Here is a 1024496-nt window from a genome sequence, read left to right as displayed (position 1 = left end):
CGGTCTCTCGCACAACTCCCTCAGCCAGCCACGGCGCCCGCTGAGCCCCGCCTGGAGCCGGGCGAACCCGCGGGAGGCGACGGCTGCCAGGGCAGAGCGCGGGAGGCTGGACGGACTCGCCGCGGCATCCAGCCGGCGGGGAAGGGCTGCCGCCGAAGGGGAAAGCCGCCTTGGCGGGCAGCGTGCGGGTGAGAGCGAGGGCAAGGCAGCCCGGCGAGCCCAGCCCAGCCCGTCCTCCGAGGCACCCGCGGGAGGCTGCCCGCCGGCCTGCCCCCCCCCTGCCCCGCGGACCCCTCTGCGAAGCCCCTCTGAGGGGCCGGCGGCCTCCCGCTCCCGAGCAGCCCCTCTGTGGGGCTTTCCCCCTCCCATCAGCCCCGCCGCGGAGCCGGGCCCCACCGCACCCCCCTCAGCCCCGCCGCGGGGCCGGCCCCGCTCCCCGCCATCCCTTACATAAGAGACTTCCCGCCCAGGCGGGCGCTCCCCACAGGTGCGTCTCCAAAAGCGCGGGAGCGCCTCCTCGTCCCCTCCCCGCCGCCCGCCCCGCGCGCGCCGCGCTGAGGGGGGTAACGGCCAGCGCGCGCCGGCCTGGGCGCCCGGCCAGGGCGCGCGAGACGAAGCGGGGGGCGCCGGGCGGCCTCAACCCCGCCCGGCCCCGCCGCGGGCTCCAGGCCGAGGTGGGCGCCGCGGGGGAGTCGGGGGCAGCCCCGGGGGAGGGCCGGCAGGGCGCCGCTCTCCCGCTAAGGAGAGCGCTCCTTCTCCCGGCGACCGCTGTCCTCGCAGGCTGGCGCTCGCCGCGGATTCACTCACCTGCGAGGCAAAGGCAGGTCCCGGCGGAGCGGCGTCCATGGGGCCGTGCCTCCGCTCAACGCGGGCGGGAGCGGGCGCTGCCCTCGCCCCGGCGCGCCGGGCACAGGTACAGCCTTACTTGTACTGCATGCTTCAGAGCGGGGCGGCGTCGGTGGCTGCTGAGGATGAGCTGCCCCTGCACATCCTTTATTTAAAAATCGTTGTAGTGTCAGTCAGGCTGGCTCCAGAGGACACAGTGAGGCTGTTTGCGAGACACAGAATTAAAATAACTTCCCCCAAACAGAGAACTGACTCTGGGAAAGACTTTTTAGCGATTCACACCCCATCCCCGTTATTTAACTCTCTCATCTCCGTCTTTTGGTTTGGCAGTAACCTGCGCAAGTAGCGATAATATTATCCTGAATACTATGCTGCCACCAAATGTAGGAAATAAGCCCATTATGGCGTGATTTAACAGTGTGGGCTGGTGCTTAAAGCAGCTTCCCTTTTCCTCGGGGTAAAGGGATCGTCTGTGATCGCCTCGCTGGGCCTCGCGGGCTACTGTTGTCTCTGGGGAAGGGGGGTGCTGTGCTGGGGCTCTGCAGTGCCACGCTACCGTGCCTCTCCCACCGGCTCTTGCGAGGGGGCTGGATTGCTGCCGCACTTCAGGAACTTCAGCCAACTCCGTGTGGAGTTGTTAAGCGGTAAATAAACAGAAAGGTGAGGCAGAGGACAAAGCAGACGTTTGGAATCGGAGAGGGCTGTAGTTAGCTAATTGTGATCCTTTGCCTTCTCTTAAAAATAGACTCTAAGTACAGTGATGATTCCACTGAACAGTTTGACAGTAAGCCTTGCATCTTTGTCCAGGAGGGAGGTTAGAAAGTCCCATTATTTCTCAGCAGAGAAAAACAATCAGTCCCAGCCAAATCCAGCCTTTTTGTTTTTTAATATTTAATTCTTAAAACCTCCACCTCATCAACATCCCCTTTCAAGTCTCCTCTGAAATCATATCATTCCTCCCTTGTGTCTACTTCTCTCTGCTATTATTTATTATTTAACACTTTGTGATGCAGTTTGTGCTGAAAATACTGCACAAAATGAATTCATTCCATACTTATTATTGCATCTAGAGACAGTTAAGGTCCAGTCCTGTCAGGTGCTTAAGATTATGCAAGTTTCCCCGTTGATCTGACTGCTGAAAAGCTGCTTAAATATTCTGCATGATTAGTGCTATACATGTGCAAAAATAATAACATCAAGAATTATTTATTTTATGGGCTATTAATCCTGACTAACTATGGTACAAGTTTCTTGTTTCACTGAGTTCCTGGGGTTTTCCTTAAGAATTTCCCTATAGCAAAAAAGCCCAAAGGATTTAGGCTAGAATCTAACATTTGCGGGATTCGGGTCCATGCGATCAGAATCTGACCCTAAGCGGCATGTGCTTGGGGAAAACAGGAAGATGATTAAAGGTCCTTGAAAAAAATGTTCCCTATGGCACCATAAGACTTTGGATCAGACCCATAGAACCCAGACCCCATAAATCATGTTACCCTAATTAATCATAAGTTACTCCAGTTGTTATGCTCTCTGTGCCTGATAGTCGCATTAGCAGTGATGTTATTTTAGCTGTATCATGTCTTAGAATTCTAATAATGAACTAAAGGTGTTCTAGACTAGGGCATGAACCATTTTTACTAGACCCGTGGCAGTGTGTTTTAATGGGTTCATAGCATGTATTTGTAAGAACATCTGCATGATCAAAATATAAATCCATCAAATATAATAATGGAAACAAGAAATCTAGTTGAAAGAAATGGGTATTGCACACAGTACTGAGGCACATCTTGGGTCATTATGTGATTTTATAAAGCTTTTCTCAATGAAGTCAGTCAATAAACTTTTAATTTATTTCAGTTATCTTTATCAAGTTGAGAAATGAAAGATTTCCCAGTTCCGCACCATCGCCTTCCACTTTCAAACCTTCTCTTTTTGACATTGCTTTAAGGTAAGTAATAATTACCTACTTTTCTACAGTTTTATCCCATAAGGAATGCATTTTGCCTCTGAAACAACTGAGAGATGAATGTTTCAACTACAACCTACAGAGTTGTCTTTATTCAAGCGCATATCTATTTACTTCAGTGAAATACTTAATTTTAGGCACAGACCTTATACAAAATTAAGTATTCCTATTATATTTTCCTCTAATTTCTTTCACTTGTTTTCACCGAGACTTTCACGTGTGGATCAATGGCAATGCTTGTTCAACTTTAAGCTAGAAAATAGACGCATCTTTTTTTCCTGGTAAATTCTGTAGCAATGTATAGCTATGTCTCAGTGGAAGTTACATAAATGCATACAGGCTCATACTCTATACATGTATGTGTGCATTATACATGTTCGATTCTGTGTCTAATTGTATATACTCTTAGAACTGATTCTTGCAGAGATTTTTATGTAAATAAGAGAGTTTGAAAAGGGTAAAATTAGGAAAGTTAATGAGTTAACCTGAATGTTGAGGTGGTAATAAATCTGAAGAATATAGAACAATTAGAACATATAGAGCAATTGCAATTATCACATTCCAAATTCCTTATTTAATTTTTGTTAATAATAACAATGTTGATGCAACCTCTGAGTATTTCCCAGGGACTGATTACCTGCTAGAGAGAACAGTCCTATGCTGAGCACTGAGTCAATGGAGTTTTCTAGCCAATCATTAATTCCCGAGAAATGCCATATATCTCAATCATTATTATTAACAGACATTCCAGAGCTGTGAAAATCTGTCAAAAAAGCAGCTAGACAGGCCTGATCTCAGGTAGTATTGATGTGAAAGGTATTTTGTGATAAGAAGTGTCATGTGGAAACTGAAATGAAGCAGTCAATGTCTATTTCCTTGATAGTTATTTCACACTATAATGGGATGTTTGGATGTGTAGATACAAAATGTATTGCAGTTGAAAAACAAAAGGGGCGATGATTCTACTATAGCAGGCCAACTGGCACCATGTTTGCAATCACTAGTCTTTAAAAGTACAGTTAAATGTTAGAAGATGTCTGCTGTAGAGCAATAAGGTAGCTTGAGACGAGAAAGAAAGACCTTAGCAGATATATGAGTTGAAGAAGCAAAATGCGTTTAACAAGGAGGCTACAAGTAACATGAGACTTATAGATACCGAAAACAGTTTCATGATTTCCAAATATTGTAAACAGCCCTGAATGACACAACACAGACATTTCTTTTGAACACCTCTACGTTCTTGAATCAGCATACATCAGACAGCCCTGTTTGCTTCTACTAAGTTTTGTCATTCCTCTCTGAAGAGTGTGCTTTCCCATTGGCTTGCTGGATGGTTAAAACACCACTGTTTCTAGGCCTTTCTTTTAGTTACACAGCTAACACCTCATAAGTCTTTGTTCTTTTAGCCAATAATTGCAATCATTAGTTATCATATCAGTGCAGCAATGTGTGAAATCCCAGCCTGCAGTGTGTTGACACTAAATACTTCTCCTTTTATAATTATTGACCACACATCTTTTCAACTAACCTTTCTCTTTTCATTAAAAAAGATACACATACAGGGCTTGTTCTTACAATTTCATGAATTCATAGCAACTTTAACTAGAACATCTTACAAAAATTTAGTTATTGTCATCAAATCTGAAAAAAATACACTTTGCACATAACAAAGGGATCACCATCAAGAGATCTTAATGAGCCAGGAGATGCTTTATGAATGAAAAAGCATGAGAGACTTGTTTTCATGGCTCACTGAGGAGGAAGTAATTTATTGCAATTCTACAACGTAGAAATTACCTTTATCACCTAATATTTTTCTCTTCGGTCTTCTTGTAAAACCAAAACTGTAGTAATTGCACGGGTTGGGGTTGAGGCAGGAAGTAACAACACTCACATCTGGAGTGGACTTAATAAAATCCTGTGAATTCTTGTAGCTTCAGTTTAATTCAAAGGAAATACCGAAAAATTCACAAAAATTTAGAAAGTAAATGGAGTACTTGCAAATATACAAGAGGAAACACATGTATACTGCAAACGTCTTCCGTATACAGCAGTGGGAAAACAGTGCCAAAATGTCTAAAGCACCTTTCAGCAGTATAGCTGAAAAATGAGTTGTGCCCTCAGGTTTGCCTGTTGCACAGCTATTGCTCTGATTCTGAACAAGGAAAACTGCCAGTCAGTTTCTCTATTTGGCAAAACTGATGTTACTTTTGAATTGTAACAGTATTGCAAGTACCTGTGAACAAGGTATGTTTCTGCTTGTTATAAATTAGACTGCCATGGAATTTAGATCTGGAATGATTGGCCAGGTGTCTGAGGATTACCACAGCTGACAAAGAAGGATTTGCAGATCGTTCCAAAGTCGTGCCAACAAAATCTTTATGTCTTGTTAACAAAAAAGAAAAGAAAGGCTACAGAGGATCAAAAAAATTGGATCTGCTTTTGTATCCTTCCAGATGAAAACCCAACCACCTTTGTTCTCATGAGTTCCAACTTTTCAAGGCAGAGAGGAAGCCTTTCTAAACACCTAAAATAGCATTAAAAATTTTCAAGGTTAAAGTCATGTATAAATAGGCTGTATACTGTGCCTGAGCATAGCGAAGCTGTGCTTAGACATAGAAGAGGACACATAGCAGTGAAAATTCTCTAATCCTCTGCTGTCTGACTCTGATGTATGTTAGAACAACAGAGGAGCTGATCTAACCAATACCTCTTCTAAAAACTCTTCAGTAACTGAGATTAAGAGGTAGACAAGTTTTAGTCTAGAATGCACATTCTCCTTCCATAAATGGAATCCAGAACAGGAAGAAGTCAAATTTGTGTCAGTTAATAGTCTGTAAGCTTTAGCACTATTAACCCTCAAGGGCTATAAAAGTGAGCTGTAAACCTTAGAAGTGAAGAACTTGCTTTTCACAGAGATATAAAGTTGCTGTATTGCTTAACTAACAAAAGATGTTAGCCACCATATATTTTGCATGTCTTCCAAAATGTACTGTCAGGCAACCAAAATCAAAAGTTCTTACCGAACATTAGACCTTTTTAGTGTTCTTCCCTGATAATAAGCTTTAATGATGTCTCTCCATATCATTGTCACAACATGCCCATCCCAGGCTTGATGTATTTTGTATCTTACATATAGTAATAATATATAAATGTAGGAACTTTCAGATTTACAAAGAAAATTTCTCTGACAGTTTCATTTTTAAAGTATGCTAACTGTTAAAGGATGCTTAGGCTTTTAAAATGGTAAGTCACAAGACAGATGAAATAAGAGGTACAGAGAAAGTAATAATGGTCCTGTGATACTGTTCATCTCTCACAGATACTCTTTTGATTACATGACACTGCAGTTTTCATGTGGCTATCAGATTCACTTACGTGATTACCATGCCTGGCCAAGAGTGTCAGATGTGGTTGCCAAAGGCTAAATATCCGCAGGCCAACTCAGTATGTACTAAATTCAACAACTGTCTTTCCACTGATTTAAAATGGAAACTGCACTGGGTGATTTTATTCAAGAGATGATGGAAAATCACAGCTTACATTGAAATCACCAGACGTCTGAGTGGTCAGTACTTCTGAAAACAGGGTCACATATTTGAAAGCCCAATAATGAATTCAGAGACTAAATTTAGGCATATATGTTGAAAAACTGTTGATGTACATAAATACATATACAGGTTCCAGACCACACTTTTAGGCAGATGGTAACAACTGTCCCTTCTTGACTCCACTTGACAGCCAATGTAAGGAGCAGTAGTGAATCTGGCTCCAAAGGGATTTGCTTCTCTGTCCTCTAGCATGATAGCCAGCGAGAAGAAATAATCTATCAACCAGCTATACTGACAGATGGGTCAAAAAAACATGAAGGTCTCAAGGTGGAAAAGTAAATGGTATTTCTTATGTTTTCTTTCTAGAGAGCATTCTGATAATGTTAACAGGGTTCATCATTGATATTCCTCAGTACAGTGTGACTCTGTTATACCTACATATATGGAATATCTATTTAAAACATCTGTCTAGGTATTCTGTTACACTTATCTTGAATGAAAGGCATCAATCCAGTCTCCTTGCTCTTTGCATCATGTCAATAGTAAACTGAAAAGTAAATGCTTAAAGTAAATAATGTGTAGCAGAATATTTTTTATAATAATTCTGTCTTTTTTCTTGTGATTTTGTAACATATATTTGCCAAGAGTTTTTTTATTATTGTGAAAGTGCAGTGATCCTACAGTTGGATAAATAATAGGACAAATGAAAGGATTTTGACTGTAATGTGAAAGGCACATTAGGGAGTCCTGAGAAGTGGTGCAAAGAGATGCTGACAGCAGATTCTAGTGGTGTCTTTCTGTTGTAGTGTTTACTTAAATCAGCAGATCATCTCTAACCTGCTAAACATAATCTAATGTTAATAACGTATTTAGGATACCTGCTCCCTAACACATATATAGGATATTTTTGCAAAGTACAATAAGGTTAAACACATTTTTGACACAAAACACTGGCACCTGAGAATACAGTTTTCAGGATAGATTATTTGATCTGTTAATTTATATAGGCAAGTAACATTGAAGTAAAATGAAAGAAGCTGCAAAAGGAATAATATAGAAATAATATATATATATAGAGAGAGAGAGAGAGAGGGCCAGTTGTAACTGAATACTGCGTAAAAGGACAACTCACAATTTTCTTGGGTGTGTGTGAGAATTAGTCTGTCATTCACTCCCACACACCTGACAGAAAGCTGGCCTCTTTAAAGTGAATTTTGTGATTTATATACACCTTGATGTCTTAAATATGATTTTCCAGTTTAACAAATTCTCCCTGTGAATATAGTGATTGTTCTTCTTTAAAAAGAAAAAATAAAAAAATTAAAAAGGAAATTGCATGTAATTTCTATGCAAACTAGAACAGTTGAAGTGAGCCTTGATCATATGATGAAGAAAGAGATAATTTAGATGGCTGAACAATAGGATCCCTTTCCTACATAAACAATGAAAGTATTTCAACACATAAAATGACCATAAGTGAAAAAGAGCAGATATCTCATAATACCCAATTATCTCACTTGTTTCTGTCATAATGTTTAGCTCAAGTTAAAAAAAAACATTTGCACAGCAAGATCAGAAATAGATCCTCCATGCAAAGCCTGAATCTGGGTCCAGTTTTCAGTCTTTTCATCTCATTGCAAAGGTTTTTTTTAGTATTAGGTGTGTTGGTTATCATTAATTACTTATTGACAGCTGTATGCAAAGGACAAAGTCGTGACTCATTAGTGTTAACAGGAATATTACAATTAAATTCAATGGAGTGAAGATTTCACTCTAAGAATGAAGATTTAATAAGTTTATTCTCATTGAGATGTTCTTTATAGGACATAAAATTCCATTTGTTTCAATGGGGTCATTTTATAATGCTAATGTTATTCATAATGAAAGCAAAACCAAGATCTAACATTACAGGATAAAGAAAAAAACATACAGAAAAGTTAAAAACAAAAATAACAAAGATAGGGGCCACATTCTGATGCCTGTTTTATGAGAGAATGTAGAAATATTTAAGGAAATAATATTTTGGCATACAGTGCATCTTTAAGGTCCAGTGCAGATAGCTATATATTGCTCAAAATATATTCAAACAGAACTCTGGTCTCTATGTCCATCAGTACATTGAAGCCCAAGGGAGGCACGGTCTGCTGGCAGAGTGATAAGGACAGCTCTCTAGCACACATGCTGATGGGAGCTGCCCGCACCACTAGAGGAGCCAATAAAAAATCAGCTGCGTATTCAACAATCCTTGTTTCTACCTTCCTGCCTTCTTCCATCCTAAGCAACTTTTCTGTGCCCTGACAGTGTGAGTGGATGAAGGCTACTTCTCGCTGACTTCGTGACCTTTCACTTGCATTCCACTGGGACAACAGAAGAGTCATCTCTGTACCATGAACAGATAAAATTTTCTTGGCAGTTGGCATACAGCTGTGGAGTTCATTCCCTGATGGTATTGGAACAATTACAAATCTCAGCTCTTTAAGAATAAAAGGTAAAATCCCTTATTTTCACCTACCTGCTCCACAATAATAATGATAATAACAAAGCCATCCCTCCTAGGACATGAGGAGAAACTAGAGATCTTTCTCTTAGAGCTTGTAAAGGTGTTCTGATACCATGGTGATGAACAGAGTATAATTGCCAAGATAGATGATGGATCCAGCTGGCACTTCTCCCTCCTCCCCCACACATCATGGTGCTCACCACAACAAGTTTATGATTTTGTCCTAAAAATCTGTTGAGACTTGTTGGTCTTTACGAATGTATTTGCAGAAATCGCAAATGCTCTCTTCACTTCGATTTAGTCTAGACTGTATGAGAGAGAGGTGCACGATTTTTTCAGAAATTCACCCATATGGTATATTATTCTCTTGATAAAAAAACTCTTCTCAAACCTTAGCTGATAAATAAGTAAATGTGAGTTCTCCTTCTTGGCAAAAAAATATTTTATATACCTATCTGTCTGCTCAGTCATCTTAAGCAAGTTTTACCCAGAATAGTATTACTATATTTGTTCAGGTGAGATTTATTGTTCAGAAGCTCGAACAGAAAGTCCTCTAAGTTAACTTCTACCTTGCACTTCTTCTATTTACACAGGATGTATACAAGCATGAGGTTTTTTGTTTGTTTGTTTTTATCTAGAAGATGAGATAAATACTTGCTAGTCTAGGCTATGTAAGAACCCAGAAATATTGCAATTCTCATTTCTTCAAGAAAAAAGTGTGATACCTGGATGCTTTCAAAACAATTATATTCAAAGCTGAATGAAGTAGTAAGTACTAGGAGACTATTAGATGAAATTCTAATGGATGTAAATGGGACCAGGGCTCCTTTCAGCCAGGGTGAATTTCGCTCTTTATTTGCTTGAGTTGCAGAAATCTGATTAACCAAAGTTTATCCAGAAGTAAATTAGTGCTAAAGTGTGAAAATCAGAGCTTTGAGACCACTAGCATAGCCTTATGCTAGCTTTTTTCATCTAAAGAGTCCAATTAAGCAAACTTGGCAGAAACCTTAAAAGCAAGTATTCTCTGCTGGTTGTTAGTAAAAAATTGACCACTATTTTTATTAAGACAAAGGGTGCTTGTTTTCCCAGTGAGGAGCTGAAGGGGGAAAATAGAATGCAACACCAGAACTACACAGATTTCTTCTGGCTTTGGAAGCCAAGAGGAAAGACTGGAAATTCTAGTACCAGTCTGTTTATGGTATCATTATTTCTGGCTGACAGCAAGGTAACAGATGCTTCTTCAGGTCAGGGCTTCCCAGCCTGTTCCTAGACAAGCTTCCCATCCTTATTTACGGTAGATGGACGTCAAGCATTGTAGCATATCAAGTGCATGAACAGATCATGTACAGATCTCTCAATGCCTTAAAACGCACCGTGGGAGGATCTCTACTACAGTGTAGCAATACTGGCTTACAAAACCTGCACTGGGAAAGAAATTTAGCCTTATACAAACAGTCAGTTCAGTCCCAAAAAAATTCTCAAAAGAAGGCTTCGGGGCAGACAAAAGTTATGCACAGTCTTTATGCTGATCCTCTGCACAGATTCCTCCTTCTTGCTAGATGAATGAAAACAGGCTGACTTGCATAACTTGTTTATATGGCTATATATTTTATATTTAACAATATTTACCCTTTGACTATAGCTTGCCTGAAAATATGTAAATCAACCTGGTTTCCAGTTAAGTTTGACATTCTCTTGAGCCAAATTAGCCTTGAAAATTTCTAGAGAGGCAAACAGAATAGTTGCTTTCCCATCAGCCTGTTCCAGCAAGGAATGTGATGATCTCCATCTAGGTATGCTTGGAAGGATAATAATGAATGCTATTTTGCCGAAAGTTTAGTACTGGCAAATTCTTAAGAATTCAGAATTCTTTAATACTTTTTGCAGAAATAATCAAACAATATGGTGGCAGATGAGACTAGGTTAGAATTACAGAATCACAGAATTATCTAGGTTGGAAAAGACCTTGAAGATCATCTAGTCCAACTATTAACCTAACATTGACAGTTCTCAACTACACCATATCCCTAAGCATTATGTCCTACTCTTAATCCTACTCTTAAACACCTCCAGGGATGGGGACTCCACCACTTCCCTGGGCAGCCCATTCCAACGCCCAACAACCCGTTCTGGAAAAAAATGCTTCCTAATAGCCAGTCTAAACCTTCCCTGGCACAACTTGAGGCCATTCCCTCTTGTCCTATCGCTTGTTACTTGGTTAAAGAGACTCATCCCCAGCTCTCTGCAACCTCCTTTCAGGTAGTTGTAGAGGGCCATGAGGTCTCCCCTCAGCCTCCTCTTCTCCAGACTAAACAACCCACTCCTCGTAAGATCTGACCTCCAGACCCTTCACCAGCTTCCCTGCCCTTCTCTGGACACGCTCGAGTCATTCAATGTCCTTTTTGTAGTGAGGGGCCCAAAACTGAACACAGTAATCGAGGTGCAGCCTCACCAGAGCTGAGTACAGGGGTAAGATCCCTTCCCTGTCCCTGCTGGCCACACTATTTCTGATGCAAGCCAGGATACCATTGGCCTTCTTGGCCACCTGGGCACACTGCTGGCTCATGTTCAGCCGGCTGTCAATCAACACCCCCAGGTCCCTCTCTGACTGGCAGCTCTCCAGCCACTCCTCCCCAAGCCTGTAGCGCTGCTGGGGGTTGTTGTGGCCCAAGTGCAGCACCCGGCATTTGGCCTTATTGAAACTCCTACAGTTGGCCTCAGCCCATCGCTCCAGCCTGTCCAGGTCTCTCTGCAGAGCCTCCCTACCCTCGAGCACATCAACACTCCCACCCAACTTGGTGTCGTCTGCAAACTTACTGAGGGTGCACTCGATCCCCTCGTCCTGATCATCAATGAAGAAGTTAAACAGAAGTGGCCCCAAAACCGAGCCCTGGGGACACCACTCGTGACCGGCCACCGACTGGATTTAACTCCATTCACCACCACTCTTTGGGCCTGGCTATCCAGCCAGTTTTTTACTCAGTGAAGCGTGTGCCCATCCAAGCCTCGAGTAGCCAGTTTCACCAGGAGAATGCTGTGGGAAACAGTGTCAAAGGCCTTACTAAAGTCAACTGATGATGGTAAAAAGGTCCTGTCATTTTGGAATCAGCAATAAAATACATTTTTCATATACAGAAGTGTATTTTGTAGTGAAGTACTGCTTGTTTATACAGTATTACATGACATTTTGTATGTCAAATAGGCATAGTACATCCAGATCTTCACCCAGTGAATCAGATTCATCAATCACACTTTTTGTATATTATATACATATTTTGTATATATTTATATTGTATATTCATAGATATGCTTTTTCCCCAAAGTCAGTTACTCTGTTCTAAATACCTCACTTTAAACTGTTTTTCCACAATGCCAGTCTTTTGGAGAAGAAGCTCAAATGCAGCCTCAGATACATAAGCATTCTCTGTAGGACACAGAGAGAGTTAGATGCCTCAGAAGGATGAACCTAAAAGTCTGCATACTGAGTGCAAAATATGACAACCAACAATGAAGTGCTGATTGCAGAGGTCTGTCTCACCCAGTGCTCTTCTATGGAGGTTAAATGTCTAGCAGAAGATAGCAAGCAGGTGTCTCTCCTAATCAATTCAAGAATCTGGACTCTGAATCCTACTTTCATTTTCTCAGCGTAAGAACTTGTCCCTGGTTTCTTTCTGTTGTTTTTGTTTTGTTTGCTTAACAGAAACCATCAATAAGAGATGAAGAAGCTACTCCAGATTAATATGAGGAAGGACAAAAAAAGAAAGAAGAGGTTCTTTGGTGAAGCAGAATATCATCTTGCTTACAGTTGTGGAAAGCCTAAATGTGAATCATTTGGACTTCACTCTTCAAAACTGAAGTGGTAGGACAAGTATGAGTACTACACCAACACTAGATATACTCCACTGGCTCTCCAATCAGTGATTATTTGTTCACATTTAAGGTCTTTCTTCAGGGTTTTCACTGAGTACAATATAATTCCTATGGCATCTGTAACTCAAAAGGTCACTGTATTCTCTGAAAACATTTTGAATTATGGAATGCATCATGAAATGGGAGTAAAAAGACATCCCTTGAAAGTCTAAGCATAATCACCAAAGACCAAAGCCATATAATGCATTTATAAGCAGTTAAATGTGATTTACCTTTTCCCTGAAAAGATTTCTTCCATTCATGCCAAGATACTAACATAAAAAAGATTTACAAGGAAGAGACGCATGCATAACCACCTATCTTATTGTGAATTCACATGTGCTACAGGTTTAATTAAAAGACATAAGTAAATTTATATTTTCTTGATATTAAAGTTAATTGGTAAATACCAACACCAAATGGCAATCTTGCCGTCTCTGCAAGAGCCTTGGCTAGGTTGTTAATATGCAAACACCACCAGCCTACACTCTGCTAGGAATGATAAGCTCATATTTTTCTTATCTGATTTCTTTCCATTCAGGAGCCCAAATACATAGGAATGTATCACGGTTTTGATTTATGCATGTAACTCCAAATGACAGCATATACAGTGGGCATGCCATAGCTTCAGTTATTAGGAAAGTTTTCAGCTTCCACTTATTTTAGCTTTTATTTCCTCCTAGACACTTATTATATTCTTCCTAGCATGCTGAGCTCTTCTAATGTTTAGAAATATTGTAGAACTGCAAAAAAGGCACAGTCAATTAATTCCTTCATTTGAATAATTAAACATTTTAAATACTCCCTCCATACCTTATGTTCAGCTATAGATATATTATTAATAGTAGCTTGTACTGTGTACTGCAAGAGAATGTTAGGCACGTAATTCCTAGAACCTGGGGAGGAGAACATTTCCTGGCACTATGAATTTACCTACCCAATGACAAAGTTATCTCGTTTTAATTCAAACGTGTTTCATACTGTAATAATTACACTGTATGAATGTTGTGCTTTTTTAATGAAAAATTCAGCACAGTTAATTATTCAAAAAATTTTTATGGTTGATGAATCCATCCCACTGTGTTCAACAAAAATGTTAATCGTGCTTCACTATTTTTAGGATGCTCCTGTGTTATCATTCATTCCAGTAGCTTAGTCTATAAAGTAAGACCATCACATAAGTTCAAGACCATATGTTTGTAGACAGACTGTTGTCAAATAGGTGTCGTCAACATGCCATGGTGAAACATGGTTCATTACATCTCTGCATCCCTATAGAAAAAAGGCCTTCAGTCTCTCTCCTTCTTTGGATCAGCATTATGTAATTTTCCCCCTCAGAGCCACTCTTGAACAATAGCATTCAATGACTCCACCATGCTTGTTGAACAAGCCTGACTAGGCTTCACAGAAGTAGGGTCTTAGTTTCATCTGATTTCAAAGCTAGAGTGTCTGAAGCAAAAATGAATGGAGCAGTTCGTTTTGCAAGGTCACTGGGCAAATTTGCCACAGAATAAATTTGCTAAGCATTGAATGTAGCACTCTTCTCATTCTTAGCCTACTGTTGTACAGAACATGTAGCTTCTACACATTCTCTACTGTATATGCCTGCAACCAACTGGCAAAAAAAAGTTAATGGTTCTATGTCATCTGGAGAAGAGGCATTTTAGTTAATTTCTTTATTTTTCCTGCTGTACAGGGGACGTATTGTTACTGTGATCATCCTTCAGCAAATGTAGGAATGCTTCGGTAAGACCAAGCAATATTTCCAAGAATAAAATTTTAGTTTCCCATTGTTTTAAAAACAGAAGAAATTCAAAGAGTGGGAAAGCCACATTTATATTATCAATGAAAGTCTGCTTTTTTATATTTGGACATTGGACTCTGTTACAGTTGTAACAGATTGGAAAAAAACTGGAGGGTTAAAAAGTTTAAAAAACACCACTGTGGGAATACACAAAGTGTTTGCTGTCATTGACTTAGTTGTTATGAATAAGTTCAACTGGAAGAAATGTGAAAAAACTCATTGCAAACAGTGAAGGAGGAGAGTAGGTGAAGGGCTAGTACAAAACAGGTGGATTACTTTTGCCTTGTAGGGCATGTAGTCTTGTCCTCATCTATTATTAATTTTGAAAGTAGAAGCTTTGTAGTGCATGTTATGTCTTCACTCATAAATCAGCCTCCATGTGTCTCTACCTGTGTCCAGATCTTATCCTTATCTCTTTTTACCCAAGGCCTGTAAAACACCTACAGATCTTTAGACTAGGAACCTGAGAGAAGTGGAAAATGTAATTTACTGCTGAGATAATACTGTTGAAAAAATTGATCCTTCTGGTTATCTAATACTATCATTAATGAAAAAGGAAAGGTCCTTAACATTCTGAGAAACAAAAGTGCTAGACACAGCTGAAAGAGAGTCCACACAGAAACATAAAAAAATCAAGTACTATTTAATTTTCAAATCATATTTCCTACAAATTAAACTAAGAGGTTTGTAATAGCAATAATTACCTATTCAGCATCCTTCATCAGTCTCTGAACTCATTTTCTTCAGTCATTACTTGAGTGAAAAAAAAACTTAAATGGGTCATTTATGCTTAAATTAATCTGTGGTTTTCCCGGAGTACCTTCTTTGTTCATCTCCAGCTTTAATTACTGAAAAACATTTTGTTTTATAGAAATCCGTGGCAAAATAGATGCATCCTTCATAGTCATACTGTTTCAGGAAGTTCACTGACTGCTGTATTAGTGACATCACAGATGGTAAAGTCAATTTTAAGATCTATTTCACATGCAAAACCTGGCACACAACATGAGTGAATAGTAATGTGTAGAAGAGTTCTATGAAGGTTTTAGGGGTCATAAATTCTTCTCTAAGGCAGCAGAGATTCTCTCAACTCCTGATGCAATGTACTGGAGAGGCAGTATTTTGAGGGGGGAGTAGTGGTAGTCTGGGACCCGTGAAGGTCAATCAACAAGACAGTTTAGTTGCCTGATTGATGTATAACTACAGTTTCGACTTACACAGAGGACAGTTCTGTGGTGTCAAACCTCACTCTGTAGCAGAAGCTACAACTTTTCAAAGTGGTATGACAATTGCTCCTCTTTCACTGTTCTTTTGCAAGCACTAAAACTATTTTTTTTTCTCAGTGTAATCTGATGTTGTTTTTTCTCTATGTCCAGTTTGTTATATCCTGTCAGAATGGTGATGTACATGTGCTTCTCAAAAATATATTTGGTTAAACAAGTGAGCTGCTAAAATTTAGGCGACCAAAAAATATTTCCCATTTTATGAAAGAGGATGAATTCTCTTTATACAACAAAGGAAGAAAAAGGAAGTATCATTTTTTCAAAAAGCCCAAATTGTTTGCATGTCACCTGTAATGTAAAAATGAGTTTTTCCAGTCTGAAAACATAATTTTCTGCTTTGAGAAAGGAAACAAAGGGATTTTCCCAGTATGTTTGCAATGCATTTTGAGTTAACCAATGTAACAGTAAAACAAGAATGTCCTTGTTATATGCCTAGTTGAAAAAACATCTAAGTGCTCTGATTGTTTATTGAATTTTAATACTTGAAGGATTGCTGCTGCTTTGATTTTTTTGGCAGAAATAGCAACTGTGGTTAATGATCATCTGGGTTTTTATTTTTTTCTAATAAAATGTCATTTATCAGCAAAGAAGGAGAAAGGAATCTGAGAGTCATGCATACAGATGCATAAACTAAATACTGCTTCTTCTGCCAGATTGCTGCTTTTGCTTGTACATTAATGGAAAATCTGTTCATTTAAAAATAAGAAAAGTCCAACAAGTCCAAATTTTACATCTAGATGTGAATTAAAAGCTCTTAAATCTAGATTTTCTTCTTAGACCAACACTATTTACCTGAAGCCTGCAGTACTCTAAAAACACACACATATATATATATATGTGTGTGTGTGTGTATACATATGTACGGAATCTGTTTATATGCCTAATTCCCTTCCATTTGTAACTGGATAGGTCTTGATGAGTGGCAGGAATCATAAACTTGAGATAGTAGGTATATGCTGTCCAATTCTGACTGGAATAATTCTGGAGAACATTTAAGTCAGAAACTTCTTAGATAATTCAGGATGAGGTGGCAGTCAATCACAAATTTTCTGCGTAATTTTGGAAGAGGGTACTTCAATTAAAGCCTTGATTTTTTTCATCTAGCTCTAGCCCTGCTGGACTCCTATACATTTTTTCTGTGTCTAGCAGTTTCAATACAAACTCATGACCCAAACATCCATGGCTTTTCAGGAGTAGACATCTAATGTGTCAAAAATATGCACCAGATCAAGTAACTGCTTCTAGTCTAGCTCTCTCATTCACTGGAGTCATTACTGGTCATGACTTTTCAGTTTGCTGGCAGCCCAGGTCTCAATTACTCAATGAAAGGTGCAACTACTCATTGTACCTGAAAATGAAATCTCAGGATAGGGAAATCCAAAATCGGAGGCACCCTGAATAAAGTAGAACTCTTGAATATTTGACAGCACACAAAATGAATGAGACATCTTAGAAAAACGACCACTAGATCCAGATAGAACCTGTATCTGTGTCAGAAATGGGAATTCAGTGTGCAAAACAAATTGAGTTAAATAGTGTGTTTAACTCATTACATCAACTTTTATATCTCTCATAGTTACAGTGATTCAAGGAATATATTACAGGTTTCTTGAACAAATGGAGCCTGCCCACACTAAATGAGTCAGATAAAAATCAATTACATTGTGGATTCTTAACTGTGGAAATAATCAATGTCATCATTGTTACTTTCCTAGCAACAAAATATTGGTCCCGGTCAACCAATGTTTTTAAGTTGGCTTGTGCAAAACATTTTTAATATTTTTTATATTGTTTTGTGGGCCCTTTGAAAATGAAAAGCCATTTGGTATCAAGGCCAAATATTAACAGGACCTTTTTTTTTTAACATTGATAAACACTCTTTAGTATAGTAATTAATTTATGTTCATATAGAATGTCAAAGGAGCAGACCTTAAGTTTTATCATTCTCTGTAACATTTTAGGCTCAGATTGCTCAATTTATTTATACTGGCATAGTCATCCTGAAGTCTTTTACTCTCAGCAGTGGAACGGGAGATAGAGACAGAGTGGGCTAGTATGAGATACTACTGTAAGTTTTCAAAACTTACTAATTTTTTATCATTAGCTGTTCTGGGGAGAATAGGAGGGGTATCACGTGCCAAACCTTCCAAAATGTTACATCTGCTAGGAATGCTGTTACAGGATTTATGGGGGCTAGAAGAAGAGATTAATAGAAAACAGACTTCATACATCATATGCATTATTTATTTTCAGAGTGTGTAAAGCCATATTGTCTCTAAACAAATACAATGATGTGATCCTTTTTATATCATCAGGTTTTATTAATTCCCATTATTTTCTCTAACTTATCCCTCAAGGACTCATTTTGTATCAGCATGCACTGAAAACAGATGTTGATAATCCTGTGCATGTTGTTTACACCTCCAACCTTCATTGGATTCCCTGAATTCCAGATGGCAGATAGTCATTCTATTCTACACATAAGATTGAAATGGTTTAGTGTCAAATCTGCATATCTGTCTATGCTTTGTAATTTTAATTCCAATGCCTAGACCAACCCTGTTCTGTCCTTTTCACCTTTTGTATTTTTCCATTTTTGCAATTTGCTGTCTTCTTGTCATTTGCTGAGAACAGAGAAAGGATTCCCTCCTTCAACCACTGCTTTGACTATTTTGCTGTTTATATGAATTGCTCATCAAACAGTAAATTTTAGAATTATTTGCTTGTTTTATTTTATTTTATCTCTCAAAGTGCATACAATCATACTTTAAATTGCAGTAAGAAATAGAGTATCTGCCACTGGATTTTTCAGAAGTTCCAAATTGTTAAGTACTGTAAGGATTGGCAGCATGATCTAATGCATACTAGAAAAAGTCTTACAAGATTTGGACTCCTCAGATCTGCACTATTCTAATCAGTCATTACTAAGCTAAACCTTATATAAGCATTTCCTTTTCAATGCCTCCATTTCTCAGTTTTTATCTATGTTCTTTTCAATATACTGCATGCTGTTCCAGAATGGTATATTCTCCTCTGTATGGTCACACTAATTTTTTTAAATTAGTAAAATTATGCTCAATTTATACTCTATAAATAAGATCAGACACGTGGCACTGTAAATTATTTATTCAGTGTCATTATATTCATGACACTTTGTATAACAAATCAAGTCCTATGACAAAATTCTGTTGCTTTATCTAGGCCTCATCTGGAATAAGTCCATGAAAATCTATAATTAAACTAACATAGATCAGTAGTAACTTTAAACGATTTAGTCATAGTAAAATGAGTTTAGCTGTATAGCATTTGGTCCATGATCTTGGCTTCAAAAATGCATACTTCAAATTTGGCAGAGTAAAGGAAGCAGGAGAGAGCAGAAATCCCCCTCCTGCACACACACTCCCCATCCTCAGTTCTCACGTTTATATGCAAATGTTCCTTTATTTCTGCAGATGAAAACACTTCTGCACTCAGGCTGCAAAATCACAAGAAAATGTGTTTAAATTACAATATGGAAATTTCTTGTGGCATCCTCATTACAGTAGACAATACTCAAACTGATGTAATATCAGAGGATTCCATTTGAAGAGGAGGCAACATAGGCACACTGCATACTCACCATATGCATCACCTAGAAAGGGCTGAGCATCCTGAGGCTCATCTGTGACCTCTCCTGCAAAGAGATCAAATACAGTACTGACAACAGAATTTTGTAGAAGAGATCCCCTTATACATGACTAGAAAAAAGAGCTGTGAAATCCCAGAGATTTAGATAAATCTAGAAGATCTCAGAATCCACATCTCTGACAGGTCTGATTCAGTCTTTCAGACATGCATAACTTAAGAAAAAATGGTTGCCTTTAGCAACACACCCAGGTTTAGACAAAGGTAATTCAGTGTGCTGATCACAAGCTCATGTCCTTGTGCTACAAAACTACAGTCTTGCCAAAACAGGAATATTCTCTTTACATTTTTTGGCCTGATCTTGATGGTATTTCATTGCAAAATTCATCCTGTGTTTAGCTGAAGTCATGAAGCAGTCATATATTCTCATATATGACCCATCAGCCCTATTAAGTAGATGAGAAGAAAATGGAAAAGAAACAGAAAAGGTCAAAAATCTCTTTGGCTTATTCAGCCAATTGCTCTTATATTAGCATGAGCAGTTCCAGCATTAGACCATGATCACCTGTTCCTATGATGGTGTTAGGATATTTAGATGGGCTGTACCTTGGAGTCAAAAATGCACTTTAGTATTTACTTGCTTAATGTACCAAATGCTGCCTCATAAAGAGGGGAATTGACAAAAACTACTTAATAAAAAAGACTTTCTTTAGCGCTTGCCATCTAATCAAGCAGTTTACAAGCAGGAATGAAACTGTTTTCATTTGTGGATAATAATACCCCCATTTTACAGATAGAAAAATAATCCAGCCATAGAAATGTGTTTTAGTTGATAATGGGAACCTTATCTAGTGCTTCGCTACAGATCTCACAAGGTGAATAAAGAAGCACTTAGAACTCTGCACGTCACACAGTGCAGAATAACGGGGTCCTGGCTGTTCAGGATATCGTAACCGTATTATCCTTCCTGTATTGCTAGGTCAAAAAGGGACTCCAGCCCAGAAAAGATTAAGAAAACATTGCCTTGCAAGGGTTACCCATATATTTCAGTTACTACATGACCGTGTAGCCTGCTGCTGAGAAGAATGGAAGCCGTGTTGGCCGTGGTAGCTGCCCACCATGCTACCTGTAGCCATGGCAAGGCAGGGCCAGGCCAGAGGCGCCTGGCCAGGGTCAGTGAGAGCGGGTGGTGGGGGCAGAAAGACACTGTGCCTCTGCTTTTTTCATGTAACTTTTTTTCTTTTTCAAAGAGCAGTTGGTGGTGATGCCTAACTTTGCGAGTGCAATTAACACCAAGAGGAAATGTGACCTAGAGAACATGCCTTCAGAGGTACAGAGGAAGACTGCCAATACTTTTAGATGACTTCAGTTGACGTCAGTTCGCAGGTTAGGAAAAATTCTGAAAATTAAAGAAACCTATTACTTTATTATTATTATTCATTTAAAAGCCAGCGCATCTCCGGGGCGGTTTTCACTCCCAGAGGTTGCGCTCTCTCCGGCCAGTCCGCCCTCGGCCGCCATGTCGCCGGGCCGCCCCCCGCCGCAGCCCGCAGGCCCCCGCCGCCTCCCGAACATGGCGGCGCCGGGGAGCCAAGGCGCAGGGCCCCCCTGTCCCGGGGCCGCGCCCCCGCCCCTCTCCCCGGGGAGCCTCTCCCTCCGTGGCTGTCCGACCACACTCCCTGCCAACCGCCTTCCTCACACCGACCACCCTGCGCCTTCTCCCGCCTGCGCCCAGGCACCGCCCCCGGCGGAGGCGGTGCCGCCCCCCCTGCCGGCCCGGGGCCAGGCGGCGGCTCTCGGCAGCGGCCGCACGGCGGGCGGGAGCTATGGCGGCGGCGGTGGAGGACGCGTTTCTGAGAGCCCGGGGCAGGACTCTGACCGCCTTCCGCCAAGGTACGCGCCGCGGGGCCCGCGCCGACGCGGGAGCACCGAGCGGAACCTCGGCATAGGGTTGCGGGTTCCGGAGGGTTGTCTTCCCCGCCGCGCAGCCGGGCGGGTGGTGCGGGAGGGGCGTGCGGAGGGGAGGCCCGGGGCTTTCCCCGGCGGCAGCGGGAGGAGCGCTTACAGCCGGGGAGGGGAGGCGTAGGGCAGGCGCTCGGAGGGACTGGGACAGGGCCCTGGGCCGTGATAGGGAGCCCTCTGCCCGGGGGGGCAGGCGGCGCTCGGCGTGCTGCTGCCGGGTGACGGGGGCTCGGCTGAACGCGGGGCTGGGGCAGCCCGGTGCTCCCGCTGCTGTGCCGGGAGCCTCCAGAGTTTGTTACCACGTCAGCTGGGGAGCAGAGGCGCGTTGAAGAGTTTGACCCCGCGGTCCTGCCCGCAGCGCGGGTGGCTCGGGCTCCTGTGAAGACGGCCAGCAGTGTCCAGCATCAGATTCGTTTTAAAATTCTTGTCAGTGCTGCTGAATCTGATCGCCGTAGCGTGCCAGTTCGTGCCAGCACTATGCTATCATGTGTTTGTACCTATAGGGGTGGTGACCTAACAGGTTTATGTTACTTAAATGAAAGGCAGGCGTACCATAACGGATGCAACTAGATAAGATCCCAGTTTCTTCAAGGTACTTCAGCCTCTCTCAGGCTGGAGGTCAGCAGCTACTTGCTCCCCTGGCGCCTCCAGGCTGGGCAGACAGCACTGTTAACCCCCGCGGCTGGCAGTGCCTGAGTGTAAGTCCGCTGCCCGGGAGTCGCGGTTCCGGGTCAGTAAGGCCAAAGATGGCAGCCAGCTGCTGACTGCTGGGGCTTGGCTTGTGGCTCGAGCAGCAGAGGAGTATGTTGAACATCTGTGTATACCTCACCTGTTGGTAAAATTTCCACAAGGATGGAGGTTCTGCAGTGTGCCTAGGTTTTTCAGATGCATAACTAGCTCTGTGTTAAGAAATCTTTTCCTGTTGCCACACATGGAAGGTATTTAATTTCCTTGTATTTGTTTATAAATTACAAATTGTATTGGTTTGGTGAGATGGCAAGGCTATTCAATCCCAACAATTTTGTGGTATTTTCTTGGGTTTCATTGGAAATATTTGGCTTTGCTTGTTGCCAAATAAAGAAAAATCACCAACTCTGAGCATGTGAAGTACATGTATACAGTCATTCTGGCAACCTATTAATTGCAGATGGTGCGGTTGGTTTGGAACAGAATGCCTAGCATTTGTTGAGGGGACAGATGGCAGACAAGCCATCTAGTTATATCAACTGTATAGTGAAATTGTAACAAAAGGAGTGTTCAATGGCAGTGTAAAAATTTCTGAACAAAAGCTTTAAATACTTCTTGAAAATTGCCTTAAAAAAAAATGTGATTTTGGTATCTGTTTTCAAGGTGTGTTTCCTTCTCCTGAAGTGTCCTTGTTTGGTATTCTTTAAATATTAATTAAGACTTTTCTTACCAACTGGTTGTTTTAAATCTTATTCAGGACTTTTTAGGCTACCATCTTTGGGTACAATGTTTCTTTGTCAATAATTTACTTAGCTCTTTCTTAAGAGGCTAAAGTTCAACACAACCTTTTAATAACTAAATGTTTGGAAAAAACCAGAACCAAGGGCTGATAAAACTGAGGCAAGCTTTCTTGGAGTTTAAGATAAAAATCAATTATCTGTGTTTTGTTGTTTTCCTCAGTCTTTAGGTTTCACTGCTCCTGTTAAACAGGTAACTACACAAAATGTTTACTACCACTGCTATGGCTTGGAACACTTGTTTCCTTTTAAAATTTGAGTGTCTCCATTGGGAGCTTAATTTCATTTTTTTCTTACTGCCCTTTCTGCAACATCACTCTTCCACACCCAATCCCCTATTAGTAATTTGTTCAGTCTGCTTTCACATAATGTGGAGGTTATACCTGTAACCTGCTCTGATCTACTCCGGATATGTGACATGTGTGAATCAGAAGCTCGTAGGGATCTAAATTATCCATGTAATCAACGGAACATAGTAGCAAACAGTGCATAAATACCCTATTTATTGACAAGAGACCTCTGTATGCATTTGCTTTTCTTTTTTTAATAAATTCTCTGTCTTTTCTACCCATGTGAAATTATGCTTCAAATGTCTACTACTTTTATTAGTATTGTAGTGAAGAAACAGGACCATGTGTTTGGGTAGATTCTGTCTTCACCACTTCTCCCAAAAAGTCATATTTTGGTTTGGTTTGTTGTGTTTTGTTTTTTTTCTTTTGTCCCAAGTATACCAGTAGCATGCTGTGCAAAGAATTTCTGTGAAAGTAGGTAAAGCACTTTTTTTTTCAAGTAACTAAACAAGTGATAGTACCATCAGCTTGACTGGCTGACAAGTGTTTCTGTTTTGAACCTGTCTTTTGCTAGTTTTAGCTGATGGTTCCAAAACCTTTATCTGGAAGAGGCAGATAAACCAGCATTGCATACTCATGTTCTCAGTTCCACATGTCATGCCTCCTTCACTGATCTTTTGCAAATGCTTTTTAAGTTGCTTCTCGTATTTTTTATTTTGCTCTGTTCTCTAACCCTTTCCTATGACTGCTTTTTTTGCCATTACTGAATGTTGAAGTGACTTTTCTTTGTAGCACTTGCTAGAACTGTCGTGTTTTATATGAAGTTGGTAGTGTTTTTCCCATGTGCACTATCCTGCACATTCCTGCATTGAAGTTCACCTGCTTTCCTGAACAGTCATTGCATAATAAAGTGTCTCCCCAGTTCTTCACAACCAGGCCTTATTCTCATACTGTCAAGTGGCTTAGTTTTAGCAGATTTTACTTCCTCGCTATTCAGTTCCTGTTACAGGTTGTTTTGGATTTGTTGAACAGTATAGGTCCCAATACAGATTCAGGTGGGATCTGTGTATCTTGTCCACTTCTTTTTTTCTTACCAGTTTTTTTATGCATGTGAGGTGTGTTAGGTTTGTGTGTAATAGGGTTTTAGTAGCAGGAGAGGGGATTATAGCAGTGGCTTCTGTGAGAAGCTTCTAGAAGCTTCCCTGGTTCCAAGTCAGACTCACCTCTGACCAGGGCCGAGCCAATCAGCAAGGGTGTCTGCTCCTCTGCAATAACGTATTAAAGAGGGAAAGAACCTGAGGGGGAGCAGTGAGGAAATGAGAGAAACACCTCTGCAGACATCCAGGTCAGTGAAGAAGGAGAAGAGGAAGGCGTGCCTGAGCAGACACCCCCCTGCAGCCCATGGAGGTCACTGGTGGAGCAGATGCCCACCTGCAGCCCATGGAGGATGCCACGCTGGAGCAGGTGGCTGCGCCTGAAGAAGGCCGGGACTCTGAGGGAAGCCCACACTGGAGCAGACTGTTGCTGGGAGGATTGCAGCCCATGGCAGGGACACATGCTGGAGCAGTTCATGAAAAGCTGCAGCCTGTGGGAATGATTCATGTCAGAGAAGTTCATGGAGGACTGTCTCCCATGGGAGCTAACCCATGCTGGAGCAGAGGAAGAGTGTGAGGAGTCCTCCCCCTGAGGAGGAAGGAGCAGCAGGAACAACAAGTGATGAACTGACCGCAACTCCTGTTCCCTGCCCCTTGCACTGCTGGGGTGGAGAGGAAGTAGATAAATCGGGAACAAAGTTGAGCCTGGGAAGAAGGGAGGGGTGGGGGGGAAGGTGTTTTTAAGATGTGGTTGTATTTCTCACTATTGTACTCTGATCTGATTGGTAAGTTAGTGGTGGTGCTGGTGTTCAAATTAAACTGATGGTTTTTTTTCTCAAGTCGAGTCTGTCTTTTGCCCATGGCCCTAATTGATGAGCAAGACCCTCCCTGTCCTTGTCTCCACCCACAAACCTTTTGTTATATTTTCTCCTCCCCATCCCCCCAGGGTGAGGAGTGAGTGAGTGGCTGCATGGTGTTTAGTTGCTGGCTGGGCCTAAACCACGACACAAAGACTGTCATATTTCAAGGCAGCTTGGCTTCCAAGAGCCTTTGGTGAGTAATGGTCAGGTACCTCTTGGAGGTGGTATCAAATGGATTTCCCTTGTCCATGTAAAAGCTGTCAGTTACTCTTTCTGAAGAATCAGTAAGTGCAGTGGTTACTGTCTTTGTTACGGTTTCCATTAACTTGCCTGTTCAGATGCCAGTTTTGCAGCCAGTAGTTACCACATTGCCCAGGAAACCCTTTTAAATGTAGGTGTGATACTGGCCATCTTCCTGCTCCTCTGGTGCAAAGGCAGTTTCAAGCAAGAGGTAATTCCCTGGGGGTTAGCTGTGTTTTACTTTTGAGTTCTTCTGTGGATGCCACCTAATCTGAGTGGTTTATTATTGTTTATGTCTGTTTGTTGAATTATCTACTGGTATTTGGATTTGAGACAGATCTGATGCACTGTTTGTAAGGGAAGAATTCTGGCATTAGATCTTCACAAGTTCCTTTACAATAAAGATGGATACAAAAATTTACATTGTTTTTCGGCTTTGCCTTTACCTTTGGGTGCACCTTGCGTGTCTGGAACATGTGTTAGCCTTAGTGAGTGTTTGGCAGGCCACCTGCTCCTAATTCTTCCAGAAAGGGCTATATTAGTTTTCAGATTTATGCTATTTCCAGTTCTTCACTTTTTTTAGCTTGACTTCTTGGACTTTTGTATCTAATTTTCCAGTGTATAAAATCTTTCTTGTTTTCTTTATTTGGATTTTTTAGCTTTTTGAAAGATGCTGTCCCACTCTTACTAGCATCCTTAGGGATGCTGTTTATGTTGTTTAGTCATTCTGGATGCCTTTTGGTCTGTCTTAAGTTCTTAGTAAATGCTGTGCATATGGTCTGAGCCTCTGGGATAGTGTCCTTGAATAGTTTCCATGCCGCCTGCAAGGATTTTTTCACTTTTTAAAAACATCGTAATTACATATATAATTCGTCTTCCTTTGAAATTAAATACAACCACAGTTGATTTTTTTTTCCTTGCTTTCACATGAGTGTTGGATCTTGGCACATTGTGATTACTGTTGTAGAGCTCTTCAACAGTAATATTTTTGAGCACTGATCAGAACTGCTTTCCAGCTAGCATATTCCATCCCCAATACTGTCTCCAACTCTTGTATGAATTAGGCAAATTTTTATGTGGGTTTTGAGCAACTTTTCTGTGACTTCACCTTGTCATTATGCAAGCCACCCCCCTTCACACCTACAGTCTTTGGCTGTAAAGTTTCTGTAATGAGTTTACATATTAAATTTAGGGGTGGGCATAAAGGCATGACTAGAGTTTAGGATTCTGTAGCCCTTAGTACAAATAAACTGTATCTGAGGGGGCATTTCCTACCTTGATAGTTATCTAAGAAGTTTAAAAGTATATCTTTTAAAAATAGTAGCACTGCTTAATTTACTTGAGAAACTGTATTCTTTAGTGTTTCTACTGTAGTTTAGGCTCACTGTACATAATTTCTACAATAATTACTCTTTTAAAGGGTTTTATTTTGTCTCTGAAAAATGTATTTTGATACCTGTTTTGAAGGGGTTTTTTCCCTGATGCATGAAACTGCACCTTCCATCATAGGCTACCATGGTCATTCAGCAGAACCCTCAATAGTCATATCTTTGGTAGTCTTTGAGGTACACATGGAAAATACAGCTGAAAGGAATGCATATTTAATTATGTTGAAATCTTTTCTATTTGGACATACAAACAATAACAATGGTGGGTTTGAAGTCATAATTATTGATAATGTTTTAATATTATACAAGGAATTATTAAGGATTTCGTGCAAGTCCTTTACTGGTTTTTAAGCTATTCCAAGACTGAGAGGAATGAAAACAAATTCCTTTAAAGGTAAACTGCAAAACAATTGCAAGGAAAAAGTTTTTGCCTTTTGTGTTGTATAAATACTGCCTTCACTTAAAAGATTCCATTTTCCTTCCTGCCTATAGCTTCTTTAGAAAACCAAGGTTGTGCTTCTTGTCCAATTTTACCTAGAAAGAGTCACAGGCATACTTTGTAGGCAGGCACAGCTCTGGACAGGGAACCATGTACTTATTTCTGCTATTTTGCAGTCTTTCAGAGAAGTGAAATTGATTCCCCTGGAAAACCCAACATAAGAATGAGGGCATTTTTTGTATTTATTACTGTCCATGGTATACTGAGCAAGCACTAGGCGTGTGTCCATGTCCAAATGTCCTGTGATACAATAGTGTCTATAGAGAGACTGGATAGGAGTAACTTCATAACTAGTTTGTTTTCGTGAAATGCTGTAGAGTGTAGAGGAAGAAGAAAACCAATGTAATTTTAAAAAAACCCCACCAGGGAAAGTACTACATGGCTGTCAGAGGCCAGCTTGCAGTGGTTTATATGAGCAATCTCTATATGTGTGTGATCCTTGGAGGAGGGGGAAAGAAAGGGGAGGAGAAATTAGGAAAAGCAAAAGGGGAAGAAATAAAGGCATACAAGATACTAGTTATTGTCCTCTAGAAATGGTAAGGTTTGGCTTACATCCCACCTAGGTCCTTGAAGTGTCTTTTTGTGCGTGATCACAATACATGGCTGAGGTTTTCTCTTGTGAATTGCAGCTGACTACTTTGGCCCTTAAAAATTAATCCTTAGATAAAATTAGAAGCTGGCACCATTTTTCAGCCTATGCTGCTAAAAATACATTGCATTGATCCTCTCTCCATACTTTGGCATGCATGGAAGCAGAAAAAGAGTGGGAAGCTATTGAAACTGAGGCATAACAACATGTTCTGAAGTTGGACTTCTTCCGTGGTGATCAGCTGTGCAGCTCTTAAGGAGGCCTGGGAACAAAACAGATTTGGAATAGGAGTTTTGAGTGGCTCAATGTGTAAGAGCAGCTCCACAGACATTATTTGTCCTTCAGAAATGGAAACTGGATATGCATCAGTTATCTGAGAAATCTGCTGACTTTTGTCTGGCATTTGCATTTTCTTACTGCTGTGGTAAATTCACAAAGTTGCAAACAGCCTCTGTGCTCATAGGGATGAAGAGCCAATGTGCAGGAGTTCTCAGCTCCACTCAATTTTGCAATGCAAGGGAGAAGGCAGGAAAAAAATGTGTATTAATTGAATCCTAATCATCTATTGCTTTACCTAGCATGCACTTTGTCTAATACAACTACATAGCTCATCTAAAGGCTTGAAAATTGAAACTCTTACCAAGAAGGATGCCTTTGTCATTCCCATAAAAGTTGTTGCTTGCTACATTTGAAAGGAAGATGGCAACCGTACATGCTATTTAATTGAAATCTTATGGAGCAACATCTAGGACCTGGATCATGACTAGATGATCACTGCAAAAACAGCTGTTCCCCCTCCTACCACTTGTGCCCAATGCTGTTTGTTACTAACCCTCTGCCAGACTTTGGCATTCCCCTAGCATAGCAACAGAATGATTTTTCTGAGCACTCTTGTGATTCAGTGCAAAGTCAAAAAAAAAAAAGGTTCAAACAATTTTTTGTGGTGCCTGACATACTGCTTAAGCAGATAAGGTTTATTTGCACAGCCTATAGTACTTATTCTGTTTGAGGGTGCTAACATGCAGCTGGTGAGGGAGAGAAGTAAGGTACAGAAGTTTTGTTAATAATTATCTGAACACAGGCCATTGATAAATCATTTAATTGTTAGGCAAAAGACTCTGGATCCATCTATGGTAGTGGAAGATGCTTTTACATTCTGTTTCTCGTTGCTACTCTCTTACCATATTAGTCTGTTGATAGAGCACTGGTGCAGGCGTGCTCCTGGATTTTTAAGCAAAATTAGCCAAATTGCAATAGTTGCAACACTTTAAAGTTTAGCTGGACTGATGTTATGTCTTGCATAAGGAAAAACTCGCATGAACGCCTCTGCAGACAAATCAGTGAGGGCAATTTCCTGGATGAGCTGAATTCAGAACAGGCTTAAGAGTTGGTGCAGGTGCAAGTTTGCACCAGTGGTGGTGTAGTAACACAACTCTCTTCGTGATAGTCAGCTTTTATTTATAGTACTTCATAGTAATTAAAACACATTCCTGATAAACAGAAACTTAAGTCATAAGTTTAAACTGAGTGTCCGTATATTATTTTGTTCCTATATATTTGTTTTGTGGGGAACAAAATCAGTACGTCCTAAACTAAATCAGTAAGTACCACTTGATAAATAATAAGCTAATGGAATTTGGTTTAAGTACTAGGTTTATTTGTTTTTAAATAAGGTTTCTAGTTGGAGTGATCAAATAACAAGACAAAAGTAGAAAATATTTATTCAACCTTACTGTTATTTTTTGTAACTATTTGATATTATCAAATACCACAAAATAGCTGTTTACTGAATTATTTGACTACGACCAGTTAAACTAACATTTTTAAGTAAATGTTATTTACGTAGCCCTGATTCCTGGATCTTTTCTGTTGTCCCTGCTTCATTTTTTTAATTTTATCTTTGTCTTTCCTACAGGAGAATATAGCATATACCTCTGCATCATTTTCAGTTCCATTCTCTTTTCACCTCCTATCTCTTTCCTTTTCTCCCCACTCTTCTTCACTTCCACCCCTGCATCTTCTGTTTCTCCTTTCTTCTGCCACTTCTTGATTCTGTATGTGTACTGAACTTCTCTTTTCAAATTCATCTTATCAGTGTCTGTCTCTCTGCCTCACATGACCATCACTCACCCACTCAAACCAGAGCATCTGTGCAGAGTCTTAGAAACATTCAGGTACTTAAAACCTAGTGAGCTACTCTATTGGCATGAATATAAAGCAGGAAAAAAAAAAAAATCCATGAAGCATATATTAGAATAGCCCCTGGTCTGGCTTTGCAACCTGTTTTGCATCAGCTCTGCATGCTCCCTGACAGTGCACTGTCTGCTTGCCAGACTTGTTGCTGTTCAAGAATTATATATGAAGCTTCTTACCTGGGACTTGGTCCAGTTTTCCTGCCTGTGCCAGCCAGCCTGCCTGACAGCTATCTGGTCTGCTTCAGGTGCTCCAGCTGCCTTTGGCCACCAGATACCATCCCTGGGGCTCTGGAAAGGGAAACAGTAGGTCCATAACTGAAACACAATCTTTTAAAATAAAGACTAGCTGTCTTTTCTAAGTAGTTCCTGTAAAAATAAATAGATAAATGTCTCGATATTTTACACAACAAGTCGATTTTTCTCAGCATTAATACTGTCTACCAAGTTTCTGGAAAAGGGACAGGTGTTAAAAACCCTGCCATGTTGTTCAAAGATTTGAGCTTTTTTTCCCATTTAATGAGTTTGAGAATTCTGCCACTCCTCCAAAACAAGTTCCTGTTTCAGACTTTCCCTCTTCTCAGTTTTATTTTGTCTAGGTCATAAAGGATTTCTGATGTAAGCTTCCTTAACTGATTTTTCTCCTATAGCTTTCCACTTATAAAAACAATAAGTTGATTTATCTGCAGAAACAATGCCTTTGATGCAGCATGTAAGCTGTTTTTTATGGCAGTCGTATTTTGCCATGCAAGACATAAAAGAAAAACCTAAATTACTTTTGTCATTCAGATGGTTCCATAAGGCTTCTATTGCAAACTCATGGATAGATAGATCATTTCACTTCTCTGAATTAAGTTATGTAATTGGAAAAGTTAATCTCATTTCAGAATTAAAAGCTAATGAATGGCTAAAAGTTTCTAGCTATAAAATATGTGATTACTATTTAGAGCAAGGCAATGCTGATATGAATTAACATGTTAACAGATTATAAATGATTTTGTTTAGAAATTAAATGTTACTTTAACTAAAATGTAGAAGCTTACATTTGGCAAAACGATCTGATACCATAGCAACAGATGACAATTACAAGCAGCTTCTGGGAGTTGCCCACATTCCTTTTCCCTCACCCCAGCCTATCCATATCCATGGTGCAAGAGATGAATTCTGACCTCTGTTTTCTAACCACCTGTAAAAGAAACATACCCCTTTTCTTGCAAAGTAAGAAGCTCCAGTTCTAGATCACTTGAAAGAAAACAAAAAGTAAATCCATGCAGTAGACATGCTACTTGCTTATGTACTGTTATTGGAAGATTAGTTTTGCCTCAAGCAGTATTTCAGATCAGACTGACATAGTATGGGACTATATTTATGGATTATATTTTAATTTGAAATCATTTGCTATGTCATTTTTTTTAGATTCAACTACAGATTGATGTAGACAGTGAGTTTTTAACAGTTTAAATGCTGTTTAAAAAAAACCCCCAATAACACTAAATGTATTAAGCCAAATGCAGCTGTCAAAACTGAAATATTCAGGTTGCAAATGAATGTACTTAGCTGGAGAAACCACAGTGTACTTTTGTTTGTACTTTAATTCCAACCTGAGACATAAGTCTAGGAAACAGGACACCCAGTTTTGTTTTAATGTGTAGCCAACTGTTGCTTTATTTGCCGGATGTTGAGATATTTTTTTCTTAATGTGCTTATAGTCTTAACATATCACGCTTTTTTTGGTGGTACTTGTTATTATAGTATCAGAGAAACAAGTATATAAGAAAGTTGTAGCAGTGCAGATTCTGTTGTACCCTCAGTCTGCACTGACTCTAGCAATCAAAATTTGTTTCTGAGTTCTCACCTCATTATCATAGGTCTTGGGAACTATTGTGACAGTTCTAAATTAGGATTTTCATTGTTGCTGCTACTTCTGTTTTCATTGTTGCTGCAGCTGATGTTGCTGGATTTTGTGTTTGCTGACCTTGGTCCTGTTGAGTGGTTTCAGTTCTAACTCTAAAGAATGTGCTGCATCCAACTTATTTCTAAAACTATAAGAACAAAAAGCATTTAACTCCTTAATAATTTAAGGACAAGTCTACTGGAACCATAAAATGTGAAATGTGCATGTTTTAACTTGTTAATTAAAGAAGCAGTAATGGGAGTCTTAAAAGAATCAACTGAAATCTAATGTTATACTCTTGTGCTATGTTGTAGTCTTGTAATTTCCAGCATTATTTGCTGAATTCTTCACATACTTTTCCTATAATCAGTCTGTAATTACCATGTGGTATAATTAGATTAATATACTTTAATCTATTGCAGCTACCCATCAGAGGAAAATTTTGTACTTCTGCCTTTATATTTGTCCTATATGAATGACTACAGAATTCTGTACTTCCATTAAAGCAGCCTCAACTTACTTAGGTGAAGAGCAATCAATTTAATGATGCATGGAAACTTTTATTCTCTTCATAAGTTTCTCTAATGCTTAACTTTTATTGGGTTTTTTTCCTCTTTTTTTCTTCTTAGTTGATGAGTACCAATGGAAAGGGCCCTTCTACTTCATCCAAGGAGCTGATCCTCAGTTTGGACTGATGAAAGCTTGGGCAGTTGGAGACACTAACAATGGAGATGATGAATGGGGAGAAGAAATCAAATTAGCAGAGCAAGCAGTGCAGGCCATTAACAAACTAAACCCTAAACCCAAGTTCTTTGTGTTGTGCGGAGACCTTATCCATGGAATGCCAGGTAAGGCAATTAAAAGTGTAGAATGGGGATTGTAACTCCATTTTCTTTATAAAGATTTCAGATTGGCAACAAGGCTAATTTAATTTCCTTGACTTCATGTTATTCTTTGACAGGATTGGGTATACTACTGGTTTGGTGTTTGCAAAAAAAGTAGATGATTCTTGAGACATTATTCCGATTTCTTCATTTGACTTCCTGTATCATTCATTTTAGCGGTGTACTTTTGTTGGTTAGCTGCTTTGTTTTCAGTGGGCCTGAGGAAATTTTCTTTGAAATAAAGGTCCTAAGAACACACTTGAAAATTCTCTCTTCTAAACAAATTGCTTTGAGAAGACAAGTAGGGACTCTAGCCATTGGGGAAGAACAATGCCAAGAAAAGAACAAAAAACAGCAATGGCTTTTTGAGTACCTAAAGTGGGCAAAGCTCAGAGAATTTTGTGGCTTTCTAACACTTAATAAATTCAACTCCTTCAATATTTAAATTCTTAAAATGCTAAAAGTCAGCAAATTCAAGTTTTAGCATTCTGTCCTGTTGCTGTGGGACTCGGAGATCAGTATGTTTCTGTGTACAGTCAGAGGAAGAACAACAGACCATCTAGATAAGTGGGTTACCCAAGTTTGACAGTTATAACTTTAGAACAGACTGGTAATATTTTCTATTTTAAGAAGATAAATAATCTTCTTGGAAGTGAAAGAAAAAGTGATGTTACCAGTTGACAAGTGGTCTGAAAAGCAGATCTAAGCACAGTGTCTTACATTTCTTAGCCTTGATAAGAAGCAGAGCTGCAGACAGCCTTAGCTATGTAGCTGACAGCACAACAATCCAAGTGAGCTTGCAAAGTCCTGTGTGTGCTTTATGCTGCGCTCTACTTTGCATTCCACTAGCACCTGAGGTGGTGCTTCCCAGCGCATTTTTGCACAGCAAGGTTTTGAGCGTGTTGGAGACCTTTCACTAATTCCTTCAGTGTCCCGCAAAGTGAATTTTAAAAACTTAACTGTCAAATTGATAAGTCAAATTGATTGACATTATTTATAGGCTACAGACTTTCTTTTGACCAGAACACTATTTTAGTGATAGAGTGGGAAAGTGTAAAAACTAACAGATTTAAGCTTGATCGAATCTGCTGTGTTAACACCTCAGTATTGGTCATAATGTAAAGTCTGCCATTATGCAGTTCCTTTATTTGTTTATGTTCTTCCATTAATTTTGGAAGTACAGGTTTAACCCAGAATCATAAAATAATCTCTTCCTAAGAATCATATGGCCTTCCTATAGCAGAGTTTTAATTTGTATAAATGTTCCAAGTATGTTATTTTCAGTATTCCTTGTAAGAGAAAGAAAATTCAGGATAAATAATAGATGTTCTACATCCTGTTGAGAAGGATCTTTCACTCACAAATTTAAATAATCCAGGAAGCTAAGTTAATTTCATTTTACCTGGATGTTTCTCAAAGGCTTATAAAACAACGCAAAGTTCTGAGTACTTTTGTCTATTTTGACTTAAACGACATTATTCTAAGGCTTTTCTGTTGATAGGGTGTACGTGTAAACTACAGAGTGCCAGCAGTCTTCTGACTTCCACTGGGTACTGAATGGCTGGTTCCAATAAATAAGTCTTGCATGTGGCAGTTTTTATGTTTTTTTCTATTAATGGATATCTGTAGTCATTATTGTCCATTTTACCAATGTTTGTCTCAGACTTTGTAATATTTTAAATACAAACCTGTCAGGGTTTTGTGAAATGTTACCATATATTCATTTTGCTAACAAACATGTAAAAGAAACTGTGAATGGATTGTACTGCTGAGATCACTTACATTGTGTAATGCATGTGCTGTGTGTTGTATAAATATTTGAAGCTGCCTAGTGCAATTTCCAAGAAATTGCAAGAAGGAGCAGTTCATTACTTGCTGATCTTAAGGGTCTTTTCTAGCCTAAATGATTCTATGATTACCTCACTTGAGCCACTATATTTTAATTAATCTAATAACTTCTTGTTGATTGAAATTAAGTTAATACTTTGCTGCCTGTGTTATCATGTAGTTATATAAAGTAGTTAAGGAAATGTACTACTGAAAGGATTTTAAAATATTCAACTGGTGCCTTTGTATTCATACAAATGGCTTGCTATGCTGTGAGTTGGTAAACATATAAGTTCAATTTTACAGTCAGCCATTTGTCTTCATGTCTAAACTGATGAGGGAGAGAAAAGTGAATCGCTTTACGGTGCAGATACCTGTGGATTAACACTGACTAGTTGCCTAGAAGGGCGGGGAGATGTGTGATACAGCAAGCGAGACAGAAATGCAGAGTCAGAAAAGCACTTCATAGAAGATAAATCTAAATCTGTACGTTTTAAAATATTTTGAAATACTTTAGTTTAAACTGTGTGAATGTGTATTTTGGAAGTGAAATAACAGGTTTTTCAAAAGATTTTTCCCTACCTTTTCCTCACACTTCCCTAGCTTCTGGAATAGAAACTCCTTCAAAACACAAAAAGAGTTAAAGAAAACTTGTCTTACTTTAAAATATCTTTTCTTTAACTCACATCCTGTTTTAAAAATGTCTTATCAAGATACTTGCTGACAATTTCTTTGGATTGGCTTGTTAATAGTTGTTACCATATGAGGCATTAAGAAGCCAAGATTTTGGCCTTATAAGAACTTATTTGCTCTGTATTCTTTTATCAAAATAAATATCCTCTGATGTTAGAAGTGAAAACTTTCCACATTCCTTGCAGTGAAAGTTTTTGGAAAACTTGGTAGTACTGCAGTCACACTCTCACATTTTCTGCCACACGCCATGCTAAACTCTAGGGATTGAGGTGACTTCCTTCTCATGGAGGAATGAATTCTTTTATTTCTTCTCTTACACTAGTGTTTGAACCACTAGTGTATTTCTGTACCAGTTAAAAAGCAGGAGCCATTGTATTCAACTGTCATATGGCACAGGTCTCACTCCACTAATTACAGTATAATACTGTGCTTGAGATTTCATACTTTTTTACATAATCCATTTAAACAGTTCTAACTTAAAGTGAAGACACAATGAGATAAAAAGCTGTCAGCAACTGAATAAACTCTTAAAAAATTTTTAAGAGTTCCATTTCAAGATTTTATGAGTAATAGTGAAATTTGCCAGCACTTACATTATTTGTTACAACAAAAATTTGAAATTTTTAGTCTTTCAGCAATACTATGTTAATGAAAAAGAGAGCAAACGGAGAATCTAAGAATTTTTATAGCAAATAGATTTTCAGATAATTTGAACATATAAATGTTTGCAGAATTGAAGACCAGTAGTAATACTTCTTTTTCTGGAGTAATTTAAGTATTTTTCACTATTCTAGTGAAGGATGTTTTAGACCTATGTAACACATGTCTGCATTAGAATAGTACCGCAATCATTTCTCCACTGAGGAGTCTCTCCAAGAGTGATTACTGTGTCAATTCCCTTATGTTAGTTCAATAAAATGAAGGATTAAAAAATTCATTTTTTCATTGAGCAAAAATCAGAAATGGCATGAGACAAGACACTGATTTAAGTTTAACAATTGTGAATTTGGCTTGTACATGTATCTTATTTAATGTCTCAAATTGCCTTTTAAATTACTTGTGTATATCACATATTAAAACTGAAAACATCAGCATTAATGAAAGTGTATCACAGTTACTCTTGCAGCATGGTTATTGAAGAAAGCAATGATCAACTGAAGTTCAGCTATATTTTACGATCCATTGGCCAATATCTATCAACTTCTTTGGGGATTATACTGCTTTTTAATCGATGCCTGACAATAAAAAGGGGGGAAAAAACCCTGGCTATTTCTCTCTTCTCTTAATATGTTTTGTCATGGAGTTCTAAGTGTAAAGTTTATGATGACTGTTTTAAAGCATGTACTGTAGCTGTTCAGCTAAAGCAGTGTTTGAAGCCTTTTGCAAAGGAACTCCAAGAAATCTCAGAATTCCAGCAGCTAGAAGTGATGAACAGAATCCTGATCAGCTGGGAAGCAATCAGGCACAGCACTTGGAATCCATTACAGATGTCATTAGAGCAACGAAGTAATCAGTGCCAGTATCTTGGTATTTAGCTGCTGATTAAAAGTAGTTTGTACTCTGAATATTATTTTCAGAAGTTTTTCTTGATTACATAATCAAGAATAGGATATCTATTCCTGGTAACGCTAATATTGTGGTACGTAATCAAGAATTTTAAGCAATACTTTATAGTGCAACTGTGTTACTGAAAATAATTTCTATAAACTCGATACTCACACCTAGATACACCATGATAATGAAAGACTTACTTCTGAAGACGTTTGTGTGCATTAAGTTGTTGTACCATAACTTAGTATGGCAAAAATGGTAATCTGCAAAATGGAAAATATTGTTGATTGGATAATATGTTTGCTTCACTGCATTTCTCTAAAACTCTGGAAGTTTATTTCTAAAAATGTTTTTTCCTCCTATCAAGTTGGAACCTTCTGTTTTGTTTTATGACAACTTTCCACATTGTTCCATTAACCAATACCCTTTGAGCGCAACAGTCCAGCCAGTTTTTCACTCATGTAGTTCTCCACTCATCTAGACTGCAGCATCCTAACTCCATAACCTTTCAATGATTATAGAGAGGTGCCTCACAGTAACATCAGCCAGCTCTTTCCGTACTCTTGGATGCATCCCGTCAGGTCCCATGGACTTGATTATGTTGAAATTTTTTGGGAAATACTTGGCTGAACCCTGTTACACTACTAATACTTCCTCTGCTCCTTTAACTCTGAGAGAACATTTCAGTGAAGACAGGCAAAAGAAGCACTGAGTACCTGTCACTTGTCACTGCCTCAGTCAGCAGTGGGCCTGTATTTTGTTTATTATTTTATTGCTAAAGTAGTAGTAGTAGAAGCTTTTGCTGCCTATTGTGCCCCTTGCTGGTTTCGGCCCTCAGTGAGCTTTGTTTTTTCCCAACACGAGCCCTGCATGCCCAGATACTTTTTCAATATTCTTCTTTTCAAGTCCATCTTTGCTTCCTTTTCCCTTTTACATCCTTTTTCCATCAGTATTCAGGCATGCGTTCCTCACTTAGCCAAGTCATTCTCCTGATAGTCTACTACTTCCCCCATCCCAGAATCAGGAAGGACCATTCTTGTGTTAGGAGGACCTTGTCTTTGAAGACATGTCAACTCTCTCAAACTCTTTTGCCTTTCAGAGCTGCTTCCCATGGGATCCTATATACCAGTTTCTTGAATAAGCCAGTCTGCTGTCGTGGGGCCCCAGATTTGCTATCTGTCTTCCATATTCCTCTCAGGATCTTGAACTCCACTTTGGAGGCTGCTACAGCTGAGACCGCCACAGATTAACACATCCCCTAGCACTTCTGTTTGTGAGCAGCGGGACTAGGAGCGGGCCCTGGTTGGCCCATCTATGTCGAGAGGTTGTCCCAGACTCCCTCGTGGATTGTTGTCAGCAGATGTCAGAGAGGTTATCCTCCAGGTCTGTGATCTGGAGACTTCTTCAAGTTGCTTACAGAAGATTTAATCTAGTTCTTTGCCCCTGGTGGGTGGTCTGTAGCAAAACCCCACTCTTAGTGGCTGACCCATCCTCTCATCCTGATTTAGAAGCTCAACAAACCTGGTGTCTGTTCCATAGAATAGCTCCCTCCATACATTGAGCGACAACTCCCCGGCTTCCTTCTTGCCTGTCTTTCCAGTTTTAGTTTAACATGAAGTATTGTGCCTCCTTCACCCCATACCTCGAGTGTAGCTTGGTGTCCAGGAAACAGGTTCTTTATTTCAACACCTTTTGTTACAACAGCGGAGAATTCAGCTGTGTGCAGCCAAGGTCACCCTCCTAAAGCCATGGAGAAACACTGACTTGTAAAGCTGAAAATCTAGCAGCTATTTTTATGTGGCTGAATTCCTTTGGAGGAAATTGTTTAAACTGCAGTTTTTTTAATGATACTACTGCTGTCAGTAACTTGATAGACATCAGTTCTAGCCAGCAAAGTCCTGTGTGTGATATAGCTTTAGACCAGGTGTTTAATTATCTTTCATTAATTGCTCTGCTTACATGGGTGAAAGAGTGAGACAGCAAGACTCCTGCAAACTTTACTTAGCTCTGACTATAATAAAACGTAGCTGTTTAGAGACTAAATGAAACGAGACTTGTCTAATAATGTGTATAATCAAAAAAACTGATAGAACTTGATTAAGCTTGATCTGTTAGCAGTGTGATAATGGATCAGTGAGCAAGTAATGTTTATGCCTGCAGTTTTAGATTCATTTGTGTGTATATGTTAATTAGAAGAAATCAAAATCACTAGAATTGAGTATTATGGCACTTGAAGTACACTGTGAATACTTGTACTAATTCCTTTAGTTAGGTGAAGGCATAATCTCTAACTTACTGCCCAGGTCATTCAGTGTTATATAATCTGACATCAGCCTTTTCAGTCAATTAAATTCAAGTAGTGATATTCTTTTTTTTCCTTCTACCTTTGTTTTATATTATTAAACTGTTTAAGTAATGGCTTTCAAACTGTTATTTATAAGACACTTCTGAAACATTTAATTCTGGTGAAGGAACCTTTAGCTCTGCTAAGGCGAGTGGAAACAGCACCTGACAGGTCAGAGCTGTGAGTGGTGTGCTCTACTTCAGAATTCCTTTGTTTTGGTGAGAGGTGAGGAGGAGGAAGATGCCCACATCACTTGCATCTGCTAGTTCAAAGGTCTTTTCTTTGTAGGATCCACCTTTTTTTTTTTTTTCATTATATCCATTTGTAAAGAGCAAACCAATCTAGAAAGGTGTGTACGTGTTGGCAGGAGACTAAGCCATTGTATTTGAAATAAACTGAATTCCAATACAAGAATTCTGTTGTCTGCTCTTCTGACATGCTTAGTGAATTAATTATGATGGTACTTCTTACTTTCTAATTAATCTGTCTATACTTTAATTTCTCTTATTAGCTTCAGAAGCAATTGTCCATCTTGCTTTCTAGTTTGATCACAAGATAAGCAGTTATGCATATTCATGCTTTCTTACTCATTCCCCAGGTCTGGTGTTGTGGGGCTTTTTTTGCATAGATTTTTGTTCATTTAATAACTGATAAAATTATTTAAGTGGTCTTACTCATTTCAGACACTCAGTGATTTTTTTTTAAAAAAACCTTACCTTTCTTAGCTCTCTTGAATTACTTGTGCTGCATTCTTCCTCCTCTAGGAGGGAGGGAGGGAGGGAAGCTGCAAGGAGCCATTTTCCTGTTTGCTGGAGTTAGAGCTGTTTTGTGCCATTTTGGACCTCAGCAGTGGCCCTGAAATTGGTACACCTGGTTCCAGGGGTTTGTTGCACAGAAAAGAACAAACTTTATTTCATGCATTATATCTAAATGATATACACTGTTCTTACAGTGGCTTTTTTTTCTGTCCCAGAATATTGGGAATACTTGCAGCCTTTCCAAGATACTCAGTATTATTTCAAGTGGTTGCACTGCTATAGTAAAGGGGTCTGTGAGGAGGGACAGTAGCTTTGTAGAAAGTATATGATTGCAATATGAATTTTGTATCCAGACTAAAGCCAAAGTTTCATTGACTTTGTGTATTCTATTATTAAAAATGTCTCCTTAACATGAGACAGGTTTGCCATATACGTTTAATAGTTGTCTGTGGTAGAATGAGCATTGTCCTTGTATTCATGTGCCAGCATATATATTTTCACATGTGTTCTTCCATTCACATACATGCAGAAATACATTTCAACATACATAGTCTTACATTTTTAATATAACTTCAGGGACTCAACAGGAGGGAACAACTGTCTGCTGATCTTGATGGAGAAAGCAAATTGTAATGTGCACCAATCTTCTGCAGAGAGATGGTACCTATATGTACAGGTTTCTATAGTGTGTTCCATAGGTGAATTACAGCCAGTTACAGGTCTAAATTGGCCAGTATCAGTTTAAACCCATGGCAAACCCCTCATCCTTTGAGAATGCCATTTCATACTTTCCTGTTGCTCAAGACCTTCCAAATCTATAAAGAGGATGTTAATTATCCTGGGAAATTATAGATTGGTCACATATAGGTGTAAATGCCATTGTTGCCCAGGCACACAGTCAGAAGAGTGTTGCCATTGCTACCTACAGGCCACCTGCTGCACGCTAGTGTGCTTTGGGCTGACTGAAGTGCCACAGTTCTGGCCTATTGGGCTTGTTGTCGGCTCATTACAGGAACTTGCTGTGTGAACTGGAGCTTGATGCTGTTGTTACTGTGGTCAGTTTAAACATGGGGTGACAGGAAAGGCCTTGATAATGGAGAGACATGCTGAAAAGAGAGGCCCCCAAACTATAAGCAGTACGTTGATGGTCTGTTACTGGTCATGGAGGCAGTGCAGCCTTGAGAGCTGGAAAAAGACTGCTTTAAGCCTAACAGGGGAAAAAAGCGGCCTAGTAGCATGGGAAGGCACCTGCTGCAGCTGGGGAAAGCAGTGCCCTTAACACCATATTGTGTGTAGCAGTGAAAAGGTACAGTCTACCTAGAAAGTCTGGTATTCTGTAAAAAGACAAGATCGTAAATTTGAGAGGGAATTGTCACTGTCACAGATTCACTGTGAGATTGCTGGAGAGGCAAGTGCACTGCCTGCTTCAGCATCCCTCCCTATTTCTCCCTCCCTTTGCCTGCTCTGCCTCTCTGCTTCAAGCATCCTGGGTCCCTGCCTGCCCAGCTGGGTTGTGTGACTGTCCTGCTCTCTGCCTGCTGCTTCCAGGGGCCCTGACTCTTCTGGGACCTTCTCACCTGCCAGCCAACTCCCCATGACTGATTACAGTACTCTCTGTGTGTGCATGCATCTCTGGTGCTTGGTTTTTTCTCCACAGATTCTGCACATTTTGCTAACGCTAACTCCTCCATAAAGCCTCAATAAAGCATATCAACTCAATTCTACTAATTACAATTTTGGGCAACACTATGTGCTTTATGTGAAAAGCAAAACTGCTGGCTATGTGTCTTCTCAAAATTATGTACCCTATCCTGTCTTCCATGCAAACAGTGTTTTTTTCATGTAATAATACAGGCGATGATGTGCGCCAAGATTTTTAAAAGCAGGTGCCAAATTTTGGGATTCTGAGTTCATATTTAGGCAGCAATTAAGGGACATGATTTTCAAATCAGCACTTCTCCGTTTGACTTCTGCTTGACAATTTGATGATCAGGATACAAGACAAGCTGGGCATGCTGGCTTTTATACAATCAGTAGCTCTTATAAGCTCTGACACGTACGCTGTAGAGAGTGAAGTTATTTACATTCAGAATAGACAGCTTCATAGCTGAGGAACATCAGAGCTGATGGTTCTGGTGTCCAGACAGCGGTATGGCTTCATTTCTGTTTATAATCTACTGTAACATTTGAAGGCATCCTCTGCTGAGAGAATTACTAACTGGATTATCTTGAGCCTCTTTCCTGTGCCCAAATTTGATGTGCAACTGCCACGGTCCAGAATATTTCTGTCTCTTGTTTCTGTTAAATACCCAGTGCATTAATATGACTCCCTCCAAAAGTGTAGTATTTATAGATACTAAATCTTAAAAGCATAGGCTGCAGCATATAATTACAAACACCTGCTTTACAGTGTAACTCTAAGAAAACTCTTTGAACTTGTTCAGCTTTCTAAATCAAGGGGAAAGCATGTACCATAGCAAATGTTCCTAGACAAAGGGTTACTGTTTAAAACCTATTGGGAATGTTCTAAATTCTCTTACTTAAAAAACGGTCTTGGCCTTGACCAGGAAAGGTCAGTGAATACTTGGTTTCAGTAAGAGCTGAAGTTGGTACCTCCCAGGAAGTTCTACATGTCTTTTGGTTTTGGATCCACTAAAATGGATCATTGAGATAATACTGAGTTTCACAACTCTTACTATATTTGATAAAGTCCACAGTCATTTGCATGTGTATGTTCTTCTTTCTTAGGAAATATTTCACACGTTTAATGTACAAACTTGTAAACTTGCAATTGTTTTGCAGTCAATTCAGCCTGATGTCCTTTCTAGGAGGCAGTCTGCTCTACTTGTACTTTATTACATCAGATATGAACTAGCTTGTTCATAGCTTCATAACTGAGTTGTTGGGAGATTTGGAGATTTGCTGCTGGTGGGTTTTGCACACAAGATGTGATATGAATGTAATGCTAAAATCTGCATGCAAATGCACAAGCTGCCATTTATACATTTGTGAACTGAATAAATTACAGAGAAATGTCAGGTCCCGTTCAAGTTCTTAATGTTATATACAGTGAATTAGTAAGACATTCTCCAAAGGAAAAAAATGCCTGATAATGCTTAATGTCTTTCTCCAAAAGTGATTTTACCACAGTAAATCTGGCTGTGAACTGCTTTTATTATTGCTTTTAAACTACTGTTAAATAACCCATTTTGCTAAAACAAAGGAACATTAATTTTAAAAAAACTTGCCAGATGAAATTAAGCTGCTCTGCTAGTTCTTAAGGGAAGCATGTATGTAAGGAGATATTTTGTAAAGTTTAAACTAAAACCATAATAGTTCTAGATGAGAAAGGGAATTTTTAAAAGAAGGCAAGAGCATGAATGCTGATGGTTGATTTGTCTGTATAACAAGCATATAAGCAGGTTAAAAAATGGTGTCTTAAAATATGGTTCCAGATTTAAAAATTACTGTAAGCATGTCACCTTTACTGTATTTGCTCTTTTTTTGCCATTTGAACTGGCTGCTTGTTTATTAACAAAAGCAAGTCTGTGTAGTTTAACTCCTGTCAGCCTGGCACAGCTGGGGAGGAGGCAACTGTATTCTACTGTCACATGCAGTTTCAGCAAAATTGTCAGCTACATCCCAATTCCTGAACCTTTGTCAGTGGAGATTTATAATAGAGCAGGATGTAGAAAAGGCATAGATTGAATTCTTAGTGCGAGTTAGAAACAGTGGCTTTGAAATGTTGAACTACTGTTTCAGTCTCTAAGTAAAAATTTTATTTGTTGAATGCAAGGTAATTTTTTTAAATAAATGTCACTGACTGCTCAGTGGGGCTTTTTTTGTACTATCACCTGAAATAATATGAGCAGTATTTAAGTTTGACCTAATTTCCTGACAATAAGGTAGCTTAATCTAAATACACTCACCGCATCAGTTTCTTTTGCTGGTGCAACCTGTCAAAAACTTTGATACACTCGGTAGGATGGAGCCCAAACTAAAAGCATTCTTGGCTATTTTCTTCTCCAAACTCTTATGTTAATGTTAATAATGTCTAAGAATTTGGATAAGTAGCATGTTATTTGTCAAACATCTAATAATACCTGTTTCAAGAAATGTCACTATGGTTGCATAAATAAACATTTTATAGTAATTATCTGATTCTAGTAAAACCTAATGGAGCATTCAAAGCCTCCAAACTGCTTAGGGTGAAATTTAATTTGCTTCTAGTCAGCCCAAGAGTAGGGAGGCATGAGAGATGCTCCATCCATGTTCCACAGTACGTTGCAGTCTTGTATTGCAAAGAAACCATTAGGCCATCAGAAGCAAATATTTAATCTTCAGCAGGTATATACTTTGTATTTTAGCCCATATGCTCTAATCCAGTTTACACCTGAACTAAGGAATCCTGTTGACAGTAACTCTATATATATGAAAATCTTCGAGATGTAATTATACAATTGTTTCAAATCATATACTTTTATGATACTAGTATCAGGACAAATACTAGTACTGAAAATCTAGTACAAATCCTAGATTTTATATATGTATGAAAATAAATATATGTGGAAGCATAGTTAGATTTTTCTCCATGTTTTAGTAAAAACTTAAATCTCTCAAAGTCCAGTTATTTCTTTTCTTGCTTCTTTCTCAGCCCAGAAAGTTTTAGTTTAGCTTATCATATTCTCAGCTTTAGCAGTTCAGCTCCTATCTATGAACATTTGAAAATGTATACATGGAGCGGACATCCACAGTGAGTTATGTGTTTGGCACGTTGTACAGTAAGTGTATCTCTGTGTTAGAATCTTTGTTGCCTCCTTTGTTTTCTTGGAATTGGATTTTCTATTTCTAAAGAGTAACATGCAGAAAGTCAGTACTTTGCATTATGCAGGTATGGCCAGATGAGGTGATTAGAACTGTCTTTCTAGTTTAAAAGTATTTGCTTTTTAAAAGGCATATGTCCAGGCGTTTCCATCCCTCTGAATTGTAAAGGATTTTCTTCTTTGGAAGTCAGTGGCAGAAGATCTAGCCCACGTAACTTTGACTCAGTTAATCAAGCTGAACCAAGTCTTCCAAACTGGCAACTGTTAGACAGTCGGTGGAGGGTAACATGGTTTTAATGGGTAGGAATTGGGCTAGAGCATCCAGTTCCTGTTTGTATTGTAAGCTCTTCTCTGAGCACCCCGTAGGCAACATGAGTGTGGAACAAAGACGCAAACTGGCAAAAGATTATTTGGGTTAAGAAGGCATATTCTAAGGAGGAAGTGATTTGTCTGAACCATTGACTCTGACTGATATTAACTGCCTTTTCATTCTGCACTTGTTCTGATAGCAAAGATGTCTTTCTAAGGATAGACAATGCCTTAGACATCAGGAAAAGTACATGTCTTTTTAAGTAGTTGTACCCACTTATTGAAAGTGTTTCTCAGTTTAACAGGCCAATTTCGTCGGACTTAAGGGACTAGTGTTTCAAAGAGTTATTAGTTGTGCTGTAACTACTTAATATGAACATATAAATATGATGAAGGCCTCAAAAAGCTGTAAAACTAACAGGTAATCATTTGAAGGAAGTGTGAAAGAATAAAATCTTGCTGTGTCTCTTAAAAACAAAGTTATTGGAAACAAGACTTTCATACCTTTGACCTGTTTTTATTAACTTTGTTGTTGTAACTCCTGTAACACTGTGGTATTTTTTTCTGCTTGTGATGATTTCATCAGAAGAACAGACCCAAAGGCAGTGAAGGCCTCTGCTTGTTGTGACAGCTCTGCGTAGCTAGGAGATGAGTAAGGATAAGAAGAGCAGAGTTGTGCTTGAGTGAAGCATAATACTTATTTTCACAGCAGAAGGTAGAACAGTAAATGCCACGAATTAGGTTGTTAAGTGGGCACCTGTGTGGCACTCAAGAGAAATGTCAGCATTTGCAGTCATTATATTTAATGTCGTGCTCTGAAACTCTAGGAGCAGTTGATCCCCTCATAGGCTTCCTCGTTCACTTTTGCGGTTTTGTCATTGCTTTACTATTATAATTGTTAATTATTAGCTAAAACTGGAGTTAAATTTTCTTCTTGTTTCAATGCTCAAAGTTATAAAATAAATTTAATTTGTGTTTTCATGCAAGGAAATTCTTTATTGTGATCACTTTTTGTGTCTCAGAACAGATTAATACTTGTTTCTAATGTACTGAAAAAATCATTCTCTTACAGCTGTAGACAAATGAGTATTTCAGTACTTGCTTTTCAGTGGAACTAATGAGATGAAGTTCCTTATAAGTTAGACTGAGTAATCAGTTTGTCCAGTAGTGAATATAGTCATATTTACATTGTTTTTAATTGTGTAATAATATTTTTTTGCGCATCGTAAATTTTTTTCAGGCTATTTGCATATTAGAAATATATATGTCTAAATAAGTGAGAGGAGACATTTTAGTTATTACGGCACAGACTAAGCCAGAAAAAACTATTTCAGACATATGGGGTTTATTAAAATTGATCAGCTTATTCTTGCATGTAATAATTTGGAATGACGCAGCGTATTGCACGACTTCATTGTGGCACATGCCAGAGGGGAAATTTTAAAACAAGAAACAATGAAGAGTACAGACTAACAAGAGAACCAGTAAGACTGAACTGGGTGGCCTGATAGATCTTTCCTTTCTATTCCAGTGCCCTGTCTATTATCACATTTTTGTAGCATCCTGGGAAAAATGAATGTGAAGTTGAGAGCAAGGTGTCTTTTTCTAACTGCTCATAAACAATGAGAGAATCATTGCTTTTATGGGATGGTAACTTGTAAACAAATAAGAAGAGGGGAAGAGTTCAGCCATGACTGTAAAGAGGAGTTGCCCGTATTGATGATATGGGGAAGGTTAAGAAAGAAGGCAGCACAGCAACGAGTGGTGTCAGAGCTTTGGGGTGGGAAAGCTCTGTCTGCATCAGTGCTCTGAAGGGATGCTGGGTTGCATTTGCAAAGATCAGAAAAAAACGTGTATCAGTATTTGAGATGTGACAAGATTAAAGCTCAGTTAAACTTTTATTTATGGCAGCGCATAAAAATTAGATGCGGTAAGATCTAATTGCAGAAGGAGCCTGTAAGATACTGTCTGATCTTGATGATACCATTGGATTTGGGCCTGTGCTGTCTTCCAACTGACAGGCGCAGCAATGGGGCTGTCGCTGGGTAGTGGGTCAGCTGAATGCTGAGAGGGATGATGTAGGAGCTGAGATGTAGCCCTGTTAAGCCGCAGCCAACAGCCAGGTATCCAAAATGACAGCAGAGATGAGAGGCGATCCTATTCTGAACAGGATGAGACTGCTTTCCCACAGAGGGAGAGAGGTAGCAGTTAAATTTGTTTCAGTGGAGGTACTTACAAAAGGAGCATGCTGTGAATATAGCCTTGGGCTCCCCTCTTCTCTTCTCTAGAAAGTTAGGGAATACTAATAGGGATGGTCCTCTAAATGGCATGCAAAAGGAGTAGAGCAACTGCAGACAGTCATGAAAACAAAACAAAAAAAGGGACCAACATCTCAAGAACATGAAAATGGCCAAAATAATTAGACTCTTTGATTAAAGCAACTGTGATGCACTGTAAGGCCCAGGAAAACAGAGAAATCTGTCTTTTGTTTGTTTATAACAATCATGTGATTGCTTCCAACAAGAATTACTTGTCTTTTGATGCCAGAGTAATTCTTCTGATATCATAATAATTACAGAAGGAATGGGCCCAATGTTTTTATAAATTCCGTTTTCATTGCTGGCGTTTTGCTTTTATCGGATTTAGTTACTATTTCTATTTGATATTTTGTATAGAATTGTAATCTACAATTTAGATCTTACCTGTTCTCTGATAATCAGTCTCTTTGATTAAATGTTAGGCAGATTGCAGTTGTCATATCAGGTCTTTTCAAGAGTGTTTCTCTCATAGAAGCTCATAGTTAAAGAATTTTCTTTTTAACTGTCTTTTTCACATTGAAAATTTGCGCTTTCCTTTAAAAATTACATGTTTGAAACTCCTCTAAGTTTGGAACACTTTTAAGATACATCGAAATACTGAGACCAAGTAATTCAGGAAATTATTTTTTACATTTTTACACGTTGTTAAATTGGCTGAAGACATTTTGCGTAGCTTCATCCTAGGAATGCCAGTGCTGCTCCTCAGCCTAAACCAAGCGAAGGTGTTACAGAGACTGCCGTATCTTAGTGCAAAGCATCAGTGGGGATGTAAATATGTACTATGGCCCAGATAGAGTCCCCCTTGCCAAACTTTTAAAGCCAGATGTTAGTTCCACATTTTTTTTTACGTCTATAGCCTTTTCTGTAGCAAACCATGACACAGTACTGTGTCAAGATTTGCAGGAGGTAAACAAGAGGTACTGTCCTGGCTCCTGAGAAAACCCACCCCCGAAAGGAGGCTTAGAAACAGCAGCTACATCAGTATCATGGGTCGAGCTGCTGGAGTTCTGCCCTGTGCCTGAGTCATCTTGTGCCAGCCTGATCCCTGAAAGTGACTTCTCAGAAGATCTCTGTGAATTTATGACCAATAGCTTTGATTGTTAAAAGAAGCTGGATTACCTCACTAGGACTTCCATCTCTTGGAAAATTACATGACTTTGAGATTCAGGCCAATACCCCCGCCATTCCCACCACACCCATGTCCCCTCGCAGGGGCTGGCAAGCTTCTCCTGCCTTGGGGGGGAGTACTTGGAGTTGTTCTCCTAACACTGGCACAGAAACGCCTGGGGGTACCACCTAATAATACCTTTATAACCTCCCCCCTTCCCTCTCCTAATCCATATCATTAGAAAAAATGGGTGCTATTGTTAACTGATTGCTAATTTTTCATTTGGAATACTTTTGGGGAAAAAGTTACAATGTTGATGGAGGTTACTGTAAGTGAAGAGTTGCCTCTGATGCAAAAATTGCAATCAACATGCATTGCAGAGATGTGGTTTGGGGGTAAACAGCGCTTCCAGTTGTTTTTATAGCTGGTGTATTAAAAAACCCAAACCCAACTTTGTAAAGAGGTGCTCTATTCTGTGGAATATCAAACTAAACTGTAACTGTGGATTAGTAGCTAAAGGATTATTTTTTTGGCAGAATAATCTGTGATTTTTACTTCTGCTGACTGAAGCCAACTTCAGCAAAAATGCTTTAAAAGTACTTTATTTCGTGAAATCTGCTCTTTTGGTGAGTGAAGGCAGGTTGTCTTGACTCTTAAGTAATGCAGGAAAGAATATTGCAAGTGTTTAGGCAAATAGTGATATAACATACAACAGAAAGATGTACTGCAATAGAGATGTTGACATTGCACCTTTATGCTCCTGTTCAGATCGCTCAGCTTTCACAAATGGCAGACTGGGAAGCTGCGGAAGATTGTAGGGACCTACACTAGCAACAGTTCTCACTTCCTTTTTTTTCATAAAAGCCAAACTGCCCTTTATGGGCTATTAATTTGTGAAGTAATGTATCTCAGGGCAAGACTGTATTTACAGAACCTAACATACAGACAGAATATCGTAGCCTGGGATTTAAAAATGTCACTGCGCATGATGCCAGGATAAACAGAACAGAAATTAATTTCAGTTACATGTACCCCGATGCTTCCCAAATTATTTTTTTACATTGCCTCTTGGCATTACATTCTTTTCCTACTCACCTACAACAAACCTCTATCTAAGCTAAAGAAATACATGCCATCAAATAAAAATAATTGGAATAATTAAATATTGTAGTTAGCTCTCTGCCTGGTAGAGATTAAAGGGGTTATTTTTTATGCTATGGCAGTGACCACTGTAGTTTTCTAGTGGCTTCCTTCTTTAGTACTTTATCTCCTCTTCTCTATCTTTATCTATTAATTACCTCTGTTGTAAATTTAGAAGGAGGTGCCTTCAGGGGGGCACCGAATAGTGGTGTGACTCCCTTTAGCACAAATAGTGCATGCTACTGTACCACAACTCACTGTTACTGTGTGCGTCCTAGCCCTTCATCTCCAGCGCTACACCCAAAGAGTACAGAGACATTACTCTGCCATTTCCCACCTTTATCTCCATGGGTTTTTCTTTTTTTGAAGTTTTTTTGACCTTCTACCAAGAAAAGGTCAAGCCAAGATACAACTGTCCTAAAATAATCTTTACTTAGTATGTTTTCCTAGACTCTTTGGGCAGAGACCTTGTTTTCCATTTTGAGCAATCTGTTTTCTGCAATAAAACACTGAATATGTCTCTCTGTTGCTATAGAAATAATATTGCATTAAATTGGGGAACCAGTGCCCTGCTGTCGACAAATCTAATCTAAGTGTTAGTCTCTAGAGCTTGAATTTCACCACAGGGAAGAGGTATACATAATTCTACAAATTATTTCTGTAACTTATGCATAAATGTCTTTATACTCTGAAATTGTTAGCTAAATTTCCCAAAGTGATAGCATGGAGATTAACATGGTGTAATGTGTTTACATATATCTTAACAGAGTCTTTTCCCCACTCCCCTCCCCTGTACATTTTAATATTTACAGCTTGAAATTTCCAACTCTTTGCATAGGAAGGTGGGGAGTGGCAGAAAAAGCAGCTTTCTCAGCCAGGTTCCCTAGCCCATGAACAACAAAGTGTGCCAGATTTATTTAAATTTGGGGGGTTATTTTTTAAAATCCAGCTCCTCCAAATAACATGAGATGTCATTTGCCCTGGGTGGTTTTTTTTAGAATTAATGAGGATATTTTCCATAACTGGAAGGACAGCCTAAACTGACCGTGGTCCTGGTACATTAATATACTGCACAAACTGATCTGCTGACCACTACTTTCTAGACTACGCTGGCTGTCGTATGCCCAGTATTTCTCAAGTTACTCGAAGACTTTGCTACAATCATTTTCTACCCTGTACACAAGAGAGTTGTAGATTTTGAATTTAGACACCACATATCAAACCTCACATATGTCTTTACATTTAGACATAATTTAGACATAATATGTTTTTTCCCAGTATTTTTCTAAAGTTGTGGAATTCTAGTAACAGCAGTAAGGTGGTACTTAAGCCTGTATCTATAGGGTATGGAAAATAAATTGAAATCTTCACTAATAATAGTTACTAAGGGTCAGTGTTTGTCAACATATTGATCATAAGTATTTTGAAGAAACATGGAGGAAAAAATTCTCTCATAGTTACATTACAGGAGCCCATCTAGTATATTTCTATGTATAATATAGATGTGTAGTTACAAAAATAGAACAGAATTTAAAAATACATGATGATTGATTTGCCTAGACATGTATGCAAATGTATGTTATAAATCTGATTTCAGAGTTGTTGTAAAAATCCTGTTACAACTTCTTGGTTAAAAAAACGCAGTTATTTGTGAAATGGGCCTGTGTTAGATATGCATTGCAGGACAAAATACAATTTATAAATGTTCAATTTAATTCATGAATAATAAACATATCAGTGGCCTCTGATTAAAGATTACTCTTCAGTGAACTTAAAACCTCTGTCATCATTAGAATAAAATAACTTTTTTTAAAAAAATCCTTTCTAAATTTTTTCAAGTGATTGTAAATTAATCTAGCAGTTAGATAAATCTCCCTAGACAAGGACAAATTTCTGACAACCAAAAAAGTAACTGTCTGGGAATGCATATTAATATAGAAACAGAGATGCAGGAAAAACTAGCAAAGTACACAATTGCCTTTCTTTGAAATTAATGCCATGCTCCTTATTAAAACAGACTTATCATATAAACAAGTCACCACAAGACACTAATTATTTTTGTGCTGTTAAAGTAGTTCTTGTAATGAAAAAAACACCAACCTTAGTTCCTTTGCACAGCCATAAAATATAAATCAGAACTTGACCCTGTTTTTACCCTTGTGTAAAGCTCTTACACCATCCAAGGTTGCTGCATTTTTTTTGCCACATCATCAGCCTATAGATGAAAAGAATTAGACTACTAAAGCTTTTGGTGCAAAACACTAACCATTATATCACCTACTGCTATGCTGTTTGTTCCTGTCCAGAGCCTTGCTTAAGGTAAGCCATTGAAAATGGCTGAGTACTTGATAAGGAAGGGAAAGGGTTGAGTGGATATACAATATTAAAGTGAAGATATGTTCTAGATCCTTGCATATGATGATCACATCTAATATAGAATATTTTCTTACTATGCATAGTTCAATAAACAAAAGCTAACAATGAGGGTAGGAAAATAGCATAAACACTAAGATGTGTTTGTTTTTTTCTATAGGAAGTCAATGGAGGAAGGACCAAGAGCAGGATTTAAAGAATGTTCTGAAGAACACCGACCAGGACATACCATTGGTATTCGTCAGTGGAAATCATGATATTGGCAATACACCAACAAAAGAAACAATAGATAATTACTGCAAGAACTGGGGAGATGACTACTTCAGCTTTTGGGTTGGAGGAGTTTTCTTTCTTGTGCTGAATTCTCAGTTATACTTTGATTCTTCCAAATGCCCTGAGTTAAAGCAAGCCCAGGATGTGTGGCTCAATGAGCAACTGGCTGTCGCTCAAAAACATAAATGCAAGCATATAATAGTATTTCAGCACATCCCTCTGTTTCTGAAAAAACCCGATGAAGCCCATGATTATTTCAACTTGGAAAAATCAGTTCGTCAAGAGATAATGGAAAAGTTTCATAAAGCAGGTATTTTTTCAAATTTTCCTATTTTTGAATTTTTGTTTCAAATTGTTAATGGATATGCTGTCAGGCAAAATACATTTAACTTAAATGGTACTGTTTTCAAGGAATTTTAGATACTGCTTGTAAGCCTCATTGTTCCCTGTAGGTCAAAATTATCAACTGAATCTAATCGTACCAAACAAAATTTAACTTTGAGTGAAAAGTAAAAAACTATAAGTGAAAAACTCTTTAAAATAAATAGCAAGGATTCCATTTTTCAAGTACTGATAGATGTAAGACAACCTGAGTTTTTCCTGCCTAAGGAGTGGGAGATCAGGTATTGCCATAGGAGAAAAATACAGGATTTATGTTTTACATAAAACATGGAAACAGAATTCAGAATTACCTTGGAGGTTGTTTTCTCCCACACTGAGCCAATTTTAAACCAAGAGTGTAATGCACTCCAGATTTATTCAGTGTTAAAAAGAGTCTTGCTCTGCTAAGATCAATCCTTTGCATATCCATTACTAATAGGGGCCATTTCTGGGATGAAGGGCAGGTGCAACATGCGCTAAACTAATATATTGTACCAAATCCATTAGCTTCGTCTGATAACACTTGAATTCCATGGAGACAGACAGTACGCAGCTACTCCTCCATGCTGTTCCCATTGTTTCCGCTTAATTGCCTTCATGTTCCTGGAGTGTGCTAGTCCCTCCGAATTTCCTGCCAGCCTGCCATCACTGCATTGGAGCATCATTTTCTCTATATCTATGAGAGAGCATGTTATTCAGATTACTGAACAATGCAAATTGTTTATGATATTGTTCCCAATTTTCCATATAATTGTTAAGCCTGGATTCATCCAAAACCAGCCTAATTTCCAAGCTCTGAATCTCCTACTGTTTCCAATCAGTGGGGCCAAAATTCACAGCTATCTGAGGGCTCTCCAGGGGACTGACACATTTGCAGATTCAAGATTTACAAGTGGGGTTTTTTCCCATAAGAAGCCACACTGAGAATACCTCATAATATCTTTTTTAATTTTTGTGCTAGTGTTAATATAGTGGGAAGTACCACTTTCGGAAAGTTGGGCAGCTAAATGACTGCTTACGTACCATTGACTCAGAACACATCCTGATTCATTGGAGAGCTTGTTAGGAGAAGGCCATTGTCATACAGGTGTACCCCAGTAAATAAGCGTTAATGTGGAAACCAAAGCAGTTCTGTTCTAGAGTTTTCTGTCATCCAGAATTTGGCAGCACTTAGTACTGGGAATGCAATTAATCACAAGGTAAAAGAAATGCAGAATGCTATCATTGTAGCATTTATCACTGTTATCATGTTTCTTAGAGGGATGTTTCAGACTGATTCTCCTAATGTGTATCCAGAGGCTTAACCAAAAGTTGAGTAGGCTTCAAATGATGGGGGAAGAGAGAATGGGAAGACAGTGAGACAAGACAACTCTAGGGAAGAAATTCCCAAACTCCTTTCTGTGCCAACATCCCATTTGTACCTTCCCTCCATCATTTCCGATTGTGTCCCTTGTTCTCATCCCTAAAAATCCTCCCAAAATTATGTGGTGTTTGATTCCTTCATGAATATGTTAAAACATTGATCTTTTCCTTGCTGTTTTATAAAATAAGTAAATGAGTCAATAGGTAATATTCGCGATCAAATAATCAAACATTTTGCTAATTAAATGAACACAGAGAGCAAGCAGCTCAGTGTAACTCAGGACTGCTGAGAAAAATTAGCTGAATCAAAAGTTGGCTCAGAGTTTCCTTAGTAACGGGTGCATTCTGTTTCCATTTTATTATTCAATTGAAGAACAGTCTTTGTAAGACCACAAAATGTTATCAGTGGATTGTAAACAGGCAGTTATCGTGGTAGGATAGATGAACAGATACGCAATGACACCACCTATTTTCTGACTCTCTGCTTTGCCAAAGAATAATCGATTTCAGCATGTCATTAGACATGAAATTGGTTTTCCCCCAGTTAACTTCATACATTCTTGGAGGATTAAAACACAGAATATTGCTAATGAATTCCCAATCCATTTTGCTGCTTTTCTTTTTTAAATGACTTGCAGTTTAAGAAGGCTAACCCCTTATAGCGCTTAATTTAGAAATCTGATATAACTATTTATTTGGGAAAAAGTCTGCCTTTTTAATGAGTCCACTAGGCTGCTGCTATTCTTCTTCCCCCGACCTGTCACCAGTCCTTCCTTCTGCTCTCTCGCTGGTTCAGTATTTTCCAACCACTCCAAAGGTTTGTTCTGTAATTATGAAAAATTTCAGTATAATGTGCATGTTTTAGGGGTTGCTATGTTTGGCAATGTGTTGTTATCAGATGGGCATCATATTTCAGTTGTTGATAACCCAGGATCAGACCTGGAACTATCCCAGGTTTCATGTTTATACTTTTTCTAGAAGTGTCAAACACAGAGCCATAACTGACCTGGTTAGAGACAGGAAAGGAAGGACAATCTAGTAATTCAGGTCTTGCTATGAACAAAGAAATTCATGTGGGTTTGTGTAGGAAATAACCAGATACTTAAAGTATGGTGATAAGGCATAGGTGCTTTAAAGTGAGGTATGCAACTTTAGAAAATTATTATTTTAAATTCAGAATCCAGACTTTCTGTAGTTATTCTCTTCTAATCACTTACGTATTACATAATGTTTTTGGTTTAAGTATCCACTCATTACAAGCAGAGCTAAAAGACTAGCCGTCTTGTACATCTGGTACAAAATACTGAATTACATTTCTCACATTAGAAGTGTCCTTAACAGTTGGGCTAATTAAAGATAAAATCATGTCCTTATGATAAATATTTATAAATTGAAAATCTGGCACTTGTAAATATGTATTACTACTATGCAAAGTTAAACCATACTTGTAAGCTGCATGAAAGAAATCCTCCTAGCCCATTTTTTCTTTAGATGCACTATAACAAGTATTGTCCTTGAAAAGTGATTTCAGTGACAGTGAAAATCAACTCAGTTGAGAACATAGTTTATCATTTAAATGAAAATACATTTCTGAAAGCATATTTGTATAACTTCTGAAAGTTTAGCCTCAGTTGTCAAAGCTCTGTCTCCTCTACATGCAAAAGTTAAGTACAGAAAAAACCTGTGTGCAAGAACTGTGAATGAGCTGACCTGACGTTCTCATCTGAGAGATCTTCTGGAGTCACTCTGCTCTGCTGTGTGAAATGCATATGCAGCTTTTAAGAATTTTATAGTGCTGATATAAATAGGTTTGCTTATAGCTTTGTAGGGAAAATAAAGAATTATCATAGTGGCCTAGCCAAAAATCTGGTCTGCATGTCTTGTGTCTTTGATAAACATAAGTAATAAATTACTTTTTAAATTAAGCAGTTTATATAATAGAAGACATACTTTTTTCTTACATATCTCTTTCCAGTATAATTTTCTTAGGATGTTAAAAATTTTTTTCTATGACCTGAAAAGCATGAGTATTTTTGTTGAGCTATAATCTTTTAAAGACTTTTTGTCCTGAGAACCATCACTGACACACTAAAATTACTTACGTTCCTTAATACAAAATAGTAATAAATGTTTCTTGATGGCCTGAATGAACTAAAACATTTAAGCAAATGTCTGAACTTGTTTAAGGGCTCTGTTGAATAAAACCTACATTAATAGTTGGCTTTTCACCAACAAAGTTGAGAAAAGACTTTCTGGTTCAGAAGTGAGTTGAAGAGTATAGGTGGTCTGTCTAGGTGAGAGATTTTGCATCCAAGAGAGAATCACTAGATGATATATATAAAATATAGAAGGAAATTCCCTGCAGTCTCCATCTTTTTTTAATTAAAAAGTTTTAAGTTCATCTAAATGTCTTCAAAGCAATTTTTCAGATGTGGTTAAAAATACTTAGTTTGTACATATGAGGGAAAATAACAACCTAACTTTATTAAATGGCATATTTTTTCATGGTATTTCTGATTGTAGGTGCTATAACTTCTAAACCTTTACTCATTAAAAGTGTGCGATACCTACATTGCAATACTCCTATTAGAAATGTTATGACAGGAGAGTAGTATTAAAGGAAGAAGAAGCTTTCTGAACATCCACAGCTGAGATATATTTGAGCTCAAAATTAAAGCATGGAGTGCTGAAAGCTGTTGTTTCTAAAATTTACCAGACAACATATGCTGTGTTTCATTATTTTCTTTGTTGTGTAATCAAAGTTGACAAGGGAGTAATATTTTCTTCTTCCTGCCATTGAGACCTTGATTTTGGCAAAGCCCATACACTGAGTGAGTAATCTCAGTGCTTGCTTATGTATCACTTTGTCAGTATTTAAGATAATTTAGATTTAAATACTCTCAACTTCAGTGATTTAGATCAGCCTCGTTCAACCTTGAAATTATGCACTCAAGATACAGGTGGAGTGACCCAGTTTGATATCTTCTACATCATTGTGTAAGAACAACGTTTTTTAAGACCGTTGCCCAGGTATGATAATGTAATCTAGCATATAGATACACACAGACATTTTTTTCAGAAAATCAGTAGCAAGTACAGAATACATTTAGATAAATTTTTGAAATCTGTTTCATCCACTGGGCTATAGTTTTGGTTGATAAAAACTTCTTTTTGATCCTTAGAGCACACAGCAAACCAGGATTGTTTGGGGTTTTGTCAGGTCTCTGAGAAAGCTTCACTCTCAAATGAAAAAAAGTAGCAAAACCAGGAAATAAATTCCACTGAAAGGTCACAAGAGGCATTCACAAAAATTAACTTGAAGCAGAGAGTGACCTTCTATAGACAGCACCTCTAAAGGCTTATTTGGACCAGCACTCTAATGAGGTGATCTGGAATCACCCTTTGGCTGTGCCTGTTGTTTCTCCTCTGATTATATAGGAAAAACAAGTGAGACAAAGATCCTTGTCTATATAGCTCTATTCCATGTTGTCCTATATAAAAATACTTTTGATGTAGATATACGTGGCAAAGCAATATCTTGTCTCCCACTTACACAGACCCACTGACCGCCAGCTGCATTGAATTCTGGATTCTTTAGTCTATAAAGTAAATTAAGAAAGAGTTTTCCTGCAAATACAACAGTACATGGGATGTTTTTATTACGATGCTTATAGTGCTATGTGCTGTAAATTCTAATTACTCAGTTGTGTTTTATTCACACAGCTCCTCTCATGAAGAACGTAGGATAACACAGAGCTTCTAAAGGTCTACACAAAATAATTCTATAATGTTGTTATGTAAGGTTGACTGAAGAGGTTATGAAATGGAGGGTGTTGATCCCCGACACTTACCAGTGGGACTGCTTCCTTCTACTGGAGCTCTGCTGGTGGGAAATGATTGGGGTTTTTTTGGAGAACAAGGTCTGAAAACTGCGTGAGCACTGAACGGTTCCGTTAAGTGGTGTGACTGATGCTTTCACATCTTTGCTGCTGTAACACCTGCTTGGCAGATGGGGTGATGTGAGCACTCTCAAATTGCAATGAGCTAAAATCAATTCTATTCCACACGAGAGATTTTGTTTACAAAGACTACTAAATATTATCATTCGCTTTGTAACACTGGAGTCCTGAAAAAATGATGCACACCACCTGCCTAGGGGAGAAAAAAAGTACGGAAAAAATATCTGTGGTTAATGTGTGCTCTTGTAGGGAAGCTGAAAGAACTTCATTTTGGAGTACAAAGTTGTCCTGAGAAACAGGTATTACTGTTGAACTGACCACGTTGTTCAGCACTTCAGAAAGCAGCTGTACGCTGCAAGTGAAAGGAAGAAAGAAAAGCCAGTTTATGTGTGATACTCCAGGGGAAGTACTCAAGATCAATTTATCTACGTGACTTAAATGGTTGTATTTGCCAGAAACATTGCCTTTTAAAAACTATGTATCTACACATACATGTGTGTGGGTGTACACAGACACACACGTCTCTGATAGTAGCATCTTCCCGTGCCTGGATAGTACTTGTTTTCCTGCCTATGAAAATGCTGAAAGGAACTAGAGTATTGATAACACTCAGGTTTTTCACTCAGTACAATTTCCTTTCTTTACAGAACTGCTTCTCCACCTGTTTGCTTCCATTTTGGCTCTACTGCTGCTCCTCTCTAGCTCCTGCAGTTTTAAGTGACAAATACATATAGGATCAGCTTTTGCTAGTATATCCTCTTTCTTCGGTCCTTGATTGAGCAAGAGGTTTGGCCAGTGAAGCAGTGATTTTTAGATAAGCATAATTCTATTTTAAACCTCATTTTATCATTGAACTTGAACAGCCCTATCTCTAACAATTTTTCTTTCAGGGCTTACTGTATCATATTACTGTCATCAATTTAGTGCAATTTAGTGATTCTTTTGTAGATTTGTTCAGTTGATTTTTGAAAACTCTCAGCTTTCACAGTGGTCTGAGGAAGTTTCATGTTTCACAGCTATGTGAAATGCCTCCTTTTGTTTGCTTTGAACTTCATCTGTAGTCTGTATTGAGAGCCATAAATCTGTAAATGAAATGCAGTGAACATTGATTCATGTCTGCAGTTACTGTAAAAAATAGTTCCTTAATCAGCATTTAAAGGGTTATAATCTGGACCATGTGATAAATTTCATTGCTCAGTCAGAACCACTTTTTTTCCCAAAATTCTCTACAGAGTGCATGGGAGGAGAAGGTCTGTGCTGTACCCATTACATATTTATTATGTCATTCATATTGCACTAATTTAGCCTTCTAGTTCTTATAGTCTCATTTGCTTTTGCTGAGAAAAGCATTTATTTAATTGAAGGCTCAGTCTAAATAAAGCATGCTACTGATTGCTTATGCTGATTATTCCAGGCATTCTCTTCCTAATTTGGAAAATCTGCTTGCTTTTCTTTGGTTTATTTTTATACTGGTAATTTTCTTCCTATGTTTTTATACTGTCCGTAGTGCTGGGTTGAGCAGTTTGATTTCCAACTGAGGCTAGGCCAGTCACATTTTGGACACAGCAAACCTGCCTCAAAATGATTTTTGTACATTAGTAACTAGAGTTCGAAGACAGCTTCTTCTGAATTCAGGGTGTTTTGGAAACAAGCCATGGAAGTGAGTGTAATTATAGAAACTGGAGTCAGACGCACCTGGAATTTAAACTAGTTTAAGTCTGAATTCCAGCCCAGTATCATCTGACTGTGTGAGAAAAATTTGTTTTCTAGGTGTATGTTTCTTTATTAAATTATTTTTAATATTTCAGGATAAATGTGGGTGCATTATTTTCCATCCTGTTTTAACCTATTTGGATTTCTGTAATCACTGCAACTAGATTTTCTTTGAGGATTAAACTAGGAAACATCAAATTTTTCAAAAAGTTAGGAAAATGCATGTATTTCACAAAATCTTACTGTTGCATTGTTATGGACCTGTTCTGCTTAATAAAGCAAAAAGACAACTTGGCTAGTATTTCACATTTAAAATAGAGACATTTTATAATGACTTAACTACTCCTTAAACAAAAAGGCTGGTCAAAACACTGATTAAAAAAGATATGGTTGTCTCTTGGTCCACATAGAGAAGGCAGGCCATAGTCCCCTTTCTTTCCTGCCCCAGATGGAGTTGAAAACATGCCCAGTCTTCCATGTCCATGCATTTTTTTACGCTACAGAATACAGCAGTAGAGTACCAAGTAAGGTAGAAGGATCTGGGAATTATGGGACTGCAACTGCACAATAAGCTAAGACTGGGATGTAATCACTCTCAGGGGAATTACCCATGAGACACAGCTAAATGCCTTTGTTCTTTTACAGTGCAATTATGTCAAAATTATGCTGACCCTTTTCCCTCGTGCCACAGAACTGTTGTTTAGAAGGGTTTCTCTGAGTGATAAACTATAACTTGTGGGAAGAAGATGCTGTGCTTTTAAAATTCTGTAAAATAACCTTAGCTTCTCCTGCTAACAGACAAACTGCCTTCTGCATGATATTCACTATGTAGTTTCTTTTCATGTAATGAACTATTTTCTCATCTGATTCTTGTCAGAAATAAAATCAACAGAATGCTAACAACATGGGTAGCTAAAGGTTTCTTTCGGATTTTTTTCAGTGTCAGCAGGCCGGAAAGAGTTGGTGAATATTTCATATAGGACTCAGTTTCTTTCACAACATCACTTTGCTTTGGGTTGTTTGGGAAATCAGAAGTGCTATAAGATGGTCATCATTACAAAGAATAATCTCTTTTAAAATCAGAGCTACTGCAGTCTTCGAGGATGTGATGCTTGTATACGCCCAGTTCTCCTGAGCCTGGCTGTCCCTTTCTGTACCAATCTTTTCCATGAAGCATCCAAGGCAAATCTCAGAAAGCCACTGTGTAGCCATACAGTCTGAAGTGACATAATGCAGTGTGTGAATTGGCATAAAACCAAAGTATTTTTTGACTCATTTCATGGTCAAGCTAATGAAGAGTCTAAGGCTTATCAACATATATAAGTATTACATCTCTTCAGATGACTCTTGAACAATCCATGTTTTGGTTGGTTATGTCATTAATCATTTACCCTAATTAGGCTGCTTTGGGCTCATAGAATTTGTACCAAAATAGGTATTTCATTCTTGACTAGGAATGTGTTATTCTACAAGGAAAAGGACTTATGATCAGATGTTTGGAAACAGTAAATCTTCTTGTCTTTCAGATTCAGCTTTGTCAGCACTTTTTGTGCTTGATCAGAAAATTATAAAGGACATCAGTTTACTAAAATCAGAATCAATTCCTGTATTTAAACCTTTTTTTATAAAGACATTGGGTTTTTTTCCAGATTGATTGATTCTGAAAACTCATGTGTGGTGTGCAGGCATGAAGCTCGTTGGTTTTAGGTGTTTTCATGATCCAAGTACAGTTTTAGAACAGACAGAGCAAGACCTGGTGTCCAACACTGGATGGCGCCCATCCTGAGTGCCTGGCTTCCAGTCCTGTTCTGATCAAAAATTAATTTGGCCGTTCAGGCCTTTTTTCCATAGCTGATACTCCGTAACTGTTGTATTGTTATGCAGTCTGTCATCAGATGATGATGATCACAGTGACAGTGCCTGTGGTTTGTTTTGCTTTTTTTTTTATAGTAACTATCTGCACAGTTTTTTACTTTATTTTGATTTTAAGCCTTTTTTTCTTTTAATGAATAATCCATTAGAATAGTGGCTTGCAGTAATGGATCCTGCTTTTTTTGGTTAATGGATACTGTGAAACCTCCAGTCACATTTATATTCAAATCACTATGTATTTCATAAAAAATGAAATAATGAATGCTTGAGAAGGTGTGATCCCTTGGATGTTTATTTACAGAGTAGTTTTTTAGTATTTCATACACCTTTTATATCAAAGCTTTTCCCAACTGCTATTTCAGAAGCCACAGATTAAAAACAAATCGCTGCTCTACCTTTTTTTTTCCCCATAGTGGGGAGGGACTGTACCTTTTTGTGTATAGCTGGATGCATTTAACTGACCTGAGGATACCTTGAAGCTGGCTGTAAAAGTGAGGCCTGCCAGGACACTGTTCTTTCCTCACAGAGATTAGGAAAAAAAAAAAAAGAGCTGGGGAGGGCTTGCTAGCAACCTGACAGTATTACTTCAGAAAAGCATCTGAAATGAATAAATTAAATTTGAGTGCATACATCTCTAAGATTCTTTTTATGTTTAAGATCAAAAGCAAGAGCAAAGTAAATTGCTTGCTTGTCATCTTAGTATTATTGCATTGACTGGTTCAGATTTCCTTCTTAAGAAAACTGAGTGGAATACAGTTGAGTGAACAAAAAAGTGCTATTGAAGAAAAAAAACATCAGTTAGACTTCTATTAATAAGCAGCAGTGACCAGCTTGTTTCTTTGTTCAAGATGTAACATTGTGACACAACAATAACAAGAATTAATACTAGCACTGGAAATAAAGAGTTCCTGAAAACTGAAGACTGGGCAAAATTTTCACTGGGAGGTATCTAAAGCAGATACTAAGTTCTAGCAGAGGCTGATGCTGAGCAGCCTGATCCACAAGGGCATTTCAGCACTGAACATCCGTCTACTGCAATTAGGATCTGAATGACATACATATGCTAAAAGAGGGAATTTGGATGAACAGAACCCATAAACACCAGCTTGTTTAGGCAGAATCTGCCTCCCATAGCCAACAGGAGATAAGAGATTTTAAATCACATCCCCTCTGGTCTCAGGTGTCATATTTGCACTGCTTACAGATCACTCTTACTTCAGTTCCATACCAAAATACCTTCTTGCATGTAGGCAGTTAGCAGATGCTAAACATAGTTGTGGTGAAGTTGCAGTATTTGCCCAAGAAAAAAAGCTGCATGATTTGTGGGCAGAACTTTTTACCTGGTGTCTATGTGCTGTCTAGGATGGGTTTCTCAAAATCTTCCCTTGAATTCTCAGACAAGGGACGATTTTTGTTTTTCTTACATCATAACCAAAGTTGCTTTATTACTTTTGTATCTGTCATTCTATTTACACTGAAACTGTTTGGTTTACATGTATGGTGACACAAAGTCTTGGTTTCTGTTCCTCTTTTAATTCCAAAGCTTAAATTCTTTGGCTGGTAGGAAGATGCTACCTTTGGAACACAGATGCTTCCAGTAAAAAGACAGCACTCTATTTCCCTTCCCTTACTAAGTGTCACATGGTTTTACACCTCACTATGGTTTTATAATTGTTACTTTTTCATAGACTAAAGTAGTTTTGCTTACCTGCAGAAAAAGTGGAAAATATTGAAAAGAACTTGTTACTGTTGTAGCACTGTCACTTATTGGAAGCTGGTAAGGATATTTTACACATCTAGCTGGTACAGTAATCAAGCAGGCCAAATGTTAGGTTCCTAAATGTTCAATCCCTGATCTTCATTTAGCTGCTGCTTAAGTCTGCAGGGAAAGCCCAAGATACAGTCAGGTCCATGCTAGATGCCTAAGAGTGGAATCTAGAATGTTGCTGGAGACCACTGGTTATTTCTTAAGCGCTTGAAGGACAGGAAAGTGCTACATATGTGGATCCATTACATGCAGCTCTAAGCTGAAAGCAAATTGGTAACCTTAAGCTCAGTGTATCTTCTATCCTCCCCACAAATGCCTTAACTCAGAGGCTGCAGTAAGCAGCCTTGTCTACTTAAGAATCCTCTCCTAGCCCATCAGGGCTTGCTTTTTTAAGAACAGTACCACAAGGCAAGATGGGTCCTACCTTAACAAGTAGGATGTCATACATAAAGGTCCCACAATGTTCAGTTTTGCTCTCTGTATTAGGAAGCAAGAAAATGCCCAGCAACACCATAAGCAGCTCTGGATGGGCATGTTCTGTCTGTTACTGCAGAAAGGTTGGGGGGTGGAGGAGGCAAGTGCAGCCTCATGGTTTGGATAGGTGTGCATATGAGAAAGAAATAAACACTTAGTTCTGCTGCTTGAATTGCTTATGTTATGTTAGACAGTCACTGTAGTAAGCTGCAACATGGTAAGAGCTGAGAAATGACTGCTCGCTCTCAAACTGACTGTAGCATCAGTTGTAAAACATCTTTGTATTATGATTTTAAGGACCCAAATAAAATCTAGAAATTACAGAATCTCAGCAAAGAGCCCATTATGTCACAGGGCTTTTATATTCCACCATTGCCTTCTGAGGTATTCTGACTGGGTTTCTCCCAAGATTTTAAAAAAAACAAAAAAAAACCCAAAAAAACCACCAAACTCTTTTGCTAGGCTCCTGCAGCTGAGTCAGAGCAAGCTCTCAAAGTTGTTATGCTGACTTACAAGTGTAACTCATACATCAGATAGGTGAGCAGGTTACACTGAGCAAAGAGAATTAGTACTGATAAACTAAAATAGGATAGCAGACAAGTTCTAGCTGACAATGTCTATATACCACTATTCAGTGTAAAGGTAACTTCATTCTCGTGAGTCATTTGCTATTTGAGAAGGGTTTGGATTTTGAAACATGAAAGCCCATGTAGCTTTTACCAGGCACATAGCAGAATAATTTATATTTTGCTTTCCAAGCTGCTTAATTTTTAACTATACTTTGAGCATAGTTTATGTATTTTATATCAGCCTTCAAATCACTCACTGTCACAAAAGCAAAGGATTGATGTAGCCAACTGTCTTAAGACAGGTTCACCTACTTCCCTTTCCATTTAATCATTGTGAAAGCGGTCTAAATCTACTGCAGGAGAAAGGGCAGAAAGTTTTTCTGACCAGAGAAATAAGGATTTTCTTGTGAAGTTATAGTGTGTTCTTAATCACAGCTCTCTGCCTTTAAATTGCCTCTACTCTTCTGGAATTTCTGCTGTCTGAAGGCAGTTGTTACTAGTTTTGGGTTTGGAGGGTTTTTTTAAAGTCATTTAAGGTTACAGTATCTCACAAATTACCCATTCTCTGGCCTACCACTTGTACAGGACTAAGTACATGTTACATTTTGTGTTAAGCATGGAATGGCAGATTGCTGGAATATATGAACAATAACAAATGAAGTTTGGTGTTTTCATCACAGTGTCTATCCCTGTGTATCTTTACAGGCTTGCTCATTATTCTGTAATGATAAAAACAATGGTTGGAAAGTTAATTATCAGTGCTGCATATTTAAGGATAGCTTTTAGCCTGGAGTGGTGAGCAAGACCCTCTCTGTGTGCAGAAGAAAGGAGTGCCACCAGGGAGCGCCTGACACAGCCCACATGTGCTAAGCTTCACTCTTCTCTGCTGTCCTCCTCAGGCATAGGCACATGTTTAGAACTTTGCCTGTTAGTTTATTTTTCAATATAAACACAAATTATGTTCAGCAAGGTACAGCATCTACAGAACAGTGCCAGCAAAGTATTTTTCTATTATAGCACGGCAGTTTTTTAGCCAACATAGCAAACTAATAGGAAAGATTCAGTTTCATAAAGTAGCCAGTTATTTTGATAACCTTCTGGCTATCTAGTCAGAGTTGGAGGGAATATTTAGTATGTTTTTTGAGTCACTCAGTATTAACTTAATATTTTTTCAGATGCTTTATGTAGAACCATCGAAGTGTCATTATAATTAAGGAGCACACAATCTATTGTATTTCAACAGAGAAATTCCACCTAAATCCTTTAGGTGTGTTTGAAAATTTTTGAATTGTCATTAATAGCACTGTAAATCAACACCAGATCTAAACACTTTCTGTAACAAAATATAAAATTAATTTACATGTTTTGCACTTGGTGATAAACAACAAAATTCCCAGTATTTTCAGCCATCTGGTCCAGTAATTTTCCTGTTTCACAACAGCATAAAATAGTGTTAGATGCAGCTTCAGGAAGCTGTAATAGTCTGAAATCTAAGGATCTTAGCCTGAGCGTGCCAAAAATTAATCCCAACACCTGTTTTTAAAATTAGCTATTTATGGTAACTCCACATTTTTTCATACAAAATATGCACCATCTTAAATTAGCAAGAAAGCTGATGAATAATTTTTTGCCAAACTATGAATGACTATGATGCTCAGCTGTATCTATCAACAGTGCATAGAATGGCTAAGTGGTGAAGGATGCTGGCATAACCTGGAAATGAACTGCTTGTCTATGATAGCCCGTTCTCTCCTAGAAAGATGCTACGTTTACAAACTTTGACAGGAAAATGACTTTTTCTTTACTTTTTTTGACACATGAGACTAAACAAGGTTTCATTATTCTGTAGTAATAAAAACATATGATTAAAATTTATAAAACATCAAATGGGGAGGGGAAAATAATCTATTTGGTAGCGTGAATATGACCTGTAAAGAAAGGCCATTCAGAGTAGTGAATACAGCTTCTACCAATTCATTTGTCTATGTTTGCAAAGCAGAAGAAACAAAAAGTGGAAATTACTGGTTTGGAGGTGAGGATGACACAATTTCATTTAATTTGAAATTGTTTCAAAATTTCTGCAAAAATCCCATAGGTACTGAGGAGCATAGCAGGAAAGTAGACCTGGCATATAGGTCATCTTTAGAAGTTGGTCAAAGTCAGAGAGCATTTGCAACTTAATTTTTTTTTTTTTTTAAATTATTGTATTCTTAGAGAAGGACAAGAATGGTTGGACTTCTTTAAACATTCATTCGGCTAATCAGTTAGACAATGACTCAGCCAGGGATTCCAAAGTACATTATAAAGCCTTAAACATGAAGTATGGTTGTCCTCTTTACCTGTTGCTGCTTGTCATTTAGCTTTTCTTCTAACCAAGCTTGGATGATACTTGCATGCGACCTACACAGGAATTTTCAATATAGCAGATTGTTGTCTCCTGCAACAGATCAAATGTATTTCTTTCTTTTCCAGTTTATAATGAAGTGATTTTTTTTACCCCAATACAGTCCAAAATATAAATAGTCTATTTAAAAAAATAAACAGAAGAGCCTTAAGTTATTAAAACTACAGAGGAAATCACAATAAACCTGCCTTGTTTGTACTCCATACTAGGTAAATGTTAGTTCATGTCATTACCAAGCCTGACTCCTCTTGCAGGTTGTCAACCTTTCCTTTTATTGCTGCTCTCGTCTTTTGTCCCCTCTTATTACAACTCACAACCTCTTCTGCGTATTAGGTTTCTTTGGTGTACCTGGCTCTATTCTATCTGTGATAACCCTCCGATGTCTTTGAGAAGAGATTACAAATTATCTTCTCATTTATGTTTTTTATTGCCTTTTTTTCTTTTAAGGTCACTGGCCTTGGGTAAACAGGTTTAAGCTCTCCTTAGTGAATTTTCTGCATGTTAATTGACAAATACAGCTCCACAGTCCTTGGCTTTCAACTCATGTTTCAGTAGTGTCATTCTTTAGGCAGTTATCTGTGCCTGAGAATTTTTTCTAATTTCCTGTAGAAATGCTTCCTCCAGAGCATTCCTTCTTTATAGCCAAAGGAGTAGCAAGATGACAAGCACAGCTTGCAGTGACCATAAAGGTGTCAGAGTCCAGTAACCCGAAGCAGAGCTGGTGAGGCAGAATAAAGTTTTTACTAATTATTTATTACTATTAGAATTATTTATTGCTGTTTACTATTTATTTGTTTAAAATGCAAGTTCAGGTAAATGGTTTCCTTTTAATTTTATGCTTTATGAACCACTAAAGAATGAAGGTAAACACGACACCTGTAGCAGTACTTGCTATAGAACTTTCTCTACAACCCCAGCAGCTGTGTAAGCCTCAGCATACAACCTCAGCAGTATCTTCTATTGTAAATACATTTTATACATAAACGGCACCTGCTAACTAAATACATACTCTCTTTTTTCTTTTTTTTTTTAACAGGTATTAAAGCTGTATTTTCTGGACATTACCATAGGAATGCTGGGGGATCCTACAGAGGACTGGAAATGGTGGTTTCATCAGCAATAGGATGTCAGCTGGGAGAAGATACACATGGGCTTCGAGTGGTTGTAGTCACAGATGAAAAGATTGTTCATAGATACTACAGTTTAAATGAACTGAGCAGCCAAGGCATAGAGAAAGAGCTGCTAGATATGCTTGCTAAGCAAAATTAGGCTATGTCAAATTATGTAATTTTTTTTTCCATGTTAGACAAATAGAAGGAGTTTCAGAAAGTTTCCCCAAGCTGAAGATAAGAGATTTCTGATTGTGTACCATGCCCCAGAACATCTCTCAATTTGTTACCATCCTAAATAACAGGAAAGCTGTTGACGTGTTTCTCCTTTTGAAAATGAGACCTGTGAGGAATATGGAAGAATAGCAGAACCAATATGATAACGTATCATTGAAAAGAACTGTTCTGACAATTTTTACTTTACTCCTAGATAAGACTTTCTTATTAGAGAGAAGGCGTACCAAAGAGTGAGAGTTGTAGCTTCTAGATAACCCTTTAACTTAAGTCTATTTTAGTTTTATATTTGAGAGGGTATTTTGAAATCAATAAATTTAGTCATTTCTGTTACACTCCAGACAATATAAATACAGAAGACAATTTTTTACTCTATAAAAACAAATCTCAAAAACTCTGAAGTCAACAGACTCCCACTGACTTTTAGCAACCTTTGGATCAGATCTTGCTACCTAGAGGTCATGTTTTCACCCATTTCCTATACTTTATTTTCTTAGCTCTTCTGAGCCAGCAGCAATGGGAGAGAAAACACATTCTTTTTTGCAGTCACAGCTCGAGTTTCTGTTCTATTCTAGTTCTATTTAATGAAAAGTCTATAAATGAAGCTAGTATAAATGCCAGTGACAGAAACTAGGCATGGAACAACTATTTTCCTTTTGAAAGTTAACTACCATTCAATTAGCATATATTCTTTCTATAGCTTCAGAAGTTGGAATAATTGCATGGGGCAAATATTCTGTACAGAATACTGTTAGAAGAAGTCAGTTCGTTGATTCCTAGACAAGGGGAGAGCTTTGATTTCCAAATGCAATTTAAGAGTGCCTTACTGTAATATTACACAATATTGAATGTTGAAAACACTAAAAAGTGTATTTTCTTCACTGCAATAAGTCTTTAAAATTAAATAATATAAAAAGAAGCTTGTGCTAAAATCCATCTCTTTTTTTAGCGAGTATATCTGATTTGTTTACTGTTAAATAGAAGAAAAGTCTTCATGTACTTAACATGTACCTGTTTTTATTTTTTAAGTACTTTGTTGAACACATTATAATCCATGCCACAGGTTATCTAGAAATAGAGATAGCGCAGCTTTAGCACCTGAAGAGGGAAGAACACAATACTGGCTGAAAAAGTAATTCATTCTATCAGTTTTTATGTATACTCACATAGAACATTGTTCCCTAGAGGATATTACAGATATTTAAATATGGTGAGAGAGATGAAATGATGCTGTGCTGAAGCGTCAGTTTCATTACATTTTAGTCACAACAGTTTATCTAGGAGGCTCCTTCAAGCTTGATTTGTGAGACTTGTGAGATTCTAAAATTACCTCTGTAGCATTTCCTTGCACCAGAGAAACAGCCGTACCTGCAGATGGACAAGACAAAATTTGGACTACTGTCCCATGACAATAACCTAAGCATAGATAATGTTTGATTAAGGAGGGAAGAAAATTATTTTGCCTTTATTCCCTGCCTGGTTTCGCTTAGTTGAAAGTTTTCACAGTCTCATTTTCATCTGGGAAATGAGAACTAAAATCTAAGGCTAGATTACTTCAAAATAGGTAGGTACCTAAATACCCAAATGGTAGTTTCATTGGAAGTTAAACACTCATTTGTTCAGACACTGGTTTTAAAAATCTGTGTACTTAGATATCTTTTAAGCCACTGACTGCTTTTAAAATTTGTTCTTACATAGCTGGGAGCTATTTAGTAATCACAGCTAATTAACAATTTCAAGAATGAGATGCTATTTGTTTTGCAGAGGGAAGAATAGTCTCTCTATGACTTAAATCTTAAATCAGCCTTAAATCATAAGGCTGAAGAAGTTTAGTGGAGGGACCTGAAATAATCTGAGCATGGAATAGTCTCTCTGCTCCAGTGCAGTATTGTAAAGCTGAATGGAGGAAAAGTTTAAACAGTTTTTTAATATGCCTGTTTATTAAAGGATATAATTTTAACTAAATATATGAAGCTTGGGAGATCAAAGCATAACTTCAGAAGAAAGTCTTTCCACAAATATGAAAATGCTAATAGTAGTGGTATATAGTGTTCTAAAATTTTATTTTCAGAGTTACAGTGTACTAATATGCAAAATAAATGTTTATATAAGCATAATGTTAATTCTTATTTTTAAATGCACTTTTTTAAAGTGTCATTTCACTGTAAGAAATTCTATGGCATTTTGTCATGAAAATATCACTTATGTACAAAGCTGAAGTTCAATTAAAAAAATAAATGTTTCTTTATATCCCAAATTATTCCTTTATTTACTGATTTCTAAGAATATCTTGTTATGTTCATGTGTAAAAATGTTACCAGATTTGTCTTCAGTTTGGAGTTTTATAAGGTAGTAAAGTTGGGCTGCAGATTTTTATTAAATGCCTTCTTGTCCGTATACAATTTTGGGAGCTAACAATGGCCTTGTGTAGCTACATGTTATGTAGGCTTTTGCCTGTATTTCCATCCCACCTGTTCTGAGGACAGGTAATCACTAAGTGTGTACTTACGATTATTGTCTACTAAACTAGATGGTAAAGTAGAAAAACCCAGATATATTCTTAAAGACTTGATGACAAATGTGATTAACTTCACAGGATGAAGAAAAATATTCTCTTTTATATTTGAAACATGGAAAACATTTGGTTTGGTTCTCACCTTGCAAGTTTTCAAAAGGAAGAAAATTAAAATGTCAAAGCTGAGCAAGTTGCATGCATAGCTATTACTTTGTAGCCTGGATGACATTCTGATGAACATGACATTGGCTGAAATGAGCAAATGGCCGCTGTAGTACTTTGACCTTTTTGAGCCCATGCCTTAATTCAGTGAATTAAGAATTCCCTGCACTAGCCTGAAAGAGGAAGGGGTATCCAGCATTTCATTACTTGTTCATTTTGCCACTGCCTTAGTTTGACAAGCATAGTCTAACTTAGCGCACAAACTTTTTGGCATCCTAAAATCTAAGATAGTGGGAAAATAAATAAAATCTATTTCCCTTGCAATCTACATTGTTTCAAAACATTTCTTATTTTGACTGACAACTTAAAGCTTCCACCCAATTTCTCATTCATATGAAGTGGATGCAGTCATGTGTAACTCAGATGAAAACACGTCGTCATTTATATAATACAATCATGGGAAGGATTTTTAACCATAGTGTGTTGCTGGACATTACTGTATGAAGCAAAGAGTTAAAAAACAAAATAGGAATGTGCTTTTTTACCAGCATAAATGAGAAATTTCAGTTGATCACTTTTCTTAGCATAATTAGCTAATTTAGAATTAATACTGATGCCTTAACTAATTTGAAATGACAGAGGTCCTTGTGGTCCTCATCTTGTTTATGTAAAGAAAAATAATTCATATTATCTTAAATAATGAAACAATCCACCTATGGATACACTAATTATTATGCAAAAAAACATCTTTTCATGTTGAGGATGTTATTTTTGTATCTCCAAGCAGGGCTAATTGTAACTCCCTGTCAGCATATGACTGACTTTAAAGCAAGATGTCACTAAAAGTTCAAACTGCTGATTAAATAGAGAGCAAGTGAGCCCTCATGCATTTCTGTGGACTCAAGGGGTTGGGCAGAGAGGAAAAAAAAAAAAAAAAATGAAGTGACCACAATTCATTTTGGTTTCCTGTGGGCAGCTAAAAGGCCGAGATAATCCCTGATGACTGTTATTAAATGTGGAAAATTCATATTAGAACACCAGAGCAACCTGTGAAAGTAACCAAATACTACATAATTAAGTGTAAACTGAGGTGGAGACCTATGAGCAGGAGGCAAATTACTGAAAAAAATGTCTTTGAGCTCAGTCTTAGTTCACCAGTTTCAGTCCAAGCAACAAATTTAAGAACACACTTCTTCCAAATCTTTACAAAAAAGGTCATTAAGCCTTGAATGCACTCCATGTACCGCTTGCCTTTAGTTCATTTGGGTCCAGCATCTAATCTTTAAAGTCTTAATAGAGGCAATATTTTGATGGGACTACAGTATTCAACCTCTGGAGATTACAGACAGAAAATGAACACTTGATAGTTTGTTAAAACTTAATCACATTTTATATTGGGAATGGGCAGTGGCAGAAGTAAAGTCTCTTCCACCACCCTTATTTGCAGACCAGACGGCCTGTGTTCACTCTGCTTCAATGATGCTTTCTTACCTCAGTGCAGCAACTTGTTTTCTAGTGTCTGGTTTTTCCACACATTATCCTCAAGTAGCTAAATAATTAGAGACACATCTAACATAAGCAAATATACAAAGCATTAAAAACTAAACATTTCACTGCTTAAAGCGCACAGTTCTTCTCCCTGTGTATGTCATTGTACAAGCCATTCCAGGCTAACACGTCATTGTCTCAGCTAATGTTAATGCTGTGAATAAGCTGCTTTTCTTAATGCTCCCATTAAGCCTTCTTTGCAACTACTATTTGAACACAGCAATACACTTTAAAGCAAGGGAAACATTTACGCATACATTAGTTATCAGCTTGCCTGCCAAGCAAACCCTAACATTGCCTATTACTTCGTGATAAACAGTCACCATGTAGAAATGCCAGTTTGCATTAGAAAATTCTAAAGAGGGAATTTCTGCTTCACTAATATTCTACAGCTGCTAGGATCTTCTTTGTCTTTTGACTCTGCGCTGACATATGAAATGTCACGTCACTGGCAGGTATGGAAATGCAAAGCCAGGTGGTTTATGCTGCCAGCATGTCAGTCTCAGTTGCCATGAACCACTATGAAAATAACATCCAGCAGAAGGGCAAATTTCTCAGGTTCAGGCAAATATGAGACATACTAAAAAGAGAGCTAATACAAGAAACCTTTTTAATGGCCAGGCATATAAGGCCCAAGATGCGAATCTGTTGCTACAGCTCCTTTCACCTGGAAGGCAAGCAGCCATGTGGTGGCTTCCACATCCACCACATTTAAGTGTATTTCAATGGCAGCTTGAAAGGACAATGGATGCTGTCAGCACCACACAACTGACAGCAGATTACAAAAAGGAGGTCTTAAACAATGAAAGATTTGTAGGGCTTTTTTAGAAAAGTTTCTTAGATTATCTGTTTTAGCAATCAAAAATATTTCCTTTTATTACGGAGCAAGGGCTCATGAGTAGTTTGCACCCATTCTAATCCCATTCTCCCCAACAGAAAGGGGTTTTATTAATTGCTTGTTACACAGTCATCTGAAGATTAGCAATTCAAAGCTGATAAATGCAGGCACTGTGCTCTTGGACACATTTTCATTGGAAGATGCTCTGTAAAAAATTGGAAAAATAAAACGTACAATAGAGAAAAAGCATTAGACCAGAATATTAAATTAGCCTCCAGCCTAAATGAAATCCAGCTCTGATGCAGCAGATACAGAAGGGGGAAAAAAAAATCCCAAAACACAGAACTAAGGCAACAGAGACAAACCAAAAGCTTTTCAAGCAATATGACAAACATACCCAGCACTTCTCTTAAGAAGAAAACAAACAAAATAACAACCCACAACTCAGAGAGCCATTACTTTTTTTTAATTGACATTTTCATTTGTGTCTCTAGAAGTAATTTTCTCCATTAGCACTTTGTCAAATGCAAGTAGTTTAGTACATTTCTACTAATAAACAGCTTTTTTTTTTTTTTCCTCTAAGAGACCCATTAAAGCCTCATCCTATTTAAAATTATAGTGCTGTTATGTCACTTTTGGGTAGCCAGCAATTGAAACATCCATCTTCTAAATATATCCCTATCTTTCTTGAACATTGTTTAGAAAGGTATACTGTTAAAAAAACACAAGGTGGCCTTTTAAATGCATTGGTAATGGCATTATCGATGCATAATCAAATTTTTCTCACCCATTTCCATGTAAAAAAGGCACAGAAATACAGGGAGGTATCTCATACTGCTCTAATGAACTGGGCTCAGCAGTCCTACATATGGCAACCTGCCTGTCTGGAAATTTTCCAAGTAATGTGTCAACAGCACAACAGCTAGGAAATCAACAACTTGTATTTGGATACATGTGAGACAACAATAATATTGCCACAGAAGAATATGGTTCTTCCAGCACGCCACAAGCACTGAAGCCAGGAGGGTGCTAATGGGGCACAGAGTGCAAAGACAATGAATCTTCTGTCTTTTTTTTACAAAGCCTGAGCTGAACTTAGTCTTACCCTTCTATTAATTCCAAGTCTTGGGCTGTCATAACCAATGAGGAGGAGATGGAGTCACCTCACTTTGCTTCAACTGTGTACAAGCTGATGTTCCAGTCTGGTCAGCTAGAGTCCTTGCTATGTATGGAGATATGTAACTCCAGCAGGTAAGTCATCCTATCCCGCAAATGATGCATAAGCTAGGTGGACTGAATTGCCCCTGAAGATGCCTCTACTGACTACTGTGATAATCTAGGTGATTCACTTAGACAAGATTCCTAACGTTTACTTAAGGTTAGGCTAACCCTGGAGGAGGCAATGTCTACCTCCATCCATACCTAGCTCCTGCTCTGCAAAGGTGGAACGCCAAGGTGTGGCCTCAAACCACTGGGCATTGGAAGAGCTCGTACCTGACTTTTCTGAATCACCAAAATCTTTTTTTTTTTGCAAGGCTACCTAATATGAATATAGGGACTATCCATGCTCTGGGTGTCCAGGACAACCATTTAATAAAGAAAACAAAACAGTTGCATGCCTATGTTACAGCTGCTTATGATTTGTGAAGGTTTGTGGGACAGGTTTTTTTGTATCTGTAATTCATACTTATGTAACTATAAACTTCTACTTGAGTTCAACCTTAGACATTTTATGTGACTCTAACATTAACATCTTCCTCTGATCATTGCTCCCAATACTAACCATAGCTTGTATTAGCATTCCCAGGACCTGCCACTCTTCAGGAAACACCTACTTCTGCTAAGGCAACAAAATAAGCTCATCCTAAAAGAAGAATCAATATACCAGAAAAAGTAAAATAAACAAAAATAAGACAAAACTTAGGCCTACTACAAGTTATGATCTTTTTCTAAACACTGTGGCTGTTCAAGTTGTTTAGATGATTTGTGGTAGGAAAAAAAAAAATTATGGGAATCTTAAACTGTTCAAAGTAAGGGTCATGTGTGTTTGCATCCAACATCCCTGGGCTATCCTGCATCTATCAAAGGCAAAAGAATGCTCCAAACTTGAGCTGCTAGATCAGCTATGCTCATGCCAAAGAGGCTGAAGTGTCCTTTGGAAGCAGACCTTCTACTGTTTACAGACATTCACCTCAGAAGTTGCCTAATAAAAAACAAGCTCAGATATGTCTTTTACTTTAAAAATATTGGTTAACATTCTGACCCATATTTTTTCATGTTTAATATTTTCATTTCTCATTTTGAAACAAAACCTATATAGCAACACAAAGCCATTCAGTGCTGCACTGTAATGACAGAAAAGGACAATTAAAGCTGAAAAGCAGTCACAGATCTGGTTCTACACAAGATGATAATCTAATAAGCATTCAGACACTTACTATTGAGCCTGGTATCTTTTATATCTTTGGAGTCTAAACAATGTCAGCACTTCTACTTCATTTGGGATGTCTTTGGGATGAAAGCACTTCCTCCCTCCCATACACAAATGTGCCTTTTCCCAGATCATCAGCTGTGTAGAGAATTTGCAGCAACAGCTCTATTTGCAAGAAGTGTGCAATAGGAGTAGTGCACACTCTCGCGTTTGCACACATTTGTAAGGGAGAGGATCTATCCTTCATGAAAAATATTATTTTTATGAGTACACGGCCTCAACACAGAAATGAGTAGAGTTTCAATCACTTTTTCAAGAAAATGAGAAAAAAGAGAGAGAAAGAACAGAGAACGCTGTTACTGTGACCCAATTTGAGATCTGAAATAGACCAATTATTGTTTAGAGAACAGCATTCCTTTTCACTGTGTAGCCGTTTAACCCTGTGTAACCGTTTTAAATGCATATCTAAAATTCAATTGATTTAAAACGTAAATGCTGCCAGTCTTCCCAATCAAAGGACTTTTCTTATTCCCTTCATTTGGTACACTGCCACAACAGGATAACTGAGAAAAAATATTTTGTAAAGTATATTTCTGAGCCCTGTTTTTAAACGAATTTTGTCTGCTATGGGTGAATACAGCAGGTAGTGTTTTATATGTGGGTCATTCAAAATTATTTCTAAATTTTACAGCCTGCACTTTTTATATAAATTAGTTTGCATTAAAATCAGACTTCAAGACCAACTAATGATTTGATAAAAACAGGGAAATGTGTATACATATCAAAGGGATGAGTCTAAACAGATCAAGAGAGTGATGGGACTATGTTAAAATTCACCTCACAATAACTTTTTTTAGTGAAAGGACTTTTACAAATTTATTTGTTTCACTGCTTTTCTTATCTGTGCATTAGGCCATATTGAAGTTTCCTAATTTTGTCTAGAAAAGCAGCTCATAGTGTTAGATTATTTCTAAGCCTTCTGTTATCAATGCAGGTATCTAATGCCTCTACTTATCCTCCTAAGAAATAATGCAATCCTAATTTCTGTCTCATTAAAGATGTATTATACCACTAATCAGCTAAAGGTATTTTGCTTGAAGCTTCTGAACTTTATTTTTAAGTCTTCAACATTTTAATTGCTTTGCTTTGCCCTTGGGTTCCTAGAAATTAAATATAAACACAAAACTTCCTGTGGAAGTAAAATATAACCCATGAAATTTCCGTACTCTTAGACAACATTATAGCAATGCAAATGTAAGCATTTACATTTATTGCCTATTATTTCCACTCGATTCCCTCTTCCTCACTCCTCTCCTCTTTCTTTAAAGCAGCAAAGTAAATAATTCTTCCCCTTGTTGACTTCAACTATTAGTTGCAACTGCTACACTTCAGGACATTTACCTACTTCCTAGCTTTTGAGCATGCTTCTACTTCCCTCTGTCCTCCTACAATACAATACTCTCTGGGAAGAAAATCCAGTTGCACAGGCCATAAGGGCAACAGAGATGCCCTGGTTAGGGCAATCTGCCTAATCAAGGTCTCAGGACCTTGAAACAGGTATCATACCATAGATGTGATCTAATTCATTGCAAAAAAGGGCATTAAATTATTCAAGGTCATTTTTATCTTTCTTACACATATTCATCAGTAAAAAGTCTTGCTGTTATTTTATGTTTTGCAAATGTAGGAAGGGTATTTGTTATAGAACACAATTATGTAACCCTTCTACTGAGATATTCGAAGACATAGTATCCCCAAATGAACTTCCCGCTATTCAGAAGTTTCAGCTGTAAGGAACATTGCCACTGCAGACTCCAGGATCTGTAATCCAGGAGCATTATTTCAATTTTTCCCACAATGTTAGAAGGCAAAAGCCACTTAACTTTGGGACGGTGACTGCAGTCAAGGTCTTAGAAATCTCATGGTTACAGGAAGACACGCTGATTAGCATTCCCAGTTTTAATTAAATCTGGTGTAGATACTGCCCTTGGGGACTGAAACATAGTGAAGATATTGTTCTGAAACTAGGACGTAGCCTGACAGAGCCTTAGCAGAAAAACTGTGGTTGGCTGTAAACCAGACAACATAGTCAGGACAGACTCAGAGATCTGACAGAGGTTCAGACTCCAGCTCTACAACCAAATCTGAGTTAACCACGGCTGCAGTGTGGTGGACAGAGGTTGACCTCATTTTTTTAAGTAAAGTTACTAGCCAATATTAGAATCAGTTGGCTCCTTTAGCTGGAGCAATTGATTGTTCAATCCAAGTATTTCTTTGCTATAAAATTGTCTATTTACAATGGAAAGATCCCCATTTCTCCTGGGGAGATAATCCTTTCCATTACTACTGATGACTTTTTTCATTCTCCACTGGCTCTCTTCACTTTCTGCCTCAAAGATTAACAAAAATAGAGTTTCAAGCACACATTCAGTGCAAACCTTCATCTACCAGGTACAGTGTAAATTCTAACTGATCTTCCCACACAGCTCACTGGTGGCTTCTTACCATTTCAACTACTACTACACAAAGGATATTTAATTATTCCTCCCATTAACTCTGAATGAATGACATCTTAAGTAAAGTCTGTTAATGAGACAGAGATCAAAATGATGCTTGATGGCAGAACTCAAAATTTTTCAGCATAATATTAAAAATGACATGTCATAGTTCACTAGCAGTAGTAGTGTTAGTACATATTTATGATGTACTTCTAACACACTGCAGACTAACTAGTGAATATTACTGCTTATTAGAAAATAATAAACATATTTAAGGGGAATGATTTGGCAAATATGATCCATTTTTGATTTATTGTATTTTAAGAGAAATAAATCTCTTCTTACCCTGAAACCTAGAGAAGATATCTAGGAGAATATCGTGCTGAGGAAAAACACAGTTCTAGAAGTGTCACTGAGTACATAAACCCTTCATAATTAATACTTAATTAATGATAAGGTTTATTTCTTACCTTCTGAAATTACAGCCTTATGGGCTGAGAGAAAAGTTTGTAATTTTCTTTTAAAGTTCTTTATATACATTTAACAAGCAGAAGATGAATTGCTGCAATTTACTTTGATCTCATGTACCTGTGTCTGGGGTGTCACAATACATTGTTTTATAGCTTTCTTCTCAGATGTTTGTCTCTTTTTCCTCTTTATATCAATGCTAATGGCAAGCTGCAGAAATATTCCACTGCAAGTTTCTACATTAGTACAAGGAATGTATTTGCAGAAATTACTCTAAACATTTAAGCAAAATATTTCTAAATGTTATTAACAAAAAAAAAAAAAATCCAAAACTTGAGGCTTTTTTTTAATTATTATTTTGACTGCATGAATGAATGCCAATTATATGTTTATTGTTCTGGACTGACCAGTCAGCTCATCTGTGGCTTTAAACATGTGCTGTCTTCTCTGTAGGAAAATACTGGGGTAGCCTGATACATTACAAGGCCATAGGAAAGAGTTCACCTAAACAAATCATAACCACTCATTTTCTTAAAAAAAATGCACATCAGTGTTTGCCAGGTGAGGAGGAAAAAAGGCTTCATTGTGAAGTCTCTCAGTTAGCAAGAACAGTCAAGCTAAAAGAAAAAAAATAACATTTGAAATCTGCATTCTTTAACACAATAAATACAGAGCGCATCCATCAGTCCCTTTTATTTCTCAGCTGGGAAACTCAGGCAAGCTTTTCTTCAACGTTTATGCTCATCGTTGACTCATTACTTCAATGCTACCAGAAAACTAAATTATGTCCAGCATTTTCACTGCAGAAACTTAACAGGGCCTCCAACAGTGCGTAGGATTTCTTACAGTATGAGACGCTGAAGCATTACAGGGGGAACAGGATAAGCTGAATTTCCAGAAGGTTCTCGTGAATTCAGATACTGATGGTGTCAGCTTAGATTGAATAAAATTATTTTAAATTAACAGAAATAGTCAGGGGAATTGTCCAGCCAGCTCTCCACGTTCAGAAGCTTAATAAAGAGGAAAGAAGAAGCAAGGATAGACTGGTAAATTTTTTTTTCACAGACTGAACTTCCCTTGACTGAACTCTCCCTGAAAACTGGTACCGTGACAACAAGTAATGTAATACTGAGTATTCAAGTGCATTGCACCTTTTTATCACCTCAGCCCTGAGTAGCTAATATTTCAGTGATGAGTACTGAAGACGACATGTGACTAATGCATTTTAATGCACTTAGAAGTCTTGACAAAAATAACCATTTATCAAAGAAAGCTTTTTAGTAAAAAAGCCTCATGAGTGTGAAGTCTTACAGCCTTTGCAAAGTAGAACCAACTTTCACTCAAATTAAGACTCTAAAAGCCTTCAGAAACATTATTCAGAAACATTTTGATGTGCTGGAATTGTTAGCCACTTTCTAAGTGACATCAAAGGAGGAGGAAATTAAAATTTTAGTAATCCTCTGAAATATCCTAATTTGATTACTTGACCTGGTATCAAACTGTTCGGAAGGGTTGTATTCAGAAATGTCAGCCTCTCATCATCTCTGCTCCTGGACATTAAATTTTACTAAACACAGTGTAAAAGTAGCAAAGGTACTGGGAAAATGTAATACCTAATATTTAGCACCAACCAAAACATGTGGAAGTGATTTTATTTCCTTACCCTACTTGTAAATTAGGACATTACTGCTCTGAACTAAGGCAAATCAAATGCTGTGTGAACATTTTATTGAATACATTTCATAATATGCTTTGAACAAATTGCTGAATAAGTTATTTGCAGTGTCTTGCATACAAAGTAATACTACTTCACTTCAGAATGAGGGTAATACATTCTTTAAATAATCATATTGTGAATTTTGCAGTGTCAATTAATTCATTCAAGCATTTTCACCTAGAATTGGTCAAAAACCATGACTGCTTCCTTTACCCCATAGTTATGTCACTAGGTATCACTCTTAGCCACAATTTTCCAAGATACTTTGGCTGACAAGCAGCTAAGGTGCTTGCATTTCTTAACAGCAGGAGCCATTCAAGCAGAAAAAATGTTGTAGTTCTAAGCTGAAAGTAGTTTGTCCAGGGCTGGGAAATTGGTTCCTCAGTCTTTGTATACTTCTTCTGAAGTTTTCACCTACAGTACTATTTAGTGATAGTTGGAAAAATAAGGACTGGCCACCTCAAAACCAAGAACTAGAATAAGACAGCAAGGCTATCTTACGTGAGCTACAGAACAGTGATAAAAGGATAACTTTATCCTTTATAAAGGAGATACACATACGCTTTTATATCCTTTCCTATATATCCTTTCTATCCTTCCTATATATCCTTTATAAAGGATATCAATATCCTTTTTATATATTTATATATATATTTCTGGTTAGTGAATGGCTGAACTTTTTCTAAAAGCTCTTGTGCTTACTCTAAAGGAATTAGTGCATGAGGAAACTAGTCAACATTTTGAATCCTCTAAAGTTCTGGTATGTTTTTTGCTAAAGGTCACTGAAAACAGAATCTTCTTAAGGTTAGATACAAAGGCCTATATTTGAAATTTATATTTGATTACAAAAGGTCTCTGAATGCTGAACAATTTCTGAAGTTTCTAATTAGCTGTCAATGATCTTATAACATGTCATATCAGTAAATGCATAATTGGAACTCCCCCTCATCTTTACACATAAATTACACTGTGTGTTAACAAAGAGAAACTCCCAGTGAGGTATGCTTCAGATTGTAGAATTGCACTCATCATAATCTTTGGACTTCACTCTCAACAGCATGTTTTCCACTTTCTGCTGGTTGATACTGTTTAAGGGAAACTGAGACCAAGAAAGAAAAATACTGCTTCGAGATACCAACTACACTACAGATCACCATACCTTCTTCTGCTTAAGATAGACCAGATGATCAGTTTGGTTCACAGGCTTACAATCCTTCTTCTGAAAGACGAAGAAGACCCTACCCTTCAAGAGTGCTCCACAGCTGAAGTCGGTTGCTAAAGCACATTGATCATCTGGTTGGATTGTTAAGTGTGAGACTGATCACTGTTCCTCTTTATCACTGCCACACAACACAGAGAACTCTCTGTCCTAAGTGCTCCACAGACCACCTCTGTCCTTAGGTATTTTGAAATACCCAAGATGTATTTTAAAAGAAAATACATTCTTTTGAAAATGTATGCACATGAAGGAAGAAAGCATGAGGAAAAGCCCCTTTCATACTTATGTTCAACACGTGCATTTTTTTAAACATACCAGTGCCTGCTTTTAAGACAAAGAGAGCCTCTTCAACATTGCCATCTCGCACAACATACACCAGAAAGATCTTTGCAGAAGGGCCCAGCTGAAAGCCTCCACAGTAGTATTGATTAAACCTGTCAATGAGCTACAAATTGTAAAAAATCTTTATGAAGCTCTTTTCAACATTTGTCTCAAGAAAAGCAGATCTGATAACTCACCTCCAGCAGATAGTAATTTTCCGTAAACATTTCCTTTTCTTTCCATTCCAGGTGGTATAATACAACTAAAGAAATCTGGATGATTGAGTGAGTTGCAGAACAAAAGCATTTGTTCAAAAGACTGAAACTCACAGATTTTAAGCAAAAGGCACAGATTTTAAAAGCAACAGGAAACATTAACATTTCTCTCTTGCAGAGTATATCCCAATCATACAGAGGAATTGTACAAGCTTTGTTCCTATATAAGAAATCCGATTTTTCACCACAATTGTGGATGTAAGAGTTTGTACCCTGACACATTTATTTTTCTGCCAATAACCAACGTACTCCCAGGCTCCTCACAATTCCATCCAGCTGAAGGCTGAAGAGAGAAAATAAGGCAACATCTCTGGAGGATAGTGTGTATATATGGTTTCAGAAAGGACAACAGAACAATTTGGCTGGTCCAGAACATTTGCACAAAACTTTTCAAGTTCTGTGTCTGTTGGAGTATTTATCATACAAACATTACACCCTCACTTTTAGTCCTCTACATCAGTTACCTAGTGAAAGATTTTGGGAGGACCAGTGGTATAAGATGGTTTTCTATCTTAGGAAAAATGAAATTTGCCAAGTATTTTTACAACAATTTTTTTAATTCCCATGGCAAATGATTTTTTTCATTCTGTTCCAGTAAATAACTGACCAGGTTTTCAAAATCAGCTGAGCACCAACTATCCCTACTAGTTTCTGTGATTCCATTGCATTTAAATGCTGCAGTCAAAGCAGGACTCTTTGGGAAAAAGTCTCAGCAAACAATGACAATTTTATGCAACATGAAAAACTGAACTACATATCCTAACACAGCCGCCAGCCTCAGCCACACTTGAAAAGCTACTGCAGGATCAGTGCACCACTGTAAATACCAGGATTGCTGCACAGTGTCAGAATAATGCCTTTTAAGCTGGTCAATAACTACAATAACCACATTGTGCTATGGAGCAAAGGAACAGGAACGAAGTGATTAACTGCAGGATATATTCTCTGCTGATTACAGTCCTACAATATAGTATCTACAATTCTTTAAGATTGTTTATTTTTACATTGCAAGGAGAGAGAAGAAAATGGATCTGCGTATGAAAGGTGACACTTCTGAAAGCACATGCTGGCATAGAGACTTAAATGATTAAAAAATATTTACACATTTCTGCTTTCAGATGACCATCTTCAAACATTGTGGTTTTCATTTGAACAGAGACTGACCTGCAGTATCACTGAGTTCACTGAGAATTACAGGGCAAGAACTCAGGAAAAAGTAATTTTGGCAACCATCCATTAGGATGAACCTTATCACTGCCCTCCAAATAGCTTTCTCCTTTGCATATACAATAGCTGTCAGGATATAGTGCTATCAGAACTGAATATGGAAAAAGGAAGAAGCCTAAGGGATGCAATAGGACAACTAAATTACAAAATTCCTGGGAATTTTTACAACTTTGGATTCTGGAAAAATTAGGCTAGAATAATATTGCAAGGCCCTGTTTTGATATTATCTCACTGTTTTGAACTATTCTTAATTGTAAATAATGACAATTTCTCTTGGCTTCTTGGACAATAAAATCAAACTGGGTTACTTTGTCATAATGATTATGTGAAACATAGATTAAGGCAGACAAATTAACTTGTTAGATTTGTTAAATTTGTTAGATTCTACCTGCATATGCTAGATCATCATCCAACTAATTATGTTTCTACAATGTTCCTCACTGACTGTGAAACCTCTTTCATGGCAATCAATGAACACTTTTTTCTTTTGTAAATAGAAGCAAAATGCATGTTATTTTTAGAGTCAACTCAAGTTTTCACACCAACAATGGTTGCAAATACAGTAAGCAAGAGCATTATGCTATATGTTAAACTTTCTATGCAACACATTAAATCCTGGTATCCTGTAGAGACATAACTACATTAGAGCTCTAAGCACACGTAATACTTCTATTTATTGACATGTTGGAGAAAAACAAGTAACCTTAGCTCATTGACATAATTTGATATTCATATACCAACTAGAGAACTATGTCACATGGTTATACTGTCCTTCACATTGCTATTCATTAAAACATTCATATGCATACAAGTCTCAAGTAAGTAAAGAGTTTGCCAGTCATGTCATTTTTCTGAATTTCATTGAAAATAAACAACAAAAAAAATCCTAAGACTTTCAGGCTCCAAGATGCACACTCCTGTCCAAGATAAACAATGACAAAACTTTGATTCCAGACTCACATACTCTGTGACAAATCCTTCAGTAAGCAAGGGGTTGTAAGGGACATCAACTACCAAGGGAATTTTATCAAAGCCCATCAGCAGGTTGAGCAGAAGTGTCCAGGATTGTGTCTTTCCATGTTCTAGGAGTAAGGGATAATGAAGCAGATGAATGTCAATAATATGCTTTGTTAAACAGATACTAGACTGGGAAGACCCTGAAAAGGCTAAATTAACAAAGGAATGAAAGCCAGAACAACCTATGACAATTATGGGGAACTATATCAAGGAGCATGACCTATGTGTGTACTCCTTGGACCTCCATGAACTGTTCTGATACGTTAATGAGTTCTGATACATTAATGTGCAAGTACAGAAGTATTCTGGAGGCTACAGAACATTCCCTAATTTTCCTACAATATTCCTACTTGTGCATATTGTTGTCTGCAAAGGTATCAGAAACATGATTTCATTTTGTTTCATACATGCAGACATACTTTGTTGATACATCAAGCACCAAAACACAGAAAAATTTCTTTTGAAAAGGACCTCTGGAGGTCATCTGTCCAAACCCTGCTCAAAGCATGTACTTAAGCTGAAATAAGCACTTAACCTCTTCTTCCCTTGACACCTAGCATATTTATGAAAAATAAAATCTTATTTTGGCACCCTCTGATCACAGTTCCACCCACTGTTCCATTTTTATTAAAGAAAATACAATGATATTAAAAGGCTCACCGAACTGGTTTCCCACTCTGGGTAGCCATGTTGTTTTGCAGCCATTTGCTTATTGGTCTTCAAGTTGGCAAACTGGAGCAAAAAGTCACACAAACAACAGAATTCCCAACATCTACAACAACCTGAAATTTTACTCTGAAAATTCCATTCCACTTGAAAACAGAGCTTTAAGGCCTTTGTAACAAATGGGGACAAGGTTATTTTGTAAGAATCTACTTGTTAAGCAAGTTATTTTTATTCATATCATTAAAACCTGTCTTTCTTATTTGTTCAAAGAGAATGTCAGTCTGATCTACCGATCATAGCTTTTGTATATGCATGCTTTTCAACTTTTAGAATGCATGAATCCATGCATTAAAAAAAGAGATGTGTTTTTGTATTTCATCTCCTAGAAGCCTAATATTGTAGACATACAATATTTTGTCTGCCAAACCTTTTTGTCAAGATGAAGTGTTTTGAAAAAGCCATTTATATCTATTAAGTCACTACAGCTAGAACCAGATTCCACTGAGTGTATACCTTAAGCAAACCTTAAGAAATTTTGACTTGCTTTCTTTAATAAATTTGTCAAAAACAAAACATACATGTGCAAAAAGAGAAATTTAAAAGCTCTGGGTTTTTTTCTTATTTGTTTGCTTGTTTCACATAAAATACAAAGTCACCGAGACGTAAGCCACAGAAAAATGGAATTATTCTACAGTGTGTCTGCCCACAAGTAGGGTACTACTAAAACTCTCTAATATCAACCCAAATTTACAGCTGAGATTCCAAGACCTTACTCCTTGACACACTCTTCCCAAGGTAATTTTCATTCCTGGAAGTGCAAAACAAAACAAACAAGATTTTCTGGAAAATTATTGAATACTATAATCTAGATGAAACAATGTTAGCACAGGTAAATTACCAACATGTAGGTTATAAAAGGACTTATTAGTCCTTGACTTTATTAGTCATAGTGAATGCTGCATATTTCACATGAAAAAAGGTAGAATAAATACCTTACTCCAAGTTAAAAAATTTCTGGTAAACAACAGGAAAAAGTCCTGAATTTTATTAGAACATCACATATTTCACAATTTCATCATTTTAGGGTTTTTTTTTTCCAGTTATAAGTAAGAACTTATTTTGGAGAATTTAGGTAGTGATATTCAGTACTAACCAACAACTTAGTTATGTGGCGAGTGCACACACATACAGACACTTGAAGGCTCTTGTAAATAATGGCATTGTTTTCAAGAGCTTCAGACTACAAGATGATCCTGAAGATGAATATGAAGATCACATAAGGTATGTATGTATGCTTTGGAGCTACTAGTGCTACTAAATACCAATAACTATCAGCTACAGCATTAGGCAATGACTTAACTGATCCATTCTTATAAGACAATGGTGGTTAAGCAAGCTCTGAAAAAAGATGTCTATTGGACTGTGATATGAATGTTACGATAATAATAATACAGTGGTGTTTCTCTCAAAACAGGAGGCTTGAAAAGGGTTGCCTTTACTTTTTCCATACCACATGGGTAACAGAAAATCTGGTGTGTAGCAGTGCGGACAGGGAGATGTCATATTAGTGCTGGCTTTTGAAAATTACTTCACTACAAATGGGTGACCAAAGCATCCATGTCCTTTGGTAGGCCTCTCCCAGCAACATAAATATCAATACTGGGAGTTCTTGAAATCTGTAGCAAATCTATCATTGCAGTTCTTACTCCATTTGCCACATGTAAATTTCAACTCACATCTGAAAAAATCTCAGTTATGACATATTTATTACTTTTTCCTCTTCTCTCTGTTCTGGATTTCACTAGATTTCTTTTTAAGTCAATGCCCTTGCCATGGGCAATGGAAGTCCAGTGTCATCAGAAAATTATTACAAGCCAAGGACTTCTGCTTGTTTAAATTCTCTTATCAGTTTCTTAAGACGACAAGCTGCAGGGGACAACTGTCAGGATTAGGTTTATTAATTTACAGTACACCAGATTCTGATGACCATATGATGTTGATATTAAATCCGATTTAATATCAGTATCATATGGTCATCAGAATCTGGTGTACTGTAAATCATGTGTGCTATCAGTGTGCATTATCATGCTTTCTGGACATAGAAAGTACTTTTTTAAAAGAATATATCGAATTGATGTTGACTTTATTTTACACTCCTGGATAATTATCTTTCAACAACAGAAATAATTAACAACAGCTGGAATACATATGCTTCACAGGTTTGCAAGGTCATCTTAGCAAATAATAGATTGGAAGAAGGATAGTCTATACACATTTTATGGACCATTCGTTGAATATTTCTGTATTTCATCCATGTATGACTTTGGATACTGTTTTCTAATACAAAGAACACTTGAGTAGAAATGGAGGCAAAAAACATAATTTGTGTCAAGGCAGGAACTATCAAATCTGGAGGGCATTCTTTGAGGATGCTTCCCTGGAAGAAGCCATTTGAAAATGCAGCATTTGGGAAGGCATCAAACCAGCAATTGTCACAGCAATAAGATTCGACATAAGGCAGCAGCCAGAAAACATCCCTTGTTAGTTATAACATTAGTTTATTCACAGTCCTGCTCTTCATTGGCATAATATAATAAATATGCAAATTTAGTAGTTGTTAATGACAGCAGTTATTTCCCACTTTTGCTTTAAAACCCAATGGGAAAGAGTTACTGCTATATATGTATCTGTTGTTTAGCAGGCACATAAGACCCACCAGAAGATTACAAATATTCTGATTTTCCTGAACTTCTTCATCTGGTTATGAACTTGTTTCTCATCAATGAGTACCAGATCAGTGTCATGGGATTCTTAACATAAGCACAGCAACAGCAGTAAAAATCAGGATCTACTTCTCTTCTGCTGGACTCCCCCAGGAACTATATCTGATGACTCAGACACTTTACTACTTGTTTATAGTGTTTGTACGCACAGAGCTGTGGGAAATGATAAAAGCTGGTACCTGGGGGTAAAGGAAGAAGAAAATAGAAAGATGACTGATCAAAGCAAATGTTTCTGCCTGCCTGATTATAAAAGGAACAGACACCAAAAAAAAAAGTTCTAGGTCACTTGCAGCAACACTTACCAAGAGTCACTGGCTCAATGTTCGTCATACGGTAAAGCAGTTTGCCCAAAGAATAGGCACTAGACTGTATCACCTTTCACACATATGCTCCTAGGTCAAATCCTGTTCACCCCATCTGCAGCATCAAATTAACAGAGTCAGATGGTCCCTTTCCACCTCAAAGAAGAAAAATGTCGATGTGAAGTCTGCAGGTAATGCAAAGATCAGAATGGAATGGTTCTCTCCCTAGCCTCACACTGAGGAAGAGCTCGCTTAGCTGTTATAGGCATATCCCGCTACATGTCAAAGATGCTTTCCAGAAAAATGCAACAGTTATAGATTCAATGAACAGTGAAGTTATTTTCTACATAAGAATTCATGTAGCAGAGGGGGACTGCATTCAGATGCTTAAGAAAAACACAAGGACAGTGCAGTGCAGCATAAGATTCTCCCATTCAACTCCTAATACAACTGCCATGAGAAACAAGATCTCAGTGGCACAAATGGAAAACAAAGACTACAGGGTTGCTACTGCATAGTCACCCAACAAGATCCCCTGTGCATTTTTACTGTTATTGGTGTTATGATCAACATCAGAACTCCCAAGGAATGGACAGAGAAATGACGAACAGTAAAGTGTTATTGTCTCTCTTCCGCACTGCAGGGTTTCATTATTCCCCAGGTGGTGGATCTACACAACGAAATTAAATTAGCATACTCACCAGTAAGCATTTACTGAAGTTGCATTAAAAAAATGTATCTTGCAGGAGTATTTTCCCAGTAACTTCACCACAAAAGTGTTACAAGATGCAAAGTCTAGAAGGTCTATCACAGGCAGTAAGCAGTTTGGAAAGTCTAAGACACGAAAAACAACCCTCATAGGATAACCAGACCTACTCAGATTTCTGTACAGCTAACAAGCCCTGGGGAAAAAGCCTGTCAAAAAATAATTCTTGTAAGAATTTTTTTTAACTAAAGGGAAATTCCTTGAGGGAGACTCCTAATTTTTGTTACTTCATCTTAAAAGAAATTTGAAAGAGAACGTGAAGTTTCTTGAGGATGAGATTCTTTTTTTAAAACCAGGAAAACCCAAGTAAGACTTGTATAAACTTGCAAAGCATTTAAAGAATATGGAAATAATGTTAAGAAGACATCAAGAGTCTCCTTGACCCTACACTGTTCTGAGAACAGGAACTGCAAGACCTTGTAGTATTAAACTATCAACATTTTGTGAAATGGATGAAAACATTTTACAGTATAACTGCTACACAGATGAATAAGCAAATCAGATTTACTAACTTAGTAGATACAGTACAAAGCAAGACAGTCCATTTTTGTCGTAAGCTTCCCTTATGACAAAAGGAAGGCTTATTTCTTTTCATCCCTAGTATGCAGTCTCCAAAAACACCACTCAGCTGACTACAACATTGAATTAATATCTACAGTGATAAATAGCTGTTTCAATAAAATGTTTTATAGCAAACCATAAATCCATTTTCCCTTTTTCTTAAATGTCTTAATACTGATTATGACATAGATGCAGTATCTGCATTCCTTTTGGGGCTGTATACTTACTGTTTATATGCAAATATGAAATAAAAGATTAGAGGAGTCACAAAGCTTACTCTTAATTTGAATCCAGCATGTGCCATAAAAAAGCAAGGCAGTTAGAAAGGCAAAGGAATATGAGGTAATAGAGATTTATATTCTACAATACATTCAAACAGACAAGGGGAAGTTTAAATGTACATTTGGGAAATCTGGATATTTGATTTTCTTCCCTTTTTCCTTCCACTTCCCCAGAAGCCAGAGTTTGCATCACATATTCTCACTTTACAATTCTTGTTTGCCACTTCCAGTTTAATATTTAGCTTGCTATTTACTGTTGAAAAACAAGCAAACAGAGCTAATGGCAAGCTTGCTACCCTGTATAATTCACAGTTTAGAAAACCTAATATTTGGAAGTGTGTACACAGGTTAAAAAAAAAAAAAAAAAAAAAAAGAACTCTATAAAGACCTGAACTTCTTTTATAAGAAATAATATGTGAGTATTTCTGTTCTGCAGCTTTATGATCAAATAATCTATCTAAACAAGGTGTTCATTACCAACAGTGTCAGAATTAAATCAGTATTAGCTATTCCAGAACTGCTTGGAAAATATTCCTAGTGTAAGAAAAGACCAAAGTGACAAAGCACTGCAGAAACAGTACATTAAAGCTCTACAGGACCGCAAAGAGGAAGGAGAATGAAATCTCCACTACAACTAACTGCAGCAAGAATGAAAAGTCTAAGAAATGTGGTGTCCAAAGGCTAACAACAGACATATTTGTGAAATCCCACTCACACTGACTCCAAACACATAGAAGATAAACCCTACAAGAAGATGAAAGTCTAGAGACTTCTTCAATAAGAATCACCTCAGTAACTGTAAAAGCTAAAGAATCTAGAAAAACCACCAAATTTAATTACAATTCCTGGTCTCCATGGTCTACTTATACCTTTTTTCTGATAGTAACAGACAAGGGACAGTAGGTCTGCTTCTGTTTATGCCCTATCTTTTTAAAATTCAGGCTAGGTAACTGCTGAGTTTGTGTGTGGCAGGGTTTTGGTAGCAGGGGAGAGGGCTACAGGGGTGGCTCCTGTGAGAAGCTTCTAGGAGATTCCCTGGCTCCAAGTCAGACCTGCCTCTGGCCAAGGCCAAGCCAATCAGCGAGGGTGGCTGCGTCTCTGTGATAACATATTTAAGAAGGGGAACCTGAGAGGAGGAGGAGTTGTGAGGGAAATACCTGTGCAAACACTGACATCAGTTGAAGAAAGGAGGAGGAGAGGAAGGTGTTCCTGAGCAGACACCCCCCTGCAGCCCATGGAGGTCACTGGTGGAGCAGATGCCCACCTGCAGCCCATGGAGGATGCCACGCTGGAGCAGGTGGCTGTGCCTGAAGAAGGCCGGGACTCTGAGGGAAGCCCACACTGGAGCAGACTGTTGCTGGGAGGATTGCAGCCCATGGCAGGGACACATGCTGGAGCAGTTCATGAAAAGCTGCAGCCTGTGGGAATGATTCATGTCAGAGAAGTTCATGGAGGACCGTCTCTTGTGAGAAGGACCCCACACTGGAGCAGGGAAAGAGTGTGAGGAGTCCTCCCCCTAAGGTGGAAGGAGCAGCAGAAACAAGTAGCGATGAACTGACCTCAACCCTCATCCCCTGCCCCCTGCACTGCTGGGGTGGAGAGGAAGTAGAGAAATCGGGAGCAAAGCTGAGCCTGGGAAGAAGGGAGGGGTGGGGGGGAAGGTGTTTTTAAGATGGGGTTGTATTTTTTCACTGTCCTACTCTGTTTGATTGGTGAATTAGTGGTGGTGGTGTCTTTCTTCACCAGTCAAGTCTGTCTTTTGCCTGTGACCATAATTGGTGAGTCATCTCTCCCTGTCCTTGTCTCAATCACCAAACCTTTTATTTTTTTCTCCCCATCCCTGAGGGGGAAGGAGTACGTGAACGTTGTGTGGTTCTCAGTCGCCCTCTGTGCTTAAACCAATTTGAAAAGTGACTCTGAAGGTATGAAATCATGCAAACGTGGGGTCTGGGCAATGATCCTGAATAGTGCTGTTGACTGAACAACTGGAGAAACATCCATCAAGAGGCTATGATGACTGCCCTGAATGTTTCACAGCACTGTTCTCCTTCCTTCCCACTGCAGCCAAAAGCTCAAGCTGGGTCCTCTCATGAGGAAAAGAAAATGGCGTTTAATTTTCAAACACTAAAGAAACCTCCCCAAGCTCCCACAGAAACTGAAAAGTGGATTTTCTATGTATAGAAAGTGTGGAAATAAGAGGTGGAGCTGTGTCTTCTACAGAGGAGTCATCCCAGTGTCTCTAATTTAGCAGTACAGAAGGAAAACCAGAGGGGAAAATTACCCTTTCCATGATCTTTATAGGAAGGGCACAACCTTTATCTTCACACAGGAGAATGAGGAAGAAAACAAGCATACAGTCCTGAGTTACTGTGAATCAGGACACAGCACTTCAAAGGTAGCAGAGATATACCCAATAATTGCCCATGATAAATATGCACAGAACCCAATCACGAATGCTTGAAGCCCTGAACTTTCCTATAGCTAACCTTCAAGAAACATGCATTCATCTACCTTTACATCCTCTACTTTCATCAAGCTCATTCATTACCCGAGAGTTTGGCAAAGATTCCTGGTTCTGCTAAAGAAAGCTGTACACATGCACACTCAACAAGCTAGCTCAGAGACTGTTTTTTCCAAACCCTCACAGCTCTGTGAAAGTCAGGAATGCAAACACCTACACTTCACAAGAGGCGTAGCTATAATGATCCAAAACACTCGCAACCAATGTGTACAAATACATCCCATCAATACTCAATGAGAAAATATGGCCTGTGACTGTCTCTGCTCCCTGAATCATAATGGATGAATTATCCTCCCACATCTAAAAGCAAAAGAGACTAATATTGTACTCACTGTATCTTTTTTAAATGCAATATTTAGTTTTATGTGAGGGTTATCTCCCTATCTGACTTCTCTGCACCCTCACCACACTTTTTTCTTAACTAAAGCAGCCATAGTTATCTTGCTGATTTGCAGTATGCCACTCACTAATTAGCACAGGAATGGGGGATTCTTGTTTGTTTGTTTGCTTTGGTGAGGTGTTTTTTTAAAATCACTGCTATTAACAGACACCAGGAACCTGAACCATGCGAGATCCTCTTGTTCCACAGCTATTATGCTGCATATCACCAGAAAATGACAAGCTATGAAAGATGTTCTAGGCCATTTTCCTGCAGACACTGGAGAGTTCTGTTCTCTGACATGTTTTGAGAACTAATTAAGTAACTCTTCATAGTCCAAACAGAGATTGTTTTTCATTCACTTCACATTCAGAGGAATTCTGTATTCCTTTTTTCAAAGGCAGAAGCTGTCCAAAACCCTTCACAATGAAAGAAGGTCAGGGTCAGACTTCTCCCAGTGTTTCTCCTATAGAAATTTACAGACCAAATATACATTTACCTGTTTCTGATGCATATTTCGCTTGCCCCAATAAAGAAACAGGTGTACAAAATTCACAACGGGGAAAAATTGCTTCCAAGGCTGTGTAAAAAATTATGTGCTTACGTAGTTATATAATTTCCTATTACCAGATAGCACTTTCCTTGCGTATGACTGGGAAGCTAGACACCTGTAGTCGTTTCCACTTATAACTTCCAACAAGTGACAGTGTCATCAGTCCACTGAGTCACAGACACTGTAAATAAAGCAGCCTTCACATGATAGGTTGTCATTCCTTTAAGAAATTCTGCTTTGTCAACATCTTCCACAATACATTACAATATGTGATGCACACCTTGAATAAAAATACACTATCACAGTTTAGGAATAACAATATGCTCTGTTTTTGAGATCTTAATGACAACAGGGTTTAGTGGTTAGAGTGAAGGATTAGGAAATGGTATTCATAAATTCTTTTCCTTGCCCTGCCAATGACTTTCTCTTTATCCATATAAAGACCATACTCTTACTGCAGTCCTATCTGTCATTCCAGGAAAGTCATTCACGTCTGTCTTTCTCTATTCTATCAAAAGTTGAGGACAATTGTATTTACCAGCTTGACAGGGTGCTATACAATTAACTGAAACCACATATGATAGGTAGTCTGCAAGCAGATAGATGTAATTGGCTTAAGAATTATGAAGGGCTGTTACGTAAACTTGTATTAAAAATTATAACCGAATTGAATCCTGTCCCATACCACAAATCAAGTACTTTCTGAGGCCTGGAAACTTCAGATATATGGTTGCAAACTTCATTTAAGATTAATTTGGCAGGTGAGTGCTGCTGAAGTAAAGTACCAAGGGACAAACAAATACACTCAAAGACAAAAGATCATCCCGTCTATAACATGGGCTGGATAGAAAGAAAAAGGACGAAGGATTCTAGCTTAATTTTGAAGAGCTAAGAGGTTTAGATGGTTTCCAAGCTTTTTGAGGGTTTCCATCAATAGCACAAATACATATTTAGAAATGAGAAGTGACTATAAGTTTCAAATGAAGTTAATTCAACTATTTTGCTATGGACTTTTGTAAGAGGAAGTGAACCCTTTGCAAATGAGCTAATGACATGAACAGTGAAAGCCCAGGACTCACTACAACTTAGGTACAAAGGGTAACTTTGTTGATCTCCCTGAGGTGGTGAAAACGGCAGGCTTCCTCCAGAACCTTTTGCCTCACTGATTCTTGCATTAAAAGTCACAGGATTTTTCTTTTATGAGTAACTATACTACTTCCCTCAGTGACAAGTGTTACAAATTGAGTAAATACTAGCAAAAAAAAATCATTTACATTTTGACACCTCCTCCTCTATTAATTCACGAGTTCCTTCCTCATTTAATTTGCAAAGAACAAAAGAAGCAAGGCAACCATAAGGGAAATACCATAAAGAGTTGAGCAGTGAAGAGCCTTGTGGCATTTCCCATTGAATAGACAGGCATTAAACATCTGGTGCATTCTGCCAAAGCCAAACAGTTGTCCACCCTGGCCAGCAGCAGCATGCTGGGGACAGGACATGCCATGCACCGATCAGCATCAGTTCACTGCTTCCCAAAATGTGTTTTTGCATGTATAGCTCTATATCCCATGGTGGGGTGACCCTAGGGCAACTCAAGAGTCAGGGCTAAAAGTTCTTTTTTTAAAAAAAAAAAAATTCATACTAATGTCTTCCAGGGCAGAAGAGGTCAGGGGAAGGGCAGCACCAGCAGCAGGCACGGGCGAAGGCACCACTGAGGCACTCGGAGCAGGCCTGAGCCCTCAGTGCTGCCCACAGATGGTTCTAGAAACCACCCGGCTGGCACCCCTCGGGCACAGCTGGGCATAGCTGGCTGACACTGGGTGTTGGAAACACCTGTTTGTGAGAGAAATCCAGGCACCCCCGGCACAACACCAGGCCACTTGTGAGAGAAACCTGAGCACCACTGAGATGACACCAGGTCAGTTGGGAAGGAAATGCAGGTACCCCACACACACCCCCACAACATCTGTGAGGTGCTGTGAGGAGGCAGCCTTGGAATTTGCTTTAAGCCTCTTTTCTGGAGGTACTTACACAGAAGACACCACAGTCTGCAGCCTCTTTGGAGGCTGCCTGCTCCCCACGGCTCAGTTTGTAGTGGCACCTCCAGCCCTGACACCATTTGCGGTTAAAGTGGCCGTGCAGTGTGGGGCTGGGCAGGGGGACAGTTGGGTGTGGAAAATGCTGTCAGTCACTGTTAACTGCTGCAGGGTGGAGCAGGTATTCAACCAGGGAAAAAAAAGTCACTCAAGTTTTAATTTAGAGAAGGTTGCCAGAGAAAGGTACCCTGCGGGAAGAAAGTATGGGAAGACTTTAGATTGATGAATAAGGAAAAGTTTCCACAGAAACCCTGATCGGCAGCCAGCGGTGGTGGCTGGGAGCTGAGGTGACCTTTCAGAGGAGAAAATTTCTCTGCTGCGAAGAAGGTGGCAGATGCTTTGTGCAGAGAGAAAAGCTTGTAGACAAAGACTGAAACTTTTATTTCAGCTGGAAAAGAGAGTGGGTGAAGGGCACATGAGCCTCCTTCAGACACCTGAGGGAGGGCTCAGCTGCCTGCAGGGATCAGGGCTGGAAGAAGCTCACCCATCTGCATGCTCCTGACTTCACACAAGCCAAATACCACCTGTGTCTGGGCAGAAATGCCTCAGAGCTCATCTGAAATGACTGCTAACAGGGACTCTGAAAATACCATCCCTGTGTTTTCTAAACATCCACAAGACTGATAGATCTACACTGCTGTTGCTGTATTCAAATTTCAGCCCTGCTTAGTGCCTGTTTCCATGAGGCTGGGATGGTCGACAGGTATCCAAGAGGAGATGAAATTCAGGAAGATGACAGAAAACGCGTCAGGGAAACTGGCATTACTGATCACCCCTTATCATAATGGCCTTTCCTCCTGTGCCATGGAGATAACACACACGCCTGCTGTTCAGAAAGAAGATCACTCACTGTGCAATATCACATAGGTAACTGTTTCTTGACTACAGTCAAAAGACTCTTTTCAGGTACCAATAGCTCTGATCCAAAATACCTGTCAAAGAACATGGCATCAAAAATGTTGCAATCAATAACACTTTCAATTTAACTTTCTATAATACTGTCCTGCTGCAAATTGGAAGGGAAAAAACAAATAAACAAACACTTTTGTCTTGTTTGACCAGGCAATTTACAAAGTTCACCCTTTAATGCTGACTCCTGGATACTGCAGATATTGAGGATGGTAAGATAATTTGCAGATTCAATTTTTGTTCATGAACTTTCAATTTGCCTTTCACAAGTAAAACCAATAATTGACTGGAACAAAACCCAAGGGCATCTGATATAAAAGGATATGATGTGTCACAGTTGTCTGACAGTCCAGATTGATCTGCAGAAAGCTAAGATGTGCATGAAATTAAAAACCAAGCAAATATATACATTTTAATCATGTTTTGCTGGTACCTTATCCCACCAACCTGTTTCAACGGGGAAAGTACAATACCATGTGCTGGCTCTCAATATTGCCTTATAAGTGCCATGCACAGATTTAACACCTACAATAAATATGTCAGTGTCAGACTCTCATCAGTGTTTATTTACCTGTGGAGTGAAGATGGTTTGAGAAAAATCACCCGCTCATAAAAATGCAAAATTTGTATGCAAGGTGTGGTGATTAGCTCAGGCTATCTACAATGCTTCAGGTTTTTTTGCTTGTTGAATCACACCTGTCTGTCTAAATTATGCAACATTTCAAAAACTTTATGTTATTTGGGAATTCTCAGAAGAGATTCTAATTCTCAGAATTTGCCTCTTGCAAAGTTGCACTGTCTGCGTGAACCTTGACTGCTTGTTAACAGCAGTATTCATAGACTGTTTTTTCTGTTGTTGTTTCCTAGACAACCACTCCAGGTTCCCCCCAGAGCTCTTGCTTTTGTGTTCCCTGATTAAGATGTACATGCTGCCTTTGGCTGATCTTATTTGTGGGAATAGTACTAATTTTCATAGGTGCGATATTGATTAACTTTTTATTTTCTCAAACAATATTAATTTCATTATTTTATAAAGGATGATAGGATTACATGAATTTTAACTTTGCTAAATTATAGCTTAAGCTCCCTAATGTGGAAGTTATTCTAGTTTTTTTGCTCAAGGCAATTTTTGGTTTACGCAGACTGATTGAATTCTACAGTTCAGTTTTTCTCAATTTTTATGCATACCAGCCATAATTATAACATGCTCCTCTTGTTCTGAGCACTCCTAGAGCTCTCTTTTGAGTCACTCAACTATGGCATTTTCTAAGTTTGTAACTCAAGTTGTAATTCAAATATAAATGGCAGGGATGTGGCTCCTCCACTGTGGCTACTACTGCTACTTCCAGTTCCTTGCAGAAGTTTTCCTGACAGTACAAAGGCCATCAAATCTACCATCCTGTCTTGCCTTGCCTTGCTCTTTGGGTAAAAGATTTCACTGTACTCAGTATAAAATCAAATTGGGGGTGAGGGAAGGAGGGGTAGAATTGTACTAACATGTGGGTCTAGGTGAACCTGGCTCATTAGATCTCTTACTGCCTGGAAACATCCATTACTTCCCTAGCCAGATAATCCTATACTGAAATAACTCAAAAATTCGAAAGAGGAACCATGCCTGGAAAAAACACAAAAGTGTTATCTTAAAGTTCAGGTTGAGTTTAAGTGCCTTCTCTCATAGGAACAAAACTTAAGAATGTCCTTAATGGGCTACAAAATCAGGACCCCAAGGGGAGATAAGATCTGGCCAGCAAGTGTAGTATCTCCATATCTTTGCCTACCAAAATTACATTCCTTTGTCTCTCCGAGCACTTACTATATTAAAATATTAATATACACATCATGCTGTTTTACTAAAATTAATTATAGATTGAGTCTTTATTGGTGTGAAGCTAGAATTCTTAATATGATTACCAAATCTTGCATATTGGATAATATGTATCTGATTTGTATTTCATAATGCATTAAAAACTAAAGACTTTAAGCCATATTTTTTCTAATATGTATCTATTTTGTATTTTTACAATATGGACTTTGATTTTTGTGAGATGTTTGAATCTTACAGAATTTACGCAACTGTTGAATGCATCTATTTCACTTTCTGAAAACTTGTCTCAAAATTAAGTAGGTGTTACAGAGGCTCTCAAAATAAACAACCAACCACCAAAATTTAAAGATCTATTATCCACACAATTAACTAGCCCTCCACAATCATTCAACTACAGGTTCAAATACCCATGAGAGGAGAACAGAACAATGTCCTAGGGTTTAATGACAATCCCAAATGCAGAACAAAGCACAACTTCCTAGGGTTTGATGACAATCCAAAACGCTTTATCACTCACCTAACAACGAGGACTCTCAACCTCGAGGAAATTCTCAGGGCAGCATCCCGATCCAAGTAACCTCAAGGTGTTTCCTTGGATGGTGTCCCAACCCAAGGAGAGAGTCCTAGACCACAGCATACTGCTCCAGGGGGAGGACTAGCTCAAAACAGCTCCTGCAAGGGACTCCATTTATACCCAGCCCAATCTGATCTGTGGTCAATAGCAGCTCCCATTGGCCAAAGGCCCCAACTACCGTGAAGCCCTGAGAATAGGGACAATCAATAGCTGCTACACTTCAGCAGCCAAGAAGCCCTATTTTCACTGGGTGGGTGCACCTGCCACAGTAGGCCATTTTGCTTAATATGAAAAGCAAAAAATACTGTTTCATGAAGATGAAAATGCAAGAATCTCAAGCAGAAGCCATTATATGTGCTTTTCACCATCACCATAACAAATAAATAATGGAGCTCATTTTTATAAATCTCCATCAACAACTAGTACTGTATTAATTTTATTTATAAGGTGACCTGTGGAATACAAAAAATGGATGAAAGGTTCTGATTTTATTTTTATATAGTTCTTCATGGGGAAAGGCATCCATTTCTTATGCTGAAGTAAAGTCCATTTTGCTTCATGCAGTTTATGAATGCTTTCAAGTATAACTCACTATCTTGAATAACATCTGAATTCACCACCTGAATAAGGGTTTTTTGGAGGGGTTTAATGTATCTTAAATTACAAAGATTAAGAATAGTGGGAGACAATGAAGTCCCACAGTTTTACTGCTTGAATGTAATTCTGGAGCATAAGCCTTTTTGTAAATATTGAACTAAATACATAACAGGTTTTCTGCTTTAATATTTTTTTACAATATCCTTTACTGATGCTTTGTTTTCTCACATGGGTTTTTTTGGAGGGGCATTATACAGAAGTCAGCTTTATATGTTTCAGAATTGCTTCTGATGCCTTTCTTTCACACTAAAAAGCCTCTGTAGTAGGTTACACCACAAATGGGAATCTCATACTATGTTCTTTAGGTACATATGTAAATTGCTTTCATTTATTTATGCCAGTGGCCTCTACTCTCAAATTGTCTGACTGCTGATTAATCAACTTTTCTCCCTGAATTACTCTTTTCATGCCATTCATGTCTGCTGCCATGCAGTACATGGTGTATGTTCCCAGTGAGGTGTGCTTAACCTCAGAACATGAATAGGTTCCTAAATCTCCTTGGAAATACCTTCTGCCAACTGCGCACTGGAGGAGAAATATGTTTGCACAGATTTCACAGTGAAAGTCTCAGTGCCTTTTTTTTCAGGCACAACTTTAGTACAGAATAGTGAAAGATGTTTGTTTTTATTTCCATCCTTCTACTAATCGACTACTAGGAGATTTCTGATCTGCAGATGAGGGAACATCACCTGAGCAACAACTGTGGCTCTCCACGGACTCCCCACTTGCCCTTTTCAATTAAATGTTCCTGGAATGTTCAAGCTTACTCTCAATTGTCTTTCAATTTTCATTAGGTCAAAACTAGGTTTTTCTCTCCATTCATAAAAATTTGCTGTTTCCTTGAGAATAGAAGGAAAACTGGCATATATGTTCATAATGAACATACTCTTCAGGAAGTGGGTTTGAAAGACCTTCTTTTATTTACTTTAGGCTATATGTCATCTGTTCCGTGACTTACGCATCCAATGTCCTTTCCCTCTTCCCTCCAGAACAATGTCTCCCCAACTGCCTATGCCCAGTTGTAGTCTGTAGCAGAATCTCTCCCACTCACTGTCCATGTGTAAGCACATTTTTGCTTTCTTGCACTAGCACAAAATGATAGTGCCATGCAAACACTTGTCTGATACCAGCCTTCCTTTCAAAGGATACAATAACAACCTTTTCTGTTTCCTTCCAGAACAGGTATTCTTGAGATGACTTGCCAGCTGCTAGACAGCCAGTATGCACTGCTTCTCAGCCAGTGAGCAGGCCAGTCAAATTGTTTCCCAAGCTGTGTAATGCAAGTCTGAAACAAAGGAAAATATGAATAAGGTAAGCACAAACCAGACACCAGAGAGAGAAAAGCATCAGACAATACCCAGTTCTAAAATGATCCATTGGCATCTATGTTTGCCAGATGCAGAGAAACAAGTCTAAAATACACATGGAAATATGAAAATAAATTTTGACTCTGGGAAAGTTTTTGACACCAGAATAAAGGTAATCAATTGCATGGCTTTTTTTTTTTTTTTTTCCCCTTGTTTCTTTAATTGAAAGTCCATGTAAAGCTCTAACCTACACACAAAAGGAAGCTAACAAATATGAGACAAAGAGAACTCAGAGAGCAAGAGTCACAGCAGCCAGTCACCTTGGGCTATGCCTTAGACAAAGCTACTCTGTTTTTTTTTTTTTCCTGTGAGGTAGCCTATGGAGAGGAGCTGTAGGCTCAGTCCATGGACAGTGTTTCCTGTGTACCTGTCATCAGAATGTGGCACATATGGAGAAACCATGTACTGGGAATCCTTTTCAGTGTCTCTCAATATATGGTACAGTTAATCTATGGTGGCATTGATCTTAAAATACTATGTACTCCATTACAGCCTCAGCTAACCCACCTTTAATGGGAAAATGATCACTGTTTATCCCTTTTTATAGCTAATAGAACATAATAACTTGAACTGTTCAAAGGATTACCATTTGTTATAATGTCAAACTCAACATGATTTACTTTACTAAAATCTAACAAAAGATGTACAGTCACAAAGAAGCATTTTTTTTCTCTGTTCTCTAGTGCATTGGCAAAACTTTGTAATTTACTAAAACTGAATCCTCCGGTGCAATACAAGGAACTCCATAAATGCTAAAGCACCATTATTATTATTATTATCATCAATGTAAATCAAAAGGTGCAATTCTGAACGAGTAACAGAAGCCAAAATTTCTCAGTAGATAATGTTATTACCAGTTAAGATCTTAATGGTCATATTAATGATGTTGCAAGAGATGCTTTTCTACAATGTGAAGTCCTCTGGTCAAGGAAGATCTTTGTATTTAAGCAAATGTTTCTCATATAGATGATGCTTTGTGAGTAATATGTAATGATAGAGGCAAAGGAGAGAGAGTTATTCCAACAATCCCTAGAAGTTAAAGAGCCCTAAATTTTTAAAACAAACTGTGCTGTAATCTAATATACACAGGAGAGAGACTTTTTTAAAAACACAAGTAGGTATGAAAAATTTCTTTAAAAAGAAAGACTTGCCTCCCACCATCCATTTCCATCATAGATATTTAAAGGAAACAGTTCTATCACCCCCAAAGATTTTAGCAAAGGCAGGTAAGGCACATGAGAGATATTATACATACAAACACATAGCCTCAAGGAACTCCTAACTCACTTCTTCAGGAGGAACAGAAGAATGAAGGAGTCTATAGAATACATGCCTTCTATTTCTACAGGAGGGAACTGATGGCAGATTTGATTCAGAGGGAAAATGCTGGAAGCAGAAGAGCTGTGACAGGATGTCCCTGAGCTATACTGTTTTAGGGATCAAATTCAGATCTCTTGCCTGGTACGGCACTGGACCATGTAGGGACACTTGATTATAATACTGAGTGCCCCTGTAACCTGGCACAATTCAGAAGCTAACTCCCCCAATACAAAAAGAATCAATAACATTTATTTTCTTTCATCTAGAACATGTGATTTTTAAACTCTCTATTTTTACATGTATGATTTTGTATTAGTGGTAAGGATGGATCTTTTGTCACACAAATTGTTTCAGTTTCCCATTTTCAATGTTGTTTCAGATATTCAGTTCTTTGATATGGATATAGAAGATACGTCTATATGTGAGGGAACCTTCTTCTTGTCAGTTGAATATTATGACAATGGGTCAATACTGGATTTAGATGTAATTTGGTACGTGCATTTGTACTTTTCCATTCTTTTCTAGTTTATACTTTGCTTAAAATAAACAACATTAATGTTCACTGAGGAATATTTCTATGTATCTGCACTAAGGAGGCATCTAAATCTTATGGAAGTAAAAGGAAAGCCTCACAGACTTCACAGCATCCCTGACCTTTCCCTCACATCTGCTCTCCTCTTCCTACGCATGCATGTACACAGAGTCAAAAGATTTACAAAGCAGGAAAACAAATGGAGTCATACGAGTCGTTCATACCAGGTCACATCCCTGCTTTGACAAGGTACAACTTAACCTCAGACTGAACTTGATTTTCATAGACCATAGGGAACAGTTATGTAACAATGAACAGTTGAAACACAAATAGACAAAGATTTTACAAATCAAAGCAAAGGTAAATTATTAACTGTTATTTTAAAAAATTACGTTTCACACTAGCTTATCTCGAACTAAATACTATAAAACTACAACATTAGCATTACCACTTATGCATTAGTTCTTGAGGATATAACTTATTTGGTATTTTATTGATGATCCTTATACTCTAAATAATTTAAAAAGAATGAGTCTCAAGGAAAAGCTTCAGTCTTAAGAATATATCTCTGTAGTATGGCTTTATACCGCTTTAGAACTGTATCTGTATGTGGTCAACCCTTGCACAGCCAGACATTTCTCATGTTTGACACTTCTCTGTGGGACACTGTTGCTATTTCTTTTTCTGAATTTTGCAATTAAGGATTTTTCAAACTGTCCCTGATGATAGCTATTGTCAAAGGTACTGCGTAGTTTTTTACCTCTGAGAGAAAAACTTCTGCATGACGATTGTAGGATCCTATACATTGAAGACAACCTACAAAACTAAAAATGTTAGATATGCTCCCTCCTCCTCCTCTTTCACCCTCCTCTTCCCTTATTCAAATATTTAAAATTCTCTCACATTCCAGTGCAGTTACATCTAAATGGAACATTACATTCCTGTTCAGCAATATGTGCAATAAAATGGTAATTCATAATGCAAAATCCAATCCCAACTTAATGTGGTGGTAATAGAAAACTGCTTTTATCCCCTTCATTATATAGACATGCTATATACCTTTACAGTGTTACATGTGATGCAATTTTGCAGTTATAGATGAATACAAATTCAGTAATCAGAAAGGAGGAAGACTATTACAGTCTATGCGATACCGAAGACACCTTGGTTATTCATGAGCTTTTTATAAAACTCCTCCCTGTAGGAGAAATCCAATGGCAGGAGGAATCTGATGTGAAATTCAGAGCCAATAAAGAACACAGAGAAGTTGAATAATCATTCTTCTCTGTAAGTGCTGGACATTAAGCAGCTTGCAGACTTTTTCCCCTATAATTTGACTCTCTTACTCATCTTATTCTATTTCAGTAAATCAAGAGATGACTCATAGAAAATCAAAATCCAGGCACAACAGAGATACCATATAACGAGTCATTTGTTTTATACTGGGAATGTTGGCAAACTTACGTGTATACGTGCTGACTGCTCTCCTTAGTACTCAGTTAAGCTTTTGACTGCTGGATAATCTCTTTTTACCTTAATCAACTGCACTGTGACATTAGATTTTAAACCAGGCTGTTTTTCTTACGGTAATACTGCTGTGCAGTTGATTCAAGAACAGTTGTTAAGGCTAAAATTGTAATTAAAGATACATGCCTACTGCCCAATTTATTTGTGCTTCTTAAGAACTATTTATTACTTGTTTAAGGAATGTTTTCAGATAGATTAAATTAAAAACACCATTTCTGCTATGCCAGAAATGTTCAAAGAAATTAACAATTGCATTTCAGTTCTGAATCTAGTATTTTGAGTTTCAGTATTGGATTTAAGCCTAAACTGGGAGAAAGCATTAAATAAAAAAATAAAAGTTGAGAGAGCTCAGCTATCACCTGACTGACATCTCCTAACCTCCATAAAGTGACCACATGGCTGAAATTGGTTTGGATTTCTTTTGCTGTTGTTTGTCTGGTCCTGCTCATAGGTAACAGCGACATTTGTGAGCAGGATGTATATTAAACAAGAATCCAGAGACACAGTGCAATATATTGTATGGCAAAAGGCAAGACTAGTCTTGCTTCTGCTATCCAGCATGATATACATTAGTAAGATATAATATTAGCACTTATATGAGCTTCATAGCATACAGTAAGTGAAAATTTCTCCACATTGCATTGGCCTCAAACCTGGCTGACCAGTTTACATAAATGCTAAAGCTACCCTCTCTCGCTGTGTGTCATGACATACAAAAGAAGTCTTTGTGAAAGACAGCAGATGGGGTAATCTTTTGTTTTAAGCTGAATGTTTCACGTTCTCTCTCTCAGTCCTCTCATATCTTACGTCAAATACATTTTCAAAGTGCAATCCTGAACCTCTTATAGCCCAAGAACTTCAGATTAAAGACTAAAGGACTGGTCTCCTTGAATGTTATAAGTAACTGCTAGAAGTATATCCAAAGTTCAAAAACAATCCCTCTGGACCCTGTTGCATGAATTAGTTCTGTTTTGTCCTATACTTTTCTATTCTGTTCTGCTAAGCAAGTTCTTATATTGGCCTTATCAATGTACTATCTCAGTACATTTCTGAATTGTGTTCTATACTTGTCCTGTTCCCTCAAAAGAAATTATCTGTGATGTAGCATCTTGTTTGGGGATTTGTTTTATCTTAGAAAGAAGTGTTTGTACTCTGAGGTTCTACACTCAGATCAGAAACCATACAGATTTGTGATTCCACAGTCTTGGACTGGACTCCAAGAATTATGAGTCTCTGTTCTCCCCAGAATTACAGGAGGGAAAGCTTAGGATCATAACCTTTGCTTTCAAGCTTGTGCCCCAAGCACTGATCTGATGCCCAACTTTTAGAATTTACTTCAACATTGCAGGTAACTTGTTCTCATCCCCCTCATCTTATTTTTATAAGATCAGGAATAAATCCCTTATATCTGTCATCAAAACACCCAGTGGTGTTTTGTCCACCCTATGGTAGACACAAATATAGCCAACTTCATACGTTATCAAATACTTTTATATGGGTAGCAACTCCTTTCTTTTGAAACTGTTATAAAAACAACTTGAGCCTGAATGCAGGCTGAAGATTTCACAAAAAGTCCTTCTGCGAGCACCTCAGAGTAGCAGTAAGAGACCTGCCTCCAACCTCCTGATCATACTATTACATGTATCAACACTTCCAACACCACTACCTTCTCTCGTGGTGTTGCCTGCCCATTATACACAGACTGAAAGTGGGTCAAGGACACATTGAGTAATTTTACAAGTCCAATCAATGTTTGAGACAAATAGACAGAGTACTACTACATAAGGAAGTCATTTGACACAGCAAGTTAGTCAATATATAAACAAATAAATAAAGCACCTAAGTGTGTAGCAGAATTTCATGCTTTAGCACAAACAGGCCATGAGCAGAGGGTGAGTTTCTAATTAAGAGAGAATTGCTATGGTAACCAAAGGTGGTCACACATAATTGGGTGTGAAACCACATGAGGCTTCATGACAGAGGTGTCTGCATATATTATCCAGCACATTTTCTGTTTCTTAAATAGAATTACATTGTCAGGTCAGACAATGTTTTCCATATTTTATGTGCCTCCTTTTTGAGCAACCAAAAATGCATCTCTGTGGGCTTCAGTGACAATTTCAGCTCTTCAGCACCCTTCTTACAGCCAAGGCAGCAGAAGTCTAGATGTGACCTTCTCATGAGCTAACAAGCAACAAGAGAGAATGTTTACAATGTATTTATATGAAACTCAGGAAGGGGTCTCTGTTCTTTAAATGATATCGGAACAGTCTATATGCAGAAAAACCTGAAGTGAGGATTCTCAGCCCTAACTTACTCTCAATCACGGATCAAAAACAGTGAGAGGTGTTTGACTACATGTTTCCTAATCCAATTGAATCGGACAGAGAAGCAAGATAATTCCCTGTGTTGGTGAAGGAGAGTAATCAGAGTCAAAGGTAACACTGCTCCTCGAAATGGGACTGTGCACACTGTCTAGCTCCTTGATATCATAGACTTGATACTATAACGTCTTAGTTAAAGTCACTGTTTTAAGTTGGTATTGTGTTATCACACTTAGTGGGAGAGAGAAAAGTGATAAACTTTGAGACTGAATTATTCTGTGCAACCAAGACCAGTCCAGTAGGAGCAGAACGGATGCTTAAAAGTCACACTACATCAGCACAGCGACACCTGCAGCAGCAACCAATTGTGATTAAACAAATTTACTTAAATTTATGAAAATTGTTTACCAACTGAAGCACCTCCTACTAGAGAACTTTGAGCATTATCTTAACTAACTAGATTATGCATTATCTATGTAATGAATCATATATTATCTGTGTAATGAATCCTAATGAAGATTAAAGGAAAATCTCATTACTTCAAATTGTTGTTCTGGAACAAGATTTCTAAGATTTCTATTTAAACCCTTACTTGAACATGTGGATATGAATGAAAGGTCAGATCTTTGACTTACAAATCCCCATTTCTCTGTACCCACTGCACTTAAAGGGCACAGAGCTACTTCAATGCATCCAATATTCTTCTAGTCTGGAGGAATCTTGTGATGCTCTCAAAACAGGATGGATTCAGAAATGGGGAGGATAAATGGCTCAGCACCTGCAGACTTCCATTAATACTGCAACTGCCAGAAGCTTTGAGACTCAACTCTGTTAAGAACTTCTTCAGGATCTTAAATTGCCCTCTTTCAATTTACCTTATATTGGTAGTGGTTCTCAAGGTGCATTGTATTTGACAGTTTCTCTGTATCCAAGGAAACAATTAACAAGTTCTGACTTAACATTTTTTTGCATTCCTACTGTCTACAAAACAAGAACATATCTGTTCTGCATCTTTAAATGGGGTAGTGGACTATCATTAGTCTCTCTGCGTATCTGAAAAAGCTGCTCATCTACTCTGAAAGTGTAATCTGTATACACAGTAGGGCATTAAGGCAGTCAGGAAAAGCATATCTTAAAAAATAGTCAAAGGGAAGTCAAAACTTTCAGTCAGCACTGTACTGCCAATCTAGCTGTGTTCTGCTGTTTCTGCACGTCCAGATTTCCCATTAATTACATCTCAGCAGGAGTTCTGCATAAAGCGATGTGGTCAAAGAAATTTTCAGTCACTAAGGGAAAGCAGGATATCATAGTCTACCTCTGTCACGCAGGGAGGAGAATCTTGCCCATGCTGATTAAGTACAGCAGTTGACAACAGATGTTATTTGTTAATTATTGACACATCCAAAGGGTCCTATGGCCTGACAGAATCTGTTACAGATACATTATCTACTTTGCTGTATCTCATCATGGAACATATGGTAGCAGTTTGATGTAGTACAATTTTTAAGGGTTTTTTTGATGCATTCCTACATTGAATTCCTCACTCCTGTTGCTTCTTGATGTGTCAGAATGTGTGCTTTCTTTTGTTTTCTTTTTTTTCCAGTATCCAATTACCCTCTATTTTCTGATACAGTAGAACTACTCAGAGGTACTGATGTATCTTGTTTGCCAATTCACACATTTTTTTTCATCCTTAAAAAATATCAACCAGATGGTTTCCAAAAATGCCAATTATATCTAATATATTGTTTGAAATCAAAGCATCACTGCAAAATGCCTCTCATGTTATTAACTGCTTGAAGCTATACGTATCACTTTGGATGCACAAAGAACTGTGTGTTCCATCACTGTATTAAACAAAAGCCTACTGAGAATTTAAGCTGCTTCAAGATAAATCTGAGTGAAGAGCTAAATTGTATGCTGCAAAGTATTAATGTATATCTAAAGATCTGATCTGAAAAGCAGATCCTTGAAACTGTTCAGCAGCTTAAATAGCACAGCATAAAGGACACACTGATTTTTTTTATTTAGTCTTACGGTTAAGAAATAGACTTGCTTGTGTGCATCAATGGAGACAAGATACATATTTCTGATTACAAATGTCTGAGGTGTTATCTGCTTTGACTTGTAGCTGGAAAGATACTTAACTATATTAAATGATACTTCATTTCCTACTTCTCTATAAGCCTACATTCCCACTTTGGAAGGCACCTGGGGATCTCCACTGCTGAAAATTAATTTTCTTATAACATAAAATTGGGAACATTAATAATCATAATTTAGTTTCCTACTAGAAACTGAGATGTAGAAACTGTCACTGAACTTGACACATGTGAAAACGACTTAATTCATGGATGAATTAGCACTGGAAAAAAATAGGGAACCAAGTGAGGAAAAATGAAAAAAAAATTAAAATTAGGTATTTAAAAATTAGTATTAACCTGATTAACTCTTTTTTGCTGTATTAGCTTGACCTGTAAATATTTTTCATAGAGTGAAGCTATGTAATATGAATGTGAAATCTATTTTACAGTAACAAAAATTCCCAAAGAAAGGCCTTGTATTTGACAGCTCTGGCAGATGCCAGTTGGAATTGTTATAGAGGCTTATGTCATGCAAAGTTGATGACTTAAAACTCAGACACTGAATAAAACAAACCCTTGATGTACCTCAGTGGTTTGTGAACAACATGTAACACCACCAGGAATAAAATTAATTATGAAAATATTCTTCATACGAAAATGAACTAGTTAAAGTCAGAGCTGAAGCACTGTGTAAGGATGAATTTGTCAGACAGACAAATTCTAAAAAACTGGGGGAGAGCAGGTCTTTGTGATCCAACAGAGACTCCAAAAATACCACAAGCTCAACACAAGAAGGTGTAAAAGAGCAAAAGTCCAAGTGCAAAAAAAAAGAGTATATAAAGCTTCACATACAATGAACAAGGACAAACCGCTGCACGCCTGGCATTTGGAACAAAACGCAAAAAGTGCAGAGGCTTACCCTGTTCTGTAAGAAGCACTGTGTAGACAGAGCCAGGGCAGAGCACAACCGTTTGCTCAGAAGAAAGCTCTATAAGAAGGACATCTAATGGTGCAATTAATGAATGGCCTAAATGAATAAAACAATTATAAGCTGCATATGAGTAGGGATATAAGATCATTTTAAAAATAAAACCATACTTATGTAGCAATGACAAATGCAGTGTATTGGATGAGATATGCACTTGCTGAGCAACTTTAAAATACTGGGAAATTGTAAAATGTTGAAAATGTTATGGTTATTGTTGAATTGGAAGTAAAAAAGTTATCATTATGGTACTTAGAAACCACACATAACAAAAGCCTGCTGTTACAATTCAGATCAAAAGAATGGCAAGAAAAATCCAGAAAATAAGCATGACAAATACACACACAGCATAGTTTGTGCAATAATTTTCTAAAACAGAATCAAGCATTACTGACAATATATTACAATATCAGTTATCTATTTTTTAATTTGGGGAATACAGTAAGTTCACTTACAATACTTAAAAGCTCATTCAGAAAGACTGAAGTGCAGTAGCAAAAATCTTTTTTTAAACATTATCTTAAAAATATCTTTGCTCTTTCTTCTGACACATCATTTGTACAAAGCTTTCTCCTTATTTCCCTAAATGCTGGGGGGGGGGTGGAAACAGTAAATCCTGCACAGGTCTTTCCCTGAAAAGAGAAATGCTCTAAACTCTGTAGGCCCATATAGAAATGACAAGCCAATACAACTACCCAAACACAACCTGAATCTTCAAAGAATCACAGAATTATCTAGGTTGGAAAAGACCTTGAAGATCATCCAGTCCAACCATTAACCTCACACTGACTGTTCTCAACTACACCATATCCCTCAGCACTATGTCGACCCTACTCTTAAACACCTCCAGGGATGGGGACTCCACCACTTCCCTGGGCAGCCCATTCCAACGCCCAACAACCCGTTCTGGAAAAAAATGCTTCCTAATATCCAGTCTAAACCTTCCCTGGTGCAAGTTGAGGCCATTCCCTCTTGTCCTATCACTTGTTACTTGGTTAAAGAGACTCATCCCCAGCTCTCTGCAACCTCCTTTCAGGTAGTTGTAGAGGGCGATGAGGTCTCCCCTCAGCCTCCTCTTCTCCAGACTAAACAACCCCAGTTCCCTCACCCGCTCCTCATACGACATGAGCTCCAGACCCTTCACAAGCTTCGTTGCCCTTCTCTGGACACGCTCGAGTCATTCAATGTCCTTTTTGTAGTGAGGGGCCCAAAAACTGAACACAGTAATCGAGGTGCGGCCTCACCAGTGCCGAGTACAGGAGTAAGATCCCTTCCCTGTCCCTGCTGGCCACACTATTTCTGATGCAGGCCAGGATACCATTGGCCTTCTTGGCCACCTGGGCACACTGCTGGCTCATGTTCAGCCGGCTGTCAATCAACACCCCCAGGTCCCTCTCTGACTGGCAGCTCTCCAGCCACTCCTCCCCAAGCCTGTAGCACTGCTGGGGGTTGTTGTGGCCCAAGTGCAGCACCCGGCATTTGGCCTTATTGAAACTCCTACAGTTGGCCTCAGCCCATCACTCCAGCCTGTCCAGGTCTCTCTGCAGAGCCTCCCTACCCTCAAGCACATCAACACTCCCACCCAACTTGGTGTCGTCTGCAAACTTACTGAGGGTGCACTCGATCCCCTCGTCTAGATCATCAATGAAGAAGTTAAACAGGAGTGGCCCCAAAACCGAGCCCTGGGGGACACCACTCGTGACTGGCTGCCAACTGGATTTAAACTCCATTCACCACCACTCTTTGGGCCCGGCCATTCAGCCAGCTTTTACCCAGTGAAGCGTGTGCCCATCCAAGCCACGAGCAGACAGTTTCACCAGGAGAATGCTGTGGGAAACGGATTCACAGAAAAAACAGTTGTTCCTTTAAATGATCTTGTTCTTCCTGGGATTTTGAAAGTGGTAATTAAGCAGCATAATCTCAGCATCTGGACAAGGCAGTGGAATATGGTTAAATTCAGCCAGCTGCTGGTTTTGACACATGCAAAGGTTATTGCATAAACCCTCCTCTTTCCAGCCTTCTCTGGCCCAGGATTTTGAATCTAGTTGTCTTTCCCTTAATGATCATTTACTCTTCCCACAGCAGTTCAAAGGCTCAGACGTGCCGGTAGACCAGGAAATAAACCTCAAGTGGCCAACAAACACCTATTCCATACAAATACTTGTTCTGCGGTGTTGAAACTGTACATCTGGTACAGTGAGATCTTTGATTTCATAAAGTCTGAAGACAAGCCCCCATCAATAACCTGGGGCTGTTTGTGGTCTAGTACCTCAAGCAGACAGAAATAGAAAAAAACTATGTCTTGAAACTACTAATTAAAACTTTGTAAGCATAATTTTGCTTAAGATCTTAAATAATTCAGATATGAAAAGCTTATACTCTGTAACTATTAGTATCAGTACTGGAATTATTCAAAAAAGTCTCATCCACATTTGCTTAGAAACAACAACACCCTATGGATTGCCAAGACAAATTAAAAAAAAAGTTCTATCATCTAACTCCTATAGATACCTAACCTACCACAGGTTTTATAAGCTGTGGATATCTAAACATCACTATGAATTTTACAGTAAGAGTCTTTCTTCTTACAGAAGAGCTGTTCAACTAATTAGATCTCTGTATAGTGGTGGTGGCTTGAAAATTTTTAATTGAATTAATCAGCAGACTATTCTGTGAGTACGAGGAATCTACTAACACTATTAAGTTACAGCTTTATCTGTTTGGTGGAAATTGATTAAACGTATACCACACTTCCAATTTAAAACTTTCCTTTTCAATGAAGCATCCAAATCTAGCAGCTTGTTTTCACATGATACGGAAGCATCCAGTTATGAACTGGATATGAAAGTGTCAGTCTGAATATCCGAATGTGTCATATCTCAACAAAAGGAAATCAAACATACATATGTGGACTCTGAATGTAAGAAAGCCAAACACCACCAAATAATATAAGCATGTTAAATCAATCCTTGCAAAAAGCCTCACTTACTATTCAAGGGATTTTTTTTTAGTGTCTTTTCCTGTAAGATTCTTGCAGTATGGAAGCTTGCAGCATGGGATGTGGCTCATTGTCCACAGGCAGAAACAATGGAGAAGAGGCACCCTTGCTCTGCTCCAACAATGAACAGAAGGTAAGGAAAACACTATCCTCATAACTTTTTGCTAGTGAACACAGGGGTCATAAAAGTAACCACTCTTCAAGGGGTTATCGGCTTGTATGTATATTGCAGACCTTCAGACAGACTTTAAAACAGCTTTGGAATTCTTGCTTTCTAAAAAAGGCAATAAAATCAGAGGCAGAGTGAAATTTCCAGAGCAAATCAGCATCACAGACATGAAAACAGTACAGATTTCAGCCTCCTGATCTGTACGGAAACACCAGTTATACTGAAATGATACGTATGCTATTTAATTCCCAGTAGATCCCATGTAACTTCAGTATAGATTTTTCTGTAATAGCAACATGCAAGACAAAAGCTTGCATGGCATTGTTTTCCTTTTGTGTGCATGATTTATCTAATATATGATTATAAACAGAAATGTTCAAGATTTCTTTCAATAAATACAATGAAATAATAAGACTTTAGCAAATTAAAGTCTGATACCTACATACATCATTCTAGAAACACACTAAAAAAAGTTAACATAAATCACAGAAGCAGTTACAAAACAGCTGAAAAGAACAGATAAGGTGTAAGCATGCTCTATTTCAAACAAGAAAAGATGTTATTTTTTTATTTTCTTCTTGGTAAAGTAGCATATTTCAACCAGATTACAACAAAATTACCACAGGATATTTAAAAAAAAATACAAGAAAGTGTTTAGAAAATTATATATATGTACACATTTGCTTAAAAATTCTATAATGTAAACATTAGCATAACAAGTTAAAATAATATTACAAACAGTTTATTAATACTTATGTGAATACTGTACATATATACGCTTCAGAATTAATACTATCTTTCCTACTGTTTAACAGGAACAACCACAAAAAATTCCCCCCCCAATCAAAAGGGAAATCCAGCTACTTCAATTGCCAACAGGTTTGGTCCCACATACAAGATACTTAGTTATTTTTCTCAGTGCTAAGTAAGAAAGCAAGCACAGCCTTTCAGAATTAGATTTTCAACCACATTTACATTTCCATGATTTTTAGCATCTTAAATGATTAATACTCCACTCAAACAACTATCACAGTTTAACTTATGTCATGGCATGGACATAATTTCTGAAATCTTGTTAAAAAAAATGATTCCCCCTACATGGAAGTGCAATACATTTGTTTCAATGAAAAAAAATTTTTTTTTTTAAGTCCAGGTATTTGCGGCAATTTGTAAATCTGGAAAATTCATTCCTCTCTAAATATTTCCGTGCTTTTTGCTAGTATAAATTCATGCTGTTATTAACCAAAACCTAAGTCATTATTATTAATTAGAAGTATGCTCTGATTATTTTTTATAAGAAATTTTATAAATAATCTAAGTTAGCTATAACTGGACCATAAAAGCACAGTTAGTGCAGAATAAGAAGTAAATGAAATGTACAGTGTCAGACCACTGTGTAGAACAAGTGTTTTATCTTCCATTCAATGTATGCAATACAAAGCAGGTTAACTAATATTTTTAAACATACTCCATATCTCATATATATAATTTCATATATTAAAGTGATTCTTTCAATACATAATGCTAAGAAACTACTGAAATGACTAAATAATCATCAAATTAATACTCCATGTGATGCAGTATGCTGACTGAAATATCCTAACCTATAGAAATTGAAGGAGAGAAATTCTTTACTTTCTTGAGTTGTTTAACCACTTTTCCAGAAGTGACTCAAGCTCCAACACAGAAGTATTACTATCATTTCCAAGGAGAAAATTGTGTTCTCATGTTAAACATGTTTATTTTCCTATACACTAGAGTTCCAACCAGAAGAGAACAGTGCTGTTATCAAGATTTGCAAGGACATATAAGAGCAGGATTTGGTGAAAAAGTCTTTTTCATTCTTTTAAACAGCTGTTCCACAGGTTTCTCATAGTAATTTCAAGCAGGTAACTGTATTTCTATCCACACGTATATATTATATGTCCTCAGAAATACAAGATATTAGATGAAAAATGTTTTGGGGTGAGGGGTTTGAACCTTTGAAATGGCATGAAACTTATAGCAGAGCTGAGATCCCTATGTGCTTTGAAGCAAAAAGAATGACATCCATATCTGAAAGTATTAATAACTGATTCTGTTAACAAAATATCATATTCTTAAATCATTAATATGTCCTGACAGACAGTATCATTAGTTCACTTGGGGTTCACTGAGTCTCATTTATTATTAGCTTGCTGCTCTGGGTCAGTCAACCCCATTTGTTAGTAGGTTCTTATTAATTTGACAGCTACCATGCAGATATTGTTCTATACAATAAAACATTACTTTGAAACAAAAAAATTTTGAGCCAGTGATCTCTAATACCATTATGCCCTTTCTCTAAATACTTGTACTAATCCAATCATGATGGTTTATGACTTGCAGTAGATTCTGTAAGACTGTATAATTTGATTACAACTATCACATCAACAATATATTCCATAAAAAATGACTGGCTTTGAAATTATTAATCTTCCTAAGAGTATGTGACTTAATGGACATATCAATTTAAGCCTTTGTAACTGTGTCAATATCCTGCCTCATATAAAACTTGGAAATTTATTATTATTATTGAGAAACTTGATTTAACGCAAAAGCCAGGTCAATACAATGCATTCTCTATAATGAATGACAGAATCTCTAAATAAATGAGATTCTGAAAAACATAGTCATTATGTAATGAATACTGATAGACAATCACATCTGCAAAAGATGTAAGAGTCTTGCCTGCCCTGTGTTTCTTAGGAAATTGTTCATTTTGCATGTGATTGGCGAACAGCATTAAAATAAAAGTAGTACCACTTATTTTTACAATTTATTTTGAATAGTCACTAAAGGTTTCAGATGAGCAGCCCTAGAGACCTAATGTGGCTAAAGATAAAACAGGAATGAAATGGAAACGATATTACAAATTCCTCTATGCTGCCTCATACCAGGGACAACTGGTGTGACTCCTGAGTCCTCTATTCTGTGATTACAGTGCTGTTCAAAGGAGCCAAGAAGAACTGGTTGAACCCATCAACTCATTGTGCTCTGGCCACTAACCACATATAAGGGTTTAACAGCTATCAGTCAGTACCAAAGGAAAATAGATTTGTACAAAATGTGTAACTACATGCATGGAATTAGGTGACACAGGATAAACTGATAACTTCATTCAATTGACAGAATCATTGCTATGCTTACAGGTATTTTACAAGAATAATATAACAATTTGGGATTCTTAATACTAGCTGGTCAACCTTCTTCAACAGTCTTTGCTGATTCTGGTAAATAAAAGAAGTGAGATTTGTGACAGATACGTACAATTCTCTCAAAGACAGGGCATTTTAGAATGTCTTGAGGTGCTAAAAATTTGGGCATTCATATCACTAGGTATCTACTTGCAGTCATGCAAGCACCTCACTGATCTTCAAAATAACCAGGTGTATAAAGTGGGAAAGCTATCTTGTGAAGAAAGGCTTTCATTTAACTATTTTCTGAGATTTTTAGAGAAATTACAGATAAGATTTTAAATGGATTAGTAATGCACCCATTATGGTATCTTGTATCACAAAGTGAACATTGTTTGCAGACTGTAATCTTAGGAGCTGATACACAATTCAGCTAAAGTTAACAAAGAACAATTTGTACACAGTAAATAAATTTAGTATTTTTATATGATCTACATACATACATTAAAAATTACAAGAATCAAGATAATCAGGAATTAAATAATTTTAAGAGTCAAATGCAGATATGAAAAAATTCCTTCTAAACAACTAAAACCAATAATTTAAATTTAGTCTGTGCTAAATGAGATTTCTTACCATTTGCAACTTTCTGAATAAGGAGTACTTTAATTTGTGAATTATTTCCTGAAAAAGAATACAGCTTCATGTGACAGATACATCAAAAAGGTTTCCACAGAGTGTTTTCTTTCAGATTTACTTGCAATTCAGTGTTAATAGATGTGTGTCGTATTTCTGAAAAATGGATGTAGAATTGTTTCAAAGTCATTATAGCTACTTTTCTTTGCAACAAAGACAAACTAAACTATCAGCAGTGTATCAGACTGAAGAGTTTGGAGAAGCATTAACTGACAAGCTACTCACTTTCCTTTCTTCTTATGTCCTGATGTAGTTCACACAAAACACCAACAGTAATTCATCTTCTAATAAAAACAAATCAAGCTAGCTCCCAGGCTGGCCTTTTGGATTTTCTATTTGTCTATTTATTTTGTAAATGAGATCTCTTACTGACTGAAAAATATTGTTTCATTTCTCAGACATGATTTTATTTTGTGGTATTTCATCTACTGAAATTTCTGACCTGAAGAGCGAATTTCACTCCTCTTTGCCATTCTTTGCTATTCAGTGCAATCTATAAACTACACATTTCAGTGGTAGCAATCCAGCACTTGGGACTTACACTCCCGCACCAGCCCACAGATGCTACTCACTGCATGTAAAGAACCCCTACTCACTCAAGAAGTGCCACTGAAAATGACTGGACCACTTACCTGACTAAACAATACACGATGGTCACAGGTTTGCAGAACAGAAGCTCCAGTTTGCTAAAACTTTAGTAAAGCACTGAGGTAAAAGATCTGTTATTAATCATCAGCTTGTTTTTTCTGCAGAGTAATATTAGATTTCAATATCTACTGATGTGAAAATTTAAGATAATTAATGGATAATAGAATGACAAGATACATCAATTTAAGTAATATTATCCAAAAAAACTTCCGAGAAGAAAGATGTTCTTACACAAAGAAAAATCACAATACAATTGATAGAAAATTTGAATGTACACTGCTTAAACTTAATGAAGAGAAGATAGCTAACTTATAATTAACTGCCTACGGCAGTGCAACTAATGGATACTGAACTGGATTCCAGTTAATCCATGTCAGGACTTCCATCACTTGTAATAATTCTTGTCAATTTTTTTAGTCACTCTTACAGTAGTACCATTACAAATTACTTTTCAATAAGAGGTGATGGGTAACAGGCACTTTCATTACAGGCAATTTTTAAGTATCACCATGTGAAGGGTTTTACAAAATCAGAGTAAGAATTCCACACTGTCCCAGTAATGATGGACCATTCTGTAACATCAGCAACAAATTAATAACAAAATATAACCCAAGACTTGAAAACGCTGTTTTGTACCATGCTAATTTTGTGTATCCTAGTGGTGGTTTGTAGAAATCAATAATATTGCACCCAGTCTTACAGCAAGACTGAAATCTCACTAAAAAAACCCATTACATTCTCTGATTTTAAAGAATTACTTCCCACAAATGAAAGCTATTGAGATATCTAACTAGAAATGTACAAAAGCTATTTTGCACCTGTAATTTTTTTCCCTTGTCATCTACTTTGTCAAGTTTTTTAAAAACCTTTGTGTGTCAGAGGCTTACAATAAAAAAAAAAGTCTATTTACAAAAGGTAATAAATTAGTGAGGTTCTTTTAAGCACATCCTTCTGACATATTAAGTAGTGATAATCATAACTGTTCTTCTAAGGAAAAAAAATTGTCTTGACACGATACCCATGTGTCTCTGGAACAGAAAAATGCACATGTAGAAAGGGAGACAACACAATACAAACAAGGAATTCATAGTAACAGAAAAACTTCAGAAGAACAAAGGAGAGTATGTGCAATGCAGCTTACAAAACAAAGAAAATGCCTATCAGTTTGCTGAGCCCCCATGAAGAGCCCTCGTATTCTTCTGAGAAAGTGATTACTGCCTTCCAAAGTAGTTAATCAGGATATGACCCTTAGTAATGAATGTCTCTTTTCAGGATTTAAGTTGATGCAGCTGTAGTCTCTTCAGGAGCTTAAATTATAAATACAGGCTAGGAAGGAATCACAGAACAACTTAAAGTACGTGGTGCCAGTATTCACAATTATGAAAAAGGGTCAAAGATCACCACTCTGAGGTTCCAGGCTTCGTGGCTCTCTTTGATGGCTGCGAGATAGTTTGGGGAAGCGTGTAGTCACTCTTGAGCGATTGCTTTTGCTTATTGGTTCTCCAGAAGGTGGAATATCACTAGGAAGACAAGAAATAAAGACAGAAGTAGCTAGTTTATGTTATATGTAAATTACTCTGTCATTATTCCAAACATGAAAAAAGCAGATGTTATGAGAGCCTGGCACATGACTGCAAAATACAGCACACATCTTCAACTACACAGAACTGCATTCTTTCTACTGGTATCTCAAGTGTGAATTACAAAATGGGCTCTTTCAAAAATGAGAATTAGTAGAACTTTCAATACTTTATGGAAGATTGCAAATTACAGGATAAAAGCTTATCTCTATGAGTTGCAGTTCAGAAATGGTGGGAAAAGCATTTTGAAGTGATAAAAGTACAAGCAAAATAGACAAGAGCTTGGATGATGCTCTACTTAACAATCCTCTAATTATGGATGGATGTATCATTACATGATGAAGTACATTAGTAATACATCCCTGTTGGGAATTCTTCAGTCTCTTCGGACCCACAACAGACTACAGTCTTACATGAACGAGCCTTTTGGAAAAGACTCTGAGAAGAAGTACATTAAGTTCAAAAACAAGCAGTAACAGAAAATTCCAGCTTACCTAGGTGATATTCAGAGGCTATAGACTCCTCGGAAAACTACAGTATAAAGGGATAGCATTGTACTTTCGCCATTCTTTTAGAGGACTCCACATGGTTTTTATTATACTGCTTACATACAGATCAATAAATAGAACTAAATTTTGCAACTCAGCTAGGCAATAAAATTACACAGCGTACAAAGCCAAGTTTATTTTTATAAATTCAAAAAAACAACCTTATAATCCCTATGTTCAGAGTGCGTTAACAAGTCCATAAGGGAGGAATTGCTTGTCTGCAGTTCTTGCCAGATTAAACAAATACAGATATATTTTAAAACAATGACTGAATTTACTTTATGTAATTCCCTTTGTCCTGCAGAGTGACCTTCCTCACAGGTCAGACAGCCCTACAAAAGCCACAGGTATATTCATGCTCCACTTGAGCATTTTGAGCACCCACACAGGAGAGATCTTAGCAAAGCAAAAGCCTTTAACAAGTCCTGGGACTGAGTGGAAAATTCACTTGCAGGAAACAGAGCACTTCTGCAAGATAAGGCAGCTGTATCACTGGTAACCATTAGCTTTATAACTACAATACACACATTGGCTGTTACTCACTAAAATAATAATAGAAAAACAGTATAGGCAAAATCTGTCCAATTCAGATGCTAAACATTAACATAAAATTGTGTTGTTTAAAGGCAGTGTACTTTACTTGTCTACTCCTGAGCAGAACAGTCTAAAATAACCTCAGTTACAATAATAAAGAATTTTTCTAAATTAAGATTCATCGCACTCCTATTATAGTATTTAGTCTTCCTAGATAACTACGAAGTCCTTCACAAGAAAAAATTGCATTAAATACCTGTGGTATACATCCTCCTCTTCTTTAATAACACAACTAACAAGTTAGACATTCAATTCCTTATTTTTCTTGTCACTAAAATAAAAACCCCTAAAAATTAATTTAGCATATGTTATTAATTCTTGGTAGCCAAGGAGACTTGGACTTCCAACCCTGGTCCTACGATTTCTTATTTTGAAACTCAGCGATGTTATCTAAGTTGCTGTAGAGAGTTTTGATCATGTGAATCCAATTTGAGCTGTGCTCATTAGCATGGATTTCTTTTAGTAACGTGAATATTATTACTCATTATTTTTATACTATTTATGAAATTGCAGCGATGCAGTGTTAATACTCTAATGCTTGTAAAATAGATCATGGGACACTGGCTTCAGAGGGTTGTGATTTCCTGTTAAAATATGTATTTTTCAGAACACGTAAACATAAAAGCATTTAAATATCAAATATACAATGGAATAAAATTAAATTTTCACCTCATTGGGCCTTTCTCAATCTAAAGTAAGTTAAATTTACCAGCATGATGGCCACTGCTGATAGCACTTTAGCTTTATCAGGCAGACAGACAGCTACTTTACAGATACACAGTAGTTTACATTGCAGATGAAAGCACAGTGTTATGTGCAATTACTGTAATTTGACGACTGTTTTATTGAAAGTACATTTTAATACACAAGCTCCTCCTGCTGGCATGTCTGCAAAATGACATTAGCGTCAGCCCAATGGGAAGTCACTTCTCCCTTCTGGAGGAAAAACGACATCGAAAGAAAAAAGTGTAAAAGGTGCAAAATGAATTCCCCTAAAATGAAGAAATATGAATTAATAGCAGCCTGTCCTGATAGGCATGGCTGAAGTAATAAGATCATCTTAGGATAATTACATGAACACCGATGTCTGTGAATGAAGGACAAAGATTGCAAGTAATTCAGCTAATTTAGATGATGCTACTCCAGAACAAGATATATCCAGTAACCAAATTAGAGATAATTTGTCTTAAATGTCTTAGCTAATATTTATAATAAAAAATTCTAAGACAAATCATTATGTTATGTAGGTTTACAGAAACCAATTTATATCTGAGGAATTCAATCTCCATGCATCTAGCATGAAAAGGAAACTGGAGCTGAAATTGAATTGATCAGCTTCCATGGAAACAGATGTTGTACGGGTAAAAAAGTTTAGAGTATTAAAAAAAAAGTCATACATTTAAAAGTATATATCTTAAGCCCCTTTCCATCCTCTGCCAAAACCTGATGAGAAAAATTGCCCTCTCACTTGTCTGTTTCAGCTCTAGCTTTTTACTCTACAATTAAAATGATGACTTTCAAATAACACCCAGAAAGTTTAACCACTAAATTTGGGGAAAAATGACCAACCATCCCCAAAATGCATGGTAATCAAGTAGGAGGAAAAGATTAATCTCCCATTTCTTCTATCTCCTGTTACTAGATTTAATACCTTAGTTCTGTCCTTGAGGTCAAATGATACTAATAGGGTCTCTGACACTAAACAAGACACCTTTTTAAACCTATTGACAGTTCAACAGGTCAGATATTCCATGAACTCTTGAGCAGAGGTATGAAGACCTTAAAATGATCCTGTCGGTATTTCTGGCAAATGCACATGTAGATGAAATTGAGACACTTCTTCTGAATCTATTTTTGCCAATCTGTGTTTGGGATTGAGGAGGAAGGAATAAGCATACCTACATGCAATGTTTGCAAATCCTCTCATTTGTCTCATTCAGCAAAAACAGGCTCCAGGTTAGTTTTTTGGGGTTGAGTTAGGGTTCACCTATAGTTGATAGTTTTACTTAGATTAAAATGCAAATTTAAAATATGTAAATCTAAACCAGGTAGTAGCTATTCTAAAGTAACTCTTTCAGAACAGTTACCCCAACTCCCTTTGGTAAGCACTTACTCTTTAAGTCTACATCTGTCTGAGTTATACCTGTTAAGTTTTAATATAACATTCTCCCTTTCATTCTATTACCTTCTTAGGCACTGAAGTCTTAATGGGGTTTAATTTTCTAGGCTGACTCTGGCAGGCAGTTAGATGCTTGCCAGGCATTACCCTGTTCAGCAGTGGAATGTCCAAGTACTAAAGGCTCAAGTTCTTGTCTACATTCTCACCTTGTCTCATTCTGAAGAAAACAGCAACCCGCTGAGGCAATCAATTCCTTCTTTCCACCAGGTCATTGTTTAGCTTTTAAGCATTCCTGACTGATTTGCCCAGCGTTTGTTTGGATACCAATTCAGTTTCATTGATTTTGTCTTCGTGTCAAGTTCTGCCTGAGGTGCATCTATAGAAAATAGCTTAAAATAACCGGTCTTTTTAATCAGCCTCTAGTTTATTCATACCTTTCATTTATCACTCTCTGTGTATCGAAATGTAATCCATGTCTTGATTTTTTTTTTTTTTTTTTACATGCTTAGCCTATGGAACTGCAGTATTCTCTTAGATCATGTTGTGAAAATTTACATGAAGAAATTAATTTCCCATCTCATTGTCTACTCTTCAGGATAAATTAGAGAGAGAAGTTTCTTACAAAAATACTGTAACATGTCTGCAATTGGAAATACTTTTGTACAAGCCAGAGATCAGAGAAAAGAAGTAATAAGCACATCTTGGAAGTGTAGCAAAGCTCAGGATCAGGTATTTCATATATATTTCTCACATGTAAATGCATCTCTGGAGACATTAATGATTCTAGCTTTGCTTGAGTTGTATTAAAAATACCTCATAAAGAAAGACATTAGCTGGCAGATAAATTTGGTGACTCTTTTTCACCAGTTTCTTGTGTTATTAATATTTTTGCTTGTCATGATAATAATCTGATTTCTGGTTATAACCCCAACATTTAATGTGGTAAATTGGGTTCAGGCAGGCAGTCTCCTCGAAAAGGTAGTATTAAACAATGCCTATACTATATTAAGAGATCCTTATTAGACAAATGAGAACTAATTCTGACTTGCCATTACAACATACCTCAGCACCTTCTTCTGCCAATTAAAATCAGCTAAAATGCCTGTTTAGTGGCATTATTAACTAAGACTCTGACTTCATCAAATAATTTTATATACTCAAGTAACTCTTGCTTTGCAGTGATCTGGGTGAAATCCTTGTTTACAGTTGCCAAAATGTAAAAATAATTGCAGCCACATTCCTGCCATCACTCCAAATTTTGTAGAAATGAAATATAATTATTAATGAGAAAATGTGATCTCCATCTATTAATACAAATGACTGAGTTGGGATGTTTAAATAGTCAGCTATTAACAGAAGAGATAGAAAGATACAGGTAAAATAATCCCTCTACAGTACACTTCAACACTGAAACTCCTGAAGACACTATTGGAGCAAAGTTATCAGGTTAAAAACTGAATAATCATTTCCTATCAAGACTGGATCTGAATTGATCAAGAAATGAAAAGCATTAATTCTGATAGTCTATCCAACTGATTAATATACAGCTCCTTCTACTTCCACATACATATTTCTACAGCAGTACACAGTATTCATATTGGCCTATCCAATCTCTTCTGGCTGTGAAATAATTACAAACACATAGTCGCACTTCCATTTGTTATAATTTGAATGATGCTAACTTGAAAGTTCTCGTGCTACAAATCAGTTTCCATACCAGCATGAAGAAATTTTATTCATAAACATCATCTGCATTGATATTTGAATTTTTCTGTAAACGATGACACTGTATGTAAATCTGATCAGATTTTTTCTTTTCTTCCACTAAATTTACTTTGAAGTTGCCATAACAAGATGGTTACTGTACAGTAAAGGTTTAGTATCCATTAGTTATATCCTATAAAATGAATAATATCTATGATTAATTTTGGATTAAATACACTGTCTTGCATTCAGGAAATGCTCAGAACCCTGTAAAAATGACCTTTCATTAGTTTACACCTGAGCAATACTTATACCTAGAATTTTGTTCCTTGGCTTTCTAATGCATAATGACATCCACATTTGGGAGCGGTTACTTTCAATTTTTTGTGGTGTCTCAGCTAAAATAACACAATGCATAAATTCAGTACTCACTAACTAACTAACCAGAAAGCCAGAAACCACTGAACACACACATAAGAGAAGAGTTCACCATAATACATTCTGTATTTATAATTGATATAGTTTTCTGTGTATTTCAATGACTAGTAGAAAGGCAGTAAGTTTGGCTATTCCATCCATTTCTATTTAGAAATCGCCAACATTCTACTCAGTTGGGGGTTAGCTGAATTTGTGCAAACAGTACAGTCTACCACTTCTCAGTGATAGGTAATTTAATGAACAAATGGTTCAGAGGCAGAACATGTTCCAAGGTTATTTATATAATAACAAAATGTAGGATTTGCTTTCAGAAGAACGCTGTTCAGTGAATACCTGGATTTATTTTTTCCTGCTAGTACTGTAATTGTCATCTTTAAGGAAAGCAGAGACAGATCTAGGATACATTTTTATTGAAAATCCTGAGGTAACTAAAAACAGAAGATGTGCATCAGGATTCACAATACATCATATATGTAAAAATAAAAGGAGTAAAACTCTTGTTTGACAAGTAGCAATTTCAACGTGCTGAGACAGTCATGCATTACAGTGACTAGCCAGGCACTTCCTTCCCTATATTCACAAGCTGTTTGCATGCAAAAACGACATGGAATGGAGACAACTTTAATTACACGAGTGTATGAGAAGCCAGTAAAAGGCTTGTGAGCTACCCACCTCTAGTTTACACAGAACAAAAAAAATACAAAAAGTCAAGCACCTTTCATTCCAAGTGGTGGGGAGAAAAAAAAAAAAAAAAGATAAATATTTACCATCTTCTCTAATTTGCCTAATTTTGCCAGTATCACAGAGAAGAAAAAATCTGAGAGCTTAAAACATTTCTTCCTACCTGTTCATCCCTATCATTTACCTGATACTGAGCTCACTAATGTACTTAATCAGACTAATTTCAGTTAAAAACTTGGTGCATATTCCTGCCTTCACCATGTCTGACTTTTAACCTTCAACACTGCATAATTCAGCTTCATGGGTAACACAGCACAGTTACTAGTCTCCTGTTCTGGACATCTACCACCCACGTTTGCATTTGCTCAGGGAGCAAATAGCTGTTGGGGTTTTAGTTGTGAGCTGGGGGTAATGGCTCTGGTGTAACTAGTCAGCTGCTGTTTCCCTGTTGAGAGGCTTTGTCCCCTCCATGCTCCTTGACTACTCTTTGCTCCAAATTCAGCCAGGCAAAAATATATGCCCACAAGCACTAGCACTTACACTTTTCAACATAGTTTCAATAGTCTCCTTGAGGATTATGTAACTTGGTTGTCTTTGCTTTGAGGTTTGCAAGTGAACTGCCCATCATAAAAAACAACCCGCACAAACAATTACTATTATTATTTTCTTAAGAACAAAACCCTTCTTTTAAAATCACTATAAAGGCAAATGAAATGATAAAGAAAAGTTGTGATCAAAACATGTTGTTTTGATCTTCCAAGCAAGTGCTTGAGTTTTAATTGCTCCATCAAGTTAAGAGGTATCAGCTGCTTCTCTCAAGTCTCTTCATTTCTCACGAAGATTACAGCATGATATTAACATATGCAATAAGGCAGAAGAGAGCTGACATGACCGTTCTCAGGGACAGATTCAGATTTGAATGGATGTCATGTTAACAGTAATAGCTACAAATGTGAAAAATGAACTTTAAAACCGCTCCTAGAATCCTACAGAATCATAAGTCTTTTCTGGAAATGTTAGCAATAATAAAAGTAAAGAACAGTGCTTTATAGCAATCACTGTTTCCAGTTTTTATTTTTTAAATACTAAGTACACGCTACTGCACTCCAACCATAAACTTGATACTAATAGGCATCCATGACCTAAAAGCTCAAAAATATAGGTCTTAATCTCAACCTCTGGGAGCTTTTAGATTGTTCTTAATTTTAGCTTATATTTTTTTAGCTTTCCTAAGCAAAAAAAAAAAAAAAATTCACACTGAGTTGGTTAGCACATAGAAAACAGTGCACCTGCACCTGGAAACAATCACAGAGAGAGAGAGTTTAGACTTGGCATAGTGGAATTAAACCTTGTACTCTCTAAATAAACAAAAGTAATCAAGATGGGAAAATATGTAAATAAAGTACTGAATTGTGTACTGTCAACAAAATAACAAGGGAAATGCTGACTTTGTTCTTGGTAATGAAGACAAGAACTAATGTTTACATTTAATCCAACACAGAAAGGGAAGCTAATCAAAGAAGGTATGATGTTACCCGGTAAATGACTAAGGGAGCCAGCTTGGGATGCAACATTCTTGATGGATTAGACAGAAACTAAATAAGCATCAGACTGGCCAGCAAAAAGATGACCACAGTAATCAGCAACCAAAATCATATCTTCTGTTTAGTTAGATTTCAATTATTTTCTCTGTAAGAAAGAAAAAGGCAATGATAAATGTAGGCTCATGCTTTTTTTAATTACGACTCCAAATTAGGATAACAGGAAGCAAAATTTGCTAGCAACTCCAGTGGGAGTTAAATGCAGAAGTACAAGCTCCTGAAATTTGGGGTCAGTTCTCCAGGTATCATCAGATTCAGAATCTTTAAAAAGTGTATCATACTGGTTCTCTCTAATTCAGATGCAAGTTTACCAATGAGTTCAAAATAAAAATAAATATGATTTACAGTAAACTTGCTCCTTGCCAGAATATTAAAGAAAAATCAATTTAGGACAATGGTGATCAGCTGTGACTCTCATATTACTGGCAGCCATTTAAGTGTAACTCCAGCACTGGAGTCGTACGCCTGGCAACTGGGCAGTAGCAGCTTGGGAGCTGCTGAATGTTCTTAGTTCTCAGCTACATAGAGAAGCTTGTAAATGGCTGCTGCTACCCGAGGTATCTGCTTTTATAGCCCAGATGAGTTTTATCCCATAAGGAAGTTACGGGACCACAGAAAAGGCAGTTTCATCTCTTACCTATGAATTTCTCAGGAAGTTCCTCCTCTGCTTGGCTCTTTAAGGTTTGTGGCTTTCGGCCACATGAAGATTTTGGTGTTAGGAAGACTAGCCAACCTTGATATAGGACATTTTATGGCTCTGAATAAATTTTGAACTAAATGGTAACTGAAAAAGCTGCTGAGGTATCACATCCCCTGGTTTAGAAATAGATCAATGAAGTATGCAGAGGACAGTATTACACATCAATGTATATAGTACCAGAAGGCAATAAGGTAATGCAGAATTTTATCTCGGTTAGGTTAGTTCTGCTTTGCAAGCAGCAGCAGAAAAGTCTTAGAAGACACCATATACAGCATGTGCCTACAGTTCCTCCTTGCAATATTACTGTACAGGCCTGTAAAGGACTATGCTGATGCAATGTGAAGACTATTTATGCCCCACATAGGTGCACAGGTGATATACATCAACTTGACTGCAGTAACAACAGCTCTACAGTTCGACATGAAGCATTTTTAATCATATATGTACAGCTGCCCTGTGCTTAGAAAAAGCTGGGCACTGGATTTTGTTGGAGTCTTCAGGACTTAGATGCATTTGACTCAGCTGTAGCACTAACAGTCAAAATGTGATAAAATATTCAGTCTGCCTGACAATGCAAACCAGCCCCATTTTATTTCCTTTTGGTCAGCCCCTAGCTATTCTCAATGGTTAGTGCTTTGATATTTATCTCTTTTAATATGTAGGAGTCTTCTACTAAAAGTTTTTTTTAAAGGAGCCAGACATTCAGAGTTGTTCAGTGTATTTATGATTTACCCAGAAACTGTATTAAGACTAATAAATTAAATCTCTTACAAAGAATTAATTTATGAGTTCTTAAAGGTTAGAATAAAATTTCAGAAACAAGATTTCAGAGCTAAAATAGACATGGAATAGTAAGAAATGGGCTCTTTGGCTCATTTGGCAGTTGCAAAATTAAGCAATTTTATGCAAGCTGTTTACAAGGCACAGATTTCTAACACTTTCTACAGTGAACAGTAATCCCTGCAGACCCATGTATTAGTGGTTCTCCTTCTTACTACATACCATGCGTTGTACTAAACTCTTAATATTAAGTGCAATTGTGCTACACTTTTAAAATCTTAATCTAAAAATAAACCTTCATACTGCTGTTGGTATAATCAAACTGGGAGACTGTGCAATCAATATGTGAAGATTTGAAGGAAAATGACTCTGATCTGCTCAAATCCTTCCTGTAATTTCTGTCTAAAATTGGGTTATTTTAGCAAGAGTAAACTGAAGAAGCCTGTTTCACTATAAAGCAGATCTGCATGACGAAATCTGCAGCCATTCCGATTGCATCATCATAGGCAAGAACAGCCTAGTGTTATACTTAGACCAGTGTTGTAAATATGCAAAGTACTCCAGTTATGTTGTCCCTGGGTTAGGGCCATACTGAAACAGTAAGTGGAACAAGCGTGAAGAGGATATCTGTGCAATCTCTGCATGCTGCAGATGAACCAGAACCCTGTGATGAAGCTACCTCTATTATTTCTACAAAGACCTCAAGTTCAGGTCATACTGCACTTCTGAACTGACATTTGGCCTAATTTGTATCTACAGAGAATGTATTTGGAGACCTCTGAAGCAGTCTAAAGAATATTCCTAAAAACCTAGCAACAATCACTTTCTTTACTCATTTGTTAATGATGTGAGGAGATATGGCAGGGAAGTATGCATGCGTACCATTAATTTTTGTTATTAATAGATGAGTGCCTATAATTATACCAAGTTATTCAAGAATCCTTCAGCTAACTGTTCATGGATTCTGCTATCACCACAGAAGTGCCAAACATATTAAAAATACACCACAAAAATAGCATCTGAAATACAACAGAATTGAATGGACTATGTTTATAGCTGGCAGATTAGCAAAACCAAGGAACAAAGCTTCTCTAGGATGTTTTGAATTTCAGTGATGGCCTGTAGCTAATTCATGCTGTTTTCACATGAGAAACTGATGGCTGCTGAAATATTTTTCAATACAAGTTCAAATGAGGAAACGAAATAACCCACCTCCTTTTGAAAAACTGTGCAGTTAGGCATAAACAAACTTGTTATGGTCTGGATTAAAGCCAAGTACATGCACAAGTACAGAGATACCTCCCTTAATGAAGATTATTTGCTTCATGTATTTGAATGGATGCATCCATTTATCCATTACTGTCAGTGTTGCACAGAAAGGAGTATGAATAAGCACTGGAAGACTGCAATATAAGATCTATAAACAGATTTTTCTAAACCACATTTTCATGAGTATTTCTTACCGTTTCATATGCTAAGAGAAAGGAATAAAGCTTCTATATCCATCTCTCAGCAAAGCCTCTTTCCCTCCTCAAAATCTTTTCCACTGTGGAAAAGTAATTAAACTTAATCTTTGGTTTTGTTCCCAGTGAAAGAAGCATTACAGAATAGTTTTTCTTGCAATACTCCAAATCTAACAATTACATGAAGAGAAAAATTTTAAAGTCATGTTGTTTCATTAGCAAATTCATTTTTTTAAAAACCTGCCATTCTAGCAATTATGTAAAATTTACATATGGGAGTATATTTACACACACATGTTCTGATTTAAAGAACAGTGTATTTTCAACACTTATTCCCTTTTTTTTTCACTCCCTAAGAGATTCCTCAAGGGCAATTGTACTGAGACACTGACATTTCAGGAGATCTGCAGCAAACATCATAAACTCATGTTTGAGAGCTTAGCTTGCGATATTTCTGACAATGGATTACATAAATACACTACGCCAAAACTGTTTGCAAATGCCATCCTATGCCAAAAATGTTTGGAAATGTCACAGAGAACCACCCGATATGAAAAGGGCCCTTTCCTTAATCTGTAGCGATTACTTCTGCACAAAGGCCTGACCTATGGGCTACAGAACACAGAGTGCTTGACTGATGCTTGCTGTGCCCCACTGTGACTCTCATCAGTAGGAACAAAAGCATGCAGTGACTTACAGGAATCGTTCGTTGTTTTTCCGCATCAGATATCCTGAAAAAATACCATTTTCAATTTCACGGAGTATCAAAAGGACAATTTGGTGATAAGATAATGGGTGTTTGGGAACTAGAGAGAGAACACAGGTCTGTTGCCCTGACTAAAGAAGATACAGCTAACCTGTTAGGTCATGTTACTCAGTCCCTGGTTCCTAAACAGTAAATCCACTAAATCACGCTCTCACTGGAGAGTGCTGCCTTTGTATAACAAATACATACATACTGGTCTGTGATTTCTTCCATTCTTCCACATTTTCGAAAGTCTTGGAATAAAAGTGATTTTTTAGATGGCCTGAGTTGTTGGCAAATACCTTAATCAAGCCTCCCTTTTAATAGAATTCAAGCTGAAAAGGGCAAGTCCAAGACTCTCTTGAACATACACTCTGAATTAAAGCCACTGTTGTTTGTACCTGGAGTTATATGTCAGTTTCAAGACTCTATATAATATTTTTCTAAGTAGAGATTTGAACTTCTCATGGATCCCCAGACTGAGTTTTTTCCAGATCATAAAACTACACTAGTCTGGCCTGGGTGACAAGTGATATATTTGGCCATGCAGACTGGTTAAATAAAGTCAGAAGCCCTTAAATTCCTTTCAACACATCAAAGAAAGTGAGGAGTAGAAATAACCTCACCCTTTGTTAGAATAGTATGGCTTCAAAAACCTCTTAAAGTGCCACAATTGCATGGTGTAAAACTTCCAAATATATTATGAATACAATATAAATATATTGTAAGTAAGAGATTATTTGGTTTGGTTTTTTTCAGTTCCACTAATCAGTTTCCATTCATTCTGTGAACACATATTCAAATAAATACTTCCCTCTTTGGTTGTACATTTCAAATTCTAATAATAAAAAAAAATTTAAAAAAAAAATCACTGAAATTGATTTGGGCTATGACAACTTGTCAATAAAGAAAATACACAATCCCATCTACTCGAAGCCCTCATGCTACACTACCTACCTGAAATCTGCTTTCAGCTGTATGGAGAACGTAACTGAAAATTTCTCCTCCTGGAAATGTCACAGGCTTTTCCAGTAATCTGCCATTCCAGAAAAGAGATCAGATTTTGGAGCATTTGAGCTATCACTGTACACGGTGGAATAATACATCATCAAAAGGGGTCTCCTCTAAGGCACTGTTTTGAAGATCATGAATGGTAACTAAGGGTTATGGATCCCAGAGCTCTCATATCCATCTGCACTTGCACACAGATTGCTCTGACTGACCAGATGGCTTCTTACAAAACAACATGTTCATATGAATAGTTTCCAAAACACTTTCTGGTGGTACACTTATTTTCTGTACGAGACCTGCAGATGGTTCCCTTCCCCTACCTATAAGTTCTCCAAAATATATCTCCTGAACTAACTGTTATGCAATCTTCAGCTACATATGCTGGTATTTGACTGTGAATATCTAAATCTGGCAATTTTCTTAAAATAATCTCCATAAAGAGAAACTTAACAAGCAAATATAGATCAGCTAGTTTAAGTGCAGCTGTAGAATAAATATTACAGTGTTTTGCAGGATTTAGTAGGCCAAAAAGTAAGCTTTGAAAGCCACAATTTCATTAGAGAGAATTCATGTAGATTTGGGCAAGGGTGGTCTTGTTTAACTTGTATTCTTTGACAATATGCCATGGCATGACAAAAAGCCATGGCAAACAAGAGTAATTAAGTGGGTATCAATGCCTTAGGTTTGTCATTGTCATGAAGTCTGATATCAGATTCTACTAACCAGGAGGTAATGTAACAGTGGCCAGGAAACTGGCTCAAGAAGGGTAAATTTTGTGAAAAGAATATTATTCAGATATATCAGAGATATCTGTGGGGTGTACAAGTGAAGCAGCAAGATACCTGAAACAATCCTGAACAATCATGCAATGAATTGTTCTTATCATCCACATTCACGATTATGTATTCATTTAGTAACTGTCACTATAGAGACAATTTAGTGTCTTCCCACCTGCTGAATAGTTTAAAAAGTTATACTGAAAAAAAAAATTATCTTCATATCAAATAAAAATATTAACTTTGATTTTTTTTGGCCAGTTTGGTGCCCTTTGATGACTTGGATGCTACATAAAAATATGTATGAGGATGTGACATACTATTCTGTATGTTTGTGAACCTTTTATATAGAAAATTCTGTGCCCTTTTAAAATATTATATTAATATTTAGAACTTTGATTGAAAAGGGACAGAAAGATACAGAATGAGAGCTGCCATGTGTTGGAAGGCAGACACCATCATATAGTAGGGACAGCAAAAATACTTAGGCATCTGCACTTGCTTACAGTCCCAATGCTTTAGCACATTCTGAACTATTGATTGAGTTGCGAACTCCTCTGTGCTCTTCTCCTCTGGAAAAGTCAGCTCCAGCAGAATAATGGGGCAAATTGTTATGGACAGAGAGGATAACTAGGAAGTAGTGTCCGGACATGTATAGTCTCATTAACTAGAAAATTTAGGAAAATACATAGAAAATAAAACCCTTTTTCATTAAATTAAGTATATTATTGGAGTAATATTTTTCAAAGAATCCTACTCAAGTAATCATGCCAGAAACTGTTTTACATTGTAAAAATATATAACTAGACAATTGCAAACAAGAGTATTGGACTTAGCTTCCTTTACAGATCATGTATACTTGTTAATGAACACCAAAAAAATCCAAAACTTTGATAATTACTGTTATTTGAAAGGAAGGAAGAAAGGAAATGCCCTGTAAGATTTCTTAGCTATTCAAGTAGAAATACGTTCTACATGCTGACAAGAATAGCTTTTATCAATGCTCTAGAGATGTCAATCTCTTTCAAATGTAAAAATTTCAAATGTCATTATTGTACAACTATTAGTAATCAGATGCACACTAGGAGCTTAATGGAAAGCAGTCTTATGTACATTGTTTTGTATTTTACTATTTTCATGGTTATACTTTGCAACTTTTGATTATCATTTTGTATGAGAACTAAAACATGCATTTGTTTTATCCAAGATTTAAGTATAACACTATGGCATTCCATCTAGAGACAAACACAACACAAATAGCATATTAACCCACAGCAGAGCCTGCTGAACTGAGAATACACCTATGTCAAGCTCTCAGTGAGGCTGAATTTAACAAAGAGAGACTGGTAAATGGAGTTGACAGGCAGACTTTGAGGCTCTGGGCAAGCCTGGCTGAGCTATGCAACCTGCATAAACTGAGCAGCACACACAACTAAAAGACTAACAGAATGCCACAATGAATCAGAGATACAAATATGGTCAGAAACAACCATAATATTGCATGTGGAAGAGTTGCTGGTTCGCTTACCTAGGCAAGTGTTTCAGTTTCCTATATTTTTTCATACCTTAGGCTTAGAGAATGAGCACTGTAGCCCGATACAGATGATATCACAAATGTCTGTTTTAAATAGTACTACAATTGCCATCTAGATTTAATTTTGTGAGGCTGCACATATGCCCCACACATGCATATTTCGTAATTTTATATATCCACTTACTGTATATTGATACCAATAAACAGAGACAACAGTTTTAGAACTGTACAAGGAAAATGTTTCTTACTGAGGAAATATGGATATGGATTCTAAGGTTTCAGGATGAGTAGTGGTTATATACTGCTGCATGGGAAAAAAAAAAAATCAATGTATAAATTACCTTAGAATCTATTGAACGCTTACATGAGCAAAAATTGATTTAAAACCATGCAGACGATGAAGTTAAAGAGGACAGAAAACATTTTCCAAGCTTCTAGTACTAAACAAACAAAAAAAAAGTGGAATTTTACATCTAGACATCTTGAATTACGCTGAAAGATTCCTCAGAAGCCTAAAATACGCATGGAAGCATTTTCCAAACCTTCATTTTTAGTTAAATACAAAGTATCATCTTCACTGGAGGCAGATAAATATTAAATAAAAAGAACTTCAAATAGTCTGAATAAAACTCAGTTCAACAGCTTAGCTTTTAGTTGCCCGTTATTGGTGATACTATAATCTCATTAACTCTGAGCTCAGCTTGTATATTCAGGATACATTTAAAACCACTGGAAGAGTTAAAACTAGAGGTATGAAAGTTAAATGTGAGTTAAGCCATGTTAGCTGCAATGGCCGAACATCTTTTGGCCTGGGTTTAACAAGGCCAATATTCTGAAAAAACAAGGATCATCCTTATAAAATTATCAACTTAAAAACCTGTCATTCCTTAGTTAAAAGGAAGTTAAAATATTTGCTCGGTGAAGCAAAAAGGAACTTTCCGAAAATATATTCAGGATATGAGAAGGAGAGAATGGGACCTTATAGATCTGAGGATTAAAGGAAGAAAGACAAAGTTTTATCCCAGTACCCAGAGAAAGGTATACTGAATGACCACCAAGATGGTCAGACTTACAAAGTAATCTCTTCTTGGCAGTCATTTCCTTTGCTCTATACATGGGGTAACAAGTGAATACAGAGTATTAATTGCACCAGACCTTCTCATACCAAGATCCTACATGGAGCTGAATTCTTTACACCCAATAAGAATCTTTTTAAATACCAGAATCACCTACGTATATATTTTTTCAAGGTTTATTTTCAAAAGGAAAGACAAAATACCTTCTACACAGTGTTTAAGTAAAAATTCTATGCCTATGGTGAACCTCCTCTTTTGTTGCTATTTCAGCTACCATTGCCATTTCAATAAATGAAAGCAAATCCCAATCGCTTCTAATGAAATGGCTTCCTTTCTGTGTGCACAAAATCCAGTAAAGAAAATAAAGTCCATATGAGTGAGGGTTTTCATGTTTCCCTCTTTTCATTCTTCCCCTCCATCTTTCCTTTTTCACCTCATTTTCACATACATTCTCTTTTATTCAGTCCAAACTGTCTTATTCAGTCTCCTCTGTTTACAGCACTCCTCTACACTTCATCATTTATTCCTTACTCCTCACTTTCTCCAGTTTTTCTTTACTAAATCACATCAGCAGCCACAACACAGTTTATTACCCAGTACTTTCCTAGATATTGTTTGCTTCTCTTCTCTTTATGCCTAATTGTTCTCTCAACAAACTCCTGTGCTGAGCTGATTCTATGCACCTGAGTCAAATCTCTGTTGCCCAGAAGTCAAGTCATTCTCACAGCTCCCCATCTAAACCAATTCTCTCCTGCCTTTACAACCTATGCATCGTTATCTCTTTCAAATCAATTCACCTACTTCACATTTCACTTTGCCTTCATTTCACATTTTCTTTATTACAATGTAGACCACAACTCCCTGTCAACTCTCTCAGATTTTCAGCAACCCAGACCTCCAAGTGCAATACTGGACTGCCCGAGTTTGTGAGGAAATCCTACTGAGACTTTGACACATTTTTATTCTACTGTTCCACCCTGCAAAATATATTTTTTGAAAACTACCAGTTTTAAGGCATTTTTTGTACGCTCCCCAGGCTGAAAACCTCACTTGAAATCTCTTACTGGACAAGTCACTTCAGTTTAAAGAATGACTCTGGTGAACAATTGCCTACTGTTGCAATCTGGACTGGTTTTATGCCCTGTTGTTAAATTAATTTGAATGAGAACCTAGATGCTGTGCACCCTAACATATTGTGATAATGACACCTTCTTGGGCTAAATTCTGTTCCTATATGTCATTGATTAAATATATTAACCAGTGCTGATAGACAGGAAAAAGAGGGTAAAGTGAGCATATTGGTACAAACCCACAATGCTTACAAGAAACATATATTAATTCTTTATTTGAATGGCAGGTAAAGCTATCATATGGCTAGCCTGACAAGAACAACTTTATTCTTTTATTCACTTCGGAAAAATCATGCCACATTATGAAAGAAAAGGTTTCAAGACAGCTGTCAACGTTGCTGAAAGCAAAGAAAAGGTAAACCAATTGTTTGATACCTTATTCTATACTAAATGCTTTTGTGCTATCAAGAATGAGGACAGTACTTTGAAGTACTACACACAATTATATTAGCATTTCATAGTTAGGATGCAAAAAATTTGTTCCAGATTCATAACTGGCATAAGGATCTTTAAAGAATATTGGATCTCTTGTTTATGAATTAGGTATGGACAAAACAGTAGTTTATGATTTGGCTAAGCAAATCCACCTTGTCAAATACTTGCTAGTTAGGGGAATATGCAGTAAGTATGCTGACAGGAATGATGTGGTTTTGGTGATGGGCAATAGAAAATGAGTTGATTCACACTTAGACCCTAAGCTATAGAACTCTGGAGAGGGTTTTAGACAGTCTCTCAGTGCAATGGCTGGATGTCTAAAAACTTACTAGTTACCTCTTTCTACTAAAATAACAAGCGATCTCCACATTTATTTTAAATATCTGTCTTGCTCTATAAATTGACTTCATATCTGTATAGGATATATTTGGAAATGGATGGTACTTATATCTTATATTTTAAAATTTATAGTCTTAAACAGCATTATTCTCAGTTACCGGGGTAATATTTGCTGTAAAAATCTCAGCAGAGAAAATGGACAGCTAATTGAGTTTTTCACAACTGGACTTCAAAGGCGTGGGGCTCCTTTGTCACTGCTGTCACTAGAACTGAGAAAAAAAAACAACCTGACCTTCAAGGAAGGACTAAACTTTCCAACCACAGGAAGCAGAAAGAAACCTCTTTCCGAAAAAAAGATACAAGCCACAGAAGGAAGAATTTTCAAACACAGGGAAGGTGGTAGAGAGTCTTATGAGTCATAGTCACTTGCAGAAGTGAGACACAAACACCTCCTTTCCTATTCCACATTTTTCCTATCTGTGACTACTCATTGCTGGATATCAAGAACTGGTGCTCAAATGCATCAGTCTTTCAATTAACTTGTTTTTATTCAAGATAATTTACAATCTCAGATGTTTTGATTTAATACTGAAGCGTATTAAAAGATTTGACTTTATTGGTGTAAATTAACCTGTACTTTTGAGTACTCAGCATTACAATTTATTGTTAGATTACTATCTCATTGACAGAAATGTGAATTTAAAATAAAAGCTGAGAACTGTAAGAGAGAAAAACAGGGATGGCAGAGATTAAAATTATATTATTGCAAGTCTCTTTTCTGATTTAATTTTATGTTGTTTGCAAAGTAAAGAAGAGATTTCAAGTGTATTCTCCCTACTTTGCCCAGCCTCAAAATTGAAACTTTCTTTACTGGCTCTAGAGCCTATTCTTTGCTACCAATTTCAGTACAGAAACGCCTGAATACATAAAGAGTTCACTTTTTAACAAGGGAGTGCATGTGACTTGCTTGTTACCAAGGAAACGGGATCACTGCTGTAATGACACAGAACTTTAACTGGCTGTGTGTTCTTTTATGAGAAAAATCTTAATCTCTTCTTGCACTGCTGCAGGCATGTTAGGGACATAAACTGCACAGTTTAGAAAACCTGCCTCTTGCTAAAGACTTGCTGAGTTTATTGGCAAGCAGTAAAAGAGCAAGACGAAAAGGAAGAAGTAAATGCAATGAGAGCGACAACTCTTCTCTCAGAATGATCCTTCATTACTAAGCCTGTTGTTAACTGGGAGGGAAAATGACAGAAGTGATCAATACGATTCCTGGGGCCCAATCAAAAAAACATTCAAAAGCATCTTGATCCAACCAATTCCTTAGTTAAACTGACCCACATCCCATGTCGACCCAAATTGCCTAGACTAGGAAAAATGGTTATGCAAAATAATTGCCATGCACAAACTGGGAACCAGATGTAATCAAGAGTAATAAAAGGGACTCGAAGTGACATTTAAACTAATTCTGCATGTTATAAAAGGTGTTAAATGAAAAAATATTAGGTAAATTGATGCCATCATATTTTCATGGTAGGCAACTTGGCATTTTCACTCTTTCTTAGAGCCATTTTTATTATTTGAAAAAGACAGATGGAAATAGACCCATCAGAAAATGCACAGCACAGTTAAAAGCTCATTTTGTACAGCACTGAAGTTTGCTGTAACGTTGAACATGGCTTTGTTCAACATAATCTCCATTTGTTTCAGAGCTTTATAAATTGTGTGTTTATAAAGGAAACCAATATATACCAGTTAGCTACCAACAGCAACATATAAAGTGCTTTTTGACTGTTAATATCAATCTACTTGCTTTAAATTTTTGCCCCGTTCTTTTAAACCATGCAATGGAGAACATTTATTGTACATTTCTACACATGTGAAAGAAATACCATACCGTACCCTCTCCCTCATTTGTTTCAACAATTTCATACACAAGATATCAGTACTGCCTGTTTTAACATTCTTATTTTCTCAGGCAGCATTAAACAAGAGTTTATTCTGAGACAACTGTAAAAGATCACAAGTCCTCAAATGCTTCCAAAGGTGGCTGGAGAGTATTCAATTCTAGTACAGTATACACTAAATTATTCTTCTCATAAGCACTGTAAAGGTCACTTTGAATAAAAAGAAGCATGACAAAAATCTGCTTGATGGAAATATGCTCATAAATAGATATTTGTGAGGCCTGTTCGACAATTCATAGCAATTAACATTGCAGTGCAAGTCTCACTGTCTCTATTGAGATGGTAATCAGTGTAAGATTCATGTTATTTAAAAGCAAAGTTTAATTTTTTTTGTTAAGGGCAAGACTCAATAACGAAGCAATAAATACAACACACAAAACCCTGCAGTATTATGGAGTTGCTGTATGACATACCAGTTTTATTTAGCATCACACCAAGGCAAACAAATGACAAACACCTTTTCTCTGAGATGTCTTAGTTCTGGAACAATACCACACTGAGGTGTTTCATTAGGGTGAGTTTAGAAGGATGTTGTTCTGTAACACTTTCATTATTACCCGTAGTCTACAGGAGGAAGTGTTTTCAATTTTCGATTCAATTCAATATACTGAATATTGAAACACTTCTGGCTCAGTACTGCCTTAAAAGTGAAAGACTGAGAAAATCCAAGTGAGAGCAAGAAAGTGCAAGCAAGAGCAAGAACACAGGTGGGCAGGAGTCCCACACATGCACATAAACGGATTCTTTCACCTGAATAAAACCTATTTACACTAAAGCACTGCTGGTAAATTTCTCTTAATAAGACCAACTGCTGGAAAAAGAAATACAAGCTATAGAAATGCATCTGAGGGGAATAAGGAACTAAGAAAACTGAACAGAGTTTCTTGTCCTTTTTAAGAAAAGATTAACTACAAAAATAGTTTTAAAAATATCAAAACATATATTCTACCATCCAAGTTTTTACTTTGCTTAAATTTGGAACTGAAATGTAAAGGATTACAACATTTGTATGTAAAGCAAATCTTGTTGATTTTTTTATGCCTCCTGTAAATTGTTAGGAACTATGCATAATATTCGTCCTGATTAAAAACTGTCATTTAAGCTCTAGCAGGTAGTTACTTGACTACTAACTTCTGTAAAACTACTAACAGCAGAACCAAGTTGAAGTCAGCAGGTATCTCAAGTGCTGACGGGTATTTGGAATATATCTCCATCTACAGCAACTATCTGAAGACTGAGAATGCTGCTAATAGTATTATCATGATAACTATCCTGAAATTAGGACATTGTAGATGGAAATCACTTTGGCTGAATCGTATATATTAACTCAGAATGGTTATCAAAAGAAAATCACACATCAGAAAAACATTGATGGGGAAGATGTCAATTCTGTTAAACATGAAAGAATTAGAGAATGCCACACTGTAGGCAGGGCAGAGGAGAGGGGCAAACACAGGGAACATGAACACAAATTTCTACATATCATTGCTCTGATCACAAATCAGACTAAGGAGCTTTTCTCTCTACAATACTTTTAATAGCATCACTGTACTATAAACTGCTCCTTGGGATCAAAGGAGAGAAGAGCAAATAAAGTTTCTTGCTAGTACGGATACATTAGTCTTCCTAGCATAGGTGGCATCTTCCAGAATTATTTCAAGGGAGTGTTTTCCATACACACACTCTTAACTGACATATCTGTGCTGGAAATATCCTCAAAGATAAACTAAGATTTGGTCAATTATGTACTCAAGTTAAAACAGAGCTTCCTTAACTCTACTGCAATGTCTTTCACACACAATAGAATAAAACTATGCTACAGTTTGCATTATGGAGGCAACCATCTTTCACAGATAACTGTCTTTTCCTAGCTCAATTTATGGATTTTAGCATTTATTCAGACCATTTAAGATGGCTATCCCCACTGGTAATAAACTAAGAAATCATTTTGCAAACCTTAGGTCTGAACAAAATAGGAGGATGAAGGACAGATTTTTACCACATGGAAAGAAGTAGCAGAGTTGCAACAAATGCTATCTGACAGACTTGACACACTTTTCCAATGACTATTCAAGATTTTAGTGTCCTATACTTTAAAGCCAGGATCAAATTTTTTTAATTATTTCACAAATAACCTGTCAAATCCCAGACAGATCACTTATAAAATCAAAAACTACAACAGTAACATCATCTTCGTTTGGATATAACTAGCTTTATAAAGTCAAATGCTTCTAGTAAGCCTCAAGTACCAGTATTTCTCCATATTTCCTTACTATATTCAACCCATCTTCCTTTTAACATTAAGCATTCTGCATGTCTCTCTTCCTGCTTATTCTTGCTCTCTTTATCACTGTTTCTACTCCTCCTGATATATTTTTTCCTTCCTCATTTTCCTCTAACATTCATAACCCCTCTCAACTACTCAGAGCAGGAAAAAAAAAATAATACATTTGTAGAAGGCCATGTAATACATGTCTCCAATGTTGATATGTGCCAAAACACAAAATAAAAGACAATGTAACATCATAATACAATTATTGCACAAGGAAAGGAGATTTAAGTATGAATTCTCGTATACTTTGACGAAACAATTTTTGCCCTACTTCTTCACATTTCAGTTAGATCAAAACAGGCATGATGCTTTTTTTAAGTTTGATGTCAAGCCTCACAGGTTATGAGAGACTAAAAACAAAACTGTCAGTTGCAAAGTGAGGAATGTTAGAAACCAAGAATAACAGTGAGACAACTACATGTTTGTTAAGAACAATCCACTCCGAATATTTTAATTGTATCATTCCACAGAAGAATAGTACATTTCTGCAACGGAATTTCCTGCATTATGTGAACATGCTAATCAAATTTTAGATATCTAAGATATTTTTACTTCAACAATCATCAGTGCTTGGCAACAAAGTTCTATTGAAAGATAAATATTGTGTAACATCTCCACATAGTTTTATAAGTAGATCAATCAATTAACATAGCAATAAATTAGTTTCATTAGCATGTTTCAGGCATTAGGAGGTGCTTTACTAATTAAAAGTCACATATTTAAGCAAACGTTTTTCCCAGTTTGTTCATGTAAATTATATTCCTCTTTATCAGACTGCTTACTTACTGTTACAGAATGTAACTGAGATCTGTTAAAGAGGTACAATGACAAGTTAATAACACAAGCTGCCACATCAAAGGATGCAATCAGGTAAAAATCTGGCCACAACACTTTAGGATGCATTAGCTGAATACTGTCATTTATTCTATTAGAAGGCACAGATATATACACTAATAGCTTTAAGAAGTGTCATGCCATCACAAACTATTAACCTATTCAAAATCGCATTTAAAGCTTCCTTGCTTCACATCAATATTGTTTTGCAGTGTTTCAGGGATTGCTTGTTTGCTTTTAATCTTATTGTTTATCTTGTAAGACGCTAACAGCAGAATACCAGCACCACATACACTGCAAACTGAATGGACAGGACAATTTCCCAAAACACATATGTAACTAAAGGCCACATATCCTACACACGTAACTGATACAATGTCTAACTAACTAAATATATAACCATACCCTAACTACATGGATGTCAAAGGAATCATCTCAATGAGTATTTAGCGCTCACATATAAATAGTCATATCAATACCTGAAAATATTCCAAGCTAACTTTTTCTGCAGAATAAAATTACAAAGCAAAAACATTCACTGCTGGGTTGATATATGTATGTGTGTAGGCTTTTGTTTATTTATGTTATATATAGATACTATGGAATTCAAATAAGAGGAAGGATTCCCATTCATTCAATGCATAAATTCTGTATTAACTATAATTTCTGATATTTTGTTTACATGTTAGAGAAGCATACTTTAGCATTATTTTGCTTTTTCATAGAATCATCTTTTGTAGCTTCTCATCCAGAAAGACTAGTGAAATACTACTACTATACAGTACTATCAGTCCAGCTAAGCAAGTCCTAAAGGGAGGAAATAATTAGAGTATTTTAGAAACCTCTCTGTAGCTATAAAACTGATTTCTTATAAAATGAGTCAAAAAGCATTAGAACATGACATGAGAAGAGTAAGATTACAAAAACATTTTTTACCTTATTTGATATTTAAAATCCTGCAGAGAAATTCACAAATTAAAATTCCTTTAAATTTTTATTAGTTCATGAAAGCCTCATCTCAATACTGTCACTGGCCAAGAGCATACTAAAAGCACTGTTTTAAAAAAGTTTTTCTCCTCTATCTTTATACATAAATATATTAGTGCCTAGATATTCAAAGATCTTTCTTAAAATAATACTGCAAAAACGTTTCTATGAAGAGGTTTTAGTTCATTCTTTATACTAAAACAGGGCTATACAAGCCCATTATCTGCTGTAAACTACCCCTTGTTAAAAGATGAAGCTCTTAAATGAAATACAACTGATAGACTAGTTTGTAGTTAAGTTCAGGTCTGAGCAAATGTTTTTATTCCTCTAAAATATTTTGAAAGTAACTTTGAAAGGGTCTATTTTCAATTTCTTTAAAATGAACTCAGAGATACAACATCAACAGGAACCTCATAGTAATTTTCTTAGAAGATCTATTTCATTCATGCTTGAAAGCAACATTTTAATACTAGCAATGGTACAGAAGTTAATGTTCTTTTTACCTCTCATACCTTTAATATACACATTTAAATGTTCTCAATGACACTGACAGTTGCAAATGAAATAGAGATGATAAGAAAAACACCAAAATCCAAACCAAACCAAACTTCTTCGACCCACTAAGAACAAACATCTATTCTTCCACATGATTTTAACTTTGTGATCTGCAAGACCAAAAGCAGATACTTGGCTTTACATACTGTTTAGTGCTAAATAAATCTTAGAGTAATATTTCCAAGGTGACATTTCTGAGTGGCTGTTTGGTTGGTACTGAAATTTGCCTGCCAGTTGGTTCCTGTATCTCTCTACCATGTTTCTCATAACTTTACCTTCCAGGAGGGAGGAAGCATTTATAAAATGAGAAAGAAAGATAGAAACAGCGAAATTTTTGCTACAATTTAGCTTGGTGACTCAAAGACAACTGACACAAAATGCCTAAGAACACAAGTTTTGCTATCAAGTATGTTGCCAGTAATGTTATCCAGTGAAATGAAGACAACATATTTTTTGAACGTTACAATCCTCTAATCATCACAGAGAACCAATGACTCCTCTGGTGTTCAAACACATCCCGCAGACAACAGTTTCTCAGAATCTGTTCTAGCCTCTTTTCTGACGATTTACCAAACAGATTCTCTGCTTTCTTTAAAGCATATGTTTGAGTAGCTACCACAAGAGAATAAATGTCCAGCTCTGCAGCTCAGCAGAACATATAATTGTTATCTAGAAACTGTTGAAAGATGTAGCTGTGGCCTAGAAAACAAGATTTAAAAAATACTCAGCACAGTAATCTGTGAAAATATTCACAAAAATCTTTTTATACCATTGTTGCATATATCTTAATCCAAACATTTGCATTGCCAAAGCAGAAGAGTCAATAAGGTGGCAGTATTCTTATTTGAACAGCATTGCACAACTACAAAGTAGAGCACATGTTGTAGTGGTTTCACACTGTTTAGGCTTTTTTTTCGTTCACATATAACATCTGCTTGACCAGCTGTATATTTAGCTAACACTTCTTTGTGCGGGGTTTATGTAAAACACAACTCAAGTTAAAACTGCAGGTTGAGATTTTGGGGAATCATAGATTTATAGGCTATTAGAGGTTGGAAGGCACCTCTGGAGACTGCCTAGCCAATCCCCCTGCACAAGGCTGCCCAGGACTGTGTCCTGTCAAGTCTTTAGTATCTCCAAGGACAGAGTGTCAACAACCTCTGGGGAACCTGTGAGAGTGTTCCAGCACCCTTACAGTAAAAAAAGAAAATAGCTTCTAAAATAATGAGGACATTTGATACAGAAATCACAGAGATAGAAAAATGGAACATCACAATATTTTAGTGTTTCTTTTCACAACTTTCTACAGCTTTTAGCTTTTTACATACTTGAAATCACATAACCTATTATGATGATTTATGTTGAAAGCCTCAATTATATGGTCCAAAGAATTGTGATGCTTGTTGACAAAGATTCCTCCTGTTATTATATATGTATTTACAAAGAGCTAGTGTGAGTGATATTTTTTGGATAGATTGATAAAAATGTGATTAAAACACAAGTGTACCTGTTATAACAAGTTTTATTTATCTATAATGTACCAATCATGAGTGTAAATACATGTTAATTGAAGCAAGTATTGACAGACAGGCCTTCATGAGCTAGTAGATGTAGCAATCTAATTCAGCAGTGCTAATTCTTGATTTAGGTTTTGTTCTGCATGGACTGGAAAATTTAACTTGTGATGTCAGTTTTATTATTACAAAGAATTTGTTATTCAGCATGTAAACAGACAAATTAGAAGAGCCAGAATCTCTTTTTTACATTAAGACATGAAAGTGGACTATATAGGAAACTATTTGACCAAACCTGTGACTGACCTAATGCAGCATTAAAACTGAGAAATATACAAACTGAGATTACAAATGATAGAGACTCACAACAGAAAGAATACATTAGTGACAGTTCACAGCATAAGGAATGAAAACAAATTACATTTCCATGATTAACCACTAGCATTTGATACGATAATGAAGAGAAATGCTAGCAAACTGCTTCACGTTATTTTACTGCAAACTGTTAATTGTATCTGAGTCTCAAAATACAATTCATTTCTTTCTTTATAACAGTGGCAGGCTACTTCATACAGATCAAAAAATGTTTTGCCTCATCAGATCTATGCCTGATTGGATGAAATCACTGCACCTGGAAGGGAGAAATCCCCAAAGGAACAACCTCACTATAAAAATTTTAGGCAATATTCCTTCCAGCATTTAATAATCAGTGGATTCAGTCTTAGAGACATTAATCTTATTTTCTGTTCAACATAATCATATTCTAGGACCTAAATCAGATCTTAAAAGTGACTAATTAAAACTGACCCTGTAATTTCTATCTATAGGATGCCTAGTCAGACATAACCTTCATGGGATTTTTCATTTGCACACTGAAGTGTGGTCATTTAATTTTGCAGTGAGAAGAAACTCTTTAAGAACAGGTAATTGGGTTTTTTATTATTATTATTTTATATTTCGTTGCTTCCTAATACAGATCTAATGCCCTAGAGACTTTTTATGCATATTAAGACTATAATTTTTTCTCCTAGACTCAGGTATCACTACTCTCTACAGCACAGTCCTATGACTAATATCTCAATGTTTTCTAACTGCTAACTCTTTCGTTAATAAAGATGTAATCAGCAACTATACATACATTTGTGCTATGAAGCACAAGTATATCAGAATTATTATATGTATTTACAGTGTTTTATATTAAAATATTCTATTAAAATATTACTAAACCAAAACATTATTAAACATAACAGAACAGAAGAACTGCATGTATGGTATAAAGGTTAGAACTGAAAAATGTAATAAACACTTCACAGAATCCAGTCTGTTCAAGATCTTCGGTTGATGAAGCTCAAAATCCATTAAGGAAGGACAATACTAGAGAATTTGGCAATACGAAATGGAACTGAAACGAATTTTCTTTGAGATGCTTTTTCTTACCAACAGTGCCAGGTCATGACTCTCAGAAAATAAAGGACATTGAGAATTCAAATGATAGCCTAACAATGATGACACTTTCTAAAATGTGCTCTTTCTGTCATTGTTTGAAAGATCTTTATATTAAGTTAATATTGCTGCTCTAGCTGCAGAGGAAAAGTCTGGTATCTCAGTAGAAAAATGCATTAAAATCCCACTTTCTCTGCTGTAGATGAGGTCTACAGTTATTTTGCTCAACAGCTAAGCTTTTCCAGAATCCCATTAATATTCCCATGGAGAACTATCTACTCTAGCTAAGAGAGAATGCTGATACACCTACTATTTAAGAAAAAGCTCCAAGGAAACAATTCATGGATACATATATGAACAGAACCTTTTTGACATAAAGTCCAGATATCAAAGAATATTCTTGAATCTGCTATAGTCCTTTGTTTCATGCAATGTGCCGGGAATTATGAAAATGCCAAATGCAAAAAAATAAACCCTCTGAAAAGAAACGTAGTCTTTTTTCAACCTATTATATAGCTATGCTCAAAAAAGGTTAGCATCAATGCAATGCAGCATATTGGTGTTTACAAATTGTTGACAAATAGTTCTGGCAAATTTCCTTGAGCAAATCTCCTTGAACAAATTTCTTTCCTTAGAGATAATTGCTTTATACTGTATCACTATGTTTCACATACTAAATTGTACCCATACTGAGAAAACAGATTACTTAAATATGCTGCCTTCTCAATAAAACTTTGCTCTTTCTATGAAATTAATTGTATTGATCTCATTCAGCTCATTACATTTATTAGAAGAAATAGGGTTGGTTTTTTGCTTGGTTTGGTTTGGTTTTCTTTACAGCAGAATAAGGTAACGGTGTTTACTCTGACTTGGACATTGTTGGTAGGACCAATTATGTGGGGTTGTGATTTTGAATCTTTTCCTGTGCAGGTCCCAATACCTGGCACGATTTTTAATAAATAAAAACATGAGCTCTGAATTCTATAACACACTTATAAAAGAGATTAACTATCAGAACGCAAGTTAATTGTTTAGGGATGATGATTAAGAGGAAATTTGTTTTCCCTTACTGTTTTTAACATAAATGGCTAAGAGATTATAAATAAACTATTCTTGAAATTTCATTTCTCAAAGTAGAATAAAGATACTGTAATAAAATATTTCTGTAACAACAGTGTTTTAAGATGAAAACACCTGAAAAGTAGTATCATTGCTTTTACATCAGTATTATATTATCTCATTGTTATAATCTCACAGTATGGTCACTGTTGAATTAATGACAGATTTTTTAAAAATATGTGAAATTCTAATAATTGAAATTAAATAAGAATCCTAAAACAAACCAATTTTGGTTAAAGCATGTAAATAATGCACCACAGCTTAAGTAATGAACTGCTACTATGGATGTTTTCCATTGATTAAGGCCAAAGCCTCAAATTAATATTTCTAACTAGAATATCCACAGTATTTCCTAATCTAATAACTTCTGTTTGAAACTGTTGTCCACTTTTGTCATATTTTAATATTAGCTGTGTTGCTATCCTTATGATCGCTTGTACTGTTGGGGTAATGGTAATTACTACAGCATCTCAATGTACACCTGAAACCATAATCATCATTTATTAAAATATTTTATACCCCACAAAACTTGAAACTGAATTTCTTTCATAAGCAAACTGGTCAAGGAGAAAAAACTAGCTAGCCTCAACTTACGGATGTTATTCTGCATTACTGCCTGTCTGTGTGGAACTCAGGATAATCAATTGTAACAAACCAATGAAAAGATGGGACCTTAAATAGCACTCTGTTTGGAATTTATTTTCCTGATCTACATTTAAAGCAGCGAGTTATAAAATGAAGTTGACAAGAAATTATCAGTTCACTACTTCACACAGCTATACTTAACCATCTTAAAATAAAATATAATTGGACAGGAAGAGCAAAAATTATTTGAGTTGAAAATTCAATTGCAAATGTATTTTTTACTTGCCCCCCTCTCCTTTAAAAAACAAAATGAAATACAACATGAAGGACAACATCTTTAAAATCACTTAACAAAGAGGCATGTACGGGCCTCTCAACTGAAGTACCTGAAACCACTTCAATCTTTACGGCCCTTAGTCAAATTCTACATAATAGGTTCTTAGGGAGAAGTCTCTTGAGATGTTTGTCCCTACAAATATCATTTTGCCATTTATAACATCATCATCGAGATGCCTCATTAAATTGATTTCTGCTTCTTCAAATCCAGGAAAAATTGAAAAAATATGAATGCAACAAAATACATCTTGGCATTCTTCCATGTATCTATTACATTTTCTAATAAATATAGCTTTCTTTAAATAAAGTTTCAACTTGAAAATTTGAAACTCTGCACAAGACCGAGAAAATAGTACAGCTAAGTATTTATGCTTCTATTAATTTTAAATTGGTCTTGATTGATTCACAGGCATGGATGCACAATCCCTGTGCAGAGGCTTCTGGACAGCAAATTTAATATGATGGCTTACTATAAATGTGTGTTCACTCTATACATAATTTGTACAGGTGCAGTACTGAAAAAACAGTATATGGAAAAATTATTAGTGAAAGAAAGAAGTTAACACCACTTTCAAAACCAAATTTTCATTATTTCTTAAATAGTTCTAAATATCATTTACAAATACTGTAAAGAACAATGTTTACAGCAAAATGGAAAAATTTTAACAGATTATATTCCTTGATCATTGTATATCAAAGGGTTTGAGATTCTTAACAGATGACTGTCTTAAACTATTTCTGGACATATTCAATGTTAACATTAATGAAACCAGAACATGCATCAGCAGATTGCAGAATTCAGCTAGAAAGAGTTCAATAGCTTGACTTTTTAAATTTGGTTAGTAAGGACCCTAATAATGCTCCACCTTCAACCCCCAAAATAAATTTATAAAACAAAAATACAAACCCCATGCAAACAAAAGTAAAACAAAACTGAAAAAGACCAAATTTTAAAAATACCTCATGTTTGAAGAGTACATATGGATGCAGATCTTGAGGTCAACTTAGATATTTTTGAAAGCTTTACACAGTGATTTTTTTGTTCAACGTCACCATTTAAATAACAAAAAAATTACTATATACGTCATATATTCCTTTAAATACAACAAAAGCACTTATAATTTGAACAGGAACCTTCCATTTAAAAAAACCCCACTGTTTTAAAGATTTTGGAGATGCTGTCATTATATTTTAAATTAAATTGTAATGAAAAAAGCTTAATAGTTTCTTGACTACTTGACAGATACTTACACAAAAAAGGGCATCAGCTGAATAAGAGTCTCTTTTTTGGGACTGGCTGTGAATTCTGGCACAGTTTGAATAATTTTGTTCATTACGTTCCTTAGGTAATTTTGTAGCTGCTTGCGTCGCTCTTCTACAAACTTTGCATCCTAAAAATACAAAGGAAAAAATATAAATGGCACAAAGAATATGTTTTTCAATTCTATAATGTAACTAAGCAGTCCTAATGAGCATAAAATTTGATCTTTTGATGATCTATGTTCATTATGTCTATAGAAATATGTTGGCAATATGTAAAAAACCCTTGGCTCTGTCCTTCTTAGCGATAAAGGAAAATAATGCAACCTAATAAAAACCTGTTTCACAAAAACATCTACTGCCAATTCTCTCCTTGGCAGAATGTCTCCTCCATGGAACAGAATTCTTTTCCTAATACTAGGTCTCCATAAAATGCTACAATCCTAGAAAGGTAATGCATAACAGCGGCACAGAGGCAGTGGCATAACAATTTATGTGATTCGTCTTGAGATCTAGAATTACCAGTCTTCGCAGGAGGAAATACCAACTTACTCCCACAATTTCATCACAATTCATACTTTTCAGATGTTTGGTACACAAACTCCAGAATGGATTAATATTTCTCCAGCTTTTTCATTATGTTAATAAATTATTATTTTGTGACGGAGTTTTCATATAGTAGATTGCTTTTTAGAAGATTTTATCACAACTCTCAAAAATATTTTACTGAAGTTCATATAGTATTTTAGATCTCGGGATTTTATACTACATTGGCCCCAATAAATAAAATAATTCTAAAAACTCCACATTCTGCTGAGGGACTTACAAATTAGAAGTCTAACAACCAGCATAATGTCATGCATCCTGTAATTTACATCTAGCATAAACTTTTTCCTGTGAGGGATTGCAATTACAGTGAAGTATAATATAAAATCTACACTTTTCACACTAACATAAGACTATAATACGTTTACAATGAAATCAGGTGCTGGCTGGTTTGTGCTACAGCCAGTATGCTATATCTCAGAAATGCAGGCATTCTGATGACCTGGTTTAAATCTCAGAGCATGTTCTCTAGGCATGAAGCCAAAACTATTATTAGACAATTACAGTTCTCAAGGGAAGACTATTATCTATAAGATGTGTCTATCCAACCTCTATTATTTATCTGTGTAAGAAAAGTCATTGAAACAAATTCTTGTTTCTCACCAAAAAAAATGACAACCCACCAACAAAACACCATAAATACATTTGACAACACTGAATAAATTCATTGTATTAAAAAGGTTCAAGCCATATTGCCATGCATGGGATGCAAATGTGAAGATTATTCCTTCATTAGGTAAAACAGACTAACTCATCACCAAAGCAGGGATGCTCCTTTGAATTCAGGACTGCTACAGAGTTCTTAGAACCTTTACTGACATTTTATTCTGTTCTTATCTCTCATTAGGAGAAGTTACCAGGAACAGCAATACTCTTAAGAGACATAAGAAAATGAGAAAAGATTCTGAATGACATTTCTCTAAGAAGTAATTTAAATTTATAGAATTAAAAAAAAAACCAAACCACAACCTATGTTAAGTAAGGTACATTTGCAAATATTGGCAAATAATCCTATATACTAAAAATAGCCTCATTTTTTATAATTTAAGGAAGTATTTTCTGCTCTTGTCTTTTATTTGCCTGTAATTACTTAACATGTAATTGTGATTACTGTAACATTTATAACTGCTGAAGACATTCATACTTACAGGCTTTAAAAACTTAGGCAGTGCTTGTGTTAAGTTCACAAAATTTCAAAATATATACAGATTCATCTTTTCTGTTTTCTAGGTATGAACTTACACAGATGTCCAACCCTGTTTTACATTTCAGTTTTATATTAATACATGTAATAATCAAGATCAGTGTGAAAATAAAAAAACCCTATGTACTATATGGTTTGCTATTTCTTTTTTATCAGTCACATTCTTTTTCAGCAACATATGCACACTACACACAAATTGCATAGCAAGTGATTCTAGTGCTAATTGATTTACTGATAAATGAAGAAATGAAGTCTTAAAACTCTTGGAAACTGATACTTTATTAAAAAACAAAGCTGCATTGTTGACCATGCAATCCACTCTGCAGTCACTCACCCAGTACTCCACAACTGAGTACAGTTACTACTCAAACAGAACAGAGCAACAGCTTGCTCCATGCCCCGCTGCACTGATGAAGTCTGGACAAATGTGTGGAACAGAAGTCTACACAAGCTGTTGGGAAACGTTAAAGCACAAATTTTAATACGTGGCGACACATAATATTATAATTGAATGGAATGCTAATAATACATAAAAGTGTGGTGCAATACTAATTAACTAACAAATTTTATTTTTCCTCTTTTCACTAAGATTTTTGTTCCTACTGGATTCTTTGCCTAGCTCAAGGACCAGCCTTCTCTTCCCATCTTTTCACTCAAAGGATTTAAATTAACACTAGTAGGGATACTAATTTGCTATCACCAGCTATGTGAGGCAGAAGACCAGAAAGCAGCACATAGGTCAGAGAAGAAGAAAAAGACCGTGGAACAGCTTTGGTTCTGAAAGCTTTAACTACATGAGTGGTGGTGATGTTTGGCATGTGAAACCAATTATGGAGTAACCCTCTGCCCAGTCTTACTTGACTGCGTGTAACAGAGGAAGGAGGAGCACTGCTTTGCTCTACAAGCCTGTTCTCAGCACAGATACGGCCTCAGCTTAGAACCATTCCAAAGAACTGGCCTCACCCTGACTATGCTTCCTTGATTCTACTTTCATCACTTCTATCAATTATGTTTTCAAGCCTCCAAGAAAATCTCCATTTTTCAAGTACCACGTTCATTAGTGCTTTTTCAGCTCTTAAGTTTTTTTGGTCACAAATCCTGAACAACAGTATTTTCAGTGAAATCACTTCAATTATATTCAAATTTGGTCTTAAGCAGAAGCTGCATTCTTTCAGTAAACCTTCTGTACTGCACATGTATTTAAATAAATACATCTTTCACTGGCAGGACCACTTTGTTATAAACACAAGAGCAAAATGCTGAATACAGGTACTTTCTATCCCTTCTGTTATTGTAAAGAATCTCATTAACTAGAGATAATAATGTCACAAAGAAGTTTTCTAATTAAGACTGTGAGAACATGCTTAGGGAATGCATTTTTGCTGTTTACAGCTGATTGAATTAGTGCTTATAATATAGCTATTTTTCTGCCATTTATCCAAACGCAATACAGAAATTCTCAGAAATTACACTCAGCCTGAAAACAGCTAAAAATGTTCTTCTAGCCTGATATAAATTTGATCTCTAAAACAAACACTGAGCTATCTACCATGAAATTCTGTACCATGTACTAAGACCCACTGTCGTTACCAGAAGTAACATAAACCAAGGGCAAAATGATTCAGCTATAGGTCTAAACTTTATCATTAAATGTGCATTTTGCAACAGCAGGTTGGCTACTCAGACGAGTTATTTTAGCACGCCGTTGTTACTGCCAAGTTGTTGCAGTAATAAAGACTTTTTGTCACAAAAGAGTAAATAGAATAATTGGTAATAGAAAAACATAATTGGTTCAAAGTCTGGCCAATTTTTTCCATCTCAAATTATAAAAAGGTAACTGTTACCCTCTCTTCATTGGACCCAATTATCTACAACTGAAATCTAGTTAGTATTTTATAGTCTAACTCCTAAACGATATTTTTATTTACAAGCAAAAAATAAAGGGAACAATTTGGATTTGGTACCAGTGAAAAAACCCCATACTTTTAGTACATATCTTTGGTGATTGTAAGAGATTGTATCTGACAATACAAATTTACACTTGCATATCTACTCACACAGGAATGTACTTTGGGGACAAAGTAATTTTGTTAAAGTTACAACTACATGTACTTTTGCAAAAGAACTTCCATTTTCATCATATTAAAGGTTAGATTATATAATTTCATTTTTAGGAAAACAAATACATGCATGGAAAGATAAAGTAACAGTACTAAATAAACGCACACTTTCAAGATCTCACTGAAGAGAAATCCTGCTAACATAGCTGAAAAAGGAGACCTGCTCTCAAAAATAGGGATGGGGATTATAATAAAGATCAAAGGTGGTTTTTGAAATTCAGGTAAGAAAAATGTATAGAAGAAATGGAACTCGTAAGATGAATAAATAGTAAGTCTTGTCTCTAAGAAGGAAAAAGAACTTGTGTCTTGAATCATCAAGCCAGTCATTTGACCAGTTGGGATCCAAATCACAATGAAGATCTTTTCTTTGCCTCATTAACGCCTCTTTTAATTTGCAAGAATGCTTTATGAATTTTACCTGCCTTTATTACATATGTTGCTTTTTTAAAACAACAGCACTAGCTGGAGCTCTGGACAAAAACCAGTAAGTTATCTCAAATCTGGCTATAGAAATAAATTTTGAGTAATTTTTTTCCCGAAGAACATACCAAAAATGGCACTAAACCCAGCATTATACATATTTGGTTCCTATACCTTCAAGAGCTGTAACTGTTTATAGGACAGAAATTATACGTAATTTGAAATTATTACAGAAAAAACAGACTATATTAAGGTTTCCTCTATTTTTATAGAACATACCAGATCCTTCTAAAACCAATTTGGGAGAACATGTTTTTAAGCATTTTCCTGAGTCAGGCCCTATATTCTGTTTCTACAAATCTTTCCATGAAATTGTTTGAACAATTGGCTACAATCCTACTAACTTTAAAACCAAAAGGCAAGACTAACTGGCCCTTTCAGTTCTTCTAACTGGGTCCAGTGGTAGATTAAATGATCCCAACAAACTTGAAGAAATTTAACTCTTGACTATTACTGGTAAAACATCTCCTACTGTATTCATGACAAGCCCAATCCCTGATCCCATAGCACTACAGGGGGCAAAAGAGTATTCAGAGAAGGCAGGAGCTCTACTTTTAAGATTTGAGATTTCTTTGCAATTCAAAAGATACTCTTTGGGGCCATATATCCTCAGTGTGAGAGATTATTTATGGACAGCTACTATTGCTTTTTGTAATGATGCTGAAATTACCTTACTGCACTTGAAAAGCGGCTCCGATCTGACCAAAGAGAAAGCCTCATGTATTCAGCACCACCTGATTAACAACCCGTGAAAGCGTTCTGCGCATAGAAAAGGAATTAGCACGTGCAGGGATACCTTGCCTATAAACATAATCCATTGCTCTTCTTAATTGATTAAGAATCTCTTTTTCCCTGTTAAAAGGAAGGGTACTATATAGAGAGGGACTCAGTTACATAAAAAATATGGACAGGTTCTGATATACATCTGTAGGGCAACTTGGCCACATTTACTACCAATTTATGCAGAGTAAACTTATACTGTACAGAAATTGTTAATTGAGACCTAACATACCAGCATTCACTTTCAATTTGTAGGCATATTTTCTGAAAAAAAAAAAAAGCTACTAATGTTTCTGTACATACTACTGTCAAAGTTATTTCCTAGCCCACAGTTCAAGAGCATATACTTTTGATTAAGAGTACACAAAATTTCAGTTAACAAGCAAAACTGCTTCAGATTGCAGAAGCATCAAAACACATCTGGGAAAATATTTTTAATCTGAAATTAATGTCTCCCAAAATATTTTATGAAATTCCTTTTGGCTAAGAATTTGCCAAGTTTCTGCCCAAACAAAATGCTAATATCAAAGTACAAATCTCTAAAAATAAGAATACATAAGGAAATCTTACAGACTCTCAACAGATATTAGAAGATGATGTTAAGCTGTAAAACTAAAAAGCAGAGTCTGACATACCATATTTTATGTTACGCTGTTTTACAGTTTTTCATTACAACCCAAGATCATTCCAACTTGCAGTTCAAATTGTTTCACACAATTGCTGGTCTTTCATATACACTGTTAGTATGTAACAGATGGCAAAATACTGATATTCTTCATTATTAATGGTACAGCTCGCTTAAGATGTTTCAAATATTTTCCATGAGCTGTTGGAAATGGTATGATTGCCATGGTTACCTGCCATGATTTAGGGACACATAAAATACTTTTATATTCTGGGTTTGGCGCTGTTTCAATCAACATAAAATTCACTGACTCTGACGTTCTAGCCATTATTTATCATTTAACTAACCTCCTATTGTTAGTGCTGGGGGAAAAAACAAAACAAAACCAAACAACAGAAAAGCTCAGGGCTCAATCCAACTCAATTAAAATAAAAGGAAACACGGCTTTAGGACTTTAATGATACCACACAATGGATCCCATCCCAAGCGAAGCTGACAAGAGTACTATTCAAAGATGAACCTGCAAATGCAGAAATAAACTCAGGTTATTCTAGTTTAGCCTAATATTTTTCACCATCCTGGTCAACTGCTCTTCGCAAAATTATCATACCAGTTTTTGTCTATTTACAAGAAATCAAAATCGTTGATCTCAAAAATGAAGCTGGAAATCAGAAGCTGAAATGGGAGCTAATTAAGCATTCAATCACTGAGTCACTCTCACTGTTTTGTGAGTAAAAAATAGTTAGATAGCAAGTATTAATTTTTACAGGCTAATTGACACCTTTGCAAAGGTCACAATAAAACACGACTTGAATACACCTGTCCTTCAATAACTACTGCATCATGAAACAGTTTTACAGAGGTACAGTTTTCCAATACTAAATATACCAAATACTACCATATTATACAAAAAAAAAAAATCTCAAAATTATTGAAACTAGATAAACTTAAAATTTCCATCCTATTTGTATTGCCAGTTTCTGTATGGCAGAATCAGGCTAGCATTATACAACAAAACAAGGGTATACAATACATCAAATTGCTATTTTTCTGATCCCACTGTGAGATTTTTTTACATTTACTGTTCAGTGGAACAAACAGGAATTTAAAAGGCTCAGATATGAAGAAGAAATCAAGGAACTGTCAGTTTTGAAAAGAAATGTATCTTTCATTAAATAGAGATTTATTACGTAATTGTAATTATTACTCTGTGTTTCTCTACTAAAATAGTTGATGCATTTCCATCTCCAACTATAGATTCATTTCAATGATACCAGAAAGTAATGCTTTCAGATAAAGTAATCTGAAAAAGACACTGTTGCAAACCCATCCAGCAGCAGTCATGCTAAGGGTGAGCTACAGTCCTGTCAATACCCTCAGTCTAGTAAAAAATTATGTTGACAATTGCAACATTTTCATTAGCATTTCTGATTTTTTGAGACTTGAGGCATCTCCTGCAGTACTATGCAGAGCTGCTCAGCACACCCTGACTGTTCAGCAAGGAAATGGTTGCTCGGCAGCTGTGCCAGCCTTCTCAGGTCATCAGAGGAGCTGCAAGCTCAGTCTATGCCTCACAAATATGGTTTTTACTCAAATGTTAATTTTTGAAAAAAGTCCAACTTCTATTTTGAGTAAGAGGGTAGTTCATATATCACAGCATTATAGCTACTAAGGTTTATAGTCATACTAAGGTTGTCCATGCTTTCTTAGAATAAAATGTTGCTGTATAGCATCCTCTAAGCAAGTCCAGAGCACAAGCTTGTTAACAGATACATAAAAGTGTGCGGTCCCCAGTCCCTATCAAAACAACAGACAATCCCATTTTGATAAATTCTTCCCCTGTGTAATAAATCTCAGTCAAACTAAGTCTTATAACTCTCTAAATCAGCTCAGGCATTTACAGCATCCTGGAACCAAGTATGTTTCTTAAGACATTTTCAAGCTATCAATATTGTCCATCCAAAAGGCTAAACTTTCTCAAAACTCTCTCTGAGAAAAGTGTTAAAAATTAATAAATTTATCAACAGAAAAAAGAAATTGATAATAAAACCAAAACTGATCTCTTTTTAGTGTTGTGTTTAATGTCACTGTTAAAAAAACTCAATTGGTAACGTTATGCTAACAAAATCCAGTGTCATCTAAATACTTTGTTATTTAAAGAGGTAAATGCCAGCCATGTGTCAATTTGTCAACTGGTAAGGAATCAACTGTTCATTAAAAAGCATCAGTAGAAAACTGCAGCCTATAGCAAGACCCCTAGAGCTCATCTTTTGCTCAGCTATTGAACAGGGAAATTCTATTTCTGTTTTCTCCTCACACCAAGTATAATCGGTCCACTCTATATTTTTATTCAGGAGATTCTGGAAACTACAACAGTTCATGAAATTGAGATCCATTTTTTCACTAGTCTATATTATGGTAATAACTATCAACAATATTAGTTAAAATATGTCTCAGTTCAGTGCTTCCCCCTATACTGAAGTTCTCTTTCTTAATTTTTTTCTTTTATCAGGTTTGAAAATGCCCTGAAGAACAAGACAGATTATAAATTTAAAACAACAAAAAACAACCCCAAAACCCTTTAGAAACGTGGTACCTACGATCTTACAGTGATACCTTCCCTTAAAAATAAAATAATAATAAATAAATAAAATAAAAACCACAGCAAAGAGCCAAACACACAAACAGGTTAACGAAAAACTATAATTTCTCTTCTACTCTCTCAGCAAATGAAAAAAATCGCTTTCAAAATTCCCCAAAGTTCAGTAACAACTATTTCTCTACCACATTTCAGTAAATATTTTCCCTTTCCAGTAAAAACCCTCAAGTAAAACCTATGCCACATCTCTCTTGTTGGGTGGTTCCAAGAAGTCATGAGCGGGGACACTAGGAGAATAAGGATGGGTGCAGACTGCCATAGAGCTGCTGAAAGACGATGGCTACAGGGAGCCACGCAACGGCCCAGATACCGCTCCCTTGGCTAACCTCTCCCCTCATAGATCTGGCTAGGATTATAGCAGTCTTGCTTAGTCTGCTGATAACCAGCAACATCTAAGACATCTAAAGGAAATCTGCAAGAAGGCTGCTAGCTTCTAGCTACTGTCTACACCTGTGGGCTAACAGTATCCAAACATATTTATTTGAAATGTTTTAACTCTAGAAGTAAAAGTGTGATTTGGAAAAAAAAAAAAACACAAACAAAAAAACAACCCAAACCCACCAAAATCAGAAAAATTCATTAATACAGCAGTTTACATTCCAACTGCTAAAACAGTAGCAGGATACAAGGTGGTCCTTGAACTTCACTCCCACTCAAAAGTCTAGATGCTTCTTTAATAGAAATTTTATTTATATAAACTCTGATAGGATGGTTCTGTTTTCTAAAATTCAAACTGAATGAATGAGGAATATTGATATCAAGTGCCTGTTATTTATAGTGCCTTCATGTGAAGATATTTTACATGGTACAATGGAGAAAGAACAGATTTTTCATGCAGGAAGTGTCTCCAGCATTTCACACGATCTGAGGTATTCAATATTTAGTTTTCTCCACTTTTTAAAAAACTAACACTGAATACGCTTAGTACTATCAATCACCCAAAAAGGTGTACAGCAAGTAAGATTAGAATTTGCCAATATTTATAAAACAATACATTGGGGGGGGAGGTGGTGGGGGAGGGTGTAAAATCAAGCATATTGATGGAGTGGGGGAGGGTGTAAAATCAAGCATATTGATACGTACAGAAAGACAGAAAAATGTGGGTAAAATTTCAAATTCAGAGGAAGGAGGTTTTAGTTTTATTTCTGTAATCAGGTGTCCCTGCTAAGATGTCTCTGAAGGGAAATGTATTAATCCAAGTAACTTGGTAATTCAGCATCACTAACACAGTAAGAAATAAATTTAGGAAATTATTTTTATATTTTCATTTTATACCAGGAGGCTACTAGAATACCTAAATGACGCATGAGTTGTTATAAAACTGAAATATTTTTATCTAGCAGTTGTCCAAGCAGCATGTAAATTACATTACTTTCTTTTTTTTCCACCATAATATCATGATGTAAAGCAACACCATCTGAACTGTTTCTATGGGCTCTATCTTCAATAATTTTTTAGAATAAATTGCTTCTCTTAACTATAGGATTACAAGACAGCAAAAATAAAAACAACTTGACAGGCAAAATTTTGTTTTGTAGACCCCAAATAGTCTGTGTTCCTTCTTCCTAAACTTCAACAGCAATTAACAGCAATTTTTTGTGACTTGAAAAGAAAAATACTCAATTCACTCTTTTCATGAAATGTTACACTTGAGCACCAAATGAACACATTAATTCAGTGAGACATTCTGAAAGAGATGGAGAAGTATGAGTTGGCAAACTGTTTACCTTTTAAATTAAATCACTGAAAATGAAATAGACTACTCTGCACTGTGCTAGCTTTAACCTTCATGCTGAGTTTCAGGTAACCCAGACATTTCCTACCACAGAACTTGAAGATGAAGTGTTTGCTATAAAGTATTTGTCACATAAAAGCCAACCATTTCCTACTGACTTATTTCTCTTCTCTTAGATAGTGATATGACAAAAAAATGGAAAATGAAGAACTGAATGCTCTTTTCTAAGTGCTGTATACATAAAACATCAATTGCAGTCTTTTCCGGTAGAAAAACCAGAGGGTTTGGATTCAAAATCTGAAATACTCTGTAGTCCCCCTTAGTGTGCGGGTGACAGTGTCAGAAAAGAGGTGTGCTGTGACTAGAAATCTTAATAATTATGCCAAGTGTGAAATTATTTTTATTTCTACCTGTGTGGTACTTCAATTAAGTTACCTATTTGAAAACTAGATTGTATTAATTTAATCTCAATGGCTATTTAAAGCTCACACTTCTTTGAGAATTGAACTTTCCAATTATGAGTAACATCATGACTTTAGAGGACATAGTTTCTTTTATGGCTTTAGAATGCCATAAAAACAGTGTTATAGAATTAACACATATGGCTATACATATAAGATTAATTTGAGCCCCCTTCCTGATTTGAACACAATACAAACAGATCCCTTCCTTTTATTTTTAACCATAGTACAGCACAAGCATGTCTGCCAAATTTATATTAGCTACAGTTTTTCCTAAAACTCACAAGGCAAAATAGTATATGAAAATAACTCAATAAACAAGTCAAGTCCACTAAGAGGGTTGAAAATTAAAAACTACTCACTTTGAAAATTAAGCATAATATAGCGGCTATATTTAAGGAGCTATATTACATCACCCAAAAATCAAATTAAGCAAGCATTAATGAAAGCAATCTTTAACTTCAAATTTTTAATATATAACTTAAGGATTTATATTTGCAAAGCTTTTCTCCTTTAATAAATGTGTTCCAATTCTGAAACATCTGAGAGTCATAATTTTCTACTAATTCTACTTGAAGACATTGGATATCAAAGCTTAGTACTAAGAAATATTACTTAGCCCACTGCCCCAAAGGCATTAGCTAGAAGTTTTGCTTTCTTCTCTGCTTTCTAAGTCACAGCTCCCTATGACAGTATGACTTTGACAAACTAATCTGATGAAGGACAGTTTCTATGAGCTACTAAACCCCATAAAGTACAAAAGCACATATATCTGCACTTCTGATTTCAATGCAAGGCAAACACGTACTTATATTTTAGGATGTCTTGAAGTGCTTTTCTGAATCAGGACACAAAAACACCCAACCCTAAAACGAAATTACTTCCTTCCCTATGATTCTTTCGGAATCATCCTCTTTCAAGCACTCCATATTTCTTCTGTTATTGTCTATATACAAGTTAAACAGGAATTGTTACACTTAGGTATTTTAAAATACATATTTCAAACACTGCCAGTACATTAACTACTACAATCACATTTGCTATCATGGCAATAAAATGTACATTGAACATACACATGCACCTTGTGAATTAATTCCTTTAAACCATGAACATGATTTTCTATGTCAGTCTAGAATTACTAGTACTGCTTTTAGTAACGTGATGGTACGGGGTATTTATTGGAATAGTAGTGAATCTGGAAGAAGTATGAACACAGGCCCTTCTCCAGATCTGAAAGATGCAGGAAGTTTCATTCCTTTTTTCTCTCAGTCCTGAATGCTCATCTGTGAGTCAACAGTATCTCACAGTTTCACTGGATCACAATAGCAAAATACATACTGCGTCAATGTATATATGCAAATTATGTAATGTATTATGTATTGTAGTGAGCATAGGACAATAAACACTGAATTTTGAACTCATATTCTGTGTTGTAAATGTGACAGATTATGGTAAACACACAGGTCTTTTCTTCAGGAGGCAGAAATAGCTCTATTGAACATGTCAATAACCTTGAAAGAAAATTATGTAGTATCATGCCCTCTGAAAAACACCAGCAAAACAAGTGGGTTTTTTTTTTCCCCCAAACAGCTATCTCCTCAAATCATTCATCTCTCTCCTCAGCCCAAACCAGTAGCAGCTACCCTCCCTCCTTCCCACAGAAAAATACATCCACAAGTTAATAAGAAATCTCAAACACCAGAACTGTATCTTAGATACTTGCACACATACAAGAACTTCATGCCACAGAAACAGTAGAAAACAAGTGAAAAAGAAGAAGCAGAGGATCCAGTACTGGAATCTTCATGGAAATGCATTGGTCTGACGACCTCTGTCCCTAACCCAGAAATGTTCCCCTCAGGGAAACTTCAAGGCCAGCTTACCACTCAACCATGAACTCTGATACATAATACAGGACAGCACTGCTTTCTTGACCTATGCATGATGAAAAGCCTTGCAGCCTTTTCCCTTGCTTCTTTCTGCCAAACTTGAGGGGGGGGCTTCCTTAAAAAAACCTTATTCCTCTCATGCTCCTCCTCCTCTTATCCCTTTCCAGGAGAAGTTCAGTACCTCCATTATTTGGTCTAAAAAGCAGCTTTAAAAGGGTACTTGTCTCTGAATATATACAGAGTGATTGTCTAAGTCCTGCTGCCCCAAAATGGCAGATCAACTTTTTACAGTAAGGAAATCCCTAACAGGGGTTACACATCAATTGCATAATGTGAAACCCTTAAAAGCAAAAATAGGAAAATTCAAACTCTAATTTGCATGGCTTCAAATCACTTCACATATATACATAGACACACACAGAGCACCATACAACACTTTACTTTATAAACTCTTAAAAAACAATAAATATTATAAGCATAATACACAAGCTATATTCTGTTTCTTTTATTCGCAATAAAATCTTTTCCTTCTATGTATTTTAATCCTAAAATAGTTATCCTGCAGACTGTCTTAAACTCTTCACTATCTTCAGCAACAGGCAAACAGACCAGACATGGATTAAAAAGCAGCTATGCTAGCAGGAAAAAAAAAAAAAAAAAAGAAGCCATCTGCACTGCTAGTGCAAAGGCAGGATTTTCACTGACATAAATGGGAAAAAGATAAAGTCCCTAGTGAATAGAACTTGCAGAATTACAAGATATATTCCAGAAGCCAACTTCATATATAACCTAAATGCTGTCTTTGGTGTTGTCATATGCATACACATATGTATATATGTACATACAGATAGATACCTTTTAAGATACATACACATAACATTTACAAACTTTTAAAATATTTACATACACAAAATAATCTACAATTTAGTTTAGTCACTGATAGATGAGAGGGACATTTACTTTCTTGAACTAACATTTGGGCATGAAACAAGCTATGACAGGAGAAGCAACTCACAGATTTCAGTTGCATGGGATACAAATGATGAATGATGTTGCTCTCAACATTTTCTTCTAGACAGAAAACTCATTTTAGATTTCTGTATTGTTCCTCCTATGCAGTTGAGGAGTCATGGCAAAGTCACTCTCTTCTAATCTCAGAAAAGTGCTGTGTATTCTTTCCATATGGGGTATCCAATGTTTTAAAGGAAAGCAAAGGGTATCATGGAGTCAAGTCAGCACTCAGTGGAAAGCTACCTTATATTCAATCTCTAGACACTTAGACAATCACTGAGTTCAAGTCTTCAGTGGAAGTAAAGAACCATTTCTATTTTGATATGTCCTCTATTGGGACAATGCCCTTGCAAGAGCATACTTAATTAGATGTCCTCTGTAACTCAGTTACTAAACCCCACTCTAAATGTTATAATCTGCCCAATGCAGAAGTAGCAACTGCCATTTTAAAGACACTGCAATACTCAAAAAATTAGAATAATAGGTCCAGTAAATACTCACATATTATTACTTAACCATTAGTCTGAGTTACTTAACCATTTCAAGAAGTGAGACATGAACACAGCACCAACAAAAGCTAAATATAAGGGCTCATCTTAAATGAAAAAAATTAAGCTATATTTCTATGCAAAAGCATACAGGGATCCCTTTGCAAACAAGTATTATGATCGTATGAACCTAGAGTGGGCTGGCTCACAGAAGCAAACCAGTCCTTTTGACATTAGGAACCTTGGCTCACAGAAGCAAACTAGTCCTTTTGACATTAGGAACCTGACAGGAAGGCAGTAGTTACAAAGACTTAAACTGTGATAATGAAAGTATGAATTCAAAAGATCCAAAGTACCTGAAGGCTAGCTAAAAGGCAAAAATCTATTTCATGCAAGAAAACCATAGTTTGAAATTACAAGTCTAGATACGCATCTACATATAAAGTACTTAGCAAACCACAAACCGGGCTGATACATGGGGAGCATGTTTTAAAATTACAAAATCAAACAGCTCAAGTGTTAAAAATACAGTTCACATTTTTAAGTTTTAAATAAAATTATCTGCAGTTTAAAAAAGAAGTACAAAATATATAATGAGTATATGACATTTATACATGCAAAAAAAAAAAGAGAATGAATAAATTTCCTGTCTTCACTCAAACAAAACACAGATAAACTGAAGGAAGAACACTAATTCTTGCAAGGACCACTTATAAAGACTTTGACAACTATTTGCTACGAGCACTGAAAGATCATTAGTAGAAAATATACATCATGGGGATAGTATATATGAAACTTAATACATGGAGTCTTGCAAGCATTATTGTTGTATTTTCCTTCAGTAATTAAATTATCTGTTCTGACTTGATTCAAAGCAACATTTACAAAACAAATTATCCTTTTCATCGCTTTATATTAGTTCTAACTTACTATATTCAAATGTTTAAATTGATACACTGAAAATAAGGTTACCAACCTGAAAGGCAAATACAGACCCTTCTTTGTAATTTAAAAAAGCTTACTTGGCCAAAGCAGCATTCTTTCCTCTTCTTTGTTCATTTTCTACTAATTGGCTTTCTGTATATTAAATTTATGTTTCCTCAAGCTTTAAAGCGAGTTTCTAGTCCTACATACACAATTTGTTGAAAGATCATGAACGTGAACTGTTAAGATAAATTGTCCCAACTGAAGGAAAATAAGTGAAAGGCAAAAATACATTAAAAATATAATAATTAGAATTAATATAGATATTAGATTCTTAATCTATTGTTTTACAATTGTCAAGTATTTTCAGATTCACTACTACTTAATGACAATATATATGCAATAATAAATATTTGATTTCCTCACTTTTTAAAATCCTCATTCAGCTGAAATTCTGCTTTCATTTTGCATTTTCCCCTGTGTCAAATTCTACAACTTTGTATTTGAACCTGATCTCCCTGATTTCTATTGCAGTAAGCAGGAAAATTATGCACAAAAATTGATAGTTCTCATTAGTGTTTTTTTCTACATTACTCTCCTCTAGTCAACTTCCCTCCTCAGAGCTCCAATATTTTGCATAGCAAACCAGTGGATGGTATTTTGTGACTCTGCAGTAGTGGTTCTAGGTCATTCTGTAGAACATGGTGTCCTCTTGTGGTCTTGGAGGTTCCCTCAATCTGAGAGATATAACTGAACACCAAATTTAGTGCTGATATCAAGGGCGGTATCAATTACAGTAAAACCCTCTTTCAACGCCACTAACATTTGGAATAAGCATATCACCTTCACTAGCCTCACAGTATTGAAGATATGCAATGAATAACATCATTCAGGTACAGTCCTGAAAGGATATAAAAGCACATAACACCATTTTCCAAAGGCTGTAAAACAGACATTTTTAGCCATTTGAACATGGAGGACTATGTTTTACCAACATGTTATTTGGGCATCTGATAACACTGAGGATTTGTTAAGGATATGAAAACCATAGATTGACGTAAACTGCATAGAGACACTTTTCTTAGCAGAATTTAGCTGCTGAAAATGCTCTTTAGGTGCTGATTTATGATTGTACTGATTAATCTAGAAATGGGAAGACAGCTGCAATTCTATTAAAAACAGTATAACTAGTATCAGAGAGAAAAAAATTCTGTTGAAATCTAACAGCATATCTAAAAGGGAACATGCTTTGGTAGTCATTAAAGTTAAAAAAGCAGTACTGAAAAAAGCAGTATTGATAATATCTCTTCTAATGCTTATTACCAAACATTTGCATGTGTAACATCCTGCACAAATCCCTTATCCTAAACTGGAGTTCTACTGAATTCCAAGACAGACATTTCCACATGAATTAATTAATTTTACACTGAATTTTTAAACCTTTCATTACTTTAACTTGCTCTGTCATGGAAAGGACAGCCATCTCAAGGCCATTAACCCATCTCAGTCAGTCACATAGTGCAATGTGTTCCAAGAGGCTCCTATTTCTGCTGGATCTATAGGGTAATTGTTCCTGAAGCATGATCCACCATACTGCACAAAACCATGCACTATTCCTAAATGCAATACACACTATGACATGGTACAGAAAATAGCACCACTTGAAGGAACAAAAATTTGCCTACACTCTCTGCTGTGGAAATAAGCTCTTGTGTGATAAACAGAGGTAAGCTCTTGCAAAGCTGATGTGAAAGCACCACTTTGCAACTTGCAAGATATTTACAGCAGGTAGCCAGAAGTATAATCACTCAACAACCCAATTATACAACTGGTTTATGTCTCGTCATAGGAGTCTTTCAGGAGTGTAATGGATGGCACCCATTTCTCACTGTAAAGAAAAGATACTTCCCTGAGATCTGATATGACAAAAAGTGATTGTGGGTTTAGGCATGATTAAGGTAGAATTTTGGCCCAAAGCTAAAGCACTGAAAGAATAAGTGAGACAAATTTTCTAATGAGTTGCTCTACTGATAATTTTGTATGCATCAATTGTGCAACTGAAGTTGTAATTCAATTAGTATTTAAAGCAATAAAGGATGAAAGACTATCAAAAAAAAGCTTAAAAAGAAGGCTTTTGTAATTTATCAAAGTGGCTGATACATCACTTCAAAAAAGGAGAATTGGTTGTGTAACAAAGAAGAAACTACATTGTTTCTATTCCAAAACTATCCAGTGAAAACAAAATGAAAAATGCACAAACTTCTAATATACGAAAAAAAGCAGAAAAGCTCTCACAAGTACTTTCATTTACTTGGTTAGCAGGCAATGAACAACTAACTACATTAAGTCTGGACTTTATGCCAAGCAAACAGACCTACAGATTTTATTGATAAACTCCATGTATATTTATATCACCACCACTTATTCCAGATTATGTGCGTTACTAATTTCATACACCAATCACTATGATTGGTTGTTCTTCAATATTTGCTACAAGAGCTCAGTGATACTAAGGCAAAAAAAAAAAAAAAAAATCCCATATAAAAGCTAACAAATTTGATTAACATTAGGAATGTGCTTTTTTAAGTGCCCAGTGGTTTAGTATAGACATTTTTAGTCATAAAAATGATTTAACTCTCAAATATTTTACTTGTGATAGTTAAATAAATTTTTCAGATCATTCCTACACTGGAAGGAAAAATAAATCTGATTACTTCTCAATCCTTACTGGATTTGTGATGTATATTCCAATGTGTATTTAAACTCTTGAACATTTTAAAGTTTTGGTAATTAAGGATTAAACTACATGATACTACATATTTACTACTTACATACTACAATATTTACTGTATTTATTGCAAAATCCCTATATAATAGGAAAACGCAGAAATTCCCATTTTAAAATGGCAGAGCTAAGAGACAAAGACACAGATTATGGGAATTAAGTACCCAAATGCCATTAAAAAGCTGGTTCAAGAATTTACAACAGTTGGTGAACAGCACAGGAAATTTAAGGAATTTAGACTGATACTTTTTAAAATGTACAGAACTATTTAATGAATTACTGACTAGTGTTAATTGCTGGCATTTATCAAAAAGAATGGAGTAGAGATTACAGTTTACACATACAGCTGTTCAGTACATTTTTTGAGATTTTGTGCATTTGTCTATTGTGTATGTCATTAATATTTCATTTAATAAAAACAGTTTTCAGTGAGTGGAAAAATAAATGCATTAACTACATTATCAATGAATCTGCAACTGACCAGAGCAAAGTTTGTACAAAAATAGCAGGTACTGTCTAGCAGGTGTAAAAAATATTTATGATAGCCACCTATTTTTTTGTGCGTATGGATGGGAAAGGTTTTTTTCCCAACTCTTACTGATACTATCAGTTCTTTTAAGTACCTTGTTTCCAATGGCCTTTTTTGGTGGAAAGTTAAAAGTCCTCACTTGCTGGTATTTATTCTGTAATTTATGATGCAAGCTTCTGAACTCCGCGTATCTTCGATAAACATTCCATTCATCATCCTTTATCCTAATATAAACCTGCAAAATACAGACACAGAAAGAAATAATTTAAAGATAAACCATTGAACTAATATAACCCCTTTACTCTTTAAAGCTTCACAGCTTAACACCTTCACATTCATGATGCAATGGTACCAGAAGTTCCAGGATCACTTATCCACAGATATATCTCTGCCTGCACGTTTGCTATTTCTGTTGTACAGGTCATTAATCTTATTCTCTCCCTTCTTCCCTCTCCTTCTCTTTTTATTATACTAATCAAGACAAACATAGCTTGCACATTTTAACATGACTCTGGGGCAACCGTAGTAGCATTTTTTGTTACCATGGTTTCCAGTATATTCTACTAGCCAGTGACCAAAGGAAGAAGTAATTTAATACCACTATAAAATTGACTTCTATGTACTCAACACAGTTTTTCAACTTTGTAAATTAGTTTTGTAGCATCAGAATTGCAAAACATATTTTTATCCAAAGTATGAAACCTAATTTACTTTCTAAAAAAAGTTACATTGAAAACTAAACTAGAAATTTTATTGTTTGGAAAATAAACACAGCTCATTCTTTCTGCTTGTATAGGACATTAAGTATAATTTAACACAGCTGTAGTTTTTATGATTCTGTTTGTTTGTCACTCAATTATTTCATGAGCATATTACCAATTACATGCTAAATATTCACATTCTCTAGGAAAATTTCATGCAGAAGTAAAATACGCTTACAGAAAGCTTGAGATTTCATTCATTACTAGGGAATAGCCTTTCCCCTACAGAAATGAACCCACAGTTTAAAAGAATGCTGAAATAACACAAGTCAGAAACTATAAACCAAGCATCAGATCTCAAGATCCAGAGTGATCTTTTCCTTAGCTTCTTCTGTAGAATCTGTAGCTCATTCATTCTCATGTGTGTTAATATCAGCATTTTGCACCACAAATTAAGCCGGAACACTAGAGATGACACTGCACTGCCTTGGTTCTCTAACAAAAACCAGTAATTTAGTAAGTTGTAAGGCAAGTATACATTCCCAAGATTCATGTTTTAGCTTCCCTACAGGGGGCAGGGATGACAAAAATTATTTTTAACCAAGTTATTTAATATGGAAATACTCATTTAACTAGTCAGTTATCTTTGCACTTGTGATTTGGTGAATCATGCAGTTGAATATTACCTGTTAAGCTATAACCCATAGTTAAATAATTAAGGAATCCAGTACACTGTAACTAAAATTTTTACAGACTGCAAAAGCATAGATTAATTTCTTAGATAAAACCGTTAAAGAATTTCTTCCTGTTCTTCTGTGTACATAGATATTGATTTCTTTTAGACAGTAAGAAATGAAAATGCAACATTTGGAGCCCTTTGCCATGTTGAATTTATTGACAATCATATAATAGAGTATGAAAGGCATATTAAAGTTCATTATGTAGTACACATTTAAAGCTTTATTATCTCAACAGGGAGTACTATTCACAAGCCAAGGTATTTCAAGACACTTAATGCAAATACAGTTGGGAAATCAAAGAAACTAAATCCTAAATATAAAACTGCTTGGATAAACATATTCTAGTCTAGTCATATAAGGCATATAGTTATCTTCATTTAAATCAAGTATAGATCATACAACTTAAGCACAGGAACAACAGGGAACAATTATCTTTGTAGACAAAATTTTTAAATAATACCAAATCAAGCAACTTGAGATACACGTTTTGAAATGTCTTAAAAGTAATTAGGACTATTCCCATCATCTTCAATGCATCCACAATTTCATTTGCGATCTTTTAACAGAAAATCAATGAAATCTGTAGCTGACAAATACACTTTTGTGTACGTTTGTCCCAAATGATCATGCTGCACCCTAGAGTGACACTACTTTCTACTACTGAAAATACTGTAATATATGACATATAATTACAGAACAGTATTTTAAGACCATATTATAGAAAGTTGAAAGGACTACTCTTAGGCTTATTCTCTGATCAATTTAAAAATCAATTCCAAATGGTTACATTTCCTTTCAAATGCCCACGTTTTCCTGAAATCATCCACTTCCTAACCTAATTAAGTAATTTTCAGGGTAAGGAAAATGTACAAACCAAATCAGAATCACCACTAGAATGCTTATTTGACTGTAGATAAAAGATTTTACTTTAATATTCTCTTTCATATAAAATAGTTAATTAAGTAGCTTTTTCTTATAATTTAGGAGCACTTTCCAATCGGGTCTCCTGTGTAAAGATTGATTAGTAACCATTTTGTAGCTGTGATCTACAGCAGCTGAAAGAAAACTTTCAGTTAATAAGTATATATCATGAATTAGCCTGTTATCTTCTCATCACAAACATGTTTGAAGTCAAAGATTTGAAGAGAAATAGCAAAACCAGTAATAATTTAATATTTTGTTTTTCAGCCAACTACCCAATAACTTAATATTACTGAAATTCCAAAAAACTTCTGAGAACAAATTTGAAAGCACTAGTTTAACGAACATATACTGAAATACATAAACCCTACTCCCATGGTACTGGCTTTTGAGTCAAAAGTTTCTTTAATAAGTTAAGGAATCTTTAAGCAGTTCTGAATCAATAATGCTGTTAACAAATCCTGGTGACAGACTAGTAACTATTGACACAGTTCTTCACTACTTATGTATAAAAGCCTGAGGAGAAGAAAGGACAAAGGCCAAAAATCTAATTTGCTCCAGTTCCAGTGTGTTTTCACAGATCAAATGCCTATAATCAACACTCATTCTTCAGGTCTGCAGAAGTCTAAAGTAGGTGCTCTCCTTTTTGGATGCAAAATATAGATTGGTATATTCAGGATTCACTTTTTGGTTCTCTCTCAAGCACCACAGGTAGAAAGAGACACTGAATGGGATATTAGAGAATCTTCTGTTGCAATGACATTCGTGGTTATAGAAATATCAGATTAAGCATCAGGAAGGAACTTCCCTATACCAAGTTACTCCTGAACCTTCCCTACAAATATAGCTCACGTTTCCTGGTAGGATGATCTGAATACATAATGAAAAATGAATTCTAGCCAGAGAACTCTGCGGATGGGAGCCATACAAATACAAACGTGCTGAAGTTAAAGTCCCTGTGAGTCCATGTCCCATTCCAGAAGCAAGAAAAATGTCAGAAGGGGAGAGAATGATGCTAATGGAAGGTAAGCAGTGAAACTCTACTAAAGCACATATAAAATTCAATGGCACGAGATGTAAGAGAACTCAGAACATTTCAGCAGCAGAACACTTCAAAGGAGATAATGAATACTGAGAAAGTTTGTAAAGAATCTGTCCTATGCTGGACAAGGTTGTAGTTTTTCTTACAAGCATGAAAAAAAAAAAAATTATGGGCAGTATAGGGAATGCAAAAGAGACTGATCTACACTAAGGAAGCTACTGTGACATTTGCCACCTAACTAAGCATTTGGGGGGTGTGGGGTGGGGAGAAAAAGAGAGGGGTGATAGAGAAACTATTATTTCTGCATTACTGTATCACTGTATTTCTAACTTCCTTTCCCTCACTAATAAAAAAGGGTTTTCTGGAGATCCTATTCTTTGTTACATATGCCTTTCAAATCAATGCTCAAGCATGTGACAACAAAAATAAAAATTAGCAACTGGCTTGGTAGAGACAACCCAATCAGCATGAATACAAAAACATAATGTTCAAATTGGCACCATTACTTTTTAAATGCTAACTCAGCTAAGTTTGACTGGTAAAAGTTTTCTTTACACTTGCTTTTAAATAACACTTTAAATCATTTTGGAGTACCATTGGTCCACAGTTCTACCTTTACACTTCAGTATTCAGTACAGCAAGAAAAAGAAAAGTAGACATTAACTAGCAGAATGCTTTAATTTTTGCTAGTTTCATTCTTGGTAAAGGAGCTATAAAATGTTTCTCTAAGATGAGAATACTTGCTTCTGATACAGGAATATCTGCTTAGATAGAACAGATTAAGATAAAAAAGGATGAGAAGATTAATAATCAAACCTGCTCATGCTAACAGAACATATATATCTTAAGAAGCATATTGCTGCCACTCAGTAGGATAAGCCAATGAATGAATGACAGTTCTTAAATGGATTTTATGCGTCTTCTAAGATGGGCAATTTGAACATTATGGGGGGATGGGAGAAGAGACTGTACAGGGAGGGAGACGTTATGTGCTTGACTTTGCCTCTTTTTTTCCCCCAGACAGGACAAAGTATGCTTGGAACAAATAAAAAATTACATAGAACAGACTGCTCCTCCAACCACCTGTTCTAACACCTTGTGGGCTTAGAAAAGCCAACAAAAACCATGCAAGGAGATGATATGGGTAAGTTCAAACTGCAAGCATTTCAACTTTTCCCGTTCTTATAGGCAGAATCTACCAACAAAATCTTGCATCTCTTTTACCCCTTGCTTTTGAAATAGTCAATTTAAATAATTATATATTGTACTATATAATCATAAAACAATCATAATTTCATGCCAGGTTCAAACTGCAACACTTGTAATAACTCCAAATCATCTTCTAAACTACTAACATTATCTTCTAAAATACTTTAATCCTACTGTGATCCACGTTATCTTTTATCAGTGTTAACAGTAAGGATATTTTTTATTTTATCCCTACAAAAAGTAATCTATTAAACAGCATAAAAAGACATTCTCTTCTGCTACAACTACAGAGAGGGAACAGCAAGCACAAAACAGGGACTTCTAAAAGTCCAGTTCAGAAATACTGATGGAGAGCTGGAAGTAGTAAGAGAAGACACGATTTCATCTGCATTAAATGTTCTCCTCAACGACCTAACCCAGTTTATCACTGTCACTGCCTTCATTATAAATTTCCCATACAAAAAAAACAAAACCAAAACCTGTTTAAGAATGTCTCTTAAATTTCTTTATGATAAAAAGGGGAGAAGAAACTAAAAAGAAACCATTTCAATGCTCTGAACTATAAAGCAAAAGTTGTTAACATCAATAAAATTTATCTACTGATTCTCTATGTTTATTGAGTTTGGTGTTATAGATATTACAGAAGCCTGGAACATTCATTGCAACAACTCCCAAATAGTTATTAACTTACCATTTGCTTAAATGGATCTTATAACCCACCATATTTCCATAAAACAAAACTGCTAGTACTTTTGTAGAGTATTGCTAATGTAATCTAAGAAAAATGACTGAGTAGTCTTTCTGTGGAAAGAAGAAAATGCATTCATTTTAACCAGAGGAGCAGACATATTCTCTGATGAGCTTCTGTAACTACTACTTGTTCCGTTTCTCAAGTAGTGGTTTATGATGATAATAAAGTTTTTTAAATTCTTAAAACTAACTCAACTTTAGTGTACATCTTAATTATTCAGTAACACTAAATTTAAAATATTTCGATCAAAATTTACAATTTAAGAAATCATTCCTTTTGTCAAAATTATCTCTGCACTCAAAACATACAGAAGAAGTAAAAGGTATGAATCCAAAGGGGAAGTATACAGCAAAAAAGGAAGAAACAGTTACATTTCTTGACTTACTTAAGGACAATGGGATTCTGTTTAGAATATAAATTCAACCTGAATTCTCCAAAGGTACCTTTGAAGTGTGAGAAATGAATACAATTGCAAGTTATATTTTGACACAGCTGCAGGACTGCATTTATGGTTAAGTTCCCTCTTTGAAAATGATCCAATTTAAGAAGTTCTGCATAATAAAAAACAAATGGAACAATAAAACTTTTCAGCTGTGATATGAGCAGCTTTTTGTGTGCCTTTCTACATACAGAGACATAACGGGAATTAAAGTGATCAAGCTTTTATCTCAGTAAGACCATTTTATCTACTTGTACAAAGACTACAAATACTATTTTTTGTTATATTAAATCTTCAACCTTTTGATATTTGCTTCATAAAAATGAACAATACAGTGTCAAATATACAAGAGAATGCACATCAAAGCATGAAGCTTAAAATCAGCCAATATTGTTTTACTAAACAGAAAATGTCATGCATTTTAGGCCTATCCACTTGATTACATACATGCACTGTTTACTGTGTTTCTGTAGTCACAGTTGTTTCTATTCACCAAAACAGCACTAAAGTGACTGGACACTAAAGAACAAAACCAGCACGCCTACATTTTTGCTGGATGGAATCAATATCTTTTTCATTTTTAATACAAATCAAATCAGCGCAGCTGATTTTACTCAATAACATAATTAGCTCCTTTTGACAGTGAAATATTACTTATAATATCCAAAAATAATTAACACCATTTCACAAACATGCACTTTAAACTCATACAGTCATTGCAATGCATGACAACCACTGCAGGAAGTTTCTGCAGAAGAAAATATAGGTAAAATGACAAAACTGTCGGCTTTTTCTCCAAATTAGAATATGTGGGGTGCTCTGGCCAGAGAAAGGAGGATATCTCACCACTCAGTTTGTAAGTAAGATAACTATTTTTTATCTTGGATATTTATTGGATGTAAATTCTTTTCTTCTTTCTGTAGTAGATAAAAAATAATTTGAAAATTGAAATTCTACTTTTATTTTCCTTGTACTTTTTGCATCCAGATTAGCATTTCTATAAGCAAATCAATATATTAAGTTGTATTATGGTTTCCTTTAGACAAATAGAGAGTTACAGAAGTCTCCAAGGACTGATCTCATCTTTGTATACTCCCTCCATCCCAGTTATCTAAAAATGTTTCTATTTTACCTACTCTTATGCTCCTCTGACACATCCTCAGGTCCCATTACAGAGAAAGTGGGATCATACAATAATAGAATCATGGAACGGTTTGGGTTGGAAGGGACCTTAAAGATCACCTAGTTCCAACCCCTCTGCCATGGGCAGGGACACCTTCCACTAGCCCAGGTTGCTCAAAGCCCCGTCCAACCTGGCCTTGAACACTGCCAGGGAGGGGGCAGCCACAGCTTCTCTGGGCAACCTGTGCCAGTGTCTCACCACCCTCACAGGGAAGAATTTCTTCCTCATATCTAAACTAAATCTACCCTCTTTCAGTTTAAACCCATTACCTCTGGTCCTATCCCTACACTCCCTGATCAAGAGTCCCCCCCCAGCTTTCCTTTAAGTAGCCCCCTTTAAGTCCTGGGAGGCTGCTCTAAGGTCTCCCCAGAGCCTTCTCTTCTCCAGGCTGAACACCCCCAGCTCTCTCAGCCTGTCCTCACAGGGGAGGTGCTCCAGTCCCCTGATCATCTTTGTGGCCTCCTCTGAACCCACTGGAGCAGGTCCATGTCTGTCTTATGCTAAAAAAATTTGCATAAATAGAATTGTCTGTCAAGGTGACATAAATACAAACCATTTGATTTCAAATTCTGTGGCTGATGCAGGGCCTATGCATTTTACCTCACCCGGAAATTCCTCTTTCAGTTTTCTGGTATAAGATCCTGCCCCATAACCTTGGTTATCAACAGCAAAGTTTTCACTGAAACCAAGTCATGTCACTTTGTCATCAATTTCTTTTTGACCTTTTAGGTCAACCTCTAGCACAACCTTTTTGGCTTATGCACCCTCAAACCATCTCAGAATGCCATGAGCCATATGCTTCTCTCAAATCCTCCCAATCATTCTAGGCCATTTTCTTCTCTAGTTGCCCTGAGCTGCTCTGAGATGGAATATGATTAAAAGACTATTTCTTTCTCCTTTTTGCCTGCTTAGTCCTGCAGCTACTAAAGTAATCCAATTCCTCATATATCAGGGAAGTGAAATTCAACTTATTTTTGCAATTTTTTGCCTACTTTCAACTATTTTAACTGTCAATCCATTGACTTCCATCTTTGATGAAATACTAAGGCTATGCTGGCTCATGTATAAATTAAAAGGGCAGCAGTCATATCTGGCAGATTCCAGACTGTGCTTTCACTGTTTCATCTCTCGCCCAAAGAATTCGGTGGGCATTCTCTCCCTCGAAAACTCTGGAGTATTAGATACTGTTCTCCTCCATCTCTTTTATGTTGTTTCTGTGAAAATTCTTCCCTCTGTTTAAGCAGGAGCATTGAGGTCCTGTGAATAGCCCTTTTATAGGAAACTATACCGCGCTTCCTTCAGAGAGGAAGTAGAGAGGTAAAATAGAACATTTTTTAAAGTAATATAAAAAAAATACTGTGAGAAAATACATCAGTTAATATTAAACAATAAGACTGAGGAGAGCCAAAGGAATAAAAAAGTTGTAAGGAAAGCATTCTTATTGATGATAATCTTAGAAAAGTCCTATTCATATGCAAATAGCAATAGTTGTATCTGATTAGCATGTTTATCTTTAATCTTATTTGGTATAATCTAAAATGTTTACTGCTCTCCAAACAAGGCAGATCTGCAAGTAGACATTTAAATATTGATATCACTTTAAGAATCACAAAGTCTCGGTTTCATTATCTTAAGTGTCAGCCATTAGTAATTATAGCAACAAAAGGCATGACTAATAGCATTTGCTGTACACTTCACAGGAAAGTAGAATCCTTATGTATGTAGAGAATAACAAGATACTCTACAGTTGAGAAATACGATAAAGTAATATTATTGCAATAATTATCTTGCTTCACAGGCACTAAAGAAACTGCAACTATCACCATCTAGAGGTAAAATGTAAATGCAAAAGATTTTTTTTTATTCTGATCTGGATTCTGTCTTTATCTATGTGAATACACTAGACAAGATGTTATTTTCTAATGATAGGCTGTCTGAGCAGCATCTGCCTCACAAAAAAGATGGGCATCAAACCGCACAGATCACAAACAGCAGTGATCAGAAAGCAACTAGTTAACTAGAGAAGACAGGATGTTTATAAGAGAAGACATTTGTCACCATGACCCTGATTTTACAGAGCTGCCTAGTATTTAAATTGTTTGTTTCTTAACTGTTACTTTGTACAAAAAATGTTAGTTTCTTCATATGTGGCTAGGTCCTTTAATGCTTATAACTAATCAGTTTACCACTTACTAATAGCCATCACAAACCTTGTAAGAGAATAAACCTCTGAAGCTTCTTTTGGACTCAAAGTGGATAACTGTAATTGTTCTAATGTTCTCACCAGAGGATATTGTTACAACAATATAGACTGAGCCCCTGCAGAGCCCAGATAATTTCATCCAGTAAGGTCTAAATAATCCTTGTGATTTGTTGATTCATAATAAAGCCATTAACTGGTCATCTAATTTAATCTTTCTACTCAGGTGCAAAATTTATTATACTAGTAATCTGTTAGCACTAACGAATGGCAAGACAGTAGTTAAGATATAAACCTGAAGCAAAACAAAGCTGAGCAAGTATAAAGACAGGGGATGTGCTTCTGAAAACATCAGAACGAGCTTGCCATGCATAGAAGATAAACAATAGTGGAAGGAAAGACATTTCATAATCATACCTATTATTTCCACTTTAGGACTAAATTAGTCATTCTTAGCATAGCATTACAAGCAACTCATGTTTAATCCTACACCATGATCTCCAAGTTTCTTCCACTGTACTGTTACTGCAAGGCATATTGATTTCAACACTTCAGAAAATTCTTTGGTGAATTATGAAATTATTTTATTTGGCACACTTAAATACGAACAAAGAGGTATAGTGATATTTATGCAGAAAAGCTGCCTATTTTCCAAAATATTGCTATCCAGGGGTTTCCTAAGGGAGTGTGTGTGTGTGTGTGTGTGTAAATCACATCTTTGTGTTTGGATTGATTTTTCTTCAATTTAATTAGCTCAATTATTTTCTGAAGTCGCAAACTTTCAGTATTCACAAGCTCTGTGGCAAGATGTCTTGCACCCCAATTATATGTTGTAGAGAAAACCACTGTCACATACTTGTTCTGAAACTGCAAGATAGTATTTTCAATGGATGCTCCAATTTGCATTCTGAAAGAGTTAAAAATCTCTCCATGTCTTTCATGATTTGAAAGATTGCTATTATATTCCCCTCCAGTTGTCTTTTTTGCAGGCTGAGAATTTCTAATATGCTCCTCAAATGAAAAAGCTTCATTTTTCACCTGTATCCATTCTAATTCTGATATATTTCTTTGGAGAGGACTAGAACTGCACAGAGATAAGCCAGACATTATATACAGCATAACAGAGTTTTCGGTTTTTCTATCCCTTTCCTAATGATTTTTAACAGCTTGGTTTTTAGACCTCCCTAAACCCTTTTAAAAATTGTGTCAGATTAGCTACTTTAAAATCTTCTGGTACCCAAGCCAGAAGCTATTTATCAGTCAGTTTTCAGCTATTTCACCCTTGAACTGATAGGTTCATACTCTTCCAAACTATTCGAGGTGCTCTGCAATTCTTTCCGCCCTCTTTTGGCCATTTCCAAGGCACATGATACATACACAATAGTGTATTTTCTGCTAGAAAATATGCATTTATGAGCAAAAAGGGACAGAAGAGGCACAGCAATTCTAAAGTGCATCAACAATAAATGTGACATAGCAAGTCTCCACTGGCACACTGTCTTCCTCTCGCCATCAAGTGAAGTGATCCCGAGATACACAATTTCAAATCAGCAAAGGTTAATGAGGTGGCTCATAACAGGAGGGGAGGAGAGAACAATCTCTTTAGCTTCCTAGTAATAGAAAATGCAGGAGAAATCTAGCCATGTTAGAAATATATTTACATGAACTGCATTTGGAAAAGCAACAGTCAAGGTCCATGCCCTTCTGTAACATCTTAATTTTGCAGCAACATCTTACCTTAACAGTATTATGCATAGAATCTAATTTTTGGGCAGGCTAAGCATCTTAAGGCTAATTTCCAATTAGCTTTAGGTACAGTCATAAGTATTTAGCATATCTAAAAATAGTGCTTACCCAAACCCAAAGTTTCAAACTCTGCCTGCTCCAACTGGCACACTAGCTTTCTCCAAAGTTTGCTTGACATCTTTTTCTCAGAATTAACCAGCACAACCAAGAGCCAGTTTTTACATCTCAAGTTATGGTTACTCAAGTACTTGCAGAGAAAACTGAACTCCAAAAGATGTTAGTAATGATCTCAATATCAACATTCTGCACTATTCCTACTTTCCTTTACACTGGTATACTACAAGCAATTTCTCATATAGCTGATACAAAGAGTTATACATGCATTTTAATTTTCTGCCATTGGAGAAAAAAAATAATAAAACAGCAAAAATAATGTTTATTATGAATAAGAGGACTCTCAGAAATGAGCTCAATCATTTATCCTAATTGTCACTCCCAATCCTTGTCTGTTCATTGCATACTGGTAGCCTGGTAAATATCCTCTTCCACAATTTCAACATTGAATCAAATTCCCTGTAATCAGGAGCACATGTTTTGGCAGAGATTTAACAAGATAAATGCACAGTGCTGTTATTGAGGCTATTTTGAAGTTTTATAAATTAATGCTTTCCTGGTAGCTATAAAATGCAGAACATATATTCAGCAAGCACATGACTACATATTTGTTCAGAGATGTGGCAATCGCTTCAAGTGTTTCATCATAGTGTATATCATTTAGGAAAATTTCTTCACACGCACAGTGACAGAAAAAGTTATTTGCCAGACAGATACTCTTCCCAGTCATACTCCTGTTACTGATATCAAAAACTGGTAGGAATGCTATTAATGTATTCTTCCATAAGGAAAGATCTCAGCAGGTACCAAGATCAAAGTTTAATAAGAATTCTAGAAGTTTTAGATCACTTCTACAGGTAAGTCTTGCTTGCTTTTTTTCTAAATATTAAAAGACAAAGTTGAGAAAATACACAACTGTTCGCCAGAAGAATGCTATGATATTCTGTGCTATTCTGTAACTAAAAACAAACTAGTCTGACTACAAACAGTCTGTGTCTATTTTAGATGGACACTTTTAACTTTCCACATTACATGTCCCATAAATCGCTAGTGTGAACAGATAATGAACAGAGCATATTCAGAAGAACTTGTACATTTTTCAAACACATATATCAATAAACAGAATTTTTCACACTATGGATGCCCAACATTAGGGGTATACATTGCAGACAAAGAACTTAATAAAATTCTGAAAGATGTCATTTTGTAAATCTAGAATTTTCAGTCTTTTAGAATCTTGCAGCGATATTTTGCTTTCTTTTTTCCTTTTCTCAAGAGGCTTAGCTTTCAATCACAAGTTCTTTGTTTTTTCATTGATGATGAGTAATGGATGAAATCTATTAAAACCCACTCTGTACCAGCATAACCTATTTTCTAAAATGCCATGCCAATGATAAATAGAAATAAGGTGCAAAAGCACAATAAAACACCCCTAAATTTTGTTCAAGTCACTGTAGTTAGACCCTTAACCATAGCAAACTGAGAGCAACCTCTAACCCTCTACTCACCTCACCAGATTTTGGATAAAGCCCAGAATCACTTATAAATTGGGAAGCTTAGTTTATCTAAGTATTTTTCCTATTGAAAAAGGTTTGCAGAACATCTATAGCACATATGATTTCTGCATATTTTCCAGGCTTTCATGATGCCCGTTGTATAGTCATGTACAGTCAAACTGCATAAAAAGTATTGAAATCTTTAGTAACTAAGCTTGATATCAAGTTACAAGTAAAATAAAAAAAATTAAATTCTTCAAAGAATTAATATTTTTAATCCAGTTCTAAAATACCTTAATGAAAAGCGCTTGATTACTTAAAAAAAAAAAAAAGACAGATTTGGCATATTAGATAGCAACCTTATAAATAGTTTCTGGTTCACGTCTTAGTAGTAACAACACTAAACTCAAAATGCAAAAGCAAGTTTAATAATAAAAAAGGATTCTTTCTTCCCATTCAACTAAAGAGAATGCAACTGAAAAAGCAAATAATATAAGTATTGAAAAAACTGAACTATTTGCAATACATGTAAATTCTCCATGACCCTTTTTCAAACAGATATATGCTTATGTGCTTTTCTTTCACTTCCTCTTATGTTTTTTTCTGGCCATTTAACCACTCAGGACCTCCAAACTGGCAGCTTTTTTTTTAAACAAAACAGCCTCCCTATGCAGTAATAATACTACCACTGAACTTAAGAACCTTTAATAATATACAAAGACAGTTTTCCTCCCATTCCTTCATCTATTACAGCATCTCCTCTTAAAGAGCTGCCTGTAGCTAAACTCTCTGCTCATCTACAAGCAGATGAAACAATTTTGTTTCTACTTCTTACTAACCATCCAAATGAGGAGGAAAACCTGTGTGAGCAACAGACCATTAGTAAACACACCTGAGACAGTCATAGTTTATTTCTTATTCACAACTTATACAGAAAAGATTTTACAGTGCTTTTCTTTGCAGTAAGTCTCCCACTGCAACAATTCATGCCCATGATTTGATTAATTGGAAATTATGTTAACTTTTCACATAAATGTAAAAGAAACAGGGAACTTTGTTCATTGCATCCACATAAGCTTTCCTGAGTGTCAGGAAAAGATAAGATCAGCTATTGTGTCATATTCCCCCTCTCCTGTCTTTCACATAACAGCAGATATCAGTAACATTAAAAAGACACAAAATGAATGCTGTGCAGACAGTACTGTTACATGTCATTTCTCACCATCATTAACAAGTGTGCCAAGCCTAACCAGTCAGAAATGCATTTAAAATTAAAGAGATATTCACTGGGTGCTTTCATTTCAATCTGTACTGCAGATATACTCCAAAAAAAAGAAAAAAAAAAGTCAGAGAATGTAGAAACTCAAGTGTCATATTCTTGCAAACACAAAAGACCTTATCATTCAGATACCAAATATTTTTCTGGAATTGTCTTATTTTATAGTTATCCACAAATCAAAATTTCTATGCAACTTCAGGAAAAAAAAAAAAAACACCAAAGAAAATTCTGGGGTACATCACATTCCAGCCTTTGCTTCATCAACAGTCTAGTTGTAAAAATGCTTGTGGAAAGATTGAACTTTTAAAACTCAAAGCTTTTTTAATAGTACATGATAGGTACCCCTTAATATTACTCTTTGCTGCTCATCTACACAGGCAGCAACATTAATTCCAAAGACAACTACTACCAGATCAAGGGTGACTAAACAGCACTGGGGACAAGGATAAGTGCCTGGGGGCCCAGCTGGTCTTCTAGATCTTGCCAGTGAAGGAAAAGGCTTGCATAGGAGCAGGTGGATCCTGTGGATCAATACCTGGTTGCACAGCAGGTGCCACTGACAGATTTGCCTTTTATGATCACGGGACTGTCTCTAAGAATCAAGGGCTACTGGGAGAGATGAAATCCACCTGACAGAGTGGGAGAAGATCATCTTTGCCAACAGGCTGACCAACCTTGTGAGGAAATGGTGGATGGGGTGGGAAGCAAATGGTGCATGGTGATAGGAAGAGAAACCTAAGAAATAACAAAGCAGGATGAAGAGAATAAAACAGAGCAACCTAGGAAATAAACAGGAGAAACCAGAGCTCCTCTAGCGGTCATACAACTGCAACATCATTAAAATAACAGACGTGTGGTGGGATATTGATGCTTCTAAGAATTCCTGTGTTAGCCAACTTGTGTCTGGGTTTGAGAATGTGTAGCCAATGACAGCAGAGCGGAGGAATATGTGAGAGCCAGAAAGACAAAAATAATCACACTTGTCAACAACTTGAGTTTCCAAAAACACTTGTACACCTGAAATTTATTATTTAATGCTTTTGAACAAATTACTAACTGTTCAGTATCGTTAGCTTTTCTTTCCATTATGTAAAGTCTTATTTTTCATTGTCTTTTACTGGCCAAAAGGTGGGTGTTTTCCTGTATTTTTCAACTATCTGTCAACACTTCATAAAAGATTCAAAATTCTACAAAGATCATTCAGAGTGAGTGGAATGTTAAAAAGCTTCAGAATTCTTGCTCAGAGCTAAGTACATGTGGCTGAAACAAAAGTGGAAAAATTTTGCAGCTGCTAATAATCCACAAGTAAAGAAATACAAACAGCCTGGAACAGCATATTAAAGAGCGTTTAAAGTTTTCCATGCCATTCTATCCATGGAGGGTACAATTGTTCTGAAATCAAGAATCTAGGAATCAAGCAACAGTATGGGATTTCAATGCTTCCAACTACAAGGCAGGCTAGAGCGTAAACCCCTAAATTCAGACCCAGCTGAAGCAGAACACACTATGAATACGTCCGGTGACGCATAGTGAAGGTTTGCTGCACCATTCAAAATGTTTTTGAGTGAGCTACAGAACACCACATCTCTCGGTCTGTCAAGCAACATTCCTGGTCATTGATATCCCCAAAATTGAAATAGAATATGTACATGTATATTGAAGAAGGCATTACTGATTAATACTGAATTGTTCTATCCCCTGGCCAATGCAGTTATCTTATTAGCATGTTTTTAAAATACTAAACTATTAAAAGTCAACCCTCAAAATATGCTATTTGGATAATCAACACAATCTTATGGATTAATATATATGAAGTTACTGCTGCTGTTCATTAATTGATCTCTAATTAAATTATACCGATATCTTCAAATTATTAAAATGTGCCATTTCAGCCAGAAACTTTTACACAGAATGTGTGTTAAGATGTATCCCTTACCTGATAAACATGGAATGCATTAGCAGCTTTTCCACGCAGAAAGACTGAGGGAATCCAAACATTAATAAGAGCACGATTTGATCTGAGGAGGAGAGAGTAAAACTTAAAATAGGGAATCATATTTATGTATAAGAGTTGCAAAGCAACTGCCTCCAGTGATTTAGATAATGATCAAAGTGATCAACAAAGCAACTTAACATCTCAAATGGAGTTTCAGAAAAATTGTAGTTCTGCCTGAACCTTTTATACCTGCTGTATCTAAAAGTGTTCCCTAAAATTAACATAACTGAGAAAGGGCACTGAAACAACTCCCTTTGCAGATTTTTGGGTTTTAGTTTTTTTTACACCATGCATTAGACAATATTTCATTATACACATGAAACAAAAACTATTCATTTCAACAAACTCAACATTTTGGTCCACAAAACTCAGCAAAAACCTGAGTTCTTTAAATAACAGAAGAGCACTGCACAATTATGGAGAAGCCATTTTCATCCACTCTTTGTAATTCATCTCCAAATTTCTATGATTCAAAGACATCAGCTACATTTTCACCCCCTCATCCACAAAAAAGCTAGATTCATTAGTCTGACTAATAAAGGCAAAACTCCAAATCACAACACTGTAGAATGATCTGGGATGACCAGCTGGGTTGTTTGTCGGGTTTTTTGTAGTACTATTTGTATGCATTGATTAGGAGTTATTCTGTAAAAATGAGAAAGTCCATCACATTAGGAATAGCATCTAGCATCTATGAAACCCAAAGCAATAGAAAACAGTAACTTTTTGGTGCTTTGTTAGAATACCAAGACCTAGTACACTGAAAGAGCACTCCAAGAGAATCTTCATAAATCTAAACTCCTTGCATTCAACATTATTAAAAACTACACCAGGGCATGGACTGTGAGCTCTCCGTACTTTTTAACAATGGAACACCACAGCTGAGAATTCAGGTACAGGAAATAATATACAAAAAGCAGATTACTGAATCTGTTTTCTTATTCTTCTTTCCCACAAAGACAGTATGAAGAGAAAAATATGTGTCTTATGAAACTTACATTTCAAAATCTGACAAACTCTGATCTTCAGATGTTTGACTCAAATCTCCAGGGACCTATATTTACAAAACAGAAATAGTTCCCACACAATGGTTATTATGCTTTCTATTAAGAAAGCATAATATTATAAGGAAATTGCAATTCACCATTGAATTTTTTAAATGCCATTTAAGAACTACTACTGAGAAACAATAAAAATAAACTATTGTGCAACAGGATTATGAACATACCACCCTTGCAAGTTCTTCATGTTAGAATTTGCTATACTTTTGTAAAGAAACAAACTGGGGCTTGTTAAAGCATGTAATTTTGAAGGGTATAGAAAACCCAGAAAAAAGCATCACTATTAGGCCTTTATAAGCAAAGTATGCTAAAACAAAGTACATTGTGTGTATAAATAATTTATTGGAAGAGATGAAGCATATAAAACCTAGTGATCACTTTCTTTTACAACCAACATTCCGTTAAGAGAAAGACACATGATCATTTTATTTTAGCTGTGTTCTTACAAAATATTATATAGCTACAAAAGTTCATAAAGATGGCAATGATGGACTAATACCTGCAGAATCAAAAGAAGTAGCAGTTGTGAGAATACAAGATTGGAAGTGTTTACAACTGAAAGAGCAATAGCTTTTTACCTTACTTTAAAGCTAGTTAAACATAAAAGGATATAATCTCTCCTTTAAATACTGTAAAACGTAAAGCATAACCCAGAACAGTTGGTGTGTTTTGATGAAGAAAAACAGCTAAAAGTTGTGAACTTCCAGAGACAGCTTCTACGTTAGAGCTACGTTGAACCAATATTTAACTATAATGTATGTTGCATGCATATTACTGTTTTTCAGAATATTTGCTGCCTAAGATACTTAAATATATATTATTGCTTATTGTAAAAGAATATATATTTATTGCAAAGCAATATAAAATTTCAAAGGGGACTAAAGAAAATCCAGTTCCCAGATGTTTTGACAGACTAGCTCAAGACCCCCCAGCGCACAAGACAAAACTGAATTTTGCCTTCCCAAGAGTAAAGCAAAAACTAAGTCGTTCCTGCCAGAGAAGAGGAAAAGAGCAGAAGAATTGTGCAGAGCCAAGACAGCTCCAGGGCATATATACAGGACATATATACACAATCCTGAACACTCTGCTGCCCTTTTTGGGAGGAAAGAGGTGGGAAGGGGCAGTATGACCTCTCTCTCAAATACCACCATCAGCTTTCGTCTGTTCACAGTCCAGTCCACCCTCCAGTGGCAGCACACAGCCTGGCTTTCCAGGGCTCTCATGTCAGAGAAAGATGTTCTTCTATCTTGCCTACAACCTGCACTCTCTCTTTGATCATTTATAAATTACAGCCATTAAAATTGATTATCAGCATTAAAAGGAAAAGAGAAGACAGTGAAGAATCATGGAAGCTATTTTTATTATAAACTGCAAATTATATACTATTTTAATAATGAAATGTTAAGAATGTGGCTGATATTTTCAAACAAGTTAAAGGGGGATCAAATATTCATATCCCACAATTTCTGGCAGTTACACACTTTACCAACTTTGAAAGTTCCAATTAAAGTCTACTAAGTAACAGGCAGACTATCAGCACAGTTTTGTTTACTAATACAGAATTAAAATGTATCCACTTCTTAGAATAATGCAAAAGTCTTTAGGACTGTATTTAATTCACAGCATCATTTTGGACAATAGCAACTAATAACAACTAGCATTTAGCTAGCCCTTAAAGTACAGTACCACTTCTACTCCTTAAAAATTATAGAAATTAGTTTTCTCCCACTATCTGGCACATTAAAATATACTATCAATATGTAACTACTGGATTAGGCTATGGAGATACATGGTTAAAAACAAAACCTCTGAACAGTGACATACAGCCCAAAATCTCTGAGTAAGTACAGCCATAATACACACGTGATTTATCATTCATTATTTCTTAACACAATAATGTGATTGTTTCCATCTAAAAGGCTGAAAATTATAGATGAAAACCTGCTTCACTAATGCACACAGAACTGTCAAGAGCCACTTTACATAAATATTATGATAAAATAGGCATGAATGCTTCTGGTGCAAACAAAAAAGTAAGGAGCAATACTGCATAATCATAAACAAAAATTATCAAAATATGCCTCCCTCAGAAGATGGACAACTATTAGGAACATCCTTGACTCCTGTTTCCTCCCTGTTCATTTTCAAATTTCAACCCAATATTTTCTTTTAACACAAAAAGCCAAAGCAAAGCAATAGTTGGTAGAAAACAATTTTATTGTCTGAATATATCTATTTTACATTCAGTTCTGCTAAAGAGACTCAAGCACTATCAAAAATATCAAGTAAAGTGTTCTTGACAGATGTGTTATTAGCTGTTATTTCTTATGAGCTAATATATATTTTATTTCATCACAAGTAGTGGTTTTGAGCTTATTCCAGAATGGTATTCTATATTGTAATAAACAAACACTTACCGGCCCTCTCAAATCAATTAGTTCTTGTCTCATCTGGGACACAAGAGCTTCTTTAGCCATCAGAGCACGGTGCAACCTCTCATTGAATTCTATCAGTTCCCCATGCATTTCAGCTACCTAAAAAACAAAGCCAAGAGATAACTGTGATCTCAACTAGAAAAAAAACCACTATCTAACTTCTTGCATACATATCAACTTTTATTTATATTTTTTATTTTACCATACTCTCCAAGTAGTGCATCTCATTTCTAATGCATTAGTTTGAACTGACCATTAAGAACAGACACTGTTACAATAATTTTGACTCATGCCTTGAAATGTAGGTTTTGATATTGAATTCAACAGGAGAAAATACAACTCTATGTCTAATTTTATTCCTATCAGAGAAGATCCTATGGCAACTGACCTATTAACTTATGTTCTCAGTTTAATTCTTTGGTGAACACAGCACTCAACAGTTACAAACTAATCACACTATTTTGAACTGGGAATAATGCAAAATGCACAAACTGCATTAAAATTTGTCAACAATGCATGAGTAATACATTCTGCACTCTTATTTGGAGTTTTAATAGGATTGGAGCTCGAAATCCACTCATCCCAGGCAATTCTGAGAAGGGCCAAAGGAGTATAAATACCACAGTTACACTGTGACACAAGCTGTGCACAGGTAAATAGTGTGGCCTCAAGCATGGCCGTTTCAGACACCAAGTCTAGCTATGTCTGTGCTCTCCATTTTTGAGTCAAAGTGTCAAGAAAGCACCAACTGATGCAGGATGTTTATGAAAGTGAACAGGGCCGGATGAATGACAAGGATGAAAAGGATACCGATTTACAGAGCAAACTATGTTTGTTGGTTCCCTGACAAGAGAAGCGAGAAACAATAAAACTCAAATCAAGGTTAAAGATGATATTGAGCTCTTGAATTTCTCTTACACAGAAGTGTAAACCTACAGCTTAAAGGAGAAGAACTCCCAAGAGGACAAGAATTCCCAAATAGCAAAGGTCCAAATAGTAGCAGTAACATGTTACCATCAAGAGAATGTGATGGGGAAACTAGCAGAAACAGGGAGCAAGGCTAAAAGAAACTTAAAATCTCTGTTCAGCAAGATTTTTAGGTACTCCAATCAGAACCATTATACTATAAAATTGAATGTAAGTTTCAATTATGATGGATGATCCATCAGTATATAATATACCTGGCAAGGGAGTTGTCTTGAACTGATAATGCCATTTGCAGCCTTACAGCAAAGAAATTTGAGCCAAAAAAGGATTGTAGAATTATTTTCAAGGGAAAAGAAAGACTCTTCAGAAAACCCCACTGTTAGGAGTTTCCAAGTAACTCCCCCCTATATGACTCCTGTATTAACAAAAGGAATACTGACAAGGGCCACTATCAGAGGCGGAGCGCCAGATGAGCAGTCCCAGGGTAGAGCAAGAAAAGCTACAATTTTAACAGTAGTTAGATGAAAACAGAAGCAGTGAGCAGTTGGCCCCTCTAGTGGGCGTAGCGGGCTACCACAACAATACCGTTAAACATGTTTTTCAGGTTACAGCAGCTCTCATATAGCCATCCAAAGCTAAGAGAATAGTAGAGGCAATGGGGTAACACTATGAAAGCAGAGCTGAGTAAGATGAACATCAATCCACTACCTTCAACAATAGCACAGGGACTTGGACTGCTGCCAAATCTCTCAAGTGTTCATAGTTTCCCTTCTGGAGGCAGTTCACTACTATCTAAGAATTTCATGCTCTCCTTTTCTTGAATTACCACTCTGCCTTCTCCCTCCTTCCCAGGGAAGTTCCTCAAGATAAAGCAGTTTAATTCAACTTCGTTAATTTAGTGCTTGCTTTTAATTTAGTGCTTTGTTCCAGACAACGTGTATCCTTCACATATTCAAAGCAAACAGAAAAAACAGCTTCCATTTGACAAGCCAGGAGCTAACATCCCTGATTAAAAATTAAAAATAAAAATAATTATACCTGAGTTGAACTTCAAGTATTCTCTTCCAATTTATTTTTAAATTAGGAGTCCTTCAAATCCAGTAATTCATCAGTGTGGCACATACGCAAAAAGCACTAAACTAAGCCCAGATAATTCTGAATTTACAAACTATCTGAAATACTCAGCAAATTAAGAGCTAAAAACCAGTAACAGCAATTGAACTAACAACAAACTTTCCTTGTAATGGGACTATCAGGATGTACAAAAACTAAAGATTTCAGAGAGTGATTATTTAAACCCAAACAGGCATTTTTATTTGTTTGCCTAATTATGTAAGCAGTTTTAGATTAATATTGATCCTTTACTTACACATCACAATACAAAAAGCCTGCAACACATCTGAATTACCATTTAGTTTCACTCCTCACTTTCTGAAGTGCAAAGGTTTAACATACTATCAATATAGTTTCAACAATCAAAAGCTTTTTTATTATTTTTATAGTGTACTAAAGCAGCTTTAATTTACTGGTTTTGTTTCTGTTCTTGTCAAGCATTTCTGTTGCACTTAATCCTGTTAGAAAAACTAATTTCCCAGCCTCATAATTAGACTCTTTTCGGACTCCTCCTGATAAAAATCAGGATGTTAGGATTTCCATGTTATCAATTAATGACACTACGTATTCATATCTCAATTGTTCATTCAACATCAGCTTTGATAAAGAAAGATTCTTTGACTTCAAACACTTGTTAGTAATTAGTAAGCTCATTTTGCAAAAACAAATATATCTAAATCCATATGAACTTCTGCACTACGATTAACGTAGTATGTGCCACTTAGCAAGCAGTTTTGCTTCATAAATTACCAACATTTATGAACTGAAATTGCCAACTTTACTAGATAAAGTAATAATATTCCCATCTACACTGTGTGCAGGACTGTCAATCAGATGAGGAAAGCCATCTGAATGAAAATACCTCGAAAATAATTTTTAAGCCAAACCAGGTTCTCAAACCAGTTTGCACCATGGACATAGAAACCACTGTTCCATTGCAACTGTGGGGTAGGTGTCCTGTGATACAGAAGCAGGATTCACACAACAGATTGGCTGCTTAAATTGATACTGCCACCAAAGACGCAACATAAACCACAGCATGTGTTTAACCTGAAGAACTCTGTTCATGCTTTCTCCAAGTGTGTGATTTGATATAACAAAAGATACTACCTCTTCCTGAAATCTTGCTTTGATAGCTTACCTGTAACAGTTAAAATACAGTGAGTAAGATAAGAAACAGCCATAGTTCACTGTAAATGCCACACCATTTTTTCCTTGTACAACTTGCAGAATAAACAGCTTAGCACTTACCACAGTTATTTACCATTAAGTGGTAAATATTTCTGAGCAGTGACTCAGAAATAAATTTGTTTGTAAAGCAAATTAAAAAATCTGACCGGTGCGCACATTAAATGGCTCACTGATTAAGTGCATGGTGATACATGGGCACACCATTCTTGCCTCAGAAAAGAAAACTGTTCATCTTACTCAGCCAGGACTAGTCTGTCAGTGACAGAGATGCAATACACATCATTCAGAGAACTATATATTATATTTCAAGAACTGTGCAAAAAATAGTTCTTGCCAGTTCACTTCTAGTACTATTGTACTTAGTAACTTAAAACTGTGCATTGGACACACTTAGAAGTGAACAGCTTATTCAAATTTATTTTTTTTTTTATTTGGACATAAAAATCTTACTGAAAAAATAAATATACACATATATAAAAGCATATTTCACAATTCTTATTAGATAAGACAAATTCTTTTAAGAAGCGCAAAAAGGATTTACCCTTGTGCCAAAGCACACTGAACAGATGAAATTACATCTCGCTGTATTTCAGTAATAGTGTAACTGACAAAAGCTACAGAAAGCCTTGTGATTCCACAGAAAAGTGCTGACCAATTTACTAATTTGTGTTTTTTTAATATATTGACTTCAAACACAACTAACATTTAAAAACAAGGCTCCATGCCATGCTAAGACCTTTAAATTAGAAACTAAAATAACGATTTCCAAAAGTGTCACTGTCCACTAATGCACTAGTCTCATCTGCCTCCTGAATGAAATCTCATGCAGAATGCAAGTATGCTAATAAAGGAGCTGTCAGTAAATAAGATGACTGACAGAACAGATACAAACAGAAGAGATCAAACTTGCACTGTTTATTCAAAGCTAACAAGAGCCAAAGATTTTTTGTTTGTTTCACAAAAGGCTATATTTCAATTCTCTCCTTTGAACAAATGTTAAATCTAAGCAAACAAGTGCTATTATTTAATAATTGTACTTGTAGGCATTTTAATATCTAGGAGAAAAAAAAAAAAATTCCATGTCTTTACAGAATCCTGTCAAAGAACACAAAACTTACCTTCATTGATTTCCAATAAAATGGGTCATGTAGTTCAATGAAATGGTGCTCAGAGAAGTTTTCAACTAAGTTATTTAATATTTCAGGGTCTATTTCTTAAAGAAAGGTTTCTTTTCATTCTTGTCTTAGAATGTCATTAATAGGTAAGAGCACATACTGTTAATACAGTGAAAGGTTCTAGGTTTCCCAATAGTTTGTAGAGTCACTTAGGGATCAAAATTAATAAAAGAACAAATCAAAATTTTTAGAAGAAAAGCACAAGAAAAAAAATTGACAAGCAGTCAACCAATTCTTCATAGCCAGAGTTGGGGTTTTTTTAAGCAGGTAACTAAGTTGCTCTGTGGCTGTCGCAGCCTTTCCACATAATCATCTCATGTTAAAGAATAAGTGGCACTTTCTGCAGACATTACCAAAATTGCTATATCATCAAAATTCCCCACTTCAGGATCTCAATTCAGTACACAGTAAAGAAATTCATTACAATATATTGTTACCTGTTATGCTAAACAGAGACAGTTCTACAAAGATGCTGAGACTTTTTGGCAAAGCTTTCAGTGTTTTAAGGTACCTTCCCTGACAAGATAGCTTACTATGTGAGAAGGGATTTTGTAACAAAAGACCCAAACACAACTCATGTACTGCATCATGAACTAAGCCATATCTCACATTTGAAAATACTCCAATATTTAGAAACTTTAACTATCTGATAGCATACTACTGAAAAATTCTTAGTAAAAGATAAATCTGACCAAAATTACATTACAATATATATCCAGATTTTTTAAGACTGAAAGGCTCTTTTGAACTTCCATTTACTAACAATGACAGCAGCACAAAGAACCTTAAAGAACATCACACAGCTATATATACACAGCTACTATAATACTTCCTTACTCCATTAACCAAACAAAAACAACAACAACAAATAATCAAAAGGTCAAATATTTAACAGTGTTTAAAAAAAGCCACCTACCCAACTACAGTGATACCTGCCATAATTTGTTCTTTTCCTGTAATTCCTGGCTCAAAAAAACCCTCAATACTGCTTAAAGCCATTTGAGCACTTTGAAATGAAACTGAGATTAAAGTTAAAAATCTAGAAGACAGTTTGAGGTAAAATAATCAGTAGGATGCTTTTGAGGCCTCAGGATGCAACTGGCCAACGAATTACTTGTTCAACAAGAAAGAATAGAAGGCATGAAAATTCAAAGTGAAACTCTCCAGAATGGTGAAAGCTTGGCTTAATATCCAAAATTACATTTCATAGATATTTCAAATGTTTGAAACAATTCAACTTTTCAGAAGAGCTGCATGATTTGGCAGGAATTTAAAAAACACAACTTACCCTTTTTGACAGATGTCAGATCTCATGAATATCTAATATTCAGAAATAAACTCTCTAATCTACTGACTGTACTTATTTGAACAAAGTGATTCACATCTTGAGTTCACGTGATTGGCATATGCAACTTCCACGTCCAAAAGTCTCCCAGCCTCACATGCCAAATGCTCAGAGATCAATTTGTCAGGCATAAAAATACAATAGTACAGCTACCGCGTAAAAAGCGAAGTCTGTGAGCTTTAGAAAAAGGTACAAGAGTATTTTCAAATTCTTTAAAAGGCAAACTGCATATTTCTATGAAGCTTTACTTTAAAAACTGAGCAATACCTAGTTAACTTATGTAGAAAAATTCTGACTCCTAGAAATGTTTCTTGTACAGGCTTCTACAAGGAAAGCCTTAGAGAGTTGGAGAGGATATATTTTTTTTAACTGTTTGGTTTGTCTCCAACATTCCTGTAAGAATGAGCGTTTCTGCAGAACAATAAGGGTTTAACATATTGCAATACAAGTTTCAGTACATCAAAAGTGTGTTATTCCAGCAGAGGAGCTCCTCATTCCCTAGTCTGACAGGAGTAGTTTATACCAGGAAACTGAAAATTCTATGTCATTTACTGAGTCTTTAACAGAGTACTCTCATAATACAGTTTAGTACAGCACGAGCATAACCTACAACTTAACTTTGATGAAAAGCTAAAATTACTCTAAAATAAAGTACAAAATTATCAAAGGCTGAAACTGCAAAGAAAGTTTAAGTCATGTTCTCTCTAATTAGATATATTTACTAGTTCATTACTGATCTACAGCCACAAAAAGAAAGAATAGACCAATTGGAAAGAGTGTCTTACAGATAACAGTCTGACCACAGGTCTTCTGAAGATGTACAAACACCACAATTATTTTAGCTTTTTTGTTTGTTTTGCTTCATTTTAAAACCTTAGCAATATCAGGTCTGACATGTCAGCAAGTCTTTAGTAATTGTTTAATTTGAGTTTAGCTGCAATGCAAACTATGAAGAGTTTGTCTATCCCTCAGTGTGTAACAGGAAAACTTCTGGTGATATTACTCTGACAAATCTTACATAAGCAGGACAAAATGAATGAAACATATTTCTACCTTACGTACAGCAAACTTACACTAACAATGCATAGCAATGGCCCAAAACATATCTTATGATTATTTTAAACACACTTTATTATCCATGGCTTGAGAGTTGTATAAATTGACCTACTTTCTCTTCTAAAACAAAATAGCATTCTAGCCCCAAAGCATATGACATTGGAAAACATATGGGAATTGCTAGAGGTACCCAAAGACCTAGCAATATCCCAACAAGCTTTCGAATGGGGAGTTTAAAAGAAATTGTGGTAACTAATTAGATGTTGCACTACTATTTCTAAGGAAATACACCATTAAAAACAATTATGCAGAATTGTTACCAAAATTTCCTAACACTCTTTTAAGCATAACAACCAGTAAAAAGTTTCTTAAGTTTCTTTACTGCTTCAGAATTTTTATTTACAACTTCTCTTTACCCACTTGGTTAAATCAACCAATCTACAGATCATAATTAAAGAACTTTGATAAATACAAATTTTTTACAAACATGGTAAGAAACTGAAAATTTCTTCAATATATTGTTATGAACAAAATAATTTCCAGTGAAAAAACAGGAAAAAAATTCTAATTACTCAGCAGAACCATTATTTTTATTCCCTTGACAGCTAGTAATTTCTCTGTGGGGAGACTTCAATATCCTGATCGGCTACCAAAAAATTCAAGGCAATATTTGCCTTCAGTTGAAACAGTCTACTAGGCACAAGGTAACAGTTACTAAAACTGCTTAAGTCTGAACATTTTTCAGACCCAATTCTAGCTGAATGGAACTGCCAGAACAGCATTCAAGAGTGGTTTCTATCCTAGTCCTCAATGTGAAATACAATGCAGGCTAACCTTTGAAAATAAGACTTCACATCTTTCATTTGTGGAGAGAAAACGGAGTAATGACTTTTGGTAAATACCTCTGGATTGTTACAGGGGTTACATCCTATTTTGAATATGTGAAGATATTGTTATAGACTAGTGAGACCCAGATACAGACCTCCTCTTCTGGATGTGATTTGCAACAAGGTTTTCCAGTGATTACACCTACTGTTGTGCCATCAGTGCTACTGCTAACACTGTCTTTGACAAACTCAGAAGTGTTAGCAACAAATTCCTGAACATGCAGAACAAACTTAGTAGAACTAAGAAGGACGCTTTTAAAGCTGAAAGAGATTTTACCTGTGTTCTTAATTAAGATATTCTTTTGATAGGTATAGAACAGAGGAAAGGAGTCAGAAGAACCCAACCAAAGGTATGCATTAGGGAGAAAATTAGTTTCACATGGTCCTATGAGAAAAGGATAACCAAGTATGAATGTTTCAGAAGAACTGTATTAATCTCTTCGATGCATGACCTGCATTTTTAGTCATCTTCATGTTAATCAGTTAATATGAGTATCCAATTTCAGAGTATTTTGGGCAAGAGAAAGACAGAGAATTGTTTTACTTTTTATAAAAATGTTCATTTAATATTTAATAGGAGATATGGGTATTAGATACTAAATTTCATTACTTCTGTCTGGAAAATCATTTGTATTTAAATTTAGGATGAAAACCTAATCTTTCTTTTTTTCCTTTAATGAATTTTACATTAGTCTTAAAAGTGAATCTTGCTTTAAGAACTTTATCTAACATGGTCGTATCAACAGAACTAGTAGCTTCCACCATCCATTTCCATGCTGCAGTATTCAATAAGCTATACGGTAAAGCAATACAAAAAGGAAACACAGTTTAGCAATCAGAAAACAGTATGAAAACACAGAAGAAGCTACAGATTTCAGTATGTCCTCATTTTAAAGCTAAACTGACAAAACAGCAATGCCTGTAACTATGTACTGTAATTTATACAATACCTGAAACCTATTGTCTGTGATGGTTTCAACTTCACCACCATCAGTTATAACCTTAAGGACCTTGTTTATTTATTAAAACCTTCATCTTAATATCAAAGTATAAATGTGTACCCTTGTTAGGAAACATATTTTTAATTATCTGAATTGCTTTAAATATGCTTTGAAGTTGAATGAACAAATTTGTATTTTAACCACAGAAGCCTGAAAATTAAATCTTTCCTTTTTTTCTTTTTAAGGCAAAAATCAGACTTTTCTTTACACTAATGGAGAAAAAAATAACAACTGGACAAGGAAACTATTTGCAGCTTCAAATGTTATGTTACAATTATGATTCCATAAAATTTGTACAGTACAAACTTTACCTCAATCAATTTTCTTTCATAAGAGCTGGCTAGTTCCTCATTGTTTTCGACTTGCTTTTGCTCTGGAATAGTAAGTTCACCATCAGTGGTCCAAATGTTTGGCAGAACTAAAACAAAGCGATATCTCAAATTAAAAAGTTACATTACATAAACATCTAAGACAACCTGTTTAGAAGTAATAGCTCTAAAAGAGTTATTAGAAGTATCAAAATAGGATGTAATATTAAACAGTATTACAAGTACTAAAATACAAATGCTGCAGGGAGCTTTCTTGTGAGCAATATTAGACAAGTACTCTCAACACAAAAAAATGCAAACTAAAAGCATTTGGCTGTTCTGTGACTACAGCTATCTAATATATGTAGGTAGTAACTGCAAATCCTACCTAAAGCCTTTGAAAAGTAAGCCTATGCTCCTCTTTAAAGTCCTTTTTCTACTTCACTTCCAGAATATAATTTCATATTACTTGCACAGTCTACTTACATATCATAGAAATTACAGAAAATAGGGCTGAGAATGGACATTCCATACTTCATCTAGTATTTCATGTTATTGTGTAAAGCAGAATCAGCTGCAGTTATTTCATTCCTGACAGTTAATTCTCTAATTTATGCCTCGAAACCTCAAATAATGGAGATTTCATGCTTCCCTGCACAATCTATTTAAATTTAAGTACTCTTCTAAGAAAGGTTTTCTTGATAGCTAATCAAACTTCCTTCACCTGCCATTTAAGCCCATTGCTTTTTTTCTTATCCACAGTGAATGAAAACTACAGTTTATTCTATTTCTGTTCCTAGCTACCATATATGTATTTCATGATCACTTTAAGGCCTATTCTAAGTCTTCTCTTCTCCAAATCACAAAAAGTCAAATTCAACTTTTTCTCATAGATCATGAATTTCTAAAAAAACAAGTTAGCACATATAAAGTAAACAAGCACTAATAAAAAAGGTTTAACAAATGCTTTCACCATTTTTCAAAATCCAGACTATATATACAACCACCATAAGGTACATAGAAGACACCATAATTCATCTGACTAAATAGTCCTAAGTGTGGAAACTGTTTTTGCTTTGAGGAAGAATATATACATTCAGAAGTTTATTATTATTTTAAGTTAATTCTGAATGTTATTTTAAGAGCAATTTCTTGTAAATCTTGCTTGAAGTTCCTCAGCCAGAAACTTCTAAGATCAGCCTTTTCATATACATAATATTACTGTATCTAAGCAGGTCTGAAAAATGGTACACATCCAATTCCTGCCGATGGCTGAGAAATCAGGATGCTCATTTATTAAATATTTAAATACCAATATCAAGCTGCTCAGTCTATGGCAGTGATCATTCATTTTGAAAGCTGGTACAATATTCTGAACTTGTCTGCATTCTGACTCTTGGGCAATTTATTTATAATCACATTTGCTGAGTGTTTTTTTGTTTTTTTAAGTCACCACAAGGCAAAGTATTATGCTGAGTTTCATTTATTATTTTAGGAAACTATTTAAAAGCCATACTCAATACCATCTGATCTGATTATTGTAGCAAACATGTAGATTCTTCCCTATTTATAGTCATAAAAGTAACAGCAGAAGCTCAATTTATTTTGACTCTTTCAAAACAGTGTCACAGAAAGTCTAAACACAGTGTTCTAAAATCTACAATACATTTAAGACTTTTGTTTTGATACCATTTGGAAGAAGATTAATCATTGTTGAAATTACTCATTATGATAACATAGGGCAGCAGTGAAATTAGTTGTATGCAACAGTTTATGCCTCTGATGAAGACAATTTCCTAGCATTACAGCAAAAGATGACAGCTGGGAGTTTTTCAAGTTTAAGCAAATAAGAACCCTATGCCACTATCTACGTGTACGGCCAGCTGAAAGCCAAGAACATTAACCTATGAGTGTGTAAATTAATATATAAGAAAGCAACAAGAATTTTAACTTAAAATGACAAAAGCCGAGAAAACAGTAGTTTCTTCATCCTATTTTCTTCACATAATTGTCACAACCTCAGAACACAGTAATAGGTCTTTTAAACATACTCTGTAATCCTTCTGAGCATGTGAGCTAATTAAGAACAAAATGACTTAAGACAAGTTGTTATAATCACTTTAAGTTATACCACAATTGGAATTCAATAATTTGCCTGAAGTTACCCAAAGATCTATGTACTGAAAAGTACAAATAGCTCTTTCTAATAATGCAAATATTCTTAATTATGAAAGCTCACACCTGAAAAATATGAATGCCTACGATGAGATAATGCAAGTTATTTATATAAACCATGGGTGCAATAGTTTCTATAAATCTGGTAAAAGAAAACTTTTTCTCATTTCACTCTTCTTTTTTCAAGTGTACCTAAACATATTAGTTCTCAGACATTATTTTCATGTTTAAGTACTTTTTTTGAGTCAGAGGCCCAGTACTACTAAAAATTCCACTTAAAAATCTCAATGGCAGCTAAGGAAAAAATAATTTGGTTTTATAAAACTATAATGCATGAAGTTAGAATATAAGAAAAAATATTACAAATAGTGCATATAGCTGAAATTTATTCTGGTCACTAATGATAAATATTACGAAAAATTACTGTGGATTGATAAAATATCCTTTGAGCATAAAGCATACACGTATTCATTTTTAGAAATGTTGGTACTGTTCCATCCCCCTTTTTCATCTATAAAATCTGACCGTCCTACTCAGTTTCTATTCTTATCACTCATTAATTTGCATAATTTTAACATGGCAGAATATAGCTAGCCTAGGAATATTTTTTTTTCTTTTCCTATAATTGCACTCATCATGGAAACTGTCAGTATCCTAATGAAGGATAATTTCTGCTATTATAAGAAGCTTAAGAGATGGTTTTCGTGAATAATTCTTAATATGAATCACTACACTCCAGCAAAGTCGGAAGTAAAAACATGTGTTCTCACTAACAAAATTGCTTTTCAGGATGAATGAAGTTTTTAAACTCCAGATAAGTTTACTTAACTAGCCTTGAAGAGGAGAATTAATGTAGTATCCATTCATACACCCACTTATATGACCACAACATTGACAATTAAAAAAAAAAAAGACGGATGGTTCTCATTTCTGAAAAGCCACCTCTGTTTCCCAAAACACCTTCTGTAGTCAGTGGAAATACAGGTCCCACCAGGTGATGATTCAGAATCAAGACTCCAGTTCACCCTGTCACGGACAGTTCTAGCTCCACTGACCACTGAAGAAAACCAGGTAATACTGCTGATAATTTAACTTGTTATCTTTCAGATATAAAATCTGCTCATTAGAGTCAGAGCAATTTAGCAAAGAAAGTGAAATGTCTGGTCTTAAAACAGAGTCTATTTCAAACAGTCTGAAAATACTGATTTCCAAAACAACAGTAACAGTATAATCTAGAGATACTAAATTTTCTCTCCTCAAAATAATTATTCTTATGTTCCAATATCACATTAATTCACAGGTTATTTTTTAAAATCACATTTTCATCTGATAGCTTTTTCTTATTGAAAGAAAGATCACCTCATCTAACAGAAAACGTTCTGTAAAAATAAATACAAAAATCTACATCGGTATTTTTCTCAAAAGGAAAAGATATAAAATACGTTATTTTCACTATTGGGAGATACTACCCTACCATAGTTTGAAGAGATGAATAGGGCTTATTATTATCTCTTGCTAATCCCACTTTCATGTAAATTATTTCATTTGTTTTGGCAAAGACTCAGCAAGGAAAGCAAAGACTTCTTGATGGTTTCTACTTAGCAGTAATTTGATGGTATGCCATCAGATAATATTCTGTTTGTTTGATATCAATCTGCATTAAAAAACTGTTCACACAGCAGCAAATAGCCCAGTCAGAGATGCGTCAGGGACAGTTCTCATAGAAACAGAACTGTCATCTTTTCAGATGCTGATATTTTCCAACAGGGGGAGGGCTGATGTCATACTGGGTAGCATGTGGAAGTATGAACCATGTTCCCAGCCACAGTAGGACTGTTTTGTGTGGCTGAAGTTTTGGTTATGGACCAAAACTTGCACAGGATTGGGTGGCTAGTTATCTACAGAGATCAGGATCAGTCAGGAAAAAAAAAAATGCAGATTCTTGTAAACCAGAGGCATGCTTGTTCACTGGTTATTCTTTCATTGTCAGGTTTTTTTATACAATTCCAGGAGTCACTTCCATCACTTTGTTACTATACCTACGCCTCCAATAAACTCTGCCTCAATGGTAGCATACAGCAAAACAAACCCTGTGCACAGAATTTTCCCCCCCCCCTTCATTTTATCCTTACCTTCCACTGTTTGACCTTCTCTTCTGAGCATCTGGACAGCTCCCACATACTTCTTAAGTTGCACTTTCAGCACCTCATTTTCTCTGTTGATAAAAAGAACAGAATAAATAAATATTATTGTTTTCTCAACATAGAGAAAACCCCCTTTCAATGGAAAAAAACATACTCTCTGTAATAATAAGCTTTGACTGAGTTGTGTGACCAAGATGAAAAGAAAGTTACCTGCACATTAAATAATACATCAACAGCAGAGTACCAGGAAACCTAGTTTTCCAGGGCCACATAAACACATCAGTGAAACAGATTATCTCATAATCAAAAACTTTTCATTAATTAATTTAGATTTTCTTTACTATGATACATTAACAGCAGAAAAATGATACAGACTATCGAAATCAACAATCAATTAAAAAAATAAGGATGGGATACTAGCACCTTAGTTTATATTTGGGGGGAAATAAAAAGGATTTTAACCGATTGAATTTTAACCAAAGGTGACAAATCGCATGTCTGAAAATTCCATTATCTAAGCCCATTCAGTTAACCAAGTATGACAGAAGTGTTTATATAAAAAAACCCATAACTAAAACATGTTGAAAGAGAGGGAATTCAGACAACTTCTACTCTTCTTCAAGGGTAGGAAGGGTACTCTTCTTCAGGGTAGAAATACATAGGTGCTACAGCTGCAGCAGAGAACATAACACACAAGAAACCCACAACTGGTTAGAGAAGAGAGAACATGGGCAGGTCAAAATCATGCCAGAGGAGCGGTACAAGCTCTAGAAATGGAGAAACCCCAGATATGTAACAGATTACAGGAAGCTGTAAAGAGATTATACACAAAAAGGTAGGCATTTTATTTATGGGAATTTATTTAAGAACAAGAAGTATTCAGAAACACATGCAAATATGTTTGATGGTCCTTATCATACTATATATATATTCATGCACACTCACACAAAATATATATATTTTATATATACACATACACAAAAATAAACTGCTGATGTGAGCAATGCCATATTTATATTTTAAAAATCTAGATTGGTACTATATTCATATTTCAATGGATCCCAAATCAGTTTTCTGAACTATGTAACCTCAATTTTATTCAGTTCTTTAGTAGGAGGTTGCTAGAGATGAAACTATTGATTAACCAACCATCAAATTTTAACAAAGTCCTTGATGATTTTATGCATTTTATGATATTTTTCATTTCTTAGACAACAAAGAACAAGTCCGTTTTTCCACCAGCAATGGATGCTGATATTCAGATTAAGGAAAAAAAAAATCAGAAATACAGTTTAATTCTATATACTACATTAAAACAAGTCTAAATAATTCATTCATGAAAAAATATTTATATGACAGCTAGACAAGGTTTCTCACCAGAAGTGTAAATATGTCTGCACGGAAATAACTGTATACAATTACAATATATTGAGTTTTAAGGATTCTCATGGAATAATCATACACCATCTTATTTTTACATTTGAGAATAGACTCAGTACCTTCTGTCTGTACTGAAACAGCATAAAAAAAAAAATCTATTTTTTTACTACTGTGCCTATCAACTTAAAATTGATACAGTTCAGATGAACTTTAGAAAGACTTTAATTCAGTTAAGGTTTTTGATACAAGACTGAAATTCAAAGCAGGATACTATCACCCAGTCACAATTTTCTAATATGCCTCCTTATTATCTTATTAATTCTTATTCCTTGACATCTTTCTCATTACTACTATTCAGCTAGATTCCAAAGAGGGCGCATCCTGATATACATGAATTTATATCGGTCCTTCTATTGCAGCATGCTTAAAAAAAATAAATTGGCAAGCACTCACTGGAAAGTCTTTAATGACTTCAAGAGGTATTATATCCGATATTCATAGCAAGTATGTTGTAGGAGGAGAAACTCCTGTATAGGAGTTAAGGGTCAGATTTGCAGGAGTTCTTGTCCAGCTGAACCAACAGTACTACGTATTGTTACGGATGTTAAATATTTCTATGTGAAGGAGCTTTACTTCTGCAACTTTTCCAAACTTTACCATCTAACTTGGAGCTAAACTGTTAGCCTGTTATGAAACTAGTGATAAAAACAATGCTTTCAGCATCTTTTGAAGTACTCCAAACAATTCCACATTCTGTGCTGAAGAATAAGTAACAAGACTGTAAGTACAAGTTGAAGGGGATAGAGAAAAAAGAAGAAAAAAATCGGGCTGAAATACATGGGAAAACAGAAACAGAGAACTATGCCACTAAAAGCACACCCACCTCCAAAATCTCGATTATAATAAATTTTCCTGTCTGATCACTTCTACCATGTTAGTAAGTAGCTGAAAGACAGAGTGATAATATGCCATTTTACCCTGTATCAGCTCAACGATAGAGGATGGCAATCTAGTACTCCTACAAATTACTCTTTTTGCTCAAATGGCACAGGTCTAGAGTGTGCTGTTGATTAAGCTTTATACCATAGGTGATTACTCATGCAGAACAATGATATAAGACATACTTTTCTTTGGTTGATTGATTATAAAACTAGAAAACTGCACATTAAGCACTATATGGAAAAAAATATTAAGGTTTGAAATCCAATCACAAAAAAATGGATTTAAAGCATCCTATGAAACCAGAATTTAACTCCTCCTCAGGTCTCTTTATAATTTGTTATTATTTGGGTACACATAAAAAGCAGATTAGCAGAACATCTTTGAAGCTTTACATCTTCAAGACAAAGAAAAAAAACATATGCATTTCCCCACATTTTTTTCCTTAAGACAAACACAAAGTTAGTTTCTGACAGAGCAGATTTATCTCCAAAATCTCTCCAAAAGTATGACTAAAGAAATACAAACACATTAAATACAGCAACTTATAAATGCCACATCTATAACAGCAGATTAAATTGTATTCCATCTGAAGTTTTTTCAAGCACCTGTAGGAGTTTCTCCATAGTTCTTTGACTATTCTCCAAAGAAAACCAAATAAAGATATTTCCAGGTTCCAATAAATGTTATTTATAAGCTAATGCAGTAAGAATGAACCTTTTTTAGCAGAGTATACATTATTCTATAGCAATTTTATCCAGTGAAATTACTGATGATGCAATTAAACTCTGTAGTTAGCTTTTTGCTTTAGTACTTTTCCCAAAGATAAATCCAAATATTACAAAATTATATGTATCTACTCTCAGCCATTAATCTTTGCTTAAAACCAGAGGAAAAATACAATACTAATTATGGTAATGAATCAGTACATAATAACAACTGCAAGCAAAGAGAAGAATGTAAGTATCAGAACCTTAAATGGTGATACATGAATAACTTTTATCAATTTTCTATAATGGAAGATACCACCTCATAAAATCCCTAAAATGATAAGTATTTCTATTGTGAGACATGCTTGAAAATTCACCTGAACCACTGTATGTATTCACAAGTTATATGAAAAATCTTAAGGATCCTACTAAACTCCTGTACTGAAAGCAAGTCAGAAAAAGGAAAAACATTCAGTAAAGTTCTTTCAAGAGTATGCATACAGTCAGGGTTTGTTTATACAGCAATACTTGACTGGCATTAGTGTAAGGTATCCTTTTCACCAAAGCTATGAAGTAAAACATTAATAATAAAGGATTTACTTTTCAAGGGCAATATTTAGTGACATTGATCATACTAATACAGAAAGAAAATATTGTGTTACTGAAAAGAAATTTTCTTTAATATTCATGAATGGTACAAGCCTCAGAACACCTTAGCAACAACAAACTTATTTATTATCTTTTTGGGAAAATTATCTGGAATGACAAGGAATGATCAATTTTATAATAAATGTAAGTTGTCAAATACCTTCAATTCCTTGCCTAATTTTGAAGGAAAAATAATTACACTTCCTCTCAATTTGTTATTTATTTAAAAATTAGCATTTAAAGAAATCCTGCCTAAGAAAAAAACAAAACTGCTGTAAGAATGATAATTTTTTTTTTAGCAGCATAAAACAAGTTCACATTTTGGGAAACGTATACCTAACTTCTATGTATATAACAAATGAAAAGGTAGCATGCAATATTACTGATAAAGGCATATCCTCACCAAAAACTTAATTCATGCCAGGAAAAGTAGCAACTGTTCCCTAAGGACTCTCATAACGAGAGGATGAATGTAACAGGATAACAAGCAGCATGTTCTCACATCAAAGGGAGGATAGCATGGAAGAGAGATGCTATTCATATGGAACACAGCAGTGGATCAACCCTCCCTGCTGAGACTTCTGCTGTATTCTTGGAGAACCACCAACACCCCGCAGGTGAAATCTCCCCCACCTTCCTTGTGCTATAGCATCCCTTTTAAAAACTATCATTATAGCAGGACAAGGGGAGTTGAAGGAGCTTGGTTATTTTCCAGTAATGTCCACAAAGTTTCTGTGACAGATAGTTATGCTTACTGAAGCATGTAAACATACACCAAGCACAGTTAAGGTTTACTATACAAGTCAAATTAGATACATCTTACATTCATCAAAAGATTTCTGGCTGTTAATACAAATACCAGTAAGAAAGTGTTTTATAAAAGCTGACTTCCAAAAACTTTATTAAAAGGTTAAAGAATAATATACCTTTAAGTTGTGATTTATGTTGCAGAGGAAGAGGCCTTATAGGACTTATTTTCCTACACCTTAACACAAAAAAAAAAAGGAAAAAAAAACCCAAACCCACACAACTCCTTTTTGAAAAAGATACAAAAATTCCTCTAGGGCTTTTGTAAAATGAACATGGTAAGAAAAGAATTTGAAAGAGTAGTTTCTCATGTATCTCAACTATAATGGCCTAAAGAATACTGTAATTAAGTTACTGGCACAAACTTCAGATACTAACAAGTGTTTTCTGTGGAGCTTATGCCTAAAACGAGTCTTATTTCTAAATTCAGGCTTATCAAAAAAAAAATCCAACAGATGTCTATGTCTTGATAAAAATTTAGTGGTTTAGAAAACACTATAAAGGTACCAAATCTCCAAATACTAAAAAAAAAAAAAAGCATGAATCTTGAGAATTAATTGATATAAAGAACGTACTGCAAGAATATGGAGAATCTATACACAGAAATTGGGTTAGATGACTTCCAGAGATGCCTTCCGACCTGAATTATCCTATTATCTTACTATTAGGAGGTGCAAGATCACCATTAATTGTAATCATATATATCCTAAATGAAGTAAGAAAAATTAGAACTATTACTCATAGAAGTGGAAGTTGAACTATCTCTGAAAAATACCGTAATGAGGAATAATGTGATAAACCTAACTGCTTGTCATGAAAGACAAACACCATATGCATGATAAACTCAAAACTATTCTCATGATAGCTTCACAACATAGACTGTGTTCAAATCTAAATTATGAAAGGGGGGCTCTATCTTAGCACTGATATCACATCCAGATGGCTTTGTGGATAATAAATATGAAGAAGTTGTTTATCCTATGAAATAACATAACTCACTTTTTATAAAATATTTTTGGAACTTGTGACATGTCACCAACTAACTAAGCTGGAAAAAAAAAATCATTGAATATGGGAATATTCAAATTAGTTTTCACAAGCAGGGACAAGAGATATTTTCTCCTCTCTCTAAGAAGCTGCTTAAGGTAAGTGATGCAATCGTTTCAAGATGCATAGCACATCATTTCACCCATCATAGAAGTGCTATGGCTCTGAATGAAGTGTTAGAAAACAGATTAATATAAAATGCCAAATCCGAAAGCAATGTGGTTTAAATAACACAGACACTGGATAAAAGGAGGCAGATTAGGTTACAGAACGTACAGTAAACAGAAGATACATAAAAATGTAAAATATAGTCAAAATTCTCATCCCCTATTTCCCTACATAGCACATTATCGTTTTTTTCTAGCTGCTTTTCTTGCTACAAAGCTTGTCCTTTGTAAAATGCTTTCCTCCAACATTTCTGAATATAGTCTAAGAATATGCAATCTGAGATTATCCAATTTCACAGTCAACTCCAATAAATTTCTTTGCCTAACAATAGGATGTAATAGCATGCCATGCAGAAAAAAAGAATCTCAATTAAAAAACTTTTGCATTGCCAAGAAGCCACTGGCACAATATGTCCATGCCATCTGAGAAATGCTCGTTGACGAAGGGAAAAAAAAAAAAAAGAAAAAAAGAAAAACAACAAAAAACAGCTTACAAAATTATACTAGAAAGTCTATTCAGTGTATTCTAACAGAAGGCTAGGAAATAGGTTGAATGCTGAGACTGCTCCTTTTGAAACAATATCATAACTGTTATCAAAGTATTATCTGTTATCAAAATATTCAAATACTTCACATGGAAGAGTGAAATTACCACTGCTTGAAACTAAAATGACTTAAGAATTTTTCCATTTTTCAAAGAGAACTTCAGAAATTGAGGAAAATTTCTCTATGTAAGCTAGCATTTTGTCTAGGAGATCAGAGACTCTGGAGAGTCTAGACCAGCTGAATAAATCAATTTTGCAGATATCCAGAAGTAATCATTTCAACACTGACTGATATGTCACTGAAATTTGTGTCCTCAAAGCCTTCAGGAAGATATTTACGTCAAATTCTTCAGAAGAGCTTTGGGGACATACATAAATATCAGTTCTCATAATCTGAAGCATATTTGTTCATTAAATTACAACACTCAGATTGGTACTGAATAATTTTCTTTGCCTTAAGATGTTCAGAATATTACAGTTGAGGAAATTTTTCTAGTCTAGTCATGTGATCAATTGTTTTCAAGGTAAACAGTGAGATTTCACTATTAAAAAATATCTGAAACTTTTTTTGAGTGAGTTTCCTCTCACTCACCTAGTATTATGCAGCACTTACAAAGCTTTTCCAAAACTTTTGTTATTTCAAACTCTTCAAATTATTCAGCTTGCCCAAATTCCTGGCTTAAAACATTATTAATTTAAAAATCTTTTTACTTTTATTATTGCAGCAGCATCACCTACAGTGTACAAAGTGAACCAACAAAAGAATTTAGAAGAAAAACCTATATTCCAAAATAACTGTATGCAAATTTCTTATGTGCTAGAAAATGAGTTGCAATGAATCATTAAAAAAATGCATCCAAAGTCCAAAATAACCTGCGATACAAGAATTTGTTGTACCTAAGCAGCTCTCAACACTGGTTTTGTCATGTGACAAGGTAAACTGACTTTCAGAAGAACAATCAACAAAATATACCCAGTCTCCACAGCAATAAGAGAAATTAAACAAACTTATTTAAAAATAACAAGTCGGGCAAGTGAGCATCTCTTTAGATCTTGTTATAAAAGCTCCTTATCTATTCTTTAAAAAGGTATGTGCATGACAAATATCTGATTCACCCATATGTCACTGCAAATTCTAAAACTGTGGGGGAAGTGAGTCAAAGAAATATGAATATACAATTCCTATAACCTGAAACATGAATATTAAATGATGAAGTATTTGCATTGTCTCAATTGCCCTACATCACATGAATGTCAAACCCACTTATGCATATCTCTCCCTCCCTCAAAGTGAGTAGTTTGTTTTGATGTGTCATCAAAAGCAGAATTAGTAACTTAATACTTTTTTTTTTAAGAAAGCTTTCTATTTATCACTTTAAGATACTAGTTTTGCTATGCAATAAGAAGCTTATAGGAATCTCAGCTGTGGTACTTCATGACTGACACTAAGCACTCTGCCTGCACATGCAGAAAACAAACACTCCTCTCTGTGATAAGGCACAGATTACTAATCTTATTTAACATTTGGGATAGGTTTGTTGTTTGCTATACATGTGAATCATCCCCAAGATCTTAGGCATCATAGGTTACTCTAGAGATTATTTAGAATTGTAAGAAGAAAATAATCACACTATTACAGCAGCATTTACCTTCAAAAGCCTTTCTTAAGCTAAATTACATTTAGACAAGGGTTAAAATTCTTTTCCTTCACAATACCTGTGGCACAAAGTCAATCTGGAGGCACGTTACTACTGGGGCCAATATTGTTTAACACCTTCATTAACGACCTGGATGCTGGGACAGAATGCACCCTCAGCAAGTTCACTGACACTACAAAACTGGGGAGCAGTTGATAAACCAGATGATTGTGCTGCCATTCAGAGGGACCTGGACAGGCTGGACTCAGACAAATCCCTTTAAGTTCCACAAGGAGAAATGCAAAGTCCTGCATCCGGGGAGGAATAGCCCTAGGCACCCATATATGCTGTGGGCTGAAAAACAGCTCTGCGGAGGAAGAACTGGGAGTCCTGGTGGAAAACAGGCTGACCACAAGCCAGCAATGCACCCTTTGCAGCAAGAAAGCCAACAGCATCTTACACCACATTAGGAAGAGCATTGCCAATGCATCACTGCCAACAACACTGCCCAGAGGGGCTGGGAAGCCTCCCATCTATGGAGATAGTCAAAACCTGACTGGAAACAGTCCTGAAAAACCTGTTTCAGCTGACCTTCCTAGAGCTAGGGGGAAGCAGTTGTACCACTTCAGAAATTGCTACTGTTGATATTGTTTGGCAACAACTGTTGCTTATGATACAGTTGTTGATAAAGTGGTCAGCCATGAAAACCTGACAACAGGACAAAACATCAGCCCAAGGAAAAGAAATTAATGCTTAAATAATCAGATGGAAGGAAGACAGATCGGATGAAAATGTCACTGAAGAGGATGGATAATCCATTCTTTACTGCTTACACATGTGAGGGTACATACAGAAGGGTATCTGTGTCAGCAGCAGCTGACACTGACATATTCTATATTACTGAAAGCAATAAATATAGACACAAATATTCCTACTCAATTTAACTGACACTAGGACCACTCAGCACAACTTTTACTGACTGAAGTAAGAACTTGCTGGGAGGAGAGGGGTCCCCATACTAATCTCAGTATGGAACTAAATCAGACATCTACCAGAGGAATACTGTGGAGTAATATTAAAATGAAATAGTCTCCAAAACAAGCTCTCACTGGCTCCAGGTATGAGAGCTAGAACAATCTATCTTGTGTATTTTTGGAAAAAAAAAAAAACCAAAAAACACCTTATATTTTACACATCCACTATTAGAATGAGCATTTCATTATTCTAGGACAGGAACATCAGTCAGTTCACCATAAACATTGACACACTTGATACAGTGTTTCTGTTCCCTCCTTGCCCTCTATATCAGATATGAGGTTTGGAAACTACTGTTTGCAGACAGTGCTAGGTACTTCAACATCATTAAGAATATCATATAGCCAACAGAAAGAAAAAAACAAAGACCTCAATATTGTGATTTGTTCCAGATTGGGCAGACAGCTATACCAATAATCTCCCAAATATCAAGTAAAACAAAAATTAATTAAAAAAAAAAAAGGGAGGGGGGGGTTGAGGAGGGTCTTCTTACATTTACCTGTCACATACATGTATTCCTTTGTATCCAGTCTCATTATCTAACTGTCGCTACTTTCATGGCTTATATTTCTTAATATTAGTCTAATTACTTTTTAAAATTAAATTTGCTTTTGTCATAAGTTCAGCTCACTGATATCCTTTCCTCTGGAGCTATAACAGTGGTTTTACTAATATTTTAAACTCTCACTTACTGTTTAACACTTAACAAAACAAAAACCACAAACCCACTGAATTTGTCAGAAAATCTTCCAAAGTTTTTTTTCAGCTTAAATTCAGCTAAAGGCCATGGGATTTTTCATCCTAAATCACTTATGTTCTTCTGAAAACTAAACTACTTGAAAATTACTTTTTCTTCTTTGAAGAATTTTTCATTCCCTTGTCCCACTGCTGTTACCTTTTATGACAATTTCAGTGCTTCTTACCGTGCCAAGGCTTGGACTTTTGTGGCATGTCGTTCTTCCTGTTCTGCTACTTTCCTTCTCCAGTTGTCCATTTCCTGCCTTAGCGCTGCTGAATGCTCCATCTCTCCATCAAGCAGATTTCTCAGAGATCTGGAAGAAGGCAGCAGGCTCTGTTAGAACACTGCCAACACTACCTAGTAATTAAAGAATACTCTACAAATCACAGAGTAGGTTGCCTGAATGATACCATTAATGTCATCCTAAAATTTTATTATTTAATGTAATAAATTCACCTGAATTGATTATACAACGATATGAAAAGCTACAAGGAAAAAGGACCCAATCAAAACAGTTGGGCTTACTATTAATTTGTATTACAAACTCATCAACATGTCCAAAGCACAACTGTTATGGTATCTACCACACCTCCATGCAGAAAGAATTTGTTATAGAAAACATCTTATAATCTGGTGTCAGTGCTTCAGTGCAAGTCCATACATCTCAGGAATAATCTATAAGCAATATATTTACTAACAAGAGCAGGAGACAGTTAGGGGTCTTGTCTCTACTGAGAGCACTGCCGTAGACCTCTGTGTAAAACCTTTGATAGCAAGGGTCAGCATGATGCATAATGGTAAACCCCAAAACATCCTGGTCCTTCTGCCAAAAAATGCAAAGCTAAATGCGGCAATAACTTGCAATTATGGGAGCAGGGAGGATAAGAGGCAGGAAAATGGGACCAGTTAGTAGTCAAAACATGAAAAAACCCACTCACACCAAATTAAAATATCTGTAGAAAAATGTAAATTAACAAAATAGCCCTACTACAGCATAATAAACAGTATGCCTTGAATATATTTGTATTTTCATTCATCTAATGATGTGTTCCAATAGACTAAATAAATACAATGTAGGTTTGTCAGCATTTTAAATAAGCAACTTATCATTTTTACATTTACATCATCATTTTGCCCCAAGTGAACATGAAGACACTCACAAATGACAGCCACTTTCAGCGCAACATTGTTAGCCATCCTACATCATTTCTGCACTGGAAGTGGAAAAAAGGAAATTTTCTGAATATTTGTACAATGACAAACTTTTAGTCATTTGGAAAGCTGTTTTAAGAGACCTTAAGAATCATTTGGTTATAAGTTTTGGTTTTGAAAAAACTACAGCTGGCAAAAGCTCCCAAGATACAAAGAGTTATATGTGATTCAAATTCAAATGAAAAATTTGACCTGCAACATTACTCTTTAGTATCAACAGCTGAATATTGAAGCGTTGAGCTTACCTTTCACAGAAAAATAATATATAGATCAAAAAGAGTACACAAAGGTTATGCATAACTTTATACAAAGGACAGTTTGTATTAGAGAACAGATTTTTTTAAATTATAGTGCCTCTTGACTAGAAAAAGAAAACTACCTATTCTGTTCTTCCAGTTCATCCTTTCTATTCATCATGGCCACAATAGCTTGACGAAGTTCATCTAAAGAGAAGGGACAAAAAAAGATTAATTTGTGTGTGTATTTTTGCTTATTTCAAATCTAAAAGTCATGTACATAGTGGCACTAATTCAGCATCATACTTAAGATGATGCCAACATCATTTGCTATTCAGCAAAGCACAAAAAATGCTCTTAATCTCATCACTAATTTAAGCAATCTTTCAAAAATGGTATTATTTAACACAGTATCAGAACTATTGAACAAATCAGATTAGTCTGCATCTGGTTTTAATACAACTGTTTACAAGTTTGCCTGTGGCTGCAGCTGTTTTGTTTTAATCGCATAAGTATGGGACTACACCTTTTCACTACATGCATATTAATGAGATACACTGTTACTTGTTTAACTTCTTCAAATTGCTTGTTTTCCTTGCTAGAAATTCTGACACAGGAAATATAACTATTACACTGAGGCCAGAGCAGAGATAGTGTCATTGCTTCTTCATGGCATTTCTTCTCAAGCTCAGTCTTAAAGACTAGCTTAAAGACGATGGGATTTCTGAATCTTGCAATCTCCTATGAAAACCTTTTTATTTCCTACAAATACCTTAAAAATACTTTCTGTAATTACATTGAGAATAAAAATTACTTTTAAAAAATTATGACAAATGTAGAATTTTTATAGACTTCTTTAGGATTAGGTTTAACAGTGATACCAGAGTAGCTGAATACCATACAGAAAAGCATCAGCTCAAAGCACTGCCTCACCTGGAGTCCTTCTGCTATTATAAAGGTCTTACCATATAACTGTACAGCTGTACTATTACTATTTACTATAACTTTACAGAAAAATATTAGGACTTAATCACCTAATCTAAAACAGATTCTGACTTCCAGATCTTGCATGAATACATGAAATACAACAGATCTTCAAAGATTTGAATGGCTTCTAACAAACATCAGGATGGATACATGTCCTAAACCAGATTATTGTTTTTCAATTTCATTAACAATTTCACATATGTTAATCAATAATTTCATGAGAGCTTCTGCAGGGACACAATTATGTTAAAACATCCCTCCCAACAATTAACTGAAATGCACCTTCATTTATACATAATAAATCAGCCAATTCTGTTCCTCAAATATTCAAAGCAGATGTCAGCAAATTCCTCGTGCTTTTACTGAAAACATGCTGTCAGAACTGGTATTACTTAATTTCTCCAAGTAAGCGAAGCCATTGGACAACTTTTTTCCCCTTTACATTCAGTTCACTAATTTACCTGATTCTTTCTTAATATTTTCTATAGTTACAGAAATTTTGGCCAGTTCACAAAAAACTTAACATTCTCCTGTGGACCAGATTAAGTCTGCCAAACTAGTAGTGGCCAAAATGTGAAATTTTTTACTATGTCAATCAAATGTATCAGTCACTGCAGACACCACACTTCCAGTCTGGCACTGGCAATCTGCTGGATTCGGCAGGGTTCTCCTATCACTTGAAATCAGCCAATCCAATTTCTTCATGCTAGATTTTTTCCAAAAAATTTCTGCTTCTTTGCCCATGCAGAAAGTAGACGATTACTTTCCTACCCATTCCACATTACAGCTTGAGAACTAACTGACATTAGCAAGAAACATTTCAGTAGGTCATTAGAGGCATCTTGCATTCCATTAATTCAGCACAGAAAGAATAATTATTTTTCTACAGTAACTTAGCATCTTTATATGAGTTCTCTATACAGCTATTAAAAAAAAAAAAAATCCAAATCTTGTAGAAAAGCCAAAAGTGAAATTTGTGGGTATTAAATACTAACACACATTAAAAAAGACTTCTACTTTCTCCCTTGATAATATTACTCACATTCAAAACCAAAGCTGTGATTACATGGCTACTTTAATCAGTCTTCCTAAGGCTGTGCTTTCAGCAAAAACGACGTTCCAGCTTACCTTACCCATCGTTGCTACCACCTCCCTTGTTCTGGCACTGGTATTTCTACACACACAGTGTCCTACCTCAAAATTGCTTTCAATTTTTTTTTCTGCTGGGCTACTTTTCAGACAAGCACTTGCTAAGTGATCTTACTGTTGAGTTTAATACTGTTACTGGCACAAGGCACACAGCAGAATGCGGTCAGGGCGGAACAGAACACCTTTTTAGTCAATAAGGATGAGGAATAAAAGGTGGAATACCATTTTTGGCAAGAATAAAGTTCATATTGCATTGAAGTGACCAGGTAACCACTGCAATTTACATAGCAATTGTAGAAAAACTTAGAATGGAAAGATTATATATGACAAAATTTGCTGTCCTCCATTATTTTCATTACTATTTTTCAAAATATGGTTTGTTGGTGGGGTTTTTGGCAGTGGAAAATTGGTGGGTTGTAACTCTTGAAAAAAATAATATATAGTGTCGTGAAAATGGACCACAATCCATCAGCCTATCTGTGAAATAAAAAAATTGTTCTACAGATGAGAAAAAAAGAATAATGCAGGAAGTGTTCAAGCCTTGGACAAGTGCACAACACAAGTAAAAAACATCCATAGTAAGCTTTCAGTACAGTAACACTCCAACAAAATAAAGATCTTCAAGTATAAAGTTGAATTCAGAATCCTCCTCAAGAAAGCATCGAGCCAATGGCATTTTAAATATTTCAAGAGTGCCATTAAAATATGATAATGCGCAATCTGAGTTAGTTGCTATTATTTCTCTGGCTCTGAATAAAGCCATTGCTACTCAGACAAGTTATTGTAGTGCTGGCTCTACACATGCTGGGGTGACTACTCTAATTGCCTGTATGCATACTCAGTCTGTTTAAATATGTACTGATTTATTAACATTTAAACAGTTGAAGCTATTCTAAGTTGTCTTCATTTTTCCAATTTTACCAGCCTATTCAAATTGTAACCTTAACTGGACTAATAACTTAATCTTCTTTCTCTTATTCCACCCAGAATCTTCTGCATGAGTTAAGAGTTGAAATTCCATCTTCTCTCACTCCCCTCTCCAACACACACATAAGTAAGCAGAGCATGAAAGCAACATTCTGTTAAAGACCATGGTTTGCATAAAAGAAGAAAAAAGCCTTTTGCAATAGAAGATGTTAAAATGCTTTTTATTTCCATTTGCCTCATTTTTTCTGAGAGTTATGGAATTGACAATACTGTGGAGACACAGCAAAGCAGAAACTCCAAATTTCATTATTACTTATAGGACAAAAATCAATGCTTAATTTAGGACCATGAAAGCAAACACACTTCATACTCCGTACTTCTTGCTAATTTAGTTCAACTACAGATAGCAGTGGAGATGTGGAAGAAAGCATCAACACAAACAACTAATGTGCGCTAAGAGCCCAGGGCTCCAAGAAGGCTTATACAGCCTGTGCTTACCCTAACAGCAGTATTGCTTCATTGCTATACCTATGTTATTTCTTCTTGAAGTGATGAGTATTAAGGAGGCACATTTTCTATCAATTACTCAGAACAAACACAAGAACTATATAGCTTATAATTAACACTTCTTTATATATACTGTGGATGGAGAGATTAAAGGAGTCAAACATTACAAAATTACACTAGTGTAATTCAATAAATAAAAAGTTACCAAGAAAAAAAAATCAGAAACTTTAATTTCATGATCTTCTGATGCAAGTAACTGAATAGAACTAAAAGGACACTGTCCTATTTAATTCAGGCATAACATTCAAAACTTTCAAAAATCATGATTTCTTACTCTCACATACGCTTCTTGAAAAATTTTAGCAGCATGTCAGAACAGTCAGCTGAATGCAAACAAAGTAAATCCAGTATCATACAGTGCGGCAGGTCCACTTCAAATCTGCCAGAACATCCACAGTTCATAAGCTTTTGTTCATAAGTTTTTGTGTTAGGTTTTCCTCTGAGATCAGTGTATAATCATAACCTAATTTTTTCAGCAGATTTATGTCTCATTTATTGTGTGGGTTAGAAAAAGGAATAAATAAAGTTTAAAAAATCGGGGTTGTAGCAGCAACCATAAATTTGGCATTTTCTGACTTCTGGACTTTGCAACCTCAATCTTTCTCCCCCTCTTTTTTTTTTTTTTTAAAATAAAACAGTGGGAGTATGGCCAAGTATACGCAGTTCAGAAAACTGTTTGATGCTAGAGTTCATGACCTACTTCTGAACTGCTTTGTGCTTGATATATCATTTACATTCTGGAAAATAACATTAATGGAAAGATATACACTACTGTTATTAAGGATCAGCATTCAACACCAACATATCTAAAATTCAAGTGATAATCAGAGTTTCATAAAGACAGATATAATAACAAGTGAAATCTTTCCAATTATGTAACCTTAAGAGATATTTTTGCAACAAGTTCTTAAAAAAAACATTCCCATGTGTAAACCAGTAATTCCAAACCAGGTCTTTATCAGTAAAAAAAAAATAACATAAAAATCCAGGAATGTGCTAATTACATTTTTCATATTAAATCTCACTTTTTAAAGTGTTTTTTTGGTCTTTTGAAAAACCAACAAAAATTATCTTTTGTTGTTTAAATTAATCTGTAGTGCCTAATTACTAATAAAACAAATATTTGCTCTAAAACGTTTTTTAATTCACTTGCATACTACACGCAAAATCTAGCTTCTATAAAGCTTTCATAAGGTCACATTCAGAGCATGAAATATATAGAAATGTGCCATGCTTTAAGAAACACCTGTCAATGTCCCATCAACCTCCAGAAAAGTCATAAGTTTCATATGCTGTTTAGCCAAGGATTGGATAAGTATGATTTGCAATCACCTGTTATGAAGAATAAGCTGTAAGTGAAATCATCTCTCAGTGTACACAAGGTCATGCAGCACTCCTCTGCAATCCTGCAGATAGAATATCAGGGTGGGCTGGGAGCAGTCTACAGGAATTATTTTTTTATTTTCCTGAGTGCAAATTTACACAGATATTTTCAGAGACAAATAAAACTTCCAGCAGACTAGTTACATCTTAAATCAGAAGTCTGACCTTTAAAGACATGCTCCCTAAGCTGACTGCAAGAACATTGGCTATTAAGGCTTTATATAGTGCTCCAAAATCTTGTAAATATTATTCTGTCATGTCCCTATTAATAGGGCAAATTTTAGTAGGAAACAATTAGACAATAAAGTGTTGGCCTTCTACTGTATAGAAGGGTCCTGACCAAAAAAATATTCCGTAAGATGAACTGCAGCTTCTCCTCAGTGACGAAATTTATACACCCTCTTTCCACAGCTGTGCTTTCAGAGAAGTCACAAGAATTTAGTACCTGTCAGTGACCAGTGGCAACCAAGTTACAGAACAGGTCAGAAGCTATTTAGAGGACAGAGGAAGTACAAAAGCACACACCTTATTTACTCACACAGCCAGGATAAAAATATAATATGTAGGTTTGGTTATTCGGTAAAGTTCTTCAGTGATCATGAAAAACTGGTGGCTTTCTCAAGAATATATGAAAAAATATGGAATAATGTACAATGCTACAACCTTTGTGGTTAAGCCCAGCTTTAAAAACTGAAGAAAATTATAGTGGAGAAACTATACGTTCCCAACTATTTACTAAAAATAGCACTATAATCAAAGAACCTTGTAAAGAAGGACACAAGTAGCATCTTTCTAAAATGAAAATTTTGGAACTTCCTTTTTTTCCACCACAAAAACAAAATGGGGAGACTTGTGCTGGTAGGACATATTTTTTCCGGTGTAAAATAATGCTGAAAATATAATCTTCCAATGACAATAATTGGAGCAAACTTGTTTGTGTTTCAAATACGCCAAGATAAACACAATCTTTTAAAAACTGGAAAATGAATAATGGAATAGGCACATAAATATAAAACTTCTGACAAACTTAACTCTTATAAAATTGGTTATAAGACATAACGATATGTAAAGAAGGGCAAGTTTTCAAACGATGTCTAACATACACAGTGAAACCCTATGGATTAGGATTTCTCTTGAGCAGTATTAGTATTCTTTTGAGACATATCTACTGCTAAGTTAACCTATACCTTACAAATGCATGGGACAAATTCAGGAAAATCATTTAAAATGGCAGAAATTTTAAATTGTAGCTTTTCATAACACAATTTTCTAGCCTGCATATCAAAAGAACCAAGAAACTGTTAGTACTATACTATTAAATTGGAAGGAAGCAGGAAAAGAATAGATTTGAAAAAAAAATTCATTTCAGGCTTTGTCTTCAGAAATAAGAAGCACAAAAATCCAGTCACTGGAGATCTTACAGCTTTTCTCACTGCACTATTGCATTCCATTTTTCTTGTCTGATGTGTCAGAATTAGTTGCTATGCAACCAAGCTATGAGCCTCACCATTTAATAATTCTGCTGCTAATTGCAATAGAGAAAAAGAGCTTCAGTGTCTGGCTTTGTCGTAGCACTGAATTCCTCCTGTGCAGACGATCTACAACCAATAACAATGAACTCGAAAAAAGCATTTTTATTTAATGTATCTGGGATCAGCTATTATAAAGGTATTAACTTATATGTATAGTCAGCTGAATTTATATTATAATGATAATTACATTATTTACTAAGTGTTCTTTTGGCTTTATAGATTGTTTTGACATGCTTCCACCCTTCCTTCCACCAAAACCTTCTCTGAAATGGGAAATTAATGATAGTGTGTATGCCTCTGTTGATCCTGTGGTTCATTTCATTTACAAATTGCTAAGTATCAAGAATTGAAAATCTCAAGATTTACTTTCTATTGTAGAGCTGTCTTAACTACACATACCAACTAACTGAGCAACTGAAGGAGACCAATTGCGGCCCCTGCTGGTACCTAATACACCTATGAAAGAAATTTAATAGAGTGCAATAAAATCGGTTTCCCATTAAAATTCTATTACTGAAAAATAAAATAAAAATGTAAGAACAAAAGGATATCATACTAATAACATGAGCAGAAAATATCCAGTGACCAAAGTACTACAGTAACTATCAACAGTAACTCCATCTACACCTTCAATTATGTCACTTAAAAAGTCTCAAACTAGTTTCCAACTTCATAGAGTACTTTGTAAAATGGGATTTTTCAGCTTTGTAAAGTTCAGCCAGCAGACCCATGCCAGAGCCTGAAATAGTACCCAGCAAAAATGCGTGCTCTACCTCCTTTAACATATGTTGAACACAGATATCATTTGAACATGACATTAGAATATCTTAAGGGTTCATCCATTTTGATAATTTCCTAAATCGATTTCAGAAAGAAATCTTGGCTGCATCACTTTTAACTTCCCAAATTTCGTAATTTGGAATTTTTACATACTTAAATTTATAAAAAGAAACAGACAAACACACACCCCAGAGCCATATACACCTGTTCAGTTACAAAACTTTTTGTACGGTGAGGAAAATAAATCCATACTGGCTTACACGTTTAGACCACTAGTCAGTTTAAGAACTAGGTCTTTGTTCTACAAGTTTATGCGAAGAAAAAAAGATTAAAGATAGGGTAAACAAACTGCCTGTACTTCTACTAATCTATTTCTACAGCAAAGGCTATTTTATCTTGTCCAGCTCAACTCTTAACACTGCTGTAAATATGACTGTCCTCCACCTTAATCTTAACTAAAGTTTTTGCTTATGAAAGCCCATATTTATGTTTGGAGCAGACTTCCATATCAAAACCACAGACTGAGTATACATAGAAAGAGTTCCAGGTTTGTTTGGGTTTTTTCCCTACTAGGCATTAATGAAAGCAGACAAAATAAGTAAGATCACATCAGAACCAACCATTAGTGTTATCAGAGCTTGCAGAGATTTAAAGATGTTAATCAGATTAAATCATTATCGTTCATTTAACTACTCAAGCCACATCTTGGGTAAAAGATGACATCAGATTCTCTGTGGAAAGAGAAGCTAATGTCATACCAGTTGCAATGAACTATAACCTGGGATCTGCAAATTCAAAAATCATTTTAGAGCAGTCATTTCTAACATGGCCAGCGTATCAGAAATGAAGTGCTGTATGCCTCTATAAACAGATCTTACTGAAATAAAAATAGAAATGAAGAGTTATAGGACTATAAATGTTAATTCCATCAATCTAGATACATCAAGGAAGTACTTACTAATTGTCATGGATTCTGGCACAGTGGCTGAAGGCAACATAGTGCTTAACGTATTCACTTGAGCTGGAGGATTGACTTCCACTCTAGTCATAAAAGTACAATATCATCAACAAATGAAAACAAAATCCTGAATTTAAAACTTAAGAAAAAAGCATTCCAGAAACTAGCATTGTCATATTTCACCCATATTCAGTCACCTTATATTTAATTAGCCTTTAAAGTTCCTGTTGTGAGTCTGATTTAAGAATACACACAAGAAGATCCAAATCAACAGGCCATGGAGAATACGGTAAAAAATAACATAAAAACAAGCATAAAACCTGTTTTCAACAGCAGGAGGCTAAGTTTGCCTGTTACTCGACATGACTATGTGACTTCAAGATAATTAGGATAAGTTCAATCTATGCAATAAAGGAAGTGTAGGCTTTTGCATTTGTCTTTCCAAATATGTGCAGAAGTACCCCGATGAACAGTTTATTTTCCCAGTACTGAGTAGCTATGCATTAGGTAACAATAAGTTGGCAGCTACAGGGTGAAGATTTTTTTTCTTTTAAGGAAAACATATTTGACACATCACCTGTAAGGAAGATCAGATCTTCTTGGAACCAGTTCCACAGCACGAACATGTTCATGCCCCTCTCCATTCTCCAAGTTATCTAAAGTAGAATGCATAAGCATTAGATTTCTTCAGTTAACAGTACTTAAAAAGTAAAATAAAATAAAAACCAGAAGGAAAGTAGTTACATTTTTTTTAACTAGAAATACTGATCTTTACTAAAGCTTTTAAACACTTCGAATTCTTTCTCCAAGGTTGGCTTCTACACATTCACCCTGAATGCCAGCAGAACCCTTAGAAACACAGCCATCGGTTTAGAAAAACTACTGCACAGTTCCTAAATTATAATTTAGATGTACTTTTACATTGATATCAATACTGCAAAGCTATGAAGAAACTTCTTACTGAAGTTATTTTTGCAAGCCCCAGGATTTCAACCACCATATGGCATCTGATACTCATTACAAATCTGTTTGTGACTTGCAGGAAAAGAATTTGTGGTTAGTCCCCAGTACGAGAAACCTTGCAAAGACACCAGTCCTTTATGCATTCCCAACAGAGAACCATGGCTTTTCTCTGGCTCCTTATGCCTATCCAAACATCAGGAATCACACAGATATTTTTTTTAAAAGCATGGATAATATGCATCTGTCCACAGATCTACAACTGTCAGGATCAAAACATACACATCACTGGGCCTGCCATTAAGGTAGTTCAGGTGGAAATAAACGAAAATCACATTTTATTGATCTTTTCTGCATTTCACTATGTAAGGGTTACAAAGTTATCATAGAACAACCCTAAAATCACGAGTTAAAGTATCATGGAGTTGAAAAGCAGGAATTCTAGAAAAAAAGTTAATGGGAATTAGAGTTATGACAGAATGACCATGGAGGAGAAAGTTCATTTTTTAAAGTGTAGAGTTTACTGAAGCTCAGTTCCTAAAATGCATACTCCATATTTGTTCCAAGCAACTGAATTTTGACTCGGGCTTTCTCATCTCTAGATACATGGAGATATGATATGCTCTGACACATCCCTAAAGCACTGCAACAGACTAAAACTGAAAACACTGATATTAACATACAACACTATAGATTATGCCGTAATCCACGTCAAATATATATATGTCTTGTTATTGATCTGCATTAAGACCTATAAACGAAAATATTGGGTTAAACTATATACTTTAAAAGAGCTCATTAAGCATGTTTTAGCAAAAATGTTGTCATAATAATACTGAGCTTGCCAGTTACTGGGCTGAACTGCCCTCAGAAAAAGCTAACCCACGTTCCCTCTGATATCATTCATCTAACATAAGTGCAACTTCCGAAGTCAAGCAAACAACCGCCTAAGGCAGCTTTTGATCTCAACAATTTGTCATTATGGCTGGGGAGAGGGTGAGCATACCCATGTATATCACTCTCCCTAACTGATTGACATTTGGGTTGCATGTTGGGCCTTTTAATGAAGACTGCCTGCACACTCTGGCAGTTCAGGACTGTTCAGAAGGGCCCAGTGACAGGCTGGAAATTTGAAATCAGGAAATCAGAGAGCAGAATCTGCACTGCTGTTTCCTATAACTGATGAAGGTTCCTTTCACTAGCCCCACACTGTATCATTCTGGCTTGCATGTTGGACCATAGGGTCTACCACAAAAACAAAGAGGGGCAGGAGAAGAACTTAAAATATCTGTAAACTGTGCCAGAAGGGATCTGAATGGGTCTGTTGATCATCTCTAGCGGTCTGAGCATTGTCTTCAATGTCTAAGATGAAGCAAGATGAAACAAGGGTCTTTAGTATCTCCTTAATAAAAGTAAGCCCATGTTACATTTTTTGTTGCTCTCTCTGGTCATCTGTCTCCAGTACCAAGTCTTGGCTTGGTCTCCGGACTTTTGATTTCAGCTACAATCCCCTGGCTCTAGCTCCAGAGGCCTTGTTGATGTTTGACTGGTTACTATCTCCCACAGCTCAACTGCGAGATCCCATTCCACACACCCCCTCATAAACAGGAACATTTACTTGTACTCTAGATTTCAATCTCTTGCAGTCAGCAAACACTTATAAATCTATGGACTTTTTCTAACAGTTTCTGTATAAAATTTAAGAGAACACCATGCCACAAACTACATAATGTTTTCTAAATCCATTTCTTCATAAATTGAAAAATGAGATAGCACAAGAAAAAAAAATGAAAATGCGCTTTCTAATTTTTTTTGAACCACTGGCATTTCTTAAGAGGTACGTGCCTTAAAATACACCAGAGGGCAGTACAGCATTATTTTACAATTCACATTATTTTTATCACCAAACTTACAGAACTGAGTTACACTTTTTCACAGGTCTTCAATTAACGGTCCACTTAAACTCTTGGCACATATAACGTATATGCAAAAAATATGAACTATGTTATAATTAAAGCATTATTTGAATGCCACTGAGAAGTTTTTAAGTGGTCACTGAAATGAGAATACATACCCAAAGTTTTTATAAAAGCAATGTTTCATTAACAGCTAGCAAAATATTAACTCAGGGAGGGGGAAGTTTTTTTGTTTGTTTTTGGTACCAATACATTACCATGGCCTGCAGTGACAGGACAAGGGGCAACAGTTTTAAACAGAAAGAGGTTAGATTGGATATAAGGAATAAATTTTTTTTATGATGAGGGTGGTCAGGCACTGGAATAGATTGCCCAGAGACGTTGTGGATGGGATGCCCCTCCCTGGAAGGTCAGGCTGGTCGGGGCTTTGAGCAACCTGATCCAGTGAAAGATGTCCCAGCCCATGGCAGAGGGGGTGGACTAGATGATCTTTGAAGGTCCCTCCCAACCCAAACCATTCTATGATTCCCATAACCTTTTCCAAAGAAGTATTTCCTAGCCAATCATTCCTCATCCTGTATATAAACAGACAACAGCTTCTATTGAACTGCATCCAATATTTGATACTTTCTCCAATCTGTCAAGATTAATTTGAATTCCAATTCTCAAACACAGTTGCAGCTTCTTCCAGCTTAGTGATATCTAGAGAACAAATAAGGATACTTTCTATTCAACCATCCTAAACATTAATACCATACAAAACCACAGCTTAATCCCAACAAAACTCTGGTTTATTTTGACACTGATAAATCCTCCTCAACTAAATATCTACTCGGATGGAGAATTCTGATTCAGATCTAGAATAAATTTTAATTGAACCTCCCATCCCAGTTATGCAGTATCTCCGATGTCCTTACAATCCCATTATTTCTTGACATGGTCTCATGTTAGAAATTCTGTTATAAAGTTTGCTGGAATTCAGCAGATTAAAATACCTACCTGTTTGGGAGTAAGAGCCAACAGCACTGACTGGAAATAGAACATCGGAGTCATCATTCAGGACCTGTAGAGGAGTCCAACTGCATATCTGAGAATTGCATGTGCCTATTTCATGAGGCCTAGATTTAAAACAAACAAAACAACCTATTCATAACAGTCAATATGCATGCTCACAATGCTTGTATTTCTTTCAGAGATATCACTGCCAGAGATATCACTGCCAGAAAAAACTTTTATTTCAATGTGCCTGCCAATTTCTTGGTTCAGACATACATAAATTCATTAAAGATGAGACCATTCCAAAGCAGATGACACAAGCAGTACTTCCCTGTTTTTCTCCAAAAGGATTTCTGCATCAGAAATGAAGAGGGCATATTAATATCTAAAATTAGTCTTTTTCTCTCAGTTTTGTCTTAACTATCTAAACTGACAGTAACAGGCTTACTCTTTAAAATATGAGGTTTTACTATGAAGCCAAAAGAGAGTTGCTATCATACTAAGGAAACTTCAAATAGGCCAAAATTATAGCCTGGCTATATCATGCAACAACTTCAACAACTGAGAATCTGAAGGAGAACAATTCTGATATCTCAAAATTTTAGGTTTCAGTGGAACTCAGAAGCAAAATACCATCACCACAGTGGTCCAAATGATTTAAAAAAATGGGAGGGACGACACACCTATAGTTCAGTTAGTTACATAAATTTGCCAGTACCCACCAAGGAAGGTGGCAGGGGGGGAAGCATGGAAAATTGACCACTGATTCCTGTAACATCACTTACTTTTCAGAAGCTTCAGTTTCACCTTCTGTGCATTTATTTTCTAATGTTTTTCCATATAGCTCATCCTCATCTGCATCTTCATCATCAATGCTTTTCACATCTAGTTTCTGGTATTCATACTCTCCGTTCATGAATACTGAATTGCTCTTCCACGAATTGTTACTTTCACTGCCGTTCAAATTTTTTCCAAGAGTGCTTTCAGATGAGGGTAATACAAAAACTGAAGATCTGTCTACACTCTCCTCTGAACTTTCTCCTGTAATTAGTGTCTTTGTGGCATCTCCTAAATTTTGATCATCTTCCTCTTCATCAAATGAGATAATATTTGTTACTCTCTTCTTCTTTTTTCGATCTTTTTTATATTTCAAATCTAGTAGCAACATAAAGGTTTACATAGTTTAGAAAAGAGAATCAATGTAATACACTTGTTTTTCTCTTAAAAGAGTTCATGTACTAAATGAGTTCAGTAAAGAAACACACACTTAGATCTACATGGCATTTCATTATCTTTCCATACACATGAGCTTTAAATCTTTAACTACCATCTTTATTTTACATGCCTTACATAATTCAGATTTTAGAAGATATAATGGAGGTGCATTCATAACAGTATTCAACTGGAACTGGAAAAAAAAAGTTCAACAAACTTATACAATGAAATTTGGCATAAAAAGTTAGCCTGCCCATCACTTTCTTCCATGGAATATGGTTAGTGTAGTGTATATTGCACAGTATGTCTGCACAACAGAGAAAACATGAAACACTTCTGGGGAGAAAAAATTAAAAAGAACAAACTCACAACACAAACAAAATACACAACTTGCAATCAAATGAAACTAGGTTTGTCTATATTCTGGAAACTGAGCAGTCAGTTTTCAGAAAAAGAAATTCAACTTGTTCCCTCCCTCAGCTAATTAGCTCTTGGTCTAGAAATACACTGAAATCCTCTCTCATTACATCACATCTTTGCTGTGACAGCGCTTATTTTTAAATTATTACCTATTCACAATGATTCCAATATGCACATGAAGCTAAACGATCTTGCAAAGTTGAAGCACTTTAAGAAATATCAGAAATTTACTCACCAAGACAACTCACACTGGGACTAAACTGTTTTGCTTAATTCAAGTCCAGCTGTTATATATCCACAAAACACATTAACATACTTTTAAGAGTAAGAGGATGTTAAAACCCATTCTGGATGCAAATACAATTCCAGCAAAGAACATAGACTTTAATGAAAACATCTGACTTGCTCTAACATTCAACATATAATGGCATTTGAACAAACCCAATTTTTTTTAAGTGACATTTTATTGTAAGTTGTACCTTACTGTACTGTATACACATGTACTGTACACATAATATGCATTATGTTGTAGAGTTATGTGCAGCATATGGTCAATTATTCTGTTATTTCATCTTGCAAGCCAATTCTGTACTAACAAAGTTATCCCAAGTCAAGTATCGCCTACTATTTTAATCTCATTTAAAGTGCTAAACAACAAAAGCTTTACCACAAGCTTGTTTTGAAAACTATGTTTTGAGACAAAGTCTATTTTAAATGCCAATAAAAAAAAGACTTTATCTCAACTTCTATTCCAGATTGCATTCACATGTGGGTTTTTTTCCTTTTTGTCACAACCAAAACAATTTAAAGCCTAAACTCAAACCTTCTTTCTTAATTGAAAAACACATATATCTATCCCAGAGTCTTCCTGCAGTTTTGTACCTTTACAAAGCAAAACATTCTTTCAGCTCAACTTCTGGAAATAACAATGATAAAATATTCCTTTGCTATTTTTGGAACGGAAAATGTATAATGAATATCACATTTTGCTTGATTATTTTCAGGTTAGAAGAGATTAAAACTTTGGGTCTTTGTTAGTAATGAACATCCTACAAACTGTTTGCAACACTAACACATTTAAAGGTAAAAAGAGTGTATGAGTTAATTTTTATTTATGGTAATTACCTCTTCACATAGGAATTCAGACTGTAAACATGGGTGCTGCTTGAAGAACATTACAAAGATTTTTATCTGATCTATATAACAACAGATATATGGCAGTGTGTTTCTGACTGATAAAAGTGCCAAAAGAAAACATACTAAAAGTGAAAAATCATTACATCAGAAACTGCAAGGCATAATCTTATGAATAAGAAATTGAAATTCAGGTTCAAGCAAAGCACTAAGATAGTTTAGCTTCCCTCTCACAGTGATACAAGAAAGCTAAAATACTCATTTATCATCCAGTATTCACACCAGTATTTTAAAAATTTTCATAATTTTTATTTCACACTCAACTAGTTTGTATGTGGTGAACTTATTTTTAAGGGGTTTGTTCCATCATAGTGCATTAAATTTAATTGAAAAATTATTTAAACACACATGAATATTTCATAAGTTTCTGAATGACACTAACATTGCAAAAATGCTTACCTGAATTTACATTCTTTGAGAGAACAGGAAGTGGGTCAGTATCTTGATCAGGTTTTATTAGAATCGAGACACCAGATGATGCAGTTATCTCTCTAAGAAGGCTGCTAACACCCTGAGTGGATTCTTTCAATAATGAGGTTACATTTTGCGTTGATTCCTTTAACAAATCAGACACAGTGGGTGTGCATTTGCTCTGTCCGTTTAAATCCTTATTATCAATGTTGATTGCAAAGAGAATGGAGTTCAGACCTTCAGATGAAAGAAAGGGGAAAAAAAGACCAAAAACCCACGATATACTTCATACAAGAGTTACGAAGATACAACCTAAGGATTAACAAAGCTATGACATGTAAAACATTTTTCCCAAAAAATTTCCCACAGTTCTCCATGCATGAATTCTTATCCTTTCATGTACCATTCATTCTTTTTTAAATGATATTCAAGCTGATGCAATCAGTTCTGAATTTATCTTGATGGCTGTTCAGCTGCACATTAAATAAGCAGTAAGTACTGTGAACTCATTTATTTATAACCTTTTATTTAAAACCATTTCACTGCAACTTTAATATTTGTCGGTTCCTATATTTTATTTAACAAAAACTCCTGGGAACCCTATCTTGCGGAATGAAGCATGTGACCATATATCTGAGAAAAGGGGTGTAAAAGGTTATAATACATCACTTCTGTGGTCAGACTCTAGAAAAGTAAGTTATCTGTTGCCATTCCTTACTCTTACTCCCTCTTCATGTATCTACCTATAATTTGGGTCTTACTATAAAAGTCTATCATTGCTCTTCTCTAGTCAGGAATAACCCATTTTGTTTTCTCTAAATTGCGCTAGTTTTTAAAAAATGTTAGCCTTGTCTGATGGTTCGAAAATTTATGTGAAAGACTTTTGAACTGTAGGAAGGCCACATTCACTGTTTTAATAGTTCATCAATTCAGAGCATAAATTGGCATAATAGCTTGACTACTCACCCTGAATGTTCATCTGACACACATTCTCCACATAAGCAAAGACTCTGTTAGAGAAACTCCTCGCAACCAGAAATTGATATAACATCCCAAAACAAAATAGTTTTCCAAGAACGGTAGCATTTAAGAGAAAGTCTTACCAGCTGCCATCGTAGGGATCATACTAGAACGTTCTTCATCCATCAAAAAAGACCAGTCTTCATAGAAGACACTATAATTTGAAAGGGAAAAAAGAATACAGTCTTAAATTAACATATATTCCACTTCTAAAAGACATGAAAACTCTGAAAAGTAAGTATGCATACACCAATGGATCAAATCATATGTCACAGTAACTCCCTGAAGACTTGAAATATATAGAACTGCCTGAACAGTTATCAAATAATTGCTAAATAGTATTTTGTCTTCAGTTTAGCTCTGCATTTTTTAATGGGAAAAAGCCACTCAGGGCAAGGAGGTTCATACTACATTAGCAGTCACAACATTTCTCTACACCTATTGCTATAGTGCAAATTTAAGCTTTTGAATAGCTATAGTTGCCCATAATTACTAAGCCATTTTATAAAAGATTAGAATGCATGAATACAAACAAAAAGATCCACTTCATCTTGAGCAACCTGGTCTAGTGGAAGGTGTCCCTGCCCATGGCAGGGGGGTTGGACTAGATGATCTTTAAGGCCCCTTCCAACCCAAACCATTCTATGATTTTGTGATTCAATGACCTGTTTCAATATCCAAAACCACATCAATTACCCTACATAGGTAGGGTCAAGTAGGAATTTGGATGTAATTTAAAAAAAAAAAAAAAAGGTTAACATGACATAACACTGCGAACACATGAATTTAATTGTTCTAAACCTAGTTCTTTTTAGTAGTAGAATGCTGTATTTTTACTATCAGCCTTCACTTAACTAAACATAAAAACAGATAGCAAGAAATCCCTCAATCTATATTAAAAAATGTTGAGAGTAATTTAAAACTTTCCTAACCGGAAAAGAATTGGGAATGTAAACTGATTCTGTAAATCCCATCTGACTTTGGATAACATTTAAATCTTAAATATTCTGGAATAAACCTTTTTAGAAATACTGTTTCATGTACCATGCAGAGTGCGCTGATAATCCTGATACTGTGCAAGTATTGCTATAAGCATGACAGTAATTAGTGACAAACCAATCCAATGGTTTTCAGATTATTTTTTTTTTCCTTTTGCTGTTTCATTCGTCTTTATTTGATTTCATATCAAAATCTGTCTTGCAAGAAAGGTACAGAGGACTGGAACAGACTAAATATGAGAAGGAGGTACTAACGAGCTCAGTTCGGGCAATAACCTTATCCAGTACATCCATTAACTGATGCAAATGGAAAGAATGCCTTTCTGCTGAATCCACTGAACTGGATCAAGCTCAACAGTTAGTGATAAAAAAGGAAAATACCTCAAATTTTCAAAAAGAAAAGGAGCTGAAGACATATGAAGAAAAAGGTAGGACCCAGTAAAGTATAAACTTAAGTGCATTTTGCACATCCAAAGTAGTTTAGAATTTCACAATGCACCGTAAGTTATTCTCAGTAACTCTGTAACAAGAAAGTTCATAAACTGGTACAAAACCACTTCCAAGTGATCTGCAGTAGTAGCTGCCTATTGCTTGACTGCTGGAGCTTTTCAGTTAGAGGATGAGTATCTCCAGAAGGCAATGGGCAATTACCCCTGACGAACTGGTAAGATCAAGGCTGCAATTGTGTACTATTTCAATGGAATGAGAGTGGCACCTCAAAGCATGGCGTCAAGGTCTCAGTGAGGAAAACTGCTGAAAAAATAGGGAAAGGATTAGGAAAGAGGATGGAAATGACGATGGGGATAGAAGTATATATTCTCATGTGCTAGAATGAAGCCAGTTTCAGGTCACATGTTGATATAGCCACAAGCCACTACCTTAATGGCTGCCAGAATTTCAAAAATGAACAAAACAGAAGTTTGAGGTTAAGTGGCTTCACTGGCATAGCCATTAATGTGACGTATTATTACAGCTGTGTTTTTTGGTTGGTTGGTTGGGTTTTTTTAATCTCAGTACTTCACTTGTCAATACATTTCCTGCATTACAAAGATATCAAATACAGTACCTGAGTCGATTCTTATCTGCAAGCAGCATATGAACATATCTTTCCAGGGAATGTTCATTTAATGCACAGCGCAACCAAGCCCGGCCTCTACCAATATCTGTAGTAATGGTCTTCAGAGAGTAAAAGCGCTGCAGTTCATGTTTATTCAAAACTTCTTTCACATAGTACCAAAACACTGGCTCTGGAACAAAAAAAAACAAACCACCACACCAAAAAAGCTAAGCTAATATCTGAATGCACTTATATGCAATTTTATAAAACAAACAGGAAATGGTACATAACTTTAAACAAAGGTCAATCATTTACTGTCTTGGTATAACTCTCCAGTTATTTATTTCTACAGGACTTGGACTATTTGAGCACTTAGAACTTTTCACTTCATTGAAAAAGCCAAACACACATTAAAGGATTATATCTTACATTTTTAAATAGAATTCACATTTAAAAGCACATGTAAGCTAGTATTTCATCCATAGAATAGAATCACATGTTCAGCTGGGAACATAGTATGCAAAGGAAAAAAATTCTTTAGAACTCAATCTTACTACTGATTGTGAAATGTTAAAAGCTAGGTCCAAAGAACAGGTAGCTCCAGAATTTGCAGACATGCAAATGACAAATTCATGTTACTTTAAAAAACAAGTGTTATATTTAAAAGGCAATAATACCCCTTTCTACTAAAATACTTTCCTTGCCCTGTCCCTAAATATTGATAAAAAGTTTTTTTGCAGTTGCCTCAAATTTCTCAATTGGAGGTAACAAAAATCTACATCAGTAATGGTAAATGTACAGTAAAATACCTAGTATCTCCTAGTACCTCCTGTTTCTTAACTGAATAAGAACATATTTTAAGGACACATTTATTACAATTAAGTTCTTACCATTTTCTCAGGGTGGAAAAAACAACCAAACATCAGATAATTCATCTGTAAGACTTGAATCACAGAATCATCTAGCTTGGAAAAGACCTTGAAGATCATCCAGTCCAACCATTAACCTCACACTGACTGTTCTCAACTACACCATATCCCTCAGCACTATTCAACCCAGCTCTTAAACCCCTCCAGGGATGGGGACTCCACCACTTCCCTGGGCAGCCCATTCCAACACTTGACAACCCGTTCTGGAAAGAAATGCTTCCTAATAGCCAGTCTAAACCTTCCCTGGCACAACTTGAGGCTATTCCCTCTTGTCCTATCACTTCTTACTTGGTTCAAGAGACTCATCCCCAGCTCTCTGCAACCTCCTTTCAGGTAGTTGTAGAGGGCGATGAGGTCTCCCCTCAGCCTCCTCTTCTCCAGACTAAACCCCACCAGTTCCTTCACCCGCTCCTCATACGACATGAGCTCCAGACCCTTCACCAGCTTCCCTGCCCTTCTCTGGACACGCTCGAGTCATTCAATGTCCTTTTTGTAGTGAGGGGCCCAAAACTGAACACAGTCATTGAGGTGCGGCCTCACCAGAGCTGAGTACAGGGGTAAGATCCCTTCCCTGTCCCTGCTGGCCACACTATTTCTGATACAAGCCAGGATACCATTGGCCTTCTTGGCCACCTGGGCACACTGCTGGCTCATGTTCAGCCGGCTGTCAATCAACACCCCCAGGTCCCTCTCTGACTGGCAGCTCTCCAGCCACTCCTCCCCAAGCCTGTAGCGCTGCTGGGGGTTGTTGTGGCCCAAGTGCAGCACCCGGCATTTGGCCTTATTGAAACTCCTACAGTTGGCCTCAGCCCATCGCTCCAGCCTGTCCAGGTCTCTCTGCAGAGCCTCCCTACCCTCGAGCACATCAACACTCCCACCCAACTTGGTGTCATCTGTAAGCTTACTGAGGGTGCACTCGATCCCCTCGTCTAGATCATCAATGAAGATGTTAAACAGGAGTGGCCCCAAAACCGAGCCCTGGGGGACACCACTCATGATCGGCCACCGACTGGATTTAACTCCATTCACCACCACTCTTTGGGCCCGGCCATCCAGCCAGTTTTTTACCCAGTGAAGCGTGTGCCCATCCAAGCCATGAGCAGACAGTTTTGCCAGAAGAATGCTGTGGGAAACAGTGGCAAAGGCTTTACTAAAATCAAGGCAGATAACATCCACATCCTTTCCCTCATCCAATAAGCAGGAATCATTACTATATGGTATGGTTTGGCAATCATTAGTCATTAATGTTACATCAAATACACACTGCTTGAAAGTATCTTAAAATACAACATTAACAATAAAGTTCATGTGGCTTTGATTTGTTATAAATAGAATTGCTTTAATAACTAGAATGGTTTGAAAGCTGTTAACCGATACAGTTAGTAACATATTAAGAGACTGAATGTTAAGGAAAATAGGATATTTTTAAAAGCAAAAAAATCTGAGAAACTCAAACATTACAAAAAAATTTTAAATGCATCAATCTCTCAAGGAAGACATGCAGGTACTCCTTTTGACAGTTTAATGAATGTCTTTGCTCAACATTTTTTTTAAGTTAACAAAAAAGGGAAAATAATTCTATTGTACAAGTGAATGGTGCACTGTCACCTGAAATATTATGCTGGTTTTTCATCATAATCTCCATGTAGGCAGCATAAAGCAGATGTTTAAAGATGGGTAAAAAATTTCCTCAAAGACACAGAAAAAAAATTCATGAGAGAGAAAACAGATTGAGCCTGCCACCCCTTGCTTATCACTTGCCTGAATCTTTTTTAATGTAGTAAGAATTTTAAGAAAATGCCATCCATGATGCTTTTCTTTCTCTCTGCTAAATAAAGAGCATGCAGTCAGATTTTGAATAGGTTTTCACTACAGCTTATGGCTTCTTTTGGTGAAATATGCTCATTTGAGGGTATGAGGTTTTTACTGATCTCTGCTGAAAGCCAAATACAGTATTAGATTAGCAAAGTTTGTAACATAATTTTAGAAACCTAAACACACAACAAGCAACTTAGACTCATTAACTAAAAGTTTTGCCAAACAGGTCTGACAGCTATGCAAAAATAACCCAGAGCTCTTCTAAATTAGACAAATGTGCAAAACACAGAAACCACTGAATTGACAATGTAGGATGCAAAAATAAAGGTATACTTTGCTGAACTAGGACCTCATAGGCACATTAACATGCAAAGGTCTAGTGAACATATAACAGCATTCAAATATCATATGTCCTACTCCTTTGGCTTCAACTTATTTGATTTGCATTTCAAAAATAAAATGCATATATATGTAAAAAAAGCAGCCCTTAAAATGCCAAATTTGTATCACGATGATAGCGATTTAATGATTTCATTGTTTCTTATGACCAATAAAATTCATTTTTCCATCTTGCTAAAGCTCAAAACAGTATTAAAGTAGGAAGTGAAAATAGTACAAGGAATAGAGAAAATAAGCAGATTTCCCCTTGTGCTGAGAGTGAAACTCAGTGTTTCTTGGCATTCTGATTATTTACAGATATCAAGGATTTTTAAAAGCTTCAAAATTTGGGTTATCATCAGTTTTTAATCAAAATCTATTCAATGGAAATAAAGTAAGAGCATTCCATACTCTAAGTCCCTCCATGACATACTTTACGAAAACAGTAATGTAAGTGGCACTTTCAAATTACTAAATTCTCTTCTTTGGGAGTAGCATTAAATGAAAATCCAAGTCCTAACTGTTGATATTATTTTTCATAGCAAATAATCCAAGATTTGTTATTTAGAAGTAAGATCATTTTAATTTCAGCAAAATACAATTTGTACAATTGTACTGTAGGCAGAGGAGACACTGACATTATGCATTCACCCAAATATAAATCACCTTGTGAAAACAGTTTATTTAAATTTATATCACCACAGTTCCAGTAACTGCAATAGTACTAATCATTAATCAGCACCAAACAGCAATCATGTCTCAAGATGAGTGCAGAGATCAGTCTGAAGTCAGGTTCAGTGCCTTCTCATGAAAAAAAAAAAAAAAAGTAAAGAAAACAACTTATACTGTGCAGCCATTGTGCATTTCAGTGTCTGTTCTGTCAAGTAAGTTCTGTCAAGCAAGTTTCATATTTGTCACGAGTGTCTCACAGTAGAACATTCTTTACTACAGTTGGAAATATTAGTTCTCTCACTTTTAATTGAGAGTATCATTAAATGAAGTTTATATTCAATAAGCCTTAGTTTATCACTTTCATTCCTAACCACAGCAACTAATAATTTTACCACATTAGCCCTCAGCATTAGTCTACAATGGCCTACATTCCTAAGCAAGTTATGATATGCAAAGTAGTAAAACTATAAACATACTGCAACTTAGTGACAATTTTGAAATACAATTCCATTTTTGGTATTGACATGATTTGAGGCTGAGAACAAGCCACATCCATAATTCTGTCATGGTTTATCTATCTGTAAATGGATAATACTATCCTATAGTTACAGCATCAAAGTATATACATTAATCTATAGCAATATGCAGCACCAGAATGACAAAAAAAAAAAGCAACAAAGACAAAATTTTTCTTCAGCCTGGAGACGAGAAGGCTTAGGGGAGGTGCCTAATAGCAGTCCTCCAGTACCTACAAGAAAGTCATCAAGAAGACTGATTTAGGCTCTTTGCATCAGCACGTAGCAGGAAGACAGCAGACAACAGGCATGACCTAAAACAAGAGAGGCCTAGACTGGATATAAGGAAAATCTCTTTTCATCATGAGGATAGTCAAATGTTGGAACATTGTTGCCCAAAGAGGTTATGCAGTCTGTGGAGGTTTTCAAGTCCCAAATGGATAAAGCAACCTGAGCAACCTCGTTTAACCTCACTGATGATCTCTGTAGGACTGCAGACCTCCTGAGCACCCTTCCAACTTGAATTAGCCTATGATCCTCTGATTGAGTGCAGAAAAGACGCTGCTATGAACTATTACTGCTCTTACTGACAGAAAGATTACTCTAATAATACAGTAGAAAGAGCAGCCAGAGGCAATGGAAAAGTTGATCTACTCAGAGTCTTTTCACTACATTGTCCTAATAATTTTTAGTGAATACTGCATCAGCTACAGTATTCTCACATAACTTAAACTGGAGTTAAACAAAGAGACCCTCATATTGTTACAAACTAAATATAGAATACCAGTTTTATTGTTTGCTGGTTTTGTTTAGATTGCTTAATATAAGATTAAAACAGCTGCGTATGTCTGTAATCACCATACCATCAACTGATACCAAATCACACTGATGTTAGGAATGTGTTTACTTGAATATATATTTAAAAAATTAAAATATTTTTTAAAGGATTTTTAAGTCATAGTTCTAAGGAGCTACTACTGGAGTTTTTATTTAAAACTTTTTTTCATTTAATAATAACAAAGTAAAACACTGAAGCTCTTAAATGCAAAATGATGCTACATTGTTTACAGCCATTTGAAAGTACAGTCTGTCATAGAGTATCTGTAAATTTCAAATGAAAACCACTGCTGAACAACTGTATTTTTCAAATGTCAAAGCCTGAATGTATAGCCTAAACAGCAGTATTCCACTGTGCTAAAGAAAAAGATGACACCAGTGATTATGTTAGACAGAATGGAACATAAATCATACCAGACTCATTTGCCTGAAAGTGATAAAAATATAGATGTACTTTGCAAGTGCTTTCAGAAAAAAAACACCCCAACACTGTAATTCGCACAGATAAATGCAGTGGAACCCAATAATTTCCATTTAAAAAAAAAAAGAAGCTTCTCTTCTTAGTCATTGTACAGCATTCAATTTGCTGCAAAGCAGCCATGTGTTCTTGAACTTCCATACATTGCTTAACTTTACTAAGGAGTAAAAATGATGGTTTCTTCCTTCTCCCATTCCCTAACCATAGATAACTTTCCCAACTTTCTCCTCTTCCTCCACATCACCTTGCTGACAAGCCCCCAAATAAGATACACATACGTACTAACATATAACTAAGTTGTTACTAGGTTCCCAAGCATCAAAAATGCACCTTTGTACTTCTGACCACTAAAAGACGGGAACAAAAATTTCATACACCCTTGACATTATCAACAGGCAAAAATCATAAGAATTAAATGTAATGTCTCCAAATTTAAAGACACACTATTTGCATGAATCAGAGGGCATAACAGGGGAGAACATTTTCTGCACCAAAGCATAAGACTCTCAATTGCAAGTTTGGGGGATAAAAAGTAGATAAACAAATCACTACCCATTAAAGAGATGGAAACTACCCAGAGGCTGAAAGAGACTACAGAGTATCTAATCCCCAATTGCAAACACATACAAGGGAGAAAAAAAGCATACAAAAGAGAGGAAAAATCTGTAAAGATTGTGTAAACAGCTGAATTTTTCTTACTTGTTCATTTAGAGTCCACAAAGTGTCAAGTCTTGCCCATTACTAAGTAAATAGGCAAACATGGGAAAGTCACCAAGTTCTCTAAAAGCATAGCTGTTCTAGCTCCACAAAAAAGCCAAGTCTGGAGCCTTTAACCCATTAGCAGGAAAGTCAGCACGCAAAGACCCAACATTTCACCCTGTCATCCACAGGACACATCTGTTGTTACAGCAATTTAAAAACCCATTATATCAAACTACACATTTCGTGTTAATGTAATATCAATTATATGCAGTTGTCTGATGTAACTGGAAGTTATGGCTGGAGATCAAAATATATTAACAATTCTAGTACTACTGAATATATTTTTTTAAAAAAGCAAATCAAAACCCCACTATGTGTTACATGTTACACCTGACACAGTTTCAAAACTTCTTTTCTTTAAATGTGGAGAAAGTAATAACCCTGTTTAAGAAAAAAGATACTGTATGTCAAACTTCACAACAAAACTGATGAACGCCTTCAGATACTTTTGATAAAAAAAACAAGGGAAACTTCAAGGTGAAGAGAAGGCAACAAAAAGAAAGGAATCTTATCTTTAAATGTGGAGAAAGTAATAAAAAACCCAACCAATATAAGTAATGTAAGTTTTGTTTTTAAAATGATATCAATACTTAGAAGTTAAACATATCTTATGCTATAGAATATGGCAGTTAAAGAACAGAGTAAGACAAGGTTAAGAATGAAAATGTTGTAGTAAAAACTTAACAGCACGTTTACACAGTGCTTATCCATATCAGAATTCAAAAGAAATGGTGCCAATGATACTATTCATGATGGAACTGTAGGAAGTGCAGGTTTCTAAACACCAAGATTTCTAGAGAAACTTGGTATGAAAGTTAAACTAGATTAAGAAAGCAATAACCATTTTCACTGTTTAATGAAAGTCCAAGTATTAAGTATGATACCAACAGTCAGCAGTTTGGTGCATTGCTTAAAATTTCCATTGGAAATTATATCACTTGCTTGCAATTATCAACAGTTTAAAATAGAACAGTTATGATTAACAACTTACCTGTTTCGGTTTTACTGGAGAAACCTGCTGCCTGTTTGATCGCTGCTGCTGTTAAAGCTAGTCCTCGGCTCCTCCTCAGACCATGCTGTAACACAGCTTCAAACTGAGCACACAAACAAGTGACTCTGCAACAGAATGTTTAAAGAAATCATGTGAAAAAAACATCAACTATGTTCCTATACAGCAGGTTTATTCTAAATCTCTGAATAGGGAATGTAAAGGTGAGCCACGATCCTATATGTAGTGAAAGACTCCTTTTATGTGCTAATCGCATTATTTGCAAACAGTATAATCTACTTATACCTACAGTCTCATGATGACTATCCAAAACTGGGGCACAAATTACATTCAGAAGAATTGGCAATCAATTTGAGAAATCATCCTCACCTGCTATGGTGGCTGTTAGTCATCTTACTTCAGCTTCAGAAATACTTTTCATGTAATGCAACTACATTTTCATAAGTATGCTTTGTACTACACATGCAATGAATGATTTTCTGAAAATACGTGATAAGTTCCTATACAATTAATAGACAATTTTGTTAATTTGCATTAGGACGCTGTAATTCAAGCCTAGGAAAACAATTAAACATACATTTTAACGTCCTTCAGAAATCCTAGGCATAGGAAAATAAGAAAGATTTTTCTGAAGATGTGTTGAAACTTCAGGTTTTGATGTTGTTCTCTACAATACTATTTATAAATTTTCTGATTTTTTTTTTTAACATAACCCGGTTAATAAATGAATTTTCACACAGGTAGAAACATTGTAAAACTTGCAAAGTTTTAAAATTCAGCCTGCCAAAGAAAGGAATTTATTGTAACCTACAGGGAATAACTGTTAAGGTGTAACAGACATGAATACAACCTGTTTATTTCAAATCTTATTTTCTCTAGGTTTTATTTTTGCCATTAAATAAACAATAGTTAAAACTTAAGCTTTGAGAAAGCTGTCACCTGGCTGCCAAAGCTTATTACTAAAAGGAAGGATGGATACTTTAACTAAGTTCAAGCAAATAAATAAAAACAGTTGACAAAGTGGCTCAGGGCTCTGCCCCAGCATTCCAGAAGTACAGTGTTCTATTCAGTCACAAAAAAGTACAAGATCTCAGGGGGAGCACTGACAGAAAGAGGTATATTTACCATAACTGCCCTGAACAGAAGAGCTTTTAAAACATAATGCTTTCCAATACATCTATGTTAGGAAAACTTTACTAATAAAGCAGAACAGAATTCAAACAATACTCAAGATGACTGTAGAGCAGTTGTGATTAATTTTTGCCGAAAAGTCTGTTGCTGTTAAAAATGGAAATTCCAGCAACTACATGACCCCCCCACGAAAACAAAACAAAAAATCTACTTAACTTTATCAATTCAGAAAAAGCAGAACAGAAACTAGGTTCTGTGAAAGAGCGCATATTATTAAAAATCCATGTGCACTGAGAATCAAAACAAGAAAACTGTGCAGTATTTTACAGAAAAATTTACCCACTAGTAAAACAAAATAAACTTTCTTTAAAAATCAGGTATTCTACAATGCCCAATATACGTAGTATATTTACTAGAAAGCATCACAAGGGTATGTTAAATAAACAAATACAGAAAAACATAGACAAGTCTAGCATACACAGACATAGTAGAACTCTGAACAATTATAATCTGAAAGACAAAAAAAAACACTGGGAGTGTAACACTTGGATAATCATGGATTTTACTGGATTTTGATCTAAATTCTCAGACTATCCTCATTTTTAATATTATCTCACAATATTTAGCATAGTAACAACCTCAAACACCATGAAATTTAGGGGGAAAAAAAAAATCTATAACTGTAATTTCCACTTCCTTTTTAATCCTACAACTGCCTAGCTATAATCCATTATTCAGGATGTCTACTGAATTCTAAGGAAAATATTTATAAGTAAAATTTGGTCAGCATTGTATCTTTGGAATCCTAACTCTCTCTATCAGAAGACATGTCATCATTCAAATTATTCAATGTCATCACTAAACGTCATCATTCAAATCATTAAACAGCTGCAGCAAACAAGTTGTTCAGGCAAACAGAGCAACAAAGTAAAAATTTTAGATCCAAAGGATTTGCTCTACATAGGAGGTACTTTCTTCTAGCCATGTTTACACAATCTACTACAAAGGCAAACATCACCAATACATTGTCTCACATAAACTTAACAGTTATTAAATAACGATCTCCAGCTGATGCTTCTGTGCCAACAGGTATAGCTGCACAGCCAGTACAACTGCTAAAGTGCTTCAGCCACAGCATCCTTTTATCCCACCTGCACCTTCTCGCTTCCTCCCTCACATCAGCTTTCATCCAACAAACCCTGTGCTGAACAGACTCTGCACTAAAATGTTTCCACTATGCTAGTTCAATGAAACACTATTTCTCTGTTTCCCCAAAACATTGTAGGCTGAAAGTCAAGGGCAGGACAGGATGACAGTAGTAGCCAAAAGTCAGGCATGCTTAAGCTGCCATGCAGGAGCATTAGCCTGGAGTTTCATGCACGCAGGTAATGCACAGAAACTGCATTACAAGCTGCTCCTGAAAGGAGATTGGGTCTGCACTCTCATCCCTTGTTGGTTTTTTCCTCCTCTTCTGTACTTCCCATTTTTCTAGCTGCATGATCTTCCCCTCCTTGCAGCAACTCTAGCATTCACCAGATGTTTTACCAATTTAACTCACTAAAATGGCAGAAAGTTAACCTTTTGCACTGTTTCTTCTTTTATTAAATTAATTCAGAGGGGACTGGATGATCACCAGGCATTGCTTAAAAAGGTGATGGAAGGGAGTAGTACTGAAGTCAGAGACCTTGAGGAGATGCATGAATCCTTACCACCCCTTCAATAGCAATGAATTATCATGTTGGTTTTCCAGAGGTCATGAAACCACACCCTTACACATGTTCTTAAAGACTGAATTGGGAGGGCTCTGGAGAGAGTTTTATGCATCACTTATAAATGATCAACAGATAATTAACTTCTTCATAAAAGGCAAAGTCAAACTTCAAGGACATAAGAAAAATGACAACAAAAAAATGCATTTATTTCTGGTGGTTTAGTTATCCGAGATTCTTTGATAGGCCAGATTCTGAGAAAGACTCAATAGGATACAAAAAACACTGCAATTTCTGTCTGCGAGTCATCTTCTTAAAACCCCTAGGAACCAATATGCCATATTCTACAACAAATGCAACTAACAGGAATTAAATTACTTTTTTTTTTTTACTTAAATAAAATAAAAAGGAACAACTTCTTGTACAGAAAAAGAAAAAAACAGGTTTAAAACATATCATAAGAAACTATGAACACAGATTTTCTTAATGACTGTGTTAAACACACTTGACACTTACTTGTCAAGCTTCACAAAACACAGGTGTATTGGTAATAAATATGCATTCATTTTAAAAGAGGTTTTAGGGAAAACAAATTCTCCCAATCTCATGTTCAGACCTCAGAATTCAATGCTTTGTCATGAACTCTGCAGCCAGTTAAACACCTGTAATTTCATACAGAAGAACACTCTTTGTTAAGCTGTCAAATTTGTAATAAGATGAAAAAATCAGAGTCCCATGTCAGTGTTTGTATAAAAAAAAGGAACAGGGTTTTTTTATTGTCAAGTATTTTGTGCCTTATGTTTTATGTCATTATGACACAAAAATCTAAGCATATTAAAAGTTTCTTACGCTATTTTACCTGCTATCGGAGTCAGAAGCAATTTCTTTTCTTCCTCCAAAACGTATTTGACACTGCGATAAACAGATTTTAAGAAATTTGTTACACTTACAAACTCAATGTTCTGAAATATTTCCCTATAAGAAACAAAAGTCATAACAAAAAAAGAAAGCAGTACAAAATAAAGCATTGACATATACAGCTTGCAACCAAAAAGTGCTTTACAGCATCATGTTCCACTAAAGGGCTACTCCTGCAGTTCAAATATATTCTTGCTAGCCAGAATAACACACCTGCCGGTCCTTCAATACATTTAAAATTGAGTAAAAATTACTACTTTTGAGTTTTAAATGTACACCCACAAAAACAAACACTGCTTCTATTCAGTTCAGTGCTACAATTACAGAAGATTCATTCTTTATAAAACGTATCAATGGCTTACTTTTGAGGCATTCCTTTGCCTCCCAAGCGCTCCTGAATTGAATCCAGTCTATAAAATTCTACTTTCTGAAATTCATGTTAATGCAAGATACATACATACATAAATAAATCCTATTTTTACCAGTACTTTTACCATTCAGTAAAACCCTAGTGTGAAGAAAACAAGCTGCTACTGTAAAATGTTAACCAATTTAGCCTTCACAGTACACTACAATTTAGTTCAGCCATGTAAGTATTACAAATACCTATATTTATAATGTATGTTCTATATTTTATATATATTAACAATATATAGTACAAATCTAACATGTCAAGAACAAGAATTTTAAACAAATACTGCATAAGAGGTGTTTGCTAGCAGACACAGAAACTCAGTAGTAAGCTGTAAAAGACAAGAGTTCTTCTTTGCCTGGTAAAGAGGAGAAAAAAGGGCAAAGACAGTTGCTGACAGTACTGACAACTCAGAGTAAGTATATTGTAGAAATAGGCACTGGACTTCTTACCTGTTTGACTGCATCCAGTAGACGCTCTAGAAGAAACTGTCTTTTAGTGTCATTGTTCTGTGAACCTGAAATTCAACAAAATAAGAACATTTTAAAATAAACAGGTTGTTAAGAAAAATACATCTGGGCCAACACAAGGGCCCTGAAAACTTTCTTCCCATGCCAATTATTTCATTACATTTATTAATGTATCTTCTCTAAATAAAATTATGCAGTATAAATTGGTTGGATTAGGTGTATGATGGAGCTCGCACTGCAACCCCATAATGTTCATGCTGGGACAACTACCGGGGTAGTATATCATCATAGCACAAGAAAAGAACGGAAAATGAGAAAGAGACAGCAGGAATATCTTCTTACTGTTCAACAACCTTACTGCAGAAAGAGTTTTAAGTCAGGTGAACAAAGAACAATTGTTACAATAAATCCCTTAAAATTTAACTGCCAGCACAGCTCTTCCTGATTAACACCTATAAAATTTAGTTTGTTACTATACTTGCAACTACACAAGACAATCTTTAACTTCTCAATCATTTCAACAAAAAATAGCATAATACTTTGTTTATTGGTATATGCTTTATAAACTCCCATGAATATGTGCAAAATTTATTGTTTAATTAACCTACATCACCTCTATAATTTCCTTATTCTGAGCTTAAATTCAAAATATCATTCAAATACCTCTGTGACCTCTCTGGAAGTAATTCTATTCTGCTTTTCCTCTCAAGGAACATACAACTAATATATGCATAGACTGAAAGCCAATTATCAAAACTCTGCATGAGCAAGTTCCTCCAGATGCTGAAAATCAAACACCACACAGTAAGTCCTCTGGTAAATAGAGATGACATCAAAGATGTGTGTCTCTTCCTCTTGCTGTCCAACACTGCGATGTCTCAATCCCAGAATTTCCCGTCTTCATAATCACATTCAAAGTAGTTTGCTCCTAAACCAGCAGGAGGGCACTGAAATTATTCTGCCTTTGTTTCATCTTAAATATGGGATTAGAACTAAAACCCCACAGTAAGCCTATAATACACAATGCCAGGATAAAGAAAATAATAGGAAAAACGTGCAAATGTCGCTGCTTGTAACTAAGCTTCACAATGCTTATTTAGCTGATTACAGTGGATTTTCAAAAGTTATACTTCCAGTTTTGAAGTCTAACTCAAACTGTGCAGACATGTGATGTATGAATTTTGGTTCTGTTAGTCAAATACTCCGATGCGTGCAAACTCAGGTGAAGATGCAAACAATGGTCAATACTAGTAAAGGACTGTAGAAACAAACCCCATACCATGTAGGTTTTAACTTCCAAACAACTATGCCATTTATGCCACTGTGAAGATAAGGTTAAATTCATATAAACCCTGCTACTCCACTTTGTGCTCCTTCACAGATTACAATTTTATTAAATTATATTCACTGTTCCTACCATGCATGCATTGCCAAAACCAGACACATGCCTATGCATCTAAATGCCTTATAATAAATCACATAACTGTAAAATAAGGAAAACAATTAACTCCCAACTTTTACTACAACTCCTCATGCACAGTAACACTGAATACACATGAGCACATGAACCTGCAGATTTTTTCAAAACTCATTACCTCTGCAGCCTTATGATATCCACATAGCTGCAAGAATAGGCATAATGCAACATTTAACAGTGTGAGACTACTTCAGAGCAAATACGTGTAATTAATAGTTTTGTGACCTGAAAAACATCTGTCAAATGAAAATACTAAGTATGTGGGTTAAGTTTGTTTTCCAAATGCAATACAGTTAGTTTTTAAATTCACATCTCTTTGGCATTTTTGTATTTATTTGGTAACACAGAAATAGTCTGCAACTAGATACCAGACTGTGAACAATATAAAAAAAATGCATAAATACAGAAAACCTGCAGATGATCACTATGCTAATTGATGTTCTAAAAGACTAAGGCAGGAGATATCAAACAGCCTTAAATTTACACAGAGTGCACTGTAACATGTATTTTGTCTTTATTTTACTTGCAAATTTGTACTAATAACAATTATGACTACATATGATTACAATCAATAATTTCCATAAGCAATTCAGATCACCTTCACCATTAACAGGGCCACGAGGCCACATAATGTCTATACTGAGGGCTGGCCGAGGTTTCTGCCCAACGCATGTCTTCAGAATTCTTCTACTGCTGTGCTTAACATAGAAGTTTTGCAGGTAGAAGAAAAAGAATATTCACAAAGTCTAACATTTTTTAAAAACTAAAAGTTTTGTGTTTTTACAAGCAGAAGACATTTTTCTTTGTAATAAGCCTAGAAAATGTAGTACTATTTAGCACTGGTTTTGTTTCAAGTAGATGGAAGGTACAAATAAATCTTTACTAACTCTGTTTAAGATTTTGCTCTTTTACAGTCTTCATTTTCTAAACTCATTAAAAAAAAGAAGAGGCATATTTTCAGACAAGAGCACCAATTAACTGTGATCAACTGTAATTGACTAAAAGCCTAACAGAGTATTACAAACTGACCAAAATACCCTCCCACTGATTCAGAATAGTGATAAAAACTGCAGTCACACACACACAAATACAAAACATAAGAATGCATGAAAACAGCATTACTCAGAAAAAAGCCTATATTTAGACTATTGCAATAAAAAGAGGAAGTTCATACATGAGTCTAAAAATAATTGTGAAAACATAAGGCTGCAAAAACTAAGAAACTTAAAGAGACTCCTCTCATCAACAACTACTCAATCAAAAAGGGTTAAAAATAGGCTCAGGTACTGCACCTGCCACTGTGACCCTTGTCATTTTTTGTTGTTCATGGTCATGCTTTCCTGTTCTTAAAACAAACTTCTCTCCATACCCTGCCAGAAATATACACACCTACAGCAGAAGAAAACTGACTATGCAAGTAAACGAAAACAGGATTTTCATCCCGTTCTTTATAGGTACAGCTCTCTTCAGTGCCCCATATAGCATATAGGTTAAAAAAATAGATCTCAGGTTGCTCTTCAAGTCTTGTATGCAAAATTTCAGACTGCAATTCCTTTTGCTTGGTCTAGTACAGGTTTGGAGGGTACAAGTTTACGATAAAGCAAACACAGACCTAACTTAAATACTACTTCATACTACATTATTTTGATTCTACTGCCTCATGCTGAATTAGTCGCATTTTTGTATGTTTTTTGAAACTGTCACAACACCCCTAATTCTTGACACACACATAAATCAGGTATCCTTGCGTTACTTCCCTTTAAAGCTTAGCCTATGCAACACTGTCCAACAAAATATGAGGATGTAATTAGCAAGCAGCATTAGTAATATTAAAGTAATGCTCAAATCAACAGGAAGCTACCTTCACATCCACTAGAAATACACTGTAGCTAAAAACAATACCTTAGAAATAATTATAGCCATTAGGGAAAGAGGTTCTTCTGTCTATATTTTAGGAAGAGCCCTTTTACTTTTAAGGGCTAAAATTGGGCAGGGAAATAAGTATAGACAGTGCTTTTACAGCCACTTAAATTAGATGATGTTAACATTACCTACCCCCTTTATCTGAAGCAAGTATGATATTGATACACATCTCTGTCCTGATCTGTTCCACTTACATTATTCCAGAAAAATAGAGTATTGTATAACAGTAAAGTTTGGAAAAGTGCAAAATTAGTGTTCTTTTTGTTATCTTGCTGTCTAATTGAAATTGTTGGAAAAGTTGTACGGGTCTTGGCAAGGGCTACACATGCGTAGGTTAGCTATACAACTAAACTACTAGCCTTAATGTCACCTTAGGCATTATTCTAAGTAATTAAATGTTTTCTCTCCTCATAAACCTGTATCTCTTGTTTAAAAAAAAGATTAAAGGTATTAAAAATAACTACATGATGAGGCTTTGTGCCACCAGAAGGGCCACCTTGCCTTTTGAGTCACAGAATTCAAATAGAGCTCCCAAAGATGAGTCTCCTAGGAAGATTTAGGCTCTGATTTGCACAAGGCTAGTCCCAGCCTGAATTCACCATTGACAGGCTGAGGTTTTCCATATGAAAACGCTGAATCTTCAGAACTGGGATTGTCTATACTGTGTCAAGATCTAAAACATTTGAGAAAATTTCTTTTTCCATGGCTTGAAAGATTTGACTGTTACTTGCATTTTTCACATGAATTTTTTTTTCTTCATCTCTCCTTCCATAAAAACCTTTGGTTTTCTTCTTACCACAAAGATGAGAACAAAACAGATTTTTAGTATCAATATTTTTAGTATCTTTGGCAACAGATCTCACCATGTATTAAATCAGGGTGGGAGAAAAGCACAGGATCTAATTTTCAGGTGCAGAGTGTTGTTGGCAACTTCCATTACTGAAATTGTATAACCAGAACCATGAAAGCATTTACTAAATCACCTCCCTTCTTAAAAAAACCCAAACAAACCCTTGTCAATGTGTTTTAAGACATACTGAGTCCTTTACATCTACAGTAAAAATCTATTAGAATTTCTTCCTCCATCCTAACAAGTAACTCTCCGTGCTGGCCCGTTCAAGTGCCTAATGCTTCCTCCAGTCCTGAAGTTTATGGGTCCCAATTCTCATGCAAAGCTTTTTATTATTTCCCATCACAAACACCTCAAAAACCTCAGGATTTAGCACATCAACCCAAGAGCTTCACTGTAACACAGAGGCCAGAAATGAACACATCCACAACCAACATGTCCTCATCAGAACAGTTAGAGAAACAGCAACAATCCACCCTAAATACGGGAAGGGACAACTTTTTCCACTAGCCATGCTTCTCACCTCTCCCACCAGCTGCAAGCTAGTAAGTTCATTTTTATTATTATTTTCTATTGGTCATTTATTTTCTCGGGAATACTTCCTGAGATTTTGCACAGTTGAGGCAACGGAGATCCCCGAGCCCAGCATCACTTGTCCTGTGAGCCAGTGCCACGCTCAAGGGCAGACTGTAGGATTTAAAACGAGGTAAAACACCACTTCTGGTGGGCTCTGGGAGCCAAAACGAGGAGCGGGGTGTGGTGATGCGGGCAAGGGCTGAACCCTACCCCGCACTGCGGGGCCAGACAGGCCAAAGTCTCCTGTGCCTCACCATGCCGCAGCCCCACCGGGGAGAAGCAAGGAGGGAGAAAGGGGCCTCGGCCCGCGGGGGACAGGGCCACGCCTGACCGAGCAGGCAGCGGAGCGGCGGGGAACCCCCGGGCAAGCTCTGCCCGCGCCAGCCCCGACAGCGCCCCAGAGACTCGGCGACCCCACCGAGCGCGCCCCGGCAGCGGAGAGGGCCCCGCTCCAGCCCTCCACTCACCACTCATGGTGGCCGCGGGGCTCGCACCCTCCGTCCGCCGGACCCGGTCCCTCCTCCCGCACAGCCCAGCGCCGGGCCGGCCAGCGCACACGCTCCGCCCCGGAACCCCGCCCCGCCGCCCCGGAAGGTAAACACGGCCCCGCGGCGGCCCGGGCGGGCGGCGGTGAGCTGCCCTGCGCCCGCGCCGCCTCCCCTCAGGGGCTCCTGCCAGGCGCGCGCTCCTGAGAAAAAGGCGCGGAGCTGCCAGGCTCGCGCCTCCGTCCAGCAGCGCCCCGCTGCGGGGAAGCCCCGGGCAGCCCCTCCGCCTCACCGAAAAGCCTGACGGCCTACCCGTGCCGTGATTCTGTGGGGAAGCGAAGAAATACCGGGCAGATAAAAGATGAGAAAAACGGAAATAAAATGCTGTCACATGTGCCGTGTAAGCTAAAAGTCCTACAAGGTTCATGCTTCAAAAAAAACGTACAGAAATTGTGAAACCTTTGATTAAAAAAAAAAAAAAAAAAAGGCAAAAAGGCAAGTAATTTGCTTAAATGTTGTAGATCCGTTTTAAGGCATCACCTGGCTGGTTTGTTGCACACTCTCAATATAGCGCTGTGTATTTGCCACATACTCCACGCTGTGCCGGGCAACAGAGCTTAGCCTTTTTTTTTTTTTTTTTTTTAAAGAGTTCCTAGATGATAATAGTAAATTTCATACCACAGTAGGTCTATTTAAGAGTTTTTGGCTATGTGTGACCAGACCTACACAGCTAACTCATAACTGGCCCAAACGTTGTGGTCAGCCTCCTGAAGATGCTGTAATGGTGATCGTTTATAGATTTTGTGCAATAATTTACTAGTCTTAAAACATTTTAATTCATCATTCATTCACAAACCTGAAATAGAAAATTATCTACAAATAAAAAGATTGTTGTTGTTTTTGCAGTTTTCCAGGAATTAAACTGGCCTAATACTACGAACATAACATTAATGCTTGTGAGGCAAGGTGGCAGAAGTACATCCCTAATTTTAGGCCATACAGTAGCATTGCATGACTATATTTAATCAGCAGTCCTTGTACATATAACAAGGGCAAGTAAAAAAATTAGTAAAATAGAAAGAAATCTTTATAGAATTCAGTCTGAAAAACTCTTGGCACTTAAAGGAAAGTCTGCACCATCAGGAAATAACATTGGGATGGCAGGTATGGTGCTTTACGGCACCAGAACCTCCCTTAGTGTGACCTGGAGATACTATCAGAGCTCCATACTCTTCAAAACTTGGTGCATAAGAGAAAAGCAACTGCCATCATCTACCTGGACTTGTGCAAAGCATGTGACGCTGTCCTGCACAACATCCTTGTCTCTAAATTGGAGAGACATGGATTTGATGGATGGACCACTTGTTGGGAAAGGAATTGGCTGGATGGTTGCACCCAGACATTTATGGTCAACAGCTCAATGTCCAAGAGGAGAGCAGTGACAAGTGCCATTCCTCAGGGGTCAGGGTTGGGACCGGTGCTGTTTAACATCTTTGTCAGTGACACGGACAGTGGGATCAAGGCACCCTCAGCAAGTTCACCAGCGACACCAAGCTGTGTGGTGCGGCCGACACACTGAAGGGATGTGCCGTCCAGAGGGACCTGGACAGGCTGGAGAGGTGGCCTGTGCAAACCTCATGGAGTTCAACAAGGCCAAGTGCAAGGTCCTGCCCATGGGTCAGGGCAATCCCAAGCACAAACACAGGCTGGGCGAGGAGTGGATTGAGAGCAGTCCCAAGGAGAAGGACTTGGGGGTATTAGTGGACGGAAAACTGACTGTGAGCCAGCAATGTGTGCTCACAGCCCAGAAAGCCAACCGTGTCCTGGGCTGCATCAAGAGAAGTGTGGCCAGCAGGGCGAGGGAGGGGATTATCCCCCTCTGCTCCTCTCTCGTGAGACCCCACCTACAGTGCTGTGTCCAGCTCTGGAGCCCCCAACATAAGGACATGAACCTGCTCGAGCTGGCCCAGAGGAGGCCACAAAGATGATCAGTAGACTGAAGCACCTCCCCTGTGAAGACAGGCTGAGAGAGTCGGGGTTGTTCAGCCTGGAGAAGAGAAGGCTCTGGGGAGACCTTAGAGCAGCCTCCCAGTACTTAAAGGGGGCTACAGGAAAGATGGGGAGGGACTTTTGATCAGGAAGTGTAGGGATAGGACCAGGGCTAACGGTTTTAAACTGAAAGAGGGTAAATTGCAATTAGACATAAGGAAGAAATTCTTCCCTGTGAGGGTGGTGAGACACTGGCACAGGTTGCCCAGAGAAGCTGTGGCTGCCCCCTCCCTGGCAGTGTTCAAGGCCAGGTTCGACAGGGCTTTGAGCAACCTGGGCTAGTGGAAGGTGTCCCTGCCCATGGCAGGGGGGTGGGATCTAAATGATCTTTAAGGTCCCTTCTAACCCAAACCATTCCATGATTCTGTTATCATAAGAACATTCCTATTTCAAGCATCATAGGAGCTATTTGACATTATTCTTTACAATACTGGGAATGCATTGTGGGTCTTCATTTCTACCTCTTGGAACATTCGTTGTGTACCATCAAGCAATTTTTGGCACAAGATCTGAGTTTAACATGAAATATGTATTTGCAAACTGGTTTATTGATGGGTTTGTATATATCCAGCAGAAGTAGATACAATCTCTAAAGGTGGAAAAAGCCATCCTATGTAGGGACTTTCAGAAATTAAAAATTCCAATAACTAATCTGGTACCTGAGAATAATGTAGAAATACTTGACCAAATTGATACTAGAATCAGGAATAATATGCCAGTATTAACAAAAGCTCAATGGCAGATCTATAAGGATGATGTACTAGCCTTCTCCACTGACTGCAAGTATTAAGATTAATAGCTATACTGGAATAACTGTTATTATGCAGTAACAATAGTCACCCAGCACCCAGAATATAGTTGCAATAATCAAAAGATTTTGTGGTAACTAGAACTGTAGCTCCTTCTTCTGTAGCTGGTAATGGAAATGAAGTTTCACAGCCAGTCTGAGGTTTTACCAAGCCACAGTCACTGCAAGTGCATTCTTCCACTGAATACATTAATGTTTCACTTTGAAGTGAGTATCTAATTTCTTCTGTATTCACACTGCTTTCAGTATTAGCCTTGAGAATATTATTCAGCTCCACAGAAGAGTCTGTAAATATACAAAGTTAATTTAATACAGACATCATGCTATACCAGACTATTAAAGATCCAAATTTCATTACGTTCCAACTATGTCCCTAACCTTAGAGAAAGTTTTAAGATACAGTGAAAGTTTTAAGATGTAGTTATATATGATAACCTTTTGTTCTATGACAATATACCCCTTATACTTCAGGATAAGCATTTAAGTAATCTAACACGTATTTTCTAATCTGCTATTATTTACTGGCTGAACAGTCCACAAATATTGGTATTTGTAAAATGAAAAATAACTTAATTTTTTCACCTAACCAAAATATATCACATATGCTTCTCACAGACCACAATATTAAGTAAAATTATTTAATGACTTATAAGATGGAAAGCTAGTATTGGATGTGTATCATGTACCTGGGTAGAATTCCTTTTGCATTCAATGAGAAGAGGATGAAACCCTTATAAAGATCTTTTGCTATTGAGGGTCATAAATGTTTTCTCAAACACCAACAAGTAAGCCAGGTATGAATATGCAACAAAACAATCCTGACATGATCCAGAACCAACAAAGAGAGATTGCTGCTTTTACAAGTTATCATCTAGATATTTTATTCCCTGATAACTTTAATAACTTCATTCAGACTATTTGAGGAATATAAAACAAAGACAGTTATCAGAATCTGGAATATAAATTATATGCAAAATTTACATATGGTAAGTAGCTAAAACGTACAACAATTAAACTTATTTGATAAAGAATCTTATTTATTCACCTGTATTTTTCAGTTTTTCTTTTAGTTGCTTTAGGTGCTTCCATTTAAAGACCATTAGGGTGAACAGAGTGAGCATTAAAATTACTCCTAAGCCCAAACAAATCCAAAGAACTCCACTTGAATCAGTACCTTATGAAATATAAGAGATGCATTAAATTAATTGTAAACAATAACCAATGAGCAGTAAACACATAAAACTTCTATATCAAAGGAGCAACTTATATTTCTATTGAGTGACAGCTCAAGTAAAGGTTGAGAGCTTTAAAAATTTACTCTGCTTAACACAAATACTCATATAGGACACACTGATACGTCTTAATATTTTTGAGCCTATATATTATTCTGAGAAACTCTTTCCAGGTTTTAGATTTTAAGTTTTTATGTTTACAATTCCATTTAAAGTACAACATGAAAATGCCCAGCATAGTCACAAAGTATTGCAGAAACTTTACTTACTCTTATCACAGTAGTTTTCACATGAAGGTGGCGGTGTACTAGAACATCGAAGATGACAAGGCTTACAAGACAGCAGCAAATTATCAAAGTATTCATTTTGGGGGCAGTGTGCCATCAGGGTCAGTAATTACGGAACTGGAAAGCCACAGAAATTGTGAAAGAGTGAGGATCATCTACAAAGGGCTTTTCAGTTCTCAGGTTTAGCAAATCTAAGAACAGATAGCAATAATAGTTAGACTTCGATCACAGTACCACTACGTAGTATCATGTTAAATAAAAAGGATTTAACTCTGAGGCCCCCAAGGAATCACTGTTCCTTTTTTGGCAATTCACAATTGTAGAAAAACTGAACAGCTGCACCAAGATAATTTTCAATGTAAATTTTGTCTGAAACAGAAAATGGTTATTTATGGAAGCCATTTCTTGAACAGGTGCTAAACATTACAAACTGTAGAAAAGCAAGATCTCCAAACAGGAGTTCATAGTAATTGTTCTTGGTTTTACAATTTTGTGGGTTTTTTCATGGTGATGGGCCACAGTAATTATGTTTTCCTGTAATATGCAGACCATGCAATGCCTAATTTTTGTTCTTTTTGTCCGAGTCCAAGGAGCATATGATGAAAAAAATAGAGGCAGGAGGCACAGCAGTAAGAAGATACAACAAATTCAGTTTCTAGGTTTGCCCCTGACTCATTCTGCAACTTCAGACACTTCCTTCGTGCCCGTTTCCCCGGTGTCGTGGTTTAAACCCGGCTGGCAGCCAAACACCACGCAGACGCTTGCTCACCCTCCCCCACTCCCAGGGACTGGGGGAGGAAGTTGAAGGGGTAAGGGTAAGGAGACTCATAGGTTATGATAAAAACAATTTAATAGTTGAAACAAAATAAAATTAAAATAACAACAATAATAATAATAGAAAATACAAATGGGTAATGCACAACGTGATTGCTCATTACCCGCTGACCAATGGCCAGCCCGTTCCAGGCTAGTGATCCCAGAGAAGAGAGAATCCTGAAACCACCATCCTGAAAACCTGAGTGGAGCTTCCCAGTCAAACCTTATCTATATACTGAGCATGACGTTAGATGATATGGAACAGTCCATTGGCCACTTTGGGTCCGTTGCTTTGGCTGTTCTCCCTCGAAGCTTCTGGTGTACCTGTGCACTAGCAGGACATGAGAAGTTGACAAGTCCTTGATTTCTTAGCAACAACTAAAAACATCAGTACGTTACCAACATTCTTCTCATATCAAATCGCATACTGAATCCAAACCACAACACTATTCTAGCTACTAAGAAGGAAGGAAAAAAAACAATTAGCTCTATCCCAGCTGAAATCAGGACACCTGGATGAACAATAATATTTAGAACACATAGATGATTAAAGAATTACTTTTTGTAAATGAATGACTTTCTGATTTTAGATGAGATACTGTTAAAGGACAAGTTCAACAATTACTTCACAATTGTGTTCTACAAAATACATCTAGGACCTTCAGTTGTAATGGAAAGACAAAATCTAGAGATTCAGTCACTGGGATATTGCTCCTCAATTCCAAATTATCCTCATTTATCTAGTCTATTACGTTTTGGTCAGCTTTTTTGCTTGGTTCATTTGGGGGGTTTTAGCTGATTTTTTGCTTATAACCACAGTTATATGTGAAATTTAATCAGTTTACATTCGAATTGTGAAAGACGACTTATATGAATATTTTTCAGTTTTGATTCCAAACATTATCTGCATTTTTTCCCCTTATTTTTCCATAATGCAGAACTGTTACTGTACTAAAACTGGAGTACCCAGCATGGAAAAATAGGTGGGCCATAGGTTTCGTTCTTGTGGTAGAGTGTACACCTCCTTCCCAGCCAGGTGATGGGGCACACTGAGCACGCTTAGATTTGTCTGTGTATATGCAGTGAGTGTATCATTTCTGAAAATACATTTGGTCTTCTCCCAGGAAAAAAAAAGCTTCAATAACAGACTGCCATAATGAAAATAATTTACACATCTTACTTGTATCTTGACTTTTTAAGCTAATGAAATTTATTTTAAATACAAAGTTAACCAGTAATATCTAGCAAGTTGCTATAAGTGCCTCTATCCAGTATCACTGCCACAGATAGAATTACAGGCTTATTTATAGTTAAATTTCTGCTCGACATAATTAATTGCCTTTTTGACTACAGAAAGAGTAAAGAAAAATATTGTATAAGGACTTGTAATTTCATATCACATTACTATATATGAGACTTATTTTGCCACGAAATGCACCATGTGGGAATACACAAACTGTTTTCAGTGGAATAGTCTAACAAAGCAATCTGTCTGTTGGTCTCTAGCAGATGGAACTGCTTATGGTGGCTTCTGCACTTGTTTCTCTAGGCCAGGTGCACAGCTGGAAGCTTTCTATCACAAGCTTTTCTCCCTATTCAAGATTAGTGGACAAACAGGAATTGACAAAATCTGATTTAGGTGTGATGAAAGAAAACATGGATATAGACTGTGGGTGATGCCAAAAATTTCACCAGGACGTCAGTGCCGGCGCTGAAGTCATAAAGCTCATTCTGACTTGCTTCATACATTCACACTCTACAGGAAGAAACTTAAGTTATCACTAGAATATCATTCCTATTTCTGATGAAGCACCATGTGGTAGCTCATGCATAGAGTGATTTGAGTTTTTGCTTTTAAGATGCTGTTTAACCTTTTCAGTCATGGCAAGGACAATCACATGTGATCAGAAGGCGTCAGATATTTGTGAAAGTATCTTCGTGGTATCCACAGGTACGATAAGTGAATTTCAGAACAGACAAGCTGGGTCCAATGCTTTAATCTTTTATCAGTATAATTCCACTGACTTCAATTAAATGCTCTCTAATTTTACTTAAATTGAATATTTTCATATCTATGACTTGTTCTAAGACCCCATATTATTTTAGAAAGGAAACAGCTGACTAATTCTGTAATTATTTTCTGCAACTGATTCCAACACTATACACCTGCAGGATAGGTACAGTCTTTACTGTAGTAGAATTCTTTATGAAATCAACAGCTCAAATTCCAAAACTCTCAAACTGTATCACAGCTGCTGAATGTTTCTGACATTATTTTAGTAGTCTAGAGTAATCACATGTGCACTATAACAGATAAATGAACCTGTTCCTTAATCAGTTTCACACTTTTTTTTCCCAGTTGTACTAGGGGTGTGGGGAAGGACTGTCTCTGTTTCAGCTGCTTTTATTACAGTTTTCTTGCCTCATTTTTTTTTTATGTACAGTAATGACACTGGTTTGGGTTTTTTTTTTATTTTGACTTGTGACTAAATTGCGTAGGTCTATTTATTTTGAACACTAGCTTTCTTCAACAAAGTAGTTTTGCTAAATAGGTGGGTTTATAGCATTTTGGTATTTCACAGCTTCAGAAAGAAGAGAAAGTTCAGATTGGCAGTGGCGAGTATTTTTGCTGGGAGATAGCAAAATACTGTTGTTACACAGCATGTAGAAATCCCAAGTAGGCCACACAGATAATATAAAGCTTGAACAATGACAACTGATAAACTCCTTAAAGTTCAGTGTTGTTACCATAAAGAAAGAAACTTTGAAATGCTTGCTAGCAGTAGGCTTTGTTAAATAGAACACCTTCATGCGCCACTTCAGGTCTTCTTCAAAATTTTTTTTAATGGAAGAGAGATTCTACCGAGAGGTGTCTGTGACTTCTCCCATATGCACCCAACATTCTATACCACTGACCAAAGAGCAAAAAACAACGTTTAGCACTCCAGAAGCCAATGCATGTGATTCCTTTAGTGTTTTTTTGAAAACAGGCCTCAAACAAAAATGCACACAGATACTTACAAGGTAGCTTCAAAAGGTATTGGCTGAAGGAGGATGTAACCCCTACTGTAGGTAGTACTATCAGAGTCTCCACTTTACTTTTTGCTATTAAATTCTTTCCTCTATTTTCCTAGTCCAGAAGAAGTGCATCTGTTTTTACTTATTGGCAATGGCTTTTCTTGTGTATGCAAAATACCTCTCTCTCCAAAACAGCATGCTGTCACTGTGCTTTAATACATCTGCTGTATAATATGCAGAAGTGTTAATATTGTGATTCCTAAAATATTTTGTCACTCAAATGTAATGAGATATATCCGAAATCAGACTATTTTGGCACAAAGATGATTCATGTGTAATTAGTAAGACTGGTCTGTAGGTCACCAAAGATGTGGTTAGATTATATACAGCTAAGCTGATTAAACGTCGGGTTTAGTGAAAAGGATAGTCCTGCTCTTCACTCTACAGTATTCTGAAGCACAAGGAAGGGCTCTAGAGCTTACCTGACCACGTGGCAAGCAGCTTTAATTTGTTAATCCAGTTGGTTCATAGAGTTTTACTCCCTCAGGCCTGGAATAAAGGCCAGAAACAGAATAGAAAAAAAGATGGACAGCTGATTACCTTGTGGGGATGTGAAACTAAGTCCACCATGGAAGTACAAATTTGGCAAACTAATGTGCCAATATCTTAATTTAAAAGGTCCTGTCAAACTAAGTACAGCAGAAATTAATTTGTGTCTAATTATTTGATATTGTGATTTGGGATCATAAGATATTGTGGCAGATATGCTTACATTCTCTAAAACCAGTTGGCCAGAAACAGTTTTCCTATGTGGTTAGTTAGAGTTCAAACACAGTTATCATACGACACAGAAGTAAATACAAAGAAGTCTCATCTTTCCAGCCAAACTACAGGAAACTTCCCCTCAAGTAAAAGGCTAAATACAGCTCATTTCATCAGAGCTCTGGAGAATACTGCTGCTTCTTATAGTAATAATTTTCCTCCTACAGTTGGACTACTATTTCCCAAAGCCTACAGCCCTTAGAGATAAATGAATTTTTTGGATAGCTATGCCCCAAAACACAAATCCTTGATTATTAAGCAATACAGTACATTTTTCATACATAGGAAACTGGGGAGCAATGGTCTAAAGGGTCTCTAATGTGTCATTCATAGAAACAACCACCATACAAGTCACAGTCTCTTCTCCTTAGCTATATATAGTTTTACTGATGTATGTAATGTCAAAACGGAGGCAACAAATGGTAGAAAAACTATGAGGAATTACAGTTGTCATGGTCTGTTGCCTCTGTTTTCTGCACATCTTAACATTCCAAAGTCCTACTTCTCAATGGTCTGAAAGCAAGCATATAATTGGAAGATCTTGATAAGCAATAATTCCCAGTGATAGACCTTGTTACACATCTAAAACAAATATTTTTTCAAAATCTACGTCCTGTGGTTCACCTGCTGTTTTCACTGACTACATGAGATTCCTCAGAACTTCTGAAGACAAGTATCTGTAGAGCATTTTGAAATTACATTTTGGGGGACCATTTCTTATCTGCCCATGCCTAGAAATATTTATTCTCAAAGCAGAAATTAATCCAACATAACTGCTTTTCAATTCAGTAAAACACTGTGTTGTTCACTGTCAAAAACAAGTGTCAAACTGTGCCAGAAAAAGCTAACTCATTCAACAGAGGATTATTTGGTGCAGTGCGCAGAAAATGTATTTGATAGTTATTACGTAGATGGGTGATGGCACTTGCAATACAACAGATCTGGGGAAATGATGTGCTACAGGAGTAGGGAAGACATTTTCTATCTTAACAAGATTCTTGTGCAACCTTAATTTTTGAGTAATTTTGATAGGAGGAAGTTAATATTTTAAAAACCAAACCTTTAAGCACTTTGTTGGGAGAAGTGTACTATTCCAAGTGGCTTTAATGAGATGTAATACCTGAATTCAGAAGCTGTTTGTAAAGTAAAATATTGGATTCAGACAAGCAATGAAACAAAAAACAGAAGCATTAAGAATAAATTCATTAAGTGACATTAAGGTAAGGATATTGTTACTTAGAAACTGTAGTCCTGTTAATAATTTATCCACTGCCTTGTATAATACATATTAAATCCTGTAAGCAGCAGAATATTTTATGTAGACTGCACACACACACACCAAAAAAAATGTCTAAGGTGACTGGATACTGATGGTTCTCCTACAGTGATATTTACCTTCAGAGAATAATAAAAATATGGCTTATTTACCAGTGAAGTTACATTTCAGCTTCTTTTCAGTTACAGGATTTACAGGGCTTGCATTGGCTTTCCACGTAGAGTTACATGTTGATACTAATAAATGCTTTCTCCTTGTCACTTGATTTTGCTCCAAAAGGATGATGGAAATTAGTAGAATTGTGCAAAATAAGAAAGGATTTATTGAATATAATAATCGGTCATTTAACTGTAAATCCACAAAGTGTTGCCAGGGAGGTATTTCTTCAGTTACGTTACTGTAACTTTAGTTCAAAAACTCCCCAAGATATCCTCTAAGAATAATATAATTCAGACAAGTTAAGATGACTTGCTGAAGTTGACATTATTACGGAGAGTAATGGGAAATAAGTTTAAGAAGAAAAGTGTCAACTGCAGAAACAACAGAAAAAGAAAAAAAATTCTCAGATTTTCTCCTAAAGTGTTTCAATCTGACTCAAGAGTGACACCCAGGGACAATTTATAAAGACCAGTATGAAATATACTTCTTTGCTCTCCGAATGATTATCAACCACTGACAACTACTCTCTGAACTTCAAACCTACATCTGGAAGCATTTGTTCTTTAGAAGAATAATTTTAACATACTGTCAATTCTACTAGGGTATCAAACTACTGAACAGAATTTCAAGAAATCAAATAATTTTTACTGGTGAAGGGAGTACAGGTAAGTAACAGCACAGCACAGACCAGGAGGTAGTATCTTGAAGCTGTACACACACACACTCTAGATGTACAACCTTCTATCACATGAGCAAGATGATCTAGAGTTACATGCCACTTCGACAGAATACGAGCATACTATGCATGGAGCATCCAGCCAGAGCATTTTCTGCCATGAAACCAAATTTGATTGTTGGTTTCCTTAAACATTCGGAGAAGCCTAAGACTTCCAGAAATCCTTGTCAGTGCCCAACTTTATCATGTGTTAAATTGGTATTACTTATGTGACAGAAATTAGTCACCTGAAAAAGGTAAGGAGAATTTTATCTTTCACTACTTAATTGGAAAAAAGCTATTGTGAGTTTCAACACTGAAATAATAAAATGAAAACTCTGAACAGAAAACCAAAGAAAGTTATACTATTATATCAATAATTAAACATAAAGACTGAAATTCATCTCTCACAGAACAGTAGCTTAAGGTCTGTTTACCACACATAACTTCAACAACAAAGCTTTGTTCTGACACTGCTTTGGGGTTTCTCTGTTCATGCTTGTGCCAGCTTTTTTGCCTGACTGTACTTCAGAAATTCTGCTGGCATAATTACATAGCACTTACCAAGAGAAAGAGGGTTTTCTGCTAGGACTATTACATTCCCTCCACAAACAACATTAGCTAGGCTGACAAAGGAATTCTTCTGGCTGTATAGTTGCTTCTACATTGGTCATTTGTGCTGGCACAGCTCTTCTGGGTAGCACATGTAATTTTTTTTTCCATTCACTAAGGCAACTGACCTACACTGACAAGTCTTACAGTACAGGCTTGGTCTGAGTCCTCTCCAATTCTATAAAGCTATTTACAGAAAAAATCCAAAGAAAAAAGTCTCTTATCAATCACCTCATCACAACAATCCTAAGAATCTGCGAGATCAATGTACATACAAAAAAACCACCACTTTTTCTTCCTAAAAGTTACTGCACTTCAAGGAACAGCAGTGTTACAGACAGTTATCGCCTAAAAAAGCATTAAAACTGAAACAGTTATTTTCAGAAATCCATATTTTGTTAAGCGTATGCTTTAACTGTATGGCTGGGAGGAGATAAAGTGTTCTAGGAATGGGGTACACACTGCTAATGAACAAAAGGAAGGGGTTATTAAAGGATTGATCATGTTCATTAACTTTTACAAGCTGCACAGAACAATGCTCTTTTTAGACACAATATTGTTTAATGTCATTTGAGCACAGTGCAAAATCAAGAACAATGTGGATTTTGCCTGTTTGGTTCAGCACATTTTAATTAGACTGCTGCTTTGAAAAGAGTGATATTGCTGTTGCTACAACTGAAGAGAAAAATGTTCCTTAAAAATAGTAATTAAAATAACAAATAGTATGAACACAGTCAACCAAATCTCAGAGAAGTTCTGTATCCCTTCCTATGTTCAAAGTTTACTTAGCTAGGAACCAAGTTATGTAAAAGATTAAGTGCATAGTGCAGAAAACCAGTATTAATAGACTATGAACCTTCTGGGGAGAGAAGATACCTTTTCATTTGTCTGACGTTCCACATGTGCCAACATCATTATGTAACTACTAAGGACAATGCATAAAACAATAATTGTGCAAGCAAGTTTGGATTAAGCTAATACTTGTTAGAATGCCAGTGACACTTTTATGTTGGTGCAATAATTTTTACAGAATGTAAATTTTTTTTTCTTCATTTCTTAATGTAAGCACTTACATTTTGTGTTGGAAAAATAATCTCCCACATACTACTATTTTAGTGACTCTGCGGATGGACAAAACAAACTAAAACTTATCAGTGGTATAATGCCAACAGGAGTAATGGAGTTACAACAAAAATAAATGCGCGTGAACACCTATGAATGACATGAAGTGCTTGGCATATACTGAAGTCTAACAAGAACTTTTCTTCTGATAATTTTAACCAAATTCTCTAGCCATTCAGTGTTTGTGGACAAGTTTAGGTAACACACAATTACTTTATTTCAAACTCCCATATACAGCATCACACTGCCAATATGTGCTCTCTCTCAAGACAGGAGGGAAATTGTAATTGATTTAGCCATCCCTATTCCAGAATAATTCCCCATGAAAATTGCTTTCTCTGGAATAAAAATACTAGCATAGAATAATTCTGGAGAATTAATGCTATTTAGAAACAAGCTCACTATGTCATTCTCACAATTTCATAATGAAGTAATTATTTTCTGCAACGTTGATAACATGTTAACTAGCTATAGAAGAGCTTTAAAAATCCCGTGACACTGTTATTCTTTCTTCATAACAATAATGCCATTTCGCTTTAGTCATTACTGAAACTAAAATCTTAAGGGATCTCTAACGGACAAAATGCTCCCTCAACTGGAATTCTGGAGAATTAAGAAGGGAAAAAGAAAACACATGAAAATCCCACATGGAACTAGTTTTCTATTCCGAGCTCCCTGGAGACAGACAGACAGCATCTAAAACTTTCCACATGAAACATAAGTGTTATAAAAATCTTACCACATGTATAAGGCAGGAGATCTGGCCCGGAGATGTTATGGAACCCAACAGTGGACATGGCAACTCTAAGCTTCTCCATGTCAAGGAGTCACTGCAGTAAGTAAGGGTGTAAATAAACAGCATGTTACATATCCTGCATTAACACCCTGTATTGATATTTTCAGTGCTAAGTTCAACATTTTCATTACCTCACAAAAACATTCTTTATTAACACATAAAATTATATGAGGTACAGCTGAATTCTGTTCGATAGTGGGGACTCGCCTTGTGCCTGTATGTCAGACTGTGAGCCCCACTTTAAATGCGAGCCATATTTTCTGTGTGTCTTTACCTCTGTATCAAGCTACAAGACTGAAAATTTGATGGTCTCCAGAATTGCATATTCTCTCTGTTTCTTGTCTCCTGCTAGAACAATATTAGCTTTCAGGCAGTGAAAGAACATCTCCTGAGGATTTGGCACTTAAAAGTTATCATTGTTGCTCAGTCAACTCAGCATTCCAGCCCCTGACATTCTCAGATTTGTCTCAAGTCACAAGGAGCAAAAATATCCTCTGTTTCCATTTATCACTCGCAGAGAATCTATGTATCTTAGGCTTGTAATATTTACTAACACATCTAACAGATTTATAGGTGAAAACAAATATACTCTAACAAAGCAGAAGGTTAATTTTTTAATCAAAATGTTGCTAATCAAGATGAAAGCATAAGAACAGTTGAACAGAGGTCTGGATTGTACTTAACAGGATTTATTTTCAGCTGCTTCAGTATCTTAACTGACATGATGTCTCCTCCCACCAGTCCTACACCTGGCTTTCAGATCTCTAAAACCACACAGTCTCTGCCTTTCTCCAAAATAGATTCCCCCCGTCTCTAACTTTTCCAGTCATACCTCAGTCATTGTATACATCATTAAAGTGATCTCATTCTTCCCTTCCTCGGATCCGTGTTCTTTGCTCAGCACATTCCTTCCACATTAAGCAATCCTGCTATTTACAACATTTTCAACTGTCATAAGGTTTATAAACTATGTATAGATTCTTCACAGTGGGCACACCTAAACCCCCATCTTTGTTTATTTTGAGCTTTGATAGCAAAAGAACCCACACATAACAAACAGTTTTGATAGCAAAACTACTTACCTAAACCACCCTCACCCTACTGTTTATCAGTCTGGAGGCTCATGGTACCAAAAGCGCAGAAGAAATTCTATCTAAGGAGTAAACTGCAATGACTGTGCATTCAAGGAGAGGAATCAAAGAACTAGCTAGCACCCAATCTACAGATTTTTCAAATCTGAACAGGCCAACTAAGCAACAGATCACACAGCTGAGAACTCTGAGCCTCCAATTAAAGTCACCTGAAAAAAAAACAGATGGCACTGGTAAAAAAGACGACCTTTCAGTCTTTATTTCTAGAGATATACAAGCAAGAGAAAGAAAGGTTGTGTATACACACAAAAGTGAGAGACACATGACTACCTTAGAAAATAATAAGCTAAACATATGAAGTAATTGAGAGGTAAGGAGATGGACACAGAGAATGTGTGAAACTGGTATCTTAGTGTATAGATACATGTATTTGTTGTACTATCTAAAGTAAAAACAATTAAATTTATGTCTTTTTTGAAGCCTGCAGTATGTGCTTTAACTGCTCCAAAAGAAAGGCTTTAACTCTAGACTGGAGACCTCAAAAAGAAGAATCCAGCTCAGAAGCACTCATCACCAACCTACAGTGAAATGTGTAAGAGTTAAGTTGCTAAATTCCTTTGAGGAAATCCCTGTGCAAGCTTGGAGTAATTCTACAACTGGACTGTGGAAGAGAGTTTATGCTGTGGTGCTACGTTTGGAAGACCAAAGAAGTCTTTTGTTTGAATCTCTTCCAATGAAATAGCTTAAAATACATTCATGCAAGACAAAACAAATACAGCAATTATGTGAGTGTCCAGCAGAGGGAGAGTAACAGGTCAGAAACAGCCTTTGTTAAATAGCAGGGTTCGGACAAATAAGTGAAAAGGTGTTTCCAGGTCAAGATATATTAGTTTGGATTATACATGATCTTGTGCAAATATACATGGATTATACATGGTCTTGTGCCTCTTTATAATTCACGCTTTCAGGAACACCAGCAAAGCTTAGGATAGACTTGGCTCTTGAAAAAGCCATTGTGCTGAAACATAGTGTGGTTTTTGTTCTCTAGTTCTCAGCTACATCTCCACAGACTACCTGGAAAATCAATTTGCCAGATCTTAAGAATATTAATTTATAATCTCCTGGCACCTAATCAAACTTAATCTAGCTCAGCATTTTCAGTTCTGTGTCAGGCCTCATTAATATTATGAAAGGTATTTAGAAAAATTCTTATACAACCTTCCTTCAAGAGAGGTATATCACTTGTACTTAGGCACAGCCTTAATGCATGTTTTCCACAAAAACTTTCTACACATATTTAACTCCATCTGCTTCTTCTAAGTAATGTTAACTTAATTTCTAGAATGTCTTTTAAGATTGTTCCTTCACATAAGCCTCCAATAGAGATATGCTTCTGGAATGGCACTTTCATAGCTGAGCAGTTTCCTATACTTTTAATAATTTACCTTGTAACTCTTGTCTTTTCTTCCTCCTAGGTAAATAACTTGTTGTTTTGGCTTTGTTTTTAAAGGCTCATTCTGACTTCAAAGCAATTCTAAATATCAGGCTACTCATTTAAGTGCATAACTAATATACATATTTGAATACCTTTAAATTTCAGGGCATGGCTCAAAGCGCGTCACTTGAATTTCAGCTTGCTGCCACACCAGAAAGAGAAGTCTTACTCCTTTCCTGCTCCTCCCAATCTCAGCCAAATGCTTTCTTTCCCATTTTGCAGCAGCTCAGCAACTTATCTGATCTCAAGGTAAACTGAGTCAATTCACTCATAACCCAGCACCCTAAAACCACTCCCCTTCCTCCTTAGACTGCTGCTATTTTATGGAGTTTAATAAGCTCACCTGTTGGTGGCAAGCTGTTAACTGCTTGAAGCTGTTAACCTGTTTGAAGCCTTCTAGTGATATATATCTTTCTTTTCTGCTTCAGTTCACATAATTAAAATATTGGTATTTCATATATATCTGCTAGGGTGTAAAGTGCTTGTGAGAACCTTGGATGAAAGTTACTACTAAAGTACAGTACTATTCCTAATATCATATGAATGAAGACCTTCATTTCACTGCTATAGGATTGGCTTATCATTGGCTGCAAACTAGTGGTGAAGCTACCTTGAGATGGTTTAATATGTGAATAGCTTGCTCTCACTAAAAAAAAAGTCCTGTTCCCCATTCTTACTTTATACCAGATCTGGCATTTGTCAAACACCTCTTAAGAGTTGATTCATCTCAGTAATCCAGGAGGAAAAGAAAGTGGATTTTTCTGTAGCTAAATTTAATGAGATAGACTGATTCAGCGAAGGGTCTAACAAGAGCTAGAAGGCAGCACAAGGACAGGTAGAACTGCAACTTTGGAGGAGATGGTTTCTCTGCACCCCAGTCCCCACATGTTAACCCTGAGGTGGTCCAGCCTCCTCTTTTCTAAGCAGTGCTTTGATAATTTAAGTCAGGCATGATGTGATGATGGATTTATATGCGTGGTTCTCAGTAAGAAAAGCTTTTTAGTATTTATTAAATGAAGAGCTAAACATTTTGATGCAAAAGAGATTTAAACAAGAAAACCTTTTATAATGCTTTAAAATTTCAAGAGAACATGACCATGTACATATACAGATATTTTGCCAGTAAAATTATCATGATTCCACTTAGATTTTTTTTTGAGTACCAGCTGTTTCTAAGTGGAAAAACAAACTACTAGCCCTGTTAAAAATTTATTATTTGAGTTTACACAATTCCTATGTGTGACACAGCCTGCAAAACAGGTTTGTACACTCTGAAGGACATCTGGCATCTTCTGCAATTCTGTGGACTAATTGTTTATATCCTAGCAAGTACCTAGGGAATAAGTACCTGCCAAGAAAGGAAGGAATGTTGGATAACACAATTCTTTTCCCCCGAAATCAGTAGTAATACACACTTCCATACCTCTGATCGAACACATATTTGACCTCAGTCCCCACACCCCACAAAAAAAAAAAAAAATTATCACAACTCAGTAATTTAGGAGCTGGCAGAATGAAGCTCCATTTCAAAAAACCTTCAAGAGCCTTTTTAAGGAATGTCAAAGTGTATGTAAGAATTGCTGTCCACATGTTCTGTGTGCTGGTAATCTTAAAGTAATTCTTAATTGCCTTGAAAATATAGTACCTGCCTCCACTTAAGCCTCTCCTGACTTGCAGGCTGTGTCAAGGCTCCAACAAAAAAACAAGCTTGCAATACAGCATTGCAGTCATTATAAACCTGAGCTATTAAATGCTCATAAGGATGGTAAAAAGTGTACAATAACAAGCCACTCTGTCAGCAGAATTCATGAAGCTTAGATTCCATTGGATTTTTATTTTTCAACAGTAGTAAACCCATGAGCCCCTTTGTTCCAAATGGCGTTACCTTGTTTCGGTACTAAATGAAATGTATCAGATACCTACTGGTTAATAAATGTCACCTAGCAAGCAAAGGTTAGTATTTAAAAACAAAAGCAAAACAAACCAAACCCAAACAAACCTTTAGTAAGTTGAGAGTGCTATATTGAGGTGTTCTTTATGATACTACGGAAACTTATTTCTTAGTCCTGTAGCTTTACTTCTAACTGCTTCCTCCATTCCCCTGATAAAAAAGGATCATATCCTATTCCTGCTTCTATCCCAGCCCTCAGTGGAACTGCATGTGACTTTTTTTTTTAACAAAAACATGATTGCCACACACAGCTGAGAAATTCACTCGTAGTTTAACAAAATTCTAAATATTACAACAGTAACACAGGTGAGAATCTTTAATTATACTCAACTTTGAACAATAGAGACCCTGGAAATGCGTATCTGAAAACTGAAAAGGAATTCTGCACCAGAGAATAATGAGAGTGGCTTTCACAAAGTCTTTAAAACTCATTCTTTAGGCTCTGGTGAGGGTAACCTCTTGGTGCTTGAAGGAAAGACTTCCACTCAGCAAAGGTGTATAGTCTTTCATTGTGAATTACATTTCTTTTTCTTTCAAAATGAATTATCTGTGGTGTTGATAGGGATTTTTTTCTACTTTAAGTGCTGCCCTGTACACTAGTGTTTTGCCTGAATATGATCAGTTGGAAACACATTTTTCCATTAACACAAGTGCATTACCTGCCAGGTAGAATTTTTTGCTTGTCAAGGGTGTACATGTTGCTGTTGGTGTGCAGCCAGAAACCATCTGGTTCTTGTGTCAGTATTATGTTACATAAATGCCACTTTAGGAGAGTTTGTGTAGTTCTCCAACCAAAACTGCACCAGATTTTGTACTGAATTGAGATCTTTACATTTTAGTTCTAAGCCCATCTGCTTTCAAAACAACTCCATAACCTGCCCTACAGTGTTTTAATATAAATAATGCTGCAGATGACTCACTCCTCTCATGTGAACACTCCATGAAACTCCCTTCTCCCAAGCACCCGCTTCGTCTAGTTATAAACACTTATGCTGAACCTTCTAAGATTAAATGCTGCCACAGCCATGTGCAACATGCTAACCAAAATCTACTCATTTCCCCTCTGTTCTTCCCCATCTCCTCCAAATATACTTGACTTCAAGCGATGTCTTTTGGGGTTGTGGCTGGGTTTTTTTTCTAATAACTTCTAATAGTCTTACCAGTCAAGGGCCTCAGTACTTGACAAGTCCTACTGAATTTGGCTTAACTGGACTTTTTTTAATTATAATAACCAAGTCAAAGTGTGCTGTAGAATTGCCAAAATTGGAACTTTTTAACACATTCTGTCAACTTACCGCTGGACACGCACAGAAACGTTCACTCTCAACTCACGTGAGAGCACGTGTGCTCACAAATCTCCATTTGGGAGGTTTACTGACCCAGCGCAGGTGCCACCCCTTTTTGTCACTCTGCACCTACACTTTCTAGGACTAGGTAGGTGCAATTTTGCATAGACAAAAGCTAAACCGAGCATGTCTTCACCTGACTCCTGACGCCGAGTCCTTAAGGGAGGCGGGAAATCCAGAGAGGTGACACCCCCGCCCCGGCCCGCTCTCTCCTCACCCCCCGCCGCGCACCCCCGCGGGACGGGCCGGCGCTAGGGCGGCGACAGGTGCAGGCGACGCCTGGGAGCGCCCGGGACAGGCTCATCTCCCCCGGCGAGGCAGCGTCCCACACGGCTGCTGCCCGTCCCCGTCTGAAACGACCCCGCGGCGGGATGAGGGAACGGGGAGCAGCCATCCGGCGCTGCTGCCCCCTCGCAGCCTCTGCGAACTGCACCTCCCAGAGACCCGCGGGGCGAGACACAAGCGTCGCCCGAGGGAAGGCTGGCGCCTGGCCTGCCGGGACGGGTAGTTCGTGTCCCGCCTGAGGCGTGCGCGCCAACTACATGTCCCGTCTCCCCCCCGAAACTGGAGGCGGAGACAGCAGAAACGACAAGCGAGCGCAAAGGCTGACAGGAATTGTAGTTTCCTAATACGCAGAAAACGCAGACAACTACATTTCCCAGCTCTACCGGGGAGGCGGGCCAAGAGGCGCGAGCGCAAGGCATGATGGGCATCATAGTTCCCGCGTCTTGCTTCGGCCGTACTGTGGGGTGGCCAAAAACTACTAAAATGGCGGCAGGGGAGGCTGCAGGGAGGGTGTACGGGAGCTCCGGGAGGCCATACTGCGCTCGCGTCGGGGCGGTGGAGTACACGCGGAATCGCCGGAGCGAGTGCTGAGTCGGTGCCACCGCCGGCTTCCCCCTTACCCCGGACGCTGGGAGACGCTTCGGGGCCGCAGAGGCTTGTGGGGCAGCCACAAAATGGAGGCGAACGGGAGCGGCAGCGGGAGCAGCAGCGACTCGGCTCCCGACTGCTGGGATCAGGCGGACATCGAGCCGGGCAGCGGCGCTGGCCCGGGGTCCGCCCCGCCGGCCGCGGAGGCCGAGGCCCAGCAGGAGCTGCTCGGGGCGGCCTTCAGCCGGCAGCTGAACGTCAACGCCAAGCCCTTCGTGCCCAACGTCCATGCCGCCGAGTTCGTGCCGTCCTTCCTGAGGGGGGGCCCGGCGCCCGGCCTGCCGCCACCCTCGCCCCCGCCCGGCCTGCCGCCGCCGCCGCCCCACGGTAACTGCCGCGCCGGGACGGGGCTGCGCCGGCGGGTGGGCGCTGAGGGCGGAGGGATGGGGGCCATGTTGGAAGGGCGCGGGGCCGTGCTGCGGAGGGGCCCGGGGCGAGGGCTGCCGGGCCCCCGCGGGGGAGGAGGGGAAGGGCCACGCGGGGCTGGAGCGCGGCGCGGCAGGCCTCCGGCGGGCGGGCGGGGGAGCCGGGCCGGGCCGGGCCGGGAGGCGGCCGGCAGCGTGGGGACCGGGTGGGTCAGGCTGACGGTGTGCGGGCGGGGCGCCCGGGCGGCAGCGCTGGAGGGGGGCGGGGGGGGGGCCGGGAGGCCACCCGGCCCGGGGGTGGGAGAGCGACCCGGCCGGAGGGTTGGGGCCCTGGGTCCTAACGGCTGGAGAGCCTCGTCAGCGAGGGGCGAGGGCAGGCGTGGATTGGGGGTACGGCCGAGGGGGAGCCTTGGCGCGGGAGAGGGGTTTGAGGGAAGGGGCGTAAGGCAGCAGAGCCTGGGCATTGTAGAGGAGCTGGTTGCGGCGTCTGATGCAGCCCCGAGAGTTTGTGGGGGCCCTGGGAGGGGGTCTGCAGGCTGCTGGGGTACAGCTGGGGTACTGGGGGCTCTGCGGGCTGTGCTGTGGGAGGCCAAGCCGTGGTACAGGTGTTGTGCTCAAGGAGCAGCAGTAACTGATGTGGTCTGGCTGTATGTGGATCCTGCGTACATTTCTCTGGTACCTTTACTCGCAAAAGGTCGCCCATGATGAGAGGAAACCACGTAGCTCTCTTCTTCCTAAAGCATTAGAGAAGTTATCGAAGATTTTGGTGGTAATAAATTTAGTGTTGCTGGGGAGAGCAGCCTGGTTCAGCCACCAGTGATTCAGGTGTATCTTAAATGTCTTCTTGAACACTATATCAAGTAGGGGGTTTTTTTCCTAATATAATGCTGGTAAATGATTAGTAGGAAAGGGAGGTTTGTCCAGCTGGCCTCAGTTAATGGAATAACTTGAAATTTACCCTGCTTTTAATTTCAAAGGATCTTTGTGTACATAACCAATGTTTATACTAGATTTACTTTGCATATGGGAACTTAAAGGAGAGCTGCTTTTTAAATTTCCGGCTTCAAGCTGAAGGTACTTCCAAACATCAGACATGCTAGTTAACTTTGTGGTGGTATTTTAATGTCATTCCTGCAGCTAAGGAGTTTGAGACCTGATTGAGTGTGATAGTTTAACACCTTCCTGGTTTTTTTCTACAATTTTCTGTATCCCTATTGGTACAATATGAAACAAACCAGTATTTCAGATACTGGTTCTAGTAACTTAATTTCACTGAAGCAACTACTTGTTATGTTTGTCACTATTTCCTGTTGATTGTGGCTCATTATTTATTGCATTTTGATTTAATATGTTAATTACTCTTGCTCTCCCTAGTATCTAAAGTTGTCAGATGTTAATAGCTAAAATCTGTAACTTTCATCTATGAAGCTTTAAAATTTTCATAACAGTATTAACCCTTTTTTTTTGTGTGTGTTAGAGCAAATGTTAGATTATGTGTCCTTTATAGCTATTCAGCACTCCTGATTTTTATCAGAAATTGTAGGTTGTTCTATGCAGGCAGACCATATGTAAGTGCATTAAAATACACTTCCAAGAAGCCATGGGCAGACTCTTGGATTCCATTTAGAATAAATGTGTATGTTAAGATCCACAGCTGTAGAGTTGATAGCTTGAGGTTGTGCTGATGAACATGTAATGCACCTTTGAATAATCTTCAAAATTAGTTCTGTTTTTCAGTCATTGTAACCTGCAACTAAGTCTCTTTTTACCTATGTAATCAATACTGTGACTGAGAACTTTCTTGAGGGTTTGACTGTTATTCTAATAACTCTGATTTTTCTCCCTGGCTACTTTTGTAAGGTTTCTTCTAAGGCTTCCTGTATTTAGGTTTTTTTGGTGGGATTTAAACTACATTTCCTCACCTGCTCATTATATTTTTTTCTTCATGCTTTCCTTTTCTCCACTCTTTTGCTACTTCTGAGGCCTATGATGAGCTTTGTCTTTCCAGAGACTAGAGATGACTTTACTGAAAGCTTCTTGGTCTTCTGGAGTGATCAAGATAACTTTTCTTTCCATCTTAGTTGCTGAGTACATTTCCTACGTAGTGCTATAATCTACCTGGTTTGAATTCACCTTGCTTTTATATCATCTTTAAGGTTTAGAATTTTGAGTTTATATAATTAACTTGGATGTCCCTAAGATTAAGCAGACAAAAATCTGCAGTTAAAAACAAAACTAAACTAGTTTCTTTCTTAACTAGAATACTATACTCATTACATACTTTTCCAGGTCTGATGTACTCGGTTACAGAAAGTAATTGACAGTCTTGTCCTTGCAGATGTTCGTATAGGGTGACTACTACTTTCCTGGCTAGAAAAACTAGGTGGAGCTTGCTCTGGAAATAAGTCAGAATAACATGTGATTAGACAATGGTGCTGAATAGGTTACTTTTTCAGCAACCCAGTTTGCTTTTAATTCCATAGGGAATTAGGTGTTCCGTGACACTCATTCTTCATTACATTGTGAGGGAAAAAAAAATATTTCTATTTATCATCTGTACTAAGGTCTGTACAAATACTGGTTTGAACTGGAAAGAATCTAAATTAATCTTGATTATTAGGAAGAATCTGAAAAGCTGGGTGTCAGTTTGAGAACTTAAGTGGCCTGAAGTTAAGTACTAGTAACACTTTTCTTCTTGGAACTTTCTCTTGGTGAGGTTTGGTTCAAGTCATAATTCCTTAGTAGTTTAAAGGATGTTGTGGGTCAAGATAAATGTGTGGTAGTAGCATGGCATATAGAGAAATTCCACAGAACTGATCTCTATTGTGTGGCTGAAGTGTGTAATAGTGTTTCCTTTTATGCACACTAACTTCATTTTTTTTTTAGTAACTTGTGTAAAATTCCTGTCACTTATATTTAGGGCACTGAAATAACGCTCACAGAAGCAATTTAGGGAACAAGATGTTAACTTGCTAAAATTGGGAAACTCCCGAGACCTGCATTCCAAGTAGTTTACTTTAAAACTTCTACTTTATGTGTACTGTCTTTTGATTGCAAATTGTATATTAGGGAGAATATCTGACCGATGTTTACCACTAATATAATTTTGCTTGCAGATAGCTTCAGAATTTTGGTTGGAATTAAATTATTGTTTGATTATATGCAAAAAGCATATGTTATTTAAATTTTTGAACCTAAGGAACAGATTAAAACCAATATGTTCCAAATGCTGTAGCCACAAGGACTTGCATTTATCAAATTGTGTCCAAGTCAAACTCATTTGTGTAAAATTTATCTTTGTTGGCTTCTATCAGAAATATGAAATAGAGATGTCTTGATTTTCTGTCTGTGACAGACATGGCTCTACCACAGTTCATGTCAAGTATGTCATGAACCAGTTGTACTTCTAGGGAAACTTACAGTAGATAGCAGTTGCTGGACTAGCAAACTCAACTAAATTAAGGCAAGGTATGATAGTAAAATTACAGTAGGTTGTGTTAGGGCCTCTAAACATTCTTAATCACAACTGCACCTTGCAGCCTCACTGTTCTGTAGCATCTATGACTTATTTTAGTACTATGGTTTATTCATTTTGTAAGTGTATTTAAGATGTAATCACATTTGGGTGGCTCTTTGTTTCTATATCAAGGCATGATTCAGAGGTGTAGGGGAACAGTTACACCCCCCACCTCCGCATTAATAGGATCTCTACTATCTAAGTTTTGTTTGGATCTCATGAGAGAAGTGAAAAATTTCTGAAAATGTAGTGTCAACCCTCATTCTTGTGGTTCAATTTTTGTCATAGTTCTTGAATATTCACATGATTCTTGGTAAAACTGATCACAGCTTCCTTGTATGAGCTTTACTATATTTTATGTTAGTTTTTCTTCTTTTTAGAAGTCATTTTTAAGTATTCACTGTTGACTTTGCTTGGAGCAGGAGACTGAACTAGATAACTTCCTGGGGACCCTTCCAACCTGAATTGTTCAATGATTTGAAGTATGCAGTGGTTATGGTAAGAAAAAAAAGTGTAATTAGTACAAAAGTAACAAGAACAAAAACTGTGTGACACAACAGCTAGTGTAAGGAAAGATAGCATTTATCCTTGTGGCGGTATTAGTGCTACTGCTTCATTTAGTAGCTCTCTTGAGCACTTCAGGTAAATCTCTGAACATAGTGGTTAATGGCTATGGTTCAAACAACTTGCACCTACAGTCTTGAGCCAAGCAAACATCTGGCTTGAGATTCAGCGCCCTTTAGGTTGCTTCCCTTTCTAAATATCCTCACTCACCTGCAGTAGTCACTTTTGGAATAGTTACGTTCAAGCTGCTGGACATCTTCAGCCTTCAAATGCTGTAAATAAATGGATATAGCATCCATCTTTCTGATTTTCCCTGCCCTAATTTTTCTTGACCTTGTAGCTAGCTGGGACATCAATATATTCCCCCTCCCCCACCAATCAGAAACAAAAGGAGTTTCAGTATCTTCTGCTTCAGTTCTGAAGCCTGTAATTTCCAGAATAGGATGTTGAGTTATCTGTATTGTGTTCCCCAACACTGCTCATTTCTTGTTTTACACTGTTCTCTGTAGCCTGTATTTTAAGACTCTTCAACAATCCAGTCCTCAAAAGACTTCACTTTGCATATGAACTTGCTAAGAAAGTCTTGTTTGTCTAAAACTAGTAGTCTACCATTCAAGAAGCTATCGTATTAAAGGATTGCATAGTTTACTCGTATCAACATTTGAATAGTCTTATGCTGATGATTTCCTCACAAGTAGGGTGTTGGGAATGCTACTGTTAATACTTCATAACTAAACCTGAATTGCTTACATGACAGCAAATCAGTGTCATATTATGAATGCCAGTATATGGTATAAATTCTTATTATCAAAAAAATCTTGATTTGAGTCATCACTTGACTATCTAGAACAGTGTTCTTCTGTATCAGCTTCTCTAGACAGATGAGCTGCACAACCTCTTTTAAAACGGTCAGTGCAGAGAAAGGCTGTATGTCTTGGCACCGACTTGCCAGATGATCAGATATAATATACCTGTGTGATGCAGTCAAGGTGCCAATGTATTACACAGATGTCCTTTGTCTGCATGTGAACTGTCCCCAGGAAGGTAGCCAGGATTGTGTTGCTTCTGTTAGAATAATTCATCACGCTTGTGGCCTTTGCATGACTCCAATAAAAGACAGACCACTGGGAGCCGGCTGTGGACTAGATGAACTCTCCTGGAGTCTACATGCAGTCTGCTGACCATTGTTTAGCACCCTGCTTTGGACTAGTGATTTAACATATTTCAAAGCCTGATGTTGTCTTAAAACTTGATTGCCCTGTTGAAATGAAGACAAAAATAATTTGGGGTAATTCTTGGATTCTATTAGCAATCTGGTTTTACAATTCTACAGAATTTGGGGATTTCTCTCCTGTTTTGTATTGAGACACAGGCAAGCAAGAGAGGCAGCTGCTTGTATGAAGATAGAAAGATGATTTTATTTTGTTATGAAGGAATAAAGCAGTCAAAATTCAATCAGTGAAATTTATGACTTTTGAAGAGGTCTATGTGAAAATGACACTGAATTTCAGTACAAAAGTTAGTTTAGGACAGGTGATGCAATACTAAAAATGTGTTCTCTAGAACAGTCTGAGAATTTAGGTGCAAATGTTACTCCTCTCTTACGTGTGAATGTTAAGATCCTGAACTTAACCTGCTAAAACAAAACCATGGGGTGCTTAGGTTTGGGGGTTTTGTTTTTTCATTTCTATTCCTACTGGGTTATGAGAGATCTTTGTTAGAGAATAGAATCCTTAACTGTTATAATACAGAGCTTGATTTCTTGACTGTCTCAAAAATAAAGTTATCAACAGAGCACAAATACTTGGCCTTAAGGAAAAGGGTTTTTCGTTATATTCCCTGAAAATCCCCATAAGCTTCCTTAGACTTAGTTGTGTAGCATGTTGGGTATAGATAAGATAAATTTAAGGTGTGTCCTCACAAGGGAAGGAAAAAAGCGGGCCCTTTACTAAGCTAACATGTAGTAAAATCCTATGAATGCAAAGCAAGTGCTGATTTTTTTTGGTGAATTTTACAAAGTCATGTTTAAACTATTAAAGGTGCTCTTACATTGGTGCATTTTAAAAACTGGGCCTACATCTCTGTGTCCACTGGTGAAGCTAGGGCATAAGCTATGAAGCAGGGCAGAGATAAGCAAATAATTTTGAGTTTAAGTTAACTTTCTAAACAACTGCCTTAATTACAGTGAGCTCTTGAAAACCTTTTCTTTCTCTATGTTTTAAAATATTGAATATTAAATACTTGGTTTAGCATTTATTTGCATTTATTTGTGCTTAAAGTAATTTTTTGTGGTTTTTTGTTAACTAAGAATCTCTTGGGGCTATTTTATTCTGATTCTCATGCTCTGTGTGTTTGACTTGGACCTTTATTTTTTACTCTGGTGTAATTTCCTTTATGCTTTCATTTTTTTAAAAAAAAGGGGGGTGGGAAGGGGGCAAACATCTGTTATATGCTTCATAAAAACTGTTGAGAATATATGAATATTGCATAAATATGTACTGAACTCAGGTATCCAAATCACACAGATGAAAAAGTGGTGGAAATCCTAAGGTGGGTGTTATGCATTTCTTCATTCTTCAGCCTTCCAGGAATTCCTGTGAAGGAACTTGATGCCTGTATTGGAGGAGCAACAACAAACTCACTATACAGAGCATTTAAGTTTTGTAGATAAGACACTTTGAAACTGAATTTGCCTTTTTTTCTTCTTTTTTCTTTGTTTTTAAATCTGTCTCTATGCCCTGTTCTGCAGTTTCATTAACCCCATAGTCTGCCTCAGTTGTCAGGTACCAGTAATGTCAAGGTTCTTACCTCTCCAGGCGCAGAGCAGGCTGGGAGCTGAGTGCTGCCATGCTTAGCAGCAAATTACAGCCTCTCATCAGTTCTGTGAAGGCATTTGCACTGTGGCTCAGGTAACTGCTTCTGAGGAGTTACCAGTTAGCCATTGAACGGCATCTGCTTGTGTGAGCTTATTCTGTGCATCTGGTAAATACACCAGTTTATGAAAAGATGGAAGCGTCATTACTGCTTAGCACTTGAGTTTGACTTTAAGACTGTATTTTAACTGCAGTTCTGCCAATATTGATTCCTAGTTTACCAGCTACACCTGTTCTATATATGAAAATCTTGTTTCATTCTCATGTAAATTTAATTACAAAGCAGTTTTCTATTGTTTCTATATAAGCATTCTTATACTGTTTTAAAACAATATTTTCAGAGGTTGAGTGGTAATTTTTTATTTGTTCTACTTGTGCAACTTTGATTATTATACAATAGAAATGCATGCGAGTACAAAACTTAATGTAATATGCAACAAACTCATCAGCTGTAGTAGAATGTCGTGTGAATGAAATAGAGTGGATTCTTGCAGTATTCTTTTAGGACATTAGCTGTATTTTAAAACACAGTGATTGGTCTCTAAAAGTTGTACAGTTTTGGACTATTGGGAGCGTGCATACTCCTCCAGTGAATTTTAAATTAAAAAAATAATAATTTTTACCTTATTCAGACAAGACTCTGAATTATATAATGTCCTTGTCTGGTGGTCTACCAGTAGATAAATGCAGCCTGTGTATCCATTTTTGCCTTTGGCATTGACAACAAAGATATTCCAAAAGATGTGGTAGGGCTCTGATGTTCAAGAGGACTGAAGGTAAACTGCTCACCTCATGTAATAGAGTGAATAAGGTTGTAACAACAGTTCTTGACTTACGGTTTGAGGAGAGAGAGAGTATGGAGGATGCTATGTAAAATCTAATTGTTTATTGTGTGAAAATCCAAGAATTTGAAGCACTATTTTAAAGTTTGGCATCATTTCATGTTCTGACTTGAAAACCAGATTTCATACGAACTGCATTTTGAATCCTTCTCATATGACAAGATTCCTATCTGAATGATTCTCACGGACAAGGATCGAGACTTTTCAAGCTGAACTTGAAAGGTGTTACAGATTTTTCTAATCTGTGTTTAATTTGCTGTATGTGATGTTTTTACAATAATAGTAAACAATGTTAACCATAAATGTTGTTGGTTACTTTTCTGACTTAGAGAAAACACAAAATTAAAAACTTGGCATATCTACTTCAGTGTTTTGGAGAGATCAGGGTAAGTTACAAGGACTACTTAGAGCCTTTCTCAGTTTCCCTCATCTTTAAAGGTATTTTGTTACAATGTCTGTCTTTATCTCATGGGCAAAATAAGCAAGGTTACTTCAGTTCACCAGATTTGTCCAGACATTTTGCTGTGGGGACAGTGAGGAGTTTGGACTTCTTCTCATGTCCTAATCCAGTAGTGAGTCCTAGGTAGTAAGCCTATCTCAACTAGACTCAGAATTGTCATCTCCGTTTTACGTGATCTGAAGATTCCCTAGGTGTCCCAGAACTGAAACTTAAAGGTGAAGTGTTTTTTCTTGAATGATTGAGATTGCCGTTCTGTCCTCTCTGCCATGGCACTAGTAGTGCTCTTCCACCCAGCTGATATGTTGCTTCAGAGTGCTGATCCACCCAGAAGCTGGTAGATCCTTTGCTAGTTCAGTTTTTGGTCAGACCAGCTCCCTTGGTGGAGCTTCAATAGTTATACGTGCACTAGGGTTGACATGAGAGAAGAGATGACAAAGAGCAAAAGGTACCAACCCAACGGTCTAAGAAGCAGTAGGACTGCATCCCTCTTTTCTGGTGACTGTCTCAAAGACATACTTCAGACAATCTGTTCATTTCCACACAGAGCGAACGATAAATCTAACCCTTTAAAGTCAGACTTTTCTCTTGTATATTTGTTTGCAATGTACCAGTGCATGCTTCATGTAATTCAGTGTCCTCTCTCAAAGCACATCTGCCGCTTGTGTACCAAAGTGACCAGAATTGAACAAGTAGCTGTGATCATAACTGAATGTGTTGCCCCTTGATTGTGTGGCATTAGTACTCTTTAGGATTCGTACACAAACTGTCCCATTGATTCTCTTGTGTACTAGACTTGTACAAAATTTAACAGATGGACTTTTTTAGGTTAACAATTTCTTACCTGCTCTCTGTTGTTTGTGAAGAAACTTTTTTCCTGTCTGCATGCCTGCTCTATTACAGACCAGAAAGTAAAAACTGAGTTTATTATGAATGCTGTTGATTGACAGTGTATGTCTAAGGAATTAACTCTTCAACCACTTGCAGAGCTTCTGTTTCAAGGCAAGTGCATAAATACTGTCATTTAATACTTTTTTCATTATGGTCAAACTTCAAGGGTGAAATCAAAAGCTTGTTGAAACAATCTTGTAATGAAAATATTTAGGCATCCCAACCATAGTATGTGTGAAATACCCAACAATCTTCTGATGCATTACAAAATGGAGGCTTTAGGTTCATACCTAGATTCTGTGCCACCTGCTTGCCACACTCATAAATGGGCTGACTTGAGTCTTTTCCAGCTCTCAAATGGGAGTAGTATATCATTTCTTACAAGGAATCTTCAAGGTATTCTAATGTTTTTACTTGCTGTATTAAATCATTCTCTTAAAGTTTTATTCGTGTGGTTTTGGGACCCTGGAGTGCAGAACATATATGATGTAACACAGGAGTGTAGGGGACAGTTTCTTTGTGTTGCTGTGGCCCCCTCCACTGTTTGCTGCTGGTCACTGGGTGTTGTGCTGTGACCCACATTCACCCTGCCTGCAAGCTTTGTCCTCTGGCCCTCTTCCAGCTTTTGCAGTGCTGCTCCAGTTTATAGAAGTCTGCAGCAAATACACAAACAGTGCGAAAGCAAAGAGGCTTAGAATCAGGTCCTTCTCTGTATGTTTTTGTTCTTTTGAGGGGATTTGTTTCATCTTTAGGTCCCATCATGCATATAGAGCAAGTAATGCTCTAAGATTTGTGTTTTTATAATGGGATTGAAGGAGAGCTGGAGTACAGCTAAATAGAGGGTATGAATTTGATATGTGGCTGAAAAAAATAGGATAATTAACTTGTTTTAAAGAACTATGAAGTTGAATTTATACCAAGAGAAAACTAAATAGGTTAAGGTTTTAGAGATAATTATAGAAGGCCTCTCGATTATGTGGGATGATGTCCCAAAACATCAAGTGGTGTAACTGTTAATTGGAACATACCACTCTTGGTAGGTTTAACAATTAGTTATACCTCAGCATATAGTTTAGTGGCATGAGTAGTGCATGAGAAGGTTGAGTGATCTATCCAAAAAACATCCTTGTGGCTTTGATATGCACATGACTGGTGAGATTGCCCTCCAAGTAATGTGACTATATTAGGGTGTTTAAGAGGACTGGCAAACTTACCAGGTGTGTGAATGAGTTTATCATCTCTTGACCCTAATGACTACAGAAGATCTTAAGAATTTATTCTTAATAGCTTGTTTCAATTTTCTTATGTGAAATTGAGGCACAGTAGCATTATAGGTATGCCTATAAGCTGAAGCTGGCTGAGCCTTTCCATACGGTTGTGACACCACATGTGCATTGTTTCTTTGGATACAATGAAATTGCTTCGATGTTTCTAAACACAGCATGCTGAAAAGGGATGGGCAGGTAAAATACTACATAGAGAAAAATTGCTTCCTTTAAAACTTGCTTTAAGTGTATCTTTCCATGTGCGGAAAAAAAGAATGAACTGTTTTTAGAACTGGTGTATTATTTTCACAACTTTGAGGCAGTGTTCTTCAGAAGTCTCTGTGCTTGGAGGCTAAGTACTGCTGGGGGGGGATGTTCTTAAATTCATTTGCAATAAAGTTGGGAGATGGTCTTTTATGTCTAAATGTGGAAATTGGTTACATCAGTGTATTTTAAAAGTTGAACTTTTTTATCTGCAGGTGCACCTGTAGAGGCTTCTCCAGAGGAGCAGACAGCCTCTTGTGAAGGTAATTGTTTTTGTGTTCTGATGGTACACAATACAGCTCCATTAAACATGATTTTTAAAAAAATTAATGCAGAAAATCTCCTTTTTAAAAATCTCTATGAACCTTTTCCAGTCTTTGTTCTCTTTATCCTTATACTACTATTGTAAGGCAGTGTGGCTATCTGATTATTTATCATTTTATAGCCAGTTGAGCAAGGCACATAAAGACCAAGTGGTTTACTGAAGGTCATAAAGCTTGCATGAAGCAGAATTTTTAAAATTGAATCCATATATTAAGTAGCACTGGCAAGTGCGCAAACATCTGAACTATCCTTTTATTAATTTAATTTAGTCACTCTGTTTTTCTTTGTTCTTGATACTGTCGTGGTAAATATGTGTCCTTAAGGATTCCTTTTTTTTTCCCCTAGGTTCAAATGCTGCTGTTAACATGGAAATTTCAGAATCTGTTGGTAAGATGAGAATTGTTTCATTTCACTATGATAATACTATAAAATACTACTATAGTGCTTTTGCTGAATCATTGCAAACAAAATTGAAGAACACCTTAATGAGCCTTTGCGTTTTTGGTCCTTACTAATTTTTTGTTATGTCTTTATACTTGGAGTGGGAAATAAGTAATCAAACACTAGTATGCATTAACAGGTGCAAGTGGATTACTTGGACACTGCAAAAGCATCAGTGCTTTATTAAAAAATAATTTCATATTACAAAATAGTCCCATTAATATGTGTGAAATGGTGATTAACAAAAGTTGAAGTGATCAGTAATAGGAGCAATCAGAATATGGAAATTGTGTCTTTCTTCTTGTATTTGTATGGCTTTTGAGAGAACTTAAACCATTATCCCCCTCATTTTCTTTCTAAACATATGGTAGTGTGTGTCTGTCTGAATTCAGATCAGCATGATGGTTTGAGTGGATCTTCAGATTTGTTTTTTTTTCCTTGTAAAATTGTTGCCTTGTTGAAACAGAAGTCTCTTCATCTCTGTGAATCATAGTCTTCTGATGTCAGCACACAAGCTAGCTTGAAGACTCTCAGTAATAATAACTTCAGAAATAAGCAGCAGTTGCCCTTTTTTATATAGGAAGACATTAACAGACTGGATAGTTGAAGTCTTTTGATTTTATCTTTGGGGCAGGGGCTTTTCTCCATAGTCATTGCTTTTAATTTTGTTAACTATTTGAATATATCTAACTGGTTAATTTTTAGTGGAAAATGGAGAGACAGAAATGTCCCCAGAAGAGTCATGGGACCACAAAGAAGAAACAAGTGAAGCAGAGCTAGGAAGTGGTCCTGCAGGGGATGCAGGGCCTTCTGAAGAAAGCGCTCAGGAAATGATGGAAGAGGAGGAGGAAATACCAAAACTGAAATCTGTTGTAGCCCCACCAGGTGCTCCTAAAAAAGAACATGTAAATGTAGTATTCATTGGGCACGTAGGTAAGTTCTAAGTGAATGTGAAGTAATTGGATCTTTGTGTTATATGTTATCCAGAACTCAGAAGATTAGAAATTAATCCTGTTCTTTGTAGGGATGTATGTATTCACCATGTCTTGAGGTCAAAAGGAGCATTCATTCTAATGAAATTGCTCTGGAAAAATTAAAAAACTTAAAGAAGTAGAGTGGTAGAATGCCAAGGATAGAGCACCTGTGTTCTCTTGGACACAACAGTGTCTGGATTCATGATTTCTCAAGTACCTGCTCTATTAAGTGCTTAACTGACGTATCTGTGTTTGTGATCCAAAGAACAAAAATCAGAAAGCAGTGCTCCTTTTCTGGTGGTTTTAAATATTTTCAGAGGGTTTTTATTAATTGTTATTAAATTCAGAAATTTGTAGAGCTGTAGACAATAGATGAACATAACTCAGGGTTAAAAGAAGCATTTATAGCAAAATGTCCCAACTGAATAGTTTCAACAAGCTTCAGAAAATTAAGTGGTGTCAAAAGTACAGAAGAATTATTGAATCATGAGTTTTACAATAAATTCTGTATTTTCATTTGTAGATTCTCTTAACACCTTAAAAGTACTGTAACTTAGTCCTCAGGTAAATTCAGGGTGGAGTGCCACAAAGTAAAGAGGCGGTGGGCAGAGGTACATCCTAATACTGAAGAGCAGCCCACAGAAGTTAGGGACAAGAGAGAGAGGAATCAGGGAAAGGGCTTTTGCAAGAGCTTCCCACAATAAACCAATCTTTTGCTGGATCACTGCCTGTTGAGGTTTTTCTTTGTTATGGATAATGCCAAGTTTGTATGTATGAAAACAGAATTTTCAAAATTCAGTGTAATTGAATTGACGATGAATTATTATGGAAACAAGGGAAACGGAGATGCTTCAAAAGGATTATGATTTTAAAATCTATCTTTCAAAATAAATGAGATTACCTTGTTCATAATTGTTTTCTTTTTCTAGGATTTTATTTTATATTGTAAATGACTTGGTTTTTAAAATTTTTTTTTAGATGCTGGCAAGTCAACTATTGGAGGACAAATAATGTAAGGAAACTCAAACTTTTTAGATTTGCTGTTCTATCTTGTGAATTAAAAACAAATCAAGTAAAATGAGTAATATTTATGGCTTTAGTCAGCATAGATTGGTATTTTTATTAAAATGTTACTTTCCCTGTTAATTTAGTTACTTATTGTCTTTGGAATTTCTTAATTCCAGCAGATCTAATCTTATCGCTATAGGAGTTCCACTTAATGGAAACAACTATGCAAAAGCATACATTAATAAATGAAAAAAACTGAATCCCTTTCTTAGAACATGACTCTGTTTTTATTCATCATTTTAAAATGCTATTTGGAACTGTTCTGTACCCTTTGTTAAACTTTGTCCTGTTTGTGAAGATTTAAAAATATTATATATCCTTATTCCCTAGTGCTAACATTGTCAGGCATAATTTGATTTCAAAATGTGAAATTATCATAGTTAATCTTCTATTTTAGAAACAGTATATAGAGACTGTGATATTGTTGAGACAAAGTAAATAAATGTAGCTAGATCTTACAGTTTGTAAAAAAAAAAAAAAAAAAAAAAAAAAAAGAGAAATGGAAAGTAGTACATGAAGAAATAAAAATAAATGCTATCCTGCTGATGCAAAGTATTTCTATGATTTTAAAATAATATTCTCAGCAAAAGCGGCAGGTCTTTGTCTTGGCATTTTCATCTTGTTTTGTTTTGACCAAACTGGAATGTTGGAATTGTCATGCTACATTTAACCTTGTAGTTCATACTAGAGCAAATTAGCATTTTATTATCTGCTGTGTCTGAGTGTTCTCCTTGTACAAGGAGATGCCTGTTCTTACTGCTCCTACCAATGTGTTATGTTCCTAAAGCTTTTTGTGGTCTTTCATTTTTGCAGAATATCCCTTTGTTGTAAGGGGGGGGGAAGGGGGTGCTTGTACCAACTTTGTCATTAACCCTTTATTTATGGTTATAATTAATTTTCCTTATAAACTAAGTAGATTACTGCTAGAAGATCAGGTAGAAATAGGGAAAAATATGAAGGTTTTAACTGTACACTACTTGCTTCTTCTCATAACTGAAAGATCTCTTAAAAATATCAGTTTCCTTGTTCTGTCTAAAAAGAATTAAACCAAAAATATTTTCCTTTACATTTCAGAAATGGAGGGGTGGGGGTGGTGAAAAATTTTCCTCTCACAATTCTTACTTAATTTTGAAATATTGTATTAGTCTCAGAAACAGACTTAACAGATGTAGTTTTCAAAACTTGCCTCTGCAGAGGATTTTACAATTAGGCTTAAAAAACCCCATTCCTCATACTTCTGCTAAAGTGGTACTGGTGTACTTTTACATATCAGATAATGGTGTGGCTTTTTGTGGAGAAAAAATTCCACTTCTGCTTGCATCAGGCTGTTCCAGTTTTTCAAAATAAGCTGTAGGATTGTATAAGTATTTAACTATTTGGAACCATGTTTCTGCTTTATGTAAAATTGCACTTTTTTCCCCCCCTCCTTAGGTATTTGACAGGAATGGTTGACAAAAGAACACTTGAAAAGTATGAAAGAGAAGCTAAAGAAAAAAACAGAGAAACATGGTATGAACTTACTGAAGATAATAGCGTGCTTTTCTCTTTGCACTGTGATGAAAGTGGGAAACTGTTTTTTGGTCTCTGTCCCCATAGTGCTGGCTTCCTGATGGAATGGGTTTTGAGTGTGGGGGAAGGAATCCCTTGTTTTCCTTCAATACTACTTTTAACTAAAACTATATGAAACAGCGTGACTCACATTGGAACAGCTTTTGCTGCTCCAGTGCTTTGGAAAACATAGTTAGTAAAAAGAAATACAAGGCAGGCACTTCTCTCATACAGATAGAATGACCCCAAGAGCTGCCTGTCTTTCACCTGTAAATAGCAGAGAGATATCTAAAGGATAGAGATTAAAGCTGTCAGTTTGGCAGACATGAGGAGAGAGCAAGTTAATAGTTTTGGCTGTCACCATATATCTCATTTTTATATGAACAAAGATAGGATCTGCAATTCTTAAGTTACCTCCAGGCAAGATGATGATGCTGTTATGTGGATTTTTTGTGGGCCTCTAGTTTGTTTTGGGTCTTGTTGTTGTCTTTTGCTAGGTTGGTTTTTGGCTTTCTGTGTGTGTATATACAGCACATATAGCAGCCTGCTTTCTCCTTCAAACAACCCTTGGAAAATTGATTTTCTTTTTGGAAACTTTCCATTTTGGGCTGTGGTGGAGGAAAATAGGGGTTCAAAGGGCTCTGGAAAAGAAGCAGCTGAAGACTTCCTTAGGGGTAGAGCAGCAATGGAGCACTCAAGGGGTGGGCATTGACCTGAACTAATTGTATTATATGTGAGAGAGGGGGATAGAAAAGGTGACATGTTCTTTTTGTCAAGCAAGCATCATCCCCCTATTAGGAGTTGACCATACTAATATTTTGGGACCTTCCTCAAAAACCCCGGGCAGCTTGAAAAACAGGTTTCTTCTCCCTCCTCTTTCAGAGAGTGAGTTGCAGAAGTCCCTCCCTGAATGCTAGTTTTAATCTTTAAAATATGACGATATACAATAGAAGGTATGATGTACTGCTGTGTCATTGTCAAAGATCTTGTTAAGCTTGTTTCATATGTTTAGACTCTTGAAATTTGAGCAGTTTTACTTTGTGATTCAGAAAATTCTATACTGTAGTGCGGAGTTGACATTTCAGTCAGAAATGCATCTTTCCCTAAAAAACCCTATGTGCAGAAAGGACTTCCCATCCAGCTACCACACAAATTCCCGCTTGACTTTTGTTAGCTGAGTAAAACCTGACCTTTGGCTTGGCTGAAATCTTCCAGAAACACAGGCCATGGTGAAGATTACAACAGACAGGAGCGCACATACTGGTACAAACCAAAAGCCATCTAGCATGCTATCTAGACCTCGACCAGTGACAAATAGGTACTGCCTGGGGAAGACCGTGATTGTGTACCCATAATTCCCAAGGTTTAGTGTTTCTCTGGCTCAAGAACCTCTTGAGCTGGAAAGGACATCTTTGTATTTAATAGTCCCTGATGCTCCTTCCCTGGTCAGTCGTCAGTTGAGTTAGCAGTGTCTCTTCAGACATTATCCAGTCAATACAAAAGACAAGCTAAAGATCTTTATAAACTGCTGTTAATGGTGAAAAATATTGGTATGTTAAGCGAGTTCAATTTAGTTATTACTACTTTTCTTAGTGAGAGTATTAATTTTTTTCTCTCCTTTCTATTCACCAATTTTCACAAAACCTGAAGGAGCTAAATAATTTTTTTTTTTTGAAATTTCAGTTCATCTGTCTACCTTGTTCGTCAGTAGCCAGTGGGATAAAATATAATTAGGAGGGGACAACAGTTGATATGATCAAAGTATCAAAGATGGAGTGAATAAAGGTGGTGTCTATTTTGTAGCCAACTTCTGTTTAGTATGTGCAAATAAATGAGAACTAAAAATAATAGTTCTCATAATATGAATTTGTACCAATCAGAACTTTTTCAGTTAATTATGCTGAGAAAGAGGAATTGCTTTGTATTTGATCCAGAGGTGTTTTTCAAACTGAAGCAAAGCTTAAAGTGTTTGAGGTTACACCATACCTGGAGAACTTAGTAATTGAAAATTGTTTTTTAGAATTGCATCCTTCTAGGTATGTGAGGGAGAGCTAGCAGTGGACCCTACAGCTCACTATATATATACACAAAACATTCAATAAAAAGGTCACTATTGCTCTTGGAAATTAGTTAGTAATGCTCAGGTGGTTAGAACATTTGAGCAGGAAAAAAAAGCCATTTTATGATGAACAAACCATCATAAATTCAGTAAAAATTAATACAAAAATAGAATATTTGGGTTGGTTTTTTTTTTAGGTACCTTTCGTGGGCCTTAGATACAAACCAAGAAGAACGAGACAAAGGTAAAACAGTAGAAGTGGGTCGTGCCTATTTTGAAACTGAGAAGAAACACTTCACTATTCTAGATGCTCCTGGACATAAGAGCTTTGTTCCAAATATGATTGGTGGGGCTTCTCAAGCTGATCTTGCTGTGCTGGTAAGGACAAATAGATTCTTTTATTTTGGATATACTATGGAATTAAGCATTTGAATTTTATTTTTTGTTTGCTTGTTTACTCTTTTGGTTCATTACAGCGGGCAAAATTTTCAAATCTTAAGTCTGCCAAGTTGGGTGTTTTTTGGAGTAACTTCATTTCATAAAATTGTCCACAGGTGTCATGTAATTTTTATGTCAGTGGAGAAACTAATGGATAATATTGAGGATATACCAGTGGATTTTGAAAGCTTTTACCGGTTTTGACTACCCAAACGTATTTTTGAATAAGGCAGTATTACCCATTGTCGATTTGTTCTGTTGAGAGAATTGTAGAACTTTTATTAAAATGTGTATTTTTAATTAGGTTATTTCTGCAAGAAAAGGAGAGTTTGAAACTGGATTTGAGAAAGGTGGACAAACAAGAGAACATGCTATGTTAGCAAAAACAGCAGGTGTAAAACATTTAATAGTTCTTATTAATAAAATGGATGATCCCACTGTAAACTGGAGTAATGAAAGGTGAGTTTAATGTTAAAATTAATCTTCATTAAAAGGTACTGAAAATAATTCCTAAGTAATTCTTTTGCATCCCATTTTTGCTGAAAGAATAGTAGACTGGACTAAAAACACAGGTTATTAAAATTGCAGGAAAAATAAAAGCATAATGCCTAGGACAGTGTCTCTCAACTGAGCTTGACGTTCTACACTACTTTAAAACATTCACTTTCAACTGTTTGGATCCATGCAGCCATACCTAACAAGTCCATGCATTCCAACATAGTTTAATTGTTGACTTGGAAACTTTATACTGAACCTAAAAGGAAACGACTCTATTTTCAGTAGTTTAGTCTGCCAGGTTCTTCATCGCTTGGCCACGGTTCTGCTGAACTCCTAACTTAGACTTGGTGAGAACAGCATTATCTTGCTCACCTTATGTGTGCACCCTGTATTGTTTGGAGTTGTTCTTTTATGATAGGCTGACTTGAAAAAGCAAATAATATATAAAGTAGTTTGTGATTACAGTCTGAGAAGGGGGGAGGGAATCTTGTGATGATACAGACCAGGTTAAAATAACTAGAAAGTCAATATGTAATATTTAATTAGCTAATTAAAAGTATTTATTATTTTCTGCCTTAATGCTGAAATGTTACTAAGGAGTTTTAATTTTCCCAAGTGTCAAAACTTAGGTCTCTTTATGGCTTTTGTCACATCTTCTCACTTCTTTAAGCTGGATGCTAAAAAGTGTAACTTAGTCCTTCCCTAGAGATACTTGTGTAATGACAGGATACAGTTTTCTTCTACAGTGTAATAAGAGTTGTCAGAGAACTTGCTGTGCTGTCAAGAATCGTGAAAGTTTTTGTTGAAAGCCATGAGGGACTATGCAACCTTACAACATGAGCCTAGTTTACTAAGAGAATAAGGCATGCCCAGCTATGCTGCTTGGTCCTGCCCAACTTCCTGACATGATTGAATTCAGATGAAACTGCCTAAGGGGAAGAAGCGTAATAGAAACAAATAGCCTTATGTCTTAGGAAATTATGGAGGAGACTGGAGGAGACCAAGCCACTAAAGTGAAAGCCTGCAGCATGACCTCAGTAGCTGTCTGCTTGGTCTGTCCTGCTACCTTAGCCTGCAGCTGCTGCATAAAAGCAGATATAGCATATGCTGCTGCTTACCCAGCCCAGTAATTGAGGTGTATGGAGAAAACTGATGATGTTTTATGGAGCAGAGGAACGAGGGGAAAGAGACCATACCAAGTTGTGTTGGAGGATTGTGGGGAAGATACAAATAGGCCACTAGACATTATTAGGTTTGCTTTCTGCTTACAGAATAACTTAACTGATGAAAATTAAATGTCTGTGGTTTTGGGGTTTTTTTTAAAGCACAGCATTGTGTCATGCTGGAATAATTGAAACTTACGTTGATCTACTTGTCATTTTAATAGATATGAGGAATGTAAAGAGAAACTGGTGCCATTTTTGAAGAAAGTTGGCTTCAATCCCAAAAAGGATATTCATTTCATGCCCTGCTCAGGACTGACTGGAGCAAACCTAAAAGAACAGTCAGAATTCTGTCCTTGGTATATGTATGTATCTTAAATTGAACAACTTGGATATTTGCTATATTTCAATAAAAGTAAATGCTACAGTGAAGCTAGGAGAAAGTATAACATGATATATTATAGCTGTGTTCTAAAGTGCTTGAGGAAATACAATTAGGGCAACAAGAACACAGCCATGCAGTGAGCCAAATAAAAGCATTTGCTAACTGCAGAAAATTAAAGTTAGCAGGCTCTGTAACAGTATTAGCAGTATTCTTTGGCTTTGTGAGTTTGAATGCCGTACTAGCCCTTGAATTTTCCAGTGATGCTGCAATTGATGTGTTGCTAGAATGAGTAATTGTTTGATGTGAACAGTTTGTTTGAAGCTGTATTATAATTAGCAACAAGCCATGTCTCTCACTAGGTGTCATGTTTTCCAGTATTGTTTATGGCAGTTAAAACATTCATGAAAATCATGTTTGGACCTAGCTTATTTTGTATTTCCAAAGCACGTTACACATCTAGCAAGGTTCAAAGGAATGATTTATTTGTGCAAAATATGCTTGTAACGTAACTTAAAAACTACTTGCACTTCCTGGGTGTTAACGTGTTACCTAGGGTAAAGTGGACACTAATGATGGGATGTTACGATAGATTTAACTGTCTTAAAGGTCACTGCTCTTAATGATGACAGAATGAAAATCATTGCTTTTGCTGGACTGCATTTATCCATTCTAAGTAATTTTTAAATAGAAGGGTGCTCAGGAAATTGAAACAAATGCCTTCTGCTCTTTTAGTGGATTACCATTTATTCCATACCTGGATAATTTGCCAAACTTCAACCGTTCAGTTGATGGACCAATCAGGCTGCCAATTGTGGATAAATATAAGGTACAAATTAAAATAACAGGATTCAAAGTATAAATGGACTGTTTTCAGAAAGCAGTAAATAGACTATTTACCATATTTTTAGAGGGCATCTTTTTTCTTTGATATGTCTACATTTCCAACTTTAGAATAGAGGCGGGGAGGGGAAGTAAATAATTTTGGGATTATGAGATTTAAAATCTGTAATCTTTCACGAGAACAGTTTCCAAAACATTAAGTATAGGAGTGCTAAATAACTTCATGGGGTTAAGTAGTTACACTTAGAGTTAAAGCGTAAATAGAGCATAGCAGACTCTTTAGAAAAAGGTTTTCAATTTTTATGTAATAATTTCTTTTTGTTAAGGATATGGGCACTGTGGTCCTTGGGAAGCTGGAGTCAGGTTCTATTTGCAAAGGACAACAGCTTGTGATGATGCCAAACAAGGTATGGTAAGGTTTAGATATTTTAAAATGTTACTACCGTAAAAAAAGAGCTTGATTCGTAAAGATATTAATTATTTTAAATTAGAAAATTTTCTGTTGCTCAGTTGAACACAACTAAGCTTTCATGTTTTACGTGGGTGGCGTTTCCAGGTGTGTGTGTCTGTAGTTCCTTAGCATTCAGAGCTCAGGTTGTCTCTCCTTACTGAACTCAATTGCTGGACTACAAATCATCATAGTTTATTTGAACGGTGTTTTACTTTGCATTTGTTGGCCTGCAAAACTTTTCTCATGCTGGTGGTTAATATTGCTCAAAACTTTCCTTCTTTTTTTCCTTTTTTTCTTTTTCCTTCCCTAAAGGGAAATAGGAAAAAATTTAAAGGATGCAAAGAGTACACAGTGTGTTCCAGTGAAAGACCTTGCTTTAGTTAAGAATAGGTTGTTTGTGAAGGTAGATAGCTGTTCTGTAATGTAAGATTACTATTGGGAATCATTGTGCTGCCCTGAAGAATGTGAAAATATAAAAATGAAGGCTGTGAAAACATAGTTGGAGAGAGGCAGTGGATGAGAATAGTGTACTCAACGGATGGTGGTGTTTGTTTCCCTTGGTTTCTTATGGAAAGGGTTTGGAAATTTTGTTCTTACCTATTCATGTCATCTTGATTTAAGCTGACACCCTTTTTTCCAATCCTATAGGCTGAGGTAGTTTGCTGGAAAATGTCTTAATGCTCAAATGTACAATAAACCTACAGCTTACTGAAAGTTTTTTCTTAATCAAAACATGTAAATTAGATTGACTTCTGTGTCACCTTTCTCAAGAGCTGCTGAAAATTGAAACTAAACTTAGTTTGAGATTATGCTTTTCAGTTTTTAAGGTAATTTAATTAACAGTGGCTTTTTATAAAACTGCTTGACATGAATCTGACATCCATGTTATTTTGGGGTTGATTAGGAGAAATTAATAAACTGTAAATGGCTTTAAACCATTACAAAATACGTATTCGGTAAATAGCCAGTGCTTTTGATTACACACATACTTTGGCAGCTAACGAGGATTGAGCTAAAACTTTAGGAAGTCAGAGCAATAGAACTCTTTCTGAAACTACTCCTTTTTTAACTTTTATGCCTTTCCAGTATGTATTTTCTGTTGCTATCTAGTAGTGTGTAAAGAACAAAAATCAGGAGAGAGGTTTTAACATATAGGAACATTAGGAAATACATTTTGGTGTTTACTTGGAGAGCATTAGTTAAATACGTATTTGGTATTTTTATCATCTTCTCCAGGAGATCTTGTAGAATTTTGGGATTCTAGGATTTCCTGGATTGCATCTAATATTCAGACTGTTACATTTTGAATGTAACGAGTCTACGCAACAATTTGGCTTCTGCATTCTTAGATAATTTGCATCTGTTGTATCTCTCATCTCTTTATAAGTTCTAAATTCATTTCACTTTGAGAAATAGTGGATATTTTTAAAATTTGCTTTTCATTGAATATATACTATAGAATTATAGTGAAATATAATTGATTAAATATGCTATTTTAAATATTAGTAACTCATCATTCAAATATTTTAAATGTTCTGAAGCCTGCAGACCTGAATATAATTAAACTGTAATGGAATTATTAATTGAAGTCCTGTTGTATTGAAACGGGTTTGTACAAGACTAAAATATTCACAGTAGAAAACTGCATTTTTGCTTTCTTTAAGCACAATGTGGAAGTTCTTGGAATCCTTTCTGATGATGTAGAAACTGATTCAGTAGCCCCAGGTGAAAATCTAAAGATCAGACTGAAGGGAATTGAAGAGGAAGAAATCCTTCCAGGATTTATTCTCTGTGATCCCAACAACTTGTGTCATTCTGGACGCACATTTGATGCCCAGGTAGAATAACTAGTGCTTAATTGCTATATAAGATGGGTAAAAAGTATTAAAATATTTTGCTTGTATTCACCCAATCGAAACTGAAGTAACTTGAAGTTTCAGTTCATATTTCTTATTCACTATCATATCTCTAAATTGACAATAACATGTATACCTAACACTCTGACATTATTAATTTGAGGTTTTAAAATTATTTGTTTTGAATGTGACTTTTCAATGAAGTTTTAGATACCTGTAATCATGAAAACGAGATTTTGTCAGGCCAATTCTTCAATTTTATACTTTCATATATTATAAACAACTTGGTTATAAATTTTGTTTCTTTCACAAAAATGTGTTGTGTGTGTATTGTTCAAGTATATACTTTAATATAGTTCTGTATTTGGTAATTTTTTGCTCTTTTATAATTGAAATGAGGAAAAATGCACTTTTAATTGTTTTACAGATAGTGATAATTGAGCACAAATCCATTATCTGCCCAGGTTATAATGCTGTGCTGCACATCCACACCTGTATTGAAGAAGTTGAGATAACAGTAAGTGTCCTTTGAAGTTATGATGTGCATATAGGCAATCTGCTTGTTGGAGTGAGGAGCTTGGTCATGATACACATGTGTAGAGCAACTAAGGCAACAAAGCTCCAGCCTTGAATGGAATCTTTGGTCAGTACTGGAACACAACCAAAAATGGCTGTAACTGTTAGCATAAGCCTTCTGAAAAGTGTGGTAAATCATGGTTGACTCTCTTACACAGTAAATTTTAGAAGGATTTTTTTATTATTTCTAAGTATTTTCTTTCCTAGACCACTTCAGTTTTGTTTGTAAAGAAAAAATAACCCTTGTTTTAGCATTCACAGCTATTTTTTTTCTTATACAGGCCTTAATCTGCTTGGTAGACAAAAAAACAGGAGAAAAAAGTAAGACACGGCCCCGTTTTGTGAAACAAGATCAAGTATGCATTGCCCGTTTAAGGACAGCAGGAACTATCTGCCTTGAGACATTCAAAGATTTCCCTCAGATGGGTCGCTTTACCTTAAGAGATGAGGGTAAGACTGCTTGATCAAGAGCTATCAGCTGCTGCAAAAATACGGTTACGTGAAATAGGAGATCATGCATGCAATGAGGTATTAAAATGCTGGTATCTAGTGGAAATCACTGCCTGGGTAACAATGAAAAAGTAAGTCTAAGCAAATTGTTGTCATTGTGCAGAGTTCTTGCTAGTAACAAAAAGTGTGTTTTAGAGGAATAATGTACAGAAACGTGCACTGTGAAACAAAAGGTTGAATTTGCAAAATTACCGGCACTGTTTTCTTTAATAAATTATCTTTAAAAGCAGTAAACAGATCTGGTGGAATGATTCTGCCTCACCTTCTCATTAGATGAATATAGAGCAGGCTTTCCACAATCCACATTGTATTCTTTACTGTGAGAATAGCAGTCTTACTATTTTTAAGATTTAATTGTGCTCTTAAAATACACTGGTGCTCTCATTCTACAATACAACAATTTATTCTCTGTATTATTTCTAATACTCTGGAGAGGCTGTATTTTTGGGGGAAGTTTTCATGTTCTTAGAGACTTACACATTCTTTTCACAGTATATGTAACTCTGCTGTTTGTCTCCTTGGTTTAGGTAAGACCATTGCAATTGGAAAAGTTCTGAAACTGGTTCCAGAGAAGGACTAAGCGTTTTTCTCAATGACCCCCGCACAATACTGTGAGGAAAATCGACTCTGCAAAAGCCTACTTCACACCGCCTTCTTATTTTCTGCCCATTGATAAACTTCTCCCCATATTTTGCAAAGACAAATTTCACAGCAAAGGTCCACATTATGTCAGCTTTCTCATATTGAGAGCTCTGCTATGCCACTGTTGAATTTTCCCAAAAAGAGGTTTTTTTTTCTCCCAAATTCTGCTTCCTTGGAAAGATTCGGCAATAGCTTTGTAAGTGATGTGGACATAATTGCCTATAATTATGAAAACCTAAAGGATTTTTAATGTTTAATTTCCCCCAACATATATATATTAAGACCTCTTTTTTCCAGGCAGATCATTCAGAGTGTGCGAGTGTGTGTGCACATGTTACAAAGATGACTACCATGTTAATAAACTATTCAATTTGAAATCTTTTTCGGTATTTGAATTGCTTTTGAATAATGTTTTTTATCCAGATGTAACACAGTTGCATTAGCTTTTTAACTTCCCAGTAACCTAGATATTTGGTTACTTGGACTTTTCTAAACTCCTCAGCCTCCCCACACACAGTTTTAAATGAGGCAATTGGGCACTCAACCAAGTTTGTATTAAAATAATTAGGTTTGCCCCTTCCCTTCGTTGAATTGCATTCTTAAAATTATAAAACATTCATGCAAACGTGGCACCTTCATTAGCTTTACATTTGTTAATATCTTCAGCAAATTTAGATTGACTTAACATCATTACTAGACACAGTAAGTCAATTTTGAAGGCTAGAACTACATACTATGTCTTTATAAAATTCTGCATTATTAAATTCTTAACTGCAGAAAATGCTAACAACCAGTAAATCAGTGAAACTTGCAAAAGTAAGAGACTTTGTGGCAATAGTGCCTATTAGTATTTATAAGAGCTGCATTTTGTGGGAGAACTGGGCCAATTAAAAAGTGCCAGTTATGTAAGTTACTCAGTTCACCCTGTCTTTGATTTAGAGGGCTTGGATAATCCTTGCTGTTTTAAAGATCAGTCTGAACTGAGAGGGAGAAAGACTATTTAAATCCCTAAGGGTTTGCACATACTGAAATATGGGAGGGTCAGAATCAAGCACAGTCTGTAAATTTTTGCATATCAAAAAGCAATGTAAGCTTATGAGGACCAGTGAAGTTTTTCTTGAGAAGTTAAAGCAAAACTGGTTCAAAATAAAGCTTACTCAGTACAACTTGAAGGAGCTGCATAATAAAATCCTATTTAGCTGCACTTTGAAAATGGACTGTCTACAATTGCTATCCTGATTCTAACAATTAGGATAAAGGCTAATGATTTTTTTTTCGTTTCCCAGAGTATTAGTAGTAAGTATTAAAAGGTATCTTCAGAGCTTCTTCAGAATGTCTTAACTAAACACTTTAAGTTGTACAATTGTGGCGAGTCCATCTCCTCCCCCAAAAGTTTACAGTCTAGTGACTGTATCTGAATTCCCAAATAACTCAAAACTGAAACAGATTTACCTTTTTTGGGTTTTTTTTTTTGGTTTTGTTTGTTTCTTTGTAACTGTGGAACTCCCATTCATTTCACTTACAGCTACATTGTATGGACAGAAGAAGTTATTGTCCTTCAGTTTCATATGACTACACTTGTAGCTACCGTAATGCATGGAATTTAAATAAATTTTATTATGTCTGCAAATCTCTGGGCTTTTATTTTTTTTTTGGTAAATCAGAGTTTAAAAGTAACTTTTTTTCCCCCCCCACCAAGTGAACAAAACCCACAGTTCCTTGGATCTTAAACTAATGAAGAAATTAAAAGCCAAGGAAGCTTACTGTCTTGTTCGTATTCTGGATTGATTTAAGATTTCCACATATATGACTGCTTTCTTGAAGTAAGCTCATGGATTTGAAATTTGTAAGGACCATTACTGGGGAATACTTACACTTAGATTCCTAAATAGTTAGAACTTTTTTAAAAAAAACCCAAGTTTTAAGCATTGAAATGCATCTCAAGACTACATGATGCTCCAGTAGAATTTTTCAAATTTTGAGCAAACTTAATGAGCGATTCTAAAAATTCAATATTTTGAGGCTGGACTGAGTATTTATTATTAAACTGAAAAAGTCATCTGGTGCATTGAAGTCCCAGTAGATAGAAAGTCTGAGCATTTCCATTATTCATCCCATCTAGTGCATTTGATTACCATTTCCATAAATGCAGTTAATGTCACCTTGTCTGTAAAGGGAGACTAAATTATTTCAACTTCATTAACAGAATCTACATTATACAATTAAAGATACTGCTAATCTGTAGGAGGTTTTTATTTGGGTATAAAATACTTGCATTCTATAGCAAACATACTGATGTGAAAATGTAAGGCATAAATCTACACAAATTGGCTGCATTTTGAATAGAAGAGCTGAAAGTCTTTGAATAGTCCTCAGATTACATCTCAACTTTTTCATTTCATCTCCATTCTACATTTTATAGTCCCATTTTTACTACTATTGAGTACAGCTAAATCTAGATGAAAGAAGAAAAAAAAGACAATGTGGCTTTGTTTGAAATAAATACTATTTGCTGATTCACTGATGTAATAAACTTTTTTAAATGACCATTTTGAATACTTCCTTTTGTGAAAATGTGGTGTGCTGCTTTGAAGATGGAAAAAAAAAAATAAAGGAGCTGTGCAACCACAACACTTGAAAGGAAGGAGGAAAAAAAAAAAGGGGGAGGGAGGGGGGGGAGGGAGGGAATGGAAGTTGGATTGAATCTCCAGGAACCCTAGGAACACTGCCAGTGTAACTGTGCGAGCGTATGGTACCAGCAGAGTGTTCCTGGGTCCTGGTGTGGATGTAACTCATACCAGCAAAACTGTGAGTGTGTTTCTGCAGAAATAAGGGATTTGGGGGCTTTTCCCCCCAGTATAATACCATTTACAGCAGTCCGTGTGCAGTGTGGTACTGATGGGGATCCCACCTGTTCTCCCTGATTGTTGGCCAAAGTTTGTAGTGTAGATATGGCTTAAGTGTATAGCCATGATGTAACTTATAAATTATAATTCTATAAATTAAGACCTTGTATGTCCTTGAACTGAAACCCTTGGTATAAGTAACGATAATTAAATGTAAAGAAAAAAAAAAATATCTGAATGTGCAGCAGTACTAATTATTTTGCAACAAGAAAATAATTACTTGTTTCTGCAAGTTAGAAGAAGTAAAGCACACTAAATGGAGGAATGGGTACACCCATCAGTTGACTAACAGTGCCAGCAGCTACCTACTTCAAACCATTCCAGCTACTTTGGTCGTCTTTGCAGACAATCGGGAACTGATACGCAAATATGATGGTTTCCTGAGACACTTTTTCTGGTAGTAAATTGTATTCTTGGACAACAAGCTATTGATGATGGTGTAACAGTGTTGTAAGAAAAATGGCTGCTTTAAGGAGGTTTATCCATGGGGATATTTGCTGGTCATGAATTTATGCCCCTCTACAGATTTTTTTCAGTGGCATAAAAGCCCAGCGAAAATTGCTCAATGAAGAACCTCTGTTTTAGACTACTTATGGCACCGTTCCATATATTAAAAACTATGTTAATTATGAGAAATGTGTTTTTATAAGTGTTTATTACTGAATATTACCTAAGAAAAAAAGATTGTTTCAATGTCCCAAGTACTTGATTCTGTATTGCTCTGGCTTTTTGGTTTTTAATGCAGACTGTTTAATGATGATGTTAAAGCAGATGAAATGTACTCCAGACAAGACTGTTTTCTTCCTGAACTGCTACTTAAAGGCTCTTACTTATTCTGCTGTTTTTGTATACCCTATAGAGGATTTGGTAAAGAAAAATATACCAACAAAACTGGAGTTACTACTGAAGATTTTATATTGTGAACCTGTTTCTTTCCTTGTGTTTATTTTAACACACTATAAACCTGACAAAATATTTTCCTCTGAAGAAATGCTAGACAGGACTCTAGTCTTAATATAAAATGGAAATTTATGCTAACAAACCCAAAATCTGTTGTGTGTATATAACTTTTGATAATACATATCCTTTCATTGGCTTTCACTCCCAAAAAGTCTGAACTTCCAATGTGAATTGGATTTTTCTACCTCTCCCCTCAGTTGCATACACCTAAAAAACCCCACATGCTTCTGAATAAGAGTAATAAGAAATATGATAGACTAACTGTTGGCTGAAAAGAAAGGTACTTGAGGCTGTGTTCCTGTCATCTATTAAGCCTGTAGAACTGCTGATAGGCAAAGGATTGTAACAAAACTTTGCAGCTTGTGTCACAAAGATGAGTGCCTCTGTTCTTCTGAAAAAGTAGTCTTTGAATAAGTGAATAACACCATAAGCATCCATCTATCTAACAATTAATTAGATTATAGCTAGAGGCTTATACTAGGATTGCAAAGGAACACAATCTAAAGAAAACTAGTGCTTGAACTCCAGATCTAGCCAGGAGATTTTTGTTCTGAGATCTCTTCTAAGGGCCTTCTTACTCCTGGTTTAATTTCTGCATATCCTTTGTGCTAGTTTTGTTGCAAGAAGTACAGTTATAGACACCTGAGATTTTGACATCTGCCCTCAAATAATCTGGAGGAACAGAAGCCTGATCCTGGAATTTTTGGGATACATGCTAAGGGAATAATCTTAAACCTCAAAGACCTGTTTACAGCAGAAATAATTGCTACTTGTACATCCATTTTGCTAGGAGAAAGTATAAAATTAGGGATATGTAGAAACATCCTCTTAAGTAAGTAATGAGGTAGAATGGCTTGCAATTATGTCATTTTAAATCTTAGCATTTAAATAAGTGTGACAAGTGGCTTAAGGAAAAATACTTTTATAATCAGAAAAGTTAAATTGGGGGCTACAGCAGAATATGTTTAGTGTACAGCAATAACATTGATGAAAATAACAAACCTAATTTCCCTTGTAAGAGTAACTATTAACTGGTGAACTTGCTAAGTTAAAAGCACATTCTTTGTAGTTTATATTCATTGCGTGCTGTATTAGGATGGAATATTTCTTATCCAGAGATTAACTTATTTTTCCAAGACAGCTCTATTAGCTATGTCGAACATGTTTAGTTAAATGACATCTAGTAAAATTTAGTCATGTCAGACTTAAAATGTTGTAGAAAAATGAACTTGTATGAGACTGATATGTGAAAAATTTGAATTTGAGTCACTAATAGTCATCCCTTTAGTTTTATCCTATTAATGCTATGCTGACCCAGTACAGTCAGGCCTCAAACATACTGTTCAATGATATCTTGCAAGACTAGCCTGGCTTATTTTCAGAGATGTCCCAACCATCCAACTTTTTCTGGTTTAACATGTCACACTAATATGTTGACGTTTTATTAAAACATAGCTGCTCTAAAATATGCAAAGCCTATGCAGGGATGGGAGCAAGGCTAATACAATTATCAGATTATGAAACACCAAAGCTAGTATCATATGCCTAAATTCTGCCAGTGCGGAGAAGATTTTAATGAGTCTGCCCTACGTGGCTACTCCGCATGTGACCGCATGTGACACTGTGACCGAGTACCGAGGGCTGCGCGACCCTCTGGGCCAAAGCTGCCTCCCGAGGAAACGACGCCCGCCGCGCCACGCCGCTCGCGGCCGGACCCCAGGCGCCACGCGGGCCGCCAGCGCCTCCCGCCCGCTCCCGCGCGGCGCCCGCCCCCCGGGGAGGAGCGCAGGGGTGGGGCGGAAGGGCCGGGAGCCCGCCCCCGGACGTGCCCCGCCGTGCCCCGGAAGGCGGCGTGTGCGCAGGCGCGGCGGCTGCACGTGGCGCCGGCGGAGCCATGGCGGGAGGCCCGGACCATCTGGAGCGCGCCCAGGTACGGCGGGGCGGCGGGACGGGAGCGCGGCCGGGCCGGGCCGGGCGTTAACTCCGGCTGCTGCCGTGCTGTTGCAGGTGAAGAAGGCGGTGGAGGCCCTCCTGGCTTTCGCCAGAAGCAAGGCCAAGAGAAACGCGCAGCTCCTCAACGAGAGTGAGAACGTCCACCTCCTGGTGACGGTGTGGAAGGTGCCGCGGGTGGCACAAGTCATCAAAATGTAAGAAATTCACCCTCGGCCGTGTAGTTACAGGGGTTGCTCCTGTCCCTTGGCTTGGAAAAGTGCACTTAGGTGATTCTGAGCTGAAGGGATCCGACTGCCGCCACCGTGTCGTGGCAGTTCCCGAGCCGAGAGCGAGAACTGTCGGGTCAGGCCACTGTTTCACCCCCACCTTCGGTGCAACCGGCAGCTCGGCTGTGCCAGCTTTATGCACACAGAGAACACGGATTTTGTTGGTTGCCAGTTAAAGGTATGTGCCGTTCAGTCCTGAAGTTGAAGAAAAGAAATCAATCTCTTCTTTGTCTTAACCCACCACCGAGTAATTAGAAAGACCCCTGCCTCCTTCTTGTGGTACCCCAAAGTGAACATGAATTACAAGTTTTCTTTTAAACTGTAATTGTGCTATACTGAGAAAGCTTACATCTATTTATCTGGGCCCCAATACTACAGAGACTTGTCTGTTGACTGGATGCAGCCATGGTGTAAAGAGGGGAGAATGGATGGGCCTCCTGCTCCCAGGACCTGGGGTCACTGCTCCTGGCAGGACAGATGGATGCAGCAGGGTATCTGACTGGAGACATGATATATGATTGTTTAACTTTTATAGTTCTGTGTGCTTTAAAAAGCATAGGTTCCACCGAAGACGTTCAGAAGTTAACAAAGACCAGAGTCTGGATACATAGCTTCCCTGTAGTACTTGTTAAAGGACCTTGTTCAGGAAGAAATGTCTCTCCTTTTAGACATTCCCTATCCATCTCATATTCTTCTTGTAGACCACTGCCCCATGGCATCCGACCAGAAACAACTGAGGTTTGCCTCTTCACAAAGGATGAACCAAATTTATCAGCAGAACAGACTGAAAAACTGTACAGGAAACTTTTAATCCAGAATGGAATCAGAAGTGTTAGCCAGGTAAGAGATATATGATGCTATAGTACAGTAGTTATTTCTTTCCTCTTGTACCAATGAAAAGAGAGAGTAATTATTGTCTTCTGCTGTTTAATATTCTAATCTCAATGGTTCTGAGTTAATCATCTCTAGTGAGATTTTTCTATTAAACCTAGTTTTTTCTAAACTTCAAAATTTACTCAGAGTAATTTCTTTAATTTGAAACAGGATCTTTAGCAATCAGATGTAATTGCTAGATAAATGCTCAATACTATGTTTGAGTAAGCAACTGGGAAAACTCACAATGTAAAATATTTGAGCTCTTTGCAGCTGGATTGGATTGTTTATGCTATTAGCAATAAAACTAGAAAATAATCTTATTGTTGTTTTTAACCTTGATTTAGATGTTACCTTGTACTCAAGTTCTGTTTGGTGATTTGCAGTAACTATGCAAGAGATCCATATTGTTTGATTCTTAAACCAAAACATACTGTATCCTTTTTCTACTGGTTGTCTTCAGCATTCTAAAATAATGCCCTATGATAGACTATCAGTTACGTGAGTTAATTCTGTGCAGTTCTAAGAAATACTCTAGGCTGCATTTTCAGCAGTGGAGACTAAACTGTTACTTGCATTGCAGATCATCTCATATAAAACTCTCAAAAAAGAGTATAAACTATTTGAAGCAAAGCGTCGCCTCCTGAACAGATTTGATCTCTTTCTGTCTGATGACCGAATTAGAAGGCTCTTGCCCTCACATCTGGGAAAACACTTTTATGAAAGGAAGAAGTAGGTCTTGAAATTCTGTGCATCCATTTTGCGTTATCTTTTTTAAGATTAGATTATTCTTAGTAAAGTGTTGGTTGGCTTGGGGGGTGGGGGTTGGTTTTGTTTTGTTTGTTTTGACTTTTTTAGTTGGTTTATTTTTTTTTTTTTTAATTCCCCCCCTTTTCTTTTTTAGGGCACCTTTATCTGTAAACCTGAAAGCCAGAAATCTTGCTAAGGAACTACAAAAACATATCCAGGGGACTACGCTCCCAGTTACCAACAAAGGGTGCTGTTAGTAAGTATGAGTAGATTAATACTTCACTTGAAGGACAGTCGTACCTCAACTGTAGGAATTTAAGTGAGTTATTTTTATTCCATTAATGTGTGAAGAGGTTAATGGTCACCATTCCAGATGTGGGCCATTTTGAACCTTAATCTGTATAAAGAAATCAGTAGTTCTACTTAGTAAGAAGTTTTAATGTAAATTTTAGCTTTAGTCTCTTTTTCCTTATACCTAAGAAATTTCTAGGCATCACTGTCAAACAGCATGTACAATCTTAGAAAAATATTACTGTTAAATTAGATAAAAATTACTTCCAAAATACTCTATTCTGGTAAGACTTTTTTAATTTATTGTGCATCTAAAAGGATCTAAATTGGTAATATGATTAGTAATATAAGGCAGAATTTGCATATCCAAATACAGAAAGGTTAATACAGGTAAATCTATTCTAACTTATTACAAAAGACTTCTGCAATAGCCAGCCACCCTTTATGAAAGTTAAGATAATTGCAGGTAAGTGGGCTTTTTTCATTTCTGGGTATGCCTAAAAACAAATAACTTAAAGAATGTTTATTTGCCCACATGTAAATATTACTCTTCACTTCTTTCAGTACAGCACGTATAGGTCACACTGGAATGAAAGCTGAGGAGATAGTAGATAATACCATTGCAGCAGCTGAGGTGATTGCTAAGAAGTTACCGAAGGTACTGCTGATTGATAGCATTAAAGCCAAGTTGCTTCATAATTCAGCCTGTTTTTTTTACATAATATACTGGTTTTGTTGTTCCAGAATTGGAAAAATGTAAAAATTCTTCACCTCAAAACAATTAAATCAGTTGCACTTCCGATTTTTACTGCAAATATTTCCAACTTGGATGAGCTTGACAGACAGCCATCTCTCAAAAAAAAGGAAGTAAAGGTAAACAAAAAAAAAATATTCAAACTTTCCATAAACCCAAATTGACTTCCTTCTGTGCATTATAGTGTGTGATTGTTGGGTTTAAATGTTTTAGTAGTTGATCCCAGGCATGTATGGCTACAAATGGGTTAGGCGCTCCTGGCTCTTGAGTACTTCAAATACTCAGTAATACTGATGAAATTATGGAAAATCCCTGATAGGTTGTAAAGCAAACTGGAAATAAGTAAGGTGTTTCTAGTCCTAAACTGGAGGGAGCTGAGATTCATTCTTAAAACTTCTGCTTGCATTGTTTATTTGTATTTGCCTTCTGAAAATACACTCATTAACATATACATGGATTCAGACTATCCATTTGTTGGCTAATCAGTGGCATCTGAATAATTCACAAGCTCATATATTTGTATATATGATAGGGGGTTTGCCTGCTTTTTAAAAAGAAGAATATAATCAGCTATTCCTTCATACTGAGTCCTGCTCATTGTGTTCTTTTGTCTAAAATAAATTTGGAGCAAATATATTCAACATAAAGACTCTAATCTTGACATTATTATTGCTTACTTATGAGCTAGTTATTACAAACTTCTGAAAGTAATGCATTTCTTCATATTTTACATATGGTTGAGCAGTCCAGGTCTATTGAACAAGAGTATTTAAATAAATGTTGCTAGACCGTCATATTTTTAAGCATATTAAAATAATTATTACAAATTTAGAAATGTTATGGGAATTTGTCTGAGATGTACTTCCAATTAATTCTAGAAGGGAAAGAACAAGAAACCGAAGAAGGCAGCTAAAAAACAAAATTCCAGTCAAGTCACTTTGACAACTGAAATTAATGCTGCTGCTACCACCCAGGAGCTTGTGATAAAAGAAAAAGTAGTAGTCCAAGAACCAGATGATCATGATGATGAAGAAATTCCACAACTGGTGCCTATGCAAACAACCAGCTTAGCTGAGCTGACGGTAATTGCTTAATAATATTGAGAAACTCACGTTTCAGTTAAAACTAAAGATTTTGAACTGTTTAAATTGTTCATTGGTTTGTAGGGAACGGTGTGTGTTAACACAAAGTGAACTGGATTTTGTTGTGAATATATCATGAAACTAAGGACTGAGTGTATGGGGAGGGGTGTGCCTTGGGGAGGTGGTTAGTTTTGGGGGTTTTTTATTTTTTAGTTAACCCTTTTTACAAACAAAGGAAGACAGTGGTTATTGTCCTTTTATGTATTTTTCTGAATAGCAGCAATTTTGTCTAGGTCAAATAACAAGCCTGAAGTCAGAAGAAGGGGTAAATGATTGAGAAACAGCCTCATACTTAATCAAGTAAATCGTAAAATTTTTAATTCAAGATTTCTTGCAAAATTAAACTTTAATGTACTTTAATATATCATCTTCTGCCTGCAGGGCAAAACTTGAGGAAAAACAAGTAACATTCTCTAGGATAGTAAGATGCAGTGTTAACAATCACAGAATATAAATTGAGAGCTAGCAGCTTGCATGAATGCTTTATGGACTTATTGTCACCAGTATTGGAAATGATGTGGATCATGTCATTAACATGTCTGCAAAACAACCAGACTCATTTGGATGAATAAAACAGTAACATTTGGGAATATGTGATGGACTCTAGGGAATACTAGGCCTAGTGCTCAGATAACAGTGGAGTCAGTTTGTGTGTGTGTACAGGTGGACTTCAAAGAGAACTGATCTCTATTCAATCTATTAAGTCTGGAAAAGTGGCAGAACAGGACTGTGGTTTGAAGCTCTGCCAGCAGAGGTCAGTGACTTGACTGGCCAAGAGGATCCTTGCATCTCTTAACAAAATACTAAGAAAGTAAATAGATTTATTTTTTCATTATTTTTCATGATTTAGTTCTGTGTTTTATCCTCTGCTTCTAGACTGAAATAGGAACAGATTATTTGGGCTAGGGTACAGTTCAGTTGATAGAAAATGTTTGTCATCTATAATGGTTTTCATTGATACTTCTTGAAAAACAGTAAAGATGTTTCTTAGGTAGAAAGGTAATTTTTTTTGTGTGTTAAATATAGAAAATGGAACCAAGTCCAGATAAAGGTGACAACGTGGGCGAGAAAACTAAAACACCGCTCCGTAAGAGAAAGAAACAGCCTCTAGCTCTGGAGACTCCAAAAACAAAACATAAAGTTACAGAAGAGTGTGCAGACTCACAGACATCACAAAACCAGAAAAAAGCCAAGCAGCTCAGCATGCCAAAGGAAGCAATAAAGGAAAAAGAGATGAAAAAGACTCCCAAAAAGCCTGAAGCAAAGTCTTTTGCAACACCCAAAGCTGTCAAATCAGTACAGTCAACAAAGAAGTCTTCAAAAACTCCAAAGCAAGCACCCAAGAAAGTGCGCAGGCTACAGTCAGCATGAATGTTATCTGTTGTAACACATTTTATATAGTCATTCAGTGGTGTCTTTTTAGTAAAAAAGTATATTGATGAAGTAAAACACCTTCTAAAGAAAATCTGATCCCAACAGCTTTTTTCACTGAGATCTGTAATGATTCATTTCTGTTTCCTTCTAATTGAAGAGCTGGAACAAATAAAACTCATGATCTTAATTGGCTCTATTTCTTGCCTTTTATCTTTTCCTAGCCCAAACTAAAATCACTCAGATTCTTTAAGTGTCAAAGGGCAGGGAGGGGACTATTCCAGGACAAAAAGCTGAGAAACGCAAGTGACATCTTCCTGAAGCATATCTTAGTACTGGAACACAAGGGCTAAAGCAAGAAGCATGCATACCAAAAGCAGCCATTTTTTAAAACTGTAATAAACAGTTCCAGATATTTAAGTTAGCAGCCTGATAACAAGCCAAACAATGTATGTTTTAGCTATTTTAAGGTACTGTATCTTTGACATTACAATCTTTATTTTATTTAAAAATTGAAGATGGAAAGAACAGAGCAATGAACTATAAAAGCCAATTATGGTATGGACAGTAAAATTACCAGTCTTAGAACTTGTGGTAATACAATTTTATTGTATCAGGAGCCCCATAATTCTGAATTTAAAAAGGGGACTTTGGTTAAATTCTTTCACAACATTTTCAATAGTACTATTTGTCCTTAGCTAAGGTTTTAGGATTTTCTTAATAGAAAAATCTGTCTGTTAACTTTTTCTCTGTTAAGATTGTAGAATAACTTTTAAAATACGGAATTGTCAAGACATATCTGAGCTCTTAAAGCACTTGAAGAAATACAGACAGTGCTTTCTTTACATGGCTCATGTATACTTGGATTAAGTGCTGTGTGGAGACTGGGTAAAAGCCAAAATTTTTTTTCTGTATCATTAATATGAGTGAGTTCACATCCTTTTTAGAAGTACTGAAAGCAGAGTGGCCATATGGAGGCTGGAAGGAAGAGGAAGTCAATAACTTTCAAAGTATCAACATTCTCATTAAAAAAACCCCTTTCATTATTAAAATCTGCTGCAAGAATTAAAACTAAACTCTTAATTAGGTTAAGGATAAGCTTCTGCAAGGACTCTTTGATTTTATTTGAAAGGTTTAATAAAGATACTACCAAAATATTTTCTCTAGTAGTACACATTGTGGTTGTTTTGACTAGAATTGATTCTATATTGCTCATTTGTTCTCCATATTTATATTAAAGTGGGAACTAACTCATATTCTTCACAGAGATAAACTGGAGTCAGGAAGCAGGTCTTTCAAAAGACAGCAGTAAGTATTAGAAACTAAAACTACAGTGAAACAAAGTGGAGCTACCTTGCAACTTACTATTCTACTGAAGCCAAAGTGCCTTTCTTTTCCCCCCAAAAAAAGTCTGCTGAACTATTCCTTTTGCAAGAGAGGAAAAACTTAAAAACTACATTAACTTCTACTCTGATTTATATGGCTGGGTGCTTTTTTTAACAAAGAATCAAATGGAGGTATATTCAATGTGTAGTAACTTCAGCAGTGTCATGTTTTGAACAATACTGAGCTTGTACTGAAAAATAAATTTCATTGGACAGATAAATAGGGAAGAAAAATACCATCTGTCTAGAGAAAACATAGACTAGTTTCTGCCTGTAGCTGGTCTGTAAGCCTGCCATGCTTACAGAAATCACTGTATTTGTATGCATGTTTGGTAGGACAAGGGTGATAATGTAACTTTCAGATTAGCCCTTAAATTCAGCATTACTGGGAAGAGTAACAGCTAATAATAAATGAAATATCTGAATATTATCAAACCAAAGTCTTGACAGGAGGGATGCAGAGAAGATCATAGAAACTTGTTCAGAAAGTCATTTTGTCGGAGTTAATTACATCTTGGGCCCTAGTGGGAGGTAGTTTTGGTACACACAATAAGAGTGCCACAGGGCTAGAACTATGACTTAAATACCTCTTTTTAAAAAGAATCTGAGTTAAGATTACCAATACTGATTTCTGTTTAAAACTCCCTCAGTATTTGTTACTATATTGTAATTAGATCTGCCTTTTCACTCTCTCAATCTTCAGGTTAAGCAAAATGGTCATTATTTCTTTTAGGGTTGTATATGATTATTAGAATTCCTACTGCTGTCAGGATAAATATGTAATCCTAAAAGTAGCTTGACTTCCTAAGAGCTATTCTGATTCTAATGGAATTAAACCCCCCTAAACTAAGCAGGTATAGGAATCTCACTCAGACTTGGATAACTGATATGTTCTCTTCTTTCTCTTATGCTTTTGAGAGGGACAACAGGTTACTTAACACCATAATGTGAGGCAGAAGTAGAACCATAGGTGTTTTATTGAAGCTAGGTTCAAACTATAAAATCCAAAATATACTTCAAAATAATGAGGAAGAATAGCTGTATAGGCCTTTTGGTACCATCATTTTTCTCACAACAGAAGTGGTATTAGGTCTTAAAGTGAAATACACTTTACTGTTGAAGTACTTAAAATGATTTTAGCTTTTTAACAGGATTTCAGCTTGTGATATCCTAAGTATATATTTTATGGAATAATGTCACTAATGAAGAAGTGTCCTTACCTAGTCTTGACTCTCAACGTTCAGCAGGAGCAATGATAAGTGAACCAAGTGCTATGGCAGGAATTGAGTCTGTAGTCTTACTACAGTAGACCAATAGCACTTGTTGTCATTGGAGGATAGTCTTCCTCAGTGGCATCATTCTTAGCACACTGTACTTCCACAAACATGTGGAAGCTGCAGATGCTCTTACATCTGTCAGACTTTTCATTGGCTTGGTATTTCTAGTTACTGGAACAGTGTGATTTACCCATCATTAAACAAAATGTTAGATATTGTCAGAGTATGTGCAAGAGGGTCTACAGCCAAATGCAGTTCTTGTGCTTGAGGGCTTGGGAGTGTTAGAAGATATGTCATTAACGGGTACAAGAGTGAACTGAAATATGTATTTTGCCCTTTATATAACTGGTTTACCTGCTGGATTTTTCATCTTGCATTGACAACTAATTTTCTGCTTGTTAACCTGAAGCTGTATTCTAACTACTCTTTTTAGGCAAACCTCAAGCAAGTAGTTAAAGTAGTCTACATGACTTTGCAGACGTGCATCGTACTTGTCTGTCAGATCCCTGCTGCCTACTAATAGCTGCCTCCTCTTGCAAGTGTGGAGGTCTACAACACGTACACTCATCTCAAGACCACCTTTTTTGAAGTGCCTACTTTCTAGGGTGTCTGAGCATTGGCAAACTAAGGGAAAGCCCTTTTCCCCCTTCACAGGTGACACCACCTCAACTAGAAACAGCTAAATGGGTCCAGATATGTCTGTCTCATGCTGGCCTGCACAAGGAAGTGGCTGCGACCACCCCTTCCAAGGGATAACTCCACTCCAAAATGCCGACAGTCGCTACAGACCGATCTTCCGCACCCGCTGCCGCTGTTCTCTTACCGAGTGGAGCAAGGCCTGGAAGAAGACCCAGCTGCGTCAGTCAGCCCCTCGACGAGCCAGGGGCAGGAGAAAGGGGCCTGTCAGGGGGCGTCCAACTCCGCTGGCGGGGAAAGGCCAGCGGTAGGAACCGGCCCCGGCGAACGAGGCGCCGGGCACCCCTCGGGCGGCTTAAGACAAGAAGGGGAAGCGCCCGCGCCGTCCCGGTGGCACCGGGGCACCCCAAGGGCGGCGGCTCTCCCGCCTTCCACCTCAGCGGCCCGCGCGCAGGTGCAGGCGCGGGGGCGTGGCCTGGTCGGCCCCGCCCTCCCCTCAGGTGCGGCCCCGCCCTCCCCTCAGGTGCGGGCGGCCCGAGGCGGCGGTGGCGCCGCTGCTGCCGCCGCTCTCCCGCCATGGCGGCCCCCGGCGGGCTGGGCCGCTGCGTGGCCGCCTTCTGGCTGGCACTGGCCTTCGACGCGCTGGGCCTGGCCGTGCTGCTGGCCGGCGTCTTCGCCGACGTGTTCTTCTCCGACCTGCTCATCTATGCGGGCGGCATCGGCATCTTCCTCAGCCTCATCTGGTGGGTGTTCTGGTACGCCGGCAACCTGGAGGTGCCGCCGGAGGAGCTGCGCGACGACGTGGGGCTGGCGCCGCCCAAGGGTCGCGGGGACAGCCTGCTGCGGGGGCTGGTGCACGGCCTCAGCCTCCGCCTCTCCTCCGCCTTCGCTCCCGCGCCGCGCTCCCGCGCTGCCGCCGCCGCCGACCTGGAGCTGCAGCGCGCCGGGGGCCCGCGGGGCCGCCCCGCCGACTCCAGCAGGTGGGAGCCGGGGAGGCCGGTCCCGGGGCCGCGGGGAGGCCGGTCCGGGGCGTGTCCCCGTGCCGTGCCAGCGTGCCGGGACGGGCCTCCAGAGACAGGGGTCAGTGGGAGGGAAGCTTGGGGGGGGAGGGGGAGCCTGAAGTTTGCCTAGAACTTGAGGAAACTCTCTTACCCGAGATTCAGTTAGGAACTTGCTATGGTCTTAACTTGCTCATAGCTGGCAGGTTTGTTTTAAAAAAATTGTGGGGAATCTTTCTCAACTCAGGTGATAATGGAAACCGAGTGAGAGAGATGGCCCACATTCGATTAGCAGGGACGATACTTCCTGCAGACGTCTAGGAACGGGAAAGGGCAGCGGAGTAAAGCTCGCGTGAGCGCGATGGGGTTGGCACGCGGAGAGCTCGCTGCAAGGGCTGTCCGATTGCAGCGAGGAGCCCTGCCCTTCTGAGCTGGCCCTCACAGGAACTCTAAAGGCCGCCAGAAGTGTGGGGTAATAATGAACGAGCCATTAACCACTATGCACGGGAGCTCTTGTGAGGGGAAGCTCCCTCTTTAGCAACATGAAATGCTTCTTTCTTGGAGAACAACAAAAAAGGTGAAATGCTGACTTGTATTTAACTTAGGGGCAGAGGTGTAGCTAATAGTTTGAAACTCATAAATGCAATCAATAGTTAAATAACTTGTCTTGAACCTCGTCATCTGGAAAAGATGTGCTACTATCCAGTGTGCAAAGAAAGTGTCTGGGTCCAACTTTGAAACATCACTGAAGATCATCAAGCCTTTCAAAGTATCCCTAGTGTGTTCATTAATATGGCATGTTTATTTAGGAAGAAAAGCATGCTCGATGCCTTGAAAATGAAAGAAAAAAAAAAAAGTTGGGCTTTCACTTTGCTATGTAAAATCCTTTTCTGAAGGAACTGTAAAAACAAGTTTGCTTTGTGTCTGAACTATTCAAGGATTCTGAACATCTTGCCGTTCTGATTCCCTGTGTACAAGGTCAGCTTTTTCTGCTGCTTCTTGAAACTAAGTCTTGAAGCTACTGTTGGTTTACAGAGAAGTTTGTGTGGAAATAACATTCTTTCGTGAAAGCCACAGAATTTTCTTGAGAGGAAGTTCTAACAGTAAGGAGATACAATATAGATAATTATTGCATAATAGAAAACTTGTAGGAGGTGGAATAAGAACAGCAGCAATACAACTTTAAAATATTTGTTACTGCTGTTTAGTTTATAATTAACTATATCTGCAATTGGAAAACAGGCTATTGAAAATGAGTCATTCTCTTTTTAGACTTCTTTTTCTGAAATGGGTTTAGAACTGACAGAGATCCACATCCATAGGGAAGAAATGACATTTGTTAAATGACTATGCCTAACCTTTTTCATCTAACGATTATGGCAGTTATAGGTATTGAGTTCAGTATACAACATCTCTGTAGATGATCCTACTTTTAACATGCATACATAGATGTATATTTTGCTGTAATAAACTTCTAGTAGTGAAAGTTATCCATTCTTTTTAAATATTTCTGATCTTACATGTTACTGATTTAAATTAGAAATAATTTATGGTTTATTATTAACTATAGAGTGCTTTATTACAAGCTCTCCCAAGTAAACAGCAACTTCTAATGCTACAGTAAACAAACTTTGGTACAATTGCATTACTAATTATAATTCAGAAGGAACCAAGACAGAGGAAGTGTATGAGTTGTTACATACACATTGTAACATGAACTCTACATTTTTTAACTTTCAAGGTAAAAGAAAGGATAGCAAATGGTTGCACCTCCAAAGATAATTCAGGGTTCCCTTTTGAAGTATCTTCTTTTGTATCTTCTTATAAACAACTGTCTGAATCACATCATCCCTTACTGATAGACAAAGCCCTCTCCACATCTGGAGATACTTATGAACGTAACCAAACGGGTTAAACATGTTTGAGCAGATATTGTCAGGAGAGAGGAGGGGTAAAAACACCACCACCACCACAAAAAAACCCCAAACTGCCACTGGGGGGGGGGTGTGGGGGGGGGGGGTTGTGGAACAAGCAAAACAAAACACAACACCAAAAAAACCCCCAACAAAACAACAAGAAACAAGAGCTTCCTGAGCCATTAACTTCAGATTTCAACTAGTATATTAAAAAAAAAAAAATTCAAGTGTTTGGAAAATAAACTGTTGCCTTATTAAGGAAATTTTTTTACAGAAACTATTTATGCATTTTTGTCACTTAGATAATTTTCTGGTTCTTGCCATTAATAACTTTCTGAAATTATTAATGGAATACTGCACACTGTTACGATTTCTTATCTTAAAAATTATATAGTAGAAGTGAGTGAGAAGGGTGAGAATTTTCAAGATATGGAATTAATTCTATTAAAGTAATAACAAGTAGATTAGGATCCTTGAGCCTGAAGAGAGATGCAGAGTCAGAAGTGGTATGGAAAAGGTACATAGGGAAGGCTTCTCCACAAAGCAGGAACTAGTGATTTGTCACATGCTATGTAACTGAAGTGTGGGATTATTTGGCATGGGGAAATGTGACAGATAAAAATTTACTGATTCAGAAAGCCAGAGGAAGAAACAGAAGAGATGCAAAGATAATGTATTTGGCTGTAGTAAGACCTGGGGCAGTAAGTGGCAGTTGAGATAATATCCTGAGGAGATGTTACTTGCATGCTGTATTCTTATGCTGTTATTGAGACATTGGAGATGGGCTGTTGACTTGATTTGTCTTTTATTTGGTTCCCAATTGACTGTTAAACATGAAGAAAAATACTTTTAAGACTGACTTCAAATAACAGTTTAGAGTTTTATATGAATATTTGTTCTAAGACTATTTTGGAGTAACCTTTTCTTAATGTGTTATCTTCAGGATCTGTTGAAGACACGACTATTGAAGTTACTGCCTTTAAAAGTGGGGGAAATGCTGCAAATTATGGAAAGAGAATTCCCTACTCAATGCAATAAGATTTTCTCATTATGGAATAATTGTTGCAACCATTGTGGACTCTGTATAAAATGGACACATAGAGCCATATCTCTGCCAAATGCACCTATTTCAGTGTTGGACTGGATAGTTTTTTGTGGGTATTTTTCACCATTTCAAAACATAAATTACATCTCTGAAGAAGTGAGAACTAAAAAAGAAACAAACCCAATTCATGAAGAAATCACTGCAGCATGTAATATACTTTTTTTTTTTTTTTTAAATTTTAATAACCTGGGAATGTTTGGATAAAAAGCTCTTGCACAGTGAAAAGCTCTTGCACTGTTTTACCAAGGTCTGGAAGTTAGACTCACTGTGAATTTTTATGATGCCAGTGCAATACTTTTGTTTGTAAGGGTGCTTTTAAAATATCTATGTTAAACTATTGATACAAAGTTGCAATTGTAGAAGTTGTTTATAGTGTAAATACACAATTTACAGTGACTCTTGTAAAGTTTCATCGATATTTTGGAATAACTTGGAATTTGAGATTTTATAAGTAGACAAGTAAAAATAATGATGTTGGCATAGCAGTACATTCTTCATAGTTGCGAAGGATGTAATATGATGATTATAAGACAACGCATTTTTAGTACAGTGATGTTGAGAATTATTTTCCTGATGCTGAAGCGTTTGGGGAGGGGAACCACCAAAAAAAATCCCTGTTGATTAATAAGTACTCTGATGCTTTATTAACAAATTTACATTTGGGTGTAGCTGAGAAGTAGCACCTGGGAAAAGATTTCTATTAAAGTTAATGATACCTAAAATTCTTGTGTGGAGCAATTCCTCATGAGGTCCTCTGGTTTTGAACCAACACTAAGAGTCTGAGCCCACCATTAGCAAATATGGGTAGGTCTTAAACTTTTAATGTATGATTGTTTTTATGCCACACCTCATTGAATACTAGAGGTGAATTTAAGGAAAATGTTCACTTGGAATACTGTGACTGTACTTCCTTGTGGACTCTTGAAATGTCTTCCAATGTTCTCTTGTAAATTACTGGAGTAATTTCTTACATTTCTGTCCATATTCTAATTTTTAAATGTTTTCCAAATGCTCTCAGTTTTTCGACAAGGTTAGATGAACACTAAACTTGAAAGTCTGTAACGTGATTTCTTCTTTACTAACTGCAGTGATTAAGATGTGTATACAGTTGTTTCCTCCTTCTAGAGGAACTGCAACGTGACACCACTGTGACACATCAGACAATGGTCTGATTAAAAAAAAAAGCATCAAACTCCTCCCTTAAAATCTATAGAACACTGTTTCAGTGTCATTTGCAACAATTTTTTCATTTCATTGTTCTGAACAAAGATACTGCTTTTTCTGATTCCCCATAGTTTCATTTGTAAGCTGAATTATGAGATGTAATGTTTAATAAGTGGAATGATTAGTAGCAGGTATAAATTAAGCCAAAACTTTGTATGCAGCTATTCAGGTACTTAGTCTGATGGAAAAAAAAAAAATCTGATCCAGTGTTGCAGTCATAATTACCGGTGAATTGAGCAGGGCTTTGCCTTCACTAGATGACAGTGTAATTAATCTTAAAACCATATCGATACTTAATGATTGTTGCATAGAATGGTAGCTAGAATGTTGTTGGCTGTTGCAACTTCACTGAAAAATTGCATGGGATTCAAACGTTTACAATCATGAACAGTACGTATGTTTTAAAAATTAAATATAGGAGCTGACACATCAGTCAAGGAGGATGTTAATCAGAGAAGTGCTAGAATGTTACTAGTATGGTGTGTCTAAATGAGATAAAAGGTACTTGCTATGGAGCAACGATAACTATTGTAAGCTATGATCCTTTCTTTTTGAAAATGTAAACCAGTTACCATTTCCTGCAGTCTATTTGCCTTCTAAATAAGGAAGGCTAATACTAAATAGAAACTGGCAACCGATTTATTAGCAGTTAAACATTAACAAATATTTAACACTATTTTAGTCTCCTGGTATCCTTATCAGTTGTAGCTTAATGCAGCACAAAGTCCATTCAAAGAACTTTTATATTGTTGATTGGAAAGAAGTGCTTGTCCATGTTTAGGGCTGCTTGCTGTTGTGTGAACACGGAGTTTTGTGTCTAAAGCTAGAATTCCTTTAAAGGACAGTCCTGTGCACTCTGTTTAAAAACAGCCAAAACTGCGGAGAACCAAACTCTGGTTACAGGAGTGAGATTATACAGGAGTTTTTTGTAACTGGTTAAGCCTTAAAACTAGCTCAGAACAGTATCCTATGTTCCACCAAAGGAAAAAAGCCAACACCCTAACTTGTAATTATGTAGGATGAAATGTTGTTTAGATGTATGTTTAGAAATGTTTCTTCTTTAGATGTAGACTGTATCTAAAGAAAGCTTTAATGTGGAATATATTTTTTAGCTTCCTTAAACGGGAACATCTTCTCCAGGGAGAAATTAGATTGAAGTTATTAGTAAATTCTACAAAACCTGTTTGATGTGACTTCTGGGAGTGAGAGTTGCTGGGAGGGAGATAATTATTGCAGTAGCAGCTTGTGTAGAGAATAAGCAAATATGTACAGCTGGTTAAGAGGGCTAAGCTCAAATAATGTCATATGTCACTGTAACTAGTTTAGGTGAATTGGCGAAGTAAACATAACGTGTTTGAATTTTAAAAAAATAAGGTGCTTTGAGCAGATTGAACAGTACAGAAGAACTACACAGAAAATGCATGTTTTCATTCATAATTATCCATGTTGCTTTAAAAGTTATTGAAGGTTTTTAGGTATATTATGTTTAATTACTTTTGAATTATATGATCTCCACGTTGATATATCTTTTAATGTAGTCAGCTGGTGTGTATTTAAAAAAAACCAAACCAAAACAACAACAAAACACCCCCACCCCCCCCCCCCCCAAACCCCATGACCTTTGAAGTAAACGCAGGTAATGATTTTTCTCGACAGTAGTATTAGTTGTGTGTGTACACACAATGTTTTGAGAGGAAAAGTGGTTACTAGTTCAGAGACAGAAGAGTCTGTAACGTGTTTTATTTAGAGTATTTAAGGAATGATACAGCTACCAGCGTTGTGCTTGGATGTAGACCTAGCCTACATGGAGAGGATGAGAACATCCAGCAATCGTGCTTAAACCCCCTAACTGTCCCTCTGGTCTAGCAAATGCCCAATTGCTTCCCAAGGTCAAAGTCGGCCCTCTTTAATCTCGATTACGTTGTTTGGATCATTTAGTTTTTCTCCTCTAAATTGCAGTAGTGCCCTTTTCCGTTTGAAAAACGCGCCTTCACTGCCTGGCCGCCGGCCTTGCGGTCCGGCGGGGCCATCTCCGGCTCTGCCTCCCGGGTCAGGGAGAACTTGCTTGGAAACGAACTTAAATTCTGCTCGCTCCATCCTGACGTTGTGGTTAAATCTGAAACTCCGCTTCCCTAGGACGTGTCCCGCTCCAACGCTGGCGCGGGTTTACGCGCTTACCGACGCTGCTCTTCGGTCCCGGCCGCCTGTGCCGGTACGGGACAAGCGCTATCATTACCGCCGAGCGCCAACGTTAAAACCGAAACGGTGGCGCGGGTGGAGCTGTCCGCCGCTCCTGCCCGGCTTCAGCCCCGCCGCGTACCGGGGAGGCAGCCGCCCGCGCCGTGCCCCCGCCCGGCTCCTCGGTCCGCCCGCACCACCGACGGCGGGCCCAGAGCAGCCGCGGCCCTTCCAGCTGCGCCTCTCTATGGTGCGGGGGAGGAGCGCTGCCCGCTTCCGGCGGGGCGCCCGCCCTTTCCGCCCGGGGCGGCATGTGGCGGCGTGGACCGGCAGCGCGCGAGGGGCGCGGCGCGCGCCGCCTTCTGCCCCGCTAGCGGGGCGCGCGTCTGCCGCCAGCGCAAGGCAAGGCCGGGCGGCGGTGGCGGCGGGGCTGCGGGGGGCGGGCGGGGCGCCGCGCTCCCGGAGACGGGCGGTGGGTGGGCGGGCGGGCTGGGGGGCGGCGGCGGCGGCGGTGGTGACGACGACGACGACTCCTGCCCGTCTGCTGGGGATGAGGGGCGCGCCGGGCGGGGTGAGGCCCACGGGTGCTCACGCGACTTGGCCTTCCCTCAGAGTGGCGGAGCCCTCAGAGCCGTGACCATGCAGGGAGGGGACGAGTTCATCAGCTCCCCGCCGAAGAAGACGGTGCGGTTCGGGGGCACTCTGACGGATATCTTGCTGAAGCACGAAAAGGTGACTGCGGCCCCTCCTCCTCGGGGGGCTCCTCTTCTTCCAGGCCGCGCGCGGTGCCGGTGCACAAGCTCCCGGGGTGTCATTCAGTGGGAAAGCTCGTTTCGTCTTACACAAGACCGAGTCTGAAGGCTTAGCAAAAAAACCTGAAGGTGGCCCGAGCGCTCTAGGCTTGTGCCAGCCGGTTTTGCTGTGCCAGTGAAAAGATTTCCCCTGTGAGTCAACCTGAGTGACGTCCTGGATGGATGTAAGGCCTGGCTTACGCCAAGGGCTGTAAAGTGATCACAACTGTGTCTACAGGGAGAGCAGCTAAAAATGACCCAGTGGCTTCAGTTGTCTGTCAGGGACAGCACTCGGTTACTGCTGCTTCAGCCTTCCTTGAGCTTTCTTGTTACTTGTAGTCTTCATGTTACTGTTGATGACATTTGTATTTTTTTCTGGAAAAAATATGAGTGTTACTTACTTACTTTTCTTTCCCCTGTTAGGGTGACACCACGGATTTTGAGTTGTTAAAGCATCAGCTGTCAGATCCAGACATAAAGGTAACAGTTTTGGTAGTAAGGGCTCTGACCATTTAAAGTTTGGCTGTCTCAGTGTAATCGTCAGACAAGTCATTGTGGTGCTTACCCAGATCCTTTGCTTTAAACATTTAGCTGCATTTAACAGCTTTTGCTTTGTGGAAACTTACCAGAATTAAAACTCTAAATGAAAAAAAAAAAAGCAATTGTTTATACACATATATATATCTATATGCAGGATCTTGATGTCTCATGCTGACTGACTCCTTGCTCTTGAGTGAGAAACTTTTTGCTTTGTGTCAGGGTCTTTGTTCCAGATACCGTCTTGCTAGGTCACTGATGCTTCTTTTACAGATACTTCTGTAGATCAAACCATGGTTTCTGACTTTCACAGCCTTTAAGTTGCATGAATTTTTACCTTCTCCGGTTCTCACTAAAAACTTGTTTAATGAGGCAGTAAAATACATACACATTTAGTAGTTATATCCAGAAGTATTGTTTCATAGGTGTTCTGTGTAGCTGTGAGTATCCACCACATTTGCTGTCCTTTTTTTTCTTTTTTTTTTTTTCCTTTTAATTAAACTACAGAGCTGTGAGAAGAATGCTGCAGGAAGCATAATGCTATATGGAGTTCCTTTTCTCTTTAAAAAGGACATTTTGTAAAATACTTTGGTTTTAGCAGGCCTTTTGGACATACAGGCAAAATCACTGTAGAATTTTCTGTGTGGATTTGCTACTGTTTCAGTATCTGTCTTATTTCAAGACTTTAATGTCCCTTCTGGTTAAACTAGAGCAAAAAGAAAATAAAATTATGATTGAATGTAATTTCTTTTAAACGTGCTCTGTGTGAGTGAAGATTGCATGCCTTGCTGAGTCTAACTTAAGCCTTCCAGGCAGGCTGTTGGTTTAGGAGTTGGTATGCATTTATTCTTGCATTCAAGAACTTTTATTAGTGAGGACAGAAACTTAAAGAAATTCCTTGCATGTTAATGTGAAAACAATTTCTATTTATCCTCTTAATCTTTGGCTTCTAAGGATTTTGTTATTTTTCTAGGAATAGGTAATACTGTTTATTGGAATAGTTACCTGTTTTTTCTGCTTGTTTTAAGGATGCCCAGATCATTAATTGGCTGCATGAATTTCGAGTTTCTGTGGCATATTTGACCAAAGAGCGTGAACAACTGGTCAGCATTTTGCTGGTAAATATCTGTTTGTTACATGGGAAGATTAAGAGTTTGGTACTCAAAACATCTTTCTTTGACATCTTGGTCTTTGCTTATGTTCAGAAGCTGCCATGGTTGAGAAGAAGCCGAGAGGTGGTGGAAGAATATCTGGGTTTTCTTGGCAATCTAGTGTCAGCACAAACTGTCCATCTTAGGCCATGCCTCCGGATGATTGTATCACATTTTCACCCCCGTAAGTTACTTTTCTCGTCATCTTCTTTGTTTGCTTATCAAGATACCTTTTCTAGATAACTTCTGCATAAGTATAATGCATGACACAGTTCATTATTGGGTTGGGTTTTTTTTCCCCGTTGTCTATTTCTTAACTTGAATAGCTGAATTGTGATACAGATAGTTTTCTGTGCCTAGATTTTAGAAGACATGTTCTAGTGGCTAATACAGACCCCATTTACGAAGATGTCTTGGAAAGGGATGAACTGTGCAATGTTGTTATTACTAAAAAACAAAAGCTGCGGTGAGGACCGTGCCAGATGTTTTCAAGAGCCTCCTGGTTCTGTGAATGAAATCGTCTTTTTGATGAGCTTCTGCTTATTTTAGAAAGTCTTGTGGATAATTTTGATGCTTTAATCCTGATGAAAACTGTTGCCCAGTGTGTTTGATTTGTTATTGAAACTGTTACCTGTAAGATTTGTACAACTTTGATATAATAATCTCATTTTTTGCTAGCTCGAATAACCATCAGAGAAGGTGATGTGGATATTTCAGATTCTGATGATGATGATGAAAGTGAGTATAAAGGAAGCATGGCTTATATATGCTGCTGTAATACCTTTACTAATGAAGTATACAGGGCATGTTGCTCCTTTTTTACAAAATTAACATTAAGAAAGAATACATCCTTAAATTCCCAAGTCAAAGACTTTCTTGGACTCAAATCGGTGGTGTGGTGACCCACTCCTTGTTACTTTCAAAATATTCCTGTTGGTGCAGTATCTGTGGGAATGAGACAATGCATAGGAAAACATTCCTAGTTCTAGATTGTTTCAAAGCCAAAGAAAAGTTAGGAATTGTTTGTTTTCCATTTTATTTACCTCAAGAAAACTAGGTAGTTTGGGGGATTCTTGAGTCTTTTTTTGTTGTCTGCCTGTGGTAAGCTCAAATACAATTGATACTTAAAAATGCCACATAATTAGTGTGTTTATTGAGAAGACAAATAGCTAAATGTCTTTCAAGAATTTAATGTTTTCTTATCTTGAATGCTGAAATTAATTTCAGTTCACGTGACACAACTACTCTTCTGCTGTTCACTTGTGACACTGAATAAAAAAGCCTGCTATAGAAGCCTAATTAGCTGTTTGACTCTTACGAAAATGAGGCATACTCTTTCAATAGATTTAATCTAGAGTTACAGAGTTGGATTTAACATATCTTCTAAATATTTGTGTATTGTGGGCTAAATTTTGAATCTCCAAGTTTAGCATTCAGTATGAGAGCGTGTAACAACAATATTGGGGCTGGCAGCACATTCAGAGTTTACTGATTGCAGTGTCAGTAATTTTATTTGAAACTACTTTTCACACTTATTTTGGTAGTAAGGCAGTTCAACTTAAAAAAACAAAGCAAAAAACTCACCCAGAAAAAAAATTTTGGCAAATGCAATTTCCTTGGGAATCTCTAAACTGTTCAGTTGTTATGGTCTACTTTTGCTGGTTTCTGATTTAGTTTTCTGTAAGCAAATGCATAAGAGTACATTTTTCTTTCTCTAGACCTTCCTGAAAACTTTAATACATGCCATAGAGCATTGCAAACTGTTGCAAGATATGTTCCTTCGTAAGTATATAATCCCATGGGTTTGTGTGCCCTTTCCTTGTAGATTTAAAACTTGTGAATGAATTTACTTTTTTTCCTTTTATTTGAAATATAATACTTAGTTTCATTGCATGATTTTTCCTAATATTCACTAAGTGGTGGAATGCTGTGTCCAATCATGAAATTTCTATAGACATCAGCAGCTGAAAATCCCGTTAATGGAAACAGGAAGTAGGGAAAGTCATGTTTGTAGCAATGTATTTGAAGTGGCTTCTAATAAGTCCACAGTGAAAGTTTGCCACTATTATCTATTCGGTGATCCTTGCAAAACAGATTTAATACTATTACTTACCTTTAAAATAAAGTTACTGTGAAATAAGCTTATTCCAGTCTGTCTTTAGAGTGCTGGAGCTTCAATATTTGCTCTCCTGGTAATAACCTATAACTTTTGGGTTTGTTTTTGTTGATTTGTTTGTTTTTTGTAGGACACCACAATTTCTTATGCCAATACTTGTGGAAAACTTTCCTTTCATTAATAAATCAGAAAGAACTCTGGTAAGAGCTGTGAATATTTTTGTTTATTTGCTCATTTGTTTTCTAATGTATAAATATACTCTGTAGTATGACAACTGATTTGGTGACATTCAATGCAGATTTTTGAGTGTATTGTTTAAGATTCTTGTTATTTTTTATATTTTTATATATATATGGATGTGCCTGTTTAGTACAAGGTTCTCCAAGCATACTTAAGTTCCTTGTGCATAAGCATTATGCTAGTCTTTAATGACATAACTGCATATCTTTTCCACAGGATTGCTTTCTTAATCAATGCACAAGATGGACCTCTTTGACGATGAATCTCAGGGTTGTATAGAAGGGAGACGGTAGGATACCTGTCTCATTTGTTGTCAAAACTGGAAAGTATTTATCGAAAGAGCAGGGGATTTGATAAGCAGTCAGAAAGCAATGGATGTTATAGGTGAAATCCAAGTTGCCAGTAGCATAGGGCGTTCAGTTGTTTTATTGCATCTTTGGTATAGTGCTCATGTGTGGTGAAAAACAAGCTGGAAACTTGACAGGCTCTTGTGTGATCTTTATATTTACTTGTTCCGACTTGATATATTGGCAGAGCCCTGCTCCACCAGCCAAGTTCAGTTGGAGCTGTGTTTTGAACTCATCAAGTGCTGAAAAACCCCTGAAGTTCTTTGTATGTCTTGCTAGTTTTTTTTTTTTTTTTTTAATCCAAATAACTTTGGGCATCAGTCCCCTATCTGTAAAATGAGGGGGATAATAGCTCTTACATGGTGTTAGGAGAAGTTTTATTTATTTATTTATATAGCAGCTCAGTGAGGAGCAAGTCATGAACAAGTTCCTAACTGTGTTTTCAGGGCAAGGTTCGAATGACGTGTAATAAAAATATGGTCCATGCATTGTTGTTAAATATTCCCAATTTAGACATTCTCGTTAAACTAGCTCTATCCATTTTATGGACTGAGCGAGCCACATGGCCTGTGGAAAAATCATATGTGCTCATGTAATTAAAGGTTGTGTTATAATGCATATTCACAAAGAGACTATGGTGTACTTAAATGTGGTGCTTTACCTGATTTTATGTATTGACTTGACAATTTTGCTATATGAAAGTTGCAGCAGTGTGTTTTGTACGTAGGTGTGTATACATGGATGGGCACGTGCACGCTCACAGAACTTGTCTGTTAACCTGCTTGAATTCTAATCAGAATGACTCTGAGGAGTCTAACCTGTGGAATTTAGAATTGTTGTTGGTATATTATAATAACATGAAATAAAGATGTACTCAGTCTCACTTTAAACAGTTCTACTAAAGCTGGTTCTAGATGTAGTGATGAGTATGGTTCTTTTAATTTTCCAAGAGAAAATTTAGATGTAAACTCCTATGGAAATGAATAACTTTTCTTATAGAGTATTTATACTCTTTCTGTCTAGAGATAGTTGGAAAAATTTGCATGGAAATAGTAGATTAAGAGGTTAATGATAACACACCTTAACAACTGAAAATTGATGTTTGGTTTATACATTAACTTATTCTAGATTGAATACAGTCTGTTTAAACCTAATTCTGGCTCTTTAGATAACAAATCAAGAAACTTGTTTTCTAAAAATCTTTGACAGAAATTAGACCTTCTGTTAACATTATTATGGATATCAATTAATTTTGTGTTATAGGAATGTTATGTTCATAACCTGCTACGAGTCACGGTGTACCTTCCAACTCTGAGGCTTCAAATTCTGGAGCTTATTATTGAAAAGCTGTTAAAGTTGGATGTAAGTTCGTTCTGTATCATCTTTTAAGGAAGCTTGTTGTTAAAATACACAGAGTAGAAAATTAAATATGCTTCAGTGTTAAGCTCGACAAAAATATGTTGCAGTAGTGCTCATGATCATGAGTATAAAACCAACCAAATTTACACTCCATTCCTAGTCCTAGAATGTTCCCCCACCTGAGGGTGACGGTGTGATGTGTACTGTTATACCCTTGTCCTGGTTTCAGCTGGGATAGAGTTAATTTCCTTCCTAGTAGCTGGTACAGTGCTGTGTTTTGAATTCAGTGTGAGAATAATGTTGATAACACACTGATGTTTTAGTTGTTGCTAAGTAGTGCTTATCCTAAGTTAAGGATTTTTCAGTTCCCATGCTCTGCCAGCAGGCAGGGGCACAAGAAGCTGGGAGGGAGCATGGCCAGGAGAGCTGACCCGAACTAGCCAAAGGGCTATTCCATACCATAGGGCGTCGTGCTCAGTACAGAAACTGGGGGAGTTGGCTGGGGGGCGGATCGCTGCTGGGGCGTCGGTCAGCGGGTGGTGAGCAACTGCACTGTGCATCACTTGTCTTTCCTTGGGTTTTATTTCCTTCTCTCTTTTTATCTTCCTTTTCATTACTATTATTATTGCTATTATATTTTATTTTCATTGTTATTATGTTTTATTTTTGTTATTAAACTGGGCTTATCTCAACCTGTGAGTTTTATTTTTTTTCAGTTCTCTTCCCCATCCCACTGGGAGTGGGGAGGAGTGAGCGAGCAAGCAGCTGCATGGTGCTTAGCTTCTGGCTGGGATTAAACCACAACAACCCTGCATGGAATCTCCATGCCAGAATCAAAATAACTGTTTCATGGTGATCAGTGCTAATGTGCAGAGAATGTGCTTCTCTTTATGTGATTGATCTGTTCTATCATCCCTTTGAAGTAAAAGGATTTACAGTCTTAAAAAAGACAGGAGTGGTAGCATTGTAAATGATTAATGATTTTTATTTTGGAGAACCTCAGCATATAACAGTCTGGGGAAAGCTTATATTCTGGAGGTAAAGTTTCAGGCAGTTTGGTGTGTGTGTTTTTGTATTACATATCATTCCCTTTTAAAATGTTTATTTAGTTAAGGACAAAATCTAGTCTAGAAGTTACTCATGTGTCATTTCTTATATAAATAATAAAAAAAAAATTTCATATTATTGTCATTGTCTTATAAAAATTAATTTATTGTTTGCAACTGCAGGTTAGTAGTCCACAGCAAGATATTGAAGATGCTGAAGAAACTGCTCATAACTCTGATAGCGAGGAAAAATCTACAGAGGAGGGGCTTTTTGACATGGTTGGCTATCTTGTTCTACTAAAAGATTTTTAGTAAAATTTTCACTTTTGAGTTGGCTGTAAGCTGAGACAGCGTAGGAATACATTATTGCTTTGTCGTTAACTGCACTGCAAACTGAGACAATGTAGGAATATGTTATTGCTTTGTTGTTACTGCACTGCACACAGCTCTTGAAACCTGAACAGCTGAAAAATGAGTAATGTGTTCTCTGGGTGTTGACTTTATTCATGTAAATACCCAGTGTACATGCAGTGAATCAGTTTCACTGTGAAAAACCTCAAGCAGCTATACATAGAACTAATGAAACAATTCATGATAGTTGGCTTAGTTTACAAAAATTTGCTTACACTAAGCTGTGTAATACTGCTTTTTTTTTAAAATAAGACAAAACTTTAGCATATCAATGAAAGAGAAATTTTGTTTTGCTTTCCCTGTAATTGATGTCTTTATGATGTTGTTAAAAGCTGCATGACTGCCATTTTATCTACCAGGAGGAAGATGAAGAAAGAAAAGGAAACAAAGTTGTCTCTTCCAGCAGTGAGAGAATGGCCCATCCACTTGCAGAGCGCCTTGATATTTTGATGACCATCCTGTTTTCCTATATTAAAGATATTTGCCACGTGGATGGTAAGAACACTTGAGCTATAACCAAATTTGCTGTTTTGCAAGCAAGTAAGAAAAACATAAGAGGATTTCTTGCTTTCTGCTGCTGCAAGATAGAGCCCTCACCCTTTAGGGGCAGAATTCTGCCATCAGCAGGCTGTAGTCTGCATTCTTGCCTCTGCCCAGTGTTATTGGCAGAGGATGCAAAGGTATATTTATGACTTTAAAGGTTTATTCTTCAGTTGGAGACATTCTGATTATATAAATATGACACTGTATCCAAACTGTTGCATTACAGCCTATAAGGGTGAATAGAGTTTTGGTTTTCGTTGTGGTAGAAAATTCAGGGGATTAGAGGTACTTTCTGATTAACCACAGTGTTTTATCATTTGCTCTACTGTATTGCTTTGAGTATTAGAATTATGAATCCTTTTGACACCACAAGGACTTGAAGTAGATTAAAACAACTAGCCATGTCACTCAGTTGGAATTGTTACAGCAAGACTTTGTGTTATAGGAAAAAACCTGAAAGAAATGTCTTACACTGGCATTTATTAAGGGTTTGAATTTCTTATATATTTAAAACAGAATATTTAGAAACTATTTTGCTATCTTCTTCATGTAAGTCAGGTAACTTATTTCTTAGTGTTTTCTTCTGGCTCTTCTGAATTAACACATTATTGAAAAGTTTGCATGTCTGCCAGTTTTATACGTGTGTGGTGCATGCACACACAGATATTATTCATATATACCACCGTAAAAAGCAGTAGAGCTGAAGTACTAGAAGGTCTTACTATAAATATTTTTTAGATGTCTGATAAGCCTAGAAGTCATCTTGACAGTGTTTCTTTACATATTTCTTACTGGTTTAGAAAGATATAAATGCCAGTTCTGCAGCATGAGGGCAGGAAAAAAACCTGAAATAGCTCATTTTGTTTGTTTTCTTTTTTTGTTGCATAGGCAAACTTGATATCAACAACACAAAGGATTTGTATCGGGATCTGGTTTCTGTTTTTGACAAACTCATTTTACCAACCCATGCTTCATGTCATGTACAGTATTTCATGTTTTACATCTGTAGCTTTAAATTGGTGAGTAGAAGCTGTTTTTAAGATGCAATGTCTTCTGTCATTTCTGCATCCTCGTTTTGGCTTTTTTTACAGAACAGTTGTTTTCTGTGGTAATTCTAGTCTGATTCATTAGTATCTTTGCTTTCTTTTCCTTCCCTGTTATTCCTTTCTTCAAGTTTTTCTTTATGTGGTTGCTCTTCCTATGTTGTTCATAAACTGCAAACATGGAATCTAAGCTATTGTGAAGGAACTTGGTTAACAGACCTGTTTTACCAAAATCAGTTGCACTCTTGAACCTGAGACACAGTGCTCCACCAAGCTTCTCAGTATCCCAAAACTATCTTAAAGATACGGTCTGTGTTAGCTCTTCAGTTTGAAAATCACATCTGCTGTACATTGTTGAGAGATGGGAAAATGAGGGAGGCAAACTGCTGTTCTTTCTCTTGCTGTATAAGAACACACGTACTTTTTGCATAAGAGTAGCTAAAGATCCAGTTAAGCTAATGCCCTGTCTCTGGCAATGGTGAATAATGGACGTGTTGGAAAGAATATCAGATTGAGGTGAGCATGTTATGATGCTTTGCTAGAATACCCTCTCAGCCTCTAGCAGCAGTCCAGTAACTTCCTGAGCCAAAGTGATGTTCTTTCATGGTAACAGCCCATGATGGACAAATTTAAGGAGAAAATACCTCATGATACTGCACTTCTTGTACTGATGTGAATTTTTGGGATCATGAACTTCTGTGGCAAAAAGTTCTATGATGTAACCATTAAAGGTGAAGAATCACTTTTGTTTCTCTAAATTCATCTTCCTGCTCTTTTCATTGGATGCCCCTGACCTCTTCTGCTACAAGAGACAGTGAACAGTCACTTCACGTTTACCTTCTTACCGTTCTTGTTTTTAAACACTTCTTGTGTATCCATTCCTGACTTTTTGCTAGACTTCAGATTCCATTTACTTTTTATAGTAAGCATAGAAAAAGTCACAGAAAAGAGTGCTCTTCCATCATGTGTAGGAATAGTTATTTACTACAGTTATAGGTAGATTTTTTTTTTTTTAAATGGTTTGATTATGGAAATTACACGAATTGCATATTAGGAATCTGTTACTTAAACAGCATCATCAGCGTAACAACTCATGATTTCTGTGCATCTTGTTTCCAGGGGTTGGCTGAGGCATTTTTAGACCATCTTTGGAAAAAACTGCGTGATCCAAACAATCCTTCAGTGATCAGGCAGACTGCTGGGAGTTATATTGGCAGCTTCTTGGCAAGAGCTAAATTTATTCCTGTTGTGTAAGTTGTTTTGATATATGAGCAGAACCAAACAATTTATGGTGATTGCCAAGGTTAAGTACAGAATTCACAGAATGCACACAGAGTCTTCTATTCCCACAGCTTTGCTAGTAAGCCTAAATCAATAGTCTCGTTTGTCCTTTCTACACTACTGTTTCAGTATTGTCTTGAAGTTTCCAGGAAAGTTTTGCATTTACAGAGTGCAGACTAACGACTTGCTGTTTAAGGCTTCACTTACCAAGAAATGCTGAATACAGGTAGGTTATGTTGACTTCAGGCAGAGTCATGGATGCCCAGTATATCTGATGCTCAGATGTTTTTAGTGCCCTATGTTGGGCATTTTATGTAGACTCTGAGACAGGGAAGCCAAGTGTTCTAGTGTTTTGATACAGATGGATTAAAATACCTTAGCAGATGGGTGAAAATGTTGTCTTTTGTATGTACATGTTGTATATTTTTATGGTGTTCTGGGCAGGTGTGGTGACTTTAATGCTGAACTTAATTTGATACTGGAATTACTTGTTGGACATGGGAGGCATTTCTCTCTCTGTACTACCTGTAGCCCGGGATTGTAATTGTTTACTGTGTTTCACATGTAACATGCATTCATGGATTCATCTCTTCTGGCGTCTTGTGCTTTCACTGACTGGGGTTTTCAGTGCTGATACATTGAGTCATTTTATGCTGAGATAAAGGAGAAAGTTCATAACAGATTCTACTTTTTTTATAATGAGGTTTTCTTACTGATGTTTTTATAACCACTGGGATCCTTGAATACTTGTTTAACATCTTTTCTATACCATTTTAGATGCTATTTTTACACTTTTTTTCCTCCCTCCATTATAGTACAGTAAAAGCATGCCTGGATCTTCTGGTAAACTGGATGCATAAATACATTGATAATCAAGATACAGGGGCTAACGCTTACTGTGATGTAGCTCTCCATGGGCCATTTTATTCTACGTGTCAGACGGTGTTCTATACGTTTATTTTCCGTCATAAGCAACTTCTAGATGGAAACTTAAGGAAAGGTGAGTATATTAGGTTTGAAGGGTATTGGGATTCATTTGCAAGTTTGACTGTTGATGTGTTTTGTAATGGTCAATTCTATCAAGTATCTGATGGCAAGTTTATGTTGTTGTGCTCTAAATAAAATGAGATGGCTTGTACACCTGTTGAGCTACCAAGCTAAATAATCTTTTTTTCCCCCACTGTTGAAAACAATGCTGGTAACTCAACATTGATGTCTGGCCCCACCTACTGAATGTGTTTGAATTTCAGCTATATAAAACTAGTGTGGTCTTCAATTAATGATCTGTCTTGATGACTCTGTGCCTCTGTCAGTCCCTGTAATGAGTGTGTACGTGTAGTGTCTGTTAGAAGGATCCCTCGGCTGTGGCCGGTTACTGTTATTTAGAGTAGCTTTTCTGCTAAACAAGCTGTGGGCTAGATCTCTATTGTAAGCAGATGCCCTAGGATGTGCTTCTGTGGTGTTGAGCAGAGTGCAAGCAGGTCAGACTGGAAATTCTTAGAAATTAAGTTCAGCTAACATCATATATAACCTGTATTTGTCAATTGTCCTTATTTTCAAGGTCTGTCATATCTGCAGAGTTTAAATTTTGAGCGCATTGTCATGTGTCAGCTAAACCCCCTGAAGATTTGTATACCCTCTATTGTGAACTTGTTTGCTGCCATTACCAGGTACCTACTCATTTATTTCGGTTTCAGCTTGATGCAGATATTTGTGTGTGCATGTCTAAAAACAGCACGGTACTTGGAACGTGGGTTTCGTTAGGCACAATATTGAGTATTATCTAAGACAACTCATAGGACACTGCCCATATTGTAGGTGGGATAAGTTCAGTTTCAATGAAAACCTATGGTGCTGTGAAACTGATTGCTTTTTGTTGGAGCCAATGTGATTCTACTTGGAGTGAAGTTTCTAAGAGTGTAGAGGAAGAGAATAGACTCCTTAGCTTGTGACTATCTTGAAAACTAGTATCAGTGGGAAGATGGAAGATAGAAATGATCTTTGTTAAAAAAATAACGTCGTATTTTAATACCATCTGAAATTCTTGCTTTTGATGTGCTAGAAATGCTTATCTTCTTTATTACCTTTTTAAAGGAAATACCAGTTGGTGTTCTGCTACACAATTATTGAGAGGAACAATAGGCAGTTTATACCAGTTGTTCGGAGTGGTGCTGGGGGTGACCTTGTGCAGACATGCACTAACCCGCTTGACAGTTTCTTCCCCTTTGATCCCTACATGCTCAAAAGGTATAGTTTAAAAATAACTCATTTCTGCCTTGTAGAAAATAATGAACTAAAACTGTAAGAAACTGTCAGTGTTTCTACAGTTCACTTTCTTACCTGATCTTTAGTACCTTTCATGTTGCATATTTTAACTAGAGATTGTCGAAGGTTTGAATTGAAATTTATCCCCACTGTGGCATATAATGATGAGGAAGGAACAGGACCCAGTTTTGTGATAGGTCTAGTTAATATGTTTGGTGACGTTTCTTTTGGTTTTCCTTGTTTTAAGCAGTCTCTAAAATACCATAATGCTAGCCTAATACATATTTTGTTGGAGCTGTGGCGGTGTGTTGTCTTGTTTGGTTTGGGTTTTTTGCACCTTGAGAGTATTGCTGCTTGATTGGAGACTCCAGTTTATTTAAAATATCTTGCTTTTTTAATGAGTAGTGGATTATTTGCAGGTTTTCAAAATGTCTAGCACTATGATGATTTAATTGCTTTTTAATATTAGAGGGCACCATTCTGGCTTTTTTTTATCTCTTGAAAAAAAAAAAATCTGTCTCCACAGAAGGGAGACCTTTCTTAGAAGTAGAAATTATTAATAATAACGGATACTATTAAATTACATAAAATTACATCTGTTGTATGTGTGCATCTATAATGTTAATAATAATAATATTATTGATACTATCTTCAAAAATTTGGAAGAAAACTACGCTTACTTGCGAGCATAGTGTAGCTGTTAAAAATATCCAGCGAGGAATTAGGAGGACTGACTGTATCAGAACTCCTCAAGCAAATAATTTATACTATGAGCAAAATGGAGTTATTTCTTCATGGGATTAATTGGGGATTATATAAGGATTAATGGAATAGTTTGTAAAATCCTACAGAGGGCTATCAAAATGCCAAGCATTTAATACTGTATTATTAAAATGAAATACCCATGACTTTTACTGAATACATTAGTTCTTACTGTGTTTTAATTCCTCTTTCAGATCAAAGAAGACCATTGATCCTTTTTATCAGTTTTGGGAAGAGCTGAGTGCTGAAGATCTTGAGAATCTAAAGAAGCCCATTAAAAAGGTAATCTTTTCTGATCAAAATGCAGTTCAGCTTTTGCCAAATCCCTTATCAGCTGCTTCTATTGCAGGATTATTTTTTTTTCGTAGATATGAGTACACTAAACATTTAGGGGAAATCGTGATTGAAATTAGGAAGCTTTAGGGACTGATCTGTCCTTGCTTTGAGAACGCTTTTCCCCTCTTCTGCAGAGGAGTTCGTTTGGCAGCACAGGACCACTGTGAACGCTTATGAGCACTCTCAGAATATGGACATGCTGATGTCACTGGGAAATCCACTTTGTAGATATGAATTAGTTTTGTATTTCATAATGAGAGTACATAAAATTTTCTTACCATTCTAACTAGTTATGACAACTGTAGTACAACCCAAATCCTGAATTATCTCCTACGTAGTCTGTTTACCTTCTTGCAGAATTGTCTATCCTATGTCAGATTTTTGAGTCCTTCAAACGATGTGTTTTTCTTTCCTTCCTGTGATAACTTGTAAAAATACTATGGTGCTGCAGCTTTGTTAACTGGTAACTTTATAAACTTTTCTGTAGCATTTTGATTAGCAGATTTGATTATTGCAACATTTCAGAACTTATTTTAGAAATACCCTTTTTTGTCTCAGCATTCATTACTTCTGTCAAATCTTAATAGAGACCTGGAGTATCTCTCTGCTGTCACTGATCCTTTTAAATTTATGCAGGGTACTACTGAAGATGAAGATGATGACTTTTTGAAAGGAGAAACCCCTCAGAATGATGGTGTGGTTGGAATTGCTCCAAATTCTTATGAGTCAAATACCCGGAGCCCAGTGAGCAGCATTGGCTCCCCTCCAGAGTGTTTTGTGCCATACCCTCAATGACGTGGAGCATCAGAAGTGAAAAGGTTGAAAATTGTGTGCAATTTTTTGCTCTGTAAAGAGACTTTAGCCCAACTTTCCAAACTGGCGAATATTTAAGTAACTACATTTAAGAAAAATTATTGTTTCTTAATCATCAGATTTCTACCTATATGTTATGATAAAGTCGTATGTTGCTAGAAAAGCTTAGAGAATAAATAGGGTGATATTTTACAAATTTCACATTGAAATGGTTTTTATGACTTAGAAGGATTTTCTATAGTTTTTCCTGACTTAAAAAAATTGTTTACTAATGTTTCTCTACAAGGTTTTATATATCAGGGGTGAAATTCTGGTCTTTCTTCCTACTGATTTGTGTGGGGACCAGAATTCAAACTGTACTCTGACTGGTTTCAATGCAATGGTGTGATCCCACGATAGGGAAGCCATGAATCAAGTCTGACAGTGATTCTTTTGCACACATCTCTTAAGCTTTTCCTATCTGTAGAACAGCATTTGGTAAAGCCACTTGATAGTGGAAAGTGTATTCAGATGATAAGAGTTAATGACTCCTTAAACCTGTAGCTGACACACAACTTTTCCAGCTATGAAAGTTCAGACTTATAAAAGTGATGATTGTTGGAAGTGTTGAAAATGGAGTAGCTGAATGTATGATTTGTAGATAGTTTTCTTTTGTGTGCTTTTGAAGCACTCTGAGACAGGTATTTATTTTCAGGATTTGAAGTTTATATGTGAATGTTGAAAATACAAAAAAATGTTTCCCTTGTCGAAAGGAAGTGATGGTGTCACTGTGTCCTTGTGCTGTCTGTGTCAGTGTAGTTTCTCTGCATAGGTTTCCTGTCATTTCATGATTGCTGGCTTTTAGAGTAGGAATATAAACAGTGGAAAAAAAATGTTATTTGTGTGATGTTATGCATTTGGGACTAAACTCTTAATTGCCCTCTTTAGAATCTTAACTTGGAGGCTTTTAAGACAACCTTTCTATTCGGAGCCAATAAATATTGTTGCAAACAGTGTAATTCTTAAACCTTTGAAAAAACACATCTCTGTATGTAACTGTGTAGTCTAGCTTCTCAAAGTTAGGATGTTTGTTGTGACAGTCTGCAAAAATGACTTTTCAGGATGATACTGCAAAATGCATCAGTGGATCTGTTCATCATTGGATAAGTTGAGACAGTTTTTGTTTTTAATTTTAGTCCTCTTTACTGTCAGTCCTGAGTAATAAAAAATAGATTTCCGTGTGAAGTAATTGCATTCTCTCCCAGCATGGAAGAACCTTTCTCACATCAACAGCAAACAAAACATCATTTGAAAGCTGCCTCTTTCTGTTCTTTTACTGTTACATCTTAAGCAACGTAGTCAGCCACGTCTTACAAAATGAGGCTGTGTAAAACTTCCCAAGGTGTAACACCAGGTATGTGAGTCAGGAACTTCTGCATCTTACTGAGAGTGAAAGAAGGAAGTGCTGTGAAGTGTAACATAAACAAATATGCTGACATGGAACTGTCTATACTGAAGTTGCAGAATTAACATTTGTATACTTTAAGGGACTTAAAGATCCAGGTTGGAACTCCACAGTGCTTCTGTAACCTCTTCTGTGATGGATCTGGTTTGCGTAGTGTAACTGCAGACCGGTGAGCTGGCAGGTGCTGGCATTTTGCTACAGAGATTTTGTTCCATAACTACCAGCAGTATTGCAAGGAAAGCTGTTTCGGAAGTGGAAATTTTGCCTTGCCTGAGAAGCACAGTGTATTTTTTGAAGAAAATATCTGCTGTAGCTGTTTAATTTTGTGAAAATGGGATTGGAAAGGTAGAGCTAGGGTCCTGGCGTTTTTCCTGTCTGTTGGTTGTGAGCAGTGCGTGGGGCCCTGGCTGTCGTCTCTCCCTGCGCAGTGAATTTAACTCTGCAGCTGCCACGGTTGCTGTTCTTACTGTTCGTGCAGGGACAACTGGAGCAAAAATCCCTGGTCTGTAAGGAAAAACAGACGTCTTGGGGAGCGTCTGAAAATTTCATTTTGTGGTTGCTGGGGCTGGAGGATAGCGGCGCGGGTTTATTTGTAAATTTGGGACTAGGGTGGGTATTTCCGAAACGGTTTCTGGGATAAGCTCGCAGTCGCAGGAGGGGTTTTGTGCGACGTTAAAATCCTCAGGCGGTGCCGCCGGGACTGGTTCCTGCGGGCGCCTCTGACCCCGCGTCAGGCGGCGACCGCTGAGGGGCCGGACCGGGCCCCGCCCCCGCCCGGCCGGGCCCTCGGGCCGAGCCGCGGCTGCGGAAGCCCCGCGGGCGGTGCCGCCGCCCCGCCCGGCTCCCCGGGCCCCGCTTTCCCAGCGCCCCGCGCGGCGACGCCCGGCGCGGCCCTCGGGAGGAAGCGCGGAGCCGCCGCCTGCCCCGGGCCCGGGCGCTGCCCGAGATGCCGCTGCTGGTTAACGGTGAGCGGCTCGACCCGGCCCGGCCCACGGGGGACGTGATCCGCGCCCACCCGCACCTCGAGGTGAGGCGGCGGCGCGCAGGGGCCCGGCGGGGCGGGGGTGTGTGGGGGACACCCGCCGCCTCGGCCGGGAGGAACGGGTGGCGGAGCGGCGCGGGCCCGGGCTGAGGCGGCGCCCGCCGAGGCGCGGGCCCGGGTAGGGGCGGCCCCGGGCTGAGGCGGCCCGGCCTGGGGTGGCCCGGCCGCGCCGCCTTCCCCGCGCCGCGACAACGGGGAGACACGGGTTGGACGAGAGGACAATCGGCGTCCGTTAAAGCGGCGTTCCCGGAGGGCGGTCGCGGTCGGCGCTCTGAGGCGGAGAGCGGCCGGTCGCGGTGTGGGCTGCGGCGGCGGGGCCGGGCCGGGCTGCCCCTTTCTGTGCGAAATAACAAAAACCGGTGATAAAAGTCAAACTAGTGACTTTCAGGAGGGTATTAACCTCACTCGCGGTATATAAAGGCTGTAATCCTAACGGCGGACTGTCAGCCAGGAGCTGCTGAGCAGAGCTGGTTGGGCAGGTGTTTCTCATCAGAAGATGTTTCTTTATAGAAACTGAGCTTTTGCAGAAAAACAGTGGGTTTTGAGCCCCAGGATGGAAATTCACTGCCTACCCAGAGGGTCTGTGATGAGAATCAGGGGGTTTTATGTACTAAGCAAGCTAATAAATAGTGATTTTTTTATATGTACTAAATAAATATTTAGATTGTGGCAGTAGAAGACTGAAACCTTTACATTTTGTCTCCTGTCCTCATTAAACTTCCAAGATCAGCTCTCGTATGCTCTAATGTAATCTTTGCCAAGTCCTATTGCTTTTTGTTGTACCTCCATTTTATCATCTATAAAGCAGGGAATAGGCTTTTGTGTGTCTATGGAATGATGGGATTTAACAATTAACTAGATCAGCGGCGGGGAAGTGGAAAATTCTCAAACTTCACAATACTCCATAATACAAAGTATGTACATTTCTCATTGACCTGGATCCCTTTGCTTTTCAGAGGTGATGTTTCTATCAAGTAATGAATACACCTGAGAATTCAGCCACTGTAGTTTCTGTTATCGTTTATCTTTAGGAGAAGGCAAAACTTCTGAGAAGTCAGCCTGCTCAGATTGTGGAACCCAAGGGTCTTCTATATGTCCAGCAGAGAGAGTTTGCAGTGACTACCCCTAAAGATGGTATGTGAGAACATAAACATTTTTTTTTCTACTGAAACAGTGATTGTGAGAGCAGAGTTCTTACAGTGTTTCTCTCCTTTAAAATAGGTTCTGTTTCCATTCTTGGGTCAGATGATGCAACTACCTGCCACATAGTTGTGCTCCGACACACAGGTATCTTTAAAGGATGGTCAGAACAAAACCTGGACCCCTGAAGTAATGAATTAGTGTTGGTTTATGCTGCATTAATAAAATAACTGCAATTTATATAAACTTGAATCTCAAAAAGTCACATGATGTATTAACTAATGACTTGTTCAAAGAGTTGGTGTGTTTAGTGTCAGCAGTTCCATGTTCTGGTTGCTCAGTGAGCAGATCCTAAACTTCATCTGCTCCCACGGGCAGCGGGTAGTGGCAGTTGCAGACCTTGGCTGTGTTCAGCTGTTCGGGCCTGCAGGGTTTGGTAATTGTTATTACCAAAGGTAGAATTTGTGGAAAGATCCTTGCTACGCTCCTGGATTTCTGATGAGACGTTGCCTGGTCCTGGTTAGGAGGGCACTTGTAACTGTCACATGAGTCTGGTGACTTTATAACGGGGCACACGAAGAGGTTATTGCCTCGCTCAGTCAACCCGTATCTTCTGCTGGAAGCTGCTGTCCTGAGAGGAAGCGAGGTGGTGGTGGGTATAGCTCCTGCACTACTATGGCAGCATAAACCGTTATTGATTTCAGTTGCAGTAGCGTAAGGGCCTCCAGCAATGTCATTAACTAACTCTCTTCTCGCACCTTCCTCAGGCAGCGGAGCTACCTGCTTGACACACTGCGACGGATCCGACACAGAAGCTGAGGTGTCGCTCATCATGAGTTCAGTAAAATCTTTCTCTAACACCACAGGATATGGAAGGTCAGCTCTGCTCTTATTGCTTGTGTACTGTTTTTCACAAAGGTTACTGCAGTTTGTAAGGTGGGGAATTTTTACATGATTATAAGGGGTTCAGACAAGGTTGTTGTGAAGGGAATATCTCTTGATCAGGAACCACGTGTAAAGTGAAAATTATTTCCTTGGTGATGATTCTGAGGGTATTTTTAGCAGTGGTTTAAAGCATGGTTCTGTTCTGAATAGTGTCTCTGTAAAATGCCATTGGGAGGTTTTGTGTTTACTGTTTCCCACTTAACTTTTGTTTCAGATATGTGAAATTTTCCAAAGAACTGGTTTTGGTTTTATGTTAAATTTTTCCTTCCAGACTGTTGGTCTTGTAAAATCCTTTTGAAATCTGAGGATCCATCTGCGATTTTTCTAAGTCCCACATTTAAAAAAACAAAATGGGGCTGGCGGGACAGGACGGTGAGGGGAAAAAAGCTTTGAAATGGAGTTTAGCAAACAAGGTTCCTTCTGGATGTGGAAGTTTTTGCCCCTGTAGTGTGGTAAGAACAAAAACTCAGTGAACTTAGACGATATGGTCTCGAAAAACTCATGATTTGTCAGGACTTGTCTTTACATAGACACTTCTCAGAGAAGAACCCTGCTGTATGGTTGAAACTAGTTGCGAGGAGGTCACAGGAGCAAAAATCTTCATGTTTAATTAACCCTTTCTTGGGAACTGAAAGGTGGTTACTAAGTTCAGTCCACACCAGAGGTGCTGACCACCCGAGGTACCCCACTGGGTTAGACGGATTTGCATGCATGTAATGCCTCTTAAAGTTTTAAATTTGTGCTATTTCCTGGATGATCCCTGAAGCGTTGGGAATGGAATTACCATAACTTGCTATGTAATGCAAACCAACTTGGTGCATGTGACTGTAACGTGAGGCTTCTCTAATGATTGCTTTGCAGTTTGGGCTGGGGATTATTTTGTACAGCTATTCACTTTGTTTTTTTAATTGCTGTTTCCTGTTATTCCATCTCTGTTAGGCTGGAAGTGCACCTAGTTGGAGGTTTCAATGATGATAGGCAGTTATCACAAAAACTTACTAATCAGCTTCTTAGTAAGTTCACATTTTTTCCACTCTCATGTCCAAGAAAAAATAGTTCTGACTGGATTTGGGTACAGTTTGTTTGTAATCTGAGCCCCCTGTCATTTAATGGAAGGAAATCTGGATTCATTTTGAAGGGTTTTTTCTCTACCTGACAACTTGGTGTGGAGAGGGGTTGGACTTGTGAGGCCCACGCATGGCCAGTGTGTGGGACGGAGGGTCTAAACTGGTAATTTCGTCCTGGCTTATATTCTAGTGTGTAGAATTGAGTGCAGTTCAGCTGGGCTTGATTCCTGGCTCTGCTGCCGATATGCCACGTGATCTTGGTCGAGTGTTGTCACTGTCTAAATCTACACATGTGGATGACTTCATGAGTTACTATTCATTTTGTACCTTAATGTGAAGAGGTAAAAATTAATTATTGTTTGGAATTGTCTGATGAAAGATGTTATGTATCTTTATAAAATCTGTAGTCCAGAGAAGTGGTGGTGGTGCTTTACAAACAAATTGGAAGTGTAAAGGACCTGCTTACCTGTAAGTGCTCTGGCTTGTGAGCACTCCTGAGTGTGGAGAGGCCTCGGCCCCACTGGAGCAGGGAAGGGCAGGGACGGGGGCAGGTGTCAGGATTGGAGGGAGGTGGCCAAGGGGATAAACAAAAAGGAGAACGGAACCCGCAAAGGTCCTGGGATGCGCCCACGTGGCCATCACACCTGGCGATTCCTGTTACCTGTGTTATATGTCATATGAGAGTTCTGTACAGAATCAAGTGTTTTGGTTAATTTCTTTTTTCAATCTTCTGATGCACCTTTCATTCATTAAGTTACAATTTGAAACAATAATGCTGTATTGCTATTAGAAGTTTGAAAAAAGAGATTTTATTTTTTTTTTCCTAGTGTGTGGGATGGTGAAAAGCAGAATTAATTTACAGTTAATGGAAGACTGGGTTTGCTCACTATATACGAATATTTAAAGATAAGCTGTTAAATGTGTAGTGAAGTAAAGCAGAGCTGATGTGATGGCAGAGCTAGATCAGTGTCAGTAAAAGGAGTAAGTGACACTTCTTTAGCATGTTTTTGCTATTACAGATGGCTACTCTCTGTAGATTACTGTTATGTTTAGTAGCTGTGGCTTTATAAAAGTTAGTTTGAAGCAAATCTGCAAAACGCTCTTTGCTGTGTTGCCTTATCTAGGAACAGTGCGTTAGGTATCTGTGCCCATCTATTCTGCAGTGCGCAGCACTGATAATGCCCCCTCGTCTAGATACAGCTCCTGCTTTGCCACCAGTCAGTCTTATACATTGCTGCTGTCGTTGTTGCTGTAGGAGCCTTCGATCTCCAGCCAGATGATGTTCACTTAGTGACTTTCTGCGTAACAGGTAAGAAAATGTTTCCTTGTTTTTTGAAGTATCTTTAGCCGCTGAAATCAAAGTGCAGGGGTCTTTTCCCACATGGCTTTTTGATCTGCAGCACGAGGCCTCCATAACGACTTGTAAGTTTTAGTTTTGTTGCTGGTAGTGTGGGTGGTGATGTCAGACCATGCAGCAAGGCTTCTCTCCTTACCAAGTGCTGCTGAAACGCAACTGAGAGTAGAACCACCTGTGATCATTTCCGGGTTGTTTCACCACCTTGCCCTGTGGAAAGAGGCTGGGTGGCTACAGGTATCTCGAGAAGCAATGGAGAAAGGCACTTACAGACCTGTGTGCTGCTGGGTCGCCAGACCTGCCTCCCTGCAGCTTCGAATGTATTCATAAACTCAGTCCATTAGTTCATAGCATGTAACGTCACATAAAGGAATAAGTCATTTCCTTTTCTTCGTATCATGTTCAGGTCATGTTTCCATCATCATTGCTTTTCAACTCTGTTGGTGATTTACATCTTTGAAACTTGGTGTCGTGGCAGTTTTGCATTGTGGATTTTTTCCTGTGAATTGCCCCTGCAGAAAGGGGAGTGACAGTTGGCTGGTGCTGGCCACGCTGTTAGGAGATAAGAGTTCTGCTCCAGGCCCCAAGCGTGGTGTTACTCACCTGGTACCTTCCTTTCCATATTTCTTTTAGGCTTCCTTGTTTTTTTTCTGCTTTATGCAGCATCAGATCCGTTCTTCTCTGATAACACACAACTGTGAATGAATGCTGCTCAGACAAAAATACAAAGGCCTTCAAGTTTTACTTTTTTTTTTTTCTTACAGAACTGAATGACAGAGAAGAAAAGGATATTCACTTTCCAATCATTTATGGAATAGGTGAGTTAAATTAAATTATTTTTTTTTTTTTTTTTTTTGTAACTGGATTGCTTTTCAGATTCCAACAGCAAACGGGCTGCTTTTAATGATTAGGTAAAGCCCGTCCCAAAAGTGAAGTGCTGCTGTCAGAGATGTAGGTAGAAATGGGTTCTCTTCCAGTACCCCAGTTAGGTAGATGCACACATGGACGTGGCTGTGTCCAAATGCAAGCAGATTTTTTTTCATTTAACTGTACCTAAGATTTTGTCAGTATCAAGCTACTGTACTAACTTTTGGGATTGGAATTCAACCTTCCTTTTATTGTTCATTCTGTATTTTTTCTAATTAGTTGATTTCTGAAAATGTTCTTTGGGAATATTGAAATGCTGCTAAAGCAAAATAAGTAGAAATATGCTATCACAGGCTAAGGGGTCTGTGGTAGAGTAGTATTTGGGTTCTAACGTTCCTGCAACATAGTTGGGTTGGGGACATGGTCATTTTAAACAAGTGTTTTTGTAAGAATTAATTGTTTTTGTATTTAAACTCTTATTTCCTACCAGCTGTGAATGTTAAAACAGCAGAGATTTTCCCTGCAACCTTCCCAGAAAAAGGGCCGGATGAGGATTTGCGTTCAGCCCGTGTCTTAACAGGAGCAACAGTGAGTGAAAACAACAGGGGAAAAAAGGGTATTTTTGCCAGAAGGGGAGACCAGGTAGGGGCAATGACTTGTCAAAAGTTTGAGGAAAAAATACTCTGGCAGTGTTCTGTTAGTAACAAAATACATGAGAAAGAGGAAGGTGCAGAGGTGAAGGATAACACAGTGGGTGGAGATCAAACCGCTTCTGCAAGGGTGAGCCTTGTCTCGGCAGCGCAGCTCTTCCCCCTGCCCTTACCCTGCAGCTTTCAGCAGGGTGACTTATGTGAAGAGGTGCAGGTCACGGGCATTGCCCCGGCAGGATCTTTCAGTCCTGGGTTTGTTGTTTGTCAGAAAAACTGGTTAATCTTAGTGCGCAGGGAGCGAAGTGGGGCGGAGCTGGCCCGCAGCAGGTCTGAGAGGTCTGAGAGCGAAGCTGCAGCTTAAGGCCTCCCAGATGAAGTGACTTTGCTGTCCGGTCCGTGGGTGTGAGCACTGTCTAACTCTTGAGGCTCCCTGTGTTGTTGCAGCTGACTAACATTTACGATGCAAAGATGGAACAACTACATATTGGCCCTTATTTTTGGAGGCCTTTTCCACATGTGGATTTCTGGTTGGAACAAGATGATGAACAGATTTTACAGGTACCTGCAATTTTTGTTTTTGGTCTGGGCACGGTCTGTCAAAACTTTTGCCAGTGTACTGCTGGGGAGGGTGGGAAATAATCTTATAAAGAGGCAGAATAATTGAGAACTTTGTATTTTGAATGTCAAGCAGCTCTTGCTCCCATCTTGTTTTTCAGAATCTTTCCACATCGCCCCTGGCTGAGCCACCCCACTTTGTTTCCCACATTAGATCTACATTAGCATTTTTAAAAGAACATCCCTTTCCATCTCGCTCCCTGTTTCCTGACAGGAAACCTCGCATCTACAAAAAAAATGAAGAAGGGTTGTGGGAACAGGTTTGTTCTGACAAGATCTAACCTGGAAGCAAACAGCACAACTGCTTTAGGGAAGTATAGTCTTACAAGAAGAGCAATTTGTTGCAAAAAGCATATTGCTGGTCACAAATAAATACCATTGTTCCTGTGCTTTTCAAAATAAAATATTTTGACAGAAGTAACTTGCTCTTTCTGCATTCTTTATGTAGGAATCACTGCTACTTTGAAGTCAGAAGTTGGCTTTGTTTATGTTCTAGTGCTCCAATGCAGTAACTTGATCGGCACAGTGAAGAGAGGTAGCAGTGCTGAGAGACCGAGAAGGTAAGTCAGTACATTGGTGTGTACTTCAGAAAATGATTTTCCACACAAAGTGAAAGAAAGTTGCACATACTTACTGAAACACAGGGAAATATCCCGCAACAGTAACTTGATTCAAGAGTAATAATTTGAAGAATCTTTATTGAAACATTCAGATAGTATCTAAAGAATGAAGCTCATTCCAACAAAACTACCGGTTTACACTTCCAAATATAAAAACATTAAAAATTAATCCTTGTGGTGATAACTTTATCCCCAACAAATTACTCTTATTAACATACTTCATTGCACCAAAGAAACCAATGAGGAAGACTAGTCAACTTACTTGTTTTCGCACTTTAGAAAAATTGCACTCTGATTTACATAAATTACCCCAACAGCAAAATTAACCTTGTTCAGGATCTAGAAGCTGAGAGTCAAATCAGGTGACAGTACAATTCAAAAACCCCAAATTTTTCAGATTATTGAAGTCAGTCAGTTACCACTACAGCCGTTATGGTGTTAATGTGTACCTTTTAGGGGGGAGGAGAAAAACCCAAACAACAAATGAAGCAAACTACAGTTTTACAGCAAAATCCAGTTCTAGAGGGATGGGATGGTTTTCCTCAAAATCTGATACCTTTGGGAAAGCAAGCTTTCCCTAAAGATCTCCTTTCCACAAGAGGCTCTGAAAACTTGCAGCAAAGTGATTTAAGATAATTGGGGGGGGGGGAGTGTAAGACTTCTACACCTTAGCTTCTCGTTTATCCAAAGCTTTGCTTGTGCATTAAGTAGTCCTAGACACTATGACGTTGTGCTGTAGTGTAAATAACCTATAGAATTTCTTTGAGTCTGTACAATTCCTACCATAGGTAAGTTACTGTTATTCAAAAAATAAGTGTTGAAACCATCACAAATGTATTGGTTTTTCAAGCTTTACTACAACTATCTTTAAAAATACACAACAGAAAGAACTCCAGTTACACTACATAAATGTGTTTAATAGTATTTGGTTTATAAATGGCGTGCAAAGGAAAATAACGGTGCCTTGGTGATTCCTTCCAGTGGCAGAAGCAAGAAGCCGTTCAGGCATGCAGAGGCACTGTTTCTTTCTAAAAGGCTCAGGCCTCCCCAGCTCCATCCCCACCGTACCCAGGGCCTTAGCTGAACACGTCAGGTCAGTCAACAGCAGGAAAAAAATGGTTGATGGTAAAGTACTACCAGTGACTCCTATATACACAGGCATCCCTCCCTCCTGCTCACTGCACCACAGCTGTTTGGCAATGTTCTTTGTAAGGTAAAAAAAGAAGCAAAACAGAGCTAGTGTGACTTCAGTAGATGTTTTGCAGGAGAAGCTAAACTGAATTTTAAATAAAAAGGTGAACAATTGGCAGTTGATTTTAAAGTGTATTAACATAAAATAAGATCATTTTACAACTACTGGGTGCAACTGTATTCTGAATCTTGTGTATGGCTGATTGGTTAGCAACTATTAGCATGCTTAGACTCCTACAGGAAGGGTAACTGCCAATTGTTTTTACAAACGTTTATGAGCACTTAATAAATTTCACTAGTACTTTGGTGACACTGACATGTAGAGGATTAAAGCAACTGTAACAAGTGTATGATAAGACAAATCTCTGTCCCATGGGGGGGGAATTTATATTTGTGCAAAATCCCAGTTAATAAGTTACAGTAGTTATTACTGTACTAGTGTGTGGCACTGTTCACATTTCAAATGCATCATTACTACCCTGCCTCCCAGGGCATGAGCTTCCTCTGCAAAGTCTGAAATCCACAGTCTGGATTTTATCTTTGACTTTCTTGTTCCTCTACCTTCATGCAGTCACGTGGTGATTTGTCACTTTGAATGTCCTCAGTGTCTGTCTTTGTTGTCTGTGCCACCTCCTTCTGCTCCTCTGGTGTTTCTGTCTCCAGAGGTCCTTGCTCTTGGCCAGGGGATAGAGTCGGGGGTCTCTGATCCATCTTCTCCAGGTCATCACAGTGGCTGACTGAACTGGTCTCACTGAACGCATCAGAACTTCTTAGAGACCTTTTAAAAATTTTCTGACCTGTGAAGTGTTTGAAGAATACAGTGCCAATGACAGCAGCAAAACCAAGATGTGGTATGCACAAGTTAAGTTTCAAAAAGTATCTGAATTTTACAACTGCAAAGAGATTTTATTTGGGTGCTAACTGGTACCCTAAACAGAGATGCGTATGCAAAGGAATAGCACCTGTTATTTCATCCTGTGTACACAGAGACTGTTAAAATTCAGCTGAAAAGCAAGCTGCCAGCATGCCCAGTGAAGTCATTCTAGGGTAAAAACTTGCACTGAAAAAATCACAGGCTGGACCAGCTCAAAAGATGAGTTAAAACTATGGTTTTCCTGCCAGTCAAATCAACATTAATTATTAATACAATTACACTAAAAGGATCATACATTTACTAGATCTTCACCTTAGAATGATTTTGTCCACAGAATATTAGGTAGCAACAGAAATGCAGTTGCTCAAATACATGATTACACATTATTCATGCTTTCATTTCAAACAAAACCTTTGGCTTATTTACCTGCCAATTTTTAAAACTCAATAACCTCTTAATATCCCCGAGGAAGATTCCAGACTTCATGGGCAGTTGTCAGTTAATGGGATAACAACTTCCTGTAGTCCCAGGAAGAATTCTTGGGGAGAAAACTGATTAGAGTGGTGTTCTATGCCACGTTTAAATTAAGGTTTTTAAGGCAGACTTAAAGCACTAGAAGATAAGCTCTAGTTCCAGATACTATAAAAGACAGAAAATCATGTGGGTCTTCTTGTGTCCTGCAACTCAGATGGCAGGATGTCAAGTTCTAGAAATAAAACTAAGATGTAGAAACTTACCAGGAAGTCTTTGCTTTGCAAGGCTGGAAGTAGGAGTTGGTGGTGGAGTGGTGCCTGTTCCTTGAGCTTTTGATACATATGTAGATTCTGTGGATTCTAGAGAGCCTGCAGGTTTAAAAAGAAAAAAAAAGAAAAAATGAGTTGAATGTAACACAAACTAGGCAAGTTTTATGCTCATCTGCATTTATAAGGTATGTAACAATCTTATTTTTAATGCACATTTCTGAACCTGCATGTGCTAGGTTGAGTTGAAACTGCCACTTGATGGTAATCCATTTCTGAGTACCTGGGGCCAGGAGTGCTGAGACTTACAAAGATGAATGAAGTCCAGCCTGCAGTCCTCTTCCCCGCCTCCACCGGGCACTTGACATGCTCCCAGCTGCAAGCTCCTGAGCAGTGCCAGCAGCAGGGCTGGCTGCCTATGGGGGACGGAAGGGTTCCCGGGGGAACCTCGCTGTTCTCTGCCATAAGAACCTACCAGTTGGTGCATCAAGAATTGGAAAGAATGACCCCAAATACAGCAGAAAGTCCTCCTCGCTGTTTATGGAGACATACAGACAGCTGGGCTACTGTTCTAGGTCTGACAAGACACTTTGCTGAGTTCAGGAATATTCTTAAGACTGCCACAATTTTTGGAGTGAAACTTTGTAATTTCAGAAAGTATTATGTTAGTACATCAGTCTTAATTATGTAAAAGCTATAGACAGTTCTTTTCACATCACCAGACATGAATTACAAATGTATGAGTAAATAGTAGGCTTTTACATTGTAATATTCCATTCATTACTGTCTCCCCCAAAGCCAGGTTCACGCTAGTCCTCAGCTGGTTTTAGCCTGTCCTTGTCAGACACCACACTATTTAGCATGCAAACTCATACTTGATCAATGTGGCAATAGCCAGAGGATCTCTCAAACCAGGATTTCAGTCAGAGCCATCAGGTTCCAGCAGCACAGCAGAACAGCCGAGCGCCACCCTGCAGGCACGCTCAAGAGGACACGTGTGCACATACGTGGGGAAGCAACCGTCTAAGACCTGAGCTACCCTGCTAGCTTACAGATTTATAAACACCAAACCTTTGCAGCATATGTAGCCAAAAGTCACAGAAATCATTCCTATTAATAAATACCAGTGTTTAACATAGCTTTTTTTAATGTGACTCAACATGCAAGAACAAAATGTAAACTCTACAAGTGAGGTTAGAAGATTATTGGGTGTTACAAAAATAGTGAAGAGCATGTTCTTTTACATCCTGAGGGTGGATTATGTCACTCACAATCAAATCAGCACAAGAAAGGGTGTTGCAATTTTAGTATAAAATTGGAAACAGTTCTAACAACAGCACAACACGACTGCAGATGCACCGAGTCCTACCTGCTGTTAAATTAAATGTTCTTCCCTTTGGTGAGGCTTGGAATGGAGAAAACCAGTTCAGCACAGAGCCGACTACAGGTATTTGTCGTAGCAGTCCCTGCAAAGTACACAACCAAACACTGGCTGGTGAACAAGTGACCTGTTGTGACAAATTACTTCAAGTTACCTAGATAACTAATGTTTATAGCCTTACCTCTTCCAGAAGTCGTTCTTCATTTGCTTTCTGAAGCTGAAGTTGTGCTTCCTGTATCCCTTTTCTAACAACTTCAGTCATGTTTTCCAACAGCTAATAAAAACCAGAAATTACATCATTTTATATATTATTTGGACTTGAAATTCTCTTTTTACTTCAGGTTTTGAGGATGTAAACACAGTAGTCAGATTTTTTTCTCATTTAAGGCAGTATTTGATAATCATGATTTCATTATGACTGTAAATTAAAGAAGGTACAGGCTGACCACAGGTTTTCTAGAAGATACACCCAGAGGACAGAAAGTAATTTTAAACAGGAATGGTACATATGTTTCTTTTACTTTGAAATGAGCCTGTGACCCAAATTCTTCAAAGATCTGCTTAGCACATAAGTGTTCATCAGATGCTGTATCTGACTGGGAGGAATTTTTAGGTTCATAGAGTACATTTGGGTTTGTAGAAGTGCCCAGGACTTAAGCCAGCCTCACAGTAAGTCTAACCATGCATGTGTCAGTCTAGGTCCAACTTTGTTTTTCAGATTTAATATGCAACTGCCAATCTGATCCCCGTGGCATCCTGTGCCAGCATCAGTGATGTTTTATACTGCAAAGGACAAGCAGCTTACTGGGAGAGCTGTAGGGGCAATAAATGAACCAACCCAAGAGATCAAAAAACAAAGTCACAATTTTGTCTTGTGCAAGAAAAATGTCAATTTCCATAACTTAATATGATGCCCAAACTTTGGGTTACTGTCAGTTAATACAAACAAAGGAAGAAGAGGAAGCTGCTCCTTTTCGCTGGGGGAGAGGCAAGCCAGGAACTGACCACCACAGCGAGCGCAATACCCCAAGGCCCTGACTACAGGAGGGAGTGGGACAGGATTGCATTCAGAGTGCAAGGAAGAACCCTGTGTTTTCTGGTCCAGACAAGATGTTTGTCTTAAATTTTGGTTCTGCCTTTTAGCATACTTATGTATATGTCCTAAGGGTCTGCTGATACTGGAGTAGTTGTTTTTTCTAAAAGCTTCCCTCTTGCGCAAAAAAACCCCATCGCTTATCTAAATGACGCAAGTGTCATTCTCACAGATCGGTTCTGCTTCTCAGTTTTGGATCAAATGGTGCAAGATCCTTTCAGTACCACAGATTTATTGTGGCTGGTTCCAAGAACTGCACCTTTCTGAGTCCTCTACTATTCTTTGTTCCTCCCTAGAAGCTTCAGGATCAGAGCAGCCCATATTCCAACACTTGGTTCCCAATCTCTCAACTGCAAGTTAAAAAACTGAAGGTACTCTACAGGCAAACCGTCTTTCATCTCACCCTCAAAGCAGCACAGGGAGTCAAGAGTGGGCAGAAAGTCTCCAGAAAGCACTGCTACCAAAATTTCACTGCCAAAATCAACATATTCCCATGGGCAGAAACATGCAAAGGATTTCCGAAGTTCTATTTATTTTTTAGGTAAGGAAATTAAATGCCCAACACGGGAGGAATGAAAGGACAGACATTCTTTTGTGATGCAGGCCATTTAGGAATTCTACTTTAGAGAACATTTGGAGACCTCTAATCAGGTAAATGCCTTTACACAAAGAAATTGCATCATCAACTTTATTACTTCAATAGGTAATTTGTAATTTCTGTTTTTAAGCCACCAATTTAAAATTTTTCACACATTTTAGGGCATAGTCTTATCTTAAAGCTGGTATATAAGCAATCTCAATCCCACTACATCTAGCAGTGATGAGAAACACCAGCTCACAATCAGCCCCCACCCTCCCTTTTGTTGTGGGTTGGGGCTTTTTTCCAACAGCTTAAATTTTAGTGACAAAAGGAGCCTATTTCAGTACTACTAAAGTTTTTCATTAGAACTACTGCACACAGGACCATGAACATAAATCAGGACATCCTCAGAATATCGTAATCCTGTAACAAAAGTTCTCCTCACACAGACACAGATTACTACTTCCACAGTAATTAATACAGTTTGTTGCAGGCAAGTACAATTTTTTTTACTTTCACAAAGAACACAACCATGTCCTAAAGCCAATATGGAAGGGGAAAAAAAAAGGTGCTGAAATGCTTTGTGATTTCTTAACACATACTCTTGAATTTTCTTCAATTTCTCTTCCTGTTGCTGCAATAGTTTCAACTAACTCCGACACATCCAGATCCTCAGTTACCATGCCAATATAAACACAGTTCTTCTGCCCTCCAAATTCTGGACCTGTGAGCACAGGGATAATCAAGTCTTCATGAGGTACAAAAATGCATTCTCACAATAGGTGCAACGCTCATGTTTGTGAATCGGGAAATGCTAACACATACACACACACATGCATCAGTAATAAAGGGCAGTATCTGCACACACAGGTGTAAATTATGCAGACTAGAAAGTCAGCCCTGTGGGTTTTCAAAAAGAGAAAACATCTAAACAAGAAAAACAGTGGATATTTTATATAGCCAAGGAGTCGTATCATAAATATCAGTGTTGAATATGCTTCAAACTCATTACTTTCTGCCATTTACAGATTACTTGGTTCCACAATTCTAGGTCACCTAATTTTTGAAAGCTGACTAGAAAAAGATCAGAGTTCTGAGTAAGCAAATTAATATTATTTCAGCTATAATGTGGCACTATGTAAATGTGAAAATGCTGCTAATTATCAAGAAAGTCATCTGAAGCTTTTAATCTAGCCACAGAAAGCAGTGAACAGGTCAGTGAGTTTTGAATCAGATCTGCTTTTCAGTAGATAGAGCACTAACTGAGAAGGCTCAGTTTACAAAGAGAACCCTCCAGCTTTTATTCTTTCTGACAAGGAAATCCTTTTTGGTCTAGTTGCTCATTTTGAGAAATATTTCTGAGAACATTGCACCTTGCTCACCCTGATGAACATTTACCAACTGGAACAGGGGTGAGGAGGAAACAAAGTTACAGATGTTGTTTCTACAGTAACCATACACCCAGCAGTGTAATTTAGCATTATAACGACCTATGTCCAAAGGACCTAATGAACCGTTATAACACAGCCAGTAAAATGACTATTAGCTTGAACAGAACTTTAAATAGCGCAGTTACCCAAAGAAAAAGTGAGATCCGATTCCAGTTCATTTAATTTTTTCAGAAGTTCCATATTGATTTTTTCTAGTTCTTTTTCTTGTTTGCCATCATTCTTCCCATCACTGTGATAGTTGTATCTTCAAACCAAGCCAGAAGATAGTAATTTTACTTTACAGTACATACAAAAATATATACACATTTAGCATGTTTCTACAAACTTCCGTATTTTATGAACCGAAAACCTCAGAACATTACAGCTTAGATCAGCAAGTTTATTGGCATTTGTAATCGGAGATTTTGGGGTGGGGCGAGCTTGCTGCTGCAAACTTAACTGAACACAACAGATGTCTAGGTAATATATGGATTGTACTTCAACTGTTTTGACTATATAGAATCTTTCCCAGAAGACTGCGTCAGAGGATCAGAACAGGCACTTGAAGGGTTTTTTGAAGTGGTATTCAGTACATAAGTGAATCTTATTATAGATAAAAATGTAAGTTACGCTTGGCTAAATACAGAAGGATGCACTTGCATATTACATTTCCATCTAACAGATCCACACTCTGCCTCCAATATTAGAACTGTTGCCCTAATTTTGCCGAAACAGCTCTTGAGCTTTTCTTTAAAAAAATAACAAAAGTAAACAATGTTCAAAAGGTAGTTTTTTAAAAAGCACTCAAAAGCTTCAACTGGGTGCAAAGCCAGATAATAACCAGCAAACAATACATCCAAATCACCACTGAAGGGACCACATATTCCTTTCTGTTAATGCACAGTCTATCCAAATACGTAACAAAGAACATATTGGAAAATTTACCTTACAACACCTAATCCTGGCCAGCTAAGATCTTCAATATACAACAGGCCTACTGTTCTTCTCACTTCTTGCTCAAATTCCTCTCTCAGTTGCAGTGTACTTGTCAATACTGGTATCTTCATTTTTAAGCAGTCTACTAACTGATCAACATCTTGTACTTCAGTTCCTAAAACTAAAGAGCTGATGTGTTAGTGTGTGATAAAAGTGAACAGACATCACACAGATGTCTGAATTAAGTAATCTGTAAAGAAGCCACTCTAAGTCAATCATAAATATAATTACATAGGTCAAGATATTTCAAAACTATCTAACTTTTTTCTGCAGTTATCTATCCACTGATACATCAAAATGGAGAGCACTAAGGATTTCATAAAAAGTAAGCTAATAAAAAGGATTTTCTGATGTTGCAAACTAATAAGGACAATACCCTTTTTCATTACATCAGTAGCTAGCATCAGAAAAATTCCCCTCCCATAGCCAGATCATGAATTAGCTTCCATGCTGGTTTAAAACAAAACATCACAGCATCAAGTAATTTTATTCTAAGATCTACTTTTCTGTGTACACCAGGATCCTCCCACGTCAGCATCAGGTGTTTTGATAGCCTAAGCCACTCACCCCACACAAGCTAAAAGGAGATACCATGCATCACCCTGAGCCCCTGCAAATTGCTCTGTGCATCTGCCAAGTCTAAAAGTACATACGCAGTGCTGGCTTAAACATGGAATTTAAGACACCTTCCAAAACACTGATTTTTATTCCTCTCCCCACCCTCCCAAATAATTATAGAAAACCCCAGAAGTTTAGTAATTTTTCTATTTAAGTAGCTATATTTTGAACACAAGCACCATGTCAGTGTTGAAACACCTGTGCAGAAAGGTCAAGCATCTTGTGTTAAGCAGCTGAGAGGAAGAATGGTAGGGATGATTTATCTTCAAATTTCTTTTGCAACTGTTAGAAACAAAGAGCTTCTCTCCTTGCTTTTCCTAATGAATTTAAAAAATAATCAGTAAAAGTCTTTCTCTGCAGAGGTAGCGAGGCAGTGTCACCCACAACAGCTGAGCTACCACCAATGCACCCATTGCCAAGGCACAACAGAATGACAAAGCCAAGATAGGTTTTTTTTTTGTTTATATGAAAATCGTCACCATAGGAGAATACACTAAAGAGTTTCTTGAGTATATCTGCTTTTACACCAGGAGATTGTTATAGCAAATCCCAGTTTTCACAAGTGGCTGAAATAAGTGAATGTTACCTGCAGAAGTCATTAGTGGGCTAAAACGCACACACGTGCCTTCATCTTCCAGTTCTACCACATCAACTCCACTGGCAGGAACCAGCTGTGCCAACTGCTCTCCTAGCTGAAGGGATACGGCACAGTTAGGACACATGCAGAGCACGACCTCCTGCAGTTGCTGACTCGGGTTAGACTTCCCACAGTTAAGGAGAACAAAATGCTAAACACAGTTTCCTGTATTTCTCAAAATCGCTTCTTGTAACAAAATAATTTAGCTTGCTGGTGATACAACAAAGTTGGACATATATTTAAAATTGTGATAATTCAGGATAAGCTACAAGTGTTACAAGTCAGAATTTTCTGCAAAATTGTCACTGTCATTAAGTATGCCATGATTACTACACAACTGATCCAAAATAGTTACGTGCTCAGCTCTCTGAAAACACAGGCTTTTAGAATTTAGAATTAATTCTCTTAAGATCCAGAAGAGACAGACTCTCTATTCATGAACACACAGACATTGTCAATGAAGCATCTGGCTGATTAAAGTTTTCACATATTCCCTCAAGACCAAGGAAAAAAAAACCACTACCAATGGCTTAAGATGCAGGAAAAATTTCAGTAGTAATTACATGTAGAATAATCAGAAATGTGAATGCAACTTTGCTTCAGAGGAATTTCATCTTTTAAATCCAAAATGCCCACTAATTTTGCAAAAGGATATCAGATCAAGAATAACTATCAAACTAGTCTACCAAAGGTTTTATAATTACTGATGAACCCCTGGAAGCATTCCACTGTCACTTCTTTTTTCGTAAAGAGAGAAAGCAGCCATTCTTACCCACTGATTGAAAGTATCATAAATGTGTCTTTCGTTGCTTATTATGGGGTGCTGAATAGTTGAGGCCTGTGCAGCATGTGAGGTTTGATCTGAATCCAAAGATACAAGAAACACAGAAGTGGATTTTTATTTACTTAATTAAACAAAAGGCAACCTAAAATTTAGATAAAAGACAATTACATTTCCTAGGTAACGTAACAGATCCACACGATGTGCTGGACATCAAGCAGACTAACAAGGACTTTTTTTTTAAAGGTATGCTGAGACATACATCTCACATCCTTCTAACTGAGGTGGGTGAATGGCCAAACATCTCACATCCTTCTAACTGAGGTGGGTGAATGCTCCCTAGTAAAGCTTTTCAAATAAATGTATCAGTGTACAAAGCAATTCACCAAGTCACTGGACCTGAATACATCCCGTTTGTGAGAGCAACCACTAATTAGATAAAACCAAAACCAATCCTCCCCCATGCCCAACACAAAAAATCCACAGACGATTAAAATCAATGCTCATAACAAAACTACCAAGTTTTCTAGCAGTCTTTTGCCTCATCCCAGCTGGACGTGTCCCCACCCTCAGAGTGTGCACATAGAAACATCACAACTACATCCTCTCTTGTAACCGAGAGGACAAAAATCCTTTCTTAGAGAGCATGTCTAAGTAACGATGTTCTGCTCAGGGCCACATGTGGCACGGCTACTGTATACCCATGACAGTATTTCCAGAGCTGTTCCTAATGTGTTCTGCTGTTTTTAAAATTATTGCAACAGCAAGTGTAATCAATAAAACAGAGAAACATGGTTCTTGCAACTAGCCACTAAGAGTTTAAAAGGAACAGAAAACCTGAACAAAACCAAGCAAGATCTTCCCCCATCAGTACATGCAAACATAGCTTGCAGCTTATGAGTGACTTCCATCATCTGCTCTCAAGATCAAAGTCATATGCAAATCTCTCCTCACTCAAGAAGGCAGAAAATTACTTGTTATGAAAATTTAACACACTGCAGTCTGTCCAAAAAAAGAAGCTATCACATGGTATGGATTCTAGATTACAACCAGCATTCACAACCATTTTAAAAGCATGTTACACAAGAGAAATGCACTACATAACATTTACCTCAAATTCATTTTACAAATTAGTAGTTTAAAAAACTATAAAGAGTGGGGTTTTGTTTTTAAATAAATCACATACCTCTATTTGAATATTCCCAGAAGAACTTGAAAACCACCACTGGTGAACTCAGTTCATCTTCAACCTTAAAAAAAAAAGTATATATATATTTTCACAAATTTTTTAAAGATTTAACGCTGTGTATAATTCCTCAGACTGCTGAGCAAAGCTGATCATTTTGTTTTGACAGCAGTAACAATGTTCACATTATCTCAGTGTTAGAAGTTAACTCTAGGAGTGTAAGTAAATATATCTGTAAACACAGGAAAGTAAATCATTATTCAGTTAAAGCAGAATTATATTAATTTAAGGTATGCATAATTAACATTTGGGCACTATAAAGCAAGAAACCTAAGCATGTTCATTAGCAAATATACTGTATTAAATAGTTTATTTAGCTTTAAGTATTTTCAGATATTAACATTTTAAAAATTCTCTTGGAAATCGCCCCAGAATCATCGGAGAACATCAAGGAAGTTCCAGCAGGAATAAGATGATGATAATTGATCCTGCTTTGCGGATAGGAGAAGTGGACTGGGCAACTTCTGGAGGCAATCTGAGGCTGTATTTCACAATCCTAAAAATGCAAGATTTAGTTAAGTAGAAAGGGGAAGTGCTCCAGTAACTTGAACTCCCAAGGCCATTAATACTCTCAGAAAAACAATTTTTACCAAAAACGGTGGTTGTCACTCAGAATGATCCATGAATTATCTATTGCCCCAGAAAACTAAGCTGAATATATTTTCTATACATCATCAATTAAAATAGGGGTGGGGCCAGGAAGGGAGAATAAAACCACCAAACCCTGTTGAACAGGACATCTCACAGAAACTGAATTTGGAATGAATACACTAGATGTAATTTCTAAAACTATTTCTGGTGTAAAAACCTCAGCTGGGATAATTTTTGTGTACAATTTCACAGGGCTCACAATATTATCTCAACAGCAGGGTAGGATGCAGACAGAATGTATTAGAGAGGCTTATGGAAACTGGTTTCATAAATGTATTACTGAACAACTCCATGTTTTAAATGGAATTAAATCAACCTCTGGAAACAATTTCTGGATACTGTTCTGTCAGCTCCACTGAGTGCATGAGTACGCAACAATGGAACAAATACAATCTAGAGGTGACACACAACGAAGCCATACTATTTCACTGAAGACCAGAACTTAATTAGAAAGATACCAAGCAACTTCAAAACAATGGCCATGATTTAAGTAATATTTTAAAATATTTTTTAATCAAAGTTATTCTTATCATTTAACAAGCAAAGACTAAGCTATACCACCAAAGTATTAAATGTAGACTGTACCGAAGTTTTAATGAAATCCAGGTTTTTCAAGTTTTCCAGCAACCTTTGACTCTAAAAGACCACAGCAGAAGGGAGACAAAGGGAAGACACAAACGCAACGTTTTAGAAGTTGACAATTATTCTGAAAAACATTGAATAGTCACTACCATTTCTGAATAAAACCCTACAACACATCAGAGATTCATCCAGTTCTTATTTGTAAGTTTAGAATGTAACGGAAAAATATTTTCTGTTTTCAGTAAAACACTGACTACAAAGCATTTTTTATTAAAATAAAGTCTTGGTGTATTTACTGATAAAGTTCCAGAGATACTACAACTCCGTTGACTAATGAAAGCACAGTGTGTAGCAAAACAGTTCATCTTCTCAAAGCTACCATAGCAACTGGTTATGATGGCTTTCTAAATTATATTCATTAGAAAAGACATTCTTACATTGTGGTTTTAGACTATTAATAGGCTATCATAAAAGCTAAGATCAGTCTTAGATGACACAAAATCTTAATGACTAAATGATACTTTGTCACTCTTTTAGATCTTTTGTGCCAATAGCTTCTTCGCTATTATAGAAACTTTCCATTTCCGTTTTGCCCTTCTTTGAATTTTTTGTAAGTGCTGTACCTTTAAGGAAAAATGTTTTGCATATAAACAATGCATTTTTTAACTAACACATTATATTGAACCTTAATTTTTACTAGGGTAAGAACTCAACTTCAGAAATAGCACACTTGCCACTACCTGAAGAAATATTTTGAAGTACTTTTTGTCAGGCATTTATAATTTACTGTTACTTAAATCAATACAATGCCAAGTAGAGCAGGAAAATAAGTCTTCCTCTGAACAGCTTTCAAGCAAAATAGTTAAAATAGAGAAGTGACCAAAAAAAGGAAGTGATTATGTTACTGTTTAGAAAGAATAAAGATTAAGTATTTCTCATTAAAAAACCTAATAAAACATACAATCTAATAGTAAAGGCACATTCCTCCTCCAAACACTTTACTCTGCTTTCGTAATTTGTTTGTAACACAATACGAACCAATATGCTATAGTGTCAACAGCTAGAGTATTTTTAGTTAATTCTTCTACAATGCATCACAATAATCAAAAAGATGCATTAACAGCTATTATAAAAATGTTCCTAAGTATAATGGTGTCTGTGATAGCCATCTGGATATTGCCTGTACGATTGTTGCTACCTGAACTTTGTTTCTGCTGGTGAGGATTCTTAAGAACAGCCTCTAACCCATACTCAAAGAAGCAAAGTATCCATAAACAATGCGCCAACAAGCTGCTCCTTACTAGTTGTGAGGCATGCTTTATCCTCTCCACAATCCCATCGTGGCCCAGGTACTGCAAGGACAGCCACAGTGGCAGAGCACGGAGCTTCTCTACAGGCTGACTTGATGTCAGCCCAGCTGCTAAGGACTAAAGAGGAAAATAAACAAGAAACAAACCAGTATTAACCTCTCTTCAATTACTCCATTTTTGCCAGCTTAGGGACTATGTCACATCTCAAACAGGGGAGCTTTTGCAAATTATAATTTAGATGCTTATGAAGAACAAGACACTACACCATGATCAAAATGAAAGTTTCAAGATCTTGAGAATAATGACTGAGAGGTTGAACATACCAAAGATGGATCCTCATGTCTGTAGAGTGTCACTGCAGGTACAGCCGGGAGGCCCAGCCAGGAACCCAGAGTAAGAGTCATGCTGTCACATTTTGTAGCAGCCTGAAGTTTATTACAATAAGCAGAATATAAGCCATATATATTTTGATTAGATCATGACCTTACAATCTAGAGCACATTATTAACCTTCTAGATATAGTAAAACATACCAGTACAGAAGAGGAGACATAACCCAAAGCCAAAGTTGCCAAATTCACACTAGAAGAAGAAAGTGGTTTTAACACATATTAAATACGTATTAAGAGATAGCATTTTAATCTTCAGTTTAAATATTTCACCTTGATGTGTAAAAGGAGGTAATTTTTGTTTGTATATTTTTCATTAACAATGCAGTAGATGTTGCTACTTGGTATTCCAAGACTGAAAACCCAGAAGTAAAAATCCATTTCAATCTAAAAATGTTTCAGTCCAGCCTTTGGGGAAATCATCCCCTGAAGTCCTACCGATCATTCAGCATCAGTTTGGTGTCAGAAATAAACAGCATGCAAACGTGACACCAAGCAATGAAATATCAGGAGAAGCAGCGTCTCCAGGCTCAAAAAAAAAAAAAAAAAAAAAAAAAAATCTTAGAGCACTGGAGTCTTCATTAACATTGTCTAACTTCTTGGAATTTCTTTTCCTCTTGGTTTAATCCTCCTCCCAGTTATGCTGCACTGTACTTGCAGCAGTCTTCTCAACAACCTTCATTAAAGTGTCATCTTTTCCAACTCATTTCATTCTCCTTTCTCATTCTCTGTATGTGTCCCCTGACTTGTCCTATAAGGTCTTTTTATTTGTATTCCAAGCTCTTTAAAGCAAGGGCAGATAAGATTACCATCCGAGTAAAAGTAATCACTAGCCTACAGTGAAATAACCACTCCAATTGTTTTATATATACAGGAATAATTATCTCATACAGTAACAAAATTACAACCATACAAAATGCTTAGTAAGACAAAAATAAAGATGGTCCTATGGCTATCTACTAACAGCTAACCAGCTGTAAAATCATGTGCTGTCCATTAGTTAGACTTTTTAATGAATACAGTTATACAGAAATAAATTTCAGGTTTCATACCCTTCTACATGGAGCCACATATTATACTGCTCACAAAGTTCCTTCAGTCGGCCAAGTTTATCTGTGTGCCCAGCACCTGGTGTCCCTTTGTAGAAAAGGAAAAAAAGGCAATGACAAGGGATAAGCATGCAAACTAGGACACTACATAAAAGGACCTCTTGTACTGTTGTCAAAAAAGTCACACAAGAGCTGGAAAGAGGATGTTTAAAGAGAGCCCACTACACAATATTTGCATCTGGTTCATCATGACTCATGAACAATAGGAATTCTAGACAAAAGTAAAAATACTTGTTTTGCTTGTCAATATATGTGAAAAATACTTAGAAAATTAGATGTCCTAGCCACTAAAAGACTCAGCAGCCTCAGATAAGAAATGCAGACATTTTTATTATGTTCAAAGTATGATCTCAACTAAAGGAAACAAAATCAAAATTAATATCTCAGATATTTTTCCAAGTCCAAAGCAAGTCACAGTCACCTCCTTCATTCTTTCTTCAAACAATGAGCAGTTCTGTTTAATTAACTAGAAGAAAAATATAATTTTTAACGCTAAAGTTGACGGCACATCCATCAAAAAATTCTGACATGTTAATGTGAAACTCATTTTCAAGAAGAGATTTACACTCACTAAAATAAGTTCTAGTCATATTAATACATCAACTGACATGAGCAGAACCATAGCAGTACAAGCCAACTTTAAATCAGTTAAATAAAAATCCCTTTAGACAGATAATTATTGTGTGGTCGTTAAGATATTTCCTGATATTTCTTGACATGCAACCACTAAACTGTTTAAGAAAATGTATTTTTATTTTGGATTTTATATATTCATGAAATAGTGTGCTTTTTTTGTTATTGTTTGTCCATAGCACTTACCAGCATTGGCCACAAGCAACAAAGGCAGTTTTCCAGACTCAACATCATCTTTGATCACTCTGTCCAACAAAGCAACATCCTGTTATTAATAAGAAAAAGATACGTATTTATAAACATGTTTGTCAAACAATACAGAATTGTTTCTGAACTGAAAAAATGCATTAAGAATAAAAATGGACAGCATTCTGAAGTTCTGGAAAACATTCTTAGTATCTTTGTGGCTTACAGTTTCTTCTTCTCAAAGGTAAAATAACCTGAATGTCAGTTAAAGCATTTGTGAAAAATACAATACAAATACATCATGTAGATTTGTATTGTATTTCTAGAATACACATATTCTAGACTGGACTAAACAGCACCTTACTATATGCCATTAAAAATATCTTGCAAATGACAAGACCAAGATACAAGCTGCTGGCTTTTTAGAAGATTTCCATCTATGATCTGTACAACTATAACACAGAAGACTTAGAGGTTTAAAAAGTAAGCACATTAATAAGCTTTTCCTAACAACTTACTTGACGTTAATTTAATGAGGCTTTAAAAAAAAAAAAAAACACACCAAAAACCCAACCAAAAAAAAAAACCCAAACCAAAAGAGCTCTTAAGGAAAACAAACTTACCATTTGGTGTTGAGATCCAAACATAGTGTTACAAGGCACACGGCACATGCAAGAAAGGGGTAACCCTAGCTGCAATAAAAATGATGGAATTTCAACAACCAAGACATAGTCATTTCAAGTGTTCACAGAAATAGACAGAGTGACACAAAAATAGTAAACATGACAATAAAAAGCTGGATATTACACTGCATAGTAAGTATCCTGCTAAAATTTATAATCAAATTAATAACAGAGAAAAGAAAGCACAGGAGAAATTGGAAAAAAGCAACAGTCAACTTTAGTTAGCACGTCAGCTGCATTCGGTTTTTCTAATGAGATACCTGTGTCCTGTACAACAGCCTAAACTCAATCCTCTTTCTTGGCTCCCCCTGCAATTAACATATCTATAAGCAAACTTGTGCTTTGTGCACAGGCCATGTTCCACTGGAGGTTCACAGCCACTTTACTACTGAGTAGAGAGCAATCTGCCTACTTCCTACTTCGATCCTGTAGCTCAGCTGACTATTCATGCTGGTAAATCTGAAGTTCTTCCTTTGATATGGAGGCAACTTCCAGATAACTTTTGTATCATTAACCTGAGGGGAGTTGGGGAATCAAGGACTCCTACATTTTGATCTTTAACTTGGAAGATCACTAGACAAGTGAAATCTAGTTGATCGTACTCATCACTGAACCAAAGATTCAGCAAATTAAAAGAACTACAGTAACAGACTAGTTTGTTTTTATCCTTTAACAGAAATTGAATTAATGTCTGATTACTCAGTTCCAGTTGTCTGCTCTACAATATACACTATTTCTCAAAATCTAAGATAAAATGCTACTATTTTTAAATTCAGTGATCACCTTATAAACAAAAGATAAAGCACCACTGTTGTTAGCAGGATTTACTCTATACTCAGAAGCAAAAGACTCCCAAAATACTGATTCTTAGCAGTATTTCTTGTATCAAGATGTTTCAGTCAATAACTACATGCAACACTTGGCTTACCAAAGACACCAGCTTATTCCAGTGAACTTTTACCACCTACTTGCCAAGTCATTTTGGCTGAGACAAGTTCCATCTACAATACCATTTTTATCTCTCTTCAATCTACATTTTTAACCTGTTAGTAGTACCTCTGCTTGCTTTCTCCAAAGACTTGAAAAACAAAGGCCCTAGGAACTTGACTCTTCATTTCAGTGCATGTTAAGTTTGAAAAATATCACTAGTGCACTGAATGTTAGATATGTAATAGAAGAGTCTGTATATAGCCTCAATTAGCTTATTTAAGTCTACACACTTTCATGCAAATAAACACTTGGCAAAACCAATAAGTTTTAAACATAATTAGGAAATCTGGGCTTCTTTAAAGTGTTGGGTTCTGGGGGCAATCTTGCTATTCCAAACAAGACTTTCTGAAATGGGATCAGCACAGTCTACTTCTCCCTCAACTGTTTTCCTTAAAAAAAAAAAATATAATGGTTATTGAAAATAAGAATAGAGGGGCATCATTCAGTACAAATTTTACAATAGCTCAGTGTTTGAAAATCCAGTATGTTTGGGCTTGGGTCTTTTTCACCATGACCAACAGCTTATGTAAAGTGCAATGCAATCAAGAAACAATCACTTGTTTACAAAAAAAGAAAGTTAGCATGTAGGATCCTTTCACTGGAAATATTCAGAAAATTTCTCTTCCTCCCACTGTATCATTGCAGCAAAACACAGACTGTAAATGCAACCTGAAAGTATTTTTTCCAGACAAATGTTTTTAATTTAAACATACAGTCCACTACAGCTACTGAGGTTACCCCTAGTATGGACTTTGCTTCATTTGTCTATGTTTTATAATTAGGTTGGAAATCACAATTAATGAAGCAATACCAACACACTGTATAACATTTTTGTATTACTAGCTTGCAGATGTTTGGCTGGCATCAAAGTATGGTTTCACCTCGGACTTCCTTCCCCTCCTACCCCTTGCTGTGTTGCTTAGTCACATTGCTATTGTTTCTACCATGAGGAAAAGTAAGTGAGTTTTCAAAATCACTGAAGTTATGCTTTTGCTAAAATCAACTTTTTTGAGGCCAAAGCTCAGTCCTCATTCTTCAAAATGCCTCTTTTCATACTGCGTTTCAACAGGCAGACACATCATCCCAAGTCTTAGAAATGTATATAATTTTATAAGCTATAAAACACTACTACGTCCACAGAAGGCAAAGAAGAGACAAGGATGAAGGGAATCCGGTCATGAGGAACACTGGTTAAGTGAGTGTGTGGAAGGAACAAGAGAGATGCAGAAAGAGCCTGTCAGCTTGCTGAATACATGTATTCAGTCAACATAGTAGCATTGGGAAAAATCTCAAAAGGAGCTTCACTTCTAACAGTGGAAGTTCCAGGCAAACACATGGATCTAAAGGAAACCTTTTACTGGTCCCAACCAATTTACAAGACTGCTGCCCGTAGCATACCAGACTGTACTGCATGTACCAGACTCTTGCAGGAAAAGTGTGAATATATTTTTAAAATCTAAGTTTCAAGTAGGCAATATGAAGCCAGGTAGGTTCTACTTGCAGCTAAAACCCCAACTGATTCACTTTACCTGATTGCAGAGAGCTTGGCCCAAGCCTGTTCTAGCTGCAGAACTAATGTATATGACAGGCTGCTTAGTATATAGTACGTTAAATCCTTCTATAGTATAATCTTCATAGCGTGTGTGGATAACAAGTCGACAGATTTTTAGGAGACCTTCACGATCATCCTCATGATAATATGCTGATCCATTTTCATATCTGCAAGAAAAGTCAAGTAAATATGACCAACAAAACCAATAGCCAGTTTAGTGACTAAAATACCACTGACCAGCAAAGGAGCTCACAAGAGGACAAAGAAGAAACAAAAACCTTTTTTTTTTCCCCAGGATGAAGTAGAATAGAAGGAAACTTTGATGAGACAGGCTGAGATTAACAGTGAGGGAAGCCTAGTATATATTTTCATTTAGACTCAGAGATAAATAAGAAAGAAAAAACACCTAGGTTCCTAAGGATTGCCTTCACAGAGTTCAAAACCTTGCTTACTAAGAGCAGAGTGGGGGAGGAAACACACAAAAGGCTTAATTTGATTTTAATATATATGTAAATTCCAGACTGTTAATTTTAAAGAGAATGCAACCTGACATTCTTTAAGTTAGTAAAATTGGAAAGAGACACATGAAGTAAGGTAAATGGGCAGAAACTTGCAAACTTTATTATGAAATCACAAATCAAAGTATTTTGTAATACCCAAAATTACTGACATCATTTGTATTTTAGAGAGTTTGAAAATAAGACCACAGTTCAGTACAATCTATTCAGCAAACTGCAAGACAGTTTTCCAGATGTTTTAAATACATGAGTTACATAAATGAAGTATATTTTTTCCGCAGGAATATTTTAATGATTTTATAGCTATTTTGCCTTCAATCTGATTTATTAGGCATGTTTCCTTGGGGCTCATGGGGGTGTGGCTGTGTGTGTCTGCTCCTTCCCCACCTTTTTTAACCCTTCCAGAAATCAAACTCTGATCAGCACATTAACATTTATAGCCAAGAAATGGGAGCAAAGTAACCAAAGAAGAGATAAGGTACAAATGTTCCACATTGAGTGCAATCCCTCAGCTGTCTTAAATATAGAAAAGTAAACAACAGTGAAAGTAGTAGCTATGTCGATTTATTAAGCAGCTTGCAAGCTAGATTCTTCTTTTAGCATTTTTGTGTAACACGTAAGTCAGTGGTCTTGCACAATTCAAGAGTGGCATTTATCAACAAATTTACATAAATGCCCTAGAACACCTTAGGTTATCACAGACTATCTGATGCACAAATACTGCTGAGTATTCCAGAGTTAAACTCTAGAATGACCCGCATGCAAACATTTACTTCACCTTTACACAACAGTTCTATGCTCTAACATGGGCAAAGGGAAAATCCTCTAGTGTTGCTCACAGCCACAAAAAAATGTCAAGAAGTATGAAACAGTTCACCACACGGTATTTGTTCAATGCTGTTGCCTATGGGTCACAAAACTTTGGGGACCACAGTTCAATAGATACCCAGTGTTAATCACAAAATCAGACTGTTATTGAGTATTTGATTGAAAACAGAAATATTTCTTTTTGTTCACCATGCCATTCAGAAACAGCACTAACACACTCTCTATATACACATACATTTGTCAAAACAGCTGGATTACCTGCAACTTCTCAAATTTCATCACTGCACAAGGTGTCAACATTTTTAAGTCAAAGACAGATAATCATTGAATTTATAAAATAATTCTGATAGAGGTGAGCCCATCAATGTAAGAAAAATCCTTTGTAATTCTAACAACTAAATTTGGGTTAACCTCAGTTATATTTTTTCCGTTTTGTTTTGCACTGTGCTAAAAAAAAATCCTCAGTAGCACTGGCAAGATTTTCTGAAAGATACAGTATCATGGGGGAGAAAGTGTTTGTGGTTTGGTTTTGGGTTTTTTTTTTTTCCAGGAAGAAAAAAGGACTTTCTAATCAGTGAATCCCCCCCACTCTAACACCCCCACACAGATGATTTCCATTCTTCTTCTCTCATGGAAGAGTTTAAGTTATCTATGCTACACGACGAAACGGGCATTTATGAAAGATTTCGCTGTACTGCAAATTTCAGTAGTGTCAACTACCATACCTGGAAAAACATACCAGATCCAGGAAGAGCAAAGAAGTAGTTAACTGAAAACATCTTTTAAAAATACTAAGTACCCCAAGCCTCAGCAACATAGCATGTACCTCAAGAAACAAGAATTTAGTTAAATGTTTGTCCAACTGTATATCTGCAACTGTACTTTGGCCCTCAGCTCTACCATACAGTCCTTACAAATGGATTTTTACAGCAACAATGTTCCTGATATTCAAGTGTCTTTTTTTTTTGAATTATGTAATATGTTTCAGACCTTTCAAAGAATATTTGTAACTTTGTGGTACATTGGTTTCTTTTGTTGACGTTCTCAGTCCAGTCACACATATTTTTAAACAATTATCACTACCTAGTCATACATAAGTTATTCACAGTGACTCACCTGAAAAGCCTGCAGAGCCAGAGAGTAGTATCAGAAAGGATCCTTGTTGTAAGTTTTCTCAGTCTTTCCCTGTCCAGCACCGATATATAAGCAGCCAGACTATGTCCCAGTAGAGCCATGTGACCCTGTTCACCAACATTTTGAAGTCTGCAAGCCAGAACAGAGTAACTGCCAACTAAATACAAGCCATGAACGTTACAGTATTTTTAGGTTTGTGTGTTTTTACTGTAGAGTGGCAGGATTTGCTGACATGCAATTTCAAATATTTAGCAGAGAGAAGTACAGTATATACCCCAGTCACCTTCCTGCCATTGGTTATTACATACTAAAATGTCAGTGCAGACAAAAGCACTTCCACTTCACTTGGCCTGGCTGCTTACGATAACCCCTCAGCTTTCTTAGCCAATCAGCTAGCACGAGTTGGAACTAAGCACCTTATCTGCATCGGGACTTTAAAGTGCATTAAACACAAACCTTTCTCTCCTCATGCAGAGAAAACTCATGAGACTTACTATTCTCTTTAGAGGCATAGCTTTCATTGGTCTGTTGGAGCTTTTTTGGTTTGTTGGGGCTTTTTTGTTTGGTTTTGGTTTTTTTCTCTCCAAACTGTTTTTCAAATGTTAGTTTTCAATAATCTTCTGCAGATTAGTTAGCATTATTTCCATTTTACAACAAAATGGAAACAAATTTTATTTCCTTTTTTTTTTCCTGTAAATTCTACAGAGATGGTAAAAAAATTTATTGGTATTCAAAATTTTGTAAGACTTCCAGACTTAAAACAACTTTTAGAAAGTAGAACACAAAATGAGCTGTCACATCAGAAACAACTCCCTTGTATAATTCAATTCAGTAATTATTGAAAGCTTTATCATTTTAAGAAAGCCAAGCCTAATGCATTATTCTGGTTCACTACACAACATAAGTTGCCCTTAAAAAGTTACATGGTTGCACAATATCGTTACACTTTAAAACACTTAAATGTGTAAGCTCTATAATAATCAGAATATAACCAAATCAGGTATCTTCCACATACAATAATTCATATTGGCTTTACCGGTAGGCCTGCGAAGCTTCCTCTTCCTCCTCTCCATGCATGAGGTTCTGAACTAACTGAAGTATGCTCACCATATCCTGGCCACTGGCATACCCGGGAGGGGAAAACAAAAACCACAAAAACAAACAAACAAACAAAAAGGTAAGTACCAGCATCTAACAAAGAGGCCATCTGGGACACTGCATGGTAAGACCTGAAGCCAACACTGCACTTTCACAGAATGCTGAGTATAGCAACAAAAACGGTTCCTTGCTCTCAGAAAAAAACAGATCATGACGACAAGGTTACTGAATCAATTAATTCAAAACCCTACTTAATTATAGTATGAACTCACTCACAGAAAAACAAGTCTACTGAAATCTGAAAATTTAGACTGAAAAGTCTGACTTGACAACATTTGATTACTTATTGCTACACAGCAAAGTAAGGTAATAGCTAAGAATCCAAATTTCTCTTCACATGATCCAGCTTCAGCTCCCAAACTCAGCACATCTCAAACAATTACATACAAATATTAGTTTCTGGCAAACAAAAGCTACATTAGCTTCTGACATGATGCACTCTGACATGGTAAAACCGGAAAAGACCCACAACACTTCAACTTGTATAATTCCAACTAAAATTCACAGTAGTATAAGAACTTACACTCTTGACAGTTGAGATTTTATTCTTAGAAATTTTAATTCAGTGTCTCCACCCAAAATAAAGTTTAGTTTATGTACCTAAAAGACTTACACAGATTTTGCAATCCTTTCTGAAGTATTAGCTTGGGCTCCTGTGGGACCATCTTCCAAAAAGGCTACAACCAATTTAAATCTTAGTTTTTAGGTACAATGATCTTACTTGCCTTACTTGCCACAAGAGCTCTGTATAATTTTTTAAGACAGCTGTGCTGGAAAGGTGGGGGTTTTCTGTTTTGTTTTTGTTTTGTGGTTTTGATTTCTTTTTTCCAAGGTTTTCTACCTTACCATTCTCAGTTATTTTTTATCTGGGTGTTTTAATGAATCTTTATTCTGTAGCACAATTTTATCTATATTGACTTTAACTCTTAATCACAGCCGTAGGCACCAATACTTCATTAGATTCCAACAATTAAAAATTTCAGTCACCAAGGACAAGTAAACTTCTTTCTTTTTCCTATGTGAGTATGGAAATAGTTGCTATGATGGTAATTTTTCCCTACACGAGTATGGAAAAAGTTGATATAGTGCCTGGCCCTGGCCAATGTTCATGTTTGCATGTATTGGGTTTGTGGGACAAGGTTTTGGTAGCAGTGATCTACAGGGGTGGCTTCTGTGAGAAGCTGCTAGGAGCTTCCCCCATGTCCGATGGAGCCAATGCCAGCGGCTCCAAGATGGACTCACCACTGGCCAAGGCCAAGCCCATCAGCAACAGTGATGGCACCTCTGGGATAACGTATTTAAGAAAGGAAGAAAAAAAAAAAAAACCTTGGGGGAGCAGTTGCAGCCCAAGAGGAGTGGAGACACCCAGGTCAGTGAGGAAGGAGGGGGAGGAGGTGCTCCAGGCGCTGGAGCAGAGATTCCCCCGCAGCCCGTGGTGCAGCCCATGGTGAAGCAGGGTGTCCCCTGCACCCATGGAGGGGAACGGTGGGGCAGATTCCACCTGCAGCCCAGGGCGGGAACCCACGCCAGAGCAGGTGGGTGCCTGAAGGAGGCTGTGACCCTGTGGGAAGCTCACGCTGGAGCAGGCTCCTGACAGGACCTGTGGCCCCCTGAAGAGAGGAGCCCACGCTGGAGCAGGTTTGCTGGCAGGACTTGTGAGCCCATGGGGGACCCACACTGGAGCAGTTTGGGAAGAGCTGCAGCCCATGGGAAGGACTCACGCTGGAGAAGTTTGTGCAAGAGTGCAGCCCATGGGAGGGACCCCACACTGAAGCAGGGGAAGAGTGTATGGAGTCCTCCCCCTGAGGAGGAAGGAGCGGCAGAAACAACATGTGATGAACTGACCACAACCCCCATTCCTGTCCCCCTGCACTGTTGGAGGGGAGGAAGTAGAGAATTTGTGAGTAAAGTTGAGCCTGGGAAGAAGGGAGGGGTGGGGGAATGGTGTTTTAAGATTTGTTTTATTTCTCATTACCCTACCCCGATTTGACTGGCAATAAATTAAGTTACTTTTCCCAAGCTGAGTCTGTTTTGTCTGTGACAGTAATTGGTGAGCAATCTCCCTGCCCTTATCTTGACCCACACACCTTTCATTATATTCTCTCTCCCCTGTCCAGCTGAGGAGGGGAGTGATAGAGCAGATTTGGTGGGTACCTGGCATCCAGCCAAGGTAAACCCACCATACTGCATTAATATAGAAGTTGCTTGGAAAACAAACACGTCACAGGCATTTTACAGATTCTGAAAAGTAAAGAACATTATCTAAAAATTGCTGTTGCCTACCTGCCTTGGAGTGGTCCAGGAATATCCTTCCGTGCATACTTCTTTTCATTTTCCTCCTCCGCTTTTCTAAGTAAAAGACACAAGAATAAACTATGTATTTAGTTTGTGTTTTATAACATCAAATATACAGTTTGACTTGCAGAAATACATACTGACGTGTTTGCAATGTATTTCACTGACAATAGTTTCATAAATAAATCAGATGAGACCAACACAAAAGTTTAGCTCAGACTGAATTAAAGAGCTCCTGAGGGGTTTTTTTTAGTTCTTTAACAGAAAATGTCAAACTTACAGAAGAGTCTCATATATATAGGAATTAAAAGTTACTTGCACAGTAATAAGAAATCTAACATCTCTGAAAAAACAAACTTGCTGGACTTGCTCTATTACAGAACATGCATAAAAATATGTACATTTAGTATTAATATCCCATCATTTGAGAAACAATGACGACTTGTATAGGTGTAAACTTCAGAATGACAATATGACCTTAAACTACTAGGAAAATTAGTTCTTTCCTGCTTAATGACAGTGACATTAATCATCTTCCCCTTAGTACAAACAGTTATTGTTTTTGTAGTTGTCATCCTTTGCACATACCTTTGACTGTCTTCTAGCATCTTCATTGCTTCATTCAGATTCTTTCCCATTTCTGCTAGAGTAGGGTCAACCATCTTTCAGTGAAAAAGATAACAACTTTTAAGAAAAGACCAAAAAATATTTGTCTTACTACCATCCCCACAACACCCTCAATACAAATTCATGCATCAGCCAGATTCTTTTAATTAGTCTGTGTGTACTCATTTAAAAGTATGTTGAATATCCTGAACTCAAAATATATAAAATGAGAACAAACTATTAACCTAAAATAATCCTAAAGAAAACTCAGTTGTGATGTGGATTTTATTATCAATAGATCCGAGTTTTTTCTCCACATGGAAAGTCAGGACTTTTTCTGATGAATAATGAAAGAACGAACATCAGAAGGCAAGAAGGATTTGAGAAGTGCAAGGTGTTCAAGTAAGTGCTCATTATAATGCTTTAGCTAAAAAATTAAGTATGTTCCACTGTAGTCCAACTGAACTGAATTTTCTTTATCATTCTTTATCATAACCATTCTACACCAGCAAGAAAACTTCAACTATTCCCTTAAATGTAAAATTCACATGCAGTCTTATCCAAAACTAAAACCCAAACCAAACCTGCTAAGTGACACCCTAATCTTTCTATCGAGTATGGAAAACAGATTGATACCCCAAATACAATCACAAGTCTTTCAGTAGCAAATCTCATTTAGAAATTATCCTTTTACTTCCCCTGAGAACTCATGTTTCTGCACCGAAGAAAACCATTACCATATCCCTCAGCTGAGTTGGCTCAACAGTCAGCTCCCATGATGTACAGACTCTCATTAAAAAAACCTAGCCCCTCTACCATAATAGGAACGGAGAAAAAAACCCAAACCACCCCACACCCAAACCACCCCACCACCAAGCGAGAGCACAATCAGTGGATACGTACAACACTATTCTTACAAGAAAGTTACCTTCTAGAAAAGTTGTTTGGGAAGCTAAACAACTGAAAAATCTGATCAAGGCAGGTTTTAGTCATTGAGCATTTTGATGCAAATTCAGGGGGAAATTTGCATCATTCTCTTTTTCATTTAGGTTACCAGTTCAACTATAAGTTATTCAAACATGTTCAAGTAATAATTCCTAGAAGAGGTTAAAAACCCCAACACTTCTTACCTAGAAAAGACAAGAAGAAATCATTTAAGACTGCTCTAACAAAGACAGAAATAAAATGGCAGTCTTCCCTGCTTTTTCCCCATTCAGGTTTCCCTGTCAAACTTTTACAACAGCAGTTTTCAAAACATATGAGAAAACATCTAATCCAAATACTCTTGTAAATCTGTTTTTTTCCTATTTCTGCTACCTTTAAACCAATTTTTAATCTTAACTTATTGGAGAGATGCCCTTTAACTAGACAAAAGAGTAGAACTGACCTGCAGCAGGCAGCTTAAGGAAGACTGACATGCAGAAAAGGCTTATCTTCCAGCAGTTGCAGCCCTCTAGCTACACAAAACAGGTCAAAAATCCTGGTTTCACTGCTGAAACCCAGCAACAACAGATACTTCTTAAAGAGCCTGTCAGGATGGAAGAGCTTTAAAAATCATTGAACTTATTTCCCCTGAACCAGTGACAAGTTCAAAGACAAGCAGTATTTTCCAAAAAACTGCTTTTGCTTTGAAGAAGTCTCTTTTATGAACTTTAACCCAAGAAGCCTGGCAGAAGCTTGTGACACTGACACAAGAGATCTGGACAGGAATATTTATCCATTTAAGGATTAGATGCCACCTAGAAGCTTCCAGAGAATGTGAAAGGTATCATCTGGCAGAGTCTGATTTACCTATAGTGGTCGATATTAACCTGTATTTGAAAAATAAATATACCCCCATATGAATGTAGAAGGTAACACCACTGATAAGACCCATCACATTAGTCAGCAAAAACCTCTAAGGTACTCAGATGACCCTGTTACAGAGTCTTTCCTCCCTTTCTCTGTTTCCCAAATCTCCTGTAAGCATAGCCTCCATAAATTCAACATCAACCTTTTTCAAAAGACCAGCCCACATACCAAAGCCTCTAGCAGTTAACCCTTTAGACTGCTGCTAAGGTTGGGGGGTTGCTAGGGGGAGAGGTGGTGGTTGTTTAAAAAAAAAAAAAAAATCCAAAACAAGTTTAGTATTTCAATTTACACTATCAACACTGAAGGGATATAATAGTTTTGTCTGCTACAGTATTTGAGAAACAGTATTCCTAAAGGCCTGCACAGGCTTTCCATCACTGCTGATGGAAACACATGCAACTGTTGCACATGTGCAACACTGTGGCAAATACATTTGCTCATGTAGATGCAGACACAAAAGCAATTCTAATCACAGAAGGTAGTGGGATTAATTTACATGAGGATTTTACACTATTTTCATCCAGAGGACTGATGAAGAAAAGAAAAAAAATTAAGTTGAGAGTTACCATATGTTCAGAGACTATTTTTACCAAAATATTTAGAGATTTAACTCGTATTATAGCAAGTGGTAGGTGGCTGAAAGAATCAGTAGCCAGGCACGGTCACACTGGATCAAACCAAGATTGATAGCTCTCTGTATTCTGTTGCTTTAGAAGTGTCCAGTAACAAATTTTTGGGGAAAGAACAAAAGGACAGTTCAAGTACTCAGTAATATTTTCCCACAAGAACTCCCAGCATTTAGCAATACACTTCTTACACTTTTTACACTTCTGGCTTCCACAGTACCCACTGGCTATGAGGGCCACAACTCAGTTAAACACTGAGTGAAAAAGCAGTTCAAATACAAAAAGTTCAAGACCTCATCACAGAGATTTAAGAAAATACACACACTGCAAGCATTTGATACTCAGAATACAACATATATAGCTAGAAGAAAAATCTAAATATGATCATTACCAATATTTCCATACATTTTCAGTGGTTTCCAGAGTTGCATCACATCAAAGAAACTCTGACAAAAATCTTACTTAAAAAAAGAAAAAGTTTTGCTCCTGGGAGCCTTTAAGGGAGCGATTGACTAGACATAATTGCCTGATTGTGACTATCTCACATACTGTAATTCAGGTTGCCATAAAACATGATCAATGGCTGGAAGGCAGTTATTTGCCTGAACCTTCCTCATCATCACAGGCAAATATTCCAACAGATCTGTTGTAGATGAGGACACAAGATGTAGTAGAGTCATTACAAAAAGGGCTCTGAGCTGCTTTTGTTTGTTACTGACACAAAATTCACCTGCTAGAATTGCATCAGATGTTAAAACCTTCACATGCTTACCCTGTGACTCATCCTTTCTCACTTACTAGTAATTACACGTGCATGAAACCCTTCTGCCAATAAGCTGGCAGAATAAATACATAAAATACAGTTTTAAAAGTCCTAAGAAGTTACACAAAGCTCCATAAAATGCTATGAAATCCAGAAAGTCTTTGAATTCTGATGTGGGTTTAATCGAAAAACAAATCTCTTCTGGTTTTTTTTCCAATTGCTAAGTGGTTATGCAGCAACTTACCTTCTCCTCTCAATTACAGCTACCTTTTACTGTTGCATACTGAATTTTACGTATGCTTCCTCCTCTGCTCACGTTAGTAAGGGCATGGATGTGGGAAGCAGAAGACTATCTACTTGTTTTAAGCAGCAAGAAAAATAGGTGTGGCAAAATTGCAGCAACAAACCATTCAGTTAAACATTTCTGAACACACTTCATTAACACACCATAATGTAGTACCTTGCTTTAGTTTTGTCTGTAAATGACACCAAGTGTGTATAAAATCCAATCAGTAATAAACAGAATACTTTTTTCATGTTCTTGAACTGTTTTTAAAAAGACTGGTGGATGAGTTGCTGAACACTACCTCCTGAACCACAGGACAACACACTTTTTGAGGGGGTTATTGAATACTAGCTATATTGAATACCAGCTTAGCCTTAGTTTCTGCACTCCGTTTGGTATCACAGGATTGGACTCTGATCACAGTTAGGTGATCCTTTGACCAGATGAGTTACAAGCCATGCAATGTCCTTTCAAGCTCTAAGGAGGCACCAGCCATAGCTTCTTCCTTCAAAGTGTCCGTTCAGCAACCCAATGCCTTCTGCTTCCTTAAGCCCTTCAGAGACCCTGACATTCACTGCCCTACTTTGACTTTTACCAATCATTGCATTCAAAAAGTGTTAATCCAATTCACTAGGTTAACTTGCAACAGGTTTGATTTGTGGTTACTTCCCTATTTTTTTAACTAATCTGCTACTATTTTTTTTAAGGACTTTGAACTGTAAACTGCTTCCGATTTTATAGGCAGTATGTCACACCTTGGGGCCACTTGGAAACTGGGGAAGGATAAGGGGCCATTCTCCAGTTGGGAGAAGACTGTTAACAACAAATCCAAAAAGGATAGCATTGCTTCATATACCAATGTTTTACAATCTTGATTTTGCATTTCTGTAGGCTGTACTCCTAATGTAAGAAAGGGACTAATTTTAAGCAGTCTACATAAACTACTGTGTGTGCAAAGAAACTCACAGGTGTAGCATTACATATTTCATGAGAAGTATGCCTCATTTTCCCACTACGTTATTATATTTGACTCGAATAAAGTTTTACCATCAAAACCCAAAACCTTCTCAACAGCAAATTAATCTCAAACTATATCAGTATTCTTCAGCCAAAAGAATACTGTGTTTATTTTCCAGGATAAGACAAGTTTTAGATAACAAATAAAAAAAGCAGCCACTTCATGACAGCTTGAATGAAACTGGAACTGTATCACCACAAGGCTTCTGCTGATAGGTATTTGCTCTTTTAATCTAATCTTTAATTTTATCACTTCCCTGACCCACAGCAGGATTTGAAAGCAGGTCTCCTGTCACGAGTTTTACAGTAAAGTTACCAGGATGTTGTGGTAATTAACACAGTAACAAAAGACAAAAGTTACAGGCTGAGCAAGAAACCAAAATAGTTTTTTCATGTTTAGGGAAAACATTGCTGTAGAGACAGCAAGAAGTTACAAGAAAAGAATTTGCCCTATTTTACCATTGATAAAGTCACCTAACTTGAAACTTAAAATGTTAAAATCCTTCAGAAGATTGGTCACATCTATCAAAATATAAATGGGGCAGAAAAAAAATAAAAATCATAGATGTGTTAGCCAAACTTCTGAAATTGAACACAGGCTTCCAGAAGAACTTAAATCTGAAGATCACCCCAAAAAAAGATTTCTGGATTTCAGAAAAAATTAATTCTAATTATACCACTTATGACACACATCAATACATAAAAAACCCCTGTTGTCTGATAAAACAAAGATAATTTGCAAATCAAACTATGAGATTATTGGCATGCACACCTGTGTGTCAGATTCTACAATGGGTTTTCCTTGCAATCCTATGGTGCAATGTTTTCAATTCTTCAGAAGTTTCTCATCTACTATAAAAAAAATCTTTTTCCCTTTGCAAGAACCTAATGACTGTAGTCATTCGATGTCACCATGCATTACAGCTAACTAGGTGATTGTACCAAAATGCCTTCTTCGTTAAGAAAAATACAGAACTTTGACAAATTTTAATACAGGTTTAAAAGTACTTATTACTGACATCTGAATAAGCCACGTGTATAAATACATAAGGAGGAGAGAATCCATGGTTCAAATAAAAGACAGTCTCAGATATATTACTATAATGCTTAAATAAGCACATATCCCAACTTGGATGAATTTCAAATTTATTTAGGGAGAAGACTTCTTATATATCATGCTGAAGACTAGATAAAGTGCAGATTGTACAGATTTACAACAATATTAACCAAGGACTGTTTCAGGGGGGCACTAACTGCTAAGTGGCTAGAAGACAACAGTTGTATTGTGGCATGCTATTATACAGAGGACTACAGCTTTTATCATACACGGGGAAAAAAGCCATGATAAACAAGACAGGAAGTAGAACGAATGATAACTCTTTATACACATCTACTTGCACATATTGAAAAAATCAGACATGAAAGCTTTTGCAGGGCCCTCATCATTATAGACTATTCCTTACATCAAGAACACAAGTAACTTTTCTTCTGTTAAGAAATTTAGGTATTTAATTCTTACACAGTGTTTTTATTGCTTCTTATGATGACCTTGTCAAAAAAAGTTCATAAGGATTTTGCCAGTACTACAGGACAAACACTTGCCCTGTACTAATGTGCCCTCTTTAAATATCTGCATATTGTACCATTATTCTGCTTGAGTCTGGTTGATAAAGACCATATTTCAAATCAGTATATTCAATTAAGTATTACTTAAGTAATTAGAACTCTTCAGAACAAACAGCAGTCACTATAACTTCTGTCAGCACTAGTAAAGAACTTAAGCTTTTAAAGGCTACCAAATACTCTTTAATATTGTATCCTTCATGTGGATCGTAATATATCAAACCATTTTGCTACCAACTCATTAACCACATCAGAAAGACACTTCCTGAATTTCCTTACTATTCATCTTACTAGAGCACATCCCTTCAAATTTCTCTAGGCAATTCCAAAGATTACGTAAAACTGAACATGCTGCATATAGTAAATGATGCGAAGAGGAAGGATGCATTAACATGCCTTAAGCATATAAAGTATAAGTTATTTCAAAGGTATACTGTCCGCAAAGACATACAATGGTGATAATCTATGTACGAGCAGCCATGCCATCCTCACTTCTAGGGCAGGTCTCCTGAAGCACAGCAGGTGCCACGAAAGCCAGAAGTGTGGCAGGTCCCAGATTACCAGATTCTGACTGACTCACAGTGACAAAGGCAAAGTAAGTTTTGTCAGTCACTTAGGGCATTGCAGAATCAGTATCTGCTTTGTACATTAGGCAGTACATTAGGCAGAAGAGAGCAAACATCTCCAGTATAAAATGAAAAATAAAAAAGTCAAATAATATCTCCTCTACTGTCCTGCTGAAGGCTAATATTCCCGGGAAATAAGCTCCATCTTCTTTTCAAGAAAACAAGCGAAAAAACCCGTTTCTAAAGCATTTCCTGACAGTTATTCGACTTTTTATAGATCCGGGACACGGAAATAGACACCGTTCACACAGGCGACGAACGCCAAGCGCGGTGGCTGGGGAGCGGGAGGGGGCACGCCCGTGGGCTCCACTGGTGACTCAAGGCTTCGTGAGACAAAGTTGAGTCAGGCCCGTGTGGCACAGGCCCCCCCTCGGCAGAGGCGGGCCAGGAGCCCCGGCGGAGCCGCGACACCGCCGCAGCCGAGGCGCTGGGGCAGCGCCTCACCGGGGCCCAGGCCCCGGCTCCCCGCTGAGCCCCGGCCTCAGCCGCGGGGCGCGGCCCCACCGCCCCGCCGGCGACGCGACCGGCAGGGCCCGCTCGCCCGTCGGGGCCCGCCGCGCCCCAGCACCCCTCCGCCCGCAGGTGCCCGGGCCGCCCCCGCCCCGCCAGCCTGGCACCGGCGCACCCCGCAGACCTTCTCCAGAGAGGCGTCCATAGCCGGCGGGGTGTCCGATGCGCGCCGCCTGCCCGCCGGGCACTTCCGCCTCAGCCCCGGCCGGCTCCACGCTGGCAGCGCTGACGAGGCCGCGGCGGGCGGGGCGGGGAACGCGCTCACCTAGGGAACGGCGGCAGGCCCGCCCCGCGCCCGCAGCCGGCCGCCCGCGCGCGGCCGAGACCACCGCGGCAGGCGGGCGGGGAGGGCCCGGGGCAGCGACTCTGCGCCAGGCGCGGCGGGGCCGCGCGCCGTGACAGCACGGGCGGGGGAGAGCGCAGCCCGCGGCCTTCCCGCCGCGCGCCGCCCGCCGCCGCGTCCCGCCCCCCTCCCCGGTCCGGCTGGTGGAACAGTCCCGGAGAGCGACCGGGGAGGTGACAGGTACTGGCGCATGCGCAGTGAGCGCGGCGCGGAGCAGGGAGGCGGGCGCTGCGCGGAGGCCCCGCCGCCTTGCCGGGGGTTCGGCTCCCCGCGGCGGCGGGCCGTGGCAGCCCGGTGTCCCGGGAAGGTTTTGCGTGGCTCCAGCCTTCACAAACCTCCTGGCTGTCACCCCGCTGCCGGCAGCTCGGCCTGCAGGGCCTTGTCAACGGCGGCACCAAAACGTTTCCTCCGCGTACTGGTCCGCAGGGGGACGCTGCACAGCCCCGGAGAACGGGCTTCGCCTAGACTCGAGGGGACCCCCGAGCGACACCCGCCCCGGGCAATAGGCCGCCGTGCCCCGCCGGGCCGAGCGCGGCCTCCCGCGGCGGAGGGCACGGGGACGTGCCGTGGGGGAGGCGAGGTGGCGGGAGTGCAGCGCGGCCCTGCCTGCGGGCTCCCCTCGGCCAAGCAGTCCCCGGAGAGCTAAACCCTGTTTTCCAGAGCTTTATTTCTGTTCTTTCAACCTGGAGTTATTTTTCGGTACATATTCCTCTTCCTTTTAGCGCCATTTATATTACTTAAGAGCACAACTTGCGGATAGCGTTGATGTTCTGGTTTTGGCGCGGCCGTGTCAGGTGCCAAGCTGGTAAGGACGCTCACGGGCCTCGACACAGGGTGTCTCCCAAGCACTGGGCAGCTCGCCCTACTTTGTTATTAAAATGTTAAAATGTATTTCAATCTACAAGCCATCCATGGCTATTCATAGTCATTCCTGGAACATTTCATGATAAATTTCAAACGCATTAATCCCTGTCACTGTCAGGACACGGTGAACTACCGCTTCCTGGCCTGGAGATGGTTCCCTAAGCCAAGCCTGAGCCCTTTGCCAGGACCGAGGGGAAATGCCCGGCGCTCCCGGATGTGCTCATTCTGCAGCCAAAGCCTGCCTTGCCCGACACAAGCCTCGCTCGCTGCCAGCTCACATCGTGACTTCAGATCCGCTTTGTGGCAAGGGTTGTGTGTGTACTAAGCTGTGTACACGAGACTCTTAAATAAACATACATCACTTCTGGCCGCCTTCTCAAATTGTCCCAGTAGCTGAGGTCAAAGCGGATGAACAGCACAGCACGGGCGGCTGCTGCTCAGCAGGTGTGCACCAGCCCTGCTCAGTGAGGCAACAGAAACCAGACTGCAAAGCAACAGTAAAATTGAAAAGAAAAAGCTGTGACCTACTCATGTAAGCAGGCAAGAAGGAGATAATTTAAAAGGTAATAAGCAAAGAGTGCATAGTTTTCACTTGTCTGTTAACTTGCAGCGATACCGCACAGTGCCTCCCCGGTGCGCCGCAGCCCAAAGCCCAGGAGGCGCAGTGACCTACTTTTGAGTGACCGCGCAGTCCTTGAAAAATAAGTCCACGAGCCGAAGCCCGGGTGCCCAGCGGTCACCTGCGGGCCCACCGCACACCGGCGCGGCCGCGGGAGGCCGAGCATGGGGCGCACCGTGTGCTGCCGGCCTTCCCTGGCAGGGGCAGGCCCGGCGGAGGGGGCACCCCCGGCGGGGCAGCCCTGAGGGGGCGCGGGGACCGTAGAGATGGCGGGGGCGGCGGCGGGCGGGCTCGCCAGGAGGAGGCGGCGGCGGGCGGAAGAGGCAGCGGGCGATGGCCGGGCCGCTGCTGCGCGCCGGGGTCCGGCGCTTCCCCTGGCTCTGCAACGTGCTTCTCTACGGTGGGCTCTTCGCGGCGGGCGACGCGGCCCAGCAGCTGTGGCGGCGGCGGCGGCGGGGGCAACCGCCCGACTGGGCGCAGACGCGGCGCGTAGCGCTGGTGGCCCTCGCCTTCCACGGCAACTTCAGCTACGTCTGGCTGCGGGCGCTGGAGCGGGCGCTGCCCGGCCGCCGCCCACCCGCCGTCCTCGGCAAGGTGCTCTGCGACCAGCTCCTCGGCGCCCCCGTCGCTGTCGTCGCCTTCTACACGGGTGAGTGCCGCCGCCGCCCGGGCACCGCCATCGCGGGGCGGCGGGCGGGCGGGCGGGGAACGCCGGTGCACGCACGCCGGGCCAGGACTTGGAGCACCGAAAGCGGGACTTTGCACCCCAAACAGGGTGGGGTGGTTGGGTACCCCGCGCTGCCCGCCCGGCCTGCGGGGCGGCGATCGCTGCGGGCCGGCTCCCGCAGCCCCAGAAGCGCCGGTGCGGGGCTGCGCGGTCCTCAGGCAGCGGGCTCGCTGCGGGCTGCCGGTCCCCGCCGAGGCGCTGCCGGTACAAGGCCTCGGAAACCGCCGCAGCCGCCCGCGGAGCTGCGCTCGGAGCTGGGGAAGCGGTTGGGGACCCGCAGGCGGCGGTAGCTCTCGCCGAGCGTGGCCGCTGGCAGCGCTCCGCCGGCCCGGGCACTTGAGAGCTCCAGGTGAGCGGTGCCCTGCCAGAGCGGCGTTCTGCCTGGGGCTTGTTGGGCCCCGAGCTTTTAATTAGCTGCAAAGAATTCAGAGCATCTTGCAAGGACTGTACCGTCCGTGTCTGCTTGCATTGCTCTGCTCAGTCAGTTCACAACACCAGCTGTCTTATTTCCGAACCACGATTAACTGTAAATGTCAGGAAATACTACAGTGCAGCAAATAAACGGTACCATCTTCTACTGTCAGTGTATAGAATACAGCATACTGCTAATGTGTAAACTCAAAAGCTGATGAATAAGAAGAGACATTAGAGAAGACTAGTATCTATTTCAAAAATAAACATGAGGGAATAAGAAAAATAATAGGTGAGACTAGTGTAAAACAAGATTTTCATTTAATTTAAACTTCATGTGAAAGAAGAGCAAGACGAGTACTCTTTTTGCCTGGTATCGGGAGATCTGCATCTTATGACCCCGACAGGGAAATCATTCCGTTTGTGATTGAAGAGAAATGAAGAGGTCAAACACCAGATACTTACTCTCAGAATCCTCTGCCTGTGTCAGAGAATTGCCCAAGGACCAGAAGGATTTGAAGGACTACTAAAAATCCCTAAATTGGGTAGCAGTATGATGTAATAACAAAATAATGTATCTGTTCAGAGATACTGATAACCTCATGGCATGCAAATACCTAGAAAGATACCTGAGCTAGACTAAGCAACTTTGGGCCTCTGCTTATGCATGAATGTATAGCTTTTGATTTTGGATTGATTTGTTAAAATCATGTTGTCTAATATCTTTCCTTAATATAGGTCCCATCTTCCAGTTAAGGTGGGTGATCTTTGAAGAGCTGCTACATCTCTTACAAAGATGTAGTCTTAATTTGACACCTGAAGATTCTCATCATATGAAATACCGTTTATTATTTTGAACCCTTACAACGATATTTCATGTGATGGGAATTCATTCAGTTATTTCAAGTTTGCATGTGTCTAATATGTAATTTCAAGTCATACTGCTTTTCTCTTGGTCTTGGGTGTAATGATGGGAGCATGTTGTGAGGTTGTGTTTTCCTAGAAGAATTTGGATCAAATAGAATTTATTTAAGATTTTGGAATGCCATATGTGGAGGGTTAAGCAAGTAGGTTTTGAAATTGTTCTGCTTGTCGATTCTAGAATTTGGATTTGTGTAGTATTTGTGAAGGTAAAAAAGTCATGTTGATTATGGCCAAAATTAAAAAAAAAAACACCACAAAAAATTGGGTGCCCTTTTCCACTGACTTCAGTGGTCTGTAGGGACCTAAACTCCTTCAGGATCTGAGCCGCTCCTGGCAGTTCAACAATGTGCAGAATGCCTTATTCTCTCTATCTCATGCATGTAAAAGGTACTGTGGGAGTGTCAGTCCTGTGCAGCTGTGGGAGATTCATTATGTTAAGAGTCAAATCATGTGTTACTGGTCAATGATTGAGAGGCAGGTTGGCATTCGCCTGTCAGCCCTGCACAGCTGTGGGAGATTCAATACTTAAGGGCCAAATGGACATCAGCTGGTCAGCTCAGCCAGAGAGCTCAGTTTGGGGAGCTGGGTGAAGGTGGAGAGCTCTGCTTGAGAGAACTCTGCTTGGCGAGCCAGGCAGGAGCTTGGTCCTGGGCTGGCTTGGAGAAGCATCAGCTCTGTTCTGCACAGACCCGGAGAAGCAGCAAGGCTTTGAGGAGAAACAAGCCTTGGAAGAGAGATAAGAGACTGCAAGGCAGTGTTAAGGTGGATGGAACTGTTTGTGGGATAAGAGTGTTGATGACTGTCTAGCTGCTGATTTGCTTATTAGGAAATAAGAGCTAAGGTAGCGAGATCATAGCGAGAGCATAAGTATGCACCATTTTAATAATAAAGGATTTTCCATTTCCACTTCAATGGAGAGGCTGTGCATCAGGTGCCACAGGTACTTTCATCATATCTGTTCCACTGCCATACCACTGGTGAGTTATGTGGCAGGGGAACAGATACACCACCTATACAGTATATTCCAGTTGATCCATGGTGTCAACGCTGAGAGCCAAGTCAATAGATGAGGGGATATGATGTACCACTGTTAGGTAGCTGGAATGGTATTTTTTCTTTGTAATGATACCAGATTTTCTTTCAAAGCTATTGTAATATATTTTGAGAACAGTTTGGTATATAATTGGAAAAAAGTGCACATTTAATTTTTGCTTTTTTTCTGATTGTTGTAAATATTTTGCCACTAGGTATGAGCATCCTTCAGAGGAAAGAGGACATCTTCTCAGACTGTAAAAAGAAATTTTGGAACACATATAAGGTGAGGCAAGCAATTCACTTATCTCCCAGCTAAGCAAAAAGATAATATTATTGCATAAAATATTTGAAATATTCCTTCCTCCAACAGCCATTCTCTCATTCTATTATTTGATTATGTGCAGGAAGCTCTAAGTACCAGCAGTCATGTGAAGTTGGAGTAGTCTGGAGCAGGCACTGCTGCCAGATGGGTAAAATGATGCCATTTTAAAAATGTACAGTGTTTATATACATAACACTTGCACCTGGCTCTCTTTGAATGGGAGCCCTACAATACAACACTGATTAAGATTTTACTACCTTTTATCTTAAGAAGTACCCACATACCGGAGTTTAGTTAGTAATGCCATTGACAGCACTTATATGAACACCTGTCAAAATCATTAGTTATAGAGACATCTTTTTTAGGAATAATTTTCAGCCTGTACTTTTCAGTGACAGTCTTCTCACTTTCAGAAACACAATCCCTTGTTTTAGGAAGACTTTGGTATAAATAGCTGGTTTTGGTTTGCATTTCTGCATACACAGGAAAAAATTATCCATGCTACCTCAGAGCTGAGCAAATTAAAAATCTTAAAGATTTCTCAGGTGCAAGAAGAAAAATAGATTAGCAGAAAAAAATATAATAGAAGGAGAAACTGTGATGCAATGTGAATTTCTCTTCACACTGTGAAGCTATATAGGTAGGATAACGAAGGATTATATTTTTTTATTCCTATGGAGGATGATTATAAAAACGGTGACCACTATATCCTATCGAATCATAAGGTTTCTATTGACCTTATGTTCTATGAGTAAATCATCCATTGATTTCTGCAAAAAAGCCTTACATGTATGAGTAACTAGAAGGAGCATTGCAAGTGTGAAATAAATAGTGTTCAGTGGTATTTTTCATTCATGGCTGAAACAAATGTTCACATATTTAAACATTTGTTTGCCCATCTGGTAAATGTGTTTATGTATCTGGTGTCGGGTGACTATGAAGACTTAACTGTGCTTCGAGTTTTGTATTTAAAATGAGTTAGAATAATATGTTTGAGAAAATCCTAGCACAGACCCTCATGAAGATGATTAGAAGCTTAATATTGCAACCTCTTAAATTAAACATCTTAATTTACAATTGAACAGCTCTTATTAACTTTACTCAAATATGTTTCAGTTTTTGCTAAGTGTGGTAAGAAAAAATGAATCTTTGTGGTTGAAGTCTGTAAGAATAATGAATTGTTCATTTTCATTTCAGACAGGACTGATGTACTGGCCTTTTGTGCAGGTGAGTTTTTAGGGTAACTCAGTGAGCCTTTCTTTCTCATAAAACCTGATCTGATGCATTCATAGTATATCTAACCCAGTGAGAAGTCAGTGGAGTTGTTGGGTGTGTAGGTGTAAGACCTGACAATGCCTGGAGCACTAACTGAACTCTCTCTCCTTCCAACACAGCTGTCAAACTTCATTTTGGTCCCTGTTTACCTGCGAACAGCTTACACTGGGCTCTGTGGCTTTGTCTGGGCTACCTTCATTTGCTTTTCCCAACAGAGTGGAGATGGCACAGCAAAGTCAGCACTTATGTGGCTCCAAAGAGAGAAGGTCAATGCAGATGAAGAATCATCAGAGAAATAAGAACTTTATGTCTGAACACATTCTAAATTGTTAAAACTGAGTTTATGAAAGTCAGTAAACAGCACTGCAGCTTCATTGCTGTGTTTAAAATAAACAGTCATCTCAGCATTTGTTGGTTAGTATAAGCAGTGGAACAGTTTGTCTTTGTGCCTGTTTATTTTTCATAAAAGAGGCCAATTGTATATTGGCATTTAATTATTTTCATGCTGCCAGCCCATCTCTTCTGGGAACAACTGACTTACAGGGCAATGTAAGCATTTGCACATCATGTCAGACTGCCTCACTGGGGAGAAATAGTAACTGTAATTTAATTTTCAAGCAACTTGTAATTGCTAGAAAAAGGGGAATAGAACATTAAATCACCAGTTGTTGGACTTGACAGTTGTTATCAGTGCAAGATTGCTTTTGCAGAACAAAATTTAATGGATTTCTTGTCTAAAAAGTGGCATTGAATCTGTTTTTTTCAGACAAAAGTGCTGTGTTTTGTAGGGACCACTTTTTTATAGGGGCAAACTTGCTTTGTTCTGCATGCAAATTAATTATTTCACAGAATGTACAAACCTGGAATATATTTGTACATCTTTTATCTTTATACTCCCAATTAAGATAAAGTAACTTTGGTCAGAGTTCTTTGGGGTGGATGCTGCATATTGACACTTGGGGGAAGTCATAAGCAGTTCCTGCATGATGGAACCTAACTAAACACTGCAGTGAGCTTTTGTTGTATCTGTCAGCAACTTCTTCCTTTGCCCCTCAAGGGCCAAAGTACAGAAGAGTACATGGGAGTCTTGACACCTTGACTCTTTTCTACTGTTTCATTATGTTCAAGATATAATTAAGATTTTGAAGAAAAAGAGCATGGGAAGGAAGGTAATGTGAATGCCAGAATCAATCTCAAAACAATCCTGCTATATATAAGGAACTTCCATTTCTTCTTCAAATGGCTTTTAAACATTCCTATTCAAAAAAGACACTGGGTAACTATATGTAGGAGACCAGGAAAAGGTGAAGATTTAATTACAGCTCTGCTTTGTCAACTGAGGATCAGGTCTAGATGCAGATGTGCTTATCGGTATTTTTTTAATGTGCATATGTATCTCAGAACAGGAACTGTGCAAATCTCTGTGGTTACAGTAAGTTGAAGTCAGATCAGTAAAAGGAGCCCTTGCTTTATTAGAATGGGATTTTATGCCTCGAAGTTACTAAATTGTAAGCTTGAAACAGTATCTAATTTAACCCATCTTGATGATGATTGTAAAGACAAGACTCAACCGTCTTTGTTACAATAATAACCACTTTGAGGAATGCCTGAATTCCTCAGTCTTGTCTAAATTGTAAACTAAAGCCTGCTTAGGCTATAAACCTACATTCCTTTGGCCAGCAGCTGTAGTACTTAACATATTGGTTTACCATTATTTGTCACTTTGGGAGCCCAATGGTGCTTAGTTTGGACAGGGAAAGGGATCATGCAAGCACTGCCCAATCTATTCCAGGTAAAATCAACGTGTTTAGCATAACCCAGTGGTCAAGAGTGATGCGAGGTACCCATATGGCTTTGACTACAGGACTGCTGCAGATGGGAGGAGAGTAGATGGCGGGGACGGGGGGCTGCTACAGTTTGTTTTGCTGACAGACAGGTGGAGGAGGTAGCTTCCCTCTCAGGATAGACAAGTCATTGCAATTCCATCTTCAGCTGCCCAGGCAGACCTGGAAGAGGACACCTGCCTATGCTTTTAAGGTGGAATTCATTTTAATTGACTTTTGACATCTGTAGCATGGACATCTGTAGCGTGGACATCTGCAACTTGGCTAATCAGTTTAAGCTCTGTTTACAGTCAGTGGAGGAAAAATTGGCAGGTTTAGACATCTGTTTTAGGGTATGGTGAATTGTGCACTGTGTCTATTTCTTTCCACCAATAACAGAGAGTCTCAGGTGACGGGTTGCTGTGTAGATAGCTTCATTGTAGATTAGGCGAGTTGAATTCCCCTGCTTGGTGTCTATCTTACATGGCTCTATGGGAGCAATTTCATGAATGTTGCTGTGTGAGTCCCACAGTATGAATTGGGCAGTCCTGATGCTGGACGTCCCAGTAGGAATAGAAATCCACAGAAAAACTAACTGCATTTTATCTCTTTAAAAAATGAAGGATGAGTGAATAGATGTTTCAGATAGCCACAGGTGTTGAATTGTTATTGTGCATACTAAGTCCTCAGGATAAAGAAGCAACTTCAGTAGTGTTTTTTCTCTTGGTATTTTTAGAATCAGAATAGTGTTTTAAAGTCTGTTCTATTCAATGAGACTTAAAAGTTTCGGATAAGGTGTGCTAATTAAGTATTTGACTTTTTTTACAGATGCTATTTATTTTTATGTCTGCTTGTGCCTTAAGTGTCTAATGATTAATAGAATTCACTTGAAGATGGGAACTGGAAAATAATGACATTACAGGGAGAGTGAAATAGTGAAATGGTTTGCTGTAAGCAGTATGCAATGTTCTGCTGCAACTCAGTGCAAAAAATATTTCTGCATGGGTATAGTTGGTAAAACTTAATCTCCAGGCGTATCAAGAATGTAAAACTATTCTCATGATCTGTATAATGCTGATGCTTTTCTTCAGCAGGAGTATTTAATGAATGGAAGATCCATCTGTTATTTTAAACGGCTTAAAAGCTTATACAAGCTGTGCTTTATTGCTGTATGCTTTTGTGCCGCTAGCTTTTTGATTGGGAATTTGAGCTAAATCCTGCTTTGTCTTCAAGTTTCTCTGACTGTGGGCTTCAGGGTTTCCCTCCATATTTCTATTACTTTAAGTACTGTTCTTTCATGTAGCGGAAGCCTGTAGCTCTTATGTTTCAGTAGACTTTAGGTTCTGCATAATCCTTTCACTTCCTCTGTTTCTCATGTTAAGGTACTTGACAGTTAAGTAACCCAAGTCCCTTTTCACATTAAAAAAGAAATGGTTGGGTTTTTTTAATTACCAGCACTGATTGGTCTTATGAACATTTCAGACCCACATAGTACAAAACAGCGTAGCTATATTGGGACAAATTCTCAGTGTGCATAAATTAATGCTCCTTCTAAAGATTTTCTGCCTCTGTCAATTTAGTCTGAGGACCTAACCCCTTCGTTGTTAAAGACTTTATTATTTCTTGACATTTTTTTGGCTTGGAAGATTAATTGCATAGAATAACAGAATGGTTGAGGTTTGAAAGGATCTCTGGATGTCCAGCCCAGGTCATCTAGTCCGATCCTATTTGACACACAGATAAACATTTGTTTGCTTCTTCTGGTAATTCAGTAATTTCTTAAAAAAAAAAAAAAAAAAAAAAAGATGGGTGGGACTTGTCTTAATGTCTCCACCACCCTTTCAAAAACAGTCATAAGGGCTTTATGACTATTTCAAGGAATTGCACTGATCTTACTGCCAGCTGAACATGCAGATTTCAATAACCAGAAAGATGAACAGAATTATAGATCACGTAGGTGCTCATGAAGGAGGGAACACACTGCCAATAGCTACTAGGCATGCATTCAGATGACATTTTCATGTCACGGGTCCTCTCTAAGAGCAAATGGGATGAGAAGACGTTTATATCAGGTGCAGTTCCAGCTTTGTGTTATTCTGGATAGCTGTGGAGATGTAGAGTCTGAATTTGATAAAATGAGAATTTCAAAATGTATTTTTCTACTGCAAATCTCTTATGCAAATGAACATCCTGTGCTTACTGGTATGCGAAATACATCCTTCTAGGCTTGGAAAATTCACCAGAAGGCCTCTGTCTTTTTCACACCAGAAACAACCATCCAGTAACATACCATAAAAAAAAAAGTTTCATACTGCAGTGAAGGTGAAACTGCCTTTAGTTTGTTACCATATCTGATATGTTAAGTTCTCTGTATAGCACAACCTTTGAAATCTATGCAGCTTCAGCCTTCTGATTTTCTGCTCTAAGTGCCAATGCTTTCTGCTTATGCTGCTGCTTCTACTGCTAGTGCCAATCCAGTGAGATGTGCAAGAAATACTTGAATTTGACTAAAATAATGAATTTCAAGTTGACTGAAAAATGTCTGTGTTTTTGCAAAGGCTTAATAAACATTAAATGCTGTTCTTTGGCTCTGTCTGTCTTTAACTAGTATGTGTATAAACAAAGCCAGGTCTTTTGCAAAGTTCTTATGGGATCTTCATGGACCACATGCAGCAAAAAGCTCAATTTGATGTTATAGACCTTAACACAGCGGCAGAGTAAGTGATAAGCAGGGATTATTCACCCCCTTTCAAGGTTAGTTACATATATCAAGTCATCTGCCACTTCTCAACAAATTCAGAACAGAACTCCCATCTTCAAAGCTTTATGCTGAAGCCAGTGGACTTAATTTATCTTTTATTAAAAATTGGTAAAACTTTGATGTAATTATCTGTTCAGATAATTAACACATCTGCAGAAGGAACTGAGGAATTCAGGTAGGAAAAAAGATATAAACAGCTTTTCAAGAGAACAGGGGTTAGCAATGGGGTCTTTATTGAAGGACTACACAGTGTAGGTTGTGTGGGATTCTCTTGGGAAAGAAACTGTTCAGAAGATTTGAGGCTGAAGGGAGTAATGTATTCCACAACTGGAAGAGAGACACCACCTCCGTTCCCCGCTGTAACTTCTTGTGTATATATAGAATGAGGAGGAAGCTTTATGGAAAGGTTTCAAGTTGAAAAAATTGTTTCATAGACTTCATGGCCAACAGGGACAAAAAAGATCATTCAGTCTGAATCCCTGCATAATGCAAAGCAAAGAGTTTTTCCTGAATCAAACCAGTGATGTTGAGTCTCGTGCCATCTTCTAGAAAGGTATCCAAAGATCCAAGGATCCAAAGGTATCCAAACAGTGGAGGATCTTCTGCATCTCTGAGATTATTTGTGTATTGTTATGAAATCTTATCACCTATCTAAATCAATCTAGCCTTAACATTCTAATAAGATACTGTTATTCCCTTTCTGATGAGATTTAAAGAGTTGGTACAGCAGACAAAGCTTTCTGTATGCATGTAGCAGTGAACTGTTAAAGTTTTTGTTTTTTCCTTGGATAAACTATGATAGATTTAGCTCTGTTAGCCCCTTGCTAAATAATTCTTCAAGCTTTTTTGTGAAACCTTTTTTGCTGTGCAACCTCTAATTTGTAATGTAGATGGTAACGCTGTAAAGATTAATCCCAGTGACCATTTCACATATGCCTCACATAGATAATATTTTTTTCTACTTCTGCTTAATATTCCTATGCTTAAGCAGCCAAAGACTGTATGTGCTCCCTTAATTTCAAAGTTGCAGAATTCACATTCAATTGCCAGTTCACAATGATAAAAGTTACTGTAATGCATGTTAAAACAAGAATGTGTGTGAGTGTTGCATATACTCTTCAACATCATCCCCTGTAAGAAACACTGCCTTCCCATTTTTTGCAGTTTATTAATTTAATGTGGCAGTGGCCAAAAGCCTTGTACTGTGTATCCAGATAGAAAAACAGACTTAATTGAAAAGAGTATAGTAAAATGTGTCATTCCCCTCTATGCAACACTAGTAACAATTACAGTTATTTGTGCTGAGAGAAGTCTGGCACCAGGAGAGACTAATGAGGTGTGAAGTACGTTCAGAAAAGACATTGTCAAGGACAGCTCTGCTGTAGCAGGGGGTACATGAGAGAACTTCAGAAACTGAAGAATGGGCCTTTTTGTTTGCTATGTTCAGGGAAAGCCAGTTGTGAAGTGGGGTAGTAAAACAACAGGGGAAAAAGGACAGCAGGTCAGAGTCTGTGGCACATAGATGATTTTTGTAAGTGATGTAACTTGGGATGTCTATGCAAATATTCCCATCTGTCAGGAGAAGACCTTAAATATGGGATCTTTATGCAGTCACTCTTCTCCATTTTACACTGTCAAGACTGATTAAATCGAAGAAGACCAAGAAGCAGCATGAATATATAGCCTAGTAGGTAGTTCAGTCACCAGAGGTATAGGGAGAGTGGGAATATGCTGTTCCCAGTTCATTACTGTACTTTATCCAGTTACAACAGAAGTAAAACGCGTAAGTACTCAGATGGCTGTGATAAATACAGCGTCTGGCCCATATGGACTCACAAGCCATGCACACAGAGTTCTACACCACATGAGATCCTTCATCTGTGGAGGAAGTGTCAGCTTCCTTCTGAATTGTGTGTCCTTTTATAGGGTATAATTTGGCCGCAGGGTAAATTAAGTTACAACATTCTTGCCTGGAATCAGTATATAAGTATATATTTCACTCTGCACTTAGTGTGTGCGTACATAAGAATAAACCTTCGCACTATTACGTCTTAGATTTGTCAGGAAAGCAGTCATACTCTCATTGCACAAATATTTAAAGAAGAAAATACAAGCTTTTTGCTTATTTTTCCACCTCTAGTCTTTCTCTTGTTCTAGGCTGGCCTGGAGAAATCTACCTCTCAAAGCCTGGGCTCCCTGTGGTATTCTTATCTTACCATTACTTCTATCTCACTCTGAAGTAAAAAACACCTTTACTTATCTACTAAGGGTGTTCAGCTACTTCCATTTCACGCATCACATACTTTTCCATCCGAAATGTAACAGGACTGTTAGCTGCAGCTGATTTGCTGTGATAACGCCAGTGACACTGAAGGATTTTGCATTAGTTCAACCTCTAGCACAGAGCGGTCATCATACAGTAACGAATTATTATGTGTTCATAGTAATTACACTTGATACGATATCACAATTACCTATACAGTGTTTTGCTTACTGTTTTGGGGCAGAAGTTGAAAAACAATGGAATACAGGTTCTCTATCACTGAAGGCCAAATCTGGAGAGAAATTCAAGTCATAAAAAAGCCTTTTCAGAATGCAGGGCTGTGACATTTATAGCTTCCAGTTCCAGTGAAATGGGTAGCAAAACACTCCATGGAAGTGATGGGCAGGCCCGTTAGGATGCAAGGGTAGTGGAGCACGTACACTGCACAGGAACATGGATCAGCACAATGCTGACACACTTTCTTTGTGTGCCTCACAGCTTGTAAGCAGTTTTGAGCTCTCTGTGTAAGATCCGAACTTGTGTAGGTAAAATGGAGGCTTACAGAAAGTCACCTTTACATTTTGCACTAAGTGAAATGAGGAAAGGCTCAGGCCCTAAGAGAGCTGTTCTTGGGGATGCATGCTGCTGTGCCTGCAAATTTTACACAGTACATTACTTTAAAATGGACATGCAGTATATTTACACGTATATTACTTTAAAATGGACGTGCCCACATACAGACCAGAATATTACTTATTTTTGGCTGTGTTTGCAGGTCTCCTAAAATGGCCCAGACCAATTTATCTCAACATTTACATTTTCTGAACTCAACATCTGGTTTTCTATGATTCTGTGGACACCCGTCACTGATACAAAAGCCACCTGCACAATAATGACTCACGTACACAACAGTAAGTCCAGTCATAGCACTGGAGTTGACTCCAAATGCCAAAAATAAGACTCTTACATGGACAACTTCACTAACCGTGGTATTAGTAACATATCTGGCAGATGCTATAACAGCTTTTTCTGTAAAATTCATACCTTATAAGGAGAGTGAATGTAGAAAGACTTTACTAAGACAAAAATAAAATGGGAAGGAAAAAAATTTAGAGAAGTATGTTTCTGATATCTGTGTTAGTCACAACTACAGCCATTGGTCTGTGCAGATTTTTTCCATTCTTTCTACTAGACATATATGCCCTGCCGCTTCTGCTACTGCATCTCCTGAATTTTTGCTGTGTTTTTGGACCTTCTATACTGAAAATAGCTGAGATAAATCTAAATAAGTGGAAAGTACTGTGCCAGCTTTAGTAGTCTCTATTACTCACCTCCCAGGAACATTTGCAAATAGGCTCAGTACAGGTACAGACACAATTGTCAAACACAGACACTTAAAAACTCAGCATAGTTGAGCATAGGCCATTGATTTATCAGTTCAGTTTCACCTGAATCGTATGTTAAACCGTCCGAATGTTTAAGAAGCTATGTTCAGCCTAGACTGTGTTTTGGGAGCTCAGTCCTGCAAGGCTCTGTCTTGATTTGAGACAGAAAGGCAATTAAGTACTCGTCCTTCTTAGAGTTATCTAAATATTTGCTAGATCAGACCCAACTTCACTGGCTAGATCTCCAAATCTAGATAAGAGATAGGCAGGCAAATGCTGTAGCTCCAGTACTGCCAGTTAACATTTATTGCACTCAAGTCAAATCAAAAGCAGCAATATGCAGAGATTTTAAAAACCAGAAAAATTTCCTAGGAAAACAGTTTCTAGGACATGAAGTACTTCAGTATTGTTCAAACCAGACACTGTGAAGCATGTCATACCTAACACATTATTAGTGGCACACTGTTCAGTAAAATTTGCCATTAAATGCTAATCTTGCTTCCATAGCTCTACTAGAAATTCAGCTTTGGAGTAAGTTGAATATATAGTCAATTTTTTTCTGGGTGCATGTTTGATGAAACAGTTAATGACACATGGAAGCCAGCACTATGTTCATACAGTATTTCACATGGAAGCAGTATTAAAAAATAAAAAAATTGGAATAAGATGGCATTTAATAGGTGTTCAGGTAGAAATACTTATGAACACTCAAATATTTGGATCACTGTCATACCTCAGACTCATTACATTAATTTCAAGACACCTCATTTGACTTTTAACAAGCTCATTAGAATACCTTGCTTGCCTGCAATACACACTGCTTTTAAGCTGTAGATGCACTTTTCTATCCTGACCAAGATTGAGGGTAACTGTGGAAAAGGACCAACATCCTAGTTACTTACTGCAACTGTTGTGAATTATTTATGAAGTTAATTTAGCCTAAAAATATTTTAAAAGGAATGGTTAATATATGGAATGGTTAATATATGGAAAGGCTGTAAATAAGTATACAAAGGGCATTAGCTAAACAAAAAGTGAGTTTTACTCTGGTCTAATACAGGTCTTTTAGGGAGAGCGATAATACAATGTGTAAGAAATATACATAGAATGACACAGTCCTCATTTTCTGTGATAACTTGAATTCATGATACAATAAGATCCCATTTACTCAGACAAGCTCATACTGTGTCATGAAACAGGCAAGGGACCCTAACACATTAGAACCATTTTCCCCCTCTATGTAAAGCTAGATAGACTGGTCATAATAATTTGGGAAAAGGCGAAGTACAAGGTACAGATTTACCACTACAGCTCCCAGGACATCACACTGCCACCATACCACACAATGTGGCTGTAGCCGCAGAGCTGCACAGATCCTCATTCATTGGTAAGCACTGTGCTGAGTAAAGCTTTGTCTGTTTGCCCCCAGTGCTCACCCTGGCCATGTGGCACACCAGTGTGTAGCGGGGATTCTGGCTGCAGCAGCCTCAGACAAGCCCTGTACTAGGTTATGACACTGATTTCTACTCACACCATAGGACAAAGCTGGGTCCTTCAAAAAGTCATGAGTTGGCTGAATTTCAAGCACAGATAAAACCCATTATTGCAGGGATTATTTTATGTGAATGGTGCCCTACAACAGCCCTATTGTGTTAAGGGGTTTGTGTAGGTTCTTTAGCGTAATTGTGGCTCTCTGTCTTCATCCCACAGCAACTCTGCTGCATAGGATCATGCAGGGGAGGACGCATCATGGAGCTATGTGTGTGCCTTCCAAAATCTGTTTGACTATCAGGTTTGCCAACAGACGAGCCTTTTCCTTTAATGCTCTATCACAGCCTTTCACCTGTGCCAGGACATTTTTGTGCCATGCATACGCCTGGCATGTGAGATCTGGAGGTGGCAGAGAGGCTGTAGCACAGTAGTGTGAATGTGTGGAGGCTGACACCCCCCCAGGCTCCTTACACATTGCTGAAACAGCTTGTGGGATGCAGGGTCAGAGCTTGCACAGGGTACCAGCACTAACTGGGGAAATTCTAAGGGGCTGGAACTACAGAGAACCCTAAGTGTTGAGGGATGAAGATTCAAGAGGAGGTATTTTCACATGAAATAAGATTAACCATTACATCAAATATTAAGGAATTATGGTAACTCCTCCAACACAGAAATGTTCTGAAACGAGGCTTACCATTTAAAAAAATATTACAGGACAGATTCGTAGGAGTCCCACAACCTGTGTTACGCAAACAGTCAGTTTACATGAGCACAGTGACCCTTCTGTCCCTTCTAGATATGGATCTGGGTATTTCTGCACACAAAATGGAATAACTGTGCCTAATCCACTTAATTTTCATTTTGTTTCATGAGCTAAGTTGCAGGGTTTTATTATAATGACAAATCAGTTAAAAACGTGGGCAAAATTTTAACACTTTCTGGGTTTTTTTTGTTAGAATGACAGTACTGTCTGACAAAGAACTACTCTGACTTTTACCTTCTTTACCTGCAGCCCACCCCAGACCCACAAAGCAGCTTTAGAAAATCTTTTGATATACTAGATGTGCACATAAAGGCAAGAGAGCTCTGAGAACTTCAGGCTGAGAAATCTGATGCTTGAGAAGCTCCATGAAAGCAAAGACTGTTTTCCCCTAGCTGATTTACAAGTCATACTGCCGTTAGGGATTTTTGCCTGAGTAAAGTGTGCCAGTTGGTATATATAGTGTCGTGTCTGCCATGGGACATTAGTGATGTCTAATGGAGGCCAAAGAGCAATAAACGAGAGAGTGGATCTGCCAACTGCCACTGGCCAGCTATAGCTCCTGATGGCAGGACTTAATTGAGAAATGGGAACTAAAGCAGTCAGGGGAAATGACTGCAAGAACAAAGTGCATCTCTGTTTTTCTACCAGGAACTATCTTATAAACATTGAGAAGAGACCTGAATTTTTATATTTTCTTCCTTAATAGTGCTTTCAGCAGAAGGAAACCAATGTTTGTGAGTGAAGGAATGCATATGTATTGCTGAGGTGCACTGAAAGGCATCATCAGTAGGGGAGAAATTTAATTCCACTTGCAAATGCAGCAGTGAAAATGCTCCAAAGTCACAATAGCAAAAATGCTAATCTTAGAACATTAGCAAAATAATTGGTACATACTTAAGCTCCAGTCTTGCAAAAACTTCTGTGCAAATGAACTCAGTGGGACTGCTTTCACATATCTGCTCTTATGTTTAATAGTCTGCAGGACTAGGCCCTTACTGAATTTTGTGACTTTTTCAAAATGGGCAGGTGAAAACTTCCTAGTTACAGTAAATCACCTTGTACATTCTTTGCTTTATGTAAGTAAAGTCTGTGCATCCAAGTTTTGAGCTAGTGGGTGTTTTTCTCCCATACTAACAAATGCAGAGCTTTAAATATTCAACCAATTCTAGGATCATTCCTCCCTCTCCTAAACAATCCACTTGGATTATAATTATCAAAAAAACTTGAAGGGATGGATTGAAGCTAAATAGTCTTCAGATCCACCAAAAATTGGCCCTTCTTCCTAATCAGCCTGTTTCCCTTAGTCCAACTCTCATCCAGATCCCAGATGGGCTCTTATGTTCCTCCCACACTTGTGTTCCTCACTTCTAAAAGTGAGTCAGTCCAGCCCACCCCAGCAGGCAGCTGCACTGTCACCCAAAATCAGCTGTGCAGAGTGCTGCCCCCAACTTTTCTGCTTGACTCACAGCTCTGTTTGGGCTCCATCTCTAAAGGCCAAAGCCAGCGAGGATGGAGCATTGCACAGTCAGCAAGAGCTCTTCCAGCATGTCTGGTGCTTAAATCATGGCATATCCCTGGGGAGCACAGCTGATAGAGAAAAATCAGAGAGCCCTGAAGATCTTCTAAAACATTGTCCAACTCATTTTAATTTGTTAGCTAATTCCAATTCTCAGAAAGAGCAGAGAAATGATAACAGGGATTTTAAAACCGATGTGGAGGTTTTCTCTCCTCTGACATGTGAAGCACCCCCCAAACAGAATTGTTCATGAGTATCGCAGCAATGTGCATCAGTCCAGTTAGTAAGTACATCATTGACTACAGAAGTAGTACTTTTGAAGTGTTGATGACTGGGCAAGACAAAGTTTGTAGGCAAAGGTAGGTGACAAACAAACAAGCTTTCATGCACCTACTATGTGTTCAGCATTACCAGTACCCCATGACTCTTCATAAATTGGACAAGGAGTGCTAAAACCCTGATTTGCTGTGGGGCACTGAACAACCTGCTTAACTCCTGCTTCATTGTCTTTACGTCAGAAATGATACCACACACAGTGAAGTGCAATGGGATTTCACTAGAAAAGGTATTCTCCAACTGTAAAATGCTGTTCAGGGATTTTATCCATATAACCTCCTCTACAGTAAAAGAAAAAATTAATAACAACAGTAATTATCATCACACTTGTGCTTTCTGCATAGTCATTTCCTTCTCTTCTAATCCCAGCAGGCTGCATAAGCAGTAAAGCTGCGTGCTTATGAAAAATATGTATGGTTATGAGAAATACAAAATCCTGTCCCTTGTCTGGGTGCTGTCCCCTGGCTTTTGGCAACATGATGCTGAAATGAGCGTTACTCCATTCAGTGCAGGACTTTCCAGAAAGCCAAAGGCTACATACACAGCAATCTGAGATGCGTTAGACTGCAAAAACCATGAGTGTCTGTGGATTTTACCATTATTCCCCAGCTGCTGAGGCCAGAAGATGTGCTCAGTGGTGCACTGGCCACAAGAAGGACACTCTCCCCGTGCCCTGGCAGTGAGCGTAGTCACTAACTCCCGCTTCCCCGAGTCGCTTCGGCTGTGCAGCGGGAGCGCACGCCGCAGGTGCGGGGATGGGCAGACAAGCCCAGCCAGCCCGGGGCTCTGGGCTGCACGGCAGCAGCCTCGCGCAGGTCCGTCTGCCCATCCAAGCGGGAGGGAGGTAGGGAGAGAACCGACTCGCCCGGGGGGGGCCCGGCGGGCGGGGCGTGTGTGCAGCATGTGCCGGGTGCCGGCCCCCCGCGGGGGGTTACGGCCGCATTGTTTCCCTGCCTCCCCCCCGCCCTAGCCCCGCACTGAGCATGTGCGCAGCGCCCCTTTCCCCCCCCTCCCCCCGCCCGCCAGCCCGCGGGTCCGCGTTCCGCGCAGAGGAGCGGTGAGCTCCGTGTTGTCTCCGCGGCAGCCGGGCCGCAGTCCCGCTGGTATGGAGTGAGCTGCGGAGCCCCGCGCCGCCCGGCCCGGCCATGGAGCTCAGGAGGTCCATCTCGGCCAGCGCGGAGGCCGACAGACCCCTGAGGCGCTACGGGGCAGTGGAGGAGACGGAATGGAAGGCGGAGGCGCTGGGGAGAAGTGAGTGGGGGGCGCGGGTGCGGGTCTGGCCGGCCAAGGCAGCCTCCAGCGGCGGGGGGCGCCGGCTGCGGCGGTGTAGCGCGGTGCGGTGTAGCGCGGTGCGGTGTAGCGCGGTGCGGTGTAGCGCGGCACGGTCCTCCTGGCCCCGCGTTCGGCCACCGGCGGCTCCTGTTAGCGGGGCGAAGCCACCTTGGGGGGCTGCTCGGGGAGGAGGGTTGGTGTGAGCACTTCGCCCTGCGAGGCTGGCGCTGGCCCAGGGGGCCGTGGCGGAGCCAGCCCCTTCTCTGTGCCCAGGGCCGGAGCCGGGCCGGTGCCGCTCCGGGCGCTGCAGGGCTGCCCTGCGGATGGATGGGCTGCTCGCTCCGCAAAGTGAAGCGACGAGAGGGTGGCTGAGGAAGGATGGCTGGGATGTTGGCTTTCGTTTATTAGGTGGGATTTAACGTATGGCGTTTCATAAAGATTGGTAGTCTTTAATGTGCTTCACATTTGAAAGGCACAGATTATTCCCTCTTGCTATCTCAGGCAGAGAGTACAGGAATACAGCACTGAGTTCACTTCTTCAGCGGTTGCACTGTGTTTATGAGCTCAACAAACGCTCTGTGGTGGAAGAGCTTTCTTGAAATCATATTTTTCCAGAAAGCAGCACTTGACATAACCTTTCCGAAGTGCAGATGGAAAGAGTAGTTAAAAAGATCCGTAGTTGCCAGTTCAAGTTATCTATGGGACCTTTTCTTCTCTAAGATACCTGTTATTCTGTCATTGGCAGAACTAGTTTCTGTACAACCTAATAAGCCTGTAAACTCCTAATTTTCGAGGTAACCACTGAGGCAAGAAATCTTGAAAAGACTGTCACAAAAAGCTCTGTACTAGTACAGAGAAAAATATTTTTGAAGTTTTATGAAGTATATGATTAGGCCATGGGAAAAAAAGCTTTGTGTGTATCTGTTGTGACACCTTCATTTTGGCTGATACTGAGGTTGCTGATACTCTTGATTCACCATCCATCTTTTGATGTGCACGGTGAAGTCTCACCTGGATGCCATGTAACATCCCATGGCTTTGCAGCATCCCGGTAGCAGAGTTTAGCCAGCACTTTTGCTATGTTTAGACTTCTCAGATACTGCTGTGTTCTGGAATCATACTTCACCTCTGGCTTCAGTTTTTCATGCATATGTTATTGTCTACCATATGCTGATGACAGGGGTGTAACTCTCCCACTCCGATGCTTCAGTTGCAGTGTTGGTTTTGTTGCAGTGCCTGGCATAGGTTCAGGACTGAGTAACTCCACACTTTCTAAAATGGAATTGAAGACTGAAATTGCTGTTGACTGAGTTGGTTGACTCAGACATATGCAACAGTTTTGCAGGTTCTCTGGCACGATACAGACGTGTGCTTTTCTTGTTCTCATAAATGTGTCTGGTTTTGTTCCAGAGCTCAGGAGCTGAGTGCAGTGCAGCGCTTGTAATAATAACTGGTAGCTTGAAGTGACAGAAGGGTTATGCCTTCCAAGCTTTGGACAAAGATCATCCGTTTGGCAGAGGGTAATGTGGAGGCCGAGTGGGAGACCCAATCTGCTCAAAAATATGTGCTCAGCATTAAGCTTCCATCCAAATCACAGTTTGACCCGGTACCAGAATGGGCTGTTGGCAGGACTAGAGCCAAATATCCAGGTGTCTGCACCCCGGCTCTGCTGCCGAGCTGCCCTTCTACACACTAGATTCAGTTTAATGAGAATATTTCTCTGTATATAACAATTTAGGTATAGAATAGGAAGTAATCTAGAGGCCATGGTCTGTTCTTTGAAAAGTAGAAAATTATTATGACTTTCCTATTTGAATAATTGATCTGTTTGTTTGCTCATAGGCTTCAACTTTCTTAAAGTACTGTGGAAAATGCTATTTATGGTAGCTCTTTTGGATGATCCCTGCATATGTTCCCTATTTTAACAATAACACTGACTTCTGGTCACACTTTTTCATTGATTAAAAATAAGTAGATCTTACTATTCTCTTTAATGTTCCCTTACAGCATGGGTCCTAAATTGCATGGCATGATGACAGTAGTCTCCAGAAGGTCTGAGAAGCTGGAAAAGCATCACCCCCTTTTTTACTAATGTCAACAATTAGCATTTTGTATTTGCATATTGATTTAAATATGAAATCCTAAGTAATAGTATTAACAAAAGCAGAAGCCTATTACTGCATATGCATTTGTCCTTTTTACTCTGATGATTTATTGTATCTTAAATCAGGATTTCTTTAGAGGCTGACCTTTTGTATCTGAACAACACTCTGCATGACAGAGTGCCGTTTCCTGGTCAGTGCCTTTTAATGTGAGTGTAGTTGTATCACAAGAGCATGTACATCCTGATTATAGCCATTACAGAAAGAATGTTATGGAAGTTAGGTAGTTTCTATTTACTCTGTTAAATGGAAAGGGAGCTCTGTGCTAACTTCTCTATCTGTGTTACAGAAGGCATTGCTGGTTATTGGTTATAACCAAAGATCAGTTACTTCATAGCAATGAAATGTAACATTATGCACATTTCTATTCTACGATGGCCTCTTTCAACCCGATTATCAATGGAGTTAAGCTGCTTCACAGGAGCTGAGGATCTGATGCCCTACAGCCTGAGGGTGTAATGATCTCCAGTGGTTTGCATGCAAAATACAAAGCAGATTGTTTAAAGGTGTGTCTCTTTAACAGGACACTGAAGCCTTTCCCTTCACATACAGGAGGGAATTTCCAAGAAGTAGAGAACATTAAAAATGGCAGTTTACCACGTACAGAGCAACTCACACATTTTCTAGTGCATATATGTAAAACACAGGCTTATAAATTGTCAGGCTTGTATAATAATAATGTGGTTACAGCTTTCTCCATAAATGATCTTTACAATATAGTGTTGGGGAGTCTGCTCTGAAGCAGAGCACTCAAGCATTTTGGTCAGTCCTCATTACCAAGTGCCCAGCTTCATTTAGAACCATCTATCTTGCTGTCGGCAGGGACTCATAATGCCCAGTTTAAATAACTGCAAGGCACACAGGGAAATAGCCACAAAGAAACAAAGCAGTTTTTCACCATCCTTTTGAACATCACACTTCTCAGATACATTTCTGCTGATCTTGTCCTTCCTCTTTCAGTTTGTGTGAGGTCTGGAAGTATATGCAAAATTCATGGTGAATGCCCCAGCTTTAGTCAGTATAAGGAAGCAGAAAACTGCAAAGGTTGTTCTGATACAATTTAGTGCACCATGAAAATTGCTTATTGTTTTCATTTGAATAGTAACTCAGAATTGGAGGTAAGCTGTCACACTCCTATACTGCAGAGGTCTACCTTTTCAACTGGTTTTGAATATGAAGTGGAGATTAGGGGGAAAGGGGCCCTATTACAGGCCAGCACTGAAGAGGAAGCTGGAGATTCCCCACAAGAGACTCAGTAGTAGCATGAAGCCTCCATAGCCAGTTTTACTTGTTCTCCCTTCGTGCTGTGATTGTTGTATCACAGATTATGTCCAGGCGAGGTAGAGTGAGATTGAAGCGCACTCCAGAACAGCACCAGTGGGGTGATTTTATCTAGTTCTGAGATTGCTCTGATATGTTCCAACAGCAGAAAGATAGTACTGTTCCCAGGTTCATAGAGATCCTGGGCTGACACATGTGAAACCTTATTTCACCATATTCAGTTAGAAAGGTTTTCAAGATAAACTAAGCTTGTTAGCCAGAAAGAGACTCATGTATGTATTTATATGCTCAGCTGCTGAGGACTCAATTCAAACACTGAAAATATGCACTATTTAATACTTTGCATTTGCATTTCTTGGCAGCATGGGAAAGTGGACAACTTATATGTCTGGAGGATTTTTGATTCAAGACCAGCTTGTTTTAGAAGTGCTGTTATGAACAGAGATGGTCTTTCAGCTTGCAGAAGCTTGAAAAGCTAAAAAGAAAATGACCATAGATTGCAATATCATAGGTAGTGGCCCTATAGCCAGGTCGTCTTTTCTCTTTGGTGAACAAAGAATGAAGAAAATGCATTTATACCCCTGTTATGGGCACTTGCTTTATCTAATCTACTGGGCACTGCTTGTGTCACCTTTAAGGCCTGATTTCATTAACAGAACAGAATGGCTGCATCTTAGAACAGGATCTAGCTCATATGTTTTAATGTTGCTTAATAACATAATAATTTGCAAAATTTCTGTTGCAATATTAAAGAATCAATCAAGTAGCAAAAGAGAAACACATTTGTCTTGCACAGCAAAGCCTGCACAGCTAGTGTCCTGTGACATCTATCTGTCATTCTGGTCACCAGTGAGTAGTTAGGATGGGTTTTGTATTAATCATATGCCTCTAGGTATCAGTCAAAAAGTAGGTAAATACCAATTTGCTCTTGAATTTTTGTGTCAGCTGTATAAAATTTGGAGATTTAATAGCTCCCTATATATCTGGTACAGACAGACTGGATAGTATGTTGGTTCGCTTGAGACGTCAATACACTCCCGTGTATTGATAAAGTAAGTTTGCTTTTCTACAGTCCCAAGTGACTGTAGAAAAGCAAACTTATTTAGACTCTAGCAAAGGCAGACACAGCCCTAGTACTTGGTAGGGGGTACAGCTGAATGTCCTCATTCTTCTTCCTCCTGTATTGCTTCATGAGAGTGAAAAGTGACTTGTGTTGTCTCACAAGATGGGGAAGGAAATGTGATTAGAAAGTTGCAATGGTGCTCAGGGCTGGCAAGTCAGAAACTACAGAGCAATGCTGGGAATTCAGGAGTTGGCATGAGGGAAGACTCATGAGTTGGCACTGACAAGGGTCTGAAGTTTACTCTGCACCACCCACAGTTAAACCCAAACCTGCATCAATCATAGCTGTTTCTATCATCTGGTGGTTAAATATTCAAACACACACCTTTGCACCTTCTTCCATAATACCCCACATATTGCACAGACATCCACAAACTCACTTCAGTGCTCTGCATAAAAACTCTCTGTTACTGTAATACCTCTCCAGTCAGTCAGGAATGCAGTATGAGCCTGCCTATCTGCTCTCGTGATACTGTCCCCCAGTCTCATCACGTCTCTACTCTGATTTAAAAAAAGAAAGGAAAAAAAAAAAGACGTTTCACAGGGCACAGCATTTATATAGTCCAACTGCCACTGCTGTTCTTTTGCAGTGATGCCCTTGTGTTTCTGTAAATTCCCCTAAATTGTTAATTGTATCTATTACAGGTAATAAACCAGACCAAATAGATTAGGCTTATTCAGACCATCTATTAAGATAGGTGGGAAAGAAGCTAATAAGGATATACACAATTATGTTTCTTTTTATAGAAACAGTAAGTCTGCTAGCTTTATGAAGGTCTGAAGACAGGCTTCAAATAGGGAATGTAATTAATATTCTTTCCATGTCTTAATTTTAAAAAAAATCCCAAACAACTGTGTGCAAATTTTGAAAAGAGAGTGACCAAGAAATTCAACTGTGACAATAAAACACTAATACCCATAACTTTTTAGAAAATACCCACACCTTTTTAGAAAATATTTGACAAAATATTGTAATCAACAAAGACAACTGATTCAAAGGATGATGCCAGTTCTAGATTTTTTTCTTGGTCATAATAATGTTAACATATTTTTATTGTAGTTCAAGAGGAAAAGCAGCCTGTGTTTGATCTGTGAAACCAAGACAGAACTCCCACACTGAAAACCAGGAAGGATTTCTAGAGAGAACTGAGGCTGTTTTCTACAAAACAGTTGTGAAACTTACCTGTTTCAATGGCAGTCAGATGGTTCTAAAATTCTCCTACACAGCTTGGTGTTTCTACAAGTCCCTGATGAATTTGGCTATCAGTATGCACATACAATTTTTCTGCATTTTCATTGCTTATCCACTTTTACACATACTATGTGTTGATCCTTCTCCTTCTGCAAAATATTTCTTAAATACAGAACCTACCACTTAATATCTCCACCAGGTCGTTCCTGCATCACCTAGAACTCAAAGGAAGGGAGTGTCTTGGTTTTGTTTTACTTCATAAAGAGCCAGGACAAAGATTTACAGAGTGAGACTAATCTGGTTTATGCTATCTACACATTGTCTTATTTTTCTAATTCCTCCTCCCACAGCTGGACGCTCCAGGCAGCTGCTGGGACAGAGGAAGAAGGAAAAGGGAGAACTGGAAATATTTTAATGCTTCAGAGTGCATTCCTGCTAAAATATTAGTTAACAATGGGAAGAGCTGTGACCCTTAGAGCACCTTCTTGCAGGTGCTACTTCATGTTGGTCTCCCAAGTCCACAGAGTTCTGTATCACAGATTCCTATAGAAATATACTTTCCTATTTGGTGACAGAAACAAAATCAGTTAATAGGATACCCTTGCCCCTATAGTCTCCCTATCGTATTTCATGAGTTTTGCTCTTCCTTCACTTTTCTATCTAGCTATGGGCTCTGTGTGTCCAAGGTTTCTCAACAAAAAGTGCAGCAAATTTACTCTGTAACTTATCCTATGGTTCTGAACACAATTGTCTCTTGACAATACTTTGTATCCTACAAAGTCCAACCTGTCCTACAAAACACAGACAAATGAGAAAAACAACAACCAAACCCACCCTAATCTAATCAAAGCCAAAGGGGCTGAGTGTAGTAGGAGTCTGGCTAATTCTGGATAGGGGCTACCTTGCAAAAAACATGTTGGTTATTATGGATCAGGATCTTACTGCTGCACTTTTACTCGTGTATGTCAGCAAAAACATTTGTCTTGGCTGAGATACTCATAAATCAGAGGGTTAATGACTTCCCAAATCTCTGCACCCAACTGTGTGTACCAGGCAGGAAATGAGCACTTAAGGTGTAATGCAGTGTTTATATTCAAACCAGTGCCAACCAACAATTGTTGGAAAAGTTATAGATGAGGCTGAAGTGTTATATTTGGGACTGTTTGTTGCTCATGAATTTTCCTATTTTCTTTAAAGATGTTTTACAGAAAAAATGCCTTAGACCTGGAAAGTAGGACACTTTGAACTACACACATTATCCTTGCTGCTGGTACCCTGTGGGATTATGGACTCAGTCTGTGTAACTACTTTGACTATGTTTGATAATTGATCCCTTAGTTGCTTAGCATGTTTTCATCAGAGTAACCACTTGCGAGAATGTGTGTGTGTCTGTCTCAAGGGTGCATTATAAAACAGGATTAAAAATTTACATTCAGGATTGGGCATGCGCTGCAAAGTACTGTGTATCACGCATGAAGTGTATAGAGTTTTCTTGTAGTTACTGAGCACAAGAAAGGTTGGAACTCAGCACTCTGTAATCCTGAATCTCAAAGTGCTTTTCTGCTGTAGCTGAATATGTTCCATTTTCATAGAAGTCTTACTTAGTAAAATAGTCCCAGAGACTCAATAAATAATGCTAATTTATTTCCATGAAACATGTTCTGCTGTCTATCTACATAAAAGGCATAATATAAATGCATTCAAAACTCAAAGAAGAAAAATGTATGCTTGGAGGGCAAACTATGAGAAATCAGCAGGAGCACCCTTGGATAATGATGTTGGTTGTCCTTCAGGATCAGCAATGAAACATGAATTATCAACATTTTGTCAGTTCATAAAGGGCAAAATATTTGAGAAAATAATTTCAAGGGAATTTGTCATTAAATGAGGATGGATGATTTTCAGTGAGACAAGCTGGTTGTTGCAAAAGCCTAATGATTGCAAACACTACCAAAATGCAAGAGGTAATTTGTTATTGTAAGAATATCAGCTGTGTTTAAGGATCTTTTTATTGCCCTGAGCCCTTCTCCCACCCAAACCTCTATTGATGAGGGATTTAAGAGGTGTTGTACAGACACATTTGGTTTTTTAAATACTGATAAAATTGGAACAAAAGATTCTCATTATAAAGTGGTTTAATGGTTTTGTTCATCTCTTGGAGAAAACAACTCCAAAACCAGAAAAGAAATCAACAGTCAGTTCTACCATAAATGCCCTTTCAGTATCTTCAACCAAAGTAAGTTTTAGAATAATGGTGTTGAAACTACATGAGCAAGACAGGGACGTGACCTCCCTGGGAAGTGACAGAGAAGCCTGACTGACACTTTCTTAGTTACAAATACAAAACACAGTCCTGACTTCATTGACATCAGTGGAAATTTCCTCACTGATTTCAATAGAAGCAAAACTGGACTGGGCTCTCTGCCGTTCTCTCTTGGAGCCCTGTTCACCTCAATTCTCTTTAGAAAGCTCTGGTGAGGGAATCTGGGGGCTGTGTCAGTTCCATGAAGATTCCCCTGGGGATCTGTGTCAGGTTGCCCCATGGGTTTGATCTCTCTGCCCTCACTTCTCACTGGGCATGTCCTGCAGTCCTGCAGAACCTTGGCAAGCAGCAACAAGCATTTGCTCCCTGGAGAACCATTTACATTGACAGGGGTAATGCCATTTCATTCTTCTTGTCTCTGAGCAGTGAATCATTAGCTAATACATTGGAGCCCCTATGGTGAGTGGCTGTTCCTCAAACCATCCTATTTCACAGGAGAAGAGGAAATCACAGAAATTCAGTTATGCATTTGTGCCCCCGCTCTCCTTATCCAATCTGTAGTTTCTCTCATCTTCTACCATGGATTCCCGTATAACTTCCTCTGGGCACTGTGCCTGAGAGGGGACTAAAGTTACTGCAGTTTGGCAGACTCTAAGACAGAGACATTTTCCTTCAGGCTGATGCTTGTCTGTAGCACAGAGTGAGTATGTGGGATGTGATAGTGAAGGGCACAGCCATGGAGTTTGGAAAGCAAGTAAAACCAAGATCCATTTGTCTCTGCCTTGGTAAGGTGTGAAACATCCCACAATTGCAAAATTTCTTGCCTTCTCTCATACAAAGAGAAGGTGACAGCCAGCTGTCCGTTTGTCTTGGTGATATAGATTAAGACTCTGTCGAACTGCCTTCATTTCCTCTCCCCTGAGACCTTCAGGGAGGCAGTCAGCTCAGCCCCACATCAGCCCAATGCCAATTGAGAGAAAGAAAATACTAGCATATTTAAAGAAAACTGAATCAAAATTAAGTGTGCAAAAACTATTAACTTGGTGAAAATAGGATTTCTTGCTAGAGGATGACTCCTCATCCACAGATGAAAGGCAAGTGCAGAATAGATTTGTTTGCCAACTGTCATTATTTTGTTGAAGAGATGGAGCCCTGTGCAGTTTCACCTGAGCGTACACGGAGAAAGAACCAGCTGGGTTTGGCTCTACTGGCTCTGGTAATTTCATCTTTAAGGAAGGGCATAGCTTTTGCCTGTGGCTCACTGGAAGCGCTGTGTGCTTCATACATTGGAGAACAAGATCCCAGTATGATTTTCTGCTGCCTGGCCTTCCTCTTTGCTGTCAGACTGTACATATTGTATGCGCATGGCCTTAGGAATAGCAACGTTCATCCCCCTGGGAAATTACTAGTATTTTCTCCAATGAAATGTGAAACACCTTTTTTCTTGGCTTCTGAGGAGCATCTTCTCAATATTTAATTACCTGCTGGAGTGGGAGTCTGTTATGTGAACCAATTTCTTTACTGTCTGAAGCAATTCTCCATACCAATATCACTTTGGCCTTTACTGGATTTGTCTATAATATTTATCCAATGGTTTTAAGGTTGCCTAAAATTATCTGCCAGCTGCTGGGAAGAGCACTGTTAGAAAACTCTTATTAGAGAATCATGTCATGGGGGGGAGGGGAGAGAGAGAAACAGGCTTCCTGGTATGCTATCGAATAATTTCAAAGGAGAATATTGTAAAGATGTGAAATTTGGAAACATCAGTGGCCATTTTACTATTATTTCACTCGCAACATATGCTGGTCTTTATCAGTTGATGTTCATAGGAGAAATCATAAACTCATATATTCCTAAAGAGGTTTGCAAGACTTTTTGAGACTGAACATTTTGTTGACTTTTTTTCTGAAACAAAAAAATTCATGAAGATAGAAAAAGTCTTTTAAAAATACCAAACTAAATAAGCTTTAAAAAACTGAACATTAGCTGTAGCTGGCACTGTTACAGCTTTTGAAACTTAAATGCTGAAGCTCTGTGTTAGTATTACAGTATCAGAATATGGCTCTAGTGAGTAATAAAATGGAAAGCCACAGGCTGTTTCCATTGACCACTGAGCCAAAATGACAGAAGTAAATGAACAAGTAATGTGTGTTTCTTAATACTGCTTGTTAATTCTCCATTATATAAGATGAATGGATGAAGCATGAATTGCTTTCCTTGGACTGTGGCTTAAACCCAGTCTTGCTCCATCCAGATGGGATTGATTTCAGTGGGAGCACCACACAGGGGAAGGTACCTACCACAGTAACTAACTGTACCAGTTTCTATTTACAGCCTTCTGATAGCGCTGAATCTCATGCAGGGTTGTGGCAGGGTTGGGCATGGAAACCCTTTCCTGAGTCTTCCTGACTCCTGGCAGTCTTCCTGTGCCAGGCTGAAATAGCTTCTTGCACATAAACGTCTAACCTAGTGCCACTGAATAAAACTGACAATAAAGGCTTTTGGGTCAGACTTTCAAAGGCAATCTTCTCTCATTTTTTCTGTCTCATTTTGGATCCATTTTCTCCTAGGAACAGCTGTCAGATCATATACACTGTGCAGACTTTCCCACCAGGCTGCATATAGCTGCATATTCTCCCCATTCACTGAAGGGCAAACTGCTGTTTAAGGTGCACAGGGTTGTATTTTCAGTTCATAACGTGATGGGAAAAGGTGAAAGGAATATGCAAAAAAACAACAGTAACTGCATTGTCACTGTCATGATTTCTTTGAATGTAACCAAGTTTTCATCTCACACAGATTTATTTTGAAAAATAAAATATTATTTTAAGCAGTCAGTCCATTCCCTTGTCCCTCTGTCCTACACACCACCCCCCCCCCCCTGGTGTGACGGCATTAAAGAACAGATACTGAGAGCTCGATACTTTAGATACTAGCAACTCCTGTGTCTTTTGCACGAGCTTTAAGTTAATCAGAAAGATACTAGAAAAGATAGCCCCTGTTCTCACAAATCAGACCCCTAGAAATAGGTAACTAATGCAGTTTGATTTCTGGATGGTTTTTATATGTCTCCAAGGCACCAGAGGTCATTAGAGAGAGGACAAAGGGACTGGTGCTTGTGGTGTGAGAAGCACTGAGGTACCTGGAGGCAGTCAGTGACCAGCATGGTCCTTTTTATTTTTGTATTTATAAAGTGAAAAAGTGTTCAATAGAGATGTAACAGTGGTACTAGCAACAATACTTGGGGGAGGAGTGGAATATTAAGGCCTATTTCAAGGCTTGTCTACATTTTCTGAGATTATTTCCATATACTACCATGGGGTTCTGATCAAGATGGGTGCCAGAGCTCTTGTACTGGCTCCAGCAACATTTCCCACCACGTTTAATTCTCCTCTTTGACATACAGACACGGTGTGCTAAAATGAATGACTGAGCTTAATTCATCCACTCTCCTTGATTTCTCCTCTCTTTACTGCAGCTCTCTCTGCCTCATCTCCTAAGTATGTTCATTCAAAGAAAAAAACAACTATGACTCAAACCACAGCACTCCTACTCTAGGGTTTGTATATGCAAAACTGCAGTGATTTGAGAACTGGACAGACCACACTTAATGCATATAAAGCACTCTGAGCTTGCGTAGTCCAAGTTGTGTCTGTTCAGAGGTATAACACAAGGTTGCTGAAACTTCAGGCTAATTCCCTATCAAAAATAAAGAGGATGTATGAGAGCTCTTCCAACAGGAATCTTAGCCAGGCAAAGCATTTTTCAAGCATTTTCCTAGTTTTATTTTCTTGCAGTGATGTCATAATTGCTGATGTGAGTTTTTTCCTCAGTAATTGTTAAAAAATTTTATTGTATTTACCTTTTATGTAGAATAGTCTGGATATAAAATACCTTGGTAATAATTTCTTCTAGTGAAGAAAATCATAGCACTTAATTTCATTCTCTTAAAATTAGGTGGCTAGTCACAACAGAGTAAATCTAATGTAACTATTTTCATGCTGGGAAGGTGTTACACCACTGTGTTGCAAGCAAGAAAAAAACTGTCTCCTCCTGTGAGTCCTCCACATATATAGGTATTTACACCACAGAAAACATTGTGCTTGTGGCATGTTTTCGTTCATTCTGCACAAGGGAGAAAATGCATTTCTTAGAAGTGAAATCATTTGCGTGTTTGTAAGGAGGTCATCTGCTGCCCTTCACAGGAGTAAAATGTACAGGGAGCAGGAAACAACCCCTTCTCATAGAATATCCATTTAATAATTTGCCCAGGCTTCCTTATTCTGGAGTGGTAGAAAGGCAAAATATCCCAGCTAGAAACCGTTTTATATCTAGTAGCACAGATGATCAGAATTCTCATCGGTTTCCAGGTACTGTGGAAAGTGCTCTTCTACAAACAGTAGGGACAGTTTTCTGTATGCTATCCAAGAAGACTGGATAGCAATGACATTTTCTGTGGGCAAAACTAGGGTATTACCAGGTGTTGGCTAGGACAAGATGGGTGTTTGCTGGTGAGTCAAATAAAGAAACAGGCAGCATGGTAGATGGTCATTTTGAGATGTGTATCTTTCTAAACGAATCAGTATTGCAGATGAGCTGAAAACTGCGCAGACATGCAAATAAAATAGCATGAACCGTTTACAGCAATGCTTGAGTATTAGTTTATACCCCAGTCTGCACCAACAAAATTAGGCCAGAGATAATCAATTCAGAAGAAAGGCTGGTAAAAATGAGACTCATCACCAAGGGCTTACTTAATCCAGGATGTGATTAACTTTGCATAGTGACTTCTGAGGAAATAATTGAAAGGAACTTTTTTTTTTTCCAAATAAATTCCCATTAAAAATGAGATTTTGTTAACAGAACTTAAAATTGCAAACAAAAGGTAAATTGATTACTTAATCCTGTAGAATTTACTTAAATCATGCTTCTGTAAGATCTGTTATTAGTCTGGTAATAGCAACATATATGAACAGTGGTCTGAGACAGGTTATAGTGTTTTGTCTATTCATTCTATCTGATAACACTTCCTGAATAGAGTCAGTATTATTTTCTTGCTGGTTGCAAGAAGTTTTCATATAGCAACAGGGGAGATATAAACACCTAACGAAATACTCAAATCTTATTGTAAAGCCAAAAAAATTGAATAGGAAAGATTACCTGAGGGGGGAAGAGGAAGAAAAAAGGAAGCCATTTAGCTTAATTCATTTTTAAAAACAACAGATTTCATGCTAGTGGCATCCCAATATTTTACTGAATGACAAATCTGTTTCTAGCTCTTTTTGAGCTTATGTTTAGTTCATGTAGGGAATTCCCACTTAAGAAACTCAGGAGTCTGGTCTGTTGGTTTTGTGGTGGCTGATTCCCAGGGGTGTGTATGTTCAGCATATGTCAAAGATCTAGACCTCAAGCTTTGTAATGTGGAGATTTACTGAGATCAGATTCTGGGCTCAGATGAAAAAAACTATCATTTTTTCTAAGATCTCCCTCATAAGAAAGCTTGCCTCTCATATAAGAGACCTCCCAACTTTGCACCAAGTATTTGTATCACACATTGATTTTTGCAAAACAGGGAGAATTATCTTTCATTTCCTGGTGTGAGGGGATGAGGTCACATATTACCTTGATAATGAGGATTTCTCTGGGTAGCATTTTAAATGGGACACTTTCCCAGGCTGGGTATATAACTAAGAAAATCTTCTATAAGGCTGTGAGATGTGATATAGCTGTGACAAGAAGCAGCTGTTTGTTCAAGAAAGCAAGTAGCTCCCTTTCCATCCCAAAGCTGCTCAAATCTTGGGTCTAAGCTGCTTATGAATAAAGCACAGCAAATTGGGGGCCTGTATCTTCCCTAAAACAGGCAGGAGGAGTGAGGAACTGGCATGGCCATTACTCTGTCGTTCTTCTTGGCTGCTGGTAAGATTTAGCAGGTGCAAGTTGAAATGGAAAGATGTACAGCAATTTACTACACACCTTCTCCTGTGCCAGGAGGAAGCAGAGCACAGCTGGATGCAGAGCCCCTTGGCTGATGCCCCTGTTCTGAATCTCAGAGAAAACCGACCTCTGCACCAAAGCTGCCGGCCACTCCTCACAAAATCCAGGTCAGGCCGAGGCAAGCTGGACAGCAGTAATGACTACTTGGTCACAAACAAGTGAGCTAAATCGCTGGGTTTTCTGCAAGCAGCGCTTACTTGAGTGCTGAAACAATATCATGCAAGATCAGGTCATTTGTCTCATCTGCAGAGATTGATTGATTTATTTATTTGTCTGTGTGTAGGGGGAGAAAGAAGAGGGAGAAACCAGAAGAAAAGAATACTGGGAGAAGCTTCTGGTTTTAGATCTACTGGGATATTGAGGGCACCCTTCTGTCACATTAGGTCAATAGGAGAATCACTGATATGAAATACATGGTGGTACATCCCCTAGAAAGAGGTGGAAAAATGCCACTTTATTATTTCAGTTACAGCAAGACAAATTAGGTTGCTTAGTTTCAGACTGACATGTAATGTGGTCTGGGGGAAATTGCTTTCACACCTCACCTAAAGCCACCAGACAAATGTGTGAAAAATCCTGTTGTCACAGCATCTGGCAACAAGGAATGTGGTACTGATACCCAAACTAGAGTTTATTTAAAATTGGAAATAGCAGTAGGAAGTCTGGAAAACGTTCTTGCACAATTCAATTACAGTACTTTAAGTCTGTCATAATTCTCTGCAGACCTAATTATATGGACAGCTCTTCTTTAAATCCCACTCAAAACCATTTAATCACTTCTTTATACACAACAGAAATGGCTGGATGAGATACCACAGGCTATTTTGCAAATGGACTGTACTAGTCTTGAAGAGAGTTAGTGGCTCAGTTCAGGCACTGGCGATGCTGGAAACTGAAGTCTGAAATGGTCACGCCAATCATGATGATGCACTTCCAGCATGCTGTAATTGCTCTGAAAAAATTCTGTATGTAAGCCCTTTCTCCACTCTATCAGTATATCTGAGACACCAGTAAAGACACTCTGTATTGGTAGACTTTTATATCTGATGTGTGATGGGAACTGTACTGAGATGATACTAAGCTGGCTACTGAGCAGTCACTTGCAGACCAGCTTGCATCTGAAGGCGTGAGCTGTAGTGACCTTATCACAGCCACCATAAGAAAAAAATAAGTTAAACCTGCCAAATTTAGAATCTGGATGTTTGAAAACTGTCTCAACTCAGAGATGCAATTTATATTTCAGCTGAGTGGAGAATCACGTGTGAATCCATGAATAAAGTCTCTGGGGTTTCTTAATTCAATGGGAATTGAGTTTAAGAAGCATTTTATAAAAAGACATTAATTCCAAAATCCCTTTGCTGTTTTCATGATTCTGTTTTCCTCATTGTTATGCATTTACCCTCTAACAGGCTGAAGAGATGTGTGCAACCTTGTTATCATTGACTGTAATGGAAATTGGCTGGGGCATGCAAATTGCCTAGACAGTCTTGGAATCAACTTCAAAGTAGCAAGGTTGAGCCCTATAATTGGACTGTCAAAGCCTCTAAGGGTTTTCAAGACCCAATCTGTGAGTGTCATTAGGGTAATTTATGTTAGTGGACATACTTCTGTGTACTCTGAATTTATTTACGTCAGAAGCACTTTCTGCAAATTTCAAACACATTAAAAAAAATCTGTATTTTTGACTTTATATTATGGCACAGTCAAATCAGGCCTGGGGCTTTTATTTCATTGTTTATAGGAAGACTTTCATAGGTAGTTATATTTATCTTCTATTTTCAAAAAAACATTTTGTTCAATGTTAAGTTCTGACTCCTTAGGCACTTACTGCTGTGAGTGCTGAAATTCTGTTTCCTGACCTGTAAATATGGTTTGTATTAGCTTTTAAACTGCTGCCAGAGGGGGTACTAATGAGGAAAAGTCATCCCTTTCCCCCTAAAATTGACTGTTTAGGAGACTATCCGGGGTATTGTGAGTCACAGGTCGAAGACATGATATAAAAATAGAGAAAGCTAGTAGAACTCTCAGTAGTAGAAAAAGCCCTACATGTAGATTATGATAGTGCTATAAAACAGCACCAAATCATATACAGATTTACAGCTAGAAAAGAAATTATTCTAGTTACGGATAATTAGGTAGCAAATTGTCCTATTGTACTGAGTCAGTTCCTTGCATAAGCAAACACCCTTAGATCCAGATGGAAGAATATGAAAGCAGAGATGGGTCACTATCTTGAAGTGATAGTTTAATCTGACTGGATGGATCCTTATGACTTCATACAAGGAGGAGGAGTCTGGAATCTTTGTGTGGGCAATGTCTGATTCCAGAGGACACTGGACCTCAAAAAACTAAATCCTACCTTAAAGAGTAAAGCCCCAGATAATGATCAAATTAGTCTTTTCTGCTTTCTGAGTCCACCCTCCTGCAAATGCAGAAAATCATACAATACCTGAGCTTATTCACAGGACCTGTCTGGTTTTTTTTCCCCCACGAAGTGAGGCCAGACCATTAAAAGATCCGTATGTTCTGATCTTAGTTTAAAACAGCTTTGTTTCCTTTCCTCCAATATCTTACCTGAAAGACTGCTCAGATTGTTATTGCTTTGGATAGTTATTAGTTGCCAGTCTAAGGTTATTCTTTACCTCTACTTAATTTTATACCAGCCATTATCATTTAACATAAACAATCCTTTCCTTTGTCCTTGATCCTTTCCTCTTAGCTATCCAAAATCTCCATCTTCACAAGATGAGTACCACAATTTTGACAGCATCAAAAGACAGGAGAATGCGGAAATCTGAAAGCTTAAGTGCAAGATAGAACAAATGGAATTTATCATCCAAATACAGGATTGAAGTATAGCTTTTAAGATACATTAAGTCTGAATATCACATTAAGGTCCTATGTATCACATTAGATTTCTACTAGAACTCCAAACTTGTGCAGATTCACATGGTCTTCATTGTCAGAGAAGGATGAACTATTGAGAGATGAGCTGATTTTTTTTCAGGATATCATTACAACCAAAATGAAGTCTTCTATGCAGAGAGCAGTTTCTTAAGACTAGAGAGATCTTTTTCCTCGGGGGAAGTGTGAGATTAAAGGGTTGCGTAATTACCCACTTAGGAAATTGTAACTGTCATAAATTGACAAAAGACAAAGCCAAGAATAATTACTGCTTATAAATTTCTCAGGGTAACAAACAAGACAATTTAATTCATGCTTTTTTTGAGAGGCAAGATCTTTATAGATCTTATCATTATGGACTTGTGCTGATACATATCATTAAATAGGGAACAAAGACAGAAAATGGTCCCTAAATTAAAAAGTGAGAACCTTCATATAACCATATAACTTCCAGTTAGCAAAGTATTGAAGACCATCCTTAATTAGCAACCACTTTTACTGCCTGAATGTCTATTTCTGCTTGGAAATATATAGTTGAGTTAGAAAACTCAAAGCAGGATCTCTTTCAGGTTCAGTTTTTAAACCAGCCTTTCCTCAGTGCAATACTGCTTGATCTACAGAAGTGCAGCATAAAAGATGCAAAGCAACTAAGAATCTCATTTTAGCGCTGGGCAGGTACAGGCACTTTCTTACATCAGACGTGAAAGGAGTCATTGTGTGCAATACTTTGAGTATAATACCATAGAAACCAAAAGGACTTTTGAGGGTTAGAGGAAGGAGTTAATATTCAGCACTGTGAATCTGGTGTTTATATTTCAAGAGAAATCTCAGTGAGACCACAGTGTACAAAAGCCTGAAATGGAAAAGAATAGACTGCTGCCAAGAGGCTTTTTGCAAAGGTAAATAATGAAAAGTAAAAGGTCAAAGCTTGAAGATAAGAACAAGAACGTACAGGATAAGCAACTAAAAGAATCTTTTTATAACAAGAGGCTCTTAGATATGGAACAGACAGGGCTGTGATTCTGGAAGGGCAGTGGGCAATTGCACCCAGTGCTTTTTATATTCCTATATTACCTAATTTTAAAATGGGGTCATATGGTAGAGTGCGAGTGAGACGCTTTTGAAGTAGAAACTCAGGTTGTAATATGTCTAGACTGTAAATGTAACTGTGATAATTTAAAAAAAAAAAAAATCATGACCTGGACAAAATAAATCCTAATATTATAATTGTGCTGTTGCACTCAGACCACAGCTGACTGTTTGAACAGAGCCATCTCCAATCATATCAGATGATTTAATATACCTTGGAAGGAAATTATATGGCAAACAGAATGATCTCTGGTGGTTTTTAGCAATAGGGTTTTTTGTTACCATGTGGTGGTTCAAAGACTCATTCAAATTCTGTTGAACTCAACAAAATTATGAATGTCAGTTCTGTCTTGCTATTTTGGGTTTTTTTAGTATTCTTTTTTCACTCAACATTGACCAAAGGCTGGCATATCACAGCCCAGCTCCACAAAATTCATCAGGTTGTTAGTAACTTTTAGAGAATACTAAAAGATTTCTACAGATTTCTGAAAAGCCAAGTTTCAACTTCCACGACTTTTTCAAACTTATTCTTCTTCTTCAAAGGCAAAAATAGCTGCATGCCTGGAAGGGCAAGTTATATATGACACATGCCAAAAAAAAAAGAAAAAAAAATAGGTTGTAGTGAAAGACTCCTGTAAACTTCAGTGAGCCTTAGATTAGGAGAAGGGACCTGCGGAGGTAATCATCTCCACAAGACAAATTCACACTTTCCTGTCCCCTCAGCCCAGCTGCTTTTTCTTCTACAGAGTCTATGTGGTGTAGGGCTTACTGCTGAGATTTCTGCATAAAAGAAAACTCCCAGTTTTGTCTATAATTTTGAAGTTATTTTACACGTGCTTACTGAATGCTGATCAGACTATTCAAAGATGGCAGAAAATACATATAGGTTATAACAGCTTCAAGCTATGCATAAAGCTGCACATACTCCATAAGTCATGGTAGCCTATTATTAGAAAACAGCAAGGAGTAATTTCGTATATTACAGAAACAGACTATCTTTGATATTCAGTGTTGAATACTAAACAAGACTGAGAGGTGGTGAAATACTGGATGAGAAGAGGCAAATTAATAGAATAAAATAAATAATCATAGTATCCATATATGACTTCTTCCAAAGGTTAATTTGACAAATTAATTAAGCAAAATTTGAAACAAAACCTTCGAAAATTGGTGTATTTGCCGTATAATAAATATGTCTTTTTAGGTTGTTAGTGCCTTTCTTAGTCTTTACTAATGGTGTTATTCTGTCCTACAATCAGAAAATTTTCACTATGATTACAAAAAAAATTAATCTTTTTCCATAAGCAATCTGTGCAAAAGCAGCTATCATCCTAAGGGTAGAAAGTATTTTTAATTCTCTCCAGTTGCAAAATAAAATTATTTTCACTGCAGCTGATGCTGCAACAGTGGTTTTCCCAGTGATTCTCACCATTACTATTGAAAGCAAGATTTCCTCTCCTCCCACAAATGGCAAGTTAAAATGCATGATAATTCATTTTGATCATCTCAGAGAGATGTCATGCTTCTCTACAGGTTGTACCAGAGTGTCCCTCTACAGACATGAAATTCTGATCTCTTGACTAAGGAGCTGCTGAATGGACCACAAATGTGAAGGGACTGCTCTAGTCTAGCAGCTTATCTCAGAGCATAAGTGATTTTTACACAGCACAGTATAGAGCTGAGGTGGCCAGTACTTTGTATTTCAGGTTTATTGGAAGCATAGATGCACTACAATTCCCCATGAATCAGAAAAATCCTCCATCTTTTTCTCCTTCCCCAAATGACTGTTCGGAAGCAGGGCTATTTGGTGACTGTGACATTCCCCGAGATCCTGGCATTTGATCAGCTTTCTGTATGCATCCCTGGTTCCTTCCTGCCAAAGGGGTTCCCTAGAGCTGCCAGATTTCACAGCTGCCTGTAGCAAAGCCAAGCGGTAAGGGAATTCAACCAGCCCAGAGGTTTTACCCTGGGACATGGAGCATGTGAAAAACCAGCTTTGGGATTTCTAGGTGTCCTGCTGTCTGGCAAAAATACTGGAAGCTTTGATGCCTAGTTTAAGTCAGTATTTCAGGACTCCGAGAATACCTCCTGTGCACCTGGGAGCTGCACTGCAGCTGAAACTTCTGCTTCCAGGATTTTATGGAGAATTTACCATCTCCAGAACTGCAAGGCTGCACTGGATCCTCATGCACTGATAGGAAGCCAGGCTCTTTGCACAGAGGCATTCCTTTTGATTTCATAGTAAAGGTATTGAATCCAAGATGTTATCCCCACAAATACTCTGAATGCCACTTCTGGCATGTTCTAGCAGAGTCAGTTTTGTCAGAAAGTTTCTAGCCACCACTACTTGCAGGGACAAAGCACATCTAGCCACCTGTGAAAGATGCTCAGTTGGTGTCAGCTCAAAGTGCACTTCATGCCAGGGATTCCAAAATAAATGTGTTGCTCAACCCATGGAGAAGTATTAATAGAGATTCAAAAGCTGTAACAGGCACAGTAAGAGAAAAAAAAAAAATTCAGCTTCTTGCTAAAAGGAAAAATTCAGCTGTGTCATCTCCAGTGTTCAGTGCTACTGATGGCAGTAGAAGCAAAGTGATTCTTAGAACTTTAGCACATCTAAGGGGAGTAGAACATTAGTCTTTTGCTCCTCCAGTAATAGCCTCTGCACACTATTGTCTTTAGAGATTACTTTTTCCCCAGTGTTAAAACCCGTCATATATGTGCGTTCCTGTTGCCTCAGTGTAGCCTATTAGCTGGTTACTGAGGCCTGATAGAACCACCATTATGATTCCAACTTTTACTAAATTTGCTGTCATCACCAGTCTGTTTTCAGTGCAAGAGACGAAACGGGAGGGCCAACTGACAAGTGGATGGAAAAGATTGCCTTGAGGGAGAAGAGAAGGATATGTCATTTTCTAAAATAACCCACTGAAATCGACTGTGGACTGTACTCTGCAGCAGCATGAGGTCCGATTCCTGAGATGCATGTAGAGCAGCCTCTATCTCAGAGCCATTGGGACTCACAGGCAATACAAAAATATTCATAATATTGTTCATGGAAAGAGAGAATGGGAAGCACTGAGTTTATGTAATGCACTTAGAAGCAGGTAATGCACTGCTGTTTGAAACAGATGTGCAGTGAGCTGGTACCAGTTCCCACAGTCTGTATTTATATGTGCAGATTCCTTTGGAATTTCTCCAGAAATCATCAAAAGTAAGAAAGGGAAATCATGGTGAGGTGAGCCTTTGTCCAAGGTTCACTTCAGTCATGACGAGTATTTCTATTAATAACTGTAGGTGGAGGATCAGTGCTGGGTACAAGAAGGGCTGGCAGCTCCAAAAGGGTAGGCAAGACCTTTGTCTCAGCATAACAAGGGAGGCAGGGGCAGGGCACGGCCCAGTGGTACGTGAGCAAGGAAAGCAGAGCAGGCCTGGTGACAACAAACAGCGTCAGCCGCAGTCCAGATCTCCAGGCAAATGCCTAGTACAAGGCAGGCCCAAGGTCAAGTGGGAAGTCAAGTCCAGGTTCCCCAGGGGAGGAGCAAGGGCCAAGGGCCAGTGTCCACTTGAAATGTGCTTCTGAGCAAAAGGAGGGAGAAAGCAGGGGGAGCCCCTGCTGAGGCTTCTCAAAGCCAGACACCTGCACCATGTCCAAACCAACCCTGAGCCCAGGCAGTCAAACCAGCAGCAGTGGTGGGATGTGCTCAGCACCATGACCGTCAGTTCACTTCCACACTGGTACTATCCTATGCCACCTTCCCTCATTCCCCCAGTTTACCCATTTTAAATTGTACAATGTTGCCTGCCTGTTAGGGAAGCCAGGAACAAAATATATTGCAGCTGTTTGTATTGTGTTTAGCCATTAGCTATATTTATATGGTAATTCCAGCATAAAACATTGAATAAATACCATTTCACACACATGCCAAATTTAATCATTGTTAGGATTCACGGTAATAGAATGCTGCAGCAGGCTAGATTAGAGATATACAATTAGATGTAGGGGTATTTTTGTATAAGTTAGTTATTGACCACTGCATCCTGCTCCAGATGGGTTAAATCAAAGATTAAAAAAAACAAACTCTGGGCCTCTGAATACATGTGAGGCAATGGTAAAAGGTATAGAAAAAGTCCTGGCTACAAGACTAGTCATTCGTGCCTCCAGGTGACAAGCTAGTGACAAACTACAGGAATCATCTGATTCTTTTCACACAAACATTTTTTTTATCAGTAATATTTTGTACTATAACAATTTATTTTTCTGCATTATGCAACTATTTCAGTTTCCACCAAGTGTGCTGTTTTTAAGTTCCACCAGCTGGTTCTCTTCATCCACCTCTAACCTGTGCCTCCTGCTTAACTTCTGCTTTCGTTCATCAACTAATAGTGGTCTTGAAAGTCTCAATTTTGTTACCTGAGACAGCATTAAGAGTGCACTTGCTGCACCATGCTTTATTAGCATTTAATATACTTCAGTGAGAAAGGATTAATTCAAGAATTTCACTGAATTCTTGAGAATGCCCCAAAAGTGCTGACCCAGATTTGGAACAGAACTTAGTCATTAACAGTATTTTAACAAGGATTATTTTGTTATTGGACAATTTAAGGGAGTGGAAATAGGCCTCAAATTGCTCGGTTTGAATCCAGTCCAGGACGACAATGACTTAAAATAATTTTCAACTGAAGCACTGTAATCGAGTGGGCTGAGCAGCCAGGTTTGTTGCTAAGTGGTGTCCACATTAGAGAAGCCATGCAGCTGACTTGTACTGCAATCCTTTAAAGAGCTCTCAGCAGTCATGAACTGAACAAACACAGGGGTCTCATTTAAGATGGTTCATCCATGTCAAAGATGGAAAAAGAAGTGGCAGAGTACCTGGGCCATTACCTACCCTTACCCGTGCTGGAGCTCTTCTGTTGCTAAATGACTGAGATGACTCTTCAAGGCCGAGTGACTGAGTTTCCAACAGCAGCATATTCACAAGCAAGAAAAAGGATAAACAATGTCCTGAAGAGACACCATGATCCAGCAGACCTTGTACTGGCTCTGCCACGGACTTGCTATGTAGCGTTAAGCAACTCATCACTCAGCTCTTACTGCCTCTAGACTGCAAATTACCTGCATACTGCTTTAGGTGTTCATGGAGTAGAGAGGTCTGATTGCTGTTCTGTATGTGGATACCACCAGAATAACGATGACGTAGTTTTGGGTTCCTACAGCACAGGTTTGAGACCCTTTGTGTTACTGATACACCTGACCTTCTCCATGCCTCTGTCTTTTACAAAGATGATGATAACAAAACCCCCAAATTAGAATTAAACCAGCTAATGGTTGTAGAGCACAGTGAGCTTCTCAGTGAATATGCTCGCATCAAGTGACAGCAGCGGGATTTTTGCTGATAATTACCTTTTTCTTACAGCATTCCTTACCAATTTGTTTGAAACTATTGACACCAGGTGTAATGCATTCTCCCATTTCTCACTTCAGGCTTCTTTTAAAGTTTTCTTTGCACTTATTGACTTAATAGGCATTTTATTTTTTTGTTGCTTTTCATCACAGGTGTCTAATGTTCCATTTCTGCTTGTCACACTGAGGATGAAATGTGATCATTAAGTTAATACCCAGTTTAACTATACCAGTCTGCATTTAAATTGAAGCAAAAATATGCATAAATAGCTTCAGGTTTACCTCTTCAGTCCCTCTCATTATATATAATAGCTTGATAATTTCATTTCTATATAGTAATTATTTTCATGCTAATATCTTTTTGTGCATACAGTAATAATATTTTACTTGTTTCTTTGTCACCGAAAATTATCCTGGAGATTGCAGAGCAGACAAAATAGTTTCATCCTGTCACTCGCTGTGACTAATCTCAGTGTTGTCTCCACTTTTGCTTTATGAATTTTGGCTCATTACCAGAAACAGAGTGCAATAACAATATATGCTAAAAAATAGTCGACTAATGCATGCCTGCTTTAAATAAAATTAAACATTTTTCTTTCTTTTATGAAAAGGTAAGAGACTTTTGTGTGCAGCTGTTCAGAATCATGTCTTAAAGTACTAAAGATGTCATTCATCACTGGGACAGAGCTAGAGCTTTACTCAAAGGCTTAATAATGTTAATGTATTCTTTCCCAAGTGGTTTACATCCCAGGAGCTCAAACCATTTTATGAAAAATAATTAATTATCCTTCAGCATAGCTGCTGCCAAGTAGGCCAAACAGTTATCCACAATATTAGAAAAGAAATTCCGACACAAACAGGTTGGTGATTTGTGAGGAGCACAGTGGTGAAGGTGTGAGGTGGGAATCCTGACCTGTGGCCTCTTCAGAGGCTTGTATTTTCAGAGTGTCCTCACACCTGGGCTCTACTATTTCAGGATTTCTGTGAAATACGGTGTTCTAAGTGTGCCTTTCCCCTCAAAGCCTGCCTTAAAAATGTATACTCTTCAGAGTGGGCCAAAGTGAGTGATATACTGCAGCTGTGTTGGGTTTATGACACCTATACAGTAAACATGCTAAGTAGGATTGACTTCAGTTCCTTCTTCTTGGAAGACCATGCCTACCCTCTAGAATTGGCTCTTAACCTCTTCCAGCACCACACTGTCTCCATATTCAGTTTTCTCTATCCTCACCTTAAAATTTCTTCTTATTTCAACCGCCCAGTCTGGTTTTTCCTCTCAAAGTTCCCTTAATCCAGCTCTTGCCAATCCTCCTTCCAGTTTGAGATCTCCATGAGAATTAATCACTTTACACTATGTTCACAGCACATGTACTGCTATGAAGATAAACTAAACCACTCCTTATATCTCTGTATTATTCTAGCTACATCTCTAAGTTTGCAGACGAGTTGTGAACTAATATTTTACAGTTTCTATATTTATTTCCCTCCACTTTCAAACTTGTGGTGCCTCGCTTACATTTTTGATTCTTTTGAAAACATTGCATAATTATGGATAGCTTTCAAAAATATTTTCTCTGGTTCAAGCACACGTTGAGTGGGATGTGAAGGAGAATCTGTGACTGTTCTGCAAGAGGTCAGACTAGACTGTTGCTTGTCACACTAATTCTTGTGTTGGCTTTAAGCACGTACTCAGGGCATAAGGCTTGTTCATGATTCCCCTCCTGAATTATTGAAATCATGGTACAATATCTGATCTGATCCAAGGGGTAAAACTGGGACATTTAGCTAGAGTTGCAGAGTGGAAATAGTTACTTCCCCCCCGTTTTCTGAGCTCTTGAGAACTAATTTTAAAATATGTATATATGTGTAATATATTTGTGGTTTATCTTTCTAATTACCAGTATTCATGGTAGCATCAGAATAACTTCCTATCTCCTCCTTAATATTTTTGGAAAATAAATTTGCACCAAAGCCAATTTTGCTGCAAGCAGTTAAATTTAACTCCACAACCCTGAAAGGGAGCAAGAGGCAAAACTATACTTACAGAGTCTTTGCTCTAGTTTCTTTTGACTGACGTCTGATAAACATCTAGTGAATACTGAATTACAATTCTGCCCATCTGTTAGTGGTAGCACAGCATATTAGGTACTCTGCTACTGAGTTCAAGACTTTGCTATGGTTCCTCATTCCCACACACCCAGAGAGGGGTGTGCGGGGAGGGAAAGGGTGGGGCTGGCTACAGTCCCTAAGGCATTTTCAATGGTGTTCAAACTTCCTCAAACAGATCTAGAATTTCCAAGGTTTTTAGGCTGTATTTCAACATTTAAGATAGTGCCTGGGACTTGGAAAGCCTCATGTGCTTTACACTGTGAAGCTAGCCATTGATGACAGAGCTGGAACAACACTTTTTAGGACGTCTAGGCTATACCTCAACTAAATATACCCCAACGATCACAATGACTTCTAATAGGAAAATCAATCTTCTACAGGCAGCAGTTGTGTGTTCAGACACATGAGAGCGCCTTACTTTACCAACCAGTTTTGCAATTTGAGTTTTAAAAATAACTACTGAGAAATGATTGTTCTCTCATGAGAGATATTTCAAAATCTGTCACTTTTTTCCTCAAGATTCTGTTATCTTGAAAAAAACCAGCGATTTTTAATATTTCTTTGCACACTTTCTTCATTATGAAGTGAAGCCAAAACTTGCTGACAATACTATCAGGATAACTTTAAAAAGATATGTTTTTTATATATTTTTGTATGTAAAGAAAATATATTTTCTTTATATCCTACAGAATTTCTTTACTTTGCTTCCATTTTGGGAGAACAGGTCTTTGTGAGCTAAGCTCATACAGGGACTGTGTTAGATTTTGTAGTTTCATTTCTACTCCAAGTTTCTGTCAGAAATTCTTCTCAGCTGTTTGTGCTTAGTCTGTCAGGAGACACTTGAGAATTCGTCTCCTCTTAATTAATTGAACAGCTTTTTTTCTCGTGCTTTTTGTCTCCTGTTTTCTGCATAATCATGCTGAGTACATTTTGACCTCTCCATTTTCCTTTTTTAAACCAATACAGCTGAAACAGACCTGCCTTCAGGAATATGTCTCCATTTGGGTACCAAAACATGCAGGCACTCTTATTTTTTAGTCTCTAAATTCTTGTTCAAAATACAGGCCAATTATGGTGAACCCTTGGAATAAGGTTTTCCAGAGACCAGGTTGCTCCTTTCCAAATCCATTTTCTATAAATTGGTTCCTTCAGCATTCAGTGAACACAGTTCATAGCCCTGTTTCTCTCTGGTTTAGATAAGGTAATACATCAGTTATAGAGAAAAAAAAATCATAGAAGGACCCTGGCTTTACCAGTTGCCAATTAATTACTACAAATTGCTGTTTGTCTCCTCAACTGATTTCAGTGTCCTAGTAAGAGACACTCAGCCCCTCAAAAGAGTAGACCCTATGTCATTTGTAATCACATCCTTGGCTCCTCTCTAGTACGTCTGGGCTTTAGCTGTTAGTTAACCTGAGATGGTGGAATGGCACGAAGAGTTACAAGAATTAAATACGGGAAACCTTCATGAGTTTACATTGCCTGCATTTGCGCCATGATAGGACTCTTCAGAGTTGCAATAATTGCTTTGAGTGAGTTTTGTAGCGGTCTGTGGCTGTTCTTTCAAAGTTTGTAGTGATATCGGTTAAGGAACAGTAGTTATAGTTATGTACTGGGTTGGGATTCCTTAGAGTTATGATGGATTCTGACTAACAAAATGGATGTCACTTTGACTTAGGGGTTCTTTCACTTCAAAATGGTTACATTGAAAGTAATAAGCAAAACAATAGAGAAACCAGTCAACATATCATTCAGCTAGAATATTCTTTACTACTTGCATTAATTACCCCATAGTCAGATAGCTCTGTGATTAAATTTACATTCCTAAAAAACCTCATTAAGACAGTTTGACTACCTTAATTCATTTTCTCTGCTTTCACACACAGATCAACTTGACATCATTTCAATGGCTGAAACAACAATGATGCCTGAGGAAATTGAGCTTGAGATGGCAAAGATCCAGAGACTTCGGGAAGTCTTAGTCAGAAGAGAATCGGAACTCAGGTTTATGTAAGTATGAGTACTACTGGGAAAACGCTATGCAAAATTAATCAAAATAGGAAAGAATGCTATTTAGAAGACTTTTATCTGCTTGACATTTTAAAAGGAAGAAAGATAAAGAGCATCCCAGTTAGGTGAATGCTTGCAAAATGCCATTGGGAAATGATTTTTGTAGTTGCAAAGGAAATTACCTTTTTTGTTTAGCACCTTTTTTATTCAGCATGATTTGCAGAAGACATAAAAGGGATCTATTACTTACAAAAGGAAACTTTAGCAAAGTACATGTCTACAGAGCATGTTTTTATACCCAACTTCAGTCCTTTGTGGAAGGATATTTGTCTGAAGAAAATAACAGGTAGGGGATTTGGAGCTTCCACAGCCTAACCTAATTCAGGCTTTATTTCTCACTTCATTAGTGATCTCAGACAGCTCATGTCACAGAAGAGCACACTGTGTTCTGGACTAATAGCAACCAAGATTTGACATTTGTTAAATGGAAGCCATTAAGTTATGAACACATTTTGATGTATCAAATTAAACAGCAATACTCCAAGAGAGATTTTCAAAACTGCCAAAAGGGTCAGGCATAGGAGCCTCACTGAAGGTTAATGAATATTAATCTAGTTCTGATGATGAAGTCCATAGGGTTTATATTCCTAAATCACTGAATCTAAAAGACCAGGATTTATTAATAAAGAGTATATTATTTTGAAGTCCCATCTGTCTGTGAGTACCTGAGGTCAGAAACTAATGCCTTTGCTGACAGGCCAAGAACCTCAGTAAATCTAAAACCTGCTGAACCCAGACCCTTGGCATTAACGAAGCTACAGTAGCCTGAAAAAACTCACTTGCTCTCTTCTCTCTTTAAAGTACAAAGATAGGAGTGGTACTTTAACCCTCACACCTGGGGTTTCAGTGCCCTGACTTGCACTGCCAGAAGGTGAAAGCCTCACCCTCAAACAGCACACACATCTGTCTTTGAGTATTATCCCAGAAGACTTCAGCCCAGAATCACTGCTTAGACACCTTTGGAAATAAGAACTGGTAACACTGACACTGACTTTTAATAATGCTGTAGTGGTACAAATAAACAGGAAAGGTTTTGTCACACCTGCTCCTGGTAGTCAAATAACTACTTGGTTATTGGCTTGTACATAAATTTAATCTGGAAGAAGCCTTATCATTGAACCCTGCACTTCTCTTGACATTTTCTATATCAAACAAAGCACTGAAATAAACTGTCCCAGTGAATAAGAGCCATGGTGGATATCTGCTTGTCATCGTTTCTCATGTTCTTCACTTGTTCCATTTGTTCTTGTATCCAGTCTGTTCTTTTCATTTCCCCCATGCTCACACTCATCACACCCTTTACTCTGTATTGCCTAGCAGGTGTTTGAGTAAGGAATTCAACACAGAGGAGCTTGCTTATTGAAAAGGGAATATAACTGACATTCATACTGTGCAACAGTACTCTTCCTGCAGTAGATATTATCTAAACACGCTGCCTAGAGCTACCCAAGAGTACTCCCCAGCTGTTCACTGGCTGAGTGAGGAAAGCTCTTCTGAGCATCACAGTATTCACTAGGTTTGGCCCTAGGTATTAGTAAAGCAGGCAGGTGACAGACGCAGCAACTGACATAGACGGTCACACTTTTTTGTCTTTCCTAAGACATGGAAAGCCAAGCTTGTTGCTGCTGCACTGTCTTCAGCAAGAGGGACTGAGGTCTGTGCCACTGCCACAGACCCTCTCATTCCTTCAGCAGCTGCAGGCCAAGATGAACACTTTTCCAGGGATATTCACAGAGCTTTCTAGCCCAACTGCTCCCTTCTCTGTGGCAGGATATCCTGACACCGCTTATTAATGCTTGAGGCAGTTAAATTCAGTTTGTTAACACCACTAAATGAAATGGTGAGATAGCATCTGTCTCTGCACTGGGATTCTACTTGCAAACCAAGACTGCATTGATCATGATTTTTCAAGCCCTGTGTAGGCTTCCCATCTTTCTAAGCCCATTTGCAACAGGCTTCCAGAATTAGAACATGCTTCCCTTAATAGCTTTTAAGAGTCAAAAAAATTGTCTGTTTGACTTTATCTCATTTTTAAAAATGTTTTTACATTTCTTTCCTGACAAGTGAGAAGCATGTTGCTAGTGACGCCCAAGTAATATAGCAGCACCTGTTCTTTACTGTCTTTCATTCTGGATAGTTTACACTGACAGAGTGGCTTGGTTGCATTTGTTTTCAATGACAAATGTCTTTTAATACCCTCTTGCTGAGGTCAACAGCACAACTCACAGTTACATCAGTGGTCCAAGTTTTGTATCTGTTTAAGCAAATTACATAAACTCTTAATTCATAGACGTATTGTGGAAGACTTTATATGTGGCCATATTTAATTTTTTTCACTTGTTTCCTGAAGTAATGCATTGCCAGTGTCCCAAGACTAGAAATCTGTATGTAGGTCATCAATTTTAGTAATTGTTTTCTTCTGACAGGACTAGATTCCCCTGTGAATGACCTATACAGCCAACTGCATGAAACTGAGCCACCTCTGACAGGTTTAAGGCAGACTCGACTTTGAACATGTGGCTGCTAACTAGCAGTACTACACACCTACGCTCAGTCCACTGAGTCCAAGACCAACTTTAATGAGAACCAGATCTCTTTACTTCTTGTACCTGCTTTAGCTTTTCATTCAGTTATAACAAAAGGATAAAACATACATATAGTAATGGAGAAAATGTGTGGTATGTTTGTATTCTCTTTTTTTCCCCTCACGCTGTTAGCAACAGAGTAGAAATTATCTTGAGTTAAATTGGGCTTCTTTTAGTTCTTATAAAAGCATGAACATGATGAAATAAATCCATATCACACATCCAGCCACAATTTACAGATCTAGCTACATTTTTTAAAGTGATGGTTCATTCTTCTCCCTGTCCCTCTGTATGACTGATTTTTTTTTTTACTCACATGTAGCCAGATCCTACAGCTAAGACAAAGTACATTGTAGCTGTGCTTTAAAATAAATAAATAAATAAATAAATAAAGGGCAAAATAAAGCACAAGTTAGAGGACTTGTGCTCTGAGTGTATCACCATGCTGACCATGGCTCCCTTGTGTTAGAGTCATACACTCTGTCAGCTTTACTTACACACACCAGCAACTACCACAACTCTTCACAGCACAGACATTGTGTTTTAACAATATTCACACTCAAGAATAAGAAAACAAAACACTACAAGCTAGACCTGTTGCTGGTGGAAATCAGAGCAAGCCCTTTGCCTGTCAGAGTGATGCAGGTTTAATCCATGGAAGGAATTTGCTCTAAGACTGCTAATTGAAATTACTGTTTTCCTTGAAGAAGACACCCAAAGAAGATCCAGGTTAGCATATCAGCCAATACAAAAAACCCCCAAAAAACAAACCCAACTGAAAAAAACCCCAGCAAGGTCTGGATGCTCAGCAGACCTGGAGTTCGTTTGCATTTTTCACGCTTCTGTGCGTGAACCAGTAAAAACTTTTCCTGCTGCTATGTGAGATCATCAATAACATTATTTCAGGCAGTTCCTCACCTGTGATCTATACAGTATGTGTCTCTCTTCAAATGCCATGAACTCTACAGGAGGAGTCTTTAGCAAAACATACAGACAGGTTTCCTTTCTTTGAAAGTTAAGGCATCAAGGCCTTATTTTTACCATAGTAATACTACGAGGTCCATATTCCCTCTCCCCCTGAACAATGTAACGCCATTGACTAATGAAGTCAGTAGGACAACAAAAGGGATGAAATGAAATATGTTGCTCCGACGTCACTATGCAAATGTTACATTACAGTACTCACTCAGAAGTAACACTTCTGTATCTAAATAAAATCTTTACTGAAGAGTTCATCATCACTAAAAGCTTTAGAAGAGTCACCCTATAGAGGTGAAAGAAAGAGTGGGATGGTGAAGAAATAAAAGCTAGATACTTAATCATCATTATTATTTCAAAACAAGTCCTAAACTATTTCAGAATCAGGCAGTGGGATTAAATTAAAAAATAAAAGGATTTAATAGTATTAGACTTAAGAAGTGGTACAGAGTAGTGTTCAAAAACCATACAAAACTATAGGTGTTTTTTTTCTCATACGTATTCATACAGGCTCTGTGTCTCATCTGTTAGCCTTTGTCTATCAAACATATATTCAACAGATCCAGATTTTCAATTTTCAACATTGAAGTGAAGAAAACTTCAATTATATTTGAACAATTTTCACATACGTTTCTGTGATTAAGTATTGAGTTAAAACATCAAAGCTTGTGGTTTTTTAGTTTATGAATTCCCCCCCCCCCCGCCCCTTATCAACAGTCATACTGTGAATAAGCAAGTTGCTTTGTGCTTTACTGGATATTAAAATTACTCACAATCTTCGCTCTGGGGTATTGACAGAAAGGTTAATCTCCTCAGGAAGAAATTTTCAACCTTTAGAAAGAGATTTGGACACCCAGTCAGCAACCGTAACTCACATGATCCTGAAGTCAGTCACCAGATAAAAGACCTCACCTGCCTTCTGGTTAAAGAAGGGAAGGGGCAGGAAAAAGCTCCTTTAATAAGGGGCACACCTTATTTTTCAAGTTTAGGAGTCCTTCATAGGAGCCCTTGCACTGCAGAGCCATGCAAGGCAGTGTTAACTGCTTGCCCTCACAGGTGGAATGAGCTCTGCAGCTGCATGAGACAAAATGGCCGCCCTTCTGTGGCAGCTCAACCACACAATACAAAATGGCTGCCCTGCGTGTGAAGCCACTGCAGCGACCCTTCCCCTGACACCCACCTTTCTCTTTCAACAGCTTTGAGGAAATTTTTCGTTCCTCATAAACTCTGTGTGCTCTCCTTATTGTCTCCTGGGCTGTGTGGCATAGACAGCTGTTGACTGCCAGCTAAGGCTCTCAAAAAACCTGTTCTTCTAGCAACTACCTCCAATGCCCCTGACTCCAGTGGGAGGCAATGAAGCACTGGTGAGTCCATCCCAGGAGGCCTTTGTGAAAACTGTGGGGATATTTAGATGCAGGGCTGTTAAATGTATGTGTCCTCCACCTGTCCTTCAACAAAAACACGCAGATCATCCCAAGTACAGCACCCAGGAAGGCCACGTACCCCAGTCCAAACCTGAACTCAGTGCAGTTTATGAGGCACAGCTCTGAAAATCAAACTGTCTGGCAGACATCTACCGACAGCTTCCAGAAATTGCATCACACCTGACTGGTGGACAAGTCAAGCATGTACTAATATCCATCAAAATTATTTTAAAATTTAGAAGACATCTTTAAGAAGGTGATGTCATTTGTCTGCGTCTCTATACCAGGCCCACAAATCATGTACTGTCCACAGCCTCACAGAGCAATACATACTGGTTTTTAGTTCCTGCCTATTCATACTGTGTTAAAGAAAAACTTCCCAAAAATAAGAAGTGAACATTCAGTGAGAACAGTGGAAACAGGATTTAACCTGTTTAAAATGAAACACCAAAAATTTTTAAGTAAAGACCACAAATACCCATACAGTTTCAAAACATGTGATTTTTCTCTCTTTTGTACTGCTTTGTAGTCCTTTGTATGCTCTTTTGTCTCTGCCTTGCAGATAGAAGTGGAAATTCTTTACTGGTGTACTAAACATAATGTGAGACATTATTTCAGTAATTAAAAACTAAAATACTTAAAGACAAAGATACATTTAAACAGTGTAACTTTGTGGAACTCTGAAGTGAAGCAAAAACATACAGTAGAGGAACCTCTAATTGACATCTCTGATTTTCAAATTTGTGAGGCTTCTTTATTGCAAAACACAGCTTTTTAATTTTGCCGAGTGAAGATCAATAAAATTAGAAGTGTGACAGCATGTTCTTAGCCTGTGCCCTGAAATTTTTTAATTTGAAAAGCAAGGGAAGCAGCTCAACTCTTTTATCTTTTTAACAGATTACATAAAATAGTTCATCTTCCAGCGTATACTTTAAAAGAGGCCAGCTTTCTGATAATTCTTGTTTTTCTTTTAATCGATACAAAAAAATAAAGCAACATCAGCTGAAGCAATTGATTAACAGGTCAGGATGTTTCCCTAACCTGGGTGCAAATTGCAAGTCAGATATTAGCCTTTGTAAGCCTGTCCTTTGCTTTGCTCCATGCTGTTATTTCCTCCTTTAAAAAGAAAAGGAGTGCAGCTGAAGACAGTTGTACTCTTCATATCCAGGAAGTCCGTACTATTTCCAGCTGAATACCTGTCTGCTATGAAGAATTACCTGAAGTTTACATGGAACCAATTTTCAGATTATAAAATCAAGCCTTCCTCAATTAGGTAATGCCACAATTTACATTGTGCAATCCCATTTTAGCTCAGGCAACCATAGTCACAGCAGAGCAGGTGCACTGTGATTTGCTCTGTAATTACATTACTGAATCCTATTTTTGTCTGAAGACCCTGCCTCACTTAGTGCCCAGGATGGACCTCTTCAGGATATGTCAAGGTTATGTAGCAGTTGTGTCTTTTTATAGCATCTCTCCTTCTATGCTACTGATATTGTGAAATTTCATAAAATTACGCCAGGAGCTGTTGTGACCATCTCCAGCCAGCCCAGGAAATGAAAATATAGCTTAAAGCCATCATACGCTATCTCCAGCTCTTCTGGGTTTATTTTCAGAAAAGCTGAGGACTCGGCCCGTATTGATATGAAAGAGACAATATGTACAGAAAAGCAGCAGTTTATAGCTAGCCAGCATTCCCCCTCATTCGCTTCTCAGGCTTCTCTCAGCTCATTTCTTAAAATGTTCTCTATAAAAAGACTTTTGGGTCAAACTGTAAATTTTCAATCTGTCTTTGCTGTTAAGCACAGCAAACATACCACTTCAGAACATGCACACTCTCCCTTTCTAATTCTCCTGTCCCACTTCCTTTTTTTTTCTTTCCTGGTGAGATAACAGACCCAAAAGCTGAGGGAGCTGCTCAGGCAGCATCCCTCTTTGTTGCACATTCAATGTGTTACTGCTATGGATACTTGTGTGTGGCTTCACTGATTTGTATCACTGGGGGGCATGGAAATGTACTGTGCTGAAAGACACGATTGTGAAAATGGATAATGCATGTGTTAGCTCAGTTCAGCTGACAGAGGAGACAGACAGCAAAACCTCAGACCCATGATATAGGAACAGATCAAAACTGAACCTCAGAATCTTTTGTAGTGCAAAATTCATGCATTTTAAAATGTATTAGCATATTCTGACCGAGTAAATATTAATAGTATAGGTGAGATCTTATCACCCACAGTTACTGCCTATGCCTGTGAATAGAAAAGACATGGAGTTCTTAGAAATAGCATTCACTGTCATCATGAAGCAAGCTCCTTGGGAAATCTGCCAGTGCCAGTTACTGCTGGCTTTCCAGATGGAAAGCAAAACTTGAAGCCAGCTATATTGGATGACCTTGAACTAAAACTGTGGAAGTTGCTTCCACCTGTGATAGCTGTCTTGGGAGTGGTTATTTCTGCCATGTAGGTGATACCGAATGGCAATTTTTTGATGTATGGGGAATATAAGATATTAAATAGTAAGCCCTATTAGGTTGCTTTAGGCAGTTATTGAAAACCGTTTTACTTACATCATTAAACTTGTTTTATCTGTAGAAATATAACACAGTATTTGTTTAATGTCTGTGTGGTTATTACATTGCTAAACTAATACTGTGAAAAAGCCAAATTCACCTCCACATTGACTTAGCAGAATGAAAATTGGTCATTGTCTTTGTACGCTCTCACTGCACACTACTAGATGACTCCCTCTTCTCCAGAGTGCTCATAATATCTACATCATCCAAATTCTCCATAGATCCGTTCAGGTTTTTAGACCATTTTACACTATTATGTTTGCTTACTTGTAATCCCAGGAACAATTACCTTTTATGTAAATAAGTTTGCTGCAACTTGACTTTGACCTGGTAATAAATTCATATTAGCAGTCCCACAGCTTCATTAGCTGTCCAGAGCACATAAAAATACCAAGTGCATCTTTATGAGGGATACCATGGATGTCCCATTGATAAGCCTGGTGTGGCACACACTCTTCTGCAAGATGTGATGAATCTGTGGCTGCGACCATTCACCTTTCCCATCCCAAGCACACTGCAATGGTGTCTTACCTGCAAATACCCAGAGCCCTTAAGAAAATAGCCAGGAAACTGTAAACTGGGAAATGGCACAACTTGGTTTCTGTAATAAAAGTTGTCAGATACTCAAAGCTTGAGGCTTCTGAGATTAGGGACAGCATTTCTAGGCAACTGCCATGGATCTGGGAGCCTCAAGGATGTCAGTATACCCACTGTAGAACTGGGAACTCCTGAAAGGTCCAGCTCTGGCAAGGGTCTCCCAACTCTTCACATGGGAGCCTGGAAGCATCAGGAACATGAGTTCAGGACAGAATTGCAAAGTTCTGGACTGCGCATTTTAAGCTGAAAGTATAAATACAAGTCAGCTCTCAAAGAGGAAAGAAAAATGCCTTTGTTCAGTTTGATCTCTCTGCAGAGCCATGTCCTCTGCCCTGTTTGACAGCAAACAATCAACCCCAGAGGAAAATATGACATTACCCTTTCAACTGTGCAGCAGTAAAAATGCTACTTTAAAATGCTCAGAAAGGAAAAGCATTTTTTTTAGTGGTGTATAACGATAAACATATTGGCAAAGTATTTAATGAATTGTAGACTTAGTGCTTGTTAGTCAAGATGTTTGTGTCTTAAAAAAATGTGAAAGGAGGAATTTGCATTATTATCTCTGTTGGATAGCTAGGAAAATAATTTAATAGAAAATTTTCTTTAAATAGCATACTTGTGGTTGTCACAAATTGCTGTTAATAGACAGGGCAAGAGCTTTGGGTATCTTTAATCTTTTGACTTAGTCATTTTTAGGTCAATAATTTAGCACTGTATTTCCAAATGTAACCTTTAATCCCAAACTGGTTTTGATTTCCCAGTTCTTAGCTACCTGTGGTCTGGTTTGCATGAGTGATTGTAGAATGAATTGTCTCCCATGCTACCATGTATCCAAGATAACATAATACATCATGCATATATAGTACTCAGAGTTACTGTGGCCCACCCTTCTGCACAGCTGATCTTCCTATAGGCAAGGATGCTCCGTAATAATGTGTAACTCTTGACCTGTGGTGGTCTCTCTCACTTGCCTTCTGCTGTAAATAGGAGAGTATAGATCAGTGATGATTCAACAGTGAATTGAAAAGTCCTGAAATGGACTCTCAGTGTTTAATTTTATACCAGATACCTTTATATTCTTTTCAGCTTTGATACCAAGTAGTTGTTCTTCTGGTTTTAAAAGTAAGAAAAGGTCAAATATGGAGGCAAATTAAGAAGGAAATTTTATCATTGATTTTGCTAGAAGACAATACACAGCCAAACCTAGAGTTTCCCACTTCTGCTGCCCAATAACAAAAAAACCCCCTACCAGACCAGTTTAAATGAACCATGCACATAAATTGGCGCAATGCTTTTACATGCAGTCTTCTGTATGCTACTGCAATAGGGTTGGATATTTCTAACTTTAACTTCTCTATTGTATGTTTTTAGACAAATTAATGTTCTGACTAATTTTTGCCACGTAGAGAAATATTCTCCTCCACAGTGGGGCATTTCCACGAAAGCTCCACTTGTTACTATTGAAGTTGACAGTAAAACTTCATAACTGGCAGAGGAGATGGCCAAGCTCAAGAGAATTTAACAATGTCAGTGAGAATGAAATACAGACAGCTTCTTTAGACACTGTTCTGAATTTGTGAAATATGCCTTAAATATGACCTCCAGGGACTGAGATTGTCAAGTTCTGCCATCTTCAATTGTCTGAAACGACAGCTGAATTACATTACTTCACAAGTTGCAGTCCAGTGCTTCTATCCAGTGTTCCTCCATTGGAGAGCACTTTTAACAAGAGAAGATAAATACACTTATTTTAATAGTTAAAGTTAATCATAGGACTTTCAATTTGTAACCTGACCTGCCAAGCATGCTGGTCAGCAATCTGTTATCTTAATCGCCAGCTCTGTGTCCTCCAGCCTGAGCAGCACCAGGTGCTGAGCTAAATAACAAGGTGATAAACACGTACCATAATGACTCAGATAATGTGTGCTATATTCATTAAATGTTGCCTGTGATTTCACAGATTTATAATTAGAAGCTTTAAGAAACTAAGATGAGTTGACAGGGACAAAAATAAAGTCAAATGTAGAGGAGGGGTATACATAAACTTCTTGTTTTCTTCTGTTCCCAGAATACTCTCACCATTCCAGATTCCCCGCAGCTTTGGCAAGGCCTTAAACACCTGCAGTCCTCAAAGGCAGCCTCCACTGATGACCCTGCTCCCCATCTCAGCCCTTATTTTAATGAATCTGCAGCTTGACAACACATTACCATCTCTCTCTGAGCAATTCTCTTGTATTTTTACACAGCTCTTTAGTTCAATCACCCAAATTTCTCCATCACTACTGGCTGCTCTTGGCTGGTGTTCAGCATATTCTTTAGTGACACCACCAAGGAGATGATCTTCTTATCCCTATACTGAGACCTTTTCCAGATACATATAATCATGTCAGTTCGTGACTTAGCATGACATCTGATTCTTAGGCCATCTCCTAGACTGGCACTATCAAACTCTTCAGAAACTCTTAGCAATTACAAGCATTTTACTTCTGGGACAGGAATATATTAAGACAGAACTAAAAATCACCTAGATGCCTGCAAAGCCTCTTGGAAGAGAGGGAAGGAAACCAACCAAACCACTCTACATTCGTTTTTTAACTTCAAGCACTTTAATGGAATAGCAGAAAATAATCTCAGACCTCCTCTTATAGACATGCTAGAGGGAGCACAGATCTATTTCTAGCTTTGAAAGTCATTCAGCAAAGGCAGCAGCTCTCTAGACACATTGAACTGCTCTGCTTGTCCTGAAAGCAATGAAAAAAAGATATCTGATGCTTATGTAGCTGTTACTAATAGTTTTACTCTTAAATCTTAAGCATTCAACAAACTTGTTGGCCATCTCTTTTTCTTTGGCTGACCATTAAGGTGAGCATTTAGTGATTTTCCTGGTGCCTTTTACTATCATTTTTGCTTTTTTCTATTCATGGCTCTAGATGGTACCTAGGTCTTACACTAGGGAATTTGGTTTTCTTCCTCAGCTGAAAAGACCACAGAAAAATTTAACTGTTACTGAATAACTTCTGTTGAAACAAATCAAGACATTTCTGTGCCCAGTAGAGAATGTTTCTTTTTTAAGTCCTGTCTGCCATTATCTTCCACAGCCTCCGAGACCTGACAGGGCACAGCTGAATAGGAGCTCTCTCTCCTCTGTTTCCTTGCCCTGCTCCCCCTCAGTCCAGATGGTGCACAGCAGAGGTGACTCATGCTGTCACCTCACTTGTGAATCTTATGGGAATGACAGCACTCAGAGCATTCTTCTCCTGGTAACTGGACCACAGAAACACATATTGGGGCTGAGTCACTGTGCCAGATTACTGCAGACTCTTCCGACCCACTTATTTTCCTGTCATTTTGTGACATGTTTAGCAAATCTTTTGCTCATGCTGTGTATTCATTATGAGCTATTTTATCTTTTTTTTTTTTTGGCAAACAGAGTCTGTTTTTAGGTTTTGATGATATAGCTTGAAATACCAAGAGAGAAAATAATACACGCTTATGTGATATCTCCAAGCATACAGAGGGTTTCTTGCCATAAGCCATCAAGAAACAGAAAAGCAGAATTGCAGACAGTATGTCAGGAATACATGAAAGCACACTGAGAATTCATCCCTAGTTCAGTACTACTGCAATTACTCCAGAAATGGATTTGGGCTCTTACTAAGAAATGTTTTATCATACTCAAATGTTTAAGATTGCTGGGCAGACATTTAAAGCTCAGCTCTGAGGGAAAACCTGACATATTGTAACTGCTGTTTGCTTTACTGCTGTTTTTTTTCTGCAACATCAAAAACAAATTCACAGGGACTGGAAAGAATGTACTGTCTATTCCAGAGAACAGAGAGTTGGGCGAAGGTTGTTTGTGTACTGCAAATGTTATGCAAATGTCTCAAGCAGCTTTGCAGATAACAAAGAGCCCTAGGGGGTGTCATTTCAGTACCCTATACCATACTGTATCTATAGGGAAAAAGCCATTGCATTCTGCACAGACCAACCACACTGTGCTGCTCTCCTTCGAGAAAAGCACCAGATGCACAGGGAGCATAACAGTGCTCTTAAATAAGCTGGACAATAGTCTGTGTAACTTGTCCTCTTGCCCATCTTGCACTCTGAAAAATCTGACTTGTAGGAGAAAAAGTGCTGCAGAATTAGACTGAGCGTGTTTCTCCAGTTTCTCTGTAGAGGGTTAGGGGACCCAAAGGAGTTTTGTTTTCTCTACTCTGCAGATTCCTCCTTTCTTTAAGATTCCCAAAAGCTCTTTTTACCTCCTAAAGAGGTCTGACAGTAATACAAATATTTTCTCAGTCAAACCCTGCTGACTATCCAGCTTTCAGATGAGAAATCCACTGGGATTTGATTTTTTTTTCAGAAGCAGTATTAACTTCTCCTGGGCCTCCTGTAGCTGCTCACATCCAAGAACCATAGCATAAAGGGAAAAAGAGACAAGGGGCATAGTACCAGTACAAATGGAATGGCTTTCCAAGAGCTTTCTTTCCCAGGAGTTCCTCCTCTTCCCTTTTCTTTGAGGGCAACAAGGTGACTCTTGCCCAGGACAGCAATCATAGCCCTACATTCAGTATTGTTTACTAGCAGATGTGTGATGTGCTTTATAGTTACAAGCAACTACACCTCCTACTTTAATTAAATCAGATGGATGAAGCCTTCACATGGTTTTTATGAATATGTCCCATATCCCTCCTTTGGTCATTTAACCATATCTTATTTTTTATTTTTTTTCCTAATCAGCACCATGGAGTGGATGAAACACAAAGGCTGTTTGACACAGATGGGAGGAAAGATGGTCCATGTGCTTAAGGGGATTGGTACTGATGTTGGCTTTAGTCTTTGTCCATCATCAGAATGCACTACGCTAGAGAGCTGGGACTCCAGGGATGTTATCTGGCTTATGACTTTCAGAATTCAGATTGTCACAGAGCTGTTACAGCCCTTAAGTGCTTGGCCACTTATTTACTTCTCTCCTGTGAGTTACAAGGCAGGGACAAAGTTTAGGTCTCAGGAGAAAGAGATGCTAAGAATGTATAGGGAGAGTGCTAGCTATGTGCTCTGCAGTCAGATTAAAAAAGAGTGAAAATAATGGGAGAAATTGCAGCTACAGTTGCAATGAGGCCAGCACCTTTGCCACAAATTGAGCATAGAGGCTGTAGGGACTACTGAACATCAGTGATCTTACTCACTTGGAACATACTGCCAATATTTTAAATTCTTGAAAATCCTGAGAGAAGAGCAGTGGCATTAGCTTTTAGAAGTTCCTTGAGGGCAGGGAACAAAACTGATAAAGTGAAGTATTTTAATTAGTATCTCTCAGATCTTCCCAGCATGAAGTGCAATCTACTCGATACAGAAAAAAAGAATATCCTCTATCTGTATGTCATGGAGATCTCTCTTGTAGAAACTCAGTGTTCTTTTCACTAGCTGAGGGTCTGGCCCCTAGATATCATTTGAATACAGCAGTTCAATACTGAACATTTCTAGCCAATAAACTGTCATCTTTGTTAACCGTGGTCATTTTCCTCAAATATATTAACACTCATTATATTAATGACACCCAAACTGCATGAACATCGAATGGATAAGGAGCTATAAGCCTTGCTTGTATCCCAGCCCATTTTGAATATTGATTCTCCTGAGGGGATAGTGTTTAAGATTGTTAATTGATAGAAGTAATTTCAGTAGCATTTAGCATGATAGATCTCAAGAGTATAACAGGTTTTGCTTGTGATCAGCATGAATAATATGGGGAGCCCAAGCAAGAATAATCATCAGTAGAAATGTCTCTGCCTCCAAGTGTCCTAAACACATACAGCAGTGAACCATAGACTAGCCCTGAGGCTAGCATGCTAATCTTCCTAATAAAAATAAGTCTTACAAGACAGATGTATGGTGGGAGAGCAGATCCCCAGAGAGGTGACAGTGGCACCTAAACAAGGAAGAGACGTCAGCAAGAAAAATTATTACCAGAGGTATTTCACTGTCATATTTTGGGAAGAGAGAAGTAAAAAGGCAGCAGGAATAGCTGTCATAAAATCATTTAGGTTGGAAAAGACCATTAAGGTTATCAAATCCTACCATGCACAATGAAAGTAGCAGAACAGGCAAGATGGGAGTTAACCAAAGCAGCAAATAATAAAAGGATCAACATGTTTTAATAAGGTGAGCAAAGCAGCTGAAGGACAGCTCCCTGTGGAGACCTGCATCCCATGCAGAGGCAGCAGGCAGAATAACAGCTCTTAGGTTGTGATTAAAATCTTTTTTGTGCCAGAAACACCTACTTTCTTCACTCCTCACTTAATTCAATAATTTGACTGCGTTATCCTTTGTGTGCTCACTCTCATGTACACACACTTTAATCTCTTGGGTTTCCTCTCTTGAAATACCACTGTGACTACCCATGTTCTGATAGCACTTCAGCTACTTTCAGGTACTTAGGCAACAGGCAATCCACCTTTCAGGCACAGGATTATAAAACAAGGACGCCGAGATCTGTGGGCAAGGATAGTGTTGGTGACATCCAAGTTGAAGAATGTACAATTAATCACAAAGGCTGTTTTTTTTTTATTCTTCAGGGTGTGATTTCAAAACAGAAGCCCATGATGCAGCCCTCAGAACCAACACCTGAGCCTTGGCTGCCAATATGGCTGAGACACCAAAATAAAACATTTGTCAGGAAGCTAGCTAGCTTCTAGGGGAATAATTCATTATAGCAGCTCTCAGGATAGGTATCAATTTCAGTAAGAACTGAACATGCAGTTTCTGCTAACATTACAGATTTTTTTTTTAGATGTCTTCTGTGACTTAATATTAATGGACTTTCTGCACACATCAAGGATTTGAAGCACTCACATCAACCACAGAAGACATTCACCCAAGGCACAACTTCAAAACAGTTAGATGCTGAATTATGACAGTTTCCAGACCTTTGATATTAGGGCTAAGTTATTAGTAAGGTCACAACAAAAGTTGGTAGTGAAATATAAGCCTTGTCTTGGCTGTGCCAAATAATGTGTGGGCTTCTGCTGCCCCTTCCCAGGCTCCCTGTTATTCTCAGCCTTGCTCTTTTCCCTAGTGAAAAACTGTTGCTGCAGTATGTGCCGTATGGCACACCTGTCTTTTTCATGACTATTAAATATACAGATGCCCATTCCAGAATGTTTGGTGATGTTCAAGAAAGTAAAAGGCATCTGAAATAATATGCAGTAACAGGTATGACAAATTAGATCCCAGTAAGACAAGTAATCAAGGGCTCAACAGACATTTAATATTAAATACCTTTTGCTGTCTGTTAAAACTGGTGAATGAACAGTATCTGCATCCCAAGGTTAAATCTCTGCATTTCAAGCTGATGCACAGGTCCCAGGCAAGGGACAGTATCATATATTCAGATGAGATCTGGCCAATCCCATCAACACAGGATGGAGTTTGCATGTCTCTGACCATGCTTTTTCTGTTTCTGCAGGATGGATGACATCCAGCTGTGCAAAGACATTATGAACCTTAAGAAAGAGCTGCAGAATTTGGTAGCAGTCCCAGGTAATGGCTATCTCCAACCCCATATAAGGATAATGCTTGGGTGATGCATGGGTGGGGGAGGTGTCGGGAACACACCTCTGTCCCTAACAATCAGAAGTATCCCCCCAAGGTTGAGTTTCATATATCTTTCCTCTAGTCCTTATTTTTTCTTCCCATTTTCCTTCCCACCTTTAATCTCCTGGTCTCTAAATTTCTTTTCAGGCTGTATTTCACTGCTCCCTTGGCAGCAACCCTGCAAGTATCACTCAAACAAGGTGCACATTTCTTAGTTCTTGTACTCCCTTGGCAATCTCTAGGGAACCAAGTGGCACAGAGATTGTCAGGTAGAAAAGACAGAGTGCTGAGATACCCAAGATGAAAGGGAGAAAGGAGAGGGGTTTTATAACCATCACTGTGAATGTGGTATTTTTTTTTCCTTGGTACACCAATTCATTGTCACACCTGTAGTTAAATTGACCTTCTAGAATAAAGTAAAATGGGTTTCTGCAAAATCAAGGGGCAAATATCTGCTTTATATTTTGCCTTAATTCTCTGCAAATTCACTGCTCTAAGGAGGGACAGAGATGTGGGCAGTTTTGCAGTCCTTAACTCCAAACTCCAGCTGAAATCAATAGGTGATTTTGCTTCACTACAGCTTTGCTGTTTTAGATCATCCACAACAGTCCTGCTCTGTTCAAGAGAAAACGTACAGGCAGATCCCACAAAACACTTAGCAACTGCAGTGGGCCATTTACACTAGATATTACTGCACGGCCTCTGGCACCCTTCAGAAATAATTTGGAGCTACCTTCCTACTTTCCTTTGGTTATACTCATTCCCCCACACACACATTTCATTGTGCAACTTTAAAGGACAACTTTCTGCCCAGAAAGGAGAGAGAAGGTCACTCATGAAACAGGGGTCTACTCTGAGGCCACATGTTCTTAGTTGTACAAGAACTTTGCCAGTTTTCTTTGCACCCAACAAAAGTGGATTCATAATCTTTCTTACTTTTTCTTTCTTTATGCTTAGTTACTTATAGGTCACATTCTTAATTTCTAATAACACTGTTGGTACGTTACTGGTTTAAACAGTATTGAAAAGGATTATGAATCCTAGAAAATATCTGAGTTATTCCCGTTGCCTTGCCTCATCTAGTCTGCAGCTTTCCTACCCATACTTTTAATTTACAGGTAAGGGTTGATTGGTTTCCTTTTTTTTTGGTGGGCTTTTTTTTTAAAAAAAATTTTCCAGTCACAAAGTCTTAAGCAGAGATCTACAGACAGAAGTTTCTCCTTAGCACTTAGCAAATCTCCAACTTAAGAATTAAGTACGTGCAGTTCCAGCAGCACCACCTTTTGGCAGACTCATAAGAATACTTTTGTCTTAAAGACGAAGAAGCTGCTGGCATTCACACAGAACTAAGTGCTGACACAGCATGTGCCTAACCTAGAAAAACATTTTCCAGAAATGAGTTGATTCATAGTGTCTTTATCATAATTTTCCTGTTAGTATAGAGACTTGTAGAGTGAGACCTGGTCTTTGGTTTCAGTAGACATGGGATCAGTCTGTTAGTACACAGAGCATGCAGTACTTTGCCACAATTGAGGATGCATGTATTTGGCAGGCAGTTTCCCGGAAGATATCATGGGAGAGCACACCTCAATCTGAGAAGAGGATAGATTGAAAGGAAGTGGAAAGTAGCTTCTACCTTCAGTAGTGAGGAGATCCCTTGCTCCACAGATGTAAGAGGCAAAGCAAGAAAAAGCAGTGATTTCTAAGCATTCTCCTTTTTTCTCTGCTGCAAATTAGCATTAATCACAGGAATTCTTTATAGGTAACAACGCAGAGGTCTTGAAATCTTCATAGCAGTCAATAACCACCTTCCTTTATCATTTCTAAAAGATAAAACACAGAAAATGCATCCTAGACAAAGCAGCCTTATGTTATGTTACAAATTATTTCCTCTGCTACTGTCAGACCATAATTTAAAATTCCCCAAGGAGTATGACTTTGAGATTGAGACTTACAGAATTTCATTGTCTTGAAAATATATTCAAGGTGCTTTTGCCTTACTAAAGAATGGATTTATTGCAGAAATTCCCAGCAGTACACGTCCCAAAGCCCATGATCCAAAATTAAGCTGTATTAAATATTTTCAAATGTCTGATTTATTTAGCTGTTTAAAATATCTTAAGTTCAATCAACAGACATACATAGCTTAGATGCATCAGACTGCAAGCAGCTTGCCCTTCTTCCCACAACTCTTATTGTATTTTTATTTTATGGTTCTCTAAGCACAGTTCTACTGCTCAAAACCAAAATTCTTGATTTAATGCAAAGTATCTTCTCAGCTAGTCAAAATTTTCAGCTTCTTGAGGAAATGTGGGCTGGGATTTGCCTCTGGCTTTCTCATCTCTGCTCTCCTTGCTAGTTTTAAAGATTTCAGTCTTCACTATTTGCTTTATAGCCTTAAACTACAGCTCTGTAATCCTTAACATTCATGAGTTTTAGCTTGTGACAGGCACATCTTTCATGTCACAAAAATTGTTGTTTATAGCAGCCTAGTTGTTACAGACTGGCCACTTAACAAGGACATACATTAATTACTTGTATTTTTGAAGCACAGAGAAAATAAACACTTTCATTTATTTTTCCACATTTTACAATTTATGCTATTTGTGTGGATTTGCAGCTCACCTGCCTTACCAGAGTAGAAAAGAAGTGTTCAACAGCCAAAGCTGTTAATGAAATACAGAGAAATAGTTCCTTTTGGTGTAGTCTCATTGCTCCTGTGGTCAAAGGGAGTTTGTACCATGGATTTTAATGAAGCATCCTGGACTGTTTTCTTACCAAAGCTCTTTAAAAAATTCAAAGCAGTGTCTTGCAGAGTAATTTAATATTAAAAGCAAGCTTGGCAAGCCCCCCAGAGTCTCCAGACCATTAAGCTGATCAGACACAACAGCAGCAAGTGGGAGAGAGAAAAGAGGCAGTGACCAGAACTTGCTGGGGTTTTGGTGACTCAGGGCTGAAGAACCATTGACTTGAATCAGCAGTTCATTCCTAGACATCTGCAATGTCCACCCCACAGAATCCAAAGTAATAATCTCCTCTGTTTTTGACCAGAAAAAGAAAAAACAAAGATGGAGAAGCAGAGAGAGGATGAACTGATTCAGAAGATCCATAGACTGGTACAAAAAAGAGATTTTCTTGTAGATGATGCAGAGGTGGAGAGATTACGGTAAGAACTAAAAGAAACTGAACTTATTCATGAGATTTCACAAGTCTAATACTACACTGGAGCGAGTGACAGAATTTACATTCACATAAATGAGAGAGAATTGGTCCTTTAAAACAACTTACCAAGTTAAAAGTCTTCTCCTGGTTCCATAGGAAAAACATGAGAAGTAGATTACTGCACTTCTGTGACTCTTTATCTGATTAGTGATTTAGTCATCTCATGATTACAGCAGGGTTTGGTTTCTTACTTTCCTACCAGAAAGTGTCTGGGCATTTACCATTAAAAAGAGGAGGATTTCTGCTGCTACCTTGACATGAGAAGACATGAAACGGAATTCTACAAGGGGCATATTTGTAGACATCTAAAATCTGCCTTTTTTTTTCTTCCCCCCAAACAAGTTATTAATGTGGTTTTATTACTACTATTCTCACCCTGCCACAGCAAAAAAAAAAAAAAGAGAATGCAATCACTAACACAGGTCTAACTAACCTAAAGCATAAGTGAGTTCAGAATGGTTTCATCTTGGTATCTTAGCCAAAAGTTGCTGAGAAAACTTTGATCTTCCTCAAAAGTTGATTTCCAGCTGTTGCACTGAGATCCCAACACTCTACAAGTAGTTTTGCTATTACTTCCCCTGTCTCTTTCAACAGTAAAGATGCAAGGCTCATCGATCCATTTATCCCAAATAACAGTATCTCTTCCAACACATTTAAATTCTAAGCAAGCAAAGGACAGGAGAGAAGAAAGCTTGCCAGAGTCCTGCAGCTGATCAAAGAGAGCTAGCCAAAGTCAGCAGCTGACAAGAAGCCTGGGCTAGTAATGTAATGCAGAGCTCTCAACTGCTAGTTCAATGTGAAAATTGCAAAAACCTCAGCAGCAGCAGCCAGACAATACAGAAGCTTAATTGTAGACTACTGAAAATGTACTGCTATGCACTATGCAAATGTGAATACATTAGTGTCAATTCACATCTGCAGTAAAACCCAAGACTTTTCTTTAAAAGTCTTGATAAGAAAATCTGCTTTTTCTCTAAATGGAGATATTCACTCAGTGCACTCAGTGTTTCAGTAACAAAATAGCAAAGAAACTAACATGTAAATATGGTTAATGGATACAATCAAGGTTTGCAACATAGTCTTTTTATTTTGGGCCTAATGCTGTCATCTTCATGCAGAGAGAAATATACTTGGTTTTGCTAAACACAAACAGGAGAAGACCACAAGATCCAGTCTTCTAAGGCAGCCTTTAAAAATAAGCAGTACTATCACAGCCATATGTATCCTCTGTTTTACTTTGTAGAGGAAACATTGTGAAGCACTTGTGAGGCCAACTTGAAATAGGTGATACATTATGGTTTAAATCCATTGACTAGGGAATATAAGGAATCCAGCGCTGTCAGAAAGAAGTAAAGAACCTTGGGGAAAATTGTGTCTTGGTTCTACAAGAAGTTTGGTACTGTTTTCATCTAAGCAAATATTTTGCTCTTTAATAAGCAGCAAAATTAAGTGTTTTTAAAAAGAATAAAGAAGTGAATTGTTTACTAGTGATTTGATCCTAGCTACTCTGGCTTTTACTGTCCCATTTACAGAGAAAACATTGTTATTTCTGTAACAGATTTATTTTCCTTTTTTCCCCCACCAGAGAGAAAGAAGAAGACAAAGAGATGGCTGAATTCCTTCGCACCAAGTTAAAACCCTTAGACAAAGCAACACAGTCTCCTACAAGTGAGTTCCTAAACATTAAGAAAAACAAGAACAATAGGAAAAACTCCAAGGACAACTGTATAAAAGATAATTTTCAAAGGCCATGCTGGGCCAGCCTCTGCCAAAAGCTAGGTTTATCTAGCTAGATCACCCTGAAACAGGACAGTGTGTCAGCAATTGCTGGCCACTTAGAATTCAGATGCCCAATTACCCCTTAAAACTAAATCCAAGTCATCTATGGCCACTTTAAAATTGCTTTGTATGTTTTAAATATGCAAAGTATATTTGAATACATATTACCACAACCTGCTTTAGTAAGCAACTAGATTTATTTTTGCCAATAGTTTTCCCATCTGGTTCTGCAAAAATAACTGAGAAAAAAAATCTCTTAAGATACATGCTAGGATACCTGAAACAAAGTTTGCTTGTTTTACTGCAGGCAAAATGGAAACTAGAGAAAAGACTGCAAAATTCCACAGCTGCCCCAAATTTCTTACATTTTACCAGCATAAATAGGCTTTTTGATCACATCAACCCCAATCACTTATGGACAGAACTCCAATCACACGAGTTTCTCAGAAACTATGCAGATTACATGATCCCCTGGAAGCTTTTAGCTGCAACTTTCAAACAAAACAGTCAGAGCATGAGCTCTAAAAGTTAACAGGTTGATTTTGACCTGTCTCAAACTGAGCTCTTGGACAGGGAGATAGTCAAGTGAGAGTGGTGCCCTTCTTAGAAAGTGCATTTGGTCCACCAGCGGAAGATGTTGGTATCCAAACACGCTGCCATTTTGCACAGATCATGATCTTGCTAAAGAGTTTCCAGAAGGATGTGAAATGACTGTGAAGTTCAAGTACAAGCTTGACAGAGACATTTTAAGATGGATCACTAATTATTTATGCCCTTTTAGTCATAGGGAGCATGACTTGTCTCCCTTGTTAGTTTACTTCATGTCATTGCATTTAAATGCAATGTTAAAGATTCTTTTCACCCTGAAAAATTAAAACCTACCTTTATCTTGTTCTCCTCAGTATGACATCCAAGTTGATGAGAGAATAAACTCTAGTAATATTTTTGTTCTTCAACTCCTTAGTTGTTAGGGTTTAAACACAGTAAGATGACCTTCTGTGGAAGGACCTGTTATCTGACCCTGTGGCTGTGAACAGGAACACCTGGAGTGAAGAAGATGAAAGAAGTTTACCCTCCTGTTGGGATGTCTGGATTCTTAATACTTCCTCTTAACTCCCTTCCCTGAAGAGATAAGACTTCCTGAGCAGGCTGAATCCACATACCAGCTTGGTTACTACCAAAGTGTTAGACGTATTGTTCAAACAGGGGTTAAAAAATTCAGTGTTGTAGGGGAGGGCAGGAAAGGCTTGCACTCTTTAAGCCAGAAATAGAAAGTTTGACCAGCTCGTGGTTTTAATGGTGTCCTGTTTTGAACATTGCAGGCAGCCCAGCAGAAAAGAAGGCAGAACCTCCTCCAAGCAAGCCCACCATTGCCAAAGCAGGATTGGCTATTATTAAAGATTGTTGTGGGGCCACACAATGCAACATCATGTAGCTCTGGGCTCTCTACTATGTTTGTCTTTTCAAAGGTTTTCATTGAATGAAACTGTAGAGTGAGGGGAACTAACAGCATCCTGCTAATGGAATCAAGAGCAACTGGTACAACAGTAATACATGGAATGTACAATGGCAAGTTCTTCACTGTTGCATGGATCGCTCAACACGCATGCCTAAAAACAAAAGAAATCTATATAGTGGCTGTCCGGTGACCAGAAAAGATCTGTAGTAGTCAACAAAAACACCCCAGTGATAAAAGTGAAAAGAGGATACATTTCATCCAGTAAGGCATAAACCAGCAATTTTAATAGGCCATCACTTTGTAAGAATTTGTTGTACACTTTTCCCCCTTGACAAACAGCACTCAAAAAAATTGCTGAAATACCCCATTTTGGCTGCTTTTCAAAACAAAAGCCACAAGAGCAATGCTGTATATAGTGCAACTGGCAAGTGAAGCAACTTTAGGATAACTTATGTTGCATACAAAAATATTATCAAATTAGCGTGATGTTCAACTACTTTGCTGTGGAGTTTCACTTCCAATTCTTTCTAAAGAATGAGGATCAGTGATGAGGATGCTGCAAGTAGAGATAGATTTTTATATCCCATATGATTTCTGAATTACTCAAGTCAAATTAATATTGCTTGTACCAGGGAAAATAAGTCTCTGGTAAAGCTTTAGCAAGCACAGTTACAGTAATCTGCCAATAGATGGATGTAGTCCAAAGCCGTGTCATTCCTCTTTTAGATCGCCACCTCACATGAAGTCAGAGAAATATTCACCCAGAGAGTTTTGTCCACTATTAGAAATTACATGCAGTATGAGATTATTTGTCACTGGTAGGTTGCTGGGAGGAGAGTGGAAGACAAACAAAATTTAACTAATATTTAAACAATGCTTAAAACAACTATTAATTGCATATTTCATGACCATAAGAAATATAAACTATCAAGCATAGGAAGACACTAGCCACCCAAGACAAATTGGCCACAAGACAAATGGACAAATCCAGAAGTAGGTATTTGTGGTAGAAGGATCACATTCTACACAAATGGGTTTAAAATTAAGGGAAATACAGAAAGACTTATCTGTGTTTCACCATTAAATGTGTTTCTGGTCTCTATGCAGATTAAGCCTTGTGGAATCTTAATATCTATATTAGCTGTCAGTAGCTGGTTTGTCTGTGTGATGGTATTCCATATAAATGTACTGTGATAGGTGTAAATAGTAAAATAAATGTACATGGATCTAATGTGAAAAATCTCAGGCTTAGAAATAACAAACAGATAGCAAAGAGTTCCTAAAATAAACTTTTTCAAGAGGAACTTCCATTTTGTAAAGCCAGCTAAGTGAAGTGTGCACTTACATACAAAGGAACCACAGTTACAGTAAAGGAAGAAAAAACAAATTAACAGCAGTTACCCAAAAAGGATGAACAGTAATATTTTTTAGAGAGAGAAAGTATCTAGTTAAGGTTTGAAGAGATAGACACTGTCTGAAGTCAGACTACTCTTGTACAAATAAGACCTAATCCCTAGCATCGGACTGATTTGATGAAGAACATCTGCATTTCCAGAATCATTTGTTTCAATATTGCAGACTCACTTGAGACAAAGAACCTATGTCAGTAAGTTCCTTAAGGTTTAAAGATCAAGGTGAAAAAAAAAAAAAACACAAAAAGCTTCCACCAAGACATGAAGCACTTTAATTATTTTGACCAAAGACACAGGGAAGAGGACAAAACATATCCAAAGGCTGAAGAGGCATAGATAGTTATTGCATCCTTGTTGATACATACAACATCACATTAAGCTCCGTAGCTGTTAATATCTACTGTATCTGGTACGGGTTGGACTCTGTACAGCACCTGCATACATTAACAGAGTTATGGGGAAAACTGCTTTTAAGGGAGAATACATGCTGGAGGGGAAGAAACACTCACTGGCTTCTGTAAAATTCAATAGCCTCTTGAAGTTGCTGGTATCCAATTAAGACATCAGGAATTATCAGTATCTTAAGACAAGAGGCAGGTGTTAGTGCCATTAACAAAGGCAAAAGGAAGTTAGGAAAAAACCTGTAGTGGAGCACCAAACAAAGCCTTAAGAGAATCAACTGTTACAACCAAGTATTGTGAATGCTGGCAATTAAAGGATTCTGAAGGACTTCACACACAGTTTTTGTAAGGCAATAGGCGACTTATACACATTAGTGTTTAAACCAGGCTGAGCTGATGATTGGGGCTATCCCCGCATGCTGCACAGAATCTACAGTCCCTTGGGAAGAAAAGTGAAATTGGTAGAATATAGGTTTGTATGGAAAAAAGTCATTAACAGGAAATGGAGCTAGACATTTCTGGGATGCAACACTCACAACTAGGCTACAGAGCCCCCTCCTTCCATTAAACTGAAGAAGAGAGAACACAGCAAGTATGAATACATAATATTCGTATACAGTTAGGCACTGGCAGCCAGTGCCCCAAAGGGACCTGAACTACAGCAGTATTAGTGAGAGTGAACTTCATTTTCAGAAGTTCCAGCTTGGCTCAGCTGAAAAGTTTTCTTTCTGTAAGTTTGTTGTTTTCAATTAGCAAATGCTTCAGTTCTGTTTTTATTTGGGTGGGTTTGAACAACTTTCCTGCAGTGCATCAGTGGTTCCTTCAGACAGGGGTCAGTGATGCTGCTTAGCAATAAAGTCCTGGATTTTTTAGACTGTGAGGTCAGATCCTTAACTGTGTTCAACACTGGCTTCCAAAGTTGTCCATCTAGAACACAGCAGAGCCCTAATGGCTTACTTCAAACATAATGGTTGTAATTAAACAAATTAAACGTAGGTGTGTAAAACTCCTGGTCCTTGTTTTTAAAAGTCAGACTAAACCACTGAGTATTCTCAGGAACAATGAGGGACTTTAACTTTCATTATCCTATGAACATAGCTCAGTATGCAATCCCCATATGCAAAATCAGCAGAAAATCAGATGAGTATCTTTAGGTGACTACATCGAGTAACTGGCATCATTTCAGAGCGGATTTTCAAATACCTGTTACTATCTGCAAAGACGGACATCAGTTGACTGAAGCACCCAAAATCTCTTCTGGAAATCCTAGCTATTTATCACTTCAGAAGGAAGGCAAGGCATCAGAAAAGAAGAAAATTAAAGGTGGATTTGACACACTGTTTCCTCTATGAACTGATAAACATGGCTATATTTAGGAAAGGATCTTGGTCTACTGTGAAAAAAAAGTGCTGAAGTGCTATTTGTACAATCACGAATTCTACCAGCAAATGGTTCTCTTGTACCTTCCCCTAGGCCTACTGAATCTCTTCAGCAAAGTTAAACATATTTCCAAATAAACTAAGCTGCTGTGTTATACTAAGCATATGTTTCTTCCTGTTACTGAAGGAAGTGGTTGTGTAGTAGAGTGGGATGTAGTTACTGTGCTGCTATACTTTTCAAAAATAATAGAGTTATTATTCTGCAAGAAAGGAATAACTTGGTAAGATAGTGATGCTATTGAAATAAAAATAAAGGATTTTATCTCACTGAAAAAAACCATAGTTTCTCATGACACTCCAAACAAAACCCACCAAACCCGTCAATCTCATAATGCTTTTAGATGACTTGAAACCTCACTACAGCCCAGAGCACTGAACAGATTAGAAGACAGTTCCCAGCTCTACATTAAGAAGATAAAGGTCCCGACATAGTTGAGTATCAAAATCATTGCCAATCCAGAAGGACTTAACAGCAGTTAGAAAAAAAGAAAAAAAAAAAAAGCACTGTCTGGTCTGCTCACCAGAGTGGTTTTACAGATGCTACCTGAAGTGTAGGGCTCTGGAGATCTCAGGGACCAGAGACTACATGACCAGATACAGCAAATGAGATAGACGTCCACCCCTAGATGCACTTGAGTCATGTTCCTGCTTTGCTCACATTGCCCCAACCTTCCTCCTGTGGGAAGCAAACACAATGAAGTCAAAATCTGTATTAACAAAGTTTTAGTGTTGAGAGTCAGCTAAGGAATATCCAACAGCAATGGTATATCATCTGAACAAGAGGTGTGGAAAACAAGTTTCTCTCCTCCCCCACCTCCCAGAATAAAATAATTCAGCTCAACAGAAAGCTTAAAGTGTAACCTGCAGCCAGCTGAGGAATCCCAAATCAGAAGTCAGCAATACACAGGAGACAGATTGCATCATCCAGACTTTCTCTGCCTAGTTGTACCCTAGTGATAAGTTACAAATGAGTTGTTAACCAAGACACAGTTAACAAGAGTTAACAAGTACTTTCACAAATGCACCCACTCCATCCTCCAGAAAGATTAGTACTTTACTTAAAAAACAATATTAAGTTGCATTTGACTGCAGGCTGAAACGTGGGGCTGCAAAAGGTAACTAGAGCATGCTTTCATCTTTGTGGCTGGTGACCATAAGTTCATGCGTGATTCAGGTTTTGTCACACTTAGTCTTCCTACACAGGCACAAGAGCATGTTTTCATTTGCAACTAAGCAGATGGTTAAGGAGAACAGTTTTCCCAATATTCTGTTCAGCTTGATCTCAAACCATGCCACTTGGAACTAAAACATTTACAGCAGACTGAAATCAGTTACCTCAAATTGTGAGTTTGAGTTTATTCTACGCAAGATGTGTAGAATACACATACTCTACCCGTATCTTTATCCATAGTCCCTGCCTCTATAGCAGTTAAAATCTGTACTGGCATTTCAGAGTCAGCTCTTGGAAAGTAAGAGTTTAACTACTGGCTCCAAAACCAAAAAGATCTCAGACTTCTTTTACAGTTAAGACTGAATTAAAATTCCAGCCAAGAACGAATAGACAACCTGCAAGTTAGACTCACTGGTAAACAATTACCACAGAAAATGTTTCTGGTTATCAAGAAAAATATTTTTCTTACAAAAAAGGTATTTGAAGGAATCAAGTTCAGATTTTTTTTCAATAAACATGCTATCTCTCACAGTAGAAAGACAACCACAAACTCGTTACACAGACAACCCAGAGAATATGTACTCTGCAGTACAGAGTCTTCCAAGATGTACAAATAAACCAAACTGCCTCTGTGTGGTTTGCTCCGATTTAAAACAATGGAAAATTTCTTGGCACTCCAACATATATAGTGGTGTCAACACTTGAAAAATCAAGTGCCAGCAGGTCACCACACCAAGCTCTCACATTTCAGGAACAGGCTGAAGAAAAGCAAAGCATTTTTTCTTCTGTTGTGACCTTGAAGAAAAGGCAGCTCCCTTTCCTATTCCAGACCTAGCACGTACTCCCCAAACAGCTCAAAGTCCAAGCCACTCTTCCAAAGTAGTCACGTTACTTAAATGAACAGTCCTACTCTGCCCCAGCATAAATGCTACCTTTGTTATCAAGGTGCATCTTGTACCACATAATCCCATCAGTCCTGCAAACAGCCAGCCAAGCAGGCTGCTTTGGAACAGGATCACATCATAAAAACATTACTTTAAGGTCCAAAACTTACTCTTCCCTCCATGTGGATACAACACTTCAAATAGGATCTTGAGAACACCTCAATATCTAGACCTGGATCCAGACAGCCTAGGCAACAGCTTAGATTCAGAAATGAATAAGGAAGTATCTTAACAGTATCATTTCCCTTACATTTAAGCTTGTATCCTTTACAGCATTATTAGTTTCTTAACTAGAGACAGTGTTCTGCACTAATACATCATGTGAGGTTGAACAAATTGTGATAAGACATCAAGAGACTGACACCTAAAAAGTAAACCTCATGAGCTACAGAAATCAGTAGATTATAGCAGGCCGGATGTTACAATGGATTAGACTTTCAAACCTCTTTGACATGCTTTAGATAGACTCACTCCAGCAGGTAATACAGCTAAACAAAGAACTTCCAATTTAGGATTTTCAGGTTACAAGAATAGAGAGCTTGTGTGCCACACAGAGCTACAAATGATAGCAACAATGCATTTAACTATTTCTGTCTTCACTTAAAAACCATCAGAAATTCCATTGACTAGAGATATGTGCTTGGTTTTCCTAACAAACAAATACTAGAGTTCCACTAAATGGGCCTTTCAAGTCAACTACATGTGACTAGATTTGCAATGCAGAAAAAAAGTTTTCCTTTATGACAGTACTAGTATTGAAGCTTTTGTAAACACACCTATATCCCATTACTATTTGCTTGTGCACCTTCAGGCCAGAAAACCCCTCAATGACCTAGCTTTATTTCACTGGGCAGTCAAAGCTGCTCTAATAAAATGCCATAATGTAAAAGCTTCTTAGCTACTTGACAACACAGAAGACTCATGGTAATCTTATCTTCTGTAACTAGCACAAAATAAACCTAACTGATAAAGTCTTACAGCCCTCAATCAACTTATATTGAACAAATGAAGGTCTGTGGAAACATATCTGGAGGACAAGATTATCCAGTGAACTGCAACTACCACAGGCACTGTTGAACACGCTCCTCCTGAAGCATGAGACAGCAGTGTCTTTATTAGCAAAACCAGAGACAAACCACAAGAAAGCAGCAGAGTAATCTTACCTCAATTTACAACTGCTTATTTTAAAACTAAGCGTATCAACTCACTCCTGGGGGTCATGACTATAGTTTTGAAGTTATAGTCATCCACTTGTTTCTCAGGCAAATTCATGCTCTTAAACAGTGACTCGTGTCCATGAGAACCCACACAAGCACATCTTCCCCGCAGGCAAACAGATGACTGATTCCTTCCTGCAAACACCTTTCCTTTTAAGATCTGAGGTAGCATCTTGAGTAAGGCCACCCTGACTCATTAATGAGCAGATCACTGTGCTCTAAGAGCCTCTGTACCAAGACCATACTCAACTGCATTCTACTCAAGTTAAAAGTGTAATGTATCAAAAGGTTTTATCAGAAGATTTACCTTTAAGAGATCATTTACACATCTGAAGAAACTTAAGTAGAAATACATGTCCTTAGAAAGCAACAGCAGAGACCAGAGTCAAATGGAGAGTGGGTGTTTCTTGACAACAGTGCAGTCTAGCAAAACACCACTGCAGCTCCCTCAGCATCACCGGCAAGTGCCTTAACACAGAGACAGTAATGGACCTCACCCTGCATTCCTGGCGTCCTTCACCACCCATCAAAATACGCACTGTGCCCAGGACATCAGGAATCTGGTAAAACAGTTGCCACCAGGATTTCAGAGCTGGAACATCTGTGAGAAGTCCACCAAGCCCACAGTGGTCATCCCAGCTCACAGAGCTTCACCGCTAGGAACACCTCAGTGCCCAGGCCTTGTCTCACACCACTCCCAGCTGGTTTGGTAAAGCTGCACCTAAATATACCTGCAGGGTCTATGTCAGAGCTAATGAAATATTTGCTGGCCTGTTGAGCATTCCATTTTATGGCTTGGACTTCTACCAAAAATTACTTCAGATAAATCACAGAGTAGTTTAAGAAAGCTCAGAACCTGCAGAGATGATTGCAGCTAACTCCAGGTTTCTTGGAGCCAATTACCTCATTTCATCTACACTGACAGAGTTGCATGTTGTTTTTTTCTTACCAATAGACTTCATCACACAAAACAGGTTTTCTGGCAGAAAATTACTTTTGAATCCAGTAACTGAAAGGCTGATTTGAGACTTGTGCCCACAGCATGACATGTAATAGTGCTTTGACAGCCATGTACCATCCGACCCACTGGAATGCCTGAGGCTTTATCATGCCCTGTACCCCAGCATCACTGAATAAGGCTGCAGGCAAGTCAGCTCAGCATTACTGTCTGTGACATATACTAAGTAGAATAGCTTCCGGCAGTAATACACATTCCAAATCTCGAGGTGAAATGAATAAATGTCAACTCAACATAAGTCTGCAACAGCTGATGTTTCTCACCATCTTTCTTCCTGAATTACTACAAACTTATCTCTGGCACAGTGTCACAGCTCACAAACTGCTTTGCTTTTGAGCTGGCAAAGGCTGCTCTACGACCTCCTTCAACAGGCACACAAGGCTGGATTACAATCACTCCAAACCACTATTTGTTACAGATACATTTTAAAGGAAATATTTTAAAGACTTTTGCTTTAGGACTGTCAAATTCAAGAGATATAGAGAGTTTCCAAAGGGGTCACCTGTATCCTCATGAGCAGTAAGAACACTCTAATCTCCATGATTTGTCTTGGGACTAAGAACAGTCCCTTTTAACACAAAACACAGAGCTAAGCACCAAAAGTATAAGCCAGATGCTTTTATGCCTTGTCTGTACCTACACAGGCCATCTGTAAAAGCAGGAAGATCATCTTGGTGCAACTTTTCAGGTGACAAACTGAGTGAGGGCAAGGAATTTCTGCATCTGTCATCTTGCTACTGCACTGTTACTCTTCCTGCAGACATTACCTATGCTTCAGACAAAGTCCAGGATATCTGGAAAGTCCTGCAGGATAAGGATCTTTCAAGATACTGACCACAAGCTTTGAGATATCACTTTCAGGAAGTTTTCCTATTCCTCCCCTAATCCATTTACGATTATTTCATCCTAGCTTTCTCTCCTCTGAGAGCATCCTGAAGTTTGCACATACTTGTCATATTCCACCCTCACATTCCCTCCCACACATTTAAAAAACACAACAGAAAATATGAAAGCAATCTCTAGTTACAGGACTATCGTGTGAACTATTACTCTCTCTCCCTTCGCACAACTTAATTGTTTTTCTCTGAACTCCTATCACATACTTAATCCTACTCTTCGGGTAAAATTAAATTACTTGTCTGCAGTCTGATGTGGTATTTGGGCCTCACAGTATAATATCCATACTATCCTCTTTATCCCAAGTCTGTTGGCAACAAACTTTAGTCACCTTTTAAGAATCATGTCTTAATAGCTTGAGCTTAAATTTGAGATGTCTTCAAATGCACCAGTCTGCACTTCAAAAAACTTTCCCTTTAAGTGCAACCAGCATGGTCAGGCTGCTTCTGCCAAGCTTGTCACTACTTAACAGTCAAACTGTTAAAAGCTTAAGGAAAACAAATGCAACTCTGTCAGCAGCAGTTAGCCAAAAGAGGAAAAAATGAACAAAATCTCTTCCTTCGATAGGTAGTCTAGATACAAGGCAGCTAAGGATTAGATAGGACTAGTGGAGCATCTAAAAGGCTTTAAAACTGATCTAGAGAAGCCCTTAGCCTATTCTACAGAAAGACTGCTTGCTTTCTTACTCTTTCACACTCAAAAGCTTTACTTGGTCCAAAGGAAAAGCCTTTTGTCAGCTTCTCTGTTCAGAAACTTCAAAGGTTAAGGAACAGCCTCATGTTCTCTGTTCTCTTAGACAGTCATGCTTCCTATCAGCATTATTCCACATTACACCTGAAACATCAGTTACGTCAGTCACTTCCCTAATGCCCTTGTCTGGCATTACACCCAAGTCTCCCCTTGTTGGGCTTTTTTTTTTTTTTAAAAATTACAGTTAATAGGAGTTAAACCATAGTTCACCATGCAACTACACTCCATCCTGTTACATTATGGCAGACAAAAGAAGCCACATTAATTTTAGAAAAAAAAAATCAAGTTATTTCCATCATGACTTTTAAAAACTTGTTATTAAACAGATGGCTTAACATGAAAATGAAAGAAGTGGGAATGTTTGCAGCATGACAACAGAAGAACAATTAAAATCAGACTCACCTTTTGAAGGTAATCACATACCAGGTGGTATGAGGGATTTTACTCATGCATACTTACAACATTCACAACTACTGAAAGAATGAAATTAGAGTGGTGATTATACAGTTTGTGGTGTTGCTTCAGATGCTGTAGAAAGTTTTTATAAGTTTCCTGCCCCTCCTTTTAGAGTGATATTTATTACACTATTTACAGAGAGTTTCCAGCTAAATAAGTTTAGGCAGTTGCTTTAAAATTGTTTACTGAACAAGCACATAGTCTGCAAGGTCAAGTGAACACTTACCTGTGGCAGGCGGGACATTTACTCTAGCAGACTGTTCCACTTAACAGTTCCATTAAGTGAGAATATGTAATAAAACCACAACAGAATAAAGAGAAAGTCAGGAGCAGCTCAACCAGCTCTTTTGTCCATAAAGCTGTCAGATGACAGAGCACTCCAATTTAGTTGCAATTTTTTTTTTTTTAATTATTCTGTTAGATTCTGAAGTAAAAGTTCAAAGCACTCTAGTGAAGCTGCAAAGTAACTGGCTTGACGGACTTCTAGTTCCTGGATAATTACTATCTTCAGCAAGCTGGAAAACAAGGCTATTGTAACTCAAATGTGACTTGTTCACTTTATTGCACAGTAATACCCCATGTGACATTATTCACAACAATTTTAACATTTCGAAGTGGGACTAAAACTCAGGAGGAACACCTTACTTCTACTTGCATTGAACACTCCTTTCTCCATCTTTCTCTTCAGACTGATAAATAGTACAGTTTCCTTCTAAAATATATCCTAAACATTATGTTGTATGAAGAGCAGTAATAGCTACGGAGTACATCTGTTAACAGCTGAATTGCAAAAATTGGGAAAACACTCATTCTCCAGAATAGCAGGTTGTGGATTTATGGTGTTTCTTTTGTCTCACTAAATCCCAAGTTTTAGCTCTCTGCTCTGTCTGGAAAATTGAACTTAATGTGACACTTCAGCAAGTTAATGATTCTAGGACAGTTTTTTTCAAGTCTTCAGACAAGGACAAGAGTTATGCTTGCTTGAAAATTTTATTGACACAACTGTTTGGTCCCAACACACAAAACAGCACTTGAGCCACAAAAGAAAGTGTCCAAACAAAGTAGACAGCTAAGAAAAGAAATTTTTTTCTCCCTCCCATTCCAAGAAAAAGATAGTGCATAAACTGAGGGCTTCAGTGACATGAATCTGAAGTAGTACATTTAATCGTTAAATTAAAGAATTTCATGGTTGTAATGCTTTTAAATCTGTAAGTCACATCATTCATTTAACCCTTTGAATAAAAAAATATATTGCAATTCAATTAGCTATTTTGTTACACTATGAACACAACTTCTCAAAAGTATTATTCTATTACTTTCAAACAGCGATTTCATCAGAATCACACATGAATCCAGAAAAGATATGCTGACCTCCATAAATGGTATAACCACCACACTCACTTCGACAAATACCATATTTTCCTCTGAAGCAAAAACCTGGTTTTCTTTAGTACTCCAGATGACTTGTAGCTGCATCCCATGAGAATGTAATTTCAGGTTGGTCTTTTCTCCAATGCATGCTTTTCTGAAACAAAGATCTAGACTGATCAGTGTTAACCTTATCAAACTTAAGGTGAAAGCAGATGTTCTTGCATTTAACTCATTAAAAGCATTCCAAGAAAGCTTACTTCTAAACTTCTCTTTCTATAGCAGTATGTCTGTAGAGGTTTACTAAGGACTCAAAATACTGTACCATAATGCTCAGAAAAACTTCCAAGTGTTTCTCTGCACTCACAATGGCTATAAGTTCACTACTGGTAATACTTGCCTAAATTTAAAAGATTTCCTAACAAAGTCTGACTAGTAAAATTCTGTCTATAGCCATTATTCAGTGGTATTTCCTGTTGCTGGCTGAGAAATTAGAGCCTGTGTTCCATCTCTTGTATATTACAATAGAACCCACCTAAAAAAATACTCAGTTGGCCAGTGGAAAACCTCTAGTATAGGTTCTTTCAATGCTACAAGCAATTTATTTGCTGCCTGGCAAATACAACCCATTGTAAATGCCATGGTTACCCAGAATGGGTATAAAGTCTCATACACTGGACATTTCTGCTAACTAGAGTTAAGGTCATCCACTGACTTTACCCCTCTTTCAAAGCTGGCCCTTTCAAAAGCCAAAACAAGATACCACAAATGGAAAAAAGCTTCCAACACTAGGAGTAAGTTTTAGAATAAAACCAGACACAGCTAAAAGATAGCACATCAAAGAATAAGCTTCCCATTTACTCAACATGCTTAAAAACAGAAAACAAGGTTAGGCATAACAACCTTAGCATTTCCACATGTAGTTAGAACTTTCCTTACAGGTGGAAATAGCATCAATACCTTCCATCACAAAACATTTTAATAAGACCAGCTCCATTATCTGTAATTTATGCATTAAATGCATATTTCAGAAATATCAGAATCTTCCTAACTTCTTTTCTAGACACAATAAAATGTGTGTGTCTGTATCTTAAACTCATGACACCAAGACAGTCTTTTCCTTAACCAAATCCATGCCAGACTGGAACTAAATATAAAAGAGAAGCTTAAAGCATCAGTGTCCTAGGAAGCTCCTAAATGGAACTGAAAGCTACAGAAAACATTTAAAACAAGTTTCACAAAAAATCCACATAGTCTTCTACAGACATCTTTAGACAAAAGAATTTCCAATGCAGTTACAAGTCATCTGAAAGGTCAGAGAATAAGTTTCTCCTCTGAAGTAGAATCAACTCCATCACTCATGTAATTTCAGGTCAGCAAGTTAAAGTTTCTCAACAGGCTTTTGAAAGACAGATCATGCATTTTATTAATACTGTCTGAAACAATACCAGTAAGCAACAGCCTATAGAATACAATATGCTACATGTATGATTAACACCACCAATGAGGCTTAAAGAAAATAAAATCTGTTCCATTTCAGTTGAATTAATATTTTGCTTTTACTGAACACACATTTATGAAAAACTGTAAAATTTAACAATAATTTAACGAATGCCAGATTTTTTTTTTCAAAATAATAGAAAAAATCCGCTCTGCTAACAGCTGTGTTCAGTGTAAAAGGAACAAAATCTTCACAGAATACATTAAATACAAATTAATTCTTCTAGGCCTTTCATTAAAATACATAAGGGCTAGCAAATAGCTTTACTTTGTGCAGAGTCCATCAGTATTTGTCTTTCACACTAAAAAGAAAGAGTTAAAGCTTGGTTACAGGTGCAAGTGAAAAGTTTGCTGCCAATTTCACCTTGTTTTTGTGTTGCTTTTTGGCTGGGCTGTCCATTGCTTCCTTGCTTAGTTGGGTATCAGAGGACTGACAGGGAGGCACTGAAGCATTCTCTGTGGTGTTAGATACCACAGAACCAGAGGCTAGATTTTCTTGAGCTGTGGTAACAATTCTTTGTTTTTCTTCTTCTGTTAAAATCATTATCTCTAAAATAAATAAGAGAACTCAATTTATTGATGTTCTGTTCTTGAAAAATAAAGAATTTTCTCTGGTAATAGGCAACAAAATATTTAAAAATAATTTGTCAGCCTGATTTGAAGCCAGGAGATATGTCATGTTCACCTCTGCACCTGATGTTTGTTTCTGACTCTGTCTGCATCATGTGCCATTCAGAAGGTTTAATTTAACTCTCACACATTAAGTCTCTCAGTACTCAGAAAAGCACTATAAAATTACTGTGGTGAAAGGCTGCTACAGGTTGGCAAGATGCCATTTTAGTGGTAGATAAGGTCCCTATAAAATTCACCCCAGAGAATCACAGTGGGGTGCTCAAGTACTTAAAGTCAGGGTACTCAAGTCAGTACTGAAATTTCTGATGGAAGACACTTGCATTTCCAACACATCCCATGGTGCAATATATATATGTATGGATTTAAGTGGAACTTTCTATAATCAACCATTTGTTTAACGCTTTATTTCCCAAATTCTATGAGTTATCATCCATAAGTAATACAACATAAGCAAGCAAACTCTTACCAGAGAGAGGTGCAGGGCGTTCCTCAAACTGAATGAGGTCTGCAGACTCAAGAACCACCGGATCAGGTCTCAGTTGTGGGGATGGTAGGCAGGAAGGAACGGGCTCACACAAGAGGTCAACGGGAGATGTATTTGCGAGGCAAAGAAGTTCTTGCTCAGTTTGACTAGAAACTACAAAAATAAAGGAACATCTTTCAAAGTATGTGTAAGCTGCAAGTGTCACTATTTCAGAGCTAGTATATGTAAAGTCTTCAAATGCGATTCTGAGGATTTGAGAGCTATGTTGTATTTGGAATACTATCAAACTAATTTAATGCTGAATAACCTCAGATTCATTTAACAGTTACTTTGCTGGTTCAAGAGCATTTAACTAATTACAATACAGCAGACAAAGCAACAGTTAAACCTACTGCTTGCCTGAGTAAATATACCCCTATAGTAAAACGTGGTGTTTGCCAAACTTGAACAATAGAACAGCAGCTGAGGAAACAAGTCCTACAGGAACAGTCTTTAACAGAGAAGGGCTCATTACCAGACAACTCCCCTGCAGACATACCAATATCCTATCAAATGTTTATGTACAACACGTTTACATGTGAAAATTAAGCTGAAAGCTTCAAAATAAAGTGATTTGCCCTTATTAAAAGGGACAAGCCTAGACTTCTGAAATAACAACTCAAGAACCATTCCACAAGTTCTCTAACCTGCAGGTAGTAAAAGACTGGAGACCACAGCAAGGTATGAACCGTGAAGTCACTATTTCCCAGTTATTTTTATTTGGACGCAGACTTATACCAACAAGACTGCCATTATTATTTGCAAGTAAGTTACAACACAAAATCAACATAAAAACACCACAAAAGAGCACTATATTCTCATCAGAATACAGGAGACGTTCCCAGCAGAAACTGCTACAGACTATCTTCTCTTATTAGCTTCATGCTTATATACCTGAATTTCCACTAAAATCCATGGGAAACAGTATGCTAGCAGCTACATATATACTGACACCTGAGGAAAACAGATGCCCTTATCAAGAGGACACATGCCTAACAACATACTTTGTGAGTAGTTCAACAGCGTTCAAGCCATAAAACATTTCTGCAGAAGTTCAGATTGACTAACTCACACAGCTTTCCCCATGCTGCTTTCATTACTCTGCTTATTTCCTCTAAGATAGTACATTTCTTATATAAATCAATTTTGCATTACCATTGCTAGGTGTTCCTAGACTTAGTTCCATTGATGAAGTAGATCCTGGGGTCTCCATAATATGTCCATTATTGTCGGCAAGTTGATTTCCATGATCATCCACATGATCAGCAGGGGGAAAGCTAGGTGAGCTAAAACGAGCTACAAAAAGGCAAGTTCATTTGGTTCGATTACTCAAGTCACCTTGCAAAAAAAGAAAAAAAGGAAACCAAGATACTGCTCAAAATTGAAATGGCTTACTTTTCATATCATTCTTTAGTACCACAATTCTCTTATGGCCATGTCCTTTAATCCAGACTACCTATGGAGAAAAAAAAAAAAATAGCAGAATTAAACATCAGCACATAGTAAGGTCAGAGCCTAAGGCAGCTTACTTTTTGCCTTTCATCTAGCCTTGCAGTGACATTATTTCTAAGAGTAAACTAAATCATATTGCTAATTTGTACCACACTACCCAAGTAAAAGCTCTGTCTCAAAACAACTGATGCCAAACTATAGAGCTAGAAAGTGTACTGACTATATTAACAGAACTGTATGTTCAAACATGGAGTTGCAAAATTCCACTCTGTCACTCTCCAGAAAGAACAGTTTAGTTAAAGGAAAGCTTATAGCCATGAACTGAGTTACAAGTTTATCCTAGAGCACTTTGTACATGGGGATGACAAGAAGATGCCACAGCGAAATTCCACTATGTGGCACTTCTGACAATGTCCCATAACAATTCGTTCCTAAAACCAATAATCTACCCTGATCAAAACAAAGCTTCAGTATTGTACAGTCATTCATTCAAGTCAGAAAACAATCATCTCACTTGATAAAGATGCCAAGAATATTTGTGGCCTCACCTGGAACAATTCTTAAGAAAAATCTGACCAAAAAATGTAAAAAAAAATTATTTTTTTCTTATTACACAGTCCAGATTTCTGAGAAGCTATTAAAAGTAAAACTGGTATAAGCCTCCTTGGAAGCTTACTATTCCAGTAATTCACACCAATTAACAGAAACCACAACTGTGTAACTACTTTTAATCCATGCAGAAATCTCAATGTAATTGTGCAAAACAGAATTCTTCACACCTGTGGAATTGCTCCTAAGAGCTCTTCTAAATTGTTGCATCCATATGCTTTAGGTTGCAGCACTTCTCCTGTGTATTTGCTATATGCTACTGGGAACTCATGAAGAAAAATCTGTTGATAATGGTAAGTGTGAAGTAAGGACCTTACATTCTTTGCAAACATATACAGATTTGTAAGCTTCACATATTCTTCTGCTGCACCATTGGTAAAAATCTATTAGAAAAAGAGAAAGAATTAGAGTGCATACTTCCATATCCTCTAGTCACAATAACTTTTTAAAGTATGAAACACATCAGAAAGGAAGAAGAGCTTATATACCTCAACCAAGTAAGGCAGACTCTTCAGGAGCTCAGTTAAGGTCATAAATCCATATTCACATGGATTAAGCGAAGTACTATGGGTTGTTTCATAATGCTGTTTAAGCTGTTCAACAGAGAGAAAGGATGTTCCATCCCAGGACATCAACAAGACTAGCAATTGGGCAGTAAGAGTCCGCAGAGATTTTCTATTTATCAGCTGAATTTGCTTGCCAGAGTCCGTGTCAACAACCTGGAAAAATGAATTGGGAATGAAGTTCGGGACAGGGAAGAGATTAATTTATAAATTGTGTAGCTGGGGTTTGTTTGAGCACAGCTGTATCTGATACTACATTACCAGCATCTGATACTCCCATAGACAGAAGACAGGATAAAGCAGCTTATTACACAGCAAAATTTACTTTAAATATACAAAAACCTGTGTAGCAGTTTCTGTCCACACCGTAGACATGATTTTACTCTTTGTTCTAAGCCAGCTGGACCTGACTGAGCTCCAGCCTGAACACCAGCCACTAAATTAACAGAACTGGAGAAACTAAACCAGTATGCCCATGTCCACACAGATGTAACCTTTCTTTTCCACTGACATGTAACACCATCTATGTATCTGCATTCTGAGTCAAAGTCTCAAACCATAGATCAAAACAGTTCGGAATATAAAACATCAGGAAACTGGTGACTACTACGGCTATCAAGAAACCATTGCTTTTACACAGCTAGAAGTTAGGTGGGAAAAAACCAATTTGTATTGTTAAAATAAGTACCGTAATGCAATCTTTTACTTATTATTTGCTAAACAAGCCTAAGTTTTCCCAGAAAAAGTTAAAAGGTTACACGAGAACAAGGAGAACATCATAGGAATATAGAAGCTATATTTAAAATCCCTTTGTAATTCCCCGCCCCCCCCCTTAATGAAATATTGTTTCTGGAGTACAGTATTAAGCACACTGAGACCTGTAATTTGATACAGGAAATTCCTTAACAGAACATTACATACCTTTTAGAGGGATAAATTAAAGATAAAAGATTACCTTTACAACATGGCAAAGTTTCTGCATTAAAGCTGAAACTGAGCTAACATCATAGTCATGAAGCCGCAGTGTGTACCCAAATGTTTTACTGTACTCTGTCAGTAAATCACTCATCATGAGGCAGTTGTCTTTCTGAGACCGCAGCAGTTTAACAAACTGGGCAGCAACTGCTTTGACTTGTTCCACCTCTGTGAGTGTGAGAATTTTCTCCTCCCCACATTCCAATACCTACAAAACAGAAGTTACACTTTATTAAAGTGATTTACCTAGTCTGGATCAAAAAACCAGTGTAATCTGCAACTGAAATTCAGTGCTTGCAGGCAATCGTTTGATATGTAGCAGGGCTCAGCTACCTCAAAAGATACCTACATAGCAAGCAACACTATGTAATTTCTGAAATACAACAAAATAGGCAATTAAATAGTTATTAACCTTTTTTAAAGCAAGTTTAAACACAACTTTAATGAAATTTAGCTCTAATTTTGATGTACTGAATTTTGTAAATATAATCCAGTTTAGAAAACTTGAATTTGTTAACAAACTTAGCCTGAACATGCTAAAAACCTTGGACATTTTACCAAAACAGCTACATGAAAGACTTGCTTAAATACAGCTAACATTAGTGTGAGTTATAAACTGTGCACTGGTGAAGTTAATGAGGAATACAACCCCTGGTGAAACAGTTGTACAGATCTCAGAAAAATGATTTAAGTACAGCTTAAGATTTTAGAACTTACAAGCAAGACATCTGGTATGGCTTCAAAGAGTTCAAGTAGTTTTGTAAAACCATAGTAAGCAAGTTTGCACTGACGACCAAAGTGGTGGTGATAGGAAGGAATAAATTTATTGAAGGGCATTCGAAAATGGGGTTGATGGCGCAGTAAGTCTACTACCTCTTTAGAAAATTGTTTGGTTCTTTCAATTTCTTCTTGTGTACGTTCTAAAATTAAAAATCAAAGCAAGAGCTATGTACCAACACACTTATAAAATGCAACAGAATACAATAAAAAAAATACGGTGATTGATTTTCAGCTAAATCATGTATCACACCAATTCACTATTTTCTTCTACAACTGAAGACCCTTACTAAACTTACATGTTTAAAGTCCAAAATAATCAGGTGATCAGCACTTCAGAAGATGTTAGCTAGCCAAATATGTTGGTATTTTTACTGTGTGGAAACAACCCACTCTAATCATTCCACAGAAAGTTTAACTATATGCAGAAGTAGTAACATTATTTTGTTTTTTGACACCTGCTTTCCTGTCTGTTCCATTATAAGTGTTCCTAGAATGACAAATTCTTTATTTGCTAGAAGTTCACAACTTAGTTATGAAGGCAGAAACACAGTTATCAATAAAAAAAAAAAATCTAAGTCTAGTACAGTTTTGAGATAATCAAAGAACAATTTCTTTGGCAACAGTAACAAAAAAAAATATACAGGGACATACCTCTTTTGGGAATACAAATTACCATTTCATTGTCTTGCTGTGACAAACAGATGGTTGTATCTGGAATTTCTGATATAATATCAGCCAGTTCACACACTCCGTACTCAGTAACATCCCAGTCCTTAGAGAAGCACCTGAAAGTTTTAGAAAATTGTGTAATACAAGTACTAATGCATGCTGCATAGGCAAAAAATGTGTAAGTTGAGAGAATAAGCCTGAAATCCTAAAAAAATAAGCATATTTTTCATACTGGCAGTAATACTAGCATACTAGGAACACCTCAGAAGCACGAACGCTTCACATATATTCTTACTGAACAAATGGCCAGAGCTGACTACAATGGAGATGCACATTTACTAGATTTCGAAACAACTAAGAATGTATTTTTGCCTATAGTGGAAACGTAAGTAGAAGAGTGCATTCCCAAAAAGGAGCTGTTGGCACATGCAGCACCATAGCACACATGCAAAGGCAGACCACATGTAGCACTGGGATGCTATGGTTTCCTCAAAGTATGTTAAGTACTACTTCTATCTTCATATTAAGGAAAAATTTTTCAAAAAACCCTAAGCCCTTACTTTTTACCATGCTAGAACAGAATGTTCTTCCTGGCAATAGCAAGATGTTTTGTGTCACTGCTAGGTCCAGTTAAAGAAGTATCTATTGACAATCAGTCCTTCTAAAGAAAGCCTAATGCTAAAATTTCCCTTTAATGTGAACATTAATGTGCCACAACCTACTTGCAGTCATGGCTTCAAAGAGAACTAATGAAATACAATAACCTATTTCAAACTCCAATAAATTTAAGTGAACCCAGTACTAAAGGAAGCAGTAAAGTCTGCCAGAGAGCTTTTGTTTTTACTAGAAGTTTGAATTTCTACATTACAATGAAGAGGCAATATAGTTTGTACTAAGATTTAAAGTGCTGACTTCTCTTGCGCTAGGTTTTAAAATCACTTTTGATAGACATGCCCTGTGCAGTTGTTCATATTTTGTTAAAGATAACTTACCAGTGATAAGCCTGCAAGAATTCCCTCACAATAACTTGCTTACTAGCCTGGGATTTGAGAAGCTTCAATAAGTCTTGAGTAAAGCGCTTCACTTGAGCTCTGTGCGTTAGAGTTAACAAGCGTTTGGAACCCATACCAAGAATCTGAAAGAAAATGTTATTTGATCACTCACATCTAGCATCCTTAGTAGTTTCTTCTACAATGTGTTTAGAAGCCAGTTCTACTATAGGTAGGCTAGAAATAAAGGATATAACAGAGATAATGTTTGGAAAGGCAGCCTCATGAAGCCATACACTTTCTGTACTGAGGCATATGTCATCAAGAAATTAAGAAATGCTTCCTCCATGAGTGCTATCACAACTGTTGTGCATTTGTATTGGTTAATTTAAAAGTCCACAGCCAACTGGTATTCAAAGTAGTAAGCTAGTGTGACCATAGTATTTTTTTTTGTAACACAAGGCCAAATGACTTATTTCACACAGAAATCCCTCAAGTCACATACACATCACAGCCTAACTTACAAGCACTCAGCATTCGCAGCATTCTTGTGATAAACAGCTCAATTATAACCTTTTACCCAAGCACTGCCCACAGGCTAAAATCAGCTTCAAACTTTATTCCAGAGGCTTAGATTAAATAATTTCCCCAGAAAGTGTTTTGTAAGGGTGGAGACAACAAATCAGAAACAGCATCTCAAAAAAAAAGACAATTACACTCCAAGGTTCAGTTAACCGTATCTTTCAAGGTGGACTAGGTAATTGTATAGCATCTATTACACAATACCAACCAGTAATTCAGATAGTTGAAGATACAATTCCCCAAGTTAAAAGGAACAGTGCCACGTAACTCACTTGCAGTACATGAGGCACTGCTTCCAGCAGCTCCATTAGTTTAGAATACCCGTAGTCAGACACACGGCATTGTTTTGCAAAGTGATGATGGTATGTTGGGATGAATTTACTGACAGGTATGACGCAGGACGGTTGGCTTTTAAGTAGATCTATCACTTCTCTACTGAACTGAATAAGTTGTGGATTACCTACAGGGCTCTTAGAACGTAGAAGCCAAGGATCTGCAAAAAAAAAAACCCAAAACATATTACTGAAAATTTCATTAATATTCTTCCACTAAACACTGCACTTCATAACACAGGCTAGAGCACAGGAGAAAAAAAGAAGAATGAACATTCAAGGTAAAAGTTTCTCGTTATAAAAAAGTTTAACAACTATGTAAGGTGATTACTTTATGCTACTCTTCATCTTTTTTTAGCAGAAAGATTAGTTCAGAAAGAATTTTAAATAGAAATATTTACCTGTTGTAGGAGGTGGTGGTTTGTTATGTATCCATTTAATAACTTTAATGCCATTTTGGGCAGTTGCAATGTTAACTCCAGGAACACAGGTAATTAGATGTTCTAAAGGAACACCACCCTTGCCTTCTGGCACCACTTCAAGATCACTGAACTCTGACATATAACAATCAGGAAAACTTTGGAAGAAAAAAAAAAAGCTTCCATTATACACTAAAATACCACTGTAACAATTGCCCTAAAAATATAATTATTTTTGAGACACTTCCTGAGCAAGAGGCTTCAACAGCTTATCAATACATTACAGAAGCCTTCATAAAATGAACTTTTTAGCCAAGTGTGTCTTTTTGCTTAACAAGAATTCAAGAAGTAGTAATTTCATAAGGCATTTCATAAGGCTTTTATTTGCTATAAAAGATATCACCTTACATAAGAACCAGAGTTTTTATACAACAGGTAGTTTCAAAGCCTTACAATAGCCATCAATAAAGTTTTAAGTTTTTAACCTATCAGCTCTTACACTAAAAGCCTAAATTAAAATACTTTACCTCAGTAAAGGCACAGTACCCTCATGTGTTTGTAGAAGACTGTGAACTTGGGGAGCAAACGTCTTCAGAGACAAAATCACAAAAGGAATTCTGTAAGAATCTGGATCAAATTCATGCTCACTGTAAAAACAAGAGGTTGAAGTTTATATGCTCATTCTACACATAGCTTTAGCATAGTATGACTGTGCTCACATACACACCCATAGTAAACATTATACTATATGCATACAATATAATGCTACTATCTGACAATACCATTACGTACAGTCACAAGCAACTTCCATCTTTTCTTCTTCACAAGAATTAAATACAGCTACAGCAAACTTCCAGAAGGCAAGCAACATTCAGAGGACCACATTTCTATCATTACATTAAAATTTTCAAATTAAATCATAGCAGCACATACCAGGTAGTTAAAAGCAAACACCTATAACTGCTCTAGTAGTACAACCTGGCTGCTGTTAAGTAAAACAAAAAACTTAATATAAGGCTTCAGGAAATCTTCAACCCAGTATGAATCACTTACTAAATGTAGCTGGAGGACAAAGAAGAATGATCAGTTCCAGCTATAATTACATAATAAAATTCTGGCTAATAGAAATCTCTAGTATGTATAACCTTCTTATATACAGAGGAAGGTAGTACACCTTTCAGCTTCTGCTTAGGAGGTATTCAATCTTGGCAGTTGTGCTAGTATACAATAATCTTACCTGAACAGACTGATCCATGAGAATTGCCTAGGAACTTATTTGTGCCATCTTACTATTTTCTGCCTGACTTTTTCTTGTAAACATATAAATAGTGACTGGAGCACACTATATGAACATATATACCTCAACTCTAATATACCTGTAAGCATTAAATGCTATTCAAATATTTTGTATTGTTTTTTAGTATTTTATACACAGCTTACATAAAGTCTTTATTCAGGCAATGCTGCTTACAAACAGGCTCGTGATATTCCAGCTCTTCAAATATTATTGGACTACAGTTTGTTGATGAACCATCATGTGACTGTGAAGATCCCAATGGACTCTGCCGGGCTTGGCTGCTGGGTAAGAGGCACACCAGCCGCCCACTTCCTTGGTCACGGATAGCCACAGTATCTGTTAGTTTATACAGGTCTGATACGATTAACTTATGACCAAATCTAAAAGAAAAAATAAAAAATACATTATAAACACAGTCAGAGAACACAGTAATCTACATTTGTTGCTTAAGAAACAGGAAACTATTCTATGCAAAATGTTAAGATAACTCATCTATTCATCCCAATGCAGAAAAATGAATACTGAAAGTAAGAAAGGCCAGTATTACAGTCATTGCCTCTGAATAGATAATATGTTGCAACATCTAACAACAAAAGCACCATAATTCTCTAATTCACTGTACACAGTCACACAAGATCAGATTCTTTTTAGAAATACTAGAGAAAAAACAACAGCTAAGAACTTACTTTTTTTCATAGATTTCTGTGAACTTGAACACAGGCAGACAACAAGCAGGTGCATCCTGCAGGATGGACATTGTTTCTGAGCTGTAAAAGAAGTTTTGTAACATTAGCACAAAATTATTCTGTCAGTATTAGTATCCAGCCCAACTGGTGAGATATTTACAGATGCAATTTATGAACTATAAAAGTAACAGGACAAATTGCATTCCCCTGCCATCCCAGCACTACAAAAGTTGACACTTCAGATCAGGGGAGTGCAAGTAGTAACATTTCTGCTAACTCATTAGGTCATGTCTCTGAAGGAGTTGCATCTTTCATAAGTGGTGGTAAGATTCTGAGCATCCATAAAATGCAACACTAAAAGCTGCAGCATTAGAAGTTACCAGCCTCGTCATTACATTAATAACTCTGAATAGGCTTAAACTAAAAGACAAGAATAAAATAAAGTCATAAATTATACAATGGCAAATAGCACATAGTTGTAGAATACACTCCAAGCACTCTTTTCACTGGAGCTTTCTGTGAAAAAATGAAGACAGGAACTTTTTTTCCTAATTCTTTCTTTCAGTAAGGAAAAAATGAAAACAGAAAATACTTGTAGTCTCACTAGCATCAACACTCTAGTTCCATCATCTTCCACATAGAAAACAGAGATCAAAGAAACACCAACAGTATTTAAACTGTGTATCCCATCCTCAAAGAGAAAATTCATATGCACTTTCTTGGAGAAAAGAAGAAATAAAAATGCCAAGTGTAATCTTAACTCAGCTGCACAAACTAAGTTATTGAGGTATATCAGTATTATGAGAGAGTAGTGGTGAAACTAAACACTATTAAACAGAGATCTAGTCTCTTCAGATGCAACTTAAACCATAAGTTGTATAAAAATGCTGAACTGTAAAATGAGCCTAGTTGTATTTAATGCATTCATCAGGTCATAACAGTTTTTTTATTTGTTCAGTATTTTAAACCATCTCTCAGCTACTAAATAACTACCTGCTAGAACAATTAAGAAGATGCCAAAGTGCTTATTACCTAAGTAGAGAGAGTGATTTACTAGCAGCTCCTGTTGCTAATGAGACTTGGATCCTTTTACTGCCAATTTTGTATCTGTGAAGAATGTTGACAGCACTGATCGCTTCTTGCAGATTTTCCATCTGAACTGTGGCCTTCAACTGGTAGTCTGTATGATGACTAAGCTCTACACTTTTTACCTGAAAGGAAGAAAACACCTTATACATTTACCACAAAACATTAGCCCAAGGCAAGCCTACACAGGAGCAGCACAGTCTTGCTTTGGCCCTGAACCAAATACAGTGCAAAAGGAAACTGAGTATCATGAACCATGGCCAACAGAAAAATGCAAACAAAAACCGAGTGCTATGAGCCCTGGCCAAAGCAAGGCCATGATATTCTTTTAACACGAGCATCACCTTCCCATGTAGGGGATTATGCCAGAAGAATGTCATCTACAGATCAGACAGAAATAGGACCACTGCAGAAATGACCTCTCCTTGCCTAGCTGCTTTTTCACACTCTTCATGTCTGTTTTTGATCACTTCTGATTCAAAACAGAAACTCAGTTTTTACTGTGATTTTTAAGCTGACATTAGAATTCAGCTTTACAGTTTAAAAAGGTTATGCAGTTAAAGTCTAAGTCTCTTCCCTGCATGACTAAGGAGCCACTTACCAAGAATTTTATATATAGAAGTTCAGAATACCATATCTATGAAGACCATAGGCAAATTAAGAACCTAGTACAAGTGATGATCTGGTCTTTTTAAAGGAAAAACACAGTATCCCCTTTTAACAAAGTTTAGAAGTCATGTTTGGACAGCTTTCCATTTCTACTCACTTAAAGCTAGACCACAAGCATGTCCATAAATACATAAACAGGAATTATTTAGAACAGTTTTAATAGAAGTATTTTAGGCTTTACCTTGCCATGTCTTGAGAAGACTTCTTGTAAATTTTGCTGCAACTCTTTTCTGGACAATCTGTAATCTATATTGCTGATCTGAATGTCTGCACCATTTGCAAAAGGATCAGGGCAGTCTGTACCACTGGTATGATTTACTACATTAAATGTGAGTGGAGATGATCTATTTGAGAGGTTCGGAGACATACTCCTAGGTAAAATAAAAACATTTATGAACTAAAGCAGCTATTGCACAATTCTGATATATACACCTCAAAATTAATCAGAAAATAGATGTAGGTCAAGTGCACAAATGCAGGACTTTGAAGGTATTTTCCTAGTACATATGTGTGTGCAGGCAAAACAAATTTCACCACAAGCAAAACATTGTAACAAGACAAATATTTCCTGTAAGAAATTATGTTTCAGTCACCCAATTTAATAATACATTTGACACCAAGTCTTCTACTATCTTACTAACACATTAGAAAAGTCAAATTCATCCACATGATTTTAATAACTGGCAAAGGCCAGATATTTACATCTATGAGAATTTAATGGGCCTGGCTAAGCTCCTACTGGGAATGTCAAAGGCACTGAAATTAAGAGGAGTAAGAAGTCTAATACCTCTGAAGATCTTTCAGAAGCTTTAAAGACAAAGTTTGCAGGAAACAAATGCCACACAGTAAGTTTCAGAAAGAGCTTACTCCATCTTATGTTTACATCCACCCTCTTTTAGCTGTTATGCAGCACCATCATGGTTTCCTTTTGCCTCCACATAAATCAGTGTATTAAAGTAATATGCTTAGCATACACAACTCCATATGCAGCTGCCAATAATCTATGTATACATTGGTGAAATCTCACTTCACCTCCCAAATAAGACACAGACACTTACCGAGATGACCAGCAGCTCTGAGACATGAGTAAAGGACTGAGTTGTCTTGAGACTGTCAACTTACTGAAAGCAGAGGGATAGCTGACCTGAAATACAGTTTCATCTTTATCTTTTTTATCTACAGGGGAATTAGTAATGCTCCTGGAAGCAGAGATCTCTTTTCTATTTAGAAATATATATAAGAAAAAGAAAAAACACATTATGTTGCAGAATTCACATTTAAAAAAACGTACTGAACGCTGATGTCTATTTTTAAACATACTTCTGACTACTTTTACAGGATGATTCTCCCATTCCAATTTTTTTGGTTGCCAGAGACACAGGAATTGCTGCATTAGAATTACTCTGAGGAGAAGGAATTTGTTCTCTTAAATGTTCTTGCTGGTTTTCAGTATTTCTACTGATGGTCTTTGATTCAAGGCGGCACAGCTCCTGTATGAAACAGATGAAAGGGCAGCATGAAAGCACCAGACATTCCTTGCCAGAGGCTCTCCTTGTGATGGAAACCTAGATAACTGACAACTTTTTCCTTTAATAGCATTTTCATTGGCACTTCATAACCAGGAATCTTTGATTTTCTGTGACAGAAAATAGTAAACTGTCAATTAGTTGAAATATTTTTGCTACACTGCACATCTACCCTACTTATCCTTAAAACTAGCAGAGTGGGTCACTCTGTGTTATACTCAACATCAACACAAAAGTTATAACTGGCCTAAGATTTGAGACTAAATAAGTACCAGCAGTACTTCCAAATTGAGAAAAAGGTGGCAGGGAGGGGGGAAAAACAATCCTCAAATTCACTGCCTGCTTTCCAAGCAGATGAATACAGCTCTCATTTGGGAATATTACTATACATTATAGTTATTCATTAAATAGGAATGACAAGTTAAAGCTGTAACAGAAGCAATCTACAGAACATGAGGAAAAGCAAGAATACTAAACAAGGTAGAACAATACCTGTAAACTTTTAACATTCGTGGGTTTGACAATAGATCCGTGAATCTGGAATCCTTTCCCAGCAGAGCCTTTGGTACCAGAAGAGTGATCACTTGAGTCTTTATTGAGGAGGCACAGCTTTGTGTTCTTGTTAATTTTTTTAGGAGACTTCACCTTTTCAGTTCCCACAGAGCTGGAGCTTTTTGTTTCATTAAGTTCTTTGTTTTTGGGAGTGAAAGACACTACAATCCTGTTACCAAAAACATCTTCATTTTCCATGCGCTTCCGAGCCCGTTCAGCACTTTCTTGATTTAAAAAACGGAGAATTGCACTGCTTCCAGAAATGCTCAGCACCTTCCCTCCACAGTTGTCTGACAAACGCCTGAGTCTGTTACTGACACTTTTGCTGTCTCTGTTTGTTGGCAGATTATAAACGTATAATAGTGTATGGCATGCCTGTTTAAAGGGAATGAGATTTTAATTTATGTCAGAATACCCTCTTGTTCAAAACCAGTATTTTTACATTGATTCTGGTGACACATGCTCTCTCCCTGCCTGCCCAAGTCATTCTTTTTGCAGCATTCCATTTCTTTGGAAAACATACCAAGGTAGATCCTCAAAGTTCCATCTCCAATATAAAGTTAGAAGAGACTACAGAGTCCCTGATCAATGGATCAATACCTGACCACTTCTCCAGGTAAGAAAGCATCACTGTTTCCAACCCAAGAATTCTATACATTCTACACATGCATGTGAACACATAGTTCAGGAAATTATTTCAGAGGAAGAAGAGGCCATGAGTGCTGTGCAAAGACAACACAGCAAATTCAGAGGGGATCATCAGAAAGACAGAAAAACCCCAAGAAAACAGTAGACAGTCACTCAAAACTGCTAAGACAGCTCTGTGGTGCTTCCTTAATACACAACTAAGTTCTTACCCTAACTTTCTGCTAGTGAAAGGCATGTAAGATACATTATCTGATAAAATATTCAGTGATAAGAATGTGACCTTGCTGTTTTACTTTAACTACTTTTTTTATTATTTCATTCTTTCAGTCTTAAAGCAGAAAGCATACATTCACATAGTAGTAACAGACAATGGTCAGATATGCAGCAGACATTTCTCACCATAAAAACACATAATTTCAGGTAGCTCTCCCCCTAAATTAGGAAAAGAAAATAATAAAGAAGTTGACACTCTGAAATGTCTGTTGCATTAAGAATTAAAAAGCTTACCGGCATTTTCAATGGTAACCTTGGTGGCAAGTCTGAAATAAATTCTTCAAAACAAATAAGCTCATGAGCATGATGTAAGAGTGCTTCTGAAGCTTGGTTTTTATGTACCAAAATTATCCGAAAACCATGTCGATGTCTCAGGTCACTGAGTTCCAAAGCAAAGTTTACATCCGCTGGAGAGGAAAAAAAAACCAAAACAAAAACAAACCACAAAACAAACCAGAATGAACAAGGAAACACATGAAAAAGCTAAAAAACCCATCAGATTAAACAAACAAAACCCCAGATATCACTTGACAAGGTCTATTTATCACTGAAGATTTCCAGTGAAAAAGCACCAACAGCTACCAAGACTTCTCAATAGACATAATTTAAATCAGCAGTTCGCATTCAGTCTCAGACAAGGGCTTCCTTTTAACAGCAACTTCTAGCAATTTATCAGCAAGGCATTTGACTGGTACTGTATACTTCTATAACAAACATTTGTTTAGCTTTAGGGAGAAACCCAAGGCAACACACAGCAATTAAACAGTTGAGTGGCTTGCATATTTAACTCTATAGTATGCTGCTGTGAGTATAAAAAACAAATCAGAATGCTTTGAGCAAAATGTATTTGAAAGATTACCATAAGGAAGACTCAGTGAGTTTTACTTCAGTAGCTTCCTGCTGCGGCTGTCTAAGTTTAGACAGTATTTATACACATACCTACTGACACCCAACAAGATTCCAGTGCTAATTTAACTCAGCCAAGTTCTCATTTTATTGTCTCTACTTTTCCCACACTGTCACTGACAGTGTTAATAATTCTTGAGCAATTCAGTTAAAGCTGATTGTAAACACAACCTCTGGAAAGCAGAATAGTGTCATATGCAAAAGTGCTATTGAAGAGAGGAACTGAACTCTGCACTGCAGGCGAGTACCACACTTACTTGACACAAGAACCACAGTGGCAGGTGCAGTGTGTGTATCAGCAAATCTCCTAAGACTCTGTCTGAGTTTGTCATCAGCGGCATTCTTTGCTGTAGCATTGATGTGTGCAACAGTCACCTGTGGAAATACAGACATGCTCTAAAGAAAAACTTGAACGTGAACCACGCTTGCTTAAATTTAGCTTTTAAAAAAATAATGTAATTACAAGCTTTCACATGCACCTTTTATTTAGGTAAATTAATGAACACACGCATGAAATAGAGCATGTATGGACTTCAAACTGTTCTAAAGAGCAATGAACTTCAACTCTAGTTGTTCAGCAATGTCTTAGGGATGACTTCTACTGTTCTGTGTTAAAGAACATAATTTATATACCTTAAAAACATTCCATAAACCCTCTTTTGAAATGGAGGGGTGACAAACATAGTAAGTACTCACTATCAATTAATTTTACCTCACATAAGCAGATGAACTGTCAACATGTTATCATATCTGCAGTTTAGGGGGTGGGAAGGGAATATCTGACATAGAAACCTGCACAAAAGGTTGAAAAAAAATACCAAGAAACAAAAGGTATTGATGAAAAGATATGTAGTGTTAAAGGGGCCCAAATCAATACCACTAATTTATGTGTCCTCACTAATCAGCACAGTATTCACTAACAAAAGTAAAAAAAGTTGACAGAATCATAGTTCTTCTAGGTTAACGATTCAGTCACAGCTTTGAAGGATGACACTAGAAATGCCACCACCACTTATTACTGGATGAAATCAAAACCCTCTGGGAACACTAAAACTAAAGCTAAAACAGTAATCTACACATAATAGAATGCAGTTCAGTTTTTAAAAGTATTACACCAAGGAAGTTCAGCGTTCAAGATCCCACCCATAAACTAATTACAAGCTCATGCACTAAAACCCACAGAAGCTAACAAAGCTTTAGCAAACAGGAATCACTATTAGCAGACTCAGAGTACACAAATTCTCAAGCAAGAACACCAAGTAGGTGCTGTTTTGATACCTGGCAGTTGTTCAGCTCCTGAATAACTTCTTTATTTTCTTTACTGATGTCACACACACAGATGAATTCTGCCTCTCTGTGACCTTTAAAAAACTTTTCACGAATCCTCTGTACAACTGCTATAGCTGAACGGCCAGTGGGAACTGAACAGTTCTCAATATCCCAGAAGACTCCAATGGGGGGCAAGTTTTCCAGAACTTGGCCTGTTACTGCAACTTCTGGAGACCCTGCACAGGTTTAACAACACAACTCATTTTAATATCCAAATACCAAAAGTGTTAAACTTAACATACTATGAACTTTGCCCAGGAATGCCAGTTCAGTTTTCTTAAGAAATCTAAAAACATCAGTCTTAAACAGAAATTTAGTCACTGTTAAATTAGGATAAAAAAGCTTCAGATTTACTTTTAAACTCTCAAACCACCAAGTAACATATTTTAAAAACAATGTTATCGAATGCTGAGCTGGCACGTGCCATGAAAATGGTCTGAAGTTGAGTCACACTAAACTCAGCAGGTCTTATAACAGTAAGAGAAATGAAACACAAAAGCTGTTCAGATTTACAGTGTGAATTAGATAAAGAATCTAAACAAAACTGGATGAGATTACCAGTATAGTGACAGTGATTATAGAAAATTAAGGCAATACAGAACAAACACAGAAGTATCCTACAGTTCAGGGAAGTGAGGTTAAGAGTTTTTCCTATTACTGGCTAAAAAGCGCAAATAAAGTTCCTGGTGTTTCAGCACTCTAAATATCTATTTAATTTTGAATTAAGATTATACACCCATTCCATCCCCACAAAACAACTGGAAAAGAAACATAAGGAATGACACAGAATCCTGACAGGTCAAAAAGAAGCTAAGAATTAGTTAGCTGAGAATATAAAATTGAGCACAGCAGACAAATATCATATTTGTTTGGGTATATGTTCTTCTACAAGATTCACTGGAATTGCATTTTGCAAGGACACTTATTTGGGGTGTTGCACCTTATAAACCTAAAAAGGGGCATAGTCTTAACATAATAGTAACCGATTTTTTATTCTTCCATGACTTTTTTTAAGTTTGTAACTTTCATACTAACTATGATTTTACAATTGAAACAGTACTAACACCCTAGAAAGATCATGTAATTATTTCACACAATATTTCCCTCTCAAGAACACTGAAAAAAGTTATATTGTAATTATGAACATCACACCTTTACTGCATATGAAGTGACGACACTACAGACTAAGGAAATACCTTTTAAAGCATGGCTGAAGATAACTGTTTTATACACCACCAGAATGAAATAGCTTCCAAGTCTCTAGACTTTTTCTCTAGGTGTTAAAATGGTAAAGAATATAACAGTAAAAAAATCAAAACTCAATGCAAACAATGCAATGTTACCTAGGTAATGAAAATGGATAAATCCAAGTTATGACTTTGCAAAACAGAAACAGGGTGGGTTTTTTTTACTGTTTAGCCTTCTAGGACTTCATAGAAGTTGCCAGAGAACAGTGCAATTTAAGAGAACTCTTCATGTGCAACAGTATTTAAGGAGGACATCCACTAAGTGCAAGTTTCAAACAAATGTGGTTTACCATATTTCTGCGGTGATTTGCCAAGGCTGCTCGCCAGTAACAAACTCTTCTCATTTCCCGTTCCTTTGGTTCCACAGCCATTACATATCGGGATAGGAACAGGTGCAGCATGTGCACTTGGAGGAGGAATATTTGGCCAGATTTTAGCAGCATCAACTAGGCTGTTTCTGGATGGCTGTTGGGACAATTTTTCAAAATGCATGTTCATTTAGTATACAATATTAACACATACTAATCCATGCTAGAAACACTCAGTTTCCCTTCTGCAACAAATGCAAGTTCAGATGTACTCTACAAAGTTCATTAACAACAGTATCACTGCATGAAGGAAGCTTTTATCCCAGGGTCTTTCCTAGCATACTTAGCTCTATTTTCCAAGCACAAGGAAAGATTCTATTAAACTCTGCACATCAGGATGTGCCATCTTTAAGAAGTACTAATACATATTCAAAACCAAAAACCTAGCATGTGAACTCAGCACGAGTACAAGGTTGAATCACCTCCCTCCTCCCCAAAATAGTGGTCTTAATTCCAAACATAGTGAATTCACCATTTAGTTTTTGAAACGAAGACATTTCACTTTTATATTGGAAATTCAAATTTGGAAGTTTAAGTAACACATCTTGAAAAGTTGAGTATATTATTTCACTTGAAATTCCTAATAAAATTCAAACACAGTTTTAATCAGTTCAAGTGTACCAAATCGGTACTGAAGTATAAATTACAGATTTGGGAAGACTGAACTAAGACCTATCAAACCAAACCAGAGCTAAAATATCCTTATAATATCAGATATTTCACCTGGCTTACAAATTGATCTTTACTGACCAGGTGCCCAAGGGTAGATGTTAACTGTTGTTAGTCTTTTCTCAGTCACTACTATGGAACATTCTAACTGGAGCTGTCAAGAAGACATAACTGTCTTTCAAATCCAATCAAAATTCTGCCTGAGTACATCACAGAACCCCTGTAAGCTAAACATTGTGATAGCCTCTTTTGCCTTCCTACTGAACTGAATGTCACCTCAGAAAAGAGATCATCTTCAAAAAAAAAAAAGTATCTGGAACATCTGGACTGTGCATCACCAACCAGGAAGATGCAAGCTGCAATCCATGGAAGCTGGTGTTTTGCTCAAGTACCATTATTTCAGCATTAATCATATTCCATGCTTACCGAACAAGAAATGCAATGTGTACAAACCTTGCTCAAGCAGTCATTGCAGTAGTGAGAGCCCTTTAAACAAACTGAAGGTGCCATGTTTAGGTGCAAAGGGTTGGCGCACACACGTGACGTTAGCTCCGACTGTGCCATATGCTCATCCAAGTGGCCTGTAGCCCCACTTGTGAATTCAGAACAAGGAAAATAGCCAGAAGATGTGCAGCTCTGAAGGGCTGGAAACTGATGCAGTTTGTGCACGTTACCATGACAGGACTGGAAATGGAGTTTTCCACAACAGGGCAGATGTTGACAGGAAGATACACTGTTTTCTATGCACATGCCAGGGAACTCGCTGGCAATGCCTGCCAAATTGCTTCTAGCTGGAGGGTTCTTCAGTGAGGATGCAGACTGATAAGCAAATCCTGACCCTACTTGACAAGTAATCGTCCCAGTGCTTTTTGAGTCTAATATTGTGCCAGGGTGAATCAAGTTACCACCACCACCACCACAATGCATTTGTGGAGTACAAGAAGAGTCAGAGCCATGAGGACAGCAGCTTACTTTCGGGCCAGGTGAAAGCTGTATTTGCTGTTGCTGAAGAGGATGAACATCAGGAAGCGGTACTGCTGGAAACAGTTTAGAGCCAGCATTATGAGGAGATGAAGTATCCTTCAACTCTGCAGCAACCTTCTTGTTCTCCATGTAATCTTTCTGGAAAATTAAAGCTTGGTTACCTTCAGATACATAAATAAAACAACAATTTTATAGTATAAGCAAACATACTTTTAGACTGTTACAATTCTAACAATAACATAGATTTTGAAAAGTGTTATCTTTATGATTACTATTACCTCACTGTCTGAACATGTAAAATATTAAAAGAAACATGCCACTTATGTGTGCCAGCCTGAAGTGTCTTGGTATCAGTGGATTTTGGAAGCAACAAAACCAAAAAGCTATAAACCAAAGAGCAACGGGTCTGTAAAACAGAATTTGAAAAGCAGAAAACTGTTAGGCTAAGGCTGAGAGATACTCTGCAATTGCAAAGCAAAAAAGATTTATTTCTTGTAAGAGCAAACACAGGTGGATGCGATGTAAAGTAAAACAACCCCACAGTTTCGAGGTATGTAAGTAATCATTTACTTTCAATAAAGACTTTAAAATTTTATTAAAGTTTTAGAAGTAATGCCTTGAAAGACTTTAAAAAAATTGGAAATTATATCAAGCAGGTAAACTAACAGAGGACAGAGAAGACTAAATTTTCACAACTATGTAAGTGGTTTTTGCCTACTCTGATTTAAGATATCAAGATGTACAGACATAAAGGCACAGACAGAAATACAGGGGTTTTTTTTAAATGGCAGTGGTGAAAACTAAGCACAGTTATGAGAAGCACCACAACAGTCGAAGTCAGTAGAGCTAACCAGCATACAACTCATTGCTCCAGAGCTTTAGGCCAACAAGAACAACTTTTATTTTCCAAACTGAATTTCATGCATTTCCACTACTCAGTAATGAATAATTGATGACCCAAATTCAAAACCATTCCTCTGTACCTGATGCTACATCTTAGGAACTGAAGATGCACTCTGCCAAAAATCTGTTTGGAACTAGTTTATATATTAAATTCCAGAATTTATGGCAGTTCCCTTTCTAACTCCTGACACATGAGAATAGCAATACAACAGGATACATGTTTATTGGTTTCCCCCGTGTCTTTTATGGAAAGTCAGATTGAACATGCATGAGTGTTACTTAACAGCTGGAGCTTGCTTGCTCAAGTAAGTCATTGTGCTGTACTATTCCTTCTATTCCTTAGCACTTTGCATCTTAACTGTATAGAATCATACAGTTACAGAACAGGAACATTTAAAGAAATGGAAACAAGGAAAAAATAGACATTCATGAAGAACAGTATCCACAACTACTGTATCTACTATATAATAACAACTCAGAAAATTCTAAATTTGGCTCCAAGCTAAACTGATAAAAAACTGGAAGCGTGAAGACTACTTCCCTTCTCTACTCTTCAGCAATAACTTCACAGAGCTTTCAAGAAGCTGCCTTATACACTTTTTAAGCAGTCAGTTGTCAAACAGTAAAGAGTATAGCCTGCCAAGCAAAGCAACTTGCCTGCTTTCACCAACACTGATAAGAGATGTGAACACAACTAAAGACCTTAAATTCCCAGGTAGATTTTGTACTTATGACAGTAACTGTCGTTTCCTCCCCTCCCCACTTGCCCCCTTTTGTCAGCAATAACACTGCAGTTAGTTATACCACTCTGTACCAGGATATAAACTATGCTTTCAGTAAAGCAATGAATTACCGTTTTTGCACTGCAAGGCAAAGACTTTTCAGCAGCAGAAAAACAATTAGAAAGTTTCCAGAGCCACGGTTTAGCATCATTCTCTTGTTGCTGAAGCCATCCGAACGATCTATTGCAGAGGTTCTCTGTCCTGTTTCCTTCCATCATACAGCCAAACAAAAAGGTTCAACATTCTTTCATCCCCCCTTCCTTTCATTCTTCCCACCTGCTAAAGAGAAAAAAAAATGTATGCTTTAAATAACTTTTAAAGTAAGACAGAGGAAAAACCATGATGGTCTTATGAATTCCACTACTGTTAGATCACTGAACCTGCATTATTTATGGTAAATTTAATTATGCACATGGGACATGGCCTTCACTATTCCTGTTTAGTACAGGAATGTTCCTCAATCTGCAGCACAGGTGAAGTAGTCTGAGAAAAACACTGTTTAAGTCCATGGCTTTAACTACAGAATCCCAGAAATGCACTGCTGCTGACACAAAATAATTTCCTGAAACTTTCAGTGCATGCTCCTGGAAAGAGAAGCCAGGAGGTAAGTTTTCCGAGAACAGCTCATCAGTAAATACAAAGTAAGTGCAGCTGAACTCAGCTGAAAGAACTAAACTGCATATTCACTGTTTTTCCATTGGCTAAAAAAACTATATATACCTGTACTAAACACACAGTATTTAGTATTTAAACAGAACTTTAAATTATTAAAATTATTTACAAATACTTCTAATTCTCAAGCTGCCCCAGAGCACACAACATCAATTTAGCTTTAGGGAACCACAAAGCAACTCGTTTAAGGCCCAGCCACGCTGTACCGGAAAAACTATGATTAGCGACGAAGTCTTCTTACCCTCCAATCATGTACTACATTCATTAGACTACAGTCCTTCCCTTTTTTTGTATTTAATGTTAAACGCAATAATCATGGAATGCATTTCATCGCATTACACTTGCCCCAGCATTATTTTTAACAACAAAATATGGGGTTTTTTTTAAAAACAGAAATGTTTATTCATACAAACCCTAAGTACCCCAAAATTACGTTGTATAAAATATTAAGTTGAAGAACTCTACAACTCTAGAGAATGTTTTTTTAAAAAATGTCTGGTAGCACCACTTCGTTTAGGAACTAAAACGGTAACTGAAAAAAATGAAGAGTTACGTTAGCCACATCTGTCCGCGCTCTGCCCTCTGTGGCTGGCAGCTCCCTGGGTACTTCCAGCTCGGCCCGGTCTGCAACCCGGGGGGCCGCGGCGAGGCCCGACCCTCCCTCCGCCCACACAAACAGCCCCACCGTGCCCCAAGGCGCTGCCGGGCGAACGGCCGCTCCCGCCCGCGGGGCGGCGCCGGGCCGAGGTCGTTGTGCAGCTCCGCCCGGGGGACGGGCTGCTGCCCGCGAGGGGAGCGGGCCGCGTCCCCGCCCGGCCGCGACGTTCCGCCGGGGCCTCCCCGCTGCCGCAGGGCGGCGGAGGCAGCCCCGGGCTAGCGGGAGCCGGCGGGCCCGGCTTGGCGCTGCTCTGCCCCCGCCCGCCGCGCCTCACCTGAGCCGCCCCCAGCGCCGCCGCCCCTCACATGCCGCCGCAGCCCCCCACACCCCTTTGTTGTCCTCCCTCCTCCTGCTCTGCTCCTTCTGCCGTCAAGCGACGCCAAGCGCCGGAAACCAGCTCGCTGCCGCAAAGACGACTGTCGTAATGTAACGCAACGCTCCCCTCCCTCCTCCTCCTCCTCCTCCTCCTCTTCCTCCCGGGCGCGCAGCGGGCCGGACTTGGCTGGGAGCGATGACTTTTAAACCTACCCTGGGCCCGGGGCTCCCGGCGGCCGCCGCCGGCGTGCGGGCCGGGGCGGGGCCCGGCGACACCCCCGACCCGGACTAGAGGGGCTGCGGGGGTGTCCGCGCCCAGGTGGAGTGTGCCTGCGGCCGCCCGGAGGGGATGAGGGCGGCACCTGAGGGGACGAGGGGGACCCCTGAGGGGATAAGGGAGGCCCCGCTCAAGGACACCTGCTCCCGCTTACACTGCGAGCCCCCACCTTACACCGAGAGGGGGTCTCGGTCCGGGCACACCTGAGCCCTGGCCTGCAGGGCCGGGCAGAGGGGTGGGAGTCGGCCCCCGAGGACTCTTGGGGAAGACCTATGGAGGGGCCTGGCCTCCCGGCAGGGACCTGAGCTGCTGGGCTCGCCTGAGCGGCAGGCAATGAAGTTGCCACGGCGTTGAACTGGGCTCTTACTGGTAATAACTTTTGATTCCTTGTGCAGAATTTAAGCTTTCCCTTAGAACTTTTTTTTGCACACACACAAAAAAGCCTTGGTAGGTTGCCAGGGATGGACAGTTTTAATCGTTTTTTAAGAGCATGTTCAGTTGAAGGCACTATATAGTTCTAAGCCTGAGGACAGCAGTTAAATGTCAGTACTGTTCAGAAATCTGTTCACTTATTTTAACAGAGAAGTGTTTGACCTCTTTGTACTGTCCTCTGGGTCACTTTGGACATCATTAGCTGTGTATAAAGAAATTCCCTAAGTAAAATATATACAGCTTAAAAAATATAAAGTGGTTACTGGCTAACAAAAAAAGCAAGCTTCTAAAAAGCCACTGGATTAGGCATTAGTGTGGTCCCCACCCCCTCATAAAACGCCTTGGTCTGCTGGCCAAACAAGCATCAAGAAAAGGGTCGGCCTCCGCTGCTACCTCAGTTTTAATAACTTGTCATTCACTTGGTTTGTTGCTGTAGGACAGTGCCTTAAAAGCACCTGGCTTGCCAGCTGATCATACACTGAAATGCACAGCTGGGTTACCATAACTACGTCAGGTATGGATGACGGTGGAAGTCTGTGGTGAACTCTACTAAGTAAACTTTTGCCAGTGCCAGTCCCAGTTACAGATACATATACATGAATAGACAGAAATTAAGGTATAACACTAACATTTATTAAGAGCGAATATATGAAAGATTAGAAAGAACAGTAAAATAGTAAAAACAGTTTGCAGCAGTGCAAGAATACGAGGTTCCATACTTAAAATCCTTACAGCAAGCAAGAGGGGAGTCCCTGGAATAATGGTAATGTAGAAGATTCTGTGCAGAAAGCATCCCCGAAGCATCTGACAGTCTGGGGTCTTTGTACCTGTTATACCCTTTGAGGAGAAATCTGATAATCATCACTCCCATGTGTGGAGAGATCTGATAATCATCGTACACATGTATGGGGAGGTCTGATAACCATCATACACTCACACAGTTGTGGATATTTTGGTCTCACAGGCGTCTTTAACAACTACACAGTTGTGTTCATGATCAGCCCATATATGGATAATTGTGGCTCATTTGTAACGCTGAGCTAGCTCTTTAGCTCTGTTATAATCTTGATATGACAGGAGGGTTGTATAGCTTGTGGTTTGATATAACAGGAGGGTGGTATGACTGTGGTTTCTTCTGTCCAGTAGTAACACCAAGTAACACCAAGCTAGCTCCCCAGCTCTGTGTAACCTTTGACCTGTGCCCAGAATCACAGTCATGGACAAGTTTATAGCAACAGTAATGACAAGGTCTAAAGTCTTGCGCAGGCCAAAGCCTAATGTCATTCTGTATCATCTGCTGATGTGGGTAACACTGGCAAACCATTGAAGATAACTGGGTTTTATTCACTTTAGGATTTTGTAACTTTCCACATTGATTTTTTTCCTCTTGAATGCTTGTGCTACTAATAGTCCTTGTCTCAACAATCCTGCCTCTATTTGTAATTTTACTTTTCCTGTCTTTCTACAGACACAGCTCTGTCTCACAATTTAACAGTTCCCTCAGAAGTCTGGGCCAAAGTTGTGAAGCAAATCCGTATCATAGAGGCTGGGCTTGCTCCTTGGCATGCAGGTAGCTGAGCACCTCCAGGAGCGGGATTAATGACAGAGTGGGGTAAGGGTCCACTTTTTGGTGGCTCAGTACCTTTTGATCATAAGTGACATCATGGTATTAGGCTAAGTTGACATTTTACCTTCACCTTGCCTAATGGGTTGCAGCCACCAGCAAGGTTAAGAGTCATCTTAGTGACAGTGCTGATATCTATGTCCAGTCTTGCCCCTGCTACCATGGTTCACTCAGGGTATAATGCTGCTGTGTATCAAGGCTTTGCGTGGTGGCATGTTTCGCTTTGCTTACCAAGCCAGCAGTATTAATGAGTGTTTGACAGTTTCATCAAAAGTTTGTCAATTCAAGATATCAGAAGGGTTTTAAAGTAGTGAGAATCTGTTTCTTGCTTAAGCTTATGCAAATCCAATTCTACGTATACAGACTGAAGAGAATTATGTAACATCTTTAAAGAGACAGAAATAGGTTTCATTGATGTTAAATACTTGCTCTTCAGTGATAGCAATATTTCCATATGATATTCTAACACGTTTGTCACATCCTGTTATGAATATTGGTAATCCATTAAAAAAAAATGTTCAGTAGCTTGTAATGACAATTGATCAGCTGTTCCTGTTCCATCCGTAGAGTGAGTGGTTCTGTGGTGAGTTAATTCTTGCAGCAAAGCGAGTCTTTTTTCTCTTAAGAAGCTTATTGCCAAAAGATAAAGTATTGCAACCTGATCAGAACTAAAAGTGTATCCATTTTTGCCCACTTAGCTTTCATGGAAGAATCAGTGTGTCATTGTCGTTAAAATAACCACCACATGAACCCTAGCACCACAAAAATCTGCCATTTCTTAATTATTAATCAGCAAACTAAAAATAAATGCATAAAATCATGTCTTCTTCTCCTCTGCTAATTTTAAAATAGACAAATGTTCTCGTTCTTCTTGCAAACAAGGCAGTGTTAGTAATTATAGTAACCTTTTCCTTAGTATTTATTGCTTGTGTACAGTAGTGCCTCTGAGCCTCTGGCATTTGTTAGGGTGCTGTTACACTGTTTTGGAATTGGATGAGAGGCTAAACAGCTTCCTCTGAAATCTGAGAATTTTTGCTTTTACAAGTATTTCAAGATGAGAACTATTAAAAATACTCAGGTGTACCTTTGATATCATCTGTGTACTCACACTATCCTCAAAGGATTCTTTGAAGAGTTGAAGTAAAATGTCCCAAACTTGTGAACAATGTATACATTTTTTATTACGGGGGACATACTATGATAGTATGTGGTTTCTTTTCTGTAACTTATCTGATATTAAAGACATTCTTCAGTAATGACAGAACTTCAAATTGCTATTAACCCAATTTTTAAATACCTAATTTAGTTTTCTATTCATAGTTGTCTAACAGTTTGTCTTCACTGATTTCTGCTGAACATCTGACCTCAAAATATAATTATTTAGCTGAACACCTGACCTCAAAGTATAATTGTTTTGCTCATCCTTCTCAGTTAAATTTATCTTAGTTATGTGGATAGATTTTTTTCAGTGGAATATTCTTATACAAAAATGTCCATCCTCTTTGTTATACAGTCCCAGCCTTGTTCTACAGAGTCTTTGGCAGAGGCACATTCCCAATTTAGACAGTTACGTCTTTTCAGGATCAGACTCGGCTCCAGGGCTGGTATTGCATCACAGTAGTAAATGAAACTGGGATTGGGGCCCTGCCTGTGGGTGCCTATCATCCGGCAGTTTGTGAAACGTGCTGCAGGGGTGTGAAGTGATACTCGGTGACATATGGCCATATGTATGTGGGCTGGAGTGTATCTACACATATGTGATAATTTGTGTTTTTGTTTTGACTTGGGAAACAAATGCCAGACACACCTAATGACCAAGTGTTTGTGTACACTGTTGGGTAGGAACACACCTAGGGCACTTGAGACAGCCTCTGCATACCTCAGCTCCCTTCACATTGATCCTGCGTGGTGAGGGCACAGCAAGTAATTTATTGGCTGCGTTGAGCTGCAGCTCTGTCCCATTGTTGGTGGGGAGCTCCTTCCCCCTGCGGATGCTTGCGGCTCATTTTCTGGAATGATGACATCATGCTGAGATGTAGATGAGTACAAGTGTCTAATATTTCATAGATTGCTTTGTCCTTGCGACACAGCTTCGGTGACACAGAAGCCTGTTCCTTGGTTGTGAAAAGGGGACTTTAGTCTAAAAATGTTGCACTGGCGTTTAATAGTTATGGTCACTGTCTCACCACTTGGTCTTTCAGAAGAGAACTTTGAAATAAAAAAAATTTAAATATTTCTCGTTTAGAACATTTAAAGGGGAAACATGTATTTAAGATTATAGCATGGTGGCAACTGCTGATTTATACCCTTAACGTCTTAGAAGATGCAGGCCCTTGTGCACACCGTGGCTCGTCAGTGCTGAGGAAAGGGTTTAGAGCGGCTGACGCGTGCCAGGGCAGAGCGTGAGCATGCACAGAGCACGCAGCCGAGGACAGCTCGTCACTCCCCGCCTGGGGGGTCGCGCTGGGGGGGGGCCGGGCTGGGCCCGCCCCGGCCGCCGCCGCCGCCCCCAGCGCCTTTTGAAAGTAACGAAAGTTTCCAAACGTGCCAGCAGGCGCGCCCTGGCGGCGCTGATTGGCGGAGCCCCCCGCGGCACGTGACCGGCAGCCAATGGAGCAGCCGTGTGGGGCGGGGCCAGGCGGGGCAGAGCGGCGGCTGCCGGCGCGGCGCGAGCTCGGTGGTTCTGTGGCGACGGTGAGAGACCGCGGCTGCCCCCCCGGCCGGCGGGAGGGCCGGTAGCGCTCCCGGGCTTCCCCTTCTGGCGGGACGCCCTTGCTGCGGGTAGAGGAGGGAAGGGCGGTTTCGGTGCGGCGCAGCCCCTCCTGGTGTCCCGGTCCTGCGGCGGTAACTGGGGCAGGGTCGGGGAGGCAAGGGGAGCCGGAGCCGGGACCCAGCCTGTCTGCGGCCCCCCGCCCCTTCCCGCGTCCTTCCTTGCGACCCTGCATCGCCTGCTGCTTCGGGAGTTGCTTTTGCGGTTGCTGGTGCGGAGGGGAGGGGAGCGTGGGAGCCGTGCCCGCTGGCGGAGCTCCATCCCGGCTTCGTGCTCCGACTGGGAATGGGAAGCCCCAGAGCGCTGTCTAGCTGGCCTCGGCTTGCAGCTGGAAGCATCAAGGTCAGGAGTTTCGGGACAAGAAACTTTGCAGGGTTTCCTTAGGAATTGCTGGAAACTCAGAAGTATTGGAGCTGGACTGGTGTCTGAAAAGATGAGGGCTTTGCTGAATTAAGCCTTTTCGTAGAGAAGACCGTGAGAAGATGATAACTCTTTTTAGTGTTGGCTGTGGGATTCCTTAGTAATCCTGGCACTCCCATGACCTCTTCCTTGTCTTTCTCCTTGTGGTGATTTTCTTTTGTATTGCTTAAACAAAAGAAAATAGGCCTTTGTGTTACAAGAGGACCCTTGCAAGGGGACTGTTGTAAGAAAAATGTAATTTTCATAGGATGGGAAAGCTACATTTCTGGGGTAAAGAGGAGTTTTAGTTTACAGTTAGGAAAAAATGTCTAATAGGAGCTTCATCATCTCTGCTGTGGATAATTTAGTAGTGTTTATGGTACTCTTTTACTTTTTTATTACAATATGAACTTCTCTGACTCAGACGATCTGGCATTGCTGCAAAGATAGACCAACATTGTTCACCAAGCTAAAATGTTATTTAAAAAAAAAGTATTCGGTATGTAGAGTTGTTTTGAGGTCTTTAAATTAGGACTGAAACAGAATCGAAGTTGAGGTCTTCATGAATTTGGTGAACTCAGACTCTGATTCCCAAATTGAAGTTTCTGCAGTAATTTTGTGTGTGGCTTTTCTTAACGTTGTTTTTTTTCCTTAAGAATTTGGAGTTCTGCTCTCACTTGTATGAAATTGTTTCCTGCAACGTTTATGCTGAGGTATTTTTCTCCTTGCAGAAGTCCATTCCCCACCCATGAACATTTCCACTTCCTGTATGATGTAGAGATTTTGTAATGTCTGTGACCAGCACTTGTGCTGCTTGCACGCAGGAAGTCTGGCCAGATGTCTCTTCTGGCTTCATGTGTGCGAAAACAAGTAAGGTGCAGCCAGTGTGTGCCTGCTACAGACTACGACTTTCTCTCTTTGTTTTTTCCATGTTTGCCAATGTTTAACAAAACATTGGTAAAACCTCATTTACCCCTCTTGCCCTCCCCTCTTTTGTAGTGATCCTAGACAATGAGTTCTTAATTGGTTTAATTAATTACTTTACAGGCATTTTGCATGCTGTCTCCAAGCTGTTAAAAATCAAAGGAAGAAGGCAGCAGGGGGAGAAACAAAAAGTCAAAGCTCTACTTTTTCTGCAGGCAGTTTAGAAAGACTTGTGAGTGGGTTTTGGGTTTTTTAACGCAAATTTCAGAAAATAAGAAGAAGCTTTAATACTTTGTCTGAAACTTGGAGTTTTGCTTTTCAGTTTAAGTTTGTATCTTTCATCTTTGGTTGGTTTGAAAATTTCTGTGAGCTAAGATGTAGTGCAGCTGTACAGGGAACTTAATAGGTCTCCCTTATGTGTTGTGGACAAAAAACATGTGCCTGTGGCATGGGACAGTAGTGAAACAATCTCTGCCATGTTGTGTCATCTCTGTGGAGTAAGTATAGGTCCACAGTCCTTCCATGTATTTGCAGTTTAACAATTAATTTTAAATTATAAGTACTGTTTAGTAATGGTAACCATGAAACAAAGCGTACTCTTAACAGATAGCATCCTTAGTGGGTCCACAATCTCATGTTTACAAAGACAGAAACCAAAAGGGGCAGCATCTTTATGCTTCTGTGGAAGTTACCAAGGTTCTGTGGAACTCTTATATTATAAATCTCATGGCTCAGATAGGGAGAGTTCTTTTGTATGTGACTATATAATCTTAAAAAATGCAAATCAGTGCGTCCTTTAAGTCCTTCCAAAGTGCAGTGTGAAAACACAAGTGAGAGCCAGATATGAGCATATTCAAGCTTTTGAGGCCAATGGGAGCTGTGTCTTTTGGTTCAAAAGGGTTGTTTGAAAACTTTTGGGATCAAGATGTCTTGCATTCCATCTTTATTTCGTCTGACTTCTTTTTGTTGACTGTCTGAACACCAGTATGGAATTTATTATAATGCTTGTGTCAGAAGAATTCCTCTTTGGAGACTTCTGAAATATATTTTAATTTGTGTAACAAAACCAGGCATACCCTGGGTGGAATCTCTGTTCTTGAAGAAATCAGGAAACTTCCTGTTGTCTGAGTGGTGAGAAATCACCATCTAAAGGAAACTCTGGCTTGCTGTTCTCTGGAGTGGTTTGACCACAGCAATGGATGCCGGTGTTTCTTGGTTTCTCAGCGCACCTGCATCACTTTGTGTCTGACTCTCCCTCCCTGTCCCTCATGTGTAGAAGAGAAAACTTTTTCTTCACAAGTGTGCTGCAGGGATTGGTGTGTGTCTGCAGAGTGCCTTGAGCATAAGGACATCAAAGGCGCTTTCAGTTCACTTAAAAATAATAGAGTAGATGTGTTGTAACCTATCCTAAGTCAAGAATGCTAATTATGCTTGGTCATGATTTTCTTTTTAATGGGCAGGGGTACTATTTGGAAAATCATTCCTCCTTACTCACACTTCTTTTCCTCTTCTTTTTCCCCAGTGCATACTTCTGTAAATACATACAAAGAGCAGCAGCCTTGAGACTTCTTGCTAGAAATGTGTCAATACATCACACAGTGGCTTTATTTGTTAGAAGGAAGACAGGTAGCTTTGTCTAATTAACATTTTGTGTTGAGACAGTTACAAAAACTAAAGCTTAGTAACTTTTCCCCTCACCTGCCAGCTCCCCTTCTAAATAGTAGTGTAATTTCTGTGAGCGTGTAGCAGAGGTGTGTGGGCACAGCCCAGTTAGCTGTGACAGCTGCTTACTCTTTGTTCAGTATTCTCCTGAAAATCCCCTAGGCTGTGAGAAGGACTAATGCTTTGCAGCATTGTTTGGGTATGTAAGAATTGGGCTTTAGATTGCCAGACTACTTTGAGTACTTGATACTGTTGTGTGTAGTAGAGGTAAGAACTACTTGTGTTTGTCTCAGTAAAGTTACTAGATAGATGGCCGTTAATCCTGTTTAAACCAGGTGACTTTCTGGAGAGGAAAGTCTCAACACAGGTTATGAATAATTTTTCCATTGAGTTCAATAGATGTGCAGTGGATGCACATTTTCTTTAGCTATGACATGCTCAGAAGGTCTACTCCAGCATTTCCTGAGTATCACAAATAAGAAAAGTAGATGGCAGGACTGATATCTAAATGATCTTTGAAGGCTTCACCTATTTTCCTCTTTATTCCATCAGGATTACCTCTAGGAAATGTTTTGCTCAGTAGATCTGGAGTTGAAACTTGGTAGAACTGTGTTTCTTCAGTCATTAGATTTCAGTGATACAGCGTTCTGACAACTGCCATTGTAGTGAATTGTTCAACTTTACTTTTATTTACTGTTCTTGATCTATTTGGCTATTAAGTTGATAATGTCTATGTGGAATCCTTGCCTCACCCAGGGTTGGGCGTGGACAGACTATCCAGAGCATTAGGTTTGATGTTTCTCCATTGTCACGGCTAATTCATATAAAATGATATTAACTAGTGACCTGTTTATTAGAGTGCATCACGCACATCAGAGGGCATTTATTTAACTGTGGTGTCTAGATACTTAAGTCTTCAAGTGGGAGTGGCGAACTTAAGTTCTTGATTCCCCTGTGGCTCTTCCATGTGTCATTCTCATTTGGGACTATGTCTCTAGACTGGATTTGTGCTGGCACAGGGACAGCTGGATGGTCTGGATTGTTCACTGGGTTGCTACAGTCTATCTGCATACCTAGTCCAGCCAGGTGGTATCCCACTAAAACCTCTGTGGAGCTTTTATCCTTACTTCCCTGGGAATTTCTGGAGCTCCCTTCTCCCATGGCTCTCTGAGGTATCCAGATATATTGTGGCTCTCAGCTGTACATGGATTGTTATATTTCAGGTTTGAAGTTGGGTAGCTTTGACTATGTTGACCTAGGGAGAAATTTTTCATGTGCCAGCAGTTATATCCGTAAAAAGCTTAAGTGTTCCTGGTAATGTTAACACAGGAAATTAGTATCTTGAGTACCTTATCTGTGTCTCTGAAGTTTCTCTTTAATTTCATGGTAAGCGTCTTCAGGGTCGTTGAAATCGACCTTAATTGCACTGTCTTTGGAGCTGAAGTTGCGCCTGAGATGTCTTCTCTTTCACTTGTGTTCTGTGTGCATTGGCACAGCTGCAGCTGAAGTTTGAGGTTTGGTGCTCTGCTGCGTAGTCAGAGGGTGGGGAAGGTGCTTACTGCTGGGGATGTGGTGTAAGCATCCAGCAGACTTGGGAGAACTGGGGAAAGGGACCTGATTCTTTCATTAGTGTTTCTTTCACATTTACGGTATATCTGACAGAGCTGTGTCAAGGCTGGTCTGTGGTTTGGTCTCCAGGTGTGCAGTGACTTCCTGGGAGGAGGGGGGCACTGCTCTGCAGCGAAAAGTACTGACATAGCTCACTGCATTTGTTCTTATCCTTGATCCTTTCATTTTCCAGGGGGGGGGGAAAATGACACAGGAGTGCTAAACTTTGAGGACTCATCATGGAGGACTCAGAAGGACATCACTTCAGCTCAGTGGAAGAGGAAACCAGATACTGGAGAGAGTTGGCTATGAAATACAAGCAGTGGTAAGGCAGTGGCTTCATTCCTCTTAAGCTGTTCAATAGGGTGCATAATGCTGCATGCAAAGACATAGGCAGCACCACACAGAAGTAGATTCAAGGTGGTTCAGCTGTCTTGAGCAGTAGCAGTAGCAATGCTCCTGCACAAACTACAGCAGCCCAGAGTCCTTGATGCTTATTTGAGCAGTGAATCTGTGCTGCTGTGGCACTGCTGGTGTTGGCCCTTGCTTTGGTTTGAGGAACTGTGTGTGCTGAAATTGTGCCTCTGACTGCAGTCTGTGGGCAGCCCAGGTAAATGTAACTCACTGCAGAACCTTGTTGAGGGTGGATGATCTAGGCCATTGCAGAAGGAGATGCTGCTGTTCACTCTTTGTATCTCTGTGTGGATCAAGAATAATTTGACAGCACATAGGTGGAGGAGGATCAACTGGGAATGGAAGTACTCTGCTCTTCCCTTTAGCTCAGTATGTTGCTGTAATGGGTGAAAAAAATCCAGATTTTTTAAATGCTGGTGTTGGTGGGTCCTTTCTTAGACTAGGTGTTCAGACTTCTACACCTACCTGAAAGGAGGTTGCAGAGAGCTGGGGATGAGTCTCTTTAACCAAGTAACAAGTGATAGGACAAGAGGTAATGGCCTCAAGTTGTGCCAGGGAAGGTTTAGACTGGGTATTAGAAAGCATTTATTTCCGGAACGGGTTGTTGGGCGTTGGAATGGGCTGCCCAGGGAAGTGGTGGAGTCCCCATCCCTGGAGGTGTTTAAGAGTAGGGTCAACTTAGCGCTGAGGGATATGGTGTAGTTGGGAACTGTTAATGTTGGCTTGATGGTTGGACTGGATGATCTTCAAGGTCTTTTCCAACCTAGACAGTTCTGTGATTCTGTGCCTTTCAGTGCTGCTTGTTTAGGTTGCTGTAGGATTATTTCAATAGAATTGTTTAAGAATATAAGAACATCTTTCCTTCCATCTTTTTCTCTTATTCTCACCTTTACTAATTGAAAATGGCTTTGTTCATATTTCCAAATAAATAATTGAATAACAGATTAAATATGCAGATGGCAGTGGACAATGTACAGGCTAAAGAGACTCCATGTGTCCTCAACAACTATAGTGTGATAACAGACTTTGGGATTTTTCTATTTATTTGGGCTTCTTTTATTTGTTTATCAGCTTACCATGTGGTAGCTTTCTGTGCTTGACAGGGAGACATTTGCATATGGTCCTCTCTTCCTGTTGAATACATATGTTGGAGAAGGGCATAGAGCTTTCTGTGTTAAAGGGCAGTATTTTTTATACCTCGAGTATACAAGAGAGATTTTTTCTTTGTTCGTTATGATGAGTTCTGTTGCTGGAATTGCTCTTTAGTGCTGAGAATACACAGGAGGAATTGCGTGAATTCCAAGAAGGAAGTCGAGAGTATGAAGCTGAACTGGAGACTCAGCTGCAGCAAACAGAGTCCAGAAACAGAGACCTTCTGTCAGAAAACAATCGTCTGCGAATGGAACTGGAGTCAGTTAAGGTAAGAGTGGATGATGCATACAGTAGCTGTACATCCTAAGTGTAAAAGTGAATGAGACAGGCATATGCAGATTCAGCTTGCTTTGTGGACAGGGACCTGCAGCACTACAAAGAAGTTGAACAGAACACTGCAAAAAAAGTATTGAAAAATTAGGAAATACTAATCTGTTGTCTGCTTTGAGGGTGCTGGACACCTTGGAAATGCTCCTGAACCTCTACTTGCAGGTTGTGGCTATGTGTCAGGGTAGATTTGCAGTAGAGTGGAGAGTAAACATGAATGTAACAGAACTGCTGTTTTTTTCCTTCTTCCATTTACTTAGTGCTTTTGTTCACAGCTTTCTTGCTGTCTGCATTGTGCAGACACAGATAATATTGCAGAACAATCAAAATATAAACATTCTAGCTGTGTTCTTGCATTACATAAAGCTCAGTAGTTTTAAACATTTGTTTTTACATAGCTATGTGTTTATTATCTAGCATTTCAGATAAGCTGGGAAGCAGCAGCCAGTGGGTAACACACAGAAGTAAGAGGCATAAACCAGTTTCTGTCCTGCTTTTGTTACTGAATCTGTCTGTACTTGGGGAAAAATAATTTATCTTCTTATGCTTCTGTGAAATTAAGAATGACCTGAAAAACATTAACTTCCATAATTATAAAACATAAAGGATATGATTCTGTGATTCTGTAACTTATTGAGATCGAACTTCTTACCAGAGTGACTTAAGAAATAATGAAGCTATATAGAGTGTGAAGAGTGAGTCTGACTCATTTCAGTCTCATTAAAGATGCTGCTAGTCCCCTGTGCTGGTTGACAGGTTTAGGAAATACTGGTAAGTTTTCTTAAACTTGAAAAAAAAGAAGTCACTGAAATTGGTGTGCCTTTTAAAGGTTTGATCTTGTTGACCTTTTACTCAAAGGTGAGGTATAGTCACCCAAGAAACACTACATTGTATTTTGTAGGCTAGGTCATTATCTGTGGAAGCAGAGATGAATTTAATTACACTTCTTCTACTCAACTGGATACAGTAATGACCTAATAGGAGTGAAGGTATTTGTATAAGGATTATTCAGATTTTCAACCCCTTTTGTCTAAACTGTTGTCCAAATTACTGTCTTAAGGAAATACTCTTCTGTCCCAGGCAGATGCCCTGTCCCTCTAGCACCAATTTAGTGATCCCTGCCCTGCTTCTGGATAGTAAAACCTCCAAGGCTTGTTTCATTGTACTTGTTATGTTGCACTGATCTTTGTTCTTCTTGTATTAGTGCCTTAGCAGTATTAAATGCTCTGCACGTCATACGGCGTGTTGGTCTACTGTTCCATGTAGCCACATAAACCCATGGAAGCTGATGGGTCTGGGGAGAAGGCATAAGTTTGACAAAAATAAAACCTGCAGTTCATGTAATTGAGGAGGGTGTGGACTATTTTCTTTTTTTAGAGGAGCTAGGATGAGAGGAGGGGACAATGAACCAGCCAAAGCACTTAAGAATAAAAACAGTAGGAAACAACATAGAACTTCAAAAAGTGGAGGGTAAACATATTTTAGAAAATCTTAAATTATTCTTCACAGTAGATAACTTTATTAAAACATATTCTGCTTGAAACAAACCTTTTAACAATTGGCTATTCATGCAGCCTGAAAACTGCAGTAACAGCCTGCAGCGAAGGAACAGAGACTCCATTGATGGCCAGATCAGCTGATAGTTTATTACAATTGGCTAAAAACAAAGACTCAAACCTTGCAGTTCTGGTCTTTTATCTGAATCAATTCAAGAGCAAAGCATTAAACTCGTGAAGCTATTGAGCAGCAGTGTTAACTGAGCCCATCAAGGGTTGGTGTCTGCATCTAGGTCAACACTAGTGAACTTTGCCAGGCCCACACAGCTTGTGGCTTTGAGCTTACCAGACTAAGTGTGTGTGCTTGCTCCCTCCTCAGAAACCAGAGTTCACACTACTTAAAAATAAAAGGGAATAATGATTTGGAGGGTTTGTTTAGAAAGTCCCAAAAAGCTAGTTGAAAGTAATCTGCCTCTTAGGGTTTGGGGGCTCTTAAATTCAGCATGTAACTATGTTTCAGAGATCCAGAATTATAGCTGTGTCACTGCACTGTAATCAAATAAGAATTTCTTAGTTCAGAATGGGTATCTCTTTCTCTCCTCCTTGTCTATGCATTTCATGTGCTAAAATAGCTATCTTCAAATTATCAGTTGTGCTAGACTACATGCCGTGGTTTTCAAATTCCAGTGCATGGATTAGTTTTCAGTGACTTCAAGTGTGTTGTACTTAAATTCTGGATGGAGAAAGCACTTCAGGAATGTTACTTATACAGTAATCATGGAGTTTCAAAAAAATCTCTGGCATGTTGAAGTGATCTGATAGCAAGGTGGTGGAGTATAAAGCGTTGCAGTAGATGGTGTGCTGTGAAGCTTTCCCTGTCATTGCTAACTCCGCGTATATATAGCTGCAATATCAGGAGAGAGTGATGGAGAAGCTAAGCCTTTTTCCTTCCCTGTGCCTCTTAAATGTACCCTTGTGTACATGCTGTAAAGGGAGACACAGTTTTAGATTCATATCCAAAGCATGTTGCATAACTGCACCTGAAACATTTTGTGATCTAGAACTCTGAACCTGCTTTGGGCTGATGAAACCAGAGGGGCAGTGGAGAATCCTGCTGGTTTCACAGCAGTATGTAACAGTGTCACACTTGGATACTTTTTTTCTTGTACTTAGGCTCCTAAGTACTGCTTGACTTTTTATTAGAGTTGAAAATAAGTGACTTCTCTTGTATCCTGCTTTGTGTGTTGCTAAAGCTCTTGGGGCTCAGAAATTATGCTGAGTCTCGCTGTCTGGGAGAGCAAGGAATGACCCTGTGCTGTGGAGGTCAGGAACTGCTCCCTGGCACCATTGTTTGATAAGGAGTGACTGGAAGAGCTCTTGTTTGCTGACAGCCCAAAAGCATATGAGTAATTGGCTTTGTTGGCATTTTACCATATGTAAGGTAATGTTTCTCGAAGAACTTCACAGCATCTGCCTCTGCCTTTAAAGGGGCTCAGACAGTGCCACAGAAAGAGAACACGCATTGCTAACTCCCTGATGTGCTGCTTGATTTGCCTTTGATTAGGAAAAGATTGAAATGCAGCATTCGGAAGGATATAGGCAAATCTCCGCGCTGGAAGATGACTTGGCACAGACAAAAGCTATTAAAGATCAACTTCAGAAATATATTCGAGAACTCGAGCAAGCAAATGATGACTTGGAAAGAGCAAAAAGGTGACCCAACTTCTGTGTTTTCTTTTTCCACCTCTGTTCTGTCCTGTGAGTGGGGTGTCACTGAGCTATTTGTGATGCTGTGCTTGGCACTGCCATTCTGAACTAATCACTTTAATGATAATTGTGATGAAGACGTTTGCGGCAGATGGGAAATGTGATAAATTTTTTTCTCTTCCACTCCCTCCACTGCACTCTTTCATATCTTACAAGCTAAAAAAAATATTAATAAAACAAAGCAAACCAAACAAAAATGCAACATTATCCCTTTTGTTGTGAGAGAGGGTGTTCCTCTATGAGCTTGAAGGATCTGGTAGTGACATCTTGTGCACTCTTTTTTTCAGAGCCACTATAATGTCTCTGGAGGATTTTGAACAGCGTTTAAACCAGGCTATTGAAAGAAATGCTTTTCTGGAGAGTGAGCTAGATGAGAAAGAAAACCTTCTGGAGTCCGTGCAGCGTCTGAAAGATGAAGCTAGAGGTTAGACAGAAATTACTTGTATCTCTCCCTTTCTCCCCTCCTGACTTGTAGCTGTTCAGTCATCTCCATATATCTTAGAGCTTGGCTTTTAAGTTTGCATCTTCTAAATCCACTATCTGAAATGCGGAAGCTTCAAGACTGTTCCCCCCACTCCTTGAACTCCTGACCTTGTTCCAGAGCAGCTCATAGAAGCAAAAGTCTGTCCCAGCCTTCTCCTAATCTGTGGTAATGCTTTAGTGGGGATTAAGAAGAGCCAGTCCAGCTGGGGCATGTGCTGGTCTGGCTTCCTGTAACCCATGAAGGTCAGCTTTAATAACGATTAACCTCATTCTTTCCTGGCCTGTGAAAAGTGGAGTCAATAAAACACTAATGGGGCAGTAAAACAGGAGGGCTGTGACTGACTTCTAGTTACCTTTGAATAGCCTCATGCACTAGCTGCTTGATATCTGTCAATAAGGCTGGGTGAGAAGAGCTGGAAAAACACCTTTTATTTTCAGATCTGCTCAGGTTCTGTGCCCTTGAGTGGTTTCCGTAAGCTACAGCCAGGCTGTGGGACAGCAGTGCTTTATCCCTTGGCTAGGTAATGGTGTGGCTTCCACCTGGCCTCAGCTCAGATTTCTTTCGTGTGGAAACCAGGGTAGAAGAGAAGAGGGTGCAATAGGTAGGAACTCAACCTATCAGGGAGCTGAAATGTAGCCAAGGTGTGCCAAGCTGCCTAACCTCAGTCTTGGTGTGCCTCTGCTTACCAGCCTGTAACATCTGGAAAGGAGTTAATTCCCTGCCTCAAAGGGAACCTTGTAAAAGGTATGAAAATTGAAGCCAGATAATAGCAATTGAACTAATACTACAAAAACATCTTGAGCCACAATCCTAGAAAAGCCTTTAGTGATAATCCAGATTCTGAACATATGCCTGAAATAATCTTTAAAAGGATAAGTGACTTGACTTCACTTCCACAAGGGGGGAAAAAAGCTCTTTTGAACTAAAGATTCTCACCTTTTTTTATCTTGGTGGATACATACTCCAAAGCCTTGATATGTGTTGCCTACTTCATAGATCTACGACAAGAGCTTGCAGTGCAGCAGAAACAGGAGAAACCCAAAACACCGATGCGAACTACCCTGGAAACAGAAAGAACAGACACTGCAGTTCAAGCATCCTTATCTGTGCCTTCGACTCCCTTGGTGCACCGGGCACCCAACATGAACATATCCACCCCTGCGACATTTAGGAGAGGTGACTGACAGGGAACCAGCACAGAAATACTATTAGCTCTTGTTTTTACTGTAATTTCTGGCTAAGGGAGGAAATAAAAGAAGGGAGCAGAGTTGAGTGTTTTGGTTAAATACACCTAAATCCAGTCACCATGGTCTCACTATTCATAGACTGTGACTTTTGTGGGTTTATTTACAGACTTTTCATTTCTATTTGACTTGAACTGTCCAGCAATAATAATTGTGAGGGATAAGATGAGCTGTTGGGACTTTAGTTCACAACTGTTGCAGAGATGTTGGGCTAACTTAGGGGAAGGATTTTAAAAACTTCAGTATGATCTTTAATGTCACACTTGTTACTTGAATTGGCTTCTCTGTGAGAGTAGGTGCCCTTTGAGAGAAGCTTTCTTTTTACTCTGGAACAGCAGGACACTGACAAGTCACCCTGGATTTTTGTGCTAAATTACTATATCTCTGCTTTCATGTCAATAATATCAGCTATTTATTTTTTGTGAGGACCAATTATTTCAATATTTGAAACCTTTAACACTAACTCTTCCTTCTAACTTAAAAAGCCAGAAATTCGTGTAACTGTGTTCATGTGTATGTGTAAATGAGGGATTCATACCATCATATTCTGATGATTTGATATTACAGCTCTGAGCTCTAACCAAGTTTGATTGTGGGCATTGGTATGCTTAACCTAAAATCATGTGGTTTGTGTGGAGGAGTTAATGCTTCTGTAAAAGTGAGAGGATTTGGTGATTTGCAGTAAAATGAGAGATGATGGTGCTGTCTGAGGACACATCCCTCTGGTCCCACTGCAGCAACAGAGATGCAAAGTAGGCTGGTAGAACAAATCTGTAGAAACCAAGCCACAGCACATCTAGAGACTTTAGCTTAGGACAGTGTAACTTGAGCTGTCTCAGGGAGACAGTGCTTCATATTCCTAATGGATATGAAAGATCTGGAGATGAGATACAAAAAGATGAAGATACTGATGTTTCCTCTGCTCTGCATGTTGGGCTATCTTTTGACTTCCAGTGTCAATTTTTTTTTTTTTTAGTGAGTAATGTATCCTTCTTTAACTTGCCCTGCAGGTCTTGAGGACAGTTATGGTGCAACTCCTCTCACACCTGCTGCAAGAATATCTGCACTTAACATCGTGGGAGACTTACTGCGAAAAGTGGGGGTGAGTGATTACCTGCTAGTCAGTGCTCTTGGATAGGTAGAGATGTCTGAAACTGCAGCCAGTATTATTTGTGCTGCTGCTCAGGGGAGACCAGAAGGAGTATCTTGCCTGCAGGTTAGCTAAGCATGGCCTTGAAATGTGATCTGTCCTTTGTGTGTTTCTGACCAACCCCCAACTAATTGTTATCCATGTTGTTATCCACATGGAATAAGATCTTCCTCTACAAATTTCTGAAAAAGCATATGCAGAAAGAATAAACCAGCAGGAGTAAATTAAGGAGCAATCTGCTCTATGAAAGGCAGAGAAGAAAGCAGGCTGATGTCTGCTCTCCGGGGGGCTTCTGGTGAACCTTAAGAATCCAGTAGTCTTTTGAGCAAGACCTAATGTCATATTAAGCTGTAGTTTGACATTTAAGGTAGTGCTGTTGCTGGAAAAGTTATCCCATGACTTCCTTCTGTTTTCTCCCTTATACCCCAGTGCTGTGTTGATACAGCATTTATATGACTTTTTGGGCTGAGCTGCAGAGCTGATACAGCTGAAGAGTAATCCAGCAGCAAAGGTGAGGTGATCTAGGATGGGAGCCTGTGGTGGAGAATAGGGTGCCATTGGCTCAGTTCCCTCAGGTATACCACCTAGTACATACAACCTAATATGTGTGTAGGGAAGCAGAGAGCTCAAATGAACATTTAGTAATCTAAAATGTGATGCCTGTAAGAAAGATGTCAAAATCTCCCTGAGGAAGCTGAAGGTTTTGTGTTCCTGCTGGTGAATAGCATCAACTCCTTAACCTCCCCTACAGAAACAGCGATTCGTCTTTAGAGGAATGACTGGCTTCATCTCTTCAGAAATTCAGAACTCGTGTTGCACTGGGGCCTAGCAGGTTCCTCTACTAGACAACTCATTCTGAAAAAACAAACAAACAAAAAAAACCCCAAACGCTCTTAATGCCGTTTTGGTGTGCCACAATGCCATCTTGTGAAAGAGAAGAGTGATATCATCTGACACTTGCCTCATCTGTGTTTACATTAGGCTTTGGAGTCCAAACTTGCATCTTGCCGAAATTTTGTGTATGACCAGTCTCCAAACAGAACCACAGTGTCCATGTACATGAACAGAGATGTCCTTGAAACACGCCTGAGTCCTCATCAGCCTCTCTGTGATACAGGGTGAGTGCTGTTCTCTGCTGTTGTGTCTTTGGGAGAACTGTTGGTGTTAGAACTTAGTGACTGCTACTGTTCTACTTAGAAGTATATCTTTGTTTTGGTAGAGACAGATTTGTTTTTGAAAGATAGGGAATTAGTTATTCAGGATTATGATTTGAATGTTTCAGATTAGTTTAAAATTTGGAATCACTAGCTGCTGAAATTCAAAGATTAGCTGGAATCAACTTCTGAAAATCCACAAATTCGAAGCAAACGTAACATGTATTTTATTATAAACCCATTGTTTAAATGGAATGAAGTACAATAGAGGAGCTCTTGCTTACTGGCTCAATTTGGTTTATGCTATTGGTTTATGTACAAGTGATGTCTCAGGAACATTATGGTGTGTAGGGACTTCCCTTAGCACAGTTAAGATTCTCATTTATAGGAGAACTGGTGAAAAAGCAAATAATGGGTTCACTCAGAATGCTTTACTGTTGCTAAGATCTGTTTCCAAGAACAGCTGACAGGAAGTTACCTGACTGAATTTATAAATTTGTCTGAACATTTGAACTGTTTAAAAAAAAACAAAAAAAAAAAACCCAAAAAAAAAATCAGCAAGGTTATCACAAATTGCAGTTCAGTGTCTGTTTAAACCCTGCCAATCCTGTACTGCACATTCTTTAGATTCTCTGTAAATTAAGTGCCTACGGTACAGTTTGTTCCAGACTTAATTATTCAGCTAGACCCTTGCACTGAAGATACTGGTTTGGCCTGTTGCTCAGTGTTCAGAGTTGTTGTGTGGAAAGAGTGCTCCACATTGTGCTTGTTATCCCAGCCTGAGGAGAAACCTCATGAAAGCTCCTACAAGAAAGCTTCAAGGGCCATACGTTTACATATTCACGCAGCTGATGATATATCTACTGCTGTAATACTAGAGCTGAAATTCCAACACCTGTAAAAGATAGCCTCTCGTTACTCAGAGGGAAACAGAGCCCTGTGTTACAGTGGAAACTCAGCCCGGTTAAGCAGTGGGCTCACTTAGTGCTCAGAGTGATATTCTCTTACCTGTTGATTTCTCAAGCTGAGTGGTGTACTCTGGAAGCGACCAGTTACTCTGAAGGTGGTAACTGAGCAAGAAATGCATTAACTTCTATTTTGTATTTGCAGGTTAGTGAAACGCCTGGAGTTTGGAACACGGCCTTCAAATATTCCAGGACCAATGAGCCATCCCTCGCAAAGTGTTGTCAAGATGCTGCTATGAAAAGCCTGGCTGGCTTTGGAATAGGAAAAAAAAAAAAATTTAAACTTTAGTTTTAAAGAGAACAGGCAGCAGTCTTGGGATAGGTGAGAACTGAGCAAGAAGCTGCAATTGGCAATGGCCTCCTGTGGCCTTGTTTAGTCTGGTCTCTTGGCGGAGTTCTGTGGGTAGTATGATAAAGCAATGCTGCCTAGCAGTGCGGGGCTTAGAGTTGCTTCCTACATCAGTTGCTGTACGTAGCTCCTTGGAAGTTGTTTCTTTCGACACTGCCAGTTAAATCCATTGTCCCTCTACCTACAACAGAGACAGTATTCCCTATGCAGCTCCTCAGGCTTTGGCTTTTGGTGTTAATACAGCACTACGGTGTTCTGGCTTAAATTCTGATTGTGCTGGCCTTCTATCATTGGTGTTGTGTGCTGCAGTCACCTGAATTAGAGGAGTGTTTTTATGTGGAGAAAGGTGTATTTCTGTGGGGAAGCTGCCCAACTCTTGTGGGATGTTTGCTGGTCAGAATCTTGCTATGCAGAAACCTGCCTCCATAGTGGTAAGATGCTTTTGTAAGCTATGATTTGCCATTAAGAATAGGTCATGGTTAAAGGTGAGGAATGCCTAATGCTTAAGAGTACTTGGGAGATCCCAGAGCTAACAGCAAGATAGAAGACTTTGGACTGGCTTAGCATATAAGACATTTCTTTTTGCCATATTGTGGCTCATAAGGCCTGGCTGTTGTAGGAAGCAAGAGACCTGATTAAGTTCCTAGTTCTAACATCTTAATGGGTGGGTTTCACTGCTTTCCAGACCTCCCTTTATTAATGTGCCTTGGGTATTAGTGATTTTTTTCTTGGTTTTTTTTTTTATGAGAATATATGCTTTTAGCTCTTACTCATTTAGACATGTTTTTTAACCCAAAAAGTCCTTTATGCTAGACAAGTGTATATGAATAGAGGATTATTTTTAAATCCCTTTTTTCCCCTATAGAATATTACAGCATTTTAGTTTGTTTTTTTTAAATGGAGTAGGTTCACTCACAGTATTAATGTACCTTACGGAAGCCTGTACTTGCAAAAATGATCATGACTAAACAATTTATGGTTTTTGCAAGGGGTGGGGTAGGGAGAGCTTACTTGACAGAAGAATGCATAAATGGGTTTGGGTGTTTGGGTTTTGTGGAATTTTTTTAAGAAAATACTGTGAAAACAGCCACTGTTGCATCCATTTCTCTGGAATGGGAAATAACCACAGATCATTCCCATATCTACAAAGTTGGCTTAACTGGGGAACAGAATAAAGCTTATTTTGAATGCTAGTTGTTGATTCATTTTGAGTTTTTTTGCAAGTTGTCACTGTGGTTTATGCACAGATGTTTGCTCCCAGTTTCTCATCTGTTTCTGATCAATGAGGCTAAAAGAGACGTTGTTTTGCTGAATCATATTTAAAGATTTTCTTACACCTCTTCTCATGGTTTCCTACCCTAAGGTATGTAAACACTGACATAGCTAAAGATGGCTCTGGGATTTACAGTGTTTAGTATTGGCATTGGGGGCTCTTAAAATACCAAACTCTGGCTGTGTTAACATGGTTTTTGTCCTTTCACACAGGGAGTTGACACTTTTCTTACCCATAAGGAGCAGAAGCATGTGGGCTATTTTATTAGTTGTGCTGACACATGGACTGTGGTTCAGTGAACTCTGTAGCCTGAGGAATCAGTCAAGACAAGTTGCATTTTCCTTATCTTGCCAGAATTTGCCTGCTTGGTGAGCAAGTTGGCTTGCAGTCAGATTGAGACATAGCCTTAAGATAAGGTAGAAAGTTGGAAAATCACGGCCATGCTAGTATTATATATTTTACAGATATACTATTAATGTGACTACAGATGTAATCAGAGAGGCTAGGGGTGGATATGTTATTGAGAACTGACAAAATTCAGTCTAGACTGGTCACCTCTGTAATGGTATGGAGAGAAACTTCAGTTCAGCCACTGTTGCGGAAGGATGCATTCTGTGGTGTTACTAAAGAAACTCTTACTCCTTATTTTGTCACAAGCTTTGCAGAACAGGGACTGGAACCTTAGGGCAGTGCACTAACCATGAGACCAAACCTCTACCATTATGCATGTGAATTTTCTAGGTGAATTCCTATTAGAAGTCTCCATGGTCAGTTTGCTGGTTCTGCTTCAAGCACTGGTGCTTAAGACCATTGTGTATGAAGTCTGACTTCCTTGGTCTCCTTGTTCCCACACATGCAGGCTAACAAGCTGTGTGTTTAACAACCAGCTCTTGAGTGTGTTTATAAAGCTGGGCTGCATGGCTGATCAATGAAAAGGTCTTATCTGGTAGTCGTAACCCCTTCCTCTGCAGCTTGTCATCTCAATCACTCTAAATGGATTCTTATTTAAACTCTTCCTTTACTCTTTCATGAGCAGAGAGAATTCTTTGGGTTCTGATTCTGCTGGCTAAATGGTGCCTAGTCTGAATCTCCAGTTCATGAACTCTGTGCCTTCTGGAACAATGCTTAGATTTAGGAGATGATTGCATTAGCTGTCAAGGTAGATGTTTTTGCATGGCTTGCTCTCCCCGTAGTTTAAGGTTCACTTGCTGTACAGTCTAAGACATAGAGTGAAAACTCCGTACTTGATTTAGACTAATTCTGCACCTGGCTTTGCTGTGCATGGCTCTCTACTGCCCCAGTGTGACCACAAAGCTACCTGCTCTCTGAAAGTCCTAGGGCTGCATGGATTTGTGATAGGTCTTGGTAGTTCTGAGGAGTGGTCTGCGGTCCTATAGTGCCCCAAAAATACAAAGTAACTGCGTGCTGATCCTTTAATGCAGAATAGCTTGGCTTGCATCACTGCATTCAATGTAGGCTGCTGTTTCCAATTGAGAAGCTTTAGTTGGAAATATACCTACACATACAGACTTCAGGGGTGGGTTCAGTTGCTGAAAGACAGGCACTTTAGGGCCCTGCCTGCCTTCCAACTGCTGCAGCAGAATGCTGCAAGTCTCCTGCAGTTCCTGTGTCATATTTCTCAGTCCTTGGGTACATCCTAGGGCACCTCAGTTAGCACTGTGTGTGCATGAGGTAATCAAACCTGTCTCAAGTACTTCATGTCATTTTACATTCACCTCAGTGTACTTCTTTTTTTTTTATTCCTTGAAAAGCAATTGCTTAGGAGAAAATCATGGTTTTGTCCTAATGGTTAGAGATGACCTCTTTCAAAAAATATTTGAGTTGTAAAGAAGCTATACTGCATCCCCCATTCCATTCGAGCATGCTGTATTGCACCCAAGTTACATCCGTACACAAGAATACTGAAGTAGTTTTTATAGCCTTTTATTAGTGTGTAAGCACATCCATGGTGCATATAAAACTGTAACAGTTGACTTAATTTGAACAAATGATATTTTATTTTTCAGTAAGTGATTAAAAAGGCACTTCCACCTTGTGAATGGTGCATCAGGGGTGTAGTAACCAGGAGAAAACCCTATATTAATCAAATACTCAAGACAAAATGAAAGTTTAAGAAAAGATTAACTGACCAATGCCTTTTTTTTTCCTTGCAACAGTCTCACAAATCCTGTGTAAACTATAGTTCACTGGGATTGGAATCATCTGAGGTACTAGAACTCTCTCGAAGACTCTCAAAGTGAATTACTCTTGAGTGTTAAAAAAACCCCACCTTTTCAAATACACTTCATGGTAAAACAAGTTTTGGCGTACTTTTAACATCAGTCTATACATTGGAGACAAGGCAGTTGTGCTTTTATCATTGTCAGAGGAGTGGGTGTATGTGATCTTGACACTAAGAGTAGACTTATACAGTGCTAAATATCATCCTCCCTCCCCCTGCTGCAGTGCAATTTTTTAAAGCGTGTTTATTCACTGGCTTTTGTTCCATTGAAATCTCCATCTCTTGCATCCATTTCTTCATCACCTCCTTCTGTTGCATTCTCAATTATTCTTCTGCCTCCAGATCTACGGGGTGGGGCAAAAGATGCTGGCTCATTTCCCCTCCTGCAGTAAGAGGAAAAAAACCCCAAAAAATCAGGTATTAGGTAATTTGCTGTCCTCACAAATAAGTATAGTTTTGGAACAGGACCTTGGGGCTGATGTTTTTAAATGCAGAACAGCCAAGAGCTGTGGGCCTCTAATACAACTTTCTGTTCTGCAGCATCTAAGTATAATTTGTGCACAGGTTGAGACTCCCAGTTGCTTGAAACAGTGATGGGATTCCTGTACTTTTGCTTAAAGTTCTCATCTGCCCCAAGCCCCTCCCCCACTTTTCATTTCACTGTTTTCCCCTATGGGGACTGCAGCTGGCTGTGCTTGAGAGGAAAGGGAAAGGGCCCTGCTTGCACCTGCAGCAGCAGGGGAGTGTCCTTCCTGTCCCTTCAGAAGAGCAAGGAGAGAGCAAGCTTGTTCTGAAATTCTGACCCACAGTCTGAATTAGCCCACCAGTTACTGAAGACCCATGAGACCTGGGACTGGAGCGGTGCTGCGGATGTCAGCAGGCATTTTGCAGCCCACAGTCCCTCTCTGCAAAGGCTGTATCGGTCAGAGCACCACGTATGACATCTTAGGTTGTGAGTGTCTCAAATCTCTCCCAACGGAGAGAGGAAACCATTGCTGCTTTGGAACTCAGGTGCTGACTCTTAACAGTGCAAGTGTCTTGCAAAAGAGCTTACAGAAAATGCTTTCTCCCATCTTACCCCCTTTTCCTCTCCCATGTCCCTCCCATCGCCATATATTTTATAGCCACAGCCCAAGGCAGGGACACTTTAGTCCTTCAAGGTTAATTTTTTGGGTAGGTGTGAGCAAGTGAGACAGAAGATGGGTTTGTCTCTTCTTGTCCTCCATTGCTACTGTGCTACAAAACACTTAAGTTTCGTAACATGGCTTCTCACTTGCCCCTTATTAAGCAAACCTTTGTAAAGGCTTGAGACCACAGACATAAACAATAAAATAAATTCATGATCACTGAATATTGTGCCAAAATTACTTAATTTGGTGTTAAGTACATCTGACTCTGCACTTCTGGGTACAGCAATCATGCATAAATATTTAAAGGCTTGTCTTGTCCTTGCAAAAGACTAAGCCAGTGGTGTTCCTTCTTGAAACAGCTATTTAAGTCCAGAGTTCAATCTTCCATAGAAGGGAAGTGGGTAGGAACATTGGCTGGACTAACTTATTTCAGAGGCACCAATCTGTGTTTCCAAGGTGGTCCGTTTTCCACATTTCTGCCCTTAAACTTCAGTGTCAGCAAGCAATTAGCTGGATAATAAAGCTTCATTTAAGATCTGCTGTTAGTTAACCGTAGTTGTTCTGGTGCCGATGGCATGTATTGAACAGAAGGATGTATCATTTCTACCCTGGCATGTGCTTGACAGTCTAACAGCAGTGTCTACTCTTTTATGATAGATACTTGTTATTACTGTTTAACAACAAAGTACTAGTTAGGTCAGTAAATTCATTAATTCTTGTCACTAAAGGAAGAGCTCTTTATCCCCTTGGACTCCTGCTATCTGAACTCAATTACTGAGAAGTCATTTGTAAGATAATTTTCTTTATGCTGCAGTAATTCACTGAGGTGTTATAAGAGAACATGGGACTGATGGGGAGTAACAGGAAGAGTCTAACCAAATTGAGCAGTACAGTTTTGGCTACAAAGTGAACTCCTGATCACACACTAACTACTTATTAACGTAAACTGTTACAGTATGCATAAACTTAATACTACTTTAAACTGGTATTGGCCCTGTGGATAAACACTTTTTGCTTACATTTATTCCTCTTAAACAGGTTTATGGGTTTGATAATATTCATGTGGTCATTCGCATTAGTCCCTTTAGAATAATGCGTATAGTTGAGACAAGCCTTAAGCATTAGTGATTGCTTTGTAGCTCTGTATTTAATCTACGTTTGAACAAGTGCTACTGGAGTAGTGCTTGAATAACAGTCTGACTGGAAATATTAGGCTGACTAAAAGGCACATGCAAGGACAAGACATCATCTTTAAATATTTGTGTATTCACAGTGAAATCCAGCATATGTAAAATAGAAGATATACAAATATTACAAGGCAGTAGCTCTTTAATTTTTGCAACAGCAGGTATTATTCCTATCTCCAGAGAATGTGATAAAGTATAATACAATGCTGTGCTAGGTTACACGGTGAATGTTAATCTCTGTTTCTGTGCTTTATGTTTTAATAACAGTAGACAAACAACGTGATGTCTGCAAAATAGCTCTAAAAGCCAACATAATAGCTATTTGTAAGCAATACAGGCACAGAGTGCTATGTAATGAAAGGCAAGACTTTCTCTTTTGTCTGTCATGGTATGGTGTAAGTGTAATAAATCACATGCAAGTAAGATCTTCCCAAATCTCAGGTGAGTTAGATGAGATCTTACCTTAGAGTCAGAATTACAATATGCATAAGAAATACTGTGAAATTCTAATGACATGCTGTGACACTTCATATTCATTAGTCCTTTTAATCAATTTTACTAATTAATGGTGTATTTGATTTGAAAAATTTTAATCTTTGTGGCTGTGCACAAAGATGAGGTGCAAAAAAGACAATTTTCGTGCAGAAAAAGTCAGAGTACTTTATTAGGTACTCTGTTGGTAGAGCTTGTGAGAATGCAACATTGGTAAGTCTACGTCAGTACATAACCTACTTGTAAGAAAGATGTATCACTGATGAACAGCTGATGGTAGCTAGATTATTGTAATATTTGTCTCTTTTTGATAAAACAGATTAATACCAAGATATCCAAGCCTTCACAGTTTGCAGAAACCTCACATGATTTTTACTTGGGCCAAAGAAAATGGAAATTTGTGCAACACAAGCTAGCTGCAAAGTTGAAGGCATGGTACCTGCTTAGTCATGCGAAGGTTCCTGTGTCCCTCTGAAACAGAGATAGAGAGTCCCAGGCAGTTATACTAAGCACATGGTCATGATCAGAGGTAGGTAGATTACTTTTAAATAATTAAACAAAATACATTACAGCCAATTACATTACATTTAGATAAAACAAAAATGAGCCTTATGCTATTCTATGTAGAAAGGGCTGGACACAGCCACTCCTTTGTAAAGTAGCCAGGAGCACGCACCCCAAGATGGTGCTAATGAAAAAGGCTACTGCATCCCTACACTTCACTTTGAAGTAAACCCACATCTGAAGGTTGATTCATGTTCCTGGTAAGCACACTGGCAAACTGCTTCAACTAGGCAAGTGCTCTGCTTTCATCTGAAATACTGCTGGGTTTAGGTAGAAAGCAAAGTTTTATGGTGTGATGATGCAGATAGAGCAATTTCCTTGTAATTAAAGTCAGCCTCTTTATTTCAGTGAGTTGGTGTTTTCAAACCCAGTGAGTGCAGGACAACTCAGGATCGGCTGACTGATCACAGTTTTTCTTTTTCCCTAGTCAGTTTTAACAAGAAAATGCAAAAGGACATTTTATCTCTTCCTTGGTCTGATGATACTGAATCCCTTTGAAGTCCAAAAAGACTTTTGCAGAAGAGTCATATAACGTGCCTTGCCTTTTGTTACCTGTGATGTTGTCTAAGACTGTTTACAGTCATGTGTGAGTTGTGCATGTGTGAAAGTGTGAAAAGCACAAGCATTTCTGCCCATTTGTGACTGCTTCTGGACAAATAGATACAGCTGTTATATAAGGGGTGTTTTCAAAAGCAACTAAGCCTAATTCTGTTCCTATTTAGGCCAACGGGAGTTTTGATTAGAAAAGGAGTAAGGCTGTGCCATGTTATTACAGTTGTACATCTCACAGCTGAAATCCTGAGATCGCTGCAGTCTATGAAACGCACTTCACCTTCTGACTTTGGCATTTTGTTGTACTTGCCAAGCTATATAAGGAGTAAGTAACTTTGCAGCATTATCAGTGTCTGTTCTTGAAAAAAATACTTTTTTTTTTTTCCCACTTCTCTAGTTTAGTTCTAAATTTCAAGCTGTCAGTGAGTGGGAGTGCCTGTCCCAAGCAAGGGCACTCTACCTGAGCTTGCTCTTCAGTGCTGCAACCTCACGGCCCAGGGCGTCGTTACTCTCAGTAGCTTCATCCAGCTCTCTCTGCAGCTTCCTGCGGCTTGCGTTGATACGCTGAGACTCTTCCTCAGCCTCCTCCAGCTGCCTTTTCAGTTGCTTGAGTCGTGTGTTGCCTTTCTCAGCCTAAAGGGAAATTTTAGAGTAATGCTTCAGAACAGATCCAACAGCTTTATTTTCCTCATTTTAATTTCATACTTCTCTTGAGAGTTTTACTGAAACATGGCCTAAATCAAAGGTAGAAGCTTAAAATCTAAAAAGTATTAAAATAACTTTGTGGGAGTTCATTTTGATGATAGATACAGTGTTTGGACACTACCTTGCTGTTTCTTTTGCTGTGCAGTCAGACTGTTGCAGCTGGCTGATCGACAAGGACTAGTGCTTTGGCACTTGACTCAGCATGGAAGAAGAATTATCTTGTCCTGTCTTTTAGCAAAGGGCTGTATAGGTCTCCCAGCATAGAATCCAAGCAGACAGCCTGCTTTCTAGAGGGATATTTCTTTGAGGCAGAACATGGACTCTTCCTTTCTTAGGGTAAAACCTGAAAATCCCCATGCCCCAGACTAAGACCCTTATGACACAGTCTGATACCTGATCTTTGTACTGCTCCGCCTGCTTTCTCTCATCCTCCACCTGCAGCAATGCGTCCTTCAGCTTCTTGTCCTTCTGGCGCAACGTCTTGGCTGCAGCCTGCTTCTCTCTGCAAATGACAGTGCAAAATTTCGTGATGTGGAAGGTCTGTAGTGTTCACCTGCCTCAGGCATGTTGCTCGTGAAACTGGCACCAAGGACCCGTATGTGAAAGGCCTTACTGAATTTAACAGATGAATTCTAAGCAAAGCTTAAAGGTCGTGTTCTTCTGATCAAAACAAATACGTGTCTTTGCTGTATGCTAGAGGTGCTCCAGGAGATCTGTTCTAAAACACAAGGTGATTTCCTCAATAATCCTACAAATGGCACAATGTCTTATGGCAATTAACCTGGCAGGGTCATAGGGCAGTTACAGTAAAAGGTAGGAGTGGAGGGTAGCAGATCCTTGCCTTTGATACCAGTAGAACTTTTCAGCCATAAAATGGTTCTTAATTAGAACCTGTAACAACTCTGGTTACTGGCCGTATGTCTAAGAAATGTTAAGTGAGGGAGAAACTTTACCAAGCCTTAATGACACTGAGAGCCAGATGATGACACAAATCCTGTACACCTTTGTATACTTTATCTCATTATCTGGAACAATAAATGGATAGTTATGTCCTCTGGGAGACCAGTACCTGGCTTCCTGTTCCAATTGCTCTTCGAGAGAAGCAATTTTGGCCTCTAGAGCAGCAATTGTAGTTTTGAATTTGGACTTCACAGCTCCCTCCATCTCCTGCAGCTTACTCTTCAGCTCTTTGTTCTGCCTCTCCAGTTGCTGCCGAGCATTTTCATTCTTCTGTGCAGTTGAGCGCTCTGTTGCCAGCTCATTGTTCAGCTGCTCGGCCTGCAAGGGTGAGAATGGATGCTGTCAAAAGTGTCGCATGCTTTCAGAGAAACGACAGGTGGAAATTTAGAGTGGCAATTCCCCAGGTATTTATTCAGAACCACAAATAGCTTTTTCTGGACTACAAACAGAAAGTGATGTGCTGAAGTGAGCTCTACCTGCTGTACCGCTTTCCTCATGCGATCACCCATTGCCTCTATGTTGCTTTGCTCCTCTTCTAGCTCTTCCTCCAGTTGGGCAATTCTTGCTTCCAGGCGCCGTTTCTCATCCTGAAGGCTTGTCCTGTAAGTTTAAATTTAGTAAGTGCCTAGTTGTGGCTCTGACCGCTTGAATGTGTCTGAAACTATTATGAACTGCCACTAATTCATAAAGAGAACTAGTGAACTATATGAAACTAGCCGTATGCATGCATGTTGTGTTGTCAAGACCAGATGGCTATTGGGAGAGGAACGTAACTTCTCTTGGCAGCCATGCAACATTCAACAGCATGTTTACAGCCGTGTGAGTAATCCAGTCTATTCCTACCTTCCAGAAGTAGCACTTGCGAGTTCCTCTGCCATCTCTTCTTTCTCCAGATCCGCTTGTTTGCGAGCTCTCTCTGCAGCAGCCAGATCCTAGGAGAAAAGAGAAGGTAGCATAGTAAAGAAATGAGCAAGTAAATGTTCAGACAAACAGTTATAGCATGATACACAGGACTGTAAACTTTCTAAAATGGGTATAAGATGGGCTGTCATGTTAACAGAATAAATTCTTGTCATGTCATATAAATCCTAAGGAAGTACAATGAAATACACTTTATTGAGCCTGTCAGCTGGTTTCTATTTTATTGGTTTTAATCACAGGAATGCCATTTAATACACATGGGAATAATAGCACTATCAAGACTTCAGGAATTTATAGCTATTGAAAACAATTTGTGTTGGATCATACAGTTCATTTCCCTTTAAGACTGGTGAACTGTGCCTTCCTCCAAGGTGGTTTTTTTCAGCTTAATCTGTCTATGCTCAGATGTAGATCCAGCAGCTTTAGTGGAGTGCATGGAGCACGTGGAACTTGTTACAAGTGCTGCTTATAGCTTTCCATCCCCGATAGCTATTATATTATTTCACTGCAGTTCTGTTTTTCTACTGAGGGTCATATGTAGTCTGCTTCATACTGCTCTAAGTTTCCTACTTTACCTCTTGAAGCTGGATGAGTTCTGCTTCCAGGCCCTTTGCTTTCTTCTCATTTTCTCTGGCTGTAGCAAATATTTCTTCTCTGGCAGCCCGTGCATCATCCAGCTCTCGTTGGTAGTCCTTCATCTGAGCCTTGTTGAAAAGAATAACAGAGATTTATTTTTGTGTGGCTTTATAACAATTTCAGTAGAAAGAAATTTGAACAGAATAGATCACATACATGTTTACACAGTCATAATGCCTCTTAAATTATATTTTCTGGAGAGATCAGCTAGCACATGTTGGAAAGGTCTGAAACGCTATTCCAAGAAGAGTGATGCTTCCACTTGCATGCTGCAACTTTTGTATTGCCTATTGTCTGTATTTCCTCTGAATATTTGAGTACATGTGCAGTCTTAATCTTTCCAATACATTCCTTCTTGTTTAGCTGTCAGCTTATGACAGAACAGATGATATGGAGACTTACAGTACCAACAGGAAAATGCTAATTCAGAGACAACATGATTTCTGAGCAGTCTTTTATGCTTTTGAGTCAAGTGTTAGAACCAGGATTGAAGCCTTGTAATAGAATTTATCATGTAGCCCTTTCTCTATGTGGGAATCTGTTTTTCTTCATGTGGTAAGTCAATAGGCCAGAGAATTTTAGAAGCTCTCTGCAATGATAAAATCTAAGATTTTCATCATTTGCCATGTGAAGTTTTCCACTGTCTCTCAAACTGAGCATTACAGTACTGATACTTGAATCTGGGAGTCTAGTTAAAACTCCCCCTCTAACCAGTCATCTGTAACAGGCATCAAGTTCACAGATGTCATCTAACTTTCATATTGTGGCTGTACAAAAGACAGCAGTGGGAAAAACTATATTTGTGGGATTACATACCTGTAACTTGCGAAGTTGTTTGATGGCTTCTTCCCGAGCTTTATTAGCAGAATCAGCTTGGCTTTCTAGATCTTTAACATCAATCTCCAGCTTCTTTTTGGCTGCAGCTGCCAGGGCACGTTGCTTCCGTTCATCTTCCAGTTCTGTTTCATATTCATGGAGCTGATTATAAAAGAAAACAACTTAAGTTTAGGAAAGTCCTTGAGCACTCAAACACTTTGTGTATGTCTGATTAATGTATACAGATATATACTGTATACGCTATATATCTCTATTAATTGTGATTTTCCTGACAGTTAAAGTAGATTTCTATTTTGTCCAAAAATTAAAGATTCTTGAAAGGAGTCAGCAATTTGTCTTCTGTATTCACAGATAACATGTATATTACAAGATGATGACTACAGCAGTTGTCCTTGCTGTCCCCACACTTCTATACAAATAGGCTGTGTCTTGTCTGTTTTAATTTCTAGTGATTTTGTATCCATTTGGTGTACCTTGGGAAGACATCTGTATTAGAAGCTGTCCTTTTTCATGTGCATTGAGAATATGGGGAAGGTTCTTTCAACTGTGTCAGAAGTAACAATTCATATGTTTTATACTATATTGGTTGTAGTGTTAAATTGCTACATCTATTGGCAGTTGTGCACCTGCTACTGAAACAGGAAAAACTGTTATGCAGTTTTGTGCCTTTTTCAGTACAATAACCTCCTTTTTTTTTGTATTTGCCAAGCACAAGGCAGTATAATGTTTTCTTCTCATTATAGTAAGGTGCTTTTAATAATGGCATGAGGCTGGGGACTTTGAACTGACTTGGTCAGATATTTACAAAGGCAATAATAGGAAATGGTACCTGTTTAAGAAGTTGTCTTCTCTTCTCCTCATTCTGTTCATCTCTGGCTTGTAAATCTCTTTCAAACTGGCCTTTCAGGGCCTGCATGTTAACCTCCAACCTGAGTTTGGCATCTTCAGCAGCCTGTAGTTCATCCTCTAGCTCTTCTAATTGTGTCTTCATCTCTTCTACTTGCTGTTCAAGGGTCCGTTTAGATTTCTCCAATTCATGGACCTTTCAAGAAATAAGCATTTAATAAACTTGTTATAAGAAATAAAAATAATTCTAGTTAAACACAGTCTACCTGCAATATAGGCCACACTTGAAAATACCAGCTGTGGACAACGAGTGAACTAATCTGCACTGAAAATGGTGTTTTAGCATTTTTTTGTACACTTGCAAATCTGTCTTAAAATAACCTGAGATTCTCTTTATCCCAAACTTTCATTTTTAATCTAGTCAAATATTATAATTGCATTAATTTAGTATTAGAAGTAATACTAGTATATCACTGTAATAAAAGAAGTGATTGTCAATGCATTGGTGGAAATTTGCTGCAGCCATCCATGTAAATGTTAGGCTGGTGACAAAGTCAAATATAACTAATAAAATCAGATTTGTGGAGTTTACAACTTGAAAGCTGCTTAAACTAGTAAATTGTTTAGAATCTCTTTAATGTTTTTTCAGTCATAGAAATCAGTAAGAATCTTCATGTTTGAGGTCATGTTAAAAATAAAAATGGCTTACAGTTCTTTGCCAAGTCACTTGAAAGTTTGGGCACAGATGGAATAACCTTTGAATTCTGTCTGAAATATCTGATCTTGCTGAATGGATTTGTGTGGCACAGAGAATTTCCCATACTGAAAACAATGATCTGTTTGTTAGCTGCTATTTTAAGTTATTGTTGTGGAAATAGTTCTAAGCCCAAAACTTACATTCTTGCCAACATCATCTTTGGAGCTAACAAGATCTTCCATTTCAGCTTTCAACATTTTGTTCGTTCTCTCCAGTTCTTCTTTGGCTTCCAAAGCCTCTTCAAGTGCTCGGGCCAGTGACAGAGCCTTTGTTTCTTTTTCTCTAGCTTCAGCTTCTGCCCTGTCTCTTTCATCTGCGTATTTTGAAGAGATGTTTTTCTCTTCAGCTAGCATCTGTAAAAAAGTAGTGTTAATACAGGAAGTCATTATTAATAGGAGTTTTCTATTGCAATGGTTTTGTCAGTTGTTAATGACAGAGAAAAATCTCTGCTTTTTAATAAAGGTATATGAATACGAAATTAACCATTGTATGTGTAATTAAATTTTAGGTTTTTTTTGTCCCTGCTTTATCTTTTACTAAGTCAGTGGAATCTCTGAGTTCCAGAGAAGTTAGGTGATAACACAGCAAGGGAGAATCTTAAATCCATACCTGATCAAACTTCTTCTGTTTCTTCTCCAGGTTGGAGACCAGCTGACGCTGGTTGTCTAAGTCCACCACCAGGTCATCCAGCTCCTGCTGGAGTCTGTTCTTGGTTTTTTCCAGTTTGTCATAAGAAGCAGCCTTTTCCTCAAACTGTTGTGTGAGACTTTCAATTTCCTTCTGAAGTTTCTTTTTTCCTTCTTCCATGGTTTCTATTGTGCTGGAATATTCCTGTAGCTTCTTCTTAGAGTCAGAGAGCTGAAATTTGAATTCAGAGGACAAATCTTTACAGCAGTGACAACAGAGCTTGGCAGAGAAGATAGCCATGAAACAACCAAGACACAGAAATCTTATATAATGTGAAGCTAGTGACTAGTTACCCATCACCTTCATAAAATGAGGCACACTGCAGCCCTAGTATGCACATACAGGCCTAGAGTGCAAGACTATCTTGTGAGCTACCTTCCATTTGTACCTGTCCTACCAATCATGATTTAAAGAACAGGGAAAGTGCTGGCTCCACTGTAGAGCTTCACTAATGCTATCTGTGCTAAGAGCACCAGTTCCCTGAAGGTCCACGTACTGTGCCAGGATAGTTCTACAGATCTGAAACCTCTGCAATTATTGACAAAACTCTCAGTGATGGAGCTAGTGATTTAACTATGGCACTGATACCTGTATTGTCAGTGTTGAAATATGTCTCTCCAGATTTTGTTTTGCTTCTATTTCTTCATCCAACTGCTCTTGCAAGCTGTTCTTCTCGTCCTCCAGCTGACGAAGCTTGGTAGATACATTTAGCTTCTGCCGTGTTTCTTCCTGAAGTAGCTCCTACAGTCACCACATCAATCAGCAATACAGTCATTAGTCTTTTTAGAGTGCATTTAATAAATATTGTAGGTGAGCTGTTACTGGATGCAAGTTTACCTGTGTATCTTGTAGCTGAGATCCTAAGGTTGCAACATCTTTGGTCAATTTGATTGTCTTGCTTTCTGCTTCATTAAGCAAACCAGTAACGTTTTCAACCTCAACCTGTGAGAGACCACAGTGATTAAACTCGGTTATTTTGCACAACTTCAAAACCTTCCTCTAAAATTTAGTTTGCTCTAGATTGAAATCTTAACTTTGAACAGGATCTGAATCTGTTTGTAAGTTTCTGGGTCACCTCAAGTACCAACAGTGTTTCTATTGTAACTAGAATTCACAATTTTGCCATAACTTTTCTGGACAGTATGTGAGATTTAAGCCATGTGGAACTAAATCCTACACACAAATTCTGCAGTGTCTGCACATGTCATCTTTATGACCTGTGTATTAAGACCCTCAAGGTCTAACGCCATTTTTGTTTAGTTTACCTTCGTATTTTATTACTATCTACCTTCATATTTTATTACTATCTATCAAAAAATAGTCATATTCATAAGGCAATAGTAGTATGTTTCTTTCAATGAATTGCAAAGGGGAATGGGGATTTTTGTGGATTTTCCTTCCTCTTCCCAAGTTTGACAGAAGTTGATGCATTTTGATATTTTCTTATTTACACTAATTCAAAATAATAAAATCTTACTGCTGCTATGAATAAAGTTGTAACAATAAACTTTATCGGTATTGCTGGACATTGAACATCTACCAAAGAATCATTTGAAATTATCTTTAGTTATTTCTTATTAGATGCTAAATCACAGATAAGTGAGCATTCTTCTTTCATTGTCATTTTTTTCTGAGCACATCTTATGTGTTTAATAGACGTCTAATCCATTTCTAGAAGCCACATCCCTATCAGTGTTCCCCACCACCCAAAAATGAATGAACAGAAAAACTCTGTAAAACATGCAGCACAGTCACTGAACCAGTGGTGGCATTACAGACTGCAGTGTGTACAGAGGGATGGTGAGATTAAAAGCTCTCACTTCCATGGGACACAGTGGTTGTAATTGTTTAATTGTGTGGTAATTCAGGGAGGAGTTCAAGGTAGGATCCCTACAGATGACAAAAAAAATAGCATTTTGGCTGAAGTCGCCAGGGCTGGGATTCCTCCAGATATACCCTCACAGAACAGTATAAACTGGTCTTCTCAAGCCCAAGGTGTCACAGCAGAAGGTCAGCTCCTTCCTACCTGTAGCTTATGAACTTTTTCATTGAGTTCTGTCCGAATACGTTCTCCATCAGTGTATTTGGACTGTAACTCTTGCAGCTGTACTTCCAGCTTTTTCTTTTTGTGTTCCACATCTTGTTTAGCCTGATTCAGGCTTCTGACTTCATTAGCCAGATCAGCGTTGTCTTTCTCCAGAGTCTGTTTGGTCTTATCCAAGTTTGCTTTCGCCTACAAGCATGAGGTGAAGAAAGATGATCTATAAAAGGAAGCCATGTTATCTAGTGGATAGTTTTCAATAAGATGGATTTCTCTTTACCCGTTTAAATTGTTCCAACTGCTCTGTTAGCTCTTCCACAGCTTGAGTGTGCTTTTGCCTCATCTCCTGGACCTGGGCTTCATGAGTTCGAGTCTCCTCCTCCAGAGCTCTCTTCAGCACTGTGACCTCCTGTTCACGCTTTGCTCTGAAAGGTAACACACATAAGTGGAGCAGCAGCAAAGTGTGTTCCAGTCACTGGGAAAATAGCACTAGTGCACAGTTACTAGACAGTATTGTACTGAGCTTGGTGACATTTATTTTTGGCCCATGTGCTGCGTCTCCATACCTGAGCTCTTGCTGGGTGGCTGTGGTATCCAAAGTATCCTCAAGTTCTGTCTTAAGAGCTTCCAGCTCTTCACCTAGGTCTCTCTTCTGTTTTTCTGCTTTGTTTCTTGCAGCTCTCTCAGACTCCAAGTCTTCCTGGAGATCAGAGATGTGAGATTCCAATTCACGGATCTTCTTGAGGGCATTGTTCTTCTGACTAGTTTCATCTTCAAGCCTGAAAAAAGAATATTTAATTTTGTGTATTAAAAACCAAAAATAATTTCATTTTGAAATTGGTATAAAGGTTTACAGGTTCTGTGCAAGAAAGTACCAAAGAAAGAGAGGGGATTGATGCGAAAAGGATTTGGCAGCTGTACTTTATCAGGACACAATGCCTGGAGATGCTCATCAGCTAGTTCAGCAAAAGTTTTGGTCAGTGTTGTCCCTCTTAAATTCATACAGAAAATCCACTGAGACTCTGGAATGGATCTTAACGGATCTTAAGTAATTTCTGCCTTTTGCCTATGAAGTATGATGTTACACCTCATTCTTTAGTTGATGGCACTGAGAAGAGGCGTTTTCATTGATATCTGGAAGTAAGCTTATGTGTCTATGCGCAAACAATAGTATAACTATTTTTTGCAAAAGGAAATTTGGAAAATGGGGAAAGCATGCAGGAAGGATGTAACTGACAGATAAGATTCATGGCTGCAGCATCCCAGTGTCTGAGAAGGGAAGAGACACATGTTCCAGCCTGGGTTTTCAACCTGTATGCAGATTCAGGAGTGAATACCTGGCTAGAGCAGCCTGCAGCTCTTCCTCCTTCTTGGCTAGTTGTGCTTTCAGTTCAGCAATTTGTGCCTGGAGCTCTGCTATTTGTTCATGTAGATCACCCGACTCCCCTTCCAACTTCCTCTTAATTTTCTCCAGCTCTTGTCTGCTCTTCTCTTCTTTCTTCAGTCGCACTGAAAAAGTAAGGATTTTGGTCATGGGAGTGCGTTAGTGTAAGGAATCCTTAATCCAATCTTGAACTTAGGCAAAAAAAGATTCTGTCCTCCAGTGAGGCCATACATGTAACTACTGCATTTCTGAAGCAACATGCAATACCTTACTGTCATCACTTATTTCTAGCCACTCCAAAGAATAATTTATCTTTCTTCAGAAGAAGCGTTAATATTTTCTCAGTTTTCTCTCCTCTAGTCTTTTGTATGGTGGGAGAAAAAAGAAAAAGGTATCTGTGGTTTATGCACCCTGGGGTTTTGGTGATTCTCATGCAGAAAATGGCTTCAACGTAAGAAATTTGGAAAACGCCCCACAAATTTTTTAGAAGTTTTCTCCAGATTCTGTTTATATTTTTTTTTGTTGTGGGCCAAGGCAGAAGAATGGATATAAACCACTTTTGTTCATGTTACCTTCAAGTTCTGAAATCATAGATTCATGTTTGTTTTTCAGCTTTGTAAGATTTTTGGCTTTTTCTTCTTCTTCTGCAAGATTTGTTGTTAGATCACTTATTCTTTCCTCAAGGAGTTTTCTTTCCTTAAGAAAAATAAAATACTTCTGTTAACAAAAGTGTCTGTCATTGGTGATAGTGAAGCAACTCTTTACCAACTAAAAATGTCCAAGATACTGTCTTTTTATGTTGTATTTATTGAGATTGGAATGGTACATTTCAATTTGTGAATTACAGAGGAGCTGAGGAGTGGTGTCTATGAATTCCATATTCTCTAATCTGCTGCTATTAGAATCTTGTACTCACTCTAATGGCTGGTAAGTAGAGGGCCCAGTTCAGAGGAGCATCCCCTTTCAAGAAGTACTGGGATACATGCTTACTTCCAGTTTTAATCATGAAGTCTGGTTTAAATTAGTTGAAAACCAATAGAATTATTGATGCTGCTTGGGGCCAAGAAGACATGTCTTCCACTGATTGTGCTTGACTGCTGTGGGTATTTTGCTTGAAGATACTGTTACTACAACAGACCTCAAAACCAGTAGTTTTACACAATTTTGAATTGTTTAAATGAGCATGGAAAAATTATCAGAAATTTGTTCAATAGAGGCTGGACAGATGGTCTGGTGGATCTGTACACCCGTGAGACTATATAGTCAAGAGTATTCCTGTTATTCTACTGGAAGAGAAGGTTTTCTCTCACCTTGCACTATCTTCACAAGGTAAGAAAACGAACCCACAGTGCTTACCTTGGTTAGCTTGTTGTTCTGATCTTCCATTATGAGAATATCGTCTTCCATTTTCTTTATCTTGCCGTCTGCTGTTACTTTTTCAAGTTGCAGTTTCTGCCTTGCAGCTTCTTCTTCTTCCAGCTGTTCCTCAAGGTCCTTTGAGGGGGGGAAAAGAAACCCACAAAACATCAATTCTGGAAATAAAATAACACTTAGATTATAGGAATGCTTAATGTTTGTCACTGTATGTGGGGTACATTGCAGACTTTGTTGTTTTTATTAAGAACTAGACAATATGTAATGCTTGGTGATTTAGAAGGAAAGATTTGTTAAAATAATTTTTTAGAGAAAAGATTATTTAAAATCGGGATGGGGAAGAAGATAATCTGGAGGAAAGAGCAATAATTGATCTTACTTCAGTGGTGCAGACACATTCTACAGAGGGCTGCATAGCAGCCAAGCACTTTCATAGGATCTGAGGTTTGTCAGTCTCTATTTTTGTCCTGTGAGATACAAGTTATTGTCTCCATCTGTCACTTATATTTCCTTACCAGCATTTGTTGTTGCATCTTTTTCTTTTCTGCTTGCAACTGCTGGCTGCGCTCCTCCTCTTCCTCAATTCTGGCTTCCATCTCATGCAGAATCTCTTCCAGCTCTTGTTTCTTAGCAGCTAAACGGACTCTCATCTCTTCAGCTTCAGCATACAGTTCAGTTTCTGCCTGAAGCTGTTCCTGAAGGAGGTTCTTCTCTTCACAAAGCTACACAAGTAAAACAGATAGGAAGTGAAGACTTGGATTGCAAATTGCCCTACAGTGTCTTTTGATTAGATAGTCCTAGTGTACAGTCAGGCAGCTCTACCGCAGGTTCTTGTGTGGGCATTGGGCCTCTACTGAAGTAACTGGGAGTTTGTCTGTACTGAACTTTTGTTCCGGACCATTGTTGTGAATACGATCATGATTACAAAGAAAAAAGATGCCTTTTTTGTAATAGCTTCTAGAAATGGTGAAAGAATAGCTAGCGTTTCCCAGAGGCTCAGAGCTGCAAATCACCTGTGTGTGTTTCAGTTCCAGCTCCTTCAATTCACTCTCTGCTTTTTGTTGTCTTTCCTTAGTTTTCTGTAGTTCTTCATCCTTGGCCTGCATTTCTTCCTCTTGGCGGGTGACTTGCAGCAGTGGTTTCACCTGAAAATAAAAAGATTTTTAAAGAATGTTTCCTGTCAGTGTTTATGTTACCGATCATGGTACTTAAAGGTGCCCAGCTGACTGGCACTAATGGTAGCACTGTCTGTTGTTGCTCAGGTAGTGGACAAATACTGTCCACCCAAGCTTGATGTAAGCATCTTTAAATCAGCAAGCTTCAGCAGTGTTGTTCTTTGCCATTTCTGTGTTTAATTCTTGGAGCCTTGTAAGCACCTCTACCTCCAATAGTGTCACTTTTTGAACGGCTGCAAGCCTCTTTTCATCTGCTGATAATGTACAAAAGCTACATCTTCTGCATAGAAAGGCAATATGCACTTGCAGGTGTGTGTTACTGACTATGCCTGGTTGCACAGAAGGTTGCTATCAATGCAAGTAGGAATAGTTTTCTGAATCCAAACTGACAGCCATTCTTAAAAAAAAAAACAAACCCAAAACCAAAAAAAATCCAAACCAAAAAAACCAGGCCTCTTCAATAGGAAAATAGACTTAATTTGCCTAAGTACCTAGCCGGAAAATGTTTAGTGTCCCAGTTAGGGAGTTACTCAGGCCCACATAGATACAAAACTCAGTTTTACTCTGTCTTATTATTCACCCCTATGAAATTATTTTCGTTTTGGCAATTAAAAAAAGTCCCCAAACATGTAAAATCTTTTAGGAATCTCTGCTTAACTAGTTTGTTCCCTTCTCAAGCTAGAACTAACTTTAATGTTAATAGCATTATATAACTATCCAAAGTATCTCTAACCGAAAATTTTGTGATGCTAACGAGGCCCTTGCCATCAGCTGCAATGGACTTTGAAACTAGAAGCATGCCTGACATGGTCTGCCTCAGTATCTTGTGCATTTAATTTCTTTTGGAAAGCTGAGGAGAGATTCACTGATAGCAGTCACGCACTTTAGTGAACAGTCGCCACCATTGCCAGTTCCTCAGCTTCAGGTAAGCAGCACAATTTCTTTGGATAACCTTCATTGCAGTCAGCTGTTGCTGTCTCTTGGCAAAGGCTCTGTGATTAAAAACAAAGCAAATTGGTTCAGTCTCAGAATACAAGGTGTCTGCAAGATATGCACATTAAGCAAAGAAACTGGCATGAGAGTCTGCTGGTTAGCCACATGGTTTGAGAAGTCTGGCACAAATTATCACTTAAAGAGTGCCTGTGCTTTCTTGAGGAAAGGTAATAGCTCTGTTTAGCTTTCTCTTATTTCATTTAGTTCTCTGTTTTTTGGCTGTTTACGCAAACCACAGGTAGGCATGAACAACAAAGTATAGATCTAATTCTGGATGTGAACATCTTCCCAGAGTACACAGGCACTCTGAACTTGCATTGATCATCATTCTTGAAACCTATTGTATTTAAATTTCTTTGCTCAGCAACTTGAAAGCCTTGGTAGTGTGTGAAAAAAGGGCATTATTAATAGTTGTGTGATGCACATAACTGAGATCATGCTAGATGATCAGTGCTTCATGCCCAAGCTGTGTAAGAAATTAATTTATGTTTTATGCCAGTGGTGCTGCTACTTGTAATAGTGCATAAGACTCCAGTTGTAGGCTAGAATGCTCCTCCTACTTGTTCAAACACATGTTTAAATGGTGGGTCATTGCCTCAGAGAGCTTACTGTACAGAGGGTGTAAGTAGCCTCACAATGTAATTGCTTCCCTGTAATTATACTAATAAGCCTCTTCTGGGCAGGGAAGTGAATCCTTCATTGGACACAAGTTGAGTTCTAACGCAATACGAATAATAAATAATAATAAAAAGTCTTAATATCTTCGGTTTGTTGTACAGAGAACTAAAGGCTACTATAGACATGCCGCTGGAGAAGACATTGTTTTTGTTAGTACTTAAGTCTTACTTTCTTGCTAGGTAGCCTCGGCACTGAGCCTGGAAGGTGATGATGACATCTGTGATCTTCAGGTCTCTCTCTTCTTCTAGGTGAGCCAGAACACCAGTTCTGAAGAAGATTTTACTCTGTCCAATTCTGTACAAGTTGGGATCAAGTTCTAATGCTTTGATCTGGAGGAAAACAGGGATATTTAACTCCAGTGCTGAGGTTTAGGGTATTAAAAATTACCTCTCATTTCTGTTCACTCTCAACAGCTTTTACATAAGAAGTATAGACCTGATTATCAATGGAATCAGAAATGCTTTCCTCACCATCAGTATGCAAGCCTGCTTCCCATCCATGAATCCTTTAGGAATAGCATTTGCAGCAAGAATTTCATATCTGCCAAAAGACACTGACGTTAGGGAGGCTGAAACACATCAGATTATTTTGTACAGACAAACGTGTATTACACCGCTATTAAACCCAGAGTTAGGACTGAGTGAGGGGTTCCTACCGCTGACGGAACTCCTGGAAGACAATCCTGTTGGGGAATCCCTGCCGGCAGATACGAATACCTTCCAAGACACCATTGCAGCGCAACTGCTCCAGCACTAAATGGGCATCAAGTTTGCCAGCCTGAAAAGGGAACAGAAAATATGTTTAGCACAGTAGAAATTCACCAAAATGTTATCAGCTGCATATCTATGTTTGAAGACATCATTCAGCTCTGAGATGAGCTGGTACAGTGAGCAGCTCAACATGAATAATGTGCCAGGAGTCTGAAAACTGAGAATTTGAAGTTTACCCTTTTTTCATGATTTGGAATGATACAGCGGACGAAGTTGGGATTGGTATTCCTTAAGGTGGTCATCAGTTTGGTCAGCTGCTCCTTATAGAGTTGTCCAACAGTACGGAACATGCCTTTCTTGGTTTTTGAAGCACTAGGGAGTGAGCTTTCAGTCATCTTGGCCATCTGGTCCAGCCCAACTATACGATCCACTGAAATAGAGAAGAAAGTGTGAATGGAACTGCTTATAAACATTACACCTGCCGCTGGCATTGTTAAACTGCAACTTCCCAAAGAGGACCAATATATTTTTGAGGCAGTAGAAGTATACTAATGTAAGTACTACAAGAGTCTTCTGGGTAAATAGTCTACTTCTGTCAAACAAGAAAATGAGGATCTTTTGTTAACTAGTGACAGAACAGGGCAACTGTACACAGAATATATTTTATTTTGTGTTTGCTCTAAAGAGGACAGTCCTTCTGCAAAATATCCAAGTGGTAGGTTGGTGTCAGAACCAGGAATAACATTTCTTGACTACCATCAGTTACCCAGTGGTTCTCGAGTTAATAATCTCCCTCAGTTATTTGATAATTCGGAGCTATCTTGCTAGTGTTTGCATGCACATTTATGTCCATGTATTAAATATTTATACTGTGGTATATGTGTTACAGATCCATATAAACTTTTTAAAAGCAAAGTGGTTTATATGCATACAGACATTCTGATTGAGTGAGGTTGAGATTATACAGCACTGAAGAGAACTGTGCAGGACTTCTGGGAGAGGAGTGTGTAAGGTAAGTCATTCATAAAACCCAACAATAACCTGTATTAAATGAGGTCTACACTATCACATATGCAGCAACATTATAACAGTGTAATGAATAATTTTTATTCTGTTGCTGAATAATATTAAGTAAGGAAATTTTTTGATAGTGCTATCTAGTGATACTTCCCATAAATACATCTTTATAACACATTATTCTTGTTTCTTAGTTTAGTCTCTTCTATGCTTATCACTTTCACACTTCTGTCCTGCCAGCAAGGGATGACTGACAAAAAGTTCTGGTAGAAGTTTCTCCCTCTAAACCACATTACTGATTTAGAGTCACAATTCATACCATCTTTCCAAAGATCTGCTACAAATTTGTCTGAAGACTGGTTCAGCAGAGAAGTCACGTTGTCATTTAGCGGATCCATGTTCTTTGTTAGCCAGGCAGTTGCATTGTAGGTAACCTGTAGGAAACAGTGCTATGTCAAAAATCTGTTCTTGATAAACAAACCTGGAGCATCCAAGAACACAGGGCACTGTATTAACACAAAATTATACAAATAATAATAATAATAATGTGAAAAGATTTCTATGGTTGAATGCTGAGTTGAGTATTTATTCTTACATGTACTAGCACATGCAAAGATTTTTGCAGACATATCCATGGCAGGGCACCTGCCTTGCCTTTAGAAAATCTGCTTGCTAGAAAGGAATCTGAATTACTTGAATTTTCAATAACCCCGGCGCTGATTATTTTTGTTTTCATGTGAGCTTAGCGTAGCCATGAATGTTTTGCAAATCTTAATTTATTAAAGCACTTAATATATACATTATATAATTAAAGCCATCCCTTATCAATCTGGGTACTGGACTGTTTGTTTTTTTACCATTTGAGCATCAAAGAATCAAAGTTCTCTAAGTCAAAATAGCTCAATCGTCCAGTACCTTTCCTGCATAGTGCATTATACAGAACTCAGTTTTATCCTTGAGTTGCTTGGGCTTCTGGAATTTGGGATGGTTGCCTTGTTCTTGACATAGCTTCTCCACAAAGGATGTGTCAGTAGCTTTGGGGAACCAGCACTCTTCATCCAGCAGAGCCAGGACACCTGGAGGGTTGGTCTGCAATGTAAGCAATATTAGATCAGTATTATCACAGGCTGAAACAAAGAAAGAGCATCACCTTATGTTACAAATCCTCCCAGACAACAGAGGATCTGAAATACCTTAAATGGTTCTCTTATTGTACTGATACATAACTGACCCTGATGCAATCTATGTAGTATCCCACCTATAGAGATATAATCTTACTGGTCTTTCAATCAGCTCAATGCAAGGTTGCAGGTCAAGGCCGAAGTCAATGAAATTCCATTCAATGCCCTCTCGCTGGTATTCCTCTTGCTCCAATATAAACATTGTGTGGTTGAAAAGCTGCTGAAGCTTCTCGTTAGTGTAATTGATGCACAGCTGCTCAAAGGAATTGATCTGTGAAGAGGAAAGAAGTGGATGTTGGAAAGAGACCTTCAAGAGGGAGCTTAAATGACAAGATGAAATTTGCTATCTTCTATTTCTTTTTACATATTAAAATAATACAAATACAAAGATCCATAGTTTTCTAATATAAGGTCTTGAAAAATTACAGTAAGTTCTCAAGTGGTAAATTTTTGTACTGGGACCTGTTCAATAAACCATAAAAAGCAGATCCTGGTTCTAAACACTGAGCCTGCAAAAGCCCAGCAGGAGTATGCTGCCAGCCCCAGACCTTCCTGCCCAAGGGAAAGGCAAGCAGCCAGGTGTAGTAGGCCTGTGGGTCCTGCTGGCCACAAGCTGCTAGCCAGCTTGAAAGAACCAAATTGGTTTTGTGGCTCTGAACTTAAATTTTTGTCATCTTATATCCAAACCACTGCATGATAATAAGAGTTTAGCCAGCTTGTGTCCCACAGTACATACCTCAAAAATCTCAAATCCAGCAATATCAAGGATCCCCAAGAAGGAAGCGCCTTGTCTTTTTGTTTTATCAAGAGCTTTGTTTACGCGAGCTAGAATCCAACGGAAAAGACGTTCAAATTGTGCTTTGGCCAAAGCCTCTATGGCAAAGTCCGCCTGAAAGAAAGAAGAGAAAATTGTAAGTGAAAGAACAACCCAATTAGCTGCCTATTTCTGTAGAGATGAGACAAAAACCTGACATTTCCCTTTAGGCAAGATGTAAGTAAAAAAGGAGAATAGTTTCAGGAGAGCTGAAGAGACTGCGAGTAGATACCTGCTCTTTGGTCTGAGCTTTCTGAACAACATCTCGTCCTACTTTGATCCTTGGGGTTAGAATAGATCTTGTGAAATCTGTCACATTAATCCCCATCAGGTGACACACTTTTTGTGCAGCTAGAATAAAAGAGTGAGATTTTCTTTCAGATTGAATTTTCTCTTAGCGGGTCAGTAAGTGTGAATACAAGCAGCTGAGCAAGTATGTGAAGTTATTTATCTTACTTAAAAGCTCCTCTATTGTACATACAAGAGATGCCACTTGCCATAAAATTATTATTCATGATCCAAGCAGCAAATTCACTGTTCATCAGTTTCTGGATTCAAGATTACTAGAAAGGCAACTATAATTGAGCTGATTTTAAGCATGGTATATCTTTTAAAGTCTGTGAATCACATATGTAATAACAGTTAAATAAAAAATACTAATAAAGAGTGCTTACTCAGCTGCTATTTTATTAATTTTTTAATGTTAATTAGATTTTTTTAAGTGGTAAATCATACCAGTATTGTCTGGCATAGAAGCTTGATCAGTGTTTCTCTCCTTCTTGAAGACAATATTACCCAGTTGTAGGACAGATGAAACAACCCTCAGTATAGCTGTAAGAGAAATAGATAATATAAATGAGGAACAGAATGGACACATTTTGAAAGCTCCATTCTCTGCAATAATGAAGATTCATTCTATTGCCTATGTAGTCTGTACCTCTATGGAAAGAGCTAGGTTTGCTATAAAAGACTGTGCCATTAACTGCAGGAGTTTGAGAGCTGATTGAGCAGCGTCTCAACAATCTGTACAGTGGAGTAAACAGGCCAGTCAGGGAACACCAGCACCTCCAAGCTAAGTTGTGACAGCTCCCCAGGCAGACCCCCAGGATTCAAGAATTCATCTCCCACTCACAGTAGCTTGTAGCATCTTCCCTGCTCAGTCACTTGGCAGTCTGTATCTCTGTCTTTAAAATATGAATTACCAGTAGCTTCAAAAATGTGTGGTACTTCTGGAGCTCCAGTTATGCAGGAACATGTGGATATTTAGTTGTGCAGCTAAAATCAAATGTATACAAGTCTTTGAAGGAATAGTGTCGAAGTACAGAAAAGTAATTGATTAATGTTTGATTACTAAAATATATGTAAATGTGATGTCACCTAACTTCAGGTAGTAAAATCTACTGATATGTTACAGATGAGATTGTATGAACCTAGAATTCTATTTGTTTCTTTGGCAAACTTACACAGGAGAAGAATACTGTCCTAATGGGCTTATATTTTGAACATGTAATCAAAGGGGTTCAGACAGTAACATAACTCCTATTGTTCTAATGGAGAATACTGCTGTCAACACCAATACACATGCCCTGGTAGGAGAACGAACCAGTCTTCATCAGTGATATCATCTGAATTTACCAAGGCTGGGATTTGCACTGCTGTCCTGCAAGGCAAGACATTTTTTCTCAGCACCCTTCAGTCACTCATGCAGGGGTGGGATGTGACAGAGCTCTGCTGCCGGCTGCCACAGCTGGTCCAAGGCTCAAGTGATGGGGCGCTGGTTTTGCCACCAGGTGTCACTTGGGGCATGGCAATTTGCATCCACGGGCGATCACACTGGCATGCACCCGCTGAAGCCCTGCATGCTCCCAGGAACAGAGAGAGGTAAAAGCTATGCAGACAGATGACTCTGGCAGGCCCACATTTTCAAGATAGTTTAGTTGTTGGTTCATGCTCTTTGTTTTTATTTCTCTTTTCTCTGAATCGGTGAATACAAATATGAGCTATTTGAGCCTGTTCCATTTCTTTCAAAATTAAATCAGAATATTTTGCAACTTTTTCATTCTGGTTGTTGGAAAGTTCTGAAAAAAATGGCTTTAAATGGTCATTACTGTTGTTAGAGCTGTCTTGAATTCAGTAGTCTGTTTTGGGTATGTATGGAATTCTTCTAGTGAGAAATCTTCCCTTTCATAAACACAAATTATCCTTCGAAACATCATGTGTTACAGTACTTTTGCATGCTGAGAACTGCACCAATGTTGTGGAATTCAAATGGGTCAGGAGTGCATATCATGTTCCTCCTATAAGCAGGTCTCCAGAATTTATTAGACTTATAAGAAAAAGCCTTGCAATTCTTCATTCAGATGCACAGCAAAATATTGTGATAATTATTTTATTTGATCTATGTTTAAATTACTGCATAGAGGTGCCCTGTGCATCATCAGTTGTTCTGTTCACCACAGAGATGATTTCTTTTTGATGATATATAGTCTATTTTCCAATATAGGTGGTGATTCTTCAATATTTCTTTCACTGTTTTTCCAGCAAGTGCTGCCAGTTTAAACCTTTGAAGGAGGTGGTTTGCAAAGTTTTCATTATTGGATTCAGCTGCTTCCCCTGGTACCCACTGCAGCAATGGGAAAAGGTAAACCACTGTAGTAATTTTTTTAATAGAACTTTTCTAACAACCTAAAAGCAGTAGATCATAACTAGATCTCCTTGCAAGGCAAGAACAGTCACCCTAATACTCACAAGGCTTCCTGAAGCATCACCCTGTTTAATACAAACGTGGCAATGATTCCAAGGAGGCTGGTAGCATTCTGTGTCGTGGATCTATGACAGCAGTTTCAGTGTCTTCACTGCCAGTCTATTCTTGGCCCCTGCTATCCTCCCCCCAGATTCCTGCTGCTGGTTTATGTTGTCTTCAGGCACTGTACTGCCACCAGTTCAGTTGCTTGTTGTTACTGGCTCTGACCATGCTGCTTGTGTTACATGACCTTGATCCTGTGTTTAGATTGTGCCTTGATCTTGTGTCTCTCCTGATCACACAGAACTGAGTTCCCATATTATTCTTAATGGGAGATAGAAACAAAGCTGTTCTTGAGAAGTTTTGCCTTAATGGAGAACCTTCATTCTCTTTCCATGAGACATCTATGTCTTAATTCATCTAATACCTCCTGAGAAGGAGGGAAATCTATGGGCACTAATTCACAGTGCACTTCCTAGAAACAGTAGCTAGGTAATGGTTGGTAACAGTTTTACACAGAGGAAATATGAGGCAAAGAGGTTAAATAACATGGGTACATCTAGAATTCTCCAGTTGGTGGTTCATGCACTTCTCCAGAGAAACACGGACATAAAATTGAAATAATTTTCTTATATGAATGTAGAATCTTACTTCATATGCATATTTTGCATTTGGTTGTTCTGGGCAGAATTAACCTCTGTGCGTTTGCATCTCTATGTAGTGTCACTTGCAGATGTATACCTTGAATACAATCTTGCTAACAAGTCTCACCTATCTGTTCCTCTTCAGTAAAGCCCATAATTGTCATGGCTTCCAAGGTCTCCTGGAACATCTCATCATCTTGTTGAGCAGGAATAGGCACGTGGCCATTAGATAGAAAGGTATAATTGCCGAATCCTTCCAGCAACAGATCATCTAAAAAGCAAAGAAGAAAAGCTTTACTTAAGTGCATCAACTCAATGCTCTTTGTTCATGAGTTCTACCAATGAACAACAAGACAAAAACCAGTGTTTTCACCAAAGGAAGACTCTTCTTGTATGAGGAGTTTGGAGTCTCTGCTCCTCAGTGGAATTTTGCACCCTACAGACTCAGATCTGAGCCATTCTTCCCAAAAGTCTTTCACTTAATGCCATGTGTAGCCTACTCAGAATTATACGTCTCCCTGTGGGGATTCATATCAGGTAATAAAAAGAATGGAACCAGGTGACAACCATAGTGGGCCAGACCAAAAGACTCTTTAGCCCTATACTGAGGCCAACAATAGATTCATAGGTAAGGAGCATAAAAACCAGAAAATACAGAGTTATCCATTGTTTTATACATTATTTGGCAAGCAGTGATTTAGGGACAGATATCATATTTGAATCATAATGTTCCAATACATGTCTAATCCTTCTTTTGAATCCACTGACACTTTTTACCTTCCCAACATTCTGAAGCTATGGGTTTCACAGTGTAATAATGTGCTGTGGGAAAGACATTCTCTTAATTTATTTTAAAATCACAAGCCAATATTTTTATTGGGAACCCCAATTTTTTTTTGTGTAAAAAATAATTAATAACTCTTCCCTATTCATCTTCTTGGTATGAGATCTGAATGGGTTTACACCTCCAGTAAACTGAAACATCCTGTAAGCTATAAACAACCTGGCTCAAACAGGGGGATGGACATCAGTTGAAGTTTTCTTATAACTCACTTGAGAGAATTATTGTCTATAGCTAAAGAGCTGTTTATTTATAGAGAGGATTCAATCACATACAATTAAAGAAGTTAAGATAAATTACTTAAGTAAGCCATTGCTCAGACTGTTCAACAAGATCTAAGAATCATTAGCAAGTAACTTACTTCTCATTTGTTCAGAAGCTCCAGCAATCAAATAGTAAAAGATATGAAATGTTCGCTCATCTTTAGCCTGACGAATAGCACGGGATTTTTCAAGCAAATCTGTTTGTCAAGTGTGTTAAAAAAAAATCAATAACATATTTCAGTCCTTCCTTAATTGTGTCATCAGTCTCAGAACCATCAATAGCATTGTTGAAATATTTGCCACAAGCTTGTCAAACATGAACATGCATCTAATTCTGTGGCAGGAGCTCTGGTATTGGTATAATTCTCACCACAATGAGTTTCCTACCTCTTATTGTATGGTAAATGCTGGTAATCATGGTAATAAGCACCGCAATAGACAGAAATACTTCTAAAATCAGATATATGAAAATAGTATTCACGATATAATTCACACCACTTTTAAAATAAATTATCAATATGATTCTTTCAACAGAAGGTGGGGCTGCTAGGAAAAAAGCTCAAGGCCAGTATTGTAGATATAAAAGCAATAAAAGCAAACTTTATTTATGGTCCACTTTTCTAACTATAAAGTACTAAAAAGAAGTTGGTAATAGTGTAAGTATTTCAACGTCAGTCAGTGATTCACTCTTTAAAAGCTATAGTGCTATAGATAAAACTTCAGTTAAGACAAAAAAAATTAAAACCTGATTTATTCTAAAGATCACTTGTAAAATAAGAGCAAAAAGATAAACTGTTTGTTGTTTAATGCTACACCCAAGAGATAAAGTCCTTCTTTATAGCTGCATCTTTCTTTCTCATTTATTGGAGCAAGCAGCTCCTTCTCTATGCAAAGATGAGCAATGCAGCACTGAGGAATCTATTTATTAATCTCTCATATTAATTTATTCATTAAAACACACCATTTCATAAACATAACCAAGGGAAGAGGCAACAGTACTTGCCAAGTCAGGCTAAGCTGAATTTCTCTGAAATGTCTGTACTTTCTCCCTGAAAAAAATACATGAAGGTTGTTGATATATAGCTTACTGCTCTGGGTGTGTCATTTGAAACAGCAGAGTGGTATTTAGCATCCAGAACAGACAAGTTCTCTGGAAATATCTAGCACTTGGTGCTATCTGGGGCATCAGCACAGGCAAAATATTTGCTTTGCTTCAGTTGAGTGAGTTTCCAGAACATGTAATTTCTGACCATGGCAGTTTAACAAAATATGCAGAGATCAAGCCAATTTCAGGATAAATTGTCCCATGGTTTGACAAGGGGAGCAAAATGGTAAGGACTCTTAAGACAACTCTTCTGACTGCACCATGTTCTTTTCCTGTCTCTTTTGTCTTTATTAATATAAAGTCTTTAGAAGGGTGGAAGGCAAATGTATATTACTTTTATTTAAATGAACCCTCAATCCTCCAGACATGAACTAGAAAGCTGTCATACTAGGTATCATATAGACTTCTCCCTTAACAGGTTATTTGCAGTGCTTTTTCTTGGAATATGACTCTATCTCAGTACAACATATATGACCTTTGCTATACCTAAACAGCAGGGCACATGCAGCCACAGGCTTGATCATTCAGTCTGCAAGGCTCAGGACACTTCCCTTGCAGAAGCCAGGGTGCACAGGGCCAAGGGCCAGAGTGTACTGAGCGCCTGGACTTCCTCCCAACATGCCATCAGGATTGGGACAAAGTGCCAAACTGGGACTTGAAAACTGGGAAGCACTCTCCATGTTCCAGGGTGAACTGCAGTGATAATACCAAGCATTCAGTGTTTTTTCAAAGTGTCTGTCACAGCATCAGTAAGAAACAGTGACGTTTCAAAACTTTTTATGCAGCTGGAAATGTAAACCACAGGGAACCAGAGTGACCCATGCAGGATCACATTGATATGAAAAAAAAAGACTGCGTAGGTCTCAAGATCACAGGCAATCTTAACCACAAAACAATCTTTTCCCATTATTGTATTATTTGGACTTTGCTCTTAAAGTCCCCTGCCGTTGCCTTAGGTATGGGGCTTCCATTTTCTGAAACTGTATATGGGGAATAGCACACTTTCCTATAGCTGAGTAAACAGACCTGAAAATGTAAACATGAGAGTAAGACAAACTGAGAAGCTGGTATCAGCATAAATGGAGCCACTTCCCTCCATCTTTGTTTACACCAGCCTCAGCAATATTTGCCTTTCTTAGACATGCAGTGGAGCTTGTTTATCTTACTTCCTTCTGCTCACCCTAGTTAGCTTCCAGTGCAGCTCACTGAAAAGGATACAAGTCTCTATGTTTGCTCCGACAATGTAGCCTGTCACATCAAAGTTGATGCGGATGAATTTGCCCTGTGAATGAAAAGAAGATTGGGCTGTTCTTTCAGGTTATGCCAGGTTTTCCAATATAGTATTTAGCCTGTTTAATAAGACATGTACATCATCCTCTTAAGAATAACATGCTTGATTCCCTCCTGCTGGGACAATCTGTGGAAAAGCCTGAAAGGAAGCGGACTTCTCTGATATTCCCTCTGCAGAGATTTATCCCCACGTTTTGTTCAGGCACTTAGAGGGAAAGGAGTCCTCCCTACTGGACCAGGCTTTGGAAGCTCTGGATATGACAACATCTATTTTCTACTTTGATTTCCACAAGATCAATGAAGGAATAGCTTTGGATCTGTGTAACTCCCTCTGCTAAGGTTCATCTGCATGGATCCCTGAAATTTGCAGGGAGAGAGCAGAGGTGGGAGAGGAGGGTCTGCAGCGAAAACAAGCATCTGCCAGCATTCCCAGAAATAAGTGTCAACAAATAGTGACAGCCCTCAGCTCACATAATTCTAACTTGAATCTGTATGACTGTTTTTTCTTTCTTTCCTGCAGTTTTTAATTTAATATATTAACCACTCCTGCTAAGTAGCAATCACACCTTATGAGATATATGCTCAACAGTGGTGCAAAGAAAAAGAAAGTCCAGATTTTGAAGGTAAATATGTCCCAGCTCTGGAATTGACTTTGAAAAACCACACATAGGCTGCTGAATTGTGAGAGGACAATGGTACTGTCAAGTTTGAGCTTGATTTTTAATCTTCTATAAGGCCAAATTCCTATTTCAGAGAGGAATTCTAAACTGGTTTTAAGGGATTAGTTTTAAGATGCTGTTTAGAAAGAAGCACTGATGAGGGCCACTGTCTGTACATTGTGTTTTAAAAGATGCTATACCTCCCCCCCATATTGACCCCATGGGATTTCTATTACTTACAAATCTGGAGGAGTTGTCATTCTTCACAGTTTTGGCATTTCCAAAAGCTTCAAGAATAGGGTTTGCCTGTAGAAGCTGTTTTTCCAGCTCACCCTAAAATTCATTCAAAAGCAGTTAACCCTAAACTTCATAATTACTTAATTAAAACCAACACGTGCACTGGCGAAAAATATGAAAGATAATTTAAGCCTCTAACATTTTTTTCTGAATACTGCACTTCTTGTGGATTCGTTTTCCTTCTCTGTTAATCTTTGTGTTTATATATTTATGCAGTTGACTGCTGTCCTGTATACATGACCCTTTTCCAGCCCTGTTGCCTGTGACAGATCAAAGTCAACTAATCTGTTTAGCATCACGACTGGCCTTTCTTTAAAAAAAGGGTCATTCAATGTCAAATTTTTTTCCAGTTTAATATAATTTTTAGAAGGGATATTCTTAAAGAAAACTCTAGCATGTCTTTTCCAAGTTAGTTTATTGAGATCCTTTGCTAGCAAATGACGATGTAATTAGAATAACTTGCCGAGAATCATTTTAATGTAATGCAGCACAAAGCTACAAAGCAGATTTCATCAAGTCTATTAATAGTGATCCATGCAAGGCTATTTAGGTTAAATATGGAAATGCATTGATTTATTTCAAACTAGGATAATGAATTCTCATGCAAAAACACAAACTTCGTATTATATTGTTAATTGTGATTGGTAATTACTAATGAAACAAATCATGCAATGAAACAAGCATGCATTTAATACTCCTATTTCTAGACAAATCAATAAAATTGAAAAAATCCTTTGCCTATGAATACAGCTTTTCTGAACTTTTTGTTCAACTCTGTCTTATGAGGTCGCTCACTTTCACAGTTGCTTCTTGTCATCCTATTCTTTGAGTACTACTCTGCAGTAACATGCATTATTTCAAATAACTCATCCTGAAAAGGAAAAAGTCCTCGATAGATAATATGATATCATTTAAATAATTTTAATTAGAAAATAAGGCAATATTTAGGTTGAATCTAGAGAAAATAATTTGGAAAATGAAAGTGCTTCACAATTACTGTGCAAAACTGGTAACCTTTTTCTAAATGCCTTTCCTGAATGTCTTGTAACTTGTGTGGTAATGATGAGAGCTGCCTCAAAAAAAAAAAACAAACTCCAAAACAAGCTAAAACAGGAGTCCATGAATAAGTAATGAATTCCTAAAAGTCCCTGAAGTTTCTCTGTACTGAGCAACTCTTTCCAGTTATGCTCTGTAGACTTAAAAACTCCACTATAAGCATAGGATGTTGCTGAAATCACATGGTGATAGCTAAAATAGAGCCTTGTCTGCTAAACTGAGACAGATACCACCTGCTTTTAGTGAGAACTGAACTGTGCCATAAACTTGGTAAAAAACTGTGGCTCCAAATTTTGTATGCAGCTGTAAGTCCACTGAACTCTTGAGTTGCATATGCCAGCAATGAATTAGGTTTTTTGCAGAGATCTTGTCAAATGAAGTACTCAACTAAGGGGCAATACATTGCCCTTTGTCATAGTCAAAGTCTGAGAGGCAGCAGTCAGAACGGGGGAAAAAAAAGACCCCCATTAAAAAAAAAAAAAAAAATATCCCATTTGCCTAGCACAGAAACAGAAGGACTATGCCAGCAAACCTGCCTATATTCCCAAAGTATTGGTACGCTGGTACAGCACACCACAGTACAGGAGAGCCCGTGAGGGCCTGTAAGACACTGCTGTAACACACCTGCAGACACACGCTGCAGTGGGAATTGCTCTGTTACACATCGTAGCAGCAAGCTAAGAACATGCTAACTTTTGTGGATGTGAACAATTCTCAACAGTTACATGAAAATGTAAAATTAAAAGCAGTATCAAATGGAAAGCATGCAGCCAAAAAAATCAAACACCGTGAGGTTTAGGAATTATTTCACAACAGTCCTAAAAAGTTCAACCTGAAGCACAGAAAGCATTTGGGTATTTTCATTCAGAAATCACATTGCTCAATTTCAGGCTGAGTGGCTCTTTCAGGATCGTGGGAAATTTCATTCAAACTATGGCAATTTGAACACAGATATAGAGAAGAAAGTGATATTTGAAAGATGACCCTGCCTGTGTCAGACCTCATTCTTTACCATGGAGCCTGACACAGTTAGGGTTGATTTGTGAGAGCATTTGGCGCTATTGTTGCTTTTTATCATATCATACAACATATTTCAACAAAATCTCTCTTAAATTTTCGAGGTGCAACAATAGCATGCAGATCTACACTCAGTGCCTTAAACACACATCAAACAGTCTAAGTTACTCACGTAAGAAAAAGATGGACCTTGCTGTATTGAATAACGTGGTATAAAACAAGTGTCAGTATCATTTCCATTACACAGACATTTTTATTGTTTTTCCTGTATTAAAATAACCAATACACAGTTTCCATGCAAATAAACCAGGAATACAAATACAAACAATTTATTGCAGACATACCAAGAGTACAAATACCATTACTATATAGAGCATTTTAACTGAAGAAAAAAAAAAACAACCCTGAAGCAAAGGGATGGGATTTGGATCCAGTTCCAGGTTAGTCTCCCAGGACCAGACAGGGACAGATATTTTTATGGTAAATCCCCAGTTCTTCTCTGGTGCAACTGAGGCATTTTGCTATTCATTGTTTTTTAATGACTGAAATTGCAGTGTCAGTAGTCCCAGTCCCTGAATTGCTATTTGTCGTCATGTTATAGAACAACTTAGACTTTTTCTCAGCTCCTATCTGGTGGATATTTGCCTTCAGGTCTGTCTCAGGGCCAGTTCGATCCTGAGACTCTTGTAATTCCCCAGAGGAGTCAGCAGCAACTGCAGTTACATGCCTGTTAGGGATGGCCTTGAAACCACAAGTTCATTTCCCCCAGCCACTGAGCAGGGACCCAGTAGGAAGAAATAACTTCTTTGCATAAACATTCAACAAAGGAAAATGATGCCTTTAGTCTTAGACTGTTTGCACTAAATTTAATCACAGATTTCTAGAAAATACTACCCAAAGGGACATCTACTCCCTCCCCGACCCCAAAGCAGAATCTGCTGTACATAAACAAAAATTATTTATGGTGGAAGAGGCCAGTCTGCACACCCTGTGCTCTGGAGTCCTCTGCCTGCCAGCATCCAGGGTAGGCAAGGGCAGCTGCAAGTGCCAGCACAGGTGTGGTCATGAGATTTTTTACTTCATTTCCCACTACCCTACTAATTACTTTTGGACCCAGTCTTGTATTTGGGACACACCGAAATGTCTTCTTGAATTAAGCCCTTTGTCATAAAAGTGAATTGCTACTTTTTTTTTTCAGAAATTTGAGTAACATTCAAAAGGCTGGAAATGATGTGGGACCTGGAGTTGTATCGTTGAAAACAGCAAAGAGTGTAGAGCCTCAGCCACGCTAATGATCTCCAGGAACTGGGCAGGTAAAAGCTCGTATTATGGTTCAGAGAAACAAAATGAACTTTAGTCACTAAGGGAAGGCTGTTACAAATTTCGAAGGAACAAAGGACTTTTAAAAAATTGTGCCTTTCAAAATTGTTCTCTCTGACAGAGTAAAAAGAAAAGACAAGTTTTATAGTGGGACTCCTTGCTGGTTAGTAGGAAAACTCACTTGCTAACAAAGCCAATCAAAACTCTGGAAGTTTAAACGCTCGTATACATTTTTGTGATGCAGTTGGACAATGCGTTAGTTAAAGGCTTTCCCAAACCTCTTAGTTGCCAAGGGCCAAGGGTAAAATAAGGACCTAAGCCCTTGCAGACTCCAAGGCCTTCATGCTAGGTTATAAATAGGTGCTATGCATATGAAGAGCTATGAATATTTCCTTCTAGCGAAGTACATTCTGATTTGATGCCTAAGGGGGTGTCAAACAAAAGTTTTTTTCCATAAACATAGAACTGTGACGTAATTGTGTACTCTTAATATGTCGACTGTTTGGCAAGCCACAGACGTTGACTTGCTGTTAGCACAGTCAGCTCAGTACAGTCCTAACAGGCTTGAAGAAGAGTTGAATACGGAAGAGTTCACTTACAGTGATGCTGATGTCCTTTTTGCCCTTATGTGACGAAGCAACAACAGCCAGGTATTGAATGACCTTTTTGGTATTTTCTGTCTTGCCAGCACCAGATTCACCTCTGAGGGGAAAGAAAATAACACAAAAGAAGGTAGGTAACTAGGGGACTCCTTCTGCCATGTGATGTATTTAATGTAGAAAAACAGGACTGGAAACTACCTGGCTCAGTTAGTATTTACCCCAGCACACCATCTCTCCAAATCCACCTAACTTCAGCATGCAAAGAACGCATTATCAGAGCTATATCTCTGTCCCAATAGTATTTTGACTGGACTTTGGGCCATTTAAGGCAATTCTAAAACATGATGCATTTTTGAACGGCAGTTCATCTCGCTTTGGCAGCATATGAACATTTACAAGATGTGGAGCTGGCAGGGAGTCTGCTTGTATTTTAAGGCCAAAAAATACAACATTAACTATGATGTAGTAAGAAAAAAACATCAGCAGCAATACAATAGTTTTCTCTTCAGAAACTCTGGCGTTAAACAGCTTGTATCAGTGCTGGAGAATAAGCGAATGATCCTGCCTCATCTGATCTCCATGATCAAATGTTCCTTGAATTTGGTGAGACCAGAGCTGGGACTGCCTGAGGTGTCCCTGCTAACTGGGTAGTAAGGGACATCTTTTGTGGGGACATGTCTGACCAGCAGAATTGCATCCCAGCTGTGCTCCATGCAGTGCCCCTTGGGAAGCAGGAAGGCAGTGGTAACTTTTCACCTCCCAGAGGACTTCCAGGGTTAAGTTTATTTACAACTCTGAAACCCTCTCTTAAAGTAAAATAGTGGTTTTCGAAATACAGGTACAAGGGCCAGATTTATACAGTCTTTTCTCAGAAGAACATTTCCAGCCTACTTTTCCCTCTCTAAGTGTCACATTACATTGTCTCACATCTTCTAGATACCTTTGGCTCTGATGATTATATAGGCGAAAATGTTTTTATACTGTCCTGTCTCAGCAATCAAAAGTGCCTTAAAGTAGGTGTGGATGTAATAAACTAGTTCTTTCAACTGTATCAAGCTAGTGCTGTGAGGAGGACAACAGTCTAAATGTAAGTTGGACCTCTTTAGATTTAAACTAAAATGGATTTAAAAATAAAAAGAACAGTACATTCAAAATCCCATGGATACCTGTCAACTCTTTTGAAGCTGAAACTATTTAGCTGGACCCATTGCAGTTCTGGGTCTTTTCCTAATTAGGAAATACAGGAGTTAATTTTCCCTACCAAGGGACCAGTGATAAATGGACATAAAAAATATGGATAAGTGCTGGGCAGAACTTTGAAGATGGAATGACAATGATGTAAACCTTAGGAAACCAGAAACAATTCCTGCTGGAGATACAACACGTTAAGAAGTGTTTCTTCTGGCTTTTAGAGTTTTAACTAGAAATAATTGAGATGAATATGTTCCTTTTCACAAGACCTGGGTTAATTTGCACAGTTTAGAGGTTGGATTCATCTCTGCCTGGGCTTCAGTGCTAAAACATTTCCAGGCTTTATTGATAAAAATTAAGTGTCCTGGGAACAATTCCAAACCAAGCACACCGATTTGAAGACATATGCATACAAAGTTTTCAAATAAATCTACCTTACAACTTTGTTTCTTTGGAAAAAAATAAAAAAAAACTTTCTTCAAACAAACCCTGGGCTTTGAACTATTCCATTTTATTAAAGGTTATTTGTAGTTCATCACTACAGGAATTGCATTTCCTTTCTCCCAGGGCAACACTTGCCCATCATTTGGCTTTCCCCTGAATCCCTGTAAGTATTACCATATATGGCATCATTTTACTTGTAATTATCCTACCATACTGTAATGCTTGAGTTACTTAACATTTTGTTCTGTGCTTTCATCCTTAACTCTTTGCTCCTGCAAATGCTGAGGGTTTTCCTATTTTCTGCAGATAGACTTTGAGGCTTTAACTTTCTTTTGAAGTGGACAATAAAAAGTACACAAAATGGAAATGCTTCAACATGAAATAGAAAACAGACAGGATCTCAGAAGCTACAAGTAGAAAAAAAATCTCTAAGGTCAGTAAGTAATGAAGAATAATGTCCATAGCTGATGAATACATCTAATTTTACAGCATTTCAGATAATTTTTAAATTTCCATGAAAATAGGTCTGATAAACAAGCACTCATTAAACAACATAGTAGCCTTCATACTCTGAAGGATGCATCACAGCTGTATGACAATGTTTAGATTTCATCCCAGTGATAAAATACCATGTTTGAAAACTATCTAATGAGGAGGAATGTCTAGATCAGGTTCAGTGCCTCTTAACATCAATAAGATTACAAGGGAAAAGACCCAGAAGGAGGAGAGCATGTGAATCTCTTAGTTTGCTTCACAGGTGGATGAAATTCTTCCTAGAACTACTGAGCTGCAACAGAATTAATCATGCTGTTTTTTTTTCTCTGCATCTGCCTTGAAGTACCATCATTTCCGGGGTGACAGAAACAACTTTCATTGTGAGGTGGTATGAGGAATCCCACCTGTTTCAAATCTACATGCTCTCCCGAGTTCAGTGGCTGAATTTTTAAAGATGGGTCTTTTTCTTGCAAGTATTTTTCAGTGGTTTCGGCATGGACCATAAACAACCAGGTTCCTACCAGGAGGCATCTGCTCCTCTCTTCTGAATGCCCATTTTCCCCAGTTTTTACCCCTAAATTATGTTCCAAAGCAGGTGTTCACCACATAAATGCTGTTAGCACTGTCCTAATCATGATCTTCTGAGAGTAGACTGTTTAACTGAAGCATCTAGAAGCATTCTGGTTGCCTGCCATACACAGAGGCAGCACATTTACTGCCAGTGCTGTTCTTTGCACACAGCTCAGAGGGGCAACACAATAAAACAGATCAAAAGCAGGTCCCATTGCACAGTTCTGATCAGCCCAACAGCAGTACTTTATCTACTCCCCATACACGTTTTCCTCCTAAGAAACTCCTTGGCTTTCCCAGAGCAAAAGGGTCTATTAGGCTTACAGGCTTGCTCTGTTAAAAACACCTCTCTCACATTGTGTGGCATAGTTTAAATTTATTCTTCCCTCATTTCTTGCCAGGCATTGTTTCAGAAACTCAGTACAGGATTTAAAGTACATAAGCTCACATAGATAGTATGCAGTTATAATAGTTTTTGTACCACATGAGCTACCAAACCCTCTATGACTCCATTACCTTCACCTTAAATGAAAAGTATCCCACTTAGAATAGGTTTCCAAATTAGGACAAGGTGAGACTATCAAGTTGGCCCCATTGTTGTGGGGTGAGCCTGTGGTGTAGCTAGGAGTCTTGTACATTTGGGTATAATGGAAAAATCAGTTAAAAAGTGCTTTGTTGAAAATTTGAAAGCTTTCTATATTAATATTATAAGACTTAGCTTAATTCCACTTTTGGAAACATCTAAAAAGTAACAGCAGAATGTATTTTCAGCATTTGTTTCAGTAAGCAATGAACCACAAAAATTGCCCGTTCACACATCTCTTAATCTGGCTATCCTGGCACTGCGGGAAGCCTCTGTGCACAGAGCAGTCAATGAGGTGCTCTAAATCACATTAGGGCTTGGCAGGCTTCATCCTGCAGTATGAGATGGGCAATGATAATGAAAATCTTTGTCCTAGACCAGCTGTACCCCACTAGAGATCCATCTCAGAAGCCAGCCCACTGATCCTACTAGTTTACTTATAAAAAAATTCCCAAAAGAGACCAAGCTGGTTCAGCACCAAGCTCCACCCCAGGTCTAAAGCTACACAAGATAACTGTATGGGAGAAGGGCCAGGCAGCAACGCTTGCCAGCCCCAGCTTTTGAGATTGAGTGAGCTTGGAAAGAAAAGAGTTTAGCTCTCTTGTGGAGGACTCTTTGACTAATGGGGCTTTGCAGTTTGGAGGGTGTTCTGGATGACTCTGCTTCTTGACACGTGTCAGGGGAGAAAGCAGGCTGAAGTCCCGTGGCCGGGTGAGGCTCTGGAGAGTTTGCCCAAAAGAGAGGGGAGAAAGGGGAAAAGGGCAGGATGGTCACTGTGTCACCCAGTATTTTGTCTGTTACTGTATCAAGTGAAAATGGGACCCTGCTACCATGTATTTTTATAGAAGCTATTCAAACTAAATGCATGTATAAAAAAAGTAAAACGTAATGAAAAAGCATCTGATTATATGTACAAACCAAGTGTTTAACAAGCATTTGTTTTCACAGGCTTCACTTATTCCAAACATTCAGAATTTTGATCAGTTTTTTTTCTCATTCATTTAAGGTATTTTTTTGTTTAACTGAAACTTGTGCACAGTCATTTTAGCCACATCTGCTTTATAGAAAATATTCTACCCACTCTTCAGGAAGTGGCTAAAATATGATAACCCCAAGATCAGACAGGTTTAAGGGGAGATCTTTAAAACACTCATGTGCTCAGCTATGCAAATAAGCACCTGTGGAATTTTTAGTAAAAAACCTTTTGAAAACTCCAGGAGAATCCACTTGTATCTTTAGAAACCAAACAACTTCAAGGCCAGAAGTCTTCTTTGAGGGTTAGTGTCACTACTTACATTGGAAGAAGCTTGAAAAGTCACAAGCCTGTTCACTGGCCATTGTTTATGATGCACTGAGGTTGCTCAGGTCTCTGAGTAACTGGACAGTTTTCCTGGGATTTTTCCTTCAGCAACATCTCATGTGCTGGTCAACACAGACCAGCACGGTCTTTGCAAGAGTGGACACAGAATATTTCATGGCCAACTCAGATGTCAAAGAAAAGAAACAGCAGTGGCAGAGGCCTAAGCACAGACAGGAATTTTGGGGAATCCCAATAGCCAGGCAGAGCAGTGAAGGCTGCCCAGAACAGTACAGGGACCAAAACACAGGGATGGAAAAGTCTTAACTGCCTTAATTTTTGGACACATAAAGTAATAAGATTTCATACCCTTAGTGCAGTATTATATATTGTATATTTATTATATATGTTGTGTTAAGTTATATATCCCACAGCCATGGTATAAAGTTTCTTATGTTCCAGAGAGGCAGCTTGTATATGTGCATGGTAGGATGTGAGGTTTTAAGGCTGACTGTAAAGTGGCAGAGAGGAACTGGCAGAGAATAACATGAGAGGATGTTCAGTGATGCTGCCCATGGGAAAGACCTAACAGCAGAAAGGATATGTGCACAGAGGAGAGTAGATCAAAGGCAGTATGTGTGTAGTTATTAATAAAATGTAGAGGAAATAATGAAATCTAGGAAAGACAGGGAATTCTGAGGAAGTATTAGAACCCATGAACATTAAAGACATATGGAGCATTTTAAACATACCACAGTTAATCACACTAAAGGGTAGGGATTGAAAAGAATGCAAACAATAATTAACCACGTGAGGGTAGGTTAAATGAGCTGAGGGTGAAGACCTGAGAATGGGTATAGTTATACTCAGAAACACAAAATCAGGCCTAGCTCTCAGATCTGTGCCCCTGCCTGTGCCCCAGCAGCATTTCAGGCAAGTCCCAGGCACTCAGCATCCCACCAGACCTTTGGTTTCCAGGTGAGCTCTACTAACAATGGAATAACTTTGCAGTAGTACAAAGCACACAGGACAGGGTACTTAAAAATAAAGTGTACCATCTCTGCTTTCATTTTGCCACCAGTATTTTGGCTATCCTGCTGAATTCCCATAAGGTTAATAGCAAAAAGTTATTTGTGGGAGATGGGTAGCAATAAGTGGAAGAATGCAAGAGTCTACACTGCAGCATCGCTGAACATTAGTGAGTTTTTGGCAGCATCCACAACTACTTGCATATGAATCCTTACAGATACATTTTTTACAATTTATGTACCAAGCCTTGGAAAGTTTGAGCCCGTAGCTATTTAAAGAAAAGATCCCAGCTGATCAGTGCCATGAAGTCTTCAGTTACTGTTACATATTTTAGGCAAAAAGATAATTTCTTAGAATTTTTAGCGATTCTATAAAATAAAGCAAATTGCTTCCGCTTGACAGATGCCCAGCTGAAAGCCAAGTGAACTTTCTTCTTTCTGTACAGCCAAATAAGGCCAGCAAGGATAATAAACCAGTAGTGGTTAAAGTTGTGTACATTGGTTTTAGCTTGACTAATTTTTTTGATTTAAAAGACATGGTGAGGACTGTTTTAAGTTATGGCTCATGGTGCCCATCCAACATACAGCAGTTATTCTAAACATCTTTTGAATCATTTACTGTGACTGTTTTCAAAACGGGAAAGGCATTTAATTCTCTCTATTTTATGTATTACTGGTGTGAAACACTTTATGTTTCCAGCTTAGATGCCCAGGTGAAAAAAAAAAAGGTATTTTGAATATATGGTATCTGTCAGAATTGGATCCTTTAATGAATTTTCATGAACAAAAAGGCGTAGATTTGTAAAATAAAGTCCCTTTCTTAAAAATCCTAGTGCTCCAAAGTTAAAAGAAGATCTGAAGATTTACTAATGGAAAAATAAACTAAAGTACAAGAATAGAAGGAGGAAATGCATATTGTAAATTAGTCTTCATTACCATGACATGTTTCATCCTGGGAAGAATGTGATGGTCAATTTTTATTTCATCATTGCAGCAATTTTAGGTTTCTTTTTGGTATTAATGCATTTTTTGGCAGATTCTTGATTTATATGAAATCTTGTTACAACAGAGGTTAGAGCTATGCTAGCACTTATGGTACCAGATACAGTATATAATTTTTACTTTTTCTTAGGTGATAAATTCTTTCCAGTCAGCATTGGCACTCACAGGTAAATGTATGGCTGGTGATCAGTAGCAGTGCTTTTTAAAACTGTATTATAAACATACATTCAGTCAATCGGTAGCCACATTTTCACAGATAGCTAAAACCAGTTCAGTTTGGGACTATGTGTATTTAGAATGCTTGACAGACTACAGCATCATTGCATGAACCTGCTATAAATAATATGCATGCCACCTTCTCCAAACAATAATTGGTATTCATACAGAATCAAATTCTACATTTGATCAGGAGAACTGGAAGATGCCTAATGCAACAATCACAAAATTATGTCAAAAGCATCCTCGATGGCATTCAAGTAAATAGAACCAACTAACTAGCAAGTGGAATGGAGAAATGGTCAAAACTGAAGGTCAGATAGGAGATCCCTGTCCAATTCAACAGTCTGAATGTTTTGCAGAATCGGTAGGAATGATAAACTAATGGGATTTTGTGGAGCAGTAAGTTATGCACTGCAAAGCTTATTGCAATACAGCTGAACCCCCACGCTGGTGCTGTCTGAGCACTGGTGGGGCAAAACCCAGGGAGGAGGCCTTCAGCAAGCTGGGACACAGGAAAACCAGAGAGTTCAAAACAGGGCTGTCTTAGCTGGTATTTCACTATTGCCTAAAACGATTATGTAGGGACTGCAGAAGGGTCTGACCTGCACGGTGCTGCTGAGCCCTCTGAGCCCGCGCAGCCCTGCCTTGTGCACCAGCGCCTGGGGTGCCCACTGCAGGCGGAGAGGTACCAAACCTGCCCCCTTCTAGCTACAGGATATGCAAACAGCACAAATCAACAGCATAAACATGAAAGGTCACACTGAATTAGGAAGCTGTGTTGAGCCACCAACAGCTGAAAATGAAAAGCAGTTCAGTAAATATCTGGGATGCTCTGTGTTCCTCAGTTTACTTTGTTCCTCAGCTTCCTCTAGGAACCTTTTAAAATCCCTTGTCCTCTCCACACACAATTTTACAACCACACTCCCCAACTGTTTATTCTAAACTCTTAAATCTCTACATTCAGAAAGTCAATTTAGAGAAATAAGTTTGTGCGTTAAAGACTTCCTACGACACTGATACCTGCTTTTTATTTTATCAACAGGTAAATCTACTGGAGTAGATTTAGGACTGGAGTTCAGTCTTACAGAAGGTGAGGAGAATATGTCCATTCCATCAAAATTTGAATGAATTTTGAATAAAGAAAGACATTGTAATATTGAGATGTACAAAAATAGATTAGTTTACTTACGTGCACAGGATAGACTGGTCTTCTCGATCTGTGAATAAAGAAAAAAAATCCATTAATTAGGGAAAATGGCTGTCCTGACAGAAGCACTTACATTTATAAGGTTTTACACTGAACAGCCTAGACCTTCCAAAATCTGGCAATCCATGATTAGTCAAAAGCACTGGGTTCATATCTTATTTAATTTGCCCTTGCATTTAAATAACCATCTCTAATGGAAATATTTTGTACAAAAAATGAACAAAAGGTTAAGAGTTCAAAAATATTTTTTGTAAATTCCATTAGAGATGAGCTGTAATGAGGACAGCAAAAAGATCAGGCTCTCTATAAGAAGATTATAACAGAAAATTTCAAACCTGAAACTCAAGTTTTTACTACGCTTATGAAGTATGGCTAGCAGCCCACTTGAGACAAAATCTGGACAGATAAGGCATCAAAAACTAGAATGTTTTAAGCTGGTCATGCAAAGCTTTGAATTTTGAAAGCAGAGAAGTTCAGATACCTGAATAATGTACTCTCTATTTCATTTCAGAGACAACTATTATCAAGAGGACAAGTAACTTCTTTGAGATGTCCTCCAAAGAACAAGATAAAACAAGATACTTTATATATTTTACAAAAGCATGTCAACAAGTACATAAGTATTCTTCATGCTTTTTACTATGAACAGGACTATCAAACACATTTTGGATCAAGATTTATAAAAAGGTGGGCCAAAATCTCCATTTCTGCTATGTGAGGCATGTCAGAGGTTTCTGAGCAGCAGAGTCCAGTACACTGTAATGCTGCAGGAAGGTTTAGGATTACATCCTAGCTCCATAACCTGCTCTTGCTGCATTCCTCCTTACTTATACTTTTGGAGTTGGAGTTTCTCTTTACCTTCAGAACTTTTACACAGAATTTTCTACCAAAAGGCTCATCTCTAGGCTGTGAAGGACAATGAACACCCACTGAGGTTTCATAATGTGCTCCACAATGCTAAACTATTTTGTAAAGCTCCATTGAAGTGAGACTTCCAGGAAAGTCTGTGGTAATGGGAGGCTTTACAATTTGCCCTCTATGTAAAGATGCATGACTAGCGTGTTGCTGTGATCAGTTCTGAAGTAGAACAACTTTTTTCACTGTGGGGATGGTCAAACATTGGGACAGGTTGCTCAGAGAGGTGTGGTATCTCCAACCCTGGAGCTATTTGGAAGTAGATTTGAACAAGGCTCTGAGCAACCTGCCCTGGTATTGAAGTTGGCCCTTCTTTAAGTGAGGCTGTCACAGACTGCCTTTCAAAGACTGTTGAAAAATATTCTGACTTAGAAAATAAATCCCCAGCCAGGTCAAACACATTTTTGAAAAGTGTGCATAGTTTACAAATCTGAGACTTGAGGCAGATAGTTAAGGTAAGTGTTTCTGTATGGTTTGGCATTATTTATCAAATGCAGAGCTACCATTAGCCCAGTGGAGCCTCTGGTCATCAGTTAAGACATGAACTCCTCCTCCTTTAATTCAATGTGTGGGGTCATTTGCAGGGCTACCTATCTGATTGCTTACCCCCAATTGCTGACCCTGTATGTAATAAATACCATGAGATAAACAAGCTTTCTGTACTGTGTAAAGATAACGGAGATAAATTTGACCTATTAATCTTGCAAGTTGTAATTGCTGCCTGGATCACAGCCAGTCTAGGAAAAGCAGTAGAGGATTCTGCTATCGCTTGGATTGATACTAAACAACCGTTTTACTCCCAGTTCCTCAATAGCTATAACATTAACTGCTTTATTGATCACTCACACAGCAAACGGTTCCACTTAACTGCTTTATTCGGTAAATTGGTGCAAAATGACTCATTACATTTCTATTGGAGATACTTGTCAGCAATCAGCACAGCAGGACTCTTCCACATAAACATTTGGGAAGAGAGGTGCTGTGAGCCATGTTTATTTTTCACTGCAGGATACGAGCTAGGATTTCTTTTAAGTTAAAAAAGTGAGAACACGGCAGAATTTTTGCTAAAAATACACTGTTGTGTAAATAGAAACCATGGGTATATATTGATATTGCATCACAAATCCATAAATACGATAAAGAAAATAAAAGTGACTCCTTGATACAGAGTTGCCAGTGGAATTTCTGAGCTCAGGGAACATTAGAAAAAGTTGGTCTCCTCCAAGCCAAGTATTTTCTCACTTGTCTTTGCTGTCCATTGCTGCCCTTCTTTTGCTCCGCAGTAAGTGAAAAGCCCCTCCTGAAGGTATCTCATAAACTGGCCTACCACAGTGGTTTGCATGAGTGCATGCATATGGGCAGCTTTGCTGAAATGCAAGACCAGAAGAAGGATTAGGAAGGTCAGAAGTTGCACCAAGTGCACTTTGGGATAGTGAACAGGCTGTGCAAGCCAAGCCTGAGTTACTGTATTTCTTTAGACTCGATCAGCCCAGTCCTGCATGCAGGTACAGGGAACAAATCCCACTGAAATGGGAATAAGAGGGAAAGGAGGGAACAGTGGGTCTTTGGCCCTGGAAGGACTGAAGCTGAAAGCAGGGACAGCTGGGTGGTTGCTGGCTCTCCAAGGATGCCTTCTGGTGAAGCAGCACTTTGTGACTCTGAGTGACAGCAACTTGCTTCAGGACTAGTGGGGGTTCTTGGAAGGAAAATCAAAATTATTTATTTGCTTTCAGCTTTCTCTTGTAGTCTGAAAGGCTTCCAGGATTGGACCTATGTGATTTGCCTGTTCTCTGTAGGTGAACAACCCCATGGCATTCTTGCAAGCTTCTCTCTTGGTCACTGGACTTATCCCCTTCTAACTGTCCTTGTGTTTGGCAGCCATATGAAGTCTCGAAGTTCTCAGCCCTGCGTTGCTGAACTGTGTGGCCTGTCCTGCAAAACCTCATGCTGACAAACTGTTCTGTCTACATTCATGGAGGGAGAATTCCAGACGTTACTCTGTTTCCTTCAGCAGTTCTAACAAATTGCAAAGGTAAGAATGAAACGTATCAGGAAATCTAATCCTATTCTGTTATGACTTGAGCTGCAAATACTGGTCTCATTTATTTCAAGGGCTCTCCTGTTCGATTACTCCTATTTCTGTTCTGGAATGTTTTATTTTATATAGGAAGGACTGTGCCCTATTTTGGGAGTCTGCAACTTTATGTGGGTAGATCTATCAGAAGAGAATGACTTGCACGAATAAAACTCCTTAAACATAATTCCTGGGGCTTAAAAAGTAACAAAATACGTCTTCTAGATTCCAGTGTCTTTTTGGTTAATGCCTTTTTAAAAAATTTGACATTACCTGGAAGACTATCATATCCACCCCCTCTATGTCTATATTAGATGTTTTGGACATTTCAAAATTTTCTCCTCAGTTTTTAATAGCACAGACATCTACATTTACATTCTAAACCCCACCAGCTTTCCTAAACATGCAGTTGGCTTTTTTTTTTTCCTGAATCTGCTTAGCTTTATCACCAAACACCTCCAGATTGCTCATAAGAATCATATGCCCCTCTGTTCTTGATAGACCGGCTAGCTCTGCTTAATCACAAACAAAATCAGATGGTTTATCACAATGAAGCAGCAAGTTGGCAGCTTTACCATAAAAGGAGAAAACCAGGCTGAAACTCACTTACTGCTTCTTTACATTTGCTAATAACGACACTGCCTAAAGGGGACATTTCTGTACAGTCTTGCTAAGGACACAGTAAACAGATGGTTTTTCACAGCAGCTTCATTTTCTAAGATCTTGGGAACTATGTTTCCCTCCCATACCTCCCAGTAACCACCAGGTTGTTTGTTTTTCCATCTTTAACTCAAGCTTGCATAAAAATGGCTTTGCAGAAAATAGATAACCTTCCTGAATCTGCAGAAAGCCATAATACCTCTTCTCCATGATGACTTATTGCCAGAGAACCTAAGCCTACCCATTCACATGAAAGCTTTGTATCTATTACTATTGCTACATAACCTGACTTTTCACATTTGTACTGTTTATCACTTATTTGCTGCATGCAGGGCAGATGGCAGCAGAATTACTCATCCTTACTGGACTCAGCTCCATCAACACTGGAAGCTGGCAGTGCTGCAGGAAGAAGTCATCCACCCACCTCCAGCTCCTCTTCCCTGGCCTGCACTGCCCTCTCCTTGCTTTGTGACCAGATTCATGCAGCCACACTGTGCCCCAGGAGGGGGTGACCCACTTTAATTCAGCGAAAAGCAAAGGATGGTTTTCACCTGGAGCAGTTTTGCGTCATGACTGCATGAAGACTGGTGCTGGCAGTGCAACAGTCAGAACGGGGGTCAAGCCCTTCGTATGGCAGCTGTGCCACTGGGGAGCTACTTCATCCAAAACACAGGAGAGAGAGGTGGGTACAGAAGCACAGGGTGATTTTTTATGATCACACCTCTAAGTGTAGTCATAGTCAGCTAGCTTGTCTGTAAAGACAGTCGGTGGGGCCCAGTTCAGTGTGGTAGCTCCTGGGGACAGATATACACACACACTGCTCTCATGGAACATTCTTATATTTGTTATATTCTCTTGGTCTTGTAGATTAAAGAAAACTAAAGTAGACAAAGTTTATTCTTGCTCTGGCTGGAAATGAGCATCAGTGACTGTGCCTGGACAACAATCATACTGCATTAGGTAACCCGTAGATTCAACAAGACATCCAGCACCCCAGTTTGAGCATGAGACAGCACGACTGTGATTTGTAAAGGGGTTTAAGGTGCTCAGACCCACTTGAAACAAGTGGAAATTTTTTCTCTGCCCAGCCAACATCTCTGTTAATTCCCGTGTCCTGTGAGATGTCAGCTTTTCTGCGTATTTGGAAGAAAGTCCAAATATCTGATTTCTGTTAACGGTGGCTAAGTGTTATTACCGGAACAACTTTGATGTGACTTAAACATCATCCCTAATGAATACATTAACCAAGTAAGTCTCTAAAGCAGAGGAGGAGTGCAGTGTGCACACCTCATGTTTTTTGCTGGATGTTTGTGCCAACAGAGGAGAGGGTGAGAATGGGAATGGCTGTGATTCCCCGATGATGAGCCTGCAATAGGACCAGCGATCTGCAGACACTGAGGCTTGATTCACTGAAAGATAAAGGTTCCCCAAGACATCTGAACAAGCTGATTGCTCTTGGCTGAGAGACCCTGGTCATGAAGTACCAGAATGTAATTCTTCAGTCTCATGAATCTAAGATATATTTTACTTTGGCAAGAAGAAACTATGCAAGTTTCCCAGATAAGAAGCAATACTGAAATTTCACAAGGAAAACATTCAGTGCCCTGATCCATGTTTATGAGTAAGGATTTTTGTTTCTATTCCATTTGCAAATATGCTTACAAAAAACCATGAAACTCTTATGTTTATATGTGTTGCATGCACACACACACAATCATGGTGACGCCCACTTTTACCACTCCAATGTGAATATAATTTGGCTAAATAACTAGAGTTATTTTGAGGTTTGGTTTAGTTTTAGGAACAAAACATGAGTACATTTTTACAAACAAAAGCACAGCTTTAAAACCAGCTGGGGCCCTCTTCAGAGATGGAGAGACTCCAAAATGGCATGTGCAAGTAAATAAGCAAGTAAAGCGTGGGTGTCCTGGGCTTGTGATGCAGGCTCTTGTGGGACTGCTCCCTGGCTGCTGTGCCAGCTGTGTGTGGTTAGGATGGGAGGCGGTGGAAGAGCATTCTCTTAAAGATTCAACTGATGATCTCTTCCCTTCTCTTTTCTTTCTGCTTGCTCTCCCCCTTGTCTCTGCTGTCAAGGAGAATTCCTTGCAAAGGGAGCACATGAATAATAAGGCATAAAGCTTCCCCAAGAGTTGGTAGGGCCAGGAAATTATTATGAGTACCAAAAAAATGAATAAAAGAAGCATACACTCTTGCTACCTCCTCCTCCCAGCACCCAGCCTGAAAGTCACAGCTGAACCCAGGCTGTTCTAGGTGCAGTTAATAACCACAGCGAAGGGCAAGCCAGCTCTAGTGCCCTCACTGCTGCTTGGGAGAGCATGCCATGAAGAGCAGGAGAGAGTTCAGAGGAAGAGTGCTGCTGGGATCAGGCTGATCTATGCTGATACTAGTTTCATGTTCAGCAGAAAACTCATGTACTGTCAGGCCAGAACAATTCTCCTGTTTCAGCATAGGCTTGTAGTATTATGTTTTTTTGTTTTTCTCTCTTTCCTGCAGATAGCTTATAGCCCTTTTCTGGTTGTTTTGCCCCACCCCATTTTTAGGGACAAGTAGCAGTATTCTGCACATCTGAATGAGAACACAGCTAATGACCTGCAGGAGCCAGAAGCTTCTTGCAGAGGTCCCCTGCAAGGCTTGCTGCTTAAATAAAGGATCTGAGGAAAGAAGATTGCTTTGACTTCAGGGCTGGCTTTGAGCCCTGGACAGTGCTAGATGCAGAGCACAGGAGATGATCTAGAAGACAGATACATCACTGTGGCTTAGTGGGATGAGCTTATGCCAAGTAAGTTTCTTATAATTGTGGTTACATAAAAAATTATATTTACTGAATCACATTATTTTAGAAGAACCTGCCCTCTCAGTCCTAAACATATTTTACATGCCTGTGTTCATGAATAACTCTACTATTACAGTAGGGAGGAAGGTCTGTTTTCTTTTATTGTTGCTTTACTGATCCTCCTCTGCCGCACTGTAGCTCTGCCTTCTGGGATGCCCTCAAATAAAGGAACTGAAATAGCTCCAGAAAAGAAATGTCACATAAGCCCTAGGAATAAAAAAGGTTGATATTGTGAAGCGGGTACCTAGTTCTTTGGGTTTAGAGTTGAATTAACTATATTTCAAACTCTTATATCTGAAAATGTAGGATTCTAAAGTCAAGAACGCAAGATATAATTAGGTAATCAATTTATGTAGATAATCTTCAGGAGTTTAATCTTCAGCAGTTCTAAGAATTTCGGTATCTGGATTGTTTTGTTAGTGTTACAGTTAGTACATACGAGCACTCAGGACTTTTTTTAGGGAACAGAACTGTTTTGATGCCTTTGATATCAGTCACAATTGGTGTGTGTTTATGTGTATACATATATATATTGCTTGCACCAAAATGACAGGACTTTGATTGTATTTTCAGTCAGTAGAAGTCTGCCTGGGGCCAGGCAATTACACTTCTGTGGGTTCGATGGCCTGGCACACACACATAAGATGATCTTTTGTGGGGAAGGTCTTTGTCTAGTCTAAATCTTGGTTTAGAAAATAGCAACTGACTATGATATGCCAAACTGACTCTTTGTAACTTTTAGTAAATTAATCAGATTTGTATTTCAAGTAGGACAAGCACAGGAGTACCGCAATCCTTGTGATTAGGAAGTGCTGTACACCTGCAGAAATACTGTGCAATTTCATTTGCATAGTCAGATAAAGTGCATAGTGGTTTTGAATAGATTAGTTTCTCTGAAACAATCACTGTTCTGTGTATGTATGTAAATATTACAAATCAATACCGGGTACTAATCTAGCTGCTAAACTGAAATTTTGAGATCCTGTTTATTGTTTTCACCAGTCTTTAAGCTCCAAACTGGGGAGCCCTGAACTTTAGGGTCAAGCCTGTGAACCTTCCTGAGCCAAAGTTACTAGCCAGAATATCTGCAGGATCAGGCTCCTAATGAGCACATTTAAATTTCAAAGCATTCTGTAGAGTCCTGGTTTCCTGGAGCACCTGAGGTCTGTGAGATGGCAGCCAGTCACACCCCTGTAGTCTGTAGTGTTGCAGCCTCATATTTCCATCACTATAGCTTTTTCATCCCTAAATTATGATTTTTCCTTAGAGCAAAAGCCCCTCAGTCTGTCAGTAGTGACTGCAGAAGGAGGAGAGCACTGTGAATTTCAAAGGTTTTGTTTTTACCATTTGGGGCCTGACTGCTTTCCCATTGCTGCTCCTTGCAGTTCTTGTTAGAAAACAGAGCACATCTCAACTCAGGGCTCCAAAGCACTGGACTGTAATGAAAGTAGCCCCAAAATATATTTTGAATTTGCTTTGCTAGGGGGGAAGAAAGAGAGAGAGGAGCAACACGGACAGATCCAGCAGTGCTAGCAGCTAACTTTGGAATACTCTCTGCTGGTAGAGAGGGAGCATTTTCCATGCCCGTATTTGCCAAAACTATTTGCTTGACTTTGAAACCTTCCCACATGCCTCAACACAGATGGGTAAAAGGATTGTTTTTCCTTTTTGAGTCACAGTGTTTGTGGACTGCCGTTCCTGCCAAAGAATTTCTCTGAAACTTCTAGAACGCCTGTGTCACCCTCCATAACAGATCTTTTCTGGCTGAGCTCCTTGCAAGAACGCATGTGGAGTTATAAGGTGTTTTCTCCCACGTTAGCGGGCAGCAGTTTCTAAGAACTGCAGCATTAAACTTGCCTACCTTGCAGCATGCTCCTGTAGGCTGTGTCCGCGATAGCATAGATGTGGGGTGGCATCTCGTGCCTCTTCTTTCCTTTGTACATGTCGATAATCTTCTCGGAATAAATGGGCAACTGTTTGTATGGATTTATCACAACGCAGAAGAGACCTGAATAAGTCTGCAAGGAAATTAGAATAAAAAATGGAATTAATATAATGTGCTCTGTCTAGTCTGGGAAACACAGGCATCAGCTGCATTAAACTAACAGGATTTTAGCAAATAACATTCTTCTGTATTCTGTGTAACAAATGAAGCAGTGATTTCTGAGTGTACGTGTATGGGTGGTTTCCAAGTGCACAAATAATTGTTTCCAATAAGCAGACTGCTAGAAAGTATGTGAATGCAGCAAGCGGTAGAAACACCATGATCTGATGTTAGAGCTTCTTGACTTACTTTCAGTACATAGTGAATCACCCTTATCTGTGGTGATGTAACAAATGTAATAATTCATAATATTTCTTTATGTGTATTTTCATTCCAGAGTATGTCCTCTGCTCAGGTAAGTGTCAAATTTTGTTAACTGAAATCCTAGGTAGGAAGCTTGGATTAATGCTAGAAGTTTTTTTTTAAAAAAGATTATATGAACACCACATAACAATAATGACTGATGAGAGTCCTTGAAAAGAATTACTCAAGTTCCAAATAGATGTCTTAACAGAATAGTCATGCCTTCACTACATGACTCTTTCTGTAGGAAATGTAAAGAAAAATGTGGTTTTTGTTTATAGTTTAATGAAGGTATTCACATAAAAATATATACATAAACAAACGAGAACATTGGCTACCAGATTGCTGTTCATCCAGGTTTTTTTAGTTGTGTTTTTAATTTTCCTTCATTTCGGAATGCTCCAGCTATTGAACTGGAGCAGAAATAATAGCATATGATAGTAGATAGTGAGCCATATTTCACAAACAGTTACTAAAAGTAAGCAATTTGCAAGGGTTTTTCACTAAAAAAAAAAAAAAAAGCCCCACCTCAAAATAAAAAATTACGAAGTTATGAGATTATAATTCCAAGGGTATTGTTATATTTAAGATGGCTATGGCTGTTAGTTTTAAAACCGTGTCAGTTAAAAAAAACCCTGAAATAATGAAATGACACTCTTTCTGACTTAGGCATAAGTGGTTTTGGATATTTTTTTTTTTTTTAATGCCATGCTGTGTGAACGAGTGCTTTGTGGCGGGCAGTTGCTGCTGTGCCTCACTCAAGGCTGTGCCCAAGGATGGCTCAAGCTGCCTGGGTTCCCCCCTAGGAAGCACTGCAGCACAGGACTGTACAATGGCATCTGGGAGGCTTGGCTCTGGGCGCAGGGATTGCCCTTTCCTGACCATAATAGGAAATGGCACAACACAGTCTCGGTACAGCCTGAGCTCTTTATACGGTATTCAGCAAACACAGCGAGAGCATCCGTCAGCCTCTAGCAGCGAGGAGCAGGGTGGGTGCTCCATGCTGAGCAGGAGAAGGTTTGGGGTGCTCTGGGTGGTGATGAAGACCTCTCCTACTGTTTCAGGTTGTGACTGCGTCACCATAGTCTCAAGTCAGATAACAAGAAAATCAGGCTCAAGATCTTCGCCACCTCTCAATATCCCCAAGCTAAAACTCTTGATGTGGAAGGTAGATAATTACTGTGATGGATTTTCATTGACACTGGACTTCAGAATGAAACTGTGCTAATCGTGTCAAAATTAACTGTAGTGCTGCTGGGACAATACACTTGAAAAATGACAGTTTTTTGTCCTAGAATGACCACCAAGGCCCTTAAGGAAAGGATAACACGGTCTTTTTTTCGGTAGCAATAGATTTACTGTATGCACTCAACTAATCACTCCCAAACAAGTAAAATAATAGGAGAGTAAATTTCAAATTCAGAAAATTTAGGCCCCCCTTCTCTGAGATTTCTAGGCATTTGTTTGACTTGCCACATGTAGAGCTGTTTGCACACCCAAGCAGACAGTAACATATCTTTGAAGAGCTAACTTTGAGGCACAGGAAGCAGGTTATTAAGGCAGGGCAAAAGCCTGAGCTGATGAAGTTCAGGAGTCCCCATTTCTAACTGGACTGGGACCAATACCATCTCTCACCTTGGGAAAGTTAACCAAGACCTCTTGGTTTCACCAATTGTAGTTCTAGGTATCTGCTTTGCAAGGATTTGGGGAAACCAGATTGATATATGTGATGTTTTGAAGATAAGCGAGCCAGTTGGCTAAGCATGTGATTGAAAGGGGGGGGAGTTGAAGTTTCTGTGCCTTAAATCATTCCCCTTGAGGCACAGTCTATCCAGAGAGGGGGACCCCCAGCTGTGTCTCTCCCTAGAGGGTCTGGAGGCAGAACATTATTTGAAGTGTCTCAAGGATAGTGTCCATAGGAGTGCTGAGCTTGTGTATCTCTTTGACAGCCAGTGCTGATGGGTATTTAAGAGTGACTAGCACAAATACACACATTTACAGTGTAAATGCCTAGATCTGGGCAGAAGAATCCCACCTCTGGTTCCAGTATGCATATATAGTTTTCTGTATTTAAGAAAGCATTTTGCACTGTTAGGCAAAGACTGAATTAGTGGCGCCTATGAATACAGGCACAAGAAACTTGATTCCACTCTCAAATCCACTGAAGTTGCATTGCTATTTTATTGATGTTTATATAATCATTTTTGGTCTAATTTGTGTGTGGACAAGGCACATTCTGTTTGCTCTGAGCAATGTGAAACATGAGTTAGTGGCAACGCACTTCTTGCCCTTCTTTCTTAATTATCTGTGATGAAGGAAAAGGCCAGTGTACGGTCACTTTGTGAATTTCTGCACTGAATCTTTTTATTTAATAATATTTAGTATAAATGCAAGGGACAGATGATTTGATCCACCAGGAGACGGTTGTTTACAGTTAGTTTTGCAAGTGGATGAGACTCATTGTGTTTAGACGGCCCCTATTTATTTTTTTTTAAGAGGTATGACAGTATCTAGTAGGGCAGCACCGTGTAAGGCTGGAGACTTTTAAACAAGTTTTAGTTACTGAAAATACTAATAACTTGTTGGAATACAAGTCCAAATAATTTCTTTATAACTGCTAATTTACCTCCATCTTAAAATCTAGTCTCTTGAAAAAGAAAACTTGATTTCAGATACACTGCCATTTTTGTCTCCGTTAAAAATTCTTTGATTTCTGATTGCATTATCCACTTTCGGAAATTAATTTCCTCCTCCTGTAGAAAGTGGAACTTCCACAAAAAATCCACAAAGTAAACATAGTAGAAATCCTGGAACAGAGCACCAGAGTGCTGCTGAGAACACCAACAACAAAGAAATAAACCCCACACATTTTATCCCACTATTCTTCTACTAATTCTTTTTAGATCTTGCAACAATGCAGAACACTTTCAGAAAAATTCTATTTTAGTAACTAATGCTGCGTGTTCTGACATAATAGCACATAATTCCATATGTTCACCTGCAAACTTAAAATCCAGTAAACTCAAATACTGAAAATATGAAAAGTCTAGCTGCTTTCAGGAAGCTTCATGATGAGCATTTTAGTACATTCCTGGAGGAAAGATCTTCAGTTTAGCTCTTTGAAGTTATGCTTAACAATTAAATAGTTCCTTTGTGGTCCTATATATAACTATCTTATTTTCTGCTTAATTTCCTACTTTCCAATTTAGAATTCATCATATTAATAATGAGAGGTCTACTCCTGCTTCTAAAACCTTGTTACTCAAGCTCTGTACTTTCTTTTCCCTCATCAGTGGTCTGTCCTGCAAGTAAAATTTTCACAGATTGAAACTGTAGATTACTTTTCTGCAGCACAGCGTAGGGATCCTCCATGTAAAATCAAAGATAACAGCTAAGTTCCATGAAAACTTTCTGTGCTTTCTTACTGTGCAGTTTGCTAACTGTTGATGCAGATAGATTACAGAGTTATTAATGTCAAAATATGCTTGTGTTAATATACTTGTGTGGACTGGAAAACAGAATACTCTTGGCCCTAATTCACATGAACACAGAAAAGATTATAATTTATCCAGGCTTGTCTGAACTGTAAATTGACCAACAAGAGGGGGGGAAAAAGGTTTTGATGGGTGCATGACTTTGATTCAGTAACACGGTGGTGCATATGAGTACTCTCACTTGAATTCCAGTGGGTTTATTCATTTATTCAAACATAAGGTTTTACTCAAGCACCCACCAAACCAGAACTTGTCAGCTGCCTTTCAGTGGGAGTTTTGCCTGAGAAAAGACTGCATGATTTGGCTTTTCCGTATGTTCTTTTTGCAGTTTACTAGAAACTTGTTCAGGTTGACATTGAAGTTAATTCAAAAGTCCCTATAGATTTTTTCTTTTTTTTTTTTTTTTTTTAAACAGCAGGACTGAGGTGGTGTTCAGCTGTCAGAAAGTACTTTTCAAACCAATGATATCCCTTCAGAATTAGCAAGTTTTGGGGAAGAAACCTTCATGTGTTTTAATTTAGTTAAGTAAAGAGGCAATTATTAAAGAAGCAGGAGAGTCATGGGGAATAAAGTGAACTAAATACATTTTTTGTTTAGGATGACATTACTGTGGGGTTAGTACTTGCATGGCAGTGTTACATGCATGTGTAACGTGTTACACCCCTTGGCAGTGGGTGGAATCCACTCGTTTGTGACGGGACATAGTAGCATGCAATGGCAAATGCCATATGCATGTTTGATTCTACTTACATAAATTAAACCTGAGAAGTATCTCTCCCTTAGATTGTGCAGCACTGAAGCTTCGTTGAGGCAAGTCAGCTCTGCCATGTCCTCCACTTTGGAGAACTTTGGAGGGTTCATCTTCTGGATGTCATCCTTGCTCAGTGTCACTTTCTTTCCATTTTCTGCCAGTTCAACTGTCACCTCATCCCCTTTCTCTTCCTTGATACTTGCTGCTTCAAATCCATGTTTCTCTGATGGAATCCAAACCAGTCTCTTTGCTGACCAGTCAGCCTGGGCAAGTGGGTTGTTAATGAAGTTTTTGTCCACAAAGAGGAATTTCTCATCATCACTGAGAGCTTTTTGAGCCATTTTGATTCAGTAGACACCTGTTGAGCAAGCAAAATATTTTGCTTTAAAGGGAGGCAAATGTGGAGACGTTTCAGGCAAAACACATTTGTCAAATCTGCCATGTGGTAAATCCAAAGTGCTATAGGTCCTGTCACATATCTCGCATTTCCATGCAGATACTTTTGGGTACCATCTTAGATACCTTGGAGTATCTGTGTTTGGATTCCCATTCCTTTGTTATTGTGTCTGAAATCACCTAAGTCATAAGTTTCATGGCACTGAAACAAATGACGACACCTGGGCTTATTACTTTATGTTGTACTGAAGATCAGAGAGAAAAGTAAGGTGTAACTAATGTCTGTGCAATGCGGCTGTCAGGACTGTACCAAGACTACCAGCTGAACAGCTTCCTGCAGCCTCATTTATTGCCCATCACAAAGTTAATTGAATTCAGATACATATAGAATTTCTTATCACCCAAATACTGTTGAGTGCATACTGAAATACCAGTGCAATAATGAAATAATTAGTGGAAGAACAGTTCCCAGGCTGTGCTCTAGAAAGGGCAGAAATGAACTTTTCTTGCAGAGGACTATTTCCGATCACTCTAATACCATTTAATTTGGAGAAGAGTAAGGTTAAGAAAAGGTCAAAAGGAAAAACAGAAAAAAAATTGTTTTCAGTACTGGTGATGAAGGAGAAGTAATTCAGAGTTATCCCCTTCCCATGGTTCAGCAGTGGGAGCTGATCATTTATGCAGGGTAAATGTCTACCACATGAGAGAGAATAGAACAAGCCTGGAAACTGCATCAGCTATTAGATAGTCTGAACCACGATGCTCAAATTGGAAGGATGATACATCTGTGTCATGCAGTTGCACATGGATAAAACAGCATCGTGCAGTCGCACTTGGATAAAGCAGCTGGATGTGTCTGCTCTCTAGGTGAGAGCAATGGGAGGGTTTTGGCTGCTTTGCACCGTGTTTGAGAGGGAGGAGGCAGCTTCTTTCTGGCCCTGGCCTTTGGAAGTTAGGATGTAGCTGCAGGATGTAGCTGTACTGGTAATGCTGGAGCTTTTGTAAGTCTTCTGTCCTACGGGAGACACAGCTCTAAATGAGGAAAGGAATAAACAGAGGACTTCTTGTGGTTTGCTACAGGGCAGGAAAAAAGTGGTGCTAATCAGGAAACCTGCCATGCAGTGGAGCAGAGAGGGGAGCTGGGGAGGAGCAACACTGGGGAGCAGGGAAGAGTGTGCGCCCAAGAAAAACATCTCTAGGAGACAGAGGCTGTTTCATTTCCTTATTGAGAATCAATTTAATATTTACAGCATTCAAACAAACATGAATCTTGAGGGAGCCTGGAGAACTGACTGCTAAAGATGTCAGCAATCAACCCATAAGCAGAATGATATTTGTAAAGACCAAGCTCTGTGGTATGTAGCCAAATGGACACCCTGTGCTCTGGGAGTATCAGAGATTGGTTTCCAAATATTTGTCCCTGAAGCCTTCCCACAGATTAATGTTTTTTTACAAGGCCAGACCGTGTGAGGGGTCTGAGAAAGAAGCATGGATCATGCAGAAGGTGACATAAAGCTTAAAAACAAAACTAGGATTTTGGAGGCGCCTAAGAGGGTTAGATGATATCCCACTGAAATTCAGTGGAAATTAGATGCCCCAGTTCCTTAAACTCCCTCAACAATTCTCTCACTGAATAAGAGAACAGCTTTCCTCTAAATGTTCTCATTCTAGAGCCACCAGCCTTGCCTGGAAATCCCTAAAAGGAAAATTCACCCAGGTCATCCATGCACATGTAATGGCGTGGTGGTGTGGTGGATGGGAGGGAGACCCTAACAGCTTGGATCTGTGCATTGCCACTAGCCCTTGCGCGGTGTTCCCCACCATTGAGTTTCTGCGAGGGAGCTCTGTAGGATGTGGCTCTTCACTCGCTCCCAGGGGATTCTTGGAAGAGAGCTGCAAGAGGAAACTATTTGACCTATGTGTGGATTAAGGCAGAAAATGTTCCCTTGTTGCCAAGAGGGCTGGTAGAGCCGCACAGTTCCAATAATGGAGATGGTATTCTCTCCAGCTAAGCTTTCCAGCTGGCGGCCGCAGGGTGAAGCCGGCTGGAGAGGGGAACGGAGGGAGCGCTGCCCCGTCGCCGGGACTGCGGCTCTCGGAGCACAGGGCTTGGGGAGCAGCAGGAGCCTGCCATGGCCTCTCTCCTCCTGCTGCAGTAGCAATGACAAGGCATGTTCTCTGCCCCACTGCCCCAGCAGCACCGGAGGAACTGCTGCGGCAATGGAGTGGGAGGATTTCAGTCCATCCTAGGCCCAGAAGAGAGAGCTGTATGGTTGTCCTGCAGCATCAGAAAGGATGGATTGTGCTGCCTGTAGCTAAGTGTCAAGTGCCAGCATGTTCAAATCAATAGGAATTTGGTACTGTGTAGAAACATCAAAAACTAGACTGAACTGCAGAGCTGAGTTTCACAGAGTCAAATCCTGCTACTTTGAGGCTGCCCACAAACAATGATGATGGAAATCAAACTGCCGAATCATCCTGACCATCCACCTCAAAAACCCAACCGAAGATAAAACTGGTGGCCTGCTACAAAGCATGTCACTAGTGGGATGACCCAAAAGTTCTTCGCTGTTTTGTTGCCCAGGGACTAAGGGAAAGTTCCTTTCCTTATTACACGTGGAGTCAAAAAGATCTTCCACAGATTACAGCATGAAACGGAGAGCTGGTCTGTCTGTACTCAACTTTATTCTCCTACTTCTTCCTGCATGTAAAACTTTCTACACCTTGTTAGTTAAATTCACTCTTTTTGAAAGTGAAATGAGGTTGAAAGGTATAAGAGGTGGCATGAACTGCAGAGCTTGGAAATACAGGTTTTTATCCCCTACATCTAAGCACTATGTTTGACTAGTTTTAAACATGGTAAGAATAGACCCCCTACAAGAAATAGGGAATAGGCAGTCTGAGATGGATCTTGTAACTCCTCAGAAACACAATGAGGAGGAAACATGGATTTGTGTAAAAAGAACTTTTCATGACTGATCCTCTGGAATCTGAGGATAAAGTTTGAGTAGCAGCTGAGTACCACTGTAGTAAAAAAGGAAACGTAGTTATGAAGGGTGGATTAATGAATATTAATAGTTTGATCTATTAATGAATATTAATTAATGCATATTAATAATAAAGGTAGGTTTCTGAATGGAAGTGGTAGAAGATGAGCTCCACAAACTCAACTAGATTTGTCCTAGTGAGGTGCTGTGCACTGAACTAATGAGCTGTTGAAACTTTCTGATTCATAATTGGCAGTAAACCTTCTGGTCCACCTCTGATCAAGACTAAGCTGCACTGGTCCAGCATATGATTGATATTGGGAAAATGGGGGAAAGATTAATTACTGGCTATTGAGTACATTCCCTGAGAAGGCAAAATTTACCCCTTAGCCAGTTCCAGAGTTCCATCTATAGGGCTGAGACAAATGGACGCCAATATCTTAGCTGTGCAAAAGGTGAGAAGAGGTTCTCATCCATTCTTTTAGGTATATGAAAGCCCAAATCCCATACAAGAGTAAATACTTTTATACTCAGAGGTAACCTATCCTGAGGAAGGGAGGCTAAGCAATCACAAAAATACTACTGATAGGAAGTTTCTTGCCTTGTAAATGTGCCAGATTACACTGAACTGGATCCATCGGTTAAACTTGTCTAAACCTCAGGTGTGCACGTACACATGGGCGTGCATAATCCCACAGTTTACGTTCTGTTCCTCCTGCTGTCTCACTGCGGATATATCCAGCTGATCATCACTGTCTTTTCCCTTATATCAGTGACAGAAGTTGAATGCTGTCTTCACAATCAGTTTATCCTGAGTATATTATTCCAAGGACAAAGTATAAATATCTCCAGGAAGTGTACTTTAATTAAAAGGTTATTGGCCAAGCAGAATTGCCTCCTGGGTCAGAGCTTAGAGGGACTGCTTTTTTCCTAATGAGAAGATAAAGGACATCCTCTGCAGGATGTGCATATCAGTATAAAAGCTTATCACAGCTGTACAGGGAATAATTATTAGAAGAACATATAACCAAGTATGTGAATTATTTTCAGAAACCAAGTCCTGATCTCGTAAGTGAGATGGAAGAGTGTAGCAGTAACCTGCTGCTTGACTCAGACTGCATTTTTTGGGCTACAGTACTTCTTGGCTATGTTCTTTCCAGGTTACTTATCTTTTACTTTTCCAATACTTAACTGAATTACCCAGCTGAGCATTGGTTGAATAAAAGAAAATCTGGGGGTGAATCCTAATCTTGTGATCTTTATTTGAGAACTGGTTCCCCATCACTGTTAGCTTTGTCATTAGCACTGCTGCCAATTCCTCCTGGCCTTTCACCTCTCCTCACAGGTCACTGGGACCACCCCTCAAATGCTTACTCTCATCACGGACATTTTCATCTGAACATGGAGGTATCATCAGTACTAGTTTATGGTAGAAGGAAAGTCTGTATTTTAAGAAAACATTTGCAGTAATTTTATGGAACTGTTTATTTTTCTTTGTTGTTGTTGTTTTGGGTTTTTTTTTATAATGCATTCTCCATGTACTTTAATCAAATTGTCCGTAAGTGCCTTGGTCTCCTGTCAGGTCTTCTCACCTCTGTTAATGCAAATTACTACTTAACTCTGATTAAACACTTGATAGCTCTTTTAACACTTCAAAGAAATTAGCCCAGGTTATTACCTGTGTTATGAACCATAAAATTGGGAAAAAACGGAAAAAAGACTTGAATTGCATCATGTGGGAATAGATTCCCTTTATGTGGAAAATATACCCCCAAATGTCATCTATTAAGTAAATCAGATTCTGCATATTCATTAGAAGTAATAAATAATCCATATTTTAACTGGACTTTGCACAAGTTGGAAAGCTATCTCTAGCTCTTGGCTTCTAAAATTAACATACTTAAAAGCCAGCAGATTTGCAACTAATAAGTCTCAGTGAATTATAAAGAGTCGGGATCCTCTGCATACATCTATGCATGCTACCATATATGGCGATGTTCTTTTCAATACTAGCTGTTCCACAAAAATGTAATGATAACAAATTCAAAACAAATACCTTTTAGGGACTAGGGTGTCAATTGCAAATGAGATAATAAAAATCATTGTTTACATCTAAGTGAATACAGCCAGAGGAGTATCATGTACTAAACTAAAGTGACTACTTAATTAAGCACTTTGCTCTCTGGGGGTTCATTGGTTTAGCCCCTGTGTTAGTGGCTTGAGGGAACTGTGAACTTGGGAAGTTCAGCAAGTCAGACTCTGTCCAGAGAGTCTTGCTGCAAGCTGCCTGTCAGGGCAAAGCTTTGAGTGAAAGAGAAATGGGCTTGTTTTTAAACGAGTGTATTTTAGAAGAGGTTTTACTGAGACATATGTATTAGATAATAACGACAAACCTTCTGATTTCCCTTATATTTAAAATATCTCATGTTGCTTCTTGAATATGCACACACATACGCCTCTCATACATAGAAACATTTATATAGGTGTGCATGCACGCATACATATACATGTGTGTGTGCGTGTGAAAGAAGCCAGTGAACTTTTGGGATGACAGTGAAGCTGCTTTCTATACTGCCATCTACTGTCGTCTTAATTTATGCATAGTATTTTGTCAAAGTTAAAAGTTTGCTTTATTTTCCGTTTAAAAAACAGGCATGTCACATTTGAAATTACTCGCATTAGTGTCGTTCAGTGAATTATCACATTAAACGTTCTCAGCATATTAAAAATATACATATGTAATGCTAAGGCATTTTTGTAAAAATGTTTCAATTTCTCCTTCTAATTTTTAAGCATTCTCCCTGTTTAAAGAACAAGTAACTGACAAGCTACTTATTTTATTTGGTTATAGTTTCTTTAAACAGCATGGGAAGTGCACTACGTTTCTTTACTAGGACTGAAAAAGTAGAAATAGTTAAAGGAGATCAGCAGCTGAGGCTACCTTCGTTACTGAACGCACGTGTGCTGGTTCCCTGCAGCGGGTACCTGCCACCACCGCAGTCACAGCACCTTGCGGGCTGCGTTGCCGCTGGCGTGGAGAGCAACTCATGCTCTGCAGCCAGCGCTTTTACAGCTTCACCTGGTGACAGCAGTCAGAAGTGACTAAGGAACAGGCTAGAACATCTGTGCATGCTTTCAAACGTGCATGGTCTCTAATGCATTTTAAACAGAACCCAATCGGTAATACACAAATCACGATAAACCATTTGAGCGTGTCTGATAGGTCTGTTCCCATTCCTAACTCGTATGCTATCAGCAGGTTAATTCACTGAATGTGTTTGCAAAGGAGCATAATAGCTTGCCAGATTGCTCCATCCCAAAGCGTGGTGAGCCCCCAGCCCTGTCCCCAGTGGGATCTCCGCCCCCCGCGGTACTTACAGGCGTCTGATTAGGGGAGCAGAGGGTGAATTGGAGAGTCGGGAACCTGCACAGCCACCAGCTGGGACAGTCCGAGTCCTCGCTGCCTTTGCAGCCTCCCTATATAGAGGAGGAGAATCTTGTCAGTGGGGAGGGGCCCTGGAAACCACGTCCTGCTGGAAAATCCTCTCGGTACCTGGGTTAAAAAAGACAGCCTGAGCCAAGGACCTCATTCCCAGCAGGGCCTAACCCGGGGCTGCTGCCCCTGCCCCGAGCCCCTCTTTAGGGAGGCAGGCTGGTTCTGGCTTTCGGAAAGGTGTGAAAGGGGTGCCCCTAACTCACAAATTTGGAGGTTTTGCTTTGTCCTAGGGTGAAACTGTTAGGCCGGGCAAATGGACCTTTAACTCCTTCCTGCCTTGGCAGCATCCTCGCCCCTGGTGGCCCGCTGCCTAGAAGGACAAAGGGCAGGTGGTCACGGTCCTGCATGGCACAGGAGGTTTCCCACCCGCCATCAGTGCATTTACTTGGAGCTAAGTCAAGTCCCTGAGTTCGGGGCTTGCTTGGGAGAGGAGGGTTATTCCTAACACAGCCAGGATGTGTGGGTGGAGGTTGCTCTGGGTCTCTGTGTGTTTATGTGACATTCAGAGCCTGGGGCTGGTTTAAGCCTCCTTTGCCCCTGTGGAACAAGAGGGTTGTTTCCCACCTTCCCAATGCATTTGCCAAAGTTTCTCTTGCAATCTGGTGTGCAGCTCAGTTCCTGAGAAAGCCTGTAAATACTATTTCATATATAAGAAATACCTCCCTCTGTCCATAAAAGGAAGCAGATAAGTGATAAATAGATGAGGGGGAACAGTCCCCGGGATGCAGTGGAAAGAACAGGCAGCAAGCACTGTGTACTGGGGGGGAGAGGAGGACAGGGCACTGGGAGCCAGGCCTGCAGGGGTTAGGGAGTCATCTGGTCCTCGTCAAACCTTCCTCACACCCCTCAAACCTTCAGTCCTCAGCTGTCCCCCCTCCTTCCCCTGTTCATATCCAACAGCCTTGTGCAGTAAGACCTGTGGATGGAGACATCCCAAAAAGGGAAAGCTAGGATCCTCTAGGAATTCCCATCAACATGCCAAATACAAAATACCGAAACAACCCCCTCTCAGCAACAGACTAAATATGGTGTATACCCAAAGGATCAGAGCACAGTCCTGGGTGAAATAATCTCTCGACATCAACAGCCCTGTCTTCTCTGGAAAATAAAGGCTCCTGGGGAAGATGGATGAGGCTTATACTGGTCTCAGCATCCTAAAAAAATACCTGAGGGGAGGCTGGGCTGAAAACCTCTGCTGTCACTTGGTCAAAGTACCAGCACTTGCAGCTGTGACGGACCTGTAGACCCTTCTTCTAGCTCTGGCTAGCAGTGAAAAAATTTGGGTAAACAGGAGAGAGGGGAAGAGCATCGGAGTTTCTGTCCTGCAACATTTCGGAAATATCAGGTATGGACTCATGTTCAGGCCTTAGCTGGAGAAGACCAGGTTTGCCAACACAGTCGCATGGTCCCAGCGGTTGCAGCCTGTCCTTCCAGATGGAGGGTCTGTCTGCTGAGGTGCGGGGCTGCTGTGCAACCGTGCAAAGCCCTCCCAGGACCCGAAAGGCAGCAGTGTCATATCAGACTTTGCACGTGTGACTGTGTTGGAGCAAAGCCAGGGGAAATGATCGCCAGGACATAAATCCAAGAAACTTGCCCTTGTTAGCAGAAAGTTCCTCGCAGGGTAGTTCACCCTATTTTTTTGCAGTTTCTTGGTTGCAAACTTAGCTTTTAAATAGGAATATAATTAACATAAAATCATGAACTGCAAGGGGATCCTCTGAAAAGTCTGATCATTATAACATGCATCAAAATTGTCCTAAGAAGTTCCTTTTAAACCCATGCAGTTGTTTCACAGAAACAGGCACATTTTAATAGTAGCTTAAAAAGGAGTGGAAATTATTCCAGCTGGTTTGCAAACCACTGCATGTGCACATGCAGGCTTGCTGCCTGAGTCGTGTGTTTAACAGAGGCACTGGTGGAGGGTGATATATGACGTGACATTAAAGCGAGCTGGAAGGTCTAAAAAGTATTACTGCTGGGACTGAAACAGTTGCACTCTGGAGCCATGTGGGGCAGGAACTGATAAGTGTAAGCATGGCTTCCTACCTTCACTTAAAAGTTAATGTAAGAATATACTAATATAATAGCCTAGTTGGACTTTCCTATATGTTGTGGTATTTTTTTAAACCAAAGTTGCCTCAGAATGAAAGCTGTTGATTCCCAGTGGACTATGCCTTTGTGACAACAAACAAGCTTTATTTAAACCCCCCTACTGATTTGTTTATTTAATTACTTTTCTAGAAAAAAACAAAGTATTGAGCAGCCTGTCCTTAAAATATGTCCTTGCTGAATTTGCACTGTAAATATTGTACTTGGGGGGAAAAAAGAAAGAGGACTCAAGAAGGAAAGAAATGAACTTCCAGCTGCCTTACCACAGTGTAACCTAAATACAATGGAGGAAAAAAAGAAAAGCATGGATGGTGGCGTTAGTTTGTTAAATAATATGTGTCAGGTAAGCAATTTTTTTTGTTTAAAAATGTTTTTACCTATGTTTACCGACCACGTTTCTCTAAGGCGACATGTAATAGGAACTGACAAGCGTACCGGTGGGTCACCACCTGTGTTGAGCTGTGCTCTTGCAACAGGAGGGGCAGTCTGCATCCAAACTAGAACAATTAATCATGGGAGTGGTCTGACGAGGGAAAATAGTCACCAGCTGCTTAATGCTGAGCTTTGTGCTTATTGCTGGCTGCAGGTCAAGTGAAGTGTATGAAGCACACAGGTCAATTCTGAATCAGTTGAACACGAACTGCTGTTGAAAGGGTGTCTTTGCAAGTGTGAACAAATATTTTGGGGTTTCTTTTCCTAAACATAATCACCTAATGATAATAACTTCTCCGGAAAACTGATCAACTGACACCGAGATTCAGCTTGATACAAAGGGCACTCAGGAAGGAAAGCGTAACCGACTCCTTGGAGCGTGTTGATAAAGCTTAGAAAAAAATTTCCCCTGTGCATGACAGAAACTAATACCTCTGAAACAGCACTGATGCTGTCGAGTCTGTAAACATAGTTTCCTCTGATTCTAGGGGAGAGCAAAAATTTGGTTTTAAAGAATTTTTTTTTTTTTAAAACTTGCGGGTTAAGTTCTTCCAAAGGGCTTTCCAGATCTGATATCCACACCAAACTTTACTGGCTCCTTGTCACCTTCACTTGTGATATCATGCTTAGACAAAGAACAGCCTATTTTAACCTAATTCCCTCCATAACAGTCTCAGTTACAGTGTTCTATCTCCAATAGAATTCAGAAATGCATTTTGCTCATTAAAACCCCCAAACTTCTACATGCTTATATCTTTTCTTTTTTTCATTTTCTGGTGTCAGTAGAAAGAATAAGGGCAGTTAATGCAAGACATCACTGTCTGTAATTAAGCTAGATGAGGCTTCTTAAATTATTTGAGAAAATAAATTTTGTCCCTGCTCACCTAGGTGGCAATTTCATCTAAAACCTGAACCTGTGACTCCAGGATTGTGAATTATTTTCACCTAAATACTGGCCTCACTTAGCTTAAACTTTTAAGGAATTATTTTTTGTGAAGTGCAGTATTGTACAGGCTTTGCAATTCCTCTTCATCTGTTAACAAGTAAGGCAGCCTGACATTCATAGGACTCGCTACATGTCTGCATCTTGAAAGATGCTCTCATATTTCATGTACTGTCAGGATAAATGCTAGACCATTAATAATGTGATTAGATCAGTATATTTTCATAGACATATTTCAAAGCTTCGTTGTACAAATAAATATCACTGGAAATACACTTTAATTAGATTTTAATTTGCTTGTACAATGGGATTGTTCCCAAACCCCGAATCTGTACTGTAAGGTATTAGAGAATTTGATGAAATGCATGTTGCACCAAGAACAAACGGGCCAGCTTCCACCCGCTGTCCCAGCGCAGGATCCTGACAAAGGGCTGAAGCTGCAATCCTCAAAGAAAATAGTCCTGAGATTTCCTCTGTCTTAAATGGATTTCTTCTCTGATTTCAGATATACACCCTTACCTCAAAGCTCAGGGAAGGACACCCTTGTAACTGCCTCTGCTTTCATGGCTGCAGAGACCATGAGCCTGCTGAGTTGTGTGCCTGGGAAAGGGCAAGTACCAAACACCCCTTTGCCTTCTTCAACTGGAACAAAAATTGTATTTAATTTCTACCATTAAAAGTCCATTTCCCAGGGAGCTCCATGGCACCTGGGCAGCTTCTGTATGATCTATGGTGAGAAGACAAAAAGCAGATGCAGGGGCTTTGGTCACACTGAAAGATTTGCATAGTATAGAAGGTTAGAGATTCTGTGTTTCCCAGAACCTTTTTCCTTGCCCTTGAAAAGACAATTCAGATTCCAAATATACATAACAATTTGACCCACTGGTTTATGGAGAAACAGGGGCCTAGTGTTTAACCTCTGAAATACTGAAGTTAAAAATCCAGGGATTTCTGTGGCTGGAGCAATCATATCTGCATTGTTTAAAAGTTCATTTTTTGCAACTTTCCGTAGAGGCACTTTCAGCTCGTTCCAAAATGAAGGTAATTTGCAAATAACAGCTTAGAAGACCATTTTTTCTACTAGTATTTTTAGACAGAGAAGTTGAGAGAGGTTAGTGATTGTGAATATTTGCATTAATGTGGCAGGAAAGACCCTAGTAATGAGGCAGAATCCCGTGGTGGTAGTTTTGACACAGATGGCTCTTCAGCCAAGCAGTGGACCCTGACGGTGGTGTTGGCACCGGGCAGACAGTGGGGGCATAGGGAGATAAATTTGCTTGCTTGACCCAATGGCCAATTATATGTGATGCAAAGCTACAAACGACTTAAAGATGGATTTGACTGAGGTATATTTGCAAACATATGGCCTGCCCTCTTGGGAGATACTTATAAATCAGCAAATGGGGAGCTGGCAGCATTGCCACTCACACGAAGGGGATGAACTCATTGCTGAGGCTTCAGATGGATAAATGCAACTTCTCCTTTCAACCTGTAACTGTTCTCTGCAATTTCATGTTAGAGGCCAGGCTGCTTATCAAAATAAAAAAAAAAAAAACCCAACCCGTAATGCTAACTGGGTCAAATCAAGATAAAGGTAAAACTTTGCTGTCTGTACAACTCAGGGTCCTTTTACTTGAAGTCACAAACTGCATGTTCTCTTCCTTTTTTTCCCACTCACTGTACTATTTATCTAACAAGATTTTTTAAGAATGCAACCCTAGAAATTTATTTACAGAAAACTCGTCTTAGTACCACTGGAAACATTAACATCTATTTGTTTTGTTAAAATGAGTAGAGAAAAATAGCTAACCTGATACTTTTGATGTACCCCTGTAAGTTTGGCTTTTAAAATAAATTAGCATTTTAAAACATGTAAATACCTCAGCTAAAAAAAAGTCTGGGAATTAGTAATCCACTATAAACTTTACTTTTAGCTTTGCCTGACTTTGAGTTTCATGTAGTTTGGGGAAAAAAATCACAAGTTCCTCCCCTCCCATATACTAGTGTTACACCGTACAATTTATAGCAACTCCAGATGGAAAAGACTTATGCTCATTTGTTTGCTGGCATGAAGATATATATAGTCCTCATTTCCGGAGAACTAAAACCAACTATTCCTCTAAAGGACCTTAAAATTTATTTTCCCATACTTATCCGAAAGTAGCAGCTTCTTCTTTTTAAAGAAGAATTCTTAAAATGCTTACTTTGAACACTTTCAAAGTACCACACAGAATAAAACTGAAAAATTTTATTCAGAAACACAGGAAAGACACACAAAGATATATGGAAAATGCAGAAGTGATAAGGTAACTGATAAATTTTTATAAAGTACAAACAGTATTTTTAGGCCCAATTCTAGACACAGTCTTCACTAATCTGACTTCATATACAGTCTTCCTTCTATCAGTACTGGAGGAAGAGAGCCTTTGCTAAGGTTTTTTTCCTCGACAGTAAGTATGACCCTGCCATCCTGTCTCAGGGGTAGATCTAACAAGCTGAAATGGTCCTGCTGGACATATTGGGGAAATTAATGCGAAGAAGAATTTCTTAATACAGAACTTTATATGAGAAATTAGCATATGAAAGGTATCATCTGTTTATACTTTGTAAAACAAGGGGCTCTTCGATGCTCGTGCCAGCCATCTTTCCTGGTTCTGGAATTCTATCTGAAAATGAAACAAACATAAATATTCTCACACATCTGGAGATCCAAAGGTATAAGTGTTATTTTTCTACTATTACCAACTTTAATACAGAGTATCATTATAGGAAACTCAGGCAATTTTACAAATATATTTTTCCAGGCAACTGTATAAGAGCTTTGCATTACTAAAGATGATTTCAGACAGCTTCAACTTGGCTATGGTGAATGAACTAATGGAAACACCAGATTCCACATGTTTTATTAGGATTCCAAGTCTGTGTATCAGTTTATTGGAATATTCATTCAACTAAATAAGCAAGATAACTTCCAATATGAAATGCAAGTTAGATGTTAAAATATGAGACTTGGGAGGGTTAAGTTTATGAATGGACATGATTACCTTAATACACAGCCTAATTAAAATAGCTAGATAATTAGTATTTTAAAGCCACTGCCTTTAGGTCTCCACTGACATATTCAACAAACACATGCAGAAAGTAATTTCAGACTACAGTTACTTAAAGGTTAAAACCCTTAAAACTGTGCTATTTTTGTTTAGTTCAAAAAGCAATGTGCTGTCATGTCTTATGATTAATCCTGAGTTTTGTAACTAACTCGAAACAATTAAATCCCCATGTGAAATTATACTGGAGTCAACAGGGCAAGGTGACCCTGCACAGAATCAATTTCAGAACTGAGGTTCAAAGTTATACTTTAAAAACAATTTTTCTATACACTGAATTTGGTTTTTTTAATGGAGACATTTCTGATACGAATAATTATTTTCTAACAAAGAGATCATTTAGAGCAGTTTTGGTAATGAAATTTTATTTCTTCAGCCCCCTCTTCTGGCAGAAGGAAAATAACATTGTCTCATGAATTAACTGTTAAGAAAAGGTGTTTCGTACTTCTCTCATGCTTTTTAGATGTCAATAATATCTCAGGCCTTGTATTTTTCAAATTTTTGGATACAAAATAAATAGTTGATAGTACTAACACAATAGTACTAAATTCTCACAGTAGAAAGCCAAGTAATATGCCAAGCAGACTCTTTGAAGGAAAAAACTGGACCAATGATTCCCTTCATTCTGTAGCTTTGGCAGCATGAACTGTAACCAGTCAAAAAGCAGACCAGAAAGGGAAAATAAGATCTAGCAGTGTTCTACTATAGAGCAATGAACTCAAGAGCTTAAGCTTCTGCAGTCACTGGGATGTGAGTTATGTCCTCAGAAAAGGTTTATGCCCGTACACAAAACTGACAGCTAAAGAGTTAAGAACTTTCTATAGAAATTAGGTAAGTTAGAACCGTTGAGAAACAAAGAGATACACCCACTATTTAACATACTTTACTGAGAATTTAGGTTAAATTTTTGTATTAATTTGCCAATGTAATAAGACTGTCTCTAGGTGACCCTTTCCGGATTTGTAATAGTATAAGGGAGTACAATTTGTCTGGTTTAACTTTTAGCAAAATGGCAAAGCAATTTGGTAGATGACCTTTCTGATACTGAAAATTGGGATATTAGTATTTTCTGGTCTTTACCAGTAACTGCAGAGGAGCAAAACTAATTAAAGTAGTACAGCTGTCCAATTTAAATGACTTTTCAGTTTTTACCAGTCCAAGAGCCTCAAGAGAATAAAACTAAACAATTAGGTATTTTCCCCTTCCCTCTAGTAACTAACAAGCAGCTACAGCTACCACAAGGTAACAGGAGCTTCACAGTACCTTGCTCTGCTAAGAAATTAACTTTGGCTGTCTGCAATTTTTAAAAATGTCTGCTTTATAAATAAAATACATTCCCATATAAGAGAGAAAGTTCTACTGCTGACACATCTGAAGTCAAGCACTTTGGAAGGCAATCAGATTTGTATGCCGTATATGCTGTCCCATTAGCATACCAGGAGAGAGAAGCAGGCCCAAAAGTTGGTGTAAGTTGGTCACTTATTTAAACAAAGGCATATATACAGGTTGTTTTAGAAATCATGGGTGGGTCTTTCTTGAGTTGGATATAGTAGGATCTTTCTTAAATGAATACATGAGCAACAGGTATGGTCAGGTCACACAGCTTAATGGTATTGCCTAATGGTATAAACACAGTTCTGCTGAAGAACTTTTCTTACAAAAGAGGTGTGTCAGCTCAAAGTATTCCTTGCACAGAGAAGGAAGTACACTGTCCATCTGCATGTTTATGAAGTTATAAGCATATGTATCATATGGAAAATCCAGTCACAAATAAAACTTCTGCAAAAATGACCCCATACCCCCACCCACCTTTTTGATTTCTCTCAGTAGGTGGTTTCCCAAGGTTCTGCTTTGGATAATTCAGCAAAGACACTTTTGGAAGGATATTCTGGGTACTTTCTTCATTACCACCATGTAAGAAATGAGAGATAATTCCATACAAGAGAGGTCTGCTTAAGAGAGAAATGAGAAAAGCAGTCTATGAAATACTGAGCATTAAAAAACCACCCTTTCCTCAGAACTTCTGAGACGTTAATGTTTACTTCTAGAATATGCACAAATGTCTTTAATTATTTAAAATATGTTATGCCGAGTGTCATCATATAAATAAGCACAGACCTAAGCCCCCCCTGAACACCAACACTCTCCTCAAAAGCTTGCGCTATGAGACACTCTCAGCTAAGCTCCAGATCCCCTGGAAGTGAGGAACTGGAGCATACTTAGCACAGGAACACAGATCCACATTCTTACTCATGCAGGACGAAGGATCAGACTTTGCTGGGCTGCAAATCCTAAACTTGATTCTTCTTAAGCACCTGACAGATTCTGACAGCACAAGCTACAGAGAACACTGAACGTGTTTAAACCTGCTTCAGTACCCTAGCTCATTAATTGTATTGGAGCATTGTGGATTTATATCTAATCTCAGAGTACAATAATCTTTTTATTGCTCTACAAAGCAACTCACTGATATGCAAAGAGCATATCCGTTTTCTGCTTCTGACTGTAGAGAAGACTGTAGTTACCAAAGAGACTTGTGTTTTGGTGTGCAAATACACTACGTGGAGAATGCTAGAGTTGACAGAATTAAATTTTAGTTTTGAGTATGTCTGAAAATGGCCCCATGTTTGACACTGTGAGTTTGAATCCAGCATGTCAGAGCAGCCCTGTGATCCAGCCACATTTCAATTGGTGAGAACATTTATATGTGATTTATAATGACATTAAAGAGAAAAATATATGCAGAACAGAATATACTGTGCATTCCAAAATCACTCCTTACACTGACTTTCCATTTGCGTCTTCGACTATGTTCAGCTCTTTGGCAAGAAACTGTCTATCCAAGGGCACTTCAGGCTGGCCAGATTCTGGAAAAAGAGATTTCCCCAAAATTCTAAGACTGTTAAGGAAAACATCACCAATTAACTTTTAAAGACTGCTCAGAAGACTTTGAAAGAAAATGAGAGCACACACCTCCCTTTTAAACTATTAATACCTACCAGTATATTGTAATTCCAGGGAACTCACTTAAACATCAATACTTCATACTTACAATAGCATATTACAATTTTTATCTTCGCTCTAAAGGAATCTAAGAAAAATACTAGTCTTACAATAGAAAGATAAATTAATCAGGCAAACAACTCTTTCTCTAAAGAAGTACTGTTATCAAACAGATTCCATACATTTAACTACTATACAGACTGTCTCCATTCCCTCTTCTTCAGATGAATCTTTGCGTCTGTAATTTTAATAGTGAAATATATCAAATTAATAAATAGCAAATGTAATTACTGTATCTAAGCACACCTACAGAGCTTCAAATTTCAAATACAAGTTAGCAATAGCTGCAAAAATAAGTGCAGTACCATATAAATTACGGCTGCTATTTAATGTTGAAGTCTAAACCACCTCTGAAATACTGGTATTTTAGCACAGCCAGTAACAGTAACACTTAACTGCAGTTGTTAAAAAAAATATGGACCTTCTCCATATTCTTCTCATTTAAACTGAGGACATCTAACCACATTTCTGATACAGTCTATAGGCATGAATTGCCAGAATTGCTGTAATTCAGACTATCAACTACTTTATGTATGTATTATTTATTCCTCAAAGAAATTTTTTTCATTTGTAGGATTTATATTATTTTATTTTATCCAAATGCCAGTGAGAAAAAAAAAAAGTGATAAATGCTTTAAAAATATGGTTAGCCATTTTCCAAAACAAAAGCAGATATTTCAAGAAAGGTATTTTGATTTTGCAGGCTGCTAGCAAGTTTTCTTGCTCTTGCATCAACTGCTTTGTCAAAGCATTTACCTTAAGGATAAGGAGCAAAGGGTAAGTTTTCTTGCAAACTAATGGTATGATTTGGCTTAATGCTGCAGGTAAACCTGTGAAGAGAGTGTTCACATCTTTTTTTTTCCAAGTGAACATAGGATTGTGCAGCTTAGTCCTACTTATTAATTTCATAGTAGCAGTGGAATTACTCAAACAGTAAATGTTAATCCAGTAACAACAAAAATTCAGCCCCAATACCTGCTGTTAAAACAGATGCTGCGTATTTATATTTGTTATATTCCAGGTATTCACGAATTAGTTCGTTGATTAAGAGATTTTCATGAGACAGTGGTGGCCGTGGTTCACTTTGGTCATCCAGTGCATTAAACACTTCAGCTCTGATCCTTGCTTTTATTTGTCCAAGAGCACCTCTTTTTTCCAGCGTGTCCTTTAAAACTATTACCATAAAAGAATCTGTTAATATACAGCCAAGCGTATTCAAGCAGCATTTGTCATCCACAAAATAAACATAATTTCGGCATATTCTCAGTGAATAAAGATAAGATACCCGCACCTGCGCATGTGCCAGTAGGTAACAACAGCTGGAGCGTTACAGATAAAATTCAGCCTTCCAAGAAGTCACGCATTATTTTCAGTGGTAAACATATGTTCTAGCAATTTCAGAAGTGGGCTGTTACTGGACCAAGATGTTTTTAACGAGTGAAAACCAGTCCGAGATCAGTGAGAGGGGCAGAGTGCTTGTGTGGAGGCTTAGCGACCCTCTCCTGCAGCTCCCCCCCGGGCGGGGTGAGGCGCCGGCGGCCCCATGACCGCCCGGGGCGATGCGAGACCCGCCCGGCCCCCGGGTGTATGAGGAGAGCCCGGTGCCCGCCGTTTCGGCGGCCCGAGGTGCCCCCGCCGCCCCCCGAGCCCCCCGCCACCCCCACCACCTGCTTTCAGCTCCGCCACCGTCGCCATGGCCCCAGCGCCGCGCCAAGGCCCAGGATGGGGCGGCCCGGCGGCGGCAGGCGGCCACTGCGCAGGCGCGGGGCTGGGAGGCGGGAGCGGGCCCTGCCAATCGGGCAGCGCGGGCGGGGCGAGCGGCCCGGGCGGGGGCGCTGCCGGGGGCCGCGCGCGCCGCGGCTGAGGGGCCGGGCGGGAGCGGGGTCCCCCCGCGCGGGAGCTGAGCCCGGTGCTGCCAGGGTGTCCGCTGGCGGGGTCAAGCCGGGATCAAATCATTAGCGGCGCCTACGTGCTGTGTGTGGAGTTCCCGCCCGGTACCCTGCCGGTGCCTGCCCGTCGGCCAGTCCTGCCGGCTGGGGCGGGGGCACGGACGGCGGTTTCCCCTCTCTAGGGCTGTCAATGTACTTTGTTTGAAGGGAAAAAAAACATCAGAAAAGGAAACGTGCAGCGGAGTTTTGTACTGAGTCCCCGAAAGATGAACGCTTAATTAAAAGGACTCGCCAAAGATGAGCTTTTAATTAACAGGGCTTGCCAAAATGTAACCGTATACTGGGTGTTTTGCAAGTCTGTGAGGATCCCTGGTGTGTCGGGAGGCATGTGTGTGCGCTTCACATTGCTGGGATGAGTCGGCACTGTTTGTTTTGTGAATGTATTAAGTTATTTCCCAAAGGAAATTCAGCTGGTGTGGATGAACAAACTGGATTTGTCATGGTCTAGATGGAGCAGCCTGCTTGGGCTTGAAGGAAAATGTGAGTCTTAAGCAGTAAACCGCTTACGGCCTTGAAGGGTAGGGTGGGGTTTTTTTTGTTGGGATTTTTTTTGTTTTTTACATTTCCTCTCAAAGCAAGTACTCTTATTATGAGCTTCCAAAGAACCTCTGGCAGGGGGCAATAAATAAAATTCAGGAAAAAAGGAGGCTTTAGAAGTAATGGTGAAGTTGATCTGTTCCTGTAAGGTAGCAGTAACCTTTGGGGAGTCAGCAGCAGCGTGTGCCTCTGTCTATCCCCAGGCTGCTGCCCAGATCCCTGGTGCACCTCTGGTGATGGGCGACCTCTTACCTTGAACATACACGGCGTTTTTGCAGTCCAAACATTTTTTTCTCTGTATCCTTCCAATTTTCTTCATGCTGTTGTGCGTCACTGTTCTATTACACCCAATTTCGAATTGATAAATTGTTGCTGTTTTCCACCCTCTATTTTCTATCCAGCTTTAATTTGTATCCTACAGAGCAAAGTTCGGAGATCAAACCAGAATTTTGTGCAGTGTTTTTTGAAGGTTTTTTTTCCCCCCTGATGGCAAGGAAATGCCTTACAAAATAAGATTGCATTTTCTATTTTATGTATTAATCTTTGTTTTGAAAGATGCTGTTCTGACGATGGTTTGTGAAATCCATGTTCGGTGACTTTCTGATACTCTGAGGTCTTGGTTCTGTATCTCTGTAGGGTTGGGCTTGTGTCGGTTCTGTTTTTTCTCCTCCAAATATTTTGGGTCTGTTACATTTTGCTTCTGAACTCTTCTGCTTCCCCTCACAGTAATTACTTAGTCTGCATTTTGACTGCACTTTTCATTTACATCTTTGTTGTTGCTGTTGCTTAGAGTTTCTAAGGGAAGGAGACACAATTAACTGAAAGGGAACTAATTTGAGGTGCAGATCCAAGTATCTTTATTTGGATCTATTTATAATGAGAAACATCATTAATCTGATGCATGACTGTTGGTATAGGGACAGTATGAAAAATCATTATATTGAAGTAATTGGAAAGTTTGAATCCTGAAAGTGTAACTTAAGTTTTGTTAGTCTTTTAGCATACAATAGTATCTGGAGAAAAACACGTGTGGGTAAAAATTTATTTTTCTTGACCCTCCTCACTTCAGACTTATTTACTGTCTTCTTGTTTGGAACAATCCCTGCATATGATCTCTATATTCTAAATAACTGTCTGCTGTATCATTTCAACTGTAAGTTTATACTCTATTATTGCCCACAGAATATGTGTAAAAGTGACAGCTCTTAGAGGTTGTATTATCTATTTAGCATTTTTCCTGGTTTACTATTTTATTAATAATGCTACTAAAAAAGAAAAGATCTTCCAACTTAACTATAGGATAGCTTGTATCAATTGTCAGAGCTATTATTGTTTATACGCGCTGCGGAGCAGCCAGGAGGAAAAAAGTATTCCTTAGAGCTGAGGGGCAGTAGAATAACAGATGTTGGAGACTGTGATATAGCTTTTTCAACGGGAGTCATAGTGAGCATTGAGACATCAAAAAACAACCCACAAAGGTATTTAATATGATTTTAAGATGAGTGTAGAGAGTGCACAAAACAGGACAGAAATGTTCTTAAATAAAAATAAGGGGAATCAAACTTCAACATTTAGCTGTTCTCTTGCAATACTATACAGATTTTAACATGGTATGAACTAAGCTATGGGTTATCTGACACAAACTTGTATGGCTTCCGACACCCGATTTGTTTAGTTTGATCTTTTTGTGATGATTCTGCTCAGTTCATCGAGGCATACGTGACCTCGGCGTGAGCTGAACTCTGCTGCTGCTCCTCCACCTGACACCCCGGGAGTGAGAGCCAGTGGACAGACCAGAAATGCGGCGGTTGGATGGGCAGTCTGGCCACGGCCGGCCACCAGCACAGCTCTGAAACTGCAGCGAAGGCATGCAGGTGAGCAAAGAAGCAACCTATGATGCGTTTTTGGTACGTGTGATGCTTGCTTTTTAGTTATACATCAGACAAATGAGACCTGTCTGTCCTCTAACAACTTTGTCTGTTCCCGTAATTGCTCTGGATGCGAAAGAACATTTTAAATTGAGGTTCTTTATGTAACTGGTGTGCTTCTAGCTTTCAGATGTTACTGTATGTAACCACCCTGCTCTTCCCTGGGGCGCGTGCTGCCATTCCTACATATGCACCATCCGTTCTCCAGCTGGTCTGTTCTGGTAGGTTGGGTAGTCAGCTGAGCATTGATGCTGTCTGTGGGTTTCCCAGATGCATTTTGAATAGGATGTGAAGAGTGCACTGTGAGACACAACCAGAGGCACCCACAGGGGCTGCACAGTCAGTTCAACTAGCCCGTATTTTGGTGCAGACTTGGTGGTGGATGAAGCTATTTTGGTTCAGTCCATGCCGCTCACCTGGAACTAGCTCAGGGCTTCGAAACCAGTTTAACTGGTTCACGTTGAAAAGTGAAAGATTTGAAGGCGAGCCTAGGCTTTCGCCGTGGCCTTCCCCGGGGACGGGGCCGTGGCTCTGTCCCGCGGGGCCCAGGTGCTGGCAGGGCGCTGCCGTGCCTCTCCGCGGGGGCTGCGCGGGGTCCCCGCGCCCGGGGCCGGCGCAGTGTCACGGGGAGCGGGATGCTCTGCGCCACGCCGGCGGGCAGCTGTGCTCCGTGGCCGGCGGTGCGGGACCCGGCAGGAGCTGGGGGCGGCCCACACGGGCAGGAGGCGAGCCGGGGGGGGGCGCGGTGCTGGCGCCCCGGTTCCGATGACGGGGCGCGGGGGATTTCTGGGCTGAACCGAGGCTCTGGCCGAGTTCGCAGCCTCCTGGGCCCCAGGCGGGGGCGCGGGCCTCCCCGCGTGTGCTGAGCCGCCGGGCGTCCCGGGGGACGCCGCCGCCGCGGCGGTCTGGGGTGCGCGGCGCCGCCTGCCCCCGCCCCCCGCCGAGGCGGGGCGGTGCCGCCGGGGCTCGGCATCCCCGTGACCGCGGAGCCAATCGGGGCGCCGTGCTGGCGCTGCCGGCCCGTCTCCGCCCGCCGCCGCCCGGGCACGGAGAGGTGCGGAGGGGGAAGCGCCGCGCTGCCGCGGGAGCCCGCGGTCGCCTCGCCGCGCCCCATGGGGATCGAGAGCTTCTGCAGCGCGGACGGCTCCGAGCCCTTCTGGGTGAGCGGCGGGGCCCCGGTTCGGCGGCGCCGCGGAGGGATGGCGGGGAGCCGGCTGGGACGCGGGGATGGTCGCGGGCCGGGGGGGGCCGCGTCCGGCGGCGGGGGAGCGGGAGCCTGCCGTGCCGGCGGGCAGAGCGCGGGGGGCGGCGGCGCTGGCCGGGTGCCGGGCGTGCGGGCTGGGCGGAGGGGCAGGGCCGTGGCCGGGGGCTCGGCTGGGGGCGACGTCCCCAGGCGCGGGAGCTGGCGGGGCTCCTGTGCGGGGCTCTGGGCAGGGCGGCCCCGGTGGGTGAGTGCTCGCCGGGGAGACCGGGAACGGGTTCCCGAGCGAGCGGAGCCGCCTCTGCCTGCCGCGTTTGGCCGCTCGTCTGCGTTACTCAGGGCTGTGCGCTAATAACAATAACGGTGATTGATTGTTGCCGTCGTGCTGAAGACTGGTGAGCTCTCCTGTGAAGGAGGCCAGAGATACACTTTCTGCAGGCTAGCAGCTGTAGCGCATGTTTACATAGCGATATTTTCGCTCTTCCCTAATGAAGAGCGGCAAGCGCAGCCCGCCGTGGGTGAACTGAAAACCAGCTATGCAAAGGTGAGTGATGTGGAAACGCTGCTGTGTGGGTCTTGCTCAGCTGAGACACGGGGTTCCTCTGCAGAGGCACGCAGGTGCTGGCAGCAGCGAGGCCCCTGGGAGGGCAGGAGCGTAGTGAAAATCCTCCTAAGGAGGAAAGAGGCTGGATGGAGAAGAAGCTTGTGTGGAGGAAGGGAGGAGAGGAGAGGGAGCTGGAAGCTTTAAAAGTGGGCTGAGAGCTACTGGATGCAATGTAGGGGTAAGAGGAAAAGGTGGGTTTTCTTAGACGGTTCAAAGAACTTCTCATGTATTCATCAGATATTTGCCAAATACTATTGAGCTAATGAACTGCCTTACTAGTAAAAAAAATTAAAAATCGGATGTCTCAACAAATGCCATTGTACTATTTGCCTCAAGAACCATTATTACTCAGTAGATATTTTTAAAATCATTAAGACTTAAAGATATTTAGCTTTTCCAGCTGTCAAAAGTGACTCTGTTAGCCTGCTTTTACATTGATTATGCTTGTATCTCTTTTCAGCTAATTTTCAGGTTTCTCAGAACTGGCTAAATAATGAGTTGTCATCAAACATATCTTTTCTCTCTCCTAGATTGAGACATTTTATTTGAAGAGCTTTAGAGAGTACATGTTTCAGAATTCAGTTTATGGAAAAACTGACTTGAGAGAGTAGTAGTTTTGCAAAAAGGAGCTACCAGTTCTTTGAACTGTGAAATCAAAACATCAGGAAGGAGGAAGAACTACACTTAGGGTGCTGGAAACAACTAGTTTATGTAGGACTTCCAATGGCAGATTCTTTTATGAAAACACAATTCTTGTATGTACTACAGCCATTTCTGATATTTGTGGTGTGTCATAACTGCTCCATACAATTTTTTCACTGGTTGCATTGGTTCCCAAGAATATAGATGTTTTTGTGCTTTGTCATCCTTCTCCAAATCACTGGAGTTTGCCTTTCATTTCTTCCAGCTAAAGATCCTGTGGGTGTGGTTGTTTGATTTCTGGATTCTTCTAATCCTGCAAAAGAATAATTGTGCATTCCAGCTGGTGTAAGATGTGTCTGGAAAAATCTTCCTTGCTAAACTTGTCCTCATGAACAACACTGTATCCGCTTTGTTGTTGCATTGTTCCCAGTAGTGGAGAGGGTAGTAATGCTAGTTCTGGTGCTTGTGGGCTCTGGTGCTTTATTTTCTGCTATTTTCATTGTTGCTACTATTTGAAGCTGAAGTTGTAATGGATTTTCAGAAAATGCCTATGTATATGCAGTGTTTCACTGAGCTGCTGGGTATCACCTGTGTGTGTGAGACTGTCCTTCCTGTCTTGTGGACTGCACTCTTCCGCTTCCCAGGGCTGGGTGATAGCTAGATACCCGGTGACACATGTTACTGCATTCTTGTGGTGAACAACGTGGCTGCACCAGCTGTTTTGTTTGGTGCTGAAGCCTTGCTAGTGGAGCAGTGGGATTTCCTAGCAGTGGCAAATTCGGCTTCAGAGAAGAGATGGGTTTTCTGTCAAGGGTGATGCTGAGTTGGGGCAACTCAGTTTTAAATCGTGGGGGAGACTTTGCAGGTTGAAAGGACCTAATGGACCCTTAAAGACTGTATGCTAATCTTCTTAAGCTTTGCTGCCAGGATTTTTCTTGTTTGCACACCCAAGGAATGTTATTGTTGAAAGTTCTTGTCTGAGAATTAAACAGATTGGTTTTGTTTAATACTCTGAAAGGTCATCAGCCCAAGCAAGTTTGCTATCATCTTCATCAGTCCTTTTCCGCTCCCCTTCCCTCTGTGCCCCCACTCAGCATATTAACTTCACTGCAATCAAATCTGGTTACAGAACTTAACTGTTTCTTGCTTTCTTTGAACCAAACTCCCTTTTTGGAAGGGTACTTTTTTTCATCCTTGTTTTCTCTAGCATTACTGAGTATCTCAGAATGAGTATCCCATCCATAATATAAAGAAAGGTACAGCTGTGTAAGATAAAGTTACTATTTATGAATAGCTGTTGATGACAATAAAAGCTTTAAAAGAACCAAGTGGGCTAGGTGTGACATTTTGCACTACTTGCCTTTCAGTTCAGTGACTTTAAGGGCCTGTTTAAATGGGAAAACTCTTTTGTGACCTGACATGCTGAGATAGCTTTTCCTAGAGTATCACTAGTGTATGAGTGCAGTCTACATTGCTTCAATACCAGCGCACCAAAAAAAAAAAAAAAAAGGTGGGGTGAAGAACTCATTCTAGGTAAGCAGGAGAAGTGTCTGGGCAGCTGAAGGACTTAGTGTACCCTTTGGCCTGCTGACCTAGCTGTCTGGATATATGCATGAGATTGGTGATCTCAATGCAGTTACATTTTGAAATAGTCCGCTGACTTTCTTTTCAATAAAATTTTGGGGTAGTTTAAGTTTTTCAGAGCTTGTAGACTATGCAGTATCATATTTAGAGAAGTCTTACATTGGAAATTGTTAAACGAGGAGGTTAACAGTTTTGTGACACTTTGAGTTTTCAAGGCTAACCCCCAATAGGGCTTCTATGTAAAAGGAGATACGAAAGAAAAAGTGAGTTCACACTAAGCAGTTCTTTACAGTCCTTCCCCAAGTGCTCTGCCAGGTCTTACAGGAAGTCTGAGTTATTCATTCATGAGAAGATGCTTGTAAGTCAAATAGAATCTGAAACTTTTGAGGTTCTTGCTTATGCTTACGGGAATGTGAAAGAAATGGCTTCTATATGTAAGCTCCCATCATATCCTTCACAGTCAAAGACACTGTGCTTTTAAAAATTAATTTAGATAGAAGTTAATTATAATTCTTCTTTATCTCAGTGGAAACTTAGTGGAAATTTTTTTTCACATTTTTCTGGTTGGACTTTTGGTTGTTGAGGAAGGATTGAATGCAAATAACTGTGTTCACTTCTAGGAGAAAAGCAAGTTTTAATCTCCTCTGTTTTGTTTTGAAAGCTAGAGTCCTGCAATGATTCAAGCTATGTCTGCCTGTGTAAACCCAGGCCTATTTCTTTCCTGTTGGTGCAGAAAGCTTCTGTGGAGCCTCTTGTCTGTCAATAAAGAAATTGCATCCACTGTTCTAGGTTTAGCACTTCTTCATATAGAACCAAACTACAGGAGGTAAGCAGAATGGATGAGAAAAGGGGAGGCAGAGCCTTACACACAAAATCCAGGGACCAGCTTGGTGGGATTGGGCTCTGCTTCCCTTGTTCTTGTGTAGAGTTCTGAGGCTTTCAGGCATGTTTTGTCTGCCTTAATAAATATATTTTCTTGAGTGTTTGTCCAAAGACATTATGTGGGTTGATGTTGTAGGTAGAGGAGATCCACCAGCCTCTTTCAGCTGGTTGAAGATGTGTTAGGATCTTCTATGACTATAATGTGGCTTGATAGGATTTTATTAAGAAAAAAAAATTAATATTCTTTAATTCACTATAATGATTAGCTGACATTTGTGAAGTGATACTGTGTGATGTAAACAGCTGCAATGCTTATATTGTGTATGAGCACACTGGGGGACAGGTAGTTTTCCTGAAATAAACTTCTGAAAGAAAACTAGATTTTTTTTTTTATGTAAGGAGTAATTTCATGTTCTGAAGTTCTGTGGCTTATGCTTTCATGCATTAGATAAGCAGTAAATTAGCACTTATGTTGGAACCCTGCAGCTTTTTGCACTGTAAAGTATGTTTTTAGTGCTTTTTCAGTGTGTTTGTGGCAGAGCTAGAGAGGGAGTTTGAGGTGAGAGTGGTGCTGAGCGAGCTTGATAAAAGTTATGAGTTTATAGACTCTTCCTTCAGTTGTACAGGTATCACGTTTATGAATGCATTTGTGACCAGAGTTTAAAAGAGTCTACAGAGCAGAAAGCTACATTCGCTTGACATGGGAAGGTCATATATGGAGAGCATTTGGAACAGAGGAGGAACAGCAGCAGCAGTGTTAAACAGAAAAACCTTTACACAAGACGGTGTCTTTATTATAATTAACAGCTGATTGCATGATTCTCATGACTTGGCTTGGTTTTTCTTGGGCTTTTTAGTGATGAAAGTCAGAGGCTTATTTGTCTGCTTTCTCTTGTTTAAACCGGTAAAACATTTTCGTTGGTTACGCGAACAAGGGTCTATATTTGCATAGAAATTAAATTTATATTAGAAATTAAACTTATCTCACTTGATTCAGAATAGATCAGTTTAGGGGAAATACAGGAAAACGAAGCCTGATATTCAGTTGTTGATGGGGATTTTCTTAAGAGATGACCTGTCATTCTATAGCTGTCAGTTCAAGGTTGCTCAGAAAAATTGAGGAAAAAAACCCAGCAAAATGCCTGAATAACTGGTGCTGTTCTAGGCAATTACAATGCAGTTTACATTGAAACACTGTGCTATACTGGGATTAAGTGGAGGTTAACCCGGGTTGCACTGAAGTCATTCTGGGTCACATCTCTAAAAAGCCTACTGCCGAGTACTGACCTTTTGCTTACTTTTAATAGAGTCAGAATTCCACGCATTACTGTTTGCATCTGTGGTAGCTTCGGATACAGTTTATCCCAACTTAAGCTGTTACCTTAGTCCCTTTGTAAGATTATTACCCAGGTGTGTTCAAACTTCTCACAGTGATTTGAACTCAATGTACAGGCTGTTGCATCATTAAGCAAAAGTCCTGGTTTTGGTGCAGAAAGGAAATGAGAGCAGGAATCTTTTTCCTGTATCCTTTTAAGTAACAGTGATTTTTGGTAAAAAAACTTTACAGAAGGGTAAAAACCATCCTTTTGATTCTGAAACTGAATGGTAAATATTTTGTTGTCGTGTGGCCAACTGTTGTTTCATGGTACTTGCAGACATGGCAGGGTATGGAAATGCTGCCGTTGTAGAAAGGGACTAAACATTTTAATTTTGCGAGTGCTGATATAATCTGACACAAAAAAAAAAAAAAAACCATAATTCAGTGGCTTTTAGCTTCTTGGATTACAAAGATCAGCCCTTGTAAATTCCACAGCTGCAGATACTCCTTTCTCTGGCAACTTGTTAGCACCAGCTTCTTATTTTAGGCTAAAGTGAAACAGGCAAAACACGCTTTTTTCTTGTCATTTTATACAGTTTCAGCTGATGCAGTGCTGTCTGTGACAGAGGATTTCAACTCTTTGTAAACATTAGGAAATACCCAGGTTTGGGATTTGGACAAGAAGGTGCAGACACCTGATTTTAGGTTCAGGACCAGGTATTGGAAGGCAGAGGCTTTTTCTTGGCTGTGTTAAAAAATCAAATCTGCATTATGTAAATAATTACTGTTGAGAGTTTAGTCTTGCTAAACAGTTTCTAATAGAAAACATTATGAGAAATTAAGGGTATTTCCCTGTGACTAGAAACACTGATACTTTTCCCCATAAATCATCATTCTATAAACGATTTAAAAATTTTAGAACCCCTGTTTATTATGTGATTATTTTTTTTTTAATGTTTCTGCCTCCTGCTCTAACAATCTTGTCTTGTGAGAACGTTAAGAGACTATAAGAATAAAGCTTAGATTTCAGAATTACTTTGAAACAAAGGAAGAAGGGGCATGGTCTCTCCCCCCATCTGAGGTCTCTGTCTGAATGTGATGTTTTGGGAGGCTGGGCTAGAGGGCTTGCTTGTGAATGATGTAGGGCTTTTTATTCAGACATGACTTATATGTCGAAATCTTAATTGGAGACCTGTTTTTTTTTTTTTTCAAACTTTTGCTAAACTATTATTCTTTGCTTCCCTGACTACTACTACTACTACTAGCGTTTAACCAATGAACTTCAGATTTAATAGCAGTAGTTTTGTTCCGTTTGTGGTTTTATGAGGAGAAATGTTTTGTGTTCTCAGTTTGGTGAACACCCCCACCCAAGACTCAAGTATCAAGTAAGAGGAGAAGATCCTCAATTGCATGGTAGGTTTAGTTCTGCTGTAGTAACAAAAAACCCCAAACTATGTTTTTTCTGTGGGTGAATGTGATCTCCATGAGAGTTGGAGATCTGAATCTAATTCTTACATCCCAATGTGGTAATTACCATTAACATTTCTTATTTCACCTTTGTGGCAGTAGAAGAATAAAAAGGCAGAAACTTATTTATCTAACTGGGCTGTTGGCCTGAAAAAATGTCTGAGAACTTTGTGGGGATACGAGCACCTATCCTCAGATGTGACCATGAAGGGAAGTCCTGAAGTCACTTCTCAAATCAGCAGTCTGGCATAGTCTATGTTCATTTGTTCCATTTGTGGTAAGTGGTATAGTTCTGTGCAGGAGTATAATTCTGTCATTTCTCTTTGCAGAAGTACTTTTTAGAGTCTGTGGAGATCTGGGAATGAGCCCAACTATTTGGTTGTGTGGCTTTTACTTTTTAGTAGAATCCAGGTTTTGTGTGTTCTAAAAATAAAAAATCACTCCTGGCTGTCTTCCGCTAAGTATAGGAAGTAGCTGTTGGAAAGATACTATTGTAAAATCTGTACGAGTATTTAAATTTTTTTTCTACTTCCTATTTGCAGAGTACGCCCTTAGGTAACACAATAAACCAGTAAACCATTAATTTCATGTAGTTAGTATAAGTCTTCAAAGGAATTGGCAGTGTATTGAAAGCTTTATTTAAATGCAGCATCAGCTCACTGTGCACATCACAGCAAAGGTACGATTTTACTTGTACATTCTGTGCGAACTTCAACTGCAAAAATGACAACTCCATTGCGTCACAGGAGAGATCTGTGCATTTTGGGTAACTTCCTGTTTATTAAGAAAAAAAGCTAGAGGAAATGTCAGGTGAAAAGGTACATTTGTCCTTGTATATTCTGCTACTTCATCTGGAACTGATTACAGAGCCATTGGATCCTGTAATGCAAGTACTACTTTTTCTAAAATAACTTCAATGTAATATGCATAGTATTTTTAAAGGACTTATCAATATGTAAATAGGAAGTTTGTGATGGTTGCTTGTAGTGTCATATACCTCATTTAGTGACTTGTCTGCCACTGTTAGGAATGCTGTTACTGTCTGCTGCTTGTTTCTGTATATATTGCTGAGCAGACAGGAGAGCTGCAGGTGTGGGTGTTTCTGCTGCTTTTTGTGGGAGTTCAGGAGTATTTTTCTTGTAGGAATATCTGTTGCTTGTTTTATCAACCTGTCGCCTCTTGTGATTTAGCCTGAACAGTAAGCACAACAGGGCAGATGTTAGGCTGGTGAAGATTGTGTATGATTGTGCTTGTAGGCTCTGTTCTAAATACTCTCTTAGAGAAATGGTGAGCTTCAGCATGTTTCATGATCTGACTCCAAAATGTGAATGACAGACTAAAGATACTGTATTTATAGTGTTTTGAGAAAATTATTTCAGTCTTTCTTCAAAATTTCTAAAGCTAAGTTGAATAAATCTTACTTGGCAAGCTGAATAACTTTAGAGAGCTCTTTAAGTTCATCACTTGAAAACAGACCTTCTAACCTATTGCAAAATCTCGATCACTTTGTAGTTCATTGTTTTCCTTAATTCTCAGTGTGGTCAGCTGTGTCACTGGTTTTATTATTGGTTTTGATGGAGAATGGTGGTATCAGGGATTTTTAAAGCAAGGTCAAGAGTTCTTTTAAAGGAACCTTAGAGGGAGAGGTCCTTTTCTGCACCCCCCACCCCATGTTGTCCACTCATGTTAGTAGCTCTTCTGAGGCTGGAGGCTCAGCCAGATCAGCCAGATCTACTATCTGGGGAGAGGCAGGCAGGAAACTTGCTGTCCTAGATAGTGTAGGCTAAAGACTGATGGCCTCATGGTGTCTGAGGGAGAATGGTTGAGGCAGCTCACGAATTTACAGGTGCTAGACTGGGGAATTTTTTAATATGATATCTAGAGCTGCCAGATTGTGAGACTTCTATTTCAGTGAAAAAGTGGTGATACTTTTATAATGAAAGTTGTCAGCTGCAGTTACGGTGTTAGTGCCTGTGAGAGCCTGATTACTTGCATTCTACTAAATGTAAGCATTGCGTTAAACAAAAAATGTCTCTTATTGTTAGGAAAATAGGATTGAGAAACAGTATCTTGGTATTACAAAGGAGGTGGTTCTTCTGTGGGTAATATCAAAATAGGGGCTATGCACTGATGTCAGTGTCAAAGTCCATTTGAAGGAGTAAGTGTCGACCATGATACTAAGATTCCAGTGTGGTTTTGTAATTTAATTTTTTTACATAAGTGTGTGGTGTAATGTTTAAGTAATTATTCAGTCACAGCTGGTTCATGCAGGTGGATTTAACAGTGTGGTTGGCAGCTTGCATCTCTAGCACACTTGCACACAGCAGGCAAGAAACTGAGCAATTTTGGTCTCTCCATTTCTGCCAGTCAGAATTTTAAAATGTGCTGTGGGTCAAGTAGGATTATTGTTGTGAGAACAGGCAGCCGCTGGCTGCTCACTTAACAGCCTTTCCTGGCTGCCAGGAGAGGGGCAGCCAGCCACAAGGTCCAGTCCCATGTCAAACACTGTTATTCCTCAAATTAGGCACACTGGAGGCATACAGCTTCCCTGTAGTCTTCCTTCCCTCAGCAGAGGCAAAATAACTGATCTTTTGTGTTGCAACTTTGTCTTACAGTCCTACTGCCAATGTTTTTATCTTGCCTGTTCCTGAAATTGTGGAGAGGAATTAATATAGTTCTTCATTTTCCTAGGGTTTTATGCACTGTTAAATAAGTGGCTTACCTGTGAATAGATCCACGTGATTCTGGGGAAGGCCAAGCATTTTTTGTGTGCTTCTTGGAGATACAGGGTTTCACTTCAAATGTGATAGGAAGCCTTTTTGTGACATAAGGAAGAACGTGCTATTGGGCACAAAAACTGTGGACTGGGATTTTTTTCAGCCACAGTGTTAGTGATGGAAATGAAAACTGAGAAGTAGGTCAGATCAATTTAAAAATACCCATTTGCTATTCTGGGAAACTTTAAAATAGTCCAGGGCTTTTAAAAGGAAAAAAAACCCCAACCTGAAGCTGCTAAACATCTGAGATCTGGTTCTTCTGGACTAGACTAAAACTAAGCCAACAGCAGATCTCTTTTCTCCCGACATCTACTAAGAAAGGAACATCACACTGACTCTTCTGTGGGTTCCTGCAGTCATAGTTTATACAATCCACTAGCTATAGACCGAACCCCTTATTTCTTCTCCTCCTTCACAGCAGGAGGCAGCTAGTTTGTGTAGGCTTTCAATGGATATGTGCATCTCTGTCATTTGATGTGCTCTTGCAAAGTAGAAGTGTTAGCTGATCAGTCAGAGTGAAAATTATTATTGATCTTTGAGATGTGAAGATGGGACAACTTAGTGCTTTAATAGAACTTGCTAAAATATTGTTTCTAAAACTTCAGTCAGAAAAAATGGCATTAATTTGCTAATTAACGACGGTTAAATACTAAGGTCTGCTTCAGTGAATGTTTCCTAAAGAATTTTGGTTTGTGCTGGAAAAAGATAAAACTCTGAAACTGGGTTTACATAAAGCGAAGGAGAAGCATGTACTTTAAACTGGCAGAACTAGTCCAGATTTGTGTAACTGAACACTGTGATTTGAGTATGAATACATGTTGGTTTCATGATGAGTGACGTGTCTTCCAGCCACAATTGAACCTTATAAAGCTACAGCATCCTCCATGCAGAACTTTGGCTTATGCCTTTCTTTTGCCATGGATTGAGTTCCTCTTGACTTTGCCGACTGAGGGCATTAACATCTCAGTTCAGACTGGGAGTGCACGTCTGATGTGCCCTCCTGACAGTCCCCTGTCCTGCTTGTTGGTTCACTCAGGAGTGGCCCGAGTGCCTTTTGGACAGGTGTTAACTGGGAAACGTGCTCCAGTGGGTGATGGACATTCTGGTCGGCCTGCAGGGAGCCTGCAGCTCGTCTGGTGTGAACCTGAGTGAAAGGCGTCATGAGAGGACGTTGAGTGCTCAGCAGCAGGGATTGGGTCTACAGCTCTATTCCTGTCTGCGCTACTGCCTTGTGTAGATGTAGCCTGAGAGAGTTGCACCTAGGGAATCAGCAGGGAACAGTATCATTCTGTCTCCCTCTTCATGCATGCTTTCCTTTAGTCACCTGAAATGCATATAAAATGGAAGGGGCTTCTGCACCTCACCTGTGTGTAGCCATTTCTCTTGTACAGAAAAGAATAGTGTATTTAAGCTAAGCAAACTCATGTTTGACATCTTGTGGATCAAATCCTGGAAAACTGTGAAAGAAGATACACTGATGTTGCTGTAGCAGTTCAATTCTAGCAGTAATCTTACCCCAAACTGCCCATTTGTCCTGACTTTTTGTTCTTAACCATGAAGTGCCATTGCATCGTACCCTCTTGCCTTTCATGCAGAAACACCTCCAGATAACTTGCAAATATGGAAGTCAAATGAAAGATCGCAAGTTTTTAGAATATCCTCCAGCCAATATGTATAGCAGTCATGCATACAGCACTTTTTTATTTAGCCATGTGGCAGTGACGTGCATTACCAGCTCTGACCTTTCTGGTAACTGCCTGATTCATTTTACAGCAACCATTTAGAAACACTGGAAAAGGAGATAGTGACTTTCTTAAGCAGTGTCTAGATAACCAAAAAATTACTCAATAAAATGATGTCAGTGCTCTTGTTTGTTTGTTGTAAAGCTGATTACATTCTGGCAGTTTACTTGTATAATCATATTAACTATCTTAATTTGTGAATTGTAAACTGTTCTGCAGAGTCATGAGACTTTTCCTTGGCTGCTGTGCTGGAGCAGAGCAGCTGGGACTTAGAAAGCCCAAAATGTTTGTGTGGTGGCTAAATGTAAGGATGACTCAGCTGAAATTTCTGATGATGTTATGCAGTCAGGGAACTTAATAAGCACGTGGTTTGCCCACAGTGTCTCACAGCCGCTGCTGTGTCACGAACAGCTTACGTGACCCCTGTGCAGAAACACTAAAACACAATTGGGCATTATGATTCTCTACCAGCGTTAATTTCCTTGAATTGGCTGTATTAAGTTCAGAGATTTTTTTTTTTATGACAAATTAAAAGTTATATGAAGCGAGAAGAATTTTTAGAATGCTGTGGAATTAGAGGAGAAAAATAACAGCTGTGTGTCCTGTGCATACTATACTGTCTGTTGTATCTAACCCAGAAAGAAGTCCTGGATTCTGACAGAAACTGAGAGAGAAGTGGGGAAGGAAAATATTTTTGTTACTACATTGTCAAAATGTTTGGTTTTTTTAAAAAAACAACAAAACACCTTGATACGGAATGGTCAGATTTAAGGGGAAACCTGCTCTATGATAAAATCATGTCTGGTTACTCTCAGTTTGAAATTTTTGCAAGTTGTGTCTTCCATTTCTCTTTAGATCTGTTTTCCTCTCTTTGTAATTGTATTTGAAACTGTTTAATCAGTGGAAGATGGGGACAAATAAGGATCAAAGTGTGGTGATTCTGAGTGATGGGGTCTGTTTCCAGCTTTCATGTTGGAATAGAGGGGAAGCACTACAGCTGCTTTTGGTTCTGTTTCCTCATCTATAAAATGTGGATAATAGCACTTATAGAGGAGAAGGATTACTGACTGCCATTATGTTGCAGTAGTGGTACTGGTATTCTGTGAAGTTGTAAGCTGTGCAACCGTCTGAAAAAATGCTTTGCAACTGAAAATGACACTACAGTTAAGCCTTTGGGCATGGGACTGCTACTCTTGGTTCTATGGCTTTTAAACAGAAGCCTGTGAGCTATGCTTCTGCTGTTGAATATTGCAGTCCTTTTACAGCAGCGATATCTCTGTATTGCATCATTCTGTTGGAGAGTCAGAAATCTACAGCACTTGAGAGGAAGTGTCCCTTGTGATAATTTTACAGCAAAGTCAGTAACTTTAAGGTAAAATTTCCAGCAAGAGATTTCCCTAACTCAAGCCAATCATAAATATGGTATGAAAGTTCATTTTACTAAATAGCCTGTCATTTTAAATAGTCTTTGTACCAGTAATGGAAATGGTGATCACAGTTTTATTACTGTGTCAGTTTTGGTTTGATTGTATGGTGGTTTATCTTAAGAATTGTGTTGAGAGAAGTAGGAAGACACTGAATTATATCGACTTACGTTTTCCTGTTGTGGAGTAGGAAACAAGCTGCAAGGGTGAGCCTTTTACTTAGTTCTATGCCCTGTTGTTTTGAATTACCAGAAAGTCTCAACTGGGTTGGCTGCAGACAGCTTGGGAGCTATGAGAGTACTTTACAAATAGAGATGTGATGTTACCTTGTGCTGTTGACTTTTACTGTGTGCCAGATAATGTTTCCACACTGAAATTTGGGAATGTGGTGTATCTGAGTATTTATACATACACGCACAGTGGTTACAACGGGAGATAGCTAGCGTTTTCTGCAATGATGATGTGAAAATCCTTGATTAATACTCTTAAAGATCCTGATAAGTACTGTTAAAGATTCCGGTATTGCATTTGAGTTATGTGTTATGGTAGCTGTATATAACTAACAAAAGTGACACTAATGTCACCTTGTGAAGGTTTAAAACTTCTGAGCTACAAAAAGTGCAATAAAATTAGATACATCACAGAATGGAGCCAGTTTAATACAAGTATAAATAAATACACAAGAAGAGATACAGAATAAGGCAGATATATAGTGGCTATTCCTTTTTTAAATACTGAAGTTCTGTGTTTGCTTTTTCTTTAACTCGATCTATTTTCTCTCCCCAGGATTGGAATCTGACATGGCACACAGAAAATCCAGACTTCACCCAGTGCTTTCAGAACACAGTCCTGGTCTGGATTCCTTGCATTTACCTGTGGGTTTGCTTCCCAGTGTACTTCCTATACCTTCGTTGTCATGACAGGGGATACATACAAATGTCAAACCTCAACAAAGCCAAAACGGTATGTGACTTTTTAAAATGAGAATTTATTAAGCTTATCTGGAAGTTTGAATCTATTTTCAGCTATGTTTTAGCACATTGTTTTTGTTGAGCATCAATCTTGGCCTGTGTGCACATTTCAGCTGTAACTTAATTGTTCTGCTTGCATTTGATTCCCAAGCCTTATGTGTTTCTGTTGCCCTTTTGCCATTACACTTTCTGAAATTTACTCTGACATAGCAAAAAAGCATGCAAATCCTTTGTAAGACCAGTTGGAGAAGACTATTTTAAGGCAACTCAATCTCAAGGCCTTCATTTCAATAATAAAAATAATTTATTATCCTGTCAGCTTCTTAAGTTACACAGCATAGATTTCTAGAGCTGCTGCAGGTGTTCTATTCCACTTCTGTTGTGAAATAGCTACTTAATGTGTTTGTTTTATTTTTTTTCCCTGTAGAATAAGTGAAAAGTTTTAAGAAGGTCTGTAATAGCATGGTGTATTGGAGAGTTTTTGTCTCTGCCATCTGTTATTCAGGAGTGAGATTCACCAGCTTTCTGCTTCATAATCCACTGAATTATATGGTACTAAAAATTAGTAAACTTTTTTCTTCTAGTGGGGATCCAATAGGTAAAGTCAAATCACTCTTCTTTTGTGCGTGTTATAGAATTGCCCAAAAAGAGATGATCTGATTATGACGACTCCTTGTATGAATACATAACATCTGATGTTCATGTATATATTGTGCTGCCTAATCTGTGTGAACTGATGTATGAAATAAACTTTTGTATTGCAGGCTTTGGGTTTAATACTGTGGATAGTCTGCTGGGCAGACCTTTTCTACTCTTTCTGGGAAAGAAGTCAAAATATTTTTCAAGCTCCATTTTTTCTTGTTAGGCCTACAGTATTGGGTATAACAATGGTAAGTTCTTCTGTTATGGCCTCCATTCATGCAAACCCTTAAGCAATAACATGCATCTTAGTATTATTCACAGTGTTGTAATTCTTTAAGCTACAATCCTTACAGACTTAATCTGCAGCTGAACTCTGAAATATTGACTCTGAAATGTCTGCTTTCTTTTAATAAAAAAATCAGAAAAAAAACCCCAACCAGGCTGTGCTCAGTGCATTGCATATCAGCACACAAGTCAGTGCTAGTTGTCTTGCCTTATTTTGGTAGGCTTGAGCTACTACTTATTAAATAGCTTGACAGGTATGGAGTGAAGGAATCAAGTTGAGAGAACTGATTAAGCCTAGGTAATACAAATCACCTGAACTTGATAAAAGACGGTGAAAGGCATTGCATTATTAAGTATCTTACTACAAACTCTCTTGCATGTAACATTCTTTAGCATGTGTTTTCTTTGTTACATTTGATGGCAAGGTGAAAAGTCTTAAATGCCACATGAGGCACATAGGTGTCCCCAGCTAACCCTTTCTAGCTAGGCGTGCAAGTATTGTCTGCTTTCACACCAGTATCTCTGCAGTCTGCATTTCAAGTAAAATGCCTTGCTATTCATTTATTGTCAGTTGTCTCACGTTTATCACAGACTTGGAGTGGTAGTCATTAAACATGATATTCAAGGGGGGAAGAGGAAGCAACAACAAAAAAACGAAACCAAAATAACCCAACAGCCCTGAAACATACTGACAGATGCAAGAGCTGTTAAATAGTTTGTGGTCATTTAATAATGCAGTTGTCAAGCTTTTGTCAGGCTGATTGAAAATCCATGTTGCAGCAGTCAAGGGAGATTACTAAATTGTGCCAGCTTCCTAAAGGACTCTGAAAACACACAAAATACAGAAATAGAGTAATATTTGGTCAGTGTTGTTTGGTGTTGTGGCTTGTATAGAAAGAAATCTTTTTATTTTAAAAAGAATTAGTCAGGAAATACTTGGAAAGGATACAGTGTCACTATAATTCTGTGTTGATTTGTGACGTAGAACCAAAAAAGTAAAGAAATAAAGATTGGCAGCTTTTGACAGTGCTTTTGTGTATGTGGTTGTTTACTTCTGTGTAATACGTATTCCTTTTCTCTTTTTTGTCTGCTACTTATCTTAGTAGCTACTCCAGAAAATTTCCTATTTAAACATATTTTTGAATTACACTTAAAATCTCTGGGTGTTAGAATGTCTGGGAGATACTGGATTTGAAATGTTAAGTAAGCACACTTGTATATGTGTATAACATGTTGTAAAACTTAAAGCTTGTGAATATATTTTTATTTTATTTGTCCACAGTTGCTTGCCACATTTTTAATACAATATGAAAGAATAAAAGGAGTCCAGTCTTCAGGTGTAATGACGATTTTCTGGCTCATCTCATTGTTATGCGCCATAGTGGTTTTTAGATCCAAAATAATACATGCCTTAAATACGGTAAGTGATTGCTAGCCTCATTCAGTTGAAAATAAACCCAAATGCTGCAGTAATAGAGTAGTTGCTTGCTAATTATGCCAGTCAAGTCAGTTAATGATCCATTCAGTGTACCTTCATTCCTTGGGTTATGAAAGCAAAACAAGCAAGACTTAATGGCTTTTGTTTTGAAATGCTGGTGAAATTCATAGTGATCTTAACTAGCAACAGTTGCCAAGAAAATTCTGCTAGCTGTTCCAGAAAGGGGATGTGTCTGCTTGAGTACAATAAAAGTGTGTAATCTTTGATATGAAACTGTTCTGGGAGTATACGTCATCTTCCTGTTGATTATACAGTGGATTTCCTGAAGCACGTGATTTGATGGTAATGTGGTCTCATCTGCTGAGGCAAAATGAAAGTGTACAAGTGAAATATTTTTGTCAGTTTGCTTTACAGTAAGGCCACCACAAATATCTGTTGCCTTCGCAGGCGTGGCGACCTGGTTCAGGAACGGCATGGCGACCAACCCCAGGCCGCTCGGGCCATCAGCTCACAGACACCAATGTGGTGGATGGCAAATGGCGTTTATTGGTGGGTAGCACAGCATTATATAGCTTGGGTTTCTTCCGTCTGCTTACATCATAAGCTAAATGCTATTGGCTATCTGGAGAGGGGTCCTATATTTCCGTACAGCGCGACATCTTCCGACCGCCAAGCCCTAACTACCTACAAATATCAGATTAATTGTGGAGCTGCCTGAAAATGACATATCACTTTTTATTTCTTGAAAACTTTAAGCCATGTTGTGAATTTTGAGAACTTTCAGTCAACTTTTGTCTTTAGCTGTTGGGAGTGGGATTTTACTTGTGGGGTGTGTCTGTCCATCCCTGTGCTTTGATTTCTGTGGATTATGCTTTATTATGTATCAGTCCCAGTCTAAAAAATGGGAGAACCTCTGGAATTTGAGCACAATGCAACAAACTTATCTAAATTCTGCTCCTCTAATTCTTATTTTCTGTGTGCATACTAATTAATAACTTTGCTTTGAAAACTCCTTGCTGCCCAGTCCATAAATGCCTTGCCTCTGTAAAGAATACCTTGACTTCCAAATGGGGTGTGTTGGTACAAACTGTGTCTTAAAGAGAGCTTCTCTACAGAAGAAGTTCTTGCTTGTGTGTTTGTGGCAGTGATTGATTAAAAATAAATGGTATCTTTCCTCTCCTCCCCCCACTCTTTACCTTCCCTTTACCAAAATAGACATTGACTTTAATTTGCATGAAGGTGGGTAGTGTAACATTTATGTAGTTTGCAGAATTTACGGTAAGGAGTTGGTTTATGTTTAATAGTGATGTGTTGTTTTAAAGAAATTCCTTAAGCCTTCTAATTGGAATATTACCTTCCATTGTAGGATGCTGAAGTGGATGCATTTCGTTATGCCACCTTCTGCATCTACTTCGTCCTGTTATTTGTACAGCTCATCCTGTGCTGTTTTCCAGAACGACCACCTTTGTTTTCCGAAACAGTAAATGATCCTGTAAGTGTTCAGTCTATACTGAGTGCTGGGTATCGTATGTACAATATTCTGTACAATGAGTTACAGGGCCATACTTTCCCAGATGCCAAATGATTCAAATCTTGCTGACTTGTTTGCAATAGAGTGTTCTTTCTGCTCTTCAGTTGATGATGCAGAAGATGAAGCCCATAACATGCAAAACAGGGCAGGCTGTAGTTAAGAAAAGAACAAAAACACTGTTTCAGTCATTCCTGAAGGTTAGGTCATATGTATTTGTATTCAGTAGTGCTTCTGGCAATCAGTGGGAAATAGTGATTTGAAATACTGTCCTTCCAGTCATCTGATACCGTTCAGTACACGGTAACTCATAAGGATGTGTATTCCCTTGCTGTTGAAGGTGGGGAAGAATCTACACCTGGAAAACTTGTGAATTTGAATAGATGCATTTAATTTCCATATTTACCTTTTGTGTCAAGCAAAAATTTAACCAGCTCAATTGCAAGAGCAGTTAACATTAGAGGGTGGTCTGGATATAGAAATTTAATTTTATCTATACATGATCTTTTTCGCATGTGTTCTTAATTACATGTGCTAGCTATATGGCATGGATCTGAAGTGACCCAAGAGATGCTGGATCATTATACTGCTTGCTTAGCCTTGGGCTAGACCTTTTGAGTCACAGTGGAGAGACACCTGTCACTGTCTGGAGTTTGAATGTGCCAAGTTTAGAAACCTCTGTTCTGTATTTTTTTATGAAAAGGTGTAATTCTGGTTTGATGGATGTTAGGTGGCACTGACTGACGAAGGATAGTATGAAATGTGTGAGGGGGGAAATATATGTTGCCTTTATAATTGTGGTGAAGGTCCATAACTAGTTGCACTTACTGAATTCTATAGTTACCTCCTCTGTTGGTATCCAGAGTGCCAGTGGCATTACCACTGGCAGACAGTCTGCGGGTATATGCCTGAAGGGACGAGTATACTGCTGAGTCTTTGGATCCTCTTCATCTTTGGGTTCTTTTCATCTCATTCAGGGATGAAAAGTGCTTGACAGGATACTGTGGATTTATGGAAACCTTTTCTACTTTGATCATGGTTACAATAATTACAAGGTGCTTTGAGATCACAGTGGTTTGCTTTTGTGTTCTGAGTGTTTCTAGGGGTGTCTGTAAGAAATAGGGCAGACTTGAGATTGTAACATTTTTTCATGAGTGGTGTCTTTGTTGAATGTTATCATGGGGAAAAGAACAAAGCAAGTCATGTTTGTCAGTCTTAAATTCTGCTTTCCTTTCTGCAAAGCATTTCCAAACCAGAAATATTTGTAAGTCTTGAGTAAAATCTTACTATATGTTTACTTAAGCCAAAAAACTACAGTAAATTTCCAAGATGTAGATACTGATGTATACAGATGGGAAACAATGTGGTTTGTCTCTTGTTTTTGCTTTGTGTACATTGCATAAAGTCCAAACTTGCTACAACTTGTCTTCATTCTACCTGGCATGAATGTCAGTAGGATTAATAGTTCTTTGTGTGATAACTATTAATTTTATCAAAAATACTATTATTTTAACAGTAATCTAGTATGTTTTAAAGTTTTAAACTTTTCCTTTATGCAAATGAAGTCCACTTTTTGGAAGCACAAAATCTAGTGGGCTCTTGAATGTAGATGTAGACTTCCCACCTGCAAGCCGGTTAAAAAAAGTATGAAGGAAAATAGTAATAAAGCATTTTATATAAAGTTCAGAATATTTTGTAAGTTTGTTGAAACTGAAAGTATTCTCTGTATTTGCTGAAGTAGGAATGCTGGTATGGCTGAAGGCTGAAAGTACCACTACCACCCCCCCCCCCCGCTTTTTTTTTAACTTCTCTGCGTTTAAGAACTTGTATTCATTATACCATGGTGTTGGCTTTGCTTGCAATAATTTTGTTGCAAGTGTTTAAATACTTTGGAAATGTGGAACCCTTTCAAAAAAAAGTCAGTCTCATACATACTGTTCCCTACAAAGTTGCAAAAAAAGTTGTACTGTGAAGAAGAGGAAATGCAGCAGTGTTTCATGTAGCTTGATTACAACACACTTCAATATAGTTTAGTGGAGAAGCCAGGTTACACAAACATGAGCTGAAAAATGCAGATCTTGGAAACACTTGTCTCTGGCTGTTTTAATTGCAGTACTTTAATGATGTTTGGTGACTTTTGTAGACGGAAATACCTGAGTGGCTCCAATTACAGTTAATGATAAAAACCTAGTGGTTTGTGTGCCAAAGGAGTGGTTGGTTTTAGCATTCTTCAGATGCTGTTCAGAACAATGAAAGAGGGAAGAGAGAAATTAGCACTGGAATTCTGCAAGTAAATCACCTTTAGTGCATTTGAAATTCTTCCAGACTTCCTTTCTTCTGTTTTTAATCCAACCAGATTGGGAGAGGACGTTGACCTGAAGAGCCTAGCCATTGCACTGGATAGAACATGAGCTAGCTGCGTTCTTTATGGATACTTAAGTTTCCCATGCCCCATGCTTATTGATGAATGAGATGCAGGGATTTTAGGGGCTTGTTTGGGATGCTTTTATGGAGCTTATAATCTTTTTTTTTTTTCATTTGTGCATCTGTTTTGATGGAGTCATGTCACTTAACTGCTAGAACAGTAGAACTGAATTCTAAATTTGTGCCTAACTCTGCCCAATTAACATATTTATGTTCTCATATGGTAGCATACCTTGCATTGATACTAGGTAGGCACTGATCATAACATCTTGAGAGACTGTCTGTCCTGCACTGTCTTATAAAATTCCCTCAACTACTTGTTGAGTTGTTGATACCGAGCACTACTATTCCTTTTTCCCAGTGATCTAGCCTGCTGACAGCCCTGAAATTGTGCTTGTGTTTTCTGAACAAGCTCTCAAGAGCATAAATTACAAGTTTAGTAATGTGAAAAATATACTATAAAGGAATTTTAAAGCATCTTTTCTGCTTGGTTTGTTTCTTTTGGCCCTGTATCAGTCACTTCGTGTATGGATTGATTTCTTTTTCTGTCCTTTAGAATCCGTGTCCAGAGTTCAGTGCATCTTTCCTCTCCAGAATCACATTCTGGTGGATCACTGGGTAAGATCAATATGATGCATAAAGCACCAGTTAAAGTTAGATGGCATTTTAGGATCCTGCTTTCAGAGTTAAATTAACAATAATCATGCAATAATAATTTTGGTTCTTTTGGTTGGTTGTTTTGTAGATAGACTAAATTAATTTTATTTTTTTTCAAATTTGATTAATCTTTTTTACTTCCTTTGTAGGGTGTTTGTAATTTTAAATGTTGCCAGTATATATTTCATATGCTTGCTGAAAGAATTTAGTAGAAAAATTTATCTGGGAAATATGAGAAGGTAGAAGTTATCTGCTGTATTTAGAAACTAAGGTATTCAAAACGGTTAGCTCTTTTTGTCCAACAGGTTCTTTTTTTTCTTTAACTTTGGTTTAATTATGCTGTATGATTTGATCACAACACATGTTCTTGTGAGTTAAAACACAGAAACATGTAAAATAATCTTGGTGTGTAGTTGTGGTTGGTACTTGGCCAGAGTTCCAACAGAAAGCTAGATGAAAGGAATCTCCTTTGTAAAATTAAAGGCTAATAAAGATTTTGAAACTGGGTAGGCATGGGAATATTAATCGCCTGGCTGACTTTCAGATGAGATCACTTCATCCTTTCTTTTATTTTCCCTGAAATTTGAATTCAGTGGCATATCCTGGATCCTTAGATGTTTTGGTGTCTAATTCTCACAGTAGAGACAGAAGGATGTATGTTTTAGCATCTGGACCTGTGTTGCTACAGGTACTAACTCTTGCATGCATTTTTTTTGAAGAGCTGGCTCTGTTTTGGGGCTGGATGTAAGGACCACTGTTTCATGGAGCATATATATATCCACACATATACATATCTCTAGTGTTCTTAAATATATAGTGCTGATTCTTTCTAATACAGGTTGATGGTTCAGGGTTATCGGAGACCTTTGGAAGCCAAGGATTTGTGGTCATTAAATAAAGAAGACAAATCGGAGGAGATAGTGCCAGGTTTGGCTAGAAACTGGGCAAAAGAGTGGGCAAAGACCAAGAGGTAAGTTCAGTTATCCTGGCTGGCAGTTCTTCCAAGATGTGGAAGTACAAAAGCTCAAGTTACTCAGCCTCTACTTAGAGGTATTTATCATCTGTTATCAAGCCTGCTTTTGTAAGGCCCAAGTGGCAGCTCTGTATTTGTCCTTAAGAGCATACAGAACAGGAACTAAGTAGGGTGTTGTGTGTCTTCTTTCTGAAGAGCTGCATCAAGTTTCCCTTAGTCTTTCATGATCCAGAGCTGATTATTGTTACTTTTGATGTGTGGTTTCTCCCTGGGGAGGGAATGTTTTCACACAGTCAAACTTCAGTCACGTAATTCAGGAGCTTGGGCTCCCTATATAGTTAGTGAAGCTTCAGGAGGGCAGTTCAGGGTGTAAAAGTGAGAAGCTTATTTCTTTCCTTTGACTGTATAGGGAGCCTAGACATCTAAGCCAGATGACTAAAATTAGACTGACTGCATGCCTACAATTACCATCCTACTTTCATCATCCTTTACTGCAGCAAACAGAAGTACCTTTTCATTGAAGGAAAATTGCTTGCTTGCTTACACAGTGTATTTTTACATAGAGCTTGTCCTCAGAAGTTTGAAAGTATGTAGTTTCTCGTAAGGTAGATGTATTATGAAATGAACGTGTTCAGTCCATTGGGGATGACTTGGCTTAAATCTGACTGCAGTCTTTTAACTCTGGTGGTACAGTGAGGCCTTGATTGTGACAAAAGTTTAGCTTACTGGGTTCTAGAATAATGATGTCCTTTGCTCTTTAAATTTAACCAGGTTAGGGCCCCGTTCCTCATTCCCCAGGGCACACCTATAGGAAAGATTCAACAGGGATGTTACCTATCCCTACAGAGAAGGCCATTTCTGAATGGCCAGTTCATTTGGCTATGGTTTTATGATTAAAAAGGTGTTTGATTGACAGGAAAACCCACTTAAACTATTAAGAAGGTCAATAAACAGCTCACAAACATCTCATTTGTATATTATGAGTTATTCTAGTTGGCTTTATGCTTGAATAAAGGCTACATTTTATACCTATTCTTATTTCAGGCAACCATTAAACATGTTATACTCGCCCAAAAAGCAGCAAAAATCAAGCAGCTCAAGTGGTGATGTGACAGAAGAAGCTGAAGCTTTGATTATAAAACCATCTCAGAAGAGTTCTGAAGCATCTTTATTCAAGGTGTTATACAAAACCTTTGGACCATATTTTCTCATGAGCTTCCTGTTTAAAGCTGCACATGATCTCTTGATGTTTGCAGGCCCAGAAATTCTGAAGTAAGACCTATATACTTATTATTCTAATAAAAGTATGCGAACAGAATTTGAAACACACTGGTATTCCACTCACCAAGCTGCTTTGCCTTCGGCTGGTTCAATGGGAAAGAGTTGTCATGTAAGTTAGAGACCATGCACACAGATGATTTTGGTCCATTGGTTTTCAAATTATAACATCATGGTTAAATGTTTGACTTTTTATATTCCTTTCCAACACTAGGAAGGCCAGACTGGAACATAATCAACAGTAGCAGAAGAGTTTATTTAATTCTAAACTGTAATGATTGTGGGACTACCAGTCACAGTATGTGAAGCAACAGAGAGTTGAGGGGGTAGGAAGAGTTGTATTGCTTTCAGGTGAGAAGTAAAGCAACTGTAAGCAGTTGTATTTTAGCTGGAAGGAATATGAGACACTTTAGTGTAGCTCCAAGAGAATGCTGTACATGTAAGGTGTGTGATACATGTTTTGTAGTAGTACTTTGTTAGGAGGAGGGAGTGACTTGTGCTAGTATAAAATGATCTCCAGTTTCTAAGAAGTTTGCTTAAGTGTTTTATCTAAGTTTGGTACTTTGGGTTCTTGCGTGACCCATATAATGTTTGGAATAACCTAAGGTTGTAACCCTGACATTTTGATTTGCATATATTAAGAGAACTAATTCCTCTCTCCACAGATTGCTAATCAACTTTGTAAATAACAAAGCTGCCCCAAACTGGCAAGGCTATTTTTATACAGGACTGCTGTTTGTTTGTGCCTGTCTTCAGACGCTGATTCTTCACCAGTATTTTCATATTTGCTTTGTAACTGGAATGAGGCTCAAAACAGCTATTGTTGGTGTAATTTATCGAAAGGTAGGTGTTTCTTTAAATATATGACAATACCTTTCAGTGACTGTGCAAATGCATTGCTTAAGTCTGAATAATTAACATAGTTAGGAGACTCTGTTAGGCTGATTTCTAACTTTTAATAGAAATAAGAGAATATCTAATTTAGAAATAAAAGCCTTTTAAGGTAGAGCAATTTTCTAATTTACTAGTTAAAGTTCAGGCACCTTCTTTGTGCCACTGCCAAACCAGAAACCTTGTCTGATTTAGACTAGGGGTGTGAAATTACTTCAGTTTATGCAGAAATTAAGATGCATTTACATTTACAGCTTCATTTGGGACTTGGCAGCAGTGCCACCTCATCTTTGAATCAGGTAAAACATTGATAATAAAAGATGTTCCTATGAATTCATTAACAACAGAAGGAGGATTAGGGAAAATCTCCCTCCTTTATTGGATGCAGAGGGAAACATGGTAACAAAGGATAAGGAAAAGGCTGAGGTGCTCAACGCCTACTTTGCCTCAGTCTTTAGCAGTGGAACTGGCTGTTCCCTGTTCCCCAGCCTCATGAGCTGGGAGATGGGGAGGGGGAGCAGAATGAGGTTAGCACAACTAAAGAGGAAGTGGTCAGAGACCTGCTACACCACTTAGATGCACACAAGTCTGAGGGACCAGATGGGTTACACCCAAGGGTGCTGAAAGAGTTGGCAGATGTGCTCGCCAAGTTGCTTTCCATGACTTACCTGAAGTCATGGCTATCTGGGGAGGTCCCATTGGACTGGAGGGTGGCAAATGTGACACCCATCTACAAGAAAGGCAGAAAGGACAATCCAGGAAACTATAGACCTGTCAGTCTGACCTCAGTGCCAGGGAAGGTCATGGAGCAGGTCATCTTGAGTGCCATTAAAAGTCATATAATGGACAACCAGGGAAACAGGCCCAGTCAGCGTGGGTTTATGAAAGGCAGGTCCTGCCTGACAAACCTGATCTCCTTCTATGACAAGATGACCCGACTATTGGACGAGGGAAAAGCTGTGGATATTGTCTACCTGGATTTTTGAAAAGCATTCGACACAGTTCCCCATAGAATTCTCATGGAAAATCTGGCTGCTCATGACCTGGCTGAGGGAATGGTCTGCTTGGATCAAGCACTGGATGGATGGATGGTCCCAGAGAGTGGTGGTCAATGGAGTTAAATCCAGCTGGAGGCCGGTCACAAGTGGTGTTCCTCAGGGCTCAGTGTTGGGACCATTTCTGTTTAACATCCTTATTGAGGATCTTGATAAGGACATAGAGTGTATCATCAGTAAATTTGCAGATGACACCAAGTTGAGCAGGAATGTTGATCTGCATGAAGATAGGGAGGCACTGCAGAGAGACTTGGATAGATTGGATCGGTGGCCAATGTTAACGGGATGAGTTTCAACAAGGCCAAGTGCCAGGTCCTGCACTTGGGCCACAACAACCCCCTGCATGGCTACAGGCTTGGGGAGGTGTGGCTGGAGCTGTCTGGAAGAAAAGGATCTGGGGGTTCTGATTCACAAGCAGCTGAACATGAGCCGGCAGTGTGCCCAGGTGGCCAAGAAAGCCAAGGACATCCTGGCTTGTATTAGAAATAGTGTGACCAGCAGAAGTAGGGAGGTGATAGTCCCCCTGTGCTCTGCACTGGTGAGGCCACACCTGGAGTATTGTGTCCAGTTTTGGGCACCTCAATACGAGAGAGATATCGAGGTGCTGGAGCCAGTGCAGAGGAGGGCAACGAAGCTGGTGAAGGGCCTGGAGAATAAATCCTGTGAGGAGCGATTGAAGGAGCTGGGACTGTTTAGTGTGAGGAGGAGAAGGCTGAGGGGAGACCTCATCACTCTCTACAACTACCTGAGAGGACATTGTAGAGAGGTTGGTGCTGGTCTCTTCTCACAGGTAATTAGCGATAGAACAAGAGGGAATGGCTTTAGACTGCAACAGGGGAGGTTTAGACTGGACATTAGGAAAAAATTTTTCACAGAAAGAGTGGTCAGAGAGTGGAAATGGCTGCCCAGGGAGGTGGTGGAGTCACCATCCCTGGATGTGTTTAAGGGTCGTTTGGATGAGATGCTGGTGGATGTGGTGTAGGGGAGAACTTTGTAGAGTAGGGCTGATGGTTGGACTCCATGATCCCAAGGGTCTTTTCCAACCTGAATGATTCTGTGATTGTAGAAAGCTATGGACTGATTGCTCTGTGTTGGAAAAATGTGTGACAGAAAGTGACACTAAAAACCAAAACAATCAAACAATATCTCCCTGCAAACAATAAAACCACCAACCAACCAACCCTAACCCCAAAGACTGCTTGTTGTCTTGAATTCTCTATTAGTTTAAACCCAGCTGCTTGCTTCAAACTATACAACTTGCATTTTGTGCAGGGTACACAGAATATGAAGCAGGAAAAGGGTTGCTTGTAGTTTTGAAGATTAAACTCTGCAAAGTAATTGAATTCTGTGGAGAAAATGCAAATGAGTAAGTTTTCCTTCATGTTGCCATAATTGTTTTTTATTTTTAATCTGCATCTAGGCACTTGTTATCACAAATTCTGCTAGAAAGACTTCTACTGTGGGTGAGATTGTGAATCTAATGTCTGTGGATGCTCAGAGATTCATGGACTTGGCTACCTATATCAACATGATTTGGTCTGCACCTCTCCAGGTGATATTAGCACTGTACTTACTGTGGCAGGTGAGTATTGTGTGTTGTTTCCTGTTTTGACTTTGGCAACGTGCTGATTCCTATGGTCATGACTACAGACAGCTCTTGTTCAGACCACTGGAGGGTTTACAGCAGTGGGGAGAAAATGCTGCTTGTTTAGAAGCCGTTCAGAGCTGCTTTTGTCACTGCTGTCAAGAAGGAAGGCAGGAGGTTCTTAATTTGCACATCTGAGTGCATGGGGGAGGATGCAGATGGGAGCTACTACCTTTTGGGGGACTGCAGCACCTATAGTATCTCACTTGTCACTTGATCTAAAGAAAAGCAGTCTTGGTTCTGCACTCTGAGAGTCACTGTATGAGAGATCTAGTCCAGACAGTCACCAGGCTGACTCTTCCCCATTCTCCCTGTCAATGAGAAAGCTTGACAGAAAAATTCCCCAAGAATCAGAAATATTCCCCAAGAAGTCACTCCCTGCATGGGTCTCTACTTCAGAAGAACAGACAAACCAGCAAAAGCTGGAAAACATTAGAATATCTCTGTATATGTGTATAGAGAGAGAGAGAGAGATACTGAACTCTATCTATATATACCTCTCTCTATGGGGGCTATATATGTATATTTGTTTCAAAAATCAAAGCACATAAACATCAACCCAAGCCCGTATTTGATCCCCCTCTTCTTCCCCCAAGCTGTTCTTGAAAATGGAAGATGACGTTGAAAAGCTATTTTGGAATGCTTTTCTGCAGCATATGCAGTGGCTTGACACAAGATTTAAAAAAATTAGTTTGAATGAATGTTTACAATTGAGTTCTTTTCAGAATTTAGGTCCTTCAGTGCTGGCAGGTGTGGCTGTTATGATCCTTCTGGTTCCGATAAATGCTGTGATGGCAATGAAGACAAAAACCTACCAGGTTAGAACCTTTATATATGTGACAGAGTGCTTTTAAGAAACGTGTTTTGTTCTTTGACCTGTTCCTGAGGTTTGGCCTTTTAAATTTTTGTTCCCTTCCTCTATTTAACCCTTAAAGAAAAGGGAAAGAAAGGTCACAGATGTTGTATATGCAGAATAAGCAAACTCATGTATTTTTCAGCCTTACAGCGTATCTGTACATAACGATCTAAAAATTTTGCAGTAGTTAGGACCAAGGTAACAGGTTAGCCAGCTTCTAGAAATACCCAGTGATTGGATTGGGATTAGTTTAGTTTTTAACTTGATGTCTAAGAACTGAAGTGCAAACATAAACTACTGTCTGCCTGATGAACCTTAATGAGTGAAATACATTTCCCAGATGGTGGCTGCAGTGTTGGGGAGGTGTGTGTGGTTTGTTCTTGGTTTGGTGTTTTTTGGTGTCCTTTCCCCCCCCCCCCCCCCCCCCGCCCCCCCCGGAGGGATGAGGAGGGAGAAGTCTTAGTTGTTGACTGTTCTTGATGCCTAGTTGATTTTTAGAGGGGATCAGTTTGTTACAGAGACTGCACGTAAGTAGACTTAAACTGTCATGTTTCTATCGCAGAAACTACTTCCAACAGTCCCACCATGTGCTTTCTGGTACAGACTTCACTGCTAACTGAATTTACCATATGTCAGAGGAAATTGATTTATTTAAATGAAACCTTTTAGCTCTAGGTAGTCATCAAAATACAACACAGCATTTGGCTCCTACATGGGAGAAGTAGGGATATCTAGCCTGTCACAGCCACACTGCCACTGGTGGCAACTGTACTGCTGCAGTCTACTGACTCTGCCTACTGCTGAGTCAGAATATCTTTCAGCTTTGCACTGCCCTCATCGAAATACTTCATGAAGATGGATACTTCTGAAGAACGGACTTTCTTCTCATGGCTGAATGAAAGCTTTTTGCCTTAGTGCACCATCACAAAGCCATTGATAGCGCTGAAAATGAAGTAAAACCAAGTTTGGTTTAAGGTTAGATGCAAACTGCACATCACTGAAGCTTGGTTATAATGGCTTATTTTTTAACTGTGTATCGTACCTAGGAGGAACCTGAGTCCCAGGGCTCCCTGATGCGGAGTTGATCCCACTTAAACCAGTGACACAATTGTTTTGATCTTGGTTTGGATTTTTAGTTGCATGAAGCATTCTTTCAATTGGTTTAAAACATCTTGTTAGTTCTGCATATTTGTTTGTTCAGATAGCATCTCAGATTTCCTGCTTGGGAAGCTAGTAAGCTTTTGATGATAATGAGGTAAATTTTGCCATTGCAAAATACAAAGCTCAGAACTTTGTGGCTCTGCCAAGTATTGTGCTCTGCTAATTACTTTTTGCAATGTTGTTTTTAGGTGGCTCAAATGAAGAGCAAAGACAACAGAATTAAGCTGATGAATGAAATTCTCAATGGGATTAAAGTTCTGAAACTTTATGCTTGGGAATTAGCCTTCAGAGAGAAGGTATTAGACATCAGACAGAAAGAACTCAAAGTCCTAAAAAAATCTGCTTATCTTGCTGCAATGGCAACCTTCACTTGGGTTTGTGCTCCTTTTTTGGTAAGTGAAACAAATCTAGAAGTTTGCTCTCCTTTTTGGGATCATACTTTCCAAGGCAATGCTTGAGAACTTGTTTTGTTTTTTTAATGAATGGAAGAGTCAGAATGCCCTCCACAGTGGTGGGAAATTGTCCACAGCAGTGGGAAATTGAACACTTACGCCTCCACTTCTCTATGAAAAGGCACTACTCTTTTCTTTGAAACTTAGTAACATACAAGTTGGATGTATTCTAGAAGTTAATGGCTGAAGGACTTAAAAACAAAAACCTCCTCTGCATCCCCCTCTACTTTTGGTGGTGTACTTAAGGAACCGAAGATTAAATGTACTGTCAGATTTAGAAGATATTACTAATGTGTATAGTACCCTCCAGGTGGTAGCTGTGGCTGACAAGAGTAGAACTTACCTTATTTCAGCATCTTTGAGAGCAGCAAGTCCTTAGATGAGAGTACTTGATTGAATGGGACACTGTGCACCAGGCGTACTGCTGGCCTGTGTTCTCCCAGCATCTGTTTTAAGAACAATGTGGAGAGGTAAAGCCATTGTGTACCCTGGGATTGCCTCAAGTTCTTATTTAAAAAAAAAAAAAAAAATTCTTGATATGTGAAACATCCTCACTGTGTTTGTGGTTAGCTTACATTTAAACTAATAAAAGGGAGAGAAGGGTGAGATCACATAAAAATTGCTTCAGACCCTATTAGAATAAGGGGCCATTGCTTTTGTCTGCAGAAGCAAATAAAAGCCATGACTACATTAGGATAAAATATGTGCTGTTCCAGTTGAAGGTGTTTAAGTGTACTTTCCAGTCTCAGATTCCTTCCCCACAAACATTTGTAATGTTTACATTATGTTTTGGGCATGATGAAAGGCAGAAGAAGCAGTGCCCTGGGTAGGAAACATCAGCTGCATTCTTAAGTGAATGCTTTTCTAAAAGAAGTCTAAGATGGTTTTAATATAAATACATTATTACATGAAGCTTCTAAATAAAACTCTGCAGGTAGACTTCTTAATGCTGTTATGTGCACTCTGAGAAGACAAATTCGCCTGACGAGTTGCTCTGTTTCAGTGCACACTGTAAATGTGTGCCAGTGGTTCTACCCCGTAGGGGGTTTGCCACTGGGGCAGAGACGGTACTGCTCGAAGTGCAAGGCTGCAGTTAACATCTTGCTTCTCAGATTTTTGTTCTTTCATATACGTTCTTCTGATTAAAGAATTATTGTAAGTGCCTACTTGAAAGCACTTCTGGCATGCAAAATTCTTTATTTCCTCTACTCCTCCTGTTTCCATGGCCAGGGCTCTTTAAAACATTGTTTAATAATGGTGTCAGGAAACTATTCATTTTGCAGTACCTCCCCTACTGCTGTGTGTGCTGATAAGGCTGTATTTCAGACTAATTGCTGGTAACACAAGAGTGCAGACGTGCTGCTTTGAGGTTATTCTTTGGACCCTGTCTTGTTTTTGATCTCTGTGGGATGGCTTTCTCCCGGGGACATGGTTGTCCAGACCAGGGATTGTACAAACAAGCTACTGTACCAGGCACAGCTGAGTCAGCCGCTGTATGAAGAACAATGCATGTCTTCACAGCAGTCAGATTTTTAACAGAAATACTAATGTCTTCGTTCGATGCTGTGCTTAGATGAGACTGATCCTTAGGCATTTGGGCTAATTGTTTCAAGTTTTGTGGGAGGGGGAATGCCAAAGGTTAGCCTACCTTGATTTCTTGTTTTAAGTGGCAATCTGTGGGGAAGAGTTGCTGGATCTTGTGATATACTGAGGTATGAGTGTTGGTACCACGGAAGAAAACACTGTGAGGGGAAGATCTGAAAGTGAACATTTGGTTTTACTTAGTTTATTTTAATTTTACTATAATTTAATCAACACATTTTAAAAAAATGTAAAGAGATATATGGATTTTTTAAAAGATATTTTTATACCTTATGATTGATGATAAAAATGGTTCAATGTCATTTTCTTGTTCAGCATGGATCTTAAGCTGAACTGTTGTGAACTGTTTAGGCACTATAAGGCTTCATCTGTGTAATGCCGTAGCATTTCAAGTTTCTTGGAAAACAATCTGCCCATGGACTGTACTTGGAAATCTGTACAGTAGGCTGTACTTGGCAATCTAGGGTTGGGGTAGTCTCTGCAAAATAAAAAATGGGTTAGCATTAGGGTGTTTCTGACTTCTCTGTCTATATATGTTATTGATACCAGGGTACCACGGGGAGTGCCCTAAAACTGAGAGAGAGCAGCAAGAAAGACTGGTCATTGCTCCCCTTCTGCAGTGTGACCACAAATAGCCTGGGACATTTGTGGTTTCACCCTTGCCATGTGAAGAAAGTGAGCGCTTGACACCTCTCTAAGAGGAGTCATCGACTTCTTTTTACAATTGATTTAAATCAAATGTTTGTTTTACAAAAAGTGTTACGATGAACAAGGAAGTTACCAGAACATTAGTCTCTTTGATTTGTAGACCTTTGATTCCAATTGTCAGACTGTGTGACTCCTAGGTTAGTGGCTTTAGAAAAAGTCATCCTAACTGTAGCCATTACACTTTGTTTCAGGTTGCCTTGTCCACGTTTGCTGTGTACGTCACAATAGACAAGAAGAACGTATTGGATGCTCAGAAGGCATTTGTTTCCCTAGCATTATTCAACATCCTCAGGTTTCCATTGAACATGCTTCCTATGGTTATCAGCAGCATAGTAGAAGTAAGACTCCAGTCATTAACAGGTGTTTCTGTGCAGAAGTAACCACTGGGCTGAAAGATTACATTCCTGTATTTAGAGAATGTTCACTGGTGAAATTCAGTCACCTCAAAAAGGGAGTTATGCATTTCCTGTGTGTTAAGTGCTGTGTAAGCAAAATTATCAATCCCACTTATGGTGGATGGGTGTTCCTGAAATCAGTTATATTTCTTGTGATTCAGGAATTACGAGTTTGATGACTGTCCAAGAAACTGCAATGGATTTAAGGAGGGATTAGGAGTGCATAATAACAATGTAGTATATATGTGGTGCAAATCAACAAGCTCTTAAATGTAATGAGCAAAGTATAAGATAGTTTTGCATCCTTTCCCATGCAGGCCAGTGTCTCCTTGAAGCGCCTTAGGGTGTTCCTGTCTCATGAAGAGTTAGATCCAGACAGCATAATCAGGGGTCCCATCACAGAGGGTGAGTTTCTTTTCCTGTTGAAAATCAGCATGTGCAAGTTTTGGGTGGCTTCACAGTGTTTCTTTCGCTTTCTGTAACAAATTTGATGCATTTTGGTGGATTTCACTGATAAATTTCAGCTAGAAAGCAGAAAAGGAAGTTTGTAAAATGAAAATTATATAAAGTTTCTACCACCTTCTCAGGTAATCTATCCTCTACCCAACTCCTGTGTCCAAACTACAGAATGGTTGCATCCAAACACAGACGGTCACTTCAAAAACTACTTGTTAGAATGTATTAAGTGTAGCCATTTGAAATTTGTGGGCAGTTAACAGAATCAATGCTGTGCCAAACCCCAACATTTTGGAGAACAATCATGTAACACTTCAGCACCCTTGAAGGAGAAAGGATAAATCTCAGTTCTGGCAAATGCCTCTACCTTCTGTTCTGTGCAAAGAGTGTTATTCCCAGCGTCACTCCCACTCTATCTAGTGTTGCTGGTCCGGTTATATAGAGCTGTGTAGGAGATACAGAAGCATGAAGACAGATTTGCTGAAAAACTAATGCCCTTTTTCTTGCAAAAAACCCCTTGGCTTTAACTCCATCAATCACGTCTAAATGATTTTTCTTACTTCCTTTTTGGAAAGATAGTGAAATCCTCATCACTCCCTCTCATGGTGGTTAGCTGAGTTCTGTATCATTTTAGTCACTTGACTTTCCAATAAGCAGTCATCTACTGTTTTTTTTTTTTTCTCTCTATCTTCATGTTGGGAATCTCTGCCCCTTTCTCAGCTGATAACCATGCATGTGTAGGGTTTTGTGTGGCACTTTTGGGGGGGGTTTTGGGGTTTTTTTGAGTCCATAATGGGTTGTACTTGCATACTAATGTAAATATTTACCTAGGCAAAGTATTTATTGCATAGTTGAATTAGGAGTGGTATATTTTGAGTTGTCACTAAAAATCTACAGATGCCAGTACCATGTGACATTTCACTGAACTGTATTTTTAGTCAAAGTTATTTTATTTGGTAGTTTGATTTATTTTGCCCAATCATTTTTCTAGTAACTTGGCTTCACACATAGAAGAGACAGTTTAGCTGATGCTTCCACTGAAGCACGAGTCAGATTGAGGCTGCTAGTTTCTTGAACTAACTTTGCAGTGCTGCAGTGCAGTTGCTGGATAAAGGAAGATGCAGCTGAGTAAGTTGTGATCTCTGTATAGTTGACATTCATGTACCTCCACTGAATAAGTGTAACCTGAGAACCTTTGCTGTCTTGATAAATTCAGTAAAAACAGAACACTAGCTTTTGGTAAGCATTGGGTGGTTGTTCTGCTGGAAAAGTAGCTTTATACCTCTTCCTGTGTGTGCTTAGATTGACTTCTGTGGCATAATCCAGAGCATACAATTTAGCTGCTTGTGTTGGCACTTCTATAAATATGAATTTTCTATTTGTCAGCTGAAGGATGCATTGTTGTAAAGAATGCAACGTTTAGCTGGTCCAAAAATGATCCTCCTTCACTGAACAGGTAAGAATTAGTAGCCTTTGTTCTGTTCCATAATCTTGCTGCATGATAAATGATCTGTATTTGAGTTATAAAATCTATATGCAGAAGAGTTTGTTGCTTTAAAGGAACAGGAGGACAAATGAAATCCTGTTCTGTATCTTCTTTTTAAACTGTGGTTTCATGAACTAGAGGAATTTACAAAGTACGTTGTATGTATGGAATGCATAAAGGGGAGTAACAAGAGTTATAATGGGAGGAGAGAAAGCCTCAGAAACTTCAGGCTCTTGCTCTGCGCTGCAGATGGGCTGAGCTCCATCTAGAGGATGCAGCCAGATCAGCCCCTCGTAGTTATCCCTAGTCCCTCATGTTTGCGCTATGTTCTCAGTCTTCCTTTTAAAATACCATTCTCACTGAACTGTAGCCATCCTTGATTCCCATGCTGGAGAAAACCCGTGAAGAGCCTTGAATATGGTATGACTAACAAAGTAACTGGGATGATGCAGCTACAAGCTGTCTTCCCTGTGCCCTGTCCCCTTCCTTAATCTTGGCTGCTCTTTCTTGGGCCTTACACTGGATATTCTTTGGGACAAGGATGTGGTTTGGGAAGTATCCATTGGTATTTATATGTGTTCACAGAACATTTGAGAGAGATATTGGGACAGGTTGTGTCACAGTGCTTTTTTTTTTTCTTTCTTCCCCTTTTGACTAACTAGATATTAAGATGCTATGTCCTAAGTATAGCTGGGTGCTTTCTGAATGAGAGGTTTGCATTTTTAAACAGTTAAAGTTTCAGTGCTATGTCAGCATTTGCTGTGAGTGTTCACATTGCATCTGGCTTTATATGGGCTGTTCAGCAGAATGTTTTAACTACTGGGATGTGCCAGCAAGCAAGCTGAATTATGTACACTTTATTTCAGCATTAATTTCACTGTTCCTGAAGGCTCCTTGGTAGCTGTTGTTGGTCAAGTTGGCTGTGGAAAGTCTTCACTGCTGTCTGCATTACTGGGGGAAATGGACAAAAAGGAAGGCTACGTGGTTGTCAAGGTGTGATGTGTCTGAAGAATTGTTCGGCTATTTGTGGATATTGCCAGAGGGATTCTGGATTTCCAAATGGTGTGAAGAGGGGAAGAGACAGCCTTTCAAATTAATGTGTTTTTTAGCCTGATTTCCTGGCAAGCCATATATGCCTTAGCCTTCGCTCTGTAATTAAGCCTCCACCCAACAACTCCTAAATTTGTTGGTTTCAGATTTAGCTGAATAGACACAATGATGGAGGTCTCAAAGAGAAGTATTCTGGTGAGTCTTGTTGGCAGCCAGGTATGAGATGGGGAGACCTTATTATACATACTCAGCCTGAGGAAGAGCAGTATTGGTTCGTACCTTCTTAGACATCAGACGGTTACAAGGAGAAAAGGTACACCTAGATACATAAACATGGGAAAAGCTGCTGTTGTAGTTTGTACTTTCTTAGACATCAGAATTGCACAGACCTCACAGAGAAGAAATGACTTGTAAGTAAGTAAATAAGTAAAAATTCCTTGTTTTGGATTTTGCTGCTGCTATAATGTATGGAAAGAGAATTATTTTAAGAGCAAAACAAATATGTTGCATTTAAAAGAATGCACATTTGTTCATCTCCAGAATTCTGGGAAAATAAAGTAGATGATATCTGAATCACTGATTATTTGTGCAGAAAGAGAAGGCAGAACTAATCTTCAAAGCAAAATACTTTGCAGTAGCTCAGTCTCTTCCTTTGAAGTGACTTTTATATAAAAACTGCTTCCCCTACTTCCTGCAGAAATCTCTTGGCAGGGATGCATTTGTTAAACACTTGCATTCCAGATTAAATTGTTTTATGCAGAACATAATTTATAACTGTATGAAAGAACTAATGACTTTTGACATTCAGTAATTGTGCAAACATACTCTCTAAACAAATGTTCCCTCCAAGTTTACGTTAGACAATCATATTTTGTTTGAAGTCCTTAATTTTCCACCAACACACTTTGTTACATTCACTTGTAGAGAGGATTATAAAAATAACATTTTGGAGGAGATGGTAGTCCAAGAATTACTTTGTGCAGTTTTGAAATGACCGTAGGCAATTTGTGAGGTGATTAGCACTGCCTGCCTCACAAAGCCCTGCTGTGCTTTGACTTTGTGTGCAGTCTTTTAGTCTAAAGTACTGAATAAGGAACTTTATTTTTCTTGCAGGGCTCAGTAGCCTACGTTCCTCAGCAAGCCTGGGTCCAAAATGCAACTCTGGAAGATAATGTTATCTTTGGAAGGGAGATGAATGAGAGCCGGTATAAGCGTGTGATTGAGGCTTGTGCGCTGCTGCCTGATATAGAGATTCTTCCTACAGGAGACAAAACAGAAATAGGAGAAAAGGTATTTAAATATCCACTCTACTGTAACAGTAGTATTGTAGTTAAGGCCGTATGACTTCTATTCTACTTTAAGATAAAGTTGTATTGAATTCAAAACATTCAGAGTAGAAATCTTCTAGAATAAGAGGCAAATGTGAACAGCATGTTTTCCTTGTCTTTAAGCCTCAAAGGGGAGGAAACCTGTCCTCAATTACAAATGCAAAAGCATCTTGCAATGACAGTTTTTAATTGTCTCTAAGTTGCCATGATCATAGAGCAGAAAAATGTATGGAAACAAGAGAAGAATCTTCTGAACACTTCAGCTTTATTTAAAACAAGCAAACCACACACCCCCTCCCCCAAGCCCCCAAAACCAAACCCCAAAACTGGCCCTTGGTTACAAAAGTATGTGTGGTGTGGGATTTAGAAACTTGCGTAGATGTTGTGGTGCTCTGCTATGGGAGCAGCACCGGGTGTCCCCTAACCACGTGGCTGGCAGGGTATGGTATGTAACCAGCTTGGTGTTCTACTAAGCTGATGTTCTCCAGAAGACAGGGATATGTAGGGATATGTGCTTTGCCTGCTGACTAGTTATAGGTGGGGTATAGCTGCCAACTGACAGCCCCAGATTCAGTAAAGGGTGCAGCTTTATCTTCCTTATTGGTCAGCAGGCCAACCAAATTTTAGAGTGTGAACAGAGTTTATTAAATCAGAGGCAGCACTGCAGAAATACAACCGAGAAGAAGAGTAGCCTCTGAATGTACAGAGTGAGGTAGGTCGGTCTGGGTTAATTGCTTTACAATTGCTTTTTTTTGAGTAGTGCCTCACTGAGAACTTAATAGATGTGCTTCCTTCCAAGAGGATTTTGACTGTGATTGCTTATGCTATTGTGGTAGTGAAATTACTCATCATGGAGATCTGTTCATACAATACTTAAATTTCTTTAATTTGCATAAACCACGTATGACATGTCTTCTACAAACTGTAGTGAGACATGTCTTTTCAGCTGTAAATAAAGGATCATATTTTCTTGTTTCCCCAGGGTGTGAATTTGTCTGGAGGACAGAAACAGCGAGTCAGTCTTGCTCGGGCAGTTTACTGTAATGCAGATGTCTATTTATTTGATGATCCTTTATCAGCTGTTGATGCTCATGTTGGGAAACATATTTTTGAGAAAGTTATTGGACCAAAAGGAATCCTGAAAAATAAAGTATGTCATAATAAGATACTTGTCTCTAGAGAATGATTTGTTTTTCTTTGCTGAGTTCAAATGATTGCAAGTTTGTCAAGTTGCATATTCAGACTTTTGTTTCAAACATCTAAAAAAATGAAGGGATCCTTCTGAGATTTTTAGAGGACTTCTATAAAACACTGAGTTTCTGTATTGAAATGTGCTCTTGTTTCTGTAAATCAGAATTCTTTGATGAAAAAATCAAGACAAGGACAGTATTTTTTCTTAAAAATCCTGCATGCCTGTCCACAGTTATTACTGTATTATACACAGAATTCAAGCAACAAGAGCAGTAGTTCAACCATTGTATGTACTAATTTGAGATGTTGGAAAAACTTTTTTTTTTGTTATCTAGACACGGGTTTTGGTAACCCATGCAATCAACTATCTGCCTCAAATGGATACAATTCTGGTAATGTCTGACGGAGAAATTTCTGAGATGGGCTCCTACCAAGAGCTGCTGAAGCAAGATGGGGCTTTTGCTGAATTTCTTCGTACATATGCTAATGCTGAACAGAGCATGGAGAACAGTGGTAAGCTTACAAATAAAATCTCTTGAGATAAGCTTATGTGTGCCATGCTAAGGGAGTCATGTTAGTAGTGCAAGGAAAGTTAAAAGAAATTACTAGTTCTTGTGATATACCTATAGGTAGAGGTGCTTATTTCTTGAGGGCATTGAAGGTTGTGATATTAAATGCACCTTCTTTCTTAAAATTTAGGAAAATGTGGAGCAGATCTGTGGTAAAATTCCTCTTAGAGCAAAATTCAGATGGTTGTGAGATCAAGTAAAGGCCAGCGGGGGTTTATACACCCTTCCTGTGCTTTATTAGGATGCATCATCTTTATGCTGTGAATTCCTCTGGGGTTGGGGAGGAGGAAGAAGCAGCTCCTTTTTCTAGGTGATGTCCCTGACTCCTCCTTCTGCTTTACAAAGCAGCTGTAGAACTGCACTGATAGAGAACTATAGATTTTTTTTATTTTTTTTTTTATTACCTGCAGGCTGTTGCACTATTGAATTTTAACAAGGGAACTTAACCTCTTGTCTCCAGCCTGTTTTCTTCAGCAGCTTGCCTGTGGTGGTTTCCTGACACTCTTCCATATGGTCATGCCAAAAAGTATGAGGAGTGCTTGCGCTGTGCTTGCTGGGTTTAAGTTGTTGGTGCATGCTTGAGGCCTGTTAGGTAGCAAATGGTGCTGGTGAGTGCTGCAGAGCAGGCTCTCCAGAACAAGGAAGAGATTGAGCCCACTTTTTTTCCCTTCATCTTCCCTTTGGAAAACCCTTGATTCCCACCCATTCCCTAGAGTGAAAACAAGACATTTTTAGTCTACTCACATGCCTGTCAGTGGTACCATTTCTGTTTTGCCTTCTTTAGCTGTAGTGATGAAGCTGTGAAGTGTTAAAGAGGTGTTGAATGGTTGCCTTTGGCAAGGCTCCTCATACTCATCTAAAAGTTCCTTGTGTGAGGACTGTGAGCCTTGTTCTCTGAAGCTGCCCTCTACTATTCAAGGACAGTCTGTGTTGCCAGCCTGGAGGCTGCGAACAGCAGAGTTTGTTTCCTGGATGTGCAAGGTGGCATCTTCTCCTGGCTCCCTCTCATGCATCCAGCCATCCCTGATGGGGAGTTGGACTGGGGGGGTGATGTGTCGAGCTGAGGCTCGAGGTCAGGATGCCCTGCTGTAGGCTGCCTCTTCTCTTGGAAGGGTCTCTTGATATGTCTCAGTTGTCATTCTACAGACTGGGATGCTGGTTTGGGTGGACACTGTAGAGTGTTCTGTGAGTGGGGTTTCCCACTGTGAAAAGCACTGTGGGAAGAGATTTTATGGAAGCAGAATCAGGCTAACTTCTGTGTATTTTCTGTAGGTGCTCCTATAGCTACTTTGGGCACAGTCAGACTTGTTGCAGTCTTCTTCAGTGTGCAAGACTTCCGGAGGCAAATTAACTTTCTCTGTGCTTCCCTAGGAAGTTAACAAGTTGACTTGTACAAAGATTTGCCTCCTTTAATAGCCTTATTCTTTTAGCCTTTGTCTCTTCCCATTTCCAAGTGCATGGTAGGTTTTGAAGTCCTTTACATTAAACTAAGTTACTTTACTTTTCTGTTTAAATACTGAATCTTCTTTTGGAAAGTGAGACAGTGTTTTATCTTTTGCCGTGCTTCTCTGCAGTTGTCTAATAAAAGGCACTTTTAACTTCAGTATGACCCTGGTGATTTGGAGAAGATTGTTCTATCATAGCGCTGGCCTATTTGCAGCAGACATTTCTGTTTTGGTCGAGTGATCTTCTGCCAATGGTAAAAGGTGAAAAATAGGGGCATTATTTGTCTGATTCACAGGGATAATATTAATATTTATCAGATGTGTAAAAGATCACTAAATATTATTAAAAATCACAGGTTCTTGGATAAACACAGAGTAATCTGTGATGGGAGTCAGCCTGAGCTAGCTGGAGGGGATGTGCATGCCCACTTTAAAAGGGAGGCTCCCTTATGTCTGAAGCCACATGTTGGCAGCCTGAAAACACTTAATCTGGAGCAAAATAGAAAACTGTGGATTGGTGCTTTCTGGCTGCAATACGTCCTGCTTCTGCAAGGGTAGTAAAGCCTCTCCTCCTACCCAGCCTCTGAGGTTTGGTTGTGAGTCTGCTCCTCATTGCTTCCCAGTCCTCTCCCATTGGGATTCTGCTGTCTGTGTGCTGTACTGCTGCCTCTCCCATCCTCAGCTTCGTGGTGTTCTCTGTATGGGAAAACTACCCACTCAAGAAAGCTACCCCCATGTGAGTCTGCAGGATGGCTCAGAGGGGAGATGTGAGCTCCCCCTTCTCCAGCATCCTACTTGATGCAGAAGGCAGCAACAAAGGTGGCAGCAGAAGCTGCTTAGCCACAGGGAGCACAATGTGCAGTGCTGCTGCTTTCAGCTGTGGGTACATGAAATGGATGCCTTACTGCGTCTACTGTGTATTATCTTCTCCAAAGTAACTGGAACTACATGTAAAATAACCTATCAGGTTGTATAAAAAGCATCCAAATCCCTCTTGCTTTTAGCAGTCTTTCCATTCTCTGGCATGTAGTGTGGCTGATTTGCTGGTGCCAGTACTACTCCTGCCTGTACAGATTGCTCTGGAGTCACAGATCTGCCCTGGACTCCTGTAAATGTATTTCTTTTTTGGTGTTGTCCCGTGTCTCCCCCCGCCTGGACTTGTAGCTGTTGCTACAATACCTTTTGCTGTAGAGATAGCAAATAATTACTTCAGGATTACCTCCTTATATTTCCTTCACATATAAACTAATGCAGCAGATGTTAATTTTTGTTGTAACAGGTTGGGGTTTTGCTGTATTTTCCAGATGGCTTCAGCATAAACTTTGGTTTGTCCTTGAAAATCCTGGAGCTATTTTTAGTGTTTGTGGGGAGTGAAATTGGCTCCACAGAAGTGCAACTGCACTGTAAGGTTGAAATGCTTTTTTAACTGTCTGGTTCATCTTTGGCCTTGACTGCAGTGCCTGAAAGATAGAGATGTACAGCACAATTAGTAATTCTAAATCTGCTTTACATTGTGTGGGCTGTGCTTCAGATGGCTGTTTCCCTAGTGTTTGGATCTGTGACTTTGCAGTCAGATTAAAAAGCTGAAAGACCTTTCAGTGGCTACTCAGCTCATTTTTATGAGAATTGTCAGCACAACAGACTTACTCAGTTTTGGTTTGGAGGGAAAGGGCAGTAAAAATACTCTGAGAGCTGGTAAGGGTCTGGACTGTAGGGTTTAGTTGAACAATCTACATATCTTGAAAGGAAGTGTCTTGATCTGTCACTTGTAGCTATTCAATTTGAATGTCTTTGAGTTTTTTCTTAAATTTTATGGACTTAATTCCCCAAATTCCAGCTGTTGTCCTGTTACAATATGGTACAGGAGTAAGCTGCAGGGCCTTGCTTGTCCTCTGTAGAAATTGGTTCCCAATTGCAGCAGCAAAAAAATAAAGTTAGATTTATTTTTAAAGTGCTGAATTTGAAAGGCAGATGGCTTCCTTGCTGAATAACTCTGTATTATACACTAGGTAGTAGTGTGTATTTCATAATAAAAATTAATTCTGCATTATGGGCTGGGGTTTCATATCTACAGGGTAAAATGCTGTGCCTTCACAATCAACACTATCTGCCCGTAAAGCCCAGAAGACCTGTATTTGGTGACTGCTTCTTTCTAACGTGAGGCTGCGTTAAGCTTCTTGGCAACGTTGGATGGTTAAGATAGCTTCTATGATGCCTGTAGGCTGGGTGCTTCTTTTCTTTCTGACTCCTTGGAAGGCAAAAGTTTAATATTGAGATGTGTTGGCTCTTTTTCAAATGTTGTTCTAGAGTCTGGACTGAGTGGTAATTCAGCAAATACCTGTCTGTGTCAGGAAATAATCTGATTTTCTCTTAAATTAATTTTACTTTCAGGAAAATTCAACTCTTCCCTTTTTCTCTCCTGAAGTAAAAGCTACTTGCAGCCTCTGCCCCAAATGGCAGAAGCAAATATTGGTTCAAGATGAGTGCTGTTAAAGTATCAAGATGCTTGGAAGAGTGAAGTATCTCACTATTTCTTACTAATCTGTCTATGCACGATGATGACTGTGGACTACACAGTGCTACCACAGGTCGTCATCTCTCGCTGCAGTTGCATGACTAAAGTAAGGCAGAAGAGCAGAGCTGGGGGAGCAGAGACGTAGCCATGTGGACGAAAGTTGCCATTCTGAGAACACGATGCTTTGCATCTTTAATGTTAAGGTCCGGGAGTCTCTTAAGATTCTTGAATGAAGTCTCTTCCCCAACCCTGGGGAAAATATGTATGGTAGTTCCGTGTACATAGGGAGGTTCTTCTGTCATTGTCAATAGGAGGCCACTTAAAATTTTTTTATTATGTCTTCATTAGTGCTATCTTGAAGGAAACAGAGTTTCTTGGTCATTCACTTGTAGCCATCTGACTTGGATTTTTTTCTTTTTCCTCAAGGTTGTCTTTTTTTACTGTGTATGAGGCTTGGGATTAAAAAGAAGTCCATTTCAGCGAATTTGATCCTGTCTTGGGCATTTATGCTTTTGTGGTTTAGGTTGTGATACTTGGATGTGTTTGTAAAGATTGAAAATGGTTGAGTGTGTTCTGGAAAAAGTTAATTATATATACTTTTAGACTCAGATACTTCATTAGAAGGAGTGATTCAACCTCTGGAAACAGGTAATTGCTTTTTTGCCATGTGGCTTTATATTACTGCTTGTGTTGGAGTTATATGAGTAGCTGCAGTTCATTTACAAGAGACTGAGTCATTACTAGAAGAATTTTGCCTGCCCGATAGAAGGTGTCTGCTTGGTTTGCATGGTCCTTGTTTGTGTGACTGCAACAGTTGCTGTGTCGGCTTGTAAATAACTCATCAGCAGCAACTTTTAATCTGAAACACTTCCATGAGGAAGTTTTAAATAAACTTTAAAGATGCATGCTGGACTTCGGAGTGTACTGAGTGTACCTAGAGAGGCATTGTTCAGGATTCAGCCCTGAAGGTCCTCTTTGCTCTCATATGTGTATTCAGCACTTGCGGCTGTTCCCTTCTATCATTTCTGGACACATTTTTCAAGAGTCTTCATTAGTGAGCTTATACTCTATGTGCACATGCCAGATTTGCTATGGTGATCTTGAGCATTTTTCCTTCTCAGGAGGTAGATGCGGTATAAGAAGGAAATCTTTGTAGCCTACAACACAAAATCAACTTTAAGAGCTGTTAGGGCAGGATGGTTTATTTGCAGTTTTGTTTGTGTGGGTTTAGAACTTCAGTGATGCTCTAAAGCACTACGATGCTGGAATGCTTGCTGGTTTTCGTATGGGAGCCTTTCAAAAGAAATGCTGTCAAGTGCTTAAAATAACCAGCAGTCCCATATTGGTTTGCTCTCGTTGGTATAAATATAAGAACTAAATCATTGAACTCTTCACTCTTCCACATTTTCTGCTTTTTTCTGTTTCTAGAGCACACTGAAGAGTTTAGCTTTGGGTTTTTGGAGTAATGAACCAACGTTCAGTTTGCAGACACAGGAGGGAACAGCTTTATGTTCAAGCAGTCTACACTTGATGTATTGATGAACTGTTTTATGCCTATGTCTTGTTTTAGTATAAAAACATGAAAACTTCAGACTCTAGATCTACCCAAATTTTCCCACATATCTTTTGAATAGATGCAGGTGGGCTTTTTTGTTTGCATAAACCTTTTAAAATGCAAAATTATTTTTTGATACTAATTCTGAATTAACTTTCATACTTGAGAATAGAGTTCCATTTAATTGACAGTTTTTTAGGAGTCAGTCATCTGGTTTGTATTAGGAAAATGATGGTACAACTTGAACCTAGATGTTTTACTCATGGCACTGTATTACACTGAATTAAATTACTCCAAGAAATATTTCAAGCTGACAGGTTTTGTGAAGCATTTTAGACAATTTTTTAGTGTGTGCTGAATCTTGTTACAAGTGGGATAACAAAACTTTTTTTTTTGAGTGACATTAGTAGAAAGATCTCTTGCTTAAATTAAAGTGATTCCTGAGGTTGCTTAAAAACACCAGTCTTTTGCATGTTGCTTCCTGCTTAATTTTGCAGGAAGGCTCAAAGTTAATAGCACATGCTTTCTCTTCTTACAGCTTCACTCCATCATTTACTAGAATGCCTTCTCATTACAGTATATAATGAAAATAATTTATAGCTAACTGTGTAAAAGATGTGGTTTGAAAAGGAGTGGTTGGATTGTAGGTTTTTTTTCCCCCACAGAGTGAGTCATGGTGTCACTTGGTATTGCATGCTTTAACATTAAGTATGTCCTTGTAATTACATTACATTATTATTACTGGCCTACATTTGGTAGAAAAATAGAAAAATAAATGTTTACTGTCTTGGCAGCTAGTCCTGTTGCGGGTGAGACTGGTTGTTCATCTGTCGGTTATCTGTCAGTATATGCACTTACTTGTGTTCCCTGCTTTGTTTGCACATTAGGACTGCACCTGGCATTTAGGATTAAAAAGGAACCTTGATAACTTTTTGCTTACCATTTTCATGTTTACTTTTTCACACCCATCCCCAGATACAAACAGTCCATCTGGAAAGGAAGGAAGGCCGATAGAAAATGGAGCCCTTGTGAATGAAGCCCCTGGAAAGTTGATGCATAGGTGTGTTTTTTCTCCTACACCCCCCCCCCCCCCTTCTGCCCTGTTACTCAGTCGTGGACAAACAGTAATTTGGTGTTTGGCTCCCATGAAAGGGTGAGTATGTATTGGCTAGTCCAGCTTTCATATGCTTTCCCATGGCTTCTGTTTGACTGCTGTCAGGTGGGGTGAAGTACTAAGTGGACCTTTAGTCTGACCTAGTACAGCTGCTGTTATGCTTGAGAGAGCCCAAAGGCAATCACTCTAATCACACCTTCCCCAAATCAATCTCATTGTGCCTTATTCTTGTGCTCTAGAGATACTGTATTTCTGGAAACTAATCAGTGTCTGGGAGTGCAGTTGCCCATTTTGATGCCAGTGTGGGTACCCTTTTGCACTCTGGCAGCTGCACTGTATGATAGGGTTTGTAAATGCTGATGTTGATGATCACCAAGCATTTTTCTTTCTGGAGTTTGATTACTCAACTAAGACTTCTTTGACTGGCTAGCCTGTTACTTGTATCTGACGATGGATACTTGAGAACTGATGCCATCAGGGAGGATTAGAAGCGCACTTTAAGGGGAGGAGAGAAGCAGTAGTAACCACTGGCCTGACTGGTTAGGAGATTGATTATCACCAGAGTAATGTAACCACTGACTTGGAGCTGTGGACTGTTGAAGTCTATTTATGAAATAAACACCTGGCCTGTATCAAGACTGAAAAATAAATGTCTTCAAACAGGCAACTCAGTAACTCTTCAACATACAGCAGAGACACTGGGAAGACACAGCACCAGAGCAGCACAGCAGAGCTGCAGAAGCCGCTTGCTGAAAAGAATTCCTGGAAGCTGACGGAGGCTGACACAGCGAAGACTGGGAGGGTAAGGTCTCCTGTTCCCACTTCCTGCACTCTTTTTCAATTTCAGAAAAATCCACAGGGTTCAGAAGAAAATACCTTCCAAAGGCCATCTAACTGGGGTGAGAGAGGTCTGAGTGGATTCTTGGACTTGCTGATTGTTGTGTAGTACTTTGTGGAAGTGTTGCTGTTCTCTCTGCTCCCAAAGCTGAGCCCCAGTTTTGCATGCAGAAAGAGTGCTGACACCTAAACTTCTGTTTTTAAGATGATGGGCCTGACCACATCAAAGTTTAAAAGAAGACTTGAAAACCTTGCAGCTATTTCTTGGAGAGAGGTTGTGACAAATTAGGTGACCTAATGAAATCTGCCCTTCAGCGTAAGGAGCTGGAATTGACTCAGATGAATTTAAGCCAAGTTTCCACTGTAGACACAAGCATCTAATCCCAGGATACCCAGGGCTTTCTGAGAAACCAGAGGGTGAGGTTCCTGGGAAAATGGCAGTTACACCTCCTAGCAGTGTTGCTTGAATCCTCTGGTTAAAGATAGATCATAGGATACAAGCTATGTGGAGCAAGGATTTCATTAAAGGCTATATAATCTTGTGGTAAAAAGAGTCAAAAGCTGGAACTCCTCAGTGAAGTTTCTGGCTCAGCCACTGATGCTCTGTGTTATTTCAGGCAGTGCTCTCCCTACCCTTCCCTTTCCATAGAAGACAGGGGAAAGATGGTGTGTGACTGCCCTGGAGGGATATCTGGTTTGGCACATCTCCATAGAACACTTTGCAGCTTGTGTTCCCAAGCAGTGTCTCTCTAGAGTGCAACTGTTGTGTTTTTATGGCCTGATGCAGGGATATTGACTTTAAATAGGGGTTGAAGAAGGGGGAATTGCTGGTTTTGAAACTTTTATCTGCAAAATGAATATTTTTTTTTTTCCCCCCCTTCTTCTCTCTTTAGGTAAAGGCAACAGTGTACTGGGAGTACATGAAAGCAATTGGACTCTTTATCTCTTTCTTGAGCATTTTCCTCTTTATGTGTAATCATATAGCCTCCCTGTCTTCCAACTACTGGCTAAGTTTATGGACAGATGATCCTGTTATCAATGGGACACAGCAGTACACAAATGTCAGACTGGGAGTATATGGAGCACTGGGAATTTCTCAAGGTTTGCTTGGTCTTACCTATTTTAAGATTAGCTGCTTCAGAATGTTTCTAATGCTCTTGGTGACCTTGTATCCCCAGAACTGCAGCAGCAGTTTCCTAAGGATTTGAGTGTGGGGTAGCTTAAGATGAAAAACTTGAGTGAATTAAAAAAAAAGGCAAGCAAACCAACCTATACAATTATTCAGTTAGTGAATAAGGTTTTCTTTTGTTTGTACAAAACAAGAATGAAAGTGGTTTGTGGGGGCTGGTGAGCCAGCAGTTGGTGACAAAATGTCTGACCCAGGAAATGGCTCCTTGGCCTGTAAATGAACCGAGCTGTGCTAGCCTGGCTCATAGGGACTGTTTGTCACAGGAGGCCATGGCTACGCTGCCTCCCTTGCAGCCACAGCCTGGCTGAGCTCTGTAGGCTGGTGTTTCCTCTGGCTGTTTGAGGGTCCAACCAAGGCACCACAGGGAGGCCAGCTCAGCGCCTTTTTATGTGTCCTCTGTGGTCAGAGTTTGTTTCCCATGAAACCTGACACCCCAAGTACCCCACTTCAGAATTGCCATAAAAATCCTTCCATAACAGCTAAATGCCACCTTAAAATTCAGTGGTCTTTACTCAGGGAAAATGCTCAAATATTACACAAAACTTTGTAATGGAGAAACAACTTGTTCCATGAGAGAGGTGTGGTGTTTTCACTGATTTTTTTTTTTTTTTTTTTTTTTAATTACTTTGCTGAGTCTGCCTGTAGTGAACCCCAGGTCTCAGGATTATTGTACTAGAGATGTGCTAATGCTAAGTGATGACAAAATGAAGAAGTCTGTTTAGAGTGTGAGGTGGAAACAGTTAAAAACAAGTCTTCTTTTCTAGGTATTGCTGTGTTTGGCTACTCGATGGTTGTGTCAATAGGGGGAATATTTGCTTCACGACACCTGCACCTTAACCTGCTGCACAACGTCCTCAGGTCTCCAATGAGTTTCTTTGAACGTACACCCAGTGGAAATTTGGTGAACCGTTTCTCTAAGGAGATAGATACCATTGACTCCACCATTCCACCAATCATCAAGATGTTCATGGGCTCAACATTTAATGTGATTGGGGCTTGTATCATCATTCTGCTGGCCACACCTATAGCTGCTGTCATTATTCCACCTCTGGGACTTGTCTACTTGTTTGTGCAGGTAGGAGGTTTTACTGGGGGGCACTGGGACCAGCAGTCACTTATCCTCTGTAACTTAAGACCGTTATTTTCTGACTCTGCACTGGGATAGATTTTAATGTGTTTGACTTGAGTCATGACTGGCTGTGCTTTGCACGGTTTATTGATTAGCTGATGTTAGCAGAGCATTTTCTTCTGTTGTCAAGTGTAGAATAGCCTCTGTGCAGAAGGTAATCCTTTTATACCTAAGCAGACTTTATAAAAATGCCAGTAGATTGAGGCACATTTTGTATAGCTTGTTGCTCAGAGACCACATATGGAAAACGTATGGACTTTTCTAAAACTTGCTTCCAAACAGTAGAGTAGCCTTTAGAGGGGTATGTGTGCATTGCTGATATGCTTGTTTTGTCAGAGTATTGTTTACAGAGCAAGAGAAATGATGGCAGCCTTTCACTCTGTCTTGTGTAGGTGGGGTGTGCTTGCTTCACTCTTGCTTTACTCTTAGAAATCTAGTAGAGCCAGTACAGATCAGAGAGAAGAAGCTGGGTTTTGTCTTTGACTCTTGAATTAGTGAATCCTGTCAGGCTCCATTAGTAAACCTTAAAGGCAGTGATGTGTGTGTTTTATATGGTTGAACTAAGCTTGCAGAGAAGAGAAAGAGGAGAAAATGGCTTATCACATGAGATGGTTTGATTGGTGCTTGTTTAAAGACAGCGGAGTGTATGTGATGGTCTTTTTAGGCCTAAAAGTATTGGAGAAGGCATGTATTCCCATGTGTAAGTTGAATCTCTGTAACTAACAGCCCAGATTGTCGGGAGCTCTCTTGTGATTCCCTTTGTCTTTTCAGAAGCAGTCTGTATGTTATCATAATTCTCATACTCTGATTTGCAGAGATTTTATGTGGCCACTTCTCGCCAGCTCAAACGTCTTGAGTCTGTCAGTCGCTCTCCTGTATATTCTCACTTCAATGAGACCCTCCTGGGAGTCAGCGTCATTCGAGCCTTTGAGGAGCAGAAACGTTTCATAAAGCAGAACGATGTGAAAGTGGATGAAAATCAGAAAGCTTATTATCCAAGCATTGTTGCAAACAGGTAAGAGTGGGGTTGAAATATTGAAAGGCAGTTGTATTGGGAGGACATGGTTCTGCTGCCTGTGCTCCTTATCAATCACAGCTCTCGGCATACTTGTCCGCGGGAGGGAAGCCTGTGTGAATAGATCTGTTTCACAGATGTTTTGCTTAAACTTCTCTGATGGAATTAAGATTCCTTCTGAATTTCTTTTCTTTCTAAGAGTTCCTGCTTTACTTCTGGGTAACTTTTTTTTAAAAGTTTTGATTCATTGATCCCAATGTTAACCACAACTGCTTCCTGAACTAAGAAAGGAATTTATGCACCCGAAAGGTCTTTTAATTTTGGATGCCTCTAGGTTCGCATGCTGCTGGAGCAGAACCTCAAATATCTTGCAGTTCCTGTGTTGCTGGCAGTACACAGAAGCCGGATTACTAATCTTTTCGAAAACAAGATGCGTGACGGAGCATTGGTTGGCCACATTCCTAACTCTCTGTGGGTGAATTGCCAGAAAGATGCATTACGTTTTTCTGTCTTGCAGGTGGCTGGCTGTCCGTCTGGAGTACGTGGGGAACTGTATTGTCCTCTTTGCAGCATTGTTTGCAGTGATTGCACGCAACAAACTAAGCGCAGGACTGGTTGGCCTCTCAGTGTCCTACTCGCTGCAGGTAATTTTACCATTTTTTTTTTAAAAAACAACAGCTCTGAATTGTAAGACTGTATCAGAAAGTCAGAACCTTGCTATGGCTTTGGAGGGAAAACTAAGGAACATAGGAAGAGAAAAATAAATAAAAATAACATCTGGAAATTTGCTGGGAAATTCCTCCTGTGCCTTGCCGGTGTGAGGGCATGTTGCTAAGACAACTCATCCCCTGCATATTAAAGGCATCTGGACTTTTCTCTTGTCCAGCGCTGGTTAGCCAAGATCTTGTCTGTGTTTATGCATTCCATGAACTTGCAGTGCTTTGGTGGTTTCATGTTTTTTATTTATTGCAGGTAACATATTTAGTGTAAACTGCTTCTAGACTTCTTTTCTTCTTGCAGATTACAGCATACTTGAACTGGCTAGTTCGCATGTCATCTGAGCTGGAAACCAACATTGTTGCTGTTGAAAGAGTCAAAGAATACGCTGAAATGGAGAAGGAGGTGCGTTTGAGTTGTCCCCCACACCTGTAGAAGTCAGTGCCCTGTTCTGAGGTCTCACCCACAGCCTGGCTGAATGTGTTGGAGCGTGCAGCTGCGCGTGTCCTCTGAGCCCAGGGATGGGATAGGGCTTAGTGCCGTCAGTGGCCTCCCTCTAGGGACAGGCTATATCTTAGCAGGTAGTTCCTGTGGGTGCTTTTGAGGTGTATCCACTAATATTTATACAGTGTTATTTAAGAAATGTGCTGTTCTGCCCTGGGCTAAGCAGTGGACCTGTACAAGTGTTTAGTTCTCTTAAGTGCTTAAACCCTATTTTTTTTGTTTGTGTTTTTCATTTTGCTCTCAGTGTGGGGAGTAAAGAGTAAAACTTTTTTTGTTTTGGTTCAGATCACCTAACAACTCATTTCATCTGCAGTTGTGCCCCTTTTGGCTACAGAACAAAGTTCCCCATGGTTTCTCTTTGCTGTGTCTGTCCCTTGAACCTGACTTGAATCACTACTTTTGCAGCCAGACCTTATGAGGACCCTTCCTAGAATTTTTTCTCAGGTTCTGGTAGCAGACCAGTGTTTATACAGTTTAAAGCCTTTTTGTTTGGCACTGGCAGTGAATGCAGTAGGGTGTGTTCTCTCCCATCTTTGTGGGAGGCTGAGGCAGCAGCTGTTTACCAGCTTGTTAATCTTTTAGTGCTTATGACTCAGTTGAACTGCTTCTAGTTGCATGTCTGGCTTCCCTGATGGTTTCCTTACTGTGGTGGGGTGTCCAAGCAGATTATTGGAATATGTGCTCCTGTGTGATTCTGCTGTTGGTAAGAGGAGAGTTTATCCAGCAAATGAGACTTGTGATAGAAAAGCCCTTGGCTCCATGTATACCATTTCGTCTGCCTTGGGACAGCTCTTTCCCTTTCTTCCCATCATCATCACATTTCCTTTTGCAAATTACACACTAACAAGGATTTTTCTTAATTGCTTTCCTCAAGTCCTCTGAGCCCACGTCCAGTTGAAGGAGGAACTGAACAGATATGTTTGTGTGGTTCTTTCAGGCTGAATGGAGTATTGAACAAACTGCCCCAGCGAGTACCTGGCCCACAGAAGGGAAGGTTGAGTTTCGAGGCTATGGTTTACGTTACCGGGAAGATTTGGATTTGGTTCTGAAAAACATAAATGTTACTATAAATGGGGGTGAGAAGGTAATGAATCTGAATTTATAGTAGAGTATAAGTTTATACTTTATATAGAGTATAAGTTAAGTTACTGTTTGAGTCTGAATGCATAAGCCAAAGAGAGGTCTAACCCTGTTCTGTAGTGTGTCTTGGGTCCTTAAGAACTAGAAGAGCTTCTGTAGAATCAGTCTTACTGTAACTGGCAGATGTAGTGGGCTCTTACCCTTTTAAAGGTGTGTCCAGTGTCATGGGATAAAGGTACACTGTTGTGTGGGCTTGTGAAGTATCTTTTGGTCTGGTTTCATAAGACAGTGAGGTTTGTGCTGACTTATTTCCCATTCCCAGGAAATTCTGCTAATTTGTTTGCTGTAAGCAAAGAGCAGTACAGGTTGCAGAGAGATTAAGGTAATTATAGTCTCAAGAAAATCAGCTACTAAGTAGAGAGGGGAAGCCGTGATCTAGTGACAAGGTGAGACTGCAGGAAAAAATGGAACTTCAGAGTATATTGTCTGGATCTGGTCAAACTGATGGTGATGTGTGTGTCTGCTACTGCTTCATTGCACATGTGCTCGCACACATCCCGCCCCAGTCCTGTGTGGACTCTCTGATGTCTGATAATAGTGTGATCTTGCACGCCACAATAAAAAGTAGCTGCAAGACAGATCTACTATCTGACTTCCAGCTACAAAGATGATCAGGGGGCTGGAGCACCTCCCTTATGAGGACAGGCTGAGAGAGTTGGGGGTGTTCAGCCTGGAGAAGGCTCCATGGAGACCTTAGAGCAGCCTCCCAGTACTTAAAGGGGGCTACAGAAAAGCTGGGGAGGTACTTTTGATCAGGGAGTGTAGGGGTAGGACAAGGGGTAATGGTTTTAAACTGAAAGAGGGTAGATTTAGGTTAGATCTAAGGAAGAAATTCTTTACTGTGAGGGTGGTGAGACACTGGCACAGGTTGCCCAGAGAAGCTGTGGCTGCCCCCTCCCTGGCAGTGTTCAAGGCCAGGTTGGACGGGGCTTTGAGCAACCTGGGCTAGTGGAAGGTGTCCCTGCCCATGGCAGGGGGGGTTGGGACTAGATGAACTTTAAGGTCCCTTCCAACTCAAACCATTCTTATTCCCTATTTGTGGTATCCAACTAGGCATTTGCTTTTTTCCCCGAGTGCATGCTTTCTACCTACAAATATGGGCAGAATATTACCTCAAGAGTGGTTAGAAAGGGCAGATGGGAAGAGATATCAACCAACCAAAGTAGCAATCTTTTATATTTATTTTAAAAAAAGAAAGGAATTGGTGAAAAATTCAGTCTAACTGGGAAGCAAAACTTACAGTATAAAAGTGAGTGCTTTTGGTATATTTTTGCTATAAATTGAAACAAGATAAATATCAAGTCAGCAATTATAACTGTGCAACATGAACCAAACAAAGGATTAGGGAAACTTTGGCCTGCTCTACCCAATTCTATCTGCCTTTCTAGAAAAATTGAAAACTTCTGTGATTGGATTGCAAATTTCAACTGGTTTTTGTTCTTTTTTTTTCATATCCAGTGATGTTTCTTCCCCTTTGATCAACCTCAATTTGTTATACTGTTTTGGGGTGTTGATAGCCCGGCAAATACAACAGCCTTCTGAAAATGTGCCAATTTCAGGTGGGTGCTTGGAAGTGCTTTAACTCTTCCCCAGAGTAAGTTGTTCCTGTATTTCTTCCCAACAGATTGGAATAGTTGGAAGAACGGGAGCTGGAAAATCCTCGCTTACTTTAGGTTTGTTTCGGATTAATGAAGCAGCTGAAGGAGAAATTATTATTGATGGAATTAATATTGCAAAGATAGGGCTCCATGACTTGCGGTTCAAGATCACCATCATCCCTCAGGTAGGTGCAAAATCCTGCCATTACCAGAACTCATCTTGTAACAGTGCTGTTTCTGTAATGTGCTGGGGAGAATATATTTATTCCTTTTCTGATCTGTAGCTATGAAATTGAGTCACTTCAGCATGCTCTTTCATGGACTTGAAACCAAGCTTTTTTCCTAGACTTGACTTCGATTTGCTTGTGCTGGGTAATAAGTAGGAGCTTGGCTATGGTTGAGTTGTGGTGTGGAAGCAAAGCCTTGGCCTTTGGACTCATGGGGTTTGTCAGCACCCCACACTGATCTGGGTCTGACCCCAGCTGAACACCTGATCAGGTTCTCCTCTTTTGGCCAGTAGAGGGGATATAAAGTCTTGAGTATTTCCACTTGTGGAAAGCCCTCATGGGAGTTGTTCTAGAGATCAGTTTCCACTTTGATTTTGGTTTCATTCTTCTTGGAAACGGAATGAAGTTACTGCATAGTCCAGCTGTGAGGGACTGGATTTTGCGTTGTTATTTCAGACTTGATATGCACTCTTTGGGCCTTTGTACTTTGGCAGGATCTTGTGAGCGAGGTATGCAGTACTGTTCACTCACAGAAACCTGTACATATCCATCCCAGCCTAGCCCAGCAACTGTGGGTTTGATAATCCAAAATGTTTGGAGCTATGGCTTTGCAAGCACTGGACTTAGTCTCAAGTCATACTGTGCTTTCTGTGTAGCCTTTATTGCCTGTCTGTTCTGATTCCAAGTAAGACCATAAATTGTGTTTATAGAAGTCACCGTTGCAGCGTGCTGGCAAAACCAAGTGAGCACACACTGTAAGAGGTTTTCTGCAAAAAGTTTCTTGGAAACTTTTGGAAAGTTTGCTTTCTCCTTTTGATCACTTTGCATCAGTCTGACATGACTAGGTCAAAAATATTTCTAAAGTAGTGTATCTCCATGCCCAGGAAAAAATGCATTCATTTCATTAATACTGCAGCTGAAGGCTTGAAATATTTACAGATGGTGTAATTCCCTAAGAAGTGGAAAGTTGACCTAATAGTCCCTGCTGACAGAACATTGGGCAGGGAGTGCCTGCTCTTTAGCTTAGTAGCCCAGTAAAGAGAAAGTTGGCTGTTGGTGTATTGTGGGGGTTTTTTTGTGTCTGTATGTTTTTTCCTTCTCTTCTGGAGTCATGAGTTACTGACTCATGAAAAGGTCTGGAGTGCCAGAGTCTGCAGAGGACAGAGGTCAGGCCCCCAAGAGGAATAAGAGTGAGGGAGAATAACTTGCTGTTATTGGAAAAAGTGAGGCCTTGGTCCTAAATTCAGTATAGCTTGCTTGCAGCTGCACCTGGACATGTTGTTTTTCTTTCACTATCTAAGAAATACTTTTGGAGCACTTGCCTTGTTCTGTGTACATGGTGAATCACCTCTTTCTATGACTAGGATCCAATATTGTTTTCTGGCTCTCTGCGTATGAATCTTGATCCTTTTGACCAACACTCCGATGAAGACATTTGGAGGTCTTTGGAATTGGCTCACCTGAAAAACTTTGTATCGTCCCTTCCTGATAAACTTAATCATGAGTGCGCTGAAGGTGGAGAGAACCTCAGGTAGGTCAAAGAACCATGCTTCTGAAAATTGCCTTAAGAACTAAATGAGAAGTGAGAGGGAGGTGTGTGTGCCCTCCCATCTGCAGCCTTACAGCTCACCTGGGGCAGTATGGAGCTAGACCCTAGCAATAGCAGTCCAGCGTGGGGCTCCCCCCGCCCTGGCCATGTATGAGAATTTGGAGAGGGTGTTGGGGAATTCTTCATCCATGACCAGGCAATCAACCAATTAGGTTTTATTCAACATGTTTTAAACTCTTAAGTTTGGGAATTTAATTTAAGAAATACTCTGAATGCTGTGAGGTTTGACAGCTTGGGCAGTCCTGGACAGGATTTTAGTGGCAGCAGCCTGCTGTTTGTAGTGGATGCTCTGAACCTCCTATGGCTCTTGCCCAACAGATGGAGTTTTTCTAAGGAAGCTGTTAACTTACTTTTTGCACCGTAACAGGGATATATGTTCAGGCTGTAGGCATCATTTAAAGTCCAGCCCTCAACACTGCGTGGATTCAGTGAACCAGCCTGATGCAGTTATGCTGAAACCATTTGCAGTGTATTATTATTATTACATTGCCAGGACTTCATTGCGAGGGGGATGTAGTTTCAGATGCTGTTAAATACTCTGCAGTGAAGTAGCAAGACTGACCTTATCTATTTTGGTGGATTCTTGGCAACTATACTTTAGACCAAGGAATTGCTAGGCTTCAAAATGAATACTGCAAACTTGTTCTGACTTGTTTTCCCACCCTCCCATCCCATCTGCCTAGTGTGGGACAGCGCCAGTTGGTGTGCCTGGCACGAGCTCTGCTCAGGAAGTCCAAAATCCTGGTTCTAGATGAAGCCACAGCTGCTGTTGATCTTGAAACAGATAAGCTTATACAGTCAACAATAAAGTCTCAATTTGAAGAGTGTACTGTATTAACTATAGCACATCGTCTGAACACAATCATGGACTACACAAGGTAAAGTAATACCACTTTTGAAGAATGGTCCATGTGACCTGCATTGTGCTCTACTTCAGTGAGCATCTTTATGTGAGCCTAATGTTTACCTGTGCATTTCTAGCCGCCTCTCCATGCTGGAATCCCTGTTTTGCTGGGTGGAGGGTACATGTGTTACGGCTTGTGGTGGCTGTGCTTGGCCTGGGAAGCTCCTCTGGTCCCTCTCTTGCCCTGCTGTTGTGCCATTCCTGCCCAGGCAAACTCGGAAGGGGAGGGAAGTGAGGATAGGAATCTGTTCCTGGGTCTTGCCCAATTTAGGCACAGCTGGAGGAGGCATCAGAGCTTTAGGGAGCTCATACCCTAAACTAGGCACGGACAGCATAAGGAATCAAAGGGGCAGGTCCTGCACTTCTCTGAAGTTTATTTGACATATCTCTTTCCATCACTTTTGGTTATAGTTCATACAGTCTCCCTCATTCTCAGCTGCCTTGCTAAGGCGCGGTTGAGGGCAGAGTTGTTGTTTCATAATTCCACTTTTAAACTCTCTTGTCCTTTTTATCACAGAATGGCAGAGAGTAAAGTGACCAGTGATAAGATTTTTGTGTACTTTTATAGACCTCTCTTTGTGCTGTCAGTAGTGAAAGATAAGAGACAGGAGCATTGCCTGTGCCAGGCCCAGCACCAGCAGTACTGGCACCAGATGGACATCCCGTTCCATCAGGGCAGCGGGTAACATGGTGCAGTAGCACCTGCTAAGGGCTTAGTGAGCATCTCTGCAGTGCCTGCCCAATTAGTGGAGGTAGCTGAAGGCATTGTTTTAAATGTGAGCTGACTTTACCGACTGTAGAAACTCACTTTCTGAACTTTCTAATTCCAGTTGCATGTTTGTTTTGCATACGCTATGTCTGCATTTGTATTTTGTCAGCAGAAGCGGTGTAACAGCAGTTGATGTGGTGCAGTGTTATGGGAAGGTTATCCCAGATCTTGCAAGGTCTTCGGGGCCCTCACTCACCTTGACAAGAAGTGCTGCCATCTAGTTTCTGGCTGGCTCAGAGCACAGTCAGAAGTCTCATGGCTGCCTGCAAATGACTGGGTAAACATATGCTGCATAAAAATAGAGCAGACACACCATCTGCAATGGGGTCAGGAAGGACAGAGTTGAGAACCTCTGCCCATTCATACGGCCTGTGCTGTCTTTGCTTGCATGTAGTGGCTACGCTACAGTCACTTTCTGACTGTATGTGTGCATCTGTGTTCATTGGCTTTCTGGATCTTCTTGTGACTGCTTTTTTTTTTTTCCCCTTGTTTTACAGAGTTTTAGTCCTGGACAGAGGAGAAGTAGTGGAGTGTGGTAGCCCAGACCATCTACTTCAGGAAAAAGGCATTTTCTATAGCATGGCCAAAGATTCAGGCTTGGTGTAACATTTGAACTTGGGTAGTTCCTGTGCGGAAGAGGGAGGTGATACATTCAGAGAACTGTAACTTCCCCCGAGCTGGTGTGAACCGTACAGTTCCACTTCAGACCTAGTGAAGTCAGACAGAGTATGGCGATGGAAGTAACATAAAAATGCAATTTTTTTCTTTTTTTATTCTACTTAGTATTGATTTTAGCCAGCTTTAGGAGAAGCACATACACTGTGCAGAATACTTCAGAGACTTCTAATTTTTGACTAAAATCTGTCATTATATGCTCAAATGTAAGGCAGACTGATTCATCAGAGAAGTTCAGAAAAGCTTTTTCTTTTCATCTGCTCTTATGTTCTGAAGTCCCCCTTTTTTGTTTAAAACATTTTTGCAAATGCTAGTTATTTGCTTGTTTGCTGATTTCTCATTTGATGAGCCATCTATTGTGGGATGCACTTGGAACATTTTGTGGCATATAGTACTATAGTCCAAAGACTTTTTTTTTCTTCTTGTGAAACAACATGTGTGCCAGACTTTCTCATTATGGCATTTACTGTACATGGTTAATGCTTTTATGCATTGTCCTAAAGGTTTCATGTGTTTACAGTGTATAGCAGCAAGTTCACTATAATATGTCAGTAGTGCTGATGTGAAAGAGCACAGTCAACTTCAAAGCAGTATTTAAGCATGTCTAGAATGACAATCACTCCAAACCCACATTCATGCAGCATTTGGTGTGTTGCAGTACGCAGTACCTGGTCTTACACCCAGTTCACTCAGGAATTCTGACTTGGGTGGTGAATCCTGGTTTATGCCTGTGGGGACCAGGCTGAGAAGTGAGGATTTGCCTGAGTGGAGGCTGCAGGCTCGGCGTGACGTTGACTGTAATACCCTTGGCTTTGGCAGTTCTGTGCTTTAATAGAAGCTCTGCCACATCAAGGACCATTCGCCTTATATCAAAGAAACATGCCCTTCATGCTGCTGCTGTTGACTCGAAAATTTTGTGGGAAACTGTTCTGTTACAGTTGTTTAAAAAAAAAAAAACGTTTTACTGTTTTTAAAGTTGTGTGTCAGAGGGGTCTAACAATTCAATTAGCAATGGAGATCTATGTTGAATGTTCAGTTTTCTGTGGGAAGAAGGAAGTTACTTTTCTCATGTTCTGATTAGTCTTATTTTAAAGGAAAATGCTGGAAGAAGGCAAACTAAGTCAGACCCAAATCCTCAACACTCTGAGAACGTGGACTTCTGTTAATGATATTGCTGACCTTAATACTAGACAATGGTCTTTAGAGTAAAACTATTTATTTTTTTGTAAATTACAACTCTCTGAAATTGAATAGACTGAAATTTTCTTTGGTATTTTTTGTAACGACTATACAAATATTTGCAAAGAACTTCCAGTAAAAAAATTGTTTGAAAGATAACATGACGTGTCGTTTCTTGCTTTGCATTTGACAAAGGGTCAGCTTTGTCAGTTCAGGTTTTGCCTTGAAAATAGAAATTACTGGTACTGCTTAGACTAGCCAGTGGCTAGTTCTGATGTCTGGGGGGTGTTAGGGTGGGTAAGAAACCTTGAGTGCAAATAATGGTGTGCTGTGGTAGGGCTGGATCACATCTCATGGTCTCTCTTGTAACTTGAGGACTGCAGTTGTTGAGCAAACCGGGTAATAACAATGGATCAGCAGAGCAGGATTCAGCAGTGCTGTGGACCTTTGTCATACCCATGGTGTCCGTGGCCTATGTCTGCCACATTTCCTGGGCAGCTTGGTGTTAGTTTCCTCCATGGAAGTGGAACGAGCAAGGGCTGTTTTGGGAGTTTGGGGAGGAGCAGTGGGTTTTGGTTTTTCAAATCACCTAATGCTTGTGCAGCATTGTGTTGCCAGAAGGTGGAAAGATTGGAGCAAATGGTTAGTAAGGAACAGAGAAATGAGCTTGTCAGGTAAGGTGCGTGGCTGGTGGTATTTTACTCAAGTGCATTAAAATGGAGACGGATCTATCTGCAGAGGAGACCCAGAGGAGGAGCTGTGAACACCACTGTGAGAGCTGTCCTGCCTGGGGACAGTCATCCTCCAGGAACACTCGATGATCCTTCCCCTTCCACCCCCTCTTCGGAGAGCCTTGGGAAGGAAAGGGGAGAGGGGCCACTGGCATTGGACGACCAGACAGCAAAGCTCCCTGTGCTCCCTCCTTGCCTGTGCAAACTGGTTATCACCAACACCTTCCTCCAGGCAGAGCTGCAGAGAACATCCAGTGAACAAATTCAGACAGGATTTCAAATACCTTTGAAAAATCTTGTGGGTTTAGTGTAGCTTGTTGCTGAGATGGAGACTCTGCAAGTACTCTGCAGGTTGGAGATTGAATTCAAAGGAAGTTGTATTGCTCGAGTTCTTACTTTGGTGGAAACTGCTTTCAGATTTGAGGAAATGATGCTTTCTGTTGGACACTGATGAACAGATTTACAAGCCTTCACATATTCATAAGTCCTTTGAAAACAATGGAACAGCACTTAAGAGCAGGGTTTGTTTGAAATACAGAACTTGCAGAATTATGCTTGTGCTGTGTAAAATGTTTGCAGTGGAGTTGGCTGTGTAGGAACAACTTAAACTGCATTTGCATTCTCGAACTGGGTACACTGGAAGTGTCACTGGATGTTCTCTGTCCTATTCATGGGCTGTTTGTGATCATTTGGGGAACTGTGTGTCCAAAATGTTGTATTTTTCAGGGTAGCCTTCTAAATAGTGCAGCAAGGGGTCAGAAGGCTGCTCTTTGTGTGCCCTTCAGTCTTGCTGTTTTTCAGTGATGTGGTTGTTAATATGCATCGCTGTGTTCTCCCAGTTTGATGTATTTATACACTTGTTAGCACAAACCCTTCTGCCCCAGCTCTGGAGCAGATAGTCTTCTCTGTTTGCCCTAAATACCTGTCAGTGCTTTATGCTGTTGCTGTATTGATTCATGATCCTGACTCCAAATGTCTCATCATGAAAACGGTGAACATCTTGTCTGGATGTAATTTGAACAAAATTGTGTTATGTGTGATGAGGATCAGTCTGAACTAACCTTTGCTGCACGTGGAGCTAGCTGAACACACAGAGCTGTCTTCCCACAGAAGCTATGTGTAAGAGCAGTGTCTATAGGTACTCTGAGGTACCCTGAAGTAGGAGCAGTACAGCTGTGAGGTCCTGTTGCAGCTAGGAAAGAGGGCTCTCTACTGATCCCTGCCTGCAGTGTTACTGGGACCAGCTGCAGAAAATGATACAACTTGCTGCAAGGTAAGGTGTTAGAATCTGGCATTAAAACCAGCAGATCTGTTTTCAGATAATCTGTTTTCATTTCTGTGTGTTTTGTTTGGACCTAATGCTTATTTAGTACTTGGGACACTTTCAGCACTTCTGGGCAAGTGAAATCTGGACTGATGGCTGGTGAGCTCCAGAGTCTGGTGCCATCTGGCAGGGAGCAGTGGTTGTGCAGCTGGGGGTGATGAGCCTCCCTGCAGCTGGTGGGGGGAGCACTAGTAAATTCAGGGGTGTGGCACTGAACTCTGGTAGCTGAGCTCAGAGTCATCTAGCAGATGTATTTTCTTTGAATGCCTTGATGTCATGTATTTTCCTTTATGCAGCAACGCTAATGCCAGCTCTGAAAGACAGCGTGTGGGACAGAAGGTGGGGACTGTACTGGGAGTGTGGCCTGCTGCAAGCGGCTTAGTCCTCAGGCACCTTCATCCAGGTGCTGCAGAGCAGGGTTTCCTTGAGGTGTGCTGCAGTGGCATGGCCTGAGTTCATCCCGTTCTCATCCTCTGGGTCCCCTCCTGGTGAAGAAAGAACTGTCTGCCCACCAGCAAGGACCTTCACAGCTGGTAGTGTGGTGCTTCTGTAGGTGGGTAGGTTCTTGCCTCCTATGGAGCATGTGGAAGCCTAGCTCCATGGCTTTGCTCTTTTTTTTTTTTCTTCTTTTTTTGATAAAGATGGCACAATTAATTTCACTTAGATCAGTAGAAAAAATGGAAACCTTGTTTAGCTGCATTGCTGGCTATTTATGTGTATTTTGTGAAAAATTTGCCAAATACCTGTCAGGCCGAAAGTAAGTGGCCAGACTTTGCATCCTTGCTGTCACCTAAAGCAAGGCTGTACCTCTCTCCAGTTCTTTCTGCGCTCTTGGACCTTTTTTCCCAGTCTTCAAAAAAAATGTTATCTTTCAAAGCAAAGCTCTTCTCTTTCTCTCAGAACCATTTTGTTCCAATCTCTTCATTAAAACATTAAGCATCTGTGAAACCAGTTCTGATCCTGGTGTGCTGTATCTTCCATCTTCCAGCAGTAATATGTGTGCCACTGCAGCCCCTGTGAAGTTAGTGGTGGTGTTCTTAATGATAATAAATATTAACATATTATAAATTATAAACATGTTGATATTTATAGAAGAGTAAAAGAAAACCGTTGGATTTACTGTATGGGATTTCAGTGCATGTATATCCTGGCTGACATTATTTGCTGCAACATGGAAGATACCTCGCATCTGGAAGAGCTGATTCTGCTGATAAAACAGCTCAGGATTTTCAGGAGAGCTGCAAATAACACTCTAGCTCTTCATGTGTGTGAATACAGCTACTTCCGTAAAACTGTTCCCAGTCTTGAGCCATCTCTGAAGAGACCCTTTAGTGGTGCAACTGCGGTGTAGCACAGAAGTGGTCGTGCTCTGGGTCACTGATGCCTTTAACATTTTGGCATTCCTGTGCATCTTGCAACCATCCAGGGAAGTAGGAGTGCAACTTACAAACAATGTATTTGGGATGAACTTGGTGTAAATCAATGCACACCACCTTCATTCTTATTTTCTAGCTTTAGCAATTTTGGTATTACTTTAGACTTGGAATCATGGGAAAAGAATCTTTTGGTTTTTTTAGGTAGTTTTTCTCTCCTACATAGGCTGTGCTTTCACTTTGGTTGAGATAGCCTTAAATGAGGAGGGAAAAGGAAAGAAGTAAATTAACTTGGAATTGAAAGCTCTAACTCTTGATGTCCAGATTGAACAGTCAATTGGAACAGCGAAAGTACTAATTAAGCTCTTGACCTCATTACACACGATTGCATGGGAGCCCTATACTGGCTCAACTGTTTGAGCAGGCGTTCCGTGCGGAGCGGGTGGCTTTGGGAGGGTGAACTGCTGCCATGGGTGCACAGGGTGGGTAGGTGCTCTGGCTGGGCTGGGCTGTCTCCCCGGGGCTGTGGCAGCCGTGCTCATTGGCTCCCAACCCCCTGCTCTGGGTTCTGCCTCCATGCGGTGGCCTGGCCTGGCCTGGCCATGCAGCCACAGTCCCTCAGGCAGGAGCACAGCTCTGCGGGCCGGCCAGAGGGGGGTTGGAGATACGAGCTCTCCACAGAAACGCAGGGACATCGTGTTCTTGCTGTGGTCTAGGTAAAAACTTGTTTCCCTGCTGGACCTAGTGTGAAACACTTGCTTTGCTCCAAAGAGAAAAACAGGGTTGGAAAGCCACTGGGATGTCAATAAACCCTCTTTAGGTTAGTGGATTTTATTTGGACTTTGAGTGGGTAGCTGCTGCTGAGCCAAACACAGCTGCTCTGTGTATGCTGCACTTCTGCTGCACAATAGCTATTAAAAGTTAATGCTGCAAGAGCATAGACAGGGCAAATCCAGGCACTCCATTAGTTCTAGACATTCAGATTACTGGAGGTGTTGGACAGACTTTTATTTTTCAATATGTAAAATGTTTTCAGGGCAATTTATGAGCCTGCTGTAGTTACCTCCTGTGCTAACTGCATAATAGTTTAATCTAGGAAGAAGTACCTTTGCAAAGACCCAGCAGGCCTGTCATTTTATACACAGCTTTTTGTTCCTTAAACCAGATTCTCAAGAGAAGACGGTATCTCCAGGCATTAACCCCTTTATGTATTTTGCTTTGACCAACTTCCAGGTAACTTTCTGGGATGCTACTTAAGGGATGACTATTACCTTTTTTGAGACTTGAGCTCCCAATTTATCACTTACTGTACCACTTGGACCTGAAGCTGGGGACTCTGGCTCATCTGAAACACAGGGGTTTTGTCACATGTAGTTCTGGGAATCCCTTATGCCCTTTCAGCACAGCTTGACATGTGAAAGCTGATAGTATTTTTGCTTGCTCTTACTTTGTGCAAGCCGACAGCAAAACTGTGCCCTTTCAAAGATTGCCAGTGTGAAAGTATGTTTTGATTATTTTCTCCTTCTGTTGCCTTCTCTCTTCATTACCAAGTTAGGAACGGAAAGTGAGCATTTAAAAGATGTTTATAGCAGAGATTATGGTATGCTAAAAGATGTTTCAGAATTACCCAGCAACATGGGCACTTCTGTTTTTCTTTGACCTCAGTTAAAAAGAAAAAATACCTAACTTACATCTCATTAGTTCTAAATGCTCCTGGTTTTGAGATCCACTGATAAACCTTTAGAGTGCTCATAACTTGTATCTGTCGTTTGATTTTTTTTTTTTTTTTTTGTCTCTGCCCTTGAGTAAGGTTTGGAGAAAGTAGAGAAGAAAAAATTGCCTCTTTGCTGGTAAGCACCAGTATGGCAGCAGACATTGGACTTCGCTATCTTAGGCACTTGTCCAGCAGAAGCTGTTAACTGCTCTTAACATGGGTGGAAAGGCTGTTGGAGAAGAAACTGCTGGGTTTTGCTGGTCTGGGTTGACTCTCACCAGTTTGAACTCTCCCACCCCCCCCCCCCCCCCCATTATTCCTTTTTATACTATATTTACTTTAGCTTACTCAAGAGCTCCATTTCAGTACTTGATTCTATTTTTATTTCAGCTTTCTAGAAAATGAAGTGCTTTAATAAAAGTCACAGTAAACAGCAGTATCTCACTGTGTGATTTGTTTGTCACGTTGTCTTGTGATTCCTGAGGAGAGACGTGGGAACCGCTCTGACCGCGGCACTGCAGGAAGCCCAGCAAGGCTTTGCTTTCAGCTGCTGTTTTACTTTGTTAAAGTAACACCTGAAAGATGACCATGTCAGGGGCTCTGCGGCACCGGGGTGGCACGTGCAGGAGGTAAACTTGCACTCAAGAAGAAAACCAGAAATGAACCACCAGGTCGACAGGTAAGTCCTTGCTGCTTCCCCCATCTCCAGGCTACCACGCTGCAGGGATCAGAGGAGGACAATTCCCACCACACGAACTCCTTGTTGCCAAATTCAATTCGGAAATGTTGGCATCGGTGTTTGGACACGCTCTGCTGTGACCAGCTGGCATTTGGCAGCAGGGCTGCTCCAAGCCTTCAAGCAGAAGGAACGATGCTCTGCTGCCCAATCCCAGCCAAGTGACTCTCCTGCATCAGCAAGCCTGTGCCTAAGCTGGCTCGCTCTCTTCCTCCGAGCAGCCTGTCCGCTCTGCACAGCGTGGTTCACTCAGGGCCCTCCAAAGCTGACACGGAAAGAGATGGAGTGGGTCTGATCCCCGGCTGCGACCACAGGCAGCCCCCAGGCAGCCGTATGCTCTTGGGCTTAGTGGCATCCCACCTCCTCTTCCCTGCTCCCCCAGTGTCTGGGCACTTGGGGTGACTAGATCCATCTGCTGCCTTGGAGTCCACATCTGTGTCAGAACAGCGTGCAGGTGAGCAGTCCCTAAGGCATTGGCTAAATGCTAAATTTGTTCTGCCTGGAACTTAAGACAAGCTGTAAATAGTTAAGTTTGCTTGCTACCACTTAAATTCTTGCTTGCTGCCCATAAAATCTTGCTGGCTTTTAAAAATGATCTGTATAATCTTTAAGTATGGCAGTATATTTGGGCTCCATTTGTAGTATAAATCAGAAATGTTGTGGTCTCTTTCTTTTGGCCTGTTTGCTTTTATACCATAAAAGCAACAAGGCATTTAAGTTCTGGCTGGCTCATTTTCAGTGGAAAAGTGAGATTTTGGTATCTGGAAACATAATGAAAATGGAATTGCGAAGTTTCCTACAGAAAAAACATGTATCCCAAGTCATCCCTTTTCATCTGCTCACTGCGGTTACAGCTCAAACAAGATTTGGTTGCGTGTCAGGCATTTTAGAGTGAAACAAAGATAACTCCATTATGAGATCAATTATTCCCAATAGTGGTGGGGTTATGGTATGTATACTCCATGAATGAGTCACGCAAGGCCCGATTCTTCCATCAGTCTGTAGAACAGTCCCTTCTGAGCTATTAAGTGTTCCACAGTATCAAATTCAGCTATCTGACCATTTTCCAAGACTAAAATCCTGTGAACATTAAAACAGAAATGTAAGCTTGGGGATATAGCAGCAGCTGTAATAAACTTAGTTATTTCTACTTATTTTAGAAATAATTTTAGTGCATGTTATTCAACCAAGCTTCCCAGCAGCTTTTCAGCTGGGAAACAGCTGTGGGATAGAAGTAAGTTTCTGTTGAGTGACTATTCAAGTACTGAGTTTGTGGGAGGAGAATTTTTTGGCAACTGAGATTGGAGTAAGATTTGTGAACCTGTATTTTAGCTTCACGATTTTAAGATGATGCAAAGAGCTGTAGCCATGGTTTTGCTATCAGTGGGGGGAAAAAGGGGTATGACACAGCATGAAATGCATCATGTGGGACTAAATGATCTTTGATTAACCTATTGGTGCTTGGCTCATTTAAGATAGCTCGTTACGATCTCTATAGCAAAGCTTTGAGGGTTAAACAAGAAAAGGACAGAAATGAAATTGCTGTTCACTGACACTGTGTGGTTCATCTGGTTCACACAGGTTGCCTGTGTCTGTCTTCCTCCTCAGGAAAGTGGCTGAAGAGATTACCTGTCACAGTCCATGATGGTGTTTATCCGGTGAGCTATTGTTAACACTGTGCTGCCTTTGAAGTGGGTCCTCAGGGTGGATTGAATCTGAAGATCAGTTTCAAAATCTACTGCTGCTGTGGCCTCATCTAGAATGAGGATTTTGGCTTTCCGGAGAAGTGCTCTGGCCAGACAAACCAGCTGTTTCTGACCAGTGCTGCAAGTGAGAAAGAGGGATGGTAAACAGAGCAGCAGTCACTTTTTCCTGGGGTCAGAATACGTGATTAATTAGAAAATAGCAATGAAAAGGTGATTGTTCCCTTTCCCTGAAAGGGTGATCGAGGCTGGTGGCACTGCCAATTAACAGCACGAAATAACCTAAGGAAGTGAAGGGACTGTATTACTATAGCACCCTGGAGACCTGCATTTGGAACAGGATTCCAGTGTTTTAAGTGCTGCACAAACACAAGCCACCACAATGATTAAGTCTCAAAGGTCTTCCACTTGGTGTCTTATGATTTGATTTCATGCTGCTAAACAGGACAATAATGCAGCAATTTGCATTTTTTAATTTTTTTTTTTTTTTAATTTATTAGACTCCTTGTCCCGCTAGCTCTCTGTTCTCCTAGCCCACAGGCTGGCACTGCCCTGCCACTGTGTTTCGGCAGATGAGGTACCTTAAGTTTTCCCCTTGGTCAGTGCACTTATATTCCAGCTGATCTGGCAAATCTGCAACAAAGTTCTTGAGCTGAGTCAGTTCCAGAGCTGTCCAGATGTCTGCATCACTGTATTGGTTTAATGGGTCGAGATTCATTCTTAGAGAGCCAGAAAACAAAACTGGATCCTGAGCACAGAGACAGTACAAACAACTCCTGAAATTAATTATAAAAACGAGCTCTCTGGTTTTTCCCTGCTGGGCTAATGTCCTATTGAAGGGAGACTAGCATGGCGTAGAGGTTATTTCCAACTTTGAAATTTCTGAATGTCCTGCCTCTCACAGAATCTATAAATTCTTCCTGGGTGTAAAGACTTACAACACTGCTAAAGCATTTTGGAAATTAATTTCATACCTGGGGAATGACAGTTATCTTGGTTCTAAGGTCATGGAGACCTAGCTGAGCAATATTTAGTCCATCAATTAGGATTGCTCCTTCTGCAGCTTCCACCAATCGCAGCAATCCCACAGCAAGAGTAGATTTCCCAGCTCCTGTTCTTCCAGTTATGCCGATCTGTAAAGGGCAATGGAAAGCTTTTGGTTTTGATGTTGACAGTTTTCTACAGTCAGAAAGACCTATCATGTAGCTCCTCTTGGCCTTTTAAAGAGAGACAGCTTTGCATGGATCAAATCTTCAGAGCTGTTCAAGATTTGCATAGTCTAGGAATACATTCTTAAAGCAAATAATTTATAATTTGTAGTTGTTTCATATGAAAAGGAATCTTGAAAGTCTTTGATGGGAAGAATAACTAAAAGACTTGGCAGCTAGAACAGGGCCTTGATGTGGCACTAGATTTAAAAAGTGAAATTCTTTTGCTGTAACTCTGCTAACCTTCTGTGAAATGAAATGTCATTCAGAAGAATGTCTAGTGTATGCAGCAATCCTGGAAACACTGCTTTGTACTAGAATAGGTGTGCAGGGTGATAGATGGGCTTATACCTTACTGCACCTTTCACGTGTACAAGTTGCTGTACCTTGGCGTAGGGCAGGGACTGTATCTGCCCAGGTCTGATCACTGCAAAGCACTGCTCACACTCTGCAGCTCTTCTGAAACGAGTGGCTCTGCTTACCTTCTCTTGCCCATTGATGGTTAGGTTGACCTGCTTCAGTGCTAACTCCAAATTTGGCCTGTATCGCAAACTATAGTTTCTAAATTCAATTCTTCCTTCAGTGAGCCAAACGTGACCTTGAAGTTTGCCATTCAGAGTCCAGGGTGCCTGAATAGATGAAAACAAACAACAATGTATAAAGCTGATTTAAACTACCAAATCAAGTGGCCATACTGAAAGGGAAAGCTTATGAAGACATCTGTGCCAAATTCCCCCAATCTATTTACTGTTTCAAAAGATAAAAAGGCCTCTCACATTCATATTGCAAATCCTTACTTTTTACTTTATGCAAAGATGCTAATCGTCTTAACTGAAAATGGGGATAAACATTTGTTTGCGTGTCAGAGTTCTGACATTATAAGTGGTTCAATAAAAAAAGATTTATATGTCCCTGTAAACAGGACTGAAAGTCTCCTTTAGTAGGATCTCTGGGCAGTATATGGAGAAATAATTTTAATGATTACAGAACAAAAATGATTGACTTTTAGTGGCATCAGTTATCAGAGAGTTGCATCTGAATGCGTGCAATAAATACATACTCCAAATATGGGCAGAAAATACGGCTCATTCCATGAGTGTTACCAAGTGAAGCTATTTTAATGACAATCTAATGCTTAACTGTCTTAAGAAAATAATGATGATCAGAGGTTATAAAACAAGTCTAGTCAGCTGGATAAAAAAACCAAATGCTGCAGTTTTTTTAAAGGAAACATAACTGGTGTTTTAGAGGGGGAAAACGAGGGGTTTTGTCCAGGTGGAATAGAAAAGTTATTGATTTAGTTCGCAGAGATGTTCACTTCTGCTAGTAAGGTCAATAGTTGGTTAGCTACCTCCTTAGGAGTCCTCAAGTATTCTCTCACTCTCTCCACAGAAACAATATTGTTCTCTATTTCCGTCCAGGAGCGCACCATCCAGTTCAGAACACCAGTTATCTAGCAGAAAGAAACAGAGCATTAGGACAGATAAAATAAGTCTTGACCTACGCTTGTGAGGTACTTGGTACTTTGTCTTAGTGTTTATTTATAAAGACCTCCTCATCAGCTAATTACTTCAGAAATCATCCCTTAAAAGGCTAAAAAATAACCATGGATCCTTGTGAAGGTTCATAAAGCTGTGTTTAAAGAGCCTAGCCAGCTCCGCCCCCCCCCCCCCCCCCCCCCCCAGCTTCTTCTCAGCAAGTTTATAGAGAATGAAATGCTACTGACTTACATGCTAAAAGATAGTGTAACTTTTCTTAGGCTATTGTGTAACTAGTCTACAAGCAGGTAAGACCTTGCTTCAGTTGCTCAGAGCATGCTGTGACCTAAGTATGAGTTCAGATGCAGGAGGAAAATGATGGCTGGTACATGTGTTTGAGGTTCATTCTCTAAGGGGCTGTGTGCTCCAGATGCTCTGGGTTTCAGCAATGACAGGAGGGTTTGGTAGGAGGAAGCATCTAGAAACCACAGAAATAGTTTGTGATTTCTTAGAAATTAAAATGGTAGCAGAAATTAAAATACAAGTTGCTTTTGATGAAAGGCAAGCATGGTATTACTTCAGTGCTGAGTTACCTGAAGAGCACATGAAATGGAGAAGCCAGCAGTTCCGGGACTAAGATGTGTTCTGCCCATTGCTGCAAATAGTGCTGCAAACAGCACGATGCCATTGCCTAGAAACTCCAGGTTTGTAGCAAGCCACCTGCAAGAGATGGAGAGGACAGGGCTGTTGCTAGGTGCCCTCTTCCTTTCTCCCAAGAGAATCCGTGATTGCTTTTGCAAAACACTTGTGGAGCTGCTGGGGTATAGGATGCTCAACAAAGCTCTTGTGCCCTGGTTGCTCTTATCTAGCCACCTTGGAGCTCATGAATGGTGCCAGTCTGTCCAAGCTGGTTGGCTTGTGGTCTCTGCTAGGATTTTCTCCAAGGGCTGTTGGATGAGAGCAGCCACACGCAGTTTCTTGCATGAGTTACATACTCCTCCTGGTCTTCCTCACTTGTGGCTGATGGCTCTATTGTCTGATGGGTTCTGCCTACACCACAGGCCTCATGCACTCTGTCCCGTGAGGATGGGCCTCACCAGGCAGGTACTGCAGCTTCCTGCGTTTTGGGCACCAACTGATACCTCTAGCAGTGTGTCAGTGTGTGTGTGCTGCCATGGGAGCATATGGGTTGTGCGAGGGGCATATTGCCAGAGAGGGGCACAGTGGGAGTGATAATGAAGGAGACTACCCCACCCCAAAACACTGTGTGCTACTGTATCATCTTCTGTGTACCTCCACCCAAGCCCCAAGAGCTTACAGCTTCACTCACCAAGGCCATGGGAATACAGGATCATTTTCTTTACACTGCAGATTTGTACCTGTCAGCAACTGCTCCAGGGAAGCATATTCGCTGATTCTCATCCACTAAAAAATTGCTCTTCAAAATAAACCTCTCCTGGTCCTTGTAAGCACGGATCACGCTGCTCCCTTGGAAGGTTTCTGAAATGTGGGAGTAGATGGGTGATCTGCTGGCAGCCTCTGTGCGTCTCAGCTGGCAGGAGGTGATGACGTAGAAGTGCTGGTACAAAGGGAAATGGAAGGGGAAGTGATTTGGTGGTTTATGCTTCCATGGAGGTGCCCCACAGAAAATGTGGGCAGGGCTCAACAACTGCAATAGTACGTACTCTCCTGGTGTTACAAAACCTAATGTGCAGGTAGGAGATGTCCTTAAAAGGTGAGGTAGCATTTCTGCCTGTGTTATGTCCTGTCTTCATTAAGAATAACCCCATGGTTAGTTAATGCAAAGAAGCCGGGGTACTCTGAACTCACAAAGCCTCTAAACTTGCATTTACTTTCTCCTGTAGACCAGCCCTTTGCTTGACGGAGAACAGAGGCACGCTTGCGCCCTTATTTGCCCTTCCCTCATGTTCAGTCTTAGCTGGCAAAGTATTTGAGGTCTCAGACCCCAATGGGAGAGCTGCATGGCATATGTGGATATATTAAAAAGCAGTGAAGGAATTCTGGAGGAAAGAAAAAATGCCTTTGGTCTTAATATTCCATTTAAGTAATGGAGAGAAAGAATTTAGCTCTAGGTGGGACTTGATCTGGACATCAGAAAAGCACAAGCCTCTGTGAGGTCTCTGGGATGCTTTGGAAGGCTGAGGTGATGTGGGAAGAGCCACTGACATTACTCTTGTTCAGATGCAATTCGAGGTGATGAAACTAGTTTCTGCATGACTCTGTTCTTAAGAAATGGAAGGAGGCTTTCTGCAGGGACACGGCCATGCTGCTTCAGCCTCTCCTGTCTGTGTATCTCTGTGAGCTCCTACCTGGAATACAGCATAAAGAACAGTCAAGGGCACTATGGCCATTGCTGCTCTTGGTGTAGCCACTATAATCACAAGGTAAATCTCCAGCAAGTTGAACAAGAACCCCAGCAAGGACTTCAGCTTGTCAGGGATGACAGAATCAATAGCATCCATTTCTCTGGAGAAGCGGTTCAGTAAGTTTCCAATGGGTGTTTGCTCGAAGAAGACCATTGGGGATCTAGCAACGTTCCTCAGCAACTGCAGAAACAGCTTGTGCGATGCTAACACACCACCGAGAAGGACTGCTGCTGTGGAGGCAAATCTGCCAAGGGCTGTAATATAAAAAATAATAATTTTTACTAGGTCTGAACAAACTCATCTTGGAGTTCTACTTTGCAAGATTATGATTTTTACTTAGTACTGTGATTGCTATACTAGTTGAAAGGAGCTGACTTTCTCTTCGGTAGCAATTAAGCCAAACCTCAGAGCTGCAGGGTAAACTACCCTTTCTGTAGGGTAGTTACAGAGGGGTGGAAGACCTTCTAAGCAAGCTTGACGGGGGCCACAGATTCAGCAACTTAAACACACAGGACAAATCCTTTATTCTTCACAAAATGAGCTTGACTGGAATGACTTTGAATTACTCAAAGTCTTGGGTTTCCTGCCTCCAGATTCACTGTCAGCACAGAAGGGTACCCAACCCTTCCCACTCTTTTCAACTTGTTCCAATGTTTCTCAATCTTTTGTCACTTGGGCTGAGATTTTTCCAGATTTGATTTCTGTCCTAAAACAAGTGGTTTATTTTTTTAAAGGGTGACCAAAAGAATTGTGGCCATTTTAAAAGAGTAAGATTTAAAGAAATGTAGAATTCCGTAAGTTCCTTTTTTTCTCTCAAAAGACCTCAACCAAGATTTAATTCAGCATGGAGAAGAGCCACCACTTGCACTTGGATACAATTCATTTATATTGGAGGAATGGAAAGGGATAAGAGGAAGAAAAATAGGCAGATGATGTTGGATACAAGGGGGCAGGATAGAAAAATAAGGATGTTCTAGTTCTTCCATTGCTGAATGTTTAAGGGCTCAGGTTATTTAGTTCCAGCAGGAAATATAGAGGAAGATGCTGTTCATCATGGTCTGCTGAAAGGCTCAGGAGAACTCTTCTAGCATACCATGAAGTAGAATTTCAGGCAGTAACACTGGAAATATTGTTCAGATCCCTTAGAAATCCTCTGTGCGTCAGAGCCTGTAGTTTTAGATCCCATGCCAAACCTTTAGGGCTGGTGCCAAAAGCCCAGGAGGCTAAAAGCCCATGGGTATGCACTTGTTTATATTCTGAGAAAACATCCTGGACATGGGAAAGGAAGATGGAAATACAGAGAATTAGGTGAGCAAGTTAAATGAACCTTGAACAACTCCTAGTGCACCAAAGACTCCAACTCTCAGCTCTGTGTGCTGTTGTGTCCCGTTGTGGACAGGGTCATCTGTCCATATGCTGAGCCAGTAACCACGAGAAAATGACACAGCTTGCTGACATGTGAACGACAGGATGATGTACACACACAGTGGTAAGCCTGTCGCCTTCAGGTAGGCTGCGTAAATCGAAGTATTAACCTAGAGCAAAACAGTTGGGGAGAAATAGGAGAGGTTGGGAGGATCAAGCTTGTTAGCAAGGAAAACCAGCTCTGAAACAAGGAATGATTTATTATAGTGTATCTACTTGGTTATCTATCATGGGCCATAGGAACCACGTTAATTCTTTTTTTGTTTTCCTCAGGGATGAATAATGAAGCCATGCTTAAATAAATCCATGGTGTTAACGAGTGATTATTATCAACTGATGAATGTTACTGCAATAGGCTCGTGTTACTGGTGGAATACAGGTAAGGCTTATGCCAGGCAGTGGTTTTCATTTGTTCTTGGTGTGACTGAGAACTATCATGTATCCCACTGACTGCTCGTGTGAGTAACTGCTGATCAGCAGAGGTGAGATCCCAGTCTGGCTAATACTGTGCTTCTCTAGGGGAACAGCTGCCTCCTTTGGGGTGTCCAACTTCCTACTCCCATCTCAGTTACCAGTGTGTAGCTTCAGCAGTTCGTTTCCTCCCCATGTTTTACTGCTGCTACCATGTTCCCTGAATATACACCTCATCTGTGCCTGACTCCTCGTAGCTGGAATCCCACACCTGCTTCTTTCCTTTCACAGTACCCTCCTTGCCTCAGGCTTTTGAGGTGTTTCCCTTGGGCAAGATGAGAACAGTGATGTGCCTCGTTGCCCCTTCCCACTAGCCTCAAGAGTTTGTGGACAGACTCAAGATTACAAGTTCCTTGTAATCTATCCTCTTCTGTCCCTTACCACCACCTCACCCTGATTGCCTCATTGCACTCTCCACCTTCAGGTCAACTCTTGAACTGGGATCTCTCTCCTCAAGTGGTTACAATTTTTTTCCCCCCTCTCATTTCCATAATGTGCTCTTTGCAATGTACGTGCATTATTCCTATTTTGGAACCAGTGCTTAGATCAGGGATCCAGGGAGATACAGTTTGCATAGAAGGTGCTACGTAAAATAATGCTGAAATGACTTTGTCTCAATCTGTAGGGCAAACTTGTACTGCTCAGCTGACTTCCCTGGAGCTGCCCTGGTTGAACTTAGGCAGTGAGCTGACCTGCCTGCCGTGAGTGGGTCAGTAATAAACCCATGGTATGTGTCTTTGCCTTTAGAAGAAGGTGCTGTGCTTACCCTGCCACGCTGAGTTTTCTCTCCCTTGGTTAATCTTCCTTCGGTGGCTACAGCAGTGGTACAGTCTTGACTTACAGGAATAGTCTCCCTTCCCCTAGCAGATGATTTGACTGAATTGTCACTTCTTAAAGAAAACAAAAATATTTTCAATTTTTAGCCAAGGCAGTGAGTATTTTAAAGCTGGATCTCCTTACCCATCCATCCCTATATTCATGCCTATTTTGAGGGCTGCAGTTTTCAGGGTCCTCCAGAGTGACCCCAACCATTGTCCATATTTACCCCAGGGACTGGGCTCTGTCAGGCTATTAACAAACAGAAGCTTTCAGCATTCATTAGCTGTGGCTGGATTGAAATGAGTCAGACCTTACAGCCCCACTGGGAAGAGAACAGCAAGCCTTGTACATGTGGTCTGGAACAAATTCTGTCTCCTTGTGAAATAAGGAGAAAAATGTTAGTCAACCTCCATATTCAAGAGCAGTTTCTTACCTATTCTTAAGGTTTGCTTGTTTACTCTTATTAATTTACAGATCAATCCCAAACCTGTATTGTACTCAGTAAGAACCTTCATGTAGGCTTATATGGGTTTTTGGAGCAAGTTCTTCAGTGTCTGAGACTTTAAGCTTACCTAAAGAGCTTCTCCTGTGATGGACCATTTCTAGAAGTGATGGTGTCTTTGGTGTCTCCTATAGCTGTCAAATAAATGCATTTTTTTCCTAAATGCTTTAGAATCCCGTTTTGTCCTGTATAGCCTTTGAGAAACTGATAATACGGAGGAAAGATTAATTACAAAGAGTTGTTTCTAAGGGTAGAAATATCAAGGTGAGGCTTGAAGAATAGCACATATAGTTGGTAATTCTGTTTACTGCCTGATTGTTGTCTACTAAGATGGAACTGTTTATTCAAGAACTGATTTTGAGGTGATGAGTCAGCTAATTTGACAAGCATAATTTTTCCCCATACAAAGCGACAGCTTACTGTGATTGGATGTCAGCTTTAGAAGTCCATAATAAAATAAATGTAAGACTGGCTTTTCCAGTTTTGTTCTCTTTTCCCTCTTCCCAACTGTGAACAGCAGCAGACCCCCTTCCCCTACCAGTTCTTCAATGTTAAGTATAATATTAAGGAAACAATTGACTGATAGACCTAGGAAGAATGATTCCAACTCATTTGGGTTACCTGGAAAACTAGCACCTGCCTTCTCTTCTGGAGTAAAGTGTGAACGAAGAAATTCTGCAAAGGCCCCATTTCTCTGTAGAAGTTCTTGGTAGGAACCAACTTCTGAGATCATTCCATCCACCAGAAAGACAATGTTGTCCACTTGAGGCAAAATGTTGATTGTGTGAGTCACCAGCACACGAGTCTGGTTGAATAAAGAGGGAATAGTTACAGTTGTTCTGGTGTTTCCCTGCTCACTCGAGCAGTTGCAGTCAGCTGTCTTCTGAAGAAAGACATGTACTCAGTGTGAGCTATGATTATTACTAACTTGGAGATATTTTTGTTATTTATTCCCATCACTTCTGACTGTCTTTTTGCTGAAGTTTATCTTTGCAGCACAGCTTTGTGCCCATTTTGAAAGTGCAGAACTCGAGAGCAGAGGGGTGAATCAACTTGCTTTGTGTCACGCACACCATAAAAGAGTGAGGATGGGAACTGAAGCCTGAAGTCCCAGGCTAGCAGCCTGTATGTAGGAGGACCTTTTGCTTGGCTCACTGAGTTCCATGTTGTTGGTTGCCCTCAAGCTGAAGCTCTTAAGTAGAATGATGTTAATTGGAGAGCATGTCATATTTATTGTCACCGATATCAATACTTCAGGATTAAATTTGTGCCTGAAAACTTCATCAACCTGAGTGGAGTTAGAGTGCAGCTCCTTTTCATTTCAATTTCTGAGCATATTTGCATGGATAATTACATGTAGGAAAGGACATAAGAAAAGTAGTTTTTCCCTAGATAATATATTGGCATGTTCTATATTTCTAATATACAATCAAGCCCTCTGAGTACTGCTTAAGTCCAATACATTCTTTCTTCACCAGTCTTTCTGTTTCAATACAATAATTACATTCTGATACTTACAACCTCCACATGAAGAGAAAGGTATTTGTAATCAGACATGGCTGTTTTAATTGGACTTTCTAATGAAAAAAATTACCTATTTTCTTTCTACAATGTGAAATTGAATCAAGTATTTGTAGGTAGTTTATACCGTGAAACAGAGGCTGTCCTAGCATCCCATCTCATGTAACCACATTTATTATCCAGATTGCTTGAGAGCAGAGAAATACCAAGGAAAACCAAAACACAACCAATGCAAAAAAGAATGGAAGAGAGGTGTTTAAGATGGATTTTAAGACTGAAGTTTAAATTATGAACATCTGGGTGATTAGAACTGTAAAGGCATCACTGAACTATTCAAAAGTGATGGGATTAAACATTTTGATAAGATACAATGAGCTGGAAGAGATCAGACAGTAAATCTCAAAAAGGAAGAAGGATAATGTCAATGGAAGACCAAAGAACTATAAACTTGCTGTAGAAGGCTGGAACTAGGCATGTGGTTTGCATGAGGATAAAGACAGTCTTTCAGGAGAGCTTAACTTTTCAATCTTTCTCCTCCTAGGTGAGACTCACTGCAGGACTTCCATCTGCTGTGTGGACTGCAGAGGTTACCCATTCCACTTCCACTGTTGCTAACAGTAGTACCTGCTGTGACTAGCAAAAAGTAATTTGGGAGCCTTTGATAAAGTGAGTAACCCACATTAATGGAAACATTTCAGGGGCCCTGATAATTAGATACATTTTGCAGTCTTTTACAGTTCAGGATTTATAACACACCTTGTCCTTCAGTAAGCCGTTGGGTCCAAGAACATGTTCAAAAATGTGCTGTCCAACATGGGCATCAACAGCTGAGAGGGGGTCATCAAGTAGGTAAATTGAAGCATTTTGGTACACGGCACGAGCAAGGTTCACTCTTTGCTTCTGCCCTCCAGATATATTTATTCCCTGTAAAAATGCATTGACACTGTTTATTCCAAAGCTACAGTATATTTGCCAACTGTTGGCTCCATTTTACACTAAGGTTTTATGACTTCCTTATTTTTAAATCAGTGCCTCTCCCTCGCTCCAAACAGGGCTCTTGAGATGCAGAGGCAGATTCTCTTGAGCAACTCCAGTCTCATGCAGAAGAGGACATAAAAATGACCTGGATTTGTTGATTTTTGTCTTAAGCATCTCTCATATCTCTGGTTAGGTCAAGAGGTGGGCTTCAGACCCCATTAAATCACGTCCTGACTTCTCAGAAATTACTAAGCACCTGCCTCCTGCAAGTTTAGTTCTTTTGTAGGTGTTTTAAGCAGGTCACCCAAAGCTGTAGCTACTCATGGAAAAGTTGGCCAAAATATGAACCCAAGCCAGTACCTTCTCTCCTATTTCACTCTTCTGCCCTGCAGGGAAGCTCTCCAAATCAGGTTGCAGTGCACAAGCATCTATCACTCTGTTGAACCATGTTTCATCTATCTCTTTCCCAAAGAGAATATTATCTTCCACTGAAGCATTTTGTATCCAAGGTTGCTGGGGGACATAAGCTGCAGTGTCCTATGAAAATGGAAGTGGAAGAATGTTAACAATCTTCTTCATAAGCTCACTTTGACACTGTGGGAACCCATCTTTGAAAAAAAGCTCTCCCAATTAGATTTATAGAAATCTGGAATGATCATCACCATTGATGGGTCTCAGAGGACTTTGCAAAATATGAGTCTGCACTCTCATTATCTTATAGAGGAGGAAACAGAGGTACAAGTACACATTGCAATTTACCAGGATGCCTTCAGCTCACTGTCAGAGTGGGAAATGGAACTGGATCTTTGAAGTCCTGTTCCAGTTCCCATTCCCAAGACCAGGCTCATCTGAGAGCTCTTAAGCACCTTCAGATAATTAAATGCGGGCTGCTACATACAGCTTTTGTTAAAATTCAGCAGTAAATGGGTTTTCATCAAATACCTGATGCCTTGGTTAGTACCTTACTGTTCCTGAAGACAGCCTAATTAGAAGCAAATGCTCAGAGGAAAATTTACCTTCATGGTCACGCAGCCATCTGTCTTCTCCAGCTCACCAAGTAATGCTGACAGCAAGGAGGACTTTCCAGCACCCACCTGGCCAACCACAGCAAGCAAGGAGCCTTGAGGCACCATAAGATTTATGCTATAGAGAAAAGATTAGTCTCTTATCACCTTTTAGATACACTTTTCTGAAAAGAAAATGACCAAAATTATTGCTGTTGTCTTGCAGCAATAAAAATGTACCAACTGAACCCACTGATTTCATACCGAAGCCTCAGTTGCACAGGGTTACTCTTCCCGTCATGCTGACTTTTTGCAGCAGAACAGGACTCGTCCCTGCAAAGACACCTCCAACCAGAGAGTCTTCATCCACATCCCAATCTGAGTTTCAAACCCAGATGCCCACTCTGGAGACAGGCTAGTCCAAAGCACTGCATATAAAACATTCCTGAACATCAGAACTTTTCAACACTCTTTCTTCTCTCAAACTGCAATGCCTTTTGAAATAAGCATGTAGTGATGTCATATATTATATCTGCATACCACCAATTCTACTTTTTTGACTTAAATTACTGTAATTTCATATTTGAACAAGAAAATTGTGTAAAGAAAGCAGTCCCCATATATTAAGGCAACATCCAGATATAGGCACCTTCCCCATTTATGTATTCCCAAGCATAAAAGCAAGATTACATTTTGTCTGACTTTGTTATTTTCAGAATTCAACATTAACTATGAAGCAAAATCAGAAGCCTCTAGATATTCCACACTGGTTTCATTTAGGCCCTGAGGAATTAGTTCATTCAGCATCCCCTCAACCTACAGAATTGAGATGACTAAGGGTAAGTCTGTACCTTCTAAGACAAGGAGAAGTTTCTTTGCTCCAGCAAAAAGTCCCATTTCTTATGGTGATACTTGCCTGTACTAAAATATGAGGAGAAATGGAACACTTGTAAATTCAAAGGTAGGTACAGAAACATCCCTATTTATATGACTTTATGTTTCAGTGTGTATTTATATTACATAAAATGAACCTTAAGTATGAAAAGAAGGTGTTAATTACCAGATTAGATTTCATTGTTAGAAATAAATAGGCATGAAAGATAAAGTGACAGTAAGGGACAAACATTTTTCTCTCGACTATGGTAGGCACCCTAAGAATGGAAGCTGAACAATGGAAGCTATTCCTCTTATAAGACAACAACGCTGACACAAAAGCTCACCACAGTCAGAAGTGTTTCTGCTTGAGCTCTCGGGATTCAGTTCTTCCAGATTCAGAAAAGCTGCTAAGCGGTTTAAAGAGACTTTGGCCTGAAATGAAGAAGCACACAAAAGCATAAGATTTAGAATAGAAGGGTGGTAAAACTCAAAGTGAAGACTCAACTAGAAGACCCACTTAAAATGTTGACTAGGTGCTGTGTTGCAGATGCTGTAGGCTTAGATGGACAAATGCAGCTCTTTCTTATGTTAATTACCTTTCTTTCCACTTGGCTTAGCAAAAAACCATATTCTTCCCTGTGTTTTGTTTTCTGTTACACAGTGAAATTGGTGCTTTTTTCTCCAGTTCATCCTGCAATCTTTCCAGTGATTGTTTCTGTACATGAAGAGCTGTGGCAGTTTACTTGGGGTGCAAGAGGGAAATGAATTTCCCAATTACTTACTGGACAATGACTTGCTTTTTTCTATGGCCTGGGCTAGCAGGGTTTCCCCTGATCTCCCGTGGAGATTTTGCTCCATCTGTTCTGATTTCTGTGATTAAAAACAGAACTGGAAGCACCTCTGAAATCTAATGGTGCTTGTGATTGGTGCCAAAAGACTTGGTGGCTATTTTGTCAATATGTGGAGCCTTTCTGAAAAACAATGCTACAAAGTACCTTCAGCTGCAAGTCCTTGCACTTCACTGTTTCACAGAGCAATTAAATAGCTAGCCCTGACATTCAAAGCCCTAAGAAATCCCTACCTTTACCTGTTAATGGTGATATATAAAAAAACACTTATGGCCAAAGAAAGAGGAAGGTAGCCTGCAATTAACCTGGACAGCAGCATTTATGGAGAATGGCAGGAAGGAGTGCGCAGTGTTGAGAATGTTGATCAGTGTTAAAGATACAAAGGCCTTCTGAGCATCCAGGACATGTGTGTTATCCACCAGGGTGTAGACAGCAAACATGACAAAGGCAATCTGAAAGGGAGCAAAAGAAAAGCAAACCATTTGCTTCAGACAGGGAAAAGAATGGTTCAAGGATTGACAGGCCCCTTCCTAAAGACTCTGGAACCCACTTAGTTAAGTCCAGGCTATCACCCACACACATCCTGCAAATATCATAGGCAAAGGTCTTGCATGTTGGTGACAAAACCAAGTCTGATCACTTGACGTTTGTTCTGCTTTAAGGAAGTCTTGGTGCTACAACCACAGCAAGGTGAAAGCACAGCCATTTCCCATTGAAAACACACATGGCTGAGCTGCAACAGCAAGTGCAAAAGCGGCTTGTGCAGATACTGACTGCCATGAACTCTGTCTAGCTTGGAGGTCTCCAGGTAGTTCTTGCAAAGCAGGCTGTCTGCCTGGAGCACACTGCCAGACCAGATGACTTGTCCACTGAACTCTTAGGACAGTGTAAATGTCTGTGTGGCTGATTCTACCAGGGCTCAGCAACTCCTGTGAGACCACCATCTCCTCCAGGCAGATAGCTGTCCCACAGGAAAAATCTGTCCAGACAGGAGTACAAAGAGAAATGGAAGTAATAGCACATGTTTTATGTAGGAAGGTGAACCACTCACCAGGAAAGTTGATGAATGGAAAGAAGCTAGAGATGCTGCAAAGAGAATCTGAGATCTTTTTAGGGCTTGAAGTTCTTGCTTCCGGATACCAAACACTTTCTCCATGAATGTTTTCTCCCAGCCATACAGTTTGATTACTTTAATGTCACTGAGAATGGCATTGGTGAGTTTGGCCCGCTCATCTTTATGTTTCATCTGGGTCTCCTGTAATAAATGTTTGAGTTTTATCATTTAATAGGTTGAATGTTTAACAGTGCAATTATTCTGAAAAAACACCTTATCTTTGCCTATGAATCCTGAATAAATTTCCCTGCAGTTGAGTTGTGTATACTGTTTTGCTTATGAATCTTCTAGGCTGGGAAATATTTTGCTGGCAATACATAAACCCCACAGAAGATGTGGGCAAACAAGGTAAAAGATGGGACATGCAAGATCTTACTCTAAACTTCAAGAAACTTTGCAGGCTTTCAATTCTTCTATGTTACTTCAGACAGTCATGGTCAGCATGAATAATAAATGTTAAGCCATCACTTGAATGTTTAATGTTAGTTACTTTTTGCTTAGTTTTTCTTTTTTTTTCTTCTTTTTCTTCTTTTTCTAATGTTAGTTACTACTTTTTTTTTTTTTCCCCTAGCATGCATGCCTACTGTAATAATCAGTAGCCTTGGGTTCCATGTGATCCTTTCCTGGAAGAGCATGGCAGCCCTTAGCTTAGATTTAAAAGCAGTATCCTAGTATAATTCAACTCAGTAAACCACTTCATTTTTATGAAGCAAAATGTACCTGAAACTGACTCCGCTTCTTGGTGATCATGAAATTCAGAGGCAAAAGAAAAAGGAATACAGCAATCGAAGTCAAGGCTGATGGCCCAAGAAGCTGCCAGGAGTGAAAAGGAAAGAGGAAGAACTTCTGATGATTACTAGAAATGACTGTTTTCCATTCCTCTTCGCTCACCTTCCCTCTTGCTTGAATTTAGGCCTAACACCCCTAGCAGCTTTACTCTAATCTTGCCTTTGCCTTTCCTGGTAATTGTGCTCCTTAAGTACTGTGGATTGTTAACTCTGCAGGCAGGGTAACTCCTGTCATCACACTCTGCTGAATTTATTTGCTTCCCTTTTAGGAACTAGATTAGTGCTGAAAGCGATCCAGAAGCACTCTGGCAATTCCAAGTCATTTCTGTTTCTGCCCAGCTGTCCTTGGATGGGTTAAGGAGGACATCTTGTGGCTGGCATAAGTAAGTGACCCAAAACAAAACCAGATTTTGTTTAAAAAACAAACCCAAACCCTCAACAAACTATTCCTGCAGCATAAATAACCCAGCTTGTCTGAATTTATGTCAACTAGTGAGATGAAATGGTAGCATTATACTGTGCCACGTACTCTTGGGACAGCTCTTGGATACCAGGGCTCGTAATGATTTGCATCTCATAATAGAGAGCTTTTTTCCTCATGGTTTAGTTATTTCTCTCTACAGACGGCTTACATTTGCTAGAGAGGTGAGTGCTGGTATACACAGACAGATAAAAGTATTCTCTACACAAATGGTCTATAAACACTAGCAAACAAAGTGTTAATTATGCAACCACATTCAGCTTGTCAACATCGCTAGAAAAAAGGATGATGATCATCCACGTGTGCCAGGCAAAAGCCACAGTCCATCCTGGTAAGCAAAGGAAGGTCTCAAAGGCCTCCGGAAAGCTCTTGGGAATCAACTGTCTTTACAGTGCTCATACTTCCATTTGGTGTGCTGCCAAAGACAGGGACTAAGAAATAGGGCTTTATCCTACCGACAAATACCATACACTGAATTAAGGGGGGAAAAGGATCTTTTAGATTATCACCCTTTATTTCTAATTCAGGTTTTTCTCTCTCCTTGATAAAATCCTTGATACCTGTGAAATTAAATGTATCCAATAGTCTTTTTCAATATCATATAACTTTGCTTCAAACTGTTTCACTGATCTTGTGGCAATCAGGCTTCAGGATGATGTCAAGTATTTCAGACCCTTTCCCTCTATGTTCTGTAATTATGTTAAGGAGCTGGAACTGGACTCTCAGCCTGCACTGGGCCACCACATTTTGCTTGAAAAGAGAGGTGACAGAGGAAAATCTGAGGCAGAAGTTTATCAGTCAGCTCAGAATAATCATACTCACAGTCTTTTCCCTAAAAGAGGCTGGATGCTGAGTACACAGGTGAGAAGATGAAGTGAAGGAGATCAGGTAAGGATTCTATACCAATAAAAATATCTTTTAAAAATAAAATTGAATCCACCATGCTACAGAACTAAAAAATATATGTCAATTTCAGGTTATTCAAACCAGCAAAGCTCTAACCAGAATTTTGAAAACTTCTTTTCCCTAGACGTAGAATAGAAAGGGGTTGGTAAGTACTGTCATCATACTTTACCTGCCACAAGAAGACAAAGCAGATGATAATCCGAATAGGAGCAAGCCAGGTCCCATTAAAATAGATAATCAGATCCATTAGCTTTTGGACATCAACAGATACCAGATTAACAATTTCACCTACTGTTGCTGCTTTCCTTGATGCATTTGACATAACTAGGATCTAGACAGGGTAGAGAACAAAGGTGGTGTCAAACAACAGCTTTGGTCCAAAAAATCAAACAAATTTCTTCTCCTTATAAAGAAAGAAAGAAAAAGAGATGGAGAAAAATGTCAAATCCTAGATACTGAAAAGATGCTGTTGCCTGGGATATGTGACTTCACTTTAAGATGAAGAATGTACTCCTTTCCCTAACCATAATGTATAGCATAAACAAGTTTATGTTGCTTTTTCCTTTTCTTGGCTTTTCCTTCAGAGGTAAGATCTGAAAAACAAATAGTAAAATACCTCCCACGTACTGTTCAGAGATTAATATTGCACAAAATTACATCCTAAAAGTAGTTTGTAGTAACAGCGCCCCTGATATTAAGAATGTATTGTACCATTACTGTACCAACAATGTCATAGCTACTAATGTAGGGCTAGAAAAAAATGAAGCTGGAAAAGAAGCTACAGACTCACCTTCCTGTACACAAGCCCTGTTACTGCAGTTTTCAGTCTCAACCCCAGAACAAGACACATGTACATATATCGTTGTTCAAACAGAGTCTGGAGACAAGCCAAAAGGAACATAGTGAAGGCATAGAAATAACCATGCCAGCTAGGTGCTTCTTGATCCTCAATGAACTCCAGGAAAAGGCTGCAAGACAGGAGCAGTATGTTGATGAATCCATGTAGAACTGATTGATTCCACGTAGAACTCATGCACAAATACAGGCTGGGCAAGGAGTGGATTGAGAGCATCCCTGCGGAGGAGGACTTGGGGGGGTTAGTGGATGGAAAACTGACTATGCGCCAGCAATGTGTGCTCACAGCCCAGAAAGCCAACCGTGTCCTGGGCTGCATCAAGAGAAGTGGGGCCAGCAGGGCGAGGGAGGGGATTCTCCCCCTCTGCTCTGCTCTTGTGAGACCCCCCCCCTGCAGTGCTGTGTCCAGCTCTGGGGCCCCCAGTGTAAGAAGGACATGGACCTGCTCGAGTGGGTCCAGAGGAGGCCACAAAGATGATCAGGGGCCTGGAGCACCTCCCCTGTGAGGACAGGCTGAGAGAGTTGGGGGTGTTCAGCCTGGAGAAGGCTCCATGGAGACCTTAGAGCAGCCTCCCAGTACTTAAAGGGGGCTACAGGAAAGCTGGGGAGGGACTTTTGATCAGGGAGTGTAGGGATAGGACGAGGGGTAACGGTTTTAAACTGAAAGAGGGTAGATTTAGGTTAGATCTAAGGAAGAAATTCTTTACTGTGAGGGTGGTGAGACACTGGCACGGGTTGCCCAGAGAAGCTGTGGCTGCCCCCTCCCTGGCAGTGTTCAAGGCCAGGCTGGATGGGGCTTTGAGCAACCTGGGCTAGTGGAAGGTGTCCCTGCCCATGGCAGGGGGGTTGGGACTGGATGATCTTTAAGGTCCCTTCCAACCCCAACCATTCTATGATAAATAGCAGACCCACAAAAATGCAGAGACACCAGGGATTTTCCTGTATTCTCTCTGGCTGATATTTATCAGTAAAATAGTAGAAGAGTTGGAAAAACTGCTAAGTATCCTATATCTTATAATATCCTGATTTTTGACATTGACAATTGGTTTTGAAGCAATCTCTGATCTGAGCATTTTCTCAGGGGAGATCTCACTTTCAGTGTTAAGGATGGCTCCGAAATTTCATGAATTTGTCAGAAATATGCAAATTGGGAGCCATAATCTAAGGAAGTCATTGACATTTCCAGATCTTCTCTTAATGACTAAGAAGTGATTTTTGCCCTTGAAAATACACTGTAATGCAGGTTTGTGTTGTACCAACACAATCCATAAAGCATTATGTCAGCTGACTAAAGGAACTATTTAAGATGTGTAGGATGTACAGCTGTGCACTTTATAATTAGTTATACAATTTAGAAATAATTACTTATATAATTTATAAATAATAGGAGCCTTAAGACTACAGCGAGTGGCTGACAGCCTGTGCAAAAGATGGCATATGCAGAACCATCAAATAACTCACTCTTGTCCTCATAAAGCTGTCAAAGGCTTAGTGCAGCCTGTCCTTTCTGTTGTTGGAATACAGCAGTGGAGAAAGTGTGCCCAGCTCTAGACAGGGGTTTAGATTTTTTTCCTGCTGAGTTGACTGTGGGCTTAGCACAAACAATAATCCATCTCTTTTCATCAGCAATAGGAGATTTCAAAAGATAAGCCTTTGCGTGCCCACCTCTGTGGGTGCTGGCATACACATCTCTGTGTGAGCTCACACACACAGTCTTGTATGTGTGATAGACATATGATATAAAAATGAACATACCTCAGTAACTTTGGGATGGAGAACAAGAAGACATCACAGATAACTAAGCAGACGGTGCTGAGAAGGAAATAGGTTCCAAACATACTCCAGAATGCTCTCAGTAAGGGCCCACTCTGACTGCGCTCTGATTGCAGTAGAACCTCTGTCTCTTCAGCTTCTGCTATGCCAGTTTCACTCTTCTGACCTTTTTTAAATATAGCAGACTCCCTTTTTCTAAAGAAAGAAACAATGAGAAAGCTAGCCACGATTGGAGAAAGCTTGGGAATCTCGTGCTTTCAGAAAATCATTAAGTATCTCACACTGGGTCTCATGCCATATCCAGTATAAATGCTCATCAAAAAATAATCCCTCTCACAAAAAGTTTAGTTTCATGCTTCCAGGAATGGAAGGATGTTCATCAGATTTCAACACTTAAAATCAGATTTTGCACAAAGGAACTCACTCACTCAGTGCTCACCCACTGAAGAGTAAAGACCCTCAAGTTTTCATAGCAGAGTGTTACTTGGACCATTTTATATACACTATCCTTTTCTTCTTGTTGTTTAACGGACAAATAATTCAGTGGGATTGAATCTTCCAACTATTCTCTTGTCCAGGTAGGATGCACCTAGCAGAGCTTACATTCAGAGCCTGAATATGTGCTGAAGCATCTGTCTAGCACTCTGTGGGGAATGCAGGGGATCACAGCCTGTTCTGAGATGGCACACCAGCACCTGTGAGTGTATTTGCTTCTATGATCTAGAGGCAAGGGAGAAACTGCCCAGCTGAGCCCATGACATGCTCTCTTGATCAAGTACTCACTGCTGGGTTCTGCTGTGACACTTCTTCCACTCTCTCTCAGCCCAGGCAACAATTTCTTCAGAGGAGTCCTCTTTCCTCACTGGCCACAAGTCATCCACCCCCAAGGACTGCTGGTAGCCTTTCCGGATGAGCCTGGAGAACACACGAACTGCTGTAAGGTAAGCATGGAAGGATTGGTTGTGCACATAACATATTTGAAACAGATGGACTTTAAGTTAGTGCACCACAGTGAGCACACAGGAATGAACTTACACTACTCGGGACTGTCCTTTCCCAGAATGAATATGAATGTTCAGGAACAGCAGTTTTGCTTCAAATCCCTATGCTATCTTCTGTCAATATAATGAGGATTTTCAAGTAAGCTCTAATTTCTAGTCCATACTGAGAGGTGGGTCTTGGGCAGTGGGGGACAAAGTTCAGTTTAACTTTGTGGCAGTGAAACACAGATGAGGCTTTATCATAGTGGACATTAGGCCTGAGGTATGTAACAATTTTTCTTCTGAATGCTAAGCAGCAGGCTGGGCCAATGTCTTCATTCGCTATTTTCCCGTTGCCCAGCATTTGTCACAGGAAGGTCTGGCTGGCAGACAGGGCTGTGGTTGGTGTACGGTGACCTTTTGAGATTGTCGAGGTCTATTTCAAGATTGGGAGGGCACTGGAAGGGAATTGGAAGGGACTTGAAAGGGGGAAGAGAATAATCTAGAATCACAAATTTGTGTTTTGAACTACTTTTCTCAAATTAAATTTTTATAATTTGATCTTGTAAGAATACTTCAAGTCCCCAGAGAAAGAATTTAAATCCCCACCACATAAGCTAACTTGGGCGCTGAGTATTTCCTACTGGCTGTCATCTACACCCTCCCTTATGCTGCTGCTTTTTTCTGATATTCTAGCAAAAACATGTTTTTCCTGTGTTTTCTTACCCAGAGAACCACCAGTATGTGATTTTGGAAAGAAAAGAGCTGCTGGCTTCTGGACACTCATTCTGATGGGAGGAAAAAACATGGGTGATATTTATACATAGAAATGGGCATGTGTCAGATGAATATAATCCCCTTCTGTGCTTCCCCAGGAAAACAACTCAAAAAGTTACGCACACCCATTGACACTAACAGTGTAACCATATTGTGGAGGATCAATGGGATTGGGAGACTTTGGAGACTTAGACTTTGAATAATGTCTCAGATGGAGGAATAAAGAGTATCATTCTTCATACCCGAAGACAATTATTTTCTGAAGCACAAAGCTCTGCCATACTCGTACCTCAAACAGAGTACCGCTGCACAGAAGAGCAGGGGAAGCAATATAAGCCCTATCTACTGGTTTCAATGAAAATAATCATGAGTATGGATAGAAGAGTTTTTTAGTTTTTTAAAACATACATAAAGTGACAGAGTACTCTTATTCCAAATTCTGCTGGTTACCTTTTAAAACTGTCATCCTTTATACAGAATGGTGCATCTTACATCTCCCAGATACTCATATTCCTGTGTATACCCATAAATTTAAATTCTTGTTTGAGCAATGAAGCAATGCATTATGAAAATCTATGTTATACTTACAGGATTGTTGATAGCTTTAGAGAAGAAGGGAGGGTGATCAACCAAGCAAAATAACACAAGTTCTCCTAGCACCAGGCTAGCATAAAGATAAGTTGTAATGTGGTGGAAATGGTCTTCCAGGAAGCCCTAAGAAACAGAATACTGTTGAGAATGAGGTAAGAACCTTAACATGAAATCGGTGGAGAAACATAGCTTCTCATGTCCTACCAGCCATAAGCTCTGAGTTTTGGTTCAAAACATGAGGTGCATTTATTTAAACTGTAGTTATGTAGAGCTACTTAAATAGATAAGTCCCCAAAATATCAGAAAATACTAAGTAATGGACACATTTATTATTTATAGTGACAGTTTTATCATGAGGCTTCATAGCAGTCTCATGAAGTCAGACGTCCACATTGCATCATTATTCAGGGAACTTTGGGTGCTCTGAGGGATAGAAGTTCCTTGCTCACCTAGTGGGATAAGTTGTTGATATAATAAAAAACCTGCCCGCTTTTATTATAAATGGTGTGTCTAAGGGGCTCCATGTGGGGTGCTCTGATTAATTTTGTGAATGAGAAAAACCAAGGAAAAAGTCTGAGTATTTTTGGAAGCGTATTTTGGTAGCAAGAAGTGGCAAAGTGTCATTTCTACAAGAGGCCTGGTGCCTGAGTATCATTCAACACAGCAGGAACAAGTAAGTTCCCAACTGTTTTGTTTAGTGACTGTTTATTATTCCCCTATTACTTAAACACACAGGTAGCACAAACTTTTGTTTATTCCTTTTTGTGATGGAAAGGTACAACTGTTCACCTGGGGAAAACAGCCACTGACAGTAAGTCTCAGATGTGTAAACCCAGCCAGCACTCCTCCACAAATAAACGTTCACCACAAATACTCAAATTATAAAAATGTTTATCAACATATTTATGCTGATACAAACTCTGGCCTAAGGCCATTTTTTAGTGACAGCGTTTATGTTCATTTTGCTTTTATTCATATATGAAGTTTGCTGAGCTCTCAGAAAACCACACTATGTCTACATTGAAAGGCATAACATTGATGGAGATGACAAAGTGTCATCAATCATTTTTCACAGCACATATCTTAAGAGAGGAATTTGCTTCTCCACCTCCCAATTAATGAGGCAAAAAGAGCCCTGTTGTTTAGAGACTTCATCCCCTGCACATTAAAGATATGTGATTTCACTTACTCTTTCCAGGGCATGTTGGACTTTGGAACTAAACATCACAACTGCAGTCATGAATGAGAGCAGCCAGTAAATCAACAGGACACCTGAAGACTGGATGCCCATCATTCTTTCCACTTGGGTAAGGAACATGGCAAGGATCTGTGAGGAAGTATAAATTTTTGTCCAAATAAATAGCTGGTAATGGAATGCCAAACATTATTATCAAATTAATGGATACAATAGAGAAAAATCAGTTAGTTGCCTGACCAAATATTTCAAGATGTTCAGAGCTGCAGTATTGTTCCTAAAAGGCTAAACTGCAGAGCATTATATGCAATTTTGCAGTCAAGAATGCCTCTCCAGAAAGGGCAAGTAATGAAACTACAAGTGGACCATCAGGCTGGGAGGATCTAGGCTATGAAGATGCAATGACAGAAGAGGAGGATAAGCACTTAGGTTGAACAGAAGTCCCATTTCATTCTAAACCATAGTAAATTGCATACTGTGGTTATGAAAAACTAGATCTTGTCTTCTTGTTGTGAGACCTCTTTCTAACCTACTGCTACCTCCGCTCTTGCGAGCTGTACTCTGCCCACAGGGCTCTATACGGTAGCTGTAGACCCAGTGGTCTGCCCCAACTCCAAGCCCCTCCTGCATCACGCAGCAGAAACTCACAAAATGAGTCTCCAGCCTTGTACTCCCCATCAGCTCTCTTTGTGCTCAAAGATACTGAGAAACGTGGGAAATACAAGATCTGCCCCCGGAGGCCTAAGCTGAGCCACATGCAGCCAAAACAAAGGAAGAATTACCATTGTGATTCCCACCACAGCAGGGCCGATGAAGAATGCCGGAGCCCGTGGGATTCCTTGGCTTACTTCCCACAGTACAAAGAAGACATTAGAAAAACAGAGCATTACCAGGATGCATCCAAGGACCTGGGGCAGAGACAGCAAACACATGATGGAATGGACTGAAATGATGATGGAACAATCTACCGAGCTGAATGCTCCAAGCAGCCTGGGTGGCAACACTGGAGAGGTGGAAGCACAGATTTGGGACAGAGTGTGTTACGGGAAGTAGTGGGGAACCAAACAGAAGTACAGGCGAGAAGATCTTATGACAGTTCTTCCTAAAACTTTACTTGATTTATACTGACCTACTTTACCTCAGTCAGTAAACATCAAAGCAAACACAGAAATGGATCATCAGAAGAGAGTTAATGATTTAGAAAAATTAAGTTCTGTGATGTTAGGATCAAACCCCATCCTCCACTCTTACCATTTTGGCTTTGAAGACGTGGGACATCCTGATATAGCCTTTGTTTTTGTGTCGAAGATACAAGTAGTAGAAAGGAAAACAGATCCAAAGATAGGCACAAGGTATCCAGGCAATAACTGTAGTCTCAAAGCACCAGGTAAATCTTGGGGTGTTTGTATACCACGTCTGGTTCCAGTCCTGTCACAGAATCAACACAGAAGTGAAACAGTAAAGCTAATGTATGCAGAATTTCACCAGCTAATGCAACAGGTGAGATCTACTCTAATGTTAGAGGAATTTGATTTATGGTTTCAAATGTAAAAAACAGTTGGCAACAGAGGGGCTGCTAAAGAATAGGAAGGTGTCACAGGTGAGGGAGGGAGGACTCAGCAGTAGCATTTTGGAGGAAATGGAAGTAGAGAAGGAGAAAAAAAGGTTGGAAAAGTAAAAGATGCCAAAGGAAGGCATCATCTATCACAACTAGAGAGAAAAATAAAAGAGAAAAATTAAGTTATTGAATATGGAATGAGAAAAAGTAATTTGGGAATAAAAAAGATTATTGGCATTTGGGAACGATCAGAATAGTCAGTAGGGAATGACCTGTAAAATGGAGGTTAGGAGGAAAGAAGTATCCTAGTGCATGAACTACATCACGACTGCATTTCCTCAGCTGTATTTATAATCTGGTTGTAATTTTCTGACTGAACAAACACTTAGATCTCATCTGCTAACATAGTAGCAAACTGTAAATGAACAGGCGAGGGTATGTTTTCTTCAGCAGCTTGTGGAGGTGGTTCAAGTCCTTTATGTGGAAGATACGATGCAAAGCAAGGCTAGGGGAAAGGAATCACTTGATGAAAAGAGGAAGCAGATAACTGCTCACAATTATGGGAGTTTATCAGCCTTGGAGATGGAAAGCCCTGTGAGCTGGACTGATCAACTCATTAGAGCCCTTTTAAAGGTATTTCCGTAGCGGGTCATCCAGCAGATAGTTTCTCAAGACGCTAAAGGGACTAATTCCAGCGCCCTGCCAGCAGTGCAGCCGGCCGGCACCCCCCCACGCCGCTCCCATCCAATTTACTGTAACTGGATAAAGACATGACTGTCCTCCATTTGGGTGAAAACTTGTGTCTGGGAGGCAAAGTCCATCACAGCAGGCACCCCTCCTGGAAACAACTTCACTTTACAGCGTGTCACCCGCCTGACTCAAGCACCGCGCCGGCACCTGCTCGGCGGCAGGAGGGTCCGTGGGTCGGTGTCGCCCCGTGGAGCGGCTCCCCCGGCCCCACGCAGGAGGAGCCCGCGCACCCCGCGGCGGGGCCGGGCGCCACCACAGCTCGTTCCCCCCGCGGGCTGCTCGCTCCCGGCCCCGCTCTGACCGGGCCTCCGAAGGGGCGGCCCGGCAGCAGGTCGGTGCCGCGGCGCTCGCTCGCTCACTCACCCAGAGCCCGGCGGAGCCCTCCCGGGAGCCGCACAGCCCACCGCCCGCCGCCATGGCGCCCGCCGACCTGCCCCGGGAGGTGGCGGGCGGGGCGCCGCCGGGGCGGCCGCCTGTAGCCCCGGACCCTCCGCTCGCTGCCCCGGGGCGCGCCTCAGCGCCGGCGGGCCAGGCGCTTCCTCACCGGGCTGCGGCCGAGAGCCCCGTCCCGGCCGGGCGTGGGGGGGAACGACTGGCGGGAGCCCCGGAGCGCCCCGTCCCGTCCCGACCGGGGGCGGCGGGCAAAGTCCGGCCGGGAGCAACTCGGGGACACGTCTGGGTTCGCGCAGCCCGGCAGCGGGCGCGCGCTGAGGCGGAGCCCCCCCCGGCAGCGGGATGGGGCAGGGGCCAGGGGCCCCCTCGCCTCAGCCCCGGCGGGCGGCAGCGGGGCGGCGCGTCACCCGGGAGCGGCACGAGGGCACTTGGGGCAACCCCCGGGGGGACCGAGGAGGCAGCGGGCGGGTCGCGGTGCGGAGGGGGCGGGACAGCCCGCGGCGGGGAGCGGGCACGCAGCCCGCCGGGCCGGCAGGGGGCAGCACCCGCCGGCCCGGCCCGGCCCGTCTCTTCCGGCGGCGCGGCGGGCGGCGCTGAGTCAGGGAGGCGGCGGCGGGATGCGGGCCTGGGCCGCGGCGCTGCTCTGCGCGCTCTGCTGCGCCCTGGCGCGGGGCTCCGAGGACATCGTCGTGGGCTGCGGCGGCTTCGTCAAGTCCGATGTGGAGATCAACTACTCCCTGATCGAGGTGGGCGCCGCCGCCCCTCTCCTCAGCCGGCTGGGGCTGCAGCAGGGCGCCCGGCGGCCCCCGCTTCTCTGCCCAGCGGTTAAGGCTCGGCCCGGGCTCTGATTTAGGCCCTTGTGCCCGGGCCGCTGTTTGAGTTGACTGTGGTTGCGGCCTGGGTTCGGTTGACGTGGGGCGCTTCTTTAAGCGTTTTCTTCCGAGCCCAGGGCCGAACTCTGCCGGCTTTGCCTGGCAGGTTGTCGTCTTCTTGAAATAAACCTTTTCCCTGTTACCCCCTGGGGACACGCGGGTGCTGGTGTGTAAAAGCACTTGGTTAGAGAATGCCTTATTCCAGCTTTGCTCACGTGTTTTAAAGTAATTTTGTGTTTGTTTCTTTTAGATTAAGTTATATACAAAACATGGTACTCTGAAATACCAGACAGATTGTGCTCCAAACAATGGGTATTTCATGATTCCCCTCTATGATAAGGTAAGGAACTGAAACACTGGGTCTGATCTGCCGGCAGATTAAACGCCAGAACAACGCCCACCCATGAAACATTTAATTAGGACGTAATTTAGTTTGTTTTGGACCAAGCTTTCAACTGTTTTTGTAATGCAACTATTTTATTTCTCAGTGCTATGTATGATGATGAGAAAAGTCAAGTAATTTAAGCTGTGGTGTTGCATTCGTGCTATTTGTCTGAATGACTGCAGCATTGGGAGCCCAAGTTACTGCCAACAACCATGTGCTAGCAGCTATACAAACACTGCACAGAAAGTACGGGCTCCAACAGAGTAGAGATAAAGCTTTCAGTTGTCTACCTATAGAAATGAAAATAAATCTGTATGATAATATGTTTTGTTACGATTAAATTGAAAATGAATAATTAATTGCAGATATTAAAAATGTCTTATAAAAATAATGATACAGGAAGCTCAGAACATGTTGGAAGTTTGATGTCTGTTTAGACTGGGAAGATGTTTACATTTAAATTAAATACAAACTGCCCCAGATGGTCTTAAGAGTTTTGCTCTTTTAAAGAGCTGGTTAACTTAGGGATCAGAAATAAAATCATAGAATGGTTTGGGTTGGAAGGAACCTTTGAAGGTCATTTAGCCCAGCCGCCAAATAAATCCTTCCCTTCCCAATCTAAGAATGTAAGATGCTTTCTGATCTCAGTGGTTTCATTTTTAGGTCTTTAAGCCTTTGCATGGATGAACTTTGGAACGTATGTGGCAAAACGTATGTGGTGCCCACTGATTTGATCTCTGTGTAGATTGATACCCTTTTGGTGTAGATCTTTTAATAGGATCGAAATTTTGTTATCCTGTGTTTGGGCAGAATGGTTGAGTAGGACCTCCTAGGGGAAATACTAAAGGCTGATTTAGAGCACATCTGTTGGGGCAGGTAGAGATAGATTTGAACGCTTTCTAACACTGAGCTGCTTGAACATGAGCCAGGTTTGGTTTGGAAGCGGTGTAAACATGATGATACTTAATTTTTGCTCTTAGCTGGCTGGATGTGAGCCCAGCATCCCAGCCTGCCTGGGTAGATATTGCTGCTTCTTTGAACCAGAGTATCTTAGGTAAGGGGAAAAAAGAATGGGACACTTGAGTCTTGTGTTACTCTGCAGCATGATGCTTGTGTTCTGACTTTTTTTCATCCTTTAGCTAAATTGAATTTAGATCAGTGAAGACAGTTATTTTTTTATTTTTAGGGGGATTTCATTCTTAAAATTGAGCCTCCCCTAGGGTGGAGTTTTGGTAAGTGCTCGTATGTCTTCTTATAATAGGGCAGTGTATCAGCAATGTGGGACTTAACTATCTCTAACTTGCAGTTGGCAGGAGAAATCAAGTGCTTTTCAAAAGAGATAAGCCCTACTGTATGTGTTTAATAACTAAAATGTACTTACTGTACCAGAGGAAAATAAAGCTGTAAGGTAGACCCTGGCAAAGTAACCCATGAGCTGATGTGAAGGAATGTGGGTTTTTAACAGAAATGGCTGCAATGGGAAGGGGAAAGAGGATTTCAGCATCAGGATTTGTGGGTGCTTTAACTTTGCTGAGGCAAGACTTCCAGAGCAACACTTGTGTGTTTAAGTTAATGCATTTCTATGAGAGTTTTGTAAAGCTAAAGTAGAACTGCTTCATGATTGCTCTCTTGCTAACTACTATGCTGTTTTATTGTTCTTCCCCTCCAGAACCAACCAGTGTAGACATCCATGTGGATGGCATTAATGACATTTGCACAAAGGGAGGTGATATTAACTTTGTGTTCACAGGATTTTCTGTGAATGGAAAGGTTAGACTCTTTTACCTTTATTTATTCTATCTTATTAGCATTATCTTATGCTAATTCTACCTTCATAAAAACATTCTACATCAGCTCTGCAAGTTATTTTTGTCCATTTATACTCTGGTTTATTTTAATTTTGACAGGTTCTCAGCAAAGGTCAGACATTAGGTCCTGCTGGAGTCCAGGTTGTACTGAGAAATGCTGGCAGTGACATAAACATACAAGCAACTATTACACAACCTGGAGGAAAGTGAGTATGGGTGGTGCATACTTAATTCCTCTGTTCATTTACACAAGATTCTTTCAATTCTGCCATATCAGCTGGGATTCTAGTAGTTCTGAAATTTTTTTTGTAACGTGCATAGTCTTAATTGTTCTTCTGTAAACAAATGTTTGTGACTATTTCTGAAAAGACATAACCCCTTTCTTGCCTTACAGGTTTGCTTTCTTTAAAGTGCTTCCTGGTGAATATGAAATCTTTGCATCTCATCCTACCTGGATGTTAAAAGAGGTTAGAGCCTACAAAAGTTCTGGTTTACCTGTTTAGTGAGGGTGGATCTGCTAGACCTTGTCTTGATCAGCTAGTGTGAGGAAGGGTTTTTATGAGTGGACAAGGTTAATGGAGTTTTCATAAATTTCATTTAGGTAGTGAAGAAACTGCCTTGCACAGGCCCAGTATGAAGATAGTGGAGCCAGCCAGGGAAGGACTGGCAAATGAGCTCTTGCTTTTGGTCTTCTAATCCTATACATTTTGCAGAAGCTTGAGTATTGTAGCAGATGCTCTAATCCTTCCCTCTCAGACTGCTTGCTTTCTGAGGAGCTCTGAGATTCTGAGCAATTCCTAAATCAGTAAAACAGGAAAATACTGTTTTGCAAAGTATCTTTGCTTTAGTGTCTTTGTGTTTTGAGTAGCCTGTGGACCCTCTTTGAGTACTGCTGCTCTGGCCTCTGCTTCTGTTGTTGAATATAGAGCTTCTGATTGTTATTTAGGTGCTGTAAATGAGATCTAATACCTACTTTTGATGAACATGTATGTGTTTATGTATTTCAGTCAAACACAGTGGTACGAGTGACAACTTCTAATGCTTATGCTGCTAGCCCTCTGATTGTTGCAGGCTACAATGTTTCTGGGTCAGTAAGGAGTGATGGAGAACCAATGAAAGGGGTCATGTTTCTCCTTTTCTCTTCTTCAGTCACTAAAGAGGTAATGGCATATCAGTACCTTTTCAATACAAGTATGGACATAAATAAGTAGCAGCTAAATAGCTTCTAGATTCATACTGCCCTGATGCTCATCTCTGTCCTTTATTGAGCTTGGCTTAAAGAAACCTTAAACTGTATGACTCCTCAAGCTGTACTTTTTTTGTTGGTTTTTTTTTTTTTTTTTTTCAACAAGGCCCTTGTAATACAACATTTGCATACATGCTGAGTTTTCACATGACCTCCATGGAATAACTCAGATATGTAACACAGTAGCCATCTGTTTGAATGTTGGCAAAATTGAGGTTTAAGGTCTACATATTTTTTGGACACAAATTAGAAAATTCTTTGAATCTCAACTCTTTTGAACTCTTCATTATTGTTTTCAAACAGCCAGGTTCCTCAACAATCAGGCTGTTCAGGGGCATAGAAAACAAAGACCTGAACTGAAGCAGTCAACAAATGCAAAATACAATAAGGCTCACAGCATGTTATTGATCTGTATATTCCCTGTGGGTCAGCAAGGTTAAGTACTACAGTTTTAAGACAATGTTTTTCCAGTTACACCTTTTTGCATGTTAAATGTTGGTTAGTAAATGTGTTCCCTCGGGAGGATGACACTTCCCCGTGATGAAAGACCAGCTTCTGGCACAAGATACGATATGTTGCCAGGCAAATCCTGATATTCACTGTACAGTAGCTATAATTTGTCTTCAGCATGAGGTCTTAATTGCTCTTTGCCCTCTTGATGTGAAGACAAAGTTCAACAGCTTCTGTTGCCACCTTTACGGTGTGTTATGAAATGAGCATGAAACATTTTGTCATGTACTGTGATTTGTTGAGTAGAGCTCTGCTCTGTAATGTTAACCTTGTCCACAGAACTGAAGTCAGTTAATGTTAAGGCACGTGGTGCAGTTTGGGGTACGGGGGGGAATGTTGAATTTCCCAGTTTTTTGTCCTTGTTACCATAAAGTTGATTATTGGCTGCTTTTATCTCTTCTACCTGTACATGAGTTTTAAGCCATGCTGTCAGACTTTGCCTCTCAAATGGTTTTGTATTTCCCATCCTTCACTCACAGTATAGTATTTTGAACCTTTCTGTATCCCCCCTGAAATTATTTTTTCTGTTTTGCCACGAGAAAAAAGTTGTATTGCATTTACTGACACAGGATGTTGTGGGCTGCAATATTTCTCCTGTGGATGGGTTCCAGTCAAGAGATGAGTCTCTATCTTATTTGTGCAATGTTGTATCAAAAGAAGATGGATCTTTCAGCTTTCTTTCTCTGCCAAGTGGGGCATACACTGTGGTAAGTAGCTGGAAAGTTCATTGCTTGTCTATCCATTGGGTTGTTATCTTGTAGCTGTTAAAACAGAAATAGTTGAAATATTTTGAATTGGATGAAATAATTGGAATAGGAACCTCCAAGCTAAAGTATATGACAGTGAAGTAAGTTGCTGTGGTGGGCTCTGGTGTGGTTTCTGAGGAAGGACTTGCAAATCAGGCTCTGAATTACCTGAATACATTGGCCAGAGCAACACCTAGAGGCTGCTGGCAGACTGAAAGTTTCAGTTGGCTACAGCCACCTCTTGTTCTTTAAGTCCTCTGCTTTCTTTTTTGCCCATTCTCTTTATTATGTCTGGATAGTGTGGGAGCATGATTGTCTGTGCACCACATAGAGTGATAGTCCTGCACTCTCAGGCTGCACGCTCTAGAAGTGGGATTCAAATTCTTTCATTCCTTTAACCATTCTAGCAATCATATAGTCTCCTATTTGTAAGCTCTTGCATATCCATTTGCTATATTCTGAGTAGAGGGTTACTTTTCTGTCTCTTCAGATAATCTCATATGTTTTTCATCAGTCTTGAAATACTGCCTTTATTCTTGTCTCCATCCCTCTGAGTTACTTTTACCAGGAAGTTTGCAGCCCATTTGACCATTCATAGGGGTGTCTGATGGTGATAAGGACATGGGAAATGGTAAAGGAAAACAATTCTGTCATCATAGCTTCTTAGGAGTCAAAGCGATGTTTCTTCTTTCAGATACCATTCTACAGGGGAGAGAGAATTACCTTTGATGTTGCACCATCTAGATTGGACTTCCTTGTAGAGCATGACAGTTTACAGATTGAGGTAATGCATTCAGAGGAAATAGTCTTTTTATGCCATTCATTCCTGTGAAAGTATAACTGATTTTAGCAGAAAGCAGATGTATTATGGAAGAACTTCCTTGTAAGAAGTTTGAAGTCATTTATTACACATACCCTCTTGCACAGCAGGTAGAAGACAGTATCTAGCATCATGCTGTATTTCTACACTTCAGTTCCTTTTACTAGGAGGAAACAAAATGGGGGAGAGATGTCTACTATGTTCACTTTCATGTGAATGTTGCAAACAGGCAATAATCTTTCAAGTTGCTTAAATTTTCTCATTCAGATTGTCAGATCTCTGGAGAAGGGTCTGTAGGTTTGTATATTTTACAGAGTGCCTTGTGTAATGGCATTATGATCTGTGATTTGGGCCTTCTGAACTGTACTCATGCAGATAAATTGAGAATCTGTTCCTGTACTTAGGGGAGCAGTATGCCTGGAGATTGATATGTACTTTCATTGTGATTATCCTGGTACATTTTTTTCCTAAAGCTGGAAATAAATTTTGTTTGTATGCGTGCAGGGGTAAAACAGTCAGTGTTGACTGCTATAGCTGTGTGTTTGCTTTTACTGAGTAAAGATTAATGTTAACTTTTTTCCCATTTCAGCCTGTTTTCCATGTGATGGGTTTCTCTGTCACAGGCAGGGTGTTGAACGGTCCTGAAGGAGAAGGTGTTGCTGATGCCACTGTGACTCTGAACAATCAGATTAAAGGTATGCAGTGGTCTTGGTCTTTGTTACTACAGGAAAGCCTTTATTAAGCTCACGTACAGGACTAGTGTCTGCAATGGAATTAACCCTTCAGGATAATATGCTACTTTTGTTGCAATTAATTTGAAATATTAAAGTGGTTTTCACGCTGTTGATTAATTTTTCATTTTCTGGCTTAGATGGGAGTATTAGGTGTTCATTTGTTTTGCTGTTGAAAATTTCTTATTTTCTTTCAACCATAAGCCAAATTGTGCTTTGAAATACAGAAATGAAGGTTGGTCTAGTAAGAAAGCATAATACTGTTTCTTTGTTGTGCAATGTAAATTTAAAATAGCCTAAAGCAGTGCACACCCTCTGGCTCTTTTGACGCAAAAGGATAGAGAGTCAACACATGCTCTGTTTTTTAATTCTCATTATTTGTTACAGTAAAAACAAAAGCTGATGGCTCTTTCCGCCTTGAGAACATAACAACAGGTACATACACAATTCATGCTAGGAAAGAGCATCTGTTCTTTGATACTATTACTGTGAAGATTGCTCCAAATACACCTCAGCTGGCAAACATCATTGCAACAGGGTAGGTACTGGTGTCACTGATGAAAATGGAATTTGAGACGTGGACAGGGTCTTGAAAACAGGTTGTCCTTTCCCATGACTGGCGTACTGTGGTCAGAAGCTAAGAGAAATTCAAGGTAAATAGGACAGCATGAGTGCAGGATAATGTTTTGTCCACAGTATTTTGCTCAATACTAGTTAAGGTTTAGAGCACTCTCTTAATGACCTCTTCCTTGCAAATGAAGATGCTAAGACATGGGTACATTGAGCAATTTTACCACAGTATGTGAACCAAGAAAGCAACAGAGGTCCTTTCTGCACAGATGCTGCACTTCAGATACTCTCCTTCTGTGCCGGAGTGGAGTTATGTAGCTGTCTGGTGCAGTGTTGTACCAAACCTCTACATTTTATTGCTCACTCTCAAGGTCGTAGTTGTCTTATATGAATTATCTTTTTCTTGTTTGTGATTCTTTGACTGTTGGGCATAAGCCTGTATGATGGTGATGGCAGGATGATTTTGGGAGTGTAAGGCTGTGCAGTGGTGGGAGATACTGTGTGAGCTGAGGAAGACAAAAGGGACATGGTTCTGTGTCCAGGAGCTTCTCCTGAGGAGGAAATAGTGGCAGCCTTCCAGAGAAGTGAAAACTAGGAATTTACTGAGGCACATGGCAAGTAGCTCATATAGGCTTAGCTAGCTCATTAGAAAAAAACCCTGTGTGCTGTTAAATGATCAGTTACAGTTTTTTCAGTCACTAAATATGTTGTGCTGTTGAAGATGAAAAGTAAAACTTAACAGCTTGTAATTTGTCATCTTGTCTTGTGTTTTCACAAAGGTGGGTGTACTGGGGTTGTGTTCCAGTGAATTACCTGCCATACTTGAGGTCTTTGACACAAAACATTTGAAACTATTTAAAAGTCAATTGCTTGCCTAGCCATAAAAAAAGCAAAAAGCTTGAAGTGATTGGGTTGGTGGCAGGGAAGAGTGAAGCAAGTTGCTTTCAAATAAAAACATTACATAACATCATGGTGATTTCATTGTAAAAGAAAAGATCCCATTAATCGAACAGGAGTTTGTACTTGCTCCGCTGTGTGTGCTTATAGTACCTCTTCGATATGAACACTCTTTCAGGAGAAATCCATTCCAATTCACATGTTATTACCTCAACATAGTGAGGTTTACTTTCTAAGGAAGTTTTAACACAAATATTTTTTAATGAGCTTTGTCAAATCAAGATATTTATTGTGATGACTGGCTTTTATTTAACAGATTCAGTGTGTGTGGACAGATCTCAGTAACTCGTTTCCCCGACACAGTCAAACAGATTAGTAAATACAAGGTAACCATGATGCCTCAAGACAAGGACAAAGCATCCCTGATTACAACAGAAACTGACTCTCATGGAGCATTTTGTTTTAAGGCAAAACCGGGTACATACAATGTTCAGGTAAGAATGAGTTTCCATTTTCCACTGTAGGACTGTCATGAGGTTTTAGAAGATTTTAAACATGTAATTTCTAAAATTTGAGCAATTGAATTTAGATTTTCCTGGTCCTTTTCTCCTGTTTGCACTATGTAAACAATTACAGTTATTTCTGTTTTTTTTTTTTTTTTTTTTCCCCTGAATAAGATGTTAAAAGCAGATCAGGCTGTTGGGGTTGAAAGTTCCTATTTCTCTCTCCTCTTAGTTGTGATGTCCCTTAGGTCACTTCTTACCATAATATATTATCCTGTGAGTAAGACTGTAATGTGTACCTTTCTTGGTGCCTAAATGGTTCCTGAGATTATGGGTCACAGCAGAACCTGTAGCAGAACCACCATGATTTCTGCATTGTGGGAGATAGTGCAGGCTGGAAGATAAGGAAGTGCATGGTTATAAGGCCTCTAACTGTCCTCATAGATAACTAAATAGCCTGATGTAGAAGCAGCACTACATCCTGAAGTGAAATTCACTCAGATTTTTGAAACTGAGCTGTTTGGAGTATTTTAGCTCAGTTTTATTGCAGTTCTTTGGAGGATTTTTAATACACGATTTTGAAAAGCATGTTTGGGAGGCTGGTTTTACTTTGCCTGGGGTTTACAGTAAATTTCCACTTTCTAATTTCTGATAAGTGGATTGAACTCAGCAGAGTTGGGTGTATTTGGACTGGTATCTAAAAGCTGGTGATGTCTTGATGTCATATACTCTACAGGTAATTATTCCAGAGGCTGAGACCAGAGCAGGGTTGGCTTTGAAACCCAAAATGTTCCCTGTTACTGTTACAGACAGACCAGTAATGGATGTGACCTTCTCTCAGTTTTTGGCGTCCGTCTCGGGGAAGATCACCTGTTTAGGTAAGCCAGTTTTGAAAGTGAGGTGGAAATGGGAACAGAGAACTTCAGCACTGCATGTGTGAATGAGTACTGTTTACATCAAGATGCTTGCTGTGGTTAGCCCCATCAGCAGACAAGTAAGTTTAACTTCAGCACGTAGACAAAGCAGCTCTTTTTTTCGGGAGACCTTACAGCTTAATAAGGTACCTTAATAAAGTCTGGAGTAAGTGATGTACCTGGTTTTAATACTTGCTAGGAATAAGCAAGTATTCCTTCCTCAGGAAGGAATTCTGACCTGTTTGCCTTCCTCAGAAGGTGGGTAAGTTCCAGAGGGAAATGCTCCTGGCTGACACTAGAGGTACTGTATATCCATCAGGGAAGTGCTGGAGGTGAATAAGGCATTTTAAAAAAAAAAAAAAAAAAGGAGTGCATGTAAAAACCTGTAGGATAGAGGCTCAAGCTGTTGACAGAAGCTTGCAATCTCTGTTCTCTTTAGTCTTAAGGTTCTGCTGGTATTTTTCTTTTACCTATTGATTTCAGCAAATGATGATTGGAGCTTAACTTTTGTAATTTTTACCCCTTCATTTTTCCTCTCTAGATCCTCTCTGCACTTTGTATTCTGTCTCTCAGGTGTTTACTGGGCCCTGTAGTCTCTGCAGAGTGAGGTCGATGCAGGGATTTGGTTGCCATTAGATAAAAGAATACAATTAACAGTCTCAAGCTTCCTGAAGAATGCATAAAAGCATTGGTAAACCTGTACTTAAGAAATAAAGAGTTTTAATTAGAAACGTTCTCTACTGGAAGAGAGTAATTGTTTTAATGTTGGTACACATGAAGCTTGGTTGGAGTGGGAGTTTTGGAGGCAAATCTGGCAAACCAGAATGTAGTCTCATTTTCTGCTGTCTTTTCTGCACAGATGCTTGTGGTGATCTGGTGGTGACATTACAGTCTGTGAGCCGCCAGGGTGAAAAACGCAACCTGCAGCTCTCTGGAAGCATGGACTCAGTGGCCTTCACATTTGAAAATGTGCTACCTGGCAAATACAAAGGTAGGATTGTGGGGAACTGCTTCAAGTGTTGCCTTAGTAGCTAAATTTGTGACTGAATCTGTATGTTTCTGTTATTACGGATACCGTTTACAGTATGCCCAACATAGAACTAGTTCTGCAACTTGTGAGAATCTCGGAAAATACTATATACAGTCCACTGAGTTTTCTTAATCTTGTAAATTTAACCCTTTTCGTCAGCTTAACAGGTTACTGGTCCCCTAAGTTTTAGGGTCTACATGCTGGTGTGAGGACAGAGGACTTTATCATCAACTGACTTGTGCAAAGCCTAAGAACAGGGGCACACCCTAGTTCTGCTTCCAGAGTAACTCTCCTAAGAGCAATACGCATTTTGGCCAGCCTGCCTTGCCCTACTATGAAAATATATTGTTTTCCAGGGAAAGGTGTAGAAGGGGTATACACAGATTGCTCTTTTATACACGAGTCAGAACCTTTCTGCTGGGTGAAATTCGAGTTAGGTTCTGATATCCTCTAGGCTTCTTTGACTATCACAATGGTAGTGCACACTGCAGAACTTTCCAGGGTGATCAGACTTCATTATTCCTTTTTATAATAGCTTTCTGCTACGAGATGGGCTGGATTCCTGGTGATGCTGCAGTGCTGTGAGCCGGGTCTGTTACTACAGACATTGTTGTATATCTAGCTTTGAAGATTATTGTCAGGGAAGTTAGGGTGATACAAGCTTTTTGTACCACAAAACCTGCCCTTATTCACACAGTTTTACATTAGTAAAATGCTTTCTGTGGTGTGTATTCTAGTAAGCATTATACATGAAGATTGGTGCTGGAAGAATAAGTCTTTGGAGTTGGAAGTCATGGAGGAAGATGTTTCAGGAGTAGAATTCAGGCAGACTGGATATATGCTGAGGTGTTCTCTTTCTCATGCAATTACACTGGTACGTAGGTAACAAACGTTCTTGTATTTTTTTGATCAACTTGTGTAGGTAGGTTGGATTGTGCTTGGAATCAAAACTTTCTTGTGTCTCTAGGGAGTCATACAGTACAGGAACATTGATGTTTGAGATTTGTCTCTTAGATTTGGTAAAATGGTCTTGTGGTGTTAGCTGCTATAAAAGAGAAGCATTAATGTATCTTTAGGCAAATACTGTTTTTATTTTGTTGTTTGGTAGTTACTAATAGTGAATTGTGTTGCGGCTTTACAGGAATTTTATCAGGATGGAAATGGACCAGAGAATGTTGGTGTTTATAACCTCTCCAAAGGAGTTAACAGATTCTGTCTTTCAAAGCCAGGTAACAGCTCTAAAATGTTAGCTTAAAAAATGAATAAGAACTGGTCAACTAATACTGCTGGGAATTTAAAAAAAAAAAAATTTGTTGTGGTTTCTGAGAGGCATTGTTTTATTTACATCTGTAGATAAGTGCTCTGTTCTGAGTTTTTAGAATTCTCCTACTATTTAATCTTTACTGAAATACAGATTCCAGAAGTAAAATATCTTTTTTTGTTTTGGACCCAGTGAAGGTCTTTGATCTTTGATTATAATGTGACTGACAAATAGAAGGTTCATTTCAGTACAAGATTCTTAAGGGATAACTGTTAAAAGTACCACAGGGTTATCTATAACAGAAAAAAGAATGTTTTTAAATTAGATTTTTGTTTTTTCTCCTCTTTTTAATGTTTTCAGAGCTACTTCTCTGTTATGGCCCCTTAGCAAAACAGTTAACACATGTATTTGGTTTTGGTTCAGTTTTCAGCTTTGCACATTTCATCCTTGGAGCCAGTGGTCTCATTCACAATACAATAATACAGTGGTCCTATAATCAGTCAAAGGGTATCAGCTATGGGGCCATAATAGGTTACTTCTGGGCTTGTTTGGTTTGCTGTGTTTGTAATTATGTAAATATAGACATCTGTAGTGATGCCTAATTGTGTTTTGTATCAGTGTACATTAGAAACTGTGCACAGCTCCCAGTAGTGATCTATGACTGAAGAGAGGTGAATTAATTTACAAGTGTCTATGTGAAAGGCCGTAGATGTATAGTCAAATTTGTAATTGTTTATACCTCAGGTCTCATGTGATCTTGACTTCAGCCAACGCAGTAAGGTTGAAATTTTATCAGCAAATCATTCTCTGAATTAATGTTTACAGGTGTATATGAAGTGACCCCACGTTCCTGCCACCAGTTTGAACATGAGTATTACACTTATGACACGTAAGAGCAAAATCTGTGTTTGATCTTATGCCTATCAGTATGCTTTGATAAAGCTGCTTTCTGCTGCAGCTGCTTGCTTTCAGCAATTCAGGATGTGTTGCTGTAACTGTCTCCAACCAATAGAGGGAAGCTTTAGCAAAGTGTGTCTGATGTGTTCTTTTGCCCTTTCTAGTCTTAAAAAACAGTCAACTAATGATAGGCTTTAAAGATGCTTTTGCTACTTTAAATGGATATTTTTGTCAGCCTTCTGTCTGTTCGATGCTCGTTTTGCTTTGTAACAAAGCAGAGATATTTCAGTGGAAACTGTTGATCACTTGTGAGCAGTGACATGTAAAAGATAGGACAGTAATTTCACTAAGAGGCGTATAGCGCCGTTGTGCATCCCTAGTGCTGTGACTCTGTGGTGATTAGATTCTGCTCACCCCAGTTTTTGCAAGCTGACTAAATATTCACCCTAATCACAAGTCAGCACTGCTGATCTTCCTAAGTCAGCCATGTTATTTATAGGTTATGGTCTGGCAGTCTGCTTCATGGCTCTTTCCATCTACAAAGAGGATTTCTGCTCCCAGGCTACTTCTAATTCATGATCACGGCAGAAAACAAATTCAGCATTTAAATCTGATTCTTTTCTGCTGTGTTAGTGAATTAAGAGTACTTCAAAGAGAGATACACTAAACATGAGAGCCAGCACAAAGTGAGTGAATGGAATGAAGCAGAAACTCTTGGCAGCAAAGCACCATGAGACTTGGGGCATCTTGGGGAACTATATTTAATATGACAAACTTTTGAGCGTCCTGCTGTGTATAAAGGGATTGTACATGTGAAATCAATCAAATCAGCTTTAGCTTGAGAGAAAGCAGGAGGCACAAAGGAAGGAACTGATTTGGCCAGTGTCATGCAGTGGTTCAGGGTTCAGAGCTGGAAAATACTCTCTTTCCAACATGCTGTCATCTCAGTACTACAGCTTTGCTGTGTAATTTGCGTATTGTTTTTTAAAAAGCACGTCAGACTTAGGGATGGGAGCACAAACTCTGCTAAATAAGATTTGGTTGTTTTCTTCGGGAGGGGGACCTTGAATTCATCTCTTTGTTACTTTGATTTACAGGTCCTCTCCTAGTATACTGACGCTCACTGCAGTTCGACACCATGTCCTTGGCACAATTGTAACAGATAAACTGATGGATGTGACTATTACCATTAAGTAAGAACAAAGAGATCTTGGGGCTGTAAAAAACGGAAGAAAAAGACATCTCTCTCATAAAGTTTTACTCTGGTTTTAATACTGCAGTGGCTGCTTTATAAGGGGATGGCATCCAGCTCTAGACTGCAAGAGGTTTTTATGCTAAGATGTGCTTTGAGTTCTTTGTAGACAGATAAATAATTTGCAGCCCTCATTTTGAACATTGGCACTTCATTTCAATATAGTCCCTTTCTGCTTGCGTGTCAAGGTAAAAAGGAATAATTTTCTGAGTTTTTATACACTTTAATGAACTGAAATTTCAGAATTCAGAGGCTACTGTTTTAGGTTAGGTCTGAGCTCTTTAGCACTGGCATCTATTTCTTTGTTTTTTGTTTCCTCAGAATGAGAATCTGCTGCTTTAGAGCATTGTTACTGGTGTGAAGAGGGTTATAAAAGGAAAACCATGCAGAGTGATTGCACACTAATGCGCCAATTTATGTTTAGCTGAACAGACAGCTCGCTAGGGAGCACTGATTTGTGAACAGCTTTAATTGTATGAGGTGCCAGATCTGTCTGGAAGTGTCTGATAATGATGAGTGCTTTATTAATGCTCTGCTGATGTCTTCTTGTTCTAGACTATGGGTTCTCAAACTTTTTTGAGTGTAGAAAACATCTTTTCAGAGAACAAATTACCTGCGGAGCATTGCCTCGAGTTCTCTGAGTTTAATGAACCTGTAACTGCAACTACTGGCCAACTACAGCAGCTGGAAAAGAAACATTGAGACAGGAGAGAGCCATTAGGATTTTAAAAACAACTTAGTGAGGAGGTGAATATTATACTGACCTTCTAGGCTGGTTGGGTTTTTTGAGACTATTGGCAAGTGCTTTGAAGGCAGCTCAGTTGCCATAGACTATCTCTGTTCAAGCCTGCCTGAAGCTTCTGAACCGAAGTCCAATTTGTGAAATGCCATCAACGTAAAAGGAACAGCTCTGAATTTAAAAGCAAGTCAGTTGTTTCTACAAGTCTGTGTTTGTGTACCAGATCCATGGCAGTGACCTGTTAACTGAAAGTTAACCAAAAAAACCCCAAACAACCCCAACCAAAGATAAAGCTGACTCTTAATAATTTTTGATGATGGCATGTTATGTTTGAAAAATGAGACTGTAGTAATTTATTATGAATATCATGAGACTCTGTGTCTACAGATTTCTAATATGTTTCAGACAAAAAAAAAAATTTGGATACATTTTTGCATTGTCTCTGGACTGAAGCGAAAGAATTTAACACCTTGATGAAACTTAGTGTGATAGAGCAATAGTATCTGTTTCTGTTAAAAAAGACAGAATATAGGTGAAGACTGAAGCAGGAGACAAAACTATAATCTAAAGTGGTTGTAGGAAAAGAATCGTGATCATTTCAGTTCATTCCTCACAGAATTTTGCAATATTCTGCAACAGTTTTTCAGGCTATTGTAGAAGAGACAGAAGATAAGGTACAAAGGATGGTTGGAGACCAGAAGACATTGCTAGGAAAGTGAGGATGTAAGATCAGGGAAATTGAAACGAGATGCATTGTTCTGTGGAGATTTAAAGAACTTGGTTAAACTTCTCTAGCAATCTGTTCAGTGGACAGTGACAAGGTAGCTGGATAGTTCAAATGTATAGGGCAGAGAGGTTAGAACTCGGAGCCTTTCCTGGGAATTGTCAGCTATTGGAAGTATTTATTTGTGATAGGAGTTATTTTCTCCTTGTATACTCTATTCCTGAGAGGTAGGTTCTGAGGGAAAGTTCCTAGTACTGAAAAAAAAAGTAAGCTTACCTGTCTTTTTGTTTATTTTGTAAAACTCATCCTTTCTGTATTAAGCTTATTTTCAGGTTTGGAATTCCAGGCTTTCTCTTTTAGTTTAGGGCTTTGTTAAAGGTACTCTTGCAAACTGGTCCTTTGACTTAAGAATTTACCACTCCTGCTGGCTTGTCAGTGCTTCCGTGGGAGTGTATTTTCCCTGCAGCAGAGTTGGTGTCTGGTACTTGATTCAAAATCAAGACTCTACTTACCAAAACCTAGCTAAGATGCTGGACTCTGCAAAGTCGTTGAGATGTAGGCATGTGACACTGGCTCTGCAGTGGGATGCTGAGGCACGGCAAAGGGGAGCAGGAGGCAACAGGGCCGTAACTTCTTGAATGGTTATAGCATGATGGAGCAGAATTTGTAAGAATTGCAAGTAGGTCCTTTCCTGCTAGGCCAGGTAGGTTACCCGTAGTCCCTAGGAATGGGCCTTTCTAGTAATAACTGATTGATGTGGAGGTTAAAAGTTTTACTTATGCTTGGAATAAATAGCAGAATTAAAAAGGAATGGATTTAAAAAAAATACCCTGGGACTTGTATGGTATGGTATAAAGGCAATAATTAACAGCTATAACAAGCTCTTATCCCTCCAGATGAAGATTTTGTTTTCTCCTCCATGCTTTCAGGTCATCCATTGACAGTGAACCTGCCTTAGTTTTAGGGCCCCTGAAATCTGTACAGGAGCTACGTAGGGAGCAGCAGCTTGCAGAAATTGAGACCCGCCGACAGGAGAGAGAAAAGAAGGGTCAAGAGGAGGAAGGAACAAAGCCACCAGTGCAAGAAATGGTGGAGGAACTCCATGGACCATTCTTATATGAATTTTCATACTGGGCAAGGTAATATCAAGTTCCAATGGACAAGGTGTATTCTTTGTACTGTTGTCTGGTGTTTCCACCAAACAGAATAGTGATGTATTCCACAGAGGAAAGAGCTGTTCTTGTTGACTGTCAGCTAAATGGAAACTAGGTTATTAATACTTTTTCCTTGGGGTATTTAGATGGATTCCTGGGTCAATATGCAGTACTCTGTTCTATATGAGAGCTGCTAATTCTATTTCCTTCTAATTGTGTCTTATTTGTGTTTTACAGGTCTGGAGAGAAAATTACTGTGACACCGTCATCAAAAGAGCTGCTTTTCTACCCACCTTATGTGGAAACAGTTGTTAGTGGAGGTAAATATAAATAAAATCTAGTTTGAATGGAGTAGATTTTTAAGGCAGAAATGTATCCTTATAGATGAACGTACGAATAGCTCTTCAAAGGTAATGTTAGGAAAGTTTCAGTTGCAACTATTTCTTTGGGCTAATTTCACTCTAGATTTTGGAAGCATGGGTGTTTGGTAGAGGGTGCAAATACAGTTTTTATCAGAAGAATATGCTTCCAAGTGCTGAAAGACCACCTAGCACAAGAGGAAGGGCTAGATTTCTGGATATTACACCAGATTCTTAGAATTGCTCATATTACTCTTGTCTAGAAAAATAGTTGTGCAAAAGCAATGCTTGTGTATTGAATTTGTTACCAAATTCAGGGTTTTATTAAGTTTTTTTTGTAGTAAATTACAGCAATAAAAACATTCACAAAAAATAAACTTCAGAATTTTCAGGGTTATCATCAGTCAGTTGATGTTACTTGTTAAGTCAGTGCCCCTCTTGCCCTCAGGTTCCTAAGTGAATGTACTTTTTTGGAAATAACTATAAAATATTAGGTACCACTTCTTATGTGCCTCTTTGCACATTCTAAATACATTGGAGGGGGTGAAAATAAAATTTTCCTTATGTCATTAAACATTACACATGCTGACCTGAATTTGATATCAAAAAATTGTGTCAAAGTTCAGTATAATATCAGCTAGAAGGGAATATTCTTGGCATCTTCTCCATGTGACTGCAGTATATGTAACTTGATGAATCCTCAAAGCACTTAGCAAATCCAGGATGTTTGTTCTGCAGATGTGCTTATAGCTTTCAAACTTAGTTACTGATTTTGGGAATGTTCAGATGTTTTAAGATGTGTTGAGAGGCCATACAATTGTGTGGGTTGATCTCGTATTCTAAGGTAAAAGAACATCAACTGATCACTTTTTGGAAGTAGTTAAACTCTTGCTGTAAGACAGAATGATGAATGTATTTTTGACTTTCTTCTTTGTCTTAAATCCCCTTTGCAATGACCAAGAGAGTTGTCCTGGAAAGCTGATAGAGATTCATGGAAAAGCAGGCTTATTTCTGGAAGGGCGAATTCATCCTGAATTGGAAGGTGTTGAGATTGTCATTGGTGAAAAGGGAGCAACTTCCCCACTCATCACAGTTTTCACTGATGACAAAGGTGCTTACAGGTAATGAGCAGATTTTTTTTTTGATCTTTTGAATTCTTTAGTTGAAGTGCAATGGTGACTTGACAACGTGTATGTGATATCCAAATACTTCTTAAAAAATGAGTTGTTCTTTCCTTTTCTGTTGAAGTGTTGGGCCACTCCACAGTGACTTGGAATATACCGTTACTGCTCAGAAAGAAGGGTTTGTTTTGACTGCAGTGGAAGGAACAGTTGGGGACTTCAAAGCTTTTGCTCTTGCTGGAGTGACATTTGAGGTAATGTTCTAAACACTTTGGGTTCTGAATGAATAGTGTGTGCAGCTAGAGCTAGACAGGCAGAAGAGTTAACCCACATCTCCCACCCAAACACAATGGGTGTGAGATTTGGGGATAATTTTGTCATAGGAAAACATCTCAGTGGATGACCTTAGTTCTAGATCTTGACTTGCCATGCAGAAGATACTTTGCAAGGTTTATAGAGTGAAAGTTAGAGCCTGCAGTCCAAAAGACCGGCTTTATTTGCTTTTGTAGAGTTTGGACCACCTTCTCTTAATGAGTTTTATCCCTCAAGGTGATTTTTTTTCATATGCAGTCTGGTCCAACTAGTGCCTGGTTCTTGTCTTTGGGATGCTTTGTTCTGGCCCCCAGCATGTCCTTGAAGTGATAGAGGATGCCTGTTCAGGTGGCATGCGCTGTGTGCGGCTGTGACTGCCCAGGTGTTGAGAGCACAAACCTCTGTAGCCCTGCAGTCCTGCAGGAGGGGATACACTGCGGATGTGACTAGTTTTCTTCTGCTTACAGCCAAGTGCTCAGAGCCAGTGCATCTGTGCACTATGCAAGGGGCTTCTGAATTGAACTGTTCTTCGTAAAGCAACCCTCGCTTACACTTAAAACTATTGCTTTTTCAAAAATAGATCAAATCAGAGGACGACCAGGCTCTTGCTGGAGTTCTCTTGTCTCTCAGTGGAGGGGTGTTTCGGTCCAACCTCCTTACACAGGATAATGGCATGCTGACTTTTTCCAATCTGGTAAGTTGAAATTGATTCTTCTGAATGTGGCTGGACATGCTATGCTGTGTTACTCTATCCTCCAAAATAGGGGTGCTATTGGCTCTCTTCAGTGGCAGGGGGATGTATAGTCTCTTTGAAATCGTAACCCACAATGAGAGAGGTGGGTCCCTCAGAGTGGACAGCATTTCACATCTTTCACTTGCTAAGATTTTAAATCTAACCTGGCAAGAGACTTCTCCCCAACAGGTAGTAGTAGATTGTGTTGATTGATCTCAGTTACTAATTTGCAGTCTGTAAACATGAAACAAGCCAATTTGTTGATGATTATTTGAGAGTAGAGGGAAGAAATCTAATTAGATTATTGATCTGTACATGTGTGTAGACATGCCTGAATAGTTTCCTTGCAGACATCCTTCTCTCTGGGTCACTTTCCTGTCCTTGAGGTCTTGTGGTAAGGTTATAGGGCTATAGTTTCCTTTCCCTCTTCAGGCTTTATCACCTGGTGGAGTTCCCTTCGTTTATTGTCCACTGTGCTCCCTGTTTTTCAGTGCTCATGTTTTCTGACCAGTTTAACCTACAGTTGGGACAGAGAACTTTAGCTCTTTAGGGAGCTCGTGCAGAAACAATTGTTTGGAGTTGGTGAATTTTTGTGTCACTATCAGTAAACAGCTTGTTTTATGCCTCTTTGCAGAGCCCAGGGCAGTATTATTTTAAACCCATGATGAAAGAGTTTCGCTTTGAACCATCCTCACAAATGATTGAAGTGCAGGAAGGACAAAATCTTAAAATTCGGATAACTGGTTATAGAACAGCTTACAGGTCAGTAGAGCTGAAATGCCATGCAAAATGCTATACTCTGTATCAGGATGCATTAAGCAAAATGTGTGTTTTCTCCTGATACCCCTCTGTTCTGAAGGTTTGGAGGGTACTTTTGAGGGCACAGTTTAACTTTATTGTGCTGTGTATAAGTACTGTTTTTAGCCTTCTCTCATGCATGTGGATGTATAGCTAAGCCCAGATGGCAGGACTGTAAGGAGAAACACTGCTATGAAAGCATTGTGTCAGTGGTACTGGAATTGGCTTGTGCTGTGTCCAGTGGGAGAGGAGAGGACTATTCTGGGGATGGTAGACCAATTCAGGTATCTGACTTGAAGATGCTTTCTTTCCTTGCCCTCAGGGATAAGTGTTGCTGTTCATGGAGGTCAGGGAACTTGAATTTCTGAAGTTGTGCTCTGAACTGCAGCTAATTCTAATGCTTTGAACAGTTTTACAAGTATATTATAAATTCCCCTTTTCTTCTTCATGTTATGCTAAATATATTAAGTCCTTTTTCCATCAGTTATAACAATAAAACGTCTTTAATATATGTATTGAAAGAGTATCTGCACATCTGTAGCAATTGCTTCTCTTTATACCTCTAGCTGTTACGGCACAGTTTCTTCTTTAAATGGAGAGCCTGAGCAAGGAGTCTCCGTAGAAGCTGTGGGGCAGAAGGATTGTAGCATCTATGGAGAAGACACGATAACTGATGAAGAGGGCAAATTCAGGTTACGTGGCCTTCTGGTAAGGATTAGAATGCTCTCTGTCGTTTATGTTAGCATGAGAATGGGGCAATAAAATGTGTTTTATTAATTAGCTACCAGTTTCTGTTTTCCCATCACATTTCTAGTTCAGATTCCATTAAGTCTCTCTGTGTTGGGAAACACTGTCATGTAGTGAACATTCATCCTAGTAAAGGGGGGAAAAAACTTTTAGCGTAAGTCTGTGGAACTTGCTGCCAGCATGCTGTGATGGGCTTCCACAAACATGGAACAGTTCACGTGACGTGACACGAGCCCCTGGTCAGTGCACTGAATGTGTCCAACAGATGTTGAGCAGTGTTCAGGTGTTACACAGGAAATTTTCTTAGGCAAAAGAATCTGGGGAAGCATTTAGTTTCTCTTGTGAAAATGCTGTGACAGCCTGTTTTTAGCAGGAAATGGGGTACATGTATGATGTTGGCTGTACAGCGTGTATGTGAAGTGAGCTGTTCTGCAGGAACCATGGGAGCTGAATATATGGGACCACTATGTATGGGATAAGCAATTTGCTGAAGTAGAAAGCAGTTATTTGATCAGGTTTTAATCCTGTTTAATGTATTTTCTTTCTAGCTAAAACACAGCAGATGATTTCTTTTAATACTATAATGAACTAGTGAAAGTTCTGTGATAACCCTTTTGTATTTGCTGGCAGTAGACAGCCCTAATAGTGTTATTGAGTTAAATTTTCTGTTTGGGATAAGGAAAATTTTAACTGAATAGAGTTAGATTGATTTGGGTGGTGTATCTTAAATGGAATGTTAAAAAATTCTCTTACTGTTTTCTAAAATTAAAGTATGTATTATTCAGTGGTGGGATTTATCATCTGAATGTTGCTTTTAGCCTGGTTGTGTGTATCATGTCCAACTCAAAGCTGAAGGCAATGATCACATTGAAAGAGCTTTACCACAGCATCGGGCAATTGAGGTAATTTTTTTTTTTTTGTAGTATCACTTAAATATGAAATGCATCTGTCTAGGCATTATGTCTGTTCTATCAGCAGCAATGTAGTTCAATACATTCTGTTAGACAACTGGCTTTCAGCAAGTTAGCTCCCTAAATACAGGCCCCATATTATGTGTCAGCACCATAGCTTAAAATTGAAGTAAGATAAAGCCCAAACAGTAAACAAGTGAAAAGGATTCTTTCACAATCACAAGAGCTATACATCAAGAAAGGAGAGCGTAAATGTATAGAATACCTTTCAGCATTTCTTTATAATGTGGAACAAAGCAGTAGCAACTTGAGGATGTCATAGATTGTCATATTATCCTATCTTTATATTTAGTTGTTGACTGATAGATTTTGTTATGCTGTATTTGGTCCAAATCCTGCAGTCTCGATGTAGGTGACATTGTCATTCAAACTAGCAAATCTTTATAAAATGTAATAATAACCTTGAATTGAAAACTGATGAAATCTTGTTAAATATTCCTCCATCCTTACAGATTCAGATTAGCTGCCTCACATTTATCTCTTGACATCCAGCAAAGGTTAATTAGCCTTTGTTAGTTGTCCAGAACTTTCAGTGGGAGATGGTCACTGTTTGAGCTCAGACACCCGCCAGACCAGGGTGCTCTCCTTTGCAGCAAAACAGAAGGGCAGAAATCTTTCAAGTCCTTAGCATCGTCTTGCTAAGAGTGCTTGCTGGTTGGGAACGGGAAGAGGATGACAACCCAAATTTCAGAAAATCATATGAAGGTTATGTGCTGCAAATGACAGCTGTATGCAGTAGCTTTTACTAATAGTATCCTGGCCAGCCTGCCATTTTCTCCAGGAGAGAGAAGCATTCGAAAGACACCTGCAGGAAAAAAGTACAGCCTCAGTGGCACCAGACTGTTGGTATGGCACCTGGCCTAATGGTAACCTGTCTGCTACTGTAGTTATTGTTTGAGTAAATGTCTTTCCTTACTCTCTTCAGAGTTCAGATTTAGAAACACAAATGTTTTCTATTTTAAAAATTTTGAAGAATATAGTTATGTATTTTTGAAGTAGGTTATATTATGGTATGAGCACATTCCTCATTAATCAGCTGTATAAACTTGCTGGCATAGGAATATGTGTATATCAGCACAGATGCAAAATACCGAGACCAGTGTTCAGATATCAGGCAGTCCTGTGTATAACTCAGCCTATTCCAAAATAATGTGTGCTTTTGATACTTCTTCCATTTTTAGTTTAACTTAATGCCATCAGCCTTATGCTGTTAATGCACAAGTCTGTAATTGCAACCTGTGCATTCTGGAGGAAGAGTACTTGCAATCGGAAAGCCTTCAAGCTTCCATGTGGTTAGTATAGAACAAAATTCAGGTTTTGTTTAAAATTTTGAGCAATATTCGTGTTGTGCTAACTGTCCTCTGTTAACTGTTCCTCTGTTAGTAAAAACATGACTGTGTTTTACATTGCAGGTTGGGAACAGAGACATTGATGACGTTAATATTATAGCGTTCCGGCAAATTAATCAATTTGATTTAAGTGGAAATGTAATTACATCTTCCGAATATCTCTCCACATTATGTGTAAGTTCAAGCCTTTCATCTTTGTCAAGTGTATTTGCCATTGGTTTCCCAGTGCTTTTTTTGCAGGGTCACTGGAAATTGTTCCATAGCCAGAGCACACATTTAATTCAAATTATGACTAATACTTTAGTGAAGGTGAATTTGAATTCCAGATGGAATTAAGATTCCAGTGTTCCTGACTGCTTTGCTTTAATGTTTTCATTTTTCATGGGAGTATGTTTAAAATACTTTCTCTGGTTGGCCTTTATGTTTCTGGGTCTGCTTCCCTGATAAGGGATGCCCTGTCTGTAGGGAGGACAAGACACCACAGGTGAAATGAGTCCTCTGTACCAGAGAACTGCATTAATTCCTGAAATACGTGGAATTTTTGACATGGATGTCTGCTAGGAAGAAGATACCATGTGAATGCAACGATACCATAGGACACATGAATTTGAAAGCACAGTTAGAAGAGAGAGTATGAGACGAATAGTAAAGCTGAAATTTTCAAAATTCAAAAGACTGCATTGTGATCTGAGAACTTGCTAAACACCTGTGATCCTTTTGGCTTAGCACGCAAATGCTGAAAGTATCTGCAAGAGGTGTTAGTGTGGTAGGAGTTATAGTACCATTTCTCAGCTTTAAAAGCTTCTTGAAATGTGACCTACAAATATAAATGCAGTGCCTGGATTTCTTTCAGACTAGTCTGTTATGCATCTCACCTGCCGAGATCTCATTGCTAAGCTGTTGGTTTTTCTGGGAGACATCCAAAGATTCCAACGCTCAGAGCAGGTGTGAAGGGGAAATGTATCACCTTACTGAAGAGCACCTGAGCAAGCTTCCCATCTTTCTGGAGAAATTTAGATCCTTGCAGTTCAGCCTAAGCAAATAGGAACTGATGTCAAATTTTGATTATATGGAAGTTATCAAAGCCTGTACCTGTTTCGTATTAGGCTGGGTCTTGCATTGCATGTAATGCACGTAGCTGTCGATGGGTGCGTATCAACACCTTTGCTTCCAAGGCAGAAATTTTTGTCTTTGAAAGATGTGCTAAGATTTGATACAGACACAAATAAGCAGCTTTGTGACCTCAGTCTTGTCCCTTCTGGTTGCAGGGGCTTGATGAAACAGCTAGAAATGCTTGACGAGCTGTGATTTGAGCTGCAACCATGGTAGCACTGGGCAGAATCAATGAGAATTTAGTTGGGGTGTGTCTGCAAGGAGAGCCAAGTCTTCACAAATATCTGATCCAGAGGTTTACAAACAATGGTATAGATGCTAGAAGGCTGCTTCAGGGTGGTCCACAAAAATCATCACTGCTTACTGTGTCCTCTGGAGGAGGTGCAGTGACTGATAAACATTCGTGTGTACAGGCAGCCTCGTGTAAGGAGGTGCCGCTGCCCCTCCCGGCCTTATTTGACTGTGATACAACCCTTTTAGTTACGCTGGTTTCTGAGCAAACTATTTGCTGAGGACTTCAGGCCTATTCCATAGCTTGAGGATGTCTAGCTTGTTAAGGAAGTGTACAGGAATTGAAATCAAGCAAAATGAGCCTATCGGAGAAATAGAAATAACCCTCAGCTGGAAATTACTGTGAAACTGCTGGGATTATTTAAAAGAATTACTCAGTTCTGGTTGATGCACAGCACAGACTACTTCTAATACACTAGATATGTGAAAATGTCAGACATCAGTTGTTCCTAATTTCAAGTTCTGTAAAAAGAATGTTTCTGTGATTTTTCACGTTGCAGATTAGAACAATTCCAGGTGTTCTTACTTGACAACTTTCTGTTTATAAAACACATGATGAATTTTGAAGTGCTTTTATCCCTTAATATGCGGGATGTCTGAAATTACCTATTGTGGTGCAGGCTCAGAAATACTTGGTTTGTGCTTTCTTCTTTCCCTCACAGGTGAAGCTCTATAAAAGTGAAAATCTTGACAACCCAATTCATACAGTCAATTTAGGCCTATCCCTATTTTTCCATTTTCCACCGCTGCTCCGAGATGGAGAGGTAAGAATATTGCTGAATAATTAGTTTAGATAACTTTTTTTTTTTTTTTTCCTTAAGGACACTGAAGTGTTATTTCTGGTGTGCCTGCAGTACTGTATTCATGCTAGAGTGACCAGTGTCTCAGATTTGAAGCTTGTTAAACTGACTTTTGCCTTTAAATCTGATTCTGTCTCAGACTGCTACTGATGCTGTAGACTGAGTGTATTTTTCACCCACAGAATTATGTGGTGCTCCTGGATTCTACGTTGTCTAAATCACAGTATGACTACACCCTGCCTCAAGTTTCGTTCACTGCTATTGGATATCATAAGCACATTACACTGATCTTCAGTCCCACTGTAAGTACAAAATACTTAAATGCTCAAGTGTTCACCTTGAGAGTGATGTCTGGTAGTATTGCCTGTGTGTATTTTGTGGTCTTGGCCAAATTTTCTATTAATGTAAATAGAGCTTTATGAGAGGCATTAAAGTGACGGTGAATTTGGATTTGGCCACATTTAAGGCATCAGGCAGGTATGTAATGACCTGGTATGTTATGGGAGGCAGATAAGGAGTTCAGGAAGGGGTTGGGGCCGTGACACTAACTGAAAGGTTGCAGTAACTGGAGTCTGAAGGAGAAAGAGAGGATTGTTGTCAGAATTCCTTTAAAAACTTCTGTGCGTATGAAGGAAGTATCACCAGGCCAAAAAGAGAGCTTCGGTTATTGGAGCTGAGGTAAGATGGTAAAGCAGAGGGGTTTCAAACTAGCATCAGGGGAAAACTGCCTTGAGAGAGTGAAGTGTATTTTTGCACTTCTGAACAGTGCAGTCAATTTAGTGAAGTGTTTGTTCTGTAATACTTAAATGATCTGTTTCTTTTCTGCATCACTGCATGTTCAGATGCCAGCGAAACATGAGAGAAAGATGAAATGGCAGTTATAAATGAAGGATGCAGAGGTGCCTGAAAGATTTTGTGCTAGTATGGTTGCTGTAGTATTATCATTGAGCTCATAGAGATTTGGACAGCATGTAACAGGTGAATCAAAGAACCAGGTTACTGTAAAGTGGAGACTGACCATCAGTGAATTAGATTTAAAAACCAGCAAACCCCTGGAAGAAGGTAACAGATTAATGAATCTGATCAAGGGGGCTGCTTTGAAGTTGAACATAAAGTAAATCTTAGAGCAGCACTTAGAAGGAATTGAGATGGGAAGGGCTAGATGTGCCACCTGATCCTATTGCTTAAAGCTGAGGGATTTCATAGTCAAAATGACTGTTGAAAAAAAAAAAAAATCCATGGTCCCCACTGTTTTCAGAGAAAGCTGCCTGAACAAGATATTGCTCAAGGATCTTACATCGCATTGCCACTGACGCTGCTTCTGTTGTTGGCTGGTTACAACCACGATAAGGTAGGTCACGGGGTTTTTTGTCTTATCCAAATATTATTGTCCTATCAATGAATACTTTGTACTGTATTAAGTGAGGGTTTGTTGAGGTTGCTATCCAGACAGAGATGCAGTCAGCAGTCACCTTATGTAACACATTTTAAGAAAAACCACAACGTAGCCAAGTTTTTTGACAATTACCTTCCTTTAAAAAAACTTACTGTGAAGGTGAGTTCCTGTGCTGCTTCTGAATTTTGTCTTCTCATTTGATGGCTCTGGGAAAACAACCAATACAGCATCATTCAAATTCAGATAACCAGACTCAGTGATAATAGGAATGAAAATAATGGTTTTATTGGCTTCAGGAACAATCAGACTGCAAAAAATCTTGCAAGTCATTGAGTCTGGTCTCTTTAGCTTTACACCCTCCCTAGTGAAAAGCTCTCAAGAGGAATATAACTACCGACTATATAACCCCATTAACAAGCCATGCTCTTCTAGTCTTCTCTGATATGACTGGATTTCTGTTTTGCTGGTAAGAGAAAAGAAATTTGTCTGTGCAGTTTAATTTCCTCTCAAACATGGTTAAGACAGCACACAACACAGGATTCTACAGCGTCACTGAGAGTGCCTCCAAAATAGTGGTCATTTTCTAGACTGAAGACTCAAACGGCTGTTCTTGGCTAGATGACTGCAGGAGAAAAAGTTACTGACAGTTATTTTAGTTTGAAGTTTGGTTTGATTCCTTCCCAAGATTTCCTGCCATTTTCTGATATCTTTGTAGATGTGCCATTTACACAATAGATTCTGTTTGTTTGGGGATGCATGGGTCTAAGGAACGTTACCATTCAGACCTTACGTACCATTGTAACCACAAGCTGCTTCCCCTTTATTTTTGCCCAGCTTATTCCCTTATTGCTACAGCTGACAACTCGACTGCAGGGAGTACGTGGTCTTGGACAGACAGGTTCTGATACAGGTGGCTCAGAGGATGCAAAGAGACAAACAAAAAAACAGAAGACAAGACGGACGTGAGATGGAAGGATGATTGCATGAAGTGGTGCTCTGTCAAACTGGAGCCTGAGGAAGCAAAGCCACTAAAATATATTTTTGTTGAATTTGCGGACTTTATGTTTTTGTTGTTGCTATATGAGCACTGTTTGTCACTCTAGCTCCATTTTGGTTGTAAATTTTCTATGGAGTCTATAGATTTCCTTGTTGTAAAGTGATGAAATGAATGCCTCTTGTCACTGTGAGTGCATCTCCCATACTTGAAGACAATTAATGATTTTTATTTTTTTTTTCTCTTCAGTGGAACAGGTCATGCTGTCTTCATTAATGATTTGTAAAAGCAGTGGTAATTGACTACTTGACTTCACTTTCAGTCTCTAGATTTTGGGATCATTTTTCCTTACCTTTTGAAATACCCACTTTACAAAAGCAGCACATAGGAATTTTACTAAATCAGTGGTCCTTGAAACAAAGTTTTGGGGAACGTATATGAACTGGTAAATTATGTCTTTGGCACTCCAGTTCAACAGCTTGATTGAATAGTCAGTCATCTGCACAGCTGTGACTTCAGTTCTCATCCAATGATTATGTTATCTTTGATTAAAATCAAGTTTTTGCCCGATGAAGACAAATTGTTAATGTCAGGTAAGGCTAGTTGTTAAAGTCAGGTAAGTTCTGATGATCCCACTACAAAAGCAGTGTTTAAATTTCAGTTTCATATACAGTGTGATTCCTTTAGTCCTCCAGTATTCCTTAAGTGGCTCCAGCTGGTTGTACTACTCTTTCCAGAGCTGCGCTGTGTTGTTGGTGACACCCGTTCGCCCATGTGGCTGTCACATCTCCTGCTCAGGCCATGTGCAGCCTTTTTGCCAATTGATGATTGAATTTTTTTTTTACTTTTTTTAACCTTTTTTTTTTTTTTTACTTTAAGAAATGTGAGCTTTTTGAAATCTCCAACATGTACAGTCCCAATAATGTAGTCTGTAATAAATAACTGTTTCTTACAGGCCATCTTTTGATTCTTGTTTGAAGTAGACAGTTGGACATACACAGTTTAAATGTTAATGGGGCTTTTTATTGACAAATAGCATAAAGGTTAATAGAGCTTTTGAAAGATGCACATAAATGCCTACAAATATTGCAGAGACATTGGTACTGCCAGTAAGTGGCAATGTTTCTCTTTTACAGTACTTGAAATACAAGTCCCTTTACATTTAAATACGTAAGCTTACAAACCCTACCATTCTTAGAAACTTGCTAAAGGTTTTATGCTATTTTTGTTGGTATTTTGCATTAGTTTGGGCCTGAATAATTAAAATTTCATTTGGTGATCATTCTAATCTCTGAGGGAAATTTATCAAGATCATAAGAAAAATGAAGAATGTTGAAAAAGCATGTATGTATAGAGTTTGAAATGAAGCTCTAATAAACTATCATGCTCTCTACTTAATGACCTTGAATTTTATATTGCTGTGATGAAATATATGGGGTAAAAACACTGTTGTAAGACTTATAATAAATTGTACATTTTCAATACATCTTTATTTTAAACTGGTGAATGTCAAGAAAGGTATTGCTGCTCTGAGAGAATGTATGAGGAAGAAATGCACATGTCCATGTGCCTTGAGGGAGTACCAGATGTTCTGACCTCTGAACTGTGGGACTTGCTGATGATTGACCTTAAACATTGGAAATGCTGTTAATAAAAAGAAAAAAAAAAAAACCTGTTAATGCTTGCTAATTTAATGCTTGCTTCTAAAACTAGGATTTGCCCTATGTCTCAAAATTTTCTTTTCTTTGCCTTCTGCAGCACACTGGTGGCCTACTTGCTTCCAGCCCCGTGTTTTGAGGTTTATTCTGCTTTTGAAGTGTTTATTCCTAACAAGAACTATAGCTTGCAGTTTCTCACTTGGCAGAGAAGTCATGGTGCTCTTTGACAACACGGGGAAAACTAATGCATGAGATAATTTTCTAAAGCAGAACTAAATGCCAAGAAATCAGTATCTCCAATTATATTTAGAAACCAATCATCGGATAAACAAACCCAAGCAGAAAAATCAGCAAATCCCCAGAGCCAAATGCACCAAGCGAGGACAGACCGAGGTCTGTGCACACTAGCCATGATGAGTCTGACCAGGGCAGCGGGAGGGAATATTTGTAGGAACATGGTGGTCTGCATGGGCAAACTCCTGCCTCCCGTTGCTCAGGTACCTGGTAGCCCCAAAGTCTTCACAGACCTGGGGCGGTGACAGCTCCAATTTGGGATGATAGAGCATGTAGCTCCAGAGGATTTCCTTTGTGCAGCATGACTGCCTTGCAGTGCTTTTCAGTGCAGAAATGGTGGATTTGGTTTAGGATTTCCATTTGTACTCTTCCCAGCTGAATATTTAGGTATTGTTTGTTCTGCATATCTAAGATTCGCAATTGATTTTGTGCTCTTAAAACCAAGACTTCAGTACCAGTTGGACTGGCCTTTTCAGTATTTCCTATTGAAAATGTCAGTTAAAGCTGCTTGTTGCATCTTTAACTAATTTATGTTAATACAGAGAATAAATGCAGAATGGGACTAACATTTAGATGTTGACTCCTACTAGAAAACTTTCAAGGCTCAGTGTTTACTATTCTTTTTTGCAAGCACAGTAGTGAAAGAATGATTAATTCATTTGCTTGGTGAGCTAAATATGGGCAAATGGCTAAATTCTGTCGGAAATGAGAGTAAGGCCCTCCAGATAAAGATGGCATTGCATGTTACAGGATTTTTCTATCAAAAGCAACAATGAATATTACATATATTTGGTTGGCTCATCAGTGATGCACAGAATTCTATTGTTTAAGAATGGAATGGATCATTAATACTCAATTTTACAATTTCTTTATAGATGGTTCAGCTTAGTTTCTAAAGCATCATCTTTATTGGATGGCTGTCGGAATCCAAGGACAAGTGTTTCTGATGCATAAGCAACAATGATGTTAAATAAAGATACAGCAACTTAAGAAACAAATGTGCTTAAAAGCAAGAAAACAAATACTTAAAACAGAGAAATGAGCATTCTCAGCAGGGGTGGAGAAGCACAGGTTTCTTCATAGTTAATAGTCTTTGTTGTGTTTATTTTTAAAATCGAAATTTCAGTACTTGCTGAGTTGTACTATTTAGTGTAAGATACACAGTGGCATGAATCAGATTCTTGGGGCTAAGCATTCATTTGTTTTTCTTAATTAAGAACATGTAGGGGAAAAATGCTAATGTAGTGTGAGATTGGGTCTGTAGATCTCTTTGGGGCCGAACAGGGGGTGAAATGCCCAACATGCCAGCCAGCTCACTGTTTCCCTTCCTACGCAGGATAGAATTTCAGGAGGAAATCTCTGAAATGGATGCTACTGCTTTATGTGCTGATACACTGACTCTCCCCAGCTCCTACCAGGTTACACAGCAGAATAGCTACGATCCTTGCTAACTTCTCTAACTCACCAAAGAAAGAAAGAAAACTAATTCATTCAAGGCTGACAGCAAACATGCCATCCTCTGATAGACTGTTCGATGTTATGGTGTTATTAGATATTTCGCTTTCTGTCACCAAATATGTCCGTACTGTGAAAATAAGAAGGCAACGCTGTGGGCCTTCAGCATCACCCATCTGAGACCACAACTTGACTCCTGCTGCTGTTCTTCCTTGTGTGAATTTTGTTCTTCAGATATTGAAAGCGCAACTGTAGAATTAGGAGTACCCTTCTCAGCCCTGTGCTGAGGAAACATGGACTAAGCACTGAGGCCTTTGAAGGTAAGATGGCTTTAAAAACTGTACTAGACATTGAAGTAACTGACTTGTCCAGAAAAGCTGAGGCTGAATGTGGAATTGAACCCTGACATGATTGGGGTCTAATTTTACTCCTATTCAGTATTCCCTGCTTTATGCAGTATCCGTATTTCTGTTTTCCAGACTGAAGGTAATTTAAATTGGGCATCTTGCAAAGGTAGATGCAATAAAATGAGTGGTGTAGAAAAGGCCTGAAAGATAGCAAGTTTCCTGAGCTGAGCACGAGAGCTCTGGCTCAAATCACACCCAGTGGTGTGTTCATGTTATGTATGGTAAGTCATGTTTTTCTTGCACATAGATTGGTGGCTTTAGAAAATCTCTGAAAGTCTCTGAAAATCCAATAAATCTATTTCTGGTGCATTATTGACTGATGCCAGAGCTCTGTAATGTTGGGGTTTTTTTTACTTTTAAGAGAACACCGATGAGTTTAGTCTCTGTCATTCAGTCATTTATTTAAACCTGGAACAGGCCCATGCATCCTTGTACAAATGAAAAGCATCTCTATGCTAATTAGCATTCCCCGAGTCTTCATGGATTATTATTAGCAAGTGCAACTTCTTCCCCTTGAATGTTTTACAGAGCTTTTGTGAGCTTTTTACATCAGCTAGCTTGTCCTTTCAATTTTCTATTATACCTTTTGTAATTGCTTTCTGTCTATATTTGATATGTTGTTGCTTTACTCCAGTAACTTCCATTATCACTTTTAACTGTTTGTTATTACTGGGATCAACATGATTGCATTATTTACTCTGTTTGCTCTAAATATAACTTCTTCCTTGTTCTCCCTCCTCCTCTCCCTCCATTTTTCTGGAAATATTTGAGCTTAGCAACATGATGGTCTCTGAAGTCTTACTTGTTAACTACATAGCCTAAGACCATGATTACTTTAAGCCCAATGATATATTATCATAAAGCACTAAACACCCACCAGACCATTATTGAATTTATCATATCTGAGAGCTCAAACAGTGAAAGATAAACCCGTTTTTTACTGCCTGTGGAAGTCAGCAGGTTGATTCCTCCTTTAATTCTCATTTTTGTCAATACTAGAATAATTAAACCCCTATCACAAAGACTCTAGTTTCTTCACATGTCTCATCACACTGAATCTAGCTGCTTTTTTTTTTTTTTTTTTTAAAGCATAGGGTTGTGGTAAGCCATCAACAAATTCCCACTCCAAGCCTTCCTACTCTCAGGCACAAAGGAAACTAATAGGGGCTTAAGTAAAACACATGAAAAAGAACTATTTTGTTTCTATGGTCTCTAGTGCTTGCTGCATTAAATTGTTTTCTAGAGCAGTCATTAGGAAGCACGTTCATGTGCTCCATTCTGTACCAGGGCTTGCTCCTTCCAGAAGGAGGGGATGGGATGCTGCCCAGGCTCTCCTCTCCCCTTTCCTCAATACATGTGATGTGTGACAGACATGGGTGATTTCTCTTCGCACATGAACTCAAGAGTTCATTCAGTGCACAGGTGCAGGCTTGGGGACTGGGTTGTTTGTTTTCTGCTATGCAGACAGGCCTGACACAGTTTAACCAGCACCTGTGATTCCCAACCCATCTGAAACAGCCCTCTCTGTCACTAGAGGAGCAAGGCCCTTTATGTGCAGAGAGAAAAATTATTTTGTTTTAATAAGCATGGAAATTGGATGCAAATGTGCTTATGCATTTAAAATCAGAAATGGTGTTTCCCTTCTATTCTGCACTCCAGCTGTATGTTCTATTATCCTTGGGGAGGTTTGGTGCGATTGCAGAGTACGTGTACAAGGGACTCTTGTCATTCTTTCTGGTGTAAGGGAAGGAAAGACCAACTTTAACTAGTAAGTGTCAGCTCTGGAACAAGCTCTGTAAGGATTGTAAGCTTGTATTAATAAGGATTCATGCAGCTATGTGTGCTCATACAAAGCTCAGTCCAGCAGTGATATCTCAAGTCATGGTGAGCAGACGTTGAATTGGTTATATACAATAAAGTCAGAACTTCACAAAGCAAATAAGTTTTTATAAAATGTATTAACATGTTGCTTTTCATGTTTATAGTTGTACAAATCTTATCTGTGATTGTTTTCATATTTTTACTTCTCTCCTCAGTAAATTTTTTATTGCCTCTCTGTGGCCCAGGTGTGAGAATGGAGTAAATGATGCTGTGGCAGTTCTGAGCAGTGAGCACTGGCTGAAGGACAGGAAATAAGACCATGAATTTCAAGTTTTATAGTATTGATGGACTTTGTGAAGTGACAATTTTGCTTTCAATGCTTTTTATTTCTGATGAGCTCCAGGGTAGAAGATGACCAAAAAGAGACATTGGTGCTTTGGGAATTAACTTTCATTTGTCTGTGTGTATCTTCCAGCTCTATGAGTCAGCACTTCAGTTCATGGAAATTCAGATCCTGGGCTGAGACCCATGTGTATGGACCCGTTTGGGTATTGTGGAAAAGACAAAACAAATCTCTCATCTCCCTTTCCACAGAACTGCAGCACTGCAGAAGGGAGAAACAGCAAGAAACAGAGACATACCCCTGCTAGTAACTATGTGAAACAACAACGGATACCCATAGGTCTTGGCGGAAGATGGGGTGATTAATGTCATCAGTACTGAATCTGATTTGCATGTACATCACAAAATCCTAAATAAAAACACAAGAAATTTATCCTGTACTTTATTAAACATGAATATTCAATAAATTTAATTACTTAATCTTGAATGCAGGCATTTGTCCTTACTGGTAGCTGAATTAGACACCTAGCTTACCCTTATTTGCTCACTTTTTCTTTTCTTCTCTTCTCATTATAAGAAAGTAATGGGCTTCTAGGTTAGCTCAGTGGTGATCATCACTTTAGCTGGATGCTCTGCTGTCCCACACTGACATTTTCCTAATCTTCCTTAAAATATGAGCAGGCTGCTATCTTTCTCTGTAACTCAGTTTCCTGGAGCACTGAAGGCCAATGTTCAGAGATATTTCAGTGTTTAAGAGATGGAATTTCTTAAAGGATTTAGGCAAGCAAGGCCATTATTTCACAGGGTTTTAGTAAAAATTACAGAATTATGTACTTTAAAATATCTAATAAACACCTATTTGCATTTTCAGATACCTACATAAAACTCTTGACACTTTGGTCCTATGAGCCCAGAACTGTGGTCTTACAGTGCTCTTTATGCTGACTTCTTACAATACTTTGCCCTGTTTGCTCACATCAGGGAAGTTTTGCCATGTGTTACAGTAGGAGAGCTGGCTGTTTCAACTTTCCTGACTGACAGCTCACAAAGCAAGGTGGAAGTCATCATAAAGGCCCTTTGAGGGATTGGGATGCTGAGGTAGGATGTTCCAGCAATACTCACAGACACTTTGACGGCAAGTCAGGTTGTCTGCCTCCTAATCCTGCCAGAGCCACTTCTCAAAGCGGGAGTGGGGGGAATCTAAGCTTTGAAAATCATGCAGTAGGAGTTACAGTAAGAACATAATACTAATTATAAAATGAAAATCTCTGCTTCTGGTCCTTGAAACCTGGTACCAGGTCTCCCGGCTGTGTCTTAAATACGTAGAATAGATGACTGACTTCATAAATGAGCTGTTGCTTTTCCTGCACCCATTGCCAGAAGGGCACCAGGTAGTCAAACACCTATTACCAGGCTGCAAGCATGATCTCTCCAGAAGACTGAGGCTATGCCCCAGCAAAATGCTGGTTGTGTAGGTCCAGGCTCAGATGTAGACTTGTGTGTAAACATAGCTTCAGTCTTCAGGTATGTTTCTGTTGCACTTTAGCTATGTAGACAGATCTACAGCAAAAACTGCAAAATACTGAAAAAGCTTAGCTTTTCAATAAAGAAAAGATGGTCTACACAACTAGAAGGCTTCCTCTTTCTTACAGTCTTCAGTCACTTAAATATCAGCTGAATAGATACAGAAAGGAAGTGGCAGAGAAGATAAAAAATGAGGGTACAAATATATTTAGCTTTTATTCCTCATTGTGCTGTGAAACATTTCTTTTCTCCATCAAACTAATTAGCGAAAAACTCCATCCATAAAGCTCTGCCTGAGCTTATTGCTAGGTCAATGAGCCTATGTTCTTTCTGGTAGTGAATGCTGTCTGTGATTATTGCAGTCATTAATTTTTATATAGGAAATAATACCTCTGCCTTGATCTATATAAACACATAGATTTCTGTTCCAAATCAAACTTCCTCCGTGGCGTGTGCTGTTCCTGGGAAGGAAACAGAGAGCTAGTACAGTGTCAAATCAAGTTAAAGAATGGAAGTTCATAAAAATAACCAATGGTAGTTAATGCTTATTATATTATGCAAGATAAACTGGGGCAGACAAGTTGCATTGATTACATATTGGGTGATTTGCAACTCTGAAAACAGAACATTCAGTATGTCCTGACTACAGACATGGATGCACTCTTACACAACCGAGTTCTTTTCCATATGCTCAAGATACAGTATTAGATAAGGCTGGACAATGATCTGCATTCACTGGTCATGACCTTATTGTTCAGATTGTTGTGCAATCTCCCCATAATGACAGTAATGTGGAAGATGAAACCTCAGTGCTGAGCAGGAGATATAATCATTGATTTAAAATAGAGCAGAGAGAGTTGGTCTTTTAAAAAACATGATACAGCTCTCCTGAGCGTTTGACAGCTTCCTTTCCTTTCTCCTTACATGACCCCTTTTTAGGTGTGTTGTATCAGTTTTGTTCTCCATATCACAAGAGGAGAAGAGCAACAGATGTGCTCCTCCATTTTCTTCAGGGTCTTGCAAATCTTGCCTGGGGATATTTGCCAGTTTCTGGTTTCTTCTAATTTCCTTCTGTTTGAAAGAATAAGATATAATAGGGTGAATCCATCTGCATATTTGTACTTCTCAGATGAGGATTATTTCATTTGCAAGAAGCTTAATGGAATTCTGAAGAATCAGGTTTGTTTATCATTTGGGGGAATGGGACAACATTTCTGCTTAAAAAATCATTACTAGAATGTAGCACATTTGCAAAACCTTGCCTGGATTGAGAAAAAAACCCCCACATTCTCAAGAGAGCTATTGGTCCTTTTGCCATTTGTAAAACCGATTCTAAAATGATAGGTCTAGTGATTAAAGACTGAAAGAAAGAGGTCTCAGAATAACCAATGGATTCTCCACCATATGTTAATATATTCTGTTTGGAAAGGTTACGTCCATTTATATTCCAGATGAAAATACTCTGTGACTTTATGGCATGTAATCACATTTTTTTCTACAGAAGCTAAATACTCTGGTTAACACGGGGAATGAGAATCTTAAAAAAATTGTGATGGATTAAATTAATGAGGAAGTGTTGATTTCAATAAAAAGACATTTTAAAAGACTGTAAATAAAGAAACATACTGATGGAGTCAATTTTTGCTCTTAAATAATTTTTTCATTATATCTTACATGGTATATTTCATACTATAATGATAAAAACTAAAAAACTGAACAAGAGTTTTTAATTTAATAAAAACAGGCTTGTTTTTGGCTAAAAAATTTCTGGAAATTTTAGTTTACCGGATTTTTATGGTTTTTTCGTTTCATGTTGTAACAGAAAGAAATCTGAAATTGCCAGGTGATTCTCCTGGAAAGGAGACTTGTATATTCAAATGGCTCCAGCCAGAGCACCCAGAATGTTCTGCAGTGAGCCAAGCCTTTTCTTGAAAACTCACATTTATGCAGACTAGCTGTCTAATCTGAGAAATTCAGGTGGATATGTGACACCCCTGGCATTCCTGGTAGGGTCCATCATCTATGTCTTTGCCATTGAGAGAAACAAGCTTCTCACCCTGCAGAAATTTGCTGCCTCATCTTTCACCCTCCTCAGGGGATATCTATTAGTAAGGAAAATTAGGTTTGAGTAGGAAGGAATTTTCCAGATCCCTAAAGTGGTTTGGAGCTTGGAAATTTCTTCCTTCCTTTTCCAGGCTATGACATAAATAAGGCCATTCTCACTTTTTCCCTGAAATATTTTCCACTCCTTCACATCCAGGTTTGACCTTTGCCACTTGAAGCACTCATTTGGAGAGTAGAAAATCATTCACATTCTAGTCACTCCTCCCTGCTAGACTGGGTGGAGGGGATCTCAGCATCTCAAGAAGGTGTTTTAAACATAAAGCTAGAAGACACAGTGATCTGTGCTGTGAATTAGCTGCTGCAGTGTTGAACTCAGCACAGGAAAACCTGAATAAATCAATGAGGGATGGTAGCTTCACAGCACCCTGCTTAAAAAGCTACTAGCACTAAGGGGAACTCATTTTAGGGAGCTCAGATGTCTCTACAATACACTGCAGTCAGGTGGCTCTGATCATCCCCTCAGCTGATGACAATAACATGTTCTGCAACTGCTGATAACAATGATCCGGTGCAGTATTTGAAGTTGGGGGTAGGACTAGCCAAAGCCAGATGTCTGAACAGTCCAAACTGTTGGAGCCATGAGGATGTTTTAACCAGGGCAAGAGATAAATAGCCACATAGATTTATAGCAACTCATAATGTGTAAAGTACCAGACAGGCTACTACTTACAGTGTGGGTGCTAGTAGCCTCCTGAGAAATCTTGACATGATGTGTTCAGTGCACGTGGTGTTGGCAGGTCTATCTAACGGCCGGTGTCAGTCTTGCAAAGGGGGAGAGGGCCTCTGCCTGCTCTGCAGTATTTCTTTTGCAGCATCACTAGGGTCCTGTAAATCCCTGAAAGCAGAAAGATCCCTTACAGGATGTGCTCTTTCCCCTCTGAAGAATAAAAATGAGCCCAAATTCATATGCTACAGTAAATGCCTCCTGGGTGGGTCAGCAGCATACACGCAAAGAGAAACAATACACCTTCCCTGCTTCAGAAATATTTCCCTGATTATTGATGAACATCTGTACTCTCCTCTTCCCCACTTTTTAAATAACATGGTGTACATAGCTTTACTGCTTAGGTGTATTCTAGCAGCATCAGCTTTACTGGACTGTTCATGTTTCAGCAGCTCCCCAGCCAGGGTAGAGCCCAGAGCAAGGGGCTTGAGGGGAAAGCCCTGCTCATTAGTGAGCTGAATTGTGTCTGTGGGCTGGTATAAAAGGCCCAGCCCACAAACGCATAAAGCCTGGGTTTGGGGTTGGCTTGTGAGAGGGGAACCTGGGTGGGGATGGATTGATGCAGTGCAGGAGCTACAAGCATGGCTGGGGCCTGTAGCAGCAGAGGGATCTGGCTATGACCGATATCCCTGCAGAAACAGGAGCTGAGAATTTTTCCCTGTCATAGGAGAAGGCTCATGCTTAACCCCCCTGAAACCTAAAGCTGTAAACCAACAAAACCTTACAGCCAAAAGATTTAAGTCTTGTGAGATAAGGGGTTTTCCATCTGGGTCTCCTGAAGAACGGCTTTACCCTAGAAGGTTGCAATGCAAGCTGAGTTTGCAGAGGAGACAAGCCCTTCTCCTGCACAATGAGGGAACTTCTCCCATCAGGTACTTTGTCACTTTTGGGGACAGCATTGTTCCTACAGTTCACTGGTATTGGGTGCTTTCTTTTATGGATAGTGAATCGCTTTCCCCCTGAAAGAATGAGGCTTAGCACTTTGTGCAAAAGCTTAACAGAACAGCAGTCTTGCATTTCTTATCTGACCTGTTGCAGGAGTCTGCTGTGTCTGTATGGTGATGAGTTGGAAAGCAAGGAAGAGACTGTAGCAAAACTCCTGGGCTTTGTAAAACGGAAAGCTTGCTAGTTGCAAATGGTGTTCAGAGGCTTCCTTTGCTCAGCTCTGACTTACTGGTCAGCCCGAGCTCTTCAGGTGCTATTTTTCAGTGTGCTGCAACTGCTGTAAATGAGTGCTACTCTTGAATACTGCTTCTTTTGACTGGGGATCTAATTATTACTAAAATGAAGATGCACTTGCAAGCTAAATGCTTGAGCTTGTAGACTGTTTTGGTGTTATCTTTGAAAAATCACTTTTCTTCCCCAGTATTTTTTGTTTTAATATTCTTGTTCTTTTCAAGTCTTGCTGTTCCTGAGAGGAGTGAGGAATAGATTGTTTTCATTATCATTATTTCAGAATGGGGGGCAGGAGATCATAACGATCCTATTTCACACTTTCATGAGTTGCCATGTGGTGATGACATATGCCCTCCAGCAGGAAGTACTACCAAGCGCCTCTCAATTTGTGCTGAGCCATATTGCCATTCCCAAAACTGTATATGTTTCCTGCAGTATGTATAACCTGGTACTCCCTAGACCTTTGTAAAGAATTGATATTCACAATTCCTATGCAGTAAGTCAAGGATTTATAGCAACATCTCTCAGAAGTCCTGCCTTCTGCTTCCTGCCAGTTCTTTTGGTCTCAAAACAGAAAAGTTGTTCAATAGGCACGGCAACAATACACACCCCAAAAACAGAAAAGAAAAGTAGGGCTGCTTGATAGTATAGTGGAATTTTAGTAGGATATAATTATGGATGAATCTCAGGCAGCACACAAGACTTAAAATGTAACTTCTAAAAGGGGAGAAAGAAAGTTAGTGTTTCATCTTGACCCACTGTGATCTAAAAGAAAGATCATCTCCTGTGTGTCACTTGTGATCTGGAGCAACTGTTCTCTCTGTTGTTGCTTTCTATAATCCTTAGTGTGCATATGTTACCTTTCAGGATTGCAATATGAGATGATGTGGCTGTGAGCCAAGCAGTATCTTTAGTGTTGGATGCTTTCAAGAAAGGAGAGTAAAGCCTTGCTGATACAAGGAGAACTGAAGTATCAAAACACATCTGATCTTTCTTGAAGCAGTAGGAAGAATTGTACAATATTTGAGTGTGACCATGCCGGAGCACAGACTGATGCTGTACAGACTTTTGATGACTAGGTGTTAATGTGTGCAGAACAGAAAGCTGAAGAGCGGTAGGTAAGTGTAGTGAGCTGCAGTGAAGAGCCAAAGAATGGAAGAATTTGGAAGTGAAACAAAAAAACCTGCATCTTGGTATTCCTTTTTAAAGTATCAGCTGCAGCAATAATATATCATCTCTGCAGCTAGCATTGAGTGAGTGTGTTGTACAAACATGTGATTTCCTGGTATGTCACACATGAAACAGTCATCACAGGATGGATGACTCAATGTGCATCCCGGGAAGGGGGCCACAGATTTTTCTCTTTTGTTTGTAGTAAGCAGAAAAGATATAAATAAATCCAACCTGAGAAGACTAATTTCTACTCCTCGGGTTGCTTGTCAGATATGAGTATGATAAACATTAAATGACAGCAATTTCAATATAAAGTCAATTATATGTGTGTAGCAAATTAAAATTAGACACATTCTTTAGTCTGGAAATTTATCCTAATGGAGAATGCAGTTTGCTTCCTATTGAAGAGTAGTATATCTCTCTTGGGTATAGCATCAGTGTGCATCAGTTCAAGAAGGAGCATTGACTTGACAGGCATGGAAAGCCATTGACTCTCCCCTCCCTAATCCTGCTGGAGAGCTTTTGCAGGAGTGAGATGGCAAGACTTTGTTATTCAGAATGTTGAAAGGTCTGAGCTGGTGAGACTCAACTACCCAAGAAGTTTCTGTAGGGCTGTAATACTAGTATATGACTGTCCTGCTCCTCTCCTGGAGGAAGCCTGCTGTGGGTCTCTGCATGAGCCTGCTTCCCATGCAGCTGCTTTGCTTGCGGCTTTCCTGCCCCACATCTGTTGGGCACTTGTATGCTTATAGTAATGAGTGACATCAAACTTTGGTACTTCTAGGGGTACTTTTCCTGGGGTCCAGATAGGATTGACTGCCATCCACTTCATAAAAGAAAACTTTTACCTGACAGCTCCCCACAGCCAGGTGTTTCCAGTAAAGTTCTTTAGGGTCCAATTTAAAAAAGTTCTTCAGCACACACTTAAATTTCACCTGTGCTTGTGTGCTTTGGATGAGAGTGATCCTCAAAGAAACAAGAAAGGAATTTAAGTGCTTAAAGTTACTTGCTAGACTTTTGTCTGTGGATTAATCTTCTCGAATATAATTCTTCCCCTGTCTTTTATTAAAGGTTCACGTATGTGTTCTCTATTCTTATCCTGTTCTTTGGAGTAGTCAGTGTTAGTCATACCAGGTACTGGCACAGATCTGTTAACCAGAACTCAGACTATTGCAGGGCACTGGAAAAGTCCAGAAGGACTAGAGACATCCTCTTATGTTCATTTCTGTACAAATTAGGGATTTTTTTTTTTTTCCCCAGATGATTTGAAATGGTGCTACAGGCAAACTATCCACCACTTCCAAACCAGACACCTTTAAGATTTCATGTTTTATGTGTGAACTGCCAGCGGCTGGGCTGGGTGAGGGGAGCTGCACCCAGTGGGGTGGGGCTCCAGTGGGTGCCATGCCTGGGGTGGCTGGGCTGCCTGTCTCCAGGGCTCTGGAGATCCAGGGCCCTGTGTGGGTACAGTTGGTCCTCCCCAGGTTCATAAGGGCACTCAGAGCTGCTAACAACAGCCAACACCCCTGTGAATGGGTGTTCCGTGTTCATCCCTTGGTGTGGCTGTGGGCACACAAGATGGCGGCTGGTGTCACCTCGGGGCTGGAGCAGGCAGATCGTGAGGGACGAAATGGCTGGGCTGAGGTACTAGTGATCCTGGTGGCTCAGTACTAAGGGGGCCTTCTGTCTGAGAGCAGAGGAGAGCATGTGTGTGAGGAAGATTGTAATATCAGAATAATAACCTGATTTTTTTTCTGCTTAAGGTCCAACCTCCATAATAGCAAATCAAGGTTTGTAGGGAGATTTAATATGTCTTGCTATACTATCAGGTGCAGTTGGAAGAACCACCAAGCTTTATGGTATATGAATATTTTTGCTTCAGAAAAGCACGTTCTCCTCAGGTTTCTGTCCTCTCCACAGTGTGGGGACTGCTGCTCCCCACAAGATGGCCAGGAGGTGCCTGCTGCTCTCCTTGGGAAGATGTGGCTTCCAACCCTTTGTACAGTGTACATACCAGTTAAAGCATTTGGTGACCAAATAGGCCCACTGAGTGATATTTTCCTTATCCCACTCCTAAAACTGTGCTTTTAATGCTGGGAATATTCAAGTTATTTGGGGATACCTGTGTACCCTAACTAATCTGTGGCATCCTGACAGACTGCAGACACCTGATATATCACTTTGCTCTCACTGAGTTCAATGGGGCTATTTAGGGGAGTAAGAAACACTTGCAAGGATGCAGTTTTCTAGATCAGGGTCTTCTCTTACAGATTTTGTCTAAGATGGGCTGTCCTGCTTGCTGCAAGTCTGTGGTGTTTTTTCCTTCTTTCTTTTAAAAATGTTGACAGAGAGCAAACACCTGTACTCAGAGTCCCTGCAATGGCTATGCCAGGGTGCCACACAAAACGGGCTCTGTGTACCTTTGTTTTGGATTTCTAGTGAAATCTAAACGAAGTCTCAAATGAGAACTCACACGTAATCAGGCAGGATAGGAGTTGGAAAAGATGGCATTTCATGCTGTGATACTTTGTTGCCTGAGAAGGCAGTAGGAAAGCAGTCAAAGAGAAAAAGCCTGACTAGTATATTCTAAAAGCCTGGTATGTGTAAAACTGAGTGTGGTGTATATATATAAAACTGAGTTGCTGAGGAGAGGGGCTCCGAAGAGGAGGATAGCGGCGGGGGACCCCCCTGAAAGCATCAAAAACCCGCGGTAAAACCGCAAGACGTGCAGGCAGAAGCTCAGGGAAGAGGGAGAGCCTCAAGGCGCCTGAGCGGGAAGAGTGAGGGGCTGCGAACGAGGATGGCGCTGAGTCAGAGTGGGCGGAGACTGGAGTGACGACGCCCCACGCCCCTCACGTACAAGAGCAGCCCCCGGGGAGCGCGGGCACACAGGGTGTGGCGCCTCAGAGCGTGAGGCGCGGCAGTTCGAGCGGGCAGGGCCAGCGGGCAGGGCGCAGTCCCTCTCCGGGGGTCTAGAATTTATCTGAGCTAGTTTCATCTTATCGTCCTCCACGCGTAGACTGAACCATGGTCTCCACTCGCGTCAAAACCACCACCAGAAAGAACGTGGTGACCCAGACGGAGCTGCCACGCAAACATCCAGGTCCCGGGCTGCAGGGAGTGCCTGAGCCTGTCAGTCCTGCCGGAGGGCAGCAGTGATAACGCCTGTGTGCGATCAGCTGGATGACCTGCTCAGCCTGGTGGTGGAACTCAAACAAGAGGTGGAGAGATTAAGAAGTATTAGGGAGTGTGAAAGGGAAATTGATTGGTGGAGTGACACTCTGGCACCCCTAAAGCAACAGGAGCAAATGGAGGCTCCAAACGAGGCAGGTAATCCCTCATCCTCTTGCTACCAGGCAGAAGGAGGGGACCTAAGAGATGGGGGAGGCTGGAAGCAGGTCCCTGCTCAGGGAGGCAGGAAAATCCTCTCCTGACCTCCCTCACCCTCCATGGTGTCCCTTCACAATAGATTTGGGCCCCTGGAACCTTTGAATGAAGAAGAGAAGGAGGAAGAGAATGAGACAAACAAGGAGGAAGACCAAGGTCCACTGTTTCCCCCAGCATTCTCCTGGTGAAACTGGCTGCTTGAGGCTTGGATGAGCACACGCTTTGCTGGGTAAAAAAACTGGCTGGATGGCTGGGCCCAAAGAGTGGTGGTGAATGGAGTTAAATCCAGTTGGTGTCCGGTCACAAGTGGTGTCCCCAGGGCTCAGTTTTGGGGCCATTCCTGTTTAATATCTTCATTGATGATCTAGATGAGGGGATCGAGTGCACCCTCAGTAAGTTTGCAGACGACACCAAGTTGGGTGGGAGTGTTGATGTGCTCGAGGGTAGGGAGGCTCTGCAGAGAGACCTGGACAGGCTGAAGCGATGGGCTGAGGCCAACTGGGGGAGTTTCAATAAGGCCAAATGCCGGGTGCTGCACTTGGGCCACAACAACCCCCAGCAGTGCTACAGGCTTGGGGAGGAGTGGCTGGAGAGCTGCCAGTCAGAGAGGGACCTGGGGGTGTTGATTGACAGCCGGCTGAACATGAGCCAGCAGTGTGCCCAGGTGGCCAAGAAGGCCAATGGTATCCTGGCTTGCATCAGAAATAGCGTGGCCAGCAGGGACAGGGAAGGGATCTTACCCCTGTACTTGGCACTGGTGAGGCTGCACCTCGATTACTGTGTTCAGTTTTGGGTCCCTCACTACAAAAAGGACATTGAATGACTTGAGCGTGTCCAGAGAAGAGCAACGAAGCTGGTGAAGGGTCTGGAGCTCATGTCGTATGAGGAGCGGGTGAGGGAACTGGTGGGGTTTAGTCTGGAGAAGAGGAGGCTGAGGGGAGACCTCATCGCCCTCTACAACTACCTGAAAGGAGGTTGCAGAGAGCTGGGGATGAGTCTCTTTAACCAAGTAACAAGTGATAGGACAAGAGGTAATGGCCTCAAGTTGTGCCAGGGAAGGTTTAGACTAGATATGAGGAAGCATTTCTTTACAGAACGGGTTGTTGGGTGTTGGAATGGGCTGCCCAGGGAGGTGGTGGAGTCCCCATCCCTGGAGGTGTTTAAGAGTAGGGTTGACATAGTGCTTAGGGATATGGTGTAGTTGGGAACTGTCAGTGTTAGGTTAACGGTTGGACTAGATGATTTTCAAGGTCCTTTCCAACCTAGATGATTCTGTGTGATTCTGTGATATAAAAGCCTGGCTGTGGTTTATGCTGGCCCTTCTGCAGGGTGGGCTGTAACAGCACAATCTAGTTCCAGCCAAGCTTTCCATGCTTGCTCACCAAACTTATTAATTATTGAGCAAAACCCTGTAACAGGTGTGTTTGATCTTCTTCCCTGCTGTAGGGAGAAAGTTCCTTTAGTCAGCTGAATCTAGGAAACTTGCATCTGAAAGATTTCCTATGTTCTTAGTTCAAAGGGTGCTTGAACAAGGTCACATCTCCTCTGCTGTGGAACTATTTTAGGAGAAAGAGTGCTACTTAAAATCAAAGTACTTTATTTATGTAAATCTATTTTACTATTGCACATTAAGGAAGCAGTTAACCTTAAGTCGTCCTTGTACTTGAAGAACTACTGTTAAGCTTTTTTTGACTTGTGAGCTCTTACAAGTTTTAAGCACATATTTACAGAATTTGTTCTTGAGAGGAATGCAAGCAACCTGCCAGTCATTCCTGGATGACAGGGGCCTGTCACTAAATGGCACTTCCTCTTTGAGGGAGTGGGAAGGAAAAAGAAAACATCTAACAACGCCTTTCTCCTCCTTGAAGCAATCCTTCCAGTCAGCAATGACTGTGTTCCAGCAATGGAAGACTTTGGCAGGCAGCAGGGTGAGCTGTGGTTATTGAAAAATAGGCTGAAAAGTAGCAGCAGCTGGCAGCCTGAAGAATCTCTGACAGTGTGATGATAACCTGCCTAGTACTGTCATCCTCTGAGCTCAGCAGGACCAGAAAAAATCCTGACGACCTAGGGACGATATAGAAAAGTTGTGGGTTTTTTCTCCTTTACCAAGGAATGATTATTTTCTTGCAGCATGAAGGATTGTTTTAGCGTTTGCAGAAATAAAGCCAGAGCACCTTGACTGGCCGCTAAGGACAACCTGACCTAAGTGTTACAGTTTCATTTTCAGTGGAAAAAGATAAATAATTGGCTCGAGCATCATGTTTCTTTCAGAAATGCTATTGCTACAGCAAATACTTATCTTTTTAAGGGGAAGGAGTTTTGTTGCAATGTGTGAGTTTGGCAGTGCACTGGCAGTTAGTTTCAGTTTGGTAAAGTGAGTAGATGATCTGCAATGTAACTGGGAAAAGATCAGATGAAATCCTAAATGGGAACTGGATGATTCCTAGGTACAGAAGCAGGCCATTTTCCCAAGTGATACAGAGCTCTGAAGATACAGAGTCAACAGGGACGACTGTTCCCATCTGACAGGTCAGATAATTCTGCAGTCACCATAAGCGCTACTGCAGGGTACCTAATTGCTATTTAAATGAATATCTGAACTTCACAGTTGTGAAGAAGCCAGTGTTTTAGTCTGGGTTGAAGGCCTTTTAGCCTGTCTCTGATAGTGTTTGGCTGGCATTTTGGAGAGTAGCATTATTGACTGTCCAAATGAATTATTCCATGCAGCCAGACTGAAGCTAAATAGGCCCCAGTTGTCCCTTCTGGAAAGAACATGTGCCAAAAGGAGGGCTACTGTGGTGGTCATTGAGAGATGAAGGTGGCAGACAAACTCATTTCAGCATTTGGTCTGCAGATAAGACACCAATTTGTATTTAGATCTTGAAAAATGAATTGAGCCTGGTTTTTTTTTTTTTTTTTTTTCTGCTGAGTGGGGGAAGTGCACCGAAGAGATTTATATATGCATACACACAGAACTGATAAGTTTCTGGGGCTAATCCCAAGTACAGGATATTGTCCTGCAAATAGATAAAGATGGATGTGTATGGCAGAGCTCCAGATCTGGAGAAGCTTGCCCATCTGCACTAGGTGTGGGTCTGAATCAAAGTGTTGGAATGAAAGTCATCCTCTTTGGAATTGTGGGCAACTTTTAAATCCTGGAACCAAGCCTTGTAGTTCAATTTAGTCCAATGCTTTGCTCAGACAACCATTATTTCTCATTAGCAGCTACCTAAAAATGCTCTGGAAGCTGTCCTATATGAATATAATAGAGTAAAATACAGTCTTAGTATTTATACAATGCCAAGTATTAATTAACATGAAAGATACCAGCAATTGACTGAACCCTCTGCAAGTAATCTTATTAATATGTTTAATCCTTATTAATGACATATTATAATTATTTGGGTACATGTTTTCCTAGCACACTTAACACTTTCAAGTTTATTCCTAGGGTTTAGCTTATCTCTACTGTAAAGGAAACAGTGGAGCCTGAACTCTAGTTTTCCAACCTCTGGCTAAGCCTCCAAGCACTTCATTTAGAAGGAGCTGCTGTAAAGGAATGGCAGCATGGAGACCGTCACCAGGGATCTCTTGAGTGCAGGCATGCATTTGGAGCTAGGAAGGGAGGCTAGTGTTTCCCAAATTAAACTGAATCTTGTTTGAAGGTGTGCATCTGACTCATTGGAGCCTTTGAAAAATCCCATGAGGTATCTGCTTCAAATTGTTTTTAGCCAGATTTGATTTTCCAGTGACATGCTTGATTAAAATTTGCATGATGGAATGAATGTGTTCTTGGCTACCTGATGAAAACCGTGATTATATATAAGGCTGTAGTCATGGTACAGCACACATTTGAGCTACAAGTTTGAGATACTGTGGCATATGAGCCAGTTTGACATTAAATTATGTTTTCAAATGGCATAATTCCTTTTACAGGCCCCCCACCCCAATCCTTAGATGCATGGATGGATGGAAGGCTTCACTGAGCGCTTTATCGGCCTACTGGCATTCTCTGAATGGTGGCTGATAATAGCGTGATGACCTTCCAGTGATAAGAGTTGCAAAGAAGGTAATTTGACTTGCAAGGACAAGGACAAAATATACAAATCATATTAGAGATAAAGAAGTCCTCAGGCTTATGATGACAGTGTGTTTGTTGTACATGATGTTATCACAAGATCCTGTAGCTAGTTTATCTTGCAGTCTAATACACAGACTAGACATGCCAGTTTTAAAAACAACTCCAAATCAAAAGAGCTTGAGAGAATTAATTTTGCCATGTGCTTTTTTCTTTCGAGTGAAAACAGCAGTAAGGGCTAAAACAGAGTAGTGCACACACTCTGTTGGCAACTGGTGCCTTCTGTCTGTTGGCTTTTTGTACTTTTTTGATGTTGATGCACAACCAGCATTAGGTCAGAGGATAAAGTACAGGTTTGCTGGAATCTCAGCAATGAACTGGAACTGGTGGAGCACCAACATCTTACACATGCTCACAACTTTGCATGTACATTGGTTTGTGTCATGTTAAATCAGTTTATATTCCTATCGATTTTTGTAGTGGCTTTGAATACCCTTGACAGGATAAGATTTTATTCATCAGGTCTTCTCTAAGTGACTTTGGTAGTGTGCTGCTGGGTTGGATGTGCTCTAAAAGTAAACTATGAGGCTCAGTCAGATACTTCTATTCCAAATTTCAAACAGTTACAAGCAATAAATGATACCTTTGAAAGTGTGCAGCTTTACGAATTCATGTGTAGTCCTTGTAATAAATGTTAAGAGTTACACAGTAACAGGAGAATAATACTTTAATTCTGGAATAGTGTCTTGTTAATCTGAGGAGTGAATAGGAGTGGAGGAAAGAAATGAAAAAATGAGTTTAGTTCTTGAAGCAATGTTTGATTAATTGGTGGGAGAAAAAAAAAAACAAACCACCAGACCCAAAAACCTGCAGAGCTGTAAAGTTTGTCTGTGGAGGCAAATAATTAATTTTCATCCTACCAAATAAGTTTTGATTTCCAGTAATTATAGGAAAACCAGAAATGTTTCTTCTAGGAATTGTTTTTTTCCCATTACTCTATTAGCTGAGAATATTTACTAATGGCTAAATATAATGAATATTACTTTTCACTATCTCTATTTTTCTTTAAATGGAGCTTGCTGAAGGCACTTCAAATCCATCCCAATTACGGTATCATACAGTTATTGTAAAACTTGTAATTAGACATGATGCTTTTCTTGTTCTGCACTAAAAAGCTTGCTTTGCTAATATTGTGTGATTTCCCCAGTCACCTCTTCAGTGACAAATGTTTATTACCACAAACACTGTAACGTGTGTGGCAGAGAAGTTAAAGGAGTTGAATTCTGTTGTGCAGGGGGGTGCTAGCAAAACATTGAATGGACTAGTTGGCTGATATACAAAGTGTTGGTCTTTGTTATCGCCAGTGGTGAAAACCAAGCATTGTGCTGAGGAGTTAGTTATACCAGTTGTGTGTTAATGGTAGCAAGGCTGGAACAAAGTGTTGCGTGTCTCCTTGCAGTGGTGTGGCTCTTGGGCTTGTCTCTGTCCCCTTCTCCAGTAGTATGGTTACTGTTGAATGCTACCTCCCTGCAGCTTTCCTGGGGTGATGCAGCCTAAGCTCCCACTGCTACCTGAAGTAGTTAGCTGGCTCTAAGTCTCAATGGAGCACACGGGGTATCACTTGAACTGTCGTGTGTGGGAATGAGCAGTGCAGTAAATGTTCTGGACGTGGTTGCAACATGAGACCTACTGGGCGCTGAGGTGTCCCTGACAAATAAGTTGATCGCTTTCAGGGAGAAAAGAGTCAACTGTATTGCAGGGAGCTTGAGAACACTTCAAGCTTGATGGCAAACATAAAGCCTTGTGATTTAAAGTGTATTTTATCTTATAAATGACAAAACTTACTGGAAAATTCAGGCTGCAAATGTTAAGATTTGTCTCTTCTGAATGCAATTGCCTGATTGAGGAGGCAGCATGAACCACTTTACAACTACTTAGATAGGTGTAAGAATGACAAGATTGGGAAAGAAACCACTAATAAACTTACTTAATAGCCAAAGTATGAGTGTTTCTAGAACATTAGGAAGTCATTGCTCTCTGGAGGGCCGTGCACTCCTCTGGTATCAGCCAGCCTGGCTCTGCTGAATGTGAGTGTGTCAAGGTCTGGCCTGTGCTCAGCACCACTCTTGGTGGAGGGTGGTTGAGCAGCAAGCTCCACGGGAAGCAGAGTGTGCTACTGCGAGCTGTGTACTCTTCCTGACAACTTGGTTTTAACTCAGATGGAATAGGTAATGAAAAGTGTCTCCATATCACTGAGTATTATTAGAGCTGTGCTATATCTGAACAGCTGTGAAGAATTAGTAATGGTAAAATTATAGGTAAATTGAAAGGAAATTTATATACTGCTTCAGCAAAGTTGGCTTTAGGGTAAAGTAAAACCCTGAAGGCATATCAATGAAAAATATTAAGGGTGTCAGGTGGTGGATAGTAATTTAAATAAAATTAGCCTAACAACCTAAAATACTTAGAATAATAAACATCTCTAGCCACAAGAGGCTCATTTTACTTAATTCAGAAATATTAAGCAGTCTGTATAATCATACTTGAACACATGATGAAGAATAGGTATGGAAATGAGAATGCTACATTTGCGAAGTCTACTGAATTACAGAGTCAGAAGTGTACATCAATACCTAATATCAACTTTTTCTCATTAAACACTGCAGCCTTTTGCTATCTTCAGCTAGAAATTATATTGGCCACAAAATGGAGTAAGACACTTGCTTAAATTTGAAATAATAAAAACAAAAATAGTAATATGGCAGATGTGGATAATAGAGTACAACAGACCCCCTCCTCACTGTACAACCATAATCCTTGGTCTGGCTGTTGGTGACCTGCTGCCTATGGGATGGTATAAAAAGAAACTAAGCAAAATGTATCGATTGTCTCTGGACATGGGATTATGTGAAGAGAAAAGAAAGCTGTGCTGATGGCTTGTAATTCTCCTTAGTTATCTTTTTAGTTGCTTGCCATGGGGGTAGGGGGTTGGGGTGGAGTCAGATGTTTCACACAGGTAGTTTTCTGTAGATGGTAGGCTAATTTTCCTGAAAAATGTTGGTATGTGGTGATGTCCAAGTAGTTTCTGTGCACAGGTTCGATATGGAAAAGATGTCCTTCCAATTAAGTAAATAGCCTAGGTTAGCTCAATCCTCAGATCTATGAGTCTTCTTTATTCTAAAAGCTAGAAAAACAATTCTACATTTGTAAAATAATCATTAATGTCCTCTTTTCTCATCTTTAGTGCATTTAGATGACAAACTCTTCTCTTAGTATATAAATTGTCCTTATGGCATTGCATCCTAATTTTTATGGGGGACTTCAGAAAGTACAGATGAACTATTTACCATTCCCATTCAACTCTTTTATGAGACTTATAGGACAGTCTTTAGTAACTATCCAGTGTGTAAAGCCAGAGAGTGGTAAGATCATCTTGATTAAGTAATAATTATGGTGTCAGTCCCAACAGGTGGGATTATCAGGTGAAAGACAGGCATGATTTCAGGTACCCATTGGTGAAAAAACCTCCTGGCTGCTGAAATCAAGCATGACATTATTTCCTGACAATGAGAGCACTGGTATAAGGTGATGATGGCTTCTGTAGATTCCTGGGGCTGTCTTTTTACTTAAGCAATAGTTGGCCTAGAAATCTGATTCCTGTGTAAAATTTTCTTATAGTTTCAGGCACTGTGCTAATGAAATGGTGGAGATCTGAAGAAAAGCTATAAAAGACAATGAATGGCTGATTCTGTTAGCATTTCACTTCAAAACTGTGCTATTACCCTGACTTGAATCTTCCAGTCATCCATGTTTACTGCATGTTGGTTTTGGGGGAATGACTTTAGTGCATGTGATAGTTCAGATATCTCCAGAATAAATCAAGAAGCTCCACTGTAGGTGCACTCCAACTGCTGATGCAGGTGGCCTTTGAAGATATCTGCAGGACATCTTCAAAACACGCATGGTAGAAACATATAACATAGGGGACCAGACTAAGTCTAGTACAAAGTTAAAAAAGCCTTGTATTTTATAAAGTGTCAATGCAAGCGCCCTAGCACCAACTGCTTCAGTTACTGATTGCCTATTGAAGCCCTGAATTCTAGAAATTCACATGAAAGGTTATCTTAATACTAGAGGATACATAGAACCCAGACTGCACTGAAATTAGTAGCAATGCTTTTATTCATTGAAGTAGGGCTAGGTGTTTTCTCACTGCCAGTAATTAGTTACAATGTGAAATTTGTTACTGCAGTATTAGATATGATGTCAGATGCAATGCAGCATCACCCCCACCAACAGGTCTGAGCATCTTACTGAGGAATAAGAGTCCCAAACCACTGTATGGACATGCTCTATTAACAGGTTTTACTGGAAACATACCAAATAATTAGCCTGCTTCCTAAACAGCAGGCATTTATTGAGTGCTAGCAATGATCTGATCCCTCAGTAAATAATAACCAATCTATCTGAAATAGTTTTATTGTGTTAATCGGCCTCAAACAGTTAAGGGTTACCCTAGCAGAAGTTTATGCAGGGACTTAAAATGGGAGCTGTGAATGCAGAAGAGGAGGATTGTTAAGAAAAGTAATTAATGTTATTGAAAATAGAATTTGTTCCTGTGACGTGGGAGTGCTGATTGAACACGAGCTCAACTTACATTTCAATGTGTAATAGATTTTTTTTTTAATAACGCTGCAGGTGAATTGTGATCAAAAAGAGAGAATCACTAGAGTAGAGATTTTTTTGAATGTTTTATTTATAGCAGCCTAGGAAGGATGCGGAGTGGGTTCTATGTGAAATAGCTGTTCTGCAGTACACTTATGAAGTCATGAAAGAAAAAACCTCTAAATTGATGTTAAAATTAAATAATGTCTGCTTGATGTTAGTAATTTTAAAAATGTCATGTTTTAAACTAACAGCTTAGCTTTGACATCTAAACTTTATTATTATTAAATTTCCTTTTTTACAGCTGGCAATAGAATTTTTTACATCAAATCAAGACATTTAAGAAAAATGTATTTCTAAGCCTTAGTTATCTGTTGGAGTCCTGAAAAGTATGGATGCACTTTGTTCTTAATATGCATACATGGACACTGTAAAATGAATATACTAGATGCTTGCATTTATACACGAACTACTGCAGCTGTGAATTGTTCGTAAGTCTTCTCTTGCAATCTATGTAACCTTCACCTGTTTTCCTAAGCCATTTTTTTTATTTTATTGTGGAGGTAGGGGAAGAACAATGGCACAATCTTCCCATTTCTTTCCTAAACATTACACATATGTATGTGCAAATAAGTACTCCCTAACTCTTCAGTATCACAGTAGGCTTGTAACACTGATTGTCCAATATTGATCCCAAGCTTTCAGTATCAGGAGACATTGCCAAGTCTTTATGAATGGGGAGCTTTCAGGCAGTGTTAACTTTAAGATGCTCAGGTGAGGGGAAAAATTGTAACAGATAAACAGACCCTTATGAATGTGCAGAGTGGTTGGATCTGCTGAGGCTTAATGAAGGGAAGGTATTCATGCCACTATTATTGATAAAAAAAATTTTGGTCAGCTGAAGCTGATTAACTTTTTGCTGGGGTCAGGAAGGAAAATACGGAAGTTAAAAGTATAATATTTAGATTCTTCACTTGCAAAGACTTAATTTCAAAATGCTCTACCTTTATTTAAATAAGGGTAAAATAACACTATGTTGCTGTAAGTAAACACTTTTATTTTTGTTCTGCCAGTAACCAAAAAATCAATTTGCTTGTACAGCCTTGCTGTGGAGTAGTGTGACATATTGTTTTTGACTTGCTTTCCTGAGTGTAAATGCATTTTAATTCTATTTCACTTTAAAATTCTTCCATCTCTCAGGGTTTTTCCTCCTAGCTTTTTATGTACATTATTTGAGTTACATGGGCAAGATAAGAATGCTGCTCATTGAAAAGTGTGACAGGCTGGCGTTAACCTGTCCAGAATTCATGTCTGATGGAGCAGATACTGTTTAGATGAATTATATATCCAGACTCTAAAAGCTTTTCAACAGTAAACCAAAGCCCTTTATGCTTCTTTAACAATAATGTATGAGATCAAATCCTTGTACACAGAGGCACTAGTTAGTGTTACACAAGCACATCTGCCTTTTGGCAGAATGGAACAAGCTGTTCTTGTTGCTTAAACCATGGTTTCTAGATTGGAGTCATATTAGTTTTGTGTTTTCCTTGTGGGATATTAAAAATCCATCAACACATCAGCAATACCTGACACTGACAGAAGGCTCATTCACTGCATCTATCTGCAGCAGTGACTTTCTATGGCCAACAGTTAAGTGGGTGTTTCCTCTCCCTTGCTGTGTGAGCTGGCACAGGCAGGACGCAGGAACAACCACAAACCACGGATGAAATGCAAAGAGTAAATTCATTCTTGTTACCTTGCGACCTGGGGGATCTCCACAGCAGCACCCAGGCAGAGGCGTGCAAGCGGGGATGCAGGCACCGTGGAGCGTGGTCCTTGCTAGCCAGAAGGAGAAGAAAGAAAAGATCTTGATCCTCCTGCTTTCACCTGTATGTATCAGGGATTTTTGCAGGTGTAGTTTTCCACTGTTGTTTGTTTCTCACAGCAGGGCAGGAATCTCAAGGATGTTCAATCAGGTGCCTCGGAGTCTATCACAGGCCTATGTTATCTGAACGGAGGTGTTCTACCTGTCAAGCACACAAAGCTAAACAACAATTAGTATGATATATGTGTTTTTCAACACTCTAGCTGCAAGTCCCTTGAGCATGTTTACAATCCTCCTCGACAATCTTCTGTTGTATTCCCACACTTGCTACATTTGCCTTCCTTTGACCTGGCCCTGTCTTTGGCTGTGGAGGAACTGGTACTATTGGTGGTTCAGCACTGGTCTGGCTGTGGGAGGAGAGACTGTATGAAAGAGACTGTTCCTGATGGCAAACCAAAAACCCTGGTCCATGGAGACCTAGATTAGGTTTTTGGATTGTTCCTTGACAGACAGGTGCTCTCTGACCCTAGTTTCAGTTCAGGCCCATCTGTACTTTAAGTAACTTATCCTCTAAGACAGCGTGCATGGATTCCAGGGTGTATGAAGGAGAGTGTTAGGAAAAGACTAAGTTCATTTGGATGGAAAGCAGTGCTGGGATAACTTGCAGAACACGTTGCTGTTAGTGTGTTTGCTGCTCTTGTGGATTTTTATTTTCTGTTAAACTGCACTAGATGGCAGTGGAAGTGAAAGGGATTGCCTGGGGTGATTGCCAGCTTCTGCTTCCGAACCTAACAGGGGCTGTAGACATTGCTGTCTAGGACTGGCTGTGGAAAAGCTGGCCACCCTCTTCGTGCTTTTGGACCCTGAACTATACTGGTCAGGCAGAGGACTACTAGTGGTCCTGGGTGGAGGGCGGAGAGTCTGGGTCACAACTAGATGCCCAGCCAGAGACCTAGCTGGGAGTAGGCAGCCCTCAGTGAGGGGCTGTGAGGCTGAGTAGCAGGGGAACAGGCCAGATCCCCACAAAAGGGGCAGAATGGTGTGGAATGGAGCTGTTAAAAAGGGCTTTTTTTAGGTGTTGGCTCAGGAATAGCCTGCGATTTTTTTTTTTTTTTTTTTTTCATGTGTTGGTATTGAACAATCCTTAGCACAGCCCTGCTAGTGATCACTAGCTTGTGACTGAACTGCATCCTTTGAGCCTTTTGAAAGCTGTTTGTTTCCGTATCTCTGACAGTGTTCTTGCTGTTCATCTTGGAAGCCTGCATGTCTTCTGTAGCTAAGCTTTTTCTCTTGCCAAAGCCCGCTGGCAGAAGGCCAGAGCTCTAACCTACCTTCACCCAATTGATCTCTAAGTCCCAGTGGAAGGAAGTGGTGTTCAAGGCTAACCCTGGGGGTTTAGCAGAAGATATGTCCTGCTGATATACCTGAGTTTTTGGCCTGCAGGGTAGAGTACAGCCATCAGCTCTGTGGGAAGCCAGCTTGTTTCTCCTGAGGATCTGGGGCAATCGGGTTTGTGATAAGCTTATTTTCTTAATTGTTCATATCCACCAAATTGAAGGTGCTTGTCCTGTTCCTAGAGCCCATCAATGGATGGGACCCCTGATAACTCCCGATGTGCTGTGAAGTGTAGGTGGCTGAGGTTTTGGCCAGGATAGTTTTCAACATGCAAATTGAATGAACGGGTTGTAGACAACATGTTTGTGGATCAGCCTGTGTGTGTGAAACTCCCACTAGGAAATAAGAGATGGAGTGCTAGTCTACAAGGAGGGAGTGATGGGGAGTGAATCACAGGAGACACACTTGTCTATCTTATTCAGGAAGAGGTTGAGAATGGCAAACTGAAACAGAGATGGCAAGTGTAAAGTGGAACTGTCATAACTTTTTTGTTGTCTTCTGCATATCATCAAGGGTGGAATTTCCCCTGTTGCAGATGGTAAGGGGAAAAAAAAACAAACCCTGGGCTCTCTTGTTGAATCTGAACTCCAGGAAGACAGTTGTTGCTTCATGAATTTGGCCCAGTGAATGTCACATTAGCACATACAGAGCACAAAATGCCCTTTCTGAAAATTTCTATTGATTTTTATGACAAATGAAATATCGCAGAGTATGAACACAAATGCATTATTACCCTTCTGCAGAGATGTTAAAAATTCTGTATAATACTAATGGGACAGCTACTGCAAGGGGACTGGTCAAGCCATTTAAGCATGGGGGGCTTGATGGTAAATCTCAGACAGGAGAGTTTCAGGATTAAGATCTTTGATTCACCTGGGCTCAGGTTGCTCATTCTGAATGCACACCGAATAATTCTTCTGCTTTGCCGCTTTTCATGATGAAGGCACAGTTGATGTTGAGTGATTTTAGGTGTGCATAATTCAAAGATAAGTTATGTGGCATTTGTGTCCTTAATGCTGATTAAGAGTTTTGCCCTGTGTAATTTCATACTAATAATGAAGTACTCCTGTAATGATACAACATTGCCAGGTATCCTTATCAGTGAGGATAGGATTTAATTTTTGTGTTACGGTCTAGACAAGTGGTCTGTGTGGTGGCTGGGGAACTGGCTGACAGGCTGCACCCAGAGGGTGGTGGGAAATATCTCCTTTTCAAACTGGCAACCTGCCACAAGGGGAGTCCCCCAGGACTCAATATTGGGCTCAACACTGTTTAGTATCTTCATAAGTGATCTGGGTGATGGGATCAGGTGTACCCTGATGAAGTTTGCTGATGATACCAAACTGAGTGGGGAAGTAGACACTTCAGAAGGGAGAGCCACCCTACAGGAAGACCTGGCTGGGCTGGAAGAGGGGACTAACAAGAACCTTATGAAGGTCAACAAGGACAAGTGTAAGGTCTTACACCTGGGAAAACATCATCTGGGAGTGCAGCACAGGCTGGGATCTGTGGAAAGGGACCCGGGGGTCCTGGTGGACAAGGAGCTCGATAGGAGTGACCAGGGTGCTGCAGCAGCAAAGAAAGCCAACAGGATACTGGGTTGCATCAACAATGACATCACCAGCAGAGATAAAGAAGTCATTATCCCACTCTGCTCAGCACTTGTCAGGCCACACCTGGAACATCATGTTCAGTTTTGGTCCCCGCTATGCAAGAAAACTGTGGCCAGGCTGGAGAGGGTCCAGAGGAGGGCCACAAAGATGATCAAGGGACTGGGAAGCCTGCCATGTGAGGAAAGGCTGAGAGAACTGGGTCTGTTCAGCCTTGAGAAGAGAAGGTTTAGGGGAGACCTTGTCACCATGTTCCAGTATTTAATGGGTGACTACAAAGAAGATGGAGACTCCCTACAAGTTATTCCTGAGGAGATTCCAATTGGACAGAAGAGGAAAATTTTTCACAATTAACCACTGGAATAATCTCCCCAAGGAAGTCATGGATTCCCCAACATTGAAGGCCGTTAAGATTCGGCTGGACAGGGTGCTGGGCCACCTTGTCTAAACTGTGCTTTTGCCAAGAAAGGTTGGACCAGATGATCCTTGGGGTCCCTTCCAACCTGGGATTCTAGGATTCATAAAGCTATACTACTACATGATGCATACCATGCATGTACACTGACTATACACGTACTATACACTGAGGCCTGTTCTTCTCCCTCCTCCTCACACCATGCCTTTCTGCTGTGCAGTTCCTCAGGGTGCTAGGTCTGACTGAATATATTGCTGTCACTGTAGAAGGTGTACAGCCTTGCTGAGACTGAGGTCACTGTTGCAGGCAAACATGATCTAGCAGAACCTGACTGGTCTCACTCGCCTTAAAGAAACTGAACTTCTCTAATCTGCATTTCATCCCTGCAGTGTATGGGTCTGGCAGTGATTCCAGAGACACAGCAGATGTGCCTGCCTCAGGTTTGATGGGGAGGAAGAAAATTGGGAGGGAATATGCAAGACAGAACTGAATAGTTGGGCCTAGAATGCAATACAGCCAAAGACTGAGAGCTTTCTGTCCCCAGCAGAGATTGCTGCGTTGTTAGTACTGCACCCAGCACAGTCCCATTTGGAAGCTTAATTCAGTTCATGCGGTTCTGTATAAAGGTTGTGTCTCTGCAGTAATTCATGGGTGTTCTCTCAGCAGCAGTGATCCCTTTAAACTCAGGTGAACAAGGTGTTTGAGAGGGGAGAGAGATGCAAAAGAGAAGACAGTGATTGTCAAACAAGCCCTTTTGTGATCATTTACTCCTTCTATTACAGCCTTTTAAAAATGTAATATCTACTTTCTAGAGCTGTTTTCTTCTCCTTCTCTCTGGATAGGACCAGAAACTTTCTTTTAAAACATAAATCAACAATAAAATACAATGTGTTGTGTGACAGGGCTGAACTCACAATGAAAAATGGGAGTAGTCCTGCTAAATCTAAACCATCTGTAAAAAAAAAAAAAAAAAACCAACAAAAAAACCAAAAAACACCCCCCCCCCCTCAAAAAAAAAAAACCAGCCACAAAAAACCTGACCCCAAAAACAATGAAAGATTTACTTGCTACAGACTTTAAGTGTTAATCTTGTTTTAGTGGTTATGCTTATGCAGTAGTAATAGGAGGGGCAAACTGCTGGACCAACTGGGATCTGCAAGATATAAGCATATGCCAGCATGTTCAGTTGAGCAGATGCAAGAAGTATTGGACTAGATGCTTCAGATATTTTTCTGGGAGAAACAGTTTGAACCCTCATGTTAAAAATGAGTCAAGGTGCCTGTGTTAACTTTAAAATGCCTTAATCCCACATTTATGGGATGTTTTTTTCCATGGGTCAGTGCAAACCAAGAAACATTTTTCGGAAGCTATATGTTATCTGGGCTGCTAAACAAATAAACAAAACTAACGAAAAAAACCTTAGTTCTGCAATTCCGCTGCCTATTAAAGCAGATTATCCACTTCTGGTAGTGAAGAATTTCACATGTAATGAAATCTGAGCCTTACTTTTAATACTAAATCTTATGAATCATGCAGCTGAAGCCTCTATCCACCTCAAGCTTTTCTAGGTCAACAACACAGAGGTTTTATCTATAGCACATATATGGTGACTATTCTAGCACCCTCTTTATCTTCCAGGACTGTCATGTGAAATTTGTGCTTGTTGGATCACAATGACGGTAAACTTCACAAAAGTGGAGGTGAAACCTTCAGGGAGCTTTGCAAAAGTGTAAAAGCTGTGTATGGATATGAGTGTCTTCTTTTGGTCTCTTGGTTAAAGACAAGAGACAGACTTGGGGCCTCTGGCCAAGGCAAGGCTTTCTTTCACTGCAAAAAGGAAGATGTTAGTGTAGGAAGGAGATCCTTCCCTTCAGGATATTGTAACTGACTGCTGGCCAGGTCTAAAGGGATGTGACAAATGGAGCCGTGACCGGTGGTTCTGCACGGAGAATCCAGCCTTGCTTTCCATTTTAGGGTTACAGAGCCACTGGTTTGTTTTGAATTGGATCCTGTAAGCGACTGTAACCTCTTGTTTTCCTGGGATGTGGCCTTCAAATCTGACCAAGTGTTACAATTCCCATAACCCATTATTCCTGCAGCATGGAAGGAGTTTTCATGCGTTCTGTGATTATTTTAAGGACTGGAAGGACAAGAAGAGGCACTTCACTGGTTATGTTGCTAAGCCATTATATTTGTTTTTCTTGTCATGGCCAATGTGTTCTGTTTACCTACTTTTGTCTTCACTTTGTTCTTATACCACATCTATACTGTCATATATATGTAAGCAAAGTATTTAATTTTAAAACTCTTTGTTACAAATATTTCCCTTCAACTTTCTTTTCTCTTCCCAAGGCTATGGAAATCTATAGCATATTCTCCATAAGACCTTTTGTTCTTGTAAGATGAGTTATACTTTGGCTTTGGACACATCACTGTTGTCTTTTTAATTTGAAGCCCAGCAGCAGAATTTTCCTCAAGACTTCATCTGGAGTATTTTATTTTTCTGAAGTGCTGCAAGACAAAGTTCTGGTAATCAATCTTGGATACAAGCACAGGATTTAAAGTTTAGCTAGCAGAGAAAATGAGAAATAGCTAGTTCTTGCAGTATTTTAGGTTTTAATACGGTAATAGATGAGAGGTTGACTAAAAGTTAAATAGGTGTAACTACACACATATGCTTGGGTTTATACATGTGCATACATGTGTGACCTTTTATGTGTTGTCCAGTATGTGACAATCACAGCTCTGCTGTTGCAAGGTGGTCTGTGGACAAAACCCATCAAGTACTGCAGTTCTAGAGCAAAAGAAAGCATTTGTAGGTGCTGTCAAAGACATCTTTCCCTGGACTGGTTGCTGTATCCTGAGGTGTGAGACCAGGACTCGCTAATAACCTTCGCATGAATAGTGACCAAGGAGCCTGGAGGAACACTGGCTGCATGTGAATGCACATCCTGCCTTCAGGCCCTTTATTCTATACCCTGAATTCTCTCTTGATTCCTGACATGGGAACACCTACATTCTTCCTACACACAAGTAACCCATGTCTGTTGTTCTCTTGTCCTGCCTTCTCTACATTATATGAGCTTTTTGGGGGGATTTGTCACAGCTTGGTCTTAATTTCAATAACTGAAAACTGTGAATGAAACCTTCCTTTTAAATAGGAATGCGTTATACAGAAACATATACTAATTTTATTGCTAGACATGTGTTTAAGGGATAGGATTGAAACATGTAGTTAAATGTTTTGGCAGAGGCTTCCCATGTGTATAAGTTGAGAATTCAGATTTCAGAAGCAGGACTGTGAGGTTTGATCTCACCATGTGTCACAACAGGCATACAGACAGCAACATTTGTATCCATGGATGATGTTTGGGAGTTTTGTCACAGGAATTGGTGAAGCTGGGATCTCATACCCCACAAACTGCTGGGCTTACAACACTGGAACAAGTGTTTGCATACCTAGGTGAAGTCATGAGGGAAGAGCTTGAGAAATTCTGGAGACGGTTGCTTATGTGTGTCTGAGTTGACTTGAGTTCTTAGTGGATTAAGAGTTACTGCCCTGGAACAAAATTAGGTTACTCGGTGAAAACAGGGGAGAGACTGCTGTTTTTTCATGGCTTTTGTGCATTCTAGTGTTCTTTCTTTGGCACATTGACGCCCAGCAAAATATAATTCTTGACTCTTTCTTTTGGTCTGAGCCTCTACATCTAGTTTCCAAGCATGCTGTGTGGACTGCTGTATATACTGACAGAGCTAAGTCACCAACTTAGTAATTTTTGTGAAACCATCTCCTTGCTAAGAAGGAGCTGTTGGTGGCCTGAGTCTATCTTTTTGAAGGGCAGGTGTTACCTAACTACTTGGCTCCAATTTCTGAAAAGATGTTTCATGGTGCAGCACTCAAAATGATCAGACACAAAAGACAAACCTCTGTTCTTCCTGTATGTTCTTCCTGTACATTAAAAGTTTTATTGTGATTCTATCACTACACAAAACCAGTGCATCTCTGAGAACAGTATGCTGCTTGCTGAAAGTTTAAATACTTCAGGGAAATGCATTAAAACAGTAGTTTATTCCCAGAAATGCCAACAAGCCTGTTGTTAATCAACTGTGTATGCCCAGGTGTTCTTCCTGCACATCTCAAGACAGTTTCCAAGATTTATTGTGCAACAGATGTTAAACTTCATGCTCTTTAGTTTTCTGGGGTGTTTCTTGACCCTTTTCTAAATAATGGAGACTTTTGCCATCTTCCTGTTCTGTTTATAAAGAAATCAAAAGACACACACCAGAAAACTCTACTGGAAGTTCAACAGCTGTCAGAACACTGGAAAGAGATAGTTTTGAAAAGGGTATGTTACAGAGTGACAGTCTGCTGAATATTCAAGTGTACTCCACATACCTTGTCGTTCAACTTTTCTATCTTCAAGGAGCAATTAAGATTATTCACTATATACAGTCTTATTTTTTCAGAAGCTGCTTTGTAATAATTGCATAGTCTACCACACTTTATTGCTGTTACTTACAGTTGACATAAGAAAAGTTTTAATGGCTGGCTTGCAGCCTATGCTTCTCCAAGTCGGGGATAAGGCAAGAGAACAGGGAAGAGGTAATTATGAGCAAAAAGTAGGTTATTATTAAATTAATAGGCCCTGGTTTGACATTTCAGCATGGTATAATTGCTATACAGGGTTATTGTATGCTTTCTCTCAGATGTCAAGTCATGCAAATATTTATGGCAAGCCTTGAGTAATAAGTGGAGCAGTCTGTGCAGTTGTAAATCTGCCATGCTTAGTTTCAGCTGGGTCTCGGGATGGGTTAGGTGTGCGGTTCAGCCTGCTGCTCCTGCCCTCCCAAGGCGCACAGCAAACCACAAGGGTTCACTGACTGGCACTCAGCAAACCTGTCCTGTGGCTGGCAGTACTGGCTGAGCTACCAACAGGGCACAACAGACCTTTTACTTAAACAGCTCTTTAGTCCTGATCTATTGCAGTTTGTCCTTCAAAATTCCAGTTTTCATCTTGAAGTGGTTCACAGACTTAATTTTGTCAAAGGTTTGATCTAATTTCTTTTTATTTAAATCCTAGAAAACATTTATTCTGATTTCCCAAGCTGTCTTTTTTTTCTTGCTTCTGGCTAGACATGATGCCTCTGTACCTCCCTTTCTTATCTTCTCTTGGTTTTTTTTTTTAAGGTTAGAACTTTTTCTGTGCTATTTAAGAGTGGGTGAACTGGGAAACTAGCTACCTCTATATTTGTTAGCCTAGGCAGGCTGTTTGACTCCTACCTTGTGAAAACACAGTAAGGAATATGCATAGAGAGCATGTTGCATTCCCTGGCACAGCCTGGAAACACCCTAAATTGCTTTAGACTCGCTATGGCCATTCATGTCTGAAAGGGTTATTCAACATTCTTAATGATGGTAGAGCAGGGTCCTGCATAAATAATTATACAAACAGTCAGAAATGGTTTGCCTCAGAGTAAAAAAATTTTGACATCTCTAGATTACTGTTCGCCAAATGGTGATAGTAACGTAGAAGTGGAACTCAGGAAATGAAGATGGAGTTGCCTAAGTAAACAGAAAAGCCTGCCTTGTTGTCAATACCAAATACTTTGGGCATGGTGTTAATTTCGGAATATCTGATGACTCATGTGGTTATCTATATATAAATATAGGTGCCTAATATTCTAGTATGAAAATCAGAAGAGGTTTCTCCCAACTTCCCTGACTTATTTTTCTCTATCAGCAAAATAAGAATTAATGTCTGCTGGAGGTGTGAATTATGAGTTAGGGATTTATATTTTCCTGAGGCTTTAGTAGTGATTTGAAAAGTCTCATATTAATTATTTCCTATCTCCTAATGCAAGTTAATTCCAGTTTACTGGTAGGAAAACTGAGACAGGGAAGTCAGGGATATATATATATATTTTTAATCTGTGATATGTTTCTGAATGTCTTCATGAAGTGGCCTCTTTAATGCTTAGGAGATGTTTTAAAGTGCAGACTCACTAAGTACCAAACACTGCAGACACTTTTTACCCTTGAAAACCACAAAATCACTCTCTTGGGTGGTGGAATACACATAAAGAGCCAATTTATCTTAAAAGAAAACAAATAATATAGTCTTCTGTGTTGCTTGCGGCAGCTGTCGGCCTTCTGTGAAAGTTACTATGCTTTTTTTTCAGGGCAGTGGCACTTCGGTGTACATTCAAGTCAGCTGGCAGGACAGAATGAACCCAGCAGGTTTTATGAGACTATGAGTGCATATGGAGAGGTGTGATTAGGTAATATGTTCACTTTGCTTGAATGAAACACATGAGAATTTCTTTTGTGTCAATCCAGTGCAAGCACTGGTAGCTTTCATTTGCATTGGGACTGCACTGAAGTTGCACACTGAGATCAAAACAATAGTAGGTATTTTTCTGATTAACACAACTACTGATAACTGTTGGGTGGTTTTTTTTTTTTTTTGCTTCAAAGTTGTGCTGTTGTAACCCTGCTAGTAGTCAGGTAACATTGAAGATTAGAAAAATAATAAATATACCTCAACATTTTTCAGAGTGTTTACCTTTATTATAGTGCTGTATGAATGCTTATGAAAGTAGGTTATTCATAGCACTGAATTTGGCTAGTGCAAGACATGCTGTGTATACATAGGGAACAGGAATTTTTTTTTGTGCAACTCTGATGGTAATTCTTAGTCCTGATCTGAAGAAGTTTTAATTCAACCTTTAACTGAATTCACCTGAGCAGAGAATATTAAATGACAGGCTAATTGTAGGTGGTGGGCTGTCATTCTAGTGTCCTGAGGGCTATAGCAATCTTGTGAATCTACAGCAAGATCTAGAATTTGCTGGGCTAAGGAACCCATTGACTTGTCAGATAGGAGTCACTTGTGGCTAATGACACCCAGGTGAATGCAAGAATGATAAAATTTAGGATGAGTTTGGAGAAAAGGATTTAGGTTTTTTTTAATGCATCCTAGATTCTTTTTCCACTGGCTCTACTAAGCATAGCAGTATTAAAAATTTCAGACAAAAAAGGGGGCTTTTTTGCCAGCAAATGCTGAACCAGTGAAAATGAAAAACCTTGTGATATGTTTTGTCAATATATATGAGAACTGTTTGAATTCATTCATCTTACTTTTTTGTAAGTCACAAACAGTTGATAGAAAATGTTTTGATCTAGTCCGGAAAAAATAGGTACAGCTGTAAAAAGGTGAAATTTTGGTTACAAACATTTCTCTATAAACTATGTGGAAGAGGGACTTGGAAACATTAAAAAGTCATTGGACCATAAATGCAGAGTTTAGCACTATTGAAATTTCAGCTCAGTGGCTATTTAAAAATCAGGGTCATCTAAATAGATTTTTAAGAGCTGTCACACTGTACACAATATCTAAAAAGGGGAACCTTAGCCTGCTAGATTTGAAAGAAAACTATTTAAATTTGTCTTCATCAAGTATAACATTTCACAATATACACTAATACATACAGTATCAATCATTCAATGTACAACTCTAGCTGTGATGGGTGGTTGTGATGAGTTGTTTAAGGGAGAGGCTGGAAGAATTACTTGACTTCGTCTTCCAACCTAAGATTTCTCCCACACTTGCTGTCACATGGGAAGATATAGTTGTACCAGAAGATTGTCTGGTCTTGAACAACATGCTGAAGATAAAGGCTTTACAAGGGGCATGAAATAAAACCAAATATTTTGATTTTTTTTTTTTAAGTTGTAATTGAGCTTGCTCTTTGAGGGAACAGTGATGACAATTGGCTGCATTTACAAACACACCTCATGAGTCTCAGCAGAGAAGTATTTAAGGTGAGATGGGAAAGAGGTTATTTCTTCTGTCTGTTCTCCCCCACTTATGTTAAACAGTGACAGTATATTCAGTCTTCCTTGTAGATAACTTTCTAAACTGGTGATTATTTTAATTATTGAGTTAGGTGCTATTTACTTTCTGGGCTCTCTAATAGACCTGCATGTTGAGGTGTAGTGCCCCCCAGCTTGGATGCAGCTTTCTACCTAAAGCCTTACCAGCAGCATAAGGTGTGATTCTGTCATGTACAGCCCAGCATCACTGGTGTCTGTCTCTGGCACTGCTTGGGGATGTTGACTCATTTCCAAGTGGCCACAGATAAAGCTTTTTGGATGTTTTCTTTAAAGTAATTCCATAAAATGAGACACACGCTGAAAACATTTTACTACTGAACTGGAGAAAGCCCAGTTATCTTGGTATTGTAGAGGCACAGGCACCATGTCTTCAAGGAGTTAGTGGTTGTTTGGAAAGATGGACTAGGAGAAGCAGCAGAGTGCTGATGTTGTTGTGTTTACCCCACTGTGCAATCCTTCAGTCTGCAGTATGGAGGAGTGATCTGCAGTGCAGTGAAGGAGGGCTCCAAAGGCTTCAGCAAGCAAGCTGAAGGGTTGGTTAAGTAACTAGATAGCTTGGGAGCCAGTGATGGGCAAAACAGGGGTTATCCAGCATGCAGTGTGATGGATTAGTCCACCACAAACAGCCATGGTAGGGTGTGCATCTATGCTGCTATAACACTGTTTATTATCACTGTATATATTCACCTGTGGTTATAAAAGTATTATAGGTCAGGATGTAATTAGCCGTTATAAATTAGTATTTACTAGCATAACCTCCGGTTCTCTTTTAAACTGCTCTGGCACACCTCAAATGTGGAGCATAGGCTGATGAGCAGAATAAATCATTCCTAAGGCTTTGTAAAGGTTTTACTCAAACAGGAATACCATGCATCTAAATCACAGCCACTGATGCAGACTGTACATTGTCAGACTTTGGTGACTGTAGATCATTGGATTAATCTTTCCCTATAACAAATTTATGAAAATACATGAAATGTCTGTGTCTGTCTTGCTGTCACCTCATGGATCTGTGAAGATTGACATATAAATGTTAATGCCTGGAAAAGATAGAGAGATTAGATGGAGCATATGGCTGTAACCTGCAGGGAAGGTTACTCAGGAAAACTTGATTGTTTTACATAATCCTGTCAAACTGCCTCCTAAAGTAGGAATGTAGTTAACATGGTTTTGCCGTGTCAGTCTCTCCCTATTTAAGCTACCCTTGCCTTTTTATCTAGTAGTTGAGCTAACAGCTACCCCATCTGGTTTTTGAACCTCTGATGAGATGTTGTTTACACTTACACAACATTTTAATTTTAATGTCAGATCTTACTGATGAGTGCTTATGTATATAAAATAACTCTAGGCCCTTCAAGAGGTGACTTGTAAGATATCAGAGATACTGCCAGATAAATGTACCTGCAGTGAAGTTTTCCAGCCTCCAGACTGTGACAAATGATGCCTCCTTCTCAATTTTTCCTGCTACCGGAAATCTTGAGGTTGTCTTAAACCATGTTGTCTTCTTGTTTTGCTAAACTTCAAAAACCGTGTGTTTGTCTCTTGCCATGAGATCTTTAGTATAAAGAATGCTCAGCCCTCTTGTGCTGCCTCCTGACTCTCCTGGATGGAGATTAGAGAACTTCAAATCTTAATATCCCCGTTGCCCCTGTGAAGAGTGGAAAATCCCCATCTCGGACTGCAGTCTGGATTGAGACAGGCAGTCAACAAGATGTGTGAAATGCTCAGGGTTTATGTGGTACCTTGCAGCCGATTTAGAGGAGCAGGATCTGCAATGTAGCCAGGAGACAGCTCTGCTGTTCTGTGTAGTGTCACTTTGTAAGGTGCTGGTGTTCAACTATCGAATGATGTAATGCAATAAGGCTTAAATACATCAAGCAATGGCCTTGTTTTCCCATTGATCCTAGGATTCCTTTGTTTTGTGTAAATCCAGATTAATTTTTTTTTTCTTTTAAAAGAAAAAGTATGTGTGGGTTCTTAGTGTGTAATGTTTGGGTTACCCAATAAATATGCTCTACTAATAGCAGTTAATATGCTCTGCTTCTCCATCTGCAGCCAAGTAGGCCAGAGGTGGTTGTACAGAGAGCTCCCTGAGAGAAGCATAAACTGTTTAATAAATTTCCTTTGCAGAAACTGTGATTTACGGTTGTGTTGTTAGCAAAACTTAAGAAATATGAATCTGTGTTTGACCGACTTTGGCACATATGGCTATAGACTATAAGGGCCATATAAACTCTATTTGCATGAAACATGGCTGTGTAAATACTGAGGAATTTGTTTTGGGAAACATTCTTGGATGACCAAGAAAATGCTCTATACTATTTAAATTTCAATTTTGAAGTTATATTTGTTTTGGCCTTTGGTGGAAGCATTGTAAAACAAACAAGGTGGCAGTTGATTTAGAGGAAAGCATTGTGAATGATGTTTCTGGTGGTAAAATACAATTTCCTTGCGAGAGCGAGACACTTAAAAAATGAATGAAGGCTGCTAACAGTATTAGCTTAGCACTCCCTCTTTGTTCATACATAACCCAAAAAAGTATTGTGATTTCTATTGGCAAGACATCAAAACAACAGACTGAAATTTTGGAATCTGAGCTGTATTTGAGGGTTTAGAGGTAGATGGTATAGATCACATTCAAAAAACTTTGGCTTTTTGAAAGAGCTGGCTTTATATTTTTTTTAAGATTAAATTTTGGTCACTTTACTCTTTTAAATCTCTGGCTTAAATGTTTAGAAGTAAGTGAAAAATGCTGGGTTTGCCTTTAGAATTATTTGTGTAATACCAAACTGTTATGTTCTGTAAATTTATCCTAATAAAATGCATAGGGTTCTTAATAACAATTGTAACAAAATTGGTCAATAGCTAACCTGGAAGACTTCTGTGCTGCTATTGTATACCAGGGATAAGGAATAAGAAATGTAGTCTGATCTAGCTACTGTTATAAAGTAATAGTTTAAGCAGGGAGGGGTTTAGCTAGCACTGTAGATCAGAAAATCTGGGAGGTATTTCATACGGTTACCTTCAGGGCAGAGTTTAAAGGAAGAGGGCAATGCGTTCCAGTAGTCATTGCAGAACTAAAGAAAGTGCACTTTCAGTGTGACAGAATAAACTCTTAATATACTGCAAAGTTTGTCTTTTGGGGATATCATGCGTTCAGTCTCTTTAAGAAATGTATTTTCTCCTTGGTGGTGTCACACTGCTGACTTCCTACAAGGCCTGTATGTCTAATAAATCTAGAATAATCAAATTTTAAGCAATGCAGACTTCTGCAATTTTATGAAAGGTGAAGTGAGCTGCTTCCTCTGAACTTCTGAAAACACGAGAAACAAAGCTCGGCCGTATCACCATTTCTCTGGCATGGTGCATATTCTTTGCCTTATCAAACCAAATGCAGGATTAAAACATCTGTTGTCTAGAGAGGGAGTAATAGGAATTGATGGACACACATGCCTCAATTTATCTGTATGATCAGATAAGAGGTGCCTCTAGACAGATATTCTGGCTTCAACAGTGGATAGATATTAAGGTTGGGGAAATATAAGAAAGTATAGAGTGTCTGTTCCCCAGTCCCTTTCGCAGGAGCTGATGGTTTGGTGACTCCCTAGCTGGGAGCTGCAGACCAAATGTCATGATTCGTATCATCCTTGATGAGCCCTATGGACTCATCTAATCTCTTGAAGTCATTTATACTTTTTTGACTCTTGCAGTGTCCAGTGGCAGCAGATTTAGTACCTATTGTTTGGCTGGGAAGGGGTGAAAGGAGAAGGAGGATTTATCTGAATTATAACTAATTCTGAGCAGATTAAAAGGCAGGGGAAGATTAATCGTGGGTAGAAGGTCTTGTAAAGACAAATAGAAAGTCTTTGAGGAAAAAGGCAAATTAAGCATCCACTACACAGGCAGGTCTGTTTTTCTGAGAAAAATCTATGACAAACAGCTGTTTTATAAAAGCACCTGCCTGAGTAGGACAAAGGTGAGCCAAGGGGGTTTTCTGCAGTGTTTTGGAGGTTGGCTGTTGGTTGGTACGAGGAGGGGTGTTGACTGGCAGTAACCAGGAGAAAGGAGACTGGCCTACTCAACCCACAGGTAGAGATACCTAATTCAATAACACTGCCAAAGCTCCCAAGGTAAAAGTGTACAAATATGAGTAAATAAGTGTACAGTCTTTTTTATTTATGTGTATTTTCTTGAATTTTATGTGTATGGGTGAAAGAATAAATGTGTTTCTGGTTTTTTGGTTGGATGTTCTTTGATTGTTGGTTTTGGGGTTGTTTTGGGTGGTTTTGTTGTGTTTTGTTTGTTTGTTTGTTTTTAAAGCTGGATGAGTGAGTGGGCAGCAAGATAAAAACTGTCACTCAAGGGATTACCTGGAGGCTTTAGTTCCCTCTGGGATTATGCAAGGTATTTCTATGCAAAATGGAAAAGGTAGGAGCCTTTACTTCCTGGAGGCAGACATCAACAGGTTTTAGAACAAACAAAGATTTAGAAAAATGAAACAGCTGTGGTGCAGGAGAGTACTTTCTGTGAGTTTGACATTGTCCTGTAAAAATGAAAAAAGTGTAAAGAGAAGAGTCAGTGTTGTAGGCTGCAGGCAGTATTATCTGAATTTGTCTGAAATTCCCACAGGCTTCAAGCAAACTTAAAATTAGTGTAAAACCTACCTGAGTTTTTGAGATTCCCCAGTGAACTCATGTTTACTTGTGTTCTGCTCACTTGAATTTATTTTTCCCTCTTGGACTAGTCAAATCCTGAAAACTGAGCTTGCTTTCAAGTCTGCTGTTTCAACATGGCAAGGGAGGAGAAGGAGAAACAGATCACTTTCTGGTTTTTAAAATGATTCAAGAGCTGCCTTTAGACTATCATCCTCTAGCACTGTTTTGAGGAAATAGAGAGATATGCTTATGTGAAAGTTTAACCTAGGGAGTTTTAATATATTTCTCAGAGCAATGGCATTTGTTTGCCTTTTGTATGGTTGTGCAAAACTGTGATGTAAAAGTTGATGAAGAATGCAACACAAATTAGGTTCGCCTTAATCTGCATCACCCAAGTTCTGGTTTCCAGCAATATGCTCATGCAAGTAAATAAGATAGACCACTTTTTTTAAAAAAAAAAAACCAAAAACAAAAAAACCCAAAAACAAAAAAACCCAAAACCCCCAACCAACCAACAAAACTCACAATACCACACACCCCCAGCCCGCACCAAAACCATAGTGTACCTAGAAGAAAAGGTATGAGCAGAAAAAACCCTCATCATAGGATGAGATTAGCTGGTAATTAAAAAGCCAACCAATTTGAGTTGAGGTGGATTAATTAGATAAAACACCAGGAAATCTAATTTACTCAGCAATTTATTTTTAATCCAAGTCAAGAAGATTTTTATCATGGCTTCTATGAAGCTTGTAGGAGTCAGATTTAATTATACTCCCATGTAATGACCTGCATCTCTTAAGTTTTATGCGTGTTATAATTCATTTTATTTATAAATAGATGTACACTTAAGATATAAAGAGAGTATCAAGACAATTTGATTGACAGTTTTGATGCATTAATACTGAAACTGCAGAGGGAGACAGAGTTTTAGGTCTTATCCCTGAAATACAGTTGGTGACCTAAAGCAGTGAATTTTCTTAATTCCCTCCCATATATAAAAATTGTATTTTTCTCTTCATGGCATTAGAACTGTCCTTTTACCACTGGGTACTTAATTCTTTACAAAGGTGGACAGACAGCAAGGACACCTTCCCTGTATAATTGAACATGCTTTCAAAGCTAATTGCTGTCCTGAACACTTTTCTTAACAGACACTTTAGAAAATGCACATATCCAAAATTAAAATTGCATAGACTGAAACAAGGTACTAGTGAAGACTCTGCAGATAAACACATTTGTGGGGATTTAGATGAATTTGTGCAATAACTAGGAGCTTTGTAATATGGGTCACAGGCAGTTTTATTGAGCGTTCCCATATGACTTGAAATGTTTTTGACTGCCCTGTGTAAACAGTCTAATCTAGTATTGATTCATCTTATTTTATGAAAGTACATGAAGACTAAGCATCTTCAGGCCTGTTGCATGGTTGCAGGATTTTCCAGGGTGATGATTAAGAAGGGTTCAATCACTTCTTCCCATATACCCTATGGTAGGGCGTGTGGCCAAGGTCGCACACCAGGTCCAAATGCTCTGATGTCCGGAGCTCCTACCAGACTGTGAGTCCATGAAGTCCCTTCTTGGGACACTTAGTTGTGCTTGTTTATAGGCAGCTTTAAATTCATTATGCCTAAATAACTGGCCATTGCATTTGTCTTCACAAGGAAGTCTAATTGTATACTGAGGCTTTAGTATAATGAGTTATTTCACATCTCTGTTAAACTGATTAGTGATGTGACTGAGACATGACTAGCCCAAATGACAAAGTAATAATCAATAAGAATAAAGCGTGGCTGATGGGTAAATCAGGTCTGCAAAGTCAGCACCACTGAAAAAGACTGGATTGGAAACCTGTGTGTTCTACAAGAACTACTACTTACTTAAATGCACCTTGCAGCATTGATGTAAACTTTATCCAGATTTCAAACTAATATCTGTAAAGGGGTGCTCATTTCTATATGACTCAGGTATTAACTACATTTATGCTGCTGTTTGCCGATTGTAATTTCAGAGTCTTTCACCTAGTAATTCAGAACAGTCTCCTTTGACCTCCACTTGTATGATGTGAAAGTTCAGTAAATGCAGCTGTATTTGAAGACCCAAGTGTTTTCTCTAGCTGATTTCCTTCATTTGTTGGACCTGTGGCATGTGAGCAGGTCATGCTTTCTAAATTACAAGGTGTATTTTACACAAAGGAGAAGCTGGAGGCAGCAGTACTGCTGTTGTCTTGCCATCCCACCATCCCCACACATCTTTCTCACCTTGAGTTCTATTCTGTGCTTGAAGGGCCAAAGGGGAGGAAGTGGTAGCTGGCTGATATCAGTTGCTTATGCAGTCTGTCTCATTTGGTAAGACTCCTAGCTAAGGGAACTTGGCATAAAGGCACACAAAAATAACAGTTTGTTCCCGTAAGATCATTTGTGAAAAATATCACCACATGTACTGTAATTATGATGGGCACAGTATGTCTGACACTACATTCTGCTTCAAGATCTAAGACTAGTGATTCAAAAGTGCAAATCATCCACAGACTGAGGGGAAAAATAAGAGCAAATTTTTAAAGAATATTTTGAATTCTAAGACTCTAGAAATGCTAAGAAAAACTGAGAATTGGAACTTCCCAAAGAGAAGTTCATTGTGCAATGAAAATGTAATTTGTTAGTCAAGATGGATGATGGCATTAATCAGAAGACCTTCCTCATTCAATGGTGAAGTGAAACCAGCAACTGTAAATCAACAGACTGGTGAAAGAAGTAGGAAATAAAAGATAATAAATGTAAATGAGAGGTTAAACTGTTAAAAATTATGAAAGGGAAGACATGAAAGGGAAAATAGGAGCAGAAGGGGAGAGTCCTTGAGTGGTGGGTGGTAAAAGCAATGAGTTTTATGTTTCTAGGAAAAGAACAGTTGTAAGCAGAATTTTTGGAATTTGCATAACTTTTAACATGGGTGCATAAATGCTAGAAGCTCTTGGGAAATATCAGTTCTATAAGTAGAAGAATTTAATTAAAGTCCATCTACACAGCTTTGTAGAAAATAACCCTAGGCAAACCTGGAGCTTTCTCCTGAGATTACAGGTTTGGATATAATTGCATTAATTTAACTGCCCTAAACTCTTTAAAGACACTTGATTTAGAAGTCCAGTGTTTTGATTCTTAAGCATATGAATTAGGAATAGACAAAGTGACTAATCTCAAAGGTAGATGCCAATAGGCTTGTTCTAGAGTTCTGTGGGCATGTTCTTAGACCTGATGATTGTTGTTTTATTCAGTGATTGCAAAGTAACAGAAAAGCTTCCTCTTACTGTTTGGATATGACATGCGAGTTAAGGGAGTGCTAAGCAAAGCAGGATTTTGGTCACATCCAGTGTGGTCTAAGTTTGTACATGAGCTGTGATAGATGTTGAATGAAATGTGTACCTTGGAGGAAAAAAATCCAGTAGGGACTCTTGGGAGGGGAATATACTGGACAATCAAGAGAAGTGTAGTACCCCAGAGCAACAGGAACAAATGGGACCCTGGGCAGTAATGAGCAGGGCTTTAAGGAAACTAGAGGCAAACATCTCTCTGTTGCAGATAGTCCTGGAGACTTTTAAAATAGAGGTTGCAAAATTAGAGGGTATGGAAAAGTTCTATAAAAATGCTTTGGAGGTTTCAGAATGTTCCTTCAAGTGAAAAATGTATAAATTCAATCCACTTAGTATATGAAAAAGAAGATTGAAAAGTTGCTGATTAGAAGGCATTCCTGGGGATAAAATCCTGAATGTTAAAGAGCTCTGGAAATTAATGCAGAGATACACAGTAAGTGTTTGTAACTGAGTATAGAAAGGGAGCTGAAACCAGAGTCATGCAAATTCACATTAGGAAGAAAGGAAAACACATTTGTATCAATGAATGAGGCACCATAGAAGAAAAAGCCTAGGGCACTAATATATTTTGTTACTTGTATTGCTGAAACAGGACTAAATAGCCTTTCTGGAAGAGATGTTTCAATGAAACACAAGTTCTGCTAAGAGTAACAGAAATGGGTTGGCTGTTCCTTTCTGGATGCAATGGGAGCTAACCCACACCACATTCACACATGTAAGTGATAGCCATGTGCTCTCCAGGGTCAACAGTGCTTGCTGGGTGAATAAAAAAACCCCCGTCTTTACTGTTCTCTTAATATTTTTGTCTTCATCTGAAGTAGTAAATAGCAATCAGTTGTTGATCTAATAAAAATTCTTAGCCAGGGTTAGGCAACTTTACTGATATGGTATGTCTACAGTACCTCCTAGTTTGCTGTGCTATACTTGTCCAAGTTAAATGAGACTTTTCCTCTTTCAGTAGGCTAGCTCTGCAGCATTCAGAGATTAATTTTCATGCCCTCTTAGCCTCCAACCAGGTGTTAGCTTGCTCCTCTTGATTGAAATCCTGCCTAGGTTGACCTTAATGCTTCTCCCCCTCTCTGTGGAGTTAACTGTCTCTGCATTTGAAGCTCTGTAACTTTTCTGGTCAATATTTCCATTCCTGTCTGCAGACATTTAATTGCATTTTTGATCCCTTAGCATTCCCTGCTGGGTGCCTGGGCTCTGTAGCTCAGATCTTTGCTGTTTTGCCCTTTTGCTCCTCCAACTCATCAATTTGCTCCAGTTCACTGGCCTCTGTGGATGGCTTCACTGAGTGTCTGCAGCAGAGTCCTTTGTTGTGACATCCAGACATACTTCTCTCTTCTACCAGCAATGAAGAGTTTGGGCTAGAAGGTCTTTTATAATGCATCTTTTTTTATTTTCTTTCTTTCTGATAGCCCTTTGATCTACCTCCTAGCATTTCTCTGGCCTGCTGCTTCCAGTCTGTAAATGCTGTGTGAGTCAGTCCTTTTGTGCATTAGATTACTATTACAACCCCTCTTGGTCACATCAAACCTTTCAGTAGCTGCTGGTATGTACACGTATGCACACACATCCCAGATTCACCTTTGTGCCACAAAGACCACTGAGATTCCTTTTGCCCTTTATCAACACAGCTTATATTTTAGGCTACTGTCTTTGTAAACATTTTAGGCACTAAAATGAGTGCTTTATCCAGAATTCCTGATTCTTCAGATTCATTTGACTGCAGCCTTGTCCTACCTGGTGTTGTTTGTGAATGTGCTATGTGGATCCCAAAGTACATAAACTGAGTCAGTCTCCAGAAGCCTCCATTCATAAACTGATGTGTAATGCACTGGAGTAAGGGATTGCTCTGTCTAGCTTCCTTCTGTGCATGTATTAAGGCAGTCCTGACCAGGGAAAAAGTGACTGAAACTGGAAACCAAGCTTCTTCCCAACTCTGGTTTACTACTAGAATGGGTAAGGTCCTCTGCACATTCTGATTTCAATTTACTTCAGTAATGGCATAGTTTGGATGAAAAATCAACTAATAATGAGCAGGTTTACCCGTCACTGCAACACATTAATTATTTGCAATTCTAATACTGCTGCTGCCATGTTCAACATTTTGGACAGAACCTACAATAGAAAGAAGGTTCCTTATTTCACCAGGTAGATTGCAACCTGTCCTGTTTTCACTATAATGCAGTGTTTTGGTTTGGTTTTTTTGCTGCTGTCTGTGGTGCCTTGGCAGCACTTTCAACACTGGCAGTCAGCCTGAATCCAGGAGCTGTGAATTAAGCAGCTCTGGCTTAATGTCTTCAGAGGACATGCTTGAGCCCCAGAGATTTTTTTATGTAGTTGAAATCTAGATGACTTTCTGATAGCTTGCAATTATTTTAAATAAATTTTTTCTGGTTTGGGAGAAGAGTAATTGACTTAGCTGCACTTGGAACTCCTGCCAAACTCTGGCAGAACCTTGCTGGGAGGGAAAGTGCACTTCTGTTTACAACATGCAAAACATTGGGATTTTTTTCTTACTTGAATTTAAAGGGAGACCTGTAGTCTTACTCCCATATCTAAGAATGCTTCTCTATCTTTACTGGTCCACTAACAAATACTGTGAATGCTGGAACTATGTTAAAATAAATGAATAGCTACCATTAAGTTTGTACTTATGCTTATTATGGTGATTCTTTGTTACCTAATTGACCATGTTTCTGCAAAACAGTATTTGTGATGGGTATTTCTGTGGCCAGGTTGAGACAGTATATGCTCAGGAGCCTGTCTGCTGAAATCATGTAATAACAGCCTGATATCAGCTTTTCTAGAGCTTGGGAAAGCAACTAGATCATAACTATTGCAATGACATCAACCTAATATGCCCTACAGAGAACCTGAGGTGTCTACTTTGGAGTGGCTTTTGGTGTAGCTGTTTCCTTAGAGGGGCCAATCTAGGACAAAAGTGTAGATTAGCAGAAGAGGACAGAGAAGAGAGCAACCTGACCACCAAGTCATATCATAGCTACTGGGGGGAATTTGCTCCCCAGTGGAGGTGAAAGGATTGATGCTGTCACTGAGGGTTTTCCTTTACTACTACTACTGTCTTGCACTGAAGGCACATCAAGTAAAGAGCTACTGAGGAGACAGTCTCTGTTCTTTGGTTCTGTGCAGAGCTGGATGTAAACCAAGCTGCTTTTATTTAAAGTCATAAGGAACATCAACATCAATATTTCTGCATAATGAATAGCCCCCAAGAGTGAAAATGATATTTTTATTCTACCTGCATATTTAAGTCTGTACATGAAAAGAAAGGCAAAAGTTAATATCCATCAGAATTGGGGATACTTATTCCTGCATGTGTACCTATGAGGAGATATTATCTGTGCATTTGTATCCAATATTTAATGTTAGAATTTTACAAAAATAGGTGTTATAAATATTTTCAAGGGATCTCATCTTGCTGATAAAATATGTAGGATAAAAGCTGCAAAGGGTGGGTGGGGGAACATGAGCGAGGACATTTGACAGGCTGCTGCGCTAATTTTCTATTGGTTTGATTCCTTTCATTTGATATGAAAGTAGTGTAAAGTAGAAGAGAATCGGGTCCACCTAGGGAAAATACATTCTTCATGTTATCCTGTGGGGCAAAGGAATAATTTACTCTGAGCAAAGAGAATAATTTAAAGTTCTATGAAGTCCTACACTAAGAATTTAGAGCATTTTTGTTCATCTATCCCTATTTCTGTTTGAGAGCTGATTTTGGCTTCATGTGCTTGTAATTGAAATTTGATGTCGTTCATATTAAAATATCGTTGATATGCAAAATGGCACACACTGTTTGATTTGCAAATGGCTGCTTTAAAATGGATGATCTTGAATATTAATGAAGCAGGCTTTCAAACAAACTGCCATTTTCTTTCTCTCCTTCTGTCCCTTTTTTTTGGTGTAGGTGCAAAGGGTTTGACAGTATGAAAATTATGAAAATAAGCAAATTCATTTCATCAAGGACACCATTAATTATTCATTAACTATTTTGAAAGGCAACATCTCAGCTCTCCTTTTATGTATATATATAAATAAATATATATATAGTGTCATTCACCATCTACTCTATATAGTGTTCTCTGTCTTGATTTCAGTAGGTACTTGTTACTCATTTTTATCATAACTTAGTCAAAAGACTGTGGTTCCCTCAGTCAGATTCTTTTGAACTGATAGGACCATTATTGCTCCTGTTCCAACTGCATGGGCATTTTGAGTGATGCATTATGTGCAGTGCATGCTTTTTGGTGAAGCATCATACAACATAGCTTTACTGCTAAACTAAAGTTGCCTTCATCCTTAAACTGAACATTCAGTTCATCCTGTGCATCCTGCTCTGTAGAGCAGATTTGTTTCTGCACTGATTTCTGTTCTCAGAAATCCGTGTTCCAAGTCCTGATGAAGAGATTAGAAATTATATTGCAATGAACTTGTTCATCATGGCCAAGTTCTGTCATGAAATGAAGTAAAAGGAAAATATGAACTAGTTCTTGTTTAAAAGCAAATTATAAAATAGTCCTGAAGGTTATCCTGTCACTAGTCACAATAAGGAATAAAGACAAAAAAAGTGCAGCAAACTGCTTTCAAATCCCAGATGGATTTCAGGTAGATCTTCCTAGGCAGAACCTGTGTTGCTTTGACTATAAACCTAGGTCCAATATCTGATGCTAGGGTGTTATTCAGAGAATCTATGTGTGCTGATTGGCTTTACTTGGGAGACTTAGAAGCATTATGTACTTATAAGTGCATATAAGACCTATGGAAGTGGGTTTTCTGCTTCTCATTGGACTTTGAACACCGGTATTTTGATCTTGTCTCATGCAAATAAAAAGCTTTTTACAAACAAGTTCTGAGTGTCATGTAATTAGATGCATTTGGAAATCAATAGTGTCTGTGTAAGTGATGTTGAAAAATTATTAGCAAATGTCTAATCAGTTACACAATGGAGATCACATACACTGTGCTAATCAGAAGGAGGGAGGCCATAATCAGCGAAAGTCATGCAGCTTCAAAGAGAACAGATGCCCAGAGACAAGGTTGATAATAAAATCAGAACCATCCCTGTCTATGTAATTTATTCAGTTTACTATGCTCTTTATCCAATTTGCCATATGCTATGGGATATAAATTTTGTGTATATGTTCTTTCTTCTCATATATGCCGATCATTACACGAAAATACTAAAAACTTCATCAGGAGAATGCTAAGGCTCTGGTGAGAACAAGGATCAGTGAAAACAAGGACATTTCAGAGAGGTTCCTCCTTTGATTATAACATGGGCCATTGAACTTGAGTTTGGCAATTTACGATGGTAGTATGTTGTGTGGACTCTGCTGGGCTAAAAATCTGCCAGTAAACTGCAATGTTTGACCTTGATAGGAGTAAAGGGTAAAGGAGGTTGGGATCTGAAACTACCTTTTTTTCTTTTCCTGGTGGAAGCTCTGGGGGAAGGGAGAGAGAAAGTATGAAATACCGACTTCCTCTGTTTTTGCTTGGGCTTGACTTCTTGTAGGGCTTGCCTGTGTGTGAAGGTATACACTGGTCCTGGTCTTGTAGAGCATTAGCTCTGTAGGTGGCTGTGGTGGGGAGGTGGCAGAGCTGATGCACCCACTAAGCTCTAGAGAAAAGTTTGTGGCTATTAATGTACTTTCTTGTCAGAGGAAGTCTGGTGTCATATAAGTAGCAAATTATTTTGGCAGTGTCCTCTTCTGTCAGCTGAAGGTAGGCTGCACTTGCTAGACCTCCGCAGATCTGTGCTATGATCCAGGAGATGTGCTTTGCTTCAGTACCAGGGGCATTTTCATTTATTTGTAAAGGAGAATATTTCTAGATTATAATGCTAACCAGTTGTAGACAGCGGAGTTAATCTGTGTTTTATTTCCTGAAGGGACCTGCCTGTCATGTTTTGTGGGTTTTTTCTGAATATGGGAAAATCATGGCAGGAATCTAGAAGCTAATAATAAAACATGTTTATTTTCAAAAAAACAACAGAACATGCACTTAAATGCAGAAAATCTGAGGATGTGTTCAGAAAACGTAATTTAGCAGACGTTAAGGAATAAGACTCGAAATATGAAGAAACAAAGCCTGCAGTTAAATTAAATATCCAATTAAGCTATCTTCTTGGCTGCAAAATATCTTCTTGACAGACAATTAGTTCTGGGCAGGTCAAACATTTCAGCTATGAATTCATATAGGGCAATTAAAGAAACTAATCTATATTTGATGTGAGGAAGTGGTAAATTGGAAAGCTTCAGAATGAATATGGAAGTTTAGACCATGTGGGCTTCCCTGCAGTCTTGCCACTGCCTGGGGAAGGAAGTGATGATTTTTCCAGATGACCTGGACCTTTCTTCTCTGTAGAATGTCTCTAGTTGGCTATTACTGATTTCTGATTAATACTGGAGATGCTGAATGCCAATTCAATTTTAATAGCCAGACACAAAAGGAGAGTGCACAAGATTATAGATAATGCATGGAATAGACTTCCAAATTGTTTTGCTAAAACTGAATCTTAATCTCTTTCTTCTTGACTCAAAGCTTTGCTTTGCTGCTGAATCCCAGGAAATCAGTTCTCTCCCTGACTGCAGGATCTCTTCTTCCTCTCAGATGCACAGCTCAGTTGGTGACTGGCCTTTGATGACTGTCAGAACACAGCACTGCTGAAACTACCAGCAGCATCTTCCTTGCAGCAAACAGAGCCAGCATGGGGCTTTTAAGCAGTGTAAAGCAACTCGGATTTTGCCATCCCATTGTTGATCAGCTGCAGCTGGCCCAGGACTGGGCTACTTCTGCCCAAGCAAGAGAAGAGGGAAGGGAGAGTGAGGGTGCCGAGGGAGGCATCCCAGAGGAGCAAGGAACAGTTGGAGGAATGAGAAATGACAGTATCTGTTTCTCAACTCATCTCAAACTTAGAATTTATCAAATGTTCAGCCTGAATGCGTGTGTTACTGCTGTCTCATTTGCATGCCAACAGTGTGTTACAGAATGCCCCTTCTAATTTTCTCTTGGAAAACCTCGACTGTTTTTAATTTATATGACGTAAAATTGCCCAGAATACTGTTAGTGATGTAGAGCTGAAATCCTATTGGTGCTTTTAATCTCCTTCATGTGTTTCCTCTTTTACTTAAAAAATTGCTCTTGATCCTCTTTCCCTCATCTCCTGAACTTGTGAATAAAAATTTTGGATGTACAAGAAATTCAGGGCATGACCTTGTTGTGTAAGCTGTAAAACACATGGTACTTTATTTTTCCTAGGACATAAATAACAGGGATTCTGGCCCATGGGCTTTACTTTAGCCAGCCTAAGGATCTGTTCTGTTCCTTATCCCTGCAATGCCTGAGACACTGAGAAAAGCTTGCAAAAGGCTGTGAAAAAAAAACACTTTTCTGTAGCCAATATTGTCTCATTATTCACTTGTGTTCCTGAAAGTAAACCTTCTTTTATCCCCCCCCACCAAGAATGTGTGCTGATCTTAAAAATGGATTTTAGTCATTTTAGCCAGCTTAGAACTGCATCTGCTGATAACTTGTTGATATGCCAAGTTCTAGTTTAATACAAGCTAGAATTGCTGAATTATAGGAAGGTCTTGAAAAGCAGAGTTTATAATGAAAGCAGCAACTGACCATTAACTATAGTGGTGCTGTTGAGGCACTGCTATAATAAATTGTTTTGACTTTATGAAATGGTGACATAAAGAAAGCACATTTGGTTTTAGAGCATAATTATCCCATTATTCTACTTTCTGAATTTTGTTTTATGACTCTTCCTCCTAAAATAAATTTTATTACAACCATAAGCATATTAAGCCATAAAGAAGTCTGTCCCATGGGCAAGTGTTTGCAGTTTTAATGTATTCTTTGTATGTGTAAGACAAGCCATATATTATGTGACATGTGCAAGGACCATAAACTCAACTAGCGATTGAAAACGCTAATGTATCATCATAATCACAGTTCAAAAGTTTGTACAGGTTTCCACATTAAACTATTGCTGAGCAACCATATTGCTCAATACATGAAGCACAGCTCTAAGACCTATTTTCTGAGGGAAGTTTAGAAAAGGGAACAAATAGCAACTGTGGTTTTTGTTTTTGTTTTTTTTTTTTAAACTTACAACATTAGTATCAGTTCTGTGGAGTTCCATTCACTGTTCTTCTTTATGAAGTAGCCTGTTTGATATTTGTTTTGGGATTATGCTGAACGGAAGACCTGACCTTCTTTGGAACTAGTCATGGAAATGAAGTTGCTAGTGCTTAGCCTGTTCACTCACCACTTCACAGGTTGGAGTCTATAAGGTGCTGTTTCTAGATCAGAAGCACTGTCTCATGTGTTCAGGTGTAGTTGTTCTACAGTTATAGGCACTGGGTTTAGGAGGGACTGAACTGCTAAATCTAAGCAGATACCCAATATCCAGCCTGGTAGGCTGTCAGTGGATGAACCCAGTGATGTAAAGATGTGTATCTGTATTCTGTTGTACAAAATAGCATGTTAGTTGGGGAAATATTTTCCATTCCTGTGTACCTTGTAGCAGAATTATCCTTTTTGAGAAAATTTATAGACATTATCATTTTTTTAGTCGACATGAATCTTCATTTGGTTTCCTACTTTTTATTTGCATTTTTCTTAATTAGATATAGTTTAATAGCTGAAGGTACCAGTAAGGGTTGTGTCCCCATTGTGACTGAAGAGGTGCCATTAGAGAACACTTCTGGCTTGTCACTTCTTTCTATTTATTCAGTTCTGAATTGTTGAAATAATCTCTCTGTGGATCAAGATGACTTTGAAACAATGAAGATGTGCAATAGTTTGATTGGAAGGCATAACCTAGTTATGCCAATCCAAGCAAGGGATGCCATATAAGAATAATAAGGCTCTGCTGCAGCGAGATGCTGAAGCCCATTATGAGCTTTACTGTGCAATAGTTCTCAAGTGAACTAACACCCAAGTTCCGCCCTTGACAACCACTGTCTGAGAAGGAGCATACTTGTGATTAGGCTCTGACTGCTAGACCTGAGCACGGCACTCTTCATTTGCTTTTGTGCATAGAATGGTATTAACTATTTATGTCTTCACAAAGCTTTATCTAGGGAAACAATTAAGTGTTAGATGCTATTTTGCAGCAGACAGCCCAAAGCCTCCCAAAGCATGGTGGTGGGTGGGGTGGTAGAGAACTTGCTTCTTTAAAGACAGTTTAATCTTAATAGGGGCCTGGACAGTGAAGTTGGCACAGGTCATGATGCAAGAAGTAAAGGCATGAAGTGGAAAGCAATGCTAATAATTCAGAATCACGTATAAAAGCATGACTGAATAAATTATAAGGAAGATTATTCCATACAGGCTTGCAGAAGAATGTCATTTTTTTGGAAAAAGAATATGCCAAGGTACAGTTGATTGTATTGGCCTGAGGATAGCCATCAGACTTGGACAATCAACCTAGTCTGACCTTTGTCATAACATGAGCTATAGAATTTCCCTGAATGATCTCCTCCTTGAACTCTCACAGCTTGTCAGCTCTCTGGCCTGTTCTAGCCCTCACACGGAAGACTCCCACTAGAGGTGACTGCTGTTGGAGCATCCTTGGGCAAGTGATTGCTGCAGGGCTGCCCAAGTTAGTGTTAAACTAGATACCTCTATCTGCTACCTACTTCCAGATTAGAAACAAAGTATATCTGGAGTGGTAGCAGTCAGGTTACATTCCTGCCACATCAGGTAATGAAATAAAACACTGTTGGTACCATTGAACACCATGGAGTTATTTTGTATTTACATGCGAAATACCCAGGAGTAGAGTTTAGTTCAGAGTTGTTTATCAGATTGGATCCTCTGCTATAGGAAATAACAGACTACAAAATAAACTAAGAGAAGGTGCATAAATCAGGTAGGCTACTGTTGAGCTCTATTTGCCTTTAGCTCCTTGATGACAGTGCATATAGACCATGCCTAGTTTGCCCAGTCCTTTGGGTTTCTAAGTAGCTACTGGGAATGAGAGGGAAAAAACTGTAATTTACCACAGGTCCCTGGTGATGTCTGTTTAATAAACATTTATTAGATGGAGAAATGATTCGGCCTTTCAGCCTCTGTTACCATCTATGGCTATTTACTATGTAATTACAGCAAGTCTTGTTATGAAAAGGTTCTGCCATAAAACTGTTCAAAGAGCTAGTCATCTTCTTATTGCCAATCTGAGCACTTTTCTTTATAAAATGGTGAGGGTGACATCAATCTCTGTGGCTCATCCAGGGCTCCAGTTCCCCTAGTATGTCTCCCCTAGACCTCACTTTCCATGTCATACTGGCTGCATGTCTAAAAGTGGATGCTCCTTCATCATAATCACCCCTCCCACGTGCTGCATGTCCTAAATGGTGGCTGTAGACTTCTGTCTCTTGCAGTTACTTTCCTATATCACAGTGAGTCAAATACCTGGTACCTATAATGCTACCAGTATGTGACCACTCATATTTATTAGATAAAATGATGAAGCAGGTAGAAAGAAGGAAAGAAATATCAGCGATGCCAGCAGTCTCCTGGGTGTGATGGAACACACTTCACAGCAGCCTGTTCCTCTCTTCTGGGTCTCCAAAGTTATCAGTTAAGAGACAAACCACAGGCAGCTCCTGTACAGCACCATCTACAAAAATGACTTATGCTCATGAAAAATACTTATTCCCTGTTTTGGTGATTATGAATTCTGTTCATCTGAAAAGGAAGAGAAGTATACTGATATTAAGTGTGAGCTGTATATCTAATGTCACTATTAATAATATGCGATAAAATCTCTGTAACCTGCAAAAAAATAATTGAAGGAGAACATTGAGATATTACAGAACATGTCACCTACAGAAGAAAAAACCCCAACCTTCTGTATTTTGTATAAATAGATCCTACCTAAAGCTTGTTTGCTTAATTTAATTCTTTTAAGATGGTAGGGTACTAATAGGCTAGTATGTGGACCACCTCACAAGGCAAATACATTATTCATAGGAAAGTATTGACTTGTGTACTATACTTCATGTGTTCTGCCTTAGATTTGGAAAGCCATCATTTATCTTCTTCATAGTTTGACATTTTCTAAATCTTACTGAGCACTATACTCACTGGTTGCCTGCTCTCATTGGGATTTAGCTGGGCATTTGACCTTGCCAGCATTCCTGACTCTCTTTATCAGGAAGATTGTGTTTGAAAGGGGTAATCTGTAATAGGTGTCCTCTAATGATTAATGTAATGGAAAAAATAATGGAAGGTTCTGGGGAATACATTCAACATTTTTCAATTAGAGAACTGCTAACATTTTAATTAATTATCAGAAAGTTAGTCGATTAGGTATTATTATCCTTTTCAAAGATGTTAGGTTTCCCCTCCCTCCACTCCCTACTTTCACAGAATCTTAATTTAAGGAAAGTGGTCTTTCTTGGGAATTAATTAAAGTGAACACACCACTGACAAGATTCTCATTTCACAAATTTTGTAAGGGTGAAATCAGTCAATTCCCAGCTTGAAACTACCTTGTGCAGATGGTGCAGTCTGCTCCCATGAGAGTAACTTTGGGAAGCAGGAAGCATTGGGTAGAGAGGTAGGAGATAGAGGGATTGTCTCATGCTGAATCCCCTCCTCTCTGACACACCCCCCACCCCAGTTATTTCAACTTGATCCTGCAGTAATCCTTGATGTTGGAAGTGAATGTGAGCTTCTAAGAAATGTTCTTCAGAGCCTGTATCTTGTCCTGTCTGGAAAGAAAAAGTCTTCTGTTGTAGAGGCCCCAAATTTCATTTGGATCCAGCTAGAGCTTCAATGGGAGAAGGTACCTCTATTTGCAGGACCTCAAACAGAATATAATGTGGATGATTCTCAGTGGGGGTGAGCAGGGGGAAGGGGCTGTCCTCTGTTGCTATCTTCCCCATTTATTTCTGCTAGAAGTGGTTTATGTTGTGCATTTCTATGCCCTTAATAAAGGAAGAAACCACACATTGTCCTCCAAGGACAAAATATAATAAGAGTGATTTAAAAAAGAATGGGTCTTACCATCTCGTCTCCTATGCTCCCCCTCCCCCAAAAGAAAACCACCAAAAAGACAGCACCCAAAAGCAACAACCCATGTATCTCTTTGTATTTCCCTTCTGTTATGTACTGTCCAGGGGAGGAGCTGGAAAAATGACATTTTGTCCCATTTTTGCAAAAGTTGTGAATAAAGAGGGGTTTTTGTGGCTTAACTTATTTCCCAGTTCTTAAGGTTTCAGGTGGGTGGGGCTTAATTCTGCAAGCTCATACATAATTTTTCTTTGCTGTGTGATATCATAGTGCTTCTCCAAATCCCGTGGATAGAAGTGGGAAGCATCCAGACTTCAGTTACAGCTAGCAATTGTGATAAAGGACTTACTGTTCCTTTAGGATAAGGGGAAAACCCCCTGCCACAAGGTGTTTGCTTTAGTAGTTAGTAACTTCTGCTGTAGAATAAGTCTCTGGGGATTCATAATGGTAAGTGAGACATAAAGATGTTGGGTATTCTTTTTTCTGTTTTTCACTATATCCAGATTTTTATCTCCCCATTTCAAACAGTTTCACCTATTTTTCACTAGGGACTGTTGTAATTTCTTACTCCTGGAAAAATTGATGAAAGAAATTAAATTACTTGGATGATCTTTTTTAACACATGCTTTTGCACATACAAAAAAGCTTTTCTGCTAGGCCTCTTCTTTTCTTCCTTGTGTCTCATGTTTTAGCTTGAAATAGAAACATTTGTCTGATATACACTTGGAAGTGAAACACTGCTTGCTTTTTTTCTCCATGTTGTTGCTTAAGGGGAAAAGTGTGTCAGGATGATCTATTGTGGGCAGTTAAGTAAATCCAGCTGCAATTTGTATTCTGCACTTTTATCAGTAGAACATTTCCCATGGCCTTATCAGGGCAATTTAAAAATATGCAAACTATTGTCAGGTTCATGGAGAAGAACAAAAGGATTACTGAATAATTCAAAATGAAGCTGTAGTGGTGGGTCTGTCTCTAGCTCTGTCATTTTTCATCATGGTGTATATAAATGACTGACTAGCTGCCTCTGTCCTCGTCTTAGATGTTGACCTTCCTGTACTGACAAAGAGATTCCTTACTCGTTTGACAGTAACCTTTTCAATGCGATCACTTCTATGCCGTACAATATTAATGGACGACAATGAATAATAAATGCATTCCAAGACAGCCTGCTTGTTTCAATTAGATCATTGGATTTCCCAGGAGTGGCTCCCATATATTGTCAGGTGTGATGTAGATGCTTATGCTGGCAAGTACAGCCTCATGTTTTAAGAAGAAAAGGTAACTGGCTTTGCTTGAACATCTATAAGCACAGGATACTGTGTGACAGATAATAAAGGCTTTATAAATTGATGCTTGCCATGCAGATGTACATATGTATGGTGTCATATGTGAAACAGAGCAGAGATTTTAGACAAAATATATGTGGAATCTTCAGCTGAACAACAATATTAGCATTTGTGCAAGGTAGTTTGGACCTAAATCTCTGGCATGCGTTGAAGATGAATAAACACCAAGTTGTTCTTTTGACTTCTTACCACTGTGGAGTTGTCATTTCAGTAAATATGACTCATCTGAGATTTGAAATGGTGAGAACCAAGAGCATCCATAAAGCTTTTCCAGTTATAGAAAGGGGCTTTTCCAAAGACTTTATATAAAACCAAAAATACTTCCACCTTTATTTTGATGTATTTAAGGGGAAGAGAGAAAGGAGAAACCCATTTATTTCGGGGGCCAGAAGTAGAAATAACTTGAGGTTAAAATAAAAAAATCAAAGCAGCAAGTAAATTTTAAGTAGTATAGAGGACTGGATGGCATTAATATAGATTTGTGCTAAAGGTCCTACTGCCTGCTGTGAGGAAGGATTTCATTGCAGGACTGGATTGTCTTGGAGGAGCATATCCCACCAGGTGTTTTCTCAAGATCTTTGCAGAGATTTTGTGTTTCTAGGTAGCTCATCCATCCCACCGCTCCTGCATGCCAGTGGAGTTATGGCAGGGCTGCATGTGTAAGTGAGAAGTTGCATGTAACTAAGCATCAAAGTTTTAACTGAAATCATGGAGGACTCTGAATATTGTCCAGCTCTTCAGACTTCAAACTAATGTGGCTCCACACCAAAAATAATTAATAGTCACTTCTGGAAGTATGGCTGCCTTTCCATTTTCTGTCCATAGAAAAGAATCACTTGTAATGTTTCCATCAGCAGACATAGGGCAGAAGGGTGAAAATCTGCATCTGTGTTATTTTGCTTTTAATTTTGTTTTATCTCAGATTTAATTATTTATGTATTGCTATTAAGCTATGATGGGGAAAAAATTCCCTCTAGTTTAAGTAGCTGAGTGACCCATGGCCATTTATAACTTCTTTAGCTGGTTATAAAATCTGACAAACCATATCAGGTATAAATTTGAAATGAAGTCCCTCTGTCGCTGACAGTTAAAGCGGTGTATCATTAATGAAACCTGCTGCAGGATTCCTGTAGGCACTTCTCACAGGATAATAAGCAACCCTGTTTCTCCTCCTCTGCAGCAGGACAAAAGCCCTGCTTTTATAGCTTTGTGCAGGGTTTTATGCTTGGTAATAACTTGAATTTGTTTCCATTGAGGAACTACATTTGAAAAAAAAAATGTTTTCTGGTATATCTCACCTAAATACGTCTGCTTGCTGACTCCCCCACAGGCTGCCCTGTAGGGAGAGAGAGTCTGTTTGCAAATATACTAATCATGCTATTTTAGTGAATATTTTTTTTTTCCCTCCTGAAAGTTTCTTGCAAAAGCACTATTTGTATTTCTTGTGGCTCTGTGTGGGATTTGTTTAGTCTTCTCATGTTTCAGCCTGTGAGCTGCTTATTTTCTGTAGGAGGAGAAAGCCACAGGGCTGAAGCAGAGGGAGATGACACAGGCTAGTGACTGAGTTTCCTCTGTTTATCTAGACCATTCCTGAAGCTTAAATGGAACACCAAGTGTCCCAACTAGGAGCTGTTCTACCTGTGTGGCTGGACTTAGTCATCTGAGACCAGCACAACCCTGTTCCTGTATAGATAGTGGTGTTAAGGCAAGGAATTTAGCCAGACTGAATCCTCCTGTACAAAAGGACTACAGAATGCTTCCAGGCAAAGAGGCCTTTCCAGAGAGCAGAACTAGAGTGGATCAGACTCTGTGTATTTAAGCTATCTGTATAGAGGGAACAGCAGAAACAAAGTAGGTTGGCTCCCAGTGAGGGTGTGCTGCTGTTTCTAAGGATTGTTGGTACTGAAATGATTGGGGTTGTAGATAGCTGGGGAATCTCTGCTCTGGGAATTGTAGTTCTGATCGTTTCCCCTATCCCCAGTTCCTGAAGCAGGATCCCACTACCTTCTTTTACTGGTGTCAGTGGTAACGACAAGCTCACTTGCTATTGTATGGTTGTAACTTCTGAACCACACAACTTCTAATTAAGTCCACTTTACTTCTAGGTAGTTAATGGTTACATTAGTATTTTTGTTTGATAAGATCAGGGGAATTTTGAGTTTTGCTGTAGTTCACTCAGATACAGTAGAGAGAAGGATCTCTTAGCATTTTTATGCTAAACCTTTGACACTGTTTCATGGAGCAGGTTCTTGTTTGCAAGTAATTGATGCTTGCTTGTTTTTTCCAAATCTATTAAAAAAAAAAATGTGTATTTTTGCAAAGCTGTAAAAAGTACAGAGACTAAAGCTGAGATTTTTCAGAACAGGGCTGACTAGGTTATGTTTAAACAAGAAGCCTTGTTTTAAAACTGGTCTTTCAGGTTTCTTCCCCATAGTGCTTTTAGACAGCCCATTGATAATGGCAGTCCTTAGTTGTTAATTGGTGACCCTTCCACAGCAGAAATTTTGAATGAGGTGTAGGTTAAAAAAAAAAAGTCATGTTACCCTTCCTCCCTTCTCCCACATGGCTGGTAAGCCAAAGAATGCTTCAGCATTCTCTATTGACAATATCTGTGACATCCTTCCATGAGGTTGTGTGTTCAAACTCACAGAGCTATATCAGCTTGGGTTTCCTTTGGGGCTGTGGGAAGCAGGCAGGGCAGCCACTGAGTGCACAGGTTGCACAATGTCAGTAATGTTCATGGGTGAGGTGTACCCTGGTCTGACGCTCTTCTGGGGAAAAACGTAGCAATCGTTGATAGTTGGCTGGCCAGGGGCCTTTCATCCCTTTTCTGTCCCTTACCCAAACCTCTTCTAAAACCTACCTCTATCACTGGGAAGAGGTAAGGAGCTGGCAGTGCTTCTCTGCACTCCCTCTCCTCAGGGGCGTTGCTGAAAATGTCTCCATCCTCATGGAAACTTCACTGAGCAGTCTTTAGGAGGCATGGGAACAGTGGTGGAGGTGATGGTGCAGGAGGAGCTTGCACATGAGACAGCCATGTCTGAGGGAGAGCCACCTGGCTTTCCTTATCTCCAGATCCCAGATCTGTGCAGCCTTCTGTGTAAGGAGAGGGAATGACCTGGTTCAGAGTCTCATGAGCCTTTGCTTGCTGTTTCCCACAAGGCTGGCAGCTAGACAATATGTTTCAAGAATGTATTGTACACTCCCTGAATTTCTGTGAACCTTAACAATATGAGTGCACTGAACTGTTCTGCACTTTACAGCATCTGTCCTATTACATCCTGAATGCTCCTTCTGCATGATAACTTACTTGCTTAATGTCATCTTCAATGTTCAGCTCTTGAGCTTGAAAACCTGAGCAAGTGTTTTAACTAAATATGTGAGTGTAGATGGATTGTGAAATCATGAATTTTCCCATGGAGAGAAAGGCTGCCAGATCCCATTCCCTTAGCTGTTGTCTGTATTGGAGTTGGCTGATCCAAGAAGAGATTTTTGTGTGTGGTTGGCAGGACAGGATCAAGAGATCACGTATCACCGCATCTTTGATTTGTTTTGCCTTGGTGGCTGGCAGAATCATATCTGTAGTAGTATGATGATATATAGTGTCATCACATATATTACAGCTACATGATATGATAACACAGTATTATCAAACAGCCATGGAAACATCCTGAACACACTGAAGTCATGTAGATATTCCCTGTGGTATTAGGAAAAAGCAAAATATGAGTGACTACTTTCATCCTTAATCTGTGACCTGTGTATGCTTTAGTGGAACCACTCCAGGCTGAGCACAAATGTAAATCTGAAGGATCCAAGAGCGAAGGACGGGTTTTGGCATGTGATTTCCAGTTCAGTTATATCAGGGCTGAGGTAATTGACATAACAGTTTATTGCTCTCCAGAAAGGTGTCCCTAATTAAATTTACAGGGGAAGTTTTTCAGAAATAAATTTAAAATGTAAGCATAGAATAGCTTGAATTTTGTTTTGTCCTTGTCTCCTCTTCTCCTCCTCTTTCCACACGTTTTCTTATAACTATTCTGCTTTTCTTTCTCAAATCTCTCCCAAATTCACTTTAACCTATTAAATTTGTAAACATTAACTCCATGGTGATGCAGCTTTATGGGGGGAGGGGGAGTGCTAGGGATGTTTGTAAGGTTGCTTTAAACTAACCAACCTGGTATTGTGTAATGAAAAAAAATAGAGTGGCTTTAATTATGTTGCACATAGTAATTTGGCAGTGAAATTATTTTGAGGAAAAAAATCTACTCCCAAAGTGCCAGTGAGCCAAAAGCCTGGTAATGAAGAGAGAAGATTAAAAATGATCATTGTTAAGAATATCTTTCAGCTCCTGCATGAATAAAACGAAGTTATGAAATATAGATATACAAGCAGGTGAAGGCAGTTCATTGCATCTTTAGGTATACATCAAGCAGTCTTTCTGTCATAAATTTTACAGCACCTTTTGCCACTCTGGGTATTTAACTTGCAGATGAATTACTTTTTGCTTGCATCAAATGCATCATATGTGGATAATATTTATGCAAATCACAAGTTATTCTCCATGAGTTTATTTTATGGTTAGATATTTGAAATAATGTCTTTGTACTGGTTTGATTTTCTACCTTTGATGACACTGTTCTTCTAGAGGGAGAGGCTATTGGACACATTTTGATAAACAATGCTGAAATGACAGATTTAGGCTTTAAATGAAATTGTGTTCCATAAACTGTGAAACAAAGAGTCGTAACTTACCCTTAGCTACATACATTTCAGGGAAAATTATCTTTCATGCTTTGATCTACACTGTATCATTTTACTGAGAGGCCTTGTGTGCGGTATCAATCAAATCCACTGAAGATGGGCGAGAATCTCATTTAAAATCGGAGAATACAAATCATAGATTCATCTGCCTGGTGGGAAGGAAAATGTTCCATGAGTCCCAGCTTCTCCAATTACAACTGACTTATTGTTGTAAAACTCCAGTGAAGAAATTCCTGCAGTCTCGGTTCTTATGTATTTATCCATTTGGATTGACTACCCATGGGAGACTTGGTCCAGGGCTGCCTAAGAGCCCTATGGGAGCTGGGCATCCAGCTCTCTTCCTGAACACCTCCCACCCTTGCTTGTGCTTCTCATAAACATCTGAGCCGGGGAAAACCAGAATGGCAAAGTTTCAGTTTCCAGCAGGGCAGGTATTTTAAACAACCCTTGCCACAGGATGGTTGTCATCCCCAAGGTGTCATGGGGAGTTCATAGCCAGGAATCTACATGGCAGATCCATTTCTTATCACTCATACCCTGATCAAGGGCCCGATCACTGATAGACTGGGAAGGGGAGAAGGCAGATGAAGGAGGGATGTTGCACCTTCCTGTTCACTGTGAAATGCTTCCAGGTACTGCTGGCAGGGAGTTCACCCCGAGCCCTGCAGTTGTGGTGAAGGACTATCCTCATGGAGTGGCCAGAGGATTCCCCGAGAAAATTGTTCCAGGCTGCCAGTTACCAAATTGCACTGCATCTGCTGCACTCTAAGTAGAGGAAAAGAAAGCAGAGGGAGGAAATTTGTTCTGAGAACATTTTTTAGAGCTGGAGTGAGAGTGATTGTCTGTCAGATGGGGAATCTTTATGCAGGGCAATGCTTCTCTCTAAATACAGTTCTGTTTTCCAGTCATAGCTTATTGTCTCTTGCTTGATATTTGTAGCTATATCAGTGTGTTGCCAGGGAAATAAGGCTTCTGATGTGATAAATTCTGTGTTAGAACTTCAGTCCCAAGATAAATGAGATCAGAGATTAGAGAGAGGAAAACATTTTTTTAAAATGCCAACGGTGGTGCTAATGAGCAGAAGGAGGAGGGGAGTTAACTCCTGCGGGTGAACTCTGAAGCAGGAGGCCTTGAAGAGCTTGTGAGAGTCCACAAACCTTTTCCCCTTTTATTTCTTCAGCTGGAAGAAAGGTTTTAATGATTGTCCAGACTAGAGAAATTCCTTGGAAGAGCCGTGGTAGCTGCATTAGTGAGAAGAAATAAAAAAGCTTTACGTCATTCCTCTTCACCCAAACACTGGTTTCCCAGTCTGACTTCCAAAAGGACTCCAGTTTGCTGGGCAAGAAAAGGTGGTGATTCTGATCTGATCCATCTAGCATGCACTGAGCACTTACATATTGTTGTAAACTGATAATGATGAAAATACATATCATTATTGCTTTTTAACTAAAAATAAATAAAAATCACTTCTCATCCAGGGTTTAGGTGTCCATGTCCTTGCACCTACTTTTGGCTGCAAGACAAATTACAAAAGAAAGTTATTTAGCTTACTAAACCTCTGTGTATGGCTGCTCTGCCTGTAGTTACTTGCTGAGATGATTGCACAGTAGGTATTACAGGTGTGTAGCTCTAGATACTAAAACATTTAATCTGTGTCTCGTAGAATCCCTTCCAGCATTCCTTAACCCCTCTTTACCTTGTCTCCAATTTTCTGGCCATTCCTAATGTTGCAAGAGGAAAGGCTTAGGAAAAGATGCAGAGAATTGTGATTATGAAGTTGTCCATACTTGGCACCTTTCTGTGTTTTCATTTTAAAATTATAAACAAATTTACTGATGTTTTCTATAGAACATGTGTTGCATGACTGTAAAACACCAACTTTGTCACACAATGCTAGAGTCTTGGATTTTGTAGGCAAGAGGCTGTCTTTCTGTGGTTATAGGAAAGCTGCTCTATTTTTTCTGTTCCCTTCAGTACCATTGCTCTTTGTTAGTCAGCTTGTCGTGAGCAGGCTTATGCAAGAGAGAGGAGAGGAATGGTGTCGCTTTATAAGATGTCTTTCCCCAATCTGCTTCTAGTCTCATTTCTGTCCCTCATCTGCTTGCTCCACACACCTGTGGGAGACCAAATGGGACAGTGTGCTCCAGGCTACTTTGATTCTAGCTGCTTAGGGCATTATAGAAAATCTGACTTGTGCTACAACAGACACCCATTTTTCACTCCTGAACTTCCCCTCAGGAGATGCACATTCTTATTTTTCTCAGATTTGTAGTAGCTTTCCCTGCCCATGTTTCTGTCTTGATGTCTTAACTAGCTCCTGTTCTGTCTGCTGCAGTGCTTGGGAGCTGGTAAGGTGAAGACAAGCCAACAAAATGATCTTTCGGATTCTCTTTTCTCAAAGCTGTGCTGCCTGGTCTCTGCTCACTGACTGTCATTAACTTTAATAGTATTCCTTCCTTATTAATATCACTACAGGTGAATCAGACCCTAAAACTGTTGAGAAACAGATGTTTTTCAAGTGCTGTTTGCTTCGCTTAGGTCACCCTAGCTGCTTGGCTTGGCTATTTTGACCTGCTTGGAAGGGGGAATGTCTGTGGCTTCAGGGAGACTATGTGAGTGACAGATGCCCTGCAGGATAAACTGGACACTTGAAGGGTGTGGTACCCTTCTGATCTTGCCCCCAACCTGTGATGGAGCTGGTTTAGGAAGCCTGCAAGGCTGCTGTTTGATATTTTTTGCAGTGCTCTGCTTCAAGCTGATTTTTACTTTAGGAGAAGGCTTGAAGAGGTCTTCACATTCTCCCTTCATCTCCTGTCCTTGATTTTGGACTCTCAGGAAGTTGTTTTTTTTTCCCCTTCTATTCTCTCATATTTCAAAATGTCATTGTTTTCAATGTTCAGACATTGTTCAGACTGTAAGAGCAGTAAGGGATGGGCTGCTTGTTGCTGCCTTTGCTGTGTCGTTAAGTAGCAATGGCTCTGATAATAGCATTAAGCATGTTAGCAACCTGAAATCTGCAAGAATCCTGTGTCAGTGTGGGGACCACTGGCAGGGACACTGCCAGCCTTTAACCTTCTTGTCTCTTTATCCTGGCAGTTCCCTGAGCAGGTGCAGGCTCCTAATGAAAGACTGTGCAATGCTCAGAGCAGAGACCCTGCGCTCTGAGACCTCATGGCATTTTTGTAATATAGGTAATAAATCCACGAATTTTCAGTCTGTATGGAGATGATCAATTAGTTATCTCCTTAGTTACATCAGAAAAACTACAGAAGCCAAGGTGCAGTATACCCCATTCTATACCACGTTGGGAACGTGCTGTGGATACATGTTGATGCAAAAGTCCTTTCCTCTTTAGTTCCTGGCTGTTTGTGCAGGTATCACCAAATGTGCTCGTGGCCTATATCAGCTGCTGCCTGCATTTTGGTATGAGAACGTGGATTTTCAGAACTGGGATAGACATCCCATTTTAAATATACTGGGAGGGGAACATCTGTGAAAAAAATCACAAGACTGACTTTAACATCTGCCCCTCTACAAGGAAATTGCTGATGTTCTCATTTTATATCAGATAAATCTTTGAGTGTTGCAATGTTTACATATTTAAATGAAGCTTTGAAATAGAAGAAGTGACTAATTAATTTAGCTCAAGCTCTTAACATTTGCATTGTTTTTAGTTTTAATTGAACATTTTGTTCACAGGGTTAGTGATTTTTACCACAGCTCAGACTATGCCTTTAGGTAGTTTTGTGCCTAGGAGGGCCAGAAAGAGTCATCCTTTTCTTCTGAATTCTGCCCATCTAATATGATCTGTAGAAGAAGCCCTTTTGCTTTGGTATTTGAGTGTCATGAATCACAGTAAACAGATCATTACTTCCTTTTCTCTGGTGCTTATACTTTTCAAATATTTGTATTTATTGCTGTTATTGTTTATCAGCCCACAGATACATGCCCCCCATGTAGACTTCTAGCTAACCTCTTCTTCCAGCCCTTTAAATCTTCTATGTCCTCTTCATCCCTCCTCTGACTTCCAGTCCAATTTTCTAGCATACTTAAGCAACACAGTATCCACCATGAATGCAAGTGGGATTGTACGAGGCCATTGCACTGGTGCTTGTCCTGACAAGAAGGATATCTGAATCACTCCTCCCCACAGGTTCTGGTGGATTGATGCTGAGGGTCAGTGCAGTGACTGCTAGTGTAATAACATTTTTTTTTTCTTGAAATGAAAGAAGACACTTCTACCTTGATGCCAGTGCCATCTGACATTGGACTGCTGGTGCATAAACTTTCTGCAATAAAAAAGGCAGAAGAGGTCAGTGTACCTGTAGAGCAAAGTGCACTAGAAATATGTAAAATTAGAATTACATGGGCAAGATGCTTCTTTCCCTCTGCTCTTTTCTCTTCTGAGTGTAAATTCTTTTTGGCTTGGATTGTTTCTTACTCATGCAAGAGACCATGTTTTTGTGTCACACTCAACATTGGTATGTAATTTGGGCCTGTGGGTGGTAAAGCAGTATAAATACTGGCACATATAAAAAGATTAAGCAGACAGAAGTCTAGAGGCAGTGAGTCTAGGAGCTGGCCTACACTCCAACACAACAGAAAATGTGTTTTGTAAATCACAACTGGGCTCACGTTTTAGACTTTTTCTCTCCTTTCCATAATTCATATGGAGACTGTGGTGATTGTCCTATACAAAATTCTGGAAATAAGCAATGAGCATCCCTATCTGCCAGTGAAGGGAAAACAACCTTCTAGAATAAGAGCTGCTCTGCAAGTGGGTCAACATTCATATCTAAATTATTCTATAACAGTTATTTTGAAATACTGAAGTCATCCTGTTTGAATAATACCTGATACTCCTCTTGCATATGGAATAGTTATTTGTGCAAAAGATGAACTTCAGAGTGTTAAAAATACTAAAAACAGTTACTCCAGGCTCTAAAGAGCAGATCTTCTTCTCCCAATTTTGCTAGCTGAAGTGTTGTTTTCCCCCTCTTCCTGACTTCATTTGTGGTGAAGGCAAGGTGAGAGTTTTGTTAAAAACAAATGAACACGAAGAAAGAAGACCCTTAGCAAACTGCATGGAGTATGGCAGTTTGTTTCCTTAGTTTTGGCCAAATGGGCCTAGAGAGGGTCGAGATAGAGCATGTGTCATTTAAAAATTGAGATGTACATTGAAACTATGCCAACATCATAACTATTATGAAATAATAGGTTAAAGTAAATAGCTATTTGTACTAATGGTGTAGGTTCTAACAGCCCCAAGCAAATACGGAAACAGAAGTTGACAGATTCACATAATGATCAAAGCCAACATTGTTTCTGCTTGAGCAGACAATTCTGATTTAAAGGTAAGTCTGTTCCTGGTGTCCTTCTCACCAGCTTGTCAATCAAGGGAGACAAGGGGCTCTAGAAAACCTGCCTCAGTACATTTCATATTGCCTTTCCATCAGACAGTTCAGTCTGTTCTGTATTTCTTGTGCTCCAAAAATCCCTCTGGGATTTCTGCTATGGGGTTTGAGAAAATTTTAAAATTTTCTCAAGGAAAACAGGAAGAAAAACAGAGGAGACAGAGTAGCCAGCCCTGTGTGAAAACAACATTTGATAATGTTTGCTTCTAATTTTAGGCCCTTGGAGGAAGATAATTACCACAATGATTACGTATTAATGTGCAGAGCAACATGCTGGTGTCAATTCAAAGCTGAAATGTATCTGAAGATCCAGCTTGTTTGTGTCTTGCTGGCACTTATTTTAGTTTATACAAGCAATAGCTTTGCTGTGTTGTGACATAATGTGTCGCTTATGGAAGAATCTGGCAATACATCACTATCAATTTCAAGCAACAGATCTTGCCTCCCTAACAAAAAGGTAAAAATTGTATCACTTCTTTTATGGAAGGATACTTGGTGAGCGCTGGAGAACTGCCCATCCATTCCTCTCAGTGTTGCTTGTGGGGTTCCATGAGAAATCTTGCCACTCACTTGTCTTCTTCAGTATTGTATGTATGTGGATGAACGACCTCTGCTTTTCATCTCAGTAGTGACTGCGTGTGAATTCCTCGGATGCTTGGACTGGAGAGCTATGCAATAAAAAATAGAACAAGTGTTTGTTATTAGCCTCATGCTGTTTCAGCAAAGCTCATCTTTCCTTTCATGCTCTCTTATTCTCTTCTTCCAAATTGAACTGAATTACCCTCCCTGCTTTTTTTTCCTCAGTCCTATCACAGCCCATTACAGACCTACAAGATTACCCTTTTCCAAATTTGCAAACTGCTTCACACCAACAGCTTATCTTTTGATCTTTTCATCTCTCCTATTGCTCATCAAAGTTTTCAAACCAATACAGAGAAAAGAGAAGTATGCTTCCATTTCTTTTTTTTTTTATAGCATCCACTAGTTTCTATTCTACAATATTTATACTTGTAAGAGAGGAGAAATTAGAAAAAGGTGATTGAATGGAAGGTTGTGTTGGAAATGTTAATGATGCATTGCTTTCACAGGTGTTTTAACATGAAGAGACTGTTAGCATGTTTTAGTCTGATTCAAGACCTAATCTTCAGCCTGTGACAGCTGTTGATAACTGTAGTTGAACTGGTATGATCTTGTAGGAGCCAATATGTCCTCTTTATTTACACTTGCTGATGCATTTGTATTCCAGCTTCAGTTCTGACTTGACTTTAAAGGAAAGCTGTAGAGAGTTTTCCAGATATCAAACTGGCTGACAGAAGCTGTAGTACAAAGAATGAAAAGACACCCCGGTCAATTCTCCATGCTACTTTCCACCACCTTTTCAGCATCTCCAGCTATGGGTTTTGGATCACTTGTGGTTTCTGCATGCCTGATAGCTGTGCTGTGACCTGCAGCCCAGTCTGTATTGGTTTTCTCCTGGAACATATCACTGCGTAAGGAAGGGCTGTCAAAGGAGTGTCACACAGGGGAAAAGAAGTTTGATTTTATGGAGTAGCTGAGGAGCAGCAACCTCTACAGAATGATACCTGTGGAAAGAATTGAATTCAACTTCTGATATAAACCTTGATTAATGAGTTACGTGATAAAATAGATTTCAATATGCAAATATGAAAGGTTTTCTTCACTGAGATGGGTGCAAGGAAACTGTCAAAACAACTTTCAAATGGATGTAAGTGTATTTGTATTTGTTTCTGCAGAGGCAGAACTTCCAGGACCTCAGTGGGAGCACAGGATGGAGCAAACCTTGTTCAAGGTGACTCTGTTATCCTTGTATTCTTTCAACTGGTCATAATGACTGGGTCTGCTGATTTTTGCTGCCTTCCAGCTTCTCCTTCCAATGGCTTGCATTTTGACCTGAACTTTGCTGTTATGCCAGAATGATCTCTTGAATCAACAGCAGGAAATCACTTATGTTTAAAAACAGTCACTGGAAGCACACAGCGTAGTAATTTGGAACAGGAAACATGTTTTTCTTTTACTAGATAAAGTGAGGTACTTCTGTCTGCACAGTTTTGCAAGTGTTAGGTGCTGCAGGTTTGCTTTCTCTCCCTCACTAGTGGAAGCTCTTGCTCTTTTCTCTGAAACCCCATTTGAACACAGCAGCATCACTTTCAGCTTCAGAAGGCAATGTTTGCTGGCAAGAACTAATGCAATTATTAGAATTATCTTCTGTTCTGCATCTGGGAAAGTAGATGGTGCAAGGTCATCAATGCTCCCTTATGGCAAATTTTACCCTTCTTACTAGCTCTTGAAAGGGGAAGATACATCTATTCTGCATTTTACTACAGACCAGTATCTCCCCCGGTATTTCCATTCTTAAATTTAATCTCTGCCATTCAGGCAGAGACTGATGTCCACAGTGAGTTTGTGGAAACCCCTGATATCACTGCTTTTCCCACTGTCATTAGAAAAGCTAAAATCTACTGCATACTACATGTGTAAAAATTACTTGAGGTAGGAAAAATGGCTGTTATTCTTTGCCAGTCTTTCAGAACTAACAATTTAGCAATATATGAATGGGCTTTTTTGAATTTCTTGCTTGTGTTCTGCTAGTTAGGGGACAGGAATACTTCAGGGGTAAGAAAGCTGAAAAATTGTATGGCTGAGTTATTTAATCTAACTTATGAATGGAAAAAATCCCCATAGTTCATGGCTATTTTTTTTAGTATTATTATAACTATGTTTCATTTTTCTTGATATGCTGTAGCCCTTGCTTTTAGCTTATGTGATTTAGTTCTATTTATTTTCATTAGGGAGTGCTCAGGGACACACTTGTTAAGGGAGCTTTACAAATGTGAATGAATAATTGATCAAGATAAAGGATGTTACCGAGCACCTTAAATCTTGCCTCTTCTAACAGCTTTGAAAAACATGTACCTGTATGCACAAGCGCACACACGCACTCTGTCTTCTGCTTAATAAAAAGATTTCAGAACAATCAAATCATCAATGTTACAGAATACCAGTTTCTGTGACAGCACAGAACAATATGTACTAGTCCAGAGTTCATGCATTTACTCTCAGGTAAGCTGTTTGCTGAGGTAGACCAGGCTACATTGAAACCACTGTACCATTCTCTTAAAAGTTGACTGAAAAATTTTTTCCTTCTCCTGAACAGAAAAGCCCTTTGCATTCAGTATCTCATCTCTTTTTCTCTTCCATCCCAAGTGTTATCAACATTGGATGAGATTCCAACATAAAGATAATAATTTACTAAAATCTGGAATGGACTCAGTCTGGGAAAATATTTTTGATTTTGGTAGAAATTTTAAACAAACCAGAAAATGAAACTCAATTTTTAAGGTGCAGAAATGATTTGAGGGTGAAAATGAAGCTTGTGAAGAAAGCTGTAGGTAAAGCTCAGCCACCACTTAAAGGCAGTTTTATGGTTCTGACTGACAAATACAGCTTCTTGGTGCATTCAACCTGTAGTATACCAGTCAACCCTGAGTTATCATTTTCGTTAATACAAAGCTCACTCAAGATTTATATTAGCTGTGAATTTAAACTACTGTACTTGTTATTTGCAAAAGCTATCAAAATCATGGTTCTATTTATTTGCTTTTTCAAACTAGCCAGTATTATTTTTTAAAATTATCTCTATAAGCATTCTTTTCACAAAGCTCATCTAATATGTGTTTGATATGGATTAATTTGATGCTGGTTTATTCAGAAAGCTTTTGAAGGGAAAAGGGACATCTCAGCCCCCTGCCATCACCTCATATTCTCTTGAGTGATCTTGAATTTTCTTTCTGTTTTGCTACAAAAAAACCTATCACCTATTTAATTTCTGAGCACATGAAGATGCCAGACCAGTCAATCTGGAGTCTAGAGATGGTCTTGGGCCACCCAATGCAATATACCATCGCAGGTGATGATCAGTCACATTAGATTACTCTGACCAGGGTTATAAAAGTTGTACCTCTCAGATGCTTCATATGTGAGATAATGCCAAGCTAAAACTGAATACTTATCAGAAGGTGTGTATGGTATAGTTTGGGAACAGAGTTGTCTGCCATTTGTAATAAAGGCTCATGGAGTTTGGTGTCAGAATAATTTTTGAAGTCTAGTCTTTCAAAACCCTGAAGTGAAATAAGAAAAAAAGGAAAAGGAGAAATTCTTGCTATCCTGTTCTGTTCCTGATGTTAAGGAAATTATTCTTAATTCAGGTGAAGGGCACATTCTTGCTGTTTACTGTTGTACTGTGAGATGAGGGAAAAGAAAGGGAAGAGAAGAGATATCATGATAAGGAGATATATCAGTCTTGGTACCTAGATTATTTTTTTTTTTCAGCTATTACTAATTTAAATACCATCACTGTTGAAATAGTTCTTGTAAGTTCTTTGTAATCTTTGAAGATACCTCCTAGCTATCACTTGTGTTTAGCTGGGAAAATGTAGACAGCACTCCCATCATCTGGTGAATTCCAGCATTGACTGAATACATGAAAGCATAATAATTCTGCCACAACTTAAAAGGCACTATCCTCAGAGTTTAAGGGGAAGGCACACTAAAAAGTCCAAGTAATGTTAGACCTTTTTCATTAGTTTTATAGTAAGCCTGTAACTGGTACTTGAAAATTTTGCATGCATGTTTGTGTCTGTTCAGCTGGGTAATGACTATTTAGTACAAACAAAAATAGGGCTGTGTATTCCAACATAGAGGTCAGATTTCAGGGCTCATTTCCTGAAATTAGGCCCCCGGGAATGCTACAGCTCCTTTTCTCTGCAGTTCACCTGCCATGTCTCTTCATCTCTCCACTATTAAGCTTTCTACTGTAGACCTACAAATAGCAGCAAATTTAAAAAGAAAAAAGTTACATATATGCATGATTTCTTCCAATATTATTGATCCTACAGCAAATAAGTGCTAGATTAAATGTTCTAATTCCAAAATGCAACTGCAGAATCTCAAAAGAAAGATCTCAAGCATTATAGTTTTCTTGTGAAAATCTTGCTATTAACCTCTAGATTACATCATCCATATTGCATTGTACTCTGCTCTTGTTGAGGCAAAAGCAGACATAATGGCAGGGGTGTTATGCAAAATGAAGATGGGCTGTTGGAGAAAGAAGTCTTTTAGAACTGAATGTCAGTTGTAGGCCAAAATATATTGGATTAAGGTACTGAGTATTTTGATTGGGAGAAAAACAAATAATGTTAACAGAAGACATTTTTAAAACAAAAGCCTATAGAATCTCTTAATTAGAAACTCAATTTTCTATTTAACTTTTTTCATTTGTTAGCAGTCTATAACTAAAATCCTCTCCTGCATATCCCAAGGTGATTTGCAATTGGATCATCACAGAGCAAATATGTGATTAACTGATGGAAATACTGTGTTGCCCTAGTTCTGTCCTGTGTTTTTAACAGCAATACATTTATGGGTTACCTATACTGCATGGTTGTTGGTTCAGTCTGGGAGCATAGATTGCTGTGAATAGATGACACAGTGTCACACTTGGCTTTGTGTGTGAAGTACAGTGTATTGTTAAAATAATATCTTTAACCCTTGCTGTCTCTGCTTCTAAGCATAAATTCCAGTTATCTTACAAACACTGCTCTTCTTTCAGCTTTCTGCCAAATGTAGATATGTGCAAAAATACTACTCTTTCAGGAAACAGAGCCAAAATTGCCCTTTTCTTGCAAACAAAACAATACTTTCCACTTCCCAGTATCATGCTTTCTTAATTAGAGAAGAGGCATTGCTGAAGGTCGAAGTCTGTGACACTTGATTTCACTCAGGCTGAATGTTACCCAAAGGAGTCACCAGCTTCAGCTGTCACAGAGAAATGCTTTGGCAGCAGAGGCAGAGCTCTCACTTTCAGTGTGCATGAGGAAAGAATGAGAAAATGTGTATCACATTTCTCTGAGAACAATGTGTGATTAATACCTGAGCTTTGAAATCCTCATTCTTAGATGCTGATTTTTTAGCTTCTAAAGGTTCTGGGGTTATTTTTTTTGTTTATCTTGTTTTTACAATCTATTTTGTGTCTGTTCTGTAGCAAGATGACCATTAGTGATGAGCAAATACATACGTGCTGAGATTCCCATGGTATTGTATTTGGAGTGTTTTCACTGAAGATGTTAACCCTCTCCCACCAAATGGTTTTGGAGAAAAAGATGTGTTTCAACATAATTAGATGTAGAAGTGGAGAGCAGAAGTGTAAAGATAATGGTGTGTAGACCTTGGAAATGAGAACCTGTAATATGACTGCTTGTTGAAACTTCTCTGAAAGGAGGGGAAGTTTTGTCTTCACCCACAGTGTTTATCTAGCAGAAACAGAGAGAACCATAGCCAAGGTCTGCACAGAATGGATGAGAGCTTTATCTTGCATCAATTGGTGCAGCTCAGATAAAGGCAGCTCTGTATCTAGCTGACATAAATGGGTGCTAGTCCATTTTTCTCTCATTAGGGTAAGCCTGTTATGTTCTTAAACAACTCCATAGTATTCCAGTGATAATTTCAATATTATAGTTTGACAGAAATGTTTGTTGTACTTGCATAATGTAATTTTATATATTTATTAGTTATTTGTTCTATTTGGCTAAATCTGTGCCTTCCATCCATCCAGATAAAAAATAAAAAAGTGCACCTCACAAATTTTCTTTGAAAAATTTATTTGAATTTTTTTCAGGAATTGATGTTAAGTTTGTAAAGGCTACAGTGTGTCCAGTAAACAGTCTTTTACTTTATAGTTAACACATCTTCCAGATGCTTTTAGGTTATTAATGCCATTCTGAAATTTTTTCAGTTGTTACAGTAGGTAAGCAGTATGTTTTGATTTATATTTTCTGACTCTCGCTCAATTGACAGCATGTATCTTCTCACAGGGCAAATTTGTGCTATATTATCAGTATCTCTTGAATTTTGATTAAGTCTTTGTTTTCCTTACATTTTGACAAGCAACATCCTAAGTTACAGGTAGGAGTTCTCCAGTAGCGTTGTGTGATAACTAGGCTGGCCTTTAGAAGTTGATAGGATTGGAAGGGGTAGTTCATCAGTGTCAGGTGGCCCGCCAGGTCTTCTGTTTCCAGGAAACACTTCTTAATGCCAATGTGAGAAGCAATCCAATGCCATTTGCTTGTGAGAAAGTAAGGTAACAACATAAATTAATTTCTGTTTCTGTAGTAAGTAGACTGCCATCTACCCTATGAAATGATCCACAGGGACTTAGTTAATAGATGAGAGACCTCATAAACACCACTTGGGCAGCATGCATCCTTGGTGTGACTCTGCTGAGCTTTATTAGTGTTTCAGATGGAGAGAGTCTGGCTGTTGTTTCTCCTTGTGTTTATGCCCTGGATCTCAAATTGCATTGTTCAAAATAAAAGTTATTTTAAAGTACAGAGTTAACATTCAACATATTAAAGAGCATCTGTTGTTAACCCAGCAAGAGATTTGATTAAAAAAATATTTGCTTCTAGGACTAAAATATCCTTTTGAAAGAGAGAAGTTTGATTTAGGTGGAAAGCTTGCTTTCAGTTAATTCATCGCCTGTGCTGAAGTTGATAAACCACTTCAATTTCATTTTTTTTCTTTTGCCTCCTCAACTTTGTAATTTAAAATTTTCCCAGACATCCTTGCATGGTAGGATTTTCTCTTGGAGAGGAGTTTCTATTGCAAGCTTCTCTTGCAAATACATTTTTCCAGTAATCTCTAAATCATTTGGCATATTTCTATTCTACTGTCAAAATGCAATGGCTTAATATAGATCTATCAATCTTACTTGTCTACAGTCATATATATGTGTGCAGGCCAACTCACTTCCACCAGTATAGCTTTAATCTTGAAAATCAGTCCTGTATTTCTGCATCTACTGTTACATTTCTGTTGAAAAACTGGCAACGATTTAAACTCCCTTACTATGGCTAGAATAGCAGTTGAAGCTTGTTAGGGTGAGGTGTGTACTTTATAAATATGACATGTATCTACATAAAGAATAAAGCAAACTTTTGAAAATGTTATTCTCTGGAGAAAGGGCATAACTTTGCATGTTCCTTATGTGAACACGGGAGAAGACGTTCATGAGGAGTCTGTCACTATGGCAAAACTTGTAATTGAAGATTTTCAAGCACCATCAGAGTACCTTCACCTCTAGTATTCTGGTTTTATTGAAGAGGTATAAATATCGCCTTGATATCTAATATTCCATTATATTTATGAAACTGTGGGCTAATACACAAAATTCCTATTTATACACATAGATTTATTAGGGCTTTTTTTCCAAGATGTTTTTTTTATCTTGCTAGTAAGTAGTCATAAAAGGTGTACTTTTCCTTGTCTTATGTCAGTGAGAAAATTCCTGCAGCTTTAATTTTAATAAAATGTATAAACCAGAACAATATCAACAATATCAATAGATTTAGCATCTCAGCACACGTTTGAAGTAAACATGCTAGGTATGAAAGGCATAAACTTCATATAAATATATTTGTATTTTAAATCTCCTTGGAAGATAACCTTTGAGAAGAAAGTTGTTTGTGCAGTGATTGAGAAGCAGCCTGACTTTATCACAATGACTCTTGACAAAATTACTTTTTGCACAACACAGTGAACAAAAACCTAATTTAATTTGTTTTATGATGCATAAAGATGAGCTAGAAGGGTTTGTTTATTTCCTTTCCTGGTTCTTGACCATAGATATATTTGGAGCAGTTAATCTTCCTTAGTTTTGCTGGACTTGTCCTTTGAACATGGAAAAGCTTTTCAATGTCATCTTTCTCAGATTTTACTTCAAGGAGAGGGGTGTGTTTGTGTAGTTTCATTTTACCGTATAAGCCTTTTTTCTGATCAGTTTTCATTCTTTGGCAGAAGCTGGTGCTGGTGAAACAAATAGACAAAACAGAATTATAATGTAGTGTTTAAAACTTCCTCCTTATTTCACTGTTTACACAAAAGTGGAGAACAATTATGTGTGGTTATTGGTGTCCTAAATCCTCTATTTGCGTTCTCTTGCAAGATGTGATAATCAGCGTTTTTCAGGTTAAAAATATTCTCTTTTAAATGTTGGTGGTTTTCCATACCTTATCATCATAAGGAAATAAAATACCTTAAATCAGTTTTCCAGTTCTCAAGTCACATTTTTTCTTTTCTTGTTTGTCATATTGTTAGATGTAATAGGACAAATTGGTCCAAACCTGAAGCACTTCTGGGTGCAGGTGCCTTCATGCTTCAGTCATTACCTACATCATCATTAGTCAGACTTTAAAAATGTTATTCCACTGCTACTCATTAATCTGGCATCAAGCTGGAGATGTTATAATTAAGGTGGTGGCAGGATTTCCATTACTGACTATTTTCTTCAGTAGAAGGAATGGTTAGTGCCTGCCAGCAAAGGAAATAAATTATGATGCTGGCTGCCTAGTGCAGCCATCAATTCAGAGTCCTCTGTATAGCTGACCTCCAGCCACACTCACCTGAGATGATCCTTGAAAGGCAGCACACAGGTAGGGAATGTTGATTAATTATATCTACTATAAGGAGTGTAAACAATACAGGGGATGGGGCACATAGGGCCTGATGTCCTATTGCTTATACCCTCCCCAGACTCTTCTTTGTGTCTTTGGACTTTGGCCCTGTTCTGTTAAGGACTGGATGAGGTGTAGGGGCCTGCATCCTGTGCATGGGACAAGTTGTTTTTTAATAAGTACTTTCTTCTGTCAGTTAAAAAAATTCAGCCATTCAATGAAACAGACTTACTGTATTCAAAAGAAATGAATTGTATTCAAATTTTAAGAGCTGGAAAAGAAATTAAGCTAATCCTTGTAAAACAAGCGTGGCATCCACCATCAGTATTGCAAGATACAGATATATATTAGCTTAACAAGTCACCTCAATTGGTATTATTTGCTTGTACTGAGTTATGCAGACAAGGGACCTGAGTGTATTGGTGAATGACTTTTTGTCCACTACATAAATCAAGAAATGACATTTTGGTGTTTGAAACATCTTTCTCTTGCCTCTTCTTTACTGTGTGTTTTCAATTGCTGAGTGTCTCAGTCCTTTGCAAGTCCCATAACACATAGCACACCTGGTTTTGGAGAGTGTTGGTCTAGCAGATTAACACCAAGGAGACCACATTTGCGTTTGGTGTGATGAGAATGTTTTTAGGAGGATCACATGGTGGTCAAAGCTGTGTGCCAAAAGGATCCTGCCTCTTGGTGCCAAGAGCTTCCAGAAGGTCTGACCACCTGTATGGTGTGTTCACACATCATCAGAAAACAGGGTTTAAGGTATACTTGTAGCATTTAATCACATTGGAAAAAAAGAAAGGGGGGGGGGGGGGGGGAGTATCATATAAAATTTTCATGGAAGTTGATAGCTTTCACTTCTAACTTTCATTGATGTCTCCAGTTAGCCAGAACAAAGGGATAGATGTGTTTTATCTTTATTTTGTACACATTTGTCCAGACCATTCCTGCTCTGTAGCAATCCATACATTGAGTGAGACTGCATACCAGTTTATGGTATTTTTTCATTTGAGTAGCAAGTTTATACTTGACGCTGTCTTGTGGAGTTCTCAGGCCTGATCTCCCCACTGGCATTCTGGTTTCCTACTTTTGTACAAATATAACACAGTTCTCTGGAAGGCCATGTCAGAGCCCATATTCCAGCCTTACCCGTAATTCTCTTATGACATTAGCTCTTTTCCTACCCTTTGCTTTTAGCCCTAACATTTGCAGTTAATTCTCTATTTTCTTTATATTTTCTTCATACAGCCACTTCCCCCCCCCCCTTTTTTTTTTTTTATTACTATCTAGCCTTCTGAATCTTTTTGATTACCTAAAACTCCTATACTCCCTTTGGCATCATCTTTCACATTTAATCATTTGCTTGTCTGTCTTGCTATCACTGTCTTAGTCTGCCTTACTGGATATTTTGTCTTTCAGTGTCATTTTCCTCCTATATGCTGTTCTCTGTGTTTAAATAAAAATTTAAAAAGAAATTTTAAATCTGTATATTTCATAAAACAGACTTACTTTTCTTATTTTTCTTAAAGTAATCTGTGACAGGCATGCATTGTGCTTCTGCATAGTGTCCTAAGTGAGCAAGACCTAAATTTCTGTAGTCCTTCTTCAGGAGATTTCTTTGTTCAATGCAGAATCATCTTGCTGTCATGCTGCAGTGTTCTTGAACTTCAGGCATGGGAGTAAGAGAGGGAGGAAAGCCCTATTCTGCTCTGAGCACTGAATTTGGTTTGCATTGCAGCGAGGAGTGGAGGGCTTGCTTTAAATATTTAAGAGGATCTCTTCTTCCACTGTTATTTCTTCTTTTAAGACTTTTGTGTGTTCTTCATTGCGCTTGGTAATCTTTGCCTCATCCCTCAAACCTTGATTTTATATTGCAGATCTATTCCTTCTCATGGCTTCTGTTCCATTGAATGTCATTTTAGAGACATGGTTTCCAAGGTGTGATAGGTCATCTCCAGTATCAGGGAGAGCACCTGTTTGCTCTGTTCCCCCTCTAGCAGCTGCTGTTGGTTCTACATTTTGCAGTGCTGTTCTACATTTCTACCTTGCCCTGAGTTTCCACTTCATCTTTTGGTGGTTGTGGAAAGAGGATCGATCTGCAAGGCTGCTCCCCTGAATTTAGAGCAGAACTGTCTGCCTCAGACTCTAGAAACCCTCTATGACCACAATCACTCACACAATGAGAAAGTAGGTAATTCTGACTTGGTTTGTAAGCATTTCCAAATGCTAATACTTTCTGGCAAGTTGCTGTCCTACAAACTAGTACATAAGTTGACAAGTCGTATTTAATGAATCCTTCGCTGTGCAGATGGTTTGGGAACATATATGCCAGTTGTACCAATTCCTGAAGACTGATGGGTGGTATTTACAGTCTCACAATTTACACTTGTGTGTGGTAATTGGATTTTTCTTAATTAGGGAAAGTGGGCGGACAGCTTTGTCACTTAGCAAGGTCCTTACCGATTAAAAGGATCAATAACTTTCTTCATGGAGCCTCTAGACTAAATATACGCAGAACAGATACCTGAACTGGAATAGGTAAGGGAATTGTTTATCTGAGTTTTTTGCAGTAGATGAATGCTATGTGCTAAAGCAGAGTCTAATTTCAGCTGGATGCAAGCCAACAAATACCTTTTCACAGCCTAGCTGCCTTTTTTTATGCTACTTGCTTTCTTATGGAGAAGTTAACTGCTGTGCAGAGAGCAAGCCCAAGACCTTCCAACACTAAAATCTTACCTATAACCCATTTAATATTTAATATTTTTATTAATTTATTTGTTGCTATTTTAAAATTATATTATAGAGGGCCCAATCTTTGTACTGTCTGTACTACACCACCATCAGTTTTACCTTGGTAAGACATGGTGCAGATGGCCCTGGGGTACAGGTGATTGCAGGCTGTGTATTCTTGTGCTGCTCTTCAGAGGGTCAGAATCCAAATGATGCTTAAAGTCTTGCAGCTGCTCAACCCTGATTCAGTTAAATGTGAATTCCCAGAGCTGTGCTGTGCTTTCCATTTAAAGCACAGAAAATACCCACCTTATCCTGTGAGACTGTTGTACCTAGTGTTGTCTTTTCCCAAACATAATTTTTGATTTTTATCTTGCCTGAATAACTTAAATGATTGAATCATTTATTTTCTTATTAAAAGAGGAGCATAAGAGAGTGATATTTAAACACAATGACACAAGCCACCCCATTGTTGTTATTAATAGCTTGCCATTAAGTGACTTTCATCCTGGAAGATCAGAAAGCACTTAAGAGACAATGTGCAGTGATGACTTCCATGTTGCTGAAATGAAGCTACCTCCATAAGGAAATGCAAAAGTGCATCAGAAAGGCTGGGGTAGCCTTGTATTTAAAAAAAGAAATGAAATGAAAAGCGCTTTCTCTGCTGAGAGGCTTAAAGGGAAATCTTGAACTCTGGGGGATGTGGTAACTGGAAGTGGGCAACTGGGTGATTATTTCCTTGTGCATTATGTGTATTTGAGCATATCCAGGTGCTGCATGGGAAAGCCCTCACCCTAGATTTCAAAAGGTTGTGGTGTAAAAATGAAAAACTTGCCAACAGTCCCATAGTGCTCCCTGCTCCTACTTCTCTCCATCCCCAGAACAGAGAAGCACTGGAGAAGAGTAACTTCAGACTCATATTAGGATAACAGCTAAGAGCTTTGAGAGTAAATGACCTTAATTTTTGTAGGTGAACCTGGAGAGATGGATCTTGATGAATAGTTCCTAATGACTGATACTGAGAGGTGACAGACAGATTGGGGACTGTGTGGAAATGATGGAGACCCTAGTGAATATGAGCTGTTGAGGATGTTAGCATCATTTGAAAATTCATCTGATTTTAATTACAGAAGCCTAGTGGGATTAAAATTGCAAATGAAGCTATTGGAATTCTCTAAGCAAATAGTTTTATTTGCCCTCAGTTTGTACTATTCAGCAACTGATTTTATTATTTGGATCACAGTTGTTTTTGACATTTTTACTGAGTGTCAATTCAGGATAAGGCATCTTCTTTCTCTTAAAGAAACTATGTAAAAAAGGAGAGAGAGTTTCCTGCCCTGTCTCATTAGCTTCCTGCATGCCACACCAGGCAATCGTGTGTTTCAGTTTTCATTGCCTGATTCCCCTGGAAGGTGAGAACTCTTTGTCTTGTCATAGTGTATTGAGCTATTTTTTTCAGACAGCCATGAAACAGCAACAGATCCTGAAATGCTGTGCTACTTTCTGTCTCTCTTGCCTTTAGAGCAGCTTTTTGAAGCAGGTATAGACCTGGGCTCTTGTTACTTAGCTTAGAAAGCAAAATCCCAGGCTAATATGTTACAATTAGATTTTAACCTATGACATCTTGTGGATCTTGTGTAAAGACTCTGAGTTTGATAAGAAATAGATTTGTGAAAAATATTTTCAAGCCAAGAGGGGCTTTGCACCCCATCCTTTGGATGGTCTCTGCTGGGAACTGCTACTCACATGGCTGAAGCTGGTTTCCCAGCGGAGCTGCTTCTCTGCTATGGAGGTGGTAAAATATTCAGTATTTTTTTCCACCAGATGTGTGCAGAGAAGTTCATTAATTGGCCAGTTCTTCATCCGTTCTTGCCAGCACTCTCTGGCTAACAGACATAGATTTTGGCAGATGGATATAACGTCATTATCTGGAAATAACTGATGTACTACTTGATTTTGCTGTGGGCATATTTATATATAAGCTTCATTGCTGTGGCCAAATTCTCAGCTTGCTGGATGGGGTTCTGAGCTCCTTTCACCACATGCGTATGGAGCCGTTGGGTTCCTGCTTCACATCAGCAGTCAGACATTAGATATGGCAAGAATCCCAGCCCAGTTCTGCTGCTGGAAGGAACCAGTGTTCCTGGAGGTGAGAAATAAGTGGAAAGCCAGGATGCAGCAACCTTGACTCCTGCTAGAGTCCTTAGCATTCACAGTTGTTTCAAGGACAGTTTTGTGGCCTCGACCAAAACAGCCCATGCTCCGCAAGTCACCCTAGTGAGTGAAATCACTGTGGCAAACAGCAACTATTCCAGCCTGCTGTGAGTAAGAGCTACAGTAAGAGCTTCTGCCCTTTGACGCTTTAAAAAACTTCTAGTGCATTCATAGTGGGGTCTTAAATTACTTTCTTCAATAAAAGGAGAGTCCTTTGAATCTTCACCCTTGTTTGCAGGTTGCTAGAGGCAAAATCCTATGTAAATTGGGGGTCTGAGAAATTTTTAGGGAATGTTAGTTAATGAAATGTTGCAGAATTTTACAGCTGGAGCTCAGCAGTGGGGTACACAGAAGGGCAAGTGGAAAAACAGATAAGGGGCTGTATGATGCTTGGACTTAATTTAAGTTGGTAAGAAAAAACTGGAGATATTGGAGTTAAAATACAGTCTGGAAATGGTTAAGGGTATGATCATAAGCATGCTATTCATGAGAGGGTAAGCAGGAAAATCAAGAAATATTTATGCACTTGTGGAGACTCATTAAAGGATGGAGCACTGATCACAGAGGATTTCAATTACTTCAAGTTTGACTGGAATAAGAATTGTTTAATGCCTGAGAAAAGATACATGTGGTAGTGTAAGATTGTTTTCTCTTATAATTTATATAAGCAAGTAAAAAAAAAAAATCTCACAGGATATTTTGGATGTAGTCCCAGGAAATGAAGCAGGACTTGTATGATAAATAAGATAGATGCTGGTGAGCTTTTATAAGGTTGAGTGATCATAATGCTATTGGATTTGAAATATTCATGAGGCTACAATATGTACAAAGAGTAGTGGCACAAAAATATTAAACTTTGAAAAGTCAGTATTCGAAGAAGTGTGTAATGAATTGAAGAAAATTGATGGGGATGCAACTATTGTCCCCAAAAATGTGTTGTGGGAGAATGGAGGAAATGTTTTAGGAACAGATAAGAAAGATGCAATCTACATTCTTTCCAGTAAAATGTAAATGTCAAACATGTCATCAGTCATCTCAAGGCAACATTTTAGCAGTGAAATAGGAGACTGAAAAGGGATTAAAAAGAAGAATCAGTCTTGGTAAATTATATAAAAAAGAAAATAGCATAGGAGCAAAAATAATACATGGAGGATACAAAGTGAGACTTGCAATACCATAGAAAATAGCAAGGCAATTATGTTCTGAAAATGAAACTTTCTTCTGCCTAAAAATAATAATGGGAATTAGACAGATTAGAACTAAGTGAAGTTCAGTTCAAAAAAAGCCCATCTGTTTCTGCCACTTCATGGTTTCCTAATCCTTTTTTTTTATCCCTACATTCCTCAGTTCTTGCTTTTCAGAGTGATAGTTTGTGTGGTTTTGTTTGCTTACATTTCTGACTAGGATGATCTCTAATGAAGATCCTGTTTGTGACTCTTGCATTTATTCCTGTGCAAATTACCAGTTAATTCCTAGTATTCCCCTGCTCCTTTTAAGACCATCTTTTGAATGTATTGGTATCATCCAGGATTAATCAATATTTTAAATCTAGATTGTGTTTGACTCTACATGCTTGATTAAGGGTTAAATGGAAACAAGTATCTTTTCTCCCCACGCTAACCAGGACTATCAGGTTTGAAAGCATAGGTTTACACAGTGGGTCTAACCTGGTTAATTACTTCAGTGATGCTGAGCCTAGACCCTTATGCCTCTAATTGTAAGAAGTAGCACCTATGGGGTTAGACTCAGTGGTTCCTCTAATCTGGTGTCCTTGCTCTGATAACAACCAGAAAGTGATATTTTGACCACCTAGGGAGCAAGGACAAAGCATGGGGACTGATACTGCCAAATATAATCTCTTCTGATTCTGATTTTTTTTAGCAAAGTGGGCTAGGTTTCTCTGACTCTTGTAAGCAGTTAGAATCACATGCTCTCAAAAATTAAATACCATTTGCTCACAGACATTATTTTCTCTTAAGGGCATCAAGATGGCTGAAAATATTGGTGTAGAATTAATAAGAGAAAGGGAGGCAATAAAAACGAATTCCTGACTGCCCTACTGATTGCTGGCACTGCTTGGCTGGCTTAGCAGAGGTCCTGCATGCACAGAAGGAGCCCACTGAAATCCATGGAGTTATGCCAGTGTTGAGTATGGTTGGAAATCTTTATACATTAACAGAAGTAGAACCTACTGTACTTTCTTGTTAATTTGCCAGTGATTTCAGTTCCTTTTATGCAGTAGTTGCCAAGTTCTTTCCTCCTCAGTGTTCTGAATGATGACTTGTTTTGCAGCAAATACCTCTTTTATCCTTATGTGTTATATCCTAATGTGTTATATTAATCACGTGTTTGTCAGTGGCAAAGACCTTGTGGGATCTGATGGCCCAGCTGTGTATAGACCCAAATTTTTTATTTGAACCTCATTTACTCTTTTCTTGTGACTTACTCTATGCCAGGAGGAGTAATTACATATTTTTTATGCAAGACTGATGGTTCCTGATTGTTTCGCAGTTATTCTAAAGATTAACTAGTGTAATCTGCTGTCCTCTTCAATTGCTCAAGTGGAGTTATAAGATGTACTCACATTTTTGTGTCTAATTAACAAGACTGACAGATTTGGAACAAAAATTAACTTGAGACCTTCCTGTCTCCCAGACTAAAACTGTGTTTTTAAACAGTGTTGTAGTTGGCATCATTAGAATTTTGTAATTCCAAATTGATCCTGCAGACTGACAGGGAAATCTTCTCTCTTCTACATGATTGTAATGCACCAGAAGATGAATATCCAGTTTTAATGATTAGTTTAAGTTTTTTTTTTTTTAATTAGGTGAAAAAGTGGCTGAATGATCACTTAGTGTTGACTACCAGTCTGCTGTTCAGAAAGCACTGGAATCTGCATCTGGGGAAGGGATCTTTTGGCCTCCAGTTAATACCGCTGCAGAGCTGAAATTGTTATTTTCATTATTGGAAAGCTCTGTTTTCTACAGATTACTGACATTCTGATTAATCAAGATCCCACACTATTCCATTCAGGTATATTCTGAACATACAAGCCAGTGTTTGAATATATGAGTTGTCCAGGTTTTGTGTTTGTCTCATGTCTGAAATGTTCGTGTGTCTCAGGTCAAAGAAGGATCTGTGTGTCTCTGTTCAGGAACTCCTACCTATCAAAATGAAAAAGAGAACTGCAAGAGGCAAAAAGACAGATGAAAAACAAGTGGTGAAAATGAAGTCAGGAGAGTTAATATCTTCCAAGGTTGAACTAGACAAACATATACACAAGCCTGTTCTAATTCTCTTTTAGCTCTTTCCTAACTCTTGATTTCTGTGGTTGTGAACCTGAAGTTGTCTATAGAGAGCTCATCTGTGGCTGGTATCTTATACTCCAGGGAGTTGTTACATTTTAAAGGCATCCATCTGTGAAATATGGTTTGGAAAACACAGGTTGCCATTTAGAACCGCCAAGGTTTGCCTTCTTGCTGTCCTTTCTCCCCCTCTCAGTGAGATCTTTGCTAGGTAGGAGGCTTTTTTCAAGTAAAACTCATTCCACAAGATTGCAGGGAAGTACTCAATAAGCAAATATTTAGTATTTTCTAGTCTGTAGGGGAGTTTGGTTAACTTTATCCCAAATTTGTATTTATGGAATCTTATTGGGCATGATAAAGATCAAAGTAGCCTTCTCCACTTAGTCTAAATACTCCAGTGGTGATGTTTCGCCAAGTCCTAGAATATACTGACACCAGTAGTGAAGACATGGCTTTTAGTGGAGTCTCATTGGATCAGCCAGGTTTGGGGTTGGCCCCAAAACAACCTCCTGGCTGCCAGCCCAGCCATGCACATAGGCGTGTGCTGTACAGATTAGTTATTGCAAGCACTGTACGTGGCAGGGTTTCTCTCCCTTTGTGTCCTCTTCTGGGTCTTCAATATTTTGACCATACTTTACTCAACAGGTGCCTCCCCCGCTCCCTTTTCTTGTTGAAGAAAAACCTTTGTGCCCTTACTGTTTACAGAATTGAATTCTTCTGCTCAACTGACCTTAAAACATTCATTGTTCTGTGACTTACATGCTTCATAACATCATAAATGCCACGCTTATGAACCCATCTATCTTGAAGTGCTGAAAGGAACCCAGAATCTATCAGAGCTGGCAGCTACTCCTTGAGTCAACTCCAGGATAGTCACAATCAAAAAAAATCTCTGGTAGTGGGTCCAAATTTTCAGCTGGTGTAATAAGCCTTCCAGTGAAGTCAGTGGAATTGCAACAACTTGTAGTCTCACTGCATCACATGTTTTTGAGATAAAAATTGTGCTGTGATGTGAAATTGCTGTAGTGTTTGCTTGATTCATGGTATAATCTATGCACTTTGCTGTACTTTGTGGGGATCTGATTCTTCTTGTAATTCAGGAGACAGGACCGGGAAGAGAATGCTCTTTTTTTTTTTTTTTCTGTAAAAGCAGTTTTCTGTACTCATTTAGCATCTCTTAAGTATTTAAGTGTGGGCTGAATGATGTGGAACAAGGTGTACACATTCAACATTTTGCTAGTGGGACCACTTAGAAATTCTCCCCCCCACCCCCTTACCTTAAATATTGTTTTCTCAACAAAGTCAGTCACAAACTTGTTCAACTCAAGACTCTTCTGAAGTCTCCTCCTTCTGTGATGAAGACCTTTTGATTCAGATTCACTTTTCACAGGAGAGCATCTTCATTTATTTCAATGGAAATTATACTTTTAGCCTTCTACTTATTCTGTGGGGTTTGGTCCCAACTAATTCAAAGGGTAAGTCAACAGTGTTCATATCGTAATCGTTCCTTCCTCTCTGCTTTCAGATGTCTGTCTTGTGTAGATTCTGATCTTTACATTCTGGGGAAACTTACTTTTTTGTAACACTGAAAGTATTTTGAATGCATCATCAATAAATAAGAGTTGAAATTATATATGGATGAGAATAGTGACCATAATTTGTGGATAAACATCTCAAAGCTGCTTTCAAAAGGCTGACATTGAAAGACAGGCAATAATAAGCTAGGCAGTTCTCTTCTGTCAGTGTGTACAGAAACATGGACATCAAAAGAATCTTCTTTAACTGAAGTTGTTTTGAAATTAAATCTCTCCAGTGTTAATACTTGTAGGAATGAGGATTGCTTTTCAACCCATTTATACCTCTGGTAATGAAATCTAAGAATTTGCTGCCTGTAGGAGTGTTGGGAGGATAGGAAGATTTGATTGTCTTTCTTGAGACCATATTATGTTAATTTTTCTGCACAGACTATGGAAGCACAAAAAGCAATAACTCACCTACATGAAGACAAAATTCTTAGGGTTGTTGTCATGGAAACGAAGTGGAAGCAGCTCCTTTTCCTTGAATAAATTCAATAGCCAGGCTAACAAAGATTGAGCACACAACTCGTATACATGCTCTTACTGAATGGTACTGATAAGGGCCGCAGCAGTCTGTACACAAACCTCCAAATGTCTGCCCGTGCATGGGGGGAGCTGGGCCTATAATGCTCAGCCTTTCCTGGAAGAGTTCAAGAAGTGGCCTTGGGATGATGTAGTGTGTGCTGGAGCAGAAGACAAGGACAGTAATAGTTTGTTTGGACAGATGTACACAGGGACATTACAAGACAGGCTGCTCTTCATCTGTATTTTATGTTGGCTTGATTCAAAGTTCAAGTTCATTAACCTTGGTAGACTCCTGCTCTGAATCAGAGAGACTTCAAGAGCTGTTGTGTTCATTGGTACAAATCTTGTTGGTGTTTACAAAGCTGGGTAATTATATTTGAGAAATCAATGAGAAGCAAAACCAGGAGCTCCAGAGTATTGGTTTCTCTGCCCTAATGGGTGCACCAGCAAATGATGAGCTTGCTTTTTCTGTAGAGAAAAAGCCAGCAGCTTTCCAACCTTTGTGCAGACTTTTGCACTTGGAATATGATATTTTAGTTCTAATGACTTATCATAATTCAGCTTTATTTTAGCATTTAAGTACCTGTTTTAGGGGTTTGGTTCTGAGGAGGAAGAGTTTGCCAACATGCTTCAATCCTGATAGGTGCAGGACGGCGGTGAGTTGAAGGAAGAGAACTTGGAGGAAGATGGGAGGATTAGAAATTATTTTATTTTAGTGAACTGTTGGTAATTTGGTACTATTTGCCTGTTAGGCCTGAGACAAAGTGTATTTGAAGTCGATGAAAGGCTCCTGCTTAAGTGCTAATGGGCTTTAGGATGATGCTCGCCTATGTTACCATATGGTTCTTCAGGAGTGTGGAGTTAGTCTGCTCTACAGGAATATAATGTATCTGAGTATCCTGAAGTAAAGGATGGAACATGTGACAAGCCTTCAAACGGAGATTGCTTAATGCATGGATACAAAAATTTTCAGAACTGAGGTGGCTAAACTGAAAGTATTGGGTGGCATTGTGCAACCTGAACGTATACTTTGTTCTTTCTTCTAAATGAATTGTCATCTGGTCTTGTGTTGCCTTAATGTCCCTTCATTACTCTTTTCACATTATTAAATGTGAGAAGGGCAGGAATTACCCTTGTAAACTCTCATGCAGATTGATTTTGGCTTGTGCAAGAATTTTCCATTTGAGAAGCTTGACAGCAAGTACATTTTGTCAGCACTGCAGCATGTACTCAGTACGTGTAAATGCCGTGGAACAGCAGGCAGTACGATCAAAGTTCATTATCAGAGCAGCTGTAGCAGAGTTTATTTTATTTTGTTAATCTCAGTCATGAGATGTGTTATCAGAGATTCACATACATTTTATGTTGGGTGCAATGGAAGCTTACAATGATAGATGAGCAAAAATTCTCCATATTTATGTTAATGCCTGACATGATATTTATTGGTGTATATTGTAGCACAATGCACATGAGTGCAAATCAGTACAGCTGTAGAGCTAGCATCACATGTGCAGAGAATATTTTATTTAAATTTAAAAACAGCTAGAAGATTGAATCCCTAATTCAATTAAGAACAAAAATAGTATCACAAAAAAATTGAATTTGAATCTGAGTTGAATTTGTTTCAGTTACACTTAGGTGAGTAAATATCTGAAGAATCCGGGTTTTAAAGGTGTTTGGTTGTTGCTGTTTGGTGTCTGTATGGCAGGTGGAGTCTATTCCTGCTTATCATATGCCTTTCCTTTTTTATTGGTGTAGCTTTTTAAATTAAAAAAAAAAAAAGGCAATAAGGGCACTTTTTTGTTTCTTGCTCCTGCTTGCTGTTAACCTTGTGTTTATTGATCTGCTCTTTTTCTGGAGTTGGTGGGAAAGTTTCCCATTGCTTTCTCAGGGAGGAGATGCCTGCACAGTACAGGCATCTCTCAGTGTGCTTCAGTGAGAAGAAATTAAAAAAAAGCTGTCTACTTACTAAGTAAAACTTGAGTTCTTGATCTCTTTTCATACCTTCCACATCTCTGTATTACAAAGGTAAATCCAAATATTAGAGCCAAATGAAACAATCTCCTTTGCTACAGAAATTTGAACAGCTGCACATGAAAGGATAGAAATGTTTTGCCAAGTTAATCTCATATGATTTACTGCCTATGCCTAATCTGTTTGGAAGCAGCTATGAATATTCTAATACCTTTTGGAAATTACTGGCTGGGATGACAGCAGCTGAGAAAAGCTGTGAGAGCTTTAGAACGGCTGCCTGTGGAACACACACCTGCCTGCATGCCTGGAGCAGTTGCAGTGAGTCTTGGAACAATGAAAATTCATTGTTGTTTGTTGCAGCAATAAAAATAATGCTGTCTGCATTCCCAAGAACTTCTGGAAGAGTCAGCAAATATGTGGATGAGATCTGCAACCTGTTAAGCAGATTTATGGTTTGCATTTGGGGAGTTAGTGGTGTCAAGAAAGGCGAGGCAGAAACCCCTGGGGAAGCCTATCCCAGCCCTGCAAACTGATGGCAGTCACAGCTCATCCCTGATCATGGATTCTCTCTCAGTTGCCCTGTCTCACTGGGGAGATGCATGCTGCAGCCGTGGGATAAGTAGGGCATCGCACCCATGGGCATTCATGCACCTACACTCATCTCATTGCTCTGATGAAGCTCCTAAAACTGACATGGGGAACCATGTAAATATAGACTAGGGGCATACATAAATGTATTACTGGTTTCTACTTAAAAAAAAAAAAAAAAGAAAAAAAGCAACTTCTGACACAAAATTATCTTTTTGTAGAATTGTTGAAGCAATCTGTAGTTACACCTGTCTACTAAGTTCAGCATGCTGGCTGAATTAAATGCTGAAGGTTGCTTAGGTGATATCTGTGTAGGGTCACTTAATTTCTGTAAAATCCTATTGTTTATATTATAGAAGGTTATTTCTGGTTATGCTTTTCCCCTTCAAAAGAATGGTAAAATGTTGCAGGGAAATGACCTACCTCTGAAATAGTTGTGTCCAGGAAGTGTCGCGAAACAGAACTCATGGTTACATGCTGTGTTGAGTTGGCAGTTAATTTTATTGTTGTGCCACTGTACATTAAAAAATAAATTGACAAATTACCTGCACAACAAAGGCAGAAGGAGGTTAAATATATACAAATGTGCTTGTGTGGTTATGAAGGCACTATTTCCCCATGCCCATCTCCAGGGTTGCAGTGCCTAACAGAAAACTAATAATACACTCAGGACGGCAAAAGCCCAGCAGCAGCCTGTCCTTCCCTCCCAGCCAACTCATGTAAAACTTCACCTCCAGCAGCTGGAGGTAAGGAGGGAGCTGAGGGCCCTGTCTGCTGCCCATAACTACAGGGGGTCGTAAAGATTTAGCTCAGAAGAGCTGTGTGTGTGTAAATTATGACACAGGGATGGATGTGTAAGCATGAACCAATAGATTGCAGATTTTGTTGTCGCAAGAAGATAACAGACTTCAAGATTACTTGCAATGTGCATCTATTTTACTTTAAAATTAAAAGCTTAAATGTATTTTTTGTAATGCTATAAACATTTGAACACATTCTTAATTTTTGTCTGGTGCAGAGTTCCCTCAATTTTTCATGGTCCTGATCTGTTTAATGGACTGTGTCCAGGTCAGCCTGCATCTGGCTCTTTATGCAGGATGTGGGTGGAGAGTGGTGGTGCAGTTGTCTGTCAGTCTGGGAGGCCTGAGAGACTGAAGCCTGTAGAGTCAGGTTCATAGTACGGACACAACAAATCCTCCAATTAAGCCATTTGTGCCTGCTAATAGTCCTTGAAGTGAAGGCAGCATTGATACTCCAAATATGTTTAAATCCAGGATTTTGAATGCTTGAGCCTGGTGTGAAGCTGTCTTCAGTCATCGTGCTGACTTCAGATCAGCAGATCTAGGTCTCTAGATCTGACCTAGCAAAATGCAAATGTTACAAAAAACTTTCAAGGAAAAGAATGATTTTTCTTTTATTTTTTTGCTACATAGCTGTGAGATGCAGCTTAATGACATTTAAAAATTCATTTTCCTTATGTATTTATGGTATGTTATAAATGAGTCTTACTCTTCCCAGTAATCACTGAATGCTGTTAACTGTACAGGCTTGTTTGACAGTGCTGAAAATTTATGGCAGTAATTCTAAATACAGGCAATTTATATATTGCCAGAAGAAAGGGAATATTCTTCCTATTTCATCTTAGTTTTTATAACTCTAACTGCTAGCATATTCTACAGAAGATCTCATTAAACTTTGCAAATACATTCTCTAAATCCCATGTTTTAGCTATTTGATTTTGCAGTCATTATTCTTTACAAGTTCTATGTTATTTTGAAAATAATGCAATTTTTGCAAATGTAACTTTTTAATTTTTTAATTGGGACCTAATCGGAATTGAGTATTTCAGCAAGGGGACTTGTAAAAGTGAAAAGTGATGGATTTTGTTAAATGCAGCTGTTGCTAGTACATACCAGAGAAAAAAAATTAAATTACTCAACACACCATATTGGGATCTAAATAGTCTGTATCAGTCCAGGAGAGAAACTGAGGTGTCACTGTGAGCCGCTCAGTGTGCAGCTGCAACCAGAAAAGCAAGTGCAATTCTCCCATGCATGAGAAGTCTGACAAATCATGATCTAGCTGAGAAGCTGGTACGGAGCTCAGCAGAGCCATCCTGACCAGTCTGGTACACAGTGAGCTGCAGTTGTTTCCGTCTCTCTGAGGTTTGGGGGGGAGGGAGCAGTTACACAAAGAGACATTTAAAAAGCTAATTCCTTTATGGTAATTGATGAGCTAATTGATTCAGGTTTGGTTTTTTTAATTAAAACATTTGTTTCTCCTTTTTACCTTTTAATATTACTGAATACCTTTCTCCAGGTGTTCAAGAAATTCTGACATGGCAAAATGAATTAATTCTTGCCCACATCACAGGAATCATTGCCATAAGGGTTAACTGGAATCCAAAAATTCAGAGTGGGACAGGAAATCTACGTAAGTAACATGACTATTTAATCTACCAAAGTCTTTGGGGAAAAACAAACAAACAAACAAACTTCATTCTACAGAGTTCAATCTCACTTTTACCTAATGGGAGTTGGGAAGTGACTTCTTGTAGATCTGATTCTCTTGTTTCTAAATCCTCCCTGGAGCATGAGGTAGAGCTCAGACAGGAGCACCCTGTCTGACATAGTGCAGTGCAGGACCTGATCAGGAATTGATCAGGAGTCACTTGTCTGACCTTCTATAAAGGGCCTTGGTGAAAGGGGAAGAAATCTTTTTTAAGAAGTGATGGTGTAGGTCTCTGGGTATCTGAGCCAGGTTCTTCACTGTGCTGTGCTTTTCTTCCATTAATATGGGAAAGTCACTTGGGCTTTTTTCTGGTAGGGACTGTTGAGCTCTAAGGCTTGGATTAAACCATGAAACTTTCCACTATTATACTTGAGTTACCTAGTATGCTAATGCAATGGTTTGGCTGTATTGATTACATGAGTAACAGAAAACAATTAAGTTCCTGAATTAGCCACCTCAGTTAATTGCCAAAGGTAATTTGAAAGATGGATCAGGGCCTAATGTAATATAAAAGGAGAAAGACTGCAGATTGAGCTAAATCAATTTAGCCGAGATCAATGTGTCCAATGGCTTGAGGTGGGAGGGACAAAACAGTAATATGAGCTTGCTTTGTTTTTGAGCCTGGCTGTCCCAGAAAGACAATGGTAAGCTCAATGCTTTTTGTTTTTCAGGGGGAAGCTAACAGTAGAGAGCACAGCAGACATGATATCATTTTCCCTTTGTTCCATCTTTTCACAAATCTTCTTTTAATGCTTATGTAGTCTGGAGGTTCAGGAAAAATATAAAATACTTATCAATAGTGACTAATATTAGTCAAATAGTCATCAAGTCTCATGTACTCTGAATAGGACAGGAAGGTAGATCCTTGGGCTCTCCTGCAGTAGACAGTCCTCTGTAAACCCAGAATGTCCCTTAAACTGTAGGCTTTTAAAGGTTTTAATACTGGCATTTGCACTGTTAGGCTGAAGCATCAGACTGTGACCTGCGAGAATCCAACTTCGGATGTAGCTCTGACATGGTAACTATAACTGGACATAGCACTCGCACTCCACTTCTCTTGTCACTTTTGAAATGTTGTGGCATCAGTTACAGCTGTCAGCTGGAGTAATTCGGAGTCTTTCCTGCTAAATTCCATTAAATCACAGGCTCTGTCCTGGCTTGCTTTTGCTCCAGATCTGTCTGTTTACAGGGTGGCTGAATGTGTCTGAGGAAAGAAAAAAAACCACAAATGTTTCTGTTTCACAGAGATTCATATTTTGGCTATGAAAATATTGTGTTCAATTTGAGACTGGTGACTGAATTCAGAAAGTGGGAGTTGCTGAATAATTACTGATGAATTTTAGTGTTCATAGACACACAATCTATTGCAGGCACATAATTCATAAACATGTGAAAAGGAAAGATTCCCCCCCCCCCCTCCATCTTGTGAAGACTGTTAGAAAGCTGTGTGTTTTTCAACCAGCAATGAGACAAAAGATCTTTCTGACATTTCTGGAGGGACGTGGGAAAGGAAAGGTGAGGGTCTGTCAGTCAGGGCAAGGAGAGACAAATTGGCGTCCCTGCTCTGCCCAGTTGTCACCCCAAACTGGCAGCACCATCTTCCCTGGGTTTTCATAGAGCAGAGTTGAACCTGGTACTGGATCTATATCAATATTGTGTACTTTTGGGGTAAAAAGACAGTGTTGGGGAAACTTTTGTTTGAGAAGGATGTCTGCTGTTGCAAAATTCCTGGTTTGTCTGCTCTTCTACTTCAGGTAAAATATTTTGGGGTGGGTAGAAACAGTCATGGCTTTTCTTGCCATGCCAGGAAAAGGAAGCTATGGCTTTTCCTAGCTCTGACTCGTGGGAGTGCGAAATCTTTTACTCTGTCTGCAGGGCAGGCCCTGTGTCTGCAGAGGGTTTGCTGATACCTGCTTTGCTTCTAGGAGGCACAGGCTGTAAGGGAACAAGCAGGAGTGGTCTCTGTCTCTCTGAAGAGTCATACTACTGGATTTTATTTTAAGCCTCAGTAGAGATCAGAATAGTTCACTGAAAACCTAAAAGACATTAAAATTATAAAAGTGAATACTATGCATTCTCTGGGTCAATAGAGATTTGTATTCATTTGCCAGATAGTTTTAGTGATGGCTGTTGAGTTGTTCTTTAACAAATCTTGCTTTGGCACTTGAGGTTATTTATTGCAGATTTTTTTTTTTAGTTTTATAAAATAGAGGCTGCTATTTAGAAAGTACTCTGTTAGCAGTAAGGTTTGCTGTGCATAGTAACTTCTCACCTGTCCTGTCCTGCATGCTCACATGAAGACCTCCAGCTGCTCCAGAAGTCATCTCTACAGGCCTGAACTACATCACTTCTAGATGTTATCTGTGATCATGGGATGTAGAGGCTTGCCAAAGTAACTTTGGAAGAAACTGTTGGTGAAGTCTTGAGTATAATCTATTCACATTATTGTTGTTACAATGTATTTTAATTATAATAACATTAATAACGGCTTCTGATTGCAAACTAGGCTGAAGGGTGCCTTCATTCTTAGGGGGCATGTTGAGGTACCACACTGATACGCTTTAAAAAATAAGGTCATCACAATGTGTCATGATTTGGGCGCTCTAGAGCACAATAATATTTGAAAATTTAGCTCAGTTTATTTTAGCCTATACTCAGGATCTTAAAGGACAGAGGTTGCTTGAAGGGGCTAAATTATACTTAGCAAAGATGCCTTTCAGACCTTAGTCTGTTTCCCAAAAGTAATTGCTGTTGCCACTGGGAAACCTTGAGATGTGTTTATATGGCTAGGGATAGTGTGCTTATTCTGTTTTTTCACAACGTTTCTATTTTCGTGTGTCCATGTGTACATGATGTTTTAGCACTTTGCACTGCCTGCATGTATTTATCTCTTTGTTAATAAGACAAGTACTCCTAGACTCATAAAAAACAGCAGACATGAGCTAAATTGGGATGTCCTGACTAAAGACCTTAAGTAAATAAACAGACTAATATGGGCAAGTAGTGCTAACTGTAATTACCTGGGGCTGTGTGCCATGGAACTGGAACAAAAGTCCAAACAAGCTAATTTCATTATTTTAATGGAAGTCTGCATCCCATTCATTAGACTGACATATGACTAGGCATTAGTAACAGTTCGTTTCAAAAGCTATGGTGGATAAAGGTTGATTAAAAATTAATGAGGCCCAGACCCATTGCATTGCCACAATGTCAGGCTTGAACTCGTTGTTTAAGTCTGTGGAGCTAAAATAAGAGCAGGCTTTAAATACCCTCTTGGGTTTTCCTATTTTATATGATTTATATATTTTTGCTCTCTGACATGGAGGAGTGAGAACTTGTGAATACCTTGCCTTGCTGTAGATATCACCAATAAATTACACTGTTAAATAAGTTAACAAAACAGATTGCCATGTCATACCAATGTTTCTGCAATGCATTTTTAGAAAATATATTTTGCTGATAATCCAGTAACTGTGGGACTTCATTAACTGGAGCTCTTACTGCCCTCAATTCCCTGAGAAATCAGTGGCATTTGATTGGCACCTAGTATGCCGGTTGATCATGACTTGAGTTGCCTGCCCTCTTGCCAGCATTTTGTTGTAGAAGCATGGCTCCCCTATGAGAAGACCGATCTGTTTAAGCATGAGCATGTGGGTAATTTCACTGGAAGTGGTAACTGGAAGACTGAATGTAAATGTTGTCAGTAGAGGTCAGGCTGATTTCTATCACTATGTGGCTGAGGCCATTTACTGAAGCTAGAAACTGAGTTCTGAATTCCTTGGATATTTGTTTAAATACTTGCAAAGATTGAGTTAAATATAAATTGATGGTTCTTCCTGGTGCAGAGAGGTGCCTATTTACATGGGGAGAGGAGAGGTTAGAAGGAAAAGTTCTTAAGTAGAAACAGAAGAAACCCAAACCAAAATGTAGTCCATAAAATCAGTATAGAAATCTCTTTACAAAGCAAAAAGAGGGGAAGACATGAGCTGTTGATTAGTAGTCAAGATCCACAATTACATTTTAGTTGCAAAAAATCTTGCAACAGCAGCCTTTCTGCATAGCTATACTCACTCCTCTGTTGTCCAATGGTCAAGGAGGACTGCAGGGCCCAGGCGGACAGCGAGGTTAGGAAATCTTTCATATATTTTAAGATGAACAACAGCTGAACTTAAGCATTCCTAACAGAGGCTGTTCTGGGAGCTGTGCTCCATAAAGTGAAATGACTATAGTAGCTGCTTCTGGCATGAGTAGTGACAAACGTCTGAACTCCAAGAACCTGAAAGTGGTTTACGAAAAGGTCTAAGAAGTTTTGTGCCAATTTCAGTGTACTCTGTTATTGTGGAGTGCTAGATCTTCTATGGCTGTTGCCTTTCTCACGAGGCTTTTTTTGCTACCTGAGTAATTGTAGGACAAACTGTAAATGAGCAACAACATGCAACAATCTTTCATGACCCTGATTCCAAAATATTTCCACATCAACAAGAATCACAATGTAATTAAATTATATGGAGCTGTGGTCAAAGGGAACTTCAGAGGGATGTGTTTGGGAGAAGAGATGGGGGCAGAATTGCCTGTTAAATTCCTAATTCCCAAATGATTTGGGTTGGCTTGGTTGTCCCTGGAGAACACTATGAAGCTTAAGCTATAGTGTGGATACCCTTCCTGCTCCACTACTCCAGGAGTACGGTACTCCTTCATGAGCCTCCTGACTGGAGATTTGACCCCACATCTGCAGCAGCTTTATTCTGGAACTTTGCTATGGAGTGGAAGGACTGTTAGAGCCCATTTGCAGCTTTTCCTTTCTTTGTTGCTGGAACAGAAAGACTGTAGCTAGCACTGTCCCGGCTCTGCAGAGAAGGGATGGAGGAAGACAGAGGCAGGGAAAGACTGGATTAGTTTGCATAGTGTAGAAGAATGTGGGGTACAAAGCTAATGTAAGTGACAATACCATTGCAGAATCATGATACCCTCCTAGTATTGGCTTTTCTTCATCCTTGCAAGCTTTAGGAAAATGCAATTACTTTTCACCTAGATGAATGATAATGAGCATATACTACTATATTAGCCTGCTGTTCACTTCTGAAGGCAGCACATAATGCTTTTAAGTTCTATAAAGCCTTAAATACGATGTACCTAGGTGCCCATCTTCTGAGCTGTCAGCAGCCATGGTGTGTCAGGATGCTTCAGACGGGGTTCATCATGCTCTCAGGGTTGTGCTTCAGTTCAGCCCAGCAGTCATCTTGTGGTTTTGTGAGGTGTGGGGATCAGTGTACACCTCATCTGGTTGGCCAGACCCCAGAGACCATAGGTAGTAAGCATTTTATTAACAAATATTAACTCATTCAAATAGCAATCTGCACTTCTCAGTAATTTTAGAGCCCCCACTAAAATATCTTTGTTGCTTATCATTATATCTTCAATATGTTTAACTTCAGTTTAAATGTTCTGTGAAACAGCTGAACTTAAACCGGAAGATAGTCACAGAAATCTGTAGTGACCATATGGTGTTATAAAATTACAAAAATGTGAGAGAGGGTTGAGCCAATTCCAATTGCCAAACTTGCTACTTGCTTCTAATAAACACTGGACTATCTGGCAGCTGCTATCCCTCAGGTAATACCATCAAGAGTGGAAGTAAATGTTTCTTTTTAATGGCATTGTTTATGTCTCAGAGGGTCCAGGGGGATCATGCAATGTTTATCTAGATTCTTCATGCATATTGAATCAGCCATATCAAGGAGAACTTTGATTTTTCTCTCAGATTTTCTCTTCAATTAGGCTGAAGTTTCACTTGTCATTTTTTGGAATCATATTCTGTACGTCTCCAAAAGTGAGTGTCCCAGCAGTTACTTTCAGTATGTTTTTTGATAGGATCGTTTCTTTTGTTCTCACTGTTAATTAGTATCTCGGCAAGAAAAACCTGGGTCAGTGCTTTCAAGGAAAATCTCAGATGAAAAATGCAGAATGCTACATTTTTGGGGCTTCTAGGATCAAAGAAGGGTTTGGGAATTGTGTTCTATTATTTGAACTAAAAGGAATTTAGAGGAGCAACAGCTGAAGGGGATTCTGTGAGAACATTCTACTGAATGTAATTGCCCCATCCCCCCAAACAGTACAAATCTATTAAAAAAATGGAGGAAATTATTTATGCAATGACTAGGATTTCATATAAAAGTCCCTATAAAAACAAACAGGCAATGATGCCCTTTAATCACTAGTCATTCCTCCATCAATAGCAAATTGTGTTATGCTGTATACAGTAAGATGTCTGCAGGCAGACACCTGGTTTCTGAAAAAATGGTGGGCCACAGTCTACCTGGTGTACTGATAAAAATGATGCAGGTGGCAAATAGACACATTCTGCTAATGTTAAAGCTCTTTTTAATATAAACTCTACTTTCTAATTCTTTCTTTTACTGTTGCTTCATCTTCAGGAGCCAGTGGCTTCAAAACGTGTAAGTTGAAATGTCAGACTTTGGAAGGGAATTTTGTACCCTTAGACCAGCTCCTGAGCTCTCATGCTTTGTGTAGGAGATAATTAGGATCAATTGTGCTTCTCCTTCTTGGAATGGTCTTCCTGTGAACAGAGGATAATCTTGTCAACAGAATGTTTCTTAGCAATGATCCTGAACAGAAATGAACTGTTGCCTCTAACAGCGTTAGGAAACATCTGGGACGTGCTCCCGATTGAATTGGGAACTGACCCAAGCGCATGAGGAATTATGTGGCATAAAGAAGGATTTGCTGTGTCAGTGGTGAAATCTTTTGATTCTTGCATGAAGGCTGGGATTCAGTTCAGCTAAAGTGAATGGCTGCAGGAGCCACCGCTGGAACGTGCACAGAAAAAGCAGCTATGCAAAAGTGGAAACCTGTCAGTTTGACAAATACTGTTGTATAGCTCATGTCACCCAGAAGCAGTAATTCCCCGTGGTGAAGCGCATGTCTGATTGGCAAGGCCTCAAGATAATTTCCCTCTTGGTTGAGGCGCTCTCTGCAGACACTGGTATGAACTGTCGCAACCTCTTTTCAGCACTACTCTTCTGAGGACCGGACACATTCTAGATTGATGCAAGCTGTCAAATTCCATTAACATCTCCTTAAGTATTTGAAATATCCTGCTCATCTACAATGTGTGAGAAGGTGTTAAGAAACACCAGTTCTATGAGATACAATTTTTAGGACCTGATACACAGTGTGTTAGATCAAGAGAAAGTAATGTATGGCATTACAAATATTTGAACTGCAATACTGAAGAGCACAGTGACATTTGACAAGGAGAAATGCAATGTTGTAAGGTATCTGCTTTTGTCCAGCTGTTCTTGAGAGAACTTTTCATCAGGGAGAAGTATGTTCCTGAACAAGATGGGATTGCTAACCTGTTTATTTGTATGGATGTAATTATCAGAGAGGTTGTCCATATTTGTCATGTGTAGACATGAAAAATGAAAGATATGTCTGAGCCTGAAGTGCAGGGTGTTTTTCTGTCCTGAAGCCATGGCAAGTAAGGAGCCCTCTGCTTCAATGGGTGGATGAATAAAGCCATGAACTGCCTCCAAAGACTAACTTGTATTCCTGCTATGCTGGAAAGAGAGGCTTTCTGCCTCCAAGCATGATGTGATATTATAACAGAGCAAACTTACTCACATTTATTCCCTGTGCAGAATTCCTCCAGGATCAACTTGCCTGGCTCAGTATGCTGAGCCCCCAGACATGAACAGACCAATAAATGCACCTGCCTGGGACAGGGAGAAGGGGGGTCATTGGGAGTCTGTTCCTTCATCTCCCCCTTCCCTAGGAATCACATGCTAATAAGGGAAACTAATGGTGCAAATTGAGGGCTTTGCTATGAAAGCTGTTGTGCAAGGCTTGCTGCCTGACCGTGCTTGCAGTGCAGATGGCTCAGTGCCTGGGGAATGGGGCAGGAGGGTCTCTCACTGAAAGCAGGCACCCGAACAGAGTGAACTTCTGAAATTTTCTTAAAACAAGGGCTAAGGCCAGAACAAGACAGGGCCAGATAGAACAGGGTAAGTGAGAAAGTATCACTAATTAAAGGCTACCTAGGAAGGTATCCAGTGAGCCTATAAGCTTGGGGCACCTGGGAATTGTTAGCTTTAAGGGGCAACTTCTAGCTATTTGAACATGGTCTTTTCTGGTTCTGACAGCACCTGGCAGATGTGTTCATCTTTTTATGTGCAAATAATTAGGTTTCTGTCTCTTTATTGCCACCTCCTTTTGTGCCAAACTACAGGGTCTTCAGAAAAGTGATGGCAGACTTAATATTTGAACTAGAGAAGAAAGATAATAAAGATCACGTATTGTTGGGGGGGCTGTCTGTTTGTGATGATTCAGTCATAAACAATTCATTGTGCAGGTACCAGTGATACAGGAAAAAAATCATGATTTCTTTTAGCCTGTAAATATCCAAATGTTACACTCAAATTAATTAAAAACAGTTAGCATCAAACATAGTCTGTAGCACATCTTGCTTAATCTGAACATGTAGAGCTGCCAGTTCTTCCAGGCTTGTGTTTCACCTTAAAAATAAAAGGAATTTTCTAAATGTTCCATGTAGAGGTGCTGTGGATCATGGAGGAGGTAAGTTTTTTAATGTGATCTTGTCTTCGTTGTGTTGTGGCGAAGGAATTGTACAATAAAGCTCTATATACTTATGTAGGGAGTTTTTTTAAAGATTAAGGTAGGCAGGGAGTCTAAGTCACTCCTGAAAATTTCAGTGTCTGGAGCTTTTTAATAACAGATGACTTGGCAGCCTGTGTTATGTTATATTGATTCGTTTCTATGGCAATAACATGGCTGCAGGGGTGCATATTTTGGCGTGTCAGAGTGAAGCTGATGTCTTGAATTGGCACCCCTAGGGAGCTGCACTGTTGGGTGAAGCCTGTAGATTCCCCTCACCCCAGCCTGGCAGAGGGGCCAGAGCGTGGCCACCACCCTCAACACCAAATGTGGGAATGAAAAATCTCCAGGGTGTCAGTGGTTTTGGAAAAAATATTTGAAAGGCAGTGATTTTAACTGAACATCAATGTTACTTTCATAAAAACAACATTTTCTTCTTGACTGGGGTGACTTCCTACCCAAGGGACTGGGAATGTTGGCAGCCAGCACACACCTATCATTGTGGTGCAAATGAAATGATTTCTGATTCTTGAATAAGGGAGGAATTAGGCCAATTTTTAAAGAGAATAAAGGGGTTGCCTTGGTGTGACACAGGCACTAGGGGCAACTGGAGTTGGTTAAACATTAAACCAAGATACCTGTTTTAGGAAATTATATTTACAGAATTAGAGGGGTTTTCATTTTTTCCCCACAGATGGTTAATTTTGCTTCTCCTTTTGTCTCTTTTGCAACTGAATGCAGTAAATGAGAACCAGATGAAAGAGTGGCAAAGTGGAAAATATAACTATATTTTCCTATATAACTATATATATTTTCCTATATAACTATAAATATAACGTTCTGCTATTTTGTCCCTTTGACTCTTGAAAGCTAAACTTGGGAAATGAAATTTTTTTGGGGGGAGTGAGAATGTTTGGAATTGTAGACATCCCTCTTTAAATGTTTAAAATAAGAGATGGGTTAAAAGAAAAGAGATTAGGTTAAAGTTTAAATAAAATTTAAATTCTTGTTTAGGGCTGATTTTAGAAAACATGAAGAACTTGTGACATTCCTACTGAAATCATTAGGCCTGGATTTCATCCAGTTTTTCTCCCAGTCTGATTTAACTGCAGGTGACTAGCACAGATGGGAGAGCCTCAATGTAGGTGCATAGCCAGTGATAGTTTTTCAGTGATTTCTCTCATTAAGATGAAGTTTGAAATGGACTTGGGCAGTGCATTCGTGGTGTCTTTTGTGATGGCTGAACAGTGCAATGTTGCTTAGATCAGGTGTCTCTCTTCATGAAGTGTCACTTTCTTCTCTGAAATCAAGCATGAGAGGAGACTTGTATTCTCCCCTGCTTTCACAGGCAGACAGTGCTTAGGGGAGTAATAGGGGTTTGAAACAATTTTATATTTCTATCATAAATTGAATAATTTAAAGAATAAAATAAGAGCAAAACAATAACAAATGCGGCAACTTCTGGTTGCTTTGTGATAGTAAATGGAGCATTCGAGAATCTTAAGTTTGTTCTAGCAGTCCCTCCCCTGCCACCCCAAACTGCGGAAGGGGCATTTGTTCATCTGGAACAGACAATGTATATCTTTTAAATACCTATCTCAGATTTTATAAATAATAGTTAGACCCAATCGTGTACTGGAGATGTAGTGTTTATTTGTTTAATTAGGAAGTTGAGCTGAGATGAATCCTGTGGCAGATGTTGCCATGTGTAATGTAATAAATAAAAGTCTTTATGGGACCCAGCAGGCAGCAGAGCTTTCAGTTAGCAGATGGCAAAATATTAAACTGGCAGTGCAATAAGTTAGCTGACTATGTCAGCTGGACCGTACCCAGGTTTAGCACAAGCATGAATCAACTTCACATAGGAGGTGTCAACCAGCCCTGTGTCTCTGCAATAGATGTTAATACTATTTTTAATACGATACGTGATAAAAGAAAGCTTTTTATCCAGCAAGATGTTGTTGCCATAAAAGTCAGTCTAGGTTTAACATGATCTCTACTGTGCAAGAGTACAAAAGATCTTTTACAACAAAAGAACAGCTATTAAACAGATGTGCTACTCAGTCCAAACTAAGTGGTGGTGCAGGGATTGGAGATGGCAAACCCGCTACAGCTAACCCCTGTGGAGCCTAGCAGGTGAGAGTGCCTTTTCCTTCTGAGGAGAGGTTGTTGTATTGGGCACTTGACATCTGCTGTCCGCAGCGATCCTCAAGTGGGTCTGTGAGAGGGCTAATGTAGGGAGGATGTCCCTGCCTAACTAGAGCTAACCTGTCCATTGGCTTCACAGATCCCAAGTCCTGGAGGCTAAAAGGACTTCTGCAATTCATTGCCATGCAGACTGGTTATGCTTTTCACTCTAATTTACCTACTGCTTTTCCTTTAGGTACCTATATAAATGTACACACATATGCAAATGCATAACTTTAGGCATTATTTTATTGCCCTGTGCTGGGAGCTCTGTCTCCTGAGGTTCCCTGCAGAGTAGCTTCTCCAGAGAGCAATCTGGGAGTACCTTCAGCCTGCAGTTTCCCCCAGTCCCATCCCTCCAGACCCCTAGGTGATGTGGCTCAACCCACACCTGAACACAAAGCCCAAGTTCAGACAGTGCTAACTTCTGTCCTTATCTCCTCATCAACTCTCCTTCCAGTGAAGAATTCTGGTATGGCAATTTCCCTAGGGCCAGCTCAGGCTTCAGTTTAAGACCAACATTATGATGTTTTAGTTTGTCTTAAATGCAGTTGTCAGAACAGCAGGTGTTTATGACAGGGTAAAACAGGATAGATTGCAAAGCAACTGGGAAGGCAAAATTCTTTGTATAACCTTCAGAATCTAGCATAAAGCAGTTAATCACCCACTTACTACAGTGGCTTGCATGTGCATATGGTAAATTTAATATACCTTTGGGTAAAAAAAAAAAAAAAGGCAGAGTTTTCAGTGGTTAACTGCTTCCTTTGTTTTTAGAGAATGTCATAAAGTGCTGATAGTGAATATGGGCCTTTTGTTTGTCCTGTTTCATTCTTTAGTCTCTTGATGTCTCTCTCCTGTTGCTAGGCAGCTCACAACAACTTCTGAGCAAAGAGGAAGATTAGAAAGGCTTTAAAATTGGTTTGAAAAAGCAAAGTTGTTAACATAGCTATATCTTGAAAATACAGCCCAGGTGAAGTGCAGCTTGTAAAATAGCAAATTGTTTAAGCAAAACAATGCATTGTTTGCTATTTTGGTTATATTCATTTAACTGGAAAAGATGCACTAAAGCCTCCATGCCTCTGAATGATAAAACTTACTGGCTTTTTAAAATACATATTGCCTCTTGAGAAAACAACTGACCTGATTTACTGCAGGGTTTTTTTCCTGACTATTCTGGGAAGCTGGGATGGATTGGGTTGAGGCAGAATGCCTGGTATCCTCCAAGAGGATATTTCAGTTCTGCAGTCAAGCTCTGCTCTGACTGTGTGGCATCAAAACCCCATAGGAACAACACAAGTAATCCATTCCCTTAGAAAACACTTTCTGAGTCTGTGGGGATCCAGGAACATTATGTGTCATTTAAGGTACCTGGAAGGCATAATAGTACACAACTTTTATTTTCTCCCATGCATAATGAAGGCCCGAAGCTCTGAGTACAGTTGAACAAGGGAGGGATAGGAGGGGAAGGTGGCTTTGCACTCGTTTGGTTTCCCTGCATTATGAGATTAACCAGGATTGTTCCTGCTCCTGGAGTCCAAAGGCTATTCTAGCAGCTGATAGTCTATAAATATTGTCGTAACTGCTAGAAAAGATTTTCTAACTATATCACACATTGTGCTGGTGGTCTTGAAAAATCAGTAGCTATTTCTTGCCAAGAGAAAACAATGAGATTTTGCTATGGGAGAATCCTGTGGGAGATAATGGCTAAGTCTCAAGTGTAAAGCAAATAGCTGTGCACAAAGAGCTCAATTCCTTCTTATTTTTGCCTTCTTCCTTGAAAAAGTGGGATTACAATTGTTGCCAGAATTTCTAGGCATTCATATGTTAGTGTTAAGTTAGGAAGAATCTTGAATCTGGATGGTCTAGGTGTCACTGAATCCAGATGTCTACTAGAGGACTAGTTCAGAAGTCTTTGCTGGACTTCAGCTCAGTAGACTTCTTCAAGAAGCATATATCTTGGCAAGAAAGGATGATCACCAAGATCACCCACAAATAATTGTATTTTGGGATGTGAGAAGCCAGTCATGTTGAGAGATATCAAACAGTTATAAAATTCTTGAAGATGTGTATGTATTAGGAGCACCAAATCAAAGGCATCTAGAATGAGAATCGTGTTCAGAAAGAATACAATTAAATGTAGATGATTCAAGTGTCAGTGTAGTTCAGAATCAATTTTATTGCCGCACTTGCACTGCAAGTCTGGAAAGCAATCAGCTTTTTATTGTTACCTTAAGATCTGCCCACACTCCTGAGAACATAATTTATTCTGATATAGTCAGATGAGAAAGCATTGTGTTATTAGAACACCTGACAACAGGTTTTGAAAGCATGTGCATCTTCTGTTGAGTGAGGACAGGGAAGAAATCTGGACCACCTGTACTGCACTCTCTATCCTCAACTTTTCAGGTCGCTCTTTGGGAATCAGTACTTGCTTGTTTGGATTAAAATAGTTCTAAAACTGCTCTAAACTCTGCAAGGATTAGTACAAAGTTATGCTCACAGTTGGAGACCTCTAAACTGACTGCTTCCAGATGCTGTACCAGGACTGGAAGATGAAGGTTTAAAATCAGGCAGTGCTGAATTATGTGTTATACTGTACTTTTCCTGAAACCAGTCTAGTCAGAGTGGACAGAACTTCAGTATTTGCTGACCACTGGCATAAACCTACTCCCACCAAATACTAAAAGTCCTCAATTTCAGACAAAACAGTGGAGGTTTGGAAAGTCTCACCCTAAAATTCAACTGTTGCGTCCTGACACCTAAAAGCATCTTATTAGAATTAAATGGAGATATTCAATGAAGATTATTCTTAGCCTGAATGTATGCTGAGGTTTTAAGTCCATTTAGGTTTACACAGTCCATGTTAAATTCAGATCGGTACAGTGCCCTCAGTGACAGTTAACATTGATCCTTTATCTCCTAAAGACTGTGGGAATTATGTTCTTTGCAAGAATTTACAAAGCAACAGATGATGTGTCAAGACAGCAATTTAAACCATGAATCTGCACTTGCTTAAGGATGAACTTTTGGGGAAGAATAATGAATAAAATGCTAGTGGCAGACAAGCAGAATCTCTGGATAAGTGCATCAATTTTTGTTACTGACAAATCTTGTGCTTGTAATAAAACTGAAGTGCTGAGGTCAGCGTCAGAGTGAAACCACACTTATTTTCACAAACATATTTATGTGATGGTAATAGTACCTATTAACAGGGTTGACATAGCTATCTGCCAAATAGAAAAATGAGTTCTCCTGCATCACAGGATGAGCAAAGTTGGGGGAATAATAAATCATAAAATTAGTTAAGACATCATTTATCTTTCACGGCTTTCCTACATTGCATCTTAGAATCCTTCAGGACTTAAATTCATTTATTGCATTTTATTGTTATGAAAACCTGTCAAAGCTGGTAGCAGGCTGTGGGAAGTTAGATGTGTTGTTAATTAAACAGGCATTTGCATGCTTTCACTCAAGATGCGGCCAGTTTGCTGTAACCTGTTGAATTACCCTTCTTCCTCTGAAACCTGTAAGGTAAATGAGAAGATTCCAAAATGAGTAACTTCTGTTTAAAGATGTGTGGCTATGGCTATCACTGATGCTAGTGAATGGATGTCAGTAACTGCTATATAAAACCAAGATGAGCCTATGTCCTCTTTAACTATTCATATCTATGTGTAGGTTCTGTGTGGTTAATCTAGACTTTCAATTTTTAATTTTAGTCTCTGTCAGCATGAAGAACTGGTGCTATCTACATTTTTTATTGGATATCTTTTTGTCCTTTATGGATCCCCAAGTATTTTGTAGTGAGATGTCAGAGGATTGCTTCATTTGTCATGGAAATGTGTGTACCATTTCTCTGGCATTGCTTCAAGACACACACTGCCATTGCACAATAATTAGAGGGGCAAGAAGAGAAGATGAATGTGTTGATCTGAAATTCTTAGAGAGGAAAAATAGAATTCTGTCATTTTGTACTTCACGCTCTGCTATTCCCTTCAGACAATATCTAATCATATGTGATGAAATTATTTCCTCAGTATGGAGTTATTTACAATTTATGTAATGTTTTGAAAACTGAAGAAAAAGTAATTGCCTAATACCAAGATTCATATTTTAAATCCCCAGCTTCAGTTTTGCTTTTGGACCAGAGATTTTTAAGTTTGTCTTCAAATCCTAGAATTGAACACACCTGCAAAATTAATGCTAAATCTTCAACCAAAGAAATCACTTAGCTGTGTTCTTCCTCCAGGGGAGTTTGTGACAACTACTATGCAAGTGTCATACAGAACCGTGAGAATGTCTATCGTACAGAAATGGAGAGAAAGACAATGGACTTTAACTTGTGTTCCTTTTCTCCTGAAAATGTTAAAGCATTCTTTTACATGATCCCTTAAACTGTTTAAAAAAAAAAAAAAAAAAAAGTCACTATGATTTCTTCCCCTGAAAGCCAATCAATGTGGGATTGATTTTCAGACAGTATCTTGATTGCATCTGGTGGGACTGCAGTGGAAAGGGATGGTGCATAGAGTGTGTAGAAAACTTTGGACATGTTCCTTTCCTTAAAAAGAAGAATAAATATATATTTAACTGGCTTTAGAGGGGTATTCATATGAAGTTTACATTGGCAGCGTGAGTAATTTTTGGAAGTGTTAAGCAGTGACTCCATCTGAAGCCCACGGGGAGAGGTTGGGCAGGAGATGGAGGGTTTCTGGGGTGTCTGAATGTGCTCAGCAGTGCCAGGAATTTGGAGCAGATTCCTTGAGTGGGCACAATGCCACTGTGAGACACCAGCTAGTGCGGATGGAGAGAGAGGGAAGAAGCTGCTGGAAGGGAGGATGTATCCAAAGGGTCCATATTGCACACTAATACTTCTGTAAAGGTCTTGCCAGATTTTTATGAGAAATGCTGGAGGACTGGGAATCCTTATCAGAACTAGTGTTTTGGAAAGGAGGATTCAAACTGTAATTAGTTGGCAAAATGATCATTAAAAAAAATGACCATACTTTTAGCTTTTACTTTTTTTAGCAGTATTTAGAGCAGAGAGTCAGAATTTTCATCAGGTGGGTTTTTTTGTTCTTTTCCTGCTGAACATGTCTTGCTATTTGGTTTTCCACAAGAATTTTAGCATCACCAGCGAGCAGCATATCAGTTGTATAACACCACTGACTTCCCATCTGTCCTAGGAGTTGAAGTGCTCACAGATAGCTACTAGTGCAGCGCTACATAATGAGTGGAGTTTCTGGAATGACAAAACTATTTTGTTCTTTGAAATGCAGGTCAAGTAGCCTATGGCACCAAGCACAGAATCACTGATGTAGACAGCACACTTCTAGGGTCACCTGAAGATTCATTTACACAATACTCACAAAGACACAAAGGGTATGTCCTGCATATGCAGAAACAAAAAAGGAAGGATATGTTTTTGTTTTTTAAATGTCTCTATTTTCTTTGGGTCCTCAAGAAGGAGGTACTTAGGCATGGATGTGCAAAGGGACTTCTCACTTCTGTGACTGAGGCAAGGAAGGTCAGCTGTAGGTCAGTATGGACTTTGTTCTAGGCTGTTATTATTCGGTGTTATTCTTTCACACCTCCATTGCCATATAAAGGTGCTTTTTGAATGCAGCAGATGCATGCATTCACAGAATATGCTCCTAATGCTAAATAAGCTGGTCTTCTCTTTGAAGACTAAAAGCCTCAGCAGGGGTAGCTCTGGATTTGCCGTGACTGGGGTTGACTGAACTGTACATCTGCTTGTGACTAGAGGATATGTTTTTGAGTACTTGTGGGCAGTACTGCTATGTTCTGACAGCTTCAGAAAGAAGCCCTGCTACTATTGTTCTCTAACTGCCTACAGAAATGAGTGTTTACCTTATGCACCTCATTTAAGGGCAGAGTTGGTTGGATGGCTTTCAAGAGTAGAGGGCTTTATGTTCATGTGGGAAAATGCCCACAGCAGTTTGTCTGTTTGAATGAAAACTTTGTCAGAGAGGTTTTGAAGTCCAGGGTGAAGCTAAGCATGGGTGGGAAAAGTAGTTCAACATAGTCACCAGCCTGGGAGCGGGCACTCTTCTGGCATGAGGATGGCACAGGTCTTCCTGCCATGAGTTAGGCAGAGCAGAGATTTGCTGAGCCAGGATTGAAATCTAGGGAAATGTGGGGAGGTGAGAAATAGAGGGGAGAAACTCTTCCTTTCCAGGCAGCCCTCTTAGCAGTGCTTTAGAAGGTAAATAAATGTTAGTGCCATGCTCTCTTTTTGGGGCAGAACATAATTGTTGTTTTAGCTCCCCATTTGGAATCTGCACAATGTTATTTAGAAAACAGAATTGCTAAATTAAGGTTTCATTTGTGTGGAAAAGCTTGTCTGCTTCCTTTAAAAAAAAAAAGCATCTTTTCTCTGTGAAATGCTTGGCCAGCTCTGAGAACATGGCATGTGAGTGACCCTCCAGGAAGCTAGGTTATCTGGAGACAGCAATGGCAACAGTAAGCAGATATATAATTAAGGCAAATCTTAAAGACCTACTGCAGGAGGAAGCAGAGACTAAAGTTGCGAAGTGCAGATAAGTGGGAGCTCCAGAGAGGCTGTAGTGGATGGTTTCCAGGGGTGAACTTTGGGCTATAGGCTGCAGCACAGGTGTGGGGCATGGAGTGGCTAAAGGAGACCTGGAGTGCTAAAGGGAAGCAATGGGGCCAAGAGAGAGGAAGGAGAGAGGCAGCTGCATCATCCTGAAAAAAACGTAATATCTTCTTTAAGCTCTTGTGCAGACGCACTTTAAAAATCCCAGTATAGATGGAGACTGCATCCCCTCTCTGGTAGAAATCCACCTGTTATTGCAAAAGGCTGAATAACTCCTGAAATAAGAGATGGTGGCCAGCTGGAGGAGCCAGCTAGGCATGCCTCAAGCTCTGCCCCTGGGCAGATGGAGCTGGTGGGAAAGTGAGGGGAGATTTGCTGCCTCAGCAGCTCAGTGGCCTGTGTTCTTGTGGCAAAAAAGAGAAACATGGAGTGTAGAGAAGGAGGCTTGCTGCAGTAGCACTTGTTTGGAAGAGGAAGTTGTTCCCACAGAGGTGGTTCTGTGTTTTTCAGGTGCCTACATAGGTAGAAACATTGGGGGAATGGATTAACTGTTTCTGTGAAGCATGAGATGCAGCTGTTTCCCTCCTCATGCCTTTCCTATTCTCTCTTGTATACTGCCAAATATATGGTCAGCATCTAAGGGCAGCAAGTAGCAATTTAGTGGCTTAGGAAGGAAAGGCAGAAGCATAAGAAGGAAGTATGTTTTTAAATTGCTACAAATGTTAATACATGCCCTTTGGCATGGTGTGCCTTGATTGCCCCGACACGTGCACCCTTCCCCCTTGACAGCGCTGCTGCTCAAATCTCCATTCTCCATGCAGACAGCTGTGCTGTCTTTGCACTGCTGGAGCTTAAGCCCTCCTGTGCATCTCCACACACATATTGTCTCTGTAATGATGAGATCCTTACAGAGATACTCTCACCCTTGCTTTTGTCTTTTGATTCCCCCCCTTTGCCCTCTGCTATCCTCTGCCTTCTCTCACCTCCTGTTTACTTGCATACATTTGTCCACCTCCCTTCTTTTGCTGGCAGGGGACACTGTGGGGAGTTAGGCATCAGCTTTACTGGGCTTTTGCATCAGGTGTGCACAACTCCCTGGGCTTTGAAGGCTTTAATGGCTGCTGTTCTGACTGAGATGAATATTGTGTATCTGTGCAATCCAAAGCAAGTAACACAGCACATCCATATTCTCTGTGCATTGGGCAGAATTTCTCACTTCATACATCATTCTCAGCTTGCTGCAGCAGTTTCACAAAGTCAATCCCTATCCATTAACACATAGGAAAAGCAGGAGAAATATACACGTGACACAGTTGGTTTTTTTTAATTTTGAGAAGGTTTTCTAAGCATATTGGACATAGGCTTTATCCCACTGCAGTATCATGAACTGCTAATCTTCCAGAGCCAAACCTCCTTTATACTAAATACCAAAAAATAAGTCTTTGGCTATTTGACATGTTCTGTGCTGGAGCTGACTTGCCTGTCCATGATGCTGTGTTGACCACAGGCTTGACTTTCTAAGTTATGTAGTTAATTTATCTCTAGATGATCACCTCAGCATAGTCAGGTCACTATCTCTGACCCTCCTTTCATAATTTTTCTGATCATGGTTTTTTGTATCCTCTATGCTAAGTTTCCAGCATGGGCTTTTTTCCTCTCTGCCACCTTCCAATAAATCTAACCACTCAAATGGTGATTTTTTTTCACTGTAAGAAGGGATCTTGGAGGCTTTTGCACCTGAGTAGTCTCCTGATTTGGAGCTAAGATGCACAGAAGGTAATGGGCTGGCAGGTGACACCAGAGTTCTGTCCAGCTGGATGAGCTGGCGGGAGCATGGCCTGAAATGCTGCTCTCCTCTAGCATGGCCAACGCCCAGCCTTCCAAATATCTTTAATTTTCATCTATCTTTGTGTCTGGGAGCAGCTCATTTGCCTCTGCTAGTGCAAAGCTTCCAAATTGTAAGAGCTGAGTTCTGCTTGAGTATCTTGTGCTGCCCATAAAAACTATGGGAACATGTGTGCTTCACAGTGGATGATGGGGAAGCTCGTACTGAGATGTTATTTCTGGGTGCCTGCACACCAGTTTCCTTCATTAGGCTGCTAGGACTTGCACAAATGTGGGGATCCACATTTGTGGGCTATGAGTTCTTTCTGTTTTGAGTGTGCTATTCCCAGTCCCTAAACTGCAGTGAAAATGCACTCTGCTACCATCAAACTACAAAACCAGATTACATAGTTATGTGAATATTTGCTTTCCTATGGTAGAAAAATCTAGAGGATCTATATATTAAAAAGAAAGTTCTGGCTTCACTTCTTTAGCATCAGATTTTATCTAGGGCTTCAGAAGGCACCTCATGCAGTGGACAGACTGAAGAAACAATTGGAAAAGACTGGTGAATATATTCCTACCTGGAATAATCTCATTTCCAGACATGGACTCTTCTCTGTGAGGAAGTTGCTACAGCACTGGTATAAGTTATGGAACAAGTTGTTCGAGAGTATTGCTCTGTGAAATTGTTTGTCCAATGTCAAATTCTTGTGGCATCGTGTTTTAGTGTTTTGTGACACGCAACAACCCAGTGCAGTTCGTGGCATTGCTGGGAAGTCGTGTCCTGCTGCTAGTCTCACCCTCGCCTTTGGGGCCACTACATCACTTGTGAACTTTGTTTATAACATGCCATCTGTGAGAGGCCACCAAAATTATGCAGCCAAATTAACCACTTCACGCCTCCTAAGTGGTCCAGTTTGTTCTTACTGCCCATGCTCACTCCTGTCCAGGAGAGGTGGTCTCCAAGTGCAGCTCAGGCACACAAGCTCTTAGCATTGCCAGTGTCTCTTCTTTCCAGAGACCTCTGACTGGAGTCATGCTTCCCTACAGAATTGGTGTTGCAGATGGGCCCTCATCGTGTTTCTGAGGGATTTGATATTGTTGAGTGGCTCAGTTGAGTGAAAGCAATTTTAGGAAGAATAGCTGGGAGTTGGAGCAGGTAAGTGGGGTTGCTGGAGCAGGGAGAAGCCGTTTGGTGCCTGTGGCTTTTGCATGCTTTAGTGAGTGAGACCACAACTCGTATAGGAACCGCAGGCTGGCATTGAGCATCGTGCTACAGTCTTCTTGGGCTTTGGGAAAAGAAAAGCTCCTATCGCACTGGAGCAGACAGAGAGCATGGCACGCTGCGCGCTGGAAGCAGACACATCGCCATTCTAATGTCACAGCTGACAGGAGACAACCAGGTTCTGCAGAGGCGGGTGGTACAGAGCCAGGGACTCCTTGGAGAAAGCCCAGGGAGACAGTCTGTCTTGCAGATCTGCTCTCACGGCTCCCTAGTTGAAAAGCAGTCTGTGGCACCCTACTTAAGCCTGTACGTATTTCATTCTCTCCAAGCAGCTGGGCTGGCTGGCACCAGGGAAGGAGGGCTGCTTGTCCCACAGCCACCTTGAAAATTGCTCCCAAGAAAGAGCAACTTGGCAGCAGCTCCCTGGGATTTGTGATTTTGGCAAGTTGTTAACGGTAGGGAGTAGGAAAGAGGTGTGAATGAATTATTCCGTCTCCACAAGTTTATTCCCTCTGGGGGATCCAGTCATAATCTTCCTCCTCCTGAGCTTGCCTTGCTGATTTTGTAAATCTGCAGCATCTAGGCAAGGTCCTAAATATCACTTAAAAGTATCTGCCTATCGTGGAGATTTATTCATGCTGGGCCCTTCCGGAGCATCTCTGCCTAGAGATGTTTTTTCTCTGATGTGTAGAGTTGTACTTACGTGTGGTCATGGGACTGCCTCTGTCTAGTTCTGGTAAGACGGATGAAAAATAATATGAAGAAAAAGTAAGAAATAGCTTAATAAAAAGTGGAAGAACAGCACCAAGCTGGACAAATACACTTTCTCCAGCCAAAAGAGGTTTGTAGAGCAAAACAAGCAAAATGCACCTATTGTCTGCTCTTTGTAATGAGGTTCACACCCAGAAAAAAGTAATTTCATCACTGCCAGTTTCAACAAGAAAAGACCACCAACGAAGTCGTGTCCTGTCTGCGTTCATCCCGCACCCCCTCATATTTGAGGCTAAGCTCTGTTTGCAAATATCTTGCTATAATTAAGAGTTTACTTTTGTTTTTAAAAGTGTGACTCAGTCACATGGTTCCTGGGTTTGGGACATTGCAGATATTGCCAAGCTTTCGGGAAGCTGAGATAAAATGGTGGGAGCTGGCAGTACTGCATCTTGCCCCTTCCCCCTGTCCCTAGCAGATATTTATGAACTAATACTGATTTTCAGTCATTGATTTTTCAACAGTCAAGTGCTGCGTGGATTAAAAGAAGCAGCAAGGGAAAGTCACAATCTCCAGAGACAGAGCAATGCCATGGGAGATGGGGGCAAGAGGTGGTTTGCTGTTGAAAAATAGCATCGTTGTGTGTGTGGCTGCCCATCTGCATTTTATAATAAAAAAGAGAAGATGGGGTCTTTCTGAAAAGAAAGCAGTCGTATTCCCTGTGTAACTCTGGTGCTAGGAGAGCTATAACCATGGTAAGGTCAGAGCAGGGACCTCGCAGCCCCAGCACAGCCATGCCCGGCTGGTGGGGCAGCCAGGGCGTGTAGATGGTGCCCTCGGAGCACGTGTCCGCTGGGCTGGCCGGCTCTGCACCGCTGCTGCGGCACTCGACAGACCAGAAAATGCTGAAGGCAAGTGCTCGCTTCCTGGTAAACAACCTAATCTTTTATCAAATAATTTATTTTATGTAAAGGAAGGATTTTAGTTTGCAAAGCTAATCTGCCTTGTCTAAACCCTCATTTTTATCTTTGAAACCCAAGTAAGTGTCCAATTTATAGTATTTAGTAGATAGGATTTGGGATTCGTATCGATTTAGCAATCTTGGTTTTGGACTTTCTGGTCACGTTTCTAATAAAAAAAAATCAGCTCAAGAAACTGACATTTTTGACAGTGTATTTGCTTTTCTTTTTCTTGAATGCCTGCAACATTTCTGCTTGGGAAGTGTGTATTACAATTATCAGAAGGTTATAACAGTATTCTAAAATTTTCCTCAGAGTAAATGACTGTAAAAACCCTAAGCAAGGGAATTTTCTTATTTCTCTGGCTTCAGTGTTGTCAGTCAAAATATTCCACAAGAGCCAGCAGATACTAAATTTATCAGGGGTAAAAATCTGTGGCAAAAGAGGAAGGGATTTAATCAGAGTTGTGGGTTTTACTTTGAGACATGCCAGCAAGTTTTTACTTCTAATTATTTCTGAGGTTTGTGTCTTGAGATCCTGAATCTGACAGGCAAAAAAAAAAGTCCCCACTTTCCGAGGTGCTGAGCGCTTACTGAAGCCTGGAGGGCTCCGACTTTCAGCATAGCAAGGTCAAGGTCTACTGACCCAAATGTTCTTATCTTCACGAGTATTTTTGTTACAGCAAAGTGCAGTGTTGTAGTACGTAAACAGAAACGAAGCTAATCAGGGTAGTCCATTTTGCATGATCCGGTTAGTGTAAGTGAATCATCTCCTTTCTTGGAGAGCTGCTGTTCTCAAGAAGTTACAAAGAAGCCAATGTCACTGCTTGGGTGAGTGAACAGTTAATGGACTGTCCCTCTGTAAAAAAGAAAAAATATTATTTCCAGGGCAATCATTAAAATTAGTGTAGAGGTGTTTACATACCTGTTATTTAAGTTGTTGCCTAATGTTATGTGGTGTTAATTTTTTATGGTAGCATTCACAACTGTGGTCCCTGCTGTGCCAGGAACTGCGCCCATAGGTATGTGTGTTGTGAGCAGCTGCACACAACAGACGCTAGTAAAATACGAACGGTCAAGTGCTGCAGCTGGGGAGCTGAGGGCTAGGCAAAATCTGACATTACATATAGAGACTGTGTTTTCTGTACCTCTTCTGGGACCTGGGCTGGCCCCCAAAGCACCAGAGCATTCATCCGTGTCATGGTAATGTTGTCTAATGAATTTGTATCTTGCCCCAACAGACAAAACATACCACCAGTTTTTTTACCTGAAACTGATTTACTGCAAGTAACACCCAAGGGAGTGTCCTGGTTTGGATGGGACAGAGTTAACTTTCTTCCTAGTAGCTGGTACAGTGCTGTGTTTTGGATTCAGTGTGAGAATAATGTTGATAACACACTGATGTTTTAGTTGTTGCTAAGTAGTGCTTACCCTAAGTCAAGGATTTTTCAGTTCCCATGCTCTGCCAGCAGGCAGGGGCACAAGAAGCTGGGAGGGAGCATGGCCAGGAGAGCTGACCCGAACTAGCCAAAGGGCTATTCCATACCATAGGGCGTCGTGCTCAGTACAGAAACTGGGGGAGTTGGCTGGGGGGCGGATCGCTGCTGGGGCGTCGGTCAGTGGGTGGTGAGCAATTGCATCGTGCATCACTTGTCTTTCTTGGGTTTCATGTCTCTCTCTTTTTGTTATCTTCCTATTATTATTATATTTTAAGTATTAAACTGTTCTAATCTCAACCCACAAGTTTAATGTTTGGGATTTTTTTTCTAATCCCCTCCCCATCCCAGTGGAGTGAGTTGTGGGGAAGAGTGAGCAAGCGGCTGCATGGTGCTTAGTCACCAGTTGGGGTTAAACCATGACAAAGGAGAATGGTGTTGTTTCACTTCTGCCATGGACTTGTTCATATTCTACCTTCCTTCCCCAAATGTCTCAGGTATTACTTAGGTAATTACAGATTGAGGCAAAGGACAGAAATTGCTTCAAGAGTGGGATGCCAACTGTAGTGTTTTGTGACCCTTTAGGAATCTATTGCTGTCCTGCTGGCTTTTTTGGGTGACTTAATACTTGCATTTATGAGGGTGGAGAGCTGTGTGCTGGGGCACCCCCAGGGTGCTATGTGCAGGAGGCAGCAGGCGATTCTCCCTGCCAGCTGGTGCGACACACACTGGTGGGGCCCTCTCATTGTGACCAAATGTGTTGTAAAATATCTGTTAGCATTAAGATTGATGCTCTTCCTCTGTATGTTTACAGAAGAATGCCTGTGGCCACACTTGAGCTTACCACACACCGGCCTGTGGCTGAGGAGCCCTATCAGTATGCCGGTGCACACTCCTGACTTTGGATCGCCTGGCTCAAGTCTTCTCTCGTAATGACTTTACCCCGATGAATTTCTCTGGCTTCTATGAAGTTATTCACTCTATCCTGCCCTGGTGTAAGCAAGGAGAACAGGCTGTCGGCCTGGAGACTGTGCTGCGTGTAGTTCATCCATCCTGCTGGGTGGATCTGCAGGAGAAAAAGCCCATGAATATTCTTAGAAGGCATAGATTTGGGTTAAAACAGCTGTATAACCACATCTAGGTTGTAACCTTTTCAGATGCAGACATTAAGGTAATACGATGCATTCCCCAGTATGCAGTCCAAGCTAATGTTCACTACAGTGATACTGATTATATCCCCACAGCACTTGGTACGCTGTCTGGGGGAGGGCCCTGTAGAGCTAGGGGCTGCACAGACAACACAGTGACTTCACCTGTTGGCTTTTACCTCATAGAGTTTGTCTCTGACTGCTAGGAATTTTCTCATCTCTTGGCCAATTTAAGGCCTGAGGACCAGGAGCCTCTGATTTTGAACTCTGCCATTATGTTTGCTTGCCTGACTGTGTCTTCCACATATATCCTACAGTTTCTGTGAATGGTTTCTGTTACCCTGAGAAAAGCTGCCCAAATGCACAGATGCTAGTTAGTTAGACCTGGAAGTGGCAAAGGATATGTCTTCTCATATGAAATCTGTGCCATCAACTCTGCTTCCATCTGTAATAAAATGTTAAGGAGCCTTTTTCTGACTGCTGAGCTTGGGCTGAGAGATGTGTGCTGGGGCTCACCTGTGTGGTTATGGGTCCATCCTGAGGACTTGACTAAAATGGTAGGAACATTTTGTGGCACCAGATGTGGCTTTGTTTTGTAAACTGGGTAGCGGTGACACAGTGGTTTTGTCTTGTTTTGCCTTCCTCTGGCTTGGAGATTGACTGGTAGAAGTTGTGCAGAGATTTGTGTAAGGACTCTTAATTGTATTCATTACACTTGAATGTGGCACTCAGGAAATAAATGTCTACGGATGCTGGCAAGTAAGTCCTGTTAGTCTGTCTGCTTCTGAATACAATTATATTTATCTGTGGAAATGGTTGGATAAAAAAACCCCCCTATCTTAAATAGTTGTTAAGAACAGGCTAAATTGTAGCCTATCTGCAGACAGTGTTTTATTCTTTCAGAGCCTCTTCAGTTTCCAAACACAGCAGATTTCCCTGTGTAGCCATACTAGTCACAGTTCTGACCTGTAACTCCTTTGCTCTCTCGGTCTGTGGTCCCTTCAGGATCGAATAGCTAAACTAGGCCTGGTTTTATTGGATTAGATGGAGTTTGATGTGAACAATGAAGCTGACTTTACAGTACCCTCATTATAACAAGAGGGGAAATGCATTGTTTTTACTTTGAGACCTAGAGACAGGTCAGAGCTTCTTTGGAAATCATCAGATCTGTCCTGAATGTTGTCCACATTCCCTGGTCATCAAATTTTAGCCACTATAGGAGAAATTATCAATGAAAGATCGTAAAAATATAAATTGCATTGGTGACTGGTATTTTTTTTAATGGTGCTTGTGACTGTTAGATTCTTGGTACGTATTTGTGGGCAACAGATTAGCTGCCTACCTAAGGATTATATGTTTTACATAAAAATAATGTATAAACCTTCCTGGCATTGCAGTTTCTAGGATAAACATGGCACTCACTACCCATTCCTACAGCAGATTGCAACAGGCGTTTAAAATCTGTTCTCCCTCTTTGGGCCAAAGGACTCCAGTGGGCATGGGTAAGAGTCTGTCCCCTCCTTCCTTTTCTTTCTTTTAAGAGGAGGCTGGCATCACTGAGGAAGTATAGAAAAATGCCACTGTACAGTTGTACCAGTGATTTGCAGAGGACGTTAGCCTCTCTGCAAACGAAAAGCCTGAGAAGAAAAATGTTTATCATGACATTTAAGAGTACAGCTTGTGGGATTGGTCTAAGTGCAAAAATCTAGTGTCATACAGTGATTTTTTTAAAGTGACTTCTCAACTAGAAGGGGAACTGGGATCAGTGTATGGCACAGTACACCCCATGGATAATACAGCCTCTTAATGTGAATATGTAAATTTGTCCTGGGCTATATGAGCATAGCATAGCATAACATACAGGCTTCTGGAGTCTGAGTTCGCTTGCTCTGAGCTCTCTGGTGAGTCTTTGCATGGCATGACAGGGTAGGCATACTCTTACCTGCTATGAATGTTTATTTAAAAAACATGAGCTACATTATACAAGTGTGTTGCACATTACTGATGCAAGAAGGGCAGAGTGTCAGAAGTCTATTTCCTCATGCGAAGCATAATATCAGCACTAGCAAGAGATCAAAGGAAACCATGTTACTCGGGCACAATCTCAGCAATGACACTGCAGGACTGTCACTGTCCTCTGCATGTCTGGATTTTCTACCAGCCCCCTCCCAAAAAAAAACCCAAACAAAAAAAACCAAAACAGGAACAGCTGTGAGGGAGATGGCTAATGTGTAAGCAGGTCGGACTGTGGTGACCATCTAAGGCATGAATTAAATACTGCTCTGGCCTGACTGAAACCCAGGATCTGAACTTTTTCTTTCTCTTTCCTCTCCTCTCTTAAGGAGTGCAGTGGCTGAATCTAGACTGGTATTTTGCAAATACTCTATGTTTCTATAATAAGCCAAACTAGAAGCTGTAGGTATGAATGTAGTTGCTTCACAGAAGGCAGGGGAGTTGGATTTAGATGCGGCTTTTCATAGTTATGTTTTTCCCTCTGATTTTACCTTCTGCATAGCTAAAGATGCTGTGTGTGCATGAGTGCTTATGGAGGGTGCTAACCCATGCTGTTACTATTTGCATGGTAATGAAAGTGCTTTCTCAGAGTCATTAGAATTACAGCACAGGGACTTGTGGACATGTATGCAATACTAGAGGGAAATGAATGTTTCTAGACAGTAAAATCTGAAATGATCATATATGGTTGTAATAGCTAGAGCATTTATTTGTAGTAGCAAGTAAATATGTCAGTTCTGTCTGGCTTAGTGTGGAAAAGATGTCACTACCAGAAACATCTCCACTTGAAGAGAGAGGAGTTTGTTGTTTTGAAGGACTGAAGTTACACATGTGCACAAATCTCCCATGAAGTTTATTCCAGAGTCTGCAGCAGATGGCAGGTGAGGATAAAGTCATGTTATATACCTTTGAATTGTCTTTACTTAAAAACAGACTAGAGTGCTGTGGTTACAACGCTTTCCATGGAGAAGAGATATGCTTCTCTGGTTTGGGATACCAAGAGATACAGAGTGGAGAGTGAACTGATCTGGCTGCCATATTGTTCTCTGGGAAGAGCCACCCTTTGGGAAAGACACAGCTCTGAGTCTGGGAGGCTGAGCAATTCCAAAGGCACTATGTCAGGAAACTGCCACTTATGGGAAGAATTGCAGGCTTTCTGAACTGGCACCGAAGAATGGCTGGTGAGATCTCTCTGGGTGTAAGTGGTGGATGACTCTGAGGTATTAAGAGTATGCGGTTTGTTGTGCAGAAGTGGGACAAGCAACTGAAGTACATGGCAGTTGTCAAAGGCAGGGGAGCCTTTTGAAGCAAATAAAAATGGTGTGATGAGATGAATGTAATGGATGATAGGAAAGGAAGACATGGAGCAGGAGAAACCAAAAGGAGGAATTACAAGGTTCCTTCAGCTCTGTCAGTCTGATTTCAACTGATCTCATGCTGCCTAACATAGAAAACTCTGTTAAATGCTTTGTTTCTCGGTGGTCAGTGGAGACAGGCCATGCAACAGGTGTACAAGGAAATACTTAAGTCTTTGTTGCATGGTTTGTGACTTCCTTTCTGCTGTTGATGATATAGGGAAAATCTCCTAAGTTGAGGTACCCAGCTGAGTAATACGTGTATCCTCAAAAATAATGTTTCACATATCTAAAGAAACATCTCACTCTTAAAATTATCAGCTCTGTTGTGAAAGCTCACCTTGTGATGTCTTGTTTTCAACACCATCTCCAAATAGTATGTTTGGCAACAAACCAGGCTGATTACAAATAGCAACTGGGCTGACACTCTTTTCCCTTTTCAGCAAACAAATGACCAAGGCTTTTTACATAGCTTAAAAAGTAACTCTGCAGATGAAATTTTGTAGTGCCTAATTCAGCCATATTCACCCAGTCAATTTGTTTTATGTTACCTCTATCTGTTTAAAGCTGGTCTTAACAAGCTGTCAAAAAGCTGTGCACAGCAGTGGATAATGTTAACGCATCAGCTGAAGGAAAATGTGGGTGAGGGACCTGATGTGTACAAAGTGTTGAGGTTGTTTCTTCGCATCAGCTTTTGCTTTTTATATGAGCAAGCCAAATATATAGCTATGCAGATAATCAGCAAGTACAAAAATAAGACTCTTCTCTACTTTTGAATGCATGGGTTCTCTTGATAAAGTGTTGGCTGCTTTTTGGGTTGGAGTATTGTGGAAAGCAGGGGGAGGTGAAGTCCACAGCATGAGGCAATAATTAGAGGAGACAATAGTGTGAACATGCTGTCGTACACTCAGGTGAGTCTTCGGTACACATTGATTTGTACGTTATTAAAACAAACTCATTGGTTACTTTCTGGTACCCTGCATATCAAAAATTGATTAGTGTGATAATGTATTTTTGTTACAGCCAGACACAGGGGACAGAGAGCATATTCTGTGATAAATAATTAGTTCTCCTCTTCCTAGTCTTGCTGGTCCAACTCGATCAACAACAGATTTCCTCACACATTGCTCTGCTGTTGTCTTTCTTTGGCATAACTTTTTTTTCATTTTCCATCACCACATGGGTACTGTGTGAAGGAGGAACTGGTTCTTCCATGTTAGAGGGAATTAGTTTCAACAGTTTCAGCACCTGTTGCAGGGGAAATGCAGGATACAAAGGGAACTCACAAAGTGGAGGTGTTTTAAACCTCGCTTTTGCTTATAAACAAACTTGTAATGTTTGTATCTTCACATTATTGTTTGGGAACTTTACTAACTGAAGAAAACAATTTTTTTCTACAGTGGGCCAAATCCAAGCTCTAGGCTTTATTTTCTGGAAGGGATAGCGATTCTAGTCTGGAGACAAAGTCCAGGGTTTAGTTGCCATTCCCTACAACTTGTGAAAATGTCAAAAAAGTGTTATCAGTTCCTGTGCTATTTCAGGGCTAGTATGGGACTAAGTAGTGGCTAGTGCTGGCTGCAGCCTCTTACACAGGAGAAGGCTCTTCCCTCTTCACCCTGCTGAATAACTTTCAGTGTGTAGAAGACCCAGAATCTGAACTGAAAGGAAGGTGACAGTAGGCCAGTAGAGTAGAAGATTAAATGGAAAGAACAGTTGTGACGAGTCAAAGCTGAGACTGTAGAAGGTGTTAAAAGCTCAGGACAGTGATGTGAGTTCCCACTCTGACAGTGTTAACAAGTATTGCCATAATTCAGTTACATTGTGGAAACAGTTAAATCAATTTAACAGCAAACTTGGTATAATTACTAGGTAATAGCCAGAGCCTGTGCTCCTAAAGTGTAAATTGTTTCTGCATTGATCTAAGCTTACACTGTCAGCATTCTATAGAGACTGAACTTTAAGTGCTTAATTCAGCTGTAAGCAACCAATAATTTTGGTTTTTATCCCCCCAAACAAAAGTGTCATTGTTTATTCTGTTTTTCTGCAATAATAAAATCAATTAAACTATTTTTTCCACAAACATAGCTGACCTTTGTAATCAACACCTTTGAAATGCCAACATGTGGAAAGAAAATTATGACAGGATCTTATGCTTATTAAGATAAATGGAAGACTTGATAGCAGGTTAACACTGTAGCTACAGACCAGGCCTCCTTTATACTGATTTCCAGTGGTGGAAGTTCTGCAGTCAGGTTTGAGGCATTTTTTACCAGCTTTCCTGTAGTAAGTTTACCATTTTGGCTTTAAACTGATTCCAGTGTACTTTGATATTTAGTGCCTAGGTTGTTACCTCTTGGTGAACTTCAAGCAAAGCATGGAGATGTGGCAGTCAGCATCACCATCAGCACAGAGGAGTGTGAACAGAGTCAACACAAACATGAAAAAGTGGAGACATCTTATTTGCAGGATCAACCCTCCATCTCCAGAATGGAGGAACTGCACAATTAGGGAGACTCTGTCACAGTCTATTAGAGCTGTCTGAACAGTGAGACTGAGAATGGGGGATGGCGTGAGGACTAGGAGAAATTGTTTCCCCAGCATCCTCCTGAAATTCCTCATGTGTCAGCAGAATGGTGCTATCCATCCTGGTGAGAGTGTGATACGGAGCAGTACAGGGTGATTAATACTGTTAACTGCTTTGCAAATAGAAATGATCAGCTACACAGGTTTTGCATCAAATGTTTTCTTCTTGAACAAAAGGCAGGTATTACTTTTAATGTGTTCAGAGGTAAATCTGAAAAACAAACTAAAATATAAAAGTAAATAAAATTCATAGCTTGTGAAGGAACAGGTCGCCCCTGGTCAGAGCACTACTCACAGAGGTTCGTGGTGAAGGAGGTACAGTTAGTCCTCTGGGTGGTTTAATCTTTAGCAGGCGTTAGTCTTGTCTGCCCAGCCCAAGAGGCAGAAAGTTCAAAGCTGAATCAGATTTAAATCTCCAGCATACCAAGATTTCAAGCTGGTCAGCTCTTCTGTGAGGAAACATATTACTTTGTTTGTCAGGAGGGACTGGAGAGTTGTTAAAACTTCACAGAACAATTAAGAATCATGTTTTTTCTCCCCCCTAATTAATTTGATTTTACTTTGAATTTTTCTCAGCTGACTCTACTAAAGACTCTAATGAAGCTCTCTACATAACCTTCTGGGTTTCATAGCCTTCCCCTGCATCCCAGGGAAAGCCTATAGTGATTAATTTTCTCTCTTCTTCTAATTTATGCTTCATAGTCCTGCCTGCCTGACAAGCTTCCCGTTGTCTGGCCATCTCTTTAAGCTTCCACTTGGTTGCTCCTATGAACATGTATTACATGTTTTATACATAAGGATCTTTGCTGGGGGGAGACAGGACAGTCCATTGGTTTCAGTGGGTGCTTGAACACCAGATTCCCTTTGGGACACATTTTCTCAGTTTGCTAGCTACCTGTCTGGATGGTGGGGTAAAAGGTTAAAATTGTTTCATACAGAGATGCTCATGAAAAAAATAAATAGTAATGATTCACTTCCGAGTGTCTGAAATGGAGAGATCTCAGCCTGCGTCCGGGTAGGACAAGTTGAGGTGCACTTACAGGTGCACAGGGACGTGTTGTTCCCTGTTAGGGTTCCTCTGCAATGAGGCAGAACAGGTATTAGGCACTTTGCATCAGCCTTTGTGGCAGGCTGCAGTTAGACCTCCTCTGTTTAAAACTGGGGGTAGAATTTTATGAAGCCAGAATGTGCTTAGTGGAGCCTGGAGCTGGGAGAGTGAAGCGGGGAGACCACCCAAAGCTCCTGCAAGGTGCCAACAGGGACAATGGTGACCTAATCAAACAGAATCATTTAGATGCAGAGATCATTAGCCACATTTTCCAACCCTGCCTGTATCAAGGACAGCAGTACGCGCACAGTAATCCAAGTGCACCCATCAATAATTTAAAGGAACAACAGACTTTCAGACCTTTAGAAAAATCAATTAAACTTAACAAGCAATCACATTTTGCCACCAGTAGAGCTGCTAGCCTGAGAATGAAAGGCATCATTGTACCTGTTGTTCGGTTATGTGCTAAAGGGGGAACATCGCTGGCCAAAGGTAGGCATTTTTCTATTTTTGGCAATATTGGTATGTTTATGCTTATTCTGTTGGTTTTTAAACATCTTTTCAGTAACCATCTTTTTGTATCAAACTGTGACTTCCTTATTTTATTCTCCCTGCTTCCTACCACAAATCAATGGCATTTCTTGCTTGAGAGAAAGAGTATAGAGTGTGTACTTTTGCCTCCCTCCTACCTATCCTCAAAATAAAAGAAGAAAAATTCTTAGGAGAAGAGGCCATTGATCGTTGGGCAGCTTTTTAGGCTTACAACTTCACTGGAAACAGGTATTTAAGTCTATTCAGTATTGAAGTAAATATTTCACTAAACGTGCGAGGAGGGACTACCAAGCTCAGTCTCCTTTTGGGGTAGGTGATGAATAAGTATGGTTATGGCCAGAAGTCAAAAGAGGAAAATATCAGTGGATCCTAAAACAAAACTAGCATCCACAGAGGGATCTAAGCACCTGGCCCCTGGGTGCAGGTCACTGCCCTGAGCTACTGCCTAGGCAATATATGGAAAAAGAGGAATGTTTGCCAGGATTCTGAAGCAAGCAGGCCAAGGCAGCCAGAGCAAAATGTGCAAGGAGAGACATATGTCTCAAGTCCTGCATTGATCTAGCACTTGGTCACCTACAATTCTGTGCAGAAGCCTTTAACCTTCATTTAGGATTCACACTCCTGAATCCTCTAGGGAAGTTAGGTACTTTGCCTCTATTTTTATGAAAAGTCCACAAAAGGGAAGGCTGTTAATGCTCTTAAAATGTGATAGGCTGTGAAGTTTCTTTGCCCCCCAGCTACAACTGAATGATAGTTGAGTGGTTAGGAGGGTCAGGATTTCACTCAAGTGAATTCCAGAGCTTTCTGGATGTCCTATGACTGAGTCACCTTTTCAGGTGAAATTATCCTTCTTCAGAAAATAACCTGGGATTGACCTGAATCAGAGTCAAAAAAGAAGAATGAGCCCAGGTGAAGGGAGAGCTGGTTCCAAGGCATTTCCCTGGGGAGAGTATAATTTTAAGTACAAAAATGTCCTTGGCAGAAAGAGCCTACCCTGAGAGATCCCTAAATGCCAAGCTTAATGGATTACAGCCAGTGTAGTATGTTCACTTTTGTGTGTTGTCTGATTTGGACCATCTTCAATTATTCTCTGCAAAGTGCCACAGCACAGCCTGAACCCAGCAGTGGTCAGAACTGTATGGAGGTCTCCCTCACCTTGCTACTGGAATGGAGTAGAAAGGGTGAGAAACATCATGTTCTCTAGCTATATTTAAACTACAGCTGCTGGTTTTTTGGTTTGGTGGTTTTGTGTTTTGCTTTTTTTTTTTTTTTTTGTAAAAAGCCTGTTTCTGTTACCTGCCAGACTGAAATTCACTAGAAAATAGGCAGTGAAGTGCCAGTATTTGAGACTGAATGGTTCTTAGCCATTAGTGGGACTTGACTTCTGCCTGAAGTCTGTAAATAATGAGGTTTTCACTAATGTTCCCAAATCCTTGAGTCCTGCTTCTCTGCAGCAAAGTAGTGTGCTCAGCTCCAGTCCCACTTGCGGTATATGTGATCTCTGAAGATGCTGGCCACGACTTTGGGTTGAGTATATGGTTCTTGGAGTTCTCAGAAAGGCTGCTCTCCTGGAGAGACAATGGAGAGTTTTGCTTCAGTGTCTTTTAGCAGGAACAGTCAGAATATTTCAGTTTGTTTCTATTTGGGGATTTTGTGTGTGTGCAAATCTCATCTCAAATTCTTTTTCTTATTGGAGAAAAAAAATGACAGTATTAGATTCTGAATGCTTGCAAAGTAACCAAGCAGCTTGTTGGAGAAGTAGTGCATTCTTTAATAAGAAATGGAAAGAATTGAATTTGTCAGTGAGCTGCTCATTAACTGTATGCCTGCCAGGCTGCATGCTGAAGAACAGTCAACTGGTAGCTAATTAATTATAGCTCAGGATAAGTGATTGTGGTCCACACCACTCTTCTCAACTATAGGATGAGTCCTTCCACAGTTTTCTGAAGGGCTTAAGCAAGCTGAAGACTAAGCAATATATAAACTATACAAAACCCAAATGGAACATTTCAATTTACTGATAGCATAGCAATTGGTTATTTAATCCTTATTAGCTTCTGAACAGATGTTTCTGATTTGCTCTTCACATGTCGCATTTCAAGACTAGTTCCTTGAATTTAAATTCCAATGTCTCAAGTATTTATGAAAATTTACTTTTTCCATCTGCCTTAGAGAGTAGATTATTACAGAAACAATTGCTTTGTCCATGAATGGATGCATTTAATTCTCAGTTGCTTAACATAAACATATATCTCTTGTGCACTGTGCTGCAAGTGTAGTACCTATACACTGTGAATGCAATAAATATCATCATTCTTTCAGAACAGTCAGTACCTTAAATGTAGAACAGTGGGTTCATAATGTTTTGATCAGACTGTCTCATCAGGCTGTGCCTGAATGATAATGTACTGGCACTTCACATCATTTACAGCATTTATTCTTGAAATGTAGAAATGCTGATTCATGCTTTTCAAGTCTTTTCTTAAACCTCATGAAGAAGGAAGCGAAACTGATGAAGGACTAGTAAATATAAAAATGCTACCAAACATACTTTTGGCCTGATCTAGTCCAATCTTTGTTATTAATCAAATGCTCTCAGTAGCCAAAGATCTAACTGTCCAGCACTTTACAAAGTTCTGAAGAATATGATTTCAGCATGTGTTTGAATTTTGCTAATTTAGAGGATCAGGCGTCTTCCAGTGAGTCCAATAGAGTAATTCTGGACACATGCATGTCCGTCTGACAAAGATATATAGTCCAGTGACTTCATTATTATTGCTCTTAATTTTACAGAAAAAGTGCTCACATTTTATTAATTGGCAATATTATAAAACCCCTAATTTTGCATAAGAAATGAAGAAAAATATGCTTACTCTAGAAAACCAGCTTTGAAAAACCAAATGGAATATTCAACACAAAGGTAAAATCACATCAATAAGTAAGATTGTAGGAAAACAAAGAGATTACTGTAAAGTGGCAACAGTAATGTTGGTTATTCAGTGTTACACTTCATCTTGAAATGATGTACTACCTTGTCAGCAAAGAAAATTCTTAGTTCTCATCTGCTAAGAGCTCTAACAAGCAATAAAAGAGAAGGTTTTGGTTCATTTACCCCTAGAAGCCGACTCCAATTCAAAAGTTATTTGAGTTAATGATGTATGACCAAAAGAGTATAATATAGACTTAGCCAACATGAAGGTCTTGTACCTGACATACAGCATAAAGATAATGTGCAGTCCCACCAGTACTGCTGCCTATGTGGTGTTATGCTATATTGTTTCTTGAAGCTGCTCAGGAAAGGGGGTTCAGCATGGCAGTTACCACGACAAAGGTAATGTTAAAAGTCGTCTGGACATTAATCACTTCAGCAAATACTCTTGCGATTGCTCTCCTCTATTTTCACTTTGAAATTTTGCTTTGGAGAAACGTTTCCATTCAGTTTTTAACTATGAGTGCTGCTGGGTTTAAACTGCCTCCAAGCACTTTCTACCAGCTGATACACTCTGTTTTCTGCCAGGACACTTGTAGACGCAGCAGCACACAGCCCATCTGGGAACGCTTGATCCAATAAAACTAACTGTCTGGATGCATGTGAATACGTTGCTTCTCCCTGTTCTTTAAGGTGTGCTCCAGGGATTCCTGAGACTCCTGCCATAACAGCTCTAGACATGCTGTTATGTTTCAAGAAATGGTAACTCTGATGAGAATAGATTGGGTATTGAAGATCTAATTATGCAACTTATTCAATATGAAGCTGCCCATTGATTTTTAAGAATTGTTTGGGCCCAAAATGTAGTCTTATATTGGAGAGTATGGAAGTGATATGTTCCTAGCAGAGTGCTAGGAGAAGTTGTGGTTTGTTTGGTGTTTTGTTTTTTTTTTTTTTTTTTCTTTCAGATTTTGTACAGGAAAAGGGAAAAAAAGCCTGCTGGCGCAGCATCTTTGCTTGCTGCATTGCGCACAATTTTTAGGCCAATAGTAGAGGTGTGGTGCAACTCCTGATTCCCCTATTTGGAGTGAGATGTCATCAAAAGATGGATGGGAGGAATTCAAGAAACATATTGTGACTTGTTTTGCATCCTCACAAATCTTCATGGTCTGGTTTGTTGCAGACGTTGTTGTTCATAGGAAGTTTTTGCAATATGGGTCTGTTCACTAGGATTTCCAGATGAAGTACTTGCAGTGATTGATTATGATCTTGCAAGACATATTTCATTCGCAGACAAATTCTGAAAAACATTCTCTATTTCTGGGGATGATATTTTGCAAAATGTACTCGTTTGCAGCTTTCTCTTTCCTCCCACTGCATGGAGTTTCTAACAACCTAGAATTAAGGTGGGAGAGATGAGTAACACAGAATCGAAAATATCATCATGGCTCTTGCATATGCAACAACAGCTTTGGAAATGCTAGCTGATAAGTTTTCTCTGTATTTGCATGTGAAAGGACTCAGCTTTGCCTTTCCACTTCCCAGCATGGAATTAAATATATTTCTCTCCATAAGAATCAGATTCTACCTCTGTAAAAGTAATGAGAAGAACTCTGCTTTTGTGTGATGTATGGCCATTTAAATAGCTCTAATTCTTTTAAAGCTCTCTATAACTTGGTAACAGTGATAATACCATTTACAGAAATCATTCCACATTAACAGGAGGATCAGCACAGTCTAGCAGCTGACCTGGGGACTTAGTATTATGCTGTGCTCTCACCTTGTTACTGACTTTACTGTATGACCTTCAGCAAGTCTATGGACTTTTCTGTGACTGTCAGTAATCTCCCCATTACTAAAGGTAATGATACTGAAATATCTTTGTAATATGATAGGAGATCCTTGGATGTAATAGACTTGCTGTACATACATTGCCATGTATGCTAAATTCTCTTCTACTTTTATTATAGTGTGGCTCCCAAGAGAATATTAAGTGGACAGGGTGACATTTCCTGTAACACACAGTTCTGGTCTAATTCCACTCTTGTAAAAGTTTATGGGCACTTTGACTTCACTGTCCTGTGAATCATTCATTGCATTAATCTCTATATGAGAGCCATTCCAGAAGATGGTAGAACACTTTCCTAAAGTTTCCTTCTCTTCTCATATTACATAAATGCTTTTTAATCTGAATTGGAAGGAAACAGTGGAACTTAAGGGGATGATTTTGGGTTTTCAAGTCATACGTGGTTTAGGAGCTGAGTGCCTGAAAGACCATTTATTTTTTTCAGGTGATGACATAATGTTTGTCTCAAGATGGTTTAAGTTCTCGCACATCTGGTTGGAAAGAAATGAAGCTGTTGACAAGGCCTTATTTAAAATTATTCTGTCAATCCAGGGTGGCTTTCAAAATTCAGTGGTCCAAACTAAAGCCCATTTTTAATAATAAAAAGAGATTGAATGTCACTTTCTATGTGTTTTTATGGCACTATTCACAGTGAGATCCAGGCTGGGTTGAATTCTGCTCACGACTGCATTAGCAGTGTTTCAAATCAGTTGCAATGGCATTGCAGTCACAGTGCTCTAAGGATGTAAAAAATGTAGTGTTCACATGGTGAAATTATATCTTTGGTTCAACCAATACAACCAGATAAAGCAAGTAAACTTTCAGGCAACAGTAGTAATTGTAAAATTATATTGTTTGTAGTAAATGTTAATGCTAATAATAATACTCCATGTTCCTTAGCAATACAGTGTTAAAAACAGGAAAGCTTTACTCTAAATATAACACTTGCTAAACTAAAAATTGCACCATGTTTGAATCACTGCAAAAGGGCTTAGCATTAGTAATCTAACTGTTACTGGTTGTCATGAAATACCACAATTATTGTTATAATAACTAACTGTTACAGGCTTAATTATAATCACTTGCACATGGACTTCAACCATGTTTATGCCAATATTTTAGTCTAATAATTTAAACTACTGCTTAAGAGAAGTCTTATCAGGAAAAATATAAAAATGTGTAGAGTAAATTAATATTAAACAGACTTGAATGAACTGCAGAATACTATTACAGCAGTTGGTTTAAAACGTTACTTATAGTTAAGTTTGCTTCCTCTTCTGTGACCAAAGTCTTACATTAACGTGATGGTGTAGTGTTCTGGTACAGTGATTTCGTACAAAATGTTGCTATCTTTGTGAATAGCTGCCAATACAGTACCTTGCAGCTGAGGCTGTTGTGCCAGAGGAAGGTCTTACCTGGCTGCTGGCGAACAACCACACTGATCCTTTCTTCTGTCACTGGTGGGAAGCTTGTGAAGAGAAGTGTGAGGGACTCCTGGGTACAAGAGAGTAACACTGGATGTTAGGGTTAGACCTCCTGTGTTTTGGTAGCTGTGAGTACAGAGCAGGAGGAGAACGCACAAATCCTGATGCACTAAACTGGGCTGGGCATGAATCTTATTGGCAGCTCTCCCATGGCAATAAAGTGACAGGTTACTTTGGAGCATGTTGAACAGGATAGCTTTCTCAGATTTTCTTTTTTTCAGCACAAGACGTAAAAAAAAAAAAAAAAAAAAAAGTGTGTGCTGTCTAGTTCTGTGAGTTATTTTTAGCTGGTTGCATGCTGTTCTGTCTGTTGTGGGATATTCAGAACAGGAACTCCACTTTTCCTGTCGATCATCTCATAGAGACTGTTTCCACAAGTGAAGATTTTTTCCCTTTGTACATTATTAAAATTTAAAAAAATCTGCTCGGCAACAGACAAAGGTTTATGGGAAGAGACAGGTCATAAACCTCTTCACAGCAAAGAAAGGTGGTCCTGTGTTGACCACTGCCCCAGCACTTCTCACTGATGAATAATGTGGTAATTCCAGAGACAGATATGAGCTCTCTTGAGATTTTCTGTAACATCTTGCTGCAATTTCATTTTGCTTAGTGGAACAAAATGGTACTATTGTGAAATATTAAAGTGTCATGTCACTTTGACTGCATGTCATTGCAACTATTCAGATGTTTCTATGCTGATTTGAGGAGAACTGAGTCAAGCACAGCTGTAAATAAAGAAGTGAAATACTAGTTAAGAATGACTCAGGTCACTAAGGAAGATTCTGTGCCCCTGTGTCCCTCCTGAGCAATATGGTGAGAACCCTTTGGACCTGCTGCGCTGTAAAGAAGTAGTTGACTTGAGCCAAGCAGTCCTGAGGTGGAGCAGAAGGCTTGAGGAACTTCAACAACAACAAATGTGGAAGCTGCTTTTAGTGTAATATGCATGAATGCGATCTGAGCAGCCTGAGGGGGATAGAGGACTCCTAAACACCAAGCTATAATAAACAGTGACAAAAAGTGTGGAAGCCCTTCTTGGTGCCTGGATAAACAACAGTTTGGGCTTTTCAGGGAGGAGACATATCAGGCATATCAAGACCTCTCATGCCTGGCTCTTGGCCGCCAAGCTGATGGGAGCTACTGCCTTACCTGTTCAGTCTTAGTATGTGAATGTCTGCATCTTCGGATACCTAAAAGCAGTTTTTGATTTGGCTTCCAAGGACAGAGCAGAAAAGGAAAATAAAAGGATATATTTCCTGATTCGTAGCTAATGTCACACCCTCCTTACTGGTCTGACCCCTCTAGTTGTCTGCGTCTTTCTCTTAACTTTGCGGTCGTTCTTAGAGGATGCTTTCTCTGCTTCCCTCCTAGAATAGCGAAGCATACACTTTGATTGTAAATTTTTTTTTTTTCTCTACTCTTTTTGTAAAAAATATTTCAAAGCAACTTGTAATTTCCGACCCCCCCCCATCCCCCCCCCCCAAGTTCTAATCATTATTGTGTGATTGGAAACTTTACCCGAATATACTTTGGCTTATTAATAGCAGTCACATTCTTCCAGGAGGAACTTCCCAGGTCACTGTAGAATTTCACAGAAAATACCCTGACTGCATTAATCATTTTTAACATGTCAGTCTCACCATATTTCAGACTTCTTTTGTGCTGTTTGTATCTTGTTTTGATATAGGCAATGGAAAGATACACTGATTTTCATATTGTTCTCACCGTTGATTTAAACCTTCCTGGCATTTATTAGGTGAATTTCCCTCAATGTTGTATCTTCAGAGATATTTTCACTGCTATGAGGAAACATAGGTGGCAAGGTGGAATTTGCTACTCAGTGCATTTATTATAGGAGGGAAATTCCTAATCCCTTGTATCTTTTTTTTCTTGAACTGTTCACTCCATAGGAATAAGCTTGGAAAAGGAATCAGTGTTGGACTTCGATGTTGGTCCATAACTAGATCTGGATTTCAAAGAGCTGAGCTCCAAATTAGCACTGAATAAGGGACACAAGGGTTTCCAAAGGCATTCAGTATTCTCAGCTCTATAGGAAATCTGGCCCAGTGCATCTGCAAGTTAAACTTATTAAATACTCTGTCACTGTTGTCAGCATTTCAATATTCAGTGATGAATTAGCCAAGTAGCAACATTAACTTTTCTCTGGGATGCAAATTTGCTGTTGCTATTTTTTCCTGCTTATTTTTGAGACATTTATTATTACAAAAGACTGAAGTGATGTTGATGGAAAAAAACCCAGTTGCTTTCATTACTTTTTCCTTTTCTCTGAGATGAATTCTGCTCTCTAATGCTAATGTGAATGAAGCCACTCAAATGTTAACTCTTCAGTTTGGTGCATCCTTCCAGGGGTATAGAGTCTTGATTTGACAATGAATTAATTGCTGGGGAAGCCATCCAAAAAATATGCTTTTGGCTCTCATTTCACCCACCCCCAACTTCCACTCTCCACAGACAATAATTTTTCCAGTGTAATATTACTAATACTTATTCAGGACCACTCTGAACATAAATGCCACTCTTGTTGCCTGCTGGTATCTTGGTTGCATAGTGAGACGTAACTTTTTCTCAACTTGCAAATGCCTCCCCTAAAAAGTAGATTAGAAGGAAACAGAGACTAGGAAAGGGAAGAAATGAAAAGTATTTGACTGTCACTCTGCAGAGCTTTTTCCAGCAAATATTTAGAGCAGGTGCTGGAGGCTCCCTTCAAAGCAGGGTAACATGCCTCCAGCTAGGATAGGAGTTTTGCCCTTCACTGAAAGTGCAAAGGTGGCTTTACATCTGCAGAAGGTGTACACTTGTAGGGAAAAGGCAAAGAGCTCAGCACTCTTTAAATGGGACAAAAGTAAATTTTATATTCTTTTGTGGAAACAGGACAGTTGAGAAACTTGGAGATCCAAAAAGTGCATTGAGTTTATATTGCTGATTTAGCAATATCAGTTTGCTTTAAAAGTGTGCTATTGACTTGTGAAAAACTTAGAACATTCTCATTACAAATGGCTTGTTTTTTTTAAATAAATGAGCTTTGGGTGCTCAGAAGGTGTGTCTTAAGTGCCAGAGGCAGCATATTTTTTGCTGTAAATGAATGCAGGGGATTATTTTCTCTTCTCCTCTCAGCCTCTTCCTATTTGAGATCCCTGGGTGGAGGGAGAGCCCCTTATCACTCTGCAGCCACAGCACTGTGACTGCTTTTGCTGTTATGCAAAGGTGGGAGGGAAGACATACTGGTCACTTTGCTTCTGGCCTTACTTTTGATTTTTTTTTACCCCAAAATATCAGGAGAATAGAATTTCAGCATTTATTAGCTTGATCACAAAACTATAGCCAGTAACAGTCACTTAAAGTGAAAAGAAGATGCATGGCACCCATAAGTGAGCAGCAGCTAGCAGTCACAGCTGGTCGGCTCATCCCTTGGGGCAATCGGATAGCACACCGGTGCTGAGTCCTAATTCAGCAAGTCTCTTCAAGGGAAATTAATCTTATGATAATGAATTTTAATGATAACAAAAAAGCTTCATACAACTCTAGACACTGTTAAAAATAATACTCTCTGCAAATGAAGTTAGCACTGACAGGGCAATTCCCCAGTACTAGATGGCAGCATTAAGAACACTGTGAGGAATCTCCATTAGTTTTCTCTGTTTTTGCTTTGCGATCGATATGAATGAGTGAGAAATATGTTGCATTTGCCTTTCTTGGAATGTAAAAAGGCAAAAGTATAATTTCTTATTGATTAGTCTAACATAGCCAGACACAAAAGAAAACAGTGTTTCAAATGCTAAAACAGGGAGGAAAGGAAGTTAAAGAACACAATCAATTTATTGAATTTCCAAAAGTGTTTGTGGTCTGTTCTTAAAAAAATTCACCATGAGTTCCCAGTGACTTGACTAATGAAACTTTTCCTTGACAGTCTCTGGACAGTGTAACAAAGCAGACAGAATTCAGAGGAAAGTCTACCTGGAAAAGCCTGTCTCCCATGAAGATGGGAGATTATAGTCCTAACTCTGTTAGATTGTCTCAATAAGAAGAGTTAAAGGCTAACTGAATTACTTTGTGGAAGAAACTTCTATACAAACTCTTCCAAAATATTTTTCCGTTAAGATGTAGCACCTAGGTCAATGACTCATTTGATTTGCTTTGTGTTGTATGCCCTGAGTTTCAAAAAACAGATTAAACTCTGGTAACTGTCTGATCTTGTCATTGTCCCTCTTGATTTCAGACTTGAAGCATCACTTTCAGTTTTGGGATCCTTTTCAACACCAAGGCAAAGTTGACCAGGTCTTTACAATAGGTATACCTGGAGATCCAAAGATACAAATCTGGGGAAATGTGGGGAATTCCCCCTTCTCATTGCATCAGACACTGAGATCCCTCACTTCTCAGCTATGTGCCTCTGATGCTGGCCTTCGAGACTTACTGTTGTATTTCTGCATTTCTAAATTTTTGGATGTTATTTGGATGAGTTCTGTTGCTGTTAGCTAAAGCAATACTAGGACCTGTCTACTTATACTTCTCCTACCTCTCCCTACTTATACCCAGTTTCTTTGTGTTGCCCAGCATGTATTAGTAGCCCATAGTGTGTTCACAGACTGCACTCTGCTAGACTTATTTCAGCAGCTTTAACCTACAGTGAGGCTCCCTCTGATTCCTCCTCAGACTGCAGAGTCAGCATGTTGGGAAGTTTCAGTGAAGTCAGTGAAGTTGTACTGGTTTACATCACACGAGGATCTGACCCTGGGAGCTTCCATGTACAAGTAACTTGCAGGATTCACTGATTTCTGGGTGGGCAGCCAAGATGTGGGTAGCTCAAAGATATTCAAAATGTTTGAAATTAGACTGTCTGTATCTGACATTACAAGTGAAATGTTATTAAAACCAAAGGGCAATAATCCACCTGGAACGAGATGCTATCGCTCCTCTTCTCTGCAAAAGAGTATGTGTGAGTACAATAAATCTGATGGCATTTATTTGGTGGTGACTTCAATCTCTGCCAGTGCAGACGTGAGTTCAAACAGTTCTGGAGGGACAAGCACGTCACCTTTGAGCACTTTCTCTGCTAATGCTGTCTTATCTCGTATCTTCATTATAGTATTCACAAAATGATCATCTGCATAACAAGGAGCTTTGAGGTTTACTGCAATTTTAGTTAGCTTGTCATTTTCTGTTAGAAGCTTTAATCACTGTACAGTGATACGTTTCAGTGTTACAAACAAAATATGTAATGTCCAAGCCATTGCAATGCTTATGTACTGGAAGGCAAGAACACTTGCTGATTCATCTTGGTTCACCTCTTCCAAAGACAAAAAAAAGATACTCTCCTTTAGACAACAGTGTGTAAGAAAACAGTTGAAGACAAAGGAAATCTGTGCTCTCTACATACCTGCTGTAGACATTAGCAAAGCCCTGGCTGGTGTGAATGTTGAATGGGTCAGCATTTTGTCCTTGTTCTGAATCGTAATGGAACTTGACATGTATATTTAAGTGCTTTACTGCCGATGTGTATTAAGGGAGAAATTTTAAAAATATTTTCTTAGGTAAATTAATAAAAAATTTTCAAAACCTTGAAAAGATAAGAAGAGTTTTATCTAATTAAAAATAGTATTATTTGATCTCCTGTATGTAGTAAGAATTTTGTCTGATGGAAAATTGAGGCGTTGATCTGATGATCAGAATCAGGTTCTCACGTTTTACTTACCTGTGGTGATTAACATTGGAGCTACCCAAATAATGTTGTTTACTGCTGATTAGTGACTGTGTTTGTTAACTAGATTCTGGGTAAATTTCCAAAATCGTTTAAGGAAACTGAAGAATCAGTTCCTCTTGGGGATGCAGTGTCCAGATTCCCAGATTGCTCAAACAGGCTGGGCTTACATTTAACTTCAGCACATGATGGATGGGTGAATTTGTGAATGAATTGGGACAAAATTAATTGCAAATCTTCACATTTGTGTTGTTTCTCTGGAACATGCTAACATGTTCTGTAGACTTTAAAATCAAGCTCTGCAGCATGTAGTGCACAGCTGCATGCTTGGAGGTTTGCAGTCTGTGTTGGATGTGACCTGCATATTTTTGGAGTTAAGGAGTGAATATGCTATTTAAAATTTGGGAGTTGGCTATTCGTGGCATTTGTGAGTTCTAGTACTTAATTTGTTGTACTGTCTGTCAAAGGTTTGCAGTGATTCAGGAAGGTGGTAAAACACCAGTTCTTGGTGAAGGGCACTCTCTGTCTCTCACTTGTGCCCATGACATCTCTTCCCAGGGGACCTGCCTAGGTTACGTTTTGTGCTTGTATCCTTCATTACTGTCTGAACAAGAAATAATGGCCAGGTTATGAACCTGTTTCCTGTTCTGGATGGATAGTTTGCTTTCACAAGTCCTTTGGTTTATCCACAGGAATTAAATATTGCACAGAAATAATATCTAAATGAATACTAAGGAACACAGATTGCAGATCTGATCTTCAGAAGTTCTCCAGTTTTGATACCAATAGCAGTATTTTTAATCATCTATTAATAGTAATTAGATTTTTGTGTAATTTGATCTATAGAAGTGAGCGCATCCACCTATGAAAAGCAAGAAAACACTGGTGTGTATATCCTATTAAGGCATTCCTATAAAGTTTATCTGAACATATTTCAGGTAAAATTTACTGGGTTTTTTTTCTTAATTCAGAGGGATTTGCTCACAAGTATGTTTTCTCAAGTTTGGCTGAAGTACTTTTGATATCAAAGTGGTTTTGAAGAAATATGGCAGAGCAATATAATATCAGTCACTCCTATCAAGTTTCTGTAACCCTCATAAATCCTTACTAAGTCAAACAGCCTCTCTTTCCATCCATTTGAAACAGTAGAAGCCTAGGAGCCTCTGATACGAGCAGCAGGGATGTGAATTGCTCTGTAGAACTTTTGTTCTATATCTATGCTTTGCTGGGGATTTAATTCTGGTTTGGGAGTAGTCCTGTATAAAGAGGGCAGAAGTATTGCATCTTGGCTCCCTGTGGTTCCTTGGTGCTAAGAGACTATCATTTTTCACTCTCAGCCTGGTCAAAGCAACAGAACAAGCGTCAGCATCTTGTGCATTTTATCTCAGCTACTTGTTATCTACCTGCATAATCTTTACTCAGTATTTGTGTATGTTTTCACCAGTAAAACCAGGAGGCTTAATTTGCCTGAGCAAGTTTTGTGTTTGACCTGTTTTTGTTTGAGAGAGGAGTCTCTGCTTATGTGGGGAGCAAAATGCAAAGAGAGCCTGCATTTCTCTGTAGCAGATCTGAAATTCAGTCTTACCTTATGTTCTGAAAATTATGGTTATAGGAATTACTAAAAGTCCTATAGGTAGCCTAGGCTTGCTCAAGCTATTATAACTGTAGCTTTAAGGACATCAGAGGGGTTATAATCTCCAATTCTCTTTTGGAAATACACTTCATGGGGCAGCAAAACGCTTTGACGAGGAAGTGCAAATAGCACAGTCAACACATTTGGACAGTGCAACTCTGGAGCTTTAGTTCCATAAGGAAGAAAACCTATCCACAATGTCCCTCCTGCTGTACCTAGAGTGAATCTGAATGGCCAGCACTTGTCGTAATATCTATAGCTTGGAAGAATGTTGAGAAAGTAAGCTAAGGATTATGGAATGCTCTTAATTTGTTTGGTCTTGGAGACAGTGTTAAACTATGTAAGTATTTATATTGTGATCTAGTCTGTCCTTGCTACAGTGCAGATTCTAATTGGTTTTTATTTTTGTTAGGGCAAAATACAAAAGCTAGAAAAAAGTATTTTGAACTGAAAGATATGTGTCAGCATGTGTCTGTGGAAATCACTGAGAAGAAATGGTAAAAATGCTTCTCAAAGCCATGCTGTCCACCTTCCTCCTCCGTCTCCAGCCCTGCAGAAGACTTGGGGTTCAAATCTTATCACTCTGATACAGCTTAGGCTCAGAGCTGCTCCATTTCAGGAGATGCTCCTGGGAGCAGTTGCGAATGAGATGTAAAACTCTGCATGTTTTCTTCCTTTTTATAAAATAATTTACTAAGTTTATTGGCTTTTCTCCATGTGTTGGCACTGCTTTACGTGTGGATTAAGGCTGTGTTGTTTGACCTGCCCTATATCTTTGCCATCTCAGTTGTGATTGGGGAAAGTGGCCCTAAGGCACAAGTCCCACAGACAATCAGAGAAGCCTTGTATTTGAGCTTTCAAATCCTCTCATAATTGGAACTTGTCCCTAATACTGAATGACACTGACAACACCAGAAGGTGTGAAAGAAATCTTTCCCATTTTGAAATATTGTCATCTGCTCTTTGCTGGAATATCAAGTTTAATTCATCAAATGGCTTCATTAATCCAACAGATTCATTCAGAAAGACATTTGATCACATGCATTGAGTCATAATGGCATCCTAACTACTTCTGAAATCATCTGAAAATCTATTTCTGTCACAGAAGCAGTAATGAGATTGTAAATTTGAAATGAAATAGAAAGGCAGATAATTGGATCGATGATTTGTTAATGATGATATTGAACAGCTTCTTCACTGTTGCTCCATGATAAAATATAAAAAGAAAATAGTGTGGGCATTGTGTCCAAAATGGACAAGGTGTTAACGCAGAGCTTGTGTGCAGGGATAATGATACTGCTTGTTGGGCTCTCGGCAACCATGCCAGGGAGCAAAGCTTCTGGCACAGCTGGCTGTGGTGGAAACCATTTGTGTTTCTCCCTGCACAGCTTTGGCTTTTGTTAGATGAGAGGGAGCAATTGTTCCTGACTGTTGCTTTTCAACATGCTGTGCAGGAATTGGGAGTCACAAACCCACAGCACGTATAAGTTCAGCCTTTAGGTCCTTCCCCTGAGCCAAGCCAGCTATATATTTCAGAGCAGCTGCAGCCCAGTGTCAAGGAGAGATGACCCATGGCTGCTTTGTACACTGCTTTTGATATTAAAAATGAAAATGTCAGTATCAAACTGACACACAGCAAATTCTGTTTCTTCAGCACCACTTTCGCCCACACGGTGGAAGAGGCTGAGCAATGCCTGCCTGTCAGTGTGCAAGGAACTGCTCAGCCCACTGTTGTGAGTGGCTACGACCCTCTGCAGGCTGCTCAGGTGTTACTGTTTTGAGGCCTGATAGTGAATGAATTTCTAAATCTCAGCCCAATGTCTAATTTACAAACGTCTGGGAAAAGAAGCCTCACTTTAAGATTCTTTTGAGTACAGTGACTCAGGTATGCAAACCTGTGTGTTTGCAGATATGGGTGAGTAGCTGACCTGGTATTTAACCCCATCTGTGTTCTGCTGTGTATGTTGTTACCTACAGGGTGATATTTAGCTCTAACCACAATAGGCTGTTGCCTAGAGTAGCAAACTTCCCACAGATGGGCAAACAGACCCCATCACCTCTTTCCTCCTGGCAACCCATTGCTCTCCTTGCTGCTTCTGAGGAGTGCAGGGGAGCAGCTAATTGCAGGTGGCCACACCCTGCTGTGCCCCAAGGCTGGGAGCAATTCCCTGGCATGATAGCCCTGGTAAATCCCTCATCTGGAGAAAGGGAAAGCATCTCCAGAGTTTTGCTCATGCTTCTCCAAATTCTTGAGCTGGCTCTAGTAAATTAGATCTGTGGAACTCATTCCTCTGTCTCAGAAAAGAGATGACAATCACCTATTACAGAGGATCACTTTCAATTTCAGATGGCCTTGAGTTCTTCACACCTCTTGGGCATGTGCTAACTAATGCCACTGTTTTGCAGCCCTGTTTGCAATATATATTTCGTAAACTACTTCTCCCTAAATTTCCCAAGACAAATTTAGTTTGCTGTTTAAATGAGTCTCAGATACAGTCCTAGGCTTTGCTTTCAGCAAGCATTTGTCTGAACAAAACATAGTACTCATAAATATTTGCTGAAAGCAAACAGCTGGGGCAAAATTCTGGTTTTAAGTGGCTGGAATGCCTCTGAATATATTGTAGTTGTTTGCTCACTTTGATTATGTATCAGTCTCCATCTTAAAAGGAGAATGGAGCTGAAATTATATGCAGTGCTGCCAAGTAAGAGAAACAAAGGCTTTGTTAGTGAAACTGGACGTTACACCAGCTTTAGGTCAGACCCTCTTTACTGCTTGTATTTATTTTTTCACTGAAACAGTAATTGTAGAAAATACAGCTTGTTTACCCTGTGTGCAAACCTGTTGTGGTTTTTTTTCTCTAGTATCATTGTTGTAACAATTTGCTGATGAAATAATATCAGAATCCACTGACTTTAGATCTTAGTTTTTAATGTGGAATCTAACATATATTGGTACATTATCACATATCCATATCATTGATGTCAGAGTCCAGTAATTATTAATTAGTAATGGTTGGCTGACAGTTACACTGGAGTTTCCATAGCTACTCAAGTGCTGTGTCATCATCAGCAAGGGGACTTCTGCTGAAGTGACAGCTGCTATCCTGCTATATGCAGGTGATCCCATCTCTGTTTCTGACCTGGGTCATAATAAGACAGCATTGCCTTGATAAGGCCAAAAAGCCATGTACATTACAGGAAATGTGTTTCTTACCTAAAATGTCTTTTTACTACCAAGACCATTTAAACTCCAATTAAATAATTGTTTGCTCTACTTTTTCTGTTTCCAAGGAAAGATAGGCTTTTCAGTGCTAGAACAGAGGGAAGTCCATGAATCAGGCAAAATAACAGTTCAATAACAGTTCCCTTGAACTTGTGACCAGTTTTAATTTATTTTATTTTGTTTTAGTCTGGTTTACAATGGAAACAGGAATTGATGGGTTGGATTGTTTGTTTGTAGTCATCTCTAATAACTTTTTGGATAATTTCTGTTTCTAGTCAAATCAGAGGGCAAAGTACTGCTGGTAGTGGCCTTTAGCAGCAGCCGTAAGTAATTACTGCTTATGTCTTAACTCGTATTTATTTTATTCAGAAAACTCAAATTTCAGTTTAATCTAGATTGTCACCATAAGAATACATATGTCTTCTAAGCCACATACTCAGGATTTTAGTGTCTGTATGGATACAATCACTTTTGCATTTACTTCCACCAGTATAGCTCAGTAAATGCTGTTTGGAAAAATCTGTTACCAGCATAGGCAAATGTGCTTTCCAGGCAAAGCTCACTTTTAAGGTAGAAAGACATTCAGAACAGTGTTACACAAATACACCACACAGGTAGTCATCACTGTGAAGGAAGCACTGCTGTGTGTTTCTCCATGCAGCGCTCTGGCAAGCCAGTGACCTGTTGGAGCTGGACACATGGTGTTTTTGCAGTGCCAGGCTGTTAGGTTATTGTGCTTTTGTCTGGAGATCTGTTTGGTGTTGAAGGGCACCTCTTCATGTGAACTGCTGCTGTTGAGGCCTCTGATTCAATCAATAAAGTGTAACTACAGAAATTGCACACCCAAGCCTTCTGCTGCTATTAGCAATCCCAGTTCATAGATGGGGTTTTGAATCCAGCTTTACAGGATGTATCCTTCCTTTATAAGCTGCAGTGTATTTCTATCAACCATTTTGCCCTTTGCTTGCCAGATGCTACATTAACACAACCTCTTCAAACGTGGGCACATTTAAGCTTTCCTGATGGGTGCTGTGCCATAGGTGCTCTCTCTCTCAAAGTCCTTGCAGGCAGGTTAGCAGAGCATGCTTATGTGAGACCTCTGGATCAGGCATAATAAATGCAGACTGGTGTGTTACCTCCTACATCTCGCATTCTGGATGGCTTCCTCACCACCTCATGTTTGTCGGGCAGTGGTCTTTTTCCTTTCCTAGTGGTTGAATATTGTCTTTGTGCTACTTGCCTGTACAGAGGAGTCTATTTGCCACTCCAGCACAGAGAGTGAGGAAAGCCCTCAGAGGTGTTTGCAGGAACCAACTGATTCATGCAGGACATCAATCATTTCTATGTCTAAATCTTGCCATGTAATTGTTCTTAAATCCTATTTTATTGCAGATTTATAGTTGGATCAAGTTAAAGATGATTCACATGGGAAGCAGAGATGAGGGAAGAATTTGGCTTCCACCTTTCCTCACTAGTTTCATGTGTGTGTTTCTTTTGTGATCCTTTTCTTCCACTCGCCAGGCTGCACTATTTCCCACAGTGAGAAGCAGTCAGAGTGGTGGATCCCCCTTGGTGCCCAGTTACTGAATGGTTCATTAGGTTTTTTGCCAGCACTCACATCTGGCATGGAAACATGGACAGATTGACTAAAAAAAGGCAGCTGTCTCAATCAGCGTCTGGGATGCTTCTGCAGCAAGCTGCAGTTTTACAGGAGGGGAAATATTCTACATTCTGGAGGAGACTGTATGGATGCCGTACAGGCCTTTGACACGCCAGTGAGAATAGTTATAGCTGAAAAACAAACATTAATTACAAATGTCAGACAGAAGTTGCGCAGTGAGGAATCATATGAAATTAAGGCTTTGATTTTAGCAAGCTGCTTTTATTCCCCATATGCTGAAGAATAAGATTTGCTTTAACTCATGAATTTATAAATTGGTCTACCAATTTCTTTTTAAAACATTGTCTGGTTTCTAGAAGAGACTAGAATATTAACAAGGAAAAATTACTGTGCCATGAACCATTTAGAGTTTCATCAAGAACTCTGTGAAAGCAATCAGCTGATGATAAAGTTTGGACACTAAATTACAGAGGGTGTGATTTAGAAAAGTAGTTGTATTAATGTCAAGAGAAATTGCCTAAATGCCAAACCTTTCCAGTGTGTAGCAGTCATAGGTATGAACGTGCACTCACAAGTTTCCCAATGTGCTAGATGAGGTCTAAGTGAGAATGACCTGTCGAAGAGCTGCAGTTTTTTTACCTCTAAAGCCATTACTACACATTCCCAGTGCCAGAGCCAACGAAGCAGCTGACATGGATGGGGGTGCAGTGTGGTCAGCATGTAATGCGTATGATGTGTTGTATTTTCTAGTGCTTTTGAAGAGAAGGAGATCATAGTGGTTAAAGCTGGCCACTGGAAGATGGATTCCTTTGGCCCAAAAGAAGAGAAAATTTCACAAAAATGTTATTTTTTTGACCAGATTCAGTCAGAGTTGCTGAAAGATTTAGACACATTATCCCCTCTGTTTCAGCAAAAAAACTGTTTAATTTGGAGGACAGTAGGATTTGACCCCAAAGTCTCATCTGTGATGCAGCTCATGGGCTTCAGAGGATGTGTGATGCAGGGGTCTTTTTAAACACAGAACGCCAGATATGGCTAGGAGTGTTGTGAAGCTGTCTTTCATGGACAACATTTGGAAAATAGAGACTTGCAAATGGGGTATTTTCTTGTCAAGGGGACCACTGACAGCAGCAGAGTTGAATGTTTCTGCTAAAGTAACAGGGGCATAAGGCTGAATGTAGTATCAACTCCAGAAGAGAAGCTGTGTGTCAGCCAGCATGTTTGGACAAGTGAATGACAAGAACATAAAGTGAATGCAAGAAAAAGTTCTCTGGTATGTATGACAGGAGTAGTTTCAGGAATGCTTGTACTTGATAATACAGGACGCTGACAGTGTGGTGAATTGGACCTGAGACAACAGGTATCTAGACAGCTGACTAGATGAATAAAAGGAAAAAAGAGAATAGTTGGGGTCTTTGCTACATGTGGGAATCAGTGATGTGATTCCCAGCATGGGGCATCAGAAGATAAAAGTATTCCCCATTGTCTTCATAGCACACTGTTCATGTGAAGCTCAGATAGCATTTGTCAAGTGCTTTCAACATAGAAAACTCTAAACCAGCTCTTAGTATTAACAGCACCTTGCATTAATCCTTAGCATGAAAAGTAGCAGTAATTAACTGCTAATAAATTCATAAATAATGAGAGCAATAGTAACAGCCCACAGGCCAATGTACATTCAAAATCTGAAGGTTTTCTTCCTCTGTGAGCTGTAGAGACTCACCTCAGGGTATGGCTGCTCAGATGTGTTCAATATGGCTGGGACTGGGCAATTAGGGGTGATATCAGTTTTGGCTTGCAGTTGGCAATTAGGTAATTTTTCAGTTAATGACAAAGAAGCCTGTATCCCATGCTCCTGCTGTGGAATTTTGTTGGTGGGATGAAGAAGAAAATGTAAACTTGTGACTGATGTTGGGTCATGACACTCAGCCTGATTCCAGCCTCACTTGCCCTTCCGCCTGCTACGTTGCACGTGAGCTTTGTGGGGTTCTTGATTTACAGCTGTAAGTAGAACCAGGGATGGACCAGCAAGAACAGCTGTTTAGAAACCTGACATTTTTCCTCAGCATCACAGAAATTTAGCTTTCATCTGGCAAAAAGCATACACTTAAATTTAATACGTACTAATGGCTTTCTGGATCAGGGTCTTAAAACACAGTCCATGGCTTGATGCAGCCCTTTTGGGGCAGGTGAGCAGATTGTGTAGAAGATAATTGAAAAATAAATTGAGAATGTTGGAATTGGAGATGGGAGTTCAACAAATATGTTAATGGATTTTATGCTGAACAATATCATCATGGTCTCTAGCAAGGTTATACGTTAATACCACTATTGATCCATGAGTGGTATGAGCCTGTTCATGAATCAAAGGGGACATCAGAATAAGAGAAAAAAGTAACATCATTTTGAGTTTCTCTGCCAGAAGATACTAAAGAAATTTGAAAGTGCCTTAGATGAGTTTATACAGGAAACTGTATCACTTAGATGGGGAACAGGCAAACACTATCTCCATTTTATAGATTGGGAATTTGAGAAACAATGAAAAGAACCATTCTGCTCAAGGTTTTGAAACAACTCAAGAAAATGTACTCGTGTCTTCTACCACAGTAATTTGTTAACTATGTAATGGTCTATGGAAAGATGCGGAATAGAATTACAAAGCCAACACTTCAACTACACACACATATATATATATATCGGTGAAAAGCATAAGAACCATATGCCCAAGATAAACCTTAGAAGAACTAGAAAAGTAATAACTATTACATTTTGCTTCTTGTATCAGCACCACGCTGAGGATTTATTTATTTTCCAATGTGTCCTGACTTACTATGCTACAGCCAGACCTGTCTTCCCAAGTAATGTGAATGGAAACTTCAGAGCTGATACAGATATAAACAACTTTGGGGATTATAAGGACCTAAGCATTTTTGCTGATTCTTGTTCATTTTTCATTTCTCTCTTGCTAGTCACTGAAGTGTATGCATCTTGCAAGGGGACTGAGGGAGGCAGAAGGGAAAGTGATGGGAGAGGAGGAAGATCATTAGGAAAGTTTTGAATGTGCTACAAACTTTGTGTCTGCGTCTGAAATGTGATGAGCTGGGAGGTCCATAACTGGCCTCTACAGCAGCAGCTGCTGTAGTCAGGGGGTTTTGTTGAAGTCAGGTAAATCACAAACTCCTGGTGAAAGGGCAGTCACCTGTAGCAGCCCTTTCTGGGGAAGTTAAATGCAGATGAGTGGGTTCATGAGCTGTGTGCCTGGGTGTGATGTGCTCCATGCCTTCCCAGGGTGGAAGGCCCTGCCCATGCCACCACATGGGCTCTTGTTCAGTTGCAATGCCAGAAATTTTAACAGCCATTAACCCTTTTTGCTCTGTTGGAATTAAACTTGAGGCCCTTGCTCAGGCACATGCTAGTCGCTTGGGGAGATCTGTCTCCGCAGTGACTGGAAGCATTGGCATGGAGGGGAATGATAGGGAGACTGAGGACAAAAGGGGTATAACCATTTCTGCCTCATGCTAGGCTTTTTATTTTTGAGTTTTAAAAATATTTTTTCTGATTATGTATTTTGAATTAAGGTTTCCTTCAGAACTCCCTGACTTCTGTGAATGAGATGAAATTCATTGGCCAGTTTAAAAATCTGCTGCCATATACAGGTGTGCCTGGAGCAGACGCAGCTGCTGCTGTATTTTTTTAATAGCTGGAGGTTTCTGTTTTTAAGCAGCAAGTGCATTCTTAGGTTTGCTCTGCGCTTGTCCATAGTCACGAAAAGCAAAAAACAGCAGTAAGAGTTCCTAAAGGGAAAGGATCAGGTCTATTTCTAATAGTAATATAAGGTGGGGGGGCAATAGAAGCAAACGTTCACGGTTTCTCCAGTCCTGTGTCCCTCAGCCGGTGTCCCGCGCCCAGCCCCGCCTGCGCCATCTTGTGGGGCCGGCGGCCATTGCCCGCGGGCGCGCTGGTCCCGCGCCGCCTGGCCTGAGACGGGCTCCTGGGGCGCTGCCCAGAAAATGGCGGCAGCGAGCAAAGGGCAGCAGCTGGCGCTGCTGGGCGGTCACCCGCCGCCACTGGTGCCTCCTCGGAGGACTGGGTGAGTTTTGTATGTGAGCTCAAGTTACGGCGCAGGTGTAAAAACCAAGGTTAATATAAGGTTTGGTCTGTGATGAGAACTTCGTCCCACCGAGGATCCCTAGAGAGTGGACCTGTGCCCGTAGTGTTGGGCGGCCCTCAGCAACATAGAAGGGCGTCTAGTTTATTGAAGGCTTCTGAGGAAGTAGGGTGTTTCTGACTCCAGAACAGTATTTTTAAACGACCCTTGAGTGCTGCCTTTAGTTGGCCTCAGTGATCTTCCAAGTCCTTTGTGGAACCATTGAAGTAAGAACAAAATTCCTATCTGGGAGTGGAATACCTCCGTCTGCATCCATTCGTGAGTTGTATACACAGCCAGAACTTTTAAAAAAGCACAGTTTTTTTAAATTGCAATTCAGGGAGAATGATACTAACAAAAACCTTTTCTCATCTTTTACAACACTGAAACTTAAGTTTTGCTCTAATCTATGTGGAGTGTTTCTTTAGATGGACAGAACTGGAATTTCAGCTGCTGATTACACATTCACAAGCAGTGAATGTGTTTCTTAGTGTGTTTCTTAGCAAAAAAATAATACATGCTTTATTGTTCTTTACAAGTGAAATTCAATCATTTGGCTCATCTGAGAAGTTCTTTTGTGCTGTACTTGCACCTTAGGTCATTGAAATTTAGGCATGACTGCAGTAATTTGCTAGGGTGCTAAATTCTTTTGCTCTGTTTAAAACTGAAATAGTATTTCTTCTGAGCAGAAAATAGCTCTGAATATCTATCTCTAATCTTAAAAACCTTTTCACTAGTAAAATAAACTCTATAAAACAAAACCACCCCAAAAATGTGTTAATTTTCTATTTGTAATGTACACATTAACATCCTAATACAGTTTAGGTATACATGGTTTTACCACGTCTGAGCTGATTGGATTTACCTGGCATGTTAAATGTATAGTTGTCCAGTCTTTATAGGATTTATATTGTAAAAATATTCTTTCTCCCTCTTCCCTGTTTATTTTTGGTGGATCCTTTGATTTGCAGTAGTTTTATAATCCCATCCACAAAAAATACACAGTATTACATATAAAAAGGATTTATATTTTTCTAATGGCAGTCATTTCCAATTGCTTTCCATAAAAGCCTGTTTTTTTTGTTTGTTTTTTTTTTAAATCTGTGAGTATCCTGAATTCCTTGGGAGATATGAGTAATTAGTATTGTACTGTAGCCAGTTTTAGATTGCTTTTGTACCTGCAAATACTTCCTCAGATACTCAAGTGCAACCAAGAGGCCTACAATTAAATTAAGTAGTCATTTGTTTTCTATTAATTAGGTTTTGTCCAAATCTCTTTTCTAATTTTGTTAGCACCTATATATATTTTCTTGTTTCAGATTCTTAATCTAGTTGATCTGTTGTTGGAAATACTGCTCTTCTGTCTATCCATTGTACATGGATAATTAAAAAATATGTCATCACCCCACTCTTGTTTATTTAGTTGCTAGCTCTTAATGTCTGATCTCTGCTTTATGTGCCTCGCTGTACCTAATGGAGTAAATTAGAGGTCCACTCTTTGAGGACAAATGCCCCATGCCCTGGCAGGTTACCCTGCGAGCGGGAGCAGGGTCACCATGAGCTAGAGGGATCGGTAGGACCCACTCTCCTCTACTGGGCACCACAGGCCCCTGATGCATAGTCCCCGCCCCTTCAGGCTTACGGTCACCAGGGGATCTTTGCCCTGCATTGCCGAGAGCTGCCTGGGATAATTCTTGTGAGCGTAAAGTGCCATCGGATTATTTCATTTGGTCAGAATCTCTCCCTACTCTCAGCCCTACTCCACATGTCTTCCAATAGATCTGCATCATGATTCCACCTGTGAGTTGAACTCGAACCTGGTGTGTGGGCCAGGTAATGTGTAAGGAAACACTTTTTGGAAGAATAATAAATTTTTAAGTAGAATCTTAATAACACTAAAGTAACTTTAGATATGAAATAAAATGCACGTTATGTTTTTATGCAATAAATCCTGAGACTAACAAGATAAAATTAAAGTTCAGATCCTGCAGGAGCCTCAGGGCGTGCAGGATATCTTATGAATATCTGCTGCAGGATGCCCTGGCAAGGTCCATTTATTCAACCTTACCCTTCAGAAATAGAGTAGGTATTTTTCCAGTGGATGAAAAAATATCAGCCTTTGTCTTACCTTCATTTTGAACTGTACAGATGCATTTGCAGAAGGTTGTGCCAGGTGTTTTAAGTCCATTCTGCTTTTTCTCAAAGATGATCAGAATTAGCATTAAGACCTCTGAACACGTTTTCACAACAAGGATCATGTAGTTTCCATATATCAGCACTCACACGCTTTATTCTGTTTGTTTATATGTTTTGTTGGTTTTTTTTAAATGAAACTTCTACAATTTAGGCTCTTTCCAGTTATTTAATGTGTGTCATTGAAAGAAATTACTGTAGAAAGAAACTGCAATTTGTGTTTTTAAAAAAACGGTATCTTGCAAGTCCCACCACTCCCTAACATAAATTCTTGTTAGTCATGCTGATTGCATTTTGGTCTTGGATGTTTGGAAGAAACCAGGGCAATCAGAAATACTAAATGCTAGGCTTATAACAAAAGTGAATAAATGCTTTTAGAGTACTTGTTCAACATAAAACTGTTAAGTTATATTTTACTATTGTGTAATCTACCTGTATTTAAACTTCCTGAAATGAGTGTTTAAAATGCAATTTTTCTGTCCAATAGGAAAGACTGTGAGAAAATTGACCTTGTAAAGTTAGATAATGTGCTCGTTACAGAACTTGAGCCCAATAGGCTTTATCAGAATACAGTAAATGATGAAGAAGAAACTAGAAACAATTTTGCTTGAGTGATTTGAGCTTGTAAGAAAAGAAAGCAGAAAAGATGAGTTCTGTAAGATTGTCTTGAAGCAACATGAAGCAAGATAAAATTTCTGGGTTACAGGCACATAGGGAGATCTCAGGACCTTGAAAAGCTGAAGATGCAGCCTGCATTTGTAATGCAGTATTTATAATTAATGTGAAAATGGTTAGCATCCCCTTTACCTGCCCTCGTTACACCAGTAAAATAAAAATAAATTGTGCATTGCTTAAACTCTTCATTGGCAAGATAAATATTTCTTGGAGCTGTTTAAAGCTCCAATCTAAAAGTATATCATCATGGGATTTAAAGATCAATTGGCAAAACCTGTTCAAATGATCAGTCTAAAAATACCTTATAAATAGAATACCTTGCGGAGGAAGCCAGTAAGAATGAAAATAGTTTATGTTTTATATTAAAGATAATGTATAAGAAGCCATAGATCTCTGGTTAGTGAGCACAGAAGCTAAATCACACTGATTATTTTTATATTGAATATAAGCTGCACCTGTGAGGCCTCTCCTTGATGGCAAGCTCATTGTTTTCATTGCTACAGTAAATCATATTAGAAGACTCCTCCTGCCCATTGGAATAACTTCCAAATAATCTGTTAGTTGCCTATGCTCCCTGTAATCCCAGTTACCAGGACAGAATGCAGAATCTCAAGATTCAGCCCAGTTCAGGGTCATGTATGAAATCTGGCATCTGAATCTACTCTTCTTCAACTGGAACTGCTTTAGCAACAAGACAATGCTTCCTCTGTTCTTACCGGAGTACTTCTCCGTTGTATCCTAGATCAGAAGCCTGGTATGTGCAGATTAGACATTTTAATGTGCACCACATGGTATTACGCAGAATCCTTGTTTCAGAGTACCTTACTTCTACCAAAAGGTGAGAATTTGGCTATAGTTGTGTGTTACTTATACTCCAAATGGAGCTTATTACTAGCCAGCTGCAAAATGGCAATATGTGTTAGTATGCGATGACCATGGGAATTAAACAGTGCAAGTATTTGTCCTGTACATCTATGGTACCTGCAGTATCCAAGTGCTGTTCTCTTATCAGGTCGGAAACTGAAGAAGCCCAGATTACTTCTTTGAATAGAGTGTCTAGCAGAAAATGTGTTATTTCTGAGCTTTGGGATCTGGGGATTTTTTTCTTTTTTTTTTTTTTTTTCCTTTTCTGTCTATTGCTTTCATGCTGGTGTCACTTTAGACCAGTATATCCTCAAAACCCAAGCTAAAAGCCACCAACATAGAGAGTCCTTCCTTTGACTTCAGACATCTGGAAACCTTTGTACTTTTGCAGGTATAACTCAGCAAATCAAGCAGTTCCTCGGAAGTTTTTTGCTCATTAATAAATTCAGGGAAGTAAAAGGGTTGTTCTTGTTTCTCCTGACAGGTCTAGTTTACCAGGTTTTGGGTTTTTTATCTTTTTTTTCTCTCTGTTGCAGGATGCAGAAGAAACTGTTTTGTTTGTCTGTATTATAGGAATGTTGTAGTCTTTAGGCCTGGTTAGTGAATTCTCTCTCAATGGTTCTGGGGAGGAGCTAGGAAAACCTGGGGAGTTTGAAATCCTGAGTCCATGCTGGGCGTTTTTAACTCTGCTCAGGCCAGGGAGGAAGAGTAGAGACTTTCTGCCAAAACAGCTCTGATTTACTATCTGGCCTATTGGCCTGTTAGAAGCTTAGACTGTTGGTTTGCATGTTTGCTTTTCTCTTAAACCTCTTTACCTCCATTTTAGTTGCGAGTTTAGATGAATGTTCAGAGAAATGTTCTTGGTAGGTTATTTCTGGAGTCAAACATAGTTTGGCTGGAATGAGGGATGTAATCTCAGCCTCACCTCACTGATGGAAACAATAGTTATCATTATGATAATCACAACAGCTCTGTGTCTCCACAAGTCCAGGTAATGTGCAATTATATCTCATTTTTCTAGTTAAGGCATAAAAAACCGCTCTGCCTAAAGATTTAATGGTTATTTGTAATTCTCAAGGATAAACTTTATATCTGATCTTTTGAAATTCTGTTTCTGCCTAGTCAGTGTTTTCTTGAATTAATTTTATTGTAATTAATAAGGATGCTCTCTAATCCCTTTTAACCATAGTATTCTTGTTTTGCATATGCTTTTCTGATAGTCTTCAAGCCAGCTTGTATCTTTATCCCACTTCCCGTGCTAGCCAAGCCAAATCATCAGACAGCTGGAGCCATTCACATTGTAATTTTTTTAGGAGATAAAAAATAGCACTATTTCAGTGGCAAAGTGTTCCACAATTTAAATGCAAAAATGCCCTTCTGCTGGGGAGTCAGGTGACTGAAGGCGAGAGACAGCCCAGGAGCCACCCCCACCGGTGCTGAGCGGGGCAGGCCTGAGAGCGGTGGTGGTGTTCTGAGCCTTTGCTTGTTCTTGGGCTCCTCTGTAAAGAAGCTCAAAAAGTGAGGAAATGACCGATCTGCTGCTGTGACCCAGTGCTAGATCAGAGGCTATACAAGAGCTTCTGGTCTTGAGAAAGATTTCTTTAGCTACTTCGGGGTGCATTCTGGGGTCAGGATTTGGGCTCTTGTAGCTTATTTTTGAAGCATCTGCAGAGAATGTGCTCCTCTGTGTTATTCTGAACTTGCTGGCTTTGCTGTCAGACTAATGAGCCTGTCACAGGAGGCTGCATTCCAAATGGTAACAATTATTTGGATGAAATAGTACTAGAAGGTGTAAGAAAAATTCATATCCTATTTTTAATGTAAAAGGGAAAAAATTACCCAGCAAGATACAGCAGCATCTGCTGCCTTCAGGTTATTGCACAATCATAGGCCTCTGGGTTTTGGGGCAGAGAAATGGGCCTCAACACAATTAGGAGGAAGATGCTGTTGGGATCTGAAAACCTGGCACTGGCAAGACCATTTACCTCAGTACTTTGAAGGTGAGACTTTCGAAAGCGTTTTTTTTGGATACATGCCAGCTCATTGAGCATAGAGCACATTCCTGAAATAATACCCATTCTGGTGCTGGGTACAGCCTGGATGACAGCAGTGGTGCTTCCAACCCTTGCTAAATTTGGCTCAAGTTTTGGATGTATGGTACAGTGAAAAACTACAGATTTATTGGCAATTGCTGGCCTGAGAACTTAGATAAAATATGATTGAATGTGTTTTGATTATTAGGATTGCTGGATAGAAGGTAGGAAACTGCAAGTAAATGTGTTTTTTTTGTAAGGAAATTTTAGATTATATTGCCATCTCAACTTATACTGAATAATAAAGGACTTATGGCTGTTTGTCTGTGGTTCCCAAGACCTCCTAGTGACTTTTCAAGAAATGGGTGAAAAGATTCTGTAGTTACCATACTGGTAATTTTAAGGACCTTTTACAATATTTTGTTACTGTTTTTTAGAGCTATTAGAATTTTTTAGAGCAAAAGAATTAACTGAAAAGCGATGTCTCTGGTTAAGAGGCGAAAAACATAGTATAATGAAATCTAAAAGGTTCAGTGGTCAGAACAATGAAAGCACATTTGAAAGTCTCTGATATTTCTTTGCCAGAAAAATTCACTCTAAGAACAATATATGTTGGTCTTTTATCATAGGTAACCTGACTTACATGAGTCCAGAGGCATCATATAGACTAGTATTTAGAAAGGGCATCGCGTTTGGGGCAGCTGGAGGAACTATCCGAGCAACACACACATGCAAATGGCTGTAGCAGACCAAAGAACGGGGGTGGGAGTGAACCGACTTTACCAGGTAAAGAAAAGTGAGTATAAATGGTAAGGGAGCAAACCCTCAGAACACATAAAAAGGAATGAGGCTGCTGTTTGGGATGGAAACCACAGCAACCATCTTACAGGCAGTCTCAGTAACAGCAGTTTCCAGCAGTCCTTATCAGGACCATAGCAATTGTTCAGACAGCTTCAGCAGAGCGGTTGATTTCCAGAGCGTTGCCATCAAAGAAATCCTTGAGTTGGTTTTACAGACAAAAAGAAAGTGAAGGGGTAGCTAAGTCTTCAGTCCAGCAAGTTCTGAGACTCATTTGCAATCAGCTCCTCTGCTAAATGGACATTGACACTCCTCGTCCTCTCTAATACTCAGGAATCTCTGCTTTCTGCAAATTTATATTTTGAAAGTGAACAGCAGTCTGAGTGTGGGCCACTACAGTCAGTGATTAATGCTCACCTGGTCATGATAAGCCTTTCTGCTTATGAACTCCTAGTTTGCATGCGAGTTTTATTTGTAAGCTTTTCTCAGCATCCTTGAGGACTAAAAACTGGGAAGGAAAGAAGGAAAGAACAGAATTTCTCAAGTAATTATATCAGTTTGGGTACCAGTTCTTCAACAACTGCCCCAAATGTGGAGAACTTCAGATAAAGGTTATGCAACAGAGATGACATGTTCTGGGAAATGAATTGCAATGAGAGAAATAAATATGGCATAATAAAGATGGCCTACTTGGAGTTGTATTAGCCTCAACGTATGCAAATTCATTTCCAAGCACCAGACAGTGTTTATTTTAGGTCAAAGCACAATTAAAAGGAAAGAAAATTAAGGTCTTTAAGCAAATGTGAAGTTTTAACTGCAGTTAATCAGTTCCGACAGCAGATACTGCCCTCTTTCTCTGCACATAGGAAGAGTTCTTACAAAGATATCCACCCATACCACCAAATACTGGCAAGTATCACTGACAGCGTAATAAGTAGACTGTCCTTTTATTTGTTAAAGCTGTTCTTGCATTTCAAGCTTAACTTTATTTTTATGATGTCAACTTGGAAACCAGGTTTCAAAACTCTGCTGCCAAATTTTAAACATTTTTGCAGGCAGCAGCCTTAAAAAAGAGTTACTTATAAGGAGAGGATAAATTTGGGAGCTCCTTTTATTTGTCACAACTTCTTCAGTAAGCAGGAAGATCTCCTGTGAACATTAAGTCTTCTGTGGGGCCGTGGTGGGGTTTCAGGGGGCTTGGGGGAGTGCGGTGCTTGCAGGACAACTGGGGCTCTGAAATACCTGGCAGGAGGTGAAATGTCTTGTGAAGGCAACATGCTCACCCGACTTGTGTGGTGCCTGCAAGAGGGTCCAGTCCCGTGTCCGACCTCAGTTGTGGTGCAGCGCATGTCTGGTGGTGTCTGATGGGGAGATGGGAGGGCCTGAAGCCATGGTCAGGGGCTGCTGAGCTGCTTGTCAGCTGCCTACAGAGACCTGAGAGTGGCGGAAGGGAGGGATGTGGAGACTTGGTGTGCCAGACATAGCCAGGGAAGGGGTTTTGATCACATATCTTTGTCTCCCTGCTTTTGGGAGTAGGGGTTGATGGAATCCTCATTTCTGTACACAGCCTAGCATTACAGCATGCAGCTCCACTCTTCTTAGTGCTTCTTGCCATGTTTTATTAAAACAGCAAGTGGGAAGGGAGCTCTTCTGACAAAAAGGAAAAGCATTTTAACATTGGAGAATACATTGAATACATTGCCCTTTCATTAAACAGGCAGTGAATTCATTCTGTTTTATTGATGCAAAGGGCCATGCTTTTATTAAAAGAATAAGGCATTGTATGCATGGGAAGCAGTTCATGTTTGGGAAGTTTTGCTTTTATGAAACTTTAATTGCTTTTTGAATGAAAAGCTTTATACAGGAAATAGAAGGACTCAAAATAAACAGGCCTGTGCAAGGCTGAGACATTAATGGTCAGCCAAGGGAGGGCAGGATGAATTTGGCAACAAGCATTGAACACTGTATACTGAGAGTGACGTGCACGTACGCACCATCGTTGCGGTTACAGCCTGACTTTCTGCCTGTGATTCTTTCTTCTAGAGTCAGTTGTCAAAGGGGAAATTTATTTTGTTGTGAAGGGGTTGAAAATTATGTTCCATAACGTGGTTGAGCTGGGAAACATCCTCACGGGTAGATTTGCCTGTAAGCATTATTGATAACTTGCCTGGGAAGTGGTTCTGTCAGAGGCTTCTATGACCTATGGGATCATATGTGGTCCATGATCTGTAACTCGCTGTGACATGATCTCCCAAAAAAGCAGTTTCTCTGCAACCTCCATGCGGTGCTATTGTATTCTGTGGCCTATTGTAGTACCCTCCCAAGCTGGTGCTCACCCCCGCAAGATTTGGGATTTTCTGTGTCTCTAGTTGTTAGCCTTGCCTTTTCTTACTGATACTCAAAAAGTTCTTTAATCCTCATCCATCTTCAGCATCCAGACAGTACCTCTTACACTAGCAAACGAAGTTTAGCTGGGTGTAAATCTTTGACCAGAATGTCTTTGGGAGCAGAAATCTTCAGGTACAACGATTGTGGGAGTTAAAGAAAACTATCAGGTGGTTTCTGTGATTTATTCAGGCTTCTTGGCAGCAGTTGGAAAATATATTTTCTTGCAAGTTTGTAGAAGGTTTTGAGAGATGTTGAGGATTATGCCTGCAGGGTCTACTTGTGCTCAGGAAATACCAGCATGCGTTGGAGTCCATAAAGTGCATCTGGAAGAGTCTTGGCTCTTCTCCTGTAGGGTTTAAAATCACCCCTCTTGGGTTAAAAAACAGTGTTTAAAACTGTGCAGAAATGCTGTGTGAACATCCCAGCTGGGAAGAGATATAGCAGAGTCTTGAGATAGGATGTTCCCATTATCACCTTCCCATGTGTCCATTTCAGTCACAGCTTCATCTACAGACTTGGAGGGAGAGTGGTAAGTTGCTTTGGGGTCAGTCCTGTGCCCAGGTAACCTCAGCCGCAGTGTGTCTGTTGCTTTGATGGAGCGGAATTGCGTCTTAGTTGGCTGTGCCGACTTACTGTGCACATGTATCTAGTTGCTGTGAAGCTGAATTGCTTGAGAGACCTTTTGCTGTGAATAAGCAGTTTACCTGCTCCCTTAATGATGAGTTTCTTTGATGTCAGATCTATCAGCAAAACATTTCACTGACCAGACTGTTTATCCTTACATGATGCTTCTATAGAGATGTTGCTTGTAGCAGTGCCAATGCCAGAAACCTACCAAGAAGTTAACTCTTTGGACCTACCACAGATATTCAAGGATTTCAGCAAAAGGTTAGTATTTAACTAGGAGGCAGGAAGTGTGTGCGAGGTCTTAATTCCACAGAAATCCACATGGCATTTTTGGGGTTTTTATGTGACCCTAGTACCTGTGTGGAGGCATATCAGGACTTGGTACTTGGTTAACACTTTAACCAGGCAAACCAGTGTGGTATTACAACAGTAACTCCATTTCAGATTTCTTTACTTGCACTGCATCTGTGGCTCCATTACTAAGGATCACCCTCTTTTGCCTTCCATTTTTTGCTTTGTTTTGTCTCTTTGGGTTTCTTTTTTTCTGTTTTAAGCCATTTAAAAACTATTTATATATCCACTGTTTTTACAGAATACCGTGAGCCTGAAACAGTCAGCTTTTCTTTGGAATGAGACTTCTGGCCTCATAACAATAAAACTGGGCAAATGAAAGTTATCCTACCCGAACAGAAACCAAGGAGAACTACAGATTGTTTTCAAAGTTTTGTTTGTTTTACAGCAGGAAAAAAAGTTCTTCCCTTTTAGAGATTCTGTTTATTATTAGGATAATAAGGGCTTATTTTCAAATTTGTATACAGTTTTTTGTCACACATTCAGGTCCATTTTTGCAAACAGATATTTGGTACTTATTACTTAGACAAATAGACATCTTATTAAGACTTGGGGTGACTGCCTGTCCTCTGGAGAGTAATACAAAATGTGAGGAACATCTGAAATAAGAACAGGGGAAACGGGTGCCACTAACACTTCACAGAAGATAGCTGAGGGGCTAAGAGAGTGGCTATGAAAAACACATGCTTTGCATTGCCTGATTGCATGAGTTTGGAATAAAAACACTGCAGAGCTTTTATATGGATTGATGTTGCCATTTGCTGTAATTTCTAGCACTGCTTTCATCAAATTAATAGCTGGAGCTTTTCCTAACATTCTCCTTCAGGAAAAAAAAATCAACAGCCACTCTTATCTCAGTGTTTGCATGAAGCTGCTTGGGAAAAAGAATGCCTTGTATTCAAAGAGCAAGGAAGGTGACTAGAGGGAGCAGAGGCAACCTGGAGGCAAATGTTACAGGCTCAGTTAGTCCATGAGTGACATGAGTTTGGCAGTCTGAATTGACTGCTCTGTTTTCAAGTACCTAAGGCCACCCCATGGCTTTATGCAACTGTCAGGTCTGTTCTGCAGTTTGAATCTAAGCAAGGGGCAGTGCAAGATGGAAGAGGTGGACAGGCGGTTTTATGTGTGGGTGGTCTGCACAGAGCACCTGTGTGCACAGTGGTGAGTCATGGGGACAGATTGCAAAGGGGAAGTTCAAATTCTGGGTGATGCTTAAATCACTGTTTATAAATAACAGAGTTCAGAGGCTCCAGTTCAGCCATGAAGAATGAGTTACAGTAACCCAGATGTGATTATATGAAAACACAAATACTGGATTGTTACTGAGGCTTGGATCTTTCTTCTTTTAGACCATCACACGCTTTTCTGGACTTTGTGAAAAGCACTCGAGGGAGATCTGACACAAGAGAATGTGTCTCATGAGCACTGACTGAGTCGGGGTCAAGAGTAAAATTTATCAGTGTATAGAGGGGTGGAAACAAAAGGATATAGTGGCTGATAAAGCAGCTGGCTGCTGTTATAAATGAGACTTCATAAAAAGCTATAAAACCAATTACCCATTCTCCAAACACAGAGCACAAGCATAGGATAGACTATTACTCCAGATTGTGCTCTTGCTACAGCAACATAAAAGTGAGTAACAACCCAGAGAGGCAGACTGCTGTTAACATACAGGGCTGGAAGTCCACCATGGCCAGTGAATTGTTCTGCATTTACAGCTGTGGGGTAGGGCCAGTATTCTTGACTCCTAGGGCTGGGGCCAGGTCCTGCTCAATGGACTAACAGCAAACCTCCATTGCTGCCGTTCTCTCCATGGTATAGATAGGCTGTAAGTCTTTCCTTATGGTAACCCATGCCTGGAGTGAGTTGGAGGAGTCTGAGAGGTACCCCAGGCTTTGCTAAAGCTGCTGTCTAATGTATTATAACTCAGAGCTCTTGAGCTGGAGAATAATGTGTTTCAGCCAAGGTTACCTTGTCTAAATCTTCTGCCTCCCTCACTGCTTGCCCTCTCCTCCATCCAGACACATAGTCACGTCCACGGCTGAATGCTGCAAAGAGAGGAGGGAGATGGTGTGTAGTACAAGCAAGTGCCCCTTCTGATGCAGTGACTCCCTGGGAGTTTTAAGTCTCTCCTTTCTGCTCAGAGTCCTGACCGCCCGCAGTCCCACAGCTGGAACTGCTGGGCTTGCAGATCTGTGACTTCAGCACCTGCCCAGCTCATATACTCACAGAGAAACATCAAAATTGCAGGTGATGCTGGCTGACCTAGATCCATTGCACTGTCTTTATTCTCAGCAGGGAACACTTTCATTCATAATATGTTTATTCCAGGAGCCTATTTCTCCTGTCTAGTGGCTCTTTGATGCAGCTGGGACATCACGTTAAGATTTCAGAAGAATAAAGGATCAATCCCTAGCACCATAGGCTTGCAGCCCCCAGGGCTCTGCAGAAGTCTAGGAGTATAATTGTGAACAAGTTTTACTTGGCAACCGAAGTTTGCCTCATGCAAGTGACTAAAACATAAAAAGATATATTCTTTATTAAGTGAAATTTTTTATTAGACGAGGTTTGCTACACTCAGTAAAGAGAAGACAACAATAAAGCGTGAAACAAGGGGGTGAAGAGCCGAATTCAGTGAGTATATAAGCTGTTGATGAGTACTGTACAAACCTGAGCCTGTCTCCTATTAAAGTGTGGATATACTGCTTCGTTTCCTAGCAGACAGTGTGACCTGAACCTTGTTGAAATGTCAGTCATCCTTGAAAACTGAAAATGGTTTACACGCGTTTTGGTTTTAGATGGAGATATCATTGTGTGTCCACACTTGGACTCTTCCTGTATAAATCCAAATGCTTACAAGTAATTCAGGATAGGCACAGGACCTGCATTAAGGAGGGGGCGGGTGGTATGAAAAAGTGGGACCACACAAACTGCTGCAGATTGCATAGCGTCCATATGAAGATGACAACAAAACTCTGTTTAGGTTGAGGATTACCATATGTTTGGAGGTTGTTATTCATTGTGCTAAGTCAATTCAGGATAAGGCTAAGCTTAGGGTTAGTTTCCAGAAAAGCAGGAGCTGCAGAACTAGTTTAATTCCTGAATATTGCAATGTTACCCAATTTAAAATTAAGCTCCACCCCAAAGAGCATGGTATATTATCTCTTCTATGGATTCTGACACCACACAGTATTCTAAGTCAAACAAAATTAGGTTTCAGGTTGTGGTCAGGAAAACCAGGTGTTGAAGAACTTGGTTCTTGTATACTGCAAGGATGAAGGTCTGTACCGTCTGGCATGGATGACTGGCCATTCTTTTCTGTGTTAAATGCAAGCACAGTAATTAAAACTGGGATTAGGACTGGGAATAGTGTGTTATACAGAAAATGGGAATTGACTATATCAGTTACAGACAATCTGATATTCTTTGGGATATCTGAGAAGCTGAGACTTAGCTGGTGAGATTTGGAAGCCCATTCAGAGAGGTGTTTTGGGGCTGGGCTCTCTGGACTCATGGCTGCAGACAATGTGGTCTGTACTGTGTCGGCAAGGAACATGGCAGATCCTTAACCCTAAATTAAACAAATTTTTCGACTTTAGGTATCACCGTTCCATTTTCAGTTGCAGCAAATGTATTGACGTTGTATCTCAGTAGTGCTGACCAGGACGTGATGTTAGCTTTATGCACTGGTAGTTTCATTATTCATTGGGAAATTAATAACCTCTATGCCAGAATTAGGCACTCAGCAAAATGTATGGCTGAAAATAACAGGAGCCACCAAATGTTGAGAGTTGAATTTGACTGTCTCCTCCTATGGCACTGGATGAGGACTAAGGAAGAGATATGGCTCCTGGCTCTGTCCCCAAGACAGTGTGATTTCAGGCAGGTTGGTTTGCATTGTTTTGTTACAAGGTTCCTGTCTGTGTAAAATGGATTAATGCAACACCTGGCTAGAAAGTTCAGTAGAAAAAGCAGAAAGACCTTTTTAGAAGCATGAGTCACTGGTGTATATACACACTTTTCCTCCAGAAATGAGTTTCTGGGAAGCCTTCTCAAGTGTTCTGAAAGAATAATATCTGATGACTTTTGTTATATACCTGCTTTGTTTTCAACTTTACATTCTTAGCTGGTCTGGTTTCATTTTTGTGAATATACCAAATGTTTAAGATGTAGTTTTATGTAGCATGTTTCCTTGCTGTGTGGGGATTAGTCTCAATGGATATATTCTGGTGAAGGGAATCAATGCTTTTCACTAGGAAATGAGAAACATATTTTGTCACAGATATTCTGTCTCTTTTTTTAAAGAAAATTTCCAACACACTTTTTGTCAAGCAGAAGAAGAGCGCCTTATTGCTCTAGTATGTAACTTTTATTTCAATAGCTACTCTAATTTACACCAGATGAACATGTGACCTATAATAAATTTCAGTTGTATTACTAATGGTGGACGATATAAAATCTATAAAGGATTACATCTAAACAGCATTATGCAAAGGAACTATGAATAATAGAAAAGGGCAAATAAAAATAAAGTTAACCCATTCCTTTCCTTTTTACTCATATTTCAGTGTTTCTAAGTGAGGAAGTCTCTTTAAATCTATTTGTTGAACATCAGTTGGAGGAAGGTAATTTGGGTTCTAAATATTGATGCTCAGAATTTCAGCCATATGCATATGGTTTATGCTATTAGTCCTTGCTTTATAACTGTTGCAGAAGTTTTTAAACTGAATAAAGGAGCAGTGGTTTCTAAAAAAAGATTTCCTGGTGAGAAGGAAGCATTTTTAATTTCTACCCTTTGCACATATATTAAAATATATTTTGTTACCATGCTGTGGGTTGGTTTGTTGGTTTTTTTTTTTAATGTTACATTTCCATGTAATCTGTTGGAGATCCACCACATTTTAATGAGTGAGTGAGTAGAGGTGCAGAGGAACAGAGAGGGAGAAGGTTCTCAGTGGTTGAGAATTACTTAGTTAAAAGCTTCCTGCTCTCCAGGTTTGTTATTTGGAATTATCAGTGATATCTTATAATCACATATCACTTAGCAAGAACAAAACCAGGAGGATTTCTTAAACTACAGAACACAATAACTGTAATTCTTTTTACCCTTTGTTAACATGTATCTCTAGAATGATTTATCTGCTTACCTCCTTTGTAAAGCCAACAATTTTGTTGAAAAGCTACTCTGACAAATGCAAGTGTGCATATTCCAGAAGCATTTTCTCAGTGTTTCTTTATTGCATCTGACCTTTAGTATTAATTTTTGTTCATTCAGAATTTCCATTATATTTATCTGAACATACCAGGTTCAGGAACTTAAAAAATAAGTGTTTACTTTGATTTTCATCAGCGGTCTGATTGGCAAATCTTATTTCACAGAAGGATTGCTTGTGTAGGAACAATTATGCTTGGAGTAGACTCATCAGGAAATAATACGTATATTTTAAATATCAGTAAGGGGAAGACATGTAGTCATTGGATGTTTGGATCTGAGATTTTTTGCTAGTTACTAGAAAATCACCTGTATATGTAAATTATGTTGCTGTCTCTCTTTTCAGCCTAGTTTAAGAATTTGTCCCTCCTCCTTTTATGTTTTTCATGCTTCAAAGAAGCTATTTAAAAAAAAAAAAAGCCAGTACATGGTTACTTTGATTTTTCATAATGCAGGCAAGGAGCCCATGTGTATTTCCTAACTGGCCTCATAAATATCTCTGGTATACTCCAGGGTCTACAGTGGTATGGATGATTATGAAATGATGATGATGCTTCATCAGTGTCATTCAAATTATGCACTAGAGACACGATACTACACAGCCCACAGCTGAATCATTAGCCCAGTTTCCATATAGTTCTACTATATAGTTCTACTTTCTACACTATTAGCAGACTTTGACTCAGTTCTCTCCTGTGCAATAGATGTACTCTGTGACCTTGGTTGAAAGGTGGGCTGTGTTTTTATCAAAGCAATCCCTTATTTTTGCATGTCCAAATTATCACAGCAAATTCATTTTGTTCTCCTTAATTTTTTAGAAATGCTGATAACCTGTAGCTCCCAATGATTTAGTGGGACTTGTGTGTAATTGGTGCTTCTGTAAGATGAGGTCTGTTAGCTCCAGCTGGACTCTTGAACACAGGAAACACAGGAGCACTACAAAAAGCCAGTTTGGAAATGGTGGTCCTCAGTACTCAGTGCCTTGCTTCCCAAAAACCAAAGTTGGGATAATAATTCCTTTGAGAGTGCTTTCAGAGCTGTGAGAGAAAAATGCTGTCGTGAGTGTTGTTTGTTACTGAAGCATCATGAGTGATTGTGTGCCCAAAATGCTATTGTAACTGATACATCATTACCGAGGTTCAGTTACCAGATCTCAGCTGTGTTCCTTCTCCATACTGTCTTTGGAATCATACCTTATTGGAGTGAAGTGGTTCATGGCAAACTTCTTTAGTTTGATAGAAACAACACTTTCATCTCTCTTGTAGAATTTAACAAGTATCGGTGAGAGGGAAATGGGTTCAGAACCAAGAACTTCAGTACCGTATTTCCAGTACACAGTGCTGTAAAACGCCATGCAGGGTCTCCTGGGTGGAAGCTCCCTTCTGAAAGGGTGTGCAGCTCATCGAAAGTGCAGGCCCTGACAGCTAGCTTAAGGTCCAACACTGCTGCATTATTTGTGCCCTTAATTGTGTTCATAAAATGCTTAACTGTTTTCCTTCTGACAACAAGAAACAGCTATGTGAGCATTATTTTTAGAGATCACAATTTAGAAGTGGAGTAGTAGATTTTTCAAAAGCACACACAGGTTAGGATTCCTCCTCCCGCTGCGATGTGGGGAGAATTCACTTTGTAATTTCCACCTCTCTCATCAAACCCAGGCACTTACTGGGGTAGTTCAGAAATTATACTTAAAGGCCTTCATGAAGAAGGGCTGAGTTTTAATTGAATTTTTGCTATAATCCACAACTAGGGAATAGTGGCATAATTAGCCTAGTTTGACACAAAGATATTTCTGTATATGCACCTGAATGAGTCTCAGGCATGGGGAATAATCTACTAGTATTCCTGTCAGAAAAGAATACTGTGGTTTTTTTTTTTTTTTAAAAAAAAGGAAAAGAAGCAGCCAACAGTTAGGCTTCTTTCCTTCCAGCCCCTGAGACAATGGTGATTTTCACTGCATTTCAACAGAAAAGCAAAGAATGCAGTGCTGTGGATCTTGAATAGATAGTAAAATGGAAAGTTCAAGCACTCCTTGCGTCCGTCCAATACACCTTCAGTGCATCTTGCTGAAATCCGGCAAACATGTAGTCCACCCTGATTCCCATTACCTGACACGGGGTTACTGTAAACTGTAACTTCAACTATACGAAATTCCAAATTAGCAAGCCTGGTGTCTAGAAGAACTATGAGACCTGATTCTTCGGCTGATGTCAATTGTTGTCAAATAACTTCTTCACATTAGCTGAAAATGTGCACCAGTATATCTACAGTTTCAGTCAGTGGCTGTCTTTTAGTGTGGATCAGCAATTGCAAAGCTGTAGTTGATCCTCTGTAAGGGCAGAGGATGTTTTGGGAGACTTCAAGTCCCTCAAACCCAGCAGGTTCTATGCTACATTGCTTTCAACATCTTGACATAAATGCCGTTGTTTTTAGCAGAGCAGGATCAGAACATGTCTGAAGACAGCATTTTTCATTCATGTCGTAGATGTATTTGTCTCATGGGTTTAACCATAACACCCATAGGAGTTTCATCCTATGTGTGGATTATGCAGTGTGTCCTGCCAGCATAGAATCAGCTGTGTGGGATTATTGACAAAGATGATAATCTTGGTAAAGGAAGTAAAGTCGAGCACTTGTGTGGATAAACAGAACAGCTGTATAGCTAGGAGTGATAAACCCCTTCCAAAAAACAAGGACCTTATTTATGAAAAGTAATTTTCTGCCTGACCACACTAAATACAATAGCATTAGAGACCTTAGGAATGGAGGATATAACTAAATTAGATTTAGTTTTATACAAACTAAAATCTTGACTTTTCTGCACCCTGGTCTCAAGAAATCTGTGGCGGAACATGGGACTGAATTTGTCTATGCAGTTCGTAACTCCTTCATCAGCAAGTGCATGGGCTTTCCCTGTGCCCATTTCTCATGAGCTGCTTAACCTCTTTGCCCCACTCAGGCTCCCTTTGGTCAAAAGCAACTGAGAACACCACAGAGGGGCTAAGCCGATCAGCCATAAAATCAGGGGTTTATGTTTCCCAGTCCTTTATCCTACATTAAACACAGGTTGGCCAGGGAGAATTTAGTTCTTGTGTCTTAGTCATTAGACTCTCACTCGGGAGTTTGTCTTCCATGTTTATACAGAGCCACTGGATTGTGCAAGTTGGTTCTCATTCATCCATATGGAAAATGGAATTTTCTGGTTTGGTTTTTTTTTTGGTCATTGCTTGTGGCTTTTCAGCTTTTTATATGAAATACGTATTTTGATGAAGAGGTGACTTGTACAACACAGCAGTTCTTCTGGACCATCTTACTGGTGCAATTCAGGAGTAACCCTGGTAAGAATTAAGACATTTTTCCTGTGTAACTTGAGCACAGAAGAATTGCTGGTGCAGGAGAAAATGACAGGGAGGTTTCCAGGAAGCTTCTGTTGGCTTTGCAGGAGGTTAACGGCTGAAGGAAAGCAAGTCTGAGGCTGGCTATGGGCTTTTCTGCAATGGTTTCAGCCTGTTCTTGCCAGCACACTTCACAGTGTATGAGTAAGAAAACCCCTGGGGTTGGCTCTCTGGGTTGTCAAGGTCCTCAGAGAATAACACATGTCAAGATAGGCCCAGCTTTACAACCCAGGGGACAAAGAGTTTTATACAACAGGGCCACTATTTCTGAACTCTGTGCAATGCTGATGACAGCTAGTGTCAGATCAGCAAATGTGTGCAGACTCCTGGGGAGCTTGAGGTGATGTGGAAAGGGAGAAAGACTTGTAGGGAATAACTTTGCAGAATGATTTGGAAGCAAATATTTGGTAGGTCGGTAGCAAATAAATTTAATTTTCCCTAGAGAAATAAATGAGTCATCTTGAAATTTGCCCCTTTTTGTAATGAAGTCAAAACCTTTATTCTGTATAGTTTTGTCTCTCCTGTTTGAAATACACACAGAAGTAGAGAAAGTCCTGCAAAATTTAGATAATTAAAATATCTGTTAAAAATGCCAGTGATGCACACCAATGGAAAGCAGTAACACAACTAGGGAATGTCTAACTGAATTAGTATTTTGAGTTTGGTATTGAACATATTGTCTGAGTACTAGGGAAGTGATCGATAGAGAAGTATCTTAGACTGACAGGCTGATTTTTATATTGTTGATTGCTGCTCTTGCCCCTCAGCTGATATTGTATTCCTTGAATGTTTCTAGAACAACTGGGGAAAATAAAAAATACATTAACTCCTCCATTGTTTCCAATTGATTTAATTGATTTTTGAACTGGACCTCCACTGGAAAGCAAGCCTTACTATTTAAAATGTGAAGTATTGCCATGAAGGTAAATATATATATATGGAGGAATGTGGGTTTTTGCTCTCTGGTCACGGAGGTGAGATGTACTACAAAAGAATCTCTATTCAAAAAATCACAGTATTTTGAAAATTAATTATTCTGAGGGACCTCTGAACAACGCTCCCTCTCTGAGCAACACTTGTGAACGCATATGACACAATGGGTGGATCCCCTAAATCAGTATTTCCTGTTGAGAAGTCTTTTGTTGCTGATGACATTGAGATAGTGTATCATGCTGAGTTACGGTAACAATTAAGAGGTTGTATTACTGAAGCATGTTTTCTTCACACAGTCCCCTTGGATCATAGCATTTTTAAGTCTTTCAGCTTCTGTATCCCAGTAGACTTTGATCTTAGGGAAGGGATTTAGTGTGATAAATTTAGCAAAGAATGCTGGAAGACTTCTGAACAGCAAGTAATGAGTTTAACCAGGATCTTGTGTAATTTGAAGGATTTATTCTGCCTACAGGACCTCAGGCCACAAAATCTTTTATTTTCCAGTTTATGGCCCCCTGTCACTTACTGTCTTAAGTCCAGATGTGATGGTCTGCCCCTTATAATTGGATTCCTTATGAAAGTGAAGCTTTTCTTTCCCTACCCCAGGAGTTACTTCCGCCAAGTGTGTAACCAAAGGGCTGGCTGGGCTGCTGAAGTGACTCTAGCATGGACATAAAAGGCTGTGATAACATGGGGGATGTTTTGGGGTTTTTTCTTTTTTTTCTGGTGGGTGAACAGAAGAGAGGAAATAAAGCCAATGGGGAATTTCAGATGGCTCATCCTTAGGAGTTTTGTCCTGGTTTCAGCTGGGAAATCTAGTAGCTGGTACAGTTCCTAGTAGCTGGTACAGTGCTGTGTTTTGGATTTAGTGTGAGAATAATGTTGATAACACACTGATGTTTTAGTTGATGCTAAGTAGTGCTTACCCTAAGTCAAGGATTTTTCAGTTCCCATGCTCTGGCACAAGAAGCTGGGAGGGACCATGGCCAGGAGAGCTGACCCGAACTAGCCAAAGGGCTATTCCATACCATAGGGCGTCGTGCTCAGTACAGAAATGGGGGAGTTGGCTGGGGGGCAGATTGCTGCTGGGGCATTGGTCAGTGGCAGTGAGCAGTGAGCAATTGCATCGTGCATCACTTGTCTTTCCTTGGGTTTTATTTCTTTCTCTCTCTTTATCTTCCTTTTTATTCCAATTTTTATTATTGTATTGTATTTTATTTCAATTATTAAGGTGTTCTAATCTCAACCCACAAGTTTTACTTTTTTTTCCTGGTTCTCCTCCCATCCCATGGTGCGGGTGGTGGTGGGAGTAGCAGCCAGGTGGCTGTGTGGTGCTTGGTTGACAACTGGGGTTAAACCATGACAAGATTTGAAAAAAAAAAAAACTTTAAAAAGTCTCTGCCATTTGGTGTAGTCTGACAGCAAAAACATTGACCTTCAGAAGTAGCTTTGACAGGGGAATAAAAGTCATGCCTGGAAGGCTTAGCACTCCCCAGAGAAGACAGTAAGCTTTCCCAGGGATGGGGAAGACAGTGCTCATTCAATGGCTGCCTGGAAAATGCTTTTGGAAGACAACATCTGGGCTCACTCATTTGGGACTGACTTGAGCCTGTTTACTTTTATCAGCAAAGAACCCACAAATCTAAACCTTGTTCCTCAGCCCCTGGATGCACTGTGATGTGAGCCAGCACAAGTGCCTGAAAATGCTTTTCCAAAGAACTGGAGTTTGGGAGATGAAGGTGCAGAGACCACAAGCGTGCAGGGCAACATGCTTCAGCTGCTTTGGGAAGACCACCACAGGGATGAGGTAGGGATGATGATATAGCTGGCAGCCTCCAGTGTGCCGTAAATTTTCAAATAAAGACAGGAGAGCTGGCAGGAATTCCAAGTGGAAAATGATAGATGTATTCATGCAACACACTTGCTGTGCAACAGCCCGGTGCCCTGGGGAGCTCTGGTCTAGGCAGTGTATCTCCCCACATGAACTAGCATTCAAAGAGGCAGAACTGCATCTGCAGAATTTCTTTCTAACTTTGACTAAATCCTGAACTCTCCCTTTTATTTCCCTGAAATCCAAGTGGATATGTCTCAGTTTACCTAAAATATGTTGTGTTGTCAGAAGAAAGTTTCTGTTCTCTGGAGTATTTTTCTGTGTCATGTAGGCTTGTGTCATTTGAGCTCATTAGTTATACTCTTGAGGAGGAAATATCATTGTATCGGTAAACATAGTTGGCTCCTATTGTTTCAGATTAATATACACAGAAAAGTCTATTTTTGTTTAATGGCCTGATTGATTTTATTTTTTTCCCCCAAAGGAACTAGTTCTTTCCTTTATGGGAAAGCCTGTATAATTAGCAGGGTTCCATAGAAATTGATGTAATGATCTCTGAAGTGTAATAGAAAATCATAAGCTTACTATGGGGTTTTTAACTGTATGACAGCAAAGATACAGTGAGAGCTGCAATGGGGGTTGCATTCTCCTATAACCCACCCTGTTCTATCTGTGCCTGTTCCTTTCAGAGCAGGAGAGGAGAGGACAGACCTCTCCAGATGCTCAGCTGACAACTTTGCTGTTTCCTTCACCCACTTTCTCCTAGTGCTTTTGTGAGAGAGAGGCTATTGCTTGTAGTAGATGACAACACTGACCCATTTTATACCATCAGATTTCACCTGGAGCTTTGAAGGAGACTTTTACTATTTCGAATCACCCTGTCTAAAGCTGACTAAAGGAAGTACTGTGCATGCTCAGCTTCAACAAAGATTGTCCTTAAATGGCAGCTATAAATAATCTTTTTCCTCTGGTTAGTTTGTATACGATGGGTCTGAGCAGATCTGTGGCTAGAACAGGTCTGTAGCCAAGGATGGGGACCTGTCTGGGGAGGAGGTAATTTTTTCCTCCTCTGGGGATAGCTCCATGGTTGCCCAGACCTCTGTATCTTTTGAACAGTTAAATTTTGTGAGATTTGGAATCTTTTCATTTCCCAGAATTTCCATAGCAACTTGAGTCCAACCGTTTTTTGCCAACAGTGAGGTGTTCCCATTAACCTGTATGTTGTGTCCCTTTGAATTCTTTGGCCTGTTTGCAGACAGTTAATACTGTCTAACAGGACATAGCTTTGGCAGAGATGAGGTGTTTAGCTGTCCTGTAAGTCAGCACCTTTCTGAATGTCTACTTGTAGCCCTGATTTATATACCGAAGATCCACAAACAGTCTTTTGTTGTAGATTTTTACCTCTGAGAGATGCTTTCAGGGTGAATTCTTTAAAAGCAGCCCACGATCTTTCATCTGTGTTCTCTATTCTTCATGCAAATTGCAGCCATCTCACATACTTATAAAATCTTTCTGTTGCCAGGGCAGGGTGGAGAGGATTGAGACTTCTTGATTTAATAACTCCCTTCACTAGGGAATAAATATATTTGCCAGTTACTATACTATCACTAAAAGAGCAATTTTGCTCTTCAACACTTTTGAAAACAAAAATATCTTTATTCTGAAATGTGATTGTACCACAGCCATAGTGTGTCTTAGATTGTGCAGCTATTGCAAATGAAGATGTGACCGGGATGTGGGAAATACCCACTTAGCTGATGTTGTGGTTTAACCCCAGCCAGGAGCCAAGCACCATGCAGCTGCTCGCTCACTCTTCCGCCTTCCCAGTGGGAGGGGGAGGAGAATTGCAAAAAAAGTAAAACTCGCAGGTTGAGTTAAGAATAGTTTAATAACTGAAATATAATAATAATATAATAATAATAGTAATTAAAAGCAATATAATAAAAAGAGAGATAAATAAAACCCAAGGAAAGACTAGCAATGAACGATGCAATTGCTCACCACCTGCTGACCGATGCCCCAGCAGCAATCTGCCCCCCAGCCAACTCCCCCATTTCTGTACTGAGCACGACGCCCTATGGTATGGAATAGCCCTTTGGCTAGTTCGGGTCAGCTCTCCTGGCCATGCTCCCTCCCAGCTTCTTGTGTCCCTGCCTGCTGGCAGAGCATGGGAACTGAAAAATCCTTGACTTAGGATAAGTGCTACTTAACACACTGATGTTTTAGTTGTTGCTATCAACGTTATTCTTGCACTAAATCAAAACACAGCACTTTACCAGCTACTAGGAAAAAAATTAACTCTATCCCAGGTGAAACCAGGACAGCTGACCAGTGTTTTGGTTGATAACCATCATGAAATACCTTAATCAGATAATATGGTGTCCCATTTTGGATCTCTGGAGGAGCACATTACAGCACTATTCATGAACTCTTCAACTAGTAGCATAGTTGATGGTATTTAATTGATTGATTGTAGGTATATCGTAGGTACTACTGTATGTTCAGCTGGTAAGGGAACAGCTAATCATGCATTTCCCTGGTAAAGCTCTAATCTGGCCAGATGTTGACTATAAAGCATGGCTTTTCAGACCGCTGTGGATGAATAGCTCTAATTCACTTAGATAAATAAGTAAAAAAAAAAATAAAAATCACAGAACAAAGAACATGCTTTACTGGATACAAGACCAGGGCAGTAGGTGTTTTATTGTGCTGGCTACCTGAGGTAAATAATGGAGGACAGGCAGTGGTGGGTGTATCCAGAAACAGTACTTAGCTGCTGTGTTCTTTTAATAGGGCAGTGGTTTAAAAAGCACAACTCATACTGAGAATCTGGAATGGAGAAGTACATCACAGTGTTTAAAGAAAACTAAACAGAGATACTAATATGTCCACATCAAGAACAATGTGTCAGTCAGTGTCTTAAGTCCAAGTGTGAAAACCTTTCACTTGTCATTATTAAAATTAACTATTATTTCAAAGCAGCAACAGTGGAAACATGGTTTTACCCTTGCCAATGTTTCTCTTGCTGAAGACCTTAACCTTTGACATGCAACAGTACAACATCCCTATATTAAACCTGGAGGTGGGGTAAACTCTGAAAGCTGGATTATCTGTCTCTATAGAAGACTAGTAAATTGCATTCCAGTTGTAAAGGGCTTATCCATTAGAAAAGATCTTATGCAAGGAAAAGCTTTGTGGTTTGCAACAGGAATGAATATGGTGCAGTTTATAGAGTATCACACTTTCTTCTGGGTTGTCTAGAGCACTGATTTCCCACTCTTCTCAGTTATTTTCTTGAGTAAGCAGTTTTTCACGTTCTTGATACTTCCTGTTAATGATTTTCCCAATACTATCACATTTTTCCTCCTAAACCATTTTCTCCAGTTTGAAGGCTTTTATTATGCACAGCCAAAGAGCTGAAGTCTCAGGCTTATTATGCTGGGGAGAAGAAAAACCACAGGGCACCAGATTTGTAAATGTGTTGCCTTAACCTTCCACTGGGCCCCTTATTTGAAAGTCTTTTACATGGCTTCAGTTCCAAGCCATTTGAAATCGAATCATAAGGATGAAAATATACATAGGTATTGTTTACATCTCTGATGAATTGGATACATGATCAGCATGGGTTTATTTTCCCTTGCATCTTACATCAAATGGTTATTTACATCAAAGTATCTGTATGCTCTTACAGATCACTCTGCTTTTTAAAAATATGTCTGATAACAGGAGATGTGCAGCATGAGAAATGCAACTCTGAATCTCTCTGAGTTTGAGCAAGACGCTGTGGCCAGTGAGGTGCTGAAAATGATTGCAGGAGCCACAGAGGAAATATAAGAAAGCCCAAATCTGAGCAGCAAATGTTGTTGAAGGCTTAGCTATTGAATTTCAAAGTAGCAACACGTCTGGCTTTAACCCTTCTGTTAATCCCTTATGGTACCTTAGAACTGGGCTCAAGATCAGTCACAATTCTAAACTGTCATTCTGTGTTCAAAGGTTAGGTTTTTCCATTTCAAAAAGCAAACAAAATATAAAATGAGCATTTGTTATTTACATTTTTTCTCTTTTTCAGCTTTAATATTTAAAATAGGCTGGAATTTGAAGGTATTATTTTACATTTATGAAATCATAAAACTTTATGCTTGCAATAATGTTGTATAGTACCAAAAGACATATACTAACATAGATTAATGAATCTGCTCTTCTGAAGTATATATTTTATTCTTGTATACATGTGACCCTTTTGTTAACAAACACAATCAAAGGATACAAGACCTTTAAAAGGAATACGACAGGTGCTTTGTATGAAGGCTGTGTCCTGAATAGCTTTTTCAGTGTTCGAGCAATACAGTCAAATACTATTGATTTCCATCCTTCTAGTTTCCTGAAGGTTTATCTTGAACATTGCTCTCAAGAGCAAAGACACTATGGTAGTTACTGAAAAGATCTCTGTAGTGGACATCGTATATCCATTTTCTGTTTCGCCTTTTCCCATGCCATTTTACAACTAACATGGACTATCCTATACAGAAAAATCTTCACTTCCGTGATCCAGTGTTAGTGAAAGCCTGATAAAGCTAAAGAAGATCCCCTTCTTTGTTAGGTTTTGGATCAGATCAATTGTCCTCAAAATATGAAATTAACAGAACTGTCTAATTTCTGGTGAAGCTGCAGAAAGAGCCATAGGTGAACCTGACAAGTCTTGTTAAATGGGATGGTGGTTTTCTCCTGTGATTTGTTTAAATCTTCTTCCTCCATAAATTCAGTGTGGTCTGCCCCATTTTTCTTTAAAAAAGTCAAAGGCTGACCTTCTCCCACATGCTGCTATTTCAGGTATTGGTCTCACTTCCCAGTCCCTTATCTAAGCCATTTCCTAGAATCCTGCCATGCACAATGAAGAAAGACTCAAAAGACAAAGCATTTCCCTTCCTCACTTACCATCCAGGGGACTATGTGTCTGTTAAGTGTTAAATGAAATAGTCAATGACATCTGTTTCTTGATTAAAGCGGACAGTTGGAGTTGGATATACCCACAAGACTTTATTATAATGGAGGTGGCCTGAAGAAGCGGTAACAACAGACTCATTAGTAACCACAGAAAGAAGGTGTTAATTAGGGAATGTGTGATCCCACCATCAGACCAATATGGGAATAAAAAGGTGAATGATATGGAGATGAGCTGCCAGCGATATAATATATCATAATTATTGTGCACATTGCACTGGCATTAATGGTAGTGGCATAGCAGGGTGGGATGCTGGTTAATTCACATTAGTGTCAAGACAGGCAGTTAAAGCCCTAAAAAGTAAATGAGGAAGCCTAATTGCCTGTTCAGAATCAAATAACATGCACTTTATTACCAAATTCCACCATTAACAGTCTGGAAAACCACTTACAGCTGACAGGAGACGGGACAGCTGAATTGTGAAATGTAAGGAGGGAACTGACTGGCTGGGGATCAGGTACAAGTAGCGGTACTGGTATAGCAGCACTGCAGGAGTGCAGGGCTCTGGAGAGCAGTTGCTTGTGCTAAACACACACATATGGTCATTATGCTGGAGACCCTAAAAACAGAAGTCATGTGCAGGTTAAGGATAAACAGCACCTTCATGGGGTCCGTGCCTGATAGTCATTTCCAGAGAGATTTGGAACAGAAAGGAGTGAAGCTTGGTGTGACAGGGGTGGAGATCCTGTGTGTGACTAGGCTGCAGAGGTTAGATGTGATCCAGAGGTTTCATGATCTAAACTGAAGATACAGGTCTTCTTTCATCTGCACAGAAAGCAGAATGTTTTCCAACCATATATCTAGCCCTAATATTTTTTTGTGGGTCAACGTTGATTAAAAACTTTGATTTTATGTGGTTTAGAAAAATACTAGAGTCTCCGAGTTCTTGATAGAAACAGATTACCTGGTAAGGAAACATTGGCTGTCCTCAGAAACATTCCAGCAGCATGTCTTGATGGACCATTGTTTTTCAGCATCCCTCATGATACCTCATCCATAGGTGGTCTTAGTTTCTCAGTGGAGCTGCCAGTCATTTATTTCTGGCAAGCTGACAGTGTTCTGCACTAACGTATAGACAATACTGGCCTGCTGTTATGGCCATCTTTGGTGGTAGTGCTGTAGTTTAACTGATGGGTGTCTGTGGCTGAAAGTTGGTTACCTGGTTTGGGTGTTGCTGTATGCAGTCACATTCAGACCTGGATGTATGAAATAGTGACAAACCAGCACGAACATGTAGCTTGAAGACTTTAAAACCAAAGCGCAATGGACCCAAACCCTTCCATAATTTACACTGCATTCAGTAGAAAGGATTTCTTTCATATATTTGCATTTGATGGTGTGGTATTCACATTTTCTAAACAGGCCTCTCATGACATCTGCTGATATATTCTTGCTGGTGATAGAAAAGCTTTCTCATGAGCCTTTACACACCAAAGGGTCCTAAGGAATGGCTGGTATTTGGCCATAGGCATGGGTGGTAAATGGTGTAGACACTTGCAGCAAGGATGTTGTCCAGTTTCTGGCCACATGGGGTTTTAAGTATTTTGATAAAGCAAAAGAATTTAATGTGCCCAAGCTTTCTAGGTTTGTTCCCCGCCTTCCCCCCCGCCCCCCTTTAATTTGAGATGGTAAGTGTATAGGTCAAAGCAGCCAGACTTTTTCCTGGTTAAGTGAACTTGCTGAACCAACTAGCTGAGTTGCTTGTAATTTAAAGCAGGAGAGGGGAGAGAAAAGATTGACCTGGAGTATATAAACCAACAAAGTAGGATCTGAGCTTTACTTTGTCATTCATGTCCTCATTGTGGAGCAGCAGTTGGTCCATTCAACTCAGGGAAGTGGTGGTAGGGCTTATAGAATATGGTATCTGCAGAAGTTTGTGTTTCTTATTAAAAGATTGGTGCTCTTTAGCCTGGAAATGTGGTCTAAACCTGCCTTCTGAGCCATGCTCTGCCCTGTGTGTAGACAGAGCATAGCACAGTGTGAATGTGGCTGCTGAAAAATAAACCCTAGTCTCTTCCCTGTGTAGTTCCACATTATCGTGTCTGTGATGTTCTACATGCTGGGGTTAAGCATCCTACTGTATCATTCATTCTCTCCATTTCAGGGCCACTAACTTCATCCAAAGAAACTCTTCTGTTAAAAAAACCCCCATTGCTATTGCTGTTCCTCAGTCTTCCTTTTTTCTGTCTTTTAGCAAAAATTTAAGCAGCTTTTTTGTAATTACACATTTTTCCCCTCACTTTCATGATATGCTCTTTACAATCAAGATTTAGTCTTACTTAGGCTGCTTCTGAAAAGGAAAAACAAAGTTGGTTTAATGCAATGGAAGAGCAGAGCTATATTCCTCCAGAGATAATTACTTTGAAGATATCATAGTCGAAAAAAAGGCTGTCAAAACCCTTTCACTTACTTTTCATGGGATTTTTTAAAAAAATTGTCTCTTCTCAGCAGATATGAGTTCAGGCTTTGCTTGCACCAGACTACAGATTCAGAACATAAGTTGGACTATGCTCATCTCATCCTTTCCCCAGGTGGGCCCAGCACCAGGCACCTCAGAAGACAATACAGGAAATACTACAATAGACAGAGGTGGAATAATCTTGCCCAAGGAGAGATTTTTGTACTAACTTAAATATTTAGAGTTTGACTCAGAAAGTAGCTTCACAGCATATGTCACACTATGTTGATGGAACAAGCTGTTAACTTCTATCCCTGAGAACTGGGCCCTTGATCTCAGCTATGTTGATGTACCTTCAGGTAACTGCACTCAGCTGAAAACACGAGCCAGCTTGAAATCAGACTCTCTCTGTAGGACTTTCAGAAGGGATGTGGGTGTATAGTCTGTGATCCTTTTAACCTTCACTAATCTTCTTTGCAAGAGCATATTCTGAGGTGGTTTCCCTTTAATGCTGTTCAGTTCCACTGCTTATATACGGTTAGTCTCACTGCCAAATGAAGTACCTCAATCAAGCAAGTGCTATTCCTAATCAGATCAGGCATCCCAGGGTAATTCAGTGATTTCCTTCTGGGCGATGCAAAGCCATTAGCAGGTTCATACCATTTTGCCCTTATTTAATTACACCCCAAGGAGAGGACTGAGCTGGCAGGATAGCTGAAGGCTGAGGTGACCCAGTAAGGACTCCAGGCGCGAAAGCTTCTTTTTAATATTTCATGCAAAATCCTTGCAGCAGCCTACAGCAGACGGGACTTTGGTTTCACTCAGTGCACACGTGCAATGGCTTCTATTCATTGCCACGGAAATAGCCTTTTCTGAGGCTATCATACAGAATCATCAAATGTGCATTAGCTTTTTGAGGTCCAGCAACTCTTCCAAGACTAGGTGATTGAGCCAGATAGAGAGATGATGCTGAGACCTCCCTTTATTCCCCTGGGGAGATTCAGTGTTAGTATTGCCACAAACAAAACAGAGTGTTTGTGTCTGGCGTGGTTAATGAAACCCACAATAAGAAGTAAAGTCCACTGTACTGTGAAGACATGTGTTTTGGCTCAGACTTCTGTGCAGGTGGGTGGTGGGAGTGCTCTCCTTGTGCCGTTAGCACAGTGCTGCCAAGCATAGGCCTGTTAGTACAGTGCTGCCAAGTGTAGGCCTGCTCTGACACCTACTGCTGGGGCTGTGGTGCCAGGAGCTGTCCCCTCTGTGCAGGGTGTGCTCTGTGGTAATCACTCGAAGCATCAGGGAGACATTATTTCTTTTCCCCTTTGCACACCCCTGCTTAGGACCTATGACTGGTTTCCCCCTTTTTTTTGTAGAGGAAAGTGCTCTCTGGAGAACTGTTCAAAACTGCTGCAGTCTCCCACCTCTGCGTGGGCATACACCCTATTCTGCAGCTCCTCTCTGCCCATGCAGAGGTGACTGGTTTTGCTTGAGCCCTGGGTTTAGGAGGACTCACCTGGCTGATCTGGTGAACATGGAAGGTTAGCAGTTTCCGGTGGAAATGCAACTTTGCTAGTAGTGTTTATTTAGGTCCTGTGATGACCTGCTCTTACACAGACATACTTCAGCATTTAATAATTTTGTATGTATGAATTACTCTTTGCACTTTAAAAGGGCTGTTGCAATGATGGGATACTTAGGAGAAGCGTGCCTGAGAAGGGGAGAAAGGAATGTAAGAAGAATGGGTGGAAAACCTGAAAAAGTTGAATATTAAAATTCAGGGTTCACACCAAGGTTTGTGCCATTCATTTCAGCTATGAGTTCTGCTTACGAATCAATGTTCTCAAGAAATTTGATAGTCTGCAAAGCCAGAAGTCATTTCCTCTAGTGAGGAGTTTTAGTAAAGCAATTGGAATGCATTCATAGCTAGAGAGAAATTTCATCTTGCTTTGCCTATGACTATTGAAAGAAAAATCTGAGTTTGCATGTAGCATTGCAAAACTGAAATGAAGACATCGAATAAGTCAGACCTGCAGTGTCTTGAGGTTTTAGGGCTTCACACAGGTCTGTCTCTAGTCCAGTGTGAGTGTACTAATGAAGTCTGACCATCTGCAGGTGAACTCAGCATGCCTGACTATTTGGTTTATACAGCCAGTCATCTCAAACTGAAGCTCCTTGCCATGTCATACGGTATTTTTATTTGGTCGTTTAATCCTAGCTGTTCTGAAACTTTGACATGCTGAAAACACACCTAAAGACTTATACCGTGGGTGGAGATGACAGAATCATACTGTTTGCTCTAGAATTTAATGGGGTTTTAATTTTAGTTTTTTTCAGAAATGCCTGTGAACCCATACAAATTTAAGCAGTAAACCTACAATAAAATAGCTTTGACTGTCCTCGCCTATTTAAAAAATAAGGAAATACATAATTTAATATCTGAAACTTTCTTTTGAATAGAAATGTGCTAGGATTTGGGTTTTTTTTGATGGCTTGTAAAATAATTTTACAGTTACCCTTGCCTATTATTTAATAATCTAATTATTTCAAAGTGAAGAATCAAAGTATTTCAACTACACATACTTGTGAAATCAGGAACTTTGCAACCCATGGTGTCTTACACAGAATATTTAGATTAGAAACTCAGAAAGCAAATGACCACTTTTAAATACAAAGACCTTTTCTTGCTTAGGAATTGAAATTTGGTGGATCTTAGAAAGGTCAGTTGTTTCTTTAGACTAGGTATTCCTTGTTAATGAACACAGCATTTTTAAAAGAAAGATTACCTCTTGTTATTTCTGGCATATAAAAGTGCAGCCCTAGAGAACAGGTTACACTTGTTTACAGCTGTTGCCACCTTTGTAGGCTGTGGGCATAGTCTTGCTTTCACTGAATTCAGGGGCAAAATCCTGATGTATTTCACTGCACAAATAGGTGTTAATTTTACACAACCTTTTATTTTAGTGGTCCAAAGTATAGAGGTGATACTGTTTTGTGCCATTTTTGCAAAGTCCTTTTTTGGCTGCAATTGCACCTTAACAGCCACTACTGTGAAGGAGTCTGCAACGATGTCTTGGGGAAGGTGTGATCGTAGGATTCATTTCCAGTATCCTGTAACCTGAGACTTTGGTGGGTGCATGTTTGATTAGCACTAAACAGCCATCAGTGACTTGCAGTCAACTGGCTCCACATTTCACATGGCTGCATGCACCTCTGGATGTGTGTTCATTAGAACACACGCATGAGAAATTCAACAAAAAGTGACAAAACAATATGCAGAAATTAGAAGTGCTTGATATTGCTCCAGTTGGAGTAAAGATAATGAGAGGGAAGTAGCAAATAGAACCGTAATCACAGTTTTAAAAAAATGCAGAGATAATTTGGACTGTTTCTACTGTAAATAGAATCTTAGGTGACTAAGGGCTTTAAAGTGTAATTAACATTTTCTTCTGATAAGCCACATACTGTTTTTCCCCTCTTATTTTCTTCTGGGTTTTATTTTCTCAGCTTGTTTTCCATCTACCATCCCAGCAGAGAAAAATAACTAGTATCTGCTAAATTAACACTCACAGATGGTCAATTTTTAATAGAACTTCATCCTCTTCTGGCCTAATTAATGATCCCTAAACTTCCCCTGGTCCCTCCAGTGGTCCTTTGACAATGAGTGTCTTAAAATGTCTGGAAGTTTTAACTTTACAAGGGGAGAGTGAATGAAGTGAAACTGGAACTGTTCAGGGTGGGATTAAAGAGGAAGGAGGATTAATAACAAAATGTGCTTTGGAGTGCCTTTTTGATAAGGGACTCAATCCTACAGTAGCTTCTGTGGAAAGTTTTCTTTACTAGACTGATTCAGATCTCACTAGGGCTAATCAGAGTATTTCTTTTGATTTCAGTGGCCTTTGGGTCTGGTTCAGGGACCAAGTTCTGCCTTGAAATTGCTTGAAATGGAAGGAACTGTGGCACTTCAACATCCCTGATAGCCACAAAGAGCTGGTGAATGTGCAGATCAGAAGCTGTCACCTTCAGGCCCACATATCTGCATTATAAAAGGGAACAAAAGGTGAGTCTGGGCAATGACTCTGTAAAGAAGGAGCATAATAAATTGCAATACCTATAGACAGGAATGTGAACCAAATAGGAATAGAAAACTAACTTGGATTCTTGGGTTTGTATACAGCCCATATTTTGTGTTACTCTGTGCTTCCTCTTGTCAAGTTCTCCCCTCTTGATGGTTAAACTGTGCACGCCTCAACCGTACAGGCTGATTTATTTTATTTTATTTTAAATTTAGTTGTTGCTGTTAAGACACAAGAATGGAACTGGAGAGAGAAATGTATTATTTGGCATTCTTGAAAAGTTCTGTTGACGTATCTTCGAGATCTCTGGCTACCTTACTCTCTAGGACATGGACTTGAATGGCTGAAGGGCTATTAGGGATGTTTCTTTTGCTGAGTGTCTGATTGGATTCAGTCATGTGCCTTTGATAAATGATGATTGTACAATCTGGGTATAGACTGTTTAGCTGCTAAATTTCCTAGAGATGATCTGTATGTTGAGCTGCTCCTTTGCTCCAGAGCCAGCATTGCTCAGACTGTCTGGGCAGGCTGCTCTGATAGGGCTGGCGAGCAGGGGTGTGCCAGATAGGCAGGGATGGGGTCCTCGCCCACAAGGGTGCCATCCCATGGTACCCAAGCAGGACGAGCAGAGCAGGTCTGGTGATGGCAGCCAGGCTCTGTCACAGTCCAGAGGTGATGAGGCAGGGCCAAGGTCAAGCCGGGATGTTCAGTCGGCAAGCCAGGGTTGAGACTGGCGAGGTACGTGGCTTAAACGCAGTTCCTAAGCAAAGCCAGAGAGACCTCTGACATGGAAGCTTCTCACAGCTTTCTTGCACAACTCTCCACACATCAGTCAGACCCAAGGTTATACAGCTATACCACCTATAAACTGGCTTGGAGCACAAGCAGCCAAACCCCAGGGAAGGGGGAGAGGTTGGAGAGCCCCTGTGGCTTGCTCAGGTCCCTGACAGTCTGCTCCAGCCCTTCACAGCTCTTACAGGTTAACAGAGTAAAGATGCACCATCCCTGCAAATTACTGCCCAGGACTATGGGACCCCAAGTCTTTTCTGTGTAATAGTTTTTTTGAGGTGCTCTAGGCTGACATGTGGATGGGCAATACATTGAATAAGAGCCTGTTTCTCTTTTGATCTTGGTGATTCATTTTCTGCTGACTCAAAATCAGATTAGACAATGCCACATCAGAAGAGCTGAAGAGACTGGGAAGAAGAGTCTAGGAACTGGGAATGATAGAGATAAATGTTACCTTGCTTAGCAGGGCAATATCTCGTGGATCCACTGATGGAAGCAGTAGCAAATAGTTTAACAGAGAAATTAAGATGGGAGGAGGAACTGGAGAAAATAGTTGTCTGAGAAAGAAGACTAGAGGAGGAAAGTGTATGGAACAAGAGAGAGCAAACTAATCTAAGGGGAGATTGAGCAGAGCAGAGGTGAAGCATCTTGCATACTTCTCTCTTGACCTTCCATCCTGACAAGTGTTTTCTGTAATTATAAAGAAGAGTGTTCAAAAGCACAAATGGGACTCAAGATGCACAACTCACGCTCACTTCACTTTCTGAAAACTTTGAAGCTACTGTGGTTTAAGAGGGTCTCCCACCATCTTATCAGAAATAAAACCTATTAGTTTATCCAAAGCCTGCTGAAAGCAAGAGAGTCTCCCCCATTAATTTCAATGTGTCTTCTACTGAGCTCTAATAAAATGTCAGTCTGCTGTGGCAAATTACTAAAATGAAGCTGTCAGTCAGTATTCATAGCATCAGACTATATTTCATGAGCTGGGAGATACATCACCCAGAAAGCCTGAAAGCACAGTCAGCTGAATCAGCTTCTACTACATAATTATGGTAAACCTGTCGATCAATATTGTGTGCATTTTTAAGACCTTCATATTGAGGCTTCTGATCTCTCTGTATTAATGCTGATAATAGTTTTGCTTTTCTCTGCAATCAAATAGCTTAAGACTGAGGTCTCTTCCTTCCTGCCTCTTGCTCCCACAGTTAATTACTCTTTCAGCTCTGGAAAGCAAATAGGGGGTTCTATTACTTTGGTTTTTTACTTACTTTGAAAGAAAAGAAAGAAAATGTCAACACGAGGAGATGGGCTGATGGAGTGCAGATCCATGTATACTCTAGTAATACGGTCCCTAGTAATAAGCCTTCATAAAGCCTTTTAAATATTGAAGTCTAATGAGCAGCATTTCACCAATACAAGCTCATTATTCACCTTTCATGCAGATGCATTTAGCAGTATAATCCTGTGTGTTTAGCCTTCCCCAGAACGTGGCTTCAGCTCTCCGCTTTCCCTTTTCTCACTTTCCCCCCTGTGTTGTGCTATTACGTGCCGCTTCTTTCAACACCGTCACAGTTGGTCCAGCTCCAGCGTTGTGGCAGAATGCACAGCAGAGCTGTTCCTGAGGAAGTGGTTCAAGTTTCTTTGAGGAGCTCTAAGTCTACCTGCCTGCCATGCAACTCGCAGTGGGGGTGAGAGAATTGTCAAGGCTATAAATCATCATCATCAGAGCTTAATTTTAGGACTAACGTATTTGAGTTCCTAAGACAATGTTGAATTCTGTTGTGTGCAAGTCAAGCTTAAAGATGCCTATAGCCAAGGACTTTAGGGGCCATTTAAGTAGCTTCCATGGTCTATCCAAATATTTAGAAAACTAATTAATAGATAAAGGGTAGGACACTTCTTTTTTCTTATAGATGCTGATTTATTCAGTCACTGACTTACCTAATTGTAACAGACTGCAGATCGCATCTCCAGCTTACAACTTTGCCTGTCATTACTGCAGTGCAATCCATACACATCAGCATGAATTGTACTTTACATAGGATTTTAGCTGAAACTTGGATTTAACCCTCAATATATTTTATGAAAACTTTTAGTTACTACAGGGGCTAGTTTCTACAAATTACAGTGCAGGCAGCCTCCTACATCAGTTAAAACCCACCAGTTTCATATAGGCGCAGAAGCTCTGTGGAGGATCAGAGCCATGCTTGGCATAACAAATTACAAGCAATGTCAAAGTGTGCAAAACCTACAGCTGTTCATCAGAAAGAGTCAGCTTATAATTACTGCTCTCATATTAACTATAGGACATTCATGAACTCCACAATATATCACACTTATGCAAATGTCAGTCTAACTTTGCTAATGAATGCAAATCCTAATAATCCAATATATGTCAGAATATGGCCATAGACTTATAATCCTCTCTGCCATTTGATTCTTTCCATTCAGATCCTAATTTGTAGTAAATCTTCTATTCCGAAGCTGCTGTGGCTCATACCATTTGTATCAAGGCCAAACTGGTAACAGGACTACTATCTTCTAAAGAATTGGTGTAATCAAAACCAACTGTGATGGGTTTGTGTGTGTGGTGGGGTTTTTTGGTAGTGAAGGAGGGGGCTACAGCAGTGGCCCCTTGTGAGACGCTTCCTGAAGCTCCCCCAGCTCCAAGTCAGACCCACCTCTGGCCAAGGCCGAGCCATTTAGCGATGGTGGCCGTGCCTCTGTGTGATAACATATGTAAGAAGGTGAACCTGTGAGGAGGAGTTGAAGTTGTGAGGGAGACATCTGGGCAAAACACCCAGGTCAGTGGAAGAAAGGATGAGGGGGGGAAGTTCCCTGACACAGAGACCCTCCTCCTGCAGCTCGTGGTGAGAGGGCAGGCTGTGCCCTGCAGCCCATGGAGGTCACTGGTGGAGCAGATGCCCACCTGCAGCCCATGGAGGATGCCACGCTGGAGCAGGTGGCTGCGCCTGAAGAAGGCCGGGACTCTGAGGGAAGCCTCTGTTGTTGTAGTTCATCGCTGCGATATGACACATGTGAGGGACCCATGCTGGAACAGTTCAGGAGGAGTTGCAGCCTGTGGGAAGGACTCGTGTCGGAGAAAAGGGGGACCCCACACTGGAACAGGGGAAGAGTGTGAGGAGTCCTCCTCCTGAGGAGGAATGAGCGGCAGGAATGACCCCAACCCCCATCCCCTGCCCCCCTGTGCCGCTGGAGGGGAGGAGGTAATCGGGAGCAAAGCTGAGCCTTGGAAGAAGGGAGGGCTGGGGGAAGGTGTTTTTAAGATGTGGTTATACTTTTCACTGTCTTACTCTGTTTGCTAAGTGATGGTGGTGTTGGTGTCTGAATTAAATCAATGTTCTTTTTCTTCCCCTAAGAAGTCTGTCTTGCCCATGACCATAATGGATGAGTCATCCCTCCCTGTCCTTGTCTGAATTCCAGAGCCTTTTGTTGTATTTTGTCCTTCCCATTCCTGAAGGGGAAGGAGTGAGTGAGCATTGGGTACAATAATAATAAACATTTAGAAAATGTCTAGGTTGGATGGGAACTTCTTCCCAGTTTTCAAGTGTGACACAGGCTTCCAGGAGGTTATCTTAGCTACTTTCAGTAGGATTGGACTCATAAGTTGCTTTCAAAAAGTGACTGGTCTAAATCTGCCAGATTTTACCAGAATTTACAATTTCTTTTTGGGGAGAAATGTCAGCATGTAATGTTTATTTTCAGCCCAAATTGTTTGAAATGATTGAAAATTAAAGAATTTTTTTTTTTTTCCTAATAGAACACAAATTTTTAAAAATAGATTTGGGAGTGGCACTATTTCCCATTCAAGCAAATTTTTTTTCTAAAAAATGAAATTAATGTTAGTCTTTTCAGTAGTTTTGTGCACAAATTCAGCTGTCCAAAGTAGCCCATTACATGTCCTTCATGTAGGTTTATATTTGTTGCACTTGCTAATCTTGAATTAAGCATATCGGTTCAGTTCAACAACAGGTCACTACCATATAGCTTCAGGTGAAATTGTGTAATTTGATATTCCAAAAGAAGATTTGCTTTATGTTGAAATCGAATCTTTTCTGAAAAACTGTTGATTCAGTGGAAATCAAGTTTTTAGTCAAAATCATTTGAATTGCAAATACTCATTCAGTGCTAACACAAGAACTGGACCAATTTTACTGTTCAGATATGCCTGTCAAAGCAACGCTTTGGATACAGAGTACAGTGTAGATATTGCCAAACTGGCTTTAAAGTAAAGCTGTTGGGATGCTGGGCATAGGAAAATTGCAGCAGCACAACATCGGAGTCTGATTTGGCCTGCTGAGAAGCAGAGCAAATTACTCCACGCTGAGACGTGACTCAGAAGTGTAGGCATAGTCCATCTTTTTAGGCTATATTTGGAAATGTGCAAAATTACCTAAAGACCCTGAGCAGCATCAGGTAGGCTTTCAAAAGTCTCAGTGCTTTGTTTGCATTTGATTTCATTGGAAGTCACATGCTCCACATTTCCTCCTGGTGAAATACTTGCATTTCTCCTAAATATCTCTTGGAGTGAGATCTTTCTGACACAGCTCCCATCAGTATAGTGGGAACTGTTAATATTCTCTTACTTCATAGAGGGTTTTAATCACTTTGAAGTTAAGTGATAAAGTGATGCTGTATTATTGAAGCAAATAGCCTAAGTACCTAATGCATAAAATAGCAGCTTGCTAAAATATTATAAATTTCAGGGTGAATCATGACTGATGTGAAATGAAACAGTATTTACATTTCACACGGTGACTCAACATCTGCTAAAATAGCTGGCGGTACCTGAGACAAACCAGCAAGGATCACGTTATAATACTGGTTTGTTTGTGCTTTTAACATCAGGAATGTAAAAGTTTATTTTTGGACATGATTCTCCGAAGGTGACTGAGAAGCAAAATATGGTTTTAGAGGAGTGCAGAAAAGGAAATCGTTTTCAAGCTGAAAATGGAATTTGTTTTGTTGCACAATGGTTATTGATTTTCTTTTTTTAAACAAAAATCTCCTGTGGGATGAAAAAAAGCAGTGCTGGTAACACACTTCTGGCATAAAAATACTTTAGTTAAAATGTATTGGCATAAAAATTTTATTAAATTTTTTCAGTGTTTCAGGACTTCCCATTTCCTGAGCTTGCTGCTGTGTTTGTGGAGTTCAGATATTCTCCAGATCAAGACACTATGGAGAATGGTGTTTTTCTAATCCTTATAATTAGCAATGAAAAGACAACTGACATCCCTGGGATTTTTGGATAAGAGCTTCTGTAAGCACATTCTTCTCTCCTTTCGGATGTAAGTACTCCACAACACACGTTTAAGCAATCCAGAAAAAGTAATTTGGGAATTATCTGGAACTTTACTGAGCAGATTATAAAGGGATGTTGCATGTAAAACAGTTTTTAAATGTACCTCTGTACATTGAGGAGTTTGGAAATAACTAACAGGGACTCATCAGTGGGTGCTGGAGAATATGCACTCACAAATTGAAAGAAAGATACAAAACAGAAGCAAAGATAATAGGAAGAAGTCGCAGAACACTCAGCGCTGTAAGACGGCTGGTGGCGTAGAAGTGAGGTATTTTGAAAACTTGGAGACAACTAGGAATACTATTTATGATGGTCATAATTTGTATGTTAACCATTTAGTTGATGTTGATGACCAAAATATAATTCAAATTGGTCCTATAAGATCTTCATAGAATCATAGACTGGTTTGGTTTGGAAGGGACCTTAGAGATCACCTAGTTCCAACCCCCTGCCATGGGCAGGGACACCTTCCACTAGCCCAGGTTGCTCAAAGCCCCGTCCAACCTGGCCTTGAACACTGCCAGGGAGGGGGCAGCCACAGCTTCTCTGGGCAACCTGTGCCAGTGTCTCACCACCCTCACAGTAAAGAATTTCTTCCTTAGATTAAATCTACCCTCTTTCAGTTTAAAACCATTACCCCTGGTCCTATCCCTACACTTCCTGATCAAGAGTCCCTCCTGAGCTTTCCTTTAAGTAGCCCCCTTTAAGTACTCGAAGGCCTCTCTAAGGTCTCCCCAGAGCCTTCTCTTCTCCAGGCTGAACACCCCCAACTCTCTCAGCCTGTCCTCACAGCCCCTGATCATCTCTGTGGCCTCCTCTGGACCCACTCGAGCAGGTCCATGTCCTTCTTACACTGGTGGCCCCAGAGCTGGACACAGCACTGCAGGGGGGGTCTCACAAGAGCGGAGAAGAGGGGGAGAATCCCCTCCCTCGCCCTGCTGGCCACACTTCTCTTGATGCAGCCCAGGACACGGTTGGCTTTCTGGGCTGTGAGCACACATTGCTGGCTCACAGTCAGTTTTCCAGTTTTCCATCCACTAATACCCCCAAGCCCTTCTCCTTGGGGCTGCTCTCAATCCACTCTTTACCCAGCCTGTATTTGTGCTTGGGTTTGCCCTGACCCATGGGCAGGACCTTGCACTTGGTCTTGTTGAACTCCATGAGGTTTGCACAGGCCACCTCTCCAGCCTGTCCAGGTCCCTCTGGACGGCACATCCCTTCCCTCCAGCATGTCGACCGCACCACACAGCTTGGTGTCGTTGGTGAACTTGCTGAGGGTGCCTTGATCCCACTCTCCATGGCACCAACAAAGATGTTACAGCGCCAGTCCCAACAGCAACCCCAATCCACTTTAGTCACCCACATCACTTTAGATGTAGCATGAGGATTTACAGGGGTTTTTTGATTTTCATGTTGAACAATCCCAGGTATATGTGTAATCTGATGGGTAAGGTCATACTCTCTGTGGCATAAGTCCAGTAGGACTGGTTGATGTGTGCCATAAATTTTAGCTGCTATATAAGACATATTCATGTACTTGAGCCATGTCTTGGTCAAATGCTCAAGAAAGGCAAGAGGAATCTCTGAAGAGGGGGAAAAAAACACCTTGGAAAATTAGGATGTCATCTGAGCAGGACATTTGACTTGCAGTGTCTATGAGTGATTTGTAAGTACAGCACAACGTTTTTCCTAGTGTTATCTGTCATCATATGCAGTGTCGATTATTTATTTTGCACCTACAAGTGCCCCCAGATAAATGGCAAGGACCATCCTCTCGGATAACTGACACTGTGCAGTGTTTTAATTGCAGAAATAGGTTTTACTGGATTTTTGCTACATAGGTAGGTATGTAGGTAGATTATACAAGGGATGAACTGCGCATAACTTTCGCTTTTTAAAGACGACTGCTGAGAAGGCATTTACAACCACTTGGGTATCTTAAGGACTTCTATTTTCCTAATTTCAGGTTGTATTTTGCGTCTACACTGATCATTTGGTATGAAGCTTACAGTTTTGTGTGTTTAAATCATTCTCTTGAATGTTTTGTTTCTGCACAGTGTGACATATCTGGCGGTTTTATATTTGAGGCTTTCACAAGCATAAAACAGAATCACAGTATTCACTGTGTCAGTACTCCATGTATTTGACTGATTTTACTATTTTGCAAGCTAGTGTGTGTTATAATATGCTGAAATGGGAGCCCAGGACATGCATGAGAGCAGAAAGACGCTCTGTATATCTAGAATTTCTACAAATCCAGGAGCAATTAAAAAATCCATGGAAATCTATTCCACAACTATGTCTGCTCCTGTGGTTCTGCCGAGAGCCAGTGTTGTAAGGGTAGGAGGGGATTCATGTCCTTCTCTGAGATACCATGAAGCTGCACCTCAGTTGCAGGTGAGGAACAGGGGTGGGAAGGCACACGCACTTCCTTAGGCCAGTGCTGCTTGCGTTTAACTCATGGGCCATTTTCCAGTGTCCAGTTCTCTTATGTTTTATTTGGGATTTAAGGGTTTTTTTTGTTTTTATACAAATGGTCACTCTTTCAGTTTGTAAAACCTTGCACTCAGAAGTTTTTGAAAAGATCAGCACTCCCAGCAAACTCCAGAAATGTCTGTTCCTATTACTGCACTCCTTATCTTCATTATCTAGACTTCATTACAGTAACAGTGTCAATGGTAAGTCATCATGTGTGCACTTGGTTGAGCACTTTGCCTTTGAAGCAAAACCCAGGAGCCAGCTGTATGTGTTGCAAGAGGAAAGCAATGCTTCTGGGCTTTGTATTTTCTCACTAGACTCCAGGGGCTGAAATGCTGTGCTTCAAATATGTTATCATACAAGTGGTATAGGAGTGATGATCAAATAATCTTACTCTAATATTCAGTCATTAGTGGTCAATAACTGTCACCTTATTTGGCCGTTGTTGGTTGCACATCACTGGTTTATTCTTATGAATTCTGATAGATTTTTTTTAATGCTAAATAGGTTAATCCCTCTTCCCATCTGAAAAACATGAAGTTAGGTGCAAAAGTCCCTAAAGCAAGAAGAATTACTGGGAAAAAATTACAGAACTGTAAATCAAGAAAGTAATATTGAACTTTAGAAGACAGCATACAATAATATGACAATTTATTCCACTGCTGCCTGAGGTTTATATATACTACTGTCACTTTCTTACTGTTCTCCACCACTAGTAATTTTCTTTCAATCTAATTTTTATTTCCCAAGGGTTTGCCAAGGTTAAAAGTGCTAGAAAACCAATGACTATTCACTTGCCAAAGGACAATAAATTAAATTAACCGTTGTTGGTAGCCAAGTCAGGTCAGAACTATTTATATGTAAATAGGTGCAAAACCCTGATGGCATAGTGTATGATTATTAGCAGCTCATTGCAGACTCTGTATTGAAAATGAAAGGCACTGGAAAAGCAATGTGTATCCTTTCAATTCTGCCGGCAAGAAAAACATCTGAGTTTCTGCTTTCACGGTAGCTTGTTATTAGTGGCCTTCCTATGCATTAGAAACCTAATTATTCAAGGTCAAACTTGATGGGATCTTTTAGTAACTTGTTTTATTTTAATTATCTTCTCATAACCACCATAGTAGTGATTTCCAATCGATGGTACTAATGTGGGTAAGTTTAATATGGGCTACATTGTTCTTCTGTTGTCCAGGAAATGAGTGCTTCTGCAAGTGGTATTCAGTAACCACGTCTGTGTGCTGAGGTCAAACCGCTTAGTGTGACCCTTTACCACATCCCATTTTGGGGACCAGGTAATAACAGTTCGCCTCTTAGTATCGTTTTTGTGTGCCACATCCTTTTCTCACAGATCCTCTGGACTTCAAGTATGGTATAAACTGTTCATTCTCTCTTGGATCTCTAAGATAGCAGTTGGAATCGTACCACATCAAACTTAAGAGCATCAGTGTCCTGGGGATTACTGATGCCTCCTTAGTGCCTGTAGCACAGTCCCAAAGAGTTAGTCCCATCTGCATGGCCTGCTTAGGGCAGTTTGAGAGCTTTGCTTTGGTGTCAAAAGCAATAATAGCTTTGGGGAAGGGAGAATGAACCAAGCCCAGGAACTTCCATTGCCCTGAGTGAGGAGGGTGCTGCGCTGTTGCTCAAGCCTCGATTTTAGCTGTGTTTATTCATCTTAACCCTTTATCTCAGCCTCTTCCTAAAGCACAGGGCAGGACATGGCCATTGGTTCCAATGCTGACAGTGAAAGTGTTGCCTTCAGGAGCACAGTGATGATTTACAGCTGTAGTGATGAGCATGGTGGTGATTTACAGCTATGGGTCAGTACTTTGGTATGAAGCAGAGAAACATAGTCCTGGAGAAAAACAGCTCTAATAACATTTGTATTGGGGTTCTTTCTTGAATCATCTGTGCACATTATATTCGTACTGCGACTTACCTAGTCTTCATCCTGTTTGTCTGTAATTACTGTGTGTTTGATCAAAGCTGGGGATTTTAAAGCTTGTACATTACTGCTCTTTACCAAGAGTAGGGAACTGCTCTTGTGAAGTGTGTTGTGCACTCCCACTGCAATTAAAAATTATTTTTATTGTTTTAACTTAAGGATGCTAAGTGTGGCACAGAAGAGAATCAGCACTGATTCTGTTGTGAGCAGCAGCGACATACATGCTGTCAGAGTGCTGTAGGAAAGACTAGGGGTTGAGGATGCAGTGAGCTCTGCAGAGGTGCCTCCATTCAGTGCTCTTTAGGCTCTGTGCTTAAGCAGTTACTGAGGAAGGATTATTATTATTATGATGTGGAATTCTGCAATTATTGGCCTGAGTAGACACAGATAAAATAACAAAGAGCTCGCTCTTTTAAAATTAAGACCTTAGGCCACAGGCCTGTCCTCCCCGCCCTCCCCCCCGCCCCCGCAAGTGATATTAAACTAACAGGTAATTTAGATGCTGGATGTTGGGTGTTTGTAGTTTGGACCACTTAATCAGTTTAAGCTGCTTGTGTAAAGAGTGTTTAAGATGAACAATTAAACAAATTCCCGAGTCACTATTTGCACATATAGATCAGTTCTGGAGCACCTCTAAGGTATGTGGCCAGACATTTTGAAAGTCTCACTGGTGGCCTGTGTTATTTGTTGCCTAAATAAGATAAAAAGTATGTCCCCAAGATATTCCCTGGGATAAAAGTACCCAGACTAATGAATCTGGACATGCTGAATATTAGGGCTGAGAAGTAGCTTGCTTTCTGAGGATTTGTATGCTACGCAGATTTTGTGTTGGCTTTCACTATAATAAAACCCTCATTCAGGAAACTCTATTACCTTTTTTATGCCTTTAAATAATTCTGTTTTTTTTTTCATTTCAAAGGAGTCTGGTTATGTGTCTTGGTGGGAAATAGGATGTAGTGAGATATCACAGATACTGTGTGGGACATTGAGAGAAGCAGAAAGGGAACATGAGGCCTAACTCTTTTCCCATATGTACAGTTGTGGCAATGGGAACCTCCACCTGAGTCAACGTACCATAGCTCAGAAATTTCTGGAGTATCCCCGTGCATGCACAAAGAATGCTTTCATAAAGCCTTAAGACTGTAAATAGAAATTCTATTATATGCTATGTGGTATATATGGGTTTTCAGTAAAAATGGGGAGTCGACCAATGGTCTCAGTGCAACAGTATTCAGCAGTATGGTTTCTTGTTGATTCCTGAAAAACATATGTCTATGTGTACTTCTTGCAAATTTGTTAGAACATGATATTCTTAAGAGAAAAAATCAGTGTCTAGAATTTCTCTGATGAAATAGATTTATGGAGAATATACGTTTCTTTCCAGATGGTTAGCTATCCTGTTTTTTTAATATGAAATCTTTTCTGTACATTAACATATAAAATTCTCTTATTTTTCTTTGTGACATAAAACTAAATTTTCATGAGTATAACTAACAAAAATTGAACGTGTTATTCAAAGTGTAAATTTGCTGATTCTATTGTAATGAGTACTTTTAAAAGTATGATACATATTTGATAAGCAACTTTTAAAAGATTTACAAATTGTTATATTGTATTTTTGATCAGACAGATGTATTTTCTTTATCACTGAGCCATTTTAATGATTGGCGTATTCAGTATGAGAAAATTGTACCTATCAGAATGATCAGAAAAAGTACCAAATATTTAGAAAAATAATTATAATCCTACCAACTTTGAATTGAAACCATTACAGGACAATCCCGACATCAATAAAAATATCTCATTTAAAATGGAAACTGCAACTATAAAATATTCATTATTCTGTCATTAAAAGAGAGTAAAAATATGTGTGTCTGATGAAAACTCTTGAATTGTTTTGTTTGTTTGAATAGGAAGAGATAGTTCACTGGCAGCCCTATGGGCAAATCCATACAGAAATTGTTTAAACATCACATTGGTATAGCTTAATTATGACTAAGCATGCCCCAAATAAGTAAATGAGACAGAGAAATAGCAGTACAAGCATATCTTTGTGTTCTGCGCTGTTACTGTGTGTTATTTAAGACAGAAACGTGGAGATTTGTACAAATTCAAAGGAGTATTGTGGGCAATTCAGGCTTTGCAAGCTAGGCTTTTCTCAGTATACCGCTGGTCTCCTTTAAACACTATCCTTTTCAGGGCATCTGGGAGCTTTCAGCAACACCCAGGACCAGCCCCTCTGTCCTTGTAAACAAATACGTGTTTTGTTTGTATGGTTGCATGAGAAAATAAAAACGTTGAATTTATTAATGTTCCTGTTGAACATCTAGCTCTGTAAGCATATGCCTGAGTATTGACCTTTTAATTTGTGCTTAACCTCATTCAACTTTTTTTCTGATTTAAGATTGCACTTCAGTACTTAATTTGGTTTAATTACCTTATCCTGCAGATTATTAAACCTTTCCTAAAGCCCATTGGGCACCCAGGTTTTGCTTCCATTGGTAGGGGTTTCCTCTCATAGGCAGCTTGTATGTGGCAGCAGGTTGTGGAGCTGTGAGTGTAGGTTGGGTTTAAACAGGCTTCTAATAAATTTGGTGTTTGGCATTTAGCCTGGTGACAGCTACTTTTCTTTGAAGTGTTATCAGACAAGCTCTCTTCGGTAGCTTTAAGTTGTTCCAGTCTGGCCAACTATTTATTGAATATAGGTAAGTAATACCAAATATGATATAGGGAAGTAATTCATTATCTCTGCATAATATTTGGTGCTCCTGCAGTGCGACAATCTCTATGCACAGAGGATTTACACTCTAAGGGTTGTGGCAGAACACAGGTGTCAAGTCTCATTCTTAATTTGTAGAGGGGTATTGACTGAGTATCAGTCCCTAATAATTCAACTTCTATGAGGCTAGTTCTCTTAAGCTTTAAGTTTACAAGCACATCAGGATACCTGCAGCATCATAACACTATTAGTGCAAATATAATCACATCTTTCAATGGTCATAGGACTGGCTACTTACAGTAAATGACATTTCCATTAAAACACATGTCAGTCTGCCCATTAATACTTGAAAAAGCCTGTGTGTACACAACAGGCATTGATTTCACATAAAGTGTCCCTCAGTTCAACATACCCTGAGGTTAAAATTGAGACACAATGAATATGGCTATAAAACAGGTTCTTTAATGTTTTCTGTTTCTATAAAATAGGTGTATTTTCTTCCTTAATTCTGTTTGACCAAATAGCTATCTGACTGTCCTATGGAATTTATTGTGCTGCTATATTTTTTTCACATAAAATTCATATCTCATTTAATATGGAAGTTATGGCTAAATAGTTTCTGGGGAAAAAAACCAAACCAAAACATCAAAATTCCACCCCACTAATTAGCAGTAAATCTATGTGTTTCAGGCCTAATTCATTAATCACACATGAGTCTAGATGCAACTGAACTACAATGTCCTGGGAAGAATTCTGGCAGAGACTTCTCCTTAGATGTTTTTCTTTCAAAGCATCTTTGGTTCCCCACAGAACATCACAATAACAAAGATTTGCAGTTTTTGCTCTTGCCTGAGTGGTATCATACTGTGCATTGGTTGTGCAAGACACACATGTATAGAAACAATGGCAATAAAATACTTTTAAATGCAAGCACAAGTCTTATGAGGAGCAGCAGAGTGAACGGGGGTTGTTTAGCCTGGAGAAAGGAGGCTCAGGGGAGACCTTAGCATTCTCTACAACTACCTGAAAAGAGGTTGTAGCAAGGTGGGTGTTGGTCTCTTCTCACAAATAACAAGTGATAGGATGAGAAGAAACAACATCAGGTTGCACCGGGGAGGGGGGGGTGGGTGTGTAAATTGGATATTAGGAAAAATGGCTTCACCGAAAGGGTTGTCAAGCATTGGAACAGGCTGCCCAGGGAAGTGGTGGAGTCACAATCCCTGGAGGTGTTTAAAAGACGTGTAGATGTCGCACTTAAGGATACTTAGTTTAGTGGTGGACTTGCAGTGCTAGGTTAATGGTCGATGATCTTAAAGGTCCTTTCAACCTAACTGATTCTATGATTTTAAGAACAACAATTACATTATTTTGAAATGGCTAGGAATTCTTTATCCTTACAATAATCATCTCTGCTATTGGTACAGGCCAACAACAGGCCTTCAAAACTTTTAGAAATCCCCCTCTGAATATATTTTCTCATTTCACTTTGTCATTAGTTACACATAAAGATCTCTCTTTATAAGGTTCTGTGAAATTCAATAAAATTCACAGACTGCAGAGGCTAGGGGTCTCTCTTCTCCTCTGTAAAATATTTAGTTGACAGTCATATAAATAAATAATAATAATTGCCCTTGTCTGTATGTTCTCTTATTAATATTATGAAGTAGTTTGTGATCATGCGATAATTAGCAGATTTCTGCCTAAAGAATTCCTTTGAAAGGGAGACTGTAGACTGAAAATTCCCTTAGATGTTTTAAGTTACAAAATGAATGATTGAAAAACACTTTTAAATGTGCTTTCTTGGCTCTGCATTTATGTGAGTATATTTCTTCAGTTATTTAACAGGAATCAAGATACTCTATCCTGGGTGTAGGTGATTAGTATATCGTGATTTTTGCTTTCCATATCATAATATCACACTCTCACAGATTGCAGAGGTTATTCCAGACTCTTTTCTTTTGCCACCCCCTGCAAAAATTACCTTGAGCATCAGGAAATAATTTACTTAAAGGGAGAATAACCGTTTCCCACTGAGGAGCTTTGGGCAATTCTGTGAACAATAAAACTGACCAATGTGGAACCTATTTCTTTGTCTTTTAATTCCAGAATATCACAGACTTCCTCAAAATGACCACTTTGCTATGGAAATTTTCTTTTTTGTGAATTGCATACTTTGAGTTTTCCTTAATGCTTCTGCAGACCTTGGATGAAACATTTGCAGTCAGATGTGAATGTTAGTGCTCTTGGAGGGATACATTAGTGACAAATCAGAACTTGAGAGATACTTCAGCTGCATAATATTGCTTGTGTTAGTGACCATCCCGATTTGAGCATTTTGCAGATGGATAGATGGATATGGATGTTAGGAGCGCTCAGGTCTTCACTGTGAAACTTGATTTATTGCTTCCTTGTGGGAAGGCTACAGAACAAAGGCTTGGGTTGAGGAGAGAGTCTCCTTTGTGAACTCTATGCTGGCTGTGGGTAAAGACCTCACTGATCCCATGCTTTTGGAGGTCAGCAGGGGTCCTTGGAGAAATCTGCAGAATTTTGGCTTTACAAATTGAATGCAGCTCTTCAGAAGTCAGCTGGGATGGGATGACCACACTGAGGTGTGCCCACCCTGCTCATTGGCCTAGTTTAAGCTAGGGATCAAGGGATGAGCTGAAAAAAGTTCTTGCATGAGGTGCAGCATCTTTTGGCTTCCTTGGGGGTCAGCAGCCAGTAACGTGTGTCCTCTATTGGTCACCCCACATGATGGGAAATAAGCCATCAGCAGCACCTTCCTGCAGAGTCAGCGTGTCCCACGCTCCTGGTGACACCCTGTCCGTACACTGTCGCACAGCTGGGAAGTTACAGACCTGTAACTAGTGTGGGCTTTGTCTCTGTGTGGGCAGATGGTCAGGTATCGCATTGCATGTTAAAGTGGTGCTGCCTTGTGCTTGTGTGAATAAAATCCTGAAGCTGCATGCTGCTGAGAGCTTTGCCCCTGTTCATTGACGTACCTGGTGTATGCTCTGGATTAGCTGGGACAGCCAACTCATTGGCTACTCTTTTCTTTTTCCTTTCTTGGAAATACTATTTCTCACTGCTTCCCTGCTTACATTTGTTCTCTTCTCCTGTATCTGCCACTATGTCTGTGTTAGGGACATGTGACAGTCAAGAAACCACCAGATACTTTTAAAGCTTTAGGTGGAACACAAAGATAATTGTACAGTTATAGTATTAAATCAAAGGAATTGCAGAGAGTTTGAGACTGAAAATAGCTAGTGGGGACTGGAGAAATCACTTGATTCAGAGTATTGTAACTCATAAAACCCTCTTGAGCTGCCTATTTCCTGATCTTGCATTTCAGCTTTTTCCCTTGCATCGCTTCTGGAGAGTGTGCTGTTTCCCTGACAGGCACACATGTTTAGCTGTTCCCCAAAACAAGAATGAAAGAGGGAGCTTTTTGTCTGAGGGAAGTGCATCCCCCAGTGTTTGGTAGCCAACCGGGTGTGCTCTGGTGGGCACCCAGGACATGGCAACTGCATGGGTGATGTTTGAAATGAGGAGGGTGTCATGCCTAAGGACCGCTGCAGTTCTTGTTCACAGCTTCAGGCTTACAGCGGATGCCAAGGCTTGTCTGAGGGGTCTTTCATAAGGGAGTGCCAAACTTATGTTGGCCCAGCCTTCTGCAGGGGCCCAAGTTTATAATAAATGTCTTCCAGAAATGCAGCAGTTATTCTGAGCAACTTGAAAAAATGTATTCTGAATTGTTACACTTTTGCCATCTGTGGTTTTGCTTACTGAAGCAATTCCAGTGTTGTCTACTCAAGGTCACTGGGGTTTTGTTTTTCATTTTTGTTCTGTAGCTTTCTATATTGTTTCCCTGTCTTGCGCTGAATGGAAGTCAATACCACATAACAAGATTAATTTTTTTATATTTTCCTTCCCAGAAACAGAGATCAGAGAAAATTTTTCCGTGTGAATCTGTGGTGAGTTTGTTGCCCTGTGGAAAGCCCCACCATGGCTCTGCAGAGGCTGTGGCTGTTGCTGGGCAGGGCCCCGATTCAGCTGTAAGCAGCCAGGGACCCCCTGGGAATGAGTGGCTGAGGGGCTGCCACTCCTCCTGCTACCCCAGGGTGTGGGCTCTGCCCGTGGGAGAGCAGCGTGGTGGTGACCTGTAAGCTGGGCCAGTGCTTGGTGGCCAGTGAGCCAAGCAGGGTCTGGGGATGCTGTGGAGCTGGGCGAGGCGAGGGGAGCAGGCAAGGAGCTTTGCAGGGTTGGAGGAGACTGGGGGGCAGTGCTTGTGGTGGAGGATGGCAAGTGGTAGTGCTGATCCCCAGGGAATGGATTTAAGATTTTAATGCACTTAGCCAGTGTTTTATTTGTGATGTGGAATGGTGTTGCCTTAGTTGTGGATCAGCAGAGCTGGGTACTGGAGTGAATCGCCGTGCTTGTGTCTAGTTGTCATCTTGGGCAGCAGCGGGAGCAGTGTGGGAGGGCAGAATGCCATTTGCTGTGCTGTGGGATTCCCTGGTCAGGAGCTGGCCTCTGCCAGCCTTTTGTTACCATTATAGCAGTGATGAGAGGGACAAGGTGGCACCATCTGAACCTGCTTCTCCCCTGGCAGCTGTGAGCTGCCCTGGTCCTGCATTTTTCAACGTGTTGAGACATGGACCACTGGGAATCGCTGTGCTGAGGCTGCAGAGCAGCAGTGGGGGAGCTGCTGTGCCAATTCATGGTCTCCTGTGCTGCGGCAAGTTCTGCCTCTCCTTGTTAAATGGTGCCATGGCTCCAAGAGCAAGGGGTTTGATGCTGCAGCTTTGGGGGTCAAAAAGTGTGTAGGAGGGCTCCAATTCCAACCATGAACCAGCAGCAGACAGGGTGAGCATTCAGCCTCTAGTAGAGATAACATAGCCAGGAGCAGGGGCTGAGACACCTGAGTAAGCTTAAGCCTTAAAGATGTTTGTAAAGAACAAGTATGCTTGGCTGTCTGATTTGTCCTTGTCATGTTCAATGTGAGTTTAATTTTAGTTATTAATAGTACATCAGATGGTACTTTATTGGGAGCTTTAACAACTTGTTCTGGAAAATGATGCAATATTCCTGTGTTTTTTTGTTTCTTCCTCCCCAAAACGAGATGCAGTTGTTCTAACAGCCTCTGGCAATTTGGAGAGGAACATGCAGGTGTAGTTTGCTTTGCACATGTTCCTGCTGTGTGCAGGGGTTGTTTACTGCTCAGCTGAACAAATTGCCAAGTGTCCTTCTGGATGTTTCGAACTGTTTAGCAGAGAAATCAGAAATTATGTTGCTAGGACTTTTGTTTTTCACTACATGTGAACTCAAACAAATAGTTTGTGAAGGGTCAGTGCCCGCTGTTCCCACAGAAGCTTGGAGGAAAATCCCTTCTGGCGTTATTTCTGCAGAGGTCTGTGTTGTTTCCTACTGTGATCAAGATGAAGGACTCTCCTAAGTGCTTATATATTTGCTAATAATCAGTCTCCATAATAGAGGTCTGCAGACTTTTTTTTCCTTTCATGTCTGATTTGGTTGAACTGTTTACTTCAGGGTATTTTTATCTTCCCATTACTATTCCTTTTTTTTTTTTTTTTTTTTTTAGTGAAGAAATGCTAGTTTTTGAGAGATTAGATGCAAATAAATGATACCACATTTCAGAGCAGGAGCAATACCTGGTTACACGGTTTTGCACATAAATTGAGTACTTCTCCTTCTCTTCTGCAACCCTCTTTGCATTTGGAATGATTGGACTGAGGTGCCTTCTGTGCTAATTACCTTGAATTTCCCCTTGTTGACCCAGACCTCCAGCAGTTTCAAAGGGACTTTCAGCTCCGTGGCAAAATGTGGTTGTAGGTGCAAATAGTGCCACAGGGCTGTGTTGTCAGGCAAATGCTCATCATTGTATCAGCTACAAAGCTTTTAATGCTGTTGAAAGAGAAAAAGAAGCATTTTTGGAACCACTGTTGTGCAGAAATACTGAGGCCAAGGCTGCATGGTGGCCCTTGCCCTGCCAGAAGGTGGGGGAGCAGAGCTGAGAAAGGGGAGGTGCTGGCTGCTCCCAAGGAAGGCTCTCTCCTGTCCTGAAGAGCTCATGCAGCAGCTGTCATGTTATGGGGCCATGAGGTGAAGGAATGTCTATTCTCTGTTAAAGTTTTTATTTCTTCAGTTTTGCTAGGCTGTGTCTTCACTTAGCTGGAGAAAAAGAAATTGAGCGTTGTGGTGCTGCAGGCTGGCTCACTGGTGCTGCCCTCAGGTCTTGAAGATGTAGGAGTGTAGCTGTTAGATAGCTGAGGGGATGTGCTGTGCATTCTAGTACCTGGGTCTCAAGGAATAGCAACACATCAATTAAAGTGCTGAAAAAGAGTCTTACCCTTTGTTATTGTTTTGCCATCATCCCCCACCCAAATATGGTTGAAATAGGAGGCAGCAGGTGGGGGTGAACGTATTTGCTGTATGGGGCTGCTGCTTCTGAAATAGCAGGTTTTCATGAATTCGTTTCATTGTTACAAGTTGCTTTTTAATTTAGTTCTGAAAAATCATTCTGAGTATGTAAGAGGGAAGCTAGACCAAATCACTGACAGGCTGTGGTAATTTAGAAACTTTTCAGGGAAACTTCCAAATTTCTCAGGATTTTCTAAGGGTTTTTTTTGTTGTTTTTGTTTTTTTTTCCTTTGTGTTTTGTTCGTTTTTGTTTTTTTTTTTAAATGACCCTTCTTTGAATTTGTGTTAGTCTTCCATAAAGAAATTCCTTATGGAGGATGAGTAGACAGGCAATTTGCAATAGCAAAGTTTTTTTACTATTTCCGTAGTGAAGATATTTTAAAAATAGAGATTGTGTGTCTTATTTGCTATGTCTTACATATAAATCTGTCTGCATATCACATATACTCTGCAGCTGTGGACAGATGCTGAAAACATAAACTGGTAATTAATAGATTGTCACTGGGAAGGGCTTTATGTACTGGAAGTGCAGAAGATGGAATGAAAAAGTTGTGTTGATTCAAAGTGATGATCTTAAATTACCGTATGAGCTGTTTTTTTAGAAAGCTTTAGAAAGTTAATTGCATGTGTGAGTGCAGTGGTGATTTTTTTTTTCTTGGTATGGTAGATGGACTGTAGGTTTTGGCCTTGTAATATATTTGCTGACTTCCAGCTGTTAAATATTTATGGCAGTATTCCAGAAATTTTCCATTACGAACATGTGAAACCTTAAAGCGTATTATAATCTACAACCTTGGTAAGCTTTTTCAACAAGAGACAATTTGAAGATCATACTATCTGCAAATGTTGTGCGCTTTTTTTTTTTTTTTACAAGGTAACACCCAAAGTTATTCTGGTTGAACATCGTTCAGAGAAAAATCAATTTTCTCTTTTCTGTTTTGCAGTTATTTTAACTATTTCCTCTACATAGTTACCTATATGTTTATATTCCACTATCCACAACTGAAAGTATGGGTTTGTTGCCCCAGGAACATGTAGTAAGGGACTCCAAGGCTCAGTAGTTGAGAGCGTAAATAAAATACAGTGATGGCACTTTGTAAAACGGGACGGGCAGAGACACATTAAATGACTTGCTTGAAATCACACTGTCAGTATGACAGATTTCAGTTTAGGAGAGTGGCATTTTACAGCATCTGCTGATTCATTTATTCCTTAGTTAAATGGACATACTGATGTGTCAGTATCAGTCAGGATACTATTTGCAAGGAAAGGGAGAAAACAATTCAAATAAACTCTTGTGAGTGCAACTACAGTATGTATTTAGAGGATGTTCCAGCTGCAGCCTGAAGAGATTAATCTATGAGAAGCTGTGCAGTTGTTGTGCTGACCTAATCAGTAAATCCAACGTGTCTGTTGATCCCCAGTGATGATAGGGCAGATGATCCATTTGTAATCCCTTGACATCCATAACTCCTTTAATAACTGCACTAAAACATCCATGTTATATTGCAGAGACAGCCGGTGGGACTTGTCCTCATGTAGGTGTTGGAACTGGGGTGGGAGCCAGGGTCTGCAGGATCAGCCTCTCACTGTCTTGAAGTACTTGAAAACAATCTATGGGAGAAATAAGCCCATAATGTGAGAGAAGTGTGGTCTGAATCTTTGAAATAAACCAACTGAAGTTGGTTATCCTGCTATGGAAATCCAGTGGGAGTCATTGGATGCAAGGTCAACTGGCTTGAAGGGTCTGTTACTGTGTTTAGTCATAGCAGACACCCTGTTGGAAACTCTATCAGATATGATGAGTGTGACAGAAAAGCGTGGATATTGCTTTAGAGGTGAAGAGTTCTAGAGGATTTGTTAAATTTATTTTAGGGGTGAGAGAGGTCTATAGTAAGAACACAAGATAATAACTAAACAGGAGTAAAATAAAGTTAATATTCAGATGGAAAAAATATCATGCAGCTTAATTGGGAAGAGAATGATACAATTCTGTGGGACTTGATAATTAAACCCTTGCTGATGTGGAATTTAAAGAGCCCCCACATCTTTGAAAATGCTGTACCAGGGATACAAGTCCTATCACATTTATTAGAATGCTTCAAAAGTAACATGAAGAAGTGTTATTTTCTCTCTTCTTTTAAACAAGAAAGAAATTTCTGCCCTGGGGTGCTTCTGCTAGACCTGAGAATAGCATCAAAGAAATGCCAATGACAGAGGTTTTATTCTTAATTTCCAAGCAGGAGTGTTTGTTCTCAGAGGCTTCCCAGACCGTTTGGATGAAGAGCAATCTCTCCAGATGGCCACGGTCATTTGTTCGAGGTCTGGAAAACAAATTATCTTTCTTGAATATTCCAGCTATATTGTGCATGTATTAATCAGATTAAGAGGTAGCACCTTGTTTGGGTCCTTTATTTCCCTTCACATGTTTCTTAGAATGGACCAAAGCCTGGTTTACCTGTTCAGCTCTTCTCATCGTTGATCTCTGCCACTGATGCTGCTGTTACTCTCCCCCTCAAAACAGCTGTTTTTACTTTCCTTCTGTTAGTCCACTTTGACCATTTTAGCCTTTCATACAAAGCTCTTGGGGCTTTTATTCACTCTCTAAGGAACTTTAAATATCCTGCAATGTCTTATGCAGGTCATGTATTAAAATTCAGATTAGGAAATGAATATATTTTGCTATTTTATTTCACCTATCATTAAGCTTTAATTTTACTTTCTGCTGTCTTGTTATGGTTGATATACCCTTCCAAACAGTTTCTTCTGCTCTTAAAGCTCATTTAAAGTCAGATCATTTTTTTTTCTCCCAAAAAGAAATATTGACACCATCTTAAAAGTATGGTATTTATGTATGAATGCCATATTTATACCAGTAATATGAAGATATATTGGCTGGCAAAAAGTATATGTTTAACCTAAGGGATATAGCTTTATTTCCTTTTTTGCTCAGTTTTCCAAGTGGAACATACTAACTAGCTACTGGCTCAACATGAAATATATACATGTGACATTCAACATTAGAGCTGGGTGAATTACTTGTGGTGAAAGACTTATTTATTTGCTCTAGGGAGTCTAAGATTCAGAAGGAAAGTGGAAAGACGGTGAAATCTCTAACTAAAAAAAGACAAGTCCCATTTTTGAGCCTGTATATCTGGTTGAGAAATAAATTCAATCTCTGCTATAATCTAATATCCTTTATCTATGGGACTCCATTTGGAGAATAAAAGGCAGTTACAGATCATCAGGGAGGAATTGTGGGCACAAGAACTTCATTAAAAAGAAATGCTTGCAACTTTTCCTTTGCTGCTTTCTGTAAACATAAGCAGAGCAGTTGTCTGAAGGAAGATAGCCACTCATAATGTATTCTTGACTAAACATTATTAATTCCTTTCCAATCTAATAGGAATCCTGAAAAAACTTGTAAATTACAAAATTGCCTATATTACAGAAATTAGGATGAGACTGAGAATGGAAATGTGTGATATAGAAATATCTAGATGGAAAACAGAACAAATGCAAGAAGTCTGCTACTTCTCTGCACAAAGGAAGCTGAGAAGGTTCACAGGCACTTGCACTTGGAATTCATTTTTAGAAATAGCTTTCTGCTTTTTCTTCATGTGCTTGTCTGTCCAGCTATAATTATCCATCCTCCTTTTTCTCCAATTACATGCTGTATAATGTTTAGAAGCTATTCCAAGAAGCAGCTTATTCCTGTGTGACAAGATTTAATTAAACTTTCACTGAAATAATTAGTGAGGGTATCTCAAAAGGCTGTTAAAAATCAATGCAGTACTGAGGACCGAATAGAGTTAACACTGTCATCAAAGATCAAAGTCACCAAAGAACGTGACTGAAAATTAAACCCCCAGCAACAGTCTAATGAAGAAGCATACTGAAGCAGTTGTGGTTTTCTGCCTCTTGGGTCCTACCTACAAATTGATTTGACATGGAAAATTTCCCTCAGGAAGCTTAAAAATGGTAAATTTCCATTAATTACATAGCAAAGAATGTTCTTTCTATAATTTATAATCCATTAGGATTTTTTTTTTGGTTGCCTCTTCCATTATCTATGTTTTCTGCTTTGCCAGTGGAGATTGGCTAGAGGTTGGTTTGGGTGGTTGTGTCTCTTGTTGCATCATGTAGCTTGAGGCACGGAAAAGGAGCTGAGGAGGGTTAAGTGCCTAAAGCATGAGATTCCTCAGGCACACCAGAAATCCCAGCCTGGAGGCATGTTCTTAAGTATCTTAAGTATCTCGGATCTTAGAAGGCCAAGACAGCAGCCTTTCCCAGTAATGTGTAGTCTACCGTTTACTTCAAGTAGGATGTTCTTATCCCTTTGTGGGGAAGTAATTTGTATTATGAACCAAATCGTAGGCCTAGGGCCAACGCCTGTGTAAATTTAATCAACAATTGGTTTCTGTAGGAGCTTATCCAGCAACGCAGAGTGCAATGCAATTATTTTTCTTGCACTAGTTGTGTATTGCACAGAGTGCACAGAGCTGCTCGGGGCCGGGGGGTGGGAGCGCAGCTGTGAGCAGTCAGGATCCTCAGAGCCACGGAAGTGAGTGGGGTGCGCTTTGCCTTGCCCCGTGCCCTGGACTGGAGAGGCTGCTTCAGTGAAGATAACTTTGCAGAAGGAAATATTCAAATTCTTCTTGTCTTGTTTGCATTATGGATCATTTCCTCTCAGGCGTTGATGTTTTATGGTTCCCTCTTTTTAAGCATCATAATCTGCAGTTAGCTTCTGAAGTTCACAGATATACAACAGTGCCTAAGCCGTAAGCTTGGCAGGATTTTAAACTGGCCTTTTATACATTGTAGAATCATAGACTGGTTTGGGTTGGAAGGGACCTTAAAGATCACCTAGTTCCAACCCCCTGCCATGGGCAGGGACACCTTCCACTAGACCAGGTTGCTCAAAGCCCCGTCCGACCTGGCCTTGAACACTGCCAGGGAGGGGGCAGCCACAGCTTCTCTGGGCAACCTGTGCCAGTGTCTCACCACCCTCACAGGGAAGAATTTCTTCCTTATGTCTCATTGCAATTTACCCTCTTTCAGTTTAAAACCATTACCCCTGGTCCTATCCCTACACTCCCTGATCAAGTGTCCCTCCCCTCTTTCCTGTAGCCCCTTTAAGTACTGGAAGGACACTGTAAGGTCTCCCCAGAGCCTTCTCTTCTCCAGGCTGAACACCCCCAACTCTCTCAACCTGTCCTTATAGGAGTGCTAAGACTCTTTAGAACTACAATATCAAGTGTGGAAAACATGAGTTTGACAGATGATGAGAATGCTACAGCTTCAGGGCACAAGACAACAGTGCACAATGGTTGATGAGGGAGGACTTTCCTACAGGTGGGAAAACGTGACTGCCTGTCACTGGCTGCCCTGCCTAGACCCTTTGAAACAGCTGGAGTGGTTCAGTGTGAGGCAGGATCCTGAGCTAGCCTGGCTGGCCAGCGGGTATTTCTGGTAAGATCATCTCTGATGTTATGACCTCTTTGTTCCAGTGGTATGTTCAGTCTGTTGTGCTCCTGTGTCAGGAGGAGGCTGGGATGATCACTGAATTTCTACAGTATTTATAACTGGACTCTGCTGATTTACATTGCCTGATACTAAGGAGTGCATCCCTGGGTAGAAGCAAGATTAAAATATCAAGAGCTGCAATGAGGGGAAGGAATTTAGTGGATATGTGTTATGCGTAGCAGGTTTGTCATCTCTTTTGAGCTGTGCTGTGCTTGGGTTGAACTGTGAAGATCTGAATAATTTATTCAGAAAGTTATGCTAACTCTGTATGGCACTGAAACACTGAACATTAGTAAATAATTAATAAAAACATTTCTTCTGCAGCCATGTCCTTGCATGAATCACTCAAGCTTTGCTGAATATGCTGAGCAGTCAAATGCAATATTCTGTGCCTGCAGCATCAGGATTCCTTCAGTGTTTCTGTTCTGCAGAAAAAGAATTCCTTTAAGGCCTCTTTAAGAATTTCAGCTAAATAATTAAAATCAGGAACAATAAGCTATGTTTGTGATATGTAGATAAGTCTGTAGATATATGTGTTTATATATACATAAAGATATAGATAAATAAAATTGAGGCCAAACTGTAAGCAGTAGGAGAAGAGCTGGGACTCAGTAGCGTCAAGTACAGTCAAGTAGATGTGATAGAAAATTACTGCAATCTAATAATGCGTATTTCTCCAGTGACAGCACCTCCAAAGCAAGTCAGTGTTGAAAAACTGCTAGAAGACTGGGTTTGGGTTTTAATTTTGAAGTGGGGATTCAACGGCAAAAATTTAAGCTTAAAAATAAATGTTGTAGCAGATTACAGTATCAACCAAAATTACTGCTTTCGATGGGGGTGATTCTGTTCGCCTGCTGCAAGGGCACAGGTCTGCTTGCAGCAGCAGGGAATGAACCTTTTCCAGAGCAGAGTAAGATCTTTTCCTGTAGAGCAGAATTCAGTGTGATCTTTATAGTATCCTCAGTCTGTTTTGAGCATGATATTTCTGGACATGATTCTTTGGTTCACTTTCACTTCCATTTCTGTTTTTCTTAAGCATACTTTAAAAAGCCAAGAATACATGTTGTTAATTTACAGTGTTAAATATCATCGTCCTTTTTTACACCCTTATAAATACTATTGACAAAGACAACCCCCTTTTTATAATAAAGGATAGTAAGTAGACGGCTTGAGCCTCTATAAATTACCATGTGTGTCATGCTGTTCCAGTGATTACATTTTAAAGTGCTCTTTCTTCCATGTATGTACAAAGGTAAGTCAAAGCATTGACTGATGAAATAAGTATTCAACACAACTCTCATGCAATATAGGAGTGGCAATAGAAACAAGAATTGCTTGTTTTTGAAGGTGAAAACCTGATCCTGTTAAAAAGCCTTTACTGCTGAGAATCCTCACCCACATTCATAAGTTTCATTGTATTCAAGTTGGGGAGGCTGTGGTGTGTGCTCTTTTTCTCTGTCCCACAGGAATGAGATATATTTTTGAAATCAACATTTCAAATATATATCTGAACTAATCCCACTTAATATACCTTATAGCTATAATAAAGTCTTATTTTAAGTATAGTCAGTTCTTTAGATATTTTTACTTTTATACACTTAGAATGATTATTTTATAGTCTGATTCATCTGCAGCCTTGGGAAGGAAAATAAGCCCCTTGAAGTTATTTGGCCTAATTCACTATTTTCAAAATTAATATTTAAGAAGAAATGTTATTGTTTGATTTCCAAATAGTTGATATGCATTCTCACAGGTGTCTAACACATTGTCTTCTCACTTAATGCTCTACAACATGTGTAGTAATTGCTGTGCAGTTGAAGACTTTTCCCTTCTATGAATCCAAAGTACTTTGGAATTTTTTTTTTTTTCCTGCTGAAATATTTAGGTATAGGATCTAAAACGGGTCTTCTGACAGTAATAATTAGACAGGGTGAAGACCTGCGATTTACAGGGTAATGAAAATTATATCTCCCTAAATGATGGAGGGAAAAGAAGATCTAAAAAAAAATTCAGATTTTTGTTCTCTTACCTATAATATGGAAGAAAAATGTGGGAGAATGTTGCAATCACCACCGTAATCATACTTAACTGATATAAGGTTACCCACAGTGTAGCTGCTCTTTCATTAGGGTTTATGCATATAACAAAAGCATTTTCCTAAATGTCCCTTGGATAATTAAGTGAATGTCTTTGCCATAGTAGGCTTTGAATAACAATAATGTTCTGAGAGGTTATCATCACTCGGAGCAACCATAATCATCATCTTCAGACAATGAAAATATACTTAACCAGCAAACCGTGCCACTCTCTGCGAATAAGAAAGGGAGGTGGCACATGGGCATTTTATCAGGCTGGATGAATAACTAAATATTTACAATGAACTTCTCCCTTTACAGTGCTGAGGGTTGAGGACTGCTTATGAAGTCAAGGGGCGGTGAGGTTAGTGAACAGCAACTGCATGCAGTGCCTGGAGTGAACTTGGGTTTCCTGGGCGATGCTGTTCTGTCATTACTCTATGTAGTGCTCATTTATAATGAATATTCTTATGTAGGGAATATTCTTAGGGCAGTTAACAGCTACATGCGGAAGGGCTTGAAGTATAGGACCTGTGATAAAGTGTACACAGTGGTTTGAACTGAGTTAACCTCAGGGTGATGGCCTGGAGCACCCACGAATACCCCATTTGCTTTGAACTGAGTGGCTCCATTACAGAACTAGGGTCCAAAAGACATTGTGTCAATATATAAGAAAATTGATATATGTAGTGCAGAAAAGGGAATGTTAAAAGCAGTACTACTGTACAGAGCAAAAAGATGCAATTTTCCTGTGTGTCTGTGACAATACAACCTGTTCCTTGTAAGTTCTTAACAACTTTGGAGATGAGGAGGGTGGAAGTTTAGCTCACTTGTAAAGATCTTGAGAGATCCCTACACATTCTAGACAATGCTTGCCCTGAGCGTGACGTGGGTCCTCGCAGTCTGGGAGATGATGGAACGTTCCTCCACAGCAGAGCTAAGAGATCTCATTTGGTTTCCTACCTTCTCCCTTGGGTCATCTCTGCCTTATGGTGAGCTGAGCTGGCAGAAGATTACCCCACTCTTTTCTCTCTCCTTCACCCTCCCCAAATTTTTCTGCATCCTAGTGTGCTGGACCCCCATCACCCACAAGAGAGTGAGGGAAGGTGCCAGAGCATGCCTGGGGGTGGGGATGGGGACAGGACCACCTCCAACAAGTTCCTAGAATAGTTTAGGCTTTTCCAAGCAGTCATCTAGAAATATCCTAGTGGGTGAACCAGTGGACAGATTGATTTGTGGTATTAATAATAAGAGAGTTCAAAAAATATTGATGGTAGGAACGAACTTGACCTGACCCAGACAGAAGGAGGAGTCATGGGAACAGCAGGGAAAGACACATTCAATAAACAAAAGACCAAGGCAGCAGCAAAGGGCTTAGCACCTGAGATGTGTTTCCTCAAGCAAATTTGAAATACCATATATTTGAAGTATCAGTATCATAAATACCCAGGTGTGTGAAGGTATCTGTCTTTGAAGATGCTGAGATTAAAACCCAGAAGAGCAGAAGGAAGCGGATGGCTTTTCATCGTGATGGAAGATACAAATGGACAAAGGCAGGACCAAGCCTATTACAGAATACAAGAGTGAGCCTGCATATCTGTATGAGAAAGCCTGTCAAGGCTGCAGGTGTTATCATAATTCCTCTCAAATACAAATGTCAACAAATTTAAAATTAGTATTTAATAAATCATCAACACCCTGCGAAGCTCTGGACACTTACCTGGCCATTTTTAAAGAGGTAGGTACCCTGAGTCAAACAGCTCTGCTTAGGTAGGAGTACAGGTGTAGGGTTTAACGCAGGATGGGAAGGATATTGGTGGAGGAAGGATAAAAGAGTTGTTTCTTCCCAAAAAAAGGATGAGAATTACTGGATTGGGAGATTAGCAGAAGTAAATATTTGCCCCTAAATTCACCTTGGCTCAGTTGCTGAGGAGTCACATTGTATTAGAGGGAATTGTGAACACAGGAGTTTTTCCCCTATGACTGTAAGTTTAAATTTGCAATTACAGTTCTGGTTTAGAAGCCATCTTGTTGGAAAAACTGGAAAAAATTCACATGCATAAAATAAATGTGCAGTCACAGTGAAGAGACAATCCTGTGTCACAGTATTCTTGTAAAGAGATATAAAATCTGTTCTTCTCTGGTTGGGGGAACACTGGACTTTGACAGTTGTATTTGCATGGCCACAGCTTGATTTTCCTTTGTCTTATGTCCTGTGTGGAGCACTAAACTATGAGCTTATGCAGATGTTTTCCACATCTTAGTGCCAACGTTACACATTAAGCATGAGTTGATCTACCATCCTGCTGCTGTCCAGCCTTCTCCCTTGGGTTGGATCTGACAGCAGGACCTTTTGCTGAGCTGATTCAGCTGGCTAATATGGCAGAAGACATTGAGTTTTGTAGCCAGATTCTAGTGGTTCCATGAGTTGAATCAGCTCTGCATGGGGCCCTTATCAGTGCCAGAGCTGGAGCAATGGGGTGGGAGGAAGAGGAGACCTGTACTGGGGCAAGAAGAGAAGCAGTGGGACCTCCCTGCTAGTACTGGTGAGCTATTTAGGCTGATACTGCCGGGAGAGCTTCTCATCCCTGTGCTGGAACCTTTTGAGGTGAGCTAAATCAACAGCTGTTCAACGACCACTTTTAGGGTGACCAGTATAAGCTTACACTATTTTTGCTTCAATTCTGAAAGAAAAGTTCTCTTTGCTGTAAGGAAGCTTTTTCCTGTTTCCACTTCAATATTGTAATATAGATATGGGGTATAGGGTAAGAAGGGAAATGTTCTATTTCGCTTCTCATAATGTGATTATATTTCGACATTTGAATGACTTCTTAACAGAATATTGTCTTTCTTAAGATTCTCCTATTTAATAAAATTGATAGAGTAATGTTAGTAGGACTTGTTTGTGATGACAATTTACTAAACAGCATTATAATTGCCTGATAGTATCTATAGCGATTGATATTACTGCTTTACCTGAGGATATTGTTGGTGATGTGCAGTCTTGTTATTGGCTTTGTTTCTCCAGAGAGCTTTAAATTTGGCTGAAGCTCTGTTTATTTTGCCACTTAAATGCTTTTCCCCAAACACTTGCTTCCCTGACAATTGTTCTTAGTCATATCCGTCATCTAAGGATTTTAGAACATTGGAAGTTAAATCTCCCAGTGATTTTCCTTGCTTGTTCTTTATCTTTTTTTCTCTTTGAAGCTGTTGCTATCAATACTGATTTTAGTATCTGTCAATTTAATTTGTTTGCTGCAAGTACCTTACATAATAGCTTACCATAGTGTAAATGCAATGATTTGTTACATTTTTATACTGCTAGAAGTCTACCTGTCTGGAACCACAAGTCTGATTAATATTGTTTGTTAAACTAGTGTCTTTATGACATAAAGCAAAGAGGCACTAGAAAATGCAAGAGCTTAGTAAGCAGTGCTCCAGGCAAGAGATAATGGTGCATGCACTGGAGGAGGGGAAAGTCTCCGAGGGAATATACAGGCAGATCAGGTCACTGAAGTCAGAATAAGTATTCGTCAGTGCACTTCCAGCTTACAGTGCTTCTGACAGGAACACGCTTGTGATTATGTCTCCAATTCAATCCAGTTTGCAAACCGTTAAGGTGCGGGACATAGACTGTGGGATGCCTGAAGGCACTGGGATGAAAACCAGAATAACCTCTGACCATAGTACATCAGTATTTGGGATTTTTGCGTAAAGTGCCCAGGTTGGACATGTAATACAGCATATGTCTAAGCAGTCTGTGGCTGATGAAAGAGCCTGTGCATGTTAGAAATAAGTGGGTTAATTTTTAAAAGATTGAAGGTTGAGACAGCAGATGAAGACAAAATATGATAAATTTATACCTCCTTTCAAAATTTAGTCATAGGAAAAATATAAATCTTGGTGGATAAGTTAAAGATGAATTAAGGCTGTTGTCAGTTGCTCGGTGAGGCTGTGCTCCTAGACCAGCTGCTGCTGAAGAGGGTTCATTTGCTTTTCATACCTCTGGAGTGAATCTTTTCACATGCTCTCGATAGCTGCTCTTTGAAAGATTTCTTCAGAACCCATATGCCATTGTGCCTGTTGATTGCAGAGATGGTGGAGGGAGGTTGCAGGGAAGGTGGCAGCCCTGTTTTAGCAAACCAAACTTAATTTTTTTTTTTTTATTAGTAAAATGTGTATCAGTATGACTAATGATCCAAAGAGAGAGAACAAGGTGATTCTGTTATCGTTCCTTGACCATCTTTCTGCAAATTCAGTCATTCCTTTTTTCTCCCCTCCAGCAGTCTTTAGGTCATTCCAAGAGGGGAAAATATCCGCAGGTGAAAAGTGAGACTTCTCAATATTTGGCAGCCCAGATAGCAAACATCTGTAGGCAAAAGTAAAAGATACATTTTAAAGTTGCCATAGGAACTATTTATTCAAAAATGCAGTGTGAGTCTTTTGATTTGTTTTAAAGGGCTTCAGAGGAGTTAATATTTCGGAGGGGTCATCATTGCCAAGTTCTTGATCAGTTAATCTTCTGTCCTGTTGGAACAAAAAGGAAGTTTATCTTAATGAAAAAGTCTGTTTTGTGAGAAGATTATATTTTACTACCACCTGGAGATGGGAACAAGGAGAAGGAAGCCATTAGCACTCCAGGACAGGGGGCATAGGGCATCTGGAGACAGTTGGTATCTAAAAATATAATTTTGAGAGATGAGATACTGGGCTCACTGCAGTATAGAAAAGGAAATACGGGGTACCTGAGGAACTGTACATGGTAGGAGGCTATGTGTCTTGGCAGTGTCATGTAAAAGTGGGGGAGAATGTGCTGTCGCAAACTTGAAGTAGATGGGGTAGAAAGTGAGATTGTAATTTTTTTCAATTTTGTGGAATGACATGAATGAAATCTACAGGCTGTTCCTCATTTTCATGAACTAGTTTATCCTTTTACGGCAATAATTCTTTTAGAAGTGCTCCGCTTGGAGAGCCCCATTTCCAGTATGCAATGGAAACTGTAAAGTAAAGCTAAGGGGAAGTGCCATGCTGGCCATGTCTAATGTTTGCTTGACATCAGTGATAAAGAGCCAGAAATCTGTGTTTATGCATGAAAATTGCCCTTATGGCTTTGGTTACTTAAAAAGAAGTATTCTTCAAAATAGCCTAAAAAGTCCCTTTCCCAGGACTCTGTGGAGGATGTGTTGTAGCCTGGTACAGGAGATCCAAACCCATAGAGCATAGCACGTTGTGTCCTAATTGAAAAATGGAGCTTTGTAAAAATGTCTTTCGAAGCAATGTGGAATTTGCTGGTTGCCTTCTATTTGCTTCTAAGTTCTTCAATTGTTTAAATACCACCTCTAAAACAACAGTGTCATTTACTTGGCAATTTGTCTTTTTATTCCTGATAATAAGTATGTTGGATACAAAAATAGCCATTCTACTTGTGATAGCTGCATTTCACACAAAGAGTTTGGCAGATCTCCAGGTAAAATATTACAGAGCAGCTCAAGCAGGCATTAGTAGTTGTTGCTTATACACTTTGTGCTTTGAAGTCTCTGTATTGCTTCTGACGTCTTAAAAAATAACAAGCTATTTTTCCCCTAAAACACAATTTAAAGTATGTCTGAATTGAATATTGCATTATTTTGTATGGGGGTATATCTTCTGGAACAACAAAGACTAAATATAGTTCAAGAAAGTTTTAATGTGTTTGCAGAAGGAGAACACCCCCTATCCCTGCAGTGGTTTGCATTGCACTGGTTTAGCTCGGTGAAGACACAGACGAACTGTCTAGTTTCAGTTTGGAAGGGAAGGATTGGATTTGCACTTCATTTTCTCCAGGTGGAGTTGTGTCTGTGCAAAACCCATGTGGGTCTGTTACTGAGGATTCAAGAGTCCAAAGCTGAGAGACTTGTGCTGCATTTTCCAGAGTGAAAACCTGGTCATTGACTGAATCAATGAAAAAGTTCTTACCTCAGTCTCATCCCAAGCTTTCTGTGGTCAAAGGAGTGAGCTCTGTTCACATAAATCAATTTGTCTAAAAGTGCATGGTCTTAAGCAAGCAAGAACCTGTCTTGTGGCTTCAGTGGGACGAGCCATGTATTTAAGAGTTACTCGGGTGTCAGAGAGGCTGGTAATCTGTTAATTGGAATTTCAGTCTTTTGGTTTTTTGAGACAGCCCTGGTTTCTCTGTCTTCAATTGTTACAAATTTCATTTCTGATTTAATCCCTCAATCCTCTCAATTTCGTACAGTTTATTAAATTAAAACTATATTCCATGTCATCTTAAATAAAATGCAGCAAAACCCCACAGATGAAGTTTTGTAAAGCTGTGTTGGGTATGGTAATCCCGACTATGAGCCCAGTGAGTAGGACTGCAGAACTAGTACTAGAACTACACCTACTTATTTGCAGAAGGCACTGGAATATACTGGTTTCTTAAATACTCTGAATGTATTTAACTGTAAAAAGTAAATGTACCTGATTTCTGATCATAAATCCATACTTAATTTATGGGATATTTTAAAGCTGCCTGTTTGAAGGATTAGAGAGCGGAAGAAAGAAGCATTGTTTCTTTATCTTCAAGCCACATGCAAACTGTGGCATCCAAGGACTGTTTTTTTGATAAGCTCAATATGACTTATCTCCCAATTGAAATATACATTGTTCTTCCCTTTAAATATATTCTGGGATTCAGATTACTTTCGGCTGTTTCCTTTGTTCCCTTCTCAGTCTCCAACTTCTTTTTGTTTTTAACATGCAGAGAAAATGATTTTCTTCAAAATATGTATCTTTTCATAACATAAATTCAAGGAGAGGATGGGGAAAGACGTATATGCTTGGCTGAGCTAATGAGAAAATGACTCAGTCTGTGTGTCTAACATCTCGTATCACATAAAGTGTTTGACAAAGAAAAATGGATTTTCCTTTAAATACTTAGAGCCACCACAATAACTGATCATATTTTGCAGATTACAATACGCTTAAAACAGCAGTAAACCATGAGCCTTACTGCCTGTTCTGTCTGAAGTTTATAAAGACCAAATGCAGCTCAGTTACAAATCCTTGATTTGAATTTAGGTAAAACATATTTTAGTGATATTAAAAATCTTAATTGAAGGAAGAGAACAGAAATGAAGAAGTCTAACCTTATCACCCCTCCCAAGAGGATATTTTCCAGCCACTGGGATACAGTATGAACAATTGACTGTTACAAATATTACCCTTGTATTTACCGAAAGCAAGGGGGAGAAACTGCTTGGTCCTGTGAAACTAAAAGATATTCAGCCCAATATTTGACGCCTATGCTAAAATTTGATACCCAAGCAGATCTGTGATCTGCCATCACAGTTGCATTACGGACCATCATTGCCATTTTTCTTGATATTCCATTTTTAATGGAATGAGCATGATGGACAGGTTTCAAATAAGGCCACGTGTTTTGGTTGTTCATAGTTCTTCCCTGTGGTTCTTCCCTCTCCCCCTTCAGCCAATGTGTTAGGTAAATTTAGTTTCTCCTACAAGAGGTCAGATTCTCTGTTCCTTCTTTTATCCTTCCTTAAATGAAGACGTCTTGTTGTGTGCAGGGAAGTGTAATACTGACCTTTATTATTTATCATTCTAGTGTCCTATAAAATGAACTGAAAAAAAAAGTCATCTATCTAATCATACATCTACTGATGTCACATATAGGGTACTAAATCACTTATACTGCTTGGTTAACTAAAACTTAATGAAAGTGGAAAATTTCAAAGCCTGGAAAATGGGAGGAAACATCAGTATTCCAGGAAATTTCTATGCTGTTTTTCTTCCTCAGTAAGGTGTTTTTAACCCTGTAGCATATGCTGTGTGATACGTGTGGTAAAGAAATGTTGTAACTATCTTATCGTTAGAAAATAATTTACTTTTAGGTATTTCTGAGGCAAGTTCCCTGTGGTTATTTCTTCATTGCGCTATGTCTGTCCTGTGCAATGCAAATGTATGGTTCCAGACATAGGTATGTGCCATTTATGAGCTTGATTTTAATGTGGTGGTCTCATTTCTTGTATCATTTTTGCATGAGAAAATTGCTATAGTATGACCTGAGTTTTTAACAAATTATTTTTTAAACCAATCTAGTTCTACTGGGGTAAAATCTGAATTAATACTTAGATAAATAGAAATATGGCTTGGTGTTGTTTTGTTAACCTCTTACTAAGTAATTTAAACTTTATTGAAATAATCTACTTTTGTACAAACATTACAGGGATTTAATTGCAGTTACACTAGTTTTACTGTACTAGCTTAAATTCAACTTCAGATTATAGTGGCTTGTGAAACCCACTGCTTGTTTATTGTACTCTGCAGAAGAAATTCTTGGCAAAAATTGCATATTTTAATTCAGTAAAAGAAAAAGTTAATCTGCTTTAGTAAAGTAATTTAAATTATCAGTTTCATGTTTTCAATTTATCCAAATGAACTGAGATTGCTGTGAATGCATGAATGTGACAGGTAAGAGGGATTTACTGCATTCTTTAAAAAAATTAGGTGTTACTGATCTCCTTTAGGCATGACTTGTTAAAGACATTGTTCATTACCAGTTTTTCTTCTGCAATGCTTACTCTGTAAACTAAACTTACTGCAGCCATCTGTGAGTTCAGAATTTAGTAAATTAAGAGCAGAATAAGCAAGAACTGTTGAGAGAGCATGTTTTGGCATGTACAGAACAAGGATATATAACTAGTAACTCCTTTAATGCTGTGGTTTGGATTTGGTGACATTTAAAATAACAAGCCAGATGTCTCTGAACAGTTGTATTTTGTAACCTCTGAGAGGATAGGGAGGACCTGACTTTCTGTAATAGTACTTTTACGTAAAAAGAGAAGTGGTAGCACCATGTTGAAATAAAAGAAGCAGTAAGCTCTTGGTATCAATTTTCAGTGGAAATCCTGCTTGCTACTTCAGTATTGAACTCTTTACAAGCCTTGCACATTTTTATAGTATCTTTAATGTGCATTAAAAAATGCGTGTAACTTTTGGCATAGGTAATAATTTTTATGTACGTTTAATTTCCTGTTCAGGAAAGAAGGTGGTACAATTAGGGCTTGGAAATGGGGAGGTCAGAGAAAGACTGGAGGAGAATTTAGGTCGGGTTGCTGGCCACAGCGTTTGACCCAGAATACTATTTTAAAAGCACTCAGCATCCAGCCCTCCATTTTCTTCATTGACAGGTCAGAAATGAAGCCAGGCTGAGCATACTTAAAATAGATCCTTTTTTATTTGGTGGCAAATTCCAATACTGTATAACCCTTTCTCCAGACCACCTGCTAGTAAAGCTAATCCACTTAAAGAGTCAGTTCCCAGCATTGCCAGCACATCCCTGATGTCCCACAGTCCCTGAGTAGCACCACTGAATTAAATGCAGGTCTTCTGTGCAAAAGAGGGAGAAGCTCGTTATAGCAAAATTCCCATGGAGGATCAAGAAGTTCACATAACTGTCTGCAGCAGCAGCATAAAGATATTTTAACATACAAAAGAGTCACCTCAGGGAGTATGTGTGCAAGCACCACTGCTATTTCTAGCAGCGGTTTATTTAGCTCCCCATTGAGTGTGCGTGAAGCCCAGTGACAGCCATGAAGGTTGTGCCTTGGGACAGGAAGGCAACCTGAGACTGTGTCAGGGACCTTCGCTGTTCAGAGGGGCTTCCGAGCTGTTGTAAGGAAAGTATCGAGCAACTGGAAAACTGCGTTTCTAGTACTTTTAACTTTCATTGCAGTTGTTACTTCTCACCCATCCTAAATTGGGCACTTGCAGTGGCTTTCTGAGCAGACAGCTGGATCTGCTCTCATGAGCTGTGCCAGAGTCGGGGACAAGGTACCTGTGTGTGCTGCTTAGATATGCAAATACAGATCTGTGGCACCGGTCTATTAATTTGAACACATTATGGAGACTCAGTAGCTTTGTGGATGAAATACTATTGCACTCCTCTACTGCTGGGAAGCTGGTTTGCATACAGCTGTATGTCTTTAAATAAAATTAGCTGAAATTAATTAGGTAGCTCCTCCTTAATTCTTTTGACTGTAATCCTGTATCACAAGAGCACCATGTTCAATCTGGCACAAGCTGCTCACAGGAGAGGCCCAGACATAAATTAGCATGTAATCTAAATTACCTTTAGCCACTTGAAAGACTGGCTCATCTAGACTAGATTAAAGTCGTTACTGGTGAACTCAAAGTGCTGTTCTTTGCCTGGGCTGAAAACATCTACATAAATGATAAATCTGTGTTTCTTTGTCTAATCACTTGTAGCCGAATGTTACAGTTTTGTTGATGTAGTTTGGAAAGGCAGGAGTGCATAGCATTCTTGAAAACCGGGGTGAGAATTCAAATTTCATCTGTCTGGGTGTCAGGGAACGTGTGTGCTTTCACCAGAGTGAGTCCAGTTTCACTAATAATGTCTGTTCAATTGCTGTAATTGGTGAATGGTTAGATTAATATTAAGGTAATAATTTCCACTTAGTAATGGGAGATTTTGCCATAAAAACATAAAAGATACAGGAGAAATTTTGATTGGAGAGCATTTTCAACTTCCCTTGTGGTAAAAGTCATATGGTGGAACAACTTAGACTCTGTGCACTGATGCCTAGAAGTAAATCCCCCATTTTAGGAGCAAAAGAAATCGTTCAAATCAACCCCACATCCATTTGTGATTATAGCAGACCATCATTAGAAGAAGTGAGGCCAGAACAAATAAACCCTTCATAAAGAAAAGTACTCCTCTGAGTGAAATAACAGTACTGAGGTCAAAGGGTCTACTTTTATATGTGGTTATTATTTGTATGGTTATGGTTTTATGCTTCAGCCCTCATAAATTTACATTGCATATTACTTATAAAGAACATTGTATTGGTGAAGAACTTGTTACTCTGGTGATACTTCAAGCTCGACTTGAAGTAGGGTTTTTTTTTACTATTTAAATAGCTATTCAGCTGTGAATCCTTGAGATGTCTCAGTACTCGAACTATTGGCATTTTGCCATATTTCATTATGATCAATGGGCTGATTTGCAAAGCAAGAATCCTACATCCCTTCCAGCACATGGCAATGTGTACTGTGCCTTTGGATATGGAAATACACTCGATAACAGATGGACAAATATTACCACTAGACAACTGCATGATGACAAAAAAATCATTCTGCAAAATTGTTCACGGGGAGCTTTATGCAATTAGAGGGTGTGTTTTGTGTGTTTTGTGCTAGCAAAAACCAACTTTTTGTTTGGTTCATTGTCCTGTAAAAGTGATGTTATGGTGGTATATGCCACTGCTTTGTGTCTGATGTAAGAAATACTGTAGTGACAAATGTGATTTTTTTTGTTTGTTTGTTTTTTCCATCTGGATGTTTTCAGGTATGACATACCTTCCTAGACAGATAGCAGATACTCTTGTTTCCATAGGTGCTGCTATAGTATCATGTAAGAGGTGCATCAGCTCATCATGGTGTCAATAAATTAGGATGTATTAGGTGATTCTCCTATGCACAAGGTGATTCTTCACATCATGGCCCTGTGTATGCTCTTGGTCTGTGGCAGTGCTGCAGTTTAGCCTGGCTCTGGTTGCAGAAGATCTCCTGTTTGCTGCAGGTTCAAAGAGTGTTCAAAGAAACAAACACCATATGTAGCTACTGGCAGGAGGAAAATAATTTGGGTTTGTGTCCAGGCTGTTTGTTGCTGTTACGTTTTGTATTACAGTGGCATCAGAGACCCTCCCTCTGAATTCAGGGCTTCCTTTTGCCTGGCATTGTACAAGAGCAGAAAGGTCTGATCGCTGCCCCGATGGCTCTATTGGGTAGATAGATGAGAAACACAAAGGCCTGTAAAAGTGAGAGCAATGATTTTCATCATAGGGACTAGTAATAGCAGTCCGAGAGGAGTGTGATTTAAGAAGGTGCCATCGGAAGCTGGACTGTGCTTCCCAGACAGTGCCACAGACCTTTTGTATCCTATTTCAGAGCCTGGAGCAAGATAAACCTCTGCCAGAGCCCGAGTGGGGTACAGAAATACAGCGTTGCTTAGGAACTGGATTCCTCCTGGTTTCTCTTATTTGTTTGTCCTTGATAGCAGCACAAAAACCGGTGAGTGGGCTTGAGGAGGAGAACGATGTTACAATTATTTGTGAGGCTTCTGTTATCATCAGTGCTACCATAGAAATAAGACTTTCCACTTCTATTATGTTTATTTTAATCTCTTTTCACAGATATTATGTATGGATGAGGTATTAAATATTATGACTCAAATTTGAGAATGTAGCTGGATAAATTGCACTGAGGAGAGGTCCTTAATAAGGCTGCTTTCTGCTGAGGTCCTTAAATTTACCAAATCACTGTAAAAGAGATTGATGGTGTTGAGAACCAGGCCCAGAGAATCAAGATGGGAACAGGCTTCTGTTTTACAGGACCTCTTGGAAGGAAAGAGGTTGTAGTGCCTATAAGCGTTCTGCATTTTAATGTTTTGTTATGCTTTTCTTCTACACATTCCTATTTTGTCTGACTTTGGCTTCATCCATCCAAGGGCTAAATACTTGTAAAGAATTTTGCTCCTTTATGGCAAATATTTATTTATTTATATCTTCATTTATTCAATACTGATTTTTCCCAGGTTTTATGATGCTTTAGGTGTCTACTGAGACAGCTACAAAACTGAAATCCCAGAAGTTTCAGCATGAGTTGTGACTAAGTAAGGTTTGCATGATTTAACTCATGTAAAATTACTCAGGTGATGTTTGTGGGATGATTGTACTTCTCAGTCTTTAACCATGAGTTAAATGCTTTTTTGTTGCTTCATTCCCAACAATTGTAGAAAATAATTGATTCCAATCAGTTTTCTGTCATTCGTATTCAGAAACCCTAATACATTTGAATTGCTTTTTCTGAAATAATAGCCTCAGGAAAATTTTAAAGCTAATATTACCATGATCACTAGAGCTTGGAAGTTTTCCATCTATCTTCTTTATCATACCTGGCTTCTTGCCTGTCACTATGGCTCTGCTATGTTGTTAAACTGAGTATGTCATCCCTTCGTACAGATCCTCCTCCCTGTGAATAGCTAATACCTGTACCCTAAGGCCACTTTGTTCCTGCGTGTTTGTCGTAGTGGCCTCCTCTCCTCTTTTTGGCTCTTTTTTTCTTCAACAATTCTAAAGATAAATCTCCCTCTAGCATGTTTAGGGGGCCAGCACCTTTTTTAATATTTTGTCATTTGAACTGGAACTGTTCTCTTTTATGTACAGGCTTTCTGCTGTCTCCTTGTTTGGATTGATTGTATCATTACGGATACTTTACTTGGCTGGATTTGACCTTTACTCACTTACTCTATTTAAATGTGTTTCTTTCTCAAGGCGGAAGTGTCCAAAGCCGTCAGTTTGCAGTCTTAGTGCCTGCAAAAAATTCCAATTGTTTTGTTCATAAACCTCTGAGGATCTCCCTCAAATTACTTTGCCTGATAGATATGCTCATGTCCAGCCGTATTTAAAGAATTTACTTGCCCAAGTGGAATAAAATGTGGAAAAAATGTGTTTTTTCCCTTCTCAGTTTTACAGACCTCTTTAGAGATCAGTACATGCTGCAAAAAGTTTTCAGAAAAGCTCATGCTCTTTTAAAGTGCATTTACACTAGTTTATTTTGCTCCACCGCTCTTTGCAATGTGCTTAGTATCGTGTGCAGTTACCGAGTTCTGTGTCTTTCTTGGTGTCGCAGGTTAGTCAGTGCTGTCAAAAAAAAGCCAGGATTGTGTGGGTGCCGTCCTTACCATGCTGTTCTGTCATGCTCAAAAGTCTCCAGGTCAGGTTCTGGCTCAGTCACAGGAACGGGGTTTTTACATACTCAGTGCAGCATGTTGCTCTGTAGTGACCTGGATCAAACACAGAAGGGAACTGAGGAAAAACCACTTTGAAGAGGCAAGGAAGAGGCACAGGGAAGTGTCCTGAACAGGAGTATCTTTTAGAAGAACGAGGCAGAGATCAGAGTAGCCAGTGAAAATGGCAAAGGGCTCCCAGGGCTAGTTTCTGTACTGGGAGTGAGCAACCCAGGCTGGGCACGGTGAAGCATGCAAAGGCTTTATGTAGTTTTACCTTAGATTAAGGAGAAAACGGCAAAGCTTGTAAACCCCTGTGTGTTAAGCAGCTGTACAGCTCCCCGCTGTTCCCAGAGAGGAACAAAATGTGTTGCAGGCAGAGCATAAGAAATGAAAAGGGGTTTGAAATTACATGGAGTCAAAAATGAATTAATTCCTCCAAGTAAGTTGCAGGAAAAGGGAAGAAGAAAAGACTACTAGAGTGAATGGGGAAGGGGAGAGTGAAGATGGGAAAGACCTGTTTCCAGGCAGCTGTGGATAATCCTTAGTACAAACGAATGACAGACGAGTTTGGCTTTCATAACTTGTGGAGCTGGGTTTACTGAGAGCAGAGATTTGAGTTATATTGGAAAACTTCTTTTATAACTGAGAAAGCAAAAATACCACATAACCGTCGCTGATGTCCTTTGTTTCATACACCTCATTTAAGAGGAAAAAAATACAGCAATAGTAGGAGAGACTTTTAATACATCGTTGGTGGGAAGAATACATCAAAGGGGCAGCATAATAGGCATGCCAGAAGCAAGGTGCAAAAGATGAAGTTTTTATTACTGCAGTACACAGCATTGCTGAATTTGGTAAATATGGAATGTTTGGAAGAGAATTAGCTGGGATGGACTTTGGTTGGCCTAAGGGACTTGAGTTTATTTGTGCTTTTTTCATTAGGCCCATCTTACCGTAGAAAAGGTTATTGCAAAAGGGAGATTGCAAGAGGAAATAAAGTAGTTGCAGTGTGAGGCTGGGATGGCACAGAGGAGGCATTGCTGCAGTGGCAGTGTTGACTGGTCACACTCCACGGGAGTATAAAACCTTAAAATTTAGGTTTTAAGGCACCTTCACAGGCCTGACCTCCTACTCCTTTCACAGTTTAGTGAGAACATCTGCAGATTTCAGATATTTGTCAAAATACTGGGAGTTGATGATAGAGGTTACCTGGATAATTTGGGTTATTTCTCACTTTTCTCTCTTAACTTTAAATTCACTTGCATGGATGGGGAGTATTTACCATTTGATCCATGTAATTTTTTTTATTTGCAAATTTAATCTGTAGTTAATTTATTTCACATATTAAAATCCCCTCTCTTATAGTCTCTGTAAGACTTCTAATTCAGCTTGCCAAATGCAAAAAAAAGTCTTTTCTAAAAAAACCCACTAAAACCAAACCAAATAGCACTTTCTTTTTTAATATATATGTTAGTGATTTGAGCTGTGTATAAATACATCTAAACTGATATTTTATTAGTATAGTGATTTAATGTGAGAAAACTATGAACAGAGTAATTTTATTGTAGAAAAACACAATTTTAAGGAGCAACAAATTACATGTTTTCATTCTGCATTTTTTGATGCTAGTATGAATATTTTTAGTTACACATTGCTTTTTGCAAGCTTTCTGTTTGTTCATTTCTGAAGATATAAAACAACTTCCCAGATCAGTTATATTCTTACTCAAGTTCAATTTTTTTTGTTTTGTTGTTCATAACCAGTCAAAAATATCTAATTAAAATACCCTTTAGAAGTTTGGCAGCTAATTATTTAAAAATAATACATCATACAGCAAGAGAAGGGAGCATGATACAGAGCAGGTAAGGGAAGAAATAAACCAGTGTTGGGAACAAATAAGTCAACACTGTGGTGCCAGAAGGAGTTGTGCTTCTCTACTGACTGCTTCTGAAGCAGCTCCAACTCTTTCCTATGCTGCTAATATCTCTTTCTCAGTGGGAGCATCGTGGGCCTTGGATCCCCTATAGCCCCAACTCCAAAATCCTGGAGGTCGCCCTCAAGTCCCTGGGGTGCTTTCTCCAAAGGCTTCAGGTAGGGCCATGCTCCCTGACTGCACTATAAAGCATGTTTCTCATCTCTTCTTACATTAGCAATAAAATGAGCTGTGCAAGGACAGTAAGTCATTTTGGCTTCCATTACTTACTCACTGGTGACACATTCACTCCCTGTCTTGGCAAACTATTTCTCAGTCACAATCACAACCACAACTCATGCTGATACTACGTAGTATTTCTCAAATATCAAAAATCTCAACACATATCAGCTAAGATTGTAAGAAATTACAGTTTTGTTTTACAGATCAGTAAGCAAAGGCAGAGGTAAGTGGAAGTGTAAACTAACAGTCAGGTATTTGTGGTTCCAGGTGTGTGTCCTGTAATAGATCCATTGTATAGCTCCTCAGTCTCTATGTAACTCAGGCTTTGCCTTTTGCATCTATTTAACAATTGCTGACTAAAGCTTCAGAAATACCCTTTCTTTTCTTCTAAACAAGTCTTAAAGAGAATCTGGGTCTATAACATCAGTATTCTGTCCTCTGCTATATAGGTTAACAATTAACCTGTTCTTGGAAAAGTGTCATCTTTCTCATGTCCTCCAGAATGATTGGGCACTGCAAGGATGCCAGCTTTGTCACTGGAAAGTAAATAAACCTGTGTATGTGATGATAATGTTTCACCTAGCAAGACAGAAACTTTGCATCTCTTCTAAACTTAATTCACTTCTCTCTGCCTTTCTGGGCCATGGGCAGTGAGACTATTTTGCAGCTGTTTGCCATAGTAGTAAATTTGGAAATAATTCAGCAAGCTTCTAGTGGGAAGCTAAGGCTTCTGACAATCGCCTGAGGCTTCTGCAGTCCTCTGGCGCTACAAATCAACATGACCTTGCAATGCCATGCTGACACTAGTGTGCCAGAAAGGAGTACCCGACGTGCTGCTGCGTGGGAAGAGACATCAACCTCTGTCGATGCCTCCCTCTTCCAGTTGTGACCTAATTGTTTGGGGAATTGGGAGAACCATAAATAAGAGAGATTAAATTCTGATGTTGGGAGAGAAGTTTGGCTTTAAAAAATCATGAGTTCAAGAATGGTCATGCTTGTGTGCAAGATGGCTGTGTAATTCTGGGACAAATAATTACAATTTATAGATAATTTGGAGCCTGTGACTGCTTGTAAGCCCTGATTTAAGATGCTGAAGTTGTTCTTTTGGTGTGGCTTCCTTTTGGGCTGATAGGTGTTTCCATGATAGCTGTTCTCATATAATGTTGTTTCCGTGATAGCTACTGTTCTTCATATGATTTCTTGAAATTACTTTTGAACAGGCATGTCTGTTGACATGTCTGCTCCTGAATCACCTAAGCACTCAGGATATAAATACCCATCGTAATTATGAACATTTTAATGTTTTTCTCAGTGTAAAATATTTACATATTCTGAAAGCATGAGGAATTGGTCTTGAGATAAATTTCCTTGTCTAAAATGTTTCTACTCTGTAGTTTACATATTACCCATTATTTTAGAAATATTTTTGTCAGTGTTTTTGGTCAAATGCTACAAATAATAAACAGATTTAAAGCCAAGAAAGTTGGGAGTAGTATCAGTTTCTCTTGGTAATGAATGTTTACACTCCAGACTCAGTGTGCTGCTAGTGCTGTTTGCTCATGTATGTAGTCTTCCGAGATGAGTCCACCTCGTTGTGTTAGCAACGACACCAGCATTGCTGACTCATGGTCTAACTCATATTAATGAAGCTTTATTCACAACTAGTTGTGATTTTAATGAGATTTGTGTTTCTGAGGCCTTCAGTGCTCTCCAAAATCATCTTGGGCTTCAGAAGTCTTCAAGAGAATGTTTACATTAATATTCTCAAGTAAAAATGTATATTTTGTGGCACTGGGGGTGAAAGAGATGGGCAGGTGAGGATTTTTGAGTTCATTCTTTGATCTTTTAAAATGTTTATTTAAAAGAGTTATGCTTCTTGCCATGATAGTTGCCCATCAGTCACTCTCTGTAACACTTTCATTAGAGGTGGCAGTCAGGCAACCAGGATAGCTATCATAGTTATCACCCACACAACTGACTTGATGAATCATGTCCCTTGCTCTGCCTGGCCTCCCTTAGAGATTGCCTGCACTCACAACTTGTGTGATAGGCTCCCTATGCTTATCTGTAGAGCAGAGCTGATGCCGTAGGTTGGATAAGCCAGTGATGAAACTAAATTATGCAACTCATTTTTCTGTACAAAGAACAGACATGGAATAAATAGTGAAAAAGGAAAGAAAAACATCTCCTAAAAATGAACAAAGGTAGATTTTTCAAGGTGTATCTTCTAGGAATGTAGATAATAACTTTTATATCTGTTTTTTATCTGTACACGCTGTAAATAAGACAGCTAGCTCTCTGAAAGCAAATATAATGCTAGGTGTTGGGAAGTTATTTTTTTAGATTACATCATAAACGTTCAGAGATTTGAGGCTGAATTATTCTCTAAATTTTGGTTGAAAAACTGAATGCTTGCAGCTCCGCTTGCATTTCAGGTAAAAGTCCTGCTTCACCTCCTACTCCTGTCCCCCCAGATTAGTCTCTCTGTCTCTTTTATTGCATCTTGCACTGTAATGTGAAGACTTTTTTTTTTTTAAGAACCCAAAAACTAGTCACATGCACCTGCCTTTCCATATCAGGTACCTGCCTTTCCATATCAGGTACCTGCCTTTCCATATCAGGTACCTGCCTCATACCATTTTTGCATTTGAATAGCTTTCCATTTGATCTCTTAAGCCCCTAATTCTACAAACTCTTAAGCACATGTTTTGTTTCATGGTGTGATTTTGTTGCACTGACTTCGGCTGCAGGGAATGCTGAGAATTCTTGTAAGTCATTGTAGAATTTGGCCCTTTAGTTAGATGTATGGAAAATTATTACCTTGCTAGGTGCTAAGTCTTTATAAAATCTTTTGTAGCCCTTACAGGAAATCCTAGTTTTTCATAATGATTTTTTTTCTGTGAGTTACTTCTTTTCTTTTTCCCCACCATTTTGTCAGGAGCACTGCATGAATGAAAATGAAAAGTGTTTTAAGGAGGCTGCGTAGTTGGATAAATTACATTAGAATTAGTTTGGCCATTCCTTTTGAAGACACAAAATACTATTAAATAGAAATTAAATCAATTCCTTATACCTCAGCATGTACCTGAGAACACAGGTGCTTGTATCCTTTAGCGGTAAGAACTGTATATATGTGGGCAAGCACAGAAGCAATTTCCTGTCCATTCAGCTTCTCAGCATGTAGCATTGACAGTGACCACCCGATTCCCAGATTTAGAAACATTTCTCAAGATTACTTATTTAAGGGTGAAATTATGTAGTGCTTATCTGGACTTTTTATTATTATACAAATTACTTTTGAAGTCCATGGAGTTTTTAGTCTGTTTCTGTTGATTTTTCACAACAAAGAAAGCATTTCTACCTTCATAGGATGAGGGTTAAAATCTTTGCTGGGCTAGCTACATTATATTTTAGTCTGTCTGATGGAAAAAGGGCCACTTACAGTGTGTATAGTATTGTTCTGCACTTAGAGGTTTCTTCATTGAGACACTTCTTTGAGATTGGTAGTGATAAAAAGCATTTGTCATTCAGTGCATGTTCAGTGACCCATGTGAAATCAGTTTATTTTTTAGGTAAAGGTTTTCAAAGCTGTGCTGATAGAACACAAGTATTTTTCTCACTGTTTGCATTTATAGAAGCAGGAAAGATACTAAGATGTGGTTTAGCTAAAATTCTGTCCACAGCAAAGAATTAGAATTGCAAAAGTTGCAGAAGTACTTTATTACTAGAATTTTGGTAAACTTGGTAGAAGATGCATGTGCACTGCATGGTTCAAAATTTCACAGCTACACATTTGGTTTGTTCAAAATTAAGTTCAGGTTGATCAAAGCCTTCGTATTTTCTTAGCTAAAGTTGGTTTCAACTCCAGGTTTACAAGAAAACCTTTACTCACACCAGTTTCAGGCTTTGTTACTTACATTTTTTACAGGCTTTTGCTACAGCCTCCATGCTTGGGTGCTTGATTGCTCCTGCAGCGGATATCGACTTTCTGCTGAGACAGACATGGCAAGCTGATGTGTTTTCTTTAACATTTAAAAGCTACTCAGGCAGCCTGAGGTTCACATCCACCTTGGGAGGGGAAAGAACAGAAAAGCAAGATGGAAAGCAAAAAAATCCAGAAAAAAGCATCTGTAAAAAACAGTTCTTGTTCAATAAATTCAAATTTCTCTCTAAATAATAGCAAAGTAGATTTTGGAAAGCTTCTGAATAGCTCCCTGTACTGAGGTCAAGGAAGAAAACAATCCCATTCACAGTAGAAGACTGATCAATAAGAAATCCAAATAGGCTGGTGCTTTTTATTGTGGTATGCTTGATGGCATTAGGGGATGGTGAGATTCAGACCATCTCAGTTTTGAAGCCTGTGTTTTCTGTATAGATAAGTGAGAGGTGTGCTTCCCACAGGCTATTCATATTGTAGATAAATGCCTGAAGTTATATGGCTTCTCTAAGTTGCCCAAAGACAATGTTTTATTTGTTTCTGCATCTTAGCATGGCAACATACCCTTGAAAACCTGCTTGCAGTCTAGAAATCACACTTTGAGGGCTGATTTGCCTTTGTCATACTATTTTTTGTTGATGTTACAGAAGTAATCTGCTGGTAAAGATACTATGGTCTTGCTGGCTCAGATCTCACCCTCGCCCCAGCCTTCAGAGATCTTTCATTGCCACTTGGAAAGATGCTGCCTTTGTCACTCGCAGAGCAGACTGCATTTGGAAAAATGTCATTTTCATTGCAAAACATGGTGCAAGTAGTGCTTTGCTGAGTCTCTAACAACTCACTCAACTCTCTACAACTCTATGTAGTTGTAATTTAAGTACATCCCATTCCTAAATATGGTTGCTGTGTCATTTTTAGCATATACAAGTTTCATGGAAGGAAGCAAAGGGAAAAAAAGGCCTTCCCGAGGAAGAATTTCAGGGTCATGTATTAAAGCATGTGAAGAAAGTCATGTCTTAAATTCCCAGGCCTGGTATGGTGTTGCAAAAATTCTTGGTTTCCGTGAGAGTCAATGTGCGTATCTCCCTGTACCGAAGTACGTGCTCCAGGTGCGTGTTGGGAACTGATCCAATAGACTCAGAACAACTTCCACAGTGTGATGATTGCTGGACAAATCTGTTATGATAAAGCATTTGATAGGAAAAAAGAAACAATTTTTGCTATCACTGAAAATAAGTTATGCCACATTTTTTCTTCATTTTGCTAAATCAAGAAATTCTAGAGCTTTTCTAAAGAAAAGCAGTAAACCACATTCTGACACTGTTAATATAATTTGGTAAAACTGTAATTTTTTTCCTGGATGTGTCTTTCCCCAGATGTGGTTAGAACCTTAGCAGCAGCAATTACAGTAGACAGCTCAGTTGTATCACTCTTGTTCCTGATTTACAAAGACCTGTTAATCCCAGTTAATCAGTATCCCTAAGTGTAAAGATATATATATGCATTCTGATATGCACATCATCTGTAACTTGCTTCTCTTTTTCAACTGTTATCTTGGTCTCGGTGATTTTTCCTCAGTACTATCTCTATGGTTGGCCTTTCTTGACTAGTCCAGCAGAACTTCTTCCAGGTTCTTACCATTTTGAACCTTCATTACAGGAGCTTCTGACTTGATGAATGCAGTCTCGCTGTGCATGTGTGTACCAAGTGCAGTTGCTAAGACAACTTTTTAGACAGCTTCTTTGAGCCTCGTACTGCTCTGGATTCAGCTCTTCTTGGCTTGCTTTCTTCTCTTCCATGAAACATTGGATACCCACCCAAACTATCCTTCCACCAGGATGTCCCATTCTCTTTCAAAAGATTCTTGCCTTTGTTTAGCCTTTCCCTCCAGTCCATGTCCCCTGGATGTTAGTGTGAGCCACCTATTTGAAAATTTTCCACGTTGACTCTTCCAAACAAGCCCATCACACCATCATGATGAAAATGCCTCACAATATTTTTGCTGACAAAAATGTAAGAAACTTTGCACTAAGCCACTAAGCTTTCACAAAGCAGTGTTGTTTCTTGATGCCTCAATCTGTTTGTTGGTTTGTGGGGTTTTTTTGTCATGGTTTAATTGGAAGTTATTTGGAAGAAAGAAACATTTTCATTTTTACTTTATCCTATTTTGTAGAGTACTTGCCTAACTGTAATATCTCCCATGCCTGGAGGTCCTTCACTGTGTTAAAAACTAAGAATAACTTGCAAGTCTTTGAAAGAGAAAAACCAATAGCTCAGTTTTCATGTCTCCTTCCTCCAACCATCCCAGCTTTAATTTCAGGTTATTAAAATTCAGTCATGGTAATACTAAGTATGGTTAATTCCATAGGAATTTAGATTAAGTGTTTTGAGCCTGCAAACCAAGTTAGATGAAATAATACTACCATGTGCCAATAATTTTTTGTCTTCCAGGATTCTATCCACAAAGATATTACATTAGAAAATCAAGGCAGTCACTTGAGTTTCAAGCATATCAATTTGGAAGTATTTTAACTCTGAAAGACATCCAAAAATGAGCCTGAAATGATTCTCTGTGTTACATTCTCATCGAATTAATTCCATTTGAGAAGCTGCATCTGTAGAGTTTCATTAGCATTACTTCCAAACTCAGTTACCCACCCCCCTTTCTGGTTCTTGACTGATGTAGTTATTGAATTCCTCACTGGATGAGGTTATCTGGAGCCTCGAGGATAAAATTCTGAGAGAGTTTATTACTGTGATAGAATTTGTATGGATTACTTACCATCGCAAGACTGTTTCTTTGTTATTTATATATATGGTTATGACACCTTATATAAATTTACAAATAAGAACAGAATAGTACAGGTCTCTTATGAAGGGATTTCAATACTCACTCTGCTAAAGCTATAAGTCTTGAAGTAGTCTTTCTGTATAATTTTAGCAAATTGACTAATATGATGTTAAATGTGCTGTTTGGCATTTTCACAGTCCTGAAGGTGACTCTGAGACTTGGATGCAGTCTGTATTTTGCATAAACTTTCCGCCTCTCCGTCACCTTAGACTGACTCTCCATTGCTTTAGTTCTCATTTATAATTTTTGATATAATACTAACAGCTTACGTAGCAGGTAAAACAACTTATGTAGAGCGCCTTAATTGCACATTAAGCTGCCCTTGCTGAGCTGAGGGAACTCAATATAAGGCAAATTTGAATTAAAGTAGTTCTGGCCATGCACAGAATTCATTAGCTGTTTAAAAATCTTTGTATTGTTAGCTAAACTGATGTGGCTTTGAATGTTGATAAGTCTGTAGGCGTAAATGATGTATGTGCAACACTGCTAGGATGAAGAAAGAATGGCTTAACCTGTTCTCTGTCTTCTAATCCAGAGTCTGGATTAACGCCTATAAAGAGAAATGAGAATTTACCATCAGTATAGAAAACCAAAACGTTCTGTGCTCCTAAGAGACTGGTTATGTGCTGCTTGGACATAAAATGGACACCAGCCTGCTCCCAGTAACCAGGATCTTGCTGGAAGCAATATCCTGCTGCCCATTAGAAAAACACAGCAGTCTTTCAGCAGCAAAGTAAGCACAGCACTTTCAATAGCCAAACTTCTCTACTACGTCGCTGGGATTACAGTATATAATACTGATGTCCATTTAAAAGTAGTAAAGCAGTTTAATAACTCCAAGTTATATTTTGTTTTTCTTAGCTAGACACATAGACACCATCTACTACCCTGTACCACCTTGTTATTGATCTGTATTGCATGGCATGAAATAGGCCAAGCTGTCATCAGAGGCACCTGGGTTGGCTCCAGGAAGATGATGAATCAATAGGTTAAATTTAATTGATGTGGTGTATTATTCTGAATGACTAAACTTGGCTGTATGTTCCAGTGGAAGTGTACCTTTTATCTTTGTTTTCCTGGGACTGAGGCTATAAAATTCTAGACTACATCCTTTACTCAGACTTACTGTACATTTCTGATACTATAGTGCTCTAATATCTTGCTGTATGTCACTGTCATCTCAGCTGCGAGACTAATGCAAGAATTCATCTTGGCTGTGTTGCCCTTATATCCTTTGCACAAGGCAAAAATATTTACTAGACTAGAGATAGAAAGAGCAGTCTCTGAGTAATGTATGTGAAAAATGATCTATGAATGCAGACCTCGATTGACTGGAAATGAAATACTGTGATAAAAATCCCATTTTTGAAATGTGCGATTGTGCCAAGGAGTGCATTGCCTGCTCTAGGATTTTATAGAATTTGTACAGTTTAAGCTTTACTATATTTTTTTATATAGTAGCTGGAACATCAGGAAAGTGTACTAATGAGTTTGGAAAAACAGTTATTGTAAGCCTACTGCCAAATTACCCAGCTAGACTTTGCTGTATGCACTTTACAACTCTGTGTTTCTTATGCCATTCTGGATTAGAAAAGCTTTTAAACAAGGGAGGGAAGGTATCACGAGATGGCAGATTTGAGGAAATAAAAAAAAAAAATTTTTAAATAAAACATATGAGTTACTTCAAGCTCATATTGCTTGTAGTAAAAGATCTACTTTTGAGACCCTTCTTCTTTAAGCTGGCAATGAAACAGCTCATGGTAGAGAGAAAATACTGTTTAGCTTTTGTATATGCCTGTTGTTATGCTGAAGGATGGGTACGGTTTAGGACTGCATTACACTGGGCTGATTGAGACTGATAACCCGTATCAGCTCCCTTCACTTGGGTTAAGTATAGGAAGCACTAAACGTGCCTTTTCTTAAGGTCAGTTGAAGTATCCAAAGACTAGAATGTATGTAAACAGAGACATGGTATCAGTTTGATTGTCGTCTGTCATTTGAACAGAGGCACCTCAAAGCAGTAGGGGAGCAGCATGAAAAACGGGAGAAAACATAAAGTGGGAGACAAAGGCAGGAGGACTCACACTATGGCCTGTGGGGCATGTGGAGAGCGGGCTGTTGTGCGAGTGTGCAGGGAAGGTAAGCTAAAACTCTGCTCAAGGCCAAGGGCTCCTGTGTGTGTGTATGACTGTTATGATGTTCAGCATGGTATCTTGGAAGGCTTAAACATGCAACAGCTTTTTTTATGCCTGTGCTTGCCTACCTGCTGTGCAGGCTCAGGGCACAATGGATGACCCTAGCTGGGGACTTCTACTCTGTTACATTTTCCTGAAAGTCAGGTTTTCTCAACAAAGTGTCATTTGATGCAGGTACCACCCATGGATCCATCCTGGAGCTTGCAGGATTTACAGGAGTTAGCAGTAAAGTGTGCAACAAAGTGAGTTAGGTAGCAGCTCAGGGCTGTGAATTCAGGCCAGTGCTGTGTGGTGCGAAGGGAGCTTTATAATTTACAGAGCCATCTTGGTTAAACATTTGGGAAGAATGCTTTGATTCCTAGCTTGTTGTGGTAAGTTTTGGAAGATTTGTAAACTCCAGTTGTGGGGTGTTTGAGGGGACAAAAGCTTTGATCACTGTGGGTGGTGTTTGGGGACCCTTGGCCCTCAAAAGGAGTGTGTAAGACCTCCATGAAGCTGTGTGAAAAGGCAGGTAGGACTAATTTTCTGCTGTTTTAAACAAGTTCAAGTCCCTGGGTTTTATTAATTTCTGCCAGAAGTGTTGCTTTAAATATAATAGATTATGGAGAAAAACTCATATCTATAAAAATACTTTCTCTTCTAAAGCACTGGACCCCTTCAGATCCAGGCTTATGCGGTACAACCTGCCCCAGCCAGAGGAGCGGCTGGGAAATGGCAGTTCTTGCTCCTGAGAAAAGGGGAGATTCATTGAGAGTGACCTTTCGGCCCTTCAGATATTTCATAAATGTGTTCTCCTGAGGTGCTGTTATTTAACTACTGTTCTCCTGCTGGCTCTGCAGCTCTTGTTCATTGACAGGTTAGAGCAATCGACGCAATTCCTACCGGGCCACGGCTTTGGAAAGGTCATGTACGCCCCAGCGAAGCCTGTCACTTGCCTTTTAAGAACAGTAGGAATCAAATCTTATCAGCAACTGTGACCAACAAAGCTACAGGAGATGTTTTGCAGCTTAATATTCTATTACAGATTAGAGCTGCTGGGAAAACTTCTGAAGTAAAACAAGAAAGAAACAAAAAAGTAAATAAAAAGCTCTTTAAGGCTGAAGTCTTTTAGCAATCCAGTCTGTTGGTACAAACTCTTCTGGATAATGTGTTGTGGATTGCTACGGAGCTTTTCTGAAGGAAACACGTGAAGATTTCACTGAAACTCAGCAAATAACCAGTCGTCTTTCTTTTTTTAAAACAAATTAGGACCTCTCACCTCTCAAACCCCCCCCCAAAAAATCCAAACCAACAAACTACCCAAAACCCCAAGCCAACTTGTGCTAATTTTACAGGAAAATAATTTTTTCTTTGTGGATCTTCTCAATGGATAAGAAAGAATATATTCTTGTATTGTGTGTGCATGGGTGCTTAGTGCAAATGTGGGTTTGCACCAGTGTTCAGGCATTTTAAATGCAGTGTTTGTCACCTGGGATGCTGCAGTGCCAGCACTGCTGGAGCTGGGAGCACTGCGCGGTTGCACCAGCTGCCTGTGAAACAAATCTCACGGTCACTTGCCACTGTTCTTGTGGGGGACTTTAACCTCTGGGGTATCTGCTGGGATCACAGCACAGCAGAGAGGGAACAATCCAGGAGGTTCCTGGAATGTGTGGAAGGTAACTTCCTCACACAGCTGGTTAGTGAGCCGACCAGGGAAGGTGCCCTCCTGGACCTGCTTCTTGTGAAAAGGGAAGAAGAGCTTGTGGGGGAAGTAAAGGTTGGAGGCCATCTGGGGTGCAGTGATCATGAAATGATTGAGTTTTCGATCCTTGGAGAAACAAAGAGAGGGGTTAGTAAAACTGCCACCGTAGACTTCTGGAGGGCAAACTTTGACCTGTTCAAAAGACTGATTAACAGAATCCCTTGGGAGGCTGCCTTGAAGGATATGGGAGTCCAGGAAGGCTGGACATACTTCAAGAGAGAAGTCTTAAAGGCACAGGAGCAGGCTGTTCCCATGTGCCGAAAAACAAGCAGGCAGGGAAGGAGACTGGCTGGTGTTCAGAGGGGAGGGAGAGAGGGTAAGAATGATGCAGAATTATGGAAGGTGACATCTTGAGATCATGTATGTGCTATGGTTGGCTGGATCAAAGGTATCAACAAGTGCATAATTCTCTTAGGGAGGAGATTGTGTTGTATATACGAACTCAGAGTTTTACCTATTTAAGGTTTTGTGGCAAGATACAGTCTCAGTGGTAGGAAATGAAAAGTTCATTAGCAGCTCTGGTGCTGCACTGAGTAGGACATTTCTATTCTCTACACGATATTCAACATCTGCTTTGCAGTCAGAAAGTGACTTTTCAGTGTGGCAATGGGAGTGGGCACTGTTGTCACTGCAAGCCCATACGCATTGTGTAAGGCACAGGTACTGCATGCTTCAGGATGGTTAAAAAATCTGCAGAAACAGCACTAAGCATATGTTAGTTTTGTATCTGTCATAAATAGGTATGTTCTTAAAAACAGCTTCTGTTCCTCAGCTGAAAAAGGTATTTGAAAGGAGGTGAAGCTGAACTAAATGACGCTTGCATGTGCATTCTCACTGCACGCTGGAGAGCCATGATTGCATGTAAAAGAATTAGACGCATATCTAAGCAACAGTTAGGTTATTCTGATTTGCTTGGTTGGATTTGTCTGAGGTACATTATTAACAATAGGACATTTTGCCTGCCTTGAAAATCATGTTTTAAAGCTATTTCCTGATTGTGGAGAACCTGGTCCATGACTTTTGAAGGCATGCTTGTACATTGGTGTAACTAGGTGCAACTATAAGCTGTTTCTGAAACCGGTGCTTAACACTTGTAAAATCCTGCTGAAATATGTAAGCTGATGCATTCAGAACTGGAGACAAGGTTTTAAATTCAACCGTCCTATCTTCATTTGTAAAATGAGCATTGGTTTTCATATAGAGTACGATGCCTATATACAGTAGTGCTTCGAGGACCTCTGTCATGTGAAGAGATGAAGAGAGAAAAGGGGTTCTCCTGTCTGCTTTGGGATTTGGCTTTAGCTTGATTTACTTGTTTATACGGTCCCAAGGCCAGAGTGTGTGAGATGAGGTGCTGCTGCCAAGGTTACACACATTAAACTCAATGGAAAGCAACAGAAAATGTTGATAGCAATGGTGTCTGTTGCCAGCCATTAAGGCCCACACAGCATTCTTGCATTACATCTCACTGCCTATGTTAAAATGCACTTGATTCCTCATAGGCATTTCTGTCTAAATAAAAATGTGTTGCTCTTAAAACCATAGAAAAGTTCGAATGGCAGCTTGGTACTTATGGTAATAAACTGCTGCTAGATTCCTCCTGTAAAGCAGCTAAAACAGTGTTCTGGAGTGGCCGCATTCAGAGCTCCACAGCATCTGCGAAACCCTGCCAGGCTGTCTCTTCTCGCTGCCGTAGCAACGCCAAGCACGAAGCAGGAGCTGTAAACTTTAAAATATGACTTTTCAGCCAGAGAGCCTTCCCCTGCAGTACTGAAACCTTTCCCTGCATTTCAAGTGAGTGGGAGATTGTTTCCCCAGTCATAAGTCTGACTCTAAATGCTATAGCAACCGAAATTAGGCCATACATCATCCTAATAGAGGTTTTCAAAGAATTCTTTACAGGATCAATTCAGACCATACAAAGCAGTAAGGTTTTGAGCCCAGTCACTAAGAATAGGATCATCATGAATGTATTACAGGATGCAAAGGACTTGGGGGGCAAGAAACAACACTGCAGAGCAGTGGGAAGAACATGGAAAGGAACATAGCTGTTGACCATGTTTCACCTTTTAGCTTGTGTGATAGTGCTTGGCATAATGGTACCTTATCAGAACTGCATTTGCTATCCCCTTATTGCCTTTCCAGAGGGAAATCACAGCATGGTTTGGGTTGGAAGGGACTTTTAAAGATCGTCTAGTCCAACCCCCCTGCTGTGGAGGGAACTGTTACGACAGAAAGCTCTATATATGTAAGAGGCATCCGTCTGCCCAGCAGCCTTGCTGATTATTGCGTGTGCTGATTTTTAGTAACAGAAAATCAGATTTCTCAACATGGCTAACATACTGTTCCCAAGTATGGCATGTAAGTGCTGCTGACCCTCTGCCTTAGACCTGCTGTGCGGGTGGTAGGGCTTGTGCAGGTCAAAGCGTTCTGCCCATCCACATGTGTTGAGGTGGCTGTCTAATAAGCATTGGTGATATCTGGGTAAATTTGCAGAAGATAATGGAGTGCTCTGGTCTGAGTAGGGAGCTACTCTGACCTGAATTTGCTCTTCCTGATGAGGTATGAGCAGTCTGGAAGATTGGTGGGGATTTCGCTCATGTGTAAGACAATTGTTGGCAGAAACAGTGGAGGGAACCTCCTACAGCCTAAATAAATTCAGTCCTGATGTTGAAGCGCTCGCAGCAGTGAACTTCTATGTTTGAGCACATTGTGGGTGACCAGGGCAGTGGCCATGAGCACTGGCACAATGTTGTTAGAGCACTGAAGCTCACATTTTAGTTTTGGGTTTCAAGTAATGGCACTGTGTGGAAGCAGGCTGTTGGAGCTCAGAGGCAGTTAAGATGCTCAGGTGGACTTTGCCAGGAACTACTTTACCTAAGCCCTCAATTCCACAGACACCTGATTTTGACCTGAAAACGTTGCAAGATGGAAAATACCTTCCTCCCTTCCGTAGCTAGTTCAAAAGATTCATGACACTCATGGGTTTATAAATTTCTGCTTATTTCTTATGTGAATCTGTTTGGCTTTCATTATCAGTTGTTTGAGTGTACCAGTGTGCTCGTCTCCTCTGTATTGAAGACCTTTTGATATTTTCTCCCTGCAGACGTGCACCATAGCCCTGTAACCTTATGGTTTTCCTTGTGATGGATGAAACAGATTGAGCTCCTTAATCTTCCAGTGTAACACAGGGCCATGTGTAATGCCAGTTAGTTGTGTCAGTAGGAAATCTTACACTGAAAAATGTCAGTGCCAGGAGAGAGGGGAGGAGTTTAATACATCTATGTTGGATTAATGTAGGCCAAACGTCTCATGATTTGCAGCCATGCAAATACCTTGCCTTGTAAATAATCTTTGAAAGAGTAGGATACCCCACAGCATTCACCTGACTGGCAGGTTGGTTGACAAACATTAAATAGTTCAGTATGTGATGCAAGTAAATGAGCATTGGCTTTATTTATGCACGTGCATGGATTGAGTCTTTCTTTTATTCATATGACAACAGGGGTGACAAAATTTAATGAGAGTTCATTCAGTTCATAAAGAATTATGGATTAGTGGTGGATAAATACAGAAATATGCTGCTTATATAGGTGTGACTGGATTGTAAAGAGGCTATTCAAAATGAGAAAAGGTCTTTGGCAATACAGATATATTCTCTGCTAGCTCATTGCTACCCTACTCAAGTAGATACCTAGTTGCAGTTTCACAACTACGGTTATGTTGACACAAGGAAAATGTCATGGTTAATTTTTTTTTAGTTTGGGTTTTGAAATAAAATAATACTTACAGTATATAATGTATATTTTTGATAATTGGTGGCACCCCAAGCTTGTTTTTGGGCTCCTCAGACTAATTAGGAGTTCTGTGAAATACTGTTTGCAGGCAGAGCCAATGAGACCACACTTACAGGTAAAGGGCAGGAACAGGAATGAATGAGCTTGCACTTCTTCCTCTTCTTACAGGCTGTGACATTCTCGATAGTAAGACTTAATCCAATCTCTCCTGCCTTCCAGGATTCTTGATGATGGCTTGGGAATGGAGGGCAGAGACTGTGTCTGTGGTTTCTCTGTGACCAGTGAAAATGATTAGTTGTTCAGTCTTAGGAACTTAAATATTTGAAGTTGTGTGTTATATATTAAAAAGTAGTGAGAATTCAAAATCTCAAAGCTAATACTTAAAAAAATTCCAAAATTAAGACGCACTCTTAATTTGCTTAGAGCAATACCTGGAGAGCCTGTTGTTTGGTTCAATAAGTGGAGTTAATACTAAAAATGGAGTGAATTATCGCAACTATTAATTGGTAAGCAATCAAGGCTCTCTTTGGGTAGAAATAAGGGATAATATAGAAAATCCTTCCCTCCCTCTCCATGACTTAAACACTAGACAGACCAGTCACAGCGTGGTCATTGCAGCATTAACAGCTGCTAACAAAAAATAATCTGCACTGTGAATGATCTAAGGGAAGAACAAGTGAGTGAGAAAGCAGCTATGATTATTTCTCAAACATATTCTGTAGGCCCTGACTGTATAGAGTTGTTTGAAGATGCATGTGGTCTACTCTTCAGCTTTGCAGAGTGAGAGCAAAGCTCTCCCTGGAACTGGGTGGGGGCAGTGAGCTATTCCCTGCTCCTGCGAACAGAGGAGGGCAGGGCTGGGCAGCCAGAAGGAGGACTTTTTCCCTTCCCCTGTAACTGAAAGTATTGTTCACAGAATACTTTGCTGAGAGGGGTGGTGTAGCACCAGTCTTATCCTCTTCTTCTGCCACAAGGGAATGGATACGAGCGGAGCAAGCGTGCATCTCTGCGTGCAGGAGGAGACAGGGGTGTGTAGGGGGTCACTGACAATGGGACAGTAACAGCACAGTTCCTGGGTCTTACTGGGCTGCTGCAGTCCCAGCTGGACTTAATGGACTCTAGGATCTTGTTAAGTGATGTGAGTGGAGCTCACTGCTCTGAGGAGAAGAAAAAGTACTTGCCAAAATCTGCTATTACAGTGAGGATGTGTAAATAAACTTGATAGGGGTTCTCCGGAAATATGCCTTTAAATAAATAGCTGATAGGCAAGACTGCAGAGAGATATGAAGTTAAGGCCAAATTAATCATACCGGTAGGCTTTGGTGGGACTACTAAATATTTATGTTCATTGTTAGCATGTGCATCACATTATGTGCCATTCATCTCAATATAAATACTGAAGCGTCTGACATGGTATTACTCACCATGTATAAACTGTCAGAGCATGTCACTGTAAATCATTCATACTGTTGCAACCTCATTAATTAATGGTTAAGTAAAAAAACCCAATGGATTTTTATTCCTGAGTAAGGACCAAAGTTATGTATTATTAAACCAGTCAGAGTGATAACCTAACGAAGTTCCCCGATGAGTTTTATATGTTTCTGTATGCATGTACAGTCTTTTTTATAATATCTTCAAAGGTTGGGTTTTTTCTACAACATTTTCATAGTTTAAAATGACATAACCATTAAAAAAACAATGAGATTTGTGTTCTTAGATCCTTGTGGAAAATCTTGTTTGCAATAGTAACATCACCCCATGGTTCTAGTACTCTTTAGTTGTGATAGGTGATGAGAGAAACTTTGGAACTGACCTTCCCATGTCACAAATTCCCAGGAAGGGAGAGTGTGTGAGAGAGAGAGAATGACAGGCAGTGCTTGAAGAACAGTTCTGCAGTGGTCAATGATATGCTCTTAGTTTTTGAGGACTAGTGCAGCCTGGCAAGTCACGTTTTTAAATATTTCAGTTTACAGTGCCAATAACTCCAGATTTTTGCTCCATGTATGTTTTCTTCTTGAAAACAGTCAACTTTTCTGTTAAAGAGTTGAGCTTTATATTAAATATCTATTTAATATCTCTTGGTTTCTGCTTATAAGCAGGCTCTTTGCTGCTGCATGGCTGATGTGAGTTTTCTCTTTAGTGGAGCTCATACGATGTAAAGTACCAGCACGGGAGGACAGGGGCACAGCTGCTGTGCTTCACTTGTTTTTAGTCATCTGATATAAGTTTTCTTCCTTCCCCAACTAGGATTTTTGTGCACATGAAGCTGAAGTCAATTTGGCTGTAAAAGGTCATCACACACTGGCTAATCTATCCAGTATCTATAATTAGAACTTAGAGGAAAGAATCTTGTGGAAGCACTAACAATCCTGGAGAAGCTAATTAAAGCTGAAATATGAATATAGTAAAACCCTCCGGGGGGGGGGGGGGGGGGGGGAAAATCAATCACATTATTGCATTGAAAGGAAAAGGTTCTGAACCTTAACTCAGATATCCTTTGTATTCTGAATTGCACAGCTTCCATGTGAATCTGATTTTTTTTTTTTTGAGTTAAATTAAGTAGTAGGAGCTTCTGCTAGAATAACAACCAGGGGATTGTGATTATTTTTTTTTAAAGAAGGAAAAACGAGTTATTTTTACTTGTGGCACAAGAGCTGGGAAATCCAAGTGTCGGCTCCTTTCCACAGATGTATAGCAGGAACGGATCTATAACATTTACAGAGTTACATCCCTGTAAATAAGGGAAGAACAAGACTTTTGTAGGGTAAATATTCCCTTGGTAATACACAGCTTTTTACTGCATGAGAAGTGCCATGACTTCATGTTCATCTCTCCAAATCGCTCAGTCAAGTCTCAGTCCTCTAAAGCATTTGAGCACGTGCTCAGCTCGATGTCCAGGCATCATCTGGAAGATACCTATATGTATATTCACATCTAAGTGTGAGTCTGTGTAGCCATTTAGGTTGGGGCTTGGGTATGGCAGGACTTAAGAGTCCTTCCAGTGCTTTTTTCTGTTGACAAAAGCTGGGGGGCAAAGGGTCTGTGCAGTTCCTGGCAAATCAGTTCTCCATGGCTGGCACCTCCCTGTGTCACCTCTCTGCAGCTGCCGTGTCTGACACTGGGATGGGAGAGTCAGTAGGAGGGCATCAGTTAAAGTGCAGTTTCTTGAAGTGTGAGTGGTACGGAATTTTCTAAATGCTTAAGATTTGAACTGGGTTCTGTTCTGCAGCTGTATCCACCTCTACAGTTCACTGAACCAAGACAAAATCCAGTCAGTCTTTAAACTTTCTAATATATTCGAAACTATATAGATATTTTGCAGCTCCTGCTTGTATTCAGTTTTTTTATGGAATCTGGAAGAAACAGATTCTATGAGACTGCAAATGAGTAAGATGCACTTCCTGATTCCTCATCCAGCTAATCTCTGGCTTTGCCTAAAATGAGCAGAAAGCCTGCAAAACTGTGGAGAGAATAGTGTACTTACGAAACAGGTGAATTAGGGTTATCAAAATCCTGTTCAGCGTGAGTGTTCGGAGTATTCTGAGACAGACAAACTTGGAGATAGTTAAGAAATGCACAAAGTATAAAAGAAAAGTACTACTAACTTACTTTTATTTGCTTCCTAGAGAATCCTGCCTTAACTTAAGACTTTAGTATATGTATGTCCCAAAGGCCCAAAAGATTCTCACAGATCTCTTAATATCTCTGCTTCTGCATTTCAAAAAAAAAAAAAAAAAAAAAAATTAGGCTGGGTGTGGACAGTAGGATTGATAATATCACATTTGGGATTAATAGCAGAAAGGATTTAAGTGAAGAGCATCAGCTCTAAGCATAGGTCTAACAGAGAAAACCTATGCAATGCCCTATCATCTTCTTTTCCTGTAGTTACCTTTGTGTATAAATAAGCATCAGCATGTCTTCTTTTCTTCATTCATAAATGTAGGCTTAATTTAACATGCCTTAGAGTCTGTGACCACGCAATAGTGATGCTAACTTTATCCTTAGGATGCTTGCTGCTCAAACCGCAAGGCTGGCAGAGCCTGTGGAGAATTTTTAGGAGAGATGCTGTAACAGTAAGTGCTAAAACCTGTATTAATTTTGGACTACTTCCAGGTGTACAGGAGGCAAGTCCAATACTTTCCTCCAAGAAGGAAACAAAGGTGGTGACCACTGGGGCAGAGGGATTTAAAGCAGTGAATGAGAGAGGCAGGCAAGGGTGTGAGAGGCGTCACTGGAGGAGGGAGCTCAGGTTGGAGCTTTTTGCTATGGCCAATTTAAACTGCTTGCCAGAAGCAAAAGGAATAGTCACATCCCTCCCCTTTGCCCCAGCCATGAGCCTCTGCTACACCCTCATCCTGGCACCAGTGCTCACGTGATGGAGGGGCAGGCTGACAGCAAGCAAAATGACTGAAAACTTGTTGCCAGTTCATGGGCATTGCTGCAAGCACAAGGGAGTGGAGACCGAGTAGCAGCGTGTAGTTAGGTTGGCTCGTCCCTGTCTTAAAACTGCACTTCTTAGTGGTGTAAATACAGTTCCTCCTGCTATTCATTTTGAATACGCGGTAGGGCCAGGATGCAGACAGGCCACTTATGCTGGAGTCACTCTGCTTGGGCTGGCCCAGAGCTGGAGAGTGTCCCCTGCTTTTTTGAAGCTGTCCCTGCCCTGCTGCAGGATGAGGAGGAATACTGTGTGTTGTTTTCAGGCGAGGGAGTGGGATCAGCCCTTGGAGATGCTGCTTTTTCAGGGATTGGCACAGCTGACCACCTGCTAGGGCAGATCTGTCCTCAGCTCTTAGCCATTCCTTCCTCCCTGTCACAGCAGATGAGAGGAGCTGGGGGCCAGAGCTGGGAACCATAATCTTCATGTTGCCCCCCATGGAACCCACAGTACAGGACCTGTGCCATCGGAGGATGAGGCAGGTAACCAGCTCGGTCACACAGGCCAAACTTGATGCTCATTCACGTGCAGTATCTGCCGATCCCGTTGCCTCTAGGGAGGTCCCTAGAAGCAAGCCAGACATTACTTTCAGATACTCCAAGGAGTCTGAAGCTAATCATTTTGCTTTGTTTCATTAGCTCAGCTGTAATGTAGCAGAGCTAATGCAGTCATATCCCAGTTAAGGTACCAAGCAGCTTTAGCTGCTTATCTGCCATGGAAAGAACCACGTTCACTTTTGCGATGAAAATTAAATGTGGAAATAATTCCCTTTTCCTTTTTGGAATATTACTGTGCTATTAAATAGGCTTAAGACCGTTAAAGAGTAATGACATGAAGTTGCATGCATCATTATTTTAAAGGAGATTGAATGAAAATATACTGTCTATCTGTTCCAGCCTTTGCCTAATCCTCAGTTTAATAGAGATTTGCAAGGGCCATGATGCACATATATTTAATAATGAAACAGAGTCTTCAGTCTCTAAAGTAGGAGTTTCAGTATCTGTGCTATGAATGAAGTAATCATAAAAGACACCAAAGTTCCTGTTTTCTCATTCTCAGTAACTTTAAAGTTTTTCTGTTAAATAATGTAGTTGAATGTAGAGAAGTTAAATACAAAATAATAGTAGAATATCAGATTCTTTGCTTTCAGTTACTCAGTGTACCAGCTGGTTACAACCAACTGATTTCTATAGTTAACTGTACTCTTTAGTCACTTTTGGCTCCACTGCCCTGGTTTGAGCAGACTGGGGCTGCTGCACGGCATGTGGTGCCTTCCCTGTTTTACCAATGGGGAGGTGAAGCACAAGAAGACCAAAGACCAGGTCTTTGCTCCTAAATCCTGTGTGGTAACTTGGGGAACTGAATCTGGGTCTTTAAAGCCTGTGGCCAGCAACCTACCACCTGCTCTAAGACACTTTATTAGATGAGCTAGGACTCTCAGGTCTGGTTCTGAAAATTAAGGTTTTATATGTATTTGTCACTGCTGAACGATTGACAAGATTGGGTCGTCATCTCTTATCTCTGTTGTACTTGCCTTAGTTTGGAAATTGTGTGTGTTCGTGAGAATCAACCACCTTCTTTATTCCATATAAGGAAAAAAATAACCCAAAGATCCCTTAATGCAAGACTCTAATTTCATGTGAAGGAAGCCTGACATACACTGTCATTCACTTCACATTCAATGCACTTAATGTACAAGGCAGGAAAAGCTGCTTTTGTCACAGAACAAGGAACTCAGTGAGTTTGAGGAAAATCATGGCCACCTTTGACCTGCTGTCCCTTGGCCCTGGCAGATCTGCTGCCTTTCATGCACCCTGGCTCACCCAGCTCGTCCTCTCCTGCATGGCTTTCGGCCAGAGCTGTCAACAGCTCCTGAGGTACCTGGTAGCACACAAGGGAAAACCAGTGGGATATACATCCACAAAATTTTTTAATCTTCCTTCGTGTACCTACGTTGGCTGCCCTGGTTTGTATTTTGATCAATCTCCCTGGAGTCTCAGCTCAAGCATGCACTTAGAAAATAATGCACTTTCTTTAGGGTGGCTGAAATCTTGCTGGAGGTTCCTTTTCTGCACCCCCAGGCTGAGGGTCTGAGCCCTTGAGGGAGGAGGGAGTTGGGAGGTTTTTTGGGGTTTTTTTAAGACATTGCACTTCAAATTTATTTTGATTTATAAGTAGAACTAGATTATATCAGTGAGAAATCTTCACATCTTAGTTCCCTTCTTTCAAAATAAGGACTGAAATGGAATAGAAGATATTGCCAAATAACTGGAACACGTATTCAGAATAAAATATTCATACAAGGAGGAAATGGGGTCTGTGTTTAATAAGAAAAAGAGATTGTACACTGTGATAGCAATTATGTATGTTCAAATATTGTACTTTTCTTCAAATCTTGGTTATAAATCCAAAATATATAATTAATGATCCCATCAATAATGCATTTCCAATTTTAAGATATGAAATAAAATCCCCTGGCTTATTTTTATAGAATGGCCCTTTAAGAGAAATCTTTCTCTGCGTTGAGTCCTACCACAAGACGTAAAGAAAAGATCAAGAGATTGAAATCTATGATAGATTCATGGGGAAGGAAGCTCCTGTTTGGAAAATGCAAAGTATTTAAAGTTTTTACAGATCCCAACTTTCCTTTTACGAAAAAAAAAAAAGAGTGACTGATAGATGAAAGCACCTAGTTGGCTCTGAAGACCCGTGATGGGATGCAATTTTATCTCTTTCAGTCACCATCTTAGGTCTGGACAGGTAAAAACAGAAACCCATTAATGTTTGATTGCTGCATAAAATAAATTGGTGGGTTCAGACTCATTGAGAGTAGACCAGGTGCCCATTATATGAAAACCACCCGTACAGGTGACTCTAAACTGATACTTTTGTGAGCTGTCTCGGCTAGACAGTGAGTCTAAGGCATATGAAAAGTGAATGTTGCCTTTATGTGGGGACAATTTCTGTCCTCTCTTGTGTTGGTTTCATACTGATCATTAGTCTCCACTGATGTCCTGATTCACCATGATGTATCCTGGGCAATGCTAGGGTCTGGTGTGAAGTGTAACAGTGGGACATCAGGAGGAATTTTCCTGGATGCTCATCTGTAAGGTGCTCTGCAGGTGTACTCTGAAGGTGCAACTTCATTGAGTTGTCTTTGCTTCAAAAACATTGTTCATGTTCTTGAGACAGAATTGACGAGCAGTTGGGTTTAAGAGAAACATTACAGTCAGCATAAAGCAAAACCAAAATAGAAAGTGCCCCCCCCCCCTTTTTTTGCACTTTTGCCTCCCCCCTCTCCCTTACTGTTTAAATGATGTTTAACCCTTTTTCCAAAGCCTCTGTTGCATTTATAACAAGTAGTTTGTCCCTTGCATTGTCAATTGACACTTGCAGGAACACCCCCAGCAGTGTAAGCCAGTTATATTTATTAGTCTTTCCAAGCTCTCAAATGTGCAGTAGTGGCCAGATGTTTCTGGAAGCCCATCATCCCCACTCTTCGCAGGTTAGTAGCAGTTAATGTTATTGCATTATGTAAAATTGACTTTCTCAGTTTTGCTCCTCAACTTATGCATTTCTCAATGAATGATGGGATTTTCTTTCCTATTTTTCAAGATTTCCAGCAGTAATATGTCCAAAAAGGGTACAAACCCAAGGTGAATAAGTTTTAGTCAGAGCAAACATCCTATTTAAATACTGTCTTGACCAGCTAATACCTTTCTTTTAAAAATCAAAAGCAATGGCTACTTGCTGCTCTGGCTGCTGCATGAGTCATGGGAGCTGTTTATTCTGCTGTGGCCTGTGTATTAACGCTGGTGCTCCAGCAGTGTGATACAGTAATGCGAGTGTTGCAGGTAGATGTGTTTGGACAGGAAATGAAATTATGGATACAGTCATTTCAAAATTCAAAGTGTTGACGTATGGCTAATATAACGGTGAGCAAAACTTCTTTTCAGTTTAAATAAGAATTTGCTGTGATTACACCTGAACTGTGTCTGTATTCATTTCCCTGGTCACCTCTGCCTTTGTTTTTTCTCTTGGAAGTAGGTATTATGCCATAATTCTCAAGCAAATCACTAGAATTCCCTTCAAAACCCTCTCTGAAGGACTCACTGTCTTTTAACCAAGAAATACAGATTACCATTTGAGTAATATAACTTGAAAGTAGAACTTCAGCTACTGATAAAAAATTATAGTGAGTGAAACTTAGGAAAATTGCTGAATAACTTTTAAAACTGAACAGGTTAAGATTGTCAGTGTACTTATGAACAGGTAGTGAATAGGCAAAGGTCACTGAATTTATTTTGCTAGGAATTACATAGCTCCAAGTTAACTGTGGTATACTGAATCATTCCTAAATTTAGTAACTATTTCAGCTTACTAAATTACTCTTGTAGACTCCTCTACTACTTTAAATAATTTGTGTTATTAATAAATCACTGCCCAGTGTTATAGTAGGGTGGTACAGTTCAGTGCTTTGTTTCCCTGGCAGATGTATCTTAGTGTGGTATTTCAGTGTCAAATAAAATGTGATTTATTTAGAGATTGTAAGTCAGTTTCTTTTGCAAAGTGCTTGAGGATTAAAGCAAATATTCTACAGCAAAATAAAGATATCTAAAGATTATAATCTGCCTTCCAACAGCAACTAGTCCCAAACAATTATGAGGCAGAACTACAGCATAAAAGTGGCCATACTAATTAGCAGTAAAAAGTTGGAGGAGGAGCAAAAAAGGCAGAAGGCTGGGCAGATTTGCAGGTGGCCCTGGCAAACGCTGCAGAGCTTCTTCCAGCTCTCTTGCCCTAGCTGGAGAGGATCGGCCGTTTCTGTCCAGGGCGGAGGTAAGGCGGGTGCTGTTGGAGCTCAGCTGCCTGGGTGTTTGCTGGCAGATGTACCTGGAGCAGTGGGGCTGCTGTGGAGACAGCTGCAGAGAGATACCAAAAAGTTAAACAAAAAACAGTTCTCCAATAATCCTAGAAGCTCAAGCAGGACTTAAGTTACTTTTACGGTGTTAACAAAAAACTTTATGATGAGACAAAGTGCAGTAGCCAGCATAGGTGCTTCCTAGAGCCAACCTGCCTAAGAATGCTCCATTTAAAGAGATGCTAAGATGAAATGCTGCAGAGAAATGCTTACTCTTCAAAATAACATCTCATTTCAAACAGGAAGTGTTCGGTTCAGAATCTGGATCACTGGTAGCTCAGGAAGACATGTCTTCAAAGGTGTAAGGCAAAGAGACTGGTATTCACAGCTGATGTGCTCTTTAAGAATTTCACTTGCCTTCAACTTATCTCTCAAACTGAATTTCAATAAACGTCTCTCTTGGAGGAAAAAAAAAAAGTAGTCTTTAGCTGAAATTATTTGTGGAAATGAACACAAGCAAGAATGCAGCTGCTGAGGAAAACAATTTCGTCGTCCTCTCTTACCTAGCAAGAGGATTCTTGCCAAGGTGAACAACTAACTAACAGAGAATCTGATCGATAAGGCTTTTGCCTACCAGGAGAGTAGAAGACTAAACACAAACTGTTTATTGTGTGATTATAAAAGGGAATGGGTGTTGAACTTCACGTTAAGAGCTGCTTGGAGAACAGAGCCCCATTGTGCTAGGGCAGCATACAAACAAGAGAAAGACAGTGCTTACTTTGAAATGTTTATTCTCTTGTAGGGAGCCAAGGGGTTGGAAAGATGCTTTGAGAGGTTAGCCTTCAAAAACCTAACATGCAGACCATGTAATCAAACACCCACTGGGTTATTCATTGATTGTTAGTCATTCACAGTTGACTCTCAATGCCAGACAAACTTATTTTCATCGTATCCCTTCATTTGTATTCACGAACATTAGACTGGTGTCTGTGAAAGGGAGATAAATGTGAAAGACAGTATTGTGCTACCAGTCATCCTGCTCTTCCGATAGGATGTAGCAAGTGAGATCATGTGTGCCTGCTGGCGTCGCGGCTGCGAGGGACCTCGCAGTCCATCGGCCAGGGAGCAGCCTTGGCAGCGCAGCCTGCCATTTACTGCAGTCAGATTGATGACACATCACAAATACCTCCGAACATACATGAGAGAAGTTAATTTTCATTTCAAGCCTAAAAATGTTTTGCCGTGTTGATCATGTGATGACAGTAGGTAGTAGCCCTTTTTTTTTTTTTCTGTATAAAAATCCAGTTTTTTAGTATCCTTTTTCTGGTCCTTACCTGAGTCCATGAATTACCTGGATGTAAAATGAGTGTAAAATAAAGTACAAAATGGAGAAAATATCTGCTATATAGATGGAGAGGATAGAGGAAGGCAAAGGAGATGCTGAAAGAAAAATACTACCCATTGCTACCCAGAAAAAAGTTAGTTTGTTTTTTAGACAGGATAGTTTCATTAAGCAATGGATCACTTGACCTTAGCTATCGCCTCTGTCCAAAGAGGATGAAAAGGCAGAAGAAAATGAAAATGTTTACAATAAATAAATATAGCTACTACACTCATAAGAAGGAGAGATATAATATCTGTTCAGATCACTCCCACAGGGAAATGTGGATTGTTTTTTAGTCTGGATTTTTTTCATTATTTTGAGCCTTATACCTTTTCCTCTGGCAATAAGCGGGCATTTTCAGAAAGATACTTTGCAGTGAACTGAACATTACATGCTCCATAAGCAGCAGATAAAAAAGAATAAGAAAATTTGAGAGAAGGTTGGTGCTTAGGAACATGAGACATTTGCAGTATGTTAGTTACACATGCCTTTTTACATTGTCTGGCTCAGTGTAAGAAATACAGTAATATTTGGCTATGAATTACATTAATCTCCCCATTTACTCCTAATTAAAGGAGCTTGATATAGCTGAGAATTCAAGTCACCATCAAAGCCTGTAATGGTGTTCACTAAGGAGGGCAGATATTTCCAGCTATTCTGCACCAGCTCTTTGTATTGCATCACAAGTTTTGAAACAAGATCTGGCAGCCCAGGAAGCAATGAGTAGGTTTCATCTGTTAAGGTAGTACAAGTCATCTCTATAGGGCAAAAGTACATCTGGAATTGCGTCTTTATTTTGGATCTTTACATTTCTTTTTATAGTCAGGCTCAGCTTTCTGGCAGACTTCTCACTGAAGTCAGTGGAAATCCTGACTGTACAGAGCCTTCAGGGTGGGACTTGGAGTCCTCATATTTTACCTGACAGAAGTCCATGACATAACTTTGCATTTAGGTTTTGTGTTTTTTTCAAAATTTCTTTGGAGGACTGGAATTTTTGAGAGGCAAATGAAGAGGACAGAAGCATAACAAGGAACAGAAGAGCAAACAGTTTGCAAAGTGATGCTTAGTGTCTTATGGTGCATATTTTTATGAAGTTGTATAGAGTATTGTGATCTTCTGTTTTGCATGCAAATAGTCTGCTGAAGGGAGATGTGGCTACAGACTGTACAGTTGTTGAAAGTTAAATTAAGCTATTCAGTGGAAGACAGAAATTGCCCATGGAAGGCTCTGATTTTAGTCTAGATTAACACCTGGTATACTGGAAACTTTGCCATAGTCATCAAAAAGCCAATGGCAAAATAGTGAAAGAGAGTAGGCTTTGTCAGGACACGGTTTCTGATACTGCCCTGTCATAATTTCTTCACAGCATAAGATGTGATGTAAAGGAGCGCTCTTTCCACCTAGGAGCGAATGACAGCCTTCCTTCACACTTAGGTCCCTGAGCATGACAAGATTTGAGACAATATTGTACTAATGATGGCAGTGGTATGTCTGTCTCAGTGATGAAGTGGATTTCCCTATCTTTGTACTAAAGGGTTTGGCCAAATGCATTGCTAGGGACAGGCCTACATGTTTTTTTGTTACTTCTTGATGTAAAGAAGAAATAGTCAAGGTACAAGAAAGGTCTTAGCTGAAGAATGTGTGTATGTATGTCTTCATTTTCATATGAGATGCTGAGGTCATGAGTTAAGTTATATATAGTTTAATGCCACCAATACTCTTGCATAAGCTTTATTACTTTAAAAGAAACCTGTTTCCCAAAGCAGTTATTTGATGCAGGCAAATGTTTGAGTGCTTCCATGAATGCCTTCCAGAAAAGCTGTGCCTCTCTGCTGCCATCATTGCAAATGACCTTGACTTTCTCTTCAGCGTGTTCTGACTACTCACAGTGGGACAGGTAAAGGCTGTGCTGTGTCTAAGAGCCAGTAAATCCTGCTGGGTGGGATGTGACCTACCACTTCTCGCCAGTCTGTGTATGGCTCCATCCCTTTTCCTAGGACTGTTTCCAATTGGCACGTGGATGCCCAAGTGAACTCTGAGCACAACTAGGATTTGCGATCGTGATAGAGTTAATGAATTGTCACAAAGCCTGCTGTATGCAGTTGGGAACAGGACACTCTCATCTGCCTTCATACATAGCTTTGCTGCTTGAAAGAGGCGGTGCTGTTACAGATGACGTGGGGGGAAATGAAACCGCTAGCACACGGTAACGACCGCTGTGTTCCCCACCTTTCTGGCTCTGCTGAGTGATTTCACAGTGAGACTAAGTTATTCTCTTGACAGAGTTATTTATACACTATGTGACTCAGCTGCCTTCTGAGGAATGGCAGCTTGCCTGCCTGAGAAACAAACTTTGTGGTGCCACTCATATGTCATTTCTTCCTTAAAATATTCATCCCATGATGTTAGATCAGTGGTGGAAGTGCTATAAGCACCAAAACAGTGATGAAAAGAAAAAAAAAAAAAAGGTGTGGAAATTGCTTTATGTTAATCATAACCTGAAAAATTGTCAAAATTGATTTGCTGTTTGTATTTTCCTTCCTTGTGTCAATAACAAAAGGCCTTGTGCTGCAGGAGGATTAAAAATAGGGAGTCTGTGTTTCCTCTTGAGCCTGAGCTTCATTTTTACATCTACAGATTTTTTCTCTGTACAGTGATTTCAATGGTTGCTGTGAAATAGTTTCTAATTTATAATAACAATGAAAAACCAGGATCATCCCTTCCTTTGTTGCCATGTGCATTATGAACTAATTTCTTTTGTGAGAGGCACAGGTACAGCTTAATGAGATGTTCCCTGGCTTTTTGCAGGTGCCATTTGCTTGAGCGGGCAAGATTTTAGCTCGGAAGAGTACTTCCATTGTTCTTGGGAGAACTTGGATCTATAAGTCTTTGTATTACCCCGCTTCACCCTGGGTCTGCTTGGCTATGTTTATGTTTTTCTCCCTATTGATGTGGTGTCCTTTTGCGGAGTGTTTTCGTTTGTATGCAGTAAGGCTTTCCCCCTTGTTTTCCTTTTTATTATTTTTTTTCTGTTGGGAGAGTATTCCTCCTCATATCCTGTGGTCTTTTTTATTCAGTAACAGTAATTGTTTTGCATTTCCTTGAGGCACTGAGCCATTCCAGTGGTGGGAGATAATCTTTTTTTCTGTGCAGTGAGTTATGTGCATGAAAAGGCAGAGTATGTGGATTGGGTATTAACCTTCATTGCTATTGGTTTCCACCTTTTTCAATCTTCTCTTTGCACTGTCTTTTTTAACCTAGTTTCTAGTGATTTTGTGGTGCTGGCTTTGTTTTTGCTGCGAGATAGCTGAAGCTTAACTGTGTCAGATGTTTGCATGCTTGTTCCCTTAATCCAACCAAATTCGTCTTTATGAATTAAAAATAATCTTTATTCATATTGTCCTTGTTTTTAATTTAAAATAGAAATCCCTTACCAATGTAGCAGTGCATTCAAATAAGAATTCATAATACTTAGAGCCTGATAATTTTAATGATATAGCGTGCTCATATACCAATGCCCAGAGACTCTTGGCTATAATACTTGTTACTGGGAGGGAAAAGAGCCCTACAAAATCGCTGTGGGTGCTGAGGATGTGTTTGTCTTTGACTACAGGTAAAAATACTAGTCTATTTGATCTTCAGCTTGATTATGTGGAGACAGTGCATTTATAAAGCAGATCCCTTGGTGAGAAGGAGCTAATGGCTGGTTGAGGATGCTCTTCTAGCTTGCTTCTACCTAGCACTGTTCAGTTGCAGGTTCTTTGTGCTGACTGAATACAAATAATCACCAATGTGATGAAAGAATATTTAAGAGAGGAAATACTGTGCACAGAGTGGTAGAATACTGATTGTGTATGTGCAAGTGATGAAGTTATGTCCTAGAGGTGGGACTTCAGTTCCTATCTTACCCTTTATTTTACCTTTGCATTGGGTAAATATTCTCCACGTGGAATGAGGTTTCCTCTACAGCATGGGAAATGCTGAGAAACATGTTTCTGTCTGTTCTGGATTTGGTGTACTGATTGTGCCTTATGTCCTTGAGAAGGACATTTACGTCTCACGAAGACAGTGTAGGTTCCGGTACATTCAGCCCCTGTGGGTGGCTGAAAGCAATACCTAAAGTCAAGAACTTCAGAAGAGGCATTTTGCTTGGGCTAGATTAATGTGAAAAAGTCAGGCCAATTCTGATGTTTCACAAATGGAAAACCACAAAATACTTGACAAGCTGAAAGCTCAATATGATTTCAGTTGCACAGACACTAATGTCAAATAAGCAATTATACAGAAGTCAAACTTCTCCTGTAAATTTGTAACACAGTAGAAGAACATTATGCATAATTACGTTACATATCATTTTAAGGATGAAGCTCATATTCCAGGCTCCATTAGCTTTCAGAGTCTTTGTAATATATCTGTTGAACACATCCTAAAAAGTTAGAGACAAGATTATCATTGATTTTTATTCACAGCAAGAGATTTAGTTGACAATTGATGCTGCAGTTTCAGTTCTATTTCTTTAAATACCTGTTGTTTTAAATTTTGGTATCTTTATCCACCAGACCCTTGCATGACACCCATCATGATTTTGGGTATATTTTTTGACCTAGTTAAAATTCTCTAATGCAATGACAGTGTGGGTGCTGAAACAGAGCTGCAGTGACTCAGCCATTGCTGCTCCTAGGTGCCTGCTCTGCCCTGTTGCCAGAGGTTACAGCCTGTGTAGCAGAGATGCTGGAGGCAAATCTATGATTCTACATTGCTCCTACAATTCATAACCTGACATTTTAATGTAAATGGCAGTTTAAATATCCTAGGCCATGAACTGGAGTGACTGAGGAATGGCCCTATAGGAAAGTTGTCTGTGATAGTAGCTTAAAATTCATTTAGTCTTCTGGAACCCCATTTTCCCTTTTCTGCTGGCAACTTCAGACCAAACACTGAACTTGTTCTCTCCTTATGTGCACTAAATGTCCACTGTTTTTACACACACAATGATTACTGTCTGTAGTCAGAAACTTGCCTTGGAGATGTGGCTATCTCAGAGGCATTGTAAAGGGGGTGGATGAAGATGATGGCCCTGGGAAAAGGAGGCTCTAAAAATCAGCTGGACATTGTGGGTGTGGGTTTAGCATCTGCAGATTTTTTTATTTGAAGAATTTGGCAAGCAGCATTTAATGTTATTCCTTCCTGGGGACACGCATTTTGCCGCCTTGCCCCCTAACACGTGCTGAAGAGTAAAAAGTAGAATTGCGTGATGGAAATATCTGTTCTCTTGTAAATCAGACTGTTATTCTCATTACATCTGGTATCAGATTACATAAAAGGTTATTACACTTCTATACCAGAAAAAGCTGCTCAGATATGTGGTCTCGACTGACTCAGGCTTCAAGTTGGAAAGTTTTTCATACTGTTTGGAGGTGGAGATGATGGCTCTTTGTTTCCCAGTATACGTTGGTCCTTAAGGTAATGGTATTTCCATTAGACATGTACATTCTAAACCAGGAAGAGTCTTATTTCTGGAATGGTGTTAAATGCACATAGTGCTGCTCTGAATCAATAGAATTAATCAATTCTTTCTGTCTGTTTTGTTCTCTAATCTCTGTTCTTCTGAATTGTTTTGTTTTGCTAACACACTCACTGTGTTAATTTAAGGGTGTAGTTCCGGGTTAGAAACGGGGCTCTCTTTGTTCTCATCAGCTCTTCAGCTTTTGAAAACTGAAAGTCTTTGATATTGTTCTCTCTTTAAGCCCATTTCTTAATAAGAGTAACGTGATATAAATTGCTGACAGTTGAGGCACTGATAGGAAAATCTGTAGATTCAGGGTGGAAAAATTACTAATCTGATTTCAGTGCAGAATTATGGTTTAATGAGAGACATTCCACGAGTGTCATACAATATAAAACAAATTGCTGCATAGAGGACTAGTATTTCTGCTTACCATTATAGAGATGTACACCTGGTTTTCAAAAAAAGTCATGACCAACTTACAGAAGACATAACACAGCTAGAATGATATAATACAAATTGCTTCATCATCATGGATTGATCTGTTTTGTGAAATGAAGCTGTTGACCTGTCTCCATTACAGTATAGCACAGCAGGTGGTAATGTGAAATACACAGTAACAAGGTGCTTTCTAGTGCTGTATCGTATTAATAATTTTTGTACTGTTGTAATACTGATTTTGTCAATCCATGCTGTGAGTACTGACCTGATCTTTTTCCCTCTCTGTCTAAATCACACTGTAAATAGAGGAACCACAGTCATTTGCAGGAAGGGATATGATTCAATAGCACCAAAAGAACGTTCTCCATTTGCTCTGTGCTGAAAAGCTCTGTAAGAATCCCCCTGTAACAGGCTACATACTGACCCTTATAAAATGCTTTTGTATGAGTATACTCATTATCAGCCACTGTGAAAAAAACAAATGCTTTCTTCCCTCTCTGAGATAAAGTGCTCTGAATGACAAACACAAGAGAAATGATACAGTAATTTGCTGATTTAAGGTGTGGGAAGTTGATTCACACTTTACAGAAACAGCAATGATGTCAGTCCACCAATAGAGTGTTTTTAGACCTCAGATAAATAGAGATGCTTTTCACTGTATTTTGCAGCAGAGTTTCTTAAATAGAGATACAGAATGAATACATATTTCATGTAGGTCTTGTTATTGAAAGTCAGTGTTTACACTGTTTATCTATAATATTTGAAATGCCTCTTTAGAATAAAGATAGGCAAATTCACAGATCCTGCTGATGACCACTATCAAATGCCAGTTTGACTCATCTCATTTATCCCTTTTGACTGCTTTATTAATATTCTGGCACTTTCGGACATGTTGAACAACCCTGTTAACAGAGTTTGGGATTCTCCTGGAAGCTCATTCTTGAAGTGTAGTACTTGTAGGAGTTATGTTTGTAGGGATGCACCAAGACTGGGAATTGCTGGATTACATCCTTCAATTTACTGTCCTGGACAGGGTACAAAGTTATAAGAGAATGGATTTGGAAAGAAAGGGAGACTGAGAAGACACAAATGTCCTTTCTTGTGCAGCAGCTCTCTGACTTTGCTATAAGGCTTACAGAAAAATGTAAGGAAGGTCTTCGGTCTCAGCTTCTGCAGTTGCAAAGCACAGCTTTTGAAAATGTCAGGCACTTGCTCCTGATGGATGCTGTGCGCTAAATATGGCAGTCATCCAGACAGGCAGCCTCTGGAGTCTGCTTCCCTTTTGAGTCTCTAACTGTGACCAGGGCAAAGATCCCTCCCAGACACAGCGCTGACTATTCACAAGTGGAAGTGTTTCTTTTTTGAAGAGGTGAAGACTTGATAGAAAACATTTGCTCCATTCCAGATAATGCAGAGATAATAGTTCATTCGCAGCTTAAAACTGCCCTTAAGGAAAGGTATAAGTCAATATTATTTCAGGCAGAATAAAAGGTAGAGTGTGTTAATAGAATAATAATGATAGAAGCACTGAAAGGCTGCCTTATTCCATGAGATTACTTTGTTACAGCAAGGCAGGAATAGTGTATGATCAAGTCATTAACTACTTGTCGTTTCTGTAAGGCTGTCTTTGTGCCCATATGCTTTTGTGTGTAGTCCCCCAGTGCTGAGCCACCCAGCTGGTGGCCAGGCTGGGCAGTCGGGCTGAGCAGTTCCTGTGTCCCGAGCTCAGGGGAGCTGGGGCTGAGCTGCTGGGTGCTCACTGTGCTGCTCCGGATGTCTGCGTATCCACCGTGGGCTCTGCATCTGAGGGTGAACTGACTACAGCTACCCGCCTACAGCCAACAACCACACCCTGTTACATGGAATATGTATACTATCTATATATACTATCTATATATACTACTTAGTATGGTAAAAAGGTAAAAGACTGAAAGATTCTCAAGCTTGCCATAAATTGCATCTCAAAATCTTTCTGCCTACTGAATTTTATGTTCAAGAGCTGTAAAGTAATGACAGAAGGAGAAATTTCAGTATGGATAGAGCTTTGCTAATTGAGCTGATGAAACCTTCCAGTGAAAATGACAGATGAAAGAAAAATGGGATTGGATTTCTGCTGGCTCCTAGAACAGAATTCAAAGAGGAGAAGCTTATTTTTTTCCTGGGAAGTATATTCATTCGCATCTTTGTGCTTCCCATTCTTACTTAGTTCTGTACTTAAAATAGTAATGCCAGGAAATGTAGGAAGAAGTGAGTTTACAACTGAAATTCTGAACTACCTTTCAGAACAGTGCTAATAAGCAATCTACTTTCAGGCAGATCAGTCAGTAGTTTCAAACATTAGATGTGTGTGTTCCTACATGTTTGCTGGTCAGATGAAGGAGGATCTTGACATTTTGTCAGAGGAATAGAGAAAATGAAAACATAAATCATGTAAACCAGAGGTGGTTTAGCCATTGGCGCTATCACATCTGCCTTGAAGGTGATGGGTCCGGACTCTCCCAGGGCAGGAGTGGGAACAGAGCTGCAGGAAGGGCGAGCAGACTCCCCAGCAGATGCCTGTTAGCATTCTTCTGTAAGGGCTGAGCTCTGATTTTTTTCAGATGGGACACTTCATGACCAGATGATCTGCATGCACAGTGCTGCCGTTGAGCTGGTCGTTCTGCCTGTGTGCCGTTAATCCAGATTAATTGCTGCTCTTTCCTAAATGCTCTGGCTCATTTTCCTGACCTAGTGCTGACGTCTGGGGAAATGCAAGGGGCTGGTGGGTTTCTTGTCACTGCTTTGGCTTTTTACAGCATGAGCGATGCTCTTGCTCCTCTGTTCTGAATTTTCCAAGGACAAGCATTTGGGGCATTGGCACTGCTTTATTGGTCTGATTGGGCTTGGGAGCTGTGGCCTGGCCAGAGAGACCCCCTGGGATGGCTGGAGCGCTCACCCTCCTGAGCAGACGCTGCAGCAGCATGCTGCAGGACACGCTCCAGGAGCAGATGCACATGCAGGGAATGATCTCAGGGTGCAGGTGGCAACAGGAGAAGGGAAATCAGATTGCTGCCAGGCAGACAAGGTCTGTAGAGACCAAAAGAGACGCATCAGCCTGGGGAGCCATGGCAGGAGTGTTGGAAAACAAAGCTGGAAGGAAGGACAGTTTTGCAAGGACATCATGGGTGGGAAGGGAGGCAGGATTTGTTTTCTAATCAGAAGATTTGTATTTTGTATCTGAAGAGTTATGTTGTCCTTGTTTAGGATTTTGTGTTCTAATTAAACAGCTTCAGAGATTAAAGCCTTTGAATGCTTTTGGCATGGTCCCCCTGAAGGCTGCTCCCCTGTGGAGGGTGCCCTGGCGAGTGCTGCCCTCCTGGGTGCCTCCGAGGCTGCCTGCCAGGCTGCCTGTGTCTTCTCGCTGTCTTCCCAGCTCCCCACCTGCATCCTCAGTGGAGTTTGTTTCTAATCTTTCTATCAGCAGAGATGTGTGGAAACCATTGCTAGATCCTGCCTTGCCCCTCACACTCTGCCCTTAGCATTATGAGACAAGGATGTATGGACATGCCCAGGCTGTTGCAATTTTCTGAGTGGATGCTAGGTCCTGGCCTTTTCTTCAGGAAACCCAAGCAATCTTCTGCCAGGGTTTACCCCTGCAATGTTCAGTGCTGTTAGGGGAACAATCAGAGTTATCCAAGTGGCCTAAGAAATAATTTTATCACTGAGATGTTTTTTATTTGTGTTCAGTTTCTTTGACTTAGCTGGACCAGATAGTGTGCATATCTAAGTAAATATTTCCTTCTTGCAGCTAAGTGGGGAGTTCCAAGAGGGTGAGAGAGAATAAATATTCATGCAACTCTTAATTAAAAATTTCAATAGTGGTTGCAACCAAAAATAGACTTCTCTTATATCTCTGTTACTGTGACAAGATTCACAAATTCATGTTGCTGTATAAACTATATACGTCATATGAACTTAAAGAAAATGTTAAATACTACTGATTGGAATATCAGATTTTTTTTTTTTTTTTTTAAATTTTTTTAACAAACATATATGGCTACTGCTAATCCTGGCAAGAAAGAGTTGACTGTTCTGGCTGTGTAAAAGTCTGAGGTTTCCATATCAGTTCCTGCAGAAGATCCATGGGGCTTGTTCTGAATTTGGCCAGAAGATGTACTGAGAAGAAAGATCTTGGTTATGCTCAGGCTTGTTTTCTGATGGGTGTTTGCTTGCCTCTTGGTTGGTCCTGTCACTCCATGCAGCTGCCCGTGACAATGCTGTGACAACCAGAACAGACCTCAGGCCCTTCTCTTTGGAGGACCGTGGAGTCCTGCAGAGCAGTGAGTGATATTGCTGCAAAGGAAAATGGGGTCTGTAGGCAACTGAGACACAGACTGAATTTGGATCATTTGAAGAGGCAGTGTGAATGCTGCATGATAAGTATCCTGAGAAGTCAACACCTCTGGGACCTCTTTCTGTCCACGGCTCTCAAATTTCTTTTTGTGATTTATTGAGGTCTTTTATTTGTGCACTTCACAGCATTGCTATGGAATTTATTAGGTTGAGTTGTGAATGCAGAGAGAGCAGTTGCTTTCGAAAGAGAAGGAAATGGGGTTTGCAGGGCTGCCTACAGATTTAAGATATGCAAATTCAATTTCTTAGAACTTCTTAAAAAATTATTTCCTTGCCCATATTTCCTCTCCATACTTCGGGCTTGGAGAATTTTGCTTTCTAATTCTTTGTTTCAGGGTGTTTATACGAGAATAACAAGAAGAGATAAAACTATGTCTGACAGCTCTTCCAGTTTCCTCTTTTACATAAGCATGCAGCATCCTCCACGCATGTGTAAATGAATTCATTTTGTTGGTAATGCAGGAAGGCTATGTGCTTTTGTATTGTTTTGGGGAGTGATTTATTCAAATATACAGAAATGGATAAAATTTTGCTGTTTAGGTATACTACTGTGAGCAGAAGGGACAGCAGAAGTTTATCTGGAGCATATAAAAGCAGGATCCATGAATGTTGCTGGGATTTTAGTCAGGTAAGATTTCAAAGAACCAGGCAGAGCAGCAAGTTTGGGTTTGGGGTTTACATGTAGACATCTTTGTTCCCATCTTTGAAACTGGCATGTAGGCAGCCACTGTCAGTCTGGGAAGCCACGGATCACTAAAGAGCTGAACAGGCGACCAGACGCCTGTGAACGTGGGAGGTGGAGGAAGTGCTCACCGGGAAATGAGGTCAGGCTCCATTTTTTACAGAGCAACTCAGCAACACAAGTTCACAAACCCTTTTTTGATTGCAAAGGAGCATTTGAATAATTTGACCCATATGATGGTACAAGAAATTAGCCAGGGCTGGGATAGTTTTAGATTTTACCGGGGAAGATTTGGACAGTTACAGAACTGGAAAGACTGAAAAAGGAAAATGGGTGGAAAAACGATATTTCCAGTTTGCTTAGCTAAAGAATAGTCTCAGCGCAGTTGGATATCAGTCACAGATGGAATTTGATACATGAAAAGACATACAGTGCTGGATGATGACCAAGCAATGTTCTTCAGAGTCTCATAAAAGGGAAGTAAAAATAGGATTGTTACAAGAGAATTTGATCTCAGAAAATATTGGAAAATATTTTTCTAACAACACAAAACCTAAAGGAAAGTGAAAAGAGAAGCTACCTAGGGACTAGCTGTGTTAGGGTTTTTTCTGCAAACTGATTGTAGAGTTATGTTCTACTTCCTAACTAAAAGTATTTTGTAAATTCTTTAGGGATAGTTTTCATCTCTATCCTAAGGGGGGAGTCAAGTTCAAGACACTGAAAAATACATTGATTTGAAATATCATAATACAAAAAGGCAAACTGAAAGCCAGAGACAGAAATTTTCCCTATAAAACAGAAATCCTATATATCTTTATACTATATACTACCTATTTATATACATGCACTTTATCTAATAGAGTAGCAGGTCTCTCGCTCTTTACCTTCTTGTTTCAGACAAAGGTGGTAAGTTTGATCGGTTTTCTAGAGTTTTTTTGTTATGCAAAAATATTTTAGACTATTTTACATTGCAAAGCAAATCAGGCTCCCAACCCAGTGACTAGACCGGGATTCCTCTCACCTAACTTTAGCCATCTAGAAGGTTTTTCAGCTCCCTGAGAAGTCAGTGAGGATCAAGAGGCACTGCCACAGAGGCATCCTCAATTGCCTCTTCAGTCTGAGCCTAAGGAGTAAGCCTCTATTCTGCTCTGAGTTCAGTTTTTAAATTTTTCTTTAGGTGATGACCATTGTCCTTTTATAGGTTTACTCCATTCCTATATTTGCACCACACTGCAGCAAAATCCAAAAACTGCAGGTACATGGAAGGGAAAAAGGATGTTCTGTGCTTACAACACTTTATTTGCAATTCAACTTAGCACGATTTTGGAAAATGATTCTGGTTTGATTTTGTAGAAGTAGCTAATAAAGACTATTCCTACACTAGTATTAAAGATAATAAACATATTAAGCCTTCTTTTTTAATATCTCGTTAATACGAGGAAATTATAAAGATCTCCAAAGAATATACCTAAGTATAATGAAGTCTTTACTGGGCGAGAGAGGAGGGGAGAGTGCAGCTTCTGTCTTCCTCTCTGTGCAAATACCTATCTTGAGAGAAAGAACCTGCTAAAGATCAGCCTGACATTTCCTCTGACCATATCTCAGGAAGATGAGGGGACAAGAGATTTGCTCAGACTTAATCTATGGAGCGCAAAAGATATTTATGCAATTTATGAATAACCTTTTTCCTTTGGACCTCCCTCTTTAATTTGGGGATAACTTTTTTTTTGATGGGAGCCCATATGTTGCAACTGTCTGTGCATAGCTCTTTGGACACAGATAGCACCCCAGGAATTAATGGGTGCTGTGGATGGAAAGATGAATATTGTGTTGGGGGACTGAAGCTGGGTAGATCCATGTCATTCCTCATGGGAGAAAGAGGAAGCCTTCGTTTTAGGATCAGAAGAAAGATTTTCTGCCTCAAACTGCCACATACTCAGCCTGTCCCAGACAAATCCCAAATATTTTGCTTTATTGGAATAGAGATTTAATCTTTTCCAAACACATCTGTCTTTTAAACTTACTCTCTGCACTGACATATGTATCTTAACTACAGAAGCATTGTCTGTTTCTCTAAAACTAAGGAGGTGTGCTGATATCAAAATACCTTAGGATAGATATTTTCAGTCTATGAGAGGTTGGTTTATTGTTTTTTCTGGTCAGCCTAAAATTCTGCATGTCAATAATTGATCTCCTGAAATTTCTTTTCCTGTAAGATGAATTAGCAAGAATCAAAAGTCTTGAAAACCTTTCGTTAATGTGCTCCTCCCTTTAATTTTAGATAAAAACAGATGCTGTTGAACGCTATTGAATGCTGCAAGGTGGTGAGAAAGGTGGGTTTCCTAGGTTCCTTATAACTCTTTGAGGCCATGAGCATTTGACCAATATGTTGATTCTCATTTGGTTGTTGTTTCATTGTGCATGTGAATTATTTTACTTCATATTGAATTATGAAAAAACCTGATAGGTGGAGCAGAATCCTATGTTTTCAAAATCTGCCTAGGTGAGTCAGGAATTAATGTGGACTATTAATTTGAACTCTACTTGTAAGGAAAGGTACATGGGCAGTCCAAAAAGTTGGTGACCCTGAAAGCTCTGGTGGTTCTAGAACTGGTTTGACAGTCTCCTACAGCTTGGGTAATACCCCAGCACAGCACTGCTCCACGACAGTCAGCTTCACTGTTAGCACATGTACGGATTTGAGTGTCAGAACTACCCGCAAACAAGCCATCCTTGTGAATAAGAAAGCTGCTATCCTAAAACAGAGCCTGGAGGAACGTCCACTCCATCCTCTGGAGAAGGTTGCTTTTGATAACTTCACTGCCTGCAAATGATTTTGTTAAATGTTGCAGGAGCCATCATGTTACACTGCTTGGGAATGATGAATTATTGGCTTCATTGGAACCTGAGGTAAATAAAACCCAATTGTTTGGTATTTCAGGAGAAGGCCTAAGAGTTGCCTTTTGCTTGTTAATGGCAAATTGCAGTTGTATTTACATTTTGCTGAATTCTGAATATGGAAGGTTTATCTTTTAATAAGCCCCTGGGTGCTTTCAGCCTGCCCTGGATATTCTTACCAAGGCTGTGACATTTTCCAAATGCCCTCTCTATTTCCAGTAGTATTAAATTCTGTTCCAAACCACGTTATTGTTATGTCTGAATATTAAGGCGTAAGCATGGTAATGAAGGACAGGCATTTGCAAAAAAAAAAAAAAACACCAAAAACCAGAAAACCTGCACTGCATTTTGAAGAGCCTCATGATCACTCTCATTTTGTCTGTGCTAGTTAAACTTGATTTTTACCTTGCTTGGATTAGTTTCAGACAGACGAAACAGCCCTCGCTTCTGCTGGAGGAGGATCTCAGTCCTGCAAGCAATGCAAAGATCAGAGCCAGTTTGAAGATATCTCATCTTCAATTTCTATGTTGCAGATGCTTTATTTTCTTTTATTTCACACTTCCTTCAAACTAAATATGAAAGCTTACAGCTTCACAAAATAATACTTCCATTAAGTATTTCTACTTCTGAGCATTTATAAAAGTGTCGACTTTCCTTCACCACAACCTGGGCAGTAACTATAACTTGCTTTTATAAATGTGGGCTAGGAAGCACGAGGAGGCAAATGTATTGCTTGGTGGCCACCTTGTCATCAGCAGCAGAAATGAGAGCAGGGCCTGGGACTCTGGGTCCCAGGTCTGGTGTGAACTGCTGGAGCCAGTCATTGATGGACGATTAGTGGTGAATTAGTTTGGCAAACCCAGCCAAAAAACAAAACTAAAACAAAATGATGCCATTTTCTGGCAACTAGCAAAGCTAAATTAAGCTGGCCAATTCCTGATAAAATCACAGCAGGGAAAGCAGAACAAGCATATCAGAACTTTGTTTTTCCTTTAGTTCCTGTACTATTTTTAAGTCATCCTGACAGCTTGTTAAATGCCAGTCTGGAGAACAGCTTGAATCACTGACTCTCACTTATGACATTTTCCACGGGAGGCTTTGCCCTGAGAGGATGGCTAGCAGCAGAGTGCCCTTTCCATATGGAAGTCAAGCCCAGGGACTCAGTCTGTGGGTCCTTACACCTTTGGTGTTAGTTCTCCGTATGGTCTCACCAGTGTTACACGCTCAGATTATGCTGCATAACTTTGAACACCACATTTTGATGTTTTCGGACCTACATGCCCACTATAGCATACAGTTTGAAGTAAATATATTACACAGGCACCGTGTAGAGATCTTTGCTTAGGCTTCTGATGGATTGTCGGTCATACTCGTGTCCATCCAGTCACTGCCAGTGTGCAGGTTCAAGCAGTAAGAGAATGAATGTTCTGAATATCCAAATAGATGTATAATTCTGGGGAAAAAAAAAGTAAAAAAAAAAAAAAAAGTTGTCTTAACTTCTCAGGAGGGATGTGATTCACACCACCTAACTTGATATCACACTTAGGTGCTTGTGTTAGGAGTGGGAGTTACCAGTCTCTGCCAGTGGCAGACAGCACGCCTCTTCTCTCCACCTAGGTATGCAAAGCTGGTTGGGCTGCATTGCCTTTATAACTTTTTGTGATAGACTTTGAATAAGCTGGGAAAGTCAATGACATAGTTGGATTGCAAATTCAAAAGACCATTTACAAAGGATTATAGTAAATGAAAGTCTCCCCGTTTTCCTTTACGAGGCTTTGTGGTAGTTGCAGTCTCTCATTTTCTATTAGCGATGTGTTCTGCAGAGTGAAGCAAAGCTCTCTTGTATTTAATTCTGAGCAGCATCCCTTATGCCTTGTAAATCTGGTAAGAATTGAGTTACAGGAGCACGTAATCCCAAGCATGATAATTCTTTAGATTTCTTTTTTGTAGTGAAAGTTTTCTAGTATCAGAAACTACATTTGTGTAACAGGACCCTATCACAATATATTTTAACATGGTATAGATGAAACCACACCATAAGTAATTAATTTCTTTTTGAATGATGGAAGATATTGAAGTTTCTTCGTATTTGAGGAAGATACGTATCAGCTTTTATCTCTATGCAAGTATGATCTAGCATTTAGATTTACTAGATCTCATATCAGACCCTTGTATTTTAATGAAGAGTATGTGAACCAGTTAATATTTTATATGATACTGTTCTTCCTTCCATGTCTAACACATATTCTTTGAGGTTTGCATTATGAGAAAAGATCTCATCTTTGATAAATTGATCTTTAGAATTTGGAGTGACTATGAGTGGGTGGTTTCTGGTACTTCAGAGGGTATTTAGTAGAGAAAAAGATTGTTTAGCAGAGTTTTAAAAATCTCAGCATTTGAGAAGAACTTCAAAGACTAAGTTTAGGATGGAAAGAAATGACTAACAGAAATGACACTTCTATGCAATAGGAATGATAAACAAAGTCCACTGTGATTTCTGCCGTTTTAAATACAGTATTGTTTAATTCTGTTCAGACCAGTTTTGAATAATATTTTGACAGTAGTGCTTCATTTTACCTCATCTGAAAATGGTGAAAAATGTATGGCAAAGAATGTAATGAAAGGGATGTATGATGATCAGCAGTTTTCATAATTTGTTCAAAATCTTGTAGAATCAGATTCAGATGATACATTCTGCAGTGAATAGCCTTCCGGTTTGAAAGGCATGGAGAAACATGACATCTACAGTCAGTGCAAAAAAGAATTGTTATGATTTTTTTATGCCTTTTGCTAAGTCTGAATCTTTTGCTAATCCTGCTTTAGGCAATGTTTTAAGGGGTGGAGTTTGGTTTAGTCCCATGGCAATTCCATTACAAACTTCTGAACATGAACATTTGCTCTCGCAGAGTTGTAACAGGTGCAGCAGTGCTCAGCGGTGATCGCTGGTGCAGGGGGACAGCAGAGGGAACCTGCCCCACCAGGCAGCACACAAGGGACTGCACACCAGGGACGGGGCAGAGCACCAGGGCACTAAGGGTGTTGTACTGAGATGGTCTACAGACATCAGTGCAAATGAGAAATACTATGGCCAGCAATGTGATGGCATACAGTATCAAGATTGAGTTTATTGCTTTGTGCAGATTTCTTCATAAGCAAGGACTTCGGTATGGCTTTTAGGATGATATTAATTGATTTGTACTTAACATACAAATTAGTTTTGAAACAACATTATGATGGTGACTGGTCTGAGTGTTTTGAATAATTTTATCCTTGTTTGGTTTTGCTGTACTTGGTAATATCAAGCAAAAAATTTGGTAGGAAGACATTTCCTGATTGGTGCTTTCTGTCTAAATGGAAAGTGGATGACTAATTGTTGGTAGGATACTTCTTTAGCATAAGCTCTCGTTTTATCCATATTGCAAGTACACTGGTACACTGACTGTTCAGTGAACAGCCTTAAAAGTTTTGGCTACTGAATTCTGAGCAGGTCCCCTTTTTGTGGGATGGGCAGGTACTGCAATTTACTGAACCAAACCGCCATGCCATCTGTGCGATCTATCTTGAAAACCATGCTCGGGCTTTTCTCAGTAGGCTCTTTCTGGAGAAGCTCTTTCATGCTTTGTCAATACTCAGAGGCATGGTACAGCCTGCAGTTTCTGAGAGAGGGTTTTCAGATGTCTGGGGACCTCTTTTGGTATGCTTCCTTATCACTTCAGTAATGGTCTTTAAAGTGAACAAGAGCCAAAAACTTGCATCCATATACCTTTACCGAACTCTGTGTGAGAGGTAGGTAGCTCTGAAACCTCATGTGATTCATTTGCAAGATGCTCTGCTGACTGAATCAGTTGAACCTATCTGCCTTGTTTTGAAGCCTGTTTCCATTGGGAGGGAAAAGCTGCGTGATCTCTGGACACTGTATTGCAGCAGAACCACAGACTCAGACCAGTCTGTTCCTCTGGGGCTGTGGCCAGTCAGTCTGAAGACCGGGGCGTGTTATGGCAAGCCCTTTCCAGACGGGTAACCCCTAGTGAGTGAGGAGGACAAAACCCCAGTCCTACTGCCAGTTCTGTGCAGCTGTATAAGTGGCGCTGTGGAGGGAGATAAATTCCTTTTACCTGCCTTTTGCCATCCTTGGTAAATCTGCTGGACAGAAGCTGGTGTAATTTCCTCATTACAACAGCTTTCCCTTCTCTTGCCCTTGTGTGACATCTTCTACTGCTTCAGAAGTAGCCAGACTTTAGGCTAAAGCCAGAAGCTTTAAGACAGTTTCTTTATACAGACAGATGTAACGGGTGTTGATCACCTGTAGGAATGGTCCTCCTTGGTGGTGCCAGGTTTAGGAGAGGGAGGTTGTACACTGCTGAACCCAGCTGACTCCTGCAGATGCTTCAGGGCAGATTCCTTGGCCTGCTCTCAGCTCCAGCATCAGCAGATCCCCAGACACCAGAGACTTTGGCTTCGGGGACCCTGTGGGAGGTCGGAGCCCCCTGCCCTGTGCAGTTCTACCCAGAGACACTGGATGTCTGTATGCCCTTAATGTGTGCTCATACCTTACCGCACTTACATGTGGCTCCTGTGTGCCCATGGTCTGCTGAAGGACTTACCGAGTAGCTGCACTGTGCAATTCTGCTTCATCATTACAGTGTTATTTCCAGCCAGTGAGTACCTGCAGAGTCCTCTTTTGTTTTGAAGAGGAGGGGGGGAGGTTGAGAGAGTTGGAGAGTTGTCAAAGCCAAATGGAGCGATCTTTGCCTGAGCTTACTTTTGTTCTGATGTTGGTTTCTATGCCTCATTAGCTGTTCTGCGATTTATCTCTCTGCATTTCATCATGCTGTGTAATGTGGCAGAGTGGTGCGGGCTCATGTCATGCGTCAAAATCTAAGAAGTCAACTTGGGGAAAAATTGAACATTATTAAAAAACATCAGAATTATTTATCATTCTAAATGGCTTAAATAGTGAGGTTAATATTGGTTTAGATATATAAAAGTCACCCTGAAAGTGTTCACCTCATTGATTTCCAACGAACAGCAGTAGAATTCAGCTCTGCGCAGGGAATCATCACAGAACCTGTTGTGCCCTTTATTTATTATTTTAACTGACCCATAAAATAGAGAAGGGGAGGAACCTTCAGTCACCATTTAATCCCTTCTTCTCCAAACAAGCATACCAAGCTGAAATACCCGGAACATGTAGAGTTTGTGTTTCTCTTCTACGCAAGAAGTAGGTTTCCTCCAATATGCTCTGCAAAACTTTTTCAGAAAGATGGCTGGCTTCATATTCTATCTTGTCTCTGACACAGCAATTTGTGGTACACTTCAAGTAGTAAACTTGAAGGACCTATCAAAAGATGTCTCTGTTTTTATTGAAAGTATGTCCACCATTTAATTTCAAGAAAAATTAGCATTGCTTATGAAAAATTGTGACTAACTGGAAGAGGGAATGGAGTTGTCATTATGAGCAATTGCTTTTATCAAGGATGTCCCATGTTTCATCTGTGCAGGTAATGCTTTTCTTGCCAGTAATGTGTAGTTAATATCCTGTGCTGTTCTACAAGTAGTACAAATACCGTAGAAGGCAGAATGTAAATATATTTTAACGTCCTAATCCCTTTGCATTCCTCAGGTTAACACTTCTATGTTAGTAAAAATGAATGTTTTTAGTGATCAGCTTGAATATCAAATGTGAAACCACGTCCTTTCCAAAAGACACTGACAAACTTCTGAGGAGCTGAAAACGCATGGAGAGTCTGGTGCTAACAAGCCTGTACCTAATTTTATGTGCTGAAGCCTTGCGTGGTGTCAGCACAGCTAGTTCCTGCAGAGCAGCCAGGCAGCTCTGGTTTTCGTTTTGCTCCCACTCGGTTGAGATGGGTATTTTTATTATGCATTTAATGACAACTGTACTCTAGTGGCCTTGATTGCTAAAATTTATGTCTATTTACAGTGCCATTATTAGCATCCAAGTACATGTTATTATGTTGTTTTTAACATCCTGAAATCATATAGCTGAAAGTTTTCATTTAACACACTTGGTTGCACAGTATGCAGTATTGGATAGGATAATGAAACTCCATCTTTCTGGTTTTATTGACCTAATTGTATCATCTGTATCTCTTTATTAGTTTGTTAAAATACTCCTTTCCTCCCAGCCTATTGAAATGATACTGCCTAATGCACAGAATGAATTACTTTTACTTTAATATCACTGGGTGTGAAATGTTTTGGGTTTTTTTAATGAACTCTTTCATATTTTTGGAACTTCATTTTCCTTATCAAATTCCATTCTTTAGGACTCACTAACTTCTGATGACAGTGTGTTGAAGGGGACCCTTCCCCATTACATGGTACCTACATGGTCAACTAAAAACCAGACTTCAGTCAGATTTTATCTTTGTAATACCTCTTGACTTAAGTTCCTTAACCACAGGCTACTTTTAATCCCCATTTACAGCAACTCTCTCTCCTACGTCCTGTATCTCTTGTGTAGGCATAAACATAGAGAAGGTGTTGGCGTCAAAGAAACAAAACAATTTCATGCATTCCTACATTGAAAACCAGTTGTTTATCTACATGTCAGGTTAAAGTTAGCTTTTCTCTCACCAAAATGCTTTACCCCAGGATAGGAGGATTCAGAGACCCACTGGCAGCAGGTACTTTGCTCCCTCTATAGAGGAAATATCACCTTTTTGCTATGTTTGCAAGAGGCACTAACATAACATTATTCTACTCCTATTTGAAATCCTGAAATGTTGTGTTAGAGGGATACTGCTATTGTGTCAGAAATGTATTCAGTAATAATAGCTCAATATTTTTACAGGCATCTGTGAATAGGTGTCATACTCGTGGCTTTGTTATTTTCTTATTTCTTCCATTACTGCTCTGTTGTTATCTCTGAACAGTTTCAGGGGCTTTAGGAGTTATGTTTTCAGATACCTAAACTTCATTGTGGATTTTGCCGTCCTGAGCCTAAATCGGTCCTTTTCTGGAGTCACCCACGCAGTGATACACAAGTTGCATTTCTTGAAGCCTCGCATCCTGGCTCGCCCCTAAAAAGATCCTCCGAAGTACACACATTGTCAGGAAAGTTTTCACAGCTGCCCTTGCACACACGCACAGAATTTGGGAGTGGATTCCCAAGTGTTTGTATCAAGATCTACTTACGTACTCAGATATGAATATGCTTCTCACAATAATTATCTATAGATGTAATTGCTGAAGTTTTGAAAATATGAATGTCTGAATAGATGATTCAGTTACCTCTATTACCAGGGTAATAGAATCCCTGCTGTGTTTTACATTCATCTCCCTGCAAAATGTATTTTTATACTTTAAAAAAAAGAAAAAAGTACATATTTATGCACTTCTCTTTATTTGTGCTTGTGGAATAAAAGTAGTAGCAACACTTAAATAGGATGAGTTAACATCTTATTCATAGTTACAGTGAGCAGCAGGGGAGAAAGTCAATACCAGCACTGGTATTGTCCAGTGTGACAAATGATATTCTGAGCTAATGCAACACGCTTGCTGTAAAATGACTTTTTGAAGCAGTTAATAAAAGAGAAATCTGTTCACAGAATTCAATATTTGTACCAAAGTTCTTTGCTTCTTTTTTAAGGCAAAACTTTAGTCTGGATGTATTGTTTCTGCTGGTGTTTGTGAGGCTGTGAGGACCAAAGCAATCCCTAGACAAGAAAAGGCAGTCTGGCCCAGAAACTTGATCCCTTGATTCATCTTTTAAACTGCACTTTCTGTTTTGTTCCCGCTGCCTTTATCAATCTGTCTCTCAGAAGCACTGTGTAAGGTGTTGGAAACTTCTGCCAGACTAAGACACAGCTTTGAAATGAGCCCTTTGAATAGAAGAAGATACTTTTGTGCTTCTGAAGAGAAGCACAGAGCCTGGGGCATCCCTGCTCCTTGAAGGGAGGCTGTGCAAAGCTGAGGCCTGTGCAGGTTTTTATTTTCCTAGTTAGTGTTTAAGATATTCCTTAAAAGCAATGCATTTAATAATTTAGCATTCAGTGAAAAATGCTATTTTATTATAATTTTATAGTATGTCTCTGTTTTCAGGTATAAAGTAAATGCCAAGGAATGAGATTTTGAGATTATTTTAAATTCTGAAAATTTATTTATTTTTATTTATAGTTTTAAATTCTGAAAATTCTACTGCATAAATGCTTTATGGAGCCTCAAATCTATGAACTTGCAAAACCATTTTGTAAGGCATTTCTGGTTGGTCAGACACACCCGTGCAGGCCAGCTGAGCTGGAGGAGGGAAGGACACCTGGGTAACTGTAAAGTCCAGTGTATGATATAGATAGCTGTGCGGGGTAACTGCAGGTAGGCTGACCACAGTGATGGTGTTTATAAATCAGTTTTGTGATGTTTCTGTTTCCTAGCAGTTCAGTGCCAGCAAGGAGGAAGAATATACAAAAGGATGCCCAAAGTTATGTTGGAGTTATTTTGGTAGTTTTGGTGTGAAAAAGGACAGAACTACTACTGCTGAGCTTTCATCCAAGGCTCACATCTCTTACAGCCTGTACTTCTGGTTCAGAGTAGCAAATTTTATGCAAAATTTTGTATTTTGTTGTGTTTTAGTTACGTATTTTTCTTCTTGGTCAGGTTCATATGCAGCCTCACAATTTTTGAACTTAAACTGATCTTCCAAGCTTGGAGTTTAAATCAAGTCAGTTTTGGGACAGGACTCCTGCAGAAACTCAGAGACCTTTCAGGGAGTGCTGGTGGCATCCTGGTGTTTGGTTTTACCTCCGTCCTGAAGCTTAAAGTTTGTGTGCACTTGCTGTAGGTGGTGGTGCGTCTCAGAGGCATAACACGAGGTCCTGGTTAGGAGTGGGCCATCAAAGGTCCCATGTTGTTAGCCAATAGCCGGTTCTGGCCAAATGCCGCTTGAGGTTGTTGCAGGACAGGTATATAAATGGCACTTCCATTTGGATGGACTATTTGTGTTCAATTCTCACCACAATGTTTGTATGAAATTTCACTTTTCTGTTAAGTAACTGCTGTCATCCACATCGCAGATTAAATGATCTCTTTACCTGTCTTGTCATGTTAACAAGAATGAAACACTTTGTGCAAAGTCCTTTATGAATTTCATGACTTGAGTAATAGTATAAAGGGAAAAAAGCTGTTAAAATCTTCACAAAATAAGTGTCACCTGTGTGCACTGTGTTTTTTCCAACTTGGCCTCTTGTATAAAACAATAGCAAAATGTCAACTGGAAGTAAATCACTGTGCCCAGTCCCTGTCACGCAAGCAGAGAGACATCTCAAGCATGAACAGTTGCTTCAATCAGTCTTTTTGTTGGGAGTCTTGAAATTTTCCTTTAAACCTTGAAATGACCCCAGCCACAATACTGGGGTCAAATCCAAACTGGCTGTCAGGCCAGGGAGACCAAATCTTCTGATTAGCACTGTATTCAACTTCCTTTATATAAAAAACTGATACTATTTTTATATATTATTCATTAGCACTTACTAAATAGAACTGTGAAGAAGCATCAGAAGGAGACACTCAATTAGTTACTGTACCCTGTGGAAAAGATGGGTGTATAATATCCTCATCCCAGGGTTTGATTTATTTCCTACAAACAGAAGAAATAATCTCAGCAGAGAAACTGTTGGCTTGAAAATTCACGACAACCACGATTCAAAGGGGTAAAGGCAGGTTTATTGCAGGACAGATTTTTTTCCTTTTCTTTGAAAAACAGAACACACTTGCTTGGTCATACCATACCAGACTGGAGGAAAGCCGTGCACAGAGGTAATTGGATATTTGCTTGGCTGCTTTTCTTGTTTCTAATGGAAATACAAATGAAAACTATAAACCATTAATCTTTAGTTTAGTTTTGCTAAGTATTGAGCAGCATTTAAAAACAATTACTTTGCTTCGGCAGCAGAAGTCGTTAGAGGAGAGGGATTTAGCAGCTGCTGCAGCCCAGGATTTGTACAAGAGTGGGCTTGTTTCTTGTTTATATGGTAGGGGTTACAAAACAGGTAAAATTATTTACTTAGGGCCTCTATTTAAAGCTCAGAACTTGAGGAATTCAGAAGGTTTTGCCAAATGGATTTTTTTTCCAACTGATACAATTAAAAAACCCATTTCTCAAATTTAAGTGACTTTTTGTAAAGGAATGTAATTTTAAAAGTATGTTTTTACTACTCCTTTCTTTCCCATCTCCCTGCCACCAGTGTAATCAATGAAACACTGCCAGGTGTAAAAAGTAGAAAATCCAGTGTGCAGTGAAACAAAGTGAAAGCATCCTGTGGATTTCAGCTCTGAGCTCTGGCACTGCAGAAGACTGCATTCTTAGACAGAAGTTACATTGTGGTTGTCTGTGTTCTTCCAATCTGCCATTACCTGCTGCTACCGCTCCAGGAAATGTTAAAGCCATTTCATATTTGCATAAAAAGATGAACAGAAGGTTTTGCTACTCCACTCTGGAGCCTGCTGGAAGTCAGTGGGAGAGCCAGAAGTCTTGAGTGGACCTTTAATCCTGAGCTTGCACTGCTGAATCTGTGGACTTGGAGCCTCTTGTCATTAAATTTCCCACCTTTCCACCAGTATTCCCACGCTGTACTGTGTTGGCTTTCTGCACATTTTCAATCTAAAGCTGAACTGAAATGCTGGAGTGGTGGTACCCAGTGCCATGCTAACCAAGCCCAAGCTGCCCAGTGCACTGTGTAGGACCTGAGGTGTGGTCCTGCCCAGGCTGCCTTCCCTGGGGGGCACAGCAGAAGTGGTGGCAGAGGGAGAAGTCATTGCTTGAACATGAGCTAGTCAGAGCCAACGCTGGGTATGACACTGAAGCACTGCCAGTTTCAGGTGGTCTAATGCAGAGTAAGGGCTCAACACTTCCTTACAGATAGCCACGGCTTTCGTGCACTTGGATGTCCCAGGCCATGAGCTTATTTAGAATTCAAAATAATGGGGAAAAAAAAAATGTGGGGGAAAAGATAAAAAAAAAAAAAAAGAAAAAGGCAGGGGTGGGTGTTGCCAGGAGATGACCAGATAGCATTGCTGTGGGGCTGCCCTTGTCCCCTCAGGCTGTGGAATACCCAGACCCTCAGCTTTAGTGTGGCTCCTTATCAAATTTAATACAGTGGTTCTGGGGATAACCAGCCCCTCTTCGTTGCTAGGAGATACTTGAATCACATTACTGCCGATGTGCTGCCGGCACCCAAATACTTTAATGTTTCTTCCATTTCCAGAATGCTCCAATGTGGAGCAAAGACAGAGACTGTAAAATCACTTCTAGGTCAAGGGAGAGAAAAGTAATGCAGCTGAAATTGGCAGGTTTTTTAAGGAATGAGCAAAGTCAGTGACTCCTTCAGCATTTAAAAGTGTGTTTTATTTAAAGTTACCAAGTGAGGTATTGCATTTCTTTCATGTAGCACTCCCAAAGACTTTCTTCCCTTTGGGACATCAGTTTCATCTTCATGCTGAAAAGACCGTATCAAACCAGTAGAAACCATTACAGTAAGCTGCTGCTCAGTGGGACCATGTTCCTGTGTGATCAGTCAGCTCATGAGCAGGCAGCTGGCCTCCCCCTGCACATACAAACTTCCTAGAAGATAAAATGCATCTTGTGATGTTCACGGTTTTGGCCAGTGGATCAGAACGGAGTCAAACGTCTTGATATGTCTCTGAGCCTCCGCTGCCTCCGTTCACCCTCGGTGCTCAGAAGAAAGATGTAAAGCCAAATAAAGATATATAATAAATAGGATCTGATTAATTTATTCACGCAATAAAACAGCAATAGCCTAAAGTTAACTGAGCAAAACCAGACTTGCAGTAAAGTGCTAAATTAATACCTCCCTGCTGCACAGAATCCATTGCTTGAGTGCATTTTGCAGAAGTTTAAAAAGGTGGCATTAAGTGTGAATGTGTTTTAAAGATTATTAGAAAGGGCACTCCTTGTGGGTAATTCTGTTTTTCATTATTTTTAGTATTACGTTCAGAATATTTTAAAATAAATTGTATCAGCAACTCTTGAACTGCAGTGCATAGCCACAGCTGACTATAAAGGCATTAAAGACCGACAGTCCTGATGCCTTTTTCAGCAGCTAACCAACAGTTGGAAATTATTCTCCATTGGGTATTTTATTACCTCCTTCCTTCTACTGTATTGTTTCTAGCTTTCAGCCCTGCCTCGCAGCAACTCTCTGTGACAGCGCTGCAGTATGTCCTGCTACAGCATCTGCAGGTCTGAAATCTCCTCGTGCTCCCATCTCCCTGGCATGGTTGTGCTGAGTGACACAGCGGGACAGAGAGCTGCCCGACACGATACCTCCTCCCACTGCAAATGCAGGACAGGACACTTTCCCACAAACCCAATGAGTTGCCCCAGAGCACATTGAATGGCCAAACATATTTTTATGCATAAAGACAAATGTTTGTGTTCTGATGTAGGACTTAAGTTTTTATGACATACAGCTAGACTCTGTCCCCCGCATTTGCTTTGGATAGTGCCACACTCTGCAAGCAGCCATGTGGTGTCACAGAGAGGTCAGGGGCAGGTTGTGACCTTCTTGCATTCCTTGAAGGAAGAGTCATGCTACTCTTTATGTGATAATGGCCATATGCCACTCTTAACGCTCTTGCTAGCTTGTCTTCTTATCTTTGTCAGATGGATGGATCCCCTTATCAGCAGTACTCATCACCCTGATGTGGCTTTCTGTGGACAAAATTTACACCTACAAATCCCAGAATACCTGTTAAAAGGACAGGCAGTGTTGTCTGTACCTATTGATGGCCTGAAAAATGAGAACCTCAAATAGTAGATAAAAATAGGGAGGGTTAGAAATTAGGTAACTGAGAAGTAAAGTGAATTTTAAAATGTGAATAATAGTAAACAATTGCAGTAAACAGTACAGCAGAGAAGAAAATGGCAAAACCTACACCCTTCCCTGAATCTGAAGTAATTCTGAGCTAAGCACAACTCCTGTCGTGTGTCTGCAGATCTCAGCTGCATGGCCTCTGCAAACTGAGAAATGGTTCTTTGTAGCCTTGTAATATTTTTTATTGCTTGCAACATTTGTTTTAGCCACAACAGTGAAGCATCCCTCTAAAAGTAAAATACTGACATGTCTGAAGGAAACCCACAGTCCATAACATCATTTAGCAGAAAGAGATTTTTATGTTGTTTTCTAGCTTCCATGTCTCTAATGCATTTTAGTGATGGATGATGTTGCAAAAGGATCCTGCCCAGTTCATGATGCTGTATAATCCACAACTGGTGCAGCTGGAGTGGGACTGCATTCACCTTCAGTAGCAGCGCGGCTCCCCTGGGCTGTTAATTCCCAGCCCCACTGTTGAATCAGTCTGACTCCTGTCTGCAGGAAAGCAGAGTCAGAGAAAGTAGGAAAACTGGTGTCTTCCTCTGTGTGGTGGATCCTATTACAGGATATGGGTGTTAAATGTGGTCCTGAAGTGTGAACCTTGGATTTAAATATAATAATTCTCGTCTAGACTCTTTCTCTAAGCTTCATAGAAATTGCTAATGTCATTTTACTTATAAATTATAAATGTTTCTACAATGTGCCAGGTAATTTAACACTCCCTAGAAATTAAGCCATTAATCCAATCTCCATCAGACATTTTCATGCTTTTTCCTACAATAATGCACAAGAAAAGCTTTCCTAAAAGCCTACAAAACACTACATTGTCCTTTTTCAAATCTCTTCTTGATTCTTGCCCCTAGCGTACTGCCAATAAAATATTCAGCAACAGCTAGACAGCTACTCTTCTGTAGCCACTGCTTATTGCATTAGTCACAATTATCTCTCTCTAGATCCACCTGCTGTTATTCCAGCTCTTGTGGCCTTTTCCAGTTGTGCAAATATATATGCATGCTCTTGAATTCATGAATAGGATGAATAATCACTTTAGAGTCTTTGCAACAGCCTACCTCCCTCAAGATAGGGATGTGAACAAGTGTTCAATCACAGATTTAAATTGTAAGCTTCTTGAAGCAGGAATTGGTTTCTTGTATGTCTGTATAATGTGTTTTGCACTAGAGGACTGTAACTGGACTTCTGTCCTACTGTGAATAAAATGCTAAAGTTTATGGTTTTACAGCTCTTTATCATAAAGTCCAGTAAATAAAAAGTTAGTAGTTTTGAAACAATCACAACATAGTAATTGCCAGTTAAGGTGAAGGGGTAACCTCTGAAGAAGCAGTCAGGAATTAAAGCCAGTTAGAATGGCATTTTTTACAAAAAATTACAAAGCGATCCCTCTGCACTTGGAGAGACAAATCCCCTTTCTGGGGAGGAGCCAGCACTTTGGAAGGGAACCACCAGCCTGGTGCCTTCTTGCACGCAGAGGTGTGCTTGGAAGGCAGAACTCCTGGCCAAGTGAAGTCATTGTCTGTGAGGCCTCTGAGCTCCCCAAACAAGTAAGACTCGCTAAGTTAGGTGTTCTTGCCTGTGGCTGGCAATACTAGTTCCTTCTAGCGTGCTGCAGGCACGTTGGGAGGGGAGAGGTGATACTGCTGTTGCTCGTCCTGCAGCTGCAGGGGTTTTGAAGGCCATTGCTAAGAGGCTGTTGTTCTTTGCATCGGTTCATTTCTTAGCTTTCCCCAGTGTTACACTGGTGGTTTTCCTCAGTTTCATTCTTCTCTCTAGCCCAAGCAGTGGTGTTAGCCCCTGCTTGCTCTAGGGCTGTGCAGCAGCAGCTCTGGCGATGGCTTCCTGGGACAGCTGTGTGAAGGTGATTCATGGGAACTGCCCACATGGCTTTCCATGGGAGGCATGAGCAGCGAGAGGTAACACACTTGCAGGCAGTTAGTCATTTGTTCCTGGTGTGTGATTTTGCACCCTGTACATGTATTCCTGCATGGGGCAATGGCAGTGCCACATCCTCAGCCTCACCATTTTCCCTGGTGTCTGTGACTAGTGAACACACCTTACCAATCAGTAACTGGCTTTCACGATATAAGAAGGACCATACTTCTGTGTGAAAGCCTGGTCTTGCCAAAACTTTCTGGGGTTAAATCTAAAATCTCAGTCAGTGGGAAGACTGTCATTGATTTTAGTGGACTTGGGATTCTTAGCTGTATAATTACAAGGCAGTAAATGCCTGGAAAAAAACAGACTTTAAAATACCAAGATACTGGAAGTACTGAGCTGCAAATGGAAGATATGTCTTCAGATGAACTTCTGCTGAGCAGAGGGAAAGGTGGTCAGTAGTGGGAGTGCACGTCACTTCACACCAGATGTGTTTGGATCACCCCTCACAACATTTTGGCTAGCAATTAAGTGCACTTGCACTAGTGGAAATCTGGACACCTTCTTCCCAATAATGATTTACTGTATGGAAAGAATGAAGTACAGGAAAGTTTTGGATTACAGCCCACAGGGTGGAAGTGAATGATCGCAATAGTTGAGCCATTGTTCACCATGCTGTCATCATCTATTGGGAAGTTTCAGGTTGTAAGCAGCAGCTGTCTGGGGAGACAAATCAGTTGAAAAAATTATGTCTTACAGGTTTCCACATACTGACCCCAGGAATATAATCAATTATAAAATCAATGTAATACATGGAACTTGGGATCACATTCTGAGCACGCCGGGTTTTGAAGGATTCTGGCTGTGTCAGAAAATGTGAATGCTGAGGAATTGTCTTTCTATCTTTATAAAAGATTATTTTATAAACTGAAACAGTCCTGATTCACACATGCCAGCGCGTTATCAGCACAGAGCATCGGATCTGCAGAACTGGATGAATGCATAAATAGAAGTGAGATTTCTGGTGTTGTGTCCCTGTTCACAGAAAACAACTTTGTATAAACTAGGAAGCATGAATTTGTGGAATTTTATAGCTTTTTCACCTTTTTTATTTGTTTATAAAACTCCATTTCTATTACAGGCAGGAAACACTGCAGCAGCCATTCTTAACCAATATATAGCGCCACTGTGAATGCTGTGACTTGCTCAATGCTTTAAAGACATGCTGAGTATTGTAAAGAAAACATTAATAAAAAACCAGCATATAAGAGGCATAAAGTTCAGCCATACTATGCTTTCTTGTTTATAACAAGATTTGTGTTCTTATTTTTTTGGCGTGCCTTTTATTAAAACTTTCATCATTTTATTCTGTCTTTTCAATTACATGCTACCTAACCTCAAGCACCATTATAACCCATCTCCAAGAGAAGTAACATGAGATCCAAAATAACACATACTATATCCTTCTAATGCAGAAGGAGAAGGTTTCATTCATTCAGTGATACATTTCTGAAACAGTTAAAAGTTCTGTAGTTTTTGAAGTTGATATAGTTCCAAATGTATTAAAGTTCAGGAGCAGTTTTCATTTTGAATGTGAGTAGTAGCTATAAAAGTTCTTTCTGGATACAGGTCCTCATCTTGTGAAGAGTTGTTCATTTCTATCAATATTCTCATTAAAAGACACAAATGCTGGCAATGGGATCAGATATAAATGGTATGTATGGTGCCAGCGTATCTTTACATGTAGGGTACACAAGTGGCAATAGTTGTAATGCAGGAGTGGGAAGCAGGCAGAACTGGCACAGGTGCATTGCACCTGACTGCTTAGTTATTTCCTTATCACTTCCACTTGTGCTTCTTTTTAATTGTTAATCACATGATCAAATGGTGAAACCTAATGCAGATTAGCATCTGCTTGTCACTGATTTTTCTAGTTTGAGTAGTTTCTTCTGTGAAGAATCTAGAAACAGTCATTTCTTTTTAGGTCACCACACCTCCCTTGGTAGTTTACTGCCATCTTGCCACGGTTTGTACTTCTACCTTACCTCAAATCAGCAACAGTCAGAGAATTGTTCCTTGATTACATGGACACCACAGATCAGCATCTGAGTTCAAGGTCAGTCATTCCTTAATTATCTCTTGAAGTTTTATTTAAACAATGAGATTAATGGTAAAGGTGAGGGGATTTTACTTGGAAGTGCAGTAAGTAAGAATTTCTGAGCTAAAGAAAATATTTTAAATACTTCATACTGCTGACAGTGGGTACGAGTTAGGGGAGCTCAGTGGTTCCAGAAACACAATACTAAAGGTAAAGTGAATATTACAAGCTTCCTGATAGTTCTTCAACTGTTTAGACAGTTCAGCGGAGTTCGAAATAAGGAGTTAAAGGAAGTCTCAGTCTGACTTGATTAAGACTGCTGTGGATTTTGAGCAATGCCATAAAAGCAGTAAGATTTCTCATGATGTGACTTCATTGTGAAATCTGAACATTGGATTCAAGAGTTTCTTATGTACTTATTATATACTGTAAAAGTTTCAAATAATGAGTAAGAAGGGGAAAAGCATTAATGCCGTGGTACAAAATGTGAGCACCAACAGAAACGCAAAGAAGAAATCCTCTTGATGTACAGTCTTGGGCACTGGCATTCAACCTGAGGCAGTCCTCGATAATGTTAAATGGTCAAGAGAAAACTGGATCTACTTTGTAAAGACTGAACTACCCACATCCACCCCGACTTATCAGTAAACAGCCCTGCTGTTGATCCTGTGAGATGGTAATGTGCAAGGACAGGTAACAGCTGTTACTCGAAGGACATTTCTACTGAGCATTAACAAGTTTTAATTTTCAGGCAATGGAAAGAAACAGAAAATGTTATGGTTGTTATATAACTGAAGAAGTTTGGAGCTGACATGTCAGTGCATTTGTGGCTGATTTTTACTTTCCCATGCTGTATTATGAAAACGCTTTCTTGTTGATGTGAGGTTTTTGGAAGCAGGTAATGGCTGTGGGTTTCTCTCCCACCTCGCAGCTCACCTGGTATGTGCTGCCAGAACAAGGCTGATAAAGCTAAGTGACAATCAGTACACATTCAACTAATTTAGGGCAATGTGAAACCCTCATGTTCCAGGCAAGTTTTATGCCAGGGTGCTGTTTGCTCCAGAAGATAAGAGAAAGAATCTGATCTTGCTCTTTAGCAGTTTCCAGAAATTTAAGATGACTTTCATTTAAGTTGAGATCCATATGTTCATCAGATCATGATCAATGATAAATAGTTTTGAATCGTGACTGGTATTTTGAACATATGACATTCCTCATAAAATTATTTTGGACACTGTTATTCCAGGCACACAGAGCAGTTTTGTTTCAAGGTGAACTGTATCAGTCACCAAAATTAGATATTTATTGCTAGGGGAAGAAATTCCTTCTCCCTCCCCTAGAAGTCAGCAGTGTATGCCAGCATGTATTTTTACAATATTGGTTTTATAAGAACAGTTTCTCACTTTTACTCATTTGAGAATTGAATTAGTTTTTGCTGCTGCTTCACTGACTTCACAGAACATTTCCCTGCAATCATTTAACACACTATTAAATTCTAGAGTATGTTGTCTGTACATCTGATAATTTGATTTTGAGTGATGTTTGTGTCATTACTAAGCATTTTAGTCAGCAACAACAATGTTAGTAATACGTAGTAAGGCTTTTAACAATGAGCTCAAAAAAAGATGTAGATACCCCAGTGTAAGGCTGGCAGTGACTAGAATGTATTACTGTTAAGCCATTATCTTCCAATGGCTTCTGAGGCTCAATTCACTTAAACTTGCTGCTTTTGCATTTTCATCAGCTTCTTTAGTTTCTTCTATTTAGTCCAAGTGGTGCAAAATTGGATTTCATAAAGCTATTTTTAAACAGTTTGGAGCTTCCAATCTACAAAACATGAAGTACTTTGAGAATTGTGCTTCTCTCTAAATGTCTTTATATTGCATGTTGTTATTCAGGGGCTATCAAATGTCAGTGAAGACCGAACAGATTATTAACTGTGGCCATCTATTTATTCTCCAATTCTGGGGCTTGTTAACCAGTGCAGCTCATTCCACTGAAAACAAATACTATTAAAGTCATACCAGTTTGAAAGTATCGAGCACGGGAGATTTGGTGTGTCTGAGTACCAAATTTGACAGAGAAGTTACATTGGCTTTAGCAATTTATCATGTGGAAGATTTGTACAAAAGGGAAGAAAAAAGAAAATCCTGTTTAATCAACAATGCAGATTTATCTTTCTGCCCACAAATGTTCACGTTAAGGTGCTTGTCTGGGACACCATTTAATCAATGTGTCAACAACAGAAGTAGTTTATGAGGTCTCCATCCCAACCCAAGGGCTCCTTTGTGGCCTCCTCTCCAGACGCTCCCACTGGAGAGAGTGCCTGTTTTCTATGAGTGTTTGAGTGATTGTGCTTTAATGCAGATCTATGATGTGATCTAATTAAAAGTAAAAAAATCATCAAAGTACCAGTGACTAGAAGCCAATGTGGTTTGAATTCAACTTTGCAGATTCTGGATTTGCACAGACCCTGATCTAGCTCCCTATAAAAGCCAGCACAAGCTCACGGACCAATTGCTGATGATCCCAAGAGCAGGTATCTTTTCTACCTACAGTCAGCAGGTAGAAAATACATGGTCTGTTCCAGTTACTACCTCTTGCTCTGCTGACTTTACCATTTATGTAGAGGTTCACAGAAAAAGCTAGAGGTCTTAGTTTTCTGGGTTTGTATTGCCTATCTGAACCTTTCTGGATGCTGTGAAAATTCAGCTTTCTTGTAATTCAGTATAACAGCAGTCACTGACTGAAGCCATGTGCTAAAAGGAAGCAGGCTCTGCTCTGCAGTCAGTGCTGTGGCTGGTGCAGGTATGGTTAGATTGAGCAGGAGCAGCGTGAGAGGGGACAGGCCTCAGGCTACCCAGCCCTGGCATCGCTGGTAAATCCATGCTACTAATGAAGAGACAGCAAGGGAATACACTTGAGTACTGGACCCTGGGTGATCACATAACTCTGACTAGTCCTCGCCTGGACATATTTTGCTCTAGCCCAAAGATACATGGATATGAAATAGCTGGTACCTTTTCTACCATTTGGTCTTCAGGCCCAGGGTCAGTCCCTGACACTTCATTAGCAGCACAAACAACTAATAGAGACTGTATTGCTTTGCTTTGCTCTTGTTTTTTTCTGGGGATGGGAAAGGTGATATGCTGTGATTTGCAGAAAACCTCTTATTTTGCTGCTTATTGGGTTTTGTGTATTTTTGGTTTCTTCCTAAAAGTCTTGTCCTGGATAATTCTCCTGTGGCTTGTGAATGCTTTGCTTTGTGAACATTTAATCCAGCATGGGCTTCAGCAGTAATTAGTAATGTGGATATTTATGGAGACATTCTAACCTGCATTGTTCATGAATATTTCACCATGGTAGAAATTTCACACCCAATAAATCACTAATGAAAATGTCATTTCCCAGCTGCATTTACCTGACATGCTGTTAATCTTGCTGTACCCATTGGAGCCAGAATTACTGTCAGATTTGCAACACAGAAAGGAATTGATTTTTAATTAGTGACCCCAATAGTGTAGGTTAAAAATTATTTTTTAAATGGTGATTTAATGGCCCTTTTCACATAATACTATCAGCTTCATTGCCTGTAGTGATGTTTTGTAGACTGCCATTCATGTGGAGGCTTTGAAGGACAGCATAACAACTGTTGACATTGAAGGGATTAAGGAGAAGAGCAATGGTGTGGGGAAGGTGGCTCTGAAAACAAGAAGTGTCAGAGAGACACTGTGGAACCCATTACCCTCTCTATTGACAAAGCTCACAAGGCAAAAGTGCCAGTCTCCTTGCGTGTGGTCTCTTCCCAAAGTGGTCCTGAACTGGTCTATCCAATACTTGGATGACATTTCAAGAAAGCAATTATTACAAGATAGATTATCATGTTTGGAAAGATCATAAATGATTTTGCCCAATTTATGAGTTGTATCCTTGTTTTTTCATAATGTAATTTATATCACTGCCAGCATTCATGTGGTCAGACATCCCTAATTTAAGGGATAACAGAATGTCACGGCACAAAAAGAGTGCAGCTTCTCTGAGATAGTCACTGCAGATTAACTAATTGACTAAATGAAGAAAGTTAATGAAATATTAGAATAGGATGGTTACTGTTAAAAATGATAGTGGAAAAGGATATAAATCATGCCATATGAGGGAGCTGTAGCATTCTCCTTTCTTGAAAGTCATACTCTCTAGCTGCATTTTATTATCCTGTATATTGCTGACTGCAGATGCTCACAGTAAAAAAAAAAATAAATTAGTAGACACTGGTCAGTGTCTGTGAAGCCTTCAGCTCATTAGACTCTGGGAAAATCTGAATTTCTGGAAGTCAGGTCCTGCTTCTGAACTTGTAGGTGTGCGTATCCTTGTATAGACAGATGCTTCTCAGTGTAAATATTACAGCAAGCACCTCAGCAGTCAGCCAAGCAATTGCAATTAGAGAATAATAACTCCTTCTCTCAAAGGAAGCCTTGGGATTTTCACCTGAGTTTTGAATAGTCCACAATTAAGGGTTGTCTGCATCTGTGGTCATTCAGCCCTTGATAAGGTCGTAGGCTTCTTGTATAGATGCTGCTGTGACTTTTCCTGCAGGAAGGATAACCCAGACTGTCTGCTGGCTCAATTTTGAGGTCTGTTACTCAGTCTTGATCATTAAACAGACAAGTTTGCCACAGTTTACCTGATAAAGCAGATATCTGACATGTCTAAAATAAGGCATCTTTCTATAACTGCTACAAATACGAATTTAAGAGCTTGGACCACTCAAGTTCCACCAAAGTCAAACCCATTTTTTCCTGTTCATGTTGCTATGTTTTGGAGCAAAGCTTAATTCCTGAATTTAGAGCACTCATGTTTGAAAACATTATCTTTCATGACTAACAACTCCGTCATGTCGGAGACCATGGAGCTGTGACATGACTAAACACCCCTTTCCCAGACTGCAGGCTTTTTTATATTTTATAAAGGCTCATAACTGTGGTGTTATTCACTGCCTTGAGATGACTCCTCTCTCTGAGGTACTTTGTCTGAATCAACACTCCAAAACCAGCTGTCTCTCCCATTAGTTTTATTCGCCTTCAACAGAAACACAGGGCACTCTCCTTTTCAAAAGGAGAAAGCAAGTACCTTTTTGAGAAACAGATTAACCATAAAAGTCACTTTTGATTTCTTAAACTGGGGGGGGGGGGGGGGGGGGGGGGGGTTAGCTGTCACAGAGGAAATAAACCAAATAAGAAAAGCAGCCTACTCTGTACATCAAATCATGTCCAAGGGGGTTGTAGGGCTAACATAATAACATGATACATTGCCTCTTTGATGGCTCGCCCATTTGTATTGTGTCTTAATGTGCATTTGCACCATGTTTTGGAGGCTGTAAAAGCAGTGTTGATTCGGGATGATGTGCTTTCTAAGTCTTCATGCTCCTGTACAGAGAGTACAGAAGGTGGTAACGGACCCACCAGTTCCTTCCCACTTCGCATGACTTTGAAGGGTAGCCTCACTGTACCTCTGCTTTTAGGTGATGTTTTTCTTTAACTAGAATTAGTTATTCTGTGTTGGTGCAGTTTGCAAGCAGAGTTGCTCCCCCATGCTTATGTGAGAGCTCCAAGCAGCCTGCTGGTGAGTTCAGCAGAGCAAACCCGGCAAGGCAAGTTTGCAGGAATGGATCCCCAAGCTCGTATTGTCAAACACTTTGACAAAATGGCAGATGAAATTCATTGTTGATAAATGTGCAGTGATGCACATGGGAGGAAAAACACACTCGGTGATGGTCTCTGAACTAGCTATTAACTCCAAGATCTCTTTCCTGAGTGGTTTTATAGAACTATCCATTATATTGTCAATTCAGCAGCAAAGCAAAACAAACCAAAACCCCAGCTGGAATGGGAGGAATTACTAGGAAAGGACTGGAGAATAAAGCAGAAAACACTGCTGTGCGGCTTTATAAATCTGTTCTGCACCCACATTTTAAACACTTTATCCAGTGTTGATTCTGGCCCCCCTCTGCCCTTTCGAAAAGGGGCAGTGCAACTGGGAAAAGCACAGGCTTTTGGTGCTGACAAAGGGGGTGTGGGAATGGATAAATGGACTCATACTTTTTATGACAGCAAAGAGATAGCTGAGGTGGGGTATGATTGAGATGTATGACGTGATGGGGTAGCTTGGAGAAGGGATGTGGGAACTTAGTGTGAGAACAAGCCACCTTCAGAGAAGACGGTCTCATATAAGATTTAGGACAACTAAAAGGAGGCACTTCTTTAAACAGCAATTCAACTGAGCTGTGAAACTCCACCATTTATTGTTGTAGATATCAGAAGTTAGTATTGTGTCAGAGCAGGCAGGTAAATTTTCAGAGCAGTTATGTATGTTAATGAAAACTGGTCTGGCAAAGGCCGCTGAGTGTGTGTATATCACCTCTAACTCTGGAAGACTCTGAGCCACTGGTGAATCAGGAGATATATCAGGGAAGTATCACTTGCTGTATGGTTGTCTTACACTCGCACTCTACCCTTTGCATCTAGACACAGAATCCTGGATCTTTGAATTGAATGATCTTTGAATCATCCCATGCAACTTTTCTTATGGTTTTTGTCTCTTAAGCCTAAATCCTGCCTAAACTCTTGTGCAGTGTGAGCACAGGTTCCCAGCAGGCATTCGTAGCAAGAAGAGGTCTCAGTAATGTCATTCATGAAGATTTAAGGAGACTACATAGCCTGACATCTGTCAGATACCCTAGGAGCTCAGTACAGAAGCTTATTCTCCAAATATGTGTCCTTTTTAATGCTTATGAACATAGGGGACTTGGCAGCTTAGTATAATTCGAAGTTTCGGGAAGATATGAATGGTTCCAAGACAGAAATATTTGAAAAGACTGTTCCTTTGGATGCAAGCTAGTTTGCTGTTTCACCTTACTGTGCTGTGCGCTCTCAGATGTTACTGGTAGAGCATTAATTTTTCAAGTTGAAACGTAGCCTCTCATTTTTCATTAATAAATTTTCTTAGGAGAAAGGGTGATGGTATGTAATTGTCAGGACAGACAAGGGAATGGTTGGGGAAGCTGAAGATTCTGCATATTTGCCACAAAAGACTCTGCAAGGGCAACTGAGGTCTCAGATCTCTGCAGAGGTGCAGTCAAATTCAAATCTTCCCCTGAAGGCCTGAACCTTTTCAGAGAATGCAACCAAACCAATGACCAGAGCACTTGCTTGTGAAGGTTCTTCGGGGATACACAGCTGTCTTGGCTTTGCACTGAAATTTTCAGAAGGAAACAAACTGGAGACATCACCTAGTTTGAACTGAAATTGTTGCCTGACTCTCAGCTTCCAACTTTTTACTCCTAAATCCACAGAAAAGAACATTTATGAACCTGAAGACCTCTGTCCTCTGAATTTAACTCACTTTGTAGCTGTATCCGAGCTCCCTGTTTGATGAACTGAGAACTACGCTTGGCCTGATGGATCCAGATCTTGCAGTCTTCCTGTTTGGAAAACACCTGTATTTGATCCAGATGGAACCTGGTCCAGCTGGTGGGACTAGGGGATGTGAGATGTCCCTGTAACACTGCACATTGCTGTGGCCGATGCTCTTCATGTGGGAGAACAGTCAGGTATAGAAAGTGAAGAACTGATCTCAAAATACAGCTTTGCAAATCAAAAGCCTTGAGACATCTGTTTAAATCTTGATTATATCACAAGCTAGTATAGATATCCTGGACAAAAATCAGATTTTCTGTCTGCTGAGTTGATGAATTTATTTTTAAAACAATATCACTCCGTCAAAAGAGCAGAAGGATACTGTTTTTAAAAGTTATCTTGTATACTGAGAAATAATTGAAGAGACTATCTCCTCAAAAAACCAGACCTTGAAAATAAGCTTGTTAGCCAGAGTCAATAACCAACTTAGAGGTAAAAGGGTTCTTAGCTTGCAAACCAACATAGGGAGGTTCCTGCATGGCTGTGCAAGGACTTTTTTGAAGAGATGGGGGGTCATTTTATTCTTAACTGACAACATTGGTGACACCAATAGGAAGAAAAGATGACAGTGGGCCCACTGCACGAAGGGCTAATAACAGCACACAGGTTATGATGAGTTTTTCTGGGATATTTTCTTCACACTTCAGATAGTTTTCTAAAAGTTCAATGGGCCAGTCAGTTTGTGTGCTAAGAAAAAAGCAAAAGCTTCAGAAAAGCAATCTGAGGTTTAAAAACTGTAGTCTACATATTTCTGTGTCCTTTGGGACTGGTTTAGATAGTGCTGTGCCATGTAAACATTTAATTAAAAGTTTTAATGATTTTTTGGCCTTGTGTGTCACATGGGTAAATATAGCCTTTCATATGTAATGTATTTCATGTAGTTCCTGAAGATCTTCAGTGCATAAGGGAACAACATGTATCATTTGGCTGATAAAGTCATGAAAGTCTAGCAAATAGTGAAAGATGATGAGAGGTTCTAAGAGGAAGAGGTCTGAGTATGTGATAAATGTTCTTTTACTCTAAAAGGATGACACCTTAGCTCATTTAGACTTCTGATTGTTGCAGTTCATTATTTAAGGAAAAGGGGAAAAAAATACCACATGTGTAAAGCTGTAGGGACTTTTTCATAATTTGTGATTGATCCAGACATAAATGCCATATTCCAAAAGGGCTGAGTATATTTGAAGCCAAGATTTTAATCTGGTCATGGGATTAGCCAAAAAATTAAGGTTGAAATTTATGTTTCAGACTCTGTATTGTTCATTAAAATGAATCAAAGGAAGAAAAGCCAAGGGAGCCATGGGAACCACTGAGGACTACTCAGTCAGGTCACTACTTCAGCGCTTATTCAGAATTGTGCAGTAAAAGACACCTTGATAGTTGGAAACTCTGGGTGATAAGAAAGAGAGATGGTGGCCCAAATCCTTTCTATGCTCTTTTCTGATGTACTTCTGATGACTTTGAGAAGGGCAACATAAGCTGAATCCTGAAGCAGCAGTTTTTTTCACTATTTTTCTGTTTAAACAGCAAAGTGAAAGGGAGAGCAGAGGGAAGCCAAGCGGGATGCAGTTTCTCCCTTCCACCTGAAGACCAGGGAGCTCACTGTGGGACTGGAGGTCAGAGAAATCCTTTAAGACATTGAATGCAAGAGGCAGGTGGTTATGATAAACTGATTTATAGGTGACTAAGCAAGATTCTTACACAGCTCGATCTATCTGTGTATTGTGATACTCGCCTACCTTCTGAGCATCAGCAGTTGTGCTTTGGCTGTATCAGTTTGTGAAGTAAAAAACCTCAGCTGACTTTGTGCTGGAAAGGGCCAGGAGCACTCGCACAGTCTGTCACGGTATTGCAGGGCTGAGGGCAATAGTGAGATCTGCAGGAGCAGTGTGTCCTGCAGCCGTAGACAAATGGGTGTTTTATTCCAGATGTAGCAAAGCTGTTACTGGCATGTACAAGGGGATTGGCACACTTCAAAATTTATCCTTTCTAGGCTGCTACATTCCAGCCAGAAGGTGAATTTCTCTTCTCCTTTGTCTGGTTTCACTGCCTTAATAAGTCTCCAGTATCCAGATCTTGGAGTTAGTACCTGGCCCATCTGATGGCTTCATGAGACATCAGAACAATGAAATACTTGAACTCTGCCATGCCTTTTGCAGCACTTTATCACATGTAACTTGCTCTTCTGCCTCTCAGTTCCAGGCAGAGCTGCCAGTGTCTCTGTAGTTCTGTGGGCAAACATGAAGGGACCGTGGGAGGCTGCTGCCAAAAAGCAGTAACAGTAAACGAAGTGCCCTGCAAAATATTTGTCCTCCTTTCGTTCCTGGTTGTGGGAGGAAGTGCAATGAAGGCAGAAGAGGTTCAAGGTTTGGTGAGCTAGAGCAGGAGCTCTGTCTCTAATGGGTAAATGTAGTCTGGTAAAGGACATTAGTGGGAAATGTGTGTACTGGAGATGAGTGAGCCCTGTGAAAATCTGTCTTTAGCTGGTTGGATAAATCCCGTGAGCTTAGATAAAGGGGCTGGCCAGGACTCTGCAGAGCTAGTTCCACTCTGCTGTGCTAGAGAAGTCTCTGTGCGAGAGGAAAAAGCCCAGAGTGTGTCTGCTATTCCTTTCCACCATTGCTCTACTTCTGGTTGTAACTGCACTGGCTGACAGTCTGGAGTATTCCATTGTACAGAACAGCCTGCCTTCAAGTTTATTTGCAGTTTCTGTAAACTTTCCTGAGATAAGGCAGACAAGCTGCCCTGAAAAAATCTGGATCATTGTAAATCTCTTCCTAGTAGCTATCTTATGACTTATTTTTAGTACAATTTATTGTAGTTACCCATCAGACAATAGGATGATGACTTGCTGTAGCTAAAATATGTATTGCAAAAAAATGTTTTATCCAAAACAGTCAGATGCAGTCCTGAAAGAGAAAGCATTCGCTGTTAAGCAATGTAGTTAATGCATAATTCAGGAAAAGTCTAACTGCATGTGTCCCTCCCCAAGCCTAGTTTGAAATGAAGACTTCCAAAGCCTGTGTCCTGGGGACAGCCTGCCCTGTCCACGCTCAGCCTGGCTGCTCGTCTCACCCTCACCAGCTTTCAGGCAGGGCAGCCACAGCTCAGCTCAGAGCAGGGGCACTGATTCTTCCAGGCGCCACAGTTTTAATTTATTTCTTGCTGCCAGCTAGAAGCACTATATGAATACTGTGCTAGTAATGTATCAGTTGGCTGAGATTTCCAAAGTTGAGTAGGATGTATAAAACAGCAGTAGGGGACTAGAAAGGGAAAGGGATTGAAAACTGATTTAAAGTATTCATTTAGATTTGAGTTGTAATTATAACTTTTTTTTTTTTTACTTCATCTTCACGGCTTAGCTGCTCCACTTTTTTATTGTCTCATGACTGTACGGCTACATTGCTGAAGGGCCTGTAGCTGTTTGATTTTATGTCCCTCTCAAGATGTAATTCAGACTGATTTGTGAGAATCCTCACCCTCTCCCTATCTCCTACCCTCTGAGTGTGATTTCTTTGTTGATCTTACCTTTTCCCCACTCTGTGCATTCTCCATTTACTTACGATGTACTTTTTGGAGTGATTATTCATCTACACTTGGAACACTCCATAGAGGATTTTTTTTCCCTGCCTGTGACAAAAGCTCTTGGGAATTTCACTATCCTGAATTCAAGAACTTGCAGGCCGTCATGTACCCACAGACCCTGAACACATTGGCCCAGATGGCTTTTAGATTCTTTAATTATCCTTACAGGCTTGTTTTTTTAATATTTCCATTTAATTTAAACAGAATCAACTTCTTGTATTCAATGCCAATTTATTACTCACAGTCAAATCTTCTGTAATGCCCTCATTACTTACAAAACCAAGTCTAGAATAGCAAAAGCTATTCAGTGTCTCAGTATGTTGGACTTCATGTATCTCACCTTAGTAAAGGCCTTTAGAAATTTACAGAGACTCTGTCTGCCAACTTCCATGAAAAGTAACAGTAGCTAAATCCTCTTGCTGTATTTGAAGTTTCCTGTTAGTGTTTTGTTAATATAATTTAATCATGTACAGAAAATTAAACAGATTCTGATCTTGGCTTTACCAGTGTTTCATGTTACACACTCTATCAGATACTTCTGCCTCTGCTGACAGCCTGCACTCCCTGTCCCCACACTAAATGTTAATTCCCTTCCATCATTCTTTAATTACCGAGCTTTCAAAATGTACAAATTGTTTTCTATCAACTTGTCAGGCATAGTCACTCTTATGAATCCATTCATCTGACCCCTACAAAACATACTTACTGCTTTAAATCCTGATTGTCAGTGATGGGTTTACAAACTCCTGGCCTTCCCCTAAAGCAGATGGTGTCCCTTAGGTCACTCTGAACGTGCCCTGATGGATACCTGTGGGAAACATTGCTTTGTTCTTCTACACAGCAGTCTCCGTATCTATCAGCATTGTTCAGATCAGAGCTCTCAAGACTGAGCACATAGAATTCTCCATTTGGATCACATTCCCCCATCTGCTTTTAATGTGTTATTCTTGAGAGAAGGTTTGGTGACTAAACATTAGCAATGTAGTGACTGCGATGGGTGTCCATGAGTCAGTTAGCTTATTCCTTTGTAATGGAATAGATGTCGAATCAAAACATATTTAATGATAATAGAAATAGTAGTACAGCTGTATCGTAGCCATGGTTTATAATTGAAGGTTAAGATATGCTCCCTACTCATCCTTCCTTCCCACAGCACACAATTTTGAAAGGCAAACTTGAAGGGGAGAGCACTCTATTAGCACTCTACAGCACTCTAACGGCTATGAAATGCCTGCCACTGAGAGGGCTGGTGCATCCCAGGGCACATTCAGAGGAGGAGGAGGCAAAGGAGGGCACAAGGTTAGTGGGACTTGTTGAATTGAGGATGGTTGTGTTGCTTTGCCTTGTTCCTCTGGACAAAGCAGTTTCATTCCCAAATTCAAAGATTGGGAGATCTTTGTGTTTATCATTACCTTTATCAGTTTATCAGACAGATGACTTTTTTTTCACAAAGAGTTTTCTGTGAAAAAAACCTGCATGAAGAGGAAAAAAATACAGTCTCTCTCTTCCCCTTTTCACTTCTTTTTTCTCTTAACTTGTCCTCAAATGAAGAAAACTGACAATTCTCATGGGGGGAGAGAAGAAAAGTAAGGGCCCAGATTTACAAAGCGGTGGGAAGTTTATCAGGGAGCCTGGAGTTGAGGAAAGGTTATTTAATTCTAATGCAAGAAATGCCAAGGAATTCAGTGAAGTGGTACATGGTTGGGAATATTTGCTCTATAGATATGCAACTTGTGGAAGACCAGCGTAGATCTGGCAGTGGAAATCACTGGCACAGTTGAGGCTGGCAAGAAAAAGTAGAAGCAGCAGCGACTAAGCAGTGAGCTGCTGAGCTGTGGAGTTCATTTTCTGCAGCAGTGTGAGCTGCAAGAGGCATACCACTGTGATCCATGGTGGAAACGCTGGTTTTCAAAAGCGCTCAGCATCAGGCTGCAACAATCATTAATTACAGTGACTGCACAAGTTAATAATACTAATAATTATATTAATAATGTTACTAACTGCTTGTACTACAGTAGTATTCAGAGATAATTTTCCTGGATGGAGTATAAGTCATTAGGAGAGACTTAGCTGAGGCTGTGGGTGCTGTGCTGGTAGCAGATAGCTTGTCTTTCTGAATGCCTGCTCACGTGCGATATCAACTGCATGTCATGGCTGGTGTGGAGTGTTGGGGAGGACGTGGCAGAGCCGTTATATTGAGAGATGACAGTTGCTGTATCACTCTTCATTATACCTTCCAAATAATTGGAAGATGAAACACGTTCCCTCTTGGTCCATCTCTTTCCTGAAAAGATCTCATTGAAATCTGAAACCCCTGGGCAACACAAATCACTCACTTGTTACATCCAGCAATTCTCTCAAGCAGTGAATTTTAAGTAAATTAGAAACAAGATCTTTCTGTGTTGGATTAAATTAGGTTTTATCTGAAAGCACTGATCTAAGCTCATAGCCTCACCCCTCCTCAGGTGTACCCGCCGGAGGCAGCATAGCCCTGTGCGTCTCTGATCACCACAGCCTTCATGTGTCTCCTCATGGGTGTGCCTGGGCTGGGTGTCAGCCCTGCTGTGGGTGATGTTTGCTCCTATGCTGGAGAACACAAAATGAGAGGGCACATTTCACGCTGTCCCTGGCCAGCAGCGGGTGAGATGGTGTGCCCCACCCTCTGACTGTCTGCTGCGGGGTCTGCCTTTGGGCCCTGAAGGCAGCCATACTTCACCAACAGAGCCTAACCCATACTGTCTAGTCACCTTGAGAATGAACTCAGTGTTTGCCAGAGTATGAAGCTAATTTGTTTTTGCGCCATGCAGTCATTTCATGAGTGACAGCAGCCATCCTAAGCGATGAATCTTTGTGCCAGAGGCTGAGAGAGTGAGACTCCCTAGCTAGAAGCAACAGCAGACTTGTGTGGCTTCAAACAGGAGTAATTGGGGGTCACACAAGCTGATGGTGTCCTGCTTCTTGTGCAGCTGCGTCGCTGCCCTTGTCAGTCCTTCCACTAGCAGCAGTGCTGATATTGCAGCTGGGGGGTTTCCTGACGCTGCGCTTTGTCATGAGTCATCTCTGAAACCCAGGCCAGGATAAAATTTGTAGATGGCTTTTGCCCACAGTAGTCACTGCGAGGTGAAGGGTGGTAACCTACTGCAGTGGGCTACCACGCACCCCATGTCTGTGTTGCTGGAGGATTGTGCCAATAGCATTGTTCTAATGAGGGCTTAAGCTCATAGAGAAGTTGAACAAGACAACCTAGCTTTGCTCAGTGAAAGAAATGAACTTAGCATGTTATTTTGTGATAATGATGCTGAATTCTGATATGAACAGACTGTGCCTTGCATTTTGCATCTTTCGCTCAACTTTGCTGTCTAGGTTTGCTCAGGGAAAGAAATGAACTTAGCACTTTAATTTGTGATAATGATGTTCAATTCTGATATGAACAGACTGTGCCTTGCATTTTACATCTTTCACTCAACTTTGCTGTAAAAGCTGCTATAAAAATGAATTAAAATACTTGCTTCACTTGGGTTAGCTCAGTGTAACTCTTCCTCTGGGTCATTTACTAATTCCAGGTGAATTGTGAATCCAAATGCAAGTAAAGTGTAGGCATTGAAGCAGGTGTCAGGGTTCAGGACACAGACCTGCACAAACCCAGCATGCCAAGTTGCTATGAGCAGTGGTCTGCCTCAGCACATTAACTGTTAACCCAGCCTTTTGGCAAAACCAGCCTTTGCAGCGTGCAGACATGAGAGCCTCTCTGTGCAATAGCTAACAGCCGTGTCCACTCCCAAACTACTGTTTCTCCATAGATCTGACTTTCCAGCATCACGCTATTTAGCTAGTAACTACACAAATGTCATAGACCCCTTTGAAGCACAGTTCTTGGCTCTAAATCATTCCCAAAGCCGGTCAAAACCACCTTGTTCCCAAGCTGCTACCTGCAGTGGCTGCTAGAGACCCTTTATCAGATTTAGTTGGAGTTTTCTCTTATTGCTTACATTACTGAGCACTCTGCATTACGATAACCCAGCACAGGCCACCTGCTGCTGGATGTTACTGGGAATCAGCCTTGATTGCTTGAGGATCCATGTCCCTAACAACCCTGTCTGCTCAGAGTAGTGCCCATAAGGCTGTCCAGGATCCTCTGCTGCTCTTCCAGTCTCACTCTCTGCCTTTTGCATTACTGTTCACGTGGTGTTTACCCCCTACTCCATCATGGTCCACAGATGATTCACTGTCCTGTTGCTTGGTTTTTAAGTACATTTTCTGCCTTCCTATCTAAATTATTACCTGTCTGGAAGCCACAGTTTTTACCTCAGCTTGTGCCCTCTTTCACACCCAGTCCCACCTTGACTCCAGAGACCCACAGCTTCAGCTAGGAGAGCAAGTCCTTCATCCCTGTGCACAAGATGACTGCTGTAGCATATAGTACTTTCTTTGGATAGGAAGGAGCTATCTCAGGTATGACCTGGTTTTCTTAAGCAACAACCAGTTTTATTCTGTTTGCTCCCAAGTCTGATGTATAGAATTCTTTAGAAGTTTAGCTGTGGGGTAACCATTTGATTCCTGCCAAAAACAGAAAGGAGAAACTGGTTGCAGTCACTCTTTGCGCTTGATCTTGGCAATCTCAACTGAGGTTAATTTGTCAGCAATACAATTAGGGGAAATGCAGTGCACCTGATCTGCATGAATGGAGCAAGAGAAAATACACAGCATTCTGTTTTAAATTAATATTGATCCCCCTAATAGGAATCAGAGGACCAAAATAAATTACATAAATGGAGTTAATCAAGACAAAAAATTTCCAAAGAGTAACCTTGTGTTAATGGAGCTGATTTTGTTGATGTCAAATAAAGACACAGAGAAGGATAACACACCATTTGTTGGGAAAGACACTGCTGCCTCCTGCTCTGACTGCCCAGGAGTGCTGGGGTAGGAAATGATTTCTGAGGACCTAATATATGACTTTAAGAAAACTCATTTTTTTCCTGTTTCACCTGGTTCTCTGTGAAAATACCCAAAAGCCTGAGGCTGCCAACGTGTTTGCTGTGTCTGATTGATAGCCCACCTTCCCTTTGTTTGGGGAGTCTCCCCAGCTTGCAGGTGGAGGTAACCTTTGCTGGCAGGGAGCTGTGGTATTGCTGCAGGTAGTGCCTGTGAGCTCTGTGCTCCCACAGAAGGGCAGAGCAGCAACGCGTGCGGCAGACAAACAGGTAAGGTTGAACAGGAGCTGGGGGCAAGGGGATCCATTTGAGCTTCTTGGCAACTGACAGAAAGCACATAATTTTTAAAATGGTTCTACTCCTACAGTCAGTCCTTGCTGCATGTGACGTCGCTAAACAGACGTTGTTTAATCTGAAACTCCAGCTGCTGAGCACTGAACTTCCCTGGGGAGGAGGAAGGAAGGAAATGACTGCAGGAGGAGCGCATTCTGGGCACACTGGCCTGGTGGCTGGTGCAGGGTCTTCTCCCAGGGACCTCAGAGTATACGTTTTGCAGCATTGTGTTCTGTAGGTAGCAGAGAACAGCCATGGCACTCACAGGACTTGTGCAGTACAGCTTGTGAGCATCTTTGCTTTCTGAGTAGCCTCTTATGGAAACAGAGCACTGCCACCACTGTCCTGGAAGGCAGCGCAGAGGAGACAGAGCGGGGTATTTCTCTGTTTGCCAGGTGGTATCTGCTGTGCGTTGGAAGGAGAAGCTCAGGGGATTTCCTTTGATCAGGAATTGATATGCAGAGTGGAAGTGGGACTCAGGCAAACCTTGTCTGCTGTGGGAAAATCTGTCATGGTAGAAACATTCAATCCTACCCATGCTCACTTCTGAGTCCTAACAAAGCCAGGCACCAGAAGTACTTCAGATACTGTATCTCATGGCGTTCAGAGTAGGTCCTCTAAGCCTGTGTTTCAAAATGACAATGGTGGCTAATGGGCTGCTTATTTCAAACTGCTTGAAACATGTCTGGAGACTGCCTGTTGCTGCTCCAGCTCAGCAGATCGAGAATTTATTTCCAATCCTTGCATAGCTCTGTTGTCTGAAGCTCAGATGTTCACCTGAGTATGTTCAGAGAGATCTAGCATATATCACTGAGGTTTCCCCCAGTGAAAATCAGGAATATGGCATCTCCAGTTTCACCAGTTTGGTCCATGCCCTCCCTTACTGAAGCATTATGTCACTTTCTCCCACCACTTCTACCCCTGACAGCAACCATGGTGGAAAAATTGCAGAAAGAGAGTGTGGTGAAAAAAAAGACTTTAAACAAAGTTTGACATTCACTGAAGCTGCTTCTGGATATTTTGAAACAGTTCAAAGAATTTGGACGTGTCATTTTCATTCTTTCTAGTTCAGTTCAATTTTTATTATATAGACTTTATTTAAATGTCTCAGGTGGCATCAAACATTGCTAATACTTGATGTGGAGCTGTACTGGATTGTTGTTTGTTAAATGTATTAGACTGTTGCTTGTTCTTCAAATCTAACAGTTTTTCATGACTTTTTCTGACATTATAACTTTATATTGCATATTTAATACATTTCAGTTTTGTCTTCTGCAGCAGTTGCCAAAGTCTTCAGACAAAACTTTCAAAAATACAGAAAGTGTAAATCTTAATTAAAAAGTTATAAGAAGATTATTCCAGATATTTTGCCATGGTAGTCATTTCTGTGTGTTTGGGAGAGAGCTTGTGTGCTGTTGTGCTCTACGACACTGCACACAAATTCAAGGGACATAAAAGAAAGCCTGAGATAGTGAGTCTATAAAATAATATGGCTTCATAATAACTGAGAAGCTACATTATCCTGAATACTCAGAAACAAATATTTCCTATCCATTAACTGTATTGTTACGAGCAGAACATTTGCTATCAAAAAGGAACAAAAACAGTCAATATGGACATCTTAAAAATATTAGCTGGAGGAAAGCCAGAAAGTGAAGAGCAAAGCCTGCACATATGCAGCGTGCAGATGTTCTCCACTGTGTTATGTGGCCAACAGAAGTGTGCAAAGACAGTTCTGTTTATTGTCGTATCAAGTCAGTAATTTGCATTTAACATTCAGAAGATCTTCTATCATCCCTCTATTCCTTCATTCATTTTCATAGAAAATCCTTCCAACATTAAAATAATTTCCTCCAGCTTTGAAGTAATATATGCCCAAAGTCATCTTCTGACTACTTGAGATAAATTCAAAATGCCACCATGTAATAAAGAAATAAAGTTTTCAGCAGAAGAAAGTTACTTTGCCTACCTTGAGGGTGCTCTTTGCCTATGTGTGCTAGAAAAACATCTCTCAATCAGTTCTCTTTCATTGCAACGGCCTGGCTCTGCTGTCCCTCTGTCTTCTTTTGGTACATGGATAATTGATCTCTGGGGAACTGCAGTAGTGTAGTCGCCCCCAGTTACTGAGCTCACTGGAGGGGTAAATACATAGTATTTAATGGTTTGTGCTTTACAGAGGAGAGGAGGAGAAGGAGGACAGTCAGATTTGATAAGCAAATGATGTCTTATGAATTTTAAGTTCTGCGAAATCATTTGGGCTGTCACTAGGGCTCAGACACTTGAGAAACTCCTGTGGTGAAAGCGGAGGAATGGAGATCTGATAATTCCCCTTCCCAGTAAATCAAAACCTACCAGCTGGAAAAAGACAACCAGGGTAACCTTTTAGAACTTAAAGACAAGAAAGGAGAAGTGTCTTGGGTATTTCTTGGCTTTGCAATTACAGAAAAAATCTTTCTGTTCCAGCACTTAGGCTGTCGTCCCTCCAGATGAGACCATCACATTAATCCAGGTTCAGGAGATCCCGTTGCATGAGAGGAAGGAGTGTAGAAATTGCAAAGTGAAAGGGAACGGGAACACGTTAGGCTTTGATTTAACACCAGTGGACCTCACTCTTCACTGCTGCAGCTTGTGCTGTCTTTTTTCCCAGTATAAAGAAAGGGCAAAATACATTTCTCCTTCGACATGCAACCTCTTCTGATGCAGCAGCAGAAGGTACAGGTGAGTGAGAATCAGGGTCATCAGAAAAACACACAAAAATCAGGAAAACACACTTGAAATTCTGGCTGTGTCTTATATCCCTCTTGTACCAGACCAGCAAAAAAATCGTCCATTATCATAACACCATGAAGTCTGGAGCCTCTGTTCTTTAGCTGGGACCTGTGACAGAGCTTTGCCTCCAGTCCTGCAGGCACCAGGTAGCTGCAACAGGACTGGGACCCCAATTCCCTGAACTCTGGGGCCCGTTTACTGTCAGACCAGTCTCTTCTCATCGGTTCTTGATTGATAGAAGACAGCAGAATAGCTTGGCTGGAAGGATGATGTATGAACGTGGGGAGTATTGACACACTGCATGAAAAAATAACGTTTCCTAAACTGGTAAATTGACTTAAATTAAAGCCATGCCTGTAGACCCCCCAGAATATGAAATATTGTAATTAATTGCAATTAATTATTAATGGTAGGCAGTTAATTAATTGAGTGCCATTTGTACTGAAGCACAGAATGATGATTTACAATAGCGGAGGCTTGTTAGTTTGGCCATCTGCTTTTTAGCTGACTGTGTTACCATCACAAGGTGTCTGGCACACGACAGGCAGGATTGGTGCATGTCAGGTACCTGGCAGAGGGTGTGGGGGAGACCTCTGACGGAGAAAATTACCTTCAGCCCACCTCCACCTTCCTCTTCATGTGGAAAAAACAAATTAACCCAAATCCAATATGACAAGTATTTGAAATGCTAATGCCTAATCATTTGGAATTATGAAGGAGGAAGGAATCATAGAAGCAGAAATTTCTTCAAGCCTGACATGTTCATGGGTATGGACTTGGCTGGTCTAAATTGTCACACTAAATATCTCATAGAAAACTTGACTACAGAAAGGCAAGAAAAAATTCATACTCAAAGGATTTTAAAACCTTTCCCTAACCCATAAGTAGGAAAGAACAGTACCCAGTGACCTGAGTGCTCACAGCTGAAACGTCCTTAATTGCATTCATACTTCTCTCTTTTTGGTATAATTTCTCTGAGCAGAGAATTTTTGCTGAAGTGAAGATTAGGCTGCTTTTAATTTTATCCCTTTATTGTGCATTCAGACAGCTGCTTGCATTTTGTTTACATGAGCATGTCCAGGGGATGCTGCACCGCTGATGCTAATTGACACCCCAAATGCCACTTTCTTCCTGGTTCTTGTCACTCATTGTGTGATGCTGCTAATTGGAAAACCAGAATTCAGGGGAGAATCTCCTGCCTGAATTTTGAGCTGTAGCAAAGATGTAGCCTGCAATCTGAGGCAGAATTTTTCAGGTATCTGAATTTTGCTTGACTGAGTGTGTGGGACCAGCCTGAGCCTCCTTAAGCACTCACAGCTCTGGCTAAAGGAAACACCGGTCTGCACTCTCTTACTTGTAAGTGTGTATTTGTTGACCATTGTGTATTTGCTGGGATACTGTGACTGCAGGGCCAAATCAGAGGCAAAAGGTGTAAGCAGGAAAGTGGGAGGTTAGCACAAAGCCACATGAAGATTTTGCAGAAAGCAAGTGTGAATGTGGGACCAAGGGAAGGAGGTGTGAAGGAGACTGGGATGCCGTGGTGGGAGGCAGGAATACAGGGATGGAGGAGCTGGAAGGAACTGGAGAGTGGCCGATGTTGGGAAACAGTGATTGGGCATCCAGTTGTGGGCTGAGAACTTTGCAAAGGTATGAACAGGCCTGAGGGATATTGAGGGGAATGGAGAAACTGTAAAGCGTGAGAAGCAATAATTCCTATGAAAATCTTTATAGAAATATTTGAACCTCTTATGTATGAATCTGTGTGAAAGTCTATATCAGCTATAAATATAACATATTCATCCTGGGGCCAATAATAATGTTTTATGGAAAATAAGCTAGCACTTCTTTTATTTCTTCTTCATGCTTCTGCAGGGCAAGTATTCTTTGGTAAATTTTCCTAACAGTTCTTAGAGCTGAAATACAATCGCTCAGTAATTTGTATTAAAGCTATTGCTAAAATTCAGAATCAATTAATGAGAATGGTGTTAAGTCACTGAACTTTAGAAAAGTAAAAAGGGAACACAGAAAGAAATCTGCCTTGCTGTGGTTTTCACTGAGTTTGTCTTTTACATCATGATGCTGAAAGGCCAAAGCAGCACTGGGGAAATACACTGTTGAAAGAAGAAGTTGTTCTTCCCTCCTTAATTAAAGAAAATGAATGATTTAAACTCACAGTTGATGGTTAGAGAACCAAAGCCAGACTCATGAACTTTTCAAACATACTTAAGTTCCCCAAAGTCTGCATCAGGGAACTGGCAAGGGCTTTATCTGTGATTGCTCAGTTGAATTACTTGGTCTGTTTTTCTCTCCTCTTTCATGTCTGACTCTGGCGAATAACCTCCAGCAGAAGGACCTACTTTTGCTGTCTTGTGGGCAGGGTCCTATACTCAGCAACAATTTCAGTGCCACATCCAGCCCATGTAGTCTGTGCTGGGGCTGAGGTGGCACTGGGGCAGGTATACCACTGCCTTGTTGGCAGAGTCAGCGTGACCCTCCAGACATCTGTCCCTGGGTAGAAAAAAACCTCATGGCTACAGTGTAAGAGTACTTGCGGCATTTTTCTCCCTACCTCTGCACAGAGAGGGTGGAAGACTTTTGCAGCTATTAGTCTTGCTTTCAGCCAGCCTGCTTCACAGCTCTCTTGCCCAGCTGTTTACAAGGAGAGCACCATTAAACTATCATCTGTGGACAGTCATTCACACCGACTGCTAGAGGTGAATTAGACATTCTGCCTGGGGTTTATTTCTGTACTGATAATAGGGATTGAGATGTTTGGGGTTTTTTCTCAATGAGCATTAGTTGTGGTTTTGTTCATACCTACTGTTACCCTTTACTGATAACATTTACATACCAAATTTCTTGGGGCATGCTTTGCTGGCAGTATCCTCTCTTAGATGGCCAGCTCTTGTGCAGTTAGGGAAACCAGGCTGGACTTGGAACTGACTGCAGATCTTGGCTGCCCGAATTCTCACTCAGAAGTAACCTTGGTGTAAGACTCTCATAGTCTGCTGCTGCCTACCATTGGCTTACCTGAAAAAACAATAGTAAAAAAAAAAAAAAATCCATTTTTGTGTGTGACCCGTTCATTATGGTTTGCAGCAAACATAGGATGGAGGTGATCAGAGGCTCCATGGTTGTGTTTTAAAGTTAGATGCACTGATGGAGGAGTGCACTATAACTACCTATTAACATGGAGAACCAAGAGCAACCTTGCGTAGGTACAGCAGGGCTTACAGACGACGCTTTGGATCAGCGTGGGCCTGTTCAGCCAAGAGCTCCCCATCTCCGTCCCCCATGTCCCATGGCTGCTGTGCCACCGCCCCCTCAGTGGGGTGTGAGAGCAAAGCTGCTGTGCTGGTGGAAAGAGCTGGGCAGGTGGAAGAGAAAAGGTGTGGAGAGATGGGCACCTCCCTTGCTCACATCCAGCCATAGTTTCAGGAGAGTGAGCAAACACTATGACAGCCCTTGTGACAGCAGGGGAAACCCTTCGTGGTCTTCTGACCCCCAAGTTCCGTGTTAAGGGGTACTAGAGACATTTCAGGTCTTTCTAATGGGACTATAACAAGGCTTTGGAAAACTAGGTAAAAGTGTTCCCTTATATATTTTTTATTTTAGATTTATTTAACATATGTCTATATATAAAAAACCTAAACATGTGTATGTCAACTGTGAAGAAATCAATCCTGAAGTTCACAGTCAACTATTCCTTGGTGCACACGCAAGGCTCGCAGCAAGGTATATAAGTGAAATCAAACTAAAAGGCAGGAGCAAATATATGGACTTCTAAACTTGTCATTGTTTTCGATATTCATTACAAGTAACAGAAAGAGGGATGCTGTAAATCAGGATTTGGCTTTTCTCCCTTCCCTGTATCATAAAACATAATGAGTCTCCATGGGCATGAAGCAAGGCCCCATCTCCTTCCTTGAGATTGAGTGGTGCTATAAAATGCAGCAGTAGAAAGGTGGCTCTGTCAGGTTTACTGGGCAAGACCTTGGTGGAATTTTTTAGGGCATAGCTGCGGAAGCAGACATGAGGGCAAGCTCAGCCCAGGCTAAATGTGAATCTGTGGGGCAGGGGAGCCAGGCTGGGCTGTGGGCACCTGCTGCTCTGCGCCAGGCAGGTTCGGCAGAGGCAGTTTCAGCAGTGCCAGGTTCCCTGCGTGAAGGCATGCCATCGCTTTCCAGAGTAGGGAAACTAAAAGGAGATCTAATTGCCGCCTTCTCGAGAGCATTGTGAGAATAAATATGTGTTGGTCTGAAAGTAATGTAAAGAAAAACTATCAGTGGTTTGATCAAAAATCAGTTAGATAAGACTCACATGATTTACTGTGCTTAAAATTACTAAGAATTGACAAGCTGGCTTTGTCTTCCAGTTAAAATTTACATCTGCTGTAAAAACAAACAAAATAAAAATGTCCCAAACCCAATGAACTCTCTTGTTCTTCTGAGCCATCCTTTAGCTCATATGAGTTCTCCTTTAAAAAAAAAAATCTTTTGTCAAGTCCCCTGACACACAACGGAGCTGGATTCAGCAGGTTCAGATTTATTGACTTGAATTCACTGTGCCAGCTTTTGCTAGAGAGCAATGTGGCCTGATAAAAGTTGTATGTTATTGAATGAAGTTCTTGTGCAAATGCAGTTTAGAAGACCTTTAAATAAACAATAAAAATATTCTATTTCATACATGCATATATATTTAGATAATATGCAGCTAAGTTAACAAATGCATTTTTTGCCTTAAATACCGAGTTTGATGAAAACAGTATTTTGTGCCAAGCTGGTTATAATGATCATGTAATTCAGAAAATATATGAGATATTAAAACTCTGTGACATCTCCTTCCCATGCTAAAGACTGTAAGAGGGATTGATGGGACCAATAAATCCATTCCCACAGGGAAGACTGTAGAAAAACCGGGAAGCAGTACGAAATATAGCCCACCTGGTAGTTTTATGGCCCTATCTGAATGCTGTAATCATTTTAAAGAGATGCTGATTAGTATCAGCAACAGGAGTTGAATTGGCAGCATCAGTAGCATCAATTTCAACAACAGCACTGGAGGTCCTTAAGTTCCCATTTTGTGACTCGGATGCAAATGATTCATCCAGTCAGCAGATGCTGTTCAATCTGTACTAAATATATATAACTAACAGATGAAGGAATGCAGAATTTGCACTTAAAGAAATAATTGAATGCCTTAACTGTCACCAAAATTCAATGATTTGAAAGGACATTTTAGAGCACAGACAGAAAGTAGACAGTAAAGATACAGGCCCAGCTCTTTGGTGAAGTGAACATGGCCGTGCCAGTTTATCCTAACTGGGAGTCTGGCATGGAGATGGTTCTTTCACTTTTGTCATGAGTTTCTGCAGGTTTCCACAGCCAAACCTCTTTCTGCTAAAACCCAGTCAAGCAGCAGCAGTTGGCTCCAGTCAGATCATCAGGGTTCATCTGGCTGAACCTGAAGGAGGAAAAGCAAAGCATTGTAATTCAGAAAAGCAAAAACACCTTTCCACAGCCAAAGATGGTTTTAGGTTTGGAAGCTGCATAAATGCATTTCATGAACCTGAAAACCAGCATGACTGCACGATGCCATCAGCAAGAAGCATCAATGATTATGCTTTGCAAGCTATTTGTGTCTTTCCATTCAGATCCTGTCATTGGGGTTTATGTGTTTTCAGTGTCTTCCTGGATGTGGTATCTGAGGCATACAAATACATGCGTACATACATTTCTTATGAAGGGAGGAATTGTCCACAAGCTTGCTGCGAAAGGTCTGTGAGTGGTACTTGACGTTCAGCTGCAGATGAAAATCACATCCTCTTAATTCAGTTTGCTTTGGAAAAATTATTTTTAAATTTTGGATATAATAAAAAATACCTTAGTATAAACCTGACATGTTCTCCAGACATTTCAGGTCTGGGAGGAAGGGCTTTCTCCAGCAGACTGCTCCCATCTGGTGTTGTCCCTTGTGCTGCACAGAAACACTTGGCTGTCTTGCAAGCAAACTCACTGCTGCCCCACTAGTCAGGAACACAGACAATACCTCACCGTGCCCACTCTGCCAGGGATGACAAGCCGAAGTGAGGCGTCTTGGAGCTGCTCCTGGTTAAGGGGAGGAAGAGATTATGGAAGTATGTGTCTCTGGTATGCTCCTGCTTCTGTGAAAAATTCTGGTCTGTGGATTGGAGAAGGAATTGGGCACAAAGCAGCCCTAATTTCACCCTCTCTGATCTTAGATAGGTAGCTGAGATGCAAGGTTTGGTGTCAAGTGTCCCCATACTCAGTCATGCAGGCAGTGATGCTGATCTCCATGCGATGTGCCAGTGCTTGTTCAAGGCACAGCTTCTCTGGAGTCCTGTCTTGTTTGCACTTTATTCATTTTTGCCTCTTTTGCACAAATGGACAAAAATTCTTTGAAGAGCTGCTCGTGGAAACTTGCATGTGTGCCTTTATTTTTGTCTGGAGCTGCTGTTTTAAGGGGAAGCTTAATAGGTTTTTATGAGTATTCTCAGTGAAAGGTGGCTGTTACACCATTTCTCTAACACCCACCAGTGACAGCTGTTTGTGGTACAACTGTAACATGTTGCTACTGACCTGGTAGGGTTTTATTCTAAAAAAAAAAAAAGAATTGGAAGTACACAAGCAGTAGATAGCAGTGTCTTGTTTATCCCAAATACCATATAGACTCTGAAACGGGCCATTGGTGTTTCACCTTCCTGCTGATAAAGGGCCAGGAGACATGCTGCATTGAGACTGTTTGTTTCCAGCACACTTACATTCAAGCATTTTTAATGTGTTAGTTCTATAATATATCAAAAGTAAGTTGAGTTTGTAAGAGTTGTGTAGGGCCATCTCTGAATACCAGATGTGGAGTTCATAGGGCTCAGCAGGATTTGCAACAACCCGCATCTGGGACAGGCAGAGAACCTGCGGCCCTTGGACTAAACCGGTCACATTTCTACCTGTAGGAGGTGAAGCAAGAGAACTGCCAGTGTGCACATAGTCCTAGCACAGTGAACCCCACTTATCTGTAGGGTGTGAAACATATTTTTCTCCTCACAACCTTTTGGGGCTTCAGCTACGTTGTATCTTAAATACAACTTTTGCTGTACCTATTAGCCTGGCACTTCCTTTCTTGTACTCTTTTCCATGGAACCAGTTTATACAGAATTCAATGACAAATTGGACTTCAGCAAAGCCTTGAGCATGCTGGCCATTGATCTTGTGGCAGAATATATTGGCTCTGTTATTCATGGTGACTCGGTTCCTATCACCATTTCTTTTTTTCATTTCTTTGTCATTAATAAAAGGAGAGTGGGAAATACCTACTGTTCTCATCTTTTCTATTCCCTGATTTTTCTGCTAATTTCCTGATATTTTAATTTATTTCTTTCTCATTTTGGTTCATTTTCCTTTAAAGCTTTGTAATTAATGGACTGTTCTAATTTCCTTTGAGACAACATTCTTAATTGCTGTAATTCTCACTTATGTCTTTTAGGCATCCCTGCTGGCATTGATTCATTTCAATTTGCATTCCTGAATGCTCCAACTATAAATACTCAGTCAATACATGTAGCAAGCTAGTCTCTTGTCCTTTTGAATGCTATACAGGTTTTTGTTTGCTTTTTTTTTTAGCAAAACTAAATGGTGACTTACGGTTGTAGCATCATCTTAAAAGCTGGCATATGTATGTCTTTATCTTGTTCAGTAGGTTGTGATTTGGGTTGGTTGTAAAGTGACAGGGAGTTTTGTGTGAGGTATTCCACTGTGTGTGCCTGCCATTTTTTAATTATTTTGAGAATAATAACCTTGAGGTTCTTTTTAAACCAAATTGTCCAAACAAATGAGTTTTCCAGGGATAGAAATTACAAGTTTTGAATAGGACTTGCAGATCTGGAAAAAAATAATATGTGCTGGTGACACGAAATTTCTTTTGTAAAGAAAAGGTGTGAATGAGATCATATGAAGCTGAAGGTCTCCAGCTTGGGTGCTTAATGAAGGCAGCAGGATCAGCATGGCAAATTCCATTATGTAGAAATGTTTTTCTGCCTCTTTTGTCCTGGTGCTAGCAATGACCCCTGCCCCAGGGATCGGCCTCTCACAGTGTGACAGGAGAGAGCAAGTCGAGGGTCTTCTGCCACTGGCCTCTTGACCTCATCTTATGTTAGCTTTCATAGAATCTTAGAATCTCAGGTTGGAAGGGACCTGAAGGATCACCTGGTCCAACCTTTCTGGCAAGAGCATGGTCTCAACAAGATGGCTCAGCACCTTGTCCAGCTGAATCTTAACAGTTGGGGAATCTTAACGTTGGGGAATTCACCACTTCCCTGGGGAGATTATTCCAGTGGCTGGTTGTTCCCATTGTGAAAAATTTTCTTCTTCTGTCCAACTGGAATCTCCCCAGGAGTAACACTACCTTTCATCTTTTCCATGTGACTCCTTGTAAAAAGAGAGTCTCCATCTTCTTTGTAGTCACCCATTAAATACTGGAACATGGTGACAAGGTCTCCCCTAGGCCTTCTCTTCTCAAGGCTGAACAGACCCAGTTCTCTCAGCCTTTCCTCACATGGCAGGCTTCCCAGTCCCTTGATCATCTTTGTGGCCCTCCTCTGGACCCTCTCCAGCCTGGCCACAGCTTTTTTGCATAGCGGCGACCAAAACTGAACATGATGTTCCAGGTGTGGCCTGACAAGTGCTGAGCAGAGTGGGGTAATGACTTCTTTATCTCTGCTGGTGATGCCCTTGTTGATGCAACCCAGTATCCTGTTGGCTTTCTTTGCTGCTGCAGCACCCTGGTCACTCCTATTGAGCTCCTTGTCCACCAGGACCCCCGGGTCCCTTTCCACAGATCCCAGCCTGTGCTGCACTCCCAGATGATGTTTTCCCAGGTGTAAGACCTTACACTTGTCCTTGTTGACCTTCATAAGGTTCTTATTAGCCCCCTCTTCCAGCCCAGCTAGGTCTTCCTGCAGGGGTGGCTCTCCCTTCCGAAGTGTCCACTTCCCCACTCAGTTTGGTATCATCAGCAAACTTCATCAGGGTACACCTGATCCCATCACCCAGATCACTTACGAAGATACTAAACAGCATTGGGCTTTGGACTGAACAGCTTTGAGTAGAGGTTTTTCCGCTGTCAACTCATTTCCTTCAGGCCACCAGAAAAGCCACAAGGGAAATAAGTATTAGTCACAGCTGTAAATAAAATGAGACAAAGTGAAGCAGCTCTGTGTTCTTTTACCAAACCCTGGGTCACTTGGTCCTCATGGTTTTTTGTTCAACCTTTCGCTCTGGTACAATTACTTCTTGCAGGCACAGAACTTTAAAATGAAATGAAAATTACTTGGTTATGCTTTAGAATAAGTGCATTCAGATTGCTCCAAATGCAATAAAAATATCCCCTACAGAGCAGTCCTATTTATAGATCAAAGAAATACAACAAATAATCCACTATTTTTTGTTAGTATCCATACAAATGCATTCCCATGGAAGGAAACATGAAATGTGGTTCTGTGATCAGCACTTGAAGCAGTTGCATTTTCTGTATTGATGACAGAGTTGAAACAGGGAAAGATTGCTGCGTTGCAGTAAGATGGAAAAGGATTGACCAATTGTCTTCTCACCAATTAAGATGATTAATCAATGAATTAGGACAGGAATTAAAAGAAGCCTAGTGCATTAAAATGATATTTATACCGGTGATTTAAATGGCTTTCACAGATTACCTCCATTCGAATTTGTGTTCACTGCACATCATTTACAAATAACAAGTGATGGGCAGCACACAGAACAGACAGGAGGCAGAAAGCAGATAGATCCATGCTAACAAGTACAGTCACAGGGCAGCCACTGGCAAGCCTTCACTGCACTCTTTCCTACTTCCACATGTGCTTATTTGGAATTGTTTCATCGTTTCTGAGTATTCTGATTATTTTTTTTAATGGAAAGCATTTGTGAACTATCATCATGTTCGATGAAGATTCCCATTTTCCCCTGCCGCATTTTTTGTTGTTGTAAATTTTCCATTCATTGACAAAAATTGATTCTGATTACCTTCTTCCTTATGAAATATATATAAAGAGGTTTCATTGCAACCAGCTTAAATGCCAATTGGAATGAAATGTGACATCGGCTGGCAGGAAAGCTCACCGGCCAGGCAGCGTTAGAGTCTAGATAAGGTGGTAATGTGCTCTGAGAACAAGCTGTACTGCCCTTACACCTTTTGTTCCCACCTTTGCTCTTACATCTCTAGTGATGTGCTTTTACACTGCCCTGGGTGCTTGGCCGTGAGCACACTCACTGCCAGCCCAGGGCAGACAGGTCTTGCAACTCTCCCCAAGAAAGCAGAAGCAGGGAAGCAGTGGGGCAAGCTACAGGTCCCATTTCCACCTCTTGCATAGTATGTCTTCTCCAAGGTGAGATCAGTTGATGCCAGCCAGCAGTCTTTGAAATCCTACTGAACACATGGTGCCTTCCAGGAGGAGTTTGCTGACGGTGGGGTCTCTCTGAGAAATCAGTTTGGTTACTCAGAGCTGCAGGTCTGGGTGCTCTAAATGGCACCATGGGGCTCGGGGGGTGTTTGAGGCTTTCCCTGTCCTTTTGCAGTAGGCTGTGGGGCCTGATCGCCTGCCTAGGTCCATACCACAGGTCTGTGAGGGACTGAAATCACCAGTGCTGGCCCCTTTGTGGCCCTACTGCCACAGCTGGCTCCAGCGTGGTGCCCACCTCTTTGGTCCCAGCAATGCTGAGGGGCTCAGGGGTGCTGCCTGCTGGAACAAGTGCTAATTGCCAAGTCCTGAGGGCAGCTTAATTAGACAGGTTTTCTATCTTACTTCTTATCTCAGTAATTTGTGCTGGGTGAGCATGAGGAGAGCAAAGGAGAAACCTGTCATGTGCTTTTACACTCATTCACTTTCACACTTTCTTCATTCTTATTAGCTTGGCAGGTTGTCAGTGGGATGGAGAAAAGCACCTAATAAGAGTTCTGGAAAATAGAATACAAGCATCACTGAGAAGTGCACAGGCTGTGAAAGAGGAGATTCAGGGAAGAGATGAAAGCAGTTGTATGAAAGGGTAAAAGTAACTTAATTATTACTTGGCAAAAAGTATATACAGCCAGCCACAGTGTTCAGCAAAATCTCTGTTCATTTTCAGTCCAGATGCAGTACTCTGGTGACTGCCCTAGAAAATTCTTGATGGTCATAAGAGGTTGTGATCAGGGGCACAATGTCCTGCTGGAGGCCAGGCATGAGTTGTGTACCCTTGGTGTCGATACTGGGGCCAAGGAGGTTTAACATCTCTGTTCACAGTCATCACTGACAGTGTTGTTCTGGGGTAACTCAGAAGCACAGCCCATGAAAACTAAAGTAACTGTAGTTACAGGGGTGGCTGAAGCAATGTAAGGCCTGAGAAAAAAGATGCATGAGAGAGAGGAAAGGCTGGGCTGAGAGACTTCATTGACTAGATCCCATGTCGTGGTGGGCTGCAGAGCTCTGCAGATCCGATCCTGCCCCAGCAGTTTCACACCAGCTCCAGCCTCAGTTCACTTCTCAGTGGATCCTGCTTAACTCAGGTCTCACTTTGCTTGATGATGCACGCTGCTCCCAGGGTGGAGGGAGTGATCCCAAGCCAGAGGAGTAGACAGTTTTGCAGCAGATGTATGGTCACTCCATGGTGACAGACAGGGAACATTCCCACTCGAGTTTTTGGGGGAACTGCCTTTCAGACCTGCTCTTAACCAGCTGTAACTAATTTTTTTTGCAGCTGTCTTGAGTTCAAGGGTACGTGATACGCCAGTGGTGGCCAGCCAGAAGGCTATTTAGTATTTCACTGACCTGCAGGTGTAATTGATGTATTCACTGGGTCATCTATTTGACCATTGATGTATTCAATATTTGTAGCATCTTTCCAAAGCGGGATATTGCTGTACAGCGAGTTTTGTGCCCCCAGTTCACTTACCTGCACCCCTCCAAGCCAATATTCCCACCAAGCTGCACATGCTGTGATGTGCTGAGAGTGGACAGACCAGGCTTTCTCTGCAGATTTGTTTTGGTTTATGTTAATTATAAATTGGCTCATTCTCCTTGTGACTTGGTTTAAAAGAGAAATAGATGACTTAAAATGAGAGTGAATTAAAATTCAAGATGTGTTAGGAGCTTGAACAAGCTGGGCTGGATTCCAGCGTGCTTCATGAAGAGACAAAGACAGGAGGGGAGGCAGCAGAAGTGGTGCGAGGGGACAAGCAAAGGTAAAGTGGTAGTTGGCAAGGGGCAGGGGAGCAGTGATTTCCCCCTTGCTGATGGGGAAGGTGATAGGAAAGAGGTGCTGCTGTGCCTGAGCTGACCTGTATTTTAAATTGCTTTTAAGTTAATCAAACTAGGAGGGAAATGCTTGAAAAACAATGCCCTTTTTTAACTCCTTCCTCCTACAACCAATGCTACTTTTGTCTTTGGATTTTTCAGTTCCCATGGTCTGCCAGCAGGCAGGGGCACAGGAAGCTGGGAGGGAGCATGGCCGGGAGAGCTGACCCGAACTAGCCAAAGGGCTATTCCGTACCATAGGGCATCATGCTCAGTACAGAAACTGGGGGAGTTGGCTGGGAGAGGCATCGGTCAGTGGGTAGCGAGCAATTGCATTGTGCATCACTTGACTTTCTTGGGTTTTATTTCTCTCTCTCTTTTTTATTATACTCCTTTTCATTACAATTATTATTTCATTACTGTTATTAATATATTTTATTTATTAAACCGTTCTTATCTCAACCCACAAGTTTTACTTTTTTCTTCCCAATTCTCCTCCCCATCCCACTGGGAGAGGGGAGGAGTGAGAGAGCAGCTGTGTGGTGCTTAGTTGCTGACTGGGGTTAAACCACAAGAATTGGTATTTTCTTACAAAGAAAATGATGAATGGGTCTTAAGTTAACACTGCTTTTCTTGTAAATGAACTTAAAATAAGTCCATTTAACGATAAAAAAATTGCAATACAGCTGAAGGGAGGGCTAAGTAATTTATTGATTTTTTTTTTCCAAATGAATATATAAAAGAAATTTGAGCAATATAATTTTCAGCTGGCTTCATAAAAATAAATAAGCATTTTCTGCAAAGCACAATTAAAGCAGGAAGGGATGTACATAAGATGACCAACTCATTGTGCTATGGCTGGGATTCCATTTTTGCAAAAGAATAGCATACTTAAGCAAATCAAATTATTAATGAATGCTTTTATCCTCTGAAATATCAAAGGAGATGTGAAAGATTTTTTGTTATTATACAAAATTTTCAGTCAGGAAAGCGTATGCAAAAGGTAGCCAACCTGCGCTGTAAAAATTGCTCCTCCAGCACTTTTTCTTGTCTATAAAGTCACAGAATTAATTGTATTCCTCTCTGCTCTTTTCGTGAAGTTAATGCATGCACATATGACTAAGCTTGCCACCTGTACGCTTACCAGCCTGGAGCCCTGTGAATGTGCATGTTGTTGTTTAGATGGCCACACTGAACAGACCAGAAGCTAGTCTCACCCAAATGTTAAGGGTGGTTTGGTTATTGTCCTAAAGGGGCACAAAGCATTAAACCAAATGGCTGAATATCGGTGGCTGCATCCTGTGCTGTGAACTTGGACTGCATCTCTAGCAAGAGTAACCCAACTTTTCTTCCTTCCCTGAATTTAGCATCTGCCTCATAAATTCTCCTTCCTGGAACTGCCTGACATAGGAGCACACTTATTTAAGGTCAGAGCTAGCTTTTTGATAGCTTCCATAATGGTGACTGCCATTCTTAAGAATATATACTGGAAGAAATATAAATCGACTGGCCTTTGCTGCCTGCCGTTGTTTATCAAAGTTCTCAGCTGTTAAAAATGAATATCATCATGCTCTTCCATTTGCTGCTAACGCCACTGAAGCCAGGTGCTGTGGGGCTGACGACTGAGTGGCTAATGTGTCTGTTTTAACACCCTGGCTGCTGCCGGGGTGTTACTAAAGCCATTTGTTTGGGAAGGGAGCTGTTGTGACTTGCGTCTCAACAAGCACTAACTTTCCTAAGAAAGTGCAGGAAATCTGTGTTTAAATTACATAACAGTTTGCACCAGTGTAACACCATGGAGGTTTACTGTGCTCTAGAATCCTGCTCCTTCCCCAGCCTCTGCTTCTGCCTGGGTAGTCTCTGCACATTAAGATGCACACATGGGAGAAGTTAAGTAGGGCTTTCAAGATTGCACTTCCCCAAATAAACATGGAAGCCAGAACAAATAGCTTCAGAACCTTTTGAGAGCAGCCAAGTGTCTGAGAGAGTGATGTAATGTGTAAGAAACAATAGAAGTTCACCATGGAAAAAATAAGCTGATGTGCTGGCAAGGAGATTTGTCTGTTCCTGTGCTAAAGCACATCATAGATTCATAAAGATTGACTTCAGTATTTGTGTGATTTACAGAATTCAACTCTCTGTGGGGATATGCCTGCCTTGGCCTTTATGAGTGGCAGCAAAGGCAGTGGCTGAGACTTGCTCAGGTTACCTGTGTGGCTTTCTCCATTGGCACAGTAGATCTCTTTGGACATGCTGCTGCTTCAGCACTTTTGTTTTGGTCCTTTGTGTCCAGGCTCTTCTCCTGAAAGAAGACAAAGGTTATAGTAAAGAATGCTGATGCTACAGAATAAGTGTTTTCCTGGGCTGTACAAAGTTACTTCTCTTTGGAAGACTTAGTTCTGCTGGCATAACAAAGTTGTGGTATCTGTGCCTGTCCCTGTTGTTCCAGCCAATTGTAAAGAGCCAAACCTGAGATGTGCTGTTGATTCTTAAAGGCTGCTAAAAATGCTTACGTGACGCATGGAATCTTGGTTCAGTTGTTCAAAGAAGAAAGAATTGTTATAGCAAAGGTTGAGGTGTGCAGTTGTGTCTTAAATGTAGATGCAGTATTGTAGTTAGACATAGCCTATATCATTTAAGATTTACACATTATATGTAGAGAGGCTCAGTAACTCATCTCAAACTCTCTTTTTCACCCAAGGAAGAGTGTAAGTAAGTGTGGAAACATCTTTGGGGAAAGAGCAAAAAATCTGCACCTCTGATCCAAAATTCAAAGTGAATTGAAACTAAAACATCTGGGGCATTTTGGAAAGGTTATTTAACTCTTGTAAAAATGTAAATATGTACCTAGACTCCTGATTTTCAGGTTTGAAGTTATCTTACCTGTAGCTCTTGACAGCAATCTGCTATAAGTTATTGGCTGGATCACTTTGGTCTTATTGCATTCATTCATCCCTGCCTACATGACACCACTTTCAGATTTGTTAAAGCCCCTGTGACTGGACCACTGGTTGCACATGTAGGTTTTTCTCAAAGTTTTTAGAAGAGCTCCCTTGCAGTGAGCTCAGGTTGTAAAATTCACGGTGCCTGAAAGGTGAACCGAGAAGAATGCAAATGTAAGGAACATTTTACTACTTTCTGCTGGTTGCTTTTTATGGTATGCACCTTATATTCAGATCCTTAGTATAGAAAATCATATGAGGATAAAACTGTGTCTTTTTTATCGCAGCTATTTAGCGTAACAAGACCCTTACTTTCTTAAAAGCTTCTGAGTGCAACCTGACATAAATAAGTTACACCAATAGTATTCCTGTGTGTCCACTTAGAGATATTACATCATCCTGCATTTCACTTGTGAATTTTCCCCCAGTTGAACATAGCGTTTGGCTCGGTGGTGAGCGCTGGAGACGATGCTGTATGCAAACTTCTCGGCTCCACTCCTATGGCAGAGGGTGGCTTCAATATAGATTTTCGTTCCAAAAATGGTAAGTGTTGTAACGGCACCCTTGCTTTTTATTAACACAACCTTATCTAAGCTTGAGTGAAAGCTTTTGTGAGCTGTTGGTGAATGCTTCTGTGGCGTAGGTGTTTTGCTAATGACCTCTAATGAGTGGCAGCAGTTAACGTGGAGCAAGCCGAGCAGCTAACGGACTCGCACCCGTGTGCGAGGGTGATGCTGCACGCTGTGCACAAACAGACCAAGCGAGGATGGCGTTTGTCATGAGAAGTGAATAACTGTGAAGTGTACAAAGTTGAAAGCCTGCTGGCTCCTGTCCCAGCTCTTGGATGGAAAGAAGAAATTGGAGGAGGGAAGAGGCTGCGGCTAGCAAAGGCATTTCTGTGCAGCACGGTATGGTGTGAATCAGAAATAGCGAGGATGGGTCTCAGCAAGCTGTTCTGTAGCTGTTTTACTTTCTACATCAAAGCTCCCTTGTCTAGCACCAGAGCAACTTTCCCTGAGTGGCACCACATTACAGCTTACAGTCACCAGCAGCTTCAGCTGTTCCTTCACGGGATCAGATTTCTGACCTACCACTGTCATCTACCATCTCTCCTAGCTGGTGACATCTTGTGCCCTTCTTGACTTCTCCCTCCCATCATCAAGGAAAATGCATGATGAACGTGTTTGTGGCCTGGCAGAGGCTGTGCTGTTTCTCGCTGTGCAGTGGCCGTGCAGAGCCGTGGGTTTGGGTTGCAGTGCACCTGCTTGCTCAGTGCTGTGTGAGGGTACTGACCCCCCACCTTACGTGCCCCTGGCTGTGGGTCTGACAGGACTGCTGGCCTGCCATGGCATGCTTTGGATGAAATCTTTGAAAATGAGAGGCTGTTGGACTGAAATATCCTTTTCATCCCCCACATCTTCATTGCTGCACTCCTTCCTTTGCTTACATTCAAGAAGTCCTGAGATGCAGCTGAAAATCTTGACTGAAGTCTATTTGCCTGTGACCTCGGCTGTTTGCTGGGGTGAGGATGTGCGCAGTGCAGCTTCCCGAGCTCCATGCCTCTTGGAGGCTGAGCTCTGCAGCTGCCAGAGCCTTCAGTGGGAACGAGGAGGGGCTTTGCTCTTTACTGGGGTACATGGCAGTTGCAGGAATCAATTGCTAATGTGGAAGGAAGTGGTTTGTTTCCTGAAATGAAGAATACGGCGAAGTCTCAGATACCAAGGTCAGACCTCTGCAATGACAAGAGGAGCTGTCTGTCAAACTCCTAGCATCAATACAATGTCCTCTTGTAGAGACTCACAGATGTGTGTAAACTCTGCACATTACAAACCACTGAGGAACTATTCTTTCCTAATTCATTGAAAATGAGGAAAGATTTCAGCCCTTGCCTCCATTGCACTGTTTTATTCATGCAACGCACATTGCATTTAAATCACATGCAAAACACTTAAATCCAAGTAAGAGAGGGAGGAAGAAAGAAAAATCATGGTAAAGGCTGAAACAGATTTTGCTGTATCGTGTCCCTCATTACCCAGTCACCGAGGGGTGCTATTTGACAGCTTTTTCCTGCACCCATTTGTGCCAAGATACTTGAGGAAATATGCCTTATTCTGTCCTCGCCTGTGAATTTCTTTGCCTTTATGGTTTCTCATTATCACCTTAATGTTTTCTTACTGTAGTTTTTAGAGCGTGAATAAAACCAGTGGCAGGACACATGGCGCTTAGAAAATGATATCTTGTGTGTCTGGAGTTCCAGCTTATGGCTTTTTGTTGTTGCTTCTACAGTCTAACGCATGGCTAGAGGAAGCATTTTAATCTGGTTCAGATGTTGTCTGCAATAAGGGGGAGGAGAGAAACCTTCAAACAAGCACGGAGGCTAGCAAACGAGAGATGGCTGAGTGCTGCAACACATCGTTATTCAGGGTGTGCCTTCTGAAATGCACTGGCTGGTCAGCAGCTTTCATGTGTGCCAGATCTGAGGCTATGAATCACTTGATATTGGACCAGCACTGAATTACTTAACCCAGGCATTGGGCCTGATTCTGGGCTTCTTGAGCAGAACTTGTCATGATGCAGAGTTGGCATGGGCGGCAGATCAGGCTGCGGTGTTGGGCCTCTCTCTACAGCATGTTACCACTGTTGGGAGATTTAAGTGTTTGTGGTTTTTTTAATTAAATGCTTATTTAATTTATTGGCAATCACATTTAGTTTTCTTTTAGCACTGGCAGTGTGGTGCTGCAGGGCACTCTGGTGGGGTGAGGGTTTGCAGGGTGACTGGTTAAAGGACTGACCGTCAGAAGCCAGGCTTTGCAGGGAGACCTGTAGGGCAGCAAGGAAGCTAGGTGCTGCAGAAAACTTTAAACCTCTTTTTTTTTAGAACCAAACTGTCCATGAAACTTCACACTCGTCGTTATCCCTGCTAAGTGCCACTGCTTCTAGCAGTGTGTAGATGTCACTAGAACAGAATTCAGACAGATTTTTCTACCTGTGGTATTTTGCAGGTGATTGTCAAGGAAACATAACTCCCACTCTGTTCAGGAAGTATATTTTATAATCTTAACAAAGGTAAAGCAGTGTTTTTGTTACATAGCAGATGGAGAGACCCCAAACCTTTTGAATGTTTGTGAAACTTTCCAACCACTTATACATTTTCTTTGAGAAACTAAAGCTTATTTCTGGAGTTATCCTCCATACTTTGATGTCTTTATAAATGCTGCAAAAACGTCTCCCTGTCTGCTGTGGCTCTACATTTATAGCATGCTTACAGCAAAATCCTATTTCTGTTTGTAGTTGTAAAAACTCCCAAGCTGATCCTTAAATAGATCTGATTGCTCTGTAGTCCTTACTGCCTCAATTTGTCTTAAAAATATTGGTCTATCCTTTCTAGTCATTAAACATATGCCCCTTCTGTCTGCCACCAAGGATTTCTGTGGTGTGAGTACTCTGTGGAGATTATTTCATATTTTCCACGTGGGGATTAGAACAGGCTTAATGGAGTGTAAATCTTTATATGATTTGAATAAACAGGTTTCTGCCTTTCTTCTGATAGTTAATATTGTTCATTAATTTTGAGCAGGTCTGGCAGACCTGCCATTGAGATCAGTGAGACCTGAGGTCAAGAATTGCTGGAAGTGAAGGGATGGAGACAAGCTGCAGTTACATCAGGTTTTCCAGATCTGACTGGGAATGCTGAAGGGCAGCGCTGTCCTCTTATGTAAGGAAGGCTCTGTGTGTGGAGCTGGTCCACCTCTCCCAGCTCTTGTTTTCATTACCTTATGTATTATTTACCACTAGCTTGAAATACCATAGGAAATGAGTGTCTCATTTTGTTAAATGTTTTAAATTCTGAACGTAAGCAAAGAAGTCAAACATGCAGGGAAAAAACAAATTAAAAAAAAAAGAGCAGGGTTTTGAAAAAAGCCATTTGTGGCTTCTTATCTGCCCAGTTTAAGGACAGCCTGCCATGTGCAAGCTCTGGCCCAGGAGTGGACTGTGCAGGAGCCCTGAGCGGTTCCTCTGTAGCTGGTCTACCAGCCCTCTCCACTGCGTCCACGCCAGTCCTGGGAGTAGTGCTGCTGGACCAGAGCCTTTCTGAGGTGACCCAGCTTCAACAGCCAGGGTCCTCACCAGCCCCTGGCTCAGGAGAGCAGCTTGTGGGTGGCCAGCTCTTCCACGGCTGATATTTGCACTTGTTCAGCAGTAAACAGCCATCATTTAAATGGAACCGTAAGGTAATTTTTGTAATTGATTTTGAGGATAGAAAGATGCTTTTGTTGTGTTCTTTTTGCTGCTCTTACAGTTTCTCCTGACATCATCCATGGTGCTGTCTTGGCATCCAAGATTGGCTTTCCCTGCTGGAAGGATTAATGTCACATCTGTGTCAGTCCTGTAGGCACACACCGTTACTGTAATCACTCTGGTGCTATTATAAGCTAAATGTAGCATATTTTCTCCTTCTTTGGTGTTGCAAATTGACATTAATAGGCATGGTTTGGAAAATGTTATTTATACTAAAGAAATTATTAGAACTATTCTGCTACTTAAAGCTTTCTTGGTTATTTTCCTTGTGCTCTTTATACTTAGCTCTTTAATCCACATTTAGGGCTGGGTGGTTGGGAAAAGGGTCTGTGGCAGAGTGAACTGAGATCTTTGGGATTAGTGGGGAGCTTTGTGTCAGTAAGTTATTGAAAATATGCCTTAAAACAGAACAAGTTTAGGGGAAGGAGGACATCTGTCAATGATTTGAAGAAATTTGAATGAGTGGAAGATGCTGGTGAGAAATTAGGTGCTGTTGCTGAAAAAAATGACAAATAACCAGATGTTGAGATCTGTTTTTATAAAGTATTGGGTTGTCCATCTCAAAAAGAAGAGGCATAGATTTGAGGCAGGCTTTACAGATTTTGCAAGGGAAAGCATTTTTTTAAAGAGCTGTCATTGTAGAGCACGTGGCTTTTTCAGAGATGTCCTCGTGACGAGAGCTCTCCTTCCTGAGCAAGCCTCGTGCAGTGGCAGCCATTGAGAGTATGCGTCGTCTTTTACATGTCTGTTTATGTTACAACTTCCCACTGGTTTTTAATAGAAATACTGTGTGGAATAAAACTCATTAGTTTCTTCTTTTTCAGCTTTTTAATCAGAAATTCTGGGAACAATGCTTCTGTTCCATCCTTGCAGGGTCTCTAGTTGAGGTCTGTAGAGACATCCTAGGGATGTCTACAAGGTTCCAGGCATGTTCCAATACAAGCACTCTCAGATTACCTACCCTTGTTCACACTGGCCAGCTGCCTTGTTTATAACCTTCACCTCTCCCTGCTAAAGAAACAGCTGAAAATATCTCTTTTCATTTCAGAGCAACTTGCGCTTATGTTTTGTCCCTCTGAGATATTTAAAGCTCAAGCGCTGTGCAGTGTTTTAACATAATTGTTGTGTACAGTTCTCCCTGTGTACTTGCTCACCTCAGCAAACAAAGAATCACACATCATTGATGTTTAGAGTCTGCAAAATTTAGTCCCTAAGGTTGTTTATACACTATGCTTGTTTTATTTTTCTTTCCCAGTGCTCATATCTGTCAGATGACAGCTGGGAAATTCAAGATACTAGTGTCTGTATGAAATGAGAAACCATTTTCTGTTGGTTTAATAGACAAGGCAGCAGTTCTAGGAGGGAGGCACCACAGTTTTTTTCTTCCCCAATTTAAGGCCTGAAAATAAACACCTCTGGGTATTTCTTGCTCTGCTGTGAAGTGAGTTTCCTGTGCAGACAGCAGCAGGATCAAGCCTGGGAGCCCAGGCTGGAGCAAGAACAGTCCCCAGGTTTTATGTGACGAGCAGGGTAGTTGTGACACTGTCAGCTGAATGTTGGCTCTGGATCTTGCTCTGAAGCAATGATCACGTGGAAGATACTTCGCGTTCATGTAGGTGATAATTATACATGTGAAGGTTAATACTGTTTTCTAGCAGTCAAGTCAGGTATGAAGCACTCCGATGTGCTTCCATGCTGTGGATGTTTGGGGTCTTTAATGCTACAGTTGCAGGGATTGGGTTGTTCTTTATGTCTAGAGAAGTTGTGTTACATGGTGTCACATCATATTCTTCAGGTAAACACATACCACGTACAGATACAAAGTGTACTCTAATTTTTGGGGGGTTTTGCATCATATCCATGAAAAAATGGAGAGGCAGGAAGGCCCATGAAGTGGTCTGCAGACTGGGAATCTGGTAGTGCTCTTCTAAAATGCGAGGCTGACCCCTTGCTGAGGAAAGCCACCCGGTGTGGCCGGAGCTGTCCCTGAGCATGAGGTGTCCCCTTGTCAGCCTGCTCTTGCCTCTTGCTTTGTGATCTTGGGCAAGACACAGAGATGTGGCACTGAAATGGCCCCATTTGTAGAGGAAAGATAACAATGCTCGTCTTCCAAACAGAGATTTTGCTAGGATTAGACAGTTAATGTTTCTGTGGGTCTTTAAAATGTAAAGTGCTACATAAACGATGAGCGTCCCTGTTAAATGCCAGGGACATCTGTGTTGTTGTATAAATAGCAAACAATAATAAAAATATTAAATTGGGTAGACTTCTTAAATACTTATTTCTCCAAGCTGCCAGTAACATCTTTTTTAAATCATTCAGAAGCAAATTAGCATGCAAATGCTTCTGCCTCCATTAACAGATGATTTTGCCAGTTTTTAGTTTAAAAGATGAACAATGCAAGATGAGAAGTTAGAGCCTGTTATTCTCTGGGTGACAATGGAAATCAGCTGTCAAGAAGAATTCAAGAGATTTCTGCTTCTAGTTAAAAAAACCCACAATTGCTTAAAGGAAGTCTAAAGGGGAAATACCATCTAAGATCTGGTGACCTCAAAGGAGCAAATAACTAAATACAGAAGCATTTTAAAAACTCACCTACACCCATCAGGGGAAGGCAGCGTATCTTTGCACATGATCTGCCTTTTGAATTTTGCAAGGTCATACGTGTTTGGTCTCACCCAAGCACACAAATCAGTGAAACCCAGCAGTGGGACATGACTGGCAGCCCAGTTTTCAGGTAGGCTGTGGGATTTTGAACAAATCCTAAATGAGTTCAGAGTTAGTCTGAAGCAATGTGGGTGAAGCAGATGGGTTTTGCTCCATATGAGAGAAAGGAGAATCAGATCTGTTGCCTGGAATCCGAGTGTATTAATGGATCTCTCTGCTATTTTGCATGCCTCTTCCTGCTTATCTCCAGTTTTCACTCTCTTCCTCGGTGTTGTTTCTGGCTTTCAGATTATATAAACATCCTTCGTCCCTTTAAGGTATAGTCTCATGTTACACCTAAACCTATTTAATGGCAGCTGCTGTCAGAAGCTCTCCGAGCTCCACTCTTGGCTTTGCATTCCTGCTGTTCCTTTTGCGTTGGACCTTGCAGAGGTGGTTGGCCAAATATGATGCAAAACTAACTCACTAAAAAAAACCCACAAAACCTCAAACCCTACCTTTTCCCTTTTACCAGCCCAGTCATCAAATTTAACATAAGCAAGGGGACAGGAACCTGGAGCAGGGACAGACTGCTGGAAGGAATGCAAACTGCTGATTTTGACAGAAACCTACAGTTGCACCAGATTAAATGTAATGTGAAATTCCTGTGGTAGCACTCCCTGAGTGGGAAAGGTGTGATATGAGCATGTGTTCAGGCAGATAAACTTGCTATTAAGGGAATGTGCTGCTCACACACACTGTAGGTCTCGGGAGACTCATATATGCATATGGACTCACCTTCTCACAGGGTGAGCATACTCTGGAGCTGCTCTCCAGAGTGACACATAATCTCAGGGACTGGGGGCAGCCTTGCCATGGCAATACAAGTATTGATGGTGGCAGCCCTCTCCTGCCTGGGAGTCTGTTAGGAGGACCAGCCTGCTGCCTGTGCCGAATCTGGCTGCTTTAACATCAGTGCCACTCCTGGACGTCACCCTCAGGCATAGCAGGGTTGACATGCCCCTGGTTTGCTGCTGTCAGATGTGTTACAGAAAAGCCAGGGAGCAGTCAGTTCAGACATCAAGATTGACATCGAGATTCACATGCAGACAGAGTTCAGATTAAGTGTGTGATCTACCCGGAGTCATAAATGTTAGTGCAAACAGATGTCTATGATAATTAATTAAATACTGCTGATGAATTTGTAATAACTGAGACAGACACAAAGTGCCTTTATTCAACGTGCAAAACAGCACCTCTAGCAGCTGAGGTAGGGTTGTTGCATTACTGTTCGGCTGTGCCCATCGCAGTTCAAAAGCTGCTGGTGTTATGTACGGGAGCAGAAAGTCTCCCTGCACCCAGGGAATACAGGATAGTTCAGTACATGGTTTTATCTTCAGTCATTTTAACAGCAGCACATGTGTTAACAGGAAAGAAAGATCATCAGCTGAAGATGCTGTTGAACCAGTGTTAGTGTTAACCCTGTATATGGTGTAACACAAACAGCCTATAGCATTTCTTTTTCTCTATATGTAGTACACAAAGACAGGAGCTACCTGCAGGAATGTATCTCTGTATAAACAAGGCACCTTAACTTGGAAGCCAACAGGAGGAGTCAGTAAACACAGGTCCTTTGTCTATCTTGTGGGTCTGCCCAACACTGCTGAGCCAAGGACGGGGCAGAGTATTATTTTTATCTAAGGGCCCCGGGGTCTGTCCTGGTGCCAAGCAGCAGGAAGGGAAAGCAGAGCCATATTAAATCCTGGATACGGTACAGGTTGGTCTGGATGGCTCGATACCAGACACAGGCACACAGCCTGGTAACATGCGGCAAGTTCTCAAGTGTGTGGTGGCTGCTGGAGGAGAGGACCTAGGTTAACGAGGGATGCACTGGTGAAGCATGATTCAGCTTGGCCCACAAGCTGCTCAGAGCAACAGCATGAGTCACAGTTCTTCCATAGAATTGCCAAGAGCCCCAGAAAATGGAGATGTTTATTGCCAAGCAGTGGGCCCAAGGACCTCCAGTGTTCATTGCGTTCAGAGCATCACATCACTGAATCATTTTTGACATTGTAGCCAGCAAAGACTAACAAGACCAAGGCCTGAAGGCACTTTTCACTGCAGCAAATAGCACCAGCTGGCACTGCAGGAGATGTTATACTCCCCATGGAATTATTTCTGAGCTCTGTAAACCTTATGTGTTCCTGTGACTTGATGCTCAGGCAGCAAAAATTGGCAAAGGCCCTCCACCTCCATGGGGGCGATGCTCTGGAACTGGAACAGGATGGGATTACAGGAGGAAGACTGGATAAACTTGGAAGCAAGAAGGAAAGAAGACAGCAGGAAGAGTTGTATATCAATCTAGGATATATATATAAGTGTACATTACAGCTGAAACCAAAACAGCTGCCCTAACAAATCCTTGCCTCCTCTGGTAAAAAAAAAAAAAAAAAAAAGGAGAGGGAGAATATGTGGGGCCAGACAGGCAATGGCTGCTATGTTTCTAATCACTCTTGCATATTTCTGATAAAGGTACTATAAGTCTAAAAGATGAACCATCCTGTGTTAGCAAGCAGATAAACAGAGGATGATTAGAGAAGTCCAGACCTGCCAAGTCCTGTGTGTTCAGCACAAGATATGCATGTCTGGCCAGTGTCTCCGTGTCTGCCTCTGCAGCACAGCTTGCTTATTTCCCAAACAGCTCCAAAGGGTTCCTGGACCTCAGGTACCAGATGTAGATGGGATGGCTGCTCAGAGATGTCAACTTATTTTGCAGAATGAATGACAAGAGCAGCAGTCTCCAGGAAAGGTGCACATTCCCCTCTATCTGTCCTGGGAGTGAAGGAACTTTAGCTCCATGCAGTGGCACCTTAAGTAAAGGTTCAGCTGCTGATTTATGCACCTCTGCCAGCTTTCCTCAAGGGGCTGCAGCACATAGCAAGGCACATGGTTTCAGCGTACGGGCACACAATCAAGTGATAGTTCCTCTTGTTTAAGCCAAGCTTCAGTAACTCAGGGGAGGTGTGCTCACAGCTGGTGCTAAGTGCAAATCCCAGCATGCCAGAGCATGGCCGTTGCTGCAGAGGA

The 1024496-nt window shown here is 39.3% G+C and overlaps 18 protein-coding genes and 2 long non-coding RNA genes across 71 annotated transcripts; 13 read left to right on the top strand and 7 right to left on the bottom strand.

Moving 5' to 3' along the window:
• Positions 1-21266: 21266 nt before the first annotated feature.
• Positions 21267-70478, top strand: CPPED1 (calcineurin like phosphoesterase domain containing 1). 2 transcript variants are annotated; one of them, XM_074840875.1, is made up of 4 exons: positions 21267-21376; positions 32605-32823; positions 52264-52686; positions 67915-70478. In XM_074840875.1, exons 1-4 carry the CDS (start codon positions 21310-21312, stop codon positions 68145-68147), a joined length of 942 nt encoding a protein of 313 aa, XP_074696976.1. In that variant the 5' UTR covers positions 21267-21309; the 3' UTR covers positions 68148-70478. The 2 variants fall into 2 exon arrangements, with proteins under 2 accessions (XP_074696976.1, XP_074696977.1); XM_074840876.1 differs by lacking the exon at positions 52264-52686.
• A 30099-nt stretch (positions 70479-100577) lies between these two features.
• On the bottom strand, positions 100578-247734 carry SNX29 (sorting nexin 29). Of its 13 annotated transcripts, none has more exons than XR_012625312.1 (22): positions 247159-247734; positions 241848-241912; positions 240925-240977; positions 237208-237332; positions 229837-230017; positions 227856-227926; positions 226741-226989; positions 224298-224667; positions 223516-223634; positions 220218-220296; positions 219641-219723; positions 211501-211564; positions 210094-210222; positions 200244-200326; positions 195940-196046; positions 186916-187032; positions 184436-184491; positions 183378-183459; positions 167715-167855; positions 149316-149455; positions 117120-118655; positions 100578-100615 (listed from the first exon to the last, which is right to left on the bottom strand). XR_012625312.1 is itself a non-coding variant. In XM_074841333.1 (22 exons), exons 1-21 carry the CDS (start codon positions 247601-247603, stop codon positions 119228-119230), a joined length of 2778 nt encoding a protein of 925 aa, XP_074697434.1. In that variant the 5' UTR covers positions 247604-247734; the 3' UTR covers positions 113173-118655; positions 119210-119227. The 13 variants fall into 13 exon arrangements, 10 of the variants coding, with proteins under 10 accessions (XP_074697434.1, XP_074697430.1, XP_074697433.1 ...); XM_074841333.1 differs by lacking the exon at positions 100578-100615 and adding an exon at positions 119210-119246 and having other exon boundaries at positions 113173-118655; XM_074841329.1 differs by lacking the exon at positions 100578-100615 and having other exon boundaries at positions 113173-118655.
• Positions 247735-249753: 2019 nt separating this feature from the next.
• TNFRSF17 (TNF receptor superfamily member 17) lies at positions 249754-267214 on the bottom strand. 10 transcript variants are annotated; one of them, XM_074841343.1, is made up of 6 exons: positions 266908-267214; positions 261971-262188; positions 260832-260922; positions 251535-255935; positions 251079-251207; positions 249754-250318 (listed from the first exon to the last, which is right to left on the bottom strand). In XM_074841343.1, the coding sequence occupies exons 4-6, from the start codon at positions 251647-251649 to the stop codon at positions 250062-250064; spliced, it is 501 nt and encodes a 166-aa protein (XP_074697444.1). In that variant the 5' UTR covers positions 251650-255935; positions 260832-260922; positions 261971-262188; positions 266908-267214; the 3' UTR covers positions 249754-250061. The 10 variants fall into 10 exon arrangements, with proteins under 10 accessions (XP_074697444.1, XP_074697451.1, XP_074697449.1 ...); XM_074841350.1 differs by having other exon boundaries at positions 251535-251743; XM_074841348.1 differs by lacking the exons at positions 261971-262188; positions 266908-267214 and adding an exon at positions 263567-263750 and having other exon boundaries at positions 251535-251669; positions 255869-255935.
• A 319-nt stretch (positions 267215-267533) lies between these two features.
• Positions 267534-294145, top strand: GSPT1 (G1 to S phase transition 1). The gene is made up of 15 exons (XM_074840317.1): positions 267534-268031; positions 278958-279005; positions 279412-279453; positions 280213-280440; positions 281460-281493; positions 282981-283058; positions 285354-285534; positions 285899-286053; positions 287480-287620; positions 288373-288466; positions 288807-288887; positions 290596-290769; positions 291215-291304; positions 291645-291813; positions 292401-294145. The coding sequence occupies exons 1-15, from the start codon at positions 267731-267733 to the stop codon at positions 292451-292453; spliced, it is 1869 nt and encodes a 622-aa protein (XP_074696418.1). The 5' UTR covers positions 267534-267730; the 3' UTR covers positions 292454-294145.
• A 4091-nt stretch (positions 294146-298236) lies between these two features.
• On the top strand, positions 298237-303980 carry RSL1D1 (ribosomal L1 domain containing 1). The gene is made up of 9 exons (XM_074841057.1): positions 298237-298311; positions 298389-298528; positions 299302-299440; positions 300057-300205; positions 300378-300479; positions 301079-301172; positions 301259-301387; positions 302147-302350; positions 303437-303980. Exons 1-9 carry the CDS (start codon positions 298276-298278, stop codon positions 303779-303781), a joined length of 1338 nt encoding a protein of 445 aa, XP_074697158.1. The 5' UTR covers positions 298237-298275; the 3' UTR covers positions 303782-303980.
• Positions 303981-307624: 3644 nt separating this feature from the next.
• Positions 307625-311820, top strand: LOC141930443 (transmembrane protein 238-like). Its single transcript, XM_074841273.1, has 2 exons — positions 307625-308059; positions 310937-311820. Exons 1-2 carry the CDS (start codon positions 307656-307658, stop codon positions 310944-310946), a joined length of 414 nt encoding a protein of 137 aa, XP_074697374.1. The 5' UTR covers positions 307625-307655; the 3' UTR covers positions 310947-311820.
• Positions 311821-314799: 2979 nt separating this feature from the next.
• Positions 314800-330765, top strand: RRN3 (RRN3 homolog, RNA polymerase I transcription factor). The gene is made up of 18 exons (XM_074840847.1): positions 314800-314902; positions 315113-315232; positions 315715-315771; positions 316857-316946; positions 317034-317163; positions 317658-317717; positions 318698-318761; positions 319226-319295; positions 320946-321044; positions 322271-322366; positions 322858-322993; positions 323930-324060; positions 325204-325334; positions 326181-326365; positions 326927-327035; positions 327460-327612; positions 328587-328674; positions 329365-330765. The coding sequence occupies exons 2-18, from the start codon at positions 315140-315142 to the stop codon at positions 329521-329523; spliced, it is 1851 nt and encodes a 616-aa protein (XP_074696948.1). The 5' UTR covers positions 314800-314902; positions 315113-315139; the 3' UTR covers positions 329524-330765.
• Positions 330766-331800: 1035 nt separating this feature from the next.
• NTAN1 (N-terminal asparagine amidase) lies at positions 331801-339086 on the top strand. Of its 2 annotated transcripts, none has more exons than XM_074841417.1 (10): positions 331801-331950; positions 333059-333161; positions 333249-333314; positions 333935-334043; positions 335052-335125; positions 336435-336488; positions 337298-337351; positions 337891-337988; positions 338495-338608; positions 338767-339086. In XM_074841417.1, exons 4-10 carry the CDS (start codon positions 334000-334002, stop codon positions 338944-338946), a joined length of 618 nt encoding a protein of 205 aa, XP_074697518.1. In that variant the 5' UTR covers positions 331801-331950; positions 333059-333161; positions 333249-333314; positions 333935-333999; the 3' UTR covers positions 338947-339086. The 2 variants fall into 2 exon arrangements, with proteins under 2 accessions (XP_074697518.1, XP_074697517.1); XM_074841416.1 differs by having other exon boundaries at positions 331815-332012.
• A 257-nt stretch (positions 339087-339343) lies between these two features.
• On the bottom strand, positions 339344-373108 carry PDXDC1 (pyridoxal dependent decarboxylase domain containing 1). The gene is made up of 23 exons (XM_074841415.1): positions 372902-373108; positions 365458-365531; positions 364858-364923; positions 362453-362536; positions 361399-361545; positions 358914-359103; positions 356335-356403; positions 355712-355790; positions 354836-354920; positions 353928-353976; positions 353719-353820; positions 353387-353512; positions 352089-352139; positions 350793-350856; positions 349598-349686; positions 348775-348880; positions 347520-347691; positions 346721-346839; positions 345747-345868; positions 343653-343745; positions 343460-343556; positions 342088-342192; positions 339344-341273 (listed from the first exon to the last, which is right to left on the bottom strand). Exons 1-23 carry the CDS (start codon positions 372920-372922, stop codon positions 341011-341013), a joined length of 2373 nt encoding a protein of 790 aa, XP_074697516.1. The 5' UTR covers positions 372923-373108; the 3' UTR covers positions 339344-341010.
• A 1615-nt stretch (positions 373109-374723) lies between these two features.
• Positions 374724-383700, top strand: MPV17L (MPV17 mitochondrial inner membrane protein like). The gene is made up of 4 exons (XM_074840580.1): positions 374724-375252; positions 377913-377983; positions 379220-379249; positions 379417-383700. Exons 1-4 carry the CDS (start codon positions 374937-374939, stop codon positions 379594-379596), a joined length of 597 nt encoding a protein of 198 aa, XP_074696681.1. The 5' UTR covers positions 374724-374936; the 3' UTR covers positions 379597-383700.
• An 8956-nt stretch (positions 383701-392656) lies between these two features.
• Positions 392657-446065, top strand: BMERB1 (bMERB domain containing 1). The gene is made up of 6 exons (XM_074840578.1): positions 392657-392886; positions 420314-420437; positions 436125-436198; positions 439304-439418; positions 441060-441142; positions 442576-446065. Exons 1-6 carry the CDS (start codon positions 392781-392783, stop codon positions 442686-442688), a joined length of 615 nt encoding a protein of 204 aa, XP_074696679.1. The 5' UTR covers positions 392657-392780; the 3' UTR covers positions 442689-446065.
• On the bottom strand, positions 437859-479441 carry MARF1 (meiosis regulator and mRNA stability factor 1). 7 transcript variants are annotated; one of them, XR_012625215.1, is made up of 30 exons: positions 479341-479441; positions 477808-478015; positions 475521-476189; positions 474321-474495; positions 472733-472959; positions 471712-471829; positions 470783-470955; positions 469568-470002; positions 468870-469039; positions 468608-468769; positions 467731-467920; positions 466827-467005; positions 465795-465875; positions 465252-465488; positions 464339-464458; positions 463794-463969; positions 463333-463553; positions 462482-462624; positions 461472-461605; positions 460758-460960; positions 460021-460248; positions 458991-459221; positions 458673-458885; positions 457837-457897; positions 457597-457737; positions 456385-456555; positions 455650-455834; positions 446486-446640; positions 442136-442296; positions 437859-438075 (listed from the first exon to the last, which is right to left on the bottom strand). XR_012625215.1 is itself a non-coding variant. In XM_074840575.1 (28 exons), the coding sequence occupies exons 2-28, from the start codon at positions 477952-477954 to the stop codon at positions 446602-446604; spliced, it is 5229 nt and encodes a 1742-aa protein (XP_074696676.1). In that variant the 5' UTR covers positions 477955-478015; positions 479341-479441; the 3' UTR covers positions 446209-446601. The 7 variants fall into 7 exon arrangements, 5 of the variants coding, with proteins under 5 accessions (XP_074696676.1, XP_074696671.1, XP_074696673.1 ...); XR_012625216.1 differs by having other exon boundaries at positions 437860-438075; positions 446509-446640; XM_074840575.1 differs by lacking the exons at positions 437859-438075; positions 442136-442296 and having other exon boundaries at positions 446209-446640.
• A 285-nt stretch (positions 479442-479726) lies between these two features.
• NDE1 (nudE neurodevelopment protein 1) lies at positions 479727-500773 on the top strand. 2 transcript variants are annotated; one of them, XM_074840577.1, is made up of 9 exons: positions 479727-480027; positions 489271-489402; positions 490758-490911; positions 494031-494179; positions 494521-494657; positions 495714-495893; positions 496972-497063; positions 498093-498229; positions 499376-500773. In XM_074840577.1, the coding sequence occupies exons 2-9, from the start codon at positions 489317-489319 to the stop codon at positions 499467-499469; spliced, it is 1029 nt and encodes a 342-aa protein (XP_074696678.1). In that variant the 5' UTR covers positions 479727-480027; positions 489271-489316; the 3' UTR covers positions 499470-500773. The 2 variants fall into 2 exon arrangements, with proteins under 2 accessions (XP_074696678.1, XP_074696677.1); XM_074840576.1 differs by lacking the exon at positions 479727-480027 and adding an exon at positions 484365-484408.
• A 2007-nt stretch (positions 500774-502780) lies between these two features.
• On the bottom strand, positions 502781-566042 carry MYH11 (myosin heavy chain 11). Of its 2 annotated transcripts, XM_074840568.1 has the most exons (43): positions 565749-566042; positions 564465-564563; positions 557703-558061; positions 552973-553129; positions 544591-544618; positions 536570-536672; positions 534823-534843; positions 532521-532613; positions 531550-531613; positions 529325-529423; positions 528250-528393; positions 525471-525566; positions 524968-525086; positions 524658-524810; positions 524019-524192; positions 523656-523829; positions 523060-523174; positions 521960-522153; positions 521669-521790; positions 521484-521553; positions 521182-521342; positions 520226-520334; positions 519181-519312; positions 518683-518889; positions 518150-518287; positions 517366-517489; positions 516747-516918; positions 515976-516188; positions 515690-515834; positions 515395-515601; positions 514206-514310; positions 513957-514109; positions 513291-513539; positions 512822-513034; positions 511908-512120; positions 511058-511219; positions 510181-510309; positions 509528-509616; positions 509161-509284; positions 508794-509002; positions 508118-508226; positions 507480-507652; positions 502781-503477 (listed from the first exon to the last, which is right to left on the bottom strand). In XM_074840568.1, the coding sequence occupies exons 3-43, from the start codon at positions 558042-558044 to the stop codon at positions 503339-503341; spliced, it is 5943 nt and encodes a 1980-aa protein (XP_074696669.1). In that variant the 5' UTR covers positions 558045-558061; positions 564465-564563; positions 565749-566042; the 3' UTR covers positions 502781-503338. The 2 variants fall into 2 exon arrangements, with proteins under 2 accessions (XP_074696669.1, XP_074696670.1); XM_074840569.1 differs by lacking the exon at positions 534823-534843.
• Positions 566043-570299: 4257 nt separating this feature from the next.
• CEP20 (centrosomal protein 20) lies at positions 570300-575983 on the bottom strand. 7 transcript variants are annotated; one of them, XM_074840333.1, is made up of 5 exons: positions 575904-575983; positions 575212-575409; positions 573956-574040; positions 572983-573125; positions 570300-570732 (listed from the first exon to the last, which is right to left on the bottom strand). In XM_074840333.1, exons 1-5 carry the CDS (start codon positions 575929-575931, stop codon positions 570656-570658), a joined length of 531 nt encoding a protein of 176 aa, XP_074696434.1. In that variant the 5' UTR covers positions 575932-575983; the 3' UTR covers positions 570300-570655. The 7 variants fall into 7 exon arrangements, with proteins under 7 accessions (XP_074696434.1, XP_074696436.1, XP_074696437.1 ...); XM_074840335.1 differs by having other exon boundaries at positions 572983-573122; XM_074840336.1 differs by having other exon boundaries at positions 572983-573122; positions 573962-574040.
• Positions 575984-578445: 2462 nt separating this feature from the next.
• Positions 578446-637612, top strand: LOC141930046 (multidrug resistance-associated protein 1). Of its 10 annotated transcripts, none has more exons than XM_074840320.1 (33): positions 578446-578596; positions 593078-593254; positions 594027-594152; positions 595472-595609; positions 596075-596176; positions 596994-597119; positions 600136-600197; positions 601075-601206; positions 602254-602481; positions 603153-603330; positions 605854-606015; positions 606804-606896; positions 608284-608487; positions 611049-611195; positions 611570-611657; positions 613095-613164; positions 614061-614187; positions 615358-615534; positions 616555-616722; positions 617099-617276; positions 621896-621940; positions 623823-623907; positions 624625-624763; positions 625692-625899; positions 626752-627062; positions 627932-628131; positions 628649-628775; positions 629152-629253; positions 630290-630436; positions 632117-632275; positions 633682-633848; positions 634610-634804; positions 636097-637612. In XM_074840320.1, the coding sequence occupies exons 1-33, from the start codon at positions 578591-578593 to the stop codon at positions 636203-636205; spliced, it is 4683 nt and encodes a 1560-aa protein (XP_074696421.1). In that variant the 5' UTR covers positions 578446-578590; the 3' UTR covers positions 636206-637612. The 10 variants fall into 10 exon arrangements, with proteins under 10 accessions (XP_074696421.1, XP_074696420.1, XP_074696419.1 ...); XM_074840319.1 differs by lacking the exon at positions 578446-578596 and adding an exon at positions 578791-578871; XM_074840318.1 differs by lacking the exon at positions 578446-578596 and adding an exon at positions 579659-579810.
• Positions 637613-642955: 5343 nt separating this feature from the next.
• On the bottom strand, positions 642956-670774 carry ABCC6 (ATP binding cassette subfamily C member 6). 3 transcript variants are annotated; one of them, XM_074840330.1, is made up of 31 exons: positions 670683-670774; positions 669263-669439; positions 668794-668919; positions 668006-668143; positions 666814-666939; positions 666175-666236; positions 665252-665383; positions 664451-664663; positions 662631-662808; positions 662010-662171; positions 660386-660478; positions 659603-659806; positions 658857-659003; positions 658048-658135; positions 657679-657748; positions 656840-656966; positions 656184-656360; positions 655602-655769; positions 653946-654129; positions 653395-653458; positions 652770-652893; positions 651435-651642; positions 650051-650361; positions 649100-649299; positions 648314-648440; positions 647594-647695; positions 646725-646871; positions 646009-646167; positions 645616-645782; positions 644961-645155; positions 642956-644411 (listed from the first exon to the last, which is right to left on the bottom strand). In XM_074840330.1, the coding sequence occupies exons 1-31, from the start codon at positions 670734-670736 to the stop codon at positions 644303-644305; spliced, it is 4539 nt and encodes a 1512-aa protein (XP_074696431.1). In that variant the 5' UTR covers positions 670737-670774; the 3' UTR covers positions 642956-644302. The 3 variants fall into 3 exon arrangements, with proteins under 3 accessions (XP_074696431.1, XP_074696432.1, XP_074696433.1); XM_074840331.1 differs by lacking the exons at positions 651435-651642; positions 652770-652893; positions 653395-653458; XM_074840332.1 differs by lacking the exons at positions 668006-668143; positions 668794-668919; positions 669263-669439; positions 670683-670774 and having other exon boundaries at positions 665252-665402; positions 666814-667345.
• LOC141930051 (uncharacterized) lies at positions 655013-660351 on the top strand. The gene is made up of 3 exons (XR_012625190.1): positions 655013-655511; positions 657544-657666; positions 660237-660351. It is a non-coding gene; the product is annotated as an uncharacterized LOC141930051 (long non-coding RNA).
• LOC141930050 (uncharacterized) lies at positions 664629-666255 on the top strand. The gene is made up of 3 exons (XR_012625189.1): positions 664629-665165; positions 665292-665409; positions 666179-666255. It is a non-coding gene; the product is annotated as an uncharacterized LOC141930050 (long non-coding RNA).
• A 511-nt stretch (positions 670775-671285) lies between the features above and the next one.
• Positions 671286-700148, top strand: LOC141930541 (BOS complex subunit NOMO1). 4 transcript variants are annotated; one of them, XM_074841528.1, is made up of 31 exons: positions 671286-671458; positions 671835-671924; positions 673156-673201; positions 673639-673739; positions 673877-673983; positions 674172-674244; positions 674785-674937; positions 676103-676240; positions 676974-677063; positions 677689-677794; positions 678218-678368; positions 679614-679791; positions 680537-680678; positions 681574-681705; positions 682482-682618; positions 682886-682973; positions 683831-683894; positions 685000-685095; positions 687547-687756; positions 688009-688091; positions 689092-689251; positions 689379-689505; positions 690144-690257; positions 690931-691058; positions 691661-691802; positions 692660-692743; positions 694225-694335; positions 696228-696329; positions 696548-696667; positions 697624-697716; positions 698596-700148. In XM_074841528.1, the coding sequence occupies exons 1-31, from the start codon at positions 671330-671332 to the stop codon at positions 698725-698727; spliced, it is 3627 nt and encodes a 1208-aa protein (XP_074697629.1). In that variant the 5' UTR covers positions 671286-671329; the 3' UTR covers positions 698728-700148. The 4 variants fall into 4 exon arrangements, 3 of the variants coding, with proteins under 3 accessions (XP_074697629.1, XP_074697630.1, XP_074697631.1); XR_012625332.1 differs by lacking the exons at positions 697624-697716; positions 698596-700148 and adding an exon at positions 693577-693658 and having other exon boundaries at positions 696548-696640; XM_074841530.1 differs by lacking the exon at positions 673156-673201 and having other exon boundaries at positions 671443-671458.
• The last annotated feature ends 324348 nt before the right edge of the window (positions 700149-1024496 follow it).

The sequence above is a fragment of the Strix aluco genome, chromosome 15 (assembly GCF_031877795.1).
Source record: "Strix aluco isolate bStrAlu1 chromosome 15, bStrAlu1.hap1, whole genome shotgun sequence".
Taxonomy (NCBI): domain Eukaryota; kingdom Metazoa; phylum Chordata; class Aves; order Strigiformes; family Strigidae; genus Strix; species Strix aluco.
Note: the sequence above shows the minus strand (reverse complement) of the source record. Positions and strands in the feature narration are given on the sequence as shown.

Bases quoted from the DNA above. Each gene is read 5' to 3' on its own strand.
- NTAN1 (XM_074841416.1), top strand. From the start codon at position 331,932: ATGCCGCTGCTGGTTAACGGTGAGCGGCTCGACCCGGCCCGGCCCACG. The intron at 334,044-335,051 runs GTCAGCTCTGCT...CATCTCTGTTAG, and splicing joins AACACCACAGGATATGGAAG to GCTGGAAGTGCACCTAGTTG. The intron at 337,989-338,494 runs GTGAGTGAAAAC...GTGTTGTTGCAG, and splicing joins GTGTCTTAACAGGAGCAACA to CTGACTAACATTTACGATGC.
- RSL1D1 (XM_074841057.1), top strand. From the start codon at position 298,276: ATGGCGGGAGGCCCGGACCATCTGGAGCGCGCCCAG. The intron at 298,529-299,301 runs GTAAGAAATTCA...TTCTTCTTGTAG, and splicing joins GTGGCACAAGTCATCAAAAT to ACCACTGCCCCATGGCATCC. The intron at 301,173-301,258 runs GTACTGCTGATT...TTGTTGTTCCAG, and splicing joins TTGCTAAGAAGTTACCGAAG to AATTGGAAAAATGTAAAAAT.
- ABCC6 (XM_074840330.1), bottom strand. From the start codon at position 670,736: ATGGCGGCGGGCGGTGGGCTGTGCGGCTCCCGGGAGGGCTCCGCCGGG. The intron at 662,809-664,450 runs GTATGTTCATTT...CCTGTCTTGCAG, and splicing joins TCCATCCCAAAGTTACTGAG to CCTTTTCCTGGAGTTCATTG. The intron at 650,362-651,434 runs GTTCATTTAACT...TTTATATTACAG, and splicing joins TGCACTAGGAGTTGTTCAAG to CCCTTGGCAGATTTGCCTCC.
- PDXDC1 (XM_074841415.1), bottom strand. From the start codon at position 372,922: ATGGACGCCTCTCTGGAGAAG. The intron at 362,537-364,857 runs GTAGGCAACAGC...CGGGTATGCCAG, and splicing joins CCTGGACCACTCCAAGGCAG to TGGCCAGGATATGGTGAGCA. The intron at 347,692-348,774 runs GTAACATTCACT...TCAGCTCTTTAG, and splicing joins CCCACTAATGACTTCTGCAG to TTTTAGGAACTGAAGTACAA.
- CPPED1 (XM_074840875.1), top strand. From the start codon at position 21,310: ATGGCGGCGGCGGTGGAGGACGCGTTTCTGAGAGCCCGGGGCAGGACT. The intron at 21,377-32,604 runs GTACGCGCCGCG...TTTTCTTCTTAG, and splicing joins TCTGACCGCCTTCCGCCAAG to TTGATGAGTACCAATGGAAA. The intron at 52,687-67,914 runs GTATTTTTTCAA...TTTTTTTAACAG, and splicing joins GGAAAAGTTTCATAAAGCAG to GTATTAAAGCTGTATTTTCT.
- MPV17L (XM_074840580.1), top strand. From the start codon at position 374,937: ATGGCCGGGCCGCTGCTGCGCGCCGGGGTCCGGCGCTTCCCCTGGCTC. The intron at 375,253-377,912 runs GTGAGTGCCGCC...TTTTGCCACTAG, and splicing joins TGTCGTCGCCTTCTACACGG to GTATGAGCATCCTTCAGAGG. The intron at 379,250-379,416 runs GTGAGTTTTTAG...CTTCCAACACAG, and splicing joins TGTACTGGCCTTTTGTGCAG to CTGTCAAACTTCATTTTGGT.
- SNX29 (XM_074841329.1), bottom strand. From the start codon at position 247,603: ATGAACCTTGTAGGACTTTTAGCTTACACGGCACATGTGACAGCATTT. The intron at 230,018-237,207 runs GTAAGTTGTTAA...TTTTTGTTCCAG, and splicing joins CTCCAGTAAAACCGAAACAG to AGCCAGTGTTTTGGTACTAT. The intron at 184,492-186,915 runs GTAAGTGTTTGT...TTGTAAATATAG, and splicing joins TAATTGATTTGAGAGGGCCG to GTCCCTGGAGATTTGAGTCA.
- TNFRSF17 (XM_074841343.1), bottom strand. From the start codon at position 251,649: ATGGCACACTGCCCCCAAAATGAATACTTTGATAATTTGCTGCTGTCT. The intron at 251,208-251,534 runs GTAAGTAAAGTT...ATATTTCATAAG, and splicing joins TGAAAACTACTGTGATAAGA to GTACTGATTCAAGTGGAGTT. The intron at 250,319-251,078 runs GTGAATAAATAA...GTATATTTACAG, and splicing joins AGAAAAACTGAAAAATACAG to ACTCTTCTGTGGAGCTGAAT.
- RRN3 (XM_074840847.1), top strand. From the start codon at position 315,140: ATGCAGGGAGGGGACGAGTTCATCAGCTCCCCGCCGAAGAAGACGGTG. The intron at 315,772-316,856 runs GTAACAGTTTTG...GCTTGTTTTAAG, and splicing joins TGTCAGATCCAGACATAAAG to GATGCCCAGATCATTAATTG. The intron at 325,335-326,180 runs GTAAGTTGTTTT...CCTCCATTATAG, and splicing joins GCTAAATTTATTCCTGTTGT to TACAGTAAAAGCATGCCTGG.
- LOC141930541 (XM_074841528.1), top strand. From the start codon at position 671,330: ATGCGGGCCTGGGCCGCGGCGCTGCTCTGCGCGCTCTGCTGCGCCCTG. The intron at 673,740-673,876 runs GTTAGACTCTTT...TAATTTTGACAG, and splicing joins GATTTTCTGTGAATGGAAAG to GTTCTCAGCAAAGGTCAGAC. The intron at 679,792-680,536 runs GTAAGAATGAGT...TATACTCTACAG, and splicing joins CGGGTACATACAATGTTCAG to GTAATTATTCCAGAGGCTGA.
- NDE1 (XM_074840577.1), top strand. From the start codon at position 489,317: ATGGAGGACTCAGAAGGACATCACTTCAGCTCAGTGGAAGAGGAAACC. The intron at 489,403-490,757 runs GTAAGGCAGTGG...ATTGCTCTTTAG, and splicing joins GCTATGAAATACAAGCAGTG to TGCTGAGAATACACAGGAGG. The intron at 490,912-494,030 runs GTAAGAGTGGAT...GCCTTTGATTAG, and splicing joins TGGAACTGGAGTCAGTTAAG to GAAAAGATTGAAATGCAGCA.
- MYH11 (XM_074840568.1), bottom strand. From the start codon at position 558,044: ATGGCTCAAAAAGCTCTCAGTGATGATGAGAAATTCCTCTTTGTGGAC. The intron at 516,189-516,746 runs GTATTCACTCCT...TTCTTTTTTCAG, and splicing joins CTGCAGGCTGCTCTAGCCAG to GCTTGAAGATGAAACTAGTC. The intron at 509,003-509,160 runs GTAGAGCTCACT...TCACCCTTGCAG, and splicing joins TGAGGAAAGCGGTACAGCAG to GCCGAGCAGCTGAACAATGA.
- LOC141930443 (XM_074841273.1), top strand. From the start codon at position 307,656: ATGGCGGCCCCCGGCGGGCTGGGCCGCTGCGTGGCCGCCTTCTGGCTG.
- BMERB1 (XM_074840578.1), top strand. From the start codon at position 392,781: ATGGAGCTCAGGAGGTCCATCTCGGCCAGCGCGGAGGCCGACAGACCC. The intron at 436,199-439,303 runs GTAATGGCTATC...GTTTTTGACCAG, and splicing joins GAATTTGGTAGCAGTCCCAG to AAAAAGAAAAAACAAAGATG. The intron at 441,143-442,575 runs GTGAGTTCCTAA...TGAACATTGCAG, and splicing joins AGCAACACAGTCTCCTACAA to GCAGCCCAGCAGAAAAGAAG.
- LOC141930046 (XM_074840318.1), top strand. From the start codon at position 579,763: ATGGGGATCGAGAGCTTCTGCAGCGCGGACGGCTCCGAGCCCTTCTGG. The intron at 614,188-615,357 runs GTGTGATGTGTC...TTTTTCTTGCAG, and splicing joins AAGGCTACGTGGTTGTCAAG to GGCTCAGTAGCCTACGTTCC. The intron at 633,849-634,609 runs GTAGGTCAAAGA...CCATCTGCCTAG, and splicing joins GAAGGTGGAGAGAACCTCAG to TGTGGGACAGCGCCAGTTGG.
- MARF1 (XM_074840570.1), bottom strand. From the start codon at position 477,954: ATGATGGAAGGAAACAGGACAGAGAACCTCTGCAATAGATCGTTCGGA. The intron at 461,606-462,481 runs GTAAGTTATCTT...TAAAACTTTCAG, and splicing joins TTCTTGCAGGCTTATCACTG to GTGCTTCTCTAAGGACTGGG. The intron at 460,249-460,757 runs GTAAGTTCTAAA...TCTGTTTTGTAG, and splicing joins CCATACCAGATGTCTTGCTT to GTATTGGAATGTGGGGAGGA.
- CEP20 (XM_074840333.1), bottom strand. From the start codon at position 575,931: ATGGCGACGGTGGCGGAGCTGAAAGCAG. The intron at 575,410-575,903 runs GTGGTGGGGGTG...TTATGGTAATAG, and splicing joins GGTGGCGGAGCTGAAAGCAG to TTTTAAAGGACACGCTGGAA. The intron at 574,041-575,211 runs GTATTGGGGCTG...CTCTTTTTCCAG, and splicing joins AGCATCTGTTTTAACAGCAG to AATCTGGCCAGCCTGAAGTG.
- GSPT1 (XM_074840317.1), top strand. From the start codon at position 267,731: ATGGAGGCGAACGGGAGCGGCAGCGGGAGCAGCAGCGACTCGGCTCCC. The intron at 268,032-278,957 runs GTAACTGCCGCG...TTTTATCTGCAG, and splicing joins GCCGCCGCCGCCGCCCCACG to GTGCACCTGTAGAGGCTTCT. The intron at 288,888-290,595 runs GTATGGTAAGGT...GCTTTCTTTAAG, and splicing joins TTGTGATGATGCCAAACAAG to CACAATGTGGAAGTTCTTGG.